The sequence below is a fragment of the Hemitrygon akajei genome, chromosome 11, assembly GCF_048418815.1.
Source record: "Hemitrygon akajei chromosome 11, sHemAka1.3, whole genome shotgun sequence".
Classification (NCBI taxonomy): Eukaryota; Metazoa; Chordata; class Chondrichthyes; order Myliobatiformes; family Dasyatidae; genus Hemitrygon; species Hemitrygon akajei.
In genome coordinates, this window is record NC_133134.1 from 26,661,649 (window position 1) to 27,815,081 (window position 1,153,433).

General features: G+C 41.0%; 13 protein-coding genes and 2 long non-coding RNA genes across 35 annotated transcripts; 11 read left to right on the plus strand and 4 right to left on the minus strand.

The window, feature by feature from the left end:
• Nucleotides 1–1,224: 1,224 nt before the first annotated feature.
• LOC140735428 (eukaryotic peptide chain release factor GTP-binding subunit ERF3A) lies at nt 1,225–54,390 on the plus strand. The gene is made up of 14 exons (XM_073060494.1): nt 1,225–1,628; nt 35,690–35,734; nt 35,987–36,217; nt 37,098–37,131; nt 38,485–38,562; nt 39,406–39,586; nt 40,048–40,202; nt 42,597–42,737; nt 44,590–44,683; nt 45,220–45,300; nt 45,877–46,050; nt 46,643–46,732; nt 49,935–50,103; nt 51,082–54,390. The coding sequence occupies exons 1-14, from the start codon at nt 1,433–1,435 to the stop codon at nt 51,132–51,134; spliced, it is 1,722 nt and encodes a 573-aa protein (XP_072916595.1). The 5' UTR covers nt 1,225–1,432; the 3' UTR covers nt 51,135–54,390.
• A 3,220-nt stretch (nt 54,391–57,610) lies between these two features.
• Nucleotides 57,611–83,023, plus strand: rsl1d1 (ribosomal L1 domain containing 1). The gene is made up of 9 exons (XM_073060495.1): nt 57,611–57,723; nt 64,592–64,731; nt 68,146–68,284; nt 70,671–70,819; nt 71,907–72,008; nt 74,376–74,469; nt 76,150–76,275; nt 80,337–80,540; nt 81,732–83,023. The coding sequence occupies exons 1-9, from the start codon at nt 57,700–57,702 to the stop codon at nt 82,053–82,055; spliced, it is 1,302 nt and encodes a 433-aa protein (XP_072916596.1). The 5' UTR covers nt 57,611–57,699; the 3' UTR covers nt 82,056–83,023.
• Nucleotides 83,024–88,141: 5,118 nt separating this feature from the next.
• LOC140735431 (uncharacterized) lies at nt 88,142–97,505 on the plus strand. Its single transcript, XR_012100750.1, has 3 exons — nt 88,142–88,262; nt 92,147–92,222; nt 97,489–97,505. It is a non-coding gene; the product is annotated as an uncharacterized lncRNA (long non-coding RNA).
• Nucleotides 97,506–103,828: 6,323 nt separating this feature from the next.
• On the plus strand, nt 103,829–113,599 carry LOC140735430 (transmembrane protein 238). The gene is made up of 2 exons (XM_073060496.1): nt 103,829–104,620; nt 111,656–113,599. The coding sequence occupies exon 1, from the start codon at nt 104,109–104,111 to the stop codon at nt 104,613–104,615; it is 507 nt and encodes a 168-aa protein (XP_072916597.1). The 5' UTR covers nt 103,829–104,108; the 3' UTR covers nt 104,616–104,620; nt 111,656–113,599.
• Nucleotides 113,600–128,028: 14,429 nt separating this feature from the next.
• On the plus strand, nt 128,029–162,762 carry rrn3 (RRN3 homolog, RNA polymerase I transcription factor). 2 transcript variants are annotated; one of them, XM_073060497.1, is made up of 19 exons: nt 128,029–128,125; nt 136,047–136,115; nt 136,459–136,564; nt 136,652–136,708; nt 137,287–137,376; nt 137,567–137,696; nt 139,001–139,060; nt 140,196–140,259; nt 142,636–142,705; nt 144,844–144,942; nt 146,001–146,093; nt 147,822–147,948; nt 149,131–149,261; nt 151,166–151,296; nt 153,066–153,250; nt 153,939–154,047; nt 158,817–158,969; nt 159,525–159,612; nt 161,413–162,762. In XM_073060497.1, the coding sequence occupies exons 3-19, from the start codon at nt 136,472–136,474 to the stop codon at nt 161,569–161,571; spliced, it is 1,839 nt and encodes a 612-aa protein (XP_072916598.1). In that variant the 5' UTR covers nt 128,029–128,125; nt 136,047–136,115; nt 136,459–136,471; the 3' UTR covers nt 161,572–162,762. The 2 variants fall into 2 exon arrangements, with proteins under 2 accessions (XP_072916598.1, XP_072916599.1); XM_073060498.1 differs by lacking the exon at nt 136,047–136,115 and having other exon boundaries at nt 128,041–128,125.
• Nucleotides 162,763–169,866: 7,104 nt separating this feature from the next.
• LOC140735077 (uncharacterized) lies at nt 169,867–171,522 on the plus strand. The gene is made up of 2 exons (XR_012100680.1): nt 169,867–170,612; nt 171,264–171,522. It is a non-coding gene; the product is annotated as an uncharacterized lncRNA (long non-coding RNA).
• A 1,765-nt stretch (nt 171,523–173,287) lies between these two features.
• ntan1 (N-terminal asparagine amidase) lies at nt 173,288–239,742 on the plus strand. Of its 2 annotated transcripts, XM_073060506.1 has the most exons (10): nt 173,288–173,410; nt 176,441–176,543; nt 177,552–177,617; nt 179,641–179,749; nt 188,206–188,279; nt 236,891–236,944; nt 237,723–237,776; nt 239,103–239,200; nt 239,301–239,414; nt 239,508–239,742. In XM_073060506.1, the coding sequence occupies exons 1-10, from the start codon at nt 173,330–173,332 to the stop codon at nt 239,676–239,678; spliced, it is 924 nt and encodes a 307-aa protein (XP_072916607.1). In that variant the 5' UTR covers nt 173,288–173,329; the 3' UTR covers nt 239,679–239,742. The 2 variants fall into 2 exon arrangements, with proteins under 2 accessions (XP_072916607.1, XP_072916608.1); XM_073060507.1 differs by lacking the exon at nt 176,441–176,543.
• Nucleotides 238,061–328,686, minus strand: pdxdc1 (pyridoxal-dependent decarboxylase domain containing 1). Of its 6 annotated transcripts, none has more exons than XM_073060505.1 (23): nt 311,434–311,625; nt 302,312–302,385; nt 292,767–292,838; nt 287,472–287,552; nt 278,613–278,762; nt 271,350–271,539; nt 268,856–268,924; nt 267,659–267,737; nt 266,133–266,217; nt 264,917–264,965; nt 264,312–264,413; nt 263,930–264,055; nt 260,538–260,588; nt 254,652–254,715; nt 253,108–253,196; nt 252,836–252,941; nt 251,884–252,055; nt 251,038–251,156; nt 249,767–249,888; nt 245,304–245,396; nt 242,544–242,640; nt 241,240–241,344; nt 238,061–238,626 (listed from the first exon to the last, which is right to left on the minus strand). In XM_073060505.1, the coding sequence occupies exons 1-23, from the start codon at nt 311,452–311,454 to the stop codon at nt 238,535–238,537; spliced, it is 2,208 nt and encodes a 735-aa protein (XP_072916606.1). In that variant the 5' UTR covers nt 311,455–311,625; the 3' UTR covers nt 238,061–238,534. The 6 variants fall into 6 exon arrangements, with proteins under 6 accessions (XP_072916606.1, XP_072916603.1, XP_072916602.1 ...); XM_073060502.1 differs by lacking the exons at nt 238,061–238,626; nt 311,434–311,625 and adding exons at nt 240,197–240,937; nt 328,660–328,686; XM_073060501.1 differs by lacking the exon at nt 238,061–238,626 and adding an exon at nt 240,197–240,937 and having other exon boundaries at nt 278,613–278,759.
• A 19-nt stretch (nt 328,687–328,705) lies between these two features.
• On the plus strand, nt 328,706–429,770 carry mpv17l (MPV17 mitochondrial membrane protein like). 3 transcript variants are annotated; one of them, XM_073060511.1, is made up of 6 exons: nt 328,712–329,239; nt 396,999–397,122; nt 406,023–406,096; nt 425,059–425,173; nt 426,955–427,037; nt 428,450–429,770. In XM_073060511.1, the coding sequence occupies exons 1-6, from the start codon at nt 328,936–328,938 to the stop codon at nt 428,566–428,568; spliced, it is 819 nt and encodes a 272-aa protein (XP_072916612.1). In that variant the 5' UTR covers nt 328,712–328,935; the 3' UTR covers nt 428,569–429,770. The 3 variants fall into 3 exon arrangements, with proteins under 3 accessions (XP_072916611.1, XP_072916612.1, XP_072916609.1); XM_073060508.1 differs by lacking the exon at nt 328,712–329,239 and adding an exon at nt 379,968–380,239 and having other exon boundaries at nt 396,993–397,122; XM_073060510.1 differs by lacking the exons at nt 396,999–397,122; nt 406,023–406,096; nt 425,059–425,173; nt 426,955–427,037; nt 428,450–429,770 and adding exons at nt 334,565–334,635; nt 336,572–336,601; nt 336,692–337,561 and having other exon boundaries at nt 328,706–329,239.
• A 1,482-nt stretch (nt 429,771–431,252) lies between these two features.
• On the minus strand, nt 431,253–511,970 carry LOC140735436 (meiosis regulator and mRNA stability factor 1). Of its 3 annotated transcripts, none has more exons than XM_073060513.1 (28): nt 511,850–511,970; nt 491,363–491,587; nt 487,907–488,575; nt 486,937–487,108; nt 483,679–483,905; nt 483,192–483,309; nt 482,627–482,799; nt 481,416–481,850; nt 476,131–476,285; nt 469,465–469,623; nt 469,044–469,227; nt 465,251–465,429; nt 463,254–463,334; nt 462,131–462,367; nt 461,366–461,485; nt 457,539–457,714; nt 451,035–451,349; nt 444,547–444,767; nt 444,119–444,261; nt 442,814–442,947; nt 441,352–441,554; nt 440,468–440,695; nt 440,153–440,383; nt 437,616–437,828; nt 437,255–437,315; nt 436,053–436,196; nt 433,908–434,072; nt 431,253–433,456 (listed from the first exon to the last, which is right to left on the minus strand). In XM_073060513.1, the coding sequence occupies exons 2-28, from the start codon at nt 491,522–491,524 to the stop codon at nt 433,239–433,241; spliced, it is 5,523 nt and encodes a 1,840-aa protein (XP_072916614.1). In that variant the 5' UTR covers nt 491,525–491,587; nt 511,850–511,970; the 3' UTR covers nt 431,253–433,238. The 3 variants fall into 3 exon arrangements, with proteins under 3 accessions (XP_072916614.1, XP_072916613.1, XP_072916615.1); XM_073060512.1 differs by having other exon boundaries at nt 431,253–433,474; nt 511,850–511,969; XM_073060514.1 differs by lacking the exon at nt 451,035–451,349 and having other exon boundaries at nt 431,253–433,474; nt 511,850–511,968.
• Nucleotides 511,971–512,072: 102 nt separating this feature from the next.
• nde1 (nudE neurodevelopment protein 1) lies at nt 512,073–569,616 on the plus strand. Of its 4 annotated transcripts, XM_073060515.1 has the most exons (10): nt 512,073–512,647; nt 517,499–517,672; nt 534,301–534,409; nt 534,961–535,114; nt 549,410–549,558; nt 552,892–553,028; nt 553,145–553,318; nt 559,456–559,538; nt 565,335–565,489; nt 566,851–569,616. In XM_073060515.1, exons 3-10 carry the CDS (start codon nt 534,324–534,326, stop codon nt 566,942–566,944), a joined length of 1,032 nt encoding a protein of 343 aa, XP_072916616.1. In that variant the 5' UTR covers nt 512,073–512,647; nt 517,499–517,672; nt 534,301–534,323; the 3' UTR covers nt 566,945–569,616. The 4 variants fall into 4 exon arrangements, with proteins under 4 accessions (XP_072916616.1, XP_072916617.1, XP_072916618.1 ...); XM_073060516.1 differs by lacking the exons at nt 512,073–512,647; nt 517,499–517,672 and adding an exon at nt 527,823–527,963; XM_073060517.1 differs by lacking the exons at nt 512,073–512,647; nt 517,499–517,672 and adding an exon at nt 528,028–528,498.
• Nucleotides 569,617–581,716: 12,100 nt separating this feature from the next.
• Nucleotides 581,717–718,237, minus strand: myh11b (myosin, heavy chain 11b, smooth muscle). Of its 3 annotated transcripts, XM_073060522.1 has the most exons (43): nt 718,124–718,237; nt 712,080–712,441; nt 696,714–696,870; nt 671,509–671,536; nt 659,531–659,633; nt 651,036–651,056; nt 647,489–647,581; nt 640,531–640,594; nt 636,813–636,911; nt 636,582–636,725; nt 632,405–632,500; nt 632,200–632,318; nt 628,881–629,033; nt 627,457–627,630; nt 626,755–626,928; nt 626,047–626,161; nt 622,775–622,965; nt 621,167–621,288; nt 619,697–619,766; nt 617,411–617,571; nt 617,161–617,269; nt 615,341–615,472; nt 614,599–614,805; nt 614,116–614,253; nt 613,174–613,297; nt 609,600–609,771; nt 608,205–608,417; nt 605,853–605,997; nt 604,197–604,403; nt 603,191–603,295; nt 602,622–602,774; nt 601,873–602,121; nt 601,338–601,550; nt 600,116–600,328; nt 598,351–598,512; nt 597,949–598,077; nt 597,044–597,132; nt 596,562–596,685; nt 593,254–593,462; nt 590,973–591,081; nt 585,646–585,818; nt 584,493–584,525; nt 582,370–582,507 (listed from the first exon to the last, which is right to left on the minus strand). In XM_073060522.1, exons 2-42 carry the CDS (start codon nt 712,425–712,427, stop codon nt 584,501–584,503), a joined length of 5,832 nt encoding a protein of 1,943 aa, XP_072916623.1. In that variant the 5' UTR covers nt 712,428–712,441; nt 718,124–718,237; the 3' UTR covers nt 582,370–582,507; nt 584,493–584,500. The 3 variants fall into 3 exon arrangements, with proteins under 3 accessions (XP_072916621.1, XP_072916622.1, XP_072916623.1); XM_073060520.1 differs by lacking the exon at nt 584,493–584,525 and having other exon boundaries at nt 581,717–582,507; XM_073060521.1 differs by lacking the exons at nt 584,493–584,525; nt 651,036–651,056 and having other exon boundaries at nt 581,717–582,507.
• Nucleotides 718,238–738,063: 19,826 nt separating this feature from the next.
• cep20 (centrosomal protein 20) lies at nt 738,064–777,634 on the minus strand. 5 transcript variants are annotated; one of them, XM_073060525.1, is made up of 6 exons: nt 777,501–777,634; nt 777,240–777,342; nt 750,182–750,379; nt 744,151–744,235; nt 741,881–742,014; nt 738,064–738,811 (listed from the first exon to the last, which is right to left on the minus strand). In XM_073060525.1, the coding sequence occupies exons 2-6, from the start codon at nt 777,262–777,264 to the stop codon at nt 738,738–738,740; spliced, it is 516 nt and encodes a 171-aa protein (XP_072916626.1). In that variant the 5' UTR covers nt 777,265–777,342; nt 777,501–777,634; the 3' UTR covers nt 738,064–738,737. The 5 variants fall into 5 exon arrangements, with proteins under 5 accessions (XP_072916626.1, XP_072916629.1, XP_072916628.1 ...); XM_073060528.1 differs by lacking the exon at nt 777,240–777,342 and adding an exon at nt 769,563–769,715 and having other exon boundaries at nt 777,501–777,611; XM_073060527.1 differs by lacking the exon at nt 777,501–777,634 and adding an exon at nt 769,563–769,715 and having other exon boundaries at nt 777,240–777,327.
• Nucleotides 777,595–904,560, plus strand: abcc1 (ATP binding cassette subfamily C member 1 (ABCC1 blood group)). The gene is made up of 31 exons (XM_073060523.1): nt 777,595–777,769; nt 789,154–789,330; nt 800,615–800,740; nt 803,094–803,231; nt 808,017–808,142; nt 813,645–813,706; nt 814,740–814,871; nt 815,005–815,223; nt 818,663–818,840; nt 819,363–819,524; nt 823,411–823,503; nt 828,074–828,277; nt 837,909–838,055; nt 838,974–839,061; nt 839,783–839,852; nt 845,950–846,076; nt 863,237–863,413; nt 864,220–864,387; nt 864,492–864,657; nt 871,795–871,867; nt 875,323–875,479; nt 879,216–879,423; nt 882,771–883,081; nt 888,268–888,467; nt 888,739–888,865; nt 892,851–892,952; nt 893,895–894,041; nt 895,781–895,939; nt 896,043–896,209; nt 899,614–899,808; nt 904,116–904,560. Exons 1-31 carry the CDS (start codon nt 777,728–777,730, stop codon nt 904,222–904,224), a joined length of 4,557 nt encoding a protein of 1,518 aa, XP_072916624.1. The 5' UTR covers nt 777,595–777,727; the 3' UTR covers nt 904,225–904,560.
• Nucleotides 904,561–908,263: 3,703 nt separating this feature from the next.
• nomo (nodal modulator) lies at nt 908,264–966,461 on the plus strand. Its single transcript, XM_073060530.1, has 31 exons — nt 908,264–908,455; nt 912,236–912,325; nt 913,066–913,111; nt 918,249–918,349; nt 918,658–918,761; nt 918,853–918,925; nt 919,515–919,667; nt 919,960–920,097; nt 923,150–923,239; nt 925,184–925,289; nt 926,563–926,713; nt 926,835–927,009; nt 928,064–928,205; nt 932,549–932,680; nt 932,785–932,921; nt 933,865–933,952; nt 935,991–936,054; nt 936,150–936,245; nt 937,579–937,788; nt 939,846–939,928; nt 942,479–942,635; nt 949,079–949,205; nt 949,955–950,068; nt 951,853–951,980; nt 954,484–954,625; nt 956,236–956,319; nt 958,283–958,393; nt 959,396–959,497; nt 959,627–959,746; nt 964,205–964,297; nt 965,912–966,461. Exons 1-31 carry the CDS (start codon nt 908,312–908,314, stop codon nt 966,041–966,043), a joined length of 3,633 nt encoding a protein of 1,210 aa, XP_072916631.1. The 5' UTR covers nt 908,264–908,311; the 3' UTR covers nt 966,044–966,461.
• Nucleotides 966,462–1,153,433: the final 186,972 nt, after the last annotated feature.

The window sequence follows — 1,153,433 nt, forward strand, 5'->3', positions numbered from 1 at the left end:
TTAAATGGTGAGAATTGTAAGATAGCTTGGTGTTCTTGCACAAAACTCATTGGAAGCCAATACATAGTTGTAGCAGGCATTTAGGAAGGCCTTTATTGCAAAAGGATTTCATTACAAGACTAAAGTATCTTACCACTATTAACCTTAAGCAATGCCAAGACTACTCTTGGAAAATATTTTTCATCTCCTTACTTAGAAGATACTTCTTACAGGAGTGCAGCAAAGAGTCATAAGACTCGTTCTGGGAATTACATCTGTCACACTAGAAATTGTCTAATGAGGTAATGTTGTTATGCTTTAGATCTCATTAGAATGCGAAGTGACATCCTGGAAACATGCAAACTTGACAAAGTAGATGCAGAAAGAATATTTCCCCAAGCTGACAAGTCTCAAACTTAGGTCACCGTAGATCAATAAGGACCAGACCAACAAGAAATTTCTTTTCCCAAAAGAGATCTTTGAACTCTTTTCCCTGAAGGACTGTGGAGGTTGAATCACAGATTGTGCATAAAACTGTTATCAATTGATTTCTAGATATTAAATAAATCAAGAGAACCGGGAGAGGGCAGAAAATGGTGATTGTAGTCAAAGGTCATCCACGATCCTATTGACTAGCAGAGTATGGTCAAAGAGGTGAATAGTTCCAATATTCTATTGTTTTAATGGGATATAATATTTTGTATTCCAATTCGTTTACCCGGTGACTCCTACAAGGCCGAAGAACTAGTGTTGAAAGTATGTAATGTGATTCATCCTTCAATTTTAGTAAATTGTTTCCTGTCTGAAGGACTGCAGCGTGTATAAAATGACATACATAAAACTCGCACAGAAACTAGGGAAGGTCCAGGCTTGTGTACACTTCTGCAAACCGAGCCCGGCTAAAAAAAAAACTTAAGCTTTTCGATTGCGCCCATACGAGGCCAGATGCCCATGACCCTGAAAAGTGACCACCGAAACCTCGCTTCGTTTTAATTCTCTCCGGTTTCTTGCACCCCCGCGACAATACCGCTGATTCTTCAAAATCTATCTAACGGGATAGGAACTCAACAGTTTAGCGGCGAGGTCACGCATCCAGGCTGTTACCGCGGGCCTCTCTGGTTAGCGTAGTTCCGTGCGCCAGAAGGGCGCGTCGAGTTCGTGGTCGGCGAAACTACAGTTCCCACAGTGCTGCGCCTGCCGGTCGCGCAGGCGCAGAGGCCGCCGTTTATCTCCAGTCTATCACGTAAGCGTACGTCAGCCCTTTCGGGATACACACGAGGACCGAGCTGAGTTGAGGCGGCTCTCGGCTTGTTACCGGCGGAGCCATAGCCCTGGTCTGAGGCCTCCTGCAGACGCGCACATCAACAGTGTCGGAGGGAGGGGAGAAAGAGCTGAAGGGAAGAGAGGAAAAGACACGTTATCTTTAAACCCAGCAACATTTCTCAGTACAGCCATGGATCCGAAAGACGTGGCGGATTACGCCCCTGATTCCTGGGAGCTGGCGGCCGACACGGATGTCGAGGCCCAGATGAACTCCTCTTTTTCTAAGCTCAACGTGAACGCCAAGCCTTTCGTTCCCAATGTCCACGCAGCAGAATTCGTTCCCTCGTTCCTGAGGGGCTCGGATGAGGCCGCCGAGTCGCCAGAAGGTAATAAAATTTATTTTTTATTCCGGGGAGGAGAGGGGAGAGCACTGGGAGGAAAGTGAGTGCGGCAGCGGTAGGGCAACTTGGGGCCTTTGTTCATTTGGCCGTAACAGCAGGGTTATGGCGATAGGGTGGGTAAAGGTGGCTCCGAGGCGGAAAGAGGCTGATCGTTTGAGTTCCATCGTTTGTCCAAAATACCGCTGCATTTATCTTCGGCTAATTGTCGACCAAGAAAAGGTAAAAATCTGTTTTGCAACCTATGTCAACTTTAGGCCTCATTACTTAAAACGTAGTTGACTTTCAACGCCAGTTTTAAGTATAATTCTTACAGTATGTGTGTGTATATACATATATATATTTATCGTTGCAAAACGTTCCATATGTTAGTCGGGAAACTTGTTACAAAAAGGCTCGAGGCCCATATGTGGAAACCGACGTCAATCTGAATATGTCGTCAGTTTGCACTTCATCTAGATGTGAAGCTTCTGTTCTTTCTTTGAGATAATGACGGAATGGTTTATTTCTTCATAGAAGTGAGCGCTAAAGTATCGAATTACAGAGTAAAACTTAGGGATTTTCGTTTATTTTCTTAAATAAATTCTTTTTGAAAATTCAAGGCAGAATAAACTTTGTTCAGCTTCTGTCGAGTAATGACTTAACTTCGTGGGTGCACATTTCAGAAACCTTTTCTTTAGTTCAAATTCGCATGTTGTGAAATTATTAGCTGTTGAATCAACACTTTAATATGCAACCACAGCTAAGATGCATGCTGGTATGCTCTTTAGGAGTACTGTACCGTAATTGTCATGTTGGCTACTTTCAGCACTTTTTGAAGACATCATGCTACAAACAGCTTGCATTTAATGCACATGGATTTATTAGACGGTATGTATTTGTGCTACAGTTAATGCCGATTCTAGTGGCTAGTCTGTTATAGTAATTAAAATAGCAATGTAATAGCCAAAACTAAATCTAAAGGTTGGACTTTATTTTGCCAGAAACAATACTCCAACAGTATCCTGTGTTCAAATAGTAATACTAAGAAACTTGTTCACACAAATGAACTGCTAGTGAATTTCAAAATGCTAAGGTAGTTAATAAAAATTGGTCAGAAGAGATGATTATAAGGAGGGACAGGCACAGAAGAGTTTTAGAAAGGATTCCAGAGCTTTGGCAGTTGAAGACATGCCACCAATACTGGAATGACACTTCATAAGTACCTGAAATTTCAGTGCCAGGGAAGTTTTAGAGCCAGGGAGGTGGGGGAAGGCCAAGTGTGGATTTCATGATCTTGGAATTTGAAATTGAGTAATTGATTAACCAGGCGTCCATTTGTCAACCAGTAGGGATAACAATGGTATATGTAAGTTGATGCAGTTTGAGAAATGGGTGGTAGTTTTAGATGATTGGGGGTTAAATAAGGGATCAAGAAAAATCAACCAGTAGAGTGCTGTTTCAGAACCAAATGAGTGAAAAAAAGGGCATTTCTACAATAGGGTGTTCTTGATCAAGGCATAGATCTGAGGCGGTACAGCGTGTTTACATATGGTCTGGGGGAGGGAGGCAGCACCTTGGGTGCGTGCTTGAGGTGGAGTTAAATAAAATTATTTGATCTACTGAATGTGGGCCAGTTAGGTCATGTTCAGTGAAGTAACAAGTACTGGGTATTGCCAGTGAACATTTAGAATGAAAGCTTAGTGATTGTTTTTGGATGAAGGCAAAACCTTGGACTCATGATCCAGATATCAGCTTTGAAATCTCACCATGACAGCATGATTTAAAGCTAATTAAGTAAAATAGAAGAGGATAAAAAAACATTATGACAATGGTGATCATTAAACTGCCATACAAGTTAAAAGGAATTAATTAGATCTTAAAGCAAAGGTTCTTAACCTGGGGTCTATAGATAGATTCCAGGAGGTCTGTGAACTTGGATGGGAAAATATTAACAAGAGGTTACATCACCAACCTCTATCTGAAATGTAGGGTTTCCTTCAATTATGGATGTAGGCAACAAACCACTGTAGTATCAGCAGTACCTTTGACTTTGTCACCAATAGAAATCCCAGATATTTCATATCACATTACAGTTGTTACAAATATCTCAATGTTGTTTACAGCAGTCATCACTACTTGTTATTTAATGTGTTAATAAAGAAGCACATATATTACATCTCAAATTTGTTTTTAAAATATTTTGAACTGTATGTCAATGTAATTGGTTTCTTTTGTAATCCAATGTATTTTATATATTTAAATACATTATTCTGAGAAGGGGTCCATAAGCTTCACTGGATTGCCAAAGTGGTCCATGGCATAAAAAAGGTTAAGAGCCCCTGTCTTAAAGGATGGAATTCTTTGCCTAACTTGTCTTCAAGAGCTTAGTCCCACATCAACATAGTTAACTTGTTGCAATTGCTAAAAGTGTCATTTGTTTGTTTCAAGACAGCTATGACAATATATAGGAACTAGTAGACCATGTGACTGAGCTCTTGGCATCAAATTTAGACATGTGTATCTGCCCTTAAATGATATGAAGCCCTGCTTTTGGGTTTCCAGTGGTTTACATCTGACGGAGGTGTCCAACAGTAGTCTGGGAATTACTTGACAGATTTACAGAAACTTTTCTGTCACATTGAATCCCAGACTACATGATCAATAAAGTGCACATGCACACCCCTCTCTCCCCCCCCCCCCCCCCCAGGAGCTTAGCAGATCAGGCAGCATCCATGGAGAGAGGCAAACAGTCAATGTTTCAAACAAGAGAAAATCTGCAGATGCTGGAAACCCAAGCAACATACACAAAATACAGGAGGAACTCAGCAGGCCAGGCACTGTCTATGGAAAAAGTACAGTTGATATTTCGGGCTGAGACCCTTCATCGGGGCATTTCATGCTGAGGCCTCTCATCAGGACTGAAAAGGACAGGGCAGGGGCCAGAAAGAGAGGTGGAAGTGAGGGGGAGGATTATAATCTGACAGGTGGTAGGGAAGATCAGCTGAGAGGGGAAGATGGGGGAGGAGTGAATGATATGAGAAGCTGACAGATGAGTGGAAATAGTAGTGAGCTAACGGAGGAGGAATACAGTAAGAGAGGACAGTGGAATACAGGATATGCTTACTAACAAGGTGAGTAAGAGAAATGGCAGCACAGTTCTTGAAATTTGCTAGATCATCTTGGATCTTGTACTGACTGATGATGCCAGGTCAGATACAGCATTGATATCTCCTGATTGCCATCTTCTGAATTATTATTGCTCTGTGTAGAATGCCATTTGGAGTAATGCTGGGAAATGCAAGCAACAAGTGAGAATTCATTATCTATCACAAGTTGGCGATGCAGTCACCTAAATTTTGTCAGGTGGATCTGCTGTACAATTTGGAAGGGAGAATATTTCTCCCAAACTCACTTAAATATCACCTTTAAGTCGTATGTTTCAACCTCTGGCACATTGGGCAAGAGCAATGCTAGCATAGTCCCTGCTGTGACAAAGTTAAGAGCACATCTCATTGTGTTGTCTCAAGCTGTATTAATTCATGAAATCTTAAACAGCGTTAAACTGAAAGTGTAGCGGTGTGCTACACGCAGCGCTAAAATAACGACACGGAGTCAGTAAACTGCAATCAAAGATAATTTTTATTCAAACTTCACAGCCTTGCTTTAAAGCCTCCCTCATTCCGCCCTCCCCGGGCGCCGATGCTCTAAGGGACACGTACTCACAAACCCCCGCAGGCTTTTTGCCTTTGTTGCGGACCTGGCCTTTGTGCCTGTGCGCTGGCTATTTGTCGAGCTGGTTCCAGTGCGCTAGGAAGTGGGTCGCCACATAACCCCCCCCCCCAGAACCGGCGATACACCCCCCCCAATGTCCACAGTCTGGGCCGGACCCTGTTTGGGAGGTCGGCCTCTGCACCGCGGTGCCGGAAACTCGACCGGTTGCGCCAGGTCCACATGGACCGGTTTGAGTCGGTCCCACCGTGAAAACCTCCTCTCTCCCCCCCAACGTCCAGCACGAACGTGGACCTGTTGTTCCTGAGCACCGTGAACGGCCACTCGTAGGGCCGTTGCAGCGGTGGCCGATGCCCGCCCCGTCGTACAAATACAAACTTACAGTTCTGCAGGTCTTTGGGGTACGCAGGTCGGGTTCTGCCCATGCTGCGAAGTGGGTATGGGGGCCAGGTCACCGAGCCTCTCGCATAGTCTGCCCAGGACCGCTGCGGTTCTTCCTCTTGCCCCCTTGGGGCTGGTATGAACTCCCCGGGGACGACCAGGGGTGCGCCGTACACCAACTCGGGCCGACGAGGCATGCAGATCGTCTTTGGGCGCCATGCGGATGCCGAGTAGGACCCAGGGAAGTTCGTCCCGCCCAGTTAGCTCCTCGCAGGGCGGGCCATGAGAGCCGACTTCAGGTGACAGTGGAAACGCTCCACTAGTCCGTTCGACTGTGGGTGGTAGGCAGTGGTGTGGTGCAGCTGTGTCCCCAAAAGGCTGGCCATAGCAGACCACAGGCTGGAGGTGAACTGGGCGCCTCTGTCGGGGGTAATGTGGGCTGGTACACCAAAGCGAGATACCCAGGTGGCAATCAGTGCCCGGGCACAAGATTCGGAGGTGGTGTCGGTGAGCGGGACCGCCTCTGGCCATCTTGTGAACCGGTCCACGATAATCAGGAGGTGCCACGCTCCGCGCGACACTGGCAGGGGGGCCCACGATATTCACGTGAACGTGGTCGAAACGTGGGTGGGGTGGAACTGCTGCGGCAGAGCTTTGGTGTGCCGCTGCACCTCGGCCGTCTGGCAGTGCATGCACGTTCTGGCCCATTCACTGACCTGCTTGCGGAGTTCATGCCAAACGAACCGGTTGGCTACCAGCCGGACAGTTGTCCCTGATGGAGGGGTGCACTAAGTTATGAATGGAGTCGAAAACACGGCGCCGCCAGTTTGCTGGAACAACGGGGTGGGGTTGGCCGGTGGCGACGTCACAGAGTAGGTTCCTCTCACCTGGGCCTACGGGGAGGTCCTGGAGCTGCAAACCGGAGACTGCGGTTCTGTAACTCGGGATCTCCTCGTCTGCCTGCTGCGCCTCTGCCAGTGCCTCAAAGTCTACCCCTTGGGAAAGGGCGTGAATGTTAGGGCGAGAGAGCGTGTCCGCCACGACATTGTCCTTACCCGAGACGTGCCGGACATCCGTCGTGTATTCAGAGATGTAGGACAGATGTCGCTGCTGGCGGGGACGACCAGGGATCAGACACCTTCGTGAACGTAAAGTTAAGCGGCTTGTGGTCTGTGAACGCGGTGAAGGGCCTACCCTCTAAGAAGTACCTGAAATGCCGGATTGCCAGGTATAGCGCCAACAGTTCCCGGTCGAAAGCACTGTATTTGAGCTCGGGTGGCCGCAGGTGTTTGCTGAAAAACGCCAGGGGTTGCCAGTGCCCCTCGATGAGTTGTTCCAGCACCCCACCAACTGCCGTGTTAGATGCGTCCACTGTGAGGGCGGTAGGGACGTCCATTCTGGGGTGCACTAGCATTGCGGCGTTCGCCAAGGCTTCCTCCGTTTGAATGAAAGCGGCGGCGGACTCCTCGTCCCAGGCAATGTCCTTGCTCGGACCCAACAGCAGGGCGAACGGGGCGCATGATTCGGGCAGCTGAAGGGAGGAAGCGGTGGTAGAAATTGACCATACCTACGAACTCCTGAAGGCTTTTGATCGTGGTGGGTCGGGGAAATGGCGGACCGCATCTACCTTAGCGGGCAGAGGGGTTGCCCCGTCTTTAGTAATCCTGTGGCCCAGGAAGTCAATGGTGTCGAGCCCGAACTGGCATTTGGCCGGGTTGATTGTTAGACCGTATTCACTCAGTCGGGCGTAGAGTTGACGCAGGTGGGACAGATGCTCCTGACAGCTGCTGCTGGCTATGAGGATGTCGTCCAAATAGATGAATGCGAAGTCCAGGTCGCGTCCCACCGCATCCATTAACCGCTGGAACGTCTGTGCGGCATTCTTCAGGCGGAACGGCATGCAGAGGAACTCGAAAAGGCTGAACGGGGTGATGAGAGCTGTTTTGGGGACGTCGTCTGGATGCATCGGGATTTGATGGTACCCACGGACAAGGTCTACCTTGGAGAAGATCCGTGCGCCGTGCAGGTTTGCTGCAAAGTCCTGAATGTGCGGCACGGGGTAGCGGTCCGGTGTGGTAGCCTCGTTCAGACCTGCGGTAGTCGCCGCACGGTCTCCAGCCCCCTGTCGCTTTGGGCACCATGTGCAGGGGGGAGGCCCATGGGCTGTCAGACTGCCGGATGATCCCCAATTCCTCTATCCTCTTGAACTCCTCCTTCGCCAGTCGGAGCTTGTCCGGGGGAAGTCGCCGAGCACGGGCGTGGAGGGGTGGTCCCTGGGCCGGGATGTGGTGCTGTACGCCGTGTTGGGGCATGGCTGCCGTGAACTGCGGTGCCAGAACTGATGGGAAATCCGCCAGGACTCTGGTGAAGTCGTTGTCGGACAGCGTGATGGAGCCGAGGTGTGGGGCTGGCAACTGGGCTTCTCCCAGGGAGAACGTCTGAAAGGGTCTCAGCGTGGACCAGCCTCTGCCTTGGCAGGTCGACCAGCAGGCTGTGAGCCCACAAAAAATCCGCGCCCAGAAGCGGTTGGGCTACGGCGGCCAGTGTGAAGTCCCACGTGAACCGGCTGGAGGCAAACTGTAGTTGCACCGTACGGGTGGCGTAGGTCCTCAGGGGGGGACCCGGTGCCCTGTTGCGGGTGTCGTAACTCGTCGGAGGTAAGACGCTGATCTCGGCACCGGTGTCGACCAAAAAATGGCGTCCCGACCTCTTGTCCCACACATACAGGAGACTATCCCGACGGCCAGCCGCTGTAGCCATCAGCGGCGTCTGGCCCTGGCGTTACCCGGGAACTGGCAGGGCAGGCGACAACGGCGGGCTTCTGCGCCCCACCGCTGGTGGTAGAAACACCAGTGTTCGTTGGGCTCCCCACCCCTGCCTCTGGGGCTAGTGGGCTCTGCTGCCGGGCCTGGTCTGCTGGGAACGTGGCCGGGTGATCTGTGCGATGGACGCCCCACTCACCACCTTGGCATTCCACAGCAAGTCCGCCCGGGCTGCCACCTTCCGGGGGTCGCTGAAATCCGCGTCGGACAGCAGCAGGCGTATGTCCTCAGGCAGCTGCTCCAGGAATGCCTGCTCAAACATGAGGCAGGGTGTGTGTCCCGCCGGCCAAAGACAACATCTCATTCATTAAAGCCGATGGAGGTCTGTCTCCCAAGCCATCCAGGTGCAGTAAACGGGCAGCTCGCTCGCGCCGTGAGAGTCTGAAAGTCCTTAGGAGCAGGGCTTTGAATGCCGTGTACTTGTCGTCCGCTGGGGGAGACTGTACGAACTCCGCAACCTGGGCCGCTGTGTCCTGGTTGAGGGAGCTCACCACGTAGTAGTAACGGGTGTCCTCTGAGGTTATCTGCCGAACGTGGAATTGGGCTTCTGCTTGCTGGAACCACAGTGAGGTCGTAGCGTCCAGAAGCTTGGCAGTTTCAACGAAACCGCATGAACAGATGCGGTGTCGGTCATCTCCGGTCCAAAAATCGTTTGGACCGTCGGGGTCACCAATTGTAGCGGTGTGCTACACGCAGCGCTAAAATAACGACACGAGTCAGTAAACTGCAATCAAAGATAATTTTTATTCGAACTTCACAGCCTTGCTTTAAAGCCTCCCTCATCCCGCCCTCCCCGGGCGCGGATGCTCTGAGGGACACGTACTCACAAACCCCCGTAGGCTTTTTGCCTTAGTTGCGGACCTAGCCTTTGTGCCTGCGCGCTGGCTATTTGTGAGCCGGTTCGAGTGCGCTAGGAAGTGGGTCGCCACAAAAGCACATTTGTGGACAACCAGAACTATAAACCATGATGGATGTACATTAAATACAGTGGTATGCAAAAGTTTGGGCACCCCGGTCAAAATTTCTGTTACTGTGAATAGCTAAGTGAGTAAAAGATGTCTGATTTCCAAAAGGCATAAAGTTAAAGATGACACACTTCTTTAATATCTTAATCAAGATTACTTTTTTATTTCCTTCTTTTACAGTTTCAAAATAACAAAGGAAAAGGGCCCGAAGCAAAAGTTTGGGCACCCTGCATGGTCAGTATTTAGTAACACCCCCTTTGGCAAGTATCACAACTCGTAAATGCTTTCTGTAGCCAGCTAAGAGTCTTTCCATTCTTGTTTGGGGGATTCTTGCCCCATTCTTCCTCGCAAATGGCTTCTAGTTCTGTGAGATTCTTGGGCCGTCTTGCATGTGCTGCTCTTTTGAGGTCTATCCACAGATTTTCAATGATGTTTAGATCGGGGGACTGAGGGCCATGGCAAAACATTCAGCTTGTGCCTCTTATAGGTAGTCCATTGTGGATTTTGAGGTGTGTTTAGGATCATTATCCTGTTGTAGAAGCCACCCTCTTTTTATCTTCAGCTTTTTTACAGACCGTGTGATGTTTGTTTCCAGAATTTGCTGGTATTTAATTGAATTCATCCTTCCTTCTGCCAGTGAAATGTTCCTCATGCCACTGGCTGCAACACAAGCCCAAAGCATGATCGATCCACCCCTGTGCTTAACAGTTGGAGAGGTGTTCTTTTCATGAAATTCTGCACCCTTTTTTCTCCAAACATACCTCTGCTCATTGCAGCCAAAGAGTTCTATTTTCATCAGTCCACAGGACTTGTTTCCAAAATGCAACAGGCTTGTTTAGATGTTCCTTTGCAAACTTCTGACGCTGAATTTTGTGGTGAGGACACAGGAAAGGTTTTCTTCTGATGACTGTTCCATGAAGGTCACATTTGTGCAAGTGTCACTGCACAGTAGAACAGTGCACCATCAGTCCAGAGTCTGCTAAATCTTCCTGAAGGTTTTTTTGCAGTCAAACAGAGGTTTTGATTTGCCTTTCTAGCAATCCTATGAGCAGTTCTCTCAGAAAGTTTTCTTGGTCTTCCAGCCCTCAACTTGATCTCTACCGTTACTGTTGTTAACTGCCATTTCTTAATTACATTACGAACTGAGGAAACGACTACCTCAAAACGCTTTGCTACCTTCTTATAGCCTTCTGTTTTGTGGGCATCATTTATTTTTATTTTAATTTTCAGAGTGCTGGGCAGCTGCTTAGAGGAGCCCATGGCTGCTGATTGTTGAGACAAGGTTTGAGGAGTCACCGTATTCATAAAGCTTTGAAATTTGCATCACCTGGCCTTTCCTAACGATGATTGTGAACAGGCCATAGCCCTAACAAGCTAATTAAGGTCTGAGACCTTGGTAAAAGTTATCTGAGAACTCAAATCTCTTGGGGTGCCCAAACTTTTGCATGGTTCTCCTTTCCTTTTTTCACGCTAAAATTGTACAAGACAAAAATAATACGCTAATCTTGCTTAAAATGTTGAAAAGAATGTTTCATCTTTAACTTTGACTTTTGGAGATCAGTTCATCTCATACTTGCTTTGCTCTTCACAGTAACATGAATTTTGACCAGGGATGCTCAAACTTTTGCATGCCACTGTTTTTTACCTGGTGAAGTTACAATGCAGAAACCTAAGAATCAGAACTTTTCTGTTACATATTGTCATGGGTAATCATTTGAAACAACCCTTGGGAGTAGGATGTTCATGAAGAATATTGCTATCTTCTGTGGTGCTGGTATCTATTAAGTGTAAAAGCTCGTCTGGAGCATTTATTGCCTTCAGAGACATGAGTGGATGTTCCATCTTCAAAAATTCCCCACTACGTATTACAGAGGTAAGCATTTTGTTGCTTTGTCTTGAATTACCAAGAAATTGCCATCTCCACCTAGATAGTGTTAACTGTCTAACTTCAGAGCTCTTTGACATACTGGAAAGGTTCATCTACATGGAAGAAGTCATAAATATAGTGGAATACTCTTCAGAGTGATTGCATTTTCCACTATGGATGAATGTCATGACAATATTCAATGTGACAGTTAACGCAATCCTCTGGCTCTGTGTTTACTCCCTCTGCCATATGCCAAGGCTGTGGCACAACAGCTGCAAAATACTTTGACAAGTTGTCATAAAGTTCAGCATTTCACAAATGGACAACTCCCAACTCTTCAATACCACCTATGGGGGAAAAAGATGGTGGCAGGAAGCACTTGCAAAGTTTCAAGCAAGTTAACAGCTACTCATTTTCATAATTTTCTTCATTAACACTAGATCAAAGTTCAACACAAAGTTAAATATTCAAAGGTCCAAATTAATGTCAGAGAAATGTGTACAATATACATCCTGAAATGCTTTTTCTTTGCAAACATCCATGAAAACAAAAGTGCCCCAGAGAATGAACGACAGTTAAATGTAAGAACCCCAAAGTCCCCCTAGCTCCCTTCCCCTCCCTCCCTGCAGCAAGCAACAATCTCTCCCCCCCCCCCCCCAATAGGCTGACAAAAAAAAGCAAGCATTGGCACTGCCACCGAGCACTCAAGCGTGAAAAGCAATAGGAAAAACAAAGATTTAGAGTTATCCCAAAGACCTCGCGTTTCACCCAGCATTTGACATACCATGGGTTTTTTCTCTCCCTCGTAAAGGAGAAGGAGGTGTCTATTTTTCCAACAAGTGGGGAGACATAACAACTCACTGGTTCATGATGCTAAAAGTCATTGTCTCTTTTTTCGAGCTCTGTTCCCAAAGATCTTGGGTCTTCGGGCATAGGGCAGTAGATTTTCTGACTCCCCAACAACACATGGGTCTCCTGCTGTGACACCGATCCTCGATCTGCCTGCCTCCAGAGCCCCAAGATCTTAGGCTTCCAATTCTGAGCCGGGTTCTCAGGCCAAAGCCTTGGCGTGCCGAACAACAGCCAGTCCTGAAACCCCAAGAATGGGTCCCATTCCCGCAAAGAACGAAGTTAGTGTGTAACTCCAGGTCAGGGTCTTCAAGAGAACCCTGAAAGGGAGAAATAAAGATATTAAAGATGGAAATAGAGCTGTTTCTGAAGATGCAAGCAAACAAGTTGCCGTTAAGTACCATCTGAACTTCACTCTGCCTCCACCTTTCATACCTTAAAATATTCTTGGGCAGAGGATTTCTGCATTGAACTTCGGTTATGATTCTTGCTAATTATACCAGAAGACATGGTATAAGGTAGTTTTATACTGGGAATAACTTTACAGAACTCTTAGCCAACAAATACTTGTAAAACATTAATTTTTCAATCTTGAAAGGTTGAATTACAAAGGGAAGGGATCAACTAGCCAACTTTTTCTTGTCATTTAGTTTCACTATTCCCTTTACATCTCATACAAAATCTTTACAGGTGAAATGTCCATTGCGCAAATAAATTATCAAGCACAGAGGCATGGATATTTGCCAGATTTTTGTACCCCTATTTACTAAAATGCTTTCTTTGGAGAACCACATCTGGAGTGTCAGTTCCCTGTCTACTTCAGCAGTTGAAAACTGTACTGGAGGGTAGCAATCTTTCAAAAGTGGCCTTTTCAAATAAGTGAACATATTGCAGTCAACCTATTTTACAATTTCAACATGATTCCATATAAATTCATATTGAAAGCTAAATAATACACTAGTTTGTAAAGTTATTTTGTGATCTGAAGCCCAAATTGTTTAACTTCAGCTACCTTGTAACAAGTCAAAGAAGTGAGGTCACTTTAAACAGTTCTTCAAATTTGCATTTGCACAGGCTTTTGAACTTCAGAAGAGATGATGAATTGAAATGAGACTATCAGATTTCAGTGGAGATATTGCTGGTAGTGCAAATGATATGGGAATAATATGGTTACAATATTTGCCATAAAGGTGAAACAAATTTGAAATAGTCTGGCATAAGTAATAGGATTCCACCCCACGCCCCCACTATCACCACTTTTATAGTTATATTTCACTGGACATCACAGAATCCATTTATTACATCCTGCAAAATGTGCATTCCTGCCATGTCATGTTGATCTGTGCTTGTTTATAGACAGATATGATAAACCCCATTTGAGACCAGTTCCTAGAAGGCGGCGCAAGCTCGCAGTTGAGTTGTGCATGGTAAAGGATAAGTCACGGGTTTTTAGATGTTGTGTGGTTTAACATACCCACCGTTTGGGGGGGGGGGGGGTGTGCTCACTGAAAGCCCAGATTGGCATGTTTTTAAATAGGGATGTGAAATTGAGATGCAGGTAGGAAGCAATTAAAGTCTCGAGTTTATATCTTGGCTTCAGATAGTTTAAGTAAAGGTAACATTGAAAGCTAATGATGCCAACTTTATGGTGGAAATGGCTGTTCCATTGTGTGTGGGGGGGGGGTGATATCTGGCTCACTTATCACAATGTCTTGAGCGCAGCTAAAATAACAATGGTCACCTCACTTGAATTTTAGCCATTGCAAGGAATTTGTTGGTACGGAGTTTAAAACTATTTTGATTTTCAAACATGCTTAACATCAGGAAGGAGCCTATTTACTGATATCTTCCAGTATTCGCCTTTGTAGCCTTATCAAAAGACATAATGGAATGGAAACAAAATTATATTTAAATCCAATTTAAATGTGTGGTCCCAGCCATGTTTGAAGCATTATTTTTTTTGGACAAGCTAAGTTCAGATTATGAATAAAAATGTCTTTATTCCCCAGAATGATTTTTGCAATTTTGAGTGAGATGTTTCTGATTTGAAATTACGGGTTGGAAGATATAACTTCAATGAATTATGAAAATGGAATTTTTATAAAATAAGTTTGTTCTTTAAGGTTGTCATTGTCAGGTGTGGGTGTAGTGGGGATAAGCTCCCACTACTTATCAAATGCTCTCAGTGGTGTGCGTCTCAAATAGCCTCTGACTGCCAAGTTCTGCTCTTGGCGTTCATGTGTGCCTTAGCTGCTAAGCCCAGTAGGACTGTTTCTACTGACAGGAGAAGGGGCAAAGGTGGGTTACTGGCACCTGTAAAACCAGTCCCTTAGGGCAGATGGGGCTCATCAGCTGTGATTGACAGCTCATCTAGAAGGAAAACTCTGATCTTAAACCACGGCTGCCTTTCAACTGTATCCATTCAAAGGGAAGGCCTCTGGAGTAAACCCTGAGGAAAAACCCGGAGCTTGAGTCCCTGAGGCAGTCATATGTTGAGTTCAATGCTGATTGGCAACTCCTGTGATGCCGCTGGTGCGAGACTGTATCAGTCTCTGATCATTCCTTTGGATTCATCGGCTGTGTAGAGAGGCGGAGCCTGCTGCATGAGCAACAGCTTGCTCAACTTCAACAGCTCATATGCCATATCCAGGTCAGATCCATTTCCTGACCAACAGAGGCCATCATTATGTGAAAGTGTTCTCAGGGTATCAACCGGTCTTTCTATGACGGTAGTGATGTCATATTATCGTATATGCTGAGTCAGAAAACATAGTATAATAGTGTGGTGTCAGTAACACTCTATAATGTAGTTAAATGTCTCACAGCACATCACAGGGAAGTTAGTGCAAGTTTTTCCATCTCTTTAGATATAACTTGTGTTTTTCTTAGCAGAAGTATTTTTTATTTTGAATACATTTAAGAGCTGAAGTGCATTACAAACATGTGCATGAATATTGGGACTTTGAAGAATAAGCTTGGAAAACAAGTTGAAGCACATGTGCATGTGCAACATTGAAATATGCCTGGGCTAGCATTGAGTCTCTTTTATACCATTGTCACTAGTCTTGATTATATGGTTTCAAAAGTCAATATACATCCAGTTTGTAGACTCTGGCACTTGCAATATACTTTCAAAATGGGGTTGCTGCCATGAATTTAGGCATTTTATTTGGCTGTTGATATATAATGTACTGGTGCTAAATCTTTTTTTAAAATCAGATATGATGTTGTAGAAATAACAGACATGGCTGCAAGAAGACCAGGGCTGGGAAATGAATATTCAAGGGTATACATCCTATCAAAAGTACAGACAGGTGGGCAGAGGGGGTGGGGTGGCTCTGTTGGTGAGGAATGAAATTCAGTCCCTTCTGAGGGGTGACTTAGAATCAGGAGATGTAGAGTCAGTATGGATAGAACTGAGAAACTGTAAGGGCAAAAAGACCCTAGTGAGAGGTATCTACAGGCCCCCAAATAGTAGCCTGGATACATGGTGCAAGTTGAATCAAGAGTTAAAATTGGCATGTCACAAAGGTAATGCTACGGTTGTTATGAGGGAAAATGAGGTTGGTACTGGACCCCAAAAAAGGGAGTTTGTGGAGTGCCTTAGAGCAGCTTGTACTGAAGCCTATCAGGCAATTCTAGATTTAGTGTTGTGTAATGAACTGAATTTGATAAGGGAACTCGAGGTAAATGAGCCATTAGGAGGTAGTGACCATAATATGATAAGCTTTAATCTACAATTTGAGAGGGAGAAGGGAAAATTGGAAGTGTCAGTATTATAGTTGAACAAAGTGGACTATGGAGCCATGAGGGAGGAGCTCCAAAGTTGACTGGAAGGATACCCTAGCAGGGATGACAGTGGAACAACAATGGCAGGTATTTCTGGGAATAATACAGAAGGTGCAGGATCAGTTCATTCCAAAGAGGAAGAAAGTTTCTCGGGAGTAGGGGGCAACAGTGGCTGACAAGGGAAGTCAAGGACAGTATAAAAGCAAAGAAGTTTCACATAGCAAAGATGAGTGGGAAGCCAGAGGATAGGGGAACTTTTAAAGAGCAACAGAAGATAACTAAAAAGGCAATACAGGGAGAAAAGATGAGGTACGAAGGTAAGCTAGCCAAGAATATAAAGGAGGATAGTAAAAGCTTCTTTAGGTATGTGAAGAGGAAAAAAATTAGTTAAGACCAAAGTTGGTCCCTTGAAGACAGAAACGGGTGAGTTTATTATGGGAAACAAGGAAATGGCAGACGAGTTGAACAGGTACTTTGGATCTGCCTTCACTAGGGAAGACACAGACCATCTCCTAGATGTAATAGTGGCCAGAGGACCTAGGGTAATGGAGGAACTAAAGGAAATTCGCATTAGGCAGAAAATGGTGTTGGGTAGACTGATGGAACTGAAGGCCTGATAGTCTGCATCCCACAGTACTTAAGGAGGTGGCTCTAGAAATTGTGGACGCATTGGTAATCATTTTCCAATGTTCTATAGATTCAGGATCAGTTCCTGTGGATTTGGAGGGTAGCTAATGTTATCCCACTTTTTAAGAAAGAAGGGAGAGAGAAAACAGGGAATTATAGACCAGTTAGCCTGACATCAGTGGTGGGGAAGATGCTGGAGTCAATTATAAAAGATGAAATATTGGCACATTTGGATAGCAGTAAGTTGGTCTGAATCAGCATGGATTTATGAAGGGGAAATCATGCTTGACTAATCTTCTGGAATTTTTTGAGGATGTAACTATGAAAATGGACAAGGGAGAGCCAGTGGATGCAGTGTACCTGGACTTTCAGAAAGCCTTTGATAACGTCCCACATAGGAGATTAGTGGGCAAAATTAGAGCACATGGTATTGGGGGTAGGGTACTGACATAGATAGACAATTGGTAGACAGCAAACAAAGAATAGGGATTAACGGGTCCTTTTCAGAATGGCAGGCAGTGACTAGTGGGGTACCGCAGTGCTCGGTGCTGGGACCGCAGCTATTTACAATATACATTAATGATTTAGATGAAGGGGTAAAAGTAACAGCAGATTTGCAGATGACACAAAGCTGGGTGGCAGAGTGAAATGTGAGGGGGATGTTAGGAGAATGCAGGGTGACTTGGACAGGTTGGGTGAGTGAGCAGCTGCATGGCAGATGCAGTTTAATGTGGATAAATGTGATGTTATCCACTTTGGTGGCAAGAACAGGAAGGCAGATTACTATCTAAATGGTGTCAAGTTAGGAAAAGGGGAAGTACAACGAGATCTAGGTGTCCTTGTTCATCAGTCACTGAAAGTAAGCATGCAGGTACAGCAGGCAGTGAAGAAAGCTAACGGCATGTTGGCCTTCAAAACAAGGAGAGTTGAGTATAGGAGCAAGGAGGTCCTTCTGCAGTTGTACAGGGCCCTGGTGAGACCACACCTGGAGTATTGTGTGCAGTTTTGGTCTCCAAATTTGAGGAAGGACATTCTTGCTATTGAAGGAGTGCAGTGTAGGTTCACGAGGTTAATTCCCGGGATGGCGGGATTGTCATATGTTGAAAGATTGGAGCCACTGGACTTGTATGCACTGGAATTTAGAAGGATAAGAGGGGATCGGATTGAAACATATAAGATTATTAAAGGATTGGACATGCTAGAGGCAGGAAACACGTTCCTGATGTTGGGGGAGTCCAGAACCAGAGGCCATAGTTTAGGAATAAGGGGTAGGCCATTTAGAACGGAGTTGAGGATAAACTTTTTCACCCAGAGAGCTGTGGATCTCTGGAATGCTTTGCCTCAGAAGGCAGTGGAGGCCAATTCTCTGGATGCTTTCAAGAAAGAGAGTGGATTCAAGGGATCTGGGGAGAAGGCAGGAACGGGGTACTGATTGTCAATGATCAGCCATGATCACAGTGAATGGCGGTGCTGGCTCAAAGAGCCGAATGGCCTACTCCTGCACCTATTGTCTATTGTCTTTTGATTTTAGTTTTAAATATCAGATTGGAAGCTACGCATTGATTTTAATTTACTGTATTTGTAGTTCTTGGAGTTGCTCTTGTTTGTTTCTGATCCACTTCCTGCATAGTGAAGCTATTTTAGTTTCAGGATAGACTTGTAAGCTTAGCCAACTCTGTTCATAAATTAAAAGCACAAAGGTGGCATTCAGCCCATTATGTCCTGTGGGAGACAAAAATGAAACTATCAGTGTTGCTCCCACTTCACAGCTCTTTGTAGCCTTGTAGGTTAAGTCTCAAGTGTTCACTGGGTAGCTTTTAAATTTCAAGAGGGCTTTTGCCTCCACTTGAGGCTCATTATGTACCAAGCCTGATGGGGTCAGATTAGGTTGCTGATTCAGATCTTCGGTGATAAATTTAAATCAAGCTGTTTGGTCAGATTGTGCTGGGAAGAGTCCATACATGTATGTAAATGTAAGGAGACTGAATACTGTTAATGGCAAGAACCTTAATAGTGATGAGCAGAGGGATCTTGAGGTCTTGACTCACGGCACCCTGAAAAATGGTTACACGTGCTTGTCTTTAGTTGAGGAATTGAGTTCAAGATTCTGGAAGTTATGTTGTAGCTTTATGAAACTCTAGTTAGGTCACATCTGTAGTATTGAATTGAATTCTGGTGTACCCATTATTGGAAAGATGATGAGGCTTTGGAGTGGGTGCAAAGAGCTTTACCAGAATGCTCCCTGGGTTGGAGGGCATGCTCTTTGAGGAGAGATTGGACAAGCCTGAGTAGTTTTCTCTGGAGTGGCAGTAGTTACAGGAAGATGTGATGAAGGTTTATAATATTATTGGTAGAGTAAACAGCAAGTATATTTTATCCCAAGGTTGAAATATATAATGTCAGTTGGCATGCACTTAAAGTGAGAGAGGGTAAGTTTAAAGAAGATGAGTCGGCAAGTTTTTTTTATATATATATATATATATATATATATATATATATATTTATAAAGAGTTGTGGTGCCTGGGGTGGTGCTAAAAGCAAATATGATAGAGGCATTTAAGAAGCTCTTATTTGGGCTCATGAATGCACAGGTCTAAGGATATGGGCACTGTATAGGCAAAAGGGATTAGCTGGCATTTGATTGCTAATTAGTTCAGCCCAACTTTGTGTGCCAAATTGTTTTTTCCTGTGCTGTACAATTCTATGTTCTATAACAATTAAACAAAAACAAAAATTACTGTTTTTGTCATCTTTTGCTGGATGGTAATGTCTGTGTTGTACCCTGGCTTGGGAGTTCTGTTCATTGGCGAGTCAGGAGGGAATACAAAGAAACCATAGTTAGCAGGAGGCTGTAAGTTGGGGGATACCACGATAAAATGTGTTGGGGTCACCTGTCCCAAGATAGTCGTGGCAGCCCAGAGAAAGCTGCTGAACTGGCAAGGTCACAAAGAGGACTGTAAAATCAAGGTTCTAAGATTTTGGTGGAATACAGCAGGCCAGGCAGCATCTATAAGGAGAAGCACTGTCGACATTTCGGCATTTTGTGTGTGTTGTTTGAATTTCCAGCATCTGCAGATTTCCTCGTGTTTGTGAATTTATAATACTTTGATCAATTCTGGCCATATTTGGGTTTTGTTTTGAAATTTAGATGGACCTCTAGTCTCCAACATATCAGTCAATGAATTTAGGCCCCAATTATTCGATGGAACAAAATTTTCATTCAACTCCGTTTTTCTTTCTACCAATTTTTAATCATTATCTCTTAATCAACTTTTCTACCAAAGCAGCAATGTCCTTTTATAATTTTGTGTACACAGCCTCACTCATCTCAATATTTTATTTCTTCTATCTTGGCAACATCCTTTATAAATCTCTTCTTTGTCCTCTGTTACACTGTCTTCTTGTATTGTTCGTCTAAAATTGTACATAGTTCTCTGGATGTGACTTTTACCATTTTTGTATAGTTTTAGCATTATCTCCTGACAAGAAAAGCAAGTTTCATAAAGATAATCTTAGCCACTTTATCCACTTATCTTGCTGTATTCATTGATCTGTGGAGGTTAACTCCAAAAACTATCTTCTCTGCCATTCAAATAACATTGCACCTATGTACTGCCTTTACCACAATTCATGTGTTCAATTAAATATGACTTTAGAGCTTGGAAAAGGTGAGTGTTCAATGCAGATAGATTTATTTCATCAATAGATGCCAAGTTATGCATTAAAAATTGTTAATAGCATCAGCTTCTCTACCTTGCTCTTCCACAGATAACGTGCCCAAAATCATTTTAGGTAGAGTTCATTTCCTCCCATTGAACTTTGAGTTTGGGTCCACCTCAGCAAACTTTGCACTTGCTGGCAAATACATTTTCTTTGAGGTTGCTGCTTCAGAATTCAATTCAGCTCTGAGCTGAGTTTATATTCTCTCCATGTTGTACTTTGTAAGATGAATACATTTCCTGGTTGTTGGCTGAACATCTGCCCTCTGCATAGTTCTGCACATTAAACGTTTTATTCTATCCCACATTAAGATGATCTATTCAGTCCTGTTTTTGGTGAAGTACAATGGTTTCTGTTCTATGGTTGTTCATTTTAAAAACAAAATCATCCATTGATTGTCTTGACAGCTCCTATGTAAACTCTTTAGTCCTTTAAACTATTGATTCAACTCTGTCTTAAGTTCTACTCCGTTATGCCCTTTGCTCTGTCATTGGGTTCCATGTGTAAAACTGCCAAGGCCTGATTGACAATTCTCTCCCAAAATAGCATCTCCATTTTGAAGATTTATTTTGATCATGCTTTTTTTAATCCCATTTTCTCCAGCTTTTTCTCCACTTACCTGGTGTGCACTCCAAATACATCAAAGAATTTCACCAACTTTCTTCGGGAGCTTTGTAAGTTCCTGTCATTTGAAGGATTGTACAAACAAATCAATTTTCATAACATTTGTTTTCCTTTCACCTTTGTTACATTGACCTTGTGAAATTGGCTCTGAATTTATCTTTAATGAAGGCATTAATTTTTTTCTCTGTTTTAATCTCTTAGTATTATATTTCTAGTTTTTAGCTACATCTACACGTATTACCTGTCAGATAATTGCTGGGAATAGGTGGTCTTTCCCTTTAACAGTTCAGTACTACACAAGAATTCTAAACTGGTGTTTTCCACCTTCCTTCCAGTCCTGAAAAAGGATCTTTTTGTACATTATGGAGCTAATTTCAAGTTGAAGCAGGTTTTTCAATATAGTTATAGTTTAAAATGCTCCAATATCAGCAGTTCAAGCAATGAGTGGTTTTGATTATTGATCCATGTATGAACAAATGGAGTAGAAGGGAAAAGTTATTTTGGTATTAGTAAGGATATATAGACTGGAAGTGACACCAAATGAATTGAAAAGGTCATGCTATTTCTTGTGGATTATGTTAAGACATTGGACTGAAAGAGCTATAAAAATTTAAGAAGCATGCAAAGCATACATCAGTGCGACAGTGAAAATGGCAGGATTGGCTTCAGTGAGTAAAGCGAATAGACCCATAAATGCTTAATAAATATAACTGGTTATACATGTCTATTTTCCAATGGGGAAAACTGAATAAAGAAAAATGACAGTCAAAGTTAAAATGCCATTTGGAGAAAGTTACAAAGCACATCTTTCCCTCCCCCTGCCACCACACTTTCTGCTTTGTGGAGGGATCACTCTCTACGTGACTTCCTTGTCCATTGCATCCTTGCAAGTGGAACAAGTACTACACCTGCATCTATACCTCCTCCTTCATTACTATTCAGGGCCCAAACAGTCCTTCCAGGTGAGGCAACACTTCACCTATGAGTTTGTGGAGTCATCTGTTGTATCGAGTGCTCCTAGTGTGGCCTCTTGTATATCAATAAGACCCAATGTAGGTTGGGAGACTGCTTCCCCAAGCACGTATACTCCACCTGCCAGAAAAAGAGGGATCTCCCAGTGGCCACCCATTTTACTTCCTCTTCCCATTCTGATATGTCCATCCATGGCCTCCTCTGTTGTAACAATGAGGCCACACTCGGGTTGGAGGAACAACACCTTGTATTCCATTTGGGTAGCCTCTAACCTGATGGCATGAATGTCGATTTCTTGAACTTCCAGTATGGACCCTCTTTCTTCTCCTCTCCCCCCCCCCCCCCCCCCCCACTCTATTCCTCATTCCCCTTCCCTCTCTCACCTACTCTCCATGCCTGCCCATTGCTTCTCTCTGGTGCTTCTTCCCCTTTTTCTTCCATGGCCTTCTGTCCTCTCCTATTAGACTCCCTCTTCTCCAGCCCTGTTTCTCTGCCCCCCCCCCACCTTTTGACTCCTCATCTCTTTTTTTCCTCCAGCTCTGCTGAGTTTCTCCAGCATTTTGTTGTGTGTTATTTGGTTTTCCAGCATCTGCAGATTTACTCTTGTTAGTGAATTTAATATTACTTTCAAGTAAAGACAAAGTAATCTCAAGGAGCTAATGTTTTCTGCCCATGTCAAGCAATAGGTAAGAAGAGTGCAGATGTATTATTCATAATTTCCCATTGTGTTCCTAATTCAGGAATTGTACTTCTGTGGATTAGAAAATGTGAATTATTTCATTAGTTGGAAAGAGTGTTTCCTATGATGAACTATAATAATTGGTTTTCCGTGGAAAATGACATGCTCAATTCCTTCACAAATATTTAACTTGTATAAAGCAATAGCAATAAGTGACTCTGTAATTTTTATGGTCCTTTACGGAACAGTCTTCGAGGGCTTAGTGGACATCTTTTTTTCCTGTTCAGTTTGGCTTAAACTTTGACTGTTTATCTCTTGTGTTTGGGTTTTCTAGGGTATTTGATTAAGCTAATTAGGGTTTGGGTTGAGCATTTCACAAAATATCTTTCTGTTCTTAAAATCTCCATTTTAGTGTTTAAACACTACAGCGTTGTATTTCATTCTGGGATGAGACAAGAAAATGCTGGAAATGGCAGATCAGGAGTGTGATGAGTTAACATTTTAATCCACAACTTTTCAAGCTCGGGACTTCTGGTCATGAGGTTGAAACATCAGCTGCTTCTCTCGACACAGTTGGTTACCTGAGTATTCCTATATTTTCTATTTTCAGCATGCAGGGTATTTTATTTTTACATTTTTAAGGGATCACTTAATGTTCTCGAAGTTATGAGTATATCTTCTCTCAGAAGGTAATGAGTCTCTAGAATTCTTTGTCCTTGGGGGTAATGGAGGCCAGATCATTAGCTACATTAAACACAAAGTATACTGCAGATGCTGTGGTCAAATCAAGACGTACAAACAAGCTGGATGAACTCAGCAGGTCAGGCAGCATCCGTTGAAAGGAGCGGTCAACGTTTCGGGTCGAGACCCTTCGTCAGAACTAAGGGGGGACAGGGGCCCTATAAAGAAGGTGGGGGGAGGGTGGAAAACCAATCAGAGGAAAGATCAAGGGGTGGGGGAGGGGATAGGCAGGAGAGGTGAAGAAGGAATCTAAGGGGAAAGCACTATGGGTAGTAGAAGAAGGCAGAGTCATGAGAGGTGATAGGCAGCTAGAAGAGGAGACAGAGTAGAGGTGGGATGGGGAAGGGAGAGGAAGGGAATTACCGGAAATTGGAGAATTCGATGTTCATACCAAGGGGCTGGAGACTACTTAGAACGTATATGAGATGTTGTTCCTCCAACCGAAGTTTGGCGGGTAGAGGAGGCCATGTATGGACATATCCGAACATATGGAACATATTAGCTACATTTATCTCAACCTTAAATATTTGAAAGATTGAGGAATTGAGGCATGTGGGGATCTGGCACAGAAGAGAAGTAGAGGCCATTGTAAATTGGCCGCCATACTGAATTGCAGCGTAGAATTGAGGAACCAGTAGTCTATTCCTGCTCCCAAGTTCTTGTGTACGTTTGTATGGTGAAACCTGCTCTTATAATCTATCCTAATGATTATTTGCAAATCACTGTTGTATTATATTTCAAGGGAAATTTAAGCAGCATTGTGATTCAAATAGAAAATATCTATCCAGGCTAGATCAGCTGACATGTAAGTGAGAGAATGGATTGGAGGTTGTAATCATTCATCTGAAAGACATTTCTAGAGACCCTTTAGGCTGATTTATACTTGTGTGTCGCATTTATGCCTTGGGTATCGCGTACCCTATGCCATAGGGTGACGTGCACCTCTCCAGAAAGGTTACTCATGCATCACGGCGACACAGACCGCAACAACTGTGATTGGTCCGCTTGGTAGCATCACATTTCCAATTGTTTCTTCTCCGCCATGTCTGTAGGCTGTGCGTACACTGATACGAAATAGATTAACCAAATCGTCAAATCTACCTGCTGACATGTGAAAATGTTTGAAATGCATTTCCTCGTCCATGTCTCTCACGAAGAAACTCAAGACAGTGGCATAGAAACCCCACTGCCAACTAGTGTTTTGGCGCACACCAGCGCATGCTTGCTATGGCATAGAGTGACGCAGACATGAAAATCAGGGTTACGGCACAGGCTGCGGCTTAGCCTGTACGCACAAGTATAAATCAACCTTAAGGCTTCAAGTCTTTTCCAGCCAATTAGTGCTTTGGAAATCACATTCAGTTAAACTCTGTTGGAACTTTGTCAGGTTGCAGATTTTCTGGACTATTAGATGTCATTCTATTAATACTCCGACACAATCTCGGTTCACTTTTTGTTTAAAGATTTGGAGCGGGATGACTGTTACAATGTATTTGAAGTGTGCATAGGAAGCAAGAGCCCATGATTTCAGGAAAGCATGGCCAACAGAACCAGTTGCACTCCAAATGAATGCAGGAGTTGTGGCTCGATAAATGGATGGGGAATGAAGGAGCCAAAGCTCCAGGGTGTTGATGGGGAGTTCAGCAAATATTTCCTGTTGAGCTCCTTGACAAGCTATTTGGGATTTTTGAGCAGTCAGATAACATTTCCTTGACTGTATTTATACACGTGCCTATTAAATTAGGCTATTAAAATTCTATAATTATATTAAACTTGTCCTTTAATGAAAAGGGGGCAATGTTTTTTTGCGTTAGTACAGCAAAAATATGATTGAGATAACATCTAAAATAATTGACATATTTCTGTGCCAGATTGCAGTTAGTTCATCTCAATGGGTTTTTGTTGCACATGGGTCAAGTGAAGAAACTTCACCTGACCAAAAGTGCATGCTTTCCTGGTTTTTGGCTGCAGCCAGAAAAGTATCTGTGCAAAATTACTTCAGTTTGAGGAAATACTTGGAGATTGCTGTCATGTCTGCCAGAGTGAATTTTACTTGCATGCTTTTTCATTGTACATTATTGTCAAGGAAGATTAACTTTGAGGCAGGACTAGATCAGCATCATATTAAACCAAAATCTTGAAATATAGCTCGAAACTGTTGCTGCATGGGTTTTCTCCGACATTCCTAAATCTATAGATTAGTAATGGGTGTAATTGAGTAGCATGGGCTCATTGGGCTGAAAGGGCATATTGCCGTGCTGTAAGTTTCTAAAATTTAAAGAATCTAACAAGTTGAACAACAGTAGACATGCAGATCTAATATTTTTGACTGTTGCACAAGCTCTTGTACTGGGCATGATACAGTTGTGCAGACAGTTAATAATATCAACATCCACCTGTGCTTGTATATAACAATCCATAGGAAATACATGAAGCTGAGACCTTTGGAAATGTAAATCTCAAATCCATCATTGGTTGCACATCTTGAAATATGCTTTCCTAGTACTCATCTCAGATTCTGTTAACTTTTATGTGGGGGGGGGGGGGAACTCAAGCTGCTGACAAGAGAAATCAAGTAAACAATAGTAGAGAGGCCCGTGTGAAATGAAAAATTGATCACAAGTCAAAAGCTCAGAGGTCAGACTTTGTGATCAACTTCTTGTTTGTGAGTGGAAGAGAGTGGAGAGCTAAAAATGGGATTTTGAAAGGAAGTACACTTGGTTCGTCATCTGAACAGTTGTCAGATCCACTCTACTGCAGGAGTCAATGAACAATCACCTCAAATGATGCAAGTGACTCTGAACTTGAGATTGTTGTCGCTATTTAAAGTTGACTATTGGTGTAAGTTCTAGACTTTCTGTCATGGGGGTTTATAAGAATTTGGAATCAAAGGGAGAAATTAACTTGTCAAAGCAAGTAACAGCTGATTTTAACAATTTTCACACAGTCCTTGAATATCAAATTGACATTGATTAAGCTGAGGGGAATTGGCACCAAATAAATTTTAGCAAAACAAAAGGATCTGCTGCTTTATGCCTTTAGAGTCATGCATGTTGTACAGGCTACATTTGATGTGCTATTCCACTCAACGTGGACAAATAGCTGTTTCCTATTCATCAGTCAGTGATAAATCACAATATAGCAACCAGAGGTAGGACTGAAATTACTGAAGGTTATGATGGATGTCTGAAGCTGATGGCTTAGCAGTACCGATAACAAAACAAAAAAGATGAGGGTAAACAATACAGTCAACAAATTTTTGGTCAATTCAGTTTTCTTGTTGTATTGATATGAGGAACCAACATGTGCAGAGTAGACTGTTTAAATTGTCCAAGGATATAAAACGTCAGACATTTTCAAACATATTCTCCGTGACCCAGTACCTAAATTTTTCATTTCTCCTCGGGCTTTGCCGACTTTGAAGGACATGTTGTTGTATGTACAAAGACAGGTGCATTGTACCATGTGACGAACGATATTCTGTGCTGCGAGACAGCTGTGGATAAAGTGCTATTAAGTGACAAACTTTTCACTGCACTCTTTCTAACTTGTATTTTCAACTGGGCGATGTCTTGATTCTCTACTGGTTAATATTAAAAATAAAATACCCTGATTTTGTTGCTGTATACTCAGCTTCATTTCTGCTATATCGTAGCCAGATATTTGCTCCTGATTTTGTTACTTCAGAAGACTCTTACTTAGTTTGGTTTCATGCTCTCTTAAAGCAGGATCTGAATATTATGTTTTTGATATATTGAAGAACAGTTCAGGTCAGATTTGAAAGAATGCTACAATGGTTAGGTTAGTTTAGTCAAAGGAACTAAGAAGCTTAATGTTATCCACACAAGAACAGTTTGCTTTGCCATGTCTCTGTACTACAAATCTTGCTGTCATTTTTCTTATTAACACAAAAATGGACAGAAGGAAGGGAGTGCCCTGATCAGGGTGCTGTGAATCTGCTATAAGGTATAGATTGGGTAAGTGGGCAAAAGACTAACAGATGGAGTTTAATGTAACAAAGTATAATACGAGGTCATCCACTTAAGTAAGAAGTATCAAAAAGCAGATTATAATCTAAATGGAGAGAGATCAATTGAGTTCAGGACAGGAGGATCTAGATGCTCTAATGCATGAATCACAAAAGGCTAGCAGGCAGGTTTATCATTCTTGGCCCTTATTGCAGAGATTGGGGTTTAAAAATAAGGTGTTAGTAAGGCTTATCCTGAAATGTGTGCAATTTTGTTCCCCTTACAAAAGAAAATAATTTAGTAACATTAGAAGCGGTTGAAAGAAAATTCGCCAGGATAAATCCTTGGATGAGAGGATCCCCAAGAGTTTGGGTTTGTATTTCATTAAGTTCAGAAGAAGGATAACCTTATTCAAGCATACAAGATCATTTGACAAGGAAGATGTTGGAAAATTTTCACTAGTGGGACCTAACTATAAATAAGAGGCCAGTTATTTAAAACTGAGGTATATAGAAATTCTTCTCACGGAAAGTGAACCTCTGGAATTTTCTGCCTTGGCTGAAGGTGGGGGATGAATCAATAAAAATATTTAAATAAGACAAATGTTTGATTAGTACTCGGGTATGGAGAAGTGTATGAAAGATATGTTGAGCCCAGTTTAAATTGTATCATTAAATGCTGGGGCAGGCCTGAGGAGCTTGATAGTGTGCTCTATTTTCATGTGTTGTTCTTCAGATGGCAGTTTGTAAATAACATGGTGATCTGTATATTGTAAAGAGTTAATTACAGGTGTCTCCCTTCCCTGATATTCCAGTGGGTAAAATGGTGAGCATGAGCTTTAGCATGGCCACAGTTTATCCTTGCAGCCACAAGAGGCTGCAGATGTTGGAGTATGGAGCAACCTACAATCTGTAAAAATAACTTGGTGGGTTGAGCAGCTTCTGTGGGGAAGAGGGAAGGAATTCTAAATATTTGTTGCAGTCCTGCATCAACACTGAGTGGAGAAGCAGATGACCGGTGTCAAGTGGTGATGCGGGGAGTGGGGGGGGGGGTGGAAATGGGTTGCTGATGGGAGAATATTGTTAAGGTTGGTCAGCAGGTGATTTTCGGTGGAGTAAGGACAGGGTAATAAAGATGATAAGTAGGTGGAGCAAGTAGCGGAGAGGCAGACTGGACTTGGGACACTTCCCAGTTGGGGGAGTATTCCAAGACTTACCCCTCATCACATATACCTGCTTGTCATCAGTCACCCTACCGTCTCATTTCATCCTTTCTTTCGTTCTTTTGCTGAACATCTTCCCTCTCTGCGCTCACAACTAATGCAGGGTTTCACCCCAATAGATGCTGCTCAACCTGTTGAATTATTACAGCCAGTTGTTTTTTCTATCACTTTACTGGTGTTGAATCAGATTGCAGCAGGTCCTGATTTAAAGAAGTCATCATATCATTGTACATCAGTGCATGAACTGCAGCAGATCAGGGATGCTGATCACCTCTCCTGTGAAGTTAAGGTTGAACAGTAAACTTGAATTTTTCTCTTCTCTTCCAGTACACTAAATGCTGCATCTGAAGTGACTATTTAAGTAAGTCCCTAAGACTTGAGATTGATTGCTACACTTTCGGGTTTTAAGCCTTTTGTTTTGGAAGATGGGTATGAGGCCCACAAAATTTTATAGATCTGTTGAGCGCCTACAGGAGTGAGAGCCAGCCCTTCTTCCAACCTGCAGTCAAAAGTGCAAACTCCATTAATATCCTGAACTTTCTGCAAAGGGTAGTACAGACGAATATTCTTTATCCAACGTATTTGCTATCATCTGGAAAACTGAATATTCACTGTTAACCATCAAGATTTATTTGATAAATTAGTGATACTGGCATAGAGCCATGCTCACTCGGCGGACAAGCTGGTAAATTGCATATATAAGTATTGTTTGTTTTCCATCACTCAAGGGCATTACAAAAACCAATCCTGAAAGATTCCTTAGTTTTGATACTAATGTAGCATTCACTCTGCAAAAGTGGAAGGTTAATATAGCGGATGCTTTGTTCTAATCCACAAAATTGGCAGTAAACTCATCAAATGCAAGTATAAGGTGGAGTTGCTCTTGTTGGGACTTCAGCTGATCCCATCTGTGTTGTGTTTTTACTTGGCATTTGGTAGTAGAAATGCACAAATTCTTTGTATCTCAATGCATGTGATTCTGAGCTCTTTTGTCAAAACAATAACAGTCAATATTGCTGCAAAGCAAGCATGACATGGAGCTTCTGTTTGTAAGTAATTTTAATTCTCTGATCCTGGGTCCTTGGACTTCAGTTTCTTGCAGTTTAGAGTGGGGCTCAAGATCAGCTTCAATAGTGCCTCATTTTTTTGAGGTACATGGCAGCTTTGCAATCTCAACATAGTCTAAATTTTCAATTAATTCAGCTATTTCCATTTATGCTTGCTAGACCCAATATTACTTAACCATTTTGCACGCTTTCCCAAATGTCACTAGCTCCTTGTACTTCACAATTGGCACTTTCTTTTTGCTGTTTCTACCCTGTTTGCTTCTCTTTCCTCTTACCCCTCACACAACTTCATCACTTCTGCCACTTTGAACTCATTTAAACTAATCAAAACTCAAATTTCTTCAACAGGAAATGTCAGCACTTTCTCCTCTATCACTGTCTACTGAAGCTTTCTAACCCTAAATGCAGTTTCCAATCTTACTGCATCATGGCTGTCAGTCTGAAAATTTGTGTGTGTGTGTGTGTGTAACCTTGAAGTTTATAAGCAAGCAATATGATGAACAAAGACAAGAACTTAATTGGTCTATTTGCAGATTTTAAAAGATCAGAAATGGTGGGGAGGTGTGAAGCATTGTATATGCTACACAATTTAGAGAAATAATTGAACACATCGTTAATAAGTTTGATGGGGCAGGGCAGATATTGAGAGGTAGAGTCCAAGGTTGTCCAGAACCAGTTGTCATAGTTGCAACATAAGACATTTAGAACTCAGTGAGGAGAAATTTCTTTATGGAATAGTGAGCTCGTGGAATTTGGCACAACAGAAGGTGGAAGAGACAAAGTTTAATGTGTTTTAAGAGAAATTTCTAAATGTACCATGAAGGGATACGGGGAGAAAGTGTGAATATGGTATTGCAATAGTGGCTGATATCAAATGGGGGAACAGCCTTGAAGCATGTTTCTCCTTTCAATATTTCTACATGGATTTTAATGTCTTGACTGAATATCAATAGTTTCACATTGGGAAGTGGTGCATTAAAGCTCATGTTTTAGTACTTTTAATTCTGAAACTGCCGATTTGTGGTAATAAATTAAGCTTCAAATGAAGTAAATTTGGTTATTTTTTATTTATAAAACTTAAGAATATATAGTGCATTTCATATTTGTGCTAAGATTCAATGAGGCCTTGAATTTGAGCTACATAAAATCATTGTTACACTATATCTGGTTCTATGTGAGCAGTACTCAGTAAGATTATACAAACTGCCTTTGTATTTCTGAGGTATTACAAGAAAGCCTTGGAATAAAACCCTGAAAGGTCTGAAGGTAGGTAAATCACTGGACCGGATGGAATACACTCCAGGGTTTTGAAGGAGGTAGATGACAAGATCGCAGAGGCATTAGTAATGATTTTTCAAGAATCAATAGATGTAATTACTCCAGTATGGTTCTGGAGGACTGGAAAATTGCAAATGTCTCTCCACTCTTCAAGAAGGGATGGGGGATGAAGGAAGAAGAAAGGAAATTGCAAGCCAGTTAGCCTGACCTCAGTGGTTGGGAAGATGTTGGAGTTGACTGTTAAGAACAAGGTTTGGGGGTACTTGGAAGCACATGATAAAATAGGCCACAGCCAGCATAGTTTTCTGAAGGGAAAATCTTGCCTCGCATCTTTTGGAAGTCTTTGAGGAAATAACAAGCATGATAGACAAAGGTAAATGGATACATGTTGTGTAGTTGGATTTTCAAAAGGCCTTTGAGTTGTGGCACATGAGGCTGCCGAACAAGCTGAGAGCCCATGGTATTACAGGGAAGGTACTAGCATTGATTGGCAGAAAGCAAAGAGTGGGAATAAAGGGGCCCTTTTCTGATTGGCTGCTGGTGACTAGTGTTTTATACAAGTCAGTGTTGGGACAACTTCTTTTTACTTTGTCAATGATTTGGATGATGGAATTGATGGCTTTGTGGCCAAGTGTGCAGACTGTACAAAAATAGGTTGAGGGGCAGGTGGTGTTGAGGAAGCAAGAAGGATGCAGAACGACTGATATATTAGGAGAATGGGCAAAGAAGTGGTAGATGGGAAAGTGTTGGGAAGTGTATGGTAATGTATTTTGTTAGAAGGAATAGACTATTTGCTAAACAGGGAGAAACTTCAAAAATCAGATTCCCTCAAGGTTAACTTGCAGATTGAGTCAATAGGGTGGAAGGCAATCGCAATGTTTGCATTTCTTTTTAAAAGGACTAGAATATAAAAACAAGGATGTAATGCTGAGGCTTAATAAGGCTTTGGTGAGGCCTCATTTGGAGTATTGTGAGCAGTTTTGGGTCCCTTATCCAAGAAAGGAAGTGCTGACATTGGAGAGAGTTCGAAGAAGGTTCAAGAAAATAATACAGATAATGAAAGGCTTATTATATGAGGAACTTTTGATGGCTCTGGGCCTGTACTCACTGGAATTTAGAAGAATGGGGGAGGGTCTCTTTTAAACCTCAAAATATTGAAAGACCTAGATAGAGTGGATGTGGAGAAGATGTTTTCTTTTGTGGGGGAATGTAGAACCAGAGAGCATGGCCTCAGAATAGGGATGATGAGAAGAAATTTCTTTAGCCAGAGCTGAATCTATGGAATTCGTTGCCATAGGTGGCTGTGGAGGCCAGATCATTGGGTGTATTTAAGATGGAGATTGATAGGTTCTTGATTAGTTAGCCCAGGGAGAAGTCAGGAGAATGAGTTTGAGTGGGGAAACAGGTCAGCCATGATCAACTGGTGGAGTAGACTCGGTGGGCCAAATGGCCTAATTCTGTTCTAATGTCCCATGGTACATTTGGACTGGGGGTGGGGGGGGAGGAGTCTGGAGTGCCTGGACGAAGCACACGCAGTCACAGGGAGAACATAAACTCCATATTGGACTTGAGTCGCTGGTACAGTAAAGTATTATGCTAACCACCATGCTACTGTACCACCCTAAATTATACTATAATTAGATATCTGCAAGTCAAAGGTATTTGAGACTTAAGAAGAAAAGTCTAGGTCAGCAATATCTATTGTTTTCTCACAAATGCAGGCTGCAATATGAGGTGGTTCCTTTCTTCAATTGCCAAGTTCATAAGTACAGGGAAGAAGTATTCATATATGAATAATTTGACAACTGGTAAACTTATTCCTGTTTTTACCCGACTGAAATATTCAGATTCAGTTTATTGTCATTTAGAAACCACAAATGCAATGCAGTTAAAAAATGAGACAACGTTCCCCCAGAATGATATCACAAAAGCATATGACAAAACAGACTACACCAGAAAATCCACGTAACGCTTGGCAATCCCCAATCCAGAGTCCGGAGAGGCTGCTGTGTATTAATATCGCGCTACCGTCTAGCGTGTTCCCCGGAAAGGAGCTCCAAAGCCACCAGACAAAAACAAGACCAAAAACTAAAGCTACAAGACCTGCACAGAACCACATAATTACAACAGTGCAAACAATAGCATAATTGATTAAAAAAAACAGACTGTGGGCACAGTAAAAATAGTCCAAGATGTTAAAGGACTGTAAGTTCAAAAGAAATCACCACAAATATTTAACTTTTCAAAGAATATAATTTTGCTAAGAGTGCAAAATATTAAGTAGAATCTGCAGCTTAACCACCTGCTTTGAAATCACCGGGATATCAGATTGTGCCAGGTATAGATTGAAATATGACCCAAGATGTGATTACTCCATTTGTAAATGCTGATCAGCAAGATGAGTTGCCCCCTGGACAAGATGTGAAGAGTGGCAAAGTAATCTGACAGTGTGTAAATCTGTCACTAATTCTGGAATTCAAATGTTGGACTGATTTGGATTAACTTCGTCCCTGCAGATTTGTCAGCAAAACCAGTAGAGCAGCTGCTTTACAGTTCCAGCAAACTGGGTTTAGTCCCAGTTTTCAGTGTTACATGTATGGAGATTTCACATCTTCCTTGTCTCTATGCGTGCTCTGTTTTCTTCCACTTCCCAAAGGTGTGGGGTGGTAGATTATTTGAAGAAGACATTCAATCTGGGGAGTTTTTATATTTATGTCAGAAACATATAATGAGATTAATCTATGATTCATGCAAATAGGTATTTGACAGCCAATAATATCTTGATGGATTGAAGGGTCCCTTTCCCATTTTATATATAGCACTGACTATCTATATCTTGAAATGGACTGTTTACTATGATCTAAGTATAAAAAAGCTTCAGAAATGTGTGACTAATGCTTCATCAGATTTTGAGAATGTAACTTTAAATTATTGAGATTTTGAAGCAGATACAGATCAGCAAACTTCCCTCTTCAAGTTGAGTTTTTCTGTTGGATTTTGATATTCATTTATGGGTCTGGTAAAACTCCCCAAGGTGCCATTGTGCACCAAGAACTGTTGATTTCTAACAATTGTTTTTTTAACCCTTTCTCAGCTATATGTGCACAGTTAAAGAGCATAAGTAGCCACCTTAGCAAACATTAAATAGTTCACTTTGGATTAAATTTAGCTTGAAGGCTTAACTGTCTAGTGTTTTTCATTTTATTAGACTGACTGACTTATAATTTTTAAAAGAAGTTTACTTATGCCTTGTTTGAGATAATGCATTTCTCCTGCTCTTTCGGCAACTTCACAACAATGAATTCTCCTGTGGACAGAATATTGTTTCATGATCTCCAATTTTCCATTTGTTAATGTCACAGATACTGTGGCACTGTAAACAATTGGGTTATGTTTATTTTTTCCTTTTACTGTAATATTAAACTGGTGCATTAACTTGCTGAAAATTTGAGACTATTACTTCACTGTCATTTGAGTATTTTGTTAGTACTTCAGTGGTAATGAAAGTAAGATGAGCAAAATTCCAGATTTTCTTTTAATATTCAACTCATTATTTTGATGTACATTGTATAAGAATTTCAGTAGATCAGTGGTTTAGTTTACAATACAAGGATTACTTCACTCATGGAATCTGTGCTGGCTGTTTCAATGTATGTATTTTTAAATCTAACTAAAGCAGGCTGCTTCACGTAGTCTTATCCACACCTTTTAAAAGATTAATTAATTCAGCCTCAACCAGATAACATCTTGCAGAGAAACTCAGTTAAATACAATTTATCTAAATGCTTTTAAATCTTTCTCCAAATACTCTCTTACATTTCCCTATCATTCTTTAATAATCCATTTTGAACTTGTACCTTGTTAGAATGACATCTGGAGATATTATCCTTATTATCTTAACCATAGAATTAATACAGCATGGAAATAGGCCCATTGTGCCCATGCTGACCATCAGGCACCCCGTATTCCCTTAAAGTCTTATCGGGCACCAATCTGAAGGATAGCTTCTATCCCATGATTACAAGACTATTGAACAATTCTTAGTACGTTAACGGTGGATTCCTATCCTCACAATCTACCTTGTCATGGCTTTAATCTTATTGTTTTCCCTATACTATCTCAATGCATGGCATCTATATGTATTTTCATTGTAGCTCTGTACCTGTGACAAATATAAACCAGTAACTCATACATACATCCCATCCCGCTAGTCTTGAGGGTGTGGGTGAAAATGGGAGTGCCTAGAGGAATCTGGGAGAATGTGTGAATTCCACACTTGACATTGTTGAAACTGAAGCAGTAGCCTTTCTGCCTCTGCTAGTCAGCTATCTGCAGGTCTGTTTGGTCAACTGTCAACCTTAATGTGAATATTCAGCCTCAAGTTCTTGGGTCTATTTTGATGTTTTTTATTTTGTTTAAACTGCTGAGTTTCATGATTTTTTAAAATATTTGTCTCCTAAAATTTCTTCAGAACTGCAAATGGTCTTCCAAATGCAAGTCCAAGGTTTTGCAAGACTTCAGTGTATCAGGACCTCTTCAGTATTCTGCATTTGGGCTCATATTTACCTTTCATGGTTTTAGATGCATGTCTAGCCTTCTAATGTATGGTGTAGTTACAGTGCTCCTCCTCAACAGTATGTCATAAATGTTATCAGTAAGATTAATTTCTTTTCCAGTGTAACCTTCCAACAGTTGTATTGTCGGTATTCCGAGGCAATTAACTAACTTTAGTTGCTATTTCAAACAAATAATTCTTTTGTCTTGCAGGGCCTGATGCTATTGATCCCAGCATGGAAGTTTCAGAACCTGCTGGTAAGAAATGTTTGGCTGGATTTTAGCCTTAAAAATGTTACGATTTGGCATAATTAACCAAGACTTAAATGGCAAATGTATCCTTATAATTTTTATCTATTGTATATTTCAAAAATTGAGCTTTCTCCATTTTCATTTCTGTTCTTGATTTGGATAAATGTTATAAATACCGTAGATGCTAACTCAAGTAACAGAATTTTTGTATTTCTAAGTTGAATGACTGCCATGACCTGACCATTTTGAATTTTGTAGCATTATTAGAAAATGGAGATACAGAGGCAGGACCTGAAGAATCATGGGAACAGAAAGCAGAACCAAGTGAAGCAGAACCAGGAGGTGGTCCTGCTGGTGACGGAGGTCCACCTTTGGCTACTTCAGTGGAAATGGAAGAGGAGGAGGAGGTACCTTCACCAAAGGTTGCAGTGGTAGAGCCAGGTGCTCCAAGGAAGGAGCATGTGAATGTTGTATTTATAGGTCATGTAGGTAAGTTCATAAATAAAATACTATGATCTTATAATACCTAATTTAAAAATTGATTTGGTAAACTAGTCTTCTCATATAAAATAGTTGATAAGGTTGTTAAGGCATATCATATGTTGGCTTTCATTAATTGGGCGTCTGAGTTCAAGAGGTGTGAGGTATTGTTGCAACTCTATAAAACCCTGGTTAGACCAAACTTGAAATATTGTGAGTGTTCTGGTTGCGTATTTATAGAAAAGTTGTTGAAGCTTTAGAGAGGGTGCAGAGGAGATTTATCCAGGATGCTGCCTGGGCTAAAGAGCATGTCTATGAGGATAGGTTCAGCGAGCTAGGGCTTTTCCTCTTGGAATGAAGGAGGGTGAGACATGTACAAAATGATAAGAGGCATAGATCAAGTGGATAGCCAGAGAATTTTTTTCCCAGGATGGAAGTGGGTAACTGAGGGGTATAATTTTAAGGTGATTTGAAGAAAGTAGAGGAATAATGTCAGAGAATTTTTTTTTTTTTTTACACAGGGTGGCCAGACCGTGGAACACCCTGCCAGAGGTGATGGTAGAGGCAGACAGTTAGGAACATTTTAAGGAACTCTTAGAAGGGCATATGGATGATAGAAAAATGGAGGGCTATATAGGAGGAAAGGGTTAGATAGATCTGAGAGTGGGTTTTATAAAGTTGGCACATGGGCTGGAAGGCCTGTACTATGGTGTACTGTTCTATGCTCTATGTAAAATGCTGTATTGACATTCAGTCATTGTTGCAGCCAGAAATTCATTGTTTATATATCAACAGATCCTTTGTTAATGGAAAATTCTACTCTTGCCAATACACACAATATGAAATTTGTTCAGCCTTTTCTGCAATAACTGTTTTTATTTTTCCACAGATGCTGGAAAATCCACTATTGGTGGGCAAATAATGTAAGTTACTGTTCGTGTTCTGGAAAGTATAGACGAGGAGTAAGAAAACCTCTAATTGAACTTCTCCATTGATTGTCTTGTTACCAAATAGAATACAATATTAGGCTATTATTTCTTGTAACTTCTCTATGAAAGGGACACTTTCACTCTGGCAATGCCCATTTTTCTTCAGTGGAATTTAGACTTGTACATAGATTAGTATTGAAAACTTTTGCTTTAACTGTAGTTTGTAAAATGCAAAATTTTCTACTTGCTAAAGACGATTAGAGAGAGCCATCAAATTCTCGTGTCCTGTGGAGAATTCTACTATCAACTGGCACTGCTTGAAAGCAAAAAATTAGCTGATTACTTATCCCATAGGACATTTGCTGTTTTTATGTCTGTATAAGAATTGTTAGTTTGCATCGAGAGGTTATCTTGATGTAAATAACATAGCTTAAAATCTTGAAGCTTTGTATTTCTTACAGTCAATTCTATCATGGATACTAAGAAATTGTAACTAATTTTGAGTCTTATAAAAGTCATTTCAGACTTGGAATAAAATAACATTTGAATTACACTCAAACCAGATGAAGCTTAAGTCTTTCAACTTTTTAAACTGCTTGAGAGTTGTCCCTTCATCTGAAAGAAAATTGGTGTCTCTGATCAATCAATTTGTCAGTCTTGGACACAGCTAGGGTGCCTAAGACTTTTGCACAGTACCGTATTTGTCAACATGAAGTGGAGAACGAGTTTGTAAATCTGGGATGTGGGGCAGGTGGTAGAGAAGGAGTGCCAGGGTTTTGGGGGGGGGGGGGCAAACACACCCAGCCCTGATACAGCAGACAAGGTAATTTGTTTCCAAACAGTTGCATTATTGATCATTACAGAATGTTTCTCTGGCGCTTCCCACTCTCAGTCCACAATAGAGATCCATATTAGAATCCGGTTTATCATGAATTTTGTGGGGGTTTTTGTGGCAGCAGTACAGTGCATTACGTGTAACTACTACAGTACTATGCAAAAGTCTTGGGCAGCCTAGCTATATATATGTGCCTAAGACTTCTGCATAGTGGTACTGGCAACTTTTCTCTTGGATAAACTTACTCAAATAGAAATGCCAGTCGTCAATTTTATAATTGAAAATGTGTTTAGGATGTCACTATTTTCTGGAATATTGGTGTTTACAATACCTGAATTTATGCAGGAATATGAAAAAGCCAAGCAAAGAATAATTATGCCTATCTTTTGTCATTTGACTTTAGCTGCTTTTTATTGTGATTAACAATATACAAATTGATGTAGAAAATGAACAAAGTAAAATTAGAGTGAAGAGGTGTTCAGTTTTCATGGGCAGTTTTTTTATATATAAAGGTATCTTACTGGTATGGTGGACAAGCGAACACTGGAAAAGTATGAAAGGGAAGCCAAGGAGAAAAATAGAGAAACATGGTAAGATTATTAAGCAGTTTCAACATGCAGGATGATTCCTGAATTGGAGTTTGGTATCCATTCCTATATTTATGTAATTGCTTTGTTTTAAGTCTGTGTTTGGACACTCCAGTTGTCAACGCAATTCATCCATTGAGAATTAAGTAAATAAATAGGTCACCGTTCTTTATTATGGTATCCACTTTCTATTTGATGTTACAGTTCATATGGTTGGCTTAAGCATATCAGGAAAAGCTATATTGGCATTGTCTGCTGAATGATCCTTGTTAGAGAGGTGTACTTATGTAATGCTTTCCTGTTGTCATGGTTTAAGTACTCTTTTGAAAATTAGTCTGCCTGCTCCAATTAAGTTGCAGATGGCAGCTGGGAACTTTGGATTATGCCCCCTGCACAATGGCACTGGCAATTTATAGCAATATTTTCTGGACAGCTCACAAGCCCATTAGATATACATCTTCTGGGCTGCTATCACTGCAATCTGCAGCCCTGTGATTTCAAAGAAGTATACTTTGAACCATTTAAATGCAAGGGTTGACTGTATTTCTGGAGAATAAAGTGAGGGAATTAAAGTTTCCAGTATGCAGCCACATGATTTAATTGCCAAGAACTAAAATCCATAAAAAATACTACAAATCATTCTAGTTTCTTCCCTTTTCATGTTGCTTGATCACATTGTTACAACTTGGAAATGTATTCATATTGTGAGTACATAACTATTCAGTGTATGTGTTTAATGTTGAATAAAGCCTTTTTGATTATAGTTGTTCTCATCCTATCAGTTATGTGAAGTTGTGGGCTTGATTTATCTTTGTACTCCTTTTAATGAAATGTCATTATACTTAGGTATTTGTCCTGGGCCTTGGACACAAATCAAGAGGAGAGGGATAAGGGGAAAACGGTTGAAGTAGGTCGTGCATATTTTGAGACTGAGAAAAAGCACTTCACCATTTTAGACGCACCAGGACACAAAAGCTTTGTACCAAATATGATTGGTGGAGCATCTCAAGCTGATCTTGCTGTCTTGGTAAGCTATTAAAGTATCCACCTGTTCTTTAGTGATAGATGATTTATTCAGTGATTTGACATAGGAAGAGTTGAAGGCATTTGTTCCACGCAAATTCAATTTTTGTAAATAAGTTAGGAACTAGGAAATCAGTGCAAAATTTTAACATGCCAGATTTTTTAAAAAATTAATTAACAAATATTTCTATGAAGTTTGGTAGATCTTAATTGTTGAGAGTTCACAAGAAGGAATAAGTATCTCTTCTGTGGTAGAGAAGTTAATTTCAGTACAAGACTCAAGTCTGCATTTTATAATCCCATTTGGCCATTATCGATAAATTTTCCTGTTTTCTGAGGTAGTGATGCTAGCCAGTTTAGATTTCTTCTGTTCAATTGTACCTGTTGGTAATTGAACAAATTCCCATTCTTAAAGAAATTTGTTTTTGTATCTAAAAGCAAATATATCATTGTCTTTTTCTTTAGGTTATCTCAGCCAGGAAAGGTGAATTTGAAACTGGCTTCGAGAAAGGAGGGCAAACGCGAGAACATGCAATGTTAGCAAAGACAGCAGGAGTAAAACATCTGATAGTTCTCATTAATAAAATGGATGACCCAACAGTAAGCTGGAGCCAAGATAGGTATGACTGATGCATTGTGCGTTCTTTGAGAGGTGTTTATTTTAACGGTGCACAATTAATTATTTGTAATGCTTTGCAATGTTGTAGATTTTGACACAATGGTTGTATGGCACAGAGGTATGCAATTGCATGCTGAATTAATTGCTTGAGAATTACATTGAGGGGAACATTTTTCCAGGTCTATAAGCATTATTCAGTGTTGTTCCTTACATATTGTTACATAAATTCTGTTCTTTACAGTTCATTTATCTAAATTAAATGTTTGGAATTAGGTTGTTCATTTCTTTGGTGCCTCTAAATCTGATTTGCATTTGATTAGTTTTCTGCTGTCACTGCTTTTCTGTGGTTTTTGCTATTTGCCACCATGCTTCCAACACTGATGTCCACATGAATAAGGACAGCAGTGCTGATTCCTAGGGCAGGTTCATGGCTCCAGGCTGAAACAAGCTCATTATCAACATTTTTTTGCTCTAGAACTGGAACACATTCCTAATTAAGTGTACAAAATGGTACTTAATTCTGTGCCTTGAAAAACACAATTCTCACCAATGATCTCTTCCATTTTGTAGGTGTAAATTGCCAGTGAAGTTAACTTGCTAGTACAAAATGCTAAAAGTAATCTTTCCAGTTATGTAGAAGAGTGTGCATTCCTGTCTATTTTTGCGCATTTCTCCATGGCAGAGAAAATTAGCTTGACTTGATCATATCTAATTTTTTCAAAAAGATTGAAGTTCATGCAATGATAAAGATTTCTACGGTTTCTTATTAAACCGTAGATAATACCCAAGTTAAAACAGGGTTCCATTCCTGGGAACCCTCTGTGAATGAACTCTTTCAGTCAGAAATGAATAAAAACAGTATTTGGAAGAGGATCAGAGACAGGAGACTGAGTACAGAGGGAGTGGCCACCAGATGGCCTCGCTGATTCAGCGAGTCTGCTCCAGCTCAGCTCAACATGCAAAAATACACTGTTCCCACTCGAGGAGATGCCTGCAGCAGCAGGTTAATCCATCCTCTTCCATCCTGCCAGTCCCCAGAAGGTTCATTTGTATGTATGAAGTGTCCATAAGTTGGGCCTTACTTAACCCAAGCATGACCTGTGTTAAATTTATCTGTTGCTCACTTTTTTTTAACTGAGTAAGAAAGGTTTGAAACTATCTGGAACAATTTAAATTAGTGTGATTTACATCAGGTTTTAATCAACACAGCTGAATGGAGTAGTTAAGATTTCGTATTGTACTTTAAGCACGTTTGTGCAACAAATAGGAATGAGTGAAAGTCTTCAGGCTTTCTCTGACTTTCATCAGGGTTATCTAATAGACCACAATTTTTCAACTTTCTCAGAATGCCTTTAATCTTTTAATGTCCAGTGTCCTATCATTCTGTCAATATGCTATACTTTGTATTCAAGAGCATGGAAACTGGACGGTGAACTTGTTGAGGGATTTGATGAGCCTTTATACTCATTGGATAACATGGACTGCAAAGGAAGCCCAAATAAATGGAAATGTTTATCTTAATTTTGCTTTATATTTAAGTTATTGTTGAAGTTCAAACAGAAGATTACAGAAGTTGAATGTAGTATTGATTATATTTAGTTCTAATCCATTTCTTGGCTTCAGAGCTACAGTGTGTTTGTCTGGATTGGTTAAAAGAGAAACCAAGAAGTGAGCCTGTTGTAATAATGCAGAACACTGTGACGCTGAAATGTGATGTGCTCTAAAACAAAAACACCTAAAGATGCAGTTTTAATTGCAACTTGGAGAAATTTTAGGTGATTAAATTTTAGAAATGAGCTCCCATATGATTAATTCTACAGTATCACCTTTTAATTCATAGTATTAAAAATGTGATTTTTTTTTTTGGTTACTAAACTGAATAGAATTAACAAATCATTAGCCTGACAAAGCACCTTTTCTCAATCAAGTTTTGATCATATTATGGCCTAGACTGCATTTGGGAGCGTTAGAGAAGCTGTTTACTTGTGCACATAACCCCTGCTTGGAGCATAGCCCTCCAGCAGTAGCTTACTGGAGTGCTGTGTCTTAGGTCAGTCTTTCACATCATCTCCAGGTGTAGCCCTTTGCACATCCTTCCTCTCCCAGGGATGAGGTCTTTGTAGCTTCTGTTGGTATTTCTGTAGTATGGGGTTGCTAGCCCTGTGCCCAACCCTCCTCCTCTTGCAGCCGGCCTTTGGACTGTTCATGACGAAGTTGAGAAAAGCTTTGCCCAATGGTTAACTTTGCTTTTTGAACCTTGATCTAAAATAAGACATTTTGTCAATTCTAATTATCTTTGTCTTCGTGTAGATCCAATTATACAATTTTCTTTCCTACCATCTCCCCTCTTTCCCCTTCCACCCCACCCCCCACACACATACACACCCCACTTCAGATATGAGGAATGCAAAGAAAAACTGGTGCCATTTTTAAAGAAAGTTGGTTTCAATCCGAAGAAGGACATCTATTTTATGCCTTGCTCTGGACTGACTGGTGCAAACCTAAAAGAACGAGCTGAGAACTGCGCTTGGTACACGTAAGTCTTAACTGTCTCTTGCTTTATCTATCACAGGCCAAAGATCAGACCCAGAATAGAATGATGGTTAAAAAAGATGAAGATGGTAAATATTTGTTGGACTTGATATGGAAACGAAAACACAAACAATTGCAGTGCTACTTGAGTTCAATGTTTTTGAAGGTTTGAGTACAGTTTGATTGGTAAGGATACCAATATTTTAGTTCCAATAATATTTAAACATTGGCCAACCATATGCTGGATGAAACTTCTTGCTAAGCTTCGTTTAGTCAATCTATCAAACTGATCACTATTCTGATCACTGCAAATGTTTCTGAATGCCCTGACAGAATAAAAAAAATTAGATAAACTCTTCAAGTAAAGCACTTAACAATTGCAGGATAATAGCACAATCAATTCTAAAAACTATTTTTAAAAACCATGCTGAAAATCTGTGTAACTAAATTGCTGGCAGGCAGCATCAATGCAGCCATCTATCAAACATCTATCTCTACAACCTGATGTGGCAGTCATTTCCTGTATTAGTGGAGAGACAAGAAGTTAATATTGCAATTGGATATAACAGAATTACTGAGTTCACACACAAAGAACGTAAATTCCCTGAAACTGACTTTTTTTTTTAAAAAGTTCCTAATGGCTGCAACGTACCCCCAGCATGTTCTGTGAGAATTGTGGCTGGTGGAGATGGAAGAGCAAACCAGGGAGCAGGCCCTATTTTTTTAAAAAAATTTTTAGAAAGGGGCATACAAGATGTCAATGGTCATGACCCTCATTGACATTGATGGAAATTATGAAGACGTCAGCACAGATACTAAGGAGATAAAGCAACTGGGAGAATAAAATAGTCCTCAGGAAAGTCCTTGAGGAAATGAAAAATGGCAACAGAACTAACAAAATCTTTGGATTCTATATGAGTGCAGGAAGCATTTTCCAGTACACTGGGAAATGAATTGAGGGAAGAATTAGCAGAAGCCTATGCACGTTTGGGAGATAGTTGAGGGATGGAAGATCTCCCCAGGATATAAGATCCATAATGGTCTGGGATAGAATGGCCTGAAGGTAAGTGGTGGGGTTATGGTCCAGAGGGGGTCTCTGAGAGTTATGTTTGGCCTCCACAAAAGAGGTAAGTTTTGCACCAACACTCTTAATATGCTGGAAATTTTCTACAGCATGACCTGCATTTCACAGCTTTTCAAAATCCCTTTGTTTTCTCTCCTAACGCTAAAAGTATTTGCTGTGGATTTGAGAACAAAATAGTACTATACTATTGCTAAAACTAAGGCTATATCTACTGATCTGTAATAATTCTTACTTTTCTCTTACACAGTTCATCCCTTTTCCCTACCCTCATCAGAGTTCGATGTGGAAAAATGTCCCATCCATCTTTCCACGTCCAAGTCTGAAAATGGGAGTCGGGGATGAATAACATGCCATGGCAAAATATGAAGGAGCGTAAAATATTAAAATAGGCAGGTGCAAAGAATGAATATTTTAAGTTTTGATTATGCATTATGATTCTGTTCATTTGGTCTTTGATATTTTCCTGGTATATTGGATGGGGGAAGTAAGTAAACGATACTTAGTTCTATGGTCAGTGTTTCAATTATGAATTTGCAAATGTATTGTGCATATGATATTGAAGACTTATTTGATTTAACATCATTGTAATTTGGAATTTTATTGATTATCATAGACACCAAGCTGGAGTCTTTTTTTTAATTATCATGAAATGCTTTTTGAAAGTGTAGTTACAAAGATGTCAAATGCATATAGTCCTGAACATTGCTAATTAACATGATTATAAATAGTATTTTTGTGTAAAAGGTCTGACTTTGCGGTTTACATCTTACAGTGGTTTACCGTTTATACCGTATCTGGACAATTTGCCACATTTCAATAGGACAGCCAGTGGACCTGTGCGAGTACCAATAGTAGATAAATATAAGGTAAGATTCAAAAGTAGTCATGACAATGTTTACTATTATCCATTAGTTCTGGCAACAGCAAGGACACATTTTAAACTAGAAGCAGTCTAAAAGGAAACTGGAGCTGGCTAAGTGGACCAGAGAAGTAAAGTTAACTCAGTTTTTTGCATATGAGATCAGAAAGTGGCCCTAATTGGACCACTTAGGGACCTATTTAAGATCCCTGTTTGGAATTTTTTCTCATTAAGAAGTGTCGAAACTGATGTCCCAAAACAAAGTTCATAGAAAGTACATCTCCTGATACAACCATGCTCAGAGTAATGGCAAACTGCATATATTTGGGTTTTTTTCTTTTGTATACTGGTGAGGATGTAAATTAGAAATTGCATAAATTCCCTTTCCTTCAAATCCACAATGTAATGATAAGTTCTATTCCAAAAGTGTCCAAGAGTTAACCTCTCTTATGGAACAATAATGTTGATGGATAAACAAGTGGAATGTGGTGATATTGTGCTTAAATTATTTAAGAACAAATTATTTGGTTTTTTTTAATGTAGGACATGGGTACTGTGGTTCTGGGCAAACTAGAATCTGGATTAATTGGAAAGGGGCACCAACTTGTTATGATGCCAAATAGAGTAAGTAAACTTTAATGGATATCTATAAAATAATACCAATTAAATATTAACGTTCTACTTGTTTTGTGCAATATTCAATATATGCCAGTATCAGTTCAATTCATCTTTCTAATGAAGTATTTTTGCAGTGAGGTATTTGTTTGAGGAACACCATGATCTGTTTAGCCAGTGTAACTTGTTTTTTTTAATTGCTCAAGTAATGACATGAACATGATTGGATTTATTACTTGCCTGTGCTTTTGCTGAAAAGCTAATAGTCTGCTGCATTGGATTGTCTTTGTGTAATTGTTCTTGTGAGAACGTTTTTTAAAACTGTACTGACATTTTTTTTTAAGAAACAGACTTTTTAATGCTCATTTGCCTTTTGAATATGATAGTTAAAACTAATGTTTTGAACATAATTTTCTGTTGGAATTTTATTGTTTCTCAATTTTTATGTTTTGAGTCAGAAATGTCCATTTTTAGTTGATCAGCCAGTTCTGCAGCCCCTAAGGTTTGATGTAACTGGAGTAAAGTCAGATAGCCAGTGGATTGGGGGGGAGTCATAAATATTAAATACTCGATTCTATTTTGCAGCACAATGTTGAAGTTCTGGGACTTTTGTCTGATGATGTGGAGACTGATTCAGCAGACCCAGGTGAAAATCTGAAGATACGACTGAAAGGGATTGAAGAGGAAGAGATCCTGCCAGGATTCATTCTGTGTGATCATGGCAACCTTTGTCACTCAGGACGTACATTTGATGCACAGGTAACTTTTCACTTGGAGCGTAGTATTTGCCGCTTTCCATGATCAGAAATTCAGGGACTACTGAATATTATGAATCTCGAGAACTATATAAAAGAAAAAGTTACCTATAATCATGTTGCGTTATCTTAGCTTGGTTGTAGTGTTAAAACTGATCTAGTTATTGTACATTTGATTTACTTAGCTTGCTTGGTCTTCAGTACCCATCTTAAACTCATTCTCCTTCCACACACAAACTGTGGATGCTTTGCATGTTACTGAGCTTAGGGTGCATTGCAGAAAAATGGTACAGCTTTTTCAGTAGTATGTTCCAAACCAGCCACTGTGTCAATAGCTTCACATGGACACAACTGAAGATGCTGCTGCTGCCTGGAGCAGATAAAGGCTGAGAGAATAAACAGTACATTTGATAGAACAGTCACATTTTGAAAATATGACTTTACTGTGTTCTGCAACTTAATCATATGTTGTCTGAAATCTTGTGTTCAAAAGATATATATACATTCTAGATTTGAATCAGTGCCATATTAAACTTTGCATTTTCTAAAAGATCTGCTGAAATTAGTGATAAAAGAAATCCTTTTTTTAATTGCAGATAGTAATAATTGAGCACAAATCCATCATCTGCCCAGGTTACAATGCAGTGCTGCACATCCATACTTGCATTGAAGAAGTACAAATAGCGGTAAGTCATACATTATGAGTCTCTTAAAATTAAATGTTTCCATAATAGAGACAGATTTACAAGTCTATACTACAAACCCCATTTCCAGAAAAGTTGGGATATTTTCCAAAATGCAATAAAAACAAAAATCTGTGATATGTTAATTCACGTGAACCTTTATTTAACTGACAAAAGTACAAAGAAAAGATTTTCAGTAGTTTTACTGACTAACTTAATTGTATTTTGTAAATATACACAAATTTAGAATTTGATGGCTGCAACACACTCAACAAAAGTTGGGACAGAGGCATGTTTACCATTGTGTTACATCACCTTTCCTTTTAATAACACTTTTTAATCGTTTTGGAACTGAGGATACTAATTGTAGTAGATTTGCAATTGGAAATTTTGTCCATTCTTGCTTGATATAAGATTTCAGCTGCTCAGCAGTCCCTGGTCTCCGTTGTCTGATTCTCCTCTTCATGATGCGACATACATGTTCAATAGGAGATAGATCTGGACTGACAGCAGGCCAGTCAAGCACACACACTCTGTATCTACAAAGCCATGCTGTTGTAGCCCATGCAGAATGTGGTCTGGCATTGTCCTGCTGAAATAAGCATGGACGTCCCGGGAAGAGACGTCGCCTTGATGGCAACATATGTCTCTCTAAAATCCTAATATACGCCTCAGAGTCAATAGTACCTCCACATACATGCAACTCACCCATGCCGTGGGCACTGATGCACCCCCATACCATCACAGATGCTGGCTTTTGCACCTTTCGCTGATAACAATCAGGATGGTCGTTTTCATCTTTGGCACGGAGAACTCGACGCCCGTTGTTTCCAAAAACTAGCTGAAATGTGGATTCATCTGACCACAGCACACGGTTCCAGTCTTTCGGTCCATCTGAGATGAGCTCGGGCCCAGAGAACTCCCCGGCGTTTCTGCATAGAGTTGATGTATGGCTTCCTCCTTGCGTAATACAGTTTCAAGTTGCATTTCTGGATGCAGCGACGGACTGTGTTAAGTGACAATGGTTTTCCGAAGTACTCCCGAGTCCAGGTGGCTATAATTGTCACAGTAGCATGACGGTTTCTTAGGCAGTGCCGCCTGAGGGCTCGAAGATCACGCGCATTCAACAGTGGTTTCCGACCTTGCCCTTTACACAGAGATGTCTCTGAATTCTCTGAATCTTTTCACAATATTATGTACTGTAGATGTTGGAAGACCTAAATTCTCTGCAATCTTGCGTTGGGAAATGTTCCTTTTGAACTGATTAACAATTCTCTCCACGAATTTTGGCACAAAGGGGTGAGCCGTGACCCATCCTTGCTTGCAAAGACTGAGCCTTTGATGGACGCTACTTTTATACCCAGTCATGATACCTCACCTGCTACCAATTAGCCTGCTTAATGTGGAGTCTTCCAAACCGGTGTTACTTGAATATTCTGTGCACTTTTCAATCTTATTTTAACTCTGTCCCAACTTTTGTTGAGTGTGTTGCAGCCATCAAATTCTAAATTTGTGTATATTTACAAAATACAATTAAGTTGGTCAGTAAAACTACTGAAAATCTTTTCTTCGTACTTTTGTCAGTTAAATAAGGGTTCACGTGAATTAACATATCACAGATTTTTGTTTTTATTGCATTTTGGAGAATGCAACTTTTCTGGAAATGGGGTTTGTAAAAAGTTACAAATAGTATAATAAATATCAGCCTTGTGCACAAGAAGTACAGAGCGTTGACTGTTGCTCACCTTTCAGCAGAAACTGGGTTGATTTCAGTTCATAGCACAAAGTTAAAAACAGTTTTGAAGAATACCATGAATTTATCTGAATTAGAGTATAGTGGATCATAAAACAGGAGCAATTTGCCTAGTGTTCCCAAAGATATTCCTTTTTTACGTATTTTGACAAATTTTGTTATCATAACTCCAACAATACAAGTTCAATGTACCCCATCAATAAGTTCCCTTTTATCATTCCTTCATTCAAATAACTTCATTTTCTAAACTCCACAAATAGAACTTGAGTTTATGCACTCTCTTGATTTAGTTAATGTATTTAATCCCTGTGAAATCCATGATAAAGTCAGACTGGAAACTAAAGGGTTCAATAGAAATTGAATACATGTTGTTATAGTTTACTTTTGGTGATACTGCCTCCTCGTCAAGATCTCAGTCATTTAGATACTGCTGAAAATGTTGGTGCACTTCATATTATCCTCTCTTTTCAACAAAGGCTTGGTGGCAAGTTTTATTTTATATGTAATATTTAACCAGGAATATTTATTTGAGACATCAGAGCTTTAAGTATGCATATATCTCTTGTCTGCTTGTCATATGTGGCTTCAACTGAGCAACTTGCTGTAAGGATCAATGTCAATAACAGTTTGCATTCTATGCTGTGTATCTATCCTGAGGGAGGGCCCCTGTTGGTCAGAGTTGACCATGGATATTGCTTCCTAGCTGTCTAGATACACAAGCCTGGGCAGTATGGTATGGAGAGTGGCAAGCTCCCCTTCTCAATGTATCTGATGAACCCAAAGGAACGTAGAAATCTACAGCACATTACGGGCCCTTCAGCCCACAATGTTGTGCCGACCATGTAACCAACTCTAGAAACTTCCTAGAATTTCTCTAGTGTATAGCTCACTATCTTTCTATTTTAAAGGAACAGCAGAGACCAATACAGTTTGGTACCAGATGCATCGCAGGAGTTGTCAGTAAACATTGAATTCAAAGTAGGACTGCCTTAGGGATTCCAGCTCCGGATTTTTCTCTTGGGGTTTACTCCCGAAGCCTTCCCCTGAGTGGGTATAGTCACAGGGCAGCAGTGGTTTGAGATCAGAGTTTTCCCTCTCCTGGATGCCAACCACGGCTGACGAGTGCCAGTAACCTGCTTTGTCCTCAGTTCCGCTGAGCTTAGTAGCTAAGCCACACATGAAGGCCAGGAGCTGGATTTGGTTGTCAGAGGCTATTTGAGGCACACACCATTGGGAGCATTTAATAGGTAGTAGGAGCTTATCCCCATTACCACCTCCAGCTCTAACAACCTTAAGGAATCTATCCTAGTACTCTAATATTGGAGTCCAAATTTTAGGCACCTTAAGTTGAATAGGAATTCAGCCTTATGGAAGTGAAACAATGTCAATTGATTTTTGGAGGTTGCAAAATGTTGTTATTAAATAATTCATGTGCAATAATCCTTTGTCTAGGCCTTACTCTGTCTGGTGGATAAGAGAACTGGAGAGAAAAGCAAGACGCGGCCTCGCTTTGTTAAACAAGATCAGGTTTGCATTGCTCGCTTAAGGACAGCAGGCACTATCTGCCTTGAGACCTTCAAAGATTTTCCTCAGATGGGTCGTTTTACCTTGAGAGATGAAGGTTAGCTGCTGAAACTTTACAGATGTAAACTTGTTTAACTCCAGTCTTCCCATGATGGTTTTATTCTTGAATTGTTCTTCTTTGTGTTTAACCTTTTTGAGTCAAGTATTAGACAGATAGTAATCTGGTCATTGAAAGAAATAATTTTGTTGAGCTCACCAAGGAATAAATTTTGTATGTCGTAATTAAGTTAAAATATACTCAGTGCAACTATTTCCCTTGCATTTTACCTTGAGCAAACTTATGTGACTTGTGCATTTACCACTAACAAAATGAAAATACCAATAAATTTGAAGTTGCCAAATCAGCTCAGTGACCAAAGAACTTTTGTTCCCTTTGAATTTGGCATATTAAATCTATTTAATTATGAAGCTTGAAATTAAATCAGCTTTATTTATATTTTACGAAATGACTTCAGTATACACTGACATTTTAAGTGGTGTTTTCATGCCATTTTCATAGAACTCCAGGGAAAAATTGAGTTTTGTTTATTATTATTGCTTCTGGTAAAACTTGAATTGGCACTTTTTAAAATAGATAGATAGATACTTTATTCATCCCCATGGGGAAATTCAACTTTTTTTCCAATGTCCCATACACTTGTTGTAGCAAAACTAATTACATACAATACTTAACTCAGTAAAAAATATGATATGCATCTAAATCACTATCTCAAAAAGCATTAATAATAGCTTTTAAAAAGTCCTTAAGTCCTGGCGGTTGAATTGTAAAGCCTAATGGCATTGGGGAGTATTGACCTCTTCATCCTGTCTGAGGAGCATTGCATCGATAGTAACCTGTCGCTGAAACTGCTTCTCTGTCTCTGGATGGTGCTATGTAGAGGATGTTCAGAGTTTTCCATAATTGACCGTAGCCTACTCAGCGCCCTTCGCTCAGCTAATTGTAGTTAAGCAAATTTATTGCATCTCACGTCTTAGGTTTTTTTTTTAAAAACCCAATTTCTTCTTTTTCCAAAAGGTAAAACTATTGCAATTGGAAAGGTCCTGAAGTTGATCCCTGAGAAGGACTGAAGATCCACTATCTAATGCTGCACAATACTGTGATGAAAAAGGACTCAGCAACAGCCTACTTCACGCCTTCTTTTCTTGGTTCTCATAGTTCCTCTGCCCATCAATACTTTCATTTTCCCATGTACTGCAAATTGCTGTAAACATGTCCACATTTTACGTCAGCTTTCTCATATTGAGAGCTCTGCTATGCCATTGTTAAAAGTTCCTATTTTAAATCCTTCTTCTGAAATCTGCTTCCTTAGAATTGCGGCAGTAGCTATCTAACTGATGTGGACAGAATTGCCTGCAAAAATAAAATTAAACCAAAAAAGTTTATTTTATTCTGGCATCATTCTCTTTTGTGTGCATTCTGGCTCACCTGTGTTTTCCAACTGGATCAGATTATTCAACAGATCAGTGTGAGTGTTCCTGTGTTAGAAAGGAGTCTAGAGACAATAAAATCGATTTTGAAATATTTTTGGCATTTGAATTATTTTAGAACGGATTCCTATGAAATGAACCTTGCATCCGCCTGTTAGCTAGTTTTCCAGCAAATTATCTCTTCGTTTTATTTTTTCCTTCCATCTTGAATATATTTAATAAATTTTGTCATGTTATCCACTCAGTATGCCCTGTGTGGTATTCAACAGCATTCACGAAAGCATGATGCATTTTATTGTAAATGTTTGCTTGCTGGAAAACAAAACATCAATATTTCAGCTTTTGGGGTGCAAGCGCAATAGTTAATTTTGAACCAATTGCTTCTATTTAATTTATGCCATCTCTAAAAGAATCAAATCTTTTCTAAGCATGTAAAGGTACATAACAGCAATCTGATAAATGATGTGAATTGTTTGGGAAAACTTCGGGGTTAAAGAACAAATGATTGCTGCATGAGCTTATGGTGTTATGTTTCACTTTGAACAGACAGAATATTATTAGAGTATCTAGGTTTGATTCTTTTGACTTGAAATAATATTTAAAACAACATTAGAATATCTGCAGCTGCATTTTTTATTTTCTTGCTTACAAGTGCATTGCATAAACCAGTTAACATGTGGATGCACATATAACAACATTACCACTTTGGGTGGGAATTCCAACACTTGCTACAACTTTCACATCAACTGTTAATTTTATATGGAGTGAATATTTCTTGGATTAATAATGAAGAGAAAAATTCTGAAATAGAACTTGTGTGGTTGGTAGACACAATGTGAGAAAATATAGTCTTTGTACATATTTGAAAACTATGTAATTGAGACAACTTATTTAATATACTAAATTTGCTACTGTTGTAGGGTCAAAATGAGGATTTCTTAAAATAAGCCCCTTGTCTAGTTAAATTACTGTTCTATTTTAAAAAAGGGATTTACGAATGATGATAATTAGCTCTAAAATATGAAACAGTGTGATGAATGGGATGAAGTTAGGAATGGATACAACTAAGTGTTATTTCAACAAATTACATTCAGGCTTGGAACTAAAGACGCACCTGAAATCTAAAACAGCAAATTCCCCGAGCCACTACTTAAAGGCAGCTCTGCCCTACCAATGATTTGTATGCAATTCCCCAAAATAATTTAATCTATTCTAATGATTTGAATGTTTAAGTAATAACAGGTTTTCTTTGTTTTATTTCAGTTATGCATGGAAATGAAAATCTCACTTATTTCGATTGTTTGAAAACCTGTGGGAATTTGCTGTTCTGGGGGGGAGGGGCAGCTTTGGGGAGTGGGGACAAAGAAGACAGCACTATATTAATAGTAAAATTTTCATGAGTTTCTATAGCAGTCATTATTTAATCAGTTAATTTAAGTATAACAAAGATATAAATTGCTGCCATACGAAATACCCTTGTTTTTCATTGGAGAAATGTTGGCTTTCCCACTCGAAGTTGTCTGTTTTGTAATGAAATATTATTGGTAATACACAACTTGGTGTAAGTCAGCCCAGCTGTTAAATATGACCACAGTATTGTATAGTATACAAATTTATTGTATGTGTTCTTAATCTTGCCAAATAAAATTTGATTTCATTTCCCTTGGAATATAGTCTCTAACTGTAAAGATACAGCTGTTATTTTTATTCTCTCCCCCCCCCCCCATGTAAATTATTTTAAGACTAGCAGAGGGACATTATGAAGCTTTCACTGAAAAGGCTTTGTGTGTTGTGATCCCTTCCCAAAAGGGTATTGATATGCTGGTTCATACAGGCTGCTGCTTTACCCAGGTTTTGGAAAGACACTCTGATCTCTGGCATAGGTTGTACAGATCATAGGTTGCTAATTAATACCTGGCAGAGCAAAACCTTTTTTCATAATCTGCCTTGATCTGTTTAGCCACTCTTGTTTTGAAAGAGTTTTCTATCCATATTGGGTATTGAAATCTGCACTGGTCAATGCATTGTCGAAGATAAGTGCAATGACAAGTTTTATTTCAGCTAGGTCTTTGGAAGGTTGGCACGTGTGTCAAAATCAATGCCCATCCTGTGATCAGAAAGTCAGCAGTCACCTGGTCTAAATATGTGTGAATGATTGTGGCTACACCTTGTATTTTGCTTCTGAAGTTTGGCTTGAACAAAGTCAGTGAAGCCAAATTTTGGAAGTGAATTATAACTCTCAGCTGCAATTACTTATGTGCATTCAGCACAAACAACGGACATATTTCCACTTGTCTTTTATATATTTGTATATACTTGGCTCTCCTTTCTTATAGTGTTTATAGCCTTATGGCAACTGGACTAAACAGGTAACCAGATGACAGTTACCTTAGTGACATTCAAGATATTGTTCACTAAAATGCATGGTATTCAATATCTGTTGAAAGCTAGAAGCAGAAAGTTGTATCAACTTGCTGAATTTATCCATTTAACTCTATAAGTTGCTGAAATAACTTTTTGTCCAAGTTGTACTTAGAATCTGCTTAGAATGTAATGTGCTGTATGATTCATTTAATTAATCAAGCAATGGAAAGGTAAAGTGATCATAAGACTGTTGTAATATGGGCAAATTTTCATTACAAATAAACTGTGCAATGGAATATTTTTACTTTGGTGAGTTCCTAGGGCAATAGTCTTGTGGCCAATGGGTGATTTAACTGCATCTGACTGTACAGACAAGTCTTTCATTTGTGTCGAAATGCTGGCTCTTCGCGGATGAATGCACATTAATCCAGCCCAGATTTGCCTAATTGACCTTGATTCCCAAGATGACGTGGTATGTTGTGAAATTGTACATCACATAGTGTGAAATTGCAATAAAGTTTTGTTGAAGGTGTTTATATGAAATCATTTATTCTTATTCACAGGTTCAGAACGGTGTTACAATTAACAAAATACTGCATTCTCCCCAAAGGTCTTCAGGTTTAGATAGTAAATCCTAACAAATACATGTGGCTGTGCTAAACTAGTTGACGTTAACATTAAGCTGGATTCTGGTTGAATAGGAGGAAAGTTCATTTACACCATTAAAAACTTGACTGTTTCATAGGCTGTGGGAATGGAAGGAAATTGAATGCAGGAAAGAAAAATTCACACTGAGGGATGGCCTTGGCACTTGATCGGTGTATTATGAAATCTATGCTTACTTTATACACCACCTGCTTTGGACATTGTTTTTCTTTAAAAAAAAACACCAAATTTGATTTAAAGATTTCCATTTTGTACTCCATGGTCCCTTCTAAGTTTTACTATTTGTATAAGGGGAGGGTGCATTGCTGCTGTATTAAAATGATTTTCATTTGGCTTCTAGTTATGGATTTCAGTTAATTGTACCAAAGAGATTCAATTGGATTTAATTGGAAATGTTTCAGCTTTGAGTTAGGGCCTCTAGTTAGGAACTGAGGAAAATCCTGTTCTAGTCTGAAGTCTTTCAGCTCCAAGATCTCTGTGCATTGGCTCTATAGAGGATGGGTAATTTGAAGAATATCATACATAATGATCAAAACAGTGGTTTCTGATGGGTGAAGTCAGAGATGGTTTCTCTGCTGTTCATTTTCTACATGCAAAGCAAAATATTTTGAGATGGATCAGGGTAATATACAATGTGGCAAAAAGACCAGCAAAACCAGGTTTTGTAACTGCACATGAACTATGCAGAATTATTTGCCTGAGCTCTGTTGATGTCTGCGGGATTTGAAATTTGGTTCATGTTTAATGCAAGGATAAAGGTGAAATGTCCAGAGTAAGAAGGATAATTTAAATGAGGAATTGTGTGTTCTAGACAAAACTCATTTCTCATTTGGCAAACGTCCAGCTATTCAATTGTGTCTCCATTTTTACAACAGAAACTCATCCAGAACAGCAACCTGCTTAAGATAATTGTTTCCCATGTTTCTCCTAAATTAAAGTATAAATGTCAACATTTTGTGTATTTACCCATTTTTAAAATTAAGTTTAATGTATTCTTATTTGAAGATACAAAAAAGCTATCTCTGCACTTAAAATTAGCTAAATATTTCTAATTTCCACCGCTTCCATACAGATTCCATTATTTTGTCTTGAGATAATCTGGCCCTTGCATAATTTTGATAATTCTTTTACACCCTGAAGTTAGTAGATTTACTGAAGAAATATATGTTAAAATTATAAATTGTTTTTCGTGGTTTAGTTTAGTTTCCAACCAGGCAGACAGTTCTGGTGACATTCCTGTAAGGCTTGGCTACATGTACTTCACTTCCTGTTTGCATTTCTATGGCAATCTGACCTCACGCATAATCCTTTTTCCAGCATTTCATTACCACCATTTCCACTGTATTGTAAGCATCTAACCACCATCTTCCTCCCATCATACATGGCTCATTTCAGGCTATGTCCCAGATTCATACATTCCCATTGTCCTGTGGTCACACCTAATGCTGCTCTAAGCATTGTATTCCTATTGTCTTACAGTTGCAGACCAACCCTGTTCCTACTATGTTCTATTTAAACTCTGGTCCTATCCTTGGTTACACTCATACCGAGCACCCACTGCTGAAGGTGCAGGAATGATAATTCCAGTAAGTGGACAGATAGATAAGGTGAGCGTGACTACCAGGTGCTCCGAAGCCAAGGAACCTCTGTAAAAGGAAGTAGTATCACCCTGATGTTTATATTCCTCCAATCTTTCTGCTAAACTGCACTGTAGCCAGCTTGCTTCTGGAGTGGAGCTACTTCACAGGACGAATGGGAAGTATTTCATCCTAGGGTGGCACCCTCTGGAACCTTTGCCATCCAAATCTCAATTACTGAGTTGCAGTGTATAGATACTATTTATTTGTCTGTCCTCTGAGGCTGATAATCTAAACTGAGTTGCTGAAATGTATAAGAGGATGAATTTTAACCCAAATATTAACAGATCTGCCAATATGCTGTCACTGTGTAATGTTTTATAGTGAGATCCCAGAATCATGTTTATTAGCACAGAAAATGCCACCATTTCCAGGATTCTCGTGGTAAAGACAGATACCAGTGATCAAAGTTCATCAAAGCCTTCGCCGGTCACTATTGTCAGTTGCCTGAGGAAGTGTGGATCTAAAATTCGCGGCATATGTGCCAGTATTAATTCTTGCCATCCTGTAAATTTCGAGTCCTAAATTAATAATGATAAATTTCTCGGGGATGCAAAGGTGAATGTTGCCTTCACAAAATCCTTTAAATCTGAAGAAGGATAGGTGAACAAATGTCTATTTTCTCCTGTCTTAACTTCCAGCACTCTAGTAGAGTGAAGCACCCTGCTTCACTCAACTACATACATAGAACAGCTCCATCCTCTGCAAGTCCAACTGCAGCCCCCTGAAATGGACCGAAACACTGCACCTGTGAAAAGGTTGAAGGACATGCTCAAAGCTGCTTGTTTTTTAAAAAAAATCTACCCTCCCACCGATTCCTGCGCGCTGAAAGAGAGAAACAGCAGCGACAGACGGACACATACTTTATTGATTCCCGAGGGAAATTGGGTTTCGTTACAGCCGCACCAACCAAGAATAGTGTAGAAATAAATCAATATAAAACCATAAATAATAATAAGTTAATCATTCCAAGTGGAAATAAGTCCAGGACCAGCCTATTGGCTCAGGGTGTCTGACGCTCCGAGGGAGGAGTTGTAAAGTTTGATGGCCACAGGCAGGAATGACTCAGTGTTACATCTCGGTGGAATGAGTCTCTGGCTGAATGTACTCCTGTGCCATGTGAAGGGAGTGCACATGGAACCCGGCACTTACCGGCGGAAGGTGCGCACAGGCTTCTTCCCACCTGTCCGACCTGTGAAAGAATGTATAGGTCCTACATTGGCTTCATCCATCAGCCAGATGAAATAAAACTTCGATTCCGGGACCAGATGGAAGTTTTTAACTTCACTATTAAAAACTATTTTCATTATTAATTTTTTACGCTGCTGAGTTCTTCCAGCATTCTTTTTGTCTTGTTGAGAACGGTTAGAAATGTATAAAATAATGTTAAAATTATTCAAATAAGCTTTCCACCGCGGAAGACTTGGCTGCCCGCGACTCCCCCTGGCGGCCGGCGGTCTCGCCTTGCCGTGCTCTCAATAAAGTTTGGTTGTTGAAAGTCGTGACGGCATTCAGTGGGGACGCTACACGTGGAGACGATGGAAGCGGTAGATAGGGAGCAGGTACGGGAGTGAACGGAGCTTGGGCGATTTCCTTTGGATTTAAACTGGTGTGGGGCGGGTATGAAAGGTAACGGTGCCGGGTGAATCAGGCGGTTGGCTGTGGGTACGGTGGGAGATGGCTGGGTCTGGCAAGGCCTCCCTCTGCCGCCGAGTAGTGCACGTTGTTTGCCCTGCACGACTTGGGGTCGGGCGGCTGAGCTCAGCGGGCCGTCGGCTTACAAACAGAGATTCCGCAAAACGTTCAGAAATGAAATGCAGGTTCCGAAATCGGAAATTGAAAAAAGACTAAACAGGGAATGCTGTCAGGAGGTATCGGTGGAGAGTGAAAAGACATGAAGGGTCTCGACCCGAAAAGTTGACTGCTGTTCACATCCCCCCCCCCCCCCCCACAGACCTAAAAATAAACTCCAGCAGTTTATTTTTCTCCAGTATCTGCAGTCTTTTTTTTGGTGTCTCTTTAACATTTACTTGTTACTTCAGTTTCCCTTGAGAATATTTCTTTTGATGATTTTTAGTTTCTGAGAAGTCCCATGGAAAGCAATAGGCCGGTTCTCAACTTCCCTCGTACTTCGAACTTGAAACCAGCAGTGAGGATCCATGGTATATTATGGAAAAGAACGAGGGGCTATAGTTGCTAGATTAGAACTGAAATTATTTCCTTTGGACAGCGTATATTTTTTAAAAAGTTAATTCTGGAAATTGGGACACATCGGGACCAGTGTATTTTGGCCCAATTAAGCGGATGCGCCAATTTGCCGAAGCTTCGTGGAAATAACACAAGCTACCCCTTTAACTCAGTAATAAATTATGTATTTAAATGAAATGCAGAAATTAGATCGCTACCAATATTGATACAGTAGTTCAATTGCCTTTTTTTCTTAACATCCTTCACGTACATGAGTAAAAATCTTTATGGTACGTCTCCATCTAAATGTGCAATTACGGTAATTTATAATAAATAGAACAGTCAATATAACTTAGAAATACACTCAAATCAGCGTGAGTTAATCAGTCTGATGGCCTGGTGGAAGAAACTGGTCCTGGAGCCTGTTGGTCCTGGCTTTTATGCTGCAGTACTGTTTCCCAGATGGTAGCAGCTGGAATAGATTGTGTTTGGGATGACTCGGGTCTCCAATGAACCTTTGGGCCCTTTTTGTTCACACCTGTCTTTATAAATGTCCTGAATCATAGGAAGTTCCCAACTACAGATGCGCTGGGCTGTCCACTCCACTCTCTGCAGAATCCTGCAATTAAGAGAGAAACTGTTCCCATACTGGCAGTGGTGCAGCCAGTCAGGATGCTCTCAATTGTACCCCTGTAGAAAATTCTTAGGATTTGGGGGCCCATACCAAACTTCCTCAACCATCTGAAAGAGTCGCTGTTGTGCCTATTTCACTGCACAGCTGGTGTGTACAGACCACGTGAGGTCCTCGGTGATGTGGATGCCAAGGAACTTGAAGCTGTTTACCTTCTCAACCCCAGATCCATTGATATCAATAGGAATTAGCCTGTCTCCATTTCTCTGATAATCCACAACCAGCTCCTTTGTTTTTACGACATTGAGGGAGAGGTTGTTTTCTTGACACCACTGTGTCAGAGAGGTGACTTCTTCCCTGCAGGCCATCTCATGATTGTTTGTGATAAGGCAAATCAATGTAGTGTCGTCGGCAAATTTATTTAGCAGATTAGAGCTGTGGGTTGCGACATAGTCATGGTATACAGGGAGTAAAGGAGGGGACTTCGTACACAGCCCTGAGGGGCTACTGTGTTGAGAGTCGGAGGGGTGGAGGTGAGGGAGCCCACTGTTACCACCTGCTGGCAATCTGACAGGAAGTCCAGGATTCAGCTGCACAAGACAGAGTCAAGGCCAAGGTCTCTGAGCTTCCTGTCGAGCCTGGGTGGAATTATGGTGTTGAATGCTGAAATGTAGTCCAAGAACAGCATTCTCATATAAGCATCCTTTTTTTTCCAGGTTTGTTAGGATGGTATGTAGAGCAGTGGCTATTGTGTTGTCTGTCGATCGGTAGGCGAATTGTAAGGGGTTCAGTTTGAGTGGTAGCAAGTTGCAGATGTAGTCCTTGAATAGCCTCTCAAAGCATTTGCTTATTATTGAGGTGAATGCGACAGGACGCTAGTCATTCGGGCATGTTACCTTGGTCTTTTTGGTACAGGGACAATGGTGGATAATTTGAAGCAGGAGAGCACTCTACACTGGGAGAGAGAGAGATTAAAAATGTCTGTAAACACACCTGCCAGTTGTGCTGAGCACATCCTGAGTTCTCACCCTGGGGTGCGTCCAGTCCCGCAGCTTTACAATTCTCCACTCGGAAACACTTGCGTAATTCACCCTCAGAGATGACCAGGTTGTAGCGGTGTCTTTCCTCAGAGGCTCAGAGTTAGCGACATCGAACCGAGTATAAAAGTGATTGAGCTCATCTGGGAGAGAGGTTGCAATGTTGGCAGTGGCACTACGTTTGGCTTTGAAGTCTGCGATGGTACGCAAGTCACGTGTGCTATTCGTTGTGAATTTTGACGCAATCTTGTCCCTGTGTTGTTTCGCAGGCTCGATAGCTTTGCGCAGATCGTAGCTGCTTTTCTTGAGCTCCTGCTGATTGCCAATAATGTAAGTTCTATGTCCTGTGGTAGGTGCTGCTCGCACAGAACTATTGATCCAGGGTTTCTGGTTCGGGAAGACCCTGACCGAGTTTAGGGGGAAACATTTTTGATGCACTTCCGGATGAAGCACATGGCTCCATCCATGAACTCTGAGATCTCCTCATCATGGAAGACATTCCAGTCGACATCATCAAAGCAGTCCTGCAGCATGGAAACCGATTGGTCGGACCAACAGTTCTGCCTGTATGTCGGCAAAAGCGGGATCAAAGAGTGATCTGATTTTCCAAAAGCGGGGCAAAGGAGAGCTTTCTAAGCATTGTGGAATGGAGTGTAGCAGTGGTCAAGTGTATTATCTCCGCAAGTGCTCACCTGGATGTGTTAACAAAACTTTAGAGACACTTTCGTCAGCGATACCCGATTAAAGCCACCGGTGACAATGAAGGTAGCCTCTGGGTGTGCAGTCTGCAGCGTGTTGATGGTATCGTACAGTTCCTTGAGAGCCAGGTCAGTATTAGCCTGTGCCGGAATGTACACTGCTGTGACGATATCGGTCGTGAACTCCCTAGGCAGCCAGTAAGGTCCGTACAGCAGCACCAAGTACTCCAGGTCTGGGGAACAAATGGATTTGAGGGCATGCACGTTCTGGGGGTCGCACCAAGCATTGTTGACCATGAAGCATACCTCTCCTCCTTTACTCTTCCCAGAGAGGTTTTTTGACCTGTCCACCTGGAGCAGGGAGAACCCAGAGGGCTCGATAGCGTGGTCCGGTATCTCCTCCATCAGCTAGGTCTCTACGAAGCATAAAACGTTACATTCCTTTGTTTCCCGCTGGTAGGAGATTCTGGCTCTCAGTTTGCACAGCTTGTTGTCCAGGGACTGAACGTTAGCCAGCAGTGTGCTAGGGAGCAGTGGCTGATTTGCATGTCGTCTCAGCCTCACCAGGCCGCCAGCCCTTCTCCCTCGCCTCCGGCGCTTCTTCCAAGGTAGTGCAGTGTAAAAGGTGAGTCTGCCATGAATCCCACAAGCAGGGGATCCCAGTTTATGAAAGGCGATACATGGTGGGTAAATGCCTTCTTTCCGGTGTTCAGAAGGGTCAGTCTATTGTATCTGATGTGACTATCAGCAACTTGAACAGAAAATGCCAAGAAAATTGTAGAAATTAGTAGTATACTGTGGATTTGGAATGGAGCTCATAACATGGCTGCCCTATGCGGCGCCATCTTGCATGCATTGAAGACATCCTTGAAAACTCCTGTCTGTTGTTTGGCACAGGTTTTCAGTGCCCTACCAAGTGCACCATCAGGGCCTGAAGGCTTGCGAGGATTCACCCTCTTGAAAGGTGTTCTGATGTCAACCTCTGAGACAGGATAATCAGATCCCATATGTGAAAATCCACTGCTTCTGAATAACAGTATATTAGTTATTTGAAAATATCTGCAGTCATTTCAGGGTTATCTATGTATGGTTGGCTTTTATGATTTTGCAAACTATTTTTGGGTGGACTGAAGCAATCTGTGCTGCAATATCTATTTTTGTTGAGGGAAATGGTCTGTTGTGGGGAGATACTAAGTTGGTCGTGACTTTCTATGTCTGCTCAATTTCATTACATTTTCCTGGTCAAGATAACATGGGGGAAGAACTAATTTGACCAGGAGTTGTAAGGTCATGTCAAAGTTACCTTTCTTCCCTGGACTAATTTATTTTTCCTTTATGCAGTGCTGTTTTTACCCCTGTCAGAAAGTCTTTTAGTTCTTAATTTGGGAGCTATAAATTCCTTTTAGGGAAACTTCAAAAATTGTATTGCTGAGATATCGTCTAAGAGGGATTTTGCTTTTGTGTTGAATTATGTGGAGTATACACCCTTGGGCAGAGAACTGCTTTTATTAATAATGGTCCACTGGAACTTTAGGTTGTGAAATGCAGATAGAAACTTTCTGATAGGATTGTTAATTTGCTCTCCCATGGTGATTTTGTCAAATGACCATTTTTAGTTTTTAAGAATTGTTCATGAACTTCTTAAAAATCAATTGCTGATTCTCATTGCTATGGCAGCTTTTCCGATGTGATTTAAGACTCTACCAAACCTCGAGCACTCTAGGGAAATTATTGCTGGTAATGATCTTTGCCTGCAGCATGGAGGCTGAATGGTTGGACCAAGCAGTGGACGGTTGTAACTATGGCCGCCTCTTGTATCAGCTTCTGCCTGTATGTCGGCAAAAGCGGGATCAAAGAGTGATCTGATTTTCCAAAAGCGGGGCAAAGGAGAGCTTTGTAAGCATTGTGGAATGGAGTGTAGCAGTGGTCAAGTGTATTATCTCCGCAAGTGCTCACCTGGATGTGTTAACAAAACTTTAGAGACACTTTTGTCAGCGATACCCGATTAAAGCCACCGGCGACAATGAAGGTAGCCTCTGGGTGTGCAGTCTGCAGCGTGTTGATGGTATCGTACAGTTCCTTGAGAGCCAGGTCAGTATTAGCCTGTGCCGGAATGTACACTGCTGTGATGATATCGGTCGTGAACTCCCTAGGCAGCCAGTAAGGTCCGTACAGCAGCACCAAGTACTCCAGGTCTGGGGAACAAATGGATTTGAGGGCATGCACGTTCTGGGGGTCGCACCAAACATTGTTGACCATGAAGCATACCCCTCCTCCTTTACTCTTCCCAGAGAGGTTTTTTGACCTGTCCACCTGGAGCAGGGAGAACCCAGAGGGCTCGATAGCGTGGTCCGGTATCTCCTCCATCAGCTAGGTCTCTACGAAGCATAAAACATTACATTCCTTTGTTTCCCGCTGGTAGGAGATTCTGGCTCTCAGTTTGCACAGCTTGTTGTCCAGGGACTGAACGTTAGCCAGCAGTGTGCTAGGGAGCAGTGGCTGATTTGCATGTCGTCTCAGCCTCACCAGGCCGCCAGCCCTTCTCCCTCGCCTCCGGCGCTTCTTCCAAGGTAGTGGTGGTGTAAGTGATGAGTCTCCCATGAATTGTGCAAGTATAAAACAGTGTATTAGTTCCTAATAGTTATCAACGGAGAATTTCATCCTGTGTGCCCTGCTGTGTTCTTTTGATTGTAAATGAACAAAATCAGCGCAAACATCTAGTGCAGAAAATGCGCTGCTTTTGTTATCTTCCTGTGTGAAGTGCTGTCAAATATCACTTTTTAATATTATGCAACTGACGCTATTTAAAAACAGTTCGCTCTAAGCGGGGTGTAGTGTCCAACAGCCATTATAAGCGATGTTGCTAGTTAGAAACTTTTCAGTAAGTCTCCTGTCCCGATTAGGTGGTATAGTGTCCCAAATAAATGAAGGAAATCCCAGCTGTTTTCTTGATTAGTTTTTATTCTTTAAGGGTTGTCCCAAGTACGTAGCTGCCCCAATTAACCTGAATCCCAGTGAACTCCCAGAGGTTACGACATTCTTCCAGTCGTGTGAACTGTTTGTTCTCCAACAGTTTGCAAGTTGGAAATGGGCTGTTCTGGAAGATTGGTAGTGTATGGATAAATAATAGAAAGAAAATCTGCCTTTAGTTTAGTTACTATTAAAAGTAAAATTGGATAGTCAATGTGGTCACATAAATTGATCTATTGGGGAGTTCAGTGGGAAGTAGTAGATGGGATATATTATGGTAGAATTAATTGACTTGCAAGGAGATGCTGAAGTTTTGTAATTGTTCTGAAAATCCAGCCACTTGTAATGGTTATTGCCAGAAAGTGCAATAGATAAAGTCACTTCATAGTATTTAAAAACATTGCCGTAATTTCCATTTAACTTGCTTGGTGTGGTGTCACAGATTTTTGGGTTGGAATGGAAGGGTTCTTGTCCTTGATTATAATTCTTTAGGTAAGGAGAGAGAACAGCCAATGATGAGCATCTATGAGCGAGGTCCTCCCCAGATTTTGGCATGAGGAACTGTTTGCAATCCCAACACTTTGCACTTTGGAAATGTCATGAATTGTGTTCACACACGGTAAAAGATGCTTGCAGCCCTGAGCAGCAGTCAAATCTATTCCACCAGACTCCTGAATACTCGTTCATATCTACAGTATGTGCTATGTGAGTTGGCTAGGACCTGTAAAGGGATGGAAAAATGAGATTTTAAAAGTGATGTGCAAATCACAATAGATTATTAAGGAATTTAAAAATGTGCATCATTGGGTGAACTTTATTTGAGTTTGTAATTGTTTAGCCTGTTATCCTAAAATGGATATGTTGTTTTGAACTGATCTCTGTCCCCTTCACTACCTCATTTCACCAGGTACGCAAGGCTATTAATGCATTGAAGGAGTATGTGAAGAAAAGCAAAAGTGACACAAAACTATTTTTGAATGAAGATGAGACTATACAGCTAAATGTCACAGTTTGGAAGATTCCAAAGCGGGAGCAAACAATAAAAATGTAAGTAAACCAAAGGAGATTAATTCCTTTTTGTTTACATTTTACAGCCTCAAGCTGTGCTATCTGTTAACAAGAGGTTAGAGAGCAGAATGGGTGAACAAAGCACGATTCATCACTGGAGCCTTACAGCCTGTTTGGAAGGAAATTGTGTAGGCTATTAAATCCTCTATAGATGTGTATACTATCTGAAGAATGAAGATCATTGTTTGACTAGAATGCTGTAAAAGAATTGTAATCACGCAGTATTTTATTCCATGAGGACTAAAATGTGATTTTAATCTCTGAAGTGTTTACCACCCAACTCTAATGTCAGGTTTTGAGCCAAGGCTGAAAAAAGGGGTTGTACAAGAGAGGTAACTAACGAACTCAGTAGTGACCTATCTTTAGTTACACCATTTTAACCCATTAAATGTAAAGCTGCCTGTTGCAAAAAAAAATAGAATTTCTATTTGTGGTGAGTAGACTTTAATTGTGCAACTGAGTGGATCAAAATATTTTAATTATTTCAGGATATGGTTATGCTGGCAAGCCCAGAATTTATTGCCCATGTCTAAATGCTCTTGAAGGTGTTGATGAGCTACCTCCTGAGTTGCTGCAGTGCTAAAAGTGAAGGCACTCCTGCAGTGTATCTGGAGGGGGAGTTGCAGGATTTGGACACATTTCTAAGTCAGGGTGATGTGAGTCCTGAGGGGAAACATCCTGTTGTGGTACTCATGGGCATCTCCTGCCCCTGTTCTTCCTGCTGATAAAGATCACAGATTGATGAGTTGTTGCAGAAGCGTGGCCAAGGAGCTGCACTGCATTTTGTACATGGTACGCACTACAGCCACTGTGTGTCAGTGGCAGAGGGAATGAATGTTTACAGACTTTAATGGAATGCCAGAATGGTTTTCAGTTTCTTGAGAATCATTAGTGCCGCACTAATCGAGGCAAGTGGGGAGTATTCCAACACATTCCTGACTTGTGCTTTGTGGATGGTGGAAATGACTTGGACATCACTTTAGAGCAGAGATGATGGAGAATTTCTTTAGTCAGGGATGATGAATCTGTGGAGTTCATTGGCACAGACAGCTGCGAGGACTGCTTTAAATATACCCAGAACATTGATGGGCTCTTGATTGGTAGGAGTGTCAAGGGTTACAGGGAGAAAGTGGGATAATGGGGTTGAGAAGAACATTTAAAACAGCCATGATGAAACGGTGGAGCAGACTTGATGGGCTCCGCGGTTTTACGGTCTGGAAAGGAATGTCATGAGGTGAGACTTTTACTGATGCAGCTGCTTCAGTTGATTGTCAAGGGTAGGTGGTTGGATTCTCTTGTTCGAACTGGCCATTGCTATACACGTCTGTGTTTACTTGTCCCGTATCAGCCCATATCTGCATGTGAGCCTGGGTGGCTTCATATGCTAAGAACCATGTGCAATCACTGGTGATCGTCCCCACTTCTGACATGATGATGATTGACGAAGCAGCTGAAGATATTTGTGACCAATACCCTGCCCTGAGGAATTTATGCATGGACTGATGTTTGCATTGCAAGAGATCAGACTAACTTCTAACAAGCACACCTATCTTCCTTTGTCCCAGATACAGCTGGACTGTATTCCCCGTTATGTCAAGGACAACCTCGTTTGCCACCCTTCTGAAATCCTGCTCTGTGATTTATGTTTGGATAGCATTAGTCATCCAAATAAATTAAGTTCAAGGCATTGTAATGTTGGCTCAGAATTTGCACTTAGCATTGAGCCAGCAGTAGTTACAGCTTTCCTTATTTAAAACTTGACTACTTAACTTGAGTGATTGCCCTGGTGTGCAGTTCACCCAGGGATTTCTTCCAAAACTTGTGTAGGAATAATTCTCCCCTCTTAAAGTAACTCAATCAAATCAGCAAATTGGAACATTGCAGCAGGTCACAGATTAATTTTAGAAGCAATTGCAGAAAGCTATTTTAAGAAATAAAACTTACAGTTCTAATAAACAAATAGTTCCATAAATGGAGTCTGTCTGCAGCACATTATAAAATGGTGAGTGGTGTTGGTGATTTTCTATCTTCACCCCATTCTTAACATGGCTATAATATTCATGCTGGGAAGGCCAGCCCTCGACTCTGCACACTTCCAACGATGGGGTGGGGGTGCAGGTGCAAGAGATAGCCGTGACATGGTCCAGGTAAAGGTGCGGAACCATGAGGACCATGGGAGGGAGGATGTGAGGAGGCTCACAAAAGGAAGGCCCAGTCGTTTGTCCAGGAGTGCAGGGACAAAGGATGGCAGACGTATCTATTCCAATGGAGACTGACTGTAGAGGGCTTCTGGCAAGGTTGACATGGAAGTTGCTGACTGCACTGGTCCTTGATGAAAAGAGCAAGAACCAAGCAGCTTGCAGGATGAAAGAGGAGGCAGAAAGAGCCTCGTGCTGGTTATGGAGCAGTAAGAGCAGTTGAACATTGAACGTAAAAAAGGCCATAGCACATTACAGGCCCTTCGGCTCACAATGTTGTGTTGACCATGTAACTTACTCTAGAAGCTGTTTAGAAGCTCCCTACCACATAACCTTCCATTTTTCTAAGCTCCATGTACCTATCTAAGAATCTCTGAAAAGACCCTATTGTATCCACCTCCACTACCTTCTCTGGCAGTGCATTCCACGCACCCACCACTGAGTTGAGGTGAGGTGGAAGTCAGGAACAGATGGGCGGTGACTTGGCCACCACTGCTAGCCTGCCAACTACCTGATGACATCTGCTCTTGGCTAAAGGCTACGGTTACCTCATCAGGTAACTGAAGAGAACACCCCGGTTTATTATGCAAGCTTGACGTTTTCAAATTGAGTAATATTTGATAGTGACAGCATGCATTAATAGGTAGCAGTATTCTAAGTTTACAAACGGGAGCACAGTATCAGGGGTGTCAAACTCATTTTAGGTCACGGGCCGGATTGAGCAAAATGCAGCTTCATGCGGGCCAGATCAGTCGAATGCGTGCGAACGCAGCTTTCGTTGCCTCCGTTTTTTCAGCCTGCTCTCATGTGTCTCAGTCTCTGCTATAACTACAAAGTGTTTCACTTTACAAATTCCATTTCTTATGAAGAAGACTGCCGAATAAACATTAAAAACCCTGAAAACCTGGTACCTGAATAAACTCAGCATTAGCCATATCATACGCCATAGGCGCTTCGATTACTGGGGCCAGCTTTAATAGTAATTAGATATTATCTCGCAGGCCAAAGCTAATTCCACCGCGGGCCTTGAGTTTGACATATATGGTATACATGAAGAAGGTGAGGTAGAAAGCTGTAGTAAACTGTATGATTTAATTTTCAATTTTTTTTACTTAGTACTGTGTAACTCTACACTTTGAAAATTCAACTTTGGGTGGGAAGATTTTGTGGATAATTTTGAACTTTTTATTTGCAGAATTTTGCCTCATAAAAATCGATTGGAAACAAAGGAAATTTGCCTCTTCACCAAAGATGAACCAAACATGAATGCTGATCAGACTCAAAAATTCTATAGAAACCTTCTTGATAAGCATGGATTTAAGAATATTACAGAGGTAAGCTTCAAGTTTGGGCAAGTAATAAATACTATTTCAGTTTGCCTCTTAGAAGTGAAATTATCTGTGTGAAGATGTCCAAATCAGATTTATTATCACCAGCATTGAAGTGGAGTTTGTCTTGTGGAAACAGTACAGTGCAAAGCCATAAAAGTCTATGTATTACAAACATAAATGGTGCAAACAAAGGACCGATGAGGTAGTATTCATAGACCATTGAGGAATCTGATTGGTGGCAGAGGGGAAGAAGCTGTTCCTAAATTGTTGAGTGTGGGACTTCAACAGGAAGAGGGCCTGTCCTGAAAGATGAGGGTGCTTAATAATGGGTGCCACCATCCTTAGTGGTGGTATAGGTTGTGCCTGTGATGCAGCCATTTAGAATACTTCCCACTGTACATTTATATAAATTTGTAAGTGTCTTTGGTGACTTTGCAAATTTCCTCAAACTCCTAACGAAGTGGAGCCACATGACTGCATGGAACTGTTAAGCCCAGGATAGATGGTGACACCCTGAAACTTGAAGCTGCTCACCCTTGCTGACATTGAGTGTGAGGTTGTTGTTGCAACACCACCACTCAAACAGCCAATCTGCCTCACTCCCGTAAGCCTCCTCATCATCTTGAAATTCACAGTGATGTCGTTACTGAATTTGAGATGTGCTTAGCCGCACAGTCGTGGGTTTTGGAAGGAGTAGAGCAGAGGGCTGAGCACATATTATGGTGCACCAGTGTTGATCGTCAGGAAGGAGGAGGTATTATTACTAATCTGCACCGACTGTGGACTCTCAGTGAAGAAGTTGTGGATCCTGTTTCAGAGGAAGGGCAGTCCTGGTTTTGAAGCTTGGTTATTGGTGCTGAAGGAATTAATGGTGTTGAACACCGAGCTGTAATCAATAAATAGTAGCCTTAAATAGATCTTGCAGTTGTGTAAGTGCTCCAAGCAGAGTGGACAGCCATTGAGATTGTGTCTGCTGCAAGTCCACATTATTGCTCAGGCAGGAGTTAATTCCAGTCATGGTCAACCTCTTTATGCTCTTCTTTGTTGACGTATGTTTCCATGTGTATTACTCTTCAGAATGTTGTAACTCTTTAACTCTGCCTAATTATCATGGTGGTCACTGATAGAACAGCTCAAACTAGCAGGGCAATGCCTGTGTCACTTTTTATCCTTTGTATAGATTTTTAAAGTGTGGGTAAGAGAAATTAAGTATTTTGGGTATGAGAGGTCCCAGGTTAATATCCTGGGCGAGCCCCCAAATGTTGTGACTGTTAACAAAGTCACTGGTGAGAACTGAAGCTGGTGGATATGGAAATCTTTATTCAGCAAAACAAGCAGGCATCATACTCAAACGCTTTTGGAAGAAGTGGCTCCCTGGTCCAACAGTACATCACATTTTTATATGTTAAAGAACAAAGGTAACAACAGGACTTTTTCTAAAGTTACATTGCATTCATAATGCTTCCTTTGAGTTTCATATGATTTTCGAATACCTAGGTCTTCAAACCAACGCACCCAAAATGAGTGTTAATCACTGCTGTTCGAGAGCTACATTCGTGCATATGGAGACATCTCAGGTCAATGGAATGTTTCCTGGTCTGCAATTAACCCCAGTCTGTGTACCATGCTTTCACTTGGGGCATGTTCAGGATTGAGAAAAGGCCTAACTCTACACAATCACAGATGAGTGGAGAAACAGTTCAATAGGTGGTCTGATTTTACTCTGTCTTCAAATTGACCTCAGATACAGTTTGTTGACTGCTTCTGAAATTTCCTAGGGTTAGTGTACACCACTGGATACAAAAATGAAGCTGCAGCAATTAAAGCCATTAGAGGAATAAAGTGTTTAAAATTAAAGAGATAAATCATTTCCATAGTCAAGGATAATCAATGCAATGTTCTTGTTGGAGGTGCTAGCTTGCTCTTCCTGTAGATCTCTGTCTATTTTCTTTGGAAATTGTTTTCTGCTTTAATTGTTTATATTAATTTCAAGCATGTTATTATTGGTCTGAAGGTAAATTTTTGTCAAATAACAAACGGTGCTCAATTTATCAAAGCTTGTGTTATTTTGTTGTTTAATGTTTATGGTCCTTTTAGGACTTGTTGATTTTTTTTGCATTGAATCTTAATGTAAATGTACTCATTCTTGATCATTTTCATTCAATTTGTTTGTAAGATTGTAAAGTAAAAAATGATTTATTGCAGTAATAAAAGATGGAGCAAGGACCTTAAAAGGTTTAATAAATTTCTACATTGCATGGGCCTAATCTTTCATTCCTAGGTTAAGTGTCCAGAAAAGCAATAAAAGTTAAGTTTCATCTCGAACGTAATTGAGTGACACCTTAATTGGCAAATTAGTACAATGTTAACCTACGTTTTATTGTGTTAGATCATTCCATATAAGATTCTGAAGACTGAGTACAAATCATTTGAAGCAAAGCGTCGCTTATTGAGCAGATTTGATCTGTTCCTGGCTGATGATCGAATCAGACGACTTTTACCTTCTCATGTGGGGAAACATTTTTACAAGTCTAAAAAGTAAGTGATGTAAATTAGCCATGGTGTCTTATTGCATTAAGCGTTGCCCAGGCATCGATCTCATTGAATTTTCAGCCTTCAGTTCTTTGAATGCCATATAAAATAATAAGTTTATTCATTTATTTGTTTCTTGTGCTTGCTTTTCCTCATTCAAACAGTGGCATTCTGTAAATGCACAATTTTTCAATAATGAAGTGGATGATTTGGGTGATGGTTTCATCACTGAGATACAGAAATAATTATTAAATTTGTATGTTGCTATCCCAGCAGAGAGTACTTTTTTTTAAAAAACTGAAACTAAACCTTAAACTTGTTGGTATGAATGTAGCAAACAGAACTCTGCCCTGTGTCATTATAAGTTTTAAAGTTTTCATACGTATTATACCTTACACTAAGCTCTTACCAACTATTGAGTTTCAATGTGTAATTGATGTTATAGTTTAGGGAAATGAGGTGGCCAATTTGTATACGCAAAAGCTTTACAACGATATTGAGGTAAAATATTGATTGTGGGATAGATATTGACCCACTGGAAGAACTACTTTGCATTTCTTTGAATTACACTTTGAGATTTTTTTTGCATTAAGGATGGGTAGGACAGTAACTTCTCACCAGAATGACAGGCCCTTGTAGTGTTTCCTCAATTGTAAATGTCGAGTACTACACCCTGGGGCATCTAGGGTGAGAATCTATTCTCTTTTAGGCTCCATGTTGAACAAGCTATGTGTAAAATAGGTTGCCCATTGTTACTTATGTCTGCTTTTCTTTGGATAGCTGATTGTTACAATTTTGGTTATGTTGTCAACTGCAATAAAAATTGACTTCAGGAATCTCTTAAGTAGCTCTGTCCCCAACTTCATATATGATCCACAAAGAAGTCTGTGTTTTATTATAATTTTTAATATGGAAACCAGAAATTGCATGTATTTTTGTTCGGTAGAATTTTAATTGTAGCACATGGTTCGAAATTCTGTAGTTAGTCCACACTACCTAGAAGCTCTCAAGTACAGTTGAAATGAACAACATATTGTGTCAAGCCAATGTAGTTAGCATGGACTTGATTTTGATTTTTGTTCTTCATTTTCAGAGTACCTCTGTCAGTAAAACTGTCTTCAAAGAATTTTGCAAAGGAACTGAATAAGAAAATCCAGGGTACAATCCTTCCAATCAACAACAAGGGCAGCTGTTAGTGAGTATTGGGGCTTTTAAAAATGTATATTTTTTAGTATTTGAGAGAATCTGTCTTTTGGCCTAAGTTTGCAAGATTTTTATTTGTTTTCAGTTACCAAATGGTTCTGAATGAGATTGGTGAATGAATCTGTAAAAATCCAAACTTTTCGATTTACAGATTTTCATGCACCATTCAGTGTTTCCTGTGGACAAATCCCATGAATCTAATGTCTGATGGTCACATTTATTTTGCATTGGAATCCCATTCAACTCAGTATGGGAGGTACCTGCATCGATGCTTTGGTGCTGGGTGTTCCCTAGATTTAGAATCTTCTCACTATCACTTAAGACAATGCAAGAATTTCAATTCCTTTTTCCCCTAAATTTTGGTAAATAAAATAGCAATCCCAATCTTCGATTCAATCTACTGTCCTGTCAGCAGTCAAAAATATTAAGCTCTTAATCTTAAATTGGAAAAAATATGGAGGAACTTCTAAGCATAGATTAATTTTGTCATTGTAAGCAAGAATGAATTTTAGGTGCTGAATAAGATAATGCCTTGCTTCTCAGACATTGGTATAATAATTAATTTTGGGAACTTCAAGAATGGAAAATGCTGAGAACGTGTCAAGACAGCTTTTGTGGCAAGTCAAGCAGTTAATATTTCAGCCCAAAGACTTCTGTCAGAACTAGGGAAAAAATAAAACACTTTGATTTCGAGCTGCAGTGAAGGTAGGTGTGGAAAGGACAAATGGAATACTTGGTGGGCCCAGGGTCATTACAAGGAAAAATTGTAGAGGTTATTCACTGATGTGTTATGTGGACAGTTGGACAAGTGTGCTTGCACACGCGTTTATATACACACACACACAAATTAATGTCAGTTAGAGAATAGGAACACAAAATAAAGGAGCATAGAACTTGTAAAATGCTGAGTTATGGGACATGCCCAGCAGGTCAGGTTGTGCACATGGAAAGAGAGAAAGAAATCATATTGTGTTGATTATCTTCATATACAGTACTCTGTGTGTGTGTGTGTGTATGTATATATTATATTAAATTAATATATATTATAATATATAATATTATATATATGTATAATGGTCGTACTCTTCTTTCCTTCCTGTTTAGTGCCTCCCGATCTGTATCTGTCTCTTTGTAGGATAAGTGAGATAGTTCTTTCAGTTCAGCTTGGTTCCCTCATCAGCTTTTCCATGTCGCCTACTGTACCCAGAGCTCCCTGTGCTGCCTCCTCTGCGTCAGTGAGACACAATGCTGATTAGTGGGAACTTCATTGGATGTCTTTGCTCAGTCCATTGCAACAGACAGAATCTCCCAGTGGCAAGCCGACCATTTTAATTCCATTTCCCATTCCCACACAGATGTGCCTTTCCATGAACTCAACTGCCATCGACGATGAGGCCAGAAACATATTGGAAAAACGCACCTCATATTCCGTCTTAGTAGTCTCTAACGTAATGGCACCAGCATCGATTTCTCTAATTTCCATTAACCTCAATTTCCAGCCCACCCTTATCTCTTTGGCCCCTTTACCCATTCTCTTCTCCCTCCCTGCACTCAAGATATTCACATCACCTTCACCTCTGGTTCCTCACATCCTTCCCTTGATTCCATGGTCTGTTGTTCAGTCAGATTCCTCGTTCCACTTACCACCTCCCAACTTCTCATGTTTTTCAACCCTCCCTCCTGCCTTCACTTCACCTGTCACCTGCCAGCTCACGCTCCTCCTCCTACCCTTTCATTGTGGCTTCTGCCCTCTTTATTTCCAGTTCAGGTGAAGTATTTTGGGCTGAAGTGTCAACTGTTCAGTTGCATCAGTTGATGCTGTCTGACCTGCTGAGTTTCTCCCGCATTTGTAGATGTCGTTCCAGATTGATAGCACTTGCCGACTCAGTTTTATTCTCTCCATTAGCACAGCCTGACACAGACATGTCCTGGAGCTCTGCTGCTTTGCAATATTAGTGTTCTCATTCACTAATTATCCTCCGTTTAAATATTTTATTAATTTTCTCTCTCTCATTACTCCCATCAGTTCATCAACCAAAAGGCCTCTGGAACTTATTTTCATAGAAACCATGGTTTTAGACCATCAAAAAGATTCTACTTGTCTACCCCCATGCCTCCCTGGTATATTCTGTAACATGTAACTACCTTATTTTCTGTCTTCCCATCTTTGGCAAAGGGCCATCAACCTGAGTTGTTTATGTTTCTATAGGGTGTTACCAGGTCTGCTGAATGTTTCCAGCATTTTCTATTTGATTTCTGACTTCCAGCACATGCAATTCTCTAATGTTTGTTTTTTGAGCAGAATGCATTAGTAGTTGTCCTTTATGTGGATTTGGCAAATCTCCTCTTTTGCTGATAGTGCTTCTCAGGTAGCTCACACTGGGATGAAGTTGGAGGAAATAGTGGAAAATGTAACTGCTGCTGTCCACACTATTGAAGCAAAGTTGCCCCAGGTATGTTTGAAATTACTTTTTATGAGTTGGTTTCGATAATTTTGTCATCATACTTCAATTTTTGGTTTCTGGCCTACCATTCCTCCAACTCTTGTGCTGTATTTAGAGCTTTTATCTTTGAGTGCAGTGTACTAGAATGTTGCAGGGACATGGTTTTAAGAGCATTTAAAATATTTTTATTTGGATGCTGTGAACATTGCTGAAACCTGTGTCACCCTCGGGCTCACCCAGCTCGTGTTCGTTTTCTGGGGAATCAGCCTTCGGCCCTGCCAAACTGGGTGATCACGTTTGTGTGGATGCTGTGTAACGTAACCCCAGTTACAAACCCACAACGCAAAATACCAGACAGTACACCATATGCAATTAATTGATTGAACTTTATGAATCTTAATCTGAGTATAGGGTGAGCAGTTTGGGGTGGATAAGTTTTGGAATTCTGCAACTTTGAATTTTGACAAACAAAATGGAAATTAAATTCTAATCTTTGGCCGTTAGCGTTCTCATGCATTTTTGTACTCTGCACAAGGTGGCTTAGGGATCTTTGAACTCAGCATTACTAGTTTTGTTTCATGGTTAGCTGTGAGGAGGATGCTAAGAGGATGCAGGGTGACTTGGATAGGTTAGGTGAGTGGGCAAATTCATGGCAGATGCAATTAAATGTGAATAAATGTGAGGTTATCCACTTTGGTTGCAAGAACAGAAAAACAGATTATTATCTGAACGGTGGCCGATTAGGAAAAGGGGAGATGCAACGACACCTGGGTGTCATTGTACACCAGTCATTGAAGGTAGGAATGCAGGTACAGCAGGTGGTGAAAAAGGCAAATGGTATGTTGGCATTCATAGCAAAAGGATTTGAGTACAGGAGCAGGGAGGTTCTACTACAGTTGTACATGGCCTTGGTGAGACTACACCTAGAGTATTGTGTGCAGTTTTGGTCCCCTAATCTGAGGAAAGACATTCTTACCATAGAGGGAGTACAGAGATGGTTCACCAGATTGATTCCTGGGATGGCAGGACTTTCATATGAAGAAAGACTGGATCGACTAGGCTTATACTCACTGGAATTTAGAAGATTGAGGGGGGATCTTATTGAAACATATAAAATTCTGAAGGGATTGGACAGGCTAGATGCAGGAAGATTGTTTCCAATGTTGGGGAAGTCCAGAACAAGGGGTCACAGTTTAAGGATAAAGGGGAAGCCTTTTAAGACCGAGATGAGGAAAAACTTCTTCACACAGAGAGTGGTGAATCTGTGGAATTCTCTGTCACAGGAAACAGTTGAGTCCGGTTCATTGGCTATATTTAAGAGGAAGTTAGATATGGCCCTTGTGGCTAAAGGGATCCAGGGTATGGAGAGAAAGCGGGTACAGGGTTCTGAGTTGGATGATCAGCCATGATCATACTGAATGGCAGTGCAGGCTCGAAGGGCTGAATGGCCTACTCCTGCACCTATTTTCTATGTTTCTATGGTATTATCCACCTAGTTATCTTGGTGTTATCATATCTGTAATTGTAATTACAAATCGCACTTTGAATTTTTTTGAATAAGCTCACAGAGAAGTTACCCAGCATTGGTTTGGGGAAATTATTTTTATTTATCTTCCAAAGATCACGAGGGTTGCTTAACCATCTATCTATTTTCCTAACTTGCCTACATAATTTTTTTCCGTGCCACAGCAATGGAAAAATGTGAAAGTTCTTCACCTGAAAACCTCCAATTCTCCTGCACTTCCTATATATACATCAAATATGTATAACCTTAAGGAACTTCAGAAGAAGAATCCCAAGAAGCAAAAGAAAACAGTAAGTAAAAGCTTAAAAAGTATATAAGTTAGTCATAGTGTACACTCATTTACTATACAGAACAGGTGAGTTTTGCAATAACTATTTCTATTCATATAGCCTTCCGGGTCACTTGACAGAAATTTGGGGTGCTTGGTGAAGAGGCTTGTAGTGGCATGACGAGCTAAAGAGCATATTATCCCTCAGAGTGTTACTGTCCTTCAAAGTTAACCAGACAGTCGACTTCACTTTTTAATAAAGTCTTGCAAATAGTAATGAATAATTTTGGAAGTTCTCTTGTGATGGGAGGTGACAGATGAATGAAGAACCTTGCCTAAATCTTTTAGAGTGGTGAAGTCTTGTGTCCATTTGAAAGAACAATTTGGCTTCAACCATGTGACAGAAATTCAATGTGCAACATTGCCTCTGCAGTTTGAATATATTTTGCACTCTGGTCTCTGGACTGGAACTTGAACCCATGAACTTTTAAGATTAGAAGCCAGAACATTACAATTTGAATCTGTAACTGGAACTTTCTGGAAGAAATCTGAGGCATGACGTGAGAATACACGTTAAAACCCAGTTGCTGACAACAATGAGGAACTTATGGACAAATTCTGTCTGCTTTGTGATCATATGTTGCTTCCTTTTAACTACCTTAATGATCAATGCAAACTTCCTAGGACTTGATCATCTTCTTCACCACTCCTATTCCACCTTGTATTGTGAGCTCAGAGCTTATTCTCTGGTGTTATCATTGTCATCACACACACACACAAAATGACCATTCTGACTTTGTAAGCTCTAACCTATTTTCTTTCTCAAGTCTTTGGAAGCATTATTGTATTCTAGTGGCTGCAACTTCTTGTGTGAGTGTCCGTACAGATCCTTGTCTCAGTGTTGGAAGTAGCAATAAAATGAGTGTACCATTTCTTCTGTGATAGTGGCAATATCTACCAATGCCACTCATCCTCCAATGCTTTATAACTTTTGGCTTGGTTAATAGATTTCATTGATGTAATTTCTCATTTTAGTTTGTGCATTTCCTCCATCCACACCCACCCCACTTCCTGGCCAACAGTATTGTCTCTGGTGTTCCTGACCTTTTTACTATTAGTTAACTTTCTTATCTCCAACGCTGCTGTCTAGTTTTATTTTATTTGAATGTACTGATGACACCTGAGTGTAGTAGTCAACCATCCCCTATCATTGTCCTTTTACCTGGTTTCAGAAGAGCTGCAATTTCCAACAAGAAATCAGCCTTTTTGTCCTCTGAGGGCTGAGGAGGTTTAGCTGTTGGCTATATGTCCTATGTCCCGCTTGGTGGCACAATAATATCAGCGCCGGACTCCGGAGCGAAGGTTCCCAAGATCGAATCCAAGTCGGGTTGAGTGTCGAGCTAACAACTTGGCCTTGTAAAAACAAAAATAGCTTACTACGGAAACACCGTCATGATGGTGCCCTGATAACTCCACTGTCGAGTTAAGGGCTATTCTTACTCTTCTTGTATGTCAGGCTAGTAGTCTCTGAATTCAAATGGAGTCAGAGAGGGTGGATGAGGAAGCTGGCGAGCTAGAAAATTGGCATTTTTATGATGCAGCAGTCTCAATGTGATCCTTCTAATTAAAAATTTCACAACATGTGTTGGCGATAATAAATAGGATCCTGATTATTCTGGCTTGCTGCTGTTGCAGTTTATTTTCTAGCTAAGTTTTAGCTGGAAAGTTTTAGTGAAGCCATCACTATTTATTGTATTTGTTATGTTCACTATTCAGGGGCCACAACTAGAGAGATCCGGAGGTAGATAAATCACCTGGATCAGATGCTGTACACCTCAGAGTTCTGGAACAGGAGACATTAGTAATGATCTCTCAAGGATCACTTGATGCTGGAATGGTTCCAAAAGACTGGAAAATTGCACATGTCCCTCCACTCTTCAAGAGAGCGGGGCAGAAGAAAGGAAATTATAGGCCAGTTAGTCTGACCTCAGTGGTTGGGAAGACATTGGAGTCGATTGTTAAGGATGTGGTTTCGGGGTACTTGGAGGCACGTGATAAAATCGACTGTAGTCAGCATGGTTTCCTCAAGGGAAAATATTGTCTGACAAATCTATTGGAATTAATTGAAGAAATAACAATCAGGATAGACAAAAGGGAACTGGTGGATGTTGTGTACTTGTATTTTCAGAAGGCCTTTGACAAGGTGTCACACAAGGCTGCTTAACAAGCTATGAGCACATGGTATTACAAGAAATATTCTAGCATGGATAAAGCAGTGGCTCATTGGCAGGAGGCAAAGAGTGGGAATAAAGGGAGCCTTTTCTGGTTGGCTGGTGGTTGGGGTCAGCTGTGTTATGTATCAATGATTTTGATGATGATGGAATTGCAAGCGACACAAAGGTAGAAGGAGGAGCAGGTAGTTTTGAGGAAGCAGAAAGGCTACAGAAGGATTTAGACAGATTGGGAGAATGGGCAAAGAATTGGCAGATGGAGTTCTACATGTGTATGGTAGAAGAAATTGAAGGGTAGACTACTTTCTAAATGGGGAGAAAATACAACAAAAAAAAGGAGGCACAAAGGTACTTAGGAGTCCTAGTGCAGGATTCCCTAAAAGTTCATTTGCAGGTTGATCCGGTGGTAAGGAAGGCAAATGTCATGTTAGCATTCATTTCGAGAGGATGTAATGTTGAGGCTTTATATAGCACTGGTGAGACCTCACTTGGAGTATTGTGAGCAGTTTTGGGTCCCTTATCTTTGAAAGGATGTGCTGAAACTGGAGAGAGTTCAAAGGAGGTCAACGAAAATGATTCCAGGATTGAATGGCTTGACATATAAAGAGCATTTGATGGCTCTGGGCCTATATTCACTAGAATTCAGAAGAATGAGGGTTGACCTAATTGAAATCTATCGAATAGTGAACGGCCTTGATAGAGTAGATGTGGAGATGATGCTTCCCATGGTAGAATAGAGAGGCATCCTTTTAGAACAGATGAGGAGGAATTTTTTAGCCGGAGAATGGTGAATTAGTGGAGTTCATTGCCACAGGCAGCTGTGGAGGCCAAGTCTTTATGTATATTTAAAGCAGAGATTGACAGATTATTGATTAGTCAGGGCTTGAAGGGGTACGGGGAGAAGGCTGGAGTTTGGAGCTGAGAGGAAAATTGGATCAGCCATGGTGAAATGGCAGAGCAGACTCAGCCAAATTACCTAATTCTGCTCCTATATCTTATGGTCTTATTTCATTCTTTACCAACATTATCTCAGGGTGCAACAAGCAGTTCTTTCCAGCTTTGTTTTCATTTCCTCCTTCAGTCCGTTTGCTACAGAAATGTTATCCGTTTCTTTGAACTGAGCATTGCTGTCATTTTCTGCCATGGTACGCTTTGGCTCATTAGGATTTTTGCTGCCTGTCTCTCTTGTCTCCGAAATTGTTATTTTTCTGGGGCAATCAAAACAATCCAAAGGTACCATGGCCAGAATTGGATGAATTGTCTGCATTTCCTCATCCTCCTTAAAGTGATCTGACCTTTTAAATCTTTCCTCGGCTTTGGCATAAAATGAAGCTATAGATGTAATAGAACATTCCAGGGTGTGCTGGGATAAGCTTATAAAGTCTTAACATGGATTGAATTGCATGCTTTGATCACTGAATATCTGTTTCTGGTACAGAAGCAAATTAAAACTTAATGATGTTACTGGGGATTGTTGTCATTTGAATTTCAGTCATTGTGCAAGTCCCAATTATTGATCTCTTGGCATGGAAGTAAAGGCTTCTTGTGTGGTGTATGTCAGTTTGAAGAATAGCGCAATTAATAATTTGTCTCTCAAATAGTCTCGACAAATAATTGTGAAATGAAATGTTAAACTTTATGGTCGGTAGGAATGTCAAACGTAAGTTGTGATTTGAGATCTTATTTCTGAGAAATATCCTTGGCTGGAAAATATTCAGTCAGCAGAACTCATGAGCTAAGCACAGTAAATTGGTGAGATCTGCAAAGTAACCACTGTGCTAAAGGATGATTATTTAATGTAGTGATGAAAGTGCTTATATTTTCTTATAAATAAATCTCATTTTTTAATCAGAGTAAGCAGAAGAAAACAAAAGCTGGGAATTCTGAAGTTCCAGCTGACCTGGCATCATCTGAGGTTACCAGTGTCCTTGAAACAGTGGAAGAAATTGCAGAAAGTGCAAAGCCTTCTGTTGCTCAGAAACATAGCGCGGATGAAGAAATACCACAGCTGGTTCCTATTGAAGAGCAAACCCCTGCAAAGAAAGCAAAATTGCAAGTAAGTGTCTTGGCAAGTAGATTTTCTTTGTGCTTTCTCTGTTGGAGATAATTATGCCCTTGCATGATGTGCTGGTACACAAATTTCACTGGCTTGAATATTTTAAGTTGAGTGTCTAATTATTTGGTCAGTTTATCCAGGTAGTTGGTGTGAAATAAACAAAGCAAGAGAAGTAAAAAGAATTTAAAAGATTAAATGAGACAACTGTAATGTGGTGGAAAGGCATTGGGGAGCACAATACAAATATTAGAGAAAGAGAAGGACGGGGAAAATATGACAGAGCATAAATGAAAAGATGCAGGCAGGCGTAGATGAGAACGAGGCTGTAAAACTATGGTCAGGGAATGAGAAAGGCATTGAAGAAGAGATTTAGTGTGAGTAGGACATCTGGCAAATGGACGAGAAACTGAAGATTGATAAATATTTTGTTATCGAGGTAGGATACAATAGGTAGGCTACAGAAAGAAAGAATTAACTGAAGAGAGAGGAGATTTGGAGGTAAAATATCACTGACCAGGCAACATTTGTAGACCTAGCATAGGTGGGACAGAAAACGAGCAGAACCAAAGAAAGCACAATACACTGAGATTGAAGGAGTGATACAGATGGATGCTCTGCTGGGTGCTGATAGGTCAAGTAGCCTCCCGTGTTATCAAAAGATAGAAATCATGAGTAGAAGGAAAGGAAATAAGTAAATATGACTGGAGGGAGCAACATGTTGAGATATGTTGGGCACAGATTTGGGCAAAGTGAGACAAAATGTAAAATAAAGGGGAGAGTGGGCAAGTCATCAGAGTACTAAACAATGAGTTAATTTAGTAGTTAGTGCAGCTCTCGCGTTGAAGGAATTTTTGCCGAAGTGGCGCCCTGTAGAATATACTGGACTGTTTTATAAAGTTAGCAGAAGTCAAGCAAGTTTTAGCTGATTTGGTTGTACTAACAGTGAAGAGTTGAAAACTGGCAGAATTTTAATTATTTTCCTTTATCAGTGTGTGCCACAAGGACACTTCACTGTGAGGCTTTATTAATTCAAAGTGAACTAATGCCATTTATGGAAACTTTTTGTCATTGCAATGATCAAAGAATATAATGCGTTTATAGTACATTTTACTTCTGTACTATTGCACTGATTTTAATTCTCTTTCACATCATGTTTTTTGACTTGTATTTGTTCCTTCTTTCACTGAGCAGAAATCGCAAGGAGAAAGCCACAGCACACCAAAAGCAGTTGATGAAAATGAGACCCCAGTTGGCAAGAAATCAACGCAAGTGAAGGGCAAAAAACCGCAGAAAACACCTAACAAAAATCCAGAGAGTCTACAATTGCATACTCCAGGGAAAAAAGAGAAAGGCCTTGAGACACCAAAACGAGAAGTGAAGAAAAAAGATTCCTCTTTGCAGAAAAGTATTCATAAGAAAACAGCTAAAAAGCATGAGAGGAAGTCGGTAGGAATCCCAAAAACAATGAACACACCCAAACAGAAACAAAATCAAAAGATTCCACAGTCTGTATGAATATTATCTATGTATTTTGAGTAGGGGAATTCGCTTTTATTCAAAAACTGTCAATAAATTCTTCACCACAAGTGTCCTGTGTGTGTGTGGGGGGGGGGGAGCATTGTTTATTATAATTGTATAAATGCACATGACGGAGTTTAATAATGTAAATGAAATCTTTCGTTGATCACTTTGGTAACTGTATAAAACATCTTTAGTCGTCTGTGTATCTTTCATGGGAATAAAGAATTCAAAGTTTTACAGGAAATTGAAAGGGCACATAGTCATTACAGTAATCAGAAATATAATTTGAGGTTTATAGAACGTTTTAATTTCGCTACCAAATGTATAATTGGTCTCCTCATCACACCATATTTTCTCTGCCATTTTCTAACCAGAGGAAATGAACTTGGTATGTTCCAGTGTCATGCTGTGGATGTTGATCGAATGTCTTTACTTTGACAGAGGCAAAATGGAGGACATTGTTGCTCCATAGAAGAGCAATATAGCAGTCTTGCTGATGATTCAGTAAAGACAGGTATCCATTATATAGGAATAACTGTAAACGAAACAGTTATGGAATTCATGCATTGACAAGGGAATGACCAAAATGGCCATTTGTTGTTTAAATTTTGATATGGACTAATGTATTTTGTTGAAATTGTGTAAAGACTTTTTCATTTTGTGTTTGAGGTGAATCAGGCAAGGCAGATCGTTAACTTTTAAAGACACTTCAGTGTAATAGGGAAATCCATTGCAAGAATTCTATTCAACTTCTAATGTACGGGAATTTAATTCAGTACTATTTAATATATACCCATATTTGTGTTGAATTTGGCTCGTTCTCATTTGTTGTTACCCTGTATGGAACGTTTGTCATGAGAACTGTCAATTGAAATATAAACTCATGTCAGAACTTTGTGTATTAATAGTATATTAAACTTCCAGAAACCAAATAAAACCTTTCTTTTAAATTGTGCTTTGTACATCAGGCCCTTGTGTGTCTTGATTTTCTCAAGTAGATGTATGTAAAATGTATCTTCTGACATTGCTTAGTTATGGAAGATTGAGTTGTGCATTTCACAGGCAAGTTTGATTTCAATCTTTCTTGGTTAAGAAATACAGTGGATTCCAGCTAATTGGGCCATTTGTTAGTCAGGACAGCCCTGGGATACTTGCCAAACAGGTTCCAACTAGAAGTCAAGTCACATGCACTTGTGTGGCCATCGGCCCTACACTCTCATTAGTTGTGTGTGTGTTTGAGTTTATAAAGCAGTGATCTTTGTCACTGATAGTTGGTGAGAAATAAGCAGTAAGACAATTCAGAAATGTTTTGCTCATTGCAGTATCAACATTGAGGCTTGGAGATGCCAGAGGCAGCCAGGAGGAAAATGAAACGACTTCACTACTTCAAGTTGTGAACTACAAAAAAAATTCAGGGTATCAGCAATCATCTTGAATGTTAGCTTTGACACTCGGCTCCCACCTCGGCAGAAGATGACAGCCTGTCTCTAGTACACTGCTTTAACAGTCATGTTAAACCAGGTGGGGGGGGGGGGGGGGGGGTAGCAGCAGGCAGGTCTCATACCCTTGGTGAAATAGAGATATTCCTGTCTTAGCACGGGAAGTTGGCATCGGTGGACTGGGCAGGTGAGATCCAATGGTGAGGGAGGTTACTCTGCAACATTCTGTGGAGAGCAAAGGGCTTGACATCCACTGCAACCAGGGAAGATGCCAGTTGTGATGTCTACTTGTACCACTGGGTGTGGACTTCCAAAGAGGAAAGAGCAGACCTGTCCCAGTGCAATAGCTTTTCCACTCTTTAAATGAGTTCTGTCGTCATTGGATACAATGGACAACCACCCGTAGTATTGGTAGTGTTCTCATTTGTTCTATATTTAACTGCATAGCTTGTTGTCAGTTAAATGATAATTTGTGTCTCATACCTTTTTTAATTAATTCCATGAAACTTCAGCTAATGGGGCAGCTATTTAATTGGACCAAAATGTACTGGTCCTGATGTGTCTCAATTAACTGGAATCCACTGTAATTGTAAGTTCGAAAAATAAGTAGAATATATCAACAGTCTAAGTAACTGCTCTTGTGTATAATCTGAACCATAAAGATCAATAAGTCCCCAGTCTTTCTGGCGTTTTAGAGTCAAACCCATGGGCTTAACTTGAAGGATACACAGTGCACTGTTCTGGTTTATTATTTCTGAATTAATCACGATCTAATGACTTCAGTAAAAAATGCAAATGAGCCCCAGGTTATAGGGAACTTAGCTGTTCAGATCCAATGGGTCACTCAGAAAGTTGTAAAATTAGTCAGCTCCATCTTGGGTACTAGCCTCTGTTGTATCCAAGATATTTTAAAGGAGCGGTGGCTCAGAAAGGCAGTGTCCATTACCCAGGACATGCCCTTTTCTCACTTCTCCATCAGGAAGGAGGTACAGAAGCCTGAAGACACACACTCAGATTCAGGAACAGCTTCTTCCCCTCTCTCACCAGATTCCTAAATGGACATTGAACCCATGAACACTACTTCACTTTTTATTTTTTTCTCTATAGTGTATTGCTGCCGCTATGTTAACAAATTTCATGACATAAGCCAGTGATATTAAAACTGATTATGATTCACAGTGATATTTATAGAAGCTGCTGAAATGAGATTATTACTAATACAAGAAAATCTGCAAATGCTGGAAATCCAAGCAACAGACACAAAATGCTGGAAGAACTCAACAGGCCAGACACCATCTATGGAAAAGAGTAAACAGTTGAAGTTTCAGGCCCCAAAACATCAACAGTTTACTCTTTTCCATAGATGCTGCCTGGCCTGCTGAGTTCCTCCAGCATTTTGTGTGTGTTGCTGAGATTACTACTGCTCATTTGATGGATGTATATAAAACTTGTCTTTGCCTGAAGCTCTGGTGTTACATGTGATTTAAGCAATGGTCAGTGAACAAATAGAAAAACTTCAAATACAAGGATTAGCACAACAATAAATTTACTGACCGCAATATTTAAAATTGCTTTGTATTTTAAAATCCATTTTGTTCATTCCTAGCAAGGGGTGTTGTTTATAACTGGAGCAATAAAACTTTTGAGGGTCACTAGTTTATATCAGGTATTACAAATTGCTTTCCATTTATATTCAAGAAGCATATGTTTGTGATATTTCCTTTTTTAATATGAGATGTTCATAAGAGAGAGAACTGTCATTTGGCTCACACTTTTCTACATTCCATGTAAGGTTAGATATGTCTGACAGTACCATATGTAGCTGTTACTGGTGCTCCCTTACAACATAAACAATTATTCAAACACAAAGATTTCCTTGTACTACTAACTGTCACTAATGAATAATTCTTTGTATGCAGCAGCAACTAAGGACTTTACAAAGAAATCAATCTTCAGCACCTACCACATAAAATGCATTAAGAGAATTGTGCAGACTCATAGATTGCCATGGAAATGGCAAATGATACTCTCTTAATTTTTGACAACCCTTAGAAGTTATGTATACATGTGGACAAAATAGCTCATCTTTCCACAGAGGATTCAAAACTCCTGGTGACTAAGCTGAGTAAAAATGTTCTAAATATTCCATGTGCTTGACGATAAATGATAGCATGACTTAGAAGCCAGCAAGATCACATAAGAAATGGAAATAATGACATAAGAACAGAAGGGAAATTCTAACGGTCTGATTCCCCTCAGGCCTGCCCTTCTGTTAAATGAAGTCACGGCTTAAGCACCACATTCCTGTACTAACCCTGTAAGTCTTGATTCTTTAATTTCCAAAGGTAAGTTTATCTCTGTTTGAAAAGAAGCTGAAAGTGAGCCTCCACAGCCTTGTATAGTAGAGAATTTCAAAGATTTGCCACTTTCTGAATGAGGAGCTCCCTCAGTCCCAAATGGCCGAATTTCTTAGGCTTCCAGCCATGGGGATCCACTATCCCTCTACCTACTCTGCAGCCTTGTACGCATTTTATAAGTTTTGATAAGGCCACCCCTTATTCTGCTATCTAGAGCATGTAGACCCAATCTGCTTGATCTTATCTCTCCCAGAAATCAGCCTGGTGAAACTTGGTTGCACACCTCTGTTGCAAGTACATGCTTCCTTAGAACCAGGGCTCTGTATAACTTCAGTAAGGCAACCTCACACTCCTATTCACATTCTCTTATAATGAAGACCCTTGGACTTCCTAACTGTTTGTACCTACATATTAACTGTCAGTAATTTCTCTGCAAGGACCCCCAGTCCTGAGTGCCAACCTCTACAATCTTTCATAATTTAAAATTCACTATTCTAGTGTTTTTTTAAATTTCCAAAGTGCACAAACTTGACTGCCCATTTTACTGTACAATGCCACCTGCCACACACTGCCCACTCATTTTACCTGTCTACATCCTCCTGAAGACTCTCTGTTTTCTTACAGTTCTTGCTGCTGTCCACCAGCAAGCTTGGATCTATTGTTTTTAATTCCTTCTTTCAAGTCATTGATCTAGTTGGTGAATAGCTGGGATCCGAGAATCCCACAGATCACAATCTCCCATTCAATAGATTATTCCTGCTCTCGTTTTCTGCCCATTAACCAGTCTTCAATCCATGCCGGTATGGTGTGCTATGATTTTTTTTTTAAAAATAGCTTCTTATGGATGCTTGCTGCCCTCTTTCTGACGTGCTTTAGATTCTGGAAGAGTTACAATGATATTGGAGGATAGCTACTGTAATCTTATTATTTTAAAAAGAAATCAGACAGAAAGCAAGGAATTATGGACTAGTTCATCTGGCTTTGGTGGTAATGGAGAAAATGCCAGTTTTCCTTATAGAAGATGAAATAGCAGAGAACTTGAAGTCATGCGACAGAATCAGAGAAAGTTAAAAGAGAAATCATACTTGTAGCTACTTTTTCAGGATGTAACCAGCAGAATTGATAAGAGAAAACCAGTGTATATGATGTATCTACATTTCCAGAAAGCTTTGGATAATGTTTTGTACAAGAAATTTAAATACAAAATTAAAGCCCGTGGGATTGGGTATAAAGTACTGACTTGGACAGAGAAGTAGTTGGCTGATAGAAAGCAAAAGATTAGACATATATTAGTCTCTGTGAAATGCAGGCATTGATTCCTGAGGTAGCAAAGATTGAAATCCCAGCTATTCACAATACATATACCAGTTAATTCCCTTATCTAAATCATTAATATCTCTGAGTTTGCAGATCAAACTTTAAAAAAGGTTAAGTTTTAATAAACATGACCTCTCTCTGATAAATCCATGCTGATTCTGCCAAATCCATTATAATCTCTAAATGCCCTGTTGCCACCTAATAGATTGCCCTTATGTCAGGTTTGATGGCCAATTGATCCTGGTTTTTTCTCCATCTTAAATAGTGGAGATTACACTTGTTCCTATCCATTTTGTGGTGATTTATGTTAAGTGTAAGAGAGCAACCCACTATCCATCTCTACCCCTTTCAATATTTTAGAGTGCAAGCTTTATTGGCTTTCAATCCTATTAACATCACTGATTCGTATCTATTGCCAGTGACTTCAGTTCCTAATTCATGCTAGATCATTTTCCCGCAATTTCTAAGGTTTTTTTTTCATTGAAGACTGGCATGAAATATCTTGTTAATTTCTCTGCTGTCCCCTTTATTCCCAGTTTTACTTCTTCTGTTTCACTCCGAAGGCGACCCACGTTAACTCTTAATCTGCAATGCTTTCTGAATCCACATTCACTTTCGCCAGCCTTTCCATGTTACATAGGTACAGAGCTCCTGCTGTTTGTTTTTATCTCAGAATCCTAGATTACTCTGCTATTTGATTTATTTTTATTTCTACTTTATGACCTGTTGGGACTGAGTCTGGATCTATTGCGACACGTCTTTAAGATGTAGTTGTGAATTGTTGTGAAGTGCCCCTTATTACAGTATGCTATCTATTTAGAATACTGCTTCACTGCACGAATTATGATATATATATATATATATATATATATATGATAGAGATCCTACAAAGTTGTCATCTGCACCTGTTTAAACCGCCTGAAAAAGCATCTGGCGGATACCTATTGTCCTTTGTGATGCACGGAATCATAGCGAATAGTTCACCTTTCATCATAACTCATGCGTTGAATGATCGTTTTCGGCTGAATTTGTGACAGGAACGTGTAGTCAACAGACTGAATCTGTTCTACGTCCATAGGCTACAGATGGTAAGGTAGACTCGAGTCTCCCACCAAGTAAAAATATTCACGCCTCAGAATTCTCACCAACGATGTATGTCTTTTAATTATTCAATGTTCTGGACCGTTGTGTGGAAGGGCTTTCTTTAAGGCTTAAACGATTGTAGTTTATTAGTAAATTCTTCCGTTGGTGTAGAAAACTAAAGCTTTCCTGAGCAGGATTTGCACAGGTTGTTATTTACCTGTGATTTTCAGTGCGTATAAACTGTACTTGCTATCCAGAAGGGCTAAACGTGAGCATCTGTGTTCGCCAGGTCCTCGCATATGATGCCGCAACATTTAATCCGTGAATATTGAAAAGTACATATTAACAAAGACACCTGACGACAGGTGCTAGCTGACAGATGACCAACTACCGCGTCAGGAAAGGTTAATTTTTTGCTTTTTTTTAAAGCGATGCAGTAATTCAGCGCAAATTTACACGTCGCAACAGCTTCAGAACCCAACCCATATGCGAGGAAATCTATGATTTTGTTCCCAAGATGAAGACCCTCCTGTCGACTTGCTTGACAACTTCTGAACCTTCACTGTGCTGAAATAAATCAACTTTGTGCCCCAGCCATGAGCTTGCACCTCCATTAAAAAAAAATATATATATATACGTCTAGTTCTTCAAACTTACTTTGTCCGGGGAGTTTCCTGTTCTCCAATCCTCTCACCATGAAGCTTCTAACCAACCAAGTTCTCTTTCTGGCCCACATCACACGTGTTCTCTCTCTCTTGAGAAAGTCTTCCCATCTCCTTTAAATTTACCGCCATAATTCCTCCCTTCACACGGAAACCCTTTTACAGCTCGCCCCTTCCATATTATCTCCATCTGCCCTCAGGGGTATTTGAAGCCGCCTCCCGAATATCTGTCCAGACCTTACATGGAACATAGAACTCTACAGCACTGGACAAGACAACCCGCCTGACTCCGGTTTATTATCCATATCCCTCCATTCCCTTCATATTCACGTATGTATCTAAAAGCCTCCCAAACTCCCCCCCCCCCCCCAACTGCCTGCTTTCGCTATTACCCCCGGTAATCCCTTGCTTCCATAAATCTGTGCCTACCACGGATCAGGACTGTTTTCACAATCACTCATGACGATTGTGAGAAAGTGATCGAACCCTTCTCTCCCTTCCCAAACCTATTAGCTCTGACAAAACCGTCCTCTTCCTCCGTGGCCGCTACATATTGACCAGTTGGCTATGGTTTCACTCACCTAGTCCCATTCTTACCCATTCAGTTGTAGCCACAGAATCTCCCGAAGAAGATTCCCAGTCCTTCAGTTCCATATATAATAACAATTTCCGCACCATCACTTTGGACCTTTCACAGTCTAACTTGTCTGAAATCCCATTCCTTTGCTACTGATTCCTCTGGCTGGGAACTATAAACGAGAACGAGTGTCCAATTTCACCTTGAGAAAATCTTCCGTGTTTGTATCATCGTTAAGGCCGCTGCATCGCCCGATTTGACCCGCATTTATTACCCCAGAGCGTGACCGCTCAGCTTGACTCATTCTCCCTCTTTAAAATTGTCTAGCTCTCTGCTATCTCACAACAAAGTTACAATTAAAAATTCTCAGCAAGCACGACTTCTATTATCATATTTTGAAATCTTTCCACGGCCGCTGCAAGTTACTCTCAGATGCCTGGTTTCTGTCCATTCTGGACCCTTGCTCATCCCACAATATATTCTGGAGACCAGGAATGTCCGCCCTACACCTCTGGGTCTCTCTTCCCCCGTTTCCTCTGTTAATGCTTCACCACAACAAAACTTCTGGTTATCTGTCCTTTTACGTTAATGTGCAACTAGAAAACTAGGCTGAAGGAAGCACTTCAGAGCGGGTTTGCGCTGTGAACTTCGCCATTATATGAGTCCCTTAGTATTAAGGACAGAACAATCCTCACAAACTGTCTTCTTCTGTCTCGTGGAAGGAAAACCAATTTGTGATCAATAGTTATTGTAAGCAAGAGAAAATAAATATTTTCTTCTGACTGGAGTATTTGATAATTAGGGGGGAAATGTAACTTAATCATTTTAACGTCAGCTGAAAGGATTCGAAGAATTACTTTTTCTTGCTGTAAGATAAAGTCTTTCTCTAACGGTGTCAATGGTGATATTAGTAATTGTGACAAAGTACCGCACGTGATGGGTGAAGTGCTGGGCGACAGTACTAGCGCCTCCTTTGGGGGCTGGCTCTTCCCTGTCCTATCCACAGCCGGTGGTGCTGCGGAAAACAGAATGGTGTGTTTCTCCTCAGCCTCGGTCCGACAATGAAACTTTTGCTGAATTGTTGCAATATCTCCCCGTCACCTGTTTCATCGCAGGTATAAAGTGTTTGCCGGGCGCAACCTAAAGTCGCAAAGTAAGTAAAGTGTATAACCTCGATAAGAAATCGTGAACATCCAACTTCGCGTCCCCCCCCCCCCCCACCTCTCTCTCTTTCTTTCCTCCCGTTGTTGCATGCAGAATGGGTCAGGGTCAGGGTCAGGGTCAGGGTCAGATGAAACGACTTCACATGCGATTGTAAACGTGGTACCGACATTTCAGACCGTACAGCGATATTCCAAACAGATCATTTAGATATCTGTGTAAATATCGGCACATTGGTTACATAGTAGCAAATTAAATCCTTCAGTGCAGACACAACAGACCGCAGATGCTGGAATCTGCTGGGGTCACTACAGTGCATCGATCAGCATCTGTGAGTCTGTGTGTGTGGGGGTGGGGGGAGGACGTCGACCTTTCGGGTCGAAATCCTGATTCAGGGTCTGGACCCGAAACGTCGACGGTCCTTTCCCTCCGACGCTGTACGACTCAGTAGTTTTTGCTTTGCTTGAAATCCTTTAACTCCAATCGTCTGGTCTTTTTGGAACTTTCGAGCGCCAAGATGACCAGCCGGGTGGAGAACTTACCGCTAAATATCGGCAAGAAAAACATGTTCGGTCTATTGTATATACATTTTCTGTGTATGCTCAAAGCGGAGGCTGATCGGTTCTAGATTAGTCAGGGCGTCCAAGGTCACAGGGTGAAGGTGGGAGAATAGGTTTGAGAGGGATAATAATTCAGCCATGATCAAATGGCCGAGCGGGTCGACGGGCCGAATGGCTTATGGCTCTTAAGCTATATAAATAAAGGGAAAATAACTGCTTCATAGGACTGGCTATATCGTTATCAATTCAGAAAAAGGCATTTGTTTCAGTTAGCTTTATATTGCATTGAAACATCGCGATTGAAGCGTAAAATAATTTGCATAAAAAGCGCAGGCGGATCAAATAAAAAAGACGTGAAGACGATCAAAATATGTTAAGACCATAAGGTATAGCAACAGAAACAGGAGAAAGCCTGCAGATACATACATAAGCTACACACACAAAATGCTGGAAGAACTCAGCAGGCCAGGCAACGTTTATGGAAAAGTGTGAACAGTCCAGCCCGAAATGTTGACTGTACACTTTTCCATAGATGCTATCTGGCCTGCTGAGTTCCTCCAGCTTTTTGTGTCATATAGGAACAGAATTAGGCCATTTGGCCCATCGAGTCTACTTCACCATTTCATCCTTGATGATTCAATTGTCTCTCGGTTAAAAGCAAGGGAAGGCTGGTGAGAGAGTCTTTCTGACTCCGTTACATTGCACGACCAATTTCACCACAGGGATAATCAGACTAGTTAACCCGATTCCTATCTTGTCCTCAATACTCTCATGTGTGTTTTCACCGGTCCGCGTCTCTCTTGCGTCGTTGCACGCCTCTCGTGCGTGTTGATAATTATTTAAGTATGTCCTTACATCGCCAGATATCTGTCGCAATGTTTCTCTATGTGCCGGTTTACACTTTGCTGTCACTGAATTTTGTATCCCAGGGCCGAAAGCGAGCTCAAAGCAAGCAGTCTGATCAAAGAAGCGGGAACACCAGGTTGGAATCAAGCAATTAATAAGGTGAGAGACTGGAGTAAAACACCACAGAAACACGGCTTTCCACCCAGCAGCTCCGCGCTGACCAACACGAATCCCATTTCGGTCTTCCCACATTCCCCTCACCTCTCCCTAGGTTCACTGAACTTAGTGGACAGAACTAGCTCATCCCTTTGCGCGCATCCGTGTCAGCTTTGCAGCTAACGGCATCAGGTCAGCTAGAGAGTACGGGTATCAGAGGGAGCTCCACTGAAGTTATTTCATCGCTGTTAGGTGAGAACATCTCTTAACGTAAAAAAAAAAGTTAAGTTCCGAGAATGAAATGCACTGTTTGTATTCCAGATTATTTACAAGATACATATCCTTGGTGCCATTTTTTAAATCCTTATAAAAATGTTTCCGTTCCACGAGGCCTAGGAAGATGAGTGATATTCTAATCCTTACTGATGTATCACTGGATCATATTAGAATGTGGATCAAGATCACATGAATGCTGACTGGATGAATTTGTGATGTCTCTTCCTATTCAGAAGGTATCAGATTTATACAGTGAATGGAAGGGCACTGCCCAGAGTTGTGGAAGAGTGACCTGGCAGTACAAATGCACTGTACACTGAAAGTGACCAGGCCCATAGACAAGGTGCTGAAGGAACTGTTTGGCATTCTGGCTTTCATCAGTCTGGGCACTGTGTTCAGGAGGCCATAAGATATAGGAGCAGGCAGGCCATTTGGCCTATGGAGTCCATTGTGGCTGATCCAATTTTCCTCTCAGCCCCAATCTCCTGCCTTCTCCCTGTATCCTTTCATACCCTGACCAACCAAGAATCTATCAACCTCTGCCTTAAATATACATACATAAAGACTTGGCCTTTGGAGTAGAGATTTTATATGGTATTGCAGTTATTTAAGTTGTTGGTGAGACCTCACACATGGAGTATTGTGTAGTTTCAGTACCGTGTTATAGGAAAGAGCTTACTGTATAAAGTTGGAGAAGAGATTTATGGAGATGGTACCAGGACTGCAGGCTCTGAGTTACAGGGAGAGGTTGGCCTACATCCTTCCTTTCAGACACTTGTTTGTCTGTAGCCATTGAAAAATGCCATATAAATGCAAATCTTGTTTTTTTTTCTTCCCTCTTTTCCCATACTCAAGTTATATTGGCCAGGAAAGTACATTTAGATCCTCATGCAGGTTACCCGTAGGAGAAGACTTCAATACCATCAGTATCTTGTGGGGGCCATACAGCCTCAAAAAGCTGCTTCACAATTTAACTAGATCAGGGGTTCCCAACCTGAGGTCCACAGACTCATCTGTTAATGGTAGGCGCCCATGGCATAAAAAAAAGTTACTAGATCATGGTCAGCCTCAGCCTCATTTTCCTGCCGTACTCTTGATTCCCCTATAATCCCCAACTGTATCCATCTCAGTCTAAGGGGAGTATGGAAGTTTTGATGAAAAACAATAGACTCTAAAGGTGATATTTGTGAATATGTTGATTAATTCAATAACTTGCATTTCTATGCAACTTTGACAATAAAAATATATCATAAGGAGTATTTGGAAGAATGGGGACAAGAATGAAACTGGGAATACCAAAGTAGGGTTAGGAGATCCAGTTGAAAGTTTTGTGAAAGAAATGGGTCCAAACAGATTTTTCAATGGACAAGCAAAAGGGAATATTGGAGAGTTTTTGAAGAGAACTTAAGAAAGTGGAATTCAGGTGACTGGAGCATTTGCTACCGATGTTGGAGAAAATGAAGCAATAAATGAACATGTAATGGCCATTGTGGGAACAGAGTTCAATTGATTATAGAGCCAGTGGAACCTTGGGTATACAGTGGAAAAGGGCCACAAGTGAATTTAGGCATAAGGCTACAGCTAAAAATTTATGACTGAGGAGTCAACAAAGGGCATCAAATCCAGGGATGACAAAAAAGCAGAACATAATAGACAAAATTCTTTGAATATACAGTATGAAAGGCTGAGACAGATGGAACTGGGAGCTACAGAGAATTCAAAGACTATAGAGAACAGAGAGATTTAACAACAGAGCTGACTTGAGGGAATTGTGACTGACTCAATCTATTTTATATATACTATTGTTCCAAATGTAATTTGTGGAGGGTAAGAGGAGGGTAGCTAAAGGACTATCGGTGACATAATTGAAAAAAATCTTATATATGTATTAGTTAATGATGGTGATAAACAAAGGGGGCTTATTTTTCAGTGGTGGAGCCTCACTGAAACCAGCTTACTGGTCCAGAGGTTTAGAACCACTGCTGTCTTGCATGGGGTGGTGGCAAATTAGCTTTAGGTGGTTTGTTCCTAATGGAGCTCTCTTGAATCCCATGAGTCGTGTTTCAAAAGTGAGAAGTCTGAACTTTCAATAAAATAAGCTTATCCCAAAAGGTAATATTTAAAGTCAAATCTTGAACTTTAGAAATGAACTTTGAAGATTATAGTAGGTGATAAAGACACATACCAGCTATTGTACATCTGTGCAATTTTTATTGCACATCAAGACATGCATTACTTACTTTTCCAACAAATTATTTTGATTTTGCAAGACAAACTCAGTAAAATTAAGAATGAGCAATTCCTTAAATATTTGGTTAGCATTGCAGTGAGAGAAATGGAGTTAACGGTTCAGGTCAATGGCCTTCAGTCAGAACTGGGGAAGTTAGAAATCAAGAATGCAATTGCAGAGAAGGGTGAGGTTGGAGAGTGCAGAGATAGTATCTGTAATAGGATGGAAATGAGGAGAAAATGAATGACATATGTTGATGAATGAAAACAAACCGAAAATGCTGAAAATCAGAAATAAAAGCAGAAACGAGAAAATCTGCAGATGCTGGAAATCCAAGCAACACACACAAAGTGCTGGAGGAACTCAGCAGGCCAGGCAGCATCTAAGAAAAAGAGTACAGTCGATGTTTCGGGCCAAGACCCTTCAGCAGGATTGAACTGGAAAGTTCTGGAAGCACAGCAGTTCTGTTGTGGGTTATCCTTCTGTAATATTTAGTTGTTTTTTTCTTTTGTTACGTTACCACCGGTTTTGTTTACTGTGGGCATCACTTTAAACGCCTGGGTGAGGTGGGAGTATGACGTCAGTATAACAGAATGCGGACAAACTGCTGGGACATTGAGAGAGTGAGAGAGAGATGAGACGAGACTCCAGACTGCGAGCAGGAGCTCACTACAGTAATGGGTGAAGTTTGATACATTCCCATGCCCAAGGGATTGGGTGAATGAGCGGCACACAGTGCATATTGGATATGTGACTGTCACTTCATACAATCCCTATGTGGATTTTTGGAGTATTCTGTGGCACCCACTTTTGTTAACCCTTACATGGATTCAGGTGTGTCATCTTGTGATAATCTCCACGTGGATTTTGGAACACAATTCAACAGCTGAGATCTTCTGTGACTGTAACTTCGCTTTCCCAGTGTGGAACCTGTGGAGTTCTTCGTGATTGCCTCCTCGTTGCATTTTAATGCGGATTTACAAGTTTCCCCTCTCTCCTATTCCGTGGATTACTGGAACTTTTCAGCTTGCTATCTTAAAACTCTAAGAACTGTTCTTAAGCTTGATAGTTGGGAGTTACAATGCATAACACTGTTAACTTCTGTTCAGAAGAGTAGTTTGTTTAATTTTCTATATTTTGAGTAGTTACTAATAAATATAGTGGCTTAACATTAAACCCTGACTCAGTCTGTGGTCTATTGCTGCTGGCACATAACATAAATTGGGGGCTTGTCTTGGATTTTGAACAAATTGGAGCTTATTGATCGATTATCGATTTGATTGATTACTTCCTTTTTGATTGACTTGTGTGTGGAAACCAGCAGCAATGGATATTAATGAATTCCTGGCATTGCCAACCCCTGAGGCATTAGAGGAAGCTAAAAGGGCAGAGTTGTTGGTCATTGCTAAGAGGTTAAAACTTTTTATGGTAAAGCTAGCTATGAAAAAGGCAGAGATTCAGAGAGAGAGGGAGATAAGACTTCAGACCACGAGCAGGAGCTCACTACAGTAATGCGTGAAGTTTGATACTTTCCCATGCCCAAAGGATTGGGTTAATTAGTGGCACACAGTGCATATTGGATACGTGACTGACACTTTGTATGATCCATACATGGATTCCTGGAGTACTCTCTGGTGACCACTTTTTTGTTAACCCTTACATGGATTTTTGTGTCTTATGAGGTGACCACTCGAGCTAAGGAGTATTCTGTAACTGTCACCTTGTGATATCTCTACGTGGATTTTAGAACACTACTCATCGGCTGAGATCTTCTGTGACTGTTACCTTGTTTTCCCAGTGTGGAATTTTGGAATTTTTCGTGAACACCTCCTCGTTACATTTTAATGTGGATTTACAAGTTTCTCCTCTCACCTATTTTGTGGATTACTGGAACTTTTCAGCTTGCCATCTTAAGACTTTAAGAACTGTCCCTAAGCCTGACGGTTTGGGAGCCACAAACACATAACACTATTAACTTCTGTTTAGGACAGTAGTTTGTTTAATCTTCTGTATTTTGGGTAGATGGTTGTTTAGCATTAAAACTTGACTCTGGTTGTGGTCTATTGCTGCTGGTGTGTAACACTTTCCACTGATATTACCTGAAGAGCAGGGCTTCTCTTATAAATTCTGACCCTGACTTCACAGCTTATACACATCCCTTTGTTCGCTTCTCTCATTAATCTATCAACCTGATATCTTCATCGACAACTTGTAATCATAACAGCACTATTGGGGATATGTCCTTTGTCCTATCCATCTCTGCACTGCTCTCTGTGAAACTTTAATTTTTTCTCCTGTTTTTTTTAGGAAGCTCTTTGACTTGAGACATTCATTCTTTTTCTTTTCCCAGGGGACGCCTGACAGGCTGAGCACGCCGTTTTCTGTTAGCATAAACTAGTGGTGGCTGACAGAATGGTGTGACAGCTGCATAATTGTATCTGTTGTGTCAGCAGGAGGTAGCGAATAAGGGAGAGAGAAGGAGAAATACTGGAACTGTAATATACAGTTGGTAGAAATCTTAAGTAATAAAAGATTGCTGAAAAAATTCCAAGTCAGGCAGCATCTGAGGAGAGAGAAACTGCTGCCCGGTGCTGGGCTACTGGATGATTTTTTGATGGGCACAGTAATGACAAGCTGAAATTCGAATGATCCTTCACATGACATTACAATATAGAACAGATCAGACAGTACAGAAGACCAATCTTTTATGATGATGTGCCAACAATATCATTCGACTGATTGCACGTATTTTTACTTTCACAGATTACAAAGAAAATGCAACTTGTAGCCTTGAGCTCGACTGAGCAGTTTGGCTCAGATCAATTCTCCCTCCAGACAAGCACGAGGACCTACTACTCTTCAGGAGGATCACAGTCCCGCCCGGAGCTTCGAGCTGAGCCCCACGACACATCTGAACGCGAGGGGTACACCAACTGGGTCTACTATCACAAACCCGTCACCGTCTTCATCATTGGAGTTTTTGCCTTGTTGGCGGGAGTCATCCTCACTATCCTGTACTTCATCCGAGCGGTCGAGGTCCCGTACATCCTCGGACCAGTTTGTCTCTCCATTGGTTTGATGTTCATGGTCACCGGACTCGTGTGGATCCCGATCGTTAAGGAAAAGATCAGACAGAACGGATTAGTGAGGAAACTGTATGCCCGACAACCTGCTGCGTGATGCAAGAGCCAACATGGGTTTACCGGACACACGCATAGTTCGAAAGGAACGTCACTCTGCGGAGTTCTGTCCTGTCCTGTCCTGTCCTCTCACTGCATAAACCTCACTCTCTAGTGGCTGATCTGCGTCACTACACCCAGATCTCGTCTGGCAACGAGCTGGGAGTTCCCAACTCGTTTATCAATGATCAGCTCACTACCTTTAACTCTTCACTTTCGAGATCATAACCCACTTTCACCTCACACCCTAAGCGGAACAAGGTTGTCTAATAATCATGATCGTCCCCCACCAATCCTTGACCACTCTCCCAGTTCAGAAGTGGAATTCCTATAATGGACGGGAAATGGTGATTTCAAACATGTACAATATGTTTTCTGGGTTCAGAAAACAAATGTACACTTAGTGATTGCCAGCAGCCCAGACTTATTTTATTTGGTTTTATCTTTTTCCTTAAATCCGAGTTTTGCGTGTAGTGCTGGCGGCCTTACTAAGGGAAGCATGTCATTTCGCAGGAGAGAGTGCAGAAAAGATACACAATCAAGTTACTGGATGGAGGATTATAAAGAATAACTAGGTAGTCTGGAGCTTGTTTCCCTGGAGCATAGGAGCTGAGCAGTGACCTTATTTGGATTTATACAGTCATAAGGGGCATTGTTAAGGTGACTAGTCACAATCTTTTTCCAGGGGCAGGGGAGTCTAAAACTAGAGGGCATAGGTTTAAGTTGAGGGGGCAGATTCCAAAAGGATGTGAGGAGCAATGTTTCCACAGACAGTGTGGTACGTATGTACATGGAACAAGCTGCCACACAGAGTGTGGTACGTATGTACATGGAACAAGCTGCCACACAGAGTGTGGTACATATGTACATGGGATGAGCTGTCAGGGGAAAGCTGTCAGAGGCAGGTATAAGTGCAACATTTAAGAGACATTTAGACAGGTAAATGGATAGGAACAATTTAGATATTGGCCAAATGTGGGGAAATGAGACTAGCTAAAGTAGACAACTTGATCAGTGAGTTGGGACAAAGGGCTTGTTTCCATGCTGTATAACTCAAATTTTGCCTGATCTCCTGGATATTTCCTGTATTTTGTGCATTTATTGTGATGTTGGTGTGGATTTATGAAGGTGATTGAGATGTTAACGAGCAAGGCAAACTCCCCTGGCCAATCCATGATCCTGTGCCCATTCCTCTGCGCTAATTGAGACTTGGGTGAAAATGACAGCTCCTAACATTGGCGGTTGTCCCTCACCAATCTGCACTTTTTACCTTTGTCAGTCTCCCATTTCAATGAACTTCAGTCCTACATTGCTCCTGTAGCCCTGCCTTTATTTTCCTAATATAGTAGTTTCTAAGTTTTGACAATCTAAATACAAGAAGGATAATGATTGGGGTACAAGACAACAACTTTAAATGAAAATTAAAACCTATATATTCAGGGTTATTTGATCATAGAGCTCAAAATGGATCCTTCTACCCATCATATCCATGCTAACCATCATGTACCTATCTATACTCATTCTCATGTACCAGCACCTAGTACAAAAGCCTTCTACACTTGGATGATTCAAGTGCGTATTTAAATATTCCTTTAATGCTGTCATGGTACCTGTCCTTGCTAGCACTCAAGAAGAAACTGCTTAATCACGTGGCTCCAATGTCTTGTATGTCCTCTATCATAATTACACTATCCACACACCCCCCTTTTACATTATGCAGTAGTCTTATTCACAATGGTACTTAGTAGATATGATTTAATTTTTTGATTTAATTGACAGAGTGAACATTAAGTTCACATCATATTATAATGTTCCATGTAATCGAAAATAAAGCTAAAATACTTTCTGTAATTGAAGTATATTTTAAGAATTGCTATTTGACACATAAGGAAGACTTTGATTGCAGGGTTTTCCTGTGGTATTTTAGGAAATAAAAAGTTGTAAGATAATAACCTGAATTTGAGTCTATTCAAACATCTAACATACAGTGCATGTAATGAAAAGTAACTAGGATCACTTAACCAGTTTGCCCTTTTGAACATTTTGGATGTGTAATCCTTTATTAAGGAGCTAAATTTAACAGATGATCTGCTGGCAAAAGTTTAAGAAACACAAAAGAACACAAGTGAAATCAAGAGGGCTAGAAGAGGATTTGAGGTTGCTCTCGCAGACAAAATGAAAAAGAATCCCAAAGGATACTGTAGCTATATTAAAAGCAAAAGTTTAGCAAGGGACAAAATTCATCCCCTTGTTGTCATCTTTGCACAGAGCCAAAGGAGATGGGGAAGATCTCAAATGAATGTTTTTTGCACCTGCATTTACTTGGGACACAGACACAGAAATTATAGAACTGCAGCAAAACAACCATAAGGTCATGGACCCTATCCTAATTATGGGAGAGGAGGTTCTCACTGTTGTGTGATGAATTAAGGTGGATAAATGCCCAGGAACTGACAAGGTGTCCTCTTGGATCTTGTGGGAAGCCAGTGCAGAAATGGCAGACATATTTAAAATGTCCTTAGCCACAAGTGAGGTGCTGAAGAACTGGAGGATAGCTAATGCTGTTCTGTTGTTCAAGAAAGGTTCTAAGAATAAGTTGTCACAGGACAATGAGCTTGACATCAGTCATGGGTAAATTATTGGAAGATATTCTAAGAGACAGGCTACATATGTATTTGGATAGACAGGATCTGATTAGGGATTTATGCTTGATTGATCATGTCTAATCTTGAGGAGGTGATCAAGAAGATTGAGAAAGGGAAGGCAAGGGATATTGTTGACCTAGATTTTAGCAAGCTTCTTTGACAAAACCCTGTATGGGGGACTAATTCTGAAGGTTATGTCACTTGGCATTCAGGATGAAATGGCCAGTGGGATCCAACACTGACTTAGTGGGAGAAGCCTGAGAGTGGTATGAGAGGACTGCCTTTCTGACTGGAGGTCTGTGAGTAGTGGTGTGCTGGTGGGCTTGCTGCTGGGTGTGAAGTTGTCTGTCATCTCTATTAATGATTTAGAAGATAATGGGCAAACCGGATCAGTAAATTTGCAGACAATGCCAATACTGGGGGCATAGTAGACAGTGAGGAAAGCTATCAAGCATTGCTGTGTGATTTGGGTCAGTCGAAAAATGGGCTGAAAAATGGCAAATGGAATTTCATGCAAAAAAGTATGCAGTGTTGCACTTTTGGAGGACAACCAGCATAGAACTTAGTGAATGATAAGGCTCAGAAATATGCTGTAGGATGAGGGGACTTGAGAATACAAACCCTTAATTCCTTGAAAGTAGTATCACAGGTAGATAGGGTCATAAAGAGAGCTTCTGGCACATTGGCCTTCATTAATCAGAGCATTGAGTACAGAAATTAGGATATTATGTTGACGTTCTACAAGATGTTGGTGAGGCTGAAGTTAGAGTATGCAGAATTTGTGTATAGTTCTGCCATCTGCTCACAGGAAAAATATCAACAGGCTTGAAGGAGTGTAGAGAAAATTTACAAGGATGTTCTCCCAGGACTTGAGAACTGAGTTATCATCAAAGGTTCAGTAGGTTAGGACTTTATTCCATGTAGTGCAGGAGAATGAGAGGAAGTCACTTACAGGTACACAAAATTATGCGTGGTATAGATTGGGGGAATTAATGCAGGCTTTCCCTCTAGACTGGATGCTACTACAACTAGAGATCAAAGATTTAGGGTGAAAGGTGAAATATTTCAGAGGAATCTAAGGAAAAACATCTTCACTCAGAGGATGGTGTGAAGGTGGAACAAACTGCCAGCGGAATTGGCAGATGCGGGTTCAATTGTAACATTTAAGAGAAGTTTGGATAGCTACATGGACAGGAGGGACTTGGAGACATACAGTCCTGGTGAAGGTAGATGGGATGAAGGGCCTGATCTATCATGTTTCTGCGCTGCAGTACTCTATGCTCCAATCCTTTCTGGGAGCAGACCCAAAAATTTCTGATGCTTAGCATTCAAATCTCTTTTGCAAATAGTTCACTTGTTACTTTTACATGGAGAACACAGTGAGAGTTGATGCTTTACCAAAAAAAGGTCACAATGTTAAACCATAATCCACAAATAAAGAAGGTTCAGTTGCCAACTGTTCAATTTTACCATAAAGCACCGAATTTGGCTGCAATTCCAATAAGGGTATGTGAAACCTTTGCTTAATGGCCACAATAGCTTTAATGTTAGTCAAAAGATGTTACACTACAAGATAAAAGAAATATGATTATAATGCTGATAGTGAGTTCATCCACATCATAGTTATTATTTCAATATTTAATTCCTATTGTTTTAATAGATATCCATAGATCAGCAGAGCCCCAGTGGCAGAAAAGCAGACTCCTGTTGAGTATAGGGCAAGTGGGGCTATTCTGTGAAATTATTGCTCACACATCCTTACAAATGGCAATTTTTTAATGTTGAGAAGTAACTTTTCTTGTCTAAGTCTGAGAAATGATCCACAGTGTGAGAAATGGCCCTCCTCAAAGAGCCTACAGTCTTTGAAGGTTCATTCAGTTGGCATCAAGTGCAAACTTGAGGTGACCTGGTAATTGGAATCACAAATGTGATCTATTTGCTCTTTACACTGCAATGCAAATTTCAATGAGTAACACACACAAATTGCTGGAGGAACTCAGCAGGACAAGCAGCATCTATGGAAAAGAGTAAACAGTCGACATTTCAGTATTGGAAAGGGGAAAGAAGCCAGAACAAGAAGTTGAGGGAGGGGAAGGAATACAAAGCTGGCAGGTGATAGGTAAAGTAACACACACAAAATGTTGAATGAACTCAGCAGGCCAGGCAGCATCGATGGAAGAGAGTAAACGTTTTGGGCTGAAACCCTTGATTAGGACTCCGCCTGAAACATTAACTGTTCACTCTTTTCTATAGATACCACCTGGCCAGCTGAGTTCCTCCAGCATTTTGTGTGTGTTGCTTTGGATTTCCAGCATCTGCAGATTTTCTCATGTTTGTGATCACTGGAACCTGGGCTGGGGTTGCTTCTTAGTGTGAAAGTTCCATTGTGGATGCGCAATATTAATTTAAAAATAAATAAAAGCAGCCCACCATCTGCAGCCTGACAGCTTTGATATCACACCTACCTTTTATGATTTGCACAGAGAACTTACAGGACACATCTTACATCATTTGAGAACAGCAAGGAGTTTCAATCTTACGGAAAATATCCTCTATAACGGGGATGACAATGAAGCAGGCAAGGCCTGTGTTGTTTTATTGCTCTTCACGAGAGGGGGAAATGCCTTTTTTATCGCAGGTGAGATTGCTCTGATATGGAGAGGGGAAAATGCTGCCCGGGTTTTCTGTGTTTTGGATGTGGACTTGGACTGTGGACTTTTTTTTTAGTCTTACAGATTTTTTTGTAATCTGTGTTTTTACGCCTGATTTTCCCATTTTTTTGCGTGTGGGGGTATTTTTGGGATTGTTGTGCCTGTTCCATTTTTGTTTTTTTTTTTGGGGGGGGGTTGATGATTGTGCTGCCTTTCTTTTCTTTCTTGGTTTTGTGGCTTTCTGGAGAAGTATTTCAGAGCTGTATACTTTGATAATAAATGAATCTTAGAACCTTTGTTTTATCCAGAAACCAGTAAATTCCTAACTTCCATAAACGAAGGCACGCAAATATTTAAATAGGTATGATTAAAAATTAGAGAATTTCCTAAATGCGTCTTTATTGCAAGGATATTAATACGCCGGCTTGGAAATTTAAGGAGCATCAAACAATTTGCCGGAAGAGCTCACCGGGTCGAGGAGCGTCTGTGGGAGGAGGGGAATGAAGGCACTATCAACATTTCGGAAAGAAAATTTGCATTGGGACCGACGACAATCCTCACATATGCTGCTCGACATGCAGAGTTCCTCCAGCAAACTGTCCCTCCAGATTCCAGCTTCCGCAGTCTCTTAGGAAAAAGAAAGGCTGTGGTGAGGGTGGTTTGGAAAATGGGAAAAGAAAACACAATTGTAAATGTTCTTGGGTCTGCGTTCCGACGCTCTCTCTGCTCGAGTGGATTCCAAGTACCGCAGGTGCAGCCACAGTCCCTGCTTCCTCCTCTGGGCGCACTGGCTCCGCCCGCAGGTGACGCGCCGCCAGGTGCTGCGCCCAGGTGAATGGGCTGACTGTGTTGGCTGCGACCTTTCCCCCGCCATTACCTGTGGGAGGACGGCAGGCAGGTGAAACGCTATGGCGTTCCTGCAGGCGGGCCTGGGTCGCTGTGTCTGCGCCTTTTGGCTGGCGATTGTCTTCGACGCGGTAGGGTTGACCGTGCTGCTCATCGGCGTGTTCTGTAACATTTTCTTCTACGACTTCCTGATCTACGCCGGCTCCATCGTGATCTTCATGAGCTTGATCTGGTGGATCTTCTGGTACACGGGCAACATCGAGGTGCCGCTTGAAGAGCTGGAAGACGACGTGGGTCTCAAGAAGGAGGCTAAGTTGACAGGGTTCCTCAGAAGTGTCTCCATGAGAGTCTCGCGAAGTTTGAGGAGCAAGGGGGGCAGAATGCCGCCCAGCAATGTGACCAACAGGACCAGCGAGGCGGTCAGCTCGATGGATTCCAGGAAGAAAGAGAGTCCGGCTAATCCCTGCGCGATTGATACGCCTCTGAAGACCCTCTCTGCTTCTGTCAGCTCCGAGGTGAATTTCAGCCCGTTGGACAAAGCGACAGACACTGGAAACCTAACCATCTGAACCGGGTGGGTAATGGTGTTGATTAATCCACTTTAGCGATATAAGTTCTTTAAAATTGTATTTTTACTTTGCATGGCGAGTTTTGCCCCAGTAGTTAATAATTAACCGTTCCTAGCATTGGGCCATTGGGAAATCGACGGGTAAGAACTGAGCTGTTTACAGTGCAGTGTATTACTGGGTGGGGACTTCAATCCAACTTCGTTTTCGAAAATCTGTTCAGCAGGCAGGCAAGGCCCTGGAAGGGTTTCGAATGTTTTAAAGACTTTAGAAAGGGTCGATTTATGTGAAAATTGAACACCATCATCCTTACATTCCTCTGTGCTGTTTCGTGACACCATAATTGAAACTAATTTCCCTCGGTGTACAGCAACTTTCTCTTATTCTGTTTGCACCTCGCTGTTGTCCAATTGAAAGTGCTGATAAGGCCGAAACATGCGGTACCAGCAGTCACATGCACTTATATCTTTTGTTACTACATAATCCGCAAAATACATATATTTTACCAAATTTACTTACATTCGAAGTAAAATTTCCAACATAATTCTCCTATGACTTTCAAATAAATACTATTTTAAATAGCAAAAATATCTAAAATCTATAGTATAGTAGTAAAGCATAACTTCAGTTTAATCATGGAACAAAATCAAAAATATATGTAGCACAATAACTCAATGAAAAGAACTTTTAATGTAGCAAGGCTTTTGTTACAGATATGGAGGGTTGCACAGTTAACAGGTGCCTGCGCCTACAATGTTGGTGTGCTGTTTTTTATTGGCAAAAGTGATTGTTACACTAACACTGCAAGGTTCCATAATGAAGAAAGGGTTTCCACAATGAAAGCAGTGCAATATGATCAAATTCTCTCGAAATCTTCAGTTAGTTAGGATCAGTGTCATCACCCCCAGGAACTGATGGTTATGTTTTTCTTGTGGTAATGAGGAAATTAGCCTTACGGCATAATGGACATGGTAGTGGAGACCAGCAGGTTAAAAGGCTGCTATTCAAGACAGAAGCTCTTGGATTTCCTTAGTTCTACTCCACAGAGCATTTATTATTCTTCTGAGGCTGGGTTTTGCCTTCAGTTCTGATCTCAGGAACACTGTGAAGTAATGAGCAGAAGTGATTCAAATAAAAGGGTCAGAGTTCCCTTCTCAAAGGAACCTCAGAAAAATAATAAACGTTCCCTGGAGTAGAATGAGGGATATTTGTAAATCTGTTAGAATTCTCAATTTACTGAGAAGATGCTCATGATCTGGACAATAGAATTGATGGCTTTGTGGCCAGTTTGTGGATGATAATAAAAATAAGTAGAAGAGTGAGTTAAGGAAGCAGGGGATTTGCAGAACGACTTGGATCATTTAAGGTCAAGGAAGTGGCAGATGGAATATAGTGTAGGGAAATGCATAGTCATGCACTTTGGCTTAAGGAACAAAGGCATAGACTATTTTCTAAATGGGGAGCAAATTCAGAAATCAAAGGTGCAATGGGACTTGGGAGTCCTCATACAGAATTCCCCAAAGGTTAACTTGCAGGCAGAGTCAGTGGTAAGGATGGCAAATGCAATGTTAGCATTCTTTTTCAGAGGACCAGAATACAAAAGCAAGGAAGTAATGCTGAAGGTTTATAAGGCATTGGTCAGACTGCATTTGGAGTATTGTGAGCAATTTTGAGACTCTTCTCTCAGAAAGAATGTGCTGGCTTTGGAGAGGGTCCAGAAGAGTTTTACAGGATTCAAATGGCTAAGCATACAAAAATATTGAAAGGCCTAGTGAAGATTATGTTTCCAATAGTGGGAGAGTGTAGTACTAGAGAGCACAACCTCACTATAGAAGGAACAGAGATGAGGTGGAATTTCTTTAGCCAGAGGGTGGTGAGTCTGTGGAATTCATTGCCACAAATGGCTCTGGAGGCCAAGTCATTTGGCACATTTAAAACAGAGGTTAATAGTTTTTCATTAGTAAGGGCATCGAAGATTATAGGGAGAAGATGAGAGAATGGGGTTGAGAGGGGAAATAAATCAACTGTGATCGAATGGCTTAATTCTGTTCTCGTATCTTATGGATGTCAGGGTATTCCTACCTTTTCTGTTTCTCTTTCCTGCCTCATGTGATCTCTCTCATCATCTCCTGTTGGATGTGATGGAAATTGCCGTCTCCTTCTCTCTTCATTTCGGCTGCATGGCTCTCCCAGCTCAGAGATTTCATTGTGATGACGAGATGGACATCTGTTACCTTCCAAGAGGAGGCAATGCAACCCAGGTTATATGTCAACACATGGAACAACTGCTCTCTGTCCCCTGCACCAGAGTAGACAGAATACAATTCTAAGCCCAGAGTTTCACCACTTGTTTTTTGTACCACTTGTCCTAGCCTGATCAACACCAGGCCTTACAGGTGGACAATATACATTCCCGAGGTGGCTCAAATCATATTAAGCCATGCATTGATGAGATCACTTTAACTAGTTCATTGTTGCACCATGTTAGCAGAGGGCTAAGCCCTCAAGCATGCTGCTGGCACAGCACAGCATAGCTTTGGGGAGAGCAGGGACTTGTTCCAGGTTTCTGGTACTGTAGGGCTATCAGTAATGCATACCTGTATGGATAATGCTACAAGATCCCTTTTCGCATTGATTCCTCTCACAGTCTCACTACTAGGGACACATTCTTAGTGCTAAATAAGGTACATACAAACGAGAAAGGAAATGTCTCAGGTGAAAAGTGATATATAGTGTTACTCAGCAATTGTATACTGTGGTCTCATCTTATTAGTGAATTGAATGAAGGAAGATTGAGTTGTACATCCAAGTTTGCAGTAAATTAGAAGGAAAAATAAGTTCTAAGAGACTACAAAGGGGAGACATAAGAAAGACTGCAGATGCTGAAAAATGAGATCAACACACCCAAATTCAGTGGGTCAGACAGCATCTATGGAAGGATGGAGACTGGTGGCATTTCAAGTCAAGACCTTTCTTAAGGATTGTAAAGAAGAGACACAAGCAGATTGAGTGTTTAAGGCAGCCATTCTCAACGGGGGCCCTGGCACATTTGAAGGGGGCCACCAACTGAAAACTGTCAAAGATATCTTCCAGAAACTTAATTTGTTAAAGAAGACCTAACAGGGCAAAAACAGTAGCCTTGTAGATTGTAAGGAAGCCATTGTTCCTTTCCTTAAGCAACTCGAAGTCTATTGCCACAATATGAGACGTCGGGAAATTTTATAATTTCCAAACCTGAAGACGATCGTAGAGGCACTGAAGGACGATGACCTTACTGTTTATGTGAAACACCTCAAGCAGATACACAAGGATACGCAAGAAAGATTTAATGACCTGTTAAACCTCGGTATCCCAGATTGGATTTTGAATCCATTTGAAGTACAACCCACCCAAGTTGAGGCAGAAATTCAAGAGAGTTTGATTGATCTTCAGAGTGATATAACAGCACTTCGTCAGTTTCAAAAAGATTTTTGGATCAAGAGTGATCTGCCGAATAAATTTACAACACTTTGGGGGGAAATCCCAAAGATTTTTTATTGCCTTTCCCTCAACATATTTGGTTGAGAGCAGATTCTGCGAGGTAGCTTCCTTGACAAAATCCAGGAACAGAATTGATATCACAACAAGAGGTGACCTCCGACTGTCATTATCTAATTTGGAGCCTGATATCTTAAAACTTGCACAAAAGCAACAAGTTCAAGGATCACATTAGGCCTGATAGATATTTAATTTCATACAGTCTTTTTTAAGTTTTGTCCAGTATGTCAGAATGTTCAAGTTCTCTTGGTGTTCAATTTCTGTCATGTTGTATCCCTGTTTGAAAGGGGGGGCCCTGGAACCTGAGAAGAGCTCCTAAGGGGGCTGTGGCCAAAAAACTGTTGAGAATCACTGGTTTAAGGCTATGATAAATGTATATGTTCCTTTTTTTGATTTGAGAAACAAGTTAGAAGTTTGGTGCCTGTGATATAGCTTAATAAAAACAATTGCATAAAAATAATGTTGAATGATACATTGGCATTCATCTAAATAGGATGCAAACAGTTCTGGGGCAGGGTGTCAGACTCCAGATGGAACATTGCATTGGATTTTGGGTATAAAGCTTTGGAAGTCTTTTGAGGGCTTTTCTCACAGAATTACTAGTTCACCAATAGAGATAATGAAAATCATATTCATAAACTGTTTTCTGACTGTGTTAAACCAAAAATGGTAACTTTATTGTTCATTAATTAAAGGAGTCATGGAAATTTTCAAATTAAGGTATAATCCTTGACCATATGTTATCGCACCTGATACTGCATTGGAACTTTAATCTAGAGCCAGGGTTCCCAACCTGGGGTCCGCGGATCCCTCGGTTAATGGTAGGGATCCAGAGCATAGAAAAGGTTGTGAACCCTTGATCTTAAGTGGACTGGGTGTCATTGAGAGACTGCAGATTTGATAACAGAACCAACTTGGTATGGAGGGAGATAATATATCATAAATGGGTGAAATATAAGGAAAATGTAGACTGATAAAACAAGATAGTGTTATAGGTAATTCATACTACACCTTATTTTGTATTCTGTTTATACCACAATTAGGATGAATTTAAAATTGAAATGAAGGAAGGGTTTCAACTTGTTTTCCCTGAGCCTGTACATTGAATAATATGAATGTGTTGAACATAGGAACATTGGAGGATAAAGACTGCATACTATTAATCAATATTACATCATTTTATGTTTACCAGTTTAAACAAAAATAAAATTGGATTTTGAGTAGAAGTACCTATAGATATTTGCTCTGGCGATTTATTTTCTTGTATTGCCAAATTCAAGCAATACAAGGTAATCATAACTTTACTGTTCATGTCCATAACAGACATTTGTACTTGTACACCATTAGCTGTGGTCACAAGTGAAAATCTTGGTTACGTTTTTGTATTTGCTCCTGGGATACCAGTTGTGTCCTTGTTGGGATTGAGATCAGCACATCCAAATGATTGGACTCGCATTTTACCAGGTCTCTGCAAATGATCAATGTTACTGAAAAAAAAGTCAAGATTTAATGATTTATGGATTGGGAAGAAATTCTGTGAATACACTGATATTTTCCTCAGTGCTTTGATTCCCCTTGTGAAGATCATTAATGGCTCAGAATGATTTTTGAATTCATTCATCTATTGTGGGTGTGATCGCAAGCTGTTACTGAACATCCTTGAGATCCAACTGAAAAGGGGGGGGGGGGGGCGAATTTTAGTGTTTTGGCCCAGTAATAATGAGCCCATGGAAATGTATTTGCAAAATAGCTAGGGGTTTGATGCTTAAGCTCACTGGGATTCTGCAATGCCTTTTGTTGATGGCAGACACAAATGATTGTGATTGAGGGATTACCTTTATAGTATCCTGTATGTTCAATCACATGGAGTAGATCAAATTGGCTGGAAACTCCCTTCTGTGATTGTAAGCACCTCAGGATAAAGCTGAAATTGATAATGAACCTGACACTACTGAATGAGGAATATTTCAAAGGCTTCAGCTTCATCCTGTGCACCCACTTACTGGGCTTTGCAGACATTGAAAACTGGGATGTACATGGAACTCCGTAGTGGGATCTCTTCCCTGTGACACACTGTTCCTACTGTTTGGCACATAAAGAATGTCCAGTGTGTTATCATTACCAGACTGGCATTTCATTCTTATCCATTTCCTGTTATCCCTTCTACACTTCTCAATCAACCAGGGTTAATTCCTGGTTTGATGATAATTCTCTGGAATGAAATATGTTGGACCATGAGATTTCAGAAAATACTGGTGTAATGCGCTGGTTAGGATTTTTACTGCTATGCTGTAGTTATTCCATTTTAGCAGTTCTGTAAGAGCAGTCTGTTCTGCTTTCAGCTTGTTTGGGTTTGAGCTGAGATAAGGGGCTTTGTTGTTCAACTTGGGATTCTGGTGTCAGCCATTCAGAATGGTGGAATTGGGAGAAGGCTCTAGAGAACACTAGGTGGAGAGGTTTTATGAGGAACGCTGGTCGAGGTTTTTTGGGCTGGAGCTGGGAGAGGACGGGAGGGAAGATGGCTGAGGATGCTGTCCCTGTTGCACAAGGTGCTTTGTGCAGATGAACGGGCTCAATGAGGAACGAACAATACTCCTGTGGGAGAGCCTGTTGTTCCAGATGGATTTTGAGCAACATTCGGAAGGTGGTGTGTGCTTTCACGCAGACCGAGGGTGCAGTGCGTGAGTTGCAGACAATTTCAAGATGAGCTCCAATGTATGTGAACATTTGATGTTTAATTATAATGGGCTCTTCTGGGGTTTTTTCTTTCTTTAATGACTCTTAATGTTCATAAATATATTTCCTTTATAATTGTTTGCAGTGTACGATTGTTATTTCTTCCTGACAGGCGATTGGAGGGGGCAGTAAATCACACGGGGTTTGGGTAGGCAAGACATTCCAACCTCACGGGTTTGGCAGAACCAAGGTTGTATACACCCTAGACGTATGGAGTCTGAGAAAGGTGGGTTTCTCGCCGCAGAATCCAGTGGCTGTTAGCAAGGGACTAACAAGCCGCATTTCCAGAGACGCCCAGTAAAAGGGGGTTTCACTGGAATCTAATAGTAGTATTGCTAATGGACAACAGAATTTCATAGCTGTCCAGTTTTGAGTTGGTGGTTTGATCTGAATTATTTGCATGTTGGAGCTCCACACAATAAAAAGCATGTAATCCTTGAAAGGTACTTGTCACCAGAAGTGGCAACCAGTCCTACAAATAATACGATGGACAAACCATCTGCAAGTGATTCGTTTCTGTTGAGTTTATTTTCTTCTCACTTGTTTCTCTGACAGGATACCATAAACAAAGTCAGAGGCATGTCTTTCTGCAGTCATACTGGCTCAGTTAGTCATGTTGCTTTTGAACCACGAATGATGAAGCTGGGCATTGAGACTTGATACCCAGAGTATACTGTGTCCCTTTGTTGCCCTTCATGAACGTATTTGTGTTTCTTTCATGTTAGTATCTGTAAATCCAGAATAATTGATTCTGATTTATATTTTCACAGAACCCATTACCAGCATGAAAAGAAGAATTGCAGAAGTCTGAATGTTGGCTGTCAGTTTACATTTGTTTAATATTGCTATATATCTTTAGGAAGGGGATTTAGCTGTTCTGACATTATACACTATATTACTTGCTATCATTGCTGTTTCTTTTCTAGAGAATGAAAACTACTGATCAATGAATGTTAATTGTAGATCATTTCGCTGATCTGAATTGACTGTTTTAATTGGTGCTTTAATACATATGTTGCATTTATATGCATTACTTCACTTTGCGGAATTAGATAAAAATTCATTTTGTAGGTTAAAATATAATTATTATTTTTGCTGTTATGTTATAAATTATCACAGTTTCTTGCATGCCATCATGTAGGATTTGATGAGGGTGCCAGAAAGAAGCTTTCCCCAAAAAACTATGGCAAGAGCATCCTCTCTTCCAGAGTCAATTAGCAACAGATATCAGTTCAAGGAGACCCCTGAGATATATCAGATGAAAATGTAATCAATTTGACTCGGCAAACAATCACATTAAAGGCTTCTCACAAGCAGCATATCAGGAAGCAAAAATCACAATTTAAGCATTGTTTCCTCTAAGCTGCAAGGGTATGTGGCTGCATGCAACAGAAATGCTCCTGTGTACATAGTCTTTGTTGCTGCACAGGCAAAATTTTCTTTTATATAATGTTTTATTAAAGTGCCACACAGTTTTAAGGCTGTGTAAAAATTCCCTGCTCAGAGCAATGGTTTATCCAAGTAGCTGTAGAAGAAATTAGAGGGAACATTGATTTAAAGTTTATTTTTAGTATAATATACCAGGAACTAAATACAGATTAAAACACAGAATTATGATTTAGATAGAAATGCAATCAGAATCAGAATCGGGTTTATTATCACCAGCTTGTGATGTGAAATTCGTTAACTTAGCAGCAGCAGTTCAATACAATACATAATCTAGCAGATAAAAAATAATAATAAATAAACAAGTAAATCAATTATGTATATTGAATAGATTTTTTAAAAGTGCAAAAACAAATACTGTATATTTAAAAAAAAAAGTGAGGTAGTGTCCAAGGGTTCAATGTCCATTTTGGAATTAGATGGCAGAGGGGAATACACTACAATTCAACTTTTCTAAACTATGTTTTTTTTATTTAAAGTACCTTATATTTTGAAATACTTACAGTATATGGTACATATGTAAAAGTAGTTGATTAGGTTCAGAGTGTTCACTAAGTACAAAATTTTCACCGTGCTTGGAAAGCATAATTGCCTTTGAATTCATTAAATTCACATCAATGTAAGTGATATTTGATTAGACAAGTGTACTGGAGCACCAGCATCATCCTTGGGATTTGTACAATAAACCATTCACAATTATATTTCAAATCTAATGTGTGTTGTATGGAATATTGCTGATGAATGCTGGTGTTTTGATATTATTACTACCTCATAACCCAGGTTATCATAATTTAAAGTCATCAGAATTTGCATCTTGTAATATATCATAACTATTCATTTATGTGTGTCTCATAAATATTCTAATGGAAAATAATACTTCCATAATCACTGCATTGTTAATTTAAAAGAAATGAAGAAGCTACTAAATTAATTATAATTAGAGCTTTAGATTACACTGCTTTATGTTCTATAACTTGTTAAATGTAAAACATTTATTACAATTATGACTTCAGTTTCATTGTTTATCTTTAAAGTGAGAAGAAGTTGTCCCTGCTAATATAACTATAGTGCTTAGATTTCTGTTGGCTGACTGTATGCCCTTTTCTGAGCATTTTATTCATCATTGTTAACTCTTTTTGCTTTATGCATATTTTAAAATGATAAGTTCAAATCTTGTAGACTCTTAAATATACTGTAAATACCAAAGGCAGAATGTGTCCATCATTGAAAGGAAGTTACAATTAAAATTTCATCTGCTAATTTTTTAATAGTTGGCAGCAGCTTTTTATTATTTCTCTATGCATGAAAATTACTTGGTCACAAAAGTATGATCAAAGTTTGTTTTGTGAGCTATTTACCATGTGAATCAATTACATCCTGCAATACCAGTTCCAGTTTAAACACTAACAACCAGACATGATTCAAAAAATTAATAATGCTGGTGTGTTATTTGAAAGTAAAGATATAATAGAATTACAGAATCATATAGCAAAATGGGCCCCTTAGTCCAACATGGCCATAAAGTACCCTTCTACAGCAATGACATTTTCCAGCTCTCACTCTGTAACCTTCCCCATGCCAAGACTTTTCAAGTGCTAAATAAAAAACTGAACTGTTGGGGGAGTCCTTATTTCCAGCAATATGTTCAAGTTTCAAAAATCCTCTGGATGACATTAGTTCTTACTCAAGTTCCCTCTAAAACTCCTATCCTTACTCATAAACCCATGTGTTTTATTTTTGGCAGCTCTGCAATGAAAATGTTTCCTACCACCTGGTCTACTTAGGCCTCTTATAATGTGGCACATCTCCATCAGCCCCCCCCCCCCCCCCCCCCTCAGTTTCCTCTGCTCCAAAGCACATCCAGCCTGTCCTGTCTCTCCTCATTACTGAAAAACAAACCAAGCACTCTGTTGGTTACTTTCCTCTGCACTCTCTCCAGTGCAATCAGTTCTTTTTTTACCAAGGAAGGAAAATGTACACAGTCCTCAAACTGTAGCTTAAATTATGCCACCACCAGCTGTATGATAACCTTCCTACTCCTACATTCGAAACCCTGGCTAAAGCATGCATCTTCTTGGGCTAGATATACTAATCTCCTTGACACACTTAGTTACCTCTTTAAAAAATTTGTATCAAATTAATTACACCAGATCTCCCCTTAACTATATTTTTGCATAATAGGGGAATTAAGGGTTATGGGGAAAAGGCAGCTTGAGATGAGTCCATGGCCAGATCAGCCATGATCTTATTGAATGGTGAAGCTTGCTCAATGGGCCAGATGGCCTACTCCTGCTCCTATTTCTTATGTTCTTAAGTAAAGCCTTGCTGACTCTTTAATTAATCCTCTTCCCAATATCTTCAGAAGCACAAGTAAAATGACCTCAAAAGGATGTTAGATCTGTATTATGGGAAATGTAATAAAGATTGTTGCTCAGTTAAATTAATCATTAACTCAAACTAGATCTCAGTTCATCACCAGGAAGTGTATATTACTTTTATTCATGGCTTATATATTCTAAAATGGGACATTTGACACATTGTGTGGAGTGATAACCATTGTCAGCTCAGACAAGACATGGAGGGAACAGATAGGATTAAAAAAATCAAGCAACTTGAGATCTCTAACTCACTTCATAGGTACCTGACCTCTATTTTAATGGTGACTGATTAATGAATTGAGTTAATCGGCTCCCCTAACCATGTTAACGAGATTGGGTGCCACAGTTTTTCTTTTAATCCTGCATGCCAGGTTTTTGAGAGGCTGGAAAACCCAGCAGATGATAGTGGGTGATCAAGTAGGTGATTGCATTTCTAGCTCTGATGTGTCCTGTAAGGAATGGGGTAGTGTTGAAGGAAACACTCCTTTTTCTGACCTGCAATTCATATTGCATTCCCCTCTAATCAAACCTCCTGCACTGCCCACTCAGCCCCAAGTCATGCCTATTATTGGTTGTTTCCTCTGGTGTCCTCTGCTTTATCAGCCCCCATGATGAAGTCAGTCTGTGGTTTGAATCTCCCTTCAGCTATATTGTTCTCCCCCTGTGAATGATCACCACCACTCTACCTGAGTCCGTGATCTCTCTCCCTCCCTCCACTATTAGGTAGCAAGAGGTCTTGGACCTTGCTGCCTACACTCAGCCATCCTCTCAACCTGCTGGGTATATTGGCCACAAAATGGAGACATAAATGAGCCTAGCTGCTGTCCACATTTTTGCATTTCTCATTTGCTACATTCCACCATTTATCCCAATCATTCAGTAACACAATTAATGTACTGTACCTTTATTTCACTTTCTTTTTAACAAATCAAATGTATGAGACTTGTTTTATGGCTGAATTTACTTGTTGTAAACCTTTTAGAGAACCCAATGTCTTTCAGTTTTGTTTCTGAGAAGTCTTATTTTTAAGCATGCACAGGAGGCACTGTGGCACAGCTAGTGGAGTCACTGCCTCACAGCACCAGGGGCTAGGCTTCATCTCTGGCCTCAGATGCTGTCTGTGTGGACGATGCATGTTCTCCCTGTGATTATCTGCTGGGTTTTCTCCTACATCCCAAAGATATATGAAGTGGTAGGTTAACTGGCCACCGTGAATATTCTCTGGTGTATATGGTGTATAAATGAGTGGTAGAATCTGGAGGGTGTTCATGAGGAGGATATGGGGAGAATAAAAAATGGAATTAGTGTAGTTTAGTGTAAGTGGTGGCTGGTGGCTGATGGCTGGTGTGGACTTGGTGGGCCAAAAGGTCTGTTTCCATGCTGTATCTCTTTATGAACAGATTAGGTGAAGAACTTCTATGTTGAAATTGTCCTTAGAAATTACTTAACCCAACATTTTCCAGAATTTCACATTCCATGAATGCCTTGTGAAACACTGCTGGTAACTACCATCTAGTCATCAAATCAGTCATCCTCTACATATTGCAACTGAGCCAATCTTGGATCAAATATATTACTCTCCCTTGGATGCTTTGACTTTTCTTGCTCTTTTGCCACGTGAAGTAGTGTCAAGAGCTTTGCTTAGAAAGTAATTTTTTCATCTGTGCTCTACCTAGTTAGACTCAGCAACTGCTGAAGAGAATCATAGTCGACTATTCCACTTTTCACTAACCACTATTCCTTCTAGTGGTCCTTAGGGCTGATTAGAAACTGGATTCTTAGACTGTTTTTATTTTTGAGACCCCATGCCAAACCCCTGCTAAATCCCAACTAAAATTATGCCTAAACTTATATAAATAGCAGTAATGTAGATCTACCATATGGCTGATTATTTCATGCAGAGGTTTATGGTTGTTCAGTTCATAGTAGCTCAGCTACTGGGAAGTCACTGAATATTTCCCTAATAATATAAATGCACACAGCACAGTTTGAAAGGCTTAAACAGAGTGGACATGGAGAGGATGTTTTTAATGGTGGGAGAGTCCAGGACCAGGGGACATTACTTTAGAACGGCTTCACCACCCCTCTTTAGCCAGAAGGTAGTGAATCTCTGGAATTCATTGCCACAAATGGTTGTAAAGTTCAAGTCATTGGGTATATTTAAAGAAGAGGTTGTTAGGTTCTTTATTAGGAACAGCATCAAGGGGTATAGGGAGAATTAACAGGCAAATGGGATTGAGAGGAAAAATAAATCAGCTGTGATTGAATGGTGAACACCTGATGGACTGAATGGCCTAGTTCTGCTTCAAATGGTCTTATGGTCTAATATGTTGTAAATGTTCTCATCTTGCAAAAGGGAATTAGACAGCCAGTGCAATAATAAGTGAGTTGGTTGTCATAGATGATTCCCCCCCCCCCCCACTGAAAATGAAGCCAATAGCTTGTAAACCATTCCATGGCATTATTTGAAGAACAGCCTATACTCCTCCCAATATACTTCTTTCAACGAACACCAAAAAATTACTGCTAAGTCATTTCACTGACACTTGTGGAATCTAAATTTGAGCAAAAGGTCTGTACTTCATTGAATGTGCAGGTGCATATTTCCGAGAAATGTTGGAATGTGCTCTATAATGATTTTCTAATGGAGTGTTTTGTTAGACATAAACACATTATATCATCAAATATGGCATTAATAAGATATAATGTAGCTGAGTACAAATAATAATGTTTACCTGATATGGGAGAATGAAGTAAGTGTGGATCATGTGAGTGATGTTGCTAAGCTTTATCTCCAACCCTTAGTAACTATGCTCCTCATATTACACTCTCCCAAGTGCTTTTACTAGTCTATTTTATTCCCAGCTCTTGCCTGACATGGCCCCTAGGGGCAATTAACATAGAGATTTACAGAAACTGCACAGAATTCTGTTATCTTCTATAGAACAAAAATATTAATTACCAGTACATCCCTATGATGATTCAGTTAACGGACACATTGTCTGAATCAAGTACTTACGGTAACTCCAAAGCTGCAGTATAAAGAATTCAAAGAACCTTTAACATTACTTACGGACCAGTTTAATATATCCCCATCAGACACAAAGTAGCTGGGATAAGTTCCATGCACAACTCAATGCATATATGCATGGAAATACTGTATTTCTGAGCCAGCATATTCATTCCTTTTGACGGTATTGTGTAAATTGGATAGGGCATCTTTTAAGCATGGCTCCATCCAAATAGTTGAATGCCTTGCCTTCCAATGAGTCTAATAGGCTGATCTGAAGCTCTGAATAATGTAGTTTTAGATATACTGAACATAGATGTTGTACCCCTATAACCATATAACAATTACAGCATGGAAACAGGCCATCTCGGCCCTTCTAGTCCATGCCGAACGCTTTCTCTCACCTAGTCACACTGACCTGCACTCAGCCCATAACACTCCATTCCTTTCCTGTTCATATACCGATCCAATTTTTAAAAAAATAACAATATCGAACCTGCCTCTACCACTTCTACTGGAAGCTCATTCCACACAGCTACCACTCTCTGAGTAAAGAAGTTCCCCCTCATGTTACCCCGAAACTTTTGCCCCTTAACTCTCAACTCATGTCCTCTTGTTTGAATCTCCCCTACTCTCAATGGAAAAAGCTTATCCACGTCAACTCTATCTATCCCCCTCATAATTTTAAATACCTCTATCAAGTCCCCCCTCAACTTTCTATGCTCCAAAGAATAAAGACCTAACTTGTTCAACATTTCTCTGTAACTTAGGTGCTGAGACCCAGGTAACATTCTCGTAAATCTCCTCTGTACTCTCTCTATTTTGTGACATCTTTCCTATAATTCTGTGACCAGAACTGTACACAATATTCCAAATTTGGCCTCACCAATGCCTTGTACAATTAAAAGCCCTGTGAATGACCTGAAGCATTTTGGTGGTGTAATCAACAGCAACACACACAAAATGCTGGTGGAACTCAGCAAGTCAGGAAGCGTCTCTGGAAATAACATCGACTGTTTATTCATTTCCATTGATGCTGCCTGACCTGCTGAGTTCCTCCAGCATTTTGTGTGTATTGCTTTGGATTTCAAGCATCTGCAGACTTTCTCGTGTTAGTGGAATCAATAGTTAACTTTCCACTTAATACAATTACCTCTGTCAGCATCAAGGTCATTGCAACAATTCTTTTGATATTTTATCATTAGCACTGGAAAAGTACATTTTAAAGTCAATATTTTCCATGTACTGTAATAGAAACAGAGATAACCTAATTTGGAGAGTTAATTAAAAGCCCTTTGTCACAATTCTAACTTCCAGTTCAAATACAGAAGAACAGTATAAACATTTAAAAATAATATTTTCTTTAAATAATGTTCACAGTTAATTATCCAGCAGATAGGTATCCTGGTAAAATTAAAACATAATTAAGTTCTAAGTAAGTGTTTTCACTCTATAAGTCCGTACTCAGGTCAGACACTGGATACTGCATCCAGATTTTGTTACATGACATGACAAGTGATAATGGAAGTTAAATTTCATTAAATGCTTCAGGCACCAGACAAGTAGTGAGGTGCATCCTTAAACTCTAGTGCTGAGTTAAACTGTTATAACACCAATGTGGCACCTTGGAAAAAGAGTTGCAGATTCTACTTGTTTAGAAATGAGTTCAACAACTAAAGTAAATTGCTAACAGTTATTAAAGAAATTACACAGAATTTTGGAAGCTAATCTTTTTAACAAGTTCCAATGCACAACACACTGACCTGGTTTTGGACAACTATCTGTTTCAAAGTCTATCATGTCCTACTGTTTAAAATAGTAATGGTTGATGGTCATTATTATTGAAGATCTGAAAGAACACCTCTGTAATACTTAGGAGATCTCATGGGACACTTTGCCAAAATTTCAACAGAATTTGCCTAGAGAACTTTGCCTAAGTATTTGGTACTTATAATAGTCTTATATTGATCACCAGGGGAAAGGAAGATTTCATCATGGCATTTCTCTGGGATTTGCTTAGTCAGAGTTAGGGATATGAGGAAGGCTAAAACCCACTCAGAGTAACACAAAATGCTATGGAAGAAACAAATTGGAAGATTACTCTCCAGCAGGTGCAAGATAACCTTCCTTTTCTAGGCCTGCTTCAACAGAACCCTGATTGGTTCTGAACCACTGTGTGCCAGCCAATGGAGCCACATGTTCCTCCAAAAAAATTACACTTTATCAGCACTTCAGTTTCAAGCCTGCACATTTCTGATCAGCTAACCTCCTTGACCCAATACCTATCTCTGGAGTATCTGGACAGTAAAGACACCTATATCAGATTATTTTTATTGACTACAGTTCCACCTTTAGTAATACAATTCCAAGCAAACTTGTCACCATAATCTGGACCCTAGGAATCAGTGCCTCCCTCTGCAACTAGATTCATGACTTCCTGACCAACAGACTGCAATTAGTAAGTAACACCTCCATCACGATTATTCTTAATAATGGAGCTCCACAATTTAGACTCCCTGTTTAATTTAAATAAATTAAACACAATTTTTACACGGAAAAACACAATTAGAACGAAAATAAAAACAAAGACCTATTTTGTGCAGAGATTAAAGTAGTCATAGTGTTGCTAAATTCTCGTGCTTAGGGTTGTGTCAGTTACTTCAAGAACCAAAAGTTTGAAGGGAATTAGCCATTATTGAACCAGGAGTTATAGATCCTCAGGTTTCTGTATCTCCTGTTCAATTTTAGTTACAAGAAGATGGCATGGCCTGGATGGTGGAAATATTTTATGATAGGTTTTGCTTTTGCCACACAAAGATATTATTAATGGTGGAGAGGAATATGCCTGTGATGTATGAGGCAGAGTCTACAACTCCCAGCAACTTCTTACATGCCTATGTGTTTGAATTTTTGTACCAGATCATGATACAACCAGTCAGGATACTTCCAACAATACTTCTGTAGTGTTAGAGTTTTTGGTTTCAAGCTGAACCTCCTTAAACTTTTAAGAAAGTAAAGACACTGGCAGGTTTTCCTTGTGATTGCATCTCTTGTTTTTTTTTTAATGTTAATTGAGAGGTGGTTGTTGAGGCACTACTCAACTAGGTTACCTACTTTCCTCCAGAAAGCTAACTCATTGTCATCTGTGATTCATCCAGAAACTGTGGTGGTTTTGGCGAATTTGTAAGTGGCATTGGAGGTGTACTTAGTCACATAGTCATGTGTGTATGGGGAGTAGAGCAGGGAGCGAAGCATGCAGCCTTGAGGTGCACCTGTGTTGATGGTTAGTGAGCAGGAGATGTTGTTAACAATCCTTGCTGATTGAGATCTACCAATGAGGAAGTCAAGTATCCATTTGCAGAGGAAGATACATCTAAGATATGCTTGTACACATTTTTGTAACTTGCTTACATGTCTGTTCCTCTAATTCCAAGTGACTACTGGGTGGCTTACGATATACCCCAGTAAAGTGATCATCCTTCCAATTTCTACCCATATGGAACCTGTGCAAGAACAGAGAAGAACACAAGAGCATAGGAGCATTAAGGGAGGCTACTAGGCTTTTCAAACCTCAAAGGACAGCTGGAATTTATCCTATTGTCGTCAGAGATATTTAACCACAACATCTCTTTTTAGTCATTCTTCATTACTCATGGAAAAAAAAATCTAGAGTAGATTTTACAACATAAGACGCAATCCCTGTTCCACTTATTAAATTCTTCTTTTGTAATACCCTTACCAGCTTGATTCATCCAATCAAATTATAGATAAGAATCTGCCATGTGAATTGCAGTCCACTTCAAAAACACCTTTTCTGTTCTCCAGAAAAGATCTGCCCTTACCTTGTTTAACTTGTATGTAAATTCAAACCCACATTACATGCTTAGACATAGAACTGTACAAGAACAGGTCTTTCAGCCTACAATATCTGCACTGAACATGAAGCCAAGTTAAACTAAATCTTTTCTGCCTATACACGATTCATATCCTTCTATTCCTTGCATATTTATGTGTCTATCTAAAAGCCTCTTAAAACTGCTATTGTTTTGACCTGCCAAGCACTTCCTATTTTGGTTGGGTTGAGTTGTTCTCTGATGTCGGCAATTTACTTGCAAATGTCTCGTCATCATATGAGGAGACATCATCAATGCAATTTTAATTGTATTGTGTCCTCTGAGCTACACATTTTCTGGATTATTTCCACTCCATATTTTCCTTTTTTATATCTGTTTTTAATATAAATATCCTGCATGCTATCTCACACAGTCTGGTGGGCTGCTGAGACTACCACTAGAGATGTGCCAGAGCTAAGTAGCATTCCTCTTGAGGTGGTTAGACATTTTCCTATTCCATTTAGCATTTGTTTAAATGCAGTCAAATTCATATTCATGTGGCTTCAATTATTTAATGGACTGAAGCCAGAAGATCACAGCTATGAAGATCTTTCAAAATCTTCTCACCATCCCAATTATGTTCTTGAGAAATAAAGACCATAGTCATCAAGATTTGCAGTGGCCATTGTCAAAGTGGGCCAGTGTAGGAGTGGGGAGCTGAGGCATTGGCTTGAGAGACTTGGGTGATGAGTCAGAGATGAAGAGAGGGTAAGAGGGTAAGGTTTTTACTTTCCTGTTAATCCATGATCTTTAATAGTGTAGGTTAATTGGCAGTCAGGGCTGTAAAATGTTCCTCCTATAAGATGTGGAAAGTCACCCTGATGATGGTAAGAAGTACACCCAGGTGCAGCTTCTGGCAGACTCGTTGAAGGAACTAGAGCTGGAGTTAGATGTACTCAGGATCATGAAGGATTCTGAAGGACATCATAGATGAGAGCTTTAGTGAGGTGGTTATACCTCAGGTGCAAGCTACATGATAGATGGGTGACCACCAGAAGTAAGGACAGAAGGCAGACAAAGCAGAGATCTTCCATGGATGTTTCCCTCACTAATAGGTCTGTACCCCTTTGGATACTGTTGGGAGAGATGACAGGTCAGTGGCTATGCCTGGCTGTGAATCAAAGGAGGGAAAGATGAAATAATAATAGGGAGCTCAATAGTAAGGGGTGCAGATAGGCATTTCTGTGGCCTTAATCAGGACTTCAGAATGGTCTGTTGCCTCCCTGATGTCATGATCAAGGACGTCTTACAGTGGATACAGAATATTCTGAGAGGTGAGGTATAGCAGCCAAAGGTTGAGTTTTAAATACTGATGATGTAGCAATGACGCAAAGGGATTTTAAGGAGCTAGGTATAAGGTTAAAAATCATGGCTTGCAGGGTTGTAATCTCAGCATTACTACAGTACCATGTGCTAGTGAGGGGAGAAATAGAAACTATAGTGCTGTTCAATCTGTGACTAAGGAGCTGGTGCAGGATAGAAAGTTTCAGATTTACAGATTGTTATGTTCTCTTTCAGGGTAGATGGGATCTGTATAAACAAGACCATTTGCATTTGAACTAGAGGGAAACTAATTTCCCTCTAGTGGTTTCCTAGTGCTACTTGCAAGGGTTTAAAGTGGCAGGGGAATGGGAACAGCAGCAGGTCTACAGGAGGTTGGGCTGAGGGCAATTTAAAGCTACTGACCCTCTCAACCTCTGATCCTCCGAAAAGGACTGGCTCGTGGACCTCTGGCTTCCCTCTCCTGAAGTCTACAATCAGTTCCTGAGTTTTGCTGACATTGAACGAGAGGTTGTTGTAATAACACATTTTCAGTCTCTTTCCTGTATGTTGATTCATCACATCCTTGATATGGTGTCATCCGCGAACTTGAACAGCAGGTGATTCAAAACAATTTCAGTAATTATAATGACATTGTTTACTTCAGTACGTTGGTTTGAAAAATGGTTCCTTTGATATACAGAGTGGAAGTACATTTTAATTGATAAGATACCTCTGAAACACCTTTGGGGGAGAATAATTAACACAAATATTCTAAAACCTTTTGACTACATACAGCCAGATACCTAAAATTAATGTTGTCAGGTCTGTCTCTGAGTTAACAAAAACTATTAATGTCCATACCTGGGACCATGTTTGATGTGCTAAGTGACAACATCCATTTGCTCTGGTAGCTTGAACTCAAGTCACAATGATGCAAATAACTTAGCCACATTGCCTTATAATGTTTTGCTCTTGCATATGCAATTTCATAATCTGTGGAGTAGTTTGTGCTTTTAATTTCAATTCCCTACTTACAAAAAAAAAGGAAGGCTAATTGAAAGCTTCCTGAACTTAAATTTACAATAAGAACTGAAGTCTAGTTCTTATTTGAATTAATTTTTGCTATATTCACATAACTCCAGAAAACTCCCTAACAGCACCATCTACCATTCCACAGTCAGTCGTTTCGATCACATTTCTTCCCCAATCTGATATTTGAATTGAACCTCTTAACCATGGGCTGGACTGGAACCAATGTCCTAGGGGGAGCATTTGCTACTGCTGTTCAGGAGGATTTAAACTAATGTGGCAGGGGGATGGGAACAAGTGCAGAGAGACAGAGGGGTGTAAAATGAGGGTAGAAGCAAAAAGTAGTAAGGTGAAAAGTAAAATTGGCAGGCAGGCAAATCCAGGGCAAAAAGCAAAAAGGGCCATTTTTCAACATAATTGTATAAGGGTTAAGAGTGTTGTAAAAACAAGCCTGAAGGCTTTGTGTGTCAATGCGAGGAGCATTCGTAATAAGGTGGATGAATTGAATGTGCAGATAGTTATTAATGAATATGATATAGTTGGGATCACAGAGACATGGCTCCAGGGTGACCAAGGATGGGAGCTTAACTTCCAGGGATATTCAATATTCAGGAGGGATAGACAGGAAAGAAAAGGAGGTGGGGTAGCATTGCTGGTTAGAGAGGAGAATAACGCAATAGAAAGGAAGGACATTAGCCTGGAGAATGTGGAATCGATATGGGTAGAACTGCATAACACTAAGGGGCAGAAAACGCTGGTTGGAGTTGTGTATTGGCTACCTAACAGTAGTGGTGAGGTTGGGGATGGCATTAAACAGTAAATTAGAAATACGTGCAAAAAAGGAACAGTAGTTATAATGGGTGACTTCAATCTACGTATAGATTGGGTGAACCAAATTGGTAAGGGTGCTGAGGAAGAGGATTTCTTGGAATGTACGCAGGATGGTTTTCTGAACCAACATGTCGAGGAACCAACTAGAGAGCAGGCCATTCTAGATTGGGTATTGAGCAATGAGGAAGGGTTAGTTAGCAATCTTGTCGTGCGAGGCCCTTTGGGTAAGAGTGACCATAATATGGTGGAATTCTTCATTAAGATGGAGAGTGACATAGTTAATTCAGAAACAAAGGTTCTGAACTTAAAGAAGGGTAACTTTGAAGGTATGAGACGTGAATTAGCTAAGATAGACTGGCAAATAATACTTAAAGGGTTGGTGGTGGATATGCAATGGCAAGCATTTAAAGATCGCATGGATGAACTACAACAATTGTTCATCCCAGTTTGGCAAAAGAATAAACCAGGGAAGGTAGTGCACCCGTGGCTGACAAGGGAAATTAGGGATAGTATCAAGTCCAAAGAAGAAACATATAAATTAGCAAAAAAAAGCGGCACACCTGAGGACTGGGAGAAATTCAGAGACTAGCAGAGGAAGACAAAGGGCTTAATTAGGAAAGGGAAAAAAGATTATGAGAGAAAGCTGGCAGGGAACCTAAAAACTGACTGTAAAAGCTTTTATAGATATGTGAAAAGAAAAAGATAGGTCAAGACAAATGTAGGTCCTTTACAGTCAGAAACAGGTGAATTGATCATAGGGAACAAAGACATGGCAGACCAATTGAATAACTACTTTGGTTCTGTCTTCACTAAGGAGGACATAAATAATCTTCCGGAAATAGTAAGGGACCGAGGGTCTAGTGAGATGGAGGAACTGAGGGAAATACATGTTAGTAGGGAAGTGGTGTTAGGTAAATTGAAGGGATTAAAGGCAGATAAATCCCCAGGGCCAGATGGTCTGCATCCTAGAGTGCTTAAGGAAGTAGCCCAAGAAATAGTGGATGCATTAGTGATAATTTTTCAAAACTCTTTAGATTCTGGATTAGTTCCTGAGGATTGGAGGGTGGCTAATATAACCCCACTTTTTAAAAAAGGAGGGAGAGAGAAACCGGGGAATTATAGACCGGTTAGTCTGACATCGGTGGTGGGGAAAATGCTAGAGTCTGTTATCAAAGGTGTGATAACAGCACATTTGGAAAGGGGTGAGATCATCGGACAAAGTCAACATGGATTTGTGAAAGGAAAATCATGTCTGACGAATCTTATAGAACTTTTTGAAGATGTAACTAGTAGAGTGGATAGGGGAGAGCCAGTGGATGTGGTTTATTTAGATTTTCAAAAGGCTTTTGACAAGGTCTCACACAGGAGATTAGTGTGCAAACTTAAAGCACACGGTATTGGGGGTATGGTATTGATGTGGATAGAGAATTGGTTGGCAGACAGGAAGCAAAGAGTGGGAGTAAACGGGACCTTTTCAGAATGGCAGGCAGTGACTAGTGGGGTACCTCAAGGCTCAGTGCTGGGACCCCAGTTGTTTACAATATATATTAATGACTTAGACGAGGGAATTAAATGCAGCATCTCCACGTTTGCGGATGACACGAAGCTGGGCGGCGGTGTTAGCTGTGAGGAGGATGCTAAGAGGTTGCAGGGTGACTTGGATAGGTTAGGTGAGTGGGCAGATTCATGGCAGATGCAATTTAATGTGGATAAATGTGAGGTTATCCACTTTGGTTGCAAGAACAGGAAAACAGATTATTATCTGAACAGTGGCCGATTAGGAAAGGGGGAGATGCAACAAGACCTGGGTGTCATTGTACACCAGTCATTGAAGGTGGGCATGCAGGTACAGCAGGCGGTGAAAAAGGCAAATGGTATGTTGGCATTCATAGCAAGAGGATTTGAGTACAGGAGCAGGGAGGTTCTACTACAGTTGTACAAGGCCTTGGTGAGACCGCACCTAGAATATTGTGTGCAGTTTTGATCCCCTAATCTGAGGAAAGACATTCTTGCCATAGAGGGAGTACAGAGAAGGTTTACCAGATTGATTCCTGGGATGGCAGGACTTTCATATGAAGAAAGACTGGATCATCTAGGCTTATACTCACTAGAATTTAGAAGATTAAGGGGGGATCTTATTGAAACGTATAAAATTCTAAAGGGATTGGACAGGCTAGATGCAGGAAGATTGTTTCCGATGTTGGGGAAGTCCAGAATGAGGGGTCACAGTTTAAGGATAAAGGGGAAGCCTTTTAGGACCGAGATGAGGAAAAACTTCTTCACACAGAGAGTGGTGAACCTGTGGAATTCTCTGCCACAGGAAACAGTTGAGGCCAGTTCATTGGCTATATTTAAGAGGAAGTTAGATATGGCCCTTGTGGCTAAAGGGATCCTGGGGTATGGAGAGAAAGCAGGTACAGGGTTCTGAGTTGGATGATCAGCCATGATCATACTGAATGGTGGTGTAGGGTCGAATGGCCTACTCCTGCACCTATTTTCCATGTTTCTATGCCTTCATTCTTTTATGCATTGAGTTGCTGCCACATGATTGGCTGATTAGATATTTGCATTAATACACTGGTGTACAGGTGTACCTAATAAAGTATCCACTGAGTGTGAAGTACCCAGCTCTTGTATTGTCCAGCTGAATGTGATCACCTCTACTTATTAGCCAAAGTATTTCCTGCAATTCTTCCCACTATTTCCTCATTTTATCTGGCTCTCCCATGGGATTATCCTTATGTATCTGACCAACATTATTTCCATATCAGCTCAGTCCACACTGGCTCACAAAGCATTCCCATTACCTTGCTATTTTTCCCTCTAACCTATTCTGCCACTCATCCACACTATCTTTAATTTACAGTAGCCAAATGTACATCTCTGGGATGTGGACTCAGAGGAAGAAAGTGTGTATTTCTTGTGCTATCATTCAACACTTCCCATTAGTGGAAACATCTTGACATTTACCCAGTCACGATTTCATATCTATCATTTATTTCATCCATTCTTCTAAACTGCAAAGAAAATGGATCTAAACTATTTCGCTGCTCATGATAGGATCACCTTTTCAATTCAGAAATTAGTGAATCTCTTTTCAAACGGATATCGTACTGAAGCTCTGGTAAAGCACTCATCGACTTTAAGGTTAGTACTTTCTCTCTTCGCTCACACGGCACGACCTGCTGAATATTTACAGCTCCCTCGGTTTTACACCATGATAGACGAAGTGCTGAGGGAGGGGAGTTTCTGGCTGTGCGGGGCAGCCATCTGGTGATGTTCTTCCGGAAGAAGTGCTAGTGTTTCCGGGTGGGAGCATGGCGCGGAGGCCGGTCGCCTGTGCTGGCGGCAGATAAACCGAGCACACGGTTCTGGATTAGCCCGTCACAGGTACGTGAGGCAGCGGCACCTACTCGCCCGATGGTAGCGGGCGCCTCTTGGCTCTGGGGGCGAGTGGGAATCCGAACCGGAGTCTGAAGCCGGTGGAGAGAGGGCTGCAGGCCTGGTTCATGGGCGCTGCAGAAGTGAGTGACCGGCGAGCATGCGACACGCCGCCGGTCACCGTCTCCCACCCTCGGGCGAGAGCGCGACCGTGCCCTCCCCCCCTCCGCCGAGCACGCGATCCCTGCCCGCGGTGAGTGGCCGAACTCCGGCCGTTATCCCCACCTCCGACCCCCGACCCCCGACCCCCGTCTCAGCTCTGGCACAGTTAGCCTTCCATCCGTGATTACAGACGTTCGGGCAGCCACCTGGGGAAAGGGGAGCGAAGACATAAACGGTCCTGGCGTTTCCTCTCTAAGGATAAGGCTGAGGGTTGGTTTTAAGTCGATTTGACTGGATGTTACATACTGACTTGCTTGGGGACACAGTAGATTCCAGTGGCTTTGTAGATGAACCACGGTTACTATACAAGTGGAGCACGCAACTAGGAAAGCGAATAGTTTGATGGCTTTTCTTGTGAAAAGTTATGTAAAAGAGTAAATGTGTTAGTGCAAACGTCAGTCTTCTTGCCAAGGGTAGATCAAAGAGGTTCAATAAACTTTTGACCGATTGTTCCTCGAGATGATCAGGCTCTTAACATCGGTTGCTGGCAAGTTGAATCCTATAGTGTTGTCACAGGCTGATTCCTGCTTTTGATCTGTACCAACCAAGATATCCATCAAAGTTGGTCCTTTTATCCAGCATTTGGCCTGTATCTGTAAACCTTTCCTATCCATACCTACGCAAGTACCTTTTAAATGTCATTAATGTATTTGCTTCAACCACTTCCTATGAATCAGAATCAGGTTTAATATCTCCAGCATGTCATGAAATTTGTTGTCCAGGTGGCAGCAGTACATAGCAAAATGTAATAATACAAAAATAAACTGTAAATTACAGTAGTGTATATATTAAAGAGCTAGATTAAATAGTGCGAAAAAGTAGTGAGGTGCTGTTCATGGGTGTAATGTCCATTCAGGAATGGAATGGTGGAGGGGAAGAACAACAAAAACAGCCCAGAAGGCTCTTCTCGGCTTCAGGCCGGGTACAGGTATCAATTTTGGTGACAGACTCTGCCATCTTCAGGGATGATGCCTGGGCAAGTTTAGTCTGATGGTATTACTAGACTTACCCAGACACGATTCTGTTGGTTATAATCGATACCTGTACTCAGCTTGAAGCCAGGAAAGAGGTTACTAGTCATATATGCCGGGAAAGAACTACACCCTTTTTCGAAAACAGTTCATTCCATATACGGGCCATCCTCTGGTCCCTCTGTTCTATAATATTCTCCAGTTTATACTGTTTACTATGAATATCCTACCTTGATTTGTTTTTCCAATTGCAACACTTTGTTCTTAGTCTATTTGTCATTCCTCGGCTCACTTATCCCAGTGGTCCCCAACCACTGGGCTGCAAAGCATGTGCTACGGGGCCGCGAGGAAACCATATGATTTGGTGATTGAAACAATACGAGTCCGCTGCACCTTTCCTCATTCCCTGTCATGTCCACTGTTGGAACTTGAACACATGCGAGGTCATTGGTTGCCTAAATGCAGTGATACCCTCGTGCCAGGGGTCACTGGTTGGCCTCACACGGACAGATCAGCGCTGCCTCTAAACCTATTTACCACACTGAATGTTCATGGGGAACCCGGTGCTAAAATATTCGCAGACGACCTAATTCGGGCTCAGCGTTTCGTAAGTAGCAGAGCAGCTACCTCGCTGCAATCTACTGAAAATCATCCCTCAAGCCAAACTTTTGACGGCCGATAGATCCTATCTACCGACAAGGGGGGGCGGGCACGTGTCCTGTCGGTCGCTCTTACCAGACTGCGACCTTCGCAGCCCCGGTACGGGGACCTCCGGCCCTTACCTTGTCCTCTCACCCCACCCACGACCAGCCGCACCTGGCCATGGCATTCAGGCCTGGAGGCTGTCTAATGAGGCAATGAAGCCTTCAAAACTGCTTCGGCACCTTGAGTCCAAGCACCCTGCACTTAAAGACAAACCCGTTGAGTTTTTTGAGTGGAAAAAAACATGAGCAAGCAGGACAGAAGCAAGTGCTGAGAGCCACGAAAACTAAATTGCGGAATAGACTGGACATAAGGAACCCCTTTTGAGTATTGCTGTATTCCGATCATGATTAACACCCCCCCCCCCCCCCCCCCATCGGCCAGTCCGCAAGAATATTGTCAATATTAAACTGGTCTGCAGTGCAAAAAATGGTTGGTGACCCCTGACTTATCCAGCTGATCAAGATCCCTCAGTAAATCCTGATATCCACTTTCACTGTCAATAGCACTTGATCCTACAAATCATTGATATAGGTGACAAATAGTAGTGGAACTAATACCAACACCTGGGGAATACCAATAGCACTGAAGAACAAAGACTTTGCTTCCTGAATACTTTTGGTGTATCTTAAGGATTTTGGGCTGCTGATTATGAAAACCACCATGAAACTTTACTATCCTGCACCATTCTTTGGAAATTACCTATATTTTTATTTCAGTTCATAATTCAAGTCAGTTATAATATTGCTCACAATGTAAGCTGGAAAATTTTCTGTCTTATCCAGGCATGCCTGGGCGTGCCTAGGCAGGGCAGATGCTGCGTGGCAGGACAGATTTAGGGTATAAAAGCATCATGCACACACTGTTCTATGCATTGCATTTACATGTATATCGGATTGTGATGATATTGATGCTCATGCTTTACGCCCATAGCATATTGTGTGTACTCATTCTAATAAAGTAATTGTGTTTTCAGGAGTATTAGTAATAGCAAAATGTCTTGCCAGTGTTTTAAAAAAAAAAAGCTGTGATATTCTCTGTTGTATTTGTGGTGAGTATATTCTTAAATCTCAAAGATGGAGCATGACTCCTCTTATTAAGAAAGCCAATGAGCTCAACTTTGGGTGTAAAATTAGTGAAACAAATGAAAATCATCAACAAAACATTTTTAGCTTAGCTGAACTATTGCAAAGTGTCAGCACCGTTGTGCAATTAAGTATACAGTAAAAGATAATTTCTCGTTTCTCCAAATTCCTACATGATATAAGTAAACTGAAATTTTATTTGTGTTCAGATTCAAGTGGTCTGTCATAACCACGAAAAAATTTGAGGAATCAACACTTAAAAAAAAAAAAAATGCTGTCTGGTATAGTTAGAGACCTCCATTTTGATAAACAAGCTTCCATTATCACCCTGTGCTTTCACCATCAAGCCAGTTCTGTATCCAATTAGCTAGCTCTCCCGCGATCCCATGTGACCTAACTTTCTATAGCAGCCTACCATGTGGAACCTTATCAAAGGTCTTACTAAAGTCCATGTAAACCATGTGTAACACCCTGCCTTCATCAAACTTGGTTACTTTTTCAGAAGAACTCAAATTTGTGACACATGATCTCCCATGCACAAAGCCATTCTGACTATCCCTTTTCAACCAATCATGCCAGTCTTTACAAAGGCTGGCATATCTTAAACCTCAGAATCTCCTTTAGTATCTTACCCTCTACAGATGTCAGGCTTACTAGTTTGTGATTCCCATGTTGTTCTTTGCAGTCCTTCTTAAATAAAGACGCAACATTAGCCACCCTCCAGTCTTCCAGCACTTCACCGTTGTTAATGCTGATGCATATATATCTCAGCCTGGGCTCCCAGAACTTCTTCTGTAGCTTCCCACAGTACGCTTGGATGTACCTGGTGACTTGCCTACCTTCATATGTTTTAAGACATCCAGTACCTCCTATGCCATAATGTGGACTATCACCAAGACATCCCTATAAATTATCGCAAGTTCCAAGGTTGTCATATTCTTCTCCACATAAAATCTAGAGACATATTCATTGAGGACCTCACCCGTCTCCTGAGGCTCCACACAAAGAGAGGTGCTATTCTCTCTTTGGTTACTCTTTTTCTCCCTTGATATACATATAAAATCATGTTTGTAAGGTTGTTTGCCAAGCTTGCAGGTTAGGTTGCAAATGTTTCATTGCCTTGTTGAGGTGATATTGAGTGTTGTTGCTGTGGGGTGCTTGGGTTTATATTGGTCCGACTCATTGTTCTGTTTGGTTGGCTTCTGGGTCCCGGCCAACCATAGCTGAATGATTTACTCTGGCCCGTTTCCCTGGTTATCAGTCGTTGTGAGTGATCGTTCCTCTGGTGTCTGCAGCTCATCCCTCAGTCCCGATCCTGCAGTTGCAAAGGTTCATAAATTGTGTCCAGTTCAATATGCTTGTTAATAGTGTTTTCCATTGAGAACCAAGCTTCTAAGAATTCTCTTGATTTCTTGTTTTGTGCTTCTGCTAGGGTTTTTGTAGTTACCCAGATGTCCTTCTGTCCTTCTTGGTCTTCATGTACTGAGATGAGTGACAGAGGATCATGTCTTCTTACGGCTAGCAGATGTTCATGTAGTCTTGTGGGTAGTTTTTTCCCCACCTGTCCTACAGAGTGTTTGGGGCAGCCTCCACATTGGATTTGGTGTATTACGTTTGTTCTCTCCATGTGGTCTGTTGGATCTTTGGGTCTCGAGACAGGTGTTTTGATAGTTGTGCTGGGTTTGTGTGCTACCATTATTCCTTGTAGTTGGAGTAGTCTTGCTGTCATTTGGGAAATATTGATGATGTACGGTTGGGTTAGCTTTCTTGCCTGTTCAGTAGGAGTTAAATGGCTATTTCTCCAGACAAGACACCTGATGAAGTACAGTGGCATGCAAAAGTTTGGGCACCCCTGGTCAAAATTTCTGTTACTGTGAATAGCTATATGAGTAAAAGATGAACTGATCTCCAAAAGTCATAAAGTTAAAGATGAAACATTCTTTTCAACATTTTAAGCAAGATTAGTGTATTATTTTTGTTTTGTACAATTTTAGAGTGAGAAAAAGGAAAGGAGCACTATGCAGAAGTTTGGGCACCCCAAGAGATTTGAGCTCTCAGATAACTTTTATCAAGGTCTCAGACCTTAATTAGCTTGTTAGGGCTATGGCTTGTTCACAGTCATCGTTAGGAAAGGCCAGGTGATGCAAATTTCAAAGCTTTATAAATACCCTGACTCCTCAAACCTTGTCCCAACAATCAGCAGCCATGGGCTCCTCTAAGCAGCTGCTTAGCGCTCTGAAAATTAAAATAAATGATGCTGACAAAGCACGAGAAGGCTATAAGAAGATAGCAAAGCGTTTTCAGGGAGCTGTTTCCTCAGTTCATAATATAATTAAGAAATGACAGTTTACAGAAACGGTGGAGGTCAAGTTGAGGTCTGGAAGACCAAGAAAACTTTCCGAGAGAACCGCTCGTAGGATTGCTAGAAAGGCAAATCAAAACCCCCATTTGATTGCAAAGACCTTCAGGAAGATTTAGCAGACTCTGGAGTGGTGGTGCACTGTTCTACTGTGCAGCGACACCTGCACAAATATGACCTTCATGGAAGAGTCATCAGAAGAAAACCTTTCCTGCGTCCTCACCACAAAATTCAGCGTCAGAATTTTGCAAAGGAACGTGTAAACAACCCTGATGCATTTTGGAAACAAGTCCTATGGACTGATGAAGTTAAAATAGAACTCTTTGGCCGCAATGAGCAGAGGTATGTTTGGAGAAAAAAGGGTGCAGAATTTCATGAAAAGAACACCTCTCCAACTGTTAAGCATGAGGGTGGATCGATCATGCTTTGGGCTTGTGTTGCAGCCAGTGACACGGGGAACATTTCACTGGTAGAGGGAAGAATGAATTCAATTAAACACCAGCAAATTCTGGAAGCAAACATGACACCATCTGTTAAAAAGCTGAAGATGAAAAGAGGGTAAAACAGGGTAACGATGCTAAACACTCCTCAAAATCCACAATGGACTACCTCGAGGCACTAGCTGAATGTTTTGCCGTGGCCCTCACAGTCCCCTGACCTAAACATCATCGAAAATCTGTGGATAGACCTCAAAAGAGCAGTGCATGCAAGACAGCCCAAGAATCTCACAGAACTAGAAGCCTTTTGCAAGGAAGAATGGGCAAAAATCCCACAAACAAGAATTGAATGACTCTTAGCTGGCTACAGAAAGCGTTTACAAGCTGTGATACTTGCCAAAGGGGGTGTTACTAAGTACTGACCATGTAGGGTGCCCAAACTTTTGCTTTGGGCCGATTTACTTGTTTTATTATTTTGAAACTCTGCAAGATGGAAATAAAAATGTAATCTTGCTTAAACTATTAAAGCAATGTGTCATCTTTAACGTTGTTATTTGGAAATCAGCTCATCTTTTACTCACTTAGCTATTCACAGTAACAGAAATTTTGACCAGGCATGCCCAAACTTTTGCATGCCACTGTATTTTGGATAGCCATTGAATATGAGTTCTTTGAAAAGGTGATTTTCTCCTTTCTTCTTGAGGTCTATGCTACTGCAGTTTGTTTCCACTTGGTTGAATAGTATTCAAGTGTAACTTGGTTTGTGGCAGTTGAGGTGATTGCTATGGTAATCGAGGATTTGGTCCATATTCGTCCCTTTCCAGTAAACCATAAATGTTTCCAGTGGCATAGACCTCAAGAAGAAAATCACCTTTTCAAAGTATTCACACACAGTGGCTACAAACAAGCTGCCAACCAGAGCTACCAATCTTCTCTTTCACTTACAAAATCTCTTTGAAGCATACTTCGTCGCCCTGTCTCATGCCCTCTTTTTGCCCTTCTGAGTGTACTCCTGTATCCCCAAAAGCCCTCCATGACCCAAACCACCTATAATGCCTGACCTATGCTTAATTTTTCCTGACAAGAGCATCAATATTCCTCATCCAGGGTTCCTGACAGCCTTGTCCTTCACTCTACCAGGAACATGCAGATCTTGAGTTTCTGACACCTCCCACATACTTCCCAATTCTCATTGCTTGCAAGCAACCTATTCCAATAAACTTTTTGCAAGGATCTTTTTAATACTGGCAAAATTACCCCCAATTTGAATCTTGTGGACCAGTCCAAAGACATGTTAGTAGGTTAATTTGTCATTGTAAATTGACCTGTGATTAAGTTAGGGTTAAATCAGAGGTTGGTGGTGGTTGCTGGACAACACGGCTGGAAGGGCCTATTCTGCACTGTATCTCTAAATAAATAAATATTTTGCCACTAATAGAACTATGATCTATGGTCCCAAAGTGCTCTTCTGTTGACACCTCAGTAACTTGTCCTGCCTTATTTCCCAAGAGTAAATCAAGCTTTGTCATCTCCTTAGTAGGGCCTTCTGTATATTGTCTGAGAGAATTTTCCTGAACACACTTAACAAATTCCATACCATCTAAGCCCTTACCACTATGCCTTTTATAGTCTATATAAGGAAAGTTAACATCCTCTACTCTGAAAACCCGATTATTCTTGCAATCTCCCTGCAGATTTGTTCCTTTAGTTCCCATTGCCTATGAGTGAGCCTATAGTACAACAAAGTGACTGCCCTGTTCTAATTTCACCCATAAAGTCTCATTGGATGATCTTCAAGTAATTTCATCTTAGACTATTACTTTGACATTATTCTTAATCAGAAATGAAACTCACCCTCCTTTTCCTCCACCTCCATCCACCAGAACACCCATACCCTGGAACATTTAGCTGCCAGCTTTGCCCCTCCCTTAGCCTTGTTTCTGTAATCATAATATCCAATGCAGCTATTCATGTCCTCAGTTCATTTGCTTTACCTGTCAGGCCTCTTGTGTTGAAGTAACTGCAATTTAATTCAACATTCTTTCTTCACTCCCTGTCGTGCTGCTGCCTGTCTCATCTACAGACACTGACATTGAATTTTGTCTCATCTGCCTCACTTCTGATTTGCATTCTCCTCCCCCCCCCCCCCACCAGTTAAACCCTCCTGTGGAGGTCCAGCAGATGCTCTCGTTACTAATCAAGCAAGAAAAAGCTAGACATTTGGTAAGTTTTAATGTAATCAAACCAATCAACATGGTTTTACAAAGATTTAATCATTTGACAAATTTGCTAGAAATCTTTGCGGCTGTAACAACTAGTGTTCATAGAAAGGAACATATAGGTGCAGTTTATTTAGATGCGCAGAAGGCATTTGACAAGCTCCACATAATAGACTGGTGCTTAAGCGTTCTTGACAAGGAGATATGTTGAATTGAGGAAAGGAGGTTGACAATTGGGCTATGGTTTACAAGAATTGAATGGCAGATCTTTGAGGAAATTAATGTGTTATAGATTTAGAAAGGGAGCTATATACAATTGACAAATAATTGTTTCTAATTTTCTGAAGGTTTTCATTGACAATGTTGGGGGAGAGTGAATTCCTTAATTCCCCACCAAGGAAAACTGTTCGATTTGGTGGAACTGTTTCTGAAACTCTGAAAAAGTATAAGCAGGTAAACCAATTAAAATACTTTTATCTGCATATAGGAAATTTCATTGCCTATTTGGATGTTTGATTTGTATTCTGCTTTTCTCTTAAGGGAGATGCTGCAGATTATAATCTGCTGATGACTCAGCTGGTTGATCCGGAAATAAAGGTAATCAACAAATAGTGTTTTTAAACTTTTCTTGTGTTATTTTTAATCAGATAGCATTTTGTTTATTTGTCTTTGAACCCTTGCAATCATTAACCAATCATTATTTGATTCCTATATCATTATTATGACAAATCTAATACCAGATTTGCATCAAGTCAATCAGTCTAGTGTAAGTCTAAGTGAGGTACTTTGAGACCTCTTGAGCTGATTCAGTGATGCTCCTTAACAACTTAACAGCCTTAAAATCTTTTCAGGAATGATCTTTCGGTCTTTGCTGCTTGATGCATGATGCACTGTTAGGACCACTATGTTCATCATTCATTTTATTTGAGAGTTGTGCAGCTTGGCTGGGGCATTGTCTTCATGACTGAGATAGCTCTTCAAAGTAACTAATTTGCTGTAATATATTCCCTGGGGTATTCAGAAGATATTTTTAGATACTAGATAAATAGATTTTAAAAAAATACTTCAATCAGTGTCTTGGTGTACTGACAGAATTTAGATGAACTGATTAACTGTCATCTCTATGTTTCTGTCAAAGTTTGAAATTTCTGATTATATGCATATCTTCTTCTCAGGATGCTCAAATAATCAATTGGCTTCAGGAATTCCGTGCCTCTGTAACACAGTTGACAAAAGATTTTGAGTATCTCGTTAGCAAAATACTGGTTAGTTTCTTCACATTTTCTTTCACAAATAGAATTTTTGCTTTGCTTCACTAGACTAGCATTTATTGATGGCTTTGTTCTGTAATTTTGCCGTTTTGATATTTTGTCTTGACAAGATTTGTTTAAGATATGTAAACTTTCATATTTTATTGAACTAAGTGCCTTATCTGATTACTTAAATGTATTTCAGAAGCTGCCATGGTTATGTCGAAGTGGGTTGGTGGTTGAGGAATACTTGGCCTTTTTAAGCAACTTAGTGTCAGCGCAGACAGTCTACCTGAGGTCTTGCCTCAATATGATCATCTCCAATTTTGTACCAGGTAAAAATGTATTTGCTTTATTTTTAATATATGTGACAGGGTAGCCTATATTTTCAAAAGTGTAGTTGCTGGGTTATGTGTTTCAGTTGAAGTTGTTTAGCACTTTTTCCTGATCATCTTTGGACCTCCAATTTTTGTTCTTGATTGATGAAAACATTTTTGGAAAATGTTTTTACTTTTGTCCGTCTTGTGCAAGTCTAATAATTTCACCTCTAGTGGCACAATACAAATGTTTCCAGCCATCCCTCTTAATCGTGGCCTCAGTTCTGAAAACCAACAAAATAGAACTGTGGGCTGCAGTTAGTGAGGGAGTTAGCGTAACACTATTACAGTGCCAGTAATCTGGGTTCAGTTCCCATTGCTGTCTATAAGTACATTCTCTCCGTGACTGCATGAGTTTCTTCTGGGTGCTCCAGTTTCCTTCTACATTCTAAAGACATATGGATTAGTAGATTAGATGGGTGCAATTGGACAGCGTGGGCTCCGTGGTCCGGAAGGGCCTTTTACTGTGCTGTGCCTCTAAATAAAAAATAAACTAATTTTTTTCATGTACTTGTTTTTCAGTGCAGAATGCTTTTGTTGGATGTATATTGATAGATTTGCTTTTGTAAACAATTGTAATTTACAAACTTTTTTTACTCTTAAGTTTACTTCCTTGTAGATCATTCCCATTTGCTGAAAGTGCAGATGATTTGGTGGCATTTTCTGTAGCTGCCACTTTGAAAAGTTAGTGCTGATTCTGAACTCAGCAGCACGGAGACAAAATGGGACTCTGAATTTCTGAAGTGGGAATCAGAGATTATTTAATGTGGCTGACAATGGGCAAGGTCCTGACTTGAGAGTTGCAGTTTTGGACACTATGGATTGGAAAGAAATAGTAAGAGGGATCAACTCAAGTTCTGAATGTTGATGTCTAATGTTTGTGACCCCATGCTTTGCTGGAGTAGCACATCTGAAGAAGTGGAAGGCATGAAGTTGTATGTTTTGAATCTACATAAACTATTGTCACTTGGTAGTGTGGGTTTGTTTCATTCACTAAGCAGATACATAGACAATTCAGAAAGTAAATGACAGGTGAGAGCAACATCTGGAAAATGGCTCGATGATATTTGCTTTGTGGGAAAGTTTGGAAAAGGGTGTTGTGATAAATGGGAGAGACTGATGACTGTGCTGGATTTGCTGAAGAGTGACTTATTTTGAAAAAAAAAACTGGACATCTGGTGAAAGGTAGAAAAACAATTGTATCACTTTGCAGTTGATGGAAACTTCATTTTTAAAAAATATTTTAAATCTGTGTTTTATAGGGAGAATCATTATCCAAGAAAATGGTGTGGATATCTCCGACTCTGAGGATGAAGATGACGGTAAGTTTTTTTCAGATGTGCTGAAGTATGCTGCATGAACAGTGAATACAAATCATTGTTTTAGTATGTAATGAGTAAACATAGCTCCTGAAAATTTAAACTGATACCTAAATCAAAAAGCATAACCCAACTAATGAAGCACGTAGTCTCAATAGAGATAGAGTTCCCCTAGACCGTGACTTTCATCTTACTAGCCTCCACATCCAGCATTTCTGCCAGCTGCAATGGGATCCCATCAGAAGACACTTTTTCCCCTCCCCACCTCTTTCTGTCCTCTGCAAGGATTACTTTGTCCTTGACTTCCTGGTCTACTTCTCCCTTCCCCTCTGTCTATCCTTGTCTCGTCAATCACCTTACTACGTTCCAAAACTGGCAATGTTTGTGTTTCTGTTTTTTTATCCTTCAATTCCCCTACTTGGCTCCATCTGCCTGTCGTTTTCCTCATTTGCTTCCACCTATCCCCCACCTGTCTCCATCTACCAATGTCCTTCACCCCTCCTTTGTCTACCTACTAGCCCCTGTCTCGTGCCTCTCCCTTTCCTCTTTCACCTTGTTATCTTTCTTCCACTCTCAGTCCTGATGCAGAGGCTGAATCCAAAACATTGTCAATTCCTTACCCCTCATGGACCCATTGAGATTCTCCAGCAGTTTGTTATTGGCAATGTAATTGTTACTATGCAGAAGGAAGATATTAGGAACTTTTATCTCGTAAACTTTACTGAATTATCAAAACCAGCAGACAGTGGATCCTACTTTGTTGTTGCCACGTTGCCTTGGGGGGAAAATTTGGATCTGTTTGATTATCTATAGTTCTGCTGAATCTAGATGTTCATAATGGTAGGTTTGTCATCATGGACCAGCCTTTCAACATTCTTTAGCCATTGCTTACGCTAAATGTTTCCTGTGTTTTGAACAAATGTAATGTATTGATTTTCAGAAGCATTGTGAGGTACCATTATTCATTTTCATGTTCTGTTCATTTAAATTGGGAGTTCCCTGCCTGGGGTCCATGGACCCCCTCGGTTAATGGTAAAGCTCCATGACACAAAAAAAGGTTGGGAAGCCCCGATTTAAAGGCTATATCTGCCATGCCTTATTAGCAGTTAGAAATTCTTAACTTATTTTTACTTTATAGATCTTTCCCGAAATTTTGACATCTGCCATCGAGCTTTGCAGATGATAGCAAAATATGTACCCTCGTAAGTATCTTGTATTGCTATTTAGTTAATTTGTACTTTCAGTGAGTAAAGTGGAACAGAGTTTAAATGACCATACATAATGAAGGACAATGGAAAAACTTCTTTTTGCTAATTAGTATATTTGCTTTATTTTCTAAGTTTAATGAAGCAACATTGAAGATGGAGATTCTCTGTATTTCTCTTTGAGAACAGTATTCCTCATTAGCTCAACTTTTGATCTCACAGCTACTTTTATATTTTTCTCATAGCGTTATCATTACTTAACTATTTTAAAATATATTTACAGGGCAAAATAATTCATCGTTTTAAAACTTAATTATGTTTAGAATTAGCTGGTTTTGGGCAAGAAAACATTTTCTTTGAAGATGTAAATCTCTTGGGAGAAGTTTGATTTTACAGCTCTAATTCTTTGCATTCTTTATCAGAGTTAACACCCAGTCCTGCTGAGTGTGCTATCTGAGTGAAGCAGATTAGTTTTTCCTTTCAGTACTAATGAGGCAGTGAGAATGTAAATGCTGGTTAGGTATTAGCAACCTAGTGAGTCATTGAGGGTAAGATTGGGTAACAGGTCAGTGAACAAAATTGGATGCAGGCAGTTTGTTGTACACTTCTAAATTGAAAAATTACTTTAGGACTCATTATGCAGATTGTTTTTTACTTAACCGTTTGTGTGGAATCAGGGTAGTATTTCGTTGTGCTAATCGTACTTAAGACAATTTGGATTTTCACTTGCGCTGAATATTTTCAACTCAAGATTTCATATTTGGATTTATCTTGTTGAGGCTAACTCTCAGAACTGCATGCTGTACTTAACAATATAAACAAACTGTTGGATCAACTGAATAATTTGACCCAATTATATAGGTTGATGCTTAAGGTAATTTAGTTCATAGTTACTGTAGTTCAGAATCACAATGATATCACCAGCATTTGTAGTGAAATTTGTTAACTCTGTGGCAGCAGTACAATGGAGCACATGATACACAAATGAAAAACTGAATTACATAAGTATATGTTCAGTAAATACATATATACAGTACACATTAGGTATGTTAATCAAATAATTAGTGAAAGTGAGTGCAATGACTCAATTTGAGATTTGTTTCTGCAATTTGAATTAATGTTGAAGGGTTTCCCAATACACCACTAGTAGATGGCAGTGTTACACCATATTTTCTCTACCCAGGAGTGTGTAAGTTTTGTGTTGTTTAGATATGTTCATGTGTTAGCGGTAGTCTGGATATAATAATACACCATGTTTTTTTTAAGTTGGATTATTCAGATTTCTCCATTGCTTAGACTTCTCAGGGATTCCAAAACAGATTAGCCATTATAATATACAATGCATTTTCCTAATTTAAAAGTATTAAAATGCAGCATTATTAAGCTCATTTTTTAGTTTATCTTATCCTACAGAAGGATGAAATGACATTAAGAGAATAGGGTAGTATTTGGTAAAGCACATAAATACGTACGATTTCAAATATTTATTGGGAAGATGGTTCTTTTGCAGGTTCATCAATGTTTCACTGCATTCTATAACTATTTTGTTGACTTCCACTTTAAAATATAGGAAATTCCCTTAGGGCAAGAGGATTTTCATGTGTATTTCTCCTCTTTATTCCTCTTTTGCAGTGTTTATTTGTTTCTCATTGTAATTTAATAGTAATTTTTTATGCCTTGCAGTGTATTGCTGCCACAAAACAACAAATTTTTCTTTTTTTGCATGTTGGGTGTCCGATGTTTTCTTTGAACTGGTTCTACGGTGTTTCTTTCTTTCATGGCTCTCTGTGGGAGGATGAACCTCTGAGTTGTATTCTGTATACATATTTTGATAACAATTGTACTTTGAATCTTTGACATAACACAATTGTCAGTGGTAACAAATCTGATTCATTCTCTGGTTGAGCAAGTTTGGATGCCATAGCTGGAACAGAATGGCTATAATTAAAATGTTAGTGTCTCAATGGAAGATCATTGGGAAAGTGATTGTGAAAATTTCTTACTGTTTATTTGTGCATTTTAAGTAAAAATTAACAAGTTGATTTGCAGTTGTTCATTGTTACAGTTGGCTGCTTTTAGGCCAGCCTAGGAGAGAGCTTTTGGTCCCTATTGTTTAATCCTTCCTGTTTGTTCTTGCTTCAAAGAATGATGCTTTCAGGCATAAGAGTTTGAGTAAACCCTGATATAAATTAGTAATGAATAAATGGAACAAATCACTCTTTAGTATCCAATCTTTTTGTGTCTTGTGATGTCTCTTGTGATGTTTTTCCATATTAAAGGTGCTCAACAGATGTCTGTTGTTATTTGTGTGGGAGCTCTTCAGTTTTACAATTTCCATATTGAACCAAAGCTTTTTGTTTTCTCTTTTGGCAGAACACCACAATTTTTGATGCCGATACTAGCTGAAAAGTTTCCATATGTTAACAAATCCGCCAGAACCCTGGTACGTAAGTTTAATTTTATAATTTAATCAAGAACATAGGACATAGAACAGTACAGCACAGTATAGACCCTTCGGCCTACGATGTTGTGCCAACTCTTTAACTTTGAGATGAATCTAACCCTGGTCTCCCACATAGTCCTAAGTTTTTCTGTCATCCACTTAAGAGTTTCCTAAATGTCCCTAATGTATCTGCCTCTACCATCACCCCTACAGAGCATTCCACACACCTACCAGTCTCTGTAAAAACCTACCTCGTAACGTCTGCCCTATACTTTCAAGGTTGTCAAGCCGAGGGGTGGTAGTGGGGACAAGCTCCCACTACCTAAAAGTGCTCCTCACGGCATGTGCCTCAAATAGCCTCTGACAACCAAGTCCGACTCTTGGCCTTGTCAGAAATGGCGAAAGTGGGTCCTAGCACCCTAAAATCAGTGCTTCGGGTAGATGGAGCTCGTCAGCCTGGGAAGGCAGTCCATCTAAGAGAGGGTAAACTCTGATTTCAAACCTTTGCTGCCTTGCGGCCATACTCAATTATGGGAAAGGCTTCGGGAGTAAACCCTGAGGACAAGTCTGGAGCTGGAGTCCCTAAGGCAGTCCGACATTGCCTTCAACCTTCCTCTGGCAACTCCTGCGTCGTCACTGGTCCTGAGCTGTATCAGCCCTTGCCCTTCCCTTGGACAACATCGGTGGTGTGGAGAGGGGAGACTTGTTGCTTGGGCAACTGCCAGCCTTCCATACAACCTTGCCCAGGCCTGCACCCTGGAGAGGACACTCCAATGTTGCCTCACCGCAATGGCACAACACGGAAAGCAGCAGTCTACTGGTTCTCTACCAACACACACTGAAGCAAGACTTTCCAGGTGCAGATCCATGGTCTCGCGAGACTAAGGATGCCATCATCATCATACTTTCCTTGAAACACCTTAAAGTTATGCCTCCTCATATTAATAAATTATAACTAACAATGCGACTAATTTGTTGCTAGTCAGTGATCAAAGTTTTTTTTAAAAATGACATCTTTCCAACCAAACCATCAAATTTCTGCCCAACTCGTCTATGCAGAATAAGAGACCTATCTGAGCTTGTTCAGTTTGCTCATATTTGATTGGTATCTCATTCAGACTTTGATATCCATATGCCTATCTCAATACCTTCTGAAGTTTTGTTATTGTACCTGCCTCACCCACTTGTTCTATATACGTATCACCCTTTGTGTGAAAAGTTGTCCCTCAGGTTAAACCTATAAATTCTGGTTCTTGATTTCTAACCCTATGAAAAGGACTGTGTGCATTCACATTATTTATGTCCCTCATGATTTTGTAAGTCTCCATAAGATCACCCCTTAGACTCCAGCACTCCAAGGAGTACAGTCCAAGCCTGGATAACTCTCCTTTTAACCTCGTCCTTTGAATCCTGCAACATCCTTGTGAATTCTTTGCGGAAATTTTACGGCTTAGTGGCATCTTTCTTGTACCAGAGTGACCAAAGTACTTAGTGTGATCTTACCAACTTCTTGTACAATTACAGTTTAATATCCCAACTTCTATCTTGAATGCCTTGACTGGTGAAGGCCAAGAATGCCAAAAGCCTTCTTCACTACCTTGTCTACCTGTGATACCACTTTGGGAACCATGTGACAAATAAAGCTAACCTTTAAAGATTTTTGACAGAATTCAAATAAATTGGATTGTAAAGGGGTGCCAACAATATGGATCCTGAAATTGGGAAATGTGTTTTCTGTGTTTTGGATAATGTTAACAGTAGCAATAATGCTACAGAAATGGTTACAGTAATGATGGCCAATGTGATTAAATTGTATAACGACTTGATGGTCCTAATTTTGCAGAGAAATTTAACTTTGGCATTAAAAACTATTTGTATTTGAATGTTTCAAGCAGGGATAGGTTAATGAATCCAGTAAATTTGTTGTGTTGTATTCTCTTCCATATGTCACAGCGTTTTTGTCAGAAGATGAGAATTAACAAAGAATAACCTTTTTTTGTGTAGCCAGATAGTTACCATCAAATGTTTTAAACTGAAAAGTTATAGTTTTGTTAGAAGTTAATTCTTTTAATATGATATTAGGAAGCTAATATGGTATGAAGTTTAAATACATGTCTCTTATCTGATTTTTTTTTTAGGAATGTTATGTGCACAATTTACTAAGGATCACGATATATTTCCCAGTGTTACGCCTGGAGATCTTGGAACTGGTCGTAGAAAAATTATTAAAGCTAGATGTAAGGAACTGAAAGTAAAATTCTTAACTAGTGCTTGTTAATGTTTCTATGGAACTTCAGGCTTTAAAATAACTAACATTTTTCAAAATTTTAAATGCTATTTTGGAAAACATTGTAGCTTATTTAGATGTTTGTCTAAGAACTGTCATTGTCTGTCACTTGGAAAAGGACACTTTTATTCCTTATCCATATCAGTACATTGTACTCAATCCCATGTCCTTTAAATTTGCACATCAATTTCTTTGTGAAAGTGCAAAAACTCCACATTCTGAGAACCTTTTTAATCAACTCTACTATACACAGTAGTTACAGTGAATTTGTTGAGCAGAATTCTCTTTTCAGAAATCCATGGTGACTTGGCCACTCCCATCACGATATTCCAAATGCTCTGCCATTGCATCTTTAGTGTCATTTTCCTCAGTATCAATATCAGTCTACAACTTGTCTATAAATTCCCTATTTTCTTCTCCCTTTTAAAAAAAAAATGCTCGAGAGACATTAGCTAACTGTCTCTATTATTAAGAAATGATCCGGAGTCTGAAGAACACTGGAAAATGACCACCAATGTACCCATGATGCTCGTGAGAGAATGAGGCTTCTGGAAGCAATATTAAACTGTGGCGACAGCTAAAGAAAGATTTATTGACATTAATTTAGAGGGGACTTGCACCATATCCTGACTAATATTATCCCTCAATCAACATTTATGAAGAAAACTGATTGAATTACCAATGACATGGGAGCCAGCTGTGTGAAAATTGGCTGCCATGTTGAACAAATTTCAGTGGTGACCAAACCAAAATAATTATATTTGACAGTAAAGCAGTTTTGGATATCTGAAAGAAGTAAACCATTAAGCAAAACCAAATATATATATTTTACTTTGCTTTGGAGAAAAGAAAACTACAACTGAAAGAAATCTCTTATCGATACAATGGGCAAGCTCTAATGGAAATGGTGTTTTTTTTTAATTAATGTAGCACCAACTTTTCTTTAGTTTAAAATCAATTAAGTTTCAGCTTTTGGGATGTGTAATATGGGTCTTTTTACTTTCTTAGGTGAATGCCTCACGCAATGATATTGAAGATGCAGAAGAAACTGCCGCTGATAATGGGTCCTCTTCGTGCATAGAGGAAGGCCTCTTTGATATGGTAAGTATTTTGGCTCTTAAGATTTTCTTTCAATTTGATAATTGAATGCAAACAAATGAGCTATTGCACAATACTTCTCACTATTGCCACAAATCTACATACACCTATAATGCTAAGACCTTTAATGAACTTCTCCCATTTTTATTAGTCTGGGTGGGTCGTAAGTACCTTTCCTTATCTGCATTTATACTGCTGTCCTGTGCTTTTACCTAAACTCAAGTTATCAAAACTGCTGGAGGTGATGCTGATTAGTTTTGAAATACTAATTTGATAGCATATAATAGTATCTGATAAGCCTTTTAAGTATGAGTTGGTAAATGGTATAGGTGAGAATAATGATGGATAATAACCGCTCAAATTCTAATTGAGAAATTCTGACAGCTGCCTTTGGAAATGTAGATTAAATGTGAACATCTGTGAGTTGTCATTGATACAAAGATTCTCAATAGGATGTGCTCTTGTGGATTTCTCTGATGTTATCAGTGAATTGACTAATTCATAAATTCCTATCTTGTTATCTGTAAAAATTGTGCTATCTGTTTTATGGTAGAAACAAGGTCTTCTACAATAAAGGAATAATGATAGTAGTTGATGGTTAAAGGGAAATTTACGTAAAAGAGAATGCTAGAATTCAGTGGACAGTTCAGCGTTCTTCGAGGTCTGTGGCCTGGCTACTGAATTGAAAAGCCAATCCTTTATCTTGTGCTTTGTTAATAAGGTTGATTTAAAGATTGGATGCGCAGGACACCACAGTTTGAACAGTCCTTTCCTTTGGATGCATTGCAGTAAATGTCCATATTATGTAGTTCTTCCTCAATAGTACAGTTAATATATATTAAATGGGAAGGTTGTAGTTGCGCTGCATAGAGTGCAGAGGAGATTCATCGGGATGTTGTCTAAATTGAAGAATTTAAGTTAGAAAGATTAGATAAACTGGGCCTTTTTTTCCCTGGAGCAAACAAAGCTAATGGGTGACTTGATAGAGGTAAGTAAAATTATAAGAGCTCTTCCCATGGTAGGATTATAAAAAACAATGAGGGTATGCATAAGAGGAAGGAGTTTTTATGGGAATTTGTGGGGAATATTTTTTAACACGAGATTGAATGCTGCTAGAGGATACATGAAATTGGATGCAATCACTATTTTAGAGAGACACTTAGACATGCATTTAAAAAGGCAAGGCCTAGAAAGATACGGACCTGTTGAGAAAAAATCGGGATTAGTGTAGACAGGCAAAAAGGTCCTGGTGGGTCAAATGGCTGTTTCAGTGCAGTACATTTCTGACTGAGTTTTAAAAATTAGTTGTTAGTTGAATTCAGAAGGTAAATTTAAGGCATGTCATTTTGAATAATTAATACATAAATGATGTCTGGATCTTGTAAAGTGTATTGCATTAGTAATCAATTTGACTCTAATTCCATCTCTATCATTTGATTGACAAATCAAATTTGGAACAAAAGTAATGAAAATGATTGTTGAATGTGAACTTCCTCCTGACGTCATTTGAAAATCAGTGCAATGTGGGATTTCCAGCCTGAAATATTGCCTATTTCTCTTTCTACTCAGCAAGCGGTGGGGTACTTCTAGGTTTTTTTTTCTGTTTTTTTTATATATAGCATTCAAAGAAGGTTTCCTGGAGAAAATGTAATTTTGGAGGGTGCAGTGTAAAATTACATGCAATCTACTTGTACTTTACTACTTGCTGACTTTGGAAATTTTCCTCAACAGGATGAAGATGAGAAAACCAATTTGATCTTTCCGAATAGTGATGTGATGGCTCACCCAGTAGCTGAACGACTGGACATTCTGATGTGTGTTTTGCTGGCTTACATAAAGGATGTTTGCTATGTCAATGGTACTAATTGTAACTTGCTGTTCTATGAAGTCTTTTTAGTCGCAAAAAAATCCAAATGTTTCACAGAAGAGAGCATGTAATGTGCAGCACATGTAAAAATAAATTGTCAAAAATATTTAGTCAGGAAATTCTAGTAGGCAAGTCCAAAACTGGTCCCAAGAAGTAAGAAGTGTTATTGCAAGGGCTTGTAGGGGCACACAAAGGGTCCAGAATATGGAATTGAAAGTTTCGAGAAGGTTTCAGGGATAAGATTAGCCAAAGTCAGAAAAAGATTTGTAAACATGCACCAGTGTTTTTCCATTCCTTGCAACTAGGAATTGGTGATGATGGTCCTACACAATCAGGTTTGATTATGAGTTTAAGTTGAGCTTCAGAGGTTGTTTGGAAAAGATAATGGGGACACAGGAGATTGCAGTTGCTGGAAACTGGAGCAACACAAAAAGCTGGAAGAACTCAACAGGTCAGGTAGCAACTATGAAGGAAAATGGACAGTCAACATTTTGGGTCTTCATCTGGACTGGAGATGAAGGGTCTCAACTGGGAATGTTGATTGTCCATTTTCCTCCACAGATGCTGCCTGCTCCAGCTTTTTGTGTGCTTGAAAAATTTAATGCTTGAGTTAATGAAAGCTTTGATGGTTTTAGATCCTGAATAGCAGTAGTTAAACACTGATACCTGTGTTGCCTCACTATAGTTGCAGCTTATCAGCCTAAGAAAGACATTTATTCCTCCTCTTAACGTTCTATCCAGTAACCAGTTCCCCATTCATGTTCGTATATTATCCCCAACTTTGTAAAATCCTATATAGAAGGTTGGAGCACATTAAGTCTAAAAGGGAAAAAAAAATCCACTGGCTTTCTCATTCATTCTATTTGAAGAATTCCATTAGTTTAGCCAAATGCAAATTTCTTTTCATAAACTCGTACTGATTCTGCTCACGCCATTTACCTTTGTTTCTTTAGAGAAATTGCTTGATTTATGCATTTTCAGTATTTTTTCTATTACAATTTCAGATTTCTTATTTATGCTTTTATAATGCAGTTTTTACACTTTCATCCAATAGACAAAAGTGATTTATTACAATTCAATATAGTATTGAAGACAGTATAATCAAATACTAGGATGTTAAGAGATGTGTTTCTTTCATTATTATTTAATTTGATATGTTTTCTTTTTATGCAGGTGAGTTGATGATAACCAGGACAAAAGACTTGTACCGTGACTTGTTAGTGGTGTTTGATAAACTGGTCCTACCCACTCATGCTTCTTGTCATGTTCAGTTTTTCATGTTCTATATCTGCAGTTTCAAGCTGGTGAGTGCCAGATAATTCATGAATTGATTTTAGGGTTTGGAAATCATGAGTTAATGAAGAGATATTGCAGAATTTTACATGGACCCCATTCCTCATTGTTTTTTAATGACTACTGGGTAAATAATACAGTACAGATATCGGAGTCACACTAATTATCATTCTTATGTAACATGAAATTTGTTTTTTGGCAGCAGTACAGTACAAAAGCATCAAAACTAAAAAAAAATACAAAATAAATGGTGCAAAAAAATGAAAAGCAAGGTAGTGTTCATGGACCATACTGAAATCTGATGGCAGAGGAGGAGAAACTTCTTAATCATTGATTGTGCATCTTCAAGCTCCTGTACCTTTTCCCTGCTGGTAGTAATGAGTAGAGGGTAGGTCCCAGATGGTGACAGTCCTTAGCAATAGATGCTATCTTCTTGAGAGTGTATATTTATATAATGATCACCAATACTGCTTGAATCATCTTGAAATGTAGTCACAATTTTTATACTGGCAATGCAATTTAAAAAGTAGCCTCTCCATGATGGGTATGCAGAATATACTGCCTATTTTAAATTCGCTCTTGGAAGCTGCTGTGCGTATAATCTCTGTTAAAGGGATGTTCAAAGAATCATTCATCCCACTTTAACCCAGCCACATTTGTCATTCCAGATGATTGTTCCAAGATGCTAGTCATGTTGGGTTTTGGAATTTAATTAAATATCTTCCTTGATACTAAATTGCTATATAGAATATTTTGGATCTGTTAATTGCAGTGTTAACTATCTTACAGTCAGAGCTAATATATCTGCATTGCTTCTGGAAACAATGCCTTTCTCTTGGATTCAGGTACAGATATTAGCTAGTCTGTAATGTAAATGTTCTACCACTAACTATTGAGAAATCGTAATAAAATGGATCAAACTGGGCAAAAGTGAAAAGACATCATTGGAGATGTTTACTTTGGAAAGAACTCTTTGTGGCCCTTTCAAATGGGTACTTAAATCTTTACAGTCAGAAACGAGAAAATCTACAGATGCTGGAATTCCAAGCAACACACATAAAATGCTGGAGGAACTCAGCAGGCCAGGCAGCATCTATCGAAAAGAGTACAGTCAACGTTTTGACGTTTCAGCAGGACAGGATAACAAAAAAATGAGTTGGAGTTAGAAGGTTGGGGCAAGGGAAGAAGAAACACAAGGTGATAGGTGAAACTCGGGGAGAGGGTGTGAAGTAAAGAGCTAGGAAGTTTATTGGTCTCGAATTTCCGATCGTGATCATTGATTTATTGAACCCCCCCCCCACCTTCTCTATTCCCCATCCCGTTTTCCTCTTTCACCTTATCTCATTGCATCCCTCTGATGCTCCTCCCGCTTTTTCGTTCTTTCATGGCCTTCTGTCATCTTTTATCAGATTCCCTCTTCTCCAGCCCTGTATGTCTTTCACCAATTTACTTTACCCCTCCCAGTTTCACCTATCAATTTGTATTTCTCCATCCCTTATCCCCACCCTTTAAATCTACTACTAATGCTTTTTACTCCAGTCCTGCTGAAGGGTCTCAGTCCGAAACGTTGACTGTATTTTTTTTTCCATAGATGCTGCCTAGCCTGCTGAGTTCCTCCAGCATTTTGTGTGTGTTCCTTTACAGTTTGTACTGTTTTGAATGATTTCTGTTTTAACCAGGGGAAAGATTTGCAAATGTACTGCTTCTATATACCAGAATTTATAAACGTTCAAAAGACCAGCTTAACTTTAAAGTTTTGATTTGTCAGCAGTTTTTACACTTAACAGTTAATTGTAGCTTATTAGAAGAGGCCTACAAATAACAATATTAAAGTTGGAGATGGTTTTAAATGCTTTAAATTAGATCATAACATTAGGAATAAGGTGCTGATGGTTACCTTGTTGCATTTTTTCAGGGACTAGCAGAGGCTTTCCTGGAACATCTTTGGAAGATGCTTCAGAATCCAAATAATCCTGCAGTAATGAGACAAACAGCTGCAAGTTACATTGGAAGTTTTTTAGCCAGAGCATCGTATATCCCTCTGGCGTAAGTGAACCATTTCACTGTATGGTGTGTTATAATAAATGATAATGCAATCAGATGCCAAGCTCATCATGTGGGCAGCTCAGTTCATGATTGTGATTCAACTATAAATTTTAGTTTTGCATGTGAAGACTGGCACATTAACAGTGAGCAATATTGTTGGATGATGTCTTTATGTCCTAGAATGCCCTTTCAGGTGTGTAGAAACAGCACTGATTGTTCAACTTGCCACAGCTAGTCATAGACTGTCCTGAGCCTAATATTTCCTCTCCCAGCATCTTTTCCAGCACTGTTGTCTCTGCAGGGGATTTATAGCATGGAAAAAGGACAAAGACTACCTCATCATGATCTTGTACCTTATTGCCTGCCTACGCTGCACTTTCTCTGTAACTGTAACACTATATTCTGCATTCTGTTATTGCTTTTCCCTTGTACTACCCTAATGTACTGATCTGGTGAAAGGATCTGTATGGATAGCATGCAAAACCTTATCTTCCACTGTATCTCAGTACATGTAACAATAATGAACCAATTACAAAGAGCAGAGAAGCTTTTCAAACCATCAGATTGAACTATCCTTACTGAACAACGTTAACTATTAAGCAATTAAAATAATAGATTTGTATAATGCAAAGTAAAATAAAGTGTAGGGGGAAAAAGAATGGACTCAGCTTGTAATAGAAACAAATTTAGCATGCAGGTAAATAAATAGGAAAGCAAGTGAGAAATTTTGCCTCTGTAACAAGGATGGAGGTTAAAAGAAAGCAAGAGTTGCTACATAGATACTCAATGAGACTGCACATGAGTGCTGTCCGGTTCTGAGTGCTTTATTCATACTGTGAAGGTAACGTAGATGAGTTCAGGGTAGTCTAGTTATGATTTTGTCTTTAATTAGTGATAAAATGTGGAGTAGGCCCTTCAAGCCATGCTGCCCTAGTAACTCCCAACAAATGCGATTAACCCTACCCTAATCATGGCACAATTTACAATGACCAGTTAACCTACCCAATACATCTTTGGACCGTGAGAGGAAACTGGAGCACGTGGGAAAACCCATGCCTTATCGGATTGCCTTAAATATTGAATAGATTGATCAGTACATTCAAAGCATTGAGAAGAGATCTTTTGGAAAGATTCAGGATCGTGTGGGAATTAACAGAGTATATGTTTGCCGTTGGGAGAATAATCTTGGGATAAGGAAAACCAAAGAGAAGCTTCTTCTGTCATGGGGATGTGGATCTTCTGAATTCTCTGTCCAGAGAGCTGTGAATTTTTGAGTTTCTGTGTTCCAGAATGTCATTATGTGCAGTCAATTTAGTATTGAGGTTGATACTCTTGCAGTCCAGAAATATCTGGTCATGGGGATTTTGGTGAAGGTGATACTGGGAGAGCAGGCTTGAGCTGCCTTTTGATCTACTCCTGCTAATCATACTGAAGTTCTTGGTCCATGGAAGGGAGTTGAAAGATAAAGGACTATATATTTTTTGTTTAAATCTTGATTGGTCACTGTCTTCCATAATTTTAGAGCCAGATTGGTTGCCATGCAGTAATTTATCAGATTTCAGTATAAATACTTGCCATTGATTGGACTACTCTAATTTTAAAATAAAGTTGCAAGTAGTGGATGTTTTTTAAAAATTAGGAAGTAATGTAATTGGTAGCTAGAGCATTTGAATTAATTGGAAGTAAATACACGATAATTAAATTCTTATTGTCTGTTTTGCACCAATAAAGAACTAATTTATTGAGTAAGATTTCATTTCCTTGATTAGCACTGTGAAGGCTTGTTTGGATCTGCTGGTCCCATGGTTACAGCACTATATTGACAGCCAAGATGCCGGAACAAAGGGTTATTGTGATGTGGCTCTTCATGGGTCATTCTACTCTGCTTGCCAAGCTGTGTTTTATATCTTCATATTCCATTGCAAACAGTTACTGGATGGAAATTTGAAAAAAGGTAACTGATTAGTTTGGTATTAAATTTCATAATCATTTAAAAGAGTGTAGGTAATTATCTAAAATACATGTTCAAAATGGAAAATACAGCATGAATGAAGTGTCAGGAATAATGAGCGTTGCACGCCACAGCGGTATAAAACAGATTTACACTTGCAAGTTTCCAGAACATTAGTTTGTCTCAGTTATGTTGCTGTATGGATAATGTTACTCTTTGAATGTTAAACATTCTATTTCCCTTGCTGTGTCACATTAAGGGAGGGGAAATCAGAATCATCATTTATTGCTGTTCTTTTTTTGAATAGAACAAGTGAGACCTTGTAAGGGTCCACAGCCAATTGATCCACTCACTTGGGAATGATGATAGAAATACAGTGAAATGTAATGTATGTCAGACACTGACAATGTGTTTGGCTTGGGCTGCTGTTATAAATAAATGGTATACTGCATTGAGCACAGCAGAAAGGCAGAGAGATCCAGTCAGTACTGACTGTATACACAACCATTAGTGGATAGCTGTTGCATAACACTGGTACAGACAATAAAAAGATTGAGAACTTAAAGTATTATGCATGTTTTCTTTCATTTCTGTTGAAGCCCTTTTAAGAATGTCATTAATTTTGCATAATATGAATGCTGAGGTAGCTTTGAAATTAAATCTTTACATATTTATTTGCCTTTCTGTACAGGTTTGACATACTTAGAAAATCTAAATTTTGAACGTATAGTAATGTGCCAGCTGAACCCACTGAAAGTTTGTTTACCTTCTGTTGTCAACTTGTTCGCTGCTATTACTAGGTGAGTAGTATTGGATATTGGTAATAGAATATCTTGGAACCAAGTACAAAGACTGTTTGACATTGCGTTCCATATCTGAATTGTGTAATGTATTTAAGTATTTATAGATAGGGACCCTTGATACTCAAACAGCTTGTATAAAAATAACATCAAAAGCAAAAGCCTTTGGAAAAAAAGTTGTAAAGTTAAACCCTAAAGCAATTTCTGAAATAGCTTTATCACTAAAGAAACATTCAGTACGTATAATCTGAATGCCTCAAAAATAATTAAAAATTCAGCATTACAGATCTGCATAAACAGCCTCAGCACTATTGAGAGTGTCTTGTAATGTCATCTTTGATTGGGATTAGAGAATTCCAGATACACCCTGTGGTGTGCTGATGATATTTTGGTGGGTGGTCTCATGAGAAAACTGTATATAATGTCATAATTTTTCTTCTATTAATCAAGTAATTGAAAGTTTTGGAGAACACCACCAAGATTTTTCTAATAAGCTTTCCATTTAGTATGAAGTCATGATAATTTGCATAATTACAAAATTCAGTGTATGTTTTACCACCACTGAGCCCAGAGATTACTGAAAATGTCCATACAACAAAATCTCTGTTACTGCTTCAGTGGAAAAAGAGGTAACAGAAATTCATCCAACTTCGGTTTTTTGTTGTAAAATGAGGTGAAATCATGTCTTGGACTACTATGAGCAGTTTAAACCAGAGACAGCCAGAATTAACTGCAGTGGCAAGCTAGACCATGCTTTTTGCTGATCCATGTACTGATCTTTTTTTTTAGATCTGCCAGTGTTTACGGTTGGTAAATATCATTTTGATTCTAAATGTTGAGGTCCTACTTAGCAGGATGTAGTGACCCAGAATGAACACTGCCCACAGAGCAGCAGAAAGAAGATTTAACAGCAAACAGAACATGTTTTTGTACTCTCCAGCTTTTTAGGGATTTGGCCTTTTTGATTCAAAAAATATTAACATTCAATTAAAAACAAAGTTAAATTATTTAATATAATTAGAAAAATGAAAAAGATATTTGACATGGATTTGACTCTTATTGATGGAAATGTGCATTGGCTACATGAATGTCTGAAAGCAATAATCGGTCTGTCACACTCTGGTTCTCCACCCACCCCCCACCCCCCCCCCCCCACACCCACCACCGACCTGGAACATCTGATGATTTAAGTGCTGACTGTTTTACTTACCAAGAGAGTTCTCTTCCATGATCCTGACCATATTTGAGGTATTGAGTGTCAAATCAGCAAACACGAAACAACCTAACCTGACACCTTTCAATTCATTGCCAGAGTCTTCACTCAGGCTTGTTTAAAGAAATCTCTGCCCAGTTATCATCAACGTGTCATCTGCAGCACAAAGGATCCCAACACACTGTTAACTATGATTTGGAATGCCTACTGTTCCATCCCTAGACCGCATTGTGGGAAATCTGATCATCTGGCTATCCTTCTATCTGCACCTCCGCTTGCTCTTTAGGCAGAGACTAAAGAGCAAGACTCCAGAAGTAAAAACAACAAAGAGATGGTGGTGGGAGGCAGAGAGGTGGCAGTGGAATTGCTTCGAGTTGGTGGATGGGCCGTGTTCAAGGACTCAGAGGACTTGAACCAATGCACAACAGTTGTCATGGACTTTATAAAAACAGTTGTAGATGAGTGTGTCCCCACAACATCATTCAGAGTCTTCCGCAACCAGAAGCCCCAGATAAGCCATGAGATTCACAATCTGCTGAGGGCTAGATCGGTGACATTCATGTCTGCTGACCAAGTAAAGTACAAGAGGTCCATGTACAACCTCCAGAAATTCCAGACCAAATCTCTGAAGATTGCTTGACGGCTGTGGGAGGGCTTGAATGCTATCACCTGCTACAAAGTGAAACCAAGTGACATAGACAACAACAAGGTTTTGGTCCCAGATGAGTTCAATGCCTTTTATGCTAGCTTGACTGTCAAAATGTGGAGGCACCTTCACGAACTCCCACAGCCCTCGATGACCCCATGATTTCAGCCTCTGAGGCTGATGTGAAAGGAGGGTGAACCCACAGAAAGCATTTGGCCCAGTTTGGGGTACCTGGCTGAGTACTGAAGACCCATGCTGATCAACTGGCTGGAGTGCTCACTGATATCTTTAACCTCTCACTTCAGTATTCTGAAGTACCCACCTGCTTCAAGCAGGCTTCAGTTATACTGCTGCCTAATAAGAATGTGGTTACAACAGCAGACGCCATTTCATTGGCTCTTCAGTCAACCATGGAACATCTAGACCATGAAGATACATACATCAGGATGGTCTTCATTGGCTATAGCTTGGCATTCAATACTATCATCCCCTCAAAAATTAATCAATAATTTCCAAGACATAGGCCTGAATACCTCCTCGTGCAACTGGATTCTCGATTTCCTTAATTGCAGAGCTCAGTCAGTTCGGTTTGGAGCAACATCTCCGCTACAATCACCATTAGCACAGACACACCACAAGGCTGTGTGCTTAACCAACCCACCCCCCCACTTGCTTTATACTTATTACTGTGAGGAAAAGCACAGCTCCAATGCCATGTTTAAATTGGCTAATGACACCACTGTTGTTAGCTGAATCAAAGCTGGAGATGTATCTGAATATGGGGTGGGGGGGGGGGGCGAATGAACATTTGGTTGAGTGGTGCCATAATAACAACCTTGCACTTGATGTCAGCAAGTCCAGGGAGCTAATTATTGATTACAGGAGGAGGAGACTGGAGGTCCATGAATCAGTCCTCGTTTGGGGGATCAGAGGTTGAGGAGGTCAGCATCTCTTAAGTTCCTTGTTTTTATCATTTTGGAGGATCTGTTTGGGTGTAGCATGTAAATATCTTTACAAGGAAAGCATGGCAGTGCCTCTACTTTTTTCCAAGTTTGTGTAGATTTGACGTGTCATCTAAAACTTAGACAAACTTCTATAGATGTGCAGTGGAGAGTTTATTGACAGGTTGTATCATAGCCTGGTATGGAAACACCAGTGCCCTTGAACAGAAAAGCCTCCAAAAAGTAATTGATACAGCTCAGTCCATCATGGGTAAAGACCTCTCCACCACTGAGCACATCTACATGGAGCAGCATCCATGATCAAGGATCCCCGTCATCCAGACCATTCTCGCTGTTGCCATCAGGAAGAAGGTACAGGAGCCTCAGGTCCCACACCACCAGGTTCAGGAACAATTATTGCCCCTCAACCATCAAGCTTTCGAACCGGAGGGGAGAACTTCACTCACCCCAACATTGAACTGTTCCCACAATCTATGGACTCCTCTCAATATTTATTGCTTGCTTATTTATTATTCCTTTTTTACTTACCGTATTTGCAGTTTGTTGTCATTTACAGGTTGGTTGTTTGTCAATCTTGTTATGTATGGTCTTTCATTAATTCTATTGTGTATCTTTGTATTTAGAAACATAGAAAACCTACAGCACAATACAGGCCCTTCTGCCCACAAAGCTGTGCCGAACATGTCCTTACCTTAGAAATTACCAAGGGTTACCCATAGCCCTCTTCTTCTAAGCTCCATGTATCTATCCAGGAGTCTATTGTAAAAGACCCTATTGTATCTGCCTCCACAACCATTGCCGGCAGCCTATTCCACGCAGTCACCCCTGACATCTCTGTACCTACTTCCAAGCACTTTAAAACTGTGCCCTCTCCTGCTAGCCATTTCAGCCCTGGGAAAAGCCTCTGACTATCCATATGATCAATGCCTCTCATCATCTTATACACCTCTATCAGGTCACCTCGCATCCTCCGTCGCTCCAAGGAAAAAAGGCCGTTCACTCAACCTATTCTCATAAGGCATGCTCCCCAATCCAGGCAACATCCTTGTAAATCTCCTCTGCACCCTTTCTTATGGCTTCCACATACTTCCTGTATTGAGGTGACCAGAACTGAGCACAGTACTCCAAGTGGGGTCTGACCAGGCTTCTGTACAACTGCAACATTACCTCTCGGCTCCTAAACGCAATCACACGATTGATGAAAGCCAATGCACTGTATGCCTCCTTAACCACAGAGTCAATCTGCGCAGCAGCTTTGAATGTCCTATGGACTCGGACCCAAGATCCCTCTGATCCTCCACACTGACAAGAGTCTTACCATTAATACTATATCCTGCCATCATATTTGACCTATCAAAATGAACCACTTCACATTTATCTGGGTTGAACTCCATCTGCCACTTCTCAGCGCAGTTTACTGTGAAGGCCCACAAGAAAATGAATCTCAGAGTTGCATATGGTGACATTAACACACTTTGATAATAACTTTACTTAAAACTTTTTATGCAATCCATTACCGGCCACTCAAAACACTTCAGAATTGTTGAGGTCAGTGCCACAGGACAGTAATCATTTAGATCAGTTACTGTCGCTCTCTTGAACACCGAATGATGGCAGCTAGCTGCCTTAAAGCCTGCAGGGACAGTGGACTGTTGCAAAGAGATATTAAAGATGTCTGTTAAGACTTATGTTAGTTAGGCTACATAATCCCTCAGTATCTGTCCAGCCACATTGTTCAGCCCCACAGCTTTGCGTGGGTTTACCCTGGCTAGGATATTCCTCACCTTGACTGTGGCTGGGTAGTGCCTGTTCCTCAGGGGAATGGGGGTTTTCCTCGATGTCACATTGTTCATTGGGTCATATTGTGTTAAAATATTTTAAGGCCAGTTGATATATGCATAGATTAGGCAACAATATCTAACCAAAGTATCCAATATTTTTGTTGCAGGAAGTATCAATTAGTCTTCTGCTACACAATTATTGAACGAAACAATCGACAGCTCATACCAATTGTTAGGAACGGTGTTGGAGGTGACTTGGTGCAGGTTTGCACTAATCCGCTGGATTGCTTCTTTCCCTTTGATCCTTATATTCTTAAAAGGTTTGTGAACATCAGTATTTGATTTAAATCTTAAATGAAATAAGGGGGAATTGCTTTAGTAAAAATAGTCAGAAAATTGAATTTGTTCATGTTTGTTGAGGCTGATATGGTTGCATGAAAAAGGAAACTAGGTAAATAATAGGAGAAAATGGAATAGAAAGAGACTGAAAGTTGAAGAAACGTAGGGCAGATGGGAGGATCGTCATGGAGTTTAACATTCATGATACAGACTACTGGAGAACAACAATGTATTTCCTGCTTTCAATGTTGTGACCAGGTTTTTGAAATATATGAATTCACTTTGAAAACGCCCTTTTCAGCTGTTTAATATTTCATATCTTTGTTACTGAGTGCCACAGGTTTCTTCCCATTTTCTTCCCCTTGAATTAATATCAACATTTTGTATTTTATTAAAACAATATTAGTAACTTGTGCACTGCCAAAGTGTATTTGTTATCTTTGACATGAACTATACAGAAGTCATGATGATTCAACATGTGTATGATTTTTTCGTTATTACTTGAGTATTGATGGCAATTTTTCTTCATCTGACAGATCTAAGAAAATCTTTGAAGGTATGTATCAGGTCTGGGAGGATTTAAGCCTTCAGGATATTCAGGTTTCACAGAAAATCACAAAGCAGGTGGGTAGATCTGATAACAACAGAATATTTTTATTACAATGCAATAACATTTAATGGGAGAATATTTTACTGTATTGGCTTGTTTTCCCTGAGTGCTTATTCATAGACTTTTATTCTGTATGTAAATAGCAGTCCATTATTTCTCTCTTTGCAAAGAAAAATTTGCCATGAGAGACTTATCTAGCAGATAGCAGCCACTTGAATAGTTGTGATGGTGAAAGGACCACTGTTCTGGTGGTTATTAAACAAAAGGCTCAGAGCTCAGCTGATAAATTTCCACTGAACTCTTTATCACCAGAAAGTATGAGCAAAGAAACAACAGATAACAATTTCCCTTTAGTACTAAATGTACTAGATTTGAATAATACTATAGGAGTTAAACTCTAACTCATATTGTTATTCTTTGAACCATTACTTTATTAAATTTAAGTAAGAATTAATCAGGAGTTTAAAAGTAAGAAGACTATATAATTTTTAAAAACACTGGTGAAAACTTAGCTGCATACAATTCCTTGTGTGAATGAAGAAAATTACTGGTAGGTACAAAGCTTCTTCATTATTCAACAAAACAAAGTACAACAGGCATCATACAGAGACATTTTCAGTCAAAAGGTCTAGCTGGCTCGACATGGGGCTCGATATTTTATGTGCCAAAAGGACAATTTTAATCAGCATTGTCTGGTCTGGGTTTCACTGCCTTTAGAAACCTATTGTTCAGTACTGTGCTCCAAATTAAATCCACAGTACATACTCAGATGTGAAGTCTGGTAACCAAAGTCAGTTGCTAAATGTATCTGTCCAAACCCAAAAATCACTCTTAACATAATTCAGATCATCACACTGGGAAGATGCAATAGTGCAGCGGAGATTGACCAGAATGTGGCCTGGGATGGTGTGTTACAGTTATGAAGAGAGACTAGGGAATCTAGATCTATTTTCCCCAGAGTGGAAGAGATTAAAAGGGGATATAATTGAGGAAATATGATAAACTGCAGTAAATTATCACTATGTCAGAGATAGATTAATCTAGAAAATATAAATTTGGGGTAAGAGATTTAGAAGGGTTCTGAAGGGATATTTTTTGCCAGAGAATGGTGATAATGTGGAATGCCCTACCTGAGAGAGTGGTGGAAGCAGACTCACTGACAGCATTTAAGAATTGTCCAGATAAGCCTTAGGCATAGAACGTTAACACGTTACTGGCCAAGTGATGGAAGATGGTATACAGATGTGTGTCTATTTGCTAACGTATTGGGCCAAATGGCCTGTTTACAAGTGGTGATTGTATGTTAAGTAAAATAACATTTCCTACTTGCCATTACTTCAGTTTTGATTTCTTTGAACACCATATGCATCTTAGGAACTGTTAAAAGAAAATATTTAACAAAATCCCTTTTTCAAATGTTTTGCTAAGGACTGACATGCTTAAATGTCAAAAGGTGCAACTACTAGGCAGCCAGAATATGTTCAGGAAATGTTGCTATTTAAATTTCAGGGCAAATTCAATATTGAATCTCATAAGATAAGGACTAAGGTGGTTACACTTAAAGAAAATGACAGTTGTTATCTTTCACTGCACCTAGGAGCTGCTTTTAACCTATAGACAGGCAACCTATTTACTTGACTCGAGATTATAATGCTCAAGATGGTTGTTCTAGAGATGAAGAACTTTGGAATAGCTAAATCGAACAAAAGATAATTCATTGTTTTGATTTTAAAATTAATGTAAAACATGAAACTGTTTTGTATTGGTCTGATTTTCAAGTATTTAATATTTTTTCCCCGACTATCAATTTATAGGATTCTGCTGAAGATGAAGAGGATGATTTCTTAAAAGGAGAGTCGTTGCACAGTGAGACTTTTGGGATCATGCCAAATTCTTTTGAGTCCAATGTGCAAAGTCCTAACAGCATGGGTTCTCCTGTTACTTTCCACTGCATCAGCTCTGAACAACTGTAAATGAGATAAATATACAAATTTTCAGATATAGTTTCATAGAAACAAAATGGAGGAGTATCCGTATAGGAAATTGTTTATAATTTTCATAAATAGAAGTTGGCTTTTGTCTAGACTATTTTTATTTTGTTTTACTATGCAAATATTAATTCATCAATTGTGTATATTTTGTATATTTGTGTACATAGTAATTTGTACATGTTTACTATATTTTAAAATAATTTGTCTTTTTAAAAAAATTATCTTTGGTTCGGAAGTTGTTTTGACTCTCAAGTTGGGGGTTCAAATTTATCTTCTTTCTGGATTTGGAAAGTCCAGGAATATATGCAGAACCAATGATGGCAGTTTCCAAATAGTAGTGGTTAAACTGTAGTCCCTGTGGCTGATTTACTCTAATTAGGACTGGATTGTCAATGTTTGAAATACTTTTCTCCTTGTGATTTTGGGAAGAGTGAGAGAGATTGGACGCAGGGAAGCAAAACCAATCTCCATTTTATTACCCTTTGTTTTCTCGTAGTTATTCATCTACTCGATTTGGCTATTTTAAACTTAGCAGCTGATTAAAAGTACAATTTGTTCGTAGAAGTAAAAAGGAATTATATAATTTATATTATATTTGAATATAAGGAAATCTAATTAAGAATAATAGATGTTCTGAAAATTAACAAATTCATCAACTTCAGATGAAACTTCACCAAAACCCAATATTCAGAAGCTGTTCTTTCCAGAATTCTCAATTTTAAAGTTGGAATCTTTGCAAAATGCATTGAGAATTGTTTTCCTATTGTAATCCAGTCTGAATTGTAGCAGAAACTGAAAGTAGATTAATATGTTCTACCACTGTAAAATGTAGTGATTTTGTTTTTATTTGGCTTTAAATTATTGCTATCTTAATTAACTGCTGCTAAATTACTAATGTCTGGTATTCAGTTTGAGTTACAGTTCGTCATGATGTGATGGCAGCGAATGGAGATCTTACTCGTGTTTCAGAACATCCAAGAATGGCAAAACTTATCTCTTTGTGTATTTTGATGCCAGAATAATTTACCTTTATGGTTTGCACCACCTCAGTGAAGTGTGTCCTGTTCATTTTGTTGTCATTCATTTATACCAGGCAGATACTTGTAAAAAAAAATCTTCCGTTTTCAAAGGTTCAAATTGTAGATATCTGATTAAATTTTGCATTCTCTCGGATTTGAGTGACTAATTCATTATTCAATTGCTTATAGCATCTATAATATAGTTTTCCTGCATTTTCTACTTTTGGTCAGATGTTTGAATCAATTTTAGAATTTAATGTATGCCTGTGATATTGCATCCAATCTACCCATTCATCTGTTATTTTATACTTAGCCTTCTAATGTCCAATACTTTGAAAGGTACAAGTTAAAAGCAATAAGGTGTCTTGTTTACTGAGTTTGGTGTAAAGTGACCATATTATCCACAGTGCCAACTTGCTTTTTAAGGCAGCCTGCTGTAAGGAAAAAGTTAAATGTGATTCCTCTGGTATATGCTAAAATAAAATGGAATTCTGTAAAACAAAATTGGAAAAAAGTACAGTTGACATTCGGGCTGAGAACGACTGTACTTTTTCCCATAGATGCTGCCTGGCCTGCTGAGTTCCTCCAGCATTGTGTGTGTGTGTGTGTGTGTTGCTTGGAGTTCCAGCATCTGCAGATTTTCTCTTGTTTGTGATTAGCTTAGAATGGGATTGTTTTGAGAAAGTACAAGAGAACCAGTCTACAGTAATGTTTTGAGAAAGTTAAAGGAGTATGTCTACAGCCATAATAATGAAAACATTGTGCTGGTGCAGGTAGCAAATGCTTGGGAATACATGGGAAAGTACTAGTGCAAATAGTTTTTAAGGGTGTGTGTGAGTGAGAGAGAGAAAAGAATCCACTCTTAGGACTAGTGTTAATGCTAAAGTTGAAGATACAGACAAGCTGATGGAGCAGACTCGATGGGCCGAATGGTCTTCTCCTATATCTTATGGTATGTCGAGAAGGTACGACTTCATTGAGGGGGAGAGAAAAGGCTGCATGAAGGTTTGTCAGCATTCTGCAGTTCAGCTCTTAGTGGATGATAGTATTTGTTTTGTCTACTGCTACTTCATTAACCATTTGTTTTCCTTTCTATATTACATGTTTTGTATAACTCCAGTAAATTGACTGTGGTTCAACACGTGCACAGTATCTCCTTTGTTTGTGAATACATATGTGAATGCCTATTGCTGAATCAGTAAAGGATATAAAATGAATTTTAAAGCAAGTTTTGTTACATAATTGGCGTTGGCAGGTTTCAGCACAATGTTTCACAAACAACAGGACTTACCCGCAGGTAGGATTTAGTTTAAGATACCAGGGTGGATGGACAACATGTACAGTTTTGTGTCAGTGGGCAGCTTATTGTCCACATGTTGCCCTCCCCCATGTTGGAAGGTTGAGTTGAAAAGCAATAGTGATGTTATGAGCATGGCTGCCACTCTGCTAATTAAGATGGGGGTTTCCCAAATGGGAAGAAGGTAAGGGTGTACTTGTTGGATTTTGCTGTGCCTTTTGAAAACAGTATTTGGCACACATGGGGCAGCAGAGCAATGAGTGTCTATCCTTACTGAGAACATGGGAATGACAGAAGAGCAAAATATTACTTTGAATCAGCTGTCAGCCCATAAATTAGCTGACAAAGCTGAAACCCAGCAAACCATTCTTACATATAAACTGCTTAAAGCATGGCAGGAAGATTGGGCAAAGATGAGGGATCATGACCTGGATCTCGTCAAATTGGGGGCATTTATGGCCAAGGGCTGACAGCTGGGATAATGATGCCAATACTCAGTATGGTGGTGGTCCTAAAGACCTCCCACCAAGGTATGAGCAGAATTTTACGGGTCAGTTACAGCCTGGTAGCGGTCCATAGTCATAGGACCACAACACTAGGAGGGTGTCGCACAAATTGAGGAAAGAATGACGAGGATGTGGAAAGCTTAAGGCAGCTGGATCCATGCGGGATAAGTATGCGCAAAAGAGTGGAGAATGTCACTGCATGGTTAGCTCTGTTGTGGAATACGGGTGCTGGCATTTGTCCACGGAGGAGGCTGATTACCTTGTTCCTTCTTTCCAAAGTTTTATTAATAATCAGATGCAGAATGACAATGATGACCCTGCTGATTTGTCCTCATGAGTCAGATGCACATTAATGAAGATTTATCCCTCTGCGTTAAGAGTGGAGACATCTTGGCCCACTATAGATGAAGGAATTATGATGCAACATGCTATAGTTACACATGGGCATTTACCGTAGAATGGGGTGGGCTGGCCTGGATGAAGAGATATTGAATTGGGGCACATAAAACAGGAATTTTCAATATGCATATTGAAGGTTCGCATATTTAAATGGAACCTTGGCATCCAACATGGGACAGCGGTGGATGAGGTAAGGATAGAGGTACTGAGCCAGACTGATAATTGGAAAATGGGAAAATTAATTTTGAAAGTAAAGGAAGGGATGGGAAACACTAAAAATAATACAGGTATTAGCTGCTGGAGATGTTTCAAGCCCTGTTAAAGGCAGGACTGGAGAGAGTGAAGATTGATGGTTTGCCCAAGGGATCCATGTATTTCTTATGGAAATATTGTGATTTTAAGAAGGTTGAGCTTAGTGCCCCTTCCTTAGAAGAAGAATCCAACTGCTGCCTGAGGTGGCGAGACTGATTCAAAGAGTCAGAGTGTGTTTATTATCAGTCTGTGCGCAGTATACTACTCTTGAGATTTGTCTTCCTCACAGACAGCCTCGTGACAAAACAACCATGGATCCCGTTCGAAGAAAAATATCAACCACCCTGTGTAAAAAAATCATGCAAACGGCAACAAAAAAAGGAGTAAAACAACACAAAATATATACAATAAAAATAAAGAGTCCAGACATACTCTGTTCGGCTCATTGTTCATTACCTGCAGACCACCCTGATACAAAGTCGTTCAAATTAGCAATAAGAAAAAGCAACCTCAATGATTTCAATCTTCCTCGACACTTTAATTGGCTAGGACTGGAGTTAATCATGGGCTCACGCCCCATCTCTAAATTTCTTGGCCTCAAAGCAGCACATTTTGCTCGAAGCCTCTTAGAACCCTCTCTGAGACAGCAAAGCGCCAGGTTGTTCAATCAGCCTGAAAACGCATCAACAAAATGTAGATTACAGGCTCTAACAGTAGCAGAACCACATTTGAAAGAAAAAGAAGATGCAAAAGTAGTTTTGTGAACCATCTGGAGGATGTCACCCTTGGTCACGTTGTTTGCTGGCGATGGACCTCAGGCAAGAGGATTAATCCAGAGTGGCCCAACGTCTTGCATAGGGGAAGAGGCCCGGGCTCCCGAGCCGTTAGAATTGAAGATCTCCACCAGGGGGACCTGAGACTTTATGTAACTATCACTGTGGTGGGGAAGTGCGAACAAGCAAAGGGTTAATGCTCTGTTGGACATGGGTGCTGAACATTCAGCGGTAAGTGACAACCCTGATCAGTATCAGGGGCCTCTGCTGTGAATAGAGGGTTTAGGAGGGAACATGGAAGAACAGTCTGATTGGCTATTGGGCCAGACCACTGATGGAAGCCCAAGTACTGATACCTGAAGACAGTCAAGATGAATATGCTGCAGGGACAATCAGTGTAGACTAAAGTGGGAAAATTCACGTTTGCCATTTTAAAAGTAACCATCTTAGTGGGATTGGCAGGAGATAACAGTCTTGTTTTGCCAGTGAAGAAATCAGGCAGCAGCTGGAGGATGGCAGCTGATTATCAGCAGCTAAATAAATCTGAGCCTCCGTTAACTGCTGCTGCCCTGGACAAAGTGACTTTGGAAAGGATATCACAGGAAGACAAGAAATTGTATGCTGTAATAGATCTGGCCAACACATTCTTCTCCATTCCCCTGTCATCAGAGTCACAGGATCAGTTGGATTTTCAAAGGGCCTTTGACAAAGGTCACACATGAAGCTGCTTAGCAAGTTAAGAATCCATGGTGTTACAGGAAAGATACTAGCATCGATGGAGCATTGGCTGATTGGCAGGAGACAAAGACTGGGAATAAAGGGAGCCTTTTCTGGTTGGCTGCCAATAACTAGTGGTGTTTCACATGGATCTTTTTACTTAGTATGTCAATAATTTGGATGACAGAATTGATGGCTTTGTGGCCAAGTTTGTGAACAGTACAAAGATCAGTGGAGGGGCAGGTTGTGTTAAGGAAGCAGGGAGTCTGCAGAAGGACTTGAACAGGTTAGGAGAATAGGCAGATGGAATAATGTCATGAAGTGTGTGGTCATGAACTTTGGTAGGAGTAAAGGCATAGACTATTTTCTAAACAGGGAGAAAATTCAAAAACCCAAAGTGCGAAGAGATTTGGGACACCTCGTGCAGGATTCCCTCAAGGTTAACCTACAGGTTGAGTCGATGGTGAGGAAGGCAAATGCAATTTTAGCATTCATTTTGAGAGGACTAGAACAAGGATGTAATGCTGGAGCTTTATAATGCATTGGTGAGGTCTCTCTTGGAATATTGTGGGCACTTTTGGAATTGGTATCTAAGAGGATGTGGTGACATTGGAGAGGGTTCAGAGGAGGTTCACAGAAATGATTGTAAGACTTATCATATGAGGAGTGTTTGATGGCTCTGGGTCTGTACTTGTTGGAATTTAGAAGAATAAAGGGGGAATCTCATTGAAACCTATTGAATGTTGAAAGGCCTAGATAGAGTGGAGATGGAGAAGCTGTTTTCTTTGCTGGGAGAGTCTAAGACCAGAGGACACTGCCTCAGAATAGAGAGACATCCATTTAGAACAGAGAAGAGGAATATTGTTATCCAGAGGGTGGTGAATCTGTGGAATTCGTTGCCACAGGCGGCTCTAGAGGCCAAGTCATTGAGTGTATTTAAAGTGGAGTTTTATACTGTGGCATGCAAAAGTTTGGGCACCCCGGGCAAAATTTCTGTTACTGTGAATAGCTAAGCGAGTAAAAGATGACCAGATTTCCAAAAGGCATAAAGTTAAAGATGACACATTTCTTTAATATTTTAATCATGATTACTTTTTTATTTCTATCTTATATAGTTTCAAAATAACAAAAAAGGAAAAGGGCCCAAAGCAAAAGTTTGGGCACCCTGCATGGTCAGTACTTAGTAACACCCCCTTTGGCAAGGATCACAGCTTGTAAACGCTTTCGGTAGCCAGCTAAGAGTCTTTCCATTCTTGTTTGAGGGATTTTCACCCATTCTTCCTGGCAAAAGGCTTCTAGCTTTGTGAGATTCTGGGGCCGTCTTGCATGCACTGCTCTTTTGAGGTCTATCCACAGATTTTCGATGATCTTTAGGTCAGGGGACTTTGAGGGCCATGGCAAAACATTCAGCTTGCACCTCTTGAGGTAGTCCATTGTGGATTTTGAGGTGTGTTTAGGATCATTATCCTTTTGTAGAAGCCATCCTCTTTTCATCTTCAGTGTTTTTTTACAGATGGTGTGATGTTTGCTTCCAGAATTTGCTGGTATTTAATTGAACTCGTTCTTCCCTCTACCAATGAAATATTCCCTATGCCACTGGCTGCAACACAAGCCTAAAGCATAACCTATCCACCCCCATGTTTAACAGTTGGAGAGGCATTCTTTTCATGAAATTCTGCACCCTTTTTTCTCCAAACATACCTTCGCTCATTGCGGCCAAAAAGTTCTATTTTAACTTCATCAGTCTACAGGACTTGTTTCCAAAATGCAACAGGCTTGTTTAGATGTTCCTTTGCAAACTTATGATGCTGAATTTTGTGGTGAGGATGCAGGAAAGGTTTTCTTCTGATGACTCTTCCATGAAGGTCATATTTGTGCAGGTGTCGCTGCACTGTAGAACAGTGCACCACCATTCCAGAGTCTGCTAAATCTTCCTGAAGGTCTTTGCAATCAAACGGGGGTTTTGATTTGCCTTTCTAGCAATCCTATGAGCGGTTCTCTCGGAAAGTTTTCTTGGTCTTCCAGACCTCAACTTGACCTCCTCCATTCCTGTTAACTGCCATTTCTTAATTATATTACAAACTGAGGAAATGGCTGCCTGAAAACCCTTTGCTATCTTCCTATAGCCTTCTCCTGCTTTGTGGGCATCAATTATTTTAATTTTCAGAGTGCTAGGCAGCTGCTTAGAGGAGCCCATGGCTGCTGATTGTTGGACAAGGTTTGAGGAGTCAGGGTATTTATAAAGCTTTGAAATTTGCATCACCTGGCCTATCCTAATAATGACTGTGAACAGGCCATAGCCCTAACAAGCTAATTAAGGTCTGAGACTTTGGTAAAAGTTATCTGAGAGCTCAAATCTCTTGGGGTGCCCAAACTTTTACATGGTTCTCCTTTCCTTTTTTTCCCACTCTAAAATTGTACAGAACAAAAATAATACAATAATCTTGCTTAAAATGTTGAAAAGAATGTTTCATCTTTAACTTTATGACTTTTGGAGATCAGTTCATCTTCTACTCATTTAACTGTTCACAGTAACAGAATAACTTTGGGGTGCCCAAAGTTTTGCATGCCACTGTAGATTTTTGGTAATTCGGGGTGTGAAAGGTTACGGGGAGAAGGCAGGAAAATGGGGTTTAGAGGGAAATGGGACGGCAGAGCAGACTCGATGGGCCGAATGTCTTATGGGCTTACCAGTTTGCCTTTACATGGGAAAGCACTTTTACCAGATTGCCCGAGAGGAATGTGCATAGCTCTACCTTGTGTCATGACCTCGATGCATCCCCAGTACACAGACAGCCCTCACGCTCCGAGAACCAACTGAGGAGGGAATAGCTGGAGCCCTGAACGTGCAGGTAAGCCAAATGAAAATACAGGGGGCCGAGTCAGCAAGTCCTGGGCATGCAGTGTGTCTCGGGACTTTAAGTGAGCCAGAAAAAAGAACCGAAATAATATAGCCGAAATGGCTACCCCCAGAAATAAGCAAGGGACCCAAAGGTTTGAGGGGTAATTAGGCTACTGGAGGCGGCACATACCACACCTAACGGTCCTGCTGCGACCCCTACACAAAGTAACTGGGGGGGGGGGGGGGGGAAAGAGAAAGCAACTTTTCCATGGTGTCCAGAACAACGGGCGTTCGAGGCTGCCAAGGAAGCAGTGGCTCAGGCCCTGACCCTTGTCCACCCGGACCTCAGAACAACGCTGTATGAAGTTTATGGGGGGCGAATACTCCAGGATCTGATGCTGCGGTACGATACACGCCTATTGGACGTTAGTGGAGACGGAAGGAAGCGAAGTAATCATGAGACCCATTATAACGTAATGGGAGAGTCCTACTGACAGGGTGGGGAGAGCAGAGCAAGCCTCCGTCGTGAAGTGAAAGAGCGAGCAAGGGTCCAGACAGGGTTGGCAAATCACGCACACGTGTGGCCCACACGCCTGTGGATAGATACACAGAGACCGTCGAATCCCCTGTCCCAGTGCCTCCCCTTCCTTTTACATGGGGAGTGCCAGAGCGACTCTCTGAAGCGGATCTCCCGCCCTTGGAACCCGGTGTCCAGGGGGGAACAGCAGCTGCCCTGAACGGAAAGAGTTTTGCAGTAGCAGGGAGAGGGCGGTTCGGTGGCGGTCGCCTTGCCACAGCGGCGCGAAGCAGATCAGCTGCCGATGTACACAGACTCTTGGGCAGCGGCAAATGGAATGGCCACGTGGCAGAAAAGGAAATTGCAGATACAGGAAAAGCCCCTGTGGGGGCAGGTTCTCTGGGAACAGATCTGGAAAACAGCCCATCGAACGAAGACCACTGTTTTCAGAAAGATTCCTCCGTCTACCATCTTTATTAATAAAGTGGGCCAGTTAGTACGAGTGCACCTTCGAATCCCGTGTGTTGGGGCAATAGACACGTAACATGTCTGGTCATCTGGACGTGTATGGGCTAAGCAACGAGGTTTACCATTATCAGTGTACGTGACTATGGAAGGTGGGATATTAGCAGATTAAAAAAAAACTTCATGAGAAGCCAACTAACCACAATAAAAGGGGGACTGGTCCAGTCCAGCTTACGGTAGGTTGATTACATCGGACCCCTGGTAGACGACATTACGCTGTTGACATCTACTCAGGTCTTTTAATAACAATCCCTTTACAAAAGCTGATCAAGACCGTCCTCTATAGGGTTGGCAGGAGCCAATTAGTTATTATGGGGACCCTAAAGAGATGCAATTGGACAACATGTTTCATTTCTCTGGGCAAGCTGAGAGAGACTGGGCTGTCAGTAAAGCCATTCATTAAGCATACCAGATACTCTTATTACCGCCAAGCTGATTGAAAGAGTGAATGGACTTTTAAAACAAGAGTTTCGTTAATTGACACCAACGTACACCTCACGGGGGTATCCCAGGCCTTGTACAACCTGAATAACAGACCTTTACTCCAAGGATCACCACTAACCAGGATGATCAAGTGTATCCCGGGACCAGAGGAGGAAACACTGAAGAAAGGGCTCCCACAGTGGGAGGGAAAGTATTGGTGCTACATTCCAAATTCTCTGGTTTGCAAAGGGGACGACTGCAGCAAATGGAGACAGTGCCACTGTCTCTGGTATCAGTCCCAGAGAAAAAACATCCGGTGTGCTTTAACTGGGGAAAATTGGCCAAACGGGAATTATTTAAACCTTTGTAAGGCTGATAATAACAGACACTTTGTTTCCCCCCAGGTGAAAATGACAGTCCTGGAATTAATCTTTTCAATGGCATGGGCCCTCCCTGAGTAGAGGTCATAGTCCAGACATGCGGAAAAACAAGACAGAAAAGCTCACTGTAGAACAAGGTGCCACAGAATGAATTTTAAAATATTTTTTGTAAAATGCACGAATACACTCAAAATACAAAAACAATAGTGCATATAATTACCTTGGATAAGACTCCCCGCTGCTTGTACTTTCTGTCTCTATGTGAATAAAAAGTTCATATTAACAGTTATCTTTTATTTCAAGCCACAGAATAGTTTTATTTATATTGTGTAATTATGTGGATTATTATACAAAGCACAACAGCCTTTTTGGCTTAACAGGTTCATTCTAGCGTAACACTGGAGTTACTGAGCCTCATCATCTCTTTCTGGGAGTGTTGAGTTCCCTATAAACATCTCCCTCCTGTTAAAGAGTTTTCTGCTGAATTCTCTTGTTGCTTTGACTTACTATTTTGATACTGCACTCTCAAGGTTATATAATTTATATTATTTGATAATAAATAAATTTTGATTAATTAATCTTGAAATTTTATCCCGCAGTTGAAAATGCTGCTTATTTTTGTTTAAGTCCTCTCATTACTTTGATATATGGGAGAAAATGGAATTTGTGAAGCCCTCAAACACCAGGAACTTCTTGTGATTAAATACAAAACTGAACATTAGAATTTTTTTTGACTAATCAACTTTTTACATCTACTGGCACAATTGAATCTTAATAATTTTGTATCAATGATTTTTAATTGTACTTTGAGAAGTAATAGCACCTTCCCCTTCGCAAGCATGGTTGCAGATTTTGGTTTGTGACAACTGAGGCCTCTGTTGATCGGGGTCGTCCATGGAAGTTATGTCCCAGCTATCCACATGGTGGGTAAGCCGGGGCAGTACGACATGGAGAGCAAGCTTTTGTCCAGGTAGCAGGCTCCCTCTCTCCACGCAGCCGATTACTCCAAAGGAACAGCAGAGCGACCCCCCCCCCCCTCACACCCCCACCATCCTTTCCAGTCCTGAAGAAGTGTGTTGGCCCGAAACGTCGACTATTTTTACATTTCCATAGACGCTGCCTGACCTGTTAAGTTCCTCCAGCATTGTGTGTGCTGCTTTGGATTTCCAGCATCTGCAGATTTTCTCGTATTTATGATGTCCCCCCCCCCCCCCCCCCCAAGTGTTTGCTCGATCAGTTAGTTTTACAGTTTGTCAGATCACTTGAAGTAAACAGAGCTGGTAAAAATCACAGTCCATTCTGGCCATCTCCCCTTGTTCTTTCCAGTCCCGATGAAGGGTCTCGACGTAAGACGTCGAATGTTCATTTCCCGCTACCGATGTTGCCTGACTCACAAGCTCTTCTGTGTCTTGCTCCATCTGCTTTGTCTTGTGTCTCAATGTAGATAGTTGGCGAGCATATTCATATGAATTCGGGAATGGGGTGGGGGGGTGCAGAACGATTATTAGGACATTATACTGATTACAATCCTAAATAATCACATTAGCTATTGTCTATACAAATATTGGTATGTTATTCAATCAAAATACTGGAAGTGGCCCGTGGAGCGAAACAACTCTTAACATTTCAGGTCGAAAACTTCTGAGAGGAATTTCCACAGATTTTATAGGCAGCCAATATTACAATTTGCAGCTAAAACGATATGTAGAGTTAATGCATTTTCTCTACAGCGTAAATCATTAAACACGGTTAAAAAAAATTCTCTAAACCATTACCATATTTTTCTAAAGAAATGCGTGATGTACCACATTAATCTTGTCAAAGCACTTTAGTCATCCCTCGCGTTAGTAATGGAGGAATCGGTATATTTCCACGGGAGGAAACTTAGCTGTAAAACTGAAGAACTTCTGAACGAGCACTGCAGCACACGAACGGTAGGGAGGGCTGGGGTGCTGCCGTGAATTTAGCATTTGTGCCCTGCCCCGTTATACGTTCCGAGAGGGGAGGCGCCTACAACTCCCATAAAGCCCCGCAGCCGGAGCGACGTTGCTGACTGGTGGCAGTGAGGAACAGGACTGCGGAGCTGCAAGATGCCGCTTCTTTTTAACGACCAACCCATAAGCTTACCTTCGTCCACTTGGGAGTTCATTGAATGTTATTCCAAGTTAAAGGTGAGCGAGTGCTTTCCGTCTAGGTGCCGTGCACTGCAGCTCACTTACCTGCCCGTTCAGCTCAGCGAGAGAGCCGGCAACTGGAGGGAGAAGCTCTCGGTGGCTTGGGCGAATGCACTCGCTGTGTTCTTGCTGTTTAATGGCAACGTTTAACCTTCTTCAGCCTCACAAAATGAAACATCTTGTTATTTATTTTTGTCAGCTTGTTTGTGTACAAACCTGCTAATTTACCCGTTTCGAAAGGAAACACTTTTCTTGGTTAGTTTATTTCCGGAGTGCTTTGGGATGCCTTGTGTTAGATATCCACATAATATTGCCCTATTTTCTTGTGGCATTAGAAAAAGGAGCTTTGGCTCAATGAGTTTATGCGGACTGGAGGCAACTCCATTACTCCCATTCCTCACTTACTTCCCCTGTTACCTGTTCTTTCTTTACAGAATGGATAATTTACAGGGATATTATGACCTGAAATACCAAGAAAGAAAGGGGGAATTGTGGGTAGGAGAATCTGAGTTCTGAGTGTGGGAGATACAAGACTGGAATGGCTGGGTATCTGAAATTGTTCAATTTGATGGGGACAGCTGATGGTGATTCAGAAGATGTAGATTATTGAGCTTGTTCAAAGGTTAATTGGAAAAGAGTAGAAGACCAAAGCTGGTGGGACTAGAGTAGTTGAGAGGTAGTTACCAGAAGTTTGAGGACATTCTTGCTGACCCAGTGGTGATGTACAATATCAACTCTTTGCTTCACATTGAATGGGGTTTTTGGACCTTGGATGAAGGGAAAGGAAGAACAAGAAAGGTATGTATCACCTTTTTGGATGTCATTGGGTTTTATTGTACTTGGCTGTGATATAGTCTGTTTCATAAATCAGAATTCGGAAATTGCTGATTCTAACAGTGCTGGGAAGGTTTTTTTCTAAATTGTCCGTAATTCTAAGTGTCTGCTATTAACAAACATTTTACTGTTTTTTTGTAATATTTTCAGTTATCTTAAACATGTGACTATTTCAGTGGGCAGCACTAGACTGGAAGCGAGATTGAAAATGCTGACCATTCCTTTCTTGGCACTCGCAGTTTTGATAACCATCAGCAACTTGGAACAGGACAGGCATTGAATCTCAGAGGTCCGGGCAATCACTCATTGAACTTAGTGTGTTAATTCCAAGTTGTCTAAAACTGTGACAACTTTTATCGATGGACACTATTCTGACTGGTTACATCGAGCCTGATATGGAAACAACAATGACCAAGATAGGAAGGGCCTACAAAAATGGTGAATGCAGCCCAGTCCCCATCACAGGAGAAGCCTTCCCCACCACTGAGCACATCGACAAGGAGTACTGCCCCAGTAAAGCTACCGTTCTTGCTGCTGCCATTAGGAAGGAGGTACAGGATCCTTGGGTTCAAAGTTCACAGTAAATTTATGATCAAAGATTCATTTTCTTTTGGGCATAATCAGTAAATCCATTATAGAATAATAAACATAATTGAATCGATGAAAGACTGCACCAACTTGGGTGTTCAACCAGTGTGCAAGAGACGGCAAACTCTGCAAATGCAAAAGGGAAGAAAGTGTTTGTGAACCTGGTGGTGTGAGTCCTGAGGCTCCTGTGCCACTTCCCTGATGGCAGCAGCGTGATTGGGTAGTGGGAGTCCCCGATGACAAATGCTACTTTCCTGCAACAACGCTTCCTGTAGATGTACTCAGTGGAGGGGAGGGCTTTACCTGTGGTGGACTGGGCCATATCCACTACTTACTTGTAGGTTCAGAAACAGTTATTTTTAAACCAGCATGGATCACTCTGAACTAATCCCACAACCTCTGGACTCGCTTTCAAGGGCTCTACAACTTTTTGTTCTTGGTGTTATTTATTTATTATTATTACTATTTTTATATTTGCACAGATTGTCTTTTGCACATTGTCAGTCTTTGTGTGTAGTTTTTCATTGATTCTACTGCATTTCTTCTAAATCTTGGTGTATATTGTGATATATATACACACTTTGATATTATCTTTACTTTGAACTTTGATATCTAGTAGGATAATTACATATGGAATTTCCATTGTGGCAGATTTCTGATATCAGGAGTAAGGGGTTCAGTCGTGATTACCAAACATAGCATGCATCCTTGGTATGAGCTCATCGCCGAACAAGCATGATTTTGAATAAACTCTGCTCTGTGTTAAGAGCAATCTAAATGCTAACAGACTTTAAAGGGTCAAAATCTTATTATCTCAAGGTGTTGTATTTATCAACTCTTCTGGTATTAATTTGGTTAACTCATTATTAAAGAAAGTGGATCAATAGGTTCGCGAAATATTTTATTGCTGATTGGAAAAGGACATTCATACCTTGGAACTAACCTATAATCTGGCCATTAAGGGCTTTCCTGTCCTAACTGTGGAGTGAATTTTATAAAGTTGTGGCTGACTTACAAACTAGACCAGCAATATTGCAGGAAAATACTGAATTATAATAGTTCAGTATTTGAATTTACTATATAATTAAGTATTTACTGAATTATAGTAATATATATTTTTTTAAAAACTCTCTGCTTGCTGGAGGGGGTGGAGGGTAGGTATCAGTTTGAATTACATTTTATGACTTATTTTAGAACATTTAAATCTTGCCATTGCATCATAGCTTTGGCGTGTGTTACCTTAGTAACTTCTGAGTTTTAATTTCATTACTTATCTCTCGGTGCACAACCGTTCATTACTCCAGGCAAGGGTGTAATTGTTCAGTTTGTGGAATCTACTGTAGAGTTTGGGGTTTAGGACTGGTTGAGAGGTAGATCTGAGGCCCCGGGAAAACCTGAGATGGAAACCAGAGACCCTAACAACAGCAATAGCTCGGATAGTCTAACCAATTGTGGTGGAACCTGCAGTTTCCACAGTATTGGAATTAAAGTAAGAGTTGTTGTAATTTATGAAGAAATGGGCATCTTGACAAGAAGTGCAGTTATTTTTTTCAACTTAAGGGAAATTTATGTTTCAACAAAATCTGATGCTTTTATTTTATGTAGGAAAGTGCAGAAACGTTGAAATCAAAACCAGCTGTCAAGGTGGACTCTAAAGGTCTTCTATATATTCAGCAAAGGGAATTTGCAGCAACAACTCCTCAGGATGGTAAACATCAACATTTCACTTTCTAAAGATGGTTACAGGGATCTGCTTGACCATCCATATTCTCTTATTGATGAGAATTACTTTAAGAATCAGATCTAATTAATTTTAAGTTATTTTTACCATCCCAAGCATATGTCTCCGTACTAGCTAAGAAATGCAATCTCAGAACAATTGCTCTTTAAATTTGGTATGCAGTTACTTTGGCTAATAGTCATATTCATCGCTATGTTAATTCACTCTTGCTCTCCTTTTCGGTTCACTTCGCAATACAAAATTCCAGAAGCAAGGTTCTGTCGGGGAAAGATTTGTAATTTTTGTTTGAAGAGTAAAGAACAATCCTAGTTTCATATGGTCCACAACTTCAGAATTGTCCGACAGACCTTCACACTGGTGATATAGTGACGTGTGTGTGTATTGCTACTCTATGGCCCAAGTCTTTGCAGCAGAGACTGATCTCCAAACATCTTGGAACTTCTTTCCTCTTGTCCCTATTCAGTACAGTTTGGTTCTGGTGTACAGTGGCTTTCTGACGTGAATCGTATACGCAAATGAACATCTTCCACTCCTCAAAATGAAGTTTAAGACCTGGAAATTCATTACTGTTCCAGGGCTGCTAAATTTTCTTCTTCATGACTTCCCATTCGTGCATGTTTTTTTTTAAAACATTAGAATTTTTAAAGTTGCTCTGCAGTCTGAGTGCATCATTTTACTGTAGCATTGTGACCTAAATGCCAGGTGAGGAACAATGGACTTCAAGTAGTGGAGATTTTTGTTCTGTTGTGTATAAAAGCTAAGTTCTTAAAATGTTTAAGAAAAAAATAGAAAATCTCAGCTGCTTAGGAGGGCCAGTTAAGAGCTGCTTAAACGTATTCATATTCTCTAGTATGAAGCAAAGGTTTTGCCATGTTGTAATTTATAATTCTATTATTATGTACTGCTGCCAACAAACAACAAATTTCATGACATATGCCAGTGATACTAAACCTGATTCTGATACTTTGACCACAGGCTCTGTATCTATACTTGGAACAGAAGATTCAACTACTTGCCATATGGTGGCTCTGCGGCACACAGGTAACGAGGGATGTTGTACAGGATTTTAAATGGGCTATGAACATACAGCATTGTACCTGTTTGGGTTACCTGGAGAGATCAAGAAGGCAGTGTATGGGGTTGAGTGGGGTCTGGGATCAGCCCTGATGGAATGGCGGAGCAGACTCAGTGGGCTAAATGGCCTAATTCTGCTCGTGTGTATTATGGTCGTGGTCTGAATCGATGGTCACTGAACACTGCAACGGCCATAGAATTGACTTGAGCGGCTCAAAACTACTGTGCTGCACCAGTGGTTTTTGGGACTGCCTGGTAAAGGAAGCCATTGAAATAAAACTAGAGGAAAAGAATTTTAATAAAGACGAAGGTCTTGCTGTAAGTAAGAACTGGAATTCGATTGTAAACAATGTGGGAGAGCAGAAACCTGATTGGGTAGTCCTCATCCAATCTGGAGGGACAGTCTATGGGGATATGAATACCAGTGGACTGGACATGCCCAGGCAGAATCCCTGATGAAGATTGCAGAATCCCTGATGAAGATTGCAGAATTTGTTATCAAGACCTCGGTTACAGTCAATACCTGTACCACGCTGGAAGCCTGAGAAGAGTTTATTCAAAGCACTGGATCCTTTTTCTGATATGAACATTTTTGTGGTAGATTTGTGATGTCCTAGGTAATTATCGTGGATTAAAGTGTTGACTGTTGAGGGAAAACTAGTTGGGATAAATGAGTTCTTTTCATATTGGCAATGTATAACTTGGTAGGGTAGCACAGGGATTGTGTGTTGTAGCCATGTTTGCTCACAATGCGACACATTTCAAAGAGGCAGAGAAGCTTAGCCCCACTATTCAATATGATCTTGGATTCATCCATGGACTCTTAGCATCACTGTCTACTTCGTTATGGATTTGCACCCTATTGTCTACCTGCACTTTCTCTGTAACTGTAAGTCATCTGCATTTTCCATGTACTACCTCTGTGCACTGTTTTAATGACATCATCTGTATGAAAGGAGTGCAAAAACAATGTTTTTCACCGCATAGAAACATAGAAAATAGGTGCAGGAGTAGGCCATTCGGCCCTTCGAGCCTGCACCGCCATTCAGTATGATCATGGGTGATCATCCAACTCAGAACCCTGAAAAGGTCCCGTTTACTCCCACTCTTTGCTTCCTGTCTGCCAACCAATTCTCTATCCACATCAATACCATACCCCCAATACATATTGGAGCATGTGACAATAATAAACCATTTTGCCAAATTGGTACCCTTTTCCAGCTGCCTCCCCTCATCCCTTGATCCCGTTTATTCCTAAAAACAAAAGAAATTAAGTCTGCAAAGGGATAAGTTAAGAGCGTGTACAGAGACTTGGCAGATGAAGTACTGTGGGTAGAGATCTGAGGTTATCTACTTTCGCAGGAAGGAAGAACATTGTTTAAATGGAGAGGAATGGAAAATTAGATGTGGGTACAATATGTAATTAGGAAGACAAGTGGAAATTTAGCCTTTATTGCGAGGAGGGTGGAAGATGATGACAAAATTTTGCTACAGCTCTGTAGGGTTACTGGTAAGACCATAGAGTGCTGTGTACATTTTAAGTTCTATTTAAGAAAGCATTATTAATAGGAGTATTTTGGAGAAGGTTAATTAAGTTGCTTCATGGGTATGTGATTATTTTATGAAGGAAAACTTGGGGAGGTTAAGCCTGTGCTCACTGGAATTTAGGAAGAAAGAGAGGGTGACCTTAGGGAAACTTTGTATTTTGAGGTTTAATGGGATGGATGCTGGGAGAATGTTTCCTCTCATGAGGAGCTGTTCTTTCTGAATAGGAGGTGGACCCATTGGACACATGAAGAGGAATTTAATTATTCATGGGTAATTTATGGAGTTTTCTATTGCTGCGGGTTGTGGAGGCTGAATCATGGGATGTTTTTGAGACTGGGATGGTTAGGTTTTTAGATTAATGGGAAGCTGAGGGTGATTGGTGTGTTAAGGTTGACGAGTTATCTGGTCTATTTCTTACTTATAATGTTCTTGTTTTTTTTAGGGTGTGGAGCAACGGCTTTGGGACACTGTGATGGAATGGATACAGCAGTGTGTGTGTCCAAAATGCTGAATGCTGTCAAGTCCTTGTCAGATGGATTCAGTCATGGGAGGTACGGTCTCAGTACATGAAAACTGAAAATAGTGGCAAATTTTATATTCATATCTACAGGATCTCAAAACTGTAAGTAATTGTAATTGAAGAGCAAAAAACAAAACCTTCAGATGCTGAAAATATGAAATAAAAACCAAGTGCTGGAGTCTTTCAGCAGAGTAGATGGCATCCACTAGGAGAGAAATAATTCCGGGTCAATGACATTTCCACAGCAATGAGCGTGACCTGTAGGCTTGGGGGGAGAAAAGGTGTCCATATAGTATAAATGTGGTTGGCTCCAGATGGGTTTTCATAATATTCAATTCTTGATCTATCTGTTCACACCATATGGTTTTGGAGCAGGAGTGAATAGTCATGTTTAAAAATGGGAATGTTGCAGTTTGGCCTGAAGGTTAAATCTGTGTCTCTTGTTATAGCAGCTCCTGGCCTGCTGAGTGTTCCTTTCCACTACTGATGAAAAGTGCTGGCCCAAAACATCAATTGCTGGCTACAATTCAGATTTAATTATAATTAATTCAGATTTTCACCACTTGCATTATTTTTCTTTTGAACTGTTCTGGAGAGGTTTTAGTACATTTTGACAAGGGAAGGTGTAGGGATGCTTGCAACACCCTCAGTTAAAGACAGTGGTCATTCATCGCCAGGACTGGCAGATATCCAAATGTTTTGCACATGTATTTATGTTTCTGTAATTATCTGTTATTCTGATATATTTCCCAGTTTCCTTTTTTCCTCTTTAGAGTTTAGTCAGGGAATATGGTGTAATTTAAAAGGTCTGAAGGATTTTCAGGAGCTAGACTGAACAGCAAGTTTTCTACCTTTTGATATTAAAGAGTCAAAGATGTTTAAGATTTTTATCCTTGCTTTATGCTTTATTGTTTTGTTTAAACTTGTCTTTGCAAATTTAGCATTAATTTGTTACTAAAATGCAAACATTTGTCAGACTGCTTTTGCACGGTGTGGCATGTTGGCATAGCCGTTAACAGTGCTAGCTGTAAAATCCGGGCAAACACGAGGAAATCTGCAGATGCTGGAAATCAAACAACAACACACACAAAGTGCTGGTAGAACACAGCAGGCTAGGCAGCATCTATAGGGAGAAGCGATGTCGACGTTTCGGGCCGAGACCCTTCGTCAGGACTAACCGAAAGGAAAGATAGTAAGAGATTTGAAAGTAGTGGGGGAAGGGGGAAATGCAAAATGATAGGAGAAGACCGGAGGGGGTGGGATGAAGCTAAGAGCTGGAAAGGTGATTGGCGAAAGTGATACAGAGCTGGAGAAGGGAAAGGATCATGGGACGGGAGGCCTCAGGAGAAAGAAAGGGGGGGGGGAAGCACAAGAGGGAGATGGAGAACTCGTCGACTTCATTAACTTTGCCTCCAACTTACACCCTGCCCTCAAATTTACCTGGTCCATTTCCGACACCTCCCTCCCCTTTCTTGATCTTTCTGTCTCCATTTCTGGTATCTACTATAAATCTACAGACTCTCACAGCTACCTGGACTATTCCTCTTCCCACCCTGTCTCTTGCAAAAAGGCTATTCCCTTTTCACAATTCCTCCGTCTCCGCCGCATCTGCTCTCAGGATGAGGCTTTTCTTTCCAGGATGAAGGAGATGTCTTCCTTTTTTAAGCAAAGGGGCTTCCCTTCGTCCACCCTCAACTCTGCTCTCAAACGCATCTCTCCCATTTCCCGCACATCTGCCCTCACCCCATCCACCCGCCACCCCACTCAGGATAGGGTTCCCCTTGTCCTTACCTACCACCCCACCAGCCTCCAGGTCCAACATATAATTCTCCGTAACTTCTGCTACCTCCAACGGGATCCCACTACCAAACACATTTTTCCCTCCCCCCCCCCCCCCTTCTGCTTTTCGCAGGGATTGCTCCCTACGCGACTCCCCTGTCCACTCGTTCCCCCCCATCCCTTCCCACCGATCTCCCTCCTGGCACTTATCCTTGTAAACGGAACAAGTGCTACACCTGACCTTACACTTCCTCCCTCACCACCATTCAGGGCCCCAGACAGTCCTTCCAGGTGAGGCGACACTTCACCTGTGAGTCGGCTGGTGTGGTATACTGCGTCCGGTGCTCCCGGTGTGGCCTTTTATATATTGATGAGACCTGACGCAGACTGGGAGACTGTTTCGTGGAACACCTACGCTCGGTCCGCCAGAAAAAGCAGGATCTCCCAGTGGCCACACATTTTAATTCCACGTCCCATTCCCATTCTGATATGTCTATCCATGGCCTCCTCTATTGTCAAAATGAATCCAAACTCAGGTTGGAGGAACAACACCTTGTATACCGGCCGGGTAGCCTCCAACCTGATGGCATGAACATTGACTTCTCTAACTTCCGTTAATGCCCCTCCTCCCCTTCTTACCCCATCCCTGACATATTTAGTTGTTTGCCTGTTCTCCATCTCCCTCTGGTGCTTTCTTCCCCCCCCCCCCCCTCCTTTCTTTCTCCTGAGGCCTCCTGTCCCATGATCCTTTCCCTTCTCCAGCTCTGTATCACTTTCGCCAATCATCTTTCCAGCTCTTGGCTTCATCCCACTCCGGTCTACTCCTATCATTTCGCATTTCCCCCTCCCCCCTCTACTTTCAAATCTCTTACTATCTTTCCTTTCGGTTAGTCCTGACGAAGGGTCTCGGCCCGAAACGTCGACATCGCTTCTCCCTATAGATGCTGCCTGGCCTGCTGTGTTCCACCAGCATTTTGTGTGTGTGTTGTAAAATCCGGGTTCAGTTCCTGTGCTGCCTGTAAGGAGTTTGTACATTCTGAGTGGGTTTCTGGGTACTCAGGTTTCCTCCCATATTCCAAAGATGTATGGGTAAGGGCTAGTAAATCGAGAGCATACAGTGTTGGTGTCAGAAGCAGGACAACATATGCAGGCTGTCTCCTGCCTGAGTATTTCTGTTTTTAAACTTGTCGTTGCAAATACAGCAGTAATTCAGTGTAACACTAAATGTGGTCACTTCCCAGACTGCATTAGACAACAGACTGTGTTAGTCAGTGACGTAAATGACACATTTCACTGTGTATTTTGATGTACATGTGACAAAAATAATCTTTCAATGGGTACAAAGGTCATGCATATACAAACAGTTGGGTGACGGGGTGGAGATATGGCTCTACCAAAAGAGGTATAAAGCGCTCCTTCCATCGGCTAGCCTGCAGGTCACCATTGGGCAAGGTTAGCCCCCCCAGTAAGGTCATGTCAAGCCATGGGAGCAGGTGGATGGCTGTGCGAGCAGCTGGTGCCATCACGAGTCCTGGTTATGCGACTGCTGATGCCAGGTGGACAATCTCTGAAGAGTATTGATCAAGGATAGGGTCACCGGTATTGTAAAGACACTTCCCAGAAGAAGGTAATGGCAAACTACTGTAGAAAAATTTGCCAAGAACAACCATGGTCATGGAAAAGCCATGATCGCTCATATCATAGGACACAGCACATAATGAACAAATAATACTAATGGCGTTCATTGGTGTGTGACATGCACGTGCTATAGATGTGCTTTACCCTTGTTAAGATGGTCTTGGTAAAATGTGTCAGGTGATTTTGAAGGTCTTGTTTTCCCTAAGGAAAGCGAGACCACTGGCTTCTCTTTTGCCTGGCTGAACACTTTTTTTTTCTCTCGCGTTGAATCAATTCTCTGTCAATCCCTCTTGCTTCCTTCAAATAACACCATATCCGTGGCAGTCCATAGACTTTTTCAATGTGGGATATGTGGAACAAACCTTGTTTTGATTCCATGTGGTGATTGTGGAGGGGTGGTCTCCCGTGTTTTTATGTTACGTTGATATAACAATGTGGTAAATCTGTGGAATTTGTTGCCACAAGCGGCTGTGGAGGCCAAGTCAGTGGGTGTATTTAAGGCAGAGCTAGATGGGTTCTTGATTAGCCAAGAAGGCAGCGGGTGGGGATGACTGGAAGAATTTGATCAGCCCATGATTGAATGGTGGAGCAGACTCGATGGGCCGATTGGCCTACTTCTGCTCCTATATCTTGTGGTCTTACGGTCTTGTAATAGCGCATTCTGATTTCAAGTTGAAATTGAGTAATTTATGAACTTTGTTGATTTCAAGTTTTCTCACTGTCCAATATTTTTCAATGTCTGTATCTCTATTTCAGGAGAGGGGTTAGCACAAGAAAGTTGGCTGTGAGCCAGTGGGATTGCACAATTATCTGGACTGCATTTTATCTAACCTTGTTTCCTACAAGGTCTATCTTCCATTCTCCCATTTTCTCCATCTCCATCACATCTATTATTTCAAAAATGCCCTTTGATGTGCAAATATGTTTACAATTCTCCCCCCCCCCCACTACTCTGCTCAGAACAATGAGGTTCTGAAAATAAGAAATAAAATCAGAAGACACTGGAAATACTAAATAGATTGGGCAGCGTTGTGGAACAAGAAACAATTAATGTTTCAGGTCTGGAACTTTTATCAGGATTTGATTCCTCTTTCATAATGGGCACAGTGTTTGTGTTTACTGATAATAAAGTTCCCCTTTTTTTCATCTTCCTCACTTGTTTCTCTGTTCAACATACTTCTTGAACCTTCAAGGTGGTGTCTCCTTCCCTTCCCTCCCAGCGTTCCAAAGGGATCACTTCCTCCAGAATGCTGGGGTTCATTCCTTCATCTCCAACCCCGAGCTCGTGTCTCCCTCTTGTGCAGTGGCTGGGGTTGCTCTTTCACTTCCCATTTTTCTGCCACCTGGAGAGCCAAACATGCTTTCCATGTACAGGTTTCCCCGCTATTCGAAGGTAGAGCGTTCCTATGAACCGGCTCGTAAGCCGGAATGTCATAAAGTGAAGAAGCAATTACCATTTATTTATATAGGAAAAATTTGTGAGCGTTCCCAGACCCAAAAAATAACCTACCAAATCATGCCAAATAACACACAAAACCTAAAATAACAGTAACATATAGTAAAAGCAGGAATGATCTGAAATACACAGCCCATATAAAGTAGGAATACTTTTCTACAATTATTGCAGCACTGTCCACCACAGCGAAAATCTCACGCAAGCGCTCTCGGCAGCACTCGCAGCAGAAACACTCAGCGCAAGTGCTCCCGGCAAGAGCACTCTTTCCAGTAACCTTTTAAGCTATGAAGCTACCCTATAACACATAAAAATACACAGCCTATATAAAGTAGAAATAATGTACGCCCAGTGTAGTTTCACTTACTAGAATCGGGAAGACGGTGAGGACACTGATGATGGTGTGTTAGGCTGAGTCGTCGGAGGTTGGGGTGGTGGGAGGTAGAGGAGATTGGGGTGTCATCTCATCGTCGTCTGTTACCATCAGGGCAGGCAGGTTACCTTCTTCTATGTCTGCCTGCCTCGATGTCGAAGGTTGAGTTTTGTCGTCTGCTGTGGCTGATGTGAAAGCCTCGCGCATTTTTCTATCATACAGTTCTTTGTAAGCACTCAAACCATCCTGCAAATATGCCCTAAACCTATGTACCCTTTCAAAATTAAAGTCATACTTTTCTGCAATCATTGCAGCGTTGTCAATCGCAGCGAAAATCTCACACAATTGCTTCCCATTCAGTTCCTGGATAACTTCACTTTTGGGCCGTTCACTACTGCGTTCGGCTGCAATTGTTATCCTTTCCTCTTCATCAGCTCTTCATCTCTCAGTTCTTGGTCATGGGATACCAAAACCCCTTCAACATCAGCTTTGTCAACTTCCACAAACCCTTAGCCGAACTCACTATATCCTTACTTCGTTCACCACGATCAAAACGCTTTATTATGTCTAGTTTTACGCTAAGTGTAATACCCTTACGCGCTCTTTTAGGCTTTTCCGATACCTTAGAACTCATCTTGCTAACGGATGCACAAAATAAATGGACATAAAGCACAGATGCTCACAGGCACGTGTTTAAGCAATGCCGGCTAGAGTGCAGTTCTGGGAGAGGAGCTCGGCTGCTCGGTGCGCACACTGCCTTTTCTCGTAACAGTGAAAACATCTTCTGTTAGCAAAAACAGGTAACTAATGTAGGTCTTTCGTAACGGTGAGTTGATGTAAAGCGAACATTTGAAAAACGGGGGACACCTGTTTGTATTATTTGGAATTCAAAAAGAATAATTGCAGATTCTGTAAATCTGAAATGAAAGCAGAAAATATCGGAAGGACTGAGTGGGTGAGGCTGCCCTTTCATTTCACCCTCATGGGAACTCATTGGTGTGGCATTCTCACTATTTCACATTTAAATGCTAGACCTAGGCCTTTTATATATTGCTGAGACCCAATGCAGACTGGGAGACTATTTTGCTGAACACCTATGCTCTATCCGCCAGAGAAAGCAGGATCCCCCAGTGGCCACGCACTTTAATTCTACGTCCCATTCCCATTCTGATATGTCTATCCATGGCCTCCTCTATTGTCAAAATGAAGCCACACTCGGGCTGGAGGAACAACACCTTATATTCCGTCTGGGTAGCCTCCAACCTGATGGCATGAACATTGACTTCTCTAACTACTGTTAATGCCCCTCCTCCCCTTCTTACCCCATCCCTGACATATTTATTATCCCCCCTTTTCTCTTTTTTTTCTCTCTCTGCCCCTCTCACAATCACTCTTTGCCTGCTCTCCATCTCCCTCTGGTGCTCCCCTCCCCCTTTCTTTCTCCCTAGGCCTCCCGTCCCATGATCATCTCCCTTCTCCAGCCCTGTATCCCTTTCATCAATCACCCTTCCAGCTCTTAGCTTCATCCCTCCCCCTCCTGTCTTCTATCATTTCGGATCTCCCCCTTCCCCTGCCACTTTCAAATCTCTTACTATCTTTCAGTTAGTCCTGACAAAGGGTCTCGGCCTGAAACGTCGACTGTACTTCCTATAGATACTGCCTGGCCTGTTGCGTTCCACCAGCATTTTGTGTGTGTTCCTAGTGATCCCTGCACTTTTGCCAGGTCCTGTCTTATGATATTGAAGGTGGCTCCATCCCCCGCCCTCCTGTCACTCCCCAATCCATGACCTTAATTCCTGGACCATTCTTGCCCCTTTTCCATAACAACCCTGAAACTTGCAGAGTTGTAATCACTGTGTCTGAAATGCTCCCCACTCACTCAGCTGCATTTCCTAAAATTGTGTCTGGTACTGCACTTTCTCTGGTTGGATTGGCTAAAAAAAAAAATGCTGCTGGATGTATTTCAAAAATATCACAACGCAGCCCCCAAGCCTGCACATTGCAGTTTTAGTTGATATTTGGGAAGCTGCAATCATCTACTTGAATATAATATTTTCGTATCCCTGAATTATTTACATGTGCTCCTGTCTCCTGCTGACTGTTAGGAGGCCCATAGTGTAGCCCCAGCAAAATAATTGCCTCCTTCAGATTCCTGTTCCACCCATTTGGCTTCATTTGAAGAGTCTTCTAAGACATCCTCCCTTGGAACTTGATCATACAGCAATGCCACATCCTCTTTTACACACTCGTGAAAATTCTATACCCTGGATTGCTGAATTACTAGCCCATCATCTTGGCTTGACAGCAATGTATTCCTGTGAGTTGATCAAAACTCTTGCATTCATCTGCCTTAATAGCCAGAGCCTTTATTAAAACAAATGTAATCTAGTCTTGCATTTCTCCCATTTAGCTTATTCCACTCCTGTTTGCTCCACCTAATGACTGACTTGGTTTTCTTTCAACATTTCACTGCATCATACCTTGTTCTGTAGTCTGTGCTCCATTCCTTTGTCTAATTGGTTTAAGCCTTTCCCAATCACGTGAGCAAACCTTCCTACAGCTCTGGTGCAATTTATTCAGTTTACACAAGTCCAACCTTCCACACACAGTCCTATTGATGCAGAAATCTAAAGCCTCTGTCCTTCACTAATCCTTCAGCCACTCATTCACTGCTTCTCCCAATCTTTTTCTCAATGTATAATCTTGTTTTACACTTCCAGCATTACATTTTCCCTCTTCCTTTGATAATTTCTGAGTTAATCAGTCTCCTTTTGATCTAAACCAGCAAAACTTCTCTTTTGGTCTCCCTGTATGTTTTCTGTGATTTGTTTTTTTTTTCTAACTTTTCACAGCTCTGATGATGTTCTTTTAACTTGAAACATTAAACATTTCTTCATGGATGCACCCTGGCCAGCTGAGCATTTTCTGTTTTTATTTAGATTATCAGAGTTTGCCAAGTTTTAGATTGCCGTTGAGGGGATTGCAAGCAGGGTAGGAGGATGGATTTTTTTGGGGGTCTCCCAGTTAAAGGCCAGACGTCACCAGGACTGGCCAATATCCCAAATGTGTATCCTGAGATGCACACTTCCCAGTTTCCTCTTCTCTTGTGCTTTTGTGTAGGAACTGGTATGATTGGGGGGGGGGGGGGGGACTGTAAAGGTTCCATTAATCCACTAAAATCTAAATTAGTTAAGTATTTCCTTCCAAAAGTTCTCATTGAATTGGTGTAATTTTATGTTTTTAGATATGAAGTTCACCTTGTCGGAGGTTTCATGGATGAAGGGTTCCTATCTCACAAGCTCACCCTAGAACTGCTTGGTAGGTTTTAATCTGTTAGTTTACTACTGGCATTTTAGTTTCAAATGCACATATGTGCAATGCTAGAACATCTGTGGCGGAAAATGAGAAAGGGCAACCAATACGTGATTAAAACTATTGTTTTAAAATGCTGATAGTTTAGTATCTTTTGTCTTTGGTCTTATATTTATGTTATCTTTGTTTCAAATGGACCACCATTACTAAGAAAGTAAATTTCCCAGGAGGGGTGAGGGTAATGCGAGTGGTTTTTAAATTCTCTCCATTTTGTAATCTCTGAGATGCATTCCTCCAGTTCTAGTCTCTTACACAGTCCCAGTTTCCTCGTTCAGTTTGTTGCTGTGTCTTCTGACTGGCCTCAAACTTCTGGAATTCTCCGTTCCTGGAGCAGCTTCTGTAAATACTTTCTTGATCAAGCTTTTTGCATTCAAAAGCAGCTTTGAATTTACTTTTGAATGTAGATATTGTTGTATGATGTTTCCTTTGTTAATGGTGTTATACCAGTACAAGTTGTTATATAACAAACTCGTGTTATTTTGTTCACTGTGTCTACTTTCAATGAGTCAGCTGATTGAGCTTTATTGTTTCCCTTGAGGACAAGATGCAGCTAATTGTTAAACAGTTCACTAAATTCAAATGAGGAACAGTGCGAGATCAGTTGTTTTCAAGGGGTGATCAGGATTTGTACTTCTCGAGTTGGTGGATGTATCATCTTTATTTTACTTAATTCAGAAGATTTGCTACAATCCCAGTGCAGGGAGCATACACACCACAGACCGACAGGGTCGGACTCGCTCACACACACCACTGACCGGCAGGGTCGGACTCGTACATACAGGGTCGGACTCATTCACACACACCACTGACCGGCAGGGGCGGAGTCGCTCACACACACCACTGACCGACAGGGTCGGACTCGCTCACAGACACCACTGACCGGCAGGGTCGGACTCGCTCCTACAGGGTCGGACTCGTTCACACACACCACTGACCGGCAGGGTCGGACTCGCTCACACACACCACTGACCGGCAGGGTCGGACTCGTTCACACACACCACTGACCGGCAGGGGCGGAGTCGCTCACACACACCACTGACCGGAAGGGTCGGACTCGTTCACACACACCACTGACCGGCAGGGTCGGACTCGCTCACACACACCACTGACCGGCAGGGTCGGACTCGCTCATACAGGGTCGGACTCGTTCACACACACCACTGACCGGCAGGGTCGGACTCGTTCACACACACCACTGACCGGCAGGGTCGGACTCGCTCACACACACCACTGACCGGCAGGGTCGGACTCGTTCACACACACCACTGACCGGCAGGGGCGGAGTCGCTCACACACACCACTGACCGGCAGGGTCGGACTCGTTCATACAGGGTCGGACTCATTCACGCACACCACTGACCGGCAGGGTCGGACTCGCTCATATAGGGTCGGACTCGCTCACACACACCACTGACCGGCAGGGTCCTACTCACTCATACAGGGTCGGACTCGCTCACACACACCACTGACCGGCAGGGTCGGACTCGTTCACACAGAGTCGGACTCGTTCACACACACCACTGACCGACAGGGTCGGACTCGCTCACACACACCACTGACCGGCAGGGTCGGACTCGTACATACAGGGTCGGACTCATTCACGCACACCACTGACCGGCAGGGTCGGACTCGCTCACACACACCACTGACCGGCAGGGTCGGACTCGCTCACACACACCACTGACCGGCAGGGTTGGACTCACTCATACAGGGTCGGACTCGTTCACACACACCACTGACCTGCAGGGTCGGACTCTTTCATACAGGGTCGGACTCGTTCACGCACACCACTGACCGGCAGGGTCGGACTCGTTCACGCACACCACTGACCGGCAGGGTCGGACTCGTTCACAGACACACCACTGACCGGCAGGGTCGGACTCACTCATACAGGGTCGGACTCGTTCACACACACCACTGACCGGCAGGGTCGGACTCGTTCACACAGGGTCGGACCCGTTCACACACACCACTGACCGGCAGGGTTGGACTCGTTCATACAGGGTCGGACTCGTTCACACACACCACTGACCAGCAGGGTCGGACTCGTTCACACACACTACTGACCGGCAGGGTCGGTCTCGTTCATACAGGGTCGGACTCGTTCTCACACACCACTGACCGGCAGGGTCGGTCTAGTTCACACACACCACTGACCGGCAGGGCCGGACTCGTTCATACAGGGTCGGACTCGATCACACACACCACTGACCGGCAGGGCGGACTCGTTCACACACACCACTGACCGGCAGGGTCGGACTCGTTCACACATGGTCAGACTCGTTCACACACACCACTGACCGGCAGGGTTGGTCTCGTTCATACAGGGTCGGACTAGTTCACACACACCACTGACCGGCAGGGTCGGACTCGTTCACACACAGCACTGACCGACAGGGTCGGACTCGTTCATACACACCACTGACCGGCAGGGTTGGACTCGTTCATACAGGGTCGGACTCGTTCACACACACCACTGACCGGCAGGGTCGGACTCGTTCACACACACCACTGACCGGCAGGGGCGGAGTCGCTCACACACACCACTGACCGGCAGGGTCGGACTCGTTCATACAGGGTCGGACTCGTTCACACACACCACTGACCGGCAGGGTCGGACTCGTTCATACAGGGTCGGACTCGTTCACACACACCACTGACCGGCAGGGTCGGACTCGTTCATACAGGGTCGGACTCATTCACACACACCACTGATGGGCAGGGTCGGACTCGTTCATACAGGGTCGGACTCGTTCACACACACCACTGACCGGCAGGGTCGGACTCACTCACACACACCACTGACCGGCAGGGTCGGACTCGTTCATACAGGGTCGGACTCATTCACGCACACCACTGACCGGCAGGGTCGGACTCGCTCATATAGGGTCGGACTCGCTCACACACACCACTGACCGGCAGGGTCCTACTCACTCATACAGGGTCGGACTCGCTCACACACACCACTGACCGGCAGGGTCGGACTCGTTCACACAGAGTCGGACTCGTTCACACACACCACTGACCGACAGGGTCGGACTCGCTCACACACACCACTGACCGGCAGGGTCGGACTCGTACATACAGGGTCGGACTCATTCACGCACACCACTGACCGGCAGGGTCGGACTCGCTCACACACACCACTGACCGGCAGGGTCGGACTCGCTCACACACACCACTGACCGGCAGGGTTGGACTCACTCATACAGGGTCGGACTCGTTCACACACACCACTGACCTGCAGGGTCGGACTCTTTCATACAGGGTCGGACTCGTTCACGCACACCACTGACCGGCAGGGTCGGACTCGTTCACACACACCACTGACCGGCAGGGTCGGACTCGTTCATACAGGGTCGGACTCGTTCACACACACCACTGACCGGCAGGGTCGGACTCGTTCATACAGGGTCGGACTCATTCACACACACCACTGATGGGCAGGGTCGGACTCGTTCATACAGGGTCGGACTCGTTCACACACACCACTGACCGGCAGGGTCGGACTCACTCACACACACCACTGACCGGCAGGGTCGGACTCGTTCATACAGGGTCGGACTCATTCACGCACACCACTGACCGGCAGGGTCGGACTCGCTCATATAGGGTCGGACTCGCTCACACACACCACTGACCGGCAGGGTCCTACTCACTCATACAGGGTCGGACTCGCTCACACACACCACTGACCGGCAGGGTCGGACTCGCTCACACACACCACTGACCGGCAGGGTCGGACTCGTACATACAGGGTCGGACTCATTCACGCACACCACTGACCGGCAGGGTCGGACTCGCTCACACACACCACTGACCGGCAGGGTCGGACTCGCTCACACACACCACTGACCGGCAGGGTTGGACTCACTCATACAGGGTCGGACTCGTTCACGCACACCACTGACCTGCAGGGTCGGACTCTTTCATACAGGGTCGGACTCGTTCACGCACACCACTGACCGGCAGGGTCGGACTCGTTCACAGACACACCACTGACCGGCAGGGTTGGACTCACTCATACAGGGTCGGACTCGTTCACACACACCACTGACCGGCAGGGTCGGACTCACTCATACAGGGTCGGACTCGTTCACACACACCACTGACCGGCAGGGTAGGACTCGTTCACACACACCACTGACCGGCAGGGTCGGACTCGTTCACACAGGGTCGGACCCGTTCACACACACCACTGACCGGCAGGGTTGGACTCGTTCATACAGGGTCGGACTCGTTCACACACACCACTGACCAGCAGGGTCGGACTCGTTCACACACACTACTGACCGGCAGGGTCGGTCTCGTTCATACAGGGTCGGACTCGTTCTCACACACCACTGACCGGCAGGGTCGGTCTCGTTCACACACACCACTGACCGGCAGGGCCAGACTCGTTCATACAGGGTCGGACTCGATCACACACACCACTGACCGGCAGGGCGGACTCGTTCACACACACCACTGACCGGCAGGGTCGGACTCGTTCACACATGGTCAGACTCGTTCACACACACCACTGACCGGCAGGGTTGGTCTCGTTCATACAGGGTCGGACTAGTTCACACACACCACTGACCGGCAGGGTCGGACTCGCTCACACACACCACTGACCGGCAGGGTCGGACTCGCTCATACAGGGTCGGACTCGTTCACACACACCACTGACCGGCAGGATCGGACTCGTTCACACACACCACTGACCGGCAGGGTCGGACTCGCTCACACACACCACTGACCGGCAGGGTCGGACTCGTTCACACACACCACTGACCGGCAGGGGCGGAGTCGCTCACACACACCACTGACCGGCAGGGTCGGACTCGTTCATACAGGGTCGGACTCATTCACGCACACCACTGACCGGCAGGGTCGGACTCGCTCATATAGGGTCGGACTCGCTCACACACACCACTGACCGGCAGGGTCCTACTCACTCATACAGGGTCGGACTCGCTCACACACACCACTGACCGGCAGGGTCGGACTCGTTCACACAGAGTCGGACTCGTTCACACACACCACTGACCGACAGGGTCGGACTCGCTCACACACACCACTGACCGGCAGGGTCGGACTCGTACATACAGGGTCGGACTCATTCACGCACACCACTGACCGGCAGGGTCGGACTCGCTCACACACACCACTGACCGGCAGGGTCGGACTCGCTCACACACACCACTGACCGGCAGGGTTGGACTCACTCATACAGGGTCGGACTCGTTCACACACACCACTGACCTGCAGGGTCGGACTCTTTCATACAGGGTCGGACTCGTTCACGCACACCACTGACCGGCAGGGTCGGACTCGTTCACGCACACCACTGACCGGCAGGGTCGGACTCGTTCACAGACACACCACTGACCGGCAGGGTCGGACTCACTCATACAGGGTCGGACTCGTTCACACACACCACTGACCGGCAGGGTCGGACTCGTTCACACAGGGTCGGACCCGTTCACACACACCACTGACCGGCAGGGTTGGACTCGTTCATACAGGGTCGGACTCGTTCACACACACCACTGACCAGCAGGGTCGGACTCGTTCACACACACTACTGACCGGCAGGGTCGGTCTCGTTCATACAGGGTCGGACTCGTTCTCACACACCACTGACCGGCAGGGTCGGTCTAGTTCACACACACCACTGACCGGCAGGGCCGGACTCGTTCATACAGGGTCGGACTCGATCACACACACCACTGACCGGCAGGGCGGACTCGTTCACACACACCACTGACCGGCAGGGTCGGACTCGTTCACACATGGTCAGACTCGTTCACACACACCACTGACCGGCAGGGTTGGTCTCGTTCATACAGGGTCGGACTAGTTCACACACACCACTGACCGGCAGGGTCGGACTCGTTCACACACAGCACTGACCGACAGGGTCGGACTCGTTCATACACACCACTGACCGGCAGGGTTGGACTCGTTCATACAGGGTCGGACTCGTTCACACACACCACTGACCGGCAGGGTCGGACTCGTTCACACACACCACTGACCGGCAGGGGCGGAGTCGCTCACACACACCACTGACCGGCAGGGTCGGACTCGTTCATACAGGGTCGGACTCGTTCACACACACCACTGACCGGCAGGGTCGGACTCGTTCATACAGGGTCGGACTCGTTCACACACACCACTGACCGGCAGGGTCGGACTCGTTCATACAGGGTCGGACTCATTCACACACACCACTGATGGGCAGGGTCGGACTCGTTCATACAGGGTCGGACTCGTTCACACACACCACTGACCGGCAGGGTCGGACTCACTCACACACACCACTGACCGGCAGGGTCGGACTCGTTCATACAGGGTCGGACTCATTCACGCACACCACTGACCGGCAGGGTCGGACTCGCTCATATAGGGTCGGACTCGCTCACACACACCACTGACCGGCAGGGTCCTACTCACTCATACAGGGTCGGACTCGCTCACACACACCACTGACCGGCAGGGTCGGACTCGTTCACACAGAGTCGGACTCGTTCACACACACCACTGACCGACAGGGTCGGACTCGCTCACACACACCACTGACCGGCAGGGTCGGACTCGTACATACAGGGTCGGACTCATTCACGCACACCACTGACCGGCAGGGTCGGACTCGCTCACACACACCACTGACCGGCAGGGTCGGACTCGCTCACACACACCACTGACCGGCAGGGTTGGACTCACTCATACAGGGTCGGACTCGTTCACACACACCACTGACCTGCAGGGTCGGACTCTTTCATACAGGGTCGGACTCGTTCACGCACACCACTGACCGGCAGGGTCGGACTCGTTCACACACACCACTGACCGGCAGGGTCGGACTCGTTCATACAGGGTCGGACTCGTTCACACACACCACTGACCGGCAGGGTCGGACTCGTTCATACAGGGTCGGACTCATTCACACACACCACTGATGGGCAGGGTCGGACTCGTTCATACAGGGTCGGACTCGTTCACACACACCACTGACCGGCAGGGTCGGACTCACTCACACACACCACTGACCGGCAGGGTCGGACTCGTTCATACAGGGTCGGACTCATTCACGCACACCACTGACCGGCAGGGTCGGACTCGCTCATATAGGGTCGGACTCGCTCACACACACCGCTGACCGGCAGGGTCCTACTCACTCATACAGGGTCGGACTCGCTCACACACACCACTGACCGGCAGGGTCGGACTCGCTCACACACACCACTGACCGGCAGGGTCGGACTCGTACATACAGGGTCGGACTCATTCACGCACACCACTGACCGGCAGGGTCGGACTCGCTCACACACACCACTGACCGGCAGGGTCGGACTCGCTCACACACACCACTGACCGGCAGGGTTGGACTCACTCATACAGGGTCGGACTCGTTCACGCACACCACTGACCTGCAGGGTCGGACTCTTTCATACAGGGTCGGACTCGTTCACGCACACCACTGACCGGCAGGGTCGGACTCGTTCACAGACACACCACTGACCGGCAGGGTTGGACTCACTCATACAGGGTCGGACTCGTTCACACACACCACTGACCGGCAGGGTCGGACTCACTCATACACACCACTGACCGGCAGGGTCGGACTCGCTCACACACACCACTGACCGGCAGGGTCGGACTCGTACATACAGGGTCGGACTCATTCACGCACACCACTGACCGGCAGGGTCGGACTCGCTCACACACACCACTGACCGGCAGGGTCGGACTCGCTCACACACACCACTGACCGGCAGGGTTGGACTCACTCATACAGGGTCGGACTCGTTCACGCACACCACTGACCTGCAGGGTCGGACTCTTTCATACAGGGTCGGAGTCGTTCACGCACACCACTGACCGGCAGGGTCGGACTCGTTCACAGACACACCACTGACCGGCAGGGTTGGACTCACTCATACAGGGTCGGACTCGTTCACACACACCACTGACCGGCAGGGTCGGACTCACTCATACAGGGTCGGACTCGTTCACACACACCACTGACCGGCAGGGTAGGACTCGTTCACACACACCACTGACCGGCAGGGTCGGACTCGTTCACACAGGGTCGGACCCGTTCACACACACCACTGACCGGCAGGGTTGGACTCGTTCATACAGGGTCGGACTCGTTCACACACACCACTGACCAGCAGGGTCGGACTCGTTCACACACACTACTGACCGGCAGGGTCGGTCTCGTTCATACAGGGTCGGACTCGTTCTCACACACCACTGTACCGGCAGGGTCGGTCTCGTTCACACACACCACTGACCGGCAGGGCCAGACTCGTTCATACAGGGTCGGACTCGATCACACACACCACTGACCGGCAGGGCGGACTCGTTCACACACACCACTGACCGGCAGGGTCGGACTCGTTCACACATGGTCAGACTCGTTCACACACACCACTGACCGGCAGGGTTGGTCTCGTTCAACAGGGTCGGACTAGTTCACACACACCACTGACCGGCAGGGTCGGACTCGCTCACACACACCACTGACCGGCAGGGTCGGACTCGCTCATACAGGGTCGGACTCGTTCACACACACCACTGACCGGCAGGATCGGACTCGTTCACACACACCACTGACCGGCAGGGTCGGACTCGCTCACACACACCACTGACCGGCAGGGTCGGACTCGTTCACACACACCACTGACCGGCAGGGGCGGAGTCGCTCACACACCACCACTGACCGGCAGGGTCCGGACTCGTTCATACAGGGTCGGACTCATTCACGCACACCACTGACCGGCAGGGTCGGACTCGCTCATATAGGGTCGGACTCGCTCACACACACCACTGACCGGCAGGGTCCTACTCACTATACAGGGTCGGACTCGCTCACACACACCCACTGACCGGCAGGGTCGGACTCGTTCACACAGAGTCGGACTCGTTCACACACACCACTGACCGACAGGGTCGGACTCGCTCACACACACCACTGACCGGCAGGGTCGGACTCGTACATACAGGGTCGGACTCATTCACGCACACCACTGACCGGCAGGGTCGGACTCGCTCACACACACCACTGACCGGCAGGGTCGGACTCGCTCACACACACCACTGACCGGCAGGGTTGGACTCACTCATACAGGGGTCGGACTCGTTCACACACACCACTGACCTGCAGGGTCGGACTCTTTCATACAGGGTCGGACTCGTTCACGCACACCACTGACCGGCAGGGTCGGACTCGTTCACGCACACCACTGACCGGCAGGGTCGGACTCGTTCACAGACACACCACTGACCGGCAGGGTCGGACTCACTCATACAGGGTCGGACTCGTTCACACACACCACTGACCGGCAGGGTCGGACTCGTTCACACAGGGTCGGACCCGTTCACACACACCACTGACCGGCAGGGTTGGACTCGTTCATACAGGGTCGGACTCGTTCACACACACCACTGACCAGGCAGGGTCGGACTCGTTCACACACACTACTGACCGGCAGGGTCGGTCTCGTTCATACAGGGTCGGACTCGTTCCTCACACACCACTGACCGGCAGGGTCGGTCTAGTTCACACACACCCACTGACCGGCAGGGCCGGACTCGTTCATACAGGGTCGGACTCGATCACACACACCACTGACCGGCAGGGCGGACTCGTTCACACACACCACTGACCGGCAGGGTCGGACTCGTTCACACATGGTCAGACTCGTTCACACACACCACTGACCGGCAGGGTTGGTCTCGTTCATACAGGGTCGACTAGTTCACACACACCACTGACCGGCAGGGTCGGACTCGTTCACACACAGCACTGACGACAGGGTCGGACTCGTTCATACACACCACTGACCGGCAGGGTTGGACTCGTTCATACAGGGTCGGACTCGTTCACACACACCACTGACCGGCAGGGTCGGACTCGTTCACACACACCACTGACCGGCAGGGGCGGAGTCGCTCACACACACCACTGACCGGCAGGGTCGGACTCGTTCATACAGGGTCGGACTCGTTCACACACACCACTGACCGGCAGGGTCGGACTCGTTCATACAGGGTCGGACTCGTTCACACACACCACTGACCGGCAGGGTCGGACTCGTTCATACAGGGTCGGACTCATTCACACACACCACTGATGGGCAGGGTCGGACTCGTTCATACAGGGTCGGACTCGTTCACACACACCACTGACCGGCAGGGTCGGACTCACTCACACACACCACTGACCGGCAGGGTCGGACTCGTTCATACAGGGTCGGACTCATTCACGCACACCACTGACCGGCAGGGTCGGACTCGCTCATATAGGGTCGGGACTCGCTCACACACACCACTGACCGGCAGGGTCCTACTCACTCATACAGGGTCGGACTCGCTCACACACACCACTGACCGGCAGGGTCGGACTCGTTCACACAGAGTCGGACTCGTTCACACACACCACTGACCGACAGGGTCGGACTCGCTCACACACACCACTGACCGGCAGGGTCGGACTCGTACATACAGGGTCGGACTCATTCACGCACACCACTGACCGGCAGGGTCGGACTCGCTCACACACACCACTGACCGGCAGGGTCGGACTCGCTCACACACACCACTGACCGGCAGGGTTGGACTCACTCATACAGGGTCGGACTCGTTCACACACACCACTGACCTGCAGGGTCGGACTCTTTCATACAGGGTCGGACTCGTTCACGCACACCACTGACCGGCAGGGTCGGACACGTTCACACACACCACTGACCGGCAGGGTCGGACTCGTTCATACAGGGTCGGACTCGTTCACACACACCACTGACCGGCAGGGTCGGACTCGTTCATACAGGGTCGGACTCATTCACACACACCACTGATGGGCAGGGTCGGACTCGTTCATAACAGGGTCGGACTCGTTCACACACACCACTGACCGGCAGGGTCGGACTCACTCACACACACCACTGACCGGCAGGGTCGGACTCGTTCATACAGGGTCGGACTCATTCACGCACACCACTGACCGGCAGGGTCGGACTCGCTCATATAGGGTCGGACTCGCTCACACACACCGCTGACCGGCAGGGTCCTACTCACTCATACAGGGTCGGACTCGCTCACACACACCACTGACCGGCAGGGTCGGACTCGCTCACACACACCACTGACCGGCAGGGTCGGACTCGTACATACAGGGTCGGACTCATTCACGCACACCACTGACCGGCAGGGGTCGGACTCGCTCACACACACCACTGACCGGCAGGGGTCGGACTCGCTCACACACACCACTGACCGGCAGGTTGGACTCACTCATACAGGGTCGGACTCGTTCACGCACACCACTGACCTGCAGGGTCGGACTCTTTCATACAGGGTCGGACTCGTTCACCGCACACCACTGAAACCGTGACGCAGGGTCGGACTCGTTCACAGACACACCACTGACCGGCAGGGTTGGACTCACTCATACAGGGTCGGACTCGTTCACACACACCACTGACCGGCAGGGTCGGGACTCACTCATACAGGGTCGGACTCGTTCACACACACCACTGACCGGCAGGGTAGGACTCGTTCACACACACCACTGACCGGCAGGGTCGGACTCGTTCACACAGGGTCGGACCCGTTCACACACACCACTGACCGGCAGGGTTGGACTCGTTCATACAGGGTCGGACTCGTTCACACACACCACTGACCAGCAGGGTCGGACTCGTTCACCAACACACTACTGACCGGCAGGGTCGGTCTCGTTCATACAGGGTCGGACCTCGTTCTCACACACCACTGACCGCAGGGGTCGGTCTCGTTCACACACACCACTGACCGGCAGGGCCAGACTCGTTCATACAGGTCGGACTCGATCACACACACCACTGACCGGCAGGGCGGACTCGTTCACACACACCACTGACCGGCAGGGTCGGACTCGTTCACACATGGTCAGACTCGTTCACACACACCACTGACCGGCAGGGTTGGTCTCGTTCATACAGGGTCGGACTAGTTCACACACACCACTGACCGGAGGGTCGGACTCGTTCACACACACCACTGACCGACAGGGACGGACTCGTTCATACACACCACTGACCGGCAGGGTTGGACTCGTTCATACAGGGTCGGACTCGTTCACACACACCACTGACCGGCAGGGTAGGACTCGTTTCACACACACCACTGACCGGGCAGGGGCGGAGTCGCTCACACACACCACTGACCGGCAGGGTCGGACTCGTTCATACAGGGTCGGACTCGTTCACACACACCACTGACCGGCAGGGTCGGACTCGTTCATACAGGGTCGGACTCGTTCACACACACCACTGACCGGCAGGGTCGGACTCGTTCATACAGGGTCGGACTCATTCACACACACCACTGATGGGCAGGGTCGGACTCGTTCATACAGGGTCGGACTCGTTCACACACACCACTGACCGGCAGGGTCGGACTCACTCACACACACCACTGACCGGCAGGGTCGGACTCGTTCATACAGGGTCGGACTCATTCACGCACACCACTGACCGGCAGGGTCGGACTCGCTCATATAGGGTCGGACTCGCTCACACACACCACTGACCGGCAGGGTCCTACTCACTCATACAGGGTCGGACTCGCTCACACACACCACTGACCGGCAGGGTCGGACTCGTTCACACAGAGTCGGACTCGTTCACACACACCACTGACCGACAGGGTCGGACTCGCTCACACACACCACTGACCGGCAGGGTCGGACTCGTACATACAGGGTCGGACTCATTCACGCACACCACTGACCGGCAGGGTCGGACTCGCTCACACACACCACTGACCGGCAGGGTCGGACTCGCTCACACACACCACTGACCGGCAGGTTCGGACTCTTTCATACAGGGTCGGACTCGTTCACGCACACCACTGACCGGCAGGGTCGGACTCGTTCACGCACACCACTGACCGGCAGGGTCGGACTCGTTCACAGACACACCACTGACCGGCAGGGTTGGACTCACTCATACAGGGTCGGACTCGTTCACACACACCACTGACCGGCAGGGTCGGACTCGTTCACACACACCACTGACCGGCAGGGGCGGAGTCGCTCACACACACCACTGACCGGCAGGGTCGGACTCGTTCATACAGGGTCGGACTCGTTCACACACACCACTGACCGGCAGGGTCGGACTCGTTCATACAGGGTCGGACTCGTTCACACACACCACTGACCGGCAGGGTCGGACTCGTTCATACAGGGTCGGACTCATTCACACACACCACTGATGGGCAGGGTCGGACTCGTTCATACAGGGTCGGACTCGTTCACACACACCACTGACCGGCAGGGTCGGACTCACTCACACACACCACTGACCGGCAGGGTCGGACTCGTTCATACAGTGTCGGACTCATTCACGCACACCACTGACCGGCAGGGTCGGACTCGCTCACACACACCACTGACCGGCAGGGTCCTACTCACTCATACAGGGTCGGACTCGCTCACACACACCACTGACCGGCAGGGTCGGACTCGTTCACACAGAGTCGGACTCGTTCACACACACCACTGACCGACAGGGTCGGACTCGCTCACACACACCACTGACCGGCAGGGTCGGACTCGTACATACAGGGTCGGACTCATTCATGCACACCACTGACCGGCAGGGTCGGACTCGCTCACACACACCACTGACCGGCAGGGTCGGACTCGCTCACACACACCACTGACCGGCAGGGTTGGACTCACTCATACAGGGTCGGACTCGTTCACACACACCACTGACCTGCAGGGTCGGACTCTTTCATACAGGGTCGGACTCGTTCACGCACACCACTGACCGGCAGGGTCGGACTCGTTCACGCACACCACTGACCGGCAGGGTCGGACTCGTTCACAGACACACCACTGACCGGCAGGGTTGGACTCACTCATACAGGGTCGGACTCGTTCACACACACCACTGACCGGCAGGGTCGGGACTCGTTCACACAGGGTCGGACCCGTTCACACACACCACTGACCGGCAGGGTTGGACTCGTTCATACAGGGTCGGACTCGTTCACACACACCACTGACCAGCAGGGTCGGACTCGTTCACACACACTACTGACCGGCAGGGTCGGTCTCGTTCATACAGGGTCGGACTCGTTCTCACACACCACTGACCGGCAGGGTCGGTCTCGTTCACACACACCACTGACCGGCAGGGCCGGACTCGTTTCATACAGGGTCGGACTCGATCACACACACCAGTGACCGGCAGGGCGGACTCGTTCACACACACCACTGACCGGCAGGGTCGGACTCGTTCACACATGGTCAGACTCGTTCACACACACCACTGACCGGCAGGGTTGGTCTCGTTCATACAGGGTCGGACTAGTTCACACACACCACTGACCGGCAGGGTCGGACTCGTTCACACACACCACTGACCGACAGGGTCGGACTCGTCATACACACCACTGACCGGCAGGGTTGGACTCGTTCATACAGGGTCGGACTCGCTCATACACACCTGTGACCGGCAGGGTCGGACTCGTCACAGACACCACTGACCGGCAGGGTCGGACTCCTTCATACAGGGGTCGGACTCGCTCACACACACCACTGACCGCAGGGTCGGACTCCTTCATACAGGGTCGGACTCGCTCACACACACCACTGACCGGCAGGGTCGGACTCGTTCATACAGACCACTGACCGGCAGGGTCGGACTCGCTCACACACACCACTGACCGGCAGGGTCGGACTCGCTCACACCACACCCACTGACCGGCAGGGTCGGACTCGTTCACACACACACTGACCGGCAGGGTCGGACTCGCTCACACACACCACTGACCGGCAGGGTCGGACTCGTTCACGCACACCACTGACCGGCAGGGCCGGACTCGTTCATACAGGGTCGGACTCGATCACACACACCACTGACCGGCAGGGCGGACTCGTTCACACACACCACTGACCGGCAGGGTCGGACTCGTTCACACAGGGTCGGGACCCGTTCACACACACCACTGACCGGCAGGGTTGGACTCGTTCATACAGGGTCGGACTCGTTCACACACACCACTGACCAGCAGGGTCGGACTTGTTCACACACACTACTGACCGGCAGGGTCGGACTCGTTCTCACACACCACTGACCGGCAGGGTCGGTCTCATTCACACACACCACTGACCGGCAGGGCCGGACTCGTTCATACAGGGTCCGACTTGATCACACACACCACTGACCGGCAGGGTGGACTCGTTCACACACACCACTGACCGGCAGGGTTGGACTCGTTCATACAGGATCGGACTCGTTCACACACACCACTGACCGGCAGGGTCGGACTCGTTCACACAGGGTCGGACTCGTTCACACACACCACTGACCGGCAGGGTTGGTCTCGTTCATACAGGGTCGGACTAGTTCACACACACCACTGACCGGCAGGGTCGGACTCGTTCACACACACCACTGACCGACAGGGTCGGACTCGTTCATACACACCACTGACCGGCAGGGTTGGACTCGTTCATACAGGGTCGGACTCGCTCATACACACCTGTGACCGGGCAGGGTCGGACTCGTCACAGACACCACTGACCGGCAGGGTCGGACTCCTTCATACAGGGTCGGACTCGCTCACACACACCACTGACCGGCAGGGTCGGACTCCTTCATACAGGGTCGACTCGCTCACACACACCACTGACCGGCAAGGGTCGGACTCGTTCATACAGACCACTGACCGGCAGGGTCGGACTCGCTCACACACACCACTGACCGGCAGGGTCGGACTCGTTCACACACACCACTGACCGGCAGGGTTGGACTCGCTCACACACACCACTGACCGGCAGGGTCAGACTCGTTCACGCACACCACTGACCGGCAGGGTCGGACTCGCTCACACACACCACTGATCGGCAGGGTCGGACTCGTTCACAGACACCACTGACCGGCAGGGTCGGACCTGTTCACACACGCCACTGACCGGCAGGGTCAGACTCGTTCATACAGGGTCGGACTCGTTCACACACACCACTGAACGGCAGGTTCGGACCTGTTCACACACACCACTGACCGGCAGGGTCGGACTCGTTCACACACACCTGTGACCGGCAGGGTCGGACACGCTCATACAGGGTCGGACTCGCTCACACACACCACTGACCGGCAGGGTCGGACTCGTTCACACACACCACTGACCGGCAGGGTCGGACTCGTTCACACACACCACTGACCGGCAGGTTCGGACCTGTTCACACACAACGCCACTGACCGGCAGGGTCGGACTCGCTCAAACATACCACTGACCGGCTGGGTCGGACTCGTTCATACAGGGTCGGACTCGTTCATACAGAGTCGGACTCGCTCGAAACATACCACTGACCGGCAGGGTCGGACTTGTTCATACAGAGTCGGACTCGTTCACACAGGGTCGGACTCGCTCAAACATACCACTGGCCGGCAGGGTCGGACTCGTTCATACAGCGTCGGACTCGTTCACCACACACCACTGACCAGCAGGGTCGGACTCGTTCACACACACTACTGACCGGCAGGGTCGGTCTCGTTCATACAGGGTCGGACTCGTTCTCACACACACTGACCGGCAGGGTCGGTCTCGTTCACACACACCACTGACCGGCAGGGCCAGACTCGTTCATACAGGGTCGGACTCGATCACACACACCACTGACCGGCAGGGCGGACTCGTTCACACACACCACTGACCGGCAGGGTCGGACTCGTTCACACATGGTCAGACTCGTTCACACACACCACTGACCGGCAGGGTTGGTCTCGTTCATACAGGGTCGGACTAGTTCACACACACACTGACCGGCAGGGTCGGACTCGTTCACACACACCACTGACCGACAGGGTCGGACTCGTTCATACACACCACTGACCGGCAGGGTTGGACTCGTTCATACAGGGTCGGACTCGTTCACACACACCACTGACCGGCAGGGTAGACTCGTTCACACACACCACTGACCGGCAGGGGCGGAGTCGCTCACACACACCACTGACCGGCAGGGTCGGACTCGTTCTACAGGGTCGGACTCGTTCACACACACCACTGACCGGCAGGGTCGGACTCGTTCATACAGGGTCGGACTCGTTCACACACACCACTGACCGGCAGGGTCGGACTCGTTCATACAGGGTCGGACTCATTCACAACACACCACTGATGGGCAGGGTCGGACTCGTTCATACAGGGTCGACTCGTTCACACACACCACTGACCGGCAGGGTCGGACTCACTCACACACACCACTGACCGGCAGGGTCGGACTCGTTCATACAGGGTCGGACTCATTCACGCACACCACTGACCGGCAGGGTCGGACTCGCTCATATAGGGTCGGACCTCGCTCACACACACCACTGACCGGCAGGGTCCTACTCACTCATACAGGGTCGACTCGCTCACACACACCACTGACCGGCAGGGTCGGACTCGTTCACACAGAGTCGGACTCGTTCACACACACCACTGACCGACAGGGTCGGACTCGCTCACACACACCACTGACCGGCAGGGTCGGACTCGTACATACAGGGTCGGACTCATTCACGCACACCACTGACCGGCAGGGTCGGACTCGCTCACCACACACCACTGACCGGCAGGGTCGACTCGCTCACACACACCACTGACCGGCAGGTTCGGACTCTTTCATACAGGGTCGGACTCGTTCACGCACACCACTGACCGGCAGGGTCGACTCGTTCACGCACACCACTGACCGGCAGGGTCGGACTCGTTCACAGACACACCACTGACCGGCAGGGTTGGACTCACTCATACAGGGTCGGACTCGTTCACACACACCACTGACCGGCAGGGTCGGACTCGTTCACACACACCACTGACCGGCAGGGGCGGAGTCGCTCACACACACCACTGACCGGCAGGGTCGGACTCGTTCATACAGGGTCGGACTCGTTCACACACACCACTGACCGGCAGGGTCGGACTCGTTCATACAGGGTCGGACTCGTTCACACACACCACTGACCGGCAGGGTCGGACTCGTTTCATACAGGGTCGGACTCATTCACACACACCACTGATGGGCAGGGTCGGACTCGTTCATACAGGGTCGGACTCGTTCACACACACCACTGACCCGGCAGGGTCGGACTCACTCACACACACCACTGACCGGCAGGGTCGGACTCGTTCATACAGTGTCGGACTCATTCACGCACACCACTGACCGGCTAGGGTCGGACTCGCTCACCACACACCACTGACCGGCAGGGTCCTACTCACTCATACAGGGTCGGACTCGCTCACACACTCCACTGACCGGCAGGGTCGGACTCGTTCACACAGAGTCGGACTCGTTCACACACACCACTGACCGACAGGGTCGGGACTCGCTCACACACACCACTGACCGGCAGGGTCGGACTCGTACATACAGGGTCGGACTCATTCATGCACACCACTGACCGGCAGGGTCGGACTCGCTCACACACACCACTGACCGGCAGGGGTCGGACTCGCTCACACACACCACTGACCGGCAGGGTTGGACTCACTCATACAGGGTCGGACTCGTTCACACACACCACTGACCTGCAGGGTCGGACTCTTTCATACAGGGTCGGACTCGTTCACGCACACCACTGACCGGCAGGGTCGGACTCGTTCACGCACACCACTGACCGGCAGGGTCGACTCGTTCACAGACACACCACTGACCGGCAGGGTTGGACTCACTCATACAGGGTCGGACTCGTTCACACACACCACTGACCGGCAGGGTCGGACTCGTTCACACAGGGTCGGACCCGTTCACACACACCACTGACCGGCAGGGTTGGACTCGTTCATACAGGGTCGGACTCGTTCACACACACCACTGACCAGCAGGGTCGGACTCGTTCACACCACACTACTGACCGGCAGGGTCGGTCTCGTTCATACAGGGTCGGACTCGTTCTCACACACCACTGACCGGCAGGGTCGGTCTCGTTCACACACACCACTGACCGGCAGGGCCGGACTCGTTCATACAGGGTCGGACTCGATCACACACACCAGTGACCGGCAGGGCGGACTCGTTCACACACACCACTGACCGGCAGGGTCGGACTCGTTCACACATGGTCAGACTCGTTCACACACACCACTGACCGGCAGGGTTGGTCTCGTTCATACAGGGTCGGACTAGTTCACACACACCACTGACCGGCAGGGTCGGACTCGTTCACACACACCACTGACCGACAGGGTCGGACTCGTTCATACACACCACTGACCGGCAGGGTTGGACTCGTTCATACAGGGTCGGACTCGCTCATACACACCTGTGACCGGCAGGGTCGGACTCGTTCACAGACACCACTGACCGGCAGGGTCGGACTCCTTCATACAGGGTCGGACTCGCTCACACACACCACTGACCGGCAGGGTCGGACTCCTTCATACAGGGTCGGACTCGCTCACACACACACACTGACCGGCAGGGTCGGACTGACCGGCAGGGTCGGACTCGTTCATACAGACCACTGACCGGCAGGGTCGGACTCGCTCACACACACCACTGACCGGCAGGGTCGGACTCGCTCACACACACCACTGACCGGCAGGGTCGGACTCGTTCACACACACCACTGACCGGCAGGGTCGGACTCGCTCACACACACCACTGACCGGCAGGGTCGGACTCGTTCACGCACACCACTGACCGGCAGGGCCGGACTCGTTCATACAGGGTCGGACTCGATCACACACACCACTGACCGGCAGGGGCGGACTCGTTCACACACACCACTGACCGGCAGGGTCGGACTCGTTCACACAGGGTCGGACCCGTTCACACACACCACTGACCGGCAGGGTTGGACTCGTTCATTACAGGGGTCGGACTCGTTCACACACACCACTGACCAGCAGGGTCGGACTTGTTCACACACACTACTGACCCGGCAGGGGTCGGACTCGTTCTCACACACCACTGACCGGCAGGGTCGGTCTCATTCACACACACCACTGACCGGCAGGGCCGGACTCGTTCATACAGGGTCCGACTGATCACACACACCCACTGACCGGCAGGGTGGACTCGTTCACACACACCACTGACCGGCAGGGTTGGACTCGTTCATACAGGATCGGACTCGTTCACACACACCACTGACCGGCAGGGTCGGACTCGTTCACACAGGGTCGGACTCGTTCACACACACCACTGACCGGCAGGGTTGGTCTCGTTCATACAGGGTCGGACTAGTTCACCACACACCACTGACCGGCAGGGTCGGACTCGTTCACACACACCACTGACCGACAGGGTCGGACTCGTTCATACACACCACTGTCCGGCAGGGTTGGACTCGTTCATACAGGGTCGGACTCGCTCATACACACCTGTGACCGGCAGGGTCGGACTCGTTCACAGACACCACTGACCGGCAGGGTCGGACTCCTTCATACAGGGTCGGACTCGCTCACACACACCACTGACCGGCAGGGTCGGACTCCTTCATACAGGGTCGGACTCGCTCACACACACCACTGACCGGCAGGGTCGGACTCGTTCATACAGACCACTGACCGGCAGGGTCGGACTCGCTCACACCACACCACTGACCGGCAGGGTCGGACTCGTTCACACACACCACTGACCGGCAGGTTGGACTCGCTCACACACACCACTGACCGGCAGGGTCAGACTCGTTCACGCACACCACTGACCGGCAGGGTCGGACTCGCTCACACACACCACTGATCGGCAGGGTCGGACTCGTTCACAGACACCACTGACCGGCAGGGTCGGACCTGTTCACACACGCCACTGACCGGGCAGGGTCAGACTCGTTCATACAGGGTCGGACTCGTTCACACACACCACTGAACGGCAGGTTCGGACCTGTTCACACACACCACTGACCGGCAGGGTCGGACTCGTTCACACACACCTGTGACCGGCAGGGTCGGACACGCTCATACAGGGTCGGACTCGCTCACACACACCACTGACCGGCAGGGTCGGACTCGTTCACCACACACCACTGACCGGCAGGGTCGGACTCGTTCACACACACCACTGACCGGCAGGTTCGGACCTGTTCACACACGCCACTGACCGGCATGGGTCGGACTCGCTCAAACATACCACTGACCGGCTGGGTCGGACTCGTTCATACAGGGTCGGACTCGTTCATACAGAGTCGGACTCGCTCGAACATACCACTGACCGGCAGGGTCGGACTTGTTCATACAGAGTCGGACTCGTTCACACAGGGTCGGACTCGCTCAAACATACCACTGGCCGGCAGGGTCGGACTCGTTCATACAGCGTCGGACTCGCTCAAACATACACTGACCGGCAGGGTCGGACTCGTTCATACAGGGTCGGACTCGTTCACACACACCACTGACCGGCAGGGTCGGACTCGTTCACACACACCACTGACCGGCAGGGTCGGACTCGTTCATACAGGGTCGGAGTCGTTCACACACACCACTGACCGGCAGGGTCGGACTCGCTCCTACAGGGTCGGGCTCGCTCACACACACCACTGACCGGCAGGGTCGGACTCGTTCATACAGACCACTGACCGGTAGGGTCGGACTCGTTCACACATACCAGTGACCGGCAGGGTCGGACTCGTTCATACAGACCACTGACCGGGCAAGGTCGGACCCGCTCACACACACCACTGACCGGCAGGGTCGGACACGTTCATACAGGGTTGGACTCGCTCACACACACCACTGATCGGCAGGGTCGGACTCGTTCACACACACCACTGACCGGCAGGGTCGGACTCGTTCACACAGAGTCGGACTCGTTCACGCACACCACTGACCGGCAGGGTCGGACTCGTTCATACAGACCACTGACCGGCAGGGGTCGGACTCGCTCACACACACCACTGACCGGCAGGGTCGGACTCGCTCATACACACCACTGACCGGCAGGGGTCGGACTCGTTCACACACACCACTGACCGGCAGGGTCGGACTCCTTCATACAGGGTCGGGACTCGCTCACACACACCACTGACCGGCAGGGTCGGACTCGCTCACACACACCACTGATCGGCAGGGTCGGACTCATTCACACACACCACTGACCGGCAGGGTCGGACTCGTTCATACAGGGTCGGACTCGTTCACACACACCACTGACTGGCAGGGTCGGACTCGTTCACACACACCACTGACCGGCAGGGTCGGGACACGCTCTTACAGGGTCGGACTCGTTCACACACACCACTGATCGGCAGGGTCGGACTCATTCACACATCCCACTGGCCCGGCAGGGTCGGACTCGCTCACACACACCACTGACCGGCAGGGTCGGACCTCGTTCACACACCACCACTGACCGGCAGGGTCGGACTCGTTCACACACACCACTGACCGGCAGGGTCGAACTCGTTTCACACACACCCACTGACCGGCAGGGTCGAACTCGTTCACGCACACCACTGATCGGCAGGGTCGGGACTCGTTCACACACACCACTGACCGGCAGGGTCGAACTCGTTCACACACACCACTGACCGGCAGGGTCGGACTTGCTCATACAGGGTCGGACTCATTCACGCACACCACTGACCGGCAGGGTCGGACTCGTTCATACAGGGTCGGACTCGTTCACACACACCACTGACCGGCAGGTCGGACTCGTTCATACAGGGTCGGACTCGCTCACACACACCACTGACCGGCAGGGTCGGACTCGTTCATACAGGGGTCGGACTCGTTCACACTCACCACTGACCGGCAGGGGTCGAACTCGTTCACACACACCACTGACCGGCAGGGGTCGGACTTGCTCATACAGGGTCGGACTCATTCACGCACACCACTGACCGGCAGGGTCGAACTCGTTCACACACACCACTGATCGGCAGGGTCGGACTCGTTCACACACACCACTGACCGCAGGGTCGAACTCGTTCACACACACCACTGACCGGCAGGGTCGGACTTGCTCATACAGGGTCGGACTCATTCACGCACACCACTGACCGGCAGGGTCGGACTCGTTCATACAGGGTCGGGACTCGTTCACACACACCACTGACCGGCAGGGTCGGACTCGTTCATACAGGGTCGGACTCGCTCACACACACCACTGACCGGCAGGGTCGGACTCGTTCATACAGGGTCGGACTCGTTCACACTCACCACTGACCGGCAGGGTCGGACTCGTTCATACAGGGTCGGGACTCGTTCACACTCACCACTGACCGGCAGGGTCGGACTCGCTCACACACACCACTGGCCTGCAGGGTCGGACTCGTTCATACAGGGTCGGACTCGTTCACACTCACCACTGACCGGCAGGGTCGGACTCGCTCACACACACCACTGACCGGCAGGGTCGGACTCGCTCACACACACCACTGACCGGCAGGGTTGGACTCGCTCATACAGGGTCGGACTCGCTCACACACACCACTGGCCTGCAGGGGTCGGACTCGCTCACACAGAGTCGGACTCGCTCATACAGGGTCGGACTCGCTCACACACACCACTGACCGGCAGGGTCGGACTCGCTCACACACACCACTGGCCTGCAGGGTTGGACCTCGTTCACACAGAGTCGGACTCGTTCACACACACCACTTACCGGCAGGGTCGAACTCGTTCACACACACCACTGACCGGCAGGGTCGGACTTGCTCATACAGGGTCGGACTCATTCACGCACACCACTGACCGGCAGGTCGGACTCGTTCATACAGGGTTGGATTCATTCACACACACCACTGACCGGCAGGGTCGGACTCGTTCACACACACCACTGACCGACAGGGTCGGACTCGTTCATACACACCACTGACCGGCAGGGTTGGACTCGTTCATACAGGGTCGGACTCGCTCATACACACCTGTGACCGGCAGGGTCGGACTCGTTCACAGACACCACTGACCGGCAGGTTCGGACTCCTTCATACAGGGTCGGACTCGCTCACACACACCACTGACCGGCAGGGTCGGACTCCTTCATACAGGGTCGGACTCGCTCACACACACCACTGACCGGCAGGGGTCGGACTCCTTCATACAGGGTCGGACTCGCTCACACACACCACTGACCGGCAGGGTCGGACTCGTTCACACACACCACTGACCGGCAGGGTCGGACTCGCTCACGCACACCACTGACCGGCAGGGTCGGACTCGTTCACGCACAACCACTGACCGGCAGGGTCGGACTCGCTCACACACACCACTGATCGGCAGGGTCGGACTCGTTCACAGAAACCACTGACTGGCAGGGTCGGACCTGTTCACACACGCCACTGACCGGCAGGGTCAGACTCGTTCATACAGGGTCGGACTCGTTCACACACACCACTGAACGGCAGGTTCGGACCTGTTCACACACACCACTGACCGGCAGGGTCGGACTCGTTCACACACACCTGTGACCGGCAGGGTCGGACACGCTCATACAGGGTCGGACTCGCTCACACACACCACTGACCGGCAGGGTCGGACTCGCTCATACACACCACTGACCGGCAGGGTCGGACTCGTTCACACACACCACTGACCGGCAGGGTCGGACTCCTTCATACAGGGTCGGACTCGCTCACACACACCACTGACCGGCAGGGTCGGACTCGCTCACACACACCACTGATCGGCAGGGTCGGACTCATTCACACACACCACTGACCGGCAGAGTCGGACTCGTTCACACACACCACTGACCGGCAGGGTCGGACTCGTTTCATACAGGGTCGGACTCGTTCACACACACCACTGACTGGCAGGGTCGGACTCGCTCATACAGGGTCGGACTCGCTCACACACACCACTGACCCGCAGGTTCGGACTCGTTCATACAGGTTCGGACTCGCACACACAAACCACTGACTGGCAGGGTCGGGACTCGTTCACACACACCACTGACCGGCAGGGTCGGACACGCTCATACAGGGTCGGACTCGTTCACACACACACTGATCGGCAGGTCGGACTCATTCACACATCCCACTGGCCGGCAGGGTCGGACTCGCTCACACACACCACTGACCGGCAGGGTCGGACTCGTTCACACACACCACTGACCGGCAGGGTCGGACTCGTTCACACCACACCACTGACCGGCAGGGTCGAACTCGTTCACACACACCACTGACCGGCAGGGTCGAACTCGTTCACGCACACCACTGATCGGCAGGGTCGGACTCCTTCATACAGGGTCGGACTCGCTCACACACACCACTGACCGGCAGGGTCGGACTCGTTCATACAGACCACTGACCGGCAGGGTCGGACTCGCTCACACACACCACTGACCGGCAGGGTCGGACTCGCTCACACACACCACTGACCGCAGGGTCGGACTCGTTCACACACACCACTGACCGGCAGGGTCGGACTCGCTCACACACACCACTGACCGGCAGGGTCGGACTCGTTCACGCACACCACTGACCGGCAGGGCCGGACTCGTTCATACAGGGTCGGACTCGATCACACACACCACTGACCGGCAGGGCGGACTCGTTCACACACGCCACTGACCGGCAGGGTCGGACTCGTTCACACAGGGTCGGACCCGTTCACACACACCACTGACCGGCAGGGTTGGACTCGTTCATACAGGGTCGGACTCGTTCACACACACCACTGACCAGCAGGGTCGGACTTGTTCACACACACTACTGACCGGCAGGGTCGGACTCGTTCTCACACACCACTGACCGGCAGGGTCGGTCTCATTCACACACACCACTGACCGGCAGGGCCGGACTCGTTCATACAGGGTCGGACTCGATCACACACACCACTGACCGGCAGGGTGGACTCGTTCACACACACCACTGACCGGCAGGGTTGGACTCGTTCATACAGGATCGGACTCGTTCACACACACCACTGACCGGCAGGGTCGGACTCGTTCACACAGGGTCGGACTCGTTCACACACACCACTGACCGGCAGGGTTGGTCTCGTCATACAGGGTCGGACTAGTTCACACACACCACTGACCGGCAGGGTCGGACTCGTTCATACACACCACTGACCGACAGGGTCGGACTCGTTCATACACACCACTGACCGGACAGGGTTGGACTCGTCATACAGGGTCGGACTAGTTCACACACACCACTGACCGGCAGGGTCGAACTCGTTCACGCACACCCACTGATCGGCAGGGTCGGACTCCTTCATACAGGGTCGGACTCGCTCACACACACCACTGACCGGCAGGGTCGGACTCCTTCATACAGGGTCGGACTCGCTCACACACACCACTGACCGGCAGGGTCGGACTCGTTCATACAGACCACTGACCGGCAGGGTCGGACTCGCTCACACACACCACTGACCGGCAGGGTCGGACTCGTTCACACACACCACTGACCGGCAGGGTCGGACTCGCTCACACACACCACTGACCGGCAGGGTCGGACTCGTTCACGCACACCACTGACCGGCAGGGTCGGACTCGCTCACACACACCACTGATCGGCAGGGTCGGACTCGTTCACAGACACCACTGACCGGCAGGGTCGGACCTGTTCACACACACCACTGACCGGCAGGGTCGGAATCGTTCACACAGGGTCGGACTCGTTCACACACACCACTGACCGGCAGGGTTGGTCTCGTTCATACAGGGTCGGACTAGTTCACACACACCACTGACCGGCAGGGTCGAACTCGTTCACGCACACCACTGATCGGCAGGGTCGGACTCCTTCATACAGGGTCGGACTCGCTCACACACACCACTGACCGGCAGGGTCGGACTCCTTCATAAAGGGGTCGGACTCGCTCACACACACCACTGACCGGCAGGGTCGGACTCGTTCATACAGACCACTGACCGGCAGGGTCGGACTCGCTCACACACACCACTGACCGGCAGGGTCGGACTCGTTCACACACACCACTGACCGGCAGGGTCGGACTCGCTCACACACACCACTGACCGGCAGGGTCGGACTCGTTCACGCACACCACTGACCGGCAGGGTCGGACTCGCTCACACACACCACTGATCGGCAGGGTCGGACTCGTTCACAGACACCACTGACCGGCAGGGTCGGACCTGTTCACACACGCCACTGACGGCAGGGTCAGACTCGTTCATACAGGGTCGGACTCGTTCACACACACCACTGAACGGCAGGTTCGGACCTGTTCACACACACCACTGACCGGCAGGGTCGGACTCGTTCACACACACCTGTGACCGGCAGGGTCGGACACGCTCATACAGGGTCGGACTCGCTCACACACACCACTGACTGGCAGGGTCGGACTCGTTCACACACACCACTGACCGGCAGGGTCGGACTCGTTCACAACACACCACTGACCGGCAGGTTCGGAACTGTTCACACACGCCCACTGACCGGCAGGGTCGGACTCGCTCAAACATACCACTGACCGGCTGGGTTGGACTCGTTCATACAGGGTCGGACTCGTTCATACAGAGTCGGACTCGCTCGAACATACCACTGACCGGCAGGGTCGGACTTGTTCATACAGAGTCGGACTCGTTCACACAGGGTCGGACTCGCTCAAACATACCACTGGCCGGCAGGGTCGGACTCGTTCATACAGCGTCGGACTCGCTCAAACATACCACTGACCGGCAGGGTCGGACTCGTTCATACAGGGTCGGACTCGTTCACACACACCACTGACCGGCAGGGTCGGACTCGTTCACACACACCACTGACCGGCAGGGTCGGACTCGTTCCATACAGGGTCGGAGTCGTTCACACACACCACTGACCGGCAGGGTCGGACTCGCTCCTACAGGGTCGGACTCGCTCACACACACCACTGACCGGCAGGGTCGGACTCGTTCATACAGACCACTGACCGGTAGGGTCGGACTCGTTCACACATACCAGTGACCGGCAGGGTCGGACTCGTTCATACAGACCACTGACCGGCAAGGTCGGACCCGCTCACACACACCACTGACCGGCAGGGTCGGACACGTTCATACAGGGTTGGACTCGCTCACAACACACACTGATCGGCAGGGTCGGACTCGGTTCACACACACCACTGACCGGCAGGGTCGGACTCGTTCACACAGAGTCGGACTCGTTCACGCACACCACTGACCGGCAGGGTCGGACTCGTTCATACAGACCACTGACCGGCAGGGTCGGACTCGCTCACTACACACCACTGACCGGCAGGGTCGGACTCGCTCATACACACCACTGACCGGCAGGGTCGGACCTCGTTCACACACACCACTGACCGGCAGGGTCGGACTCCTTCATACAGGGTCGGACTCGCTCACACACACCACTGACCGGCAGGGTCGGACTCGCTCACACACACCACTGATCGGCAGGGTCGGACTCATTCACGCACACCACTGATCGGCAGGGTCGGACTCCTCATACAGGGTCGGACTCGCTCACACACACCACTGACCGGCAGGGTCGGACTCCTTCATACAGGGTCGGACTCGCTCACACACACCACTGACGGCAGGGTCGGACTCGTTCATACAGACCACTGACCGGCAGGGTCGGACTCGCTCACACACACCACTGACCGGCAGGGTCGGACTCGTTCACACACACCACTGACCGGCAGGGTCGGACTCGCTCACACACACCACTGACCGGCAGGGTCGGACTCGTTCACGCACACCACTGACCGGCAGGGTCGGACTCGCTCACACACACCACTGATCGGCAGGGGTCGGACTCGTTCACAGACACCACTGACCGGCAGGGTCGGACCTGTTCACACACACCACTGACCGGCAGGGTCGGAATCGTTCACACAGGGTCGGACTCGTTCACACACACCACTGACCGGCAGGGTTGGTCTCGTTCATACAGGGTCGGACTAGTTCACACACACCACTGACCGGCAGGGTCGAACTCGTTCACGCCACACCACTGATCGGCAGGGTCGGACTCCTTCATACAGGGTCGGACTCGCTCACACACACCACTGACCGGCAGGGTCGGACTCCTCATAAAGGGTCGGACTCGCTCACACAACACACCACTGACCGGCAGGGTCGGACTCGTTCATACAGACCACTGACCGGCAGGGTCGGACCTCGCTCACCACACACCACTGACCGGCAGGGTCGGACTCGTTCACACACACCACTGACCGGCAGGGTCGGACTCGCTCACACACACCACTGACCGGCAGGGTCGGACTCGTTCACGCACACCACTGACCGGCAGGGTCGGACTCGCTCACACACACCACTGATCGGCAGGTCGGACTCGTTCACAGACACCACTGACCGGCAGGGTCGGACCTGTTCACACACGCCACTGACCGGCAGGGTCAGACTCCGTTCATACAGGGTCGGACTCGTTCACACACACCACTGAACGGCAGGTTCGGACCTGTTCACACACACCACTGACCGCAGGGTCGGACTCGTTCACACACACCTGTGACCGGCAGGGTCGGACACGCTCATTACAGGGTCGGACTCGCTCACACACACCACTGACTGGCAGGGTCGGACTCGTTCACACACACCACTGACCGGCAGGGGTCGGACTCGTTCACACACACCACTGACCGGCAGGTTCGGACCTGTTCACACACGCCACTGACCGGCAGGGTCGGACTCGCTCAAACATACCACTGACCGGCTGGGTTGGACTCGTTCATACAGGGTTGGACTCGTTCATACAGAGTCGGACCTCGCTCGAACATACCACTGACCGGCAGGGTCGACCTTGTTCATACAGAGTCGGACTCGTTCACACAGGGTCGGACTCGCTCAAACATACCACTGGCCGGCAGGGTCGGACTCGTTCATACAGCGTCGGACTCGCTCAAACATACCACTGACCGGCAGGGTCGGACTCGTTCATACAGGGTCGGACTCGTTCACACACACCACTGACCGGCAGGGTCGGACTCGTTCACACACACCACTGACCGGCAGGGTCGGACTCGTTCATACAGGGTCGGAGTCGTTCACACACACCACTGACCGGCAGGGTCGGACTCGCTCCTACAGGGTCGGACTCGCTCACACACACCACTGACCGGCAGGGTCGGACTCGTTCATACAGACCACTGACCGGTAGGGTCGGACTCGTTCACACATACCAGTGACCGGCAGGGTCGGACTCGTTCATACAGACCACTGACCGGCAAGGTCGGACCCGCTCACACACACCACTGACCGGCAGGGTCGGACACGTTCATACAGGTTGGACTCGCTCACACACACCACTGATCGGCAGGGTCGGACTCGTTCACACACACCACTGACCGGCAGGGTCGGACTCGTTCACACAGAGTCGGACTCGTTCACGCACACCACTGACCGGCAGGGTCGGACTCGTTCATACAGACCACTGACCGGCAGGGTCGGACTCGCTCACACACACCACTGACCGGCAGGGGTCGTGACTCGCTCATACACACCACTGACCGGCAGGGTCGGACTCGTTCACTACACACCACTGACCGGCAGGGTCGGACTCCTTCATACAGGGTCGGACTCGCTCACACACAACCACTGACCGGCAGGGTCGGACTCGCTCACACACACCACTGATCGGCAGGGTCGGACTCATTCACACACACCACTGACCGGCAGAGTCGGACTCGTTCACACACACCACTGACCGGCAGGGTCGGACTCGTTCATACAGGGTCGGACTCGTTCACACACACCACTGACTGGCAGGGTCGGACTCGCTCATACAGGGTCGGACTCGCTCACACCACACCACTGACCCGCAGGTTCGGACTCGTTCATACAGGTTCGGACTCGCACACACACACCACTGACTGGCAGGGTCGGACTCGTTCACAACACACCACTGACCGGCAGGGTCGGACACGCTCATACAGGGTCGGACTCGTTCACACACACCACTGATCGGCAGGGTCGGACTCATTCACACATCCCACTGGCCGGCAGGGTCGGACTCGCTCACACACACCCACTGACCGGCAGGGTCGGACTCGTTCACACATACCACTGACCGGCAGGGTCGGACTCGTTCACACACACCACTGACCGGGCAGGGTCGAACTCGTTCACACACACCACTGACCGGCAGGGTCGAACTCGTTCACGCACACCACTGATCGGCAGGGTCGGACTCGTTCACACACACCACTGACCGGCAGGGGTCGAACTCGTTCACACACACCACTGACCGGCAGGGTCGGACTCGTTCATACAGGGTCGGACTCGTTCACACACACCACTGACCGGCAGGGTCGGACTCGTTCATACAGGGTCGGACTCGCTCACACACACCACTGACCGGCAGGGTCGGACTCGTTCATACAGGGTCGGACTCGTTCACACTCACCACTGACCGGCAGGGTCGAACTCGTTCACACACACCACTGACCGGCAGGGTCGGACTTGCTCATACAGGGTCGGACTCATTCACGCACACCACTGACCGGCAGGGTCGAACTCGTTCACACACACCACTGATCGGCAGGGTCGGACTCGTTCACACACACCACTGACCGGCAGGGTCGAACTCGTTCACACACACCACTGACCGGCAGGGTCGGACTTGCTCATACAGGGTCGGACTCATTCACGCACACCACTGACCGGCAGGGTCGGACTCGTTCATACAGGGTCGGACTCGTTCACACACACCACTGACCGGCAAGGTCGGACTCGTTCATACAGGGTCGGACTCGCTCACACACACCACTGACCGGCAGGGTCGGACTCGTTCATACAGGGTCGGACTCGTTCACACTCACCACTGACCGGCAGGGTCGGACTCGTTCATACAGGGTCGGACTCGTTCACACTCACCACTGACCGGCAGGGTCGGACTCGCTCACAACACACCACTGGCCTGCAGGGTCGGACTCGTTCATACAGGGGTCGGACTCGTTCACACTCAACCACTGACCGGCAGGGTCGGACTCGCTCACACACACCACTTGACCGCAGGGTCGGACTCGCTCACACACACCCACTGACCGGCAGGGTTGGACTCGCTCATACAGGGTCGGACTCGCTCACACACACCACTGGCCTGCAGGGTCGGACCTCGCTCACACAGAGTCGGACTCGCTCATACAGGGTCGGACTCGCTCACACACACCACTGACCGGCAGGGTCGGACTCGCTCACACACACCACTGGCCTGCAGGGTTGGACTCGTTCACACAGAGTCGGACTCGTTCACACACACCACTTACCGGCAGGGTCGAACTCGTTCACACACACCACTGACCGGCAGGGTCGGACTTGCTCATACAGGGTCGGACTCATTCACGCACACCACTGACCGGCAGGGTCGACTCGTTCATACAGGGTTGGATTCATTCACACACACCACTGACCGGCAGGGTCGGACTCGTTCACACACACCACTGACCGACAGGGTCGGACTCGTTCATACACACCACTGACCGGCAGGGTTGGACTCGTTCTTACAGGGTCGGACTCGCTCATACACACCTGTGACCGGCAGGGTCGGACTCGTTCACAGACACCACTGACCGGCAGGGTCGGACTCCTTCATACAGGGTCGGACTCGCTCACACACACCACTGACCGGCAGGGTCGGACTCCTTCATACAGGGTCGGACTCGCTCACACACACCACTGACCGGCAGGGTCGGACTCGTTCATACAGACCACTGACCGGCAGGGTCGGACTCGCTCACACACACCACTGACCGGCAGGGTCGGACTCGTTCCAACACACCACTGACCGGCAGGGTCGGACTCGCTCACACACACCACTGACCGGCAGGGTCGGACCTCGTTCACGCACACCACTGACCGGCAGGGTCGGACTCGCTCACACACACCACTGATCGGCAGGGTCGGACTCGTTCACAGACACCACTGACCGGCAGGGTCGGACCTGTTCACACACACGCCACTGACCGGCAGGGTCAGACTCGTTCATACAGGGTCGGACTCGTTCACACACACCACTGAACGGCAGGTTCGGACCTGTTCACACACACCTGTGACCGGCAGGGTCGGACACGCTCATACAGGGTCGGACTCGCTCACACACACCACTGACCGGCAGGGTCGGACTCGTTCACACACACACCACTGACCGGCAGGGTCGGACTCGTTCACACACACCACTGACCGGCAGGTTCGGACCTGTTCACACACGCCACTGACCGGCAGGGTCGGACTCGCTCAAACATACCACTGACCGGCTGGGTCGGACTCGTTCATACAGGGTCGGACTCGTTCATACAGAGTCGGACTCGCTCGAACATACCACTGACCGGCAGGGTCGGACTTGTTCATACAGAGTCGGACTCGTTCACACAGGGTCGGACTCGCTCAAACATACCACTGGCCGGCAGGGTCGGACTCGTTCATACAGCGTCGGACTCGCTCAAACATACCACTGACCGGCAGGGTCGGACTCGTTCATACAGGGTCGGACTCGTTCACACACACCACTGACCGGCAGGGTCGGACTCGTTCACACACACCACTGACCGGCAGGGTCGGACTCGTTCATACAGGGTCGGAGTCGTTCACACACACCACTGACCGGCAGGGTCGGACTCGCTCCTACAGGGTCGGACTCGCTCACACACACCACTGACCGGCAGGGTCGGACTCGTTCATACAGACCACTGACCGGTAGGGTCGGACTCGTTCACACATACCAGTGACCGGCAGGGTCGGACTCGTTCATACAGACCACTGACCGGCAGGGTCGGACCCGCTCACACACACCACTGACCGGCAGGGTCGGACACGTTCATACAGGGTTGGACTCGCTCACACACACCACTGATCGGCAGGGTCGGACTCGTTCACACACACCACTGACCGGCAGGGTCGGACTCGTTCACACAGAGTCGGACTCGTTCACGCACACCACTGACCGGCAGGGTCGGACTCGTTCATACAGACCACTGACCGGCAGGGTCGGACTCGCTCACACACACCACTGACCGGCAGGGTCGGACTCGCTCATACACACCACTGACCGGCAGGGTCGGACTCGTTCACACACACCACTGACCGGCAGGGTCGGACTCCTTCATACAGGGTCGGACTCGCTCACACACACCACTGACCGGCAGGGTCGGACTCGCTCACACACACCACTGATCGGCAGGGTCGGACTCATTCACACACACCACTGACCGGCAGAGTCGGACTCGTTCACACACACCACTGACCGGCAGGGTCGGACTCGTTCATACAGGGTCGGACTCGTTCACACACACCACTGACTGGCAGGGTCGTACTCGCTCATACAGGGTCGGACTCGCTCACACACACCACTGACCCGCAGGTTCGGACTCGTTCATACAGGTTCGGACTCGCACACACACACCACTGACTGGCAGGGTCGGACTCGTTCACACACACCACTGACCGGCAGGGTCGGACACGCTCATACAGGGTCGGACTCGTTCACACACACCACTGATCGGCAGGGTCGGACTCATTCACACATCCCACTGGCCGGCAGGGTCGGACTCGCTCACACACACCACTGACCGGCAGGGTCGGACTCGTTCACACACACCACTGACCGGCAGGGTCGAACTCGTTCACACACACCACTGACCGGCAGGGTCGAACTCGTTCACCGCACACCACTGATCGGCAGGGTCGGACTCGTTCACACACACCACTGACGGCAGGGTCGAACTCGTTCACACACACCACTGACCGGCAGGGTCGGACTTGCTCATACAGGGTCGGACTCATTCACGCACACCCACTGACCGGCAGGGTCGGACTCGTTCATACAGGGTCGGACTCGTTCACACACACCACTGACCGGCAGGGGTCGGACTCGTGCATACAGGGTCGGACTCGCTCACACACACCACTGACCGGCAGGGTCGGACTCGCTCACACACACCACTGACCAGCAGGGTCGGCCTCGTTCACACACACCACTGACCGGCAGGGTCGACTCGTTCATACTGGGTCGGACTCGTTCACACACACCACTGACCGGCAGGGTCGAACTCGCTCACACACACCACTTACCGGCAGGGTCAGACTCGTTCATACAGGGTCGGACTCGCTCACACACACCACTGACCGGCAGAGTCGGACCTCGTTCATACACACCACTGACCAGCAGGGTCGGACTCGTTCACACACACCACTGACCAGCTGGGTCGGACTCGCTCACAACACACCACTGACCGGCAGGGTCGGACTCGCTCACACACACCACTGACCGGCAGGGTTGGACTCCTTCATACAGGGTCGGACTCGCTCACACACACCACTGACCGGCAGGGTCGGACTCGCTCACACACACCACTGATCGGCAGGGTCGGACTCGTTCACAGACACCACTGACCGGCAGGTTCGGACCTGTTCACACACGCCACTGACCGGCAGTGTCGGACCTGTTCACACACGCCACTGACCCGCAGGGTCGGACTCGTTCACATACGCCACTGACCGGCAGGGTCGGACTCGTTCACACACACCACTGACCGGCAGGTTCGGACCTGTTCACACACGCCACTGACCGGCAGGGTCGGACTCGTTCACACACACCACTGAACGGCAGGTTCGGACCTGTTCACACACGCCACTGACCGGCAGGGTCGGACTCGTTCATACAGGGTCGGACTCGCTCAACACATACCACTGGCCGGCAGGGTCGGACTCGTTCATACAGTGTCGGACTCGCTCAAACATACCACTGACCGGCAGGGTCGGACTCGTTCATACAGGGTTGGACTCGCTCAAACATAACACTGACCGGCAGGGTCGGACTCGTTCATACAGGGTCGGACTCGTTCATACAGAGTCGGACTCGCTCAAACATACCACTGACCGGCAGGGTCGGACTCGTTCATACAGGGTTGGACTCGCTCAAACATAACACTGACCGGCAGGGTCGGACTCGTTCATACAGGGTTGGACTCGCTCAAACATACCACTGGCCGGCAGGGTCGGACTCGTTCATACAGTGTCGGACTCGCTCAAACATACCACTGACCGGCAGGGTCGGACTCGTTCATACAGGGTTGGACTCGCTCAAACATAACACTGACCGGCAGGGTCGGACTCGTTCATACAGGGTTGGACTCGCTCAAACATACCACTGGCCGGCAGGGTCGGACTCGTTCATACAGGGTCGGACTCGCTCAAACATACCACTGACCGGCAGGGTCGGACTCGTTCATACAGGGTCGGACTCATTCACGCACACCACTGACCGGCAGGGTCGGACTCGCTCATACAGGGTCGGACTCGCTCACACACACCACTGACCGGCAGGGTCCTACTCACTCATACAGGGTCGGACTCGCTCACACACACCACTGACCGGCAGGATCGGACTCGTTCACACAGAGTCGGACTCGTTGACGCACACCACTGACCGGCAGGGTCGGACTCATTCACACACACCACTGACCGACAGGGTCGGACTCGCTCATACACACCACTGACCGGCAGGGTCGGACTCGTACATACAGGGTCGGACTCATTCACGCACACCACTGACCGGCAGGGTCGGACTCGTTCACACACACCACTGACCGGCAGGGTCGAACTCGTTCACACACACCACTGACCGGCAGGGTCGGACTTGCTCATACAGGGTCGGACTCATTCACACACACCACTGACCGGCAGGGTCGGACTCGTTCATACAGGGTCGGACTCGTTCACACACACCACTGACCGGCAGGGTCGGACTCGTTCATATAGGGTCGGACTCGCTCACACACACCACTGACCGGCAGGGTCGGACTCGTTCATACAGGGTCGGACTCGTTCACACTCACCACTGACCGGCAGGGTCGGACTCGTTCATACAGGGTCAGACTCGTTCACACTCACCACTGACCGGCAGGGTCGGACTCGCTCACACACACCACTGACCGGCAGGGTCGGACTCGCTCACACACACCACTGGCCTGCAGGGTTGGACTCGTTCACACAGAGTCGGACTCGTTCACACACACCACTGACCGGCAGGGTCGAACTCGTTCACACACACCACTGACCGGCAGGGTCGGACTTGCTCACACAGAGTCGGACTCGTTCACACACACCACTGACCGGCAGTGTCGAACTCGTTCACACACACCACTGACCGGCAGGGTCGGACTCGTTCATACAGGGTCGGACTCGTTCACGCACAACACTGACCGGCAGGGTCGGACTCGTTCACGCACACCACTGACCGGCAGGGTCGGACTCGCTCACACACATCACTGACCGGCAGGGTCGGACTCGTTCACACACAGCACTGATCGGCAGGGTCGGACTCGTTCACACACACCACTGACCGGCAGGGTAGGACTCGTTCACACACACCACTGACCGGCAGGGTCGGACTCGTTCACACAGGGTCGGACCCGTTCACACACACCACTGACCGGCAGGGTTGGACTCGTTCATACAGGGTCGGACTCGTTCACACACACCACTGACCAGCAGGGTCGGACTCGTTCACACACACCACTGACCGGCAGGGTCGGTCTCGTTCATACAGGGTCGGACTCGTTCACACACACCACTGACCGGCAGGGTCGGACTCGTTCACACACACCACTGACCGGCAGGGCCGGACTCGTTCATACAGGGTCGGACTCGATCACACACACCACTGACCGGCAGGGTCGGACTCGTTCACACACACCTGTGACCGGCAGGGTCGGACACGCTCATGCAGGGTCGGACTCGCTCACACACACCACTGACCGGCAGGGTCGGACTCGTTCACACACACCACTGACCGGCAGGGTCGGACTCGTTCATACAGGGTCGGACTCGCTCAAACATACCACTGACCGGCAGGGTCGGACTCGTTCATACAGGGTCGGACTCGTTCATACAGAGTCGGACTCGCTCAAACATACGACTGGCCGGCAGGGTCGGACTCGTTCATACAGGGTCGGACTCGTTCATACAGAGTCGGACTCGCTCAAACATACCACTGACCGGCAGGGTCGGACTCGTTCATACAGGGTTGGACTCGCTCAAACATAACACTGACCGGCAGGGTCGGACTCGTTCATACAGGGTTGGACTCGCTCAAACATACCACTGGCCGGCAGGGTCGGACTCGTTCATACAGTGTCGGACTCGCTCAAACATACCACTGACCGGCAGGGTCGGACTCGTTCATACAGGGTTGGACTCGCTCAAACATAACACTGACCGGCAGGGTCGGACTCGTTCATACAGGGTCGGATTCGCTCAAACATACCACTGACCGGCTGGGTCGGACTCGTTCATACAGGGTCGGACTCATTCACGCACACCACTGACCGGCAGGGTCGGACTCGCTCATACAGGGTCGGACTCGCTCACACACACCACTGACCGGCAGGGTCCTACTCACTCATACAGGGTCGGACTCGCTCACACACACCACTGACCGGCAGGATCGGACTCGTTCACACAGAGTCGGACTCGGTGACGCACACCACTGACCGGCAGGGTCGGACTCATTCACACACACCACTGACCGACAGGGTCGGACTCGCTCATACACACCGCTGACCGGCAGGGTCGGACTCGTACATACAGGGTCGGACTCGTTCACAGACACCACTGACCGGCAGGGTCGAACTCGTTCACACACACCACTGACCGGCAGGGTCGGACTTGCTCATACAGGGTCGGACTCATTCACGCACACCACTGACCGGCAGGGTCGGACTCGTTCATACAGGGTCGGACTCGTTCACACACACCACTGACCGGCAGGGTCGGACTCGTTCATACAGGGTCGGACTCGCTCACACACACCACTGACCGGCAGGGTCGGACTCGTTCATACAGGGTCGGACTCGTTCACACTCACCACTGACCGGCAGGGTCGGACTCGTTCATACAGGGTCGGACTCGTTCACACTCACCACTGACCGGCAGGGTCGGACTCGCTCACACACACCACTGACCGGCAGGGTCGGACTCGCTCACACACACCACTGGCCTGCAGGGTTGGACTCGTTCACACAGAGTCGGACTCGTTCACACACACCACTGACCGGCAGGGTCGAACTCGTTCACACACACCACTGACCGGCAGGGTCGGACTTGCTCACACAGAGTCGGACTCGTTCACACACACCACTGACCGGCAGTGTCGAACTCGTTCACACACACCACTGACCGGCAGGGTCGGACTCGTTCATACAGGGTCGGACTCGTTCACGCACACCACTGACCGGCAGGGTCGGACTCGTTCACGCACACCACTGACCGGCAGGGTCGGACTCGCTCACACACATCACTGACCGGCAGGGTCGGACTCGTTCACACACAGCACTGATCGGCAGGGTCGGACTCGTTCACACACACCACTGACCGGCAGGGTAGGACTCGTTCACACACACCACTGACCGGCAGGGTCGGACTCGTTCACACAGGGTCGGACCCGTTCACACACACCACTGACCGGCAGGGTTGGACTCGTTCATACAGGGTCGGACTCGTTCACACACACCACTGACCAGCAGGGTCGGACTCGTTCACACACACTACTGACCGGCAGGGTCGGTCTCGTTCATACAGGGTCGGACTCGTTCACACACACCACTGACCGGCAGGGTCGGACTCGTTCACACACACCACTGACCGGCAGGGCCGGACTCGTTCATACAGGGTCGGACTCGATCACACACACCACTGACCGGCAGGGTTGGACTCGTTCATACAGGGTCGGACTCGTTCACACACACCACTGACCAGCAGGGTCGGACTCGTTCACACACACTACTGACCGGCAGGGTCGGTCTCGTTCATACAGGGTCGGACTCGTTCACACACACCACTGACCGGCAGGTTCGGACCTGTTCACACACGCCACTGACTGGCAGGGACGGACTCGTTCATACAGGGTCGGACTCGTTCACTCACACCACTGACCGGCAGGGTCGGACTCGTTCACGCACACCTGTGACCGCCAGGGTCGGACACGCTCATACAGGGTCGGACTCGCTCACACACACCACTGACCGGCAGGGTCGGACTCGTTCACACACACCACTGACCGGCAGGTTCGGACCTGTTCACACACGCCACTGACCGGCAGGGTCGGACTCGTTCATACAGGGTCGGACTCGCTCAAACATACCACTGACCGGCAGGGTCGGACTCGTTCATACAGGGTCGGACTCGTTCATACAGAGTCGGACTCGCTCAAACATACGACTGGCCGGCAGGGTCGGACTCGTTCATACAGGGTCGGACTCGTTCATACAGGGTTGGACTCGCTCAAACATACCACTGACCGGCAGGGTCGGACTCGCTCACACAGGGTCGGACTCGCTCAAACATACCACTGGCCGGCAGGGTCGGACTCGTTCATACAGGGTCGGACTCGCTCAAACATACCACTGACCGGCAGGGTCGGACTCGTTCATACAGGGTCGGACTCGTTCACACACACCACTGACCGGCAGGGTCGGACTCGTTCACACACACCACTGACCGGCAGGGTCGGACTCGTTCATACAGGGTCGGAGTCGTTCACACACACCACTGACCGGCAGGGTCGGACTCGCTCATACAGGGTCGGTCTCGCTCACACACACCACTGACCGGCAGGGTCGGACTCGTTCATACAGACCACTGACCGGTAGGGTCGGACTCGTTCACACATACCAGTGACCGGCAGGTTCGGACTCGTTCATACAGACCACTGACCGGCAGGGTCGGACTCGCTCACACACACCACTGACCGGCAGGGTCGGACTCGTTCATACAGGGTTGGACTCGCTCACACACACCACTGATCGGCAGGGTCGGACTCGTTCACACACACCACTGACCGGCAGGGTCGGACTCGTTCACACAGAGTCGGACTCGTTCACGCACACCACTGACCGGCAGGGTCGGACTCGTTCATACAGACCACTGACCGGCAGGGTCGGACTCGTTCACACATACCAGTGACCGGCAGGGTCGGACTCGCTCACACACACCACTGACCGGCAGGGTCGGACTCGATCACACACACCACTGACCGGCAGGGTCGGACTCGATCACACACACCACTGACCGGCAGGGTCGGACTCGCTCATACAGGGTCGGACTCGTTCACACACACCACTGACCGGCAGGGTCGGCCTCGTTCACACACACCACTGACCGGCAGGGTCGGACTCGTTCATATAGGGTCGGACTCGTTCACACACACCACTGACCGGCAGGGTCGGACTCGTTCATACAGGGTCGGACTCGTTCACACACACCACTGACTGGCAGGGTCGGACTCATTCACACACACTACTGACTGGCAAGGTCGGACTCGTTCACACACACCACTGACCGGCAGAGTCGGACTCGTTCATACAGGGTCGGACTCGTTCACACACACCACTGACCAGCAGGGTCGGACTCGTTCATACAGGGTCGGATTCGTTCACACACACCACTGACCGGCAGGGTCGGACTCGTTCATACAGGGTCGGACTCGTTCACACACACCACTGACCGGCAGGGTCGGACTCGCTCACACACACCACTGAACAGCAGGGTCGGACTCGTTCACACACACCACTGACCGGCAGGGTCGGACTCGCTCACACACACCACTGACCGGCAGGGTCGGACTCGTTCATACACACCACTGACCGGCAGGGTCGGACACGCTCATACAGGGTCGGACTCGTTCACACACACCACTGACCGGCAGGGTCGGACTCGTTCATACAGGGTCGGACTCGTTCACACACACCACTGACTGGCAGGGTCGGACTCATTCACACACACTACTGACTGGCAGGGTCGGACTCGTTCACACACACCACTGACCGGCAGAGTCGGACTCGTTCATACAGGGTCGGACTCGTTCACACACACCACTGACCGGCAGGGTCGGACTCGTTCATACAGGGTCGGACTCGTTCACACACACCACTGACCGGCAGGGTCGGACTCGTTCATACAGGGTCGGACTCGTTCACACACACCACTGACCGGCAGGGTCGGACTCGCTCACACACACCACTGAACAGCAGGGTCGGACTCGTTCACACACACCACTGACCGGCAGAGTCGGACTCGTTCATACACACCACTGACCAGCAGGGTCGGACTCGTTCACACACACCACTGACCAGCAGGGTCGGACTCGCTCACACACACCATTGACCGGCAGGGTCGGACTCGCTCACACACACCACTGACCAGCAGGGTCGGCCTCGTTCACACACACCACTGACCGGCAGGGTCGGACTCGTTCATACAGGGTCGGACTCGCTCACACACACCACTGACCGGCAGAGTCGGACTCGTTCATACACACCACTGACCAGCAGGGTCGGACTCGTTCACACACACCACTGACCGGCAGGGTCGGACTCGTTCATACAGGGTCGGACTCGTTCACACACACCACTGACCAGCTGGGTCTGACTCGCTCACACACACCACTGACCGGCAGGGTCGGACTCGCTCACTCACACCACTGACCGGCAGGGTCGGACTCGCTCATACAGGGTCGGACTCGTTCACACACACCACTGACCAGCTGGGTCGGACTCGCTCACACACACCACTGACCGGCAGGGTCGGACTCGCTCACACACACCACTGACCGGCAGGGTTGGACTCCTTCATACAGGGTCGGACTCGCACACACACACCACTGACCGGCAGGGTTGGACTCGCACACACACACCACTGACCGGCAGGTTCGGGCCAGTTCACACACGCCACTGACCGGCAGGGTCGGACTCGTTCATACAGGGTCGGACTCGCTCAAACATACCACTGGCCAGCAGGGTCGGACTCGTTCACACACACCACTGACCGGCAGGGTAGGACTCGTTCACACTCACCACTGACCGGCAGGGTCGGACTCGTTCACACACACCACTGACCGGCAGGGTCGGACTCGCTCAAACAGGGTCGGACTCGTTCACACACACCACTGACCGGCAGGGTCGGACTCGCTCAAACAGGGTCGGACTCGTTCACACACACCACTGACCGGCAGGGTCGGACTCGCTCAAACAGGGTCGGACTCGTTCACACACACCACTGACCGGCAGGGTCGGACTCGCTTAAACAGGGTCAGACTCGTTCACACACACCACTGACCGACAGGGTTGGACTCGTTCATACAGGGTCGGACTCGCTCACACACACCACTGACCGGCAGGGTCGGACTCGTTCATACAGGGTCGGACTCGTTCACACTCACCACTGACCGGCAGGGTCGGACTCGTTCACACACACCACTGACCGGCAGGGTCGGACTCGCTCAAACAGGGTCGGACTCGTTCACACACACCACTGACCGGCAGGGTCGGACTCGCTCAAACAGGGTCGGACTCGTTCACACACACCACTGACCGGCAGGGTCGGACTCGCTCAAACAGGGTCAGACTCGTTCACACACACCACTGACCGACAGGGTTGGACTCGTTCATACAGGGTCGGACTCGCTCACACACACCACTGACCGGCAGGGTCGGACTCGTTCATACAGGGTCGGACTCGTTCACACTCACCACTGACCGGCAGGGTCGGACTCGTTCACACACACCACTGACCGGCAGGGTCGGACTCGTTCATACAGGGTCGGACTCGTTCACACTCACCACTGACCGGCAGGGTTGGACTCGTTCACACAGAGTCGGACTCGTTCACACACACCACTGACCGGCAGGGTCGGACTCGCTCACACACACCACTGACCGGCAGGGTCGGACTCGTTCATACAGGGTCGGACTCGTTCACACACACCACTGACCGGCAGGGTAGGACTCGTTCAAACAGGGTCGGACTCGCTCAAACATACCACTGACCGGCAGGGTCGGACTCGTTCATACAGGGTCGGACTCGTTCACACACACCACTGACCGGCAGGGTCGGACTCGTTCATACAGGGTCGGACTCGTTCACACACACCACTGACCGGCAGGGTCGGACTCGTTCACACACACCTGTGACCGGCAGGGTCGGACACGCTCATACAGGGTCGGACTCGCTCACACACACCACTGACCGGCAGGGTCGGACTCGTTCACACACACCACTGACCGGCAGTGTTGGACTCATTACCGATTGGAGGGCACGGGGTTCTCTTGCTGCAAGGTGATGGAGGAGTTTCAAATCAGTGACGAGAACTTTGAAATTGAGATTTTCGGCCAATGAAGATCAATAAAAAGTTGATGTCTTAATTGGAAGTTCAGATACATGCTGTATTGTTTTTAATAAATGAGTTTACTGAGGTTGGGAAATTAGTTGTGGAATATTAATTAGAATTAAAAGGTGAATCTGGCAAATGTATAAATCTCTCATTGCCCACATTAATCACTTTTTGTCTTTCTGAACTCTTTCCTTGGCCACATTTTCTTCTGGCTTTCCTCAACAACTCCTTTATTTTCCTCTTCTACTTTGCCTACTCATATTTAATATGCTATGATGTTTATTTTGTGGTTCAGAAATATCTCATGACAATAAATGGTTTGAAAGTACATTTGCATAAACCAGTTTTCTACCACTTATTGTTCCTTATTACAATAAACAAGTTGTCCTATCTCCCATTCTGGGTTAAACTTTAACTTGAATTGATTCTGTAGTTTACATAAAAGCAGTATGTTTTATCTATTCAATTTCTGGTGTCTGTCCTTGACTAAGTAGAGGGAGTTAGTTAATTTGTGCCTTGCTATATGAGTGAAGATTGCTTTCTGGTTTAAGAAACTTGGGATGGGCTTTCCACTAACATTGATTCAGAAGTTGTATCTGCATCAATATTCTTTGGGGTATTACCATTTGAGATTTTGGAAGTTTTAGCAACACAAGAAAACAATGGATAACCTGATTAATGGTGGTTTCTTTCTCATCAGGAAGCTCACTAATATCTCCTTCTGTGGCTTTGTATTTGGCTTGTATATCATTGAAGATGTGCAAATTAATTTAATCCTACCTCTGGTGACCAGAAAGGAATTAAGAAGCACTTTGAAGTCTGGTCAAGTTACCGATGCCTGAGAGTTGTGCCAATATCGTTCTGTGAGGGGAGGAACAGGAAAACAGACGAGGATGTTCTTATAGAAACATCCTGTGACATTGTAGAATTTATAGACTGTTTGGTAAACTGTAGAGATGCAAACCTGGATGTCACAGAAATGGTGGTTAAAATCATTATGGAATGGTGCCAACAGGAATTTGAAGTTAAAAATGTACATGCATATAAAGGAGCTGACTTTTATAATCACTGCAATTGACATCTGAGAGATAGAGAAATATATAAAAAGAAGCTTTACAGGATAACTGATAGCAATACCTCTAGAGACATTGCAGAAAACCCCGAGTCAACTTGCTGCACTTAACAGGTGGACAGAGTCGTAAAGAGAGCTTTTTGGCATATCTGCCTTCATAAATCAAAGTATTGAGTACAGGAGTTGGGATGTTATGTTGAAGTTGTATAAGATGTTGATGAGGCCTAATTTGGAGTATTATGTGCAGTTCTTGTCACTTACCTATAGGGAAGATGTCAGTAAGATTGAAAGTGCTGAGAAAATTTACAAGGATGTTGCCAGGTCTTGAATACCTGAGTTATAGGGAAAGGTTGAATAGGTTAGGACTTTGCCAGAAAATAATGAGGGGAGATTCGATAGAGGTATACAAAAAATTAGGGGTGTAGATGGTATAAATGCATGCAGGTTCCCCCCCCCCCCCACTGAGGTTAGTTGAGAACTATAGGTCATGGGTTAAGGTGAAGGGGACTTCTGCACTCAGGGTGGTGAGAGTGTGGAGTGAACTGCCAGTGGCAGTGGTGGATGTGGGTTTGATTTCAACATTTTAAGTTTGGGTTAGTAGATGGATGTGGAAGGGTTTGGAGGGCTATGGTCTGGATGCAGGTCAATGGGACTAGGCAGAATAATAGTTTGGAAGGGACTAGATGGGCTGAAGGGCCTGTTTTGTGCTGTAGTTCTCTTTGACTCCATGACTTGAATCAGGCCGGGTTCTTCTAAGGCAGGTATTATCTGAATTCAAGTAGCAGCTTAGGGAATTGCTTGTAACTAACGAGATGATCATGATTTGGGTAAAGTCTTTGTGCATGGTATTTTATCATGTGCGAAATATTGCATTGAGGGGAGCTGCCAGTGAACAGGGACGAGAAAGCAGAAATGGCATGCCTTTGTGATGGTTATAGAGTGATTGAATGAGAGAAGGTGGGAATTAATGGAGCAAATGGAAGTAACTGGTACATAAATAGGAAGGAATTTGATGCTCATTGGAAAAGAATGTAGCCCAGTTGTAAATATAACCATATAACAATTACAGCACGGAAACAGGCCATCTCGGCCCTTCTAGTGCATGCCGATGCTTACACTCACCTAGTCCCACTGGCCCGCACTCAGCCCATAACCCTCCATTCCTTTCCTGTCCATATACCTATCCGATTTTACTTTAAATGACAATACCGAACCTGCCTCTACCACTTCTACTGGAAGTTCATTCCACACAGTTACCACTCTCTGAGTAAAGAAATTCCCCCTTGTGTTACCCTTAAACTTTTGCCCCCTCTCAAATCATGTCCTCTTGTTTGAATCTCCCTTACTGTCAATGGAAAAGGCCTATCCACGTCAACTCGATCTATCCCCCTCATTATTTATAATACCTCTATCAAGTCCCCCCTCAACCTTCTACGCTCCAAAGAATAAAGACCTAACTTGTTCAACCTTTCTCTGTAACTTGGGTGCTGAAACCCAGGTAACATTCTAGTAAATCTTCTCTGTACTCTCTCTATTTTGTTGACATCTTTCCTAAAATTCAGTGACCAGAACTGTACACAATACTCCAAATTCGGCCTTACCAATGCCTTGTACAATTTTAACATTACATCCCCACTCCTATACTCAATGCTCTGATTTATAAAGGCCAGCATACCAAAAGCTTTCTTCACCACCCTATCCACATGAGATTCCACCTTCAGGGAACTATGCACCATTATTCCCAGATCACTCTGTTCTACTGCATTCTTCAATGCCCTACCATTTACCATGTATGTCCTATTTGGATTATTCCTACCAAAATGTAGCACCTCACACTTAATCAGCATTAAACTCCATTTGCCATTGTTCAGCCCACTCTTCTAACTGGCCTAGATCTCTGCAAGCTTTGAAAACCTACTTCATTATCCACAACGCCACCTACCTTAGTATCATCTGCATACTTACTAATCCAATTTACCACCCCATCATCCAGATCATTAATGTATATGTCAAACAACACTGGACCCAGTACAGATCCCTGAGGCACACCACTAGTCACCGGCCTCCAACCTGACAAACAGTTATCCACCACTACTCTCTGGCATCTCCCATCTAGCCACTGTTGAATCCATTTTACTACTTCAATATTAATACCTAACGATTGAATCTTCCTAACTAACCTTCTGTGCGGAACCTTGTCAAAGGCCTTACCTGAAGTCCATATAAACAACATCCACTGCTTTACCCGTCAACTTTCCTCGTAACCTCTTCAAAAAATTCAATAAGATTTGTCAAACATGACCTTCCACGCACAAATCCATGCTGACTGTTCCTAATCAGATCCTGTCTGTCCAGATAATTATATATATCATCTCTAAGAATACTTTCCATTAATTTACCCACCACTGACGTCAAACTGACAGGCCTATAAAGAAATAAAATTAAATGGAAAGGAGTAAGGCCAATTTTGCAAGTTGGAAAACTTACTGATGTTTGATCTATGTTATACCTGTGAAGTTTTTATGTTCTATCTGATCAGTTGCTCCATTTTCCTCCCATATACCAAAGACATACTGATATGTTAACTAGCTAATATAAACATAGGAGATTCTGGAAATCCAGAGCAATACACACATTGCTGGAGGAACTCAGCAGGTTAGTGGGTATCCTTATCCCGTGTGTTGTTGGGTAGTTGGAGAATCTGGGTAAATTAATGAGCATGAGGGCGATGTTCTTGTTTGATCCTGACCTCCAGATGCTGCTTATTTGGGGGTTTGAATGTTCTCCCAATAGTAGTGTGCTCTGGTGTAGATAAATGCAAAGGAATCAACGCATAATTGATGGGAATAAGATTACTTGCAAGAGGGGGGAAAATAGCAGGAGTTACCAACCTGGGGTCTATGAACCCCTCCGTTAATGGTAGGGGTCCATGGTGTAATAAAAGGTTGTGAACCCCTGGGTGGGATTGCTGTGGTGGTGTCTAGCATTCACCCTATGGGGTGAATGGTTCCTTCCTGTGGCAAAGGTTAGCTCCTGGTCTGTAAGATTCAGCTATGCCAGAAAAATCTTGTCCTAAAACTAATGAACAGACTTCCCATTTTTAAAAAATTGTCACTCTGTGCTATGCAACACAGGTTGGTAACTATTTTGTCAGAATTTATTAATTATCTTGGCCAAGTAATTTTATTTTAGAATTAAACATACTAAGCTTTTAGAAAATGCTCATCAATGCCAGTAGCAAGTCTAATCTTGTAAACTCCCTATAATTATTGATAGAAATGCCCATTCTATACCCAGCTTATGTTTGTCCTATCACTAATTTGACAGTGAAGTTTGGCACCTGGTTATCCTGACTTGTATCAAAATCTGTTAGCAGTAAATTGGTTATCTGCTAACCAAAAAGTCAGCATTTTGTTTAATGTCATATACCTTGTATCCATTTGCAGACGCTTTGAACAGTCAGCCAGAGAAGATTCATTTAGAAACCTACTGTGTAACAGGTAAACGAAGTTTTATTTTAAGATTTATTTGCATTAAGGATGGGGGAATTAGAATTTGACTGTTTTTATGTGGATTCCTTTTAAACAAAATTGCCAGAAGATAATTTTTTTTACATTTTCTACATTTTAATGTCAACAAAAACCCACTGACTTGTGCAAAAAGTTACTCTGCCTCCCCCATGTTAATCAAACTGCAATGTCATGTTTTGAAACCTGTTTAGGCTCTGCAGGATCACTGAATTCCATTACTAGCTCTTGCTTACTGCATCTCAACTGTTTCAATTACTGTTGAGTTACGAATCTATTTGTTCTGGAGCAGAGATACAATTTTTCTTTCGTCTGCCACGTGCTGGTTCTTGGTTAATTAGGCCCTTCAGGAATAATTGAGTCTCATCTGCTATTTCATCATAGCTGATCCATTTCCCTCTAAACCCTTCTCCTGAATTCTCCCCATAACCTTTTACACCCTGACTAATCAAGAACATATCAATCTCCACCTTAAATGCGCCCAGTGACCTGGCCTCCACAGCCACCTGTGGCAACTAATAATGGCAGTTTGCAACCAGTGGGACCTAGTAATGTGTAACTTGTCAGCTCTACATTTGTACAGTGATTATAATTTAGGGTATTTGCATTAGTTGTGAAGTTCATTCATAATGCATGAAAATTACATTGTATGCAAATTGCTTCAATTTCTGATTCCTGTACCTCACTTCTAAACTAACTGAAGAGCAAGTGACAATGGCTTAAATGAACCTTGAAACATTTTCTTTTGTAGAGCTTAATGATGTAATGAAGCAAAATACTCACTGGCCTGTGATATATGGAATAGGTGAGTATTTTGTTGCATTTTTCTGTTGTACCATGATTTCATGTTTACTGAAGTACCCAAATCACTCCTGCAGCTGGATGTTTCCAGGTGTAGGAGAAGGAATCACTCAGTATTATTTTTGTCAATCCACTGGACCAGCTAATTTCTGCTGGGAAATAGGCCTGAGTCACAGAAGCCTTTACCCAAGTGAATGTTCTCTCGACTCCACCCCGAGTATTGCCATGTTGTTTGTTCATAGCAGGCAGAACCTGTTTTGTATTTGAATAAGTATAATCAAATATTGATTTGGAAATGTTCCAGGTTGATCATCTTTTATTCCTATAATACAGAATACAAACCACAATTTTGAGAATATTCACATGGCTGGACAGCCTCGTTAAAGGGAAGTACAATGGATTCTGGTTAATTGGGACACATTGGGACCAGGACATTTTGGCCCAATTAAGTGGCTGCTCCAATTAGCCAAAGTTTTATGAAAATAGTTAAAAAGGTATTTTTTTTAAAAAAAAGACAACCATGTAACTGAGTAACAGTTGTGCATTTAAATGAATTACAGTATAAATTAGAACACTACCAAAACTACAGTGCTATAAAACTATTAGTTCCTGATGTTTTTCAACAGCTGAGTTCACTGAATGCTGACGTGTTCTTTTGACTGTAAATGAACAAAATCAGTACAGATAGAGGATTGCCTTCAAACAGTACTCTTGACAATTGCATTTTCCAAATCTTCATTTTAATAACATACAAGATGATTGTCATTTTCTTAGTTCTTTGTAGTTTCTAACTTGAAGTAGAGAAATCATTTCATGTTCACTTCCAGCCATTTCTGGCACCTGCGTACCTGAAACTGCAGAGAGCAAAACTGTTCGGAATTGTCTTTTTATTACTTACTATCCATTACGCACACTCACACACCTCTCTCTACCTTCCCTCCACGTATGATGTAGTGTCTAACAGCTAATGACATGCATGTGACTGTTAGAAAATCATTTGTCTGAATTAAGCTATGGCCCAATTAACTGGAATTCACTATTTGATCTATTGTTTTTTCACTTGATTAACAAAGCAATTGGTGAAAATCTAACTTGGGAAGTAATTCACGGTGCAATGAGTTATTTATATTGTTGGTTCCACCAATATCATACGAGTATGCAAAGTGACTGATTATCGGCTCTTTAGATTAGGGGAAGATGGAAAACACAAGTTTTTAAAGTATCCATTCAGAATATGTATCAGTATGAAATGCTGTCTAGCTCTATTAATTGCCTAGGCTGCTTAAATTAATGAATTATTTAAAATGTTACTGTATATTTTATTCATCAGCTGTAAATGTGAAAACTGGTGATATCTTTCAAGCAACCTTCCCAGAGAAAGGTCCAGACGAGGATATTCGTTCTGCTCGGATTTTTCTGGCAGGTCCGGTAAGCTTCAAATTTGCCTCAAAAGCTGTCATTTTCATGTAACTTTAAGCCATAGAGATGATGTGGCAATGTAGGAATGACCTTGTTTGTTTCCTTGCAGATGATGTCAATTTATGATTCAAAAGTGGAAGAGTTGCAGATTGAACCATATGAGTGGAAGCCATTTCCACGTGCTACATTCTGGTTGCAGCAGCCCGATGATGTGATATTAAAGGTAATGTAAATTACTCATCAGAAACTAGTAAATTGTATCAATTCAAGCATTTCTTTTTATCTCTAATCACTTAATTTTGAATATTTCTTTAAGTTTTTTTCAACATCTCCTCTGGTTGAACCACCACACTTTGTAAAGCACTGGAAGAATGCCGTAAAATTTCTAAGTGCTGTTCCAAAAGAGACACCATTTCCCAGCAGCAAGCCCAGGAACTACAAAAAAAACGCAGATGGTGGTTGGCAGAGGCTCCATGATGCCAGCTGAAGTTGGTACTTTTTACCCCTAAATGTTTTGTTCCTTTCTAATCATTAAAAGTGTTGAACATGAAGGCTTGACAATTCAAACGGTTATTTCCATTCAATTAACTTGTTAGACTGTAGTAGTTTTGTCAATGACAATATGGCAAAACACTCTGCTGCAGTTCTTTGAAGTTGTGACAGATTGGAAGAGGGTCCATGTGAAAATTCTACAATCATTTTATTGATACCATCTATAATAAGTTTGATTTTGTGAAGTATAGCCTTTCGAATTATTCCTGAACTCTTAACTTCCCCCCCACCCCATCAGTCTCCTTAAACAGCTGAATTATTTGTACCTTTCCAGAGAATACTGTGGTTACAGAAACTTTCACATTCAACGTGCAGAGGGACAGAATAGCAGATATCAATACCTTTAAAACCATATATGCTGGATTTTTCCCCAAATGAACCTCAATTTCATTCAAATAATTTAATTGATTTTTGTGAACTAAAAATCCAAACAATATTTGCTTGAAGCTTAAATTACATTCAAGCATAGGCTTTATTTTTAAATTAAGATGTACAGAGAATGTACAGTTAAAGGACAAAATCACCCATGTGCAAAATTAACAGCAATAGTTTTAATTTTAAAAGTAATTACAGTTTAACCTATTCATAGGGAAATTAGCATACTTCATTCTACAGCAATGTAGGAAGGAAAGTATCAGTTTCTTAGCATTTTACAGAAAACCGAACAATTGCACTTAAGATTCACCCCACTTCCCTGCCTCCACTAGAGTTAAAATCAAACTTCCAATGGGGAAACATGAAATTCCTAGTCATGTCACAGTCATGTGCAAATCCTAATTAAAGGCATTTAACAGTAGTGTCATACTGTATTATATGGCACAGTTCACTTAAAGAATCCATTTTTCCCAATTTGAGGTCTTACTGCTAAAAAAAAGTGTTTTTAGTTGTTTTATCTAAGACTTTCTTTCTCCACATTTTCGTCAGCTTCTGTTGGTACAGAGCTTGGATGAACCACTGGTATGTTGATACCACTTGTATCAGTCTTTTCTGGGTCACAGTCTGAAGGAAGTTCCAAGTTATCATTCATCGGAGGAGAAGATTCAGAGGCTTTGTGAACATCATTTTCAAAGTCAAGTCTGGTTTCTTCATCTTTGACTTTGGATTCCTCCACTTCCTCTGTGTGACTCACTGAAGAAGTTTCACTGATCATATCTGAAGCAGAAGTCTTGGATGACCTTCTAAACATTTTCTGGCCTGAAGGCACAAGTTGCATAATGTGGCTGTCATTGATACTAGTAACTTAATCAGTTTAAAGATTTGAATAGGTTCTGACTAATAAGACAATACATCAACTTTTGAGCAATTGCAGTTCCTTCACCCCCCATTTCTATATTTTTGTTTTATGTTGGTTTCATTGTTCCATTGATTTTACTTTAAAAAATAACTTTCAAAATCACACTTATTAATTTTGAAATTAAATATAAACAAATGTTATTTAAACTAATTATTGATCCGTAGAGCTAACAAACTCAAGAATATGAAAACCAAAAACACACCTGGTAATTTATGTTTAGTACCAACTACTGAGGGTGTTGCAGGTGGGGTTTCTTGAGAAGTCTGGGCTTTTGTTGCAAGCACGTTCTCTGTGGATTCCAGTAAACCTGCAAAACCAAGATAAAATGAAAAACAGGGAAAATGTTGACATTATTATAAACCTTAAACTCAATGTTAACATACAAATTCAAAGATAACTTTCTAGCTAGATTATTAAAAATTGGATATCCATTTATTGAGGTCAAATGCACCTATCAGCAGTGGCTAACTCTCCCAAAAAATTGGTGATGCTTCAGAAAGGAAAATTAACTAAAATGTTAAAAAGAGCAGAAATAGTAAAACCTGAGGTTCAGGGTAGAATAAGAGGTGTTTACATGTAACATGGAAAATTAACAAACACTACACTGATTTTGCAACATTTCAATCAAACAGTACTCGTGCTCAACTAAAAGCAAGAATGTTTTCTAGTATTTAAATAAAGATATGCTAAAATAAGTTTTTTTAGTAACTGATGCATATTCAGCAATATATATTTGTACTCATTTAACATGTTTTGATCTGTATTGAGGATTCTGTCCTGTTATTAAAATAAAGTGCCATCTTGTACTGATGGAAAAAATGCTCTATGTTGTATTTGCCTCATGTTGAAATAATTATCAATAATGCTTAAAGATGGATGGCATCAATTTGCTAAGTGGAGATCCCCTAAACCAGTCAGATTGCAAAATGGTGGAACTGATGGTTGGATTGCACTTTGTATCTTAAACTGGTACAGCTGGTGAAAACTTGTACTGTAACATACACAAGTTCAACTTCAGGAACATCACCTGATTAATTTTCCATTTCCCTTCCAAATGTAACAAGAAACCAAATGCAGGGGAGGAGAAAAATCAGCCAGAGCCCCTACAATCAATTCTCTTGGTTAACTCTGGAATAGAATCACCTTATTTGATGGTGAGGACGGTACCCACCAAGCCAATACTGAGTATAAAACACAGGCAAAATGGAATCCATTATCTCCCAAGCACATGACCGCCACCATTTAGATTGACGAGGACATCACATCTGCAAGTTACACTCTACCACACCATCTGTACTTGGAAATATAACCATTATCTTCACCCAGTCAAAATCCCTGAACTTCAGGGATTCTGATAATTATCAAATTTTATGATATGGATAGAATTAAAATTATATTGGATCAGAACCATTGTTAAAGTATTTAATTCATTGAGAGAAAGTTTTGAATGAATTATGAAACCTAGAGTATAATTAAGAAAAAGCATTAACACAACTGTTATCTCACCTCCTGCAAGATTAAATGATCTTCCTTTAATTGAGCTCTGTATTGGAGACAGCCAATTCAGCATTGAGCCAACTACAGGAATCTGTCGCAGAACTCCCTTCAAAAAGGTAGAAAATGACAATAAATAAGCAAATATAAATAGTTATATTCTTGTCTTTATTTAAAATTGGCCTGTGCTATTAAACTTGAAGCTGATGGATAATACTGTTATCACCAGCTTCAAGGTGTAAATTAATTTGCAATTATTAAGTCTCTAGGTATGTTTGAAATGTCAGCTCACATTAAAATCAAATTACTGGTATTAAAACAAAACATTTTACATTAAAATAAAAAACCATACTCATTCTTCTCAGACTGACATTTATGAGAATTTGCCTGTAGAATTACTTTTGCTCCCCAAGGGCAAATATTCTAACAAAATTCAGCTGAAATAATTTCAAAAAACAATTATTTTTAATAATGTCCTTCAAAGCTCACTGAATGTCAATTCCTACTGTGGATATGCCTAGCAGTTCTTGAACATTTTCACACATTCCAAAACAGCATAAAATGCATTGGTTAACATTAAGACATGACATGGTATCAAGACAACAACCTTTGTCTCAAAGTTAGCAGAACAAATGAGCTGACTTAAGGAAGCAGGATGGAGTACACAGCTCAATCTCTAATTGTTCTAAGGTGTATATAGTTGTGAGCTTCATGTTCCTAGGTGTAAATATCTCCAATTTGTTCTGGCTCAGTGAGCCATGTAGGTGCTATGGCTAAAAAAGCACACTGTTACTTCACTTCCACAGAAGGCTAAGGAAATTTGGCCTGTTAATAATGACCTCACTAATATTTTAAAGATGCATCAAAGAAAGCATTCTTTCTGGATGCATCACAGCTTGGCATAGCAACTACTCTACCCAAGATCATGAGAACTTGCAAAAAGTTGTGAACACAGACAAGTCCAACAAAAAAAAACTCCCCTCCACTGACTCTTGTCTACACTTCCTGCTGCCTTGGAAAATCAGCCAACATAATCAAAGACTCCTCACATCCTGGTTGTTCTCTTCTTCCATCTTCCATAGGGCAGTAGATTCAAAAGCTTGAGAACAGAAACCAGCAGAGTCAAGGACAGCTTTTCTCCGGCTGTTATAAAACTCATATGATAAAGTTCTGTCGTTCTACTTTGTCATTTTTGCTATTTTTTTTTTACATGCACAAACTTTGTTACGGAAGTTGGAGTGATATAATGAGTACTGTTACGAAGGATGAACAACTCTGATGGGCAGAAGGGTGTAGGGTTGCCCATGTCCCCTCCCCGGGAGAATTACAAACTGTTACTGTTGCAAGGCTGCTAATGAGAGAGAAAGAGATGGACCAAAAACATACTTGGACTGGAACATTTGCTTCAGATAAGGGAGAGATAACACAGGGAGGAAGAGACTCGTTGTTCCACCATATTATGACTCCTGTAAGACTTACGGCTCCGGAGAGGGTTGTTTACTTGGTACTATTCTGTTCATTAAAATTCCTCAGTGGACAGCCGGAGTGGGCTGGTTTGATGGACTAAGCCATTCAAAACTGATTGACATCTGAGACCCTGTGAGTAGGGATAAAAGTGAGGTCTGGGGAGACACCCCTCAGACGCACCAAGAGTGTGGGGGCATCGGAGACCGAACGAAGGATCGGTCAATTTTAACTCACGGTGTTTATAGCGAGGCCAGTGGGGGCTTGTGTGTGTGTCCACCCTTGCCTGGGTGACGAGTCCACCATAGAAGAATGGTCTAGCTAAAGGACAGAGGGGTCATACCTGAATGGCCACAACAACACATCGATGGATCAAGAAAGTAAAGGAAGGTTTGAATGACTGTAGCTGTCACTGTTTGCTCACCCTCTCTCTCTCCCTCCAACGGTTACAACAAAAGAATCAACAACTACCTCAGCCTACATGAACTGAACTGAACTTTATATTTTCCCATGATAATTCATTATCCCCTAGACAACGATAGAGCTTGTTTATTATTGATTATTATTATACCCACACTTTTAGGTTTAGTATTGCTAACGTGTATTATCTGTATATTTGCATTGGTGATATTGATTTGTATATTTTACTAATAAACACTGTTTTGAAAATAGTACCAGACTCCAACGGATACTTCTATCTTTGCTGGTAAGACACCCAGTTACGGGGTACGTAACAGTACTAGTTTGGACCAGTGAAAATAAACTCTAGTGACATCAGAATTACGTTGTCTGCTCTTCCGGCACTGGAAGAGAGCAGCAATAATTTACACAATTCTTATTTTCAAATTTGAAGAGAGCCAAGAAGCATGATTGGAAAGACTGTCAAAACTCAGGTTTGAATTGTAATGTTCTACTTCTACACATAGCTCTAGCACTACATTTTGTATCAATTAATATAACTAGGCTGTGATTTTTTAAAGAGCTAACTTGAAGATTTTTAATGAAATGATACAAATATCAACATTTCATTGGGTAAAAATACATACTACTCATTAAAGGTGCAATCTACATTGTTACCAATTATGTTTAGAACAAAAAAAAATGCAGGAAACACGCAGCAGTTTAGGAAGTATCCATGGAGAAAGATATCACAATAATATTCTCCTTCCTTATAAATGGTGCCTAATCTACTATTTGGTGCAATATTTGCTTCAATTTCAGAATACCAGCATGTGGCTAATTTTGCTTTTGCATTCAAAAAAATAAAATTCAGTATTCTGAAACATTAGCTGAAGTATTTGTACCTACTTCTTCAAGGAGTTTATCCTCACTGGCCTTTTGGAGCTGTTGCTCTGCTTCAACAATTCCTTTTCGGACTATCTCAGTCATGTTCTCCAACAACTTCAAAACAAATACAGAGTTTAGATAATATCGTTGGTGCCTGAACTGAACATTAAAAGTCCAAATATTTCTTTAATTATGCCACATTTTACCAGAGACTTGAATTTGTGTGTCTCTGCTCAACCCATAGACTAATGCAACTAAACAAGGAAAAAACTCATGGTCCATCCTGTTCAAAAAGTGAAAAATAAGAAAAAAAACCTTTAAAAAGCCAACATTTAAATTTCTGATGATTTTTCACTGTTAGACTACTTTGCAGAAATAAAGCACATGAAAGCTTTAATTTCCCAGTTACACTGTTGCTTCCCTCTAGGCAGCACTTCATTCATTTATTGTCACCCTCAATTGTCACTGGCTTTATCTCATTTCACACTCTGAGTGCAATGTTGGTCACCAAGTGTTACTAATCAATGTGCTGCAGTGCTAAAGAACTGGTTGTTTGTTCTTCATGGATGACAACTTAGCAGTCTTCCAGGAAGGATAAGCTGCATTGACAGGGATAATGGGAAACTGCTAATGCCACTGACTGAAATTGATCTAATACCAAAATTCAACAATTCCTCATTAATTGTACCCCAGAGTGTGTGCTGTGTGTGCGTGCGCGCGTGCACGTATTATATAAATATAAAAATGCACTGTTACAACAGTGGGGGACAATGGAATAACCATTTAAGATAGATAAGCAGAAAAACAATTCTCCCAGAGTGTGGCAATTCCCTCCAACACTCTCCAAAAGATGGAGGAAGTAGTCAATGTTCAAAGTACTTAGCTTGAGGCATGCCATCTGTTCTAAGGAATCCCTGATACAAATCCAATACAAAAGTGTTAAGACAGGTATAGTTTGATGATAAGTAGAAAAGGTGGAGGAGCTGGGTAATTTCTCAAGGTTCTAATTCAGATGTGTGTAATTACTTAAGAAAGAAATCAGGAGGGCTAAAAGAAGACATGAGGTTGCTTTGGCAGTCAGGGTGAAGGATAATCCTAAGAGCTTCTACAGGTATGTTAAGAGCAAAAGGATAGTAAGGGATAAAATTGGTCCTCTTGAAGATCAGAATGGTCGACTACGTATGGAACCAAAAGAAATGGGAGAGATATTAAATGGTTTTTTTGCATCTGTATTTACTAAGGAGACTGGAATGGAGTCTATGGAAACAAGGCAAACAAGTAGGGAGGTCATGGAACTTATACAGATTAAAGAGGAGGAGGTGCTTGCTGTCTTGAGGTAAATCAGAGTAGATAAATCCCCAGGACCTGACAGGGTATTCCCTCGGACCTTGAAGGAGACTAGTGTTGAAATTGCAGGGGCCCTGGCAGAAATAATTAAAATGTCGATATTCTCGGGTCAGGTGCCGGAGGACTGGAGGATAGCTCATGTAGTTCCGTTGTTTAAAAAAGGCTCAAAAAGTAAGCCGGGAAATTATAGGCCGGTAAGTTTGACATCGGTGGTAGGTAAATTACTGGAAGGAATACTAAGAGATAGGATCTACAAGTGTTTGGATAGACAGGGACTTATTAGAAAAAGTCAGCATGGCTTTGTGCGTGGTAGGTCACGTTTAACCAATCTATTACAGTTTTTCGAGGAAGTTACCAGGAAAGTGGATGAAGGGAAGGCAGTGGATGTTGTATACATGGGCTTCAGTAAGGCCTTTGACAAGGTCCCGCATGGGAGGTTAGTTAGGAAGATTCAATCGCTAGGTATACATGGAGAGGTAGTAAATTGGATTAGACATTGGCTCAATGGAAGAAGCCAGAGAGTGGTAGTGGAGGATTGCTACTCTGAGTGGAGGCCTGTGACAAGTGGTGTGCCACAGGGATCAGTGCTGGGTCCATTGTTGTTTGTCATCTATATCAATGATCTGGATGATAATGTGGTAAATTGGATCAGCAAATTTGCTGATGATACAAAGATTGGAGGTGTAGTGGACAGTAAGGAAGGTTTTCAAAACTTGCAGAGGGATTTGGACCAGTTGGAAGAATGGGCTGAAAAATGGCAGATGGAGTTTAATGTGGACAAGTATGAGGTATTGCACTTTGGAAGGTAAAACATACAAGGTAAATGGTAGGACACTGAGGAGTGCAGTAGAGCAGAGGGATCTGGGAGTACAGGTACATAATTCCCTAAAAGTGGCTTCACAAGTAGATAGGGTTGTAAAGAAAGCTTTTGGTGCATTGGCCTTTATAAATCAAAGTATTGAGTATAAGAGTTGGAATGTAATGGTGAGGTTGTATAAGACATTGGTGAGACTGAATTTGGAGTATTGTGTGCAATTTTGGTCACCTAATTACAGGAAGGATATTAATAAGGTTGAAAGAGTGCAAAGAAGGTTTACAAGGAAGTTGCTGGGACTTGAGAAACTGAGTTACAGAGGAAGGTTGAATAGGTTAGGACTTTATTCCCTGGAGCGTAGGAGAATGAGGGGTGATTTGATAGAGGTGTATAAAATTATGATGGGTATAGATAGAGTGAATGCAAGCAGGATTTTTCCACAGAAGCCAGGGGAGAAAAAAAAAGGTCATGGGTTAAGGGTGAAGGGGGGAAAGTTCAAAGAAAACATTAGGGGGGGGGCTTCTTCACGCAGAGAGTGGTGGGAGTGTGGAATGAGCTGCCAGATGAAGTGGTGAATGCGGGCTCACCACTTTTGACATTAAGAAAAACTTGGACAGGTATATGGATGAGAGGGGTTTGGAGGGATATGGCCCAGGTGTAGGTCAGCGGGACTAGGCAGAAAAATGGTTCAGCACAGCCAAGAAGAGCCAAAAGGCCTGTTTCTGTGCTGCAATGTTCCATGGTTCTACTATTTCTAAGTGCAATTGATGTTTCAAGTTGTGCATACTTCAGACTTTAATAACAATTACAAATGGAAGGAACTTCACTGCAACTCACTGTGCCGTAAGAGCTCACTGTAATTGTAGCTAGTACCAGGAAGGAACCTGGACAAGAGAAGGAATTCAATCTGGACTTAGGCTCATAATCCCAGAACAGACTGACCCATAAGACTTGTTGGATGGGAATTAGGAAGGGTGGTGTCTCACCTTTATAACATCATTTCTGGTTTTACACACTTCTGCTGCACTGGAGTTACATCAGGGATTCCTTAGAACAGATGGCATGCCTAAAGGAAAGACTGTTAATGGCTGAATGGGACAGAAGCAAGCTTCTGTACTCCTAAAATGACAAGTACTGAGTGGCAACTTGAATGTTGTGCACTGCACCTTCTGGATAATACAGTACAACTTCTTGAAGAACAATGCTGTTAATTTTAAATGCATTTTGAACAATTATAAAGAATGTTATAGCTACCAATACATAATTAAGTTTTGAAAAGGTAAATTTTTTTACTATCTGAGAGGGAAGACTTAGATCGACCTTGGAGTGGGGTAAAAGGTTGGCACAATCTTCTGGGCCAAAAGGCCTGTTCTCTATTGTGCTGTACCACTCTATATCAAACAAATTACCGTAGATTCCGGATTTTAAGCCGCTACTTTTCCCCCACATTTTGAACAGCTTTGAACTTTGCGGCCTTTAATACGGTGCGGCTAATACATGATTTTTTTCATGCCGCCTCGTAAACATTTTGCCTCGTAACAGTAGACCAATAAAATTGATGAGTTGTTCACAGAGGTCCAATGAAATTGTATGATAAATCAAGCGCACTTTCACAATTAAATTATTGTAAATCAGTCATTTGTACTCACCCTCATCAACATGGAAAACACTCGAAGCATTGTGCTGCCTTATGGCAGTTATTTAGTTTATAATATTTTCGCTTAGTAATTCATTTTCTAGTTAAAGTTAGAAGAGTTTTAACTATATTTGTTTTCTGTACTACATCGCGGGATGCTATGACGTCACACCCGGTTTCGCGGTGTCTTGTGGGAAAAATGCCGTTTGCGATAAACGGAAAGGCGGCGGTCGAGCGGCGGAGCGAAACGCTGCTTTTAAGTTAAAGGCGATCAATAACTTTTCCTGGTAGGCTGCAGTATATATATTTTTTACCAGTCGTTAGGAGATATTGGAATGTTGTTCAGTAAAGAAGTATACGCAACGTATATTTAAAAGTAGCCGCGTTACGGGCACGGTTCGAAAAAAAGCATTTGCAATATGTATTTGTTTTTGTTACCATATGGATTTAATTAAAAGTTAAAAAATCCTCACGTGTAATATCTTTCTGTGTAAATATCTCATATTACAACGTGGGACACCTGCGGCCGAAAATCCGGTGCGGCCTAAAATCCGATGCGGCCTTTACAATTAAAAAATTGATTTTATTTCTAAAATTAGAGCCAGCGGCTTTTAATCAGGTGCGCTCTGTAGTCCGGAATCTACGGTAAATTGGCTGACAAAGGACAACTGAAACTGCTGTACAGACCTTTGAACTTTCCTCTATTTCTTTCCCTGTTGTGGCAATGGTCTCCACAAGTTCTGGCACATCTAAATTATCAGTTACCATACCAATATAAATGGCATTCTTCTCCCCTCCAAACTCAGGCCCTGCAAATTCAAAATATCAAAGTGAATATTAACTGTTGTATATGGGATAAGAAATTAGCCAAAATTGTAATTATAATATCCCTCAAATAAGTAAATTTCCATTTTCAGTATTAAGTACAACATTCTTTTTCTACAAATCTATGCAAATATTATAAAATGTCTTCATTTCCATTTTAATACATCAAATCAAACACTTTTCTTCTGGTCAGTTTTGTACAACCATAAAGTGAGTGCCTGAATGACAAGCAAGTGCACAGGAGTTTTGTTAAAAGGATATAACATACAAAGCTTTTATCCTTGTTCCATCCCATACTGTCACTTATCAACACGGCTAACTTGCAATGAAGCACTCACTGCTTCATACAGAACTGCATCCAAGTCAGATGTACTGGATTCAACCCTGAAAAGTTTAGGTTAGAAGAAACAAACTTCTAAATCGGAAACACTGCCTGCAAGCCAAAATAATTACTTGCTGCGATTTTAACCAATGATATGACACCAATGAGTTCTGATGAAGGGTTTTGGATCTAAAACTAACTGCTTTTCTATCTGCTGGGATTGCCTGACCTGTTGAGGTTTACAGCAATTTTTTTTAAAATTCAGACTGCAAAAAAATCTGCAGAAGCAAGTTTCTTCCTCAAAGCTTATTAACTTTTAAAGGAAATTAGAACAGAAATCCTGCTAACTAGGATTTCACCCAACGCCCTTATACTGTAGAATAATCTCACCCTCTATTTCTTCTCCTTTACAATGTTTTGCTCTCCTATGTACTCTTCCCATATCAGAAATGGATAAATCTTTTTTTTAAATTGCTCACAGGATCTGAGTTTTGAGACTTTAATACCCATCCCTAACAGTTCTGGACAAAGTGACTTATGAAGTCATTTTGAAGTACTGTGCTCTAAACCACACATTAGGAGGTCTGGGTCCACATGTAGTTAGATGTTTATGAACTAGATGGGTTTTAAAACAGTAGTTTCAGGGTCACTATTACTGATCCCAATTTAAATTCACCACCTGCCACAATGGGATTTGAATTAATGTTCCATCCTGGTCTCTGGATATTAGGGCAGTTAAGTAACTATGCTGCACATTTTCTACCCAATTTGCTTTATACATTTAATCCTACAGATGGAAGAATATTCAAACCTGTTGAGAACAGCACATCAGAGTCAAGTTCCTTCAATTTCTTTAGTAATCCTATGGCAATTTTTTCCATCTCCATTAAATGTTTCTCAGGGTCAGGGTCTTCATTGTTAATTTCATACCTGCAGGTAATTTACATAGTTCAGTATTATTATTTGAACTCTGTGCAACTCATTGGTTGTCTGTTGACTAAGCTAGCATTTCACATTTGTGTTTAAGTTTTGGGAGGATTCAAAAGTAGTCCATTCCAATGGAGAGGACTACAATGGGAGAGAAGAATAAATATTATTGTTTTGAAATAGGGATTCCCAACCTGGGCTCCACAGACACCTTGCTTAATGGTACTGGTCCATGGCAGAAAAAAGATTTGGAACCCCTGTTTTGGTGCGAGAATTTCTCAAATAAGTGAGAAAATATGCAAAAATAAACATGGTTAAGATATTTCAATATGAGAATTTATCAATTTATCAATCATCAATTCAATTTATCAATCATGGGAACTATAACTGCAATGATACCAGACACCATATTTAAGCAGACCAGAGGAAGGACATATTTATTAATGAGGAAGCAAAAATATTTTCTAATACTCCAAGTAACTAATGGTATTGGGCAAGGAGATCTTGGGACAATTTTGTACTTCAGACTGATCAGGAGTATTTTAGTTTATGTTAATTTCATGGTCCAATTTATTAGATAATATTATTGGCTTGTAGAGTCTGGATTTAGAAACACACAACATGGGTTTCTCTACATTCTTATTCTTGTCACTATAATTGACTACAATGCATATCTTGTAGGTATATCCAGGAAAAATATTTTTGATTAGACACATTTTGCAAGGCTTACCGTATAGCACCTAATCCAGGCCAACTCAGATCTTCAATGTATGAAAGGCCAGTTGTCCTGTAGACCTCCTGTTTAAATTCTTCTCGGAGTTGCAAGGTGCTAATAAGAATGGGAATTTTTGTTTTCAGATGTTCAGCCAATTGGTCCACATGTTCAGGCTTGGTGTTTAAAACTGGAAAAATATGTGAATCTCTTTATAGAGTAAATGGCAAAAGAATACAAAATACCAAATAAATGTTCATTAAACATCACACAATACAGATTTTTTATAGATCTAAGATTAAATGAAGTAAATTCTTTCATAAACATGCAACATTTTTAAACAAAAGTCTATTAATTCATTGTGATAATTTAATTGAATATCTATCTGTATTCAAATACATTAAAATGTTCAAATAGCATTTTAACATGAAACAAAGAATACAAGATAAACAAATTGATAAGGAGTATAAAATGAGTATAAAGATAAAATATTAATGAAATGAGACCAATACAGGTCTAAATTTATGCATACAGAAGAAAACTGGTGAAACCTTTTCATGAAAATGTGGAAGATTTCATCCTGTCTAATATTTCTATAGACCCCATTGATTGCAGCAGACCACTGGAATCAGCACCAGAAACTGCACTGTAAAATGGCTCAGGTAAAAAACTCTGGTATACATTTAGTAGTTCAATACTGTGTACAGCTCTAGCTACAGACTGAGTGAAGTAGTGGTAGCGGGCTACTACCACAATTTTGTCCTGTCATCTAAAATTGAATTCAGACAAAGTTGTTACTTGGAAAGTTCCTTTTTTTAATTCTGTCTGGAATCCTTTACAACCAGAGGTAAGATAAATATCCAATATCACAGAGCAAAAGCCCAAAATTTATGTTAACTCAAGATGACTATAAGAAACTTAAGAAAAAAAAGTTACACTAGTTGCCAAACCTAAGATATTCTTCACTCACCTGCTGCTGTCATCAATGGACTAAATCGGATGCAGACTCCCTCATCTTCAAGTTCAACAACATTTATACCACTTGTTGGAACCAATTGCCCGAGCTGTTCTCCTAACTGTTAATGGAAATACAAAGTACCAAGTATTTAAAAAAATTATTTACTATTAACTTATTTTGAATTTCTTAAGTTGTAATTGATCGAAAAAGATATTAAATTTTATGACAATCTGTGATAAGATGAATTCATTTAATAAAACACCAATTTTATATTAAATTCTTACCCAACGATTCAGTGCATCCCCAATCTCACTTTCACAGTCTTTCATGGATTCTTGAGCTGCAGTGGTTTGATATTGAGCCCCATTTAGAACTGAAATAGTTCATAAAAAGATCAGAAGTTACAAAGAATTTCTGCAGGTGTGTTTGGATTTATTACTTTTCTCAAAATTCCCTGGAGTTCAGGAAGCTAGTGGGGTTGGGGGAGGGCAGAAATACCAATAAAGGTATGCAAAATTATGAGTCGTATTGACAGGAAACCATTCCCTTTTGCATAGCTGCCTAGTTAGAGGGCACGGGCTTAGGGTAAGAGGTAGCAGGTTTACAAGAAATCCTAGGAAGAACTTTTCCCACCCAGAGGGACCTGGAATACAATGGCTGTATGGGTAGTGAAGATGAATGTTCCAAGTTGTGAAGTTATAGAAAGCTATGAATCAAATACTGGTAAATACTTCAGTCCTGACAAAGGGTCTCGGCCTGAACCGTCAACTGTACTTCTTCCAATAGATGCTGCCTGGCCTGCTGCGTTCCACCAGCATTTTGTATGTGTTGCTTGAATTTCCAGCATCTGCAGATTTCCTTGTGTTTGAGTGACCTTATCAAACAGACAAGATCCTAAAAGGGCTTAACAGGGGTAAATGTCAATGTTTTCACTATGTGGTACGTCTTGAACAAGGGGCAAGATAAGGTACTGGTCATTTAAAACTGAGATATCTAGGAATTTCTTCTTGCAGAGGACGGTGATCTCTAGAATTCTTTGCCTAGCAGGTGGTGTAAACTAGATCATTAGAAATACTTAAAGTGGAGGTGGACAAATATTTGATAGATTGAGAAGGAGAGAGGTATGAAGAATTAACACAGAAGAGGAGTTGTGACCTGCACAGAATAGCCACAATCACATTAAATGATGGGGTAGCTTGAGGGTGGCCTCTTCTTGCTCTGATTTTCTTGTATTCTTGTGTCCTGAAGATCTGACAGAAGCTGAAACTTAATTATTTCTATCTACACTTGAATTAGTATTCAGTCTGGTACTATCACCCTACCAACCCAATGCTCACAGATCATCATTATCCAAGATTCTCATTTCTGAGACCATGCATGCAAACACATTTTTTCTTGGACTATCCATGGCATTACTATCTGAATAGATAGTCACATTTACCCCAAAGCAGTACATTCCCCAAAAATGCACAGCTCTCAACAATCAGAACCTCACTTCCACTCTTGTCACAGAATAGACAAATTTACCTATGTAAGCAATGGAGATCCAATGATATAATAATTTATCCTGTGGCAAGTGAAGAGGCACAGAGAGATTTAATACTTCGCCCAGAAGACAGAAATTGACCACCATCCCTCACTACTACTAAATTATGTGCTGAAGTTCTAAAGAAAGGTTTTGAAACTTAATATAGAAATAAGTGAGTTAAACTGACTCATAAGTATTCCATTTTAAGCATGAAATACTACATTTTAGTGACTGATGGTAATAGAGATTTAATGAACTAAACAGTAATTGCCAAACATGAATTGTGTCAAGACTTCTTACCAGATTTTGGCTGTTCTTGGACAAATCTGAAAACTACCACCGGAGAATTCAGTTCATCTTCAACCTTGTGATTAAAAAGAAAAGAAACATTAAGTCCCCCATCAATATTAAAAATAAATAATATTTGAATATTTGGTTTATGGACATGACTACTGGACTCAGTTTTAAAACCAAAATCAAATTTATCAATTAGTTGCAATGATCTTTATGGTAAAATCTAACCACTAATATTGAAAGAGAACCGGTACTTAAAATTGTTCTCTCAGTCTGATTCTAAACACACTGAAATCTACTTTGATCACAATACAACAGGTGAACAGAGCCCATAAACCAATTTCTAACCATAAATGCTCTTAGATTCCAATTCAATCCTTATTTCAAACACAAAACTGCAAATATGATCTAAAAGTAGTAATAAAAAGCCTTTGACATTTTCTAATTTTAGGAGTTATTTTCCTTAAGGTTAAAGGACTAAAAATATAAAGACTGATGCAGTGGGATCCACATAAACATGCTCCATCCTGGGAGTTTAAAAATATAAAAAATACTACAATCAATATTATTTTGTACTTCCTTATTACAGACATAACATCCATGCATGATCCCTGATATCCAAATGTTCTGCCATTTTACTGAACAGAATTAACCTTGCAGCATTAACTACATAACTGAATGGCAACAATTAAATAAGCACATTCAGAGTGTTCTTTCACTGAGCAAATGCAACACTTAGCAAGAAACTCACTTGTCTGATGTGTAGGTTCATTGCTAATAACCTAACACATGACTTTTGAAAGAACCACATTAAAAGCAACTTTCGGCCAGTCAAGGGAGTAATGTGGATGTCAGTTCTGGAATGGTGGTTAGGTCAATTCAGCATTAGAAAACAGACAAGTCAGAACATTAAAATGATTTTTTTTAAAAAAAATGTCAACAAAAAGATAAAGACAATAATGCATAGCAAAACACTGGATTCCCCAATACATTAGGAAAGGGATTATGAAGTTAGATCTTTGATGCTGAGCCAAATTAGATTTCTTATAGGGAAATTCAATGCTTTCAATTTTAAGAGGGTTAGCCAAAATGTGCTTCTCCCGACAGTTATCCAGCAGCCTTTGCTGGATGCTGCTATGAGGACCTCAGGTGAAGACAATATCAAACCGATGTTTCCAACAACTGATTATCCTGCTGGCACTCACCGTCATGGCTGACATGAAAGGCCAACTGAACGAAGTACTAATAGGTGAGCGGCATCCAGCAAGGAATTAACGTCTTCAGAAGAGAAGGGAACAGAAAGGAATTTGACAAGGAAAGAAAAATATATAGCAAGAATTAGGACTTGACTGTTGGATGGAAAGAGGAAACTATGAGGCAGTGAAAAATGTGTTGTTGATTATAAAAATTGTTTCACGAACATAAAATTAACTATATTAAAATAAAGTTCAAAGTAATTATTTTATCCTCTGTCATTATTTTCACTTCCAAATTTCACCTTTGCTATCTTATTCCCTATTTCAATTCCTTCTCTATACACCCAATCAGGCTAAATCCGAAGATTACAAGACCTTAGTATTCTAAATAGCCCAGAAGCTTCATACAAATGATCAACAAAATCACTTATTTCCAACTCCCTACTTCAATCATTCTGATTATGTATGGATTTGATTCATCTATACTTTTTCTGTTTCCAGAAACAAGGTACTTAAAACAAAATAATCTTACTTTCACCTTGTATAAAGGCAAACCCTTGTCTCACACTTACATCCAAGTTTTCCCAGTGAATATATTACAACCACATCCACATTTGGATCTCTCTATCTATCTCTATTCTTGTTTTTCTACTCACCCACCTGCCTGCATTAGACCAAGTTCCAAAACTTTTCCTTGTAAGCTCCCACTCCAATTAATTTGTTCTCCATGCTTTCCCTTGCAAGCACACCAAAGTATATATTTTTCATCCATCCTTCAATAATTTCTGACAGTCCACATTTATGAATGATCCTTTAGTCATCAGTCCTATTTTCCACCTGAGATGCAACTTTGCAAGTAGTTAATGCAGTTTAAAGCAGTGTCTGAATTTGAATTAGCTGGAAAAACTTTAGAAGTCTACAATTTTTTTTGTTTAAATAAACTTAAATAAATAGGTGATAATACATAAAATTCCAGCTTTGCTTATTGGGGCTACAGGAGGAACACCTGTTGTTCCTACACTACAACTGCCAAACCAAACAGAAGTATGGAAGACAAACATGAATATTAATATTTTAGTTCTTGTCAAAACTAACCTTGCCTTACTTTAGCTCCATTCTTAGAACTCAATACGATTGGGGTTCAAGTTCAAGTGTCTATTATTACAATATATGCTTGATTATTTGTTTGGGAAATTAACAACAAATCTTGTCTAATAATTTCCTTTTACCTACTGGAATAATGTTTTATTATCAACACAGTATCACTGCTGTCATGATCCCATTTAACATTAAAGTTACCAAATTACAAGGCTTTGCAGTATATTGTTTCAAGATGATAAATACTGGGATTGGGTGAACAACAACATATTTACCTAACTGATACTTAATAAAAGAATAAGAATAAAGCCAAATACGAGCATCAGCAGCTTTAGAATCATCAACAGATGACACAGAAGTAAAATTGTGATGAACAAGCAACTTCAATTGTGAGAATAATTTCAGGATTCCATAAGTTTCCCTGCCTTACTGTAGCTATTCTTAATTGGGATGGAATCTGAATCTACTGCTGCAAAGATCTGATGAATGGTGCAATAATAGACTGTTTAAAACTTTGCCATCAGAAAAAACATCTATAAGTTTTGATTATAATATTAGCTTTTTGTGTAAAAAAGTATGCCTTAAAATCATTGTTTACATTAATTTTAAAAAGCTAAAAAGTGAGCAACCTTAATAAATTTCTGACAGGATATGAAACTTTATGCTTAAATATATGATAGGACTCTGAAGGCAAAGGATTAACACAGGCTTTAAATACATTTTGATCTTTTATCCATCCTGTCACTGTAGTTGTTTACATTATTGTATAAAGTATTTAACAGCATGCTTTCATTATGTTCTTTGATATGTCAAAGGCCTTTCATTGCCATGCAATTAGTAAACTTTTTACCATTTTCTCTAACAAAATAAAATAAACATTTCATTACATGCATAACTTGCCATGCACATCCAGCAACTTGTAAAAAGTCTGACTGACAGTGAGCATTCGAAGTACTATTAGTATACAAAAGAACAGCCAATAGGAATAATTTGCACATGATCCATTTACAATCCACAAAATTTTCAAATAGAATTTACAGAATATAAATTTCATATATGCTTGCAATGACAAACACTTGGAGCTAAATGCTTCAATGGGGATATTTTTGTAGTACTGATAGAAGGCTATACAGCACAGATCACAAATAACCATTTGGTGTGATTGGATGAAGAACCATAATCAATCACCATTAAAACTGTGAAACAATTAATCTTATGAAACCTTAAAACAATTTTTCCCAAAACAGATTCATAGTTAACTTTAAATTTGGTTCATCTGCCTTCATTTTTTGATTAAGCTATTCAAACTAGGAAATATTTCATCTAATCATCTAGACTATTTGAATTTAGGAAATATTTTTAGGGTAAACATTTTGAAAAGCTATCTGCAACAGCAGCTGGAGATATTCCTTTTGTTGGAAAACTTCATATTATTACTCCAATCAGCAGCCATTTTGAAAAGCAACCTACAGCAAAGTGACTTACGTTGCATGCAGCTCGCAACAAGTACAATGAACCAATCCCTGCCATCTACAGATAATTACAATTAGGGCATTTGTATTAATATTGTAGATAGTAATATTCTAAAAAGAAAAATAGCTGAAGTTAGAAAGTTGGAATTTGAATGGATCATGTCACTTTACATCTTTTAACAGCATATAATTAATAGTTCAAAAAGAATTAGATGCAAGTCAAAACAGTTTAGCTAGAGATATTTTAATCCCACCTACTATTGCCAAAATAATCTCCCCCAAGATATTCCCTACAGATTTTCCAGTAAATACCACTTCTTTGGGTTTGGTGATTATTTCCTGAAATGATTTAGTGAGACCAGCTTTATTACAAAACATTAAACATTATAACTAGAAGATAATTCACAGACTACTAGAATAATTACAACTGAATGCACGATCAGTTGCCAAATAATCAGTTTTGGTACTTTAATCAAAATATGTATGCACCAAAATTCTAGATTTTCTTTTGATAAAGCAGCTAATTCTCTTCACCAGGGACCGGCTGGCAGAGTGGGGGTGGACAGGGGCCGGCCTGCAGGGCGGGGTGGGCAGAGGTGCACTGAGAGAGACGGAATGAGAAGCCCTTTCCAATATACAAAAGAGAAAACTCTGAAAAATGAATAAATTAAGCAACAAGCAAAGGAGCAAATAGCACACCATGTTTTACCTTTAGCTTCTCCCACTAACTTCAAAACCTTGCTCAAATTGCATTGCCTACTTAAAGCTTAAGTCAACCTTCTGCAATCACTTTTACCAATTTGACCTTGGGCTGAAACTCTACTCCTATATTCTTTCTATCACTTGCATGTATTATTCTTTGCAACATTAACAATTCCTGATCCTGCCTCACCATGGCAGCTATGTATTTGTACTTCCTGTCATTAGCAGTTGTCCTCAAACTTCAACCCATTTACACCTAACTACTTAAGCAACTCTCTTCATCTATATTCTTGACAAGTAAGTTCTTAACCCACATCATCTCCTGCAACACTCCTAACTTGTCCATCTTGGACAATGTCTTTCATCCACTCCATAATGTATTGGTTAGGCACAGGAGTACATTCAGCCAGAGACTCATTCCACTGAGATGCAACACTGAGCATCATAGGAAGTCATTCCTGCCTGTGGCCATCAAACTTTATAACTCCTCCCTCGGAGTGTCAGACACCCTGAGCCAATAAGCTGGTCCTGGACTTATTTCCACTTGGCATAATTTACCTATTATTTAATTATTTATGGTTTTATATTGTTATATTTCTACACTATTCTTGGTTGGTGCGACTGTAACGAAACCCAATTTCCCTCGGGATCAATAAAGTATGTCTGTCTGTTCAGGAGCTAATTTTCTGGTGATATTATTTCTGCACAGCCTTGCAACTTCCATGTGCTATATGTTCCTGTCTAAAAGCTTAAACAGAAGATTAAAACCACATCCATAAATGTCAAGCTATACAACACAAAAAGTAGAATATTCGTGCACTTTCTTTGCAAAGCATTCAGAAAAATAATTATGGTGGTGTTTACACACTATGCATAAGTTTTTCTTGGCTATATTGTAGAAATAGAGTTGACAGATTTGCTCAATATATTCTGAATTTTAAAAAAATAATAGGTATTACAAATACAAGACCATTCAATTTGCATTGATTTATTACTCAGCAAAACGGAGGATTTATTAGCCATTTGTTACCTGAAATTTAAATATAAGTAAATGTCAACTAACTCAATACTTTAAACTGGAATCAAATCAAATTAGGTGCAGGGAAATATTGGTTTGCAAAGCTGAACGCAATGATTTAGAGATCCTTTTTTCTGCTCGATAATAATTGAGTTGCAAAAAGTTGCAAAAATTCCACTGACATAACATCCTGCAAAAGTGTTTGCTTAAAATAAATGTAATTTCTAGAGTACCAGTAGCAAGTTAGTTCAGAATCACATTTATCCACTTTATCAACAGGGACTAATAATTAACCAAAGAAACCCCTGAACTACTACTTGTCCGAAAGTTTGTTTCTAATAATGACACAGCACTTCTACTGAGTCAATCATATATGGTGCCAAAAACACATGAGGACAATACATACCGAGGTTCTGATAGAACTTATTTTTTTTAAGTTTTCCAGTAGTCTTTGGCTCTGAAAAAGATAAATGTAATGGTTATTGCATTTACTTCTTCCCAATTTCACCAACAAATTTTGTTCCTTTTGTTATGACCGCAGCCCCCTCCTTTGCGAGAATCGCAAGAGCACTGGGGGGGGGGGGGGGGGGTGGGTCAGTGGACCCAGGAAATGGGAGAGAGACGTGCCAGATGCCTCGTACCCCGGCGATGCAAAATAACGCGACATTGGCCATTGTCTCTTGGAGACACATTTGTGGATTGGGGACTGGGCTACGTGCAAGCCCTCGGGCAAAGTGGGCTGGTTGAGAGAGAGATTGCATCACCCCCAACCTGATTGACATCTACTACCCTGCGAGTCAAGATAAAAGAGGAGCTGTAGAGACGGCCCCTCAGACGCACCAGAAGACACGCTAGCGATCCCGTAATAGCGGGCAGCCATTTGAAGGAAGCCACATGCGTTCGGTTCCCTTGCCTGGGAGCCGGTGGCGGGTACCACAGAAACGATTTTCTTGAACTAACAACGGGGAACCAACTCCCCCGACTCAATGGTTTGGCCTCATCAAAAGACCCGGGCAAGTTTCTTTTCTCACAAATCTCTCTCTCTCCAACAAGTGAAAACCCAGCGGTCCCCAAAGGCTGAAGCCTGCAGGAACTGAGTAGTGAAAACCCAGCGGTCCCCAAAGGCTGAAGCCTGCAGGAACTGAGTAGTGAAAACCCAGCTGTCCCCAAAGGCTGAAGCCTGCAGGAACTGAGTGACTTTTATATTTCCATCGGACAATATATTATCCCCTAGACAAATGATAAGAGCTATTTCTTATTGATGATTATTACTATACCCGCGCTTTTAGATTGAGTATTGACGACGTATATTATCTGAATGTTTGTATTAACCTTATTTTTGCATCCCTTTATAAATAAAGACTTTTTAAAATAGTACCATCAGACTTCAACGGACCTCTCTATCTTTGCTGGTAAGTGACCCAGTTACGGGGTACGTAACACTTTATACAAAGGGAGAATCCATCAATGCCTCATTCAAACAACAGTTTTAATCTTGGATGTTGATAAAATTATTTAAACACTTTAACTAGAGTGAGTCCAAACCAATTGGTATTAATAAAGGTACATTCTGAAGGCAGTACAGGATAAACTTCAGGAGTGTTAATTTAGTAGAGCCAAAAAAACCCAAAATGGTTCTGATTGAAATAGAAAGCATATTCCTTATTACACACAAGTGCTCAACAAAATTCCTATCACAAGACAATCATTTCTACCACAGTTTATCTACAAGAACAGAAGATAATTACATCAACGGATTTAAATATTTCCAACCCCTCTAGTCTGAATTCCATTGTGCTCCAAGGAAGAGGAAAATCCTGATACAGGAACTAAGTTTGTCAATCACTTATTTAAGTCTGTTTCTTTCTTTATTTAGATTGATAAGTATACAGTGTGGAATAGGTCATACCGGCCCTTAGCCACATTGCCAGTAACCCACTGATTAAATGCTAGTCTAATTACAGGAAAATTAACTATGACCAACTAAACTGCTAACTAGTACGTCTTTGGACTGTGAGAGGAAACTGGAGCACTAGAGGAAACCCACATATTCATATAAGGATATACAAACTCCTTAAATTTGATATCAGAATTGAACTCCAGCACCTCAAAGATGAAGCAGCATTGTGCTAATTGCTACGCTACTATGGTGCCCTACTTTATCTAATTTAGTGTTCCACAATTACCCTGTCCAACTTTCCTTCAAACTGCAAAGAGCAAGTTTGTAATTTTCCTCACAACCACAGTACATGAAGTGCCATGGGCCAGCTCCATGATCCCTCTGCCTGGTCAAGGCCTATAAGCTTGCTTGAGATTCAGTGACAAAAAACTGAACAAAAATACTCGAGAATTTACCTGATCACTGTGCAATTTGGCTCAAGGTAGCGTAATGAGTAGCACTGTGTTATTACAGCTTGGGGCATTGGAGTTCAGAGTTCAATTCCACCATCAGACTAGCCTTCAGTGGTTGGAAAGATTTTGGAGTCTATTACTAAGAATGAGGTTTCAGGGTACTTGGAGGCACATGATAAAATAGGTCAAAGAGTATAGTTTTCTAAAGGGGAACCTTTGCTGACAAACCTATTGGAATTCTTTGAAGAAATAACAGGCAGGACACAGCCCTTAAGAAGGTGCTGCACATGAGGTTGCTTAACAAGAGCCCATGGCATTACAGGAAAGGTACTAGAATGAATGGAAGATTGACTTGACTGGCAGGAGGCAAAAGAAGGAATACAGGGGGCTTTTTCTGGTTGGCTGCCACTGACAAGTGGTGTGTTGTAGGGGTCGGTGTATAGCTTCTTTTTATATTATATCTCAATGATCTGGATGATGGAGTTTTATCCAAATGATGGCTTTGTGGCCAAGAAAGGACTAGAAGGGCCCATTCCACACTGTCTCTGTCTCTCTCAAATAAATTTCCTATAATTAAGGGGATTATTTTGTTGACTAATAGTTTGCTTTGGTTGCTATTCCAGTAACACGTGCTTACATTAAAACTAATTGCTCATTATTCCAAAACATCTCCCAATTTCACCATTCACTAGCTCAAATTTCCATCTTTCCTTTTGATCTGCAACGCCATCAAAGTTTATCCATTTTCACTCAATTATATATATACTTCCAAATAAATTGTACTACTTTAGTATTCTCTTCAGATTCAATTCCCTCCTTCCAAGATTGATATCAATGTTTAAACATTTTGCTTTGAGCTCTTGATTCCAAGGCATTATTTTAAATTACAAGAGTACAACTCCCATAACTGATCTTTGAGGCTCCAAATATCACTCCTCACACCCATCCAGTATGGTTACATCTAGAAGGTGATTTAGAACTTCGAATGAACCATACAACTACTTTTAATTATTTCCTACGCAGTATTTGGTTAAAATGTCAGTGCAATACATCAAGAGTAAGTTACAATAAAGATGGTGAGATATTCTTCACTCCTCCACAAATACAAAGGAGTTAGAATTTCTAACAGAAAAAATGTGGTTTTAAAGGAATCATATTTCTGAAAAATGGAATGTGATTCTTCCATTTACCTCAATAAACAGCCAACTGTGCAACCCATACCATGTAGCTGAATGATGGTTTACTAAAAAAGGAGTTTAGAAAGGATGCCTAAAACTGAGTCTGCTCTGTTCATATACTATTCCACTAGCTAGTATTGGTGTGGAGTCAACTATATTTTACACGGGGAATAAAGCAGCTAATCTTTCAGCTTTTCCCACTCTTTGGGTAAACAGCACAGATAAAATCAATAGGAATAAAATAACAGAAAACAAAGTTAACACTTACCAACTGAGAAGCATACTTGATTCTGTCAACTATTCCATCATGTCCCAAGTATTGCAGAGAGAGCCAGAGAGGCAAAGCTCGAAGTTTCTCAACTGGTTGACTTGTGGTGAGGCCTGCAGCTAAAGACTAAAATAAAAAGTACAGGACATATTCCAGAATTCAAAAATTTTGAATAATCTTCTATATTTGGATTGTACTAGCTTCTTTTAGAAATTTCAACTTGTAATAACTTGGAATTATTTTACTGGATTTTAAGTCAAAAACTATATGCAAATATTTATGACTATAAATATTAAGTTATACTTATGTCAGAATATGAATTAGATTCCATGCATAAATTCTTAACTCTTCCCCCCACATTGATCATGTAGCAACCACTCACCAGTGAGGGATCCTCATGTCTATATAATGTCACTGCAGGCACAGCAGGGAGACCCAACCAGGGTCCTAAAGTCAAGGTCATGCTGTCACATTTAGTTGCAGCCTACAAAAAGAGAGAGTCAAAACCAGCACTGAACACAGTCTAAAGCAATATTCAATTAATTTAAATAATAAACTCTAACAAAGCCATGTAAACAGGTAAAGTCATACACTGAGGACTCATTTCATAATTTAAAACAATACTTGGTCTCAAAGCTTTCTAAAAGTAATACACTATGTGCCTCCCCCACCCCAACTATCACCTGCTAGCTTCTACTACTTTCCCTCCTTCCACATTCTGTCTTCTGCTCCCTTCCTTTCTAGACCTGATAAAGGGTCTCGGTCAGAAACATCAACTGTTCATTCTCCTCCATGGACTGCTGCCTGACTTGCTGAATTCCTCAAGCATTTTGTGTGAAATACACAGTATTTGCCTTCTGCATTGTTGTTTTGGAATGAATACTAGCACATATCAGAGTAATTGAAGTTCTAAGAGCCTTTAAAGATCATATGAATTGCAAAAATGCATTAACTTAGATGTACATCACAACTGAAAATGATACTAACCAGTATAGATGAAGAAACATAACCAAGTGTCAATGTGGCCAAATTAACACTGCAAAACAAAAAAAAAAAATGATTTCAGCTATACACCCAAGATTAGTGAAAGCTTTTGGGGAGACTTGAGAAAGGCTAAGTGTTATTTAATCAGTTCATTTTAAAATTTTTGATCAGATAACAGAAGGTGATGAAGCAGCTTGACCGATATACTGTTTGTGAATTTCCAAAAATAATTGTATAAGATACTACATTATACTTTTGCCAACAAAACAAACAAATTGAATAAAAGGGAGATTAACATGATAGGTAAAGAACTTTTTCAAACACAGAAAGCAAAGCCAAAGGGACACGTTTGTGGTAACGTTCCTTGGGTTAGTGCTGTGAGTCCATTTGAGTATTACAAAACTTGCAAAGAATGCTTGAACCTGTAGGTATGGTAAGCAGGATAATGAAAAGGCTAGATTATGGTGAAAGATGTTGTTATACTTGCTAGACTGGAAACGTTGAGAAAATATTTGTTAGAGATATGGGGGGGGGGGGAAGGGAAATAAAAGGGCCTAGAGAAGGTAGAAAGAGAGAAACAGTTCCTATTGGTGAAAGGATCAGAAGCTAAAGCATGCAGATTTATAGTGGGTGGCAAAAAAAGTGTATGATTAAAAGTGGTAATATTCTGGAATGCAATGCCAGACAGCGTGACTGGAGGTGGATTCAATTGTGGCTTTCAAAAGAGTGTTGGATCAGTACTTGCAGAAATATTATATAAACAGGATCAGAGAAGTAATGAGACTAACTTTTGGGAAGAGAAGATTACCATACAAACTTGTGAAAAGTTAAAAATGCTATTTAACCAGCCAGATTTGATTTTTTTTAAAAATCACATACCAGAGGGTGACAAAGGCGATCAGAATGATGTGGTGACTTCCAAAAAACTTTATGGCTTCCTCCTGTGCCTTATTTTATTCTACAATCATATTAGTTACAAATGGCACTTAATAGAATACTATTATTCTATCTGCCTCTAGTGCAGATTAATATATTCTTCCCATTTGATACCATTGTGCCACATCAACTTGCTTAAGGAGAGTAAACCTCTAATCATTTAAGTAATTTCCTACCTGTATGTAGTAACAATATAGTATGTATTTTCATGGAACAAGAACATTATTTAGTTAAGGAGTCACATTAAATTCAGCAGGGACTTTCTAGAAGTACTTATTCTTACCCTTCTACATGCAGCCACATCTTGTACTGACTGCAGAGCTCCTTCAATCGCAGGAGTTTATCTGTATGTCCTGCACCTGGTGTGCCTAAAATAAAGTTTAAAAAAAAACTGCATTTTATTAAAAATAACAGTTCAAATAGATCTCCAATAGCTGTGCCTGCAGCGGATAACAGTGGAGGTTCTAACTTTAAAATAAGTACAAAACTTTTCTGTTTAATAGGCTTCTGTGTTAGTGGGAATAAATTGAAATAAAGGCTCTCTGTTTTTAACTTCTTGATCCTAGAGCCGATAATCATATCAGTGTTGCATATGCTGCCTACAGGATTCCAGCAGTGAATAAGCATCAACTAACACACTCACATGATGTGCAACATCATGTGCCAGTAGATCAATAATTCAGCATCCTTGAGGATGGAAGAGAAATTGCAGAGGTATACTGTGGCCAATGCACTATAGGCCTTAACCAAATACTATGTCATGGAGATGGCCTACAAAGGAGCTCTTAAAGAAAGGGCATGAAAAGAAACATGGTCTAGTTTCTTTTCTAGCACAGCATAAGATGACCAATTTAAGGAAAAACTGCTTCCAAGGGATTTGTTAAACAAAATTAAAGGAACAGATAAAACTAACTATGAGGTGATTTCAAATCAAGGATGTAAATTTACAACAAGTGGTTTTGGGAAAGCTGGAGCCAAAGTAAACAAGCAACAGAAAGATATATGAATGAGCAAATTTTGAAGCATAAATAACATAGGAAATAGCTTTGGATGTGCTAACTCAGATGTAAAGGTATGGAATGTACGCCTGGAGATGACAAAGGCATGCACAAATATTTCAGCAGCAAGCAACTCAAAGCAAGAATGATAATAGGTGAAAGTATGGTGGGATGGGGTGTAGGGTGGGTGAAAAAATGGAGATGTTATAGGCTCAAGCAGGTTGCCAGAATTGCAAACACTGGAACAATGGCAAGCTATGTGGTTTGTGAAGACAAGGATATTGAAATTATACCCTCCCCCCACCCAAATGTGACTGAGACAGTATAGAAACAGTGGCAGTATAGAAAAGATGGCAGTGGAATAGTAAAGCTAAATGTCACTTGATACTTGTTTAACCTAACCACATTTCAATAGATCATTTGAGAAGCAATATACGTAAGGGGAAATGGGATGGAGGTAGTGTGAATTTTAGTGGGGACTGAGTTGATTTCATTTCTTCAGAAATAGATTTATAGAAAACTCCAGACTTTGAACGTAATGGTAGCATAGCATTTTTAAAGGACTAATATCTGTTGGCCTGGACCATCAGATTTTCTTTATCTTGGATATCTTATGATAAGGTTGCAGAAAAAGATGGGTGCTGCAGGGGTTAATCTTAGACCAAAAGCATCTGTGCACTCATGATTTAGACATATGAATAAAGAAGATATCATTCCCCCTTAATCCACAAATGCTGCACGGATAATTTCTGGAAGCACCGGTAATTAAGATGACAATCCTTTTAAAGCAAAGTGTGTTCTTATAGCATACCTGCATTGGCAGCAAGTAAAAGAGGAAACTTTCCACAATCAATATCATCTTTAATGAGCCTTTCCAGTAAGGCTACGTCCTGTTAAAACAATGAATGATAAGTTACTAAGATAGTACAAATTGAGTTTCCATAACCATATCATACATAATAATGCTAGGGAAAAGGGTTTGGAATTTGCAATTCTGCTGCAGTCAGTACAAGTACATACCGTAGATGTCGGATTATAAGCTGCTACTTTTTTCCCACATTTTGAACAGCTTTGAACTCTGCGGCCTTTAATACGGTGCGGCTAATGCATGATTTTTTTCATGCTGCCAAAAACATTTTGCCTCGTAACAGTAGACCAATAAAATTGATGAGTAGTTCACAGAGGTCCAATGAAATTGTACGATAAATCAAGCGCACTTTCACAATTAAATTATTGTAAATCAGTCATTTGTACTCACCCTCATCAACATGGAAAACACTCGAAGAAAAGCATTGTGCTGCCTTTATGGCAGTTATTTAGTTTATAATATTTTCGCTTAGTAATTCATTTTCTAGTTAAAGTTAGAAGTGTTTTAACTATATTTGTTTTCTGTACTACATCGCGGGATGCTATGACGTCACACCCGGTTTCGCCGCGTCTTGTGGGAAAAATGCCGTTTGCGATAAACGGGAAGGAGGGGGGCGAGCGGCATTACGCGAGCGGCATTGGATCTGAGCGAACGCTGCTTTTAAGTTAAAGGCGATCAATAACTTTTCCTGGTAGGCTGCAGTATATATATTTTTTACCAGTCGTTAGGAGATATTGGAATGTTGTTCAGTAAAAAAGTATACGCAACGTATATTTAAAAGTAGCCGCGTTACAGGCACGGTTCGAAAAAAAGCATTTGCAATATGTATTTGTTTATGTTACCATATGGATTTAATTAAAAGTTAAAAAATCCTCACGTGTAATATCTTTCTGTGTAAATATCTCATATTACAACATGGGACACCTGCGGCCGAAAATCCGGTGTGGCCTGTACAAGTAAAAAATTGATTTTCTTTCTAAAATTAGAGCCAGCGGCTTTTAATCAGGTGCGCTCTGTAGTCCGGAATCTACGGTAATCTGTTTGGGCTCGGTGGTATTGTAATGGAGTTACCCAAAACAGGTGAACAGTAAAAGTACAAATTCCCTTTCATTCTCCACTTCCCATTTATTACAAACTTACCATTTGATGCTGAGATCCAAACATAGTGTTACAAGGAACAGTGCACATGCAAGAAATGGGGAGACCAAGCTGAAATACAAAGAGAAAAAGCATACAATTTAATTTTAAGTCTACTGCAGTTCCCCATCTTCTCATAACTAAATATTAGCAATTTAGAAGGAATAATCTCAGGCCAGTTCACGTTAGCTATTGCTGTTTCATAAGTGCTGTCAAACTTAGAAGTTCAAGATTTATTGAGAGCTTGCAGCATTACAGCTATAAATCCCAAGTTTCTGTATTTAGTTAAATATGTAAAATTTGTAGGAATATTATGGTTTTCAGGAATTAACCAGGTGGCAATAATTAGATTGATCTGAAGGATTTGCATGGACTACGGATCACCTTATCATTATGCACAGCATAGATTGGAGATTAAGGGGGAAAACTAAACTGAGATTCCTATTTCAGGGTTTAAATTGGAAGAGTGGTCTGAGTGAGTATTGATACAGAAGGAACAGTAGAATTCATGTTTTAAGTTGTTGCCCTGGGGTTAACATAGTTATGTTTTTGTTTGTGAAGACACAATAAATTGCGAGCTTTGATTAATTAAGAGCTGTGCAGTAAGTTTCCTAACTTAGTTCCATTGACGAATGCTCAACGAACAAAAAAAATTGTAAAATGATACAGTTTTAAGAAGCTTATGCTCATGAAGCTGTATTGCTCAATTACCCACTAACCTTAAATATTTTCCCCTTAATCTTAAAATGCAAGGTTGGAGATTAATGCAGGGAGAATACAAAGTACTTTCTAAAAAAAATTTCTCTTGGCAGTAGTGCTTTTAATTACAAGTTTCAACTATATTTATTTCTTATTGTTTTTTTATAATCAACTTTTGAATTAATTTATGGATTTCACTGCACTAGAGTCAATGCAGAGGAGATTTACCAGGAATTTGCACTAATGGGAGTATTTTAGCTATGAAGAAAGACCAGATAAGCCAGTTTTCTTTCCTTTGTCAAGTGGCAGGGCAAGGTAGACCTGGCTGAATTTTGAAAAAAATAGGAGGGTAATGAGAATATACTCCGTGTGGTCTCACAAGTGCCTTATAAAGCCTCAACATCACATCCCTGCTCCTATATTCTATACCTCTAGGAATAAATGCCAACATTGCATTTGCCTTCTTCACCAACAACCCAACCTGGAGATTAACCTTTAGGATATCGTGCACAAGGACTCACAAGTCCCTTTGCAACTCTGCATTTTGAAATCTCTCCCCATCTAAATAATAATCTGCTCGTTTATTTCTTCCACCAAAATGCATGACCGTACATTTTCCAACATCGTACTTCATTTGCCACTTATTTGCCCATTCCCCTAAACCATCTAAGTCTCTCTGTTGGCTCTCTGTTTCCACAACACTACCTGCTCCTCCACCTAGCTTTGTATCAAAGGCAAATTTAGCCACAAATCCATTAATTCCATAGTTCACATCACTGACATACATCGTAAAAAGCAGTGGTCCCAACACTGACACCTGCGGAACTTCACTGGTAGCTGGCAGCCAGCCAGAATAGGATCTCTTTATTCCCAACTCTCTGTTTTCTGCCGATCAGCCAATGCTCCACCCATGCTAGTAGCTTCCCTATAATTCCATGGGCTCTTATCTTGCTAAGCAGCCTCATGTGTGGCACCTTGTCAAAGGCCTTCTGAAAATCTAAGTAGACCACATCTACTGCCAATGAAGAACAAATGAGTTATTAATAGTGTGTAAGAATGAAAGCAATTCCTTTCTTGCAATTTTCCAGTTAAACACTCCAAGTAGTTATTACCGATCCTACACTTGCATTGGACATAGTGTTCCAGACACAAATGCAAAAATTAGAGCTGTTTGACCCAGTGAAGATAATCATGGACATTTGGTATCCTTGCCCACTTACTTGAATTATTGCTCAGTTAACATAACTTTTGTACTTTTTTCACACAAGTACGGAATTCCAATTTCATAACCATGATATTTCAAAAAGCAACATTTTAAAATATGATTTCTGGAATAAAAAGTTTAAGCTTGCTCGTAATATTTTTATTTTTCATTTGATCACATGTCTATGCACCAGCCTTTACTTTATATGCAATAATTAAAATGTAAATTTTAGTTTTTGCTCTACTACCTGTGCAGACTTATCAATGAAACGGGCTGTTAATTGCCTATTTTCATCAGCTCAGTTCTTGGAAAGCATGGTTTTCCTACAAATACCTTTGTATCTTTCCTATCTTTGTTCAGTATTGTCACAATTATTTTGTTCTCTTGTGCTCTTAGTTTACTGAAAATAGCAGAAAATTTTCAGAAACATAAATGCAAGTATATTTCCAAAAGCTGAACAGAAAGAATACACTGGATGGCATTCCTCAGATCTGACTATCTATTCAAGTCTAATCCTTTCAATACATAACAAATCAAAATTAATTAATTCCATTTAAATTGCCATCTAGCATGCAATGTAGTAACGTATTTTACCTGATTGCAGATATACTGGCCCAGACCCGTTCTACTTGCGGCACTGATATACAGTACAGGTAATTTCCTCTGCAAGACATTAAAACCTTCTGTTGCATAGTCCTCATAGTTTGAGTGAATGGCAAGTTTGCAGACTTTCAACACACCTTCTCGATCATCTTCATGATAATAGGCAGACCCATTTTCATACCTGAACAAATTAAATGTCTAAATTCATTATCATACATTTTAAATATAATGCTCAGCTATAAAATCTGGGATGAATTCGCACCCATTGAGCAAGTTTAAACTATCCCTTCTCATAAAATTGAGAATACAGATGGCAAATCTGGAAACCACCTCAAGCTACAACATTGAATGAGACTTCAACAGAATTCGAAATAAAATTACAGTTTTATTGAACAGAAGAAAAGCACATGGCACACCATACCTATCTAGATTCTTTTTAAGATCTGCACTGTTAAAATTGTAAATACCATCTCTTCCCTTGCAACTTTCCAAGTTTGTCATGAGTACGTGATCAGTTACTTTTTTTTTTAAATGGTCCAATCATATCTTGTTTTGATTAAATACTATTTTTGGTTTACCTTCCAGATCTTAACAGCCCTTAGTTTGAAATAATTGTAGTATTATCCTTGATCTATTATTTTCCACTTCCCCCTCCACTGTCCTTATACCCTCACCACCTTCTCTAACAATCCTGAATACTTTACTTACATTCCTATATCAAATTTCCATTACAGATTTTTCAATCTTCTCTGTTGTTGCTTTTTGGTCCCTCCATCTACAAATTTAACTTCCCAGTTAACCTTTTCACAAGGATATGATTTCCAATTTGGCTTTGCACTCTTCAATGTAATTTATGCTTTAACCAACTCTTTTTCTCACTTTTAAATGGAAAAGCTTTGCTAATTAACTATAAAATACCACAAAATCTAAGTATTATAAATATAATAACAAACAATACTACCTTAATATAGTGATGTAGGCCATATTAATGAATGCTAGTCTAATTCATCTGCGCTCTTGAAATTTTCTTCCTTCATACACTATGATCACCCTTGGCTTCTGCACCATTAGTTAGCATGAAATGACAAGTGGGATCTATTACAAGGCTGTAATATAATAAGTGTTTGGGTCCTGTACAGTATCACTAAATGATTTATCATTGTGAAAGTGTGAATGAGATCATCTGCTTTTGATGTTTCCAGGCTGACTCTGTAACAGACTACAGTCAAAACAGGAAAGAAGATGGCCACCAGATGTGATACATACTCTAAACAGTCATCCTACCAGAAAAACAGGTACTACTGAAAAAAATTATTTACCTTTTTTTAAAAGAAAATATAGGAAGAGCTCATAAAACAAAATGAATCCATTTATTCTGGCAAATGATATCTAGTACTATTTTGTACAGAAGACCAGATTTATATTAGCACATCTTAATACAACATTAAAATACAACAGAACTGTGCAATACCTAATGGTTAATGCATGTATTCCACGAGGGTTAGGTTTACAACTAAATAAAATTGAGAATTTTTTCTTTAAATTATCAAAGTGATGTTACGAGTGATGAATAGACCTGATGGACAATGGGCTACAGAGTTAACCATTCCCCTCCTAAGAAACACGAACTATCACTGTTGCTATGCTGACCATGAGAAAGACAGACGGAAAAACAAGCAAGAACATCGGCGACAGATAAGAGAGAGGGGGAAATTGCTGATTAACCGTATTGTGACTCCTTTTTGAATTATTTACTGTTTCACTGCAAGGACAATAGTTTGCTCATAAACATTCCTCAGTGGACTGAAGGAGTGGCCTTATTTGATGGACACAGTCATTCAGGAGTGATGGATAGCTGAGTGCCCGTGAGTAGGGATAAAAGACAGGTCTGGAGAGACACCCTCCAGACACGCCAGTGGACACTGATTGAGTGTTGGAACCCACAAGAAAGGTGGGGGCTTCGAAGACCGAACCAGGAGGTCGGTCATTAAGGCTATCAGTGTTAAAGCAGGGCCAGTGGGAACTTACGTGTGTGTCCACTCATGCCAGAGTGACGAGTCCACCACAGAAGAACAGTCTAGCAGAAGGACAGAGAGGTCATAACTGAATGACCACACCGTTACGACGGATTAAGAAAGCAAAGGAAGGTTTGTCTGACTGTAGCTGTTACATCTCGTTCGCTCGCTCTCTCTCTCTCCCTCCAACGATTACAATACAACTATAACTACATCAGCACTCATGAACTGAACTGAACTTTATACTTTTCTATGACAATTTATTTACCCCTAGACATCGATAGAGCTTGTTTATTATTGATTATTATTATTCCTACACTTTTAGGTTTATTACTGCTAACTGGTTTTATATGTATATTTGCATTATTGATATGGTTTTGCTTATTTTTATTAATAAACACCTTTAGTTTAGTACCACCAGACTCCAACGGATACTTCTTTCTCTGCTGGTTAGACACCCAGTTACGGGGTACGTTAGAAATTGGGGCCTCGTCTCGAGATTTGATTATCAAATTAGGGGGCCAGTGAATCGGGATAAAAGTCCCTTATCTGATCTGGTTGTGAGATTAACCAGACGGGAAGCCAGCAGAGATGGACATTGTCAAATTTTTAAAAGACCCGACTGCGGGGGCATTAGAGGTTGCCAGGAAGGCTGAATTGGTGAATGTTGCGAAACGATTAGATCTCCCAGAGGTGAAATCGTCGATGAGAAAGGTGGATATACAGAGAGAAATAGCTATGCATTATGTATCCAAGGGTGGGTTCACACCAGATGAATTGGACCTGTTCCCTGAGAGGAAACCAGCTGAGGGAGAGGTTCAATTAGAGATAGAAAAATTAAAGTTGGCTGAGAAAGAGAAACAGAGGAAGCATGAACTTCAGATGAGGCAGCTGGAAAGAGAGGAGGAAGAAAGGAAAGCTGAAAGGAGGAGAGAGGAGGAAGACAGGAAGGCTGAAAGGCAGATGGAGGAAAGGGAGAAAGGGAGGCAGCATGTGCTGGAAATAGAGAGGTTAAAGGTACAGCAGGGAAGAGACCGGGCTGCAGACCCAAATGAGGGGTTCAAGATTAGTCGGGAGATCCAGTTGGTACCTCCATTCGAGGAGATGGGTGTCAATAAGTTCTTCCTCCATTTTGAGAAAGTGGCTGTGAATCAGAACTGGCATGAGAGAAAATGGGCTGTTCTGGTACAGAGCGTACTTAGGGGGAAGGCTCAGCAAGCGTATTCGGCATTGTCCATGGATGAGTCTAAGGATTATGAGGAAGTAAAAAGGGCTGTACTGAGGAGTTACGAGTTGGTGCCAGAGGCATACCGGCAAAAGTTCCGGAATTTGAAGAAGCTTTGGAACCACACGTATTTAGAGTTTGCCCGTGAGAGAGAGATGTGTTATGAGCGTTGGTGCTCCTCAAAAGGGGTTGCTGGAGATTATGATAAACTGATGCAGTTAATGTTGATGGAGCAATTTAAAAGTTGTATCCCTGAGAGTATGAAGACGTACTTGGATGAGAAGGAGACAGTGACTCTGTCTGCGACTGCCAAATTAGCAGACGAGTACGCCCTAACCCACAAGGCAAAGTTTTCCTCAAATAAGAGTTACCAGAAAGGTAGTAGGGACGGTAGAGAAAGCCCGCCGGCTAAGGTAGAGAATAAGCCGGGAGCTAGTGGTAAAGGTAAGGAGGAGGAAAAGCAGGCTGGTAAGAAGGTTCCTAGCTTGACCTGCTGTAATTGTGGAAAAGTTGGTCATATTGCATCTAAGTGCTTTGCTCCGAAGAAAGAGACCGGGAAAGGGAAAACAGCAATCCCTACAGGTTGCATTGAGTTGGTCAGCAGATCGATGGGGAAGGCAAAGGTAGATAGAGCACAAGAGGGGCGTGAGAAGTTTATCTCAAAAGGGATGCTGTCTGTGAAGGAAGGTAAAACCCCAGTTTCAGTGGGGAACTAGAGAGATGCTGGAGACGTGTGTTCAGCAGTGAAGCTGACAAGTGTAAGTGCGGAGGACCCGCCCACAGATGCCAAGGTTTATCCCGCATGCGCAATCACTCGCAGCATGTTGAGAAAGGCGGCTGAGAAAGAAGACAGTTTAAATGAGTCCAATGTTAATTTGGCTGAGACGTTTTTACCGACCCTGTACCAAGAGGGGTTAGAGGGTGGTAAAACAGAGGATAGTGGGGTGAAAGAGAGTAAAGGAGAGGAGGTAGATCCACCCTTAGCCAAGAGAGAATTTATGGAGGCACAGAGTAAAGATGAGAAACAGATATGGCAGTTAGAAGGTCCAGGGTTGGACACAGATGATCTGTCTGGCTTGACAGAACTGTTTGAAGAAGTTGAAGAATTTAAATGTATTCCTGATGATGTGAGGGCAGCCCTAGATGAAAAGGATGCCGCTACCTTGTGAGAGTCTGCTGGGTTGGCAGATGAAATTGTTTTAACCCGCAGGGTTGAGTTTACTCCGGATGGGAGTTGCCCAGAGAGTAACTGGGAGGATCAGGGGAACTTAGAATTTGAAAAAGGGACGGGTATTAAAAGCCTAGGAGAGGCAGATGTCCCGTTTGCTTGTATTCAGGTTGTTGAAGTACCTGTGGAGTCACAGGGTACTGAACCTAGTATTGAAACTCAGGAATAGTCTGAGGAATCTGATTTAGTTGAAAAGGAATGCAGTTCTTTTGATTCAGACGGACTTGGTTCAGTGAAGAAAGGGTTAACCTTGGTACTAGTGGAAGGTGAGAATTCTCAGTTGTTTGTGTTAGAAGGTGTGTTAAAAGTTAATGATGAGATGAAAGCTGGTGATGTGAATATTATTGAAGGAAAAGGTGTTGTTCCTAAATTGAATAAAGAAAATTTAAAGTCTGAATTGGTTTTAGAAGGATTGACAAAAGGGAAGGGACTGTTAACTGAACAATGGCTTGTTGACAAGGTGCCTGTGAATAAATTAGTTTGTTTGGAAATTCAAAGATAAACAACTTAGTGATGTTGTTCAAGTATGTGATTTGAAGAGGCAGAATTTGAAATGTTGTTTTGACCAAGAGGGGTCATCTGCCACTGTTAAATTGAAAACAAATAGAATGAAAGATCCTGAAGATAAAATTACTGACTTGCTTAAAATTAATGAATTGTGTGGAAGTTCAACAAATGGGCTTAGTTTGGAAAACATTGGTGATAAGATAACTCCTGTGAAAGGAGTCTGTGATGGCTTATTCCACACTGGTGAGCAAGCTAACCACGTGAGAGTTAAGTGGAAAAGGGACAAAGGTTGACAAAATGCCACAGGATCTGGTTTTGAGGGATTTTGACAAAGCATGTGAAAGATAAAAACACCATGGAAGGTTGAATGTTAAGTTTAAAAGTAAAATAGAGATTAGTATTTGCACAAACTTTTATAATGTACCACAGTATAATCACACATGTATTGGTTCACACTTTGTAATAGACACCTAAGCTATGAGCACAACCCTTTAGTATTTTTTTGCTAACATGAAATAAAAAGTAAGCAGTTATTAAATTGGAGTCTGTTGTTACAGGAATTTGATATTAAGATACAACATATTAAAGGAAGTGACAATGTAATTGCTGATTGTTTATCTAGATGTTAATTTGAACGTGTATCTGTATTATTTTAGTAGTTAAGACAACTACTGTATTTGTTAAACTCTGTAATTCAGTCATGTGCTTTATTAGTTAATTTTCCCCCTGGTGAAAATTCCCAGAAAGATGGAGGTGTTACGAGTGATGAATAGACCTGATGGACAATGGGGTACAGAGTTAACCATTCCCCTCCTAAGAAACACGAACTATTACTGTTGCTATGCTGACCATGAGAAAGAGAGACAGAAAAACAAGCAAGAACATCGGCGACAGATAAGAGAGAGGGGGAAATTGCTGATTAACCGTATTGTGACTCCTTTTTGAATTATTTACTGTTTCACTGCAAGGACAATAGTTTGCTCATAAACATTCCTCAGTGGACTGAAGGAGTGGCCTTATTTGATGGACACAGTCATTCAGGAGTGATGGATAGCTGAGTGCCCGTGAGTAGGGATAAAAGACAGGTCTGGAGAGACACCCTCCAGACACGCCAGTGGACACTGACTGAGTGTTGGAACCCACAAGAAAGGTGGGGGCTTCGAAGACCGAACCAGGAGGTCGGTCATTAAGGCTATCAGTGTTACAGCAGGGCCGGTGGGGACTTATGTGTGTGTCCACTCAAGTGACGAGTCCACCACAGAAGAATGGTCTAGCAGAAGGACAGAGAGGTCATAACTGAATGACCACACCATTACGACGGATTAAGAAAGCAAAGGAAGGTTTGCCTGACTGTAGCTGTTACATCTCGCTCGCTCTCTCTCTCTCTCCCTCCAATGATTACAATACAACAACTATAACTACATCAGCACTCATGAACTGAACTGAACTTTATACTTTTCTATGACAATTTATTTACCCCTAGACATCGATAGAGCTTGTTTATTATTGATTATTATTATTCCTACACTTTTAGGTTTATTACTGCTAACTGGTTTTATATGTATATTTGCATTATTGATATGGTTTTGCTTATTTTTATTAATAAACACCTTTAGTATAGTACCACCAGACTCCAACGAATTCTTCTTTCTCTGCTGGTTAGACACCTAGTTACGGGATACGTAACAGTGATAATACATTTGTTTTGCATTGTACTCAAATAAATTAATTCTTAGTTTTAATGTACATCAAATAAATCAATGGAAGAAAGCACACCATTTTATGAAAGAACTTACCAATCTGAGAATTGTTTTTGTAATCTTTCCAAATAAAGCATGTAGGTATAAAATTAACTGCTTTGGAATATTTTGATTTCAAATAATTTAACATACAATTTGCTTTAAGTTGATTTTATAAATCTAGCTTAATACTTTAAATAAAATCTTTTAGAGCAAAAGAAGAAAATCATATAGAATTATATAGAGAAAAATTATATAGAGAAGTATATTGACAAAATTATAGAGAATTATATAGAGAAAATTATAGAGTCTGAACAATGTTGTTCCAGTAGAATACATGCAATTATGCTGATTTCACAATGGTAAAATTATATTTTAAAAATTTACAGTATAATTAACTGCAAGTAGTTTAAAAAAATGACAGCTATCACCTTTTGGGAAAATGTTAAAATATAACATGCTGTACCACATTGTTATTTAGTGATCTTAAATAAGTACAGTACATAATCGTTTGAGTTTTGCATTGCTAAGAACAGTTACCTGAAAAGTCTGCAGAGCCAGAGTGTAGCATCTGACAAAATCCTTGTGGTTAATTTTCGCAATCTTTCTTTGTCCAGCACAGAAATATAGGCTGCCAGACTATGTCCCAATAAGGAAATGTGACCTTGCTCACCAACATTCTGTAATCTGCTAAATAGAGATCTGTAGTTTAATAAAAGTCTCTTCCATTCAAAATATGTTAAAAAACACTCAAATAATTGATTAGTAACATCTAGACTATAAACACATTATTTTAAGTATGTCTCCAACATAAAAAGATCAAATGTAATGGTCATGGGAATGTCATAGAGGGTTTTCGAATGGACATTTTCCTTTCCTTCAATCTTCCCCCATTGAAGATGCCTTACAGGTAACATCAAGTGCTTGTAGCCCAGTGTTAAATTACTCCACTGATCAGCAATTTGTGAATTTTTATGAACATTGCACTGTTCACTAGAAATTAATCACATCTCAATTGAAGACAGATCCTCTATATACCGGTTTTGGAAATATACTTCTTATTGGACCTGTAAAGAAGTTTTCTTTGGCTCAGCAGAGCCCTCTGGATATTTTTCAGAAATTTTCTTAAGATGTTCTCAAACACTGGATAGAATTTAAGGAAATACAAACTTGACTGAAATAGTTGTTTAATTGCACTACCTCATATCTTCATTTACATTTTAATGGTGTAATATCCTGCGAGACTGTATCTTCTTTTGTGCCCTGGCTAACCCTTTCACAAATGCATTTCTAGCATTCAAGTGTGTGCAAACAACTTGAATCCAAGAACGACGTGAAATAGGAGGCCATTCAGGTTCTTAAATTGCTCTCAATGCCATAATTTATTTTCTAATCCCACATTTCTCAGTATAATAATTAAAAATCCGCCAATGTCTACTGACATCCTCAGTGTGTAGTTGCTGGTGTTACACTCTGGAATACAAGCCCTCATTTGCTTGCCTTGGTCCTGATTGGCTACCCCTTCAGTTGACCCTTTAATTCAACTGGCTTGCATTTCTTTGGCTCTTAGGAGATTGTAGATGGCATCTATTTTGAAATGTTTACGGAGTTATCAGAAGAGAACCACGCTTCAAAAAATTTTCATGCCTACTTCATTTTTGCCTGCACTAGAACCTCCATGGTGTCCCCGTTCAAGTGGTGTCACCACCATCCTAAACAATGGATTCTAATTAACTAGGACACATCAGGGCCAGTACACTTAAGCAGCTGCCCCAATTAGCCAAAGTTTCATGGAAATAGTTTAAAAAGGTATAAAAGACGCATTATCTAATCAACTGAGTAAAACAATTACATATTTAAATGAAATACTGAACAAATTAGAACACTACTAATACAGTACTATAAAGCTGTATTAGTTCCCAATATTTACCAGAGGAATTCAACCAGTGTACACTGCAGTGTTTTTCCTCATTGACTGCAAACAAAAATCAGTACAGACACCTAGTGTGGAAAATGGACTGCCTTCATACAACGCTTTCAACGACTACACCCTCCAAATCTTCATTTTCGTTCTAACATTCAAGTGACTGTCGATATCTTCAAATTCTTTGTAGTTCCTAACTTACTACATAATCCTCACAAATCACATCATACACTCATATGGAATAGAAACTGTCTCCTTAGCTCAAGGTCATAATGTCAAAGTAATACAGCACGGAAAGAGGCCTACCAACAGGTCCATTCTGACAAGAGTATCCTCGTTGCTAGTCCCAGCTGGCACATTTGGCCCTCCAAATATCTCTTAAATTTTGCAATTGTACCCATCTCAATCACTTCATCTGGCAGATCATAGTAAGTACTTACTAGCTTTTGTGTAAAGTTATCTCTCAGATCTTTTTCATTCTCTCCTTTTTTATATCTATGCTCTCTAGTTTTGAACTTCCCAACCCTGAGACACTCTGAGAACCATCCACCTTACCCATAGTCATTAATTTCATAAAATTCTGTGAGATCACCCCTCATTCTCCAACCCTTCAATATCCAGTGTAGCCAGCCTCTCGCTATAACATAGGCCCTTTAATCATGGAAGCATCCTTGCAAATTGTTTCTGCACCTTCTCCAGTTTCACACTGTCTTTTCTAAAACAGGGTGAGCAAAGCTGTCCAAGGGAGGTTTCACCAACAACTTGTATGGTTACAACATAATGCCCATACTCCTAAAAGCAATGACTTGAATGAAGGCCAGCATGCCACATACCCAAATCACTTACTGGTGTACTTCCATGGCCACTTTCAGCAAATTGTGCAATTGTATTCCTTGGTTCCTCTGTTCCACAGCATTCAGCAGTGCCCTTCCATTCACTGTATAGGTCCTACACTAGTGTTACTGTTCAAAATGCATTAACTTACATTTACCTAAAATTAAAATCCATTTATAGAAACATAGAAAACCTACAGCACAATACTGGCCCTTCAGCCCACAAAGTTGTGCCGAACATGTCCCTACTTCAGAAAATACTAGGGTTAACAATAGCCCTCTATTTTTCTAAGTTCCATGTACCTATCCAAAAGTCTCTTAAAAGACCCTATCATATCCGCCTCCAACACCATTACCGGCAGCCCATTCCACGCACTCACCACTCTCTGCATAAAAAACTTACCCCTGACATCTCCTCTGTACCTACTCCCAAGCATCTTAAACCTGTGCCCTCTTGTGGTAGCCATTTCAGCCCTGGGAAAAAGCCTCTGACTATTCACATGATCAATGCCTCTTATCATCTTATACACCTCTATCAGGTCACCTCTCATCCTCTGTCGCTCCAAAGAGAAAAGGCTGAGTTCACTCAACCTGTTTTCATAAGGCATGCTCCCCAATCCAGGCAACATCGTTGTAAATCTCCTCTGCACCCTGTCTATGGTTTCCACATCCTTCCTGTAGTGAGGTGACCAGAACTGAGCACAGTACTCCAAGTGAGGATCTGACCAGGGTCCTACATAGCTGCAACATTACCTCTGGGCTCTTAAATTCAGTTCCACGATTGATGAAGGCCAATACACTGCATGCCTTCTTAACCACAGAGCCAACCAGCGCAACTGCTTTGAACGTCCTATGGACTCGGACCCCAAGATCCCTCTGATCCTCCACACTGCCAAGAGTCTTACCATTATTATATTCTGCCATCATATTTGACCCACCAAAATAAACCACTTCACACTTATCTGGGTTGAACTCCATCTGCCACTTCTCAGCCCAGTTTTGCATCCAATCATATCCCGCTGTAACCTCTGACAGCCCTCCACACTATCCACAACACCCCCAACCTTTGTGTCATCAGTAAATTTACTAACCCATCCCTCCACTTTCTCATCCAGGTCATTTATAAAACTCATGAAAAGTAAGGGTCCCAGAACGGATCCCTGAGGTACACCACTGGTCACTGACCTCCATGCAGAATATGACACGTCTACAACCACTCTTTGCCTTCTGTGGGCAAGCCATTTCTGGATCCACAAAGCAATATCCCCTTGGATCCCATACCTCCTTACTTTCTCAATAAGCCTTGCATGGGGTACCCTATCGAATGCCTTGCTGAAATCCATATACACTACATCTACTGCTCTTCCTTCATCAATGTGTTTAGTCACATCCTCAAAAAATTCAATCAGGCTCATAAGGCACAACCTGCCCTTGACAAAGCCATGCTGACTATTCCTAATCATATTATACCTCTCCAAATGTTCATAAATCCTGCCTCTTAGGATCTTCTTCATCAACTTACCAACCATTGAAGTAAGACTCACTGGTCTGTAATTTCCTGGGCTATCTCTACTCCCTTTCTTGAATAAGGGTACAACATCTGCAACCCTCCAGTCCCCATTGATGATGCAAAGATCATCACCAGAGGCTTAGCGATCTCCTCCCTTGCCTCCCACAGTAGCCTGGAGTACATCTCATCCAGTCCCGTCGACTTATCCAACTTGATGATTTCCAAAAGCTCCAGCACATCCTCTTTTTTAATATCTACATCCACTGTCACACTTGATAGGTCCTATTCTTTCACGTCTTATCCTCCTGCTCTTCACATACTTGTAGAATGCCTTGGGGTTTATTTAATCCTGCCCACCAAGGCCTTCTCATGGCCCCTTCTGGCTCTCCTAATTTCCTTCTTAAGCTCCTTCCTGTTAGCCTTATAACCTTCTAGATTTCTAACATTACCTAGCTCTCTGAACCTTTCGTAAGCTTTTTTTTCCTTCTTGACTGAATTTATTACAGACTTTGTACACCACAGTTCCTGTACCCTACCATCATTTCCACCTCATTGGAACGCACCTATGCAGAACTCCACACAAGTATCCCCTGAACATTTGCCACATTTCTTCCGTACCTTTCCCTGAAAACATCTGTTTCCAATTTAAGCTTCCAAGTTCCTGCCTGATAGCCTCATAAATCCCCTTAGTCCAATTAAACGCTTTTCTAACTTGTCTGTTCCTATCGCTCTCCAATGCTATTGTAAAGGAAATAGAATTATGAGCACCATCTCCAAAATGCTCTCCCACTGGGAGATCTGACACCTGACCAGGTTCATTTCCCAATATCAATTCAAGTACAGTCTCTCCTCTTGTAGGCTTATCTATATATTGCATCAAGAAACCTTCCTGAATACACCAAACTCCACCCCATCTAAACCCCTTGCTCTAGGGAGATGCCAATTGATATTTGGGAAATTAAAATCTCCCACCACAGCAACTCTGTTATTATTACACCTTTCCAGGATCTGTTTCTCGATCTGTTCCTCAATATCCCTGTTACTATTAGGCGGCCTATAAAAGACACCCAGTAGAGTCATTGACCCCTTCTTGATCCTAACCTCCACCCACAAAGACTCCATAGACAATCCCTCCATGACGTCCACCTTTTCTGCAGCTGTAACACTATCTCGAAACAACAGTGCATCGCCCCCCACCTCTTTTGCCTCCCTCCCTATCCTTTCTGAAACAGCTAAAACTAGGCACTTGAAGTAGCTATTCCTGACCCTGAGCCATCCAAGTCTCTGTAATGGCCACCACATCATCGCTCCAAGTACTGAACCACGCTCTAAGCTCATCCACTTTGTTCACAATGCTCCTAGCATTAAAATAGACACATCTCAAACTGCTGGTCTGAGCATGTCCTTTCTCTATCACCTGCCTATCCTCCCTCACACACTGTCTCCAAGCTTTCTCCATTTGTGAGCCAACCTCCTCTTCCCCAGTCTCTTCAGTTCCGTTTCCACCCCCCAACAATTCTAGTTTAAACTCTCCCCAGTAGCCTTAGCAAACCTTCCCACCAGGATATTGGTCCCCCTGGGATTCAAATGCAACCTGTCCATTTTGTACAGGTCACACCTGCCCCAAAAGAAGTCCCAATGATCCAGAAATCTGAATCCCTGCCCCTGCTCCAATCCCTCAGCCACGTATTTATCCTCCACCTCATTCTACTTCTATACCCACTATCACATGGCACAGACAGTAACCCCGAGATTACTACCTTTGCTGCCCTGCTTCTCAACTTCCTAACCCCCTGTAGTCTGTTTTCAGGACCTCTTCCCTTTTCCTACCCATGTCATTGGTACCAATATGTACCCTCCCACTGCAGGATACTGTGGACGTGATCTGAAACATCCCGGATCCTGGCACCTGGGAGGCAAACTACCATCCGAGTTTCTTTCCTGCATCCACAGAATCGTCTGTCTGACCCCCTAACTATAGAATCCCCCATCACTGCTGCCTTTCTCTTCCTTTCCCTACCCTTCTGAGCCACAGGTCCGGTCTCTGTGACAGAGGCACGGCCACTGTTGCTCCCCCCGGGTAGGCTGTCTTCTCCCCCCACCCAAAACAGTACTCAAACAGGAGTACTTATTGTTCAGGGGACAGCCAAAGGGGTACTCTCTAGCACCTGCTTCTTGCTCTTCCCTCTACAGACTGTTACCCACTTGTCTGTCTCCTGTGGCCCCAGTGCGACCACCTGCCTATAACTCCTCTCTATCATCTCCTTGCTCTCCCTGGCCAGACAAAGGTCAGTGAGCTGCAACTCCAGTTCCCTAACGCAGTCCCTTAAGAGCTGCAGCTCGACACACCGGGTGCAGATATGGCCATCCGGGAGGCTGGAAGACTCCAGGGCTTCCTACATCTGGCACCGGGCACAGAACACCAGCCTCATACACATACTTCCTTTCTGCAATTAACACAGGTAAACCTACCTTGCAAACACGAAGAAATTCGCAGATGCTGGAAATTCAAGCAACACACACAAAATGCTGGTGGAATGTTTCTTCCTATAGATGCTGCCTGGCCTGCTGCATTCCACCAGCATTTTGTGTTTGTAAACCTACCTTGCCCTGTTACCGCCTAAGCCCATTTGAGCCAAAGCCCTATCACTCAGCTGCCCACTGGATATGGCGGCCTTCTCTTTAAACTTTTCCTGCTCTACTGGCTGACATCACGTGCCTGCGCAGTCTTGCCTCTCTTTACCCTGAGTAGTAAATTGCCTTCACTCCAGAAATCCTTAGCCGTTCCACTTGTAGCCTTCTTGCTTCAAATCCTTTTGCAATCCTTCAGCATATTTCTCTAACTGATCAATAGCTCTTTGAAATTCATTGTCCCCCTAACTTAGTATCCTTAGCAAACTTTCTAGTCATGCTATGTGCAGTCAAATCCAAACCTTTTAAAGAAATAATGAATAACATAAGGCCCAACACCCACCCTTTGGGTATCCCACTAGTTACAGGCCTTCAGTCAAAAAATCAACCTTCAACCATCACCCTCTGCTTTCTATCATCAACCAAATTCTGAATCCCCCTCACTAGCTCCCCCTGAATACCATATGATAATCTTCCAAGTCAGCCTGCCATGCAGGACCTCCTCAAAGGCCTTACTAAAGTCCATGAAAACAACATTCATTTCCTTAGTTGCCTCTTTAAAGAACTCAGAAAGATTAGCCAGACATAACCTCCTACCATCTTGAGATTCTTTTTTACAGATATTGCATTTACAAGAAAAAAAGAAATACTACACAATTTTATGAAAAACTTTACACAGACAAAGACTGAGAAACATCAATGTGAAAAATCATGCTATTTCCAATCAGGTCTTTACTGATCTTGTCCTACAGAATTTCTCTCCAGTAACTTCCCTCAAAATGAATTTAGCCTTACAGGCCTCTAGTTCCCTGGCTGGTCGTTGCTACTCTTATTAAACAATGGAACAAGATTAGCCACCCTCTAAATCTTCAGGAACATTGCCAGTGGTTAACAACAAAGGAAACAACAAGGGCCTCCACTAATTCTTCCCTAGCCTCTCATTAGGACAAACATCAAGCATCCATTATAATAATTCTGATATTAACCTCATTTTATTCTTCCCATACACTAGGAGCAACTTACAGTGGTGAATTTACAACTTCCATGTCTGTGGGATATAGGAGGAAATTGGAGCCTGCCCCCCCCACCCCTGAAGCAACCAATATGGGTCACAAGAGGAATATGCAAACTCCACATGGGCAGCACTGGAAATCAAGTTTGAACCCAGACGACTGGACCTGTGAGACAGGAGCTCCACTACACTGCCACAAGTTGGGGTAAATGACGTGTTGCCATGCTGTATGATTCTATGATCAACTAAAATTTAAGTTGCTACCTATTGAGCTGGTAGTTATTCCCATAAACTAGGGGCCTAGATAAACTGGTCAAATAAAATCACAACATTCAATCATCCCAATTTATTTTCTTCAAAAGATATTTAACTCAGAAAAGGCACTTCATGTCAAACACAGATGAAGCTCCAATTTCTTTAGATCTACTCTCTGCGACACTATGTAGGTGACTAAATAAGCTCTGGGATTTCTACAGATGCCTGCCTATACAGTTGGCCCTCCATATCTGCGAGTTCCGCATGTGCGAATTCAACCAACCACGAATCGAGAAAACCCAGAAGTGCTCTTCCAGCACTTGTTCGATCCTTCGATGGAACGAAGCCTCCGTGTCACCCAAGGGATAACAATATGCCTACAACCACTGCAAGGTTTGTTTGATGATGCAAAGAAAGAGGAGACAGCTTCCTATAACAATGTTTCTTACTAAAGCATCTGCAATTCTGAAGTCTCGATGTTCAATGCTTGTAGATCCTCAGCCCTCAATCTCCACAGTTCCTGACTTTAGTATTATTGAGCCTCCTCAAAGCGTCCTTATTCCCTAAACAAGACAGTGTAATAACTACTGTACAGGTATTACAAGTTTGTGTTATGAGTGAGAGGAACATGTACAGTTTTTTTGTCAATATTCCCTAACAAGACAGTGTAACAACTATTTACATAGCATTCTCATTGTATTAGGTGTTATTTCTGTAATCTAGAGATGATTAAAAGTTTAACTTGTTGTTTGATCATTGTTTGCCTCGTGTCTCGTTCATTCGCTGCTTCTGTTGTGAGCGAAAGGAACATGCACACTTTTTTCTTGTCAATATTCCCTAAACATTACAGTATAACAACTATTTACATAGTATTTACATTGTATTAGGTATTATCAGTAATCTAGAGATGATTTGACATGCACGGGAGGACGTGCATAGGTTATATGCAAATACTACACTATTTTATACAAGGGACTTGAGCATCCGTGTTTTTTGGTATCTGCGGGGGGTCCCGGAACCAATCCCTCGCGGATAAGGAAAAAGTTGATATCTTTTGCTGAAAATGATTGTTTCATACACTCTGCCACTGAATAGTAATAGTTACAAATAACGTGCTGAACGAATCAAACTTCTCTCCATTTCCAAGCAGAAAACAATATCAAGTTTTATCTGCACAATTCAGACACATTAAAACATTGGTTTACTTTGCCCCTTGGAGACTATAATAGCTTACCGAATTGACTGTGATTCCTCCTCATCCTCTCCATGCATAAGGTTCTGTACTAGTTGAAGAATAGTTGCCATGTCCTGTCCACTGTGAATAAAAAGTGTTTAAAATAAAACACATATTATTTAATTATAATCAATTTGTCCATTGAAATGGGAAGGCAGACTATTTGTTTTCTCATTGGAAATGCCATTTTTGGAGGATATGTTTTATTCTATGCAGTATTTAAAATTTTGTTTCCAATTTGCCATCATCTAAAATGTTACATTTTAAAACGTAGTTCACCTTTAAAAGTTAAAGAAAAGTGTTCCTCCCTGGGTAACAAATCTTCAACTAATGGACACCCTGTACATAGGAATACATTTGGGAGACAAGTGAGATTGATTTGCAGGATGCTGCGGAGCTACAGGCATCTTCTGCCAGATGGAAACAGGCACTTACACATGCTTTCTTTCTCCACTTCCAACCTCATTCCCACTCCCTCCCAAACTACAACAGAGCTGGGAGTACCAAGCAAACCCACTTGCTCAATCAGTAAGACCAGATGGCAACTATTCTTCCTGTGCCTGCTCACTGTCCCATCACATGTGTTTCTGTGATCATCTCCCACACACAAGTCATTGCTCATTTCTGACTTACGAACAGTTTGGATTATGAACAGTTCTCAGGAACAGAGCTCTGATGTAATCTGACGACTGCTTGTATTGTATCTACACATTTTGCAGTGGCACTTTTTAGTGAATCCATGGAAACGCATTCACCGTGTTATTTTTAAAAAACTAACAGATTTTTTCAAAATTAATGAGAATGGGTTTCCACTGTAAATTCTAGTATTAGTTTAACAAAACAAAAATTCTCAGCAAACTAGCTCACTATCAAATTCCCTGCATTAATACTACTAGCTTTAAAGTATTTCCATAAAAGAAATTTTCATAGTGAAATACATTTACTGTATCTCTGGGTATTAATCTAGCAGTGCAGAGACTGAAAGATTATTGGAGAACTGAGACTTAAACGTTGGTTGCTTAATATACGGATCATTTAAAAAATTAATTATTTCAACATCCTAACTTAGAAGTCCATATACATTTAGTGCCCACTTTATTTGTTTCAGGAGTGGAACCCTGTGTGGTCTTCTGTTGCTGTGTCCCATCAACATCATGTCAAGATTCAACGTTTGTGCATTCACAGATGCACATCTGCACACCACTGTTGTAATGTGTGGTTACTTGTGTCACTGTTACCACACTGGGTTATTTGAGTTACTGTTGCCATCCTGTCAGCTTGAACCAGCCTGGTCATTCTCCTCTGACCTCTCTCATTAACAAGGCATTTTCACCCACAGAACTGCTGCTCACTGAATTTTTTTGGGGGGGTTTTCTGAAAACTCTAGAGACTTGTGCATAAAAATTACAGGAGATCAACAGCTTGAGATCAATAGTTGGTCACCCACCAACTATCATTCCACAAAGTCACTTTGATCACATTTCTTCCCCATTCTGATGTTTGCTCTGAACAACTGAACCTCTTGACTGAGTCTGCATGCTTTTCCGCATTGAGTTGGTGCTACAAAAGTTGATTGGATATTTTTATTAACAAGCAGTTATAATAGTGTAACTAATAAATTGGCCACTGAGTGTATTTGCCATGTGAAAACTTTTTTAATTTTCAAGTTCAGTGATTAAAACCAATTGAAAAATAATATTCCTGTAAATGTTTGCTCAAGTGACATAATTCAAGCAAATCATATTTCGTAAGTAAAATTCAAATGCTTAAAATGTAAGTCCCATAAAATTCATCTGGCAGTTTAATCTGAGAAACATACTGTGGAGAAATACACTAAGACCTTGTTATTGGTTGATATGCTATTGTAAGATTTGCATGCTTGCAATTTATGCTGTGTATTACAGGAAGTGTTGGTCAATATGGCATGTTCCTCCAGAGTCCACTCACTCCTGTGGGTCTGGTGATCCTTGTTTGTCATGAGTTGGATTACATTTTATATCTTATAATGGCAAATGTTAGTTTGTGTGTGACTGGAGCTGGTGTTGACAAAATTTGGACTCGGGAATACGTTCAAGATTCAAAATTGTTTAATGTCATTTCCAGGATATGTGTAATGGAGAACAAAATAATTGTTACTCCAGATCCAATGCAGCACAAAACAAAAACAAGATTAAGAACACAATAATAAAAAGACAGTAAATTCATAAGCTAGTTTAAATACATTGATTGTATTTCCATACAGTGATGCTAGGCACAGGAGTGTACGTACATAAGATGACTGACAGGAAATAATAAAGAGTGGAGGTTGCGGGCATGAAGGGGTGGGTTAGTGGGTGGAGGTGTTGATCAGCCTTACTGCTTGGGGAAAGTAACGGTTTTTGAGTCTGGTGTTCCTAGTGTGAATTTCACATAGCCTCCTTACTGATGGTGTGGGGGAAACATTCCATGAGCAGGATGGGTGGGATCCTTCATGATGTTACTAGCCCTTTTCTGACACCTTTCTGTATACATGCCCTTGATGGTGGGTAGGCTAGTGCCAGTGATGCATTCTAGTTTACAGTCAAAGCTTATTTACGAGCTATCACATACAAGGAGGGGTTGATAAGTTCAAGTTATGTTCAGTCATTCAACGGCACATGTGTATAGCACCAAACAAAACACTCCTCTGAACTAGGGTGTTCAACACAGTACATGTAACTCAAACAGAACACAAAGTAATATTATCACAATTAATAAATAAGGTGCATTTAAAACACAAGTTAAAAATTAAAAATATGCCTCATGTGAGTAGAGATCTGGGTGGTGGCAGAGAGTTCAGTTACCTTACGGACTAGGAGAAGATGCAGTTCTTGTCCTGATGCTGCAGTTCCCCCCACCCCTTGATTATGGGGAGTCAAAGAGATTGCTGAATAGATGGAAGGGACAGCTGAAGAAGTTTGGTATGGGCCTCCAAATCCCAAGGATTTTCTGCAGGGGCACAACTGAGAGCATCCTGACTGGCTGCATCACTGCCTGGTATGGGAACTCAATTGCAGGACTCTGCAGAATGTGGTGTGGACAGCTCAGCGCATCTATAGATGTGAACTACCTACTATTCAGGACATTTACAAAGACAGGTATGTAAAATCATTGGAGACCCGAGTCACCCCAACCACAAACTGTTCCAGCTGTTACCATCCAGGAAACGGTAGCACAGCATAAAAGCCAGGACCAATAGGCTCTGTGCAGCTTCTTCTACCAGGCCATCAGAATGATTAATTCATGCTCACACAACTGTATTTCTATGTCATATTGACTGTCCTGTTGTAACATACTATTTATTATAAATTACTTCAAATTGCACATTTAGATGGAGATGTAAAGATTTTTACTCCTCATGTATATGAAGGATGTAAGTAATAAAGTCGGTTCAATTCAAATCAATGCAAGGGCCCTGGGTACATGGCACTCCTGATAAGTAACTCTAATAGCCAGAAGATGGGAACCCAATGATTCTCTCAGTAGTCCTCACAATCCTTTATAGGGACTTGAGGTCTGATACCTTGCAATTCCTGTACTAGACAGTGACGCGATGTAGCTGGTCAGGACACTCTCAATGGTGCTCCAGTAAAAATTGGTTAGAATGTTTGGGGGGGTGGAGGAGGGCTCACTCACCTCAATCTCCTCAGGAAGTGGAGATGCTACTGTGGTTTCTTGATCTAAAAGTTGGTATTGAGGGACCAGGTGAGATTGTTATTTCAGTCTTAATGTCAATGCTAGTAAGTATACTGGTATCCACATTATTTTTTGATGTTATAGACTAGAGTCAGAGTCATACCATCAGGCAGCATGGAAATAGGTCCTCAGCCCACTGAGTCCATGCCTACTATTAAACTTAGCCCAATGAAGGGTCTCAGCCTGAAATGTTGATTACTTACTCGTTTCCATAGATGCTAGTCTGGCACGCTGAGTTCCTCCAACATTTTTTGTGCGTTGATTAAACTTAGCCTGGCTGATCAAATTAGATCTGGTGATGAAGACTCAAAGAACTACTAAGGACTTGTAAACAGTAGATGTCTATATTCCACTCATCTGCCAGTCACGTGTTAAGTGAAACATGAAACTGGGGTTCCTGGACAGACGGCATATGCTCAGGAGCAAACTGTTTAACTTTCACTGATTACTCTACAATGCCTAATGTAAACAATTACTTCACAGCAACTCCCTGCAGTTTTATCTCAATTGTACGATCTTGTACTGATAACTAAACATGGCAGTGCTTCGTCCACAATGATTGTTTATCACTGACAGATGGTTCAAAGGGCAAGTAATAACATCAATACCAAAATTATCCACATGTGTGATTGATATATAAGTAATTCTTGCCCATGTTTCAATTTGCTTTTCATTTCCCTTGTTACAGGTAATATGTAACCAATTCTAGATGCACTATAGCCATTCCACTTCTAATCTTTTGCCAATACCCTTGGTGATCATGGTTCCATCTAACTGACTAGCTGAAAACAAGTCTTGGAACAAATGAGAATTTTCTTCAACAGGAGTGGTTGACTGTGTTGTGAGATTCTGTCCTCTGGAAGTCTTCAGTCACACCAAGTGGAGATGCAATTGTGAATAATTCAACTATCACACAGTTTTCCACATCAACCTCACTTCAGAATTGGATCTGAATGCTATACTTACCAACAGCACTTTATTCCACAGATTCTTGTACACATACAAGCCTACTTCTCTATCAGCCCTATGGCTGCCAATTTCATTGAGCCTAACACTATCTGCAAATCAACTGCAAAATTCTAGTCTTATCGACAAATGTTTGCTACCCTCACAACAGCCTTCTAATCTTGTCTTTCTTCTAATTCTAGCCTTTTAATTTACTTCAGCCATTTACTTCCCCCACAGTGTAGTTCTGTCAAATCTACACTGACTGTGATCTTTCCTTTTATAAGATCTCCTCAGACTTAAATCTTTTACCAACACTAACCCTCCTTTTATTTCTATCTCATTATTCTTATTCCCTACATGCATTGGGATGCTTTACTAAGTAGTATGAATTAAATTGCCAATCAGGTGTCGTAAAATATAAATAGCTCTGTAAATTTTAACGCAAGGAATTCAATAAATGTGGTATAAACCAAATTGCTTTTTGGGAAAATTGTAACATCTAAACTACAACAAAATCTTTTAAAAGAACTTTTAATCAAGTCATGTTTCCATGAACAGTGCTAATGTACGAAAACCTCAATGTGAAATAGCAAAAGAAAATAATTTAAGCCATTTACAAATAATATTACTCACCTTCCCTGCAAAGGACCAGGAATATCTTTTCTAGAAAATCGTTTTTTCTCTCTTTCTTCATCCACCTCCTCCCTAATGTGATCAGTAAAGATGAAGAGGATCTTAATTTGAAAATCTTGCAGACATGCAATGGCTCCCTTATTTTTTTGGTGTAATATTAAATTGAACATTCCCACAAATAAATAGGTAATTTACTAAAACACAAGTTAATAGCCAACTAAATAAATTCAAATGAACTAGCATGTCAATCTTACTTTATATATTCTAGTAATTTTTGAAGAAATAGCCCTTATAAAATGTATAACAATGAATCCAAAATATTTTTCGCAGTCCTGATTGAACCATTTATCAAAGAAATAAATTTGATGCTTCCATTTTTCCCCATGGCTATTTAATCCAGTAGTACAATTGCCTCAGTGCTGAATATAATGGTTTAAACAATAAACTATTGGGAGAATAAACATTGATAAAATGAAATGGAGTTTAGACAAAATTTTCGACATTATTGAGGTAATTTGTCCAAATGTGGTAAGTGGGGCAAATAAATACAGGACGAGTACTGAATATTGAAGAGATAATCAAGTTTATCAGAAGAAAAATTATATTTTACAAGTAACTAACGGGGGCTCTGAATAGAACTACAAATGTTTACCTGTTTAAATGTCTTAAAATCAAAGTTACTTATGTGTACATAGTTGGATGTCAAGGTGTTCTACTGCTGGATTCCCCATGACCTCAATCATTTGGATTTGCCACATATTTGACCTTTCACAGGATCTGCAACACCATTAATTTCAATGGAGACTGAGGAACCACAAGAAAAAGGAAATAGCAAGCTCCTTTTGCCAAAATGTAAATCATTGTGGCTTTGTTTACTTATTGGTAAAATATCTGAACACAATTAGCTATTTTATTAAAGTGGTAGTTTATATTTTAGTTATTTTATTTTCAATTGATTTATTTTTAATGTTAGGGGCACAATCATCAGAAATATATTTAGGGAATTACAATGCATTATTGGATATCTCATTACCTTTCATGCTGTAGCAGGTTTATTAATTTCATTTTGGGATCAGGATGCCACTGGCAAGATCAGCACTCATTGTCCTAATTATTCTTGAAGTTCTGGTAGTGAGCTGCCAGTTTGAATAGCTACAATCTTCCAGATGAAGGTACTCCCACAATGTTATTTGGTTAGCATATTTTAGATTTCTGTGTGCATACATCTACTGATGCTTCTGGACATATCATCAGTGATGTTCCTGGAATCATCAGGTGTTTCGGGTCTTTCAACATCATACACCCTTCTCCGGGTGACCCAGCCGGGGCTGATCAGACCCCAGCTTGTGTCCAGATGGCTAGCTACACATGACTCCATGGCTCCCCTCTCTTGAGCCACAGCCACCTTGAGGCCCTCTCTGCTGCATCGGTGGTACTGCGGATGGCTCTCCTTGTCTCTCTCCCTCAATTCTCAAATTGCTGAAGGCTCTGGCTAAGGAACAGGCTGCGAATCCCCTACAACCAACTTCCACTGGGAGACACCTCGCTCTCCATCCAGCCTGCTGGCAGTTGCTGACCAGTCCTGCGTACTTTGATAGCTTCCTTTCAAAGGCCTCTTCCAAGTGATCTTCCCATGGGACTGTCAGCTCCAGCATCACCACCTGCTTCGTAGACTCAGACACAAGAACAACGTCTGGTCGCAGGATGGTGGCTGCGATACGGTTGGGGAACCTCAGCTGCCATTCGAGGTCCACCAACAGTTGCCAGTCTCTTGCAGACGTCAGGATACCTGCCGATGTTCTTTTGGCGGGCACTGGCTGCTCCCCAGCTCTTACAAAGGCAATAGTCTGCTTGGAGGGTCGAGACTGCTTCGCCCACTCCACTCCTGTGCTGATGGCTTCAGCGATGGTCTTCAGGACCTGATCATGCCTCCATCAGTACCGTCCCCCACCAAGTGCCCTTGTGCAGCTGCTGAGGATGTGCTCCAGGGTTCCTCGCTTGGAGCACAGTGGGCATGCTGATGACTCTGCTTTGCCCCATGTGTGCAGGTTTGATGGACTTGGAAGCACATTGTACACTGCCTGGATGAGAAATTGGATGCGGTGTGGCTCGGCTTTCCAAAGCTCAGCCCGGGTCACTTTCCTCTCCACCGCATTCTCCCATCTTGTCCAAGCTCCCTGTTGCTTTATTCCCACCGCCTTGCAGGTGATTAAACACAACGATGATTACTGTCAGAATGGTGTGCGGCAGGTAGTGGTGTACCTGCTGCCCCGTCCTTCCTAATGGTAGTAGAAACTGTACATTTGTGAGGTAGTGTTGCAGTAATTACCATTTACAAAATGTACTGTAAACATTGCACCTACTGTATGTTGATGGAGAAGGAAGTAGTAACTGTTAGGGTGATTGTAGAGTGCCAATCAAGCTGGCAAGCTGCTTTATTCTGAATACTGTCAAACATCTTTTGAATTGTTGGTGCTGTACTCATCCTGGAATGGACGACAATCTACCACATTCCCAATTTATGCTTTATGGATTCCTTGGGAGTGTCAGAGTATAAGTCACTTGCTGCAGGATACTCAGTCTCTGAAGTGGTCTTGCAGCCACATTTATAGAGGGCCCAAATGAACGTTGGCTCAATGGATACACTAAGGATACACTAAGGGGGACTAAGTGATGGTAATACCATCAAAAGAAAAGTGGTTAGCCTCCCTTTTTTAAAAAAAATTTTTAATTAGTTTTTCAAAACATTTTACAAAATTAAAAACCCCAAATCCCAATGGGGAGCATTAATACAGTGCAAGATTAAGCATACAATAACAATATGCTACAAACGAAGAGAATTTAACAAAAAAGCACCTAAATTAAAGACAAGTGAGCTTAGTGTCCTCCCCAAGCCCCACAACACAAGAAAAAAACAACAACAACTCCAGACCAACCACCACACAGTATAAAGAGTATAAGTCCGGACAGTCAAACTCCCAGACTGTGAATACACTTAGTAACAGAGGATAATAATGCCTACTACCAGAAAAAAAAGGGAGCTGAAAGCAAGGGACCGAAAAGAAGAAGAAAAAAAGAAAAAAAAACCCTAGTCAAGAGGAAGGTTATGAAAGTACTCAATAAAAGGTCCCCAGACCTTATGGAACTTTAGATCCGAATTAAGAACTGAATAATGAATTTTTTCGAGGTCCAAGCAGGCCATAATGTCGTTAAGCCATTGCGCATGAGTGGGCGGGGCAACATCTCTCCATCTAAGGAGGATCAAGCGTCTCGCCAGGAGAGAGGCAAAGGATAGTATTCGGCATTTGGTCGGACCCAGACATAAATCTGTCTCGCCCCAAAAACCGAACAGAGCAATTAAGGGGTTAGGTTCTAGGTGCTGATTCAGAATACCCGATAATGTAGTGAAGACATCTTTCCAGAATTTCTCCAAGCTAGGACAGAACCAGTACATATGGATGAGAGAGGCCACGCCCCTCTTGCATTTATCACAGAGCGGACTAATGCCAGGGTAGAATCGAGATAGTTTAGATTTAGACATATGGGCTCTATGAACAATCTTAAACTGTAAGAGGCAATGGCGAGCACAAAGGGAGGTTGAGTTAACCGACTTGAGAACTGAGTCCCAGCTCTCCTCGGATAAGGAGATATTTAAATCCTGCTCCCAGGCCATTTTAATTTTATCTACAGGGGCCCGTCGTAAGGCTGCTAGTTTATCTCGGATAATTGAAATTAAACCTTTACCTAGTGGATTAATGGAAAGAAATAGGTCCATAGCATTTTTCGCAGGCATTTCAGGAAAGTTAGGAATTAAAGGAGCAGAAAAGTGTCGGATTTGGAGATATCTGAAAAAGTGAGTGTTAGGCAGGTTGAACTTAACGGAGAGCTGCTGAAAAGAAGCGAAGCGATTATCAATGAAGAGATCTTCAAAATGTCTAATGCCCTTCCTGTACCAAACATGGAATGCTGAATCGTACGTAGTAGGTAAAAAAAGGTGATTATGTGCGAGGGCTAGAAACGGAAAACCCCTGGAAACCATAGCATTTCCTGAACTGAGCCCATATACGCAAAGTGTGTCTAACCAGAGGATTAGCTATTGATCTGGGCAGACTGCTAGGGAGTGCAGAGCCAAGAAGTGCAGATATAGATAATTCTTTAGTGGAGCTCAACTCCATTGCCACCCAGTTAGGGCATTTGGGTTGACCATGGAAGAAAGACCAGAAGGCAGCACAACGTATATTAGCTGCCCAGTAATATAAGCGAAAGTTAGGTAAAGCCATGCCACCCTCTTTTTTAGATTTTTGGAGGTGGATTTTATTAATTCTAGAGCGCTTATTCTGCCACAGATATGACAAAATAATAGAGTCTAAGGAATCAAAAAAAGATTTAGGAATAAAAATTGGGATAGATTGAAATAAGTATAAAAATTTGGGGAGAACATACATTTTAACAACATTAATACGACCTACCAAGGACATAGATAGAGGTGACCATTGTACCAGACTCTGTTTTATAGCATATGAAAGATTGACAAAGTTTTCATGAAAGAGATCTTTAAACTTCCTTGTAACTGTAATTCCAAGATAAGTAAATTGATTATGGACTACTTTAAAAGGGAGATCACAAAATATTAGTTCTTGTGCTTCTTTATTAATTGGGAAAAGTTCACTCTTATGTAAGTTGAGTTTATAGCCAGAGATCTGGCTAAACTGGTCAAGAAGTGAAAACATTAGAGGTAAGGATGTAGACGGATTTGAGAGAAAGAGTAATAAGTCATCAGCATAGACAGAAACTTTATGCTCAACACCCCCTCTCCAAATCCCGGTCAATTCAGGACAATTTCGAAATGCTATCGCCAGAGGTTCTATAGCCAAATCAAAGAGAAAGGGACTTAAGGGGCATCCCTGACGGGTGCCACGTTTGAGATTAAATACTTGGGATTTCTGAAAATTAGTTAGAACAGAAGCAGTAGGACACAGGTACAGCAATTGGATCCAAGAGATGAAACTTTGGCCGAGGTCAAATTTTTCTAAGACTGCAAAAAGGTAGTTCCACTCTATACGGTCAAATGCTTTCTCCGCATCAAGGGAGATAACACATTCAGGAGTCCCAGTTGGAACTGAGTATAAAATATTAAATAGACGCCGAATGTTAAAAAAAGGGAGACGGTTTTTAATAAAGCCTGTTTGGTCATCAGAGATAATAGAGGGAATAACGGTTTCTAATCTATGAGCCAACACTTTAGCTAAGATCTTTACATCAACATTGAGCAGAGAGATCGGCCTGTACGAGGAACACTCTGTTGGGTCTTTGCCCTTTTTTAAAAGAAGAATAATAGATGCCTCATTGAAAGAGGGTGGCAATTTGCCGTAATTAAACGAGTCAGATAATACTGAAAGTAACTGAGGAGAAAGAAGTGAGGAGAATGATTTATAAAATTCCACAGGGAACCCATCAGGTCCAGGAGATTTCCCTGAGGACAGTGCAGAAATTGCAAAAGATATTTCTTCTGGTGATATAGGCCCATTGAGTTTGGCTTTGAAATCAGATGAAAGTGAGGGGATATTCAGATTCTGTAAAAATTGATCCACAGAGATATTGTCATTCAGGGATTCAGAGGAATAAAGCCGAGAATAAAATTTTTTTAATGCATCATTAATTTCTAAATGATCCGATGTAAAGTCTCCGTTCTCCTTCCAGATCTTTGTAATATGTTGTTTGGCTTTGGAACGCCTCAGCTGATTGGCTAGGAATTTACCAGACTTATCCCCATGAATGTAAAAGCGGCTCTTGCTTTCGAGAAGTTGGCGTTCGACAGGTTGAGTGGACAGAAGGTTAAATTTAGTTTGGAGTTCAACGCGCTTCTTGTATAATTCAGGGTTCTTAGTTTGGGCATATATTTGATCCAAATCTTTAATCTGGTTAATGAGGTCTGCTCGATCTGCACGGGATCTTCTATTGAGATTTGCTGTGTAAGAGATTATTTGACCCCTCAGATATGCTTTCATGGCATCCCAGACAATCTGGGATGGCACTTCAGGTGATGTATTAGTGTTAAAATAAAAGGTTATCTGGTCCTTAATAAATTTTACGAAATCATCATCCGATAGTAAAGTTGAATCGAACGCCAGTGTTTGTTCCTCTGAGGGAGACCAGGAAAGTTCAGAGAGAGGGTAATTGGGGCATGGTCAGAGATCAGTATACTCTGATAGTCACAAGAGTGGGCAAATGGGATAAGTTGATTATCGAGTAAGAAATAGTCAATTCTAGTGAAGGTATGGTGAACATGTGAGAAAAAAGAATAATCTCTCTCTGTAGGATGGAGGAAACACCATATATCAGAGATACCAAAATTAGAGAGAAACGATTGAATAGTTAAGGCAGATTTAGTAGGTGATCTGGTAACAGAGGACGATCGGTCCAGTTTAGGATCCAACCAACAGTTGAAGTCACCACCCAACATAAGAGAGTATGAGTTTAAGTCTGGTAGTGAGGAAAAAAACCATTCAAAAAAGTTAACATCATCAAAGTTGGGGGCATACAGGTTTGCTAGTGCAACTTTAGTGTTATATAGTTTACCAGAAACAATAATAAAACGGCCATTTGTATCAGATATTTTATTATGGAGTTCAAAAGGAATATTTGAGTTAATAAGAATGGAAACTCCCCTAGCTTTAGCGGCAAAGGATGAATGAAAATGCTGACCCGCCCACTTTGACAGAAGCCGGGAGTTATCAAAACAACGAATATGAGTTTCTTGGAGGAAAGCAATGTCAGCTTTGAGTTGTTTAATATGTGAGAATACCTTCCTCCTTTTAACAGGGTGGTTCAGTCCCTTTACATTCCAGCTCACGAATTTAAGTGCACTAACCATTATCAATTACTAATGCATAAAAGGCAGCAGGCATATAAAAAATCAAGCAGTACAATAGCAGTCTGGGAGCAGAGATGTAAACATAGATTCGTAAGGTCAAAATATAAACATGTCCTAAGCAATAAAGAGATGTTGGAACTGGAAAATCCACCCCACCCGCACAACCCAATACTAGACGGCTACCAAAACAAGTAGCTAGCTCTACCAAAAAAATTAACCCAAATACAACTTCCAGATCTGTGTCATTAACAACAGTTCCGTATAAATACTATAGCAAATAATAACTAGTTTATGCACTAGAAAACATAACTACAGATTAGAACACCTTCTGCAGAAATATACAACTTAATACAGAGAAAATCGGAAGAAAACCAAAACTAACCTACCCGCGAAAAATTATAGAAGAATAAAGTAAGAGAAAGGGGAAAAAAAAGGTAAGAAGGAAAAAGAAAAAAGAAGGGGAAGGGGAAAATTATAAATTCAAGACGAGTATTTATCAACCATTTACAGAGAAGGGAGAGAAAAATTCAGAGATTAGAAAAAAGGGGTGAAGAAAAGAAAAAGATAAAATAAATATTTATAGCAAAGGAAAAATAAATCAGCAGTTGAACTGTGAACCGACAAACAGGGAGGCCTTCACTAAAGACTTCGAACCTCCAAAACAAGTTAGAATTAGTTGTAGAACTCTGTAGGTAAAGTTATACAAGAATAAAAATAGGTTACACACACACCAAATCCCGGGAGAGATTGTCAACAGCCCTTAAAGTTTCAATGAATAATGTCTGAGTGATTCAAGTGAATTCCGAGTCCAGAGAAAGTAATTTTACTACGAGGAGTACTTATCCACCATTTTAGGAGGTCCAATCAGATTCCGAAGATGACTGGATAGCTGGAAGACTTGCCACAAACGCTTCAGCTTCCTTTGCTGATTTGAACCACTTGAATTCCCCGGTATTAAGCTTAATTCGTAGATCAGCAGGGTTACGAAGGGAAGGTTTGAAACCACGATCAAAAAGCACTTTCATTACGCCTTTAAACTCAGCGTGCATCTTTAAGGTCTGGGGTGCAAAATCTTCCACAAAGCGAATGGTTGTATCCTGGAAAGAAGAAGAACCTCTGCGACATGCCTCCACAATCAGACTGTGTTTTACCTGGTATTGATGGAAACACAAGACTACTGGTCGCGGATGGGAGCCCAGAATTCCGGGGGGAACGTAAACTCTGTGTGCCCGTTCGAGCTCGGGCGGCTTCGGAAGCAAATCTTTCCCGAATAACTCACAGAGAAACTCGGCGAAAAACTTCACGTTTGGTCCCTTTTCAGTCGCCTCTGGTAATCCCAGAATTCTGATGTTGCAGCATCTGCTACGATTTTCGAGATCCACCATTTTGGAAAAAAGTTTATTAGATTTTTCCTCTAAGCTGGAACAGAGAGTCTCCAAGTATCGAACACGACTTTCTAAATCTTCAGAAGTCGAATCGATGCGAGATAAGTGTTCAGCATGTTTGTCCACTTTATCGTTGATCCGATCCAGTTTGTCTTCTAACTGTTTGAAAGCGGTTTTAAATTCCTTTAAGATTTCGTCTCGGAGCTTTCCCAGCGCAACCATCGTCTTGTCCGACGGGGTCATAGCTTCTTTTCTCCCGGATTTAGAACTCTTGCTAGACATTGTAAGTTAGATCTATTCATAGGCAAGTAAGAGATACCGAAATAATTCCTAACTAAGGTTTAAAAAATGGAGACATTTAGTGCAAAGGTAGCGACAGTAACGGAACAAAAGTTCGGAGCAGCTAAACAATCGCCATCTTACCGGAAGTCCGCTGGTTAGCCTCCCTTTTGTTCAGGATGTTCACTGTCTGGCAGTCCTGTGACCCAACTGTTATTTGCCACTCATTAGACCATGCCTGAATGTTATCTTGTTGCATGTGTGCACGCACTGCTTCACTGCTGAGGAGTCGTGAGTGGAAGTGAATGTGGCACTATTATCAATGAAAATTTCTACCTCTGAACTTCATTGATGAAGCAGCTTAAGGTAGCTTGGCCAAAGGCACTACTCAGAAGGAACACTACTATTGGAAATGAAATGACTAACCTTCAACAACTACATCCAGTGATTTTTCTTCCCTCCCTTTTGACTTCCATTGACTTCAGTTTTAACACAATACCATGTCACCAAGCTCAATTAAGTTCTGCCATGATATTAAGGGTTGTCACCATCACCTCACTTCTGGAGTTCAGATGCTTCATCTACAGATCAGGGCAATGGCAAGATTTCAAGCCATGGTGCTGGTAAAACCCAAACTAGGCTTTGGAGAATTGTTCATTGTTGAGTAAGTGCTGCTTGATGACATTGTCAATAACATGCATCATCTTGCTGATAATTGAAAGTAGTCTGATAGTACAAATCTAATCTGGTTTTAATTACTGGCATCTATTATTGAACTTTCCACATCCACAGCAGGTAAATTCAGATGAGCTGGAATTAACTTGCAAATTTGTCCCAACATATTTAAATGTGCCATGTGGTTGTGCAGCATCCTTAGAAGCACAGAAAAGATCATTTTAACTTTAAGTTATCTTTTACTTCCTACGTTTAAGAAAACCTTAAAGCTGGCCCAAACCTTTCAAGTAAAACAAATTATTTACAGTATGTCATAAAAGTTCCAAACTAACCTTTGAGTTTCCTCCAGCATCTTCATGGCCTCATTGAGATTTTTGCCCATCTCAGCTAATGTAGGGTCCACCATCTGTCAAGAAAATGTGTAAATATTTGCATTTTATTAAATATGCAAGATAAAGGTCCTAAAATATATCTTGTAGGTGTGTTGCACTCCTATAGAGAAGGCATGAAAAATAACTGCTAGCTGCATTAATTTCCTGATCAGCTTACTTTCTGATAGTAAAGCATAAGATAGTGGAATATTGAAATATATGGCAAATACCAACTTATATGACCATTGTATAGACAATGGTCAAACAACTGACCATTGTTTAGTTACGGTAACTATTCTAACTGAAACTGGAGGCTGAGACAAACAATTAACATTTGGACACTGCCACTTCAGTCTTTAAATCAAACGGATTTAAAATTGCATTATGCAGAGAATCATGAATATTGCAGCAAGCTAACACTAAAATATGAATGGGATTTCACAAATTTTTCATAATGTGTTCCTGCAGTCAGAAAAAATAATCCAATACAATTCAAAGCCTAAAGCTTGCAAAATGAATTGTGCTTCAAAAGTGCCTATTTATTGTTATGTCAAAGTACTTATGATGGTGATCAGATACTTTGAGACAAAGCATGAAGACATAAATGATGTATTGAGCACATTAGGTTACAATGACTCAGTTTGGAACCTTTTATCCACTTGGATGAGATGTGCCGGCATGCTAAATAATCCAAATGACATAGAATGTTAATGCAATATCATTGCAGCTTCCCCACTCCCTAAAACACTGCAATTTTCTGCCAAATAGCCTGTAATAGCCATTAGCAGTGCTTCATAGGTATGAAAATAAATACTGTAACTTGAATGACAGTAAATTTCACTAAATACACGGTTGCCATTTAATTTCTCATTTGCTTGACATATTCAGGTCAGCATCCTATGGCTCATTACTTATACTGCAGTTTAAATATTAAACATTTGGTCCAGTAGAAAGCTTTCTTCCAACTACCAAGAGTTTATCTTAAAAAGAATACTTTTAAAAAGATGAATGGCGTTAAACACCATGTGGTATTGAAATGAAATTAGAGCGACTACCTCAAGGATGCCGCACTATTCCAATGTTACATCAGACAGTTATAACACCACTTGTGACCCTGCAAAACAGAAATCAGCTTGGAATGAAAAGGGTGCAAGTGGTAATAACTACTTCATAGTTATTCCCATTTCTGATACCTCTTTCTCCTTTCTCGATCTCTGTCTCCATCTCTAGAGACAAACTGCCCTCCAACATCTTTTATAAATCTTCCGATTCCCACAGCTACAGCTATGTTGTCTTTACCTCTTCCTACCGACTCCTGTAAAAATGCTATTCCCTTTTCTGTTACATCTGTTCCTCGGATGAGACTTTCCTTTCCAGGTTATCAGAGATGTCTTCCTTTTTCAAAGAAAGGGGTTTCCCTTCCTCCACAACTGAGGCTGTCCTCACCTGCATCCCTCCCTTTCCTGGACACCCACGCTCACCCCATCTTCCCACCACCTTAACAGGGATAGAGTTCCTCGTCCGCACCTACCATCCCATGTGCTTCCGCATCCAACATATCAATCTCTACATCTTCTGGCATCTTTAACGGGATCCTACCACCAAATACATCTTCACCTCCACACCCCTCCCCACTCTCCTTAAGTCCACCAACTTGAGCATCTGCATTTTTTGGTATCCGCTGGGGGTCCCGGAACCAATCTTCCGCGGATAAGGAGGGCCGACTGTATATAGTTAAAGTAGCAAGTTTGGCTTTTACTGCTTTGTAGCAACAAATTTCATGTTTTAGCATTTATGATGTGTAATTAACATTTAGCCAAGCTATAAATAAATGAAAAGCAAATCAAACATGTAGATCTTGGAAACTTAAATAGAAGTTCTGGAAATACTCAAGTCAGACAATAAAGGTGAAATAAAGGTAAAGTTCTTCAAAACGGAAAAATTAGGGAAAAATTGTATCTTTAGTTGTCAGTAATGGTGCAAGGCAGAGGGACACGTATTACGAAAGGGCAGAGATAAGAGGCTTATACAAATAGTGGTGAAGACAGCAAGGAAGTGTGAAAGCTTGTTAACTGCAGATCTGTGGGGGTGGGGTAGATGAATTAGAAGAGGAATGGGAGAAGAAAAAAAATGGCATTGGACCAGTGAAATACAAGTGCTGTTGCTTGAAAAAGCCAATAGGTCAGGCATTTTCTATGGAAAGAGGATGCAGAGTAGGCTTTGCAGACCTATAATTGCATGGGAGGAAAGTGACACAAGAAGATTGATTGCTAGTGCAGATAAAAGAGTAAATCAAGGAATCGCAGAGGGAACAAACTCTCTGAAGTGCTGAAAGTAGAGGGGGAAGGGAAGAAAAGGGGATGTCTGATGGTAGTATCATATTAAATTTGGCGTAAGTAATAGATCATTTAACTGGAGAGCGGTCAGTCCTTGAACCAACCTACACAACCCTAATACTATAGCAATACTATGACCACTTTGCACAACAATGGATTTTGCATTCTAACTATTCTTTCTTGCATAATAATCATTAATTTGTTTTTCTTGTGAATGTTGTGTACCTAATATTATGCACCTGTGATGCTGCTGCAAGTTTTAATTGCACCTAAACTTGTCTAAATTACAATAAACTTGACTTTGATTCCTACTCTAAGATCAAAGGGAAGGAGAGGAGGAACTCTATTCTTACTCTGGTGGGAGGAAAGGAGGTTAAGGGCAGAAATGCAGAAAAAGGAACAAACAGCTTGTAAACTGTGGTGGAGTGGAAGGGAATAGGGAAGCTGGTGTACAAATACTGCAGCCATTCAGTGCTGAGGTGTGGTGCTCAGAGCTGCACCATAATTGACATAGTGACTGAGGATCATTATTGGTAACTAGTCACTCAACACTCAATGTTTTAGGAACAGCTTCTTCCTCTCCGTCTCAAATTTATGAATGATCAATAAATCCATGAACACTGCACTAGAATTTTGCTCTCTTTTTGCACAACTTATTTTTTTTAAATAAATATTTTAGTGTTATGTACAGCTACTACAAAACAAATTTCACAACATTTGTCAGTGAAAATAGACCTGATCCTGATTCTTATCTGTTGATGTTGGTGCTTGGATCCTATGGGATCTCCAAACACATGTTGCAAGAGTTACCAGTCACCAGTAAAGGCCCATCATGGTGCAGCACTAAACTACGAACCACTGCACTGTTCACCCCACCCACTCTTCTCCACACTGAGCTATTGGTAATTCACTGATCCATGAATGCCAGCAAAGTGCAGGGAGTTATGTCAGGTTCCAGACACAACAGCAGCCTGGCAAGGATTCACAATGGATTCCTGGTCCTCAGTTTCCCAGCATGGCAGGGGTTAACACTTAGTTCATGCCAGGTCCCTAGTAAAACAGTGAGGTCAGTGTTACCAATTCAATAATGGCCCTCATTAGTGCTGACCAAATTAGTGCTCTTGTTCATGGGAACATATTCTGAAGATTATTCAAAGTTCAGTCATCAATGTACCAGTAAAAGAGGTAAAGAAAGGGATCCAAGTAGGACTGAAATGAAGGCTCTTCTGCATATCCTAGAGACTAAGCAAGGTGATAAAGGACAGAGTGAAGGTAGGAAGAAATAAGAAAGAATAGGCAGAACTAGTTCTGCTGGGATGGCCCTACTTGTGAATCTTGAGAAGGAGGAGAGGGCTACTCTCGATGGTTTGGGAACTATGGAGGCTGTGGAGGGAAACAAAGTCAGTGATTGTATGGGAAATAATGGTCAAAGTAGGAGGAGGTATCAAGGAACTAGAATTCATGGTCTGAGTTAGAGGGTGCTTCACCAAACAACGCTGCATTTGTCAGCAGGTCTAAGAACTGAAACTGACAACTCTCTTTTCCCCTCTACAAATACTCTGATCTGCTAAGATACCTCAAACATTAACAATTATTGTAGATTTCCAGCAACCAGTGCCCTGTATTTCAATTCCAACGTCTCTTCCACTGTTTCCACAGAACACCCCACCTACATTCGAAACATTTTCCAGGCAGATCCAGCCTATCACAGACATTAACTTTGTTCTCTCTCCTGTGGAGACCATAGTCTGTGTGGATTGGAAATAACATCTCTTCCTTGCTGTTAATCAACACCGGAACACCTCTGGAATGTGTGTTTAACCCACTGCTCTACTCTCTACATCCACAACTGTGTGGCAAGGCACAGTTGGAATACCATCTATAAAGTTGCTGACGCCACAACCATTGTTGGCAAAACTTCAGATGGTGATGAGGTGGTGTTCAGGAGTGAGATAGATCAGCTGGTTGAGTGGTGTCACAACAACAATCTTGCACTCATCAGTAAGACCAAGGAATTGACTGTGGAGTGCAGGAAGGGGAGCTGAGGGAACAAACACCAGTTCAGCAGTGTAACAGATGAGCAGTTTCAAGTTCTTGAGAGTCAACATCTCTGAAGATCTATCCTGAGCTCAACATACTGATGCAATACACACACGACAGCAGCTATATTTCATTAGGAGTTTGAGGAGATTTGATATGTCACCAAAGACACTTGCAGATTTCTACAGATGTATCGTGGAGAGCATCCTAACTGGTTGCAGCACTGTCTAATATGGAGCGGCCACTCCACAGGATTGGAAAAAGCTGCAGAAAGTTATAAAGTCATCCAGCTCCATCAGGGGCACTAGCCTCCCCAGCATCGAGGACACCTTCAAAAGGCAATGCCTCAAGAAGGTGGCATCCATTGTTAAGGACCTCCATCACCCAGGACATGCCCTCTTCTCATTACTACCATCAGGGAGGAAGTACAGGAGCTTGAAGACACATACTCAATTTTTCAGGAACAGCCTTTTTCCCCTCCATCAGATCGCTGAATGGACAATGAACCCATGAACACCTCACTATTTTTCCTTCTTTTTACACTACTTATTTAATATATATACTTATTATAATTCATAGGTTTTTCAAATTATGTACTGCAATATACTGCTGTCAAAAAACAACAAATTTCATTACACACACCAGCGATAAGATAAAGGGCAGCTAAAAAGACTTACTTTCTAATTTTTCCCAGGTAATGAAAAGTCATCATCCTGAAACTTTAATTCCATTTCTCCCTCTGCAGTTCCAGCCTTAGCTGTTGATATCCACAACACTTTGTTATAAATTAAGTTTTTTTGTCAAGATTCTTTTCTAGATGTTCTCTTCTTAATATCTTAAAAAATTCATTTCTCTCCAAAAAGATTTGTACTCCTTAAATGTGTTCACCACACAAGATAAGCAATAACATGGTTATACTTACTAATTAGCTTTGCGGACAGAAAATAACCCAAATAATTATTTCTTTTATCAACTGAGCATGCAAAATCAGATAGTTCGTGGACATATAAAGTATCTGCGTGTGACAGCTTCTCTCTCCTTTTTGCCCACTGCTCCTGGAGGAAGGTGCCTGCATACAAACGGTTTCTCTCTCCCTCTTGCACGATGCTCAGGTCTTGGGCAAGGTTTATTCAACGAGATAAGTGGATTGGACTCCATGGTTCAAGTTGTGATGTGTTTCTGGTTGTTCCTTTTTCGTTGCTATTTTATGCAATTTTGATCAAGGTGGACTGCAAAGAACGAACAACACAGTGCTAGATTGAACTGAGCTGTACTGAATATGTCTGGACTCTTTCAATGACTTTGTGGGTCAGTGTTTTATATTCTGTGCTTTTCACTCGCTTTTTTTGCCATTTGTGCTATTAGGTTTTTTTTGCGCGTTGGGGGTTTGATGCTTTTCTTTGAACAGGTTCCATGGTTTTCCTTGTTTCATGGCTGTCTGTGGGAAGACGAATCTCAGGATTGTATACTGCATGCATACTTTGATAATAAATGTACTTTGAATCTTGAAGTTATATAAACTACTGAAATAAATACCAAACTTCTATGAGATTCATTAAAATAAGCAGTACAAGAGCACCACTCTCCCAATGACCACCCTTTCCGCACCCTGCTGCCCACCACTACTATAACCCTGCTGCTCAGAAAGTCATCTCACACATTGGAGATTTGATAACCTAAAGAGTATAAACCAGATGTAACAAGCTCTCTAGATCTGTTTTCACTACAATCCATCGGATACAACAAAATTACATAAATATGATTTAATGCAACAAGGTGTTCCAATTCTATGCATGCTTAAAAATTTCAAGAAGTTAACAGACTTATAATTATGTAAATGTTTTCATTCCTAAATTAAGTTCTGCTTACAGACAATCCTGAACTAATTCTCTAACTAATTACTGAATGAATAACCAGTCACCAATACAAAACTCCAAATAGTATTTCTCACCAGTCCAATCCAGAACTCATCTTTTTTTTTAAATACAAGGTCTACTATTCATAGATGCTTAGCATACCACATAGTAGGAGCCTCCTACTCTGATAATGAATGTATTCCATTCAACTTGAATAAAAGTGATGTAGCGTCCTACACAATCTAATGTATATCAGTCACCCCAAAACAGTAATAGTGTTTCTCCATTTCAAACAGAGCAAAACCAAATTATTTCAACGTGCCACACTTTGTAGTTCAACAGTTTGTAATTATAGTAAAAGTACAGAATATCCCTTGAAGTTTACCATTCCCTTATCTTAATACTGCCTTTACACAATTCAGTGTACGTGCATAGGGGTTAATTATAAAACATGCTCAGTTTTAGAAACATAGAAAACCTACAGCACAATACAGACCCTTTGGCCCACAAAGTTGTACCGAACATGTCCCTACCTTAGAAATTGCAAGGGTTACCTATAGCCCTCTATTTTTCTAAGCTCCATGTACCTATCCAAAAGTTTCTTAAAAGACCCTATCGTATCCGCCTCCACCACCATTGCCGACAGCCCATTCCACACACTCACCACTCTGAGTAAAAAACATACCCCTGACATCTCCTCTGTACCTACTCCCCAGCATCTTAAACCTGTGTCCTCTTGTGGCAACCATTTCAGCCCTGGGAAAAAGCCCTGACTATCCACATGATCAATGCCTCTCATCCTCTGTCACTCCAAGGAGAAAAGGCCAAGTTCACTCAACCTATTCTCATAAGGCATGCTCCCCAATCCAGGCAACGTCCTTGTAAATCTCCTCTACACCCTTTCTATGGCTTCCATATCTTTCCTGTAGTGAGGCGACCAGAACTGAGCACAGTACTCCAAGTGGGGTCTGACCAGGGTCCTATATAGCTGCAACATTACCTCTCGGCTCCTAAATCCAATTCCACGATTGATGAAGGCCAATACACCGTACGCCTTCTTAACCACAGAGTCAACCTGCACAGCTGCTTTGAACGTCCTATGGACTTGGACCCCAAGATCCCTCTGATCCTCCACACTGCCAAGAATCTTATCATTAATACTATATTCTGCCATCATATTTGACTTACCAAAATGAACCACTTCACACTTATCTGGGTTGAACTCCATCTGCCACTTCTCAGCCCGGTTTTGTATTCTATCAATGTCCTGCTGTAATCTCTGACAGCCCTCCACACTATCCACACCACCTCCAACCTTTGTGTCATCAGAAACCTTAATAACCCATCCCTCCACTCCCTCATCCAGGTCATTTATAAAAATCACGAAGAGTAGGGGTCCCAGAACAGATCCCTAAGGAACTCCACTGGTGATCGACCTCTGTGCAGAATATGGCCCATCTAACAACCACTCTTTGCCTTCTGTGGGCAAGCCAGTTCTAGATCCACAAAGCAATGTCCCCTTGGATCCCATGCCTCCTTACTTTCTCAATAAGCCTTGCATAGTGCACCTTATCAAATGCCTTGCTGAAATCCATATACACTACATCTACTGCTCTCCCTTCATCAATGTGTTTAGTCACATTCTCAAAAAATTCAATCAGGCTTGTAAGCCACGACTTGCCCTTGACAAAGCCATGCTGACTATTCCTAATCATATTATACCTCTCCAAATGTTCATAAATCCTGCCTCTCAGGATTTTCTCCATCAATTTACCAACCATTGAGGTAACACTCACTGGTCTATAATTTCCTGGGCTATCTTTAATAGACTAGATAATGTGCAGGAGTAGGCCATTCGGCCCTTTTAAGCATGCACCACCATTCAATGCGATCATGGCTGATCATCCACAATCAGTACCCCGTTCCTGCCTTCTCCCCACATCCCTTGATTCCGCTATCTTTAAGAGCTCTATCTAACTCTTTCTTGAATGCTTCCAGAGAATTGGCCTCCACTGCCTTCTGAGGCAGAGCATTCCACAGATCCACAACTCTCTGGGTGAAAAAGTTTTTCCTGAACTCAGTTCTAAATGGCCTACCCCTTATTCTTAAACTGTGGCCTCTGGTTCTGGACTCCCCCAACATTGGGAACATGTTTCCTGCCTCTAGCGTGTCCAATCCCTTAATAATCTTATATGTTTCAATCAGATCCCCTCTCATCCTTCTAAATTCCAGTGTATACAAGCCCAGTGCCTCCAATCTTTCAACATATGACAGCCCCGCCATCCCTTTCTTGAATAAAGGAACAACATCCGCAAACCCTGTCTGTCCCATTGATGATGCAAAGATCATCGTCAGAGGCTCAGCAATCTCCTCCCTCGCCTCCCACAGTAGCCTGGGGTGCATCTCATCCAGTCCCGGCGACTTATCCAGTTTGATGTTTTGACCAAAACACTATGTCTACAACATAGTAAATTTTTAAGGTAAGTTTTTTTATTCGATCTCTGCAGCGTTTGTAGTTTTATTCCAGAAATCCAGAAAGTTGCTGACGTTGGACAACTGAGATGCGAAGAACTTATCCAGGAAGTTTCTTTAAACATTAAATCTCGCCGAACCCCTCCTAGGCCCTAGAGTTCGCCACCCGGAAATAAAGGTCTGGATAATTATACGGCATCCCCAAAGCGCAGGCTGCTATTTAATCTTTTACAAAGAACCAAGGTGAAAGCCGGGTGTAATCCCAAGAGCCGAGGCACTAATGGGGGCGTTCGCCCTCTGGCCCTGAACCACTGACACCGGGGCCCTTCATCCCTGTTTATCTCCGCAACGCCTCCCTCCCACCTCAAACCCTCCGTACCTTCTCCAAGGAACGGTCCATGGTGATTGCTTTGTTTCTCTGTTGGGCGGAGAGATTTCTTTTAAATGTCAGCGGACGGATTGTCTCGGGCTGACCAGCGCTCGCCGCTACTCGCACGGACAGAAGCCAGCGCCGGTCTCCGCCATCAGCTCCGTCTCCACGCTGGCAGCTGACGTTACCAGGCGCCGTCCTTCCCGGGGGGCGTGGCGGGGGCGGGGCGGCTGCGCGCGCACCCGTCAATCACCGACCCCCACGTCCCCCCCCCCCCCCACCCCCCACATCCTCCCCTTGAGCAAGTTTCCTCTTGCCGGTTGCCTTTCAAGCCAAGTCACTCACTTTTTATTGTCGTTTTGACCATAACTGCTGGTACAGTACACAGTAAAAACCAAATAACATTTTTCAGGACCATGGTGCTACATGAAACAGTACAAAAACCACTCTGAACTACGTAAAAACAACACAGAAAAACAATCTACACTAGACTGCAGACCTACCCAGGACTGAATAAAGTGCACAAAACAGTCGCAGGCATTACAATAACTAATCGATCTCTGTATTGTAGCAGTATCTGGCGATGGTCGATAGTCGCTCTGTCATCCATGTGCCCTAATCGAAAATTGTGTCTCAAAATTAACACCAGATCTGAAAGGCCGTTCCTGCCATGCCGCGCTCTGCTAACCCATAATTGCTCTTGTTGTACCATTAAATGCTATACCTCTAAAAAGGAAGGGTTGCCCTTACTGGAATGTATCAAAATCCCAGCAGGTGAATAGGTATGGATGCCGGAAATCTGAAATAAAAACAGAAATTGATGGAAACTCAATGGAAAGAGAAATATGCTTAAGTGTCTTTGACCTAAAGCTCAAACTATTTCCTCTTCCATTAATGCTCCCTGACTGTTGAAAGTTTCCATGTTCTACCAGTCTGTTGTCACCAACACAGAGGCTGTGTCCAAAAAGAGCCAGAGTCCCCTTTAATTCCGGAGGAGACTGAGGTCCTTTGGAGCATGCAGGCCTCTCCCTCACGTGTTCTGCCAGTCTGTTGTTGCCAGTAAAATCTTCTATGCCGTGGTGTGCTGCAGCAATGACATCTACATGGGAGATGCCAACAGGATCAATAAACTGATTAGAAAGGCTGCCTCTGTTATAGGAGTCAAACTGGACACACTGGAGGCTGTGGTAGAACAAAGTTCCCTTCAGAAAATGTTGGCAATTCTGGACAATGTTTCTCACCCTCTGCATGTCACCTTGGCTGAACATAGGAGCACTTTTAGTAATAGACTATATGAGGTCATTCTTAACCTCAACCATTAGGCTCTATGAGTCAACCTACAGCTGGGAAAGAGATGACCACCTCCTGTTGGACTGTTTAAGTAACTTTTTTTTATTCTTTCTTGCTTCTCTTCTAAAATTTATATATTTGTATATCTGTGCAATTGTCATGCTACTGTGACACTGTAATTTCCTTTGGAATCAGTAAAGTATGTACAGTATCTTTCAATTTAGAATTAAGTCCGTTTTTCTTCTGCCACTTGACCTGTTGAGTATTTTACTTTTTGATATTTAGTTGATATGTTTTATCCATTGTTCAGGTATAAAGTTTGCATACTTATATAGTAATAGTAATATGGATAAATAAACAGCCCTGGTCTTATTTCAGGATGTATATTAATGATGTTAGCATTCATTAAACATTAACAACACTCTCAGTATAATACAGTTAAAGCATTGTTATATCTTTATTACAGGCTAAAGTACAGAAAGTTAGGTTGGGCCAGAATGCAAGAGATTACCTTCAGCATATTATGGACAAGAATAGTGTTTGCAATGGCTGTTTAATAGCAAGCTTTATATAGTTAATAATTATATTTGCCTGTATTCCTTATACACAAACATTTATTGTGTACAGTTTTGGTCACCCTGGCGCAGGAAGAGCACCATCAAGCTGGAGAGGGTGCAGAACAGACTTACAAAGGTGCTTCCTGGAGTAAAGGACCTGAATTAAACAGAGCTTGGCCACATAGGTTCTATATTCCTTGTAACGTAAGAGAATGAGGGGTAACCTCATAGAAGTTTACAAGATTATTACTGCTATGGATAAGGTGGACAATCATAGTCTTTCCCCTCGTGCTGTGGAATTCAAAACTCGATGGTTCAGCTACAAGGTAAAAGGGGAGAGATTTGTAAGAGACCTGAGGGCTAATTTCTTAACACTGAGGGGTAATGAGTACCTGGAATAAACTGCCAGAGGATGTGGTCAAAGTGAGAATAATTACAACATTTAAGAGGCATTTGGATAAATACATGGAGACAAAGGGCTTGGAGAGTTCAGGGCAGAACGCGGGCAACTGGGAATAACAACACACGCGAAATGCTGGAGGAACTCAGCAGGTCAGACAGCATCTATGGAAAAGAGTAAACAGTCGCTGTTTCGGGCCGAGACCTTTCATCTGGACTGGAGAAAAAAAGATGAGAAGTCAGAGCAAGAAGGTGGGGGGACGGGAGGAAGAGGTGATAGGTGAGACCAGGAGAGGGGGAGGGATTGAAGTAAACATTTGGGAAGCTGACTGGTGAAACAGATAATCGGCTTAAGAAGGGGGAAACTAATAAGAGATGATAAAAAAGGAAGGGGGAAGGAGCGCAGAGGGAGGTGATGGTAAGGAGATACGTTGAGAGAGGGAATTAGTTATGGGGGAATGGTGAAGGTAGGGCAATTACTGGAAGTTCAAGAAATCAATGTTCATGCCATCAGGTTGGAGGCTACCCAGACGGAATATAAGGTGCTGCTCCTGCAACCTGACAGTTGCCTCGTCGCGACAGTAGAGGAGGCCATGGATGGACATGTCAGAATAGGAATGAGAAGAAGAATTGAAATGGAGGCCGCTGGGAGATCCCACTGTTTCTGGCAGACGGAGTGCAGGTGCTCAGTGAAGCAGTTTCCCAATCAAAGGGACTAGCAAAGAGGATTCTATGGTCAGTGTGGGCCATTAAAGCCAAAGAGCCTATTTCCACTGTATATGACTCAACAAGCATGCAGAATTCTAAAATGAATATTGTATCCAGTTAGCTTAATCAAGGACTTTACTGCACAAAATAAAGTCAGGATATGGTGAGAAGGCAGGTGTATGGGATTGAGTGGAATCTAGGATCAGCCATGATCGAATGGAAGAGCAGACTCGATGGGCTGAATGGCCTAATTCTGCTCCTATGTCTTATGGTCTAAAAATGTGAGAAAACATTGTGAAAGGTTTCACCTATTTACATATCCAAAACTGGTTTACATGACAATTTTTTTTGTATTCTCTTACTAATCATAACAATATGGTGTTGATCCTGGAGACTCTGCAGATATTATTCAGTAGGAGACTCTGTAATTTTTGAAGTCTTGTTGAGTCATTTCCCAATTCTATTCAGTCATGTTCTGTATTAACTATTCAATAATAGCAGCACCCACTTTAAGGATATATCTAATTTTGGATCTTCCTCACTAGTTCCATGGATATCCTACACTGAGATCAAACTGCTTATATGAGACTTTTTGAATTGCTGACCTACACTTAACACAAATTCTAATAGTTTTATTTTTCCATCATCCCATTTTCTCAACTCTGATCTATCAAGCAGCATCAGCACACACACCTTATGTAATTTGAACCAACAAGTATGAGTTGGGATATTTGGTTGTTTCAACAGCCTCCTTCACCTTCCCTTCCAGATTTAGCTGAACTAAGCGTGTCATGAAACTTCTCTGACATCAGCACTAGGCTATCATGTTATAGTGTTCAATTTTAAACAGTGGCTCTGAAGGAAATTTGAGTTGATGATTCATTGTTACACACGATATGCCTTACTTTATTTCCTCCTTTCATTGTACATACAAAACATTGACATCTAAACGCATGGCATCTAAAACATTGACGAGCTTCTATAGATGTGTGGCGGAGAGTATATTGACTGGTTGCATCATGGCCTGGTATGGAAACACCAATGCCCTTGAACAGAAAATCCTACAAAAAGTAGTGGGTTCAGTCTAGTCCATCACGGGTAAGGCCCTCCCCACCATTGAACACATCTGCACAGAGCACTGTCGAAGGAAAACTACATGCATCATCAAGGACCCCCACCACCCAGGCCATGCTCTCTTCTCCTCTCTGCCGTCAGGAAGAAAGTACAGGAGGCTCAGAACCCACACTACCAGGTTCAGGGACAGTTATTACCCCTCAGCCATCAGGCTCTTAAACCAGAAGGGATAATCTCACTCAACTTCACTTGCCCCATCACTGAACCGTTCCCACAACTTATGGACTCACTTTCATCTCATGTTCTTGATATTTATTGCTTATTTATTTACTGTCTCTCTCTTATATTTGCATAGTTTGTTGTATTTTGCACATTGGTTGCTTATATATCCTGTTGGATGTGGTGTTTCATTGATTCTATTGTGCTTCTTGAATTTACTGTGTGTGCCCCCAAGAAAATGTATCTCAGGATTTTATATTGTGACAGGTACTTTGATAATAAATTTACTTCGAACTTTGGAGGAATTTTGGAGTTCAAGCAGCAGAATGAAGGGCCTTGATTCAAAATGTCAATTGTCAGTTTCCCTCCACAGATACTGCCTGAACTCTGAGCTCCCCCGGTGGCTCAGTTTTTGCTCCAGATTTTAGCATCCGCAATCTCTTGTGTTTTTGATGCCTTTGTAGCCTAGCAGTTCCATATCTATGTGAATACAACTCAGATGTTCCTAGTTCCTCTCTTATCCTTCGGAGTTCTGTCGGTGCAAATGTTCTGGCAGCTTTCAAAGAAGCCCTGACTGTTGTGGGTGGTGCAACACTGATATTATCACAGAATCAGAATCAGGTTTAATATCACTGGCATATGTCATGAATTTGTTGTTTTGCCGCAGCGATACATTGCAACAGCTAATAATTCTTTTTAAAATCTATAAATACTAGAAGATATATATAATTAAGTTAGTACAAAAAAAATTTAAAAATGAGGTAGTGGGTTCATTGCTGGTTCATAAATCTGTTTCTGAAAGCTTGGGTGTGTCTTCAGGCCCCTGAACTTCCTCCCTCACCCTTTCCGCTGCTGACCCCTTGATTAGGACTATATAAGAACTGTCCCTGAGTCTCAATACAATATTGCCTTTAGAAGTCACTAAACCAGCACTACAGTGGCCCCAATGGTCACTACCTGCTGACTAGAAACTGCAGTATGAAGCCTCACCTCATCTCTAACGAGTTAGTGAGGAAGCACTGCTCAGTGGCAGCAGAGAGAACTGGAGACCAAGAGAGGGCACAGGGAAACTAGGGGGTTGGGTTGAGTTGATGTGGGGTGGTGGAGGGACAGAGGTGATGAATGGGGTCCCAAAGACGCAAAAGAAAGAAGCCTCTGCTAGGAAGGAAGAAAGGGTTCAGGTGACAAGATGCAAGGAAGAGGCAGGGTAAGGAAGGATTTGAGGGAGAGATGGAAAGAATAGATTTAGAAATTGGGAGGATTCAGGGTGAGAGGGATTAAATTCTATCTACTCATTTCACCAATCTGCAAATTCTGAAAATAAATCATTCAAATGTGATGTATTAGTTGGAACTGGTGTCAAGTGTAATCTTCTCCTTAATCATTTGTAAAGAAACTTGCATTCTATCTGTTTTACCCTTACATCACAAGAGAAAGTGAAAGATTACTGCATGGACCTGAACCAAAAGATAAAGAACGGAACAATGTAAGATATCTATTTATTTTGTAATGAGTTTACAGTGGAATGAAGTGCCATGTATGACCTGAATGTTAATTGTTCCAGCTTCTAAAATTGCAGAATGGGGCAACGCCTCCCGAGCAAGTGAATAGGTAGCAACAAGGAGAATTGTGCCTAAACTGTTTATCTGCCACCTGGTGGCTGGTGTAGAGAAGTACAGGCAAAAAGTTATTAACCGAACTGCTGTTCTGTACCCAGTTGCCATTGAAGTCACAGTAAAGCCATGTCCAGCTCTTTTAAAACAGATGGTTTCGTTGTTTAAGCTGGACTGGAGAAAATGTATGGATTATGGCTCTTTCCAATACAAAATTCAATGTAAGTATTAGATTATAACAAGATGGCGCCAACAAACAATGCAACCAATGGTGATGTCCTGCAGAAAGTTCACAAAACTACTTCTTCTTCTTTTAAATATGCGTCTACTGCTAAACTGCATATGATTGGAGCCTGTAATTTGCACATTGATGGTGTGTTTTTGGGTTGACTGAGCAATCTAGTGTTTTTGCCTTCTTGAAGGGAATTCAGCAAGGTCAAGAGTGGGGCCTAAAGGTGGAGTGCACACCCACGATTGGCTTCATTACTTCTCGCCGATTACAGCGTCGAACAAGATTGACACCGATGAGGATGAGAGTGGAAGGTGAGTGGGTGTTCAACACCGTCAGCCTGCGTTTGATCAGTCTCCCTCTCTCGCTGCTGGACGAAAATGCACGGATCTTCCTCACACTGCAAAGTTTGATCGGCACGCCTCATGGCTGTGCACTCATTTTGGAGGACTCGCGATTCATGCTACGTGTTTCTGGTTGCTCTGTTTTTGCTACCTTTGCGTGTTTTGACTGGGGTGCTTCTCCATGGACTGGCTCTGCGGTCTGCAGTCAATGAATGGCACAGTGCTAGACTGAGCTGAACTAAACAATGTTAGAACACTTCAAGGGCTATGCGGTTTGATATCTAATATTCTGAGTGTTATTCACTCGCTCTTTGCCATTTGTGCAATTTGTTCTCTTTTTTGCATGTTGGGTGTTTGATGTTTTTGTTTGTGAGAGGACAAACCTCAGGGTTCTATGCTGTGTACATACTTTGATAACAAATGCACTTTGAATCTTTGAATATTTGAGCGAAACATCTTTTTCTAATATAAAATCTTGGTTTTGAATTACTGTACTTAACTGACACTGCAGATAAATCCTCACTGACTCCCGGGAATTTCTAGCCCACAATCACTTAAACTGGAGAAGGGGTATTTAGGAAGGTGATGAGAACCTTGAGGACATGTCTTAGGGCCACACAGAAGCTCTGTGTTGGCAATGGAGGATGTACACCACATCTCACGCTACCCACTCAACTTCTCCATATGCTCCACCTGCTTCTTTTGTGGACCAGGCTACAAGTCCCATATTCCTGGTATAAATCAGCCATAATTAAATGGCAGTGCAGACTCAATGGCCCAAAGGGACTAATTCTGCTCCTGTCCAGCCACCTCAGAACTCACAAAATCAAATCATCCTCAAGATCAAGGGACTGCATGAAGAGGAACATTTTTTTATATATCAGAAGAGACTGCAGATGCTGGAATCTGGAGCAACAAACAATTGGAGATGAAAAATCATTATTTTTATCAAAGCCAATTTTGTTAAAATTGTTGATTTAAAAACGTGTGTTTCTTTTCCTCCTGGTAATCTCTAATATTTACTTGCTTATCCATCCAACATTCCAGCCAGGCCTACTTTTGCCATTCACCCCCTTTCACTTGCCTCCAATACTCGTTTATCAATCAATCTCTCCTGTCTTGCACCTGGATCACTATCTTGATTGTCTGGCATATGAGGGACTACATTGCAAGGCTGAAGAGGGATAGCCTAGGCAATAGGTCTGGCTGTCAAGTCAGGATTTGCCTCTCTGGGTGGAGCCTAGGAAATTGGCACCCAAGTTCATTGGACCCTTCAAGGTTCTCAGAAAAGTAAATCCAGTGGCTTACACCTTGCAGCTCCTCAAGACCCTCCAGATCAATCCCACTTTCCACATTTCCAAACTAAAGCCCATTAAGCCTACTGTCATCAGCCTCACCATCACCCAGGTTTGTAGATGAGAAACAGGTCTTCACTGTAAAAGGAATTCTGGACTCATGAATTGTTCAGGATGTTTAGTAATACCTTATGGATTGGAAAGGATTTGGACCCAAGAAATGGTGCTGGGTGCCTGAAAAAGATATCTTGGATGTCGTGACACAATTCCTCCAATGCCAGCTTAACTGTTAATAGCTCCAGATTCCTGATGTCAGTTTCTCTCTGCCAGGGATAGCCACCTGGAGAAGAATGCACACGGGTGCACTTTACTGCGCACCCATTCCGATGTCCAAGGCATCCATCTCCACAATGAAGGGAAGATCCAGGTTAGGTTAAACCAAGATGGGAGCTGATGCGAGCCGCTCTTTAAGCTCTGCAAAAGCAGCCTCCACTTCGGTGGTCCAGACAAAGGGGCCTGTGCATCTCATAGTTGGAGTTGTCAATGGAGTTGCCACTGACTGAAATATAAAAGCAAAGATGTATTGTTGTATTATGAGGGGGTGACCTAATTGACACCTATCGAATGGTGACAGGCCTTGATGGAGTGGATGTGGACAGGATGTTTCCCAAGGTGGGAGAATCTAAGATTGGAAGACACAGCCTCAGAACTGAGGGACGTCCTTTTAGAACAGAGATGAGGAGGAATTTCTTTAGCCAGAAAGTGGTGAATCTATGGAATTTGTTGCCACAGGCAGCTATGGAGGCCATTTTTATGTATATTTTAAGGCAGAGGTTGATAGATTCTTGATTTGTCCAGGCATGAAGGAATACTGGGGAAGGCAGGAGATTGGAGCTAAGAGGGAAAATGGATCAGCATGATGAAATGGCAGAACAGACTCAATGGGCCAAATAACCTAATTCTGCTCCTATATCTTACGGTCTTATCTCCTTACCTGTCCATCATCTCCCTCTGGTTCTATTCCTCCTTCCCTTTCTTCCATGGTCTTCTGTCCTCTCTGTGGTGAACTACATATACCTGTCTGGACACGCCCCCTGATGACTGCTACTGTGGCTCCTCCCACAGACCCCTGTATAAAGGTGATAGAGGTCTGAGCCCGGCCTCTCAGTCTCCAGGATGTAGTATGGTGGTCACTCACTGCTCGTTCCTTCTTCCAGTCAATAAAAGCCGATACCTCGCTTTTATGTCTCAGAGTGAGTTATTGATGGTGCATCACTCTCCTATCAGATTTCCCTTCTCCAGCCCTTTATCTCTTCCACCAATCAACTTCCCAGCTCTTTACTTCACCCCTCCCCCTCTCCTAGTTTCACCTATCACCTACCACCTGTACTTCTTTCTCCCCTTCCCCACTTTCTTACTCTGAATTCTCCTCTTTCTTTCCAGTCCTGATGAAGGGTCTCGGCTGGAAACATCAACTGTTTACTCTTTTCCATAGATGCTGCCTGGCCTGCTGAGTTCCTCCGGCATTTTGAGTGTGTTATCATTAACCACTTACACTTGCACTGCGAGCAAGTTTCTTTGAATACCTTTAACCATCCTTTTAGCTAAATCCAATTCTGCTCCATAAAGCTCTTGAGGCCTGTTTTCTCTCAAGATACAGTTATAGTTTATTTGATTTCATAATGCCATTAACAACCACATTCACCCAGGCCTCACCAGAGCCAATGCTGTAAAGTCAAGTCTAAGTGACAAGACTATTTATGGCTCCTTTTGTCTCTGCCACTTTACATTTCAAACATCTGACATCTGAGCCTAACATCTGTCTTTGGAAAAATGATGGAATCAATTATTAATGAAGTAACAGCAAGACATTTGGGAAATCACAGAACAGTCATGTGGAGCGGACATGGATTTATGAAAGGGAACTCCTGTGTGATAATTTTTTTGACAGAGATCTTTGAAGGTGTACAAATGGGTGCATAAAGGTTAGAAATAGATGTATGTTTTGGATTTTCAAAATGAATTCAATTAAATACCACATGAAAGTTTACTAAAGAAGAGAGGAGTGTGTGATTTTGGAGACATAATATTGGCATAAATAGGAGGTTGGCTAACTTATGGAAAACAAAGTGTTGGGTCACTTTTGCATCAGCTATCAATAATCATTTGGGACCTCAGAAATCGGTGCCTGGTCTTCAACTATTTATCTTCTATTCCATTGACTTAGATGAATGAACTGGGTGTTTGTAAGTAAATGTATTAACACAGAAAAAAGGTCCTTTGGTAAGTTGTGAGGAGGACACAAAGAACATGCACAAAGGTACATAGATAGATTGAAGAGAGTGAACAAGAAACTGTCAAAGGAGCATAATGCAGGAAGATAGATGTATATTCACTTCAGAAGGGATAAGGGATAATGAATGGAGTAAATACATTTAGTATTGTGGTAGAAAGGCATCTACAATACTTCAATCATGTTAAATGTGATAAATTCAGATCAGGTATGTCAGTTCAAAATTCAGCATCCACTATGAACAGTAGTAAAAATTTGTAACCTTATGGCCTGCTATATGCCTCACTCTGTCATTACTGTTGACTACCATTACTATTACAGTATATACAATCAGTGTCACTTTATTAGGTACCCCCTGTAAAATAACGTGGCCACTGAGTGAACGTTTGTGGCTTTCTGATGTGCTGTGTATTCAGAGTTGCTCTTCTGAACGCCACTGTTGTAACGTGTGGTTATTTGAGTTACTGCTGTCTTCCTGTCAGCTTGAACCTATCTGGCCATTCTCTAACCTCTCTCATTAACAAGGCTTTTTTGTCCAAAGAACTGTGACTTGCTAACTTTTTTGTTTGTTTTTTGTACCACTCTCTGTGAGTTCTAGAGACTGCTGTGCATGGAAATCCCAGGAGATCAGCAGTTTCTGAGACACTTGAACCACTCCTTCAGATACCAATCAAAGTCACTTAGATCACATTTCTTCCTCATTCCTAGGATTGGACTGAACAACAACTGAATCTTTTGATCATATCTGCACACTTTTATGCATTGAGTTGCTGCAATGAAAGGGAGAATATAACTACAGCTGCGAAGATCTCTGCTGCACCCAGTGACCATGCGATCTGTCTTGGAGCCCGATGTCAGGCTGTCTTTAGGGACGATGAACTATCACGAGGGTGCAGGGCTCAATGGAGTTCCTGGTAAGGCTTTGAAAATCTGTGCCAAGCAATTGGCGGGAGTGTTCAAGGAAATTTTCAACCTCTCACTGCTACAGTTGGAAGTTCCCACCTGCTTCAAAAAGTCAACAATTATACCAGTGCCTAAGAAGAGTAGTGTGAGCTGCCTTAATGATGATCATCCAGTAGCACTCATATCTATGGAGATAAAATGCTTTGAGAGGTTGGTCATGGCTAGAATGAACTCCTGCCTCAGCAAGGACCTAGACTCACTGCAATTTGCCTGTAGCAGACGCAATCTCCATGGCTCTTTACACGGCCTTAGACCAGCTGGACAATACAAATACCTATGTTAGGATGCTGTTCATTGACTGTAGTTCAGCGTTTAACACCATCATTCCCACAGTCCTGATTGATACGCCAGCCTCTGTACCTCCCTCTGCAATAAGATCCTCATACTCCTAACCAGAAGACCACAGACTATGTGGACTGGTTATAATATCTCCTCCTTGCTGATGATCAACACTGGCACACCTCAGGGATATGGGCTTAGTGCACTGTTCTACTCCCTCTATACCCGTGACTGTGTGGCTAAGTATAGTTCAAATATCATCTATAAATTTGCTGATGATACAACCATTGTTGGTAGAATCAGAGATGGAGAGGGCATACAGGAATGAGATACGCCAGCTAGTTGAGTAGTGTCGCATCAACAACCTTGCACTCAACCTCAGTAACGTAAAAGAGCTGATTGTAGACTTTAGAAAGGGTAAGACAAGGGATCATGAACCAATCCTCACAGAGGGATCAGAAATGGAGAGAGTGAACTATTTCAAGTTCCTGGGTGTCAAGATCTCTGAGGATCTAATTTGATCCCAACATATCGATGCAGCTATAAAGAAGGTAAGGCAATGGCTATATTGTATTAGGAGTTTGAAGACATTGGTTTCTACCTAAAACACTTGAAAACTTCTATATCTGTACCATGCGGAGCATTCTGACAGGCTGCATCCTGTCTGATATGGGGGGTGGGGGGCAACAGGGAGCTACTGCACAGGATCAAATGAAGCTCCATTACTAAGGATCCCCATCACCCAGGATATGCCTTCTTCTCACTGTTACTGTCAGGAAGGAGGTACAGAAGCCTGAAGACACACACTCAATGATTCAGGAACAGTCTCTTCCCCTCTGCCATACATTCCTAAATGGAAATTGAACCCATGAACACCAACTCACTTTTTAAAAAATATATACGATACCCTGAAGTGGGAAGGTGAACAGCCAGAGGTCATGGTACATATTGGTACCAACGACATAGGTAAGAAGAGGGAGGAGGTCCTGAAAACAGATGACAGGGAGTTAGGAAGGAAGTTGACAAACAGGACCTCAAAGGTAGTAATCTTGGGTTTACTGCCTGTGCCACGCGACAGTGAGTATAGGAATAGAGTGAGGTGGAGGATAAATGCGTGGCTGAAAGATTGGAGCAGGGGGCAGGGATTCAGATTTCTGGATCATTGGGACCTCTTTTGGGACAGGCATGACCTGTACAAAAAGGACGGGTTGCACTTGAATCCTAGGGGGACCAATATCCTAGCAGGGAGGTTTGCTAAGGCTATTGGGGAGAGTTTAAACTAGAATTGCTGGGGGGAGGGTAGGAACCAAACTGAAGAGATGCAGGAAGGGGTGGTTGACTGACAAACAGAAAAAGCTTGGAGACAGTGTGAGAAGGAGGATAGGCAGGTGATAGAGATCACCTGATGGTTTGAGAGGTGTCTATTTTAATGCAAGAAGCATAATGAACAAAGTGGATGAGTACTTGGAGCTCTGATATTGTGGCCATTACAAAGACTTGGATGGCTCAGAGGCAGGAATGGTTAATTAGAGTGCCGGGTTTTAATGTTTCAGAAAGGACAGGGAGGGAGGCGAAAGAGCTGGGGATGAGGCACTGCTGACAGAGTCACGGTTGCAGAAAAGGAGGAAGTCATGGACGGATTGTCTACTGACTCTCTGTGGGTGGAAGTTAGAAACAGGAAGGGGTTAATAACTCTACTGAGTGTTTTTTATAGACCACGTGATAGTAACAGGGACATCAAGGAGCAGATAGGGAGACAGATTCTGGAAAGGTGTAATAATAACAGGGTTGTCGTGGTGGGAGATTTTAATTTCCCAAATATTGATTGGCATCTTCCCAGAGCACGGGGTTTAGATGGGGTGGAGTTTGTAAGGTGTGTTCAGGAAGGTGTCCTGACACAATTTAAAGATAAGCCTACAAGTGGAGAGGCTGTACTTGATCTGGTATTGGGAAATGAACCTGGTCAGGTGTCAGATCTCTCAGTGGGAGAGCATTTTAAAGATAGTGATCACAATTCTGTCTCCTTTACCACAGCATTGGAGAGGGATAGGAACAGACAAGTTAGGAAAGCATTTAATTGGAGTAAGGAGAATTATGAAGCTATTGGGCAGGAACTTGGAAGCATAAATTGGGAACAGGGAAATGTACGGCAGAAATGTAGCAAATGTTCAGGGGATATTTGAATGGCGTTCTGCATAGGTACGTTATGATAAGACAGGGAAAGGACAGTAGGGTACAGGAATCGCTGTGTACAAAGGCTGTTGAAAATCTAGTCAAGGGAAAAAGAGATGCTTACAAAAGGTTCAAAAAAACTAGGTAATGATAGAGATCTAGAAGATTATAAAGCTAGCAGGAAGGAGCTTAAGAATGAAATTAGGAGAGCCAGAAGGGGCCATGAGAAGGCCTTGGCTAGCTGGATTAAAGAAAGCTCCAAGGCATTCTACAATTATATGAAGAGTAAGAGGATAAGGCATGAGAGAATAGGACCAATCAAGTGTGACAGTGGAAAAGTATGTATGGAACCGGAGGAGATAGCAGAGGTACTTAATGAATACTTTGCTTCAGTATTCACTACTGAAAAGGAACTTGGCGATTGTAGGGATGACTTACATCGGATTGAAAGGCTTGAGCATATAGACATTAAGAAAGAGGACTTGCTGAAGCTTTTGGAAAGCATCAAGTTGGATAAGTCTCCAGGACCAGACGAGATGTATCCCAGGCTACTGTGGGAGGCGAGGGCGTAGATTGCTGAGCTTCTGGCAATGATCTTTGCATCATCAATGGGGACGGGAGAGGTTCCAGAGGATTGGAGGGTTGCAGATGTTGTTCCTTTATTCAAGAAAGGGAGTAGATATAATCCAGAAAATTATTCAGTGGTTGGTAAGTTGATGGAAAAGATCCTGAGAGGCAGGAATTATGAACATTTAATAAGGTACCCCATGCAGGGCTTATTGAGAAAGTAAGGAGGCATGGGATCCAAAGGTACCTTACTTTATGGATCCAGAACTGGCTTGCCCACAGAAGGCAAAGAGTGGTTGTAGATGGGTTATAGTCTGAATGGAGTTCAGTGACCAGTGGTGTACCTCAGAGATGTGTTCTGGGACCCTTTCTCTTAGTGAATTTTATAAGTGACCTGAATGAGGAAGTAGAGGGATGGGTTAGTAAATTTGCTGATGACACAAAGGATGGGGGTGTTTTGGATAGTGTGGAGGGCTGTCAAAGATTACAGTGGGACATTGATAGGATGCAAAACTGGGCTGAGAAGTGGCAGATGGAATTCAACCCAGATAAGTGTGAGACGGTTCATTTTGGTAGGTCAAATATGATGGCAGAATATAGTATTAATGGTAAGACTCTTGGCAGTGTGGAGGATCGGAGGGATCTTGGGGTCCAAGTCCACAGGACACTCAAAGCTGCCATGCAGATTGACTCTGTGGTTAAGAAGGCATATGGTGCATTGACCTTCATCAAATGTAGGATTGAGTTTAAGAGCCAAGAGGTAATGTTACAGCTATATAGGACCCTGGTCAGATCCCACTTGGAGTACTGTGCTCAGTTTTGGTCACCTCACTACAGGAAGGATGTGGAAACTATAGAAAGGGTGCAGAGGAGATCTACAAGGATGTTGCCTGGATTGGGGAGCATGCCTTATGAGAATAGGTTGAGCGAACTCGGCCTTTTCTCCTTGGAGAGGCGGAGGATGGGAGGTGACCTGAGAAAGGTGTAAAAGATGATGAGAGGTATTGATTGTGTGGATAGTCAGAGGCTTTTTCCCAGGGCTGAAATGGCTAGCACTAGAGGGCACAGTTTTAAGATGCTTGGAAGTAGATACAGAGGAGATGTCAGGGGTAAGTTTTTTAAGCAGAGAGTGGTGAGTGCGTAGAATGGGCTGCCGGCGATGGTGGTGGAGGCAGATATGATAGGATCTTTTAAAGAGAGTCCTGGACAGGTGCATGGAGGACTATGTGTAACCCTGGGTAATTTCTAAAGTAAGTACATGTTCGGCACAGCATTGTGGGCTGAAGGGTCTGTATTGCACTGTAGGTTTTCTATGTTTCTTTATATTATTTGATTTTGCACTATTTTTAATCTGTTTAATATACATACACATACTATAATTTATCTTTCTATGTTATTATGTATGGCATTATACTGCTGCTGCTGCTAAGTTCACAAATTTCACAACAGATGCAAGTGATAATAAACCTGATTCTGATTCTGATACACTATGATTGGCTATCAGGTATTTTCATTAATAAGCAGGTGTACAGCTGTACTGAATAAAGTGGCCACTGAGTGTATGTAAATTAACTGGATTAGAATGTATATCAAGAGGCAGCCTACTACACCGGAAAGGCAATGTGATCGATTAATATCCCAGTTGCAGTACTGACAACCTGCACTCCACAATTCACTGAAACTCCAGCCCAGAAGTTCCAGGACAACTACAACTAGAATCCACCTGATATTGTGTGCAATTACCCAGCTACAGTATGTTTTATGTGCATAAAAGCAGGATAAATCCAATCCAGCTAAACACTGCCATCTCAATCACCAACACGGTGATGGAGAATATCATCGTCAATGCTATCAAGCAACTCCCTGCTTTTCTCTCCTTTTCAAACAAGGTTCTCTCCTTAGGTGATCCCTAGGAATTACAGATGACTCACCTCTCCTCCAGCAGAAAGGAACGTGTCTGGCTTGAATTTTTTTACTAAAAGACGTTGCACGCCAGCTTTCACACAAATTTGATTGCGTGAGGTCCAATGCAAAAAGGGCCAGGATGAATGAAGATTAAGACACACATGCATGGACACACACCTGGATGTACTGACCACCTGGACACACACCTGGATGTAATGACCACATGGACACACACCTGGACGTACTGACCACATGGACACACATCTGGATGCACTGACCACATGGACACACACCTGGACATACTGACCACATGGACACACACCTGGATGCACTGTCCACATGGACACGCACCTGGACATACTGACCACATGGACACACACCTGGACATACTGACCACCTGGACGTACACCTGGATGCAATGACCACATGGACAGACCTGGACATACTGTCCACATGGACACACACCTGGACATACTGACCACCTGGACACACACCTGGATGTACTGACCACATGGACACACACCTGGATGTACTGACTACATGCGTACAGCGACGTAGGCACCCAATCTTGCTCACACTGTTATTTTTGCCCCCCCCCTCACACCTGACCTCTTCCCTTACCCCTTCCATTCTTCTGACCCCTTTCCTCAATCTCCTATGCTGGGTCATCCTTCTCCTATAGTCTTTGACACCCACTTTGATCCCTCCCTTTCAGCTTAAAACTTGTTTTCCCCCCCTCTTCACCCTTGAGTCACTGATGCGCAGTGAGTGTTTCACCAGGGCCTCATCTTAACATTGGTCTGACCAGGAACCAAAGAGCTGAATTCTGGTGGTGAGCTGAGAGAGGGACCACCTTTGACAGCAAGCCAGCATAAAGCACCAAGAAACCCGGGGAACACAGTCCAACATCGCACAAAGGAAGCAGGTCATGGTTCTTGGAGATCATTATTACAGCCCAGGACATCATTGAATTAGGAGAAGTTCTGTAGGTTAGTGACCGTATGCCCAACCACCTTCAATTGTAGAATGAATTGGGTGAATTGACATGACAGTCTGGGCACTGCAGTGTGATGTTTTCCATGCCATACAAACGAGATGTAATGCGAGGTATATCCCTCATCTCTGCAGGAATAGTTTCAATGTTGCCACTCCCAGATCTAATTAACTCTGTTCAGGACTTGTGTATTAACCTACAACTCTGCACTCCATCCGCCGCTCCAACGACATTTCGCTCTCACCCACACAGATTCCCCAAGCTTTGCCTGAAAACTTTGGAATGATCGAGTGAAAAGTGCACCACGCAAACCGGTAACCATGGTCACACACACCTGATATGTTTGACAGCGACTCCAGATGAAGTGAAACAACACAACATGTATTCTGCGCCGTTTCTGCGCAACGCAGTCCAACTCTTGGACCCTGTATGGTGCGCGCCCGGACTGTAACCACTGACAAAGGCAGTTCGTAGAGCTCTTAGATCCGAAACGTTTTCACAGCTCTCTCCCTCGCTGCATGAGGGTTTTCAGTTCGGGTTCTCTCCTGCAAGCAGCGCAGTAGGGGTTGGCTTGCACTAGAAACTAGCGTCGTAAAATTCCTAGTCAGGAATGTGGAAATTTCTGGCCACCAAGATTAGAAAGTTTCCTTGGATCTCCAGCGTGGCTTTGTATAGCTGCGTCTTCGCGGCGGGGGATCTGGCTCAGCAGAATCTCTCAAAAAAGGAGAAAGTGGACTTTAAACAGACACGAAATGTCACCACTCTGGCGTTGACTTTTCACGGCCATTTCATCTACCTGTGGATGAAGACCATTGAGAGCGTGTTTCCCGGCGCCACGGCGGGCATCATTCTGCGGAAGCTGGCTTGTGACCAGCTGATCGGCACTCCTACCGGTATCAGTGCCTTCTACATAGGTAGGTGTCTCCGTCTCAGGCACGGGCAGAGGATGCCCACTGTGAGCACACACCGACCCGCGGAACGGCAGATGGAACCTGGAGCGACACACAAGAGGCTGGGAGAAGTTAACGAGTCAGGCAGCCTCTGGGGGTGGGGAATGGACAGCGGGCGTTTCGGTTGAGGTCCAGATGAAGGATCTCCACCCGAGGCGTCGACCGTCCATTTCCTTCCATCTGAATTAGGGTCGTTTTTGAAAAGTAACTCCATAATCGACCATGACAGATAATTTCTAACATTCCTCCCTAACATGGTAAGATGCAACTACTGACAGCATAACCTAGAACCTTTATTCCCCCTCCTTTCCATATTTTGAGGCCGCTTGTTATTTCCTTGTTCTATCTACGGGTATAATTTTCGATGAAATGGAGGTGCGATATCAACATTGCTTTGCCGATTAATATTGTGGCGGTGGAGTCCGGTTCTGAACAGGGAAGAGATTCTATGAAGCCTTCTCCTAACTGACCGCACTAGGTAACCCGAGTGTACAAAGTATTACCATGCTGTTATTTTTGAAAACAGATCTGGTAAATCATTGAAATGTCTGTTAACATTAACACCAAAAGTAGAACAAATGGCAACAAAGACAAGTGGGCGCTATGATAGTCATTATAATTACGGCAGGGGCCAAGGAACTGGGCGCATCAGTTGGCTGCTTTAATTTACTTTTATTCTACATCCCACTCCCAATCTAATTTCGGGTTTTTTTTTCCGCCTACGCGATTACAGTAGCTCGCCGTAGTTCATCTCAGCCTTGGGGACTCAACATCTCAGGGTCATACAGCCCACTAAGTCTGCGACCATCTGGTACTCAGCTGCACTAACTCCCGCCTCCTTCTCTCCGCACTCCCGCTCGCCTGCACACGGGGGGCCAATTATCCCGTGCTCCCGACGTGGCCACATCCATTTCGGTGAGACCCGACGTAAACTGGGGGACAGTTCGGTCGAGGACCTCCTCCCCATCCGTCAAAAGCGGGATTTCCCGGCGGTCAACCATGTTAATTCCTACCCCTATTCCCGTTCTGACACTGTCGGTCCACGGCCTGCTCTTTTGCCACGATGAGGCCACTCTCAGGGTGGAGAAGCAGCTCCTTAGGCAGCCTCCAACTTAATAGCATGAGCATCAATTTCTCCTTAAAGTAATTATTTTCCTCCTCCCCTTCCCTCCTTTATTCCCCACTCTGCCTCTCACCTGTTCTTATCTCCTCTCCCGGTGTCCCTCCCTCGTCTCTTTCTCCCGTGGGCCGCTCTCCTCTCCTAACAGATTCCTTCTTCTCCAGCCCTCTACCTATCCCACCCACTGGATTCACCTATCACCTTCTCCTTTATCCTCCTTCCTCTCCACCCACGTTTTTATGGTGGCATCTTCCCTCTTCCTGTCCAGTCCTGACAAAGGGTCTCAGCCCAAGTTGTTGGCTGTTTATTCATTTCCGTAGATCTGTGGTTCCCAGCCTGGGGTCCATGGACCCCTTGACAAATGGTTCTGGTCCATGGCATAAAAAGGTCCGGAATCCCTGGTATAGATGCTGCCTGACCTGATGGGTTCTTCCAGCATTTTGTGTCTGTTGCTCCAGCCAGTTAATCTTCCAGCTTTGGGATGTGGAAGGAAACCGAGGCATGGGGAGGAAACCTACAGGGTCACGTGGAGAATGTGCAGACTCCACACAGACAGCCCCTGAGGTCAGGACTGCACCTGAGATGCTAGAGCTCTGTGACTGCACCACTGAGGGTCTCCATAACAATTGCCCACAATCTTCCATTAAGGTCATGTACTTCATATTCCCCCTCATGTCTCACCTCTAGTGATATGTTAGATTTGTCTCTCTCAACAATTGCTGCCTCTACCTGTGTCATCCAATGTCAGAATCAGAATCAGATTTACTACCACCTGCTTATGTCTTGACATTTGTTGTTTTGCTGCAGGAATACATCATAATAAAAAAAACTATAAATTACAATAGAAGTATATCTATTTCTCTCTCTCTCTCTATATGTATATATATATATTTAAATAAGTAGTGCAAAAATGGAGAAAAATACTGTGATGGTGTTCATGGGTTCATTGTCCTTTCAGAAATCTGATGGTGGAGGGGAAGAAACTGTTCCTGAAATGTTGAGTGTGTGTCTTCAGGTTCCTGTATCTCCTCCTTGTTGGTAGGAGTGAGAAGAGGACATGTCCTGGGTGATGGGGACTTTAGTGATGAATGCTGCCTTGGGGAGGGGGTTAGTGCCCATGGTAGAGTTGGATGAGTTTACAACTTTCTGCAGCTTTATCCAATCCTGTGCAGTGGCTCCTTCATACCAGAGGGTGATTCAACCAGTTAGAATGCTCTCGACAATACATCTGTAGAAATCTGCAAGAGTGTTTGGTGACATGCCAAGTCTCCTCAAACTCTTAATGAAATATAGCTTCTGTTGTGCCTGCTTTGTAACTGTATTAATATTTAGGCCCAGGATAGTCCTTTCGAGATATTGACACCTAAGAACTTGAAAATGCTGATCCTTCAATAAACTGGTGTGTGTCCCCTTGACTTCTCCATCCTGGAGTCCACAATCAATTCTTTAGTCTTACTTACTGCAAGGTTGTTGTTGCGGCGACACAACTTAACCAGCTGATCTATCTTGCCTCCTTGTCACAATCTGAAATTCTGCCAAAAGTAGTTGTGTTACCAGCAAATTTATGGAATGCATTTGAGCTGTAACTAGTCACTAAATCATTGGTGTAGAGAGGGTACAGCAGTGGGCTAATCACACATATCTGAGGTTTTCAGCAAAAACAAATGGCTGGAGGAACTAATAGGTTTTGTGGGGTTAAGGAATTTTGAGTCCAGACCCTACATCCAGACCTGTGGCCTGTAGCGATTGGCTTCACTCACCTCAGCGCTGAACTGATTTCACAGCTGTGGACTAACTTTGGGGACTCTGCAGTTCATACTCTGTGGATTATTTGTTTACTTTTTTTATTGTTTCCATGATTTGGGTTCTTTTTTTGCACATTGGATGTTTGTCAGTCTTAGTTGTGTGTGGTTTCTCATGGATTCTATGGCATTTCTTTTGTTTTGTGGCTGCCTGCAAGAACTTGAATCTGTTGTATACAGTATACATACTTTGATAATAAATTAACTTTGAGCTTTGAACAGAGGAACACACAATGTCTGTGCCTACCATGATGACAGCTGAAATTAATGCATCTGTCTGCACATGGTCCATGTTCTTCCATTCTATAAATTCACCAATGACACAACTATTGTCAGCAGAATCTCAGAGTGAGAAGCACCAGCTGAGTGAGTGGTGTCACAACAACAACCTTGCACTCAACATCAGTAAGAACAAGGAATTGATTGTGGACCTCACAAAGGGATGTCAAGGGAACACACACCAATCCTGACTGACGGATCATCGATGGAAAGATTGAGCACTTTCAAGTTCCTGAGTGTCAATATCTCAGAAGATCTATCCTGAGATCTACCCAACATATTGATGCCATTATGAAGAAGGCATGCCAGGAGCTATACTTCATTAGGAGCTTGAGGAGATTTGATATGTCACCAAAGACATTCTGCCAATGTACTGTTGAGAGCATTCTAATTGATTGCATCACTATCTGATCTGGAGGGGCTACTGCACAGGATCGGAAAAAGCTGCAGTAAGTTATAGATTCAGCTAGCTGTATTATAGGCACTGGTCTCTACACCATTGAGGACATCTTCTGAGGTGATGCCTCAGAAAGAGGGCATCCAATATTAAGGACTCCCACCACCCTCTTTGCATTGCTACCATCAGAGAGGAGGTACAGGTGCCCGAAGACACACACACACAATGTTTTAGGAACAGATTCTCCCCTTCTGCCATCAGATTTTTGAATGGACAATTAACACTACCTCACTATTTGCTTTCTTTTTGTACTCCACACGCACATACAGATATATAGAACAAAAAATACACACACACACACACACACACACACACACACACACACACACACACACACACACACACACACACACACACACACACACACACACACACACACACACACACACACACACACACACACACACACACACACTATTGAAGAGGTCAATACTCCCCAATGCCATTAGGCTTTACAATTCTACCGCCAGGACTTAAGAACTTTTTAAAAGCTATTATTAATGCTTTTTGAGACAGTGATTTAGATGCATATCATATTTTTTTACTGAGTTAAGTATTGTATGTAATTAGTTTTGCTACAACAAGTGTATGGGACATTGGAAAAAAGTTGAATTTCCCCATGGGGATGAATAAAGTATCTATCTATCTATCTATCTATCTATATTCAGTGGCCACTTTATTGAGTACACTTCAGTTGATGCAAATATCTAATCAGCAAATTATGTGGCAGCAACTCATTGCATAAAAGTTTGAGGTTCAGGAGGTCAAGAGGTTCAATTGTTGTTCAGACCAAACATCAGCATTGTGAAGAAATGTACCTAAGTGATTTTGACTGTGGTGATTGTTGGTGCCAGATGGGGTGGTTTGAGTATCTCAGAAGCTGCTGATCTCCTGGGATTTTCATGCGTTACAGTCTCTAGAGTTTACTGAGGATGGTTAAAAAGACTATAAAACATCCAACAGTTTTGAAAATAAAAGTGCTCATTTCTAGTGCTTTCCAACACCAGTGGTACAGTCTGCCTTTCCCACCTCATTATTCATGTGATGTTTGTTATCCTGTTTTTCTCAGAAATACTGAACGTTCCTGGCTTACTTTTCAGATGGTCAACTTTAAAGAGTTCAGTGGGTGAAAATGCCTTGTTCATGAGAAAGGTCAGTAGAGAATGGCCAGACTGGTTCAAGCTGACAAAAAGGTGATAGAAACTCAAATAACTACATGGTGTGCAGAAGAGCATCTCTGAATGTAGAACATGCTGAACCTTGAAGTGGATGGGCTACAGCAGTAGAAGACTATAAATATACACTCAGTAGCTACATTATTAGGTGTAGGAGGTATAGTACAGTTAATGTATTACATTGTGTTGCTGCTGCTAAACAACAAATTTCATGACATATGTCAATGATAATAAACTTGATTCTGAGTCTGTTCCTGTATCTCTCTAAATGAACACCACTATTGTGTACAGAGGAGAGAGCCACTGATTTCAAATTTTATTTCAACCTCCAGCATGTATAATATTTTGTCTTTGTACTATCCAACAGAACTGACAATTTCTTAAAACAATAAGAAGGAGTTTGCAATCTGGTTATAGAATTGTTCTTTGAACTTGCCTTCCCATATTTTTGCTCAGGTATGAGTATTCTGGAAGGGAAACAAGATATCTTTGCAGACTGGAAGAAAAAGTTTTGGAGCACAGAAAAGGTAAGGGAAAAAAAGCCTGACAGTATGTGTGTCCATTAAACAGATCTCGACATGGGCTTATTGGAATTTGAGGTAGGGGAGGGCAATACTTAAATAAAATTAGAATATGTTCTCCAAGAGGAGATGGTATTTCAATGTTATTTAAACTTGATTTTGGTAATAAAAACATTTTGGCTGCACATATCTTTTTTATAAGAGTTTATTTTAACCCAGGTTACTAATTTTCTTTGCATTTCTCCTCTCCTCTGCATGCTGTCTGTCATCACCAGTAGACGGATTGGCGGGTAGATCCTACTGCAAGTTCGCGGCTGCCAGTGCAAAATTGTTTGCCTTCGAACGCAGCTGCAGAGTGCAATAGTTTTACATTTCAAATACCCAGTTGCTGTACTCTGGTCATCCACACTGATATCAAATGGTTTAAAATGTTCCTTTGATGTGATTTGCATGAAATCCTCTCACACTGAAGTAGATCTGAACCTGAGAGCTGAAGCCCGCTTCTGTGTTCATTTAAGAACTATTGCTGGACAGTGCCAGGTATCATTCTAATGACAATGCCCATGTCAAAGATCAAGGTGTCATTATAATGACCACAAACATAAGAGATTCTGCAGAAGCTGGAAATCTGGAGTAACACATACAAAATGCTGGAGGAACTCAGCAAGCTAGGCAGCATCTATGGAGAGCAATAAGCAATCAGGTCCTGATGAAGAGTCTTGACCCAAAACGTTGACTGTTTGTTTATTCCTCTCCAAAGACTCTGCCCGAACTGCTGAGTTCCTCTTGTGTTTTGTGTAATGTTATGACATTGATATTACTGATCACTTCCACACCATTCCTGTGAATTTTCTGAGGTCCCTGATAATCTGTCCAACTGCCTCACCCCAAACGATCGTCTCCCAGAAGCAACTCCATCAATAAACAATTGAATCCACACCCTTATTTCATTAAACAAACTGCCTCTTACCTTTTCCACCACAGATTCTCTCCACATCCTTTACCTCCAATTCCCTCTCAATCTTCTTTCTCCAAGACATCCTAGAAGAGAGAAAATAACTTAATGCAAGATTACTAATGGTTCTGCTATTGATAGAATATGGTAATCCCCGTGCAGCACCACTTTAACTCGTGTTTTATATACCGAAATTTTCCTAGGCCATTGCGTGGCGATCAAAAATGAGAAATACTTCATTTAATTCCAAAACATTTATACTTAACTAAAATAATCTCTCCCAATGTTGTGAGATTATTATGTCATTTTGTTTAAATATAATTTTTCTGTATTGATATTTAATACAGTGTCATTTGCTTTTAAAGTCTAGAATAGTTCAATGAATATTATAAGGTAAATTGAAGTCTATTGTTTGTACAGGTTTTGAAAATTTCCCATAGATTACCAAATCCAAAGTTCAAAATAATTTTATTATCGAAGTATATGTATGTTACCATATACTATCTTGAGATTCACTTTCTTGCAGGTATTTACAGAGAAAAAGAAATACGATAGAATTTACAAATAACTATACCTGAACAGACAAAGACTGACAAACACCGAAGTGCATTAAGAAGGCAAACTGTGCAAGTAGATACAATACTGAGAAAAAGAGTTTTAAAGTGTAATTGAAAGTGAGTCTGTAGGTTGTGGAATCAGTTCGGAGTAGTGGTGAATGAAGTTATTAATGTGGTTTCAAGAGTCTGACGGTTGTAGGGTAATAACTATTACTAAACCTGCTGGTTTGGAACCTAAAGCTTCACTTATATGAGTGGAGTGCAGCGCAGAATTAATTAACGTTGTCTTTTTCAAAAAGAGAAGTATATCAATTGCTATTAACTAAGAAATCTGCTGAGGTTGTAAGATTGAATCATTGAAATTATAAATAATATGGCTATAAGTTGTTCTTCCTTAAGTCATTCTTCAAACCATTTCTTTGCTTTTTAGGCTGCAGTGATATTTTGGCCAATGGTGCAGGTATGTTTTTATTGCAATCACAAATTGAATATTAATTTCCTATTTTTATGTTTATCTGACTAGTAATAATGAATCCATGTTTCCATACAGATAATCAGCTATAGCATGGTGCCAGTGTTCCTCCGAATGGCTTATTTTGGTTGCTGGGGTTTTGTATGGACTATTTTCATCTCCCATTTACGGCAGAATATAGACAGCCCATCATCTGAAAATCAATGACTCAATACAAGTGAAAATCTGAGTTTTAGAATAAATGGAAGATTTTTAAAAAATCAAATAAGTAGGATGATATTTTGCCCCAAGTTAAGGCTGATCTATTACCATGTAGAAAGTGGCATTCTTGGTGGCATGAATACATTCAGTGTTACCTAAAATTTGATTACTATTTTCAACGTGTTTAACAGGGAGTACAAACAATGGTTGACCAGTTATTCAAGCTCAGATCTAATTACCTTTATTAATGCTGGAATTTCTGAATTGGTATGTGGTATGTGCATTTTATAATTTAAAAAATACATGATCACACTGTTGGTGAAAAAGTTGTACAAATCACAGAGACAAGTTTTATTGTAAATTAGGTACAGGGAAAGCAAAGTGATAAGTTCTTTGAGGGAAGATCAATAGGTCCAAAAGTTTTATGTAGATTTGGATTCAAACTTTCAGTGATAGAAAAATATGTACTGGCACAATATTCATGATGAAATTGTTTTAGCCTACAGTTGGACAGACGTAATTACATTCTAACTTTCTAATGTAGTGTTATTCTAAATATTAGGTGTGGTCATAAAACACAGCATAGTGTTTCATATATATTTCCAAAACATGATGTTCCAAAAAGCTGAAATTTTATATTTGTACAAGTATGCAAAGAAGCAGAAATAGCCACCAGTGCATTCTAACTTGTAGCTGTCTGGATGTTGTTAATCATCTTCCTAAAGTAATAAAATCACTCATACCAAATGTTGGTTGCCTGAGTATTTCTTCTCTCTCTGGGTATGTGGATTACAATGTTCAGAAAAGTATTCAGCAGATCAACACACAATCTTCAAGGTTAATAAATGACTGCTTCATTCTTAAATCTTCACATATATAGCCAGCTAGTATATTTTTATAAGAATGTAATAAGCAGCTCCATAGCTGTTTTTTTTTGGGGGGGGTGATTATACTTTGAAAGAAGATTGAAGCCCAAAGGTTGATCAGAAGTCCAGAGGTTGAGGCCCTATGACAGGAGTCCAAGACTACGAATCCTCTGTAAGTCTGCTGTGGAGGTCAAAGGCCCAATATCTGTGAGTCCGTGTCCACTGGGGACTGGAGATGGAGACAGCCTCTCCTGGGTTTGGAGGACTGTGTGTTTGCATGGGTGGGTGGTAGGGAGGACCAAGGCTTGTTTATTTGCTGTTGTTCTGTTGCTTGTTGTGTTCTGTGTTATTCTGCCATGCATTTTGGGCACGATATGTTGGTGCCAGAATGTGCCGACACTTACAGGCTGCCCCTAGATCATCCTTGGGTGTGTTGGTTGTAACACAATTGGCACATTTTCATGTGTATTTTGATGTAAATATAATAAGGAAATCTAAATCTGAAAGCATAACTCCATTGCCCATGCTGTTGAAACCAATAGAATCTCTTCTTATTCAAGTGCATTCATGCATGTTCATAGTGTTGTATTAGGAGTTTTAATTAACTCTGTTGCTCAAGGAAAGATTTTCATTGTTAGCCTGCATATAATAATTATAATCTTCTCCATGCAGGATGGTCATTCATGGAGTAATTCCTAGAAACCATAGGGCACTTTTAGCATACCCAGTAAGCTGAAAGAAGGATGAGGAGACAGTGAAGTTGTACAGCACAGAAATAGGCCCTTTGGTCCAACTCATCCAATATGGTCATGTCCATCTACGCTAATCCCATATGGCTATATGTCCCTTATCCTTCTCCTCTTTTCCTATCTAAGTACCTGTCCAAGTGCCTTTTAAACACTGTGCAATTATATCTGCCTTTACCACTTCCTCTGGTAAATTATTCTGTAAAACCTGCCTTTCAGTTCTCTTTTCAGTTTCTCCCCTTTCACCTTAACCTTACAGCCCCTAGTTCTATTAAAATTAGAAAAAAAAAAATTCAAGCTCAGCCCACCTCCACTGAGCTTTAATGATTTCTGGATTTGTTAATTGCTGCAACTCAAACCCCACTACCCTTGAACCCCACCCACATATTGTACTAAAAAGAGTAACATCAGTTTTCAGCTGAAATAATGATAAGGTTCTACACAGAAAGTAGATCCCTGCAGAGGTGAAAGGTCTTAATCAATTTTATTCTGTACCACTACGAGTCAGATACATTGTATAAGGCTGAATTTCAAAATACAATGCTGGGTTGGAAAATGTTCTTGAAGACCAGCACCTTCACTCAGGGTAATGCACTTTCTATCAGCTATCAGAATATTAATCATCTGGTTCCTTACTTGGTCCTCATGAAGATATTTTGGGATTGCACAATTAAATCAACATCATCAGAGCAACACACACAAAATGCTGGAGGTACTCGGCAGGCCAGGCAGCATCTGTGGAAAAAAGTACAGTCAACGTATCGGGTTGAGACCCTTCAGCAGGACTGGAGAAGAAAAGCTGAGGAGGAGATTTGAAAGGTGGGTGGAGGGGAGAGAGAAATGTAAGGTGATAGCTGAAATGTGGAGGGGAAGGGATGAAGCATAGAGCTGGGAGGTTGATTGGTGAAAGAGGCAGAAGGCCATGGAAGAAAGAAGAAAGGAGGGGTGGGTGGAGCACCAGAGGGAGGTGATGGACGGGCAAGGAGATAACATGAGAGAGGGACAGGGGATGGGAAATGGTGAAGGGCGGGGGAGGGGTGTGGAAGCATTACTGGAAGTTTGAGAAATCGATGTTCATGCCATCAGGTTGGAGGCTACCCAAATGGAATATAAGATGTTGTTGCTCCAGCCTATGTGTGGCTTTATCATGACAGTAGAGGAGGCCATGGATGGACATATCAGAATGGGAATGGGTAGTGAAATTAAAATGGGTGGCCACTGGGAGAATCTGCTTGTTCTGATGGACAGAGTGTAGATGCTTGGTGAAGTGGTCTCCCAAACAATGGTGGGTGTCACCAATATATAAAAGGCCACACCGGGGTCACCAGACACACTGTTTGACCCCCAACAGGCTCACAGGTGAAGTGTTGCCTCACCTGGAAGGACTGTTTGGGGCCCTAAGTGGTAGTGAGGGAGGAGGTGTGAGGGCAGGTGAAGTGCTTGTTTTGCTTGCAAGGATACTTGCCAGGAGGGAGATCAGTGGGGAGGGACAAATGGACAAGTGAGTCACATAGTGAGCGATCCCTGCAGAAAGCAGAAAGTGGGGGGTAAGGGGAAAATGTGTTTGGTGGTGGAATCCCGTTGGAAGTGGCGGAAGTTTCGGAGAATTATGTGCTGGACGCAGAGGCTGGTGGGGTGGTAGTTGAGGACAAGAGGAACCCTATCCCTGGTAGTATGGTGGGAGGATGGGGTAAGCAGACGTGCATGAAATGGAAGAGATGCGGTTGAGGGCAGCGTTGATGGTGGAGGAAGGGAAGCCCCTTTTTTTGAAAAAGAAGAACATCTCCTTCATTCTAAATGAAAGGCCTCATCCTGAGAGCAGATTAGGTGGAGACGGAGGAATTGAGAGAAGGGGATGGCTCTTTTACAAGTAGCAGGGTGGGATGAGGTAGCTATGAGGGCCCATTGGTTTATAATAGACATCGGTGGATAAGCTGTCTCTGGAGATAGAAACAGTGAGATCGAGAAAGGGAAGGGAAGCGTCAGAAATGGTCCGGATGAATCTAAGGACCAGGTGGAAGATTAGGCAAAGTGGATGAAATCGATGAGTTCAGCACAGGTGCAGGAAGCAGCACCAATTCAGTCATCAATGTAGTGGAGGAAAAGTGCAGGATGGTCACCTTTACAACGTAGACTGTTATATGTAGCCGACAAACAGGCAGGCATAGCTGGGACCCATGTGAGTGCCCATGGCTACCCCTTTTGTTTGAAGGGAGTGGGAGGACCCAAAGGAGAAATTATTTAGAGTGAGGACAAGTTCTACTAGATGGAGGAGAGTGGTGGTGGAAGGGAACATGTTGGGTCTGGTGTCCAGAAAGAAATGGAGAGCTTTGAGTCCTTCCTGGTGGGGGATGGAGGTGTATAGGGACTGGGCATCCATGGTAAAAATAAAATGATGAGGGCCAAGGAACCTGAAATCCTCGAAAAGATCAAGGGTGTGTGAGGTGTCACGGATGTAGGTAGGAAGGGACTGAACCGGGGGGGTTAAAACAGAGTTGATGCATGTAGGTATGAGCTCAGTGGGACAGGAATAAGCAGAAACAATGGGTCTACCTGGACAAGCAGGTTTGTGGGGTTTGGGTAGGAGGTAGAAACGGGAGGTGCGGGTGCGGGAACTATGAGGTTGGTGGCGGTGGATGAGAGATCTCCAGAATCATTAAGGTTGGTGATGGTGTGGGAGACCAGGGCCTGGTGTACTTTTAGTGGGGTCCTGTTTGAGGGGTAAGTAAGAGGAGGTGGCTGAGAGTGGGCGCTGGGCCTCAGCATGGTAGAGGTCAGTTCGCCAGGCTATTTCAGCACTCGCCTTATCTGCTGGTTAGCGCAACATATTTTTTCAGATGCTAATTTACACCACCTAAGGAAGCGGGAAACTTCAACTCTGATAATATGCCCCACATGTTTTTAAACATTAAATATCGCCTCTCTCTGGTGCCTCTCCTCCTTTCCATTCTCAAGTGCCCAATCTCCTCTCCTCTCAGATTCCTCCTTCTTTAGCCCTTCACCTCTTCCACCAGCTTCTCACTTCATCGACCTCTTCCCCCACCCACCCACCTTCACCCTCACCTGGCTTCAGCTACTACTTGTTGGCTTGTACTCCTTACCCTCTCCCCTACAGTCTTATTCTGGCTTCTTCCCCCTTCCTTTCTCATCAGCTTGAAACATCGACTGCTTATTCCTTTCCACAGATGCTGCCTGACCCGCTGAGTTCGTCCGGCATTTTGTGTGTGTTGCTCTGGATTTCCAGCATCTGAGCAATCTCTTGTGTTTATGTTTTCAAAAAATGCAGCAAAATTTGGACCTCAGTTTGCCTGTGTTGTAATCACAACTTTTTAAGAGAACCTAAACTAACCTGGCATACTCTTCAAGTCAAACACGTCTATCTGTAAAATAAAATCTGGCCCTGATGCAGGCTTTCAACCCAAAAAATTGACAATCCCTTTCCTCGCCCAGGCACTGCTTAGCTCACTAAGTTCCTCCAGCTGATCCGTGTCTGTGCGAGGAAAAGGACTGCCAACATTTGTTGCTCTAACATCTAGCATCTGTTGTCTCTTGTATCTAATGAAATTATTGGTCTTTCTATTTCTGAAGCTTCCATCCAGTAAATGTGAATAGCACAGAGGTTCTTCTACGTAAGGCTTATGACTTGATTTGTTGACATATCTGCATTGCTTACACAGCAGGGAGTATCCGTTAAATGTGTATTACAGGTTCATCCTGGGATATGAACAATCTGCAGAAGTTTGCCTATCTTTCTGTCCTAGTTTTCCTCCAGTTTTCTATGAATTTAGAGCTACATTACTATTACCAATATCTGAACACAAATACTTATGTTGCTGCCTTTCTAAAGAGCAGTCTTCAAAATCTATACAACTAACTTGTTAGATGGAAAATGATGATTTTTTTTGCTACTAGCAATTTAAATTGGTGAACATGATCAAGGCTGAATAAGGCTTAGATTTTGTACTTTGTTCAAAAAATAAGAGATGTACTTTGCAAGTGGGCTTGTGACATCAACCTGTAAGGAGAATTTGTGGAAGTGGATTTATAATACTGCAAAAGTACCAAACAATATTTGAATCATTTTTTAACACTTTTGTGTTGAAATGTTATTTTGCCACAACTTAATTCTGAAAAATACATTCTAGAAGGATGTGTGCTTCTGATAAGTAAAAACTTATTACCTATCCGTATTTATCCTTCAGATGCTGCTGGCTCTTGAACCGTTGTGGTTCATCTGAGAAAGCCATTCTTACAAAACAATCATAGACAAGTGTGCCCCTACAATATCATTCAGAGCCTTCCCTAACCAGAAGCCCTGGATGAACCATAAGGTCCACAATCTGCTGAGGGGCAGATCAGAGGCATTCAAAACTGCAGCTGTTTTTATAACGTCTATGACAACATGGTGTATTCATTCAGACCCACAGATGAGTCCTTAAACATGTTCCAGTCCACTTACTCGAAGCAAACCCATAACTGCTCCTCTGCCGTCTATGACCACCTCTTTGCTGTCCTAATCTCTACAGCCTTGTTTTTTAGCCTCTGTCTGTACGCAGGTAGGAGAAGGGCAGTCAAGTGATCAAACTTCCCAGAGTGTGGTCTGGGCGTGGAATGCTAGGCATTCCTTATCTTTATATAGCAGTGGTCTAGTGTGTTAGGACCTCTATTGCTACAGGTTATATGCTGTTGGTAATTGGGCAAGGATTTCTTCAAACAAACCTGATTGAAATCCCCAACTATGTGATGAAATGCATCAGGATGTACTGTTTCTTGTTTGGAGATGGAATCATGCAGTATCTCATGTGCTTGATTATAATCGGCCACTGTGGTATGTAAACTGCAGTCAGGATTATGGAGAACTCCCTTGGTAAATAGAATGGATGGCATTTGATCATTAGGTGTTCAAAGTCAGGAGAGCACAAGTTTGACTAAACTGTCACATTGGAGCACCACAGAGAGTTTATTGTGAAACACCCACCTCCACCTTTTACCTTTTCTGAATCAACAATTTGGTCCATCCTGTGTATTGAGAAGCCTTCAGGTCTGATCGCCGTATCTGGTAGGCTGGGAGGAAGCCATGTCTCGGTAAAACACAGAACACAACAATTCCTCATTTTCCTTCAATACACCAATCGTGCCCTCAGGGTCCTCAATTTTGTTCTCCAGCGACTGAACATTGTCCAGCAGACAATTAAAACAGTCCTTGAAATTCTAATTCCTTCATTGTTTGCACAGCAACAATGGGGGAGGGGTGGAACAGGAGCTTGCTTTGCTGTTGTTTTGTTTTTGCTCTGCTGAGTATTGTGGGCATCCTACCTTGGTGACAAAAAGTGTGGCGACACTTGCGGGCTGCCCCCAGCACATCCTTAGGTTGTGTTGGTCATTAAACAAACAATGTACTTCATTGTATGTTTCAATGTACATGCGGTAAATAAGTGAAACTGAATCTGAATTATCTAAACTGCACTGTAATACAAACATGGAGGGCTGATTAATCAGCATTGCTATGGTTATCACAAGTCCTATATTATCAGCAGAGTATTCTCCATCTACTGGATACGCAGCAGCGTTTCTCCACTTAGCACACGAGGTGTATTAGTGGGTGTGGGATACAGGTGTCAGGTTGCTGAGTCTTACATGAAAATTAAGTCCTTTGCCTACAGAATATGCATCCTTTCTTTGAAAAATATTCTGTTACTTGGCAACGTAATCTCTCTAAATGTAGGTTGTACTGGATTTACAAAGTATTCTGTGATCCAAGATCCCTCAGGCAATCCAGAAGAAATTCTATGCGATGCATTTTATATACCTCCAGCAAGGTTGTCCGGCAGGTTTATTTAAAATTGGTGATCGGCAAACATTGAGTAGTGTCTGATAAATCATGCCTCACCTTCAACTAATTCTTTTTCTTCTTGGGTAATCCCTCCGGATCAAGAATGACTTACTCACACTCTGGTTTTGAACATTTCAAAGTGGCTAATGAGACCTATGTGGGTACTGAATGCCCTTCCAGCAGATGACAGGGTGGACAGGCGGACTGTTAGTAAGGTGATGCACACTTTAGTCATTTAATACTGAGTATGGTCATGGGATTTGCAATGCATGCTCCTTTAGCATGACGAGTCATGGACCAGGGATTCCTACACGAATGTGGCCATACTGCATTTATTCAAGAAGGCTTTGATCTCATCCTTGAATCTTCTTCTCTCTCTGTTTGGCCATCTGGTCCCATGATGAAGCACAGAAGAGACTGTCTGTTTTGGGAGTGCAACATAGTCAAAAGTGAAACTAGGATTTCAGTGCTGGGGGATATTGGCCTGAGAGAGGACATGGATTTTGATTCACTTACCTTTTCAGTGTATAAATTAATCATTGACTGTCATAATGAAATTCTCGATTTATTAAAGTAATGTGCATGGAGATGTTTCTGAAAGATGGAACCAGACCTAGCTGTGGTGTTAACAGTAGGCGATCTTTTATTGTAGTTGTAAGGTTGACTTCAATATGGATTGATTGCACCATTTTACTAGATTAAATTTCAGAAGGAGGCACCATTTAGTATCACAGATTCTTCAGTACTTGTTTTGCTTTACAGTATAAAGGTTGAAGGTTAGAAATGCTTCAGTGAAGAACATTACTGAAAAAAAGCTTTTAATCATAAACTCAGGTCCAAAGGTCATTGGAAAATTATTAAAATATCATGAATATTTGCTGTTTTGCAACCACTGGGATAAAATTAAGCACTATGTGCTAATTTAGCCTTACTTAAGTATAATTTTGCTCCTTAATATAAACCCGACAATTATTCATAACCATATATTTCTAATTCAATGTTCAAAGTAAATTTATCATCAAAGTACATATATGTCAGCAATATACAGCCCTGAGGTTCATTTTCTTATAGGCATACTTAGTAAATCCAAGAAGCATAATAGAATCAATGAAAGACTGCACCCAAGAGGATGGACAAACAACCAATGTGCAGAAAACAATAAATTGTGCAAATAAAGAAAGAATTGGAGAGAAATAATAATAAATAAATCTGGAAAATTTACTAAGAGAAATAAAAAACTGAAATGATGAATTTCACAAACATTATGTACACTCAAATGCACTTATGAGGGGTGACTGATAAATTCATGGCCTACGGTAGAAGGAGATGAGTTATTAACAAACTTTCTGCATAATCACTCAAAGAGTTGAACTGCATGTGCATGTAATGAGAGCTGTATAACTCACATTATCTTCTACCCTAGGGCACGAACTTATCAATCACCCATGCTGTGGACACTTTCTGGAGGTCCAAGATCCGTATGCTCCACGACCGCTGGACTAAGTGTGTAAATGTAGGAGGGGACTATGTTGAAAAATAAACGTGCTAGGTTTTCTAAAATTGACTCCTTCTACCTTAGGCCACAAACTTATCAATCATCCCTCATAGATTACCATACCTAGGACAGAAGGGGGAAGAGGAATAACAGACATTAAAATTCTACACAACAACCTTTCATCAATGAAAACAGGAATTAACTCTCCATGCAAGCATATGGAATTCCAATAAGATGTTTGCACCACTAAAGTGAGACCACAACCCAGAAAAATAAAGACATTATTGAAGAAAAAGTTAACCAGTGGAAGAGCATGACCCTCGATGGAAGGCATCCCCATGATCTGAGTAGTCTAGATGTCAATAAGGAAGTGTCGAACACCTGGCTCAGAGTTGGAGACCTCTCCTCAGAAACAGAAGCGTTCCTTGTGGCAATAGAGGACCAGGTGGTTAACACAAAAAATATCAAAAATACATAATAAAAGACTGACAAATTCCAGCTGATAGATGTAGAAAATGCTGAGAAAAAAACCCCAGAAACAACCGAACACATTACAGGGTCCTGTAGCAGTTTAACTCAATCTGATTACTTACACAGACACAATCAAGTGGTAAACATCACTCATCAAAAGCTTGCTTTAAAATACAAACTCATAAATGAAATCACAACTTACTATAAATACAAACCTGATCCAGTTTTAGAGTCGGAATATCACAAATTATGTTATAATCAGTCAGTTATTACAGATAGGACAATGAATAATTGTCCAGATATAATAACACAGGATTAACAAGTAAGAATAACTTATTTAATAGATATAACAAATCCAAACACACATAACTTACAGAAATAGATAAGTGAAAAGCACCAGAAATATGCTGTATTTAAAAGAGGAAATTGAAAGACTATGGAATATGAACAAGGTATACATTGTCCTGACAGTAATATCTACAAGTGATGTCATCCCAAAGGCACTACACATAGCATTAAACAGTTAGGGCTACGCTGCAATATCTATGTAACTCTTCAGAAAACCACAATACTAAACACCACTAGAATAGTCCGAAAAGTTTCCAGCAATTGACAAACAGGTGTGCTTGGCTATGCCCGAACCTCAGGTGTTACTAGCTTGAGCTGAGAAAAAATAAAATAAATAAGCAATAAATATCAAGAAACTAAGATAAAGAATCTTTGAAAGTAAGGCCATAGGCTGTGGGAATGGTTCAGTGACGGGACGAGAGAAATTATTTCCACTGGTTCTGGAGCTTGATGACTGGGGGAATAATAACTGTTCCTGAACCTGGTGGGGTAGATCCTGAGGCTCCTGTTCCTTCTTCCTTATGGCTGCAACCAGAAGAAAGCTGGACCTGGGTGGTGGGGTCCTTGGTGATGGAAGCTGCTGTCCTGTGACAGCGCTCCATGTAGATGTACTATTATCTATTTGTCAGAATTAAATTTAAAAGAGGTCTGTAAGATGCAGCAGAATTTTGGTTTACATCTCAAAATTATAATAGTTCATTTGTCTTCTTTAATTTCTCTTCTTCCTTCTTATGTAACACAGACATAAGTTACATTCTGATTCAACGTGAGTAGTACCCAATGTATTGACTTTGTACTGATCATGAGTGAAACTGATTTGTAAGAAACTCAAAATGCATCACCAGGATTTTGGTGCCTTTGGCACAAGGTGGTTACTACTGTTGTGTACCTAAGTAAATGCACAAGGGCAGGAATAGTTATTTAGAGTGCGAGGCTTTACATGTTTCAGAAGGAACAGGGAGGGAGGCAAAAGAGGTGGGGAAGTGGCACTGTGATGCACCATCAATAACTCACTCTGAGACGTAAGAAGCGAGATATCGGCTTTTATTGACTGGAAGAATGAACTACACTACATCCTGGAGAATGAGGCCGGGCACAGGCCTCAATCGCCTTTATACAGGGGTCTGTGGGAGGAGCCACAGGAGCAGTCCAGACAGGTATATGTAGTTCACCACACACTGCTGATCAGAGACAGTGTCATGGCTGCAGTAAAGGAGGAAGTCATGGAGGGATTGTCTACTGAGACTCTGTGGGTGGAAGTTAGATACAGGAAGGGGTCAATAACTCTACTAGGTGTTTTTTACAGATCACCCAATAGTAACAGGGATATCGAGGAGCAGATAGGGAGACAGACTCTGGAAAGGTGTAATCATAACAGGGTTGTCGTGATGAGAGATTTTAATTTCCCAAATATTGATTGGCATTTTCCCAGAGCAATGGGGTTAGATGGGGTGGAGTTTGTAAGGTGTGTTCAGGAAGGTGTCCTGACACAATATGTAGATAAGCCTACAAGAGGAGAGGCTGTACTTGATCTGGTATTGGAAAATGAACCTGGTCAGGTGTCAGGTCTCTCAGTGGGAGAGCATTTTGGAGATAGTGATCACAATTCTATCTCCTTTACCATAGCATTGGAAGTGGATAAGAACAGACAAGTTGGCAAAGCATTTAATTGGAGTTTGGTAGCAAAGCATTTAATTGGAGTATGGGGAAATATGAAGCTATCAGGCAGGAACTTGGAAGCATAAATTGGGAACAGCTGTTCTCAGGGAAATGTACGGCAGAAAAGTGGCAAATGTTCAGGGGATATTTGCAGAGGTACATTCCAATGAGACAGGGAAAGGATGGTGGGGTACAGGAACCGTGGTGCACGAAGGCTGTTGAAAATCTAGTCAAGAAGAAAAGAAAAGCTTACAAAAGGTTCAAAAACTAGGCAATGATAGAGATCTAGAAGATTGTAAGACAAGCAGGAAGGTGCTTAAGAAAGAAATTAGGAGAACCAGAAGGGGCCATGAGAACGCCTTGGCAGACAGGATTAAGGAAAACCCCAAGGCATTTTATGAGTATGTGAAGAGCAGGAGGATAAGACATGAAAGAATAGGACCTATCAAGTGTGACAGTGGAAAAGTGTATATGGAATCGGAGGAGATGGCAGAGGAACTTAATGAATACTTTGCTTCAGTATTCACTACAGAAAAGGATCTTGGTGATTGTAGGGATGTCTTACAGCGGATTGTAAAGCTTGAGTGTATAGACATTAAGAAAGAGGATGTGCTGGAGCTTTTGGAAAGCATCAAGTTGGATAAATCTCCGGGACCGGACAAGATGTACCCCAGGCTACTGTGGGAAGTGAGGGAGTAGATTGCTGAGCCTCTGGCAATGATCTTTGCATCACCAATGGGACAGGAGAAGTTTCAGAAGATTGGAGGGTTGCAGATGTTGTTCCCTTATTCAAGAAAGGGAGTAAGATAGTCCAGGAAATTACAGACCAGTGAGTCTTACTTCAGTGGTTGGTAAGTTATGGAAAAGATCCTGAGAGGAAGGATTTATGAACATTTGGAGAGGCATAATATGATCAGGAATAGTCACCATGGCTTTCTCAAAGGTAGGTTATGCTATACAAGCCTGATTGAATTTTTTGAGGATGTGACTAAACATGTTAATGAAGGTAGAGCAGTAGATGTAGTGTTTATGGATTTCAGCAAGGCATTTGGTAAAGTACCCCATGCAAGGCTTATTGAGAAAGTAAGGAGGCATGGGATCCAAGGGGCATTGCTTTGTGGATCTAGAACTGGCTTGCCCACAGAAGTCAAAGAGTGATTGTAGACAGGTCATATTCTGCATGGAGGTCGGTCACCAGTAGGAGTGCCTCAGGGATCTGTTCTGGGACCCCCTTCTCTTCATGATTTTTATAAATGACCTGGATGAGGAAGTGGAGGGATGGGTTAGTAAGTTTGCTGATGACACAAAGGTTGGAGGTGTTGTGGATAGTGTGGAGGACTGTCAGAGGTTACAGCGGGACATTGATAGGATGCAAAACTGGGCTGAGAAGTGGCAGATGGAGTTCAACTCAGATAAGTGTGAGGTGGTTCATTTTGGTAGGTCAAATATGATGGCAGAATATAGTATTAATGGTAAGACTCTTGGCAGTGTGGAGGATTAGAGGGATCTTGGGGTCCGAGTCCACAGGACACTCAAAGCTGCTGTGCAGGTTGACTCTGTGGTTAAGAAGGCATATGGTGCATTGACCTTCATCAACTGTGAAATTGAGTTTAAGAGCTGAGAGGTAATGTTACAGCTATAGGACTCTGTTCAGACCCCACTTGGAGTACTGTGCTCAGTTCTGGTCACCTCACTACAGGAAAGATGTGGAAACTATAGAAAGGGTGCAGAGGAGATTTACAAGGATGTTGCCTGGATTGGGGAACATGCCTTATGAGAATAGGTTGAGTGAATTTGGCCTTTTTTCCTTGGAGTGGCGGCGGATGAGAGGTGACCAGATAGAGTGTAGAAGAGGTATTGATCGTGTGGATAGTCAGAGGCTTTTTCCCAGGGCTGAAAAGGCACAGGTTTAAGGTGCTTGAAAGTAGGTGCAGAGGAGATGTCAGGGGTAAGTTTTTTATGCAGAGAGTGGTGAGTGCGTGGAATGGACTGCCGGCGATGGTGGTGGGGGCAGAAGCAATAGGGTCTTTTAAGAGACTCCTGGATAGGTACATGGAGCTTCGAAAAATAGAGGGTTATGGGTAAGCCTAGTAATTTCTAAGGTAAGGACATGATCGGCACAGCTTTGTGGGCTGAAGGGCCCGTATTGTGCTGTAGATTTTTTATGCTTCTATGTTTCTAAATTCTAAATACAGGTTAACAATACTTGGAGGAACCTGGTACATTCCTGTTCTGACTTCCTGTGATACGCTGGAACCTTCCACCTTATATTTTGTGGTTCAAGTGGCTGAAGGAGGAACAAAGAATATAAAAAGAGTCCTGACGAAGGGTCTCGGCCCGAAATGTCGACATTGCTTCTTCCTATAGATGCTGCCTGGCCTGCTGTGTTCCACCAGCATTTTGTGTGAGCTGTATCCAAACCCAGGGCAGCAACAGGAAAATGCTCTGCACTATAATATCTCCACAGAATGAAGTGTAAGTGAATTAGTATTGTAAACTGGTAGTATTGTAAACTCAATTGAAAAGCAATTGGTAAAAATGATCTGATAATTAGAAGTCAATTTAGGTAGCTGTCCGAATTATCAATATCACAACTACCAAACATTTCACGCCACAGTCAAAGAGCAACCTTGATTTGAACTGCCTTAAAACACTCTCCTTTGACTTGCATTCATACGTCTTAGCTTTCTGCAAACTTACTAGGGGACATATTGCCACAGTGCTGTTGGGAAAGGAGTTCCCAGATCTAGACTCAGTGACAGTGGCATATTTTGTAATCAGGATAGTGTTCAATATAGCGGGTGATGCCGCCAAGCACCTGCTAGCTCCATCTATCTTGGGTCTGGAACTAACTGATCTATCATAAAGCAAATACACTTGGGAGATATGGTGAGCATTACAACAGGCTTTGTTCATAATCACTAGACAATACTTGCTGAAGAACTCAATCTTAATGAGGGTAGATGATAAAATCAGAGGTACTACTCCAAAGAAAGTTCCTTTGTCAACTGAAAATGAAGTTGCTTTGGGAAAGAAACTGATCTTGTCCAAGCTGAAGCATCAAGTAAGCTGCAGGAGAATATAAGAGAAACACTTAGATGAACAGGATTCATTAGTATTTGTATATCCAAAGGTGAACTTGCAATTATGATATGTATTTTGTGATCTCTGAATAAATCAACTTATTTTATACTCAGTGAAGCATTTTTTGAAATGGATACTTATTGAATTTGTGAACAGCAGGGGTTTATGAATAGCAACAAGATAAATGAACAGATAATCCATTTTTAATTAAATTGGCCAGCACATGGGTAAACGCTTACTAATTTTAAATAGACCAACTGAACATTTTACATTGTCTAAGAAAAACTCTGGTTAATGGTTTTTCAAAACAGAAATAAGTGTGCATGCAATCTCAAACTGGTGCATTAGTGCAGGTTTTGGGAATGGATGGCCAAGTCTATAATCTCAAGTTACTAAAGTGGGTCTTGCGTTATTGTGCTACACAAAATAGCACCATTATATAAGCATTGTACAAAGCAAACCACAGATTTCTGTGGCTTGTTTGGTTTTAATGTTAATGTGTTAAAATATGGTAATATTTATATATTGCATACTAACTCACCTGTTTATCTGTCTCTCTGCCTAACAGAGTTCAAAGTTCAAAGTAAACTTATTATTAAAATAATTCATGTTAAAATACACTGACGACTGCTGCTGGCTATGAGGATGTCGTCCAAATAGATGAAAGCGAAGTCCAGGTCATGTCCCACCGCGTCCATTAACCACTGAAATGTCTGTGAGGCATTCTTTAGGCCAAACGGCATGCGGAGGAACTCGAAAAGGCCGAAAGGGGTGATGAGTGCCGTTTTGGGGACGTCATCTGGATGCATCAGGATTTGATGGTATCCCCGGACGAGGTCTACCTTGGAGAAGATCCGTGTGCCGTGCAGGTTTGCTACAAAATCCTGAATGTGCGGCACAGGGTAGTGGTCCGGTGTTGTAGCCTCGTTCAGCCTGCGGTAGTCGCCGCATGGTCTCCAGCCCCCTGTTGCTTTGGGCACCATGTGCAGGGGGAGGCCCATGGGCTGTCGGACTGTGGTATGATCCCCAATTCCTCCATCCTCTTGAACTCCTCCTTCACCAGTCGGAGCTTGTCCGGGGGAAGCCTTTGAGCACGGGCGTGGAGGGGTGGTCCCTGGGTCGGGATGTGGTGCTGTACGCCGTGTCTGGGCATGGCTGCCATGAACTGCGGTGCCAGAACCGATGGGAAATCTGCCAGGACTCTGGTGAAGTTGTTGTCGGACAGCGTGATGGAGTCTAGGTGTGGGGCCGGCAACTGGGCTTCACCCAGGGAGAACGTTTGAAAGGTCTCGGCGTCGACCAGTCTCTTCCTTGGCAGGTCGACCAGTAGGCTGTGAGCCTGCAAAAAATACGCTCCCAGGAGCGGTTGGGTTACGGCGGCCAGTGTGAAGTCCCACGTGAACCGGCCGGAGCCGAACTGTAGCCGCACCGTACGGGTGCCGTAGGTCCTTACTGTGCTGCAATTCGCAGCCCTCAGGGTGGGACCCGGTGCTCTGTTGCGGGTGTCGTAACTCGTCGGAGGTAAGACGCTGATCTCGGCTCTGGTGTTGACCAAAAAGCGGCGTCCCGACCTCTTGTCCCACACATACAGGAGGCTATCCCGATGGCCTGCTGCCGTAGCCATCAACGGCGGCTGGCCCTGGTGTTTCCCGGGAACTTGCAGGGTGGGCTACAGCGGCGGGCTTCTGCGCCCCACCACTGGTGGTAGAAGCACCATTGATCATTGGTCTCCTAACCCCTGCCCCTGCGGTTAGCGGGCTCTGCGGCCGGGCCTGGTCTGGTTTGCTGCTGGGAGCGTGGCCTGGTGATCTGTGCGACGGACGCCCCATTCTCCTTCTTGGCTTTCCACAGTACGTCTGCCCGGGTCGCCACCTTCCGGGGGTCGCTGAAATCCGCGTCGGACAGCAGCAGGCGTATGTCCTCGGGCAGCTGCTCCAGGAATGCCTGCTCAAAAATGAGGCAGGGCTTGTGTCCTTCGGCCAGGGACAGCATCTCGTTCATCAAAGCCAATGGCGGCTTGTCTCCCAAACCATCCAGGTGCAGTAAGCGGGCAGCTCACTCGCGCCGTGAGAGTCCGAAAGTCCTTATGAGCAAGGCTTTGAATTCTGTGTATTTGCCGTCCGCTTGGGGTGACTGTATGAACTCCTCAACCTGGGCGGCTGTCTCCTGGTCGAGGGAGCTCACCACGTAGTAGTAACGTGTGGAATCCGCGATTATCTGCCGAATGTGGAATTGGGCTTCTGCTTGCTGGAACCATAGGTGAGGTCCCAGCGTCCAGCAGCTTGGCAGTTTTAACAAAACTGCATGAACAGGTGCGGCGTCGTTCATCTTCGGCTCAAATATCGTTTGGGCCGTCGGGGTCACCAATTGTAGCGGTGTGCTACACGCAGCGCTGAAATAACAACACGGAGTCGGTGAACTGCAGTTGCAAAAAGAGGTTTATTCAAACTTCACAACCTCGCTTTAAAGCCTTCCTGATCCCACCCGGGGAGGGCGGGAATACTGTAGGGGACGCGTATTCACAGTCCCGTCCCGCACGCGGGCTTTTCCCCTTGCTGGTGAAGCAGGCTTGGCGCCCTCTTTTGGGACCGGCCTCAATGCCGGCGAGCGCCACTTTGTGAGCCGGTTCGAGTGCGCTGGGAAGTGGGTCACCACAATGTTACCATATACAACTCGAAGATTCATTTTCTTGCGGGCATATTCAAGAATTCCAATAACCATAATTGAACAATGAAAGACCACACCGACAGGGCAGACAACCAGTGCACAAAAGACAACAAACTGTAAATACGAAAGAAAGAACAAAATAGGGATGATAATAATAATAATAATAATAATAATAATAATTAATAAATAAGCAATAAATATCGAGAACATGAGATGAAGAATCCTTGAAAGTGAGTCCATTGGTTATGGGAACTGTTCAGGGATGGGGTAAGTAAAGTTGAGTGAAGTTACTCCCTCTGGTTCAGAAGCCTAATGGTTGAAGGGTAATAACTATTCCTGAACCTGTTGGTGTGAGTCCTGAGGCTCCTGTGCCTTCTTCCTGATAGCGGTAGCAGTAAGAAAGCATGACCTACGTGCTGGGGGTCCCTGATGATGGATTCTGCTTTCCTGTGACCATTTTCTGAGTAGAAGTGTTCAATGGTGGGGAGGGCCTTACCCCTGATGGACTGTGCAGTATCTATTACTACTTGTAGGATTTTTTTGTTCAAGGGCATTGGCGTTTCCATACCAGTCAGTGATTCAGCCAGTCAATATACTCTAGTCTACACCATACACCTATAGAGGTTAGTCAAAATTTTAGATGTCATGCCAAATCTTCACAAACTCCTAAGGCAGTGGAGGTGCTGTGACTTCAGTCTCTGAAGCTGATATGTGAGCATCCCTCAGGAGGGTGACCCCCACAAGAAGGCATCTGGCCCATATGGGGTACTTGGCCAAGTATTAAGGACCTGTGCTGATCAACTGTCTGGAGAGTTCACTGAGATCTCTAACCTCTCACTTAGGCAGTCTGAGGTACCCACCTGCTTCAAGCAGGCTTCACTTGTACCGGTGCCTAAACACCGTAACCTGCTTCTATGACTATCATCCAGTAGCACTTACATCCATAGCAATGAAGTGTTTTGAGAGACTGGTGATGAAACATGTCAACTCTTACCTGCGAAATGACTTGGATCTGCTCCAATTTGCCTACCGGCACAACAGGTCCACAGTAGATGTCATCTCATTGGTCCTTCAATCAACCCTGGAACACCTTGACAGCAAAGATGCAAACATCAGGATACTCTTTATCGACTACAGCTCGGCATTCAATACTGTCATCCCCTCAAAACTAATCAATAAGCTTTAAGAACTTAGCCTCTATAACCCTTGTGCAACTGGATCCTTGACTTGCTCCTTTGCAGACCCCAGTCAGTTTGGATTGCCATCAACATCTCCTCCACAATCTCCATCAGCACAGGTGCACCACAAGGCCATGTGCTTAGCCCCCTTGTTCTATTCACTTTACACTATGACTGTATGGCTAAACACAGCTCCAATGCCATATTCAGGTTTGCTTGTAGACCAGATCAAAGGTGGTAACGAATCTGCATTTAGGAGGGAGATTGAAACCTGGCTGAGTGGTGCCACAACATCTTACTCAATGTCAGCAAGACCAAGGAGCTGATGATTGAGTTCAGGAGGAGGAACCAAAGGTCCACGAGCCAGTCCTCATCGGAGCATCAGAGGTGGAGAGGGGACCTGTCCTGGGCCCAGCATGTAAGTGCAGTTTCAAAGAAGGCACAGCAGCACCTCTACATCCTTAGGAGTTTGTGAAGATTTGGCATGACATCTAAAACTTCTACAGATGTGTTGTGGAGACTATACTGACTGGCTGCATTGCAGCCTGCTATGGAAACACCAATGCCTTTGAACTGACAATCCTACAAAAAGTAGTGGATTCAGCCCAGTGCATTACAGGAAAAGCCCTCCCACCACTGAGCACATCTACACGGAGTGTCGTCACAGGAAAGCAAATTCTATCATCAGGGACCCCAGCAGCAGGTGCATGCTCTCTTCTCACTGCTGCCATCAGGAAGAAGGTACAAGAGCCTCAGGACTCTCACCACAGTATTGTTCCTCAACCATCAAACTCCTGAACCAGAGGGGATAACTTCACTCAAGTTCATTTGCCCCATCACTGAACTGTTCCCACAACCTATGGATTCACTTTCATGGACTTTCCATCTCACATTTTTGATATTTATTGGTATGTATGTATGTATATATGTATTTATTTATTTATTTATGTATGTATGTATGTATGAATGTATGTACTGTATTTGCACAGTTTGTTGTCTTTTGCACAGTGGTTGTATGCCCAATTGCTGCAGTCTTACATTGAGTGTATTATGGTTATTGGATTTATCGAGAATGTCCACAATAAAATGAATCTCAGGGTTGTTTATGGTGATATATATGTACTTTGCTAATAAATTTTCTTTGAGCTTTGACAATTAGCTGGTGGCATTGTAGCATAAACTACATTTTACAGAAGGACAATAGTGTTAAAGTTTTGCCTGTCGGTAGGATACTACAGGGTAGGAGCCACGCCACAGTGCTACTGGAAGGATCAGTGCCAAAATTGTATTCTTCCCCTATACAAACATTTCAGAAGAAAATAAGGGAGATTTACACAGAAAGCAAATGTGGTACACAGTCTACTGCTCATTTAGTCAAATAAAAATTGCTGTCTGAAATAAAATAACCATGCTTGATTTCTAAACACAAAAGAATCTACCGATGCTGGAAATCCAGAGGAACATACACAAAATGCCAGATGAACTCAACAGGTCAGGCAGCATCTATGGAGAGGAATAAAGAGTTGACATTTGGGCTGAGACCCTTCATTAGAACTGGAAGGGAATAGGGAAGAAGGGAAAGAGTGAAAGCTGGCAGGTGAGAGGTGAAAGCATGTCAGGGGCAGGTTTGTGGGTGGGGCAGCAGGGATGAAGTGAGAAGCTGGGAGTTGATAGGTGGAAGCGGTAAAAGGGCTGAAGAAGAAGAAGAAGGAATCATATAGGAGAGGACAGTGGACCATGGGAGAAGGGGAAGGAGGGGGGACACCAGAGGGAGGTGATGGTCAGGTGAGAAGAGCAAGAGTAAGAAAATAACCACAATGGGCAATTGAAAAAATAGAGAAGGGGAGGGGAAGTGATGTTCATGCCACCTGTTTGGAGGCTACCCAGACAGAATATGAGGTGTTGCTCCTCTTGAGGTCAAAGTAAAGCCAGAATGGAAATCAGTCATCCTCAATCCTGATGAACTGCCCAAGAGGAAGAAGAATAACAAGATAGAGGTATGACTCTAATTAATCTCAACTGCTCACTAAAACTCCCCAGCCTATTTGATATACCTGGTCTGGAATTTCCTACCTACCTACAAAAACATATGACCTTTCCTTTTTGCAAATGTGTTCATGTTATCTTGCTACTGAAATACCTCATTATTTCTGGAAGGGCATTGAATAAATTAACAACACATTGTTTTGCTCGGTCCTTCAACACTTTAATTTGGTTACAGATGTCTGCTTTCATCAGGTGCTTTCAGGTCCAATGCATCCAGCTGGACGGCATCACGTAGGTTCTCAGCAATGACACTGTTAACTTGATCTCTTGCTCTGTCAGTGAGGGCAACAAGGAGATGAATTGTGTGGTTTAACCCGTGTCCATCGGTTCCACTGGCTACCTCGCCGGGTCTGCACACAAACACGGGAGTCACTTGTCAAAAGCACCATCTGTGCTCCTATCCGCCCGGAAGCAAACCCTAACTCTTCAGGTACCATCCCTACCATGACTCGATCACTGTGCTGTGGGAGGACGTACTCCTCTTCCTCTGGCTCTCTTTCATGCCTGCCCACGCATTCCCTTTCTGCTCCTTACTCTCTCCCATTCTGGTAGGCCTTTACTTTCATCACAGCAGCCTCTGCTGGCAGTCTCACAGCCTCCAGCAGTTCTTGTGTTAGGAGCCTGTGCCAAATACCTGCCCCTGCTGAGGTTTCAAATCCTCGTCGTGCCCACGTCATCAGACAATCATGCAGCACCCTGAAGGCGTACTGGCTGTCTGTATAGATACTTACTCGTCTGCCTTTACTGTAGCGCAATGCTTCTATCGGGGCGACCAGTTCCGCTACCTGAGCTGAGCAACTCCCTGGCAGTGTTCCTGAAGCTAATTCTTCACCTGGTTCCTTCACCACAACCTACCCAGTTCGTGATTTGCCCCCTAGGTACCTTGGAGACCCATCTATAAAAAAATTCCTCTGTTTCCCCTTCCAGGGGTGTTTCTTTTACACCGATATCTTCCTCCTGATCTATTACCATTTGGCATTTATGTGCCCTCCCCTCTGTTAGGATGGTGCTTGCGGGGTTCATTCCGGTGTCCCTTACTTCTGTCACTGACTTGACAATGGGAACGGGAACTGCCTCCCAAGCTTCCTTCAGCTGCCAATGACTGTTCTCAGCCTCCCCGTGTTCAGGAGCTCTGCAGCGGTACGGGGAGTATGACGCATCAGTCGACCCAGCATACATTGCAACTGTGAACAAAGTCACCAGAGAGACACTGAAGCTAGTGGGTATAGAAGCCTTTGTTCGAGCAAAACGAGTACTCTGTCATCATATTCAACACACTCCTGGAAGAAGAGGACTGCCTGACCCAATATTATATGACATTTTTATATGCTAAAGATCAGCAGGACAATTCTACAGTTACAATGTACCTACAATGCTTTCTTTGAATTACATATAATTTTCAAACACCTTCTTCTTCACACCCACAGTCCAGACACCCAAAATGAAAATTAATCAGCATTGTCTCTCGCTCAGGATTCACCATATGCAGACATCAAGTGAATGGGTGTTTCCTGGTTTGTAATCAACAACTACAGGAAGACCATTGTTCAGAGCTGCATTTTAAATTCAATTTACAATCCACATTCAAATCTAAAGATTGATTGCTGCTGAAAATAATATTTGCTATATACCCTAACTCCAGAATGTGCCCTAAGAGAAAGGAGGACATATTTTCAAATATTCATTTGCCTTTCAAAATCTTCCTAATATTTCTGGAAGGACATTGAATAAATTAACAACACATGTAAAAAAGGAAAAAATCTCCTGAGCTTTGTTATTTTGGTGATGATATTAATTTCACGCTATCAACTCATTAACCAATGCAAATAATTTTACCAAGCAAACCCTTCAAGGTCTTCAGTATCTCTCTCTCTCTCTCTGACCTCTTAACTTTGCTCCAAATGTGATGGATATCCATTTCTTGGTATTTTGCAAAGCTTGCTTTCTAAACACAGCAGCTGCCACTTGTAAGATCACAAACAATTTTAAGTAAACTTCCAACTAATGTTGTTTTGGTTGTAAATTTCTGGTTGTAAATGGGAGTCAGTCTTCAGTTCTTAAAATGTAAATAGAATGCAGTAATCAGTTTGAAGTTATAACAAAGTTTTGTCTATAAAGCAGCTTTGAAGAAAGCCAATGCTGGCTCATAGCACCTTGTCTGTTATTAGCCAAAAGTGCAGTATAAGACAATGGGTTATTTAAATTGGCTTGTTCCAAAACAGACAAGCTGACTAAGTTGTTTTTGTTCAATGGAGCCTACAGACCAGATGGATAATCAAATCAAATCAAGATTAGTTATCATTCAAACCATACATAAACACAGCTGAAGGAGACAGTGTTCCTCTATCATTTACCATATCAAATAACTGATGTGCTTATGGCTGGGAGTTTTATGTACTCAGTGAAGTTAGCTTTACAGCATCAATTGTGGAACTGTGTCTCCAAGATGCTTTCAAACCATTTGTGTTAAAAGAGTTTCTGAGGAAATATCACATGCTTGTGAAATCACCCAAGTGGAGAGAAAAAGGTATACAGTAAACGTAGAGAACAGTTTAGGCTTATTAGGAATGGAGTAAAGGAGCACCAAGAAACATAAGAAAACACGGGGTGAATTAGAAACCATTCCTCTTGTTTCAGGTTCTATGACAGACGGTTTGTTCATCTTTTTAGCTTATAGGAGTTGTATCTGTGCTTTGGAAATCCTTTGTGTTTTGTGTTTTAGAAATGGTTTGTAATTTGGAAATGTTTAAGGTAGAAGTCCTCTGTGAGTTTTAAAAGTATTCTAAGAGTGGTGTTTGGATTTAAATGTGTATCATTGAAAATAAATGAATTGTGTTTAGTTAGCTAGAAGTATCTTCTCCTTGGTATCCACTGCTTGAATAGTGAGTATTGGCAGTTAAAGTCATCATGGGGAATAAGCAGGAAAGTGAACTAGTCTTTGAAGCTTGGGTGGTTACAGTATAATCTCCCTATTGTGAGAGTACTCATGGATATTTATATCCGAAAGGGCTTAAGGTCTTTGCTTAAGTTTAAAACTTTGCAGTCACCAAATCCAATACCAGCACACAATGAAAATGAATTAGTTCTCCTCATCACTAAACCTCACAACTGGTGGAATCTCTCTGTTGCCCTCAATGTTGTGAAACTTTTCTTAGGGGAAATGCTGAAACCTAGAAACCATTTGTCTTGCATACTGTTCATAAAGGTCAATTGATTACACAGTGCACAGAGGTAAAACAATAATAGAATGCAGAATAAAGTGTAACAGCTACAGAAAACATGCAGATTAGGTACACAATAAGGTGTCAGATCACAATGAGGTAGATTGTGAGGTCAAGAGCGTTTTACTAAATTAGGGCAACATTCAGTAGTCCTATAACGGTGATACTGAACTGACCTTGAGCCTTGATATGTGCTTTCAGGCTTTTGTTTCTGACGGATGGGGGAGAGGAGAAGAGAGTCTAGGGTGGGTGGTATCTTTGATTATACGGGCTGCTTTATTGAGGCAGCGAGAAGTATAGCTGGAGTCCATGGAGGGAGGACTGGTTTCCACGATGATTTCCAGCTCTCTGAAGTTTTTTGTGATCGCCTGTATCAATAAGACTTGGTAAGAATTGATGGGGACTTGCCAAATATCTTTACCCTCCTGAGAAAGCAGAGATGTCAGTGAACATTCTTGGCTGCGTGTCTGTATGGTTCAAACTGGACAGGCTATTGTTGATGTTCATCCCTAGGAACTTGGAGCCCTCAACCCTCATGACCTCAGCATCACTGATGTAAATATGAGCAGGTGTACCCCCAAACCCCTCCCCTTCCTGAAGTCAATGACCAGCTATTTTGTTTTGCATTCATATAGAGAAGGTTGTTGTCATGGCACCATGTTACTAAGCTCACTCTCTTCTTCTTGTTCTTCAAATGACCTATCTGCACGTGGGTGGGATTTGAGCAGATCTGGCCATCACAGGGAATGGAGTAAAGGGCTGAAGACACCACCTTGTGGAGCACCAGCATTGAGAATAACTATGGAGTGGTGTTGCTGCCTATCCTTATTGTTTGCAGTCTGTTGGCCAGGAAGTCGAGGATCCAGTTGCAGACGGAACTGTTAACTCTCAGGTCTCAGAGTTTGGTGCTGGGCTTGCTTGGAATTATAACATTGAAGGCACTGTTACAGTCAAAAAACTGCACAGGTGGGCCAAAGATGAACACAGTTGTCATAGGAAGCTGCTTATTGAACTGCAGCTGGTTAGTCAGCCAGTTGTGGACCATATTAAATAATAATTTCCTTCCAAGGTGCTGGAACTATGACAGCAAGATAGGCCCAGTGGCAATGTTACATATAGGAGAAATTCACTGAAAAGTTAAGGCTGTTTCTCCTTCTATTGACGCTGCCCCATCTGCTGAGAGCTTCCATCATTTTCTATCTTTATTTCAGATTTCCTGTGTCTGCTGTTTTCTTCTTGATTTTCATATACACATCTTGAATTTAGAATGTGGGAGCTACACAAAAACAGTGCGATGCTATCAGAACAAATCAGTTGAGGAGACATGTTCATAGGCCATGAAAAATAATCACAGCTGACGTTAAGAATCACTTCAGTTTCCTTAAATTCCCATGTTTTCAATGAAGAAGCAGAAAACGGGAGTCAGAAATGCCAGTCAAAAATGAGCAGTTAGTACAGAATGAGTAAAACATAGTGAAGAACCAAAAAAAACGGCTCAATATATATTTCTAAAGTTTTTTTTGTCACTATCTCAACTCATGAGTAATCTGGTCAAATTTAGGAATCACATTACAAAAGTTCAACATTTACAACAAATTATTTTATATAGTATGTTTTGCTGTCTTTAAAATATTGTTAAAAATGTTTCAGAAACACTACTATCTTTCCAGTATCAGAAGAGGCATGTAGGAACTTTCCCATGATTGCCAAAGATGTCAGTGCTGGAAGCTGGAAGAGCAAATAGAATACTGAAAGAACCATCGTCCCTTTAAAACTAATCAATAAGCTTCTAAACATTGGCCTCGATACCTCCTCGTGAAATTGGATCATCGACTTTCTCACTTGCAGACTTCAGTAAGTTCAGATTGGCAGCAACATCTTCTCCATGATCTCCATCAGTACAGGTGCAACGCAAGTCTGTGCGCCCTTTACCATTTACACTCATGACTGTGTGATTAAGCACAGCTCCAATGCCATATTCAAGTTTGCAGGCAACACCACTGTTGTGGACCAAATCAAAGGTAGTGATGAGTCAGCACATACAAGGGAGATTGAAAATCTGGCTGAGTGGTGCCATAACAACAACCTCTCCTTTAAGGTCAGCAAGACCATGGGGCTGATTATTGACTTCAGGAGGAGGAAACCTGTGGTCTGTGAGCCAGTCCTCATCAGAGGATCAGAGGTGGAGAGAGTCAACAATTTTAAATTCCTCTGTGTTATTATTTCGGAGGACTTGTCCTGGGCCTAGCACATAAGTGTAAATATAAAGAAAGCACAGCCGTTCCTCTACTTCCTTAGAAGTTAGCAAAGATTTGGCATGACATCTGAAACTTTGACAAACCTCTATAGATGTGTGGAGGAGAGTATATTGACTGGCTGCATCACAGCCTGGTATGGAAATACCTGTGCCCTTGAACAGAAAATCCCATAAAAAGTAGTGGATATAACCCAGTCCATCACGGGTAAAGCCCTCCCCACCATTGAGCACATCTACATGAAATATTGTTGCAGGAAAGCAGCATCCATCATCAGGGACCCCCACCACCCAGAACATGCTCTTTTCTTGCTGCTGCCATCAGGAAGAAGGTACAGGAGTCTCAGGACTCACACCACCAGGTTCAGGAACAGTTATTACCCCTCAACCATAAGGCTCTTGAACCAAGGTGATAACTTCACTCAACTTCACTTGCCCCCTCATTGAAATGTTCCCACATCTTATTGACTCATTCTCAAAGACTTCTCATCTCATATTTTTTTATTTCTACTGCTTATTTATTTATTATTGTTATTTCTTTCTTTTTGTATTTGCACTGTTTGTTGTCTTTTACACCCTGGTTGAACGCCCAAGTTAGTGTGGCCTTTCATTGATTCTATTATGTTTATCATTCTGTCATGGATTTATTGAGAATGCCTGCAGGAAAATGAATCTCAGGGTTTTACAAATAAATTTACTTTGAACTTTGAAGTCATGTGAGGAACCACATGGGGAGGCAATGAGGAGTAGATGGAACCAGTTGGAGGAGAGGAACAGAGAGCAGAGGTTGGAGGGGGATGGGTAGAACCAGATAAGGAGGAGATGATTAATAGATGGTGGAGAGGGGATAATGGGCAGGTGGAACCACTGGTGGGGGCAGAGGGTAATGGGAGAGGTTAACAAAGGAAGGCGATTGCTAAGTGTGTGTGGGAGGATAACACAAGTGTGTTGATTAACTGAAAGTGGAAAATTCAGTGTTCAACTGTAAACTGCCTACACATATATGAAATATATATGGAATATGGGGGTACTTATGATATCTGGTTATCATCAGCTGAGAGCAGAGTTCGACCACAATACCCAACACACTCAACACAAGCCTTCAGTCCAGAATTCAGGAGCTGAGGCCAATGTTCCCAAAAATAGAAGAGATCACGTTTGAAAACACTAATGTTTTTATGATATGTCAGAATTATTTGCTTGAGGGTCATAACCTTCCCCTACCTCTGCATTCCCCCCCCCCCCCCCCGTGATGTAATGTCCTTTCACTCAGCATGAGCAAAGCCTCTGGCCTTTTTAAATCATACTGAAACAAGAAGGATCATTATGGGGAAGGAGGGAATAATGAGTAAACAAGCAACTCTCACTGGACCAGTTAGAGTAACTCACTTCTATAATTTTATGATTTTTGGCCACGCACAAAGTTGCCACAATCTTTAGGAAGTTTTGGGAGAATGACATATATTGCAAATAGTAAACAGCAGGAGAAATTCAGACAGATTTTCATCATGTATCTGGGCATTAAGTGTTAAGCACAGGGAATAAAGATTGTTTGGTCAAAACACATATACTTTTAAAATTTTATTGAGATACAGCATGGAATAGGCCCTCCCGTCCCTTCGAGCCACGCCACCCAGCAATTCCCAATTTAATTATAGCTTCATCATGGGACAATTTACAATGACCAATTAACCTACCAACTGGTATGTCTTTGGAGTGTGGCGAGGAAACCAGAGCACTCAGAGTAAAACCACAGGGTCACGGGGAGAACGTACAAACTCATTACAGGCAGCGGCGAGAATTGAACCCAGGTTGCCTGTGTTGTAAAGCGTTGTGCTGAACACATTGCTACCACGCTGCCACAAATGATTTTCCAATCATTCACCTAAATAAAGGGTATATTATTTGGATTCCATTACTTGTGTCATGTGTAGTGATCTTTGCTTCGTGTGCACTTTCCAAGTAATTAATTAAAGGAAGGAAATGTAGACTGTAAAAGGCCTTAACTTTCAGAATCTGTAAGAATATTATGTGTTGAATAATGCTTTTCAGGTATGTTACTGTGGTAAATTTTCTGTGTTGCAATTACGTCCGATCTGCTTCACAGGGCAGCCATAAACTTCAGAAATTATACTCGCCTCTTTGGATGAAGCAATGGTCCTGTGGAGGGAGAGCCGCTGTTCATTACACATTCAACAGCCAGTGGTGCAATAAGTGGTCTGTGCTCGAAATCTAACTCACACTTCAACATTGCTCCAATGCTCCTAAATGCTGTCATGTTTGATGGATACCATGACTTCAAAATAAACCATCTTTTGAGTTGTTGCATGATTAATTTTTTCATAGTAGGGAACATGTCAAAAATTAAAATTCTCTATGTTTAATACCTAATAAACGTCTCCTCTTTCCACCATATGCTGGAGTGAGGAGCTTTAGATTCTATTGGAAACTATGATTTTCGGTGTATACACAGCCAGGCTGTGGCCAGGCAATTTAAATTGGGCAGGTGGTTTCACATTAGGCACAGGGTGGTCTTGTGGAGTGGTGTTGGTAGGCAGTTTAGGATAGGACAAATGTCACTCTTGAAAGCAAGCGGACCTGGTTTAAAAGTACATGTTATTTACTCTCTTTCTATAAACTGTGAATACAATCATCTTTCCTGTTATTGCACTGTGATTACAGCCTATCAACTCACATGGTTTTACTTTGGCTCATTCATAAATAATGTACCTCTGTAATTTTTGGTTTATGGTACATTAAATATTCAAGCATCAAGAACTGCAGCAAATTCCACAGCTGACAACATCTACTTTCTTTGTCCTTTTCACTTTAACCGGGCCTCCAAGGTGTGTATGAGACTTCTTCTTAATCTCTGCCCTCAGTTCTCACATAATTACAATGGTACTATTTCCTGTTAACATGAGCTTCTTCACACTTTTCCTCTCTTTATCTTCCTCAAGGGATGAGCCAAAGTGAGTAATAGCCCCACAAAACAATATTTAATTGACAGGAACGAACACAAAATGCCGGTGGAACTCAGCAGGTCAGGGAGCGTCTCTACGGAGAGGAATGAGCCGTCAGCATTTCAGCCCTGAGACGCTTCATCAGGACTGGAGAGGAGGAGGAAGAAGCCAGAAAAAGAAGGTTGGAGGGAGAGGAAGGAGGTCATGCTGGCAAGTGATAGGTGAAACAGGGTGAATGGGAAGGTAGGTGTGTGGGGGAGAGGGGAAGAAGTGAGAAGCTGGAAGGTGATAGGTGGGAAAGTTAAAGGGCTGAAGAAGAAGGAATCTGATAGGACAGGAAAATGCACCATGGGAGAAAAGGAAGGAGGATAGACACCAAAAGGAAGTGATGGACAGGTGAGGAGAAAAGAAGGAGTAAGAGGGGAATTGGCATGGGGAATGGAAAAAGAGAAGGGGGAGAAGAGAGAAATTATTAGAAGTTAAAAAAAACTGATATTCATGCCATCAGTTTGGAGGCTACCCAGACAGAATATGAGGTGTTGTTCCTCCAACCTGAGAATGGCCTCATCGTGGCAGTAGAGGAGGCCATGGATTAAATGGGAATATAAAATGGGATTAAAATGGCCGGCCACTGGGAAAGCCTGCCTTTGTTGTGAATAGAGTGAAAATGCTCGACAAAGCGTGCTTTTACATATTTTTAAGACTTTCATTTGCATCTTGTAAAAAGTGAAGAGAGGACTAATGAGTGTGCGTTAATGCCTGTTTCCAGTCAGGTGCAAACAAACTGCATCCCCTGTTATTATCACTGCTGAATAATCTGTCTGGAAAATCTAAAAGAAAGCTCGTTCAGCTTCATAAAATAGAACATGTGAAAAGTAAAGGCATCTCTGTGTACTAGAGAAACTTTGGAAGCTATCCAACATTCACTTTTAGAGAGCAAGACCTTTTATAAACTTGACCCTTTCTTTGGAACCATAGAAATATCTAAAATATTTAAGTTGTTACGTACCCCGTAACTGGGGTCACTTACCAGCAAAGATAGAGAGGTCCGTTGAAGTCTGATGGTACTATTTTTAACAGTATTTATTGATAAAAATACACAAAAATAATATCGATGCAAACATACAGATAATATACGTCGTCAATACTAAACCTAAAAGCGCGGGTATAATAATAATCAATAAGAAATAGCTCTATCGTTATCTAGGGGATAATGTATTGTCCGATGGAAATATAAAAGTCACTCAAGTTCATTCAAGCTGCAGGCTGCAGCCTTTGGTTGGAGTCAAGAGAGAGAGTTTAAAACTTGCCCATTCCTTTTATGATGTCAATCCTTCGAGAGTCGTTGGGGCTGATTTCTCCTTTCTGTTAGCTAAAGCCTTTCTTCCGTGGTAAGGCCCACCAATTCCGAGGCAAATGGAAAAGGACGCACGTGGGCTTTCCACCGGCTTTCGCTATTACGCTGTTACAGGATTTCTAGCGTTTCTTCTGGTGCGTCTGAAGGGGCCGTTCCCCAGATCCTCTTTTATCCCCACTCACGGGGTCTCAGATGTCAATCAGGGTGGAATGATGCCATCCCCCAACCAGCCCACGTTGCCGGAGGCCTTCCAGGAAGCACAGCGCTCAATACACAATTCCATCTCCAAGAGACAAGGGCCGGTTCCCGTGGCTTTGAAATCGCTGAGGGCCAGGACATTCCAAACGTCTCTCTCTCATTTCCTAGGTCTCCTGACCTGAATTAATAGCGATCTTGCGATTCTCAAAAAGGAGGGGGCACAGGTGTAACAAAGTATCATAACTTTATCCATTGTTCATGCATGCCAAAAGAAAACTTTTCAATTTATGGGAGATTAAGTTACTGTATTCCAATGTGTTGATGCTGAAATTCTGGATGATTGAGATAATGATATATTTTAGATTGATACAATTATATATTTTTGATTGATTGATATATTAATCATTTATATCAGTGATCCATTTATGAGTGCACGTTATGAATACAAGTGTTCCTGATAATATTGCATTTTATTATAATAATGTTTTGGCTTCATTTGAAATGAAAAAGTAATTAATATCATTACACTATACTTAGTGAAACTTTTTTACCTTCATAAGAAGTAATTTTACTTTATTTCTGACTAGCATCTCCAGGTTCTCAGACACCTGTGATAATTTCTATTTCATTTTGATAATTCATAATGTTGTTTACAGTTCAGTTTTTTTTGGATACCATTATTCATTCAGTTACTATTGAATGTTTCTATGAAGAAAACTCAATAGTCTTCCAGGTAATCTCACTTTTGCCTTATTTATCAGTTTGAGAATCATTATTTTCCTTAACAGAATTGAAAAGTGCATTTGTTAACATGAAAATATCAGAGAAGTAAGTTTGTGTAATTCTATCTTCCATTACAACCTGGGCATGAAGTAGAGTAACAGTTATAGCAGAGCGTAAATCTTTAAACATGCTCTGGGCGGCTTGTGGAACATTATTTTAATAGAAATTTCAGGCTTCAGTAAATTGAAAAATTAGTCTCAACCTACCATAGACATAAATTATTTTCATTTCACTTTTTAAAAAAATTGGTGCCTCAGAATTTGATTATACCAGAGAGATTTCATCCTTCATGAGGCATATGAATTAAATCCCAAGGACTGATCCAAGTGGTTGAACTTCCCTATGTTATAGCCTAGAAAAAGAAATGATCTTAGAACTATGGTCTTCTTTCTTTTTGATATTCATCTTACATTAAAAGAAACTGATAATAGTCCTTAGTACAATATATGCTACTCTTCTAATTAGAAGAGATTAACTGTAAGACTTTTGAGTCTTGGTCTATATTTACAAACCAATTTTTTTACTTGAGTTAGGAATCTTAATGATCTATAGAATACCAAATAAAATAATTTAATTACATTTACAGATACAACAGAGTAACGGGCCCTTCTGGCCCAACCGGTTTGCGCTGCTCAATTACACCCAGGTGTCAATTAACCTACCACCCCATATGGCTTTGGAATGTGTGAGGAAACCAGAAACCCATGTGGTCATGAGAGAATGCCTTACAGACAGCAGTGGGAACTTATTTTTAAGAGAAGCTAATCCAGAATTTGTTGTGAAGTGACCAACTATTCCTAACAACATGAGACCCAGTTACTAACAATTTTTGAGCTCATCATCATAATTTTCCTGAATAGGATTATAATATCAGCCATAGATTAGGCTCACCCTTGAAGCATCATTAAGACTGTCCATTCCCCCCCCCCCATTACATCATCTGATACAACCTGGCCTCAACTCATCTGCTGCTGAAACCTTCAGTCATGCTGTCAAACGCATCCTTGAGGTCAAGCCTCTCATTCCTCCATCTGTAAGCCCACAGACTTCCAAACCTTAGCTGCCTGTGTCCTAACACACACCAAACTTCAAAGTTCAAAGTCACAGTAATTATCAAAGGACATATGCAGATATGTCACCATATGCAACTCTGAGATTTATTTTCTTGCAAGCATTCTCTATAAATCCATAACAGAATAATAACCATAATAGAATCAACAAAAGACCACACTAACTTGGGTGTTCAACCAGTGTGCAAAAGACAACAAACTGCAAATACAAAAAGAAAGAAAGAAATAATAATAATAATAATAATAATAATAATAATAATAATAATAATAATAATAATAAATAAGCAATAAATATTGAGAGCATGAGATGAAGTGTCTTTGGAAATGAGTCCATAGGATGTGGAAACATTTCAATGATGGGGCAAGTGAAGTTAAGTGAAGTTATCCCCTTTGGTTGATAGTTGAGGGGTAATAACTGTTCCTGAAATGTTCCTGGTGTGCATCCTGAGGCTCCTGTATCTTCTTCCTGATGGTAGCATTGAGAAGAGAGCATGTCCTAGGTGCTGGGGGTATCTGATGATGGATGCTGCTTTCCTGTGACAATGCTTCATGCAGATGGGCTCAGTTGTGGGGAGGGCTCTACCTGTGATAAACCGGGCCATAACCAGAACTCTGTTGGATTTTCTATTCAAAAGTCTTGGTATTTCCATCATAAACTGTGATGCAGCCGGTCAATATACTCTCCACTACACATCTATAGATGTCTGTCAAAGTTTGAGATGTCATGCCGAATCTTTGCAAACTGCTAAGGAAGTAGAGGTGCTGCTGTGCTTTCCTCACAATTGCACTTATGTGCTTGGCCAAGGACAGGTCCTCTGAAATGTTAACACCAAAGAATTTAAAGATGCTGATCTTGTCCACCTCTGATCCTCCTATGAGGCCTGGCTAATGGACCTATAGTTTCCTCCTCCTGAAGTCAATAATCAACTCCTTGGTCTTGCTGACATTGAGTTTGTTTGTTCATTTGCCCATTTAACTCTTTGCACAATGGGTGAGTTTGACACGACTCACCGTCCACGCTCACTCACAATACCAGCCCTGTAGTCCCACCTATTTTTTTTTACAGCAAAGCAGCTTCCAATGATCTTGATGCCTTGCTTCTGTGGCTGTTTTATGAATGGGTTGGGCTGTGTGTGGCAGTTTGCATCTGATGGCCCCACCCAAGCATTGCTCTGTCCATCTTTGGCCCCTCATATTTCAAAATGCCCCTGATACAGAGAAGCATTTGGAACAGTTGACATTGATATGAATAATATCAAAAAAATATAAAGAAGTTTAAAAATTGAAAGGTAATGCATTTATTTTAAACATGAATGGGCTGAAGGGGCAGAAGGGCCTACTCTGAGCTGTATCTCAATAATTTAAAACATTTTAAACCCTGGATTAACTCTGTCATCATCAAAAATATGGACTAGAAAAATCATTTGAACATGAAGTAAAGAAAAAAAACCTGAGATATATTTACCTTTTTAGTGATAATTGGCAACTGATTTCTAAGAATGTGGCCACACTAGATGTGCCAGATGCTGTGGTTGAAATCCTGAGGGACCATCTACAAAATTGAACCACTATGACTCTGTGCCACAGTGCAGTGAGAGGTCAGGCACATTCCCATCTGTCTTCCGGTGATTTCCAACAGCTAGCAGTCCCCGGAATCACAATGAACTCAGAATGAAAATCCACAATTATTGATTCCTTTCCCACCCACAACCATTGACTTTTTATGTGGTTTTCAGGAATTAAGATTTATAAGTCTTTAGTTGTATGTGGGAGAAGAAATTTTCAAAGAGGCATTGATAGTTTAAGAGAATAGTAAAGAAAAACAATTGCAGATAGGATTAAATATGGGGAATGTAGTCATCCTCTACGACTGTGCTACTGATATGCTCACTGTACCAATTGGGAGCAGAGAGTTGCAAAGTAACATCGATAGTTTAAGAGAATGGTAAAAATAATTGAAGATGGAATTGAAAATGAGGTAATGTGGTTAATATGGGGAAATGGGGAAAGGTGGTGATGAATCAGCACACAGGAGGGAGATGGAAAACTTGGCTGAGTGGTGTCATAACAACTCCTCACTCAGTGTCAAAAAGACCAAGAAACTGATTGTAGACTTCAGGAGAGGGAAACCAGAGGTCCATGAGCCAGTAATCATGGGAGGCTCAGAAACTTTAAATTCCTGGGTATCACTATCTCAGAGGACCTATTGTGGACCCATCATAAAAATATAATTGGGAAGAAAGCCCAACAGTGCCTCTACTTCCATCAGGAGTCTGCAGAGATTTGGAATGTCATCAAAACCTTGGCAAACCTCTATAGATGTCCAGTGGAAAATGTGCTGATTGACTGCATTATGGCCTGGTAAGGAAACACTAATACCTTTGAGCAGAAAATTCCACAAAAGATTGTGGTTTCAGTCCAGTACATCACAGATAAGACCCTCCTAACCATTGAGAACATCTACATGAAACCTTTGCCATAGAAAAGCAGCATCCATCATCCTCACCACCCAGGCCATGCTTTTTTTCTCACTGATGCCATCAGCTAGAAGGTACAAGATCCTCAGGACTCACACCACCATGTTCAAGAACAGATAGTACCGCTCAACCATCAGGCTCTTGAGCAAAAGGGGATAACTGCACTTATTTAAGGACTCTTTTATCTTGTTATTTCATGCTCGTTATTCATTGCTATTTATTTATATCTGCATTTGCACAGTTTGTTGTCCACATTTACAGTTACCGTTCTAAAGATTTGCTAAGTATACCACAGAAGAAGAATCTCAGGTTGTATGTGCTGACATGTATGTACTCTGATAATAAGTTTTACTTTGAAGTTTTGAAGCTTTATTCACTATGACTATGCCATTGAAGTGTGGACTGCAGCCCATTGGTAGTATGACCTTCTGAGGTACCTGAAGTGCCCATTAAGCAGCGCCTCCTTCTCATCCCCACCTTCAAATGGCTTCTCTTTGTTCTCCAGCACTTCAATATGTACAGTTTGTTCATCATCCCTTCTTGTCTCCTGATCACATCACACTTCCATCTGCCTAATACTGGGAGCAATGCCTTCAACTGCTGAGGCACCAAATTCTGGAATTCCCTCTCTACACTGAGGGGTATGTACATCATTAATCCTCTGTTTCTCCAAACTTTGCTTTGTACCGTATTTAGAAAATACCCTTATCCATCTAAGGGTATAAAATAATTTTATTTCCAATGAAAATGAAACTAGTTATTGATTCCTTCCTTTGGACACAGCAGATAGGTATGTTTCCTCATAGTTATTTGCATCTCCAATTATATTTTTTACCATGCTTTTAAACTATCAATGTCTCTTTGCAACTTTCTGTTCCGCCTACACTATTCACTCTGAACTAAAAACTTATAAACATTAATTCCTAAAGACAGCATACAAATTTAATGTTCGTGGGTGGGAAAGGAATCAGTAACAATTTTGATTTTCATTGCAAATACAATTATTTTATACCCTTAGGTATATATCAAAAGGATCAGGGTAAAGAAAATGCAATTTTTCTGCTTGTAGTATGCAACCTTAAATGGCCACACTTGTTATGCTTTATCAAATATATGGTTTGATAGTATGCACTATCCATAAACCTGAATGCATTGTATGCTTTGCCACTCTGTTCCTGACCTGTGCCTATTCTCATTCATTTACTGTACCCTATGTTTGCTGATGTCCGCTGGTAATGCCTCAACTTTAAAATTCTCGTAGAAAAATGGAACCAATGCCACTTAACTCTCCGGCAATACACACAATGTGCCGGAGGAGCTCAGCAGGTCAGGCAGCTTCCATGGATGGGAATGAAGGTTGACGTTCCAGACCGTGACCCTTCATCAGCACCGGAAATGAAAGGGGAGGAAGTTAAAATGAAAAGGTGGGAGGAGGGGAGGAAGAAGTACAAGGTGGCAGGTGATAGGTGAAACTGGGAGTGGGGGAGGGGTGAAGTAAAGAGCTTAGAAGTTAATTGGTGGAGGAGATAAACAGCTGAAGAAGGGGGAAACTGATAAGAGAGGACAGAAGACCATGGAAGAAGGGAAGGTGGAGGAGCACCAGAGGGAGGTGATGGGCAGGTAAGAAGAGAAGGTGTGAGAGGAAAACAAGAATGGGGAATGGTGAGGGGGTGAGGCAGTTACTGGAAGGTTGAGAAATCAATGTTCATGCCATCCAGTTGGAGGCTACTCAAACAGAATACCAGATACTGCTCCTTCAACCTGAGGGTGACCTCATCATAGCAGTAGAGGACACCATGGAGTGACATGTCAGAATGGGAATGGGAAATAGAATTGAAATGGGTAGCTATAGTAACACTCTAACCTTTTCCTAAGGGATTGTGGTTGGTCTTCATCTTTTTTTACTACATATGCCTTTATCCCAGCTACCTCCAATTAAAAGAAATACATGAGTCTTATATCTACAAGTAGCACCTGACTTCAGCACTGTGCCATATTACTGGAATAAATACCTAAAGGTCTAGCACTCTTCACAGAAGAATGAGAGGAGATCTTATAGAAACATATAAAATTATGAAAGGGGTAGATAACATAGAGGCAGGAAAGTTGTTTCCACTGGTAGGCGAGACTAGAACTAGGAAGCATAGCCTCAAGATTTGGGGGAGTAGATTTAGGATAGAAATGAGGAAGAACTGCTTTTCCCAGAGAGGGGGAAATCTGAGGAATTATCTGCCCAATGAAGCAGTGGAAGCTACCTCAGTAAATATATTTAAGACAAGGTTGGTTAGATTTTTGCATAGTAAATATATATATTTACTTAGGCTTAGTATATATATCACGGGCTTTGTTACCGTGGGATGCAAATGACCGGGACACAAATGTCCAGGCACGCTAATGACCGGGACACAGTCGTCCAGGGCACAAATACCCAAGTACCATTCTTACCTACTAGGCATAAAGGCAGTTATATTATATTTAATAATTTTCTTTTATACTTTATTGATCTATGGTTGAGACTTCTAAACTTGTTTATGTTATCACTATTTTTACATTTAGGTAATTTTTTTTATTTACAGTACTGTGCAAAATTCTTAGGCACATATATATTGTTCAATGTGGAGTGGAAAACAACTTTGTAAATTTGGAGGGAAATAAAATTGGGAATGGTGAGGGTGGAGTGCTACAAGAGGGGTGGGGGAAAGGTGGCCAAGAAGGAGTGCCAGGGTGAGGGGTGGCATGGGTGCAAACACACACGCCCCTGAGCCATCAGGCAAGGTCATTTGATTCAAAACAATTGGTTTATTGGTCATTACAGGGTACTTCCCACTCCCTCCCATCTCCCTACCCACTTTCCCAATCATGATTCCCCTCTCAGTCCACAATAAAGACCTATATCAGAATCAGGTTTATCACATATGTCATGAAATTCATTTTTGTTTTGTATTGCAGCAGCAGTATAGTGCAATATATAAAATTAATACCATACTGTTCAAGAATCTTGGCTGGCTTCCTAACTATATTTGCAGGGAACTGTATATTACATCTCTTTAATTTTTTTAGGTATAGATGTTTATTCTTATATTTAGATAGCAGTCTGGTCTATTTCTTTTAATTCCAGTCTTGCGATTCTGAAATCCCTTTGCCACAGAATTATTCTTCCATTGCATTGATGTCTTTGTATCCCTGGCAAACATGATATGTGACTATATATCCTAATAAACTTGGTGAATAATTGATAATCCTCCAGTGCAAATCTTCGTTGAATACCACCCATCATGTTCTGGTGATTTGCGTACCGGCCCATCATCCCTAGTGAGTAAGGACAAGATGAGTGAGCAGGTGGGAACTTGTCAAATGAAATACCATGTGGAGAGGTTTACCCACTTTAGTGTGCACAACAGGAACAGGAACATATGTTAGCAGTGAGACTTTCACACGGAGGGTGGTGGGTACAATAAATGGAATGAGCTGCTAGGGGAAGTGGTAGAGGCAGGAGCCCCTCAATACAGGAGCCCCTCAGGGCTGTGTACTAAATCCCCTCCTTTACTCCCTGTATCACCATGACTGTGTCACCACCCACAGCTCAAATAATCTGCTAATTACGTTTGTAAATTTGCCAGCGACACTACATTGATTGGCCTTATCTCAAACAATAACGAGGTGGCCTACAGGGAAGAAGTCATCTCTCTGACTCAGTGGTGTCAAGAAAACAACCTCCCCCTCAATGTCACAAAAACAAAGGAGCTGGTTGTGGATTATCAGAGAAATGGAGATGGGCTAACCCCTATTGACATCAATGGAGTTGATTGACATCTGGGGTTGAGAGGGTAAACAGCTTTAAGTTCCTCGGCATTCCACATCACCGAGGACCTCACATTGTCTGTGCACACCAGCTGTGTGGTTTAAAAGGCACAACAGCAACTCCTTCACCTCAGATGGTTGAGGAAGTTTGGTAAGGGCCCCCAAATCCTAAGAACTTTTTACAGGGGCACAATTGAGCGCATCCTGACTGGCTGCACCACTGCCTGGTAGGGGAACTGTAGCTCCCTTAATCACAGGATTCTGCAGAAAGTGGTGCAGACAGCCCAGTGCATCTGTAGGTGTGAACTTCCCATGACTCAGGACACTTACAAAGACACGTGTGAAAAAAGGGCCCGTAGGGATCATTGGGGACCTGAATCACCCCAACCACAATCTATTCCAGCTGCTACCATCCGGGAAACAGTACTGCAGCATAAAAGCCAGGACCAACAGGTTCCGGGACAGCTTCTTCCACCAGGCCATCAGATTGATTAACTCATGCTGATCTGAGTGTATTTCTATGTTACATTGACTGTTCTATTTATTATAAATTATTATGATTGCACATGGCACTTTTAGATGGAGATGTAAAGATTTTTCTCCTCATGTATGTGAAGGTTGTAAGAATTAACGTCAGTTCCATTCAGGCACAGTAACAACTGTTGACCAGAAGAACTACGGTCTACAATTAGTGGATTTGTTTGAATCAAGGACAGGGGAAGCAGACAAACCAATTGTCCCTTGTTCCCCCCCACCCCCACCCCCATTTTGTGGACTCTGAACTGATTCTTGCTCTGGGATAATCTATTCAGAGCAATTGAGGGTGGACACAATGAGCTACAAGTAGTGACCTGCTAAACCTGAAAAAATTCTCAAATGGGTAGCTACTTATTATGTTAAATGCCTGATTTACCAAAGAAGCAATCTGTAATCTCGTTAGACTCTGTCTGGGTCACCTCATTTAACACAAGGCTGGGGTGGGCAGAACCATGAAACAATGTTGGCTGTAGCTGTGAGCTAGAACCAGTAAGAACGTGACCCAGGTAGGTCAGGTGACTTTGTGCCAACGGAACGGGGATACACCAGTTCAATTGAGGAAGAATACTATAAGAGTCCTGAGCTCCAAATACGTAGGGGCGATAACTCTCCAGCAACCAGAGACCAACCATCGCGGATAAGGAGAGCCCCACGGACACATGGAGATCAGGACCACAAGGAACGCCTGGCCAGCATAGGCTCCTCTCCCAGGTAATGTATTTTCTCTTCATTGACTCTTCATGGAGGATCAGGGATTCTAGTGGGGTGCACCCAGGTAGTTATTTTGAGAACCCATGTGCTTTTTAGTTGAGATAATAAAAGTTACTTGCCGGTAAATACAGATTCTCTGTGCCTCAATGATCAGCATTACAAGGGATGATTCTTGTCAGACATTTATAAAACAGTTGGACAAGCATGTGAACTGGAGAAGTTTGGAGGAATTTGGACCAAATGCAGACAAATGGGATTATCTCAGGAAGACACTTTGTCAATATGGATGAGGTGGGCCAAAGATTCTCATTCATTGCTCTTTAACCATATTGGTTGTTGCTGATGTTCAATGGGACATAGTGAACTTGTACACAATTTATTAAAGACAAATATGCAGTGTGGCAAGCAATTAAGAGAACAAATTGCATATTAGCTTTTATATGAAATGGTTTGAATACAAGGGCAAGAATTTCTTGTGCAATTTTACATGGCCTTGGTGAGACTGCACCTGGAATGTTGTTGTATACAGATACAATTTTGTTGTCTTTACTGAGGAAGGAGATACAATCTGTAGAAGGAAGACTCACTAAATTGGTTCCAGGGATGTCATATTAAGGAGAAATTGAAGATACTGGGACAGATCTCTCTAGGCTCAAGTTTTGAAGAATGAGGGCATATTTCGTCAAAAGATACAAAATTCTTAGAGGTCTTGTCAAGCTAGATGCAGGGAAACTGCTTCAACTGGCTGTTGGGGAGCTGATTCAAAATAAGAAGCAGCCCACCTGGGACTGTGAACATAGAACATAAAATATCATCATTATCTGCCGTGTTCAATGACATGGGCGATCATAGTCCATGACCATGATTATTTTTCTGCAGAAGTGGTTTGCCATTGCCCTCTTCTGGGGTAGTGTCTTCACAAGATGGGTGACCCCAGCTAGTTTCAACGCCATTCAGATTGCCAGCCTAGCATTAGTGCTCACATGACCAGGACGTGATATGCATCAGCTACTCTTGCGACCATCCACCACCTGCTCCCATGGCTTCATGTGACCCCAATCAGGTGCTCCATCTTACCCAAGGGTAACCTGCAGGCTAGAGGAAGGAAGGAGCACCTTACTTCTCCTTTGGTAGAGACATATCTCCACCCCGCCACACAAGACCATAAAACAGAATAGCATATTACAAGCCCTTTGGCCCAGGATGTTATGCTGACCTTTTAACCTACTCCAAGTTGAAGCTAACCTTTCCCTCCTACATAACCCTCCATTTCTCTACTATCCATGTGTAAGATTCTTAAATGCCCCTAATGTATCTATTTCTACCATAACCCCTGTCAGGGCATTCCATGTACCCACTACACTCTGTGTCTAGAACTTACCTCTGACATCCTCTCTATGCTTTCCTCCAATCCTCTTAAAGTTATTTCCCCTTGTATTAGCCATTTCCACCCTGGGGCACTGTCTCTGGATATCCACTCTATCTATGCCTCTTATCATTGTGTAGATCTTCCTTTGCTTCAAAGAGAAAAGCCCCATTTCAACCTATCTTCACAAGACATCCCCTCTAGTCCAGAAGCATCCTGGCAAATATCCTCTGCACCCTTTTTGAAGGTTCCATGTCCTTCCTATAATAGCCTATCTGAAATGAACTAGAAAAGAAATTTCTTAGGATAAGGTGGTATACATTTGGAGCTCTTCACCCCAAAGGTCACTTGTCGTGTTCATTCAAAACACACATCAATGCGGTTTTGGATTTTGGGGTAAATCATTGCATTTTTGAGGGTGGTGTTTGTTACATTTTATAACTCTAAAACCATAAAACTAATTGAAAGGGGAAGATGGGATCCCAGAGATAATTTTTCCAGTTTCGTTTTTACTCTAGTAGGTGCACACATGTGACGCAGTGGTGTGATGACGTACGCCATTCACTTATTTTTACATATACGGTAACCTGTAATGAACTATTTAAATGAACAAGAATGCTTAATCAAACAATATATTTACAATATTAATCAAATATTGCTGTAATATTAAATACACAAAGGTGTTGAAAAGTGGCACTGGGGTAGATGACTTGCCATGCTTTCACTGAACAGCAGAGCAGGCTCAAAGAACCAGATGCTTAGTGACACAAGGGACTGCAGATGCTGGAAACCTGCAGCAACACAAAAGGCACTAGAGGGACTCAGCAGATCAGGCAGCTTCTGTGGAGGGAAGTGAACAGAATCAGAATCAGATTTATTATCACTGTCAACATGTTATAAAATTTGTTGCCTTGTAGCAGTGGCACAAGACACTAAACATTACTATAAGTTACAATAAATAAATAAATAAACAAACAAACAAACAAACAAACAAACAGATAAATACATACATACATAAATAAATAAATAAACAGATAGATAGGTAAATAAATAAATAAATAAATAAATAAATTTAAATAAATAAATAAATAGTGAGAAAGGAGAATAGTGAGATCGTTTTCACAGACCATTCAGATATCTAATGGTTGAGGAGAAGAAGCTGTTTTTTAAAATGTTGAGTGTGGTTCTTCAGGCTTCTGTACGTCTCCCCTGATGGCAGTAAGAAGGGAGGATGTTCTCGATGGTGAGGAGGGTTATACTCACGATGGAGCTGGCTGAGACTCCAACCCTCTGAAGCCTCCTGTGCAGTGAAACCTCTATGGTGATGCAAACAGTCAGAATGCTCTCCACCGTACCTCTGTAGAAACTTACTCGAGTATTTGGTGACATACCACATACCTTCAAACTCCAATGAAGTACAGCTGTTGGTATGCCTCCTTCATGACTGCACCAATGTGTTGGGACCAGAGTAGATCTTCTGAGATGTTGACACCCAAGAACTTGAAGCTGCTCAGCCTTTTCACCACCGACCCCTCAAAGAAGATCGGTGTGTGTTTTCCCAACCTTCAATTCCTGAAGTCCACATTAAATTCCTTGGTCTTGTTGGCATTGAACGAAGAGCCTCAGCCTAAAGTATGGGCTGTCCATTTCCCTCCATAGATACCGACAGGTCTGCAGAGTTCCTCCAGTGTCTTTGTGAGTGGCATCTGTTCATATTTCTCATGTACTTATGTTCTTATGACCTTTGCCTTCTGGGTGGTTAGAGTAAGCCCAGTTGTCTGTTTCAAGTGAAGAAACCAGTCATGATATGGATCTCTGCTTCCCAGAGTACTCCAAGTATCTTTAGTCTGTAACTGGATGAACTTAGATCCGGAGTGGATAAAGATCGGAGAGCTTATTGTTGTGAGGTGGTGAACTGATCCGATTAATCAGCTAGCTTTGGTTTACATGGTGAACGCCAGTCAGGAGTTGCCGTTTTACTTGACATTGGTACCCAGCCTGCGAGCTACACACATGCGCACTTCCTGAGCTACCCCCACCCCGCACGCCTGACAAGATCCCTTTCACAGCCTTACATCAGCGAGGAGGAGGAGCCCAAGGAGGTAGCAGCATGGAGTGAGAGGGTAACATTGGACAGAGGGAGTACAGTACAGGAGCGGGAACCGAGCGGCAGACGGTGAGCAGAACCATGGAGCTGAAGACATCGCCCTCAGCCTCTCTCGACGGCAGGAGATCGCTAAAGAGCTACGGAGCAGTGGAAGAAACCGAGTGGAGTAGGTTGACCGCGGGAAAAGGCAAGTACTCGCATTGTAGCCGGCTATCACCGCAGGTTACATGTTAACTACTCACTGTGCGTTGATGTAGCAAAATTGCAGGACAGATAGATTTGATGCAACACGATGATGTCCATACCAAAAAAAAAAATTCATGCCTGACTTTTTGAAGCAGTCTTTTAACGCTTAGCGTCTGTGCTATGTTTCGTGCAGAATCCACCAGTATTATTTGATCCCAACCGCTGCTCTGACCTCCTTCCCGGAGATAGTTACAATGGGAATAATCATGGAGATTACAGATCGGTGCCGTGAAAACATTGTGGGAATCCCGAAGTGGCTTTCCTGTGTAACAAATGGACTAAACCCAAAGCTCAGATCTGTTTTTGTTCACTGCAATGTAAAAAAAAATGCAATTAAAATTCTTTAGTTTAAATATCATTTCTTTTCGTGGATTATTTTTGCAAAAATAAAGTTTTAAGTTTTCGTGGCTTGTATTTAGTTTGGCCAAAATGTTTTATTTTGTGTTGTTTATTTTATACGCAATATTCAAACACAAATCTTAAAACTTAACTGACAGAATATGATCGTTAAAATAATCCGGTGGTTGACAAATGGTATATGTAATGGGGGGGGGGGAATAAATTATGATTGGGTAAATATATTTCAGGTTTAATGCTCGGCTGATTACGAATATGTGAAGTAGTCTCAAAGGTTAACCAGTGACACAGTATTTGTGGGATTTACAATTAAGTAAAACGAATAAAATACTGGGAAAACTGCGAGTTCATCAGCGCCAGTAAAATCGCCAAGGTGGTGCTTTTATTTCCATTTGTAGCTCTGTATACAGTATTCAATCAAAGACACTTTTGTCGGACACTTGCAAATGAATGTCCAATGTCTTATTCCCGGTAAACCAGCCAAGGCATCAGGCATGTTTGGGAGAGGAGGAAGCAGATCTGAGTCAACAAATATTAACCATTTGAAAAGCTGGCAAGGACCATGAATAATCCATCTGCACAATAGAATCCCTGAAGGGATCAGAGTAAACCCACGCACAATGTACAAACCTTAAAACAAACAGAATCAAGAAATCGTATTTTTTTTGGTGAAGACGGCAGTTTTCTCAGATAACATGAATATTTATCGAATGATAAATCAAGATTTTAGTGTACTACGATTGATTTCCCAATGCTTTTTATTTAATAGAACAATGACATGCAGAGTATTTAATTTAAAAACTGCCCATTTAAAATGCTCACCTGGAATAGAAAACAGTGTAGTGCAGTATTCCTGAAGATGGGTTGCAATTAAATAATATGTTAATTGTGAAATATGCTACATTTTCCATTTAATTTTATACAACACACTGTTTATGGTAGTGAACTTGTATCAGATTTCAGAAAAGTGATTCTAGTATAACTTACTATAAACATCAGAACATGATTCTGTGTAAAGCCTTAGGTTTATAGTTTATCTGTTATAATGATTTGTATTTGGCTAAGATAATTGTATTTTCATGCTGCCAACAATGTGATTTGGTTCCAATAACATTATAGTAGCTTTTAAGAGACATTTCTACAATGTAGCTCCTTTAAATATCATATCATGCCAACAATGGAGAATATTTTAAATGCCATGATCAATTGTATTGCTCTCCTAAATAATGAAATATTTCAGATTCAGATTCGGATTCAGTTTATTGTCATTTAGAAACCACAAAAGCAATGCAGTTAAAAAATGAGACAACGTTCCTCCAGAATGATATCACAAAAGCACATGACAAAACAGACTACACCAGAAAATCCACATAACGTTTGGCAATCCCCAATCCAGAGTCCAGAGAGGCTGCTACGCCTAATATCAATTTGGAATAGGATGTGGAAACGTACCCCAAAAACCGGTGGGTTTAGTATTTTATATCAGATGAAAACCTCCTTTCTTGTGATATTTTGATATAAAATGCACATTTTTCAATCTCAACCAGAAATATTTTAAGTGTTAAATAAAATTAAATATGTCACATAACAAATTACACACACACATATATCTATATATAGTTATATACAAACACATAATTAATAATGAATGTTCAGGACAAATCCAAGGAAAAGACGTATAAGCTGTATGAATCACCATAAGCTTATTGTTTATAATATTTTGTGTTCATCTCCCACAATAGAAACACATTGAGATAAAACTAAAATAATTTGAATTATGAACTATAATCTTCTGAATAATTGTTGACATTTTTCTATTTAATTTCATTAGAATGGGATTTTGTTGTGCTTTTTACAATTTGATAATGTATTTTATATCAGGTGTCACCTGAAAAGTGATTTCTGTATGGCTTATTAAAACTAGAACACAATTAAGAAGAAAGCCTTGGATATAGAATACAATAGACCAGAGAACAGAATTAAATGAAAAGTCAGGCAAGTCACTTCATTATTTCAAAAAGAAAATGAATGAACATCCTTTGATGTGTTCTTGTCCAGATCTTGTATCGCTTTATTGTGCAGAAGCATTTTATGAAGATACTGGGCAAATAGGTATTTTATTATTAGGTGTTAATAATTTGAACTTGACCAGACAGAGCAAACCTTAAAATAACATGAAAAAATTTGGAAATTTATAGTAACTAGTGAGATAGTAACAAATTCCAAGATGACACAGAAAGACAAATGAAACCAGGTAGGTGGTTAGCAGGCAGAAGGTAGCAGAGAGATAAGTGAAGTTATGCTTTGTGACAGAAAGTTCAAAGGAAAGCAATTAAACCGTCACATTTTCTAAAGTGCCATTTGAAAAATTGTGCCCAGCTCTAGTGCAACTCTAGTAAGAGTTTGGGACCTGGAGAAGGTACAGTGAGCTTTATTAGGATGGTACTATTGATGAAATCCTTGGGTTGTGTGAAGAAACAAGAACTGGGATTGTTTCCCAATGATTAGAGAAAGTAAAAGGGAAAATTGGTAGTAGTGGTCAAATTTATAGAGGACTTTGATAAAGTAGATTAAAAAAAAAGACTCTTCAGTGGGAAACAGTGTAGGTAAATCAAATATAATAAGGGAAAGAAACAGAGGTGACAAGTTTGAACTATTATGGTCTGACTGCAGACCGAAGAAGAGCGATGGAAACGGATTCAATAAAAAAATCCCCAAAAAATTGGATAAATACTTGAAGAAGAAGAAGAAGTAGAGGTATCTGGCTAAGTTGAAATTTATCTGGTTAAGATAAATTGCATCATCTTTTGAAGAGTCAGCACAGCTATGGTGGGCAGATTGGTCCCCTTTGGTTCTGCATTATTCTGTGAGTGAGGTGGCCTAACAATCAAAAAATGCAAGATCAATGTAAAAAGTAGGATGCAGTAGTTACGTATTATTATAGAAGGTTTACTATAAACAGACCAAACTGCAAGAATTTTTTAACAGAGACAGAAATATGGCAAATAGGAGGATTATTTCCACAATAGAAAGACGGACTTCAATAAGGATTAACAGGGAGCAAAAAAGATTTAGGAAATATCGAAGATTGCAAGACTCATGTAGGAGCTGTCTACAGACCCATAGAGTAGAGATGTGATATGAAGATTAATCTGTACAAAACTAGGAAAAGTCACATGGCTGGAATAATTTTGTATAATCTGAAGCTTCAACATCAATGTTTTTAGGAGAATAGTGTAGTTCAAGTTGTAAAGGAGAGGATTGATGGTATAAATTCACAATGCCTTAGAGCCAGTATCTTAGAATAGTGAAAGAGGCCAGACTGGCTTTAGTGATGAATCATAAGATAGACCCATTTCAGCAGTGAAGTGACTAGAATTAATTTACTTTCTAATGGTAAGGGAAATTCTTGCAAATAGCAACCGTGATAAATTGAATCTGATATTAGATTTCAAAGGACAAAGATGAGTCACTAATTTTAAATTTTAGTTTAACGAATTTCAAAAAAACTGAGGAGACATAGGGTTGTAGAATCATTGAATAATACAGTACAGAAATAGGCCCTTTGGCCCAACTCATCATGCTGACCAAGATGCATGATGATATTTCAATTTGCCTATGGTAGTTCAAATCCCTCTAATCTGAGGAATACATTGAATGCAGTACATTGGGCAGAGATGAGAAGTTAGTGGATAATCCCTACTGGGGAGCAGTAACCAATGAACTGTTGGGTGTGCATAGACCAGTACATGTGTTTGAAAAGCAGCCATGATAAGCAGATCTGCTGAAAAAAAGGGTAAAAGGGAAATGGAAGCCAAAGACTTGTAAGGGACAGCCCATGGATCGAAAACAAAGTTTTAGGAGCTGCAATAATGAATATGATTTTGTAAGTCATATCAAGCTAATAGAATTAATAGATCTTATCATGCTAGACCCCTTGTGTGCATGCCAGTCACACTTCCATTTCATGACAATATGGCTCCCATTATCCTCTCACCTTTGTCGCTACCATCCCTCCACAAGCAAAGCAGATGCAAGAACTGATTAAGCCACAAGCAGAGATGGCCTTTTGACCACAAGAACAGTCGGTCAGTTGTTTTCCCAGTCCCAAAGAAGGGTCTTGGCCTGAAACATTGACTATTTGTTTACTTCCGTAGATGCTGCCCGACCTGCTGAGTTCCCCCCAGCACTTTTTGTATGTTGCTATGTCAATTGTTTTTCCGACTGCTTCTTAAGATATCAGATGTTTGGAGGAATTTAGAAGCAGCTGAAAATATCTTTTAAAAAATTAAAGTCAGAATCAGAATCAGGTTTATTATCACGGGGATGTGACGTGAAATTTGTTAACTTAGCAGGAGCAGTTCATAAACTAGTAGAGAAAAAAATAATACTAATAATAAATAAAATAAAAATAATAATAGTAAATAAACAAGTAAATCAATTACTTATATTGAATAGATTTTTAAAACGTACAAAAAGAGAAATAATGTATATTTTTTTAAAATGAGGTAGTCTCCAAAGATTCAATGTCCATTTAGGAATTGGATGGCAGAGGGGAAGAAGCTGTTCCTGAATTGCTGAGTGCGTTCCTTCAGGCTTCTGTACCTCCTACCTGATGGTAACAGTGAGAAAAGGGCATGCCCTGGGTGCTGGAGGTCCTTAATAATGGACACTGCCTTTCTGAGACACCGCTCCCTAAAGATGTCCTGGGTACTTTGTAAGCTAGTACCCAAGATGGAGCTGACTAGATTTACAACCTTCTGCAGCTTTTTTTTGATCTTGTGCAGTAGCCCCTCCACACCAGACAGTGATGCAGCCTGTCAGAATGCTCTCCACAGTACAACTATAGAAGTTTTTGAGTGCATTGTTGACATGCCAAATCTCTTCCAACTCCTAATAAAGTATAGCCACTGTCTTGCCTTCTTTATAACTACATCGATATGTTGGGACCAGGTTCGAACTTCAGAGATCTTGACACCCAGGAACTTGAAGCTGCTCACTCTCTCCACTTCTGGCTCATTCATAAAGTGCAAAATGCCAAATATACATTTAACATGTAAATTAAATAGAAACATTAATACTCTTTTAAATAATGTGAAAAGAAATGCAAGCTTTACCTTCTTTCTCTTGATAGTGGTGGTCGGTGACCCCTTTCAGATGAGTTAGACCACAGGAGACATGATGGTTACAGCTGGAGTGAAGTTGAGAGGCCAGAGATGAAATAGAATTGGCCTGTCAGCTTAGTACTCTATAGATGTCCCTGGTGAATCTGGTAAAGTCAGAGGTTAGTTAAGCGGAAAGATGCAGGCATTGCTGTAATGTAGATTAACAGCATGGCAGACTTGTTAAATTGTTATTGTACATCTGGTTTCACATAATATAAATTGGGACTGTAAAAAAATGAGACTTTAAAATAAATCAGAGGAAGACCTTTGTGGATTTATGTAGATTTAAAATGGTAATTGCAAAAATAATGGAACCCATAGAAGAGAATTTTCCAAATGTTGATGCTATCTGCTCCATGGTATTAAAAGCAATATTTGATGAATTAGGTAAGTACTTCATTTTCCAAAGTTCAAAATTCAGTAACTGTGCATTTAGAGTGTTTCAATTGACAGTCCATTACATAGGAAAAAGTGAAGGAAGAAAATAATTAAATAAAGTCCAGTCACTTTATATTAATTGTGGGAAATTTTGAATACTTAAATAAATATGAATTGTTTAGAGCTAATAATAATGTTATATCATGCCAGCATAACACTATTACAGTGCCAATGATCAGCGATCAGGGTCTAATCCCTGCTGCTGCCTGTAAGTAATTCTACGTTCTTCCTGTAACTGTGTGGGTTTCCTCCGGGTGCTCTGGTTTCCTCCCATATTCCAATGACGTACAGATTAGGGTTAGTAGGTTGTGGGCATGCTACATTAGTGTTAGTAGGTTGTGGGCATGCTACGTTAATGCTGGAAGCATGGCAACACTTGTGGGCTGCCCCACCATATCTTTGGACTGTGTTGGCTGTTGAAGCAAATGATATATTGCACTGTATGATTTGATATTTCAAAGTATGTGTGACAAATCAAACTAATCTTATCCTATAGTTCAACAAATTGTTGAGGAAATGCTGGCATATACAGGGAGAACAGCAGTCCTCCTCAAGTGTCTCCTTCAAGTGGCTGAAGGACAGTTCCCAATTGTCGTGTGGATTTTATCCAGCAGAGGGAATGTGTACATCTTTACAAAGTGAAAACACTGAGATAAGTATAGGGAGCAACATAATCGACAGTATATGGGCCTCACAGAAATCTTTGACTCTGTCAAGTGACAACTTGCAATATGTCAGTTTCCATAGAAGTTCATCTCCCTACAGCTGCCAGATGAAGGCAAGCAAAGTGTAACCGTAACCAGTGATACCTTTAGTGCGGGACGGGCTGTGTCATTCCCCCAGTCTTTCTGATCACGAAGCCTGCTAGTGGACAGGAGCCAGTTTACAGGATGAATGAGAAACATTTTGTTCATTCCAGACCAGGATCATGCCAATTTCAGTCACTGGCCTATACTACACAATGATCCTTGTGTACAGGTAAGTCAGAAGGCTGAGCTCCAACTAAACATGAACTTGCTCACTGATGTATATGATAGAATTGATTGTAAGCTTAATATCTGTGAAACCAAGATTATCTTTCAAATTTTCCCCAGTATGCAATACTATTCTCTAACAATAATTATTTCATGGCTGGACACTGAGAATCATTTCCTAAATCCCAGAAGGCACCTCTCAACAAAAGCATCCACCAAGAATGAGTTTCACCTACAGTGCACCAGCACAGCCTTTGGCCATCTGAAGAAAAGGGGGTTTTAAAATCTCAAAGTCTACTGAGCAGCTTTGATACCTGCTCTTCCTCACATGAATTTCCTACGGCGGGCATTTCAAAACACCAGTGAAATATCAGTGCCATCTTGTCCACCTCAGTGTTCCTCTCCCAGGCCAAAGTCTGCACAATTGTGCACCTAATTACATTTGTGAGCTCATTGCCACAGAGTTTGCACGCAGATTTCACAGGGATTCCATCGTGAACTCCATTAAATTGAGAGATTGTCAGAGAACAGCAGAAGCAATTCAAGAATGTTCTTCAAATTTCGTCGAGGAAGTGTAACAACCCCTCCCGTTCCTGTGTTTACAATTCAAGTGCTTTCCACATGAGCATCAACTAGCCAAACTGGATACCTGCTAGCCTATTAGCACTGCCCCAAACTGGCTTCGTCAGCCACCTGGGCACCAGTGGAATTGGAGTGGAAGTAAATCATATTTGGTCCTGGGGGACTGCTTGATAAGAAGATTGTTATAAAAATCACAGAACTGAATGAAACTCTTCAAGTAATCACATATTTATTCACATATTTCCTCAAGACATACAATGAGGCTAAACACAAAGTACACTGCAGATGTCATGGTCAAACCAACACATACAAACAAGCTAGATGAACTCAGCAGATTGGGCAGCATCCGTTGAAACGAGCGGTCAACGTTTCGGGCTGAAACCCTTCGTCAGGACTGAAGAAGGAGGGGGCAGGGGCCCTATAAAGAAGGTGGGGGGAGGGTGGAAGGTGTCAGGTGAAAATCCAATCAGAGGAAAGATCAAGAGGTGGGGGAGGGGATAGGCAGGAGAGGTGAAGAAGGAATGTAAGGGGAAAGCACTATGGGTAGTAGAAGAAGGCAGAATCATGAGAGAGGTGATAGGCAGCTGGAAGAGGAGGCAGAGTAAAAGTGGGATGGGGGAAGGGAGAGGGAGGGAATTACTGGAAGTTGGAGAATTCGATGTTCATACCAAGGGGCTGGAGACTACCCAGATGGTTGTCAACACCTCATATACCATCTACCATATATCACCTCATATACCATATACCATATATCACCTCTCCAAGTCAGGATGGTCGGTGGCTTGGAGGGGGATTTCCAAGTCATATCTACTGGAAGTCCCAGGTATCTACTGTTCTCGTCCTTCCAGATGGTAGTGTACGTGGGCCTGGGAGGTGCTGTCTTAGGAACTTTGGTGCATTGTTGCAGTGCATCTTGTACACATTGCTGAAACTGTTCATCGATGGTGGAGGGATTGGATGCTTGTGGAAGGGGTACCAATCAAGTGGGCTGCCTTGTACTGGATGGGGTCAAGCTTCTGAAGTGTTGATGGAGCTGCACTCATCCAGGTGAGTGTTGAGTATTCCATTACACTCCTGACCTGAACTATGTAGGTGGTGGACAGGCCTTGGGGAGTCAGGAGGTGATTTACATACACAGGATTCCTAGCCTTTGACCTGCTCTGGTAGCCACGGTGTTTATATGGCTAGACCAGTTCAGTTTCCTGTCAATAGTAACCCCCCCCCCAGGATGTTGATAGTAGGGGATTCAATACGCTGGCCCTCAGACCAGACCATTTGCTTACCACCTGTCTCCTGCTTATTTCCTTGTCCCCTCTTCTCACTGATGCTCATTAAATTCTCCTACCACCCTCCTCCAGAGCAGACTCGATGGACCGAACGGACTAATTTTACAGCAGCCAATTAATCTAACAACCAGCATGTCTTTGAGATGTGGGAGGACACTGAATCACTGGATAAACCCACGGGAGAACACACAACACAGAGGAACAGACTTCGAGCTGTAAGACAGTCCACTCCCTGCAGGTCTCCTGTACCACACATTCAGAATAAAGTAAATACAATCTCCCAAATGAATCTCATTTAGAAAAGGCAGCCCAAAACTTAAAAATAAAGGTTAATTATTATATTTGACTTGCACTTACTGTAAAATAAAAGGCTCAACTTAATTATACTTGCTGATTCATAATATGGCTGTGTATAGCAGAACAACTAACACGACCACTTCACAACATCAGCAATCACCAATCAGGGTCTGATTCCAGCCACTGTCTGTGAAGAATTTTTGTGTTCTCCCTGTGACTGTCTATATTTCTTCTGGGTGCTCTAGTTTCCTACCACATCTTAAAGAAGTACAGGTTAGGGTTAGTAAGATGTGGTTATTTGAGTTACTGTCACCTTCCTGTCAGCTTGAACTAGTCCAGCTATTCTCCTCTGACCTCTCTCATTAACAAGGTGTTGTTTTGCCCACAGAACTGGAAGTCTTTGTTTTTTTTGCACAATTCGCTGTAAATTCTGGCACCAGCAATCATTCCATGGTCAAAGTCACTTGACATTTCTGATGTTTCAAACATCACATTTCTGATGTTTCATCTGAACAACAACTGAATTTCTTGACCATGTCTATGTGCTCTAATACGTTAAGTTGCTGCCACTTGATTGGCTGACTAGATATTTGCATAACGAGCAGGAATATAGGTGTACCTAACAAAGTGGCCACTGAATGAAAATATGTCTGTTTTCCCCGTATACTTGTGCACTTACAACTGAGAGCTTCATATTTTTTATCTTCGAAAAGTCTGATGGTTTCTTGCAGTAAGAGGAATACATTTGGCTTAATTGAACTTTTTAAGGTGATTTTTGAATGAACACTGTGCATTGTGTTGATAACCTTTGATTCATGAAGTCTTACTTTGATATTTTATAAGTTTATTCAACAAAATTATTATCCTTTTCACAAATGCCACAACGTCTTCCAGATTAAAATGGCACTGGTGAACCTTGGCGGCTTCTGGCTAGTGGCTAATAAAACAAGGAGAACAACAAAATACTTGTTATTGACAATTTTTCTGGCAAATCATCATTGCAAGTAATAGTCTGTAACTTCCCTTTGGGCTTGAGGCAACTCGATGTGGCAGAACCAAAGTGAGGTGAGGCAGCAGACCCGTTGCCGAGAGCGAGGAGGACCCAAGGTTCCATTCCTTTAAGCGCCGTGCGGAAGGCTCAGGCACCAGAGCATACGGAAGCAACTGAACTTGATCTTTGATGGAGACGTATGCACCGTGCTGATTTGGAAAGGTCAGATACAGGTTGAAACAAGGCATTGGGATCTCGACCTAAGAGCATATCGAGCCGATCGAACCCGACGTTTGGACGCCAATTTAGGCTGGGCTAGTTTGAAAAAGTCAGGGTGCCAGGGCCCGATGTGAGGGACAGGCAGGTTCAGACTACTGCTCCATGACTCGGCTCTGTGCTGAACTATGGGACTCTCTTCGCGGACTTCAGTTCAAAGCGCTACTTGCTTGTGGTTATTGTTTGCATGATGTGTTTTTCACTCTGCACAATGGGTGCTCGATGGCCTTTTGTTAATTGGTTCTTTTGGGTTTCTTTGTTTTCTGGCTGCCTGTAAGGAGACAAATCTCAAGGTTGTATAAGACCATAAGATATGGGAGCAGAATTAGGCCATTTGGCCCATCAAGTCTGCTTCACCATTTCATCATGACTGATCCAACTTTCCTCTCAGCCCCAATCTCCTGCATTCTCTCCATATCCCTTCAAACCCTGAGCATTCAAGAATCTGTCAACCTCTACCTAAATCTACATAAAGACTTGGCCTCCACAGCTGCCTGTAACCAAGAATTCCACAGATTCACCACTCTCTGGCTAAAGAAATTCCTCCTCACTCTGTTCTAAAAGGATGCAACTCTATTCTGAGGTTGTGTCCTCTGGTCTTAGTCTCTCCCGCCATAGGAAACATCTTCTCCACATTCACTCTATCAAGGCCTTTCACTATTCAATAGGTTTCAATGAGGTCACCCCTCATTCTTCTGAATTCTAGTGAATATAAGCCCACAGCTGTCAAACACTCTTCATACGACAAGCCGTTCAATCCTGGTATCATAATGTACATGTACTTTGATAATAAATGCACTTTGAACTTGAATTTTGAACTTTAGCCTTCTTACATGTTGACAAGCTTTCTGTAATCTGCATTTTAGTTTGTTTCTTCACATCTAGCATTTCTGAAAACCCAGTCTTAAAATCTATGTTTATTAATTTGCTGATATAAGGGAGCATAACTGGAAGGTGATTGGATAAAAGTATAGGGGTAATGGCAGAGTTAAGGTTTTTACACAGCGAGTGATAAATGCATGGAACGTGCTGCCAGCGGAGGTGGTAAAGGCAGATAAATTAGGGACATTTCATAGACTCTTAGATAGGCACATGGACGAAAGCAAAATGGAGGGGGAGGTGGGAGGGAAGGGTTAGATTGGTCTTAGAGCAGGTGAACATGTCAGCACAACATAGTGGACTGAAGGGCCTGTACTGTACAGTTAATTGTTCTTTCTTCTTTTTCTACTTGTATGTAAAAACTTGGTGTCTACTGATATTTTGTCCCAATTTCAAGCTTTATACAACTCTATCTTTAAGGATCAGTGACGAACAGTTATAACGTATAAATAATCTTATATTCCACTAACAAGTTACCAGCATCAAAGCTGGTGAAAACTACCCTTTACGGCCTGAGGATGTTTCATAATTTAGTATCTGTACTGATAACATGGATTATATATTTAAATTATGCAATTGTTTTATTAGTATTGAGATTAATGTAAAGTGCTTCATTTTGCTTTTAATCAACAGCCCCATTTTACATGTGCTGCTGATGAAGTGCTCATCGCCATTTGGTGGCTCCTTTGTTTATATGCAAAGTGTTTTCATCAAGCGTTTACAACATGAGGATATAATTTCAGCTGCAACTATTCTCTGAGCAGCCTAATTCTGAGAAACGCTTTCCTCTCCATCTCCAAGGCTGATAAGAAATTAATGACTGGCAGAAAGTCAGAATGCCTCAGAGGACTCTGCATTTAATAAATTGCTTCCAAAATCTTGTCACTGCAGTTATGTCGACAAACACAAAAGCAGGTGTACATCGCAAGTTCCTAATGGCAACAAATAGAATGTGTGGGAGAGGGAGAATTGTTGCCAACGGCACCGACTAATTTCTGTCCCTTTTCATATTAATTATAGAGCCTTGAGGCACATTAGTAGAACTGTTGATGGCTTATCAGAGAATAATAGTCACGTTATCATGATCTCACATCCATTAAAATAGTGTACACACGTTATATCTGAAGTCCCGTTGGTGAAAAATTCACCTGAACGTTAAGGATGAAGATTGAGAAATCACATCATGCTGAGAAACACTTATTTATATGCATTTGATGTGTTATTCAAAACACCAGACTTGTAAAAAAAAAATCAGTGGTTTCAACATTCAAGTACATTTAATATCAAAGAATGTATAGATTATACAACCTTGAGATTTGCTTGCTCACAGGTAGCCACAAAGCAAGAAACACGAATGAACCCAGTTTAAAGAAAATGAAAGTAAAAATGAGCACTCGATGTGCAAGGGAAAGAAGAGAAAAAATACAAGCCATGCAAACAGTTGAAGCGAACAACAGCATTCCAAACCACAACTGAGACCTCAGATCAGAACCCCAGAGCAGGCCCAAAGCCTCGCTTATCAGTTCATCATATCAGCGGGCACTGAGCACAGCAGCCAGGGCAGTCTTCATAGCTGTAGTGCGGTGGAGATAATCATTGCGGAGACCATGGTTTGATGTTGGCTCCACAAACTACACGGGTTTCCTCCTGGGTCATCAGTATACTAAATGTGCTGCACAAAGGAAAACGGAGAGGCATCCAATGTGACCAGTGCTTGCCTAGATAATGCATGACTTTGGCCTTGTTAGGTGTGGCCTGCATAAGGTGTGTCACTTCAGCAGAAGGAAGTTTTCATAAATGTTTCTGGGTCCCACTTCATTGTTATTTCAAAAGAGCTTTGCCTGTGGAGACTGAAGCTGGGAACCTGATTCCCTGAGGTCACCATCCCCATCCTCTCAATCTTGATTCTGGCCTGGCCAAAGATCAAACTACCACTCTCTTCTCTGTACCTCTACCTTTCCACCGCAATCACCAGGATGACCGTTATAATCATGATTATATTGATCCCTGACAACCAGAATGGATCCTCAGTCCTAGTTACTCCCTAGCAAGCCAACAGTCTTTCTCCCCGGGAAGGGGAGCAAAAAATTAGAGGGCATGGGCTTAAGGTGAGAGATGAAAGGCTTTAAAAAAAACCTGTACTAGCAGAGGGTGGTACCTATACTGAAAGTGATTTAGGCAAGAGCAGTCACAACATTCAAAAGATGTAGATAGGAGGTATTAGAGGGATATGGGTCAAATGTAAGCAAATGGGACTAGCTTGGTAAGTAGCATGATCAACATAGATGTGATGGGCCAAAGGGTCTCCTTTCATGTTGTATTACTCTATGACTATGTCTATGAGCATACGAACAGCCATTGCTCACAAAGTCTACAAGTGTTATTCCGTAGTGTATGACTTATTAGTTCCTTTGTATTATAAAATTCCAGAGCAACTGGAGCGTATGTTCCCTGAATTAATTCCACTGAATGGTCACTGACTTAGCAGGGCAAAACCCACAAAATGCTGGAGGAACTCTGCAGGTCAGGCAGAGTCTATGGAAATGAATAAACAGTCAACGTTTCGAGCCGAGACCCTGCATTGGGATCGGAAAAAAAGATGAGAAGTCAGAGCAGGAAGTTGGGGAGAAGCACAAGGTGGCAGGTGAAACTGGGGGGGGGGGGAGTGAAGTAAAAAGTTGGGAAGTTGATTGGTGAAAGAGGTAAAGAGCTGGAGGAGGAAGAATCTGATAGGACAGGGTAGAAGATCTTGGAAGAAAGGGAAGGATGAGGAGCACCAGAGGAGGGTGTTGGGCAGGTAAGGAGATAGGAGAGAGAGGGAAACAGGAATGGGGATAGTTGAAGGAGGGGTGGGAATATCGAAAGTTTGAGAAATCAGTGTTTATGCTGAGTTCCTCCAGCATTTTGCGTGTGTTTTGCTCTGGATTTCCAGCATCTGCAAATTTTCTTCTATCACTGAATTAACATATCTTTCCTACCTCCAAGCAATTTCCAGTCAAAGAATCCTGTCTTTGACATCTAAAGCAAATAGTGTACCTTCAACAAAGCAATACTCTGTGAAAGACTCAGTCCAACTTGTGCATTGGTGTAGACAAGAATCTCCCAAGACAGAGGCAGCTCAGTCCATCGAATGCTGACCACTCACTGGTCTATTGTGTTCCTCAGTATGTACTGTGAATGCCTGCAAGAAAATGAATTCTATATGCTGACATATATGCACTTTGTTAATAAAGTTACTTTGAACACTTACGCAAGTGCTGAAATTCCGTGATTAATGATGCGTTCAGAGGAGTTTCAGATAAGTGCACTAGATGTGGACAATTAGTGAAATGAATGGTTGCAATCTAAGCTTCAACCGAAACACCTGAGAGGAATCTTCCGGAAACTTCCTGCAGTGAGATGGGGGAAGGAATGTTGTTAGTCTGTTAGCTGCTGCTGATTCTTACAGATGTAAATTGGAAAATGCAGGCCGTGAGCTTCGTGGGGAATTGGATTCCCAGGGCACAGGAGCTGAAGTAACAAGCTACACGCCCGTCTTCAATCCTGGGGGAGCTTCAGTGAATGGAAGTGTAACCTCTTAATTAAACTTCTATCTACAGTCTGTCTTCGTATTAAACATCAAGGTCATGCCGAAATACTCACTGGTCCATAACTGAAAAATATATATTTTTAAATAAATAGAGCCAGAACGGACTTTTTTTGTGTGATTCTGAGGCAGGTCAAATGCTCTCAGGATAATCACCAACACAAAATTATAGCAACCAATTCATCTGACTGAAAGCATAATAATGCTGTATTGTTACTTATTTTTGTCTTTTTACACTGGTCCTGGAGAAAGAGCCTCTATAACTCCTCAAATTATACTGCTGCCTGGCCTTCAGAGATCTCATTACCATATTCTTCTGTTGAGCTCTACCAGCATTAGACCAGAAGATATAGGAGCAGAATTAGGCCATTTGGCCCATCGAGTCTGCTCTTTTATTTCATCATGGCTGATCCAACTTTCCTCTCAGCCCCAAACTCCTGCTTTCTCTTCATATTCCTTCATGCCCTGACCAATCAAGAATCAACCTCTGCCTTAAATATACATGAAGACTTGGCCTCCACAATTCTGGCAAAGAATTCCACAGCTTCACCACCCTCTGGCTAAAGAAATTCCTCCTCATCTCCATTCTAAAAGGAACCCCCTCTTTTTTGAGGCTGTGACCTCTGGTCTTAGACTCTCCCATGCTGGTTGTCTTCATAGGCAACCAGAATTATTTTGTGCATTTCCTAAGTATCTGGTATAAGTTAGAACAGGTAGTATACAGTAACCTATCCTTACCTGACTTCCTGCAGTATCTGGGAGTGCCCATGTAAATACTGAGAAAACACTATTGCAGGATAAATGCCCTAAATTTACAAAAAACCCATGCAGAAACTTATTCCACATCTATAGAGAGAGGCTTTATTGACTTTGGGAGCTCCCTGGGATTGTGGATGATAAGCTTCCATTCTTCTCTGGAGGGGAGAATGATGTCTGTGCATGGATTCTGAGCACAGTTACCACAAGGGCTCGACAGAGCAAGGTCTTAGTCTAATGGCAAGCAATCTATTTGTTTATTGAAATACAGCACAGAATAGCCCATTCAACCCTTTGAGCCATGCTGTCCGCATTCCCCTGATTCCCCTAGCCTAATCACAGGACAATTTACAATGACCAATTAACCTACCAACGGTAGGAAACAGGAACAGCCAGAGGAAACCCATGCAGTCACGGAGAGACATCGGCTGAAATTGAACCCGGGTTGCTGGTACTGTAAAGCGTTGTGCTAACCACTACACTACCGTGCTGCCTGAGTCGATAGTTGACCTGTGGACACTTACATCAGCAACAGAGATGTGCCCTGGCTACATGAACACTTAGGAAAATTCTTGCCCGCACTGTTTTCCTCAGCTCTCCTCCCTCACGCTCTGCCTTGACAGTGACTAAACCTCCATGCTCTCTTGGGTAGAAAATTTGAAAACTTCTGGGTGAAGAAAAATCTTCTCATTTTCATCCCTAATGGGGCTGGTCGGCAGCAGAATATCCGAATGCTACTGGGTCACTTAGACGATAATGGGGACCATTATGGATGAGGTGATTTCATGGACTGGTGGTAGCTGAATGTGGAAATATAGCCGTTATAGTTAATTTGAAATATAGAATCTAATAGAGCAAAAAAATGATTACATCAATCTAATAATGATTAAAATTTCTCAGAAGAATGGCTTGATTAAGTAAAACTGAACGAGCTGTTAGAAAATATAATGATATGTAAATTGGGGAAATTATTTTGGTTTGGTGTCACTCAGTATTAATGAACTAGTGGTTTATAAAGCTGCAGCAAAGATAATTTTGATTGATGACAAAAGCCGCAACTTGTAATTTTCACAGTTTATCTGATGGGTCTTCACTTTATTTTCACAGTCGCAGATCAGCTTGATATTATCTCCATGGCTGATTTGACCACAACTCCAGACGAAATTGAGATGGAAATGGCACGGATCCAACAGCTTCGGGAGGTGCTGGTCCGGAGGGAATCGGAGCTGCGATTTATGTAGGTATTTGGGTATCCGATTCACCGTCAAACTCTGCTGAGTGAGTTACTTCTACAGATGAACCGTGATTGTTGGTTCTTGAGTACATAAAGTTCAACATTTAACAGCACCACTTTAATAAATGTTTATATAATATTTGGTTCAGTTCAGTGGCAGTTTTTGATTTTTATTGGATTAGGCAAAATTGCTTAATTTAGTTTATTTAAAGATCTTTAGTCAACAAGCTTCTTTTGATGCTAAAAGCAAAAGGAGTAGGCAAGACTTTTCAGGTTAAATCTCTAATCTGGTTTGATATCCAACAAATCACATGGCAAGACTAGAGACTCCAATTGCAAATGATATTCAAAAATAGATAGGCAAGAGGAAGGTGGGAAAAGATGGAATTAAGGGTTGAGCTAGGCCTGGAGTGTAAGCAGTTATGAGTTGGAAAAGAATTATTGAACGTAAATGTATTCTGTCAAGTCATGTGCTATTTGCTCTGATTGAAATAATCAATTATTAGCTAGCTACTAACTTTAACCAACATACTCTTGGTCAACTGTGCTTAGGTAGCATAGTGGCTAGTGGAAGGCTTTACAGCACTAATGATTGGGGTTCAGTTCCTGCCGCAGTTTGTATGTTCTTCTTGTGATCACGTGAGTTTTCTCCAGGTGCTCCAGTTTCCTCCCACATTTCAGAGACGAACGGGTCAGGGTTAGTGAGTTGTGGGCATGATAGGTTGGCGCCGAAGAATGGCATTGTTACAGGCTTCCCCCCAACACTGTGTTGGTTGTTGGCGCAAATGACGTATTTCACTGTGGTTTGATGTACATGTGATAAATAAAGCTAACCTTTATCTTCCCTCTCAGCACACTTTGCCCCAGATGTTATGTATCCCTGTGTGAATGAAGGAGGAGAAGAGGATGCTGTTGATCATCCAAAATAAAATGAATTATTTCTGGCAAGAGTCCAAAACCAAGAACACTGTGTTGCTTTTGAATCTTTATATTAATTCCCTCAATTTAGTGGTTATTTAAGTGCTACAAATCTAAGACCAAACTCACTGGGCTCCAGGATAAAAGATTACTGCAGAATAGTCATGTTTCTCAGGTTAGTCATGTTTTCCCCATGTTATTAGAGATACAAAGCAGTAGAGAGTTTAGGAAAAAAAAAAATTTCATGGAACTTTATAGGTCCCTACTTTCCTATAATTTTCATTTTAGACTCAATGAAAATTTTTTCACATCTGTATATTGCTTTCCAAGTGCCAGGACATAGTAGAGAGAATAGTCCAACACAGGAAAAGGCCCTTCGGCCCACAGAGTTGTGCCGAGCCAGCTGAAAAGCAAATCAAAAACACCCAAACACTAATCCGTCCTACCTACATGTAGAAATAAGATGTTTAATCATCACCATCCTTCCTGTGATAGAAGTTATGAAATATTATGTAGTACGCTGCTTCATCAGTTAGTGACTCAGTGCATTTCATCATATTACCAAACAGCCACCCATTAGACACAAACAATGTCTAATTGCTTCAAGTTTTGAATTTATTAAATGAAATGATTCACATTTAGTTATCTGTTGTAGATTTTACATCATTCTGAGGCTTTCAATATAAATATTGCCTCTGTGTTGTTGACAAGTGCAGTACATGTAAGATGATGGAAGAGAGCTCCTTGATTGCTTTCAGATCTCTATCCAGTTACCTTCCCTTTGCAAGCCTCTCCCTAATGGGAGCCTGTTGCCATAGAGAAGGGCATGAAACATGAGTACAGTTTCAAGTTGGATCATCATCTGGTTTCCAGGGAAGCAATACCTCAGAATTATGGTTCAAAATACTGAATGATTGTCTATTGTGAATGATGAGTTTCGCCTAAGATGAACAGCCAGAAAGTCCTACGGTCAATTAGCCGAATACAACCTTAGTGAAGCAACTGTTGCATAGGCGATAAAACGAGTTGTCACTTTCATCTCAACCATTTTGTGCTGTTGCCAAAGCTCATTATAACACATGACAGCAAACAAACAAAAACAGACTCCGTTTGGAATAGTAAGCAGCCCCTTGGTGCTTAACATTGCTCTCAGGATGCACGGATATCGTGACAAGAAGATGCCTCTAATCATTTCTACTGTTGTTCTTCAATTCGACTCTCTCTGCCCCTGCTGTGCCTTGAAAATCCTCTTGGAAGTTCACCAGTTGCATTTAAATGAGGAAACAGCAGAGGACCCAGGGAAACCCCAGTTGTTCATCAGGAATGTGAAATGGTCAAATATCTCTGACAAACCAAAAAGGAGAACTTAGGTCCTAAGTAAAGAGAATTTTAAAGAGAGTTTTTTTTCCCAATGGTAATGTGACTCAAGGCGCTTTCTGTTCTCTAGTTGGGTAGATCAGAACTTTCTCCAGCTCTTCAGCTGCCTGAACTGAGTAGAAGGGAGTATTGGAATCTTTTCCAGGGGGAAGTTTCTGCCAGTTTCTTCCCAATTGATAATTATGAACCATTCTTACCAATGAAATTCATTTTGTAACTGGCACTGTCCTCACAAAATAAGTTGCCAACAGTCATTGTCAGATGTTTGGGTCATGAACATTACTAAATTCAATGACAAATAAGCAACTTCATGCACTAGAAAGGATTTATAAAACTACAGATTTTTTAAAAAACCATACATAGAACATTACAGCACAGTACAGGTCCTTTAGCCCACGATGTTGTGTTGAGCTTACTCTAAGATCAATCTAACCCTTCCCTCCCACATACCCGTCCAGTTTTCTATCATCCATGTTCTTATCTAAGAGTCCCTAATGTTTCTTAAATGTCCTTAATGTATCTGCCTCTACCATCACCCTTGGCACTGTGTTCCACACACCCACCAGTCTCCATGTATAAAATCTACTTCTGACATCCTCCCTATACTTCCGTCCAATCACCTTAAAATGATGCCCCCTGCTTCCTTTGCTGACACGATTATAATCATGTATAAGCTTCATTCTGTGCAGGCATGACTACAATTTCTATTAGGACTTTAATACTTTTAATATTTAAAGTCAGAATTGATCATTTCAGTGTGCCTGAAGGGTTTACTGAATTGTTTTGGTTTGATTGCTTGATGTAGGTCAGTAATAATTGAAGAACTTGGTCTGAACAATTACAGGCATATGCTGCAATAAGTAATGAATCTATAACATATTGTAAGGCTCCCATTTTTACCGTAATATCTGAGTTTGCTATATGTTGGGAGGCCAGATTGTTGAGAAATGCAGTGCTTTGTAACTATTCACAAGGGGTGACACGTTCTTGTGGCACAATCTTCACTACAGTCAGCAGAAAATAGAGAAAAGTTCTGAACTAATGGGGCTAATCAGCAGATTGATCAGCAGAGCCTTTCCCTCTTCCTCCCACACTGACTCACTGCTTCACCTCACTACCTGGACATGTCGTGCATGTGTATACAGATTGAGTGATGGCGCTTGGCCAAGTGGTTAGGGCGTTCGTCTAGTGATCTGAGGGTCACTAGTTCGAGCCTTGGCTGAGGCTGCATGTGTGTCCTTGAGCAAGGCACTTAACCACACATTGCTCTGCGACGACACCAGTGCCAAGCTGTATGGGTCCTAATCCCCTTCCCTTGGACAACATCGGTGGCAAGGAGAGGGGAGACTTGCAGCCTGGGTAACTGCCGGTTTTCCATAAAAAAAAACCTTGCCCAGGCTTGTGCCCTGGAAACTTCCCAAGGCACAAATCCATGGTCTATCAAGACTAACAGAGGCCTACTACTACTATACAGGTTGAATACATCATATTCAAAATGTCTGGGTCTGGAAATGTTTTGAATTTTGGATTTTTTTTTGTATTTTGGAACATAAAATGAGATAGCTTGAGATCGCCATCATTTTTGTGCTACTGGTAAGCAGTCTTAGACTTGTTTATCACAGATATGTACTTAACAGAAAAATTATTACGTACTATTAATATAATGAAAATACAACATGTGCAGGGCAACAAAAGCAGCGTTGGAAGAACACCTGAATCAGCTGTTGAACAGCAACAAACAATGGCAGGCTTTCAGTCTCCGCCTACAATGCTGTGCTTTGTTTAAGAAGTTACAGTACAGTGTTCTTATATTTCTCTTTTATTCTTAGATTTTATGTAAGGTATAAAAGCAATCAACATTGTAGACTTGTTCTGGTGCTGGATTTTCGTGATCAGGACACACTTTAAAATTTAATGCCGTGCCTTTTTAAAAATTTCTGCAACCAGCCTGCTGAATATTCACAATTACTTTCAATTTTCAGTTCGTCATGATAGATCTTTGCTCATTTCATGACCAACATACTGTTAAGTGGCATATGTTCATTCCAACACTGATGATACACGATCGAGATCTTCATTTTTTGTTGCATGTTTATCTATCTTCCATTAATTTCTGTTCATTACATCGGTGAGGTCACTTCTCAGAACTGCCTGTGGTGTGCAGACAACTGCGCATCGCCTGGGAACCTTCCCAGAGAAATGTGAAGCCTCCCATTTGTGTCATCATGTCAGTGCTCAAAAGGAAAAATTCAGATTTTGGATGTTTTCAGATTTTAGAATTTCAGACAAGGGGTACTCAAGCTGTAAGAGGTTTACTAATGTACAGACATAGCGTCACCTTTTAGCGACAATATAAAGAGCTAGTTTTCTTTTAAATTTTACAATGGCTATTAATGCTCAGATTTTATTATTGTACTTCATTTGCAAGATAGCATGGCCAGGTCTGGTTGTTGCAAAAAACACTGGTCCAGAGTTTGCAGGGCTTTGCCACATTTGTTGCTAGATTTATTAATATTGTTCTCAGAGAGAACAGATAGCAGCATGAGAAGGAGATGCTTTGGATAATTACTACTGTTCTGCAGTTCAATCCTGTCTGTCCCTTCTGAGCAATGCAGATCACCCCAGATTACAAGATTTGTTACAAGATTCAATTTAAAATTTATGGCACCCCCTTTAGACTTGTACCCTTTACATCCCTTTCTTTGCTCCACTAAAAAAAATACTCTCCAGGAAGAGGTGTAACACATAACAGTTCTGTAGTGGGAGAAGCATTGATCCCACTGATAAATTCATTCCAGAGGGATGTTTAAATGCATTGTATTAGACTTTACTAATGTGTAAACAAAAAGCTCCAAGGGCTCCTTCAGAGATTTATGTCTGATAGTGAGAGTTGTAGTAGCATGGAGCAAGGGGTACCTTTAAGGACTGAGTTGTTTCACGTGGTTTGACTTTGATTAATAGTTGTTCCAGCCACTGCAGTTTTATTAAGTTTTCTGCGGTTAATAAATGATGCACCTCTTATTTGCCTTTGCAAATGGGAAATATTAGAGCTTATAGACCTGGGATGGGTTGTAAGAAATCGCATGTGAGTTCAGAGTAGTGGGATGTTCAAGTGACTGTTTGGGCCCTCCATAAGCCTTCTCCAACATCTCCACTGGCAAAGTCTCTGAGGGCAATGTTAGCATTTATTTCCAGAGGACTAGCGTATAAGAGCAAAGATGAATAAGGGTTTATGAGGCATTGCTCAGGCCACACTTGGAGCAAATTTGGGTCTCTTATCTAGTAAAGAGTGTGTTGGCATTGGAGAGGGTCCACAGGAGGTTCTGTGAATGAAAGGGTTAAAGTGTGAGGAGCATTTGATGGCTCTGGGCCAGAACTCACTGGAGTTTAGAAGAATGAAGGGGGATCTCACTGAAACCTATCAAATATTGAAAGGCCTAGGTAGAGTGGATGTGGAGAGGATGTTTCCTATAGTGGACGAGGGTAGGACCAGAGGACACAGCCTCAGAATAGAGGGATATCAATTTAGAACAATGATGAGAAGGAATTTCTTTAGCCAGAGGGTAGTAAATCTGTGGAATTCATTGCCTCAGATAGCTATGGAGGCCAAGTCATTGAATATATTTAAAGTGGAAGTTGATAGATAATTGATTAGTTGGAATGTCACAGGAGAGAAGCCAGGAGAATGGGGTTTGAGAGGGATAGTAAATTAGCCATGATGGATTGGCAGAGCAGACTCGATGTCTTAGGGTCTTATGGCACTTACCAGTATGGGAGGCAGTCTGAGTGTGAAGCCCAGTCAAGCAAGCGCCCTTAGAACAGTGATCAGTGCTACCACTAAGTGTAGGAGGATCTGTGAGGATCACTAGCTATGAACCATGAGGTCACATGCTTTGAGTGGCCTGCTGGTCATGTAGTGGTGAGTCTTTGTTAGGAAGCAGCGGCTTCCTTAAGGAATAAAGGCCCACGTAACAGTCACTGAGTTATAGAGATGACTCCAAATGAACTCATACTCTTTCAATAAAACAATGATGTCAAGTAAATATTCTCACTGGAAATTCATATCTTACTCAAGGGATAAGTAACTTGTTCTCTTCTAGACCTTTGCCGATCAGCGATGCACTGGGTTTTACATCCTTCCTCCAAGGAAGCCAATTTTAGCTCCTCAGTTACTAATGATCTAGATCAGCCAATGCTTTATTGTAATGGGGACCTTGTGGATCACATGACTTAATACTTGCCTTTATAACTTAAATTATCAGGGGACTTTATGATATACTTTAACTTTTTATACACAAAATAAAATTGAATTAAATGCTTAATGAATTTTATTGAAATGAGACATAAACAATAGACTGAAAAACTAAAGCGATTTTTACATCATCTATCTAATAAAATGGAAAAAGTGACTGTAGTAACTCAACCAGAGATATCACATCTCCTGAGCAAACTGCTGTGATACATGTTGGAGACTCAACTGCTCAACTAATGGAAGTGACATGTGGCATGAATAAATAATTAGTTAGCCTGGCACCAACCTCCTGATGATGGAGCGAGTACAGATGCAAGGGCATTCTCACACCTCCAGGCAAAGTTAGATGATTGCTGTGTACCAAAGTACTGCACTGAAGAAGATGCGAGTTCTACTTTGATCATGAAATTGGATTTTCACCGAGTTAATCACTTCAACTGAGAACAAACTCTTGAGGCAGCTCCATTTCTCATAAAATCACAATGACTCCATAGAATGTGTAAGAGTTTCCATTAATCCCGAGGTGATACATGAAGTTAATAAAGATGTGACAACTGAAAGCTGGAAGATTAAACAGCTGCCAAGCCAATACAAAAATATGGAGTTAATTAAATATTTAAGATCAAATATCTGTATGTGCTCATCAATATAAATTTGATCTAAAACGATTTTAATTTTGGCTGATACTTCCTCTAGATTGTGGGACTGACTACAATAATCCCCCAGCCTGGAAGTCACCATACGTAGTTAACTTCTGTTGTTTTTCTGTAGCTCTGGAAAACTTCATGCTGTTTGCTGATGTGAATAATTGTGATGAAATATTAACAAAACTACAGATGCTGGGAATCTGAAACAAAAATGTTGGATACACTTTGAGAAAGGGTACTAGACCAGAAACCATGAAGAGTTTCACTTTCCATAGTTGCATACTGGCCTGTTGAGTGTTTCCATAATTTTCTGTTTTGAGAATGATTGTTGTATCTAGCCAGCATAAACTCATTATTTATAGGACAGACTAATTGTTACAGGATTAGGGTTAAAGTATTTTGTATAGCTGGCATGGGTTAAATCTAGCCTGCACCCTTTTTATTTAAAGAGGTGCGTTCTGCCTGCAGCTAGTGGTGGAGCTGTGAAGGTGGTGAGCTGGTGTTGGTGCAGCTGATGGGTGACAGTGTTGAAGCTGAAGATGGTGCTGGAGCTGGTGATGGTGTTCATGAAAATGATAGAGCCGAAGATGAAGGTGTTGATGGGGATGGGGATGAAGCTGAAGATGGTGCTGGAACTGGAGATATTGATGGTGAGGAAGCTGGAGATAGTGATGGGGATGCTGATGCTGGAACTGGTGATGGTAATGATGATGATGGAGTTAGAGATGTTGATGTTGATAGTGTTGAAGCTGAAGATGGTGCTGGAGCTAGTGATAGGTGATGATGAAGGAGGTGGAGATGCAGATGTTGATGGTGTTGAGGCCAAAAATTTTGCTGGAGCTGATGATAGTGATGCTGATGAAGCTGGTGAGAGTGATGGTGTTTGTGATGAAGCTGAAGATGGTGCTGGAGCTGGAGATATTGATGGTGATGAAGATGAAGATGATGCTGGAGCAGGTGATGGGCAATGATGATACTGATGGAGCTAGAGATGTTGATGTTGATGGTGTTGAAGCTTAAGATGGTGCTGGAGCTGGTGATGGGTGATGAAGCTGCAGACGATGAGAGTGATGGTGTTGGAGCTGGTTTTGGTGATGGTGATGTTGATGGAGCTGGAGATGTTGATGGAACTGGATCTGGGGCTAGATATTTCCTCTCATTCACCTTCTACTTTCTTCTCTTCCAGACAGATTGGCAAGTATTCAGCTTCCTCTTGTCAGGAACATTGTTTGCACCAGCCACTCTCCCTCGGTCTCCACCCTAGCACAGACATTCCCTTTGTTCTCTCCATCCCTCTCCTTCTCCACAACTTGAAGCATGTTTTCTCCCCCTGACTTTTCTCGGTTCTGATGAAAGGCAATTGACGTGAAACCTTAACCCTGATTTTCTCTGCAAAGATCCCCTTGGCCTGCTGAACGTTTCTTGTACTTCCTGCTTTTAAATCAAAATAGGAAGTTGGGAATGGGACTTAAACCTGCACCTTTCTGAAGTACCAGCGATATTGCTGAGCTGACTGCAGGGATACTATTGTTACCATTTACTGTTCTTGGGATACCAAAATTTAAGTCATGTAATAATTTGCATTAAACTATTCACTCACTGACAGAGTCCAGGATGAAACAAATTATTTTTAAAAAATTGAATAATTCATTTTCTGATTTTTTTTTGATGTACTTTAAATGATAAATAACAGTTATGGTGATTTGCAGGATGGATGACATTCAGCTGTGTAAAGAAATAATGAATCTAAAGCAGGAGCTCCAGAAATTAGTCTCCATTCCAGGTAATTTGATGCTTTAAATCTCTAACAGTCTTTGGAAATCTTTAGTTTTTTTCTTAAATTTACGCTCATCCACTGTGTCATCATGAAGAACTGAAAGCTTGGGGACAGTGCATTGATTTCTGCTCTAGCAAATTTCCCTAGGGGTATTGGATTCCCATGTGCATTCTGAGCTGTTGACAACTAGATATATCAGAATGGTCACTTGTACTTAACTGCAGTACACTATTAGAAAATGTGGTAGAATTCTCTGATTGAATGGCTGTAGTACTTTATATTAGCACAAAATGAGGAGAATGCAGTTGATCAAATTTGTGCAAAATATTTTTTTGTCACCCTGGAAAACAAGGTCAGTGTCCAGTGAGTAACAAGAAGAGGCAGCAAATGATGTGATGATGTAGCGGCTTGTGAGGTGATAATATCAATGTAGCAGCGTACAGACAGGAAAAATGACTCGTGATGTTTTGATGAAAATGGAAGACACTTAATTGTGTTTTCTTTTAAAAGTAATAACTTACAAACATAATGTATTGTTCTGTCAGTGTATTACTCTCAATGGAACAGAATACATTGCTAATGGCAAAATATCATGAAGCAACAACAGTCATTTACACAATCTCAGTCACTGCTCTTCACATTTTGTTATCTGGAATGACCGAGCAGGAAGCTTTTATGTTTATCTAACATCACCAGATGGGCCAATACAAAACCCCAGTCTTTTTGAATGACTGCAAGAGAAGTCAGAGAGTTCTAGGGACCTACATCATGTTAATGCAATGACTATCAACCACCCATTTATGCTAATTCTACAATAATTCTTCTTTTCTTATTTACACATTCTTATCGATCCTCCCGCCACCTCCCCCCCCCCATCCCCCCGCACAGATTCTACTATTTAACTTCATTTAGGGCAATTTTACTGTGGTCAATTAAACTAACAACCCCCGTGGCTTTAGGATTGGAAGGAAACTGAAGCACTTTGAATAAATCTACACAGTCACAGTGAGAACGGTGTAAACTATCAGCAAGCAGCACTCAAGCTCGGACTGAATGAGCTTAGGAGGCCTCATTATTGTATCACTGTAGTTAGTTATAATATTCAACTGAAAGCAGTAATTCAGGGGTGCATTTGACAGGAGGATTTGATGTAATCATGTTATTTCTAAAGGAAGTACTTCATTTTATGGATTACTACATCTTAATGTTGAGGTCTTTGGGAATTGTATTTATCGTCTAATTGTAGGTATGAGCAGAGTTTGTTTTATTCATTCAAGACATTCATTTGTTCATTTAAGATTGTTCAGTGTCATTTCCAGTCTCTGAGAAAATATAGGTCCTGATTTGGAGTCTAGGCAGTAATCTTGGCCACAAGGTCTAAAGCATATGCCAATTGCCTGCATGTTGAGAGGTCCAAGCGATTTTTAAGTAGTAATTTTTTAAAATTTGTTAAATATTTACAATAGTAAATATATACTAGCCACCCTAGCAAAGAAGAGGTGAAAGTTGGTGGTTTCGGGAAGGGATGTGTGGAGTACAGTGGATGTTGGAGGATGCTGACAGTAGGGTTCGTAAACATGAGATTGTAGGGAGAATGGAATCGCCTGAGTCAATAGATGCCAAGACATTGCACTGGAAGCTAAAAGTGGATTTCTTACCCAATCCACCAGGGGCTAGGATGCAAACCCTGGAGACCGTACAACACCAGTTGATGCACTGAAGCTGCAAAGGACCACACTTAAGAAATGTTGCTTCATTATGTTCAGTGTAGCCAGTTTTCAAAGGCAGAGTTCAATGCAGGTGCACGAATATATAGAATCCATTCAGATACCTGATGTGCCAGTCCGACATTTAAACTAGGTCCCAGCTTCTTCAAGGCAGATCCTCTTCCTTTCTCTGAATTCATGCAAATTAAGGCAGAGAGTAAGAAGGCATTCAAATTTCCTCACATTACCTCCAGTTCCACGCCTCAACCTTATCCCTTTTTCTCAATGTCCTTGTAAGGCCAAGATAGTTAAAATCAAGCTAGTATATCTGCACTATTTAGTGGGATTTCTGGGTGCATTAGTGTCAATAACATGCTACAATAGTGCCAAGTTATGGCCCCTTCCAACAAGATACAGCCTGACCAGCCACCCTTGAGATTCAATGGCATTATATTCAGTAAAAACTTGAGAGCAGGGAGGTTATTCTGCAACTGTACAAGGTACAGGTGAGGCCACACCTTGAGTACTGGGTGCAGTTCTGGACTCCTTATTTGAGGAAGGATATACTGGCTTTGGAGGCAGTGCAGAGGAGGTTCACCAGGTTGATTCCAGAGATGAGGGGGTTAGACTATGAGGAGAGATTGAGTCACCTGGGACTGTACTCGCTGAAATTCAGAAGAATGAGAGGAGATCTTATAGAAACGTATACAATTATGAAAGGGATAGATAAGATAGCGGCAGGAAAGTTGTTTTCACTTGTAGGTGAGACTAGAACTAGGGGACATAGCCTCAAGATTCAGGGGAGTAGATTTAGGATGGAGATGAGGAGGAACTGCCTTTCCCAGAGAGTGGTGAATCTATGGAATTCTCTGCCCAATGAAGCAGTGGAGGCTACCTCAGTAACTATATTTAAGTTAAGGTTGGATAGATTTTTGCATAGTAGGGGAATTAAGGGTTATGGGGAAAAGGCAGATGAGTCCATAGCCAGATCAGCCGTGATCTTATTGAATGGCGGAGCAGGCTCAACAGACCAGAAGGCCTACTCCTGCTCCTATTTCTTATGTTCCTATGTTCTCAGGGATGTGCAGATACGAAAAACAATTAAAACAGTATGGTGACAATGTTCTGCTAGTAACTTGGGTCAGTAATCCTTGATAACCATGATATGCAAGTTCATTTTATGCACATACTGTAATTATATGGAAGCCCAGAAGTTGAGGCCCAAAGCTGGAATCCAATGTCTTGTCAATGAACGAGTCCACTGGAGGCTGGGGGACAAAAAACTAGCCTCTCCTGGGGTTAGCGGACTGTGTACGTGAGTGGGTGGGAGGGAGAAATGCAGCTATTGTTGTTTTGTTGCTTGTTGTGTTTTCTGTTGTTCTGCTGTGAATTGTGGGTGTGCTAAGTTGGCGCCAGAATGTGTGGCAAAACACTTGCAAAATCCTTGGCTGTGTTGGTTGTTAACACAAACAACGCATTTCCCTGTATGTTTTGAAGTACATGTGATAAATAAATCAGAGTCTAAATCCCACTGTGTTTTTACTGAGATTCACCGAAAAGTTGTTGTAATTTTTGTTTCCTCTGCCCCTATTTCCCGGGTTTATCTGATCACACAATCCCCATATTCAAAATGCTTCCAATAGACTGCATTGGAACCCATCCAGTCAAAAACCAGGCCATTCAAACCCCTTTTTTAAACAAAGTATTTACCATTTTTCTCAGTCTCGCCAGCTTCATAGAGTACACCAGAGCTATAATTATCTACCACAGTGGAGGGCACTGCAGGTAGGAAGCTGTAAAGCTGCCAAGTTACTGTACTCTACGGGTTGTTCAGCCTCTTCCCAGAACTGAGCTTCGTAACTCCTGCCAGCAGGACTGTTCACTTCTGCTATCAGCAGTCTGCTGATCCCATTGCTCCCAGTGGCAGACCAGCAGTCAGAACCATTTCCTTCTTGAAGGCATTGCCGACTTCAATAATAATTCACATTGCCACAGGAGGGTACTTGAGTGGGTATTATTGATTTGCAAGTCTGTGGTCTTGCTGAGATAAACATATTCAGACCTACTGTTGAGATTGTTGGAAATTATGCTGTATTCCCTGTGGCACACTGCTTAGGTTGTTTTTTGACTGGATGCTAGTTCTGCGGCAGGTCTAATAAGCTGGAAAGGCAAGGGACATCGTAGATGAGAAGGCTGCAGCTTGTTGGGGGAGAGCTAGGAGCCAGCATGTCAGTTAATTAAGGGACACAGAATGCTGGAGGAACTCAGACAGCATCTGTGGAGGAGAATAAACAGTCGACGTTTCAGGCCGAGACACTTAATCAGAACTTGAAGTGACGTGGGAAGAAGGGGAGGAGTACTAGCTAGAAGATGATAGGCAAAACCAGGTGAGGGGGAGGTAGGCTTGTGGGAGAAAGGGTACGAAGTGAGAAGCTGGGAGGTGATAGTGTGGCCAAGGTCGACTATGGATGTTGTGTCCTAGCTATTCACGTTGTTGGTGCAGCGCTGTCTGTGGCTGATAAGACCAATGCGGGAGCGGCAATCTATAAGGTCACACCTATAGATGGTCTCAGCTCTGCTGGAGATGCAGCATTCCTCTCTATGGGCCTGTTAGTCTTCTGCTGCCTTCAGGAATCTTTCCTCACCTGACTTAACGTGTTGTTTCAGGGCGCTCCTCCCTCTGGTGTAAGTTCCTCACAGGACCTTCAGTGTTGATGCCCCACTTGCAGACATCCCTGTAGCATAGCTGAGGGCGGCCAGCTGTTCTCTTCCCGGAAGCCAGATCACCGTAGAGTATGTCTTTTGGGATGCAGCCAATCCTGCGTGAGGCAGGCATGGCCCAGCCAGCACAGCCTGCGCTGCCTAGCTGACCAAGAAGACTTGGGCAAAGACTGTCAGCAACATTGGAGAGGGAGATGCCCCTGTAATGTCAACGGTCCTTCCTCTCAACTTTTTGTACAGGGTAATGATCTTGGCATCCCTCATATCCTGTGGTACAGCTCCTTCCTACCAGCACTGACAGAGGACTTCTTGCAGAAGCTGCAGTAGTGTAGTCATGCAGTGCTTGATCAGCTCTGGAGGAACCCCCATCATTGCCTGGTGTCTTCCATGAGGCTAAGCTGCCAGCCGCTTTGCTGAGCTCCTCTAGGGTCAGCTCTGTATACAGTTCTTCCATTGTTAGTGGGCACTCTTGGTGCCCACGGCTGAGTTGGTGCCAGTGTTCTCTCTGGGCTAGAGGTTAGAGTAATGCTCTATACATGTTTGCCCCTTTCTGTGATTACTTCCCCATTGATGGATTTGAGGGAAGCCATCTTGCTCTGAAAGGGGCCAAGGGCTTTCTTGATGCCATCATGCATGCCCCTGATATAGGTTGTTAGTGCTGCCGGCTGGATGTCTTCACTGAACGGCATCCAGTATTCGATAATGAAGTGGCTGCTAGACTGCTGAACTTTACTTCTAGCAGCCCTGAGGATCTGTTGGTGCATCTTAATTGTCGAACATTTACACTCAGTGAGGGGAGCATGTTTGGCTTTAATGACAGGGGTCACTTTGTTGGATTTGGCTTCGAACCAGTCATTTGTTTATGAGGTCATCTTCCCAAAGTTAGCTAAGGCTGTGCTGTAAGTGTTATTCTGCAGAAGTTTCCATTTCTCTGTGATCGATTTTCCAAGCTCTTCAGTTCTTTCTTGAAGGACTTAGCAAGCTGCACCAGTAGGTCTAGGTGAGACATCTTGCTGACGGCAATGCAAGGCTTTCCTTCTTGTTTAGCGCGGTGGAATTTCTTTGACTGCAGTCTGATCTTGCAACACGCCAGCGACTGCTCTGTGTCACAGTCGGCGCTATGGTAGGAATGAGTTGAAAGCAGGCTGCCGAGGGAGGAGTGCCTTACCAGGATCAAGTCCAGCTGGGTGCGAGGGTATGTCCAGGAAAATCAGGTCTGGAAGTATGAGCTGGTGATTACATAGATTATGACAGGTGCAGACCTGCAGCAAACACTCTCTGCTCTCGTTCAACTTGCCCATGCCAAAGTGACCTCGGCCAGAGGGCCATGAGTCATGATCTGCACCCACTCCGGCATTGAAGTCACCCAGGAGAACAAGATGCTCCTTGCTGGGGATATTCCTTATGGTGGCTACAAGGCTCCTTTGCCTCAGATGTGGGGCACAGTGTGGGAGCATACACACTGATGGAGTATCTGGACCTTCGGCGGTGTTGAGGTAAAGAGTATAAAATCACCCAGATCCATTGATGCCTAGTTCCTCCCTCTTTAACAACATATTCTTCTCTGCAAAGCCTACTCTGTGTTTGTCAGGGCCCTTCCCCTGCCAGAGAACGGTGTAGTCTTTCTCCTTTAGTGTGCCCATGTCAGCCAGATATGTCTCCAGGGGGTGGCTATGTCCACTTGTAGTCTTTTGAGCTCCTCATTTGTTACAACTCTCGTCCTAATATCACTGATGCCTGGGAAGTTATCAGAGAGGCAAACAATGAGTTTGTCCGAACATTCCAACACCTCTCTTTCATTGTCTGGTGCAGTGTTTTCAGTCTGCAGTTTGGATAATATCTAATCCCCATGCACCCAATGAGGAAAGCAGACCATGCTGGGACAACGCCTTTTTGACTGAGGGCTGCACAGTTTAAGGTGGGCGGTATCTTTCCAGTGAGATCCAAGAATCTCTCTCACTTTTGGAAGCAACATCTGGTGCCACGCCCTACGTCAGTCGGAGTGTAGTGGTTTATAACAAGTAACTGCTGCTTCCTGTGTTGTGTCAACGTTATAAGGTGAAGCATAAGTGTGTTCTCTCCTGAATAGTGCCACTGCTGCAAGGTGAAGTACACCAGTACACTGGCCAGGGCAGTACGATAGGGAGAACAGGCTGTTGCCCACACAGCTGTCTCCCATTCACCATACAGCTGATGAATCCAAATGAACGGCAGAGACCGATACAGTTTGGCCCCAGCAGCGTTGCAGAAGTTGCCAGTCCGTGTTGAACTCAATGTAGGACTGCTTTAAGGACTCCAGCATCGGATTTTTCCTCGGGGTTCACTCCAGAAGCTTTCCCCGTGAGTGGGTATAGCTGCAAGGCAGCGGAGGTTTGAGATCAAAGTTTTCCTTCTCTTAGAAAAGCTGCCAACCATGGCTGATGAGCCCCATCTGTCCAAAGCGACTTGTTTTAAGGCTCCAGTAAACTGCCTTTGCCGTTTCTCCTGTCAGTAAGAAACGGTTCTGCCAGGTTTAGTAGCTAAGACGAACGCAAAGGCCAGAAGCTAAATCTGGTTAGCAAAGGCTATTTGAGATTCACCTTCAAATAGGTAAGTGGGAGTTTATCACACTACCCCTCACTCCACCCTACCCCTGGGCTATGACAAACTCATGAGCCAATGGGTGGAAAAGGTAAAGGACTGAAAAAGAAGGAATGTGATAGGAGAGAAGAGTAGACTATTACCAAGTTGTGTCGAACCAGTTGACCTTGTCAACAGATATTCTTTTCCACTGAAGCAAGAATTGATGTAAGTCCCAGCAGACTCCTATTATCTTTGAAGATTCTTCTGAATACAAAGTGTGGCTAATAGGGTGAGGATAATTAATGTCTCATTAGAAGTCAGTAAGTAAGTTGAAGCATGTCTGTGCCAACTGTATAAACAGGCCAGTACAAGGGCTTATACTGAAACTGAAACAACAGTTATAAAACCATTCTCACTCATATACCCAGAGAAATGCACATTAATCTGCAGCCAGAAAGATATTTTTACCAAATTCATAAGTAGAAAATTCTCCCTTTGAATGTGATATTATTTTTACAGCCCACTGTTTCTTCCTGTTGACTGCAGTGGAATAATATAGATAGAGTATGAAACTAGTACCAGCCCTGCTATCTGTAGTCTTGCAATATGCTATGTAGGTGAAAATTATCGCTGTATGTACAGATGGACTCTGAGGCAATGTGAGAGGAGGCAACTCTTTAGTAAGGTGAATTATCACAATGTCATTGGGATGTCAGAACTATGTTGAAATCCAGAGAATGGACATCAGTGGAAAGTTCATGTATATAGTGAGTTACAAAGCTGCAAGTAAAGCAGTGGGTCCCATACACAAAATATTAACCAAACATTCATTACTGTTGTGAAATCCAAGTTCACACTAGGATTATCCCGTAAAGGACAAAGTAAGGATAATAATTGGGTCATGTTGTATCAGAATGGTGTTGACAAGAGGAAAATTACCTTAGTGGGAGTCTTTGATCAAGTTAATATAACTGGAAAAACCATTATAGATTTGAGTCAGTGCTGATGATCTAGTGTATGAATGTTTCTTCATTAATTGCATCTGGGAAGTCACAAGAGGCAGTGATCATCTTAAAATGGTGTTGGTAAATGATTCATAAAATGTACAAGAAAATATTAGAAGTCCCAGGACAGATGATCACAAAATAAAAAACTAATTTGATCTGGGAATTAAAATAAGCAGGACCCAGTAAAGTCAGATTTTAAAATGCTGAATTCACTTAAATGAGGGAGAAATAATGGAAAAGAATAACAGACTTGTACTTGTTACACATTTCAGATTGTCCTGAAATGCTCTGCAGTTTATGAAGTAACTTTTTGAAATGCGATCATAGTTGGAGGAAATGTGGCACCCAATATAAACACAGCAAAATCGAAAAAGGGAATACAGGACATAAGGTGTTATATTTGAATGCATGTAGCATATTGAATAAGGTAGATGAACTTGTAGCACAGTCACAGATTGGCAAGTATGATGTTGTGGACATCACTATATCATAGCTGATAGGAGATTATAGCTGGAAGCTTAATGTCCAAGGATAGACATTTTATTAAACCATAAGATGTAGGACCAGAAGCAGGCCATCTGGCCCAGTGAGTCTGCTCCACCATTCAATCATGGCTGATCCTTTTTATTATCTTCTCCTCAACCCCAGTTCCCGGCCTTCTCCCCGTAACCTTTGATGTCATGTCCCGTCAAGAACCTATCAATCTCTGCCTTAAATACACCCAATGACCTGGCCTCCACAGCTGAATGTGGAAACAAATTCCAGAAATTCTCCACCCTTTGGCTAAAGAAATTTATCCGCATCTCTGATTTGAAAGGGTGTCCCTCTATCCTGAGGCTGTGCCCTCTTGTCCTAGGCTCTCCCACCATGGGAAACATCCTTTCCACATCTACTCTAGCTAGGACTTTCAACATTTGAAAGGTTTCAATGACATACCCCTCATCCTTCTGAAATCCAGCCAGTACAGACCCAGAGCCATAAAATGTTCCTCATATGATAACCCTTTCATTCCCAGAATTATCCTTGTGAATGTCCTCTGAACCTTCTCCAATGCCAGCACATTCTAAGATGAGGAGCCCAAAACTGTTCACAATATTCAAGGTGAGACCTCACCAGTGCCTTATAAAGCCTCAGCATCACATCCTTGCTCTTGTATTCTAGACCTCTTGAAATGAATGTTAACATGTCATTTGCCTTCCTCACCACCGTTTGGCTCTGTTAGTACAAAATGAAATTAAATCATTAGAAAGAGGTAACATAGGGTCAGAAAGTGTTGAATTGTTGCGGAGAGCTAAGGAACTGTAAAGGTAAAGAGACCCTGATGGGAATTATATACAGACCCCAAAACAGTAGTAAGGATGTGGTCAAAAAGTTACAATGGGAGATAGAAAATGCAAGTCAAAAGGGCAATGTTACAGTAGTCATAGGGGATTTCAATATGCAGGTAGACTGAAAAAATCAGGTTGGTGCAGAATTCCAAGAGGGCGATTTTCTAGAATGGCTACAAAATGGCTTTTTAGAGCAGCTTATGGCTGAGCCCACTAGGGGATCAGCTATTCTGGATTAAGTGCTGTGCAATGAACCAGAATTGATTAGAGAGCTTGAGGGAAAACAACCCTTAGGGGCAAGTGATCATAATGTGATCATATTCACCCTGAAATTTGAGAAGGAGAAGCTAAAGTCAGATGTATCATAATTACAGTGGAGTAAGGGGAATTACAGAGGCATGAGAGAGAAGTTGGCCAGAATTGATTGGAAAAGAACACTGGCAGGGATGACGGCAGAGCGAGAGTGGATATTGGACCACTAGAGAACGATACTGCAGAGGTAGTAATGGGGGACAAGGAAATTGCAGACAAACTGAATAAGTATTTTGCATCATTCTTCACTGTGGAAGGCACTAGCAGTATGGTGCAAGTTCCAGGCGTCAGGGGTTACCAAGTGTGTGAGGTTACCATTACTAGGGAGAAGGTTCTTGGGAAATTGAAAGGTCTGAAGGTAGATAAGGCACCTAGATAAGATGTTTTACACCCCTGGGTTCTGAAAGAGGTGGCTGAAGAATTGTGGAGGCATCTTTCAAGAATCACTAATTCTGGAATGGTTCCAAAGACTGAAAAATTACAGATGTCACTCCACTCTTCAAGAAGGGAGAGAGGCAGAAGAAAGGAAACCATAGGCCAGTTAGTCTCAGTGGTTGGGAAGATGTTGGAGTTGATTGTTAAGGAGGTACTTGGAGGTACCGCTTGGTCAACCTAATTGACCAAATGGTGAAAGGCCTTGACAGAAAGGATGTGGAAAGATGTTTCCTATGGTGGGAGTGTCTAAGACCAGAATACACAGAACAGAGATGAGGAGGAATTTCTTTAGCCAGAGAGTGGTGAATCTCTGGAATTCATTGCCACAGGCAGCTGTGGAGGCCAAGTCTGATATTTAAGGGTGATAGATTCTTGATTGGTCAGGGCATGAAGGGATATGGGAAGAAGGCAGGAGATTGGGGATGCGAGGAAAAAATGGCTCAGCCATTTTGAAATGGTAGAGCAGACTCGATGGACCAATCGACGTAATTCTGCTCCTATGGTCTTGTAAATAGATTTTCTGCATTCATATAATATTTTGGCATTATTAGCAAAGCCTGCATTTGTTGCCTAACCATAAATGCCCATGAGATGATGGTTGAATTTGTCTTCTTACACAGCTAGAGTTCTCCTGATGAAACTGCTCACTTAGTGTTGTTGGGTAAAGTTACAGGATTTAGACCAGCAATGACGAGGGACCAGTGGTGTGTTTCCAAGTTAAGACAGCAATATGGTTAGGACCATATGTTTTCACAGATGTTTACTTTAGCGACACCGATTAAGTGGTAGATGTAGTTCTTGAAAATAAATAGCCACTAGATTATGTACAGTCAGTGAAGAGAACAGAAGAAACTTTCAAAAATTGACACTTCCAATGCTATGATAGTCCATCAGAACAGGTCTTGAACCCACAATGTTCTGACTCAGAAGCAAGAAACCTATTTATTGATAACTTTGACAGAGCTTCTTTACATTTATAATTCTAGGCATGGTAAATCCATTCTCAAACTCGATGGACCCAGACAAGACAAACTTGACACTGTATGGGCAAAATATAAGTAAGTTCAGGTAGAAATATTGCAGGGACATGGGTGGAAGCAGTTCATTGGAATGAATATGTGGAAGCAAGTGTAACAGTGATCAGAGAGGTGGAGTTAGCTCTGGGGGGACCGTGGTGATTGAAGCTTAACATTACAATAAAACATTGCTTCCATGTTCAATCAGCAATGGGACAGTCAAAAATGAGTGGAACCATAAAAATTGTCACAGTAGAGAACACCTTGTGAGCTGCCTCTGAGTTAATCACCTTCACTATCTGAGGAAAAGTCTTGTTGATGATCCTCAAACCTGACAAAGTTTGTTGACCACCAGATCTCTGACCTCCTGCTTCCTTCTGAAAGAAGGATTACCTGCAATAGACACCTCAACTTATTAGCACTGTTTCCGCTAGACCTTCCAAATTTACTGTCAATTTCAGAGAATGTGTCCTCTTCCCATCGAACATCCCAGGCATTGAGACTCCCCATCATTGAGGTCATCTTCAAAAGGCGGTGTCTCAAGAAAGATCTATCATGAAGGATCCTCACCATTCCTCTTCTCATTACTGTTATCAGGGAGGAGGAACAGCTATATATATGTCCATTATGTATAGAATTAATTTAAATAAGTAATGCAAAAGAGAGAAAAATAGTGAGATAGTGTACAGTATATGGGTACATGTTGTTTCTAAAACATTGAGTGCGTGCCTTCAGGCTCCTGTACCTCCTCCTTGTTGGTAGATAGATAGCTAGACACTTTATTGATCCCAAAGGAAATTACAGTGTCACAGTAGCATTACAAGTGCACAGATATACAAATATTAATAGAAAAGTAAGAAGGAATTAAAAAATAAGCTACTTCCAACAGTCTAACAGGAGGTGGTCATCACTTTCCCGGCTATAGGTTGACTCATTATAGAGCCTGATGGCCGAGGGTAAAAATGACCTCATATAGCGCTCTTTGAAGCAGCACAGTCATCTTAGTCTATCACTAAAAGTGATCCTCTGTTCAGCCAAGGTGGCATGCAGAGGGTGAGAAACGTTGTCCAGAATTGCCAGGATTTTCCATAGGGTCCTTTGTTCTACCACAGCCTCCAGTGGGTCCAGTTTGACTCCTATAACAGAGCCAGCCTTTCTAATCAGTTTATTCAGCCTCTTGGCATCACCCGTGTTCATCCCATTGCCCCAGCACGCCACCGCATAGAAGATTGTACTGGCAACAACAGACTTGGTAGAACATGTGAAGGAGAGGCCTGCATTCTCCAAAGGACCTCAGTCTCCTCAGGAGGTAGAGGCAACTCTGACTCTTCTTGTACACGGCCTCTGTGTACAATGAGAAGAGGGCATTTCCTGGGTAATGAGGTCCTGAATGATGGATGCCCCTTTTTGAAATATCGGCTTTTGAAGGTGCCTATGATGGAGCTGGGTGAGTTTACAAATTTCTGCAGCTTTTGCCGATCCTATACTCCATAAGAATTCTTTCCACAACCAGTAAGAATGCTCTCCACAGAACATCTGTCGAAATCTGCTCGCATCTTGGTGACCTTCCAGATCTCCTCAAACTTTTAAAGGTGCAGCCACTGGCATGCCTTCTTTGTAATTACATCAGTACATTGGGTCCCGGATAGATCTCCAGAGATGTTGACACCCAGCTCCTATGCCTCCTCCACCCCTTATGTGAGCCATTCTGTCCAACTGTGGCAGTGAAAACAGTTCACACAACAGTCTCATCAGCCTCCTCAGAACCCACGCAACTGGAATGGAAGCATTCATTCTCAACGTGCAGAAGTGCCCAAGAAAAAACTCCGTGATACATCAGTGTAACATTAGGTACCAAGTGGACTTATTCAGGTTCCACTGCTTGTGGCCATTACTCTTTCTAATTTACTTCAATATTCTTCATACACAAATTAAATGGTAACGGTCAAATTGACACAGAACACTCAGCATCGGATTTATTATCACTGGCATGTGTCATGAAATTTGTTAACAGCAGCAGCAGTTCAATGCAATACGTAATATAGAAGAAGAAAAAGAATAAATAAATAATAAATAGATAAATTATATGTATATTGAATAGATTAAAAAATCGTGCAAAAAACAAATAATATATATTTAAAAAGTGAGGTAGTGTCTAAGGGTTCAATGTCCATTTAGGAATCAGATGGCAGAGGGGAAGAAGTTGTTCCTGAATCGCTGAGTGTGTGCCTTCAGGCTTCTGTACCTCCTACCTGATGGTAACAGTGAGAAAAGGGCATGCCCTGGGTGCTGGAGGTCCTTAATAATGGACGCTGCCTTTCTGAGACACCACTCCCTGAAGATGTCCTGGGTACTTCGTAGGCTAGTTTCCAAGATGGAGCTGACTAGATTTACAACCCTCTGCAGCTTATTTTGGTCCTGTAGCCCCCACCCTCCACCTCATACCAGACAGTGATGCAGCCTGTCAGAATACTCTCCACAGTACATTTATAGAAGTTTTTGAGTGTATATGTTGACATGCCAAATCTCTTCAAACTCCTAATGAAGTATAGCCGTTGTCTTGCCTTCTTTATAACTACATCGATATGTTGGGACCAGGTTAGATCCTCAGAGATCTTGACACCCAGGAACTTGAAACTGCTCACTCTGTCCACTTCTGACCCTTCTATGAGGATTGGTATGTGTTCCTTCATCTTACCCTTCCTGAAGTCAACAATTAGCTCTTTCGTCTTACTGACGTTGAGTGCCAGTTTCAGTTGTGAGAATGGTAAATGTGCATGTGACCAATTGATCACGTGCTGAATTGACTGGGCCTCCTACATCCTGAGTGCCCTCTCTTATCGTGCAAGTTTTCGAGCGTGCATGTTTTTGTCTCAGCCAGCCTGGTGTGTAGTTGATGTACTGTAAGTTGCCCAGCGTGTACAGTGGCTAACATGACTCCGTAAAAACATTTAATTCTCCTGCTCCGTTGTTGTTCATGCTCTACGCATAGGTAACAGTTATATTGTACATGAAACTTATTTTGTATTTCTGGGACTGCAATAATCCCTGGAAGCTGAATAAATTATTGCTCTGGAGAATGTTACTCTCAAAATGGGTCTGCAGTTTTTTAGCTGTCCAGCAAAAGCTTCCACTTCAAGGGATTAAAATATTTTAATCAATGTGTAGAAGTAGAAAATATCACCATATTTGTCTTGAGGGCAAATTAACATCTAAGAAAAGCATAAAATTAATCTGGAAGCTCACTAGTGCAGATGCAGTGATATTACAATGAAACCAATGGGGTTTCAATGTGAATAAATAAAAGCCTTATATGTCTGTTCTGTCTTATAGTCAAATGAAATTATGTTTTCCCTTTGTTCTCTAATGGATGCTTGAAGAAATAGGTTTGAAGTACAATTTTTAATAGCTGGGTCATTCTGCCATTATAGTGGCATGCAAAAGTTTGGGCACCCCGGGGGGTCAAAATTTCTGTTACTGTGAATAGCTAAGCGATTAAAAGATGACCTGATTTCCAAAAGGTATAAAGTTAAAGATGACACATTTCTTTAATACTTTAAGCAAGATTACTTTTTTATTTCCATCAAAAAAGGAAAAGGGCCCGAAGCAAAAGTTTGGGCAGCCCGCATGGTCAGTACTTAGTAACACCCCCTTTGGCAAGTATCACAGCTTGTAAACACTTCCTGTAGCCAGCTAAGAGTCTTCCTTTCAAAAGGCATTCAGTTTTGTGAGATTCTTGGGCTGTCTTGCATGCATTGCTCTTTTGAGGTCGAACCACAGATTTTCAATGATGTTTAGATCGGGGGACTGAGGGCCATGGCAAAACCTTCAGCTTGCGCCTCTTGAGGTAGTCCATTGTGGATTTTGAAGTGTGTTTAGGATTATTATCCTGTTGTAGAAGCCATCCTCTTTTCATCTTCAGCTTTTTTACAGACCGTGTGATGTTTGCTTCCAGAATTTGCTGGTATTTAATTGAATCCATTCTCCCTCTACCAGTGAAATGTTCTCCGTGCCACTGGCTGCAACACAAGCCCAAAGCATGATCAATCTATCCCTGTGCTTAACCATTGGAGAGGTGTTCTTTTCATGAAATTCTGCACCCTTTTTTCCTCCAAACATACCTTTGCTCATTGCGGCCAAAGAGTTCTATTTTAACTTCATTAGTCCACAGGGCTTGTTTCCAAAATGCATCAGTCTTGTTTAGATGTTCCTTTGCAAATTTCTGGCACTGAATTTTGTGGTGAGGACGCAGGAAAGGTTTTCTTCTGATGACTCTTCCATGAAGGTCATACTTGTGCAGGTGTCGCTGCACAGTAGAACAGTGCACCACCACTCCAGAGTCTGCTAAATCTTCCTGAAGGTCTTTTGCAGTCAAACAGGGGTTTTGATTTGCCTTTCTAGCAATCCTATGAGCTGTTCTCTCAGAAAGTTTTCTTGGTCTTCCAGACCTCAACCTGACCTCCGCCGTTCCTGTTAACTGCCATTTCTTAATTACACTATGAACTGAGGGAACGACAACCTGCATGATTCCCCTTTCCTTGTTTTCACTCTAAAATTGTACAAAACAAAAATAATACACTAATCTTGCTTAAAATGTTGAAAAGAATGTTTCATCTTTAGCCTTATGACTTTTGGAGATCAGTTCATCTTCTACTCACTTAACTATTCACAGTAACAGAAATTTTGACCAGGGATGACAAACTTTTGCATGCCACTGTAACCTAGTTCTCAGTTGTATTCAGATCAATGCTTATCCTCATTAAAACATCCTAGAAAGATAGCAGAAACCAACAGTTCCAGTAAACCAAGCTGTCCCATAAAAGCTGATGTTTCAAGAATAATTGTTATTTTACAATTATGACATTAAACCAACAGTACTAGAGGAGATATAATAGGTGTAACCAATGATATTGAATTGAAGCAGCAAGAACCTCGATTAGTCAAATAACAGAACTAGTCTAGAATATGTAAATACATACATATAAACAAATGTCTGAAGGGAATATTATAAAACAATTTTTAAGTTTGAAATTAAAAAAATAATTTAATCAAGTGCTGACATTTGGTCATGTACACTCAATGGCCACTTTATTAGGTACACCTGCTCATTAATGCAAATATCTAATCAGCCAATCACGTGACAGCAACTCAATGCATAAAAGCATGCAGACATGGTCAAAAGGTTCAGATGCTGTTCAGTCTAAATATCAGAATGGGTAAGGAATGTGATCTGTGACTTTGACCGTGGAATGATTGTTGGTGCCAGATGGGGTCGTTTGGGTATCTCAGAAACTGCTGATGTCCTGGGTTTTTCTTGTCTGCAGAGTTTTCGGAGAATGGTGCAAAAAAACAACAAATATCCAGTGAGCGGCAGTTCTTTGGGCAAAAACACCTTATTAATGAGAGAGGTCAAGGGAGAAAGCCCAGACAGGAAAGCAACGATAAATCAAATAGCCACATGGTACATTAGTGGTGTGCAGAAGAGCAGCTCTGAATTCACAGCATGGCAAGCCTTGAAATGGATGAGCTACAGCATCAGAAGACCATAGACATACACTGATTGACCACGTTATTAGGTACAGGTGGTACAAAAAATGCCTAGTTTGCTGTTGATACAGTACCTTTGGATTTATTACTTGATGTAGGATTACTATGACCTAATCTAGCGTTGGCAGTGAAGATGGTATATTGAGGCATTTTTTTATATGTAGCAAATTATTCTGACAAAATCTTCAGATAATTTCGTCAATTTGGTGAGCATCAATTTACCAAAATTCATCAGCGAACCCCTCTTTAAGGCTGGAGCAGTGAAATGTGAGAAAAGTTGTAGAACTTTTTCACTGCATTGCCCATCTTGATGGCTTAGTTCAGCATACCTCATTGTCTTTGTGAATGAGCAAAACAAGAACAGGAAAATGTATTTCTGTGGATGGCTAATGGCTTTCTCTCACTACAGAAACTCTTATACGGCCTTATTCTGTGGATGTACCTGCGGAATTAGTGGTCAGCTTTAAAGACAGTGACAGGTTTCATCAACCATGTGAACTGGTAGAAAGGGTAGGGCATGTTAGTTCCTCATAAGTTAATATGACTCCAACCCACATTGCCGTGCAGGTTACAGCCCAAACACTGCAGTGACACAGCTGTCCTACAACCTGTTCCATCAGCTCAGTTTAATAACAGCTTACGTTGAAACAAACAGCCCAGTGGGTAGAAGGAAGAAACATGTCATACTGTATATCCAGGACACACATGGTTTACTTTATCCTGATGAGTTGTTGGATCATTGATATACTGTGCAGCAGTGTGTGTACTCTGTAATAGGACCTTGATAAATTGTTGAACAAATCAATGCTGTTTAGTTTGACAATAGCCACACTCCGTAAAGGATCAAGTCAAATCAAGTTTAATTATCATTCAATCCATACATAGATATGGCTGAACGAGACAGCATTCCTCTGGGGCCAAGGTGCAAAACACTCAAAAGTTGCAAGCAAACATTAAAAAAAAAGCGAGTAACAAATTCAAAGAAGCATATTCACTCGGGAGAAAAAAAACCATATATCCAGTCCAAGGCCCTGAGTGACAATGCTACAGGCTCCCTCCAGTATACAGGCGCACGCAATCCAGCCTGTTATTCCACTGCTCGAACATGGGAAGGCAGCACTGACAGGCGAGGCCAGGCCCCAGCTGAGCTCATCCACACTGTAATGCTTCTGCATTTCTCACCTGGCCTGCAGCAGCAGGCAAGCCCCAGGCTTGTGGCCCAGTTCCTGCTACAACCCAGGCTACACAGCTCCCATGTCGACCGTCCCTTCAAACAAGGGCAACAGGCCTTGTCTCTTGTAAAGGAAGTTCTCTTGTTAACCCTGCTCAGCCAAGTGATAGTACTCCAATGGGATTTAAATAATTTAAGTAGCCCAGCCTATTTCTGCAACAACAGGTGAATTTCCAGTACGCAAAGACCAAATTCTGCACAGATTCGAACATCAGATTCTTATGTCTTGTGGTTAACTACATATACCTGTCTGGACACGCCCCCTGCTGACTGCTCCTGTGGCTCCTCCCACAGACCCCTGTATAAAGGCGATTGAGGTCTGAGCCCGGCCTCTCTGTTTCCAGGATGTAGTATGGTGGTCAACCACTGTTTGTTCCTTCTTCCAGTCAATAAAAGCCGATATCTCGCCTTTACGTCTCAGAGTGAGTTATTGATGGTGCATCATGTCTATAGTATTTCCTTAGTCATTACTTCACAGAGGAGTCCGCTTCACACATCAGACCCATGGCAGCTTCCACCAGAGTGCTCTCATCTTCCCATCCCCTGTCTATCTGTAACCCTGCAACTTTACTCTTTCTCTCAACCCCTTTTGGATTTTTTTTTTTTCCCACCACTTTCCCACATAAAGTGATAATTTGCAGCAGCTAATTAGATAGATAGATAGATAGATACTTTATTCATCCCCATGGGGAAATTCAACTTTTTTCCAATGTCCCATACACTTGTTGTAGCAAAACTAATTACATACAATACTTAACTCAGTAAAAAAAAATATGATATACATCTAAATCACTATCTCAAAAAGCATTAATAATAGCTTTTAAAACGTTCTTAAGTCCTGGCGGTAGAATTGTAAAGCCTAATGGCATTGGGGAGTATTGACCTCTTCATCCTGTCTGAGGAGCATTGCATCGATAGTAACCTGTGCTGTTAATCTACCAGAAGAAGTTCCAATGTATCAGTTGACTAGACAATGAAGTTTGTAAGCGTGGTTTTAATAGAATTGACTGTGAAGCAGTGATCTTGGATTCATATCAAAGATGTGATAAAAGCACAGTGCCAAATTGCTTGTTGTATTATTTTACTTTCAATTTTCTTTGCAGAAAAGGATAAATGCAAAGAGGACAAACAGAGGGAGGATATGCTGATCCTGAAAATCCATAAATTAGTGGAGAAAAGGGACTTTCTGGTTGAGGATGCAGAGGTGGAGAGATTAAGGTAAAATATTAAACTTGGTAGGATCACTTACTTTTTTTCTAGCTTACTTTGTTTCCCACTTGTAGAATAAAAGGAGCTAGGAACTGCTCTACTCAACGATGCTGTTGATAATGATGCTCCTTTAACAAGAGCGATGCAATAATTAGATCTGTGATTACCTCAAGTCTCACGGTACAGTTTGTTACTATTTTGCACATTTTAAGTGGAGTACCAGCAAACAGCCTTTTTAAAAAATTGAATTTTGGGGATCTGAGCATCACCAACAATGGGGCCAGAGTTTATTGTTCAAGCATAACCAGCCTTGAAACAGTGGTTATGAGTTGTCTTGTCGGCCTGCAGTGCATTCTGTAGAAGGCACACACTGGAGCAACTGTATGCTGGAGTGAAAGCAGGTGAATAGTTAGGGTGGTGAATTGGTTTACGAATGATGTGCATGTACGTGTACGTAGTTATTCCTTTTCCTTGGAATATTAAAATGTGCATGCAATGGCCACTGTACACATATTCATTAATGCAAATATCTAGTCAGCCAATCATGTGGCAGCAACTCAATACATAAAAGCATGCAGACATGCTTAGAATGGGGAAGAAATGTGGTCTAAATTACTTTGACCATAGAATGATTATTGGTGTCAGACAGGGTGGTTTGAGTATCTCAGAAACAGCTGGTCTCCTGGGATTTTCATGCACAACATGTAGAGTTTATAGAGAATAGTGTGAAAAACAATAAAAAAAACATCCAATGAGTGGCAGTTCTCTGGGTGAAGTATCAGAGAGGATCAGAGAAGAATGGTCAGACTGGTTCGAGCTGACAGGAAGGCGACAGAAACTCAAATAACCATGCATTACAACAATAGTGGGCAGAAAAGTATCTCTGAATGCACAACATTCAAACCTTTTAAGTGAAAGGGCTACAGCAGCAGAAGACCACATTGGGTTCCGCTCCTGTACCTAATAAAGTGGCCATTGAGTGAATTTATCATAAGTAAAGCTATGGATCCCACAATAATAAGAATGACTTTTGACATAATTCCAATGTGTTCTGTAAAATTTCCATGGGGAAGGAACAAAAATTCATAAATTGAACATTTGTAAATCTAAGAATCTCTACGTGTGATACTTTAGACAGCAAAACTGGCAGCATGTTTCTTTAATTCCATGCAGGACAGCTTTTTGGAATGAAGCTGTAAGATCTGAATGGTGGCTGGGTGATTTCAAAACACAAGAAATCCAGAGTAACATGCGCAAAATGCTAGAGAAACTCAGCAAGTCAGGTGGCAAATACCCAAGGGAAGGGTCTTGGCTAGAAACACTGACTCTTTATTCCTTTCCGAAGATGCTGATCTACTGAGTTCCTTTGGCAGTTTGTGTGTATTGCTATGGGTAATTTTTAAATGAGTATACATCTGATGGGTTCTGACATTGGTATAAGCAATAGAGTTCTAAAATGAAGGTAAAAGAATACTTGATTGGTTTGATAATATGAGTTGCACTGAAAATATCCAGGACCGGGTTGGGAATGTTAAGATACAAATGGTAAAACTTGCAAATAGGAGAACATGCAGATGCTGGAAATCTAGTCAACACACACAAAATACTGGAGGAGCTCAGCAAGCCAGGCAGCATCTGTGGAAGAGTAAACAGTCAACATTTCGGGCCAAGACCTTTCACCATAAACATGACATTTCGCATCTCAATAAACATTAAAGTTCACCATAGAGGTAAACAAGAAATTTCTTCTTACATTTTGTGGGCATGATAAAAAGACTTCTTTCTTGCAGAGAAAGAGAAGAAGACAAGGAAATGGAAGAGTTTCTCCAATCTAAATTAAGACCTCTAAAATATGTAACTAAGACACCTCTGGGTAAGTCAAAGCAAGAATAAGTCAACTCTTAAAATAGATTGAATACTTTGATTGTAAGAACATGAACAAACAGTCCATTCCAACCCCTTTCCCCTCACCATTCCACATTTAATCATATAAGGAAGAAGTCTACAGGCATACCAATCCTCACCAATAGTGAAAGTAAACTACAAGATATTCTTTGCTGAGATCTGGGCTTCACTGACTGGGCTTAGCAATTATTGCCTTGACTAGATTGTTTGAACCATATGGCTTGGTATAATAATAATGATTGAAACACTGAGCATGTCAAGCATGGCAGATGGAAGGTGAGCTGCTATTTCTCAGATTTCCATTGAATCTCATTGTATTAGTACAGGAGGCCACAGATAGTCACAGGAAGACTGGACAAGGGAGTTGCAAAGGTAATGCTCCTCTGATAGTGAGAGAGGGCACAAGAAGATATATATTGGCAGTAGAATTGGTGAAGAAAATTGCCAATAATGGTCCATTGGAAATGAGTGCTGGTGGCCTGGATAGCGAGGACAAGAGAAGTCTTATTCTTACTCTTACTGGAAGAGAGTTGAGAGCAGAGCTAAAGGAAATAAAGGAGATATGGTCAATCATCCTCGTTAACTATGGTAGAGGGAAAGATGCGCAAGGAACAGGCCTATCAGAGACACCAATGAGAAAGATCATAGTCAGAAGTAGATGAAATGGAGGGTAGAATTGGAGGATGCAATAGAATTTTTATAGGAAGTAGGATCTTAGGAAATATAATCAAGATAGTTGGTAGGACTCTGTCAGCTTGCAAGCCTATCTCCTGAGTTGGAGACAGAGAAATCTAGAAATATGGACATATGAAAGTGAAATTGGCACAAAGTTGGAAAATGGCATGAAAAGTAATATTTAGTTCACTATGAATAACGAAAGCAGCACCAATACAATTGCCACTATGTCTCAGAAAAAGAGTTGAGAGGCCTGAGTAGGACTGAAACAAATACCAGTCCACATTTTCAAAATGGGAATGGGCTTAGCTCTGACCCCTGCAATATCCCATAAAGTGAAGGAGAAATTGTTCAATGTGAGAACGTGTTCAGCAAGGTGAATGGATGTGCTGGCAAAAGGGTATGATTCGGACCTCTGTTCAAAGAAGAAAGACCTTCAGACTATCTTGGTATGGGAAGGAGGTGTTACATTCTACTGTGAAGATGAGCTGGCTGAGACCAGAAACTGGAAACTTTCAAAGTACCAGAGGGCATTGGAGTTGCTATGGCAGTACGTGGGAAGGAATGAGGAGAAAGGATGTAATCAAAGTTGGAAGAATTAAAAAAGAATTGTAGAGTTTGCTCTCTTTAGATTTTTTAAATGTGTAGTGAATGATTGTGAATTTGAAACAAAATCCCACTATTTTCATTGTTTTAATATTGCAGAGGCTCCAAAAGAGATGGCTGCAGTTAAGGAACCTCCTCCAAACAAACCGTCAGTCACCAAAGCTGGAATGGCCTTAATAAAAGATTGCTGTGGAACTACACAGTGTAACATTATGTAGCTCCCGTGAATCAGATTTGAATTTCCCAAGTATTTGTGAAAGAGAATTGCACCTAGGTTGGGCAAGTAACAGCTGACTATACCATACTGCGATAAAAGACTGTGTTGAAGTGAGTCTGCCCTTCATGCATGGATCACAAACTCTGCATGCTACAAATCAAAGTGCATCTCGTTTCCACTGGTAGAATGTGAACTTTTTATACCTGGCATGTGAGAATAAGTAGTTTTATGATATTGTTCCAGAAGTAATAACAGGATACATATACCACTTATAAAATTTCCTACCAACACTAATAGGATTTTACAGGGTTTTCAGTGGAACAACTCTTCCAGGCTTATTTCATATTCCTCTAGATTTCGCCAGGCATTTCAGCCGGAGACTCACAAACAATTACAACACTTTGCTGTGAAAGAGCATATTCAGCTACTGAAAGTCAGGTAACAAACTTTACAAAATTTAAACTCAGTGACTGTAACAGGGATAGAGACACATTCTGTCCTGCAGAAAAATGTAGTGACCAAGTAGAGATAGTCATGTATAATTTAAAATGTTCTTATTGTATTACAATTGTTTCCTTATTGATTAATATGATATTGTTAATGTACTATAAAATTGAGATTCATCAGTAATCAAATATAGAGTGAAGACATGGTTAGAATGTTGTAAATTCTGCAATTAAGGAGTTTTTAAAAAGTGAGTTTGGGGTCATGGAGAAGAAATTCATCTTTGGGAGGAACACAAAAATCAGTGGCAATTAACCTTTGCCTCAAGATGAATTTCTCCCCAATGTCCTTGTAATTAATTTGATTACTTTCATTTCTTTTCCCTTGTTGGTTATATTTGAATAAATGTTCCCTTTTGTGCACCATTTTCTCCTTGGCATAGAAGCAATTTCAGAGGCTCATGTGGCTCCAATGGTAGAAGGCAGTGAGAGCACATGAAATGTGGTAGAACCAGGTAGTTCTGAAACCAATTCCCAACACATTTGCACGTAACATAGATGAAAGTGAACTTTAGTCTTTCTCCTGACTCATTGTGATCTCATATTTAAATACAATGACTAATCCAATATTTGTTCTTATTTAATGTTGAATCTTTTATCTATTGCCACATTCTATTTTAATGAAATGTACAATTATTGAAATGTGGTTAAACAGCTGTGCATTTAGGCTCTGATCACAATAAAGTTATTTGCTTGGAAATGAGAAGTTTCTCTGCTTTGTAGGGGAAATACAGTTGTGAAAAGTTTTTAAGGAAACAGCTGATAGTGGAAATCTGATATAAACAGAAAACATTGGAAATATTTCACATTCTAGCAACAACTATGTAAATAGAAAGAAAGTTCACATTTAAAAGATCCTTTGTCAGAACTGGGAAGTGAGAAAGCAAGTTAGTTTTAAAAATCAGAAAAGTTGGGTGAACAAATAGACAGGACAAAGAGGTATGGTGATATTTTGGTTGCCGTGCCAATGAGCTGTTATTGAAGCCATCTACTTGATTGGGGAGTGGGTAGTGAGCAGACTTGAGTAGATAAGGAAATGGCACCTGCAAAATAAGTTATATCTGCCCATATTATATTGATAATAGAAAGTTGCAAAGAATGATCCATTGAATGAAAGGCTGGTGGGGCAGAAATTACATTTATCAGTGGTGGTTTGTGGGGGGTTAAGAAGAAAAAGAAAACATTGTATCTTTGCTCAGCTGCCTGTGCTGAGAGAAGCAAGAGCAGAGCTGTGAAAAATTGAAGTGCAGTCAAGAGCTCTTTCAAAATGCATGTATGGAGTAGCACATGGTACTGAAAAAAACTGATGAAAATAAATGAGTGAGTAACCAGGAACTGATTCAGAATATTTGGAGCATTAAGATTCTCTAAACTCATTCTATCATTTTACACTACTATAATTTATTTGGGAGTGGACGGGGAAAAAAAAGTGTTCAGGTTCCGACTTAATTCTTGCCAATGCAAAATAAGAACAGATGCTGGAAATCTGAAAAGCTGTTCACCCTTTACCAGAAGAAAACAATGCAAGCAGCCCAAAAGTGATCAAGAATCTTTGTACGATTACGGAAATGCATTACAAGAAATCATTACTCCCCAATGCCATTCGGCTTTACAATTCAACCGCCAGGGGTAAGATATGTTAAAGTGCCGGGGTTAGGACTGAGCTTAAGTTACCATTCAATGTATTTTAGTAAACTATTTAAGAACTTTTTAAAAGCTATTTATTAATGCTTTTTGAGAGGGTGATTTTAGATGCATATCATATTATACTGAGTTAAGTATTGTATGTAATTAGTTTTGCTACAATAAGTGTATGGGACATTGGAAAAAATGTTGAATTTCCCCATGGGGATGAATAAAGTATCTATCTATCTACAAGCTTCAAAATGCATCATTTTGAAGATCCCTGGGATCAGGGTGGGTTGCTTTAACTTGCTCTGTAGGTTCTGAATGGCCCAGTAATAAGACACGGATTCTTACAAATGAGACAAAATGATTGAGCAGATAGTTTGGACATGATGCATTCTTTCAGCCATGTATTTGTTCTCAATTCAATCCCTCATGTTCCCTTTCCATTATAAGTAGTTGTGGAGTAGGGATTTCCATGCTCAGTGGAGGACTTGCACCTTTTTCCAGAGGCTTCGAAAACATCCCAAAATGAAGGACAAACAAATACAAAATATGCTTGCTGTAAAATTATATTTATTTCAAAATAAATTTGGTCCCAAAAAGTATCCAGCATTTGGAAACTTTAAAAACTGGTTTTAATTTTGTTGGACATTCATAGAAAGGAAACAAAGCAGAAGCACTTGTCATAATTTCAGAAATATCCAATATTTAGCCAACATAATAATGTTCGAAGACCTCAAACCGATCTGTTTCCACCAGTTTACATAGGCTGTACAAAGTTTGTTACTCAATCTAGTGAATACCAACACAATTTTATGCAAAACTGCATAACTGAACAATTTCAGGACTAGAACCATAGATATTGTGAAGTTTAGGCATCACAATCCAGAAACCTAGCATCAAGTGACTTGAGTGGCTTGTAATAGTACAAGAATATTTCTGTTCTATATTTTGAACATGGACTGAAAAGGTATTTGGCAATAGTTCCTGCACAGCAACTTTTTTAGTACTAAACTGCTGTTTTCAGTAAGATTTTTCTTTCAAAAACCTACATGTATTAATGCACAAACATTATCCAAACATACCTTTTAGGATCTGAGCTCCAGCTTTAAAATGGAACAGATATCTATAAAAATGTTAAATTCATTCCAGTTTTGTTTTTTAAAAAACATTTCTGAAGCTAATCTCAGTTTTTACGCATGTTATAAACCTGCACTGTGACAGGTGCATGTCCATAGAAATAGCTCATTTCAGTAAATACACCTTATACCACTAAACAATCTGACACCAGTGGAGAACCTTTCTTGTATAATAGGTTAACTGTAATCTAGAAGCCTGGCAAATACAATCCATTGTAAAAGCCAGGATCTGTCCAGAAGGCCTAATAAATTCTCTGCTACATAGTTTCAATCCTTTCAACCTTGCCCAATGTCCTCACACTGGCGCTGCTATAAAAACTTCCCAACAGCAAATACTGAAAACAATGGAATAAAAGCACTGCACAATAAAAAGACAACCTTCTGTGACTGTTAGTTTTCACAGAACTCCCCAATGAAACATGGCTTTAAGGTTTAACAACAAAACCTTTACATTTCCACTTTCAGGGGGGAGATTCTGTTCCATTAACTGTCAAGTGGAAAATGACAGCTTTTAAACGGTTTTCCTTTCCTGACCCCTGACCTGTGATTTATGCAATAAATGCATATTTCACCTTAAATATATCATTGCACCAGTGCCACTGGCATTGGACTAGAGAAACACCACAAGAGTAGCAGACTGCTAAGGCAATGGTGATCTCGGGTTCTAGATGTAATTAACCAGATCAGGCTTGGAGATGACTAATTAAACCAACTTGCAGTACAATACTCAACCCAGACATTATGGGACATCTTCACATCCCAGCACAATTTGCAACACCAGGAACTTCTTAAATTTCATTCTTGAACTACAGGACATCAACACTACCAATGAAATGGACACTATTCTTTCCACAGACATGAACAAAACTGGAAACTAATTTTTAATTACAAGCCATTCAAGTGACATTCTAATCATTTCAAATACACTTGTACTGTTATATTATACAAGACTTACTGATCTACATGTATTGGATCAAAACAAACCGCAACCAGATTTTGAGCTGTCAATATATCTATTGCATCGTGGAAGTTGTGGGGATAGTACATGAACAAGCATCTTAATGCAAGAAAAACAGCTTTCTTTGACCTTCAGAGCCAAATCATTAGCCAAACTTTACAAATAACTACATTATAACAAACTTATGCAGATCTTGGAATCTTAAGTAGAAGCCATAAAGAATATGGACTATAGTAAAATGAACAAATTGTTTGGGTCAAGCTCCAAATACAAATTAAGTTTTCTTCCCATAAGCTTTACTTTTGTTTTTTAATAGATTAAATGCAGAAATAGGAGGCGAAGATAAAAGGGAAGTCCAATTCTTTGGATTTAGTACTTCAGAATCCATTTAAATGCTTCAATAAAAATTGCAAGTACAAGGCATTTCTTTATTTCAATTCATTTAAGTATTAAGAGGGGATGCCATTGAGAAATTTGCTGCCAACTTCACTTTGTTTCTAAGCTTCTTAACAGGACTGTTAGTCACTTCCATGTGCAGTGACCTGGATTCACGTATATCTTGGGATGCAGTGGGAACATTTTCATCCAACTGGTTGTTGAGATTGCCACTGGTAAATGCCTCTTCAGTCATGGCTGCAGGAAGGACAGTTTTCTCCTCCTCTGTCAAGATCAACATGTCTGTTTAGAAAATCGCACAGCATTACAAACTTAAATCACTTTAACAGAAGTTATTTTCTCTCTCTCCCTCCACAACTACTGTGATCTTAATGCATACAATTACTGGACATGACTTGAAGCTTCTGTAAAAAGCAATTTGCAGCAATTATCATTTATTTGCTCTAGGTATCTATATAACAAAGGATTCCTGGGAACTGTTAAGAGGCATTAAGGCTTGGGCAACCAGCATGGCGAGAGATGACAAATATTTGGGGGCTAGATGCACCCAAGGGTTGCATGCTATGTGCCAAGGCTGCAAAACGACTGGGAAAAGATTTGCAAGGTCAGAGTTTAATAACAAGGTTGGAATTATGTCAAGAGTCAGAACATTCTCCTTTCTATCACTGTGGGATCTATATATTTTATAAAAAGTAGATTAATAATAGTTTTTCACCTGCAACATCAGGTTCCTCAAACTGAATAAGATCAGTACTTTCAGGAATAACTGGATCAGGTCTGAGCTGTGGGGATGGCAAACAGGATGGGACAGGTCCACACAGCAAGTCAACTGGAGACTGTTTCCCAAGGCTGAGAAGTTCCTGTTCAATTTGGTTTGAACCTATGAAAGGTGATACAAGTTTAACAAAAATGTACATTACTAAATATTCAGCACTGTGCACTATTACTTTCCCATAGAAGTTGTACACCAAGAGTATTGTAAGCAAAGTATTGCATGAAAGATTGTACAAATTTACATAACATCTGCCTTATTTCAGTCTACAATAGTGTCACCATAGAATTTTTAAGAAGTTTTGTATTCATTCACAGTTAAAACTGTCCTTTATACTAAAAGAAAAAACTGCCAAGTATTATGATATTGGCAGTTTTGAAACAAGTTTCCAAATGGCATTGAATGGCTTCTTTGAATCTTTCAACTTGCTTTTGGAGGTAACAGTTCAACAGTCAAAGACAGTTAATCTGCTTTTATACTGAACATGTGTTCCCAAATATCTGTCTTAATGACCGTTCCATGACAATGGTAAATGAACCAATTGGATTAAACACTGTTTCTTTGATCACTCACCAATGTTGAAAATTCAAAACTAATTTATTCATAGGATATTGTTACCAAGGCATTTCTAGGCCAAAGGGAGATGTCTTGTAGAAGCACATATTGGAGCCAGTCGAGTTGCTTTCAGAATGCAATTTCCAGAACAGCAAAGAAAGGAAGGTAATATGTGCCAATTCATAAAGACGGATTCTGTAAATGCTGGAAATCTTGAGCAACACACACAAAATGCAGAACAAACTTAGCAACTCAGGCAGCATCTATGGAGGAGAATAAACAGTCTATGTTTCAAGGCTGAGACGCTTTATCAGGACTGGAAAAGGGGGCAGAAGCCAGAATAGGGGGGAGGGGGGGAAATGGGAAGGAGTGCACTTTGGCATGTGATAGATGAGGGGAAAGATGGTGAGTGGATGAAGAAGGTGGAAGGAGTATAGGGCTGAAGCAGCAATCTAATAGGACAGGACAGGTGATGGTGGAAGAAAGGGAAAGAATGAGAACCAGAGCAAGGCGATGGACATGAGAGAAAGGGTAAGAGGGCAAACAGAATGGGGAATGGAAGAGAGAAGAAATTAATGCCCACACCATCAGGATGGAGTTTACTCAAATGAAATATATGGAGGTGTTTTTCCTCCAACCCAAGTTTGGTTTCATTGCAGCTGCAGAGAAAAATGTAGGCGAATGTCAGAATGGGAAAGGGATATCAAACTGAAGTGGACAGTCACTGGAAAACCCTGCTTTTTGCAGTGGATAGAGTGAAGGTGCTTGACAAAACAGTGCCCCAATCTTCACTGGGTCTCACTGATGTAGAGGATGCTGCACCAGGAGCACTGATAGAATACATTGCCCCAACACACTTGTAATGTGATTTATTCACCTGGAAAGACATTTTAGGGCCTTAAATGGTGGTGAGGGAGGTGTAGCACTTATGCTTGATGGGAAAAATGCCAGGAGGGTCATCAGTGGGAAGGAACGAGTGGACAAGGGAATCAGGTAGGGAAAACAGAGGTGCAGGGAAGAGGGAAAGGTGTGCTTAGTGGTAGAATTCTGTTGGACATGCTGGATATGGAGACTTGTGTGGAGGTAGACAAGAACAAGGGGAAATCCATCCCCCTAATGATGGCAAAGGATGGGGTGAAAGATGTGTGGGAAATGAAGGAGATGCAGTTGTGGGTAGCATTGATGGTTGAAAGAAAACCCTATTCTTTGAAAAACAAAAGACATCTCAAGTGTTCTAGAATGGAAAGGCTCATTCCAAGAACAGATTTGACAGATTAATGAACTGAAAGAACAGAACAGCATTTTCACAAATGACAGGGTGGGAAGAGGTATAGTTAAATAACTGAGTGTACAAGTGACTGGAGGGGAATAAATCAGATGGAAGGAAATAAATCAGTGATGCTTCTAGTTATGTACTAGCTACATCCTTCTGGATGGATGTTGTTATGGCTTTGAAAGGTGCTGAATAATTCTATTCCAGGTCCATAGGACCAATTGTTTTAATACAATTTACTTACAAAATCTATTACTTACTGGAGCTGCGAGCATTAAACTCTTTCGTCCCATTTTTGCTCGAGTTCTCCAAAACCAAGGTTATTGGCCGCTTTGGGTCTTCTTGCATCTGCTCAGGTTCTTCAGCTATTGATGCTGGAGAACAACTATCAGAGCTGTTTCGAACTTTAAGATAAAGACAAATTATTAGCAATGTATTTAATTTAGTCAGAAAGAGACCTCAGAAATCTGGCCTGAACTATGGAGTCAAATGATAGAGTGATTGCACTCTCCAATGACCTTGAATAAAGCTTCCCACAAACATCTCGTGACTTTTGCTATATCCAAATATTTTGACAATGTTTTCATTGAACATCAGTATCACTGGCACCCAGCAACAATGATATATCAATTCATTAAACACATGTTAAGAACAAATATTTAAACATACACACAAGGTGTGAGCTGAAGTACCAAGTTTCAAAAGTAATTTAAAAACATTTGATCAACAATATGGACAAAATTTGTTTTGTTTGCACCAGTGAATCTGATGAATAATGATTGCTTAATGCAGTTAATCTCAGTTCAGCTCATTTTCAAAGTATTTTCCAGCTAGGCTGGAAGACATTTCAACCTACAGAATCAAAGAGAACAATTTTATGATCTCCATCTTAAGCTGTAGATGCATAAAAACATGACTCTTCAGATGCTGGAAATCCAGAGCAACACAAAAAGCTGTAAAAGCTCAAGTCATTCAGCACCCATGTACAGAAATACAGGTCTCAGCCCAAAAAGTCAACTGTTTATTCCCCTCCACAGATGCTGCCTGACCAGATGAGTTCCTCTAACATTTTGTGTGTTGCTGCAGACGAATGGAAATCCAAGTTGCCATCAGTTTAACTCTGTAATAATGGCATTACGCTGGCAGCTTTAAAATCATAAATCACAAAATCAAGACAAAAATTCAGAATGAGGAAGATAAATTTGCAGCACAACAGCTAAAAAAAAAAGCAATTCAATTCGATTCCAAATCACAAACTGTGAAAATAAAAATCAACCTAAGCTTTTCAGATAGTCCTTTATTTTACTTGATCTCCAATTACTGTAAAGGTATGAAAATTGTGTTCTTCCCACAAACTTTAATTTGGAGAATTAAGATGATTTGAAGAACATTTTTCTTTATGAATTACATGAACAGAAAAATGACAAGCAAGACATTTAAAAAATACTATTCAATCTTTTACCTTTCATATCATTTTTTAAAACCACTATTCTTTTCTGTCCATGTCCTTTTATCCAGATGACCTGTTTAAAATGAAGTGGAATGAAGTTTGAATAGTTTGAAAACACTTTGCTTCAAAAGAATTGCTGATGTTTGATGTAACTAAATGCATTGATCAAATTTGAATTAATGTTCTAGCAATTTCACCTAGACCTCAAATACAAAAATGACAGGATTTGCAACAGTAATCTATTTGTCATTACGATCAAAATTCAGAAAGTGCTGGGAATATTCAATTCAACTTCAGATGAAAAGACACTGACCCACAACGTAACTGTCTGAGCCACCAAATATAAAAATCAGACTTGACAGGCACAACTTACCTGTGGAATAGCAACAAGAAGATCCTCTATGCTTGCATATCCATATATTTTAGGCTGTAGCACTTCACCAGTATACTTATGGTAGGTGGAAGGAAATTCAGTCAGGAAAATTTGCTGATAGTGGTAGGTGTGCAACAAAGCTCGCACGTTCTTAGCAAACTGATATACTTTGGTGAGTTGTACATATTCTTCTCCCATGTCATCAGTGAATACCTGTAATACATTGACCCAATATCTCATTAGACATATTTTCTTTTTCCCCATTTATATATACCATCTATTGCAAGAACAAGTTAAAATGCAAACTATCCAGAAAATAAAGACAATAACCAAAAAAAATTAATGCAACATGGAAGATGAACTTTTTATGCCCTTGAAACAGAATCCAGCCTTGTCTAAGTTTTCCTTTTCAAAAATCAGAGAATGTTCTACCCCACTATTAGGAAATCCTTAAGGTTTGGTGCTGGCTTACCAGGCATCATTTGCTGTGCTGCCTTGCAACTTGCAGGGCGACAGCTCTGTACTCCTTTAAATTTACCAGGTACATGGGGAAGTTATGATACTGTGCAACCTCTTAAAGATTAGAAGTGTTGGGAGTACAAATATGGATAACATCCAATAGCTGGGAAAAGCTGATAATCCAGCAGAGATCTTGAGTGTGCAGATCAGAGTTTTAGTATAAAATTACAACAGGGTAGCTCAAGCCATATGAAACTAAATGGCATTATTTGAATGTTTGAACTGAGAAGCAATGGGATCTTTTAACAATCTCCAATGCTAAAATAGTGTACAGTGAACAACAGACCGTTTCAAACAACTAGGTGGATTTCTTGAGGATAGCTTGAAATAGATTTCATGCAAGGTGATGATTGTGCATTGTATCATTATGGTACTACATCAGTAAAACAAAAAGATTTTCTAAGACAGGAACTTCACTCTTTAAGAGAGGAAGGAAAAACAGGAAATAAGCCCAGCAGCCTGACTTCAGTAGCTGGCAAAATATTATGAGATCAGTATTAAGGATGAAGTTAATGGAGGATTATGATGAAGTTTCTGTAAGGGGAAAACCTGCCTAATAGATCTATTAGAATTCTTTGAAGCGGTGGCATGCCAGTGTAGTGGTTAGCACAATGCTTTACAATACCAGCAACCCAGATTCAATCCGCACTGCTATCTGCAGGGAATCTGTACATTCTCCCCATGTCAGTGAGAGTTTCCTCCAGGTGCCCCAGTTTCTTCCCACAGTCCAAAGATATACTGGTTGGTAGGTGCATTGGTTATTGTAAATTGTCCCGTGATTGGGCTAGGGCTAAATCAATGGTTGCAGGGCAGTGTGGCTTGAAGGGCCTACTCCACATTGTATCTCAATCAAGTAAATAATCAGGTAGGATAGACAAAGGAGAGTCAGCGGATGTTATTTACTTGGATTTTCAGAAGGCCTTTGGTATTACTTGGACAGAAGACTGGCTGATTGGTAAAAGGCAAAGAGTCTTTTTTCTTTGGTTGCTGGTAACTAGTGGTCTACAGGGGTTGGTGTTGGGTCCACTATTTTGACATTGTATATTAATGATGTGAATGCTGGAATTTATGGTTTTGTAGCCAAGTTTGTGGGTGATGCAAAGATAGGTGAAGGAACATGTTAAAGAAGCAGAATTTGTAGAAGGATTTTGCCCGTTCCCCTAATCTGTTAAGTGTAGCTTAAGTGTATGCACTTGCACTTCGGTTAAAGGTGCAGACTTTTAAAAAAAAAAAAATGGGAAATGAATTCAGAAATCAGAGATGCAAAGGGACTTGGAGTAATCATCTGGGATTCCCTAAAATTTAACTTGTAAGTTGAGTCAGTGGCAAGGAAAGCAAATGCAATGTTAGCATTAATTTCAATATACTAGAATATCAAAGCAAGGATGTAATACAGAGGCTTTACAAGGCTTTGTCAGACCACATTTGGAGTATTGTGAGATTGGGGCTCCATATCCAAGAAAGGATGTACTGGTATTGGAGAGGGTCCAGTGGAAGTTTGAGAATGATTCTGGGAATGAAAATGTTATTGTATGAGGAGCATTTGATGGCTCTGGGCCTGCACTCGCTGGATTTTAAAATAAGGAGTGTTAAAACCTGGATAGATAGAGCAGAATTGGTAAAGATGTTTCTAATACTAGAGGAGTCTTAGAACCACTGGGCACAGCCTCAGAAAAGAACCACTCTCTGTGTAAAGATATTCTTCCTCTTCTGTTCTACAGGGACATTCTGCTATTCTGAGGCAGCTGCAGAGACCATGTTATTGAGTATATTTAAAGTGGTATTAACAGGTTCTTGATTAGTAAGGGAGTCAAAAATTCCAGCGAGAATGCACGAGAATGGGGTTGAGAGGCATAATAAATATGCCATGGAGGAGACTTGATAGGCCAAATCATGTTCCTATATCTTATGGTCCTTTCACAAGGGCATTTACATTTCAATTTTGGTATGAGACTGCACAACTACTAAACTGACATTCGTACATAAGAAATAAAGCTGGACATTTTCAGAATTCATACCTCAACCAAGTATGGCAAGCTCTTCAATAGTTCTGCCAAAGACACAAAACCATATTCAGATGGGACAAGAGGACTTCCATAAGTGGAACCAAAACGTTTTCTAAGATCCTCAACTCTCATTTGTGAAATGCCTTCCAGAGACATCAGCAGCACTAGAAGTTGAGCAGTAAGTGTGCGAAGAGACTTCCTGTTTATTAGTTGGAGCTGCTTACCTGCTGGCGTGTCAATAACCTTTTAAGAGAAAGCATACAATTTTAATTTTACCCCAAAAAAAAACAATGGAGAATTTGTAACAAAAGTAACCATACGAGATACCTTTACAACATGGCAGAACTTCTGCATAAGTTCTCCAACAGTGCTGACATCATAGTCTTGAAGGCGCAGAGAATATCCAAAAGTATTGTTGTACTCGGAAAGGAAATCCGATAGTATCATACAACTGTCTTTTTGAGACCGCAGCAACTTAACAAGCTGTGCCGTCAGTGCTTTTATCTGCTCACTTTCCGTTAAAACAAGAATCTTTTCCTCGCCACACTCGAGAACCTGTGGACAATATTGTCATATGCATCAAAACCTCTAACATTTAAAAATGTACAAATAGTGTACATCCAGATGGTTAACGTTAAGTACACAAATTCAGAAAATAATCAAATGGAACAAAATTAATACTTTGTACATACAGAAGATAAGAATAATATCTTGTTGCAAGGTTACTAAATCCCTGGAGTTGAAATGGACAAGTAGTAAAAGGTAACTGCAGTTTGATTCATTGAAAACATGACTAGTATTAACTCGGCTAACTAACCTATTGAAAACATCCTGCAACGTATGGATTTTGCTACTAGGTCTAATAAATACACACTGCCTCTTGTGCATGCTATTGAAAAAATAAAAAATATAACAAGTACATTTCCTGATAGAGGGCCAAGTTCCTGAAAATTTAAATGAGTCAGCGGGAGCCAAATTAAAGCACTCATGTTTTAAATGCTCAACTCTACAACTGAGGATCAAACCCATTTGTTTGGTTTGTTCACTATACTAAAAAGTCTCATCTCAAAACTTCACACATTTCAAGAATACTGTTCAGTATCAGGTAATAATACCAACTTTGTAATACCAAAGTTTTGCATTATCAGACACCACTCAATTTTATACAGTTAGTGAAACTTGTAAGGACACAAGAAATAAATAACACATACCTGCAACACTTCAGGTATAGATTCAAACAGTTCCATGAGCTTATTAAAGCCATAGTATGAAAGTTTGCACTGGCGCCCAAAATGGTGATGGTATGTAGGTATAAATTTACTAAAGGGCATGCGGTAGTGAGACTGATGTCGCAGTAGATCCACTACTTCTTTTGCAAATTGCTTTGTTCTCTCTATTTCCTCTGGAGTACGCTCTAAATAGAAATGTTCCACATTGAACGAGGTTTTAGGCCTCCATAGTTATGAAAATATTTGACACCAAAACAAACCCCATTAAATCAAATGATGGGATATAAGCAATTTGGAAGAATCCAAAATAATCAAACTTTTACATAAACAAATGCGAGTGTGCGTGATCAGACAGGGTTTTATAACCTCACTATATACCACCACCTACTGGCCTTAGCATGCAGCTGCTGGTAACTTTACACAGTCCCCCCCCCCCCCGCCCCCCCACACCCCACTAAAAATATCCATGTCTCATTGACGTTAAACATCCTGCAATAGCAGGATGGTATGGCACAGGATTAATGACTGAAGAACTGAAAATTCAAATCCAACACTGGGATATTATAAAATAGAACTCAATGGATCAGTAATTTGAGAACATTAGAAGACCCTTAAGGCGTTGGGTGGTCTTAATGCTCACAAGTGCTTTTCAGGAAAATGAGACAACAATCACAGCAATAACTTGGCTTTCTACTTTAAAATAGGAAGACTGATAAATCCAAATTTATTAAAGTCACACGAGGACAGGATGTGCATGTACAAGGTTTGTGAATGGATCTAGCTCTACCCTCTCCATAACCTTAAAACTTTTATATAACTAAAAATCTATGCTGGGGGTAGCAAGGAGGTGAGGTGGAATAAAAGATTTGTGTGGGATGGGGAATTGCTTTAACTTCACACTAAAATAAAATTTACTTAATAGCTCAAAAGTAGTTCTCCAACTTCCTTTCATTGTATCTACAAAACACTGATTTTTTAGAAGCCATGGTACAAATTAGAGCAAAATGATAGCTATATGAAGGGCTAGTTGCTAATATTCCACCATTTTTGGTCAAGGGCTTAAGGATGATGGTATCCTTGCAAAAGAACATGTTCAGTTCTAGAATATACACATGTGGCACCATCTATTAGCATTCGGAGATCCTGTTATTACTAATCAAAAATTTACATTTCATGGAAATTCCATATCCAATGTTCATAAGTTTTAAACCTACTTTTAAAGCTTGCCCATCCTTTAAGAAATGTATCTCAGGAGAAAATCAAAATGCCCCAGGGACTTAACACTTCATATTTGTAAATGTTTCATTTTACATTAGTAACAAAGCTGCTGCTGTTGATGATTTTTAAAAAAGGGAAATTTACTTTCTAAAGTAAAAATGTTGCAACGTTGTGCCAAATATTACAATTCTAGCAACAAGATCAAATTTAAAAAACAAACAAAAACCTCTCTTTGGGATAGAAATCACAGTATCTTCATCTTGTTTTGAAATACAGATTGTAGTGTCCGGTATTTCTGAAAGCAGATCAGCCAGTTCACACACACCATACTCTGTGACATCCCAATCCTTTGAAAAGCACCTAAGTAAATAAAACAGACACTGATTTTGGTACTTGGATGAAAATATTGCTAAGTTACAGAACAAACTCCCAAGACTTTTTATGGTATTCATCTGTCATTTTGTCAAGAGTCCTTTATTTTCCTTTCATTCTACTACTTGATCAATGTTACGATGGGATATGCCAAAGGACGGCTGGTTTCTTCCTTAAATTAACAGGGAAAAAAAAAGCAAGGCGAGAATTAATTGCCCATGATGACTGGGTGAATTGCAAGATGTAGACCTATTGGCACTGAAGGGCATTATGAGCCTTGGAAGGGAGCCTGTAGATAGAATTCCAGTACACCTGCTGCTATCGTCCTTTTCGGTTGAAAATGTGGTTTTTAGTGCTGCTATGGAACTAGTCTATGCTAGGTAGCTGTAGTGTAGTTGGTAAATAACATACATGTAGCTATGCCATGATGGCAGTCGAGGTAATGAGAAAGTATACAGAGTGGGACTGGCTGCAAATCTACTGAGCTGTCCTGGCCCAAATGTTATCTAGTTTTGTGTACTATTGGAACTCATCCAATTAAGCAGAGTATTCTATCACACTCCTGGCCTGCGTCTTACAGACTGAAGAGCATTAGGGTGTCAGAAGGCTTCTTCTGACCAACTTTTGGATCAAGAATGTGCATCTAGTTTGGTCGAGTTTCTCATCAATGGTGAACCCCAGGATTTCAACAGCAGGGGATTTGGTGATGACAATGTGAGTTTATATCAGAAGTAGGTGAATAGGTCATATCGCTGGAAATGCAAATCATCTTTAAGTCCATGCCTACATAAAAGGAGTTGCTTCAGGCATTAAGAGTTTGTATTGGAACCAAGATTAACACAGCATCCCGGAGTGGGAACCTGAGCTTTTAAAACTTCATTACAATCAATAATTTATTTTGCAAAGTTTAAACTTGGATAGTTTCAATCCTACTGAAAATATGCAAAGACCCACCAAATCTAGCTGCCCTGACTTGGACTTAGAGGGGAGTGAATATCATTGGGAAGAAACAATTCAACATTGTGCTTTGTATTATCTGCTCAGGTTAGTGGAGACAAGGGCTGCTACAAGTCAAAGTAGAAAAATTCCAACCCTCAGTTAAATCAAAATAATTGTACTTAGAATTCCAAAATTCATTTTGGTTCATTATGATACTTACCAGTGGTATGCTTGTCCAAATTCTTTTATGAACACCTGTTTGCTGGCCTGAGATTTAAGGAGTTTAAGTATGTCTTTTGTAAAGCGCTTTACTTGTGCTCGATGAGTTAATGTAAGCAGGTGTTTGGTGCCCAAACCAAGGATCTAAAGTAAACAGCAAGAAGAATTGGTCAGTTAAATTGTATTGCATGATGTGGGAGAATCTACAGCAGGAGCTTCTGCATTAAATAGAATCTTTAAGTAGCGATCATCAGGAAATACATTGCAAAATTTACCATGACAATTACCATTAGGTTTAGCTTCCTGGTTTTTATTTACATTTTTAATATAAAATAAATCGTCCACTGCTTGCTTTTATCCTGAATGTTCAGTTAAAAATATGTACTGCATGTAATAAGTATAAATAATTCATTTTTGCATAAAACCTACCTGTAAAACATGAGGCACAGCTTCTAATAACTCCATTAGTTTGGAGTAGCCATAGTCTGAAACTCTGCACTGTTTTCCAAAATGATGATGATAAGTTGGTATAAATTTGTGTTGAGATATTACACAATGAGCCTGGTTCTTCATTAGATCAATTATTTCTCTACTGAACTGAATAAGCTGAGGATTCCCCACTGGACTCCTGCACCGTAGCGGACAAGGATCTTCAGAGGGAAAAAAAAAGGGTGAAAATATTGATTCTGTAGGTTAGTGAGCACAAAATGGCATTGAATCACACCACATTTCATAGTTGAAGTTAAAAAAAAATCTAAGTTTACTAGCACAACTTTTATTATTAAACTAATACACCCTATCCTCGTTATATGCATCTTCAGACAATGCAGATTCAGTTATAGCAAGGAACCTATTTCTACCAACGTCTCCTTATATGCGTCCAAAACTCAGTTATGCGAGGAGCATCGCTTTCCTGCCAATACAAGTCATGTGCACACGCCTCAGTCTCACTGTTGGGATAAGAAGCACCGCTTTCCCACCAATACAAGTCAGGTGCATGCACCTCAGTCTCACTCCTGCCAGTCTCACAATGGTTTTGGCAAGGAGAAGATGTGTGATCTTGCGCTCTTACACTTTTGAGTTTTTACCTACGGTGCAGTGATTTTGTGCTTGAAATAGTTAACTATGCCTCCTTAGCGTTCAATGTCAATTCCTGGGCCATCAGCCAAGCAGCAGAGAACCGCTTGAACAACTATATATAAAACAAGTTGGAAATTATAAACAGGGCAGCGTTAGGTGAAGGTAACACAGTTTTGGGACACTACTGCCAGGAACAGAATCTTGCTTTTAAAGTTCTTTTGTTGCTTGACAATGTGCCAGCCCATCCTAAACATTTGGACAGTATCCATCATAACATAACACTGCGTTTCCTGTCGCCTAACACAACATTGCTGATTCAACCACTCGACCAAGGTGTGATCTACATTCAAAGCATTTTCTTTTTTAAAAAGTGAACTATCTCTCAGATACTGCAGGCAGCAGACGATTTTGAAAATCCTGGGAGTTTACCAACAGTGAGGAAATGGTGGAAGTCAGAACACTTGCACAAATGGTGATGAACATGGACCCAAGTTTAGAACGGAGTCAGCATTTCAGTCATTCCCTGCAGTCAACCCTTCTTCCCTACAAGCAAATTTATGCTGAAAAATAAAATGCTGCCAAGCAAACAACCCTCACCACTTTCTTCAAACCGGTGTCATCTCCTGCTGCTGGCAGTTCTGAGAGTCTTCCTTCACCCCTTACTGTGCTTGATGATCCTGACGACCCACAACCATCCACCTCTTTTTTTTTTTTTTAAACTTTTTTTTATTGAGTTTTCAAATAATTACAGAAATAAAAGAAAATATATGAAAATATATATATACCCTTTCCCCCTCCCCCCAACATCCCTATAGAAAGAAAAAAGAGTGCCTGGATATTGGAAGATCCCCACATGCTCCACGGAGTTCGTAATAACTTTAGTATATATATTTCTTTCCCCAAATAACCAATTATTTCATCTTCGGAGCACCTATATATTTAATCCTGTCTTTTGTAAATAAGGGCACCAAATTTTCAAAAATGTTTCATATTTATCTCTTAAATTATAAGTAATTTTTTCAAATGGAATACAGCTATAAATTTCCTTCTTCCAACAATCTATACTTAAATATGTATCCGATTTCCAAGTAACTGCAATAGCCTTTTTGGCTACTGCCAGTGCAATTTTTATAAATTCTTTCTGATATTTATTCAATTTGGGTTTCGGTTTTATCCCTTCAATATCGCCTAGTAAAAATAATATTGGATTATGTGGAAGTTGTGTTCCAATAATTTGTTCCAATAAAACTCTTAAATTTGTCCAAAAAGGTTGAATTTTAGAACAAGACCAAGTAGAATGTAAAAAAGTACCTATTATCTTGGTTACATCGGAAACACTGATCGGATAAATTTGGGTTTAATTTATTTATTTTTTGTGGTGTAATATATAATTGATGTAAAAAATTATATTGCACTAATCTTAACCGGACATTTATTGTATTTGTCATACTATCAAGACATAGTCTTGACCAATTTCTTCAATTTTAATATTCAAGTCACTTTCCCATTTTTGTCTTGACTTATGGACTCCTTGTTTAATTGCCTGTTTTTGAATCAAGTTATACATACAAGAAATAAATTTTTTAATCTTTCCTTTTTGAATTAAAGTTTCTATTTCATTAGATTTCAGCAATAACATTGTTTGACCTAATTTTTCTCTTAAATAAGCCCTTAGTTGGAAGTAACAAAAAAGTGTTGTTTGATACTTTATTTTTTAATTGATCAAATGACATTAATATACCTCCTTCAAAACAATCTCCTATATATCTAATCCCTTTTTGAAACCAATTATATAAAAGTTGATTATCCATTGTAAAAGGAATAACTCTATTTTGAATTAAAGATCTCTTTGCTAATAAAGATTTCTTTGTCTCATCATCAACATTTATCTTATTCCATAAGTCAATCAAATGTTTTAATATAGGAGATTCTTTCTTTTTCCATATCCATTTAGATTCCCATTTATATATAAAATCTTCTGGTGTATTTTCTCCTATTTTATCTAGTTCTATTCTAATCCGTGCCGGTCTACCTTCCTCAAAAAAAAAAAATGCAATAAATCTAAGTTGATTTGCTTTATAATAATTCTTAAAATTTGGAAGTTGTAACCCTCCTAGATCAAATTTCCATGTCAATTTTTCCAACGATATTCTTGACATCTTACCTTTCCAGAGAAACTTCCTCACATATTTGTTTAACTCTTGAAAAAACTTCTGGGGTAGCTGTATTGGTAGTGATTGAAATAAGTATTGTAGTCTAGGGAATATATTCATTTTTATGGTATTTACTCTACCTACTAATGTTATTGATAATACCATCCATTTATCAAGATCTTCTTGAATTTTTTTCAATAATGATAAGTAATTTAATTTATATAAGTTCTTTATATCATTATCAACTCTTATACCTAAATATTTTATACCATTTGCCGGCCATCTAAATTGAGTTATTAATCGACATTGACTATAATCTCCTTTAGTAAGGAGGTAAAATTTCACTTTTATCCCAATTTATTTTGTAATCTGATATTTTCCCATATTCTTCTAATCTATAGGATAATTTACGCAACGAGTGCAATGGGTTTGTTAAATAAAGCAGAAAATCATCAGCAAATAAGTTAATCTTGTATTCTTCCTGATTAACTCTGAAACCCTTAATATCTGGGTCCATTCTAATTAATTCAGCTAATGGTTCTATCGCCAACACGAATAAAGCAGGTGATAATGGACAACCTTGCCTAGTTGACCTTGTTAACTGAAATGGTGTTGAAATTTGACCATTTGTCACTACTTTAGCTTTGGGATTAGTATTTAAGGTTTTAATCCATTTTATAAAAGATACTCCTAGTCCATATTTTTCCAATACCTTAAATAAAAAATCCCACTCCAATCTATCAAATGCTTTATCTGCATCTAAAGCAACTGCCACACTCACTTCCTCCCTCTTTTGCGCCAAATGAATTATACTAAATAAACGAGTTACATTATCTGCCGATTGTCTATTTTAAAAAAATCCTGTTTGATCCATATGTACTAATTTTGGTAAGTATTTAGATAATCTGTTAGATAAGATTTTTGCCATTATTTTATAATCAGTGTTTAATAAAGAAATAGGTCTATATGATGCTGGCTTTAAAAGATCTCTATCCTTTTTTGGCAATACTATTAAAATAGCTGTCGAAAATGATTCTGGAAGTTTATGCGTTCTTTCCGCTTGATGTATTAACTCCATAAAAGGAGGAATTAATAAAATCTTTAAACTTTTTATAAAATTCAGGCGGAAAACCATCTTATCCTGGAGATTTATTACTTTGAAGTGATCCTAGGGCTTCTTCGACCTCTTTCAATGTAAAAGGCATATCTAATCCCTTCTGTTCTTCCGTATTTAATTTTGGAAGAGTTATTTGTGATAAAAACCTTTCTATCTTGACATTATCATTTTGTGATTCTGATTTATACAACTCAGAATAAAAATTCTTAAAAGTTTCATTAATTTCTAAAGGTTTATAAGTAATTTTATTTACTCTTGTTCGAATTGCATTTATTGTTTTAGAAATCTGGTCTGTTTTTAACTGCCATGCAAGGACCTTATGTGATCTTTCACCTAGTTCATAATATCTCTGTTTAGTTCTCATAATTGCTTTTTCTGTTCGATATGTCTGGAGTGTATTATATTGTAACTTCTTATTAATAAGTTGTCTTCGTTTTTCTTGTCTGTCATATTTCTTTGAGATTCTTTTTCTAATTTTGTAATCTCTTTTTCCAATTGATCTATTTCTATCATATATTCCTTCTTAATTTTAGAAGTATAACTTATTATCTAACCTCTCAAATATGCCTTCATTGCTTCCCACAATATAAATTTATCATCAACTGAATGTGAATTTGTATCTAAAAAGAACTGAATCTGCTTTTTCATAAAATCACAAAAATCTTGATGTTTTAGTAATATTGAATTAAATCTCCATCTATAAATTGATTCCTCTTTATCTATCATTATCATAGGAGAATGATCTGACAATATTCGCTTTATATTCCATATTTTTCACTCTATCTTGAATATTCATTGATAATAGGAAAAAATCTATCCTTGAATATGTTTTATGTCTATTTGAATAAAATGAATAATCTCTTTCTTTTGGATTAATTCTTCTCCATATATCAATCAAATTTAAGTCTTTCATCAATGATAGAGTTAATTTTACTACTTTTGATTTTGTGACAACCTTTGTTGATCTATCTAAAACTGGATCTAGCCAAAATTAAAATCTCCACCTATTAATATTTTGTCATGTGCGTTAGCCAAATTCAAAAAGACCTCTTGTATAAATTTTACATCATTTTCATTTGGTGCATAAATATTCATAAGAGTCCATAGTTCTGAAAAAATTTGACAATGTATAATTACATATCTCCCCGCCGAATCAATTAATACGTTTTGTATTTTAATTGGTAAATTTTTATTAACCAAAATTGCAACTCCTCTCACCTTTGAATTAAATGAAGTGGCAATAACATTTCCAACCCAGTCTCTTTTTAATTTCTGATGTTCTATGTCTGTTAAATGTTTCTTGTAAAAAAAAAGCTAGATCTGTTTTCATTTTTTTAATTTATGTTAAAATTCTTTTTCTTTTTACCGGTCCATTAAGCCCATTAACATTAAAACTTAAAAAATTCAGTAAATTAGTCATTATTCTTAATTATGTTACTCCAATCTATAATAATACCTAATCTTTCAACTTTCGTGGTATCTTGGGAAATCTTTTTAAAATTCTCCATGTTGCTATGTGTGTCCCCACCGATCATCCAGGCAGAAAGATAGAAGAAAAATAGAGTATAAAGAAAAAAACAAAATACCCCCCTACTAATGTTGTGAAAAAAAAACACATTACCCCCCCTCTGTTGTACGGGTCATGGCGATCACCATGATTACACACGTGAATCCCGCAGTAACCGATCCAAAGCTCCCCAGCCCCCCCACAACATAAAAAAGTATATATATATATATAAAAAATTCTCAATTAGTATTTCTGAAATTTTGCTTTTCTCCCCTGTATCATCCTTAAATGTCCATCACTTCCATTCACTGTCTCTATCTTCATCTTTAATCCATTACGCTTGGAAGTCTATAGGTAATTAGCAAATAAATGGAAGTTTTTGTGCGAACTCCTCCGCTTCTTGATAATCGGTAAAAAATCTTTTTCCCTCCTCCAAAAAAATTATCAGTGTTGCTGGGTGACGCATTATAAATTTATAACCCTTTCCCCATAAGGCTTTTTTCGCTGGGTTAAATTCCTTCTTTCTCTTCAAAAGGTTATAACTTATATCAGGATAAAAAAGAACTGCCTTCCCTGCTATCATCAATGGCCCGTTTCTCTTTTTGGCACATTGGGCAGCCGCCTTCAGGATCTTTTCTTTATCTTAGTATCTTAAGCATTTTATCAAAATTGATCGTGGATTTTGATTAGCTTGAGGTCTTGACCTTAAGGCTCTATGAGCCCTTTCAATCTCAATTAGAGTTTCTCCTTCCATTTCCAATTTTTCAGGGATCCATTTTTGAAAAAAATTTATTGGATCTTCTCCTTCTATATCTTCTTTGAGTCCAACAATTTTAATATTGTTTCGTCTACTAAAATTTTCAAGCTTATCAATTTTTTCCATAAACTGTTTTCTTTCTTATGTCCAGGCAGTAATATCATCTTCCATTTTTTCCTGTCTTTGTCATTTTATCAAACATAATCTCCATATTTGTCATTTTTCTTTTGATTATTTTTAATGCGCCTAATTTACACATTATTTGCATCAAAGTCTTTTCTATATTTCCAGAAAAACTTTTACCTCCATCTTCATCTGATTTTTCCAGAGAATCTGACTCTCCCTCAGATTCACTTTCACGTTCGGTTTCAGTCGTAACTGGGATTTGTAGTTCTGGTTGCTCTTGTTTGCGCATGCTCCTTCCTTCACGTTTGCGCAGTTCTCGCTGGTCTTTTTCTTTAGAAATGGTCGATGTTGCTGCAGTTTCCTGTTCTGTATCGCCGGAGGTGAAATGTACCTGAGCCCGCGGTTCTTTGGCAGAAGTGGGCCTTGATTCTGTTCCAACTTGCATTGTCTTCACGGTAGTAGTTTTCTTCATCTTCTGTTTGTGAGGCATAACTTGAAACAATCCGGAGTAGTTTATAAGTAACTTTTAGAAAGTATTGACTAACTTTTCTTCACTTAAACATTAATTTATTGATTTTTTACGGGAGAGCTGGGTTCCAGCGTCTCGATCCTACGTCATCACGTGATGTCCCCCCATCCACCTCATCTTTGTAAAGCTGCCCGACACCACAACCAGCACTCATCTCCCAGAGCGAACACACCTGCCACCGTTGGTGAGTACTGTACACCCTAGTATGTTAACTTTCTATGATTTATTACACTGATTATTACCTTAAATTGATGAAATATAATACGAATATTGCCTTGTGGTACTGCTTTTGTGTCATATTGGTATGAAAATGTGAATAAATTAGATAAACCATATTTAGGAAGCCCTCTGGAACGCATCCCTATTTTCTCCATTTAAATAATTATTCACATTATGCGCTTCCATACTATGCATCGACTGTGAGGAACATATCCCCCACATACAACGAGGATAGGGTGTAGCAGCACTTTAAATTTACATTTGCCTGAATAACAAAAACATTTCCATGCAATTTTCTTGATACACTCCCACCATCCCATTCACAATGTGTCTTCAACAGAACATCCCAGCATTTCATAATGCTTTAAAAAAAATAAGTAGAATGGCAGAGACTCATGTGGACCATTGGTTTGAATAGTTCAGTTCAATGCTTTAAAACCCTAGTCAATTATACATCAATAGTTAGAGAAATTCTTATAAAACAACTTGTAGAAAGGTACAATCGTAATTCCAGTTTCCCAAGCCAGTTTTGGTAGGTACAGAAATTTAGAATGGTGATATAATACAATGGAGGATAATAATAATAATAATGGACTAATTAAAGACTAGAACTAGAGGACATTGCCTCAAGATTCAGGGAAGAAGATTCAGGACAGAGATTAGGAGAAACTTCCCCCCCCACCCCACCCCAGAGTGGTGAATCTGTGGAATTCTCTGCCCAGGGAAGCAGTTGAGGCTTCTTCACTAAATATATTTAAGATAGTTAGATATAGATTTTTACATAGTAGGGGAATTAAGGGTTATGGGGAAAAGGCAGGTAGATGGGTCTGAGTTTATGGACAGATCAGCCATGATGTTATTGAATGGCGGGGCAGGCTCGATGGGCTGGATGGTCTACTCCTGCTCCTATTTCTTATGATCTAATGCATGTGTTTGCCCATCTACCCTCTGCAGTATTGTACACAACATTCTTATTTTGACTAGAAATTGGATTGCATAGCATTATCCCATTGAACATGAACTTTTCCCAAAGGAAAACACGAAGGGCCAGTTGTGCTTGACCTTGATCATGACCTGTAATCCATTCCCATGGCCATATGCACCTTCACAGCAGCACCGCTTCAAGGTCCTGAAGGCAGTACATCATGGTCCTTCACTCTGAGAATATACCGCAGGACTACTGAGCTTGACAGTTCTGCTAGAAGGCCTTTTCCACTATCTCTAAAAGTTTCTGATGACTGGTGACATTTTGCACAACCCACTTGAATAATTAAAAATAAATCTAAAATTTAGAAAAGTGCAAAGGTCAGATATTTCTAATCTTTAAATTCAGTTTGCATTTTTCTAATTTTACATTTATTTTTATTTAAGAAAAAATCTTGGCTTCATGTACAGTTGACCTTCACTAATCCCACTACCTGTAATCTGGTTTCTTTAATAATCTGGCACTGATATCAAATTATCCGCACAACTGTAATTTCACTTTCCCAGGCCACTGTACCTATCTGCTGCGCATTGTTTTGGTTGTGCTAGATCTGTTCATGTGTTGGCGTGCCCTTGTAAGCACAGATGGGCAATTCCCGCTCGTTTTTCTGCATTTATTAATATCAATTGCCTGAGGCACGGCTGCCCGGCTGGGTCGGTCTGCCTTCTCGCCTGCCTGCTGGCAGTTGTGCTCTGTCCTCCACTGTTGCCCGGCCGGCACTTACTGGAGTATAAAAGTTGCATTGTTTGCTGTGTAACCAAAACTATGTAGTCAGCTTTGAGCTTGCTATTTGCTATGCATGTATCCAATTTAGTAAGAGAATGAAATCTTATGTAGAAGATAATGGTGTGTTAATGAGAGGTAGCTAAGAGATGTAGATTAGAACATGATTAAGTCAATGGGTAGAAACAATAGTGGCGGATGTACTTGTGATACGCAACTGTAGACCAATTGGATATGCTAATACAACTAAACCAGGAGATTGCTATAAAAAAATGCTATGTACAAGGATTGGTGGGCAATCAGCGACTAGCTCAATGACGGTCTCAGCTTTGATTTGCAAATTAAAGTTTAACCCTTCTTGAAGAATATTCTGCGTCTCCTGGTCGTTTGTGGGGCACGAGAAACCACGACACACTCCGTTCTCTTCTGCCTACGACCTCAGATCAGATGTGGCAACCCGCTGAATTTAAGTATATTACTAAGCAGAGGAAAAGAAACTAATGAGGATTTCCTCTGTAACTGCAAATGAGGGAAGAGCCCAGCACCGAATCCCCGGCCGCCTGGCTATCGCATGAAATGCAGCATAACTTTTTTAAGACTTAAGAACTTTTTTAAAGCTATTATTAATGCTTTTTGAGTTAGTGATTTAGATGCATATCATATTATTACTGAGTTAAGTATTGTATGTAATGAGTTTTTGCTACAACAAGTGTATGGGACATTGGAAAAAATGTTGAATTTCCCCATGGGGATGAATAAAGTATCTATCTATCTATCTATATAGAAGACCTCCATTCCCCGACTTTTGCTCACTCAGATGTGCTGCCACCAACATCAGTTTTTGAAGGAACTGCTGTGCCAGTTTCAGCAGCAGTTCCTGATGCTTCACTCATTTTTCAAGATGATGTTGATGATCCTGACAACCACACACTTGCAGATATGTAACTTTGCCTGAAGGTATATTAAACGTTTCACTTTAGAAACAGAAGTGCTCAACTGTTTTGTACAAGTTATTCCTGTACATTTACCTGCACCCTTTATTTTAATCTGTGCCTGTACAGTATATTACTTTATTAAAATTTCACTTGCTACTCATTTAATATTTCTGTTTATTATCTAACTTGCACTGATTTACATGATATTTTAAAGGTATGATGAGGCAGTTAGCTATTGCTTAATGCGATCATTCTGTAATTCGGAATTTTCACTAATCCTGCACTCCTCAGATCCCAATGGTGCCGGATTACAGAAGGTAGACCTGTACTATTTCAATGAGAAAAGCAAACTCATTCAAATAGAGTCATGCTTAATAAACCACAAGGGCTGGCATAGAGCCAAAGAATGAGATAGAATTTGTACTCAGCCCCTCCGCTTGGCACGTCACAGAAATGTCCTTTGTCATGTACGATACTGCTACACTGCATTGAGTAGCTATGCAAATTCAGAACTTGCTGATGCATGCATCAGAGTTAATCATCAGTTCCTTATAGAACCAGCTGTACAAATCAGTGTAAACTAGCCCATCCGAGCTGTTCGACGTCATCATACAGCCTCTTGAATAAGTTGTATTTGTGCTCTGTCATAATTTTCATAACTGCTTGGTGTCAAATTATCCAATTTCCCACTCAACACTTAAGAGCACTGTCTGAGAAGATGGTCCATGCCACTCATAGGCAATCATCACTGGCTATTAGCCAAACAAAAGCATTTTAGTAGCATTGTCATGAAATGGGACTCCACAAAAGGCAAGTTCCATTATTTGTATAATTTCTATTACTTCAGACTCCCAAATTCCGACCCTGCTTCATGACCAATGTCCCCATTTTGAGCATTCAATCTCCCATCTCCCCCCCCCCCCCCCCCCCATCCCATTCCTCCCAGATCAGGCTCTGGTTAGCCAATAGGTTAGGTCAGCCAATACAGCACCCTTTGCCCTACTCTTAAATACCTACTGATGCATGCACGTTAAATTAATTTACAAATTGTGCAAGAACTTGCAAGATAAAAGTTACACGAGTGAATCTGCAGATGCTGGAAATAAATAAAAAACACAAAATGCTGGCAGAACTCAGTAGGCTGGACAACATCTATGGGAGGAGGTAGTGACGACGTTTCAGGCCGAAACCCTTCATCAGGAGTGAAGTAACATGGGGTGGTTGAGGGGGGGATAAGTGGGGGGGGGGGGGGGGGGGGAGGGATAAAGTAGAGAGCTGGGAAGTGATAGGCTGAAGGGAAATGGGCTAGGGGAAGGTGGAGAATTATGGGAAAAAGGGAGAGAAAGAGAACCAGACTAAAATTATAGATAGGGATGGGGGTAAGGGGGGGCAGAGGTATCAACGGAGGTCTGTGAGTTGAATGTTCATGCCAGCAGGTAGGAGGCTACCTAGGCGGGAGATAAGGTATTGCTCCATCGACCTGCGTGTGGCCTCATTTTGATGGTAGAGGAGAACATGGACAGACATATCGGAGTGGGAGTGGTCTGTGGAATTGAAGTGTGTGGCCACAGGGAGATCCCGCCACTGCTGGAGGACTGAGCGCCGGTGTTCGGCGAAACGGTCTCCCAGTCTGCGGCGGGTCTCCCCAATGTATAAATGGCCACATCGGGAGCACCAGATACAGTATATCAACCCATTCGACTCGCAGGTGAAGTGGTGCCTCACCTGAAAGGACTGTCTGGGGCCTAGGATGGTGGTGAGGCAAGAAATGTGGGGGCAGGTGTAGCACTTCTTCCGTTTGCAGGGATAAGTGCCTGGAGGGAGGTCGGTGGGGAGGGATGGGGGGTATGAATGGACAAGGGAGTCGTGTAGGGAGCGATCCCTGCGGAAAGCCGAAAGTGGGGGGGAGGGGAACCTGGTCCTCACCCATCACCCTACCAGCCTACAGATCCAACGTATAATCCTCCGTAACTTCTGCCACCTCCTACGGGGACTCTCACAGCTACCTAGACTATTCCTCCTCCCACCCTGTCTCCTGCAAAAATGCTATACCTTTCTCTCAATTCCTCTGCCTCTGCCGCATCTGCTCTCAGGATGAGGCCTTTCTTTCTAGGACAAAGGAGATGTCATCCTTTTAAAGAAAGGAGCTTCCCTTCATCCACTATCAACTCTGCCCTCCATCACGTCTCCCGTATTTCACGCGCCTCTGCCCTCACCCCATCCCCTGCCAGCCCACCAGGGATAGAGTCCCCCTGGTCCTCACCTATCACCCGACATATCCAATGTATAATCCTCCGTAACTTACGCCACGTCCTACGGGATCCCACCACCAGACACATCTTCCCCTCCCCACCCCACTCTCAGCTTTCCGCAGGGATCACTCCCAAAGCGACTCCCTTGTCCATTCATCCCCCCCATCCCTCCCCACCGACCTCCCTCCAGGCACTTATCCCTGCAAATGGAAGAAGTGCTACACCTGCCCCCATACTTCTTCCCTCACCACCATCCTAGGCCCCACACAGTCCTTTCAGGTGAGGCACCACTTCACCTGCCAGTCAACTGGGGTGATATACTGTATCCGGTGCTCCCGATGTGGCCATTTATACATTGGGGAAACCTGCCGCAGACTGGGAGACTGTTTTGCCAAACACCGGCGCTCAGTCCTCCAGCAGTGGCGGGATCTCCCTGTGGCCACACACTTCAATTCCACAGACCACTCCCACTCCGATATGTCTGTCCATGGTCTCCTCTACCATCAAAATGAGGCCACACGCAGGTCGATGGAGCAATACCTTATCTCCCGCCTAGGTAGCCTCCTACCTGCTGGTATGAACATTCAACTCTCAGATCTCCGTTGATACCCCTGCCCTATCTATAATTTTAGTCTGGTTCTCTTTCTCTCCCCCCCCCCCCCCCCCCCCCCCACTATAATCTCCCCCCAGCCCTACCTTTCTTTCTCTTTTATTTCCCATAATTCTCCACCTTCCCCCAGCCCATTTCCCTTCAGCCTATCACTTCCCAGCTCTCTACTTCATCCCTCCCCCCACTTCTTATCCCCCCTCGACCATCCCATGTTACTTCACTCCTGATGAAGGGTTTCGGCCCAAAACGTCGTCACTACCTCCTCCCATAGATGCTGTCTGGCCTGCCGAGTTCTGCCAGCATTTTGTGTTTTTAAGATAAAAGTTACCATGCTTTTAAATAAAATTATAACAACCAATGCAACTGTGTCTGTATGTAGATTAAACCAGACTTTCCATTAGCTTGCTTTGGATAACATGTCAGCTTACCAGCATTAGGTGGCGGTGGATTGTTATGAACCCATTTTACAACTTTAATACCATTCTGTGCTGTGACAATGTTAACACCAGGGACACAGGTTATGAGGTGTTCCAAAGGTACGCCACCTTCACCCTCTTCCACCATCTTCAAAACTGTGAACTCAGATGCATAGCAATCTAAAAAACTGCAAGAGAGATCAGAATTTCTACTTGAGAAAAATGAAAATATATTAATGAAGCATGTAATCGCAATAAAAATTCATACAATGTAGAAAGCCATCTCCCTTATACAAAAGCAGTTTTGAAACATAAATTTTGGAAATACTCAAGACAGTCTGGGAACCAATGAGAACATCAAGTATTAGGGCCCAATTACATCTCATGGACTAATGCACAAATTTTAAATTAGAAGGCAGAACAATTGAGAAGATATAACAATGGGGAATACAATTCAGACAGCAATGTGTATTTCTTTAACAAACCAAAGGTTAAAAAAAAATCAACCATAACTCATTAAGGCAGCCAAATTTGAGAAGACTGGATTATTTGATCTGAGTGTGAAACTACACAATGGGCGAGGTGGCCCTGCAATATCAGTTACCTCAATCACAGGAGAGAAGTTGATAGGTGAGATTTGAAGGAACTTCAATGAATAATTAAGTTCCTGGACAGATTGGATAGTAGGAAGCTGTATTACTTGGAGGGATTCAAGATTAGAGGTCACAGCCAAAATGGGGAAGTTAAAAGGTGATGAGCAAAAACACACGCGCTTTAAAAAAAAGTGGTTGCAATTCAGAGCAAACTGCAGGGAAAGGGCAGAACCAGCACACATGGGGCAACTGGCAGCACGCTGTAGTATAACCAGTCTATGAGCTGTTGAATAAGCATTTTATATTCAATTCACAATTTCCACTTAACCAGTCTAGCTGGTTTCAACTAGGGTTGCAATGCTATCCAATAATAGGTCTCAACATTCCTGGAATAAGTAACAATATGCACCATGGGAAAAATGATGCAGGCTTCCATTTCTTTAATGTTGATAGAGTGATTCTTACATTGAAAAATGTGTAGAACAATAGAAGAGGATGATATGACTGGACTGAGCAGCAATACTCAATTACTTTTGCACTCCTGCAGTATTACATGAATTATTCACTGTCTATACAATTTACTTAATTCAGCACATTTCCCATTTTGATTAGAATAATTGACTTGTCGTTCAGAGAACTCTTGTATGGTATATGAAGTGTAGTTTCGACACAATAAATCTTAAATACGAAGGATTGATAAGTTTGTGGCCTAAGGTAGAAGGAGTCAATTTTAGAAAACCTAGCACATCTATTTTTCCCAACATAGCCCCCTCCTACATTTACACACTTAGTCCAGCGGTCGTGGAGCATACAGATCTTGGACCTCCAGAATGTGTCCACAGCATGACTGATTGATAAATTCGTGGCCCAAGGTAGAAGGAGAAGTTCATAGCCTGAGTTATTAACTTCAAACTTTCTGCATAATCACTCAGCGTTGAACTGCATGTGCATGTAACAAGAGCACATCTACGTCAAACTTAGGCCACGAATTTATCAATTACCCCTGCTGTGGACACTTACTGGAGGTCCAAGATCCACATGTTCCACGACCACTGCTGGACTAAGTGTGTAAATGTAGGAGGGGACCATACTGAAAAATAAATGTTCTACATTTTCTAAAATTGACTCCTTCTACCTTAGGCCACAAACTTATCAATCACCCCTCGTATATTACAGCAAGAAATCAGAATCAAGCCCAAAACTGAATGGCAGTTTTAAAAAAAAAAACATTTTAGCAGAATTCAACATTTGGATTTTTAAATAGTCAAAATACAAGTGAAATATAGAAAAAAAAATTAGGACTACACGTAATCTCATTTTGTCACTATTTAGGTTTCAAACAGGTTTTCAAAAGGGATTTAATTCTCACACGATATTCCTCCCAACACAATGTGTCTTCTCATCTTTCAAATGAAGTGAGTTCTAGCATTTTAATCATACTCTTAACAGTTACTTCATAATACTGGTCTTCAATTATTCAAGATGTGCCTTACACAGCAAGGACTCCTGACCAAAGGATTTAATCTGCTTTAGACCACTTTAATAAACATAGTAAGATTTCAATATGAACAAATTCCATGAAGTCCTTAGCACCACTCTGTACTTGACTATACATTAAAACTAGCAATTGCAAGATATGTCACTCTAAATCCAACATTCTGGCCTTATGAAGTCAAACACTCTTAGAAGAAAACTCCCTGGTCTGATGTTTTCACCTCTATCCAACATCAGATAGTTGGGACCATCCGAGATGAGGGCAATGAGACCATAAGACATCAGAGCAGAATTAGGCCATCCACCATTCAATCATGGCTGATTTTTTTTCCTCCTCAACCCCAGTTTGTGGCCTTCTCCCCATAACCTTTGATGCCATGTCAATCAAGAACCTATCAATCTCTGCCTTAAATACACCCAATGACCTGGTCTCCACAGCTGCATGTGGCAGCAAACTCCACAAATTCACCATCCTTTGGCTAAAGAAATTTCTAATTGAGAGGAATGAGTAATAGTGGACCAACATTTTCATCAGGAGGAATGGAAGTGATCAGAGGCACCAGAAGTTAATAGATTAAGGTGGGAAAAGGTGGTTGGTTCAGAGAAAGGGATAAAATCTGAGAATTAACTAAATTTCAGAGCAAGATTCAAGTGGAAAATGAGACTATTTCTTCAAATAGAAGGCTTGGACCATCAAAAAAATTGACAAATGGTTAATAATGCAGAGAGCATATCAGTTAAATAGATTGAATATATAAAGTTCAGAAAAGTTACATAAAGAGCAATTGCACTAACAAAGTCTATTATACCACATTTTTTCCTCTTTTTAAATCAATGAGAGTCAAGAGCATTTTGCTTCAGAACAAAATGTGGAAAGAAGTGGCCAATGGGACCAATTCCATTGTCCCTTGTACACTTTGGTTTGGTTTAATTTAGCCTGTGCAGGGCCACATTGATCAATCAAGTCCAAATGCAGATCTGTTACCAAGTGCTTAGTTCAGAATTAAGAATTCAGATTGTTAACACCAGAATCCAAAGAGACAAGTGTCTGGATCTATTAAGCAGTAACATCTTGCTGTAATTTTAGAATGAAAAAAGGAGTACTAACAGTTATTGCTGGTGGTAAATAGCATTAAATACCGAACTTAATGAAATTGTTGGCTATGATTATTTAAGTCATTCTAGATATTGCCAATGACAATAGCTAATAATTGGATCTAGTCAAATAGTTACAGGTAAAATAAAATTCCCCAAAATACTAAAGTAGCTCACTGCTAATCTTTCACTCTAGTTTTCTCCTTTCCTCTCGACTTCAATTCCTTGCCCCCCACCTTATCCAGGATGCTTCTGGATTGTCATTTATCAAGACACTTGACTATTCAGAACTTATTTAGAGTGAACACATCTGTAGAAGTTCCTTGAGCAGAACTTTGAGTAGTAAACCTGATTGAATGGCTCCAAATTGGCACCCCCAGTTACTTGAAAAAAATTAGGAGTGTTCTAACCAACAAAAAACCTTTTCACTGAATGTCTGCAACTGAGTGAATGATCAAACTAAAGTACAAAATAGGAAGTTGAAATTGTGGAACAAAGCAATACTGTTTTTATATTAACAGTTTGGGTTGATTAGAATGTAGAAATTCTGAGCAGTTTATGCACAAACACAATGTAGATGTGAAACTTCTAGAAAATATTTTCTTCACAATATCCCAGACACAAAGAAACACTAACATTCAGCAGTTGAGAACTCACCTGAGAAGTGGTACAGTTCCCTCGTGTGTATGCAAAAGACTATGAACTTGCGGTGCAAATGTTTTTAGGGACAATATGATGAATAGTATTTTATAAGAATCTGGATCAAATTCATTCTCGCTGCAAAATGAAAGGCAAATATTATGCTGCATCTCCTACACATTAATATTAATCCTCAGTTTTTTTTATTAAAAATTTGTTGGTTTGTATTTTGAAAATATTTTGAGATATCTCAAGGCAAATAATAATTGACAAATTAAAGTCAATTTAAAAAAAAACCCTGATTATGTTAGATCTATCCACACATTGTCAGAGGTAATCAACAGATCTCTTTTGGAACACAAACAAGTATTTCAGAGGTCATGCAGTCATATATACACACACACACACACAACCATAATGGAAACCTAACCAATGAAATTGATTATATTAGTCATTGCCGAGTCCCTTTCCAGAATCATATATACACTTATTACCCATTTACAGTTTTTGCTGAATGGACTGGTCTAATACTATTTTTAACTATATCAACTTGTCTTTGATTCAAAGTTAGTTAGATGAACAAGATTTACAGAAAGGTTTACAGAACAAACATTTACTTTAGGAAGTGCAGTTATGTTAGCAAACTTATTATCACAGACAATAAAGGTCAACTTTGAAATAATTTTTAAGGAACAGCAAAAGTTATTATTGATTTCTATTCTTTACTATTTACCAGTAATATGCAATCTCTAATGCATAAACCAACAGAAACAGGATTCCTACCTGTAACCTCTATCTGAACAATGCTGTTTACAGATTGGTTCATGGTATTCTAGTTCTTCAAATACTACTGGGCTACAATTGGCTGATGACCCATCATATGACAAAGCAGAAGACAATGGACTCTGTCTTGCTTGACAGCTGGGCAAAAGACAAACCATTCGTCCATTTACTTGGTCACGGATAGCTACAGTGTCAGTTAATTTGTACAAGTCAGACACGATCAATTTGTGTCCAAATCTGGAGAGAGATTTTAAAATTTGTTAGAAAATAACCATGGGATTTTCTGAATATTGTAATCAACTTATATACACTACAATAAATATACATTATAGAATTGACAAGTGTGTAGTACAAAAACTGCTGAATTGCAAAGGATGTAATGAAAAACATCTGTGACAAAGGCCAAAAGAAAATTCAGTAATATGTACCAGAGCACAAGGAAAGTTTATAAACTTACCTTGAGAATTGCTAAGAGAAACAATAGTGTAAAAGTCTAAGCACATATATAGCTAGGGTGCCTAAGACTTCACTGTATTTCATTGAGTTTGTATAGCTGGCAGGAGCAAAGGATGTTAGGAGTGACAAGGGTGGAGCGCCGCGGGAGAGGTGTGGTACAGGTGGCAGAGAAAGACTGCCAGGGTGGAGGTGGGGTGCGGGTACAGGCACAGCCAGACTGGAGAAACAGACAAGGTCATTCAATTCCAAACAAATGGAATATTTATTACAGAATGTCTCTCCGGTGCTTCCACATCCTTCCCCTCTCCCTGCCCCTTTTCCTGACCACGAGCCCCCTTCCCACTCTCAGTCCACAACAGAGACCCACATCAGGATCAGGTTTATCACCCATAGGTCAGGGAATTTGTTTTTCCTTGCAGCAGCAGTACAGTGCAATATACAAAAATCACTAGAGCACTGTGCAAAAATCATAGGCACCCTAGCTATGTATGTGCCCACGACTTTTGCACAGTACTGTAGTTACACCATCTCAATTAATTCAACATTTAATTTGATTCTGCCTCAGAAACTCAATGCTTTGATACACTTGAATTCAGAGGGACACAAGAATACAGGAATTCATAAACAGAAAAGGTATGTTTATAACCTATAGATCTAAAATCTGTACCTTTTCTCATAGAGTTCTGTAAATTTTAGCAATGGCAAGCAACATGCTGGAGCATCCTGCAGGATCAATATAGCTTCGGAACTATGATAAAAGAAAAAGATGTTAAAATACTATACAGTTTATTAAATTAAACTATTTTGTACTTATACAAAGATAGAGCACTAAAGCCTCAGAAGGGGACAAATATCTTGCATTTGGTATTTTATTTCATACATTCAAATTCACAGATATAAATAACTTGTTCAAAGTACAAGATACTGAAACTTCAGATACCACTCCATTGCAAAGCATCTTCAACATATTATACAGAATCAAGTTATCCATGCCTACCACGACGACTTTTTACAACAATCCCATTTGCCTGTATTATGGGTATGCGCCTCTCTGCTTTACCCATATATCCATTCAAATGCCCTTTAAACATTGTAAAAGTATTTGCCTCTACCACCTTGTTCTAGATCATCACCTCTTTCCACCCCATGTGGAAAAATGCATTCCTCAGATTTCCCAAGATGATTCCCTCTCACTTTAATCATATGCCCTCTTGTTCTAGGCTCCACTGTGCTGAGAGAAAGACTATCCTCTCCATACCCTGAATTTTATAACCTCAAAAGCCACTCCATCAGCCTCCCATTCTTCAGGAGCAATAAACATAGCCCATCCAATCTCTCCTTGTAACTACAGCCCTTTATTCCAGGCAATACCCTGATGAATCTCTTCATTACTACAATAGCCATCCTGTATTGTGGCAACTAGAACTGCACCCAGTATTGCTAAAACAGTCCAATCAATGTTTGTACAGCTGCAATGTGAAGTTCCAACTTATGCTCCACCAATCTGCTCACCCATGTCTCCAATTTCAGGAAGACATTGACTTGCCATTTACTCTATATATCCAAGCAAATTTTGACCTCTGAAAGTCTGTCACCTCATTATTATCTGGAACAAATTCCATCTGCCAGTACTCTGCTCAACTTTCCAGCTGATTCACGTCCATAACATGCATTGACAATTTTCTTTATTGTCATAGACTACCAATTCTTCTGACTTCTGTAAGCTTACTAATCAGTGTTTCTACTTTCTCATCCAAGTTATACATAACGTGTTACAACCATCAAGAAGTTCCAGCACCTACTGTGTCCAATCAGAATAACAATCACTACACTATTGGATTCTGGATTCCGTTTTGTTAAGATGCCTCAGATCTCAACTCTTTAAACCATCATATCACACAGAACCTCATCAAAAGCCTTAGAGTCCATGGAAACCATGTATACTATGCTTACTTTGCAAATTTTTAAAGTTACCAGTTAATCTATAATTGGAATATTGAGCACTTTACAGTTGATACAAATTATACTATTTACCACCAATTTTCTTCAGAGTTGCAATGAAAAGAGTTGTTTAAAATCAGTCGGGAAGAAAGCATGGTAGTATGGCCATGCCATTGAGTTCATTCCACCCAACCTCCCACCCCATTGATTAATCACCACACAAGGTGTGTTGTGTGAATAAGGAATCTTTGGTTAGACCAAAGTACCATTAAGATGTTGTGCTTATAACTATTCTTAAAACAACTAGTTCATTTTATGAACTTTATAGATAACATTTTTCCAACGAACTATGCATCAGGTTTCAAAATCATGAAGTGAAACTTCAGAGCTAACAGCAGTGTTTGGATTTGAAATAAAAAAATAATTCAGGAGTTGGTGTGAATCACAATTGCTTCAATGAACACATTACACCACAAGAATAGAAAGATGGGACAAATACTTTTTTTAAAAAAACACACGATGCAATCAACCAACTCCGTTTCTACCCCCAACCCATCAACATTACTCATTAGGTCTATTTTGTGGACAATATACTTAAGCACATGCAGAGGTTCAGCTTCCAAAAGTAATGTGTGTGTGTTTTTTTTTTTAAATGTAAAGAGCTAATAAATAGCTATTTTGAAATCAAACAATTGTGTATAGTAGAGGCACAAATAATTTTACCGAAGTAAAGCCAAAGATTTGTTGATATTTCCAGTGGCTAATGATACTTGAATTCTCTTGCATCCTATCCGATATCTGTGTAAACTATTGACAGCTGAAATCGCTTCCTGGAGATTCTCTATCTGCACCATTGCCTTCAGCTGATAGTCGGTATGAGGACTTAGTTCCACATTTTTCACCTACATATCCGAAAGTTGAGATGAGAAATAATTTTCAGTTTATAGGAATCACTCAAATTGATTTGATAATTCACTAAAATAAAAACACTAATTCCAGATTATTCATGAATTGTAAAAGCCACAAGGAATATCACAAACAAAAGATTCTGCAGAAGCTGGAAACTTTGAGCATCACAATCAAAATGCTGGAGAAACTCAGCAAATCAGGCAGCATCTACAGAGGTGTAATAAACAGTTCACATGAAGTAACACCTGCCATTGTAGGCAAATTCACCAGGTGAGGTAATGATTGATACTGATCACATTCTTAGTTTTTCCCCACCAATGCAAATGTTTTAAGTAAAGCTGGCAGTCATTGCCAATCCCAATTGCCTCCTGCTGGTTTGCAGCCAGATTAAACTGCTGCAGTCCTTTTCGTGAAGGTTCCCCTACAATGCAGCTGGGCAAGACACCCTTGGATTTTGGCTAGGAATTGATGAAGGAATAGGATACATTTCCGAGTCAGGATGCAGTCCCACTTGTAGGATGTCCTGCAAATCTGTTCTCAGATTCTTAAAGCCCTTGGCCTTGATAAAGGGAGCAAGTATTTGGGGTCGTTTTGGTGGATTGATCTAGGGCAGTTACTGGAGGAGGATGTGTATCAGGAAAATATGCTGGATTATGCTGAATAATGTCAAAGTAATTGATTTTTGTCAGAGCTGCACTCATTCAGGCAAGTGGAGACCATAAGATACAGGTGCAGAGTTAGGCCATTTGGCCCATTGAGTCTGCACCACCATTTCATCATATGATCCAATCTCTCTAGTTTCAGCATATCCTTTCTAAGGGGTTCAAACCTGCTCACAATACTCCAAGTGAGGCCATGCCAGTGCTTTATAAAAAGTCTCAACATTACATCTTTGCTTTTATATTCTAGTCCTCTTGAAATGAATGCCAAGATTGCATTTGCCTTCAAATCCATCTGCCACTCTGTCCATTTTCCTAATCCAAGTCCTTCTGTAGCCTCTTTACTTCCTCAAAACTACTTGCCCCTCCACCCATCTTCATATTGTCTGTAAACTTTGTAACAAAGCCATCAATTCCATCATCCAAATCATTGACATATAATATAAAAAGAATTGGTCCCAATACAGACACGAGTCACTGGCAGCCAGTTAGAAAAGCCTCCCTTTATTACCACTTTCTGCCTCCTGCCAATCGGCTTTATCCATGCTAGAATCTTTCATGTAATACCATGGGCTCGTAGCTTGTCAACCGAATATCCTTTGTCTATCCCTGCTTGTTACTTATAGACTACAGCCTATTTTATCATGTGTCTCTAAGCACTCCGAGATCTCGCCCTTAATAATCGAGGGCAACAACTTCTCAACCAGGTCAGACTAACTGGCTTACAGTTTCCTTCTGCCCCTTTCTCTTCCTGAAGAGTGGAGTAACATTTGCAATTTTTCAGTCTTCCAGAACCATTTCAGAATCTAGTGATTCTTGAAATATCATTACTAATACCTCCACGATCTTTTCAGCCACCTCTTTCAAAACTCTGGGGTGTACACCATCTGGTCCAGGTGATTTATCCACCTTCAAACCTTTGTTTCCCCAAGAACCTCCTCCCCTGAAATGGTAACTTCACACACTTCATGCTCCCTGACACCTGAAACTTCCACCGTACTGCTAGTGTCTTCCACAATGTAGACTGATGCAAAAATACTTATTTAGTTCATCCACTATTTCGTTACCCTCTCCAGCATTGTTTTCCAGTGGTCCAATATCCATTTTCTCCTCTTTTACACTATGTATCTGAAGAAACTTTTAGAATCCTCTTTATTATTGGCTAGCTTACTAGGGGAAAAATCCATACTCCTGACTTGCAGATTTTGACTTGCTCACATAGTTATAGCTTTGACCTGGCTTGTCTAGGTGGGTTTCTGGTCAGTGGTGGCTCGCGAGGTAATGGTAATATATTTGATGTCATGGGTAGATGGTTCTTTAACTGGTGATGGTCATTGCTGGTACTTTGGTAGCACTGATGCTGTCTCTCAGTGCTTGAAATGTAGTAGGCAGTCATGGATTGATTCACTTGCAGAATTATAAACAGAAGCAAACACAAGTGCCAGCTAACATCCCCACTCCTGACCATATGATAGTAGCAAAGTCAATGATGAAGCAGTTAAAATGGTGGGGCTTGGGACAATACCATGAGAAACATTTGTAGTAATATCTTGGAACTGGGATAATTGACCTCCAGCTTTGACAATCTTTGCCCTGGGTGTGACATACAATTTCACCCATTGGAGATTTTTCCCTTTAATCATTTGAAGCCAAAGTTTACCAGAGATCCTTGAAATCACTCTAGTCAAGTGTTGTTTTGAAATCAAGGGTGGTTACTTGCACCCCTCCTCTGAACTCAGCTCCTTATTTGGATAAAGGGTATAATGAGGAGTGGAGCTAAAGGACCCCTGGCATGTTCGAGGTGAATAAATGCCATTGGACAATACAAATGATGACACTTTCCATTACATTGTTGATAAATGAAGTAAATTGATTGGATAGTAATCAGCTTGACTGGTTTAGTCTTCATTTTTCTAATCATGGTGTAAATCAAAATGATTGAAGGCTGATGTTGAGGATCTCAGGAGAACACAAATAGATAATCTTTCTGGCATTTCTGGCTAGATTTGATTGCAAATGCACTTTAATTCTTTAATGCTGTTGTTTATAATACAACCGAGTAGATTGGTGGGTCACCTCAGAAGGCATTTCAGAATCAAATACATCAGCAGGTCTGATGTCACTGACAAAGGACCAGGTAACAATGATGAATTTCGTCTGCTGAAGGACGCAAGTGAACTAGATCATCAATATTGATGACTTGTAATTGGAACAAATACAGGTTAATTGAATTGAAATCCCCTTAGTTGGACCTCAGGATTAGTTGCCAACTTTACTAAACCATCCATGCACCCAGCAAGTTTACTCAGAATCAAATCCCTCAGAAAACAATAAACAGGTTTTTACTCTGGGAATGCACTTCAATATGGAAGATGCATTTTAGTAAAAACAAAGACAATCTGTGAATCAAATCTCAAACACGAATATTGTTTATCTATGACTGAGACATGAGGAAATATTAAAAACTTTTCAAGAGATGATTTGTAAGTACATAAAAACCACAGGAATGAAACTCAAAACAAGATCCCTGATCAAGCCAGTACTACAGAGCAGGAACATTAATTAGACCACTGCAGTATAAAATCAGATTTAAAATAGTGAACATTTTTGAAAATAAATCACCAAATGCAAACCTTGAAAACTGAATAAAGCACAATTGTAACAACATACCAAATATAAAATAGTATGAAGAATAAGGTTTTTTTTAAAAAAATCCCTAGACTTAGTACAACTAATGGTCAGGACTGAAGTTTATATTCCTACCAGATTTCTAACTCAAGAAATTCCTGGGAGAAAAAAAGAGGAAAAAACAAATTTAAAAATTAGTTTTAAATATAATGGCAAAAATGTCATAACTACCACTGACCTCATTTCTTACAGATCTGCCATAGTAGCTACAAAGCAATACCTAGTGTCAAGCATAACACTTTATCCAAATATTAAGTTACCTTGCCATGCCTGGAAAAAATCTCATGCAATATTTGAGAAAGTTCCTTTCTGGACATCCTGTAATCCAAGTTGCTGACCTGTACATCTGCTCCATTTGCAAATGGGTCCATCTGCTCATCAGAACAATGAGTTTGATTTGTGCTTAAAGGAGAGGAGCGGTTGGAAAGACTTGGGGATAAACTCCTAGAATAAGTAAGAGTCAAACATCATCATACTCTTAAAGAGTCTCAGTAACAATTTACCATCATTAACCATTAAAAGACCATGCAGTTCAACACTCAACTGACACAAGTTCAAATTAAAATAATTCAGCTAGGTCTGACTTCATTTATTTAGTGGTCATTAAACTCAAATATTCATCCCCAAATAAGTACAATTTCACAAATCATTTTTTAAAAAGATAGACAAAATTAAAGTTACCTTGCAGACAAGGAGCCGTAGGATGCAATTGGTGGTGTGTTAGGTCTTGAAATTGGCAACTTAGAAAAAGCAGAAGGGGAACTGACACGGAAGTCACCTTTCTTCTCAGTTTTGACTGTAGGAGATTCCAATGAACTTGAAAATGTTGGAGTTTCCTGCCTAAAAGAAAACATTTTGAGTAACATGCTCATCTTCTCTGGCAGTTTCTTGGGATCATTTTTATTTAAGACATTTGTTACATTTATATGTCGACATTCACAGGCTATTTTTACCTCATTTTCATATGGCAGAAGGAGAGAAGTGAAATTAGGAAAACACAGGAAATCAAAACATGCAAATACTAAGACAATATTTAAACCCTCAGGGGACAATGATTACACCGCACCCCCCAACAGGTCTGGAAATGGAAAAAGTTATGAACAAGAAAAATGGGGAGGGGAAGAAGAGGTGGAAAGACTGCAAATCCAATATCTCTGAAAGTGGTAGGCAGAAAAGATCAGAACACAAAAAGACATGATGCAAGGTAGAAAATCGCACCAGGACCAAGATTTTATGGAAGATAGAAATAGGAATATTTCCTGTTGAACCAAGTACCAAAGTTCAGAAGACAATAATTTTCATCAAAAGATACTCTTCGAGTTTCATTGGGCTGGAGTCAGAACAGCTGCAAGTTGAAGAATTAAAGTGACAAGCCACAGAAATTTTGAAAGGATATGTTATTATAGATTGAATTTAAAAAAATTGTACATTTGGTCAAAAGCCTGTCTTTTGGTCTCTCCAAAGTAGCTCTAAGTAAATTTATCATCAGAGTATGTTACCATCTGCTACCTTAAGATTAATTTCCTTGCTGGCATTCACAGGAAAACAACAGAATTTTACAAAAATACATACACAAACACTACCAATGTAAAAGACAAACTGCAAAAAAACTGAGAACATAAGGAGTACTTGAAAGTGAGTCTGTAGGTCATAGACTCAGTTCAGAGTCGTCGTCATGGCTATCCCTCGGGGTAGAGGATAATGGCTTTCGTTCTGTTTATCTATTTATGGGCTCTCAAGTGGCTTAGGAGTCCAATCTTGGCTTTGGAAGTCCTTCCAGATTCAGGACAGGTAGTTCCAGACGGCAGATCAGGCTTTGGTTGTTGCTGCCTCTTTCCATTTTCTTCTCTTCTAATTCTGCACACCTGTTGACTTTGAAAGTTGCTGTTCCTTCTCAGATGATGGTTTGTCAGAGAGTTTCCTGTCCTTGGCATTGGTTTCCCAATTGTTGATGTTCATGTTACATTTCTTCATGTTGGCTTTTAAGAAGTCTTTGAACCTCTTCTGTTGTCCACCTCTTATGTTTGCCTTCTTTAAGCTGGGAGTAGAAGATCTGTTTCAGCAGATGTTCGTCTTTCATTCGACCATGACTTCTCCATCTTAGTTGGAGCTTGATGACGTAGGCTTCAATGCTTGTTTTTGGTTCATTTAGCACTCTGAGCTTGGTTCTTCTATCTTCCCAGATGATATTTAAGATGTTTCGAAGACAGCACTGATGGAACTTTTCAATTGCTTTCAGATGTTGTCGGTATGTTGTCCAGGTTTCTGATGCATACAGGAGCGTTGGGATCACCACTGCTTTGTATACCAACAGTTTGGTGTCTGTTCGGATGTCACGATCATGAAAGACTCTTGCTCGGAGACATCCAAAAGCTGTTCCAGCACATTTAAGACAATGTTGGATCTCGCCATTAAGGTCGACATTGGGGGAGAGGTGACTTACAAGATACAAAAAGTGGTCCACATTTCCCAGGGTTGTTTCGCCAAGTTGAATTGATAGTTCTATCTGATTTGTCTCAGCTGAGTCTTCTTGGAATTGATGGCAAGTCCAAGTTCTGTATATGCACAGTTGCAGGCAGTCAGAACCTGTTGTAGGTGGTTTTGAGAGAGATGCAACACTGTTGTCATCTGCGTATTGAAACCCGATGAGGGAACTCGTGGATGTCTTGTTTTGGGATTTGAGATCGGCAAGATTGAAAAGTCTGCCATCAGTTCTGTACACAATTTCGATTCCTGGGAGTAGGTCATCCTTGATGTGGATGATTGTCACAATGAAGATGGTGAACAATGTTGGGGCAATCACACATCCCTGTTTTATTCCTGACCTGAAAAGGCTCAGTTACTGTTGCTGACCATGACTGCGGCAAGCATGCCATCGTGGAGTCATCTCAGGATTTTAATGTACTTTTCAGGGCATCCACAGGTGGATAGGACATCCTATAGGAGTTCCCTTGATACCAAGTCAAGTCAAAGGCTTTGGTGAGGTCAATGAATACCATGTACAAAAGGTTGAAGCTGCTCACGACATTTTTCTTGTAGTTGTTACATTGTGAAGATCATGTTGATTGCTCCACATAGTGCAAGGCTTGAGTCAGTTGTTCATGATGTGGGTGAGGATCTTCCCTGCTGTTGCTAACAGGGAAATTCCACTATAGTTTCCGCATTCAGACTGATCACCTTTCCTTTTGTAGATGCAAACGACTGCAGAGTCTCTAAAGTCTGCTGGTCAGTCTTCATTTATCCAGATCTTGATGAGAAGTTGATGCAGTTGGTAATGAAGCCGGTTACCTCCAATTTTGTAGACTTCGGCTGGTATTCCTGCGAGTCCAGCAGCCTTGTTGTTTTTCCAAGGTTTTGATGGCTTCCTTGACCTCTCCAAGTGTTAGTATTTTGCTTAGGGAGTCATTAACGGGCTGTTTTGGAATGTTGTTAATCACATTCCTGTCAAATGAGATGATTTGATTTAGAAGCTTTTCAAAGTGCTCCCTCCACCTAGAACTGATGTTCTTCAAGATGGTTGAGCCATCTTTGCTTTTCAGAGGGGCTGGACTGTAAATGGATGGGCCAAAAATAGCTTTAGTTTGCATTGAAAAAGCCTTGAGTGTCATTGGTGTCTGCTAGTTGTTGGATTTCTTGAGCTTTCTTCCTCCACCATTGGTTTTTCAGGTGTCGGGTGCTCCTCTAGACTGCAGCCTTGCATTCCTGATAACATTTCCTTTTGATAGCCGATAGTTGGTCATTTTGTAAGGTGATGAAATCTTTTCTCTTTTCGATGAGTTGTTAGAGTAGTTTGTCATCATCAACCAATCCTGATGATTTTCCTCTTGAACCCAATAGCTTCTTAGCAGGTGGTGATAGCATTCTTCAATTGATTCCAGTGCTTTTCTACAGATGGTTGGATTCATTGAGGCATTTGTTCTTGAAGATTTTGTTGGAACTTCTGTACATGGTTGAAGTCTTGAAGGATGTCAACATTGAATTTCTTAATAGTGTTCTGATTTTGGTGTTTCCATTTGGGCCGAATCTTCATTCTCATGGTGGATGAGATGAGTCGATGGTCTGTCTAGCACTCGTTGGCACCAGTAACAGCTCTTGTTATTAGCACATCTTGTTGGTCCCGAGATCGTATGATGATGTAGTCAATGAGGTACCAGTGTTTGGAGCGTGGATGCTGCCAGGAGACTTTGTGCCTGTTTTTCTGGTGAAATAGGGTGTTGTAATCACCAGGCTGAGTTCAGCACATCTGGTGGGGAAGAGTGTTCCATTGGCATTGACCTTGCCAACTCCTTCCTTGCTTATTATTCCAGTCCAGAGCGTATGATCTTTCCTGACTCTGGCACTGAAGTCTCCCAAGAGTATAATCTTGTTGTTATTGGGAACAGAGGAAAGGACATCGTCAAGTTGGGCGTAAAAGTTCATCTTTACTTCATCTTCAACGTCCAGAGTTGGAGCATAGGCGCTGATGATGGTGGCGTGTTAGTTCTTGACGAGCTGGATTCGCAGAGTCATGAGACGTTCATTAATTTCCAGTGGTTGCTCTGCCAGCTTCTGAAGGAGGTGTTTCGAATGGCTAAACCTGCTCCATGGATCCTCGGTTGTTCAGGGTCAAGTCCCTTCCAGAAAAAGCTGTATTGACCTTGCTCTTCCTTTAGCACTGCAGGTCTTACTCAGAGCAACAATGTCAAAGTTGAATTTTTGGAGTTCATAGGTCATAGAATCAGTTTAAAATAGTGGTGATCAGAATCAGGTTTAATATCACTGTCATGTAATTTGTTGTTCTGCAGCAGCTATACATTGCAATACATAAAAACTACAAATTACAATTATACATAGTGCAAAGAGGGCAAAAAAAATAAAGGTAGTGTACATGAGCTCATTGTTCATTCAGAAATGTGATTGAAGAATGGCATCTTCATTTTTCTCTACCTCCTCCTTGATGTCATTAACAAGAAGAATGTCCTGGGTGATGTGGGGCCCCCTTAATGACACATGCCACCTTTTTAAGGCATCACCTTTTGAAGATGTCCTTGTTGCAGAAGGCTAGTAACCATGATGAAGCTGGCTGAGTTGCAACTTTCTGCAGCTATTTCCTATCCTGTGTGATGGCCCCTCCGTACCAGATGGTGATGAAACCAAAGAGAAATCTCTCCACAGTAAATCTGTAGAAATTTGCAAATATGTCTGTGACATACCAAGTCTTTTCAATCTCCTAATGAAGTAGAGCCACTGTATTCTCTTCTTCATAATTGAAGAAACATGTTGGGCCCAGGACAAATCTTCAAATATGTTGACACCTAGGGACTTGAAACGGTCTTTCCACTGATGATCCCTTCATGAAGACTGAAGTGTTCCCTCTACATCCCCTTCCTGAAGTCCATAATCAATTTCTTGGTCTTACTGATGTTGAGTGAAAGGTTGTTGTTGGACACCACTTAACTAGCTGATTTCTCACTCCTGTACATCTTGTCTTCATCTGAAATTCTATCTACAATAAGTTTGTCATCAGCAAATTTATAGATAGCATTTGAGCTGCACTTAGCCACATTCCTGCATTTAGAGAGAGTTGAGCAATCGGCTAAGCACATATCCTTGAGGTGTGCCTGTGTTGACTGTCAGCGAGATGTTATATCTGATCCGCACCGACTGTGTTCTTCTCATGAGGAAGTCAAGGATCCAGTTACAGAGGGAGGTACAAAGCCCCAAGTTTTGGAGCTCATTGATTAATATTGAGAATATGATGGCATTGAACGCTGAGCAGCAATCAATAAGCTGCAGCCTGATGTAGGTATTGCTATTATCCAGGCAATCCGAGGCAGAGTGGAAAGCCAGTGAGATTGCATCCACCTGTGGTGGTGATAAACAATTTGCAGCCGGTCCAGGTCCTTGCTTTAGCAGGAGTTGATTCTGGCCATGACCAACCTCTCAAAGCACTTCACAGTAGATGCAAGTCCAACTAGATGAAAATCATTGAGAAGCTCACCTTGCTCTTCTTGGCCACTAGCATGATTGTCATCCTTTTGAAGCAGGTGAGAACCTCCAACAGCAGCAGTGAGAGATTGAAGATGTCCTTGACACTCCCGCCAGTTGGTTGGTGCAGGTTTTCAATGCCCCATCAGGGCCTGACGCCTTGCACATTTATGAAAGATGTTCTGACAATGGCCTCTAAGACAGCTATCAGAGTTATCAGATGCTGCAGGGTCTCACATCAGTCTAGTTTCATTTTCTCTTTTAAAACATGCTCATTTAGGAGTGAAGCATCTCAGCCATTTATGTTGTTAGGCTTTGCCTCATATCCCATTTATAACTTCAATCAGAATTGTTTGTGTGTCCTTAAGATAGCCTTCTGTAGGTCATAACTGGACTTCTTGTAGTTCTGGATTGTCAGTCTTGATTGCCACAAGATCTAGCCCTCAGCTGATTATGAATCTCTTGGTTCATCCACACCTTTGGTTTGGGCATGTCCTGTTTATTCTTGAAAGTACACATTCATCCACACAGGTCTGGATGAAGTCAGTGACATGTAGTGTATTCATTCAGGATCAACAATGAACCCCTGAATATTGTCCAGTCCACCAACTCAAAGCAGCCCTGCAAGTGCTGTTCCACCTTTGTTGACCATACCTATTTGGTTCTTACCCCTGATGCTGTGATTGAAGTTATCCACAATGGTTCAGGAACCTGATGAATCTTAGTGAATAGACCAGGTACAGACTGTGGGTGAGTTGATAATACTTATATATTTTAAGGCAAACTCATCGCCTCCTTTCCAATATTAGGATCATAAATTTCATAATTTGCTACTGATCATTTAGCCTACTACTTCTGTGATGTCACTGATGGCCATATTGACGTACTGGCAACTCCTCTGAAGATTTGCATTAATCCATTTATTATTCTAGCAGTCAATTCCTATATTAAAAACAAATACAATACTACATTTTTGATATCATAGTTTCTCTTTAAAATGAAGTGCTCCAAAGCAGTCATTCCATTTTGATTAAAATATTCTACTCAAAATATTAGCTTTCTGTATAAGAGACCAAATCACTTATGAACTTCCAGCAATCTTTAATATCAGAAAGTTAAAGAGAGAAAAATCTGTAAAGGCAGCATGTAGCATTTTTTAAAAGAGTGACAATTTAACAATTATAAGTCAATTACTCTCATCAACACATAATTGACATGGCTCATCAAAATTGTGTTTACTCCTTACTTCAATGGACTTAAAACTAGAAATATAACAGATGTTAATACAAAAATATAATTACTCCTCAGTTAACTCAGATATTCAATGTTAATTCAGATACTCACTTATTACTTAGATACTCAGTTAATTCAGATACTCACTTATTACTTCCAATGACAGAATCTCCATTTCCTACTGTTTTAGGAGTAGCTGCCGAATGAACAGAATGACTTATTGGTGGAGATTCAGATCCTTTCTTTTTGATCTGTTGCATCCGTATATTTTGCTTGGTTTTGGATTCCATACCGCAGAGTTCCTTATAAAATAAATAAGGAATCAGTTAAAAACTGTGCAACAATGTACAAATTCAGTTCAATAGTTGTAGCAGCATAAATTTTAAAACTATTTTCCTGATTTACTAAGTGCTGAATAAACTAAAATCCACAAGTATTAAATGAGAATCTTGTTCACCCAGCCATAACTGGGAGGTACAAGAAATACAAATCTTTGAAAGAATGCTTTGTTAAAGCTAAGCTTAACAATAGGAGTAGAACTAGAGTTGCATAGCCCTGAAGTGAAAAAGAATTAGAAGTAAATACCATCAAGGTGCTTCCCTTAAGCATTATAAAACTGTTTATTTAATACAGTCATAACTAAACTCACTTTTGTTCAAGTCCTAAAACTTTTGGCATGTACTCTGATAACACCTGTTTTCATTTTTATAAACCAATTTCAAGAAATAATTACTTGTATAATCAGTTTGTGAAAGTACTTAAAACATTCATAAAATTCAATTAATTAAAATTTAATTAGCTTATTACTCATTAATCTACAAAGTGAATATGTACAAGTCTACTTGGTACAGCCAGTTAGTTCTAAAGTAACAGCAATGAATACCCAGTTTAGGATTAGTTTCAAAATTTGCATTACTTCATATTATTTGTCAATTCAGCAGCACAAGATATACTTACTGTTTCAAGTTCCAATTATTTCAAAACAGATTATGATAGCAAAATATTAAAAGTTAGCTTTTAAAAAAAAATATTCCATTTGATTTTACTGAAACCTGAGAGGCTTTTGTAAACCAGTAGAAATGCTAATAAAATTCAATATTCACTTGCAGAGATGTCCTTCATTCACATAAGATAATGGTAGGTCTACCAGAGAGGACTAAAAGATTCCAAGTGTTAAACATATAGCCTAAGCACTATATTGGACTCTAAACTTCCATACTATAGGGCAAACAACTACCATATCAGCTACTTAGCTCTGAGAACAAAGTGAAATAAAGTTTACTCATTGTTTTAATTTTGGGTGGAGAAGTGAGGAAAATAAGTTACTAATTTTCTACATTTTCATGCAAAACACCTGAAGCACTTAAACTAATCACTACCTCATTAGTCACAGAGTTGTATATGCATCATTATCTACCTTGTAGATAACTGCTTTAAAGTTTACTTGAATTGGATAAGTCTGTTCAGTTTTAAGTTGCAAATTGTGTTCAAGAATGCACGCATATATCAAGAAAATTGTTTACTAAGTATATATTTTGCTTAAAATGCAAAACTGTTCTTTCAAGACATTGATTAGCTACTATGTTTCCAACCAAAAAAAAGTTTTAAAAATGCATTTTCACTACTTAAACAAAGTTTGGAGTTCAGGTTTTAGGAAAGAAACTGGTGAAAAAATTATGAAAAAAAATCTTTCTCAATTGATAACTCTTATTTTGAAAATGAACAAAAGCATTCTATTTTCTAGTAAAAAGAGTTCATACGTAACCATTCATTCAACCTTAATAATTTAATTAAAACAAATATTTCAACGGGAGTCCCAGTCTTCCTTAAATTGTAATTTCCGTTTCAATAGGGAAACAATTGCATATAACACCAACAGGTTTTGACGACTTATGATTCTTTTTGTAGCACATTTTGAAACTGAACCAATACTTTACTACCCTAAAAGACAAAAAATTATGAGGTGGGGCAGACTGTAATAAAATAGTTACAAATATAAATGGAAGTTCCAATCAAACATTTAAACAGCGCTTTGAGTGAAAAAGCTTTTAGTCACATTTCTATTACCCATCTGCATCTCTTCAAAGGTAAGGGAATTTTAACATAATGTTAGATATCTGTCTTTACAGTTTTATTAAATTTGATGGATATTCCTGAATTATTCTGAATATTAATGAAGACCTTTGTAAACATTAAGTTTTCTAATTTGCACAATATTTGTAATTCAATGAGCAAAAATTTCAAGGTTTAACAAACAATAAAAGAGAAATAATACCGAAGAATGTATATTCTGCAGTATTGTGCCTTATAGTCCATAAAGATAATGTTATATAATTATGTATTGGTCCAGTCATTCTTTTAAATGTCAATTTTACACAAGAGCATTAAGGGCTAAAGGATAAGTTTATGTTTTCTGCAACAGCTACCTTTCTTTTGCACTTTTAATTAGGTTTTTGTGCTCACAAGCTCAAGGATTCAGTCATGAGTTCACAACTTAACCTTGTTGGTTACGTTAAAGCAAAATGGGCTGCAATATAACTACTGTGAAAACCAAAATTTACCAACAGATATACAATGTCAAATGTTCGTTTCCTCCATTTCTGAATTCCAGTGGTATACTGTGGTTAATTTATGTTGGGAAACTAACTGACTTCCAGGTCCTGCACCAGCAGAAACATGGCCTAGGACCTTTCTGATTTCAAAAGGATTGTAGTGCTTTGGATGTTAAGTTTTGGGCAAGGTATTTTCTTTCTAACTTCCTTAGTTTCATGAAGTAATGTATTTTCATTTTCAATAATTTTAAAAAACTGCTTATCGTTTGTCTTTCGATATTGTGAATGTTAGACACACTTAAAAGCTATTAAGTGACCCTTACAGCTTTTATAACTAGCAAAGCTGGAACAAGGGTTGGGACTTCCATGGTGCACATGACTATGCTCAGGAAATGTGGTTAGAAAACTTCTAGGTAGGAAGATAGGCCTTATTCATCTTGTTCTGCTAAATTTGGTCGTAGGGAGATAGTGGTGACAAGTTCAAGCTGATAAGGTTCAGCCCAGTAGGTCTTGGTAACCCTGTAAAGTGGAAAAAGGATTGAATATTCATGTTTCATATTTTTCAATTGTTCAGCTTTACTGGGGAACAAAAAATACAGCTCTGACTAACACAATACACCTTCATGTAACTAAAGTATATTAGTAAATGGTGAACAGGAACAGATCAGAGGGTAAATTAAAAATGTTGCAAATGTATGCAGTAAATTATACATAGTTAAGATAATGTAGAAAAGTGTTTAAATGGAAATGGAGAGAAAAAAGTCACACTTTAAATGAGGAAAAGCTCCTAATTAGTTTACTATTATTTCTTAGTTAAAGGTGTCATGTTGTGTTTTTGGTAAACTGCTCAAGAGACATGTGATTCTTATTATCATCTATCAGATTATTTTCCCAAAATGACCTTTCTAAATCAATGCCTCTATGTTCTCAAGCAAATTCAAGCATAATCAATGTAAATAAACTGATAAGATTCCAATAAGGAATTGCAAAATTGGATAGATTTGCAGCTTATAAACTTTTGCTTATAGCCCACAAACTGAATTAGTTAATTCATTTGAAATTACGCAATAAATTTGCAACAAGATTTGAATGGGAGAGCAGGATGACAGGTAAACAAGATTGTGAAAAAAGGGACAAAGATTTAGGGTAACAGGATGAAAAAGAGAAGCTAAGGGGAAATTTTTCACATTGAAGGTGGTGAGTACATGGAACAAGCTGCCAGAACAAGTGTTGAGGCAGATGCAACAGTATTATTTTAGAAGCACTTGGAGAGGTTCATGAAGGGGTGAGGCTTATAAGGATACAGGTGAAAGAAGAAATTGGAACCAGCTGGATGGGCACTGTGGTCGGTATGGATTTGTCAGGCTCAAGGGCCTGTATCTATGTTGTATGGCTCGATGACGCTAAGGCAGCTCTCCAAGTCATGATTTGATTTGAGGTTTCGCATGTATTTCAGTTTCATTTTGTGATTTACAGAAATAATTGTATTTCATAGAAGATATCACTAACGTGCTTGTGAAGAACTGACAGTTTAATAAGTTTGCTTATTATTGTATCATGTACTGAGGTACAGTGAAAACCAAAAGTTCTTTGCCCTCTCTGTACCTTTAAATGGTATCAATCTATGGGCCACACTGACTGTCCTGCCAAATGAGGTTACTGCTGTAATTTCTGACATTTTCTTTCTTCTAACTTCAATCCACTCACTGCCAGTTAGTGTTGTAACTACTGGGAAAATGCCTATCTTTTCACAGCACCTGTCAAGGCCAGAGGATACTTTAACTGGGGCTCTAAGGAGAAAAAATCTCCACAACAAAAACAATTAGTCTTCAATGGCCTTCAGTATGTAAATTAGCACCAACCAAGGCTATAGATGAGCAAAGACCTTGCAGTTTTTCAGCTGCCTACTGCTTTGCTGTCTCAGCAGTCAGTCATTCTCTGGGTTTTGTTTCTGTTTCCTGGATATCTGAGAAGAGTAAGAATTTCAGGTTGTATACTATATACATTCTCTGATATTAAATTGAACCACTAAAATTCAGCTGGGATGTGGCATGTGGACAGGTTGTTGGGAGCAAAAGGCAGATCAAATTATGGTGGATATCATGAAACCTCTGGCTGATAATATCTGAAGCCAATGTGATGATGACTGAATTAATCAGAATCAGGTTTATTATCACTGGCACATGATGTGAAATTTGTTAACTTTGTTAAGTGATAGCAGGCCGATATCAATCTTTTTCCCGCAGCTGGATAATTGATCTCTTGGACATGCTAATATGATCAATGTAGTAGTAGTAATAATAATGAATACTTCAAGTTTTGCAAAAGGGAATGTTGAACTTCTGGGTGTGTGAGGTTTTGGCAAGTGAATCATTGAAGCTCTGACTACCAAATAAGACATGAATGTGTAGATTGTTGGGAGGTTCTGGCCCATAATGGTCGCTCTCTGGTATTTCATTTGAGTACCGATGAATAAAATCCAGTCAGATCAGTGAAACTATTTGATTGTACAGTATGTTCAACACTTCCTTTATGAACCTGTTGACTGAAGAACATAGTCTTTTAACAGATTTATTGCATAGCAGTTAAGTGTGGGAAGTATGTGACATATTTTATGTGTCAGCTACTCACCAGATAACGTTCAAGTCATATTATTCCACTTTCTTAACTTGACTGATAAAATGCTGCCACAGCCCAAATGAACCAAACAAAACGACGGTTCATGTTATGCTGGATGGAGATATCACTTTTAACTACCAACATAACTCAAGCTATTTTTATACCTTCCTCATTTGTACAAAATGAAATAGAATATACTCAATTTACTGACCTTCCTTTGAAGCCATATATACTCAGAGGTGCATTAAATGAACTATTTACCTGCAAACTTCTGACTTTTCCATTTTTAACTGCTGATCCTTGTGGTGTCCGTGAGTTCTTAACAGCAGGATTTTTTCCGTTGTGGGATTGTTCATCAAGGTCTTTATTCAGTTGAGTTAGTTTTGCAAGTTTACTTGCCTTTTTAGGGGATTTTGTCTTTTCAACTGTTAAGCAGTTATTTTTGCTTTCACAAAAATCTTTATTTTTTGGTGTAAACGATACAAGAATCTTATTGCCAAACACATCTTCATTCTCCATACGCTTCTGTGCACGCTCAGCACTTTCCTGGCTGGTAAAACGAAGGATTGCACTGCTGCCAGTAATGCTTAAAACTTTTCCACCACAATTATCAGACAAACGGCGCAGTCTGTTGCTGACTTGCTTGCTGTCTCTATTAATTGGCAAATTGTACGCATACAGAAGAGTATGACATTGCTAGAATAGAAAAAGAAAATGAATGGGCAGAAAGAAAAAAACTAGCCTTCTATAATTTAAATGGTTTCTTCCCCCCACCCTATCTTAGATCTCCACTTTTCTTCTCTCCTTCCTAACCCACTTTCATTCCCTTGTCACACCTCTCAATTTCTAACTATTCCCAGTTTCCATGCATTGTTTAACTTTGCTGAATGTCTCCAGTATTCTGTTTATTTCAGATAAATATTTTATTGTTCGTTCAATCATATAGGAATAAGCTTTATGTGGAAAATAGAACAATGTAATTTCTTGTTGGAGCACACTTTTCACAAAGCAAGTGAAATACATTATAGCACTAAAATGCAAACAACATTTTTCACCCTAGTGTGTAAAATGAATTAAGTTTAGGTAGACAGATATGGGTATCCTTGGTGGCACAGTTGTTAATTTATTGGGCTAATAACCTAGTGACCATGATTAATATTCCAGACATGCATGGTGGCTGTGAAATTTAGCCTATGTTCATGATCCAGAATTTAAAAAAAAATTAAAACCTATCTTTGTGATGATAAGCACCTAGCTACTGGAATGTCATAAAAGCATGCTAGTAATGACCATGTCTTGAAAACTGGAAAAAAAAATTGGTGTTAAAGGAAAAAAGGGAGAAAAGATAATTGAAATCTGCAAGTATCCAAACCTTCTACAACTGTAGTTCTCATTAGCAACAAATAAAAACTTAAGCAATGACTTGTGTTATTTTAGAAAATGTGATTTAATAACATTGTGAAGAAACTTACTTGTGTTTTCTCTGGTAATCTTGGTGGTAAGTTAGAAACAAATTCCTCAAATTTGATATGTTTGTGTGCATGTTGTAGAAGTGCATCTGAAACTTGATTCTTATGCACTAAAATGATCTGAAAACCATGCCGATGCCGAAGGTCACTGAGTTCTGAGGCAAAGTTGACATCAGCTATAAAACGATCAAACTACAATTATTAGAAAGAATAAATACTGATTGAAATCAATCTTGGCTATATTTTTAGCTTAAGAACAAAGACAGGAAAATATTTCTCTATGTACATTCATAGTAGACATATATTGTCATTAGAAATTATAAAAGACATACAAAATTTTATATCTAAGCAAGAGACATTTCATTGCACCAACAATGACATTGACTTTCAGCATGTTATGCATTCCAAATCTTAAACCTAAAATTACTTAATGGAATATACCCCACATTACTTTAAACTAACGTCTTCTCACTGAGGAGACCAGACTAAGCTGCTATTCTAGTAACCTTTGTCCATGATCAGTTTTTCCTGATGAAATTAAATGTGTTTAAGTGTATTGGTTACTTACAGGATACCAAAACAACAGTGGACGGAGCTGTGTGAGTATCAGCAAATCGCCTTAAACTTTGTCTAAGCTTGTCATCAGCAGCATTCTTTGCTGTTGCATTTATATGTGCAACTGTCACCTGCACCAAAAAAAAAATCTTTTAAACTTGGTTTCCATCACAACTTCATTACTAGTGAGTACGTGCTCTATTTTACAATCACAATTTAGTGGAATAAAGCATAATAAAAGATGGTAATGTTAGCCTGCTAGATACCAATGTATTCAACCAATCTGCCTGTTTTGGACCACACCTAATTTTGAATGTAGAATGGGGGTGTGCGTGGGTAGTGAGTTAGGGCTGAGGTGGGGTGAAGAACTGTCCATTTTACTGCATGAGATTTTATTTCAAGCTGAAATTTGGCTTTCTGTTTTAAATACTAGCAACATAAAATCCTTAACATCCAGAAAACACAGTCGCTAGTACAGGCAGATTATGCAGGTGACTTACCTGGCAATTATTAAGCTCCTGGATAACTTCCTTGTTCTCTTTGCTAATATCACACACACAAATGAATTCTGCCTCTCTGTGACCTTGGAAAAACTGTTGACGGATTCGCTGTACTATTGTCATGGCTGACCGTCCTGTTGGGACAGAGCAATTTTCTATATCCCAAAACACCCCAATAGGTGGTAGATTCTCCTGTTGTTGGCCCGGTATTGCTACATCAGATAATCCTGTTGAAAATTCATCAGAATTAGAGCACCATTTTCATGTATATTTTCTCGTATCTTGAATTGCTAATGATTGGCATAATTTTTTGAATACTAAGTTTCTGAATAAAGTAATACTGACATAAAGCTGCTCATAATTTACATTCAGCTTGGATCTCATGTGTACTTAAACATCAGTGCCTAGAACTTGCATCAGCTAACAGCCTTCTTTATACACAAATCTAATGAAAGGCAGGCAGATGTGAAAGGTGAGCACTGGCTGCCTGCCTCTTAACTGCCAGTGGGATCACTCTGTTACAGAGAGGGAAGAGCCTGCCGCTGGACCCGGGGAACGTTACCCAGGTTTTCTGAGTTTTGGATATGGGCTTGGACTGTAGACTTCTCTTTCCAGTCTTATAGTTTTTTTATATTATGTGTTTTTCAGTGCTTTCCCTTTTTCTGTGTGCGGGGGAGGAGGATTTGGGGGTCAATGTGCCTGTTCCATTTTTGTTCGTTTTTTGTACGGGGAGGAGGGATATGAGGGTTGATGATCATGTTGCTGCTCTTTTCTTACCTGGTTTTGGTGACTAACTGGAGAAGAAGTATTTCAGAGTTGTTTACTTTGATAATAAATGAACCTTTGATCTTTGTTTTACCTGTTTATTTTCATTTCCTGTAGAAACCCCATGCATAAAGAATCTTATGAGGGTATTATTCTGATTTGAAGGTTATGATCAGTAATCAGTGCTAGGACCTTTATTGTTGCCGATTATGTATTAATGAGTTGGATGTGAATGTTGGAAGCATGATTAGCGAGCTTGCAGCTAACAGAAAAATTAGGAGTGGTGTAAATAGCAAGGAAGGTTGTCTAAAGCTACAGCAGAATATAGATCAGAAGGAAAATGGGACAGAATGTCGCAGATGGAGCTTAATCCCAACAAATGTGAGGTGATGAGTTTTGGGATGTCATGTAAACAAGGACACATGTAGTAAACAATTTGGCACAAAGAGATGTTGATGAACAAGAGATATTGAGGTTCTGGTCCATAGTTTCCTCAATGTCAACATAAGTAGATGGGCTGGTGAAGAAGGCATGCCACATGTTGCCTTAAAATGCTTCAGTCATTCTATCAGACACCCTAAAAACTCTGTTGGAAGGAGAATTCTGAAATTTGGATCCAGCAAGTCAGGATGGTGTGTGATTTGGAGGATGGAGTGTTTTCATGCACCTGAAGTCCTTATCCACCTTGATGGTAGAGGAATTGGGTTTAGGAAGTATTGTGAGACTGCCGTGGTAAGTAACTGCAGAACAATTTCCTACTAGTGCAAATTGTAGTCTCTTGTGTTCTTATCTGTGCTATTTCTCAGCCTGTCTAGTTAAGTTACTGGTTAATGGGGACTTACAGCACACTGATTGTATAGGATAAGCAGACAATGATGGCATATAACATTTATGTATAAGTAGTTAGCTTCTCCCTTGTTCAGTATAGTCAGTGCCTCATACCTACATGGAACCTAACAACAGAAGAGCAAATGCTGTCATGATCTTGATGCATGCAGACATGAATTCCCTTAATTTTGTTTTTGAGTAGGAACCAAATAATGTGCATTCATCAGTAATTACAGTGGATTCTGATTAATTGGCCATCGGTAAATCGAGGCAACCACTTATTTGGGACACTATGCTACTTAATTGGGGCAGGATGCTGTTGCCAAACAGTTTCTAACTAGCATCAGATGCATGCATTTTTGTGGCCAATGGACACTACACCATACTTGTAGTGAGCAGTTTTTAAATAGCCTCAGTTGCGTGTGTTTGTATTAGGTTATCCATTTGAGCCAAAATGCCAATCCAAAAAGCAATGATTTTTGGATAATTGTTTTTTTATTTTGACTTTTAAAAAAAATTCAGACCCTCGCCAACATGTTGAAAGTTACAGTAAAAATGAAGATTTGAAGGATGCGATTTCTGAAAGCATTGTATCATAATACCAAGGCAGGAAATAGGAAGATCAGGAAAGTGATGATAACACATTTGAACTTGACTACACAGTGACTACACAGGATGCCAGGAAATTTATTGTTGGATTATGGCACTAAATCATGCAGGAAGGCGATGGAAGTAGTTAATTATCTGTACTAGGTGCATAAATTTTGTCCATTTACAGTCAATCAAAAGAACTCAGCACTGTACAGTGGATGAATTCCTACACTGATAACTATTAAGAACTAACACACTGGTTAATAGTACTGTATGCATAACTTGAAGCTCAGTTAAATGGCAGTTGCCTTTTTTATACATCTTTACCTATTTCAAGGAAACTTTGGCTAATTGGGGCAGCTGCTTAATTGCACCAAAAATATACTGGTCCCGATGTGTCCCAATTAACCAGAATCCACTGTATCTTCGATTTTGATCTTTGAATGCTAAGAAGATCACTGAAGAAGCATATGAATATGACTGTATTTTGGACTAAGCCCAGAGGAATTCCTGCAAAAATATTCTCGGGCTGGGATGAGTGACCACCAATGACTGCAACTGACTTCTATAATGTATGGTATGACCGATGAATGGAGTATGTTTCTCCATGATGTCCACTTTACCACGGTTCCTTAATGAGTCAAGTGCTGAATTGTTATCAAGGGCAGTCAAATTTATGTCACCTCTTCAAACTTACTTGACCTCAGCCAAGTAAATTCCTGCTATTGCTTATTATTCATTCCAGTTGACCTAAAACTTGATACACATGGCCATCAGGTGAAGAATGGATTGAGGTGATTATGATGTCAAAAGGCCCATATTTCTGCTTTGCATGTGAAAATGAATAAATAAATTTTAAAAATTATTTTATGTAATTGATAATTGAGGGACTCTATTTGTAGTTGCCATCTTGTAATTACAGCATGGATCATAAATTTACTGGAATAATTACACCTCGCCACAAGGCAATTTCAGCAGAAAAGTGTCAATATAGAATTTGAAAATTGATTGACACTGAATTATCACTTAAAACTAAGAATTGACATGAATGGAAAAGAATATTAAAGCACATACCATACTTCTGAGGCTGGAGGCCCAAATTTCCTGCTGTTAACATTGGTGTCTCTGTCATTTGATCATCATTCTGAGCACCATTGCATGTCGATATGGAAACTGGAACAGACTGAATTGGTGGGGGAATATTTGGCCAAATCTTTGTTGTATCCAAAACAGGACGCTTGGGTGACTGCAACAAAGATTAAAGAAATAAACTAAAGTTACACTTCAGATTTCATGGTAAGCAAGTTACTCAGAGAAAATTAAGCAAAATGGTGAATTCTGAAACTAGTTCAATATACAACAGATAATGTCTATGGCATGAATGAACCAAATACCACAACATAATACTTTCTGTTTTTACTTTTTGCTGTTTGTGAAAGCATAAATGTTTTTCTGCATTGGTTCAACAGAAGTTTAACTGTATGCTTAAGAGTTTTGGAAAGAACAGATAATGTTAAGATTATCAGCTTTACTGTTGTTTATTTAGAAGGGTCAGGCATAATGCTGGACATGGGAAGAGCAATAGGCTACAAACTTAAGAATGGGCATTTATTGGTGAAAATATGAGAAATTAAATAACCAATTAAAACAATGTTCAGCATATGACACACCACTTAAATAAATCTAATTTAGTTAGAAACAATTGCGTTTTAGCCTTTTTGAAGGACAGATGAGGCTAGAGCCATGTGAAAGAACAAAAAAAATGGACAAGTGGGATCTGAACTGGGGGGGGGGGGGGGAGTGACTTTGCATATTAATACAGTTGGTGTAACTACATCAAACACCATTCCCAAGTCTGCAGCATCTCATTACATGGCTGAATGGTATGTATGTATCATTAAAATCGCTCCACACAACTAATGAAAGCTGCCTGTGAAATTTTTTAAAAAGCATCATACAAGCTGGACAAAATATGTAAAGTAAAAGGACTTTAGTTTTACAAGTAATGTATTTAAAAGATTATTTTCAAATCAAATATACTAACCTTATTTGCACAATCATCACAGCGATGTGAATTTTTCAGAAACATAGAAGGCACATGCAAAGGTAAAGAGTTGGTGCAAACACGTTTAGGTTGGTCATCTTGATTCTCTTGGTTTTCCAAATGCCCACTAACTCTACCAGTGAGCTCTGTGCAGGAAAAATGACTATTTGTGTTGTAGCTCTGATGCACAGGAACTTGATGCAGTTTTGGGACACTCGTATGGTATGGTTGGGGCTGTTTGAAGAGATTTCCACAACAAGATAGATTCTGGGAAAGGGATGGCTGAAGCTGATAACTGGAGACAATGTTCTCAGTATATGGGCTAGTCAAGTGGCATGGAGTTCCATCCAAATGATTTTTAGCTATAGTTGCTTTACAATACTTTGGTGTGTGGAAGGTAGGCATTGAACTTACTTGACATGTAACAGTTCCAGTATTCGTGTGTTCTAAAGCGTCATTACCAATTGAGTGAATGCAACCATTACCATTTTGAATTTGGATGGAACAATGCGGACAGCAACTAACTTTCCTGCCAGCAGACTGCTGCTTTGGAAAAGACTGAACGTCAGAAGGGGGAGTGTTTGCAAAGAAATTAGAATGAGCATGATGGGAGGGAAGAGGAACATGCTTCAATTCAAGTATGGGTTTGTTGGTCTCCATGTAATGTTCCTGGAAGAACAAAAGACAATATATACTCCGAGTTAGTATCTTTTCACACAAACAAAGAATGTAGCAAAGGAAATTCACACACAAGGTACTAGGGCCCATAATGTTTATGAATATTTCTTTAAGTAGTGATATTTAATTTTGGTGCAAATATAATGTAACAAAGGTGAGGCTCTTGAATGTAAGGATTTATCTTCCCTCAATTTCAAGTTAGAGCAAAAGGTGCACATGATACCTACCAATAAACATGTCCAAGGAAGCAATCTTGGTGAATAAAGGACACTTTTACCAGACTATTCAATTCCTCCCCCACCATCCCAGTCACAGCAATAAGACTTCCCAATCCTCTGCTTAAGATAGCTAAGAATTCCTATTTTCCTTCCACACTGTAAATGCCCCAATTATGTACATTCATTACTTGTGGATTTAGATGCAAAGCCACTCAATGACTTAAAAGCAGGAAAGCATACCAACTAAAATCAGCAGTTTAAAATCTTAAGAAAAATTATGGGACAATTAATACAGCAAGGTATTAAGTTGACATCAAAATAAGACAAAATACACCTTTCCTCATTATATGCGTCTTCAGACAATGCAGTTTCACAGATATGCAAGGAACCTATTTCTACCAACGTCTCCTTATATGTGTCCAAAACTCAGAGTTATGTGAGGAGCACTGCTTTCCCGCCAATACAGGTCAGGTGCGTGCGCCTCACAATCTCACTCCCTCCAGTCTCGCATTAGTTTTGGCAAGGTGTGGATGTGCGATCTTGCGCTCTTAAACTTTTGTTGGTTTTACCTACGGTGCAGTGATTTGTGTTTGAAATATTTAACTATGCTTCCTAAGTGTCTGATGTCATGTCCTGGGTCATCAGCCGAGTGGCAGAGAATTGCTTTAACACTTGAAAAAAATTTGGAAATTTTGAACAGTGTGGCATCAGGTGAAGGTAACACAGCTCTGGGCCGCTACTACCAGGAACAGAATCTTGCCTTTAAAGTTCTTTTGTTGCTTGATAATGCGCCAGCCCATCCTAAACATCTGGACAGCATTCATCCTAACAGTGCGTTTCCTGCCGCCTAAAGGCTGATTTATACTTGCGTGTCGCATCGACGCCATAGGTACCGCGTACCCTATGCCGTAGGGTCACACGCACCTCCCCAGAAAAGTAACTCATGCATTGTGGTGACGCAGACCACAACAACTGTGATTGGTCCGGTTAGTAGAATCGCATTTCCTACTATGCATTTCTGGTTGCTTCTTCTCCACCATGTCTGTACACCAAAGCGAAATAGATGAACCAAATCATCAAATCTACCTGTCGACATGCGAAAATGTTTGAAATGCATTGCCTCTTCCATGTCTCTCATGAGGAAACTCAACACAGTGGCATAGAAACCCCACCACCAACTAGCATTTTCATGCACACCAACACATGCTTGCTTCGGCGTACAGCGACGCAGAATTGAAAATCAGGGCTACGGCATAGGTTACGGCGGAGCCCGTACGCTCAACTATAGATCTGTCTTTACACAACATTGCTGATTCAACCACTTGACCAAGGTGTGATCTACATTCAAGGCGTATTTTTTTACAGCGAGCTATCTCTCAGATGCTGCAAGCAACAGATGATTTTGAAAATCCCAGGAGTTTACCAACGGTGAGGGAATGGTGGAAGTTGGAACTCTTGGCACAAATGGCGATGGACACGGACCCAAGTTTAGAACGGAGTCAGCATTTTAGTTGTTCCCTGCCGTCAACCCTTCTTCCCTTCAAGCAAATTTATGCTGAAAAACAAAATGCTGCCAAGCAAACAACCCTCACCACTTTCTTCAAACCGGTGTCATCTCCTGCTGCTGGCAGTTCTGAGAGTCTTCCTTCACTCCCTGCTGTGCTTGATGATCCTGACGACCCACAACCATCCACCTCATCTTTGTAAAGCTGCCCAACACCACAACCACCACTCATCTCCCAGAGCGAACACACCTGCCACCGTTGGTGAGTACTGTACACCCTAGTATGTTAACTTCCTATGATTTATTACATTGATTATTACCTTAAATTGATTAAATATAATACGAATGTTGCCCTATGGTACTGCTTTTGTGTCATATTGGTATGAAAATGTGAATAAATTACAGATAAAACATATTTAGGAAGCCCTCTGGAACACATCCCTATTTTCTCCATTTAAATAATTATTCACATTATGCGTTATCACATTATGTGTCGGCTGCGAGGAACATGTCCCCCGCATATAACGAGGATCGGGTGTAATTAAAAGGTATTCTCAAGACTATTGGAATGAGGGAGTTAATTACTGTTTAATTAAACTTGTAACATTTGCAAAGAAAAAGCATTTCCAGACGTATATTGTATACATTTCTGACATTAAATTGAACCTTTGAATTAATAAATAGAAACTAACAAGGTATAGTTCATAAATGCTTCACCTGTCATGGAAAAGAATGATTACATTGACAATGCATGCAGATGAACTATGTTTAATTCATATTGCTGACATTAAACATATGCAACAAAATTTTAAACAAAGCAAGTAAATAAACAAATTGAGCATATAATTTAAAACATAAGGATGAATGATTGTGATATAAAATCAACTCCCATAAATTTCCTACATGATTGTGACTTCAACATAGTACTTCGCAAGAATTATAAAAGCTTTATTTGTGCCAAATGTGAAATTTTATTTGTGCAACTGTTATACTTTGCCAGAAAATATAAATACTTGATAATGGACAGTAACTTGTAAGATGGAACAGTGAACTTACCGTTTTTTTACTGGACGGTAATATCTGTTCAACTGTTGAAAAGCAATTTGAGATTTTCCAGAGCCACTGTTTAGAAATGTCACCATCATCATCATCAGGTAGATTTAGGCATCCAACAGGCCTACTGCAAAAGGAATTTTCCTTTCTGTTGCCATCCATCATACAGCCTTACATACTTCCTCAGCATCCTTTCATCTGTCTTTCCTTTCATTCTTCTCTCCTGTTCTGTAAAGAAAAACACTTTGTTGAGAAGGAATAGCAACAGTAATTTTCTGTATTTGGCTTTTCTCTATTCTCTGTTCTAATCTAATTTATGACCTCTCAGCTTTTGTTCCAATGAAGCTCAAGCAAAACTCAAGAATCTGCACCCTCCCAATCTTGCAAAGGCCATTCAGACCTACACTTGTCAACTACACTTTCAGATTCTTTTAATATTTTTTACATTCCCCAGACCCACCTTTGATCCTTTATTTATCTATTAGCCATTTTGACTCAACTTTTGTTGTTGCATCTTTTTTGCCATTCACCTTTTTGCAGATCTTCCCTGCTTTTTATTTACTTTTCTCAGTCTCACATTTTTTCTGCATCTTATCCAGTTCTGATATTTTAAAAAAGTATCAGTCTTCCCTACACTTTCTGATGATAACCGAAAACAGTTGGATCAACCTATTTCTTATGAGGAAACTGCCGAGGCTATATGTTCATTGCAGTTGGGGAAGGCTCTGGGTCCTAATGGTTTTTCTGGAGAATTTTATAAGGCTTTTTCCTCATTGCTTATACCTCATTTATATTTAGTCCTTTCAGACTCCTCTAGGTTGGGTAGGTTGCCACAATCTTTTCATGAAGCTTCTATTTCGCTTATTCTTAAAAAGAATAAGAACCCAACTGAATAATCGTCATATAGACCTATCCTATCCAAAGTCCTGGCTTGTAGGATTGAAAATATTCTACCTTCTATTATCTCTGATGATCAGACTGGATTTATTAAAAATTGATATTCCCATTTTGATATTCGTCATTTATTAAATGTTATTTACTCCCCAAAAGAGATATCGGAACGTGTGATATCCTTAGACGCTGAAAAAGCCTTCAATTGGGTTGAATGGGATTACTTATTTAAAACCTTAGAAGAATTTAATTTTGAGCCCGATTTTATTCAATGGATTAAATTACTTTATTTATCTCCCTCTACTTGGGTTCTTATTAACTCTCAGAATTCCAAACCATTTAAACTTCAACGTGGAACTAGACAAGGTTGTCCCTTGAGCCCTTTGCTTTTTGATCTGGCTTTAGAACCCTTAGCTATTGCTTTCTGGGAATCTGATATCACTGGTATTTTAAGGAGAGTTATAACTTACAAAGTTTCGCTTTATGCTGATGACCTTTTGCTTTATATTTCTAATGTTGAGACTTCATTACCTTTCGTACTTCCTTTACTCTCCTGTTTTAGTCAGTTTTCAGGATATAAACTAAATTTTCGTAAGAGTGAACTTTTTCCTTTGAATAATTTGGTATCAATTAATACTAACCTTCCTTTTAAAATGGTAAGATATCAATTTACTTATTTGGGTGTAACAATTACTAAGAATTATATATACTTATTTGAAGAAATATTTTTTACCTTGCTGAATTATGTAAAAAGGGCCCTATCAAAATTGTCGCCCCTTTCATTATCGTTGATTGGCTGAATTACCGTAGATTCCGTACTACAGAGCGCACCTGATTAAAAGCCGCAGGCTCTAATTTTAGAAAGAAAATCCATTTTGTACTTGTACAAGCCGCACTGGATTTTAAGCCGCAGGTGTCCCACGTTGTAATATGAGATATTTACACAGAAAGATATTACACGTGAGGATTTTTTAACTTTTAATTAAATCCGTATGGTAACATAAACAAATACATATTGCAAATGCTTTTTTTCGAACCGTGCCTGTAACACGGCTACTTTTAAATATACATACGTATCGGTAACACACAAATTACGTTGCGTATACTTTTTTACTGAACAGTGCACGAACAACATTCCAATATCTCCTAACGACTGGTAAAAAAATATATACTGCAGCCTACCAGGAAAAGTTATTGATCGCCTTTAACTTAAAAGCTGCATCATCGCGCGGGTCTAATGCGCTCGCCCCCTCCTTTCCGTTTATCGCAAACCGGTATTTTTCCCACAAGACGCGGCGAAACCGGATGTGACGTCATAGCATCCCGGGATGTAGTACAGAAAACAAATATACTTAAAACACTTCTAACTTTAACTAGAAAATACTAACAAATGAATTACTAAGCGAAAATATTATAAACTAAATAACTGTCATAAAGGCAGCACAATGCTTTTCTTCGAGTGTTTTCCATGTTGATGAGGGTGAGTACAAATGACTGATTTACAATAATTTAATTGTGAAAGTGCGCTTGATTTATCGTACAATTTCATTGGACCTCTGTGAACTACTCATCAATTTTATTGGTCTACTGTTACGAGGCAAAATGTTTTTGGCGGCATGAAAAAAAACCATGCATTAGCCGCACCGTAGTAAAGGCCGCAGTGTTCAAAGCTGTTCAAAGCGTGGGAAAAAAGTAGCGGCTTATAATCCGGAATCTACGGTAATTCTATTAAAATGAATATTTTGCCTAAATTTTTATACCTTTTTCAGGCCTTACCCATTTTCATTCCTAAATCCATTTTTGATTCTCTTGATTCTATCATATCTTCACATATACGGAAAAATAAACACTCTCGACTAAATAAAAGTTCATCGTCAAAAAGCTAAAAAGAATGGAGGTTTAGCTTTAGCAAATTTTAGGTTTTATTACTGGGCAGTCAATATACGGAATTATTTTGGTTATATTATATTAACCGAGAGGACTGCCCGGTTTGGTTTTTTTAGAAGCTAACTCTGTTAATAAATTTTCTATCATCTCTCTTCCCGAATCCTCAATTCCTTTACTTTTAAGTAAACTAACTGATAGTTTTCTAGTTACGCATAATTTGAGGATTTGGGTACAAATTAGAAAATATTTTGGTTTATCGAGATTTTCTCTTTCAAGTCCCATTTTTTTTCTAAACCTTCTATGACTGATGTAATTTTTAAAGATTGGGATAGACTGGGTATTAAAAGCTTTCAGGATTTATTTGTTGGAGGAGGTCTCTTTTTGTTTGAGCAGTTGTCAACTAATTATAGCTTACCAAAAACCCACATTTTTCAATATTTACAAATTAGAGACTTTTTGCAGTCTCAAGTACATACATTTCCTAAAAGTCCTGATAAGAATGTAATTTTTAATTTGAAACCTTTTCATAATGGATCAATATCTAATATTTATGGTATGTTGTTGGGAATAAGAAACGATTGCTTACACAAAATTAAAAACCTGTGGGAACAAGACTTACAGACTTAAATTTCTGAGGAAACTTGGAATGAAATTTTTAAACTGGTTAATACCTCATCGTTGTGTGCCTGTCACTCCCTCCTACAATTTAAAGTGCTCCATGGGGCCCACATAACTAAAGATAAGCTGTCTCGTTTTTATTCAGCTATATCTCCCTATTGTAACAGATGTAACAATGGAGAGGCTTCATTAATTCATATGTTCTGGACATGCCTGAGTCTTGAAAAATACTGGAAGGAAGTATTTCAAACTTTTTCTGTGCTTTTTAAAGTAAATTTTAAACCAAACCCTTTGACTACCTTATTCATTATTGTTGGACGAAAAGATATCTTGGAGACACCTGATTTGCACATTTTGGCTTTTATTTCTCTTATAGCTAGGAGGGCACTGTTGCTTAGGTGGAAGGATGTTGCTCCGCTTACTCATGCTCAATGGCTAAGCATATGTCATGCTCAAATTTAGAGAAGATTCACTGTTCAATTTCTGAATCAAGACAAGACTTTCTAACATTGTGGGGACCTTTTTTGAATTACTTTCAAAATCTTTGATCTGTTATCAAGTACAGATGTTGGCTAATAATGTTTTACTATATGATGAGGACTTTTTCCCCCTTTTTCTTTCTTTACCAAACAGCTTTTTTTGGTAGTGGGTTTAGATTTTTTTTGTATAATAATAAAATTATTACTTTTCAATATTACGATTCAATTTAATTTACATGAATATGGGGTAATGAAACTATAAGTGTGATTCACATATATTGTAATTGACGTATGATACACATCCTCCTCTAAGAAATCAATAAAAATATTGTAAAAGAAAGAAGAAAAGTATCAGTATAAAACTTTACATCTGTTCTTCTTCTTACAAAATACTGTCTTGAGTGCACTTATATAAGTGTCATTTAAGATGCAGACTTAGACCTTAGACATCAGAGGAAACTTGAACAATGAATGCATAAATGATGAGAAAATGACGGCGTGACGGCAGCGTGTGTGGCCACTCCAGGAATGAATATCTGTTATCTGTAAGTAGGGGCCTTGCACAATCCTGATTTGATGGGGACGGATGTGAGAAGCATGGAGGAACATCTGGTGAAACTTCTGACATGCCTGTTTTGTTGCCGCTGCTACTGTGCAATTGAGAAATCTCCGGAGAGGAGGCCCCGAATCCTCAGCTTTGCCTGTTGCTTGGCGGCCGGGACCGAGGTCGAAGCGCTCGGCAGAGATGGTGCTCGGTGTCGGAGGCTCGAAGTTTTTCGGACGGACTCAGAGTTGGTTGTGGTCGGATGCTTCCAGAGGCTGCATCGGGAAGCTTTGCGGCACTGGAGGTTCATGGCAGGAAGAGTTTACCATGTCCATGGTCTGCCCTTATCAAATTATGGCATTGCTTTGCACTGTTGTAACTATGTGTTATAATTATGTGGTTTTTGTAAGTTAGTCTTGGTCTGTCTTGTGTTTTTGTGATATCATACTGGAGGAACATTGTATCATTTCTTAATGCATGCATTACTAAATGACAATAAACGAGGACTGAGTGTCCTCAGTCTAATCTAATCTAAAAGCTGTACATAAATTTATAAAACAGTTAAACATAGTATAATCCATGAAATTGCAGACGATCGCTTCAGGGTATTACCATTAATGTTTGCATGAACTAGTGAAAAGCTGTGTCATGCAATATTAAACACAAGTCAACTAATGGATGATTTCCATTTGTAAACCAAACTAATGTAACTTGTGCTAATTATGTTGCCAATTGTATATTTAGTGGCATAGCATCCAGAGAAATCAGCCATTAAAATATCTTCAATCCTGAAAATCTTTAGAAAACTTGAAAATAAAAAGAAAACTTAAAATGATTGCCTGATTGAGTGGTGAAGGCAGGTACATTCTCCTTTCAGAAGTACTTGGATGAGTACCTGAGATTACAAAGCATAAAAGGCTATGGATCAAGTTCCAGAAATAAAAGTAGTTTAAACGGGTAATTGATGTCAGTATGGGCATTGTTGGCAAAAGGCTTAGTTTGGTCTCTGACTCAATGTCAAATTCTTCCCATAGACTGAAATTTGGCTAGACTGTTTTATTTACACAACATTCAGAACAACTCAAAGGGAAATACAAGCACAAATAAAACAATAGATATAAATACAAATTCTGATTAATTTGCACATGATGATATGGCAGAATAAGGCACATTTTAAGTAGGACAACAGAGATGCAAAATAATTCAGCAGTTTACAATGACCCTCTTACTTATTAAACATTGACTTGTCTTCTGCTCAAACATATTTCACACACCTTACTGATTCTGACATCCAGGATTAAAGTTATGTGTTTTAAATACTGTATGAGGTCAAATACAATCAGATAAACTTTGATTAATTGCTGATGTGAATATTTTCCAACATTTTGAAATGCATTTCGAGCTTCCAGTAGAAACGGTAGAGGCAGGTTCGATATAGTCATTAAAAAAAAAATTGGGATAGGTATATGGACAGGAAAAGAATGAAGGGTTATGGGCTGAGTGCAGGTCGGTGGGACTAGGTGAGAGTAAGTGTTCGGCACGGACTAGAAGGGCCGAGATGGCCTGTTTCCATGCTGTAATTGTTATATGGTTATATTTCAGACGTAAAAGGATCTGGATTAGTTGGGCAGTGTGCTGATTTATGAGATACGGAATTATTGTGAAGAAATGCAAGACAATGATACATAAGGGAACTAAGACTTAAAAAATAAACTATGTCTCTAGAGGATTTGATTGGCTCAGCTGGTTACACTGTCAACGCCTCCTGAATTTTGAGGTTCAAAACACAGTAATGTCTTGAGCATATTAGCTATACAGTACAATGTCATAGATGCATTGTTTTGGATAGAACACCAAACTGCCGAAACATAATACAGAAATAGATGAAAAATACTGTAGATTGTATAATATGATTTGAATAACAGTTCTTCTAGTGACGTGGTCAACATCTCTTCCTCAAATAATACCACCAGAACAAAGTATCTGAAAAATTCTTAATATACTGCTTTAAAGACCAGAATCATAATCAGGTTTATTATCACTGACAGTATATGAGGTAGTGGTCAGAGGTTCATGGACCATTCAGAAATCTGATGATGGAGCTGGAAGAAAGCAGTTTTTAAAATGTTGTGTCCCTCCTCAGGTTCGTGTATTTCCTTTCTGATGGCAGCGATAAGATGGCATGTCCTGCATTCTGAGGATCCTCAATAATGAATGCCGCTGCCTTGAGGGAGTGCTTTTGAAGATATCCTCCATAGCGGGGAGGCATTGGTCATGATAGAGCTGGCTGAGACTGTGATGCAACCACTCAGAATGCCATACATGGGACATCTGTAGAAACTTGCTACAATCCTCAGTGGCCTACCTAATCTTCTCAAACTTAAATAAAGTATTAACCAGTGGTTCTACACGTAGAGTCCATGTCTATAGATATATTAAATATTACAATTTTCTACTGGCATCCAATCAAAGTAGTAGTTCAGCATTATAACAGTAACTACTTCCAAACAGAATATATTGGCTATTAAGCCTTGAAATTCTCTTATGATAATGTGCTGCATCAATAAATGTTATTGATTTCTATGGCACAAAATACTGGTCACGGATTAGCCAGCTCGCTGAAATCAGCAATATATTGGTAGTAAAAGGAAAGTCTTTTTGGATCTCACAGGTGACCTGAAATACTTTATATCTAAGTTAAGGCTTTGCAGACTTAAAGGCCATATACTACTGGTATTTATCCATAAGCATAGCATCAATAAGGAGAAACTGCACAACTTGAGATTTCATTTTTTGATTTCAGCGTCTGGAGTCTCTTCTGGCTCTTGAGATGATTTAATTTGCTTGACAATTGAAATGTGGTCTGTGTGTACTTAAAAAAAGGTAACATTCTACCTTAATAGAACATTCAGATTTGATAAACTCTATAAACCAGTTAACAAAACTCAAGTTTGCAAGAGGGAAGTTGTACAGGTTAATTTATGCAGTGGTTGGTGAATGGATGCATTAAACTATACAATTTAGTGAAAACAGATAGTTGAGAGGAAATATTAAATAAAACATTGGCTAAACATTTGAGTGAATGAGTGACCCTGACCTGCTCAGTTATGACTTTCTGTTCCAACTAAATCTGACTGCAACTTTTAGACAAATATTTTGAACATTTTTGTTTTCCCTCGTCAGAATTTAGTTTTTGATCAGACATCCAAATTCATCAAACCATTCTAGGATAAAGTGGGTGGCGGGTAGAGATCCAAGGTGGTGTAAGGTGCTCCTTCCCTCCGCTAGCCTGCAGGTCACACCTGGGCAAAGCATAGCACTTGGACAACCCCCTTGAACAGGATCATGTAAAGCCATGGGAGTAGGCTTATACGGTTATATGAGCAGCTGGTGCATATCCCAAGTCCTGGTTATGCAACCACTGATGCCACGTGGACAATCACTGAAGAGTATTGGTAATGGTTGAGGTCACCCGTTTTGTAAAGACACTGCCCAGAAGGCAATGGCAAACCATTTCTGTAGAAAAATTTGCCAGGAACAATCACGGTCAGGAGACCATGATCATTTACATCATATGACATGGCATATAATGATGATGAACTTTTTTTTGATCCACAAGCCCCCAGAACTATAGAACAATCGGTATTTTTTGACAAGTTTAATTGAGCCCATCACCGCAGGAGATCACTGCTTAAAACCTCAGATAGCTCTGCCATGGACAGTCCCAATCCTGGCTGCGAAAGTAGGGTTGGGTATGGGGCTAGCAACCCCATCTCGTAATAACCCAGTGTTACAGAAACACCAGCAGAAGAGCCATAGTCCTCATCCCTGGGAGAGAAAGGATCTTTGCTTAGAAGACGTATGAAGTTATGTGGCGAAAGCCAGAAATCTGTGGAAATCCCAGGGCTGATCAACTTTCTATCATCCAGGACCACCACCAGACTGGCCCAGGACAGAGCACTCTGGTGAGTTGGTGTTGGCAACCTATCTTCCAGCAGGGTGATAGGGTTTAAGAAGAAGAAAACCTTAGATGGGACTATGTAATACAGTTGTAATATTTTTGAATTACAAAAGCATAATTATTCTTAGTTCAACTTTCAGTTGGTTACAAACTAAAGTAACAAGACATTGTTATCTGATAGTAAACACCATCATGGCAAACATTTGTAGAAAGAAATAAAAGCTATAATATAGTAACTACAGGAAATCTAGAATAATATAAACCATTCAACTTTCACTGTTGCAGTCTAGCATATCAGAATAGACTAAAAAATGCATAATTATGCTGATTAAGCTACAACATTCGTTGTAGCTCCCTGGCAGAATATGTAAGTTTGAATAGGAAAGTTGAGTTCAAAACACAGAAAGAGAAAACCTAGGCAGATCCTCCAGTAGTTAGAAAAATCTGAACCCACTACTGAGGATGCTCCTTATGAATTGTACATTAAACTTAAATAAACATTTTTAAAAAGTTTTGAAAAGAGCAGTAGCATATTCCTCAGGATCCTGAACAACATTTATTCTTCTTGCCAATACCATGTACATGTTGCATCAATTATTATACCTTTAGATTGCTAGTATAACCTTAGGCCGCAAAAGGCATTATATAAATGCAAATCACATTTTCCCTATATAAAATATTTGAGATCAAGTTGATAATACTTTTGTTCACAAAAATAAAACTAAAATGTTTATCTCAATTAATAAGTCGTGTTTAAACTATTTACTTAGCACTTGGGATTCCTTTTTCTGGACAGCAATGCTAACTGAATCAACTATAAAAAGGGTTATTATACATATGAATATGAATTGCTGGTCGTTATTTTTCTACCCAAGAGCAAATGATTAGGGTTTCATTGAAAATAAATTAAGTATTAAAGCATTATTTCTAAAACAGTAACTATACAGAGAATACCCACAAAATACAATGTACATTAACAAAACATAAACATCTTAACACATCATAACAGATTTAAAATTTGGAAATAAAATGAAAGATATAGCTGGGAAGATGAAGAAATAAGGGAAAATGAGATTTATAAGATTGTTCAAGCTGGAAGCCAGCATGGACCTGAATGGCCCCTCTCTTAGTCAGGGTGTATCAGTGACACTCAGATAATGGTGTCACTGATGCTGATGTACTGCTCCAGTTTCCTCGCACATGTCAGACATCAGAGTCATAGAACATTACAGCACAGAAACAGGCACTTTGGGATTCTAGTCCGAACAAAACTATTAATATGCCTAGTCCCATCGACTTGCATCTAGACCATAGCCCTCCATACTTCTCCTATCCAAATTTCTTTTAAATGTTGAAATTGAACCAATTCCACACTTCCACTGGCAGCTTGTTTCACACTCTCACCACCCTTTGAGTGAAGAAGTTCCCCCATATGTTTCCTCTTAAATATTTCATCTTTCACCCTTCTCCCATGACTTCTTCTAGTATCACCCAACCTCAGCTGCATTTATCCTATCTATACCCTTCATAATTTTGTATACCTCTGATCTTCAGAAAGAGGTTACATCATAGGATCAGAAGATGTAGATTCCTTGTGGGTAGAGTTAAGAAACTGCAAGGGTAAGAAGATGCTGATGGGAGTTATTTACAAGCCTTCAAACAGTAGCCAGGATGTGATCTACAAATTACAGCAGGACATAGAAAAAGCATGTCAGAAAGGCTATGTTAGGTTTGTCATGGGGGATTTCAATATGTAGATAGATCAGGAAAATCAAGTTGATGCTGGATCCCAAGAGAGAGAATTTGTCGAATGCCTCTCAGATGGCTTTTTGGAGCAGCATATGGTTGAGCCCACTAGAGATCAGCAATTCAGGATTAGGTGCTGTGTAATGAACCAGATATGATTAGGGAGTTAAGGTAAAGGAACCTTTAGGAAACAGTGATCATAATATTACAGAATTTGCCCTGCAATTTAGGAAGGAAAAGCTAAAGTCAGAAGTATCAGTATTACAGTGGAATACTGTAAAGGGAATTACAGAGGCATGAGAGAGAAGCTGGTCAACGTTGATTGGAAGGGGACCCGAGCAGGGATGACAACAGAGCAGCAATGGCTGAAATTACTGGGGGCAATACTGAAGGCACAAGATAGGTATATCCCAAAGAGAAGGAAGTATTCTAAAAGCCAGATTAGGCAACTGTGGCTGACAAGGGAAGTCAAATACATCGTAAAAGCAGAAGAGGGGGCATATAATAGCGCAAAAGTCAAAGGATTGGAAAATTTTTAAAAACCATCAGAAGACAACTGAAAAAACACCAAGGGAAAAGATGAAATATGAAGGCAGGTAGCCAAAAATGATACCAAAATTTTTCAGATATGTAAAGAGCAAAAGAGAGGCACGAGTAGATGCTGGACCACTGAAAAATGACGCTGGAGAAATAGTAACAGGGAACAAGGAAATGGCGGATGAACTGGATAAGTATTTTGCATCAGTCTTTAAGATGGAAGACACTAGTATTGTCCCTGAAGTTCTAGTGTCAAGGGACAGAAGTGAGTGCAGTTGCCATTACTACAGAGATGGTGCAAGGGAAACTGAAAGGTCTGAAGGTAGGAAGTTGGGGTTCTAAAAGAGGTAGCTGAAAAGACTGTGGAGGCTTTAGTAATGATCTTTCAAGAATCACTAGATTATGGCATTGTTCCAGGGGGCTAGAAGATTGCAACTGTCACTCTGCTCTTCAAGAAGGGAGAGAGGCAGAAGGAAGGAAATTATAGGCCAGTTAGCCTGAACTCCGTGGTTGGGGAGATGTTGGAGTTGATTGTTAAGGACATGGATTCAGGGTACGTGACAAAATAGGCCTTAGTTAGCATGGTTTCTTGAAGGGAGAATCTTGCCTGATAAATCTATTGAAATTCTTTGAAGAAATAACAAGCAGGATAGACAAAGGAGAATTGGTGGATGTTGTATGCTTGGATTTGAGAAGGCCTTTGACGAGGTGCCGCATTTGAGGCTGCTACTGTTTCGCTGAACACCTACGCTCTGTCCGCCAAAGAAAGCAGGATCTCCCAGTGGCCACACATTTTAATTCCACGTCCCATTCCCATTCTGATATGTCTATCCATGGCCTCCTCTACTGTCAAGATGAAGCCACACTCGGGTTGGAGGAACAACACCTTATATACTGGCTGGGTAGCCTCCAACCTGATGGCATGAACATTGACTTCTCTAACTTCCGTTAATGCCCCTCCTCCCCTTCTTACCCCATCCCTGACATATTTAGTTTTGTTCCCCTCCTTTTTCCCCCCTCTCTTTCTGCCCATCACTCTGCCTGTTCTCCATCTCCCTTTGGTGCTCCCCTCCCCCTTTCTTTCTCCCGAGGCCTCCCGTCCCATGATCCTTTCCCTTCTCCAGTTCTGTATCCCTTTTGCCAATCACCTTTCCAGCTCTCAGCTTCACCCCACCCCCTCCGGTCTTCTCCTATCATTTCACATTTTCCCCTCCCTCTCCTACTTTCAAATCTCTTACTATCTTTCCTTTCGGTTAGTCCTGATGAAGGGTCTTGGCCTAAAACGTCAACAGTGCGTCTCCCTATAGATGCTGCCTGGCCTGCTGTGTTCCACCAGCATTTTGCGTGTGTTACACAAAATAAGAGCCCAGGGCATTACATGAAAGATACTAGCATGGACAGAGCATTAGCTAATTGGCAGGAGGCAAAGAGAGGGAATAAAGAGAAGGATTTTGGCCCGAAACACTGACTGTACTCCTGTCCCAGATGTTGCCTGGCCTGCTGAGTTCCTCCAGCATTTTGTGAATGTTGATAAAGAGAACCTTTTTGGATTGGCTGCAGGTGACTAGTGGTCTTCCACAGGGGTTTGTGTTGAGGTTGCTTTTTACGTTGGAGATCAACAATTTGGAAGATGAAATTGGTATCTTTGTGGCTAAGTTTGCAGATGAGACGAAGATAAGGAGGAGCAGCAGAACGTGTTCAGGGAAGCAAAGAGGCTTCAGAAGGACTTAAGACAGATGAGGAAAATGGGCAAAGAGATGACAGATGGAATACAGTGTTGGGAAGTGTAGGGTCATGCACTTCGGTAGAAGAAATAAAAGCAAAGACTATTTTCTAAACAGGGAGAAGATTCAAAAATCTGAGGTGCATAGGGATTTGGGAGTCCTCGTGTAGGAACAAATGAAGAGGAATTTCTTTAGCCAGAGGGTGGTGAATCTGTGGAATTCATTGCCACGGGTGGCTGTGGAGGCCAGGTCACTGGGTGCATTTAAGAGGGTGGTTGATAGATTCTTGATAACCCTTCCCTTTTGAAGAGATTCAAGGTTAACTCTCTTGTCTGCCTCAGAGCCTTTTCTGTAGCAAGAGTTATTGTTAAGCAAAATTCTCTTCCCCAAGGAGCTATGCTTCGAGTCTGTGGAATTCTCAGAAAACAGCTCCAATCCCTCCTTGAACATTTATGATGCCTTGTATGCAAACTGCTGTGCTTGGATTTCTTTCAACTGATATCTACTGTTTCAGTACCATTAGCCTCCAAGTAAACATGGAGATATAGCAGCTCTTCCACGCAATCTGCAAATCCATCCAATTTGCTTGTGACACAAGCGGGGTAATGCCACTAGTGACAGCTTGCTCCCCCCACCCCCAACAATGCAGCTACATAACTCCAGACGCAACTTCTGCTGAACACTATTTATACAAATGTAGGCAACTTCCATCCAGGATGCATTGAAAGTTAATAAGCACTGAAATTAGATATGCACCTAGGTCATGAGCTGGATAATGGACGTTTGTCAGAGCGTACACCAACTCATTGGAGAAGCTATTAATAATCAATGTCATGCACCAACGGTGCTCTGCACTTAAAGTTATTTCCCTTGTGTTAACATTACAATGTTGGGCAAAAATATGAAATAAACCACTGCTGTAAGACGGTAAACCCTCCCAGATTACACACAGGTGCTCTTTAGAAAACCCCTTCATTGTGCATGGATTTTCTGCATGATAGGTTAACAAGATCTCCTTCAATATTACCCCCCTCACACCCCCAAGCAGGAATGTCAAGTAGTCTTTGGAGGCTGAAATCTTGCAGATTGAAAAAATCCCATTTGTACTAGAGCAGCTGCTATCTTTGAAGATGACTTTGAGTCCGGCAGGGTACCCAGGCTGCCTACTATCAGCATTAACAACTTCACTGTTAATGCAAATATCATGCAATCCACTGAAGAACCATCCTCAGCTAGTGTGAATAGCTTAGTCATTGATCCTTTGTCCTCTAGTTCCCACATGTGAGTAAAGATGCTCTTGTCTTTCTCCATCAATCTGAAAGCATGCGGAGGTATGTTTGATCTTCCACACATGCATAATCTGTCCTCCACTTTCTCCACAATCTGCTCCTTGAATTTATAAGCATGGTGTTCTACCTTGTCAGGATTCCTCAGAATTATTTGGTCAACAAAATGAAAACCTCATCCTATATCTACTTTGTTCTACTGTGAATGCCTGCAAGAAAATGAATCTCAGGGTAGTATGTGGTGACATCTATGCACTTTGATAATAAATTTACTCAGAACTTGGGATTCTCTAGGAAGGAAGGTTACATATTTTGATGTTCCGTATACTGTTTTGATAAATTATCAAAACCATTTGTCACATTTTAAATTTTGTTTTTATAACAACATATCAGATGCTGCAGACTCAATTCCTTCTGCAGTTCCCCGATGGTACATTCTGCATTGGTTTGTTCTATTTCATAAAGCTATGTGACTGTGGCCTAAGATCTCCTGGTTGACATTTGCAATCAATCTAAAGTTACAAGAATCAACTGTGGAACATATGCAAAGACAACAAAATGTTACTGAATTGTCATTAGCCATATAGCAATATTGCAATGGAGCTTCATTGGCTGAGTGAACATGTTCAAGTTGTCTCTGTTCAATAAGAATGACTGATTTATTGAAAAGGTGAATTGTTGAGTTGATAACCTTAAATTTATTTACTTTTGTTTTTATATTTTTTCAGAACATATATTTCCAAGCCAAAAATGCTGTAATGAATTAGTGCTTTGCAAGGTTAGCACTAATAGTGTAATTCATTTGTTACTTTATTCCTGATTTTCCTTCAAATTTGAATTTTGTCTGCCCCGGTAGGCAAATTTTTCCAAATAACTGTATATTATATTTAGTTTGTATATTTATCCGCTCTGATCATTAATAATACTTCACTTTAGATGTGCCAACTTGATTTCTTTTTAGACACCGTAGTTGGATAAAATATACTATTTTGCCAACTCCAAGGTTCTTCGAACTTTCTGATTAATAACAATGGAAATGTGAGGATAGGAAATGGCACTCGATTCATTAATCAGGACATTCAAAGTTCAAGGTAAATTTATAATCAAAGTACATATATTTCAACATATACAACCCTGAGATTCATTTTCTTGCGGGCATATTTAATAAATCCAACAGATTAACAACCATTATAGAATTAATGAAAGACTGCACCAACTTGGGCGTTCAAGCAAATTGCAAAAGACAACTGTGCAAGTAATAAAAAAAGAAATAATGATAAATAAATAAGCAATAAATATTGAGGACATAAGATGAAGAGTCCCTGAAAGTAAGTCCATTGGTTGTGGGAACATTTCAATGATGGAGCAAGTGAAGTTACCCCCTTTGGTTGAAAAGCCTAAATGATGAGGGGTAATAACTGTTCCTGAACCCGGTGGTTTGAGTTCCTGTGGCTCCTGTACCTTCTTCCTGATGGCAGCAGCAAGAAGAGAGCATAGCCTAGGTGGTGGGGGTCCCTGATGATGGATGCTGCTTTCCTGTGACCACGCTTCATGTAGATGTGCTCAGTGGCGGGGAGGTCTTTACCTGTGATGGACAGGGCCATACCTACTACTACTTTAAAGACTTTCTGTTCAAGGGCATTGGTGTTTCCATACCAGGTTGTGATGTAGCCAGTCAATATACTCTCTACCACACATCTATAGAAGATGTTAAATACAAGTGGCATAAGTATCTATATACTACTAAAACACTCATGCTCTGTCCGTCTGTCAGCTTGTGACCTCCAATTAGTGCAAATGGTGCATTACAGCGGCACCTTTTTTGGCTCAATCGACTTAAAATGCGCTAACTTACAGAATGCAGGCAAAGTTCAGGGTTATATATTCATATAAAATTGCTCATTTGCAAAAATCAACAGGCTGCCTTTCACCCGAGAGCCAATCCGCCATCATGGAACACACACAAAATGCTGGTGGAACGCAGCAGGCCAGGCAGCATCTATAGGGAGAAGCGCTGTCGACGTTTCCGGCCGAGACCCTTCGTCAGGATTAACTGAAAGGAAAGATAGTAAGAGATTTAAAAGTAGGAGAGGGAGGGGAAAATGTGAAATGATAGGAGAAGACCGGAGGGGGTGGGGTGAAGCTGAGAGCCAGACAGGTGATTGGCAAAAGGGAGATTTAATGCCCCTCCCCTTCTTACCCCATCCCTGATATATTTCTCTCTCTCTGCCCATCACTGTCTGTTCTCCATCTCCCTCTGGAGCTCCCCTCCCCCTTTCTTTCTCCTTAGGCCTCCCGTCCCATGATCCTTTCCCTTCTCTAGCTCTGTATCCCTTTTGCCAATCACCTGTCTGGCTCTCAGCTTCACCCCACCCCCTTCGGTCTTCTCCTATCATTTTGCATTTTCCCCTCCCCCTTCTACTTTCAAATCTCTTACTATCTTTCCTTTCAGTTAGTCCTGACGAAGGGTCTCGGCCCAAAACGTCGACAGCGCTTCTCCCTATAGATGCTGCTTGGCCTGCTGCGTTCCACCAGCATTTTGTGTGTGTTGCTTGAATTTCCAGCATCTGCAGATTTCCTCGTGTTTGCCGCCATCATGGAAATCGAGATGCGACACCACGATGCCTGCACACGGCCAGCCTCAGCAGCGACACCAACCGGAGCAAAAGGGCAGGGCAGGGCAGCTCTATTTCAAGCAGTCACATAATACCATCAGCATGTGCAGGATTGGGACAGATCTAACTGCCACCCATCAATAAGAGATCATTAAATCTTATTGTAATGACATACTTCTCTTTCAATATTTTTATTAGTTTCTGCATAAAGAAATACAGAGTACAAGAAGATATATATTGTAAGTAAAAAAAAGCACCAAATACATTGTATTAAAACTACAGTTACAATCATAAAACCCAGTACGTGTCCCCCGTTTTTCAAACTTTCGCTTTACGACAGCTCGCTGTTACGAAATACCTACATTAGTACCTGTTTTCGCTAACCAAAGAGGATTTTTGCTTTTACGAAAAAAAGACGCCTGCTTTATATGTGTGTTTACCCTGAGAAAAGACTACAATGACCATGAAGCCTTGTGTGAGCAGTTGTTTGCGCATGCATGTATGTGCCGATGTTTTTCCCCTCCAAATCGATTTTGGCTCGCTGTCTTCCCGAGTTTGATAAGTGAAACTACACCATACATACAATATTTCTACTTTATATAGGGTGTATATTTATCATATCATTCCTGCTTTTACTATATGTTAGTGTTATTTTAGGTTTTATGTGTTATTTGGTTTGATTTGGTAGGTTATATTTTGGGTCTGGAAACGCTCAAAAATTTTTCCAATATAAATTAATGGTAATTGCTTCTTCGATTTACGACATTTCGGTTTACAAACAGTTTCATAGGAATGCTTTACATTCAGATTGTGGAAAGGAAGCACCAATGCCTTTGAACAGAAAATCCTATGAAAAGTTAGCAGATTCGGCCCAGTACAGGTGTCTCCCTCCCCCCTTTACAAAGGTAGAGTGTTCCTATGAAACCTTTCTTAAGCCGAAATGGCATAAAGCGAAGAACCATTTATATGGGAAAAATTTTTGTAAAAGTGAAAATCCTCTTTGTAATGCAAAACAGGTTACTAATGTAGATCTTTTGTAAAAGTGAAGTGGCGTAATGCGAACATTTGTAAAGCGGGGGACACCTGTACATCATGGGTAAAGCCTCCCATTCATTGAGCACATCTATATGGAATGCTGCTGTAGGAAAGCAGCATTCATCATCAGAGTTCACCACCACCCAGGCCATGCTCTTTTCTCGTTGTTGCCATCAGGTAGAAGGTACAAGAGCCTCAGGACTCGTACCACCAGGTTCAAGAACAACATGCACTTGCCCAGTGAGATGTTCCACAATCAATGATCTCACTTGAAGAAACACAAACAAAATGCTGGAGGAACTCAGCAGGCCAGGCAGGTGGGGGGGAAGGAAAGAGCTGGGAAAGAGAGAAAGGGCTGGAGAAGGAGGAATCTGATAGGATAGAAGGCCATCGAAGAAAGGGAAGGGGAGAAGCACCAGAGGGAGGTTTTGAGCAGGTAAGAAGATAAGGGGAGAGGGGTGAATGGTAATGGGAAATGGTGAAGGAAGGGGGGGGGGGGGGAAATTACTGGAAGTTCCGAGAAATTGGTTCATGCCATCAGGTAGGAGACTATCCGGACAGAATATAAGATACTACTTCTTCAACCTGAGTGTGGCCTGATCGCAGCAGTAAAAGAGGCCATGGACTGAAACGTTGGAATGGGAATGGGAAGTAGAATTAAAATGGGTGGCCACTGGGTGATCCAGCTTTTTCTGGCAGACAGTGTAGGAGCTTAGAGAAGGATTCTTTATCTTGTTATATCATGTTCTCAGTATTTATTGTTATTTATTCATATTTGCATTTCCACAGTTTGTTGTCTTCTGCACTTTAGTTGATTTTTCATTGATCCTGTTATAGTTACTATTCTATAGATCTGCTGAGTATGCCCATAGGATATTGATTCTCAGGGTTGTATATGGTGACTCATATGTACTTTACTTTGACTTTAAATCAACATAGGTACAGGATATCAAATTTACTAATTCTAACAGAGGTCTTTGAGAAGTAACATCAAGGGTGAATGGGAGGGAAGGAGTGGATACGGTACTTTAAAACTCTGATAATTCAGCACTTGATTGCTCACAAATTCTGATGGTCTAGTATCTGACTCGCTCATCAGCCTGAAATATGAGCTGGGTCCAGACTGTGGGCTAGCTGTGTGGCTGGAGTCTAGGTTGGGATCCCGAACACCTAAGGACAGGAACTTCGGTAAATTTGCATTTGGAGCCAGGGTCCGAGTTATTTGTACATTTGTAGTTCCATTTAAGGTCATTGGCTTCATTGCAAAGTGTATATTACTTTAAACAAAAATGAAATAATGTGTTTAGTTATTGATAGATGCATCAAAATAGTCCAAAATCCGCTAGTCCAACACCACCGAAGTCTTAAGGTTACCAGATTACTGAAGATTTAATGTATTTGGATTTCTACAAAATGTTGTAAAACAAAATAAGGGTTTTTATAAGGGTAACATTATCATGGACAGAGAACTGGTAGAGTGGCAGAAAACATTAAGAACAATGATCATTTTCAGATGGGGAAGCTACAACTGTCAGAGTTCAAAAAGGACAGTACTCTCTACAACTTGTGATTGTAATTTAGAGAAAGGAACAACCATACTTTTCTAAATTTGCTGATAGTGCAAAATGGGGAAAAACTCAAAGTTTATAAATGAATGCAGATGGACTGAAGATGTCCACAGATGAAAGATATGAGGGTTAGCTACATTGTTCAAAAGAACAGAGAAGCAAAATATCATGCAATCAGACTGAACACTACCTAGTTTACTTTTGCACTGCATAATTCTAAATAAATATTCATTTTTGTTTGTAACAGTAAATATTTGACTGCTGCCACAAAACAAATTTCACAACATAATGTCAGTGATCATTAACCTGATTCTGACTAATAAATACTGGTGTTCAGATATCACACAAGAAACACAAATTTAGCATGAAATTAGGAAGGACAACAGCAGGAAAATGAAGGACAACAGTAAACTCTGGTGACAACTATACCGGGATTTAGTGAGATCACACCCTAATGCCTAATAGCTTTCTGTCTCCTTTTTAAAGGAAGGGTATACTTGTCATGGAGAAAGTACAGAGAAGGTTCACTGCATTGATCCTCAGGATGATGCGGGTTTTTAGCAAATTGGATGTATACTAAATAGAGTTTAGAATCATGGGCGGTGATCTTATTGAAACAGATCCGGCGTAGCTTGACAGGATAGATGCTATGAGGATGTTACAACTGATGATGGAATCAGCATTGTTTGAGAATAAGGGTCTCACGTTTAATATTGAAATGAGGCTGTTTACTTTTTTTTGCCGAAGAGTGGTATATTAATCACTGGAATGCTCTACTCGAGTGGATGCTGAGTCATTATGCGTACTCAAAGCTATTAAATGTGGATTTTGGACTAAAGAGGAATCAAAGGTATGGGGAACAGGAAGGAAATTAGAATTAAGATCAACGATTTGTTCATCCACGCTGTTATTGAATAACAGCGCAGGATCGAACTTGTTCTGTGAATCACTGTACACTGGTACAAATTAAGTACTGTACATCTTTGGAAGCAAAATTCCAACTATTTTTATTTAAAGTTTCGAATAAACAATACATTTCACAAACAGGTCAAAATTTACTTCTGAAATCCAGGCTGGAGAGAACTCACCCCCCATTGGGTATAAGATGCTGTTCGAACGGAAACAACGCACAGGATCCCACAAAAACAAGATATTGCTGCAGATGCTGGAAATTTGGACCACCACACACAATGCCGGAGGAACTCACACAACATCTATGGAGGGGAATAAACAGTGGCCGTTTCGGGTCGAGATCCTTCATCAGGACCGAGAAGGAAGGGGTCGGCATTCCCCCCAGTCAAAGCAGTAAACAAAGCGACACACGAGGGAGAAGAGATCCACACCAATCCCGATGGGCGCGGGAGAGCCCAGGCAACTACCTGCGGGTCCTCATGATAAAAACGATCTATTATTTATTTACAGACAGACTATGGGTTATAAAACAGGCCCGCTTTCCCCTTCAGCCCCCGATCAAACCGAAAGTACAAGCATTGACGCAGAAGCATTTCGCTCCTTCGCCCTCCGCCCCAAGTGGCGGGCGGACGGCGAATGCTGAGTGACTTGGCCTGGCCCCCTCCCCCCGCCGGCGGGGATCGGTACCTGGTTCAGCCGCCGCACATTCTCCGGCCGCGCGCTCCGCTCCGCTCCGGACGCCGCTCGCGCTCCCCGCTCCCCGCTCTAGCTCGCCTCGGCTCGCCGCAAAGGCGCGCTCTGTCGTAAAAGGAGCGCGCTTCCGCCTCGCCGGGGTTTCTCGGGCGGGCCGGCAGGGGCGCGCACGGATCGCTGAGGGCGCCTGTGTTGAAATCAGCGCCGGAGTGCTTGGTTAGGTTAACGAGTCACTCACTAGGTGCAGTTAGTTCGGAATGAGCGAGCCAGGCCGTGTCGGACCGGTCGGTTAGGTAACTTTTGCGATAACTGCTCTGGTGGTATTTTTCCAATGCCTCCTGCAGGTTGTGTGACACACCAGGAGCAATCTCTCTATTCCGAACTTTGTCATGGGAATGGGAAGAGAATACGGGGAAAAATACTTCAAGGATGTGCTCCTCCATGTTAGTAAGACTTTAACGGTGCTGTCCTCGATGAAGGATTTGGGCGCGAAACGTCGACTGTTTATTCCTCTCCATTGATACTGCCTGACTCGCTGAGTTCCTCTAGCATTCTGTGTGTGTTGCTCTGGATTTCCAGCAACTGTTTTGTGTCAAGGATGTGCTCAAAGCCTTGCAGAAATTACATATCCCTACAGACCCCTGGGAGTCTCAGACCCACGACTACTCAAAGTGGATAAGGACGTGGAAGGCGGTACGTTGAGAATGCACCGAGGCCCACCTTACGGACAGACCACCTCACAACCTGTCCCGCCTGTATTCCCACCAGGGCCTCACTTCGCCACCTCTCGATGTAAGTCATGCTGGGTCCCGAGGGAGTGCCTGATATTAAGTGATGAGTCTATGAATGGGACTGTGGTTGACCAGTTAGTTAAATAATGGGTGAGTTTGGTGGGCAGTTCGACAATGAGTTGTTGTGAGGTTGAACAGTTTAGTAATATATAAGTAAGTAAATATTAGAGCAGATCTATGCTGGACTGGTTAGTTCTGGACCAGATCAGGGAAAGAGTTGGTGTGGACGGTTAAGTTATGTGTGAATTAGCAACTGAGTGAATTGATGCTGAACTAGTAAGGTAATGATTGAGTGGAGTTGTGTTGGGTGCTTAATACGGGTGAAAAGCTTTGTTGGATTTTTTTTAAAGGGGCGAGAGGAAGAGCCACATCCCTTTTCTGTGTGAAACCATTAGTGAGCTGAACTAAATAGTGCATGACCTTTTACTGAATGAGGATGTATCATGTTGACAAGTTATTAAATAGGAGCATTCTGTACTAGCTATTTATTTAGAAATACAGCATGGTAACAGGCTCTTCCAGCTCATTGAATGTACTCCACCCAATTACACTTTTAACCAGTTAACTTACTAACCCTGACGTCAGATAAACTCTACTGCTTACTGACCGAATGAAGCTCTTCTGCACTGTAAATTCAGTAGGACAGCATGGTGCGTTTAACCAGGAGAGTGTGGTTTGTTTTGTATCAGTTGCTAAGTGCTTATACGATTCTGAATTGGTTAATGAGTGGGCCTGTTCTGTGTTGGTTGCACAGCAATATTCACACTGAATGTCGTTACTTGGTACCTGGAACACAAAACTGTTAGAGGATCTCAGTGGGTTAAGAGGAATTTGTGGAAGCAAAGGGGTGGTTGATGTTTCTGGTTGAGACCCTGAATCAGTTAAGTTTGTGTTTTGCATCAGATTCCAACATCTGCAGTCTTGTGTCTCCATTTTCTGTTCTGTACCTACTTAGTGTGTTAGATGGATTGGAACTGTTCCATGCTGTTTAGTGCACGGAGAGTTGTTTAGTACCAGCTGATGATCGAACAGGAGGAGTACATTTGTAAAGAGTTTCAAAAATAATGTTCAAACATGCTAACTTGAAGGAAAAATTGGTGAGACCCAATGTAGATAGGGAGGCCACTTCGCTGAGCACCTACACTCCGTCTGCCAGAAAGAGCGGGATCTCGTAGTGGCCACCTATTTTAATTCCACTTTCCATTCCCATTCCAATATGTCTATTCATGGTCTCCTCCACACTTAGTTTGGAGGAATAACACCTTGTATTCTGTCTGGATAGCCTCCAACCTGATGGCATGGACATCAATTTCTGTGGTAATGCCCCACACCCACCCTCCCTTCACCATTCCCCGTTACCTTTTCCCTCTCTCAACTTATCTCCTTGTCCAACCATCACCTCCCTCTGGTACTCCTGCTCCCTTTTCTTTTTTCCATGGCCTTCTGTCCTCTTCTATCAGAGTCGTCCTTCTCCAGCCCTGTATCTCTTTCAACTATAAACTTCCCAGCTCTTTATTTCATCCCTCCCCCTTCAGGTTTCATTTATCACCTTGTGTTTCTCTCTCTTCTCTCCTCCCCCCCCCCCCAGCTTTAAAATCTACTCCTCAGCTTTTTCTTTCCAGTCTTGCTGAAGGGTCTCGACCCGAAACGTCAACTGCTCTTTTCCATAGATGCTGCCTGGCATAGTTCCTCCAGCATTTTGTGTGTGTTGCTTGGAGGAAAATTTGTCTTAATTTCTTTAGTCTGCTGAAAATGTCAAGTAAAGTTGAGGTAATGAATGGAAATTAATCACTGGAGAAAAATGAGCAGTGTAGATTAATACATTTGCCGAATAAAGTGTTTGTAATTGAATATCTTTTAACTAAAGAAAGGGAGGATGTTCAAGTAAGCTTAAATTTACTGACATAAACATGAGGTTCTGTAGAGGCTGGAAATCTTGAGCAAAGTGCTGGAGGAACTCTGCAAGTCAGGCAGTATTTCTGGAATGGGAAGAACATTGATGCTTTGGGCTGAGACTCTTCAGGATTGGAAAGGGAGAAGTCAGAAGAAGTGAGGGGAGGGTTGGCAGTTGATGGGTGAGAACAGGTGAGGAGGAATTTAGGTTGGTGGAGGAGGGGGTGATGAAGAAAGAAGCTGGGAAGAGATAGATGGAAAAGAGAAAGGGCTGAAGAAGGAGGAATTTAATAGGAGACAGTGAACCATGGAAGAATGGAAAGGAGGGGAACAAGAGGGAGAAGGTGGGGAAGTGAGAAGGGATGAGGGTAGCCGGATGGGAAATAGAAAAAGAGTAGGAAGGAGGGGAGTGTGATAACAGCATGTTAGAGAAATTGATGTTTGTGCTATCAGGTTGGGGCCACCCAGATTTCAGATTCATTTATTTATCATGTGTACATTGAAACATAAAGTGAAATGCATTGTTTGTATTTAAAAGTCAACATAACCTAGGGATGTGCTGGGGGAGCACCTGCAAGTGCCTTTCTAGTGCCAATATAGCATGCCCACAATATTCAGCAGAATAACACAAGTAATGAGCAAAACAAACACCTTTCCTCCCTCCCTACCCACGCGACCTCCAACCCAGGACAGATTGCCTTTGGACTCCAGTGAACTCAGGATCTCACAGACAATAGGCCTCTGACTTTCCCAATATCTCTCAGACATCGGGCCTCTGATTTCCAGAGCAGCCGACCCAGGATTCTGACCTAAATAGAAATTGGGTGTTGTTCCTTCAACCAGAGTTTGGTTTCATGACAATAGAGGAGGCCATGGACAGATGTCAGAATGGAAATAGAAAATTGAATTGAAATGGGTACCCCTCTGGAGATCCTGTCTTTTGTGATGGACAGAGTGGAAGTGGTCCCCCAATCTATGTCGAGTCATCAATGTAGAGGAGGGGGAGCACCAGATACAATAGTTGATGCCGGAATACTCTCCTCACCTGGAAAGACTGTTTGAGACCCGCTTACAGAGATAAATACTACGAGAGAGATCAGTGTGGAGGGATGAGCGGACAAGGGGATCGTTTAAAGAGCAAACCCTACTGAACTAGATGTGTGGGTGGGAAAGATCTCCTTAGTGGTAGGATCTCGTTGTCAGTGTCTGAAATTGGAGAGAATTATATGCTAGATACAGAGGCTCATTGTTATGACTGCAGGAGGATTTAGAGTTTTGAAGCAGTTTAAAGTAAAGTCAAACAGATCATAGTTTTAAACAGAGCATTTATTGCCCAAGGCAACATCAGGAGAAAATTTGAGTTCCATCTGAAGAAATTTATCTAAATGGACAAATTGTTCTGAACAAGTTAAGTTAATGATACTGAATGCTAAATAATTTTGAAGCAACAATTACTGCTCTAATTGCAGTGTGAGCAATCTTGGGAACAGAATAATATGAGGGGTGATTGATAAGTTCATGGCCTAAGGTAGAAGGAATCAATTTTAGAAAACCTAGCACATTTTTCAACGTCGTCCTCTCCTACATTTACACACACAGTCCAGCGGTCGTGGAGCATACTGATCTTGGACTTCCAGAAAGTGTTCACAGATGGGTGATTGATAAATTTGTTGCCTAAGGTAGAAGGAGATGAGTTATACAGCTGTCATTACATGCACATGCAGGTCAACTCTTTGAGTGATTATGCAGAAAGTTTGATGTTAATAACTCATCTCTTTCTACAAACTTATCAATCACTCCTGATGAGTTATTAACTTCAAACTTTCTGCATAATCACTCAAAGAGTTGACCTGCATGTGCATGTAATGAGAGCTGTATAACTCATCTTCTACCTTAGACCACGAACTTATCAATCAGCCCGGTACAATTTACTTGATCCAGAAATAATAAAATGGAAAAGCATATAGATGGTCTCAATAATAAAAGTTCACATTAAGATGTTGAAGTAGGCAGCCCAGAAAGTCAGGACCTAGACTCCAAATGTTGGAGCTCAGAAATAAAAAGGCAGAAGCTGCATATTTCTGGATCACTGTACTGGTTCTAAAGAAGGTAGGACCTGTACAAACAGGAGGGTTGCTCCAGAAAAGAAATGGTTCCAACAGCTTTTTGTCTAGCTTTGCTAGTGCTGTTGAAAAGGGTTTAAACTAGTTTGGCAGGGTAATTCCAACAGGAACAGAAATGAGGGGTGTGATAAGGCAAATAGATGGAATGCAAGCTAATGCATCCATTTTAATGCAATGAATCAAACTAATAAAGCAAGTGAATTGAGAGTTTGATTGGCACTTGAGCATATGATGTTGCTGCTGGTACAGAGAGATGTGCTGGAAAGAAGATCAGGACCATCAAATCAATATTGCAGGGTACAGAAGGAGAGTTGCTTTAAAAAAAATACAATCTTGATTGAGGAGTTCATTACTGCATTAATGAGGGAGAATATCCTAGAAAGTTATTCAACTGAAGTCTTGAATAGAGCTGAGAATCAATCAGGATGTGGTCACTCAGGTGATATACTACAGCCCTCCAGAAAATCAGCAGGTTGTGGAAGAGGAGATTATAGAAAACTTATAGAGGTGTGAAAGTAATGGGATTGTAGTAATAGGTGATTTCAACTTCCCCAATATTGAGAGCTCCCAACATTACTCTAACATAGATCAGTGAAAGCCTGAGGTAAAAACACCTCATCTTCTGTCCAGGCAGATTGCATTAATTGGGACTCTAATAGGAACATATGACTTAACCCCTGGTCCTTTTATATAAATGTCATCTCATTTGGGTAAATGCAGTATTCAAGTTTACTCAACTGTTCAATAATACCCCAGCACCAACTTCCTATTCAATTCCTAAAAAAGCCTATTACTCAGAATTTATACATCTCCATCTTTAATTTCTGTCTCGTCAGGCCAATGTGAGAGCATCCTTCAGGAGGAGGATCCCACAGAAAGCATCTGGCCCAGATGAGGTACCTGGCCATGTTCTGAAGACCTGTGCTGATCAACTGGTTGGAGTGTTAACCGATATCCTTAGCCTCTCGTTTCAGCAGTCCAAGGAACCCACCTGTTTCAAGAAGAACATGGTAACCTGCTTCAATGACTAGAGACCAGTAACACTGTTTTGCATCCACTGTGATGAAGTGCTTTGAGAGATTGTGGATGAAATGTAACTGCTGCCTGAGGAGCGACTTGGATCCGCTCCAATTTACCTACTGACACAACAGGGCAATAGCAGATGCCATTTCATTGGCTCTTCCCTCAACCATGGACAGTGAGGATGCATCCATCAGGATTCTCTTCATTGACTACAGCTCTGCATTCAGTACCACCATAACCCTCAAAACTTATAAGCTCCAAGACCTAGGCCTCAATACCTCTTGGTGCAAATGAATCCTCTATTTCCTCTCTTGCAGATTCTAGTCAGTTTGGATTCGCAACAATATCTCCTCCACAATCACCATCAGCACAGCTGCACCACAGTTGTGTACTAAGCTCATTGCGCTACTCACTTTACACTTACAACTGTTGCTAAGCACAGGTCTAATGCTATATTTAAGTTTGCTGATGACACCACTGTCCTTGGCCAAATCAAAGGTGGAGATGAATCAGCACAAAGAAGGGTAAAACCAAGGAGTTGGTTATTGAATATAGGAGGAGGAAACCAGTGGTCCATGAGACAGTCCTCATTAGAGGATCAGATGTAGAGTGGGTCAGCAACTTTAAATTGCTCTGTCTTATTTTAGAGGATCTGTCCTGGGTCCAGCACGTAAGTGCTATTACAAATAAAGGAATGGCAGAGACTCTACTTAGAAGCTTGTGTAGTTTTGGCATGACATCTAAAACTGACTTTCTTGGAGTTCTTGCCATTCATGTCACCATCAGCCTCATCTGGTCTCTTCACAAAGATGTGGTCAAGAAAGTGTATCAGCATATTTGCTTTCTTGGGTGCATGAGAAGATTTAGTATGTCTTGAACTATGAGCTGTAGAAAATGTCCTTATGGGTTGCATGTCAATGTAGTAACACAACTGCACTGCTCCACCTTGGAGAGCGATAAACACTACAGGATTGTCCCTTCCTTCCATCAGTTAATCTTCATGGTGCATTGGTTCTCAGTCTAGTAGTATTAAGGATGCTTGCCACTCTGACTATTTCCTTTCTCTCTTCTGCCTCTGTGGGGGGGGGGGGGGGGGGTAGGAGGAAGAGCTTGAAAGCCTGGATGTCCAGACTTATCAAGAACAACATTCCCAACTTCTATCAGATTTCTGAATTCATCACCTCTTCCACACCCCCTTTCCTGGTGATGCTGCCACATTCTTGTGTTGTTATTGGAATTGGTTTATTGTCACATGTACTGAGATGCAGTGAAAAGCTTGCATACAGATTAAATCATCAGATTAAATTTTGATTTTTGCCAAGGAATTTGCCTTTGATTTGGCCAAGGACAGTGGTGTCATCAGCAAATTACAGATCAAATTACGTAGTGCATTGAGGAAGATCAAGGCAAAACAAAAATGCAGAATAAAGTGTAATGGCTGCAGAGAATGTTTGCCTGTATTACATTTTAAATTCAACCTCTACAGTCATTTTGGCATTTCTTTCTGCACTACAGTCTTTGCACTATGCTGCTGCTTTACGTTAGTATTATGTATTCATGTACAAATTCACCACCTCGAATCTGGCGTCTGGAATCTGGTTCGGACATAATTTTTGCCAGTTTAACTTCAAATTTCCCACATTGCCACGCCAACCCGTCGTCACTAGCAGAATCGGTGCCATTAGCAGAATTGGCTGTTGGCACTGTCTTTAAAAGAAATAAGTCGTTACTATTATTCTGCATTTATTTTTATAACCTGTGCTTATCTAGCTCCAGTCATGTCTTCATTGAATAAAGGAACCAGGTATAATTTGCAGAGGGCTATTTTAAGGGTGAAGAGACAATTTCGAACAAGGTTGGAGGTGACATCGGATGCACAACAACTCTGGCAGGGTTTGCAAGACATTACTTCCTGCAAGGCGAAACCCTATAGCATGAATGGCAGTGATACTTCACTATACTTCACTACCAGATGAATTCAACGCCTTCTATGCCCACTTTGAAAGGGAGAATATAACTACAGCTGTGAAGATCCCTGTGATAACCCTATGATCTCTGTCTCAGAGGTCGATGTTAGCTTCTCTTTAAAGGGAATGAACCCTTGCAATGCGGAAGGTCCCAATGGAGTACCTAGGAAGGCTCCGAAAATCTGTACCAACCAACTGATGGGAGTATTCAAGGTTATTTTCAACCTCTCTCTGCTACGGGCAGAAGTTCACACTTGCTTCAAAAAGGCAACAATTATACCAGTGCCTAAGAAGAATAATTTGAGCTGCCTTAATGATTATCACCTGGTAGCACTCACATCGACAGTGATGAAATGCTTTGAGAGGTTGGTCATGACTAGAATGAACTCCTGCCTCAGCTAGGACCTGGACCCATTGCAGTTTGCCTATCGCCACGATCGGTCAACAGCAGACACCATCTTAGTAGCTCTCCACACGCGGCTTTAGACCACCTGGACAGCACAAACACTACATCAGGATGCTGTTCATCGATCATTTAATGCCATAATTCCCACAAAATTGATTGAGGTTCAGGTTGCAGAACCTGGGCCTCTGTACCTCCCTCTGCAATTGGATCCTTGACTTCCTAACCAGAAGACCTCCATCTGTGCGGATTGGTGATAACATCTCCTCCTTGCTGACGATCAAAACTGGTGCACCTCAGGAGTGTGTGCTTAGCCCACTGTCCTACTCTCTATATACCCATGACTGGCTAGGCGTAGCTCAAATACCACCAATACATTTGCTGACGATGCAATCGTTGTTGGTAGAATCTCAGGTGGTAACGACAGGGCGTACAGGAATGAGATTTGCCAACTAGTGAAGTGGTGTTGCAGCAACTACCTGGCACTCGACGTCAGTAAGACAAAAGAGCTGATTGTGGACTGCTGGAAGGGTAAGATGAAGGAACACCTACCAATCCTCATTGAGGGATCAGAAGTGGAGAGAGTGAGCAGTTTCAAGTTCCTGGGTGTCAGATCTCTGAGGATCTAACCTGGTCCCAACACAGTGATTCAGTTATAAAGAAGGCAAGACAGCGACTATACTTCATAAGGAGTTTGAAGAGTTTTGGTATGTCAACAAATACACTGAAAACTTCTATAGATGTACTGCAGAGAGCATTCTGACAGGCTGCTTCACTGTCTGATAAGGGGAAGCTACTGTACAGGACCAAAAGAGGATTGTAAATTTAGTCAGCTCCATCTTGGGTACTAACCTACAAAGTACCCAGGACATCTTCAAAGAGCGGTGCCTCAGAAAGGCAGTGTCCATCATTAAGGACCTCCAGCACCCAGGGCATGCTCTTTTCTCGCTGTTGCCATCGGGTAGGAGGTACGGAAGACTGAAGGCACACACTTAGCAATTCAGGAATATCTTCTTCCCCTCTGCCATCCAATTCCTAAATGGACATTGAACTCTTGGACACTACCTCACTTTTTAAATATAGAGTATTTCTGTTTTTTGCACAAATTTTTATATACTCAATATATGCTTCCTGTAATTGATTTAGTTATTACTATTATGTTTTGTTTTTTATTTCTTATATATTATATATACCTTTGCACTGCTTCTGCTAAGTTAACAAATTTCATGTCACATGCCGGTATTAATAAACCTGATTCTGATTCTCTGCATCTCATGGTGTAAAGCACAAACACCATATGTTATCTAAACAAGATTAAGGTAAAAGTTCTGAAAAAACTCAAAAGGGGTGTGTCTGTGAAAAGCAAATACGAATTGTATGACATTGGTTCTTTCACATTTTATGATGTAAAGAAAAAAAATGTTGCTCCAGTTCTTTGACAGTAAATCAAAAAAGCAAGTGCATAAGGAAAACATTGAAAGATGGAAGATGTTCACAATTAGATGAAGTTCTCATAAAGTGGTTTAAATTCCATCTCAGTGAAGGTGTAGAATTGTCAGGAGAGGTGGTGAAGAAACAAGTGAAATTATTTCATGAAGAATTAAGACTGGATTTTGAGTGTGTTTGCAGTGAAGGGCAGCTTCAGCGTTTCAAGCTGCAATGTGGCATAAAATTTTGTGCAGTCTGGTTAAATACAGTCAGCAGACAAGGAAGCAGCTGCTGACATTGTTAATGAGTTCACTAAGTTAGTTTCTGATGAAAATTTAAGTCCCAAGCAATGGGACTGTAATGCGGACAGAAAGGCCTTATTTGTGCTGTACTCCAAAGTGAATACTAACTACAGGGGCTGCAGAATCACCAACAGGTGATCAAAAGATCGTGTCACTGTATTGGGCTGCTCTAATGCTACAGGAACATGCAGGTGTAAGTTGTCAGTCATTGGCAAAAGTTTACATCCCAGAGCTTTCAAAGGTAGAAGCAATTTCCAGTAATTTACTGTGCCCACAAAAAAAGAATGGAATATAGCTGGCAGTACATTGGAACACTTTGAACATTACTTTGTTCCAGAAGTGTGAGTTTACTGTGACTCAGTTGGTCTGGGCAAAAATTTTAAGATGATGCTGATTTTTAGATAACTGCTCTGTGCATCCAAAAATGGAACTCTTGATAAAAAATGTTTACAGTATCTACCTGCCACCTAAATACATGAACCCCGGACAATGGCATATTACGTTCTTTGAAGGCTAAATATCATCCCTGTTTATGAAGCGGCTGAACTGTACCAATAAACTTCACTTGCTTTTCATTTGTCATTTCTTTTTTCTTTATTATCCCAGGGTTAGGTGATCATCAAGTAAGTTAGAGATGTTTATTTAATCCTAATTGAACCACTTGTAATTCAGCAAAATCACTAATCTGGCACTGCACAGGTCCCAATCATTTCAGATTCGTGGTAGTCAAACTATTACCATGTCTACTATTTATAAGCCTCATGCAAACAAAGAATTTCATTGCACCTGATTATATAACAGCAAACTAATTTAATTTTTTTAATGTCTTCTGTAATTACACCTTATTAAAGAACTTCATAAGTCCAAATAAGCCTATTTATGGTTCACTGTTATTTCAAAAAAATTAATGGATAGATCAAACATAACTTCCCTTTCAGCAAACCATGTTAACAATTATTTTCCAAGTGTCTTGTTTCTACTACCTTAAAAATAAATTCTTGTCTGGAGATCCCTTTTTTTCTCTATATCTTTGTTGTTTAAATGTGGGCTACATTTACGAAGTAAATTCATCTTTTGAGAACACATTAGCTAGATTCACTGTGAGCTTTAAAACATAATTCAATTGTTGGGGTTTTTATTAACTAATCATATGTACATTGAATCAAATTATGTGAAATTGGCTTCTGGGCTGATGGCTGGTAGAGGGGTAATGAATCATCAGTCTGGCACTTCTGACAAGATGGTTGCAAATGCTTCATGTTTTGATATGTTAAAGTGACAGAAAGATAATGACCTTACAGCGTATCACAAATTTTCCTCCTTGTTCTCTTCAGTCTTAAATTGTTTTGTTCTAACTGTAATCAGTTCTGATGTTACAGGAACAAAGGTAGATGTGAAGATTTGAGCTCCTTCACTGGTAGTACAATTTTGATAATATTCTAACATAAGTATCTAGCAGGATGTTTGCAGACTCAACAGATTTTCCCTCAATAAACTTTATGCTCTGGCAATCTAGTGTGGTAAATAATTGCTAATTCTGCATTTTTTTTGGCCTTAATTGTAGGTGCAGACTCTATTAGGATAAGTCATGTGATGCTTGAGCTCAACAACATTGTTACTGCTTCGTTTCTCCTGTGAATGGAGTTCCTCTGGAAGAAGAAACATGCTGTGGGAGGTTTGAAATAGGCAAGAGTGCTTTGCCTATGCTGGGAAAATGGGTCATTGTTTACCGATCTTGCATTGAAAACGTATACACTGCATTATGCAGCACAGTTTCTAGTAGTATTTGTATATAAGAAAAACGTTAAGCTTTTCCATTGCTCATGATGAATCCACATGAGAACAGGGAAGTGCATTTTAAAAGAATGTTAATCACTACCACAGTCTCCCAGAAGAATAACACTGAACCTTTGCTGTTTGACTTTTTACAGCTGGGCTTCAGTTATGTGCATCTCCATTCATATTGTCTCTATTTTGTAAATCATTCCATCAAGCCAATAAACATAACTTTATTGTTAAACTTTGAATTTGTTTCTACTGTGCTATCTGCTGGTGAACAAGGAATATTTGCACACCTTTCTGTAGTTAGTTATTTAAACGTTGCTACTACATTACTGTTTTGATATGCACTGTTTCCCTGCACATTGATGGGAAACTAGGATCTGAAGTAAAACCACTACACAAAGCAGCGTGGTGGGAACTCCATTTGCATTTGAATTTGCTGGTTGTGGTGATCAATAGATTCTTTTGTAAGATGATCCTATTGAAATTGGGTGGTGAGAAAAAGTTGTTTGCAGAAGATACTGAAAGATTTCTTTGCTTGAACCCAGTAACAATTTCTCATGGAAAACAGTGGGGTTCTTAGAGACTTGACCATGCATTAACATTTGTAATTTAAGAAATGTGGACATTCTTGCCAATTTATTCATAACAGGAAGGACAATGTGTTTTAAATACATAATAAAGATGAATGTGCCCTTCACTTTAAAGATTCTGAAAGCATATTTAGAAGCTTGAAAGCAATTTAAATGTTATTCTCCTCATCTAATGTTAAAATAGCATTTCATAATGGCCAGTATCTTTGCAAGCCTTCCAGCTTCAAAATAGACCACCAGAGAACCAAAACATTTACATATTTGCCATTTCTGCTTGTATTAAAAAGGAGAAAAGGAACATTGTTTTAGAGAGTGATACAGTACAGAAACAGGCTCTTAGGCCCATAATGGCCATGCTATCTATTTGGGTACTTAATTTGGATATTTATTGTAACCAATTAATCTATCAACCCACAAGTTTTTGGGTTGTGGGAAGAAAATAAGATCAATGTGGCAGAGACTCAAGTTAAGCTTATTGTTCCAAGTGGAAATACAAGGAGGTAAGCAGACAATGAATTTTTTTTTCATTCAGAATCATCACAGGCACATAAGTGCAGGCAACATACAGAACATAAATTATACAAGACTCTGAAGAAGAGAGGTAAAGAAAGAGGTCGAGAATTGAACTTGGGTTGTTCAGAGGCATTGTGTAACCCAAGTTCAATTATAGAACTCTTCTATTTTGTTTCATAGTTAAATCAGTTTTAGACAGACAACTATTTAATCATTTTGCCTCCAATTACCAACTAAGTTGCAAATTATTCTCAGCTTCTTCACTACGTTCTCCAATTCAATATGTCCAAATTCTAAATTTGTAAATTATCCTAACCTACAGAGTCTTCAAATTTTTAAGTAGTCACTATCTGAACTACAGATACCAACATAGTTCTGTAATCTCTAATCCAGTTTGGATGCAGACCACAAACTACTGCGTAAATTAAACCAGGTAGGGCATAGACAATGAATGATAGTACCCTGGGGAGTGTTGTACAACAGAGAGACCTATAAGTATATGTTTCTTTCAATGGCTCATAACAGGTTGACTGGTGAAAGAAGGCTTTTGGCAGACTAGCCTTCATCAGTCAGGGCACTGAGTATACAAGTTGGGTCATTATGTTATAGCCATACAAGATGTTGCTGTGCAGTTCTGATTGCCCAGCTATATGAAGGATGCCATTAAACTGGAAAGAATGAAAAAAATGTATGAGAATATTATTGGAGCTGCTTATTCCTCTTTTGCACTATACTTATAAAATTTGTAGTAATTTTTATACCTTGCACTGTATTGCTGCCACAAACAACATATTTCATGATGTTGGTGACAACAAATCTAATTGAGTTATATAGAGAGCATGGGACAGCAATAATGTTTTATAAAATCATGAGGGATGTGGATAGGGGTCATTTATCATGACCCTTTTCTCCTGCAAGCCTAAAACCAGAGGGTTTAGGTTTAAGGTGAGCGAGGAAAGGTTTCAAGGGGATCTAAAGGGCAACTGTTTCCACACAGAGGTGATGAGTGTAGTGTACAAAGCGAGCTGCCAGAAGAAGTGACAGAGACTGGTACAACATTTCAAAGATATTTTGACAGGTACATAGATAGAAAAGGTTTGGAGAGATATGTGCCAAATATGAGCAGATGACTAGCTCAAGTGGTCAACCTGGTTAGTGTAGACCAAGTTGAGCTGAAGACCTGCTTCCATGCTGTACAACTATTACTCCAAAGAATCCCCATTCTTCGGCTTGCTCTAATTTATTTATTTATTTTATTGATACACAGGGCAGTACAGGCCCTTCTAGTCCTTTGAGCTATGCCAACCAGCAGTCCTCCATTTTAATCCTAGTATAATCACAGGACAATTTACAATGACTGATTAATCTACCAACAGGTACGTCTTTGGGCTGTGGGAAGAAACCGGAGCACTCGGAGGAAGCCCACACGGTCACGGGGAGAATGCACAAACTTCTTACAGGCAACAGTGGAAATTGAACCCAGATCACCTATACTGGAAAGCATATGCTAACCACTACACCACCCTATGACTATTGGAATTAAATTTCTGATGTATTAATCAAGCTGATTATTTAATTTATTAATGGCATAGAACATTAAAGGGAGATTATCTTACTCTCATTAAAAATGGCCACTATTGTCAAATGTTGTTCCCAGTTTTTCAGTCTTTTCAAGTCATATTACTTATACTAGCTAATGCACATGCACTGCTTCAACTGGTGAATTGCAAAACAATACTGTATGATTGTCACGGGTTTTGAGTTTGTGGAGAAGGTAATCGATCAACTAAGGCATTTCTGCAGCCACGGGTAGAGATGTTTGGCCCCCATAACTGAGCACCACCTGGAAATTATGGAAAACTATGGAAATTGTTAGACAGGTGCAATAATTTAAATATTGCCAGGGCATCTAAATTAAGGCATTGGGAAAATGCAATTTTTAAAAAAGCAATTTCAAATCTCTTCTGTTTGGAAACAATGTTTGAAATACAGTACAGTATTCAATTTGGAATCAATATGAATACCCTTTCTCGACAAATCGCGAGTATTTTGCATGATTACATTGTTTCACAATTGGTTGATTTGTTTTTGATTACATTGTTATTACAAGCTGCTAGTATATTTTTCTCAGTTTTGCTTTTAAAAGTTTACAGAGTGCTGGATTAATTGTGTGGTGAATCTTACTAAATTATGTACTCATTGGTAAGTGACTTATTCCTGTTGCAAAAGTGATAGCTTGAATGTTCAAAGATTTAAAAAAAGATATAAAAATGGCAAATTTAAAGTTTACTTCAAATTAAATTAGGGCACAGGATCAAATAGTGAAAGGTACATTTAGGATTTATTTCTCTATTACACAGATTTATAAAAATGTTTTAAATAGAAGTCGGCGATCATGGTAGAACAGCTTTCGGCCATAATTGATGGAGTAACTGAATGGCTTTCTTCTTCGTTAACTATCCCGTCTTTCATGGAGAGATGTTTTCGACTAAGTGTTCTTAAATTGAATAAAGACTTTTTGAAACAGAGTGCTGAGAATGGAAATGAATTTTTTCATTTTGAATGACACAGACTATACTGTTTAGAAATGCGTCAAAAAGCATGCGATTTATTCAAAAATTTCGTGTGGCACAGCGTGGAAAAGCATAGCTTTAATGAAGCGAGCTGATGGCACAACCCGGAGCCTATCGAATGACTGAGCAACATTGACTACACCGTGTGGAAATAACGTGCATTCCCATAGTCCGCGTTTACACGGAAATTATTGTCCGACAATGATTGTTGCGTGGAAACCGGCTGTTATTTTGAAAGCAAGACAAAACTCCAGTAAGATGCCTGAAAGTACAACATACCAAATTAGCGAGAAAAAGAAATTGTATCATATTTTGGAAGGAAGTGATCTACATTCGAATGCATTCTCTTTGCAGTGGAATTAAACAGTAAACGTTTCAGAAGTGAGTTTCTTTGAAAGTGGCTGTAGACAGGTGGGAGGCTCAGCTGATTGGAATAAAGGTCGAGCACTCATGAGCAACTGCCATTCACAAAGGCAGCTGACTGCGGGAGCGGCGCCGCTTGGAGGTCGTGCGAAACGAGTGCGTGACGCCACTGCGCACTGTGATTGGCTACTGCTCAGCGTATGAGGTGGGTCGCCCGGAGCCACCGGCCAATTGCGCTGGAGAGCTGCCTGGTTGTGATGGTTTGGATTTAAAGAGCTGCTCCAAGGCGGCAGAGGTGACAACACGGGCGGGCGGTGGTGGTGACGACGACGACGACGACGAAAGGGGCATTTGGTGAGTAACGGTTACCAACCTCCCCTTCTAATGCCCCAGCCGGCACCGGTTCTGGGCTCTGAGGATCTGGGTCTGACTCTGCTCACTCCCCTCCGCTTGAGGCGGCGGCGGCGGCCATACAGGCTTTAGGCAGCCGGTCGGAAGTGGTGAGGGGCTTGGCGTCATCCACCAGTCGGTCCCCCGATTATCACCGCCTTTCGCTGCTCCTGTGCCCCACCCGGTGCCTGCGGGTGTATGTGAAAGCACAACGTTACGTGAGAGGGGCAGCCGCTAGGTTTTAACTGCGAGTCTGAGGACAGCCGCAGTTTCCGGCCCAGTCGATCGCAGTATCCTTGCAGATGAGCTACCCGAATTCCCTGACTCCATGTCCCTGGAATCTGCCACGTGTCGGTTTTCATATGGAACTCTCCCCCAACTTTTGTCTTTAATCATTTTTTTGGATTTTTATCTGTGGATATGTTCCTGCTTAGTAGCGATGTGAGAAATTTGAATCCGTAATCTTTTATTTCTCAGTGTTTTTTTTTGCTTCCTTCCGGTAAGTGAATAAACCTATCCCATGATCTAATATTTTTGGACTCACTAGTAAAGAATCGGATGTGCTGACTGCATTGCACCCTTACGGCCATTTACAACAAGGACTTTTTGCGGTTAGCCTGGTCCTTATTAGAATAGAAATAGTTACTATTTATGCGGGTGACTTGTTTTTAATTGGTTAATAGCTGGTTATGTCCCCCTTTCATTTCTACGGGGAAAATAAAGTCACTAGTGATGTCTGTTATTTGTGTAGAATTTGCTTTTTTCATTCATTTTGCTTCAAGAATGCTAAATGTGGAAAAACGAGATGCTGGACACCCAAAGCAACTCCAAATGCTGGAGGAACTCGGCAGGTCAGGCAGCATCTATGGAAAAGAGCGAACAGGTGACGTTTCGGGCCGAGAGCCTTCTTCAGTACAGGACTGGGCAGTCCTGATGCAGGGTCTCGGCCCAAACCGTCGACTATTTATTTACTCTTTCTTCATAGATACTGCCTGGCCTGCTGAGTTCGTCCAGCACTTTGTGTGATGTTGACTGTAGATATGGAATAGTGACTGATCTGTTTCTGTGCGGGTCAATGGTGTCATTGACCTAATGGTGGACAATTTAAACGACTCAAACATGTGTTCATATGATATAGGATGTGATCTGGTATATTTTTTTGTTTAATTGTATGGTAGATACAAAGTTAATTCCATTGACAAAAGCTTTCTAAGTAAAATATTTGCTATTATGAAATGCCTTAAAAATGAAAAGTAGCACTGAATGGGAAGAAAAATACCAGGCAGTAACATCAGGTGTTCAGTACTGAGTGAATGATAAGATTCCTAACTCTCTGTAGTGTTTTTTTTTTAAAGTCTAGTGATAGTGGAATTACAGGGGGACTTGGGCTGCAATATTCTGTGCGAACTAGCTTTTGAAGTTGTTGAATAGGATAAGTGGATGATGTCAAGGGAGTGAGGCAACAGGCTGTAAATGAAAAAGCAAAGGCATCCATAGTGATAATGAGCAAGCTGTCATGTTTTGATCAAACAAGTTATATTTTCTTCATCCTGCTCTAGTTAAAAGCGGAAGATTTTAAGGGTTTTTAGCATAGGAATGGGTCTATGATAATGAATACTTTACTGATTTAGTTTAAGGTCTTGTATTTCAAGTGTTCTTCTGGATTTATTAATTCATTCTCTAAATGCTTCAATCACTGACTTCATTGAAATTGCTCTATTTGTTGTTTTGTACTGCATTATGTGTAACAAGTGGCGAACCAGTTGGTGTGGCCTTTTAGGTCTTTGATTAAATCTATGAAGCAAGATCTGTGGGATAAGTGTCTAAAATTAAAGCACATAGGATAATGTACTAGCTACTATGCAAATTGATTGGCATTCATGAAACCGGATGGGAATAAATGGGCTTTTCAGGGTCTAGGGCAGTGGTTGATAGGCTACTGCAGATATTGGGGCTAGACTTGCTTTGGGTGGAGAAGACTAATGTAATGTTTTTGACTAATATAATCAAATGTAATGTTTTAATGATTAAAGTTAGCTGACAATATGAAATTGGGTAGATTTCAAGATCACATAGATAAGTATAACGGGTGAGTAGATGCACAGAATGGAGGAATTTAAAGGTATCCTCTTTGGCAGGAAATCAGGATTATTTTGTTTTCTTTTAAAGGACGTGGGCTTGTTGGCTAAGTCAGCGTTTAATTGCCCATTTAACTGCTGAAGTACTTGAGATGCAGATATACCCACAATTCTGCCAAGGAGGCAGTTAGTTCCAAGGTTTAGACCCAACAAAGGTGAAGAAATGGGAATATACTTCCAAGTCAGGATGGTGTGCCAGTCGGAGGACTGTTTTCAACTGATGGTGTTGGTATGTTTTTTGCCTTTCTAGGTGGTGGGTTTGGAAGGTGCTGTCTGGTGAGTTACTTCAGTGCATCCTGTACAAACTGCAACTGTAGTTTAGTAGTAGTGAGTGAATGGTTGCAGAGTTCCATCAAGAAGGCTGTTCTGTCTTGTATGATGTTGAGCCTATGGAAGCTGCTCTTGTCCAGACAAGTGGAGGATGTTCTCTCGCACTCCTGACTTGTAGATGGTGTGCAGGCTTTGGAGAGTTGGTCACTGGGATTCCTCACCTCAACCTGTTCCTGCAGCTACCTTTTTACTTGCCCCCTCTCAGACCAGACCTGGATATGGTGCAGGTCTTGCTGTATTTCGATGTCGACTTCTTTGTTACTTGAGTCACAAATGGTGCTAAGTATTGTGTAATCAGCAGCTAACATCCCTACTTCTGGCCTTTATGATTGAAGGAAGGTAATTGAAAAAGCAGCAGAAGATGGCTGGGCCCAGAATATTCCATTGAGAATCTCTTGCAGAGATGTATAAATGATTTGGATCATGGAATAGATTCAGATTCAGTTTATAGTCATTTAGAAACCACAAATGCAATGCAGTTTAAAAAAAAAAGAGACAATACTCCTCCAGAATGATATCACAAAAGCATATGACAAAACAGACTACACCAGAAAATCCACATAACATTTGGCAATCCTCAATCCAGAGTCCGGAGAGGCTGCTGCGTATTAATATCGCGTCCCACCAGACAAAACAAGACCAAAAACTAAAGCTACAAGACCTGCACAAAACCACATAGTCATACATATAGTTACAACAGTGCAAACAATAGCATAATTGATTTTTTTAAAAAAAGACAGACCATGGGCACGGTAAAAATAGTACAAAGATGTTAAAAGTCTATAAGTTCAAAAGAAACCACCACACAGTTTCCACGAGTCCTCAGGGTCCCGATAGACTTGTCATCCCACGCAGGCAGCAGAAGGGAATACCCCCGCTATGGACTTCCACGGTGGCGCCTGACTCAGCCTTGCAGACACAGCACACAATGAAAGAGCTCTGACCGCAGCGGACTCCAAGTCCGTCGAACCTCCGAGCCTCCGACCATCCCGCCTGGCACAGCTTCTCCGAGCACCATCCTCTGCCAAGCGTATTAAGACGCCCCCGCCAATGGCCATCAGCAACGCAACCCCGAGGACTTGGGGGCCTGTTCTTCCCAGCAGAGACCTGGACTTCGCAGTAGCAGCAATGAAGAAGGTCTTCCTGGAGATTTCCAGATGGTCCTCCGTGCTCCCACGTCTGTTTTTCATCTGATTATGATTGTGCACGGCACCCTGCTTCACAAATAATCAGCTCCGGAGTGGCCCCTGCAAGCTGCATTGTGCCGCCATCTTGGATGGATAATCTGTAACAGATTAACTATTTTCTAAATGGGGAAGCTATCCAAAATTCTGGGATGAAAAGGGACTTGGGAGTCCTTGTGCAGAACACCCCAAAGGTTAACTTGCACGTCAAATTGGTAGTGAGGAAGACAATGGCAATATTAGCATTCATTTCAAGAGGTCTAGAATACAAGAGCAAGGATATGATGCTGAGGCTTTATAAGGCACTGGTGAGGCCTCGCCTTGAGTATTATGTACAGTTTTGGGCTCCTCATCTTAAAAGAGATGTGCTGGCATTGGAGAGGGTTCAGAGGAGGTTCACAATGATGATTCCAGGAATAAAAGGGTTATCATATGAGAAACATTTGGCTTTGCGTCTGTACTCACTGGGATTCAGAAGGATGGGGGGTGGGGGGGTAATCTTGAAACCTTTTGAATGTTGAAAGGCCTGGACAGAATAGATGTGGAAAGGATGTTTCCCATGCTAGAAGAGTCTAGGACAAGAGGGTACATCCTCGGGATAGAGGGACACCCTTTCAAAACAGAAATTTCTTTCACCAAAGGGTGGTGAATTTGTTACCACATGCAGCTGTGGAGGCCAGGTCGTTGGGTGTACTGTATTTAAGGCAGAGACTGTTGGGTTCTTGACTGGACCTATCAAAGGTTACGGGGAGAAGGCCAGGAGCTGGGGTTGAGGAGGAGATAGTAAAAAAGATCAGCCACGATTGAATGGTGGAGCAGACTTGATGGGCTAGATGGCCTAATTCTGCTCCTATGTTTTATGGTCTTGTCATGTGGTTAAGATGATTGTCCTCCAGCCGTGTCAATAATAATCTTTTTGCTAGGTACAATTACAACCAGCAGAGACTTTGCCCTGTTTACCTTTGATTCTAGTCTGGCCAAAAGCCTGATGCTGCCCTTGTCCAAATGGCATCTTGATCTTGATGGCAAGGTCATTTACTTTCACTTCACTTCTGGAGTCTAGCTCTTGTCCATTTATTTTTTTTATTTAGAGATACAGTGTGCAATAGGCCCTTCGGGTCATGGAACCTCGCCGTCCAGCAACCCATGGACTTAACCCGAGCCTAATCACAGGACAATTTGCAGTGACCAATTAATCACCTGGAGGAAACCCACACTCATGTGGGAAGAATGTACAAACTTTCTTACAGAAGAAGCCAGAATTGAACTCCGGCCCGAGGTTTAATGTTGCACTAACCACTATGCTACTGTGATGCCATGTATAGATCAAGGCTCTAATGAGGTCAGGATCTGACTGGTACCCAAACTAAGCTGTGTGCAGGTTGATGCTAAACAAGTGTTGCTTGATTATTAATAGTAGACTAGTGGGTGGGGATAATTTTCCCATTTGTCCTGTTTCTTGTTGACAGGATGTACCTTGATTATTTTCCGTGTTGTAGCTGACTGGAACATCTGGTGATTGAGAAATCTTACAAACATAACATGAATTAATTAACCAGGGTTCAGGATTTTAACTTTGTTTGCTTGTAATCTTGAAAATTATGATCTTGTACTAACTATATACAAGAACTGGCAGAGGAGCAGCTATTACCGTCTGGTATGGAGGGGCTACTGCACAGGACTGAAAGAAGCTGCAGAAGGTTATAAATCTAGTCAGCTCCATCTTGGGCACTACATCTTTAGGGAGCAGTGTCTCAGAAAGGCAGCGTCCATTATTAAGGACCTCCAGCACCAAGGGCATGCCCTTTTCTCACTGTTACCATCAGGTAGGAGGTACAGAAGCCTGAAGGCACACACTCAGCGATTCAGGAACAGCTTCTTCCTATCTGCCATCTGACTTCTAAATGGACATTGAACCCTTGGACACTACCTCACTTTTTAATATGCAATATTTCTGTTTTTGCACTTTTAAAAATCTATTCAATATACATAATCGATTTGTTTGTTATTATTTATTTCTTTCTCTGCTAGATTATGTATCGCGTTGAGCTGCTGCTAAGTTAACAAATTTCAGGTCACGTGCCGGTGATGATAAAACCGATTCTGATTATTTCAGCTGAAGTGTTCTTTGCTTCCTTTCCACTAAATATCTCCATCCTATTTACTTTTCATAATCTAATGAGCAAGCTAACCTGATGCCTATTCCACAAATCAGATTGAACACTTCTACATTTTGTAATTTCACATCTCATTTGAAATCCTTATCTATGGACTTGTCACTTCTAATTTGGGATTCCTCCATAATTCTCCTTAATTTCTGTATTCATAAATTGTAATCAAATGACAGTGCACTTGTGCTCAATTCCAATTTTTTAAAAAACAATAGTGTGTTATTTAATATCACTGCATAATTATCTTGCTAGACTGAGAATTCAGATGTTTAGGTTTTTATGATTTTTGACTTGCTTTGCATGAGAAATTTACTTTGGAATCCTAATTTATCAAATATATTATCCAAGCACCTATGTCATCATATATACCTTGATATTTGTTTTCTTGCAGACATTCATAATAGAACAGAAATAGAATCAATGAAAATTAAGTGTATAATTCAGTAAGTATATATGAAATTAACTTTTTTGATTTTAGGCAGCAAGTTTGAACTGATTGCAATGGATGACGTAGAACGAAGTAACTTCAATTCAGTTGATGAGGAAATTACTTACTGGAAAGAGCTTGCTCAGAAATATCAACACTGGTAAGAGTAGTGTACAGATCCCCTCTGAGAATGTCAAGTGCAATTTGTGGCTTAGTTTATTGAATATTTAAGTCAATTGTTAGTCGTTATTGGCTTGTAGCTTTCCAAAACAAGCTTCTGAGATCTTCGGATGTTCTGAACTACACGTTGCCAGAAACCCAATACGTCGCCTACAGTTGGCACTCAAACCATTTAACAAATTGCTTGCAGACATAATGAAGTAAGAATTTAATAGAATTTACAATGTAGGTTTGGGCAGCTTGGCTTAACAAGTCTATACTGATGAATTGTCCTGCATGAGTTTTATCTCACCCTAATAGACATAATCCTTTTGGTATTTGATTTTTAAAAAAAATTCATTTCAACTTCATAAATTTAGTAACTTTAAAAAAAAACCCAACTTGTTGCAGAGAAGTAATCCATGTTGCAGCAAGTTATTAAGTAAAGCATCAAAGAATTAAACACTGGATTTGTTACTGATTCTTGCATTTGAGTGAAAACATCTCAAGAATATTGTTGAATCTAAATCTGGCATTTTAAAACTTTATTAGTGCACAGAACACTCGGGAAGAACTGATGGAGTTCCAGGAAGGAAGTCGGGAGCTAGAAGCAGAATTGGAGACTCAACTTGAACATGCTGAAAATAGAAATCGTGAGCTTTTATCAGACAACAATCGTCTCCGTATGGAACTTGAGTTGTTTAAGGTGTGTTGGTGGGAAAACTCCTTGTAAATGTTTTATGTGTTTTAATATAATCATTTAAAATGCTGGTACATAGAACACTTGGCAGTGTTATTATCAGAGTTGATCCTTAACATAAAGTTAGGTGTGGTGTTGGTTAATGACTAATCATTGGTCCAAGGTCTGTATGGAATTCTTACTGCAAGCACTACATAGGGATCTATGATAATTGCATCAAGTAACTTTGCCTGATGTGTTCTGTTTTGCTAAGACTCAGCTACTTAAAGAGTTGTTTTACTGAGTAGGTTTTGATTTCTAATGACTTACAAGAAATCTTGGAAGATTTGGTGGTTAGCTGCTAACTTTATTTTGTATTAATTTGGGCAATAATTGCCAAGTCAATAGATCCTTTCTGTTAGCAGAGAAAACTTGCTCATGATGTTTAATAAGTATGCTTTTCCATGTCAATCCTGCAAGTTTTTTAATCTATTGACTGGGAAATGTGAATTCTAATGACATTTGCATTCATTTTGAGCATCAAGGATCATGGTCAAGATGAGCACTGCTGACTGTGGTGGGCTCATTTTTATCATAGTGCTAAATTGGAACAAGATCAGATCATGACTGATCTCGAGGTTTGCTCTGTAAATGAATTTGCTCATAGTGTGACTATAAATGGGTATTGAATTTATGCACCAAACTTTTCACAGTGACTGTTTCAAAATTGAGTAATACTATGTATACTTTCTCACTGACTTTTGTCTTTGGATATACAGTATAATCAAATATTTTGCATGCTTTTCAGCATTTTGAAATTTTACATGTTCCTTTTAGTTACATCTTTTCATTTTTACAGAAAAATAATTTGAAGTACTAAAATTCACAGACTGTTCCTGGCAAACTTTTAAGAATTTATAAAAATTGGAATATAAAGACATCTGTTATTTTGGCTGGTATATAAACAATTGATTAAGAAAACAAAGAATTAATTGCTGGAATCAATATTAACCTCCAGTAGTCTATACTAGAACTTGTAAAACTAGTTTGAGGCTTTATGTTCTCTCCATAAGACAAAGGAACAGAATTGGGCCATTCAGCCCTTTAGAATCTATTCCGCCATTCCATCATGGTTGATTTATTATCCTTCTCCATTCCATTCTCCCACCTTCTCATAACTCTTGACACCTAATTAGAATCTATTAACCTCTGCTTTGAACATATCCTATGACCTAGTCCTCACCAGCCATCTGTGACAATGAATTCCACAGATTTACTACCCACTGGCTACAGAAATTCCTCCTAATCTTTTTAAATGGAGGTCGCTGAATTTTGAGGCTGTGCCCTCTAGTCTTAGATGCCTCTTTTCTGCCCCCCCAAAAAAAAACTGTAGGAAAAGCCTCTCCACATCCACTTTATTTAGGCCTTTCAATATTTGATGGGTTTCAATGAGATTCCCCTGGAGAATTGCAGCAAGTACAGGCTCAGAGATCAACTCGTACAGTACTGTGCAAAAGTCCTGGACACCCTAGATTTTTTTTTATATAAAGTGTTTTAGATGTTTTTTGTTTTCTGCATTAGTACATCTGTAGAAAAGAGTACATTTAGATTTCCAAACATTTTTCCAAAAAAATGTTAGAAGAACCTTTATTTCATTAAAGAAAATACCATTAAGTAATAAAACATTTTTCAAATAAAGACTTGATTATTTTGCAGGTATATAGCCAGTGCATGATTTAGCAAAGTGGTGCTAATGATCAATGACAGAATGAGGTGAAAGAACTAAACTGATTAACTGAAACAAAATGGGTGTGAAAGGAATCTAACTAGGTGACGGGCAACCAAATTAAGGATGTGACAGTTTAGCATTCAAATCATTTGTTCTTGTACCATGACGAGTGAACATGGCAACAAGACAAAAATGGTCATTCTGCATCAGTTTTAAAGGCAAAGGGTGGTCTCGCCAAATATTGATCTGATTTTTTTTTACTGTTTACTGCTTTTTGTAGTACATTTCTTAAATTTGTTTTTGAAAGCACCTTCACTTTACAGAACCCTTTCATTGCTAGGATAGTTCTTGTGAACCTCCTGAACCCTTTCCAATGCCAGCATGTCCTTTTAGATAAAGGATTCGTAGTACTCCATGTTCGGACTGACCAATGTCTCATAAAGCCTAGTGATTCTTGAAAGATCATTACTAATGCCTCCACAATCTCTTCAGCCACCTCTTTCAGAACCCTGGGTGTAGTCTATCTGGTCCAGGTGACTTAACTACTTTTAGACCTTTTTAACTTTCCAAGCTCCTTCTCCTTAGTAATAGCAAATACACTCACTTCTGTCCCGACACTCTCAAATTTCTGGTATATTGCTCATGCCTTCCTCAGTGAAGACTGATGCAAAATACTTAAGTTCATCTGCCATTTCTTTAACTCCCACTACTACCTCTCCAGTGTTGTTTTTCAGCAGTCCTATATCCATTCTTGTCTGTTTTTTCAGATATCAAAGATGCATAAAGTTATTATATATTATTGGCTAACTTTCCTTCACATTTCATCTTTTCTCTTTATGGCTCTTTAGTTGCCTTCAGCTGGATTTCAAAAGCTCCACAATACTGTACCTTCTCACTATTTTTGCAATCAAAAATATTGCAAAAATATTTTTGCAATTTATGTAGTCTCTTTTGCTTTTATGCTGACTTTGACTTCCCATGTCAGCTACCATTGGCTCATCTTTGAGAATACTTTGTCTTTCCTGCACCTTCCGAATTTACCCCAGAAACACCAGTCATTGTTGTTCTGTTGTCATCCCTGCTAGTGTCACTTTCCAATCAACTTTGGCCAACTCCTCTTTCATGCCTATAATTCCCTTTACTCCACAACACTACTGATACATTTAACTTTAGCTTTTCCTCAGATTGCAGGGTGAATTCTATCACATTTATGATCACTGCTCATAAGGATTCCTTTACCTTAAGCTCTCTAATCAAATCTAAGTTATTACATAACATTCAATCTCGAATTGCCATTCCCCTATTGGGCACAGCCACATTCTGCTCTAGAAAGCCATTTTATGGGCATTTCACCAATTCCCTCCCTTGGGGTCCAGCACCAACCTGATTTTTATCCCCCCAGTCAACCTGCATGTTGGTGTCCCACATGATTATCACAACATCGCCCTTTTCTATCTCCTGTTCTAATTTGTATCCCATATCTTGGCTACTGTTCAGAAGCTTGTATACAACTCCCATCTGGGTCTTTTTATCCTTGTTGTTTCTTAACTCTACCCACATGATTCTACATCTTTTGATCTTGTGTCACCTCTTCCTAAGGATTTCATTTCACTGTTTACCAACAGAGCCACCCCACCTACCTGCCTGTCCTTTAGTGTGTATCCTTTGATATTAAGCTCCCAACTATGATCTTCTTTCAGCCATAAGTCAGATGCTCACAGCATCATAAAACAATAAGATATAGTGGTAGACTTGGGTCCTTTGATGCATCGAGTCTGCTCTGCCATTTCATCATGGCTGATAATTTTTTCTTGGCCCCTGTCTCCTCTCTTCCCTCCTTATCCCTTCATGCCCTGATCAATCTCTACCTTAAATATACAAAGATTTGGCCTCCACAGCTGCCTGTGGCAATGAATTCTACAGATTTACCACTTGCAAGCAGAAGAAATTCCTCCTCATCTCTATTCTAAAAGGACACCACTCTATTGAGGCTGTGTCCTCTGGTCTTAGACACTCTCACCACAGGAAACATCTTCTCCCTTTCTACTCAATTAAGGCCTTTCACCATTCAATAATTTTCAATTAGATCACCCCTCATTTTTCTGAATTCCAGTGAATACATGTCCAGAGCCATCAAGCGTTCTTTGTATGACAAGCCGTTTAATCTTGGAATCATTTTCATGAATCTCCTTTTAACTCTCTCCAGTATCAGCACTTACTTTCTAAGATAAGGGGCCCAGAACTGCTCCCAATACTCCAAGTGAGGCCTCAGTGCTTTATAAAGTCTCAACATTACATCCTTGCTTTTATATTCTAGTCCTCTTGAAATGAATGGTAACATTGCATTTGCCTTCCTCACCACAGACTCAACCTGCAAATTAACCTTTGGGGAATCGTGCACAAGGACTCCAAGACTATTTGTGCCTCAATTTTTTTGTATTTTCTTTCTATGTACATAACAGTGAACACTTTCATTCCTTCAAAGTGTATAACTGTACACTTCCTGACACTTGTACCATTTGCCAATTCTTTGCCCTTTCACTTAATCTAAGTACTTCTGTAGCCCCCATTTCTTCAAAACTACCTACCCCTCCACCCACCTTCATGTCTGCAAACTTTGCAACAAAGCCATCAATTCCATCATCCAAATCATTGACATATGATGTAAAAAGAATCGGTCCTAACGCAGACCCCTGTGGAACACCACTAGTTACAGGCAGCCAAACAGAAAAGACTCCATTTATTCCCTTTTTTTTTTGCCTCCTGCCAATCAGCCACTGCATTATCCATGCGAGTATCTTTCCTGTAATACCATGGACTTGTAGCTTGTTAAATAGCCTCGTGTGTGGGACCTCATCAAAGGCCTTCTGAAAATCCAATACGCAATATCAAACAATTCTCCTTTCTCTATCCTGTTTGTTATTTCTTCAAATGATTCCAACAGGTTTGTCAGGCAAGATTTTTCCCTTGAGGAAATCGTGCTGAATACCCCAAAACTAGATCCTTAACGCTTGACTCCAACATCTTCCCAACCACTGAAGCCAGACTAACTGGCCTATAGTTTCCTTTCTTCTGCCTCTCTTGAAGAGTGGAGCGACATTTGCAATTTTCCTGTCTTGTGGAACCATTCCAGAATCTAGTGATTGTTGAAATAGCATTACTAATGCCTCCACAATCTCTTCAGCCTCCATCTTTCAGAACCCTGGAGTGCACACCATGTGGTCCAGGTGACTTATCGACCTTCGGACCTTTCAGTTTCCCCAAGAACCTTCTCTATAGTAATGGTAACTTTGTTACATGCAGCGCTGAAATAACGACACGTAGTTCGTGGGCTGCAGTTGTGAAAGAGGTTTATTCAAACTTCGTGGCCTCGCTTTAAAGCCTTCCTGTTCCCACCCTCCCTGGGCGGGAATATTGTAGGGGGTGCATATGCGCAGTACCGTCCTGCGCGCGGGCTTTTTCCCCTTGCTGGTGAAGCAGGCTGGGCGCCCTCTTTGGGACCGGCCTCAATGCCGGCGCGTGCCACTTTGTGAGCCGGTTCGAGTGCGCTGGGAAGTGGGTCACCACATAACCCCCCCCCCCCCACCCCCCAGAACCGGCGATACCCACCCCCCCCCCACCCCCCAGAACCGGCGATACCCCCCCCCCCCCCCCCAATGTCCTCCATCTACGTCGGACTCTGTTTGGGAGGTCTGCCTCTGCGCCGCAGTGCCTGAATCTCAACAGGCTGCGCCAAGTCCACATGGGCCGGTTTGAGTTGGTCCACTGTGAAAACCTCTTCTTTCCCCCCAATGTCCAGCACGAATGTGGACCCGTTGTTTCTGATCACTGTAAACGGCCCCTCTTAGGGCCGCTGTAGCGGTGCCCGATGTCCGCCCCGTCATACAAAAACGAACTTAGTTTTGCAGGTCTTTGGGTACGCAGGGCGGGTTCTGTCCATGCTGTGAAGTGGGTATGGGGGCCAGGTTACCGAGCCTCTCGCGTAGTCTGCCCAAAACTGCTGCGGGTTCTTCTTCTTGCCCCCTTGGGGGACGACCAGGGGTGCGCTGTACACCAAATCGGCCGACAAGGTGTGCAGATCGTCTTTGGCCGCCGTGCAGATTCCGAGCAGGACCCAGGGAAGCTCGTCCACCCAGTTAGGCCCTTTGAGGTGGGCGATGAGAGCCAACTTCAGGTGACGGTGGAAACGCTCCACTAGTCCATTTGACTGTGGGTGGTAGGCAGTTGTGTGGTGCAGCTGTGTCCCCAAAAGGTTGGCCATAGCTGACCACAGGCTGGAGGTGAACTGGGTGCCTCTGTCAGAAGTAATGTGGGCCGGTACACCAAAGCGAGATACCCAGGTGGCAATCAGTGCACGGGCGCAAGATTCGAAGGTGGTGTTGGTGAGCGGGACCGCCTCTGGCCATCTTGTGAACCGGTCCACGATAGTCAGGAGGTGCCGCGCTCCTCGCGACACTGGCAGGAGGCCCACGATATCCACGTGAATGTGGTCGAAACGCCGGCGGGTGGGGTGGAACTGCTGCAGCAGGGCTTTGGTGTGCCACTGCACCTTGGCAGTTTGGCTTTGCATGCACATTTTGGCCCATTCACTGACCTGCTTGCGGAGTCCGTGCCAAATGAACCTGTTGTCTACCATCCGGACGGTTGCCCTGATGGAGGGGTGCGCTAAGTTGTGAATGGAGTCGAAAATGCGCCGCTGCCGGGACGACGGGACGGGGTTGGCCGATGGTGACGTCACAGAGTAGGGTCCTCTCACCTGGGCCTACGGGGAGGTCCTGGAGCTGCAAACCAGAGACTGCGGTTCTGTCACTGGGGATCTCCTTGTCTGCCTGCTGCTCTTCCGCCAGTGCTTCATAGTCTACCCCCTGGGGCAGGGCTTGGACGTTGGGGCGGGAGAGGGCGTCTGCCACGACACTGTCCTTTCCCTAGACATGCCGGACATCCGTTGTGTATTCGGAGATGTAGGACAGATGTCACTGCTGGCGGGACAACCAGGGGTCGGATGCTTTTGTGAATGCAAAGGTAAGGGGTTTGTGGTCCGTGAACGTGGTGAAGGGCCTACCTTCTAAGAAGTACCTGAAATGCCGGATTGCCAGGTACAGCGCCAACAGTTCCCGGTCAAAAGCAATCTATTTGAGCTCGGGTGGTCACAGGCGTTTGCTGGAAAAATGCCAGGGGTTGCCAGCGACCCTCGATGAGTTGTTCCAGCACTCCACCGACTGCTGTGTTAGATGCGTCCACTGTGAGGGCGGTAGGGACGTCCGTTCTGGGGTGCACTAGCATCGCGGCGTTTGCCAAGGCTTCTTTGGTTTTAATGAAAGCGGCGGCGGACTCCTCGTCCCAGGTAATGTCCTTGCCCTTACCCGACATCAGGGCGAACAGGGGGCGCATGATTCGAGCTGCTGAAGGGAGGAAGTGGTGGTAGAAGTTCACCATACCCATGAATTCCTGAAGGCCTTTGATTGTGTTGGGTCGGGGGAAATGGCGGACCGTGTCTACCTTGGCAGGCAGAGGTGTTGCCCCGTCTTTAGTAATCCTGTGGCCCAGGAAGACGATGGTGTCAAGCCTGAACTGGCATTTGGCTGGGTTGATTGTTAGGCCGTATTCACTCAGTCGGGCGTAGAGTTGACGGAGGTGGGACAGATGCTCCTGACGACTACTGCTGGCTATGAGGATGTCGTCCAAATAGATGAAAGCGAAGTCCAGGTCGCGTCCCACCGCGTCCATTAACCGCTGAAACGTCTGTGCAGCATTCTTTAGGCCGAACAGCATGCGGAGGAACTCGAAAAGGCCGAACGGGGTGATGAGTGCCGTTTTGGGGATGTCGTCCGGATGCATCGGGATTTGATGGTATCCCCGGACGAGGTCTACTTTGGAGAAGATCCGTGCGCCGTGCAGGTTTGCTGCAAAGTCCTGAATGTGCGGCACAGGGTAGCGGTCTGGTGTTGTAGCCTCGTCCAGCCTGCGGTAGTCGCCGCATGGTCTCCAGCCCCCTGTTGCTTTGGGCACCATGTGCAGGGGGCAGGCCCATGGGCTGTCGGACAGCCGAATGATCCCCAATTCCTCCATCCTCTTGAACTCCTCCTTCGCCAGTCGGAGCTTGTCCGGGGGAAGCCTTCGAACATGGGCGTGGAGGGGTGGTCCTTGTGTCGGTATGTGGTGCTGTATGCTGTGTCCGGGCATGGCTGCCGTGAACTGCGGCTGGTGAAGTTGTTGTCGGACAGCGTGATGGAGTCTAGGTGTGGGGCTGACAACTGGGCTTCACCCAGGGAGAACGTTTGAAAGGTCTCGGCGTGGACCAGTCTCTTCCTTGGCAGGTCGACCAGTAGGCTGTGAGCTCGCAAAAAATCCGCTCCCAGGAGTGGTTGGGCTACGGCGGCCAGTGTGAAGTCCCACGTGAACCGGCTGGAGCCGAACTGTAGCCACACCGTACGGGTGCCGTAGGTCCTTACTGTGCTGCCGTTCGCGGCCCTCAGGGTGGGACCTGGTTCTCTGTTGCGGGTGTCGTAACTCGTCGGAGGTAAGACGCTGATCTCGGCTCCGGTGTCAACCAAAAAGCGGCGTCCCGACTGCTTGTCCCAGACATACAGGAGGCTAACGCGATGGCCAGCTGCTGTAGCCATCAGTGGCGGCTGGCCCTGGCGTTTCCCGGGAACTTGCAGGGCGGGCTACAGCGGCGGGCTTCTGCGCCCCACCGCTGGTGGTAGAAGCACCATTGATCGTTGGTCTCCTCACCCCTGCCTCTGGGGTTAGTAGGTTCTGCTGCCGGGCCTGGTCTGGTTTGCTGCTGGGAGCGTGGCCTGGTGATCTGTGTGATGGACGCCCCATTCTCCTCCTTGGCTTTCCACAGGTGCCCGGGCCGCCACCTTCCGGGGGTCGCTGAAATCCGCGTCGGACAGCAGCAGGCGTATGTCCTCGGGCAGCTGCTCCAGGAATGCCTGCTCAAACATGAGGCAGGGCTTGTGTCCTCCAGCCAGGAACAGCATCTCGTTCATCAAAGCCGACGGTGGCCTGTCTCCCAAACCATCCAGGTGCAGTAAACGGGCAGCTCGCTCGCGCCGTGAGAGTCCGAAAGTCCTTATGAGCAGGGCTTTTAATTCTGTGTATTTGCCGTCCTCCGGGGGCGACTGTATGAACTCCTCAACCTGGGCGGCTGTCTCCTGGTCGAGGGAGCTCACCACGTAGTAGTAACATGTGTCCTCCGAGGTTATCTGCTGAATGTGGAATTGGGCTTCAGCTTGCTGGAACCATAGGTGAGGTCACAGCGTCCAGAAGCTTGGCAGTTTTAACGAAACTGCATGAACAGATGCGGCGTCGTTCATCTTCGGCTCAAATATCGTTTGGGCCGTCGGGGTCACCAATTGTAGTGGTGTGCTACATGCTGCACTGAAATAACAACACGTAGTTGGTGGGCTGCAGTTGCAAAAGAGCTTTATTCAAACTTCGGCCTCACTTTCAAGCCTTCCTGTTCCCGCCCTCCCTGGGCGGGAATACTGTAGGGGGCATGTATTCACAGTCCCGTCCCGCGCGCGGGCTTTTCCCCTTGCTGGTGAAGTAGGCTTGGCGCCCTCTTTGGGACTGGCCTCAATGCCAGCGCGCACCACTTTGTGAGCTGGTTCGAGTGTGCTGGGAAGTGGGTCGCCACAACTTCACACATTTCATGCCCCAATGCCTGGAACTTCCACTATACTACTAGTGCCTTCCATAGTGAAGACTGATGCAAAATACTTAGTCAATTTTTCTGCTATGTCATTGTTCCTCATTACTATCTATCCAGCAGTCTGAGAGCCACTCTTGCCTCTCTTTTACACTATATAGCCAAAGAAACTTCTGGTATCCTCTTTAACATTATTGGCTACCTTACTCTCATATTCCATCTTTACCTTAATGACTTCTTTAGTTGCCTTCTGTTGGTATCTTAAAGCTTCCCAATCCTCTAACTGCCCACTAAGTTTTGCTCTATTATATATCCACTCTTGCTTCTATGTTGGCTTTGACTTGTTGGGCATGGTTGTCATCTTGCCTTTTAAAATACTACTTCCTCTTTGGGATGGATATATCCTGTGCTGTGCAAATTGTTTCAATCTGATTTTGGTTCCTCAAGTTTCAGTGCGAGTTCAATCATGTTATGATCACTTTCCCCTAAGCATTCTTTTACTTTGAGCTCTAATCAATTCTGGTTCATTGCAGAACACCCAAGCCACCCCACCTCTTTTCTCTCCTCTCCTCCACCCCCCCCCCCCCCCCCCGCCACTACTTGGTGGGCTCAACTACAAGCTACACTGAAAAGCCATCTCATAGCATTCTAGAAATTCTCCCTCTTGGAGTCCAGCACCAGCCTAATTTTCCCAATCTATCTGCATATTGAAATCCCCCATGACTTGTAAATTTGCTTAAAATCATACCGGTCAATCTCTTAACTGTGCTACAAGATCATCTACCTTATTCCATATACTGCACATATTCAAATATAATGCCTTCAGTCCTTTATTCATCACCCTTTTTGAACTTGTCTCATGTTGCACTTGAATTCATCCCACTGACTGCAATTTTGCCCTATCATCTGCCTGCTCTTCCTCAGTCTCACTACACAATGCATTGACTTGCATACCATCTGCCCCATCCTCAGCCCTAGCAGTCTGGTCCTTGGCACCCTGTCCAATGGTTCTAGCAAAACTAACTGCCCACAAGGATTATTGGCTCTCCCTTTGGTTCAGTCGTAACATGTCCTTTTTGTCATACCTTCCCTTAGAAGAGATCCCAGTGACCCAGAAATCTATAACCCTGCCCCCTGCACCAATTCCTCAGCCACTCATTGATCTGTCAAATAACTATATTCTTGCAGTCAGTGGTGCGTGGCATTGGCAGCAATCCTGAAATTACTACCCTGGAGGTCCTGCTTTTCAGCTTTTCAACTCCTTATTTTCTTCAGGACCTCCTCCCTTTCGTATCCATGTCATTGGCATCAATGTGTACCACAACTTCTGGTTGCTCATCCTATCTTTTTAGAATGCCATAGACTCTATCCAAGACATCCCTGACTTGGCACCTGGGAGGCAACATACAATCCATGTGTCTCTTTCACATCCATAGCATCTGCTTTCTTCTCTAACTATGGAGTCACCCATCACTACTGCCTCTTATTCTCCCCTTCCCTTCTGAGCTACAGAGACCCAGTCACTGTAGCTCCCATGGGTAGGTTATCTTCCCCCAGAAATATCCAAAATGGTATACTTATTGAGGGGAATGGCCACAGGGTACTCTTAGCTGCCTATTCCCATTCTTTCCCTCTCCAAACTGTCATCCAGGTACCTGTCTCCTGCAGCCTGGGAGCTACAGGGAGGTAGTCACCTCTGTCTATCACTTCCTTATCCTCACGAGCCAAGGGTCATCCAGATGCAGCTCCAGTTGCTTAATACAATCTCTAAGGAGCTGCAGCCTGGTGCATTTCATGCAGATGTGGATATCAGGGAGACTGAAGGTCTCAGAGTTCCTGCATCTTACACAAGGAACATGCCTCCGAACCCATTCTCAGCACACTAGCTAAAAACACACGGGGGGGGGAAACTGCTTTTGACTTTGATTTTGAAAAAATATCAAATTAATTTCTATGGATTTTTGCTTCATGCACTTTATGTACAAAGAGAATGTTGTTAGACTTCTAATCATGTTTAATACTGATATCTTGATTAAAGTAAAAAAAACTTCTAATCCCCATTTGAAGTTGTGCACTTGTTAAATGTTATATTGGTCATCACTGTTCTAATTGCTGCAAACACAAATCCAATTTAAAAAATAAAATTCAAGCCTTTTAATAAAATTGTTTTCTATTTGCTATTCTTGGAACTAGTTTGGGAATTGTCCTGAAACATTGCTGAAAGGTAGTTATTATACAGTGTGGCCCAAGTCCACCCATCCATTTTCACTAATCCCACAATTTCTAATCAAATTAATTTAAGACTATATGCCATTGCCATGAGGATTGTAAATAGGTGCTATTTGCACCTATTTACTTTTAAGCTTATTACCTAATTCTGGGGTAAAACCTTAAATATAATAGATCCACTTAATTGAATTTGCTTAAAGTTGGGCAAGAAAACTTTGGCTACTCAGGTCAATTTCAACTTTGATTTTTCAAACCTGTTTTCTGTGGCTATGCATGAGATTTGTTTGATTGCTCTTTCGTTAAAATCTTTGCAAATCTTTGCAGCTACATTTGCTTGTTTGCTGGTAGCTTTTTTGCATAGGAACTTGTTGGCAGCAGGCATCAGTTAAGTGGGAAAGAGCAAATGAGAGATCATGGGTTTGGATTTTTCAGTCTAAGTGCTAATAAGCTGTGCAACTCTTTGAAGTCTAAAAGGTGCTGCTGAGCTCTGCTTGGCTGTGTGCCACACTACTTTCTCTTGAGTTGAGCAGTAGAGCGAAAGCACTCTGAAATTGCCTGGCACTCTCAGTAAGGAATCGGCTCTGAACAGTCACAGAATGGTTACAACATGGAAGGAAGCCATTTGGCAAATTGAGTATGTATTGGCTTTTGAGCTATCTTGCCAGTTCCACTCCTGGTTGGGAATCTTCCCCAGTACGACCCCCGGCAGTATATTTCTGGCCTTAACTATTTGCTGCATTTAAAAATATCACTTTTTAGTTTCTTTTGCATTCTGTCTCCTGATACTTGAACACTTCAATGGGAATAGTTTTATCTTCGTTATTTTAAATCCCATTGTAATCTTGTTTTGAGAAGAACAATCCCACACACAAAAGCACAGGTCTTCATCCCTCCAAGTGTGATGCTCAAAACTAACCTGATACTCAAGTTGTGTCCAAACCAGTGTATAAATGTTCACTATGACCTGCCTGCTCCTGTATTCCAATCAGGATCCTGTTTGCTTTAATAGCTACACAACAATCATCTTCTCCCAGATCTCTTTTTTGATATACCATTTATATAAAAAAAAATTCTTCCTGCTAAACTGATGATTCACATTTCGCATGCTTGAATGTCATCCACCACATTTTGATTTACACCACCAGTCTGCCTTTAAAATTTCTGCGTATTTTCCCACCACACACATGGTTCAGCATTGCCTCCATGTTCTATATCGTCTGCAAACTTGGATATTGTACCTGGCGCACCCACACTTTAATACAAAAGTAGTCTTGGAACAAATCACAAACTTTACTACTTCAATCAATAAATAACCTATTTGCTTCTATTTATAAATCAGCTTTTTTTGTGAAAACTATGCTGCTATGGCCCATTTTGATTCCAGCAGCTTACATCTTGATGTGAACATTTTTTTATTCATGTTTGCAACTTTAGAGATACCATGAGCTGCCTTTGTGTCAAAAACATCAATTTTATATGGAGATAAAATGCAGAATAGGCCCCTCGAGCCACACCCCTCAACGACCCCGATTTAACCCTTCCCTAATCATGGGACAATTTACAATGGCCAGTCAACCTACCTGGTGCGTCTTTAGACTATGAGAGAAAACTGGAGGCCTAGGGGGGAGAAAAAGCAAGCATTACACAGGAGGGTATGCATAGACTCCTTGTAGAGGATGCTGGGATTAAACTCTGAATTCCACCCTGAGTGCTGTGCTGACTACTGCATTACTTGGAACTATCTAGTTAGATGGTATTTGTATTTCATAAATGAATGTTGGCTTTCTTTAATCAATCCATGTATGTATTGTTTCTGTTGCTAACTCTTTGTAGAACTAATTTCACTGGGGATTAAACTGACTGGGGTATGGTTGCTGTATTGATTCTGATTCAAGATTGTGCAATGTAATTTCCAGTTCACAAGTGTAAAGGAGAGAAAAATTGTTACTCCAAATCCGAAGCAACACCAAAGAACTCAATAAATATAAATACATAAGATAACTTGAGTACATAGTATGTCCATAAAGTGGCATAATGCCCTTTTATTGAACAAGGGTGTAACACTTGCGATTTTCCTGATAGGCACCGCCTTTGAATCTTTAGATTTTGAATTATGGTTGAGGTTTCTGCTTCCTCCTCCCTCAGCAAGCTATGATATATTGCATTTTGTATCACTTTCTTTACATGTTTTCCTATCCAGAATTGAATCACTTCCTTTTCAAACTTTGATTTGTTGCTCTGAGTTGAAAATCCTGTCAGATTGTATGATATGAGAATGGAGGAATAGCTGGTGTTTTCCTGTCAAGTTTATATTCATAAATTCATTTGTCTTCAATATTTAATTCAATAAAGATGATTGCAATCTATTGCCCCATCAACTTGAGGTTTTTTCTTTCTCCTCCATCCATTAAAGAAACAATGGATAAGTATTAGGGTGTTTTCTTGGGTGGTAGAAGTACTTAAGAGCTCTTCTGGATGTTCAAAGACCTGTAGATGCTGGAAATCTGAACTATAAAGTATTTTTGTTAGAAGTACTGGAGTAGCTCTGATTGTAAGAATGTTAGTCTGAAATGTAAACTGGGTTAGTTGATTATTTTGGTCAAAAGAAAAATTCACTCTGAAGGAGGAACTTTTTTTTTGGCCCAAATTGGTATAATGAGGTATGTCATTATTTATAGTGATATCTAATTTTCATATTTAATTTCAGGAAAAGCTAGAGGAACATCACACGGAGAATTATAAGCGAATTAGTTTGCTGCAAGATGAACTTACTGAAACTACTGCAGTTAAAGACCAACTGCAGAAGTACATCAGAGAACTAGAACAAGCCAATGATGATTTGGAAAGAGCAAAAAGGTATCCTCTCAATGAATGACTATATTGAATATTATATAGTTATATTGTGGAATAGATTTGAAGTGAATTTAAGATCAGTTTATAATAGCTGCAGAGATTAGAATTTGGGGCCATATCCTGAAGATAAAGTGTCAACTATTTGTGAGATCAGAAATTTCTTTCATCTTGTTTTATTCCTTTTTTCCAAGTGTTGTGAATACTGCAGTATTGAATATATTTCAAACATATCAATAGATCCTTAAAGTCATGGATAATGTACAGGAATGAGGATTTGGTGGCAATATTATTTTGAAAGCAAATTTGTTGGTCTACTATTGTGCTTGGGCTAATGTGAAAGAGAAGTGGACAATTTGGGCATATTGGTGGGAATGGTTGCCCAGTGATGTTCTCTGTATACTTGTATGTTATACAAAGAATTCTGTAAAGTTGCATAATTGTACATCCTATGATCTAATAATCTTTGGAGTGCTGATGACAAACACGACTGGAAACTGCAATCTCCAAACCATTGGATCATCATAAGAAATGAAGAGGGGCAGTGTAAATTTTGATTGCAAACTGATTAAGGGGAGAAAGGGCATTGATAAAGGCAGGGTAATGTCATGCTGTGGTCCTTGCCTAAAGGATTTGGTAGAAGTTGGGAAAGAGGTTGTTTGTAGTTCTAACATGTATATTTTGGAGAAATGTGCAAGTATCTCTCAAAAAATGTAGCTGGTGTTCAGTGAAATCAGGGCGTTTGTATTGCAAATACTACTGAGACATGAAATTAATCTACTCCACAGATGCTGAGAAGTTTTTAATAGTTGGCTAAGCATTGCTATGTCCAACTGTTGAAGACTTCTGAATCAGATTCAAAAGATCTTAAGGTATTGTTAAACTAAAATTAAGCAAAATAAATGCTAAAGTAGGGATATTAAAATCTAAAGAGTAACTATTTAATATAAAACACTTAAATGGCCAAACTTAATAACATGAACATAAATGTCTTGATATTTATTCTCCTCTGCTATTCCTGTCCATCAAAAGAAGTTCAACAGGTATAATGACCACTGAAGAGTATTTGATAGATCTGGGCCTGTACTCAATGGAATTTGGAAGAATGGGGTGGAATTTTATTGAATGCTGCTGACTAATGAAGCTCCTGGAGTGGAGGGAATGTTTCCTTTAGTAGGTGAGTCTAGAACCCAAGGACACAGCCTCAGATTAAGAGTTGTCTCGTTTTAGAACTGAGATGAGGATTTTTTTCAGCTGGTGAAATTCAATGCCAGAGATTTGTAGAGACTAAGCAATTTGGTGTATTTAAGGCAGAGATTAATAGGTTCTTGATTGCTAAAGGTTATGGGGAGAAGATTAGAGAATTAACTTGACGGGTGGAAAAAGACAACCTTGACTGAATGGTGAAGCAGACTGGAAGGTGTAATTCTGCTCCAAATCTTGTGATCATTAGTACTAAGGAAGTTTGTCTGTCATTGAGAAGGAAAATTATGTTCAGGGTTGTATTGGTGGGGGGAAGAGGAGGAGAGAAATCTAAAATTTGGATGAATTGAGTACATCTTGATAAGACGTAGGAACAGAATTGGGCTACTTGGCAGACTGATTCTGTTTTATTATCCCTCTGAACCCCATTTTCCTGCCGCCTTCCCATAACCTTTGCCTTGACTAATCAAGATCCAATCAACTTCTGCTTTAAATGTACTTAGTCACTTGGTCTCCACAACTGTCAGTGGCAATAAATTCCACACATTCACCACCCTCTGGCTGAAGAATTTCCTTCTTGTATCTGTTCTAAATGGACAGCCTTTTATTCTGAGTCTGTGCCCTCTAGTCCTAGACTCTCCCACTACTGAAAACATCCTCTCCACATCCACTCTATCTAGGCCTTTCAATGTTTAGTAAGTTTAATTGAGATTCCACCCCCCCCCCCCCCCCCAACCCGACTCATTCTTCTGAAACAGTGAGTACAGTCTTGGAGCCATCAAAAGCTCCTCCTTTCATCCCAAAATCATTCTTGGAAACCTCTGGACTCTGTCCATTGCCAGCACATCCTTGAATATGAGCAGTTTTGGACCTCATAATACTCAAATGTGGTCTGGACAATGCCTTGTAACACCTCAGCATTACATCCTTACTTTCATATTCCAGTCCTCTCAATAGCTTTGCCTTCCTTACTACTAACTTATCCTATGAGTTGATCTTTAGGGAATCCTGAATTGGGACACAGTCTCTTTGCAACTTCAATTTCTGAATTTGCTCCTCATTTAGAAAACAGGAATAAAGTACTATTTTTGTTATTAGTATATACATGACAGAATGTACATCTGCTTTGTATTTCCTTGCACTCAGGTGATGACTTTTGTTAAATGTGCTCTTTCTGAATTCAAACATCAAAATAAATTCTGCCTATGTTGGAATCACTTTCCAGACTGCATCTTTTGGAAAGAAGCAGTTATGTTACTTCTGTTGCTCTCTCCATAAGCAGTAACTTAATGGTTGAATATTTCCACTGTTTTATTACTTTTTAATTTAGTTTTTACTTTTGATGGCAAAGGGCCAAATTTTGTACTGATTTGCTGACTGAAATTTTGTAGGATTGAAAACTTCTCCAATTACTGGGGGATGAAGGTTATTTTTTTTAATATAATGAGCCTAATTTAACAGCTAATGGCTTTTTTCCCTAACTGGAAGCAATACTTTGTTGGAATCTAGCTTAAAATGTGTAGCTTTAGTAGCTGTGTCTGGATACAGGGCTCCTTTAGCTTTCCTATATAATGGTAAATGAAAAAAATTGTAAATGTCACTGTAGAGTTTAATATTAATGTTTGTTGTTTCAGATCCTCACTTCTAAGAATTGTAAATCCAGTTTGTATTTAGTGCACATTTATGTAGAGTAATAAGCATTGCCACTTTTGGTTGATAATGTACTGAATAACAGTTAATTTGCAGATTGGTATTTTACAACACATTCACTAATAGTGGGAATGTTTTTAAAGAAATGATAAATGTCAGAAGAGGAACTGAATTATGAAAAGAACACTTAAGTTTCATGCCACTAGGTCAACAGTGTTTAAAACAATTTCACAGTGATTTAAGGAATATTGGTTTTGGTGGCTTTTAGGAAAATTTAAATTGCAGTATAGTATCTTTTTTTCCTGAAAAGTGCAGCTTGCAAATCTAAGTTTACATTTTATTGAAATCCTGGTTAAATTTCAAATTGTAACATTCAATCTTGGTGTTGTTTTAAAAATTTGGAACTTATTGATTTGTAACACCTGGTACAGTGATTTATCTTGAATATCTTTGTGACACTAGTGTTTTATCCTTTTTTTACTATAGAGCAACTATTATGTCCCTAGAGGACTTTGAGCAGCGTTTGAACCAGGCCATTGAGAGAAATGCATTCCTGGAGAGTGAACTAGATGAGAAAGAAAACCTTCTGGTGTCTGTTCAAAGACTGAAAGATGAAGCAAGAGGTAATTGTTTATTTTCATTTGGATGTACAATTAAATGTTTAAAAGTTCACTAACTTGGGGGGGGGGGGGGTAAGTAGTGTTAGAAGGTTTTTGCATTAACAATGATTTGCTTCCAGATCTGAGGCAAGAATTGGCAGTACAACAAAAACCTGCATCTGTCAGAAAACCCTCAAATCCCTCCTTGGAGACTGAAAATGCAACAATGCAAGCCTCCACAACGATGCCTTCAACCCCACTACTCTGCAAAGGACCCAGCGGCGTGTTTGCCACACCTGCCTTAGTCTCAAAAGGTGATGATCTTTTATTGAAAAGCATTATTTTTAAATGATCAACAGTGTTTTGCCCTTGGCTTCTATCAATCAGTAAATATGTCAACAATTAGCTCCAGCTAGAAGTGAATTTGTAAGGTGTTCATTAAAAATAGAAAAGGCATTGATAGTATTTTTCTTGGGGGTGGCAAAGAGGCTTAATATTTCCAGGAGTCTATTCAAAAGATATGTAATTGTGGCGACCCACTTTCTGTGCAGGCAAACCGGCTCACAAATACCCAGCACGTAGGGGGAGACTTTGGTAATGCACCTCTGACGTCATTTCCGCCCGGAGAGGGCGGGCGCTAGGGATTAAATGCCAGCGCCACAAAGTTTGAATAAACTAGTCTCGAAACGACTTACCCGACTACGTGTCGTCTCTAGCTCTGTATGTAGTACATCACTACATTGGTGACCCCGCCGGTCCAAATGGGATTTGGACCAAAGATGACTGACTCTTCATCTGTTCACGCAGTTTCGCTAAAACTGCCAACTTTCTGGAGGCTGCGACCATGTGTGTGGTTTAGCCAAGCAGAAGCCCAGTTCCAGATTCGGCAGATATTCTCTGATTCCATGCGTTACTATCACATGGTGAGCGCCCTTGACCAGGAGACGGCCGCCCAGGTTGCGGATTTCATACAGTCACCCCCGGAAGAAGGCAAATATGAAACATTCAAAGCCCTGCTCATTGGGACCTATGGCCTCTCAAGGCGTGAGTGGGGTGCCCGCCTGCTTCACCTGGACGGTTTGGGAGACAGACTGCCGTCAGCATTGATGAACGAGATGCTGGCCCTGGCTGACGGACACAAGCCCTGCCTCACATTCGAGCAAGCGTTCCTAGAGCAACTGCCCGAGGACATACATCTGCTGCTGGCCGACGCAGATTTCAGCGACCCCCGGAAGGTGGTGGCCCGGGCAGACGTGCTGTGGAAAGCCAAGAGGGAGAGCGTGGCATCTGTCGATCAGATTACCAGGCCACGCGCCCAACTGCAGACCAGACCAGGCCCGGCAGGGGGGCACACACAGCACAGAGGCAGGAGTGAGGAGGACAGTGAACAGTGGTGTTTCTACCACCAGTGGTGGGGCACAGGAGCCCGCTGTTGTCGACTGCCCTGCAAGGGCCAGGGCCAGCTGCCGCTAATGATTATGGCGGCTGGCCACCAGGACAGCCCCTTGTACGTCTGGGACAAACAGTCGGGACGACGCTTCTTTGTCGACACCAGAGCGGAAATCAGTGTCTTGCCCCCGACGGGGTATGACACCTGCAACAGGAAACCAGGACCCACCCTGAGGGCCGCAAACAGCAGCACGATACGGACCTACGGCACCCGCACAGTGCAGCTGCAGTTCGGCGCCAGCCGATTCACGTGGGACTTCACACTGGCCGCAGTGGCCCAACCACACCTAGGGGCGGACTTCTTGTGAGCTCACAGCCTGCTAGTCGACTTGCAAGGGAAAAGACTGGTACATGCCGAGACTTTCCAGACGTTCTCCCTGGGTGAAGCCAAGTTGCTGGCCCCACACCTGGACTCCATCATGCTGTCAGACAACGAATTTACCAGAATCCTGGTGGACTTTCCATCGATTCTGGCACCGCAGTTCATGGCAGCCATGCCCAGACACTGGGTTCAGCACCACATCCCGACCAAGGGACCACCCCTCCACGCCCACGCACGAAGGCTCCCCCCGGAAAAGCTCCGCATGGTGAAGGAGGAGTTCAAGAGGATGGAGGAATTGGGGATCGTACGGAGGTCCGACAGCCCATGGGCCTCCCACCACCCCCCCCGCACATGGTGCCCAAAGCAGCCGGGGGTTGGAGACCATGCGGCGACTACCGCAGACTGAACGAGGCTACCACTCCAGACCGCTACCCCGTGCCGCACATACAGGACTTTGCAGCAAACCTGCACGGGGCAAGAATATTTTCCAAAGTAGACCTCGTCCGGGGATACCATCAAATCCCGGTACACCCTGAAGACATCCCCTAAACAGCACTTATCACCCCGTCCAGCCTGAAGAATGCCGCACAGACGTTCCAGCGGCTAATGGATGCGGTGGAACGCGACTTGGACTTTGCGTTCATCTATTTGGACGACATCCTCATAGCCAGCAGTAGTTGTCAGGAGCATCTGTCCCACCTCCGCCAGCTCTACTCCCGCCTGAGTGATTTCAGCCTCACGATCGACCCGGCCAAATGCCAATTCGGTCTCGATATCATCGACTTCCTGTTCCACAGGATTACCAAAGACAGGGCAACACCTCTGCCTGCCAAGGTAGACGCGATCCGCCACTTTGCACGGCCCAACACGGTCAAAGGCCTACAGGAGTTCGTTGGTATGGTGAACTTCTACCACCATTTCCTCCCCTCAGCAGCCCGTATCATGCACCCTTTGTACACCCTGATGTCGGGTAAAGGCAAGGACATTACTTGGGATGAGGAGGCCGCGGCCGCTTTCGTTAAAGCCAAGGAAGCCTTGGCAGATGCCGCAATGCAGGTGCATCCCAGAACGGACATTCCGACCGCCCTCACGGAGGACGCATCCGACACAGCAGTCGGTGGGGTGCTGGAGCAACTCATCGAGGGGCGCTGGCAACCCCTGGCATTCTTCAGCAAGCACCTACGACCACCCGAACTCAAGTACAGTGCTTTCGACCGGGAGCTGTTGGCACTGTATCTGGCAATCCGGCATTTCAGGTACTACTTAGAAGGCAGGCTGTTCACTGTGTTCACGGACCACAAACCGTTGACCTTCGCGTTCACGAAGGTGTCCGATCCCTGGTCGGCTCGCCAGCAGCGACATCTGTCCTACATCTCTGAGTACACGACGGACATCCAGCATGTCTCGGGAAAGGACAACGTCGTGGCGGACACACTCTCCAGACCAGCTGTCCAGGCCCTGTCCCTGGGGGTGGACTATGCAGCCCAGCAGACAGATGACGAGATGCGGAGGCGCAGCAGACAGATGACGAGATGCCCAGCTTCAGGATCGCAGTCTCGGGTTTGCAGCTGCAGGACTTTCTAGTAGGCTCAGGTGAGAGGACCCTCCTATGCTTCGTGGCTACCGGCCAACCTCGCCCCATTGTCCCGGCAGCCTGGAGGCGGCGAGTTTTCGACTCCATACACGGTTTGGTGCACCCATCTATCAGGACAACCATCCGGCTGGTCTCCAGCAAGTTCGCGTGGCACGGACTTCGCAAGCAGGTCAGTGAATGGGCCAGGATGTGCGCGTAGTGCTAAACAGCCAAGGTGCAGCGGCACACTAAAGCCCCGCCACAGCAGTTCGAACCCACCCATCGGAGGTTCGACCACATTCATGTGGATATCATGGGCCCCCTACCAGTGTCCCGAGGAGCACAGTACCTCCTAACTATGGTAGACCGGTTCACGAGGTGACCAGAGGCACTGACACATCTGCCGATTCCTGCACCCGAGCACTGATTGCAACCTGGGTAGCACGTTTCAGGATACCGGCCCACATTACCTCCGACAGAGGTGCCCAGTTCACCTGTTGGGAACGCAGCTACACCACACAACTGCCTACCACCCACAGTCAAACGGACTGGTGGAACGCTTCCACCGTCACTTGAAGTCGGCTCTCATGGCCCCGCTGAGAGGACCTAACTGGGTGGACGAGCTTCCCTGGGTCCTGCTTGGAATTCGTACAGCGCCCAAAGAGGATCTGCACGCCTTGTTGGCCGAGTTGGTGTACGGCCATCCCGGGAGAGTTCATACCAGCCCCAAGGGGGCAAGAGGAAGAATCCGCAGCAGTCCTGGACAGACTACGCGAAAGGCTTGGCAACCTGGCCCCCGTACCGACTTCACAGCACCGACCCATGTACCCAAAGATCTGCAGAACTGTAAGTTTGTGTTTGTACGACGGGGTGGACACCGGGCACCACTACAGCGGCCGTACGATGGGCCGTTCAAGGTGATCAACAACAACGGGTCCATGTACGTTCTGGACATTGGGGGGGAGAGAGGAGGTTTTCACAGTTGACCGACTTAAACCAGCCCATGTTGACTTGGCGCAGCCGGTCGAGGTTCAGGCACCGCGGCGCAGAGGCAGACCTCCCAAACAGAGGCTGATCCAGACTGTGGACATTGGGGTGTGTATCGCCGGTTCTGGGGGGGGTGGGTGGGTTATGTGGCGACCCACTTTCTGCGCAGGCGAACTGGCTCACAAATAGCCAGCGCACAGGGGGAGACTTCGGTAATGCACCTCTGACGTCATTTCCTCCCGGAGAGGGCGGGCGCTAGGGATTAAATGCCAGCGCCGTGAAGTTTGAATAAACTAGTCTCGAAACGTGTCGTCTCTAGCTCTGTATGTAGTACATCGCTACATAATAATCAATTGGGTTGTGTAGTAGTTGGACACTGGCCTTTTAGTTTTCGAAGGTCTGAATTTAATTCCAACCAGTTTGATAATGATTGACTTTAAATTTGGGACGGAGGCATACTGAGCAGATTGGAGGCAGCCTCACTTTGAAAACAGTTGTTTAATGTTACATCTTGGTTACTAATGCAATGACTCAAAGATCAGGTTTCAATATGTAATAGTGATGTAATAGATTGAGTGTACTGTATTGTAAATTGAGTATGAGGAGGCTTCTAAGAAAGATGATTGAAGTGTGAGATAAAGCATAATATAGGGAAACAAGGGGTTCTTAATTTCAGTTGGATAGCAAAACAGTGCCCCTTAAGTATTAATGTTCAGATGCAATTTGTGTGGTACTGTCTGTTCAGAAAGAGCAAAGCAACTGGAACTTCAGCTTTGACTGCAAGCTATTTAAAAAGGAAATAAAATACAATAGCAGGATTTCTGGCTGCTGTTGTACTGAACTTGAGACAAGTGTAACCCCCTGGGTCGCCTCAGGCTCACTCAGCTCGTTCTCATCTAGGGGGAGCAGCCTTTGGCCCCACCAAACTGGGTAATCAGCTTGTGTGGATGTTGTGTGATGTCCGCACCTCGCCAAATAACAGACAGTACACCATATGCGATTAAATGATTACAATTTATAAAGATTACTATAACTAAGTGATTAATAATGATACAGTACATATGAAGGAAAAGAAAATAAAGGCACCAAACTTATCAAAGTCCAAACCACTTTGTGCGCAACCATTGGAGCTCAATTACTGAAGTCTTCTGGCCACCATTCGATCCCCTCCGAGCTCCTCGACTCGCAGCTCAGGACCACCCGAAGTGGTCAACCAAGCACATTTATCTTTGTCTCCTCTCCTCGAGGTACCTCCTGGCCTTGGACCCCCACTTGGGTTCCGTTCCTCACCCAGTTTAGAGCATCGCGTCCCCTCTCTCTCTCACCCCTTCATGCTGATCTCCCCAAAAGCCCGCCAACAATAGCTTACAGACTCAGAAGAAAGAACAACATTAATCCTAATTGGTTAACAAAGGAATACAATTCTCGTTATCAGTAAATTTTAACCCAAACAAGCTTCCAGCACACTCTCGCAACAAAGTAGTCCTACTTTTAACAAAGCAAAGAAGCCATTTTGATTAACATAAGCAGTAACAAAGAAAAAGAAGAAACCCCCTTTACACGAGATGAGTAATCTTGCTGTTTTAGTCTCTATTTGAATGTTCTGCCTTGGTGGAAGTTCAGTATAATGTCACTAGATTAATCAGAAATAGAGTAACTTGATTTGATATATAATCTTGAGAGATCACTTTGAACTTAATTCCAGTAGAATTGTACATGTTTAGACATGGAGTTAATTTAGCTGGCTGTAGAATCTAGTCCAGAAGTATAATCTCATGATAAAGGGTTGGCCATCTCTTATAAAGTTGGCTTTGTTGTGCTTGGATGTTTAGTACGTTTAAGATTATAGTATTAGATGGTTAGATACCAAGCAAATACAAGGATCTGGGAATCAAGAGGGGGGGAGGGCAGGTGCTGGAGGAGATTCAGCTGCAGGATGGTGGGCTGACCCAAGTCTTGTGTGTTAAATGGCCTCCTTTGTTAATGCATTCCTTGTAAACTGTACTAAAATTTCCAAGCATACTAGAGTGTTCAATAACTGACTGGTTTTACTCTTATTTGGTTAATGACTTTTTCCTAATCTGTTATTAATTGTGCATTTTTGTTTAAACTTTTTTCAGATTGTTATACTGGCAGTCCTCTGACTCCATCAGCCAGGATATCTGCACTTAACATAGTGGGAGACTTGCTTAGGAAAGTTGGGGTAAGGATTGCAGCATTATGTGCAGGGTTAATTGAATATCTTGGTTCTCTAATTCTCATTCTTGGCCTCTCGATGTTTATGACTATTTTGCATAAAAATTAGATTTTGGGCAAACCTGGGAATTCCATACTGAACAATATTGGAAGTCTGAGGTAGTTCATTTCTGAAATGAGCACTAACAGTTGAAAAACTCTTCTACACTTTTTATATTCACAAAAGTTTGAGTCCTTGAGCTCATGTGTGCCTTTAAGGTTAAAATATCCACTAATTTTTCCTTGCACTTTTTTAGAGCATTGAATATTTTATTGAAATTTAATATTTATATTTCACTAATTTACACTTAGTGAGTTAACTGGAAATGAATGCCTAAAGTTGAATTATCCAGAATTCTTGTAAGAATTAGTTGATGTAATTCTGTAAAGCTGAATGTATGAAGAAGCTGAGGTTTTGGTTTTGTTCTGGTGTTCAATCTATTTGACACTGTGGATACTTTTGATCCATTACTGACTGAGGTCAGTATCAAGTCTTTTTTTCATTCATGGATAGTTTTTATATGAAATGGTTTGCACTGTGTTGTGGGCCCAATAGTCAGTTTCAGTGGACCTGTCAGGAAGCCAGCCTTGCAGGGTAAGTATTGAGGGGATAGGGGAGGACAGTTGGGACCAGTATCAACTGATGTGGTGAGAGTAGCACCCTCACTAAATTATTGTCTAAATGTGTGTTAACCACAAATCACAGTGTAGAATATGTACATATACTAAGGTTGTTTAAAGTAATAATTTGCCCACTAGTTTGCTTGTGTTATCAGACCATTTGCAATGTCCTATTCCATAAAATAGATCCATTATTAAGCTTATGCTGTTTTTTGAGAATGCAATTAAAATACTTTATTGGTTCTGCAATGGAATCAGATGCCATGTGTTACTAGTAGATTCTGGTCATGATGGTTCTTATTATGATGAACAATGTTCTGTCAGAGTGGGGTTTTGAAAACTGTTCCTACTTGCAGAATCTTAAACAATTTTTCTTTGCCTCATTTAATTCATTGTGTGAAGTTGGTCCCTCTATTGGAGGCTACTCGAAGGGATACTGCAGCATAACTGAATTATACGTGTTACCCTATTTTTGTAGCCTGAACTTGTTTGATGTATGAACTCTATTTGGTCCCAGTTTTGAACTTTTTTTTAAAACATTGATGCTTTAAATATTATGTGAAGAACAACATATGAGAACTTGGAATAAAAAAAAGTCATATCGCAACTCTTCTGTTTACCCATGTGACTGTTTGCAAATGTTCTGCCAATCCAAAAACATTCCGACCATTTAGAGCTAATTAAAATTGCACTGTTTACAGAATGAATAAGGCTTGTGATAGAGAATGTAACCTATAATAGATCTGGTCAATGCAAGACAGCTGACAATATATTGAAAATTTTGCAATAATGGACTGTGCTCAGGAGCTCTGAGAACAAAAGGACTTTTGCAGCCAGTTGGACATTCCTTTTTACATTTTCTAAACTTGTAAATCCTAATAGAATTTTCACATCATTTAAGTTGTTGAAATGGGGCCATTTTACTTGAGATTAACTGATCCTGTTATATAATAGCTCTGATCCTGTAAATGTTCTTCAGAGCTGATTATTAAATGTTGGGTTTACTTGTAAAATTAAAATTTAAGTAATTTACTCAATAACAATTGTATTGAATTCCTGTTTTGAATAAACCCCATGGGAGACTTGGCTGGGGATAGTTTTGCCTCAAGTGAACAACAAAGTCCGCAGTAAATTGGTTCATTATTGTCACATGCCAAAAGTTTTCCAACAATCTTTGGTATGAGATGCATATAGATCATTTCATCAGTGCGTCTCAGTAGTACAAGGGGAAAACAATACAATGCAGAATAAAGTACATTTTGAGAGAGTGCAGGCAGACAAAAGGTGCAAGGCCAAAACAAGGCAGGTTGAAGGGCCAAGTGGTCCATTCAGCTGTTTTATAACAGCAGGGTGGAAGCTGTCCATGAGTTGGTAGTAGGAGCTTTCAATTGATCAGTTTGATTGCTTTGGAATTCTGACCTAACCTGATTTTCCTGCAATGAACTTTGGGCAGCTGACTGAAGCATTTATTGACACATAAGACCTGATTTTAGAGGAAAGGTTGCATAATAAAATGCCAACAAAGTTTATTCAGTGTGTTAATCCAAAGAGGAATTGTTATGTATTTAGTTTTGATGACAGCATTGTCATGTATTATTTGCACTTTTGACTCATGCTTTATTGCTGACTTTAGGTTGGGGGTTAAGGTTTTCAAACAAAGGAATTTGATTAACCAAATACATGTATTGCAGCAATGCTGTTTATTTAGAAATAAAACGATGAATAGCTGTTCGTTTGCATAATTTGTGGATCCACCCATTTGCCAATTGGGTATTTAGTACTGCCACCTGTTTGCCCATCTTTCTTGCAACAGTTGTGTCTGTCAATTCTCCAAATCGGTGGACCCCAACTGTTCTTGGGTTGCTAATATAGTTCCCCTTTTAAGAAAAGGGAAATGAGGAAAGTGTGCTGGTCTGTAAGTAAGGTTGAAATGCAGAGTCCTTGGACACCCACTCCCTACTATCCTGCTGGCAAATGTACAGCCTCTGGAAAATAAAACTGACCTCTGAGCAAGACTACATTGCCAGGGGATGTCAAAGACTGCTGTGCACTTTTCACTGAAATGTGACTCTCACCCAATATTTTGGATGCCGTGCCACAGCCTGAGGGCTTCACGTACACCACAAAGACAGGACAGCTAAGTCTTTTAAAGGTAGAGGAGGAAGATTATGCTTCACGATTAACTCATTGTGGTGCACAGTTCTGTCTCAATCTTGTTCACCCGACCTGGAACATCTTGTGGTTAGGTGTCATCTATTTTTCTCTGTCAAGGGAGTTTTCCACCATCATCCTGATAGTGATGTACATTCCATCCCTGGCAACATCAGGCAGGCTCTGGAGCTGAGCACAGTGATCAGCAGTCGCCAAACAGCGCACCCGGATGCCTTTCCTATCATTGTGGGGGATTTCTACCAGGCCAGCTTGAAGTCTCTGAACAGCTATCACCAACATACCACCCGTAGAACCAGAGGAGACAACACACTTGACCACTGTTCCATCAGAAACACTTACAGTGCCATCCCACACTTTGGAAAGTGTGATCACCTGGGTGTACTTCTACTCCTGGCATACAGGCAGAGACCAAGGACTGCAACACTGGTGGTGAGGACCAAGAAAGTATGGTCAAGGGAGATGTAGGGGCACCTACAGGACTCCTTTGATTCAGTGGACTCAGGAATTCACTATTTGGGAATTCGTCTTCATATCTGAATATACCACAGTTGTCACTGACTTCATCAAAATCTGTGTGTGTGTTTCAGAACATATGGGACATATATATATTATATGATTTTGTTTTGTTGCACCATCGGTTAATTGGGACAACTACTTATTTGCAACAACTCAAAGAACAAAAACTAACCAAGAAAATAGCTGGGATTCCCTTTTATTTGGGACACTATACTGTTTAACTGGGACAAGAGCCTGTTGCTGAACAGTTTCTTGATTTCCCCTAAATTGTTTTGCAATTAAGTGCAAACTCTAATTAACTTAAACCATTAAGTGCTCATTTCACTTTCATCACTTTTCCTAATTAGAGATGATGGGGGTGGGGGAATCACTAGGTTTTCTCCACCCTGAGTTGACAAACTAGGATGCAAGCAATCTTGACCAGGTGGCATCCTCTAAGCATAGCCAGCCTGTTTAGTGCATTCAACCCACCTGCAGTTTCTACCACCAGTGAGCATATTTTTCTTCAGCAACTGCAACACAAAATACTTAAATTTAGTCTCACTCTGCTCCTAGTAGGCCCTTTGCTGCCTCTTACTACCTATTTTCAGTTTCCACACTTGTCCAAGGTTTTGTTTTGGTTCATTCTTTAATTGGGTTTACCCCTCTGTATTTTGCATTTCACTTGGCTCTTGAAATGTATACCAATATTTTCATGTTTTTTCTCTTCTTTGTACCATTCAAAAGGACTCGACAGTTCTTTGTGGAAAATATGCTGTACCTGTACCTGTATCTGAAGCACTGCCGCATTGATCTCCCGTGCTTCTGTTACATTTTCCCTGTCGGAATATGGTTCCCATTTACTCTGGCTAGTTCCCTATTGTCTAATGAAGTTGGTCATCTTCTAATTTAAGTTCACGAAATTAAATTGTATCAAAAACTTAGATTACTAATGGGAAATGTTAAGGAATAATGTCCATTCTTGTCTAGGTTATCTCCCACTGATACTTAATCCATCTGGCTTGGCTCATTTCCCAGCACCAATTAGTTGCTGAATTTTAAAACACAACCATAATCCTAAGTGAGTTCAGTGGCTATTTGGGAAGTATCCTTGTCCAAGGGGGTAGGGTGGGGGGGGAAACAGCACGAATCTTCAGAGCACAAGTGGAGATAGTTTTGTTACCATATGGATTGACTTTTTTTAGTTATGTGGAGTGAGCTGTAGGAAGTAGAAGAGGAATATTCAAAGTCTTCACCCAATAGATGCGTCTTTTAATATTGATCCAGAAAGCTTTCTGAAGTAAGGCATTTGCAACAGCATATCCCAAACCTACAACCTTTCTTATTAAGGAGGACATGATGATAGCCTTTTAGAACACCATCTAAGCCACATACTGTCTGATTTGGAATCAGACATTTGGAAATGTTAGTACTCCCTTATGTTTGCGTTGTTTAAATCTTGGAGTTTCTACCCAAAGGCAGTGCGAGTATCTGTATCTTCACCAGTAGAACAATAGCTCACCACCACTACCTTGAAGGCAGTTAAAGATGGGTTTAAAAATACTGGGTTTGGAATACCCAAATTACACCCCTTCCTCTCTCGCCCTCCTGCCCTTCACCCCTGTGGGGGGGGGGGAAAACAAACTACAATTTTGGTGTGCTGGTGCTAGCAATATTACCTTGGTGTATTTGGTACCTTGTACCTCTTCTACCACTCCTTGATGTTTAAAAGTCCCAACTTTTCTAATCCTTGGCCATGCGGCTCAGATAACACCATTGATTGGTTAGCTTTTTCAAAAGCCAATTACCTATTCAAGTTCTAAGGAGTGACAATTATGAAAATTGCTTCCACCTGACTCCTTGGGGTTATTAAGAAATGTAAAGGTCAAATTATCTAAATTTTCAGTCAATCTGTCGGAAGATATTTTCCCTAGATCTAAATAATTTAAAGAATTAATGTATTTTATTTTTTTGAAGGTGTGAAAAGGGGAGGTTGTTTCTCAGGTTATTTTTTTAAAGGCTTGATTGTGGAATCCAGCTTTTTCAGAAGATCCAAAAAAAATTGTGTATCTGCCCAGGTGCTTAAACAGCAGTTTTTTTGGAAGAGATTTTAACACTTTTCCAAATTATTATGAATTACATCTGAAATATACAGGGGTTAAGAAAACCTCTTTCTTTAAAAAAAAGCATTCAATGTGTGAACAAATTAACCCTTTGAGACTACTTTAAAAGGGATGCAATACATGAAATGTGATTTAGTATCTTGAAATTCTGTAATAAATTGCACATCCTGCGGAGGGCGATAATACGCCTAGATGCGTCTAAACTACCGGAAATAGAAGAAGAAGAAAAGTGGTGATGGAATGACCACTCAGTAAAGTCGGCAATAAGATTCTGAAATCCTGCAACAGAGTTGGGAATTTGGGGGTTTCTAAGCTGTGGTTTGTTGATTCTTATTGCTTTTTTTTTAAAATAGGCTCTAGAATCCAAGCTTGCATCTTGTAGGAATTTCGTCTGGGATCAGTCTCCAAATCGTGGATCTCTGCCATCTGCTCAGAATGGAAATCACACAGTCAAAGACAACAATGATAACCGGGTGTCAAATGCTAATCTACCCCAATATGACAAAGGGTCAGTAACATGCATTTTGAGAGAATTCACTAAGATTGCTTGTGCACTAAAGTTTTATTATTACATCAGATTTCTTTAAACACAGGTCCTGTTATACTTTTGTGAGGAGGTCAGGAGAAAGCTTGTATTTTCATCAATAGTTCTGTTAGCATTTCTTCTTTAAGTCTGTGTTGTGGGTTCAAGTACTGCTACACAACTGGAACACACAGATAAATGGGAGCTGTAAGGTTGGCAGGAATCTTTCAGATGAGGTTTTAAAGTGAGCCCTGCCTTAAAACAAAACAAATGAATTTAAGATTCAGGTGCAAGAGTCAGGATATCATCTATGGTGACCTGGCAATGTTTTTTTTTCAATTGTCTAACTTAAAAAGTTGCCCAGTGAATAGCACATTACTGAAGGGAGCAAGGAAGCCAGCTTGTTCATGTTAGTGGATGTAAAGGAACTGGGCGTGTCTTCACTTGGCACGTCACCTTTTGCCTATCAGCAGAGAGAAGTTCTCTGTGAGCAGGGAAAGTTTAGTGTGATGCTTATTTTTACTTTAGATCCATGGCAGTAATGGGCCCATCTGGCCCAACAAGCATGGGCTGCCAATTATACCCATGTAACCGATTAACCCACACATCTTTGGAATGTGAGAGGAAACGCGAGCACCTGGAGGAAACTTGTGTGGCGACAATATGAATGTACAGACAGTGGTGGGAATGGAACCCGGGTCATTGGCACTATTATAGTGTTACGCCAAATGCCATGTTACCATGTCACCCTTATCAGCTCATCCCATTAAACACACAAAATGCTGGATGAATTCAGCAGGTCAGGCAGCATCTAAGGAAAAGAGTACAGTCGACATCTTGAGCCAAGAACCTTCGTCAGGACTTGGCCCGAAATGTCGACTGTACTCTTCCACGGATGCTGCCTGGCCTGCTGAATTCTCCCAGCATTTTGCGTGTGTTGCTTGCATTTCTAGCATCTGCAGCTTTCCTCCAGTTTGTCTTCGGCTCATTCCATTTTTGATTTTGGCCTGAAGCAAACACAAGATTAAAAAATCCTGCGAGTATGTAAAGGAAGAGTGTTCTTCACTGTCAATGAGAGCTGCATCTTACTGGATGCCAGATTGTTTCAGGTCCATGTAGTTGCCATTTATTCAGGTGATTTTGTATTTAACTTCAGCTCAATGATATGATTTTTATCAAGTAGGACCCAGACAAATATAGAAATAGTGAAAACTTGGAAAGAAGTGCAGAGCATCGTCCTTTTGAGCATTTTTTACTTTACAAATGTCTTGTGCATTGGTTTATTCATTGTGTCTGGTTCATTCCTATTCCCAAAAATAATTTGATTTTTTTTGGTGTATTTTCAGGTTAGCAAAGAGACTTGAGTTTGGGACAATTGCCTCAAGAGTCTGCATGCAAGCCACTGTGTCACCACAGGGTGTTGTCAAAATCTTGCTCTGAGCATGGTAATTTTGAACTCTTAACGTGTTTTTAAAATAATATTTTTGTAACCAAATTGACATTGCTTTCAATGGGGATGTTAGTAAAGGAAAAGTTTTAATTTTGTTTCGCTGGTGCAAAATAGTTTTTTTTTTGAAAGCCAAGTAGATTTTTCTTTCATATTGAAGGTGTATGGCCCATATTATGACCATTTTTTAGAAGCCTTGTTCCACCTTGGGTGTGGAAAAGAGGGCTCACTTTTAAAAAGGGGAAGTATAAATGAAAAAATGCCAGTTAAAGATTTGGGTTTGGAGCTACATTCTGCTAAACTGCTACAATTAGTATAGTCACAGAGGGGACCTGGCTAATTGGAGATGTACCACTAAGGGGAGTGTTCCTTTTAATAAATAAATAAATAAATACATAAATACATGTTTGCTTCCTCAGTAACTGGTAGCTTGAACCTTGGCATTCTAAACTTGAGATATTAGGAGCTAAATTAATCCATTTAGTATTTAATTGAATAACATTTGGCTTAGTTGAAAATGCTGACTCTATTTAAACTTGTTAGAAGATTGTTATTATTTTCTTCCAAACTTGTACGTAGCGCACTTGAGATATCAGTTTATCTTAATTATTTCAAGTAACTTGTATTCAATGATGCACCAGTATACAATGTACCTGTTCTGTATATTCTCTGGGTCCTGTTCAGCTAAGGATAAAACTATTACAATCTGTTTAATTGTGTAACTTACATATTCATTTGTCAATTTTGTCCTGTAAATTCTTTGTCAGCTTGAAGATTTTGTGCATGCTTGTTAGCAAAGCAGTCAACCTCTGTTCTCATTCTTGTATATATTTAATCTGTTGCCTGTATATTTAAGATGACATGAGCTCTTTAAAACAATCCAAATGTGTTCTAATGCTTTAGTTGGAAACTTGTTTAAAAATTGTGTATGCTGCTTTATGCAGACTTAGTCCAAAATGTGTACAATTTAAAGTGCAGCAGTGAGGTTCATTTATTGTATACAGAACAATGCTTCTTTAACATTTCACTGCACTTGAATGAAATGTGAATGGAAAGGATATGGATTATCTGATTTAGTTCAATGAGTTCTCATTAATAGCAAACACTAGAAATTGTTTCTGTTTTACAACCTATTAGAATGCTGCTGGTACAGAGTCCTGTGATGCAGCCATTACTGTTAGTAACTGGATAATTGATTCAAACATTGAAACGGTGCAAACTGCATTAGCTGAAGAATTTTGCACGGTTCCCAGGAGAAATATTGTTTTGATATTTTCTTTTGTTGTTTTAAAATTGGTGCATTGGAAAGTGCACCAAGAAAATTGGCTAGCATTGGAAGGGGAAGGCTGAGTTTGAATATCAATTTATTTTTAATCAGATGAGGAATAGCAGTGAAGTTCTTGGTAATGAAGTGCAAAGTAGATGAAGAAGAGCATAGAATGGATAGTGCCTTGATGATCAGTGCCTTTTTATGATTTTTGGTATATAGAATTAATTGAGGTTCAACGTTGTGATCTGGTTTGGTTGTTGAGTTGTATGCCTCTGTAAAGCCAATAAATCCTAAGGATTTGGCCTTAATCTAATTGATGGAACAAAATTCTAAACTTGGTGTAAAACCTATATCAAAATCTTGATATTACCATTGGGAGGCAGCTCTGAGACTGTTGTGTTAAAGAATTAGTTCTCATTATGATAAGGTCATCGCCTTGTAAAAGGAGGTTTCTTGTCCGGTGAGTAACCAAAGCTTGTTGGCATTATGCATGGTGAGCAGGGACTTTGCTGTAATTCCAAAGCTCAGCTGAAATAGAAATCCTAGCATCCTCTCCAACAACCCCCCACTCTCTAAAGGCAAGTAAGTGGTAGTAAGATGCAGATCATTATCATGAATCAAAACTGGTATTTGTATTTTTGCCCGATTAAAAGCTGGTTTACATGGAGCCAACAAGTCTTTGCAAAGGCATGGATGTTGTCTATTGTAGAGACTTCTGAGGAAGGATTTATATCTCTGACCAAATGACTAGATTGATAGCATATGTGAACTTCGTCTGCTCGATGCACCAATGTTCAGTTTTCGTACTTGCATAAAGTTTTGGATCCATAATTATCCTTGCACTCTAATAGATGTTCTGTCTTGGAGAGGGGAACATTTGCAGACTTGCACCTCATGCCTGTATTTAATTCTGCTACTTGGTGCCTTAATTACCATCTCCCAACAACTACCTACCGTAATATTTGTTTTCCATATGAGGTCTGTCTGACACCAAATTAAGTTAGGGTGATGCCTCTTCGACCTATTATCAAAAAAGCATTGCCAACATCCTGTATATTAAATATTTGGTGGCATTCTTTGCCAACATTATCATGTAGTGTATTTTCGGTTTCCCAACTTGGACAGATGATTGTTGTGGGGTACTTCTGCATTAGGAGGGAGACACCATTGTTTTCATGCCTGCAAATTCTGATTTGCCTGTCTTCACCCCTTTAGTGCAGTATTTCAATTGCAAAAATCACGAGGATTAAATGTGTACAGTATGCTGCTGCAGATTTGAGTCCCCATGTCCATTTACAATATGTTGCCATATCCATTTTGTAATCCTGCAATGTATGTAAATTTACAGCATTCCTTAACCAGTCAACTGAAATAAAGTTGCTATCATTCCCCATGTTGCTTGAGTTACTTTGCATTCTTACAGTGTTTTAAATGTTTTCTCAGCAGGTACAGTGGTTTATTCTACAACAATGTCCATGTCTGTGCCACTGTGGATAAATGCATTTACTGGAATAACATCTCAGAGGAGCTAGCAACCTTTCTGAATTGACTTTAAAATGCCAGCTCCTTATCTTGACTGGCTTTTCTTGAAATCTGGATAGGGCTATGTTAGTTCTTTCTGTCAAATCCGTCTGGGTATCAGCTAAAGAACAGGCAAGTGTCTGTGGATACATGGTTAATAGAAACTTGAGGAGAAGGGAACATGGCGGCAAGCCCCTTTTTTCTTAATCGAGTTTTTTCTGCCTGACTAGAAACATCCATAGATCTTCCCACTGTTTACTCCAATTGTAATTCTCTCTTACACAATTTGGTGCTTTGGATCAGCGTTTTGAGCTGCTGTTCCCTGACTTCATAATGAGCTGCATCTTAAATGAACCGAATTCACAAACTGATTTTAAGGATCAGAGTTGTAACAGTGTGTATGTGGATCTAGAGGGGCCCATGCTCTGAATTTTTGAATGATGTCTTGTTCTGGATGGTTGTTCAATTCTTGATGGAAATGGTCCCTAGTCACAAAAACACCAATGATCTGCTTTTTAAAAACAGTTACTCATTTTGCGTTCTCTAGACGATGCATATAATTTTCAGTCCAAAGTGCCATATAGATTACACATTTCTTATTTCTCTTCATATCTCCTCCATTGCAGAAGCCTGTATTCCAATCAAATTTGTTTCATTCTGAGCTAACAGGAAATGGCTATGAGCACTGGATACAGCAAAGGTAATGGGACCAGATAGAATGCCAGCTGTAGGACCGAAGTCTATGCTCCAGAACTAGTTACAACATTAATCAAGCTGTTCCAGTACACCAACAACTGCTTCATAGCATGCATACCTGGGCTATTTTCTATCTTAACTGTTACGAAAACCCCGTAACCAGGTAACTTACCAGCAAAGATAGATGGATCAGCTGAGTCGGATGCTACTATTTTCAAACGTTTTATTCAACAAGGGCACAAACGTATGGTTAATACAAAACATTCAGATCGTCAAAACTCAATCTAAAACACCGGTGTAATAATAATCATTCAAAACACAAGCTCGATCGTCGTCTAGGGGTAATGTAGATTTTATATCGTTCGCTGGATATCTAAAAGTCTTTTAGATCACGGCAGTTTCACTTAGTTGCCGGCGGAAGTGTCGCGTTGGTGCACTTTTGTTAGAAAGACAGAGAACATGAAGCATTTACCCGACAGGTTTTCCAACCTGTAGGAGGTAGTCGGAAGTCTCGTTGGGGGAATGGACTCTCATCTGTGGCTTCCCCTGTAGCTAGGCCGTCTTCCGTGGTGAAGTCGCCAATCCCAGGCAAGGGAAGGACGCACACGAACCCCACCACCGGCTGTAGCTATTAAAACGCTGTCGCAGGATTTCTAGCGTTTCTCCTTCGTGTGTTTCCTTGGTGCATCTGAGGGTCCTCCCCTCAGACCCGCCTTTATACTTCTTCACGGGATCGCAGGTGTCAATCAAGTTGCAGGTAATGCGATCTCTCTCTCAACCAGCCCACTTTGCCCGAGGGCTTTTCAGGTGGTCTCCATGAGACAATAGTCAAAGTCACTTTTATTCTGCTTCTTGGGAGAACGTGGTCTTTCGCACGTCTCTCTCTCTTGGGTCAGTTGACCCCCCTTAACTAGAGTTCTTGCGATTTTCACAAAGGAGGGGGCCAACGGCATAACATAACAAAAAACATATCCAATCTGGTTAACAGAACACATTTATTTACTAAAATGGAAACTATCAAGTTTAACAAGTATCAAATGGCACTAAGACCTGTTTTCCATTGTCAATTTTGGCCTTTTGCCAGGGCCATATGACTCCCGACCACATTGTGGTTCAGTCCAAAGGTGTGATTGACTGTCCCTTGACACCAAGGCAGTGCTTGTCTGAGAATGTCAAGGTAACGTTTGAGAGAAAGCAGTCTAGTGGTAATCTAACACTTTTTTCTTCTTTTGGAAGTCGATCATTCCTGCCATTTGTTGCAGCCTATATCATTTGTAAAGAGCTGTTGTTCACCCATGGACCTCCATCACCATAGAGGACTGGAGCAGTGGATATAAAAGGACAACCATTACTTGTTGGTTACCTCCAAATCGTGTACTATTCTCAGCTGGAAACATATCAGTGTTCATTCATTGTTGCCAGGTCTAAATACTGGAATTGCCCTGCCAATAGTTTGCAACAATTCAAAGTGACTCAGCCCCATCATCTTGAATGGTGATTGTCTTGATCCTGGAAGAGAAATAGTCATTTAAAAATTGCTAGATCTTGGTCTGTTCTCCGTCAGTTCCTTTGGAATGTATCTGGATGGATTCTGGTTCCTTGTCCATTGCTTTAAAATAAAAGTAATTTGGTTTCCTTTTTGATTTTTTTTTAATTTATCGTCTCCTTCCTGACTTATCTCAGCATAAAAGCATGGCTAGGGCAGCACAGTAGTGTGGTGGTTAGCACAATGCTTTACAATGCCAGTGACCTGGGTTCAATTCCTGCTGCTTCCTGTAAGGAGTTTGTACATTGTGCCTGTGACTGTGTTGGTTTTCTCCAGGTGCTCAGGTTTCCTCCCACAGTCCAAAGACCTACTAGTTGGTAGGTTAATTGGTCATTGTAAACTGTCCCATGATTAGGCTAGGATTAATTTAGGGGCTTGCTGGGTAGTGTAGCTCGAAGGGCCAGAAAGGCCTACTCCATGCAGTATCTCAATAAATAAGTAAAGACTTGAATAAAAAGCATGTTTGCTCAACCAGTTATGATACTTTGCATATGATCCTCTGTAATGCCTCACTGCTATTATTTATTTTATACTTCTATAATTTATTTTAATTGATTATTCTATTTCTTAGTGACCCTCAATTATGTTGTGTTTCACATCCTTGCTTTCATTGGGTAAGGACAATGAAGCTGCCTATCATCCCATAAAAGGAATTTTAATTTTCTGAGTTCTTGCCTTAAGTTTCGAAGATTTTGTCATCAGTTGGAGAATTATTTTAAAGCTGTCTGGAACTGCTGGGAAAAGTTCCATTTCTTGATGAACTCCTGCTTGTAATTAGACTTTGTTACCCCAGAGAAAGGGCATCAAAAAGTATAGGCTAGTATAGTTAGAGTAGCTGCAGCTGAGGAAAAGTTGCAGGCCCACATTTATTGAATTTTTAAAACAAAAAGGCTTTTAGAACACCTTTTCAATCAGGAATTTGTTTTGAGAAAAAAACTGTCTTGGAACATGGAACATACAACAATACAGCACAGGGACAGGCTCTTTTGCTAACAATGTTGTACCAAATCATTTAAATTAGTAATCAATTACTAACAAAACTAATACCTTCTGCCAATGCAATGTCTATATCCTTCTATCTCCTCCATTTGTATACCTAGCCAAGTGTCTCTTAAAGGTCCTAATGTTTCTGACTTTACCACCACCCAGGTAGTGCATTCCAGACACCCACCAGACTTGTATAATAAAATAAAGCTTGCTTCTCACATCTGCTTTGAAATTGTCCTCCCCCACCTTAAATAAATGCATGCCCTCTGATAGGTGTTTCAGCCCTTGCAAAAAGGTGGTCTATATATGCCTCTCATAATCTCATAAAACTTCCCTCTGCCTCTGCCACTCCAGAGAAAAGAACCTAGGTTTGCCCAACCTCTCATTGTGGCACATGTCCTCTAATCAGGCAACATCCTGGTAACTCAACTATACCCTCTCCAAAGCCTCAGATACTTACTATAATGGGGTGACCAAAGCTTTAGGCAATACTCCAGATGTGACTGAACTAGGATTTTATAAAGCTGCCTTTTGAATTTGTACTTGCCCTTAGCAGTGCCTTGACTAATATATACCTTAACCACCCCATCAACCTATGTAGTCATTTTCAGGAAGCTATGAATTTGAACCCTAAGGTTCCTGTGGTTGTCAATGTTGTTAAGGATCTTGCCAAAAAACAGTGTACTGACTCTTTACATTTGACCTACCAAGGTGTAACACTTCACATTGGGTTAAACTTCATCTGCCATTTCTCCACCCAAGCCTGATCTATATCTTGCTGTATTCTTTGTCAGTGTATGTTATTTACAACACCAATCTATGAATCATCTGTAAACATGCTAACCCGGTCATCTATATTTTCATCCAGGTAATTTTTTACATATATAACAATAGAGGTCCCAGTACAGATCCCTGGGCAGCACCACTAATCACCAATCTCTATCTACAACAAGTCCGCTGAGCACTACCATCTGTCTTCTATAGGCAAGCCAGATCTGAAATTAAACAGCCAATTCACCTTGGATCCAATGCATCTTAATCTTTTGGAAGAGCCTCCCATGAAGAATCTTCTTAAACCCTATGGTGATATTCATATAAACAATATTGACAGTTCTACCTTCATCAATCAAAAGCAATATCACAGCATATATTTTGAAGGATCTCCTAGAGATTTGAGATAACTAAGCATAATCCATGCCAAGAGTCATACACAATGGAAACAGACCCCTTGATCCAACTGGTTATGTCAACCAAGCTTGTCCTATTTGGCCTATATTCCTCTTAAATCTTTCCTATCTAAATTGTGTCCAACTGTCCTTTAAAAGTCATTATTGTACATGTTAAATATTGTATGTTTTGATTATTCTTGAGTATTGGAGTGAGAAATCAAATAATTAAGTCTTGATGCTGATTATTAGCTGAGGAAAGTCCATCTCCCACCTCCCCCCCCCCCCCCACCCTCTCCCCATCCTCATCACATTCTACTGGGGTTGTATTGAGAGCATCCTGAGCAGCTGCATCACTCTGCATCACTGCCTGGTTCGGAAATTGCACCATCTCGGATCGCAAGACTCTGCAGCGGATAGTGAGGTCAACTGAGAAGATCATCGGGGTCTCTCTTCCTGCCATCACGGACGTTTACACCTGCAAAGGTGCATCTGCAAAGCAAACAGCATTATGAAGGACCCCATGCACCCCTCATATAATCTCTTCTCCCTCCTGCTGTCTGGGAAAAGGCTCCAAAGCATTCGGGCTCTCACGACCAGACTATGTAACAGTTTCTTCCCCCAAGCTATCAGACTCCTCAATACCCAAAGCCTGGACTGACACCTTGCCCTATTGTCCTGTTTACTATTTATTGTAATGCCTGCACTGTTTTTGTGCACTTTATGCAGTCCAGTGTAGGTCTGTAGTCTAGTATAGCTTTCTCTTTTTTTTATTACATAGTTCAGTCTAGTTTTTTGTACTGTGTCATGTAACACCATGGTCCTGAAAAAGTCTCATTTTTACTATGTCCTGTACCAACAGTTATGGTCGAAATGACAATAAAAGTTGACTTGACTTGATCTGTAACAAAAACTGTACAAACACAGTGCTGCTCTTGTCATTTGCTCAACCTGAATGGTAGGGGGATTATCTGCTCTAACTCTAGATTCAAAGGTCAAAGAAAGTTTATTATCAAAGTACATATTTCACCATATATGACCCTGAGATTCATTTTCTTGAACCTATTCAATAAATCCAATAATAATAGAATCAGTGGAGGTCTGCACCAACTGTGTGCAGGCAGTGTGAAAAAGACAAAAAGCAGCATATGCAAAATCAAAGAAATAATAGTAATAACTGTTGACATGAAGATTCCTTGAAAATAAGTCCATAGGTTGTGGGAACATTTCAGTGATGGGGAATGTGTAGTTTAACCTCTTTGCTTCAAGAGCCTGATGATTGAGAGGTAATAATTGTTCCTGAAGCTGGTGGTGTGAGTCCTGAGTCTCCTGTACCAGCTTCCTTCTGATTTAGGAAAGTTTTATCTACTTTCATAATCTTGTAAAGCTGGTAATTAATTTTTTTAAAGCTCATTTCTGCATATTGGCTATCATTGAATGAGGTAGAATTGCTGGCTTTCAAATTGTATGTAGATTCACAGAAGGAAGCAAAAGATGTGCAATCACTATTTACTACTGGCAAATTCGGTAGTAAATATGAGCTGATAATAGGTCAGAGCATTCTCCAAGTACAATTCCAGTTATTTTTGTTAAATCGTAAGATTTAGTAGAGTTCTGGTAATATCTGCAGTAACTTGTATGAAACCTCCAAATTACTTGAACTGCTAAATGCTGTTGATTAATTTGTAATGACACCAAAGGATATCATTTAAGTTTTATTGAATGCAAGAGATTCTTCAGCTGCTGGAAATCCAGAGCAACACGCACAAAATGCTGAAGCAACTCAGCAGGTCAGGCAGTATCCATGGAAAGGAATAAAGAGTTGATGTTTCAGGCCAAGACCCTTCATCAGGACTGCAAAGGTGTGGAGAAGAGAAGGGGTAGGAGGGTAGACAGAATGGGGAATAGAAGAGAAGGGGAGGAGGGAGAAATTGCCAGGTTCAAGACTGGTTGTCATTTTGGAGGGCACCCAAATAGAATAGGAGGTGTTGTTCATGCAACCTGACAGCGAGCTCATCACGACAGTGGAGAAGACCATAGATCAAAATGTCATAATGGGTGCTGGAAGTTTTATATTGCATTCGTGGACATCTGGAAATAAAATTGAAATTTCTGGAAATTTTCCGGTAAGTTGACAACTTAAAAGCTTTGCATTCCAAGAAGTTGTGCAATGTACAATCATAGTAATTTCTAATAAATAGAGCAGTGAATGTAACATAGAAATACACTCAAATCAGCGTGAGTTAATCAGTCTGATGGCCTGGTGGAAGAAGCTGTTCCGGAGCCTTTTGCTCCTGGTTTTTATGCTGTGGTACCGTTTCCCAGATGGTAGCTGGAATAGATTGTGGTTAGAGTAACTTGGGTCCCCAATGATACTTCGGGCCCTTTTTTCACACCTGTCTTTGTAAGTGTCCTGAATCATAGGAAGTTCACAACTACAGATGTGTTGGGCTGTCCACACCCCTCTCTGCAGAGTCCTGTGATTAAGGGAGGTACAGTTCCCATACCAGGCAGTGATGCAGCCAGTCAGGATGCTCTCAATTGTGCCCCTGTAGAAAGTTCTTAGGATTTGGGGGCCCATATCAAACTTCCTCAACTGCCTGAGGTGAAAGAGGTGCTATTGGACCCTTTTCACCACACAGCTGGTATGTACAGGTCATGTGAGCTCCTCAGTGATGTGAATGCTGAGGGACCTAAAACTGTTTACCATCTCAACCCCAGATCCATTGATATCAATAGGGGTTAGCCCGTCTCCATTTCTCTGATAATCCACAACCAGCTCCTTTGTTTTTGTGACATTGAGGGAGAGATTGTTTTCTTGACACCACTGTGCCAGAGAGATGACTTCTTCCTTGTAGGCCACCTTGTTATTGTTTGAGATTAAGCCAAACAATGTAGTCTCGGCAAATTTAATTTGTAGATTGGAGTTGTGGGAGTAAAAGAGGAACTGAGTACACAGCCCTGAGGGGCTGCTGTGTTGAGCGTCAGAGGGTGGCGATAGGGGAGCCCACTCTTACCACCTGCTGGCGATCTGGCTTCCTGTCGAGCCTGGTTGGAATTATGGTGTTGAACTGTAGTCCAAGAACAGCATTCTCACATAAGCATCCTTCTCCAGATGTACAGTCGACGTTTCGGACCAAGACCCTTCATCAGGACTAACTGAAAGAAGAGATAGTAAGAGATTTGAAAGGGGGAGGAGGAAGATCCGAAATGATAGAAGACAGGAGGGGGAGGGATGAGGGAGGAAATGGTTCTAGCTTCACATGCTTCAGCTTAACCTGAACACGTGCGACCAGCTCCCCCACATCACTTCTGGTTCAGGGTGAACTGCCTGCATTGCACACTGGGAACTGCAGTTCTTCATTATGTACACACATAATAACACACTCTGTAGATCTATCATGGTGACAGGCAAATTGTAGTGGATCCAGGTCCTTTCTTAGGTAGGAGCTAGTCTGGAAATCCAAAGAAGCACACATGCACACACACACACATGCATGCATGCACACATGCAAGCACATGCACACACACACACATGCACGCACGCACACGCACACACACACACACACACACACACACATGCACACACGCACGCACGCAAGCACACACGCACACGCACACATGCACACACACAATGCTGGGGGAGCTCAGTAGGTCAGGCAGCATCCATGGAAATGAATAAACAGTTGACGTTGCAAGCCAAGACCTTTCTTCAGGACTGAAAAGTAAGATGGAAGACGCCAGATAAAAAGGTGGGGGTGGGGCGGTGGGAAAGGAGGCTAGCTGGAAATTGATAGATGAAGCCAGGTGGGTGGGAAAAGTAAAGGGCTGGAGATAAAGGAATCTGATAGGAGAGGAGAGAGCTCCATAGGAGAAAGGGAAGGAGGGGAGGACTCAGGGAGAACTGATAAACAGGAAAAAAGAGGTAAAAGGACAGAGTGGGGAATAGTGGAAGAGGGAGGGGGGAGTGAATTTTTTTTTACCGGAAGGAGAAATTGATATTCATGCCATCAGGTTGGAAGCTACCCAGAGGGAATATAAGGTGGTGGTGCTCCACCCTGAGGGTGGACTCATCTTAGCATAAGAGGAGGCCAAGGACCTACATGTAGGAACAGGAAATGGAATCAGAATTAAAATGCTTGCTCACTGGGAGGTTCTGCTTTTGGCTGATAGAGTGGAGGTGCTTGATGAAGCGGTCACTCTATTTATGATGGATTTCCTTGATGGACAACAACTGTACGTGATTCTGTTTAGCCTGGGGAGGCTGATGCATGGGCAGCCACTACATGGCTCTTGACTGATCGGGGTCAGGGCCCAGTGGCATGAAATGCAAGGTGACTGAGGACCCTTCACTGCTGCAGCCTTCCTCTGCTTTCACTGCCATTGTCATGGGTCATCATTTCCCTCCTGCTCCACCAGTGAGGTCATGGTTGGATCGCTCTTTGTCTGGAACCTATCTTCCCCCACCACTCCCCGACCTTACTGTCACTGGTGACCTTACTAGATAAGGGCCACATGGCTAAACTCCAGATGGCATCTCAGGAACTCGCAAACCTCTCCACCGTGTCAGGGTGTGGATCTCTATGGTAGTGGAAACCAGCAGCACACAGGCTGCCTAGGGGAGTGGAAAACTATATGGGAGAATGTCTTCAGAATTGTCCATTTTTCTTCTAGCCCAGGATCACCAATTCTCCTGGAATCATCTGCTGCACCTACCTCCACGCTCTGTCCCCTGTGGGATCCATCACTGAGCTAAAGGTTACATGGTTTTTTCTCATTACCGTGGTAGTGTGGTGGTTAGCACAATGCTTTACAGCGTCAGGAGTTGTACGTTCTCCCCAAAATCACATGGGTTTCCTCTGGGAGCTTCAGTTTCCTCTCAATATTCCAAAGACATATGGGTTAGGGTTAGCAAGTTGTGGGCATGCTATATTGGCACCAGAAGCACGGCGACACTTGTGACTGCCTCCAGTGCATCCTCTGACTGTGTTTGTCGTTGATCCAAACAATACATTTCCATGTAGTGGCTGTATGTTTTTGATGTACAGTTGCAAGAAAAATTTTGTGAACCTGTTGCAATTCCCTAGTTTTCTGCATTAATTACTCATAAAATGATGTAGTCTGATCTTCATCTTAGTCACAATAACAGACAAACACAATCTACCTAAACTAATAACACACAAACAATTGTACTTTTCATGTATTTTTGAACACATTATTTTAATCATTCATAGTCCAGGCTGGAAGAAGTATGTGAATCCTTGTCTTTAATAACTGCTAGAATGTCCTTTAGTAGCAATAACCTTCACCAAACCTTTCCTGTACTCGTTGATCAAACATGCACAACAGCAAGGAGGAATTTTAGACCATTCCTCCATATAAAACTCTCTCAGTTCATAAATATTTTTGGGATACCTTGCACGAACAGCCCTCTTCAGGTCATGCCACAACATCTCAGTTGGGTTAACATCTGGACTCAGACTTGGCCATTCCAAAACAAGCTGCAGCAAACCATGATGCTCCTACCACCATGTTTCACAGTTGGGATGAGGTCTTGGTGTCAGTGTGCAGTGCCCTTTTTCCTCCAAACATAGCAGTGTGCATTTTGGCCAAGAAGTTCAAATTTTGTCTCATCTGTCCACAGAACATTGTCCCAGGAGTGTTGCGGAACATTCAGGTGGTCTTGTGCAAACTTGAGATGTACAGCAATGTTTTCTATTTGGAGAGCAGTGGTTTCTTCCGTGGTTTCCTTGCATAAACACCATTCTTATTCAGAGTTTTTCTTATAGTGGACGCATGAACATATACTTCAGCAAGTTCTAGAGATTTCTGCAGGTCATTTGCTGTTACCCTTGGGTTCTTTTTCACCTCCTTCAGCATTGCACGCTGTGCTCTTGGTGTGATCTTTACAGGATGCTCACTGCTGGGGAGATTAGCAACAGTACTGAATTTGCAGACAATTTCTCTTACTATGGACTGATGAACACTCAGGTCTTTAGAAATACTTTTGTTGCCTTTTCCAGCTTCCTGCAACTCTACAATTCTTCTTTTAAGGTCCTCTGAAAGTTGGATCACAAACAAGAGAAAATCTGAGGATGCTGGAAATCCAAGCAACACACACAAAATACTTTTTTCCACAGAAGCTGCCTGGCCAGATGAGTTCCTCCAGCATTTTGTGTGCGTTCCTCTGAAAGCTCTTTTGATTGAGGCATGGTGTACATAAACAGATGTCTCTTGAGAAAAGCAGGTTCTGTCAGTAACCTGACTTTATGTGTCTTTTTTTTACAGGGCAGGGCACCTCTACCACCCACACCTCCAAACTCATCTCACCTAACTCCAAATAGATTTTGTAGAAGGCATTGCCCCAGACATTCATACCAGACTGTGATTATTTAAATGGTGTATTCAGTATTATCAAGAAGTACAATTGTTTGTGTGTTACTAGTTTAGGCAGATTGTATTTGTCTATTATTGTGACTTAGATGACGATTATAAAATAGTTTATGAATAATTGATGCAGAAAACCAGGTAATTGCAAAGGGTTCACAAAGTTTTTCTTGCAATGCCTACATGTGAAAACTAAAGTTCATCATATTCACTAACAAATGCACTTATTGTTAATTTAAATGCAGGCTGAATACTTAGGGAAGATCTTTGGAGCTGCTTTATTAAGTGTCCTGAGTTTAGCAAAGTGTCTCTGAATAAAGAACAATGCACATTGTGCTCCCTGTTTTCCTGTGATTGTTAGGAGTTCCAGTTTATGCTGCCAGACGTTGCATTTTACTGCCATGATTTAAGTGCTGTCAGATGCTGGACTTGTTAAAGTTGTGACTGGAAATGAAGAGGCTACACTTAGGAGTGGCACAATTTCATCTGCAAATGATCACTGTTATGATTTGCCTTATTATGATTTATTTGGATTTATGCCACTGAAAATAAACTATGCAATCTAATTTGTATGCAGAAGTGCTTAAATTATATTTAAATTCAATAGTAACCAAAAGTCCAAGCAACAGATTTTTCAATGGGGCAGGAGATACTAGCATTTCAAATGGAAAGAGCAATAGTTATGTGATCCTTCAAACTACTTGTATCAGTATTATTTTAGGTAATAAAGACCATTCTGTTCAATTCTATGACTGTGAACAGCTGTTTCAATCCTGTTCTGTGAAAGGCTGAATCCAGGAATTAAGGTCTTCAGATCTTCTGAAATCTTTTCTGGCACAATGGCATTTCCATTCACTACAACACCTGTTTCAGTGACGTCCTCACCCCACTCATGTAATGTTTCTAATGTTTTAGTTTAGTACCAAATCTGGGGCACTATGTGCACACTATATTGGTTGAGATCTACTGGGTTGCATAGACCCAGAGTTGATTTCAACCCTGGTTATTGGAAAAGAACCAGCTCCCTTGAATTGAAAGAACAATAAAAAGTCAACAAATGCAGTTCCCCTCAACTCCCATTTTGACTGATTGTTCAGCAATCATTATTTGGTGCAGGTGGCTGATAGAGGAAAAATGACAAAACAATTATGAATATGCATATGTAAAAAGAATAACCATAAAGCTCAAGAGCTTGTGATTTAAAGTCCTTTATTTGTGATGGTGGTTCATAAAACAGCTTCAAAATACTTTGCAAAACAGTTTAGCAGGTTATGAATATATTACTGCAAATAATAGATTATTTTTAAATCCAGTACTTCAAGTGGCATAAAAAAGCACTTCTCTAGAACCCTGTGACCAGTATGGCTATGGTCTAATAGGCATGTATTGCAAATAGTACAGTAATGTGCTTGGTTCTTATAAAGACACAAATGGGCCATCCACCTCTAATAAATCTGTGTTGATGAGTGAGACCAATCATTTCAGTTAGGGAAGTGTGCATTCTTATAATATTGATCAATTTTGTTCATGATCCAGTGACAAAATATTTTAGATTCTTATCCCATTAGACAGTGCACTTTTAGGGATACATGTTTTCGCCTGTATTTTTACAGTGTATTTTAAATGCTAGAATATTTGAAACTTTGATACATGTAAAACATTTAGTAAAATAACATGGTTTTGACTACATGCATGTGAAGATAGTTGTTTTATCATGATGGGGTAGTTTTAAGGGTAGGAAAACTGTGCCTTGTTAAATACCGTGAGTGACCCTTTTACCCTTTTAAAGCTTTTTCTAAGCATCTGTATATATTCCCCCCTTCTATACGATAGTACTGTCACTACTCGGCAGATTTTGTGCTGTTGAAGTCTGCATCTCGTCCTCCAATGTCTTCATCAGAGTTTTCTAGTGAAGCATTATCAATCATGCCACGTCTGCCGCCAGATCTTCGAGCACCGCTGAGCATAGGCTCATTTCCACGCCTACATCAGAAAAATACAGCTCATTAGAGTTGGTAAAAGTCAGTGACAATAAGAAGGCTAACATTTAGCCAATCCCTCCAAACCAAACCTAGCAGCGTTTGGATATTGGAGATAAAAGCCCAGGATATTGTTAACCAAAAATCCTAGATGGTTTCAAGGGCTCCACATGTTTGATATCATTTATCAAAATTTGCTTTATTGTAAACAATAAATTAGTTCTATGTCAATGTCTCTTGGGTTCGGGTGGTATTTCAAGGTTTTTTAAATGATGCATCCCATTTTAAAACATGTTCTGAAAGATTTGGAGCTTGACATCAGATTTGTCAGCTCAGGTATTCTGGTATTAATGGAATATTGCTGCTTTTAGTTACCTGTTGATCTTGGAGACTTCTTGAGATGAAGATTTGTTTATATTTTCAAGTTTCTAACCCTGCTGGTGATTGACAGCCATCCATACCATCAGTCTGACGGTAAAATTGAAATAGTCTCTTTGTGCCTGCTATGCCACATTCAATTATAAAACATGCATTTGACTTGCTTGGAAACTACACATGCAAGGAATACTAATCACTAGATAAGTGCTTCTGTTTCTCAAAGTCTACATATGCAAAATCTACAGCTATGTTCAGGCAGTTTAATTCCAAATACTGGTGAAGTTAGGAAAACAGTATCAGTGAGTCTGGCTAGTTGGTTTTGTGTAACTGGGTGATTGCTAGCCATATATTTACTTTCTAGCTCCAGTGTTCTGATACGAACTGTAGAGAGCTCAAAATAATTGCAAAACAAACTTAAAATCCTACAATATTTCAGTTTAAATAAATTATTTTTATGTGTTTGGGTTAAAATGATAATATATTTCCGTGAACAAGCTTTAGCCATGCTTTCTGATTAGTATGTATTTATTTAACCCTTTGAGGACCAAGGGATTTTAAAAAATAATTCCCATGATAGTCATCTCCATTAAATCAGTGAATGCCTAATTTATTTTGAATTTTGCGGAATAAAAATGATAATTTTACTGAAATATGATTAATAGTCACTTCACACAGTATTTATATAATCCTCAAAGGGCTGGGGAAAATAATGCAGTTTGATAATATGGAATTAATAAAGCAAAAAAGGGTCAAACCCTTAACTGCCGCAAAATTGTGCTTTGAAAAATTCCAGTGACAATGTTTGCTCTTGCTGGGAGTATCCCAAGTTATTGCAGGGATCATATTTCCAACAATATAACCCACTTTGTTATGGAATTATCATCTATAAATGAAAACAGACTGGATTTACCAGGGTCAGCTCTCTGGAATACAGTCAATAATTTCACCCCAAGAATACTTAAGTCTGTGGCATTGCTCTCAGATTTTACTTATGTTTAGTTACAAAACATAGTCTGTTTCAAAAGGAAGGAAGGGGGGAAAAAGTTCAGACTGAAGAAGATTAACTAATCTCTTGGCTGACTTGGCAGTGTAAGGGTTGGCACAATGGTTAGTGACAGCCTTGAGAGTTTGTGAACATTGCACAGTCCACTGCACGTACGCAGCAGTATGAAAAGAATTAAGCTCTTTTACTGTAACAATACATTATAATTTTATTCTGTTTATTTTACCACGTGATGTCATTTTCTTGAAAAATAATTCAGGCACATCAAAGTTAAGATATATTTAATTACCATTCATTAAGAGTAACTGGCATTTCAGCACAGTATCAGCTCGAAGCATTGAAATTGAAGCCTGTTTCATCTAACGTGGTATAAACAGAATGCATAATGAAAAACCACGGGATAAGGTTTATATTTCTCTAGGGATGCTCAGTATGATATGTCATATATAGATCTCATCCCGTGGCTCTTCTATCTTTAGATCACTTTATATTTTCTAACACCATTCCTCAGACTTAAGAGTTTTCAGAAAATTGTCAGCATTTAAGGAGAAAATGAGATGGAAGTTGGAGCAATATGGAGAGTTGCATAGCTGAGGTTTGGGAGGTACCTGGATGTTCACTGAGCTGGCTCATGTGCATTTCTGTAATAAAGACAAGATTTCCCTCATGGTTACACGTCATTCCCATTATAAACAATTCTTAAAGCAAATCATAATCAAATCCCATTGATGTTGTGCAGAGGACAATGGATGATGGCCTGAATCTACTACCACTGTAATAACTCCATATTAGATAAGTTATCTACCATTGGTTATTTTATGTTGAATGATAGCTAAAATTCAGAATCTGCACAGAGTTCTCTAAAGTGGTACACAGATTACTTAAAATAAACCTGTATGCCTCATTATTACAGCTTTGGAGCTTTTCCTTTGACAAATGATTTTAAGGCATCCGGTGATACAATGATTATGGTATTGGACTAAAACAAGATTATTAGCCGAAAATAAGATTATAAATTTAATGATTTTTAAAATTTGGATAGCACCAAAATGATTAAAAGCTGCTGAATAAAAAACAACCAGAATGCAGATGTCCTCAGGAATGGGAAACTGCCATCTTTGATATCTGGACTACCTGAAACTTTACTCCCTGAGATCTGTGGTTGAATCCTAAATTCTCTTATAGTAGCCTAACTTGTCAATATTTGTGTGAATATGACACAGCTGCGATGGGTGGTGTGGTGTGGGGAGAGAAGGCACACAGAAATGCCTTGTTCCCATCCCACCAATCCCCCAAATACTTACTCGTTATGTACGGGGTTTCCATAAGTCACTGTTGGTAACCTGGGGAAGAGCTGTAAAAGTTATCCGTGGGAAGCTATGGAATTCTGCTGGTCTCTCTTGTACATAACTCTATTGTAAAACTTTTTGGCCTGAATTTTTTTTTCTTACCTGCTCTGTTTAAATGATGTCTTCATGTAACTCATTATAAAACATCAACATTTTTATCTTACCACTCTGAGAGGGAGTGTTACATACTAGGAGTTTCTCTGGAGCTGTTCACAGCCTGCCACTGTAAGTTGAATGGAAGTTCAGGAAAAATCCAGTTAACCGATTAACTACCATACCTCCATTGGCAATGAGACAGTGACGGGGGATCAGCATGGAGAAAATTCCCAGGAAATCATCAGTGTCGCAAAGCAGACACTGCGATTACATCTGTTTAAGGAGCTCCTACCCACTGTGGGATGGTTGGGTTTACCTTAGTTTGTTCTTCAGTGTGTTACATTCACGGGTCATGGTTTCGTTCAGTTCTGTGGCTTCTTCAAGCTCTCGCTGAAGTTTGCGCCGAGATGCGTTGATCCGCTGGGATTCTTCCTCTGCCTCTTCCAGCTGTCGTTTGAGCTGCTTCATGCGGGTATTGCTTTTCTCTGCCTGCAGGAGATAAAATATTTTAAGCCTGTACTGAGGTAGCACTAAAATTCATAGCACATCTCAATCAATAAAACAGTTTTGTAAATGATAATGTATTACGAAAATAAAACTCACAATTTACAAGAGACAAAAAGATTCATGCCTTCTGGTGGGTAATAATTGAATCTGTGGGTAATATTAATTCGATTTTGAATCAATGGCACTGAATGATGCTAGTAAGTCATTCCTTTTGCACTTTACCCACAGGCTTTCACTGAGACTTCACACTGGGATTTGTTGTACTGTATTTTACAGACATAAGGGTGCAGGGGATTAGAAACATAGAAAACCTACAACACAATACAGGCCCTTTGGCCCACCAAGCTGTGCTGAACATGTCCATACCTTAGAACTACCTAGGCTTTACCCATAGACCTCTATTTTTCTAAGCTCCACGTAGCCATCCAGGAGTCTCTTAAAAGAACCTATCATTTCCGCCTCCACCGCCACTGGCAGCCCATTCCACGCACTCACCAATCTCTGTGTAAAAAAAACTTACCCCTGATGTCTCCTCTGTATCTACTTCCAAGCACCTTAAAACTATGCCCTCTTGTGCTAGCCATTTCAGCCCTGGGGAAAGCCTCTGAGGGAAAATCAGCCACGAATCTCCTTGATCAGACAGCAGAATCATTAATGAGCAGTTCAGTAGTCTGAAGCAGGAAATTACGACCTTCTTCAGATGCGCAGTTGAGAGCATCCTAACCTGCCGCATCACTGTGTGGTATGGAGGGGTAACGGCACTGTGACTGATAGGATGGCTCCACAATGGGTCCTAACAGCTGCCCAGCTGGCACCAGCCTACTCCACCATCAAGGGCATATATAGAAAGGGGCCAGAAAAAGGCCAGCAATATCATGAAGGATCCCACCCACCCTGCTTATGGACCGCTATCAGGGAAGAGGCTATGCAGCAACCATGCCAGGACCACTAGACTCAAAAGCAATTACCCCCCCCCCCCCACCACAAGCCGTAATGGTGATCAACACTTCTGCGCGTTACACCCCACCAATCCCCCAACACCACATCCACATCAGCCACTCCTCTCCACTACCCCTCAGCACCCTTCATCCCCAAGCACTGGCACCTTACACTCAAACTCTACCCCTCATAGCTACACTGACAGACACTCCGACTGTGTTTTCATGTGCCACGTTGCTACCTAGAAGAGCTCTGCTTACCAAGAGTCACTTGTCACATAATCATTTCTGCCAGAGTCACCTTATGTTCAGATACTCCTGCCCGTGGTATCACCTTATTTACCAACATACAATCAGTCTAAGTACACAAGCTGATCACACTCGAGTTATTTGTACATTGTGCTTTATAGGATTGATTTGATATTTATTGTGTTTTTATACTGCATCAAATGTGGAATAACAATCATTTTCTTCTTTGCTCTCACGCACAGAAAAATGATAATAAACAATCTCGAATCCTTTATGCAAAATTGAACGCAGAAGTTAGAAGAAAGATGGAATAGAGATAAATGTGACAGTATGTAAAAGAAAATTTTTGCTTATTTTGTTTTAAAAATCTGAAAGAATTAGATCCTATGGTCGTAAAATTAATTTTGGTTAGCAGAGCTGTTTGACAGCAGTTAATATTTAGTTCTGTTTGTTTACATGTGAATAGGCAGGTCCTAAGAGGGTTGGCACTTTGTGGTTATGGGACATCAGTTTGTTAAATAAGGTACTTTCACAGTTTTCCATTTTCTTCAAAGGCAAATTTTTTTTAGGGACTACAGGCATTACGAAACTTTTAGAAGGAAAGGGGTAGTAACTTCTGATGTCCTGACGTAGGGTCTCAGCCTGAAAAGTCGACTGTACTTTTCCACAGACGCTGCCTGACCTGTGGAGCTCCTCCAGCATTTGATGTGTGTTGCTTGGATTTCTGCAGATCTGCAGATTTTCTCTTGCTTGTGAATTCAAAATGTCTGTGTTTAATTTTGCACTTGTCAGGGGAGATATCCGACTTACCCTCTAGTTCACAGTAAGTGTTGATTTCATTAGCATTTCTACAGAAGTCTAGAACATGCCTCTCAAAAATTGGTCTGAATTAGCAATTGCAGGTCGATCTAGTGAGCAGTTGATGGAGAGCAGACTGAGCCACTGGCCCTGTTTACACAGAAATCTGCCTTGATTTCACTATGGCTTCTACAATATTAATACACTCTATCATGTTCTTACACAATTGACATCACATTTTAACTAAAAGCAAAATATTGTTAAGCCAGAAAATCTTTAAAATCAGCATGGAATGCTTCTTAAGTCCACAGCATGTCAGGTAGTCATTATGGAGGAGGGAACCAGGTAGATTTTTAAGATATGTAATCTTATAACCATATAACCATATAACCATATAACAATTACAGCACGGAAACAGGCCATCTCAGCCCTTCTAGTCCGTGCCGAACGCTTACTCTCACCTAGTCCCACTGGCCCGCACTCAGCCCATAACCCTCCATTCCTTTCCTGTCCATATACCTATCCAATTTTACCTTAAATGACAATACTGAACCTGCCTCTACCACTTCTGCTGGAAGCTCGTTCCACACAGCTACCACTCTCTGAGTAAAGAAATTCCCCCTCGTGTTACCCTTAAACTTTTGTCCCCTAACTCTCAACACATGTCCTCTTGTTTGAATCTCCCCTACTCTCAATGGAAAAAGCCTATTCACATCAACTCTATCTATCCCCCTCATAATTTTAAATACCTCTATCAAGTTCCCCCTCAACCTTCTACGCTCCAAAGAATAAAGACCTAACTTGTTCAACCTTTCCCTGTAACTTAGGTGCTGAAACCCAGGTAACATTCTAGTAAATCTTCTCTGTACTCTCTCTATTTTGTTGACATCTTTCCTATAATTCAGTGACCAGAACTGTACACAATACTCCAAATTCGGCCTTACCAATGCCTTGTACAACTTTAACATTACATCCCAACTCCTATACTCAAAGCTCTGATTTATAAAGGCCAGCATACCAAAAGTTTTCTTCACCACCCTATCCACATGAGATTCCACCCTCAGGGAACTATGCACCAGTATTCCTAGATCACTCTGTTCTACTGTATTCTTCAATGCCCTACCATTTACCATGTATGTCCTATTTGGATTATTCCTACCAAAATGTAGCACCTCACACTTAACAGCATTAAACTCCATCTGCCATCGTTCAGCCCACTCTTCTAACTGGCCTAAATCTCTCTGTAAGCTTTAAAAACCTACTTCATTATCCACAACACCACCTATCTTAGTATCATCTGCATAGTTACTATTCCAATTTACCACTCCATCATCCAGATTATTAATGTATATGACAAACAACATTGGACCCAGTACAGATCCCTGAGGCACACCATTAGTCAGCAGCCTCCAACCTGACAAACAGTTATGGCATCTCCCATCCATCCAGCCACTGTTGAATCCATTTTACTACTTCAATATTAATACCTAACGATTGAACCTCCTAACTAACCTTCTGTGTGGAACCTTGTCAAAGGCCTTACTGAAGTCCATATAGACGACATCCACTGCTTTACCCTTGTCAACTTTCCTCGTAACCTCTTCAAAAAATTCAATAAGATTTGACCTTCCATGCACAAATCCATGTTGACTGTTCCTAATCAGACCCTGTCTATCCAGATAATTATATATATCATCTCTAAGAATACTTTCCATTAACTTACCCACCACAGATGTCAAACTGACAGGCCTATATTTGCTAGGTTTACTCTTAGAACCTTTTTTAAACAATGGAACCACATGAGCAATATGCCAATCCTCCGGCACCATCCCTGTTTCTAATGACATTTGAAATATTTCTGTCAGAGCCCCTGCTATTTTTACACTAACTTCCCTCAAGGTCCTAGGGAATATCCTGTCAGGACCTGGAGATTTATCCACTTTTATATTCCTTAAAAGCGGCAGTACTTCCTCCTCTTTAACTGTCATAGTTTCCATAACTTCCCTAATTGTTTCCCTTACCTTACACAATTCAATATCCTTCTCCTTAGTGAATACCGAAGAAAAGAAATTGTTTAAAATCTTCCCCATCTCTTTTGGCTCCACACATAGCTGTCCACTCTGATTCTCTAAGGGACCAATTTTATCCCTCACTATCCTTTTGCTATTAATATAACTGTCGAAACCCTTCGGATTTATTTTCACCTTACTTGCCAAAGCAACCTCGTATCTTTTAGCTTTTCTAACTTCTTTCTTAAGATTCTTCTTACATTCTTTATATTCCTTGAGCACCTCAATTACTCCATGCTGCCTATATTTATTGTAGATATCTCTTTTTCCTCACCAAGTTTCCAATATCCCTTGAAAACCATGGCTCTCTCAAACTTTTAACCTTTCCTTTGAACCTAACAGGAACATAAAGATTCTGTACCCTCAAAATTTCACCTTCATCTTCCATCAGAACTGGATAGCCATATGGTTCCTATTGGAGATGAAGGAAATGTGAAAACTGGAACAATATTGTGAAGCTTCATAGAAATTTGGAGGCCAGAAGAATTTAATAAACTCATAGTTTGATATTTGAAACAAATAAAAGCTGTGGCTATAATCCAAATTCGTCAGCCATGACATTGAATTGGAAGGTTCTGATGTTCTCGGAGTACCGTGTAAAAGTCTTAGGCGCCTATACTGTATATAACTAGGGTGCTTAAGACTTTTGGTGCCCCATTGTGGACTGAAAGTGGGAGGGGGGCAGGGAGAGGGAGAGGGGAGGGAGCGGGAAGCACCAGAGAGACATTCTGTAATGATCAATAAATGAATTGTTTGGAATCAGATGACCTTGCCTGGTGTCTCAGGGCTGGGTGTGTCTGCATCCATGCCGTGCCACCTTCCCCCACCCCTGGCACGGCTCTACCTCCTGTCTCACACCCCTCCCACCCTTACCATTCCCAACATCCTTTGCTCCCACCAGAATTACAAACTTGATCTCCACTTCACTTTGACAAATACAGTACTGTTGAAAAGTCTTAGGCACCCTGGCTATATATACTGTATGTGCCCAAGACTTTTACACAGTACTGTAAAATGCACTGAAAGATGCAACAGAGTGCATATGAGTGTTGCTATTTTCTGGGGGGAGGTTGGTACTTTACCTGTTCTTTATACTGCTCCCCATGTCTTCGCTCGTCGTCCACCTGCAACATGACCTCCTTCAGTTTCTTCTCTGTACGGCGGGCTGCCTTGGTGTACGCTTGTTTCTCCCTGAAAGGTAAGATGTTTCATGTGAAACAGATCAAGAAATATCATTGCAGTAGGCGGCTTTGGCAACATTAACTGCTAGATCAGCTGTAGTTTGTCTGACCTACGACTTAATTGTGCCTCTCCAATTCCATTAAGATTTCCTCATATAACAGAGCAATTTGTTATTCAGGGTTTGATATTAATTGGATTGTCTTATTAAAAATGGCTTGAGGACTTTTAATATGTATAAGCCATAGAAAAACTGTCTGTGGAAAATCAATCCAGTGGACACAGAAGGAGACTGGAGACTTAATCTCAGAATGTTTCAAATACACAAAGGAAAGAACTGAAGCTTAAGTGGCTATTAGACAGCAATGTAATTGCCAGAATGTAGTTACAGCCTCAGCTTACTGCCAACTATTATCTAAATACAATATTCAGTTTGTATCCTTTATTTTTGCAAGTGGGAAATGAATTACAGATAAGCAGAGTATAAATGGGTCAACATCCATATTTGAATACATGTAATTCCTATATGGTAACTTCTTTAAAGTTGGAAAAAAGCCGTACATCCACATATTATTGAGCCCTGGTTCACATCTGTTATAGAAATGATTACTCACTATGTAATCCTCCAGTGTTTTTCTTTCCAAGGGGAAATTTAGACATTCTGAAGACTGTAATCAAGATGTTATCAGATGGCTACTTAGTTTCTGTGACAAGTAATTGGTTGGAAGATGACTGCAGTTCCTTGCTGAATTGCTGCATTTATCAGTGTAAATGTTATCAAGTTTGAGTGAAGGACCACGTTCAGACTGGCTGGTCGCTCTTTGCTGGTGATTCTCTGATAGCAGACTTCAGCAGAAGTATGTGATCTTGCTGCAATCTGTCCACTGATCCTGTACCAGGTGACTAGGGCTTGAATTAATTGAGCTTACTTCAATGTTTTTTTAAATGTGTTTTTGAGTAGTCAATGTTGAACTTCAAAAAGTTCAACAAATGTTGACTGCTTTCAAACTGCAGGGATATTTCAAAAGTATGAGAACTGTTTATGGCAGGGATGGGGCTCAAGTGACTTTCAAAGTTTTTTTCTCTCATTTTATGGCTGGGGCTTGTTTTAGCAGCAACGTGATGGGACATTGTCCAGGTCCCTGCTGTCACAGGAGCCTCATCATTTTGAGCAACACACACAAAATACTGGAGGAACTCAGCAGGTCAGACAGCATCTATGGAGAAGAATAAACAGTCGATGTTTTGGGCCGAGACCCTTCATCAGGACTGGAAAGGAGGGGAGAAGGGAAGGAGTACAAGCTGGTGAGTGATAGATGAAATCAGGTGAGAGGGAATCAGGTGGTGGATGTTTGAGGGAGGGGGGATTAAGCGAGAACCTGGGAGAAGGTAGTGGAAGTGGTAAAGGGCTGAAGATGAAGGAATCTGATAAGAGAGGACCATGGGAGAAAGGGAAGAAGGAGGGGCACCAGAGGGAGGTGATGAGAAGAGAATGGGTAAGAGGGGAACCAAAGTTGGAATGGAAAAAAAAGGACGAGTTTGGGGGTGGGGTAGAAAACGCTGTTCATGCCATCAGGTTGGAGGCTACCCAGATGGAATCTGAGGCGTTGCTCCTTCAAACTGAGTGTGGCCTCACTGTAGCAGTAGAGGAGACCACAGACCAACGTGTCCGAATGGAAATGGAGAGTAGAATCGAAATGGGTGGTCACCACCGGCCTTTTGTGGAGGACAGAGCAATGGTGCTTGATGAATCGATCCCCCAGTCAGCATTGAATTGCTCGGTTCTGGGAAAATAACACTGGCAGCTCCAGAAAAAAAAGATTAACAGTAAGCATCCCAAACATGAGAAAATCAGCAGGTGCTGGAAATCCAAAGCAGCACACACAAAATGCTGGAGGAAATCAGCAGGCCCGGCAGCATCTGTGGAAATGAGTAAACAGTCAACATTTTGGACTTAGATCCTTCATCAGGGCTCTGAAGGGTCTCGGACCAAAACATCAACTGTTCACTCTTTTCCATAGATGCTGCCCGGCCTGCTGAGTTGCTCCAGCATTTTGTGTGTGTTGCAACAGTGGGCATGGCTGACTTGCTGTAGCCAGCAAATTATGCATTGGGCTACAGGAGCAAACTAAGGCAGTGGATTACTCACAAACGGAGATAATATATCAGGTCAAGTCCTCTTACTTTGCTTCTGCTTCCAGCTGCTCTTCCAGCTGGGCGATCTTTGCCTCCAGAGATGAAATGGTGGATTTGAACTTGGACTTGACGCTGCCTTCCATTTCCTGGAGCTTGGCCTTCAGCTCTTTGTTCTGCCTCTCAAGCTGCTGCCGAGCACCTTCATTCTTCTGATTCGCACTGCGCTCGGCAGCCAGTTCATTAGATAGCTGTTCTGACTGATAGTTTAAAAGAACTTATGTAAGGTTTTGCAAGTATAACAGCAGAAAATTAAAAGCAATTCGAAACATTGGCTTTATCAAGTAAGTTCTAGTCATCATGCATCGAATTCTCTTTAACAGTTGACTACATCAGCAATGTTATGTTATTCTTTATACATGTCAGTATAAAGAATGAGGGGAGACTTGATAGAGGTATATAAAATTATGATGGGTATAGATAGAGTAGGTGGCGTTATGGATAATGTAGTGGGTTTTCAAAGCTTGCAGAGAGATTTAGGCCAGTTAGAAGAGTGGGCTGAACGATGGCAGATGGAGTTTAATGCTGATAAGTGTGAGGTGCTACATTTTGGTAGGAATAATCCAAATAGGACATACATGGTAAATGGTAGGGCATTGAAGAATGTAGGACAGAGTGATCTAGGAATAATGTTGCATAGTTCTCTGAAGGTGGAATCTCATGTGGATAGGGTGGTGAAGAAAGCTTTTGGTATGCTGGCCTTTATAAATCAGAGCTTTGATTATAGGAGTTGGGATGGGTGGTAAACTATGTATACCTGTGGCTCCTCCCACAGACCCCTGTATAAAGGCGATTGGATGCACTGCTCCCCCCCCCCCCCCAGTCTCCAAGATGCTGTGCTCTGTTTTGCTGCTAATAAAACCCTATCGTTCGCCTCCCATCTCCGAGAGTTATTGATGGTGCATCAGGATGTAATGTTAAAATTGTAAAAAGCATTGGTAAGGCCGAATTTGGAGTATTGTGTACAGTTCTGGTCACCGAATTATAGGAAAGATGTCAACAAAATAGAGAGAGTACAGGAAAGATTTACTAGAATGTTACCTGGGTTTCAGCACCTAAGTTACAGGGAAAGGTTGAACAAGTTAGGTCTTTATTCTTTGGAGTGTAGAAGGTTGAGGGGGGACTTGATAGAGGTATTTAAAATTATGAGGGAGATAGATAGAGTTGACGTGGATAGGCTTTTTCCATTGAGAGTAGGGGAGATTCAAACAAGAGGACATGTGTTGAGAGTTAGGGGGCAAAAGTTTAAGGGTAACACGAGGGGGAATTTCTTTACTCAGAGAGTGGTAGCTGTGTGGAATGAGCTTCCAGTAGAAGTGGTAGAGGCAGGGACGGTATTGTCTTTTAAAGTAAAATTGGATAGGTATATGGACAGGAAAGGGATGGAGGGTTATGGGCTGAGTGCAGGCCAGTGGGACTAAGTGAGAGTAAGCGTTCGGCATGGACTAGAAGGGCCGAGATGGCCTGTTTCCGTGCTGTAATTGTTATATGGTTATTATATGGTTATATGAATGCAAGCAGGCTATTTCCACTGAGGCCAGGGGAGAAAAAAACCAGAGGACATGGGTTAAGGGTGAAGGGGGGAAAGTTTAAAGGGAACATTAGGGGGGGCTTCTTCACACAGAGAGTGGTGGGAGTGTGGAATGAACTGCCAGATGGAGTGGTAAGTGCGGGCTCACTTTTAACATTTAAGAAAAACTTGGACAGGTACATGGATGAGAGGTGTATGGAGGGATATGGTCCAGGTGCAGGTCAGTGGGACTAGGCAGAAAAATGGTTCGGCACAGCCAAGAAGGACCAAAAGGCCTGTTTCTGTGCTGTAATGTCCTATGGTTCTATAGTAGAGCATAACTTTAATTAACATACAAGATATTAGGGGACGTGAAGCATTTCCTCAGAAATGGTATTTTAAACTGGAGATTAACACAACAGATTCAAACTTAACAAATGATTAGATTTTGTTTGTTATGACAATCCAACTGAGGAAGGATTAAATCAAAAGCAATATACTGTATGAGTACTACTAACATATTTGATGTTTATGTGTGTTAAATATGTGGACTATTTTTTCCTTCGTATCCCTCTGAGGGAACCCTTCAACCTTCTACACTGCTTTTTAATCAATGCCTTGTAAATGATTAGATGATACATTAGCTGAATCTCAAAATCATATATGATATACATACTTTGATAATAAATTTATGCTGAACTTTGCTGAAGAGAACAAAGAAGAAAGACATTTTAAGTGGTAATTGAGAAGTGAAACAGTAACTAGGCAAACAAAGATAAACCTAAAAGCGGATTTGCTTCTTTTTTGATGTGCCAAATAGATGTTGTTTTTAGCATCAACTCCCAAATGGAGGGCACCTCATCCTAAATTTGAGAAAGTGTACCCTTAAAAAAATTGTCAGGGTCATTTTCACGCCAATTGCTGAGTGAAAATAAGACCTGTTGGCTGAGTTCACAGTCACTGCGTCCTAGCTGCCTGGATGCGTGGGAAGTGAGTCAGAACTTTATCTTGTATCATGGCACCTTGCCCAGATTGTCCTCACTTGATTAAGTGCAGTGCTACAAGTGGTCCCACTATGAGCCTCAAGCTCCTTCACGATATCGGTGCTGTGCAAACCCAGACTAGCATGTGAAGACAGCCTTTAATCCAGCTGACCTCTAGTTAATATCTCCCAGCTGACACAGCAATACTTGGTTCATGTTTTACCATGAGTTGAAACAAGGAAACAAGGCTGCTCCACGTTGAAGATGTTTTCCAATGTGTAAATGACAAGTGGGAAAACAACTGTCATAAAGGGAATAGTGTTTTGAAGTGCCCAGTCCACTTTTCTGTGAATGGTCAGCAGTTTCACTGGAAATGGCACAACAGTAATGACAACATGGAAACCACATACGAAACACATGCTACACACTCCAGTTTCTAGGCAAAAGCTCTGAATGTCTATGCTAAAGCAATGTGTAATTTGATGGCATAGCTATTAAAAAAAAGCCATGGTTATTGGCTTAATACAAAACATCCCCAAGTTTGGAGCAGACTGACATATCAACCTAATGAGAGGTTTATGATCATAATTTAAAGAGTTATACTGACACAGTGTGGGATATTCACAATGTTTTGTCTAGTGAATTCTAAGTGACAATGTTGGTATGTGTGTATATATAGAATTGGATATTGGTATGGGTTTTGAACCCCTGCTTGTCATCTGGATAATTATCTGCTTTGTGGGATCATAGCTATCAGATGTTAAACTCTGTGAGACAAAGTGATCAGAGTTTCTCTAGTATTGTACCTGTTGAATCACTTTCCTGAGGCGATCGTTCAATGCTTCCATGTTACCCTGCTCTTCTTCAAGCTCTTCTTCCATTTGAGATATTCTTGTCTCCAGGCGGCGCTTCTCATCCAGTAGAGTGGACCTGTAAGGTGTTTTCAATGTCTGCTGAACTCGAACCACAAACTCAGAGTTTTCAGAATACAGAATTTGTTTAATTACAACTAGCTTTTATATTTCATTTGACTTTCTTGAGTGTTATTGATCATTTTGAATTCTGGACAATTTAAATAATTTACTTATTAAAATTGGAGTCCGGAAAATGTTTATGTTGCTGATTGAAGAGCTATCATTCACTTTACTCAACAGAATGTAAATTTTCAGGTGGGGTTGGAAAAAGGTCTACAACATTACTCCTGTTTACCTTAAATAATGGTTATCAGTCAGTAGCTAACTGCATTTTAGCAGGAGTACAGAGAAATCAGGAACTTCTTAATACATACTTTGCAGAGACATTGCCTGCTAACTCCTCAGCGAGTTCCTCTTTCTCCTGCTCAGCGTGTCGGCGAGCACGTTCTGCAGCTGCCAAATCCTTGACGAGGAAGTAAGAGATAATTAATTGAAACAAGGAGAAAATTGCATAGTGGAGTCATTATTGTAGTAATCGTGTTTTAATGATGCTACTACTCTAGCTGAAAGTAAAGTCATTAACTACTTTTTAAAGTTTAACAATTCAGCTTTAGATGTACATAATATTTATTGGATAAATACATGAAGGCAGTAAAAATTGCAGGGGTTAAGAATTAGAAATTTGGGGAAAATTGTACAGCACAAAAGAGCAGATATGGATAGAATAGAACTGTTAAGACAGACACTACAGGATGGAGATCTATGCTCAGTCACTTTTAATAAAGGCACAATGGAATAAAAAGTTCAGAGAGTTGAAAAGAAAATCTGTGGTAGATGGGGTTGCAATTGGGGAAAGAGCAAATACTTAGGAAACTACACAACTAATACATCCAACAGAAATCTACATTAGCATGTTCTGCACCATTCATTGGCATGCAAAGCCTAGGGTGGTAGTGTCAATGAGTCTGAAGCATGTCAATTTATAACTCTTAAATGGAGTCTGAGTCTGACAGTGTGATTTCATCTCTGGGTTAACCAAATTAAATTTCACTTGCAGTTTGCAATTTGCATTTATTGAAATACAGGTGACTAACAATTGTTGCCTAGCTACATTGTACAATATATCTTTCCCTTCCTGGATATTTGCCTAGGCTTGCATGCTGATCTCCTGGATTTGATATAGAAGACATGGTCATCCTTATCTTAAGAAGGAGCAAGTTTTTAGATTAAAGAGGAAAAGGGCAAGATGCTTGGGTAACATTTATTTCTTTATGCTCACCTCCTGGAGTTGGAGAAGTTCTGCCTCTAGACTCTTGTTTTTCTTCTCATTCTCTTTGGCCTGAGCCAGGACCTCCTCTCTGGAGTTGCGGGCATCCTCAAGTTCACGCTGGTAATCCTTCATCTGAGCCTGTTGAATGAAGCCACAAGTGTTCAACTGAACTGTTGAAACCAACCAGTGCTATTAACTAGATGAGTGTCATCAATATTTTAGAACTTAGAATATCTATTGCAATATTGAAGTTTCTGAACTCTATCTTTTTAAATAAATTAAATTATGCTAATGATTAATATGTTCTCACATGAAGATACTTTAGCTCTAAGTGAATTGTCTCATTATTTGGCATAGTTAAAACCAATTGGTTTTGGAGTAATTTTTGTTAACCAAATTGTAATCACCGACCTGAAGTTTTTTAAGTTGCTTTATGGCCTCTTCACGTCCCTTGACTGCAACTTCCACCTGACCTTCAAGGTCACTCAAGTCAATCTCCAGCTTCTTCTTGGCAGCGGCCACCATGGTGCGCTGTTTACGTTCATCTTCCAGTTCAGCTTCAAGCTCGTGCACCTGAATGTAAACAAAGTTTGATGTTGTGACTCTAATCTTTGTTCCATGTTCCAGTTTTCAATAGTTTACTTTGCTAATCCTTTTAGCACCTATATTTAAGAACTACCCTAGTAGAGTCACTGGGTTGCTGTGAATTAATATTTCACTGAACTGTTTTGCTATGTTTAAGTTGTGCACCTATTATTATTTAGTTACATTAAGGTTAAACTCCAGCAATTCATTTCCTTTCCATTCTTCTGAACAATGCAGTCTTCAGTTATATTGTACTATTGTAATATTCAGTTAAATAACATATCAAATATTGATATGTTATTTCACATTTATTTAAAACAAAGTTTAAGAAAATAAGCCATAAACTAAATATAACTGCTACAAATACAGCTGATTGACGCTATGTAACTTATCCAGTAAATACATCTACTAACTTGGTTGTTAATATTGTACATAAAGCCCTGTAGAAGGCAACTTGCTTTGCATCATAGATTGCAAGATTTCATGTTCACAGTGGAGTAGAACACACTGGGAAAGATGCAAATGTCAGGCAGGTTTCCTGATGTTGGTTCTGTCTGTGGCAATTATACAGTCATAGATTCACACATCACAGAAACAGGTCCTTTGACCTAACTGGTCCATGCCAACCGATATGCCCATCCAAGATAGTCCTATTTTCCTGCGTTTGGCCCATAACCTTCTAAATCTTTCCAATTCATGCACAACTGTCTTTTAGAAGTTGCTAATGCACCTGCCTCAACCACCTCCTCTGGCAGCTCAATCCATGGACATGTTGTACTCTGTGTTTATATTAAAAAGAAATTGGGCCTCAAGCTTCTATTAAATCATTCCCCTCTTACCTTCAAACCTATTCTCTCTAGTTCCCAATTTCCCAAGGCAGGGATAAACACTGAGGCATTAACCCTAGATGTGCTCCTCATGGTTTTACGTACCTCCATATGATCATCCCTTGTTCTTAGCCTGTTCAACCTCTCCCTACAACTCAATCCCCTAAGTCCTGGGAACATCCTTGTAATTCTTCTCTGTAATCGTTACAGTTCATTAACATCTTTCCTATAGCACGGTTGACCAAAGCTTATCCATTACCTGACATTTATTAGGATTAAACTCCTTCTACAATTTCTCAGCTTACATCACCATTTCTTCAATATCACCTTGTAGCCTAAGATCACTCTCCACACTATGAACAACTCCACCAATCTTCATGTCATATCCACACCTACTGATCACACCTCCTAAATCCATATCCAAATCATTCTCATCTATTACATCCTCTCTCAGTTCCTCTTTTGTTTTGTTTTAACTTATTTTCTTGACTTTCCATCTAGGTCAAAACACCTTTCAACATCTGCTATCTGGAGTTGATTAGTAATGCTAATATTTGGTATAATTGTGCTTCCTGTACAGTAACTGTAAATACTGACAGTGTTTTCCTTTCCATAACAGAGAGAGTCCAATGTTTTATTTAAAACAACAATGTTTCAAATAGAAACCCTACCACCTTGAATCCAAAGTTGATTATTTTTCAGGAAAGAAGCATGGATGTTGAATTTGTTGAGCAAGTGGATTGAATTTTGGTTAATTATTTTACCTGCTTAACAAGCTGCCTCCTCTTCTCCTCATTCTGCTCGTCACGAGATTGCAGGTCACGATCAAACTGTGCTTTCAGGGCTTGTAAGTTGACCTCTAGTCTTAGCTTGGCATCCTCTGTAGCCTGGAGCTCATCTTCAAGTTCTTCTAATTGAGTCTTCATCTCCTCCACTTGTTGCTCCAAGGTACGTTTGGATTTTTCCAGATCATGGACCTTAATTGCAGAGGGATAAAGTGAGGTGATGAATTATTTGAGCCAATAAAGCCCTGGGGAAAAAATACCCTTTCCTAAATGTAAATACTAGATTTTAAAAACAAGACACTGTGTTTTAGACCATGAGGTCATAAGACATAGGAGCAGAATTAGGCCATTCAGCCCATTGAGTCTACTCATCATGGTGGATTTATTAACCCTCTCAACACCATTCTCTTGTCTTCCCCACACAACCTTTAACACCCTGATTAATCAAAAACCTATCAATCTCCACTTTAAATATATCCAATGACTTAGCCTCCACTGCCACCTGCAATAAATCTGTGGCAATGAATTCCACAGATTTACCACCCACTGGCTAAAGCAATTCCTCCTCATATCTGTTCTAAAGGGACATCCTTGTATTCTGAGGCTGTGCCTTCTAGTCTTTGACTTTGCCGCTACAGGAAAAACCCACTCTACATTCACTCTATCTAGATGTTTTGATATTTGATAGTTTTCAATGAGCTCCTTCCTCCACACCCCCCCCCCCTTATTCTTCTAAAGTCCGGTGAGTACACTGCTAAAAGTTACCCTCCCAAACATCATCAAGAAACATTTCCTTTGTATTAATGGTCAGGCAAAATTCTGAAAAATGTACAAGTGCCTATTCAGATTTACTTTAAAATTCCAGGTATTTTTCCTGCCTCATCTTTCCTTAACTTTATGCCTCCTATTGTTCTGTGCCGCTGCAGTTCTGGTCTCATAGTCATCCCTAAATTCGAAGGACATAATCTAACAACTTAGCCTTCAGTTGATCACACCCTTAGCTCAGTATCTCTCCACCTCTCTTTGCCTCTTTCACACATACTCAAAAACTTCTTACTTGACAAAGTTTATTGTCATCTGCTCTAAGTAGCTCATATAACATTTTCATTATCGATGCTCCTGTGAAATATCCTGGGGTGTGTTGCTACATTCAATGATGGTCTACCAACATGTTTGAATGATGTGATTTTTGTGCACTTACATTCTTTCCTACATCATCTTTGGAGCTCACGATATCTTCCATCTCAGCTCGCAGTTGCTTATTCAGCCTCTCCAAGTCTTCCTTGGTGGACAGTGCCTCATCCAAAGCACGGGTCAATGCCAAGGCCTTTGTCTCCTTTTCTCGAGCATCAGCTTCTGCCCTATCCCTTTCATCTGCGTATTTTGCAGAGATATTCTTCTCTTCTGCCAGCAGCTGAAAGAATGAAAATAACACAACACACATCTTAGCTGCAAGTAATTACAATGAATTTAAATTGATCTAAGGTGTCAATTTTTACAGTATTTTACACTTCAAATAATGGAATTAAAATTTAATGCTACAAGTAAAAGTGATTGTATTTATTCTAAATGTATTAAAAGAAAAAACATTAGAAAATTTGCTTGGTGAACTGGCATCACTGTGGTTCTATTCAATAAAACTACCAGAGTTTCTCAAGTTTGTAAAAACTCTTTAATGAAAATTTACTATCTTAGGTTGAAAAATGAAAATGTTTTGTTTTACAGTGATATCTGACCTGATCAAATTTCTTCTGTTTCTTCTCCAGATTGGAAACTAGTTGTCTCTGGTTGTCTAAGTCCACCAGAAGGTCATCGAGCTCTTGCTGTAACCTGTTCTTTGTTTTCTCTAATTTGTCATAAGCTGATGCCTTTTCTTCAAAGTTCTGCGTAATCGCTTCAATTTCCCTCTGAAGTTTCTTCTTTCCCTCCTCAAGACTCTCCAGTGTAGAAGCATCATCATTTAATTTCTTCTTGGCATCTGACAGCTATAAGAAAATCAATGCTTGCATTAAAATATAAACACTTTTGAACTTGTTGAACATTTAATAATTTAAGTTATTTCTGAAGTACAGCCATATTAATATGCAGACAAATGTGGTAACCATTTTGTACAAAACAGCATCCCACAAACTAAAAAACACCTAAAGTGACTTCCCAACATAATATTAGAGTAGTGAGAATTAGCTGATGGAAGAATACTAACACTAGTGTAGGATGTAGAAAGTTTATCTATGTGTAATCTCAAGTTTTATCTTGAAAGATAAGGAGATTATTAGGGGAGGGGTGTACAGCTCTAATAATTAAATGTTCTTTCATTAACATTCCAATAAATGTCTGTAATTTCTGTCAATATATGCAAGGAAGGGAAGTTTGTATTTCAGATCAAAAATGTGCAATAGGAAATAACACTTACTGTACGTTATTTAGTTTGCAGATTCTAGATGATGTAGACTGCTGCAAATGAAACTGACAAAGCTTTGTGTACCTGCACTGTTAAGGTGGATATCTGACGCTCCAGGTTTCTCTTGGCTTCTCCCTCTTCATCCAATTGCTCTTGGAGACTGTTCTTGTCATCCTCTAACTGACGCAAACGAGTCGACAAATTCAGCTTTTGCCGGGTCTCTTCCTGGAGTAGTTCCTGCAGAACCACAGAGAAAGAACTTTGTAATAAGTTGAGAGTAGAGCCCATCAGTCCTAATCTTTATTCAGTGCACTTGGTTATTAAACAGAGCATGCAGGAGCTTCAAAAATTTATTTTTGAGATTATAAACTTTATAAACAGTTAAACCTAAGGGACATACTTTTATTAAAATGGCCATGTAGTTGAACAAAGGAAAAACTTCTAAGATTACATTCTCTTCAATATTTAAAAAAAAATATTCTTCATCAACATTTATTTTAAAAATAGAACATTAACCAGAACATCTGGTTTACGTTCTATTTTTAAAAAAGATATCATTGAAGAAATATTTCTATTTGATCTACATTCCTTATATTGATCTTTGTTACTTTTTAACAAGCTTGTAAGTTAGGTAATGTAAACGTTTCAGTCACCTGTGTGTCCTGAAGTTGGGAACTGAAACTTGACACGTCCTTTGCAAGTTTAATTGATTTACCTTCAGCTTCATTAAGTATGGCGGTAACATTGTCGAGCTCGCTCTATTGGAAAAAGAAGGTCAAGTAGGTAATTAGTCTTGTCATTCCTTTTTGTGTATGTTGGTCTTCTTTCCTTTTCGCAGATGAGTCGATTCACAGTACAACGCATTAGAACTGGTGACTGCAATATCTTACTCAGATGTGAAACTAGATAATGGTGATCAATCATCCTCCGTTCAACAATTAAGCCCACTGGCTTCAACTGACCCAAGAGGGAGTGGACATCCCTCAGCCAATTCTGAAGATGCGCCATTAAATGTACTGGCCAGGTTTCTGGCAAAGTTCAATGTTTGTCATGCCACATCTTACTGCCTGGAATACATTAGATTCAAATTGGAAGATTTCTGTAAAAGCTGCTACGATGTTAGATAATTTATTTTTGGCTTAACTTTCTGACTTTGTTTGAATGTTTGATGGTTTTGTGCCAGATAAAAATTAAATAAAGAATCCATGACTGTAGATGCAAGCAGGGGGCTGAGCAATGACCAAAGCTCATGCTGCCCTCTTATGTCATCTGAGGAAAAGACTTTCCATCAGGTCAATGGGCTTCCTTTTCCTTCTGTACACAAATGAATTGTGACTTTCAACTGGTAATGGGGTAACTTAATACAACAAAGCATTGAAAACTGGGTAACCTAACCTAACAAAGTATATAACTTCATCTCCCTAGTTCGGAACACAGATGCACTAAACATGCTGAGCTTTCTGGGAACACTATTGACAAAATAAAACATTATTCTGTACAGGCCTTATGTGGTAGAAGATTTTTGTTAGCCTTTACATTTCTGGCTAAGGTGCTTTGACAGGAGTTAAAGTCCATCGTAATAAGTTTTACTTTAAAAATGATCACAAAACACCCACAAATGCCTGAATGTTTAGTCCAAGTCAGAGGATGCATGCTGACCTGTAACTTATGCACTCTGTCGTTGAGCTCAGTCCGAGCACGTTCTCCATCAGACACTTTAACCTGGAACTCCTGCACTTGGCTCTCCAGCTTTTTCTTTTTGTGCTCCAATTCAGCTTTAGCTGTGGACAGCGTCCTGACCTCACTTGAGAGATCACTATTCTCCTTCTCGAGGGTCTGTTTGTTTTTCTCAAGGTTAGCTTTAGCCTGCAGAATGTAAAGAACGTTTGTTTAAAAGTATAAATAGTTTAAAAGACAGAACAAGAGAAATAGGTGTAAGGCATTTGGTCCCGCAAGCCTGATCAACACCCAATACAATCATGGCTGATCCTCCATCTTGATATGATATTCCTCCTCTCTCCACCTGCTCCTTTTTAAGTTTAGAAATCTACCCATTTCTCTCATATCATTCAGAGACTGTACCTCCATAATCATCTGTAGTAAAGCCTTCCATAGGTTTATCACACTCTGCATGAAGAAATTTCCTTTCATCTCAGACTTAAATGTCCTGCCCAGTATCTTGAGACGGTGACCCTTCTGGTGCTGGACTCCGATGTAGGGAGAGACTTCCCTGCATCGTGCACGTAAATGCTTATTGGAATTTTGTATGTTTCAACTAGGTTTCTAACCACTTGTGTATTCAAATCGAGTTGACTCAGTCAGTCCTCATGTGAATCAGAATAAGAGTGAAAATCCTTCTATCCCCAAACTGGTAATCCTCGGGATCAGTCTGCTGAGCTGCTGCTGCAGTCCCTCTACAGCCTTTCTTAGGTACAAAGCTCAAAGCTACACACCGTATTCCAGGTGTGGTCTCACTAAGGTCCTGTATACTTGTAGGAAAATCTCCTGGCTCCTGTGTTCAAAATCTCTTGTAATGAAGAGCAACGTACAATTTGTGTTCTCAATCACTTGTTTCACCTGCAATGTTGTTTTCAAATACAAGGACCACCAGATTCCTTTGTACGTCAACATTTTGGCACAGTAAAACAGAGCACAGGTCAATTCCGATCTCTGGCGATGTGTGTGCGGAATTTGCATGTTCCTGTTGGTTTCGTCCAGCTGCTGTGATTTCCTCCCACATTCTTTGGATGTGTGAGTAGTTGGGTTAATTGGCTACGGTGAAGCCAATATGGTTTCCCCTTATATACTGTATATATTTCGACCATTAATTTATCAATTTTATTGTGCATTCTGGTACTGCACAGTTACATTTATTTTTTTTATGTTAGAAATTGTACTATGGCTGTATTTGTCTTATTACCATTTTTTTCTGGATCCTTTTGATGATCTTCCTTTGTATGTTCTCTTCTGCTGTTATTAACGTAATCACTTTTGTGGAGATACAAGTAACTACAGACGCTGGAAATCTGAAGCAACGCGTGAAGGAGCTGGAGGCCTGACCAGCTGAGTTCCACCAGATCCTTTGCTCGAATCACTTTTGTGTACTGCTTCCTTGTCTGTTACCTTGAGCATTCCAGATTTTGTTTTGCACAACTTTTGAAATATAAGACACTTCTTGTCTTGGTTTCTCTCTAGTAGAATACACCATCTATGTTTTTGCTATTGACATTCAACATGTTAGCTTTTGGAAAAACACTTACAGTGTAGTGTTTAAACTCAGTACTACTGCTTTATTGCCTCCCATTTCTCACGTACCCGTTTCACTTGCTCCAGCTGTTCTGTTACTTCCTCTATTGCTTGACCATGCTTCTGTCGCATTTCATGAATTTGAGCCTCATGTGTCCTTGTCTCTTCCTCCAAAGCTCGTTTCATCTCTGTAACTTCATGTTCTCTCTTCGCCCTGTGTATATAAAAAGGAAAGAAATGTGTGATATCAAGGGTCCAGGACCAGCAGATTCCTGCCAGGGTGTAGGAAAAGGCTGGCAAATTTAGGGAAATGGTTAACCAGAGATGATGAGGGCTCTGGTCAGGAAAAATGAGGAGGGATACATTAGATATCTTACCACAGGTAAGGATGTGAAGGAAAGAAGAATGACTGATGTTTTATTATTATTTGAAAAGGTAGAAAGGACAAGCCAGTGTAGTACAGGACTGTGAGTCTGACATCAGTGTGGGTAAGATACTGGATGGTATTTTGACAGGATCCAGCAAAATTTAAATAGGCAAGGTCTAATTTGAGGTAGTCAGCACAGCTTTGTGTGTGGGAAATCAGGTCTGACAAATCTTGTAGCGTTTTTCGAAGGGGTAACTAAGAGGATAGATGAAGGCAGGGCAGTGGACATTGTCTCCATAAGGTGCTGCATGACAAGCTAGACTGGATCCATGGGATCTAGGAGGGATAGCTAAATGGATTCTTCAGAATTTATTTAAATCTTACACCCATCCCACAAGATGAGGGAGTAAAAGCCTTTGCATTCTGATTCCATTGCAATGTACAGACAAGCCTAATGGTTGGAAGCGAGAGTGATGGTTGAATGGCGTTTCTCAGATAGGAAACCTGTGACCAGTGGTGTGCCATAGAATTTGGTGCTGGGACACTTGTTGTTTATTATTTAATAAATATTTCGGACGTGAAAGAACAAGGTATGGTTAGTACGTTTGTGGATGATACTAAAATGGGTGGTATTATAGATAGTGAAAAAGGTTATCAAAAATTACCGGAGGTTATTGATCAGCTGGGTAAATGGGTTGAGGGCTGGCAAATGGCTTTCATTCAATTTAAGTGAAATGTTGCATTTTGGGAAGTCAAGCTAGAGTAGGACTTATACAGTGAATAGTTGAGCCCTGGGGAATGTGGTGGAGGGTGAGAACCTAGGAGTACAGTACATTGTTCACGGAAAGTGGTTTCACAGGTAGACAGAAGGCATTTGGCTCGCTGGCCTTTGTTATGCAGGACAATAAGTACAAGAGTTGTGACTTTAGAGTTATATAATACATTGGTGAGACCACACTCAGAGTATCTGTATTGATTTGGTCACTCTGTTAGAGGAAAGACACCACTAAACTGGAAAATTTATGAGAAAGCTGCTAGGAATCGAGGGCCCGAAGAGAGGTTGGGCAGACTTGAACTTCTTTCCTTGGAACAAAGGATATTGAGGGGTGAGCTGACGGAGGGTGTATAAAATCATGAGGGGTATAGATAGTCTTTTTTGTAGGGAAGAGGAACTAACAATGAGAGGGCAGAGGTTTATGGTGAGAAGGGAATATTTAAGAGGGATCTGAGTTGCAACCTGTTCATTTAGAGGGTGGTGCTTGTGTGGAATGAGCTGCCAGGTAAAGTGGTTGAGGCAAGTGCAACAACAGTATTTAAAAGTTATTTGTATAAATACATGGAAAGGAAGGGTTTAGATTTCACAGACCCCTAGGTTAATGGTAGGGATCCATGGCATAAAAAGATAGGGAATCCCTGGTTTAGAGGAAATACAGGTCAAACACAGACAAATTGGATCAATGTGGATGAATTGGGTTGAAGGCCCTGTTTCCATGCTGTACTACTCTATGACACTTCTCCCTCATTTGTTATACAGATTATTTTTGACAAAAATTGCATTGAAACGAATTTTTATGTTAAGCTTGCAGCCTCACTATGTAAGATTTAATTTTTTTAAAATTTAGAAATACAGCACAGGACAGGCCTTTCTGAGCCTTCAAGCTGTGCTGCCCAGAAACTAACTCATTTAACCCTAGCCTAATCACAGGACAATTTACAATGACCAATTGACCTACTAACTGGTACGCCTTTGTGGGAGAAACCGGAGAACCTGGAGGAAAGCCGCATGCACACGGGAAAAACGTACAAACTTTCTCACAGAGGACTCTGGAATCGAACTCTGAACTCCGATGCCTGAGCTGTAATTAGCATTGTGCTAACCACTACGCTACTGGTGCCTGGCCATGGTCACGGTAAATGTTCTTTCTAGGTTTAAAGTCTAAAGATTGTGCAGAATGTTCCTCTACCATTTGACATTCAGCTCATTATTCTGTGCTTTAATAAATGTTTAAACTTATTTTTGTTTGTATTGTTAAAACAAAGAATTACGGAAGTACCTCAATTCTTGCTGGGTCGCTGTGCTGTCTAAAGTATCTTCAAGTTCCGTCTTTAGGGCTTCCAACTCTTCACTCAGATCTCTCTTCTGTTTCTCCACCTTGTTCCGAGCTGACCTCTCCGAGTCTAGATCTTCCTGAAGATCTGATATAAAGGCTTCCAACTCGCGGATCTTCTTCAGAGCATTATTCTTTAGTGCAGTTTCTTCATCAAGCCTATTTGAACATGATTCTGTTAATCCACAGGAACTATTACCACAATGTTTTGAACATGGAATAAAGGTGGCAAGGGAAAGGCTAATATTTCCCTGTCTGATGTTTTCAAAGACTAGTATCATATATCCAACCCTGCTGGTAGTGCCACTATTCAACCTGAGTAACCTCTAGAAAAAAAGCACATAGTGTATCTGTAGGTTTGAGTTATCAAATGCATTTGGTGAAATACGACTCAAATTATTCATTGGCAAAATTGGGATCAGTGATATTAAGGGTAAAGTGGGACCATGCACTTTGTAGAATGAAGCAGAATGATTAAAGTGAGGAGATTATGGATAAGAATATTGGTGTTTCTCAGGTACTTCTGACATAATCTTTAGAGGCAATAAAACAAATAGGATTTAGAATCTGGCACTGATCCAACGACAAAGAGGTCCTGAGACAAAGTTCAGGTGACAGATGGCCTGTCCTGTTGGGTATGGTCTTCCATTGATTCTATTGGGTTTTTTGTATTTACTGTGAATGCCTGCAAGAAAATGAATCTTGGAGTCGTATATGACGACATATATGTACATTGATAAGAAATATACTTTGAACTTTGAATTATGTGATGTTTTGGACCATTTTAGGGTCATTTGGATCATGTAAGAGTTATAATGTAGATTTACTGGGATGACATCAGATAACTGATGTGGAACTGTGTCTGACACAGTATTACTGAAATGCATCAAGCTACACTGCAACTTCTAATGCTGCAAGGTTACTGTCTCATATTATTTCAAAGTCATCACATACTGCTGTTCAAAACTGCTGAAAACTTGGTTTATAATATCTTTGAAAGAGATTAGCCTTCTAAGACCAGGTGACCTTTGCTGCAGTTTCACTTATGATTAGAGTATTATGCATTTAATTGTTTGATTCATGGGAGAGCAGCTTTGATAAGGGAAATAACATTCAATTTTCAATAAAGGCAACTCGATTCATACTGTGGGATAACAGTATAAAGGGCAATAGAAGTGTGTGATCTAGTTATTGGAGAATACGGATCACAACCAATTAGACCATGTTTTCAATTGTCTTATGATAGGAGCAAAATGGCTACTTTTTTTTTGCAGAGAGGATTTAGATATTTTACAGTGAAGCAACAGACCAATTAGTTGGAATTTTGCCCCGTTTTTCTACCTATTGATTGTAGCCTGTAATTCATCCTCTTTCTTCGCCAGCTGCATCTTCAGTTCTGCAATCTGCTGCTGAAGTTCTGCTAGCTGTTCATGCAGATCTGATCCTTCTCCCTCTAGCTTCCTCTTCAGCTTCTCGAGCTCCTGTCTGGTCTTCTCCTCCTTCTTCAGCCGCACTGTAACATTGCAGAGATCTTGTTATTGTCCATAGACATAGGAGCAGAAGTAGGTAATTTGGCCTATTGAGTCTGCTCCACCATTCTATCATGGCTGATTTATTTTCCTTCTCAACCCCAATCTCCAGCTTTCTCCCCATAACTTTTGGCATCAGCCTATCAAACTCTTCTTTAAATATACCCAGTGACCTGGCCTTCACAGCTGACCGTGGCATTGAATTCCACAGATTCACTACCCTTTGGCTGAAGAAATTTCCTCCTCATCTGTTCTAAAGGGATGCCTTTCTATTCTGAGGCTATGGCCTCTGGTCCTAGATCTCCCACTATTGAAAGCATCTTCACCATGTCTACTCTGTCCAAGCCTTTCAATATTCGGCAGGTTTCAATTAGATTCCCCCTCAGTCTTCTAAAATCTAGCAAGAACAGGCCCAAAGCCATCAAACACTCCCCATGCATTAAACCTTTCATTCCCAGTATCATTCTTGTAAACCTCCTCTGGACCCTCTCCAAGGCCAGCATATTCTTCCTTAGTATGGGGTCAAAAACTGCTCACAATACCCCACATGTGATCTGACCAATGCCTTATAAAGCCTCAGCATTACATCTTTGCTTTTATATAGTCCTTTCGAAATGAATGCTAACATTCCATTTCCCTTCCCTACTCAACTTGCAAGTTAATATTCAGGGAACTCCAAGGATTCCCAAGTCCCTTTGTATCTCCAATTTATGAATTTGCTCCATTTAGAAAATAGCCCACACCTTTATTTCTTCTATCAAAGTGCATAAGTGTATTCTGTCTTCTACCTTTTTACCCATTCGCCTAATCTGTCCAAGTCCTTAGATAGACTCTCTGATTCCCCATCACTGTCTGGCCCTCCACCTACCTTTACATCATCCACAAAATTGGCCACAAAGCCGTCAATTCTGTCATCCAGATCTTTGACATATAATGCAAAAAGTAGCAAACCCTACACCAACCTCTGTAGAACAACACTGGTCATGGGCAGCCAATCAGAAACGGAATCTTTATTCCCATTCTTTGCCTTCTGCTAGTCAGCTAATCTGCTGTCCATGCCACACACACAAAATGCTGGGTGAATTTCATGTGTGCTGCTCTGCAGAATCTCACATGTTCTATCCATGCTAGTATCTTTCCTGTAATATCATGGACTCTTTTCTTGTTTAGCAGCCTCACGTGTGGCATCTTGACAAAGGCCTTCTGAAAATCCAAGTAAACAACATGAACACTAACAGGCTTTAGAGTGGTAGTTTAATATTAAAGTAGTTATTCAATTCAGAATGGTATCATAGGTAGAGAGAAGATTGAGAAGATTATGAAGATACTGCATACATTGGATCATATAAAGGCACTTTGTAGTTTTGAAGTGATCCAAACAATGATTTTGTATTAATCTTATACTACACTATCTGGAAAATAAACCTTTGGTCGTGTCAGAATCTTTAAATGCGCTTAAATCATAGACAAGCATCAAATCAACCACTGGGGGGCGCAGATCATGGTGCCTGTTAAATTGCAAGTGAAGTCCTCATGTAATCTGGGGTCAGCGCACTCTGAAGAACAGCTGTACCATGACTGCTCATTCCTCTGTTTTGTCTCCACCTCAAATAAAAACAGTAAAATATTTTTATTTGCCAGGATGTAGGTTTCTTGGGGCAAAAATATGTTTAAGGTTATTATGAAATTCATGTGTTTAAACATTGATTTTAATATTAAACCTTTAAGAAGTGGTCAAACTTGCAAGGTAGCTGAGTTCTGGGATTGCACAAAAGTAATAAAATAGGTCCTAAAGAGCCAATACAACAAAACATATTTTACACTTAAAGTTCCTGTGCTTTAGGATCTGCTAAAATTTGTCTTAACTGACTTTCTAATTGCTGTATTAGTATATTGTAGGAAAAAGAATAATCTTAAAATGAAACATAATTTAAAGATTTGAGTTTAATGCAAGTCTCCATTCCTTTCTCTCAAAACACAGAGATACCAGATTAATCAAAAGTTTCGATACTGACATGGACTGAATTTTGCAGAACAGAAGAATGTGGAATGAAGGTGGATAAATGGATTTGAGGTGCAGGTCAATGAAATTCATGTGAAATGCTGAAACAGGTTTGAAGAGCAGAATGCCTCCTCCGGTTCCGATCTTTCTGCTTCTTAGGCAGTCCCACATGACTGTTTCTGCTCCAGTCTTGTGGGTACTTAAGTGGCTGATGAGGCCCATTTGGGACCTGAAGACTCTGCCAAAGATGGGGCAGAAGATGCTGCATAGGTGAGTAATCTGAATGCTGTTAACACTGGGTGTCTGTGTGTTCTGGGTGGGTAGTCTCAGAGTTCTCAATGCTTGAACAGTTCTGGGCCCAGGTTGGATACCGAGAGGATGTTTGCCCTGGTGGGATATATACAACTAGATGACATAGTTTCCAAACTTGACTTTGCTCATTTAAAATGGAGACGAGGAGGAATTACTTTTCTCTCTGAAAGTTATGGATTACTACAATTCTCTACCTCAGAGCTGGAATCACTGGATGTATTCAAGTCAGGAAGAAAACACAACGCTGGAAGAACTCAGCAGGTCAAGCAGCAACAATGGAGGCAAAAAGTGTAATCAACAGTGGAGACACAAGGTGTATTCAGCATTTTGAGCTGAGACCCTGCAGCAGGACCTAATGAAATATATAGCATCCACAGATGCTATTTGAGTCACAGTTCTGCTTTTAGTTCCAGATTCCAACATTTGCAGTCTCTTTTGTCTTCTTATGGTCCTGGTGTTCTTATGAGTCAGTGGGAACGTTGCACTTTCCCAGAGTCATTTCCACTCTTTATCTGATCATTTCTTGCTGTGATTGAACTCTGGTTTGATGGTTTTTCTGGAGTTTGATGTTGGGATTTAATTACAGCCTTGGTATTGGAGAACGTAGCCAGGAGGAGGGCACTGATCCAGTCTGTGGACTTGGAGGAATTTCCAAAGACAGTGCTTTGAGGTGTCTGTCATAAGCTAGCCGATGACTCAGAAACATATGGATCACTACTGTCTAGTTAGGTCCTGAGGTTTATTTCTGAGCTTGAGAGCTTGGTAGACAAATACTCATTTCCTTAGATGGCCAAAGGCTATGCTGGTGCACTAAAGAGAATGGTGACTTTAATCAAGGATGCAAGCTTTAATAGATGGATGAAAAGCTCTCTTTATTTTGCAAGCTCTTGTTTTGGATCTTTATTTTTAGGGGGCAATGTTGTACAGCTGGTTCAAGCTGGTAGAAAGTCTTTGTTATATGAATGTTAAGTATTAAATCCATATTCTCTTAATATGCTGCTATATTATATCAGAATTTTACTCAAATGTGCCTTGTAATAATAGCTACCATAAGCAAGATTGTTCCTTTTACCTTCTAGTTCTGAAATCATTGATTCATGTTTATTCTTCAGTTTTGTCAGGTTCTTTGCTTTCTCTTCCTCTTCTGCAAGGTTGGTGGTAAAGTCAGCTATCCTCTCCTCCAGCTGTTTCTTTTCCTGTCATTGGCATAAAATAGTGAAATTGTTAAACCCAGGTGTCCAAGCTGTTTCTACCCTCCCCACATCGCAACGCTCACGTATTTACAGAATGTTAGAGTTCCATCAAGTGAACAGGCCGCTGCACATAATGTTTGTGTCTCTGCACTTGAACCTCCCGGTTTAATCCTAAACCCTTTAGTCTCTACACACAAAAAAAACATAGAACACAGAGTGTAGATCAATACAGCACAATACAGGCCCTTCAGCCTTTGATATTGTGTCAACCTCTAGGACCAATCTGACCCTTCCTTCACCCATAAGCCTCATACACATGACTATATAAGAGCCTCTTAACTGCCCCCAATTTCTTACCAACTGAAGAAATCCAGAATAAATGGACACTTCATAAGAGAAGAGAAACAAGATCACTCTTTGTAAATGACTAGCTCTGTAACCACCCCTTACCACCCTCCCCCCACCCCATTAATGCTAAGTCAAGTCCAGTTTATTGAAAATTGTAATCCAGCTCGTCCTGTGGAAATCTCATGAGATCCAGTGTAACACTGGCTTTGACTCCGTTGACTTTAAAAGGAAGCATCTGGTGAGGTATAAATTCAGCATTATTCTCCATCCTGTTTACAATGACTTTGGCTATTTTGTGGCTAAACAAGTTCAGAGGTGCTAGCCTAATACTAAGGAAGCCTGAAAATATTGTCATATTGTTTCATTTAGTCCACAATTTATAAACCAATTTACACTAATTCACTGCACAGTTCATTTACAGGGTAGTCTCTATTAATGTTACAGGAACTCTGTAGGCCGGGTCTGATGCTGACCTTTGCGAATTTGAGATTTTGGTCTTCCAAGATTAAGACATCATCCTCAATCTTCTTAAGTTTGGCATCGAGGGTCACTTTCTCCAGCTGCAGCTTCTGTCGCGCAGCTTCCTCTTCATCCAGCTGTTCCTCCAAATCCTTTAGAATAAGCATTTACTTTAGGAAAAGTACTGCTACTTATCCTTCATACCCAAACATAAACAAAAATAAAACCACTGGGTAGAAAATTCGCTAAACCTTGTTGCTACATCACTTGGGGGATTTGCCATCAATGGAGCAGCCTTGAAATAAGCAAAGACCCCAAGTGAAATGATTGCATTAATCTTACCCATCATTAAAAGATACTACCAGGCACACAATTACAGAAAAGAGTAGATGATTTCACAAATGATTTTTTAGAAAGAGAGAGGGAAAAAAATACAAAATTCGGATCACAATGAGCAGGCCCAGTTTAAGTTCCAACTTTTATGAAGGTTCATATACCAGGATTTGAGTTTGCATTTTCTTCTTTTCGTTTAGCATTTGTTGGCCTCGTTCTTCCTCTTCTTCGATTCGTGCCTCCATTTCGTGAAGGATCTCCTCTAGTTCTTGCCTCTTAGTTTCTAGGCGAATTCTCATCTCTTCTGCCTCAGCATACAACTCTGTTTCAGCCTGCAGTTGCTCCTGAAGGGAACTCTTTTCTTCTATTAACTGAAGATACAGATTAACACCTAAAATCATTATTCCTGATTATTTACACTTCTTTCCAATATCAATATTGTTAAAAGGAAATGATAAGTAACAATTGTGATTCTAAAATAAATGCACATTGTTATTTCATTGTATGGAGTGAACAGATTTAAATCTTGAGATGATTGCGTATTTATCAAAATTGAATCATTCTAAAATCCAAATCATCCTTTTCATACCTAATTTTAAGACAAATTTAAAACTGACCATTTCTGTTTAGTTAATTGAAATGCTACAGAGGGAAGAATTTCATAAAATAATTGTGAATATATTACATTAAGCTCAAAATAATTTACATTGTTGAGGGATGTTTTAAATTAACAAATTGGAAATAAAACATCATTTATTCATTGATGGATACCTTGAACAACTCCATCACTTAGTATTCAGATGCATTTAGTCAAGAGAAATGTAAGATTGCATATAAACTATTTTTGTGTTACCAGGCAAGTGTTTCAGTGGAATACATGTACTGTATATCAGAAACTGATTTTACCTGGGTGTGCTTCTTTTCAAGTTCTGTAAGGTAAAGCTCCGCTTTCTGTTGTTTTTCTTTAGTCCTCTGCAACTCATCTTCCTTCAGTTGCATTTCCTCCTCCTGACGAGTGACTTGCAGCAGTGGCTTAACCTACACCAACAGACTGGGCATTAGAACATTGCAGAGCAACAGGATTTATTACTAGAGGTTACCCAGCTTAAGAATATCTTCTGTAAAACCACTCAAAAAGCGAACACTGGCATGATGTTTTACGTCAAACATTTAATGTGTGAATATTGATTTAGGCAAATGCTAGGCACTATTCTGTATTTAAAAACCTCTGCCAGGAGAGGCTTAAGTTTGATTTGAACACATTTCAAGATAAAGAAAAATATGAAAAACTTGGGAAAATTAGCATCTAATAATGTAAATAGCCATTCTTTTGGCTATTTTCTGTCTTGTACCTTGAATTTCACAGGACCAGGCAACAAATGGTTTGCAAAGGCATTTTTTGTCATCTTAACATTTGTATGGTTCCAACTGGATGACTAAGAAGAGGGCAATATCAATAGACAGTAGGTGCAGGAGTAGGCCATCTGGCCCTTCTAGCCAGCACCGCCATTCACTGTGATCATGGCTGATCATACACAATCAGTACCCCGTTCCTGCCCTCTCCCCATATCCCTTGACCCCACTATCTATAAGAGCTCTATCCAACTCTCTCTTGAACGTATCCAGAGACTTGGCCTCCACTGCCTTCTGGGGCAGAGCATTCCACATATCCACCACTCTCTGGGTGAAAAGGTTTTTCCACATTTCTGTTCTAAATGGCCTACCCCTTATTCTTAAACTGTGGCCTCTAGTTCTGGACTCACCCATCAGCGGTAACATGCTTCCTACCTCCAGCGTGTCCAATCCCTTAATAATCTTATATGTTTCAATCAGATCCCCTCTCATCCTTCTAAATTCCAGTGTATACAAGCCCAGTCGCTCCAATCTTTCAACATATGACAGTCCCGTCATTCCGGGAATTAACCTTGTGAACCTACGCTGCACTCTCTCAATAGCAAGAATGTCCTTCCTCAAATTTGGAGACCAAAACTGCACACAGTACTCCAGGTGGGGTCTCACCAGGGCCCTGTACAGCTGCAGAAGGACCTCTTTACTCCTATACTCAATTCCTTTTGTTATAAAGGCCAGCATGCCATTAGCTTTCTTCATTGCCTGCTGTATCTGCATGCTTGCTTTCATTGACTGATGTACAAGAACACCTAGATCTCGTTGTACTTCCCCTTTTCCTAACTTGACTCCATTTAGATAGTAATCTGCCTTCCTGTTCTTGCCACCAAAGTGGATAACCTCACATTTATCCACATTAAACTGCATTTGCCATACATTTGCCCACTCACCCAACCTGTCCAAGTCACCCTGCATTCTCATAACATCCTCCTGACATTTCACACTGCCACCCAGCTTTGTGTCATCGTTAAATTTGCTATCATTTTAGTCTTCAGCAGAAAAATAGTTTCAAACTATTTATTGCTATTTGTAAGTCATACCTCTAGACTCGTGCAACAGGTTAAAAGAATAAAATTACAACATTATTTTAAATCAGGGGCTACCATCCTTTATATGCCAGGAACCAAAAGCATTAAGCAAGGGGTCCATGGTTGGGAACCCCTGGGAGATTCCTTCCTCTCTCCAGCAGTGTTGGTAATAATTAGTATGACGAAAATTTCCCCACTTGTGGCAGCTTCTGAAGAAACATTGGCAAGTGGAAGAAAATACACATACTCCTTCATGAAATTACCAAGCAGGTGAAATTTACTTGAACTAACCTTAGTGAACAGCCGCCACCATTGCCAGTTCCGCAGTTTAAGGTAAGCAGCACAATTTCTCTGAATCACTTTCATAGCAGTGAGCTGCTGCTGCCGTTTGGCAAAGGCCCTGAAATCATTAGAATGCCAGGGCAACACATGAGAAAACATGCACAAGCCATTTTAACATCAAAAGTCCAATTAAGACCCAGTACATTTCAATAAACTCAAAGTTCTTGTGCAATGAATTATACTGTAGAGAAGCACTCACTTTCTGGCCAGGTAACCTCTACTTCGAGATTGGAAGGCAATAATGATATCTGTAATCTTCAGATCTCTCTCTTCTTCCAGGTGGGCCAGCACACCAGTTCGGAAGAAGATCTTACTTTGTCCAATTCTGTACAGGTTAGTATCAAGTTCAAGGGCTCTGATCTAAAATAGCCACAGTTTAAAAAGAAGAATTTAGTTCATTAACAAAATGCTAAATCTGCTACAGAATTATTATGAACAAGGTAGATACGTGGAAGATATTTCCCTTGGCTGAGGAGTCTAGAAGTAGGGGTGGCATTTTCAAAACAAGCTTAGGACTAACCAGAGGAGAAATTTCCCTATACTAATCATGGCGAATCTTTGGAATTCACTGGAAGGCTGTGGAGGATTAGTCACCAATTTCATTCAAAACTGAGATGGATGAACCTTTGCTTATTATTGGAAACCAAGGATAGAGTGGGGAAATGATGTTTGAGGTACAAGATCAGCCATGATCTGGTTGTGTGATAGAGCTGAGAGGAAAGCATTTCTGTAAATTCAGCTGTCACCTCTTTATTAGATTGGGTAAAGTGAATATCCAGATGCACATCTAATAATTGGTAAAGGATGTTGTATTGAAATAAACATTTTTATGAGATGTTGATTTGCTGTGAAGGACGTAGAATACATTTGTAAGACATGTTCAATTATGATGGCCTAGACTTTCCAAGCCTGCCTGTTTTGCAGTCATTTATGTAATCAGTTATTCTCTACAAAGAGTGTCTTGGAGATGGAGTCCTGGTTGTAGAGTTGTGGGCATCACTATGGGCGAATGTGATGAGGAAAATGGTCACAGCCTTCGGGATGTCACATTATTTTAAAAAAATCTTTTTTTCTTTTTCAATATTTTTATCGATGTCTTACAAAAAAGAATACAGAGTACAGGAGGATGTATATCATATATCAATTACAATATATGTGAATCACACTTATAGTTTCATTACCCCATATTCATGTAAATTAAATTGAATCGTAATATTGAAAAGTAATAATTGTATTATCATACAAAAAAAATCTAAACCCACTACCAAGAAAAGCTGTTTGGTAAAGAAAGAAAAATGGAAAAAAATCCTTATCATATAGTAAAACATATTATTAGCCAACATCAAAGATTTTGAAAGTAATTCAAAAAAGGTCCTCACAATGTTAGAAAGTCTTGTCTTGATTCAGAAATTGAACAATGAATCTTCTCTAAATTTAAGCATGACATAACATCGCTTAAGAAAATCTTATTTTAAAATTGCAAGGTTGCTTTTTAAATAATTTACTATCTTAATCATAACGGAAAACAGAAATAATTAAGATGTTGCTGTGTCATTAATGATGAAAGTTACAACCTCTCACTATGGCTGGGCATATTCAACTCCTGCTGTCAGTTCCCTTGGAAAATCCAGGAATGACAGCAAATGCAAGAACCTAGCTCCTTTGGTCGACATCTTCTGAATAGATCATGAAACCATACTGCATATTTCACTTCTTTTATGTCCTTTGTGTTCTTTTTGTCTTTCTGGAAGTGATTCTGGAACTTCTGGGGCCTGTGATTTGCAGTTTGGAGATTGTTTGAGTGTTTCAGTGTTCTGCAGTCTCCGAGGGGATTCCGGGAAGCAGAGGCAGTGTGTGGGAACCCTGTGGTGAGAAGACTGTGAGCTAATGTTCGACTCCATTTCGCCAAGCAAAGCTTGTGTTGCTTGCTGATTAAAGTGACGAGGGAGACTGAAATACTGGCTGCCTGCCTTTTTACCATTGAGGGGATGGTGCTGCTGCCAGGGAGGGGAGACTGCCTTTTTATCACTGGGGAGATCACTCTGCAGCAGAGAGGGAGAATGTTGCCCAGGTTTTATATGTTTTGGATGTGGTCTTGGACTGTGGACTTCTTTCAGTCTTATGGTTTTTTTTCTATTCTGTATTTTTCGCCCAATCTTTTTTTTTGTGTGGGGGGGTGGAGGGGGATTTGGGGGTTGATGTGCCTGTTCCATTTTTGTTCATTTTTTGTGTGTGGGGAGGAGGGATTTGGGAGTCGTGCTGCCATTCTTTTCTTTCGTGGTTTTGTGGGCTTCTGGAGAAGAAGAATTTCAGAGTTTTATACTTCGATAATAAATGAACCTTTGAACTTTTAAACCAGGAAATAGTGCATTCATGAACATATAAAACCCAACCAGCTTCCAGTCTAAAATTGTCTGTAATAGAAGGCAAGTTTCAGCTCAATAACCACAGTTCTGGTCTCTGTTAGAATAGTATGTAGACTTACCATTAGTGCACAAGCCTGTTTTCCATCCATGAATCCTTTTGGAATAGCACCTGGTGTTAGGATTTCATATCTAGTAGAAAGATTATAGATTAATAATCATTTATATTAATTCAATACAAATTTAATGGCAAGGAATGTGAGTGGATTCTGTATTAACATAAGACATTCTTGTACAGGTTCTGTTTCTTATGAATGTTTTGATGTTTAAGGGATTAATTAAATAATTTTACTCAATGTTATTCAAAAAGCTTTTTATAGCACATACATTGCAATGTCATAATACATAAGAGCATCTTATGAAGGAAGTTACAGTAAGTTATTTCTTAGAATGTTACTTTGTGTCTTTTACAGTGATTCAAAACATTTCTACACTTTCCTTCTTTGTAATATTTTAAGGGTCTGTGCTATTGCAAATGTATTGGTTCATTTACTGCACTGCTCCTCCGAATCCTTTGAAACATACTCTAAACCAATAATCTTTGATAGGAGTTGATTAAAATTTACTTGTAGGAAATCATTCCTTAATTTTCAGCATGGGATGTTTCGAGGTCTTACAATATTTTGGTAGTCTCTATAGGCTTTACAGAGCACCAAGTTGGATTGGAAAATTAGTCACAAACTGGAAAACAAGTTTTGATGGCTTTGGGAGAGGAGAATAGGACAACATTGTTTTCCTTGGGAGGAGGTTTGCAGGCAAATGACACAGATCTTGCCACTTAAATCATTTTTTAATGAATGTAATACATTTTAATGTTTTAGTTATGTGAAAAATATTTAAATTAATTTTTAGACCTATTTCTAAATTTTAAAGACATTTAGAAATAGGTGAAAATGCATTTGATAGAATGAACTATCAAAATACCTTTGGGTTGGCCTGGAAGGAGTCTTAATCTCCACCTTAGGCCCAATCATCAATCTGCTTCAGCTGAACTGGATTGAGGGGCCATGAATAGTAGCATCACACAGACATCAAACAGGCGCAAGAGTGATATTAATAATTGATACACCTTGAGTATTTGGAGTTGGACGCAGAGAAGGTCAAGTCTGTATGTTCAGCAACACAGATAGGGTGCTGGAGAAACTTACGAGGTCAGGAGCATCTGTGGAGACTCTTCAGTAGGCCCTGACCCAAAACGTTAACTGTTTATTTTTCTCCAAAGATGCTGCCTGACTTGCTGAGATCCTCCAGCATTTTGTGTGTGTTGCACAAGATTTCCAGCATCTGCAGAATCTCTTGTGTTTATGAAATCTGAATGTTCTTTTTTATTAAACAAAATATACTTTATTCAAAAATAAGATTATATACAATAAACCATTCAATGACTCTCAATCCTTTACAACTGTTTCCATTACGGTCTTTACATTTCCACACATTGAATGTACATCTCTTTTCAATAAGCCTTGGAAAAAGTGACACTCAGAATGACTTGAGTTCAATGCTGGACTAAAAACAGAGAGAATTTTACTTACCTTTGGCGGAATTCTTGGAAGATAATCCTGTTAGGAAATCCTTGACGGCAGATCCGGATGCCTTCCAAAACACCATTACACCGTAACTGTTCAAGCACAAGATGTGCCTCAAGCTTGCCAGCCTGTCAGAGCAAGGATTTTGATAGTTAAGCTCAAAATAAGTTGGAACTTTTAAGATTTGTGTGCCGAGAATATTTTTATGTGCATTGTTGTATGCATGTTTTAAAGATTTATGTATTTTTAATATATGTTTTGCTTGGATCTTAAAAAAGATAGTAAGAAATTCCTTTGTGTTATTTAATGTCTTAACAGTAATCTGAATCTACTTAAAATAACCAGATCAATGTTTGGTTAACATAAATGATTTTCTTAATTGAACAGAAGAACATATGCAAACAGAAGCAGGAGTAAGATCTCAGGGCTGTGCACCATTCAGTTTGATCATGGCCGATCTGCCCGAGGCCTCTTCTCTTCTATGACAGTTCCACACAGTCCTCAATTCCAAGATCCTTCAATGATTTGTCTACTTCCACTTCAAATTAACCCTCTCTCTAATGATCTAGCTTCAAACCTCCAAGGTAAAAAAAAATCCTAGAGACTTGATAATCTGTGTAAGAAGTTATAAGCATGTAATGTTGGTTACTAATACTATTTCGATTTGCTCAATGTGACAGAGCTGGTCTGTCACAAGTTATTTCCTCCTTCCCTGCCCCCAACCCCCAAAATGATTTCTTCCACTGAGCTAGCACAGAGCATGTGCCACCACAAACAGTCACCTTTCTTAACCGACCCCAGCCATCAGTCAGGTGCCCACCCTAAAACTGGTACAACAACAAACAACATCAAAGAATGCCATTGTCCTGGAGTGTTAGCCTACCATATGCACCTGATAAGCATAATGTCAGTATCGTCAGACAGGGATAATGAGAATTACGGGGCTACTGGGTGGGGGAGGAAGAAATTACTTGTGGCAGACCCGCTCTGTCTCATTCATTTTGTTGCCATTACATTATAAATCTCACTTCCTTTTAACTTGCCCCACCTGTTTAATCCACTTCTCTTCATTATGATGATAGAAAGGGTCATCTTCATTAAAAAATATTGATTTTGAAATTTAATTAACAGAACATTTGTTTTAATATCTAACATCCCAGAGGACCGTAAGCTTATCATGCCATGGAGGCTTGTGTGCCTCAATGACCCAGAGAGTCAGAGCCTTATGCTTTGGGTCTTCGTAGGATCACCCACGCCAAACAGATCGAAGGCTAGAGACCAGACTAAGGATGGTCCACCAGTCCTCCAGGTTCAGGGGTTCAGCTCAGGACAGGTCAAACAAAACTGTTACAGAAGCAGCAATGAAGAATACTTTCACTGATGCCCTAAATACCAGAGGTATAATGGACAATAACTAACTTGAGTATCCAAATGTTCTTTTCTAAATATACAGATTTAGTTACTACTCTTACAAGCCTATAGATCACTGCAAATATTCTATAGTTAAAAGGAAAAACCTAAACTCCTAAAGTCCATTTTGCATCCTCTTGTGTAAGATTTCAGTCAAGTACTCTGTATTGTTATTACAATGAAAAGTAAATTATGGTAACTTACCCTCTTTTCATGATTTGGAATGATACAGCGCACAAAGTTTGGGTTGGTATTTCGCAGTGTTGTCATAAGTTTGGTCAGTTGCTCTTTATACAACTGACCCACAGTACGGAACATGCCTTTTTTTGTTTTTGAGGCCCCTGGGGTACTTTCACTCATTTTAGCCACTTGGTCCAAACCAACAATACGGTCAACTTAAAAGTGGAAACAAAAGTTATATTCAATAATTGTGCTGTATATGTATAGGTCACTTAAATGTATGTATAATTACCAATGCTATTGAAGAAAGCTGCAGATCTGAACATAGCATTCTGAGTGGGTCATTCAGTCCCTCAGTTCTGCTCTATCAATCAATGAGACAATGAGTGATCTGCAAGTTATCTTATATACCCATCTATTCTCCTATCCCTTCACATATTTGGTTAAAAAAATCTGAGTTAAAGTCTACAACCGGCCAAGTGTTAAATTGAAGGGGGTTATAAAATTCAGTTTATGTGTAAAAGTGTTTTCCTGCTTCATTCCTAAGAGGTCTTGGTCTACCTTTAGTTTATTTGTAGCCCTGGGTTTTCCAACCAGTAAGAATAATTTCTCTCTATTTACCTCCTTAAATACCTTGAAAGAAAATCACTGCTTATCTTTCTCAACTTTCATAAATTGTCCATAACTCAAGACACACCAGTCCAAATAAATGTACAGGTACTTACAAAAGGTAGTAGATTTGGCCCAGTACATCACAGGTAAAACCTTCCCAACCACCTAGCACATCTACATGAAAGACTATCATAGGAAAGAAGCATCTATCATCAAATATCCTCATCACCCAGGCCATGCTCTTTTCTTGCTGCTGTCATCAGGTAGAAGGTACAAATGCCTCAGGGCTCACACCACCAGGTTCAAGAAGAGTCACTACTCCTTAACCATCAGGCTCTTGAACAAAAGAGGATAACTACGGTACACTCATCTATTGAGATGTTCCCAACAAAAATGATCTCACTTTAAGGACTCTTTATCCTGTTATTTCATGCTCTCGTTATTTATTGCCATTTATTTATATTTGCATTTGCACAGTTTGTTGTCTTCAATGCTCTACTTGGTCTTTCATTGATCCAGATTACAGTCACTATTCTATAGATTTGCTGAATATGCCCACAGGAAAAAAATCTCAGGGTTGTATGTGGTGACATGTATGTACCCTGATAAATAAATTTACTTAGAACTTTGAAGATATTTGCTCCAAGAGAAATAGAAACATCCCAAGGTCTGCTACTACACTGAACACCACAATCATGATATAGTATAACTAGAATTCTGTATAAAAATCATGTTTTTTAAACCTCTTTAGATTAATCAAAGCTACTTTTATTAGTCATCGACTCCACAAACAATACATGGATTAGCCTTCTGTAACAGAGGAATGGGTAACTTCTCACTTCAGCCTGCAGTATGCCAATGATGTTGACTGGCGAAACGTGCCCTGCGCTCAACACTCGCTCCTTTGATTTCACTCACTTTCTCCAGGTTAAAAAGGTACAGCTATGAGAATTTGCAAGAGGTCCTAGCTACACTTTTCATGCCACAATTAATTTACCTCTTCCCTTTCCATCATCCAGGGACCAAAATTCATTAGGTGAAGCAGCAATTCATCTATGCTTTCTAAATGAGCTTTACGCTGTCCAATATAGTTGATTCCAATTATTTGTTACATAGTTTAACTAAATGGCCTCCCTTTTTAAATGATGATGTGATGTTAACAATCCTTCAGTTTACTGATACCACTTAAACGGTCAGGGTTGATTGAAAACTATCACAGGACCTTCTACAGTTTCTACTAATAGCATGCTATACATTTCATCCTGGCCTGGCAATTTATTCACTTCAAAGATGCTAAATCCCTCTCCTACTTTGTTTTCAATATGTCAAAGTCATCAGCTGCAACAGTGATCTTGTTCCCCTCTTATAGTGAATATAGCAGCAAGGTTCTATTCTTTATGAACCTCTCCACATCTTCCCATTCCACAAAATGTGTTATCTTTTTTGTCCCCAGTAGACCTAAACTATCCACTTGCACTTGGCATGTTTATACTAAATGTATGTTTTTTCTTTAATTTTATATGCCAGTAGATTTTAATATCATTGGTTTACTAATTCCCTTTTTAAATGCACTGAACAGTTCAGGGACAGCTTCTTCAGCTCTGTCATCAGATTTCTGAATGGACAACAAACCTGTGAACAGCACCTCACTACTTTTTTTGCACTACGGTACTTATTTAATTTAACTCTTTTTAAAAAAAATATATACTCATATATAAATTTCACAACATATGCCAGTGATATTAAATCTGATTCTGATTCCAATTCCTACACTTCTTAAGGTGTTCTGCCATGTGAAGGTTTCATTACGTACGTATATACACTTCCCTTTTTCCCTGTTTTCTTAACCTCAATGCACCCTTTCTTTAGTTGGGTTCTTGATATGGAAGTCCCACTCTTTCCTTTCTTTACGCTGAGCTCTATGATTCTCAGTTATGTTTGTTCCCTGTTGATTAACCGTTGAGTAGCTGTTTTGTTACTTCTGTTAATTCTCAGTCTATTAAAATTGGGCTTGTCATATGTTTGAACCTACTTTTACTTTATCCTGTTCCGTGACTATGTTAAACATAATTGAACCATTTAATCAATGCATAAAAAGTTCTCCTTTTGATGCTCTTTTCACTTAGGAAGAGCTTGGCATACCACCCCTCCACTCCATTCCCCCAAGTCTGTCTTGTTGACCTTGCTACATATTGACGAAAGATGAAATGTAGGAATGTTACACCCTTTACACCATTTACACTATCTTCTTTATTCTCTGAACTCCTTATATTCAGCTGCAGTATATAACATTAAGTTTAGCCAGACTCTGTTTTTAAATCTATCGTTTATTTCGGCTTTTCTGCATTCCACTTCCTCTCACTAGTGTTCAATCTTCCACTTCCATCTTTGCTTTTCTCCTTTCTGAATTGTTCAGCTTCCACTTCCCTGCCAAACCCTCCAAAACCGGAAAAACTTTCTCTCCTTCTCTCTCTAATTTGCACTCTTTCCTATTTTTATTATAACTCTTTACCAAAGTCCTGTGTTTAATACTTTAGAAGCAGTACTTTGTAGAACAACTCTCTGTGCAATGCATTTTGTCTGCAATAGAGGGCATTGCAATCCCAAGCATTAACATTCTCTAGTTTAATAAACACGTGAACACAGGTAAAAAATGTTTAATACATTATTTGTCATGTTCTCACCATCTCTCCACAGTTCTCCTACATATTTATCAGATGACTGGTTCAGCAGAGTGGCCACGTTATCATTTAATGGATCCATGTTTTTGGTCAGCCAGTTGCCAGCATTGTAAGGGACCTGAAGGAAAACACCTTTGACATCTTACAATTCATTGATTTGCTTCATTATATCTGCTTGTCTCTCTGGGATGATTTTTGAAATCATCACTTCCTGAAATTGTTGCATAAACAGATCCTCAGAATGGCTACAAAATATTTTTAGAATTGTTTATTATATCTGGAACGAGCACTTCCCAGAACCAGAGCCTCATTCATAGGAAGAGAAAGGCAGCCAACAGCAACTCTACTCAAGTACATAAAACTAAAGATTCTTACTTGAGCAAATCATGATGGTATAGGCCGGAGTCACATGAACTGAAGAAAACTACAGGATGTTCAATACAGATTCTACATTTCAGCATCTAGAAGCTTAACTGGATTTATTGAAGCTATTTGCTTTGATGAGCATTATTGTCTTTGACAATCAAAAGTTACCAAGCTTTTACAATTCACTGTGGGCCACTGCAAGTGTTTCCTACCTACAATGACTGTGCTAAAATTCATCATCCGCATATTATTCTATAGCATAAGATTTACTTGCACATAGGTCAAGTTTTGAAAAGTTGTTGACAATCTCTTTCAAGCTTGAGGTGTTGGATACTTGGTTCCTACCTTGCCAGCATAATGAACAATACAGAAATCTCCTTTGTCCTTCAGTTGTTTGGGTTTGGAAAATTTTGTGTGGTTACCTAGTTCTTGAACCACCTTCTCCACAAATGACTTGTCTGTAGCCTTAGGGAACCAGCATTCTTCATCCAGCAAAGCAAGAATACCTGGGGGCCCAGTCTGAAAACCAAATAATTAAAAAATTAACATAATAACTAAAACAACACTAAAATCACTGTTAATACTTCCTATGTATCTGTTTATCAACCAGGTGAAGCATAAAAGGCCAAGAATTGTGTTCAATCAATTGGTTTACTGGGCTGGAACACACTTGTCAGAGGTGATCTGACTGAGGGCTGTAAAATTGTCAATGACACAGAATGTTACCTTAAATTAAAGTACAGTAAATTTAAGAAAAGGACATTGATTCATACCAGCAAAAAGTTACATTAGTACTGATATTAAAATAGACTCCAACAGAGCGATATACATGAATGTACTTCTAGACAAAGTACTGGAGTCAAATGATGCTGGAATCATTTAAGAAATAATGGGCATCTCTATGGATAGATAAATTAAAATGAATGGAAACACCAGATGCATTCATAATTCTCTCATGATCTAAATATTCACAATATTTCCTAATCGAGCAATGTTAGCATATGTACAGTTCTTTAACTGATGTAAGGAGAGCATAATGTTCCTTACCACTCTTTCAATCAGTTCTATGCATGGTTGCAGATCTAGACCAAAGTCAATGAAGTTCCATTCAATACCCTCTCTCTGGTACTCCTCCTGTTCCAGGATGAACATGGTATGGTTGAACAACTGTTGCAGCTTTTCATTGGTGTAGTTGATGCAGAGTTGTTCAAACGAATTGTCCTATAAAAAACAAAGAACACTTCAATGTCATTCTTACTGTTGTATTGGTGCACATTACTTAAAAGGTATTTAACTGGAAATCTTGTAAAAACTCACAATCAGCCTCTGAAATGAACCTATTACTAATACGGAATTGTCAGAGTGTCATTGAAATGTATAGGTTAGGACAGCCCAGCTGGCTCATTGTATTGATGTCATTTTCCAGCTGCTCGTCCAGAGCTTGTAGTTCATCTCTAAGTTACTTCTTAAATTTACTGAGCATTTCGGCTTCCACCCGAGTTTCAAACATTCAGTTACAGACCATCGAACCCTTCCTTGGGTTTCTTTTAATCCCTCTCATGATGAGCAGCTCCAAGGCCCCAAATTATAGTTCTTTCATTTACAAAAATGGGGAAAATACACAGGAGTGCAAACAGATTTGGAAGATTTGTTGAAAACGGAATGAATCTGATAACTCAGTTTACCTGTAACTTTAATACTTTCAGTAACCACTAGAAATCCCTGCCAGCCTAAAAAACAGTTACAATTTGGGAAAAAAATAATTCTGTGAGGTTCTCCCAATATCCCACTATAGCTATAACAGGAACAGCTAAATCATGGAGAAATACCAGCTTCCATTTCAGCCCAATAAGATGTTGTGGTGAATCTGAGGTATCTGCTGATCTTGCAGATCTGGCAGAAAGCAGCCTCATTTTTTTTGCATTTCAGCTTTATATTTACCTCTAATGATAAAACCTGCTAAGAATATCCATTCTGTTCCTAAACACAACAAAGACGGACTTTGATGCCATGCTTCCTATTTCTATACTGATCAATACCCATTGGGTAAGCCATCTCGTTCACATTCCTGACACCAGATTCCTGAAGCATGCAATCTGTTCTGAGCTCTACCGGAGCAAGAGAGCACCAGGCAGATAAAGGAAAGGGAGCAAAGATGCACCTTGATGACGTGCCATCTCCACTGTTTCTTCTAATCAGAATGACGAACTATGAGGAAGGAGAGCCACTAAGAGAATGAAGTTTATTTACCCAAAAGGTTGTTTAGACAACAGGACTGTACCAAGTCTTTCCATTCAACACTGAGGTGTCTTACATTAACGTATTTTACTGTTCAGGCAACTTTTAATGAATTGTTGTCGAGGCTTTAATGGAACAGGAATTTTTGTACCTGGTTGATGTCACATTGAAACATGGTTTTGCCTTTGTGGAAGATTGCCGTCATATTTGGAAAACAGGTTCACTATGTTTACCTCAAAGATCTCGAAGCCAGCGATGTCAAGAATTCCAAGGAACGTGGAGCCCTGTCGCTTCGTCCTGTCCAGAGCTTTGTTGATACGACTGAGCAGCCAGCGAAACAAACGTTCATACATGGCCTTGGCCAGAGCTTCCACGGCAAAGTCCGCCTGTGCAAGAAACAATTGAGACGACTTCTCTGTCATAAAATTTTAAATTCAGAAAGCATGATCTGTACAAACAATAAAATAAACTTATTTTAATCTTACTTTATTGGATATTTAAAGTTGTGTCGTAATTCTAAGCATTATTTTCATTTAATTTTTTAAATTGCCATTGTGTTATGGAATCAAGCAATAGCACTACTTCAAACACGAGAAAATCTGCAGATGCTGGAAATCCAAACAACACACACAAAATACTGGAGGAAATTAGTAGGCTAGGCAGCGTCTATGGAAATAAGTAAGCAGTCGAAGTTTCAGGTGAAGACTCTTCATGAGGACCTTGCACCATCTCCTGACCTTAGACACTTTTCCATATACAGCTGCCACGTGTCTGGGATATATATTTCATCAGGAGACAGACTTTAATCTGTAGGACCGGACAGCCTTAAAGTTGGACTGTAAAATGGTATACCTTACTTTCTTTGTAAGTTTTGACCTTCCAAACTTGCAAGGGGTGGAAGGTCACTGTGGCGGAAGGGGTGATTGGGTGGTTTAATGGAAAATTGTCCACCTTGAGACGTTAGAAGTTTATTTCAGTAGGGAGGGCCTCTCATACTGCTCAAACTACACGTGGTGTCTAGATGGGTCTTGTGAATCACTGGACACCTCTAGAGATCTCCATGAGTTACCAGATCAGACACATGGTGGACAGGGAATGAAAATCATAGACTTTATAAACGTTAACTATGTTCTTTCCTTTAAATTATATTTTATTTATCTAAAGTTCAAACTTTTGAGTTTAAAAGGGTTTCTTTTAGCATCTTCTCTTAGCAAGTTGTGGAGCAAGTAACAATCTGCTGGAAGAACTCAACGGGTCAAGGAGAGTCTTTGGGGGCGGGGGGAAGAACTGTCAGTGTTTCAGGATGAAACTCTGCATCAGGACTGGGACAAGGAAACTCATTAACTAGTTATGGTCCCAGCACTTGGCAGGAAGTTTGCACTTGTAACTTGCAGGCAGAAGCTTATATTAAATTAACTATTCTACCAAAGAAACTCGCAGAAAATCATCCTGGTGAATGTTAAAGTGACAGAAGAGCAACTCTCTATAGTTATAAACCATAAACTGTTCTATGTCATTTTGAGTTTTGATATACAGTAAGGTTAAAAAAGCAGTTGCCTGCTCTATTTAGAGATATCACTGGAGAATTTTTCACATGACTTTATGCCTTCAACTGACCTAACTATATAAACAGAACATACTTGTCATCCTTCTGGTTTAATAATGAACTAAAGCGATCAAAAGAAATGAAACAAAGGCACTCAGGGCCCCATGCTCTACTGAACTGGCCCGAGAAGGCAAGATCTTTTGGTCATGCTCTTCCACATGGAGTACATGAAGGAAGTTGCTAATGTTAGACCACAGTTGTGGAAGACAGAAAAGCCAAGTACCTAGTTGGCAATTAGCTGTGTTTAGCTCATAGTTGTTGCAGGAGAATGGGACAAGGGATGTCTCCAAGTGTTCATTGGGGTGGAAGAGTTAAACTGAGGGATGCATTTGTTTGTTGAAGAACGTCTGTAGCTGAGGTATGTGATGCAATCGGGCTGTGATTGGGCGATATGACTGGGTGGGTATGTTTTCAATGGTCAGGATTACAATCATGAACTTGGGGTAGCAGATGAGCATTGCAAACTTGGGAGGGGTGGAAGGTCACTATGGTGGACAGGTGATTGGGTGATTTGAAGGAAACCCAGTAAGGTGTCCACCTTGAGAGGTTAGAAGTTTACTTCAGCAGGGAGGGGCTCTCATACTGCTCAGACCACACATGATGTTGAGATGTGTCTTGTGAATCACTGGACATCACTAGAGAGCTCCATGAGTTACTGAGTAGACAGGAGGACAGGGAATGAAAATCATGGACTTTATAAGCTTTAACTATACTACATAATTACATCTTGTTCCTCGTTTCAAAAAATAGACCTCATCACCTTCATCTCAGTGGAGCCCTGGAAAAGAGGCCAACCTTCTTCAGGGTGAAGTGATTAACAGCAGTGTTCAAGAGTTTAATCTTTAGTATCTGGAGATCCCTGAAACGTTCCAACCTATTGGCAACCCTTTATATTACATTTGTTCTCTCCTCATGGTCGCTTCCTGACTGACTGAATTTCCAGCATTTTCTGTTTTAATTGTTACGAATGTGCCACAACTCTGAGGGGCCGAAGGGTACAAAGTCGCCCCCTCCTTTTTGAGAATCGCAAGATCGCTATTAATTCGGGTCTGGGACCCAGGAAATGAGAGAGAGACGTCCAGAATACACAGGTTTTGGAATGTGTCCTGGCCTCAGCAAGGCGGAACCATTGATAACGACTATTGTCTCTTGGAGACGGAATTGTGTATTGAGTACTGTACTATTCATTGAAGCCCTCAGGGGGTGACCAGAGTGGGCTGGTTGAGGGATTGCATCATCCCAACCTGATTGACATCTGAGACCCTGTGAGTAGGGATAAAAGAGGGTCTGGGGAGCAACCCCTTCAGACGCACCAGGAGAAATGCTAGAAATCCCGTGACAGCGTTTAATAGCGACAGCCGGTGGGGCTCGCGTGCGTCCTTTTCTCTTTGCCTAGGAATTGGCGGGCTTACCACGGAAGAACGGCTTAGCTAAAGAAGAGGCCACACCAACGAAATTTCGAAGGATGTTGAATTTCCCCATGGGGATGAATAAAGTATCTATCTATCTATCTATCTATCATAAAAAGGAAAAGCTGGCAAGTTTCTAAAATCTCTCTCTTGACTCCAACCAAAGGCTGCAGCCTGAATGAACTGAGTGACTTTTATATTTCCATCGGCCAATACATTATCCCCTAGACAACGATAGAGCTTATTTCTTATTGATTATTATTATACCCGCACTTTTAGATTTAGTATTGACGACGTATATTATCTGTATGTTTGCATTGATATTATTTTTGTGTATTTTTACCAATAAATACTGTTAAAAATAGTACCATCAGACTTCAACGGACCTCTCTATCTTTGCTGGTAAGTGACCCAGTTACGGGGTTCGTAACATAATGCAAAGCAGAATTCTTGAGGCATGGTTATTAAGGTAAGGCAGCATCATCAGATACAATGAAATATGGGAATTGTCACAAAGAAGGACCGTAAAAACCTAACCTGCTCCTTGGTCTGGGCTTTCTGAACGAAATCACGTCCGACTTTAATCCGAGGACTCAGGATCGCCCTGGTGAAGTCAGTCACGTTCATACCCAACAAGTGGGACACCTTCTGTGCAACTGCAGAAAGAGAGATCACAGAACCGTTTACCATCCCGATGGTTCAACTTCCACTGCACGGGTCAAAAGGATTGGTAAAGATGTACCTGTATTGTCAGGCATTGATGCCTGGTCAGTGTTCCGCTCCTTTTTGAACGAAATGTTACCAAGCTGCAAGACAGCCGAAACAATCTTGAATATAGCTGGAAACAGGAGAAGATGGATATCAGCACCAGCAGGGTTGTAACTCACTATGTTGCAAACAACCCACTTATTTCCCATCACTTTGTTTGAATTTGAACAGTCTGCTGACAAATCATGTACGAGAGCAAACTAAAAACCCAAGAGGACCTCCAGCAGATTTTAAACAAATCTGTTGAAAGGGGGAGTGGGAGGGTTGGGCTCATCACCAAACTACCAACAAAGTAGAAAAATCTACCACTGAGAATGATGCAATTCATAGAGCTCTCTTCTGTCCTACTGCAAATAAAATCTGTGGAATTCATTGTCACAGAAGGCTGTGGAGGCCAAGTCATTGAGTATATTTAAAGCAGAGATTGACAGGTTCTTGACTGGCAGGACATTAAAGGTTACAGGGAGAAAGCAGGAGAGTGGGGTTGAGAGGGTTAATAAATCAGCCATGATGGAATGGAGGAGCAGACTCAGTGGGTGAATGGTCTAATTCTTCTCACATGTATTATGGCCTCTGGGTCTTATGGTCTAATTTCTAACCAGCTTCTCTGGGAGAATCACCAGACATGAGAAGCGAATGAGATAAGCAGATTTCCTCACTGATCATTTTTCTTTACATAGTTTTGCTTTAAATGTTCTTAGAATTAATGATAATTTAAACTATTTTATGGCCTTGATCCATTGTGAAAACATGATATTTCAGGGAGGAAAGGTCATTGACAAGATTGGCAATGCTCAGAACCATATTTGTGTCTGTTTCTGATCTCTTGTTTTGTGCTTTGTTTTTAATTGTGAGATCTACTGTGTTGATTTCTGGGAGGCCAGACTGAACTCTTACACCCAGCCACATTTAGAATTTATTAATCAACAGTACAGAAATAATATATCACCTTTCAGTTTTGGTTGGAGTGCTTGCAGGGGGTCATATCTTCAAACCTTGAGAGCTTGAAGTTGTGCCTGAAACTAATTATTTGTTTACTGACAGTCTCAAGGGTTAGAAGTTTTTAATTATTAAAATTACATCTGCTTGTTCTGCAGCAGCTGAGCTTCTGCTGGAGAATGCATCCTCAAAGAGATAATACTGAATTTTGCCTTTCAGATTGCCTTATTCAAATATAAACCTTCTTATAGCTTTAAATCTCTGTGTGTTTGCTCTTCCTTTGGCATTGTTTCCAATTGCTGAGCCAAGATAATGAACACACATCTAACAATAGGTTGATAAACTTTGCTGCTTATTCTGTATATCAAACATTCTGGCTTGATGCATGTGTTAATACTTCTTGTGCTTGTACCACAGTCCAACAGCCCATTTTTAGCAAATATACTGTATGATCAAGCTGTCTTGGCATAGCCTTCTGCATATATGTCAAACTCAAGGCCCGCGGTGGAATTATCTTTGGCCCGCGAGATAATATCTAATTACTATTAAAGCTGGCCCCAGTAATCGAAGCGCCTATGGCGTATGATATGGCTAATGCTGAGTTTATTCAGGTACCAGGTTTTCAGGGTTTTTAGTGTTTATTCGGCAGTCTTCTTCATAAGAAACGGAATTTGTAAAGTGAAACACTTTGTAGTTATAGCAGAGACTGAGACACATGAGAGCGGGCTGAAAAAATGGAGGCAACGAAAGCTGCGTTCGCACGCGTCCGACCGATCCGGCCCGCATGAAGCTGCATTTTGCTCAATCCGGCCCGTGACCTAAAATGAGTTTGACACCCCTGGCCTTCTGTGATGGCAACTGGATTTTTCAGTATATTAACACTCAAGAAAGGTCCTCTTTGAAAGAATGCTGTATTATATAAAAAAAGACAATTTTTGACAATTGTAAAGGGGGAGGAATCAGCAGTAACTCCTGTTTAAGTGGGCTTATATTGGTGATTGTGTACAACATGTATTTGGGAACTAGTTCAATACTAGCTGAATGGATTGTGAAGTAAGAAAAATGAAAATATAAAATTATATTTGTTCAGAGCTCAGGGTTGTAGATGGCTCCACTGACCCAAGTTTAGAGTTTTGGTGCAATAAGTCATACACAGGCTCCTCACAGGCCACGGGGTATTGGAGTGAAAATCATAAAACATGACAATGAGGTCTTCAGCCCATTACATCTGTGCTGACAATCAAGCACTAATTTACACTAAGCCCATTTTATTCTTCCCACTTTCCCCTCAGTTTCCACCCCTCATCCACATCTAAGGGCAATTTACAGAGGACAGTTGATCTACTGATCAGTATAACTGGGCATGGGGGTGGGGAGAGCAACTGAGACATCCAGTAGAAACCCACACGGCCACAGGGAGGATGCACAACCTCTTCCCTGATCCCACCTGCCCCTTTACCCAACCCTCTCAGCAGTATTCCTTTCCACACTCCCCCTTTCTCAGCTTCTCTCGCTTGCTTCATCAGAGTGTCTTTGAATGGGGTGTGGGCAGGGAGGGAAAGGAACAGGGATGGTGGGAGGAGTGCGTGAATGAAGTGTGTGTCTGCACTGGAGTGGGTGCAAGTCAGCCGTGAAGAAAGGATTGAGGAGAGGGTGATGAGGGTACGGTGTCTGAAGGGGGGGAATTGAGAGGAAAATGACGTGACAGGGTGGGTCCGAGAATGGGGTAAAGAAAGGGGGATGCAGTTAAGAAGGGCTGATGTTGGAAGCAGAAGTGTGTGAACGGGGGCATGTGTGAAGAGGCTGTGCATGATTGGGGGGCCATGCGTGATCTGGAGCTGTGCACGTGAAGGGTCCGTGTCTGAAGGAGGAGGTCCTAAGGGGAGAAACAGTGACTGAGTTAAGGTGAGGGAGGGGCATGTGAACAGAATGAGTGAAGGGGAAGGAGATGAGAGAAAGGCAATGAGAAGTGGGATCTAAGTGGAAAAGGTGCATGAAGGAAGAAAGAATAAGAGGTGGAGGGAGCAGAGAATGAAGTACGTGAAGGAGAGGCTGTCAAGCAGAGATGAGTGAAAAGGAGTGAGTCAGGATGGATGCATTTTAATGAATATGGTAAGTACATTTCAAGGATTTACCTATAAGTGGGTTATAAGCTTACTCTAGCCTGAGAACTCTATCGCTCCTTGACAGGGGTACTAAATAGCAGCACAGTAAACTTTGAGTCTGTGGGGGAGGGGGAGGGGATAAACTGAGAAGCTGGGAAGTGATAGGTGGAAAAAATAATGGGCTGAAGAAGGAGGAATCTGTCAAGAGAGGAGAATGGATTTTGGGAGAAAAGGAAGGAGGAGTGGTACCAGAGGGAGGTGATAGGCAGGTGAGGAGAAGAGAAGGAGTAAGAAGGAAGCCAGAATGAGGAATGGGGAAAGGAGGGAAGGGGAGAGGGGAGAAATTACAGGAAGTTAGTGAAACAAATGTTCATGCTGTCAGTCATCCACAACATAGTCTGACGTGGATTTACGAACAGTCATGGCGAAAGATGTGTTTGACTATGCTTTGTCAGCAACCTCACCACTAAACCCAGTGGCCTGGCCTGACGAGGGCCAAGATGCACTCTGAATCCAGCCTCAGCTTTATGCCGGAGAGGCCTGGAGTGTAACTGATGGCTCCATTCATGCACATGATATTTTCTTTCAGTTTAATCTTTTTAATTATTGTTAGAATTGTAATGAATCTCAAAAATATTATTCTATTTCTTTTAACTATTTAAAACTATTTGAATATCTGTCGAAACCCATGAGGTTGATAAGCAGCAGAACCACAGTAATAGATCAGCGAGGCCTACTCATCACTTGAAGCCTACTTCACCCTATGAATGCCTGCCATGTGTCAAGGGTTCAACTTGCCTGGCTCTCCACTTCAGGGGAAAGCAAGTCAGGTTGAGCAGGTGCAAGGACAAACTACCAGAGGAAGTCAACAAGTCAAGCAGCATCTCTGGAGGCGTAGGGACCTGGTCCTGATGCAGGATCTCAACATGAAACAACAACCATCACTTTGCCTCCAGAGATGCTGCCTGACCTGCCCAGTTCCTCACTCCAGGTTTAAGTCTCTGCAGTCACCAAATTAATTTCCAATATTTCAAATTTTTGAAGTCTATATGTTAACCAACAGGAATGGTTGAATTCAGAAAACCTGAAAATTCAAATGAGTCTTACATGCTTGTTCTTCATTTGAAAATCCCATAATTGACATGGCTTCACAGGTTTCCTCAAACATGTCTTTATCATCCTGTCCAGGAATGGAGACGTGACCATGAGACAAGAACCTGTAGTTGCTGAATGATTCCAACAGTAGATCGTCTGGCAATTGGAAACAAGGTAGTTAGTAATATACCTGCCCCTTGGAGCATTAAATGCAGTCTGAAGCAAGCCCAGTAGTTTACTCACCTCTCATCTTTGTTCCAGCACCAGTGAGAAGGTAGTAGAAAATGTGGAAAGCCCTTTCTTCCACGGCCTGCCGAATAGCACGTGATTTCTCAAGCAAATCTGTTTATTTTAATTAAGTCAAAAATTGTTTTTTTGTTCTCAATATATAGTCCCTTTCTTACAATTAATTCCTGGATAAAATGTGGATTCAACCATTTAAAAAGCAAAATACTTTTTGTTAGAGTGAAAAAATAATTCCAATTGAAGTTAGAGATGGAATTGGATGTACATCAGCTCTGGCAGGTTTTGCAGGCCATTACTTCCTAATGTCATGAATGACTGTAATGCTTCACTCCCAGATGAGCTCAATGCCTTTTATGTTCACTTTGAAAGGGAGGATAAAACTACAACTATGAGAATCTCTGCAGCATCTGGTGACCCCGTGATCTCTGTTTCAGATGTCGACGTCAGAATATCTTGCAAGAGGGTGAATCCTGGCAAGGCGTCAGGCCCTGTTGGTGCAGCTGATAGACTCTGAACACCTGTGCCAACCAACTGGCAGGAGTGTTCCAGGACATCTTCAATCTCTCACTGCTGTAGTCAGAGGTTCCCACCTGCTTCAAAAGGACGACAATCATACAATGCCCAAGGAGAGCAGGGTGTGCTGCCACAACGATTATCACCCAGTGGCATACAGATCTACTGTGATGAAGTGCTTCAAGAAGTTGGTCATAGCTAGAGTCAACTCCTGCCTAAGCAAGGATCTAGACCCGCTGCAATTTGCCTATCACCACCATTAGGCCGACAGTAGATGCAATCTTACTGGCTCACCACTTGGCCTTGGATCTCCCGGACAATAGGCTGCTGTTTATTGATTACAGTTCAGCATTCAATGCAATCACACTCTCAGATCTAATTAAAACGCTCCAAAACCTGGGCCTCTGCACCTCCCTCTGCAATTGGATACTTGCCTTCCTCATCGGGAGACCTCAGTCTGTGTGGATTGAGAGTAACATCTCCTCCTCGCTGACAATCAATACTGGCGTATCTCAAAGATGTGTACCTAGCCCACTGCTTTACTCTCTCTATATTCATGACTGTGTGGCTAGGCACAGCTCAAACATCATCTATTAATTTGCTGATGACACAATTATTGTTGGCAGAATTTCAGATGGTGATGAGGAGGCGTACAGGAGCATGATCGATCAGCTGGTTTGTTGCAGCAACAATCTTGCACTCAGAGTCAGTAAGACCAAGGAACCGATTGTGGAGTTCAATCATATGTTGCTTTTGTTTAGAGGAGGGACAGTGGTCCACTGGCTAGGAGAGCTTGAGCGTTTTTGTTAGCATAACAAATCTTTTCAAACTCCTAATGAAGTATAGTCACTGTCTTGCCATCTTTATAGCTGCGACAATACGTTGGGACCAGATTAGATCCTCAGAGATCTTCATACCCAGGAACTTGAAACTGCTCACTCTCTCCACTTCTGATCCCTCTATGAGGATTGGTATGAGTTCTTTCATCTTACCCTTCCTGAAGTCCACCCTCAGTGCTTTCGAATTACTGACATTGAGTGCAAGGTTGTGCCTGTGACACCATTCCACTAGTTGGTATAACTAGTGTTAATGCTTTAGATTGATGACCTTCCATGAGAAAAGAGGAGTTTCCACATGTTCGGACTAAATTCCAGCTCAGCCAGACTTTGCAGCCAATGTCCTAACTTACACCCAGTTCTACTCATCATCATGACCTTGCTTGACTCTTTTTCAAGTCTAACCCATGGTGCATTCTCGAACCTTCTAGTTCTGAAATTTTGTGCATCCCTCACCACTGAATGTTGCCAGCCATGAATTCCAATCCTTATACCCATTCTCTGCACTCGCTTTGCCTTCTCCCTCTCTCCGTAGAAGTTATATTTTTCTATACTCCTGTTCTTTGAATTATTGACTCTAAAGTACGCTTTATACTTCTACCACGCAATTTAAAAATTTTACATGTATATATTAAAATGCATTTCTAATCATGAGCTATTGATTTTTAATATCATGATATTGAGAAATCTTTAAACTGGAGAACTAAGTCTGATTTTAAACTTCACAGAGTGAAAGAAAATCCTTGGCTAAATGACAAAAATGAAACTGTCTTCATGTTTCCAGATATTGTCATGGGATGCTGTAATTGACATCCTCCCACTCCTTAGAGTAATACATTGGAACATAACTAGTTCTGTATTTAAAATGCAGAAATATGTATATGTGTCTTGTTACTTTATCACCTGCATGGTTTAAAATTATTTGTAGCCTCCACATTTCCTACATTATACCTAGGATTAAAATATGTAAATTGGAACTTGATGTGAAATAAAACTACAGAAATCGGAGGTGCAAAGGGACTTGGGAGCCTTTGTGCCAAAAGGTTAACTTGTAGGTTGAGTCATGGTAAGGAAGGCAAAAGCAATATTAGCATTCACTTTGAGAGGACTTGAATATAAAAGCAAGAACATAATGGTGAGACATTATAAGGCCTTGGTCAGATCGCACTTGGAGTACTGTGAGCAGTTTTGAGCGCCATGGTACATTGCGGTTAGCGCGGTACTATTGAAGCTCGAGACATCAGAGTTCAATTCCGATGTCGTCTGCAAGGAGTTTGTATGTTCCTCTCCATCACACGTGCGGGTTTCCTCCCACAGTCCAAAGGTGTACCAGTTGGTAGGTTAATGGGTCATTGTAAATTGTCGTGCAATTAGGCGGGGGTTAAATAGGTGGGTTGCTGGGTGGCGTGGCTTGTGGGGATGGAGGGACTTGTTCTGCGCTGTATCTCAAAATACAATAAAATAAAATAAATAAACTTATCTAAGAAAAGATATTTTGTCTTTGGAGAGGGTCCAAAGGAGTTTCACAAGAGCAATCCCAGGAATGAAAGGGGCAAGAGAATTGAACTCCTCCTGGAACCCCTTTCACTCACCCCACACCCTTATTCCACCACAAGTTAAAACTCAGGCAGTGGTTTGACTGTCAGACTTGGTCTTGCTCATGCACAAGTAAAGAGCAAGAACTCCATTGTGGGTCTGTTACACTGAGTAGCTAGTTAATTTTACATGACGACTGCTCAGTCACGACACTGCATCATGTTCCCACAGTTAGGCACTTTTTCCCTGTGGTCTGTTTTTCACATTTTCATAAAGCCATTTCCTGGATAAAAAATATTAAAAATGATTATCAAAAGTTGAACAGAAGCCAGGAGCCTTATAACTGCTTTATATAGAGTGGCTGAGACATGTTTCTCATACATAAAAGCTTTTTTTAAAATAGCTCATGACTATATTTGAAGACTGATATGTTTTTGTCTTTCTCCATGATTCAAATTAAATGATCTGGATGATCATATCATTATTTTGCTCTGAAAGACATGTTTCATTTTGACAGTTGTACAAATAAAGACGCATGTAAAGCTAGATTTTGTATTTGGTAGTGGGCAATCATAAGGTATCAGCTCAGAGTTCCCATTCGGCATGGTCTATGAATGGGGCTGAATTCGAGCAGAGGTGATGAGTCAAGCCTTGTAAAGTATATTTAAAATAGATGCATACTCTGCGAAATTGGCTCTGCAAAGCTTCACTGTGAGTTCGCCTAAGAAAACTGAGCATAACCAATGAACTAGATTACCACACTTCTGTATTTGTTAGTTGGCACTATAAGTAGGATGGAGTTACTTTAAAAGAAACACGGAAAAGGATACAGGTTTCGATGTTTGCTCCGACGATATAACCAGTGACATCAAAATTGATGCGAATAAATTTTCCCTGTTGCAAGGAAACAAAAATTTTAGGTCCTGTGTAGATCCACCCTTCATTAAGTGATTAAGTAAAATTAAAATGGACCTTATATCCTGCTATGTTTGCGCGTTTGGATTACGTGAGGTAGATTAAGTAGACTCTTTAACAAGTAATTGGTATTTACTTAAAGAGGGCTGTAATGAAATAGGGATGACATATATTGAGCTCAAAGCTGTGCAGAGTGCATTATCCTTCACTGGGAGCCAAACCACACAAACAAGCATTGCTGACCAGAATTTTATGTTTAGTTTAATAACTTAAATGGTAATCTAGAAATACATTTATCATAACCTTCCCTCCTCAACTTCATTTGGATAAAGGTTTCAGGCCAGCGTTTTCAGAAGTATAACTTAGTTATAAGCGCTCATTATGTTGCATACTCCATTTTAGTTCCAATTGATAGTTAATTAATTAGATACGATCTCTTTTTCAGTTGCTGTTATTGTCTGCACAGGGCAAGATAAAAGAAATAGGGATAAATAAAGTCCAGAGCACAACAGAATACAATAGATGAAACCCTCCTGGGACAGGACAGAGTATAGTGAACCATCCCCTCCTGGGACAGGGCAGAATATAGTGAACCATCCCCTCCTGGGACAGAGCAGAATATAGTGAACCATCCCCTCCTGGGACAGGACAGAGTATAGTGAACCATCCCCTCCTGGGACAGGACAAAGTATAGTTAACCATCCCCTCCTGGGACAGGACAGAGTATAGTGAAACATCCCCTCCTGGGAAAGGGCAGAATATAGTGAACCATCCCCTCCTGGGACAGGGCAGAATATAGTGAACCATCCCCTCCTGGGACAGAGCAGAATATAGTGAACCATCCCCTCCTGGGACAGGACAGAGTATAGTGAACCATCCCCTCCTGGGACAGGACAGAGTATAGTTAACCATCCCCTCCTGGGACAGGACAGAGTATAGTGAAACATCCCCTTCTGGGACAGGGCAGAATATAGTGAACCATCCCCTCCTGGGACAGGGCAGAATATAGTGAACCATCGCCTCCTGGTACAGGACAGAATTTAGAGAACCATCCCCTCCTGGGACAGGACAGAGTATAGTGAAACATCCCCTTCTGGGACAGGGCAGAATATAGTGAACCATCCCCTCCTGGGACAGGGCAGAATATAGTGAACCATCGCCTCCTGGTACAGGACAGAATTTAGAGAACCATCCCCTCCTGGGACAGGACAGAATATAGTGAACCATCCCCTCCTGGGACAGGGCAGAATATAGTGAAACATCCTCTCCTGGGACAGGACAGAGTATAGTGAACCATCCCCTCCTGGGACAGGGCAGAATATAGTGAAACATCCCCTCCTGGGACAGGACAGAGTATAGTGAACCATCCCCTCCTGGGACAGGACAGAGTATAGTGAAACATCCCCTCCTGGGACAGGACAGAATATAGTGAAACATCCCCTCCTGGGACAGGACAGAATATAGTGAACCATCGCCTCCTGGTACAGGACAGAATTTAGAGAACCATCCCCTCCTGGGACAGGACAGAGTATAGTGAAACATCCCCTCCTGGGACAGGACAGAATATAGTGAACCATCCCCTCCTGGGACAGGACAGAGTATAGTGAAACATCCCCTCCTGGGACAGGACAGAGTATAGTGAAACATCCCCTCCTGGGACAGGACAGAATTTAGTGAAACATCCCCTCCTGGGACAGGACAGAATATAGTGAAACATCCTCTCCTGGGACAGGACAGAATATAGTGAAACATCCCCTCCTGGGAAAGGGCAGAATATAGTGCACCATCCCCTCCTGGGACAGGGCAGAATATAGTGCACCATCCTCTCCTGGGACAGGACAGAATATAGTGAACCATCCCCTCCTGGGACAGGACAGAATTTAGTGAAACATCCCCTCCTGGGACAGGACAGAATATAGTGAACCATCCCCTCCTGGGACAGGACAGAGTATAGTGAAACATCCCCTCCTGGGACAGGACAGAATATAGTGAAACATCCCCTCCTGGGACAGGACAGAATATAGTGAACCATCCCCTCCTGGGACAGGACAGAGTATAGTGAAACATCCCCTCCTGGGACAGGACAGAATTTAGTGAAACATCCCCTCCTGGGACAGGACAGAGTATAGTGAAACATCCCCTCCAGGGACAGGACAGAATATAGTGAAACATCCTCTCCAGGGACAGGACAGAATATAGTGAAACATCCCCTCCTGGGAAAGGGCAGAATATAGTGCACCATCCCCTCCTGGGACAGGGCAGAATATAGTGCACCATCCTCTCCTGGGACAGGGCAGAATATAGTGCACCATCCTCTCCTGGGACAGGGCAGAGTATAGTGAACCATCCCCTCCTGGGACAGGACAGAGTATAGTGAAACATCCCCTCTTGGGACAGGACAGAGTATAGTGAAACATCCCCTCTTGGGACAGGACAGAGTATAGTGAACCATCCCCTCCTGGGACAGGGCAGAATATAGTGAAACATCCCCTCCTGGGACAGGACAGAGTATAGTGAACCATCCCCTCCTGGGACAGGGCAGAATATAGTGAAACATCCCCTCCTGGGACAGGACAGAGTATAGTGAACCATCCCCTCTTGGGACAGGGCAGAATATAGTGAACCATCCCCTCCTGGGACAGGACAGAGTATAGTGAACCATCCCCTCCTGGGACAGGACAGAATTTAGTGAAACATCCCCTCCTGGGACAGAACAGAGTATAGTGAAACATCCCCTCCTGGGAAAGGGCAGAATATAGTGAAACATCCCCTCCTGGGACAGGACAGAATTTAGTGAAACATCTCCTCCTGGGACAGGACAGAATTTAGTGAAACATCCCCTCCTGGGACAGGACAGAGTATAGTGAACCATCCCCTCCTGGGACAGAACAGAGTATAGTGAAACATCCCCTCCTGGGAAAGGGCAGAATATAGTGAAACATCCTCTCCTGGGACAGGACAGAGTATAGTGAAACATTCCCTCCTGGGACAGGACAGAGTATAGTGAAACATCCCCTCCTGGGACAGGACAGAATATAGTGAAACATCTCCTCCTGGGACAGGACAGAATTTAGTGAAACATCCCCTCCTGGGACAGAACAGAGTATAGTGAAACATCCCCTCCTGGGAAAGGGCAGAATATAGTGAAACATCCTCTCCTGGGACAGGACAGAATATAGTGAAACATCCCCTCCTGGGACAGGGCAGAATATTGTGAACCATCCCCTCCTGGGACAGGACAGAATATAGTGTAACATCCCCTCCTGGGACAGGACAGAATATAGTGAAACATCCCCTCCTGGGACAGGACAAAATGTAGTGAAACATCCCCTCCTGGGACAGGACAGAATATAGTGAAACATCCTCTCCTGGGACAGGACAGAATATAGTGAAACATCCCCTCCTGGGACAGGACAGAATATAGTGTAACATCCTCTCCTGGGACAGGACAGAATATAGTGAACCATCCCCTCCTGGGACAGGACAGAATATAGTGAACCATCCCCTCCTGGAACAGGACAGAATATAGTGAACCATCCCCTCCTGGGACAGGACAGAATATAGTGAACCATCCCCTCCTGGAACAGGACAGAATATAGTGAACCATCCCCTCCTGGGACAGGACAGAATATAGTGAACCATCCCCTCCTGGGACAGGGCAGAATATAGTGAACCATCCTCTCCTGGGACAGGACAGAATATAGTGAACCATCCCCTCCTGGGACAGGACAGAATATAGTGAAACATCCCCTCCTGGGACAGGACAGAATATAGTGAACCATCCCCTCCTGGGACAGGACAGAATATAGTGAAACATCCCCTCCTGGGACAGGACAGAATATAGTGAACCATCCCCTCCTGGGACAGGACAGAATATAGTGAAACATCCCCTCCTGGGACAGGACAGAATATAGTGAAACATCCTCTCCTGGGACAGGACAGAATATAGTGAAACATCCCCTCCTGGGACAGGACAGAATATAGTGAACCATCCCCTCCTGGGACAGGACAGAATATAGTGAAACATCCCCTCCTGGGACAGGACAGAATATAGTGAAGCATCCCCTCCTGGGACAGGACAGACTACACCATCCACACTCAGGATATGACAAGATACATCCAATCTCAGGCTGCGAAGTTATATGTTAGTGCATGTAGGGATGGGGTTTGGGGAGTAGGGGTGCTGATGTGAGGTGATAATTGATGTATTGATGCACCATCAATAACTCTGAGACGTGAAGGCGAGATGTCGGCTTTTATTGACTGGAAGAAAGAACAACCAGTAGTTGACCATCATACTACATCCTGGAGACTGAGGGCCAGGCTCAGGCCTCAATCGCCTTTATACTGGGGTCAGTGGGAGGGGCCACAGGAGCAGTCAGCAGGGGGCGTGTCCAGACAGGTATATGTAGTTCACCACATCTGTGTTGTCTGTGTGTGTGTAAGGGAAAGAGGGGTAGAAACAAAAATATTTATGGACCTATAGGTGCATGTAGTAGTGTGCACAAATGGATGTTCGTCTCTGCCACAGATAGACCAGGATAAAATTCACAAGACAAAGAGGTGGGAATGTGGGAGGTGCTGTGCTCCTTCTGTAGTTTTCACTGGGCTTCTTCCTGTGTGTCCTTGAAGAGGAGGTTCTCAGTGCTTTCCCAAATGCTCCTTTTCTGTTTATAGATGCCTTGGGCTGGGGAGCTCCCACACATTGACAAGAATACTTCATGATTTCCGACAAGGGTCTGGAACATTCTGTCCTGTTTTACTTTTGCCATAACAGAGCTTGGAGGGGTTGCCTAATTTGTGAGTGTGGTGTTGGGCACATGAATGATGAGGCCTGTCTGATTGAGACAGCCAAGTAGCTAGAGCCTTCGTGCTGAAGTACTGGCTTGAGGGAGGATGCTGCCCTACGATCACTCACCTTGCAAGTGCATTGGTAGATTTTTCAGAAACCATATGGGTGGTATCTCTCCAAAGCTCTGAGGTGCCTATGTAGGTAATCCTCATCTTTGAAATGTAGAGGCAATAATCACTGCTGCCTGGCAGACTATAAAGTATGAACTAGCCTTATGACTTTGATCCATCACTATTCTTTTCATCAGATGACCAAAGGTTGTGACCGTGTGCTGGAGCTGAGTATGAATTTTCTCACTGGCATCTGCCTTCAATGTGAGGTGGTCCCCTGGAGTCAGAAAGAGGTCTTGCTGTGGATATTTTTGTCAAAAGCCCCATTAGTTGAAGCAGGGGCAGGTCAATAGAAGACCTTTGCTTGAGGACATTCAGTATAAGATTGATTCGGTCACATGCCTCACTGAAGGAGTCGACTAGGACTTGGAAGTCAGCCTTTGAACGTACACACTTACGCAGGTGTCATTTGCACATTACAGCTCAGTGAAGGCTGGAACAAGTACAGGTTTGACCGGGCTGGGTCTTGGTCCAGTGGCAGAGCTCGAAGTTGACCATTTGTGAACATGTCTGCATAAATGTATAGGTCCATAAATATTTCTAATATTTCTCTCTTACACACACACACACACACACACACACACACACACACACACACACACACACACACACACACACACACACACACACACACACACACACACACACACACACACACACACACACACACACACACACACACTAACATCTAACTTTGCAGCCTCTACGTCCAACAAAGACAGGGGCGGCAGGGACTTCTGGCCACCATCACCCTGCGAGTTCCCTCCAAGTCCCTTCATCACTGATGAAATCCTGGAACCTCCTGCCCAACCACTCTGTCCAAGCTCCACTCTTGCTCAGTTCATTGGTTAATTACCTCATTTTACAGTTGTCATTGTTCTCCAGTCTCATCAGGTGACAAAATGATGTTTTGTGCTGCCAGCATTGCTGCTCTCAGGCCTGCCACAGTGACAGTGCTCCACCAGTCAGAGCACTGCAGAGTCCAGTACAACTCCATAGAGTTGAGCACAGACTAAATGCAGACACTGCTAGTGTTGTTACATCATCTATTCTGCCTGTCTTTTTAAATTATGTCTCCATGTGCGTTCTTAGGCAGATGTAAATTATCACCTAATGACATTCAAAACAAAAGGCAAGGGAGTTCTTCTGTTTCATGGCTATCATTTATCTCTCATCCAATACAGATTCTCTGGTTATTGCTTCTCTTCTGTTTCTTGGGCTAGTAATGTATTGGCTGACATTTTAATTTGTTCAATAAATGACAGTACTTCACAGCTACTTCATTCGCTGTTGAACACGGAGCACTCTGGACCACTTAAAAGATGCAAGAGATGAGTCGGCAGAATGGTTGGTTAACTTGCCACTCTTTCAATATTACTAATATGTAGCCAAATCATTCCTGGGTGACTGGTGCATTGCTTTTCATGGAAAACCAGGATTGCACCCTCCAGTATAACATTATATTGAACTAAAAGAAGTGCCCTGTGATTGTAATTTCTGGATATTTTCTTGATCAGTTTCAAAGGTTGAATAACATTTTCATGTAACATATGCACATACTAGACTTAGATGTTGATCATCTCTGAAACGATGTGTTATTCCATTTGTAAATTAACTGATAAAGGATTATTATTGTATTATTCTCCTGTATGATTAATCTGTACACAACAATTTAACATTGAATGTGTAATGGAATTGACTGACAGGACATCTTATAAATTAATACATCACAAACTGTTTGTTTCACTTGTGAGTTTTGCAGTGAATTTTCTATCATGGATGTTACTGTGACATTAGGAACAACAGTCAACCACAGTGTCAACTAACCCTTTCACCAATGCTTCTGATCATCGCACAGTTGTGGAAACTTCCATACACATTAAACTATAAAGCTCAAAATGAAGTACTTACAAAGCGTGATGAGTTGTCATTTTTTACGGTCTTTGCATTACCAAAAGCTTCCAGAATGGGATTAGCCTGAAGGAGTTGTTTTTCCAGCTCTCCCTAAAATTAAGATGGATTACATTCAATAGTCATGGTCACTAGATTTACCTCATGTCTGGTAAGCTAACTGCCTTTTCTTTTGCATTGTTCTGGCAAATAATGATCTACAGCCATTGTTGCTTTGTTGAGTGTTTACAGGCGTTTTAAAAGGCCTATCACATGAAGTTTCATTAATAGTTTTGCTTTCAACATCACTTTGTTGATGATCGTGGTGAATATTACTTTAGCCATGAAGCTTACCAATATCATAATACATAGCAAAAGTAACTAGCGTTGCATTTTCAGTTCTGCAAAGGTCAGAATTCCAGCGAGGTAGCAGTGCAGTGTTGAATCAATGAAATGACAGGTTGCCAAGATGTTTTTAGGTTATGCAGGTCATCAATGGCTCTTGGATGCTTTTGTTGCTTTAGGAAAGTTTAAACATCTGCAGGATATTGGTTCCCTGCCGGGTTTGCTTCCATCCTTCCACTGAGGGAGTCTACATTGTGTCATCCTACAGGAGTCAGCACATTTATTCCACAGCCACGTCCGCTCCTATATCCTTTTCACTGAGGAAGAGAATCAGCACAACCCTGTAGGAAGTCTCACTGTTCTAAAACACCAGATCTCTGTTCCTTGGCATTAAAGCACACACTTTAGAGTTTTAGCTTGAGTAGCTTGTGAGTAAACTTTTTGTTAGATGTTTGAGAGCGTTGGTGGGAACTTATACAAAATGAAAAGGCGCTCTTTTGTTTTAATCACGGTTAGGGAGAAACAATGCAATGACCGAGCATGGAAAGACATGAAAATGTTTACAAGATTGTTTTTGATGTTTTCATCTAAAACAAACAATTTTAGCTATATGTCTGACTGCAGCCAGTAAGTAGACAATCTGGAATGATGTTAATCAAATTCATTTTCCTGAACGTGAAAAATGAATACAAGAAACTTTATGCAATAATTAAACAAACCACATACACATGCATTCCTAGTTTTTGAAATTAGTTTAAAAATGTAAGCAGTATAAGCCACATGCACTTCCAGCTGCCAAAGCATAAAGATTTGCAGTAGCATAGAGCTATGATAAGGTTGGCCTATTATTCAAAATGGTACAAGCTTGTTGGATTCCCCTACACTTTTCCAGTTTCTGAAGGTTTTGACACTTGTGGAAGCATGCACTCAGCTGGGACCAGAAGATACCCACTGACCAGAAGACGCACACTGTACACATTAGCAGATGATTCAGCTGATACTGAAGCCAAACTCATTGCTAATCACATAGTTTGGGTGGAGACGTTGGGTGGTAACCAGACTAAGGAATTTATGGTCCTCATATCGGACTAATTAAATAGAATCAATTGCATTGCCAGCTCGGGCCAGCCAAACTTTTACCTCATTAGCAATGAAAATTACTGCTGAATTCATACTTTGTTCAAGATTAAATTGTGATTCTTTTATTTCATTGCACTGGGTAAGTTTATTTAATTTAAAATGGTAAACAATTGCCAAGAGTGTAATTCTATTTAATTTACATAATTACAGTTCCTCAAATGTTTTAAGATAACTTTTTCATTAAAAGTTTATCAAATGTTATACTTTCCTTTAATCAATCACTGAAACAGAAAATCCCTTATTAAAGATGGCAGCAAACAGCCACCAACACTCATTTTTTTAATATTATGGTGAAATCATATCAATATATGTTTAAATTAGCGGTATAGGTCAAAACGTACCCAGAAGTGAGCCACAGATTTCAATGGGATGAAAGAGTGGGAGGGCAAGACTTGAAGAGGAAGCAGAAAAGTTTCAGGTTGATTTGGACAAAATACAGTAAAATTTGGATAAATGCGAGATTATTCACTTTGATGGCCAGGATTATTATCTGAACAGACACAAATTAGGAAAGGAGGAGGTGCAGTGAGACCCGGGGTGACTTTGAACACCAGTTGCTGGCGGTAAGCACACAGGTGCAGCAGGATATTAAGGAGGGTTTGAGTATGGGAGCAGCAATGTTTTGCTGCATTCTTACATGTTCTCATGTATTGTGTTAAGTTTTAGTCTCCTTATCTAAGGAAAGATGCTCTTGTTACAGAGGGTGTCCAGCAAAGGTGCACCGGTCTGATTTTTATAATGGCCGAACTGACACATGAAAAGAGAATGCATCATTTAGGCTTATATTAACTAGCAGTTAAAATGAAGAGCGTAACTCTTAGAAACCTATAACACTTGACTAGATATGGACATATTAGATGTAAGATCAATGTTCCCAATGACAGGAGAGTCCAGAGCTAGGGATCATAGTTCAAGGATAAGGCATAAGTTATTTAAGACTCTGATAAGGGTAGAAAGTTCTGCCAGAGGGTGGCAAGCCTGTGAAATTATTAAGTATACTCAACAGGAATTAGGTAAATTGTTCTTTGGTGAGAAAATCAAGGGATATGAGGAATACACTGGAACAGGGGACCAAATCTGAGTGGTCAGCCATGGTCATATTGAATGGAGGAGCAGAGTCGATGGGCTGAGTGGCCTCCTCTTGCTCTTGGTCTTTATCATTTACTACTGCACCATTTTAGTGCAGCTAAGCTCCAGTAATTAGTTATCAGAATAAGTTTTAAGCTTCAAAAAGCATGAAGCTGTCAAGCTCATGTTACTGCAGATACATATTTTGCATTTGCATGTCATAGTTCATTGCATAGCAACAAAATTTAAAGCCAACAATTTATGGTTACATCAGTACTGAAGATGAACAGAGTAATAGCTGATTGAAGCCATGCAGATATTCTTCCTTCAGTTCAGTGGCTACACTTGTTTTGGACTTCATTTCAATTCAATCCCGATTGTGTTTTTTTTTCCTGTTTAAACTCAAATTCAACCCGTAAGGCTGAAAAGAATACAGTACATCTTTTCTACTATTACCCTGCTTTCACAGCAGAACCATATTGAAGCTGACCATGGCATGAAGGACTGGAAGGTTCATGACTCAGGCCAAACCCAAAAGTGGATCTGCTGTAATATGGAGAGAAGCAGCAAACTCTGTGTCTCAAAAATAGTACATCCTGGAAATAGGTTTCCAAAGCTGAAATCCATCTTTCTTTTAAGCAATGTTTGTGAAGCCAATAAACTGCAAACAATTTGGCCTAATGCTAACTGAAAACAAGCAACTAATTTTAGTAGAATGCAAAGTGTAACACTAAAATATACAAACAGGAAATACTAATTTCTTCTAATCTCAGGCCTTATGGGTTGAATTATTTGTTTCATGAAAGTGGAAAACTGCTGCCTTTGAAGTGATGAAAAACACTTTAAATGAACTTCAGAAAACATGCAACCCTTTGTGCTATTGTTTCACTTCTGTTTATCTGTGGGGTGAGTGACATCTTCCCATACTTCATCATTAAGATTCTGTGCAAAAACAAAATAACGTGCAGATACATAATCAGTGCTCTAAACACATCGAACATTCTCAATTACTCACGTATGCAAAAGCAGGATCTTGCTGTAGTTGGATAATATGGTATAAAACAAATATATCAGTAGAGAATCAAATGTCAGATTATGCCACACAATACAGAATTTAGCCTCTTTCTAATCTCCAAAGATAACACCACAAATCCAGCTGTTCACTTATATTGAAGAAGTTCCAGAATAAAAAGGCAAATGTTACAAACTGAGATAACATTTTCAGTGCTGCAGTTAAAGGAGATGCCAAATAGAGGCCAAACTCTTTCAGTGGGGAGGAATGAACAATGGACGAGGGTAGAATATCTTGGCTTCCTCTGCCGTTGTTCAGTTCCTTTCAACTGTTTGCAAAGAGGTGGGCATAACCTGGCCTAATGTCTACAATGCAACACATTGCATGAAAACAACCATCATGAATAAACAATAGATATCGAAAAATAATTGTAGGAAACATTACTAATTTAGTAACAAATGATGCCAATGTTGGCTGAAAGTAGATTTTTTTCAGATGTCCAAAGATTTAAATAGATATTATAAAAGTTAAAGATAAATAACATTTTAGAACCTGACATTTTGATGACAGCTTTGGGAGTACATTCTTTGCTCTGAGGCTCGGGATGGCTGAATTGAAGTCAAAATGGCATTTGTCATTGCAATTCAGCATAAAGAACAAAGAACTGTGCAGTTCATGTAGTGATGTGGGATCCAATAGGGTCCAGTCTCTTACACAGCTAGAGAATGGTGAAACTAGTACCAATCCCCAAATTGCAGTAGATTATGAAATTACTTTAAATTAATGAAGCAATTGTAAAACTTTGGAAACACTTCATTTCCAAACCTAAAACTTGGAATTGAAGTGATTTGCTACCAAGGATTTATCTTGTATGATTTATCACTGGACAGAAGGTTTTTTAGCTGTGCAGCATGAAGTTCAGAAGTTAAGTGTTCTGATTTGAAATACAGGAACAAAGGGGCAACTTTAGCCTTTCCAGAATGAAGTACAGACAGAACAAAATACTTATCTGGCAGAAGCCCAGCAGCATTCTGCTACTCAAATTTAAACCTGCTGAGGAGATGGCATTGGCACCAGTTGAAAGCCAGTAGATTTCTTCAACACACATGCATGTGGATCTTGATGGTATCACTGTGATCCAGCTGTAGTTCTGCAAACCTTCCATAACAGAAGGCTCCACGAGATTCTCTTGGAAACCAATCCAGCACCTACCTTGTGTTGGTTAGCAATGTGATCATTCTTTGCCACCATGGAGGATGCTGGCAAGACTTAGTTCAATGGAATACTAGGGGAATTAAAATCTTCCAACGGACCATCAACAAAACGCAATAAGGTGACTTTTTGCCTAACTATGCAGAAATATTGCTTCAAAATCTGGATTTGAAAAGCATATTCAATACCATTAGTTATTAAGTATGAAAAGTATTGTATGCAGATCAACAAGCTCCCCTTTTGAAATCAGGGGGTATTTTATTTCATTTCAGATAAGTGACATGTTTCCATTTGTTGAAATCCCTCTCCCTCTCACTCCCCTTCTCTGTATCTCTGAAGAAAAATAAAATATGCTGGAAAGTCCATCATCCAAAAGCATTAACTCTGCTTCTCACGCTGCAGATGCTGCCTGGCCTGCTGAGTATTTCCTTTACTCTCTGTTTTTATTACTGATGTAGATTAACGGACTAGAACCCAAATCTGATGGTGATCTTGTGATCTGTGATCGTATGACTTTTGCTTTAGACCCTGAGTAAATGCCACCAATTAGTTATCTGTACTTTAACAAAGTGCACTTTTAATGGAGTTGTCTCAAAGTCTAGATGCGCAAGCCTCTTTATGAATGGAGGAAGACAAAAAAAAACATACAAGCCCTATAAACCACTGATTATTTTGATTCAAGTTATTGACTACATACTTTCTCTGCTGAATGTATTTTAAACAAACAGGTGGTTTGTTTGTAGACGAATACAGTAGGAAGTATGTACTGTATAAATAAAATCAGGTTGGCTAACGCACATACAAATTAGGTTGGCTACTTGATAACTAGAATGCAAAATCCTAACAGCCTAGGGTTATACCTCAGTGGCAATAAAAATAGTGTCATGATAAGTGTGCAGTGGAAAAGACCTTGCCAAGTCTGAATTGGCTGTTGGAATCCATATCGTTACCAAGTCCTTCAATTGTTGTGGATGAGGGGCAGGGTTGAGGCTACTTATATATCTTGGTATTTCCCAGTTCCCTGCAAATAGCAAGTTTACCATAATCGGTTCGTTGTACTGATTGTATCGTGACTGGTGCTAGGAGAGAGGATTGGGCAAAGTTCCAAGGGTTAAAGAGAGAGGTCTATGATTCAGCTGTAAGCCAAGCTGAGGTGATGCCCATGCCAGAGTTGTTATCACTGATCCTTTGCCCAGGGGTGGTGAGGGCAGCAATTTGAATGCACAGAAGGAGCAGCCAGAGGTGGGTATGATTTTCTCAGCTCCTACAGCCTGAGGCATCCATGGTGGAGGAAACTGAGTCATCCTGCTCTAATTGCCTTATAAGTAGAAGGTCATTCTTGGGGCTTCTCTCCAGCCTTCAGCTGAAGATACCTATGTTTCTTCATGGTTCCAAGAGGAGCCATGTTGTTTTCCAAGCCATTGCTGCATTGAGAAGAGGCGGGCTTGCACACAGGTGGTGCGTCTGTATTGCAGGGCAGATTCAGCTCTAAAGTAGTTAAGATTACGATTGCATTTCACAGAGCACAGTGAGACCTTTTGTGACCCGCTGGGCTGGAAGGAATGTTATTCCTGTTCATCTGAAATTCATCAACAAGCTACTTGGAAGACGTTCTTTGGATCCAAGTATCCCAACTATCCCGGGGAACCCCCTTGCATAATTTATCTTAAATTAACTGGTCATCGTCAAGTGCTCTGTGATTAGGGTCGGGTTAAATAGGCAGGTTGCTGAGCTTTGCTTGTTGGGCCGGATGGGTCTGTTCTGCAACGTATCTCTAAATAAATAAATCGACAGTGTCATTGTGGGGAGATGGCTGATGGGTTCACTGGTACAAGTTTATAATGAGGTGACTCTTGGTCTTTCTGGGACTGGTAATATAGACAGTGTGTTATGGATTCAAAAGAGTGTTAGTTCTGTCCATCACATGCCAGAAATATTTTTACTTTTGGGAGAGAGGAGGGCAGTGGGATATTATTTTAAGCAAAAAGCCCTTAAGTTGAGCTGTTTTGCAGCAGCAACATTATAATTAGTTATACTCCTGGCTGGCAACATATTTGTAACACAATCAGCTGGGCTCATAACATCCCTGCTTGCACACCGTGTGATAACATTTTCTTTGCCGGTCAGCATTGCAATCAATGTAGGACTGCCATAGGGACCCCAGCTCTTGAATTTTCCCTTGGGGTTTACTCCTGACGAAGGGTCTCGGCCCGAAACATCGACAGCACTTCTCCCTATAGATGCTGCCTGGCCTGCTGTGTTCTACCAGCATTTTGTGTGTGTTGTTCTTTGGGGTGTGCCCACTTTGTTGTTACATAGTGGGTGATGACTATTAAATTCTGGAGAAATGGCGCCCCTCCGTTGGTCAAGGATGATCGTGGATGTTGCTGCCCCGCTGCCTAAGTGATAAGTAAGTCAAGGCACTATGATAGGGAGAGCCAAGGGTTGCCCATGTAACAGGCTCCCCCTCTCCACGCAGCTGATGAATCCAAAGGAGCAGCAGAGGCCAATACAGTTCGGCACCAGTGGTGTCGCAGGAGTTGCCAGTCAGCATTGCACTCAATGTAGGACTGCCATAGGGACCCCAGCTCTTGAATTTTCCCTTGGGGTTTACTCCTGAAGCCTTCCCCATGAGTGGGTATAGCCTTAAGGCAGCGGAGGTTTGAGATCAGAGTTTTCCTTCTTCTAGATGAGCTGCCAACCACGGCTGACAAGCCTCATCAGTCCAAAGTGGGTGGTTTTAAGGTGGCAGTAACCCACCTTTGCCCCTTCTCCTATTAGTAGAAACAATTCCGCTGGGCTTAGTAGCTAAACCACACATGAAGGCTAGGAGCTGGACATGTTTGTGACAGGCTATTTGAGACACACACCATTGGGAGCATTTACTAGGTAGTGGGAGCTTATCCCCACTACCACCCCAGCTATGACAACCTTAAGGAGCCTCTGGAGAAATAGGACAGGATTTATCCTGAAAACAGCTGGAGAGTTTGACATAATTAATTTGCTCAGGGATCAAAGGTTTTCCTGTTTCAGGGATTTCACTCACAATGGGAGATTTTTCTGGCAGCTGGACAAAGTTTTTGATAGACTGAAAGATCTTACCAGGAAGGTAGTGGGGTTGTCTGTCCAGAGGCTATTCACACTGCAGCTCTACAGTTTTTGAATCCAAGTATCCAATATTAGCTTACAAATCTTTACCGAATTCTCACCGTAACTGTGGCAATCAATCCCAGGGAATTTCGGAATCAGGAATTCCACCTCATTTAGCCTGGACATGTTAACCTGAATGACCTGTGTGGGCTTAAGGGTAGATCCACCCGGATATGAAGCCTGTACTGAACAGTAAAAAGATGACTCGGGGGAAATTAAATCCTCTTAAAGACCTTCAGGGGCGTCTGCTTGTGGAGTTGGCCAAGATTTTTAATGTTTGTTTTCTTTGGTGCTTACTAAGGAGAGTATCATAGATGCCAAAGAAAAGAGGGTCATTAGTAGTGATGTCTTGAATTATATTCATTTATGAGGAAGAAGGAAGATACTTGCAGCCTTTAAGTGCATTAAGGTAACAAATCCTGACCCCTGGATCTTATGGGATGCCACGGATGAAATTGCAGAAGCACCTTTAGAGATATTTAATTCATTGTTCGGCACTGCTGAGGTTCCAGAAGACTGAAGGGTGGCTAATGCTATTCCATTGTTCAAGAAGGGTAGCAAGAACAGGCCAGGGAACTACAGCCTAGTATGCCTGACTTTAATAGTAGGGAGGTTACTGTAGGGAATTCTCAGGGACCAGATCTCCCATCACTTGGATAGTCAAAGCCGGATCAGGAATAGTCAGCATGGTTTCTGCATGGGAGGCTGTGTCTGATGAATCTTTTGGAGTTTTTCAAAAAGGTAAACAAGGTGATAGATGAAGGTCGGGAACTTGATGATGTCTACATGGACTTTACTAAGGCATGTGAAGAGGTCCTGCTGGCAGGCTGATCTAGAAGACCGGATTGCATGGGATCAAAGGAAGCTAATGAAGTGGATTCAGAATTGGCTTGATAATAGGAAACAGAGGGCAATGGTTGAAGATTAATCTTCTGACTGGAGGCCTGTGATTACTGGAGTGCCTCAGGGATCAATGTTTGGATCTCTGTTATTCATTATTTATGTAATCGACTTGCATATGAAGGTACATGGTGAGATTAGCAAGTTTGCTGATGATACTAAATTAGGGGGTCTTGTTGATAGTGAAGGTTATAATGAGATCTTGATCTATTCAGGAGATGTGCTGAGAAACGGATTGCAACTTAGATAGGTGTGAAGTGAGGAATTTGGACAGTCAAACTGTTCACCTCACTGGGACGTTATGTTACAGTTATCTAAGTCACTGATGAGGCTGCACTTGGAGTATGGTGTACAGCTTTGGTCACCCCGTTATTGGAAAGGCATTGTCAAGCTGGAAAAGTGCAGAAGTGATTTATGAGCATGCTGCCTGGGCTGACTTATAGGGAAAAGTTGGCCGGGCTGGATCTCTATTCCGAGGAGCATAGAAGAATGAGAGGTGACCTCATTGATGCTTATAAGATTCTGAGGGGTATGAATACTCACAGTCTTTACCCCCAGGATTGGGGAGTCCAAAACTGAAGGGTACAGTTACAAGATGAGGAGGGGAGAGATTTAAAAGAGACCTGAGTGCTCTGGCAGCTTTAGTCAGAGGATAGTAAGTACCTAGAATGAGCTGCCAGAGAAAGTGGTCGAGGCAGGTACAGCTGCAATATTTAAGAGGCGTTTGGATAGGTACATGGAGGGGAGGGGCTTAGAGGGTTGTGGGCCAAATGCAGGTGAATGAGACTAGTTGCTGTGGATGCTGTGGTCAGCATGGGCCAGTTGGGCTGAAGAGCCTTCTTCCATGCTGTATTACCCTTTGACTGTATGTACGAGGTTACATGCTCAAAAAGATGGGAGTTGGAGGAAGACTAGCCTCAAACTTTAGCCTCTAAGACTGTGAGTGAGCAGCCATTCTGAGACAAACAATGAGACCAGAGATCTCCTTCTTTAGATACTAACCAAATCATTGCACTAGTCTTGCTGAAATCAGAAGGAAAGGAGAAATGTTGTACCTAAATGTATTTTCTTGTCGTTGGGTGCTAATGCTCTACTGTGAGGCAAAAGAGTTCTGCATTGGCAAGATTATTTTCAACTGGTTATATTTAAAATTATAAATATATTACTGAGAGTAAGTAGAGGATAACCAGTTCATAACAGACTCATACTATGTTAATGGGAAGTTGAGTGAAGAGTTAATATCAGAGATGGATCACTGCCAATAATCTTATTGTTGGGCCATCTACAGGCTGCATTATTCCTGAGATGAAAATATTTGACCTTGACACCATGTAACCGAAAATAGGAAGAGCTCCATTCTCAACCATCAATTTCTGTTAAACCAATGTGTACATACTGTATGCTTTAATATAGATGAACATTGAATACTATTAATACTGAAAGGGGAGGGTGAGGTCATGGTCCATATTGGTACTAAAGTACTACTGCACAGAATATGAACCCCTTATCTAAGAAAGGATATGCTGACATTGGGGAGGATCCAGAGAAGATTCACGAGAACGATCCCAGGAATGAAAAGGTTAAACTATGAGGAGCATTTGATGGCACTCATCCTGTACTTGCTGGAGTTTAGAAGAATGGGGAAGGGGAGGATCTCATTGAAATCTATCAAAAATTGAAAGGTTAGATAGAATGGATGTTCAGAGGATGTTTCCTGTAGCGGGGGAGTCTAGGACCAGAGGGCACAGCCTCAGAATAGAAGGACGTCACTTTAGAACAAGGATGAAGAGAAATTTCTTCAGCCAGAGGGTGGTGAATCTGTGGAATTCATTGTCATGGACAATGAATCATCTTATGCTACCTACACTCTATCCACCAGAAAAAGCAGGATCTCCCAGTGGCCCCCCATTTTAATTCCACTTCCCATTCTGACATGTCAGTCCCTGTCTTCTTCCACTACTGCAATGAGGTCACACTCAAATTGGAGGAGCAACACCTTATATTCTGTCTGGATAGCCTCCAACCTGATGGCACGAACATCAAGTTTTCAAACTACTGCTCATGTCCCCCCCCCTTCACCATTCCTCATTCCCCACTCTCACTTTATCTCCTTACCCACTCATCACTTCCCCCTGGTATTCTCTCCCTTCCCTTTCTTCCATGTGCACTCCTATCAGATTCCCCCTTCTCCAGTCCTTACACCAATTGACTTCCCAGCCCTTTACTTCAGTCTTCTCTCTCTCTTGGTTTCACCTATCCTTGTAGTTCTTCCTTCCCCCCGCCCCCCCACCACCTTCTTACTCTGACTCCTCATCATTATTTTCCAGTCCAGAAATATCAACTGTCTGCTCTTTTCCATGGATGCTGCGTGGCCTTGAGCTCATCCAGCATTCTGTGTGTGTTGCTTGTCTTATGCTGCAATTGTCTTACAGTCTAAAGGACTAGGTAGGAAGAGAGATGAGGTCTGCAAAGGGAATTTTAAGGGGTTACGTAGAAAGTTACAAAGCAGGATCTCTAGGTTTGTAATCTCAGGATTACTCCCTGTGCCACATGATAGCCAGGCAAGCATTAGGAAGACAGCACAGGTAAAGGCTGATCTCAGAGCCTGGATTAGTCCATGAAACTACAGTGTTGTAGCCATTGCAGAGACAGTGGTTGAGAGGAGAGTAGGACTGGCAGCTCAACGTTCCAGGGTTTTGACATTTCAGATATGATAGGGAGGGATATAAAAGTGGTGGGGGAGTTGCATGACTGAGTAGGGAGAATGTTAGAGCTGCACTTAGAGAGAAATTTGCTGGGATCATCCAGTGAGGCCATATGGGATGAACTCAGGAATAAGAAAGGTTCATTCCTTATGATAGGGTTATTACCACGGGTCTTCCAATAGCCAGCAGCAAGAAATAGATATATAGGTGGGTTATGGAAAAGTACAAAAACAATAGGCTCTGGCAGTTGCTCTTTGATTTCCATATTTTGCAAAATCAGGTCCACTGGTACACAGTGACCATGCACATCGAAAACTAACATTGTCCAAGCATTTGATTTTATTTTGCATTGGTTCTGTTCATTATAGTAATCATTTTAAGTGAACGTTCTATAGCTAGTTTACATCATTAATGGTTTTTAGTTTTGTTTACTGTTGTCTAGATGCATGAGGGTCCCAAAGACTTCTTAAGACAACAGGGTAATACCAAATTATTAACACACAGTGAGAACATATTAAAGAATTGACTTACAATAGCACTAGCATCCTTCTTGCTCTTGTGGGAGGAAGCAACCACGGCCAGGTACTGAATAACTTTCTTTGTGTTTTCTGTCTTCCCAGCTCCAGATTCACCCCTGTGCAGGAAATCCATGTGTTATTGCAACTTTTCAAGTTCGCTCATATTTACATTGTGTTTGTGAGGATTCATATCATCACTACTGACAATTATTCCCTGACTCTTTGAAGGACGTTGGTTTCTCTGGTTACAGCTGCAAGCTCTGAATCTGCCTGCTCCACTGGAGTGGACACTTAGACACTTTTCCTTCTCAGTATAAATGTAGCACTTGATCTCTCACAATTCTCACTTGATCTCTCACAATTCTCACTTGATCTCTCGCAATTCTTACTTGATCTCTCGCAATTCTCTCTTGAAAAAATTAGCAGGCACGAAATTAGCACACACTTAGATCAACTGCCCTAGCACTCTGCTATGCACCTGTGTGGGGCAGATCAGCCAATGCAAAGAAAATAGACCCGTTGCTTAATGAAGCCTGCTGAATAATCACGGGCACACTGCGCCCCACACCCACTAACATCATTTACAGACTTGCAGGCATTGCTCCCCCAGAGATCTGAAGACACTACAACAAAAACTGAAAAAGGTAAACAGAATTTTGATCCACGGCACCCACTGCATCATCATATGCCAGTTTCCAATGGCCTAAAATCAAGGAAAAGCTTTGCTACAGTGGAGGAACTACCGCACGGAACATCCCCCCCAAACATTCAGGATTGACCTCTGGGAACAAACAGAAGCCAGAACCCCACCAAACAATACAGTGCAAGTGATGCACCATCCATAACTCTCTCTGAGATGTAAAGGCGAGATATCGGCTTTTATTGACTGGAAGAAGGAACAAGCAGTGGTTGACCACCATAGTACATCCTGGAGACAGAGAAGCCGGGCTCAGACCTCAATCGCCTTTATACAGGAGTCTGTGGGAGGAGCCACAGGAGCAGTCAGTAGGGGGCGTGTCCAGACAGGTATATGTAGTTCACCACAGCAAGACCCCACAGAAATGTTGCCAGACAGGGCACTGCTTGACGGACGGAAGTGGTGCACTCTCAACAGAGCGAGAGCGGGAGTTAGTGGGACCGGAGACAATATGGTGAAGTAGGGTTTAAAGACCAGCAAACCCTGTGAGTGTGGCGAAAGGGTGCAGAACATTGAACACGTTCTGCGCAACTGCCTACTCTCACCTGATTTAGCTGACACTGACCTGCTCAACATTAACCAAACAACACTAGAGTGGCTGGCTGTCTGGTGTGACAAGCTATGAATGAACCTGATAGAATATTTAATGTTTCTGTGGGTATTTCAAATTCCATTGTAACCAACTTGTTCGGGCAGTTTACAGATAATTGATCCCATCTACATTGCAACACTTCTCATGCTCTCGATTGCCTCACTAACATTCAATTCCCTGGCCCTGACCGCCGCTTGTTCACCATGGATGTCCAGTCCATATACACCTCTATCCCCCATCAAGAAGGCCTTAAAGCTCTCCGCTTCTTTCTCAATAAAAGAACCAACCAGTTCCCCTCCACCATCACACTCCTCTTGTCTGGCAGAACCGGTCCTCACCCTCAACAATTTTTCCTTGGTCTCCTCCCACATTCTCCTGACGAGGGGTAGTTGTGGCCCAGCTATGCCTGCCTTTTCATTGACTATGTGGAAAATAAAACATGTTCCAAGCCTTCCCTGGTAATGCTCCCCACCTCTTCCTCCGCTACATTGACAACTGCATTGGTGCTGCTTCATGCACCCATGCTGAGCTCATCAATTCCATCCACTTTGCCTCCAACTCCCACCCTGCCTTTAAATTCATTTGGTCCATTTCTGACACCTCCCTCCCCTTTCTCAACCTCTTGTTTCCATCTTTGGAAACAAACTGTCAACCACCATCTTTTATAAACCTACTGATTCCCACAGTTATCTTGACTATACTTCTTCCCACCCTGTCTCCTGTAAAAATGCCATTCCCTTTCCTTGGCTCCTTCGTCTCCAACTCATCTGTTCTCAGGATGTAGCTTTGCCTTCCAGGACATCAGAGACTTCCTCCTTCCTGTACCATTGATGCTGCCCTCACCCGCATCTTCTCCATTTCCCAAGCATTCGCGCTCACCCCATCTTCCTGTCACCTTAACAGTGATAGAGTTCCTTGTCTTTAGCTACCATCATGAGTCTCCGCATCCAGCACATCATTTTCCGTAACTTCTGCTATCTTCAAGGGGATCTTACCACCAAACATATCTTTATCTACTCACCCCCCCACTTTCTGCAGGGATCGCTAATTCCCTTGTTTATCTGTTCCTCCCCACTAATCTCCCTCCCAGCGTTTATCCCTGCAAGTGGTCAAAATGCTACACCTGCCCGTTCACCTCCTCCTTCACTCCATTCAGGGTCTGGGGTTGTCTATTATGTCCAGTATTGCTGCTGTGGTCTCCTCTACATTGGTGGGACCTATCGTGAATTGGGGGACTGCTTTGTCAAGTACCTCTGCTCCATCCACCAAAAGTGGAATTTCCCGGTGGGCAAGCGTTTTAGTTCCGATTCCCATTCCTGTTCTGACATGTTGGTCCATGGCCTCCTTTTGTGCCACAAAGAGGCCACCATTAGGGTGAAGGAGCAACACCTTATATTCCATCTGGGTACCTTCCAACCTGATGGCATGAATATCAATTTCTACTTCCAGTAAAAAAAAATCCCTCCCCTCCCCTCCCCTATTTCCCACTCTGGCCTCTTACCTCTTCTCCCCTGCCTATCACCTCCCCCTGGGTTCCCACCTCCTTACCTCTCTTCTAGGACCCACTCTCCTCTTCCACAGATTCCTTCCTCTCTAGCCCTTCACCTTTCCTACCCACTGGCTTCACCTATCACTTTCTAGCTAGGCCCCTTCTCCTCTCCCCCACTTTTTTATTCTGGCATCTTCTCCCTTCCTTTCCAGTCCTGAAGAAGGGTCTCGGCCTGAAATGTTGACTGTTTATTCATTTCCATAGATGCTGCCTGACCTGCTGAGTTCCTCCAGCATTTTGTGTGTGTTGCTGTGGATTTCCAGCATCTGTATGATTTCTCGTGTTTATAATTAGAAACCATCTGTTTTAGTTGCATTTCCGTAAGAGTTTTGCTTCTAACTTTGGCACTGATTCATTTTACATTAATATGGAAATGAATAATGACCTCAGCATGTCTACTAACTTGTGCAACACCATAAAAGGCCAAATCTTTCCATTTGCACAAGTTCCATCCTTGAATTTCCTTGCATGAAGCTTTTAGATTCCCAAGATATTTTGCAAGTTTGGGATTTTCCAAGGTTTTAAAGTGCATGAACTAACTGCCTAAGGTTTCCTGAATTATTGGGAAATATTAGACACCATAGTTCCTTTATGTTTCCCAATCACTACATCAGGCAGATTTCACTGGGTTAAAATATCACCAGCAATCACTGGGCACTGGAAGAGGTTAATTCAGGGTATTTACTTTCAGTCCAGTGTTACTATTAGATTGTCAGTGATCATGCTGCTGAAACCAGATGTGCATCAGTATAGCAAGGTTCCTCTGTTTTCTGTCCAAGCCCTGAATGTATCTTTGTTTAACTTGCAGTCAGATAAATGACTTGTGATTTTTAGTTGTTAGAGAATGGTCTTTGGCTTAACTGATTAGATGATGGGGATGAAAAACAGTGTCGTCCTTTTTATTTAAACTGAGAAGGAAGTGTGAGACAGTGCACGCATGATTGTGTGACAGATTAGGATCTGTCTATCTTAAGTTTGCACTGATGGTCACCCTGAAGAATGATGAAACAAGATGGAATCTGAAGATTCCAAGAAAGATTTTTTAATTTAAAAAGTAGAACTGAGTTTCTGCGAGTAAAAGTGCTCTTGTGGACCATTAACCAATCATCAGTACTTTGACTCCCTGAGGACACCATAGATAGCTACCACAGGATAGGTAGAGCAAACAGCATTCAAAATCTTTAGAAGGCTGACTGGTGACAGGCAACTCTCCAAATAAGAATGCTAACATGTGCTGAACATTTAGTTAACTTTGGTTATAAGAGGAAAGAAGCTGGACAATGAATTACCTTCCATTTTGTATTGGTTGGAGATCTCAAAGCATTGGGGCCAATAAAATTTTTTATGGTTATTAATATGAAAACTAAATATGTGCACAGCAAGCTTTCACAAATATCAATGATATAATTGATCTGAGAATTTTAATGGTGGTTTGCTTCAAAATCAGAAGAACTTTCAGCTTTTGTCCAAGTAGAGCCAGAATATTTTATAACTACCCAAAAGGCATACAAGGTCTCAGAATCAAATGTGATCTGTCAGTATGGGCAGCACCTCTTTCCTCAAGCATCAGCCTTACTATCTGCCAAGACTCTGGTACAACACAAACTCATATCTGAAGTGGGAGATGTACCATGTGTGCAAAGAACAGGGAGAGTGATCAGTTGTGCTGGAGGAGGAGAGAAGAGTTATCAGAGCTGTCTCACAAGTTCTGTCCCTTGGTCCCCCTACTGCTATAGTTTGACAGACTCCTCTGGCACGTCAGCACATGGTTGAACACTTATCCGTGCCTGTTTTGGGGTGGGAAATGACTGGTGTGTTCACCTGCCTCTGCTGTTTCAACACTTCCCCTCATTCATTGAACACTCCTCTCCAAATCACACCCAAAATTTCTACTCCACACCACGGTAGCCTTGCAGTTACCCTAACGCTGTTACGGCATCAATGAACTGGTTTCAATTCTGCTTCTGTCTTTAAGGATTTGCATGTTCTCCCCATGACCCATGGGTTTCCTCCATGCCCTCTAGTTTCCTCCCACATTCCAAAGACATATGGGTCCGTAGGTCGATTGGTCATGTGGGTGTAACTGGGTGGTGGGGTCTCATTGGACCATAAGGGTATTGTTCTCTAAATAAATAAGTAAAAGATAAATAATTCCCAAGTTCACCCTCTTCATTAGACTGTTTGCTTTATCCTACTCCAACCAATCTACTGTCTGCTCAACTTTTACTCTAGACCAAAGTTTACTGATGTTTGCAGTGCAAGTTAGAGCACTGAGCATGAAAGGGTATCACAGTAGCAGTTAGCATGATACTATTACAGCTCAGGGTCTTCTGGCATTCGGAGTTCAATTCTGGTGCCATTCTGTAAGGAGCCTCTGCATGTCCTCCCCATGGAATGCGTAAGTTTTCCTTCCACAGTCCAGAGACATAGTGGGTAGAGCAATTGGTCATTGTAAATTGTCCCGTGATTAGGTTAGGGTTAATCAGGGATTGCATGCCTTGAATGGCCAGAATGGCCGACTCCACAACATATCACAAAATAAATAAATAAACAGTGCAACACAGGAACAGGTTTTTCAGCCACGAAGTCTGAGCATGTCATATGATAGGGCTGTATCAGACACAGATGCTTTCCTTTATTGCTGCTATGTCCTTTAGAATTCTGCTAACAATGAGAAGACGTGTATACAAAACAAAAAAAATGCTGGAAACACACAGCAGGTCAGGCAGCATCTGTGGGAAGGGAAAGGGAGTCAGCATTTCAGATCAAAGACAGAGAGGTGATAAAAGGTCACTTAAGTTGCATAGAAGGTGGTGACAGGGATAGTAGTTAAAGATGAAAGTAAATTTATTAACGAAGTACATACATGTTACCATATACTTCCTTGAGATTCATTTTCTTGAAGACATTTACATCAGAGAGGTCGTCCACAAAGCAAGGGCAAGCTCGGCTCCAGGACCAAGCAGTGCCTTGTACAAAGTGTACAAGAACTGCCCCAAACTCATCTGTGGAAGATCCTGAGAATCTTCTGGAGAAGGGAGAAGATCCCAGAACAGTGGAGAGTGGCTAAAGGGGTGTGGATCCTGCAGGAGGAAAATGCCACCCAGATAGACCAGTTTCGCATCATCTCCCTGCTGTGTGTTGAGTCGAGGATCTTCTTCAGCGCCGTTTCCAATCGGCTGTGCATCTACCTAGCAAAGAACACTTATATCGATACATCAGTCCAGAAGGGTGGCATTTCAGGGATGCTGGGCTGTCTGGAGCATACCAGAATGGTGACTCAGCTCATCAGGGAGGCCAAAGAGAACAAGGGCAACCTGTCAGTATTGTGGCTCAACCTGGCAAATGCATATGGCTCCATTCCACACAAGCCGGTGCAGCTCACACTGACCAAACATCACGTCCCCAGCAGAATCAGAGGCCTTATCGCTGATTATTACAACAACTTCAAGATGAGGGTCTCTTCAGGAGCAATTACATCGAGCTGGCACAAGGTGGAGATCAGCATCATGACAGGGTGCACTATCTCAGTGACACTGTTCTCCCTAGCCATGGACATGCTCACTAAGTCAGCTGAAACAGAGTGCAGAGGGCCCAGAATGGATTCCGCTCAACGGCAACCACCCGTCAGGGCATTCATGGATGACCTCACAGTCACCACAGAATCAGTCCCAGGCTGCCGGTGGATTCTGCAGGGGCTCGAAAAGCTGGTGGAGTGGGCCCGGGTGCGTTTCAAACCAGCCAAATCAAGATCAATGGTGCTGAGGAAAGGGAAGGTGGAGAACAAGTTCTGGTTCAGCATCACAGGTTCAGCCATCCCAACCATCACAGAAAAGCCAGTCAAGAGCTTAGGGAAGATTTTTGACAGCTCTCTAAGGGACACGGCATCCATTCAGGTGATCTGCACCAAGTTGGATGGCTGGCTGAAATCCGTGGACAAGTTTGTCCTACCTGGGAAGTTCAAAGCCTAGGTGTATCAGCATGGCATTCTTCCCAGAATCCTGTGGCCCCTCCTCATCTATGCAGTTCCAATCTTGACAGTCAAAACCTTAGGGAGGAGGGTTAGCAACCACCTCAGGAGATGGCTGGGACTGCCAAAGAGCCTGAGCATCATTGCACTCTATGGACACCACAACAAACTGCAACTGCCCTTCAAATCCTTGGAGGAGGAATTCAAGGTAACAAGAGCTAGAGAAGTGATACAGTACAGGGACTCAAGTGATCCGAAGGTGGCTACAGCAGGGATCCAAGTGAGGACTGGCAGGAAGTGGAGGGCAGAGGAAAGGCTGCATCACAGGGGGCTGGTGGGAGTGGTCACACGAGGCCGAGCTGGACTAGAATCCTTTGCAACTCCCTGAATGGACACCATCAGAGGGAAGGCAAAGTGTCCCCTAGTTCAGGAGGAAGTGAGAGCAGTAATGGAGGAGATGAGAACCTGCAAAGTGGTGGGAAAGAAGCAACAGGGAGCTTGGACAAGATGGGAGAATGCGGTTGAGAAGAAAGCGACCTGGGCTGAGCTTTGGAAAGCCGAGCCACACCGCATCCAATTTCTCATCCAGGCAGTGTAAGCTGTGCTTCCAAGTCCATCAAACCTGCACACATGGGGCAAAGCAGAGTCATCAGCATGCCCACTGCGTTCCAAGCGAGGAACCCTGGAGCACATCCTCAGCGGCTGCACAAGGGCACTTGGTGAGGGACAGTACCGATGGAGGCATGATCAGGTCCTGAAGACCATCGCTGAAGCCATCAGCGCAGGAGTGGAGTGGGCGAAGCGGTCCTGACCCTCTAAGCAGACCATTGCCTTTGTAAGAGTTGGGGAGCAGCCAGTACCCACCAAGAGAACATCTGCAGGTATCCTGACCTCTGCAAGGGACTGGCAGCTGTTGATGGACCTCGGAAGGCAGCTGAGGTTCCCCAACCATATTGCAGCCACCACCTTGTGACCAGACATTGTCCTTGTGTCTGAGTCTATGAAGCAGTGGTGATGCTGGAGCTGACAGTCCTATGGGAAGATCGCTTGGAAGAGGCCTTTGAAAGGAAGCTCTCCAAGTACACAGGACTGGTCAGCAACTGCCAGCAGTTGGGATGGGGAGCAAGGTATCTCCCAGTGGAAGTTCGTTATAGGGGATTTGCAGCCCGTTCGTTAGCCAGAGCTTTCAGCAATTTTGGCATCGAGGGAGAGAGGAAGAGGAGAGCCATCCACAGTACCACCGATGTGGCAGAGAGGGCCTCAAGATGGCTGTGGCTCAAAAGAGGGGAGCCATGGAGTCATGTGTAGTTAGCCATCTGGACACAAACTGGGGTCTGATCAGCCCCGGCTGGGTCACCTGGAGGAGAGTGTATGATGTTGAAAGACCCGAAACACCCGATGATTCCAGGAACATCACTGAAGATGTGTACAGAGGCATCAGTAGATGTATGTACACAACAAGAATAAAAAGAAATACATTAGAATTTATGAATGACTATATATATAAGCAAAGATTGATAAAAGAGCAAACCAACTGTGCAAATGAAAGCATAAATTGTAAAGAGACTCTGAAGGTGAGTCTGTAGGTCATAGAATTGGTTCCGAGTCATGGTGATTGAAGTTATCTGTGTCAGTTCAGGAGCCTGATGGTTGTAGGCTAATAATTGTCCTCGATTCTGGTGGTGTGGGACCTAAGGCTTCTGTACCTTCTTCCCAATGGTAGTAGTGAGAAGAGGGCGTAGCCTGGATGGTGAAGATTTTCAATGACGTTGGCAGCACTCCATGTAAATCTATTCAGTGGTAGGGAGGGGTTCTCTTGATGGACTGGGCTGTTTCCACCACTTTATGTGGTCTTTTCCATTCCTGGGCATTGGTGTTTCCATTCCAGACCACGAGGCAATCAGTTAGGACACACTCCAATATTAGTTTGTCAGGGTTGCCATGGGGATGAGCTGTCTGGTCTTATAGTGCAGTTGGAGAATGATAACAGTTCCTTGCCTCTGTTATGTGCAGTTATTAGCAGGGCTGTGGAATATGCCAGCAGGTTAGGCTGTAGTAACAGAGAGCATAGAGCTGTGTGCCTGGACATGCAGAGGGCTCAAGTGGAGACAGACCATGTAGGCAAACTAGCTCTGTGCTAATGTCAGATCTTTGCTCAAATTCCAGCTTTGGAAAATAAACTGGACTGAAGCTCCATAATTTCTGGCTTAGACTTTGCCCTATTTGGCATTGATCCTGATCTATATTTTTAAATCCATGTAAGAATTAAGTTAATTTGCAGATGTTCAGTTGGGCTTAATCATACTGATCATTGCCGATAGCTCCCATCAGACCTTCTGCAACCCCTGGGCTTCTGTGCAGGTCATGTGACAGGTACAAGTTAAGGACTTCTTAACATATTCAGAAAGCTGAAAACCCAGTTTATTCTGCATCTGTATGGAGTTCAGTTGTGGAGATCTGTCTTGTTAGGTTTGGAGCTGCACCTTAACAATTTTAATTATATTCTTACCATTTATTTTAGTAGCTTTTCTATGTCTTTAAAATGTCAAGAATCTTTTAAAAACTATAATCCCCATATTGTTCTTCTTCTCATCATTATTATTCTTAGGCAGTAACTCAAGAGCAAGGAGGTTTTCTGCAGCTCCAGTGTTGTGGGTTCTGAGCGACTGGCAGGTTCTAAGAGCTGCTCCACTTTGAGTATTCGTGGGATAGTGATTCCCAAGAGTCAGTGGGGATGCTGCATTTTTTACAGGAGGTTTGAGTGTTCCCCTGACTCATTTCCTCTCCCTGTCAGGAATGGCATGTCTGCCTCAGGACTGTGCGCTGTTGGGGATGTGAATGGTGTGTCCAGCCCAATGGGCCTTACATGAAACACCTGCAAAGCAATAATCTCCTACCAGCTTGCTCCCATCACACAACACTGCATTTGGGCAATAAATGTTCTTAGTGAGACCCAGGAAAGCTTGTGGGCCACATCTTGATGAAGGCAAACAAACCACCAGCTTCAGTGTATAAGCACAGCCCTTGGTTAATTGAGGAAAAGAATATTTGAAGATCAAAACCTCAGACTTAGCACACAATTCACAGAACAATGGCCAACAGTCCCTCTGCCCTCCACTATGATTCTGAGTCCTGGAATACCTACATTAGAAAGAACCATTGATACTATCTCCTCAGATCCTCCATATTGACTGCAAGGATTGGCATTAAGGTCTTCTCTGAGACCAATGTCCCCAGTATATAATTAATTACAACTCTTACAGCTAGCAAAGGCCAACATTGAGAGCTGGGGGCTAGACCTCCCTCTGTGCAGCACCCAGGTCTTATTGAGTCTCAGAACATTCCACTGTGCTCCAGAGTTAAAAGGGTATGCACTTAGCCAATGTAAGTGCTGGAATGGCAGAAATATGGGTGGACCACGTGGATAAAAATCTACCCCATTGCCCACAGATCCCATTACCTTCTTAGCGGAGAGTTCTTAATTTAAAAAAAAACAAGGTACTCAGCGACATTAGCCACTCCATTCTCATGAATAGATTGCATTAGATACACCACCCTTGTTGGGGCAAAGCTAAAGGATCAGATTCAAAGTGTTCCCAGACCCTCAGTTCAAAGAGTTTGTGCTGCAGCAATTCTGGTGATAGGTAGGTGGTCAGAAAAGCATAAGATCAGGAACACAGTTACAACGGATACCTCACCATCGATACCCTTTCAAACCGCCGGTGAAGGGAAAGCTGTTGTTTTGATCCATAATAATTACACAACCACATTCAGATTTCAAAATGACAAAGTTTAAACATTACACTATGCAGCATTGAATTAAAAATGGAAATTAGAGCAATAAATCAGTGCTTTTTGATATTTAGTTACTATGTATCTTTTTCCCTGGTTCCCGACTGGTTTTGCATTAAATATAATTTCACTACCAGTTGGTATTTGCGACGAAGTGAACAATGGAACATGCCTAATTCCATTACAGGAAAGTGTTGTTTGAAGTACATAAGATTACAAGAATTCCTTCCTTCCCACCCATTTCAGCTCAGGGGACACAAAAAAATTCTATTTGAATCTGATAGGACTTGGTAACAGAAAACTGGAATCGGTCCAGATCAGATTTGACAAGAAGATTGTACAATTTCAAAAGCTCATTATCTCTGCCCAGAAAAACAACCATGTAGAAGAGGATTTGTTAATTTAGAGTATTTGCTGTTTATCATTCTGCATTTCATGGGAGCTTGCAACCTTTCCATCGCCATTAAGTATGCACAGAAGTTCTGCATTCTCAACAATCACTGAATGCTTTATGAGCACTGCCACAGTTTGTACTTTTTGTCCTTCATAATGCATACTTTCTACCTTCAGCTCTCTGCTGGATCTCTTGGAGTTTGCCTTATTTGGTACTCCTTGGAGTAATTCCCTCCTTAAAACTAACAATACTGTAAAGACGAAGCATCATGATGGGCACAGAGAGATGTTATTGAGAGGCTACTATTTATAATTACTAACCAGACTGACAGCTGAAAATACATTTCCTGAAGGGGCCGGGTATATCGCCAGAAAGCCAAGAGCACGGTTTCTGCTGTTGCAATACATTGAATGAATCATAAATACTGAAAACGACTTATAAACAGTGTATGTATATATATGTTAGTGTCTACTAGTAAGTAGTTACTTGCCTCTTTGAGCCATAGTGCTGAGTCATTCAATTGGACATAATAATGAAGATGGGACTTAAAAAGCTGAGAACTGATGTTTAAAAAACAGGGTAGATTTGGGTTATTATTTTGGGGTTCTAACTTGTCCTTCAAGACTTGAGCAATAATTTTTGGAAAGTAGCAGGAATTTAAAAGTTAGTTTACTGGTTTTCCTCTCTGCTATCTGTACATCGACAATATTTCATCATTTTAATTTCACATCAGTGCTATGTATCCTTAACAAGCCTGCTTGAGCTTTTCAGCAATAGATGTTTGGCAACTACCAATCTACAGAGTGGAGGCAGGTCACTCCCCAGTTGATCCAGACATACAAACTTTGCAAAATTCCTGCCAGTCCCCCTCCTTCACCGCTACCACGTTCTCAACTCAAGATATTGGGAGGGAGGAGACACTTAAGGACTGAAAATGCTTTAAGCACTTAGAAAACAACAAAAGCAGAAATAGATAAATGTGAAGCATTTTACTCACGTGCACAAAATCGACTGGTCTTCGCGATCTGTTAAAAATGTGAAAGGAATTATTATTACGAAATATTCATGGTGGGTAAATGTTCAATTTAATTTGTTTCAATTATATTCCAATAAAAAGCAGTTGTTATTTTGCCAGTGAACAAGGGCTGTAAGATCACTCATTGATTCATACAATTTCATACATGTTGAAAGCTTGTCTTTTAAATTCAAGGATCTAACCACGTGAGCTCCTTATAAACGAATCACATATTATTAAAACCACACCTCACGTGTGCCTCAATTTTCACCAAGTCTATTACTTTCATACAAACTGAATGTTGTTAACCAGATAACTTTGCCCATATCTGCTAATAGATGCAGTCTTACTAACGTTGCTCAGATCCCAAAATTTAAAAAAAGAAAACCCTCCTTTAACACTTCTCCCTGTTGTCCCAGGATGGGATTGGCTTCATTTTGTTTTGTGGAAGAAAACCTAGTGGCTACAAGGCAAGGGATATCCAAAAGCAACAATTACCTTCAAACATATTATTGTTTTTTTTTGTGTGAGGAATAGGTAGAAAAATTGAGTTGAGTTCAGAATCAAAGTAGCCATGATCTTATTGAATGATGGAGCAAACTTGAGGAGTCACAAGAATCGTGGACATGAAACAGCAACACTGTTTCTCTTTCCACTACTGAGTAGGTCTGCCTGACCTACTGAGTGTTCCCAACAATTCCCGGTTAAATTTCATATTTTTCTTGAATATTCTGACAGCACTTGCCATACCCATGAATTCTAACATCATTAGGGAGTCATTGTTACTTGGTCTACAGCCTGGAACTCCCCTACTGAATAGAACTGTGCAGATGCCATCACCAAGAAGGTTGTTTCTAAATACCTCAAAGGCCCTACCCACATCCCAGAGATGACCAATGTGAGAAAAAGACCATAAGGCCATAGATCAAAAGACATAGGAGTAGAAATAGGTCTTTTGGCCCATTGAGTCTGCTCTGCCATCCATTAGGGCTGATTTATTATCCATCTCAACCCTATTCTCCCTGCCTTCTCCCCATAACCTTTGATGTGCTGTCTAATCAAGAACTTATCAACCTCCACTTTAAATATACTCAATAACTTGGTCTTCACAGCCATCTGTGGCAATGAGTTCCACAGATTCACTACCCCTGGCTAAAGAAAATCCTTCTCACTTCTGTTCTAAATGGACACCCTCTATTTTGAGACTATGCCCACTGGTCCTAGACTCACCAACTATAGGAAACATCCTCTCCACATCCACTCTATTTAGGCCTTTCAATATTCAATAGGCTTCAATGAGATACCTCACTCATTCTTCTAAACTCCAGCAGTACAGTCCCAAAGAAATCAAATGCCCCTCATATATTAACTCCTTCATTCTTGGAATCATTCCCATGAATTTCCTCTGGACCCTCTGCAATGCCAATGCATCTTTTCATAGATAAGGGGTCCAGACGTGCTCACAATACTCTAAGTGTGATCTGACAAATGCTTTACAAAGCCTCAGCATTACATTCCTTACTCTTATATTCTAGTCCTCTCAAAATGAATGCTAACATTGTATTTACCTTCCTTACCACTGACTCAACCTACAAGTTAACCTTTAGGGAATCCTACACAAGGACCCCCAAGTTCCTTTGCACCTCTGATTTTTGATTTTTCTCCCTGTTTAGAAAATAGTCTACACCTTTATTCCTTCTAACTGAAGTGCATGACCATACACTTCCCTACTCTATATACCATTTGCCACTTCTTTGCCCATTCTCCCAATCTGTCTAAGTCCTTCCGCAGATTTCCTGTTTGCTCAACACTACCTGCTCCTCTACCTATCTTTGTATTTCCACAAACTTGGCCACAAATCAATCAATCGTATCATCCAAATCAGTGACACATAGCGTGAAAAACCTTTTCAATTTTGCCCCCATGTTACACTTCAACTCATCTCACTGTCTGCAATGTTGCCCTATCATCTGGCCGTCCTTCCTCACTGGCTCACTACACAATGCATTGATACGTATACCAACTGCCCCATCCAGTTTCCATCCTCCTGCCAAATTAGTTTAAATCCTCCCCATCACACTCCTGTTTTGGGTCAAGTGGATCAATTCATCGGTATTTATTTCTAGTTCTCTGGCTGCTGTCTCCATCATCATTTGTCTTTGTCTCCCTCTTGCTTTCTTCCCTTCAATCTTTCCCATAATTACCGTGCATTCTAACTCCTCTTTCCTAATCACATGTCCAATGAAGTTACGTTGCCTTTTCATGATCTCATACATTATTTCTCTTTTTGTGCTTGCTCTGTTCGTGACATCCTTGTTAGATATTCGTTTTGTCCATGATATTCTTTGTATCCTCCTCAAAAACCACATCTTGGCTGCTTCAATCCGTTTCCTCATGTTACTAGATATAATCCTGCCCAACAGCTCTAAAAAACCTACCCACAAGGATATTGGTCCTTCTCTGGTCCTTTTTGTACAAATTATATCTTCCCTATAAGAGATTCCAATATTCCATATATCTGAAACGCTGTCCCCTGCATCTGCTTCTCAGCCACACATTCATCTGCCAAATCATCCTATTCTTGCCCTCACTGGGGCCCTGATACAGGCAGCAATCCAGGGATTACTACCCTGGAAGTCCTGCTTTTCAGTTTTCTACCTAACTCCCTACATTCTTTCTTCTGGATCTTCTCCCCTTTCCTAACTATGTCATTGGTACCAATATGTACCATTGGTTCAGGTGTAACTGGGAGCTGCAAACTCTTCCCCTTTAGAATGCTGTGGATCCAATCCGAGACATCCCTGACTCTGGCACCTTGGAGGGAACATACCATCAGGGTGTTCCTTTCACATCCACAGAATCTCCTGTCTGTTCCTCTAACTATGGAATCCTTTATTATTACTACACTCCTCTTCTTTCACCCCCCTCCACAGGCCAAGACCACAGACCAAGACTCAGATCCAGAGATCCAATAGCTGCGGCTTTCCCCCCCCCCCCCCCCACCCCCGGTAGGTTGCCACCTCCACCCCCCGCCAACAGAACTCAAAGCTTACTGTTTAGGAGAACAGCCATAGGGGTCTTCTGCGCTAGCTGCCTATTCCCATTCCCTTTCCCTCTCCTGACAGCTACCCAGGTACCTACCTCCTGCAATATTGTGGTGACTATCTCCCTGTATCTCCTATCTATGACCTCCTCATTCTCCCGTAAGATTCGAAGATCGTTGAGCTGTGGTTCCAGTTCTGTAGCACAGTCTCTAACAAGCTGCAACTCAATGCACTTTGTGCAGATGTAGTTATCAGGGAGACTGGGGGTCTCCCAGAGATCCTACACCTCTCACAAAGGGCTACTGACTCTGGACTCGTTCTCAGTGCACAAGCACTAATATGTACTAACATGTACTGATAGACAAAGAAAGAGGAGAAAAATTCTTACTAGAAACTTACTGAGAACCTCTGCCTGTGCTTGACCAAACCTGTTGACACCAAAGGCTGTTGAGCCAAAGCCTGACGCTAATCATCCTCAGCAGTGTGTCTGAGTATGTGCATCACGGGCAAGGCTTTGATTTCATTTTGTGGGGTAACCAGTAGAGTTAAACTATTGTATTTATAGCCTAACAACTGATTCACTGTCTTTTTTTAAAGTCCTAACTCTATGCAAACATTCCATTATTATTGAAAGCTTTTGTTTCTATTCATTTTTCAGCTGTTGAGTGCAAAAGAAAAGTTCATTGCTTTATCTTGCCGATGATGTCACACTTCAGAACATTCTCAGTTCCTCATTTTCAGGGGATTTACTTTTCCATGCTTTTTTCATGATCGATCAGGGTCAGGTTTTCAGTAAGAATCGTTCACACATTTGCTTTATCTCTTCCGGATTAAAGAAAGTTCCATCATATAAGCACTCTCAGCATAATTCCTGGAGTCTATCCTACTGAAGGACTGGTGGTTACAGAATGAGAAATGTTTCTTCATCCTGTTACGAGAAACAGACCATCCTTGGTGGATCACTAACCTCTCTTGCATAACCCAATACTCTAAAAATGATGAATGGATTCTTTTTCAGTGAATGATTAGGGCCAGGGCAATGGTAAGTTCAGATTTAACTGCTGGATAGGAAGTTACTTGCAGGTTTGTGGGGAGAAAGTTGGGGAGAGAGATAAGTTCAATCACCTTTACACTAAGTCTGAGTAGATTCAGAGGGCTGAAGACCTCCTTCTGTGCCGTACCCTTACTGCAATTCAGTTATGGCTTATTCTGATAATTGGGAGTGGTGGAAGTACTTTTGTGGCCTTTCACAGATCACTAACAGCAAACGCAGCTTGTATTTGATTCTTCACACTTGTATCTTGTGCACTTAGTTAATGTTGATGAAGATTGCTCTAGGGCCTGTCCACTTCATTTTCACTTCTGTTTATTTCTAAGTTGAAACCACAACTACTGTGCAGGCATGAATGAACCTTGTGCATATTGCTGCACATGTATATGTGAAATATCTCATCATTGCCAGACAATGAAAAATAATAAAGATTAAAAATTGATAGTGCACTGTAACTGTCCACTTCAGAAAGGGTATAAATGGGCATCATTAGACTGAACGTTGGTTGAGCATTGCGTTCAATCTTACTTTTCACAGATTGCAAACATCAGCGAGCTTGGGTCATGTGAGGGCTGTGGGACCTGAAGTACAACCTGAAGTACTGGGACAAGCTGCTGGTTCCTTTTCTCCAGATGTTGCACACTCTCATTGTCAGGCCTCTACAAACTGGTAATTTTGGTGCTTTTCCACAAACAACAGAACCCAATATTATTTGCTGTAGGTGACACACTTGCGTCACTGAACAAAACAACGTCTAGTCCTGTGCATACATTTTAATACACAAAGCCTGCACATCCTTTCAACATCTCTTACATTGCCGTCCTAGCTATGCTTTAATATATTGGCTTAGCAGTCACCAAATTAGCAGAAATCTCAAGTAGATGGGTGACCATATAGATCATCCATTAGTGATCACATTAAGTGACAGAATTGTCCTCTATTGGACTAGTACAGGAGTTAAAATGAGAATCACAATTCATATTAACTTCATATATAGAGCAGCTACTATCTCTTTGCTCTTTGAGCATTTTGCTTGAGGGTAGAGTTTAGTCAGATGGCTCAGATACAAACAGGGAGGGTAATTTTTATCCATCTAGCCTAGCATAAACCGGCTACTTGAATGATGAATAACAAGCCACAAAGCTTATCCTTGCTCACCTGTCAAGGTGCCACCTGACATGGGAAAGCCTCTTTAATAAAGGCAAACTGAGGTCTAATGATGTCATCAGGACCAGAATGGAAGAAGTCCATCACTGACTGATCAGTGGGGCAACAGGGAGGAAATAAAGGCCCAAAAGCTTAGTGACAGATGGAATGCTTCTAAGTCCAGCAGGTGTTTCCCATGGCCTCCGCAAAGTGGCACCTGCCAATCCACCAAATCTTGACAAAACTCCTTCCTATTGACCTGTCTGTGATCTAGGGTGCTGCCTCTGGGCTGGGGACCCATCTCCAGTTTATAGCTGACCATCACCTGCTGCAAATAGGGAACCCAGGAGGCAAAGCGACCCGGTATTGTACTGATGCTGTTGTGGGGACAAGGAGGCAGACTGGTGTTTGTGAATACCCCTCTTGCAGCTAAAATCCCTCCACTGCTGTGATTCATTCAGGTAGAGTTCACATTGGAAATGTTAGGAATTGATTTGAATCACTGCTTTCATTGTCTCCATTTCTGACACAAAACCACAAAATTGATCTGAAATCTTCAAAGGGATAGTTGGTACATTCAAAGAGATGATGATAAATTGGTGAATTTCCACAATTTGTAAGGAAAGGATTAAAGAAGCAGCTCTGAAAATCAGGATGTTCTGTTATTATTTAAGCACCAGGAATAAAGTAAATATATTAGTAAATATACTTGCAATGATTTTTATTCTCTTCTTTATTAAAGTTTAATAAATGCATTTGCAATTAAACCCAAAGCTGAAGTATTATTAGTATTCTTTCAGCCACACAGAAAAGTAACATGTTTGGAAGCATGAGCCATGAAGTGAAGACATCTAAAGAAAACTGCCTAGAAATGCAGACGGCAATTTCAATGCTAAACTGAGTGCAATGGTCCCCGAGTAACACTGCATCAAGCCGGACAGTTCAGGAGTTGCTTTCTATTGCAAGTGGTGCTTGTACAGTTGATAGCTTTCACATTAAATGTGCAAATGTGCACATAATAAAATCATTTTGCATGCAATATTCCTTTCATGCAAGGTACCATAAGTACGTTGAACTCTGAGGCAATCACAAAAGGCAAAAGCTGAGAAGTTCTGTTTTGTTGATGAGTAACAGCAGTTTATACATACATTAGAGGTAATGATGCTGATTTATATTTTCATCCGTGGAACAACATTGTGTGAAAGTAGCTGAATACAGTTTGTATTCATGTTAAGGAATGATAAATCATTTATAATATCCTGATTAATGATCTATGCTAGTATCCCAGCTTCAATTCTCCAAGATTCTGCCATTCATATTCTAACCCACAAAAATCAACTTTACCATCACAGCAGTCTGGTCCAACAATTCCTTGATTTTATTTTCCCCCCTTTGCTTTCAAGCTCCTTCATGTCCTTGTATCCCCTCATCCCCAGCAAGACTGTACCCCTCCAAATCTGGCTTCCTTTAATGTGTCCACAACTGAGAGCTGTTGGGAACAGGGACTTCAGAATTCATTCTGGTAACCCCCATTAAAAATGGCCCCTTAGTGACCAATCCTCTTAACTGATGTGGGTCAGTGTTGGTCACTTCTCTGAAGCACCTTGGAGATTTAGTGATGTCATAGACACTAAGCAAATAAAAGTAGCTATTATTATTATTATACACTTAGGTTTTCTGCTGTTCTGAACTCCATAACTTTCTCCACTTAAACTGTATTGCTTGCCAACCCTCTCTTAATTCCTAATACTGTGCTGTATGCCCTAAAGCCCTTCAATTACTTATGAAAACAAAATAAAAAAGTAGCAGTATAAATATGGATACTTAAAAACTCAGCCAAGATAACCGTTTTGTAAGCTTCATGAACAACATTCTTTGAGTTTTATAATTGTTGTAATGTTTAAGTAACACTGAACGGTTATGCTTTTGGACTTTAAATGGCTTGGTTTGCTTGAAGATAGCTTTAAAAGGTCAAAAGCTGATGGCACTGTATTGCTGAACAAAATATTATTATAGCCAGGCTAAGGGAGTGAGAGACATATCGATTCACATTTCTGAGAACTCAATTCATTTTTCTGTTTTATAGAAGTTAAAAGCACAGAGATTGGTTCTCACTGGTACTATCTTGATAAGACACTTTATTTATCAGAACCTGTCAGCTTTTAGTACGCAAATTATAATTTGCTCCCACATAAGACCATGAGACATTGGAGTGGAATTAAACTATTCAGTCCATTGAGTCTGCTCCGCCATTCCATAAGCTATTTATTATCCCTCTCAAGCCCGTTCTCCTTCCCATAACCTTTGATGTCTTTTTTAATCAAGAACCTATCAACCTCTGCCTTAATATACCCAGTGACTTGGCCTGCACAGCTGTTCGTGGTAATGAATTCCACAGATTCACCACCCTCTGGCTGAAGAAATTGCTTCTCATCTCTCTTCTAAACGGACATCGTATTCTGATACTGTGCCCTCTGGTCCTAAACTTACCCACTATAGGAAACATATCTCTATCTAGTACGTACAAATAAAAAAAAATCACTGTATATATCTTTTTTTCCTGTTGTATTTTGTGAAAGTTTTTTTTCAGTTTAAGTTCTTTTTTTGTTTTTTTAATTTAAAATTAATGCACTTTGTTTGTTCTTTATGTGTGATTTATCTGTAGATTTTATCCGTACCTTCATAAGTTATTGTGTGTTATGTGTTACTGTGCTTTACACCCTGGTTCAGAAAAACGTCTCGTTTCTATACACATTATGTGGTTATTTATGTTATATACATGTATTTAGTAAATGACAATGAAGTTGACTTGACTTAGTCTGAAGTGCAATGGAAAGTAAAAGTTTTTACAAACATTTTGTTTTCCTTTGTTGTTTCTGGCAGACCTGTAAACTCTCAATTGAACAAATCATCACAATAAACTGGGTTAAGAGATCCAGATCTCTGATGGGCAGGATAATGCAGCAAGATGGGTCAGTTCTGGTCATAATTTTCCTCTCAAGGAACAAGATGTCTCGATATGTTGCTCTTACTGATGATGCCACTAAAGATGTGCAGAATGAATTTAATTCATGTTTGAGGTACCATAAGCATGTTGAACTCTGAGGCAATCACGAAGGGCTAAAGTTAAGAGGTTCTGTTTTGTTGATGAAGAACAACAGTTTAAAAATACATTGGAGGTAATGATGCTGATTTGTATTTTCATCTGTGGCACAACGTTCAGCATATTGGGTAATTGCTGCGAAGCCACTAATAAGCTGATTAATAACATTCAGGATGTTGGCAGGCCAATCCACCATGCCTTATTCTTACACGTCCAATGCTACTTTGGGACGTGCTAGAGAAAGAAACAATTCATCTGAAGTTTCACCTTAGCACGGAAATGCAAAGCCGAGACAACTCATCTGGAGGGTGGCAGCCCATTGCATTCCCCACATCGGCACTGGCTTTTAAAGGGTCACTAACATCACCACAAGGGTGTATTAAGCCTTTCCTGTTTTGGAGAAATGGAGAGAACCAGGCTTAGTGAACTATTTCATTGAATTCAAATGTCAAAATAACAGCATAATGGATGCTGTGTGCATTTCTGCAAGGAAACAGTTTCAAACAATAATAACAACGCCTTGCTTCAGTGGAGGTTCAGTGGTATGAGGAGGCAAAACACTTAAGGAGAGGAGATTAAGACATGGGAAGGAGCTAGGGTGAAGAGAAGAATCAAAGAAATGGTCATTGGCACGGCCATTTGTCCCTATTTCTCCACCAGTTCCAAGTCCAAGGAGACACAGGCCCTGAGAGAGGGGCATGATTTCACTGAATCACACCCGGGACCTGAGCCCAAGCACCTGATTTTCCAGGACTGGTGTCCTGGACACCCCTTCCTCTGCTCCACCCACCGGCTGGGTAGAGGCAAATCAAGAGCAGGAGATGCCAAGCTGAGAAGCAGTGGGCAATGGCATCTGTGCCTGGTCTACCCACGCATCGATGTGTATGTGCGTTAATATCCATGAAGTGCTCTAGTTGTCTGAAATCCTTTGCCACTGGATCAAAGCTTTGCTCTTTCAAGCTCATCTGGTAGCTGGACCTAGAGGACTGCCAAGTAAAAGGCTTTCCACACAGTTTCCTCAATCACAAACAAACTCGGGCCCAGAGGAGTGTGCAGGAGCATAACTTGACAGTTTTTGGAGGCCCACTCATTATATACATGAGGACGCTTAGGCACTCCAACTGGGGTATTATACATTGCAGAAGCTCCATAAAGAATCACTGGGCACCTGTAGAATCCACAAAAGTAAACTCCAAATTTCTGTGTTTGTGCAAACAGAGGATGCTAGAAGTTTGTTGGAGGTCAGGTGCATGGATGCACTTAGTATCTCAACGATAGCTGCCACAATTAGCCCTGCCCCATTCATGTAAACATGGTCACCAACTTTTCTCTAAAAGTAAATGCTCTGAGTTTTTTTATTTCAGTACAAATATTTTAATTTAATTAACAGTTGGTCTGGAATTATGTACATCTCATCTTTTTAAAAAATTTATAATAATTTAACTAAAATGCTTTGCAGTGGTTTCCACCCTGCCACTGCTCACGGCCTCCTCTGCGACTGAGGCAGAGAAGCCTCAAAGGACAATGCAACGACAGATTTGGCTGTAGTGCTTAATCATTATTGGGGGCATCTGCCCAATGCCGACAAACACCTGCACACATGGTACCTAGGAATTGTTAAGATTAGGTAATGAAACTTCAGAGCTGAATATGATTTCATACCAAAGGAATTCTAAAGGTTATTTCTGAATATTTATGCAATCAATTTCACCCCCTCTCTAATATTCGTAAGCTAAATGAAAGACTACACAAGATCCAAATCAGCGTTAACCGTAATGTTCCTCAGAGGAAATCTGCAATATCTTCTAATAAATCTGTCTAATAAACACTTCTGTCTAATATGTTTCAAGGTTTTGAAGACCACTGATTAATTATCTGAAGCAAAGCTGTGAGGCGATGAAAATGGTCACGGAGTTACGCAGTTCAGAAACAGGTTCTCTGGCCCAACAAATCCTTCCCAACACCCATTTGCACTAATCCCATAAAAATATTTCATTCTCGCTACTTCTCACCAGCACCCAGCCCCAAACCCCAATATGAACACCAAGGTGAATTTACCAAGACCAATTCACTACTGGTCTTTGACACTGAGCGCTCTTGTGAATCGGTTGCTTACCTTTGCATCTCACCTGATCAATTTGAATTCCAAGATTTATAGAATAAAAGAAAATTGGAAGCTGTGTTTTGTGATTTGTTTGGTTTATGCAAATTTTAGAGACAATATAATCTAGTCTCAGCAAAATGCTCATTAATGCAGGGTTTCTAAACACAACTGAGAAATGGAATATGATAATAACTTGAAAGGAAGGGCATAACTGAAGCAAAGTTAAATTTGCCACACTATTTCCAATCAGCACATTTTTACAATTATTGCTGAAATGTTTTGCAAGACCTGAAGAAATTGGATTCAAATTACACAAAATAATAAAAGAAAGCACACAGGAAACTGTTTATAACTGCCTAATAGGTATTAGGTCCTTTCTCATTTTCACTGCAGATTTATCGCTCTTCGGGAAGCAGTGTTTGGGTACCTTACTCTCAACCACCATGCCCAGCATGCATTAGGAAACATGTGGCTGGGATCTGCCAGGAATTTTGTCTGTCAAATTATTTTCCCATCCGTTGCGGCTGGAAGGTGTTTGAGGAACCCAGGTCAATGTTCTGACTGAATTCCAATAAAACTATAGCTAAGACTCAGACAACTGGAAAAGAATACTGCAAGTGCGATTTACTTTGTAATGCTGCCCTCAACAAAGCAAAAGTGCAGGTCTGTAACACAGGCAGGTGCCCATGACTTCAGCCAATGGTACCGAAGAAGTCCATGGTTGCACCTACTAATTGCAGAGGTATAGGTCTTTGTGCTCTAACAATCACTCAACATAACAGTCAAAAGCAACCTCCTGATCTTGTTGGTATTTATGAAAATGTTAATGACTTCCGAAATATATAAGGCAATGTCAAAGTAATTCACCCAGCTATCAGCAGTTTGCAGCATTTCCTTTCTAAACACTATTGAAATGCAAGAAGCAGGCAGTGAATATGTTTATTTTGTTGATCAAGGCCAACATGATCTAAAATTGTTTTCAACCACAGTCTATAACTGGAACAATTTATATTACCATAAGCCATCCATGTTGGGAAAATAAGTTTCATTAAAAAAAATCTGTAAACTTGTCAGGCCTTTGGAACTTACCCTATGTACTCCCCTGGGATCTGAAATAAATGCTTAAACATTCCTCTGGCTTTCTGTTTATGTCCTGAGTAGTTCTCACTGCTAATTTACTGTGACTTGGAATCAATTTATTCCTTAAATGGAAATGAAGTAAGCACAAAGAATATTTATTCAGCTATAGCTGACAGATATTCCCATACATTGGAAATCCCATATATATCCCATACATACAAAGTGACATTGGAAGATAAAAGTGAAAGTTGTGAAATGGGTAACTCGGTAAGCGACTACCTTGTATTACGTAGAATGAGCACATGTAGTTTCCATCATAGCATGGTTTGCAGTCATGTGAAAATATAAATTTACCCATGGGATGAATGGAAAGCAGAGTGGGGGTTAAACAAACTGAAGCACCATTATACACAAGTCTAACTACACCTAATGGCTGGTTACTAAGTTCTGGTAAATTAACTTATTATTGTCACATGTACCAAGTTACAGGGAAAAATATAACTTGCATACCATTCATTCAGATCATTTCATTATAATAGTGCATTGAGGTAGTATAAGGTGAAACAATAATAGAGTGCAGGATAAATTGCAACAGCTACAGAAAGCACAGTGCAGCCAGAAAGCATGGTACAGGGTTATAAAGAGGTGGATTGTGAGGTGAAGAGTCTATTTTATCATATTAGGAACTATCCAATAATCTATTCATAGAAACTACCCGGTGGCAGGCCTTTGTTTCTTCTGTCCAGTGGAAGTGGTGGGAGAAGATAGAATGTCCAGCGTGGATGGGGCCTTGGATTATGCTGGCTGCTTTACCTAGGTAATGAGAAGAGTTTGTGGAGCAGAGGCTGGGGGTCCATGACATGCTAAGCTGTACCTAACTTCCTCTACAGTTTCTTGTGATCACGGGCAGAGCAGTTAACATATCCATATACGATCTGTAAGCTAATACTTGCTTCCTCACAGTTGGGGAGTAGTGCACTATGTGAGGGAGAAATCTCCAGAGCAAGAAAAGAAAATTAAGTAGCTGTGGCCTGATTGTGAGTAACTCATACATCCAGTGATACAGTACAAAACCTAATGCCACAGCAACATTTTCTGGCACGAACAAAATAAATCCTCTGAGTAAACAGGAAAGAAAATCAATTACACCCATTACAATTTTCAAATGTATATTTATGTTTTGTGAGGCTCCCTGCACACGTGATTCTATTCTGGCATGCAAATTACATATCGAGTGCATTTCTGAGTTCACAGAGTGCACTATCCTGGTAAAACATAGTGTTTTTTTTTATAAAATGCAGTGACACAACAATAGAATTTGTTTTAGAACAGATATTTCCTTGTATCTGTATGCGAACTAGCTTGACACAACTTGATGTAGTTAATTGGTTAACAGAGCAGGAAAACTCAGAGACAGTGATCACTAGACTAGATAATAATGTTCAATGAGAGACGAAAAGTCTGCTAGGATTTTAGAAAATGCTTGGTTTTTTTTTTAAAGAGATGAACGTCTTAAACTTTTGTTTTTATGGGTTATGATATCAGTGGAAACTTCTAAAAGCAATCATTCCCAGGCATCTCCTACTCCATATCTTACGGGTGAAAATTACAATTTAAATCACTCAGAGTTATGATATACTGTTGTACAATACGCGTTGAATGGGACAAGTTGTTGCGTTATCTTAAGGTGAAATATCTGATCAAATTCTGGGGTAGAAATGGATCTGCGTAGTGCCATGTTTACGTACTGTATGTGATTGCATTTTTAAGAAGAAACAACGCTGGTGTGACTGGGAACTTACAGTGAGGATCAGGATTTTCCTTCATTGTCCTCCATTACACAGATATGCAGATGTACAAGGATATGTGACCAGTGTCCAATAGCAGGCAATGCACGTCTGGACATCGGCTCTGTGACCCGTGTTCACTCACCTGCGGCTGACAAACTGCATGGCCAACATAAGCACAAGCAGATCTCCAACAGGATTTCTTTTATACATTGGTTAAGACGGGTCTTCAGAAGCAAGTCCCAGCTGGTGAAGTTTAATCCTAGGAACTGCTTTCTGCTTATTTCATGAAACCACATAACATGGCCAATTCTGAAAAACTTTGTAATAGATGAGGTGTAGTCAGATATTACTAAGTAAACTTTTACTGTCACTAAATGATTCTTGGCACCACTCAATTGACCACTTTTTGTTTCGCTTCAAAGCTATGAATGTAATTATTAATCAGGTTACAACAGTCAGTTCTGAAGGATTATTTGGTTCAAGTATAATTCAGCTAAGAGATACACACTCAAGGCATATTAATTCATCCTCTTTCCCCCTCTCACTCCTACCCCATGACTTGCTCCCCCGCCCCCCCCCACCAGCAGTGAAACCTTCCTCGGACCTGGGGTTATGTTTAAGGTTTTAACTTTGACTGCCTTTTAGGGAGAGGACTTTATTAGGTACAGGGGTGGAACCCTGTGTGGTGTTCTGTGCTGTAGGCCATCCACTTCAAGTTCAACGTGTTGTGATTTCAGAGATGCTCTTCTGCACACCACTGTTGTAGCATGTGGATTATGAATTAAGGCTGATATATACTTGTGCGTCGCATCGACGCTGTAGGTACTGCGTACCCTACGCCGTAGGGTGACGTGCACCTCTTCAGAAAAGTTACTCACGCGTCGCGGCGACGCAGAACGCAACAACTGTGATTGGTCCACTTGGTAGCATCGCATTTCTTCCTACGTGTTTCCAGTTGCTTCTTCTCTGCCATGTCTGTAGGCTGTGTGTACACCGATGCGAAATAGATGAACCAAAACGTCAAATCTACCCATCGACATGTGAAAGTGTTTGAAATGCATTTCCTTGTCCATGTCGCTCATGAAGAAACTCAACACACTGGCATAGAAACCTCACTGCCAACTAGTGTTTTCACACACACCAACGCATCCTCGCTATGGCGTAGAACTACGCAGAAGTGAAAATCAGGGATATGGCATAGGCTGCGATGTAGCCCGTACGCACAAGTATAAATCAGCCTTTACTGTCGTCTTCCTGTCAGCTTGAACTGGCCTGACTATTCTCCTCTGATTTCTCTCATTAACCAGGTGTTTTCACCCACAGAACTGCAGGCGTACAGATGTACCTAATAAAGTGGCCACTTAGTGTACATTATGTTACAGAGATAAGCATGTGCACATTTATCCTTTGCATTCTTAATGGGGTCTGCGCCCCGTGAGGTTCCTTATCCTCATCACGTTCCTTCTCCCTGCTGACTCCAAGCAGGCTGGAAGCTTGACGAATCATACGGCAGAACTTCTAGGCATTTGCATAGTAAAAGACTATCTGTTAGAGTTGAGTGCACCAGTTCATTTTATATATATCTATACATACACACTCAGTGGCCACTTTATGGGTTCACCGATACACCTACTCACAAAAGAAAATATCTAATCAACCAATCATGTGACAGTAACTCAATGTGTAAAAAGCATGTAGGCATGGTCAAAAGGTTCTGTTGAGGCAGCAGGGTCTAGGCTTATGTATAAATTTCTTATGGGTCCCTGTCCCTGTTGGGGTTGAAGGAAATGAGGGAGTGGACATTCTAGCCAAAAAATCACTTAAAATTAAGACTGTAATGTAGTGGTTCCTTTGCATAAAGGTGAGAGCCACAATTAAAAAGCCTATTTGATCACTGTGGCAACAAAGTTATTATAAGGAAAAGAAAGGATGGTATTTATATAAAATTCAGTTGGTGGTGGGCACTCAGTTGGGAGATGAATATAAAAGGAGGGAAGAAATCATACTCACACGTTTATGTATTGTACATACTAGGATGAATAATTCCTTGTTCAGGAACAATATGCTTGATATGGGCATTTGCAAGGAGAGCATTTGTCAAGAAATGGTGCAATATAAATTGCTTGAATGCAGTTCCTATGAAGTGCAAAGGAACAATCTAATTGCTAAATTGAAATATTTGGGACAGACACAGTTTAACACAGAAAGTTTGTTAGGATATCACTATCATCATAACGTATACAAGTGTGTATTTGACTTTCTGAAAAGCATTATCATTTTTGATACTATTTGAGCGTTTTTTTGTGTGTGTGTGGGGGGGGGGGAATTTAGTGGGTGTACTTCCTGTTTCTTGGCTCCACACTCCAACTTAGTAAGTGGCAGTAATGCACCTTATGTTGGTCTGCCAACCGCCATTAACCTTTACAAGAAGAAGAAGAAGAAGAAGCAGGGGTTCACTTGTTGTTCAGGCCAAACAACAGAATGGAGAAGGAACGTGATCTAAGTGGCTTTGACTGTGGAATGAGTGTTGGTGCCAGATGGGGAGGTTTGAGTATCTCAGAAACTGCTGATCTCCTGGAATTTTCACAAACAACAGGCTCTAGAGATTTGAGAATAGCGGGAAAAACAAAAAAAAAATCCAGAGTGTCAGTTCTGTGGGCAAAAAGAGAGGTCAAAGAAAAATGGCCAGGCTGGTTCAAACTGACAAGAAAGTAACAGTAACTCAAATAACCAGGCATTATAACATTAGTGTGCAGCAGAGCATCTCTGAATCCAAAACACATCAAACCTGAAGTGGATGGGCAACAGCAGCAGAAGACTGCAAACATACACTCAGTGGCCACTTTATTAGGTATAGGAGGGACCTAATAACATGGCCACTGTGTGTACTGTATATAGAGTTGAAAGAATGATTTCAAAGCACCTTTGAGAGAGGTTTCAGTTTACCTTGATGACAAAATAACAGCAAGCAAGTGCTGGGAGCAGGAATGGGGATGGAAGGAAGATGGAGTCCTATACTTAGGGCAGGATGGAGTAGTGTATTTGTTCATTCCTGTATATCAATGAGGACTCTAATATATGCTCATGCCTTAATTCACTTCTGATTTCAAATTCATGACTCCTTCCACTGGAGCTGAAAAAACTGGTTAAGAGAATTCATAAATTTTTAATTGTGTATAACAAGAATTGATTAAAGAATTCATCTGAGCATACAATTGTTTCAATATACAATCAGAATTTATTTCAAAAGTCCTTTTCAGTACTGTTCAGTGATGGATACTTCATTTTTCAAATAGAAAATAATCATGCTCCATCGGTAACTGGTTGTCTACGACTTCATATTTATTGATTTGCTCTCTCATTTTTACCATCCATGGCCATTTCACTTTGTCAGTAATTCTGCCTTCCTACTGACCAGTTGTGTCTGTTGCATTACTAACATAATCTAAGAGTTCAATCACAAGGAAACAACCAGTCAGCAGCTTTACCATATAAGGAAAAAACAGAATCGAAAGCCAAGCAGACTGCAACCTTCTTTCACTGCAGCTATTTTTTTTCCTCCTCAAGCTAAATTCCCCTAACTGTACTAGGTCATTCTCTAGCCCAATTAAAAAAAAAAGAATTTACTTAAATCTTCCAAATTACAAAATTATGAACACTTCTTGTCAAAGTACAAATAGACACCAAGCAAGTTTGAGAAAGGTGCAAAGTTAAACTTTTTGCTCAAGTTATGCGTTAACTTTCCCTCTAATATTACATTCATATTGTACTCCCTATTTATTTTAGTGGTTAAGTAATTTCCCTGTATATATAGCTTTAATCATTGCTATTTCTAATACTTACAGGACCAAAAAGTGTGAGAAAAAAACTGCAAATCCAGAGATGAGCAAGGATGTCTGCTTATTTTCAAAATGTATGACGCAGACACACATTGCATTTTTCCACTAAAATATTATTTCACTCCAAAAGATATGCTTTGGCAGGTCAGACTGCCTACTTATCACACATTATACCTGGATGTTCTGTCTTTCTTGTGAGCAGAGATCTTGACAATTAATCACCCAGATAGTTTATTATGAAACTTGTCTCATGGAGTGGGTTAAGTGAGCTTGTTACTGCTTTTCTTCATTTTAGTTACAGCAGACACAATATAGCTGTTAATTCCCCTAATAAAAGGAATGCAGTGATGGTGGGGGTTAGTAGGGGCGATTTCTGGGAAATAGCTTTGGACTATATGGTCTAAACTGGCAGAAAAAGTTATTTTGAAAAGATAACCAAAAGATTGCTTAAAATCATTTAAGATAGATTCAATTTACAAACATAATGTTAAAGTTAATTCATTTGGCACCCAGCCATGTTTGACCTTCAAGTCTCCATTCAAGTCAAAGCAAACTATCCTTAGAGTCCATCAGGGATGATTTAGAAATTACACATCCAGTTGTTCATTTTCCCCCCAATAATTTTCCTTTCTCTTGTCTCTTTCATGATTTAGTAAACTTGTGTGGTTACAAACTTTCTTTTTGAAATTAGTTTTGATATGAGGCTAGTGTCCGAGGGATTATGTATGCTAATCACATCTTTTGTATATAATTAATGGAAAATAGAGCTTCATCTGACAATTAATATTTCAATCAGAAAATAGAATTCCTCCTTTAAAAACTCTGTACTATATTTTCCTTTCCCTTGAAAGATCTTGCAGTAACAAGAATAGAGGCATTATATGTGGAGATTGTCAGTTACATCATATTCCATCTTTTCTCTTAACTCTGAATCAGTTTTGCTTTCACAGCTTAAGTTAGAACCTCAGCGCAACCAAGGACAGGCTGAGAGAATTTTAATTAACATGTAGCTAACCCGTCGGCTGAGAAAAGCAGAAAGGAGACTGAGATAAAAGGTAGGTGTGCTGAGGTGGTTTCCAGGAAGGTTGTTGAGGGACAGCCTGCTGGATTTAGATGAAGCCTAAACTTAAAAGAGGTTTTATGAAGTAATCCAACTTGTCAAGGCTCCACAAGAAAAGTTTTTCTTTTGGAAAACTCACTTTCAGTAGTCTCCTCTGGTGATCTTGCTTGACTATTTTAAGTGACCCACCCACTCAAGCTGCATTAATGTCATCTGACTCCCTTCTCCCACCAGGTACAGGTAGGAAGTTTCTCTGCTAAAATTCCAGCTGGCTACTTCCTACTCACTTGCACATTTGACTCACCGCTTTTCAGATTACTGCCTAATAAGTAGGGCCAAATTCACTCCATTTTCCTCAGCAACATGTTGGCTTCAGTTGAAAGGAATGGCCTTCAATAAAAAGTTTTTACTTATAACTGAAGCCAAAACATTACTGCATGTGCTGGGTGGAGTAGTAATCATAATGTTCCTGACCTATATTCTACTCTTTAGGTAATGGGATGTGTTCATCGTCAATAAGAACAATGGCTGTGAGAAACCTTTAATCCTGCCTGATCAAATACCAAGAACAAAGACTTTTAATATTAATTTAATCTGCTAACACTGATATCCCTGGTGCTTCTATTCTATTTCTTCTACTCTTAGCACATATTCTCAAAAGACCTTTTAGGAGTACTATTATTACAGGATGGGATATTAATTCAAGACCACACCCTTGTTCCCACATCAGTGTTTTGAAGGTGAGCAAGTGTGTTATCTTAACACTCCGGCTAACATTTATCCCCTTCTTCACGTTAAAAGGAGTAGATTATCTGGAACCTTTCAAGTTATAGTTTGTGGGAGTTTGCTGGGCACAAACTGTCTTCTGTGTTTTCTACTTTACAACTGTGGCTACCCTTCCAAAATACTTAATAGGATGTTAGGGTGCTTCAAGATGAGTTGGGGTAAAGTAATTTTCTCTTTCTTCCTCTGCTACTACTCAGCCACTGACCAGCAAAGTTTATCATGTCAAAAAATTAAGGCTCTAATTGTTTATCTGCAGCAACCGGCCTGGAGCCATTCAGACAATGTCTGGTACTTGGGATGTTGGTCTAATTAATCAAATAATTGCACCTTTCCTACTGTTAAATTTGTGCCTTAATCTGGGAGGAAGATCCATTGCTTCTAGCCTATTTTGGCATTCACAGGCAGCACTGGAGATTATTTTAGCTGAAGTCATTTTTGCCTTTTAAAAAAAAACAGGAAGTCATGCTGGATTCACAATGGTGTGTAAATGACAAGAGCATTTTTATTTTATTTTATTCTGGTTATCAGTTGCCCAGCACATTGTTTGAAAAAGATGTGCTTGTAATTTAAAAAACAAAAAAAATCTACAAGAATTGACATGGTAATTGAAAACCTTCCTACCTAATGGTAGAAATTGTCAGAGGAAATTAATAGATGGTTGTAACAATGCAGTTAAAGTTTTAATTCATAGCAGAAGAACGGCTGGAAAATGGCAGATGTTGGCATCAAGGCTTAGAACATGTTCCAAACTTGGCAGCACAATTCTGACAATTGCCTTTTTATGGACTTCATTTACTACTCAGAGAATTGGACCAAGTGCTTGTAAAGTAAACAGAATAGATCACACTCGTTATATTGCTGTTCGCCTGTGCTACATAATTACTCTCACATGGCCCAAAATATGCATTTTCACCAAGCTCTGCAGATTAATTAACTTACCATTAGGGTTGCCAAATCTGATTGGATATATTCCTGAAGCTTCATCACATGACCTCTAACCTCCAACAGCCCCACCTCCCCCTATACTCCCATCATTGGTTCACCATCCACACAGTCCACTGCTTTCCACACCAATTGGAAAGAAAGCAAATTTTTCATAGCACAATTGCATGAATCTTGGCTGACAATCAAGACCTTTGTGTCTATTATTCTTATAACTAATAAACAGCAGAGTGCTGAGAAAATTGAAAGCACTGTGGAAATATTCTCAAGGGTTTTACTTAGAAGTTTTCTGGAGACTAATATTCAATTTTTGCTGACCCGAGGTCTAAACTGGAGAGATTTCTTGAACAACTAATCAGATATGCACTATATTAAACTTGAGTAAAATGCTTAATATCAGTTATGTCAATTATTGACAAACTAAAACATTGTGCTGAAAAGTGATTAATACATTAATTTTTTATTTGTACTTTTCAAAGGATGTGATATATTTTGCTTGGGCCTCATTCCTGGTGTTTTTCAGGTTTTTTTGTGCCCATTGAAATATACAAATGTAACATTGAGATATACAAATGCTGTTCAGGGGGCCCATACCTTAGTCACACAGTGCAGAACAGGCCCTTCAGCCCATCTTGTCCACGCCCACCAGATATTCTGCCCAGTCTAATTACCTACATCCAGCACATATCCCTGCGCACCACTCCAATCTATGTACCTATCCAAACTTCTGTTACAAGTTCCAAGTGAACCCACATTTACCATTTCTGCTGTCAGCTCATTTCACACACACACTGCCTTCTGGTTGAAGAAGTTTCTCATAGCAGCGGATGCTGTACATTGACCTGAAGAGGGTTAAGCTTGCCTTGAAGTATGTGCAGGGCATATTTCAACATTTGTGGACCTCCTACCTCCATGAGCAGCTTCCGCAAATGGCACCAAATTAATTTCATGTTGCCTGTCTTACCCGTGGGGCCAGTTGAATGTATTAGTGAAAGTAGCTACAGACACTGTCTTGGAAAAACTGCGTCATCAAATACCCCTCCCACCCCCGACAATTTCTCTTCTCCTGCTTCCATTGGATGGAAGAAACAAAAGCCTGAGAGCATGCTCTACCAACTTCAAGGACATCTTCAGCCCTGCTGTTAAAAGTCTCTTAAATTAATCTCTTTTAAGTTAAACAATGAACACTTGACCTCACAGTCCACCACATGGCCTTTTCTCCTCACATTCTACCTGCAGTGCACTTTCTCTGTAACTGTGACATTGTATCTGCATTCCGTAATTGCTTTTTCCTTGAACTATAAGTGTGTTGAAATGTGTATTTTTCCCACTGTATCTCAGTACATGTGGCAATGATAAACCAAAAGCCAAATGATTGCTTCGGACAACATTAGAACCACCTGAAAAATGTCTTGGCTTAATATTACGTGAGAAATCTTACAAGCACCTTGGTCTCGTAACCTAGATCTTTGATTTTATCCTCATTCCACTGGTTCCAAGTCAGGTGCAATAAGAGCCAATTTCTATTCTAATACTGAAGTTGGCGAAGGGAACTTTTTTTTATTTCTACGGCCTATATCAGGATTAGAACTCACACTTCAGATCAGGAATTGTCAGATAGAGACTGAAGTTTCCTGTGCTAGTTCAGCACAATATCACGGGCTGTTTCCTATGCTGTATTGTTCGATGTTCTTTACTGCTCCCATATTAAACCTTAAGCTCATTCACTGACAGCTGCACTATGTCATGTGCCAACTATCCTTGCGCCATTTCTATTGTCAACTGGCTACCTGATTGGATCCAGGAATGGATTGATATTCCCTATATATTTCAATCTGGACACTCATCAGAGAGATCGAAAGGCCTTCTATCCACCAAACGATATTGAATTTAAACACACATCGCCATGGTGAAGAAACAAGGATCTCAAATCGCCTATCACCTTTCCAGCTCTTAGCTTCATCCCACCCCCTCCGGTCTTCTCCTATCATTTCACATTTCCCCCTCCCCCCACTACTTTCAAATCTCTTACTATCTTTCCTTTCAGTTAGTCCTGACGAGGGGTCTCGGCCCGAAACGTCGACAGTGCTTCTCCTTATAGATGCTGCCTGGCCTGCTGTGTCCTATCAGCATTTTGTGTGTGTTGTTCCTTAAAAGCACTTCTTTTTTTCCTTTCTTTCTGAACGTTTCATCTTCTTTCATTATTCTTTTTTGCAGCTTACGCATCCTTTTACACCAAAAGTGTGATGTTTGTTTTTAAAGGCTTTTATTTATCTCTTCTGATTCAGAGTGTTCATTCTTTAGTAACATTTAAAACGTCTTTCCTCTCTTGCCCTTGCATCTACAGAACATTCCTTGTTTTTCTTTTTGTCCTTTTCATCCACCCATTTTTGCTGTTTCCACTTCATGTCAAAGAGTTTTCAACAATAACTATCCATCTGATCGATAAATTGCTGAATGTAGCCCATGGGAATATTGTCCAGTTGTTCTGCTTTTCAAAAGATGCCCAGCTTTTATCTTCTATTTTAACTCATATGAAGTATTTATAGCCTGAAGAGCCAAAGCTTCCTCAGACTTTGGCTGTGACATTTTCTCCTCATTTATTTTCTACAATCTGAGATGCAAAGGAACTTGGGAGTCCTCATGCAGGTTTCCATAAAAGTTAGCTTGCAGATCAAGTCGGTGGTGAGGAAGGCAAATACAATGTTAGCATTCATTTTGAGAGGACTAGAATACAAAAGCAAGGATGTAATGCTGAGGCTTTATAAGGCATTGGTCAGACTGCTCTTGGAGTATTGTGAGCAGTTTTGGGCCTCTTATCTGAGAAAAGATGTGCTGACATTGCAGGGGTCCAGAAGAAGTACAGGAAAATGATCCCAGGAATGAAAGGAGGAGCGTTTAATGACTCTGGGCCTGTACTCACTGGAGTTCAGAAGAATGAAGGGGGATCTCATTGGAACATATTGAATATCGAAAGGCCTAGATAGAGTGGATGTAGAGAGGTATTCCCAAGAGTGGGAGAGTATAAGACCAGTAGATACAGACTTAGAATTGAGAGATTTTCCTTTAGAACAGAGATGAGGAAAAATTTCTTTAACCAAAGGGTGGTGAATCTGTAGAATTCACTGCCACAGACAGGTGTGCATGTTGAGTCATTGGGTATATTTAAGGTGGAGGTTGATAGGTTCTTGATTTATCAGGGTGTGAAAGGTTACAGGAAGAAAGCAGGAGAATGGGTTTGAGAGGGAAAATGAATCAGCCATGATGGAATGGCAGAGCAGACTAGATGGGCTGAATGGCCTAGTTCTGTTCCTCTGTCTTATGGTCTTATAGCACAATGGTACAGAAAATCAAAGATATCTGTTTAATAATACCATTGCTGTCACTCAATTCTACTTTGATTAAGATGAGATCATCTGCAATCATTTCATTCATTATCCAAAAGATGATCATTTAAATAAACTTGCTAATTACATTTGCGCTCAGGTTTCAGGAATGAAAGCACAATGTATTATTGAAACAACAACACACACAAAATGCTGGTAGAACACATTTTTACCAGCATTTTGTGCGTGTTGTTGTTTGAATTTCCAGCATCTGCAGATTTCCTCGTGTTTGCTAAGTATTATTGATACCAGTTCAACCTTTCACTTCCGTTGTATTAAGAAATATTACAACTGAAGAAATGGCTTTTTCAACCAATGGTCAAAATTTGGAAGCTTTCACTGTAACTGCAAATCATAGGCAGTCCCAAAACTTATAAATAAGTAACATTTTCAGTAAACTGCAATCTGATGAAAAACAGATCTGACCCCTTTAGGTGTTAGTCATCTTAGCCCTGTTATAATTTGTGTATGCAATGAGTTCATCAACACATGCAAATAGACTTCTCTACCTCACCACAGAAATTGGAACAATAATGACCAGACTATGTCCCAAGCTTTCTAATGACAAAGAGATAGTAGCAGTGTTCTGTAGACAGCTGCTGATTGGAAGTGCATAGGTTACACTAGAATAAATTAATCAGTTTGAAAACTGTCTTAATTTCTTACAAGTAATCTTTCCCAACTTTCTTATTTGTCCAGAATTGAGTGTCAGCACTGAATGCATTTCCTGTTTATCACATCAAATAGGAGTAAAATGCACAATCCTCTCTCTTTTACTTCACAGTGAGTGACATACATTGTATTCAACTTCTGAACTCTATATTATTGCATTCCTTTATAAAATTCCTGCATCACATCTCTATTTCTTCAGATAAACCGTTAATTATCTTTCTTAACTCTCTTAAGTATGGCTGATATCCATTCCTCTTATTCATTCCTGAAGAAATTTGGAATTTAAGAGCATGTTAAGCTTACTATGTGCATGGAAGTAACTTAGATGAACTTTAATGGGCTTCCCAACCTGGGATCCATGAACCTCTCAGTGAATGGTAGGGGTCCATGGCATAAAGATTGGGAACCCTTGCTGTAACATAATCCTGGATTTCGGAGAATACTAATAATATTAGGTTGTTACTCCTGTAATTTATGGCATTTCTCTATGCATACAATCAGCTATCATTCCAGACTGGATATCAGAGAATATTTACATTAATTGTTAATGCACGTTGTAAAGAGTTAATAGCACTATGTTGCCAAGAAAACTTTTTGCAACTTTTAACCAAAATGGAAGAAACAACTACATACTAAGTGTGTGTTACAAGGCAATCAATATTCCTTGCTGAGTTAGGCTTTGTTTTTGTAAATTTATGTTACTGGAATTGTTTAAAAGAATCCAGTAGTGTATCGAGCTAGAAGTCTTCAATAATTAGAAATCTAATCTTAGTTGAGGACATACAAGTCAGTAGCAGTAGTAGAAGTATGATCTGCTATTCAATAAGATCATGGCTATCCTCTGTTTCAGCTCCGCTTTCCCATTTCATTATCATATATCCCGATTCCCTTATTGTGCAAAGATCTGTCACTCTCTGCATTAGTTACACTTACTGGCTAAGCATTCACAGTCCCAGGCTAAAAATTCCAAAGTCTGAGTAAAGATATATTTCCTCATCCCAGTCCTAAATAATTAATCCCTATTCCGAGAAGATGTTCAAAGAATTGTTTGAAAACGGAGGCAAGGGCTGAATCCTAATGAGTGGGCAATTATTATTTCAGACAGGGCAATAAAGTCTTCTGATATTATGTGATAATCAAATTTATTGGCAAAAAGCAGGATGAAGGTGGTGTTGCCGCCTTACCTTGCAGCATGCTCCTGTATGCACTGTCTGCAATGGCATAGATGTGTGGTGGCATCTCGTGCCTCTTCTTCCCTTTGTACATTTCTACAATCTTCTCAGAATAGATGGGCAGCATTTTATATGGATTTACGACAACACAGAAAAGACCTGAGTATGTCTGAAAAGAATGAAAGAACAATTGGTTAATTCAAAGATCTTAAAGTGACAACATTCAAAATGAAGAAATGCAAAAATCTATGTAATTTAGTACTGGAATTACTTTTATGTAGGATGCTGTCATCCGATAAAATTAATCTTACATTCACCCTGTCAATTTTGTTTCAAAACAGTTATTTCTTTGTCAAAACATTTGTACAGCCAAATGGTGCCTGTTGCATGTGAAGACAATTAAAAGAAAAGTTTAGACAGAATACTGTGGGAAGATGAATCTCGGGGTTGTATACTGAATATGTACTTTGATAATACATTGAATCTTTGAATCCGTAATCATAAAATGAATGAAGTGTCTTTAGTATGTGACTCACTAAATTCCTAAACATCTAATTCCTTCAATACATTGTTTGACACATAATATGCTCAAAATAATTCATGTCAGATTCAAATATATCCTGTTATATTATTTCAAGTTAAGAACATGATTGCTGATAGATTCTACAATAGATTGTTTACTTTCCAATGTACTTAAATGATTCACAGAGAATCTACAATGGAATAGAATGTTATAAACGTGCAAAACTATAATTACAACAGATGGCATGGCCACATCTCTCTTTCTAACTAACTTGTTATCTGATGCTTGTTACTATTTAGCCACCTTTATCACTGAACTGTGTCATGCTTAAGGATCAAGTTTAATCAAGTTCATTTTTTAATAAATAATTTGGTAGTTAGAATTAGGACTAGCTTTAATGTCTGATTAATGTCTGAGTGAATACCGGGGAGTCTTACGTTGGTGGTATGCAAACTACTGGAAAGGATTCTTAAAGATAGGATCTACAAGCATTTGGAGAAGTACAGTCTACTCATGGATAGTCAACATGGCTTTGTGAAGGGAAGATCGTGCCTCACGAGCCTGATAGAGTTTTTTGAAGAGGTAACAAAAGAAATTGATGCGGGTAGGGCAGTGGATGTGGTCTACATGGACTTTAGCAAAGCATTTGACAAGGTTCCTCATGAGAGACTCATCCAGAAAGTCATGAGGCATGGGATAAGTGGAAACTTGGTTGTTTGGATAAAAAATTGGCTTAAAGGAAGAAAGCAGAGGGTAGTTGTGGAAGGAAAGTATTCTACCTGGAGGTTGGTGACTAGTGGAGTGCCGCATGGATCTGTCCTGGGACCCCTGCTATTTGTGATTTTAATAGATGACCTGGATGTAGAGGCGGAAGGATGGGTGAGTAAGTTTGCAGATGACACGAAGATTGGAGGAGTTGTGGATGGAGCTGTAGGTGCTAGAAGGTTACAAGAGGATATAGACAAACTGCAGATTTGGGCAGAAAAATGGCAGAGGGAGTTCAATCCGGACAAGTGTGAGGTGATGTATTTTGGAAGGACAAACCATAAGACTGAGTACAGGATTACTGGTCAGTTACTTAAGGGACCTTGGGGTTCAAATCCATACATCCCTCAAGGTTGCTGCACAGGTTGATAGGGTAGATAAGAAGGCCTATGGGATGCTAGGCTTCATTAACAGTGGGATTGAGTTCAAGAGTAGAGAGGTCATGTTGCAACTCTACAAATCTCTGGTGAGACCACGCTTAGTGTATTGTGTTCAATTCCAGTTACCTCATTATAGGAAGGATGTGGAAGCTATGGAGAAGGTGCAGAGGAGATTTACCAGGATGTTGCCTGGTTTGGTGAACAAGTCATATGAAGCAAGGTTAGCAGAGCTGGGACTTTTCTCTTTGGAGCATAGAAGAATGAGAGGGGACTTCATAGAGGTCAATAAGATTATGAGAGTCATAGATAGGGTGGATAGTCAGTACCTGTTTCCCAGGGCACCAATAGCAAACACCAGAGGGCGTATGTACAAAATTAAGGGAGGGAAGTTTACAGGAGACATCAGGGGTAAGTTTTTTACACAGAGGCTTGTGAGTGCCTGGAATGACTTGCCAGGGATGGTGGTGGAGGCTAAAACATTAGGGGTATTTAAGAGCCTCTTGGACAGGCACATGGATGAAAGAAAAATGGAGGGTTATGGGGTAGTGTGGGATTAGTACTTTTTTTAAGGATTATATGGGTCGGCACAACATGGAGGCTGAAGGGCCTGTACTGTGCTGTAGTGTTCTAAGGTTCTATGGGGTAGGGGAGATTTACAAGGGTGTTGCCTGGATTGGAGAGCATGCCTTATGAGAATAGGCTGAGTGAACTTGGACTTTTTTCCTTGGAGCAATGGAGGATGAGAGGTGACCAGATAGAGGTGTATAAGATGATAAGAGGCATTGATCATTGTGGATAGTCAGAGGCTTTTTCCCAGGGCTGAAATGGCTAGCATGAGAGGGCACAGTTTTAAGGTGCTTGGAAATAGGTACAGAGGAGATGTCAGGGGTAAGTTTTTTTTATGCAGAGAGTGGTGAGTGCGTGGAACGGGCTGCTGGCGACGGTGGTGCAGGCGGATACAATAAGGTTTTTTAAGAGACTCCTGGACAGGTACATGGAGCTCAGAAAAATAGAGGGCTATGGGTAACCCTAGGAAATTTCTAAGGTAAGGACTTGTTTGGCACAGCTTTGTGGGCTGAAGGGCCTGAATTGTGCTGTAAGTTTTCTATGTTTCTATTTCTATTTTCTCTTCTTTGCCTTTGTCTCTTATTCAAAAAGACATATATTTTCAATAATCGGTGATGAAATAACCAAACTGATATGAATTTGGTTCAGGGAGATACAAGAAACATCTTCATGTTCACCCATCCCTCTCCCTCCCTTATTTGGAACTACAATAGGAAGCTATCATAATCACAAGGCCTTGATCCTGCCTATATCTAGACTACCCTACTCTGAATGAGAAACGTGATTTGGGCATGCAGCTTCATCTTCCCTGCACATAAAGTTGGCTCCCCTTACATTAGTTTGATTGCAATGTAGGTTTGAAGTATGAAGAAGCAGGAAGTGCCTGGTTTGACTGACTTACACATAAATGCCAAGAGTACAATAAAAGTCTAATTCGTGATTTTTAAAGTGGATTGCCAAAGAGCAGAGAAAACAAAAAAAAAACTACATAAAAATAGATCTCAATTCACCTTGAGTGGTTTTATGATGCCAATATTAGTGTTCTTTATAAGCTACACAGAAATTGTACTTCCCTGCCTAACAATCCCTCCCATTTCATCACAACCAACTGGCACAATGTCTGACCTCAGTCTTCTCTAGATATAGCTCTCTTCCCTTAGCTTACTTACTCTGCATGAACTCTGTTATGTGAATATGGGTTCTCACTTCTCCACAGAGCCTACTTATCCTACAGTGTAAGCGCCTCACCAACACAATCCTAGCAAGTCCCATATTATTGATATTGTTTGGGTCTCTGATCTTCTCCTGGTTTACTCCTCCAATGAAATTAGTCACTGAAAACTTACTCCAAAGTGACAAATAAAGCAAGATTCAGGAAATGATAAGATCACTGAAGGCACTTTATCAGAAACTCTAGGTGTGAATGTTAATTTTGTTCCTTCTCACAGAAGAGCAATCAATGTACAGGCAACATAGAAACAGAAAGTGACCATGATGTTGGTGGTCTATTCTCAGTTAAATTATCTCATTTTGGATTAACCGTAAGGGTTATAAATTTTCTCAATATTCTAAGGTAATGGGGCAACAATAAAAGATGGTCCCGCTTATGGTGGAAACAGACATTTCTGGAGATCAAGTGAGACTGGGTTGGATTTGCAAATCAAGATATGTAAATTACAGTGTTTACTCTATTCAAATCACAGAAGTATTGAGCAAATGAATCCGTTACTCCAGTGATGCACCAAAAAATTTTGTACTGACCATGTCTTACCTCTTTTGTGTTACAGGATTTGAATTAGAAATATTTACCACATTCTCAAGTTTATATTATTAATAAAATTTATTTTTGAAACAGGAACTTCCTGCTACCATTGTGTGAACATTTTTTGAAACCAGATACAATTAGAGTCTAATCTCTAAAATATTTGTTGGCAGCTGTAAGCATAAACTCATCTAATTAATTGCATAATAAATTGTACTTGTAACCCCATAATAGGCACAATTCCATACTAAAACATACAGCTCAAGCCCTGCTGTTATAACCTAATTCATTAGTCCTATTTCTGTGTATATCATATGTAATTCCAAGGGAATTTTACCTGAAATCCGATCAGAATTAATAATGCAAAATCACATTCACTGACTCCTAATGTTGAAATTATTACCACTCATAAGATTCTTGATGACTTCAGTGCCGTCACTGGATTTATTAATATTCCAATGAGCATTGCCTTTTTATTGATGCATTGGTATCTGAGGTTGGTTAAAGGATACCACAAAGTCCAGTTTGAAATTTCAAATTAGAGGATTCCAGAAGAGAGTCACACAAATACTTCTTTACTTTTGATCCTTCGTAATCCTTCTTATAAGCCATTATTTTTTAATTAAATCTGTGTCACAAAGTTTTGATAAAATCAGATGATCAATTCATTTTACCATGAAAAAATGGTCATCAAAGAGATGCTCCTTGCGAATTGCCCAGTGGAAAATTATTGATATAGTCTTGCAATAATAGCAGTAATTTCATTATTCACTGGCACGTATTTGAAGTATAAAGTGTAAGGAGAAATTCAAGATTGTTTAATGTCATTTCCAGTAAAGGAGAACAAAATAATTGCTACTCCAGATCAATTGCAGCTAAAAAAAACACATTAAGATAAAGAACATAATAACTAAAAAACACCATACATATAAATACATAAGATAACTTATATACACAGATTGTATGTCCATAAAGTGATGCTAGGCACAGGAGTGTCTGTACTTAAGTTGACTGACAGGAAATGACAAAGTAGTGGTTGCGGGTGTGGAGGATGGAGGTGTTGATCAGCCTTACTGCTTGGGAAAAGTAACTGATTTTGAGTCTGGTGTGGATGCTACATAGCCTCCTCCCTGACTGGAGTGGACCAAACAGCCCATGAGTAGGGTGAGCGGGATCCTTCATGATGTTACTGGCCCTTCCGACATCTTTCTGTATACATGTCCACAATGGCGGGTAGGCTGGTGCTATGGCGCGTTGTGCGGTTTTGACTACCCGTTGTAGAGCCTTCCTGTCCAAACCGTGCAGTAATGCAGCTTGTTAGGATGCGCTCTACTGCACATGTGTAGAAGGACATGAGTATTGATGTCTAGCTCTCTTCAGCCTCCTAAAAAGATAGAGGTGTTGGTGAGCTTTTCTGATTGTCTAGAATGTGGGACCATGAGAGACTGTGTGAGATGTGCACTGCCAGGATTTTTAAACCACTTGCAGTTTCCACTGCTGTGCCGTTGATGTAAAGGAGGATGTAAGAGGTGCGGGTTTTCCTGATGTCAATAACCATCTCCTTTGTCTTGTTGATACCGAGGAAGGGGCCATTTTCCAGGCACCAGGCCTGAAGCTCTTCTACCTCCTCTCTGTAGGCTGTTTCATCATTGTTGGTGATGAGCTCCACCACTGTCGTGTCATCATAAAACTTGACAATATAATTATTCAGTTGTTTGGCCATACTGTCATGTGTAAGCAGAGTGTACACCAAAAGTTCTCAGCACACAGCCTTGGGGGGGGGGGGGATCCATGTTGAGAATGATGGGATGGGAGGAGTAGGAGTTTGTTAACCAAGTTCTGTGGGACAATACCATTAAATGTCCAACCGAAATACAGAAACAGTGTTCTGACCTGTGTCCTCATTTTCTAGGTGTATCAGAGCCTTGACTGATGCCGGGACATCTATTGTAGACCAGTTCTTTCAGTAGGCATACTGGTGAGTGTCCAAAGTGGCAGGAATGGTGTTTTTGATAAGGGCCATTCAGAGCACTTCATGATGATTGATGTCAGTGCCGCAGGGCAGTAGGCATTTAGTTCAGAGGGTGTAGAGTTTTTTGGTACAGGATGATGGTGGCTGATTTGAAGCATGTGGGGACAGCAGCCTAGATGAGTAAAGTACTGAAGAAGTCCATAAAGACATCAGTGACCTGGTGTGCACACTCCCTAAGTACTCAGCCCGGGATGTTGTCTGGCCCGGCCACCTTATGGGGGCTGACACTCTGAAGAGTCCTTATCATGTCTGCTGCTGTTACAGACAGTGGCTGCTCACCTGGGAGAGGGGCAGCTTTTGTGGTTGGAGTTGTGTTGCATGCCTCGAAGCATGCATTAAAGCTGTTTAGAGCATCAGGGAGGGAGGTGTTACTGATACAATCAATGCTGGAATTATGACGGAAAGTAGTCTCGAGACAGCATTTTTAAGACTAGAGTATGTTCAGAAAAATTTGCACTATCCAATGGATAGAAGATCTGGTATTGGGTTGTTTATATATTCTTCTCTTTGTTTGATTACAATCCTTCAGAACTATCAAAGAATGTGTTAAGATGGTTCCCAGCTGTGTTTGGGAACTGAAATGTAAAAACATACCCTATGTTTGTATATAGTAATGAAAATTTCCACATCTGGAAGGGAAGAATTAACTCCTCAGATGAAACACTATGTACAATCCTAGATGTGAAAGTTTTGAGGAGGGTGCTGATTAGATTTAATTAAATTATAACAGCAGTGGAATATGATGTGTGAAAACGGATGCAATCATGTTCAACTGCACATGATATGCACGCATACAGAAACCTTTTTTCCCATTGGTTTGTGAAATGATAAATTTAAAAGCAACCTTTGAGATTTCTTTGATCATCTTTTGTGCTTTACATTTGTGGCTAGTTTTCTGGCTATCTGCTAACATGGCGTGTAACATTTGTTCATACACCAGACTTTGGCCACATTGAAACCACAGCAAACTGCAGAGAGGGCAGCTGTCCTCGGGGCCAGTTTCCATAAGAATAACCGCACTAGCCAAAGAAAAAGGAATTAATCAATATAAGTAGCTCCAACAGGGAACATTAAGGTGAAGAGAAACAATATGCAGTCACATCTTGAATGTACAGCTGAGGAGCGGCAGAGGGTGGTGGTGGTTTGGCATATCTTTCTGTACAAATCAATATTCTTTTGTACTACTCAAACTTCTATAAGTTATACCAAGATATGCTGTGTTGGATAAACTCATTGCAGAATTTCAAACTTAGTGAAAGTGAAGGACTGAAAAGTTTCACAATGATGGTAGCAAGTACTTATTAAGGGGATGTACACAAACCTGTAGTTTGTCCAATTTGTTTTCTATGAAAATTAATCTGTATGGTTAAACCAGTGTCCCTATAGTCACACTAGGTTAAACAATGTTTTCTATTAGACAACACTTGTGTAGAACTGTTCATTAATGATTGTAAATTCCTTTCATTACAACTTATGTTTTTCTGCAGCTTATTGACTGTGTATTAGATATATAATTGATAGATTTGTGTACTGTAGCATATACACGAGTCCATGCTGTTTCTACTGAAGCTCAGGCAGAGACTTGTATTTTCAGTTGCTGGCACTGAATGGGTATGAGCACATCAGATATCAGCTGTAATTATTCAATTGCAGTGAAGTCAACGTAAGGAAAGGTAGGAGGTGAATACAACAGATGACCAATAGTTTTAGCTATGTTTAGTGTTAGCAACCAAAAATTGAGTTTTTCTCTATATTTTCTTTCATGACACTGAGTTTGAATTTCTTCAAAACAATATAACATCTGAATATGGCCTCAAAGTTGATGTGTCTGTTTCTTTCTTTTGAACTTAATTTGGATTTTAATTTTATTTAAAGCAGTAGCTCATTTTTATTTATGCATATTTTAACTGTTGGGTTTGTACTTCAATGTTAATATTACAGCGACACAGTCCTGAAAATCACCTCACATAACAGGAAGAATTCCTACTCCCCAATTCCTTGAACTTTACTATAATAGGTTCCATATCCTTTTGGAAATTTCCCAATGATAACACTGACTTAGGTTTGCACTGGGGGAAGTGTTTGGCATCAACAAGTACATTTTAAGTGCAGTAATAAGTTTTAATAATAGTCTCTATGCACATGGTTCAGTGCCTTTCCCTGTGACTAACTTACATCATCTCACTTTATGAGCACCGGTAATCTTAGATAATTATATTTTAAAGCAATTTTGTTTCTTAGTGTAGTGCAATAAATGTATAATTGCACACTAATCTTTAATAGATAAAACAGACTACTCAATTGTAAAAAAATGTCTGTAATAATTAGTTGTTTCAATGAATCACTGTAAAGACTGGAAATTCTGTGGAACTGCCAGATGTACAAAAGTAATATGATGTAAAGAATCGATAGGACTTGTATTTATAAGGCAGTTTTCAATACTTAATAGTTAATGAAGTGAAGTCACTGTTGTAAAGTAGGGGATAAGTTAGTATCTTAAATATAGGAAAGATTTGGCCAATTGTGTCTGATTTTTGAAAGAGTTATCCAATCAATTTAATAGTTACACAAAGCACTTTAAACATTTTTTAAGTTATTAAATTTCATCTCCATTATGGGTAATAATCTTTGACCATAACAAAAAGCGTGTAAAGAAATATCTGTCTTTCTCTTCTATGGGGCTCTTGCCAGTTGATTTAAATCGGTGTCCTCTGGTTGCCCCCACAAATAAAAAAATTTCCATTCTATTTGCCAAAAGCCATCATAACTTTGAACATGCCTGCTAAATCTCCTGTTAATTTTTCCTACACTAAGAATAATAATCAGAGTTTCTTCAAACTCTCCATCCTGCTCTGCACCCTTTCCCAAATCTCTTCCTATTCTTTCTTGAGCAGGACATGCAAAATTAGATATAATGTTCCAACAATAGTTTACTGTTTTGTGAATGGGGATGACATTACTGCTTTTGGGTTCCCTTTAGTATTTTAAATTATTTTTTTATGACATGGGCATTACTGCCAAAAATCAGTATTTATTAACCATTTCTAAAAGTGCATGTCAAGAAGTTGCTTCACGTACCGCAGTAATTGAGTGAAGGTACTCCCATTTGGAGTCAGTTTCAGTTAAGGAAAAGCACTATAATTTCAAGTCGGAATAGTGTGCAGCTGAAGGCAGAACCGTTCCCATGTACCTGCTGTCCTTATCCTTAAGATCATAGGTATGGGAACTGTTACTGGAGTGGCCTAGGCACGTAACCATTCTGGAAGGAGTCAATTTTAGGATGGTAGGCAGGTTGTCTATCAGTGTTCTGTGGCTGGAATGGTATTTATTTTCTTGAGCGTGGTTGAATTTCTACACAACAATTGACTCAGTTCCATCTAGCTCATGATGTGCCCTGGAGATGGTTGAAAGTCTTTGGGCTGACAAGATATGAGTCACTCACTGCAGGATACCCAGACTTCGACCTGCACTTAAAGATGGTTGATTGTACAACCCTGCCCTGGAGATCTCCTCCGGTGCTGTCGTGGGGTTGGGATGGTTGCCACCCACCCCTACCCCCAACAATCATCGCTATCTTCCATTGTGCAACATATACTGTAACTTCGAACATTGTAGTGTTGAAGCCCACTGACTTCAATTTCATCAGGGCACCTCAATGATTTCTCATTCCACTACTACTCAAGGTCAAGGGGAGTCACACTCACTTTGCCTCTAGAATTCAGCCTCTGTGATGAGGTCTGGAACCAAGTTGATCTTGAAAATCTTGAAATCTTGGTGACCAAGCTATTGGTGAGTGAGTGCCATTTGACAACACCTTCTATCACTTTGTTGATAATTGAGAGTGGACTGAATGGATGGTGGTGAGGTTGGATTTATCCTTCTTTTAGGATATATTTGGGCACTTTCCAGATTGTCAGGAAGATGCCAGTGTTGTAACCATACTGAAACAAATTACAGGCATGACAAATTCAGTACTACAGCCAGAATATTACACTTTCCTATAGTGTTTGCTACATCCAGTTGTTATGCTGAATTCCCACTACTCTCAGAGACTCATCACTCACAACTGGTGAAAATAATTGCAAAGAGAATGCAGAAGCAATCACACCGTGCGTAGTATACTTCATCCATGAGGTGACTAATCTCAGTCAGACTTGTGACTCCTTTTGCTCTGAGCTCCCCCCTCCCTATCAATCCCTGTGATTATTAGTCCTAGGATCCCTCTACATTCCCAAGTTGTCATACTGTTTCAGGATTGGGGAATGAATCAACTCCTGTTTCTAAGATTTGACTCTCTTATTCGGTCTATTCCTCTCCAATGAAATGGTTCCATATTGATAGTCCAGTCTAAATCCAACACATATCAGCCATATTGTAGCTGGTTGCCATAGTTTCACCCCCATTGTCCAATTCACCAATTCTGCAGCATCCTAGTTAGTGGTACTAAACTAATTAGATACAAAGAATTGTGGAATGAAGATGTCTTCCAAACTCTATCCCAAATACTTAATTACATTCTGGAATCTAACCCTTTGATTGCCCTTTTTGGCACCTCCGGAGAGGGGGCACGCACCTAAGTCCGACTAAACGTCGCACACTGTCTTTTGCCTCTCTGTTGGCCAGGCGCACAGTTTTGCTCAGGTGGAGGGATGCTGCCCCGCCCACCCACACTCAGTGGCTCAGGGACATGATGTCCAGTCTACACCTTGAGAAGATCCACTACTCAATCCTCAATCGAAAATAAAGTTCCAAAAGGTGTGGGGACCCTTTCTTGAATATTTTCAAAATTCCCAGCCTGACTAAAGGCCCATTCTTTCTCCCTTTCCTCAGTACATAAATCCCTGACCTCCAGCATTTTCTGGTAAAACTCTTCAGACTCAGATTTGTTATCATACAACAGCCTATGTATCAGAAAAATACACCTTCTCTATACCAATGCAGCTCTGTGGGGACAAAGGTTCTGTTTAACTCTTTTTGCCAATGCATTGATGACTCGGAGTTGGGGACTGGGAGGGGTGGGGTGATAATGTTTCTACTATCGGTGCATCTCTTTCATGAATGTAAATTGTACATTTGTTACATTTGTTATGCACTGTACAATTCTCCTTTACACTATGTTCTCTTTATTTAAAATAAAACAATAAAAATATTGTTGAAATAAAAAGAATTGTGGAATGATTGCTCCTGATTGTTCATACAAAAATTTCCTTCTCCACCTGAGTTTGAGGGCCAAGATTCTTCATGCAGCTATTTCTGTCTCAACCTACAGTAGATTTCTGGTTATCTATTACCACAGTAATAACTAACTCTTCTGCCTGTTGTTGAGGTCCTAGATACCACTGGATATATCTTAGTGCAGACTCATTGATTCTTATCTCAATACAACTAGGTAACCACTGTATGTAGCTTCAATTCATTAGGTTATCAAAATGTCAGTAAAACACACAACCTCCTGCATTCACAGCTGCTACTTAGAGAGGCTGAGAGAATGTTCTTATTTTTAATTAGTCCTGCCAAGGCATTTGACCTTTTGACTCAAAATCATTGGTAGAACCTTGAGCCTTTTTGATATTGAAGAGATTTTATTGATTTAGCTCTTGAGCTTTAAGCAGGCCTCTCCACAATAACCGAGGATAAGAAGGGAACAGAGTGGTGTACATTTCTGTAGCTGATGGGATGATGATCCACAGAGGCTTATCGATGTCCAGATGACCAGCCAGATCTGTTCTGAGTTTATCCCATTTAGCAAAATGCAGTGCCCAATCATGTGGTGGAATGTACCTTTGGGGAGAAGGTGGTACCTGTACCTTGAAGACTGTGTCTGGTCACTTCTACCTGTGTTGTCCTGAGTTTCTGATTCGTTTGAGTTTATCCTTCTCGTGTTTGAATGAAGGAGGTGATATCTGAGTGATATGTTGAGTCATTTCAGAATCCAGTTAAAGGTTAACCACATTGCATTTGGAAATGTACTTTCCTGGAACTGCTAATAAATAAAACTAATTAAAAAGCTGAAGGAAACTGATTCCAAAGCTAATAGAAATCTTAGCATGTAAACTAAGATTTCAGGGTGCATATGAAACAATGGTTTTGGCAGGGGTTCCCAACCTGGGGTCTATGGACCTCTTGCTTAATGGTATTGGTCCATGGCATAAAAAACAGCTTAGGAACCCTGGTTTAGACCATAGAACATAGAACAGCACAGCACAGTATAGGCACTTCAGCCCATGATGTTGTGCCAACTTTTTAACACAATTTAACGCAACACTCCCATATAACCCTCCAGTTTTGGTACTGTTTTGAGTTAACTTTTCTTGATGAATGGACAAGCTTCAAAGCTGTTTGCCACCTTTTTAGCAAGTTCAAGACAGAAAATGTTAGTATACTGTTCATTTTAAAAATGCACCTTACCATCCTTTTCTTTCAAAAGGTATTCAAGGGAACATAGTAAAATCAGATTTAATTTGATCCATGGATTAATTAAATGACATAGCCAGAAGTTTTATAAAGTTACAGTGTGAGAAATGGAAGCAGGGTTTAATGGTCTCTGATACTTAAAGTTTAGATTTCTATTGGGACTCAAAGTCATTCCTGTAACCTCAGTAGAGAATATATAGAAATGCTGGGAAAAAAATGGCATGAAAGGTAAACTTCTTGTGCAATGGACTGGTTATTGTAACCCTCTGACTTGTAGCATATCTCTAATCTTCCCCAAGCTGGTTTGATTAAAAGGATATTGAAGTGAGGCCACATACAAATCATTTTATTACTTTCCTCCATGTCCTCAAAGGCATTCAAATCAATTAACCCCTCAAGGCATAACATCTGACAGAGATCACCAGTAGATATTTGTGGAGATTGTTTGCCTATGGGTTTATGGACTACGTCCCCTCTGGGGGAACAGCATCTTAAAATGAGTTTGAAGGAGATTAAAGTTGTTATCTTAGTGTTTAGCATGCTTAAGTTTTGCAAAGCAGCAATTAGCAAAGTAAACAGGATACTGAACTACACTGTAGACATAAGAGGAAGTTTATCAGAACTCTGTAGTCTCTGCTCAACATGAAGGAAACCATGAAACCTTGCGGATGTTCTGTGATGACCAGGGTTGATGACTAATCTACAAACAATGTGCAAATTGGAGAAACCCCTGCTCTTTGGTTTTGGATATCAGTACGTAGAGGAGGAGGTGCATAAACTATAGGCAAGTGCACCCTAAGCATTACTACAAGTTTAGCTTAGGCAAGTTAACAGTCAAGGCAACATAGGTAAGGGTCAAATAAGGAGCTGGAGTAGGAGTACCATCTTTAAGTATTCTCCACCCTTTAGTTAGACCTTCTGCATCATTACCTTCTTGCCCAAACTCCATTTCAGTTGATCTAATTAGTGCCAAAATACCTGACATTCTCATGTACTGAACACCCAAAGCCCACCAGGGTAAAGAGTTACAAAGATTTACAACTGTTAACTGAGAATCTCTTCTCCTCTCTGTGCAGACTGGTAAACTATTGTCTTGAGACTGGGCATCCTAGTTCTAGACTTCAGCTAGAAAAAGAGTTTTGCATCAACTTCTTAGTCATAAAAATGCTGTAATTTCAATCAGTTCATTCCTCATCCTTCTAATATCGACAAATTTGACTCATCTTTCCTCAGCTCTATCATTGTTGGAATCAATCTCATCAAACTTAAATACGTAACTCAAAAGGTAAGTGCATCATTCTTTAGGTTAGGAAGGAAAAATGTACAGAATGCTTCAGATGTGTTTTTGCAAAAGTCTTAATTAATTATACCCTGATAATACAAAGAGCCATAGCCTCTGCTGAAATCTTGCATTGTACATGCCCAGTAATTCTGTTTGAACTTGGAGTTTTACTTGGGGCATAAGCCCCCAGTGGTAGTGAGTTTTTTACATGTCTGATTGTGTGGAACTAGGTAGCCAGGTACTGCAAGCTTGGTGCTTACAAATTGTTTGGTCATCAGGATGTGGGATGAAGGAAAACCAAACATGAAGAAGCAAGCTGGAAGTCAAGTAGGGATTTATCTATATGTGTAAGAGAGAGAAAAAACATAGATAGGGTTGCAAAGATGACAATACTTCTTCATTGGTATTCACTGATGTGCAGAATGATGGGGAATGTGGCAAATTAGTGGAGAGAATACACAACTATTCTGGAACACATTAGTTTCAGGAGGGAGGAAGTGTTAAAGACATTGAGACACATTAAATCCCGAGGCCCTGGTCCGATCTATTGCAAGATGCTAAGGAAAACAAGAAAATAGATTGTTTGGGTTTGATGGAGAGTGTTACATCTTTGTTAGCCTTGGCTGCAAGATTGAAGGATAGTACAAATTGTTTCCTTATTCAGAAAGAGTAGTAAGAATAACCCAGGAAACTGCTGTCCAGTGACCCTTACATCAATAGTTGAGAAACTGTTGGAAAAAAGTCTCTAAGAAGTAGGTTGTAAGTTCCCTTGCAAAGGCATTGACTGCTTAGTAGTGGTAAGCATTGTCTTGTGCGGGGGAAATCTGGCTGAGTGTCCTGAGGAAATCACTCAGAAAATTGAAGCAGCGTAGTAGATGAAACTTACATGGACTTTAGCAAGGATTTAGCCTGGTCCTCCACAGTAGGCTGGTCCAGAGTTTAAAACTCATGGGATCTGATTGACTGAGCTTTTGATTAGGAAACTGAAACAAAATTGGCTTGGTGATCAGAGGCAGATTGTAGTAGTGGGGTTTAGTTTTCTAGCTTAAGGGTATTGGGTATCTGAATGAGCTGCCAGAAGAGGCAGTGAAGGCAAATACCAATAAAATATTTTAAAAGCATTTGGATAGGAAAGGAGTGGAAAGATCTAAGGCAGGATTAGTGTAGATAGGCATCACAGTAACAGATTGGTTGGACTAAAGAATCCATTTCTCTGCTGTACAGCTCTATGATTGTCATGGGCTGAGGAAAACGTCTGTTCTTTAGTGAATAGCTCAGTTCCTTTACATATGGTATCATTAATAGGCTCACTGCTGCCTAACCAATGAGTTGGATTTTATTTTGTGGAACCATGTTTTGTATGCACTAATAAAATGCTTTATGAATTCAATTAAATGACATGAAAGGGTGTTAAATTCAGTGCTGAGATTGTTGGAATGCCAAACACAGAAGAATTAACCTCATTGTTGGAATTGAGACTTAGATTTAATTTGATTTAGATTTCTTTTCAAACCCGCTACAATTTTAAATTTGGAATTATCCATCTTCATTCCCTTGTCAGTTTTGACATGCCATTTCTAATATTTGATTGGAACTTGAAGGGACATTCCATGATATTATGAAGTACCCAGTGTAAGTGAATGGCTTACTCACATAAATAAGTCCTGAGAAGTAGCGTTCCCTCAGATTATGCAGCACTGAAGCTTCATTCAGGCAAGTCAGTTCGGCCATGTCCTCTACTTTAGAGAACTTCGGGGGATTCATCTTCTGGATATCATCTTTGTTAAATGTAACTTTCTTTCCATTTTCCATCAATTCAACCATAACTTCGTCCCCCTTTTCATCCTTGACGCTTGCAGCTTCGAAGCCATTGCGATCTGAAGGCACCCAGACTAATTTCTTAGCCGCCCAGTCAGCCTGAGCTAGTGTACTGCAGAAGCTTTTGTCCACAAAGAGGAAGGCATCAGCATCTCCAGCCTGGGTGCTGGATTTCTGAGCCATTATGACCTAATGACCTGCAAAAACAAAAGAAGTTATTTTCATATTATTCCAGGATTTAAAACCTAACCATAGGACTGTATAAGAGTAATTTAATTATTATTTCTTTTCTTCACAACCTTGCTCTTAATCTGGCAAAAACAACTTAGTTTAAAACAGTGGGATTTTTCACCTGATTTGTTTCAGTGAAGCAAACAGTATAATTCTGGGTTGAACTTGTTGGCTTTCAAATTAGTCTCAGATCAATCTCTGTAATGTTATGACACCACAATTCATTTTGTCTCCCAAGTATTTTGAATATTTTATATATTTGTGTCCTGCTTTAAAAGAATGCCTATTATGTTATCAAGAGTATGGTGGCCACACCAGTACCAAATGGAAAATTAGAGCAATGGTTGTGTAATGATGGCATAAGCTTCCTACTCTTAGCCTACTTAATCTTAAAATGCTAACAGTGCTTCTAAAATAACAAGAAAAATATTTAAAAGTACCAATTTTTTACTGTACTGATACACTATTGTGTAATTTAGAGGGCAATAAGATGCTTGGTAAGCAGGTGCAAAAATAAAGTGCTCGGATTTGAAAAAAACTCAAAATGGAATTTATTGTCCTTTACTAATTGGCCGTGCAAACTCAAATGTGATTCTTTAAGAGGTTTGTTTTGCAAGCCAAAAGCCTTGGTCTTACGGTGGTGTCTGCTCGGTTAAGTAACTGAATAACGTAAAAAATTGTATCACACAGCCAATGTCGTTTGATGAATTTGTATGTTTTTGGAATGCAATTGCATTTTTACAGAATGTATAGTTTCTGTAAATAAATATCATGCATTTGTTTCTTGATATTAAGTTTGAAACTCCACCTTCAGATGAATTATACTGGCCAATGAAGGTTGCTCGCCACCAAATTCTCAAAGGCAATTTGAGGCAGGCATTAAGTGCCAACCTTGCCAGGGACACCCACATAAATGAACAAAAATTAACACTGATTCTACGGAATACGTATCAGAATTGCTGCATAACTGAAAATGAAGTCATTGTATATAGTTGGACAAAATCAATAGTATTTGCTTGGTTACAAATGTAGGTGTATTGTATAGAGTTTTAAATCTCTCTCTCATATACCGTACATATCTATGGACACTGCCTAATGCATATGGTCACAATTATTTTTGCTTGACTTTTTCCCATATGATTTCAGCTCTCTGTTGTGACTTGACCTGTTAAACTTCACTTTAGCATTTTGATAAACTAATCCATGATGGGGCCAACACAGGCAACAAGAAAATGCATGCTGAGTTTTACTGCTTATTTAAATGGAAAATAGTGTGTTTCCAACAGAGTTCTGACTCAAATGATCCCTTTATGCTACAGGAATTGTTGATCTCTTGATAAATTAACTCTTGCTTGTGCAGAATATATTTGATGTTTAAGGATGAGAAAATCTGCAGATGCTGGAAATCCAGGCAACACACACAAAATGCTGGAGGAACTCAGCAGGCCAGGCAGCATCTATGGAACAGAGTAAACAGTTGAAATTTTGGGCCAAGACTCTTCATTTTGGACAGCATATATTTAATGTTGTACAGATCCAGCCTGTGATACTTAAACCATAGTTGCATATTTTGTCCAACATTCTTTATAATCTGTAAATATTCCTCAAACACAGGATAAATAATCTGTGTTTTAATCATCCATGTGTAACTAAAATACCTTAGTTTTTCCTGCCTCTCCTCAATACTTGTAGCAATAACCCTTAGTGTAACTTCAGTGAATCCATTTTGAATGCCTCCTGCTGATTATTGAAGTTAATCAGCTCTCATCATTGAGGGTTTTACTCAGGGTCATTGACTTTCAGGTACTCTATCAACAATTTTCTGTTGCATAAAATCAGAAGTGTAAACTTTTGCTCCAGGTGTTTGCTTTTACAAACTATTCCTCAGACGGTGAAACAATCTGTGCCTACGTGCAAGGCCTAAACAAAATGTCAGCTGGTGATGATAAATACTAAGTTACACTTTTACCCCACAAATTCCACACAATGTTCAATTCTAACAAGAAAGTCTCTGATGTCCCCCTGTAATTCAACCATTGTCAAGTTCTCTACTGACAATATTTCAGGGGTCGGGCAACTTTGGTGCAAAAAGAAAATTCTGATGAAAAGACATTGGCTGAAATGTTGACTCTGCCTCCTATCTGTGCATTCAGCCTGAGCTGGTAACTATCTCCAGCATTTCCTCGAGCAACACACAAGATGCTGGAGGAACTCAATGAATCAGGCAGCATTTAATGAGGGAAATGGACTGCATACTTCTGTTTGAGACCCTTCATTGGGAATGGAAAGAAAGAGCAGGTACAAAAAGTGGGGAGAGGGGATGGAGCAATGCTCGTGTCTCAGGCATTTTCTTGTTTTAGTTCAGATTTCCACTATCTGTAATTTTTCATTATTAGACTTAAGAGATCAGCATTGACCTGAAGCCAGCCATATAAGGTATCAGTCTACTAAAGCAGGTTAAGGGCAGGATAATCTGTGACTCGCGATTCACCTCAGTCACAAAAGCAAATGGTTCAGAACACCTTTGTGATTGAAGATTCATCTGCCTACCCGAGTTCACTTCCAACAATGCTCAAGAAACCCATCATCATGCAAGATAAAGGTGCGTTTGGCATCTCATCCATCACTTCAACCTAGGCTGCAATGTGCATATTCAACAAAGCAAGCACTTTCTAAGACTTTTGACATAATCTCCCTTACATGGACTTCACCTAAGGACAACAAATGGTTGCCACATCTGATTTGCCTGCCACTCACATGTGGTCTTGACTTTGTGAGCTTGCCATCATTAAGTATATTTAGGAATGGGCAATAAATTAGTTAATGACAATATAATTGAAGTTTCTGTGCTTATTTTTTCTTAACTTAAATTTCTTTGGAGGGAGCATTTTTAAATGGAATAAGAAAATACCTTTTGATTGGTGTTTAAAGGGCAGTTGTACTGTGACTGTTAGTGATGATAGTGATGGAAGCAGAGCCCTTGGAGGTATTTCACAGGCTTTTAGATAGACACAAACATATGCAGAGAATAGAGGGATAATGGATCATGTGCAGGAGGAAGAGTTTAATTGTGTTCAGCACAAACGCCTGTTCCTGAGTTGTTCTGTTCTATGTTCTAAGTGCTCAGGCAACTCGGTATATAACCAATCACATCATTGCAAGACCAGATGCCAGTTGCTGCCAGTAGGGAGTTTGTACCTTCTCCCCGTGGCCCCGTGGGTTTCCTCTGGGTGCTCCAGGTTCCTCCGGTTGGTAGGTGAATTGTGAATTGGTCATTGTAAATTGACCCGTGTTTAGCCTAGGATTAAATAGGGGGACTGCCGGGCAGCGTGGCTCGAACGCTCGGAAGGGTCTATTTAGCGCTGTATTCCAATTTTTACAAAAGTAAAATCATTCACAATACAGTTATGTTTGCGCAGTGTGGAATTCTGCTTTCAGCGGCGCTCTGTGTCTGTTCAGTGGATAAATGGAAGTAAACTGTTTTCTTTCAAAGATGCTGTGTGAAGTTTGACAGTCTGCTGAAATGCTAGGTCCTGGGCTGAAGGTATGCAGCCAACTTAATGCGGGACTGCCGACTGAAGGGCGTTTTACGATGTTAGGTCGGTGTTTCCACGTCAGTTATATAATGTACAAACCAAAAGTAGCGATGTAATTGCATTATTCGAAAATCAAAAGCTATAGGTGCATAACCAACTATTACAGAAAAGCGTGTGTGTGAACAATTCTGTCACCAAGGAGCAATTATGAGTGAGGTAAAATACGAGAATCTGTGTTCTGGAATCTGCTGAATTCGATCCAACTTTCTCAACAAGCAGCATGCGAAGGAGATGGAAATCTACCAAAGACTTAGTGCAATTGAGTGCTTGAAATCTCTCAAAACTGGGAATTGTCCAGCAACATTATTCTGACACTAATCCCCGTTTTGAAGATATTCTGCTTCAGTAACGCTCGCCCTCGCAAATTAGGAACACATTTTCAAGAATTGTTTGGAAATAAAATAAAGTACACCAAGAAACCACTGAGTACTGAGAATACATGAGTAATATCTGACATGATCAAACAGGGTGAGCCAGATATGCTGGGAAAGCGGAGTTCATGCCTCATTTGATCTTAACTGCACCTTTTAAAGGCGCGTGGACTTCCGAGGTGTTCCCTTGGCTGTCACAGGCTTGACTTGGTGCATCAGCGGAACTTTAAATATTTAAATCCCGTGATCTGAATGATATAGATTATAAACCATACCTCCACGCCGTTCGTTACCATGTATGGTTATGTTTCTACAAACTAGTGATTGCTGAGAAACGTAACAGTGGCGAGCTGCAAACAAATCGAACTGAACGCCTTTTAGGGAATAGTGCAATGGGATGCTGGAGACTCACGTCAAACCGCTAAACAAGTGGCATTTTAATCAAATAAGGATAGGCTCCCTGAGCAGTTAATATAGCTTTCCGACCGCTGTTCAACTTCAATGTCATGGTCGCTTTACTGTTTTCTATGTTACAATAATTAACAACTCGTTGCTGACTTAATCCAGCCCTTTGACTGGATTTGAAATCCCCAGTACCCAGGAATTCTTGTACAACCTACAACGTTTGTAGGAGCACTGAGCAAGTACAACTTAAACGAAAGTCCGCAACATAACGCGTTAAATAAACTCAATTGCCGACAGATTATTTGCAGCATAACAAATTGCGGATCCACGCTTCAGTTATAATTTAAACCTATCCCTGGAAGTATTGATGTCAGTCTAATAAGGTGCATCAATTTGATTGGATATGGGCAGTTTCAAACCAAGGCACTTTTAAAAATAAATGTTTACCATTTTCACCTCCCGTGAAAGACGATCGCATAGACTGCACTGAAAAACTGGATGCAGAAAATTCTGCTCCATCTAACCACTCTGGGCATTGTTTCAGTTCCGCCTTTCCTTGCTTACCTCACCCCCCCCCCCTTTCTCCGTTGCGTGGGTAACGAATGCTAATTTATTATTAGCGCTAACTTATTTCTATTGTGTACACAGAGTACATTTAAATTCCATTCCCATAGAGTTAATCTGAGGTCACGTTGCCTAAATCGGATAGGTTTTAAAGAATAAACTTATTTGGAGTTTCTCAGATTTGATGCCAAGGACATGAAGTGCGTCTCTACGCTATACCGAGTACACCTTAATTTTGGATTTACTTTAACCAGACTTGTCAGAGATAAAACCTTCTCCTGCTCACACTCTTAAATGAACGCTATACGAGCACCTGTGCTTACTATGCTTGTAATCGATAAACCGTTACTTCTGCAGGATAGACTGCACACTCTCGCTGTACCGACCTGGTTAATGATGGTTGTTCCCTGCGTCCCTCTATGTGAACAGTGTTGATCACCGTATATACTGTACATTATAACTTTTAACTATCCATATATCAGTTACTAATATCAATTATTAGTTCTGTTCCGAATTGCTTTCTACCATGACGAACTATTCCTGTCCGGCATTTATTGCCTCAACAATCATTGTACTTTAGCATTCATTACGGCGGGTACTACGACTTTAAACCACATGCACATCGCAGGATACCAAACCTCCATTTATTTAAGCTCTATGTAAACTTAAATCTTCAAACACAAGAAAACCGATGTTTGTCCCGAAGACTTACTGGAGACTGGCTCTGTAGGAGAGTCCGGATGTAAATGGCCAGGAGAAGAGAAACGCGCCTGCACACAATGGGAAGACACCGAGTAAGCGGAGCTCGGGATCCTCACTATTTAACCGGAGCGCGCGCACTAACGCGGGGCGGGGCTGCTCCTCCCATCCGAGACTTTTCTCCAATTTGTCAGCGGCTTTGAACCTTTCTCTTTTATCAGTCCTATAACTATTCCATATCTTACCAAAATTGTGTGCAGATATATATATAATTGTCAAGTATTTATCGCGCATTCGCATTTATTTTATTTCCCAATAAGTACAAAATAACTTTAGAGTTGGATTTGATTGGTAGTCTTTATGCCTGTTGGCTGACATACATTATATTTCTTGTTTGTTGTCCTTAATGTTAAGGGGTAACTGTCAAGTCAATTAATTTTTACTTTTTCAGTGACATCACCAGATGTGATGTATAAGTGATGTGGAGGTGTATAAGATGATGATCGTGTGGATAGTCGGAGACTTTTCCCCAGGGTTGAAATAGTTGCCACAAGAGGACACAGGTTTAAGGTGCTGGGGAGTAGGTACAGAGGAGATGTCAAGGGTACGTTTTTTTACGCAGAGAGTGGTGAGTGCGTGGAATGAGCTGCCGGCAATGGTGGTGGAGGCGGATGCGATAGTCTTTTAAGAGACTTGTAGATAGGTACATGGAGCTTAGAAAAATAGAGGGCTATAGGTAAACCTAGTAATTCCCATGTTCGGCACAACTTTGTGGGCCGAAGGGCCTGTATTGTGCTGTAGGTTTTCTATGTTTCTGTGTTTCTAAGTGCAGTTGCAAATGTCTGTCTGGACTACACGCTTCCTCCCGCACTGAGGTGCTTTCCCCTTCCTCGATTGCCCACTTGGGCACCAGTCCAATGCTCAATCATGCGCACTTTTGCGTGGTCAGCTCGCTTTCATCAAAAACCGGGCGAGGGTTGTGCCCAACCAGGAAAGGTTGCGGAATGAGAGACAGGGAGCAAAGGTTACTGGCGCTGAAAGGATAGACTCTCCACCAACCAGTCCTCGCGTGGTACTCGGACGCAGTTCATTGGAAGTTAAGGTGGTCTTAGTGTGATCCGGCAATAAGAAAGTACGGGAGTACTGTGAAAAGTGGAGGGAAAGAATGGGAAATAATTAAATGATGCCAGTCCGTTGCACCCTGGCCGTAGTATCACTCTGTCCATTGCATTTTATTGCGTAACGTTTCTGATCGGGAAAAGACTCATAAAAGGATAAGTTTTCAAGGTTTTCCCCTCCCAGATGAACCGTGTGAATATATTACTGTCAATCACGGATAATTATATTTCGACTGTAAGAAAAGGGCATCCATTAAACTCGTATGCATATCTAGTAAACCAAATGAAAGCAGGAACAGTGTTTGGCCTTGTAACAGAATGTGAGCCAGAGTAAATCCCAAAAAGGGAATATGGGATACGCTATGGAATTCCGTCAACATACCGGATATGAAACATTGCAACATCAGCCTGCTACTTAATATGGTGTAACTGTTTTAAAAGGATTTGACGCAAGTAATGTAAACTTGCAAGACAATATACTTTCAAAATCCACTGTTATCTTCCTTGTAAAGGGAATACAGTATCACCTTGAAAAGAAATAGCTGTGCTTTTCAACCCGATTCGAATTCGTCCATCAATAATTTTAGCTTTTGTTGTGTTTTTTGTTATCAGCGAAATCTCTACGAGCCATAATCGCCCTAAGTCTCAAACATGTCCATATGGGATGACCTTTGGGCAGGGATTAATGTTAACAATTCCTCGGTGCTCTAAAGTCACGTCCTAAGGTCCCAATTCCGGTTGCATTTCGGAAAGCAGCGAACTTGAAGCTCGCGGCTTCTGTTCTCAAGCCATCTCAAGGGTGAGAACTGGGGAAATGAACAGGAAAGGGAGATAAACTATGTAGAACGATGTGGTTTGTGTTCTATAAGCAATAACGGGAGAGGACTACTGAGATCATATTCGCATTTTATAGCGATCAATGAACAGGACCTGGCAGAGCAAGGGTTCCCTCTTTACATGGGCAAAATGCTGGAGCAACTAGAAAGTCAGGCAGTATCTATGAAAGGTAATAAAGAGTCGGTGTTTCGCGCTGAGACCCTTCATCAGGGTTCCCTCTTTCTCAGTGGCCAGTCTAACACTACAAAAAACTGCACCAAAAAAACCCAAAACCGATCATCTGTGAGTGGCTCTTTGACTCCCATCATTCAAATTTTTACCCACGTCCTTTTCAAATACTCCCAGTGATCCAGCATCCAGAGTAAAGATTTTCAGTTGGCTACCAGAGAAGGTGGTGGAATCAGATATGATTGCTAAGTTTTATAAGTATTTACAGAGATGTGTTAATACGCAAAGCATATAAGGATACGGTCTTATTTTGGGCAAACGGGATTAGTGTTAGAAAGACCGGTACGGACGTGGTGGGCCGAAGGGCCAGATTCTGTGCTGTACAACCCCACGACTTTGTAACTTTCATATGTTTCTACACCATAATCTTCTTTATCGTTGTAATTGTCAGGTCAGAATCAAAACTAAACAGATGATTCGTAAATAATGGTTTCTTTTGTTTTCGCTTCTGGATATTAAAACAAAATCTAGCTATTTATGAAGTAATTCAAAACATAAAACCTCCAAGACAGCAACATCAAAGTAAACTCTCCTCGGAGACATTTCGATCAAGGCCTTAGGGGAGTTATAACGTTAAATTAATTGACCAGGGTTAATCAATACAAATACCACCCACAACCCTGAACCCCCCCCCAATCATCCCCCAGCGTAGATCAGAGCTGATAAACGCGCCATTTAGTTCTTGGCATTGCTTCGTTGAAAATGTTGCGCCAATATTCATGTTTCATCGTAAAATAAAGTTCACTCTGTTAATCGGTGCCTTTAAGGTGGTAAGAAAGTAAGCTGCGAGAGAATATAATGTCTCTGCAGAGGGAGAAACGCGGAATAGAGAGGATTAGAAAGGGAGTGTGTTATATAAGATAATGGCAAGGAGATTGAAAGCCAATTCTCATTTGGGTTTCCTCCCACAAAAAGCAGATATTTGCAAGAAAGTAATAGTTACCAACATGCTAATTTCTGTTTCTTGTGGGAGGAAGCCCACATGAGAACAAGAATGTGATAATGTTCTTGTAGGTATAGTTAAAAACAACTCAAATGTCTTTTAATCCAAGAGTGATAGAGCAAAAAAAATGTCCGGTTCCGTCCTTATGGAGCGTAGGTGAGACAATCTGGATTTCTGCAGTGGAAAGATGAGCACACCTAGGTAATGGTTCACTGGATTGATTCCTAGGACTCAGATTGAGCAGAAGGGTCTGATGTTGTTTGGTGCTCAGAAAATGAGAGATGATCTCATGGAATCAAATTGGATTCTGAGATGTCCTGTCAAAATTCTGTCTACAAAAAGAAGACAGCATCATGTACAAGCAAAGAAATTTCTGTTGGAGACCCTGCATCAGACCCGTTTTGCTCCACATCGCAACACTGCAACCTCTTTTCTTATGATCTCAGATAAAGTGCTTCATTTCTTAAAATAGAAATGAAGTGGAAATTTAGATTTTCTACCCCTAAGGAATGTAGGTTTTAGTTAAGTATATTGAAGGTTGAAATTGCACCATCTTGGATAGCAAGACCCTGCAGCGGATAGTGAGGTCAGCTGAGAAGATCATCAGGGTCTCTCTTCCCACCATTACAGACATTTACACCACACGCTGCATCCGCAAAGCAAACAGCATTATGAAGGACCCCAAGCACCCCTCATACAAACTCTTTCCCCTCCTGCCATCTGGCAAAAGACACCAAAGCATTCGGGCTCTCACGATCAGACTGTGTAACAGTTTCTTCCCCCAAGCCATCAGACTCCTCAATACCCAGAGCCTGGACTGACACCAACCTACTACGTCTACTGTGCCTATTGTCTTTATTGTACTGCCTATTATTTATTGTACTGCCTGCACTGTTTTGTGCACTTTATGCAGTCCTGTGTAGGTCTGTAGTTTGTGTAGTTTTTGTGTTGTTTTACGTAGTTTGTGTAGTCTTTGTATTGTTTCATGTAGCACCATGGTCCTGAAAACCGTTGTCTCATTTTTACCAGCAGTTATAGTTGAAAAGTGACTTGACTTGACTTGATGTTGGGACAGCAAGGGAATATGGGATCAAAAAAAGAGAACAAGCTGAAAAAGCCGCAGGTTGAACATTGCAGGAAAAAGAAACAGCGTTAATATTTCAAGTTGTATACCCTTCATCAGATCTGGAAAAAGTGTACCACAAGAGAGAGAGACATAAGAGACTGTAGATGCTAGACACCAGAGCAACAACCTGATGGAAGGTCAAAGGGACAGGCGGTGTCTGTGGAGGGAAAGGAAAGTTGTTGTTACATTTTGGGTCAAGACCTTTCATCTAGACAGAAAATGAATTACTTTTAAATTGCAAATAGGGTGATAGAAGAAGGGTGAAAAAGAAGAAGGGAATATTTCTGCTTCTTACGACCGAGGTTGCTCAGGTGCTACCCCAATACTTATAGATTAATGGAGGGAGGGAGAGAGGGGGAGGGGGAGGGAGGAGAGAGTGTGTGTGAGAGAGAGAGAGAGAGGGAGAGAGAGAGAGAGAGAGAGAGAGAGAGAGAGAGAGAGAGAGAGAGAGAGAGAGAGAGAGAGAGAGAGAGAGAGAGAGAGAGAGAGAGAGAGAGAGAGAGAGAGAGAGAGAGAGAGAGAAACAAAAACAAGAAAGATCTATGTTTCTTTTGACATTCCTGGAATTTTACATTTACTAGTTTCCATTAAAAAAATTAAACCAGCTTTGTTCAGTGTCTGACATCACACCTTTTGTAATTGATAAGGCTGAGTTCTCAATCTTGTAAGTCTGATTTTAGTCTGCATATCACCACTTTATATTGAAATATTTTCATTACTGCCAGGAAGTCAGGTCTTGCTGTAGGTTTCACGGTGGGCATGGGGGTCACAATGAGATTGTGTGGTTTGGAGCTGCCACCAAGCAGGATAGAACCAGACTACAGCGAACAGTGAGGACTGCCGAGCGCATCATTGGAGTCCCCCTGCCCTCTATTGTGGACCTGTACTCTTCCAGGTTGAAGAAGAGGGTGGGGAACATCATAAAGGACTCCTCCCATCCTGCGCACGGACTGTTTGATCTGCTTCCGTCTGGTAGGCACTTCAGATCCCTCCAGACTAAGACTAATAGGCACTGGAGAAGTTTTTTCCCTACTGCAGTCACTTTGCTGAACAGTTAACTGCCGGTTAACTGTCAGCTAACTATTACTTGGATTGCACTACCTGTATGTATAATCTATATTTTCATTTATATTTATCATTATTATTGTTATGAGCAGAGACAACATCTGCCGGAAGTAAATTCCTTGTATGTGCATAGGTACTTGGCGATTAAAGTCTGATTCTGATTCTGATTATACTATATGTGGCACTGGGAAGACATAAGAGACTTGAAGAGAGTAATTAGACCTGAGAGAGAAAAGGCTGTCCATCCTTTCAGCTGAGGAATGAATCATGGAAAAATGAGGGCCAAAAAGAATAATGGAATTAATTTAAGAAATGAGATATCTTCAAATATAGATATATCATGGTATTGTGCAACTTTGGGCAAAAATCCTTTTATTTCTGATGCTGACCTTAGCACTGGCCTGGATTTTACTGACTATCTCAATGTAAGTCCCAGTGAATTTTGGGAATTCTGCACATATTTTCTGTCTGTGTGAGTCACAAGCTAAAGAAAATGTGTATGTAGGGAGTCTGGTGGGTGGGGGGGGGGGGTGTGGAAGCTTGCTGAGACTTCAAAGTATTCATACTAGAGAAATGGCTCACAGATCCAATGCAAGTTAAACCTAATGCAGAATCCACAAGACCACTCATTCAAATGGGGATTGAAGGGCCTTAGGGAAGAAAATGAACAAACAAACATTTATTTGAATTATTTATGCTTTGCTTATTGCTTTTAAGTATTTATTAGTGTTCTAGTTATTTTCAGAAAAATAACATATTTCTTTCTTGATATGGTATTTTAAAAAATTCTGTATGTCATGACAGCCACCAAAGTTTGAGGGGGGGCTTTACCAGAAGAGCTTCCTGGGTGTCAAGATCTATGAGTATCTAACCTGGTCCCAAAATATTGATGTAGTTATAAAGAAGGCAAGACAGCAGCAATATGTTATTCGGAGTTTGAAGAGATTTGGTAAGTCAACGAATACACTCGAAAACTTCTATAGTTGTACCGTTGAAAGCATTCTGACAGGCTGCATCACTGTCTGGTATGGCGGGGCTACTGCATAAGACTGAAAGTAGCTGCAGAAGGTTGTGAATCTAGTCAGCTCCATCTTGGGTACTAGCCTACAAAGTACCCAGGACATCTTTAGGGAGCTGTGTCTCAGAAAGGAGCATTCATTATTAAAGACCTCCAGCACCCAGGGCATGCCCTTTTCTCACTGTTACCATCAGGTAAGAGGTACAGAAACCTGAAGGCACACACTCAGTGATTCAGGAACAGCTTCTTCCCCTCTGCCATCCAATTCCTAAATGGACATTGAATCTTTTGACTCTACCTCACTTTTTTTAATATACAGTATTTCTGTTTTTGCATGTTTTTTAAAATCTATTCAATATACGCAATTGATTTGCCTGTTTATTTATTATTTATTTAATATTTTTTTCTCTGCTAGATTATGTATTCCATTGAACTGTTGCTGCTAAGTTAACAAATTTCACGTCGCATGCCGGTGATTCTGATTCCTTCTGAAGGAATTAGTCTGGCCTATGGACATCATTCTAAGATTCAAAGATTCAGCTCTATTAGACTGTTCAACTTACTATGACTATTCGGAGCCTCAGTGCTCAATTCTATCACTTTCAGGCATGCAAGTAAAGTCTTCTGGATGTTGAAGAATGGAGAATATGCACTGAGTGCAGATAGAGGGTCCTTGTTAGCAAAATTCAGGTCACTGATTTTTATTTAACTTTTATTCTGTACTTGTTTGATTCTATTTCAGTACTATGTGGTTTGTGCTGAGATCAGTTTCTATCTGCTCCACAGGGGATTTTTATTTAACACCAACCTAACTCCAGTCTGTTTCCTCACCATTTTATAGACCCATCTACATGTTTTTCTTTTCTGCTCACTTCCCCCATTGTTAAACTGAATTCACCCATTCTTTACAGACCATCAGTGGAAATAGGGAAAAAGACTGATGTCCCAATTTAGTCTGCTCCTTCTATCCCTTCATATATTCACTGAACTAGCTCACTTTTCCACTTGGGTCCTTTTGCTTTATATTTCTGACCTCTGTTTTATGTTTTAGCCCCTTTAGATGGTAAATTACATCTATCTGAGATGATAAATTACATCTACATTGCTGACAGTCAAGTTACTGCACATCTCTTCCAAAAGCCTGTATCAACCTCTGCTTGCTGGTAGTTAAATTGTTACTCCTTGACTGTTCTATGCACTCCTTCAGCAGTCCTTTGGGATGAAGAACGAATCATTTCCCGTCTGGTTTCTGAGCTGGCTGATCAGATCACGGACTCTTCCACAGGTGGGGCAGGAGATCCCTGACAAGACAGCTGAATGGGTAGTTAGCAGTAAGGTGGTGAGAATCTCTTTGTTTCTGATGCACAGACTCTCAGTTCAGGAAGCAAAGAGTGGGAATACAGAAAGCAAAGAGTAGGAGTAAACGGGACCTTTTCAGAATGGCAGGCAGTGACTAGTGGGGTACCACAAGGCTCAGTGCTGGGACCCCAGTTGTTTACAATATATATTAATGATTTAGACGAGGGAATTAAATGCAGTATCTCCAAGCTTGCAGATGACACGAAGCTGGGCGGTGGTGTTAGCTGTGAGGAGGATGCTAAGAGGATACAGGGTGACTTGGATAGGTTAGGTGAGTGGGAAAATTCATGGTAGATGCAATTTAATGTGGATAATGTGAGGTTATCCACTTTGGTTGCAAAAACAGGAAAACAGATTATTATCTGAATGGTGGCCGATTAGGAAAAGGGGAGGTGAAACGAGACCTGGGTGTCATTGTACACCAGTCACTGAAAGTGGGCATACAAGTACAGCAGGCGATGAAAAAGGCAAATGGTATGTTGGTATTCATAGCAAACGGATTTGAGTATAGAAGCAGGGAGGTTCTACTGCAGTTGTACAAGGCCTTGGTGAGACCGCACCTAGAGTATTGTGTGCAGTTTTGGTCCCCTAATCTGAGGAAAGACATTCTTGCCATAGAGCGAGTACAAAGAAGGTTCACCAGATTGATTCCTGGGATGGCAGGACTTTCATATGAAGAAAGACTGGATCGACTAGGCTTAGACTTGCTGGAATTTAGAAGATTAAGGGGGGGATCTTATTGAAACGTATAAAATTCTAAAGGGATTGGACAGGCTAGATGCAGGAAGATTGTTTCCGATGTTGGGGAAGTCCAGAACAAGGGGTCACAGTTTAAGGATAAAGGGGAAGCCTTTTAGGACCGAGATGAGGAAAAACTTCTTCACAGAGAGTGGTGAATCTGTGGAATTCTCTGCCACAGGAAACAGTTGAGGCCGGTTCATTGGCTATATTTAAGAGGAAGTTAGATATGGCCCTTGTGGCTAAAGGGATCAGGGGGTACAGAGAGAAAGCAGGTACAGGGTTCTGGGTTGGATATCAGCCATGATCATACTGAATGGCGGTGCATGCTCGAAGGGCCGAATGGCCTACTCCTGCACCTATTTTCTATGTTTCTATGTTTCTCGGTACCATCCTAAATGTTCCTTCTCTAGAAGCCTAAAGTCCCAAGCAAGCAGGTTCAAGAACAGCTACTTCCCTTCAACCATTCAGTTCTTGAACAAACTTGCACAGCCCTAATCATTCCCTCTGTACAGCAACACTATGGCCACTTTGCCCTGCAATGGACTTTGTTTTTGTTTTCTTTTTTTCTAATTACATTAAGACGATATGACATAGGAAAAGAACTGGGCTGGTCTGCCCATCAGATATGCTCCATCAAGCATGGCTGATTTATTATCCCTTTCAACCCCCATTCTCTTGTCTTCTTCCGTAACCTTTGACGCCCTTACTAATCAAGAACCTGTCAATGTTAAGTATACCTGATGAATTGGCCTCCACAGCTGTCCGTGACAATGAATTCAACAGATTCACCCTAAAGAAATTCCTTCTCATCTCTATTCTAAAGGGACGTCCTTCTATTCTGAGGCAGTGCTCTCTGGTCCTAGGTTCCTCCATTCAAGGAAACATCCTCTCCACATTCATTCTATCCAGGCCTTTCAATGAAATCCCATCTCATTCTTCTGAACTCCAGCAAGTACAGGCCCAGAGCAATCAAGTGCTTCTCATACATTTATCGCTTCTTTTCCAGGATCATTCTCTTTCTTGCCTGCCTTGTACAGAGTGTGTATAATTTATAATTTATGTTTTTCTTGTGAAAGTTGCTTATCTGATACTTATGCCCTTGTGATGCTGCTGCAAGTAAGTTTTTCATTGCACCTATGCGGGTATTTGGGAATATGGCAAAGAAGTCAATTTTGACATTATTCATTCACATATCAGCTTTAAGGTGGTATTACCATGTCTTCAACTAATTACATCTCACTTTAAGTTTGGCTTTTATCTATCTTCATCCTTATATTCTGTTTACATTCAGGTGATGCTTCTCTAATCACTGTCATGCCTATGTAGTCTGAACTCGTGTCCACTTTTCTGCTTTTATTTCCCTACTCCTTGCTGTCTCTCCTGTTCATGTCCATCACATCATGTTTCCTTCAACAATATTTTGCCTAGTCTCTTCAGTTCCTACTTGGTGCTTTAAACTCATTTGCCTTTTACACTGTCTATCTTCAAGAAGGAGAAAATAGTTGAGAATTCTACAGCTATCTTTTATAATTTTTCGAAGTTTTACCACTTCAGGAATTCTTCCTTTAGAGTAAAAATTACCTTTGTTTGTTCATTATTTCAAAGTTCAAAATAAATGTATTATCAAAGTACATATATGTCACCATATAAAACCTTGAGATTCGTTTTCTAGTGGGAATACTCAATAAATCCAATAGAATGAACAAAAGACTTTACCAAAAAGGCAGACAACCAGTGTGCAAAAGACAACAAACTGTGCAAATAAAAAAGAAATAAAACATAATAATAATATGACCACTAGAATAGACATAAAAGCAATCACACCTTACTATAAATACAAGTCTGATCCAGTTTCAGTCAGAATACCACAAATTATATTACAACTGATCAGTTACTACAGATAGGACAATCCATAATAACCATTCAGATATAATAATACAGGATAAACAAGCAAGAACAACTTACTTAAATGATAATAGCCGTTCCAAACACATAAAACTTACAGAAATCAATCAGTGAAAAACACCAGAAATATGCTGAATTAAAAGAGGAAATTGAAAGATTTTGGAACATGAACAGGTTATACATTGTCCTGATAGTAATATCTACAACTGGTATCATCCCAAAGGCACTACACATAGCATTAAACAGTTAGGGCTACACAGTAATACCTATGTAAATCTTCAGAAAGCCACGATACTAAACACCACTAGAAGAGTACAAAAGTTCCTAGCATTTGACAGATGAGCATGTTTGGCTATGCCTGTATCTCAGGTTTTAAGAAATATAGGCTTGAGCTGAGAAAAAATATATATAAATAAATAAGCAACAAATATTGAGAACATGAAATAAACTGTCCTTGAAAGTGAGTCTATAGCTTGTGGGAACAGTTCAGTGATGGGGTGAGTGAAGGATTTCATGTAAAAAGTTTCAATGTTATTTCCAATTATTTTGATTGCATTCCCTGTACTTTTAGATAGAAAGTAGTTCAATGAAGTGGTAAAAGGGAATCAAAGGTTGGATCCAGAAAATGCATTTGTGATGATAATAATGTTTGCTGCTTAACCAACATTTTGTTTAAAGAGTGAAGTTGGAAACACTTCTAAACACAATGGATGAAGAAATTTGAAATACAATGCTGTAAGCACCATTATCTATTGTTAAATATGAATAGACCTGTGATGAATTGTTGTGGATTAATAAGTGAAACTGGGTGAAGTCAGGTATATAGAGTAAAGTCACGTATGTAGTCCTGGCAGTTTGAGAGTTAAATGCACTATGTATTCACAGTGGAAGTGAATACAAGAGATATGATATGACAGAGGTGCCAGTAATTGTCTTTGTAGTGGGAGGGGGGGTGCAGTGGGCCATTAAATCAGAATTGAACTCAGGATCAATGAGGTACAGAATTTGCAGACTGCCTGGTTTTCTGTCAAGTAATGTTCAATATTGAAAATACTGAGACCATGGAATGTGAGATAATTAGGAATATTTACAGTGTTTACAATGCTGTAAAGGTGTTTACAGCATTGTATTTCAAATTTCCATCATCCATTGTGTTTAGAAGTGTTTCCAACTTCACTCTTTAAACAAAATGTTGGTTAAGCAGCATCGATTATATCATCACAAATGCATTTTCTGGATCCAACCTTTGATTTCCTTTTACAACTTCATTGAACTACTTTCTATCTAAAAGTACGGGGAATGCAATCAAAATAATTTTATATACCTTCCTTATAAAAAGAAAAATTACATGCATTTTCTGTTAATATAACTTTTTGATTTATATAGTTCATTACAATCCCACACTTCACCTCTTGAACATATTTAAATTATCCTCTGTCATACTAAGACTTTCCCAAATAATCCATTGAGACATCATTATTGCCTCATTAAGAGCATTTTATATGGGCCAGAGAATAGGATCCCAGTATAGTGTGAAACTACTGTGCATAGATTGATAAATGAACAAAATGGTCTTCAGGTGCCAGAGGCACTGTGAATACAGTCAAGTAATGTTCAATATTGAAAATACCGAGACCATGGAATGTGAAATAATTAGGAATATTTACAGTGTTTAAGAACGTGTATCGAACACGAGCCTGATTATACAAAACACTTTTAAAGTTGGCGGTAAAGTGGAGTATTGAGGTGAACAACACAGAAGACCTTTCTTATAATATATGGGCAATCTTGAAGCGTATAGGATCTGGTAAGGAAGATATTGCTTTCTTTTACAATGATGGGACCCAAAGTCCTAGTTCCAACCTTGCCAGAAATATTAAACTATGGAACACTGTTAAAGGCATGTCAGATATTCATATCAGATATCAAAACCCAGATATCAGTAATTATATTGTAAACACTACCACATGGCATGGTGATAGGAAGTAGACATAATCCTTGTTTGTATGGATGAAGCTGTAAAGGGGCGGACTATTGAAAGTGAGCCAAGGACAGATATTTCGGACATCCTGAGGATAATGATTGGAGGTGGTGTTGTTATATGGGTTTAAAGCTGGAGGATTTGGTGAATTGATGGGAAACATTCAAAGAAGGAACTGCTGGAAAGATGTGAATGGATTTAGGAGGCAACCAAGCATTCAAGGACTTTGTACAAAAGAGGTAATTGGAAAGGGAATAGGGGTAAAGAGTTGAGGCATTTTCATAAAAGTAGTTCTGTAAAAGAGATAATTTTTTATACAACCAGTTTTAGCAGAGGGGAAGCTGTACAACAGCTCAGTGCAAATGTGATTAAGAGCTGGTAAGATGAACTGTTGACCTTGTTTTGTTCTGTAATAACTTATATTTGATTGTTAACCAAGAGACAAAACATACACAATAAATGTTCACTTATTCTTAAATAATCATTGCACTGCTCTTAAAGAAAGTTTACCATTTAACTAAAAAATACTACAAAGATGAAAGTCTCTTCTCAGGCACCTTCTTGCAGAGGATCATCCTTAAATCTACTTTGATGTTTGAACACTTCTACAAGCCTTCATGAAGAATAAATACTATAAAGGGTAGTTGATGTGTCCTAGTGAATTCTGATTTACAATAAAAGCAGTGAACAAAAATACAGAGAAAACAGTAGTCAGGAAAGTTACACCCACTATACTGTTTTTTAATTGCATTGCACCACCATGTGGATATGATCAACTCACTCATGTAATTAAATAGCATGTTATTAATAGCAGGAATTGTATTGCCAATTTGATTCCACCACGTGAATTGGAAAGTTTAGCTTATTATGCCTATTGCCTATGGCAGATGCAATCTCATTGGCTCTTCACTCAGTTTTGGATCACCTGGAAAATAATAAGTTTTTCTTTTTCTTTCTTTGTCTTATTAGAACATAGCAAGAGCAGTCCTAAGTTAGTTATATGCTTTTTTTTGTGTGAGATGTGGGAACACTGGGAGACCTGCAGTCTCCCTGATAACTATATCTGCACAAAGTACATCGAGGTGCAGCTCCTTAGAGACCATGTTAAGGAACTGGAGCTGTAGCTCGATGACCTTTGGCTCATGCAAGAGAATGAGGAGGTGATAGATAGGAGCTACAGGGAGGTAGTCACCCGTAAGTTGCAAGAAGCAGGTACCTGGGTGACTATCATGAGAGGGAAAGGGAATAGGCATCCAGACCCTTGTAGCTCTTCCCTTCAATGGTCAATGTACCACTTTGGATACTTTGGTGGGGGGGGGGGGGGTGGAACGGCCTACCAGGAGAGGCGACAGTGACTCGGTCACTGAAACTGATCCTGGCTCAGTGGTTCATGGGGGGGAGGGGGGAGAAGAGGAGGGCAGTAATGATAAAGGATTCCATAGTAAGAGGACCAGGCAGGAGATTCAGTGGACATGAAATAGACACCCAGATAGAATTTTGTCTTCCAGGTGCCAAGATCAGGGATGTCTCAGATCAGGTCCTCAGCATTTTACCACTGGTACCAATGACATAGGTAGGAAATGGACGGAGGTTCTGAAGAAAGAATATAGGGAGTTGGGTAGAAAGCTGAAAAGCGGAACTTCCAGGATGGTAATCTCTAGATTGCTGCCTTTGCCACTCACCAGTGAGGGTAAGAATAGGATGAGTTGGGTGCAGGGGACAGGGTTTCAGATTTATGGATCATTGGGATCTCATCGAGGGTAAGGTATGACCTGTACAAAAAGGACGGATTACACCTGAACCCGAGGGGGGCCAATATCTTTGAGGTTTGCTAGAGCTGTTGGGGAGGGTTTAAACTAATTTGGCAGGGGGGTAGGAACTGGAGTTTGGCTGAGGATTGGACAGTTGGTATGCAAGTAGATCCAGTGTATAGTGAAACTGTGAGGAATGACAGGTGAATGATGGGATAAAATTACAGTCAGTGGAATAAGTTGAAGTGTAACATGGGGGCAAGATCGAAAAAAGGTGATGAATACAGGACTGAAGGTGTTACATTGATCTTGTGGCACAGTTAGATTAGCAGGTACAACATTGTGGGTATCACTGAGTTGTGGCTGAAAGAAGATGATCATAGTTGACAACTTAACATCCAAGGATATGCGTTGTACAAGGACGGGCAGGTAGGCAGAAGGGGTAGGTGACTCTGTTGTAAAAAGTGAAATCAAATCCTTTGAAAAAGGTGACATAGGATTGGAAGATGTAGAATTCTTGTGAATAGAGTTAAGAAACTGCAAGGGTAAAAAGACCCTGATGGGAATTATTCACAGGCCTCTGAACAGTAGCCATGATGTGGGATGCAAATTACAACGTGAGATAGAAAAAGCATGTAAAAAGAGTAATGTTACAATAGTCATGAGGTATTTCAATATGCAGGTAGAGTTGATTAGAGTTTAAGGTAAAGGAACCCTTAGGAGACAGTTATTACAATATAATTGAATTCATCCTGGAGTTTGAGAGGGAGAAGATAAAGTCAGATGTATCACTATTATGGTGGAGTAAAGGGAATTACAAAGGCATGAGAGGTGAGCTGGCTAAAGTTTATTCGAAAGGGATAATAGCAGGAATGATGGCAGAACAGCAATGGCTGGAGTTTCTGGGGATGATTTGAAAGGCACAGGATAGATACATCCTAACGATTAAGGAGTAGTCTAAAGGAAAAGACAGGGCATATAATAGAGCAAAATCAGTGCGAAGTTAGAATGAATGAATGAATGAAATTAATTTATTTCAGTCAGTACAAACATAACAAAAAGCATCATTTACAACGATGATTTCAAAGGACAAAATTACAACAAAAAACATAAATACTCTTTAAAACAGACCAAAAGGGTGCAGGCTGAAGCTACAGCTTATTACGCCTACCCCTCTTACGTATACAACATTTTTGGCATCAATGATCACTTCAAAGACAAAAAAATTTCATAATCTTTTAACACTAAATCCAATTCCAAATATCATTTATTTACATCACTCCCATTCATTTTAAATCATGTATTTTATATTTGTTCATTAAATAATTTTTAAAACTTAAGTTAGAGGATTGGGAAGCTTTTAAAAAAGCAACAGAAGGCAATTAAAATGGCCATAAGGAGATAAAAAATAAAATTTGAAGGAAAGCCAGCTAATAAAATAACAAAAGTTTTTTCAGATATATTAAGAAAAATATTTTATTAAAAATATTTTATTTAAAAAAAATATGGGTGGCAGTGTGAAATGTCAGGAGGATGTTATGAGAATGCAGGGTGACTTGGACAGGCTAGGTGAGTGGGCGAATGTATGACAGATGCAGTTTAATGTGGATAAATGTGAGGTTATCCACTTTGGTGGCAAGAACAGGAAGGCAGATTACTATCTAAATGGAGTCAAGTTAGGAGAAGGGGAAGTACAATGAGATCTAGGTGTTCTTGTACATCTGTCAATGTATGAAAGCAAGCATGCAGGTACAGCAGGCAGTGAAGAAAGCTAATGGCATGCTGGCCTTTATAACAAGAGGAATTGAGTATAGGAGTAAAGAGGTCCTTCTGCAGCTGTACAGGGCCCTGGTGAGACCCCACTTGGAGTATTGTGTGCAGTTTTGGTCTCCAAATTTGAGGAAGGACATTCTTGCTATTGAGAGAGTGCAGCGTAGGTTCACAAGGTTAATTCCCGGAATGGCAGGACTGTCATATGTTGAAAGATTGGAGCGACTGGGCTTGTATACACTGGAATTTAGAAGAATGAGAGGGGATCTGATTGAAACATATAAGATTATTAAGGGATTGGACACACTGGAGGCAGGAAGCATGTTCCCGCTGATGGGTGAGTCCAGAACTAGAGGCCACAGTATAAGAATAAGGGGTCGCCCATTTAGAACAGAGATGCGGAAAAACTTTTTCACCCAGAGAGTGGTGGGTATGTGGAATGTTCTGCCCCAGAAGGCAGTGGAGGCCAAGTCTCTGGATGCTTTCAAGAGAGAGTTAGATAGAGCTTTTATAGATAGCAGGGTCAAGGGATATGGGGAGAGGGCAGGAGGGGGGTACTGATTGTGTATGATCAGCCATCATCACAGTGAATGGCAGTGCTGGCTAGAAGGGCCAAATGGCCTACTCTTGCACCTACTGTCCATTGTCTAAAAAGAGAGGCGAGAGTGGATATCAGACTGCCGGAATGTGACACTGGAGAGACAGTCATGGGGAGCAAAGAAATTGCAGACAAACTTATAAGTTATTTTGTGTCACACACAAAATGCTGGAGGAACTCAGCAGGTCAGGCAGCATCTACGGAAAAGAGTACAGTCAACATTTTGGACCAAGATGTATTGGCCCGAAATGTTGACTGTACTCTTTTACATAGACGCTGCCTGGCCTGCTGAGTTCCTCCAGCATTTTGCGTGTGTTGCTTGCATTTCCAACATCTGCAGATTTTCTCTTGTATGCATTTTGTGTCAGTCTTCACTGTGGAAGACAATAACAGTAGGCCAAAAATTCAAAAGTGTCAGAGGACAGAAATAAGTATAGTTGCTACTACTAAGGAGAAGATGCTTGGGAAGCTGAAAGGTAGATAAGTCACCTGGACCAGATGGACTCCATCACAGGGTTCTGAAAGAGTGAGCTAAAGAGATAGTGGAGACATTAGTAATGATCTTTCAAGAGTCACTAGAATCTGGTATGGTTCTGAAGGACTGGAAAATTGCATGTCACTCTACTCTTTCAGAAGGGAGGGAGGCAGAAAAAACAAAATTATAGGCCAGTTAACCTTTAGTAGTTCGGAAGATATTGGGAGTCCATCATTCAGGATGTCTTCAGAGTACTTGGAGGCACATGATAAAATTGGCGAAAGTCAATGTGGCTTCCTTCAGTGGAACTCTTGCCTGACAAATCTGTTGTAATTCTTTGAGGAAACAACAGGGAGGACAGACAATGGAGAGCCAGTGAATGTTGTTTACTTGGATTTTGAGAAGGCCTTTGCAAAGATGCTGCACATGAAGCTACTTAACAAGGTAAGAGCCTATGGTATTACAGGAAGGGTGCAAGAATGGATAGATCAGCTGACTGGCAGGAGGCAAAGAGTTGGAATAAAGGGGGGCCTATTCCAGTTGGCTGCCGGTGACTATTAGTGTTCCGCAAGGATGCATTGGAACTGCTTCTCATCATGTTATACTGTATGTCAATTACTTGGATGAGGGAATTGATTTTTTTTGGCCAAGTTTGCAGGCAATACAAAGATAGACAGGTAGTGATGAGGAAGCTGAGAGTCTGCAAATGGACTTAGATTGGGAGAATGGACAAGGAAGTGGCAGATGGAATATAGTGTATGGTCATAATCTTTGGTAGAAGGAATAAAGGTGCAAACTATTTTCTGAATGGGAAGAAAATTCAAAAATCAGCAATGCAAATGGACTTTGCAATACTACCTTAAGGTTAACTTGCAGGTTGAATCAGTGGTAAGGAAGGCAAATGCAATTTTAGCAATATCAGAGGAGTCCAGAACCAGAAGGCACAGCCTCAGAACAGACTTCCATTTATAACAGAGAAGAGGAAGAATTTCTTTAGCCTGTGGCAATGTGGAATTCATTGCCACAGATGGCTGTGGAGGTTAAGTCATTATATTTAAAGCAAAGATTGATAGGTTCTTGATTAGTCTGAATGTCAAAGGTTATGGGGAGAGGACAGGAGAATGGGGTTGAGAGGGATAATAGATCAGCTATGATTAATGGTGGAGTAGACTTGATGGGCCAAACAGCCTAATTCTGCACCATGTCTTATGGTCTAACATCTCTGAATATCTATCCTGGGCCCAACATCGTGATGCATTTGGGGTACAATGGTAGTGTAGTGGTTAGCACGACACTAATGTAGCTCTGGGCATCAGAAATTGTTCAATTCTGGCATCCTCTGTAAGGAAGTTTGTACTTTCCTTCTTGTGAGCGCATGGGTTTCCTCTAGTTTCCTCCCATAGTGCAAAGACATACTGGTTGGTATGTTAATCGGACATTGTAAATTGCCCTGTGAACAGGCTAGGGTTAAATCGGGGGTTGCTGGGCAGAGCGGCTCAAAGGGCTGGATGGGCCTGTTCTGTGCTGTATCTCTAAATGAAAAATAAAATTACAAAATAGCCACAACAGCGGCTATACTTCATTAGGATTTTTGAGGGGACTTGGGTATGTCACAATCAACTTGCAAATTTCTACAGATGCACAGTGGAAAGAATTCTAACTGGTTGCATCACTGTTTGGTATAGAGCAGCCACTGCACAAGATCGGGAAAAGTGGCAGAAAGTTGCTAATTCAGCCAACTCCATCATGAGCACTACCCTCCCCCAGTACTGAGGCCATCTTCAAATGGCGATGCCTCAAAAAGACTGCAACCATCATTCAGGACCCCCATCACCCAGAGATGCCCTCTTCTCATTGCTACCATCAAGGAGGTGGTACAGGAGCCTGAAGGACACACTCAACAGTTTCTTCTCCTCCATCATTTTTCTGAATGGCAATGAAATCATGTACGCAAACTGACTATACTTTTTTTTATTCTCTTTCTGCACTATTTATTTTTTAATTAATGTTTTATTGTAACTATATTATAGTCTTATGTACTATATATATATTTTTATGTACAGTTGGCCCTCCTTACCCATGGGTTCCGCATGCGCGGATTCAACCAACCATGGTTCAGGAAAACCCGGAAGTTCTCTCTCCAGCACTTGTTGTTTGAGCATGTACAGACCTTTTTTTCTTACAGTACAGTATAACAGCTATTTATATAGCATTTACATTGTATTAGGTATTATAAGTAATCTAGAGATGATTTAAAGTATATGGGAGGATGTGCATAGGTTACTGCAGATCGGGAATTGAATAAAAAAACCGGAAGTTCTCTAAGTCAGAACAGGTACATCTGGTATTATTTAGCATCAGTTAGTCAAACGTTTGTCTTAGTATTTAGTATATATTTTACCTTTCTATGCATATAAAACACTTAAGAAACGTATGTATTTCAATAATTAAACCACTGTGTTGCTTAGTAATAATTGTAGCTTTCATCGTGGCAGGGCCTTCACATGCTCCACTATTCTCGCTTTATCCTTTAAAATTGTTCCCATTGTTGACTGACTGTAGCCTAACGCTTTTCCAATGACCGATGGCGTTTCACCTCTTTCCGATTGCTTAATTATTTCCACTTTATTTTCAATCATGATCGCTTTCTGTCAACGGAACAGAAACAGCAGCAGCCGCGGGCGGTGGGTCCCGAGCTCTGCCGGGTCCTAAAGTCCACCGCACTGAGACAGTTAAATAAGGGACTTGAGCATCCGCGTTTTTTGGTATCCACAGGAGGGTCCCAGAACCAGTCCCCCGTTGATAAGGAGGGCTGACTGTATTGCAATGTGCTGCTGCCACAAGACAACAAATTTCATGACATATCCCAGTGATATTAAAACTGATTCTAATAATCTTCAATAAAAGCTTTCATTTGTATTATGCCTTAATGTAGTTATAGCTGTCTGCAGACCAAATTCTCCCTCATTAATATCATTTTTCCCTTAGCTATCAAATTATTCAAGTGTTATTTTTAAAAATGACATACTGAACAGCAGTGACAAAGTAAAATTTATTAAGTAAAAAACATTTTACAATAAATATATTTATTGATAACAGAGGAAGGTACAAATATTTCCACATAATGACAGGTATGGCATTGATAATACCCGTACACATTCAAGTCTGTCATGTTAAACAAATCAATTGTGTCTATGGTCTTTTTACTCAAAACCTTTAAGTTTTACCAACTTGAAAAAGGCTTGCTTACATTAGTAAGCTAAACAGGTTAATGAGGAATCGAACGACATTATGATCATAATTGCTGAACCTTAAAATGACTAAAAAAGTTGTATAATATTTTAATTTATGATATTACTTGCATAGTGACATCAATTATAGCCTGTCAAATTATTTTGATAGGGTTTATTACAGGCAAAACATAAAGGACTAACTTTGAAAGAAAACTGTGTGAAAAAAAATAATAATCATGTCACAACACCAAAATATTTAGTCAAATGATCATGTACGTACTTGAAGTATGAGAACGAGTTGCATGGTATAAATGATCATGCAATTGAAGGCTAGTCACATTAAGTTTAGAATTTTAAACTGGTATCATACAAGAAGTTATCAAGAAGAGACAAATTGCATATTTATTTTGAGGGACTTGGTTTATTAAAAAAAAATCAAGGTTTTAGATAACATACAGGGAAAAGATAGTCAACAATAATCAATGTCCACCTTTGAGAACAAAAGGTTCTTCAAAGCTTCTTCCTGCAAATCTGCTAGATTCAGGCAAGTCATCTGGAAAGAAAAACAAGTCTATGTTTAAAAAAAAGGAGGACAAAGCTAATGAAAAAAACAAAAGAGAGGGCATCCAACAAAGCAAAAATTAGCGGGAAGATAGAGGATTAGGAAGCTTTTTAAAAACCTACAGAAAGCAACTAAAAGGATCATTAGGAGGAAAAGATTAAATAAAGCAAGCTAGCAAACAAACTAGCTTTGGACAGAAAAAACTTTTCCAAGTATAAATAAAATATGATGATAGTGGATACAGGACCATTAGAAAATGAGGCTGGAGAAATAATAATGGGGGACAAGGAGGTGGCAGATGAACTAAATGAGTATTTTGCATCAGTTTTCAAAGTGGAAGACACTAGCAGTGTGCCAGGTGTTGAAGGGTGTGAGAGAAGAGAAGTGAGTGCAGTTACTATTACAAAGGAGAAGTGCTCAAAAAGCAGAAAGACCTAAAGGTACCCAAGTCACCCAGAGCAGATGAACTGCACCTTAGGGTTCTGAAAGAGGTAGCAGTAAAGATTATGGAGGCATTAGTAATGCCCTTTCAAGAATTATTGGACTCTGGCATGGTTCCGGAGGAATGTTAAATTGCAAATGTCACTTCATTCTTTAAGAAATGAGGGAGGCAACAGAAAGGAAACTATAGACGAGTCAACACACACAAAATGCTGGAGGAACTCAGCAGGCCAGGCAGCATCTATGAAAAAAAGTATAGTCGATGTTTCAGGCAGGGTCTCAGCCCGAAATGTCGACTGTACTTTTTTTCATAGATGCTGCCTGGCCTGCTGAGTTCCTCCAGCATTTTGTGTGTGTTGCTTGGATTTCCAGCATCTGCAGATTCTCTTTTGTTATAGACCACTTAGCCTGAGCTCAATGGTTGGGAAGATGTTGGAGTCAATTGTTAAGGATGAGGTTATGGAGTATTTAATTACACAGGACAAGATAGGTCAAAATCAGCATGGTTTCCATCAGAGAAAATCTTGCCTGACAAACCTGTTGGAATTATTTGAGGAGATTACAAGTAGTATAGATAAAGGGGATGCAGTAAATGTTGTATATTTGGATTTTCAGAAGGCCTTACAAGGTGCCACACAGGAGTGCTTATCAAGTTAAAAGCTCATGGTATTACAGAAAAGTTACTAGCATGGTTAGAGCATTGGCTGATTGGTAGGAAGCAGTGAGTGGGAATAAAAGGATTATTTTCTAGTTGGCCGCCAGTGACTAATGGTGTACCACAGGGATCGGTCTTGGGACTGCTTCTTTTTATGCTGTATATCAATGATTTAGATGATGGAATAGATGACTTTGTTGCCAAGTTTGCAGACGATATGAAGATTGGTGGAGGGCCAGGTAGTGTTGAGGAAACAGGAAGGTTGAAGGAGGACCTGGACAGATGAGAATAGGCAAGAAAGTGGCAAATGAAATACAATTTTGGGAAATGCATGGTCATGTACTTTGGTAGAAGAAATAAATGTGCAAACTATTTTCTAAATGGGGAGAAAAATCTTAAAATCAGAGATGCAAAGGGGCTTGAGAGTCCTTGTGCAGAACACCCAGAAGGTTAACTTGCAGGTGGAGTCAGTGCTAAGGAAGGCAAATGCAATGTTAGCATTCATTTCAAGAGGTCTAGAGTACAAGAGCAGGGATGTGATGCTGACGCTTTATAAGATACTGTTGAGGCCTCACCTTGTGAACAGTTCTGGGCTCCTTATCCAAGAAGAAATACGCTGGCATTGGACAGGATTCAGAGAAGGTTCACAAGGATGATTCCGTGAATGAAAGGGTTATCATATTAGGAATGTTTGATGGCTCTGGCCCTGTACTCGCTAGAATTTAGAAGGATGGGGGGGGGGGGGCATCCCATTGAAATCTTTCAAACACTAAAAGGCTTAGACAGAGTAGACGTGGATAGGATGTTTCCCACGGTGGGGGAGTCTAGGACAAGAGGGTACAGGCTCAGGATAGAGGGGCATCCATTTAAAAAATATGTGGAGAAATTTCTTTAGTCAGAGGGTGGTGAATTTGTAGAATTTGTTACCATAGGCAGCTGTGGAGGTCAGGTTGTTAGTGTTTTAAGGCAGAGTTTGATAAGTTCTTGATTGGCCACAGCATCAAGGGTTAAGGGGAAGAGGCCGAGGTGTGGGCTTGAGGAGGAGAAAAAGGATAAGCCATGATTGAATGGCAGAGCAGACTCAAGGGGCCAAGTAGCCTAATTCTGCTCCAATGTCTTTTGGTCTTATGTTGCAGCTGTACCATATGACATCAGTGATGTTGTACTTGAAGTACTCTGTATAGTTTTGGTCACGCTGTTATAGGATTGATGCTTTTAAAGTAGAAAGAAAGAATGTAGAAAAGGTTTACCAGGATGTTGCCTGGACATGGTAGATTGAATTACAAGAAGTTCCATAGTCTGAGGTTTTATTCCTTTGAACATAGGAAATTGAGGGGGTGACCAGAGAGGGGTATACAAGATCATGATCAGCATAGAAAGGGTGAAAACAGTCCTTTTCCCAGGGAGGGAGTGCTAAAAACAGGAGGGCATAGGTTTAGGATCAGAGTAAAGAGATTTAAAAGGGACACTGGGGTAATATTGCATATTTGGAATGAGCTGCCAGAAATAGTGGTTGAGGCGGGCACATTGGCAACATTTAAAAACCATCCCAACAAGTATCTGGATACGAGAGGTTTGGAAGACTATGGGCCAAACACATGCAGATGGCGCTAGTTTTAGGACAACACAGTCGGCATCGATAGGTTGGGCAAAAGTGTGTTTCCATGGTGTATGACTCTATGATTATACCAATGGCAAAGGGACTGTGAAATGCTACAAGTACTACAAGTTTTACTGACAAAAATCTTCAAGATTATTTCTGGTTCTTTCACTAATAATCTGACTACATACTTTTTAGAAGTGTTTTACCTTCCTGTTAATAAATGTTTAATGAGGTATTTTCACTCAATTTTGCAATAAAATCATGTGTGGTTCTTGTTCTCAGAACTAAATTACAAAGCAACAAAATCTTATGGTGAGCAAGGTATTTCCAGCCCAAGAAAGTTCAATTTTAAATCGCCTACCTGAACTACATTTTTCATTTGGCTCCCTTAAAGTCACCTTCTTTATATTTGGCGCAGATGTAGTTTTACCAAGAATTTTTACTCCATCCTCCTTTTTGTTTATAAAATGAGCTAGAATTCCATATAGTAGAGGGCTATGAGAGAAAATATATACTCTTTAATCACACTAAAATTCTACAAAGTAGTATATACTGAATGTAACATCTTTTACAAGAATTGAAACAATCACAATATTCAAATAACACATTACACAACACAAATTTGGATTCAGTAAGTCATCACAAAATCTTTAATATATATACAAAAAATGTTCCAAGATCTTTAATATGTAAATAATATTTTGAACAAAAAGCATACGAAGAATACAAAGGATACAAATGAAAGTTTCTAACTGCTATATTAGCTTTCTGTTTGTTCCATTATTCTAGAATGCTTACATAGATTTAAACCAAATGATGTGACTTTATTTCATTTTACATATTGGCTTTCAAATCACACAAAAATATTCCATAAAATAAATTTATCAATTTAAAGTACTATTCCAAGGTAGAAACCTGTTATGTTTCAAAATATATCACTGATATTAAAGCATAATTTCTTATATTCCTTTGTTTATTTTTAAAGAGATTACTTGGTCCAGATGAAAAATTTACATTGGAACACAAGACAACAAATGCTGGAAATTTGAAACAAAATCTAACTGCTGGAAGAGCCAGGAGGTCATACGGCAACCATGTAGAGTCAAGTTCTACAGCACAGAAACAGGCCCTTAACATCCTTGCCAACCTTTTTGCCTTTCTACACTAATCCCATTTGCCTGCATTAGGTCTAATTCTTCTGTACCTTGTCTACACTAGTGGATATCTAAATGTCTCTTAAATAACCTGATTATATATATTTCACCACACCCCCTGGCAGCAAGTTCCAGATACCTCCCGCACTGTGTGAAAAACTTGCCCATATGATTTCCTTTAAACCTCCTTTTGCTCATGGGGAAAAGATTCTGACTACTCCATCTCTGACAAGAAAATCTGTAGCCGCTGTAAATCCGAGCAACACACACAAAATGCTGCAGGAACTCAGCAGGCCAGGCATCATCTACAGAAAAAAAAGTAAACAGTCCACATTTTGGGCCAAGACCTTTCATCAGGACTCCACTGAAGCCTTTTATAATGTTGAAACTTTACAACTTTACTTTATTCCTCATACCACCTATCAGTCTCCCTTGCTCCATTCCAATCTCTTCCCATAAACGAAGTCATCCAATCAAAGAAATCTCCAGGTGATTCTCCTCTGGATTCTCTCCCGTGCAACCAATGAAGCTACCAGAACTGGACACATCTTCCAAGTGCAGTATAACCAGTATTTTGTAAAGTTTTAATGTAACATTCAAACTTTTATATCATAACTATGATGCCAAGCCTTCTTCACAACCCCATCCAATTGGGAACTATGGATTTGAACTCTCAAGTCTCCCTGTTCATTAACATTCTTTAGTTCCCTACCATTCACTGTATTGTCTTAATCCAATATGACGTATCAGAATCCATCACCTCTCACTTGTTGGACTTAAATTCCATCTGAGCTAAATCTTCCTGTTATCTTTAGATCCTCTTCCTTGCTATTCACAACACCATCAAGGGTCCCTGCAATATAGATTTCCAAACAGGAAAGTATCCTCCCACCAACACCCTTTGCTTATATCACCAAGCCAATTTTGGATCCAGTTATTCAGCTTACTTTAAAATTCCAAACCAGCCTAACTAAACTTCCAAATACCTTACTAAAGTTCACTGTTTATCTACTGCTTTGCCATCATTAATCTTTTGTTACCTCCTCAAAAAGCACAATCAAATTAGTGAGACAGGATTTCCCCTTACACAAAGCCATGATTAGCTTCTGACTTTCTAAATGAACACAAGTTCTAGCCCTTAAAAATTTCTGCTATGATTTCCCTACCACTGGCTTAACTTATTTTTGTCCTTCTTAAAAAAGCAAACAACATTACCTATTTTCCAGTCAGCTGTAGACTTAATGTTTCAAGATAATTACCCATTACTAGAAAAGTGAGAAACAAAATAGAGTGAAAGGAATAAAGTAACAGTATCTGATAAGGCACAGACCAAAATTGTGAGCATGACTATTACTTTAAATTCTAACAGTGAGAGACAGAAGTGAAAATAAACTAAATGTTTTATAATATTTGAACGTACCATATGAAATTAAAAGCAAAATTTTAGATTTTAGTAAAATAACTAGGATTTGCTTACACAGTTTTAATGCTTGAATCTTCAACAATTTTCAGTTCATTCACTAGAAATTCTCTCTCTAAGGGTAACTCAGGTTGGCCAGCCTCTGTGTGGAAAAGTTTACTGCTATTAGTCATAACATTTAATGCAAATCTTGATCTAAACAGAAGCAATGGAGGAGATATTATTTTGTTTATGCAAGTTTGAACATGGAATATACACCATAACAAAAATTCCCTTTTGTAGAATGCATTGATAATAAGGTCAGTAAATTGTTACATGGAAGTAATGTCCTATCACAGTATCTGAAGATAAAATCTTTTTGTAAAGAATATTCTTTTCTGAAATAATTTCTGAATAATAGTTTAGATTCTGGCTGCTTTTAAAATGAGTTTTGAAATGAACTCAATTGCTGGTACAGTCTAGATTGCACCCTGATAATAAGAGTCAAAATTTGAGAGAGTATGACTAAGTATAGAGAAAGTGACAAAAAAAATGGGAATATCACAAAATTCAAGAATTTCAGGAAAACTTCAGATAATCTAAATCCGTGCCTGGATGAACAAACAGATAAAAATGAAGGAAAGCAAAACCACAGACAAGACTCTAAGCCTAACTTGTAAATGACTACTGATGTAGAGATGGTTCTTCAGGAAGTTGACAGTGCTACCATGTATAATAGGTTTGCTATCCATCTACTTGAAGCTACACAGCAATGGAGTTTCCAAAGTGTTAAGCTTATTCCATGTAACAGTAAAATCTTGGGAATCAAACAGACTTGTCAAACTCTGAAAATCAACTTTTAAAAGGGAACAAGAGACTAAAGCAGTAAGTTACTAGGCAGAAAAATCCAAATATTTGAGTTGCAATGACTTGCTATATAAATATTCAAGACTTATAGATAGTTGGTGGGAATATTTTCCAGTTATGTACTAACTGAATAGAAAAGGTTAAGAAATTGGTGTTAAGTGTAAAAAGTTAACTATGAACCCTTTTATTTTCTGAAATAATTTCTGAAGAATATTTTGTGTTCTGGCTGCTTTCAAAGTGTTTAAAGTGAGATTTGAAATAAACTCAGTTGCCGGAACAGATAGTACCCTGGTAACAAGAGCCATAATTTGTGCAAATGGCTAACTTTAAAGAGTGGAATGTAACAACACTGAGAGTTTCTGGAAAATTTCAGATGAACTATGTCCATGCCTAAATGAATTATGATAAACAAACAGGTAAAAATGAAGGGAAACTAAATGACAGAACAGTGTCCAAGCACATTGCAGACTAGTGTAAACGTTAATCCTGTGTGCAGTGACTCCTAAAGTGGAGATGGCTGTGGAGATTGCTGGAGGTGGAGAAGTGACAGACATTTTGGAGATAGTGACCATTAGTCAAGCATTTTGGAGATAGTGACCACAACTCCCTGACTTTAGGACAGCCATGGCGAAGGATGAGGGAAGATGAGGGGGATCAATATCCTTGTGAGCAGGTTTGCTTGAGCTGTTGGGAAGGCTTTTAGACTAATTTGGCAGGGGAATGAGAACAGGAATGATAGGGTTGAGAAAAGGGCAGTTGGTAGACAAGTCAATGTATTGTCTACTAAGACCGCAAGGAAGGACAGGCAAGTAAAGCAAACTTGCAGTCAGTGGGATGAGTTGAAGTGTAACATGGGGGTAAAATTGAAAAAGATGATGGATGCAAAACTGAAGGTGTTATATTTGAATGTACACAGTATGCGGAATAAGGTAGATGAACTTGCAGCACGGATACAAATTGGCATGTATGACATTGTGGGTATCACTGAGTCATGGCCGAAAGAAGATAATACTTGGAAGCTTAACATCCAAGGATACACAGTGTGTCTAAAGGACAAGCAGGTAGGCAGAGGAGGGGTCAGGTGGCTGTTAGTAAAGTATGAAATTAAAACCTTAGAAGAGGTGACGTAGGATTGGATGATGTAGAATCCTTGTGGGTAGAGTTAAGAAACTGCAAGGGTAAAAAGAGCCAGATGGAAGTTATACACAGGCTTCCGAACAGCAGCCAGGAGGTGGGATATAAATTACAATGAGAGATAGAACAGGCATGTAATAAGGCCAATTTTACAATAGTCATGGGGGTTTTCAATATGCAGGTACATTGAGAAAATCAGGTTAGTGCTGTATCCCAAGAGAAAGAATTTGTAGAATGCTTACGAGATGGCTTAAGAGCAGCTTGTGGTTGAGCCCACTAGGAGAAAGGCAACTCTGGATTGGCAACTCTTGTATAGTTTTGATAAGGGAGCTTAAGGCAAAGGAACCATTAATCATAGTATGGTAGAACTCATCCTGTAGTTTGCGAGGGAGAAGATAAAGTCACATGTATCAGTATTACAGTGGAGTAAATGGGATTGCAGAGGCATGAGAGGAGCTGGCCAAAGTTGATTGGACGGGGACACTAGCATGATGATGATGGCAGAATAACAATGGCTGGAGTTTCTGGGAGAAATTCAGAATAGATACATCCCAAAGATGAAGAAGTATTCTAAAGACAGGGTGAGGCATCCATGGCTGACAAGTCAACAACAGTATAAAAGCAAAAGAGAAGACAAACAACACAGCAAAATTAAGTGGTAAATTAAGAGGATTAGGTAGCTTTTAATAACCAACAGAAGACAACTTAAAAAAAACATAAGGTGCTAAAGATACCAGTTTTTTTCAGATACAAAAAGAGTAAATGAGAGTGGATACCGGACTGCTGGAAAATTATGCTAGAGGGGTAGCAATGTGTGACAAAAAATGGCAGACTACCTTAATAAGTACTTTGCATCAGCCTTTACTGTGGAGGACACTAGCAGTATGCCAGAACTTTGAGAGTGTCAGCGGGCAGAAGGGTTATGTAGTTGCTATTACTAAGGACAAGTTGCTTGAAGCTGAAAGATCTGAAGGTAGTTAAGTCAACTGGGCCAGATGGAATACACCTCAGGGTTAATGAAAGTGGTAGCTGAGGAGATTGCAGTGTCATTAGTAATGATCTTTCAAGAATCACTAAAACTTGGAATGGTTCTGGAGGACCGGAAAATTACAAATGTCCCTCCACTCTTTAAGAAGGGAGGGAAGCAGGAGAAAGGAAATTACAGACCAGTTACCCCGACTTCAGTGGATGGGAAGATGTTGGAGTTCATTGTTAATGATGAGGTTTTGGGGTACTTGTAGGCATAAGGTAAAGTAGGCCAAAGTCAGTAAGGTTTCCTTAAGAGGAAATCTTGGCTGTTAAATCTGATTAAATTGTCTATCCTGCTTGTTATTTTCTCAAACAAAGGAGACAGTGTGGAGTTGTTTACTTGGATTTTCAGAATGCCTTTGACAAGTTTCCACATGTGACGCTGCTTCACAAGATATAGTATTACAGGAAAGATACTAGAATGGATAGAAGATCGGCTGATCAGCGAGAGTCAATGAGTGGGAACAAAAGGAGCCTATGTGATTGGCTGTCGGTGACTTGTGGTGTTCCACAGTGGTTGGTATTGGGATTGCTTCTTTTGATATTATATAATACTGTACAAAAGTCTTAGCACATATGATTGCACATTTAGATGGAGACGTAACATAAAGATTTTTTACTCCTTATGTATGCGAAGGATGTAAGAAATAAAGTCAATTCAATTCAAATTCAATTAATACTTTTGCACAGTACTGTATTTGTCAATGTAGTGGGAGGAAAGGATGTTGGGAATGGCAAGAGTGGAACACCATGGGAGGGATGTGGGACATGTGGCAGAGGAGAATCGGGGCAGAGGGAGGCAGCACAGATGCAGACATACACCACCCTGAGCCACCAGGCAAGGTCATTTGATTCCAAACATTTGGAGAATCCATCATTACAGAATGTCTCTCTGGAGCTTCCTGCTCCCTCTCCTCTCCCCTCCTGTTTTTCCAACCATGATTCCTCTCTCTGCCCTGTTCCCACTCTCAGTCTACATTAGACACCCACATCAGAATCAGGTTCATCATCACTCAATGTCATGAAATTTGATTTTTTGTGGTAGCAGTACAGAACACTACATAACGTTACTACAGTACTGTGCAAAAGTCTTTGGCACCTTAGCTATATGTGACTAAGACATTTGCATGGTACTGTATAGTTACTTTATGTACATGACAGAATTGATGTCTGTTTGACCAAATAGTGTTGAGGAAGCAGACAGTCTGCAGAAGGACAGATTGGGAGAATGGGCAAGAGGTGGCAGATGGAACATAGTGTAGGGAATTGCCTGGTCATGCACTTTGGTGCAAGGAATAAAGGCATAGACTATTTTCTAAATAGGAAGAAAATTCAAAACTCAGATGTGTAAAGGGACTTGGGAGTCTTTGTGCAGGAATCCCTAAAGGTTAACTTGCAAGTTGAATCGGTAGTAAGGCAGGCAAATGAAATGCTAGCATTCATTTCCAGAAGACTGGAATATAAGAGCACAGACATAATACTGAGGCTTTATAAGGCATTGATCAGATCACTCTTGGATTATTGTGAGCAATTCTGGACTCCTTATCTAAGAAAGGATATACTGGCATTGGAGAGGATCCAGAGGTGATCCATGAGGGTTAAGGTATGAGGAATATTTGATGTCTCTGGGCCTGTACTCACTGGAGTTTAGCAGAATGGGGGCTGGAACCTCATTAAAGCCTATTGAATATTTAAAGATATAGATGGAATGGATGTGGAGAGCATGTTTACTATAGTGGGCGAATGTAGGACCAGAGGCCACTGTCTCAGAATAGAGGGACATCCATTTAGGACAGAGATGAAGAGGAATTTCTTTAGCCAGAGGGTGATGAATCAGTGATGAATCTTTGCCATGGACAGCAGTAGAAGCCAGTCATTGGATATATTTGAAGCTGAGGTTGATAGGTCCTTGATTATAAGGGTGTCAGAGGTTACAAGAGAAGGTTGCAGGAGAATTGGATTGAAAGGGATAGTTTCTAGCATACCTGTACGATGAAGGCTTGGATGTTAACAGGTAAATAACATGAATACAACAGGCTCTGTGCATTTAGGCATAGACTGTTCATTTACTTGAGGTGCTCAAGCAATCCTTAGCAGACCACCATTCATCTGACCTTACAATGGCAGGAAGGTCATTGATGAAACATATGATTGCATCTACTAAATTGCTCCAGAAACTTCTGTAGCCTCCAACAAACATTCTTTTGCAGTACCGTTGAATGATTCCAGGCTCTATCAAGTTTTCCATTTGCTTGTCATATTTCCATAATGTCACAGTCAAATGTTGTTAAGTGATGAACAGGACTCCTGACTGGCTGCTAAACATCAGTTTTTTTACAACCCATGTTTAGACAGTGATGTTTTGAAATGAGTAATCCTATAGGTATTACCCCTAAGGCATTCAGCAAGCTATCATTCAGCACCACTGATGGCACTTTCAATTTATTAAGCTAAAGAATAAACTGATGGATCAATAATTTGCTGAATGGGCCAGTTTGTAGGGCTATAAACACCAGACAGGCACCACACAAGTCACTGGACTTATAAACACAAGAGATCAGGCAGCATCTATGGAGAGGAATAAATAGTCCACATTTCAGGTCGAGATTCTTCAACAGGCCTTTGTCATCAAGTCATTAGACTTGCTACTTTCAGGGTTCTCTTCCAAAACGGCTAACTTTTTTTGTTCCTATAAATAATAATGAAAAACTGCTAATTAACTATCTAGTCAATTTTTACTGTACGCATTACTGGACTATTGGAAACTAAGAAAGACTGATAGAACTTGATTTTACTTGTTAACTCATGGGTTACACATCTTCCATTTTACAAAGTAATGTGACAAAAAAAAGAGGTAGCATATACTAAATATTCAATTTGCTGTGTATTATTACCATTAGAAAATTATCTGTGTGACATTAGACTGAAAGAATTGAGAATATTTTTGATCTGTTAACTTGACTGAGCCAATGTACAGGCTATTGCAGATTTTTGTTACAAGAAAGTTAGTATGTATTATACATTTTCCTCAAATGATAACATACTAACTTCCATTTATTTCTGACTTTACATAACATACCTGCAGTCAGCACTGATGCTGTGTACTTGTATTTATTAAACTCAAGATATTCACGGATGAGTTCATTAATAAGAAGATTTTCATGTGACAGTGGTGGCCTTGGCTCACTCTGATCATCCAGAGCGTTAAAAACCTCAGCTCGAATTCGGGCTTTTAGTTGGCCCATTACACCTCTTTTCTCCAAGGTCTCTTTCAGAACTGTAAATCAAAAAGATTTAAAACAAAATTTCATTTTAACTGCATGCAGATTATAAGGTAATAAAATTTTTAGGCAACAGGTGCAATTACAAATGTACCATTAAACTACTGAAACAAAATTTCAGTTGAATGAGGGATGATCTCATTGAAACCAATTGAATATTGAAGGGCCTAGACAGAGTAGATGTGGAAAGGATGTTTGCTATAGTGGGGAGAGTCTATTACCAGAGGGTACAGCCTCAAAATAGAGGGACATTCCTTTAGAACAGAGTCGAGGAGGAATTTCTTTAGTCAGAGGGAGGCGAATTTGTGGAATTCATTGCCACAGATGGCTGTGGAGATAAAGTCACTGGGCATATTTAAAGCAGAGATTGACAAGTTTTTGATTAGTAAGGGTGTCAAAATTTACAGGGAGAAGGAAAGAGAATGAGGTTGAGAGGGATAATATATCAGCACATGAAATGGTGGAACAGACCCGATGGGCCAAATGGCCTAATTTTTTTTCCTGTGACTTATTGTCCTTATGGTCCTAATTTCAAGATCAACAAATATTTTAAGGAAGACTTCAGATATCAGTTAATATTCTTGTCACTTCCAACAAAATGGACAGATGAATATTACAACACATGATGCTTTTAGTGACACCACAAATACTAGTTAATTTCACATTAAACAAGAAATGATAGTTCAACAAGTGTAGCAGAAATACTGCATTGTTGAAAAACTGAAAGCAAAAATATGCTTTTTCCTGAAAGCCAATTCTTCACACACAAAGCTCAATACACATAATATTTCCTATTTTAAACCAGAAGAGACAAAAACAGCACCATCTAACTTCACCGTAATATACTGCATTTGATAATGTTACTTTTTAAACTTAATTGTGGGAAATAAAGATGTAGAAGATAACTGGATAAATTGACTGGCTAACAGAAAGCTGATGTTAGGCACAAGTGGGTATATTTCTAGTTAGTAAATGTAGTTCTAAAGTCAGACTTATTACACTTCACATAAAGGATCTAGATGAATGGACTGAAGTATGTTTGCCAAATAAGCTGATGACAGAATGGTAGATAGTAAAGTAAGTTGTCGAGAGGGCATAAGGAAACTACGGGGTACAAAGAAATGTAGATAAAGTGAATGGTGAAGATCCAGCAGACTAAGTTGTAAGTGAAGCACGTTGAAGGAACTCAGCAAGTCAGGCAGAATCTATGGAAAGAAATAAAGAGTTAATGTTTTGTGCCTTCATCAGAACTTGATTTCCAACATCTGCAGAAACTCTCACGTTTAAAATTGTGGGAGAATACTGATTTGTCTAATTTGGCAAGAAGAAAACAAATCATCTAAATGGCAAGAAGTTGCAGAGGATGTAATTAGGAAAGCTAACAAATGTTATTGTCTTTTACTGAGGACATTGAACAACAAAGTAGAAACAAAATGCTTCAGATATACAGGGCATCCATGAATATGTGTTCAGCAATGGAAGGATATTAAGGCATTGGAAGCAGTTCAAAGGTGGCTTATTACTAAACTAATATTTGGGAATTAGTGATAAGAGGACTTGATTTGAGCACAAAGGGGGAGCATGGTAACGAAGCGGTTAGCATAATGCTTCATGGCACCAGTGACTGGGGTTCAATTCCTGTTGCTGTCTGTAAGGAGTTTGTATGTTCTCCCCATGACCATGTGGGTTTCCTCTGGGTGCTCCAGTTTCCTCCCACATTCCAAAATGTACAGGTTAGAGTAGTGAGTTTTGGGCATGCTATGTCACCATTAGAGTACGGCAACACTTGCGGGTTACTTGCAGCACATTCTCAAACTGTTGGTAGTTGACACAAACAACAGATTTCACTGTATGTTTCAATGTACGTGACAAAAAAACTAATATTAAAAAAATCCTAAGGGGTGTAGAATCCAAAGAGCACATTTTCTCCTATTGGAGAATACAAAACTAAAGGTTACCATTTAAAACAGTTGATTACTATATTCAAGGAAGGACCAAGTTTTCCCATGTTAAATAGTGTTATTCAGTCCATATAGGCACTAACATTCACTTTGAGCTTTCTACCATCCTTCCTAATCTATTGATAGGGTCCATTTTTCACTTCTCTCACGTTTGCTTAAGTGCTCCTTAAATACATCCATGTTCCATCAACTACTTTCCTGAGACAGTAAATGCCATATTCACGTTCCCTTTAGGTAACTGACTTCTTTTGAGTGCTTAAAAAAAACAATGACCTCTACTTTTCTCCCAACAATACTTTATTTCCACATGACTCAGAAAGCAATCATTCAGCCCATCAAGTCCAGATTGGCTACCTACTCTCTTGCTCATTAACATTCATTCCCCCACCACTGATTTTTTTCTTTATTTATTTAAAGATGCAGCATGGTAACAGGCCTTTCCAGCCCAATTACACCCATGTAACCACTTAATCTACTAGGCCATACAACTTAGAAATGTGGGAGGAAACTAGAGTACCCATGTGGTCACAGGAAAAATGTTAGCGCCAGGAGTAATTTACAGAAACAGAGTAACTAAACAACCAGCAGGTTATTTGGAATTTGGTAGGCATTGACAATATCCCGGAAAAAGCCATGTAGGGTTGTGGAGAATCTGCAAACTCTTACAAAGATGGCAGAGGTCTGAATCAAAACGAGAACGGCACACTAGGAGACATTTTCTAAACTTAAAGGCCTCAATTAGATTTATGCTTCAATTTCTTGACAAAAAAAACCTAATATTTTTCTTCCTGGAATCTTTCTTGTAAATCTTCTTTGCATTTGTGTCTTGGATAGACTGGGTGAGTGGGCAGATGACGTTTAATGTGAATAAGTGTGAGGTTATCCACTTTGGGAGTAAGAACAGGAAGGCAGATTATTATCTGAACGGTGTAGAGTTGGGTAAGGGAAAAATACAAAGAGATCTAGGAGTCCTTGTTCATCAGTCACTGAAGGTGAATGAGCAAGTGCAGCAGGCAGTGAAGAAGGCTAATGGAATGTTGGCCTTTATTACAAAGGGAATTGAGTACAAGAGCAAGGAAATCCTCTTGCATTTGTACAGGGCCCTGGTGAGACCACACCTGGAGTATTGTGTACAGTTTTGGTCTCCAGGGTTAAGGAAGGACATCCTGACTGTAGAAGAAGTGCAGTGTAGATTCACAAGGTTAATTCCTGGGATGTCCGGACTGTCTTACGCAGAGAGGTTAGAGAGACTGGGCTTGTACACGCTGGAATTAAGGAGATTGAGAGGGGATCTGATTGCAACATATAAGATTTTTAAGGGATTGGACAAGATAGAGGCAGGAAATATGTTCCAGATGTTGGGAGAGTCCAGTACCAGAGGGCATGGTTTGAGAACAAGGGGTAGGTCATTTAGGACAGAGTTAAGGAAAAACTTCTTCTCCCAGAGAGTTGTGGGGGTCTGGAATGCACTGCCTCGAAAGGCAGTGGAGGCCAATTCTCTGGATGCTTTCAAGAAGGAGCTAGATAGGTATCTTATGGATAGGGGAATCAAGGGATATGGGGACAAGGCAGGAACCGGGTATTGATAGTAGATGATCAGCCGTGATCTCAAAATGGAGGTGCAGGCTCGAAGGGCCGAATGGTCTACTTCTGCACCTATTGTCTATTATGTTGCGCATTTAAATTCTTTTTATACCATAACCACAAGAATTATGACCAATACACTCCATGGATGTTATTATATCAGTCAGTCCCTGCAGAAGTATTGACTAAAGAGACAAATTAGTCCAAAGTAACTTGGAATCTTAAGTGCTAGCAGGCGAACAATATGTATTAAGTTGGCAAGATTGCAAATTATATTGCAAGTGTGAATCCTGGCAAAGACTTGGCTTTCAGGTAAGGTCTGAATTTTATATAGCTCAAAGTATATTTTTAGAAGTAACATAGTAGGCAGGGGGTGTGGAATGACTATCCTTTTTAGGAAGCAGAACATGGGAATATTTTAAGTGGGGGAATGAAAGAAATACTTTGGCTTCATCTGGAGTTTGTCATAAATATGCATAGTCAATCGATGCTTCTTAATTCAGCATACAAAGACTGCTACTAAAGAGGTTGTCTTAGCTTCAGGTGCTCAGTAATGAAGCTGAATGGAACATATTCCTAATATGGAATGTAGTCGTACTATTAATACATAATGTGGAGGCTCAGTTTCAAAAGACCAAGTTTTCAGAAGAGACTAGCCCCTCAGAGTTGGTTAACTGAAGCCATGAAAGGATGCCTGTATTATGCCCATACTCCAAGCAACACTCTTTATCCTGTAGCTAGCATGAGGGGTGTTCCTGCTATTAGCTAAAGGTATCATCCGAGTCATCCTCAACGGCCCCTCCAAGTGACTGAAGAGCTGCTCCCTGAATTCCAATATAGATTTAGTCATGAGGTACAATGGACACACGTGTCAAAACCAGGACAAATAGAGAGCAGAATCAACCACTGTACACTGCACAAAAGCCTCTAGCATCAAAAAGGGACAGTAAGCATTCTTCTCAAATTGAATGCCCAAGAAATTAATCTCCACCTTGCTTCTACTTCATAATGACAAGCTAGCCAATGAGTTTACAAACAGACCAAAACACATTCCTCAATCATTCTTACTACAAAGCTGTATCAGAAAGGAGAAGCAAGAAAGATTCCAGAACATCACTGTTTTTCTGGGCAGTGATCTAGGTCCAGTCAATTTCTGTTGCTTCATCAATGACAGCCCCCCATCCCCAAATACAACATTGTAAGTATTAGAAGTGTGGTTGTTTGGTGGTGATTGTAATATGTTCAATATCCATTTTCAAACGAAGCAACCTATGCTTGTATTTAGTAAGGCACAGACAATATCCTCTGATCTCTATCACCAAAATTCTGACAACATGAGAACATAACTACCTGCAAGTTTCTCTCTAAATTACACACTATTTTGACTTGGAAATAGATTGTTAGTCTTTCATTATAACTGAGTGTAATTCCTGGAATTCCCCATATAAAATCACTACTGTGGAAGTACGTTCAACAAAGGCAGTGGAGTTAGGGATTGGAAATAAATGCTGGCCTTGTAGCAATGTTTAGATCCCAAAAATGGATTTATAAAAATGTTTGCCTCTAATAAGTTCCTCACCAGAATAGCACCAATCTACAGAATTAATGATAAACCGTTCAATCTATGTCACTTAATCTCAGAAACTAAGTACAGCACAAATTTATCATTGATCTGCAGTACACAGACAACATTTTTGTATGTATTATTATATGCATACACCTGAAGTCACTGTCCATGTGCACGCTGAGGCAATGGATCTTACAATTAACATCCCTAAAACTGAGTTCTCTATTGACCTGTTCAGCTGCATTATGCAGACTTCCAATAATAAAACCTGATTAAAATAGATGGACTGCTTAACTACCTCAGAAGCTACCTACAATGAAGGCAGATATTAATGTTGAAATTCACCATGTCCTTCAGTCTGTCAGCACAACCTTTGACTATCTGAGGAAGTTTTTGAAGATCAATACTTCAAACCTAACAAAGCTTGTGGTCTACTGGAAAGTTGCAATTCTTCCCCTTCTATACGCTTCAGCTCGGCAACAGCAATTGAGAACAGTAGCACTACTTCCACAAAATGCTCCAAATCCAATGGCAGGATAAGTGAACCCAGGCATTACAACTATAACTACATTCAGAAGGTACTTGGTTAGGTGGCCCTTGGCCAAATGGCCAAAGGCCCTTCTCCATTTCACTATCAATATCGGTCTTCATTGATAGGTGACTTCTGAAGTACGGTAAACCTGACTCCTGCTGCAAGCATTATATTCTGAGCTCAGTAATGGCAAGCAATTACCTTGTAAACAGAGGAAACAATTCAGATATTTTAAAGCCTCACTGAAAATCTGCAATACTCCCAACAACATGTGGTAACCACTGTCCAATGAGTACTCCAAATGGAGAAGCATCTAGAACCTTCAATCCTAGCTTGGAAGAAACAATCTACCTACCCACCTGTTTGTTGCTGGAGATGCCATAATGGCTTCATCAGTCAACATAATTTTGTATGTGCAATTTTGTAATCGGGAAAGTTAACGGAAATTATCAGAAAATGATTCCTATTATCATTTGAAACACCTGGGCTTGATAAATGTATGATTTTGGAAAACAAAGACATTGCTTTAGTGGCACCTAAACAACAATCAACTTAGTTCTGATACAGATATCTGCGGAGAATTATTATAATTTGTGCTTTAATGCCACATTTGAAAAACCTCACACGTTCTTTTCAAGCTATCTTAGTTAAAATGGCATATACAGGATATTCAAAACTTTTACAAAAGCAATTTCTTGAAGGTTTGTGTTAAACTGAAAACATTATATTCTAGGCATTGTGTCAGATAGGTTCCCAAGGAGAACAGGAAGATTTTAAATTGGGCAGAGTTCAAATGGTGCCGAGCAACTAAACAATCAGTTTTACAATTATGACATTATACAATAGCTTCAAACATTCAGAAGGAAGTAAATTACTTTCAAATCGAATGAAAATTTGGACGAAATACATTTGATAGAGACAATTTAATAAATGCAGATAGATATCAAACAATCGCAATACCTACAACCACAAAGATAAACATTTTTACTAGTGCGAATGCAATGTAACAAAGCACTAGAGAAGGGTTATTATTCCTGAAAGGCTGAAGCCTTTAGTTCTGGCCAATATTATAAGAGTCTGTAACTCTTTTGACAGTCCCTTCTAAATTTCTGCTGGTATCCAATTCTGACCTTTGCATACATTTATACATCCTACTGTGTGTGGGCTGTTGTCTTCAGTTGTTTGGACCCTATACAACTCTGTCTGTCGTCACCTCCGTAACTTCCCTCCACCTCGCTGGATTGGTGAGCAGTAGATGGTCTCAGTTTTGTGGGTACTCTGTCAAACGTTGTTTGGTCATGCTTCAGCGCTGGCGGGTTGTTCCATCACTTTGTTGATAACACCGCAACATTTGGTCCACCGTTCTCAAGGGCCCAGGCCGGGCTTCTGAATAGAACGAAGCCGGTTCACAATCCCGTCTCCGGATAGTCATCCTTCACAACCTATTGACTTCGCCAGCACTACGCGATCTTTCACAGCAACCATCTTCCCGCATATGATTTTAATCCAACACCAGTTGCTGACACCTACCAGCTTTTAGCTCGCTAACGGTCGCCATTTGCTCCCACCACGTGACCACCGCAGAGCCCGGATGTTCAGGACTCCGTTGCCATGGTAGCAGACCGCATCTGCAGAATTGTAGCAGCAAACTTTCAGGAGGGCAGTGTTGTGCAAAAGACCTAAAGTAGAATAGTCGTGAGCCACTGTTGTAATATTGCGCCAAAGAAAGCATCCCTCTGACTCACATGGGAATTTTGTTAAAAATATTGTCTTTACTCAATAAACCAGCTTGTTTAATTAAGTAGTCTTAAAACTTGAGCGCTGTTGGATTCCTGAGCATTGCATCTGTCTTCAAAGTTTCGAAGGTTCATTTTATCATCAAATAATGTATGCAGAATACAACTGAGATTTGTCTTCTCCAGATAGCTATAAAATACAGAAAACCATAGAAGTAGTTGAAAGTCAACAATACCCCCCATGAAAGGAAAAATGAACATAAACAGCCAAACCCCAAACCTCCCAACCCCTCCCTAGCACAAAAACTAACAGATCACCCACATGGAGATCTGAGGGTGAACTAACACATCATCCACAGCAGGAACATCAAGCCCCAGGAATAGATAGATAGATAGATACTTTATTCATCCCCATGGGAATTGGAATTTAAATGGTTGGCCATTGGGAAATGCCACTTGTGGCAGATGGTATGGAGGCGCTCGAAGAAGCGGTCCCTCAATTTACAAATGGTCTCATAAATGTATTAATTAAGTACCTCCACTACCTCCTCCGACTCCATGCACATGTTTCTACTATCGCACTTGATTGGTCCTATTCTCACATGGCTCATTCTCTTGCTTTTCACATACTTATGGAATGCCTTGGGGCTTTCCTTAATACTGCTCACCAAGGCCTTCTCATGGCCCCTTCTGGTTCTCTTAATTCCATTCTTAAGCTCCTTCCAAGCAACCTTGTAATTTTATAGAGTTCTAACAGTACCTAGTTTCTTGAACCTTTCGTAAGCTTTTCTTTTCTTCATAACTAGATTTTCTACATACAGGTGTCCAACCCCTTTACAAAGGTAGAGCGTTCCTATGAAACCTTTCTTAAGCCAAAACGGCATAAAGCGAAGAACCATTAATTTATATGGGAAAAATTTTCATAAATGCAAAAATCCTCTTTGTAATGAGAAAACAGTTTACTAATGTAGATGTTCCCTGAACATTTGCCACATTTCTGGCGTGCATTTCCCTGAGAACATCTGCCTCCAATTTATGCTCCCAAGTTCCTACCTAGTAGTATCATATATAACCTGTTACTAATGTAGATGTTCCCTGAACATTTGCCACATTTCTGGCGTACATTTCCCTGAGAACATCTGCTTCCAATTTATGCTCCCAAGTTCCTGCCTAGTAGTATCATTTTTCTCTCTACCCCAAATGAATGTTTTTTTCTTTGACAATATTTTATTGTTTTTTTAAATAAAGAGAACATAGTGTAAAGGAGAATTGTACAGTGCATAACAAATGTATCAAATGTACAATTCACATTCATGAAAGAGATGCACTCAGAGTACAAACATTATCACCCCACCCCTCCCAGTCCCCAACTCCAAGCCATCAATGCATTGGCAAAAAGAGTTAAACAGAACCTTTGTCCCCACAGAGCTGCATTGGTATAGAGAAGGTGTATTTTTCTGATACATAGGCTGTTGTATGATAACAAATCTGAGTCCGAAGAGTTTTACCGGAAAATGCTGGAGGTCAGGGGTTTATGTACTGAGGAAAGGGAGAAAGAATGGGCCTTTAGTCTGGCTGGGAATTTTGAAAATATTCAAGAAAGGGTCCCCACACCTTTTGGAACTTTATGTCTGAGTTGAGGATTGAGTAGTGGATCTTCTCAAGGTGTAGACTGGACATGATGTCCCTGAGCCACTGAGTGTGGGTGGGCGGGGCAGCATCCCTCCACTTGAGCAAAACTGTGCGCCTGGCCAACAGAGAGGCAAAAGACAGTGTGCGACGTTTAGTCGGACTTAGGTGCGTGCCCCCTCTCCGGAGGTGCCAAAAAGGGCAATCAAAGGGTTAGATTCCAGAATGTAATTAAGTATTTGGGATAGAGTTTGTAAGACGTCTTTCCAGTATTTTTCCAAACTAGGGCATGTCCAGTACATATGGATAAGGGAAGCCTCACCCCTTTTGCATTTGTCGCAACAGGGATTAACATCTGGGTAAATGCGAGATAACTTAGTGTAGCCCCCTGGCTAGCCTCAGGCTCGCTCAGCTCGCTTCCGTCTAGGGGGAGCAGCCTTTGGCCTCGCCAAACTGGATAATCAGCTTGTGTGGATGCTATGTGATGTCCCCAACCCCACCAATTAACAGACCGTACACCATGTGCGATTAAATGATTACACTTTATAGATATTACTAGAACTAAAAGGTTACTAACAATACAGTATATATGAAGGGAAAGAAAATAATATAAAAGGTGCCAAAACTTATCAGAGTTCAGTCAGTTTAGTGCACATCGTTGGAGCTCAATTAATAAAGCCTTCTGGCCACCATTCGATCCCCTCAGACCTCCTCGACTCGCAGCTCAAGACCACCCGCAGTGCTCAACCAAGCACCCACAGCACGTCTGTCTTCGTCTCCTCTCCTCGCCGAACCTCCTGGCCTCGGACTCCCGCTCGGGGTCCATTCCGTCGCCCAGCTTACAGCATCGTGTTCTCTCTCTCTCCCCCTCGCACCAACTCCCCAATTCCCCACCAACAATAACTTACAGACTCAGAAGAGAGAAAGTAACATTAATCCCAATTGGTTAACAAATGAATACAATTCTCGTCATCAGTTAATTTTAACCCAAACAAGCTTCCAGCACTCTCTCATACAAAGAAGCGTTCCTACTTTTAACAAAACAAGGAAGCCATTTTGATTAACATACGTAGTAACAAAGAAAAAAAAAGAAACCCCCTTTATATTAGTTTTAGACATATGGGCCTTATGTATGACCTTGAACTGTAACAGGCAGTGGCGGGCACATAAAGAGGATGAGTTAGCTAATTTGTGGACTTCATCCCATACCTCATCTGACACTGAAAAATTTAAATCTTGCTCCCAGGCAGTTTTAACTTTGTCAAGAGAGGCTTGCCTCAGAGCTGCCAGCTTGTCGCAGGTAATAGATATTAGACCTTTGTGCAATGGATTCATACAGAGAAACAAATCAATGACGTTTGTGGCAGGTGCCTCAGGGAAGTTTGGTATCAGAGGGCAGATAAAATATCTTATTAGCAAATATCTAAAGAAATGAGTGTTGGGTAGATTAAACTTTGCAGACAATTGTTTAAATAATGCAAAACAGTTGTCTAAAAAAAGATCTTTAAAGCGTCTGATGCCCTTTCTGTACCAGTCTTGAAATGTTGAATCATGTATAGAAGGCTGGAAGAGATGATTATGTAGAACAGGACTTGAAAGAGAGAAGGCATGGAGACCACTATGCTTTCTGAACTGAGCCCACACTCCCAGGGTGTGCCTGATGACAGGATTAGCAATTGGTTTAGATGTATGAAAAGGGAGTGCAGATCCAAGAAGTGCAGAGATGGAAGCATTCTTTGTAGAGTTCAGCTCCATTGTCACCCATGATGGGCAGTGGGATTGACTATAAAAATCAGACCAAAAGATGAGACAACGAATGTTAGCTGCCCGGTAGTATAAGCAGAAATTGGGCAGAGCCATGCCCCCAACACTTTCAGATTTTTGAAGATGAACTTTATTCAGTCGGGGCACTTGCCTTTCCAGAGGTAGGACGATATGACTGAGTCTAGCAAGTCAAAAAAGGCTTTAGGAATGAAAATTGCTATGGATTGAAAAAGGTATAAAAATCTAGGAAAGGTGTTCATTTTGACAACGTTGATTCGGCCCATCAGTGACATGGGTGCCCAAATGAATGTTCTCCCAAATTGTCTGCACATATCCCTCTCCAGTGCTATGGTGAAGGAGATGAAGTTGTGGTCACTACCTCCAAAATGCTCTCCCATCAAGAGATCTGACACCTGACCAGGTTCATATCCCAATACCAGATCAAGTACAGCCTCTCCTCTGGTTGGCTTACCTACATATTGCATCAGGAAACCTTCCTGAACACACCTAACAAACTCCATTCCATCTAAACCCCTTGCGCTAAGGAGATGCTAATCAATATTAGAAAAGTTAAAATCCCCCATCACAACAGCCCTATTATTATTGCACTGTTCTGGAATCTGCTTCCCTATCTGTTCCTAAATATCCCTTGTTATTATGGGGATGTCTATAAAAAACATGCAGTAGAGTTATTTCCCCTTTCTTGTTTCTGACTTCCATCCACACTGACCCAGTAGACTATCCCTCCATGACTTCCTCCTTTTCTGCAGCCTTGACACTATCCCTAATTAGCAATGCCATGTGCCCCCACCTCTTTTGCCTTCCTCTTTGTTCCTTTTGAAACATCTAAAGCCTGCCACACTTAGCAGCCATTCCTGCTCCTGAGACATCCAAGTCTCTGTAATGGCCACAACATCACAGTTCCATGTATTGATCCAGGCTCTAAGGACATGGTCGGCCGATGTGTCTATTTTTGTTCTTTACATCTTTAATTATAAAAGAAACATTTTTGTTTAGGGCTGATATACAGGTTATATGTTGAACTGCTAATATATTGTTATATTCAAGAGGAAATTATCGAAAGACTTCATCATGTCAGTACAAATCTTCTGCAGAGAAATTTACACTAACAGTTTAGATGCTAAGTCACTTCATTTGGTAATTATTTTTAAACCCCTTTTAAGAAGTTTCATCATATCCTGGCAACACACACAGAAGATTGTGGAGGAACTCAGCAAGCCTGAAAGGTTTCAGCCCGAAACGTCCACTGTGCTCTTTTTCCCCACAGATGCTGTCTGTCCTGCTGAGTTCCTCCAGCATTTTGTGTGTGCTGCTCAGGCTTCCAGCATCTCAGATCTTCTCTTGTCCATCAAGTCCTGAATACTTTGAAAGATGAAGCTCTGGCTTGCAGATAAGACATTCTGATATTGTCGATATTTTCATTGACAGTATTTTAAATAAAAGTCCGTGAAAATGTAGAATGATAATATAATGGAACCTTGTTCACACGTGGCAGAGCGATAATGGGATCATAAATGGATCCATTTTAGCATTATTTATAGCGAGATGTATAAACTGGGGCACTGGGAACCTGACAAACCTTTGCTGCTGTGGTGCTAGAAATCTCTATGCAAACATAGCAACAAATCTTTCCAATTCCGTTCTCCCTGTAGAGTGTCTTCCTATGAGGGATGGAGTTGGACAGATTGAGACAAGCAGTGTGGGAATAAAGCCTGTATCATGGCAGATGTTGTGAGTGTGGGCAGCCACTGCTGGAGACTAATAGCAGTTGCACTGTGTTGTCAGACCAATCAGATCTATGCTTTTTAGATATGATGAAAACTGCTGCCTCACTGTTTGCCTGCAAAGTTTTCCCCAGCCAGAAATTTCTCTCTGGGAATAAGCTCAACAGTCAGCAACCACCATGACCTAGACTAATCTTTGCAAAGACTTCATTGGCTTTCAAGTGATTTGGAATAGCTTGACAACATGATAGTTGTTATCTAAAAAGTACATAGTTCATTCATTAACAAAATATAATTCTCCTTTGGGAAGTCTAAATGATAAGATTTCTGTGTTAGAAATGTAAAGTTATAATTCAGAGGGAACTAAAGACAGGTGTGGAAATTTTCTGTTCATCAGTTATCCAAATGATTAATAATAACTTATGTTTCAAAGCTGGATTCATAAGATAAAAGATGGATTATTCATTCATACATTGACCATTGTTGATTCCAAAGAAAAGTTCAGAATTAAATTCCTAAAATAGTATTGTAAATACAAATATATAGAGTGAGAACACAATAAAAATATTCTAAATATCTTCTAAAATATTTCTTTATAATTATCATAGCGAATTCTTTCAGAAGTTTTTGTTCATGCACTTCCCAGATTTGGAAGTGTTGCTAATTAACTCAACTATAGTTATCCAGTGTTATCAGATCAGTAAGGAAAATACATTTCCTTTGCAATATAATTTGTGTTACTTTAAATATTATTCCGTTGTATTTCATGACATATTTGAATTTATCTTATAATTTTCTATTTCCAGATGCTTAAGAGTGTAAATCTTGTTTGAATTGTCACACTCACGCATTTTGAATCTGTAGATTAAGTTTTCAAATTCTATTCCAGAGACTTAAGCATAGAATCTAAAAATGACACCAAAGTTATACACTGGGAGTGCTGACCGTTGTAGGTACTTTCTCTCTGATGAGCTGATAAATCAAACTCCTGGCTGTGTTTTCAAGAAATTTTAAGGTGTATCAGCAAAAAATAGCTTTCCCTCAACCCACGTTACTAGCTTATTGCTGTGTTTTAAATTGTATTTTTTACTTTTAGCTATTATTTTGTACATATGGAGATTGTGAAGCTGTTTTACAAATGAAAAACTTTTCTTTTTTCCTTTTTCCTTGCAAACGAATTCAAGGGCAAAATGGATGGAGGCAATGAGGAATTGGACAGTTGAGGATACAGTTCAGTTCCCTCCAATACTATATACTTTTGAGTTTAGGGATAAACATGTGCATGTTCTGCCCTTTACACTAAAGGTATGCGCTTCTACCCTTACAAAAGCTACCAAGTCCCCCGAATACAATTGAATGAATCACTATCTTTGGATTGTTTTTGATGGGATTTAATGAGGTACTTCAGAATAATATTCTAAGGTTGATTTGACAACATTGTAAATAGAAGACTTAGAATCAAATACTTTTGAAGATAGTACTTTAACAATCATTGATGCTCCCATCTTTCGAACTAAATGTAATGCTTACTTACATCTGAAATAGAATCAGTGGCACACCTGTACCCCTGTTCGTTAATGCAACTATCTAATCAGCCAATCATGTGGCAGCAACTCAATGCCTAAGAACATGCGGACATAGTCAAGAGGTTCATTTGATGTTGACACCAACCAACAGAATGGGGCAGAAATGTGAACCAAGTGACTTTGACCGTGGAATGATTGTTGGTGCCAGACAGGGTGGTTTGAGTATCTGAGAAACTACTGATCTCTGGGGATTTTCATTCACAACAGTCTCTAAAGTTTATAGAGAATGGTGTGAAAAACCAAACAAAAAATCCAGTGAGCTGCAGTTCTGTGGTGAAAACACTTTGTTAATGAGAGAGGTCAGAGGAAAATAGCTAGACAGGTTCAAGCTGACAGGAAGGCGACAGTAACTCAAATTACCACGCATTACAACGGTGACTATTTAAAGAGCAGCACTGAACACACGTCAAATCCTAAACCTGATGGGCTACAGCAACAAAAGACCATGAGCATATACTCAGTGGCCACTTTATTAGATTGTAGTTAATGCCAGTAAGCATCCCTGGTCATTAAATTATTTGCATTCAGATAATTTGTTAGTACTTTGAAAAAAAATACATAGTCTGGCCAATATAACTGGAATAGAGTTAAATAGAAACCTGACACCTTAGGCTGAAACAACTTCCTTATGATTGCGGTTATGTTAACACTTATTTAAGGGCATATTTACTTTGGAGTAAATGAAAAATCAGGTTATCACCTAAAAAATGCTGCCTATCCTTTGATCAATTTTAGTAGTTTAATCCCCAAATTTGGAGCCACATAGCCCCGATTTTGCCATCTCTGAGACAGAATTCCAGAACTTTCACCACACTGAGTGAGGAAATTTCTTTTCATCAAGTTGTTTTTTTGAGCAGCAGCCAGAGATCGGAAGCACGAGAAGATGTAACTCACTCAGGTTCACTGAGACCGGGGTGGTTCGGTGTTCTGAGCAGCCATCAATCAACATTCGGGATTGATTGCCAAGAACAAATGAGGGTAAAATGGAGTGGGCATTGTTGGAGTGGCTCTTGTTGAAGTGAACAGAGGGGACTTTGAGGCTTTGGCTCTTTGAGGCTTTAGGGAGGAAAGACTTGAGCGAGAGAAAGCAAAAAGCTGTAGAGAGACTTTTTCCCCCCACACTATTTATTTATTGTTCCTCCTTCTTTATATTTGCTCAGTTAGAACGGTAGGGATGCCAGGCAGGAAAGCTCCTTTTACAGGGTGTGGGAAGGAAGGGGTTACTGATGACAACACCTGTGAGAAGTGCATCCAGCTGTGGCTTCTAACACTCCGCAGAAAGGAGTTGCAGCTGGAATGGATCATTTGGGGGGCTAAGGGGGTGATAGGTAAGACATATAGAGTTACACTAGAAGTGCAGGACACAGGAAACCAGGTGAAAGTCAGGAAGGGGAAGGAGGTTAAACAGCCAGTATAGAGTACCCCTGCGGCCATCTCCCTCAACAACAGGTATATCACTTTGGATACTATTGGGGGTGGGGAGGGGTGACCTGGCAGAGGAAAGTCTCTGGCACTGAGTCTTGCTCTGTGACTCAGAAGGGAAGGAGGTGAAGAGGTGAGCTGTGGATTCCATAGTTGGAAAACAGAAAGGACTTTCTGTGGATGAGAATAAGATTCCAGGATGTTATGTTGCCTCCCAGATGCCAAGGTCTGGGACATCTTGGATCAAGTCCTTAGTATTCTTAAACAGGCCACGAGCAGCCAAAGGTTCTGGTCCATATAGGTACCGATGATATAGGTAGGAAGAGTGATGATGTTCTGCAAAGTGAGTTCAGGAGTTAGGTGCCAAGTTAAAGGGCAGCACTGTGATTTCATGATTGCTACCTGTATCATGAGCTAGTGAGGCCAGAAATAGGAAGATAATACAGTATAACATGTGGCAAAGGAGCTGGTGTAGGAGGGAGGGCATCATATTTTCGGATCATTGGGCTGTCTTCCAGAAGTGATGGTTTGCACCTGAACTGGAAGGGGTCTAATATCTATTAGCCTGGGGGGGGGGGCATTTAAACTAGAGTTGCAGTGGGGGATGGAAACCAGAGTGACAGAATAGTTAGCGGAGAGGATATGGAGACAGATGTTGGTAAGGCCTCAGACAAAGTCATGAATCAAAATGTTGAGCATGGTGTGACTAATGTTCTGAGCTGCGTATATTTCAATGCAAGAAGTATCATTGGAAAGGCAGATGAGCTCAGGGCATGGATCAACACATGGAATTACAATGTTGTAGCCATTAGTGATACTTGGTTGCAGGAGGGGCAGGACTGACAGCTCAACACTCGGGGGTTTTGTTGTTTTAGACATGACAGAACGGGCTGGATTAAAGGTTTGCAATTCTTGATCTGCTATTAGGAAATGGGACAGGGCAAGTGACAGAAGTTTGTGCAGGGGAACACTTAGCATTTAGTGATCATAATGCCATTAGTTTCAAAGTAATGATGCAAAAAGATAGGTCTGGTCTGCAAACTCAGATTCCAAATTGGTGAAAGGCCAATTTTGATGGTATCAGAAAGGATATGGCAAATGTGAGATTGGGATAGGCTGTTTTCTGGCAAAGGTGTACTTGGTAAGTGAGAGACTCCAAAAGTGAAATTTTGAGAGAACAAAGCTTATGAGTGATGGACAGACCTGATGGACAATGGGGTGCAGAGTTAACCATTTCCCCCCCTCCTGAGAACTACGAACTATTGCTGTTGTTATGCTGCTCATGAGAGAGAGATAAAGCCCAGGCAAGAACATCTGCTACAGATAAGAGGGGGAGAGAGACTGTGATTTACTGTATTATGACTCTTCCTGGATTATTTACCTTCTACTACAAGGACTGTACTTTGCTCGTTAACATTCCTCAGGAGATAGCAGGAGTGGCCTGATTTGATGGACACGGTCATTCAGAGTTGATGGATAGCTGAGACCCTGTGAGTGGGGATTAAAGACAGGTCTGGAGAGACACCCTTCAGACACACCAGTGGACACTGACTGAGTGTTGGGAACCCACAGAAAGGTGGGGGCTTTGGAGACCGAACCAGAAGATCGGTCAGTAAAGCTCACAGTGTTACAGCAGGGCTGGTGGGGACTTGTATGTGTGTCCACTCATGCCGGAGTGACGAGTCCACCACAGAAGAACGGTCTAGTTGAAGAAGAGGGGTCATAACTGAATGACCACAACGATACGATGGATTAAGAAAGCCACAAAAAGGTTTGCCTGCCGTAACTGTTGTTGTTACATCTCGCTCGCTCTCTCTCTCTCTCCAACGATTTCAATACAACCATAACCACCTCAGCATTTATGAACTGAACTCTATACTTTCCTATGACAATTCATTTACCCCTAGACATTGATAAAGCTTGTTTATTATTGATTATTATTATTCCTACACTTTTAGGTTTATTACTGTTAACTTGTTTTATAGGTATATTTGCATTTTTGATATTGTATTGTGTAGTTTACTAATAAACACCTTTAGTTTGGTACCACCAGAATCCAATGGATTCTTCTTTCTCTGCTGGTCAGACACCCAGTTACGGGGTACGTAACAGTATGTGCATGTGAGAATAAACTGTAAAGATAAAAGTAGCAGGGAACCTTGGTTTTCAAGAGATAGTGAGGACCTGGATAAGAAAATAAAGGAGATGCATAGCAGGTAGGAACAAATGAGGTGCTTATGGACTGTGAGAAATGCAAGGGAACACTTAAGAAATAACTCAGGAGAGCTAAAAGAAGGCATGAAATTGCTCTAGCAGACAAGGTGATGACGTATCCTAAGGGATTCTACAGATACTGCATGTTAAGAACAAAAGGACTGAAAGGGACCATGGTCCTCTGGAAGATCAGAATGGTAATCTATGAAGCTGAAAGAGATGGGGGGGATCTTAAATTATTTTTTTGCATCTGTATTTACTCAGGAGATGGATGTAGAGTCTATGGACGTAGAGTCTGTAGAAGTGAGGTAATGTGGCATCAACTTCATGGACCTTATACAGATTACAGAGGAGGTGTTTGCTGGCTTTAAGCGAATAAGCATGAATAAAACCCCAGGCCTAACAAGGTATCCCCTCGGACCCTGAGGGAGGCATGTACAGAAATTGCTGGGGCCCTAGCACAGATACTTAAATCATCCTTAACAACAGGAGAGGTACCAGAGGATTGGAGGATGGCCAGTGTTGTTCCACTGTTTAAGGAAGGCTTTAAAATAAACCAGGTAATTATAGGCTGCTGAGCCTGACATCAATAGAGGGAAAGTTATTGGAAAATAGTCTAAGGGAATAAACTTATAAAAAATTTTGAGGAAGTTACAAGGAAAGTTAATGAAGGCAGGGCAGTGGATGTTGTCTACGTGGACTTTAGAAAGGCACTTGACAAGTTCCTGCATGGGAGGTTGGTCAAGAAGGTTCTCGCTTGGCTTTTAAGAAGAGGTAGTAAATTGGATTAGACGGTGGCATTCTGGGTGAAGCCAGAGAGTTATAGTAGAAGGTCACCTGTCTGATTGGAGGCCTGTGACGACTGGAGTGCTGCAGGGATTGGTGTTGGGTCCATTGTTGTTTGTCATCTATATCAATGATCTGGATGATATTGCGGTTAACTGGATCAGCAAATTTGCAGATGGCACCAGATTGGGGTGGGGGTGGTGTAGTGGACACCAAGGAAGACTATCATGGCTTGCAGCGGGATCTGGACTAGCTGGAAAAATGGGCTGAAAAATGGCAGATAGAATTTAATGCTCATGTGTGAGGTGTTACACTTTGCACTTTGGTAGAACCAATCAGGGTAGGTATTACACATAAACGGTGTACTGAGGAGTGCTGTAGAACAAAGGTATTTGGGAATACAGTTCACAATTCATTGAAAGTGGCATCACATGTAGAAAGCGTCGTAAAGAAAGCTTTTGGCATGTTGGTGTTCATAAATCAAAGTACTGAGTACAGGAGATGGAATATAATATTGAAGGCCACCTTGATTTGGCCGATACCTGACCTTTCCAATTTGGCTCAATGCTTAAATCAGTCAAACATCAGCTTGCTCCTCACTCTTGTGCCCAGGCACTGCCACCTTGGTTCTGCCTTGCCTCATTTCGCCTCACCTCAGTTCTGCTGCTCATTGGCTCATTCCCCACGCATTTCACCACTGCCTCGAATCGGCTCTCACATGCAACAGCGCAACTGTCCTGCACCATTGAGACTTCAATTCACACCAGAGAAACGTTTGGTTGTACAGGCAGCTCAGAAGCTCAGCTCTGAAAGGGAAGTTACAGAGTATTAATTGCAATGATCGTTTACCAGAGAGAGTGTCCTGAAGAAGGGTCTCAGCCCAACATGTTAACTGATTGTTTATTTCCATAGATGCTGCCCGAGTTGCTGTGTTTCTCTAGCATTGTAAGTGTGTTGCTTTGGATTTCCAGCATCCAGAATTTCTTTTGTTTGTGATTAATACAGAAGTTAGTAGTATTGTTTGCTGCCAGCAAGTCATCACTGTGCTTCACCATCGTCATCTTAAACCAGAATATTGTTGAATATAATTTCAGAAAGGTGTCTTTATTCAGATTGAGTCACAGGATATGGAAACAGGCCACCTAGCCCACAATGTCCATGCCAACCAGGGACATTGTCTATATTAATCCCACATTCCAACACAAGGCCCTTAATCTTCTCTGCTGTGACATTTCACATGCTAATCTAGACACTTCTTAAACTCTGCCAGTAACTCAATTTCAACCTATTAATCTCACAGTGCATTCCTGCTACTCATCACTCATGGTGAAAAGGTTCCACTCAAATCTCCTTCAACTGTATCACTACTTAGCCTAAATCTATTATCAATTATCTGTTTTAAAAACCAGCAAACTATTTTCCTTCCTAACTGCTGCACCTGTATGTTTTTTTTTAAATAAATTGTGTGCAAGGAAAACCATAACATTCTTAACACCTTTCAATCTCTCATCATTTAAAAATACTCTTTTTCTCACTACTAAAATAGATGACTTCATATTTTGTCACAAAGGTGGCATTCTGTTCGATACTTACATTCCATTATGCATAAATACAACATAATGGCAAAACAAAATCAGTTCACTCAAATGTTCAATCTAATAATTTCACAATGTCAACTTTTTAAATAGTTGCTCTACCCTTGTATTTAAATATCCAACAACACCTGATTCTTCTAACAACATGGTGGAAGTTCTTCAGCTATTCTGGATAATTGGAACCTCTTCTGGGGGCAGGTGTGACCTGTACAAAAGGGACAGGTTGCAAATGAATCCAAGGGAGACCAATATTCTTGTGGGCAGGTTTATAAGGACTGTAGGGAATGGTTTAAACTAATATAGCAGGGGGATGGGAACCAAGACAATAGAGCTGAGGATGAGTCAGCAGGTTTGCAAGTAGATGATGATGTAACATGAATGTAAGGAAGGACAAGCCAATGATTGGGTACAAATGCAGACAGAGTTAAATTGGACCACAGAGGCAGAATTCAAAAGGGTGAAGAATGCAGGACTGAAGGTGTTGTAATTAAATGCGCGTAGCATTTGGAATAAGGTGGACGAACTCGTGGTGTAATTACAGATTGGTCAGTATGATGTTCCAGGCATCACTGAGTTGTGCCTGAAAGAAGACCATACTTGGGAGCTTAACATCAAAGGATATACAAACGTACTTTGTATTGAAAGGACAGGCAAGAAGGCATAGGCGGTGGTTTGGCAAGAGATGAAAATACATCTTTAGAAAGAGGTGACATAGGGCCAGAGAATGTTGAATCTTTGTGGATGGAGTTAAGAAACTGCAAGGGTAAAAAAGCCATTATGAGAATCATATATAGGTCTCCAAATAGTAGCCAAGATGTAGGGTTGAGATTGCAAGGGGAGCTGGAAAAGGCATGTAATAAGGGTAGTGACTCAATTGTAATGGGTGACTTCAATATGCAAGGGGATTGGGAAAATTAGGTTGGTGTTGCATCGCAAGAGAGGGGATTTGTTGAATGCCGATTTAACAAATTTAACAAATTGAAGGCTTTTTAGAGCAGCTTGTGCTTGAGCCTACTCAGGGAGAAGTTATCTTAGATTGGATGTTATGTAATAACCCAGATCTTATTTGGGAGCAATGTAAAGGAACCCTTAAGAGGTAGTGATCATAATATGATTGAATTCATATTGCAATTTGAGAGGAAGAAGCATAAGTCATATGTACCAGTTATTGTAATGCAATAAAGGGAATTAGTGGCATGAGAGGAGCTTTCACAGGTGGACTGGAAGAGGATACTGGCGGGGATGACAGCAGAGAAGAGATGGCTTAAGTTTCTGGGAATAGTTCACAGGGTACAGAATAGATATGTCCCACAGAAGTAGTTCTTAAATCGCAGGGGTAGGCAGCCATGGCTGACAAGGGAAATTAAAGGACTGCATAAAAGCCAAGGGAAGGGCATATGAGGCAGCATACGCGTGGGAAGTTGGATGATTGGGAAGTTTTTAAAATCCAACGAAAGGTAACTATAAAAGCTATAAGAAGGGAAAAAAATGAAATATGAGGGTAGACTAGCCAATAAGATAAAGTAGAATATTTTTTTTTTTCAGTTATATAAAGAATAAAAGGGAGATGAGAGTTGATATTGGACCACTGGAAAATGATGCTGGTGAAATGATAATGGAGGACAAAGAAACAGCAGTTGAACTTAATGGGTACTTTGCATCAGTCTTCACTGTGGAAGACTCGAACAGTGTGCCAGAGGTCTGGGTGCTGTCAGGGAGCAGGAGTGAGTGCCATTGCTATTACAAAGGAAAAAGTGCTAGGCAAGCTCAAAGGTCTTAAGGTGGATAAGTCAACTAGACTAGATGGACTACATCCCAGAGTCCTGAGAGATATCAAACGCATTGGTCGTGATCTTTCAAGAATCACTTGATTCTGGCACGGTCCCAGAGGACTGGAAGATTGCAAATGTCACTCCACTCTTTAAGAAGGGAGGAAGGCAAAAGAAAGGAAATTATAGGCTAGTTAGCCTAACCTCAGTGTTTGCGAGAGTGTTGGAGTCTACTATTAAGGATGAGGTTTCGGGGGTACATAGAAAATAATGATAAATTAAGTCAAAGTCAGCATGGATTTTGTAAAGGAAAATCTTGCCTGACAAATCTGTTAGAGTTCTTCAAGGAAGTAATAAGCAAGGTGAACAAAGCAGAGGCAGTGGATGTCATTTACTTGGATTTTCAGAAAGCATTTGATAAGGTCCCACCTATGAGGTTGCGTTACAGGAAAGACACTGGCATGGATGGAGGAGTGGCTGACAGTCAGGAGGCAGTGAGTGGGGATAACAGGGGGCCTTTACAGGTGGCTGCCAGTGACTGGTGGTGTTCCTCAGGGATCGGTATTGGTACCACTACTTTTCACATTGTTTATCAATGACTTGGATAATGGAATTGATGGCTTTGTGGCAAAGTTTGCGGAAGATGCGAAGATAGGAGATAGGGTAGGTAGTGCAGAGGAAGCAATGTGATTACAGTAGGATTTGGACAAATTGGAAGAATGGACAAAAAAGTGGCAGATGGAATGCAGTGTTGGGAAATGTACGATAAAGAATTTTGGTAAAAAGAACAATGGTGCAGACAATTCCTAAATGAGAAGGTTCAAATATTGGAAGTGCAGAGGGACTTGGGAGTACTCGTGCAAGACTCCTAGAAGGTTAATTTACAGGTTGAGCCTGTGGTAAAGAAGGCAAATGCAATGTTGGCATTTATTTCAAGGGGTATAGAATATAAAAGCAAAGAGATAATGCTGAGGCTTTATAAGACACTAGTCAGGCCACACTTGGACTATTACCAACAGCTTTGGGCCACATATTTCAGAAAGGATATGTTGTAATTGGAGAGAGTCCAAAGGAGGTTCATGAGGATGATTCCAGGAATGAAGGGGTTAACATATGAGGAGCGTTTGGCAGCTTTGGGCCTGTACTCACTGGAATTTAGAAGAATGCCGGGTGGGGGGGGGGGGGGAGGATATCATTGAAATCTACCAAATGTTTAAGGGACTAGATAGGGTGGAAGTGGAGAGGATGTTTCCTCTGGTGGGGATATTCAAAACTAGAGGGCACAGCCTCAAATCTGCGGGGTGACATTTTAGAACAGAGGAATGGAGGATTTTTTTTTAGCCAGAAAGTAGTGAATCTGTGGAATACTTTGCCACAGACTGTGGTGTAGCCAAGTCCGTGGGTATTTTTAAAGCAGAAGTTGATAGTTTCCTGATTGGTTAGGGCATCAAAGGATATGGTGAGAAGGCCATATGGGATATGGGGTTGAATGCGATCTGGGATCAGCCATGATGCAATGGTGAAGCAGACTTGATGGACTGAATGGCCTTATTCTTCTCCTATGTCTTAAGGTCTTATTCGGAAAAAAACTGGTGGGCAATTTGATCTGTTATATATATAATTCTTAAACATCTGATACTGGAATTACTTGAACATTGACTGTGCCCATACATGTACATAGTAATTAAGATATTATGGAATAATGCAACAGCTAGGTTTGATTATATTTGACGAGAACATACCAAATATTTTTATCATACCAAATATGTTTAGTTTTGTATGGCAAACATGGCATTATGCAAATTTACAGCCATTTTAAGCGTTAGTAAAAGTGCTACAATGTCGACCAAATTCTCTGTTGTATCTTATTTATAAATTATTTGAACACCATGTGGTTTTAAGTTGCAGTACTTCACAGATGTGCAACTCTAGTACTGAACTGTAAAAAGTGGACAATCTCTCCTGCTATCAAGGCCCGTCTCAGACTAGTGATACCTCTTATTTGCTAATGATGGCATTGGAATCCTATGGCAGAAAAATCTATGAAGATATAATACTTATTAACCATTAACAATAGCAATTCAATTTTAATCTCAAGATATAGAACATAAAACCGAATAACCAAAGGCAATTCTCTGTAAAAAACAGAAGAACTATCTCCAGAGTATTAAATTCAATATTGTACTCAGTGGTATAGGGAGGATGGCCAGGCATAAGCAAGGATAGAAAAGGATATTGCCAATCAAGAGCAAATGCAAATAAATACATGAACAAATTTTACCTTTGTCATCGAAACGTCGGTTATAATTGATGCTTGTACCCGGCTGGAAGCCTGAGAAAAGTTTATTTGTCACACACGCCAGGAAAGCACTAGATACTTGCACAAGTTTTGTCTTGTTAGATCAATGTAGATAATGAGGTGATTAAATAATTAATCACCTACTGATTAGGAACATGTAGGTATAATATAATTGATTTTATTATACCTACATGTTCCTAATCAGTGTATCTCTTCTTTTCCTTTCTACCTTTGTTGCAGATTCATCTGCTTTTTTTCTGTTTGTGATCTGTAAGTCTGACTTCACTTTGACCAGAATATTCCACCTGCAGCCTTGTTCCGCAAGGGCTACAGCATCCTGCAAAAACACAGAATCCATATGTTGCTTCAAATTCTGTTGCCAGATATTGAATGAAATTATTAGGCTTTAATTTTGTGTGTGATGGACTAAGTATTTTTGATCTGAAGTTCCTTAATCAGCACTGATTAGATGTGTGGTAGATATCTGCAGTGATAGCATTCATAGTCATTGTTTTATTTGAGTTTATATTACCTTGTACCTTTCTCTTGTTTACTCCAGCCTTTGTTATTAACCTCCTTTGCAACCTTGGTTTGCAGAGTGAACTTCTTTTCAGTCCTCTATTTCATGCTGCTGTCATTTCTAGAGTTCATTGGATTGAGAGTGAGAGTAGTCTATAGGAATGCCCATCACACACAAAATTAAGATAGCAAATTCTGATGTATGTGCAGCAGTATTTGGGAAAAGAATCAGAGGCACCACAGAATGCTACCTGAATTCCAATAAGTATCTTCAGATCTTGCCAACGTTATTATCCTTCTGAGTGAACATATTGTCGACAACATGAACAACTATGGAACATCCTATCATGACTACATGTTGGCTCTATTTTGATAATGATATCACAACCACTTTATTCTCAAATTCGGTAGATACAACACGTCAAGAATCCTGGCCAACTCAAGAGCCAGGAACTATTTATACAATTCTTGAAGACAGAGATTAGCCAACTCTGTCTTAAACAGCAAATTCTTAAATAACATTGTGACCACACCTTTTTTAGTAGTGCAGTCTGAAATAATTCTAAGTAGTTCCTTCTTCGTCACCAAATTGCTGAGACCTCATTTTCATGTTCTGGTCTGAAGCAACTGCTTGCTTCTAGCAACTTTGTTTGAAATGCTTGCCTGATAAATCCACCTGAATATGTAAACCTTCCAAATTTGCCTACTAATGTGATTTATTTCATTTCAGCATGTTTTTAAAAGGCTTTTCACCTTTCAAGCTATTGGCCACATTTCCTGTGATTTGTAAAATATAGCTTCTATATGTTGAAATGCAACTTTGCAAATTCTCAGTCTCTCTTTTTTTTCTCAAGTTGTTTTCAATAACTGGTCTATTTGAGATGCATCTGTCTTCTTCGAGCTGGAGGTTGTTGGTGCCTCCCGTGACCTAACCCGTGATCTGCTCAGATGGCGAGTCCATCGTGAAATGAGTGACCTTTGGTTCAAGTTTTAAATCTCAAAAAAAACTCAATCACTCAGTCTAAGTGACTTGTTTCACTTGATTTCCAAGATTATCGACACATTCTAAACATTAAAAGAAACAAACTGTAACTGTGAAATACACAACACTGTTGGAAGCATGAAATAAAAAATACTGGAAACACCCAGCTATTTATTGTTATAATTGGATGACCTGTCATCCAAGTTTACCAGTTCTGCCACAGACTGGAAAGACTGGTTATCTGAAATGGTTGAATTTATTGGAGTATAAAAGTATAAATTTTGCTGTGTAACCAAAACTATGTAGTCAGTTTTGAAACTTGCTATTTGCTATGCATGTACCCAATTTAGTACGAGAATGAAATCCTAAGAATGTAGAAGACAATGGTGTGTTACTGAGAGGTAGCTAAGAGATGTAGATTAGAACATGATTAAGTCAATGGGTAGAAACAATAGTGGCAGGATGTACGTGTGATATGCAACTTTAGACCAATTGCATATGCTAACGCAACTGGACCAGGAGATTGCTATAAAGAATGCTGTGTCCGGGGATCGGTGGGCAATCAGCGACTAGTTCAATGACTGTTTCAGCTTTGATTTGCAAATTAAAGTTTAACCCTTCTTGAATAATCTTCTCCGTCTCCTGGTCATTTGTGGGGCATGAGAAACCACGACATATTCAGCATTTCAGGCATTAAGACCATAATTTGCATGATTGGAAACAAGATATTCTTTCTAGAGTTTACATTAGGCTCAAATGTCCATAATCTAGAGCTTTTGTTTTTCAGTCTGTAACACAGAAGGCCCACTATAACTTACCTAGTACAGGAAAGTTACCCACCACTGAAATCACTGCAAAATCTTCCAAATCCATTGCTATCAGAACCTGTATCAATTCTGTATTACAATTAGTTATCTCCAATGACCAGATTGCTTGTTTGCCTGAATAGAAGCCTTGCAAAGTAGGTGGGTTGTTCATATTCTAAGAAGTCAAGAGACCCCCAAGTCAGAAATGAAACTATTCATGAAAAAATATAACTCCCCATTGACCTGAATCCTAGGTCACAGCTTTTTTTAAATGGGCATTTGGTATGACACTGAGAACCTTGAGTCATTCATTTGGAGGTACATGGAAACTCAACAAAAATGAAACAGGGAATGCATTACCTCCAAAATCACTCACGCATCCCATCAAGCATTTACTGTCTTTCCTGCAGCAGGGTCTCTAGGTCCCACCTTGGTTTCAGCAGTCACTACATGACCTACAGAACTGGAAAGGAAGCAAACCATCCTGAGAGACTGCCTAAGAAGTAACTTAAATTATTGTTATTGACTTCCTCCCGCTAGAGAAAATATATTTCATGGCTTATTACAAAAGTGTCATACTTCCTGCGTAAAGGTCACAGAAGGTTGTTAGAATGTACTTACGTGCATATGCAAATATTTATCGAGCGTTCATCGTAGCCTTATTTTATTAAGGTGAAGTATTATTGGATCACCTTGTCGCTGCCAGGATGAGGATTCGATTTCTGCCTTCTGAGGGAGAGGGTTAACCCCTGCGCTGCGGCTGCTTGGCGACACTGCAGAGCTTATGAAGGGTGGTGCTCGACGTGCAGTTCTTTTAATTGGAAGGCAGTGGCGGTGTGCGAGGAAGCATGGAGGCTTTCTGCAGCAAGGGTCGCGGGGATGTCTTTTGGGTGAGGCTGCTTTCTGTTTTCCATCATGACTATTCCTTTATTCTGTGACGGTTGGTTAATACGCTCGAGATGGTTGCCGAAGTGACCAGCGGCGTCCTTTGCTTGCACGCCGTTCGCATCCTCAGGCTTTGTCGTTGGCTCGGCCTCGGCTCACTGTGGGACCAGCTACAGAGGCTGCCGGCACCCCTGGGCCCTGGAACTGGAGCCAGGCGGATACCACTTGTCGACTCATTTAAACTGGTGTTTGTCTGATTTAAGGGAACGAAATACGACCTTTTTCCTGAAAACTGCTGGTCATTAGCACGAACCCGGCTCAATGGCAGCGCTGTGAAGTTCCATCCTTGAGTTGCTTACCCGATAGTGTCCGTGGGTGAACTCCTTGTTGGCGAGGGAAATTCCAAAACGTTTGCTGGTAGAGAATGGAAACAGGGATTTGAAAATAGAGTACTCAGCAAAACCTTTCTTTATTCGTTTTAAATTGAGGTAACAAAAGACCTAAATCAGTCGCCCAGCTGTAAATCTTAAAGCGTGGATACTTTAGTCTGAAGCAGTGTGGAAGGTGTCAAAATACAGAATCAGGAGGTCAGAAACTAGACGGTTGTGAAAATGAAAGTGTTGTTGAAATGAAAGTATAATTTAAATGTAACACTAAAAATGGAGTGTGATTTGAAGAGGGTTGTGAATAGAGAGGGATTCAAGGAAGTGATTAAGAGCTTAAAGATGCAAAGACTGTAGATGTTGGAATCTGGAGCAACAGCCTGCTGCAAAGAACTTATCAGGTCAAGTAGTATTTTGCAATAATACCAAACAAGGCAGTAAGGGGATTTGGGTCAAATTGGACCCTAAAAAGTTGAGAGAAGGTATGAAATACTTCCTGCCAAAACTTTTCAATTGTAGGGCAAAACCAAAATATATGAATTAAAGAGGCATCAGCAGAGTTGCATTTATTACAAAGTGGAGAAACATTCGGGTAAAAACTGGAGAGCTTCTGTTTAGAAATGTAAGCTCTATGAACCACTTTAAATTGTAGAAGAGAATGACGAGCACAGAAAGATGATTTATTAACCCGTATAAGAATTTTATTCCATCTATCATCAGAAATCTGACAATTTAGGTCATCCTCCCAAGCTTTTTTAATTTTATCTAAAAAGTCTTGTCTAGAATCAATCAACAAGTTATAGATACCGATAATAGAACCATTAACAAAAGGTTTTAAATTTAAAAGATCGTCCAGTAAATTTTTATCAGGACCTATAGGAAAAGTAGCTAATTGGAAACGTAGAAAATCTCTAATTTGAAGGTATCTGTAAAAATGTGATTTTGGGAGTGCAAATTTATTTGACAATTGGTCAAATGAAGCAAGAGATTCTGAGATAAACAGGTCCCAAAAACATTTAATACCTAATTCATCCCAATCTTTAATTACTTTATCAGTCATGGAAGGGATAAAAAAATAATTAAGGAGAATGGGAGATGATAATGAAAAATTCGCTAAACCAAAAATTTTTTTAAATTGAAACCAGATCCTTAAAGTTTGCTTAACAATTATGTTAAGCAACTTTAAATACTCCTAACCTACAGGTTTTAGTTTTTACCTCTCTTTTAGCAAGAAGAGCAATCTTGCTTAAATGGAAGGAGTCTACCCCTCCTACACGTCTTCAATGGCTACGTGATATTATGTCGTATTTAAATTTAGAAAAGATCCGCTGCTCAGTCTTAAATTCGAAACAATCTTTTTATGATATTTGGGGACCTTTCCTAAATTACTTTTCCAATTTATAAAGTTTAACAGTGCACAGACTTTTATGTATATTTTTATCTTCTCTTAAGTGAATATGTTTTTTCTAATTATCCATCGTCATCAATCAGCTTTTTTCTTTGGTAGTTGGTAGGGGGATGACTTTTTTAATATATATATATATATATATATATTAAAAATTTCTTTTATGATGTATGACCTATCTTTAAATTTTTGATTACAGAGTGGTATACCTTTGTGTTATGCTATAACATTTTGATCAATTTTATTACAATATATGAATATACACAAGTTATGTGTTGCACTCTAAATCTTTTTGTCTTCAGAATAAAAATACTGTAAAAAGAAAGAAAGTAGTATCTATGGGAAAGAGGAATTCATAGGTTTGGTCAAAATCCTGCATCAGGATTCAGACCTTTGTAAGAGGTTACTTGCTCTGTAGTTGTAATGATAGAAGTAGAAGGGCTTAATTCAAATTGAATAAGGACCTCACCATGTGTAGGCAGAGTTCTTCAGCTTTTCACAATACTGTATATAATAATATGATGAGACCTCAGTTTATTGATGGCATCCTTTAATGTAAATTATGGAAATGACAGGAAATTTCAGAGGTTCAGGGGACTGGGCACTTCCATGGAAAATGGATGTGAATATCATTTGATTTTGGAATGTGGAAAATCACAGTGAATTTTTCTTTTAACAGAGGAGAAGAACAGGAAATGTGAATAATCAAGGAAAGTGGCAATTGATAATGGCACTGTTTTAATAAAACATCTAGGAAGGGGGAGGGACTGATAGGATGTTAACCTCGTAAACAAATATGCAGTTTAAATTGGAAACATGGTCATACAGGTGTTGTGGACCTGTTCCTCTGCTGTGCTTTATGTTCTAGGTTAAGTCAGATATCAGCTGATTTTTAGATCCCTAAAAATGCACATATACAAAAATATGAGACAACAAAACACAGGAGCAGAATTATGCCATTTGGCCCATCGAATCTGCTCTGTCTGAGATTAGGAATTGGCTATTAGAAAATTGTCTAACACTCATTTCTGCAACTCAGTTTCAATGAACTGCTGGTTGTGTAACTCACACAAAATGCTGGAGGAGCTCAGCAGGTCACGCAGCATCTATGAAAAGGAACAGAGTCAATGTTACAGGCTGAAACCCTTGGTCAAAATTGTGTATCTTGTAGTTTCTATTCTAGCTAGTATTGGAATCAGTTTCCTCTTCCTGGATGCTGTTGCCCATTTTCTTTCTTTCAAATCTGTCATAACCAGGTTCCTCAAAAACCCAAGTACTTCTCTGTCCTTGCAAGCTACTACCTAACCCTAACGAAACCTCCATTATACTTTCCCAATTCTTTGAATGCATGGCTTTAAACTCCTCACCTGCCTTGGCTCCAGGTGTATTTCTCCTCTTGCAACAGCATTCAGAAATTACGTCCTCCAGCTGTCACAGTGGTGAACTATATTCCTCCTTGGCCTCTGTACAACTTTTTATAGCTTGGACTGACCTTTGTCTTCACAACTTCTCTGTTTATATATCTGATCAGAGTTGTTATCGGCTAGTTCAACACGGAATTTCATGCAAAGCTGTTCTTAAGTTACCCGCTTGGTGTACCTGATATTCCAGAAGGTGCCATGGTAACGTAGCAGTTATTGTGGTACTACTACAGCTCGGAGCATTCTGGGGTTCAATTCCGGTGCTGTTCTGTAAGTACATCCTCCCCATGAGTTTTCTTCGGGTCTTCTGGTTTCCTCCCACAGTCATAAGACGTACCAGGTAGGTTAATTGGTTGTAAATTGTCCTGTGATTGGGTTAGGGTTAATTGGGTTTGCTGGCGGTTGTTGGAACAGTGTGGTTCACAAGGCCTACTCTGCGCCGTACTGCAACAGAATATTCGTCTGATTTTCACCTGTTACAACATCTAAAACTGTGTGGGTATTGTGATAACAACCTGCACCTTGCCTCTGTCTGTGCTAAAATTTTAATGGCCTTTATTTTCTCTACCTATTTATTATAGTAATGAGAAGCCAATGATCATTTGATTGGATTGAATCTTATTAGCAAAGATCGTGAAAAGCCAAAATTTAGTGAGAAATTTCAAGAGGCTGGATCGGCTGGTTCTTTCCATTTGGTGCAGGATTTGACACCTGGTTGTTCTTTAGTGTGATTATGGATTAAGAAGCAGAACTCCAATTTGTTTTAGTAGTATTAATTGTGAGTGTTTTGTGCTTAACTGAAAATTATTTTAATTTCAATTTTCAAAAATGAGAAAATCTGCAGATGCTAGGAAGCCAAGCAACACAAACAAAATGCTGGAGGAACTCAACAGGCCAGACAGCATCTCTGGAAAAGAGTAAACAGTCTTTTTGGGCCAAGACTCTTCATTTGACCCTTCAACTTGATGAAGGGTCTTGGCCTGAAAGGTAGACTGTTCACTCTTTTCCATAGATGCCGCCTGGGCTGCTGATCTCCTCCAGTATTTTGTGTGTTGCCTTAATTTCAATTTTAATGGTATTTGAATCTAGGTGACTACTTTTAATGCAGTTCAAGTTAATAGCAGCATTTACTGCCTGTCTTGCTTTGTCAGTTGATGGAGGCAGCCAGAGTTATTTGAGGACAAACCCTCTTCCCTGTGTTGTCCAAATCCTAGTTGCCATTCAGGCAATGTTATTTGCACAGTAGGATGTAGGGGGCCAACGAAATTTAAACTGCAATACATGTGTAGGGAGCAATGGCTGCTGCTTTTAGATTTCCGAGGCCCAACCAATTGTCTTCGGTCTTGCTGCTCAGTTGCCATTTTGCCGTTATCTTGGACTGAAAGAGAATATTTGCCATATTTGAGTCTTAATCTTAATTCACAACTTTCTGTGCACTCATCATCTTTCTCTGCTTGCTGGCTGCCATTTGTTCCAATCCACCAGTGCATCAAGTTTACCATACTCTTGGCTTTGACTAATCCTGTGTAGTAATCTCCAAGAATTTCAACACACTAAGAGCATTTGTATTAGTTAAAAAAAACTCATGTTTTTTGTTATTCACCGCTTGTTATTTCTAGGCATGAAGTGTTCCCTTCCTCATCGCCTCACTTGTCCTTGTGGTTATTCTTTTGACTTGAATGATGCTTTGTTTATGATTCTTTAATGTATAGTTTTAATGTCTGGACTTTTTTTTTCCAAACTCTTGAGTTTTGATTCATGTCTAAATGTTTTATCTGTGTGATTCTGAAAAATAAAAAAATTAAGTATTTGGAGATTTGTAATAAAATCAAGGGTTTATTTACACAACATCACAATTTTTGTTGCTGACATTGTTTGCATTGTTCATTGCTTTACACTGTTGTGTATAGAGCTAATGCATAGCACATTTGTGTAGTTTTCAGAAATATTATTACCTAATTGATAGTGTAGTCAACCACAGTATTTTGTCCCTTTAATTATAGTAGCACTTTAAATATTCATTTTTGTCATTTGGGCTTAGACAGGCTTATATTGGGGATTTAAAATTAAATACAAATCAAATGACTGGACTCATTAAACCATAAAGTTTCAACTCTAATGGATTGTTGATGAATTGTCAAATATTATGAGTGACTTTTTGTCAAAAGAAGTAAGATTCTTGGTGTGAAAAAAATAGTTCTGATAAAATGTTTGCTTGTGAAGATAACTGGTATTGCCCAGATAAGCCATGTTGAAATTTCTGCAGATTATAATAGGCAAAGCTGTGACCTTGGTTGGTCTGATATGCTCCTTGGATTTGATCTTTTAACCTCAGTATAGTTATTTGATTATTGTACAAGTAAATGAACACACACTACATTGGTCACATGTTTACAGTTCATTATTCAGATTTGTACATTTGGATCAATATTAGGCCACTCAGGCCTTTGCTGCCAGTTAATATGATCACAGCTGATCTTAATATAACCTCCTCTGTGTTTTTGTTAATCTTTTGTCCTTGTGCCTATTAAGTGTCGACATTATTTACTGTTGACAATTTTTTCCCCACTGCTTTGCTTTGTATTCCAAAAAATCGTGATCCTCCCAAAAAAATACTTGACTTCTGGCTTAAGCAGTGCTTAAATTGGTGATAGAATCTAGGGGGATTGTTGGGAATTTGGAGAGAATGGAATGGGATTAGCGTAAATGGGTCAGTATGGACTCAATGGACCCATTTCCCTATACGCGAGAAAATCTGAAGATGCTGGAAATCCAAAGCAAAACATACAATAGGGGAGGAATTCAGCAGGCCAGGCGGTGTCCATAGAAAAGAGTAAACAGTCGACATTCCGGGGGTTTCAGCTTGAAATGTCGGCTGTTTACTCTTTTCCATCAATGTTGCCTGGCCTGGTGTGTTCCTCCAGCAATAGGAGTGGGCCTTTTTCCATGGTGTATTACTCCACATCCATGTGTTCTCCCTTTGTTCTCAGTACTTGATATTATTTTAAAAAAAACACTGAATAATTGACAAAAATGAGATTTGCCTTTCACAAAGCCATGTTGACTTTATTGGTTGACTTGCTATATTTCTCACAAAGTGATCTCTACTACATGTTTAGTTACAACTTCTAATCTTTCCTCTGTTAAACTAAAGGTCCAATGGTTTCCTGGATTATGTCTCACCTTTTGAATAAAGGAGTTAAACTTGCTCTTTTCCGATCTAGTGGAAACTTATCTGAATCGAGGGAACTTGGGGTAAATTAAAACCAATGAACTAATTGTCTCAGTCATTGTTCCTTTTGAAAGCCTAGGATGAAGTTCATCAGGATGAACCTCCAGTCCTGTTGAAGCGCCTTGGACTGAAATGTCAACTGTTTACTCTTTTCCTAGATGCTGCCTGGTCTGCTGAGTTCCTCTAGCATTTTGTGTGTGTTGCTTGGGTTTCCGGCGTCTGCAGATTTTCTCGTTGTTACGGTTTCACTTGTCTAAACTGCTACTATTGATAGCAACTTCTACATTAAAGTATTCTTGCAACAAGCTTATTCATTGTTCTGGTAATAGCTTTGCTACAATTGGAACTATTGTTGAGAAGATTAAAATTCTTCTGAAATACCACACTTTGACTTCAGCTGAAAATAGGGCTTGAGCATTGACATACTTGAGGATAGCAGAGTACAAAGACAGTCTGTTGTCATTTATTGCGATGTGTGACCAGATCGATGGTTTGGACATAGTTTCTGAACTCAAGACTGGAATTCATCTTTTTATAAGAAACACATACAGCAAATTTGTAGTAAATAAATTTATAACAAATATATTAGTTTATGTTAGTTTAAAAAATAAATGTTTTAGTGGTTTTAAATGTGAAGAGCATTGCTTTAGTTTTGCAGTAAGAGTTTGGTACTGTAGATTGAGTACCCCTTATCTGAAATGATTCAGGCTGAAAATGTTTCGGATTTCAGATTTTTTTTCCAGATTTTGGAATATTTGCATCTATATAATGAACTACCTCAGGGATGGTACTCGTGTCTAAAACACAAAACCCACTTATATTATATACACAGCTTATATATAGTATACAAGGTAGTATATAGGTAGTTTTAAAAATAATTTTTTTAATACTTTTGTGCATGAAACAGTAGTATATACATTGAACCATCAGAATTATGTGGCTGTTTGGTATTGCCATCGTTTTTGATCTGCATTTATCTGCTACTGATAAGTGGTCTTTGTCTTACACTTGTTCATCACGCATATGCTCTGATGCAGTTGTTTAGTGGGTTAGATTTTAATGAGCGACAAACTTGCCAAACTCCAATGAATTTCTCTGCTGCGTCATTATCAGCAGATGTTTTATCACCACGAATCTTCACAAATTTAATGCCATGTCTTTTCTTAAATTACTGCAACCAGCCTGCTCAATATTCACAATTACCTTCAATTTTCAGTTTGCTGTGATGGATCGTTGCTTGTTTCGTTATTTTAATATACAATCAGGATCTTCATTATTTGCTTTATGTAGTATTCTTCTATTTTTCATTAACTTCTGTTCATTGCATACGTGAGGTTGCTTCTCAGAACTGTCTGAGGTACACAGAGACCTGCGCATTGCCTGGAAATCTTCACAGTGCCTTGTGGAATTTTCCATTTGTGATGTCATATCAGTACTCAAAAGTTTTGGATTTTTGAATTTCAAGCTGCAGTAATTAATATTCTAATCGCAAGCACTGGTTGCAGACAGGCTATGGCATATATGTCAAACTCAAGGCCCGCGGGCTAAATCCGGCCCGCGGTGGAATTATCTTTGGCCCGCGAGATAATATCTAATTAATATTAAAGCTGGCCCCAGTAATCGAAGCGCCTATGGCGTATGATATGGCTAATGCTGAGTTTATTCAGGTACCAGGTTTTCAGGGTTTTTAGTGTTTATTCGGCAGTCTTGCTCAGCAGTCTTCTTCATAAGAAATGGAATTTGTAAAGTGAAACACTTTGTAGTTATAGCAGAGACTGAGACACATGAGAGCAGGCTGAAAAAATGGAGGCAACGAAAGCTGCGTTCGCACGCGTCTGACTGATCCGGCCCGCATGAAGCTTCATTTTGCTCAATCTGGCCCGTGACCTAAAATGAGTTTGACACCCCTGGGCTATGGGATCAGATGGTGTCCCACTTGTAGTAATGAAGGTGTTGTGTTCTTTACACGTACCATGGGTTACTCATAAAGAAACATATTCTGGAAGAACATAACTAGAACTTTTATGTAACAGCAACCACATTTTAACATACAAGCTTCTGGATCATTGTCATTTCTGTGCATGCTCTGAACTCTGTCTAATCATGTTCTGACACGTGATATCACCACAGAAGGCATGCTCCAGAATGCCTGCACCTCTAGACAAGCTGTTCTAGTAGAGTTATAACAAGGGCATATATTTGACAATGTGAAAATTGTCCTATTATAACTTTTGCACAAAAATCAGAACATATCAAATTTGGCTAATTACTGCTTAACAAGTCTATTATCTTTGATCAACTAGGGACTGGAGGATGTTTATTTCTTTTATTTATGTAGAGATACAGCATGGTAATAAGCCCTTGCAGACTAGGGAGCCTGTGCCTGGTCTGCAATGAACTTACCAATGTACATCTTTGGAATGTGGGAGGAAACCAGAGCACCCAGATGAAACCCACGCAGTTGTTAGCAGTATTTGCCATTAACCTATTTATTAATACCCTTTGTGGGTTTGGACAGTATTACTTGGTTCAAGGCCTTATCACAACCTTGTTTCATATGTGGACCAAAGAGCTGAATTTCAGAAACAAGTTGAAAGTGATTGCTTTTAAGATCCAGGCAATGGTTGACTGAGTGTGGCATCAAAGTTTCATATTGAAGTTGAAGTCGATGGCCATCAATGGAAAAATACTCAAATGGTTCAAGTTGTATCTCGTAAAAGAATATTGTGGCAGCGCAATCATCCTAGACCCGGGACATCAATGCATTATACCCTTTGGATGATGTCCTAGGCCAAGCTAGCTTTATCTGTTTTATCATAATTTTATTTGCAATACTTCAGAAAACAAAGAAGGGCCAAAAGTTTCTGTGCGGTAATGTTCTATGGTTTTATCAAGGTACACTTCAAGCATGAGCAGTTAAGTAGTGCCTTTGAAGTGCTATCTCAATGAGAGTCTAGCCACCTGTCTTTGATGATGGCATCACCATCACCAAGACTCCAGCATCATTATCCAGGGGTCATCAATGACCAGAAACTCAAGTGGACTGACCACATAAATATAGTGGTTACATGAGTAGTTTACAGGCTAGGTGTCCTGTGACAAATGACTTGCTTCCCGACATACCAAATCCTTTCCTACATCAAGGAGATTGTTTATAGTGGTGAAGTATGCTGGATTTCCATCTTTCTTTAAGAGTAGGGATAACAAACCTTTTAAACGTCAACACTATCCAAGATGCAAAAGCCTGTTGACTGGCACGTGGTCAGTTATCCTAAACTTTCATTCTATCTATTGCTGGCACACGGTGTTGTCATGTTTAGTGAATTCTGTACAATGGTACCACATACAGAATGTGTAAAAGTTACTTTCCCAAGTTAATCCTCTCCTGAGTCCCGATGTAGGGCGTTGACCCAAAAAATTGAGAATTCCTTTCCATCATCAGATGCTGCTGAGTTCCTCCAGCAAATTGTTTTGTGTTTTTGTTTAGAGATACAGTGTGAAATGGGCCCTGTCAGCCATCTGAGCCTGTACCACTCAGCAACCCTGATTTAACACCAACTTAATTATGGGACAATTTACGATGACTAATTAACTTACTCAGTGTGTCTTTGCACTGTGGGAGAGAACTGGAAAATCCATGGAAAACCCACACATTCCATAGGGAGGACATACAAACTCTTTACAGAGGACACCAGGTTTGAACTCTGTAGCACCCCTCAAATCTATGATCATCTCCAAGAAGAACAGGTTTAGCAGGTGCATGGGAATGTTATCAATAGATACTATCACTGCCTCTAAATGCCTGTGCTCCCTACTCAAAAACATTGTGGTTGTATCTACACCGGAAAGGCTACATTGGGACAAGTAAGTCTCATCATTACCTTCGCCAGAACAATAGATAACAAGCAACAAAATCCTGGTCTTGCCAATAATATCCTGATCTGGAAAATAATTTTCTATAAAAAAATAAAGATTTTTATTTCTAGCGTCTGCAGTTTTTCAGTATCTCAGCTGGCAGCCCACCTGCCTTTTTGAAGTTTGACTGTGTTACAATTTTTAGCTCACCTTGTGATGTCTGGTGCATCAGTAAATTAGCTTTTTATTCTCTTCCACAGTACAAAGGTATCTAATAGTGGCAATGGTATGCTTTGCAACTGTTAAGCAAAAAGTTCTTACAAAAGACAAAAATTAGAAGGTTGCAGTTGTCTAAAAGAGTAACAAGGTAAGGAAGGTTGCAACGTGAACCAAAGACATGGAGGGTATCAGTTTGTGATGCTTATTTCAGGATGAAGATTGGAAAGAGTAACATCAGGCAGGTTACACAATATGATCTTTATCAATGTTGAGGGCAGTCCTTTAGACAACTTTATGGTACAGTGTTCCAACACCTTAATTATTGATTTTTTTTTTTGATTAGTTTCTCACAACTATTATTTCTCACTTCCACCAGCACCATTTCTCTAGATTATGTTTCTATTCGTGTATTTCCAATGAGAGGTTCAAATAATTAATTATTTTGCTTGCTACTCGGTGCAGTCTTTCTAAATTGAGTTTTGTGTTCTCGGATATCTTTTACTTCTGGGAACTAACTGAATATAGATTTCAATATATAGAATTAGGCTACCTAGTCTTGTTTGATTCTCTTGAGAGGAAAATACAGTATTTTATCAATATTTTGTTCTTCCAACCTGTGCTTTTGTGCAAATGATTTAATGTATTTTTCCTTTACAAGTTCTAATGAAGTTAGGGTTAGGGGTGATGTTAATAATATGACAGTGACTTGCAGTTGATGTACGTAGATCTGCTTTTTTTCCTTCTCCAGCTGTCAATATTATTCAGAGGTACAATTTCTTAGAAATATGTAACAAAGATACTTTTGAATTGTTTTTACTTTTTAGAACATAATTTTCAGTTATAGAAGTTCATATCTTCACTTTATGTATTGCAGGATTCAAACAGAACATGGCATACAGATAATCCAGACTTTACACACTGCTTCCAGATAACCATCCTAGTCTGGATCCCTTGTATCTACCTGTGGATTTGTTTTCCATTCTACTTTCTTTATCTTCGTTATAATGATCAAGGTTATATTACGATGTCACTGCTCAATAAAATTAAAACGGTAAGAGTCATAACTATTCATAGTGCTCATGGTAGTTTGTCATAGAGTGGTTGCTTTGTACATGGCATGTTACATGCTTATCTAATTTCTTCTCATGAGATAAGGGTAAGAATAATGAAACAAAGAATGTCAACCTTTTAGTAGCATGAACTACTAGAATAACAAGTTCTGAGACTGTTTAACTCAGTGGTTCCCAACGTGGGGCGTACGCCCCACAGGGGGGTAATTTGATTTTTAAGGGGGGCAATTCGAGAATGAGTTATTAACAGTGAATTTCTTCTAGTAAGTCTGTGTGAGTATGAGTGCGTGCGAGTTAATACATATGTGTATATACAGTATGCATACATAAAAATACTTGTGTGTATGTACATGTGTAATTGCATATGTACTGTATATATAGTGTATCACTATCATTACAACCATCAAATGGCTTTCATAATTAATTTAATGAATTGACTAATGTAGGAAGGAATGAATGAACAAGTCCAAACGCGTAAGAAACTCGTACGAGGTCGTGCCAATGCTGCTTTTTGCAGTAGCTTTCGGTTCTTGGTGGTGTGAAGGTGTGTACATTGCGTCATCACTTTTAAACGGTGCATCTGTCTTTGTATGCTGTAGAAACGAATCGACATTGTTTTATTTATTATTATTATTATTTTAATATCACTTAATGTTTTTTTTTACAATTTCGTAGTAATTTCTTCCTCAGAACTTTAACAGTCCTTTGGTTCTTTTATTTTTCTCTTTCATGAATGCCATGTTCTTTGGAAGCTTGTTTAAACCAAGTTAATGGTCTTTTAGGCTTCCTCCAGGTGAATAGGAGTTCACTTTTTGAATAATAAGAATTATATATCACCACAGGTGGCATCAGGATTTTAGAGGTGATTAGGTGGGGCACGGCCAAAAAAAGTTTGGGAACCACTGGTTTAACTGATCTAGTTATAGACTCCAAGGGTTTCATTTAGCTATTAAGGAATGAACGTCGACTGGTATGGTATACTGCGTCCGGTGCTCCCAGTGCAGCCTTTTATATATTGGTGAGACCTGAAGCAGACTTGGGAGACTGTTTCGCTGAACACCTACGCTCGGTCCGCCAGAGAAAATGGGATCTCCCAGTGGCCACACATTTTAATTCCACGTCCCATTCCCATTCTGATATGTTGATCCATGGCCTCCTCCACTGTCAAGTTGAAGCCACACTCAGGTTGGAGGAACAACACCTTATATTCTGGCTGGGTAGCTTCCAACCTGATGGCATGAACATTGATTTCTCTAACTTCTGTTATTGCCCCTCCTCCCCTTCTAACTCCACCCCTTATTTATTCCTTTTTTTCTCTCTCCCCCCTTTTTTTTCTCTCTCTGCCCCTCTCACAATCACTCCTTGCCTGTTCTCCATCTCCCTCTGGTGCTCCCCTCCCCCTTTCTTTCTCCCTAGGCCTTCTGTCCCATGATCCTTTCCCTTTTCCAGCTGAGTATCCCTTTTGCCAATCACCTTTCCAGCTCTTAGCTTTATCCCTCCCCCTTCAATCTTCTCCTATCATTTCGGATCTCCCCCTCCCCCTCCCACTTCCATATCTCTTATTATCTTTTAGACGAAGGGTCTCGGCCTGAAACGTCGACTGTACTTCTTCCTATAGATGCTGCCTGGCCTGCTGCATTCCACCAGCATTTTGTGTGTTGCTTGAATTTCCAGTATCTGCAGATTTCCTCATGAATGCATGTCAATTATCTTGTTTTGATAGTTTTTCCTTTTTATAAAGATTCACTTTCTGATTTGTTATACAATCTCCATATAACATCCAGTAAACAAGGGGCAATCCTGTCATTGTGATTTATGCATGAGTGCTTCTTAATTGGTTTATATTTCTGAAACTATTAGGATTACCAGAGTTGCACAACAATTGAACTGTGGTCTTTTATTTACTTAACTTAAATCTGTCTTCACTGTGGAAGACTCGAACAGTGTGCCAGAGGTCTGTGAATGTCAGGGAGCAGGAGTGAGTGCCATTGCTATTACAACGAAAAAGTGCTAGGGAACCTGAAAGGTCTTAAGGAGGATAAGTCACCTGGACCAGATGGAGAGAGGTTGCTGAAAAGATAACGGATGCATTGGTCATGATCTTTCAAGAATCACTCGACTCTGACAAGGTCCGGAGTACTGGAAGATTGCAAATGTCACTGCACTCTTTAAGAAGAGAGAAAAGAAAGGAAATTATACGCCAGTTAACCTAACCTCAATGGTTGGGAAAATGTTGGAGTCCATTATTAAGGTTGAGATTTCAGGGTACTTGGAGACTAATGATAAAATAAGTCTGAGTCGGCATGGTTTCTGTAAAAGGAAATCTTGTCTGACAAATCTGTTAGTTCTTCGAGGAAGTCATAAGCAGGGTGGACAATGGAGAGGCAGTGGATGTCATTTACTTGGAATTTCAGAAGGCATTTGATAAGGTGCCACACATGAGGCTGCTTAACAAGATAAAATCCTGTGGCGTTACAGGAAAGATGCTGGCATGGATAGAGGAGTGGCTGACAGTCAGGAGACAGTGAGTGGGGTTAACAGGGGGCCTTTACAGGTGGCTGCCAGTGACTGGTGGTGTTCTTCAGGGGCCGGAATTGGACCACTACTTTTCACATTGTTTATCAATGATTTGGATAATGGAATTGATGGCTTTGGTGGGGTAGGTAGTGCAGAGGAAGCAATATGATTGCAGCAGGACTTGGACAAATTGGAAGAAAGTGTTTTTTAAAAAAAAAACAAAATAAAATAAAAAAATTTTTTAAAAAAAGTGACAGATGGAATACAGTGTTGGGAAATGTACGATAAAGCATTTTGGTAAAAAGAGCAATAGTGCAGACTATTCCTAAATGGGAGGAAGGTTCAAACATCAGAGGTGCAGAGGGACTTGGGAGTACTCATGCAAGACTCCTACAAGGTTAATATACAGGTCGAGTCTGTGCTGAAGAAGGCAAATGCAATGTTGGCATTTATTTCATCGAATATAAAAGTAAGGAGATAATGCTGAGGCATTATAAGACCCTCATCAGGCCACACTTGGAGTATTGCCAACAGTTTTGGGCCCCATTTCTCAAAGGATGTGTTGTCATTGGAGAGAGTCCAGAGGAGGTTCATGAGGATAATTCTGGGAATGAAGGGGTTAACATATGAGGAGAGCTGGCAGCTTTGGGCCTGTACTCACTGGAATTTAGAAGAATGTGGTGGGGGATCTCATTGAAACCTACAAATGTTGAAAGGACTATATAGGGTGGATGAGGAGAATGTTTCCTCTGGTGGGGGTATCTAGAATTAGAGGGCACAGCCTCAAAATTGAGGAGCGACCTTTTGGAACAGAAGTAAGGAGGAATTTTTTTTAGCAAGAGAGGAGTGAATTTGTGAAATGCTCTGCCACAGACTGCAGTGGAGGCCAAGTCTGTAGGTATATTTAAGGCAGAAGTTGATAGTTTTCTGATTGGTCAGGGCCTCAAAGGATATGGCGAGAAGGCAGGTGTATGGGGTTCAGTGGGATTTGGGAGCAGCCATGATGGAAAGGTGGAGTAGATTCAAAGAATCGAGTAGCCTAATTCTACTCCTGTGTCTTATGGTCTTGTGCATCTTATGATTTTACCAGTTTTAGTGATATAGTTTTATTTCTGCATGATGCAACACCTGTATTTTAGAACATTACAGCACAGTGCATGTTCTTCACCTCATGATGTTGTGCCAGCATTTTAACCTACTCTGAGATAAATCTAACCCTTCTCTCCTGTAGCCTTCCATTTTTCTTTCATCCTTCTGCCTATATAAGTGTTTCTTAAATGTCCTTAACGTATTTGCCTCTACCAGTACCCACTGTAGCACATTCTGTACACCTACTACTCTGTTGTAAATTAAATACCTATGGACAACATCCCGCCTATACTTTTCTCCAAAACCCTATCAAATGGGACAGTTCTGTCCTGGGAGTATAGACAAAACTTTCCTATAACTGGCATCTTGGGAAATCAAGCACAACACTTTATTGGCTCCAAAAGTGCAAATAATTTGTGTGGTCCATGAAGATGTATGCTGTAAATGAAGTATAGTGCTGGCTTGTCTCGTAGTAACCAGATGGACCAGAGTAATATGACAAGTCAGAAAATGTTTTGCTTAATAAAAACGAGGAAGGTGCTTTGCCAGGCTGTTTAAAATGTAGCTTTAATAGGGTGGATATGAAAACCTGATACATGTAGAACATATTTAAGAGATTTTATTTTTCAAATTTCAACCATATTTTCCCTCAGCTGATGAATCAGCACTCCTCCATTTGGAATGACATCTGGAAGAACACACAATTGCATGGGCTTAGAATACATTTAGGTTGGGGGACTTTGGTAGCTTGATTTTGCCTCCTCTGATTGAGCTGGAGTACTTCTAAAATTTTATTGCCATGATAATTGTACGGTAGGTGCTGAGTAAACTGATAGTGCAGATAAGCCGACTGGATCACCTCTTTAGTGATTCATCTGTGGCAGATATATTTGACCGTAATGGTAATAGAAGGAATGACCTTAGAAACATAGAAAATAGGTGCAGGAGTAGGCTATTTGGCCCTTCGAGCCTGCACTGCCATTCAGTATGATCATGGCTGATCATCCAACTCAGAACCCTGTACCTGCTTTCTCTGCATACCCCCGATCCCTTTAGCCACAAGGGCCATATCTAACTTCCTCTTAAATATAGCCAATGAACCAGCCTCAACTGTTTCCTATAGCAGAGAATTCCACAGATTCACCACTCTCTGTGTGAAGAAGTTTTTCCTCATCTCGGTCCTAAAAGGTTGCCCCTTTATCCTTAAACTGTGACCCCTCATTCTGGACTTACCCAACATCGGGAACAATCTTCCTGCATCTAGCCTGTCCAATCCCTTTAGAATTTTATACGTTTCAATAAGATCCCCCCTCAATCTTCTAAATTCCAGCAAGTATAAGCCTAGTCGATCCAATCTTTCTTCATATGAAAGTCCTGCCATCCAAGGAATCAATCTGGTGAACCTTCTTTGTACTCGCTCTATGGCAAGAATGTCTTTCCTCAGATTAGGGGACCAAAACTGCACACAATACTCTATGTGCGGTCTCACCAAGGCCTTGTACAACTGCAGTAGAACCTCCCTGTTCCTATACTCGAATCCTATTGCTATGAATGCCAACATACCATTTGCATTTTTCACCACCTGCTGTACCTGCATGCCCACCTTCAATGACTGGTGTACAATGACACCCAGGGTCGTTGCATCTCCCCTTTTCCTGATCTGCCACCATTCAGATAATAATCTGTTTTCCTGTTCTTGCAACCAAAGTGGATAACTTCACATTTATCCACATTAAATTGCATCTGACATGAATTTGCCCTCTCACCTAACCTATCCAAGTCACCCTGCATCCTCTTAGCATCCTCCTCACAGCTAACACCGCCGCCCAGCTTCGTGTCATCCGCAAACTTGGAGAAGCTGCATTTAATTCCCTCGTCTAAATCATTAATATATATTGTAAACAACTGGGGTCCCAGCACTGAGCCTTGTGGTACCCCACTAGTCACTGCCTGCCATTCTGAAAAGGTCCTGTTTACTCCCACTCTTTGCTTCCTGTCTGCCAACCAATTCTCTATCCACATCAATACCATACCCCCAATACTGTGTGCTTTAAGTTTGCACACTAATCTCCTGTGTGGAACCTTGTCAAAAGCCTTTTGAAAATCCAAATATATCACATCCACTGGCTCTCCCCTATCCACTCTACCAGTTACAACTTCAAAAAATTCTATAAGATTCGTCAGACATGATTTTCCTTTCACAAAACCATGCTGACTTTGTCCGATGATTTCACCTCTTTCCAAATGTGCTGTTATCACATCTTTGATAACCGACTCTAGCATTTTCCCCACCACCGATGTAAGGCTAACTGGTCTGTAATTCCCTGGTTCTTCTCTCCCTCCTTTTTTAAAAAGTGGGGTTACATTAGCCACCCTCCAATCCTCAGGAACTAATCCAGAATCTAAGGAGTTTTGAAAAATTATCACTAATGCATCCACTATTTCTTGGGCTACTTCCTTAAGCACTCTGGGATGCAGACTATCTGGCCCTGGGGATTTATCTGCCTTTAATCCCTTCAATTTACCTAACACCACTTCCCTACTAAAATGTATTTCCCTCAGTTCCTCCATCTCACTGGACCCTCCGTCCCCTACTATTTCCGGAAGATTATTTATGTCCTCCTTGGTGAAGACAGAACCAAAGTAGTTATTCAATTGGTCTGCCATGTCCTTGTTCCCTATGATCAATTCACCTGTTTCTGACTGTAAGGGACCTACATTTGCCTTAACCAATCTTTTTCTTTTCACATTATCTATAAAAGCTTTTACAGTCAGTTTTTATGTTCCCTGCCAGCTTTCTCTCATAATCTTTTTTCCCTTTCCTAATTAAGCCCTTTGTCCTCCTCTGCTGGACTCTGAATTTCTCCCAGTCCTCAGGAGTGCCGCTTTTTCTGGCTAATTTGTATGTTTCTTCTTTGGACTTGATACTATCCCTAATTTCCCTTGTCAGCCACGGGTGCACTACCTTCCCTAGTTTATTCTTTTGCCAAACTGGGATGAACAATTGTTGTAGTTCATCCATGCGATCTTTAAATGCTTGCCATTGCATATCCACCATCAACCCTTTAAGTATCATTTGCCAGTCTATCTTAGCTAATTCACGTCTCATACCTTCAAAGTTACCCTTCTTTAAGTTCAGAACCTTTGTTTCTGAATTAATTGTGTCACTCTCCATCTTTTTTTATTTTAATTTTTTTTATTAGTTTTTCAAAACATTTTACAAATTAAAAACCCCAAATCCCAATGAGGAGCATTAATACAGTGCAAAATTAAGCATACAATAACAATATGCTACAAAGGAAGAGAATTTAACAAAAAAGCACCTAAATTAAAGACAAGTAAGCTTAGTGTCCTCCCCAAGCCCCACAACACAAGAAAAAAACAACAACTCCAGACCGACCACAACACAATATAGAGAGTATAAGTCAGGACAGTCAAACTCCCAGACTGTGAATACACTTAGCAACAGAGGATAATAATGCCTACTACCCGAAAAAAAAAGGGAGCTGAAAGCAAGGGACCGAAAAAAAGAAAATAAAAAAAAACCCTAGTCAAGAGGAAGGTTATGAAAGTACTCGATAAAAGGTCCCCAGACCTTATGGAACTTTAGATCTGAATTAAGAACTGAATAATGAATTTTTTCGAGGTCCAAGCAGGCCATAATGTCGTTAAGCCATTGCGCATGAGTGGGCGGGGCAACATCTCTCCATCTAAGGAGGATCAAGCGTCTAGCCAGGAGAGAGGCAAAGGATAGTATTCGGCATTTGGTCGGACCCAGACATAAATCTGTCTCGCCCCAAAAACCGAACAGAGCAATTAAGGGGTTTGGTTCTAGGTACTGATTCAGAATACCCGATAATGTAGTGAAGACATCTTTCCAGAATTTCTCCAAGCTAGGACAGAACCAGTACATATGGATGAGAGAGGCCACACCCCTCTTGCATTTATCACAGAGTGGTCTAATGCCAGGGTAGAATCGAGATAGTTTAGATTTAGATCTATGGGCTCTATGAACAATCTTAAACTGTAAAAGGCAATGGCGAGCACAAAGAGAGGTTGAGTTAACCGATTTGAGAACTGAGTCCCAGCTCTCCTCGGATAAGGAGATATTTAAATCCTGCTCCCAGGCCATTTTAATTTTATCCACAGGGGCCCGTCGTAAGGCTGCTAGTTTATCTCGGATAATTGATATTAAACCTTTACCTAGTGGATTAATGGAAAGAAATAGGTCCATAGCATTTTTCGCAGGCATTTCAGGAAAGTTAGGAATTAAAGGAGCAATAAAGTGTCGGATTTGGAGATATCTGAAAAAATGAGTGTTAGGCAGGTTGAACTTAACAAAGAGCTGCTGAAAAGAAGCGAAGCGATTATCAATGAAAAGATCTTCAAAATGTCTAATGCCCTTCCTATACCAAACATGGAATGCTGAATCGTACGTAGTAGGTAAAAAAAAGGTGATTATGTGCGACAGGGCTAGAAACGGAAAACCCCTGGAAACCATAGCATTTCCTGAACTGAGCCCATATACGCAAAGTGTGTCTAACAAGAGGATTAGCTATTGATCTGGGCAGACTACTAGGGAGTGCAGAGCCAAGAAATGCAGAGATAGATAATTCTTTACTGGAGCTCAACTCCATTGCCACCCAGTTAGGGCACTCGGGTTGGCCGTGGAAGAAAGACCAGAAGGTAGCACAACGTATATTAGCTGCCCAATAATATAAGCGAAAGTTAGGTAAAGCCATGCCACCCTCTTTTTTAGATTCACTCTCCATCTTAATGAAGAATTCCACCATATTATGGTCACTCTTACCCAAGGGGCCTTGCACGACAAGATTGCTAAGTAACCCTTCATCATTGCTCAATACCCAATCTAGAATGGCCTGCTCTCTAGTTGGTTCCTCGACAAGTTGGTTCCTCGACACGTTGGTTCAGAAAACCATCCCGCATACATTCCAAGAAATCCTCTTCCTCAGCACCCTTACCAATTTGGTTCACCCAATCTATATGTAGATTGAAGTCACCCATTATAACTACCATTCCTTTATTGCACGCATTTCTAATTTCCTGCTTAATGCCATCTCCAACCTCACTACTACTGTTAGGTGGCCTGTACACAACTCCCACCAGCGTTTTCTGCCTCTTAGTGTTATGCAGCTCTACCCATATCGATTCCACATCCTCCAGGCTAATGTCCTTCCTTTGTATTGCATTAATCTCCTCTCTAACCAGCAATGCTACCCCACCTCCTTTTCTTTCCTGTCTATCCCTCCTGAATATTGAATATCCCTGGATGTTGAGCTCCCATCCTTGGTCACCCTGGAGCCATGTCTCTGTGATCCCAACTATATCATACTCATTAATAACTATCTGCACATTCAATTCATCCACCTTGTTACGAATGCTCCTCGCATTGACACATAAAGCCTTCAGGCTTGTTTTTACAACACTCTTAGACCTTATACAATTATGTTGAAAAGTGGCCCTTTTTGCTTTTTGCCCTGGATTTGCCTGCCTGCCACTTTTACTTTTCACCTTACTACTTTTTGCTTCTACCCTCATTTTACACCTCTCTCTGCACTTGTTCCCATCCCCCTACCACATTAGTTTAAATCCTCCTGAACAGCAGTAGCAAATGCTCCCCCTAGGACATTGGTTCCAGTCCAGCCCAGGTGCAGACTGTCCTGTTTGTACTGGTCCCACCTCCCCCAGCACTGGTTCAAATGCCCCAGAAATTTGAATCCCTCCCCCTTGCACCATTTTTCAAGTCACGTATTCATCTGAAATATCCTCCTATTTCTACTCTGACTAGCACGTGGCACTGGTAGTAATCCAGAGATTATTATCTTTGTGGTCCTATTTTTTTAGTTTATCTCCTAACTCCCTAAATTCACCTTGTATGACCTCATCCCGTTTTTTTTACCTATATCATTGGTACCTATGTGCACCACGACCACTGGCTGTTCACCCTCCCACTCTAGAATGTCCTGCAGCCGCTCAGAGACATCCTTGACCCTTGCACCAGGGAGGCAACATACCATCCTGGAGTCTCGTTTGCGGCCGCAGAAACGCTTATCTATTCCCCTTACAATCGAATCCTCTATCACTATAACTCTCCCACTCCTTTTCCTTCCCTCCTGTGCCGCAGAGCCACCCATGGTGCAGTGAACTCAGCTGCTGCTGCCTTCCGCTGATGAGACATTTCCCCCAACAGTATCCAAAACAGTATATCTGTTTAGGAGGGAGATGACCTCAGGGGACTCCTGCACTACCTGCCTACTGCTACGCTGTCTAGTGGCCACCCCTTCCTTTTCTGCCAGTGTAGCCTTTACCTGCGGTGTGGCCAACTCACAACATGCTATTCACAACTTTCTGAGCATCGCGGATGCTCCAGTATGAATCCAGTCGCAGCTCCAGCCGCTCAATGCGGTCTGCCAGAAGCTGCAGCTGGACACACTTCCTGCACACATAGTCGTCAGGGACACTGGAAGTATCCCTGATTTCCCACATGCTGCAGGATGAACAAACCACGGGACCGATCTCAGCTGCCATGACCTACCCAGTACGTTGCCTCAACTTTTGAAACGTTCTCCTTTTAAAGGAACTTACCCGGCCTTACCTCACTTGGAGTGAAGCTCGTCCTCAACATCTGCTCGCCGAAGCCTCTCGAGACAAAGCCTTCCTACTCTGTCTCCCTCTACTCCGTCACCCGCTCTGTCTAACTGCTCTCTTCAAATCCTCCCGCTGCCTCACTTACATGTGCTTGCGCAGTCGTGCCCCAGTTAAACTGCCGAAGAAAATGACCGACTTCCACAAACTGCTCTCTTTAAATCCTCCCGCTGCCTCATGGTCCGATTTAAATGCACTTGCGCAGTCGTGCCCCCATTAAACTGCCGAAGAAAAAGACCTAGATTTTCAGCAAGAAAATACTCCCATTTTGCTGTGGCTGTACTGTTGCCTTAGATAGGATAAACTCAGTGGAATTGTACTCCAGTATAATCTTTGGATTTGGGATGGTCCCATTCTTACCATTGTTGTGAAGCTGGAGCTCAACCCTGGCTCAAAGGAGACAGCAAAATGAAAGGTCAAAAGCAGCATTGAGAATGCTTGAAAATGAAGTGCAACCAAGCAATTCTGTAGTACATCATTGTGCAAAGGCATAGCCGAGTAATCTCACATTCCAAAGATTAGATCAATGCTGCTAATCCTGCCACATCTACTCATGTGGCAGTGATTAAATAAATGACCAGTTTATTTGAAGACATTGAGGAGATGATGTGCTTCGATCAAAAGTCCTGCTGGATCCAGGATGGTTCTGGTGAATCATAGTGATGTGTTGCAGAGTGCTTATAAAACTTCTGAATGTATTTCTGAATTCCTGGGTGTGGTCTTTCATTGATTCTATTGTTTCTTGCATTCGCTGTAATTGCCCACAAGAAAACAAATCTCTGTTGTATATGATGACATATACATATACTTTGATAATAAATTTACTTTGAACTTTGTGGTTTGCATTTGTGACTAGTACCATGAATATTTTATTATTTTAAATTTTTTGGTTCACCATCCATAGAAGCCTTTGCTTGTTTTGTGGCAAGTGGATATTAAGATAACCTGGAATGAACTTCTTAAATATAATGCAATGCATTTTTTGTTTTGCAGGCTTTGGGGTTCGCATTATGGATCATCTGCTGGGCAGACCTTTTCTATGCTTTCTGGGAAAGAAGTAATGGATTTGGGCGAGCTCCTGCTTTCATTGTGAGCCCTGCAGTGCTTGGGGTTACAATGGTAAATATCTTGTTTCTGGATTAAGTTGAAAGAATATTGATTAACTTGCTGCTATTGCAAGTATCCATTATTTTAATGCTTCAGTAATTGATTTATTTCCTCATCAGTAGTAGAATTGATGATCTTGTGACTAGTTACTTTGCACAACTACTCTATGGTTGCTGATTGCATGTAAGATCCAAATAGGTAGTGATGTACTTCATACAGTTGATCTGAATGCTTTTCTTTTCCAATCCTTTTATTATTATTATTAATATCAACATAATAAGATTAATACATAGATAATGGGATTACAAACATACAAATTTAAACTGAACATGAAAGGATACATAAGCAATAGTTACAATATAAATGTGTCTTCCCAAATCATGGACGATACAAGTAACATATAAACAAAGCAAAACTAGGTATATCATAACATATATTAAAAAAAACAGAAAAGAGAAAAAGAAAAAAAAATTATGCTAGAAAAACTAATCTAACAACCTAATAACTAATAAGGAAAAAAAAGAAAAAAAAGGAAAAAAAAAAGATGAAAGAAAAAAACATGGGCTGTTTATAATATCTAACAAAAATACAAAATCATCAGTTCAACATATGTAAAATCAAAACTGGAAAAACAAATAGGCTTGGAACAGGGTCACATTACATCATATGAAAATATTGAATAAATGGTCTCCATATCTTTTCAAATTTAATAGAAGGGTCAAATACAACACTTCTAATTTTCTCTAAATTTAGACAGAACACAGTTTGAGAAAACCAATGAAATACGGTAGGAGGATTAATTTCTTTCCAGTTCAACAAAATAGATCTTCTAGCCATTAATGTAAGAAATGCAATCATTCGACAAGCAGAAGAAGATAAATGGATTGAGTCCATCATTGGTAAACCAAATGATATTTACAGATTAGGAAACCAAATGATATTTACAGATTTTTTTTTAGATATTTACAGATTAGGAATTTCTTAAATACTGTACTTCCTACCTTTCCAAATCTTGAGTCTTCGGGTATTTTGGAGAATTTGCTAGAACTAAATCCTTCTCAGATAGGGGTAATATCAAAACTCTACAATATAATTATGAAGATACGTTCAGAGCCCTTCTATAAGATTAAAAATGATTGGGAAAGAGAACTTAACCTTACTATCCCTATTGAGAATTGGGATAAAATTCTTCAATTAGTCAATTTATCATCTATATGTGCTAAACATTCATTAATACAGTTTAAAGTTGTGCATAGGGCTCATATGTCCAAGGATAAATTGGCTCGTTTTTATTCCTATATAAATCCTATTTGTGACAGATGTCATTCTGAGATAGCATCTTTAACTCATATGTTTTGGTCTTGTCCGCTTTTGAAAAAATATTGTAAAGACATTTTTGAATGCTTTTCATCTCTCTTCCTTCAAAAAGGATGCATTTGGTGAGAATGGAGTTAGGAGTGATTGGATAAAGCTAAGCCTTTTAACTATACTGTTGTAAATTATTCAAATTATATGTAATTACTTTATGCTTAATAATCTTAGCTCTTTTTTGTGTTTAATACTTTCTGGTGCTGCAGTGAGGGTGTAATATAAAAAGTCTGATTCCTGTAGATTGGATGGTCGCAAATATGACCTCTCTATGTAAAATAGGGAGCTACAAACCTTTTAACAATGTTAATTAGGGAAGTAATGGAATATAGAAGAAAGGATCCAACACCCTTGGGATTTTGGTGCTGGGTGAGCATATTTTCCAGACTGTTGGATGTTACTTAGTATTAATATTCACACTTTAGTTTTGCTCTTTTTTTACATGTTGCACAATAATATCATTTGCGATCCCTTTCACATGTTTATTTGATGGTGAAAGTCTCTTCCGTATTTTTTCTGTTAGCCACTGAAACAACCTTTCTATTGTGTGGCTCTTGCCCTGCATCCTGTTTATATAAAAAAAATTAATTGAAAATATTTTGCTGCTTTCAACTTAACCCATATAAATTCTTCACCTTTCACCTCTATGGCCAAGATGAGTGAAGGATATTTGTGTGTAATTTACAATTTTTCATTTCAAATCATCTTCATCCCAATTCTTGAATTTTTTCAATCCCACAAAGAGCTTGGCTTTTCAAGATCATTAACTTCTAAGGGCAGATCTCTACTCCATTTTTTTAATAGAGTAATTGATTGTTATTTTTGTTAGATCATACATTAGTAAAATAGCATGGCTGTTTTTGTGCTTATGACATACTCTCAGATTTAATATATTTGACTGATTTTATCACTGAGCAATGAGGTTTTTAAGCTTGATGTATAAAATTATTGTATTTTGAATTATTAAGGCATGCTAATACAATTTTTTTTCTTTTAGTTGGTTGCAGTTTTCCTTGTACAGTATGAACGGCTAAAGGGTTTGCAATCCTCTGCTGTTCTTTTGCTCTTTTGGCTGCTTACATTGGTGTGTGCTATACCAAAACTGAGGTCAAATATAATGGCTTCTATATACCAGGTAGGAGTAATTACATTATAGTATTTTGTGTTAATCAGGTAGTTGTTATGTAGACCATTTAATACTGATATGTCTGGTTTGAAATTGGTTCTTGTATCTGGTTCTGACTTCCTACGTTCTGTGGTGTATTTCCTTTAATACTTTCTCCTTTCAGCACCCTCCCTGTAAATGGGTGCCAGCTGAGTATTTGATAGTGGCAGACTTGCTGGCTTGACCCTTCTGTCTTCAATCAATTTTGCTGAAGTTTTAATGTGCATTGGCTTCTAATCTTTGGAGATGGCAAACTTGATATGAACCAAGAATTGAACCTAGTGCCAGTTAGTCTCAGTTCCAAACCACACATTTTCAATCCATTGTTATTGCATGGATTGCTATATTTGACTTGAGCATCTTTTTATGATAAGGAGGTTCAGTTAACTGCCTTTAAGATCAATGTGATGGTAAAGCCAAAAAAATGTTTTGTAATCCAAATTTATTCCAAGTATGTTTGCTGCTGACCCTCAAATATCTTGTCTCTGTTTTAATTAATTTGCAACATAGGATTACACTTGTCATTTCGAGCAAAGTTCATAAATTTCATCCATTGTATAATGGAACCAATTATGGGAATTTTGTAGTTTTTGTACTTAGCACCTTTTTTCAGAAGTTGAGTTATGTGTATTTGTGTCTGCATTACTTTTGGGTAAATGATTATGATTTTCATATTTTAGAAGATGAAAAGAAACATTTGCTATTTAATACATTTGATATTACACCACTTCAATTACCAGTAAATTGTGTAGCCAGTGAAGGAAGCTACTTTCAAAGTCTGGTAGCTCTTGAAAATTGTACAAAAAATGTGGCATAATAGTGACTAAGCTGTTCTGAAACTTGGGATTGTTGGTTTAGACACCTTGATAACTCCCAGCTGCTCAAAATTGAGCCATAACTCTTTTATGGCACTTGATTAACATCATCATCAAAGATGACCCTGCTCGCAATGCAGGTCTCCTGTAATGCTGTGCTGGAGCAAGTTGGAGCTTCTGAAGTGCAGCTTGAACTTGGAGCCTTTCTGAAATGGAAATACGTACAATTATTGCTAATGAAATTACTGTTGATAGCTGGTGGTTTATGTTTGTATTTCTCACTGTTGTAAACTCTGTTCAGTTAGCTTTCAAGAGCACTAACAACTCTTCACCTAGTTCAAATGGTTATATTTTACTAGTCAACTGGGAAACACGATGATTGTGGGCTATGTGACCATGAGTTCAGGGATATTAATTTATACCAAGTCATTTGATGTTCAGCTGATATAGTTAACCAGAATTTATTTAATATTAATTTGGACCAGAGCCTTGCAAATACTACTACTTGTATGTGCTTTCCTTCACCTCTGACTGCCACCTCCAGCCCCACTTTCCTCTAGTGTACTAATTCTGTAATATATTTGGCTTTTAATTCAAATGACTTGTCCTCCTCGGTTAATTGGTGTTTTGTGCTTCTTGCTGTTCACTTTTTGTTTTACTGCACTTTCATCACTATTTTCAGGATATTAAGGATTTCCATATCTTACTACTGGCTCCTTGTTGACTTTAAGATATCGTCCATTTGTTCCAAACATGCTTTTCTTCACTTTTCTGCACTTTACTTTTTTAATATGTCTGTTCCCTTGCTCCATTTAGTCTCTTTTTTTTCTTTTTTTATGCCCCTGCCTTGCCATTGTGCGCACATTTGTACAATAAAGTTACTATGTAACTGGAAGTTGTTCAGTAAAGATATCGGGCAAAAAATACCATATGGTAAAAGAGGTGCATATGGAGAAAACCCATTTGAGATTAGTTTCAGATACAATGCTCATGGTTTAACATTGTAGGGGATCTTCCGGACCCCAGAAATTATCATAGCTTTATTGTTGATGTTATTTAAGTTATTCAACTCCTGTATTCCTTTATCACATCACAGTTTAGATTTGTTTTGGCCATATGTAAAATTTTAAAAGGATGCATTGGAACAACAGGGTACAGTGGGCCAATAATTGGCATTTCAGCAACACCCAAAATGCCGGAGGAACTCACTAGGTCAGCCAGCATCTACAGAGGGGAGTAAACAGTCGACATTTTGGATCCTTCATTAGAACATCAATTGGCCTTATAGTGGGATCAAACTAGGTAAACAGTTTGGTGATTGACTCTTACGGCAACCAATGCTGTTCTCCCAAGAAAGGGTTCAGGAAATTATTCGCAGTCTACTGGCACAGCATGTGGGAGATTACCTTTACTTTAGGGAGCTTGGGTTCATTGACAGAACTGATGAAAGCATAGTTGTTAGGTGTGGTGGAAGAACGATTGGATTGTTAATGAGAGAGAGGAGAGCAGGTTTAAGTTCCTGGGATGCCAACATTTCTGAAGATCCATCCTGGGCCCAACATATTGATGAAACTACAAAGAAGGCATGACAGCAGTTATATTTTATAAGGAGTTTGAGGGGAATTGTTATGTTAGCAAAAATTTGAGCATATTTCTGCAGATGTATCGTGGAGAGCGTTCTAACTGGTTGCCACACCATCTGGCATGGGGCGGGGATGGGCTACTGCACAGAATCGTAATAAGCTGCAGAGAGTTGCAAACTCAACCAGCTCCATCATGGGCACTAGCCTCTCTGACATCGAGGATATCTTCCAAAGGTGATGCCTCAAAAAGAGGCATCCATCATTAAGGGCCCAAACAAGTAGAATATGCCCTCTTCTCAATGATATCGTTTGACGCGTTCAAGGTGGTGATGCAAGAGCCTGAAGATGTGCAATCAAATTTTCAGAAATAGCTTCTTCTCCTCTCCCATCAGATTTCTGAATGGGCAGTGAGCTAAAACATGAACACTACCTTACTTTTTTTTTGCTCTCATTTCACACATTTTATTTTATATATACATATATAAAATGTAGAATAAAGTATATACAGTCGGCCCTCCTTATCCGCGAGGGATTGGTTCTGGGACCCCTTGCGGATACCAAACAACACGGATGCTCAAGTCCCTTATTCAACCTGTCTCAGTGCAGTGCACCTTAGGACCCAGTGGAACCCAGACCTTATTTAATCTGTTGCAGTGCGGTGGACATTAGGACCTGGCGGCAGAGCTCTGAATCCGCAGTGTTTCTGTTCATGAAAATAACCACGATCACGATTGAAAATAAAGTGGAAATAATAAAGCGATCGGAAACAGGTGAAACGCCATTGGTCATTCGAAAAGCATTAGGCTACAGTCGGTCAACGATCGGAACAATTTTAAAGGATAAAGTGAGAAAGGCCCTGCCCCGATGAAAGCTACAATTATTACTAAGCAGCGCAGTGGTTTAATTATTGGCTTTTGGGGTTTTGGGTTTTTGACCCTCTACATCAACCAGGCACGGATGGAGAGCACACTCGGAAATGGTCTGTCACTGGATCGAACTTGGGAACTTCTGTTCCCGAGCCCGTCACTGAAACATACGTTCTTAAGTGTTTTATATGCATAGAAGGGTAAAATATATGCTATATACCAAGATAAACGTTTGACTAACTGACGGTAAATAATACCGGTTGTACCTGTTCTGACTTACATAGTAAGAGAGCCTCTGATTTTTTTTCGATCCTGATCCACAGTAACCTACGCAATCCTCCCGTATACTTTAAATCATCTCTAGATTAATTATAATACATAATACAATGTAAATGCTGTGTAAAATGGTTGTTGTACTGCATTGTTTAGGGAATAATGACAAGAAAATACAAGTCTGTACATGCTCGAACAAGTGCTGGAAGAGCACTTCCAGGTTTTCTTGATTCACGGTTGGTTGAATTTGCGCATGAGGAACTCGCGGATAAGGAGGTGTGTGTGTGTGTGTGTGTGTGTGTGTGTGTGTGTGTGTGTGTGTGTGTGTGTGTGTGTGTGTGTGTGTGTGTGTGTGTGTGTGTGTGTGTGTGTGTGTGTGTGTGTGTGTGTGTGTGTGTGTGTGTGTGTGTGTGTGTGTGTGTGTGTGTGTGTGTGTGTGTGTGTGTGTGTGTGTGTGTGTGTGTGTGTGTGTGTGTGTGTGTGTGTGTGTGTGTGTGTGTGTGTGTGTGTGTGTGTGTGTGTGTGTGGTGTGTGTGTAAAAAATAAATAAATTACAATGTGTGAAATGAGAGCAAAAAAAAGGTGTGTGTGCAAAAGTCTTGGACGCACATTTATAGCTAGGGTGCTGAAGACTTTTGCACAGTTGTGTGTGTTTATTGTAATTTTATAGTCTTTTTATGTATTGTAATATACTGCTGCTGCTGCAAAACAACAAATTTCACGACATATGCTAATATTATTAAACCACATTATGAATTCTGAGTAAGTAGAGTGTGTTTGGAGGATGAGGATAATCTTATTCAACAGTCTGCTGGAGGAACTTGACAGATCAAGTCATATCTGTGGGGAGAAAGGAATCACTGATGTGTTTGGTCAACACTGTAATTTTATAGCAGGCAGAACAAGGAGAGCCCAGTGATGACTGCCTCCTTGGCAATTTTGTCCAAGTTACATTAAAATTATATCATCATGTGTGATCCAGATGTAAAGGTCACTTGTAATAGGAAGTACAAGTTTTCCAAGTGGAGCAATTTGCTCGGAAGCTGTTACAATTTAATAAAAATACCAGGCAGAAACTTTATTTAAACAGACCAGATAGTCAGATTTAACGACAGACTTTGTGATTTTTGAATTATTTTTGTCCATAAAGTGTACTACTTGTGTTCATAATATGAATAAAACTTCTGAACAGTAATTTTCTACTTTTTTCCCCCCCAGAAACCTCTGGTTGATATTTTTCGGGAGGTCACCTTTTACATATATTTTGTTCTCGTAGCGGTCGAATTTGTTCTTTGCTGCATAACAGATCATCCTCCTCTCTTCTCTGACTATGTTAAGGATGCTGTAAGTATTAAATGGATTTAAAGAAAACTTGACAGATATTTGCCTTGTGAAATAAAATTCCCTGGGGTGTGGTGCAGTGTTTGTTACCTACCTTGTAAACTTAAGGACTGAATTAACAATTCAGGATTCATTGTGGCAGCTTTGATATTCAAATTTGGTTAATGACATGGGAATTTTTTTGAAATATCTGGAACATTTAGCCTTGGTAATAATGATTAGAAAAATACTGGATCATTGAAAAAAATCCTTTTGGTTTGCTACCCTCCTGGGGAGGGGATTGTCATCTTTCCCTGTTTGAGTGTATAAATGACTCCAGATCAAGCCGATGTATTTGTTTCTTAATATGGTACTCATTTGTCATTACCACCACCTCACAGGGATGTTTACTTTCCCCTTAAAAATAATTAATTTGTGATATAGAAATATCAGAAATTATTTTCTGGAAGCTAAGGAATTTAAGAACTGAGCCTCTACACTTCCTCTTCCTCTTCCACGTGGGTAGTGCACGGGTGACCATCTTATGGGTTGCAGAAGAGGCAGACAATGTAAGACTCCTGTGGCCTTGTGCCAACGTATAACTTAGTCTGGTTCTTAAGTGAGGAAGGTGGTTCTTTGCTTCACAGTTCTGGTGACAACCAAGTTAAATATCTAACGTACAGATTTGGAGGCCTCAAGAATATGGGAGTAGATTAATAGCTAGTGCTTTTCTGCTCCCTTTAAGAATAAAGATAGAAATAGTAGAAGGGTGGGGCTGAAGAATTGAGGGCTAAGTGTTTGACTGCAAGTATCTTAGTGTGGAGGATACTGCTAGTGTAGACGTGACATGGATGCAGCAGCTGTATTTGATGCAATTAAGTGTTTTGGATAAAATTAGACTTGGAGATAGAAAGGAACATAGGAGTGGTGAATGCTCACCCTTTGAGATTATCAATAGATCCTTGTGACCTGGCCATTAATAACATAAAGTTGGAAAACGTACAGGTTGTTATTTTCCACTCTGAATTTCTCAGTTCCTTGCACCAGACTACAAGAGGATTAAATATTTCAGGTTTAAAATTATCAATTTTTATTTTGTAATTTTGTGTAGCATTGTGATCAGCTCACCTATTGGAACCAACAGACAAGCCTTTAGAGCCTTTTGTTTCAAAACAAACTAAAAATGACTCTATTGTACTTGAGTGGTTCTGCTGTTAGCCTCTTGAGAAAGTATCAATGACAAAGCATGAAGGCCTGAATTTTGTGATCACCGATGAAAGATAATGCAACATGGTTGAACTCTGAGATAACCATTTAAAATATTGCCGATTTACTGATTTACTCTCTCCTATTCCAGCTTATTTTTTTCATCTATTGCCTTTTTCTTGGTTGTTCACAAGTAGTAATCTAGAAGTTTGAAGAACAGATTACATTCCCTTTTTAATTTATATTATAAAACTAATTTTAATTATAGTAATACTAATTTATATTATAGACACTTAACTTTAATTTTAAGATAAAGTTTAAAATATAACTGTTTTAAGCCAACCTAGTTTATGCATTGATTAAAGCGACTGGAACTTACACGATTTTTCACAACCCAGTAAAATTATTCATTAGTATTTGGCTTCCCACCTAAAAACTTACTCAACAAAGTATAAGCTTTATTTTTACTACAAGAATTATTCATTTAAGGAAACCAAACTGATTTTGCTGCAAATCTGATTCTGTGGGTGTATTGCAAGGTTGTCAATATGTACTCTTTAGAAGAGCAGAGTATCATTGACACGTGTCTCTGGATTTCAGTGCACATGCACTGTACAGATACTAGATGTTTGTCAGATTTAGTCATTAGCTGATTGGTAGTTTCACCATCATTTGTCAAATCGTGCTGCACTACCATTTGATGAACGAAGCGCAAGTTTTGAATGCTGCTTTCTATGAAAAGTTTAGACCTTGATATCCATAAAGTGGATGATACTAAGGGTCATAATTGAGGTATATAAAATTGAGAGGTATAGATGGGACAGACTGCTGGAATCTTTCCACTTATCATATCTGGGTAAAACTAGAGGACATAAGTTTAGGCTAAGTGGTGAAACAGTTGAAGGGGATTTCACCCTGACAGTGGCGAGTACCTGGAATGCATGCTGGACAAATAGGTTGAGACTGGATTAGGTGGCAGAGTTTAAGAAGTGTCTAGATGAGCATGTGAAATGCCAAAGCATAGAAGATTAAGAGCCTTGTGCTGGAATGTGAGGTTAATACAGACGACTGTCCCTGGCTGGCGTGGACATGGTGGGCTAGATGGCCTGTTTCCATGCCCTATGACTCAATGATTTTGTTTCTCAAGTTGCTTTTCTTTCTCCCACTCTCTGTGATATAAATACTTCCTTATTAATACATTGGACGGAAAAAAAGAATGTAGTAGATAATGACCCAGAATCTGTATGGTCAGTTGTTTTGAGAAGTCTGTTGCTGACCTTAATGACAACCTATCATAAAGACTTGGTGATCACTAAAAACAAAAGCAAACAAAAATCAGTTTAGCTTTTGATGTCCCTGGATCCAGCAGCTGTGATACTTATAAAGCTGCTGAAGTGTTGATTGTGTTAAAGAATTCTTTAACTACACACCTAAAAAAAATTTTTAAGTTGACATTTTAAAACCTTGTAGGAATACAAAATAGACATTGGAATATGCACATAATTAAAATAGAGGCTGAACTATTGAAAACTTTTTAAGATCCTTTTAAATTTGTGGAAGGGCATAACAGCATCCGTATTTTGGGCCAGTTAGTTATAACTTGGTAAACCATAGATTAAGTTTAAGAATATTGACCATATGCAAATTACTGTAAAAAAAAAATTCAGACTCTCTTGTAGCAGGGCTACTACATGAATATCTGAAATTCATGTAAGTTAATGTAAATTTTCCCTTGATTCCCTTGAAGAGAACCACATTCTCTTCATTCTTGAAGAGAGACCAAGGAGATGGTGGTGGACTTTAGGAGATCTAGGCCTCATATGGAACCAGTGATCATTAATGGAGAATGTGTGGAGCAGGTTAAGACCTACAAGTATCTGGGAGTACAGTTAGACGAGAAGCTAGACTGGACTGCCAACACAGATGCCTTGTGCAGGAAGGCACAGAGTCGACTGTACTTCCTAAGAAGGTTGGCATCATTCAATGTCTGTAGTGAGATGCTGAAGATGTTCTATAGGTCAGTTGTGGAGAGCGCCCTCTTCTTTGTGGTGGCGTGTTGGGGAGGAAGCATTAAGAAGAGGGACGCCTCACGTCTTAATAAGCTGGTAAGGAAGGCGGGCTCTGTCGTGGGCAAAGTACTGGAGGGTTTAACATCAGTAGCTGAGCGAAGGGCGCTGAGTAGGCTACGGTCAATTATGGATAACTCTGAACATCCTCTACATAGCACCATCCAGAGACAGAGAAGCAGTTTCAGCGACAGGTTACTATCGATGCAATGCTCCTCAGACAGGATGAAGAGGTCAATACTCCCCAATGCCATTAGGCTTTACAATTCTACCGCCAGGACTTAAGAACTTTTTTAAAAGCTATTATTAATGCTTTTTGAGATAGTGATTTAGATGCATATCATATTTTTTACTGAGTTAAGTATTGTATGTTATTAGTTTTGCTACAACAAGTGTATGGGACATTGGAAAAAAAGTTGAATTTCCCCATGGGGATGAATAAAGTATCTATCTATCTATCTATCTATCTATCTATTCTGTGAAGTGTGCTTGATAATTGGTAGCATACTTGGTTTCTCTGCAGTGATATAGTGGCTAGCGTGATGCTGATACAGCTCAGGACGTTCAGGAGTTGGGAGTTCAATTCAGGTGCGGTCTATAAGGAGTTTCTGTATATCCTCCCCGTGGAATGCATAGGTTCCTTGCATGGTATAAGGATGTACTGGGTTAGTTGGTCATTGGAAGTTGGCCCATGATTAAGTTAGAGTTAATCAGGTTTGTCAGAGGTTGCTGGGGTAGCATGGCTTGAAAGGTCAGAAGAGCCATTCTCTGCACTGTATTGCTAAATAAGCGAAATTATTACACATTTATGAAAATCCCCAGATATCAGTTTCAAAGAGCAATTGTGGAGCACAACTTTTCTGTCATTACAACTACATAACAGATCTTAATTGGTTCAATATCTTTGTTTCTTCAGTACATATAATACCCCTTTGAGTGCAACACAAATCGCTCAATAATTTCAGCATTTTGTTGGTGTTGTCTTTTACCACTTATAAATTGCTTAAAAAGTTCTGCAGACTTTAAAATACACTGAAAATGCAATTCAATTTGTTTTATTTACCATTGTTAATCCAGTAGGGTTTGGTTTCCATGGTTTAGTTATGTATTTTGCTTGGTTTTATTGTCTGTATTGCCTGTGACTATGGTTTCCCACCTGCATTAACAGTAATTTCAATTCTATTTCCTCTTGTGCTTACCTATTTAAAAGTCATCTCATAATAGAGAGAGCAAGCATTTAAACTTGCTTCCAAATGCTTCTCTTGACCTTTATTTGTATTCAAGGTTACTGGTTTGGACACTGTTTAGCTGTGCTTGACTCCTTTTTGCACGTATGTGAACAAATCTTTGTCTCTTGTTTTCCGGTGAAATTGGCTTTGACTGATTTGGAAATTGCTGTAATTGGCTTGCTTGATTGAGCTGGAATTTTCCAAATTATGTGAGTACCGCAAGCAGTTAAGACTAATAGTAAATTGTCCTTTGCTGTAGGAAGTTTTTAAGTCCGTGAACAAGGATGTACAGGACTCAGTTGAGACCACAACTATAGATTTGTGTTCTCTTTGTCAAAGAGGGGATATACTCAGGGAATGCAGCAAAGGTTCACCAGGTTGATTTCATATAAGAAGAGATTGTTTTTACTGGTCCAATATTCGTCAGAATTTAGAACGTTGTAATGGGATCTCATTGAAATGTATAATATTTTGACGGGGCTAGACAGGCTTGATATGGGAAAATGTTTCCCTTAGCTGGGTACTTTAAGGTGAAAGGGACTTCCTAACAAAGTATGGGGTAAAATGTTAGGATTAAAATGACGGTTATCTTTTTACACATTGGGAGGAGATCTGTACAGTTCTCTACTATAAAGAACAAGTCTTTTAAAGTTGTTTCAGATACATAGATTTCTGGGCACTAGGTGTCAAGGGTTATTCATCAAGAAGAGAGAAGCTATATGGCTGTGTAAAGGATATACCATGATTACATTAAATGCCAGAGCAGACTCATGAGGCCAAATGGCATCCTGTTGCTGTTTTCCCATGTTTCTATTATTTCTGTCTGACTCAAAGCAATATTCACTGATGTCATTAACTAGCTGTTTGTACCTTAAATCATTACTACCAGTTCGGTAAACTCTACCTTAGCTAATTTGAGGTCCCTTGCAATTTGAACATCTTGACCGTAAAAACCATTGAATGTTTCATTTTGATTTTATTTCTTTGCTCAAGCAGTAATTTGTTTTTCCTCTTTTTGTGTCTAGAACCTTTGTCCTGAGCTAAGTGCTTCATTCCTGTCGAAGTTAAGTTTCTGGTGGTTTACAGGGTATGTGACATTATGTTGGGTATCTTCTTGAAAGAGATTGCTTAAAATGTTTCCAAATGATATAGGAAGTAGTAATATGTAAAATGCATGCAGTTTGGTAAATTTCTATACTACAAATGCAGAAGATATTCTTGTGGTGGGGAGAAAGCAGTGTAAAAGTTATTTAACTCTTGTTGCATGTCAGCACTGACAAACAGAAAATTTTTATTCGCCACTTAGTTGAGCTATAACTAAAACTTGAATGCTGACTTGAAGCTTTAACTTGATTCTCTGAACAATTATTAAATAATATTCCTTCAAAGTACCAATTTTGTTGTGGTTAGAATACATGTGCATTCTGTAGAAAATCACCTTGCATTACACTATTCCTTATAACTGTAAACTGCCATGGGAAATTCCCATGGAGATAACTTTATAAAGACTTTGGTCATTGGACTTTTTGTAGGTTATTTTGGGGTTAACAGTAACTGAAGAGAGAAAGCAATGTTAAATGCTAATATAAAAATGCCTAGTATGTTCTCATCTCAAATCCCAGCTCTGTTGTAATCTCTGTAGTTCCTTCATTAGATGTCAATGACATGCTGGAATGAAGCAATTTAGATTTTTCACTTTGCAAGGCCTTTGTACATGGTGTCATACTGAGTAAGATGTGCCTTCTGAGTAACACGTCAGCTGACTTGACACCAAGTATTAGAGGAAATGAAATTGTCAATGGACACTCAATGCACTGAAATAAATTGGTTAAATAGCCCTGTATTTAACAGCAGAGCAAGACATTAATTTGTCTGATTTGTATTCTTTATTATTTACAGTTGTAAAACCTGTACAGCCAGTGACATTTTCATGCAGTGCTTCTCTTTGATGTAAAATCAAGATTTTTATAAGTTCATTGGCTGAAAGCTAATTTTGATCCTGTAACTTTTATCTTTTTATTTCTTGATGTTCTATATTATAGGCTTGAAATTGTTTTATAATTTTAAAGCAGATTTACAAACAAAGAATTAAGACATTCTTTCCTGTATTCATTCCTCAGAATGACGATTCTGGGATATAAACGACCATTACAGCCAGAAGATTTGTGGTCTTTGAATAAGAAGGATGAATCAAAAAAAATTGTACCACAGCTAGCAGAAGAATGGGAAAAGGAATGTGCCAAGATAATAAAGTAGGGGGTATATTGTTGTTCATGGAAAATCCTTTTGTAGATTTTTAAAATTTTTGTTCATCTGTAAAAGGTACTATTTATCAGAATGCCCTACTAATTCTTGATTTTCTTTTTCTTCCTCATCTGGAAAAAGGCCAGAAAAGATGACATACTCACCAAAGAAATCAAAATCAGTGAAAAAAGAACAGCAGAGTGCTGATGAAGCACAAGTATTGATTCTGAAGAAGAAAGGGAATTTGAAGCCTTCATTACTCAAAGCACTTTGTAAAGTTTTTGGGCCATATTTTATGATCAGCTTTATCTACAAAGTGATCCATGACTTGCTAATGTTTGCAAGTCCTGAAATTCTGAAGTGAGTAGCATGAAATTGTAGAAAATTCTACTCTTTAAATCAAAATAATTATGTTCTTTTTCAGGACAATTATTGATGTTGTTTGATCCAATGGGGTATACTTAATTCCACTTGCACTTAAGCCACTACGTTCAAAAGTTCAAAGTAACAGCACAGTAGTGTAGTGGTTAGCACAATGCTTTACAGTATCAGCAATCAGGGTTCAATTCCTGGCCCTGCCTGTGAAGGATTTGTACGTTCTGCCCATGACTGTGTGGGCTTCCTCTGTGTGTTCTGGTTTCCTCCCAAAGACCCGTAGGTTAATTGGTCATTTCAATTGTCCTGTGATTAGGCTAGGATTAATTCGGGGGATTGCTTGGCGGTGCAGCTTAAAGGGCCGGAAGGGGCTATTGCGTGTTGTATCTCAATGAATAAATAAATAGAATTATTATCAAAGTGTATAGGTCACCATATACAACCCTGATATTCATTTTCTTGCGGGCTTACACACTAAATCCAAGAAGCATAATAGAATCAATGAAAGACCACACTCGGCAGAACGGACGAACAAACAATGTGCAAATGATCCCAAACAATGTAAATAGAAAAGAAGAAGAATAAATAAGGCATAAGTATCGAGAATATGAGATGAATCCTTAAAAGTAAGTCCATAGGTTGTGGGAATAGTTCAGTGATGGGGCAAGTGAAGTTATCCCTTCTGGTTCAAGAGCCTGATATTTGAGCGGTAACAGCTCTTCCTGAACCTGGTGGTGTGGGTCTTGAGACCGCTGTATCATCCTCCTTATGGCAGCAGTGAGAAGAGAGCATGGTATGTATGGTGGGGACCTGTGATGATGGAAGCTGCTTTCTTGCTACAGTGCTATATGTAGATGTGCTCAGTGGTGGAGTGGGTTTTATCCACTAATTTTAGGATTTTCCCTTCAATGGCTTTGGTGTTTCCATATCAGGCTGTGATGCAGCCAGTCAATATACTCTCCACCACACATCTATAGAAGCTTGTCAGAGTTTTAGATAACATGCCAAATCCTCGTAAACTTCTAAGGGCGTAGAGGTGCTGTCATGCTTTCTTTGTAATTGCACTCACATGCTGGACCTGAGATAGAGCCTCTGAAATGATAACACTGAGGAATTTAAAGCTGCTGACCTTCTCCATCTCATTCCCAGATGAGGACTGGCTAATAGACCTTTAGTTTCCTCTTCCTGAAGATAATTATCAGCTCCTTCGTCTTGCTGCCATTGAGCGAGAGTATCAATAATGTGTTGTGCTAATTTTAATTTTTCATTAATAAGTGATTCTGTTGTGTTAGATTTTTAATCTGTAATATGCCTGCATGCCTTCAGAAAGAAGTAGTTTTGTTTTCATTTACTCTTTAATATCTATTACAAAGAATACCCATTGCAGTCCGGAAAAGTGTGATGCAATACAATCTGGAAGGTTAAATTTGAAGGCAAAGTACAAGGTTAATGGCAGGAACTTTGCAGTGCAGAGGAAGAGGGACTTTTGGGGTCCACATCCAGATTCAAAGTTTCTGAGCAAGTTGATGGGGTGGTTAAGGTGTTTTGTGTGTTGGCCTTCATTATCAGAAGATTGAGTTCAAGAACCATGAGGTAATGTTGCAGCTCTCCAAAACTTTGGTTAGACCACTTTTGGAGTATTATGTTCAGTTTAGTCACCTCATTTTAAGAATACAAGTTGCTTGTATATGAGAGTGTAATTGTAAGGTGATTGGAGGAAAGTACAGGGGGAATATCAGAGGTAAGATTTTTGAATGGAGTGATGTGCATGAGGAATGTGCTCTTTGGGATAGTGGTCAAGGCAGATACATTAGAGATATTTAAGTAAAGGTTCAAAGTAAATTTATTATCAAATTACATTCACAGTAGATGCAAAGAAAGACAATAGAAACAATGAAAGATTACACACAGCAGTGAAGGACAAACAACCAATGTGCAAAACACAACACATTGCAAATAAAAAAATTAAAAAATAATTAAGCAATAGATATTGAGGACACGAGTTGTAGAGTCCTTTAACGTGAGTCCACAGGTTGTGGGATTGGTTCAGTGTTTGGGATGAGTGAGGTTCAGTAGCCTGATGGTTGAGTTATAATAACTGTTCCTGATCCTGATGGTGTGGACTTGAGGCAACTGTACCTCCTTCCTGATGGCAGCAATGAGAAGAATTTAAAGTAAATTTATTTTCAAAGTAAGTATGTGTCACCATATACAACCCTGACGTTCAGTTTCTTATGGTCAATCACAGTAAATACAAGGAACACAATAGAATGAATGAAAGGCCACCCCAAAAGAATGGCCAAATATTTGATGTGTAAAAGTCACTAATGTGGAAAAAAGCAACAAACTTCAAATACAAGAATAAATAATTCTAAATAAATAAGCAATAAAAATTGAGAATGAGATGAAGAACCAGGATGCGTCCTTGTTGGGTGATACTTTTCTGCAATAGTATTCCTTGTAAATGTGCTCAATGGTGTGGAGGACTTTACCTGTGAATGCACTAGGTTGTAGGTTTGTAGGTTTTTCTGTTCAAGGGCATTCCTGATCTCACACCAGGCTGTGTTGTAGCCACATAGGTGAAAGAGAAATGGAGGGCAATGTGGGAGGGAAGGGTTAGAGTAATCTTGGAGTAGATTAACTGGTCAGCACAACATCATGGGCTGAAGGGCCTGTACTGTGTCGTACTGTTGTATGTTCTATGTAAAGTGATGGTGGATTTGTTGTCAAGGAGCAAGCTATTCATCTGAGTACAATAAAATGGTGCCAAAGCCCAAAGGTCAATCCAAGGCCAGGTTGTGAATGCATGGAACTGCGAAGATGGGAAGCTAAGGGAATTTTAAAAGGATATCAAATGTTTTCAATTCAATCATTTGGATGTTTGAAAATCCAGTACATTTTTGTCAAATATTGAAATTGAGAGGTTAGTGATGGATGCATTAAAATCATGGATTTTCTACAGCATAAAATTCTGGTTAGGAAATTTTAATGCTGACCAATTGATATGAGGATGGAGAAGGGGGATTATTATGAGAATGGAAGTAAGTGATTCTGGTGTTAGAGAGGAATTGAAGCTTAACTCAGGGTTGAACTTTAAAAGTCCACATTGAATGTATTGCTGCTCCGCATGGTAGAGACTGGAATGGCATGGGTGCCAATGGAGTTGAAGCTACAGTGGATGAGGTTAAGTTGAAATTCTTTTAGTGTTGCTTGTGTGGGGAAAAAATAACATAGTTAAGTGTTAAACTTTGATTTTGCCAACGCAATGTTTATAGTTGAAAACCATGACTTGCAATGACTTTTTAAGATTCCAAGTATTTGTCACTCATTTCCATGCATTAATTTGCTTGAAACTAGACAGCCAGTGTACAGTGTCCATATTTCATACTTAAGCAAATGCTAATAAGTTTTTCTCTTTTAACAGGTTGCTGTTGCAGTTTGTGAATAATGACAAAGCTCCCGCCTGGCAAGGCTACTTTTACGCTTTCCTGCTATTTTTATGTGCATTTATACAGACGCTCTTCCTCCATCAATATTTTCAGATATGTTTTGTTACTGGAATGAGATTAAAAACAGCTATCATAGGAGCAGTTTACAGAAAGGTAAGCAGTTACAATGACAAAACTTAAAACTAGGCCACAGTATATTGCTGTTTGAAGTTTCTTGCATCCGAATATGCTGAAGTTGAAATGTAAACAAAATTATTGTTCTGTAAGTTTGTGGCCTGACAAGGAAATGTTACATATCTGCTTCGTTTTAATTGAGCCATATAAAATTTTTCAATATGGTAATAGAAGTGTTTTTTTTCTAGTGATTGCATATGAAATACAAGGTGAGGACTCCAATCTGTGAAACTAATGTTGGTTTGTGTTAAATAAAAGTTTTATAACATTTCTGTTTTGATCCTTGCCTATTATGGAGAGCATGAACAATGAATTCAATTGTAACATTTCTAATTTTCATTTAAGTATTTGCTTTATTTCTGGAAGTATTTGGTAAAAAGATTTAAACTACCTGAGGGGGGTTGCTTTACATAGTTAAACAATTGCTATTGAACATATTAATATAAAAGCTCTTTACTTCAGAGTAGCTATATATTGAGTAATCATTTGTTTTCCAATAAGGCCCTTGTTATTTCAAATGCTGCAAGAAAAACCTCCACAGTTGGCGAAATTGTAAATTTGATGTCAGTAGATGCACAGAAATTCATGGATTTGATCACTTACTTGAACATGATTTGGTCTGCACCTCTTCAGGTTATCCTAGCTATGTACTTCCTGTGGCAGGTAATTCATTTATTCATTTAATATACAATACTTTCTTCTACTCTTAACTTGGTGTTATAATTTTCAAGATATTATTGAATTGTTTTTTTTTCTGGATAGCTTAGTCTTCCCCATTTATTATCGTGTCAAGAAGCAATTTATAAATGGTTTATTTTTATTTGTTTGTTGTGCGGGGGGGGGGGGATTTCTAACTTATCAAATTCCAGAGTGGGCAGTGCTTTCTTTTCTCACTTGTCTCTTCCATTATATGTTATCTTGTGGGCTAAGCAAACTTTATAGAATAAAAGTTAGTTTGAAATCCTATTGCATTCCATCTTTCACTAATCATAAGTAGCTTCTTGTCACGGGTAGATGGAGCTCATCAGCCTGGGAAGGCAGTCCATCTAAGAGAGGGAAAACTCTGATTTGAAACCTTCGTTGCCTTGCGGCCATACTCAATTATGGGAAAGGCTTCAGGAGCAAACCCTGAGGACAAATCTGGAGCTGTAATCCCTAAGGCAGTCCGATGTTGTCTTCAACTTCGTTCTGGTAACCCCTGCGACGACACTGGTGCTAAGCTGTATCGGCCCTTGCCCTTCCCTTGGTCAACATCGATGTCAGGGAGAGGGGAGACTTGCTGCATGGGCAACTGCTGGTCTTCCATACAATCATGCCCGGGCCTGTGCCCTGGAAGCATTCCAGGCGCAGATCCATGGTCTTGCGAGACTAACAGATGCCACCATGTCACTCCCAGTGTATTCCTTACTGTTTCATTTCACCAAGAACAACTTCTTGTATATTAATTGAAGGTGCAAAATTGGTGAAACCTATCCAATTTATCTGATTTTTTTTAAATCACTTTGGTTAGCTGACATAATTGCATGTTCTTCCATTCAATTTGCCAATTCCCAGATACTTATTTTTTTCAGTTTGTTTTGCTGTTAACGTCTAAGCAGAGCAAAGGTATCGAGTCATTCGGAATGTCAAACTTAATTTGCTGTGGTTGGCTTCAGATTACAACAGCTGCATACTCTGTATTAAATTGAGTGATAGTGACCTGAGAACCTTCGAATGTATGTTCACTGATCTTTAAAGATAGCAGGACAGGTCACTGTGGGTATAAATGTTTTATTAGGGGAGGGACAGAATATAAGAGTAACAAGGTTATGCTAGGACTGTGTGCAATGCTTGTTATTATCTTGAATGCAGTGTACACTTGTGGATCTGACAACTAGAAGATAAATGTGATTGCAGTAGAGGAAGGGTAGAAGAGGTAAGAGAGTGCAGCTAGTGGGAAAATGTGATGTTATCCACTCTTATTGAATTTGAATTGACTTTATTTCTTACATCCTTCACATACATGAGGAGTAAAGATCTTTACGTTACATGTCCATTTAAGTGTGCAATCACTTATAATAATTTTTAATAAATAGACCAGTCAATGTAATATAGAGTACACTCAAGTCAGTGTGAGTTCATCAGTCTGATGGCCTGGTGAAAGAAGTTGTCCTGGGGCCTGTTGGTCCTGGCTTTTATGCTGCAGTACCACATCCTGGATAGTAGGAGCTGGAATAGATTGTGGTTGGGATGGCTTGGGCCCCCAATGATCCTTCGGGCCCCTTTTCCACACCTATGGGTGACCTGTTAGAACATTTATGGGAAGAGTAGAAAGCAGGTTTGCCAACTTTGCATGAAACCTATTGGTAATATTTGAATTGGGAAGTAAACATTCTCTTGGTCTCTCTTTGGCTACATTGGAATGAGTTTCGGACTGTATCCAAAACTTGTACTAAAAACTGATTTGTTAAAACCTTGTAACAAGTTTGCTAGTAGATGCTGGAAATATGAAATAAAAGTCAAAGTAAGATTTATTAGTGGATTTCATGTATGTCACCACATACAACCCTGAGATTCTTTTTCTGCAGGCATACTTAGCAAATCTATAGAATGAATAGTACCTGTAAACAGGAGCAATGGACAGCAAACTGCAAATACATATATAAATAAAGAGTAATAAATAATGAGCATGAAATAAAAAAGATAAAATAGTCCTTAATTTATTGTAGATTTCCCTTTTTGTTCAAGAGCTTGATGGTTGAGGGTTATTAACTGTTCTTGAAACTCGTGGTGTGAGTTCTGAGGCACTGGTACCTTCTACCTGATGGCAGTAGCAAAAAAAAAAAGCATGGTCTGTGTGGTGAGGATCTTTAACAATGGATCCTGCTTTCCTATGGCAATGTTTCCTGTAGATATGTTCAATGGTTGGGAGGGTTTTACCTGTGGTGTACTCGGCCAAATCCACTACCTTTTGTAGGATTTTCTACACAAAGGTGTTCTCGTACCAGGCCATAATACAGCCAATCAGCACACTCTCCACCACACACCTGTGTAGATGTTTGCCAAAGTTTTGATGATGTGCCAAACCTCCGCAGACTCTTGAGGAAGTAGAGGTGCTGTCATGACTTCTTTGCAATTATATTTGTATGATGGGGCCAGGACAGGTTTACTGAGATAAAACAGAATGCTGACAAAAACCCAGCATGTCAAACAGATCTGTAAAAAGAGAAGCAATTAATGTTTCAGGTCCTAGACCCTTTGTTGGAACTGAAAAAAGAGAAATGGATTGGACTTGATAGCAAAGAAAGTGGAGCAGGGTGATGGGAGGAAAAATTGTTTCACTGATGCTATGTAACTTGAGTTTTGCAGTATTTTTCATTTTTTTTGTCAGTTGTGTTTTGTAAAGACTTTTAGTAGTCCTGATATTATAGGTTTCAATAGGTCAATAGATACATATAATGTCAGAGAAATGTATACAACATACATCTTGAAATTCTTTTTCTTTGCAAATATCCATGAAAACTGAGGAGTGCCGCAAAGAATGAATGGCAGTTAAACGTTAGAACTCCAAAGCCTCCCCTCCAACCTCCCCCCTCCCATGCAACAGCAAGACACTGACCCACCCTCCCACCCCACCAGCAAAAAAAGCATCAGTGCCCTCCACTGAGCACTGGAGTATGCAGCAAGCATCAATAAAGACAGACCTGTAGTACTTCAAAGACTACTTGTTCACCCAGTAATTTGACATACGACAGGCTCTCTCTCTCTCCCTAATAAGGGAGAAGGAGGCGTCCCCATTTCACAGCGAGAGGGGAAACATAACAAAAGTCTGTTGTGTCGCTTTTATTGAGCTCCGTGCCCAGAGAGTCAGCACCGGAATGGCACAGCTCTCTGGACACAGAGCCCACGACAGCTAACACACTTCTCTCGATGTTCCGTGTTCTCCCACGACACTTCAGTCAGAGGCACCGGTCTAGAATCTGCCTGTCTCTAGAGACGTGAAAACCCAGCATCCTGAAGGCACGCTAGTCTTCCAGGCCGCGTTCGTGGGGTATCAAAAAGTGGCCAGTCGTGAGGCCCTGAGAGCGGGTCTCATTCCCACAAGGAACCAAAGTCAGAGCGTAACTCCAGGTCAGGGTCTTCAAAAGAACCTTGAAAATGAAAAGAAGAGACATCAAAGGTAGAGATTGTGCTGTTTCTGAAGATGGAATCGCTGTTTAGCGCCATCATAACTTCACTCCACCCCTCTGAAGATCTCATGTCACCTGTGGTGAAATTACTCTTAAACCAGCAAGCTATAATTACTTTTAAAAGGAGAAATCTTTGCTTTGCTTAAGTTATTCTTGGGGATGTAGTTCAGAAGTTACTTCAGGGTCTCTATCTTGTTGTTTTAGTATCACCTGCCGTTCTGTTTAAAAGCCTAATGCATTTTATTCTGGTATTATCATCCTGGCATAGATCTAGTTGCACTTAGTTAGTCTGCATATAATGATTGTTATATTCTCAATGTATCATTTAATGAAGATCTGTAATTTTTAGCAAGTGTGTAAATATTTTTACACTTGTTTAGAATCTAGGTCCCTCGGTGCTAGCTGGTGTGGCTGTCATGATTCTATTAGTCCCTCTAAATGGTGTGATTGCAATGAAGATGAAAAACTTCCAGGTATGTTGATCTTTTGATTATGTCAGTAGTTACCTACATAAATTTATAATTTGTGTTGTTTATTTTACTCCTGCATTTTGCAAGATAAACTAGTAAATGACAGCATGGAAGCCAACTTGAAATATAATAAACCTCCTTATTTATACAGATATTCTGCATTTTGCAAGATAAACTAGTAAATGACAGAATAAACTAGTAAATGACAGAATGGAAACCAACTTGAAATATAACAAACATCCTTATTTATACAGATACCCAATGTGTTTTTGAATTTTATGTTCTGAAAAATGTGGTAACTCACTTCAAGATCATTTAAAAGCCTTTTGAAATGTTTTTGTTTAAATAAGTCAAAAGTAACAACAGTTTGAGGCCTCTTTCCTTTTTCTCAAAAATGTATCAATTTGGCATCTGTTCCATTATTGTACTTTAAATGCTTTAATAGGTCTGCTAGTCATTGCCTGGTTACGGTGAACCAACTCTGATTGTATTGTAAGAAATGTGAAGTGTGAACAGTCCATTATCATTGTTTCAGAGTACGGTGATACAGAGCCTGATCTGTGGTACTTCCAGAAAATGTGGACATGTGTCTTTTTAATGTTCTATTTGTTTTCTAGTTTAATGCAAGTAATCACCATACAGCCGTGTCAAATTGATAGCATAACTGGATCTAATGAATTTCATGAGTGGTGTAACGGAATGTGTGTACTTGGCAAACTTCCATTTGCAGTTGCATCACCAAAGAAAGCCATTTACTGACACACGTATCCTGAAATAGTGGTACTTGTTTGCTCTCTTAGTGTATATTACTGGGTTGCGGGATGTAGGAAGGCAGGGAGATCAACGGTATCCCTGACGACTACTAACACCCCCCTCCCCCCCCGAACCGCGTTAAGGAGTTGGAGCTGGAACTGGATGAACTCTGGAGGCTGAAGGAGTGATGGGATGTATAGAGAGGTAGTTACACCCAAGGTGCAGGACGCAAGAAACTGGGTGACATGAAGGGGAAAGGGGTTAAGGAGCCAGTGCAGAGCCTGTGGCCAACCCCTCAACAGATATATCACTTTAGATACTGTTTGGGGGGGGATGCCCTAACAGAGGAAAGTGACATTGTTCGGGTCTCTGGCACTGAGTCTGCGTCCGTGACTCACAAGGAAAGGGACAAGAAGAGGCACGTTGTGGTATAGAGGATTCGTTAGTTTGGGGAATGGACAGGAGGCTCTATGGGCAAGAACAAGATTCCTGAATGGTATGTTACGTCCTGGATGCTTAGGGTCTGGGATATCTTGTTTCGAGTCCTCAGTTCTTAGGTGGGAGTGTGGACAGCCAGAAGTGGTGGTCCATGTAGGTGGGAAGGTGGGACCTGTACAGAAGAGACGGTTTGCACCTCAACTGGAGGGGGACTAATATCCTAGCAGGAAGGTTTGTGAACGCTGCAAGGTGGGGTTTAAACGAGATACAGAGGGATGGGAACCAGAGTGCCAGAACAGTTAGTAGAGAGGTTGTGGAGGCAGATGTTGGTAAGACCTCAGACAAAGTTAGGAATCAAAAGGTTGAGCATGGTGCTACAAATTCAAAAAGGGTGAATACAGGGCTGGAAGTGTTGTATCTGAATGGGTACAGTATATGGAATAAGGTAGATGAACTTGCAGCACAGTGCAGATTGGCAGGTATGATGTTGTAGGCATCACTGAATCATGGCTGAAAAATTATAGCTGGGAGCTTAATGTCCAAGGATATCGAAAGGATAGGCTGGAAGGCAGAGGGGGTGGCAATGCCCTGTTGGTAAAAAATGAAATGAAACCATTCAAAAGAGCTGACATAGGGTCAATAAGTGTTGAATGGCTGTGGATAGAGCTAAGGAACTGTAGGAATGAAAAGACCCCCCTCCCCCCGCAAACAATAGTAAGGATGTGGTTTACAAATTAAAATGGGAGACAGAAAAATGCATGCTAAAGGACAATGTTACAATAGTCATGGGAGGCTTAAATATGCAGGTATTGGGAAAATATGCTGGATTACAGGAGGGTGAATCTCTAGAGCATTTGCAAGATGACTTTTTAGAGCAGCTCATGGTTGAGCCCATGAGGGGATCAGCTATTTTGGATTGGATATTGTAAAATGAACCAGAGTTGATTAGAGATTTTAAGGTAAAACAACCCTTGGGGGCAAGTGATCATAACATAATCAAATTCACCCTGAAATTTGAGAAGGAGAAGCTAAAGTCAGATGTATCAGTATTACAGTGGAAATTACAGAGGCATGAGAGAGGAGTTGGCCAGAATTGATTGTTAGTGGACACTGGCAAGGATGGCAGCAGAGCAGCAATGACTGGAATTTCTGGAAGTAATTCGGAAGGCACAGGATATATACATCCCAAAGAGGAAGAAGTATTCTAAAGGAAAGATGACACAACAGTGGTTAACAAGAGAAGTTAAAGCCAACATAAAAGCCAACGAGAGGGCATATATTAGAGCAAAAATTAGTTGGAAGTTAAAGGATTGGGAAGCTTTTAAAAACCCAACAGAAGGCAACTAAAAAGTCATTAAGAAGGGAGAGATGGAACATGAAAGTAAGCTAGCCAATAATATTAAAGAGAATACCAAAAGTTTCTTCAGATACATAAAGTGTAAAAGAGAGGCGAGAGTGGATATCAGACCTCTGGAAAACAATGCTGGAGAGGTAGTAACAGGGAACAAGAAGATGGTGGAGAAAATAAGTATTTTTCATCAGTCTTCACTTTGGAAGACACTAGCAGTATGGTGGAAGTTCCAGGTGTCAGAGGTCATGAAGTGTGTGAAGTTACCATTACCAGTGAGAAGGATCTTGGGAAACTGAAAGTTTCCAAGGTAGATAAGTCACCTGGATCAGATGGTGTATACCCCAGAGCTCTGAAAGAGATGGCTGAAGAGATTGTCGAGGCATTAGTAATGATCTTTCAAGAATCACTAGATTCTGGAAGACTGGAAATTGCAAATGTCACTCCACTGTTCAAGAATGGAGAGAGGCAGAAGTAAGGAAACTATAGGCCAGTTAGTCTGACCTTAGTGGTGAGGAAAATGTTGGCATTGATTATTAAGGATGAGGTCTTAGGGTGCTTGGGGGCTCATGATAAAATAGGCCACAGTCAGCATGGTTTCCTCAAGGGAAAATCTTGCCTGACAAATCTGTTGGAATTCTTTGAAGAAATAACAACCAGGATAGACAAAAGAGAATTGCTTGATGTTGTGTACTTGGATTTTCAGAAGGCCTTTGACAAGGCACTGCACGTGAGGCTGCTTAACGTGGTATTACGGGAAAGATTCTATCATGGATAAAGCAGTGGTTGATTGGCAGGAGGAATAAAAGAACCTTCTCAGGTTAGAACTAGTGTTCCACAGGGGTCTATGTTGGGATTGATTCTTTTACTTTATGTCAATGATTTTGATGATGGAATTGATGGCTTTGTTGTAAAGTTTGCAGATGATATGAAGATAGGTGGAGGGACAGGTAGCTTTGAGGATGTAGAGAGGCTACAGAAGGACTTAGGCAGATTAGGAGAATGGGCAAAGAAGTGGCAGATGGAATACAGTATTGGGAAGTGTATGATCATACACTTTGGTAGAAGAAATGAAAAGATGATTATTTTCTAAATGGAGAGAAAATACAAAAAAAAGAGGTGCAAAGGGACTTGGGAGTCCTTGTGCAGGATTCTCTATAAGTTAATTTGCAGGTTGAGTCTGTGATGAGGAAGGCAAATGCAATGTTAGCATTCATTTAAAGGTAAGGATATAATTTTGAGACTTTATAAAGCACTGGTGAGGTCTCACTTGGAGTATTGTGAGCAGTTTTGGGTCCCTTATCTAGAAAGAGTGTGCTGAAACGGAAGGAAGTTCATGAAAATGATTCCCAGATTGAATGGCTTGTCATATGAAGAGGGTTTGATAGCTTTGGCCCTGTATTCACTAGAATTCAGAAGAATGAGTGGTGACCTATTAAATGGTGAAAGGCTTTGATAGAGTAGATGTAGAGAGGATGTTTCTTATGGTGTGAGAGTCTAAGACCAAAGGACACAGCCTTAGAATAGAGGGCTATCTTTTTTAGAACGGAGATGAGGAGGAGTTTCTTAAGCCAGACAGTGGTGAATTTGTGGAATTCTTTGCTACGGGCAGCTGTGGAGGCCAGGTCTTTATATATACTTAAGACAGAGGTTGATAGATTCTTGATTGGTCAGGGCATGAAGTGATGTGGGGAGAAGGCAGGAGATTGGAGCTGAGGAAAATTGGATCAGCCATGATGAAATGGTGAAGCAGACTCGAAGGGCCAAATGGCCTAGTTCTGCTCCTATATCTTATGGTCTTATTTGTACTCTAATAATTAAGTTAACTCTCCTGTTGCCACCACACTTGAGACCCTTGCATATTGCAGTTTATGAAAACATGCTTCAGTTCTAAGTCGAATTGTGAGGAACACATTAGGAATCTCATTATTCTGACCTTACTGTCTGAACTAGTTTTGATGGTTCCATTAAATGAAAATAAAGAAGTTGTATTGTTACTTTGATTAAAAATTACCTATTTTAAAAAAAATTCAGGTGACACAGATGAAGGAAAAAGACAACCGTATCAAACTGATGAATGAAATTCTAAATGGAATAAGAGTGATAAAATTGTATGCTTGGGAGCTTGCATTTAAAGCAAAGGTACTGGATATTAGAGCGAAGGAACTTGAAGTACTAAAAAGTGCTGTCTATCTCTCAGCTGTGTCTACGTTCACTTGGGTCTGTGCACCATTTCTGGTAAGTGAGTTGCAGTATATGGATTGTGAAAAATCCAATCTGAAAGATTTATGTTTATTTATTAAAATTTATTTTATTTATTAAATTTTTAGAAAATTACAAAGAATAAATGTGATGATAAAATAGTAAGAAAGAGAAAAATAATATTAATCCTCCCCCCTCCCCTTAACCCTCCCCCCTTAACCCTTATCTAAAGAAAAAAAAAGAAGAGAAAGATTGCCTGGATATCGGAGGACCCCCACATGCTCCATGGAGTTCAAAATAATTTTAATATTTATTTTTACTTTCCCCAATTACTTTATAATTTTATCTTCAAAGGATCTATGTATTTAATCCTATCTTTTGTAAGTATGGGAACCAAATTTTCAAAAATATATCATATTCATTTCTTAGATTATATGTAATTTTTTCAAGTGGAATACAACTATGTATTTCATTATTCCAATGATCCATAGTTAAATATAAATCAGATTTCCAAGTAACTGCGATAACTTTTTTGGCTACTGCCAATGCAATTTTTATAAAATTTTTTCTGATACTTATTCAATTTAAGTTTCCGTATTGTCCCTTCAATATCTCCTAATAAAAATAATATTGGACTATGTGGAAGTTGTATTCCAGTAATTTGTTCCAATAAAAGTCTTAAATTTATCCAAAATGGTTGAGTTTTAAAACAAGACCAAGTCGAATGTAAAAAAGTACCAATTTCTTGATTACATCAAAAACATTGGTCAGACATATTTGAATTTAATCTATTTATTTTCTGTGGTGTTATATATAATTGATGTAAAAAATTATATTGTACTAATCTAAGTCGAACATTTATTGTATTTATCATACTATCAGAACATAATCTTGACCAGTTTTTTCCATCAATTTTAACATTCAAATCAGATTCCCATTTTTGTTTTGATTTATGAATTCCTGATTTGTCTGTTTTTGAATCAAATTGTACATACAAGATGTAAATTTTTTAATTTTTCCTTTTTGAATTAATATTTCTATTTCACTAGGTTTTGGCATCAACATTGTTTGACCCAGCTTTTCTCGTAAATAAGCCTTTAATTGAAAATAACAGAAAAGGTGTTATTTGATATTTTATATTTATTTTTTAAATGATCAAACAACATCAATATACCTCCTTCAAAACAATCACCTATATATTTAATCCCCTTTTGGAACCAATTATGTAGAAGTTTATTATCCATTGTAAAAGGAATAAACCTATTTTGAATTAAAGTTCTTTTTGCTAATAAAGATTTCTTTAACTCATCGTCCATATTTACCTTATTCCATAAATCAATCAAGTGTCTTAATATAGGAGATTCTTTTTTTTCCCGTATCCATTTGGATTCCCATTTATATATCCATTTATATATAAAATCTTCTGGTATGTTTTCTCCTATCTTATCTAATTCTATTCTAATCCATGCCGGTTTTTCTTCATCAAAAAAAGACGCACTAAATCTAAGTTGATTTGCTTTATAATAATTCTTAAAATTTGGAAGTTGTAACCCTCCTAAATCAAATTTACATGTCAATTTTTCCAATGATATTCTTGACATCTTTCCTTTCCAAAGAAATTTCCTTACATATTTATTCAGTTCTTGAAAAAACTTCTGAGGTAATTGTATTGGTAAAGTTTGGAATAAATATTGCAATCTAGGAAATATATTCATTTTTACAGCATTAACTCTACCTATTAATGTTATTGGTAACATCATCCATTTATCAAGATCCTCTTTTATTTTTTTAAATAATGGCAAATAATTTTGTTTATATAAATTTTTTACATCATTATCAACTCTAATACCAGATTTATGTTAATTATTATTATTTTTTGCTATTGCAAATTGGTCACAAATGGCCTTCAGTAAGTGAGCTCCATAGCAAACACTGGATTGCCAGCATCTGCAGAATCTCTTGTGTTTTTTATCTAGAAACATAGAAGAAAACCTACAGCACAATACAGGCCCTTCGGCCCATAAAGTTGTGTCGAACATGTCCCTACCTTCAAAATTAGTAGGGTTACCCATAGCCTTCTATTTTACTAAGCTCCATGTACCTATCCAAAGGTCTCTTAAAAGACCCTGTCGTATCTGCCTCCACCACCGTTGCTAGCAGCCCATTCCACACACTCACCACTCCCTGCGTTTAAAATAAATAAATAAATAGATAGATTAAAAAAAACAACAACAACTTACCCCTGACATCTCCTCTGTACCTACTCCCAAGCGCCTTAAACCTATGCCCTCTTGTGGCAGCCATTTCAGCACTGGGAAAAAAGCCTCTGACTATCCACACGATCAATGTCTCTCATCATCTTATATATCTCTATCAGGTCACCTCTCATCCTCTGTCATTCCAAGGAGAAAAGGCCGAGTTCACTCAACCTGTTTTCATAAGATAAGGCATGCTCCCCAATCCAGGCAACATCCTTTTAAATCTCCTCTGCACCCTTTCTATGGTTTTCACATCCTTCCTGTAGCGAGGCAACCAGAACTGAGCACAGTATTCCAAGTGGGTCCTATATAGCTGCAACATTTCCTCTTGGCTCCTAAATTCAATTCAGCGATTGATGAAGGCCAATACACCATATGTCTTCTTAACCACAGAGTCAACCTGCGCAGCTGCTTTGAGCGTTCTATGGACTCAGACCCCAAGATCCCTCTGATCCTCCACACTGTTACCATTAATACTATATTCTGCCATCATATTTGGCATACCAAAATGAACCACTTCGCACTTATCTGTGTTGAACTCCATCTGTCACTTCTCAGCCTAGTTTTGCATCCTATCAATGTCCCGCTGGAACCTCTGACAGCCCTCCACACTATCCACAACACCTCCAACCTTTGTGTCATCAGCAAACTTACTAACCCATCCCTCCACTTCCTCATCCAGGTCATTTATAAAAATCACGAAGACTAAGGGTCCCAGAACAGATCCAAGAGGCATCCCACTGGTGACCGACCTCCATGCAGAATATGACCTGTCTACAACCACTCTTTGCCTTCTTTGGGCAAGCCAGTTCTGGATCCACAAAGCAATGTCCCCTTGGATCCCATGCCACCTTACTTTCTCAATAAGCCATGCATGGGGTACCTTATCAAATTCCTTGCTGAAATCCATATACACTACATCTACTGCTCTTCCTTCATCAATGTGTTTAGTCACATTCTCAAAAAAATCAATCATTCTCATAAGGCGCGACCTGCCTTTGACAAAGCCATGCTAACTATTCCTAATCATAATATACCTCTCCAAATACTCATAAATCATGCCTCTCAGGATCTCCTTCATCAACTTACCAACCACTGAATTAAGACTCACTGGTTTATAATTTTCTGAGCTATCTCTACTCCCTTTCTTGAATAAGGGAACAACATCTGAAACCCTCCAATCCTCCGGAACATCTCCCGTCCCCATTGATGATGCAAAGATCATCGCTAGAGGCTTAGCAATCTCCTCTCTCTCCTCCCACAATAGCCTGGGGTACATCTCATCTGGTCCCAGTAACTTATCCAACTTAATGCTTTCCAAAAGCTCCAGCACATCCTCTTTCTTAATATCTACATGCTTAAGCTTTTCAGTCCACTGCAAGTCATCACTACAATCACCAAGATCCTTTTCCATAGTGAATACTGAAGTAAAGTATTCATTAAGTACCCCTGCTATTTCCTCGAGTTCCATACACACTTTCCCACTGTCACACTTGATAAGTCCTATTCTTTCTCATCCTATCCTCTTGCTCTTCACATATTTGTAGAATGCCTTGGGGTGTTCCTTAATCCTGCCTGCCAAGGCCTTCTCATGGCCCCTTCTGGCTCTCTTAATTTCCTTCTTAAGCTCCTTCCTATTAGCCTTATAATCTTCTAGATCTCTAACATTACCTAGCTCTCTGAACCTTTTGTAAGCTTTTCTTCTTGACTGGATTTACTACAGACTTTGTACACCACAGTTCCTGTACCCTATCATAACTTCCCTATCTCATTGGAACATAGCTATGTAGAACTCCACACAAGTATCCCCTGAACATTTGCCACATTTCTTCGGTACCTTTCCCTGAGAACAACTGTTCCCAATTTAAGCTTCCAAGTTCCTGCCTGATAGCTTCATAATTCCCCTTATTCCAATGAAACGCTTTTCTAATTTGTCTGTTCCTATCTCTCTCCAATGCTATTGTAAAGAATTATGATCACCATCTCCAAAATGCTCTCCCACTGGGAGTTCTGACACCCGACCAGGTTCATTTCCCAATATCAATTCAAGTACAGTCTCTCCTCTTGTAGGCTTATCTATATATTGCGTCAAGAAACCTTCCTGAATACACCAAACTCCACCCCATCTAAACCCCTTGCTTTAGGGAGATGCCAATCGATATTTGGGAAGTTAAAATCTCCTACCATGACAACTCTGTTATTATTACACCTTTCCAGGATCTGTTTCCCTATCTGCTCCTTGATATCCATGTTACTATTGGGCGGCCTGTAAAAAAGCACCCATTAGAGTTATTGACCCCTTCCTGTACCTAACCTCCACCCACAGAGACTCCGTAGACAATCCCTCCATGGCGTCCACCTTTTCTACAGCCGTGACACTACCTCTGATCAACATTGCCATGCCCCCTCCTCTTTTGCCTCCCTTTTTATCCTTTCTGAAACATCTAAAACCCGGTATCTGAAGTAACCATTCCTGTCCCTGAGCCATCCAGGTCCCTGTAATGGCCACCACATCATATCTCCAAGTACTGATCCACACTCTAAGCTCATCCGCTTTGCTCACAATACTCCTTCTGTTAAAATAGACGCACCTCAAGCAGTCGGTCTGAGTGCATCCCTTCTCTATCAGCTGCCTATCCTCCCTCACATACTGTCTCCAAGCTTTCTCTATTTGTGAGCCAACTGCCTCTTCCCCAGTCTCTTCAGTTCGGTTCCCCTCCCCCCCCCCTCCCCCAGTGGCCTTAGCAAACCTCCCCTCCAGGATATTGGTTCCCCTAGGATTCAAGTGCAACCCATCCTTTTTGTACAGGTCACACCTGCCCCAAAAGAAGTCCCAATGATCCAGAAATCTGAATCCATGCCCCCTGCTCCAATCCCTCAGTCATGCATTTATCCTCTACCTCATTCTATTCCTATACTCACTGTCATGTGGCACAGGCAGTAATCCCAAGATTACTACCTTGGCAGTCCTGTTTTCTCAACTTCCTTCCTCCCTGTAGTCTGTTTTCAGGACTTGCTCCCTTTTCCTACCTACGTCATTGGTACTAATATATACCACGACCTCTGGCTGTTCTCCCTCCCACCGCAGGATATCGTGGACGCAATCTGAAATATCCCAGACCCTGGGAGGCAAACTATCATCCAAGTTTTTTAACTGTGTCCGCAGAATTGCCTGTCTGACCCCCTAACTATAGAGTCCCCTGTCACTGCTGCTTTTCTCTTCCTTTCCCTACCCTTCTGAGCCCCAGGGCCGTACTCTGTGCCAGAGGCACGGCCACTGCCGCTTCCCCCAGCTAGGATGTACCCCCCCCCCCCCAACAGTACTCAAACAGGAGTACTTATTGTTCAGGGGGACAGCCTCAGGGGTACTCTCTAGTACCTGACTCTTCCCCTTCCCTCTCCTGACGACTCTTCCCCTTCCCTCTCCTGACTGTTACCCACTTGTCTGTCTCCCGTGGCCCCGGTGTGAGCACCTGCCTATAACTTCTCTCTATCACCTCCTTGCTCTCCCTGACCAGACAAAGGTCATTGAGCTGCAACTCCAGTTCCCTAGGAACTGCAGCTTGACGCACCGGGTGCGGATATGGCCTTCCGGGAGGTTGGGAGACTCCAGGACTTCCCACATCTGACACCGAGCACAGAACACCGGCCTCACACACATACTACTTCCTTTCCGCAGTTGACACAGGTAAACCTACCTCGCCTCGTCCTGTTACCGCCTAAGCTCGTTGAGTCAAAGCCCTCTCTGCTACCCTCTCACTCTGCTGCCCGCTGGATATGGCGGTCTTTTAAAACTTTTCCTGCTGTACTGGCTGACGTCACACGCCTGCACAGTCTTGCCTCTCTTTACCCCGAGTAGTAAAATGCCTTCGCTCTGGAAATCCTTAGCCTTTCACTCGCAGCCTTCTTGCTTCGAATCTGGTTAATATCGCGTTGCTCTTTTAGGAAACTGGTTGTTCACATATTAGCTGTTGTATTTCCTGCACTGTATCATGAGCCTTGCATTTAAATCAAAATCATTATTATAAAATGTGCCATGAAAAGTGAGAGACCAAACACAGAAACATTAAAATGCTGAAAACACTTACAGATCAGGCCGAGTGTGTGGACTGAGAAACAGAATCAATGTTCGAGGTCTATGACCCTTCGTCAGGCCTAGCACTGAGCTCTACAGATCCCCACTGCCTGCAGCTGTCCGTTTGCTAAAACTCCAGTTGAAAATGACCTTTTCTGCTATTGAGGCAATTTTGGATTTGCCCTTCCATTTCTCCACATATTCCTTCAGTCTTGATTTTCTGATTGACTTGTGGAACTTCATAAATGCTACCTTAAAATGTACGTAGAACATACTCAATACAAATCCCTTTCCACCCTATATGTTGCCTTTAAAAAGTTCCATCACAAATCATGTATAACTCTGGTACAAGTTGTGGTGACTTGCTGTAAATGGGTTGTACTGTGTGTCTGACCAATAAGATTTTTCCTACTGCCTTCAACTTTTTGCTTAATAATTCTCCACTGCCATCTTCATTTCAACATGCACTAAACCATTATATATCATAAAATATTATGCATCACACTTAATACTAAGAATGAGCAATTTGACCACTTCTACCCATAAGTCCATAGTCTTCTTGTTGGATATTTCCACTTAAAAGAAGTAATTAATGTGCTAAAAAGAATAGTGATAAAATTTCAGGGCAGTGGTGATGCAATGTTACCATCTATAGCAGTCGTTTCTGGTTAAATCATCACAGATCATTTTCCATGTCTTAGATTTACAGATGAGGCATTTACACTAGAATGTCTGATCCATGTCATATTACTAGTTTTTCTAACTGTATACATGAGTACTGCCTTGATTCAATACTCAGTGTATCATGTAAAGGTTCATACACATTATAAATTCTTCGAAACTGTAACTATTGCTGTAAATGATGTGTCCATCAATATTATTTGTAGAAGAAGCTTTGGAATTTGTTTTTCATTGGAAGATTTCTATTTGATTATCATGGCCGTACACTAAGTTGAATTGTCTGATTCCTATAACACTTCATGCTTGATAAATGCATTTACATTTTGCACATTTACAGAATGGAATTTGCAAAACGTTTATAGAAATGTAATTTATACAATAATCAAAATAACCTTCTTCATCCATGGAATTCCTTGCCAAAACACACACACAAGCCCCAATTCCTTCAAGCTTGAAATTGCATTTTATATGCAATGAGTGAGGAGTGCAAGAACATGACAAGGATTTGAACGAAATTGGGTAGTATTTTCATTCAGTTGTTTACTTGAAACTTTAACTCCAACAAGGGAAGCCCTGCATACAAGCTACAGTCACTTTATGCCTACATTAGGTTAAAGAATGTTCACTGGAGTTGCATTACTGCCTGCAATATATTATTCTGGGTAAAGTGTTGTCTTAAGGAAAGAATTTATGACTGGAAAGAATTCTAGAGCTATTTTAAGAGTGTATTTGTGATAGAGAATAGATGGCAGAATAAAGATGAAACTTGGGGAGTTCTCCAATACTTGCTTGTTGCCTTCTGCTTATAAAGAACTGATGCAGTCCAGGCCTGCAAATCACTGTCCTGTGCAGTTTATACAGTAGAGTTGTTTTCACTCGGAATAGATGGACCATGGTTTGAAAAAGAACTTCACTGAAAAACAAATATAGGCTTTTTAGAGAAAAAATTCTGTATTAGTGGATTATTTAGAATTTATACACGTCAGATGGTTTCAACCCTGATGATTGACTTTCTTTCATTGCTAAGTGACTCCCAGACATTTTGGTGTATCTAATTACACAGAAATTAGAAAACTACAGTGTTTTTCAATGGAATTAGGGTATCCATATGTGTTTTTGTATTTGAACTTGTCCTTGCTTGACACATACATCTTGCACGTTCTAGCACTAGAGCTGGCATATTTACAAAATAATTAACTGTATAGTTTCAGAGCGGTCCAATAACTTAAAATTTATCTTCTGTAGCCATTAAGATTTTGTAATGGTTATCATCTTTGAAGCTAGTATTCAAGTCAGAGGATCCACAATTTCAATTAAAATTTATACCTAATTGCTGGATCAATACTGCCACCATTTTTATTACTTTTCCTTTGGCGTAATGTAGCTTCTTGTATTAAATGTAACAGGACTTCATGTAAGATAAGCAAGGTCATGATATTTCCTATTACAATTGCTCGCTTTAGGTATCCCAAATTTGTTGTGCAAGATGCATATCATATTTTTTTTTACTGAGTTAAGTATTGTATGTAATTAGTTTTGCTACAACAAGTGTATGGGACATTGGAAAAAAAGTTGAATTTCCCCATGGGGATGAATAAAGTATCTATCTATCTAAGATATCACTCATCGGGTCTACAATTTTTTTTAACACAGATTGTCAATGCTAATCTACAAATTTAATATTTTTTTTATCAAGCTCATTTATGTCCATTAGCTCATCTTTGAAATATCAATTGGGCTGACCTGTAAAATAATCTCTTGTGTGTTTAACTATATTTATGGAAGTAATTGTTCAACATTTGTTTTAAGCTTTTAATGAGGGCAACGTTTCAGCCACATCTGTTGTTGGGTCATTTAACTCAATAAATCAATTAAAAGATGCAAGGTATATTTAGATATCCTGACCCTAATTTAATTAAGTGGAAAGGGTTCGGTATGCAAAAATATTCAGTCCCTGCTACTGCAAATACTAATTGTTGCGTAAGTGGGACCACAGTGGAATTTTAGATATATCAAAAATGTTCCATACGGTCGTGAAATATTTAATCTTCCAAATACCATGGTTATTGCAGTTGAGAATCTGCCTCTTAAGAGGAATATGGAAGGAATAAGCAGCAAACGGAAACTGTAAAATGCCAGACTATAATTACACAGTTGCTTAAGTCAAAGTACAATACTGTTGTAAAATGGCATTACAGCTCTTGCTGTGAAGTGACAGAAAATAGGTACATGTCTCACACCAAGATCTAATTTATGATAATTGTATACTGCTAAGTGAGATGTGTTCTAACTTTTGAGTATTCTCGTATATTCATTTGCCGTTATCATGACACTATTAGATATCATATTCTTCATCTTCGTGTGCCTTGTGCGTTACACACTTGGGTGATCATGGCTCTTCACATCGAACAATCCCTCGCAGCATCAATGATATCGCACACATTTAGATTTGTTAGTTCTTTCACGGTGTCCATATATTTTCTTCTTTGCCTTCCTCTTCCGCGTTTCCCAGGCATACGGCCTTGTAATGTAAGGCATTCATATTAGATACATTTAATTTTGCCAAAGATTAGGGTTAATGAAGCTCTTTAGTTTTTTGTTATTTTATGTAAGAAATTTACTACGGTTTGTTTCCTCTTCCCATTTTGAATAGGTTGCTTTATCTACATTTGCAGTATATGTGCTTATAGACGAGAAGAATGTGCTGGATGCTCAGAAAGCTTTTGTTTCGTTGGCACTCTTTAACATACTCAGATTCCCACTTAACATGCTACCCATGGTCATTACCAGTTTGGTACAGGTAAGTTAAAACCCTTCTATGCAAACACTTACAAGTAGGGTGTCCATTTTCAGAGCATCTTTCTTAGTATTTAGCCGGCTGGTGGTGTAATGACATCTGTACTGGACTTCGAGGTGAGTGATTCTGAGTTTGAATCTTGCCAGTTCCTTGCACACTTTGCATCTGTGCTGAGTTGAGTTAGCAACTTGGTCACTTGGTCTCATTAAAGAAAAATAGACAAATGCTAAAAAAACAGCAAGGTTACCACCTGATGCACCACAAGGCATGGAGAGAAATAGTTCCCTGGAATTGCATTGTCTTCCTAAGTACTTTGTCATCCTGTCAAATCTGAATTTGAGAATTTTGCCGTAGTCGGAGATATTTATCTGGGGCAAAATTGGATGAGTTGCTGTTATATGGATGGGGAATTTTTTGGTCCAGATACTAGTGGAAGTTTGGATATTGTTCCTTAAATTCAGCTAGAAGCTTTGCATTAAAATGTGTTGAATATGTACTTGAAATGCCATACCCTTTAATCCTGTGGACCAATATCTGGGAAATGTGATTGGTCTGTTTGTTGTCATAAAATTATATGACTCCTTGAGAAAATCCAAGTTCAAACAGCTCACTTCAGATCGTTTTACATCCGAATTACAATCTGGTCATTAGTGCTATTGGATCCAAATTGAACTATTAAATTGAACTAACCAGGCAAATGCATGTTGATGATGCTCATAACTTTTCATTGCTATTTTTCAAGCAAGAGTTTCTCAGCAATTTTTATGAGAGAAAATAAAGCTCCCAACTTCTTAATCTGTTCATTTGTGTTAAAACTAAGTTGTGTTATAGTAAACTGCCGCCTTGTGGGGGTGGAGTGGCTGGCAGAGAGAAAGTTTCAACTTGATACTTGTAGAATCTGGTTAACTACTTTGTTTTCAGGCAACGGTTTCTTTAGATCGCCTGGAAAAATTCCTTTCTCATGATGAACTGGACCTTGATGCTGTGAACAAACATTTCAATTTAAGCTGTAAGTAGAATGATGTTGTATGAATAATAGTTCTCTGCTTAGCATCTTTCAGATTTTATGTAAACTTTCCACTATCCTGGTAAAAATAATAATTTCTGTTTTGAAAGAACACAAATATTTGTTTTGTCAATTTGGGGTTAGTTTTACAATTCCAGCTGCTGAATGATCCAGTTGCATGGATTTGTAGTTGGACAGTGTGGTGCATGGTGCAGGGAGAGATAGTAATTGAAGTGTGTGTGCCTGTGTATGTGCGTGTGTGCGCGCTTCCTGTTGCAGTGCTTTCTGATCTTGGATTTGTGATTTGGGTATAAGTTCAAGAATCTTTGTTCAGAAACTTTGCACAAAATGAAACTTGTAAAAAGACCAGTTCTTGGGGATGAATTTTGCTGTTTATCAAAAGATTTTAAAAAGTGAGAATTTGCTTTTTATGTGGTGTATTTATGTATTTGGCCTCTTATAAGGATCTTCAAACAATTGACAACTTTTGAAATAGTGTTAGCATATTTCATATAAGCTAATGTTTCCCTGCTGCAATAAATTTTGATTCTTAAGTCAATTGGATCTTATGTTTTTTTTTGTCATCAACAGTTCATGAACAAAAGGTCATTTTTTATATCTTAATGTCCTGGCTAAGTTAGACTAATGTAAAAGATGCTAATGCAAAAGTTGAAGAATGCCAATTTGTTTGTGTGAAAGATTAATTATATTTTCTTCTAATTAGCATTGAACAGTATCATTGTGAATAATGGAACTTTCACTTGGTCTAAAGAGGACCCCCCATGTCTTAACAAGTAAGAAACAAAAATACTTGTGTCTTAAAGTACTAATTCCACCTATTTAAGCTAGCATTTTGAGAATGATGTCCAGATCAGCACTTCTCCATTTTGCTTATCTTCAAAATGAATGTTAAAATGTAATTTTTATGCAAAGGATTTTGGAGAGGAAATGAAGTTTGGAGATGACTTTATAGTCTGTAGGGAGAGGAAGGTTAAAGGAAGGTGTTGCAAATGGGTGATTGAGGGACAAACAGTGAAGAAAATGTAATCCTATTTGTCCAATCTCATGCAGCACTCTGGTAAAAGCAAGACTGGCTTTTCATTTCTGTTTAGTCATAGCCACAGTTGCCTTCTGGTTAGTGTCTTGAGTTTTTAAATTATTTTGTAAATCAGTTTGTAATGTTTAAAAACTTGAAGGAGCATAAAAAGTAAGAGCAAAAATAGGCCACTCGTTCCCTCAAGCCTGCTTCACTGTTCAGTATGATTGTGGCTGACCTACCCCAGACCTCAAATCCCTTTTTGTTCAAGATATCCTTCAATTTAACAAATTTATTAACCATCTTTTTAATATTTCTAATGAGCTAGCCTGCACATCTCTAGTGGTTGTGCACTCTCTGTGAGAGGAAATTTGTCATTTTTAAATGACTAGCTCCTGAGCTTAATATGATGTTGCTTTGACGTTTTCCCACCTTTGGATCTTATTCTTAACCCAAAGAATGCAGGCCCACATTGCTGAGCCCTTCCTTTACAGGGCAACTGTTTTGCCTGAGGAATTAACTTGGTGAATGTTTGGATTGCCTCCAATGCTACAATATCCTTATTTGATTAAGCAGATCAATGAAAGAAAGTAAGCACTGTGTGTGGTGTTTCCAGCTGTGGCCTCATCAGCACCTTGTACAATTGTAATAAACTTCCTTATTTCTAAACTCCAACATCAGCTTTTTTAAGTTATTCACATTGTTGGGATGAAGGATTTGCAGGCAAGACCTGTATTTATTACTTATTCTTCAATGCCCTTGAGCTGGTGGTGATGTGCTATCACCTTGAAATGTTGCCTCCTTCCGCTGAACAATAATCTGATTTTAATAATCCACTTTTATTTAGATTGCTTAAATGGACACTGATGTATTCATCTTCTTAGAATAATCTGTACTGTTACGTGACCTTGGAATCAAAGCACAGAATTATGTGCCCTCTTGTCAGATAGTGGCTTGTAGTAAAAATGAAGACAATTCTAAGATTGTGTTGTAAGTGAACAGATCTTGGCACAAATCACTGTGAATTATGTTCTTTCAATTTTAACTTTTTATATTGATTACTGCTTATACGGTGTTAAATCACAATGGGGTCTATGTACAGTAACTATGACTCCAGTTGACAGAGGGAGTTTGGGATTGAAAATCATCCACAGATGTACCATTTTAACACTATTGAAGTTTTACTGAATGTAATGTTCAAAAGCTGTATCCATTCAAATTGTTCAGTGAATATTGAGTTATATTAAAAGCTTCTATCAATTGTTATTGAAATGTTGCCCAGCCTGATCAGTTATAGACACTGACTGTGATTCCTATTTTGTTTGGCAGGTGCAGAACAGAGATTAGTTTTGGTAATTTGTAATGTATGTTCTCAATCATTTAAAATAGATTCACATCACTGACCTTGCCACCTTGTGTGGTTTGTTTCCCAGTTTAATTTTCCTAGCAAAATATATGCTTTGGCTGTGGAGAGGTCTAGACGAGGTTCAAAAGGACGATCTTAGGAATGAAAGGCTTGATGTATGAGCATGGTTGGATCAGGGTCTGAATCAGTGAAGTTTAGAAGGATGAATGAGGATTTCATTGAATCTTACTGAGAGTCCTGGATAAAGTGGACATATGGAGGAAGGGTCTCGGCCTGATGCATTGACTGTACTCCTTTCCATACATGCTGCCTGGCTTGCTGAGTTCCTCTAGCATTTTGTGTGTTTTGATATGGAGGATGTTTCCATGAATTGGAGAATCTAGATTTGAGTTTGGGCAGATGGGCCTTGTCAGCTGTTGTTGGCAGCTCATCTAGGCGAAGGAAGACTGAACTCAAATCTCTGCTACCTTGAGGCAATACCCACTCACGGGGAAGGCTTCAGGAGTAAACTCCAAGGAAATATTTTGAGCTGGAGTCTCTAGGGCAGTTCTGTGTTGAATTCAACATTGACTTGCAACTTGCGTGACAACTCTGGTGTCAAATTGTATCAGTCTCTACCATTCCTTTGGATTCATCAGCTGCATGGAGAAGGGGAGCCTGCTTCATAGGCAACAGCTTGCCCTCCATGTTGTACTGCCCTGGTTTGTGTGTCACGTAGCCAGCTGTGGCACAATATCGATGGTCAACCCTGGCCAGTGGATCTGAAGGCACAGCCTCAGAATAGAGGGACGCCTCTTAAAAGAGAGATGAGGAGGAATTTCTTCAGCCAGAGGCTGGTAATTCTATGGAATTTTTTAGCAGTAGAGAGCTTTGGAGACCATTGGTTTTATTTAAGGCAGAGATTGATGAGTTGCTGGTAAGGGGGTTGAGAGTTACAGGAAGAAGGCTGGGGCTGAGGGGGGAAAAAATCCATGATTGAATGATGGATCAAAGCTAAAGGCCGAATAGCCTATACTTGCTCATATATCTTTGAGGTTCATGAGTGATCTCGTTAAATATCTGCAATTGCTGATCTGTCCCTGAACCTATTCTCCCAGTCTACTTTTGTCAGTTTTGTCACTGTACCTTTGTACTTGCCTGAGACAGTTGTTGTTTAATACCTGTTTCTCTTCTTAATACTGAGTTTGATATTTGACTATGCCGTATTCTCTCTTTGCTATGAGATTATTCATTAAATCCATGTCATTACGCAGTGCCAGATCTAATACAGGCTGTGCTCTGGTTGGTTCCACAATTTGTTGCTTTAAGAAGCCTTCTTGAATGCACTCAATGAATGTGTCATTTCTGCTGTGTCATCCATCTCAGTATTTCTCTCAGCAAAGGCATGGCCTGAGTTGCTTAGCTGTTCCTATGGTTTTGCACTTTGCAGAGTTTATCTTGCTCTGTTTCTTTTTCTTCACTGAAACTGCCCTTATCTCAGGAATTAAATTTTTAAATTTATGTAATCTTTCTCTAGCTTCAATCATTAATTCAACAACCTGGTATCTTTGTCAATAGCTGACACCCCACAGCAATCTTGACCTTGCCTTATCAGTAAATTTCCTCTTGTTCAATTTAAATCCCTTTCTCCCAGATAACATAAAGACTGATAAACTTGAGAGACTCTTGTGAGTTCTGAGCCCTTCCTCACGTGTGGCTGAACTATTTTTGATGTTTTGCCACAATTATAATGTAGAAAACTTAGCAGTCAGCTTTGGCACAACTCGCTTTGTCCAACAGCATAGTGGTAATAGCCATATAATCTGTTCAGTGCTCTCAATTGAAGATGGTGATATCGACCATGTCCTCCCCAGTAAAGTAGAGACATACGAATTTTTTGTCTGCCTGACCAAATGGCCTTGGTTTAACATTGTATACCTTCAACTGAACACAAGTGAAATGTGGGCTCAAAATATAATTGTTTATATGAAGGGTCACTTATTAAACATTGAGGAAGATGTGTTAGTCCCTTTTGTTCATGACTTGTCCAGATTTCTTATTCCTTTGCTACTTAATTTGGAAAGTGGGCAGTCGCTTATTGGAAGAGAGGAAAAATTGAACATTGAAAACATTGAACTTGGGCCTGATTCTGGCTATATAATTTTGAGAAATAGAGGGACAATAAACTATTATGTAAATTCATTCACTGAATTATATTTGCAGGTGTAATTACAGTGGCTTAGTTACGGCTAATGCGTTTAAGTTCATTAGTGCACATCAGTGTTTAATAAATTGTTGCAATTCAGTTATGTTTAATTAAATTATTCATAAACACAACTATGATCCAAAGAGATTTAGACATGAAAAGTATTCTCCAGCACCTTTGCAAAAGCATTTACTGGTTTATTTGGGCTTGAGTGCATATACTAAGTCCTACTTTTCCATACTTTTCCTTTTAACACCTTAAAGTCATCTCTCTGGATACATTTTCTTTCCAGACTGAAACACCAGATTGCTTCAGACTTACATCAAATGCACACTTTCACACTCAGCATGTTTGCATTTATTTTCCCTGTAATTCTCGTTAAATACAGGTAAACTGACTCTTGAAGCTTAGATTAATATTTGTCACATGCACATCGAAACATACAGTGAAATGCAGCATTTGCATTAACAACCAATACAACGTAAGGATGTGCTGTCGCCACATATTCTGGTGCCAACATAGCATGCCAAGATGTTCAGTACAACAGCACAAGCAGCATCAACAATGCAGCAACACAACAACAGCAAAACAAATCCTTTCCTTCCCACTCACGCAGACAGGCCTCCATCTTCAGGACAGGCTGTCTATGGGCCTCCAGTGGACTTGCAGCATCGGGCTTCACCTTCCCAAGTGGGCTTGTAGATCAAGGGCTTTGGCCATCAGGACTTGACTTCTGGACTTGCCAACTTCAGTCTTCAACTTTTTGTCTTCAATCTTCATATCAAATCCAGGACTTGCCGATGATGGGATCCTGAACTGCAGCCCTTGAACTCCAGGCTCTTGGAATAACCAGCGTAGGGGGTCACCAGCCCTTGTGGCTGCAGCCTTCACAGATCTCCAGTCTCGGGACCTGCTGATCCACGGGGACTTGCCTACACAGTGGGGGGGGGGGGGTGGGGAGGGGGGGGAAATGCCAGCACTCATCCTCCATGGTCTTTGTCCATGGCGATTGCTGGCCTTCAGTCCACAGAGTGCTCCAATCTGAACTCCAGCTTGACCTCTAACTTTGGCACTTCCCTGTCTCCAAACCCTAACCTGACTTTGCTTTGTCCTCAAAACCTAAGCCATGACCTCAATGGAGACCACAGCTCGTTGCCGTCTTGACCTGAAGCTATCACAACTTATCTTCTGAATGGATATTCTAATCATAAAGCACAAATTGTCATTTTAAACAAATTGTCATCATAGACTTTCGGCAGTTATAACTTCTGGAAGCTTGGAGTAGTGGGAATTGAAGAGTTTCATTGTGTGCAAGGTGATTATTTAATCAGTTTGCATTGCTTCTTGATTTTGTGAAGCAAATTAAGTCACCCAGAGGTAACATTAGAAAAATAGTTGGACAATTTTTGATTAAATATGTGTAATGCTCTGCTTAAGATTTTTACTGCTATGCTGTAGGTATTATATTTTAGCAGTTCCGTAAAAGCAGTGCATTCTGCTTTTAGTATGTTTGGGTTTTTGGCTAAAGATAAGGGGCTATAATGTTCAACTTAGGAACGTTGTGTCAACCAATCAGGGTGGTGGAATTGGGAGAAGGTTCTAGAGAAGGCTGGCTGGAGAGAGGTTTGTGATGGACACTGGTGGGGTTCTTAGTCTTTTTGGGTGGGAGCTCTGGAGAGGATAGGAGGGAAGGTGGCTGAGGATGCCATCCCTTTTGCACAAGGTGCTTTGTGCAGATGAATGGCTCCAAGGAGGAAGGGCCAATACTCCTGAGAGAGTGCCTGTTTGTTTGAGATGGATTTTGAAACTAAGTTTAGAATGTGGTGTGTGCTTTCACACAGACTGTGGGTCCAGTGTGTGAGTTAAAGATGACTCCAGTATGAGATCCAGCTTTGTCTGCACCTTTGGTCTGGGTTAACAGTAATGGGCCCATCTAAGTATACTTTCTTTATAATTTTATGCAGTGAATGATTTGTTATTTAATGCCGACAGATAATTGTATAAAGGTAGTATTTACACAGCATTCACTCAAATCGAGGTTTGTTTAATCAGAACATCATGTTCCTGTTTGGTTGGACCCCAAATGATATTGACCCTAGATGCCTGTTATTTATGACGGGTGCCTTTCTCACTGATGAGTCCTGTAGCTGTTAGTGGGGCCGGCAATGAGCCAAGTTTCCATATGAGCCTGGTGAGGCTCATCAATTTGCTGATATCAGCCATTCTTCCCAAAAAGGAAAACTACCTTGATTCATTTTTGTTACTTAATTCTTAATCTTGTGTTTCTGTTCTCTTTTTACATAGCATTGATATAGAAATTCCAGATGGCTTTCTTGTGGCTGTTGTGGGACATGTTGGATGTGGAAAATCTTCCCTACTCTCTGCATTGCTTGGGGAAATGGAGAAAATAGAAGGCTATGTTGCTGTTAAGGTAAAACATCTTTCTGCTCATAATTAAAATGAAAAGTAAGCTAAAATGTGAAACAAAAGGGTTATTATATCCGGGGGACTGGATTATAAGAAGGGAGACACTTTAGTTGCCTGCATGTAATCGATAAGGCAGCAACTGCTGATTCTTTTTTTTTGTTGCTCGTAACTGATTTTGTCATTCATTGGGTTATAATGTGTGTAATCCTTTGATGTGGTCAGGCAGTTACAAGAACTTTCCACCACTAAAAATGTAATTACACTCAGTCAGCCGTATTGGGAAGGTCTTGTTGCCTGCATATCCAACACAAATTTCCAAAACAAACACTTCATTCCAAGCTCTTCTGTGGGAGGAAATTTACTAGGCAGAGAAGAATATTGAAGCATACCATAGAGCAAATACAGCAAGTTTCCTTGGAAAGAGTTCATGGTCTCCACTGACTTGCCTTGTGATTGCTCATAGTGATGAAAGAGCATGCCTGGGGTTACTGAGCATTTTGAGGCCATGCACCAGGAGTGCACAGAAGACCTGCGTAAATTGGTGTAAGGATCATCACATCACAAATAACCCATCTCATTGGCTTCCCCCTGCGTCATCGATGGAAGAGTCTGTAGTTCCCACATTGACCTCACTAGCCACAAAATCAGTGCAAAAGCAAATCGCCTTCAACCCCAAAGCGCTACCTCAGAAGAAGATGATTTGCATTTCACGTGATGTATCATTGTACTTAACAGGTTATAAGAACCTCTGGTTGTTCAAACCTTCTGACAACTGCCTCTGTCTCACAAGTGAATGTTCTCATAGCAGTAGATTTAGGAAGCATGTCTTTGGATCTGAAGTAGCTGTAGGGTGATATTTTCATGGCAAAGTCAATCTGTCATGGCTGATGCTGAACAATGATACATAATGTACCCAACTGTTGATGATCAATTAATTGCTTTGGTTAATTAATGAAACTTGGTGTATGATCGCCCTTGAGGACCTGGCTTTGTCCCATTTGGACTGTAGAGCCATGAGGGAGAAACTAGCCAAAGTTGACTGGAAGAATACCCCAGCAGGGGTGACTGTGGAACAACAATGGCAGGTGTTTCTGGGAATAATACAGAAGCTTGCAGGATCAGTTCATACCAAAGAGGAAGAAAGATTCTAAGGGGAGTAGGGGGCGACCATGGCTAACAAGGGAAGTTAAGGACAGTTTAAAAATAAAAGAGAATAAGCATAATATAGCAAAGATGAGCAGAAAGCCAGAGGATTGGGAAACTTTTAAAGAGCAACAGAAGATAACTAAAATGACAATACGGGGAGAAAAGATGTGGTACGAAGGTAAGCTAGCCAAGAATATAAAGGAGGATAGTAAAAGCTTCTTTAGGAATGTGAAGAGGAAAAAAAATAGTTAAGACCAAAGTTGGGCCCTTGAAGGCAGAAACAGGTGAATTTATGATAGGGAACAAGGAAATGGCAGATGAGTTGAACAGGTACTTCGGATCTGTCTTCACTAGGGAAGACACAGACAATCTCCCAGATGTAATAGTGGCCAGAGGACCTAGGGTAACAGAGGAACTGAAGGAAATTCACATTAGGCAGAAAATGGTGTTGGGTAGACTGATGAGATTGAAGGCTGATAAATCCCCAGGGCCTGATGGTCTGCATCCCAGGGTGGCTCTAGAAATCATGGATGCATTGATAATCATTTTCCAATTGTTACGTAACCTCGTAACCAGGTAACTTACCAGCAAAGATAGCGGGATCAGCTGAGTCGGATGCTACTATTTTCAAATGTTTTATTCAAAAAGGGGCACAAACGTATGGTTAATACAAAACATTCAGATCATATACATCGTCAAAACTCCAATCTAAAACACCGGTGTAATAATAATCAATCAGAAATAAGCTCTATAGTTGTCTAGGGGATAATACTGAGTCCAATTGAAATATAAAGAGTCACTCAGAAGTCTGCAGGCTTTTCCCTTTTGGGAACCGCTGGGGTTTCACGTTGTGGAGAGAGAGAGATGGTTGAGAAAGGATAAACACTTGCCCGTTGTCTTTGCGGAGCAAATCCTTGGAATCAGGGGAGCGGGCTTCCCCGTTGTTTGTTAAAAGCGGTCTTCCGTTGGTTCCAGCCACAGATTTAAAATTCGGAATCTAACGCACGTGGCTTCCTTCAAAATGGCTTCCTGCTCCCACGGGAATCGGTATCGTGCTTCCTTGGTGTCTCCTTGATGCGTCTGAGGGTTGTCCCCCCCTCAGACCCTCCTTTATACTTCTTCACGGGATCGCAGGTGTCAATCAGGTTGCAGGTGATGCGATCTCTCTCTCAACCAGCCCACTTTGCCCGAGGGCTTTTCACGTGGTCTCCATGAGACAATAGTCAATGTCGCCTTTATTCTGCTTCTCGGGAGAACGTGGTCTTCCGCACGTCTCTCTCTCTCTCTCTCCCATTTCCTGTGTCTATTCAGCACGTCTCTTTCTCTCTTGGGTCAGTTGACCCCCCCTTGACTAGGGCTCTTGCGATTCTCACAAAGGAGGGGGCCGAGGTCATAACACCTCCCCCAATAGCAGGTTTTTTACCAGCGGTTAAAAACAGGTTGGTACAGGACTTTTTTTTTTTTGAATCTACATACTACACAAGCTTTTCTCTTCACAGAGTACTACCGTTATACATTCAAGTCAGTATCTAAACAGGTAACAAGTACAGTGCCCCTTTCTTTAATACCTTAACCTCACGTGCCATACTAAAGTCTGGTAGCATCAAACTTCAGCTTAATAACCACCTTATTTATTTATTTTCTTCAGCAACATAACTAAGGGGGTGTGATCTTAGCTTAGGTGCATCTACAAAAGTTTATACAAATACTAATCGTTTCGGTCGTGGTATTTCACCGGCAGGTCTCCCAAAGGGTGGTCTTTATTATTCACAGGCTTTGGCGCGAACCCGTACAACCGGCGTTGTGGTTTACAAAGGGCATTTCTATTACCCATCGCCTTTTCCCGGTGAGTCCCCCCGTGGGGACTGCGAGTAATTTGGCAAGGTACTCTCCCGCCTTTCCTTCCCACAAGGGTTATGCTCTTAACTCCGTGTCCACCCAGGTAGTTAGCCCTTCTGCCAAGACCATACAGGCTGATGTGTTTCAGGGTGAACCTTTCCCCCTGGCTGCATTTAAATTTCGGCTTCCTCGCAGCGCTTTCTTGAATAACAATAGTGTGTGAGGCACCTTTACATTCCAAATCAACCCGTAATTGGTGCGTAGGCATCATTTTAGACTTTAACCTTTTTCCCTTCGAGTTGGGAACTACAGATTTACCGTTCTCCCCCACAACAACAGTTACCTCCCCATTCATAAACTCCACATTAACTCTGAACACTCCCCTCAGCACAACCCTCTGGGGACTCGCACTCCCCAAGGTTAACCCTTTCTTCCCCGAACCAAGCCTATCTGATCCAAAAGGACGGCCGTCTCGTCCAGCTGAGTCAAATACCTCAGCTTTTTCCTGAGCTCCGTGACTAGGTTCAGCACCATGTGCATCCCCATCTTGGACACACTCAAACGGGACATTGGCCTCTTCCAGGCTTTCAACACCCGTACCTTTTTCAAATTCTAACGTCCCCCGATCCTTCCAGTTACTCTCTAGGCAGCCCCCCGTTGGGGAAGGCGCAACCCTGCGAGCTGAAACAACCTCCTCGGCCATTTCAGCTGACTTCTCCACAGCAAGGATACCCTTTCTCTCTAAGACTGCCCTCATTTCACTCTCGGGACCATCGGGAACACCTTTAGAACTCTCAACTTCTCCAAACAATTCTGCCAAACCAGACAGATCAACCATGTCCAATTCTGGACCTTTTAACAGCTTTATCTGTTTGTCATCTTTATTTCATACCTCTAGGACCTTTCTCTTCACTAAGGGGAGGGCTATCTCCTCGCCCTTACCCCCTTTTACGTTACTATTCCTCGTTCTACCGCCCTCGAAACCCTCGTGGCACAGGGTCGGTAAAAACGTCTGAGTCAATTTTAAACTGCTCGCTTTCTCAGCTGTCGTTCTCGACAGGCTGCGAGTGTCCGCGCATGCGGGATAGCTCGGGGACTCTATGGGCGGGGCCTCAACACGCACCGGTCGGCGGGTCATAGTCATGGCTGACCAAACTTTTCCTCCTGCTAAATCGTTTCCAAGGAGGACATCCACATCAGTTCTCGGGAATTCTGATGGCACCCCCATTTCAACTGATCCATACACCAGCTCACAATCCAAAATGACCCTACGCAAAGACACCCTTTCTGTCCCTTTTCCTATTCCTCTCAGGGCTACCTCGCCCGTCGGAGGTCCGAATTGTAATACGTTACGGCTAATTAATGATAGCTCCGCCCCCGTGTCTCTCCAAATCCGTACGGGGATAGGCAGGTCCCCCTTCCTCACAGACACGGTTCCGTGTGACATATAAATCTCCGACCCCTCGCGCTCTCTGCTCCCCTGGGACCCTCTTGCCGATTTTCTGATTACCACTGCACACCCGATAGGAATCGCTGCTTTCCCTCTCTCTGGCTCCTTTCTTGGAGCAAAGCATTTTGATGCAATATGACCCACCTTCCCACAATTAAAGCAGGTTAAACCAGGGGGTCTCCAGGTTTCCTGTCTGTTATCCTCACTTTTTCTGCTAGCTCCCGGCGGGATCTCCGCCTCAGCCGGCGGGCTTTCCCTGCCGTTCCGACGGTCTCTTGGGTAACTTTTTGGCGAGGAAAACTTTGGCTTGTGGGTTAGGGCATATTCATCTGCGAACCTAGCAAGTTCTGAGATGGACTGATTCGACCTCTTATTTAAATACACCCGGATCTCTTCCGGAACACAACCTTTAAATTCCTCAACCAAAAATAACTCCCTGATACGCCCATAATTCTCGGCCACCTTTTCCGCGGTGCACCAGCGATCCACGAGCACATCCTTCTCGTGGGCTAGCTCGGTATACGTTTGATTCCACCCTTTCCTTAAATTTCGGAACCTTTGTCTATACGCCTCAGGTACTAACTCGTAACCTCGGAGAATGGCCTCCTTTACTTGATCATAATTCCCTTCCCTTTCTGGGGGCAGCGCGGCATATACCCGCTGTGCTTTCCCTCGTAACACACTTTGTAACAACGCCACCCACTGCTCTCTGGGCCACTTCTGATTCATTGCCACCTTTTCAAAAAGCAAGAAATAACAATCAACATCCGTCTCCTCGAACGGGGGGACCAACCTCAACGCCCGACTAACATCAAACCCCTCCTCTCTCTCTTGCCCTTGAGCTCTTTGCTCTTGCTTTCGCCTGTCCAGCTCCAATTCATGGCTCCTTTGTTTCTCTTTCTCTTCTGCTTCTGCTTCTAGCTGCTTTAGCTGGAGCTCATGACCCCGTTTCATCTCTAATTCCTTTAGTTTGAACACATGCTCCCTTTCCTCAGCCTTTTCCTTTTCCTTTGCAGCCCGTTCCTCAGCCTTTTCCTTTGCAGCTCGTTCCTCAGCCTTTTCCTTTGCAGCCCGTTCCTCAGCCTTTTCAGCTGCTTCTAGCTGCTTTACTTTAAGATCATGGTCCAACCTTGCTTTCTCCAACTCTGCCTGATCTGTCCCACTCGCTAATCTCTTTTCGGGGATATTTTCCAAATCCTCAGCTGCAAACACCTTCTTCCCAACGTAATACTGTTGTATGACCCTTCGCACTTCCTGCTTTTTCATTGCTGGCTTCACCGCTGTGAGGTCTAACGCCTGCGCCAAATTTACCAAGTCTGATTTTGTAGCCTTCCCTAGCGCCTCTACCGTCGGGTTTCTCGTAAATTCATCCACATCCATCTTTGCTGGTTTCCTGTCTGGCTACCTGCATAACCAGATTTAAGTTTGGACTTACAGCCCGATTCACTGACCCTCCCCTTTGGTTTCAAATTCCGGGCGAGCCCCCACTTGTTACGTAACCTCGTAACCAGGTAACTTACCAGCAAAGATAGCGGGATCAGCTGAGTCGGATGCTACTATTTTCAAATGTTTTATTCAAAAAGGGGCACAAACGTATGGTTAATACAAAACATTCAGATCATATACATCGTCAAAACTCAATCTAAAACACCGGTGTAATAATAATCAATCAGAAATAAGCTCTATAGTTGTCTAGGGGATAATACTGAGTCCAATTGAAATATAAAGAGTCACTCAGAAGTCTGCAGGCTTTTCCCTTTTGGGAACTGCTGGGGTTTCACGTTGTGGAGAGAGAGAGATGGTTGAGTAAGGATAAACACTTGCCCGTTGTCTTTGCGGAGCAAATCCTTGGAATCAGGGGAGCAGGCTTCCCCGTTGTTAGTTAAAAGCGGTCTTCCGATGGTTCCAGCCACAGATTCAAAAATCGGAATCTAACGCACGTGGCTTCCTTCAAAATGGCTTCCCGCTCCCACAGGAATCGGTATCGTGCTTCCTTGGTGTCTCCTTGGTGCGTCTGAGGGTTGTCCCCCCCTCAGACCCTCCTTTATACTTCTTCACGGGATCGCAGGTGTCAATCAGGTTGCAGGTGATGCGATCTCTCTCTCAACCAGCCCATTTTGCCCGAGGGCTTTGCACGTGGTCTCTATGAGACATTAGTCAATGTCGCCTTTATTCTGCTTCTCGGGAGAACGTGGTCTTCCGCACGTCTCCCTCTCTCTCTCCCATTTCCTGTGTCTATTCAGCACGTCTCTTCCCCTCTTGGGTCAGTTGACCCCCCCTTGACTAGGGCTCTTGCGATTCTCACAAAGGAGGGGGCCGAGGTCATAACACAATGTTCCATAGATACAGGATCAGTTCCTGAGGATTGGAGGGTAGCTAATGTTATCCCAGTTTTTAAGAAAAGAGGGAGAGAGAAAACAGGGAATTATAGACCAGTTAGCCTGACATCAGTGGTGGGGAAGATGCTGGAGTCAATGATAAAAGATGAAATATCGGCACATTGGATAGCAGTAACAGGATTGGTCTGAGTCGGCATGGATTTACGAAGGAGAAATCATGCTTGATTAATCTTCTGGAATTTTTTGAGGATGTAGCTATGAAAATGGAGAAGGGAGAGCCAGTGGATGTAGTGTACCTGGACTTTCAGAAAGCCTTTGATAAGGTCCCACATAGGAGATTAGTGGACAAAATTAGAGCACATGGTATTGGGGTTAGGGTACTAACATGGATAGAAAATTGGTTGGCAGACAGCAAACAGAATAGGGATTAACGGGTCCTTTTCAGAATGGCAGGCAGTGACTAGTGGGGTACCGCAAGGCTCGGTGCTGTGACCGCAGCTAGTTACAATATATATTAATGACTTAGATGAAGGGATTAAAAGTAACATTAGCAAATTTGCAGATGACACAAAGCTGGGTGGCAGTGTGAAATATGAGGAGGATGTTAGGAGAATGCAGGGTGACTTGGACAGGTTGGGTGAGTGGGCAGATCCATGGCGGATGCAGTTTAATGTGGATAAATGTGAGGTTATCCACTTTGGTGGTAAGAACAGGAAGGCAGATTACTATCTGAATGGTGTCAAGTTAGGACAAGGGGAAGTACAGCAAGATCTAGGTGTCTTTGTTCATCAATCACTGTAAGTAAGCATGCAGGTACAGCAGGCAGTGAAGAAAGCTAAACACAAAGTACACTGCAGATGCTGTGGTCAAATCAACACGTACAAACAATCTGGATAAACCCAGCAGGTTTTGCAGCATCCGTTGAAATGAGCAGTCAACGTTTCAGGCCAAGATCCTTCGTCAGGACTGAAGATACCGGCAGTTGGAGAATTCGATGTTCATACCAAGGGGCTGGAGACTACCCAGACGGTATAGATAGATAGATAGATAGATAGATAGATACTTTATTCATCCCCATGGGGAAATTCAACATTTTTTCCAATGTCCCATACACTTGTTGTAGCAAAAACTCCTTACATACAATACTTAACTCAGTAATAATATGATATGCATCTAAATCACTAACTCAAAAAGCATTAATAATAGCTTTAAAAAAAAAAAAAAGTTCTTAAGTCCTGGCAGTTGAATTGTAAAGCCTAATGGCATTGGGGAGTATTGACCTCTTCATCCTGTCTGAGGAGCATTGCATCGACAGTAACCTGTCGCTGAAACTGCTTCTCTGTCTCTGGATGGTGCTATGTAGAGGATGTTCAGGGTTTTCCATAATTGACCGTAGCCTACTCAGCGCCCTTCGCTCAGCTACCGATGTTAAACTCTCCAGTACTTTGCCCACGACAGAGCCCGCCTTCCTTATCAGCTTATTAAGACGTGAGGCGTCCTTCTTCTTAATGCTTCCTCCCCAACACGCCACCACAAAGAAGAGGGCGCTCTCAACAACTGACCTATAGAACATCATCAGCATCTCACTGCAGACATTGAATGACGCCAACCTTCTAAGGAAGTACAGTCGACTCTGTGCCTTCCTGCACAAGGCATCTGTGTTGGCAGTCCAGTCTAGCTTCTCGTCCAACTGTACTCCCAGATACTTGTAGGTCTTAACCTGCTCCACACATTCTCCATTAATGATCACTGGCTCCATATGAGGCCTAGATCTCCTAAAGTCCACCACCATCTCCTTGGTCTTGGTGACATTGAGACGCAGGTAGTTTGAGTTGCACCATATCACAAAGTCCTGTATCAGTTTCCTATACTCCTCCTCCTGTCCATTCCTGACACACCCCACTATGGCCGTGTCATCAGCGAACTTCTGCACATGGCAGGACTCCGAGTTATATTGGAAGTCAGATGTGTACAGGGTGAACAGGACCGGAGAGAGTACGGTTCCCTGTGGCGCTCCTGTGCTGCTGACCACTGTGTCAGACCTACAGTCTCCCAACCGCACATACTGAGGTCTATCTGTCAAGTAGTCCACTATCCAATCCACCATGTGAGAGTCTACTCCCATCTCCGTTAGTTTGTGCTTTAAGATCTTGGGCTGGATGGTGTTAAAGGCACTAGAGAAGTCAAGGAATGTAATCCTCACAGCACAACTGACCCCATCTAGGTGAGAGAGTGATTTGTGCAGCAAATACGTGATAGCATCCTCCACTCCCACCTTCTCCTTATACGCAAACTGAAGCGGATCCCGGGCGTGCCTGGTTTGTGGCCTCAGATTCTGTATTATCAGCCGCTCCATGGTCTTCATCACGTGCGACGTCAAGGCAACAGGTCTGAAGTCATTCAACTCCTTTGGTTGTGGTTTCTTCGGTACCGGGACAATACAAGATGTTTTCCACTGTTACGTACCCGTGACACGTGACAGTGGTACCCTTGTCACGTGACTGGGGTTGAAGTTATACTGGACATGAGGTAATGGTGGAGTGATGTCATTTTCCCGCCAGTAGAGGTCATGTGACAGGTTTTTTCTACAGAGTATAAAAGGGAGACCCACCCTGTCAGGTGGGGCAGTTCGTGGCAGGATTTACCAAGATGACTTCATGTTGCTGCGTGATTTAATGTGATGACGCAGTTTAGTTAAAAATGAAGTTTTGTTAATGCCTAAAGTTTAAAAGGTCAGAGCCAACGGTTTCTTTGCTGATGGAGAGTGAAGAAAAGTTTGGAAAATGGAAATTGAGAAGAATCGATTTTCGATGGATTGACTTCGACCTTGTTTGATCCTCATTCGGAAGGATTTCGTTTACTATTCTCACGATAGTCTCCGCTGGAAAAAGCGGGAGATTGAGAATATTGTGAATGCAAGGTCAGTCACTTTAAGTTGTTATATTTAATAAAATTCGACGTGGGAGTTCGACGCTGGGAATCGAAGGACATCGACGTGGAAGAGAATTTACATCGCTTTAAAAAGTCTCTCCTTTTAAAAGTACCGTGAGCTTTTGAACTGTCGGCATATCGTTCTTTGAACTTTTTTTTCGGCAATTCGCTTTAGAGAACTGAGTTCTTTTCAATACTGCTTTAAAGACTGTTTGAGACTGCAAAGCTGTTTGAGAACTGTCTGACCAGCTGCCAGCAGCTGAGCTCGGACCATTGTTTGGGTTTGTTTACATTTGAAGGGGGTTTGTTATCAGTGTTTAATAAACGTGTTATTCGTTATAAAACCCCTTGCCTAACTCATCTATATTATTGTTGCCTGAATACGTAACATAAATATGGGGGTACGTCCGGAATTGAATTATTTGAGTTTAATAAGTTTTTTGAATTTTGAGTCGGTGTTTTGGTAACGGGGATTGCTCGATTTTTTTTTGTTTGATTGGCTTGTGAGTGGTATTCGGCAACGATGAATATTGATGAGTTTCTGGATTCGCCAGACGCGGATTTGTTAGCGAAGGCGAAAAAAACTGAAGTGTCTGAGATCGCTAATCGGTTGCATCTTAAAGGGATTTTGCCAACTACGTCAAAAGCTGTAATACAGAGAAAGATCGCATCACATTTTGTGGCTTCGGGTCATTTTGAAGAATCGATTTTAGAATCGTTTCCAATAAGTAATCTGGAGATGCAGTTGCAAATCGAACAAATGATGTTAGAAAGGTGTAAATTGGAATCTGAGCAGAAGAAAAGAGATTTTGAATATGCAATGGAGAAATTAAGGTCTGTGGAACAGTCTTCTGATTCTAGAAAACCGTTTGTTGCTAGCCAAGAAATTAAATTGGTCCCTCCATTTAGTGAAACAGAAGTGGAAAGATATTTTCAACATTTTGAAACTATTGCTCGGATGTCAGAGTGGCCGAAAGATAAATGGTCAGTGTTATTACAGAGTGTAATCAAAGGCAAGGCACGACACGTTTACACAGCTTTAACTGCTGCGCAAGCATTAGATTATGATATTGTGAAAGAAAATATTCTCAAATCGTATGAATTGGTCCCAGAAGCGTACAGGGAAAGATTCAGGAGTTTGAAAAAGTCTGTGGAAAAGACTTATGTGGAATTTGCCTATGATAAAGCTATGTGTTTTGAGAGATGGGTTTCTTCTAAAAATGTAAATGAGGACTATGATACATTGAGAGAGCTGATTTTGATGGAGGAATTTAAAAGAAGCATTCCTGTTGAAGTAAGGACCTACTTAAATGAGAGGGATACTGATAAATTGCAGGACTGTGCTAGATTAGCTGATGAGTATGTTTTAATCCATAAGAATAAATTTCCTCAGGGTAGAATTTTTAAGAGGAAAAATAATATGGAGACTCCAGGTAAATCAGAAATTAAATTAGAGGTTAATGAGAGAGGTAAGGAGGAAGGAAAACCTGTGAAGGAAAGACAGTTTGGTCTTATTTGTAACTATTGTAAGAAGCCTGGCCATGTAATAGCTAACTGTTTCAAATTGAAAAAGAAAGAGAAGGAAGCAGTTACAGATGCTTGTGTGCAACATACTAAAGCACCTGTAAAGTTACAGGGTTTGGTAAACATAAATGAGGATTTGTTAGAGTCTGACAAAGTTAGAAAGGGATATGATCATTTTATAACTGAAGGGTTTGTATCCTTGAAAGAAGGATCTACTCTGGTGCCAATAAAGATTCTTAGGGATACTGGAGCTTCTCAATCACTGATGTTAGATAGTGTGTTGAAGTTTAATGAAGAGAGTGATACTGGTGAGGTAAGTTACATAAGAGGTGTTGGAAGTGATTTTATGCCTGTACGTTTACATGAAGTAAATTTAAAGTCAGGGTTAGTTACAGGATTTGTTAAGGTAGGATTACAGCATAGCTTACCTGTGAAGGGTATTTCTTTATTGTTAGGTAATGACTTGGCAGGTGGACAAGTTTTTCCTGAAGTGCATTTGACAATGGAGTCAGAGGAACCAGAGGTGAATTCTAACACAGATTTTTCCTGTGTTGTGACTAGAGCTATGGCTAAAAAGATTGATGTGCAGAATGAGGTTGTTACTCATGACTGTTCAACTCAGGATTCGAGTTTTGAAGATGTGTCGGAGACTTTCTTACCTTCGTTGTTTGAACAAGGTTCTGGGAGTAAGTCTGACTATGAAGATTTATCTCTGTCTCGGAAGGAGATGATAGCAGAGCAGAATAGAGATCCTGAGATTGTAAAATTAAGGGAACAAGCTTTACTAGGTAGTGAAATTGAGAAGGTGTCAGTAGGATATTACTTGGAAAAAGGAGTGTTGATGAGGAAGTGGAGGTCGCCTACAATTCCTGCAAGTGAGGAATGGAATGTTGTTTATCAGGTGGTTGTTCCTAAAGTTTATCGGAATGAGATTTTGACTTTAGCTCATAGTGTGCCTTTAGGTGGACATCAAGGGGTAAGGAAAACTGTGGACAAGATTTTAAAACATTTTTACTGGCCTGGTCTAAGAAAAGATGTGGCGATGTTTTGTAAGACGTGTCATACTTGTCAAATTGTGGGTAAACCAAATCAGGTTACACCAGTAGCTCCATTACAACCTATTCCAGCATTTGGTGAACCGTTTTCTAAAGTTATTGTAGATTGTGTTGGTCCATTACCAAAGACAAAAACTGGTTATCAGTATTTGTTGACTATCATGTGTACTTCGTCTAGGTTTCCAGAGGCAGTACCACTTAGGAATATAAAAGCTAAAACTGTGACGAAGGCTCTTATAAAATTCTTTACTTATTTTGGATTGCCTAAGGAAATACAAACTGATCAAGGCAGTAATTTTATGTCTGGATTGTTTCAACAGATAGTTTATAAATTGGGAGCTAAGCAAATTACTTCGTCTGCATACCATCCAGAATCGCAAGGTGCCTTGGAGAGGTTTCATTCTACCCTCAAGAATATGATTAGGACATATTGTGTGGAGAATGAAAGTGACTGGGATGAGAGTATAAACTTACTTTTATTTGCAGTAAGGGAATCGGTACAGGAATCTTTAGGTTTTAGTCCATTTGAACTTGTGTTTGGACATAGAGTTAGAGGACCTTTAGCTTTATTGAAGGAACAATGGATTAGTAAGGAAGTGCATACTAATTTGTTGGACTATGTTTTGAAATTTAAGGACAGGTTACATAAAGCTTGTAGCTTAGCCAAGGAAAATTTGAAGTTGGCTCAGGAGAAAATGAAGACTTGGTATGATAAGGAAGCTAGGATGAGGATGTTTAAGCCTGGAGATAAGGTGTTGGTTCTTTTCCCAGTGCAGACAAATCCTTTACAAGCTAGATTTCATGGACCTTATGAAATTATGTCTAGAGTTAATGATGTGGATTATGTAATAAAAACTCCAGATCGTAGAAGGTCAACACAACTTTGCCACATAAATATGATTAAACCATATTTTGAGAAACAATCTGATACTGTGACTGTTGTGGTTAGTGAGAATGAGTTGGATTTAACTGGGAACATGATAGATGATTCATCTGACTTTCATTCTAAATCTAACATTGTTTCTGTTAGGTTACCTAATTCGACTATTTTGGAAAATATGGATGAGAAATTAGCACATTTACAGCTAGAGCAGAAACAACAGATGAAGGAATTGATTTTTAAGTATAAGGATTTGTTTCCAGATGTTCCGAGAAGGACTACTATAGCTTCACATGATGTAGATGTTGGAGATGCCAAACCTATTAAACAACATCCATATAGGATGAACATGGAAAAATGTGAACTTGCTGAGAAAGAAATTGAATACATGTTAGAGAATGATATTATTAGACATTCTAACTCGAATTGGAGTTCGCCATGTGTTATGGTGCCAAAACCTGATGGTAGTATTAGGTTTTGTACGGACTATAGGAAGGTGAATGCTGTAACGAAAACAGATGCATATCCAATTCCTAGAGTAGATGATTGTGTAGATAAAGTTGGGAAAGCAAAGTTTCTTACAAAGATTGATTTATTGAAAGGGTATTGGTGTGTTCCATTAACGGACAGAGGTAGAGAGATTTCTGCATTTGTAACTCCATCTGGGTTATATGAGTATAATGTTCTTCCATTTGGGATGAAGAATGCCCCAGGTACTTTTCAGAGGATGATTAATTCTGTGATTCAGGGTTTGAAAGATACTGATGCTTATATTGATGATTTAGTGACAGGAAATGATACTTGGGAAGCACACATTATTGCGGTGGAGAAATTGTTTGAAAAGCTTTCAAAAGCTAACTTGACTATTAATTTAGCCAAGAGTGAATTTGGACATGCTACTGTGACTTACCTTGGTTATGTTGTAGGTCAAGGTAAGGTAGCTCCTGTTCAGGCAAAAGTTCAGGCAATTGTGGAAATTCCCACTCCGACGGGGAAAAAAACTCTCAGAAGGTTTTTGGGAATGGTAGGATATTATCGAAAATTTTGTAAGAATTTTGCTAATGTTGCCCTTCCATTAACTAACCTTCTGCAGAAGAATGTAAAGTTTGTATGGACAGTGTTTTGTCAGGAAGCATTTGAAAAATTGAAAACAATGATATGTGAACAACCTGTGCTTAAGGCACCTGACTTTGAAAAACCTTTTTCATTAGCTGTAGATGCTAGTGATGAAGCTGCGGGAGCAGTATTGATGCAAAGGAATGAAGGTGATGAGGTTGATCATCCAGTAGCTTACTTTTCTAAGAAATTTAATAAGCATCAAAGAAACTATTCAACAATAGAGAAAGAATTGTTATCTCTTGTTTTAGCTTTGGAATATTTTGAGGTATATGTTGGTACAACTCAAAAACCACTTATTGTTTACACTGATCATAATCCGTTAGTTTTTCTGAGTAAGATGAAAAACAAAAACAGAAGATTGTTAAATTGGAGTTTGATGTTACAAGAGTACAATATTGTGATAACTCATATTAAAGGTAAAGATAATGTGGTTGCTGATTGTCTATCTCGATGTTGACTGTACAATGTTTTTTTTTGGAGTGGTTTTTTTTTTATTGTAACACTCCTACTGTATTGTATATTGTGTATGTTATATGATTTATACATTTGTTTTTTTTTCTTGTAAGTAATTGTTAAAATTTTTGTTCTTGTCAGACCAAAAATGTTTTTTTTTGGAGGGAGGTGTTACGTACCCGTGACACGTGACAGTGGTACCCTTGTCACGTGACTGGGGTTGAAGTTATACTGGACATGAGGTAATGGTGGAGTGATGTCATTTTCCCGCCAGTAGAGGTCATGTGACAGGTTTTTTCTACAGAGTATAAAAGGGAGACCCACCCTGTCAGGTGGGGCAGTTCGTGGCAGGATTTACCAAGATGACTTCATGTTGCTGCGTGATTTAATGTGATGACGCAGTTTAGTTAAAAATGAAGTTTTGTTAATGCCTAAAGTTTAAAAGGTCAGAGCCAACGGTTTCTTTGCTGATGGAGAGTGAAGAAAAGTTTGGAAAATGGAAATTGAGAAGAATCGATTTTCGATGGATTGACTTCGACCTTGTTTGATCCTCATTCGGAAGGATTTCGTTTACTATTCTCACGATAGTCTCCGCTGGAAAAAGCGGGAGATTGAGAATATTGTGAATGCAAGGTCAGTCACTTTAAGTTGTTATATTTAATAAAATTCGACGTGGGAGTTCGACGCTGGGAATCGAAGGACATCGACGTGGAAGAGAATTTACATCGCTTTAAAAAGTCTCTCCTTTTAAAAGTACCGTGAGCTTTTGAACTGTCGGCATATCGTTCTTTGAACTTTTTTTTCGGCAATTCGCTTTAGAGAACTGAGTTCTTTTCAATACTGCTTTAAAGACTGTTTGAGACTGCAAAGCTGTTTGAGAACTGTCTGACCAGCTGCCAGCAGCTGAGCTCGGACCATTGTTTGGGTTTGTTTACATTTGAAGGGGGTTTGTTATCAGTGTTTAATAAACGTGTTATTCGTTATAAAACCCCTTGCCTAACTCATCTATATTATTGTTGCCTGAATACGTAACACCACTGTCTGGGTATATGAAGTGTTGCTCCTCCAACCTGAGTTTGGCCTCATCATGGCAGTAGAGGAGGCCATGTATGGACATAACTGAATGGGAATGTGAAGCAGAGTTGAAGTGGGTGGCAACTGGGAGATCCTGTCTGTTGTGGCGGACGGAGAGGAGGTGCTCAGCGAAACGGTCCCCCTATCTGCGTTGCGTCTCGCTGATGTAGAGGAAGCCACACCGGGAGCACCAGATGCAATAGATGACCCCAACAGACTCTCCAAGTGAAGTTTTGCCTCACCTGGAAGGACTGTTCGGGGCCCTGAATGGTGATAAAAGAGGAGTGTAGGGACAGGTGTAGCACTTACACTTGCAGGGATAAGTACCAGGTGGGAGATCTGTGGGGAGGGATGTGTGGACCAGGCAGTTGCGGAGGGAATGATCCCTGCGAAAAGCAGGGAGGGGTAGAGAGGGAAAGATGTGCTTAGTAAGAAAGCTAATGACATGTTGCCCTTCATAACAAGGGGAGTTGAGTATAGGAGCAAAGAGGTCCTTTTCTTTTTCTCTCTCCCTCTCCCCTCCTTCTCCCCCCCCCCCCAGGTCTTCTTAAAAGCTGCATAATCAGTGTCCTGTAGTATTAAACAATTTTAAGTTAATCTTTTGTTAATTGATTTGCCAAACTACATGAACTACTTGTAATTATTTGTTCACTGCTTTTTTCCATCCATGCTCTCTATAATTTCATTTTTCCCTTTTTCATTCCTTCTACCTCCTACTGTACACATCTATAAGTTATTTCAGTTCTCTTGCCAATAAGCTGACCAGACTACAAGTTTAATTGTGTTTTCTTGTATAAAGCTACATTCTTTGTGTTAGTAAATGATCACTACCACTCCCCTTAAATTTATTTTAAATCTTTTGCAAAAGTTGTTCAGTTTCTTGCTCCTAAATACAGGTCGTTTTTATAAATTTGTGAACTGTAGTCCCAGTTTTCTCTACCATCCTCGTCTAAATTATGGTCATTCAAGCCTGCCTTTTGTTTAATTTGGCTTTTTCTTTTCACTGGCTATACATTTGTTAAAAGTCATATATAGGTTTCAGTAGCCTAATGGACAAATGAGATGAAAGATACAATCCTGAATGTAGACCATTGTCTGTCCTCTGCCGCAGTTAGGATTTTATTTTGTTTGGTGGATTGTTTTTAAAATTAATTATTTACATCGGTTTTATTTATGAACACCTTGGAGTAATTGATGTTTTTCCCTGCTGTAAACTTCTTGTATGCAGTCAACTAATACACTTGTTGAAATAACAAATATGTGAAACCCTTTTCCTGTTCCTTTTATAGTCTTATAGATGCATCAAGATTAAAATAAAGAGCAAAAAGTTACTCATGGTTTTGTTTATTAACAGAATTCAGTAGCGTATGTTCCACAGCAGGCGTGGATTCAGAATGCATCTTTAAAACAAAATATTCTCTTTGGTGAGAAATTAGTGGAAGAGTGGTACAATAAAGTGGTTGAGGGCTGTGCGCTTCTGCCTGATCTGGAGACTCTGCCTGCAGGGGATGAGACAGAAATAGGAGAAAAGGTCGAGTATGCACATATATTTTACAAATGCTCAATTTCAAATTAAAATGTATTTGATTACTAGAAATATTTTTGTCGGTGGAAAACCATTTATTGTGTAAGCATACAGTTGTATATTGGTGCATTGTGATTGCACCTGGTAAATAACAGCACCAACCATTTTGTAAAACTAACAAATGACAGAACATTTATAGGAAGAGCAATTAGCCAAGTCTGCTAATGAACTATTTATTCCATTCAATTGCCCATACATGATTGGAACAAATTAATTTGTATCTGCCCTTTGAAACATGATCAGATTTAAATTTTAATTGGCTTATTTGGAGAAAGCAGGTGTACTCCAGGAAAGTAAATTTGAATGAACAAACTTGCTGCTACAGTACTTAGTTTATCAAATGTTATCATAGCAGGAATCTTGAACCAGAAGTATTTGAATGTGTAGGACATATTTGAATGTGTTGAACAATGTGAGCAATGTCATTTTTGAGTAAGTTGGCCACGAAGTAACACTTAAACATTTGTTTGACTTTTTTTCCAAAATGCTTAATGCCTATAATAAACACTTTAAAATAATCTGTAACAATATAAAATGAAAAGTTTTACTTATTTTCACTATCAAATGAAAAGAGCTTTTAACTTTTCTGATGAAGCCTGTCTTCTAGTTAAGTATAAAATATTGTATTAAAGTTTAGTTTTGTAAAAGAAGCGTGCACAGCGAACCATGTTAACATGAGTCATAACTGTCTCAACCAACAGACGATTGTTTAATAAGATCAAATAATTAAATGCTTTGTATTCATCCTATAGGGTGTAAATTTGTCTGGAGGACAGAAGCAGAGGGTGAGTCTTGCTCGAGCAATATATAGTAATAAAGCAGTGTACTTTCTGGATGATCCACTCTCTGCTGTTGATTCACATGTTGGTCGTCATATCTTTGAAAAAGTGATTGGACCCAATGGTTTACTGAAAGGCAAGGTGAGCAACATCAGAAAGCTCTGCTGTTTATACTTGAATTCTGACTCCCTCTCCTAAAGTAAGTTCTACTCACTGAATGAAATTTGACAAAATTAATTTTACAGACCCGTGTCCTTGTAACTCATGGTATTAGCTTCCTGCCTCAAATGAATATGATTTTTGTGATGGTTGATGGGAGAATTTCGGAGTCTGGAACCTACAAGGAACTTTTAGAACAAAAAGGAGCGTTTTCAGAATTTCTCCGAATGCATGCACCAACAGAAAATGAAGGTGAATTGATAGAAGTATCCATTGTACTATCCAGAAACACTCTGGAATTGCCTTTCTTGATAGTTTAATCATTTTGCCAGTGTCCAGTATGGTGTGGTTCCAAAACCTTCCTTTCCATGGGTGGTATAATGTTCCTGTACTTTGTCAAAGCTTTCTGTTGTTATTGTGTTTAATAGAGCTCCTATGAAGTGTTTTTTTCAATTATTAACATTAGATTATGCTTGTAGAGCAGTCCTGAGAGTATTATTTTGAGTATTTGTTAGAAACATTTGTTAGTCACTTTTTGGCTTGTGTATTTTCTTAATCAATTAGGTCATAGATTTTTAGGTAAGTGAGCAGATTTATTATTGAGTGATGCTAATTTGCAACCTGCTGTATAATATCTTAGCTATTATTTTGGTCGAGAATAATTTTTGTTTACACAACTTCAACAAATCTGTCACTTTTGGTAAATATCAATGCATTCAATAGAAATAATTTGAGATTGGTTCTTGTATGTATCAGTAGTTATATCAGGAACAATCAATTTGTTATTTGTGGATCCCCTGGTTCAACCATTTGGTTAAGGTGGGTCATTGGGGAAGAAAAAGTTTGAAAATCGCTGGTCTAGAAGATGACACATTGTTGACATATAATGAATTTAATGCCAAAATCAGTTTCGAAGTATTGTACAGAGGATAGTGGGAAAATGAGGGACTTCTAAAACATTCCATAATAAAATAAATATATCGATTTCAGAAGCAACAGTCACAAAGTCCAAGGTATCCTTATTGTTTCTGAGATGATTATTCAGGAATTCAAAATACTTTTGGCTTTAAAATTTGATCAGGCCCATCTGTTTAAATGAGTTACTACTTAAAAGCAGAAACCGTTCAGTGCTATCCATTTGCACTTTAAGACATCTTGTATCTTTTTATAGATTCATATTAAAGACAAATGTGTTTGATGAAAACACAAATGTATGTCTGTGCTCAAGTTGGGAAATATTTCTTTTTAAAAATTTTTATTTATTAATTTTTAGAAAATTACAAAGAATAAATGTGATGATAAAATAGTGAGAAAAATAATATTAACCCTCCCCCCCCCAACCCTTATCTAAAGAAAAAAACAGAAAGAAGAGAAAGATTGCATGGATATCGGAGGATCCCCACATGCTCCATGGAGTTCAAAATAATTTTAATATTTATTTTTACTTTCCCCAATTACTTTATAATTTTATCTTCAAAGGACCTATGTATTTAATCCTATCTTTTGTAGGTATGGGAGCCAAATTTTCAAAAATATATCATATTCATTTCTTAGATTATATGTAATTTTTTCAAGTGGAATGCAACTATATATTTCATTATTCCAACGATCCATAGTTAAATATAAATCAGATTTCCAAGTAACTGCGATAACTTTTTCGGCTACTGCCAATGCAATTTTTATAATTTTTTTCTGATACTTATTCAATTTAAGTTTCCGTATTGTCCCTTCAATATCTCCTAATAAAAATAATATTGGACTATGTGGGAGTTGTATTCCAGTAATTTGTTCCAATAAAAGTCTTAAATTTATCCAAAAAGGTTGAATTTTAAAACAAGACCAAGTCGAATGTAAAAAAGTACCAATTCCTTGATTACATCGAAAACATTGGTCAGACATATTTGAATTTAATCTATTTATTTTCTGTGGTGTTATATATAATTGATGTAAAAAATTATATTGTATTAATCTAAGTCAAACATTTATTGTATTTCTCATACTATCAGAACATAATCTTGACCAGTTTTTTCCATCAATTTTAACATTCAAATCAGATTCCCATTTTTGTTTTGATTTATGAATTCCTGATTTAATTGTCTGTTTGTGAATCAAATTATACATACAAGATGTAATTTTTAAAATTTTTCCTTTTTGAATTAATATTTCTATTTCACTAGGTTTTGGCATCAACATTGTTTGTCCCAGCTTTTCTCGTAAATAAGCCTTTAATTGAAAATAACAGAAAAGAGTGTTATTTGATATTTTATATTTATTTTTAAAATGATCAAACGACATCAATATACCTCCTTCAAAACAATCACCTATATATTTAATCCCCTTTTGGGACCAATTATGTAAAAGTTTATTATCCATTGTAAAAGGAATAAGCCTATTTTGAATTAAAGTTCTTTTTGCTAATAAAGATTTCTTTATCTCATCGTCCATATTTACCTTATTCCATAAATCAATCAAGTGTCAATATAAGAGATTCTTTTTTTTTCCCGTATCCATTTGGATTCCCATTTATATATCCATTTATATATAAAATCTTCTAGTAAGTTTTCTCCTATCTTATCTAGTTCTATTCTAATCATGCCGGTTTTTCTTCATCAAAAAAAGACTCACTAAATCTAAGTTGATTTGCTTTATAATAATTCTTAAAATTTGGAAGTTGTAACCCTCCTAAATCAAATTTACATGTCAATTTTTCCAATGATATTCTTGACATCTTTCCTTTCCAAAGAAATTTCCTTGCATATTTATTCAGTTCTTGAAAAAACTTCTGAGGTAATTGTATTGGTAAAGTTTGGAATAAATATTGCAATCTAGGAAATATATTCATTTTTACAGCATTAACTCTACCTATTAATGTTATTGGTAACATCATCCATTTATCAAGATTCTCTTTTATTTTTTTAATAATGGCAAATAATTTTGTTTATATAAATTTTTTACATCATTATCAACTCTAATACCTAAATATTTTATCCCATTTATTGACCATCGAAATTGAGTTACTAATCGACATTGATTATAATTTCCTTTGGTAAGGGGTAAAATTTCACTTTTATCCCAATTTACTTTATACCCTGATACTTTCCCATATTCTTCCAATCTAAAAGATAATCTTTGCAAAGATTGCAATGGGTTTGTTAAATAAATCAAAACATCATCAGCAAATAAATTAATCTTATATTCTTCTTGATTAACTCTAAAGCCCCCAATGTCTGAATCTGTTCTAATTAATTCAGCTAATGGTTCTATTGCCAATACAAATAAAGCAGGTGATAATGGGCAGCCTTGTCTAGTTGACCTCATTAAGCAAAATGGTGTTGAAATCTAACCATTTGTAACTACTTTAGCTTGAGGATTAGTATTTAAGGTTTTAATCCATTGTATAAAAGATTTTCCTAACTCATATTTTTCCAATACCTTAAATAAAAATCCCATTCCAATCTATCAAATGCTTTTTCTGCATCCAAAGCAACTGCCACACTCATTTCCTCTCTTTTTTGTGCCAAATGAATTATACTAAGTAACCGGGTTATATTATCCATTGATTGTCTGTTTTTAATAAAACCTGTTTGATCCATATGTATTAATTTTGGTAAATATTTAGATATTCTATTAGATAAAATTTTTGCTATTATTTTATAATCTGTATTCAACAAAGAAATAGGCCTATATGATGTTGGTTTTAAAGGGTCTCTATCTTTTTTTGGCAATACAGTTATGATCGCTGTTAAAAAAGATTGTGGGAGTTTATGCATTCTTTCCACTTGGTATATTAATTCCATAAAAGGAGGAATTAATAAATCTTTAAATTTTTTATAAAATTCAGGAGGAAAACCATCTTCTCCTTGGGATTTATTACTCTGAAGTGATCCTAAAGCTTCTTCAACCTCTTTTAATGTAAAGGGCATATCTAATCCTTTCTGTTCTTCCAAATTTAATTTTGGAAAGGTTATTTGTGATAAAAATTTATCTATCTCAGCAATCTTATTTTGTGATTCTGATTGATATAGTTCAGTATAATTTTTTTTTAAAGTTTCATTAATTTCTAAAGGTTTATAAGTAACCTTATTTACACTTGTTCTAATTGCATTTATTGTTTTAGAAGCCTGTTCTGTTTTCAACTGCCAAGCAAGAATTTTATGTGATCTTTCACCTAATTCGTAATATTTTTGTTTAGTTCTCATAATTTTTCTGTACGATATGTCTGGAGTGTTTTATATTGTAGTTTTTTTATTAACAAGTTGTCTTCATTTTTCTTCTGTCATATATCTTTGAGATTCTTTTTCTAACTTATGATATCTTTTTCCAATTGATCTATTTCTGCCATGTATTCCTTCTTAATTTTAGATGTATAACTTATAATCTGACCCCTTAAATATGCTTTCATCGCTTCCCATAATACAATTTTATCCTCAACTGAATGTAAATTTGTATCCAAAAAAAATTGAATCTGTTTTTTCATAAAATCACAAAAATCTTGACGTTTTAATAAAATTGCATTAAATCTCCATCTATAAATCGATTCCTCCTTATCCATCATTATCATTGTCATTATCAAGGGGAAATGATCTGACAGTATTCTTGCTTTATATTCCACACTTTTCACTCTATCTTGAATATTTTTTGATAATAAAAAAAATCAATCCTTGAGTAAGTTTTATGTCTATTTGAATAAAATGAATAATCTCTTTCTCTTGGATTAATTTTTCTCCATATATCAATCAGGTTTAAATCTTTCATTAATGATAAAGTTAGTTTTATTACTTTTGATTTTGTAGCAACTTTAGTTGACCTATCCAAAACTGGATCTAAACAAAAATTAAAATCTCCACCTATTAATATTTTATCATGTGCATCAGCCAAGTTCAAAAAAACCTCTTGTATGAATTTTACATCATTTTCATTTGGTGCATAAATGTTCATAAAAGTCCATAATTCTGAAAAAATTGACAATGTATAATCACATATCTCCCCACAGAATCAATTATTACATTTTGTATTTTAATTGGTAAAGATTTATTAACCAAAATTGCAACTCCTCTCGATTTTGAATTAAATGAAGCTGCAATGACATTTCCAACCCAATCCCTCTTTAATTTCTTATGTTCTGTTTCTGTTAAATGTGTTTCTTGTAAAAAAGCTATATCTCCTTTCATTTTCTTAATATATGTTAAAACTCTTTTTCTTTTCACAGGTCCATTAATTCCATTAACATTAAAACTTAAAAAATTAAGTAAATTTATCATTCATAATACCTTGGGAACTCTTTAAAATTGTCCATGTTGCTATGAGTTTCTCCCCAATCATCCAGGCAAAAAAGAAGAAAAATAGAAGAAAGATAACTAATATATAAGAAAAAAAAACAAAGTACCCCCCCCACTAATGTTGCGAATAAAAAGAACACAACATTACCCCCCCCATTTTACGGGTCATGGCAATCGCCATAATTGTACACGTGAAACTCGCAGCCATCGATCAGGAGCTCCTCCAGCTCCCCCGCAAAAAAAAAAGAAAATATATTAGTGAAGGAAAAAAAAGAAAATAATTAATGTCTCTACTCCCAATTAATACTCCTCAACCATTTTTTTTTATAAATGTCCGTCAAGTCCAACCTTGTTTCAGTCTTCATTATTAGTCCATTTCATTTCTATAATTCTTTACTCCTCTTCATGGACATCAGGTAATTCTTGTACAAATTTCTCCGCTTTCCGGTAGTCAACGAAAAATCTTCTTTCTTCGTTATCCAGGAAAATTATCAATTTTGCTGGGTAGCTCAATAAAAATTTATAGCCCTTTTCCCATAAAGATTTTTTCACTAGATTAAATTCCTTCTGCCTCTTCAGAAGATCGTAACTTACGTCTGGATAAAAAAAAAACTCTTTTCCCTTCTATTATCAATGGCCCATTTCTCTTTTTAGCACCTTGAGTAGCTGCCTTCAAGATCATTTCTTTATCTTGGTACCTTAAGCATTTTATCAAAATTGATCTTGGATTTTGATCTTGTTGAGGTCTTGGTCTTAAAGCTCAGTGTGCTCTTTCAATTTCAATTACTTGGCTTCCTTCTTTCATTTCCAAAATTTTCGGAATCCATTCTTGAAAGAATTTTATTGGATTTTCTCCCTCTGTACCTTCCATAAGACCAACAATTCTGATATTATTTTGTCTACTAGAGTTTTCAAGCGCATCTATTTTTTCCAACATCCGTTTTCTTTCTATTGTCCAGGCAAGATTATTGTCTTCTATCTTATCTATTCTTTCAGTGTTTTCTTCCACTTTTACTTCCATCTCTTTAACTTTATTATCCATCTTCTTTTGTTTTTCCACCACATTATCGAGTGTATTCTGCATCCTTCTTATAGCTTTTAATTCATTCATAATATATATCAAGATATCTTTTGTCTCCTTTAATCTCCTCCTTCTTTTCCTCTTCTTCTTCCTCTGAATTTCCCAAAGAGTCTGATTCCACTTCCGATTCACTTCCAATTTCACTTCCAACCGTAGTTGGGATTTGTAGTTTTGTTAATATCTGTTCATGCATACTTGTTTCTTCGCGCATGCGTTGTTCTTGCCGTTACTTCTTAGAGACCGCCGACATTGCTGCACCTTCCTGTCCCGCATCATCAGAAGTGCCATGCACTTCGCCAGGAGGAGATCCAACTTGAGTCCGAGGCTTTGCCGAGACGGTTAGGCCTTTTTCCCCGCCGATTTGCGCAGTCTTCGAAGTAGTAGCTTTCTTCTGTTTCGGTTTAGGAGCCATATCAAAAGATAATCCTGAGTTACTTGTAAATAGTTTCTAGTAGATATTTGTTAACTCTTCTTCATTTAAACCCTATTTCATTACTTTTTATGAGGGAGCTGTATTCCCAACGTCTCGATCCTACGTCATCACGTGACGCCCCCTGGGAAATATTTCTAATTTTAAAAACACAAACAGTGTAGCTCATTGACAATCTGTGCATATTCCTGTCTAGTATAATGCTTCCGATAACTGCAGATACTCCATTCGTGAACCTGCTTAGCTTAACATACACTTTATCCCTCTGTCCTTCTAATGTGCTTAATTCTTCAGATGCGGAAAGAGGTTAGAAAACTAACCTATTTGGAAACTAATTTGAAGCACTAAGATGGTATTTCATATTCACTGTATCTGAAGATTACACTACTGTCAAGTAGTCTAGTATTGGTAAGATGGTAACACACACAAAATGTAAAAGGAACTCAGCAGGTCAGGCAGCATCTATGGTTCATTGATAGGGACTTTAATTCAATGTCAAGCCAACATCTTTGTTGAATTGCAGACAATTTTGATGCTCTTTACCATTGTTTACAGTAGGATGCTATACTAAATAGTTAATTTTCATACTGCTTACTTAGATGACTCAGCAGGAAAGGAACAGAATGAAAATACCAAAGGTCCACAAAAGACATGGTACAATTTCCTCCAAGGGTATGTTTTGTAGTTTTGAGTTGTCAATGAATACTGAGCACAAACTTAATTTCAAATGTATTGAAGTGTTATGAAATGTTAATTGTATGAAATTTTCTGATTTTCTGTGGAACTTGGAAAACAATGCACATTGAATGTTTTCTTTTAAATGCATATAAAATCAGTGTTTCAGAAGATGTAACACTAATGGAGCATGCATGGTGAAGAAGTGTAAACGGGGCATCTGATTAGAATTTACAGGATTTCATTGTGCTGTTGGGCTCATCAAATTTGCACTGTTGTACGTGCGCCACACAAACTTCTACTAGCATCTCATTGCACCTGCCAATTCTTTTTTGTCCTTGTGTATCTCATTAACTTGCACTTGAAGGTGTTGTTTTGTGCTGTGAGGAAGTTGCATCTTCTTCCCACTCTTGAATATTTTCTCTTGTTTTTGTTAATTTGCCTTTGTGTATAATTCTTCCAGAAATAAGTTTTACAGGTTTTTTTTTGTCACTTTATTCTTTTCTTGTGGACTAATAGATCCTTTTGAGATTTTTTAAAAAATAACTGTTTCGCCTTTAGTTTCTAAGGAATATATTTTTTTATTCCTCTAGCAAGATATTTCACCTTTTATATTAAGAATCAAGACACTGCAGATGCTGGAATTTGGAGCATCAACTTGCAGGAGGAACTTAGCTGATCAAGGTCTTTCTTAATTATACTTCTCCAATCCTGCCAACATCTTCAATACATTCTCAAGTACTAACACAAGCTTCCTCTGGTGTGCTACCAGAAATGTATATAATACTACAGCTATTATGCCAGGGAACCAGAGATGAGTTTAAAAATCATTGCCAAGAATGACATCAGGTCTTGATACAGGATTTCGACCTGAAGAATTGATGATTTCCTTTTCCTTCACTCACCCCAGTCAAATAGAGGCTGTTCGACCCACTGAGTTCTTCCAGCAGATTGTATTGTCCTTTGTAATGAAATTTAATGGTATGCATTCTGCAATCTTATTTGTACCATTTTCCAGTTTCTATTTTGAAGCCTGTTTGTCATCCATTCTGCTGCATGACCCTTGTTTGCCAGCTCATACACTAATCTATTTTGAAGCCATATACTCCCTTGCTGTTGTTCACCTTTTTTCATTCCCGCTACTTTTAAAATCTTGGTCAGATGTTATCTTTCCTTTTTGAAATTGATTTCTAGGTTTTTTCAATTATTATTTTGTCTGAAGATTTGAAAATCATTCTTGGCATTGATTCCCTGGCATATAGTTAGAGTCCTATGTATAGCTCCGGTAATACACAACAGAAAGGTTGTGTTAATACTAGAGAGTGCAGAGTAAAATTTGGCAGAGCTGTAAGGGTAATGTCATGAAGAGACTGGTTAGTTTGGGATGCTTTTTTTTAAAACAAATTAAATTGGTGGATGGTTTAATTAACATGTATAATGTTTGAGAACTTCCATCCTGCCCTTAAATTTACTTAGTCCATTTCTGACACCCCTTTGCCCATTCTCGAACTCTCTGCCTCAATCTCTGGAGACAAAACTGTTTATAAACCTACTGATTCTCAAGGCCATCTTAACTATACTGTATCCCTTCCCACCCTGTCTCCAGTGGATTTGCTATTCCCTTTTCAGTGATGTCCTTGTCCTTCATAGAACGGGATTTCCCTTCCTCCACTATTGATTCTGGACTTGCATGCTCACCCTATCTTCCCACTGCCTTAACAGTGATAGATTTCCTCTTGTCCTTATCTTCTGTGTCCAACACATCATTCTTCACAACTTTCACTATCTCTAAATGGATCCTGTCATCAAACACATCTTTACTTCTCTCCCCCCTCCCCTCATTCTCCATTTTCTGCAGGGAGCACTCCCTCCATGATTTCCTTGTCGATTTGTCCCTCACCACTAATCTCCATCCCAGCACATTTATTTATTGAGATGCAGCAAGGAATAGGCCCTTCTGGTCCTTCAAGCCGTGCTGCCCAGCTATTTCTGATTTAATCCTAGCCTAATGATGGGACAATTTACAAAGACCAATTAACCTAACAGCTGGACTGTGGGAGGAAACCAGAGCACCCAGAGAAAACCAACATGGTCACAGGGAGAATGTATAGACAACTTACAGGCAGCGATGGGAATTGAACAGATGTTGCTGGTACTGTAAAGTGTTGTGCTGACTATGAGGCATCTGTGCCACCCGTTATTGTCAAGAGCAGCCATGAACATAGTCACTTGCTCAAATGATCGGATATAGTCGGGGTATCTATTTTCTGCATGCAGTAAGCACACATTGATGGTCCTTCACCATTGGTTAATTATTATCAGATATACCAAGCTGTCAGCACAAGTGCTGTAGGCTCGATGTCAACTTTTAAGCGAAGTTTGGATAGGTTATCACTGCAAGTGGCCAAAATGCTACACCTGTCCATTCATCTCCTCCCTCATCTCCATTCAGGGCCCTAAACAGCCCTTCCAGGTGAGGCAACACTTCATTTGCAAATCTGCAGGGGCAGATTGTATCTGGCACTCCTGGTGTAGCCTCCTCTACGTTGGTGAGACCTGTCGTAAATTGGGGGACCACTTTATCAAGCAGCTCCACTCCATCTGCTCCATCAGCCAAAAGTGGAACTTTCCGGTGATTAATCATTTTAATTCTGAATCCCACTCCTGTTCTTACATGTTGGTCCATGGCTGCCTCTTGTGCCACATCCTCCGGGTAGGAGAGTAACATCTTAACGACATGTCTGGGTAGACACCAACCTTGTGGCATGAACATTGATTTCTTCTTCTGGTTTAAAAAAAAATTCCTTTTCTCCTCCCTCTTCTTCTTTTCCTCCACACTGGCCTCTTACCTCTTTTTGACTACCTATCACCTCCCCTGGTGCCCTTCCTCTTTCCCTTTCTCCTGTCATCCACTCTCCTCTCCTGTTAGGTTTCTTCCTCTAGCCCTTTATTTTTCCCACCCATATGGCTTAATCTATCATGTTAGCTATCCTCCTTGCCCTCCCCCACCTTTTTATTCTGGCATCTTCCTCCTTTCTTTCAAGTCCCAAAGTCTTGTCCTGAAACATCAACTGTTCATTTCCACGGATGCTGCCTGACCAGAGTTTTGTGTGTTTGTGTGCTGCTAATGTTCGAGAAGTTAAGAAGGAAATGCACACGTTCCTTCTAGTAGAGGAAAATAGTCAAAACACAATGACTTAAGTGAGTTGGTAGAAGGATTAGTAGAGAGTTGAGGGGAAAAAACCTTTCAATGAGTTTTCAATAAATTTTAATGAGCTATGATATGCAAAACTTTGCGTGTGATGTTGCAATTCTGTTCAGCAATGTAACATGTTGAGTCATAATCACAGATTAATTGGCATTGTATTCCATAAATGCAATAAAATCCTTTATTTGTTCTTTGAGATATGATCACAAGTGTTTCATTGTAGAATTGTTTCTTTCTCTTCCAGTGCTCTTGGCAAGAACAAGTCCACCTCTGGGTCTAATGATCAGATAGCAACACATTCTGAGCAGCAAAATTCACCAAAAATGGACAACTCTGGAAAAGAAGAAAGAAAAAAAGCTGTTGTGAAACTAACAGAAGCAGATAAAGCTCTGACTGGTAGGGTAAGGAAATGGTTATATCTTATAGCTGGAGTAGCTGCATGCAGGGAGTGGATTACTCCAATCAAGCATGAATACGAAGACACTGTAAATCTGCCCTTCCCTCAACCACATCAGTGATTGCTCTAGTGTCATAATTATAAGTGCTAATCCATGCTCTAAGCTTGATGGACTTCCCTGGGAGGCTCTTCGTATTAAAATACACGTAGTTGAGCCTGCTATCCTCTTCATGCTCCCTAGCCCACCTTTGTTTCCTCTGCTCACTGGACATGCCTGGTTTATCCTCTACATTTGAGTTGGTCTCCCCATCTGTTGCACTGCAACTGTGCTTCCTTTTCCTTGGCCAAATTAGTTTAAACCCTCTTAAGCAGCTCAAGCAAACGTCCTTGCAACAATATTTGTTCACTTCCAGTTAACGTGCAACATATTCTCCTTGTGCAAACTTCACCTGCCCCAGAAGTGATTCTGATGATCTAAGTTCTTCATCCTCCGCCAGCTCTTCAGTCACTCATTCATCTGTCCTTCACTAGCTCTGTCCTGTTTGGTGAATCAACCTGTTTTAGCCTTCTACTTTAGCACACCTTCACATAATTAGTTGTGGTAAATATTCCACTGATAAAACTCACCATTTGCTTGTCCTGAAGTGGCGCCCATCTTCCCTGCAGACTACTGCTGTGAAACTGGTTCTGAACTTGTAAGAGGAACCTCAGGCATCTCATGGCATAAAAGGATGTCTAACTCCCCTTTTAAGTCAAGTCACTTGTTATTGTCATTTTGACCATAACTGCTGGTACAGTACACAGTAAAAACGAGACATTTTTCAGGACCATGGTACTACATGAAACAGTACAAAAACTACACTGAACTACGTGAAAACAACACGGAAAAAAACACTAGACTACAGACCTACCCAGGACTGCATAAGGTGCACAAAACAGTGCAGGCGTTACAATAAATAATAAACAAGACAGTAGGCACGGTAGAGGGCAGTAAGTTGGTGTCAGTCCAGGCTCTAGGTGTTGTGGAGTCTGATGGCTTGGGGAAAGAAACTGTTACATAGTCTGGTTATGAGAGGCCGAATGCTCTGGTGCCTTTTCCCAGATGGCAGGAGGGAGAAGAGTTTGTATGAGGGGTGCGTGGGGTCCTTCATAAATGCTGTTTGCCTTGCGGGTGCAGCGTGTAGTGTAAATGTAAATGTCTCTAATGGCGGGAAGAGAGACCCTGATCGTCTTCTCAGCTGACCACACTATCTGCGGCAGGGTCATGCGGTCCGAGATGATGCAATTTCCGTACCAGGCAGTGATGCAGCTGCTCAGGATGCTCTCAATACAACTTCTGTAGAATTTCTTTCTTGTGGGCTAGTAAAGTTGGTCTTCCATATTTGCTGGCTGTCAAAAGTATTGTTTAAATTGAATACTTGTAAATGTTTTCACCAGATGTAACGCTCAAAATCATGATAATTATTTATTTTAAAAAAAACACAAAGTTGCACATGTAAAAACAAAAAAAAACCATCAGCTGAAAAGGGAATTAACATATATAGTACTTGCTGCTACTCTCTCGGCCACAACTTCCAACTTTAACTCAGTTGCCCTTATGGGCTTCCACTTGATTAATCTGACAGACACACATTGTCTAGCCTAAGCCCAGGAATCTAAGGAAGTTTACTCTTTTCTGTTAGACTCCCATGAGGAATCCATCAGTATAGCTCAGATATCCTGCATGTGGTATTCAATTGAAATTTGGGACCTCAGCTTTAATTAAATGGGTGAATGCTGGAATAGAGTCACATTTAGGCGGACATTTGGGGCTAATAAATCTTATGGCTTTTATACTCGTTGATGTTTTTGTTTGCTTTGATTGTCCTTGTATCTTCCAAAGATGTACTTATCCCAATCCTGTCATACTTGTACTATGTACCTTTTCTTTCTTACTCTACCAATTTGTTACAAATTAATTAATGATGAATCTGGTGACCACCTAACTTAAATAATGTGAAGTGGCAGGTTGGTGCTCACAAATAGGATTTGTGAACAATATGTGGACATAGCATAAATCTGTGCGCATCATGGTATAAATACCTGGTCTATTGTTGCTTGCGTACAATCTTGGCAAGTATTAGCATGTAGGCTATAATTTTTTTGTCCTGCATATTTTGTTCTGATTATTAGTTTTCTTGCAAGTTTTTATTATTTCCTCTGAACGTACACATTTACATTAATGGCTTCTTTCTCCAGGCTGAGAGACCTTGCTGCCACCAAGGTGTTGTCACTAGGACAGCGAGTTGCTTACTGTTTACCTGTGCGGTTCACTAAATCCACTTTGAATTATATTTTATTAACTTATTTGTGGTTTGATTTTGTTTTATATGCTGTGTGTAATATATGTTTGTGGGTGCATCATGGTCCACTAGGCTTGATTTTTGGGACAGATATCTGGGCAAGTGGAAAAGGTTGAAGTGGGACTGCATGTTGGGGATCAGCAATTAAAATTCTCTTGGGTTTACATCATTATATAAAAGGATGAAGATCAGTTCTAAATTGGGCAGGGCCAAACTTGCTAGACCGAGATGCAAATGGACACTTAAATAGTAAATCAGCATCAGGTCCCTGTGAAGCAAGGTAGATATGGTGAGGGTTCAGAACAAGGAAATCGTAGACTCGTAGATGTTGAGGGATCAACATCTTGAACCTGAAGAAGATGCGGAGGGGAAATTAAGCAGAAATGATAATGAGCACTTGGAATGCTTTTATTGCCCCCCCCCCCTTTTTCTCAAATGCAACATGTTCTTACTGAATGTTGGTATTAAGGAAGAAAACGTGATGTATTGGAAATAATAATCAATGATAAGGGGTGTGACAACTTTAAAAGTTGGATGATGATAATGCCTCACTCAAATCAGATCAAAGACGGAAATAGCACAGACTATGGTTGCAGGCTCTATATCAGAGGTCTCTTGTTTAAAATTTGATGAAAGCGTAGAATGGGTAACAATAAGTTAGTCTGACATGAGTGATGGGCAAGTTGTTTGTTTCATTGTCTTTAAAGGACAATGAATTTCAAGGCATGACTGTGGTGTCAATGTACTAATACATGTGGGTTTACTGTATATGACCATGAACACATTCTTACCCCTTGGAGTTTTAATAAGGTGTTAAGGCTTGGTTTTTAGACAGCTTTTCAAACCTAATGATTATATGAAACATGGAGTCTCAATTTTCTAGCCACTATCATACTCTGAAAGGAAACATTTAGTCTCTTGGAATAGTGTTGACTCCAAATTGAATCCATAACTAAAGAAATGACAATAAAATAAAATAGATTACTATGGTTTGACAGAGACAACATGATTTTACAAAAGGGAAACTATTCTTTTTGGAAATGTAACTAGGGTAGGGAAAAGACCTATGGATAAGTTATTTGTTTCAGAAGACCTTCAGTAAGGTGCTACAGAGGTAGCCATGTACGATACCTCATGGGTTTGAGAGTAGCATATTACCATAGATGCTGGGTAATGTGGTGGGGGTAGGGCTAAATGGATCTTTTGTCAGGCTGGCAAGCTATAATAAGAAGGATGCCTTGGATTCTGTGCTGGGCCACGATCATTTAAATCAGCAGTAATGACAGGAACAAAAGAGCAACTCATGGGTATGTGAACTTTGCTGATAGACGTTAGATTGGAAATAATGGCTGTCTCTTATTTTGAACTATGTGTTGATTATGTTTATTTAAAACTCAGGTCAAATTCAGAGTTTTCTGGACCTATTTAAAAGCAATTGGAGTCTGCGCCTCTTTCTGGATTGTATTATTCTACATCTGCCAACATGTAGCATCCTTATTCTCTAATTACTGGTTGAGCTTATGGACAGATGATCCAGTTGTTAATGGGACACAACTGCATACCACACTCAGATTGGGAGTATATGGTGCACTTGGAACAACTCAAGGTTTGTAATGTATCTTTGAATTGTGATGATATGAAGGCAGCTGAGAAAAGTCATTAGTTCTGAAAGTTTTGATATTTATTATCCATTGTAAGTAAAGGGCATTATTGCAACCTTTGTAAATAGATATTTGATAAATTGTTACTTCTAAGGTATGGATTTTATTTATAAATGCCCCTTTAAGGGAATTTATTTTGTAACAAAGTGGTCAGGTTTAGTTTACAGTTAAACTCAAAGTACCTCACTAGTACAGAAATGATAATGAATAGATTTTTTATCTTGTTGCGAACATTTTAATAGTGTTTGTTCTAAATGTATCATGCAAAATTGTATTACATTGTAGAATGTATGCTATTTAAAAACATATATTTTAACTTTTAATCTGTTCTGGCTAGTCACTGCAACTCTTTCAAGTTGCTAATTACTTGACCTTTGATTTGTCAATATCAGTTTCTCGATGTTCTTTTTGATAGAAAAACCTCCAACTTGCAATCAGTTTTCTTTTCACTATTAGTCCAGTGTTTATGCCCTAAGTTCAAGGGGAGTGAACTTATTTGTAAAGAGATGGCTTAGCCATGCTTTGAGTAGGAAACATCAGCAAATTTGGGTAGGCCATCCCAACTCTAACAAAAATGCCTATAATCATTTTGAGGGATAAAGGTGACCACTTTGTTTTGTCAAGACAACTTTACTATAGACTCTTAAAGCTCTTGTCTCGACTCACTTCATTGTCTGAATACTAATGAGTATTTTCTGGATTTCTTTGTCACCCAGTGAGTTCTGTTGCCTTTGCTACATCCCTTATTTAGACTGACTACACTTTGGCCCAGGTTACTTTGTACCATTATCTCCAAAGTGTCAAAGCTTTTACCAAATGCAGTGCTACATTTGATCTTTTTGCCCTTGTCATTCATTACCAGCTGCTTTCATTTCCTTAACATTATTATTTGTGTCAGACCACCCAAATAAGCTTATTTCTCTCCATCTTTTCCATTTAAAATTGTTCATGTCTTTGTCACCTTTATTCTTATCTCTTTTTTTCCACTTTTCTGCCTGATGGCCTCTTTTGAAATCATCCTTGAAAAACTTAAGCTAGCCCGAGATCTCTGATATCCTATTCAGCACTAAGTTCTTTTCATCTTTCTCTTTGCTTTTGGCTATAACCTTCCTCGCCTCAATGCTTTGGATTCACAATTCTCCATTGTTTTAGTCTACAATAGGTTTTCACTCAGTGGCCACCTTATTAGGAACCTCTTGTACCTAATAAAGTGGCCAGTGAGTGTATGTATGTTCATGGTCTTTTGCTGCTATCCACTTCAATGTTTTACATGTTGTGTGGTCAGAGATGCTCTTCTGCACACCACTGTTGCAACACATGGATATTTGAGTTACTGTGCCATCCTGTCAGCTTGAACCAGTCTGGCCTCTCTCATTAACAAGGCATTTTTGCCTATAAACTGCTGTTCACTGGATCTTTTGTTTTTTTTTACACCATTCTCTGTTAATTCTAGAGACTGTTATATAACCATATAACAATTACAGCACAGAAACAGGCCATCTCTGCCCTTCTAGTCCGTGCCGACGCTTACACTCGCCTAGTCCCACTGGCCTGTACTCAGCCTATAACCCTCCATTCCTTTCCTATCCATATACCTATCCAATTTTACTTTAAATGACAATATCGAACCTGCCTCTATCACTTCTACTGGAAGCTCATTCCACACAGCTACCACTCTCTGAGTAAAGAAATTCCCCCCCCCCCCGTGTTACCCTTAAACTTTTGCCCCCTAACTCTCAAATCACATCCTGTTTGAATCTCCCCTACTCTCAATGGAAAAAGCCTATCCACGTCAACTCTATTTATCCCCCTTATAATTTTAAATACCTCTGTCAAGTCCCCCTTCAACCTTCTACGCTCCAAAGAATAAGGACCTAACTTGTTCAACCTTTCCCTGTAACTTAGGTGCTGAAACCCAGGTAACATTCTAGTACATCTTCTCTGTACTCTCTCTATTTTGTTGACATCTTTCCTATAATTCGGTGACCAGAACTGTACACAATACTCCATATTCAGCCTTACCAATGCCTTGTACAATTTTAACATTACATCCCCACTCCTATACTCAATGCTCTGATTTATAAAGGCCAGCATACCAAAAGCTTTCTTCACCACCCTATCCACATGAGATTCCACCTTCTGGGAACTATGCACCATTATTCCTAGATCACTCTGTTCTACTGCATTCTTCAATGCCCTACCATTTACCATGTATGTCCTATTTGGATTATTCCTACCAAAATGTAGCACCTCACACTTATCAGCATTAAATTCCATCTGCCATCATTCAGCCCATTCTTCTAACTGGCCTAAATCTCTCTGCAAACTTTGAAAACCTACTTCATTATCCACAACGCCTCCTACCTTAGTATCATCTGCATACTTACTAATCCAATTTACCACTCCATCATCCAGATCATTAATGTATATGACAAACAGCATTGGACCCAATACAGATCCCTGAAGCACACCACTGGTCACCGGCCTCCAACCTGACAAACAGTTATCCACCACTACTCTCTGGCATCTCCCATCTAGCCACTGTTGAATCCATTTTACTACTTCAATATTAATACCTAATGATTGAACCTTCCTAACTAACCTTCCATGTGGAACCTTGTCAAAGGCCTTACTGAAGTTCATATAGACAACATCCACTGCTTTACCCTCGTCAACTTTCCTCGTAACCTCTTCAAAAAATTCTATAAGATTTGTCAAACATGACCTTCCACGCACAAATCCATGCAGACTATTCCTAATCAGACCCTATCTATTATTGCTGTGTGTGAAAATCCCAGGAGTCCAGCAGTTTCTGAGATACTCAAACCTCTCTGTTTTGACACAACAATTAATTCACGGTGAATGTCACTGAGGTCGCATTTCTTCCCAATTCTAATGTTGGGTCTGAATAACAACTGAATCTCTTGACCATATCTGAATGCTTTTATGCATTGTGTTGCTGCCTCATGATTGGGTAATTAGATATTTGCATAAGTGAACAGGTGTACCTAATAAAGTAGCCACTGAGTTGCATATCTTACAGCTTTTTAAATTCAGTACTGAGTTCTGCATGGCTCACTTTTCAACTGCTTAGACCTTGTGCTTGAATGTTTTGCCACTTTTCCATCTCCCTGTTGTCGTAAAATTGAGTGATTGTGCCTTGTGTTCCTTTTGGTTGGATCCACTTGCTTCCTTGTACCTCTGAAAGGCCTTGGCAAGTAGTCTGAGTTTTAAGATGTTGGACTGGCTTCTTTCCTGGTTCTGCCGTAAATTAACTTTCGTACTTTTGCAGGTGTTTTTGTGCTCTTTTCCTCATTGATGATGAGTGTTGGAGGAATATCGGCTTCCCGTCGTCTCCATGTTAACGTGTTGTATGATGTGCTGAAGTCACCACTGAGCTTTTTTGAACAGACTCCAAGTGGTAACTTGGTAAACCGCTTCTCCAAAGATGTTGATACAATAGACACAGTGCTTCCAATGGTGATTAAAATGTTCTTGGGATCGCTCTTCAATGTTCTCACTTCTTGTGTGGTGATTTTGGTAGCCACACCATTAGCTGCAGTGATTATCCCTCCACTGGGACTTCTCTACTTTTTTGTGCAGGTCTGTATCGATGGTTTATTACAGTGTTGGTCTTTGCAACTCACTGTTCAGTGTTTCCCGTCTTTAAATGGTACAGGGAGTTGTGCTGTAACGTGATAGTTGCATTCCTAAGAAACCTTGCATTATAGACGGTTGAGTTGTAAAAATAATGTGTGTCAAGAGCTGGAGTTTCAGGCTAACAACAACAAAGTTAATTTTTCTGTAGGGTTTTCAAAAAAAATGAGCTTATAACAGCTGTAAGTTTATTTTGTTAATAAATAATCTTTGTTAATAGATTATGGTTGCACGATTATCAGTAGAAGTGATTGCTTGTCAATTCCCAGTGATCTCCCATGCTGAACTCAGCAGCCTGGGTTTTTAAACAATGATATTTGATTAATAATTGGAGTTTATGTGTAAACAGTTTTCCCTCAAGGACAGTGTTTTGGTTTATCAGTTTCCAAAACACCCCTTAAATGGCTCTGTAGCTCCAAATTGTGTTCCCTAATTCATTAATCTCATTATATCCAAAACAAGATTCTGCAGATGCTGGAATTCTTGAGAAACCCATAGAAGCTGCTGGAGGAACTGAGCAACCCACACAAAGTGCTAGAGGGTGGCATGGAAACATTAAGGCTATTACAGTGCCAATGAACAAAGAACAATACAGCACTGTACAGGCCATTCGGCCCACAATGTTGTGCCGACCCTTAAACCCTGCCTCCCATATAACCCCCCCACCTTAAATTCCTCCATATACCTGTCTAGTAGTCTCTTAAATTTCACTAGTGTATATGCCTGCACCATTGACTCAGGCTGTGCATTCCACGCACCAACCACTCTCTGAGTAAAAAATCCGTCCTCTAATATCTCCCTTGAACTTTCCCCCTCTTACCTTAAAGCCATGTCCTCTTGTATTGAGCAGTGGTGCCCTGGGGAAGAGGCGCTGGCTGTCCACTCTGTCTATTCCTCTTAATATCTTGTATATCTCTGTCATGTCTCCTCTCATCCTCCTTCTCTCCAAAGAGTAAAGCCCTAGCTCCTTTAATCTCTGATCATAATGCATACCCTCTAAACCCGGCAGCATCCTGGTAAATCTCCTCTGTACCCTTTCCAATGCTTCCACATCCTTCCTATAGTGAGGCGGCCAGAACTGGACACAGTACTCCAAGTGTGGCCTAACCAGAGTTTTATAGAGCTGCATCATTACCCCGCGACTCTTAAACTCTATCCCTCGACTTATGAAAGCTAACACTCCATAAGCTTTCTTAACTACCCTATCTACCTGTGAGGCAACTTTCAGGGATCTGTGGACATGTACCCCCAGATCCCTCTACTTTTCCACACTTCCAAGTATCTTGCCATTTACTTTGTACTCTGTCTTGGAGTTTGTCCTTCCAAAGTGTACCACTTCCCACTTCTCTGGGTTGAACTCCATCTGCCACTTCTCAGCCCACTTCTGCACCCTATCAATGTCTCTCTGTAATCTTAGACAATCCTCTACACTATCCACAACATCACCAACCTTTGTGTCGTTTGCAAATTTGCTAACCCACCCTTCCACCCCCACATCCAGGTCATTAATAAAAATCATGAAAAGTAGAGGTCCCAGAACTGATCCTTGTGGGACACCCCTAGTCACAACCCTCCAATTCGAATGTACTCCCTCCACCACGACCCTATGCTTTCTGCAGGCAAGCCAATTCTGAATCCACCTGGCTAAACTTCCCTGGATTCCATGCCTTCTGACTTTTCAAATAAGCCTACTGTGTGGTACCTTGTCAAATGCCTTTCTAAAATCCATGTAGATCACATCTACTGCACCACCCTCATCTATATGGCTGGTTACCTCCTCAAAGAACTCTATCAGGCTTGTTAGACATGACCTGTCCTTCACAAAGCCATGCTGACTGTCCCTGATCAGACCATGATTCTCTAAGTGCCCATAGATCCTATCTCTAAGAATCTTTTCCAACAGCTTTCCCACCACAGACGTAAGGATCACTGGTCTATAATTATCTGGACTATCCCTACTACCTTTTTTGAACAAGGGGACAACATTCACCTCCCTCCAATCCTCCGGTACCATTTCCGTGGACAACAAGGACATAAAGATCCTAGCCAGAGGCTTAGCAATCTCTTCCCTCGCCTTGTGGAGCAGCCTGGGGAATATTCCGTCAGGCCCCGGGGACTTATCTGTCCTAATGTATTTTAACAGCTCCAACACCTCTTCTCCCTTAATATCAACATGCTCCAGAACATCAACCTCACTCATATTGTCCTCACCATCATCAAGTTCCCTCTTATTGGTGAATACCAAAGAGAAGTATTCATTGAGGACCTCGCTCACTTACACAGCCTCCAGGCACATCTTCCCACCTTTATCTCTAATTCATCCTATCTTCACTCCTGTCAACCTTTTGTTCTTCACATAATTGAAGAATGCCTTGGGGTTTTTCTTTATCTTCCTCACCAGGACAAATTTATCCCTAACATCCTGCAAGAGATCCCTAAACATCGACCACATGTCCATAGTACATTTCCCTGCAAAAACATCATCCCAATTCACACCTGCAAGTTCTAGCCTTATAGCCTCATAATTTGCCCTTCCGAATTAAAAATTTTCTTGTCCTCTCCAATTCTTTCCTTTTCCATGATAATGTTAAAGGCCAGGGAGCAGTGGTCACTGTCCCCCAGATGCTCACCCACTGAGAGATCTGTGACCTGACCCGGTTCATTACCTAATATTAGATCTAGTATGGCATTCCCCCTAGTCGGCCTGTCAACATACTGTGACAGGAATCCGCCCTGGATACACTTGACAAACTCTGCTCCATCTAAACCATTGGAACTAATTAGGTGCCAATCAATATTGGGGAAGTTAAAGTCACCCATGATAACAACCCTGTTGTTTTTGCACCTTTCCAAAATCTGCCTCCCAATCTGCTCCTCAGTATCTTTGCTGCTACCAGGGGGCCTATAGAATACTCCCAATAGAGTAACTGCACCCTTCCTGTTCTTGACTTCTACCCATACCCTGAAAAGAGGATCCTGCTACATTATCCACCCTTTCTGTAGCTGTAATAGTATCCTGACCAGTAATGCCACCCCTCCTCCCCCTTTTTCCCCTCTCTATCCCTTGGGCTCAATGACTTGGGCTTAATTCCGCCGTTGTCTGTAAGGATATTCTCCCTGTGACCAGATGGGCTTCCTCTGGGTGGTCCAGTTTCCTCTCTCATAGGGATTAGTACGTTAATTGGTCACATGGGTGTAATTGGGTGGTGCAGGCGTTCTGGGCCAGAAGGGCCTGTTGTCGTGATGTATCTCTAAAAAGAATAAAATAAACTCAGCAAGTCAGGCAGCATCTATGGAGGGCAATAAACAGCCGACTGAGGCCATTTGTCAGCACTGGAAAGGAAGGAGGCAGAAGTCAGAATAAGGTGGTGGGGGAAGAGGAAGGAGTACAAGCTAGCAGGTGATATTTGAGACCAGTGATGGGGGGGGGGTGGGTGCTATGAAGTGGGAGTGGACAGGTAAAAGTAATAAAGGGTGGTATCTAATAGGTGAGGTCAGAGGACTTTGGAAGAAATAAGAGAGGGGAACCAAGGGGAGGTGATGAGTAGAAGAGGAGATGATTAAGGATGAGAAGTTGACCGCATTTGCGACTGGGAAAAGAGAGCTGGATGGCAAATTACCGTAAGTTAGAGGAATCGATGTTCATATCATCAGGTTAGATGCTACCCAGATGGTATATAAGTTGTTGCTTTTCTAGCCTGAGTTTGCCCTCATCATGGCAGTATTGGAGGCCATGGGTAGACATTTCAGAATGTCAATGGGATGTTGAATTGAAATGGGTAGCCTCTGGGGGATCCTGCTGCGACAGACAGAGTGAAGGTCCATTTTCCGCCTGTAGTTTCAGCGCAAAGTCCGATTAGAATAATCACGGCTACTACCACAATTGTGATTCACATTGTTGTGTAATTTGTTTGATTGCTGAATAAATCACACCACTGTAAATATTAAGTATACCTTACAGATTTTCTTTTGTTTTATATGTTTAAATAATTAAACAATTGATACACATAAATTAACTTGATGCATGTGATTCCTCAATTTTTGGGTATGCAGCTGCATGGAGCAACTGCTGAAGGATTGCTAAAAATTATTGCTCATCTATCAGATTTGATTAGGATTTCTTCACAGTGCGGGTGGGAAATTGCTGGTTTGCTCCTCAGGAAGTTTTGGATTCAGCATTCTAGTGCACTTTTATGGAAATGCCGAGCTTCCTAATTCTTAAATTATGTACTTCCTTATTCTTAATTATGCATGTGGAAAAACACGAGGAGCGTGAAGGCATTAAGTCGAGGCTTGGTACCTCTGTTTAAAAAATTTTGCCCTCTGGATTTGGTGACCATATTGCAGACTGGTAGGATCAGACCATTGTTCAGATGATGCTTTTTAATTAAAATGCTGATTATAGTGGAATTAAAAAATATATGTTTTTATTGAGATACAGTGCAATATAGGCACTTCTGGCCTTCTGAGCTGTGCCGCCCAATAATCAACTAATTTAATTCTAGCCTAATCACGGGACAATTTAAATGACCAATTAGTCTACTAACTGGTATGTCTTTAGAGTGTGGGAGGAAGCTGGAGCACCTGGAGGAAGCCTACATGGTTATGGAGAGAACATACTAACTCCTTACAGGCAGTGGTGGGGACTGAACCCAGGTCGCCTGTGCTGTAAAGTGTTATGCTAACCGCTACGCTACCATTAGGAAAGTTTATTGAATTTCACAATAGTTAGGAAGGATCAGCTTCTATTTCCTAACAGAACTGAATTCTGATAGAGTTGTAGATGCATTATGACCCTGTTGAAATTTGAGGCAACACCAAGGACCTGAATGATTTTCTGTTTTCCTTCACAGGACTCCGTTATGGAATGTGTTTGTAAGATTATTGGTTTTGGGCAAACGTTATCAAAATCTGGGCAAATGCAATCTAAATGTCTTGCAACTCTAAGAGTTGTGCATATAGCTCAGTACTAAATAAATATGGGAGGGGAAGTGATTCAAGATTACATGTTACAGTAAAATGTGGGCTTTCAGATATAATGACCTTTGCAGTACCTTGTTGAAATAGCAACTGTTGCATTGAAGGAAAAACTGGATTATTCCAAATCAGTAACATTCCTTTTTTTTCCCCAGAGATACTATGTTGCTACCTCCCGTCAGCTGAAGAGGTTGGAATCAGCTAGCCGATCACCCATTTTTACAAATTTCAGTGAAACTTTGCTTGGTGTCAGTGTCATCCGTGCTTTTGGAGAAGAAGATCGTTTTATACGCCGTAATGACTCCAGAGTAGATGAAAACCAAAAAGCATATTACCCTAGTATTGTTGCTAACAGGTAGTCTAACAGTATAACTTCACCATTTGCTTTATTGGCAACCATGTATTTTTATTGGAAATTCAGTACTTGGATCATTAAAAGAGACCCCCATACAGGTTTCAATTCAATTAGTCTTGATTGTCAAACCAGATTATGAAGGTTAGTGTCTTGTTATGTCAATTGCACTGACTTCCCATGGCTCTAAGTCTTTGGGGATGGGACACCAAAGCTGTTATGATTGATTCCGCAAATAATTAAATTAACTATTCTTGTCTTGTTATCCCACTAGGTGGTTGGCTGTGAGACTGGAATTTGTTGGCAATTGCATTGTATTTTTTTCCGCCCTCTTTGCTGTGGCTTCCAGAACTACAGTCAGTCCAGGCCTAGTTGGTCTATCCATTTCATATGCTTTACAGGTTTGGAGAAGTAGATTTTCTTTAAGTTATACCATAACATGTTATGAAACTCTGTATTTCAGCTACGTTAAAGGTAGCATATTCTTCATAGTCATTATAGTATATTTATACTTTTCATCAGTTCTGGGCACTGTTATGATTCCACATTCATTATCCATTTATAATTGACATTGGCAAGTGCCTGTTTAATTTGGAGGAGAGTTGTTGATAGAATGTAACCTTGGCAGGTTCATGCAGTGTAATGCACTTATACATAGTCTATGTCAGTGATTTGGCTGAGGAGACTAAATGTCATATTTCCATATTTGTTGGTGACACAGAAATAAGCAGGAATGTGATGATATTGGAAAGGGACTTGGATAAGACAAGCTAGGTGGCAATGTAACATACTGAGCATTATGTAGAAAAAGTACAAGGTTATCCATTTTGGTAGGGAGTGCCTATTCAAGTTACTGATAGCTGGTATGCAGGTTTGGCCAATAGATGAAAAAGCATGTTGGCTCATGATAAGAGCATTTGAGTACAAAACTGCCAAAATATCTCCCAGGAGTATTGTGTACAAATTTGGTTTCCTGTACTAAAAATAAAATATATTGCTATGAAACAAAAAGTTGATGAATTAAATTGATGTGGCCTGGTTGTTTCCCTGATTGTATTGTTATAGGGCATAGAAACAGGCCCTTTGGCCCATGTCTTCCATGCTGACTATGTTGCCCACCAGACTAGTCCCATTTACTCACATTTGGCCAATAACCTTCTAAAATTCTCCTTCCCCTGTACTTGACTAGATGGCTCTTGAATGTCAATGTGGAATTTCTTGTACAGTCAACCCTTCGTATCTGCGGGTTCCGCATCTGCGGATCGAAAATATTCGGGGGGGGAAAAAAATTCCAGGAAGTTCCAAAAAGCAAAACTTGAATTTGCCGTGTGCCGAGCACTACGCTGAATCCACGCAAATGAAGTGATATGTAAGCATACCCTGCTGTAGCCTCCCGCCATCTCACAGATCCTCAGTCTCTCTCCAGCACTCGTTGTTTGAGCATTGTTCGCCTCGCATCTTGTTCATTCGCTACTTGTGTTGTGTTGAAGGAGTTTAATGCTAGTAAGGGATGGCTGGCTGGCTGACTATGTAAAGTGCTACAGCCTTAAGAACTTGAAACTCACAGGAGAATCAGCATGGGCTGCTGCAGAGGCAGCATCAGCGTTCCAGAAGACCTACGATGGCTGCATCTGTACTGAACATGTACAGACTTCTTTTTTCTTGTCATTATTCCCTAAACAATACAGTATAACATAACAACAATTTACATAGCATTTACATTGTATTGGGTATTATAAGTAATCTGGAGATGATTTAAAGTATACGGGGAGGATGTGCATAGGTTATATGCAAATCCTACGCCATTTTATACTTTTGATATCTGCAGGGGGTCCTGGAACCAATCCCCTGTGGATACCGAGGGATGACTGTATGATGAATTTTGAATTGCTGTTGTTCAATTAATACTACTTAACTACTGTTTCTAACAGTTCATTCCAAATACACACCACCTTCTGTGTGATTAAACTGCCCCTGATATTCTTTAAATCTCTCGCCTTTGCCCTCTTGATTTTAGCACACCCCTCCATGGGGGAGGAAACTGTACTTTTCACCCTGCCTGTGCTGCTCATGGTCTTATATACCTCTATCAGGTCACCTTTCAGTCTTCTTCGTTCCAGGGAATGAAGTCCTGGTCTCTGCAACTTCTTGTTATAAAAGCCCCCAGGTCCAGGCAACACCCTGGGTAAATCTTTGCTACATGCTTTATAGTTTAATAACATATTTCCTCTCATAGATTGACCAAAACTGTACACAATACTCCAAGTGTGGCCTGAGAGATGTTTTATATAACTGCGTAGTAAATTCCCAATGTGTATGCTCATTGCCTTTTCCTGAAAGTCTGTGTATCAAACACTTCCTTTACCACTCAGCCTACCTTCGTTGCTGCTGTCAGGGCTCTACGCACTTGCACTCCCAGGTACCTCAGAATCACAATCAGGTTTAATGTCACTGACACTGAAATTTGTTGTTTCGCAGCAGCAGTACATTGCAATACATAATAAAAACTTCAAATTACAATAAGAACTACTTACTTAAAAATGTCAGGTCGTACAGGTTGTTCCAAAGCTCAACACTGAAAGGGAAGTTACAGACTATTGATTGCAGTGATTGTTTCAAAAGAGAAAGTGTGATTAATAAAGTATTTAATAGTTTTGTTTGCTAGCAGCAAGTCGTTGCTGTGCTTCACTAGCCCCATCTGAAACCAATATCTTGCCTTTTATTCATACAGCACCAACCGTCTCGTTGCTCTGATGTTACCACAGATCTTTCAACAATTTCAATGCCTCCAAACCATCCCCACTTGAACTTAGGAACCCAGTCCCCAATGCCCATTGCCTGATTGCTGCAATGGAGATCTTCTGACTCAGGGATAAATGTTACTGTACTACTAACTGTGACAGCTGATGCATCTGAGCTTCCAGAGCTTTTGTGTACAGTGTAACAATAAATCAGAAACAGTCTAATAAATGAAACATAGCATAGGAAAGTCATGTCACCAAACACCAACTAACTCAATCAATTACATTAAAGGTATTTGTAAATCTTTCTGTATCCACCAAAAACTGATGGGACTATTGATTAAGTACCAAATAACTTTGTTCTTTTAATTAAACATTGATATGAAGTGATGTCGGTATTCCTGATATTTTGCAACTCGTGTGTAAATAAAATCATAGATGATGAAGATATCAAAAATCACTGAAGTATGTGCTGTAATAATGCAAGACTTATTTCTGTGTTGTATCATTACAGAGCACATGCAATGAGATAACACAGACGGGTACAATATGTAAGAATTTCTTTCCTTTTCCCTTGGCTCCCTCTGTTCCATAACACTCACCAGGGCCCTACAATTCACTGTACAAGTCCTATCCTGGTTTGATCTCCTAAAATGCATTAGCAAACATTTACTTGGATTGAAAGCCATTTGCAAGTCCTCAACCCATATACCTCTTTGTGTAATTTTCATTGCCTTCTATGCTAACCACAACAAACACTACCTATTTTAGTATCATCTGCAAACTTATTAACCATGCTTTGGTACATTCACATCAAGGCAGTTGAAGAAAGGGGTTGGGTCATTAAGGACTAAAATGAGATTAAATTTACTCATTCAGAACAAGAGTGTCTTCAGATTTCCCTCTGAGAGAGCTGTGGGGGCTTTGTCAAGGTTGTTTTTGAAATAGAAATTGATAGACCAGGATTTTAAAGAAAATGAAGAATATGATCAATGAGCAAGAAAATTTTATTGAGGCAGAAACCAGTCATGATCTCATTGAATAGTGGAGCAGGCTCAAGGGGCAGATGCCATACTCTTGCTTTTTGTTTCTTGTGTAAGTAATAGTATGTCCTTGATTACCCTGCCTTTCTTTGAATGGCGTTGAGCTTTTTGATTGCTGCTTTAGGTCTCTTAAAATGAATGAAGGACTATTTCATTAGACTTTTGATTTGAACCTTTTAAAGAATGCAAAAGCTGATGGTCAATAGATGTGATACCAATTGCAAAATCATGTAATATTAAGCATGGCTTGATATATTTTCTAAAGGATCTGGAGTTCCTAATATGAAAATATAAAATAATTATTTCTTGTACTTAAGCAAACAGGAAAATAAAAAAAATAGACTCCACAAAATTTGTTTTTATTTTTGTTGCTTTACTGCAATCTGCAATATTTTTGTCAGTAATTTAGTTTTATTGAGGGCTAGGTATTTGGAAATTCTTGTAATTGTTTAATATTGGCACTTTTTGGGATTTCTATTCTGTTTGATTTAAGCACAGGTTTAAAGTAAAGAGTCCTATCCAGTCTATAATGCTTATATTTAATAATGTTCATTATATTAACTAATTGATTTTATTTATAAATTGGTTTTATTATCATTTAGATAACAGCAACATTAAACTGGCTGGTACGCATGTCTTCGGAAGTAGAAACTAATATTGTTGCAGTGGAAAGAGTGCAGCAGTATTTTGATACTCCAAAAGAGGTAAGACTAAATTTGAAAGAAAAGAAATAAAGGTGTGTTCTCACTGAATCAAGGGGGAGTATAGCACGTCTGAATTCAATCTTATGTCCATTTACAAAATATAGGTTTGTAAGCATTGGAAAAGAGTCTAATGTATCCATTGATCCACAACTCTAGAAAAAGGGTTAATGTATGAGGATGCTTCTGGGCCTCCAATTGCTGGAGTTTAAAAGAATGGATGGGGGAGTGGAAAAATCTCATTGAAATCTATCAAATATTGATAGGTCAAGATAGAATGGATGTGGAGAGGATTCTCCCTACAGTGGGGGAGTCTAGGACTAGATGGCATAGCCTCAGAATAGAAAGATGTCTTTTTAGAACAGAAATAACGATGAATTTCTTTAGCCAGAGAGTGGTGAATCTGTGGAATTTGTTCCCACAAATGACTGTAGAGACCAAGTCATGGATCGATTTAAAGCAGAGTTGATAGTTTCTTGATTAGTAAGGCATCAGAGGTTAAGGGAAGAAGGCAGGAGAATGGGATTGAGGGGAATAATAAATGTCATGAATATTGACCACTTCCCATAGCCATCTCCTGGTGAAAGTAGCTATCAATAATGATTTCAACCGCTGCGTTCTTTGTCAGTGTAGTCAATTGAAGAGCAGATTCAAAATCAAGATCTCAGAATTAGTACATGGCACTGCCCTCCTATATGCCTCTGAAAAATGGACCATCTACAGCATTCTCCCATCTTGCGTACTACTGAAATTTAATGTTTTCTTTATTTTCCAGTTCTAATGAAGTGTTCAAGATGTAAAAGGTTGACTTTTTTTTCCGTTCACAGTTGTTGCTAGTTTATTCTCTTTTATCCCACAAAGGGAGATTCTTCAAATATAATGTCTTATGAATATCTGGCAGCATCTGTTAAGATAAATATTACAGATTTTTTTTCTTCTACTTAGGCACGTTGGGTTATAAAAGAGAGTCAACCACCTCAAACATGGCCTTTGGAAGGAAAGATAGAATTTATAAATTATGGATTACGGTATAGGACAGATCTTGACTTGGCTTTGAAGGATATTACTCTCTCTATAAATGGAGGTGAAAAGGTTAGTGAGAAAAATGATCTGATGACCAATAGAACTGAGTAATGGTAATATTTAGCTGAGTTGGTGCTTGTACTAAAATTGTAAATGTTATTCTTTTATAGCTGAACTCTTTACTGACTATAACCTGCAGCTGAGTTTTTATTTGTTATGCGAATACTTGTAAGACCATTTAAAATTATATTTTTGTCAAATGCTGTTTTTCTCCTAAATTTGAGGATTGATCTGATTTTGGGTTTCACTGATTTAAGTTTGGTAAGTCTTCTCTTGGCATGTTGATGAGCACTGAATGCACATTAGTGATGTTTGTATATTATATTCAATGATACTTTAATGTGCATGTTGACTTCACAATTACACACTTAATGCTATCAAATAAATTGATGGGAATTTTGCTGTTCCAATTGAACTTTTTGGGGAATTTAGTTGTAAGATATAGGAGTAGAATTAGGTCATTTGGCCCATGGAGCCTGCTCTACTATTTTATCACGGCTGATCTAGTTCTCCTCTCAGCCCCAATCTCTTGCTCCCCCCCCCCCCCATTCTCTTCATGCCCTGACCAATCAAGAATCTATCAACCTTTGCCTTGAATATGCATAAAATTTGGCCTCCACAGCTGCCTGTAGCAAAGAATTCCACAGATTCACCACTCTCTGGCTAAAGAAATTCCTCCTCATCTCTCTTCTCAAAGGATGCCCCTCTATTCTGAGGCTGCTGTGTGGTCTTAGACTCTCCCACCATAGAAAGCATCCTCTCCGCATCCACTCTTATCAAGACCTTTCACCTTTCGATAAGTTTCAATCAGGTCACTCCTTATTCTTCTGAATTCCAGTGAATACAGGCCCAGAGCCATCAAACTGTTCAATCCTGGAATCATTTTTGAGAACCTCCTTTGAACCCTCTCTAGTTTCAGCACATTCTTTCTAAGATGAGGGACCCAAAACTGCTCACTATACTCCCAAGTGAGGCCTCACTGTGCTTTATAAAGTCTCAACATTACATCTTTACTTTTATGTTCTAGTCCTCTTGAAGTGAATGCTAACGTCTCAGTTGCCTTCACCACCACAGATTAAATCTGCAAACTAACCTTTAGGGAATCCTGCACAAGGACACCCAGGTCCCTTTGCACCTCAGATTTTTGTACTTGCTCTCCACTTAGGAAATAATCAGCCCCTTCAATTCTTCTACCAAAGTGCGTGACCGAATTGTCTCTGCTACTCTTTGTTTGGGACAAGACTCCCTTATATTTTTGGATATACGTAGCATCCACACCAGTACCACCTCTCCAAATGGACCACAACTGTGTTGTGGTTTGGATGCTTGAGAATCTGCTGAGTCATAGTATGGAACATGACAGATTGTATGACAACTTGCTTCACACATTTGCACTAAAAGAAGCTGAAGACTGGCCAGTTTTTTCTTTTCCCCAAGCAACCAATTTTACCCTTTTGCTGACTCTTGTAAATTTAAAGCTATCTGAATATTGGTGAAGTAATTCTATGAAAATCTTAAAAAATATTCATTTTTGTTACAAAAGGCTTAACATTTAACTTAAGACTATTCTCCTCTTTTTGAACTGCTAGTTTGTTTGATTTATGAGTCTACCACCTAAATTAAAGGAACGGTTTTACAGTTTTGGTATGTTTCTCCAGACATCTAAATCTTAATTGTTTTTCTTTTGTTATCTTCACAACCAGATGAGCTATTGTTCTCACTGACTATGCTGTTACTTTTTCTCATAGATTGGTATAGTAGGAAGAACAGGAGCTGGGAAATCATCTTTTGCACTTGGCCTATTTCGAATAATTGAACCAGCTCAAGGACAAATATACATCGACGGAATTGACATTACAAAAATAGGCCTACATGATCTCAGGCTTCAGATTACAATAATACCTCAGGTAAGCAATTGAACACTTTGGAATTAATGTTTTAAACCTGATATTGATAATGTTATTCTATAAATCTCATAATAATCAAGTGTTATATGTAATTCATTGATAGGACCCAATATTGTTTTCGGGTTCACTTCGAATGAATTTGGATCCCTTTGATAAGTACTCTGATGCAGAAATATGGAGTGCTCTGGAACTGGCTCACCTGAATGCATTCGTGTCTGGTCTTTCAAACAAATTGAATCATGAATGCTCCGAAGGAGGGGAGAATCTGAGGTAAATACAGATGTCTGCGATGGTGATAAAGTACAAAAACGTGCTCAAGTCAAAATTAATAATCAGGGAATAAATTGTTTTGCTAATTTAGCTTTTGCAGTTTATTTTTAAAGCAACAAACAACCAAAGTATGGGTGACAGTGGCAGGAGGCACTTGTGCAGACTTCTGCTGAGAACTTGACTTACAGCTGGTCAGAATGGCAGGATCTGCCAAAATGTAACAAAAGTACTGTACTCCATTCCCTGGATGACTGTGACCCTTCCCTAGGCATAACAGCTCTCAATTAAATCGAATCTATGTAAATGTCCCAACCTTGAGGAATACTTGAACACAATTTATATAAAAATAATTGATGTCTTTGAAATAATTTAATAAAACTAAAGATAATTGCATAGCTTTAAATCAATTGAAATTGTAAGAAAGGAAATTGTATTTTGTTTTTCTTGGCAGTTTCTTTCAATTTGCATCAAAGGATCTGCTGGAGTTTAATTAACTGGTGTAGCCTCAGAGGGCAGACTTCTCTGTCTGAATGCTGGGAAATCTGATTAAGTCTACACATCTATGTCAGATGTTCCGATAGAAGTGCAGTGATGCAGCACAGATTTCCTGTGAGCAAAATTTAATGGAGTGGGCTTGATTCCAACCTCCATAGGGAGTCGTGCACTTTCACCCAGTCAGGTAGATTAATACTGGCACATTCTAGGAGATCTGCACAATTCGAGCCTTCCGAAATCCCGAAGCTTCCTAAATTTTGTTTATTTTTTAAAATTTCATCTGCAGTGCTCAGAATTTGGTTGTAAAGGAGTGACATATATTATGAAGTTATTTCTAGTTATGACTTGCAATTTCAGTAATTGCCAATTAGTAGACAGCAAGTCTCATAATGTACTATTAGTATTGCATTGTGTTTCTCATCATCCATGATGGCGTCCTTAAGTGGCCCTTCTGGATTTCAGGTTTTATTTATTAAACTTACTGCAAGTTGTACATAAATTTATGAAACAGCAAAGTGAGAGTAGCTAGCTGTCTGATTACTTTCTTGTGCAAATTTAGGGTAAGTTTGAAACTCTCTGGCAATTTGCTTTGCCATGATCCGTAAAGAGCAAGTAGCAGGAAGGTTGAGGGAAAGGCTACTAAAATTGATCTCAATGGTAAAAGAAACACAGGAATGTTGATTTATTAATCATTAGGTTTTGAACAATGTTTTTATGCTAAGCTAAGCTGATTTCTATGACACCCACCTGAGGGAGAATGTTGAGATTAAAGCAGCTTTGTTTCTTGTGTTTCAATGTATACAAGGATCTTTTGTTCCATTATTGCCTCGATTTAAGAAGCAAAGAAAACTGGACAAATGCATATTACTGTGTCAAAAGAAAGTGATAGCCTAATGGGTGCATTCTTGATTTTTTTTAAAGAAAAGGGATCACATTGAAATGTATAGAAATCTTCTGGGCATGACCGGTAAATACAGTGATAATGTTTCCCCTGGCTGGTTGCCTAGAACAAAGGTCACAGTCTCAAAATAGGTGTTGGTGATTCAAGAGAGATGGGAAATTTCTTTAACCAGAGGAAATAACTATCCAAGAGGGTTGTGGCCATTCAGTTTGTGAATTTATTCAACACAAATCGTACCGCCATATTCTACTCCAGCTATTTCTAATTTTTCTTTATTGGAATGTACTGAATCTTCACCACCAGTTCCTTGGAGAACTACCACTGGCTGCAATGCATATATTGGGATGTGATAGTTTACCACACTTGTGCATTGCAGCAAGGATCTACGAGATGTATGCGAGGCCTAGCACAACCACATCTGAACTTAACTGTAGCTTTGGGCCCACATAAATAACAGTTAAATTTTTCTCGAATATTTTCCCTATCAACTGAATAAGGCTGAATAGCCTGTACTTAACAGACTTAACCCAGCTGCCTTTCTTTAAATAAAGGGACTACTTCAGTTGTCCCCAGTCTTCTAATATCTCACTTGTGGCTAATGAAGATGCAGATACCTCTTTCAGAGTCCTTGTTATCCCTTTTCTTGCTTCCTATAGCAACCTGGGAAAGATTTCTTCTGAACCAAGGGATGTATCAACCCTAGTGTGTTTCATGATGTCTAATGCCTCCACTTTCTTACTATTGACATTATGCAGACCATCAATGTACTCCTCCCTGAACTACTATCATGATGATTACAGATGAGAGATGCTCATTTAAAATTTTAAAATACACCCTGTTCCACATATAGGTTACTACACTGTTTCCCTGGATACCCCACTTGCTCCTGATATACTCATAGAATGCCTTAGTTTGCCAAGGCTATTTCATGGTCCCATTTATCCTTCTAATTTCTTTAAGTTCTCTCCCATGCACTCTGTTCATTGCTATATTCCTCTAAAGACGTGTGCTGAGTTGAAGGTCTACATATATGTCATATACTTGTGTTTTTCCCCTTTCAATATCCTTTTTCTTTTAAGATTGTCTTAATCTTGACATTTTTGTCTTTCACTCTTGCTAGAACATGGAACTTGTCCTACACATGGGAATCTTTTAAAATAGATCATTTTACTCACAAACATCTGCAAGCAATTTATTTTTCCCAGGCACTCTCTTTTAAAATCAGCCTCCCTCCACAACCACCCTCAACCCCCTTCCCCATAACTATCTTAAAACTTACAGAATTGTGGTCATTGTTTCCCCCAAGTCTTCCATCACGTGCCCAGTTTCAGTTACTCCGATGATAATTGCTGCCTCATATTCAGTAGGACTATCTATATATTATCTCATTATAATTTCACTTAAGTTGAATTTAGCAGTTTAATTTTTTTAAAATATTTTTAAACCGTGTCCAAGGATTTCTGTTCATCAGAAATAGCTGGATGTGGTGAGGTGGTTTGACAGTATGATTGGTCAGAAGATCATAGGACAGATTGTTTGCTAATGGCATTTAGTTTATTGTATTGGACAACCACAAAAGGATTCGATCAAACGTATTTAATTCTGAAACTGATCAGTTCTAACTTTGTACTGAAGCTGTTGTCCTTATTTTTTTTATGATGGAGGTGGGTTAAGCAGTGGAAATTTACCTTTGAGTGATTGTGCCTTTAACACTGTAAGCAGATAAAACTCACTTAATTTAAATGAGTTCTAAACACAAGAGATTCAGTGCAGATGCTGGAAATCCAGAGCAACACACACAAAATGTTGAAAGAACTTAGCAGATCAGGAGGATGAATGATTATGGCCCGAAACATTGACTGTTATAAATTTCCATAGATGCTGCCTGACCTGCTGAGTTCCTCCAGTATTTTGTGTGTGTTACACATTCTATGACTATTTATTTTTGAGGAATTCCAAAGAAGAAAAACTGAAGTAAAAAAATCTACATTTCTTTTTGTGATTTCAGTGTTGGACAGCGACAACTGATTTGTTTAGCACGAGCACTTCTTCGGAAATCCAAAGTATTAGTTCTTGATGAAGCCACAGCTGCTGTAGATCTAGAAACAGACAAACTCATCCAGTCAACGATAAGAAACCAGTTTGATGAATGCACTGTACTCACCATAGCACATCGTCTCAACACCATTATGGATTATACACGGTAATTGAGCATCAATCCTGCAGCAATTTTTGTGTTGGGTAATTGCACATGGTAGTGGAACATATCCATGTTCTCCAATTTGTCTTATTTTATGGCACAAGTGAAGTCATTTTGTCTGTATGATGAACAGCCATGTTTTCTGAAGCAACTCATCACCTGCATTTAGCTGCATATTTGAACAAAGGTGCTGCTTTCTATTGGCGTCATGAAAGCTGAAAAGAATATTACAGTTGAAATCTCTAGGCAAATAGTGGGTTCCAAACGGACAATTCCAGTCATTAGGTTTCACTCTTAAATTAATCAGCATAAATCATACCAGTTGCTTTTTTAAAAAAACTTCAGAGATAAAGATTTCAAGTTATTAAATAGTGGCAATAATAGAAACCTGAGCTGTTGTAAAAACAAACTAATGGGCTAATTTTGGAATTGAGTAACTTAAAATTTGGAAATATGTTTATTCAAGCCATCATTTTCCCTACTAAGTACTTCCAATTTCTGCTGAGAAGAGTGCAGTACCTAGTCTGTATGAAAACTGGTTTGTGCTTCCTCTGGGTAGAATATGGAAAATTTAAAAGTCAACACTGATGCATCTCAGGGGTGTGTACTTAGCCCACTGCTCTACTCTGTATAAATGTGACTGTGTGGCTAGGTGTAGCTCAAATACCATCTACAAATTTGCTGATGAAACAATCATTGTTGGTAGAATCTCAGGTGGTGACCAGAGGGTGTACAGGAGTGAGATATGCCAACTAGTGGAGTGATGCTGCAGCAACAACCTGGCACTCAATGTCAGTAAGACAAAAGAGCTGATTGTGGACTTCAGGAAGGGTAAGACAAGGAACACATACCAATCCTCATAGAGGGATCAGAAGTGGAGAGAGTGAGCAGCTTCAAGTTCCTGGGTGTTAAGATCTCTGAGGATCTAACCTGGTCCAAACACATTGATGTAGTCATAAAGAAGGCAAGACAGTGGCTATACTTTTATCAGGAGTTTGAAGCGATTTGGCATGTCAACAAATACACTCAAAAACTTCTATAGTTGTGCTGTGGAGAGCATTCTGATAGGCTGCATCACTGTCTGGTGTGGAGGGGCTACTGCACAGGACTGAAAGAAGCTGCAGAAGGTTGTAAATCTAGTCAGCTCCATCTTGGGTACTAGCCTACAAAGTACCCAGGACATCTTCAAGGAGCGGTGACTCAGAAAGTCAGTGTCCATTATTAAGAACCTCCAGCACCCAGGGCATGCCCTTTTCTCACTGTTACCATCAGGTAGGAGATACAGAAGCCTGAAGACACACACTCAGCGATTCAGGAACAGCTTCTTCCCCTCTGCTATCTGATTCCTGAATGGACTTGAAGCTTTGGATACTACCTCACTTTTTTAATATACAGGTAGTTCCCGAGTTACGAACATCTGACTTACAAACAACTCATACTTAACGAACCAAGGAAGGAGAACGCTGTCCGCCATTTTAAGTCGGATCGCGATGCCTTCCGCCATTTTAACTCATTGCCGTTGACACTGTGTTGAGTGTGTAACTTTGTATTTGGCTTAAATTTTTCTTAGCAAGTTTCACCCTGACCCCTCCCCCCCCCAGCCTTTTCTGGTCGGCTGGTGGCACAGTGAGATCAGCGCCGGGCTCGAGAACAGAGGTTCCCAAGTTCAATCCAGTGACAGACCACTCCCGAGTGCGCCGGGTTGATGTCGAGCTCGCAACTGAACCTCATAAAAAACAAAGCACCGCCACCTCCAGTTTAAATTCCCACACTGAATATTGAGGAATACCCAAACCCAGGACAGCCTCCACTTGTCCCATTTAATCTCAGTGCAGGTGCGGTAGACTTTAGGACCCGGGGAATTCAGTGCGGGGTTCCTTAGGACCCGGTGGAGCTCAAGACCCGCCACCCGTAGTGTTTCTGTTCCGTTGACGGGAGATGATCACAATTGAAAATAAAGTGGAAATAATAAAGCGTTTGGAAAGAGGTGAAACCTCATCAGTCATTGGAAAAACGTTAGGCTACAGTTGGTCAACGATCGGAACAATTTTAACGGATAAAGTGAGAATAATGGAGCATGTGAAAGGCCCTGCCCCGACGAAAGCTACAATTATTACCAAGCAACGCAGCGGTTTAATTATTGGAATACATATGTTTCTTAAGTGTTTTATATGCATATAAAGGTAAAATGTATACTATATACTAAGACAAACGTTTGACTAACTGACGCTAAATAATATCAGATGTACTTGTTCTGACTTATGTACAAATACGACTTAAAGACGGACTCAGGAACGGAACTTGTTCGTAACCCAGGGGCTGACTATACAGTATTTTTGCACATTAAAAAAAAATCTATTCAATATACATAATTTATTTATGTTTTATATTATTATTTTTTCTCTCTCTGCTAGATTATGTATCGCATTGAACTGCTGCTGCTAAGTTAACAAATTTCACGTCACATGCCAGTGATGATAAATCTGATTCTGACAATAGTTCAGTGATGATCTAAAATGCCATCAAGTATGAATAATTAAACTATATGTTAACTCTTTACAGTAACAAGGAATAGAGAAGAAAGTCCTAGTTTTAAATTAGTTTATTTTGAGTTTTTAACAAGATATATAATTCCTATGTTTTATTTCACTGTTAGAATTTGAGTATATTTGCGACGTGCAGGCATGTTACTTAAATTACTTGAAAGTCAGAATCCACAACTGATTTATGTAGCTTTTTTGTTGTAAACCAAATAGTTAAAGTAATGATAATTGGTATAAATAATGCAGCAAGGTTGTTATCCTGACCTCTATCATTGTAGTTGGGTCAAGACCAGACCAGATGGATGTCAATTGGTTCAGCAGATAACACTTTGTTTTAATTTTGCCAATGAGAGATAAAATTACAGGCAATGCCAACTTCTGGTAGAGCCACTGCAATAAATTTGAAGAATTAGTGCTTTGCCAATTAGACTATGTATGAGCTGAGGCAGAAGACCAAAGTGAATCTGCTGAAGCAAACTACAGTGATGCCATTGAGTGTTGCAAGCTAGGAGCAATTGTCTACACCAAAAAAAAGTTAATAAAATCTATATTTTGTGTTGTGGTTAATATTTCAAAATCAGTAATGCTCACTGCTGAGCATCCAAAACTTCTGAAAATCCATTGGAAAGAATATGGTGGTAAGGATCTTCTGGACAGTGATGCCAAATAAATTTGGACCATTCATTAACAGAAGGATGGGGAAAGCTTCCACAGCTGGCTATGCAACACCCCCTACTTGGCCACACTTGTCAAAGTATTACAACAATCGATGGTTCGGAATGTCTGACAATACAGTACTGTCTTATATGTAATAATTTTATGTATTGCACTGTACTGCTGCCACACAAAAAAAAAACAAACTTCATGACATTGGTAAGTGATAAACCTGATTCTGATATGGGTCTCTACTGTGGACTGAGAATAGGAAGGTGGCAAGGAGAGGGGTATCATGGTTGGGAAAAGGGAGAGGGGAGGAAGTGGCAAGTACCAGAGAGATATTCTGTAATGATCAATAAGCCAATTGTTAAGCATCAAATGACCTTGTCTGGTGACTTGGGCCTGGGTGTACACCCGTGCCATCTCTCCTCCAGCACTCCTCTGTCACATCTCTGCTCCACATTGACAAATACAGTACTGTGCAAAAGTCTTGGGCACCCTAACTACATATATGTGCCTGATTGTTGCCCAGTGCTGAATTTTAAGAGAAAAAACTTTAAAAATGTTGAAGGAGTCCTGATGAAGGCTCTCAGCCTGAAACGTCGACTGTTTTCCATAGATGCTGCCTGACCTGCTGAGTTCCTCCAGCGTTTTGTGTGTGTTGCTTAAAAATGTTAAAAGTGCTTTCAGACAATTAAACACGTTCTTGAACATTTTGGGCTGAATCATGCTTGACACAGCCCACATCTCCTGTCCTTCCCATCACTGGACTAATTGCACCTTTTGAGCACAATTCAGTTCAGTGGTGAATCCCTGACTTTAGAAATTTCTGCACTGGAATGGATAGCAGTCCCAAAGTTGCACAAGTTATGAATATTTCCCACAAAATTTCAGGCCCGTGTGATTTGTTTAACAATATTAGTAATAGAAACACTTTTGTTTAATTTTCCTTGTGACAGCGTCATGAGTATGGATACACATTCTCTAAGGTTCAATATGTAAGTGTAAGCAATTGTTCATAATAGCTAACTGTAAATTGGAAAATAGCTGATAGTCCCAAGGTCACAAATGTTTTCTTGAAGTTTCTAACATTATATTTTATTTTTGCAGGGTTCTGGTTCTGGACAAGGGTCAGATTGTAGAATTTGATACCATACCTAATCTCGTACTCAAAAAAGGAACCTTCTACAAAATGGCAATGGACTCTGGCCTTTTGTAGCGTCATTGTTCTTTTTGTTTTCATCCAAATTGGATATGTTACACAAAATGTTAAACTTAAATATAAAACTTTTAAGTTGGCACCTGGTATATGTTTATAAAAAATTTGTATAAAATGAGTATTTTCATATACTTTGTAGATTTGAAAATTTTGTTTAAGATACATTGTTGCTTTATTTAAATATTTATATGTAGTACCTATAAATGAGAACCTGAATAATGGGTTCAAGGCATCAAAACAGATGGTGCATTATGGTACTGCATTTATTTTTGACAATGGTGTACAATGTTATAAATCATGATGGGTGAACAAATAATAAAGTTTGTAGTAGCTGGCTTTGAATCTGCTTTCTTTATATATTTGCAAGTAGGTCAGCTGGACCTAAGGCGGAGGTTACCTACCAAAATCTTTTAGCAACTTATCTGTGGCAGTAAGAGACTATGTTTTGTGCAAATTCACTTGCAAAATACATCTGTCACTTGGGTCAGCGAATCATGGAATGCAGCACAAAGGGAGAACCTTGTGGCCCACTTCATTAATGCTCGTCTGATTCCAACCTTGTTACTTTGCCCACTTTGGGCCCTTATTCCTTTGCCCCCTTACTATTGGGTACTGGTACATTTAATAGTACCTATTTCTGTCACTTCCTCTGAAAGCTTATTTACCACCCTCTGTGGGAAAAATTTTCCCCTCAGATCTTTTCCCTGAGGTTAAGATTCTGTGTATCCTATCTATGCTTCTCATAATTTTCTAAACCTCTAAGGTCACTCTTGCCAAAAATTGCCAGATAATATTTCACCAGTGAAATGCGATGTAATTCATTTGGGTAAGCGTAATTAGACAAAAGATCATGCTTAGTATTAATTTGACCATTGCTTGATCATTGTTCTGGTACTTTATTTATTGAGATACAGTGTGGAATAGGCCTTTCCGGCCCTTCAAGCTGCGCTGCCCAGCAAATCCCCAATTTAGTTCTAGCCTCATCATTGGTTATAATGACCAATTAACCTTTGGACTGCGGGAGGAAATCGGGGCATCTGGAGGAAACCTGTGCAGTCAGGGGGAGAATGTGCAAACTCCTTTCAGGACAGCGGCAGGAATTGAACCCGGGTTGCTGGTACTGTAAAGCGTTGTACTAACCACTACACTACTGTGCTGCCCTGTTGTTGGGGGGACTACCTTGAGTAAAAAGGAAGGATCTGTTTTCCTTAGCAGAGGTTTCAAAAATGGGGGCAATAGATTTAAGGTAATTGTAAGGATTTGAGGGGAGATGATAATTTAAATATTTTTTCCATCAAGGTAGGTGGTAGAGGCCTGGAACTCTGTCAAAAGTGTGGTAGTGGGTAGGAACCTTAGATGGTACTTGCACAGTTGTAGAATTGTGACCTGCATGGCTATAACCTTTTCCACAAGGTCAGTAAAATGAAAGATCTAGTTATTCACATCTGGAAGGGAAATGGAGCATGTTTCCCCGTCGGTATCAATGGTGCTGAGGTGTGAATGATTCTGAACTTCAAATTATTAGGTGTCAATATCACCAATGATTTGTGCTGGTTCAGACACATGGATACTATGACCAACGAACCTTACCAATTTTTATTCTGTAGATGCACCATAGACAGCATCCTCTCTGGCTGCACCACAGCTCGATTATGGCAACTTCTCTGCCCGAGACTAGAATTGTGAATGCAGCCCAGTCCATCACAGAAACCAACTCCTCTCCTATGAATCAGTCTGCACTTCCTGCTGCCTGGGAAAAGTGGCTAATGTAATCCTGGACTCTCACCAGTCATTCTCCATCTCTCCCATCAGGCAAATGATTAAAAAGCCTGAGAGCATGAACTACCAGACAAAGACAGCTTCTATCACACTACTATAAAATTTTTGAATGGACCTATTATACAATAAAGATGAACTCTTGAACTCTCTCCTAATCAGCCTTGTCATGGTCCTTGTAATTTATTTGTCTCCCTGCACTGCACTTTTCTCTAATTGTATTACAATATTTTTCAATGTTTGCTTGTCACTACCTCAGTATAATTTATCTGTGTGGACACATACAAAACAGCTTTTAACAGTATTTTTTTTGTTTTTTATTAAAATATACTTTATTCAAGAATAAATTATATACAATAAACCATTCATAGGTACAAGTGATAATAAAACAATACTGTCAGAAACGAGCCACGCTCCCGAATAATGGCTTCAAGACAAATTCAAGGAAACAAAGTTTATTAACAGTTCTGCAGAGCTGGGTGCCTTCAGAGAAGGGAACCCTGAACTTTACAGGGCAGCAGGTTTTATCCTTCTTCCTTACCACCCCGCTCCCTGACTCGGGAGGTACACAGTGTTTTCCCATTCCATATTTGGAGTTGTTTTTTTTTACACGTTTCTGTAAAACAATAGTCCATATCTCAGGACTTCAATGATTCCATAAACAGTTAATCTTGTCAGGGCTTCTGCATTCATAATTAAATCACATTTGTTTACAGACTTTAACCCAGACATAATTAAATCACATTTGTCCCCGGACATAATTAAATCACCTTTGTCCTTTGTCCTTTGACTTTAACCCAGACCTCTTTCAGAAACGCACATCTTAATTTTGAATCTTACAATATCAATGCCACTTTGGGCCTAATGCTGGAAAGTAGGTTTAGACCGAATAGCTCTCTTTGATTGGCGCAGATATGCCAAAAGTGTATTCCCTTACCTTGTTTGATTTTCCTAACTCCCAAATGAACTTTCTCCAGACTGAATCCCGCTTGAATTCTACAAATTTCTTCCTCACAGTCTAATTTTTTTTGATTTTTCAAACTGGTAATGGAGCATTCTGGGTAATGCTCACTACACAAGTGCTGTGAGATCTCAGCAGCCCTGAGCTTGCCCGTGTTTGCCTGTTGCTTCGTATTTCAGCATCTCGTTTCCATTTTGTGTCATGCTCGATATCTTCAAAGTAAGTGTATTATCAAAGTACATATGTCACCATATACAGACCTGAAATTCATTTTTGTGTGGGCATACACAGAAAATCGAAGAAAGAATAGAATCACTGAAAGACCATGCCCTGCTGGACGGTGAAACAGACAATGTATAAGACAGTGGACTGCAATTTAAAAGAAAAAAATATAATAATTAAAAAAAGGTAATAAATAAATAAACAAATAAATATCAAGAACATGAGATGAAGAGTTCTTGAAAGTTAACCCATAGGGTGCAGGGATAGTTCAGTCAGAGGCTGAGTTAAGTTGAGTGGAGATACCTCTGCTGGTTCGAGAGCCTGATAGTTGTTCCTGAACCTAACCAAGTGGGTAATTTTACTGCAGCAGGCAGGGGCAAGATTTTTAAGCAGGGGGTGATAGGAGGATTACCAGGGATAGGAGTGGAAGCTGGCAGTTTGGTGGAGTTTTAGAGGTTTTTAGATATACATATTAATATGAATGGATATGGATGATACAAAAGAGGGCATTTAGTATAAATGGGTCTTACGATTGGCACGACATTGTGGGCTGAATAGCTTATTCTCTTATGTGTTTATTTTTGATAACCCTTATCTTTAGGGAGCGGTGTCTCAGAAAGGCAGCATCCATTATTAAGGGCCTCCAGCACCCAGGGCATGCCCATTTCTCACTGTCATCATCAGGTAGGAGGTACCTGAACTCAGCGATTCAGGAACAGCTTCTTCCCCTCTGCCATCCGATTCCTAAATGGACATTGAACCCTTGGAAACTACCTCACCTTTTTAATATACAGTATTTCTGTTTTTGCACGTTTTTAAAATCTATTAATACCGTAATCGATTTATTTATTATTATGATGTATTTTTATTTTACTTACTATTTTTTCTTTCTCTGCCAGATTATGTATTGCATTGAACTGCTGCTGCTAAGTTAACAAATTTTACATCACATGCCGGTGATAATAAATCTGATCTGGTTTGTTTTCTCGCCGGGCTGTTTGGAGAGTCACCGGTTGCAGGAGGCTCTGGTGCCGCTGGGTGGCGATGTCACTGGATCTTCCCGGTCTGTTGGCGGCGCATGCGCGCGGACTGCAGCGGGGACAGCGGTCTGGGAGTGGGACCGGTGGTATGGCGAGGGGGTTACTGGGGTTGGCGGCAGTTCTGCTGTTGTTGACAGCGCTCAGCTGCCGACTGGCTCAGGCCGAGGATATCGTGGTGGGGTGCGGGGGATTCGTGAAATCCGACGTGGAGATTAACTACTCGTTAATTGAGGTGAGTGCAGGCCCGGGTTGCTGTTGGCTGTAAAGCCCCGAGCGGGGCAACTGGGATCAGGGAGAGTCTGGGGTCTCGCTTACCCAGTAATTCATATCAGGGGCAAAATGAGCTGCCTTCGTCACGTTGTGGTCTTTCTGAACTCACGGCGGGAGTACTGCTCTGTCAGAAACACATTCCTTTACCCGGATATTCACCTGCATTCACCTGACAGGTGTCTTCCCCCATCTGGCCGGTAGTTACCTCCCAAACATGCCTACCGCTTAGGCGGCAGTTGCCTTCCGACCATACTTCTCTCCCCCCCCCCCCCACCCCCAGCCCGGCCGATGCCTCCCTCTCGCCTCTACCTACCCGACCAGCCTGCCTCTTCACCCCATGCTGCGCCTCCCGTTCCTATTTCTTCGTGCTCTCTCTCTCTCTCAGGTCTAGTCTTGTGCTAATCAGATAGTCAAGCAGCAATTCTAGTACAGAAAAGAGTAGAAGAACGCACAGTGCTGTTATTTGAATCAGCATTTGGATGCTGCCATATGCATTTTTGGTTCATGGTCTGTGAAGCTCTCTGAGAATTAAGAAACTTTAGGAAATTAGATTGATAATGAGTCAACTGAAGAAACAGAAGCATAGAAAACCTACAGCACAATACAGGTCGTTCGGCCCACAAAGCTGTGCCGAACATGTCCCTACCTTAGAAATTATTAGGCTTACCTATAGCCCTCTATTTTTCTAAGCTCCATGTACCTATCCAAAATTCTCTTAAAAGACCCTATTGTATCCGCCTCCACCACCGTTGCCAGCAGCCCATTCCACACACTCACCATTCTCTAAGTAAAAAACTTACCCCTGACATCTCCTCTGTACCTACTCCCCAGCACCTTAAAACCTGTGTCCTCTTGTGGCAACCATTTTAGCCCTGGGAAAAAATCTCTGACTATCCACATGATCAATGCCTCTCATCATCTTATACACCTCTATCAGGTCACCTCTCATCCTCTGTCACTCCAAAGAGAAAAGGCCAAGTTCACTCAACCTATCCTCATACGGCATGCTCCCCAATCCAGGCAATATCCTTGTAAATCTCCTCTGCACCTTTTCTATGGCTTCCACGTCCTTCCTGTAGTGAGGCGACCAGAACTGAGCACAGTACTCCAAGTGGGGTCTGACCAGGGTCTTATATAGCTGCAAATATAGGATTGATCCAAGGATAAACTTCTGTATCAAAGGAAGTGGAAAATATTGTAGTGTAGTAGTTAGCATAACACTTTTTCAACATTAGTGACCATGTGAGTTTCCTCCCACTTTCCAGAGGTATGGATGGCTTAGTAGACTGATTAATAATAACTTTAAAGAGCACTTTTCATACAGGTGATGTAGTTCAAAGTGCTTTACTATGGAATAAAAGTGCAAACATGAAAAAAGACAAAGATATTAGTTAAAAGCAAAGATCCGCTGCTCAGTCTTAAATTTGAAACAATCTTTTTATGATATTTGGGGACCTTTCCTAAATTACTTTTACAATTTATAAAGTTTAACAGTGACAGACTTTTATGTATATTTTTATTTCCTCTTCTTAAGTGAATATGTTTTTTTTCCTAATTATCCATTGTCATCCATCAGCTTTTTTCTTTGGTAGTTGGTAGGGGGTTGACTTTTTTTAATATAAAAAATTTCTTTTATGATGTATGACTTGTCTTTAAATTTTTGATTACAGAGTGGTCTACATTTATGTGTGATGCTATAACATTTTGATCAATTTTATTACAATATATGAACGTACACAAATTATGTTGAGATGTATCTATGTGTTGCACTCTAAATTTTTTTTTTCTAAAAAATTGTAAAAAGAAAGAAAAGCAAAGTTAACTAAATAGGTTTTGAGCTGGTGTTTAAAAGTGCCAACTGGGTCTGCATCTCTTATGGCTTTAGGTATTGAATTCCACAGTTTAGGCACCTAGTTCTTTAAAAAGCTGACCTGCCAATTATCTTTTGAGGGAGATTGTTTAATTGTAAAGACTGGCGGAAGAAGACCTGAGAGCTCGAGCAGGATTATAAAACAAATGTGATTCTGTGATGTGCTCTGGCCCCAGAGCATTAAGAGTTTAAAAACAAGAGAACTTTAAAATCAGTTCTAAAAGATACAGGAAGCCAATGCAGAGTAGCCAGTATGGGAGTGATTGGTCATATGGGTGCAATTGGGTGGCATGGACTGGTTGGGTTGGAAGGACCTGCTACCGTGCTATATCTCTTTTAAAATAAAACAGTCATGAGAGAAGGGACAAAGTTGCAAAGTTACATTCTTAAAGCTGCAGTGACTAATTGAGAAGTTGCATAAAGGAGATCTAAGGTCTCAGTGGCCCACCAATTTCTAGGGCCTCGATGGCAGGCAAGATAGCAGCTGTTACTGTGTTAATAACAAACAACAGGTCTCAGTTAAGACATCAAAATTTAATATGCTGTGCATGGGAATAAGTTCTTTGTGTTAGCTGTCAAGACTAAATAATTCCACTATTAGTAACTATGATGCTCCACATTCTTTAAGAGGAAATTGGACATAACAACCAATTGTCTGGCTGTAATGTGATGAAGATGGGCAAACTGGGTTACCTGCTTTGTCAATGCAGTCTTATTCTTTGGAGAAGAGAAGGAATAAGAGGGAGCTGGGTTTTGGAAAGACGGTGTGTCTTGGTGCCTAAAAACTGGGCTGATTGCTCTTGGTAGGGAGAGTGAGATCGAGCTGCCAGGAGTTCACTCTGGACATAGTATGTAGCTATAATTTTTTTTTGTGGCAGATATCTTTTTATAAATATTGGCAGTTTTCTTTTCACTATTTTTGTAAGTTTAATTTTTGATGTTCTAAATCATATATGTCAAACTCAAGGCCCGCGGGCCAAATCCGGCCCGCGGTGGAATTATCTTTGGCCCGCGAGATAATATCTAATTACTATTAAAGCTGGCCCCAGTAATCGAAGCGCCTATAGCGTATGATATGGCTAATGCTGAGTTTATTCAGGTACCAGGTTTTCAGGGTTTTTAGTGTTTATTCGGCAGTCTTGCTCGGCAGTCTTCTTCATAAGAAACGGAATTTGTAAAGTGAAACACTTTGTAGTTATAGCAGAGACTGAGACACATGAGAGCAGGCTGAAAAAACGGAGGCAACGAAAGCTGCGTTCGCACGCGTCTGACTGATCCGGCCCGCATGAAGCTGCATTTTGCTCAATCCGGCCCGTGACCTAAAATGAGTTTGACACCCCTGTTCTAAATAAACACCCTTGCACAAAAGTGCTAAGCGACTCCAGCCATTTTGTTCTATGGTTATAACCCACAATCGTAAGAGACACGATCCCACAATTTGACAGCACTTGCATTGAGCCATAGCTGTCAACTATAAATTGTTTCACCACATTGACAATTCCTGTGAGGATGCATATGTGACTCTAGAAGGGAACTGTGAGAAGATGAGATGTTGGCCCATGATCTTTACTGCAAAAATGGAGGAAGTACTGGAAGGGTTGATTATTCAACTCCTTGAGCTTGTCCTGCCATTCATTCATATTATGGCTGATCTAAAATGGAATTTTTCTGGGATACTGGTTTTGGACTCTTCTACCTCTCTCTGCATTGATGTTGGTCTGTAATTGGGGTAAAACTGGAGAATAAATTTCATTGGGGATGTTTGAATTATGTTTAACAAGTGTAAAGGAATTCATGAGCAAATACCCTTTGAATTGACATTTCAGAACAATAATTTTTTCTCTGCATTAAAGGATTGTGATTATATTACAGATTAAACTATACACAAAGCAGGGAACGCTGAAATACCAGACGGATTGTGCTCCCAACAATGGTTACTTCATGATTCCTCTGTATGATAAGGTAGCAAATATTAAAAGCAATTGACATTGACTTTATGGCTGTAAGAATCAGTTTGTTCATATCTGTTTGCTTGCGACAAATTCCGACTCCAGGTTCCAATTTATTGATATAATGTCTCACACTTCCTTAATGAATATTTCATTTTTCAGAGACGTACTGACTAGTTATTTGAACAATGGTAATATCAGTTTGTGCAACTGTGTGTGGTCTTAATGAAGAAATAAGGTTATATACCTTACAAATGTATGCAATCTCTGCAGAATAGATGCTCTAAATTTCATAAAATATTCTGGTGTCAAGCATTGTGCTGACATTGATGAAGCCAACTGTAGATTAATTATTTGCATTGCCCACTTTCTTTCAGTGTAACTGTGCTTTGTTCTATGACATCTATCACAAATATGCCCTTGTAGTGTAACATTTAGCTCAACACTATTATGGCTTGGTGTTTCGAAATTCAGAGTTCATTCCTGGATTTTTCTCTAAGGAGTTTTGTACACCATCTGTGGAATGTGTGTGTTTCCACCGGGTGCTGTGGTTTTCTCCCACAATCCAACAACATACCAGTTAGTTGCTTAATTGGGCATTGTAAATTGTCGATTGATTAGGCTAGGATTAAATCGGGGGTTGCTGATGGTGTGGCTCAAAGGGGCGGAAGGGCTGATTCTGTACTGCATCTCTAAATAAATACATACATTCTGGTTGCTCAAAATTATATGATGTGTTTCTTTCCTCTCTAGGGGGATTTCATTTTAAAGATTGAGCCTCCCCTAGGGTGGAGTTTTGGTGAGTGCTCTTCAAATGTGCATGACAAAAATCAGCTGTCATCTTTGTGATATTCCTGCATCATTCTTTAACTAATTTTGCTTCTTTGCATGAAATGATCCTGAATGATATTATAGTTTAAGCTAATAACCATTAGAGAATAAAATTTTTTCAGAGCACAGTTTTGTTTGTGAATGTTGTTGTATAGCCAGTGTTATTTATAATGAATCGTGATCAGGTATGAATACCAAACCAGTATCTGGATCTTTTTTAATTACCATATTTGCCTAGCTGCAGAATATATCTTTTATGTTGATATCATATGGATGTTACTTTAAGACATTGGAGTGGAATATGGATGTTACTTTAAGACATTGGAGTGGAATATGGATGTTACTTTAAGACATTGAGTGGAATTAGGTTATTTGGTGCATCAAGTATGCTTTTGATCATGGCTGATTTATTATTCTGTTTGAACCCTATTTGCCTGTCTTCCAACTGGAAATCTTCAACACCCTTATTGAATGAGAATTTTTGCTTTAAATATACTTAATGATTTGGCCTTCACAGCTGACCATGGCAATGAATTCCACAGAATCACCACCAACTGACTAAAGAAATTCCACCACATCTCTGTTCTAAAGGAACATACTTTTATTATGAGACTTGCCCTTTGGTCCTAAACTCTGCCATTACTGGAAGAATCCTCTCCATGTTAACTCCATCTAGGCTTTCAGTATTAGGTATATTTCAATGAGATTCCCCCCCCAATCATTCTTCTAAACTCTAGTGAGTACTGTCCTAGAACCATTAAAAACAGTCCTCAGATGTTAACCCTTTCATCCCCAGTATAATTCATGTAAACTTCCTCTGGGCTTTCTCCATTGCTAACACATTCTTCCTTGGATATGGGGCTCAAAACTGCTCACAGTATTCCAACTGTGGTCAGATCAATGCCTTATAAAACCTCAGCTTTACATCCTTACATTTATTTTCTAGTCCTCCCAACGTGAATGCTAACATTACATTTGCCTTCCTTACTACTGACTCAATCTTTGAGGAATCCTGCACTAGGACTCCAAAGTCCCTTTGCACCGCCATTTACAAAATAGTCTGTACTTTTTTCCTTCTACCAAAGTGCGTGACTATATACTGTGCTGTATTTCATCTGCCACGTCTTTGTCCATTCTCCCACCTTGCCCAAGTTCTTATGTAGACTCCCTGCTTTCTCAGTACTACCTGACCTTCCACCTATCTTTTCATCATCTGCAGACATGGTCACAAAAACCATTGATTCTATCATCTTGATCAGTCTCATACAAAGTGAGAAGTAGCAGACCCAACACCAATCCTTGCAGAACACCACTAGTCCTGAGCTGCCAACCAGGAATGGCATGTGGTGGCATGGAATGCATTGCCAGTGGTGGTGGTAGAGACAGATAGATTAGAGACATTTAACAGACTTAAATAGTCAAATGGATAAAAGCAGTGGGAGGGAAGAATTAGATTGATCTTGGAATAGGTTAATAAGTTGGCACAACATCATAGGCTAAAGGGTCTATACTGTGCTGTACTGTTCTGCTCATCTTTTCTCCCCTTATTGTTTTTTTTTTATTTGTCTTCTTTTGGTTTCCGAAATTTGCTTAATCCTTTAGAGTCCTGCTAATTTTTGCACTATTGTATGTCCTCACTTTTGCTTTTATGTTGTCCTCATTTTCTGTTGTCAGCCATGGTTGCTCATTCTCCCTCTAAAACACTGCTACTTTTTTAGATGAAATGATCCTCTATCTTCTGAATTACTTCCAGAAACTCCTGCTACTATTCCCTAGGGTCCCCTTCCAATCAGCTTTAGCCAGTCCATGCTTTTGTAGTTACATTTACTCATCTGTAATAGTGATACATCTAATAGTTTCTCCCTCTCAACTGCAGAGTGAATTCTATCATATTATGATCACTCCCTCCTAAGGGCTCTTTTACCATAAGCTCCCTAAGCAAATCTTATTCATTGCACAACACCAAATCCAAAATTGTGTTTTCCCTAGTGGACTTGATCACAAATTGCTCTAAAAAGCTATCTTAAAGGCAGTCTACAAATTCATTCTCTAGGGATCCAGTGCCAATCTGATTTCTGCAGTGTATCTGCATATTGAAGTCCATATGACTACTGTAACATTCCATTTCTCGCATGCCTTTTCTATCTCCTCTTTTAATTTGTACCCCATATCCTGGCTACTATACAAAGGTCTGTATATATCTCGCATTGGAGTCTTCTTACTCTTGTAGTTTCTTAACTGTATTCATCAGAATTTTTCTAAGCAGCAGTGCCTAGCAACACACCTATTTAACACTAGCCTAATCACAGGACAATTTACAATGACCATTTAACCTTCTAGCTGGTATGACTTTGGTCTGTGGGAGGAAGCTGGAGTACTTTGGGACACCCATGTGGTTCACAGGGAGAACATACAAACTCCTACAATCGGTGCCAGAATTGAATTCTGGAATGCCCTGAGCTATAATAGCATTATGTTAACTGCAACTCTAGAACCACCCCACTAACTTTGCTCACCTGCCTGTCTTTTCTATAGGATGTTTATCCTTGTATGTTTAGGTCCCAGCTGTGATCTTTATTCAACCGTGACTTCATGATGCTCACTATCATATATTAGCTGTACCTGCTAATTTCTAACTGTACTATAAGCTTATCTACCTTGTTTTGTATGCTGTGTGCATTCATATAGAACACCTTCAATTCTATATTCACAACCTGTTTTCTCAAAATTTTCTTCATGTTGCCTGAAGTTAAATTCTTATTTCTTTCTAAACTTACTGTCTTTTTTTTAAATCTGAAGACTTTATTAACCTCTTTCATGCTGTCCTTCCTTTATACACAACCCATGCTATTCAGTTTAAAGCCCTAAACGCTGCCCTAGTTATATAATTTGCCATGAATGGGAATCCAGCCTGGTTCAAGTTGAGCTAGTCCTATCGGAGCTGCTCCCACTTTCCCCATTACTGATGTGAATATCCAGTGAACTTAGACTCACTGCTTCCGCACTGGTCTTTGAGCCACATATTTAACTCTTATCTTATTGACTGTGTGCCAATATGCACTTGGCTCAGGTAACAGTCCAGTAATTTTTAATTTAGTCCCTGGCTGCACATGATCCTTTAGTAGAACTTCTTATTCTACCTACGTGGACCATGACAAATGGATCTTTGCCCTCCCTCTTCAGGTTCCTCTGCAGGTCAGATGAGATGTCCTGAAGACAGCCTTTGGGACTCTTAATTCTTGGCTATTGTGACTATTCCTCGGAATGTATTATCTCCATTTACAACTGCATTTCTTTACTCTTCCTGTGCACCACTGCCAAATGGTTCCTTAAAGCATTGTGGCATGGTTAAGTTACTCATCCTTCACACAGCTTCCACTCACCCTCACGAGGAGCAAGAATCTCAGACCTGTTGGACAAGGGCAGAAGCTCCATCTCAGAGGCTGAACCCTGCTGCTTGGATGTAACATCTTACCACATCCATAGTCACACCCCTTTGTCTCTGACCGCAGACTGAATTTGAAGCAGTTGATCTAATAGTTGTGATAGTGAAACAACGTCCATGTAACTCTTCCCCTCCCTGATGTGTTGCAGTGTTTGAAGCTCAGATTTCAGGTTATCAACTTTGAGCCTCAGTTCATTGAGCAGCAACACTTGCTGAAGATGTAGTGACCAGGAACCACAATGGGCTCCACCAGCACCCATTTTATGTAGCTACGACACATCAGCTGATAACTGCATCCCTACTTACTCAACGCTGACATTAATTATCCATTTCTATTTGCATCTGAATTAAAGAAGTGGTTATAATAATCAGTCACATTGATGGGTCTAGACTTTGCAGGCCAGACTGAGTAAATTTCCAGTCATCAAAACAATAAAAATATTTGATTTAATTTTGTTGAGACTGTCATGGTGTGATTTAGTGGCAGCTTTCAGCTGCTCTTGGGATATTTGATTATTGCCTTAAAGCTTCCTGAAGTAGGGTAATTTCTCACTGGTGTGTCTGTTACATCCCCCAAGATCCATTTGATACAGATTTTTTGTATCTGGAAACAGATTTTTTTTAATGTTAAAGCACTTTGGAATTATTAAAAATAATAGTTCTATTTTTGGAAGGCAAGTAATTGAAATAAATCTGAATATATTACTTTGTATGTTACATGTTCAACTGATTCCTTAAAATTCTTCAACATATTTTTCAAAAAGCCCTCAAGTGATATTAATGGCAATTTATTCCAATTATATTAAACTTAGTGTTGTTCAAAACAATTTTTTTGTGAAGAGTAGTTATTAACCACTAGGTGGAGCTAACCAACAGTCTGCAATTTTACAGGATGCTTCTGACACTGTACCTAGAGTCCTGCGTATAGTCTTCATCTTGATATTTTACGAAGAATATGCTTCTATTGGAGCTAGTGTACCAAAGGTTTTCTATAGATTAATTTCTGAGATTAAGGGGTTAACATTTCAAGAAAGATTAATGTTCACTGAAGTACAGAAAAATGAGAGGTGTTGTTATAGAAGCACAAGAGCTTTGATAGGGATTGGTGGGTAGATACTGAGAATACTGTCCATGGTGGGGTGTCTAGAATTAAGTGGCATTGCACAATAAAAAGTCACACATTTCAGATGCAGATGAAAACTTTCTTTTCTTGAAGGTTTGTGGCTCTTTCGAGTTCTCCACCTTGGTAAGCTGTGAAAGTGAAGTTATTGGACATGTGAGGCAGAGACATTTGAACCATAAGGGATTCAATGAGATGGGGAGAGAGAATGAGAAAGTGGTGTTAGCCGGTGTTGGATCAGCTGTGATCTCAATTAATAGCAATACAAGTTTGCAAGCTGACTGACCTTTTTCTGCACCTGTTTCATTCATTCTTACATTTTGAACGTTCTTGTATATTATATATTCAAATCAGTTATCTTACTGATTAAAACTCTGGTACTGTTTACTTTAATTAGACTTCATGACAAAAGGAGGCAAATATTTCATATGAAACTGTATTTCTTTGGCTTTGAATGATGCCACAAGGAGTTTGCTGGTATTGTAGAAGTATTTGTCAGCTTTAAAAGAGCTCTATTTTTCTCTCCTCCTATGTAACCAGAGCCTACAAATGTGGATCTTCATATAGATGGCGTTAATGATATTTGCACCAAAGGCGAGGACATAAATTTTATGTTTACTGGATTTTCTGTTTCTGGAAAGGTAAGAAGTGTTTTTATTTTGTATTTTTGTTCATTGATAAATTTGGAGAAAGGTTCTTTGGAGACGGTGTGGAACATTGTAGAATAAAATGGCACTTGATATGATTACTGTATTTAGTGAAGGAGGCCTCTGATACTTCAGACCTTTTAATTATTTTGAATATCCACAATTGTAATTTCGTCTTCATTGCTGGAAACTTGGGAATTAACTTGCAGATGAAAATAAGCATTTATTCATGAATTCCTATTAACACACTACCAATGAATAAAGTAAATTTTGTAAATATTTGTAATGTCCTGTTTTCTCAGGTGTTAAGCAAAGGTCAAAGTTTAGGACCTGCTGGTGTTCATGTTACATTAAGAAAGGCTGGAACAGATAGGGATCAGACTTCATTGACTCAAATCGGAGGAAAGTATGTATATGTTTAATAGTGGTTTTAACAGGATGGTAAAAACATTATAAATTCATTCTAAAAGGAATCAGTATTTTCTCTCTCTCTGTAGATATGCATTTACAAGAGTGTTGCCTGGTGACTATGAAATATTTGCTTCTCACCCTACCTGGACTCTTCAAAAAGTAGGTTTAGCTCTAATTGTTTTGGTTAATACCTTGTAGTAGGTCACGTGGGAAATTCTGAAAGTGATTCATTTTTATATGATTGTCCATGCAGAAATCGTGTAGTTATTATTACGTATGATGGCCGTAGAATTTCACAATGTGAGGCAATTACCTCACTGAAATGTAACCATCCCATGATCATTTATTAACAAATGCCTTCATGCATTACTTCAGGGCATGCATACACAGTGCGTGTAAACACTGCATCAAGTGGTAGAGTTCATAATGTATATTTGCAGAAGAATGGATATCAAAACATAATTATACCACAGCTTAACCTTGTAGCTGAAATAATGGTTATAAAGTGCTCAAGTTGTACATATTTTCTTTGTCTTTGCTGAACCCCTGAATTAGATTTTGGCCATATAAATTACTTTATATTTGTCATTCTCTAAACTATACCATGTATATGTCATAAATAAGTTTTCAGACCATGCTTGCAGTATTAACTTACCCATATTTGGAATTTTTAGTTGAAAACTGAAGTTATTTCACTGCATTTAGATATTTTGAATTTTAACTGATTTAATTTGTTTTTGTTGTTTAGGCATCTACTTCGGTGCAGGTGATGAATTCTAATGCAAACACAGTTGATTCTTTGGTAGTTGCTGGATATGACGTTTTGGGCTCTGTTCGAAGTGACGGTGAGCCAATGAAGGGCGTAGTGTTTCTACTCTTCTCCTCATTGGTCTCTAAAGAGGTGAGAGAGAATAATGTGACTTTAATGTAAGAAGCTGTCAGTTGTATTTTGTAACAGGTTAAGTTCATGAGTTATTTACAGTTTGTATCTGCATTCATAAAATCTGATAATTAGCTTTTTAGAAATATATGCATTTCATTTTCTTCTAAAGCCTTGTGAGTCTAAATGGGAAGGAGTAATCCACAGAAGATTGAACCTACGCTTGATCTCGTTGAAAGCATTTCAGTTGCCGTTGTTTTTTATCTTGTGCAGTGATTGTTTTTGACAGTTATCATTCCTTCCTTGTTGGTAGGATGTTGCTGGATGCAATTTGTCTCCAGTTGAAGGATTTCAAGCACCAGACGAAGCATCATCTTTCCTGTGCAGTGTTGTGTCAGGAGAAGATGGATCATTTATTTTTTCATCCCTTCCCAGTGGAGAATATACAGTGGCAAGTACACGATGAATAATTCTTTAGCAGTATTGCTATTCTTTGGTTTTGAAGCTCTTCACAAGATCACATTACAAAGGCACATGTAATAATCTCGTTTTGGATATTATGGAAGCAATAGACTATTCTGTTATCTGTGTGTAATCTAGGAAAGGGAAACGTTTTGCTTTTTTATTTCAGATCTCCAGCATCTTCATTTATTGATTTCCATCTAATTTTGAATTACAGTAAAACTGTGAAAAGCTGCTATTGGACAATTAGAAATCCTGCTGGTTTGCCATCTGGTTCATCTGCCCCTGTGACCTACACTCTTGATTTGCATGTTCCTTCTTAAACTCTCTCAGGTCCCATTCACCAGGCTTTTTTTTTAACTCACTGCGGCTGCATTTCCACATTTATTTTCAAACTCACCAGACCCAGTTTACTGTGATCACTTTAAACTCACTTGGATCTCTGGGAAAATTAATTGCTGTGTAACTGCTTAGTTACAATAAAAGGTGGATGAGAAGTGTTTTGGATTATTAATGGAAATAACTCCAATTGTTCTGGAAAATCTGCCAGTCTGGTGCCATTAAAGTTCTGAGAGCGCTGGATGTTGGAGTTTTTCTGTACATAGTTTTCTCACTTCCAAGAGCATGTATCTGATTCCAGTTTCCGACAATCCTCTGCCTTTCTGGGACGCCTTTGTCCCCTACTCCCTCCAGGTTCCCACCTTTTGCTGCTGCCTTTTAGAATCACGGGAAGCAGAGGATCATGGCGAGTTTAAAAGGCAGTCACAGGGTGCTAGTTTTCTGCCTCATCCCAAAGGCAAGCTGGTACATTAATTTGCTACTGTAAACTACCTTTAGAATTAAAGGGGAATTGAAAGGCCTGAGATAAAATAGGCTGCAGGGCTGTAGGGAAATATGTGAGGATGGGTCTAATGGGATTCCTCTTTTGAGAGAGGTATGGATTTGAAAGGTTAAACTACTTCCTGTATCATATAAGTTAATATAACTTATAATATATCATATAAGAGCATATATCATATGCTCTTTCTATACAAACATTTCTTTAGACTGTCTGCTATCACTAGCTTTGGCCACCAGATGTCTCAAGTGATCTATCGGAGTTGTAATTATATAGTACAGAAACTGGTAATTTAATCAGCCCAGCTTGTTTATTCTAACTAAAGTGTCTATCCAAGCCACTCATATTTGCCTGTGTTTGCGACAGACCCCTTGTTTAATGGTATTGGTCCATGGCATAAAAAAGGTTGGGAAAACCTCTCTAAATCTAAATCCATGTACCTGTCTAAATATCTTTTAAATGTTTTAATTGTATTTGTCTCTGCAGTTTTCTCTGATAGCTGATTCCATACATCCACCATCCCCTTTATGAAAATATTTCACCTCTCACCTTATATCTTATGTCATTTAGTCCACCTCACCCCGCCCCCCCCCACCTTGGGGAAAAAGACATTGACTGTCTATCTTAATTAAGCCCCTCATGATATTATACATGTCTAAACAGTCACCCCCTCAGTCTGTAATGTAACAGAAAAAAAAATCCCAACTTACCTGGCCTCTCCTTATAACACAAGCCCTTCAGTCCCAGTTACAACCTAGTGAATCTTTATTGCATTTTTCCAGCATATTGACAACTCTCCTATAGCTGGGCAAACAGAACTACATGCAGTACTTTAAGTGTAGTCTCACTAGTGGTCTGTACTGTTTCCAAATGTCAACCCACTTCCTATACTCAATATTATGAATGATGAAGGCAAACCTGTCAGCTTCACCTTCACCACCCTCATCTACATGTGTCACTACTTTCAGGTTGCTATGTTACCTATATTTGTATCCCTCGGGTTCTTTGTCCTATAGCACTCTTCAAGACCCACTATTTACATTTACTGTGTATTCCTTTTGGAACTTTTTTACAGGGGACTGTTTGGTTTTCTATTGCAATTGGAATTTTCATTTAACGTAATTTAACACAAACTTTGAAAATTGGAATACATTTATTTTCAGTAATTTTTCCCCTTTTTGATGCACTCTGTTTAATACTGCAATTCGCACCTCAAAAGCATTTTGAAATATGATTTGGATCTGGTGATGGCTTTCAAACAGGTAAATCGTTTGAAAATCATTGCCATCAAGGACTAGAAATATATTTAATGATCCTTGACACGGATCTTGTTGCCATTATGCATGAAAGAAAACAAACTGTAAAGAGATGGCTTGTTCTAGACAACTAACAAACATGTTTTTTTATGAGGGTGGGGAGAAGGTGACAAAGGGTGCAAGGATATATTTGATAGGCATTTTACTTAGAGAACTTAAATTTGCGGGCGACAATAACAGACTTGAATTTACAATTAAAAATTACTGAAAATATGTACAGGAGCTGTAAATGAATTTGAAATGTACTTGGGAGAGATGTCATGGTAAATTCCAAAGGGAAACCGTAAGTTGACAGTATTTTTCTTGGAATGTACCATTTAATAATTTTCATTTTAGATGTACAGCAGTAACAAAGATACTGAAAATCTAACTTAGTAAAATAAGAAAGGAAACTAAAGTTAATTAAAATCTCAAACTTTGCCTAGGCCATGCAGCTCTCGAACTCTGTGGTCTCAGATCCTGAACAAGGTCATATTATACATGTTTTGAATGACTGTGATTAGGGGGGAAGAAAGCTATTTCTAGAGATGGAAAGGCCTGTAAGCTAAGAGCTCATATCCAAATTAGGAGATGTTAGTAGAACTGAATCTCGAAAATTGTGTATGACTGCTAATCATTACCATGTTATGCATTTAGCATACATACATGAGGGTGAGGGTGAAATTCTCTCTGTTGTGTAGTCAACTATGATCTAAGTCATTCTAAATCTATGCAATTAATCCAGATTTACTTATTAAGCCTTATTATATCCAAAATTTAGGGTTAGATTGTAAATTATTTGCAAAAATATTTCAATTTTTTTTGCTAATATTTGTTTGGATATGCATTCAGATATTTATTTACTATATTTGTAAGTCTGTATATTTAATGTGCTGTTTAAACTCTAGATACCATTTTACAGAGGAGAAAGAATCACGTTTGATGTTGCTCCATCAAGGCTCGATTTTTCTGTGGGACATGATAGTTTGAGGATTGAGGTACGATATTGAAAAATGTCTTGTGTAAAATGTGTTTGAAAACCTGAGGCATACCTTGGTATATGTTGTCACTTTTTTATTGCTATGTAAACAGTAATTAATATTTTATGTTGTCACTACAGGTGTACATCATGTCAATTTTAATACAAGGCAAAACAGTTAGTTTCTACAGGAGAATAATATTATGTGCCTTAACCTCTTCACAATTAATGAAGCTGTTTTTGTACGCTTAATTATTGATAAGTTGTCTGAATTCATTAGTCTGTAATTCCAGTTTGCCACCTGTCTGCATAAATAGTGCAGCTAAGCAGCTTATTGTTTATGTGATGTTCAATTGCAAAGAGTAGTTAACTGGAAACCAGTGCTCTTAATGGAATACTTATTTTTCTGTAATATTGGGTAAATGTTGAGATGTGCCCTGATGTCAAATCATGGAATTTTTAAAATTGATCTTCTTGATGAAAAGCATCTTCTGGAAGCTAGATCACTGAAGGTGTTTAAAGAAGAATTAGACAAATGTTTGAAAAATCAGAATTGAGAGCTATAGTGAACTGGCACAGAACAGGTGCCAAGGCTTGGGGCAGATCAGTCAACATCACGTTGAATAGCAGGGCAAGTCTGAGGGGCCAACTACTATTTCCTTCTGTTCTTGTGTTATCTGTCTAGTCTTTTGAGGTGCTCCCAATAGTTTGGCAGGTTTTACATCCTTGGAGTAGGATAGTGATGAAATCTGCATTATGGGTTTGAATCTTACTGACTTTCCAAAGATCAGGAGCAATCAAAGTGCATGGAATTAGTTTGCTAAAGGAAGCAGAACTCTCTCCAAAGTCTGTCCCTCATTAGTGATTTATGATGGGTCATGTCCAAGGCATGAGGTAGGCTGATAGAGCACCCTAATGTTCAATGAGAATTATAGGATTCTACATTGTGCGAAGGATTGCACTGCATTTGCATGAGGCTACACTGAAGATTAGTTGTAGATCCCTTGGGGATTCCAATCTTAATGCAGAAATAAAGGAGTATATTCCAGCCATTCTGTATCAGATGCTTTTTTCATGTTCGTTTGCTCGGAGTCATTTTGCCTGTGTCACAGCTGGCCTTCTGCTGCCTGTCAGCACATGTGCTCCAAACAGTTGATACTGACAAAGAAGTTGAGGAGTAGTTCCTCTCTCATCGCGAGCAGCATTCCCCAGGAGGACAAGATCATTTTTCAGATTTCAAAGCCAGAGCTGAGCACAAATCAGTTCTCTGGAATGGCACAACTGGGAAATGAGTAAGGAAGGACAACTTTTGTTTATGAACAAGTGCATAGAATCATGTAAACAGAATTGCAGTGTAAGGTTACTTGGAGACTCTTTTGCACTACATCTTCTTGATTTGTTCTGGGAGCTTGAGATAGGAAAAATGTATACATATTGACAAAACCATGTGTGTAATGGACCATCGCCTTATTAGATACAGTATGAATAACTGGGTCACTTTAAGCCATCATAAACAGATTTAATCACTGTTAAAAGAAAAGCAATATTGAATCTCTAGGACACATTGACTCATGATATTCAGCAGCGTTTCCAAGATAAACTATCTGCCGTGTCAATATGTAATGACAATTCAAATTTATGGAAGGAGTTAAAGACCACTAATCCTTTGGTATACAGTATACCGAGTCCTCTTGCTGCATTGCCTGCCCACAGTCCTTAGTGAAAATTATACTAACTGGGGTTGACCATTCAAGATTGAAAAAAAAATGTCCTCACTCAGGAGATCTTGGAGACTCTTATCACTGTGAGAGTATTAAAGGGAATTATGAACTGATTATTGGATATCCAGGGAATCTAAGGTTATAAAATTGAACACTAATGTACTGTTGAGGCATGATCTTGTCGAATGCTGAAGCAGTGAGATGAATGGGTTTGTTCTGCTTATGTTTCTTGTTTGTCGCAGCCGGTGTTTCGGGTGATGGGATTCTCTGTCACTGGCCGTGTTTTGAATGGGCCGAATGGACAAGGGATTCATCGTGCTACTGTTACCCTAAATAACCAAATCAAAGGTATTTGAAAATTGAAGCATTGTATTTATTATGAGGAGGACACATAATGTTCAACTGTTATTCGAAGAAATATATTAATTAGAGAAGGATATTTCTCCTCCGCCTCTGAAATTCTTAATTCTTGTCTTGTTAATCATTGGAAGACTTCCTGATGGTGGGCGTGGGAGGGAACAAATGCTAGAGCAGAAAATGCATTATGGAAGCTCTCTGTGATTACATCTTTTCAACTAATTAATTTCAATCCCTATTAACTTCAAATACAGCCAGGATTTCTATATGTAGTTAGGATTGGTGCTATTTGTTTCTGATGCACAAATGTTAGAAAGACAGTAGAAACTTATAGAGAAGGCAGGCCACTGCATTTCTGAGATACCTCTGCACGATTCCAGATAGACAACGCAGTTTCTGTTGGTGTTACTGTTAAAGTACAGTCAACAGTAATTGGTCCAGTGTAACTGTAGATTTGGTCCTTTCAAGAACAATCTGCTTCTATTTGAACAAATTGCAAAATATCAAAAAATATGCATTTCCCCACTTCATCAGACTGCATTTAGTAGTTATTGATGAGCACTAATGACTTCCTGTCATCCTCTGTCTGCTGACATATGTAACAGTCAAAGCTTAGTTAAATAGTAATGAATTAAATGACATGCTTTTACTTTGTTTTGACTCTGGTGCATTTACTTGTATTACTCCCTGGATACAAGCTTGAGATTACAGTGCAGTATTTCTTTTCACTGTTAATTATATCTGCTAGAGATATCCTTCTTCATTTAAATTTGTGCAGAGATGAGCATTCTGCAAAAAGAGTAAGATCAAACAAGTAACCTACGTTAGCGGGAAAAATAATAGCTTTTGCCAGCTATATCTGCAATGTCAGAATTTGTTATTGGAAACTTATTTGTGCAATATTTCTTTTTTTTTTGTACCCAGTTTTCAGATGTTACTAGTACGGTTCTATAAGACTTAGATTTGAGTGCCACAGAAATAAGTTCTTTCATATGTGTAGTTAAACAGCCATCACCACGTCTACCAGTACACCCCTTTTTTTTTAACCCAAGTCATTTCTGTACACAGATTTTGGAAAATAATGGGAATGGTTCATTAACAGTAGATGTCTTGTACTAGTAAGATTAGAACAACTTGTACCACAGTGTGATAAATGGAAGTCAGAAAGGCATTTTTCAGGAGTTTCTGCCTATTAGACTCTCTGGATGGCTCTCATGTTCTTTCACAAATTTTGCTTTTTCACTCATCTTTCATTTTTGAATAGTGACTACAAAGGTTGATGGTTCATTCAGGCTTGAAAACATGACTGCAGGTACATATGCCATAAATACACAGAAAGAGCACATTTTCTTTGAACCGGTTACTGTGAAGATTGCCCCTAATACACCTCAACTGGCTGATATCCTGGCCACAAGGTAGGAGAATTACAACATACAGAAAATAAGTGTTATATACATTAATATTTAGTACAGTTAACTACATCTTTCAAACCTCATTTTAACACAATTTTATTTTTTTTCTTTTGATGCTTCATAGCTTTAGTGTCTGTGGGCAAGTGAAAATCAAACGTTTCCCTGAAGGATTAAAACAGATAGTCAAGTATAAATTAGCAATGGTTCCTCAAAATAAGGAGAAGTCTTCAATTATAACAGATTCAGATTCTCATGGATCATTCTGTTTCCAGGCCAAAACGGGAGCCTATAACATTCAGGTGAAGAAACTTGGAAAATTATAAAGCTTGCTTGTTTGTTTATCTGGGAGTACAATGTTGGCTCAGATTTATGTGTTTCATGTTACTTTTTAAGCTTGGGAATCATATTTATTGTCATATATTTAGTTTTCCATTTCCATCTAATAAGAGTTTTGCACATTCAAAGATAGTGGTGTGAATATGAAGAAAACCAATAAATGTTAAAAGCAATAATTGAGTTGTATTTGAATTTAAGTTTTTAACCAAATTTGTAAATGTAATAATGTAAAAAATTATTTATTTAGAGATCTAGAACAGTAACAGCCCTTTGTAGCCTAATGACCTGCATTGCCAATTACACCAGTGTGGTTCAATTAACCTACTAATCCATGCATCTTTGTGGTGGAACTGGAGTGCCTGGAGGAAACCCATACAGCTATGGGAAGAATGTACAAACTCTTTGTAGACAGTGTTGGAATTGAACCTAGTTTGCTGGTGCTATGATAATGTTACACTAACTGCTGTGCTGCTGTGTCACCCCTAAATTTACAAACAAGTGCCTTTAGCTTTGTTTTCTATTTATAAAATTTGCTTGCAATGAACTTCAAGTATAATGATGAGTCAGCATAGCCAGCTAACATTGGAAGCCAGTTGAAGTTAAGCTTTCTCTCTCCGCTACTCCATCAACAGTTGACATGATTAGGTTCAAAAGTAAGACTGGAACTCATGCAGATTTTTATTCTGTAGCTAAGGGACAATGGTTAATTAACAACTAGACTACCTCTGGTAGCAATGAGTTAACTGAGCACATGTGAATTGTAATTGTGATTCCCATTAAGGGGTTTGTCTTTGCACATCAGAAAAGATAGGTTATTGCTAATTGGGTGAATAGGCTTTTAAATTTCACACACATTTTTGACCTCCTTTTGCTGATCAGTAAAACTAATAACCTCCAGCATGCTGCAGGTAGTGTACACCTGAAGAATTTAATAAAAACTGATATAGTGTATTGATGAGTGAAAAACTATGTTTAACACTCATTTTCTTTGTTGTTACTGATTTTGAATTCCAATAGGTTATTATCAGTGAAACTGAAGCAAAGGCAGGACTTGCATTGAAGCCAAAGTTTCATATAGTTACAGTAACAAATGCACCCATATTAGACCTTTCCTTCATCCAGTTTATGGCATCTATTTCTGGAAAAGTGCTATGTCTGGGTAAGTGAATGCTTAGAGTTTAAGTATGACATGTTAACATAATGCATTTTTGCTAAAATTGCATCCACCTCTTCCTTACATTCAATGTGTGATCAAATACTCTAGAATTGGTAAAAATTTTAAAAATCTATGAGTAATACAGAGAGAATTCTATCCACATTTAGTGAAACAGTCCTGCCATATATTAAGTCACCAACATTTGATAGCTTTGTTTTTGTTCATTCATGGTTAGTTGAAAAAAAGATAGAAACGATTCCTGTATTTTGAATATTTGGAAGAGAAGGCTGAATTCTTAGCTAAAGATATTTGGTCATGTTGTCTTCTATTCATGATTTGATGATTCGTAATCTAAGTTTATAAGATTTAAGCTCTTTCTGAAGAATTGCAGATAGCTCAAGGAGTTGAGGAATTATAAGTGGCTTTTGAAAAGTGGTAGTCATGATGTTAATCAGGGAGATTATACAACTAGTGACAGATGAAACAGCCACTGGCCTGAGATCAGACTGACGGTTTGATAGGTTTTTGTCTGATTGACAACTGTCCTTTTTTCTCTCAGTCTGGATCTTTTTTACTTATTGTAGGCCCTACTTGAGGGATTGGTGAACAACTCACATTAGTCATTATTTTAGTTACCGTAGATTCCGGATTATAAGCCGCTGCTTTTCCCCCACATTTTGAACAGCTTTGAACTCTGCGGCCTTTAATCCAGAGCGGCTAATACATGGTTTTTTTTTATGCCGCCTCGTAAACATTTTGCCTCGTAACAGTAGACCAATAAAATTGATGAGTAGTTCACAGAGGTCCAATGAAATTGTACGATAAATCAAGCGCACTTTCACAATTAAATTATTGTAAATCAGTCATTTGTACTCACCCTCATCAACATGGAAAACACTCGAAGAAAAGCATTGTGCTGCCTTTATGGCAGTTACTTAGTTTATAATATTTTCGCTTAGTAATTCATTTGTTAGTTAAAGTTAGAAGTGTTTTAACTATATTTGTTTTCTGTACTACATCCCGGGATGCTATGACGTCACACCCGGTTTCGCCGCGTCTTGTGGGATATATACGGGAAGGTGGGGGCATTACGCGAGCGCGTCAGACCCGATTAGACCCGATCGCGTTACGCAAGCTCATCAGACCCGAGCGCGTCAGACCCGAGCTCATCAGACCCGAGCGCGTCAGACCCGAGCACATCAGACCCGATTAGACCCGAGCGCGTCAGACCCGAGCTCATCAGACCCGAGCTCGTCAGACCCGAGCGCGTCAGACCCGAGCGCGTCAGACCCGAGCTCATCAGACCCGAGCGCGTCAGACCCGAGCTCATCAGACCCGAGCACATCAGACCCGATTAGACCCGATCGCGTTACGCGAGCTCATCAGACCCGAGCGAAAACGCTGCTTTTAAGTTAAAGGCGATCAATAACTTTTCCTGGTAGGCTGCAGTATATATATTTTTACCAGTCGCTAGGAGATATTGGAATGTTGTTCGTGCTGTTCAGTAAAAAAGTATATGCAACGTAATTTGTGTTACCGATACGTATGTATATTTAAAAGTAGCGGTGCGGCCTAAAATCCGGTGCGGCCTTTACAATTAAAAAATTGATTTTATTTCTAAAATTAGAGCCAGCGGCTTTTAATCAGGTGCGCTCTGTAGTCCGGAATCTACGGTATGTAGTCCCACTTACCTGCCCATTAATGCAGCTTAGCTACCATGTCATCTTGTTGAGTTCTTTGAGACAGGTCGGATCAGGTAATAAGATGCCCCCTTTCTAAGTTTCTATTACACTGTTGTTGGGATCTGTTGCTGAGAATGCAAGGGGATCTGATAGAAGTATTTAAAACCCAAACAAAACGTTTAAACAGAGTGAAAAGAGAGGAACTGTGCCCATTGTGTAAGGATCAAGAAATGTAGATCGGTGAGACCTGCCGAAACAACCAAAAGCAGCGTGAGGAAATTATTGAACAGCAAGTGATTATGATCTGGAATGCAGTGGTTTGGCGTAGTGGTGTAGGCAGGTTTAAATGTTCTAAAGGAAGGCTGAAGGAAAATAGTTTGTAAGACACTGCAGAGAGGTTCAGATAGTTTGCTCTTCATTGCTTAGTATGACAGAATAGCCTGCTAAGCTGTAAACTTTCTGTGAATCTGTGGCCCCACTTGAGAGTACATTATTTATTAGTTAATGTCAAAAAAAAATTGAGAACTAAGAAAGAGTTTACAAATTCTTCGATTACTTTGTCAACATATCAATAACTTTGTAATTGGGGACAATTGGGTAAGGTAAACATTAGCTCAACTAAGATAGGGAATGCCTACCATTCCTTGCTCAGACTGCATTTTCTTAAATTGGGTTACTTGGCTGTCCTTCTACCTACCTACATACAGTTAGAGGGTAAAGAGCAAAGCTCTGGAGATTAGAGCAACAAAGAGGTGATCGTGGGAGGCAGAGGAGTGGCTATGGGATTGCTTCAGGTTAGTGGACTGGGCCATGTTCAAGGATTTGGCTGTGAATCAGAATGTATACACCATTGTTGTAGCGAACATTATTAAAACAGTTTTAGATGGGTGTGTCCTCGCAATAGCATTCAGAGTCTTCCCCAGTTAGAAGCCCTGGGTGAACTGCAATCTGCTAAGAGCCAGATCAGGGGCATTCAAGTCTGGTGACCAAGAAAGTTACAAGAGGTCCAGATATGATCTCCGGAATGCCATTTCACAGGCGAAATGGCAATTCCGAACTAAACTTAAATCAAAGAAGGTTGCTCGACAGTTGTGGCAGGACTTGAATATTATCACCACTTATAAAGTTAAATCAAGCAACGTAGGTGACAGCAGGGGTTTGCTTTCAGCTGAGCTCAATACCTTCTATGCTCACTTTGACTGTCAGAACATTGAGGAATCAACACAAACCCCCCACAGCCCCCGATGACCCTATGATTTCAGTCTCTGGGACCAACATACGCACAGCCTTCAGGAGGGTGAACCCACGAAAAGCATCCGGCCCAGATTGGGAGCCTGCCCGTACTAAATACCCGCGCTGATCATCTGCTGGAGTGATTGCTGAGATCTTTAACCTCTTGCTTTGTCAGTTTGAGGTACCCATCTGCTTCAAGCAGGCTTCAATTATACCAGTGCCCAAGCAGAATGTGATAACCGGCTTCAATGACTTATCGTCCAGTAGCACTTACATCCACAGTGGTGAAGTGGTTTGATAGGCTGGTGATGAAACGTATTAACATCTGCCTGAGAAGCGACTTAGATCTGCTCCAATTGGCCTACCGGAACAATAAGTCCACAGCAGATGCCATTTCAGTGGCTTTTCACTTAAGCCTGGAACATCTGGACCACAAAAGTGCATACATACGGATGCTCTTTATCGACTACAGCTCAGCATTCAATATCATCTTCCCCTCAAAGCTAATTAATGAGCTCCAAGACCTTGGCCTCAATACTCTATTGGATCACTGATATCCTCACTTGCAGACCCCAGTCGGTTCACCTCCACGATCTCCATCTCCACAGGCGAACCAAAGACTATGTGCTGAGCTCCTTGCTCTACTTGCTTTACCTTTATGACTGAGGTTGAGTACAGCTTCAAAGCCATATTTAAGTTTGTGACGACACCACAGTTGATGGGCAAATCAAAAATGGTCATGAATCAGCACATAGGAGGGAGATTGAAAATCTGGCTGAGCCCTATCATTGAAATGTTTCCATAACCTGTGGACTTGCTTTCAAGGACTCTTCATCTCCATGTTCTCAATGCTTATTTCTTATTGTTATTATTTCTTTTTTTTGTATTTACAGTTGTTGTCATCTGCACACTGGTTGAATGCCCAAGTGATTCTGTTATGGTTATTATTCTAACAAATATTCATTTGTTGAATATGCCTGCAAGAAATGAATCTCAGGGTTGTGATATGGTGATATATATGTACTTTAATAATAAACTTACTTTGAACTTTGAATATGTCTGTATTTCTCCAATCATATGCTGTTATTTTTTCAAATATTCCTTGAAAGGATTTCTGCAAGAATATGATTTATGATTTTGTACTTTAAAGGAGATTGCAATTATTAGTTACAGAATATGGTTAGACATTTATACAGTGTTGGATAGTGAACAGAATTTTGTACTTCACTATATGATGCAGGATAGTGAACAATGATCTTTTTAAATGTCTTTGAGACTCAGGTCAGAAAATAGTTCAGTTATGCTCTAGTCTTTGTTTTTCATCTGTTTCTTGAGGAACAGATAAAATTACTGCAGTAATTAGCATTAAGTATGAGCAAGTTTTTTTAAGTGTTTTAATTTATTTTAATGAGTTGATCCCTTTTCATTAAGATTCCTGTGGTGATTTAACTGTGACCCTTCAACCTTTAAGTCGTCATGGTGAGAAGCAAAGCTTGCAGCTCTTGGGAAGTGCTGACTCTGTGCTATTCACTTTTAATGACATCTTACCTGGGAAATACAAAGGTAAGTATTTTACGCCTGGTTGCACTAATTTCTTCAGGGGTGTTTGTAGGCAAGTAATTCATTCAAGTTAATATTGTTGCCTTGTTGTGTCTTTTATCTTGCAGTGAATATTGTTCATGACGAATGGTGCTGGAAAAACCGTTCTTTGGAGCTGGAGGTTGTGGATCGGGATTTGTCCGGCATAGAGTTCAAACAGACAGGTTACATGCTTCGATGTACACTCTCACATGCAATTACATTGGTAAGGGGCATTTTTTAAAATTACCTTGGCCCTGCCTTCCTATAGTAGCTCAAATAACCTTGATTCTCTTACCATCTAAAAATCTGTAGCTCACTTTTCATGAATCTATTCAGCAATAGTCCTTTTAAGTAGAGATGGTAAACGTTTAGTACACTCTGATTGGGGGAAAAGAATTACTTTTAATTTCTATCCTGAATGGGAGCCCCTTACTCTATGTGAGTCTTGGTTGTAGACACTTCAGCCGAGGGAAAGAACATTCTTGGATCTATCGTAGTTGATCATCGAGAGATATTTTCATAAATTCCTTGCATATCTTTAACACTTGGAGTCATAGTCATAGAGCATGGAAACAAGCCTTTCAGCTTTGCTTCTTCATGTCGACCGTGTTGCTCAGCAAGCTAGTACTATCAGCCTGTTTTTGGCACATAGTTCTCTAAATTTCTAGAGGGTTTTTAAATATTGCTAATATGCCTACTTCAACCACTATTTCCACTCATTTCAAATATCATTTTCGATTGAGAAAAGTACATTGATGTTCTTTTTAAATCTCTCACTGCTGATCTATGGTCTATGCCTGGTTTAAGATCATGGAGGCAGAGTAGCATAGCAGTTAGCATAACACTTTATAGTACCAGCATCGGAAGATCGGGGACTAATTCCTGCCATTGTCGCCAAGTCGTTTGTACGTTCTCCTGTGACCATGTGGGTGTCCGCTTGGTGCTCCAGTTTCCTCCCACTTTCCAAAAACGTAAAGGTTAGGGTTAGTAAGAAGTATGGCAGCAATTTCCTACATACCTTATTCAGAGGTGATTAAGCAAATAAGATGGTTACTTCAAATGGTTATATTGCATAATTTTCCCTAGGCTTTAGCACTGTTACTAGACATCACATGTTACAATTTGACTCATGCTTAAAATTGTTCTTCCTATTGTTTGCATTTTAGGAATTCTACCAAGATGGAAGTGGTCCAGAAAATGTTGGTGTATATAATCTCACAAAAGGAGTGAACAGATTTTGTCTCTCTAAACCAGGTATAAGATCTTTGTATTAAGTATAAGATTCTGTTATTGCTCCTTGGCTCAGAAAATATTAACAAAACTTTATCCGGTTTGACTTTCCATTCTGATGGAATTTCCTCAGAAACCATTACAAACCAATGGGTGGTTATATCACACTTTAATATAGGAATATATTCCAAAGTACTATGCAGAAGGTAAGAGATAAGATTAGCTTTATTTGTGACATGTATATGCAACCATCGAAACATACAGTGCAATGCATCATTTGCATCAATGACCAACATAGTCTGAATACATGTTGTGAGCAGCCCACAAGTGTTGCCATACTTCTGGTAACAAAATAACAAATGCACAACTTACTAACCCTAACCCCTACATCTTTGGAATGGGGGAGGAAGCCAGGGCACCTGGAGGAAACCCATGTGGTCATGGGAGAACGTATAAACTCCTTATAGTCATTGGGAATTATACCCTGATGCTGGTATTGTCATAGCATTGCACAAACTGCTATACTACCGTGCCACCCATCAAATCAATAAATAGCTGCTCTTCAGTAAATTAATCCACATGCACTAGTTTCCGGATGTTTTGTGTTCTGCAAACTACTCAGAATTTCCTCAACCATTTCTTGGCTGACAGAGATAAGTACCTGTTTGTTTTATTTCTTTCAGCTGAACACTCAGAAAAAACCAAAGCCATTACTTTCAACTTCCATCAACAACTCTGTTCAACATATCCATGCAGCCTCCCATCATTTATATCAAGTTCTAATCATACAATACTCTGATGCCCATATCAGCTATGCTGAGCTCCAAATTCATTGAGCACACACTCTCTGACCTACATTAGTTCTTGCTCCCAAAAGTATCCAGTTTAACATTCTCATCTTAACTGACATACCCAATTTCCTTGTCGTCTTGTGTTTCTTTCTTACAGCAGCTAGTTTCTCCATGCCCACCCACCTCTCTTTCACCTTACAGACACCCTTCAGGTATTTGGCTCTATTCTCTCTTGAAATCCTGTGCCATACTACTAATCTGCCTAGTCCCATCAACCTGCATCTGGACCACAACCCTCCATATGACCCCCCCCCCCAACCCCCATCTCAAGCTTCTGGCAATATCCTTATAAATTTTCTCTGCACTCTTTCAATCTTACCATCTTACGCAACTTCAACATGACACCTCAACTGCTGTACTCAGTAGTGTGATTTATGAAGGCCTAAGTGCCAAAAACTTTCTTTACAATCCTGTTTACCCGAGATGCCACTTTCAAGGAATTATGGATCTGTATTCCCAGATCCTTCTCTTCTACCACACTCCTCCTTACTGTGCAAGTCCTAACCTGGTTTGTTCTCCCAAAGTGCAACACTTCACACTTGTCTCTGTTTAAATTCCATCTGCCGTTATAGCTGGTCCCGATCCCGCTGCAAGCCCTGATGGTTTTCCTCACTGTTCACTACACCCCCAGTCTTGGTGTCATTCGCAAAGTTGCTGATCCAGTTTAACACATTATCCAGATCATTGATATAGATGACAAACAACAACAGTCTCAGCAGTAACACACTGGATGCAAGGGAGGAAATAATTAAGATTGCCATCGTTTGTGCTGCAATTCTTCTCACATTAACACATGGAAACATATAAAACATGGATTTAGGTAGCACTTGTTGGAAAAACACTGCATATTTAATGTTTGTTATTAAAGTAACCGGTAAAGAAAAAAACAACTTACCGACATTGAGGCTGATTAGTTCATAACTTACAAAATTTTCTTGTTTCTAATTACTCACAAATCCTAGGAAATCTGTAGTTTCCTCAACAATATCATAGGTCTTCAGGGTCTCCCCACTGTAGTCCAGTTTTCCACAAGACCTTTCCCTGCCAGCACTCTACCCCTTTCCTATTTAGTCTGGTACTGATTCTGCTATGATAATCATCAACTTGGTAATATATAGAATGTCATATAGAGTGACATCTTTTGGTATAAATATATGTTCTGTAACCTAATGCAAAGTGAGAGATCTTTATCTATAAAATTCTGTTGCCAGGTGTCTATAAGGTAACCCCTCGATCATGCCATCAATTTGAACAAGAATTTTACATCTATGACACGTAAGTATTGAAGCCTCTTTGCTAATGCAACACCAATATATTTAATATATTTATTGTTAATTCTCAAAGCTATTATTCTACTGTTTGTTTATTAGAGCAGCACCCACCATATTAACCTTAACAGCGACTCGACATCATGCACTTGGGGCTATCGTGACAGATAAATTAACGGATGTCACTGTTACTATCAGGTAAGAGCAGCCAAAGTCAAATCTTATTAAACTCTTTGCTGTTCCAGCTCTGTGTTAGAAATTATATTATTTTTCAATGTGAGAAATAACAATTGGATTTTGCTTTTACAGCGTATGTGACTTTGTAATTGCATTGCAGCCACTCTTAAGGCATGTTATTGCTTAGAGTTCAGTGATTTGTCTGCCATTAAATTTTTCTCATATCTAGCAAATTTGTGTACATCTTAGATCTGCAGAAACAAATTAAACCATACATAAATTTTGAGCAAAATATTTATAAGTGAGTCATGTTTTGAATCACTGCAGTCCATCTAGTGAAGATAGACTGCAATGTGCCAGCATTTTGTGGCAGTGATGATGAAGAAATGGTAATATATTTCTAAATCAGGATAGTGTTCAAACTGGAGGCAAACCTATAGGAGGTTGTGTTACCATTGACTTAATGTTCTTGTCCTTGGTAGCAGAGGTCGATGACTAGGCAGGTACTGTTTTATTGCACTTACTGTAACTGCAGTGTATTTTCAAATGGCTCTAGCTTCTTATTCTAGTTAGTTAGTGTGAGTTGATGTTGTATCCACAGAGGAGTAGTCTATCCTCAGACTAGACTACTAATCCTCAGATTAGTAACCTCTAATGCTCAACTGTTTATTTTGGGGTACAGCACGGTAACAGGCCCTTTTGGCCCACAAGCCCACACTGCCCAATTATACCCATGTGATGAATTAATCAACTAATCCATATGTCTTTGGAATGTGAGAGGAAACTGCAGCACCTAGAGGAACCTAGTACAGTCACGGGAACCCAAGTTGTTGGTGCTGTAAAGAATTACATTAACCTCTATGCTACTAAGCCACCCCGTGTTAGTCCAGTAGCTTAACCCTTATCTTGTGCACTGATTTTGAAAAATAGACAGATTTGAAGTAAAACACCACAAATGCTAGCAATGCATAGCTGATTAATTAGTGTCGGCAAAAAATTGACATGTTCTGAATTTTTGGGAATGTAATGTTTAACAAATTAATAACCAAGAAATAATTAGAAATGTATTGCTGAACCAGTTTATAGCCATTAGTTGATTAGACACAGCATGAACGAAATTTTCTTGACTGGAAGAATGCCACAGGTATTACTATTTAACATTTTAAGTGTTGTTGAGTTGGGATGGGGGGGGTCCTTTGGTTTATTGAGACTGCTTTGAATTCAAAATAATTGGTGACATAGTATCTTCAGTAAACCTGTTGAAATTCAGTATATACAAAGCTTCCTTTAAATAATTCTAGTGCTCATAAATTCTATCTGCTTCATTACTGTTTATCCTTCCTCCCTTCCATAGATCATCAATTGATAGTGAGCCTGCTTTGGTCTTGGGACCTTTGAAGTCACATCAGGAACAACGACGAGAGCAGCAGCTGGCAGAAATAGAAGCCCGTAAACTTGAGCGTGAAAGGAAGGGTCAGAAGGATGTGGAAAGAGAGCCTCCAGCCCAGGAAATTGTGGAGGAGCTTGCAGGACCTTTTGTTTATGAATTTTCATACTGGGCCAGGTAGGGTCTTATGGTAATTAATAATCCACAGTCGTGTTGAGGGTTTTCCTATTGCTTATATATAGTAATTTAAAACATAAGAAAAGAGAAAAAGGCGCTGCAATTTTTATTTTACATTAAAAATGTGAAATTGAGCAAGAAAATCAGCTGGCTGCGATTTCAATTTTAGAATATGAATATAAATGACACAAGAATCTCGTTCGTTGTATGCATTGCAAGCATTAATGCAACCTTATTCACTAGAGGTAGGGTGATTTATGTTTAACTATGATTTATGAGCACAATTTTGTCAATTTATTAAGTTAAACATCTTATCGGATTTTAGCCAGATTCTTTGAATTTCTTCCATTCATTGCACTTGATTCTAATAAATAGTCTGTGTGAACGGTCTTGTCTATAAATTGCTGCTTCAGATTTATTCCAGAAACGGAAAAATTCCTTCTTCATGTAGATTGCTTTCAAAGTAACATTTAATGTCAGAGAAATGTATTCAATAAACATCCTGAAATGCTTTCTCTTCACAACCATCCATGAAAAACAGAGGAGTGCCCCAAAGGATGAGTGACAGTTAAATATTAAAACCCCAAAGTACCCCCCAGCTCCCCTCCCTCCCGAATATAAGCGGCAGCAAGCAATGATCACCACTCATCTCACCGGCAAAAAAAAAGCATCAGCACCCACCACTGAGCACTCAAGCGTGAGCAAAGCAACAGCAAAGACACAGACTTGGAGTACTCCGAAGACTACTTGTTCACCTGGCATTCGACATACCACAGGCTCTCTCTCTCTCTCCCTAATAAGGGAGAAAGAAGTGTCTCCGTTTCACAGCGAGAGGGGAGACATAACAAATAACTCACTGGATTATGATGTTAAAAGTCCGTTGTGTCGCTTTTTGCGAGCTCTGACTAAAGATCTCAGGTCTCTGGGCACACAGCCTTAGAGCTTCCATCTCCCATGACACACTGATCTCCTGCCCAGACATCGACCTCTGATCCCCCTGTCTCCAGAGTCACAGAATCTCAGACCTCCGAAGGCGAGCGAAGCTATTGGGCCACGCCTTGGTGTGCTGAATAACAGTCAGTCATGAAACCCTGATAGCGGGTCCCATTCCCGCAAAAAACTGTAGTCAGCATGTAACTCCAGGTCAGTGTCTTCAAAAGAACCCTGAAAGGGAAAAATAGAGATATTAAAGATGGAAACAGAGCTATTTTTGAAGATACAAGCAAAGGACTCCCTGTTAGGTGCCATTGATTCTCCTAAGCTCCTTATATGCAAAGCATATTTCTGAATAATCACTGCTTTACTTTTAAACTATTTTGACATATATTTTTCTAATTGACGAGGGATTTTCTTAACATCACATTTGTTCTTTGCAGTTTGTGCGGAGAATTTTGGAAACCTTGTGAAATGTCTATTTTCAGTATATGTATATAAACGGATGAAAAGATGTAAACTTAAGTGTGCCAATATTGAAGGTGCAAATGAATTTCTGTTTCTTCAAGCCATTTTAATTTTTTATAAAAATCCATCATAGTGGAGGATTTTGGTGTTGGCTTCAGTGGCCTTGAGAAGGTGTTGAGCCATCTGGTTCAACCGTTGAGCAGTTATGATACAACTGAATAGTTTGCTCAACCATTCATAAAGCAGCAAAGAGGCGATTGATTATATTACTATGGTTCTGGTGATACTTGTTAATCAGATGCGGCATGGATGGCAGATTTCCTTCCCTGAAGGACATAATTGAACCAGATAAGTTTATTTTGTGGCAATCCTTTAGTTTCATGGTCATTTCTATATCATTGGTCTGGTCTTATTCCTTTGTCTTAAACCTCCTGAGTAATTTGATTTGAGTTGGCTTTAACTAGAAGTTTGTTCATATGTTCAAAGCATAAAGTACATTCTCTTTTTTCTGCAAAGATTAGTTTTGTGATTCTCTACTGCTTGACATTTAAGTTTTATGGTCTAATGTATCACAAGTCTCCTCCATCTAAGCCATATATATTGGTTGTATAGATCCTACTAACTCTAATGTTGCAATTGTTTGAATTTTCTGGTAGAGCTGGAGAAAAGATTACAGTCACACCCTCATCAAAGGAACTTCTCTTCTACCCTCCATCAGTGGAGGCAGTCATTACTGGAGGTAACCTTTTTGATAAGCTTGAAATATTAAATAGTAAAATTAGAAAAAAAATTCTTATTTTGCACATAATTATATCCATCCTTACTGTCGTTTGCATCCACTTGGTAAAACACATAAGTTAAATGTGCACTGAGTTAGGATCTTTTCAGTACTTTGGATTAATCTCTGATCTCTAAAGCTAATTTCTTTCAGTACTGCCCTGTTGGGTCAATCTGTATTTATGTAATCAAATCTCTGCAGTGGGCTTGAAACCACTGATTTATGACTTGGAAGTAAGTGTCATCAGCTGTTTCCACAGGAATGTTCTGCCACAACAGATGTGCAAGGGTGGGTTTGGTAGGTTGTAGAAGAAGAATAATTGTTTGAATATGGCTTGTCCTCCTAGATTGACTGAGGAAGGCAATAAAGCAGACACTGCAGAAATCTGTAATCTGAAATTTTATTAACCAGAGTTTAAAAAAAATTGAACTGTTTAATTGTTTAATCTTCCTATTAAAGGAAGTCATTAGTTATTTTAGAGATGAATTGGAATTAATTATAATTAGGATATAGTATTGCACCTCTGAGCCACAAACTGAAATGTATTGTATACTTGTTAGCTGTCTGATCTTTATAGGCTGCTTAGATGTACATAGGACTTAAATTAATATGACTGGTAATTTATACATAAGTAATATATAGATTTTTACTGTTATCAGAATCAGGTTTAATATCACCAGCATACTGTATGTTATGATATTTGTCTTTTGTGGCAGCAGCACAATACAATACTTAATAAAAAAGGAAATACAGTAAGTCTGTCTGTCTCTCTCTGAAATAGTTAAATAAGTTGTACAAAAACAGAAATAAAACAGTATTGAGATGGTGTTCATGGGTTCAGTGTCCATTCAGAAATCGGATGGCAGATGGGAAGATGCTGTTCCTGATTAATTGGTGTTATAATTTATCATCTCTGGTGAATTTGACCAGAAATGCTAATATCAGGTTTTTCAAAAGGCCAGAGTTAGATATTTCAAATGCGATAAATCAACATAATTAACATAAATGCAGGTGGATTTTAGAACCGTAGAACATTGCAGCACAGAAACAGGCCTTTTGGCCCATCTTGGCTGTGCCGAGCCATTTTTCTGCTTAGTCCCACTGACCTACACCTAGACCATTTCCCTCCATACACCTCTCATCCATGCACCTGTCCCAAGTTTTCTTAAATGTTAAAAGTGAGCCTGCATTTTCAACTTCATCCAGCAGCTCATTCCACACTCCCACCACTCTCTGGGTGAAGAAGCCCCCCCCCATGTACCCTTTAAACTTTTCCCCCTTCACCCTTAACCCATATCCTCTGTTTTTTTTTCTCCCTAGCCTCAGTGGAAAAAGCCTGCTTGCATTCACTCTATCTATACCCATCATAATTTTATATACCTCTATTAAGTCTCCCCTCATTCTACGCACCAGGGAATAAAGTCCTTTAGATGCTCTGGTTTGAGAATTGGTTTAATGAGATTCAAGGGCTGGAAATGGCAAGCATTCATTTGTCTGCACATCTGTTTCAAGTAGTTGCATGTACATGCTAGAATTAACTTTAACTTTGTTAGGAAACTGATATTTTGAATAGTGACATTTTGTTAATACTCAAGTTAAGAAGGAAAATGGATCAAATTTTAAATGCTGATGTATGTAATGATGATGAACATTACTGAAATACTTTTAGTTCAAGGAAGTTTGTTACTTAAGTTTAGTATTTAGCTGAAAGTTCCAGTTGCTAATATTCCTTCTCTTTTGACGTCAATTTATTGAACTACAAATAAAGTTAGTCACTCAACTTTTCTGGGGTGCTACAGGGCAGGATCAATGACTTCTAAGAATAGTTAAAAATTTCAGTTAAAATTCTGAATGCACTAATTTTGCTTATCAAATAGATCATGTTTGCAACTGCTGATGTGTGTCCAAAAATTATTGCTATGGTTTGGGCAATTTGCACTCCCAAGTTTGCTGTCATGACAGCATATTTTTGCCACAGATTAAATGAATAAAAATTTCTCTGTCCTTTCAGTTTCATTACTCAAAAGGAACCACTACTTATAGTAACGATTATAATAACCTGTGTTGGATTAAAAGTTGCACTCTACATTTGTAGTGGAATTATTAAATAGAATTGTTTGAAGGTGAAGCATAGGATATTTGATATATTCAAAATATATTGTTCATCTTGTTACTGTAATTATTTTGACCCTTATAATTTACATAATTCCTCTCTGTATGTACTGCTTGACTCTGACATGATTTATTCTTAATGGAAGTGTCCTAATGGTAGGTTGACCTGAATGGACTAGGTGTATCTAGTAATATCTTGTAACTTTTCAATCTACAGGGTTTATAATCATCTTGATGAGGAAAATGAATGAATTGTTGGTTTTCATAATTAAAAATATACAGATTGAATCCAGCTATCAGTGAAGAAAAATATGTTGTTATATTAATAGTAAATAGCTGAAGGATGTTTAAGTAATTTCAGTCTGGTGCTGCCAGTTAATAAATAATATTTTGTTGCAGACACATGCCCGGGAAGGTTAATAGAGATTCAGGGAAAAGCTGGTCTATTTCTGGAAGGACTGGTACACCCAGCATTGGAAGGTGTTGAGATAATCATCACTGAGAAAAACTCAGTCCCACTTATAACAGTGTTTACTAATGAAGAAGGGTCATACAGGTAACCTGAAAAATTCTCATGTGTCTTTCAATGCAGTAAATGTACTAAGGTTGCAGTGCTTCAGTGGAGTAGAAGGTTTCCCTTCATTTCATTTAACCCTCTAAAGAGAAAGCTAAATGGTACAAAGGTTAGGATTGCTACTGTTCATGCCATGTAGTTTACATTGTAAAAAAAAGACAGAAATAAATTGGGTTGCATATTTCCCACCCAGAGATGCTCAGACCCATATACTTTACATCTTACTCAATATTGTGAAATAATCAAAAGATATTGATTAAATATTTGAGTTTGGGATATCATTCTAGTGAGATGGTACTTGATCATCTTTGCAACTTCTCAGTTTTTCCTGAAGACTAAGGAAGCCACAGGGGGGCAGTGTGGATCTTTGACTAAAGCAGGGCTGAAATTCTTTTCAGTTAAAATTGTATTTCCATTATAAGCATGGGAAAGAATAAAACTATACTGCAAAAGTGCCTATTCTATCATTATTGGAATTTTTACAAGTCTTGTTTATAACATAGAACATTACAGCGAAGAACAGGCCCAACAGCTCACATGTGCTGAACTAATTAAATTAATAATCAACTAAACTGTTAGTTTCTGCTGACACAATATCCATATCCTTCCATTTCTTGCACATATGTGTGCCTATTTAAGAGTCTCTTAAACACCTCTATCATATTTGCCTCCACTACCACTTCTGGCAGTACATTCCAGGTACCTGCCTCTAACTGTATAAAAAGACTTGCCCTACAAATCTCCCTTGAACTTAACCCCTCTCACCTTAAATGCATACCTTCTTGTATTAGTTATTTCAACACTGTGGAAAAAGAAAAACCTCTGTCAGATTTCCTGCAGCCTCCATTGCTTCAGAGTAAATGACCTAAGTTCGTCCACTGTCTCCTTATACATGTGCCCTCTAATCCAAGCAACATTCTAACAAACCTCTTTTGCACCTTCTCCAAAGCATCCTTCCTGGAGTTGGCCATATGCCAGATGCAGACCAACTAAAATTTTTATAAAACACTTGAACGAACACTTGCTTGACTAATAAAGGCAAGCATGCTATATGCCTTCTCTATTTGGATTTATGTTTCTTTATATCAGTTTAGATTTTGCTGCAAAGTTATTTTAGAAAGTAATGATCCTTGATTCCTGAAATCCTAACATTGTTGTATTTTTGAATCATGCATTTTCCCCCACATTGTTTTATTCATTATTAGTCATCTCCTCATATTTCTTCTGTTCCAGTTAGTTACTAAGATAGAGAACAAAATTTAAGTTTTCTCAATTTCTATTCCTCCCTGCCATATTCATGATTAGTTGTTGTAAAGCATTTCCACAAGTCTTTAAACAAAAGCACTGCTTGATAGAGTTGGAAATATTAGTTACTTGTTCATAAGAATAATTTGGAGTTGTGAATGTCAAAATGTTTCATTGTGTTTAGACTGGATAATTATGTTTCTTCTACCATCTCCTCCAATAAAGCAATATAGGCCATTTAGACCCTTGAACTTTAATAGAATCATAGATGACCTGATCTTGGCTCCAGCTCCACGTTCCTGCCTATTCCCCATAATCCCTGTAGAACAAAAATCTAGGCTCTGAGTATTTTCAGTGATTCTGCTTCCACAGCTCATCAAAGCAGAAAATTTCAAAGAATCACAACCTGTTTAGGGAATAAATTCTGCCTCGTCTCTACTTAACTGGATTTCCTCTCAGCAAATAACTCAGAATCTTGCATGTTTCAACAATGTCACCTCTTGGTTCACCATACTAATACAGGCCACAACTGCTTAATCTTTCCGTATAAGGTAACATATTATCCCAGAAAACAACCTAGCAAACTGCCTCCCATATAAGTATATCTTCATTAAATAAGGAGACCAAAAACTATACAGAGTGTTGCAAATATGGTCTCACCAGTACCCTCTACATTTACAGCAAGAATTTCCTTTTGTTGTCCATCTGCTTTTCAATAAAATCAACATCTCATTTGCCTTAATCACTTGCTGTACCACTAGGCTATCCAGATTGTACTTTACAAGAGAATTCTGCAGTATTTCTTCAATGAAACAGTATTCTACTTTTCTATTCTTTGCACTAATATATTTGGATAATTCTCATTTGCCCAATCTGCCAATTGTTGCCCCCTCTCATCCTATCCTTTTTTAACTTCTGTATATCTCCTTGCAGATTCTGTGTCCTCACACTTAGTTTTTTTACATGTCTTTGTAATATCAACAGAACTTGCTAAACTACATGGTGAAGCATTAACCCTTTCTCTCTGCCTGACTTTTCCACTGCTTTTCTTTTATTTCAGACTTGTCGCTATTATAGTTTTTGCTTTTCCTTCATTGAAGTCAATAAATATAAATTGTATGTAGTTCAGTCCCAGCACTGATCTTCATGATACCTCATGAGATGCATCTTTCCAAACTGAAAATAACCACCTATCCTGCCTCAGTCTTCTGTTAGCTGCCAGTTTTCCATCCACACTAATATTATCCTTATGTGGCTCCTTATTAAATGTAACTCCTTATGTAACTTCAAATATACTGTGCTGTCTGGTCCACGTGGCTTATTACATTCTCAAGGAACTCATGATTTCTCTTTCATAAAAACATGTTGACTCTAGATTATTGTATTTCATTTTCATTTAACAAATATAACCGTTACAGCACGGAAACAGGCTATGTTGGCCCTTCTAGTCCGTGCCGAACGCTTACTCTCACCTCGCACTGACCTGCACTCAGCCCACAACCCTCCATTCCTTTCCTGTCCATATACTTATCCAATTTTACTTTAAGTGACAATACCGAACCTGCCTCTACCACTTCTACTGGAAGCTCGTTCCACACAGCTACCACTGAAATTCCCCCTCGTGTTACCCTTAAACTTTTGCCCCCTAACTCTCAACTCATGTCCTCTTGTTTGAATCTCCCCTACTCTCAATGGAAAAAGCCTATCCATGTCAACTCTATCTATCCCCCTCATAATTTTAAATACCTCTATCAAGTCCCCCCTCAACCTTCTATGCTCCAAAGAATAAAGACCTAACTTGTTCAGTCTTTCTCTGTAACTTAGGTGCTGAAACCCAGGTAACATTCTAGTAAATCTTCTCTGTACTCTCTCTATTTTGTTAACATCTTTCCTATAATTCAGTGACTAGAACTGTACACAATACTCCAAATTCGGCCTTACCAATGCCTTGTACAATTTTAACATTACATCCCAACTCCTATACTCAATGCTCTGATTTATAAAGGGCAGCATACCAAAAGCTTTCTTCACCACCCTATCCACATGAGATTCCATCTTCAGGGAACTATGCACCATTTTTCCTAGATCACTCTGTTCTACTGCATTCTTCAATGCCATACCATTTACCATGTATGTCCTATTTGGATTATTCCTACTAAAATGTAGCATCTCACACTTATCAACGTTAAACTCCATCTGCCATCGTTCAGCCCACTCTTCGAACTGGCCTAAATCTCTCCGCAAACTTTGAAAACCTACTTCATTATCCACAATGCCCCCTACCTTAGTATCATTTGCATACTTACTAATCCAATTTACCACCCCATCATCCAGATCATTAATGTATATGATAAACAACATTGGACCCAGTACAGATCCCTGAGGCACACCACTAGTCACCGCCCTCCAACCTGACGAACAGTTATCCACCACTACTCTCTGGCATCTCCCATCCAGCCACTGTTGAATCCATTTTACTACCTCAATATTAATACCTAATGATTGAACCTTCCTAACTAACCTTCCATGCGGAACCTTGTCGAAGGCCTTACTGAAGTCCATATAGACAACATTCACTGCTTTACCCTCGTCAACTTTCCTTGTAACCTCTTCAAAAAATTCAACAGGATTTGTCAAACATGACCTTCCATGCACAAATCCATGTTGACTGTTCCTAATCAGACCCTGTCTATCCAGATAATTATATATACCATCTCTAAGAATACTTTCCATTAATTTACCCACCACTGACGTCAAACTGACAAGCCTATAATTGCTAAGTTTACTCTTAGAACCCTTTTTAAACAATGGAACCACATGAGCAATACGCCAATCCTCCGGCACCATCCCCGTTTCTAATGACATTTGAAATATTTCTGTCAGAGCCCCTGCTATTTCTACACTAACCTCCCTCAAGTTCCTAGGGAATATCCTGTCAGGACCTGGAGATTTATCCACTTTTATATTCCTTAAAAGCGCCAGTACTTCCTCCTCTTTGATCGTCATACTTTCCATAACTTCCCTACTTGTTTCCCTTACCTTACACAATTTAATATCCTTCTCCTTAGTGAATACCGAAGAAAAGAAATTGTTCAAAATCTCCCCCATCTCTTTTGGCTCCACACATAACTGTCCAGTCTGATTCTCTAAGGGACCAATTTTATCCCTCACTATCCTTTTGCTATTAATATAACTGTAGAAACCCTTCGGATTTATTTTCATCTTACTTGCCAAAGCAACCTTGTATCTTCTTTTAGCTTTTCTTATTTCTTTCTTAAGATTCTTCTTACATTTTTTATATTCCTCGAGCATCTTATTTACTCCATGCTGCCTATATTTATTGTAGATATCTCTCTTTTTCCTAACCAAGTTTCCAATATCCCTTGAAAACCATGGCTCTCTCAAACTTTTAACCTTTCCTTTGAACCTAACAGGAACATAAAGATTCTGTACCCTCAAAATTTCACCTTTAAATGACTGCCATTTCTCTATTACATCCTTCCCATAAAACAAATTGTCCCAATCCACTCCTTCTAAGTCCTTTTGCATCTCCTCAAAGTTAGCCTTTCTCCAATCAAAAATCTCAACCCTGGGTCCAATCCTATCCTTCTCCATAATTATATTGAAACTAATGGCATTGTGATCACTGGACCCGAAGTGCTCACCAACACATACCTCCATCACCTGACCTATTTCATTCCCTAACAGAAGATCCAACCCTGCCCCTTCTCTAGTCGGTACCTCTATGTATTGCTGCAAAAAAAACTATCCTGCACACATTTTACAAACTCCAAACCATCCAGCCCTTTTACAGAATGGGCTTCCCAGTCTATGTGTGGAAAATTAAAATCTCCCACAATCACAACCCTGTGCTTACTACAAATATCTGTTATCTCCTTGCAAATTTGCTCTTTTAATTCTCGCTCCCCATTAGGTGGTCTATAATACACCCCTATAAGTGTTACTACACCTTTCCCATTCCTCAGTTCCACCCAAATAGCCTCCCTAGACGAGCCCTCTTATCTATCCTGCCAGAGCACCGCTGTAATATTTTCTCTGACAAGCAACGCAACACCTCCCCCTCTTGTCCCTCTGATTCTATCACACCTGAAGCAACGAAATCCAGGAATATTTAGTTGCCTATCACACCCCTCCTGCAACCATTTTTCACTAATAGCTACAGCGTCATATTTCCAGGTATCAATCCATACTCTAAGCTCATCCACCTTTCTTACAATGCACCTAGCATTAAAATAAATGCATTTAAGAAATTCTCCACCTCTTCCTCTCTGTTTATCTCTAATAGTACAAAGAACCTTACTGTCTTCTTTTTCTTCTTTCTCCCATACATCTGTTCCTACACTCTGGTTCCCCTCCCCCCTCATATCTAAATCCACTGTAGCCTCTCTAGCAAACCTACCTGCAAGAATACTTGTCCCCCTCCAGTTCAGATGTAAACCGTCCCGCCGGAACAGGTCCCACCTTCCCTGGAAAACTGCCCAATTATCTATAAATCTGAAGCCCTCCCTCCTGCACCATGTCTTCAGCCATGTGTTGACCTGCACTATCTTACTATTTCTAAACCCACCTGCACGTGGCACTGGAAGCAATCCTGAGATTGCTATCCTGGAGGTCCTGTCCTTTAACTTGGCACCTAGTTCCCTAAACTCACCTTTCAGGACCTCCTCACTCTTCCTACCCACGTCATTGACCATTAGCTACATGGACCACGACATCCGGCTGCTCACTCTCCCTCTTGAGAATACTGAGAACTCGATCCGAGATGTCCTGATACTTTTTTTAAAAAAAAAGGATCTAGTGCTTTCCTGGTGTATATGCCAAATAAACTCGTTTTGGGCTTCCAGCCGGGTATAGGTGATTTTAACTGACGTTTCAATGACAAACTGCCATCTTTGTCAAGAATCCCTGATGAAGACGGCAGAGTTTGTCATTGAAACTTCAGTTAAAATCGACCCCAGTACTTGGCTGAAGCCCGAGAAGAGTTTATTCATCCTGATATCAATTAATAATAAATTCCAGCTTTCCCCAAACTAGATGTTAGGCTGGCTTACCTTGAGTGTCCTGTTTCCTGTTTGCCTTCTTTAAGCAAGGGTATTACATTTGCTTTAAAGCATTTGAAAGGACCGGAGTGGTATAATTATTTCTTTGTTCCCAACAAGGGTTGGGCCATTACATAGAGACCAGGAGTATTCCATAACTGCTCAAAAGGAAGGTTTTGTTCTGACCGCAATGGAAGGAACAGTTGGTGATTTTAAAGCTTTTGCATTAGCAGGAATAACTTTTGAGGTAAGCTAAGTGAGTAATTCATATTAAATAATGACCATGGAGTGTTTCTAAGTTTTTAACTAGCTTTATGGAAGTTGCTGAACAATGTCTTTCTTTTGCCACCCATAATAAGTATAGTTGTATGGCACATGTCATCTTACATTTTTAGGAGTTACATTTATATGATCATATTAGCTAACAATACTGATATTTTTTGTTGTTAATTACAAGATCATTTATTTAAAATCTAGAATTCTTCCAAATGTTGTCTATTTTCATAATTTTAAATTAAAATCATGCTCATTTTATTTAAAAAGGCTAATTTAATGACATTATAGGTTTTTTAGTGGTTAAATTCTAAGCTGCTAAATGTTGAGATATATTCTTCCTCAAGTTTGTTGTGGATTAATGTTTAAGCTGTTTAAGTGTTAGGCTGTTCTGACATTAGCTTAATCAAGTTGATGATGTCTGTTAGGCTTACAAATATCTACAAATCTGGAAGTAATTCAATTTTTAGAATCAGTTTGGGATATAGCACAAATTCTTCAGATTAGTTGTTGTGATGCTGTATTTTCAATCTATAAGAGTTTTTATTTAAAATCTTAGTTCTTGCTGACGATACCATTCCTTAAAATAGATGTGACTTGTGTTGGTGTTGTTAACAGAATAAAAAAATAATTGATACTTCATTATGATGTGTATAATGTTCATTGTGAAATTCTGAATTTTAATTCTTTCATAAAAGTGAATATTGCTATATTTGTAAACAGATAAAAACTGAAGACCAACACCCCCTTGCTGGAGTCCTTTTGTCTCTTAGTGGAGGACAGTTCCGCTCTAATCTGCTCACACAAGAAAATGGCATGCTTACTTTTGCAAACCTGGTAATGTTTAATTCATCAACTGTGAATTCATTAAACAAATATTAAATATAGTTTGCTGTTAGCTTTATTCTTCAGAATGTTTTACTACTGTAGGTGCCAGGATTGGTATTAGGAGGTTCCAGTGCATTGAAAGAAATATTAGGTGCATAGTGAAGATGCCTTAACAATGTTCCTACTCCATTCCCGAAGAACACAAGGTAGTACACTAGAGTGATGTTATTGCCACCTTGTGTTCCCTGTCTGATTCCCTAAGTGTAAATACTTCAGTTTTCCAGGTTCAAAAACTAAGGTGGCTCAGTTTAACTTTTTGTTCTCTTACAAATTTGGTAATCCAGATAATTTAAAAAAGTTTATGACTGAGTCATTTTTAAATGTACTCATAAAAACAAATTTGTAAATAGTTAAAAAATTTTGAAACTGGACTCAATTCTGAGAGGCAATCTACCAGCGTTTGGAAAGACAAAGACTGATGAGAGATGGTGGGCATGGCTTTAAAGCATGTCTTATGAATTTGATTGAGTTTGTTTTTGAAGTGTTGGACACGAGGATTGATGAGAGCAGAGTCCTTGTTGTAAACATTTGATAAAGTCCCATGTGGTAGGCTGGTCCGGAAAGTTAGATTAACACGGGCTCCAGGGTGCGCGAGCCAGGTGCATTCAAATTTGACTTGGTGGAAGGAGACAGAGAGTGGTAATGGAGGGTTGTGTTTTTTTTTCAGATTGGGGGCTTGTGACCAGCAATGTGCCACAGGATTAGTGTTGTTTGTCATCTATTGTCAATGATTTGGTTAGCATGATTATTAACTTGGTGGATGACATCAAAAATGATGGTGTGGTGGACAGAGAAGTTTGTGTTACACAGAATCTTGAACACCTGGGGAAGTGGGCCAGAATGATGCAAGGAATTTAACTGATAGGTGTTATGTGGTGCATTTTGTAAAGTTAAACCAGGGCAGGATGTGCTCAGTTAATTGCTGGGCCCTTGAGAGTGTTGTAGACCATAGGTACCTAGGGCTACAGATGCACAGTTTGCTGAAAGTGGTGAGACAAGTAGACTAGGTGGTGAAGAAGGCATTTGATACACTTGCTTTCATTGGGAAGGGCACTGAGTGCAAGAGTTAGGACTATACAAAAAAACTCATGCTTCAATTGTACAAGATGTTGGCAATTTGTGTGCAGTTCTTGTCACCTAGCTATAGGAAGTTGTCATTAAGCTGGAAGCGTGCAGAAAAGATTCATGAGGATGTTACCTGGGCTGTAGCAGTTGAATTATGAGGATAGACCCAGATGTTACCTGAGTTTTTTTTATTCCCAATTATGAGAGGTTTCATTATAAGAGACTTCATGGAGGTTTATAAAATCATGAGAGGAACAGAAAAGTTGAAAAATCAGTCTTTTTCTTTAGGTGAGGCAAAGATTAAGGTGAGAGGAGATGTACTGTAGAGAAAGCTTTAATGGGGTCCTAAGGAGTTACCTTTTCCATTAAGGGTGGTGGGTACACCAGTGGAAACTACAGAGGCAGGTACAATTATAATGTTTAAAACACATTTGGGCAAGTACATGGACAGGCAAGGTTTAAGACATATGGGTTAGAAGTAGGCAAATGGGACTATCTCAGGTAGGCAACTAATTTGGCATGGACAAGTTGGGTGAAAGAGCCGGTTTGTATGCTCTGTAGTCTATGGCTCTCTGAGTATGACTTCTGAATTGCAACCCTGGGTAGATCTTTGTTCATCGGTACTGAATAACTTTATGCTGTTATTTATTATCTATATTGGATTGCAGAGTCCTGGTCAGTACTATTTCAAACCAATGATGAAGGAGTTTCGATTTGAACCTGCATCCCAAATGATTGAAGTGCAAGAAGGACAATCTCTTAGAATCAAAATTACAGGCTATCGGACTGCTTACAGGTTTGTGTTGGTAGAACTAATTTACACGATGCACACAAAATATAATTTTGGATTGGAAAATGTGTGATTTTCGTAGTAGTAGACAATAACAAGGGGAATAGCTCTTGTGTGAAACTGATTAAGGCATTGCATTCATTATTGCCAATCTCAATGTTTTTGTGTAGATTAAAGTAACATTGCAGACCCTTTGAAGTATAGGCAGGGCTGGCAGCTTAGCCTTCTGTGTTTTGATGTTTTAGATGTGATAGGGATGCAAGAGAGTTGAGTGAGTTGCATTTCTGATCGGGGGGGTGGGCGGGTGAGGCATCTTAGCTGCACTTAGAGGATATACGAAAAGGCGTATCCAATGCGTCAATATGGGTAGAACTGTTACTCTGCTGGGGTTATATGATAGGTCTCCCAGTAGCCAATGGGAGTGGGAGATACAGATGTATTAAAAGATTATGGAAATATGTCAGTGCATCAGGGCTATTGTAGTAGGTAACTTTAATTTTCCCCAACATTGACTGGGACTTCCTTAGTGCAAAAGGCATAGATGAATCAGTACTATTTAACAGTACTAATAGTGGGACTTGGAAGCAGAAGTGCACAGTTTGCTAAAAGCAGCCATGCAAGTAGACAGGACAATGAAGAAGGTGTTTAGCATGCTGACCTTCGTCAGGAGTTGGGACATAATGTTCCATTTATACAAGTTGTTGGTGAGGCTGAACTTGGAGTCTTGCTTGCAGTTTCAGTCACCTTTTTATAGAAAAGGCATTGTCAAGCTGGAGAGGGTGCAGAAGAGACTTGAGGATGCTACCTGAACTAAAGGGCTGAATTGTAGGGAGAGTTTGGCCACACTGGATCTTTATTTCCTAGCGTGCAGGTGAATGAGGGTTGACTCAGAGAAGTTTGTAAAATCATGAGGGGCATGGATAAGGTGGACAGTCATCTTTTCCCTGGAGTTGGGAGTCCAAAACTAAGAGGGTACAGATCAAGAAGGAAGAAATGTAAATAGACCTGAGTGGTAACTTTTTTTTACACAGAGGGTAGTGAATACCTGAAATGAGCTGCTAGAGGAATTGGTTGAGGCGGGTACAGTTTCAATATTTAAGAGGCATTTGGATAGGTACATGGAGGGGAAGGGCTTAGAGAGCTATAGGTTGAATGAGGGCAACTGGGATTAGAAGTGAGGATGGTGTGGTCAGCATGGACCATTTGGGCCATTTTTTCTTGCTGCACTGTTCTATGACTCTATGGACCAAAATTTGTTGGGCACCTGCAAGAGGGTTTCTTGGAATGGTATGTAGATAGCTCAACCAGTGAAGGGACTATACTAGAGCTTGTATGGGAATAAGTCTGGCCAGGTAATTGGGGTTTCAGTGGGAGAATATTTTGAGAACAGTGATCACAACTTAAGTTTTAAGGTTGTTATGGGTAATGATAAGTTTGGATCTGGACTTCTGGGGAAGGTGCTAAATTGTTAGGCATGAGCTGGAGAGAGTAGGTTGGGAGCAGCTGTTATTGGATAAGTCTACATCTGACATGAAGTTTCTGTGTTGAGCTGTCGTACGTTATGTAAAAAATTCTAAAATGCTCTGAATGAAAATTTGAGGAAAAAGTCACTAATAAAGCAAATTCAATTTGCTGATTGACAGAATGGTGAATGTGATAAGTTACAGGCAATAAACTAATAGTGTAATTATAGGGAATTCATTTAATGCTTCATGTTTGAATGACTGTAATCTCTAGTGTGTGTTAAAACCTAAAATAAGCTTCAAAAAATGGATTGTAAATCCATTCTACTATAGTTGAACTGAAGTGGAACGTTTTTAAATGTGAAACTCAGACTCAGTGAGTGTAAGTGCTTATCTGTGAGGTGCATTCTCTTTTATTCTTATGGGATGAATCCCCAGTGCTCAGATTTTCATTGCAATTTCAACAGTCCAATTTAAAAAGAAACAGTGGCATATCTCAGTGAACCACCACAAACCAGTGGGTTCACTGCCTGCTGCTCCATACAGGATTCTCTGCTTTCTGTGGTACTGACTGTCGGTCAAATGTTACCCCGCGGGAATGAGAGGCAGTAGCATGCTATGCTGTTGTTACAAACTTTTTAGCAGTTAGCTTCAGAAGGACCCATGATGGTAAATACAAAAAGATACGAGTTTTTATTTTGTTTAAGTTTTCTTATAAAGCTAAATCCAAGATAGTGCTGAGATAAATAAATAGATATCCTGCTATCTGTTTTCTTTATATTTGTTGTGTTGATGCATTTCAGTGTCCTGTTAACTGCCATTTGCATGTCTATGGTAAAACTTACATTCATTAAATATTGCCAATTCTAGCAGCAGTGGTAAATCTTGAAAGATGACAATTTATCAACTTAACAAGACTTGACCCTCATATTATTAAGACTTCAGATGGGAAGCATAATTTTTTTGTGAAGGTATTTCTTGCATTCTAAATAGTCTAAAATTTTATCTTAAAAGTCTAAGCTGTATACTTTGTTTTCAAACAAAAGCTGCTATGGAACAGTGTCTTCACTGAATGGGGAACCAGAACAAGGAGTTGCAGTGGAAGCTGTTGGCCAAAAGGATTGCAGTATTTATGGAGAGGATACTGTAACAGATGAAGATGGAAAATTTCGCCTCCGTGGTCTTCTGGTAATGGATAACAATTTAATTGTCATTGATTTAATTATGAATTCATTAAAGAGAGTATAATCAGGTACTTTTAGTTCTGAGTTTGTTCCTAGGAACATAAGTACTAGTGAAATCAATGCTAAAAATTAGCATTATAGCTTCATATATACTGAAATGCATTGGTGCAGACCTTTGCCTCCCTGCTCCTGATGTGTTGTGAAGCAAAGAAACTAAGACTGTGCAAAAGCTCCTAGTAAGTAAGGGCTGAGGTTGAGCAGGCTGAAGTTTTCATTGTGGCTGGCACAGTTTGTGTAGGCCATTGCTAGAGTCTGCCAGCACTTGCTCATGAACTGACAGAAAGCCTATTATTTCTCTCATCATCTCCTGTTTAATGAGGTGGAAGTTGCTACCTTCCCCTTGACTGCTCTGTTCTCCCTGGCCCAGAGATTTCACTTTGGTAAGAAGTGCACTGGCACACATGGAAAGGTTACTGCTTATCCCAAGCAATGTCCTGTATTCTCAATGTTGACATACACAGCCCTGAGCCTCAGTCTTAGTGCTGAGCAACTACACTGCCCACTCTTGCCTACTTGGTACCAGGCCTTACAGGCATTTGAACCTGTGTATATTCAGACTCCAGGACCAAAAATTTGAATTGATTTTTATTTCTTACATCCTTCATATACATGAGGAGTAAAAATCTTTATGTTATGTCGCTGTCTGAATATGCAATGTGCAAATTATAGTAATTTGTAATAAATAATATGGACAGTAAGATATACAACACAACAGTCAGTATAGCTTAGAATATCAATATAGCCAAGTGCATTATAATGAATCATCACTCTTCAGAGTAGCCCTAAACAGGGCTCTAGGCATTTTTAATCATTTTGATGCATTAAAACATTTATTAGAATGTGGTCAAAATTCACATATAGTGATACAAAATAGTTTTCCAATGTTCTTTATAGACGTCCCCTTTGGAGTTGACATAGTCAGATGGGTCCAGTGTAAGACATGCCCCCAGTGATCACTTATATTGATGCAGCATGAGGGAATCCACTGTAAGGGTTGGAGTCTATCCAGTGACACTAGTAATGACCCACACTCATTGTGACAGCCAGGCTGCAGCTCCCAGTTACTTGAGTTCTGTGCAAATTCTAGTTTCCATGAATGTGGAGTGGAAGGTAATATACAGACATAACTGGTCGGGCAAGTCCTACCAAATATTTTGTAGACAGTATTAGATTATCAAAATATTTACAGGTGTGTGTACCAGAATTCATCACCATCTAATAAACCATTATTTTTCTTAATAAAGTCACTGATCACATCAAATATACCATCAGGTGATTTTAATTTTGTTTCTATCATTGTGGGGACGGGTGTATCTTCTGCTCATTGCTTCTGTGCAGCAGATTCTTGAGTTCAGAAACATGGAACTTTTTGGGCAAGAGGTTGAGCTATTGTGCATTCGAGCTGAAATACAACTATCATTTTGTCATTAGTAACTTTCACATGCACATTGGCTGGTTGGCAGCAAACGTATTCATTGGAATTCTTTATTGGCACACCAGTTTCAAATTGTGTGTAACAAAGTGTTAATTAACTTTGCTGTTCTTTCTTTATAGCCAACCTGTGTATATCATATCCAGTTGAAAGTTGAAGGCAATGACCACATAGAAAGGGCTCTTCCACAGTATCGTGCCATACAGGTTGGTTGAATGGAATTTCTTGGCCTGGATTTTGCTGTCAGCTTGGCGCTGACCTAGATAGAAGCTAGTCATGTACCGTCCTTAATGTCTGTACTGTGGATTTTCTTTTTCTTGGTGTTAATTCATTCTGGAGTTAGTTGAGCAACAGCCACATTGAATAAATCTCAAAGATACAAAACCACATAATGTGCTTATTTTAGAATTTTACTGAAAGCAAAATAAAAATTGAGATGTAAACATGAGCTTAAAGTGGAACTGTATATGAGCAAACTTTAACGAGTGTATATTGAAGTCAGTAAGTCACTCTAAAGATGATGATGATAGTTAGCTTTAAACCATACTGTTTTTTATGGTTGAAGTGGCTGAAGTTTGAAAAGGATGTTGTGCCCATTTGTGATAATCAGAGCCATGCCCATCATTGAGACCAATGATACCTTCAAGCCTGACTTTTTCTGCCTGATAGTAACCAAGGATTACTCTGCAAGTACCATCGTAGAGGTATTTTCTGTGAAGCAACTGTGACATCAGTCAGCAGGACACCTCATATTAACCTGTGCCATAGTGACAGTGCCATCCGTCAGTATTCTCATTTTCTTTACCTGTGATGGAGGGTATAAGCTGATTTTATCATCTTTTATGCTTTTCACACATGCATCACATTGATGAATTGAAAATACTTATTTCTTACCCAGCTGAGTTACAACATAACTATCAATATGTATCCAAAATGGATAGGCTGCTGCTGGCAACCATTTGGCAAGGGGTTCCTACTTTTCAATCTCTGCCACTTGCTCATCTTCAAATGTGCACTGTGATAGACTTGTTACTCAAGCAAGCTAACCTTGCATGCAGTTGTTCTGCTCCTTGCAAAGCCTGGTGAGAGTTTAGAGGAGGATGAAATAAGTTTCAAAAAAAAGTTTGAAGTAAATTTATTATCAAAGTACATGTCTGATCAAGCTGTTTATGGCATTAGACCTGTTATTTGATTAAAAAGGGTAAACGTTAAATATAAAAGTGGAATATAAAAGCTTCTTTTATGAATGTGTTCTTTCTAAATCTTTAGTCCAGAATGACCTGGAAAAAGGTTTTTGTGGCCAGACCTTGTTGGTCCCTTAACCTGGCATTGCACTCTGTGGTTCACACAATGTCTGCGCATATCTGGGTCAGATGTTGGGGGGAGGGTGTATCACTGGCTCTCCACACTCTGGAGTACAGGGATTTGATCTGAATGGTGTCTGGACTTTTAGCAGGGCTTTGCAGGCTATTTAGTATTTTAATTAATTTCAGTAATATTCAGGAGTATCTAAATTCTACAGATTCAAACTCTAGTCTTGTATTTTGTAGTGTACCCAGTTTTGACATTGAGTATGGCTCTATAATAATAACTGTTGAAGATCTAAAATCTGAAGTTAACTAAGATCTGTACAAAACTTCAGCTAATTAACCTATCAGTGCAACTTACATTATTCTAGCCTGGTTCCAATAATGCCAACTATAGGGTTTCAACCTGTATAAGAAAAAGTTTGTTTAAAGATGTGAAAATTAATTAAGAATAGATAAAACTGAAATACTTAAAAATATTAAAATGAAACAAAATGATTTAAGTAAAGAATCCCTTTCTTTCGCTTTACCTCCTGACTACCTGCCCTACAATCCCCTTTGATCCTTTCTAACTGAACTCTTGGATCTTGTGCGTTGTGGAGTTCAGAATCAGAATGAATCCAAGATTCAGTTGAATGCCGGTGATGCTGAGCAGAAATAAGGGCAATTGTTGGTACAATTCAGCACTTTTGATCAGTTTAATCATTACAAAATCATATTTATAAAATTCCACAGGAGGCTGGTCCCAGTGTGGATGTTGATTTTAAATACTTTAGTCTTTCCTTACCACTTCTTTGTGGTTAGTAAACTGGTAACACTAAAAATCAAATTCATCTAATCCTTTTGCATGTCTTTTGTGCAGGTTGAGAACAGCGATATTGATGGTGTGAATATTCTAGCATTCCGACAAATTAATCAGTTTGATTTAAGTGGTAATATTATCACTTCAGCAGAGCATCTTTCCACTTTGCGGGTGAGTCTCACTGGTTCATTGGCAAACGATACCATCTTTTTTATTTCCTTCTGATTGTCTCAGTTCCTGGATCTAAATTGGTTATGGAAATAACCTGATCTCATATTTTGTCAAAAGATGCTTTTTTATCACCTACAAGATAAAAGGTGGAGAATTGATGACTGTTTTACAGTTTCATCTCTCCTATTTCCCTTTGAAGCATCTGTTTCACAGTTTGTAACTCATTGCTGCAGTGATATTGAGATTGTGGAACATGGTGTCAAACCCCTGATGGCATGCATAATGCTATCTTAAAGTTGCTGCCAGCTGACAAGTTACAGCTTTGTGAACTTAATAAGATTTCATAATTTGTAGTAGGATATGAATAGATGTAATCTATTTGATACTTTATATTTGTTCATCTTTGTGGTGGCGTGTTGGGGAGGCAACATTAAGAAGAGGGACGCCTCACGTCTTAATAAGCTGGTAAGGAAGGCGGGCTCTGTCGTGGGCACAGAACTGGAGAGTATGACATCGGTAGCAGAGCGAAGGGTGCTGAGTAGGCTACGGTCAATCATGGAAAACCCTGAACATCCTCTGCATAGCACCATCCAGAGACAGAGAAGCAGCTTCAGCGGCAGGTTGCTATTGATGCAATGCTCCTCAGACAGGATGAAGAGATCATTACTCCCCAATGCCATTCGGCTTTACAATTCAACCGCCAGGGGCAAGATATGTTAAAGTGCCGGGGTTAGGACTGAGCTTAAGTTACCATTCAATGTATTTTAGTAAACTACTTAAGAACTTTTTAAAAGCTATTTATTAATGTTTTTTTTGAGAGGGTGATTTTAGATGCATATCATTTATACTGAGTTAAGTATTGTATGTAATTAGTTTTGCTACAATAAGTGTATGGGACACTGGAAAAAATGTTGAATTTCCCCATGGGGATGAATAAAGTATCTATCTATCTATCTATCTATCTATCAAGAAGGTTAAAATAGATCTGCTTAACTTGTTCAGGTGGTGCTGTACAAAAGTGAAAACTTGGACAACCCCATTCAAACTGTGTCACTGGGTCAGTCCCTCTTTTTCCACTTCCCACCGCTGCTAAGAGATGGAGAGGTAAAAAGTGCTTCATTTTATAGAATTGGACAGCCAAGTAATGTTTACATAATTAAATTTTATTGGCTTAATGGAGATTTTATTTCACATATAGAAAAGAATAAGTTGCTTTATTGTTTGTTCATGCAGAATTACGTAGTTGCATTGGAGTCTACTTTGCCTAAATCACTTTATGAGTACACCTTGCCCCAGATATCCTTCAGTGCCACAGGCTACCACAAACACGTTACCTTTCTATTCACCCCTTCGGTAAGTGAAGAATATTTTTGAGATTATTAATCAGAATATTTGTGCAAAGTAATTTTTGTGCTGATAGTTAAGAAAATTGAATATATAATTTGATTTGGCTGTTCTTTGGAAGTGTTCACTTTAGCAGTCTGAGGTACCTACCTGCTGCAAGCCGGCTTCAATTATACCAGTGCCCAAGAAGAACGTGCCTCACTGACTGTCGTCTAGTAGCACTTGCGTCACAGTGATGAAGTGATTTGAGAGGTTGGTGATGAAACGTATCAGTTCCTGCCTGAGAAGCGACTTGGATCTGTTCCAATTTGCCTAGCAGCACATCAAGCTCATGAGCCAGTCCTCATTGGGGAATCAGAGATGGATGGGGTTAGCAACTTTAAATTCGTCAGTGTTACCATTTCAAAGGAGCTGACCTGGGCTCAGCACTTGTGCAATTATGAAGAAAGCATGGCAGTGCCTCTACTTCCTTAGAAGCTTGCGAAGATTCAGCATGGCATCTAAAGCTTTGACAAGCTTCTATAGCTATGTGGTGGAGAGTATATTGACTGGTTGCTTCATGGCCTGATATGTAAACACCAATGTCCATGAACAGAGAATCCTATAAAAAGTGGTGGATATGGCTCAGTCTGTCATGGATAAAGCCCTCCCCACTGTTCAGCATATCTACATGGAGCATCATCAAGGATCCCTACCACCCAGGTCATGCTCTCTTCTCAATGCTGTCATCAGGAAGAAGGTACAGGAGCCTCAGGATTCACACCACCAGGTTCAGGAACAGTTATTATCCCTCAACCATCAGGCTCTTGGGCCAGTGTGGATAACTTCACTTGCCTCATCACTGAACTGTTTCCAAACCTATGGATTCACTTTCGAGGACTCTTCATCTCATGTTCTAGATTTATTGCTCATTTATTTATTACTTTTTTCCTTTTTGTATTTGCATAGTTTGTTGTCTTGCACACTGGTTGGCTGCCCTGTTGGTGTGGTCTTTCATTGAGTCTATTAGGGTTTTTGAAAATTAATCTCAGGGTTGTATATAGCAGCATATATGTAGTTTGATAATAAATTTATTTTGAATTTTGAATTATACATTGCCAAAGATTAAATTAATTGAATTATTATAAAGAACAGAGAGAAAACATTTAATGGAGATGTACAGTGCAAGTTTTTTAATAGGCCACCAGGCATTGTGATGGAAGCAAATACGATAATAGCATTTCAGAGACTCTTGGACACTGGGGAAGGAGAGTTATGCATCATGAACAGAGGCAAATTTACAGATGCTGGAGATCCAGAGTAACACACAGAAAATGCTGAAGGAACACAGCATGTCAGACAATATCTATGGAGAGGAATAAACAGCTGATACCCTTCATCAGATGTAGGTCATGTACAGGAAGAAGCAAGGTTGTTTAATTTTAATTTTAGTTAATGTGACTAGTGTTATAAAGTAATTGGGAAAAGTAAAAATAAAAATTAAAATTATTTTGAACTCCATGGAGCATGTGGGGATCCTCCGATATCCAGGCAATCTTTTTCTTCTTTCTTTTTTTTTCTTTCTTTAGATAAGGGTTTAAGGGGGGGGGGGGAGAGTCAATATTATTTTTTTTCTCTTTCGCTATTTTATCATTACATTTATTCTTTGTAATTTTCAAAAAATTTAATAAAAAAAATGTGATTAGTGCATGCACAGTGGGCTGAAGGGCCTTTTGTGGTCTGCTCTTCTATGAAAATAAAGAAAAATTAAATTTTGATCAATTTTTACCCTGGTGAACACTGTACTACTTCAACTTTTTTAGATTTGTAGTGAAAGCCTTTTGGAAAGCAAAATAATACAATATGTTATCTTAACTGCTATTATCTAATTAATTTAAAACATACTATTTTGCATTTAACAAGTATACCAGAAGTTGCTTTTTAAGCAGACTACTTTCTTACCAATTGGCCTGCTGACTGATTCATGTCTGCTATTTGACTATAAACATATAAACATTGTCTCATTACAGTAGTTAAATAAATTTGGAATGTTTTATACTGCAACTTTCGCATTGACATAAAGCTTTTACGGTGGTGCAGCACAAATTAACATGGTAACAAGCAGATTGTCAAGCATGATAAGGCTTTGTCTTGCAACTCCAGGATGGCAAGAGATAAGTCTGCTAAAGTAAATGAGAATCAACAAAATCCGATTATCCATTCATAGCACGCTAAATTGCATCCAGGTTCTGCAACCCACAAATTAAACTTGAAATATTAAGGTAAACATCACTGACTGGAGTCAGCAGTTCCAAAGAAGGCACTTATGCGTAGAACTACTGGCTCTGCTATTTAAATTTAATCTTGAGTGTACATGTGTGTGATGTGCTCCAATTTGCCTACTAGCACAACAGGTCCACTACAGGTGCCATTTCATTGACCTTCACTTAACCCTGGCCATTTGGACGGCAGAGATGTTCTTTATGGACTACTGCACGAGATTGAATGTATCATCCCCTCAAAACTAGTCAATAAGCTTCAAGGCCTTGGCCTCAATACCTCCTTGAGCAATTAGATCCTCGATTCCCTCACTTGCAGACTCCAGACGTTTTGGATTGGCAACATCTCCACAATCTCCCATCGGTACAGATGCAGTACAAAGCTACATACTTTGCCCTCTACTCGCTTACACTTATGACTGTGTGGCAATGCACAGCTCCAATGCCATATCTAAATTTGCTGGCAAACACTACTGTCATTGGCTGAATCAAAGGCACTGACGAATCAGCACGTAGGAGGAAGATTGAAAAGGTACCACATCAAAAACCTCTTGCTCAATGTCAGCAAGACCAAGGAGCTAATTATTGACTTCAGGAGGAACAAACCGGGGGTCCGTGAGCTAGTTCCCATCGGGAGGTCAGAGTTGGAAGGGGACAGTAACTTTAAATTCCTCAGTGTTATCATTTCAGAGGACCTGTCCTGGGCCCAGTACAGATGTGCAATTACAAGAAAAACACGGCAGTGCCTCTACTTCCTTAGAAGTTTGCGAAAATTCAGCATGACATCAAAAACTTCGACAAAATTGTACAGATGTGTGGTGGAGAGTATATTGACTGGTTGCATCATGGCCTGGTATGGAAACACCAATGCCCTTGAACAGAAAATCCTATGAAAGGTAGTGAAAATGGCCCACTTTGTCATGGATAAAGCTGTTCTTGTTGAGCACATCTACAAGGAGCATTGTCGTAAGAAAGCAGAGTCCATCATCAGGGACCCCCACCACCCAGGTCATGCTCTCTTCTCACTGCTGCCATCAGGGAGAAGGTACAGGAGCCTCAGGACTCACACCATCAGTTTCAGGAACAGTTATTACCTCTCAACCATCAGTCTGTTAAACCAGAGAGGATAACTTCCCTTACCCCATTACTGAACTGTTCCTGCAACCTATGGACACTTTTCAAGGATTCTTCGTGTCATGTTCTTGTCTGTTTGTTTGCCTTTCTGTCTATATAATTTCAATTATATTTGCACGGCTTGTTGTCTTTTGCACACTGGTTAGCACCCTGTTTGGTGTGATCTTTCATTGATTGTATCATGTTTTTTTGGATTACTGAGTATACCCACAAGAAAATAAACCTCAGGTTGTGTCTAGTGACATATATATACTTTGATAATAAATTTGCTTTGAACTTTGAAGGGGGCATTATAGAAGCAGAAAGTGACAGAACCATATGAAATGCAAGGATAGTTGACTGCAAACTTGGTCAAAGAGAAAGATTTGAGGTTTTTTTAAAGAAGGAAAAAGTAGTGGCATGTTTCCAGAATCCAGAATGTCAACATGGAGCACGGGAGCTGATTTTGAAGAGAAGGAAAGTTATGGAATTAAAGACAGTTTCCACCATTTTAGTTTTATTTCAGATTAAGAGACTACTAGACTGGTATACGGAGGAATTTAAGGTAGGGGGTTATATGGGAGGCAGGGTTTAAGGGTTGGCACAGCATTGTGGGCCGATGGTCCTGTACTGTGCTGTACTGTTCTATGTTCTATTAAGTTATCTGCAGTTGATTTGATTTTCAAGGGTGCAGAATTCTCATCGTTACACGAGCTGAGTAGATTACAAAGTTCTAGAGATAGGCTGAAAACTTTAGAGGAGTAGCCATTCAGTAACTCCCCATGTCACTAGAGGTACGTTACACATCCACTTATGCACCTTTGGTTAATAGCCTGTCATCACTTGTGTATTTTGTGGCTGAAATCAGTGGTTTTCCCAGGTAACCGGGTATAGGCAATTGTTGGCCAGCCTTCTCAGTGATACCAAAAACATATTTTAAGCACACACCAACGTGTTTGGTTACCTTCTATTGGAACCTATAATCCATTATGAACATCACCTTTATCTATGATTCTAATGGATATGAAATAAATTCATAAAACAACCTGTTCTTGTTTTGCCCGTAATGTTATCATTTATTGTTGTCCTTTTCCAGAGAAAACTACCTGAGCAGGATGTTGCCCAGGGGTCATACATTGCTCTGCCCCTTACTCTGCTCCTGCTGTTGGCTGGTTATAATCATGATAAGGTAAGCTTCTGTTTCAAGCACTTTGTGCTGCATATGGACATTTTATTGATAAAAGCTAACATTTGTGTATTTAAAATGAATTGTTTAAACTGAACAGTTGTACACCAGATTATGAAAACGCATAACTAATGAAACAAATAGCACTTCAAAATTCAGTGTTAAAAATAATAAGATCCAATGAGTTGTTTAATCTAATAGAGAAAAGAAGAGCCTTTGGAAGTTCAAAATTAGAATATTTTAAGGAGTATTCTTCAAGTTATCATTGGAGCCAAGTGTTTGGGTTATTGAGACAGCATTTCAGTGTTGCAATCAACTTTTTCAACAGTATTTCATTCAAGGATTTATTTCAGGATTGATCCAATTAGTGTTTAGGCTTGTCATTTATCTAAGACAAAAGAGAAAATTCAGGCTATTTGAAGTTTTGTCATACTGGTACTGATTTTAACAACACTTCGATAACAGTTTGGGTGTTGGTATTTCTGTTCAAACAAGGTGAAGTAAATACACATTTGAATTCACTTCTACCAGCTTTTTTATTTTAAATGATTGCCTGCTTCTTGCAATGTTTCAGGTTTATTGTAATTTGTAATATTGGAAGAAAACAAGTTATATTTGTTGTTCATGAACAATAGAGATATCCAATGTGTTCAACGGTGAAAAAAATTGCAGGGTTTTCAAATTCTGATCATTTATACAGCAGAATAACTTGTATGTTTTTAGTGGAAATTATTGTAGGTGCTCCTGCAACAACTAAACTTTCCAATATGCTGTGGGCTCTTTATATTTCTACTGGATATCCTTCATAATCCATTAATTTACATCCAATGCTAATTCTCTCAATTCCCAAATAATGCTATTAGCAGGAAGGCACAGGAACTCTTTTAACTTTAATTAAAGCCAGTTGCTTTGTTTTACAAGGGCAATTATAAACCCTGAAACTTATTAATACATATTTCATACACAAAGAATTGTATCATGATGATGCCCTAAAATGCTAGCATGTGGAGGATTTGTAGTTAGAAAGATTTTGTTGTAATCTTATTGAGCACACATGAATATATTTCATTTGTACTACCTTTGATTTGAAAGTAGCTCATGGAATCCAATTTCACGTGACATTAATTTTTCAGACAAACTGTGGAGCTGTTGTATACTATATTGTATGCAATCATAAATATACTGTATTTGTCACATTATGCTTCTTTGAGTTAGTTATTTTTCTCTTTTTTTAAAGATTAAGCTATGCACAAAAATTGAAATGATTGTTTTCAGTATTTTATTTGTCCTTATTGCCTTTAATTGGCTGCAAGCTCTCCATAACTGCTTGTTCTTTTAAACTGAACTTGATGAGAAAGAGTTGAACTACCGGTAGCTTTTGTGCAATGAGTTCCTGCAAAGTTTTTTTTGGGCAAATAAAATAGTCAGATCTTCCCTTTTAATTATTCATACCGGATTTGAAAATAGACTGTCTTCTCTAAAAATGAGTGGTCAATACATAATTTTGTTTACAGTTAAGCTTACTTTAGGAGAAAATGTCATCATTAGGATTTCACTCCCATTTGGTTGAGTAGTTCAATGTTTTAAAAATAATGTATGTGACCTTTTCTCCTCTAGCTTATCCCATTGCTGATGCAGTTGGTAAATCGGTTACAAGGTGTGCGGGCTCTCAGCCAAGGTGGTTCAGATGGCATCAGTCAAGAGGAAGCAAAAAGACAAACCAAAAGACCAAAGACAAGGCGCACATAATTAATGATGGAAGACCTACATATCAGTTCTATGGCATTCTTGCTCTTTATACAATGAATAATTTCTCTTGTTGAAATCACTCATTGTTATGTTAAGAGCCTTTTTTTAAACTGCTAACCTCCTAACGTCCTTGAATGGTATTTATAATGAACTGAGGTTGCATTTGTTTTTGATCAATGATCTGAATTGACTAAAAGATTTGGGAAATATTGGACAGAATTATGATTTAACAGCTGGTATGTTAATTTATTTTTGCTGTTGTGAGAACTCAACCAAGAAGCAGAACAATTTGTTTTATATTTGCTTGTCCTGTGTTTCTGAACTGAGCCATTTGAATATGTGGTAAAATGACTTCAATAGATGACAACAAATGCTGGAAAACAAGGTTCCTACATTAAAGAAGATTTTCACAATTTTATTTCCTGTCTTATTTTGCTTTGTTGATTAGTGTTACAGGTTTATTTTATCCTTCTACACATTAATTCCCTTAGTTGGTAGCTGCACATTATTTATGATTGTTGTAGTTATCTTGTATGAATAAAACAGATGTATTTAAAATGTTAGTTTTCTGAGGAAGTTTAGCTGAATATTGATTTGCTTTCTGCATTATAATAATGGTTTATTTTAATTTAATATTCTCGGTAACTGAGTTGTTAACTTAGAATTCTGCAAGTCAGGTTCACTGGTTTATAGCTGAGACCTACGATGGAGGAGCCGCGTGGCCTTGGTTGTAGCGTGTAATAAGCCTTATGTCAGGATGTTACCTATCACAGTCGCCCACGAGGAGAGAGACCGGTGGCCATGTGGTGTAGTGTTTATGCTCGATTGGGGAGCTCGATTGGGGAGCTCCCGTCGATGCTGCCCTCCAGTGTTCATTCAGACGAGCTGGATTGTGTGTGTGTGATCGGCTGCAGAATGCTGAGGGCTGTTCTTGCCAACAAAATTCATGCACTATCAATCAATGGGACGTGTTATTTAGGGACTTGGGCTATATTATTTTTTTAGTGAGGCTGTGTTATTGCTATTTTATGTGCTACATGTGCCTTGTGCTGTGTATGACTGTTGGTACTGTGTTTTGCACCTTGGTCTTGGAGGAACGCTGTTTTGCTTGGCTGTATTCTCGGGTATTCATGCATGGTTGAATGATAATGAAATGAACTAGAACTCAGTAAACAGTGATCATTTGGCAATTGAACACCACTTGGCCTATTTAGATTACATATTGTTCTCTGGAAAAATGTTTAGTGTTGAAGTAACTAGTTATAACAAGCAAATATTTTGTAACAGGGTTTGTGGATTTTAGTTAAATAATCTGAAGGTTTGAATTGAAGTAGGATTGGTGCTGTGGTATTTGAAGCACACTAGTTCACAAAACAGCCCCTCACTCCAAAGCTGTAGTAGGTATTCCAGTTAGTTTTTGGGTTGGAAACTAAATGCCAAGGGGTTATAGAAAATATATAAAGCAATAACAAGTTTGGGTGAAGTGTTGCTGTTCGTACTGAGGGGAGAATTGAGAAACCTCAGTACTGTACAGATTTTAGTACTGTATCTTGCCAGGAAACAGCAATACAGAGACTGGAAATTCTGTTTTTGTTTTCCCTTTAGGAAATTACAAAAATTAGTAAGGGTTTCTGACAACTTCAGTGATGTTTTTCCAGAGCTGAAGGACTTTCAAAAAAAAGTTGTGTAAATGTGATTAGAAATGGTGGCTTGCATGGAGCATAGCCAGTGACGTGATTTGACATTTTTGCATCTCCCTATATTGCAGCTCCCTGAATTGTCTCCTGAAGGCCATTAACTTGCAGGGACCTCATCAGCACTTTTACAGGTCTGGGTTTTATTTCTGCTGAGCATCCATTTGGTATCTTTTTAATCATTGCTCAGTATTCTATTTGTGTGCTTGCAACTCCATATGGATAGAATTTAATTACCTTAGCATCTAGTCTAATCCACTTGATATGGTGTTGAAGAACAGTGCAAATACATTTAATGAGAAAAAGGTGGCAGAGTCACAGAATGAAATCTTCAGTAAAATATTGAGGAATCTTACATTGCAGTATAATAAATAATGACCCAGGTCTTGACTGATGTGGGGTGAATGTGATTCTCAAGCATGGTGAATTGTATCCAGATAACCATTGATTTGCAGGGATCTCAGCATCATTTTTATAGGTCTTTGTTTTAGTTTGCTTATTGTCATTCATTCGTACACATGTGTACAGCTAAACAAAACAATGTTTCTATGGGATCAAGATGAAAAATACATAAAGCTCACAAATAATAATAGCAATATTAACAGATAATAAATGTAGATGTGCAAGTTGATATAAAGTGCATATGATATATAATTAAGTGTAAGGCAGTATAATGCTACTGGCATTGTCATAAATAATGTGTACTGGGTGGTAGCAGGTTGTTCAGAAGTCTCACAGCCTGGGGAAAGAAGCTGTTACCCTGCCTAAAAGTCCTTATTCTTTATACTATGGTACCTTCTACCTGATTGTAGGAAGTCAAAGAGATTGTAGGATGGATGGGAAGGGTCATTGACAATGCTGAGGGCTCTGTAAACATAGTGGTATATGATGTATGCCCTGGATAGGAGGGGAGAGAGACACACCGAAGATTCTCTCGGCAGTCCTTGTGATCTGTTGCAGGGCCTTGCCGTCAATGCCTTGTCATCCCCCATGCCAGATGGTGATACAACTAGTCAGGACACTGTTGATGGTGCTCCGGTCGAATGGGGGGGTGGGAGCCTCGCTTGCCTCAATCTCCTCAGGAACTTCAGGTGCTGCTATGCTTTTTTTTGACTAAAGAGGGACCAGGTAGGATCATCCATGATATGCACTCCAAGAAACTTGGTGCCCCTGACTCTCCACAGAGAAGCCATTGATGTGCAGTAGGGAGGAGTCAGCCTGGATCTTCCTGAAGTCATAATAATTTCTTTAGTCTTGTCCATGCTGAGACTCAAATTGTTGTGTTCACACCAGTCCACAAGCCGCTGTACCTCTCTGTATGCTGACTGCTGGTTATCCACACACTATTCTCATCTAGGCTAGTCCAGGGTGCAGTGGTGTTAGTTTAGGTACTGACAACCCATAGAACAGGTTTCATTGCCTTACACATTACCAAGAGAGGCCAAGACTGAAAAAAGTGTTGGGGTAAGGACAAAGATCCAGATTGGGGCCAGCTACAGATGATTCCATGGATTTGATAAGAAAAGGCATGCTTTCAAATGTTAATCACTCAAGCGCAGCAGATCATGCACTCATTTGGGAACATAAATCAGCAGGCTGCTTAGTTTATACATTGAGAGTGGATGAAGATCATGGTGTCAACTTGAGCCCCTCTGCAGCAGGAACTGAGACTGAGGGCCCAAGTTATGCTTGGTTTGTGTATTGCAGCTTCATTCTTATATCTATATGCTACCAAATGTTTTAAATAGTAGATAAATAGCTGCTAAATTGTACAAGATTGCAAATCTCTGGCATTCGAAGTACTATCACTGTTAAGCATGTACTGTATTTGCAAGTGACTTCAGTCAATTCAGTTTGATTTATAATTCATAAACAAAAGTAAATAAAGACCGGCAGCAGCTGGGAATCTGAAACTTGAAACAAATGCTGGAAACATTCAACAGGTCAGGCAGTATGTGAGAGAGTGTAGATTTTAGGTAGAAGGCCACAGGTACTGCATGTTTCTGGCATTTTATGCCTGATTATTGTCAAAGTCACTTTTTGTCTTGTGCAAGTACATGTATGCACAGGTGCAACTTACTTGCAGCAGGCACAAAGTATATAAACAAAAAAACTAAACATTTTTACACCAAAGGACACAAAACAAAAAGAAGAGTCATTTTAGTGCAAAGTGGTCATAGTGTTGCTAAACTGTTTTGTCAGTTGTTCAAGACCAAATGGTTGAAGGGAAGCAGCTGTTCTTGAACTTGGTGGTGTGGGACTTAAGGCTTTAACCAGTTGATTTCATCTTTCATTTAAGGTACTAAACTGTAAAATGTGTTTCCACTCCAATTCTGCCCATTCCCACAAGGATTATAGGTTGGTTACCCGTGGTCAAGCCACTTTGTATGGGCTACATTATCCTGGTATACATATAAGAGATTGAAATTCACTTTAGTAGAAATGAAATCATAGATAATTTTGATTAATTCTTTGTGACAATTCTGTTTCGTATTCCATTTCCTTATACCATATTTACAAGGAGGTTTGTTTCAGAGGGGTAGCTGGTCAGTATGTTTATAGAGCAGTGCTGAGCTAACTAGATTGAGATATAGCACTGCAATATGCAAATAAGCAATTTAGCAAGGTTACTTGTTATTTTGAGGCTCCACGGTGATGCATCAGTGTATCCCTTTTTTTAAAAATTGTAATTTATTTGATTCAAAAAGATTAAATATGGTTAATCCTATATTTCTTAAAACATTTAAAAAATTTTAAATAACATTTAACTATTGATAAATGGCATAATATATCATTAAAATTTTGTCCTGCCATATGTTAGTCAGTGATCCTGCTTGTAGATCAGTTGTAATTTTCAATAGTGTTATTAAAGCAGCAGATGCTTTTGACATTTTAAACTTAGTATAGAAGGGAAGTGCGGCAACTGCAGTGGTTCCCTTTTGAAAATATAGTTACCAACCAATAATCACTGTAGAAAAGTGTTTAGAAGACAATTATTTTAAATACATAAACATATGCTGTTCTTACTGAGGAAGGAAGTGTTTTTTATTAATAATTAAACTGAAGTAAATTAAATTGAAGATGACCATATCTGATGGAGTAATGACCTACCGGTACTAATTCTGAAACCTAATAATAAACAATTGTAATTAGGCAGAGGAATGTCCTGTGGCCCTGAAGTAGAAAAATTATACACAAGTGATGTTTTGGGGAATGGCTCTTGAAACAGCTCTACGGCTCCTTCTGATTAGTTTTCGATGCAGTGTTACAGAGGTACACAAACAAGTCCAAGTGGCAATATTTTGAGGAACAGTCATTTTCCTACTGTAATGGCCAATATTTATTCCTCAGCCAATATCAATAATGAGTTACCCGATATTTTCAGATTGTTAGACACTTGAATGCTGATTGGCTGCTGCTTTTTCTACCTTAAAATATGTTTTTAGATCTTGTGAAATGAGCCACATAAAATTTACATTGTTTTTGCAATAGCTTACACAAATATACGTACTAGGACTGATATGTTGATTACCTAGATCAGAGGATCCTGCCAAATGTTGGCATAGTATTCAGAGAATGCTGACACCAAATTTAGGACAAATTTTTATTATAGATACTGTAAACCAAAATAAGAACTGTTGTTCCATTAAATTAAAGCCAATTAAAGTAACAGGAACTGACTGGAGCCAGATTGTACCGAGGTTGTTATAATACTGGTTAGTTCCTCTTTGTTAGTATACTGTGGCTGCAAACAGCATGATTCTTCTTGGTAGTGTCATATTCATTTGTTTTTCATTAAGGCTTATCAATTTTTTGGTAATTGTACTATTTATGGTAATAAAATTTTTATTTGCATATTTACTAAATATCTTTGAATAAATCTGTATAATTATAATTGCAGTAATTCAAGGGCCATTGCTCAAGTTATTTTATTTCATAAAGCTTAAATTAATATCATAGAAAACACGTTCTGTTTTATGTAAGATGGAAATTAGTAATGAAAGTTTACAAAGTGAAATACCATGGAGATAAAGATGGGAATGAAATTGGTAGCAAAATAATTTAGAAGAGGTTAAGTTAAGTGAAAATAAGAAAAGGACAAAAGGAATGAAGTCAGAAAGTTTTTTTTAAATAAGAACAGAAAATCAAACTCACCAACACAAAGAATGCTGTTGATAATTTTGAATTTGGAATGAATAAATCTGTAGGTTTGTCTAAAGTGAATGTGGAGTTAAAGTCAGTTGATTGAGCTAAATTCCGGATTTAAAATGATGTCACTGAATGATAGAATAGGCTGAAAACACTGGCGAGCCTACTTGGTTTCTTCTATTTCATAGAAGGGGACATTAAAACTGATGCCAAATCCATGTTGGATAGTTGGCAGTATATGTGGGTTTGTTCTGTAAATTGGGTTTAAGACAACTTTCTCAAGTAGACGGAGAGAGAATAAAATGTTAATGTTTTGGGATGGGGTTTTAGGGCTAGGAGCTGAAGTGTCTGAAGGGTTTGCAACCAAGAAGGGAGGAAAGGGAGCAGGTTAAAAGCCAAAGCCAGACAAATGCAGAGATAGGTTTCATACAATAGTCTCAAAGACATGATATAAAGTGTTTCAATTTGATCAATTGTAAGACAGAAATTGTATTGGATTCACACTGGTTGATGAGTGTTATAGAGAGTTAAAGAGGGGCAAAATATTGATATGGATGCCATCTGTTTAAAGTGGGGATGGCTGGAAGTGGAGAATGGGCTAATTGAGAATGGTTATTGATTCAACTGCACAGTGTGCCCAAAAAAATCATGAATACACAAAATACTGGAGTAAGGAAAAATGGGAAAGGGGCCAATACCTCCAGCGTAATTGTGGAATAATAGAAAGACTGAACCAAGAAGAGAAGCTTCCTCAAACTTGGCTGATGCAATTCTGATAATGGAGGATAATACCAGTGATAACAGGTGCCGCTGATCTTGGGCTGTACAGTTAAAGAACAGCAGAAAGAATGTCTGGAGCAGGAAACAACAATTAATCTTTACAGGCAAAGATGAAGAAGAAAGTGAATCCCCAGGTTTTGATTGATTGGAAGTACAATTTTCTCGGTATTTTAGTGTTAAAGCATAGTGACTTGATACACATTAAAGTGTTCGCAGACAGACAAAGTTTCTGTACCTAAAGTGTGAGGTATGTGGGGCATGTTATGAGATAGGAAAAATCATCTGGACAAGTTATAAGATTGGAAATGCTTTTCTGCTTACGATACTTAGCTTCTGGTCAGCTCTAATAACATGCTTCAGCTCCTGAAATTATTCCTTTTGAATCCCAAGTTGGTTTTCTGTTTTGTTTACACAACTACAGTATACATATTACAAATGTGATTTAATGTAATTTGCCATTTTTGATGCATACATAGCCTCAGTGCTGAGTAATAACACTGCAAGTATTAATGCTCATTTTGTGTGAACCACGGAACTATATTTATCGTAACAACATTACACAACCTAGAATCTGAAGAACACTGACCTCTTTTCATCCTTGTATAATAAACAACAGTGATTGTAACTCCACAACACAGTAAAAGCCTAAACCCATCAGACTGTTTTTCAGGTCAGGATTTCCAATACAGATCGAGAAAACCAAATGTTTACATTATTCAACTCTTGTGGCGAACATTCAGTCCATTAATGACAGGTGATCAAACTCGCTAAACTCAACAATCGTGTTTATTGTGATAAACAAAGAAACAGACTGGGCGCTATGACCTGGGGAGAGAACCAACTCATATACAATATCGTAGATGCAGTCAGAAGCCCCATACTGGGGCCCCACCATGTGCTGCTGCATTGGCACCCTAGACTGGCGGCCCGGCCCCTTCTGGGACGAGCAAACGTTGCAGCACTGCACCAACAGCTCTACGTCCTGCCTGTACCCAGGCCAGTAGAAGACTGCGCATCTTGCCCAACGTCTTTACGACCCCGAAATGGCCGGCCCCCACCAGCCCGTGAACCGAACGCAGCGCGAAGCCCCTGGGGGACCATCTGTCTTGACGAAAGGTCTCGGCCCGAAACGTCGACAGTGCTTCTCCCTATAGATGCTGCCTGGCCTGCTGTGTTCCACCAGCAGTTTGTGTGTGTTGTTTGAATTTCCAGCATCTGCAGATTTCCTCGTGTCTGCTGCAGGAGTTGTCCGTCATGCATCTCCAGTGTTCCCCACTGTGAGTACAGGGCTTTGGTCTCAGGGTCTAGAGCGGAGTCCAGTGCCCACTCCGGCGCAGTAATGATCCCATCACCTAGGCAGCATCTATAGGGAGAAGCACTGTCGACGTTTCGGGCCGAGACCTTTCGTCAAGACAGATGGTCCCCCAGGGGCTTCGCGCTGCGTTCGGTTCACGGGCTGGTGGGGGCCGGCCATTTCGGGGTCGTAAAGACGTTGGGCAAGATGCGCGGTCTTCTACTGGCCTGGGTACAGGCAGGACGTAGAGCTGTTGGTGCAGTGCTGCAACGTTTGCAGTGCGATCCCATCACCGCACAGCTGCCGGTGGTCCATGGTGGGAAGGTCGTCACTGGCTGTCACAGCCCGTGGTTCAGCCGTGTAGCGTCGGGCCGCTGCGGGGTGAGCTGCACTGCCGCGGGCCGCTCGGAGACCGGTGGTGGTTGTTGCTGCTTCTGCCTGATCTGCTTTCTGGAGCTGCCCCGTCAGAGAGTCACGGGCTTCGGCACCGAGGTCGAGTGTTGCCCCCGGCTTATCCACGTGGGCCCCCAGCGAGGTCCAGCCCGATGATGCAGGACGACTCTCAGATGTCGGCGAGCTTCACCCCGTGCTCCTCTGTGTTTCCCCCACTGCGATGCGCATCCCCCTCTTCCTTCGCATCACCGCACAGTCACCGGTGCCCGTAGCCAGCTGGACCACTGTCGTTGACCACACGGGCAGGGATGTCCGATGGATGATGGTGATGGTTTACTCCATGTCCACCAACACACAGCATCTGATGCCCTCCACCACGCAGTCCATGTATGAGCCTTGCTCTTCACCCAAACAGCTCACCCGCAGAGGCAACACTGGACAGATTCTGCCCGCATGGCGTTTCCTGATGGCTGTGGCGTGGCGCTGGTATGGTACGGTTCCAGGCCATATGGCCCACTTCACTTCACTGGTAGCAGGGATTGTTTCGTGGTCCTCAGCGGGGTCGGCGTGTTGCTAGTCAGGCCTTGCTCAGGGGCGCCTCCTCGGTGACACAAGCCCAGGCGACTGAAATTGCTTCTGCCCGCTCTGCCTCTGGTAGCACCTCGGCCAGCGATGATGGATGAATTTGCTGCATTCAGGGTGGACCTCGTAGCGCTAGAAGCCGAGGCCCGATGGTCTTCCTCTCGCTCCGGTGGCATCTGACATGGCACCCATCCTCCCATGGCTGCGGTGTCTTGGGTTCCCCGCACCGGGTCATGAGGGAGGCTGAGGATGCGCTCTGCCATGTCCCCCGGGTTGGGGTGCCTGGGAATGCTCGCTCTGTCGAGGCTCACTGGGAAGGTACGACCCTCAGATCCCAGGACCTCAATCCTAGTCTCGCCTGCGTGTCCCGCCCAGAAGTCACTACTCGGTCCGTCGTCTTATTCCCCGGGTCTGACGGCGCAATATCCGACATCGTAGCTCTTCAATCTCATCGTCAGTTTCTACACCAATGTGGCGAGCATTCGGACCACGAAGACAGAAAAGTAAGCTCATTAAACAATCGTTTTTATTGTGATAAACACAAAAACAGCCTGGGCGCTATGGCCTGGGGGTGAACCGGTGTCTCATACAGACAGGGGAGGTGACCATCACACACACTGGTGACCCACAAACACACAAGTGAATAACTATAACCCAAGCTAAAATGCAACAGTAAATGAACTGGAACTTCCCACAACAATCCCACAAAAGCATTTTAAACACAAGAACAATAATCAGCGTTGATCATTAGAAATTCAGGAGTGGACTGTCGCTCACGCACCCCTCCCCCATCCCCAGAGCATGTTTAAGATCCAGAGCAACCTGCAGACAACCTTTTCAAAATGTTTTATATCAAAGCAACTTTATAAACAAAGACCTTCACATTGTTGGGAATTACTAGGGCCAGTAATTATAGATAACATTTAACATCACCAGACTGTCCTAATATTGTCTGGAACAAATTCCACCTGACTGTAATGAGCTCTGTGGCTTGCCTTAAAGTGTTGGGCTTCTGGGTTCTTTGAGCACCTGTATTTACTAATTGTTAGAGCCTTAAACCCAAATGGTTTTGGCTGATCCCTGGCAAGTTAATCATAATGAGCATGTGTTGCCCGGCTTCTATGATTATTTGAAGTATCCTCTAAACAAGAGTCCTACTGGTTTGGGATAGTGGAGCAACACACCCAAAATGCTGGAGGAACTCAGCAGGCCAGGCAGCATCTATGGGGGAAAAAGTACAGTCATCATTTCCTGCCGAGACCCTTCACACAACCGGAGAAAAAAAAAACTGAGGAGTAGATTTAAAAGGGAGGGGAGAGGGAAACGCCAGGTGATAGGTGAAACCTGTAGGGAGTGGGATGAAGTAAATAGCTGAGAGGTTGATTGGCTGAAAGAAAAAGGGGGGAGGAGCACCAGAGGGAGGCAATGGGTAGACAAGGAGTTAAGGTGAGAGAGGGAAAGGGGGGGGGGGGGGGTGATGCATTACTAGAAGTCTGAGGAGAACAATTCATGCCAGCAGGCTGGAGGCTACCCAGATGGTGGTGTCCCTCCAACCTAAGTGTGTCCTTATCATGACAGTGGAGGAGGCCATGGATGATTAAGTGGCATTAAAATGGGTGGCCACTGAGAGATCCCGCTTGTTCTGGCAGACGGCATAGATGCTTGGCAAGGTGGTGTCCCAATCTATGTCGGGTCTCACTGATGTACAGGAGGCCACGCTGGGAGCAGCGAACACAGTAAATGACCCCAAAAGACTCAGAGGTAAGTGTCGGCTCACCTGGAAGGACTGTTTAGGGCCCTGAACGGTAGTGAGGGAGGAGGTGTAGCATTTGTTCTGCTTGGAAGGATAAGTGTCAGGAGGGAGATTGGTGGGGAGGGATGAGCGGACAAGGGAGCGCGTACGGAGCGATCCCTGCGGAAAGCAGAAAGTGGGGGGATCCCATTGGAGGTGGCGGAAGTTTCGGAGAATTACATGCTGGACGTGGAGGCTGGTGGTGTGGTAGGCATAGACACAAGGAACCTTATCCCTGGTAGGGTGGCAGGAAGATGGGGTATTTGGGATAGCGATTTGTCTTCTGTGTCGCTCGGTCGTGCCCCCAAGTCTCTGTTGGTATTCCTGTGCCTACCTCTTGTTTACATCTCTTCATGTGGCTTCTGCCCGTCCTCCGCTCCTGGAGTCGAGCGGTTGACAGCGCTTACCGTGAGAGACTGCCATCTGCCACACGGTGCCAGCAGCCAACGTGACAGAGAGAGTCTGCTGTCCTTCTGCCCTTTGGTGTAGTCCAGTCAGTAACCACCGTGACACTGATGTGTTGCTTCTGATGTTAGTAATAAATAAATACAAATGCAAATCTGTAAACACTGAGTTTCATTTGGAACGAAGATAAATGACCAGTTAGTGGAGGTGATAGCTAAAGGACCTAAAGCTGGCCAGAGCTTTCTTGCTCTAACTGCAATAAAGTACAGAGAGGTTCATTTTAAAATATGATCTGAAAGATGCGATTTCCAGCATTCTGGATCTGCTCAGCTTGCACATCTGTCTAACAGAGAGGAATCACCGTCCACAAAGTGTTACTCAGGATGATTTGTGCCTTTCACAAGAAGGATGGAAGAGGTAGAAAATATCATTTAGTCTGCTTACAGAGAGCAATACAAATGTCCTTTGTTTTGACTGTCTTTTATCAAAAGTGCTTTGCAGATTACAGCAAAATGTATGTAGCCTTGGGGAGGGGGAATTAAAGTCTGATAGGCCCAGAACTCAATTGGAGGGATTGTGATGTGAGGTTAACCTACTCCCACTGGTTGACCACAGGCAGTAAGTCACCCCTTGTTGCTTTTGTATTTGAATGATTTCAGTATGCATTGGCTGAATGCACCAGCGTGGGGGGCTGTGCATGATTGTGACTGGTCAGATCCAGTTAAAGTTTTCTGTGCTGATTAATGCTAAAGTGCACGTGTTAAAGAGCAGAGAACTCCAGCTAGTGCCACCAGTCAGTGAATTGGACATTGGTAACTGAAGAATGGTATGTTGTGGGAGATGAGGGGCTCCCACTTTAGAATGCTCACTGAATGCTCTTGAGGAGATGCAAGTGGTATTAAAGATGGTAACATAGAGGTTGCAGTGCGTCACACCAGCCTAGCTCCAAAGGTTACTAGGACAGCTGAGGCACTGCTGTCAATGTTCATCCTCCCATTCACATGGTGCAGATGCTGAGAACCCACAGTAAGATGCTGCAGGCCGCACTCATACTCACCATTGAGCTAGTGAAGGTCATGGCTGAGTCAGAGGTCTTTAACTGGATGGTGCTGAACCCACAGAGACAGTAGTGTGTAGGAGCACCAGGACAGGGAAACACACATGAACGGCTGATAAACATTGATTAATTACCTTTCATATGTAAGTCGTGACCTCATGTCAAATGTTTGGAGTACTTGTAATGGATTGACTCGTGCTGGGTTTCACAGGGATGGTAACATGGGGCATTGGTTATTAGCATTCAACCCGGACAGAAATGGGTTGACTTGGTTCACGCACCTGCTTCCTCTTCTTCCCGCACCTCATCGTCATCCTTCTGGCTTTGTAGCTGTTGGCAAGGCTGTGCAGCAGACTGTTATAACCTTGAGCCCCATGTTGTTGAGCACAGCACAGGTTGTCCCCAGCAGTATGGACAAAGGTGCCATTTCAGCATGCAAGTGTGAAGTTACTCTTATCATGTTTGGTATACCTCTGGTCTTCCACTGGTTGTGGAGTGTTCATGGACCATGCACCCATGGAAAGCCCAGGCAACCAGGTGCAATTGGGTTGCATCAGTGTTCGAATGCAGTCGGCGTGGTTGAGCACTGCTGAATCAAGCCAAGATGCTCACTTCTAGGATACTGGGCATCAATCCATATCATTGCACTAGCTGGACATCAGGAGAGTGAAAACCCTTTTGGGTCCAGAACGTGGAAGAGTTGAGCCATGACAGCCTCATAACTCTGTGTGTGTGTGTGTGTGTGTGTGTGTGTGTGTGTGTGTGTGTGTGTGTGTGTGTGTGTGTGTGTGTGTGTGTGTGTGTGTGTGTGTGTGTGTGTGTGTGTGTGTGTGTGTGTGTGTGTGTGTGTGTGTGTGTGTGTGTGTGTGTGTGTGTGTGTAATCAATGGTACCTTGTACCTATAGGCAAAGTTCTTTTCAGATCAAGAGCGTCTGTGATCTCACTAATGCAAAATGCAATTCAGATACCTCTGTTTACTTGTTGCAGCAGAGCTGTAACAGCCGATGGCCATTTGCTATTTGTCGTACTTTGAGACAGCACTTGTGGCTGCAGATAATGGGAGATTTCAGTGAAGAGGTCACTGCTTAAGTGCAAAAACCTCAAATACTGTTTCCCATTGAGATCCAGGTAGGAAAATTGCTTCCTGAATATATTTGATAAATGTGGATTGCTTCTGAAAGCCATTCTCCCACTCCTCCTCTAAGGTTTAAAACCCGACCTGAACCCAAGAAGAAAGACTTCTACATTTTATTCCCTTACGGACTTGCCGTGGAGGCACCTGCAGCATTTTGTGCCTGGACACTGATACATCCATGCCAGAGATGGAATGTATGTTCTGTTCAAGCACCGGAGTATGGACACCCCAACACCTTCCCTTTATCTGGAAGGCACAAGTCCGGAGACTGGTGGAATTACTCCACTTGCTTAGATGAGTGGACCTCAAACAAAACTCAAGAGGTTTGATAAGATCCAGGATAAAATAACATAGCTGATTAACATCCTATCCACCTTCCTAAAAGTTCCTTCCTTCCTTCCCATGCACCTGGGCTGCCAAATGTATCATCTAGATTAGTCCAGGCTACCCCTACAGAATGTCCCAAAACCAAGATGAGCAGTAGGCACATGGGTATACCCACCAAATTGTATTCTATCCTGACCCAGAAATTCACTGTCACCCTTCCATCACTGTAGTGTCTAAATTCCTATCCAATAGTTTTGGGAGTCTCTTTCCTGAGCAATCCTACAAGGTACAGGAGAACTTGCTTCCATTTCAGCTTCATCGGTTCAGAGATGGCTAAAGTGTCCTATGGGTTCCAAGGACTCTTCCTCAGTGGAGCGGGGGTCACTGGATGTGGTGGTGGATGGTTGGGTTGTTTGGGAGGTTCTGTGCTTCATTCATAGTTAATTAGCTTCCATGTGCAGCTGTTCCAAGGGACCAATGTGCTTGGTGCCTTTCCGGATGCTTCTTGTCCATTTTGATTGGTCACAGAGCAGGAATTCCCATGGGACAAAGAGGACAGATGATACAGCCTTTAAAAAACAATTTTTTATTCAGAGATACTGCCAAAAACAGACAGTTCTGGCCCAACAGGCTGCACCGCTCAGCAGCCCACCTAATTCACCCTACCCTGGGAATGATCTCAGTCCTCTTTATCTCAAGGAGACTGAGATCACCTTTGAAGTGTTTTCCGCAAGTCTTTCACCGTGGGGACAACTTCATTGGAAGTTCTGCAGTAGTTTAAGGTAGCTGCTGACAACCTCTCAAGGGCAATTAAGGGCAGGCAGTAAATGTTGGGGTACACCTAAAAAATGATTTAAACAACAGAGTGATTCTGAATACTTTTGGACGCAGTTAAACTGAAACATCTACAGCTTCAGAAATCTCATCTCTATGACCAACCAAAATTTGAATTTTGAACTAAACTATTCCTTCTTCCCTGCTGTGCAACTACTTAATGTAAACCGTATGATTCTCTTGATTTAAAACTGAAAGTGAACCTTTTCCTTCCACCTACTGTTCTTTTCAATTTTCTGTCACATTCACTTCATTAACCAAAAGTATTGCTGGCTTTTAAAAGGGGTAATGTTTTGCAAGTAGTTTAGTGAAAATTATAAATGTTTCTGTATAATGTTCCATGGCTCTGGTAGGTTAGCAACAGTGTTTGTTCAATCTTGCTCTCAATTGCTTTCATCTACTTTTCAATTTCTAAAGACAGTAGATGTGAAACTGTCAACTTTAATGGGACAGAACTCTCCTTTGCACACAGGCAACATCAATGAAATTGAAACGATGATATTTGTGGGAAAATAAATGTTATTCTGACTGTAGATTTTCAGTTGTATCCACATCTCTTCATGTTATGCTATAGAACCTCAATCATGAAAATTTGATTTGCCAGAACAGCATCCTATTTGATGCTAATCAGATTTTGACATGCTCTAATCCTTTATCACAGTCAGAACTCTCTGTACTCTGTCAAAGGGCAGTGGAACCAAATATTGCATTTTAAATGAAAAAAAAAACTAATATAATTCAATGTTCCTTTGAAGGTCTTAAAATTAATTTTGGTTAGCAAAATGTCAAGCTCACCCTGTGTCTGCTTGTCAGGAATCCTTCACGAAGCATGACAATTATAGTCCCTAACAGCTTGCAGTTTGTAATTATAATTGTGTATAGAAAGGTCTGTCTAATCTTCAGAAATACTGAATGTGAACGCAAGAATGTTAAATGTTGCAATGGATGATATTTTGTTTGCCTATTAGTTAATTTATTTGGCAAAACAGTGTGGAGTAGGTCCTTCCAGCCACGCTGCCTCAGCAAGCCCACAACCCCAAATAACCCTAACCTTAACATGGAACAATTTACAATGACCAATTAACCTACCTGCTACATCTTTGGACTGTGGTAGGAAACTGGAGTGCCCAGAGAAACGCCATGCACTCCATGGGGAGGACATACAGAGACTCCTTACAGAATGGCACCAAAATTAAACTCCGAACTCCTGAATGTCCTGAGCCGTCATAGTGTCATGCTAATTGCTACGCTGCCATGGTGCACTTAAAGATGAAGGATTGTGCTGAATGAAATCCGCTTTAGATTTTGAACAAAGAACAGGGCAGCACCAATGATAAAACATTGCATTTGAATAAGCAGTTTAGTGCAGAACACCAGTTTCAAATGTGATTTGAATTGGAGTGCATTGGCTTCACATGGCTGGAATGAACCTGGAGTCTACATTAGATAGACACAGGAGTAGATGATCAAGGCCAACAAAGTTCATACTGAATGCCACGACTTCCTCTTCACATACTTTAAAACTTATTTGCAGCTCATTTTTTAAATTCTTCCTAAACTCAGTAATTAGAAATAATATTGCCAAACTGTGTTCCAGAATGGATAAAAGTATTCGGTTGATCCTTGGACCTGAATTCTTGTGCAGGAAAGTTCCATTTCTATACCCCCGTCTTTGTGCTTTTATTATCTTTGTGAAGTAATGACTTTCCTTCTTACTCTTAACAAGATTCAAACTTTTCTTCAAGTACATAGTTTCCAGTCTGTTTGAATCATCTCTTATCAATTACTTCCATATCTTTGATAATGCTGTATATATCAGGTTAACTTAAAGGAAACAGGGTCAGTTGCATTTGGTCTTCCTCAAGGGACAGATTTCCCCCATTCTCAGTTGGAAAGCAACCATGCTTCTACAGTGTATGTGGAAACGTGCACTCTCTTTAAAGATACAGATGGAGGGAAAGAGGGGGAGAAAAAGCTTAATCTTTTTCTTTTTGCTGGCAAAAGATAAATTTTCTTTTGGCTAGGGCTCTGCACTTCCATTGCAAATATTAGCACGGAAATGCAAGTCAATAATGTAGTGCAGAAAGAAGAGTCAATGAGCGATATACCACTGATATTTTCTGCCTTGCGATTCTTCTATCACAGGATCTCCTTTTGACAATAATATTAAAGAAAATAACTACCCTTCAGGTCCATCAGCAGCTCTGAATGTCATGATTCACCGTAAATACACCACGTGTATGTTCATAGTCTTCTGCTGCTGTAGTCCACCCACTTCAAGGTTTAATGTGTTGTGCATTCAGAGATGCTCTTCTGCACACCACTGTTGTAGCATGTGGTCATTTGAGATGCTGTCACCCTCCTGTCAGCTTGAACCAGCCTGGTCATTCTCCTCTGACCTCTCTCATTAACAAGGCTTTCTCACCCACAAAGCTGCTACTTACTAGATGATTCTTTTGTTTTTCCCATGCCATTCTCTGTAAACTCTGGAGACTGTTGTCCATGATCAGCTGTTTCTGAGGTACTCAAACCACCCTGTTTGGGATGAACAAGTCACTTGGATGACATTTCTTCCCCTTTCTGATGTCCGGTCTGAACAACAACTGAACCTCTTGACCATGTCTGCATGTCTTTATGCATTGAGTTTCTGCCACATGATTAGCTGATGAGATATTTGCATTAACGAGCAGGAGTACAGATGTATGTAATAAAGTGGCCACTGAGTGTATATGTTTTGCTGTCGTTTTATACTGTTCTATACATGTACCTATACAGAGATCAGCAAAATCTTGCACCGTTTATCAATCATGTCAAAAGTATGATATCTAGTTATGTTTATTAATGTCAAAAACACAAGTAATCTGCAGATGCTGGAAATCCAGAGCAAACACACAAAACGCAGGGGGAACTCAGCAGGCCAGGCAGCACCTATGGAAATGAATGAACAGTGACAGTTTACTCTTCCATAGATGCTGCCTGGCCTGCTGAGATCCTCCAGCTTTATTAATGTATTATGAAAATTGTAATTACAACTTCGCTTTTTGGGTCAACTTTATTAGACATTTGAGTCATAACAGCTATGTTTTATTATCTGCTGGAAACAATAAAGTTATTAAAAATGTAATTTTAATCAAATTGACTTTATTACATGCATCTTGCACATACCTGAGGAGTAAAAATGTTTACATTATGTCTCTGTCTAAATGTGCAATGTGCAATTATTAGTTTTTTTAAAGAAATATTATGTACAACAAAACAGTCAATATAGCATAGAAATACAATTGTATCAGCATAAATTAATCAGTCTGATGACCTGGTGGAAGAAGCTGTCCCGGAACCTGTTGTTCCAGGCTTTTATGCTGCGGTACCGTTTCCCGGATGGTAGCAGCTGGAACAGTTTGTGGATGGGGTGACTTGGGTCCCCAATGATTCTTCGGGCCCTTTTTACACACGTCTTTGTAAATGTCCTGAATAGCAGGAAATTCACATCCACAGTTGCGCTGGCTGCCAGCACCACTCTCTGCAGAGTCCTGCAATTGAGGGGAGTGCAGTTCCCAAACCAGACAGTGATGCATCCAGTCAGGATGCTCTCAGTTTTGTCCCTGTAGAAAGTTCTTGGGATTTGGAGGTCCACACCAAACTTCTTCAACCATCTGAGGTGAAAGAGGTGCTGTTGTGCACTTTTCACCACACAGCTGGTGTGTACAGACCATGTGAGATCCTCGGTGATGTGTATGCTGAGGAACTTAAAGCTGTTCATCCTCTCAACCACAGATCCATTGATGCCTCCATTCCTCCTGTAGTCCACAACCAGCTCCTTTGTTTTTGTGATACTGAGGGAAAGGTTGTTTTCTTGACACCACTGTGTCAGGGTGATGACTTCTTTTCTGTAGGCTGCCTCGTTATTATTTGAGACTAGACCAATCAATGTAGGGTTGTCAGCAAATTTAATTAGCAGATTGGAGCTGTGGGTGGCGGCACAGTCATGGGTATATAGAGAGTAAAGGAAGGGGCTTAGGACACAGTCCTGAAGGGCAGCTGTGTTGAGGGACAGAGTGAAGGAGCCCACTCTTGCCATCTCCTGGTGTTCTGATAGTATGTCGTCCAGGATCCAGATGTTTTCAGAACATCATTAAAAAAAGTGGAAAGTCCTAAACCATTGAATTAATGTCAGAATTAAATAGTTGCCTGTGGAAGAGTTCTGTCTCATTACAAATGTATTGTCAAACATCCAGAGAATACTTTGTTATTTAGTTAATAGTGGCAGCAATTACATCTTTGTGGAAATGATGAATAATCTAACCTTTGGATCAAGACTCCTGATATTTTCAAGGTGGAAATATTTTAAGAAATAAATGGCCCCAAGACCATTAGACATAGAAGCAGAACTAGGCCATTTGGCCCATTGAGTCTGCTCCACCATTTCATCATGCCTCATTTATTATTCCTCTCAACCCCATTCTCCTGCCTTCACCCTTAGTAATCAAGAACCTATTGCCCTCTGCTTTAAATATACCCAGTGACTTGGCCTCCATAACTATCTGTGGCAATAAATTCCACAGGTTCAGCACCTTCTGGCTAAAGAAATTCTTCCTCATCTGTGTTCTAGAAGTACATATTACACTTCTATGGGATAACCAAAGCAAGGGTGACAGTTATGTCACAGAAAGCATTAATGCATTTCATAACACTTTGTAGTTAATAACATTGAAAGATGCTGCAGAGGTTGTTTGGAGTTCTCCCATTTTACTTACCCTGAATAACCTAAGCTCCCTTCCACTGCTGTAACAAACTTTGTCCAAAGACCCAACTTTATTTTGGAGCCATACAACACGAAACACAACTTTCAGCCCACTGAGTCTGCACTAACCATCAAGCACTAATTCACACCAATCTTATACTAATCCCATTTTCGTCCTTCATATCTCTAATTGATTTTCTACTGGGGAAAAATTATCATGACTAATTAACCTATCAGACTGCAACACACACAAAATGCTGGTGAAACGCAGCAGGCCAGGGAGCATCTATAGGAAGAAGCAATGTCGACGTTGTCAGGACGAAGGGTCTCGGCCCAAAACTTCGACAGTGCTTCTTCCTATAGATGCTGCCTGGCCTGCTGCGTTCCACCAGCATTTTGAGTGTGTTGCTTGAATTTCCAACATCTGCAGATTTCCTCGTGTTTGCAACCGAACAGACTGTACGTGTTTGGGATGTAGGAAGAAACTGGGGTGTCTGGGGAAAATTACACATTCACACAAACAGTACTAAAGGTTAGTACTGAATCCCATCTGCCAGAAGGTGAGGTAGCAGATTCCCTCAGTGCCATCCTTTCTCTTGATGTAACCAGTATCTTTAGAAAAAAAGTTTCATAATCACTATTTTGGATTCAGATTTCTGTTGTAACGAAAGATCTGATGATGAAAATAACAGGCATACTGTTTTCTCACACACACACACACACACACACACACACACACACACACACACACACACACACACACACACACACACACACACACACACACACACACACACACACACACACACACACACACACACACACACACACACACACACACACACACCTGGGCAAAGATGATACATATGCGTGCGTGTGTCTGTGCGTTTATATACACAGCCCACAATGTTGTGCCGACCCTCAAACCCTGCCTCCCATATAACCCCCCACCTTAAATTCCTCCATATACCTGTCTAGTAGTCTCTTAAACTTCACTAGTGTATCTGCCTCCACCACTGACTCAGGCAGTGCATTCCACGCACCAACCACTCTCTGAGTGAAAAACCTTCCTCTAATATCCCCCTTGAACTTCCCTCCCCTTACCTTAAAGCCATGTCCTCTTGTACTGAACAGTGGTGCCCTGGGGAAGAGGCGCTGGCTGTCCACTCTGTCTATTCCTCTTAATATCTTGTACACCTCTATCATGTCTCCTCTCATCCTCCTTCTCTCCAAAGAGTAAAGCCCTAGCTCCCTTAATCTCTGATCATAATCCATACTCTCTAAGCCAGGCAGCATCCTGGTAAATCTCCTCTGTACCCTTTCCAATGCTTCCACATCCTTCCTATACTGAGGTGATCAGAACTGGATATGGATATAGAGATATATATATATCTATCTATCTATCTATATATTTATATATATATATATATATATATATATATATATATATATGTGTGTGTGTGTGTGTGTGTGTGTGAGAGAGAGAGAGAACAAATCTAACAAAATATACTTGTACTTTGAACAGTATTTATGGCATCTTGACTTTGTAAGTGTTTCACTATTTTCTCTCTTTTACCCACTAGGATAGATGGAGGTTGGGAAATAGCCAGTTATTCAAACTAAAACTGAGATTCATTTATATAAGAACTTGCCTGTGCAAAACAAAGTTTCTTACTGTAGTTTCATAAAGTGGTATCAACCAATAAAATATACAATTCAGAATTACAGACCTCCAGGAACATTTATAGCAACAGCCTTCCCTCTGTGGATTCTGTCCATACCCCAGTGAAACAGCCAGCACAAACGAAGACCACACCCATCCCAAACATAACCTCTTTTCCCCTCTTCCAGTCTTACACTCCATCAATTAATACAGCCTTAATCCATCTTCACACATGTACTTTGGTCATGCAAAGGCCCATCATGTTAAATAATTTCTCACTCTTTTACTTTCTTGATGTCTTTTCTTCTTTGCCGTTCTCTTCAGGCCACTTTATTCCCAAGCCTGCTTAGTTAATTAAACCTGACATTTAGGGAATTAAAAACTGAGTTGGCACATAAGACAAAGTGAATTATTTTATGTCCCAGAGTGTTAGTTTGATTATTTAGAGACTTATTATTTGCACACTCAGCTGATTTAACTAGTGGAGCAATTCAATCCTGAGATTGTTTTGACAGCTCCTTTACACTATGTGATATTGTCTGCAGAACTGCAAGATCCACAGACTTTATTTTTTTTATTAAATATTTTTGCCTTTTCACAACTGCGATCAGTGAAAGTTATCACCAGGAATGGATGTAGAAAGGTTCTCTCATTGAGTCCCAGTCATTAATTTACAATTTAAAATCTTATATCAAATGTAGGACATCTTTGTCAGTGTAATAATGAATTAAAAGCTATGTAACTAGGACAGATAGAACATTTCCTGTGATGATGTACTTGTCCTTGATTGTTCCTAGATTCGGATTAGAGTTTAACCTAGAATCAAGCGCTAAGGTCAAATCATGCAATCAGGAAAATCAGAACACTGATTTTCCAGACTTGTGGGCCATTATTTTCTTTACTTAAATTCTGGGTTCCTTCAGTCCTGCTCACTAAATCTTGACACTGCCACCTAATCTGTTAATCCCTGACATTGAGATAATCATCTGACAACCACACTAACCTCCAGACCATGACAAAGTTGAGGTTCTCTTGGAGGGAAGGTCCCTGTGGGATCAGCAATTATCCAATCAGGTGGTCTGCCTTCCTCCAAATCCAGCATTTTGATTAGTTTCTTTACCAGAACCCTTGTCAATTATACAATACGAAGAATAAAGACCTCACTTCCAAAATGATTTAATTTTGGTAACCAGTTAAGTATTATGTTTCATAAAGTTGATGATGGAACTACAAATCAAATGACAAAATCAGGGAAATAGAAATTCAAAACCATCCCCAGTCCTGGTGAAATGTCAGTTCTTTATTCCTTTCCATAGATGCTGCCTGACCTACTGAGTTCCTCCAGCATTTTGTGTGTGTTATTCAAAATCATTGAATATGTTGAGAAAAAGCTAATGTCCTGTGTAATTTCACTTGGTAAAGAGGTAAATTATAATATTTTGTGAGTTTAATTTAAAATCATTTTTTTGAAAAAGATTAAAACATGATTATTTTAGACTGGGTGCATGAAGTTATTCAGAGAGGTTAATGTTGGTTTTTTTCTTGGTAGTCATTACTGTGCAAAGCTGAATAAGAAATCAAGATCATAAATAATTTCTGCATTAAAAAATGCCATTGACTGTAATAAATACTTATGGATTTTAAATAATATAAAAATAATGGACTTACAAGTTTGAAGCAAAGAACTCTTTGAAGTGAGAGCAGGAGGATAAGGGTAGGAGCTGATGTGTAACATAACTCTGTCCATCGGAATTGCATAACCTTTAATATACTTGCCTAATAACAATCTAGCAGTCTGGGCTGAAGAATGTTTCATCTGATCCAACTCTGGGGTAAAAGTTCTATTTTTGTAAAGATGGACTTGCTTCTTAATAGTACAATGAAATAGCTTAGCTTTAATTTGAAGACAATGCCTTCTTAGAACATGGAGCTCTGCAACACTGTATATGCCTTTCAACCCACAATGTTGTGCCAACCTCGTAACCTACTCAAAGATCAATCTAACCCTTCCCTCCTACAGAGCCCTCCATTTTTCAATCATCAATGCGCCTATCTAGGAGTTTGTTAAATGTCTCGAATGTATCTGCCTCTACCACCACCCCTGGTAGCAAGTTCTGTGCACCCACCACTCATTAAGAATTTGAGGAGATACGTCAGATCACCAAAGACTCTTGCAAGCTTTTACAGATGTACAGTGGAGAGCTTTGTGACTGGTCGCATCAGAGCCTGCTATGGAAGCTCCAATGGATGAGATCGAAAGAGGATGCAGAGTGTTGTAGGCTCAGCCAGCTCCATCATGGACTCGCCCCTCTCCACCATTGAGGACAGCCTCAAGAGGTGGTACCTTGTGGTGAACTACATATACCTGTCTGGACTGCTCCTGTGGCTCCTCCCACAGACCCCTGTATAACGGCGATTGTGGCCTGATGCCTGGCCTCATTCTCCTGGATGTAGTGTTGTTCATTCTTCCAGTCAATAAAAGCCGATACCTCGCTTCTTATGTCTCAGAGTGAGTTATTGATGGTGCATCATACCTCAAGAAGGCAGCATTGATCATTGAGGACCCTCACCATCCAGGACTTGTCCTCTCTCATTACTACCTTTAGAGAAGAGGTATAGGAGCCTGAATGATTTACACTGACTCAGTTTCTTCTCCGCTATCAGATTTCTGAATCCTCCATGAACACACATACATTAGCTTTTTTGCTGTTTTAAAGGTGTTTGTAATTTATAATTTTTTATGTCTTTACACTGTGCTGGTGGTGGAAAACAACACATTTCACGTCATTTGCTAATGATAACCATTCTGATTCTGACTTGGCTCTCTAAGGGGCACAATCTCCAGCCTGTGCTGTGCCCTATAAATTTGGATGCTGTATTATGGGATATATGCTGGATTTCAAAGGAAATTGTCCACATTGCCAATGTTGTATAAATAAAGGAAGGAACATCCTGACATACTCATCTGTCTTTGCTACCCTTGTTGAACAATGGAACTACATTAGCCTTCATTTGGGTTTCTGGAACTTCACCAGCAGTTTACAACAAAGTAAAATATCTCTACAAGGAGCTCCACAATTTCTTTCCTGGCTTCCAATAAGATCCAGGGGTGCACCTGGTCAGGCCCTAGGGCTTTGTCCACCTCAATGTGCTTCAAGGCAGCAAATACCTTCTTTCTTGTAATATGCATATGGTCCATGACCTCACTACCTATTATCCACAATGCTTTGGTATCCATGATATTCTCTTTAGTAAGCATAGAGGAGAAATAGACAAAATCCTTAGCACCTCTTGCAGCTCCACACATAGGTGGCCCTAGAGCTCTTTAAGAGGACTTGGTCTCTTTCTCGTCACCTTCTTACTGTAAGTGAAGAACTTCTTGGAATTATCTTTCCTGTCAAATCCATGAGTGAGTAATTTATACCCAGCTGCCTAAATGTGATGCATGCTTCCTTCATTTTCCTAACCAGTGCTTTGAGAAATGCTGATATCGCTGACCACATGATGGGATACCAACATATCCCAGATGAGCCCCCAAATGTCATGACTGTGAATGAAGTCACTGGAGAGATGCAGCTGGTAGATAGCAAAGTCTTTATTTGCAACACATACATGCTGGGAACCTTTGGAGTCTCTCTTGAGAGAGGCTTCCCAATCCAACATCACAGCATGTTTTTATATATTAATGAACAAAGGTAACATGAAAATTTCTATAGTTTCAATGGTCTCAGTGTGCTTTTGAGTTGCATATAATTTTCAGATTCCTGGGTCTTCCCATCAATGCACCCAAAATGGGGTTAATTACTGTTGTCTCTGAGTTATAGTCATGCAATGGGCTGTCGATTACAGTCATGAATTTGCAGCCGTATCAGTCAATTAGGGTTGTTCTGAGCTGCGTTTTAAATTCAATCTACAATCCATATTCAGATCTGAAGACTAGTTGCTGTCAGAGTTGATATTTGCTATATTGCATCTCCAAAATAAGCCCTAACAAGCCTCAATATCTCTCATTAAATGTGTGACCGTCTCTTGGTACAGTATAGGTCACCTCTGATGCTCTGTATTATTGAAATTAGAGCAGATAAACATTGGGTAGATGAATTCTGAGCAAGTGATATGAAATTATATGCTCTGCATCCTTGCCCATATCTAATAAGGTCTTAGTAATCCCTCTGTCAGTTAACATAGCAACACAGAAAGGTGAGATAGTTTAAAAGTAATGAATGACATACTGTAAGAAAACATTCAATTGCAGTGAATAAGTGTTTATAACTTAATCAATAGCTGAAAACTACCACAGCAATTGTAGCTATTGCAAGACTCGGAGAAATCATCTTATATGCTCATACTGAAATAGCAGAAGGCAGCTTTTGCAAAACACGTATTGGTCTGTGGATAACTGAAATAGACTTTAAAGGTCTCAGCCATGTCCTGCAGCTCCACCCATAAGGCAGCCTTTGATGTTTTTTTAAGAGGGCCTAGTCTCTCCCTAGTCACCTTTTTACTGATAATTCTCAGTAGTTCTTCAGTTATATTATCATACATGAAACAGACAAGAGATAAGAATGCAGGGCGGCAGAGAGGAAAGAAAGTAAGTAAAGATCTGTAAGGGAAGCAGAGCTGCGTACTGGGAAGGGAAGCTGAGCTCTCGGTACATGGAATATTTTCAGCTGGAGTGACTGTGCTGAAAAGAAAATTACAGTTACTCAAATGGAGCTAAACTCCCAAATGGATTTATGCTCAGTTTCAATTTTCTAGTCATTGACTGGTACAGCAAAAACTGGAAATGGAGCATAAATCTGTTTTGAGCTTTGCATCACTAATAATTCTTCAATGTATTGCATTTCCTGTGGAATTGTTAATCTCTGCTGTAGAATTGTGTTCTTGCTTGTGCTCTCAGGTGTTTGAAACAACAGTTTTGATTTTCCGGTGAAGGAACGTTGTTGCCTTTTCTTGTGGCAGCAGCAGCAGCTCACTCCACGTTTCTCAGGGCTCTGCTCTGACTTGATACAACACACACTCTCTGTGGGACATCTCTGCAATTCAGATGAGCAGAACAAACAGTGAGGCTCTTTATTCAATCATTAAAGAATCCTCCATGAGATAAGCCAGGAAACATAATTTACATCAGTAAAATGAAGAAAGATGGAATTACAAAACAGATATAAAAGTCAGCAAAAATGTGTGTGTGTGTTTCTCTCCCCTGATGTGGTCTGGCCTATTAGTATTTCCAACCTCTTATGCTTTTATTTTAAGTTCTTAATTTGCAAATTTATTGAAATGTTTTTATGCTTTTGTAATCTCCAGTACAAATTACAGAGTCATAGAGCACTGCAGTATAGAAACAGGCCCTTCAGCCCATCTAATCTGTGCCAAACCATTATTCTATCTAATCCTATTGACCTGCACCTGGACCATAGTCCTCTCATCCATGTACTTATCCAAACTTCTCTTAAATGTTGAAATCGAACCCGCATCCACAACTTCCGCTGGCAGCTTGTTCCACACTCTCACCACCCTCTGAGTGAAGAAGTTCCTCCTCATGCTCCCTTTAAACATTTCACCTTTTATCCTTAACCCATGAACTGTAGTTCGAGTCTCAGCCAACCTCAGCAGAATGAAGACCTGTTCAAGTGTTGAGCAATCAAGTTTCTGTGCCAGGGAGTAGTTTAGCAATAATCGAGACCACATTTGCACCTGAATAATCAAATGAGATTTTCTTCACCATGGTAGCGTAGAGATTAGTGCGACGCTACTACAGTTGGAGTTTGGGTTTTCAATTGGCATCCTCTGTCAGGATTTTGTATGTCCTCCCTGTGGTATGCATGGATTTTCTCCAGGTGCTCCAGTTTCCTCCCACAGTTTAAAGATGTGCCAGTTAGTAGGTTAATGTCCTCTGATTAGGTTAGGGTTAAACTGGAGGTTGCTGGGTGGTGAGGCTCAAAGAGCTGGAAAGGCCCATTCCCCATGGTATCTCAAATAAATAGATAAAATATATTATTAATTTATTTATGTGTTTGGGTGATAATTAGTGGGTAAACATCAACATAATCACTGGGGCTCTGTTTTAGAAGAGTCTGTAAAGGGATAGAATAACTTCCGATTTCCATACTTAACTTCACTTGCGTTTGCTTCACAAGTCTCAACCTGATTAACCAATGGTGATGCTTTTGACCGCACTGTCAGTCCAACTGCAGAGCATTGACCAGAACCACAAAGCAATTTGCAGCTATTCTCTCTAACTCTGTTTATCAGGATAATAGAGTGCAGACTCTAGAAATTATTCTGACCCGATAACCTGTAGTGATTGGGTGCCTTGTGGACTCAAGATCCATGTGAATGTTGACAGACCTGGTTTACTCAGTAATGCTGAATGGTCTAAGGAGCCCATTTTCATAGAAGTCCTTGTACACTAGGACCTGGTCTCCTGCAGAGAACTGGAGATATCCACCCTACAACAGGAGAGCATCTTCCACCACCTCTCTTGGTCCCTCTTACCCGATGTTATCAAGCCTCCAGCTCAACCAGCAGCCCCAGTTACTCATCTAACTGACCTGCTCCCTCCAATCCCACTAGTGCTCGCTCCATCACTCCCACCTTCCCTGATGATCTGCAGATCTGTAGCCCAAATGATTTATTCTGCCAGCTCCACCAAAGGAGGGAAATCTTTTTACCAGGTCCCGTATCACAGAGGAGACCTTGGACTTTGTGCTTGAGAACAGTTTCCTGCCGGGGGATTTGCACAGTAGTGCACGGGATCATGTCTATCTGTTGTACATGCCCTTCAGCTTCTGCTTAATCTTACAGGAATCCCCACCTAGCAGGTGCTGGGGAGGGGCCCTGCAGTTGCTGGCCGTATGTTCGATCATTCTCACATCTGGAGTGGTGGGTCAGGATGGGCCAGACACTGCAGGAGAGGTACATCCTGCCAGCACTATTATTAATTTAACGTTTCAAACTAAATTTAATACCAAACTACCTATATATCACAGTGTACTACCCCGAGATTTATTTTCTTGCAGACATTTCCAGCAGAATAAAGAAATATAACAGAATCAATGAAAAATGACACATAGATGAAGAACGACAAACAACCGATGTGCAAAAGAAGGCAAGTTGAGCAAAGACCAATAAATAAATAATATTGAGTTATTCCCCTCTCACCCTACCATGGTTACTTGTTTTATCAGATGCTACCCTACAAACAATGGTGTCAATGTCATTGGTGCAGCATCCAGACCTTACCACCTAACCTCAATTAGAGTCAGTGTGAATTTATGCTACAAGTAAATGACCCTTACAATTAGTGACAATGTGCAAATCAAAAAGTACACATTTCCATGAAATATCAAAGCAGTCTTGATCTTGAGTGTCTTCAGATGGCTGCTGGCCATTGACCACCGCCTTGGATACAGGAGAGGATTGATTTCAAAGACCAGATGGACAAGTTCTTTTTTATATGTTTTGTGGTAGAGAAACAGGTTTCATTGACATGGGACCTGAATCTGGGCATTCAAATTACTTTAGAAAATTGCCAGGGATTTCAATAAAGTGAGGTCCCGGAGCTTCAGTATTGATAATTTGCATTTATTACCTGGTATAACATGGGACATGCTGTTCTCTTCTGCATTTTTGTTGTAAGTTTGATCAGTCAGGATAGAGACTGTGCACAAAGAGGTGTTGTCAGGGGTCCCTGTGCAACTTCTATTATTGTGACTTCTTGCACCTTTACACATTTGGCCTAGCAGCCTCAATCGTGGTTTAAAAAGATATAGAGGGCAATGGTCTGGGGTGCGGGTGGATGGGACTAGGCAGAAAACCAGACCAGCATGGACTAGATAGGCTGCAGGGTCTGTTTAGGTGCTGAGTGCTCTATTAACGCCATGACTCTCGGTATCTCAAAGGGGCATGCCCAAATAGAAGAAGCAACCCCCTGACCCCAGGGGATGGTTGTGATAGCATGAATTCATACCACAATGATGGAAAGGGGCTTGGAGAAGACTCCAGTGGCATCAGTGCAAGCTGAATAACAGGGTGTGGCACTTTTTGTAGAAAGGATATTTGACGTGGAGCTGTGGTCATCCTTCAAGCAGGAATTTACTAGGGTCTGTACAATTGAGTGCCGTATTCCTGAATGACTGCACTTTGGAGAAGCTGAGTGTTCAGGACAAGGCTGAAGGAGGAGTATCTGGAGTCTTCTCTCCTTGAATCATGTCTGTTCTAATGACTGGCAATCTCTGAGATATCTGACAGGAATGATCCTGAGGCCAGGAAACCGGCCCTGATCTCCAAATTCAAAGCAATGTGTGAGCTCAGGAGGGTCCCAAATCCTGGTGTGGGCAAGGAACTGATTTAGATGCCAATTTCAGAGCAGAATAGGTTGGCAAAACCCAGTTGTTCTGTAAGGGGAGATGTTTTTCAGAGAAAATCAGACTGAAAATGGCTAATGAGGCATTGCAATCACACCTGCTGGGTGTTGCATAACTGTTGATGTCACTTGAGGAATTCTATACTTTAAAAAAAAAGTGATATGACAAACAAAAGTGATAAAAAGGAACCATCAGAGTTAATTTCATAAAGGGTATGAGGATTGGTAGAAATTATCACAATATTTCTGCCAATTTTCAACTGCCCAACACTCTTAAAGGAATTCCTAGGCCAGACATCCTAGGAGAATTTATAAGTAGTGGAATGTTTTTGACATCTGAGGTCGGAGTCCAAGCAAGGCACTTAGCCTCCATCTTAGTTGGCAAATTTCCAGGAAAAATTAAGGCTATCTGATCTTTGAGATAGGAGATTGGTGAGGCCACGCCTGGAGTATTACATACAGTTTTGGTTACTCTGTCATAGGAGAGATGTCATTAAGACGGAAAGGGTGCAAAGAAGATTTACGAGAACGTTTCCAAGATTTGTGGGTTTGAGTTATAGGGAGAGGATGGGCCATCTAGGAATTGATTCCTTGTAGCTTAGGAAACTGAGAGGCATCTTTACGAAGGTGTACAGAATCATGATAGCCAGAAATAGGGTGAATTCACACAGACTTTAACCAGGGAAGGAGAATCAAAAACTAGATTTAAGGTGAGCGGGGAAAGGACTTCTTCATGCAAAAGATGGTATGTATACAAGGTGAGTTGCTGGAAGAAGAGCGCTTGGGGCAGGTAGAATAACAACATTTAAAAGACAGGTACGTGGATCGGAAAGTTGGGCTGAAAAGCCTGTTTCTGTACCAGATCACTTCATGAAAAGCTCTGGTGTTGTATTGAAACTGAAAGCTGGTGACTTTTCTACACAGTGTGGGAAATGGCACAAGGCAGTTCCCATTTGTTCAGACCAGCCAGTACCTGCAGTTTTGTGCTTCCTGCTCTTAGCATGACAGTTCACCTCGACTGTCCAGTCATCTTGGAGTTGTTAATGGGGACTTCCATTGGCCTGCCCTGCATAATGAGTGGCTTCAGCTGTTTCAAACTTCCGGGTGAGATATGAAGATAAAGTGCAGCACCGAGATGAAACGAAAGTTGCTGGTTACCTTTGGTTCAAATCTTAAAGATAATGAAAATTTTGACTTCAGGTCACCTTATGAAAGGATCAAGGCAATTTGTACGAAGTGAACAATGTGGATTGAAGGGGAGCCAGGGCAGAATTTTATTGAAGTTGTCTCGAGTAACACCAGGTTTAATGTTCACCCACAGTTGCCCTGAGGTAGTGTTACAGGATTTCCTTTAATGGTACCTGCTCTCCCCTCCTTGCTTAAGCAGGTAATCCCAGCACTGGCAAAGAAACAGCTGAGATGTGCTCAGTTCAGGGCAGGCTGGAGGGTAGGGAACTTAATGGAAAACTGAAGGAGGGGTTTCTCCCCTTTTCTTTGATGAACTTTCAATAGTGTGGTAACTGGGCTGAGAGCTGCTGTGGAACTAACATTTGTGGATTCAGTAAGTCATACAATGTGCAGACGCTGGGAAAACGGAATCTTCTGGAGAAAACCATGCGGTCAGAGGGTGGACTTACGCCACTGCCAGTAACTCACCGTGTTATCCATGGTCAGCACAAGACACAATTTTTAAAAACTTCAATAAATATAGTTTCAGTGTTCACAAGTGTAAATACAGCAAAAAAAAATCCTGGCAGTCCTATTATTAATCAAGGTTGGCACTGAGTATCTGCTGTCTGGATCTTATCAAGGAACTGCAGCCGTGCAAGGACTGGGTGAAGGGATTTGCATAGAAACGCACTGAAATAGAATTGTCTTCTAAGGATGACACTTCCACACTGTACCTGCATCAATAAACTGAGCAACTGCAGAGCCACGATTAACATCTATCCTCTTCTGTAGAAGACTTGTTGAAACTTAAATAACGGTTTCCAGCGGTCTGAAGTAAACTGGTAATCCTGCAGAGAATTGAAATGCTAATGCATAATTGTCTATCTTTCAAAGTTCAAAGTTCATTTATTCTCAAAGTACATTCTGTATGCACAGAAAGGTGCCGGAAGAAGTCCACCAATCCCATGAAGGATCCCACTCACTCTGCTCATGGACTGTTTGTCCCACTCCCATGGTGGAAGAGGCTGCGCAGCATCATGCCAGGACCACCAGACTCAAAAACAGAAGCCGGCTGGCCAATCGCCATCTCTGCCCATTAACCCAAGTATCTTCAAACGCAGGAGATTCTGCAGGTGCCACAAATCCAGAGATACACGCACAAAATACCGCAGGAGTTCAGCAGGTCAGGCAGCATCAATGGAGAGGAATAAGCAGTCGATGCCTCAGGCTGACAGCATTCATCAGGTTTGGAAAGGAAGGGAGACAGAAGCCAACATCTTTAAACATGTTAATTGTAGCTGCTTTTACCAGGCATTCCATATACCTACAACACTCTGTGTGAAAAAAACATGCCCTTAAAATCTTTATCCTCTTATTTTAAACTTTTGTCCTCTAGTTCTAGGGACCCTAACTATGGTCATCATAATTTTATAAATCTCCATAAGTTCACTCCTCTGTCTCTTTCACTCCAAGGAGCCTGAAGGCAGCCTTAAATATTCTATAAAATAGTGAGGAGGAGAGTTAAAAGACATACTTGACAAAATTTCTGTTTCTGATACTCCTACATCACAGAGCCTACATTTCCTGAAGTTGGGCACTGAGAAAATGAGGTGAAGTTAAGGGGAGAGGATCTCAGTTTTCACCCATCTTCATCTGCATGTAGCAGACAGCATTGGGAGGAAGCTAACAGGACGATATTTTTGGGAGTGGGGTTTACAGAAGTTCCCCTTATCCTTTTTTCCCAATTTTTCTCTTCCAAAATGTGGTTCATTTTCCCAGGAAAATTCCAATGAAAATTCTTTCCCTTCCTCTGACTAACCGGCGGAAGGAGAAACAGGAACTAACTTGGCCATAACTAGATATAACTAACATGAAATTCTCCTGTTGGGGTGGTGATTGGTTAAACAATGACAATTTCGATTGTCATGTAATCTGATCTGCAGATTCAGATTCAGGTTTGTTTATCATGTGTATGCTGAAACAAACGGTGAAATGCATCATTTGCATTGACACCCAGCACAAGCTAAGAGTGTGCTGGAGGCAGCCCCCGCTTTTGGCCGTTAAATTCCAGCGGCAACATGGCGTGCTCACAATGTTTAGCAGAACAACACAGAGCACAATAAAACAAAACACGGCAAGCACCAGAACAACAACATCGAAAGCAAGCCGCTTTCCTCTGTCCTAACACACACCCACACACACAGTCCTCCAACCCCAGGACGGGCTGGCGGGCCTCCAACAGACTCGTGGACAACACCCCTCTGACTTCCCCAGTGGGCTTCAGACTTGTCGACCCAGTGCTTCAGCCATCAGGCATCAACCCCTGGATTTTCGATTGACATTCAGGCTCTCATCTTGAATTGCAGGAAGGAGCTGGTTAGCTTTCTACACTTTCAATACTGGTGTAAAGCGTGCCAGTAATGGGTTAGCAGAGGAAAATATGAGAGAATTTTTTTCTAACTACTAGTAACTCAAGAAGAATGAATGAGGCTAGGAAGCTGCAAAGGTGGTTTCAGGAGGAGTTCAAGATGGTGCCAGAGGTTTTTTGCGGACCTGGGTAAATCTTCCAGTTTGTCCATGAAACAGGTGAATTTCTTCTCTTTGAATGTCTCTTTCCCCCGTTTTAAGGTGGGTGGGGTTCTGTCAGAGTCTGTGATCTACAGCTGCACTGAAACTGCGTTTCTTCACGGCAGCGGGTTCTCGCTCTGGGAACTCGTTGAGCAGCTTGTGTTTTGGCATCTCCAGGTGCAGCCTGGAAGACCTGTGCCTTCGGGGTGCAGACTTGCAGGCGACCCGATTCCTCACCAGTTTCGCTGACTGCAGCGTCTCGGGAGATTGCGACATTGAGACAGCAGTGTATGCTGCTGGCGAAAGAAGGCCCTCAAGTCGGGGAAACTCGAGTAGGCAGTGCGGCAGATTGTAACATCGAAACAGAGAGCTGTTGGTCTCCCTTGCATCTGTTGCAGGTGTGATGCCTCTCTCTCCCTTGTTAGTGAGAGAGAGCCTGTCTCTGAGATGTTGAAGTTTTGGGATTGGCAGTAGTTCCTGATAGACTCTAGATCATGGTCTCTAAGGGCTTTGCTATTTGCTTGCAGGGTGGGTGGGTGGGTTGGGGCTGATGCTTTTGTTGGAGCAAGAAATGGGGGGAGGGAGGGTTGATACTTTGCTGTTGCTTGTGTGTGGGAGGAGGACGGTTTCAGGTTCCAATGCTTTCTGTCATTCATTCTTGGGCTTTATTGTTCTGTTTTGTGGATGTCTGTGAAGAGTAAGAATTTCAGGTTGTATATTGTATACGTTCTCTGACATTAAACTGAACCATTGAACCAGTGAGGAACTTGCTGTTAAGTGTCCTGAAAGCACCTTCTGTACTCCAGCCCCAAAATTCTGGTTCTGTTGATACCAATGTGCAGCCACTATAATACATTCCTTCTCCAAAGCCCTTAAAACAATTTATTTATTTTAGTGGTGGTCCTAATGTGCATTTAATGCAATGATAAAGGTATCCTAACTTTGCAGTGAATAATTCCAAATTATTTTCCCTAAGGTAGAATATGGTTGCTTCCTTGATGGATACCTTTATAAAAGATAGATACATGAAAGGTTAGCAGCAAGAATTACTTTGGACTTTGTGACTTCCCCAAAATTGTTGTCTCTGAGTGAAAATATCAAAGTGGATAATGAACATCCGCTGTTTTAGAAATGTCTGTTCTTGTTGGAAGCAGGAAATGTTTTTTAAAGCTGTAATTGGACTCACTGTGAGCTACAGCTCTAGTGTGCAATTCTGACTCAACAGGAGGGAGAGAAAATTACCAGCATTCATCAGCTGTGCACAAAAATTCTGTGATTTAATACAAACTTAAAAATTGCAATTAGAACTAAGCAACTACTAATGACCGAGGCCAAGTGACTGTTCCATTGTGCATTTTGCCTGTCCCCATGGAGCATAGTTCATTATGTGGGTTTTTCAGAGTGAGGCCAGGAATAAGATCACTTTTAAGACAACTTTGGAAGCTGAGTTCTTGGATCACTGATCCCAGATTGACTTACAGGAGAAGAATAACCGCTCAACCAAGTGCTAAAGATTGCTGGTATTCCACATCCAAATGTAACTAAGAGACTTAATGCAAAACACATGGAGGGGGGCAAGAGGTGGTATATATGGGAATGGTGAGGGCTGAGTGCCACGGGAGAGGTGTGGGACAGATGGTGTCAGTAGTACAGTACAACACTACAATACTGTGCAAAAGTCTTAGGCACCCTAGCTACAAATATATGCCTAAGATTTTTGCACAGTGTCAATCCTGCCTACCTTACAAAAGTGAGATATATATATATTAGAAATTAGTTAGAAATCAAGAGAATTTTTCAGCTAACATTTCTGCATGTATGATAGAATTAAATAAAGACATATGTAGCCTCAGCCAAATCTAGTCAGTATTCTGCAAAAGCCTTCAATTTTGGAAATTGCTGTTGGTTCAATGTTCAATGTGAATTTATTATCAAAGTATATGTTACCTTATACTACCTTGAGATTCATTTTTCTTGCAGGCATTTACAGGGGAAAATAAATACAATAGCATTTTATGAAAAACTATACATGAATAGACAAAGACAAGACAAACACTAATGTGCAAAAAAAGGCAAAATAATACTGAGTAATAAAGATAACACTGAATTATAAAGAGCCCTTGAAAGTGAGTTGGTAGGACATAGAATCAGTTTAGAATAGTGGTTCAGGAGCCTCATGGTTAGAAGATGACAAAAGTTTCCTGAACCTTGTGGTGTGGGATTGTAGTCTTCTCTGCCTTCTGCCTGACAGTAGTAGCAAGAAGAGGGCATGTTCGGGATGGTGAGGGTCTTTAACGATTGTGGCAGTGCTCCACGTAAATGAACTCAGTGATGAGGAGGGCTACACCTGTGTTAGATTGGATTGTATCCACACTTTCCCTTCCTTGATGTTGTTGTTTTCATATCAGGCTATGTTGCAACTCCACTATCCAATTATAGAATTTATAGTTAAGATAATCTCCACTATATAGAATTTTGTCAAAGTCTTCGATGATGAGCCAAATCTACACAAACCTCTAAGAAGGCAGAGGTATGTTGTGGTAGAAATATCCTTCATGTCTGAAGGAAGCAGATTAGACCTTAAAGTTCAGGAGATAGCTCTCCAACTTACTGCTAGAGTGTCTTCAACCATCTTCAGGTGCTTCTTTCATAACCTTACCAGCAGCAACATAAGGAATGGTCACTGATGCTTACAGTTCCATTCTCTGCTCCTCAGGTAATGAAGCAGACACACCTTGTCAACAATGAAGCTGCCATACGGCAAGTAACGTTCATTGCACAAATGTCTGGCAGTCACCATAAGGCCAACCACCCTTCCCTTGATATATTCAGTGGAACAGAAACATATGTGAATTAGCCACATATACATAGTTTGCTCAAAAGAGCTAGTTAGAGATGAGGCAACAGCTGCCAGGAGCATAGCAACAAAAAAGCAGCTTCTATCATCAAGCACCCCTACCATCCAAGCCAACAGTGAGGTGGTGCAGGAGCCTTAGGATCCACACCACTAGGTTCAGGAACAGTTTTTACTCCTCAACCATCAGGCTCCTGAACCAGCATGGATAACTTCACTCACCTCAACTCTGAACTGATTCCTCAAACTTTGGATTCCTTTTCAAGGGTTCTATGACTCATGTTCTCAATATTATTTAATTATTTGTGTTTGCACAATTTGTCGTCTTTTACACATTGGTTATTTGTCCATGCTTGTGTGTAGCTTTTCTTTGATTCCATTGTATTTCTCAGTATTTGCTGTGAATGCTTTAAAAAGGCAACAATTACACCAGTACCTAAGAAGAATAATGTGGGCTGCTTTAATGACTATCACCCAGTAGCACTCACATCTACAGTGATGAAATGCTTTGAGAGGTTGGTCATGACTAGACTGAACTCCTGCCTCAGACCCATTGCAATTTGCCTATTCCTATAGTAGATCAATGGCAGACACAATCTCAATGGTTCTCCACACAGCTTTAGACCACCTGGACAATACAAACACCTACATCAGGATGCTATTCATCGACTATAGCTCAGCATTTGATACCATCATTCCCACAATCCTGATTGAAAAGTTGCAGAACCTGGGCCTCTGTACCTTCCTGTGCAATTGGATCCTTGACTTCCTAAATGGAAGACTGCAATCTGTGCGGATTGGTGATAACATATCTTCCTCGCTGATGATCAACGCTGGTGCACCTCAGGGGTGTGTGCTTAGCCCACTGCTCTACTCTCCATAGACCCATGACTGTGTGGCTAGGCTTAGCTCAAATACCATCTATAAATTTGTTGATCATACAACCATTGTTGATAGAATCTCAGGTAGTGATGAGAGGGCATACAGGAGAAAGATATGTGAACTAGTGGAGTGGTACCGCAGCAACAACCTGGCACTCAACGTCAGTAAGTCGAAAGAGCTGATTGTGGACTTCAGGAAGGGTAAGACGAAGGAGTATATACCAATCTTCATAGAGGGATCAGAAGTGGAGAGAGTGAGCAGTTTCAAGTTCCTGGGTGTCAAGATCTCTGAGGATCTAACCTGGTCCCAACATATCAATGCAGCTATAAAGAAGGCAAGGCAGCGACTATAGTGAGACTATATGTGAGACTTTCCATTCCAGGACATCTCAAATGTCCTCTTTCTTTAAGAATCGTGGTTTCCCTTCTGCCGTCATCAATGATGCCCTCACCCGCATCTTCTCCATTTCCTGCACTTCGGCCCTCACCCCATCCTCCCATCACCACAACAGGGACCGTGTCCCCCTTGTCCTCACCTATCACCCCACCAGCCTCCGGATCCAGCACATTATCCTCTGCAACTTCCGCCACCTTCAACAGGACCCCACCACTAAGCACATCTTTCCCTCTCTACCCCTCCCTGCTTTTCGCAGGGATTGTTCCCTCTGCGACTGCCTGGTCCACACGTCCCTGCCCACAGATCTCCCACCTGGCACTTATCCCTGAAAGTGTAAGTGCTACACCTGTCCCTACACCTCCTCTCTTATCACCATTCAGGGCCCCAAACTGTCCTTCCAGGTGAGGCAACACTTCACTTGTGAGTCTGTTGGGGTAATCTATTGCATCTGGTGCTCCCGGTGTGGCCTCCTCTACATCGGCGAGACCCCACGCAGATTGGGGGACCGCTTCGTCGAGCACCTCCTCTCCGTCCGCCATAACAGGCAGGATCTCCTGGTTGCCACTCACTTCAACTCTGCTTCACATTCCCATTCGGATATGTCCATACATGGCCTCCTCTACTGCCATGATGAGGCCAAACTCAGGTTGGAGGAGCAACACCTCATATACTGTCTGGGTAGCCTCCAGCCCCTTGGTATGAACATCGAATTCTCCAACTTCCGGTAATTCCCTCCCTCTCCCTTCCACCATCCCACTTTCACTCTGCCTCCTCTTCTAGTTGCCTATCACCTCTCTCATGATTCTGCCGCCTTCTACTACCCATAGTGCTTTCCCCTTACATTCCTTCTTCACCCCTCCGGCCTATCCCCTCTCTTCTTCCCCTCCCCCACCCCTTGATCTTTCCTCTGATTGGTTTTTCACCTGGCACCTTCCCACCTTCTCCCCACCTTCTTTATAGGGCCCCTTCCCCCTCCTTCTTCAGTCCTGACGAAGGGTCTCAGCCCGAAACGTTGACTGCTCATTTCAACGGAAGCTGCCCGACCTGCTGAGTTCATCCAGCTTGTTTGTACGTCTTGAGCGACTATACTTCATTAGGAGTTTGAAGAGATTCGGTATGTCAACAAAAACACTCAAAAATTCCTATAGAAGTACTGTGTAGAGTATTCTGACAGGCTGCATCACTGTCAGGTATGGAGGGGCAACTGCACAGGACCGAAAGAAGCTGCAGCGGGTTGTAAAGTCAGCTCCATCTTATTGACTAGCCTACAAAGTACCCAGGATATCTTCGAGGAGCAGTGTCTCAGAAAGGCAGTGTCCATTACTCAGGACCTCCAGCACCCAGGGCATGCCCTTTTCTCACTGTTACCATCAGGTAGGAGGTACAGAAGCCTGAAGGCACACACTCAGCGATTCAGGAACAGCTTCTTCCCCTCTGTCATCCGATTTCTAAATGGACATTGAACCCGTGAACACTACCTCACTTTTAAAATATATATTATTTCTGTTTTTTGTCTGCACGATCTTGAATCTATTCAATGTCTGTATACTGTAATTGATTGATTTATTTATTATTTTATCTTCAATGTTATGTATTGCATTGAACTGCTGCTGCTAAGTTAACAAATTTCACAACACGTGCCGGTGATACTAAACCTGATTCTGATTCTGAATGCTCGCAAGAAAATGAATCTCAGAGTAGTACAGTGTATCGTGACATATGCACACTTCAATAGCAAATTCACTTTAAACTTCAACTTTGAATTTTGTCAGAGGTAATCGGGTCCTGATTCCCCCAATGCACTTCCACCCAAAAGGTACATGTTGGACGTGCTCTGGAATATTCCTTGCTTGCTTGAACAATCACAGCACCAACTAGCGCTGTCATGTAGTGTAGATAAATCAGAAAGCAATGTACTTCAAAGCTCTGTCTCAGCATTATCAACCAACTTCAACATTTAATCCTTTCAGCACTGCTTACAGAAGCTGCTCCAGTGCCTTCCTAACTCTTCTATCTCAACACCTTCTAAACCTGTAGCCCTATCACCTTGAAGGCCCGAGGCAGTGGGTGTGTTGCTGCATCACGAATTCCAGCTACCTCATTGAATCACAAGCTGTGCGATCTTAGAAATACATCACCATTCTGTCTTCATTTGAAGTCAGCGCTGACGGGTGTGATATGAAGCGGCCTCCAGCAGAGGCATTGACTCTTTTTCTTCCCTTCCTTATCACTGAGTGTCTCTGGCATTTTATTTACTACTTGTAATATTCATCACCGCCATTGAATTTTACTTGAAAGTTGTCACCAGTTTAATGATTGTGTCATGTCAATAACTGTTCCCTCGGTTGCAAACACCCTTTACTGGAAGGTCCAGAGAAAGTCAGTGAAGAAACCTTGAATAATTTATTCAGACCTTAAACTCTTCATATTTAATGTGCCTGTGCATTTCAGCAATGAACTTCACTAAGAGGCTTAGAATCCAATGAGCACCAATGAGCGACAAGGTTAATACAACGCTTTATGGTATAGGTAACCCGGTTTCAATTCCCATCGCTGCCTGTAAGGAGTTTGTACGTGCTCTCCATGAGCATGTGGGTTTCCTCCGGGTGCTCTGGTTTCCTCCCATAGTCCAAGGACATAGTGGTTGGTAGGTTAATTGAGCATTGTAAGTTGTCCCATGATTAGGTTAGGATGAAATTGAAGGTTGCTGGGCTTTGCGGCTCGAATGGCCAGAAAGGCCTATTCCACACAGTATCTCAATAAGTAAATAAATTACACCAGGTAAAACAGATCAAGAGCAATGGGATACTTCTAAAGAGGAGCCCGTTTGGGGTCACACATGATGGGTGAAGGAGTTGTATTGAAAAATAGAATTTCCTGGATGACTAATGATATAGGCTAAAGGTTTACCCAGTTGGTGGAACTAAGCCTGGTTTTGGAAACTGATGCACCACCAATGTTGCTACACAACCCCCCGGATGTCTGTGGAATGCGACCCAGAAGCCATGGTGACTCTCTGGCTTACCGGCTGTGTCACGAGTCCGCAGCGTTGCACCGTGTCCGGGTGAATAAAACTCTCAGTGCTGCCCGTGTCAAACAGGCAGCTAGTCCTGTGCACCTCCACCAGGATGTCCATCATTGACCTTGCAAGCTGGTGTGGGGCGCTTTGGTCGAGGGTTACGGAGGCCAGAGTTGAATCGCCGTCTTGGTGCCCGGTAAGCACCCGTGGGTCAGAGGCGGGGCGAGGTGGCACTGACAATGATGGCCGCCCCCATGCCTCGCACGAGGCGGGCAGGCAAGATGGTGGCGACCAAGATGGTGACCCCCATGCCTCGCACGCAGCGCTGCTTGACCCCGCTCGTGGTTTAGACTTACAGACCTTGGCGAAATGGCCCTTCTTTCTGCAGCTGGAGCAGGTAGCTTCTTGGGCCGGGCAGCGTTTTCGGGGGTGCTTTTCAAGTCCGCAGAAGTAACACTGCGCGGACTTGCGACTGGCAGCAGCTGTGGTCGATTCGCCGGAGGGTTGCGGGGAGTTCACGGACTCGCGAGTGGCAGCAGCTGAGGTCGATTCGCCGGAGGGTTGCGGGGAGTTCATGGACTCGCGAGTGGCAGCAGCTGAGGTCAATTGGCTGGGTGGCGGGGTCTGCGGTGTCCATGGGGCCGGCGGGAGATCGCACGGCTGGACAGCGTCAGCGTTGTGCAGGGCAGCCTCCAGCGTGTCGGCCGTCTCAATTGCCGAGCGTAAGGTAAGATCGGCGTTTTCCAGCAGCCGCTGGCACACGTACACTGACCTGATCCCCGTAACGAAGGTGTCTTGTACCAGGAGCTCCGCATGCTGTTCCGTCGTCAGTCCTCTGCAGTCGCAGGCCCGCACGAGTGTCTGTAGGGCTCGGACAAACTCAGCACTCGACTCTCCGGCCCACTGCCACCGCGTCACTGAGCAATGTCTTGCGTAGACGGTGTTCACCGGCCGCAGGTACTGTCTTTTGAGGCCATCCAGTGCCCCTTGGTAGGTCGGCAGGTCGCTGATGAGGGAGAATACCCTCGGACTGACCTTGGAGAGGAGGATTTTGTGCATGATAGCAGGCTCAGTCACGGGAATCTTTTCCAGGTATGATTGGAAGCATGCAAGCTAGAGTTCAAAGGCAATGGCTGCTTCTGGGGCTTGAGGATCAATGTCCAATTTTTCCGGATGTAAAATACTCTCCATGTTTTAAAATTCCAGCTAATAAAATTGATGCACCATCAATAACTCTCGGAGACGTGAGGCGAGAGATAGGCTTTTATTAGCTGGAAGAAAGCACTGTCAGCAGCAAGAGACCATCACCCAACATCCTGGAGACTGAGGGAGGAGCAGTGCCTCCAATCGCCTTTATACAGGGGTCTGTGGGAGGAGCCACAGGAGCAGTCAGCAGGGGGGCATGTCCAGACAGGTATATGTAGTTCACCACAGAAACAAAGTGGAATATGCCGTATAATGCATTTAGTGTTATGTGCTGGAAGTAAATTTCAAGGCAATGGAGACTGAAGTGGAATAGAAAGAAGAAGCCTACATTATAATAAATGTTGGGTCATTATAAATCAGACTGAATAAAAATAAGACTGAAAAAGGAAATGAGAGAGCCAAAGAGAGTGCTTTTTGATTTTTAAGGAAGACAAATCACATTTGACAAGGGCTCATTGATGAAGGAACAATGACGGTGGATGTAAGTAATATGATTGATGTTGTGTGTGTTGAACTTCTAAAAGTGCCTGATACAATAAGCCAGACAACAAAGTTGAAGCTCATGACATTAAAACTGCCTGGGGAATGGAAATCAGAGAATGGTTCTGAATAATCCTTTTGGAGTAGTGGCTTTCAAGGTAGCTCTCTTTATCCTTGGGTAGGTCTCAGGATGTGAACAAATGGGCAGTAATCTCAACTGCTTTAAATAAATGCTGGAACACTCACCTGAGACCCATTTATTATAGGGTCACATGGATAGCTACTTGGTTAAAGTGGGTCACCTACAAGAAAGTCCAAAACCCACTGGACTACAGGAAGATATATTGTGCTATCCCCCAGGGGCCACATTAGCATATTAGAGAACTAGAGATTTTCTGTAGATGTTGGAAATCTTGAGCAGCACCCATAATGTTCTGGAAAAACTCAGCAGGTCAGACATCATTATTTATTTTTTTGTTTTCTCCCCACTTTTTGGTGGCCTTTTCCCTCCTCTTCTTCTCCCTGCCCTCATGACCTGATCATCATAGACTCCTACTTTCTCTTTATTTCATGGTCTATCCTATCGGCTTCCTGCTTCAGTCCTCTGTCTCTTGCACCTATCAGTTCTTGTCAACACCTCTCCCCCATCGACCTACCTTCTCCCTCACCTGGTCTCACCTGTCACCAGACAGATTGTACTCCTTTCCCTCTCCTCACATTTTGATTCAGGCTTCTGGCCCCTTCCTTTCCAGTTCTATGAAGGGTCTCATCCTGAAATGTTGGCTGTTTATTTCCCCCCACTGATGTTGCAATACCTGCTGAGTTACATAGAATGTAGAACACTACAATTGGACAACAATGTGGTGCTGACTTTTTAACCTACTCTCAGTTCAATCTAACCCTTTCCTCCTGCCTATCCCTCCATTTTTCTATCACCCATGTGCCTCTCTAAGGGTTTCTTAAATGCCCCATTCTGGTGGCCTTGAGTTCTTCCATCATTTTGTGTGTGGTACATTAGGAAGCTTTTGCTAGCTGTAACAGTAGGATAGTGTCCTGGGAATCTGTCTTTTGAGGAGCAAATTTAACTGCCTGCCTGTTTTTAGTGGTTCTAACAGCTCAGGTAAACAATTTCCTTTCCGAAGAAGACAATTCTTACAAATCTAGCACAGTCTTGCTAATTGATCCCTGCAAGATACAGAAAGCTGATGCACTCAGATGATTGCTGTAGAAACTGGCTACACTAGGAGTTTTCATCCCTTGTAAGAAAAGATCGGTAATAGCATTGTATTTTGTAACACAGATAAAAGACATCAGTAATGCAATGCCAGTGGCATCTTGTTCTATGCTGCAGGCTAATATTAATAGAATAATCTTTATTGTTCTTCAGTTTAAATCACCATGAACTGATAAAACTGAATATTAGCCGCTCTTGTGATAAATAATTCATTCCTTATGTTGTTTGATCATTGAAGAATATTTTGCATTATTTGAACATGTTAAGTTATACAGAGACTGACTCAAAGGCTTTAAAAGGCAGTGTCGAATGTCAGGAAGTTTACAAGGGGTAACAGGGAACCCCACAAAGTACATGGAGATTGTAATGTTCAGTAAGCCAACCTCACTCAGTAGAGGCTACTGCCTGCTCACTTCCATGAATCTAGATTTCAGCCAGCACCAATACTGTTGTAACACTTAGAAAATGCAGGAGGAACTCGACAGGCCAGGCAGTATCTATGGAGATGAATAAAGAGCTGAAATTGTAGACCAAGACTTCATCAGGACAATCACTTTGTTGTGTTACGAAAACCCCGTAACCAGGTAACTTACCAGCAAAGATAGATGGATCAGCTGAGTCGGATGCTACTATTTTCAAACGTTTTATTCAACAAGGGCCCAAACGTATGGTTAATACAAAACATTCAGATCGTCAAAACTCAATCTAAAACACCGGTGTAACCATAATCAATCAGAAATAAGCTCTACAGTTGTCTAGGGGGTAATACTGAGTCCAACGGAAGTCTTAAGAGTCACTCAGAAGTTTGCAGGCTTTTTCCTTTATAATTTAGAAAAGATGCACACTTGCCCGTCGTCTTGGCAGAGCAAAATCCTTGGAATCAGGGGAGCAGACTTCCCCGTTGTTATTTTAAAAGCAGTCTTTCGTTGGTTTTAGCCACAGATTCAAAGTCGGAATCTAGTGTACGTGGCTTCCTTCAAAATGGCGTCCCGCTCCCACGGGAATCGATCTCGTGTCTCCTGGGTGCGTCTGCTGGGTGCATCTGAGGGTCCTCCCCTCAGACCCGCCTTTATACTTCTTCACGGGATCGCAGGTATCAATCAAGTTGCAGGTAATGCGATCTTTCTCTCAACCAGCCCACTTTGCCCGAGGGCTTTTCACGTGGTCTCCATGAGACAATAGTCAAAGTCACCGTTATTCTGCTTCTTGGGAGAACGTGGTCTTCCGCACGTCTCTCTCTTTTGGGTCAGCTGACCCCCCCTTAACTAGAGTTCTTGCGATTTTCACAAAGGAGGGGGCCAACGGCATAACAGTTGTAAATTGGCTGAATGTTTCAACAATATCATGAGTGCCTATTCCCCTTAAAATGATCTGCATATCATGAAAAGGAGACAGGCACTCCAAGGCTAATCCTGAAGAATAAAAATGGAATTAGAATTGGAATTGGTTTGGTTTTATCACATGTACAAGGTATGGTGAGAAGCTGTCCTGCACACTGTTAAGACCATAACACCATAAAACATAGGAGCAGAATTAGGCCATTCAGCCCATTAGGTCTGCTCCATCATTCCATCATGGCTGATGATTCATCCCTCTCAATCCTATTCTCCTGCCTTCTCCCTGTAACCATTGATGTCCTGACTAATCAAGAACCCTTTCAACTTCCACTTTAAATATACTCAATGACTTGGTCCTCACAGCTGTGTGTGGCAATGAATTCCACAGGTTCTCCAACTTATGGCTAAAGAAATTCCTCATCATCTCTGTTCTAAGTCGATGTAACTCTATTCTGAGGCTGTACCCTCTGGTCCTATACACACCCACTATTGGAAACATCCTCCCCCCCATCCATTTTATCCAGTCCTTTCAATATTCGGTAAGTTTTGATTAGATTCCCGCTTCATTTTTCTAAACTCCAGTGAGTAAACGCCCCAAGCCATCAAACGTTCCTCATATGTTAACCCTTTCATTCCCAGAATCATTCTAATGAAACTCCTCTGGACCATTTCTAATGCCAGCACATCTTTTCTTAGATACTTAGGTGCCCAAAGCTGTTCACAATACTCCAATGCCCTGTAAAGCTTCAGCGTTAAGACCTTGCTCTTATACTCTAGGCATTCTTGAATGAATGCTAACATTGCTTTTGGCTTCGTCTTTCTTATCACTGACTCAACATACAAGTTAACCTTTAGGGAATCCTGCACTAACACTCCCAAGTCACCTTTACAACTCTGATTTTTGAATTTTCTACATGTTTAGAAAATACTCTATGCTTTTATTTATTCTGGCAAAGAGTGTGACCATTCATTTCCCTATTTTCATCTGCCACTTCTCTGCCCATTCTGCCAATCAAAGTCCTTTTGCAGACACCCTGCTTCCTCAAGACTACCTGTCCCTCCACCTATCTTCATATTGTCCATAAACTTGGCCACAAAGCCATCAATTCCTTCATGCAAATCATTGACATACAATGTAAAAAGAAGCAGTCCGGACACTGACCCCTGCAGAACACCGCTAGTCACCAGCAGCCAACACAAATAGCCCCCTTAACTCCCACGCTTTGCCTCCTGTCAGTCAGCCAATGCTCCTCTACCCATAATTAGAATCTTTCCTATAGTTCCATGAGAGCTTATCATGTTAAGCAGCTTCATGTGCTGCACATTGTCAAATGCCTTCAGAAAATCCAAGTGAACAACATCCACTGACTCATCCTTGTCTATCCTGCCTGTTATTTCCTCAAGGAATTCTAACAGATTTGTCAGGCAAGATTTCTCCTTGAGAAAACCATACTAACTTTGGCCTATTTTATCATGTATCTCCCAAAAACCCTATCCTTAATAATGGTCTTCGACATCTTCTTAAAAACTGAAGGCATGCTAACTGGCCTATAATTTCCTTTCTTTTACCTATCTCCCTTCTCAAAGAGTGGAGTGACATTTTCAATTTTCCAGTCCTCTGGAACCATTCCAGAATCTAGTGATTCTTGAAAGATCATTTCTAATGCTGCCACAATCTCTTCAGCTACCTCGTTCAGAACTCTGGAGTGTAGTCCATCTATTCAAGGTGTCCTACAGTACCTACCTTCAGACCTTTTAGTTTCCCAAGCACCTTCTCCTTAGTAATAGCAATGGCACTCTCCTTTGCCTCCTGGCACTCTCAACTTTCTGGCATACTGCTAGTGTCTTCCACAGTGAAGAATGACGCAAAATACTTCTTCAGTTCATCCACCATTTCCTTGTCCCTCGTTGCTATGTATTCAGCATTATTTGCCAGTGGTCCAATATCCAATTTTACCTCTCTTTTACTCTTTATATAAATCTGAAAATACTTTTTTGGTATCCCTGTTGAAATTTTTGGCTAGCTTTCTTTCATATTTTATTTTTTCTTTTCTTATAGTTTTTTTTTCATTGCCTTCTGTTGGATTTTAAAAGTTTCCCAATCCTCTAACTTCCCATTCATTTTTGCTGTATTGTAAGCCCTCTCTTTTCCTTTATTGCTGCCTTTAAGTTCCCTTGTCAGACACGGTTGCCTCTTCCTCCCTTAGAACATTTCTTCATCTTTGGAATATATCTATCCTGCACCTCCAAATTGCACCCAGAAACTTCAGCTATTGCTTTTCTGCCTTGATCCCTGCTAATATCCAGTTCTAATCAACTTTGGCCAGCTCTTCTTTCATGCCTCTGAAATTCCACTCTTCTTCACTGTAATACAGATACTTCTGACTTTATCTTTTCTCTCTCAAATTGCATAGTGAATTCTATCATAATATGATCACTGACTTCTAAGGGTTCCTTTACCTTAAGCTCCCTTATGAAATCTGGTTCATTACGTAACACCTGAACACGCTGGTTCTGTCAGCTGCGTGAGTCTAAGGAAGACAATCTCCGGCCCCACCAAACGTGTGGCATTGAGGTGCAAGCCCAACCCAAAATCCCCATTTGTGTGGATGCTGCGTGATTTGTTACTCTGTTACAAATATGTAGCACAAAGTAACAGACAGTACACCGCATACAATTAAATGATTTAGATTAAAAATTCTTAATTTGACTAAAAGGTTAGTAAAGAAAAAGCACAAAAAAATGGCCCATTTTAATGAAACAGTCTAATGTTTACAAGTTGAAGCCTGTGGTTTCCCCTTCACCGATCCTTCTTCAGTCTCCCTGGGCTTCGTTGGATTGTGGCCCCGCTCTGTATCAAATCCTGCGGCCTCTTCTCTCCGGAGTCTTCTCCCCTCATCTCCTGCCGACCATAAGACCCAGCTTAAAAGTCAGGCACACAACACGAAAACACACTGCCTTCATTGGATGGCTCACATTCCAAAGCACCCGTTATCTCTGGCTGTAACCCAAACACTGCTTCTACTGTTACGTAACCTCGTAACCAGGTAACTTACCAGCAAAGATAGCGGGATCAGCTGAGTCGGATGCTACTATTTTCAAACGTTTTATTCAAAAAGGGGCACAAACGTATGGTTAATACAAAACATTCAGATCATATACATCGTCAAAACTCAATCTAAAACACCGGTGTAATAATAATCAATCGGAAATAAGCTCTATAGTTGTCTAGGGGGTAATACTGAGTCCAATTGAAATATAAAGAGTCACTCAGAAGTTTGCAAGCTTTTCCCTTTTGGGAACCACTGGGGTTTCACGTTGTAGAGAGAGAGAGATGGTTGAGAAAGGATAAACACTTGCCCGTTGTCTTTACAGAGCAAATCCTTGGAATCAGGGGAGCAGGCTTCCCCGTTGTTATTTAAAAGCGGTCTTCCGTTGGTTCTAGCCACAGATTCAAAATTTGGAATCTAACGCACGTGGCTTCCTTCAAAATGGCTTCCCGCTCCCACGGGAATCGGTATCGTGCTTCCTTGGTGTCTCCTTGGTGCGTCTGAGGGTTGTCCCCCCCCTCAGACCCTCCTTTATACTTCTTCACGGGATCGCAGGTGTCAATCAGGTTGCAGGTGATGCGATCTCTCTCTCAACCAGCCCACTTTGCCCGAGAGAATAGTCAATGTCGCCTTTATTCTGCTTCTCAGGAGAACGTGGTCTTCCGCACGTCTCTCTCTCTCGGGTCAGTTGACCCCCCCCTTGACTAGGGCTCTTGCGATTCTCACAAAGGAGGGGGCCGAGGGCATAACACTACAGAAAGACCATCACGTTAGCAGTGAAACCTTTCCCAGTGTGTTACACACCCAATCCAGAATTGCCTTTCCCCTAGCAGGCTTAACTATAAGATGCTCTAAAAAGCCATCTTGTAGGTTTTCCCTCTCTTAGGATCCAGCACCAACCTGATTTTCCCAATTCACCTGCATATTGAAATCCCCCATGACTATTTTAACCTGTCCCTTATTACATGCCTTTTCTGTTTTCCATTAAGGTTTATATTTTGGCTACTGCTTGAGGGCCTGGATCAGGATCTTTCTACCTTTGCATTTTCTTAACTCTATCCACAAGGATAGGCATATGGCCTAGTGGATAAGGCATCGGTCTAGTGATCTGAAGGTCACTGGTTCGAGCCTCAGCTGAGACAGTGTGTTGTGTCCTTGAGCAAGGCACTTAACAACACATTGCTCTGCGACGTCACCGGTGCCAAGCTGCTTGGGTCCAAGTGCCATTCTCTTGGACAACATTGGTGGCATGGAGAGGGGAAGGCTTGCAGCTTGGGCAACTGCTAGTCTCCCATACAGCCGTGCCCAGGCCTGCACCCTGGAAACTTTCCAAGGCGCAAATCCATGGTCTTACGAGACTAACGGATGCCTATTATTACCCATGAGCATTCTACATCTTCTAATCCTATGCCACCTTTTGAAGGATTTGATTTCATTTTTTTTTCAACAGTCACCCCACCCCCTCTGCCTAAAAGCCGGTCCCTTTTGATACAAGGTGTATCCTTGTTAAGCTTCCAACTATGATCTTCTTTCAGCCATGACTCAGTGGTGCCCACGACATCATACCTGTCAATCTCTAATTGCGCTACAAGATCATCTACCATATTTCCATATACAGTGTGCATTGATATACAACATTATCAGTCCTGTATTCATCATCCTTTTTGATTTTGCTCCCATGGTACACTTCAACTCATCCTCTGACTGCAAATTTGTCCTATCATCTGCCTGTCCTTCTTCACGGTCTCACTACACAATGCGTCAACGTGCATACCGACTGCATCATCCTCAGCCCTGTCTCTCCGGTTCCCTTCCCCCTGCCAATTAGTTTAAGGAAATAAAGCATTTCTTCACATAGTATAGCTGGAAAATGATCAGTAACCAAATTCAGCTGAAAGCATAAGATCAGAATCAAAATCAGATCTATTATCCCTGACATAAAACTTGCTGTCATGAAATTTATTGTTCTGTGACACAATGTCAATAAAATCACAATGTAAGTTATTTTTGGACTGCCAATGAAAGCCAGAAGCTAAATTGAATACAATACATTTTTATTGACCTTTTTCTTAAGAAAAGCTGTTAAAAGAATGACCAGTCTTTTCAGGACACTGCAGATTGACACAGTTTAGGGTCCAGAGGAGGGTCAGAGAGGGTTCAGAGGAGGTTCACAAGGATGATTCCAGGAATGAAAGGGTTATCGTACGAGAAACATTCGACGGCTCTGAGTCTGTACTCGCTGGAATTCAGAAGGATGGGGGGGGGGGGGGGGTCTCATTGAAACCTTTTGAATGTTGAAAGATGTGGAAAGGATATTTCCCATGGTGAGAGAGTCTAGGACAAGAGGGCATAGCTTCAGCATAAAGGGGTGCCCTTTCAAAACAGAGGTACGTAAAAATTTCTTTAGTAAGAGAGTGGTGAATTGGTGGAGCTTGTTGCCACAGGCAGCTGTGGAGGCCAGGTTATTGGGCATACTTACAGCAGAGATTGACAGGTTCTTGACTGGACATGGCATCAAATGTTATGGGGGAAGGCCGGGAACTGGGGTTGAGGAGGAGATAGGAAAAAAGGATCTGTCATGATTGAATGGCAGAGGAGACCTGATGGGCCAGATGGCCTAATTCTGCTCCTATGTCTTATGGTCCTTATGATTATTCCAGCATTGGGCTGAAATTCTTTTGGGATTTTCCAGCCCATAGCTTCAGAAAAACATGCAGGAGACGCTTATCCTACAGAGCTCTTCAAGCCCCTAAATTGAGAGAAAGTTAGAGTAAGAAATCACTTTAGCTGGTTGAATGAGAGGGCTGAATGCTGAATAGACAGTGCATTCGATGAGCCACCAAGGTACTACAACTTGTTACCATCTCCTGAGAATAACTACCACATTAAGTTCATTCCTCTTGGCAAGTGGTTCTTTCATAGTCAGGAAAGGTCTAATCCATTTTTGATCTGAAAAAAGGATAGTTGAGATTGCTTTCTGTTTGAAGTGGACAGGTATGAACAATAACCAAAATATACTAGGGTAGAGGTGGGTGGAAGGAATGATGGAGCTAGGGTAAGCCCTGGTTACACCACATCTGGAGAACAGGCAACTGTTCTAGCCCCACAGCTTAGGAAGGATATTGTGGATCTCTTGGAATGAAGGCACAGTAGATTTGTTGGAATATCCTCTCCTCCTGTTGGTCTGTCTGAAAGGTTGCTTGATCCTCTGTGATACCTTGCATCACCCCTCCTCTTTACTTAAGGGACCTCAGTGCAGGATCTGGAATCGACTGAGCTTAATCCCTCCATTGGAGAACTATTCTTGACTTCACCATCTACCTCATCATGACCTTGCACCTTATTGTCCGCCTGTACTGCACTTTATTCTCCATTTTGTTATTGATTTACCTTGTACTACCTAAATGCACTGAGCATCTGTATGAACAATACAGATCGTGAGAGAGCAGCAGTGGCTGGAGTTCCTGGGGCAATTTGGAAGGCGCGGGATAAATATATCCCAAAGATGAAGAAGTCAGTATTCTAAAGGGACCCACCATAGCTGACACGGGAAGTCAAAGACAGCATAAAAGGAAAAGAGTATGCATATAATATTAGCAAAGGTTAGCGGATTGGGAAGAGTTTAAAAAAAAAACACAACAGAAGGCATCTAAAAAGCCATAAGGAAAGAAAAGATGAAATAAGAAGGTAAACTAGCCAATAACATGAAAGAGGATACCAGAAGTTTTCTTTAAATATATTAAGAGTGAAAAAGGGGGCGAGAGTGGATACTGCTGCTTCATTTGGATGATGGAACCGGTGGCTTTGTGGCCAAGTTTGTGGATTGTGTGAAGATAGGTGGAGGGACAGGTAGTGTTGAGGAAGCAGGGAGTCTGCAGAAGGACTTGGATCAATTTGGGGAATGGGCAATGAAATGGCAGATGAAATATAGCGTAGGGAAGGTTATGGTCATGTTTTTTAGTTGAAGGAATAAAGAGATAGACTATTTTCTAAATGGGGAGAAAATTCAAAAAAATTAGAGACACAAAGGGTCTTGGGAATCCCTGTGCAGTTTCCCTAAAGGTTAACTTGCAGCTTGAGTCAGTGGTAAGGAAGGCAAATGAAATGTTAGCATTTCTTTCAAGAGGACTAGAAAATAAGAGCAAGGATGTAATGCTGAGGGTTTATAAGGCATAGGTCATGCTCCACTGAATATTTTGAGCAATTTTGTGCCCCTTATCGAAGAAAGATGTGCTAGTGTTGGAGAGGGTCCAGAGGAAGTTCATGAGACTGATTCCGGAAATGAGAGGGCTAACGTACGAGGAGTGTTTGATGGCTCTGGGCCTGTGCTTGCTGGAGTTCAGAAGAATGAAGGGGATCCATTGAAACCTATCAGATGTTGAAAGGCCTAGACAGAGTGGATGGGGAAGGGTATTTCCAACACTGGGGGAGTCTAGGACCAGAGATCATATAGAACAGAAATGAGGAGGAATTTCTTTAGGCAGAGGGTGGTGAATCTGTGGAATTCATTGCCATAGATGGCTGTGGAGGCCAAGTCATTGGGTATATTTAAAGCGGAGTTTTATAGGTTCTTCATTGGTCAAAGCATCAAAAGTTATGAAAAGAAGTCAGGAGAATGTCATTGAGAGGGATAATAAAACAGCCATGATGGAATAGTGGAGCCGGCTCGATGGACTGAGAGATCTAACTCTGCTCCAGTGTCTTATGGTTTTACACTCTTATGGTCTTAGTGCATTTTAATGTACGTTAGGGAAGAATATTAAAATTGACTTGTATTTGTTTACCATTGCATTCATTGGTAGTCTTCCATTCTATGTATTAAAGGTCCCAGGTTTCACTTTCAAAAATACAGCCCAAGGCTTCTGGAATATGAAACAGGGGAATTGAAATAACTTGAGGATAACAGTGATAAATTCTGTCAGATCCTGCTGTTGAGATGACAACAATCTGGTGCCAAAACAGTAATGTGGAATGAAGGGGAGAAAATAGAATGACTTAATTGAAATTGAAAATCACTTCTGGCCTTCACATGCTGCCTCTTTGCTAGGAATTTTTGATAGTCCTGATTCAGCAATGCTTGAGCAATCTTTGAAAATTCACCTCAGTACCAGTATGCTTTTTTTCCCCCTGAGTTGAATTTCTGTCTTTCCTTTACCTTTCTCTCTGTCACTTATTCCTTTTCTCTTCCCCCCTCCCCTTCTTTCTGCATTCAGGCATCTCCCTTCCTTGCAGTCACCATCTCCCCCTTATTTACTAACACCAGCAGAGAAAAAAAATGTTCTGCTCCAATTGAACTTGCTTAATTTGGAGAGCCTGGATCTCATTAATGCAGGAAATGTACTGTAGAGAATAGAGCATCAGCGAATAATTCCAATGCCTCCACAAAAATCAGACATACTCATTGTTAGGGTGGGAGGTGTATTTGTTAAGTTCATCTTCATAAGGAGCACACTTGTGACAATTGGACATTCCATCCATTACAATAGGTTCACTTCATACAATCAATAAGGAGCAAATTTGCCTTGAGGTTCTAAGTACTAACAGCATGAAGATGGCGGTCTGAACTTGCCTCAGAAACGCCCTGTGGAACAAATGACAGCTCCTTCAGTAACTGTCATCTTACAACTCCATGGAAATCCCAAATATCTTAACAAGTTCTTGCCTTCAACATTCTGTAGCTGGAGTACAGCAGTAGAGTGCCAACTTTCCACAAACTTCCCAGCAATGATTCTTTTCCCTAGATGCTGCCTGGCCTGCTGAGTTCCTCCCGCATTTTGTGTGTGTTGCTTTGTGAAATAACTTGGCTTCCTTGACTGTGTAAGTCTAGGGAGGACAACTTCTGGCCCCATCAAACGTGTGAGATTGAGGTGTGAGCTCGCCCAAAGCCCCAGTTTGTGTGGATGCTGTGCAATTCACTACCCTGTTAAAAATTAGTGCCACAAAATAACAAACAGTACACAGCATACTATTAAAAGGTTTATCTTTATAATTCTTAATTTGACTGAAGGGCTAGTGAAGAAAAGAACAAAAAAAAAAGGAAAGGGCCCATTTTAATGAAACAGTCTAATGTGCGCAAGTTTCTCCAAGTCACCGATTCTCAATCAATCTCAGCCCGGGCTTCGACGAATCATGGTCCCACTCCGGGTCGAATCCTACAACCTCTTCTCTCCGGCGTGTTCCCTTTTCATCTCCTCTTGAACAATTACTCTGATTACTGTCCCTCATCAGAGCCAAGCCTCCCCTTCAATTCGACCTTCATAATTGGATGGCACACATTTCTCCTCATCTCTTATCTTCAGCAATAGCCCAAGCATAAGCTGAGAACGGAGCAAGCTGAAAACAAGCAGCTCTTACAGAACTGCCAAAATGAAATACATACATCATAACAGTGAACATATGAACCAAGGCATTTCATTTGGATTTTCAGTGTCTGCAGACTTCCTCATGTTTATGCTTGGGAATCTATCTGTTGCAATGTACAGATTCTGTGGCTCCATCAGTTTCAATGGAGAAGAGTGCTTGTTCGTGAGAAAGGTAATTTTACGTTTCTTGAGCTAATTGAATTTCATTCCTTTTGCATTTTCTAATTTTTTATGGAGCTTTAATATAATTAACATATTTAATATTGCATTTCATTTTTAAAGATCTTTAAATTTTGATGCAGTTAAACCTAGTGTTGTGGGTAACTGGATGTCAAGGTACTTTTGCGGGTGGGGCTGTACAAGACCGCACAGAACATGTAAGAGCCAATTTTGTAAGCCAATTTACTGTTGGAAGATCTGCCATTGGGCAGGAAGGAGGTACAAGAGCCTTAGTTCTCATATGACCAGGCTCAGGAACAGTTATTACTCTACAATCATCCGGCTCCTGGACTGGCATGGATAACTTCACTCACTGCAACCCTGAACTGATTCCACAACCTTCAAACCCAATTTCATGGACTCTACAACTCATGGTCTCAGTATTACTTTTTGATTTGCACAATTTGTCTTATTTTCCACATTAGTTGTTTGTCAGTCTTTGTTTATATGTGTATTTTCATTAATTCTATTAAATTTCTTTATTTTCCTGTAAATACCTGTATGAAAATGAATCTCGAGGTAGTATATGGTTACATATACAAACTTTGATAATAAATTTACCTTGACTTTGACAGAGATGGGTAAGGAGATCACTGAGATGTCATAAAATTCTGTGTCAATGTTTATCACCTTTGACCTGTGGATAATTGCTATGAGACATTTAAATGCTATTGATGTAGTAGCTAAGGCCAGAAGTACAAAGTTGACATTCACAGTATTGCCCGAACATGATCAAATACTGTATTACCATAACATTAAATGTTTTAAAGGTTTACTCATTCATTGTCTTGAAGTCCAGAAATTAATTTTATAAGAACAAACTAACTTTATTGCAATCCAGAAATAGGTAAAGAAATAGACTATTCATCTCCTTGAGCTAGCTGTACCGTCCAATGGGATCAAGACTGATAAGCATTCTCCAAGTTCACTCTCCTGCCCTCTCTCCATAAATCTTGATTCCTTATTCACTATAAATCTATCTGTCTCAGCCTTAAATACGCACAGGACTCTGACTTTCTCCAGTAAACCTAATTCTTGTGACAAGGAATTGCAAAGACTCACTCCTCTGAGAGAAGGAATTCTTCCTGGACTTTGATTTAAATGGGCTGTCCTTACTCTGACAGCATGGCCTCTGGTGATAAGACTCTCCTAAGAGAAGGATGCTTGCTTTGTTTGCTTCTGGAATATCTTGCCTCTCAATCTTCTAAATTGTAATGAGTTCATTTGCAGCCTGTTTCCTTCATGCCTGTGAATCTCCTCTGAAATGCCTCCTATGAAATAATAACTTCCCTTAAACGGGGTGGGGGGGGGGCAAAAGTGTTAACAGTGGTCCAGATGTGGCTCCACCAGAACCTTGTACAATTGCGGTAAGACTCACCTACTGTAACCCCTTTGAAATAAGAACCAACATCCATTAGCCTATCCTATTATCTGCTGCACTTATGCGTTGGCATTCTGTGGTTCATGCACAAGGATTGCTTAAGCAGCAGCCGAAAGCACATAATGTGAAATATATTTGCTGACCTGTAGTAATCTTGACTCTTTACACAGTTAGAGCAATTGATCTGTGCTAACAGTCTAACCGTAAGCAGTTGAAGGTCATTGGCATTTACACATTGTTTTTCACAAGGGTAAACTTCCTTTTACTGTCGATGTTCTACTTCACTTGTGATCATCCTGCAATTTTGATCTCTCTCTCTCTCTCTCTTTGTAGCTGTTAGCATCAAGATTCAGAATTTTGTGAGAGCAAGAGCACGGTGGGGCATCACCACAATTAGCTCTGGATAGCAAAGGTCACAGGGGAAAGGTCACGGATCCATTTAGTGTCTGGAGTGATTATAAGGCCCCTTTTGCCTATATCAAAACAAGATCTGTCACAGAATAAATGAGCAAATATTACAGTGAATTATCATTCTGTTCTTACAGTATACACTCAGCGGGCACTTTATTAAGAACCTCTTGTACCTGATAAAGTTGCCGTTCAGTTTATGTTCATGGTCTTCTGCTTCTGTAGCCCATCCATATCAAGGTTTGATGTATTATGTCTTGGGTGTCTTGATCATGTCTGCATGCTTTTCTGCATTGAGCTGCTGCTTAATAAATGGGCCACTGTGTGCAGATTTGTTTCTAATTTAGTTTCATTATGTGAGATTATTGGAAATCAATAACTATTGGCTAGAATTACGTTACCTTCAAAAAGTGAGAAGCAGGACTATCCAGAGATTGCTACTAGTTTTGAAGGCATGCAGCCTCTCAGTTTGCTTTGGTCATTTTTCTGATCAGATTGAGTTTGCCTGACTCCAGGGCAGAGAAGCATAACCTTAAGATTAGAATAAGGAAGCACCATGTGAAGTCAGAAAGTATTTGTCAATCTAGTATTAGTGAAATTCTGGAACTTGATTCCCAAAGTCTCATTGAAGCTGACTTCAAAGTTCAAAGTAAATTCATTATCAAAGTACAGATATCTCACCATATACAACCCCAAGATTCATGTCCTTGTGGGCATTCACAGTAAATACAAAAAAAATACAATAATAGGATCAATGAAAAACTACACACATGCAAAGCCAGACTAACAACCAATGTGAAAAAGTGAACAATTTTTGCAAATACAAAATAATAACAATAGATTTATAGATATAATAGATTACTAATAGATTATTATTAATAATAATAATAATAAAGGGTGCCACAGCAGTGTAGCAGTTAGCACAATGCTATTAGGGAATTGGATGTTTGGAGTTCAATCCTGGCGAGCTGTGTAAGGAGTCACTGTACTTCCTCCCAGTGGAATGTGTGGATTTTCTCTGAGTTCTCTAGTTTCCTCCCACAGTCCAAAGATGTACCAGGTAGGTCAATTGGTCATTGTAAATTGTCCCGTGATTAGATTAGGGTCAAATCAGAGTTGTCAAATTGTAAAATAGATAAGTAAGTAATAAATAATATTAAGAACATGAGATGAAGGATCATTGAAAGTTAGTCCGTAGGCTGTGGAATCAGTTTATTGTTGGGGTGAAACGATTCACTCAAATACAGGAACTTAATGTCTGAAGGGTAATAACTGTTTCTGAACCTGGTGGTGTGGGACCTAAGGCTCCTGTACCTCCTTCCTGATGGCAGCAGCAAGATGAGAGCATGGTCTGGATAGTGGGGGTCCTCGATGATAGATGCTGCTTTCCTGCAACAGCACTTCTTGTAGATGTGCTCAATGGTAGGGAAGGCTTTATCTGTGATGGGATTCGCTGCATCCATTTCCTTTTGTAGGCTTTTCCATTCAAGGGCATTGGTGCTTCAGAAGTTTTCTGACGACTCTGCCATAGTTGGATGCATCAGCAAGGGAGATGAGGCGGAGTACAGGACTACAGTGGGAAACTTTGTCACATGGTGTGAGCAGAATCATCTGCAGCTTAATGTGAAAAAGACTAAGGAGCTGGTGGTGGACCTGAGGAGGGCTAAGGCACCAGTGACCCCTGTTTCCATCCAAGGGGTCAGTGTGGACATAGTGGAGGTTTACAAATTCCTGGGGATAAGAATTGACAATAAACTGGACTGGTCAAAGAACACTGAGGCTGTCTACAAGAAGGGTCAGCGCCGTCTCTACTTCCTGAAGAGACTGAGGTCCTTTAACATCTGCCGGACGATGCTGAGGATGTTCTACGAGTCTGTGGTGGCCAGTGCTATCATGTTTGCTGTTGTGTGCTGGGGCAGCAGGCTGAGGGTAGCAGACACCAACAGAAACAACAAACACATTCGTAAGGCCAGTGATGTTGTGGGGGTGGAACTGGACTCACTGACGGTGGTGTCTAAAAAGAGGATGCTGTCCAAGTTGCATGCCATCTTGGACAATGTCTCCCATCCACACAATAATGTACTGGTTAGGCACAGGAGTACATTCAGCCAGAGACTCATTCCACTGAGATGTAACACTGAGCATCATAGGAAGTCATTCCTGCCTGTGGCCATCAAACTTTACAACTCCTCCCTAGGAGTGTCAGACACCCTGAGCCAATAGGCTGGTCCTGGACTTATTTCCATTTGGCATAATTTACCTATTATTATTTAATTATTTATGGTTTAATATTGCTATATTTCTACACTATTCTTGGTTGGTGCGACTGTAACAAAACCCAATTTCCCGCGGGATCAATAAAGTATGTCTGGCTGTCTGTTTCCATATCAGGCTATGATGCAACCAGACCGTATATTCTCCACCGTGCAACTATAGAAGTTTGTCAAAGTTTTAGATGACATGCCAAATCTGCACAAACTTCTAAGAAAGTAAAGGCACTGCCGTGACTTCTTTGTAATGGCCCTTACAAGCTGGATCCAGGATGGATCCTTTGAAATAATAATGCGATAGAATTTAAAGTTAATAACTCTCTCCACCCGTGACCTGATGAGGACTGGCTCATGGACCTCCAGCTTCTCCCTCCTGCAGTCAATAATAAACTCTTTGTTTTTACTGACATTGAGAGGTTTGGCCAGATTTTTAATCTCTCTACTATATACTGATTCATCACCTCCTTTGATTCAGCCAACAACAGTGGTGTCATCAGCAAACTTAAATATGGAACTGGAGCTGTGCTTAACCTTGCAGTCATAAGTATAAAGTGAGTAGAGCAGGGGGTTAAGCACAGAGTCTTGTGGTGCACCTGTGCTGATGGAGATTGTGGAGGAGATGTTGTTGCCAAAACAAACTGACTGGGGTCTGCATGTGAGGAAGTTGATGATCCAATTGCACAAGGAGGTATTGATGTCCATGTTTTGGAGATTATTGATTAGTTTTGAGGGGATGATGGTGTTGAATGCATTGTGGTTATAGTCGATGAGTCCTGTTGTAGGCACCTTCACTGTCCAGATGTTCGAGGGTTGAGTGAAGAGCCAATGAAATGGCGTCTGCTGTTGACCTGTTGTAACGGTAGACAAATTGGAGTGATCCCAGTCACTTCTCAGGCAGGTGTTAGGTTTCATCACCAACCTCTCAAATCACTTCATCATAGTGGATGTAAGTGCTACATTGAGTCAGGTTACCTTGTTCTTATTAGACAACGGTATAATTGAAACCTGCTTGTAGATGGTGGGTGCCTTGGACTGCTGATGCCTCTACTAAACTGTTCTCAGTTCTAAAATGTCTACTTTCCCATGTGGGTAATGAATATATTTGCTGTTGGGGGGCAGCTTGCTCTGCATAAATTGGCATTTGCATTTCCCACATTTCATCTGCGATCACACTTCAAAAGCATTTATCAAAGCAAACCTTTCTGCTCTGCTGTGCTCAGAAGAGAGCCAGGGGTCCATGGAAATAGCCTCATTTTCAGGCGGAGGCTGGGGTAGTCCTGCATTTCAGACTCCCACCAGGATAAAGGAAGACATTTTTGATTGGTTACTCTTTGACTGGACCACCTGCTAAAAAGGGGTGGAGGGTGCACAGAAGAGGCACTTTCCCATGGGAGCATGGGATCTCAATAGGGTTCTGCATATGACCTCAAACCTCTGATTTGCATATTAAAATGTCTGCTGCATTTGTCTGTTGCAGGCACTCAAGCTATTTGGGCAGTGGTGTGCATTAGGGAAGACAAAACAGAGGATACCATCTATGGGGGTGGAGTAGTGAGCCATTCCTTATTTCCACCCTCTCACACAACAAGCCAAGGTGATTTCCCCATTGGTTGGGCAGCTATTAATAAGGACGTTTCTGGGATTAAATGGCTTGAGTTAAAAGGAAAAATTGCATAGGCTCCAACATTTTTCCTGGAGTGTATGAGGCTGAAAGGTGATCATATAGAGATATATAAAATAGTAAAGGACAGAGGTAAGATGAAGAGTCACAGTTATTGCTCCCTGGGGAAAACTATAGGACATAGGTTAAAGATAAGAGGGGAAAGATTTAAAAGGGACCACAGTGACAACATTTTCACACAGAAGATGATGGGTTTATGGAACAAGCTGCTTAAAGGAAATGGAAGAGGTGGGTACATTTTCAGTATTTAAAGGACAGTTGGCCAGGCATGTTGTATACTGAATACATTCTCTGATATTAAAATGGAACAACTAGAAGCTTCCTGGAGGATCCAGCAAGTAATTGGGGAATTAAAGGGACAGGTAGAAATCACAGCCCGCCAACAGAATCTCACCTGAACTGAAGAACTGGGCAAATATTTTTGCTTAATGCTTAAGAACTTCAAATTGGTCCCAAGAAATTTGTATCAGGAATGAGCATTTGAGTTGGTTAAAGACCTCATAATATCAACATGGTATCTGATCAGCTCAAACCTTATTAGTACTAGCTTCTGGAGGTTTAGTATTTCCTGGTGTCTGATTCCACTTTAGTGTAAGTTACTACTTCCTGAAGTTTTTGGAACATGTACAATGTAGATGAAGCCTACAGATGGCTACAGTGAAACTGAACTCATAGCGATTTCCATGCTTCCAAAAAATGTTGTAGATTTTAATCTCCAATTTGCAATTCATTTGTGGGGCTACTTTTTGCTGTGAGTGTGAAGAAAAAAGATGTTCCAATTTCAAGAATCAATTCCTGGAAAAATAATATTTTAGTTTGAGAGTCAATGGTTTCTTTATGGATGGACTGATCATGCAGGTCAGATAATTTACTCGAACTATCAGATGAAGTAGAACATCATTTGTTTGATTACTGATAAAGGTCTCCAAAGCATCCCTGACCAGGTACTGGCAAATTTGGACAGGATATTCACAATGGGCATTGATTTACTATGAAATATATATTAATTCAGGGAGATGTTGGTTAAACAGTTGGAAAAAGTGGGTCTACTCATGCCACAATTTCTGGTGAAAGGACTCAGCCTGAAACGTCAACAGTTTATTCCTCTCCATAGTTGCTGCCGACTTGCTGAGTCCTCCAGCATTTTGTGTGTGTTACTGTGGATTTCCAGCATCGGCAGAATCTCTTGTGTTTAATCAGAGCATTAGAGGCCATTAGGCTCAATGAAACCTCTCTTTGGCTACGGTCTTTCCACCATTCTGTTATTTTGCCCTCATATTTATTGTTATATGTATTATTACCATATACTGTATCGCTCTCTGCTGCCCGTTACGCCGCTGGCATTTAGGGCAACAGTGAAGTTTCTCCATCTCTGGTGGTGGTCAGGGCTTTCTTCATCGTGTCAGTAGCTCGGTTTTCACTACTGTCAGTCATGCAACTCCCAGAGGAGACTCAGGAATACCATCACACTCTGATGTAGAAGGATTCTCCATTGCTGTTCCCGTAACAGCTTTGTTTAACCAGTCAGCATTGTTAGCCCCGAGCTGAAACCCGAACCTAGAGGAATGGTGGACCACTCTTAGTCTGGCCTCTGCCCTTTGACCTGTTTGGCGTGGGTGACCCTACCGAGAGCATAAAACTCTGACTCCAGTCAGCATAGCTCTCTGGGTCATTGAGGCACGCAAGCCTCCAAACCATGACAAGATTGTGGTCCTTTTGGAGAATTACCATATATATATACCCTTTACTCCATGTGTTTCATATAAACAAGGCATTTCATTGCACCCCGGCGTATATGAAAATAAACTAATCTAAACAAATCTTTCTATTTTTCATATTATTTATTTTTCAAAATTTGCATTGGTTATAGTCAGCTTGTATTTTTCTGAGAAAGTAAGGGCAGTACAATAATGGACAGTCAGACCTCACAAAAATAAGATGCAGATATTAATGCAAATACATATATGAGATAGGTTGTTCCTTTATATTTTCTTGTTAATTCAGGGACTTACTGCCAACATACTCCCAGCATCTTACTCTTCTCCCTCTTACATGTCTCTTAGTCTTCACTTTTTGTCAGAACTTCTCAAATAGTTTCATCCTTGGTTTGCAAAGTGAGGGCTGTTGTTTCCAGCACAAGGTCATTTTGGTATCTGATTCACAGAGAGTTTTTGTAAAAAAATGTTCAATTTCAAACTGAGGTATTCTGTCAACCCAAAGATATCTTTTTGTCTTTGTTAAGAAGGTGGAGCCTCCTAGATGTAGTCTTAATTTCTTGGGTGAGATTTTTGTTTAAAAGAATGTCTTTCAGCAGGTTAGCCTAAGGGTGTGCACAGTGTCAAGTTAGCAGCCATTTTACAAGAGAGAGAAATGCAGCTTCACTTTGTGAGATCTTATAGGGTCCTCAAGGCTGTCTGGAATTTAATCCATAAATTGATGAGAATTGACTTGTAATAATTTCTTTTTTTTTAGACCATAAGACATAGAAACAGAATTTGGCCATTTGGCCCATTGATTCTGCTCCGCCATTTCATCATGGCTGACCCATTTCTCCTTTCAGCCCCATCCTGTCTGTCTTCTCCCTGTATCCCTTCATGTCCTGACCAATCAGGAATCTATCAGCCTCTGGCTTAAATATAAATAAAGACTTGGCCTCCCCAGCTGCCTGTGAAAATGAATTCCACAGATTCCCCACTTTCTGGCAAAATAAATTCCTCCTCACCTCCATTCTAAAAGGATGTTCCTCTATTCTGAAGCTATGTCCTCTGGTCTTAGACTATTCCACCATAGGAATCATTCTCTCCACATCCACTCTATCAAAGCCTTTCACCATTTGATGGGTTTCATTGAGGTCACTCCTCATTCTTTCAAATTCCAGTGAATACAGACCCAGAACCATCAAATGCTTTTCATATGACAAGCTGTTCAAACCTGCAATCATTTTCATGAACCTCCTTTGAATCCTCTCCAGTTGCAGTGTATCCTTTCTAATATAAGACACCCAAACCTGCTCAGAATACTCCGAGTGAGGTCTCACCAGTGCTTTATAAAGTCACAACGTTAGGTGTACAGGTGTACATGCTGCTGGAAAGATTGACTCTGCATGCACTCAAAATATGTTGAAGTGTTCCCTTCTCGCCACAAGCAGCACACAAGGTGCTAAGGTTGGCAGGTGTTGGGAGCAGGTTATCTGCTGCTCTGCATAGAAAAGAAATGTGGAGCGGTTCTATCTGCCACAGAACATTCCAAGATAGATGTCATTGTTCAACACTTTCCCACCAGGTCCAGGCCTTGTTTGGCCAGGCCAGCTGTTTTAGCTAACCTCTTCTCTTCTTTTACCTCTCATATTTCTTGCATTACAAGCTCACTTGTAGAATCTTTCCTGTAATACCATGGACTCTTAGCTTGTTAAGCAGCCTCATGTGTGGCACCTTGTCAAAGGCATTCCCTCTAGGCTCGTCAAGAATCTCAGAGACCTTGGTCTTCACCCTGCCTTATGTAGCTGGATCCTGGACTTCCTGTCAGATCACTGGCATATGGTAAGAGGTGGCATCACCTCTGCCCCTCTGACTCTCAACATAGGTGCCCCTCAGGGCTGTGTACTAAGCACCCTCCTTTACTCTCTGTATACCCATGACTGTGTTGCCACCCACAGCTCTAATCTGCTAATTAAATTTGCTGATGACACTACACTGATTGGCCTAATCTCAAATAATAATGAGGCAGCCTACAGAGAAGTCATCACCCTGATACAGTGGTGTCAAGAAAACAACCTTTCCCTCAATGTCGCAAAATTAAAGGAGCTGGTTGTGAACTACAGGCACAACAGTGCCTCTTTCACCTCAGACGGTTGAAGAAGTTTGGTGTGGGCCCCCAAATCCTAAGAACTTTCTATAGGGGTACAATTGAGAGCATCCTGACTGGCTGCATCACTGCCTGGTATGGCAACTGTACTTCCCTCAATTGCAGGGCTCTGCAGAGTATGGTACGGACAGCCCAGCGCATCTGTAGTTGTGAACTTCCCACTATTCAGGACATTTACAAAGACAGGTGTGTTTATTTAAAAAAAAAGGGATCAAGGGATCATTGGGGACCTGAGTCACATCAACCACAAACTGTTCCAGCTGCTACCACCCGGGAATGGTACCAGAGCATTAAAGCCAAGAACAACAGGCTCCAGGACAGCCTCTTCCACCAGGCCATCAGACTGATTAATTCATGCTGACACAACTGCATTTCTATGTTATATTGACTATCCTGTTGTACGCACTATTATAAATTGCTAAAAATTGCACATTGCACATTTAGACAGAGATGTAATGTAAAGATTTTTACTCCTTGTACATGAAGGATGTAAGTAATAAAGTCAATTCAATTCAATTCAATTCCTCTCTCATGCCTCTGTAATTCCCTTTGTTGTTGTTGAGTGCCATTGAGTCATTGTTGACTGATGCCGATTCTATGGATAGTGTAGTTGTCCACAGGGTTTTCATTGCAAGACATAAAAGTAGATTGGCAGGCCTTTCTTCCATGCGGATACTGCCGCTGCCCAAGTTGAGACCTGGCTGGGTTCAAACTCATGACCATCTGCTTTGAAATCCAGTGCTAATGCCACTACTCCACCAGCTGGCCCCAATTTCCCTTTTCTCCACTCTAATACTGATATATCTTACTTTAGCTTCTCCTGCTCAGTATTCAGGGTGAATTTGATTATATCATGATCACTTGCCCCTAAGTGTTCTTTTACATTAAGCTCTCTAATCAATTCCGGTTCACTACACAACACCCAATCCAGAATAGCTGATCCCCCAGTTGGCTGAAACACGAGCTCCTCTGAAAAGCCATCTCATAGGCATTCTAGAAATTTCCCTCTTGGAATCCAGCACCAACCTGATTTTCCCAATCTACCTGCATATTGAAATCCCTCATGGCTATTGTAATGTTGTCCTTTTGGCAAGTATTTTCTATCTCCCGCTGTAATTTGTAGACCACATCCTTACTACTGTTTGGGGGTCTGTTTACAACTCCCATCAGGGTCTTTTTACCCTTGTAGTTCCTTAACTCTATCTACCATAATTCAACACCTTCCGACCATATGTCACCTCCTTGTAATGATTTTATTTTATTTTTTTACCAGAGGAGCAATTCCATCCCCTCTGCTTTCCTGCCTGTCCTTTCATGCAATATATATCCTTGGACATTAAGCTCCCAGCTATAATCTTTCATATACAACATATACAACATCGTATATGCCAATCTGTAACTTTGCTACAAGTTTATCTACCTCATTCCGCATTCAAATTTAACACCTTCAGTGTTGTATTCACCCTTTTCAATTTTGTCCACCTTTTACATTGCAACTCATCCTGTTGACTGTAATTTTGCCCTATCATCAACCTCTCCTTGCTAGGAGTCTCACTACACATTGCCTCTGTTTGTAAACCAGCTACCTCATCTTCAGCACTATCACTCTGGTTCCCATTCCCCTGCCAAATTAGTTTAAATCCACTCAAAGAACTCTGACCTACCTGCCCGCAAGGATATTAGACCCCCTTGGGTTCAGGTGTAACCCATCCCTTTTGTACAGGTGAGATACCTTCCCCAGAAGAAATCCCAATAATTCATAAATCTGAACCCCTGGCCCCTGCACCAGATCCTCAGCCACACATTCACCTGCCAGATCATCCTATTTTTACCTTCACTGGCAGGTGGCACAGGCAGCAATCCAGAGATTACCACCCTGGATGTTGTGTTTCTTAGCTTTCTACCTAGCTTCCTAAAATCTCCCTTCAGGACATTCTCACCTCGTCTATCTATGTCATTGGTGTCAATATACACCAAGACTTCCGGCAGCTCACCCTCATCCTTGATAACGCCATGGACCCAATCCGAAACATCCCTGATCCTGGCAGCAGGGAGGCAACATATCATCCGTCTCTACTCTGCATTCAAATAAAACATCTTCTATTGTGCTCACAAAACTCTCTTGTCAGAATTCTTTCTCCCTTTTTGAAATAATGTGACTATAGGTGAAATTACTGTTGTTTTTAAATATTATTTGGATAGCTACAGTAAATCTCAAATGATAAATAAAACAACAGTGCACAAAGGGGTTGTCTACATTTGGGTATACGAGGTTATGATGCTAGTACAAGGATTTTGACAGAAGTTGTACAATAGCCATGAGTTCTTATGTTCTTATTTACTTTGATCTCATCTTGCGAATCAACATTAAATCAGAGAAGACTTTTGTCCTTTAATTACCTGTGCTGTTTGAAGCTAACAAACGGGCCACACTGCTGTTGATGTTAGGTTCAGCCACAGCATGATATCAGGGATATTTATTGTGTTTCCATCTAGGATGCCAAGAAAGTATAAAACAAAGCAGCAAAATGGAGCTATTGAGTGAGTGGCTACTTTTACTCTGCCCTTCCAAATTGTGTCACAATTAAATAGAATCAACACACCCTTCCTTTCAGTGCCACTAGCTTCTGTAGGGAATAATTGCTGGAAGCGATGATGGCTGAGGCTAAGATTTCTCCATCCAAATGCAAACAGCAGTGATGGCCATGGTAGATGGAGCTTATTGAGAGTAAGCTTGGGGTAAATGATATGAAAAAGGTCTGTGAGGCTGACTAGATCTGATTAAGTTTGTTTTAGCTAGATTAGACAGTTATGATTTTGCACTGAGCTTCAATTGGAATCTGACTTAATCCATTGCATATACTGTGTGGTAAAAATGATGATTAGTGGTACTCTATCAGGAATGCAGCATTACGCCCTCTGCTCTCAACTACCATTCCCACTGGACAGATTAAAAGTGACTCTTTAGACTTGCTCTCATACAAACTGTCATCCCAGAAATGTATTCCTGATAGCTCTAAGTACAAGACTGCATGAAAGGAGCCGATCAGTTGTGGAATAGAAAGGCAGAGTAAAATTTCAAATCAAGTGCCTATCACAGAATTGGTATTATATGGGAGCATCAAATCAAACTTTTCTATTTTTCTCTTGAAGCACCAAAAGTGAAAGCTTGTAATTAGTCTTAATGTGACTCTTCAGCTCCTACTGCCAAAGCTGAATCATTTGGAGAAAGGCAAAACCAAAACCTGGTAATGACTGACTATCGAAAGATGGCAATGTATCTGACACTCTTATTGTGAGCTCCTTATTGGAAGTTCCTTGGGGCATCTGCTTTGTAAGTCAACATCCAGATGTAGCAGCATAAGCAGCTTTATAATAGTTGCATACTACTGCACTGTATTAACAATAAGAGATCTGTGGAGGAAATGTAACGATAGTACACTTCTTCTGAGCCTCCTGGCCCCAATATTCTTTGCTCTTTCCCACTCTGCTACATTATTCTATAAATCTGCATTCAGTTACTTTCCAACAAATGCATAAACTACTGAGATGATCCAATGTCACAGTAGCAAAACAAATAGATTATATTTTTTTCTAAATTTCAATTACTGTTTTCTGAATTAAGAATTAGCACTCATTGTTTAAGTTTTATGAATAAATTAGGATGTTACACCTTCCACTTTGGTTTTGGAAGTCTCGCCCAAATAATATAAATTGCAGTGTGTCTGTGAAATGGTATCAATAAATAGACATATCAAATCCCTCTTCTTGTACAGGAACATAAATAACTCACCGCTAACCATCAAAACTGATCCGGTTTCACACTCCCATGCTCAAAACTCAATAGCCACTTTAAAAGCCTTTAATTCATCAATTTTCTCAAATGTCTGCATCCTCCCCCCCCCCCTCCGCCACCTCCCCCACCCCCCCCCCACCCCCCGGATCTGGTATAGCTCGGCAGACACAAGAGACTCCTCCATTTGTCCTTGCCCCGGGAGGATGAGTGCCATATTGATTGAAGGATATAAGCATACAATAACAAAAATGTCAGGGTCATTTTTCACTGAACCTTCTTCTCGTTGCTGTGGTGTAATACTGAACTGGCAGAAAGGTTCAGGAATTACAAGCTGAGTCTATCAAGTAACCAAAGCAATGGAGGGCATAGTGTGATAAATTGTACAGATATAATTAAAACTGTTTCTGTACCAACATGGCATTGCGACCAATTTATATTTTCATAATGGACTTTGATCTAAAATCAAGAGACTGAGGGAGAGAGAGAGAGAGAGAGCGATTTGATATTGATTGGTGTGGTCTAAGGCCTAAAGCTTTTGAGTGTGATTTCCTCAGGATACGCACTAATTGGAACATTGAAAGCCTGTAACTTACAGGTATTCTTAGCATTCACCTGAAAAAGACAATGGAAATTAATTTTCTGCTGTGCGCTTAAACTGTAAAATAGCAACAAACACTATGTGGGCTGAAATTCAAGTCTGAAATGTTCAATGCGTAAGTGTACAAAATAGTCTATTTAATGCAAACAAAAGTCAGATCTCGCCAATGTAGAGGAGACTGCATTAGGAGCACAGTCAAAAGGCAGAATTTCCCAGTGGCCAGCTATTTTAATTCTTATCCCCATGTCGGTCCATGGCATCCTCTTCTGCCATGATGGGGTCTCTGTCAGGTTGGAAATGCAACACCTCATATTCTGTCTATGTAGCCTCCAACCTGATGGCATGAACAGCAATGTCTCCAACTGACAGTAATTTATTCCATCCCCATTCTCTCCTCTTCAATTCCTCACTATGATCTCCTGCCTCTTCTGCCTATCACCTTGCCCTAGTGCCCCTCCTCCTTCCCTTTCTCCTATGGTCTCCTCTCCTCTCAGAATCTTTATTCTCCAGACCCAGCTTCTTACTTCATCTGCTACCCCCCACTCACCTGGCTTTACCTATCACCTTCTCCCTTGTCCTCCTTCCCTTCTGCCTACCTTCTCATTCTGCCATCTTCCCCATTCCTTTCCAGTCCCAATGAAACATCAACTATTCATTTCCATAGATGCTTCCTGACCTGCTGAGTTCCTCCAGTGTTTTGTGTGTTGCTTTGGATTTCCTGCATCTACAGCATCTTTTGTGTTTATGAAATACTCCAAATGCAGTCTGACCAATGCCTTGGAAAGCAGCATTATATCTTTGCTTTTATGTTCCAGTTTTCTCAAAATGAATGCTAACATTGCATTTGCTTTCCTCATGACCAACACAACCTGCATGTTAATTGTAACATTCCCACCTGGCTCATATGCAATCTCGGCTCGTGAGCTAGCTCTGCTAACATGTAGCTCAGTATTGAGGCCGTCATTTATAAACACTGTATGTCTAGGGTTGGTATGATTTGGGTATTCAACCAAACAGGAACGTCGTGATGTTCTGATTAAAGAAACCTCTATCTGAGAAAAATGCTGTGTAAATACTGCCATACACAATTATTGGCCTGCAAGAAATCGTATGCCATATAAAATTATAAAGAAAGTATATTTACTAATTTCAGGTACTTTGAAGCTGCCCTGTGTATCATATTGTGAGATGAGATTCATGTCTGGGATAGGACCACATAGTTCTGTTGAAAGAACATTATCGTTGTATATACTTCTGTGATCCCTTGTTAATCCTTATTTCATTATTTCCTAAACTTACCTCCAAATATGCATTTCTACACAGAAAAGAATTGTAACGTAGGATGGATACAGCATAGAAAGTAACCATTTTGGTCCATCATATCCACACCAGCATCCTAGTAGAACATTTCTCTGGTTCCATCTCTTGCAAACATTCCTCCGCTATTTATTTATCCAGTTCCCTCTTGAAGGAACCTGCCTCCAACCACAGCTACAGGTTCTAATCATAATCTGTAAAAAAAAGTTTCGCTTCATACTTCTTTTAACTTTATATATGTGATCTCTCCTTCTGCCAGTGGAAAGAATCTTCCATCATGCACTCATCATTTATATTTCTCTGTTCAGCTTTCTTTTGTCCAAGCAGTTCCAGCTTCTCTAATCTATCCTCACAACTATAATCCCCCATGCCAGGAACTAGTCGCATATATCTTTTCCTGGATCGTCTCCAATGTCTTCACAACCCTACTGTTATGTGTTGTATAGAATTGAGCACAAGACTCCAGCTGATGTTGGACCACTGCTTTATAAAAGTGGCATGAGCGAGGGTGCAGCGATGATTCACCAGAATGCTATCTGCGACGGAGCTGTTCAGTCATAGATAGATAGACAGATACTTTATTGATCCCAAAGGAAATGACAGTGCCACAGTAGCATTACAAGTGCATAGGTATACAAGTATTAAAAGAGAAGTAAGAAAGAATAAAAAAGAACTTAACTCAAACAGTCTAGCAGGAGGGGGTCATCACTTCCCCAGCTATAGGTCGACTCATTATAGGGCCTAATGGCCGAGGGTAAGAATGACCGCATATAGTGCTCTCTGGAGCAGAGAAGTTGGCTTAATCTATTACTGAAAGTGCTCCTCTGTTCAGCCAAGGTGGCATGCAGACAGTGAGAAGCCTTGTCTAGAAGTGCCAAGATTTTCCCAAGGGTCCTTTGTTCTACCACAGTGTGTCCTGTGTGTACAGTTTGACTCCTACAACAGAGCCAGACTTTTGAGGAGAGGCTGGAGATGTGGGGTCTCTTCTTCCTGGAGTGGAGGACGTTAAATGGGGACATTTGGGGTGCATTAAGTTATGAGGTGTATAGTTAGGACGGATTGCAGAAAACTTACCCCCATTTCAGAGGTAGAAGACGTAGATCTTGGGTAAGAATAAAAGATTAAGAGGAAACCTAAGGAGAACTTCTTTTCATTCAGGGTGCTACCTGAAATGCACTGCTTGAGATAATGGTTAAAATTGGGTCACTGCCAGCATTTATGAAGTGTGTAGATGAGCACTTGAATCACCTTGGCATAGAAGGCTATGGACCAAGTGCCAGAAGCTGGAATTAGAAGAACACCTATTGATTGCTGCAGACAAGTTGAGCCAAATGGCCTGCTTCCATATTGTACAAGTCCATCACTCTATGATATGCATCTTGTCCTTACAAGTTGTCTTTCTGTATTTCTCCTCTATACACTTCCTCTTCAAGCAGGGAACTTGTGAAGCACATGTTCTTCCTTTAAAGGAGAGACAGTGTGGTGTATGTATTCTGGTTTTGTGCATACTAGTGGAGATTGCTACTTATCTGCGGAAGCTTTGCCATATGTTTAATGCAGCATGCTTCAGCTCAGTTCAGATGGCTAAAATAAAGGTGTTTTCTGGGTGCTTCATCTCAAGTGCACGTGTATCTGAAACTGTATGTTTCAATGTTTTGATGTACATGTGACAAATAAAACTAATCTTTAATCTGTCTTTGAGTGAGTTTGTTTTATACTCCAAAAGCATAAAAGTAGAGGTACAACAGATCCCTGTGCACTGCACACTGTAGTTAGAGGCCACATTTACAGGATAAAGCAGCATCCATCATCGAGGACTCTCACCATCCAGGACATGTACTCTTCTTGCTGCTACCAGCAGGAAGGAGGTACAGGAGCCTTGGGTCTCATACCACCAGGTTCAACCATCAGACTCCTGAACCACCATGGACACCTTTACTCAGCACAACAATGAACTGATCTTTAAACACACACTTTGGATTCACTTTCAAAGACTTTACAACTCTTGTCTCAGGTTTTATCTGTCTATCTATCCATCTATCTATCTATCTGTCTATTTATCTATTATTTATTTATTCATCTATATATCCATTATTTATTTGTTTGTTTGATCTATTTATCCATTTATTTATCTATTGCTTGTTTCTTTTTGTATTTACTCGATTTATCAGTGTGTAGGTTTTCATTGAGTCTATTGTATTTTTTGTTCTATTGTGAATGCCTGCAAGAAAATGAATCTCATGGTAGCACTAGGTGACATATATGTACTGTACATTGATAGTAAAGTTTACTTTGAACTTTGGGCTTTAGAGTATTCATAGAATTCCAGAATAATGGAATATTTGACCACAAGCTGAGCACGGAAAGCTGTCTCAAAGGTTGAGCTGAAGTCTGTTCTTGGTAATATTTAACATAGTTAACAGTCCAAAACTGCATCCAGTTACTTTAGTTGCACTGAAGTGTGCCCATTTTTGCAAATATTAACAAGTCTTACAGGTCTGAGATTGCTTTGCAGATAAACAAGATGATCCTTGACTCAGCCAGTCAACCTTGAGTAGATGTTGATGTGGAAGCTTTACAGAAGATGCAGAGGAGATTTATCAGAAGCGAGTCTGGGTTAGAGAGTTTGTTTTATGAGGTAAGACTGAGTAAGCTAAGACTTTTCTCTTTGGAGTGAAGGAAGATGAGATGTGACTTGATAGAGATGTATGAGATGTTAAGAGGCGTAAGTGGACACCCAAATCCTCCTTCCCAGAATGTAGATGGCTAATATGAGAGGGTGAATGGAGGCATGTATCGGGGGAATGTCAGAGGTAGGTTTTTACACAGGGAGTGCTAAGTTCATGAAATGCACTACCAGGAGTCGTGTTAGAGGCAGTGCATTAGATAGGCTAATTAGAAGAAAGAAAGATGTCAGACTTTGCAGGAGGAAAGCATTAGATTGATCGTGGAGTGGTTTAGAAGGTCAGTACACCATCACAGGCCAAAGGGCTTGTACTGTGCCATGCTGTGTTATGTGTTTCACGTTCAACTGCTTTCACTTGGTAAAGAAGATTTTATGCCTTTATAGTGAAAAAAATAGTAAAAGGCGGCCACCGGTCCCATCTTTGGGGTTGTTAACTGGAAAATGGTGGCAATCTGCTTTAAGAAACATGAAGGAAGAGCTCAGGATTTGCCAGACATAACGTGAGTTAAGGGACCAGACTGCCTAGATCCACAGGTGATCAGGAGGGCAGCACATCCATCTGATCTTACTGCCGTCTGCGTGGTGAACCAGGCCCTGCCTTGCACCAACAATGCCCTGGAGACCAGTCAGCTTACGCTGGAACAAGCATGTCACTGGCTCTGGAGAAAAGCTATGCGTGCCGCTACTTCAAGTAGATTAAAACGCATTCCTTAAATATTTCCCAGCTAATACAAACATGCCTTAAGAGCATACTTGCCCCTGATATTCGTATGCCTCATTTCCGAAAGCTAAATATGCAAAAATGATCCAGAAGAACAATAAATAAGGGAAATCTCCTAAACTACAACTTCATTACTTAATCTATCTTAATCTATTCTATTATCCTACAGCCAAAGTCAAATCCTAAATGTTGCTTTGCCTGTGGGATCAATGTGACTCACTTTCCATAAATGAGGCACAGGCATTTTGAGTCTCAAATACTTAAATGCATCGTACTGTCAATATTCCCAGAGCTAACTACATTGTCTGGCTTGCTGACACCAGACTCAGAATAGCTTTCTTCGAACAGATGCTCCTGACATATACTGGCAGTATTTGACTGTCACTCCGAGGTGAGCCTTTCATTTTCCATCTGTTCTATTGGGAGTGCTGCTGAGGCCTTTTCAAATAGTTCAAAGTGCAGCAAGAACTAGCAACAGCGAAGCACTGGCTGGAATCAGTCAGGGCACCTTTCATCCCTCAACAGCAATGTAGGTAGTAACACAAACACGAGAGAATCTGCAGATGCTGGAAATGCAGGCAACACGCACAAAATGCTGGAGGAACTCAGCAGGTCGGGCAGCATCTATGGAGAAGAGTAAACAGTTGATGTTTTGGTCTGAGACCCTTCCTCAGGACTGGAAAAAAAAGATGAGAAGTCAGAGCAAGAAGCTGGGAGGGAGGGGAGGAAGATGTACAAAGTGGTAGGTGATCAATTTCTCGAACCTCCAGTAATTGGTCCACACCCCTCCTTCACCATTCCTCCATTCCCGATTCCCTCTCTCACCTTATCTCTTTACCTGCCCGTCACTGCCCTCTGGTGGTTCTCCTCTTCCTTTTCTTCCATGGTCTTCTATTCTCTCCTATCAGAATCCCCCTTCTCTAGCTTTTATCTCTTTCACAAAATCAACTTCTTAGCTCTTTACCTCACCCCTCCCCATCTCCTGGTCTCACCCATCACCTACCACCTTGTAATTCTTCCTCCCCTCCCCCCACCTTCTTCCTCTGACCACATCTTTCTTTCCAGTCCTGATGAAGGGTCTCGGATTGTAAAGTCGACTGTTTACTCTTTGCCATAGATGCTGCCTGACCTGCTGAGTTTGAATGTAAGTGTGGTTTGTCATTCTTCGTAGCAGTTGGACAAGTTTACATAACAATTCCAAAAGAATACAAATTATGAATTAACATTAAAATATGTGTTTTTGATGTGTGATGCTTATGTTGAGTAGCTGCAATAACCTTAATTAGCCTTGCAAATGAGATATGCTGAATTAAAACATCCCCTCTGCATGAATTATTTGTATTCCTGGCTTTGTAGCGGTAAATATAGTTTTTCATATTTCTTTTAAAAATAACTATTAACATAGAATGTAAGATATTTTTCCCTTTGTTTTTAAGAAGAATATGCCACGTACAGTGTTATTATAGAGTATGAATTACTCAGTAATTTCGGAAAGAATGAAATATACTATTGGAACACAAACCGCTAAAACAACAGCTGAAATTCAGAGTGATGCCACAAATTATATTGCTATGATTAGATTGTCAAACCCAATTACCTGAAAATTACTTTCAAATTGCTTTCCTTTGCTTCCTTCAAATAAGTGCTCCAAATGAAATACTTGTACAACCCCTGTCACATCACTGTTGCTGAACCATTAACTTGGGTATTTGCTTACAAGCATAACAGCGATGAGGAACAGCACTAAGAAGACCAAGTGTACCATGATATAACTATATTCCTGATGACATTTTGGATAGTCCCCTCTTTGCATATGTTGAGCATAACCAATTGGTTTGGGTAGTTTGTCTCGTTTTCCTTTGCTTCTACTGTGATGTTACCCTTTATCCCCAAAACAAATATGAAACAGGCATTTGTTAAAACTGGAAGGTAGTACACTGGCTCATATTATCAGTCCAAAAGCATGCAGGGGGAAAACATAGGGTGGCATGGTAGTGTAGTGGTTAGCACTACGCTTTACAGTACAGGCAACCCAGGTTCAATTCCTGCCGCTGCCTGTAAGGAGTTTTGTATGTTCTCCCCGTGACGGCGTGGGTTTCCTCTGGGTGCTCCGGTTTCCTCCCACTGTCTAAGGACGTACCAGTTGGTAGGTTAATTGGTCATTGAAAATTGTCCTGTGATTAGGCTGGGATTAAATCAAGGGTTGCTGGGTGGCATGGCTCAAAGGGCTGGAAGAGCCTATTGTGCCCTGTATCGTAATAAATTAAAAAAAATAATAAAATTAGGCAAAGTTAATGCAGTTTTATAATAATTTGAGAAAACCGTTAGAGTTTATTAAAAGATAAGGGTAATAAAATTTTCTACTGCTTTTGACTTAACCCACATTATCCCATTACCTACATAACTGAGCGTTCAGACCTACATCAGCACCTGACAAAATAATGCCTCAAGCTTCTCTTCTTACCTTACCTGGCCATGGTCAACCATACATTCACCCCTCTATCCCAGCTCCAGAAACATTTACTTATCCTCTCTCAACCTCTTCAATATCTTCACCTGCAATTGCTCCGTCATTAATGAGGTGCCTTCATCTGCCAAGATCTTATGTTCTCAAATGCCCCCCATAAATCAGTCCTTTCTACAATGTCATTGTGGCTACTGGATCTTCTGGATCAAGCTTAGTTGTTTTTTTTCGGGTTGTAGGGATGTTTTTGGGAACAGGGAGGGGAGTTAGAAGTCAGGTGAGGGTTTGGGGACAAGGATGTGGTGGAGTTAGAGGTCAGGCCAGAGTCTAGGCCTCTGCTCTATGTTTGAAGGTCAGCATTGAGGACTTGTGACAATGGACATTTTGATCCAGCAAAACGTTATGTGGATGCAGACCTGTGAGGACAAAGTATGGTGGTCCCCGAAGTCAGTGAGCCTTCCTAGTTTGGTGGGTCCTACGATCAGAGGTTTGTGTGGGCAGGAGACATGAGGACTGGTTATCATCAGTGTCATTGGTGAGTCACTAGACACTAGAATATTACAGTACAGTACAGGTCCTTCGGCCCTCGATGTTGTGCCGACCCATATATTCCTTAAAAAAAAGTACTAAACTCACACTACCCCGTAACCCTCTATTTTCCTTTCATCCATGTGCCTGTCCAAGAGGCTCTTAAATACTCCTAATGTTTTAGCCTCCACCACCATCCCTGGCAAATCATTCCAGGCACCCATAACCCTTTGTGTAAAAGTTACCCCTGATGTCTCCCCTGAACTTCCCTCCCTTAATTTTGTACATATGCCCTCTGGTGTTTGCTATTCATGCCCTGGGAAACAGGTACTGGCTATCCACCCTATCTGTGCCTCTCGTAATCTTGTAGACGTTTATCAAATCCCCTCTCATCCTTCTACACTCCAAAGAGAAAAATCCCAGCTCTGTTAGCCTTGCCTCATAAGACTTTTTTTTCCAATCCAGGCAACATCCTGGTAAATCTCCTCTGCACCCTCAACATAGCTTCCACATCCTTCCTATAATGAGGTGACCAGAACTGAACACAATACTCTAAGCAACACACACAAAATGCTGGTGGAACGCAGCAGGTCAGGCAGCATCTATAAGGAGAAGCACTGTCGATGTTTTGGGTCCTGACGAAGGGTCTCAGCCTGAAACGTCGACAGTGCTTCTCCTTATAGATGCTGCCTGACCTGCTGCGTTCCACCAGCATTTTGTGTGTGTTGCTTGAATTTCCAGCATCTGCAGAGTTCTTCGTGTTTGCTACTGAAATACAATACTCTAAGTGTGGTCTCACCAGAGATTTGTAGAGTTGCAACATGACCTCTCTACTCTTGAACTCAATCCCCCTATTAATGAAGCCTAGCATCCCATAGGCCTTCTTAACTACCCTATCAACCTGTGCAGTGACCTTGAGGGATATATGGATTTGAACACCAAGGTCCCTCTGTTCATCCACACTCTTAAGTAACCGACCATTAACCCTGTACTCAGCCTTCTGGTTTGTCCTTCCAAAATGAGTCCTGGGTTAGATGCCAAAGACTGAAGGTTGATTGGAAGTCCAGAAGACGAGTCCCGATGCCCAAGGGCCTGGGTCTGTGACTCTGTGAATCTGCTGGGAAAGTTGGAGGCCCGATATCTGGGAGGTTGTAAGTTCATTGGAGGCTGGATGTCTGGGGGCGGCCTGTCCTGGGTTGGAGGACCACCAATGGCAGAATCTTAAGGTACAGTGATGCAACTAGTAAAGCCGTGGCTTAACTTATCCAGCAACACAGGTTCAATCCTGAGATCTGGTGTTGTCTGTGTAGAGTCTGGTGCTCTGGTTTCCTCTCACATCCCAAAGATCAGTATCAGAATCAGGTCTATTTTCACTGACGTATGTTGTGGAACTTGCTATTCTGTGGCAGTACTATGGTGCAAGACTTAAAGATGACCATAAATTACAAAATTAAATAGTGCAAACGATGAATGTTCATGGGTTCATGGACTATTCAGAAATCTGATGCTGAAGGGAAAGAAGCTGTTCTTAAAACATTGAATGTGAACCTTCAGGCTCCTGTAACTCCTCCCCAATGGCAATAATGTGTGGAGGGCGTGTCTCGAGCGGTGAGTGTCTTTAAAGGTGGATGCTACCTTCTTGAGGTGCTGCCTCTTGAAGATGTCTTCAATGGCAGGGAGGGCTGAGCCAGTGATGAACGGATGAGTCCACAACCCTTTGCAGCCTCTTGCGATCCAGTGTATTGGAGGCTCCATACCAAACTGTGATGGCAGCAGCCAGAATGCTCTCTAAGATGTGTGGATTGATTTGCCACTGTAAATTCCCTCTGGTTTGTAATGAAGGGCAGTATTTTGGGGAGTTGTGTGAATTCAAAGGGAGTAAATGGGAATAATGTAGGATTAGTGTAAATAAGTACCTGATAATGTAGACTTAGTGAGCAGAAGGGTCTGTTTCTGTGCTATACTGACACTGCAGGGTCTGCAGAGTAGACAGTGTGTAGGAAAGTATTGAGATGAGCTGACCTTGCAAAATGGTGAGTGCGGGCCTACAACAGTAGATTAGCAGTCTTGAGAATTGTGTGGGGACTCAACAAACTGCCTTTTGTGCTGTGGGGCATTGGAGAGATCATTTTCTTCGGCAGTTTAACGGGGGCATGACTGCGCAAGCGTGTGTAAGTCGGACCGTGAGGCAGCGGGAGTATTTAAAGAGAAAAGTTAGATGGAGCGGGCGACGGAGTGGGGGGGGGGGGGGGTGGGGGACAGAGTAGGAAGGCTTTGTCTCGAGAGGCTTCGGCGAGCAGATGTTGAGGACGAGCTTCACTCCAAGTGAGGTAAGGCCGGGTAAGTTCCTTTCAAAGGAGAAAGTTTCAAAAGTTGAGGCAAGTATTGGGTAGGTCATGGCAGCTGAGATCGGCCCCATGGTTTGTTCATCCTGCAGCATGTGGGAAATCAGGGATACTTCCAGTGTCCCTGACGACTATGTGTGCAGGAAGTGTGTCCAACTGCAGCTTCTGGCAGACCACATTGAGCGTCTGGAGCTGCGACTGGATTCATACTGGAACATCTGTGATGCTGAGAAAGTCGTGAATAACACGTTCAGTGAGTTGGCCACACTGCAGGTAAAGGCTACACAGGCAGAAAGGGAAGGGGTGGCCACTAGACAGCGTAGCAGTAGGCAGGTAGTGCAGGAGTCCCCTGAGGTCATCTCCCTCCTAAACAGATATACTGTTTTGGATGCTGTTGGGGGAGATGTCTCATCAGGGGAAGGCAGCAGCAGCTGAGTTAATTGCACCATGGGTGGCTCTGCGGCACAGGAGTGAAGGAAAAGGAGTGGGAGAGCTATAGTGATAGGGGATTCGATTGTAAGGGGAATAGATAGGCGTTTCTGCAGCTGCAAATGAGACTCCAGGATGGTATGTTGCCTCCCTGGTGCAAGGGTCAAGGCTGTCTCTGAGCGGCTGCAGGACATTCTGGAATGGGAGGGTGAACAGCCAGTGGTCGTGGTGCACATAGGTACCAACGATATAGGTAAAAAATGGGATGAGGTCCTACAAGGTGAATTTAGGGAGTTAGGAGATAAACTAAAAAGTAGGACCACAAAGGTAATAATCTCTGGATTACTACCAGTGCCACGTACTAGTCAGAGTAGAAATAGGAGGATATTTCAGATGAATACATGGCTTGAAAAATGGTGCAAGGGGGAGGGATTTAAATTTCTGGGGCATTGGAACCAGTTCTGGGGGAGGTGGGACCGGTATAAACAGGACGGTCTGCACCTGGGCTGGACTGGAACCAATGTCCTAGGGGGGAGCGTTTGCTACTGCTGTTCAGGAGGATTTAATCTAATGTAGCAGGGGGATGGGAACAAGGGCAGAGAGACAGAGGGGTGTAAAATGAGGGTAGAAGCAAAAAGTAGTAAGGTGAAAAGTAAAAGTGGCAGGCAGGCAAATCCAGGGCAAAAAGCAAAAAGGGCCACTTTTCAACATAATTGTATAAGGGCTAAGAGTGTTGTAAAAACAAGCCTGAAGTCTTTGTGTGTCAATGCGAGGAGCATTCGTAACAAAGTGGATGAATTGAATGTACAGATAGTTATTAATGAATATGATATAGTTGGGATCACAGAGACATGGCTCCAGGGTGACCAAGGATGGAAGCTCAACATCCAGGGATATTCAATATTCAGGAGGGATAGACAGGAAAGAAAAGGAGGTGGGGTAGCATTGCTGGTTAGAGAGGAGATTAACGCAATAGAAAGGAAGGACATTAGCCTGGAGGATGTGGAATCGATGTGGGTAGATCTGCATAACACTAAGAGGCAGAAAATGCTGGTGGGAGTTGTGTACAGGCCACCTAACAGTAGTAGTGAGGTTGGGGATGGCATTAAACAGGAAATTAGTTATAATGGGTGACTTCAATCTACATATAGATTGGGTGAACCAAATTGGTAAGGGTGCTGAGGAAGAGGATTTCTTGGAATGTATGCAAGATGGTTTTCTGAACCAACATGTCGAGGAACCAACTAGAGAGCAGGCCATTCTAGATTGGGTATTGAGCAATGAGGAAGGGTTAGTTAGCATTCTTGTCGTGCGAGGCCCCTTGGGTAAGAGTGACCATAATATGGTGGAATTCTTCATTAAGATGGAGAGTGACATAGTTAATTCAGAAACAAAGGTTCTGAACTTAAAGAAGGGTAACTTTGAAGGTATGAGACGCGAATTAGTTAAGATAGACTGGCAAATGATACTTAAAGGGTTGACGGTGGATATGCAATGGCAAGCATTTAAAGATCGCATGGATGAACTACAACAATTGTTCATCCCAGTTTGGCAAAAGAATAAACCAGGGAAGGTAGTGCACCCATGGCTGACAAGGGAAATTAGGGATAGTATCAAGTCCAAAGAAGAAACATATAAATTAGCAAAAGAAAGCGGCACACTTGAGGGCTGGGTGAAATTCAGAGACCAGCAGAGGAGGACAAAGGGCTTAATTAGGAAAGGGAAAAAAGATTATGAGAGAAAGCTGGCAGGGAACATAAAAACTGACTGTAAAAGCTTTTATAGATATGTGAAAAGAAAAAGATTGGTCAAGACAAATGTAGGTCCCTTACAGTCAGAAACAGGTGAATTGATCATAGGGAACAAGGACATGGCAGACCAATTGAATAACTACTTTGGTTCTGTTTTCACTAAGGAGGACATAAATAATCTTCCGGAAATAGTACGGGACCGAGGGTCTAGTGAGATGGAGGAACTGAGGGAAATATGTGTTAGCAGCGAAGTGGTGTTAGGTAAATTGAAGGGATTAAAGGCAGATAAATCCCCAGGGCCAGATGGTCTGCATCCCAGAGTGCTTAAGGAAGTAGCCCAAGAAATAGTGGATGCATTAGTGATATTTTTTCAAAACTCTTTAGATTCTGGATTAGTTCCTGAGGATTGGAGGGTGGCTAATGTAACCCCACTTTTTAAAAAAGGAGGGAGAGAGAAACCAGGGAATTATAGACCGGTTAGTCTGACATTGGTGGTGGGGAAAATGCTAAAGTCGGTTATCAAAGATGTGATAACAGCACATTTGGAAAGAGGTGAAATCATCGGACAAAGTCAGCATGGATTTGTGAAAGGAAAATCATGTCTGACGAATCTTATAGAATTTTTTGAAGATGTAACTAGTAGAGTGGATAGGGGAGAGCCAGTGGATGTGGTATATTTAGATTTTCAAAAGGCTTTTGACAAGGTCCCACACAGGAGATTAGTGTGCAAACTTAAAGCACATGGTATTGGGGGTATGGTATTGATGTGGATAGAGAATTGGTTGGCAGACAGGAAGCAAAGAGTGGGAGTAAACGGGACCTTTTCAGAATGGCAGGCAGTGACTAGTGGGGTACCGCAAGGCTCAGTGCTGGGACCCCAGTTGTTTACAATATATATTAATGACTTAGACAAGGGAATTAAATGCAGCATCTCCAAGTTTGTGGATGACACGAAGCTGGGCGGCGATGTTAGCTGTGAGGAGGATGCTAAGAGGATGCAGGGTGACTTGGATAGGTTAGGTGAGTGGGCAAATTCATGGCAGATGCAGTTTAATGTGGATAAATGTGAGGTTATCCACTTTGGTTGCAAGAACAGGAAAACAGATTATTATCTGAACGGTGGCCGATTAGGAAAAGGGGAGGTGCAACGAGACCTGGGTGTCATTGTGCACCAGTCATTGAAGGTGGGCACGCAGGTACAGCAGGCGGTGAAAAAGGCAAATGGTATGTTGGCATTCATAGCAAAAGGATTTGAGTACAGGAGCAGGGATGTTCTACTGCAGTTGTACAAGGCCTTGGTGAGACCGCACCTAGAGTATTGTGTGCAGTTTTGGTCCCCTAATCTGAGGAAAGACATTCTTGCCATAGAGGGAGTACAAAGAAGGTTCACCAGATTGATTCCTGAGATGGCAGGACTTTCAGATGAAGAAAGACTGGATCGACTGGGCTTATACTCACTGGAATTTAGAAGATTGAGGGGGGATCTTATTGAAACGTATAAAATTCTAAAGGGATTGGACAGGCTAGATGCAGGAAGATTGTTTCCGATGTTGGGGAAGTCCAGAATGAGGGGTCACAGTTTAAGGATAAAGGGGAAGCCTTTTAGGATCGAGATGAGGAAAAACTTCTTCACACAGAGAGTGGTGAATCTGTGGAATTCTCTGCCACAGGAAACAGTTGAGGCCGGTTCATTGGCTATATTTAAGAGGAAGTTGGATATTGCCCTTGTGGCTAAAGGGATCGGGGGTATGGAGAGAAAGCGGGTACAGGGTTCTGAGTTGGATGATCAGCCATGATCATACTGAATGGCGGTGCAGGCTCGAACGGCCAAATGACCTACTCCTGCACCTATTTTCTATGTTTCTATGGACGTTGCAGTCAAAATGCGGAGATGACTCATTCAATGTTGTGATTCAAGACATTGTATTTACTAAATAAAAAAGCTTGGCAATGATTGCAAATTCTGATCAAATCCTTCAAAAGAGAAGGTCATTTGATGAGTAAGTATCATATTTGATTCCGGTAATTTTTGCACATCAGCTTTTACAAAAGAAATCCTTCCACTGTGTTTATAGCCTTCATGAAGGCATGCAAAACTTTGGTTAAGGGAAAAGCAGGGCCGATCTCAAATGAAGGAAAATTTCCTTCAGCATTTGTTAGGCTCAGGGATGGCTACAACCAAGTTTGATGAACTCTCCTTCAGGTTATCTGTATGTGAGTTCTGATGAGGAGTCTTTGACCTGAAACATTAACTGTTTCCCTTCCTATAGAGGCAGTCAGATTTGCTGATTTCCCCCTCCAAATTTTTTCTTCTGATTTGTTATTTCTATTAATGTAATGTTTACTTTCATCTATAAATATTGTTGCAGCCTTATAAATCGAATAATAATTCAGCGTAGGCTGAGTTCTGATTTGAGATTGCTTTGTGAATCCCATTCTTAAGCACATTCCAAAGGCAATTGACTCTGAATGAATCTGGGCCATTGGGTCATCAGGTGCTTGATCTCAGTTCCCAGCACATTGGAATTCACTGGTTAACCTTCCACAACACCTATACTGGATAGAAAGGACTTGCCTTCATTTTAATCTGCATCAAACTCGCCATTTTTCCCCAACTTTCCTCCCAACATTCTTCCTTATTTCCATAAGTAGTTTCTGCTAATGTTTCACCAGCTATAAAATATAATATCTTAAAAATGTTCTTGATGGATTCCACTGCACGAATTCCATGTAGAACATGATTCATAAAGTAACTGTCCTTTTATTGAACTATATTCAGTGAAATAATGTTTGTAGAAGAGCTTAGAATTTATTTTCACTGTCTCCCTGTTCTGGAAAGCTTTGTCTTCTATTTAACCTATTACCACAATTGGAACTGAAATCTCTTCTTTTTTAGTATTTGAATTAAGTTAAACTGTTTTAGGATTAACTGTCAAGAAGCTTGTTTCCAGAATTTTAATCAGTCAATCAACAAAGTAAATGTCAATTGGTTTGCCAGATTCTATTTTGATAAAATTCACATTTTGGGATTGTTTGACTGTAGATCCTGAGACTTTACTCTGTCCTGAACTACTCAAAACCATCCGGCTTACCTAGAGAAAGGGGTGGTTCTGGTGCCAAATGTTGGCTCCATCTTTGAAGCTTTTGCATACGAGTCAACTTCACATGCTGGACTTCGCCTGGACCAACTCAGCTGAAATGTCATAATCATGTAATGCATGTGCATTGCGAGCCTCAAGATTAACAGGACATAGGCAGGTATTCTGATTACCTGTCCTTCTTATCTGGATGAATTAAAATTAACTTAATGTTAAATAAAATTCTGCCACATACTGTGATGAATCCTTGCTTTATTTTAACTAGTGCATGGCTTCAATGGTTGGGGAGATGTTGGAATCCGTTATTAAGGTTGGGCTTTTAGGATACTTGGAGGCACGTGATAAAATTGGCCAAAGTTAGCATGGTTTTTAAAGGAAAATCTTGCAGATCTGGCAGATCTGTTGGAATTTCTTGAGGAAATACCAGGCAAGATACACAAAGGAGAGTTGGTGGATGTTGCTTACTTTGATTTTCAGAGAGTCTTTGATAAGGTGCTGCACATGAGGCTGCTTTACAAGATATGAGCCCATGGTATCACAGGAAAGATGCTAGTATGGATAGAAGATTGGCTGACTGGCAGGAGGCAAAGAGTGGGAATAAAAGGGGCCTTTTCTGGTTGGCTGCCAGTGGCTAGAGGTATTCCAAAGGGGGTCAGTGTTGGGACAACTTCTTTTCACGTATGTCAATATTTTGGACAATGAAATTGATGGTTTTGTGGCCAGGTTTGAGGATGATATGACGATACGTGGAGGGGCAGATAGTATTGAGGATGTAGGGAGTCTGAAGAACCGCTTAGATAGATTGGAAAAATGGGCAAAGAAGTGGCAGATGGGATAAAGTGTAGGGAAGTGTATGGTCATTCACTTTGTTAGAAGGAATAAAGGTGTGGACAATTTTCTAAACGGAGAAAATTCAAAAACCTGAGTGCAAAGGGACTTGGGAATCCTTGTGCAGGATTCCCTAAAGGTTAACTTGCAGGTTGAGTCGTTGGTAAAGAAAGCAAATGCAATGTTCGCATTTGTTTTTGGGAGGACTAGAATATAAGAGTAAGGATGTAATACTGAGGCTTTAAAAAGAATTAGTCAGACCACACTTGGAGAATTGTGAGCAGTTTTGTGCTTCTTATCTAAAAAATAATGTCCTAACATTGGAGAGCATCCAGAGGAGATTCACAAGAATGTTTCTGAGAATGAAAGGGTTTACATATGAGGAGTGTTTGATGGCTCTGGGCTTGTACTTACAGGAGTCTAGAAGGATGAGAGCAGATTTCATTGAAATCTATTGAATATTAAAAGGCCTGGGTAGACTGGATGTGGAAGGGATGTATGGGTGTCCAGGACCAGAAGGCACAGGCTTAGAATAGAGAGACATCCATTTAGAGCAGAGATGAGGAGGAATCCTTTTAGCCAGAGGGCAGCGAATCTGTGGTATTCATTGTGAAGGCCAAGTCAATGAGTATATTTAAAGTGGAGGTTGCTAGGTTCTTGATTAATTAGATTATAGGGAGAAGGCAGGAGAACAGGGTTGAGAGGAACAATAAATCAGCCATGATGGAATGGCATCATAGACCTGATAGGACGAATGGCCTAATTCTGTTCCTATGTCTTATGGTCTTATGGATTCAGATATATTCTTAGACAACAGGAGAAATTTGGAGGTTGAAAGTACTGGTCATAAATCTATTTCACCAGAGAATTTAGAGAAAATATTTATAACAAACATCCGATGCCTCATACTTCACTGGTGCAAGCTGCCGTCAGTACTTCGCTTCTCAGCCGTATCATTTTTGGCTTTGGATTTCCAGTGTGTACAACACTTTTCTTATGTGCATTGAGTGCGTCTAGAATTCATGTTCTAATCTGCGTGTTTATTTTAGCTCTAGTAAGCAGATGAAATTAAGTGTTCTTTTGCGCAGGTATCAAATGGATTTGTCTCCAATTCCTTTTCTTTGGAGTCTGCTGACACATGAGCTGAGTCCTGGCGGGGTAGGTGCTTTCAGTCTTTAACCTTTTTTTTGCAGTTTCACTTGATTTTGTAATTTGCATTTCTTTCATTCCTGGCTGAATTTCAAAAGAGACAAAGGAGGGGAGTTGATAGAAAAATTTTCAAGCTTGCAGATGTAAAATGTATAACACTGTGTGCTGTACTATACTTCTGAAAGCTAGTTCTGTTTGATATCAGAAAGAGAGGTTTTCTGAAGTAGAGCATGCCATGCTGTTGCTGGTGAGCTTGCCGTGACAAAGGACGGGGCTCCTGCTCTAGTTTGCAACTTTGAATTGCACTATCGTCCTACTGAATCTGTACCGGTGGTCTGCTGCAACTTAAAACTAAATACAGTGCACAAAAAAAAAATCAGAAAATGTTGGAAAACACTCAGCAGGTCAGGCAGCCTCCATGGAAAGAGAAGAAGTAATGTTTCAGCTATCTTATTGGTAGATAAGTTAACTCCGGGTTAAACAACCACATGCAGTCCACCATATAAAGGACTCCTGTCAGGTCCAGACTCCTGTCAGGTCCAGACTCCTGCTGGCTAGCACATAGCCTTCAGTAAAACATGATTGTGTTTTGATACATTAGAGGGAAGTTGCATGGAAGAGCAGAGGGACTCTCTTCTTTTCGTTCCTGCAGATACTAAACTTGTCATTGACCTTGCACTCTATCCATACCAGAGGATGCACTTCTGCTTTCAATATTCATCTATTAATAGAAATTGCTTTAAAAAATTGATCTCTGAGGATCTCTCTGTATTCCCCACTCTGTGACAAGAGAGTTCTGATAAAAGCTAATTGACCTGAAACACTGTTCCAAAGGTGCTGACTGACCTGCTGAATTTTAACCTTCCTCCACATTCATATAGTAACTCTTTTGAATGGATGCTAACCACCAAAACCCCACTTCTCCCATCACCTCCATCCTCCATTGTGAAGAAGTAGGAGAAATTGATCTTTGATTACCAATGCTAAACATGTACAAGGATATCAATTGTCAGTTTTATTCACCTCTCATACATTCAGTCCCATTAAAAGATTTGCAATGATTGTGGTTCAATTAGATTAATTGGGTAAGTTAAACAAGCACCATTATCAAAAGTCTGCTTCAGAATGAGCCAATGTTAAAAGTTGAGGGACATTCTCCTAAGTTTTTACGCCCAGTGTGTGAGATGCTTACAGTTTAATTATGAGTGCAGTATGATTTCTGCTATATTCAGCTTGCACCAGGGGCTCATTAAATTGAACTTTCAATTTACTGTAATGAATTTTCTGGCTTAATCTGCTGGAATGTTGGAACTAAACTCTACTGAGTTGCTTGAAATTGATGTGCTTGAGTGCTCGATATATATTCAGCAATGATGTCCATCTTACCATAACTGTATCCAATTTATATAGAAAGAGCTTCTGACATTAAAGCATATTTTACCCATAGAGAAGGCAATGGGTCAATTAGCTATCTCATATACCGTTGTACAGTTAGATGCTTATAAACATCTAGTTTTTAGGTAAATGGAACTTTAATAACTTTTTCATAGTATTTACTCACTTTAAAATGATATGGTAATGTATTTCAACAAATGTCCTTATAATGATCATCATAAAAATTGTCTCTTGCTTGCTGCAACTTTGGATTCAAAATGGATGTAACATTAGTTGCTTCTTATGCATCAATAATAATTCCTTTATAATTTTATCAGTTATCTTCAGATAGTCTTGTGAAATGCTGCATTAAAGAAATGGTAGATTGATTCAAAAACCTCAGATAATTAGCTATGAATTTTAAAAGAAAGTATAATAAAGAAAGCTTTAAACATTTGCCTTCTGTATTCTTTTTGGATCTCTTGTAAATATGCCAATAGAAGATGGAAAGGCTTTTAATCCTAGCTGAAAATCCATTTTAGGTCTAAAAACTTCAATAAATCTCTTGCAAACATTTTACTCATTTTGAAGACTTTTCTCAGTAAACAAAGATTTCTAGTCACTACCTATGTATTTTATTCAATGTGTACAAAAGTTTTTTTTTAAATCCAAAGGTGTACTGTTTTGAGTAAAAGAATCCATGCTGTTACGAGATTATATCCAGCTTCTTTTACATCAGCCATGTATTGTGGTCACCAAGGATAGACAATTCCTGTTTTAAAGCAATAAAGCTGTAAATCCTGCATGGGAAATGAACATGCCTGGGAAATCTCTAGCCAAGGGATGTCTCCTTAGAATTTTCCATGCATTTGCCTTTATCATTTCCTTTTACTTATCCCCAGCCACTCTGTAGCTAAATTATAAGGAAAGTCCCAATGCTATGAAAAAGAAAAGTAGGAATTTTGCCTAAAGTGTGAAACTGTGCAAATTGTGCAATCCGGCAAAAGTCTGCTGTTTATTCCATTTGAAACTGAAAAATGTCCCATGTATTAGAATTGATAATACGCTGTCTTGCTTTGAAATCTGAGGGCCCCCATTGTGAATTCTAAGTAAATAATGGTGACCAGTCAGTTGTAAAGGACCAGTACATGGTAAAGGAAGTCATGCATAGATATTGGAAAAAGACAATAAAAATTGCTTATGTGAACTTTAAGATTAATTTTGATAATCAATTGTTTTAGATTAAATACATATCAGAATTTTATAAGAGTTATAAGTTCTCAGCACAGTATCTTATGAGTCTTTCAATTCATGTTTCCATTACTCGTTTCCTCAAATTAACGAGATTTTAAGATCCTAACATTGTGATTAAGAAATTTTCCACCAATGAAATGGTTGTGTTATCTCCAAATTTGTAAAGGTACAAAATTGACATGGTGTTAATCAATACACTGGAAATCCACACCGTTAAAGGAGTGAAACTCTTGGACTCAGTGGGCTCAACCCAGGACTTCAAGTTGGACCAACTAACTGCAATGAAGTTGTCACCTCTCACAGAGCAAAGGAGAATTATTAGGATATATTTATTATGCAAAGATATTTATGCTCTATTCTGAAATGTATTACTGAAGAAGGACCATGAGTTTCCCGTAGGCTTTCAAAACAGAAATTGCTAACTTGTTGGGAGGGAAGGATATGCGCAATTCATTACAAACTTTCCACGAATAGGAAGATTTATAAATAGTCCTTGGAGATTTCTGAGAGTTTTAAGGAACATATTGCATTTTTGATTTTTTTCTTAAAATTATCTCAGATGACCCCCCCACTAGTTCCCTCTTCCCATTTCTACGTGAACGAGATGATCCTTTACCACCCTTCACACTGTATGGTTGTTGAAGGGCAACCATTGATTTTGGGCTTACTTGCATTAAGGTAACCAGGTTCAGGGTGGCCCTTCCTCTTGTTGGACTATCTACATATGGACTTAAGAAACTCTCCTGGATGCACCTAACTAATTCAGCCCTGTCTAAGCTTGACCTAAAGAAGCCCATTCTATAATAGGGAAATTGAAGTTACCCACTACAACAACATTATGTTTACAATCTTTACCTAACTTCTCTATATATCTGTTCCTAAACGTCCTGGCGGCAATTGGGGACTCTGTAGTATAATCCCAGCAGAGTGATTTCACCTTTCTTATTTTTAAGTTTGACCCTTATAGACTCAGTGGATGAACTGTCTGAATGTGGCTGTGATATTGTCCCTAATTAAGAGCACAAATCCTCCCCACCCTTTTACCTCTTTGTCTATCTTTCTTAAAACATTAAATCTCTAGAACATCAAGCATCCATTCCTGTCCTTCTTTCAATCAAGTCTCTGTTACGCCAGAGCATCATTGTTCCATGTACTGATCCATGCTCTAAGTTCACCACGCTTACCCATTATACTCTTAGCATTAAAATACACACACTTCAATCCATCTGTCCCATTGTGTCTATTACCTTTCTGCCACCTATTCCTACTGGACATGAAATTTTACCATCTTCTCTATCTCTCCACTTTCTACCTGGTGTTCTAGTTCCCATCCCCCTGCCAATCTAGTTTAAACCCTCCTGAGTAGCACTAGCTAACCTTCTGACCAGGGTATTAGTTCCCCTCCACTTAAGGTGCAACCCATCACTCTTGCACAGGTCACTGCTGCAGCAGAAAAGTTTCCAGTGATCCATAAACCTGCTTCCAGCACCAGTTACCTGAGCCACACATTCATCAATTTTATCTTTCTATCCCTGTCCTGACTAGCACATGGCACAGGGAGTAATCCAGGCAGTACTATCTTTGAGGTCCTGCTTTTCATCCTCTTGCCTAACTCCCTATACTCTTTGTGCAGGATCTCTTCCCTCCTTCTACCTACGGGCACCGTGACCTCTGACTGCTCCCCCTCCCTCTTGAGGATGTTCTGCAGGCGTGCTGAGACACCCTTGAGCCTGGCACCCGGGAGGCAATTCCTCTTACCTTGTGTCTCTTTCACGTGCATAGAATCTCCTATCTGCCCCCCTCACTACTGAGTCTCCTATCATGATTGGTCTGCCTGATTTTACCCTTCCCTGCCGACCTGTGGAGACGGCCACAGTTCTAGTGGCCTGGTTGCTGTTAGTCCTCCTCCAGCAGTATTCAAAAGAGTATTCTTGTTGCTGAGGGGGACGGCCACAGGGGAGACCTGCACTGGCTGCCTATTCTCCATAGTTCTCCTAGTGATCACCTATCTCTCCGAAGCCTCCCCCTTGGGTGTGACCACCTCCGAAGTCTCACCTATGAAGCTCCCAGCTTCCCCCCGAGATCCTGAATGCATCTAACTCCAGCTCCAGTTTTTTAACTCAGTCTGTCAGAAGCAGCACCTGGGTGTATTTCTTGCAGATATGGTCACCGGAAAGACAATGAGGTTTGCTGAATTCCTGCATCTTTTTCCACGCAGTAATGGTTCTGCCCACTACTTAACTGAAATCATCCGTACTCAAACTTGATTGAGGTGACCTGTCCCTATGGTCACACACAAGTACATATAAAATATATAAAAATATGCATTTCCCCTGTTTTCTGGTTACATCGATATGCTTATTTTTTCGCTTCTATGTTTCATTGTTAAAGAATTTCCTGTGCAAGATATGTACTGTCATCTGTCCACCTCACTAATGCCTACAGGACAAGTCTGTATTTTCAGCACTTTCTGCTTTGGTTTGCCAAGAATTAGAATTTCTCATATGCCCTTGTTCTAGTAAGTCCTCTATTCTCTGCTTTATGCATTCATATTAATAATGAGGCTTTGCTTATTTTGCATCTTGACTTTAGTTTGTTAAGTCTGCATAAAAAAGGAGTCTGAGACAGCGAGTGTGTGGAATAATCTTAGTGGTGTGTGCATTTGCTTCCAGAGAGGAAAGGTAAAAGCAGATGATAGGGCCAGAGGCTGCCTTAGGTGTTTGGCACTGGTTCAAAGTAGGCAATCAACAAACTGTCAGACAATTTGACGTTGACTCCCTCCAAAGATATCAAAGCAAAGCATGGGGTTATAACATGATAAAGAGGAACTTTAATGGAAAAAAATTGTGCCTGGGATTGTTACAAAATTAAAATTTATCCCTAAGACTTGAGATTTCAGATCATAGTTCATGGAAGCTGACATTACATCAGTGTTAGCATCCATCAAGTCAGACATTGAACAGTTCTTTCATGCACTATGGCTGTTACCAGAATCTGTTGCTCACGTCTAATTGCCCGGGGGGTGGGGGGTGATAATGTGCCATTTTCTCAAACTGCTCCAGTTTTACTGCTTAAGTTGCTCATGCAAAGCTGTTGTGGAGGGAGTTCCAGGGTTTAGGCCCTGCGAGGAAAGAATGATGAAGTAGTTTCAGTTCAGGACTTGGAATTGCAGATAGTGATGTTGTTTGCTTTCCTTGTCCTTTTTGGTGGACATGCATCTGCCAGCATCTCATTTATAACCACTAAAGCTGAATATTGCACCCTGTGTTTCTGACCATTGCCACTTTCCCTCTTAGTCCAATATAAGAAACTATTTGAAAATGTGCAGTAATACATTACAAGGCCATTGAAGTGGTTATATTATTGAACCTGTAAGCCAGATACCTAGATTAATGGGCAAGAGGTACAAGTTCACTTCCTACTACTGAGCAATTTTAACTCAGTTAATTATGAAAACTTGCAATACAAACCAGGGACTGTGTTTCTATCTCTCTATCTATCTGAAACCTGTCTGGCTTCCTGGCTGGTAAGTCCAGTGAATACACACTCTGGTCCCACCAAACCCTTGAGTCTGAGATGGCTCTCCTGTTGTGTTCTTTATATTCATACATAGCGTGGGTTACTAATAAAGAAATAGAACTTTTATTTAACAACAACCACGTGTTTACAATATCATGTTTTCTCAATCTTTCTATCATCTCTGCGCATGCTCAGAACTCTCTCCAACATATCACCATATCTTCCTTTCCTTAAAAAGAAAAACAATTAGCAACATTGACCAGAGCAAATGCATAATTTAACATATCTCTATCAGTCTCTCTGGGGGTTTATGAACAAGAGTAGACCTTCTAAGTGGTTCACACAGTTCTTGTGTTTCGTTGTTATTTCCATGTTTTATCTGGTCTGCATCAGTTAACTGAAACTCTGAAGTTGGCTCTTTCTTGAGGTCTTTGCAATTTCTTCTTAACACTGCTCCATCTTCTGTTTGGACCATGTATGATCTGGGTTGTAGTTCTTCAAGTACTGTAGCTTTCTGTGTCCATGTGTTCATTTTGTCTTGTATCCTCACTTCATCTCCTTGGTGCAGTTTAGGGAATGGACGAGAACATCTGTCAAAGTATGTTTTCTGCTTTGCTTTATGTTCATCTTTCCATCTTTTCACTTGTTCACCTCCCTCTGTTCCCAGGAGGCTCTCATCTATTGGCAGATTGAATCTCAAGTGGCGTCCCATCAAGAGCTGAGAAGTGAAAATCCACATTCAAGTGGAATACTGCGATAGGCTAACAAAGCTTTATAAAAATCACCTCCACTATCTTTTTGTATTGTGCATCAGTTTCTTGATCATTCCTACCGACTTCTGAACTAATCCATTGGACTGAGGGAAAAATGGGCTAGATGTTGTATGAACAAAGCCCCATTCCTGAGCAAAACTCATTCACCATTGAATTGTGGACCATTGTCTGTGATAACTTCATCAGGTACACCATGTCTGGAAAAAACTGATTTCATGCATGTGACACTCTTTGCAGTTGTTCTGCTCAGACCACACACTTCAGGATACAACGGGTGGTAATCTGTTATTAATAGATAATCTTTGTTGTCAGTTACAAAAAGATCAACACCTACCTTCTGATAAGGTCTCTGAGGACTAGGATGTGGATGCAGTGGCTCCTTAGGGTTGCTAGGTTGGTACTTAAGGCATATTTGACAAGAAGACTCCAATTCTGCAATTTCTTAATTCATCTTGCACCAAAACATCACTTCCCACACCTTTCTCTTACACTTTCCAATAGCTAGGCGGCCTTCATGAACTTTCCTAAGCATTTCTTTTCAGAGACTTTTAGGAATTACAATTCTGCTACCTTTGTACAATATCCCATCCACAACAAGAAGTTCTGACCTGTGGTTCCAATATTCTTGTACTTCTGAGGTACAGTCATGCCTATTATCTGGCCATCCTTCCATCACCACTTGTATTACCTGAATGAGAATTTTGTCCTTCTCTGTCTCAAGACGCAGTAGTTCCAACTTTTCGGGAGCAACAGATACAGTCTCTATGATCATATCAACTAATGCTTGAACATCAACAGCGTCCCTGTGATTGTCTTTTGTTGTTGGATCCACAGCTCTGGAAAGTGTGTCAGCCGTGTACATGAATTTTCCAGGTGTGTATGACACATTCAATACATATCTTGGCAATTTGATTATCATTCGCTGAATTCGCAAAGGTCAGTCGCTTAAAGGTTTGTGAAACAATGTGATCAGAGGCTTATGATCAGTTTCAACATCAATAGATTGCCCTGACACAAACTGATGAAATCTCTCACAAGCAAACATAATGCTGAGCAATTCTTTTTCAATTTGGGCATACCTTGTTTCTGGATCAGATAATGAACGAGATGCACGTGCCACAGGTAGCCATTTCTGATCATGTTTCTGGAGTAATACTGTCCAAAAGTCTGCTTGCATCACATGAGATTTTGATGGGTCTCTCAGCATCACAGAATTTCAACACAGGTTCTTTGGTGAGCACTTTCTTGAGATTTTGCCATGCCTTCTCCTGTTCATGATTCCAGCTCAATTCGTTTTTCTTTTCTGTTAGCTGCCTCAATGGTGCCAGCTGTTCTGAAAGATTGGGTATGAATTTTCCCATGTAGTTGATCATTCCCATGAACCTTTGAACATCCTTTTTACATTGCGGTTTTGGCATGTTCTCAATAGCAGAAACCTTCAATGGATCAGGACACACACCCTCTTTGCTGATGATATCACCCACAGAGGTAAGTTCAGTCACTCCTAGCTGACATTTGTCTTTATTCAACTTCAGGTTTGCCTTGAGTGTTGCCTCAAAGACTTGTCTGAGTCTGGCGTCATGCTCTTCTTTAGATGATCCCCAAATGATAATATCATCCTTGGAAGTATCCACGCCCTCAATGTGCTCATTTAGCGTGTGAGTGGTTTTATGGTACACTTCAGGAGCTGATGCAATTCCAAATGGAAGCCAAAGAAAACAATATCTGGCAAAAGGAGTGTTAAAGGCACACAACTTTGAACTCGTTTCATCTAGTTCAAGATGCCAGAATCCAGAGGATGCATCTAATTTACTGAAGTACTTTGCATTAGCAAACTGTGACATAACTTCTTCACGAGTAGGCAATTTGAAATGCTTACTTTTAATGGCTCCATTCAAGTCTCTTGGATCTAAGCAAATCCTCAGTTTTCCATTATTCTCATCAACAAGGAGCAGTGTTAAGAAGAAATTGCAAAGACCTTAAGAAAGAGCCAACTTCAGAGTTTCAGTTAACTGATGCAGACCAGTTAAAACATGGAAGTAACAACGAAACACAAGAACTAAGTCTACTCGTGTTCATAAACCCCCAGAGAGACTGATAGAGATATGTTAAATTATGCATTTGCTCTGTTCAATGTTGCTAATTGTTTTTCTTTTTAAGGAAAGGAAGATGTGGTGATATGACGTGTAAGAACGTGATTGGAGAGAGTTCTGCGCATGCTCAAACCCTGGTTTGTGTGGATGCTGAGTAATTCACAGCCCTGTTACAAATTCAGTGCCAAGAAATAACAGGTAGCACACTGTATACAATTAAAGGAGTTATATTTATGAATCCTAACTTAAATAAAAGGTTAGTAAGGAAAGGAAAGAAAAAAAACCCAAAAGGGCCATTATAACTAAACAGTCAAATGTGCACAAATTGGTGCTCAACTCTTCCCAAAGTCATAAATGTTTACCCATCTGCAGTCAAAATCGGCACCTTGCTCTATCGAATCACGGACTTCCACCGGGTTGCATCCTATGACCGATTCTCTTCACCGTTTTCTCTCTTCCTCTCCTGCTGAACAAAGGACCCAGCTTACATTCCAAAGCACCTGTTATCTCTAACCTTAACCCAGACACTGCTTCTACAGAAAGACCATTACATTAGCAGTGAAACCTTGTCCAGGGTGTAACATATCTATTTCTCTCTCAATCTATCTCTCTTCTATCTATCTATCTTTATTTATTGATATAAAGTGCAGAGTAAGTCTTCTGGCCCTTCGAGTGGTGCCACCCAGCAATCCCCCAATTTACTCCTGGCTTAATCACAGGACAATTTACAGTGATCAATTAACCTACCAACCGGTAAGTCTTTGGAATGCGGGAGTAAACCAGAGAACCCAGTGGAAGCCCACACGGTCATGGGGAGAACATACAAGCTCTTTACAGGCAGTGGCGGGGAATGGACCCAGTTCGCTGGTACTGTAAAGTGTTGTGTTAACCACTATGGTACCATGGCACTCCTTGTTGCAAAAATCCACTTGGTTCTCTGATGTCTTGTAGACAAGGAAATCTGTTGTCCTTATCAGCTCTGACTTACATGCGGCTAAGATCACCCAGCAAACAATTTAGTTTTAGCGCAAATAGAGATGAGCGAGAAATGCCAGAACTGCAAGTGACCGTCTGATGCTATGCACAGATAAACAAGAGTCTTCCTTCATTGAAGACTTTGTAGAATTGTGCTTGCAAACTCATCCACAGCTCCAATGCATTTTAAAATCAAAATGCGTGGCAGAATTATCTTCAGTGATAGAAGTGGCTTTCAACAAACTTAATATTTTTGGAATGCTGCTAATTAAAATTCAGTGGTATAAATGAAAGCAGTGAAATGTAGTGTGCATGCATGTGCATAAATAAATGAGCCAGAATTGCAGAACGAGGCGCTGATTTGCGAGTCTAATGCTGTACAATTTGTCATGCAGGGTGCTGTGAATTATTAGGAAGCCTCCCCAATGTCGGGGCATGCAAATATTTATTGAAAGCATTAAATAATAAATTGAACAGTCTGCACATTTGTAAATCTGTCATGTATGGTTTCAGTTGAAAGCACTGATGTGCTAGATTGCGGTACACTCCGCTGCATCCTCCCTCTAGGGGGTAACATAAACCATGAAACATCCGCATAGGTCACAATCATCCTTTTGTTCAGTGCCACACAGGCTCTAAGGAGGATTGTCTTGCATACAAATAAAATAATTTTATGTAAATTTGCTAATGAGAATCTTTTCTCTCCCAATAACACTTGAAACAGAATGCATTATTTTACACCTTCAAATTGCAATGTAGTTATGTAGGTAAAAATGTCAAAATATGTTTGGTGTTAACCCGATCAGTGATCTGTGGAGATAATATTTGTTGCTTCACTAGGTCAGGTGCTTTGTGCAGGTCTGTCAGTGAACTAGCAGGCCTTTCTCCCCTGTGAGAAAAGGCCTGTGGTTTCACACATCACTGTACCAACTGCCAGTGGCGGGGTTGAAGCCCACACTTTAGTATTGTCAAGCATCTTAATTTTGCTCCTTGAACTTCTTTGCTCTCTCTTTTATCACCTAGAACGTCATTTTTTGTTGATAAAAATACACAGTTCAAAAGCTGTAAAGCAAAATCCGCTTTGTTGAATTGTGATAGGTATGAAGTGATGACAGATTGGTTTAAAGGGAACAAATGTAAGTTGAGATTGCTGCAGTCTAGACCCACATCTGGACAAGATGATGTGGGGACGTGTGGAGATGGGGAGGGCTGTTAGCAGATGCCCCCACCAAAGCTTGGCTTTGTATCCCATCTTACCTGAAGAGCAGAGCATATCTGACTAATTCATGGACAAGAATATGTCTGATTCTGCCACCAGGAGTTATCCTATCCAGTTTATGTTCTGTATGTTTCCCAGAGTGTGACCAGAGAAATGCAAGAGACCATGGGAGCCACAGGCACAGATGACTAATGAACATGGAATTTCCAACAGATATGTCATTCTACTAGCTATGGATCCCCTTTCAGAACATCTGACCCCCACTATTAATCACTATTATTGTGAAGGTTTGGTTACTGCATGCTGTATAAATTACTGCTGCAAACAAGCAGTCTTTACCCAATGAGAAGACCGCCCACTGTAAGAATGCTGCCAAGGTAAAGCAAAAACTATAATCATATGAAGTCTAAGGTAGTAGTAGGTCATTTTGGACGTACCCAGTAGGTCAGGCAGCATCTGTGGAGAGAGAAAGGCAAAATTAAGGATTCAGGTGAAGCATTGAAGTGTACCGATTGTGTCAAATCAAATCAGTGGGGAAGGATTGTGTTGGCAGCCTTCAAGTGTCACCATGTTCTGGTGCCAAAGTAGCATGCTCGCAACTCCGTAACCCTAACCATACATTTTGGAATATAGAAGGAAAGTAGAGCATCTAGAGGAAACACACATGACCATGGGGAGAACATACAAACTCCTCACAGAAGCTTTAGTATTATCAGATTAGCAGCTGATTGTCTTCCATGTCCACATCTACATCACCGAGGACCTCACGTGGTCTGTACATACCGGCTGTGTGGTGGGAAAGGCACAACAGCACCTCTTTCACCTCAGACCATTGAGGAAGTTTGATATGGGCCCCCCCAATCCAAAGAGCAGCCTGACTGGTTGCATCACTGCCTTGTGTGGGAAGTGTACCTCCCTAAATCGCAGGACTCGGCAGAGAGTGGTGTGGACAGCCCAGTGCATCTGTAGTTGTGAACTTCCCAGGACACTTACATAGACTGGTGTGTAAAAAGGGCCCAAAGGGTCACTGGGGGCCTGAGTGACATATTGCTTGTGTGAGGTGACATCATCAAAGCCTCTTTCAATGATGGTACTCAAAGGTTTGATAGTGACCTGCGGGAGAATCCAGGCCATGAGTCAGAGCTTTCCCTGTGGCATTCCACTTGCACTGTGCTAAAAACCTTTCTTAAGAAATATATTGCCATGGACAAATAATTACAGGTTTCAAACATGAGAAAACCTTTAGTTGCTGGATATCCAGAGCAACTCACACAAAATGCTGGAGGAACTCAGCAGGTCAGGCACCATCTATGGAAAAGAGTAAGCAGTCAATGTTTTGAGCTGAGACTATTCTACTCCATTATTGCAGTTTCAGTTTAATGTATTTATTTATCACATGTACATCGAAACACAGTGAAATGCATCATTTGCATTAAAACCAATACAACTTAAGGATATGTTGGGGGTAGCTGACAAGTGCAGCCATACATTACATTACATTCCAGCACCAACATTGCATGCCCATGTACACAGAACAATACAAGCAGTAACAACAACTGAACTGCAACAAAACAAATCCCATTCCTCCATCCCACCCAACCACCCGTAAACACAGACAGTCCTCTAACCCCTGGACAGGCTGTATCCATCCTCCACTAGACTCGCAGACTTTGGGCCTTCAACTTTCCCAGTGGACTCACGGATTTGCAAACCCAATTGTTGAGCCATTGGGCCTCGACTTCTGGAATTCAAATGGTACTTCAGGCTCCGATTGATGTCGACCCCAGGACTTTAATTGATGTCAATGAATGAGGACTCCCACCTCCAGACTTTAGACTCTAGGCTCTCTGATGATTGGGAGCCTGAGCAGTAGGCCTCAAAATTCAGTCTCCCTGACTCGCATACCCAGGGGGTGATCGACCTTCCTGCCTTCTAATTGCATGGAACTCTGATCCTGGAACACTCTGATGACCTGCTGACCTGGGGGACCTAGTCTTCACTGGTCTGCTGTCCTGACCTCTGAACAAAGATGTCCTTCATGCCATGTCACTGGCCTTCAAACATGGAGAGTGGATTAGAGGCCTAGATTCTGACCTGACCTCTAACCCACCACGTCCCTGTCCCTAAACCCTAACTTGACCCCTAATTCCATTCTCTTTTCCAAAACCCTCCCTATAAGTCCAAAAAAATGACTATGTCTGAGCCATGGCCTCAACAGAATCTTTAGCTTGGCACCATCTTGATTGTATCCAAGATAGCAGTATATTATTGGCAGACAGTTCCTTTGTGCTGCTATGAACATAAAGAGAGTTAATGTTTGGCTTTTGCATCATACAACATAACTATACAAGGATTTGATGTATTTGCCATAAAATAAAACCAGAGAATCAAACCATGGACCTGATACTATATTTATAATTTTTAAAGAAGAAATTTGTTTTATTTTTGTTTTATTTCCAGCATCTGTAGTTTCAGCTTTTTAGTTGAATCCCTTGATTCTGAAATGGTTCCAGAGGACTGAAAAATAGCAAATGTCACCCCACTCTTTAAGAAGGGAGGGAGGAAGAAGGAAGGGAATTATAGGCCAGTTAGCCTAACTTAAGTGTTTGAAAAGATGTTGGATTCCATTATTAAGGATGAGGTTTCAGGGTACTTGGAGGCAAATGATAATATAGGACAAAGTGTGCATGGTTGAAGAATGTTCTTTGATAAACCTGCTGGAACGCTTTGATGAAATAACAGGCAGGACAGACAAAGGAGAGTCAGTGCAAGTTGTTGACTTGGATTTTCAGAAGGCCTTTGACAAGGTGCCACACTTGAGGCTGCTTAACAAAATAAGAGCCCATGGTAATACAGGAAAGATACTAGCATGGATAGAAGATTGCAGGCAGACAGGAGACAAGGATTTGTAAAAAGGGGGAGGCCTTTTCTGGTTGGCTGCTGGTGACTCGTGGTGTTTCACCGGGGTTGTTGTTGGGACAGCCTCTTTTTGCGTATGCCAGTGAATTAGATGATGGGATTGATAGTTTTGTGGCCAAGCTTGCAGACAGTATGAAAACTGGTGCAGGGGCAGGTAGGGTTGAGGAAGCAGGGTGCCTGCAAAAGGCCTTTGATTGGGAGAATGGGCAAAGAAGTGGCAGATGGATATCGTGTAGGAAAGTGAATGGTCATGCTCTTTGGCAGAAGGAGTAAAAGCATGGACTATTTTCTAAAAGGGGAGAAAATTCAAAATTCAGAGGTGCAAAGGGATTTAGGAGTCCTTGTGCAGTATTTCCTTTGGGTTAATGGCAAATGAAATGTCAGCATCGATTTCCAGAGGACTAGGATATAAGGGTAAGGGTATAATGGTAAGGAATTATAAAGCATTAGTCAGACGGCATATGAAGTATTGTGAACAGTTTTGGGCCCCTTATCTGGGAAAAGATGTATTGATATTGAAGAGGGTCCAGTGGAGATTCACAAAAAAGATTCTGGGAATGAAAGAGTTGCTGTATGAGGAGCATTTGAGGGCTCTGGGCCTGCACTTTCTGGAGTTTAGAAGATGAGAGGGAATTTCATTGAAACATTGCAAATATTGAAAGGCCTAGATAGGATGGATGTGGAGAGGATGTTTCCTAATGTAGGGGAGACCAGGACCAGAGGGCACATCCTCCAAATAGAGGAATGTCCATTTTGAACAGTGGTGAGGAGGAATTTCTTTAACCAGAAGGTGGTGAACCTGTGGAATTCATTGCCATGGATGGCTGTGGAGGCCAAGTCATTGTGAATATTTAAAGTGGAGGTTGATAGTTTCTTGACTAGTCAGGGGAGTTATTGGGAGAAAGCAGGAGAATAGAGTTGAGAGGGATAATAAATCAGCCATGATAGGATGGTGGAGTAGACTCAATGGGCCGAATGGCCTAATTCTGCTCCTGTATCTTATGGTCTAATTGTCCGCCTTTAGTGGAAGTTCAAGCTAGTCTATACATACTGCATGTGTAACATATACAAGTTCTTATGTATAAACATTGACTCTGTAGAAGTTTCCTATTGATGTGCACTTCAGTGATCTCTGTTACCCTACAGTGGAACTGTAGAGATTCTGCTTATGAATCTCCAGATCTGGTTGTGCCTCAATTATGTGGCTGATCCCAGGTAAACTGGTCAAATGAATTCCCTTGAAAATTCCCCATCTGCACATGTCTCCACATCATCTTGCCCGTATGTGGGGCTAGACTAGAGCAATCTCAGCTCACATTTGTTCCCCTTAAAACAATCTGACACGCTTGCCATCACTTCATACCTGTCACAATTCAACAAACTGGATTTTGCTTTACAGCTTTGGAAACTATGCAATTTTAACTTCCCTGAAAGCTTTTTCGAGTCCTAGCAATTGGGGCCCAAATGATAGTGAGGATAGGTGTCCCCAATTGTTTTGGCATTGTCTTCAAAACGGTGGGCACTGCTGTTAGTAGTAGAGTATCTGATAACTATGAATAGTAGGGGAATTAATGGTTTATGGGGAAAAGGCAGGTAGGTGGAGATGAGTCGATGGCCAGATCAGCCATGTTCTTATTGAATGAGATGGCCTGCTCCTGCTCCTATTTCTTATGCTCGTATGAACTCTCCAGCTGACAGGTAGTCACCATGAGGCTCTTTGGATTGGATCTTTCCACAGTCTTCACATTTAGGGAAGGAATCTTGCTGAAATTTAGCATTGCTTAAGTTCTCAGATCACTGCTGTCAATCCAAGGTGATTAAGCCTTTCCGTAAGTGAAGATCCTTTTGTAAAAGGACAGCCTGCTAAGTGACATTGCTAGTGAATCCTGCACTGGTCTGAATGTGCCAGATGTGAAAAATGTGGCCATTGCAGCTTCTCCATCTCAGGCGGTGTTCCATGGAGCCAACTCTATCTTAAGTATGGTGTGGAATTCTGTAATCGCTTCCTTGGAACATCTGCATCCCTGAACTCATTGTGCTCAGAATACTGTAACAAGACACCTTTTTCCTAAACTATCAAGCAGTCTGAGTCCTCTTTCCCCTTTTCTTCTCTATTGGCATGTTAACCTGGCCTTCACTTCCTTTCTTCTTTCTCATTATTTAAAAGTCTCAGTGGAATGTCTACCAAAGTAGTTACCTCGGGAATTTCTTCTATTCCTACGCAACATACGTCCCAGTACACAATTTCATAGTGTAAGGCGGGATTTCTTCTTGCTGCCAAACAACAGGTTATTTTCCCAGTCACTGAATATTTGTAGTCCCATTTAGCAAGGCTGCCATCAGGTTAACGTCAGACTAGAATTAGTGTCATCAGTTGCAAATATCTAGAATGTCTGTAAATGATGCAGATGTGGTTCTACTATCCAATTTGCTGAGCAACATGTGTCAGGCTAAAGGTGTGAAATTACAATAGAAACTGGAAGCAAGCTTGGAAGGATGAAATAGACACTACTCAAACCAGTTATGTGGCTACTGATTCTCCTTTTGTGTACAAGTGGGTTTCAAAGTAGATTCTAAACCGTTTATATTTGTTACCTGCTACTTTGAAAGGTCTAATGATCTGTTTTACAGTAGATCATTTCAAGAAAGACAAAATAATTGAAACTGCATGAAAGAGGGAAAGCCTTTGTAAACTATTATAGGAAAAAGGTCAATTTTTATCTTCAATGTATTTTGATATCGATGAAGGAATTCACAAAGCGTTTAGCGATACGGCGCGAGGTCAGCCCTTCCCGTCCTTCGAGCCACACCGCTCCAGCAACCCCCGACAAACTTGATTAACCCTAACCTAATTATAATGACCAATTAGCATACCCAGTATGGTGGGAGGAAACTGGAGCACCCGGAGAAAACGCACGCATTCCACAGGGAGTACATACAGAGACTCCTTACAGAACAGCACCGGATTGAACTTTGAACTCTGGAACACTCTGAGCTGGAACAGTATCACACTAACGGCTATGTTACCGTGGCACCCAGTACACCTTGGAGTTATTAAGGTGATATTTAAATCAGGGCTTCATCACTGCTTACATTTAATTCTTCAGCAGGTTTATTTATTTGGAAAGTCCTTGCAGGAGTTCAACAGAATGTAGAATTTTTCAGTTTCCAGTCTATGAAACACAGGAATAATTAAGATTTCATAGATGACAATTGTGATGACAAAATTATAATCCAAACAAAGTAGATTCTCTGTTCCATTACAGATATTATTGTGGATTCTGTCAGTATGATTGATCACATTTGACATGCACACCACTACCCACACTGTAATCTAGCAGTCTGGAGCAAAATTCCTCATTCCGTTTCAGATTAACGTTTCCTTGTGAAGTCAAAAAGAGTTTGCAATTCTCTAATTGGTATGTGGGTAGATGAAGCTTCCCTTTGTGGGCAGATGCAGAAAAATTTTCCAAACACATTAGATTTCCTCTGTCACATTTAAACTTGTTTGGAGCGTATGACACCGGCTTATAGGCAGCAGCATCACGAGGAATTTAAATGAGATTTCAAAGCTTCAATATATTGCAATAACTCAACGTACATGTCCTCCTACAAACATTTAACTTATAGACACTGTGTACATAGGAATGAGTGTTCGGGACATCTGCGGGATGGATCTGCTGTGAAGTTGCAGGCATCTTCATATTCCATTTTCAAGTGTTTTCTCTTCCCCCCTCTCCTGAGGGGGCTGGACCGAGCTGGGAGCATGGGGCAGACTTACTTACTGAGACAGTGTGGCCTGAAAGTCCTGCTCTCCTCACGCCTGCTCTTTTCCTCATCACAGTAGTTTCCATCATCCTCTCATACACACTGTTTTTGTTCATTTCTGACTTACGAACAGTTCTCGGGAACTTGGATGGCAAGTGCTAATGGAGGCCCTGTAAACTAGAGGATACACCTGGTTCAATGTGTTAGGTAGAAGGCAGAAGATAATGACAGCTTCATTGGTGATAACCTTGTAAGTAAGAAGGAGGAAGTGGAATGAATGTCAGTATAATACTGTGGGGAGTAACAGGAAGCAGGGGCAAGTGGACCTGTACAAGTAATTAGGGTGGATATGCTGAATGATGTATCGTTACCTTTACAAGTTTGGGAGGATCTTTGAACAATTTTTATACCAGACACTAAGCCTTGCGACTTGGAGGGTTTTGACTCCTTGAGGAAACAGGATCCTCGTCTTCCTGTGCATTGTCTGGACGAGACTCCTGACATGTTAGTGCATAACTGAGTGCCCTTTTTTGACTATTTTAGTCCCTTCATCCATAGTTTTTCATGTCTGCAGCTAGGCATTAACTAGCTTCTGACTGAGTTTGAAGTGTTTATATGACATCAGTGGCACCCAATGTCCACATACCTCTCTCCTACCTCTTTCCAACATAAATATACAATAATCTATACGTCTAAATGGCAGGTTTTTGGGTTATTTTGCTCTTCTATGCAATATTTTTGAAATGAACAACCCTTAGCATAACCTTGGCTGTTACACCTGAGCCAGAGACTGTGGATGCAAACAATGCTGAAAGGCTAGTAGTTCAAGGCCGCACGGAAGGGGTATTGCGCTGGGAGAGGTGTTTAGGTTAGACATTGAGCTAGAGCCTGTGTAAAAGGAAGAAGCCAAGGCATTAATTTAGAGAAAGAAGCTTTCCTGGTGTCCTTGACAATACTGATCCCATAAGCAACAACCAAAAATAAAATGGAGAATCTGACTATTATTTCAGTGCTGTTCGTGGAACCTAACTGTACAAATTGGCTGCTTGATACTCCCATAATGATTGCACTTCAGATATAGTTTGATTGCGGCAAATTATTTAGAAATGTAGTGAAAGGTGATATTAAAATGCAATTGATTCTTTTCTTTGTCTCTTCAAGTACTTCCTGCTGGAGGAGGTGGTTAATCAGGACCTCATCTTCTTTTCCATCTCCATTGGTATTATCGTCAGGTTTTTAAATTTTTTTCCTTTTTTTGCATCAAAGGCTGTAAGGGAGAAGACAAATTGTGGCTAGCCTAGTTAGCAAGCATCAGAAACCACAATCTAATCTAGTGTTGGGTGAAATTCTACTGACTAATCATGCTTATATATTCAAGACGTTAGCAAATGATAAAACATTAATTTTGCAAGTATCAGATAACTGTAGAAAGCTATTTGAATCAGTCACTTAAATTTGATGGCTGCAGGGGCAGGTTCGAGGCTTGGCATCCTGCAGTGAGCATCTCAGCTCCAAAAAGCCTATAAGTCAGGAGTGCGAAAGCAGCTCTAACAACCGTCAGGAAGCTCAAAACCAAAGCCAACAGAAGAAACCACTTGAAAGGAGCACTACCCTGCATCTTAAACTTTGAAAGGTTCAAAGTACATTTATTATCAAAGTATCTATAAATTAAACAACCTTGAGATTCATCTCCTTACAGGCAGCCACAAAATGAGAAAGCAGAAAGAACCCATTTTGGAAAAAAGACCGAACGTCCAATTTGTAGAGAGAGAAAACACACACACACACACACACACACACACACACACACACACACACATTGTGCAAACAATAAAAGCAAGTGATGCACCATCAATAACTCTCTGAGACGGGAGGCGAGATATCGGCTTTTATTGACTGGAAGAATGAACAAGCAGTAATTGACCACCATGCTACATCCTGGAGACTGAGGGCCGGGTTCAGGCCTCAATCGCCTTTATCCAGGGGTCAGTGGGAGGAGCCACAGGAGCAGTCAGCGGGGGGGGGGGGGGGGGGGGGGCGTGTCCAGACAGGTATATGTAGTTCACCACAGCAAGCGTCAGCATTCAGGACAAAAGTGAGTCCATAGGCATGAGCAACTGGAGTAGGCCCACAGCCCCGGCCTCAGTTCATCACACAGCAGACCAGTATATCGCGGAGCCTGCAGTCACGGAGCACAGAGCAGCTTCACAGCCTCAGCCTCACAGCAGCGGAGAGCAGAGCAAATGTCTTCCAGCCGGTACACCACGGCCACAAAATGCACAGGCACAACTCCACGTCTGCTTATACAACTTTGCTCAAACCCACATCCACCAAACAGAAGGACAGGGGGGACAAGGGATCTCCACCTCCTACAAGTTCTGCTCTAATATGCACACTGTCAACCTCTCAAGGGCAGTGAGGGATGGACAATAAATGTCCTTGCACCAACACACTTGTCTATCAATAAATAAACAAGAAGATTCTGGAGACAGTCCCAGGAGAAAACCGTGAGCAGTTATGCAGTAATCACCTTATTTAAACCTGTAGTTGAAGGATTTCTCTTCCATTTTGCTGAGGACCCCAGACCTGAACTTGATGAAGCTCAGAGGGTTTATTTGACTATGGCCTGTGCGATTGTAATGTGTGACTGCTTGCAGCAGCAAATGTTCTATGTTAGATAGCAGGCTTGAAAGAAAATATCAGCCTTCAGCAATTCCAGGCAATTTTGCTCCAAACTTCAGATGCAGGCTTTCTTTTAAAAGCCATGACTGGAGTGATTGGAGCTGTGAACAGACAATCTGTTTCAGAAGCTTTGGCAGATGTTATCTGAGCAACACCTACTGCTGCTGTTATCTAAAATGGCCACACGAACTATCTGAAGTCTGAATGGATTTGAAATGGATAGTACAGAAAAAGTATCAGAAATGATTCCAAACTTCAACATGTAAAGAAATAATAATTTAAATATATACAATGAAAGTATATAATCTCAAAAGGCATCTCAACACTGAATAATAATTTGCCAAGGCATCATAACTCTGGCATATTTTAGGCTAAATGTGTTTCATTGAATCATGCATTTTAATGTACTTCATCTTTTCAGTAAAATGCCACTTGATAAATATTTCTACAGTTCTAAGTTCATGGACCATGATACTGAGATTGATGACATTTAGAATTTGTGAATAATCTTTTAAGTAAAAATTACATTTTTGACACAGTATCTCCGTGGCAGTTAGAATCCTATTTACATAACCAATGACTTTGATCGAAGAGGTAGTTAAACTGAAAAATAAATGTTGACTTTATTGATAAGAGGGGTTCCAGAGTAAACATTTACATGGGAACACAGAAAGGGAAAAGGAGCTCCTGCAGAGCTTCACTCAGTTGAAACAGATAACACTGTTTGTGAAATGAAAGAATTGAGGCTTGTTGATTTCTACAAAGGTTACACAGCAGGTCCTGACAGCTCAGGAGACAGTTAACGGGGATAAAGCCGTTAAGTGATTGGGACTTCTGTGGCTCAGCAACATGAAGGAATCTACTTTACCCACCCTAGATGATTTACCATAGACCAACTAAACTTAAGCACCACATTTAAAACAACAGAAGAGTTCAACCTTCACCCTTGTTCAGAGCATCTGTCCTCTGTGCTTCTAATGGAGCTTCCTTCAGACATGCTGCAGCCCTGTCCTGACAATCGGAAGGAAGTGGGAACAACACACAGAGAACTTTAGGAACTGTGGATCCTGATGCTTTTGTGATCCAGAGGTTCTTTGGAAGGCAAGAATGAACCATGAAACTTTTTGCTTACAGCCATTTTAGTAAGTGTTAAAACAATAGAAAACAAACAAGAAAGATGATCTGAGGGAACAAAGAAAAGATAAAGGAAGTAATAGTAGTGGTCATCTCATACTCTGACTGGAGATAATACAAATTCCAATGATAACAATTAATCTGTAAAATTACCTGATTCAAGTGGTGTGACACCTGCTACTGTAAACTAATTTCTAGAAAAATATGGAAGCAACTATATGGTAATTGTTGGAAAATTCACTGGACAATTACATGTACACTATATAAGAGATTATATAAAAATACAAGCAAGCATAGGAAAGGTAAGCTACAAGAAAAATGCAGGAGAAATAACAATTCTGCACCCTAATGCAACAGACTCCATCTAGATGAGACTGATGTCTCCCGTGTTGCAGACTTTGAAGAATCACTGCTGTCCTGGTGTCATTCTCTCTCACAGGTCAGTGGGAATGATGAGTTTCACATTTGCTTGAGCTGTTATTCTTGGCAGGGCAGGCACAATCCGTCATTGGAGAAATCTGCCTGTTCACTTACCTGCTCCTCAAGCCACCTCGAATTGTTGCCAGAAGATTAAATGGGCCAGAGTGACCCTCAGCAGCTCATGCGGGGCAGACTTGCAGTTGGGACCAGAGATGTTTTCAAGGTTGTCTGTCTCAAGCATAGGCAATATGTCCTCCATCGGGGGCAGTGGAGTTGTTCAGTTGGCAATTCATCCTTGATTGCTCACATGAAATGCATAAATGCACTTTTACTGACTTCAGTGTAAGTGAATTTTGGAATCAAAGTGCATGAGTAGCCCTTGTTACGTATTTGTATTTAAAACAAGAGTGCACAGGTTTAAGGTGAGAGGATCTGAGGGGAAAGCTTTTCTCAGAATCTGAAACATGCTGTTAGTGTAGATGTTGGAGGCTGATACAATCCGAACATTTAAGAGGCATCTGCTTAGGTACTTGAGTAGTCTATGGATCCAATACGGGTAAATGGTATTGGTGATAGATTGGTGCAAGTACAGCTGCAGGAGAAGTAAGAGGGAAGGTACTCCTGCCCCAGTGTCTTCAGGTGGATGTGAGAACTCCCAAGGTGCATGACATGGAGAAAGATATTTATTTGGGGTCACGTGTATTACATTTGACACTCCTGTCTGGCGTAATGACCTTCATTTTTTCTGAATGATAATTAAGTAGGAGTTGACAGTGTTGATTAAAGAAAGGGTAAAGGGGATAAACTAATATAGAAAGGGCTTTCTGCAACTGAACAGGGGGTGCAATGAAAATGTTAATGAAACTGCTGTTCTTTTCACTTCCATCTGGCCTCATTGGGCTCCAATTACTTGGGCTGCCAACCCTTCTGCTTCTCACTGCTCTTCATCCAGCTCCTCCACAGCAGACGATGCGTCTTCAAGGTGTTCTTCTTGAATATTGCAGTCCAAACTTCATGACTGAGTAGCATTGAACACTGCACGCTACGGGGATGGTTAGATCCCATCGAAGGAAGTCCCGAGTCATCGAGATGCTCGAACCTTTGAATCGATATGCCTGTAGTGTAGCTTTTGCACGGCCTTGATAATGGTGAGCTGATCAGGTCTGATGAGAAAGTTATCAGCCACAACATGAGAGCAATCCACCCACTGCCTGTCCAGATTTTCCCCGGATGAATGGAAAACTGGAAAAGCTGACAAGTGTCGCAGAGCGAACCATTCTTGGCAGCTGGCAGGGAAACTGGAACAAATTTATGAACGTGCTATAGTTATCACACTTCAGCTGCATACTAATAGAGTGAAAATCTATCCTGTTCATAGAAGTTCATGGCTTGTATTCTGGAGTGTTGAGAGCTTCATGGCAGTCTATTATATCCCTGGATACTAGGCTAGACAGCCATTCAGCACCATTTCCCCAGATTAAAGAATACTATGCTGACTGGCCTGACAATACTTCAATACCGACAACACACCAGGATGATAAAAGAAATAGCTTCCTTTGATGTCATTTCAAGGTATTATTTGAATTGAAATACATCTAATTCAATTGCACCGATGCATATGTAATAATGTCAAGAAATGTGAATCATGCATCAAAGAGCTGATCTCTATGTAAAATCAATGTATCAAAATGTTGGATGCATGTCAGTCTAGATCAATGTCAACCAATTATGTTTGGGCCAGTTTGTATAATGTCTGCTAGTGCAGACAACTAGGACGTGAATCAAATAGTAAAATTATATTTATGTTAGTTGTTTAAGAACAGGAGATAAGTGATAGAAAAGAGCCCTGCTGTTTTTTGTTAAGATTTAACGTGATGAAAGTTTGATTAGTTGACTATTGCAGGACTGTTAATCTCCAGCACAACCCACAGGGTATCTATCCTAATATTCATAAGACTTTATTTTAATTCAGGTTTGGCAGTTAAACCATAATACAGAGCATTAGGCTACTTTGCCCACTGACTGTGCTCTGCCATCTCTGGATTGTTGTCTGTGCTGTGTGCCAGTGAGGGTAAGAATAGGACGATTTGGCAGATGAGTGTGTGGCTGAGGAATTGGTGCAGGGGCAGGCGTTCAAATTTCTGGATCATTGGGATCTCATTTGGGGAAGGTATAACCTCAGAGGGACCAATATCCTTGAAGGTGGTTTGCAAGAACTGTTGGGGATGGTTTAAACTAATTTGGCAGAGGGATGGGAAACTGAGGGATAGGGCTGAGGATGGGACAGTTGGGAGACATGCAGAGGCAATGTATAGTGAGACAATCAGGAAGAACAGGCAGATAATAGAGCAAAATTCCAGTCAGTGGGATGAGTTGCAGTGTAAGAGGGGAACAAATACGAAAAAGGGGCTGAACGTGTTATAGTTGAATGCACACAGTATATAGAATAAGGTAGACGATCTTGTTGTGTAGTTAGAGATTGGCAGGCATGATGTTATCGGCATCCATGAGACGTAGCTGAAAGAGGATTATGATTGGGAACTTAACACCCAAGCATACACATTGTATTGAAAAGAGAGGCAGGTAGGCAGAAAGGTTCATGTGGGTCTGTTGGTAAAACTCGAAATCAAATCCTTAGAAAGAGGTGACATAAAATCAGAAGATGTAGAATCGTTGTAGGTAGATTTAAGGAACTGCAAGGGTAAAAAGACCCTAATGGGAGTTGTATACAGATGTACAACAGTAGCCATGATGTGGGCTACAAATTACAAAGGGATGTAGAAAATACATGTCAAAAAAACAATGTTACTATAGTCATCAGGGATTGCATAACTATTGTGAAACCAAGTTGGTGCTGATTTTGGGTCGCAAGAGAGAGAATTTGTAGAATGCCTACAAGATGGCTTTTCAGGGCAACTTGTGGTTTAGCCCACGAGGATATCAGCCATTCTGAATTGGGTATTGTGTTGTGACCCCGATTTGATTAGGAAGCTTAAGGTAAAGGAACCCTCAGGAGAGAGTGATCCCAACATGACAGAATTCACCCAGCAATTTGAGAGGGAGAAGCTGAAGTCAAATGTATTAGTATTACAGTGGAGTAAAGGGAAATACAGAGGCATGAGAGAGCTACTGGCTAAGGGGGACTGGCAGGAATGCCAGCAGAGCAGCAGTTGCTGGAATTTCTGGGAGCAACTTGGAAGGATAGATATATCCCAAAGAAGTATTTTAAAAGCAGGATGACACAAATGTAGTTGACAAGGGAAACCAAAGCCAACATTAAAGAAAAAGAAACGGCATATGATGGAGCCAAAAGGAGTTGGAAGTTAAAGGATTGGAAAGCTTTTTAAAAACCAGCAGGAGGCAAATAAAAAAGCCAATAATATCAAAAAAAGTTACCAGAAGTTTTTTACTAATCAGGAACCTATCAACTTCCACTTTAAATATATCCAATGACCTGGCCTCCACAGTCTGTGACAATGAATTCCACAGATTCACCAACCTCTAGCTGAAGAAATTCCACCTCGTCACAGTTCTAAATGGATGTCACTCTATTCTGAGGCTGTACCCTCTGATCCTGGTCTCCTCCACTATAAGAAACATCCTCTGCATGTCCATTCTATCTATGCTTTTCAATATTTGATGGGTTTCAATGAGATTTTTCCATCATTCCTCTAGGCTCCAGTGAATACAGGCCCAGAGCCTTCAAACGGTTCTCATACAATGAGTAATGTCATTTTTTTCATTCATCTGCCATATTGGGATTTGGCCATATGCCTTTAGATCATTAGTAAAGGTAATTCTGCTGCTACCTCCAAATAAATTTGGAAATTATCTTCTATTTTATAAATGAGGCTTAATGTTAACTCAAAGGCTTCCTACCAAACCTACTCCTTACACCATGTCAGGAAAGACAATGAGAAATTTTAGAACCTGGAAGTTGTCTGTTGAGATTAGAGCCATAGAGTCATAGAGAAGTACAGCAGAGATACAGGCCCTTAAATATCTCTGCTAGGGCTCCGGCAATTTCTGGACTTGCCTCCCGTATGGTCTGAGGGGTCATCTTGTCAGACTCTGGGGATTTATCCACTTTGATTGGCCTCAGGATAGCAAACACCTCCTCGTCTGTAATCTGTACAGTTTCTGTAGATTTATGATAGGGATGTGAAATGATGAGAGGAGGAGCACAAAGATTTTCCTTTGCCCTTGAAAGAAAGGTTAAAAAAACTCACCATTCAAGCTTGCAAAATAGATTTCAAGCAATTTTTTTTTTGTCGCATTGATTGTCTTCTTTTATATGATGAATAAACACTGCTGTTAATCTTGACAAAGGATGAAAATGAGAAGCAATTTCATTCTGGTTTTAGATGTATCACATTTTAAAATGTTACTTCTATTATGGTTTTCTCTTGTTACAAATTATTCCCTTGGGATTTCATGCTTTAGTTCGCTGAACAAATTAATTAGATTATGGGGTTTGATGGAATTTCAGAGCAGTCTGATACATCAGAGGATATTCATTGAGTTCCCCTCTGGTAAAATTCATCTTCTGTTAATTTTTCAAAAAAAAAGTCAGAACTAGAGAAAGGATGGGAATTTTCATCTTGAGACTTACTGAACAAAATAATTAATCTTCCAATCAAACACCATCCCTACAATTATTTGAGAGAATGTAAGGAGGGAATTGGCCATAATACCCACCTGGACTTGCCATTGACAAGAGTGTTTGGGATCTAACTTTAGCAGATCCACTATTGTGAAGTTGCTTGAATGAAGGATTCCGATTCAATATGGTGAGGCACTGTGCTTCAAGTTGTACTCTACTTATACCTGTACTCCAAGCATGGGGAGGGGCCAGAATAAGCCTTGCCCCAAATGTTCTGAGAAACTTTGACAGCTATTGAGGTTGCACTCCACTTAACTGGACCTCAGATCTAGCAAAATGTTCAGAAACTTTTAGTAATGCGCAAAATCATCAACAAAATAAACAAAGCTTTTTAAAAGTTAAGAAAATCAGAAAGCAAAAACCATTTAAAATACTTTCAAACAATTCAAACAAGAATGAAAGCTCAATTAAAGTTAAATAAATTTACTTAGAACTTTGAACTTTTCTACCTTAAATGGTCACCCTCTAGCTACAGTTTCTACTTCAACTGCTCACCCTCCTTCTACAGCAGCAGACTGCAGAAACAATAACAGCCAGGGCATTTCCAGGATTGTAGTGGAAAATGCTACCAGACTCCTGAAGCTGGGATTTTGCAGCCTGCATTCGCCGGGGGACTCCTTTTAGTATGCGGCTATTGATGTGAAAACTTTATTGGAGTCTGCTTCCCACTTCAAAACCTCATCAGTGCTTTTACTAGGGGACAAGGAACAAGGAGGCCCAGAGGATGTAGATCATTTGGTGGAATATCAGCAGGGAAAGTAGAACAAAAGAAAGAAGAGGCCTCCTGGGAGATGTCAATGCTTGATGCCAACCATCTCCTTGTCCTTACATGGGTGAGGGAGGGTGATACTACACCACCAGCAGTAAGCTAAAGTGTGACCAAAACTAAATTACAAATTCATTCTAAAACTATAGGCAGCAGCTTCAGAACAAATTTACCAGGTTTCTCATTACCCTACATGGAGGGGTTCCCATTGCACTAATTGGGATAGACCTCTGTTCATTTTCTGCAAAGAAAAGAATCATTGTCTTGCAATTTTCTCCAGAGTCTGGGCTTGTAAAGCAAATAGTGCAATGAGCCTATTATTATGGCCTTTTCCTTCCCTGGTTATTTTTTAAGGCAGACAGTTGTTTCGCATCTCTCCCTTTTTCTTGTCCCAAGAGTTTCTCTTCCTGAGTTCAGGGACAACATTTCTTATCAGGGATATGTTATATTTTAATATGCAAAAACAATGTTCTGTGCTTTAGGGAATTATTTATTCTCTGCAAATGTGCTGAGTTCACATATCTATGCTTACAGAGATCAATTGAGATAGGGGTCTGAGACCCAAACTTAGGCACAAAAAAATCTCCTAGAAACAGCCAGACACTTAGAAAAGAACAGTTATTGAAGTAGATTTGGGTGGAAAACTAAAAATATTTTACTGCAATTATTTAGGTTCCTGGTCAGACATAATTTATAATATCATCCATAGGCCCAGTCTCTCCTCCTAAGGAAGAGTATCTTTGTGACTCAAGGAAGTGTTGCAAAGGTTCAACAGGTTGTTTTGTGACATTGAGTGAACTGCGATTAAGCAAACTGGTCCAGTAGTAAGAAAAAGAACTGACCATGTTGAAGCATATAAAATTCTTATTGGAATTGACAAGTGTGATTCTTCTCCTGGCTGAAGTGTCTTTAACCTTGGTTCACAGATGCAAGATAAGGATCAACTTTGTTCGCCATATGCATTTAAATGTATTAGGAATTAGCTGTGGCGTGTTGGCATGAATTGCAACAAAAACAACATTCAACAATTATAAAGAATAAAGAATTACATAAGATATAAAGTTAGAAGTTAAAGTACAGATCTGGAAAAATGTGCCTAAATACATAAATACCAGCATGTATTTACAATGTAAACAGCTTTATAAAAAGTGTTTACATTGCATTGCGGTGATGAGTGTAATAGATAGAGAGGGGTGAGGGGGAATGACTAGATTAGTTGATTGGGCACAAATGGCCTGAATGGCCTACTCCTGCCTCTACTCCTAATGTTCTCATTACAATAAACAGCAGATTGAATGCCAAAACTCTATGAGAGACTGAAGAGCAGGAATAGGGTTAATGGGGTAATTTCTTTTCCTCTACCCTGTATGCCGCTGATTCAATAAATGATATCAGACATGTGGACGTTTAACCAGATGATAATATTTGAAGAAATGAGCTGCCACTCTTATAGCTACCAGAATCCCCCAAATTAGTTTCCCTAAATCCCATTGAATGCTATTGAGTTTGGCTGTACCCAATGCAATGTTAGAGATGGCTCGTTATAAAATAAAAGAGGTGGGTGCATTTTTCACCAGTCTTGCTGAGTTGCTGTTTTGTGCATTATTCATGTTTCAAACAATTTCAATCATGTAGTTATACAGAAGACCATATATTTTTTAAGTGATTGCTCAGCTTTGATAATTATTAGTGGTGTCCATGAACAAACAAATACTACATTTTCACCACGTTTGTCATTTATTTGCATAATTAACTTTTTATTAATGATTATTTTTTAAAAGCAGATTGCAAGCAATTAAGCATGTGTATGTTAGATTTTTTTGTCCGGGTTTCATTGTCAAATCATACATCAATTGTCCATTAATGAGGTATTTTCCATGGTTGCATTTGTGAGATAAATTCTCATACACTTCTCCATTTGCTTATTAGTTTGAGGTGATGTTTGGGGTATTAACCATGGGTCCAAAACTGCAAGAAGTATCAAGGGTATTTGTGGAAGAAGGTGGGAGAACAGAGTTATATGATGTGTCATATGGTGAGCATTTGGACTGTATTAATGCTGTATTCAGTCCATTGTAATGGAAGGTTATGGAATTTACAGAAAGCATATCAAAGAAGAAAATCAAAATGGCAGCTTTAGATATAGTATGGTTAAGTAAATATGTACATCTTGTTTTGGATGTAATATGGTCATATTGGTTTGTATATTGTGGATATAATATGATTGTACTTGTTCAAACATCTTGCTTGCATCAGGAAAGGATGACAAGAATGAAGGTGGAGTCGCTAAAGGATAAAGAAGGCAACATGTGTCTGGAGGTGGAGGAGGTTGGGGAGGTCCTAAATGAATACTTTGCTTCAGTATTCACAAGTGAAAAGGACCTTGATCAGGGTGAGGTTGAAATAGAACAGGCCTGTGTGCTGGACAATGTGGAGGTTAAGGAAGGAGGATCTTCTTAAAAACATCAAGATTGATAAGCCCCCAGGGCCGGATGTGATATCCCCCAGGTTGCTGTGGGAAGTGACAGAAGAGATCGCTGGAGCAGCAGCTATGATCTTTGAATCCTCTTTGGCTGCAGGGGAGGTGCCGGAGGATTGGAGAATGGCAAATGTAGTTCCCTTGTTTAAAAAAGGTAATAGGGAGAATCCTGTGAACTATAGACTGGTAAGTCTTACGTTGGTGGTATGCAAACTATTGGAAAGGATTCTTAAGGATAGGATCTACGAGCATTTGGAGAAGTACAGTCTACTCAAGGATAGGCAACATGGCTTTGTGAAGGGAAGGTTGTACCTCATGAGCCTAATTGAGTTTTTTGAAGAGGTAACAAAAGAAATTGATGAGGGTAGGGCAGTAGATGTGGTCTACATGGATTTTAGTAAGGTGTTTGACAAGGTCCCCCATGAGAGACTCATCCAAAAAGTCATGAGACATGGGATCAGTGGAACCTTGGCTGTTTGGATAAAAAATTGGCTTACAGGAAGAAAACAGAGGGTAGTAGTGGAAGGAAAGTATTCTGCCTTGAGATCGGCAACTAGTGGAGTGCCACAAGGATTTGTCCTGGGACCTCTGCTCTTTGTGATTTTTATAGATGACCTGGATGACGAGGCGGAAGGATGGGTGAGTAAGTTTGCGGATGACACAAAGCTTGGAGGAGTTGTGGATGGAGCTGTAGGTTGTCGAAGGTTATAAAAGGATATAGACAGGATGCAGAGTTGGGCAGAAAAGTGGCAGATGGAGTTCAGTCTGGATAAGTGTGAGGTGATGCATTTTGGAAGGACAAACCAGAAGGCTGAGTACAGGGTTAATGGTTGGTTACTTAAGAGTGTGGATGAACAGAGGGACCTTGGGGTTCAAATCTATACATCCCTCAAGGTAGCTGCACAGGTTGACAGGATAGTGAAGAAGGCCTATGGGATGCTAGGCTTCATTAATAGGGGGATTGAGTTCAAGAGTACCGAGGTCATGTTGCAACTCTACAAAACTCCGGTGAGACCACACTTAGAGTATTGTGTTCAGCTCTGGTCACCTCATTATAGGAAGGATGTGGAAGCTATGGAGAGGGTGCAGAGGAGTTTTACTAGGATGTTGCCTGGATTGGAAAACAAGTCTTATGAGGCAAGGTTAGCAGAGCTGGGACTTTTCTCTTTGGAGCATAGAAGGATGAGAGGGGACTTGATACAGTTCTACAAGATAATGAGAAGCATAGATAGGGTGGATAGCCAGTACCTGTTTCCCAGGGCACAAATAGCAAATACTGTACCATGCTGTAGCAATCTAGTGTCTAGTGTCTAAACTGAAGGAAGCCATTCTGTCTATGTTCTATGCTGACCCACTGAGAACAATCCTATAAATCTCATTCCCTCGATTTATTTCCATTAAGCTCTGCAATGTATTCTAAAGCGTATTAGCAACACTGCCTATTTTCACTACCTGCCGCCGCATCAAACCATGCCAGACTCTATGCTTATGTAGGTACCTGAATGAGTTTTGCAGCTGCCATCATGGGGTCTGAACTCACATCCTTGTTCAAAAATGCTGGTTTCTGGATACTATTACATTGCTGAGGCAGAACATTAGCCTCTAACCAAGGGTCTACATTACCAGGTTAATACCCTGGCCATAACCAGGGCTGCATCAGGAATTCTATTTTAGACAACCTATCAACAGAGGCATAAATAAACTAATGTTTAGGGCTTTGCTGTCTTCTTCACCACAATAGTATTAAAATATATTTGCTAAAAATATATAGCAACAAATTTTAATTGATTTATGAACCAGAGTCTGTGGGCATGAAATTGTATTTTGATGATTGTGCAAAATAAGCATGAATGAATTAGCAGTCTATTTTATATCTAGTCTTATTTCCATTTTCATTGATATTTTTGTGTACAGAGTTAAACATCTAAATCTCAAGCACATAATAGGGATTGAAGAGTGACATAATGTTACAAGTTAGATCTCAGATTTGGTACAGTATGAATATATTTTCATTTGTGAAAGTAATTAAAGACAAGACCTGACCTTGGTCTTTAAAATGGTGTGGAAGACAAAATGTGCTGGATCATGCTTAACTTTGGTAGGTGAGGTGTGAAAGAGCTGCTGGCTTTGTCCTTCTCATGGTCATAATGTCTGTGACTGCTTAGTGCATGTGGAAGCTCTGAATTCACTGCTAATCAGACACTGACCGATCTAGCCTCTCTTCCCACTGCTGATCTCACCTCTGAGCTCAGGGGAGGTTCCAGATCACCCTGAGCTAAAAAGCAAGGTATACTTCACATCAATCACCTCAACTTTAGTCTAATGTATGATTAACCTTTCTGAAAATGAAACAGAAGGTCGTTTTAGTTCTTATTTCTTTTTTTTAAATAAAATTTAAGTCATTCAGTATATCTTAAACTAAATTTAATTCTTTTTAATCTTTAATTATTTTTCAAATGCACTGTTTAAAAACAGAGGAAGTGCTTCAACTTTCTCTACACATAATTATCAGCAACATGTAGGCCATCTGGAAAGGCCTATGGCAGTAGGCCTGAGCTGTTAGAAAGCTATTAGAGAAGCCTGGGGCCAGGGTTTCAGGTTCAGGCATCTGAGCCTGTTCAACTCGTGAGCAATGCTCCATAAAATAGGATGGTTGCAGCACCGAGGCCTTGAGGACATTGGGGGTTGGCTGACCAGTAAATTGTGATCTTAGAAAAAGTGTGCAAGCGTGCTTGATTATAATTTTGGCTAAATCAGCTGTCTCTGATGAAGCTTTCACAATGTTAACGGCTGCCTGACCTGCTATAACGTGGATGGCAATTGGTATCTGCCGCAGGAACTAAGGCAGGAAATGAGTTGTCATCAATTTGTGTTGAAATCCTTGCTCGACCTGCTGAGTTCATCCAGAAGATTGTTGATTGCTCCAGATTACAGCAGTCGCTTGTGTCAGAAATTAAATTAAACTGTGACTAGAGAAAAAGAAAAATTAAAAATCTTTGAATCCTCCCCCTTCCCACCCATACACACTTTAATGAATATGTAAATTAGATATATCAGCAAAGATAGTTAATTGCCTCATCACTGAATCATTTTAAAATATTCTATATAAATATGAAAATCAAAATTTTAGACCAAGAATAAGGAATATTGAAAATGCTTGGCAGTTCCACCATCAACCAGAGGGAACCTTTCATAGGTAAAACCATCGCTGGATTTGGAATTTTCCTTACTCAGTCTAAATAAATACCTGCTCAGTGATGAACTGAAGTCTAGGAGTTGGCTGGATAAGATTCTGCTTCATAAGAAAACATGAACATAAGAAACAGTGGTGAGACCAGTTACATAGCCCCCAAGCCGGCTCTGCTGCTCCCAGAATCATAGATTATGGCTTATCTTCATCCTCAGCTCCACTTTGACTCCAAATCTAATAACCTGTGATATCTTGGATTCTAAAAATCCACTTAGCTGAATGTTGAATATTCTCAACTGGGGTGGAGAGTTTCAAAGGTTCATAATCAGAAGGCTGGTATTGGTGCTGGTTTATAGTTGTCATAAGTACAAAAATACAGTAAAAAACTTGTCTTGCATACTGTTCATACTGATCAAATTATTACATGGTGCATTGAAGTACAACAAGGTCAACAATAACAAAGCAGAATAAAGCGTAAAAGCTATGAAGTATGGTGCAGGTAAAAAAAAAGAGCAAAATCATAGTAAGGTAGATTATGAGGTCAAGACTCCATATTAACATGTATGAGGTATATTCAAGAGTCTGATAACAGTGGGATTGAAGCTGACCTTGAGCTTGGTGGTACATGCTTTCAGACTTTTGTATCTTCCAGATTGTAACTATATGTACTGTGTGTGACTATATGAAGTGTGTTTTGCACCTTGGTCCTGGAGGAGCGATGTTTCATTTAGTTGTATATGTGTGTATGGCTGAATGACAATGAACTTGAACTTCTGTCTGTTGGGAGAGGAGGAAAAAGAGAATATAGGTCTCTGGTTGGGGTGGGTGGAGTCTCTGGCTGCTTTACCGAGGCAGTGAGCAGTATGGAAGTATAGATGCATAGAGGGGTTCTGTCATGTGCTGAGTTGTGTCCACAACTCTCTGCAGTTCTTTGTGGTCACACAAAGAACAGTTGCCATACCAAGCCCTTATGCATCTAGATAGAACTGATCAAAATTGGTAAGGGTTGTTGGTGCCATGTCAAATTTCTTTAGCCTCCTGAGGAAGGAGAGGAATTTTGAGTTTTCTTGGCTGTGACATTAAGATGGCTGACCCAGGACAGGCTACTGTAGTGTTCATACCTAGGGACGTGAAGGACTAAGGCTCTCAATCTCAACACCGTTAAGGTAGCCAGGAGCATGGGCACCCCAACCCCCTTTCTAAAGGCAATGACCAGGTCATTTGTTTTGTTAACACTGAGGGACAGGTTGGTGGCATCATTGTAATTTGAGATCTAGCCCACTATGAAGATATCGTCTGCAAACTTGTATACAGTGTTGGAGCAGGATCTGGCCACACAGTCATTGTATATGGAGTAGAGTAGGATGCAACCTTGCGGAGTGCCACTGTTCAGAATAATTGTAGCAGAGGTATTCTTGCCTACCTTTTCATAATATCATCTGGAAAAGGCTGAATGGCACATATTTAAAGTGATCTCAGCTGATCTGACTTGTCCTTGATTTCCTGATAATCCAAAGATGTTGCTCATCTTTGAATATATTCAATTAGTTAGATTTCAAGTTCTCGGGGGAGGAGAATTCCAGAGATTCATAATTCCTCCTCATCTCTGCCTTAAATACACGATCCCAAATTAAGAATCTCTGGAACCAAGTTCTAAATTGTCTGATGAGGAGAAGCATTTTGATGGCATTTACCCTTTCAAGATTTTCAGAATTTTTTATTCTCCAGTTCCTCTGAAGTTCAACCTGATTAACTTTGTCTTAGTAGGCTTGCTGGACAGCCTTTGGCTTTAAAACAAAATGTTACTGAGATCCTACTGCCCATTATGCTGCTGGTGTTTGGGGCAGCAGTGAAGGTCTTCCACCTCTGGCAGTGCTCAGAGCTTCCTTCATGTCAGTAGCTGGTTTTCACTGTTGTCAGTCATGCAAGGCCTGGGTGGAGACTCAGGAAGACTCACAATCAGAAGGATTACTCTTTGCTGTTTCTGTAATAGTTTTCTTTGACCAGTCAGGGCCGTTAGCCTTGAGGTGAATCCCTGAACCTGGAGGACCAGTGGACCACTCTTAGTCTGGCCTCCACCCTTTGACCTGTTTGGCATGGGTGACCCTACCAAGAGCCCTGACTCCAGCCAACATAGCTCTCTGGATTTTTGAGGCACGCAAGCCTCCAAACCCCACGACAAGGTTGAAGTCCTCTTGGAGGAATGCTGCTGAGATCCTTTGTGTAAAAGGATTGGTTCACATACAAATCATATTGCTTAGTATAATATCTGTTTACTTCTGAGAATGAAGGAGAACTATTGTGGGAATATAACTTTTTTACTTGTGATAAGGTTATTTATTTATAAAATCCCTAGGATACATAGGGAAGATCAGTCAGCCCAACTAGTTTCATTAGTTCAGATGAGCTCTACACCACCTTACGTTACTGGATTTAGTTGTCACATAAATGATTTCTGAGGTCTGGGCTTCACCACTCTGCTTGGAAGTACACTTCAGATGTATTAGTTATGTAGGGAATGATGGTTACATGGCTATTTTGCATCGATGTATTACTTTAAAATTCAAATTGTAACATGACTATGACATTTCTTTTTTATATTATGTTGTGATAGAATAGTGATTACCTTGGATCTTTGCTTACCTTACATTCCCGCTAAAGCAACCATTTGCTTGTCACAGATTCCAATGGTCAGGTAAATTACTGAAGGAATGTATTTGCAGTTTGTCTGAAAATTAAATGTGGCATAGCTTGATGAGTTCTGTAGGAGAACAATACTTTGGATATCGCTTCAAGAATAAAAGCTTAAATCTAAATACAATTGATAATTTGTTATGACATCTTCAGAGATTGCTTTCTCAACAAACTAAAAGCCACATAAGTGGACATTAGGTGTGATTTCAGTCATGCCTTTTTAACACTGGTGAGATCGCTCTGCTATGGAGAGGGGAGACTGCCTTTTATCACTGGTGAAATTACTCTGCTATGGAGAGGGGAGACTGCCTTTTATCACTGATGAGATCACTCTGCTATGGAGAGGGGAGACTGCCTTTTATCACTGGTGAAATTACTCTGCTATGGAGAGGGGAGACTGCCTTTTATCACTGGTGAAATTGCTCTGATATGGAGAGGGGAGACTGCCTTTTATCACTGGTGAAATTGCTCTGATATGGAGAGGGAGAATGTTACCCAGGTTTTCTGCATTTTGGATGTGGACTTAGACTGTGGACTATTTTTCAATCTGATTTTTTTTGTATTCTGTGTTTGTCGCCTGATCTTTCTCATTTTTCTGTGTGCGGGGGAGGGGGATATGGGGGTCACTGTGCCTGTTCCTGTTTTGTTCAGTTGCTTTTGCACAGCAAGGAGAGATTTGGGGTTGATGATTGTGCTGCCATTCTTTCCTTTCTTGCATTTGTGGCTATCTGGAGAAGAAAAATTTCAGTCGTATACTTTAGTAATAAATGAACCTTTAAACCTTTGTACAATTGGCAGAGAATATAAGTTGTTTTCTTGCCAATTGTTTATTGATACTGCAACATGGTTTTAGAACATGAGCACAGATTTCCATTGCTTCATTTCAAATTTGAAATAAGAATTGCTATGTGTAATGTTAAAAAATCCAAGTCATTTTATAATTGTGGAAACACTATATCTGCAAGTTTATGAATAAAATATGAAGGGGAAGTGTTTGACCCCAAGCTGTATGTAAACTGCTTATCCCCAAACCCAGTTCTCCTGAGGAAATTTCTCAATGACCAGTAGTTAGGAACCGGCAACATAGCAGAAGGCATAACACCTCACAGCACCAGTGATGTGGGTTCAGTTCCTGCCCTGTTTGTAAGGAATTTGTACATTCTCCCCATGACAGAGTAGATTTCCTCTGAGTGCTCTGGTTTCCTCACTCATTCCAAGGATGTACAGGTTAGTAGGTTGATTGGTCATATGGGTGCAAATGGGCAGCACAGACTCGTTGGGCCGGAAGGGCCTGTTGCTGTGATGTATCTCTAAATAAAACCATCAGAAAGGGATCAGCATTTTGTTTAGAGGTAATATCTGGAACATCTCTTACTCTGTTAAGGGAATGAGGATTAATTTTGGTTTTCAGAATCAGAATCAGGTTTATTATCATCGGCATGTGATGTGAAATTTGTTAACTGAGCAGCAGTTCAATGCAAATCATAATCTAGCAGGGAGAGAAGGAAAAAAAATAATAAATAAAATAAAACATAATAATAAATAAACAAGTAAATCAATTACATATATTGAATAGATTATTTTAAAAAGTGCAAAACCAGAAATACTGTATATTTTTAAAAGTGAGGTAGCGTCCAAAGCTTCAATGTCCATTCAGGAATTGGATGGCAGAGGGGAAGAAGCTGTTCTTGAATCGCTGAGTGTGTGCCTTCAGGCTTCTGTACCTCCTTCCTGATGGTAACAGTGAGAAAAGGGCATGCCCTGGGTGCTGGAGGTCCTTAATAATGGATGTTGCCTTTCTGAGACATCACTCCCTGAAGATGTCCTGGGTACTTGGTAGGCCAGTGCCCAAGATGGAGCTGACTAGACTTATAACCTTCTGCAGCTTCTTTCGGTCCTGTGCAGTAGCCCACCCCCATACCAGACAGTGATGCAGCCTGTCAGAATGCTCTCCATGGTACAACTATAGAAGTTTTTGAGTGTATTTGTTGATATGCCAAATCACTTCAAACTCCTAATAAAGTATAGCTGCTGTCTTGCCTTCTTTATGATTACATCAGTGTGTTGGGACCAGATTAGATCCTCAGAGATCTTGACACCCAGGAACTTGAGGCTGCTCACTCTGTCCACTTCTGATCCCTCTATGAGGACTGGTATGTGTTCCTTCATCTTACCCTTTCTGAAGTCCACAATCAGCTCTTTTGTCTTACTGACGTTGAGTGCCAGGTTGTTGCTGCAGCATCACTCCACTAGTTGGCATATCTCACTCCTGTATGCCCTCTCATCACCACCTGAGATTATACCAACAATGGTTGTATCATCAGCAAATTTGTAGATGGTGTTTGAGCTATGCCTAGCCACACAGTCATGTGTACACAGAGAGTAGAGCAGTGGGCTAAGCACACACCCCCTGAGGTGGGCCAGTGTTGATTGTCAGCGAAGAGGATATGTTATCACTAATCCGTACAGACTGTGGTCTTCCGGTTAGGAAGTCGAGGATCCAGTTACAGAGGGAGGTACAGAGGCCTAGGTTCTGCAACTTCTCAATCAGGATTATGAGAATGATGGTATTAAATGCTGAGCTATTCTGTTTCAAAAGAAACTGAGCAGGATGTCACCTGTCAGGTGTTGAACTGTGCTACATTGATAAATGACTACATATATAAATAACAAAAATAGAAACTGCCTTTAATAAAGACTGGAGTCTCCCTACCCCCTATTTGTGACATTTACCAGGAGTGTTGTATACGAAGAGCTTGAAGCATTGTTGAGGATCCCTACCACCTAGCTCACAATCGCTTGACCCACTACCATCAGGAAGAAGGTACAGGAGCATCCAGGGCTAGGACTGGCAGACTGGGTAATAGCTTCTTCCCTCCGGCTGTGAGACTAATGAATAACCTGCCACCACCAAGGCTTATCACTAAGGCAGCGATCTGTTTACTATTTACTGTATTGTTTACTGTTTACCTATGCTGCACAGTACATGACTTATATATTATTAACTCACTGTATTTATGGTAATATTTTGCTTTATGTGCTGTGTTTGATATATGGTTTCTGGGTACACCATGGTCCAGGGGAACGTTGTTTCATTTGGTTGTACATATGTACAGTCAGATAACAATAAACTTAAACTTGTAACCCCTAAATGACTATTAATGCCCATCAATTTTGCAGATGATCTACTGCCAAACTTTATCTAAAATAAAGACAAATGGCAGGTAGTAACTATACTTGCCTTGAGTTTATTCGCTGTTCTCCCAGGTATCTACAGCTGTGGCCAAAATCTGAGCGTCTTCGCTCTTTCATGCTGAGTCAGTCTTCACACACTTCCCATTCCCAGATTCAATTCCTGTGAGGTAAACACTGCCTGCTTTGGACATACGTCTGTTTTGGAAGAAGCACAGGCTAGCTTTAAGAAGGCGGCTTGGTTTAATTTGGTGCTAACCACTGTTGGTTTAGGACTCCTGGAGTTCCATTCAGCCAAGTCACTGATAAAAGTTGACGAGATCAGAGGTACCCAACCAGAGGTCCACAGACTCTTTGGTTAACGGTAAAGGTCCATGGCATAAAGAAGTGTTCGGAACCACTGGACTAGAGACTAAAATCTTTCAAATAAACAGATAGCATGAAGCTGGGGAGTTGCTTGCACTTCAATCAGCAGGCCGGGCCGGGATTAATTGTTTATTGTGTCCCTACAAGGCTTTTCAGGTAATATCTAATCTATTCAGCACACCTTTTATATTCAGACAAGCAACACAATGATTCAAGTAGACTACAGAAATTCTGCAGAAATAGATTCAGTTCTGAACTTCCCACACGATTTTCAGATCTTTCAGTTCCATCTGCTGGAACATGATCTAACAAAGTTCAAAGTTCAGAGTCATCCTATTATCAAAGTACAGATTTGTCACCATATGCAACACTAAGATTTGTTTTCTTGCGGGCATACACAGTAGGTCCAAGAGGCACAATAGAATCAGTGAAAGACCACACCCAACGGGATGGACAAATGACCAATGTGCCAAAGACAACAAACTCTGTGAGTACAGAAGTAAAACAAAAGCAATAAATATGGAGAACCTGAGATGAAGAGACCTTGAAAGTGAGTCCATAGGTTTTGGGAACAGTTCAGTGATGGGGCAAGTGAAGTTATCTCCACTGGTTCAAGAGCCTGATGGTTGTGGGGTAATAACTGTACCTGAACCTGCTGATGAGAGTCCTGAGGTTCCTGTACCTTCTTCCTGATGGCAGCAGCAAGAAGAGAGACTGACCTGGGTGATGGGTGTCCTTAATAAGAACATAAGAAATAAGAGCAGGAGTTGGCCATCTGGCCTGTCGAGCCTGCTCCGCCATTCAATAAGATCATGGCTGTTCTGGCCATGGACTCATCTCCACCTACCTGCCTTTTCCCCATAACCCTTAATTTCCCTATTATGCAAAAATCTTTCCAACCTTAAATATACTCACTGAGGCATGTCAACCAATATACTCAAAAACTTCTATAGTTGTATCATGGAGAACATTCTGACAGGCTGCATCACTGTCTGGTATAGAGGGGCTACTGCACAGGACCAAAAGATGCTGCAGAAGGTTGTAAATCTAGTCACTTCATCTTGGGTACTAGCCTACAAAGTACCCAGGACATCTTCAGGGAGCGGTGTCTCAGAAAGGCAGCATTCATTATTAAGGACCTCCAGCACCCAGGGCATGCCCTTTTCTCACTGTTACCATCAAGTAGGAGGTACAGAAGCCTGAGGGCACACACTCAGTGATTCAGGTCTTCCCCTCTGCCATCTGATTCCTAAATGGACATTAAATCTTTGGATACTACTTCTTTTTAAAATATATACAGTATTTCTGTTTTTGCACATTAAAAAAAATCTATTCAATATACATAATTGATTTACTTGTTTACTTAATATTTTTTATTTTATTTGTTAGTATTATTATTATTATTGTTTTCTCTCTGCTAGATTATGTATTGCATTGAACTGCTGCTGCTACGTTAACACATTTCACGTCACATACCAGTGATAATAAACCTGATTCTAATTCTGAGTCTGAGGTAGCCTCCACTGCTTCATTGGGCAGAGAGTTCAACAGATTCACCAGCCTCTGGGAAAAACAGCTCCTCCTGATCTCCGTCCTAAATCCACTCCCCTGAATCTTGAGGGTATGTCCTCATGTCTCAGTTATCAGTGGAAACAACTTTCCTGCCTCTATCTTCTCCATCCCTTTCATAATTTTATATGTTTCTGTAAGATCTCCATGACGATGGATGCTGCTTTCCTGTGACAGCGTTCTATGTAGACGTGCTCAATGGTGGGGAGGGCTTTACCCGTGATGGACTGGGCTGTATCCACTACTTTTTGTAGGATTTTATGTTTAAAGGCTTTGGTGTACCATACCAGGTCATGATGTAACCAGTCAATATACTCTCCACAATACATCCTCAGAGATTTGTCAAAGTTTTAGCTGTCATGGTGAATCTTCACAAACTTCTAAGTATGTAGAGGCACTGCCGAGCTTTTCTCGTAATTGTCTTACGCGCTGGGCTCAGGACAAGTCCTCTGAAACGATAACACCGAGATATTTCCAATGACTTCAAAGTTTTCCAACAAGAACTAATTACTTGCAGTCTCAGAACACATGCATTTCCATCAAATCCTTTCATTTTTGCCATGTCCCTTCATGATTCATCTTTGTGTCTCCTTGATAAATGATGTTAGCTGGTGTGCAACATGGCTTTGAAGTCCTTTCATTATCTGGAGCAGTGTTGTTACGATATCTGGCTTTGTTGAAATTTTGAGCGGCAAGTCATCTGTCAGATTTTGAATTGTGTAATTTAACATTAAAATAATCTGATGACTACACTGTATAAATACTGTGAAGCAAGGTGACCTTCAAATCATCGGTTTTTCCATCAATGAGCCTTTTATTTGAAGGATCAGTGAGCCTCCAAGTGTATTTACTTTTCAAACATTTTATGTAGGTTTATTAATTCACATTCTAGATGTTACTTTGTGTCATAATAAGGAAAATGTTGTATTCAAATCTAAAGCATATTTGTCTTTCTGTTGAAAACCTCATAGAGTAAAGAATGATGGCTTTCTCGGCTATTTTCCAGATTCCTCTGAAACCTGAGTCATCACTGAAAATTCTTAAACATAGATTTTGCAGATGCTGCAATTCCAAAAGAACATGTACAGAATGCTGGAGGAACTCAGCAGGTCAGGCAGCATCTATGGAGAGGAATAACGAGTCAGCATTTTGAGCCGAGACATCAACTGTTTATTCCTCCCCAAGATGCTACCTGACCTGCTGAGTTCCTCCAGCACTTTGTGTGTGCTGATGTTCTTAGTCATGTGTGTAATAAGTGAAATGATGCCTCAAGAGTCGAGATGCAATCGGAATGATCTATGTGTCTCATAGTAGAACCAGACCTTCACCCATCCTGCTTTCTAGGCAAAGCATAGTCACTTAAGACCATAAGAACATAAGACATAGGAGCAGAATTAGGCCATTTGGCCCATCGAGACTGCTCCACCATTTCATCATGGCAGATCAATTTTTTCTCTTAGCCCAAATCCTCTGCCTTGTCCCCACATCCCTTCATGCCCCGACCAATCAAGAATCTGTCTTGAATATACATACAGACTTGGCCTCCCTAGTTGCCTGTGGCAAAGAATTCCACAGATTCAACACTCTCAGGCTAAATAAATTCTCCTCATCTCTATTCTAAAAGGACACCCCTCTATTCTGAAGCTGTGTCCTCTGGTCTTAAAATTTCCCACCACAGGAACCATCCTTTCCACATCCACTCTATGAAGGTCTTTCACCATTTGATAGGCCTCAATGAGGACACCCCTCATTCTTCTGAACTCCAGTGGATTCAGGCCCAGAGCTATCAAATGCTCTCCATATGACAAGCCATTTAAACCTGGAATAATTTTCGTGAACTTCCTTTGAACCCTCTCCAGTTTCAGCACATTCTTTCTTAGATAAGGGGCCCAAAATGCTCATAATATTCCATGTGAGGCCTCACCAGTGCTTTATAAAGTCTCAACAGTATATACTTGCCTTTATATTCTAGCCCTCTTGAAATGAATACTATCATCGCATTTACCTTCCTCAACACAGACTCAACCTGCAAATTAACCTTCAGGAAATTCTGCACAAGGACTCCCAAGTCCCTTTGTATCTCAGTTTTCTTTTGTATTTTCTCTCCATTTAGAAAATAGTCAACCCTTCATTTCTGCTACAAAAATGAATGACCGCACACTTCCTGACACTGTATTTCATTTGCCACTTCTTGGCCCATTCTCCTAATCTGTCTAAGTTCTTCGTTAGCCTCCCTACTTCTTCAAAACCACCTGCTCCTCCACCTATCTTTGTATCGCCTGCAAACTTTGCAATAAAACCATCAATTCCGTCTTCTAAGTCATTGACATATAACATAGAGAGAGTCCAATGAAGTCCAACATAACACTTTGGCATAACGCTCCTGTGAGGGTCTTGGTTCTACAATGCCATTCACAGCAAGATATATAACTGTTAGTTCTGGGCACCAGATTGTTGGGGTCTAGAGGATACAGACCTAATAAAATTGGCAAAAGGACTAGCGGTACACTCAGTGGCCACTTCATTAGGTACATCGGTACATTTGCTCATTAATGCTAATATCTAATCGGCCAATCATTTAGCAGCAACCCAATACATGAAAGCATGCAGACATGGTCAAGAGACTCAGTTGTTGTTCAGACCGAACGTCAGACTGGGAAGAAATCAGAATCAGGTTTAATATCACCAGCTTATGTTGTGCATTATGTTATTTTGTGGCAGCAATACGTTGCAATACATTATAATAAAACTATAAATTACACAAAGGAATATATGTGCATATATAAAATAAATTAAATATGTAGTGCAAAAAGAGAGCAAAAAAAAGAAAAAATAGTGAAGTAGTGTATATTGGTTCATTGTCCATTCAGAAATCAGATGATGGTGGCGAAGAAACTTTCCCTAAAATATTGAGTATGTATCTTCATGCTCCCGTATCTTCTCCTTAATAGTAACAATGAGAAGAGGTCATGCTCTTGGTGATGGGGGTCCTTAATGACACCTTTTGGTGGCATCACCTTTTTCAGATATTCTCAGTGCTGGGGAGACTAGTGACCATGATGGAGCTGGGTGAGTTTGCAACTTCCTGCAGCTTTTTCTGATCCTGTGCAGTGGTCCCTATTTACCAAATGGCGATGCAGCTAGTTTGAGTGCTGTAGGAATTTCTGAGTGTCTTTGGTGACATACCAAGTCTCATCAAACTCCTAATGAAATATAACCATTGTCATACCTTCCTTGTAATTGCATCAGTATGTTCAGTCCAGGATAGATCTTCAGAGACGTTGACACCCAGGAACTTGAAACTGCTCACCCTTTCCACTGTAGATCCCTCGATGAGGATTGGTGTGTGTTCCCTCGACTGCCCCTTCCTGAAGTCCACAATCAATTTCTTGTTCTTACTGATGTGGAGTGCAAGGTTGATATTGTAACACCACTCAACCAACCGATCTCTCTCACTTCTCTGTGCCTCCTCATCGCCATCTGATGTTCTGCCAGCAGTAGTTGTGACATCAGCAGATTTATTGATGGTGTTTGAGCTGTGCCTAGCCACACAGTCATGAGTGTAGAAAGACTAGAGCAGTGGGCTAAGTACGCATCCTTGAGATGTGCCGGTGTTGATTGTCAGCGAGAAAAAGATGTTATATCTGATCCGCACTGCATGTGGTCTCCCAGAGAGTCAATGATCATTTCCGAGGGAGGTACAAAGGTCCAGGTTTTTGTGCTTGTTGATTAGAACTGAGGGCATGATTACGTTGAATGCTAGGCTGTAATCAGTAAACAGCAGCCTGACATAGGTATTGCTAAGTTTTCCAGGTGATTGAAGGCTAAGTGCCGAGCTGGTGAGATTGCATCCATTGTAGGCCTGTTGCGGTGATAGGCAGATTGCCGCAGATCCAGATCTTTGCTTAGGGAGAAGTTGATTCTGGCCATGAACAACCTTTCATAGTACTTCATCATAGTAGACGTGAATGCCACTGGTGATAGTAATTGAGACAGCTCACCTGGCTCTTCCTGAGTACTGGTATGATCGCCACCCTTTGAAACAGGTGGGAACCTCTCACTGCAGCAGTGAGAGATTAACGATGTCCTTAAACACTCCCGCCAGTTGGTTGGCACAGGTTTTCAGTGCCCTACCAGATACACCATCGGAGGCTGATCGCTTGCAAGAAGCAAAGTACACAGCAGTTCTTGATGTCCCTTCGGTATTGCAATTTAGCTCAATTTTATTTTCCAGACACTGTGCCAGCAGGTTAACCAAGAGTGGGCATCTAAAGCCTCTGAGTTTCATTTGTACCTGTAGACCAGCGCAAAATGTGGTCCAAATAACTTTGTGGAATGGTTGTTGGTGCCAGATGGGGTTGTTTGAGTAACTCAGAAATTGCTGATTTTCTGGGATTTTCAAACATAACAGTCCCTAATGTTTACAGAGAATTGTGTGGCAAACAAAAATCAGTTAGTGAGCAGCAGTTCTGTGGGTTAATGAGAGAGGCCAGAGGAGAATGGCCAGACTAATTCAGGCTGACAGGAAGGTGACAGCGACCCAAATGACCAAAATTACAACAGTGGTGTGCAGAAGAGCATCTCTGAATGAACAACAGGTCGGCCCTTGAAGAGTATGGGCCACAGTAGCAGAAGACCATGAACAAACGTACAGTTGCCACTTTATTAGGTACAGGAGATTCCTAATGAAGTGTCCACAGAGTGTATATCTGAAAAATAATGCACACCATTGTATATACCTGAGGGGTAGAGATCCTCAATGCAAAATTGATCTGAGGAAATAACAGACAGGATAGGCAAAGGAGAGTCAGTAGATGTTATTTATTTGGATTTCAAGAAGGCCTTGGACAAGATGCCACACGTGAGGCTGCTTAGCAAGGTAAGGGCCCATGGTATTACATGAAAGATACTAGCATGGGTAGAAAATTGGCTGATTGGTAGGAGGTAAAATATTGGAATAAAAGGGGCCTATTCTGGTTGGCTGTCGGTGACAAGTTGTGTTCCACGGAGGCTGACATTGGAACCAGTTCTTTTCACATTATATGTCAATGATTTGCATGAATGAATTGATGGCTTTGTGGCAAGTTTGCAGGTGATACAAAGACAGGCAGAGGGGTAAGTAGTGTTGAGGAAGCAGGGAGTTTGCAGAAGGATTTGAACGGATTGGAAGAATGGGCAAAGAAGTGGCAGTATCGGGAAGTGTATGGTCACGCATTTTGGTAGAAGGAATAAAAGTGTAGGCTATTTTCTAAACAGGAAGAAAATTCAAAAATCAGAGATGCAAACAGATCTGGGAGTTCTTGTGTAGGATTCCATGAAGGTTAACTTGTAGGTTGAGTCGGTGGTAAGGAAGGCAAATGCAATGTTTGTATGAATTTCAGGAAGATTAGAATACACCAAATTTCTTGGTGTTCACCAGGCAGAGAATCTCACCTGGTCCCTCAAAACCAGCTCCATAGCAAAGAAAGCCCAGCAGCATCTCTACTTTCTGCGAAGGCTGAGGAAAGTCCATCTCCCACCCCCCCATCCTCATCACATTCTACAGGGGTTGTATTGAGAGTATCCTGAGCAGCTGTATCACTGCCTGGTTCGGAAATTGCACCATCTCTCATCTGCGATGCTGAGAAAGTTGTGAATAGCACGTTCAGTGAGTTGGCCACACCGCAGGTAAAGGCTACACAAGCAGAAAGGGAAGGGGTGGCCACTAGACAGTGTAGCAGTAGGCAGGTAGTGCAGGAGTCCCCTGAGGTCATCTCCCTCCTAAACAGATATACTGTTTTGGATGCTGTTGGGGGAGATGTCACATCAGGGGAAGGCAGCAGCAGCCGAGTTCATTGCACCGTGGGTGGCTCTGCGGCACAGGAGGGAAGGAAAAGGAGTGGGAGAGCTATAGTGATAGGGGATTCGATTGTAAGGGGAATAGATAGGCGTTTCTGCTGCTGCAAACGAGACTCCAGGATGGTATGTTGCCTCCCTGGTGCAAGGGTCAAGGATGTCTCTGAGCGGCTGCAGGACATTCTGGAATGGGAGGGTGAACAGCCAGTGGTCGTGGTGCACATAGGTACCAACAATATAGGTAAAAAACGGGATGAGGTCCTACAAGGTGAATTTAGGGAGTTAGGAGATAAACTAAAAAGTAGGACCACAAAGGTAATAATCTCTGGATTACTACCAGTGCCACGTACTAGTCAGAGTAGAAATAGGAGGATATTTCAGATGAATACATGGCTTGAAAAATGGTGCAAGGGGGAGGGATTCAAATTTCTGGGGCATTGGAACCAATTCTGGGGGAGGTGGGACTGGTATAAACAGGACGGTCTGCACCTGGGCTGGACTGGAACCAATGTCCTAGGGGGAGCATTTGCTACTGCTGTTCAGGAGGCTTTAAACTAATGTGGCAGGGGGATGGGAACAAGTGCAGAGAGACAGAGGGGTATAAAATGAGGGTAGAAGCAAAAAGTAGTAAGGTGAAAAGTAAAAGTGGCAGGCAGGCAAATCCAGGGCAAAAAGCAAAAAGGGCCACTTTTCAACATAATTGTATAAGGGCTAAGAGTGTTGTAAAAACAAGCCTGAAGGCTTTATGTGTCAATGCGAGGAGCATTCGTAACAAGGTGGATGAATTGAATGTGCAGATAGTTATTAATGAATATGATATAGTTGGGATCACAGAGACATGGCTCCAGGGTGACCAAGGATGGGAGCTCAACATCCAGGGATATTCAATATTCAGGAGGGATAGACAGGAAAGAAAAGGAGGTGGGGTAGCATTGCTGGTTAGAGAGGAGATTAACGCAATAGAAAGGAAGGACATTAGCCTGGAGGATGTGGAATCGATATGGGTAGAGCTGCATAACACTAAGGGGCATAAAACGCTGGTGGGAGTTGTGTACAGGCCACCTAACAGTAGTAGTGAGGTTGGGGATGGCATTAAACAGGAAATTAGAAATGCGTGCAATAAAGGAATGGTAGTTATAATGGGTGACTTCAATCTACATACAGATTGGGTGAACCAAATTGGTAAGGGTGCTGAGGAAGAGGATTTCTTGGAATGTATGCGGTATGGTTTTCTGAACCAACATGTCGAGGAACCAACTAGAGAGCAGGCCATTCCAGATTGGGTATTGAGCAATGAGGAAGGGTTAGTTAGCAATCTTGTCGTGCGAGGCCCCTTGGGTAAGAGTGACCATAATATGGTGGAATTCTTCATTAAGATGGAGAGTGACATAGTTAATTCAGAAACAAAGGTTCTGAACTTAAAGAAGGGTAACTTTGAAGGTATGAGACGTGAATTAGCTAAGATAGACTGGCAAATGATACTTCAAGGGTTGACGGTGGATATGCAATGGCAAGCATTTAAAGATCGCGTGGATGAACTACAACAATTGTTCATCCCAGTTTGGCAAAAGAATAAACCAGAGAAGGTAGTGCACCCGTGGCTGACAAGGGAAATTAGGGATAGCATCCAATCCAAAGAAGAAACATATAAATTAGCAAAAAAAAGCGGCACACCTGAGGACTGGGAGAAATTCCGAGACCAGTAGAGGAGGACAAAGGGCTTAATTAGGAAAGGGAAAAAAGATTATGAGAGAAAGCTGGCAGGGAACATAAAAACTGACTGTAAAAGCTTTTATAGATACGTGAAAAGAAAAAGATAGGTCAAGACAAATGTAGGTCCTTTACAGTCAGAAACAGGTGAATTGATCATAGGGAACAAAGACATGGCAGACCAATTGAATAACTACTTTGGTTCTGTCTTCACTAAGGAGGACATAAATAATCTTCTGAAAATAGTAAGGGACCGAGGGTCTAGTGAGATGGAGGAAATGAGGAAAATACATGTTAGTAGGGAAGTGGTGTTAGGTAAATTGAAGGGATTAAAGGCAGATAAATCCCCAGGGCCAGATGGTCTGCATCCCAGAGTGCTTAAGGAAGTAGCCCAAGAAATAGTGGATGCATTAGTGATAATTTTTCAAAGCTCCTTAGATTCTGGATGAGTTCCTGAGGATTGGAGGGTGGCTAATGTAACCCCACTTTTTAAAAAGGGAGGGAGAGAGAAACCGGGGAATTATAGACCGGTTAGTCTGACATCGGTGGTGGGGAAAATGCTAGAGTCGGTTATCAAAGATGTGATAACAGCACATTTGGAAAGAGGTGAAATCATCGGACAAAGTCAGCATGGATTTCTGAAAGGAAAATCATGTCTGACGAATCTTATAGAATTTCTTGAAGATGTAACTAGTAGAGTGGATAGGGGAGAGCCAGTGGATGTGATATATTTAGATTTTCAAAAGGCTTTTGACAAGGTCCCACACAGGAGATTAGTGTGCAAACTTAAAGCACACAGTATTGGGGGTATGGTATTGATGTGGATAGAGAATTGGTTGGCAGACAGGAAGCAAAGAGTGGGAGTAAACGGGACCTTTTCAGAATGGCAGGCAGTGACTAGTGGGGTACCGCAAGGCTCAGTGCTGGGGCCTCAGTTGTTTACAATATATATTAATGATTTAGATGAGGGAATTAAATGCAGCATCTCCAAGTTTGCGGATGACACGAAGCTGGGCGGTGGTGTTAGCTGTGAGGAGGATGCTAAGAGGATGCAGGGTGACTTGGATGGGTTAGGTGAGTGGGCAAATTCATGGCAGATGCAGTTTAATGTGGATAAATGTGAGGTTATCCACTTTGGTTGCAAGAACAGGAAAACAGATTATTATCTGAACAGTGGCCGATTAGGAAAAAGGGAGATGCAACGAGACCTGGGTGTCATTGTACACCAGTCATTGAAGGTGGGCATGCAGGTACAGCAGGCGGTGAAAAAGGCAAATGGTATGTTGGCATTCATAGCAAAAGGATTTGAGTACAGGAGCAGGGAGGTTCTACTGCAGTTGTACAAGGCCTTGATGAGACCGCACCTAGAATATTGTGTGCAGTTTTGGTCCCCTAATCTGAGGAAAGACATTCTTGCCATAGAGGGAGTACAGAGAAGGTTCACCAGATTGATTCCTGGGATGGCAGGACTTTCATATGAAGAAAGACTGGATCGACTAGGCTTATACTCACTGGGATTTAGAAGATTGAGGGGGAGATCTTATTGAAACGTATAAAATTCTAAAGGGATTGGACAGGCTAGACGCAGGAAGATTGTTTCCAATGTTGGGGAAGTCCAGAACGAGGGGTCACAATTTAAGGATAAAGGGGAAGCCTTTTAGGATCGAGATGAGGAAAAACTTCTTCACACAGAGAGTGATGAATCTGTGGAATTCTCTGCCACAGGAAACAGTTGAGGCCGGTTCATTGGCTATATTTAAGAGGAAGTTAGATATGGCCCTTGTGGCTAAAGGGATTGGGGGGGTATGGAGAGAAAGCAGGTACAGGGCTCTGAGTTGGATGATCAGCCATGATCATACTGAATGGCGGTGCAGGCTCGAAGGGCCGGATGGCCTACTCCTGCACCTATTTTCTATGTTTCTATGTTTCTATCTCGGATCGCAAGATCCTGCAGCGGATAGTGAGGTCAGCTGAGAAGATCATCGGGGTCTCTCTTCCCGCCATCACGGACATTTACACTACACGCTGTATCTGCAAAGGAAACAGCATTATGAAGGACCCCATGCACCCCTCATACAATCTCTTCTCCCTCCTGCCGTCTGGGAAAAGGCTCCGAAGCATTCGGGCTCTGACGACCAGACTATGTAAAGTTTCTTCCCCCAAGCTATCAGACTCCTCAATACCCAGAGCCTGGACTGACACTTTACTGCCCTATTGTCCTGTTTATTATTTATTGTAATGCCTGCACTGTTTTGTGCACTTTATGCAGTCCTGGGTAGGTCTGTAGTCTAGTGTAGTTGTTTTTTCTTTCTCTGTGTTGTTTTTTACGTAGTTCAGTCTAATGTTTATACTGTGTCATGTAACACCACGGTCCTGAAAAACGTTGTCTCATTTTTACATAGCAGTTATGGTTGAAATGACAATAAAAGTGACTTGACTTGACAAAAGCAAGGACATACCTGAGGCTTTTTACGCATTGGTCAGACCTCATTTAGAGTATGGTGAGCAGTTTTGTGCCCCTTATCTAAGATGTGCTGACATTGGAGAGGATTCAGAGAAGGTTCATGAGAATGACTTCAGGAAGAAAAGGGTTAATGTATGAGGAGCATTTAATGGTTCTGGGCCTGTACTCGCTGGAGTTTAAAAGAACAAAGGGAGATTATTGAAAGGCCTAGACAGAGAGGATTTTCCTATAGTGGGTGAGTCTAGGACCAGAGGATACAACCTCAGAAGACAGGGATGTCTATTTAGAACAGAGATGAGAAAGAATTTATTTCGCCAGAGGGTGGTGGACCTGTGGAATTCATTGCTATGAACAGCTGTAGTCATTGGGGTTTTTTTTTGTAATTTATTTTTTTATTGAAGTTCACCATCAAACAAACATTTCCATAAGATGTATTTCAGACATTGTACATATATATCATATAATCATATATATCACAAAACTCCACAAAGTATTTACCTGAGGTATACACTTATAGAAAAGAGTGGAAAGAAAAAAACAAGCAAAAGGAAAGAACTATGTACAAGTAGGGAGTGATCTATTTTTTACAACAGATTCATTGATTTGTAAGAATAAAATCAGGCCTATGAGGCATTGTAGTTAAACCATTTTTCCCAGTATGAATCAAATTGTTCCAGCTTATGGTTAACAGATGCTGTTATCTTCTCCATTTTGTAAATGTCCATTGTAATTTCCATTCATGTATTTAAAGTTGGGCTCTCCTGTGATAACTCCTAGTAAGAGTCTTTTTACCAGCCACCAACAGTATATTCATTAAATATTTAACTCTTTTCAACCATTCTTGAGGTATATATCCAAAATATATGGTCTTACTCTCCAAGGGTATTTCACATTTAAAGATGTCTTGTAGGGCATTGTGTATCCCCCTCCAATAGTTTTTGATAACAGGACAGTCCCAAAAAATATGATAATGATTTGCATTTTGATTTCCCCAATTTCTCCAGCAAACAGGGAGGTTACTATCATAATGGGATTTCTGAGCGGGTGTAATAAAATATTTTATCAAGTTTTTCCATCCAAACTCCCTCCATTTCTGTGAACTGATACACTTCCATTGGTCACTGGGTATTTTTAAAGCAGAGTTTGTTAAGTTGTTCGTTACTCAGGGTGTCAAAGGTTACAGGCAGAAGGCAGGTGGATGGAGAAGTGAGGAATAATAAATCAGCCATGATGAAATGCGGGGGGGGTGGGGGGGAGGCTCGATGGCCCGAATGGCTGAACTCTGTTCCTATGTCTTATGGCTTTATGGTCTTAAGTCTGACTTCCTGAACTCAAAGTGTCTCTCAACAGCAAGTTCAGAACTGTTATACCAAGTTATAAAGGTAACTAGATCAGGATCTCTTCATTCATGTGTTGTATATGCCTCCTTGACCACAGGATGTGAGGGCTTTTTGCATGTTACCTAGGCTTTCACAGTCCATGATTGGTGTACTATGTATGAACGATTGTCAGACATTATAGGTAATTACAGATAATCTGCTTCAGAGTGAAATAATATCAGGTCACCTGGTGCTGAAAGATATTGGGGCCAGTGTTTGGGCTATTATCCATTTGCATCTATCATGAAGCCTTTCATTTCAACCAGTCTCAAAGATACATACAGTCTGATCCCATGGGAGTTGTTTATTTAGTAGGGAGTAGTTTAATTATTCTTAATTTAAATGAATGCCTAAGGCTAATAAAGCATTAAGAGAACAAAGGCAATGATTAATCACCTGTGTAACCACCAAAGTAACTCAAGAGCAAAAGAAAATCCATAAAATTCTTTGAATTTGTTTGTCTCAGTTGGCTCAATGACCCAAAATGAGCTCATTTTGTACTAGGAGAGAGTATTGGAGCCCCCAAGCAGCATAATTGTGAGCAGATGGGCAAGAAACTGGATTTAGTACAATTATTAATGAGCTCAAGCCTCATGTCATGGGATTCCCCCACTGCCTATATATAACCTTATATTTATGCTGAATTTCTGATAAAAACCCATACTGTGATAAAAAAAATCTCTTGATGCTTTAGTGTTTGGAAATTAATTCCCCTTTTATAATCCTAATATTAGCTAGTGAAGCTTCAAGTGGAGCAGAGCTGGAGTCTTATGGTATTCTCATTTTCTCTGTTGAACTAGTGGATTAAGTACAATATATACTCAGAGTAGAGCCAATGCACATTTTCCAAGTACCTTCCACATTGCCTACTATTGGATTATGTTTTTTTCAAATAATTCCCTGATTATGAGCCTTCAAAACGTGTCTTTTTAAGATGCAATTTAACTTGTCTTCTTTGCTATTCAACTAACTCTCCATCACAAATGGATCACTGGGAAATTCGCAAGCATTTCTGCCACAGATTGAATCAGCATTCATGTTTCCCTTTCCAGGTTAATATGAAGAAGAATCTAAACAAAAATGGATATTAGAGTGTCAGAAATTGTTCAATTAGGATCTAGATTGTTGTTTTTTGTTGTGTTTTTCCTTGTAGTTTAAATTTCTTTACATCTGCTTATATGACTCTGCAATCATTTGTTTGTCTGTAGGTGTTTAGCAAATTGAAATATATTTGGTTCTATAGTACTGTAGTTTATTTGTCTGCAAAGCTAAAGGGTGATTCAGTCAGTACCCAGTAAAATGATTTCTTATCTAAATTGTCCCAAACTGGCATGCAGTATGAAAGGAAACCATGTGCTCATGTTCCTTTGTTACAGTCAGTCACAGTAACAGCCAGTTAGACACAGTTACAGACAGTCACAGAATCAGCCAGTTAGACACAGTTACAGACAGATAGACACAGTTACAGACAGTCAGTCACAGTAACAGCCAGTTAGACACAGTTACAGACAGATAGACACAGTTACAGACAGTCAGTCACAGTAACAGCCAGTTAGACACAGTTACAGTCAGTCACAGTAACAGCCAGTTAGACACAGTTACAGTCACAGAAACAGCCAGTTAGACACAGTTACAGACAGATAGACACAGTTACAGACAGTCAGTCACAGTAACAGCCAGTTAGAGACAGTTACAGACAGTCAGTCACAGAAACAGCCAGTTAGACACAGTTACAGACAGTCAGTCACAGTAACAGCCAGTTAGACACAGTTACAGACAGTCAGTCACAGAAACAGCCAGTTAGACACAGTTACAGACTGTCAGTCACAGTAACAGCCAGTTAGACACAGTTACAGACAGTTAGTTTCAGTCAGGTGCAGACAGCTACAGTTTGTTAGTGTTACAGTTCCTCTGTACTTCCCTGCCTTGCTTGCTGGTGTAGGCGACCCTGTCTGACCTGTACCGCGATGAACATCTAATAAAATTTCTGTAACTGTAAAGTTTGCACTTCATTCTTGATTTCTGAAGAACCTTCTTGACGACATCATTTCCCGTTCCACCAAAGTGACGGTAGATTTGTGTTGTGGCACAGAATGCACAGATTCAGTCATATTAAGTGAAACCAGGAAATGCTGAAAATACTCAACTGGCTACTTTTTATTGCCAGCATATTCTTTTCTATTTCAGATTTGCAGTATTTACAGAATTTAGATTTGTTTTTGTTTTGCTTTACCTCATGCCTTCCTCAATTTACAGACCTTTAAGCTAATTGTTAGAAAATACAGTATTTGCATGTTAGTTCCTAGCTGCTTAATGTTCCTCTGCACCCCAGTTCAAACCGCATGTAGAAACAACAGTAATTTTGATTGGTAGTGCAAGGAGCCAATTCAAGAAGAGAGTTATGGGTAGGATAAGGTCAAATCATTGAATTGCTCATTGTTTGGTAAAGAAAGAAGTCTTCTGAAGTTTGAAAGGCTAACAGGAAATGAAACAGAAATGTCTTGCTTTCACTTCTGAGAGTGTCCAAGACAAGGCATAAATTTACACCAGTATGGTACCTACTGCATTCAAGAACTAAATTGGATTTAGTCTGTTTGGAATTGTAGCATGAGATACTTTGCCATTTTCCATGTTAGGAGGAGTGATATAAAATAAACTGAAATTCTGCTTCCTTCATTCATAAACTATGTACAAAATGAACAAGCCACTTGTCTAATGCATGACATACTGCATGAGCGCTCATATGCTGGAAGAGCAAGAAACCACTGGTCTGTACTTGCCTCTGTATTGAGGGAAGAATATCTTCTCTTAATTCTCAGTGGCTGGCCCTTTATACCAAAGCTAGGCCCTCTAGCCTCTCAGCAAAGTTACTCTCTGCCTACGTTGGGATCTGGAATATTTCAATGAGGTCATCTTTTACCATTCCACGTATAATTAATTTATGTGATGTGAATGTCACTGGCAGGACCAGTATTAATTGCCCAACCTGAAATATCTTAAGGAAGTGGTGGTAATTTGTCATCTTGAACTACAGCAGTCCTCTGAGGAGCCTTGAACGTTATGGAAATTGTTCAATCATTTGTGAACATCTTGCTTCTGCTGTTATGATTGAAGGGAGGCCATTGAAGCAGCTGAAGATGGCTGGGCTTTGGAGACTACCCTGAGGAAGTCCTGCAGAGACGTCCTATGGCTGAGCTGATATTTAACCACCATGACCATTTTTCTTCGTGCTAGGTATGCACATGCACATGATCCTAATTCTAATTCCTACTGGCAGATGGTCACCCAGCTACTGACCACATGGTCCTGAAGATCACTTTAGACACCAAAAAAAAAATCTAATAATATCTACCTAATAATAGCTCAGTCAGTATTTTTTTGAAGGTGAGTATGTCATCAAGAATTGCCTGAGGTATTACTTCTGTACTTTAATATTCCACATTTACCAGAAGGACTAATTACAGAGTTTTTCAATTGCTAGAAAGTGACTCACTTGGGATCAGTAATACACTTGCCAATGATTCTCAGACAACAACAGAGCTGATGAGATGAGTTTTCTAAGGCTCTGTCGGGAAAGGTTTCCACAGCAATTGCTCAGTGCAGAAATGGAGCTGAGCGCAAAGTTACCAGTCCATGTCTTGAAGAAGATTTTGCAATCAAAAAATGTTGCTTTCTGACTCTGGGGAGATGGTGCTTGGTCCAGGTCAATGCAACGCTCTTAGATGTGATATTTCAAGTGAAAATATCTAAGCCTTCTTACATCCTGTCCTTGTGAGTCGCCTATCCATTTCAGAAGCGTTTTTAAATATTAATTTTTCACAATAATTAGGGAGTGCGGGGTCAGGATGGTCATATTCTCTTCCATAATAAACACACTCAGAATATCAGCTGATCGTAACAACTGAATCCCTGGATGTCCAAGAATCTGTTTAACACATATTTAAGCAAACGGGAAGACTGAGTATCCACTGTTCTCTAGAATTCCAAAGGTTAATAACCCTTTGATCTAGAGTCATAAAGTCATAGAAAAGTACAACACAGAAACAGGCCCTTCGGCCCACCTAGTCTGTGCTGAACCATTTAAACTGCCTACTCCCACTGACCTACAATGGGGTGGAAACAAGTAAAACTTTTTCCAGTATAGTCATTCAATTTTATCTTTAATACAGTCACGCTATTGGTCCCCTATACTGTCCTTTGCTGAATTACTTTCACCTCCGCTTGAGGAGAAGAGTACCTCATCACTTCAGTTTCAAAATCTGATGTTTATTCCAAAATTATACCCTCCAGTTCTAGGAAGTTCAGCTCATCAAATTCACGGCTCTACCTATCTCCACAGTCAGTCTATTATGGAAGCTTGATTATTTCAGATGAGATAATCTGTCATCCTTACAGTCTTTATTGAGTATGGACTGAACTTCTTCAACTGACATCCCAGGAGCCCTCTCATCCCATGTATCAATCTAGCGATCAACACTGCACTGAATTCATGCCTAGAATCAGCAGGAGGATTTGGGCTGCAACCAATGAATGGACCTTTGCTTATTTTGGACTTGAAGGCCATGGGTCTACAATTCCCTCAGTACTGACAACGTAATTGTGCACAGCAACCTGTTTCATATAGCGTCAGTAACAACATACCTAAGTAGTGCAAATCTGGCACATCAGTGCAGCAGTGAGGAGTCTATACAATGACTTTATTGAAGGGCCCACCAACATTTATCTCATAACCATAATCATGGAATATTCCTCTCATAATTTATCTGTATAAGATGATGAGAGGCATTGATCGTGTGGAAAGTCAGAGGCTTTTTCCCAGGGCTGAAATGGTTGCCACAGAAGGACACAGGTTTAAGGTGCTGGGGAGTAGGTACAGAGGAGATGTCAGGGGTATGTTTGTTACTCAGAGTGGTGAGTGCGTGGAATGGGCTGTCGGCAACGGTGGTGGAGGCGGATACGATAGGGTCTTTTAAGAGACTTTTAGATAGGTACATGGAGCTTAGTAAAATAGAGAGCTATAGGTAAGCCTAGTAATTTCTAAGTTAGGGACATGGTTGGCACAGCTTTGTGTATTGTGCTGTAGGTTTTCTATGTTTCTATTGTGACATCCGGCTGTGTGCAAGTTGGTTGCTGAAGTCACTTAGCATGCACCGAGGTTGTGAAAATTTCATCGTCAGTGTAGACTCTTTCCAAATTAAATAACTCTGTCTTTTTAAGAAATTCTTGACATAAATCTTCAGTAACAATTTTTTGCCATATTTATAAATTTAGTCTTGCTCAGAAGTAATATTTATTTTTAGGTTTGTTATCAGTGAAAAAATGATTCAACTTTCGTAACTTTAGATGATAAGGTGTTAGATGCATGGGTTATGACCCAAGGAAAAATGGCTGGAGTCACTTAGCACTTTAGTGTATCAAAAAATAAAACTTACAAAAAAATAGTGAAAATAGCAAGAAGAAAACTGCCAATATTTACAAAAAGATATCTACCCAAAAACACAATAAAAGCTCCGTACTTATTCTTGTCTAGCTTGAACTCCTGGCAGCTCTGATCTCTCTCCCCCAGTGATGGGGAACAGCCTCCTTTTTCACACCAGGACGTACCATCTTTAATTCTCCACAAAGTTAAATTAAGACTACACTTGAATTAGAATGCACCCACAATGAAGTTACAATCATATTACAAAATAAACATAAATACCTGTAATAAGTACAGTATCCAATCAACATATATACATTTACATATCCTCATTACTAAAGAAATGGGATATTTTGCTGTGTATGGCGGGAAAGGCACCGTAAAGCCAAGCCGACTGCATCAGCTCAGTTTTGGACCATTGTGAGAAGACGTTAAAGTTCATACACTCAGTGCAAGGACGCAGAATGACAAGGCAATGTTTATGTGTGTGTAAATGTGTGCGTGTAAGGGCTGTGTTTACCGGGTGCTGTCTGTCACAATTAAGGACCGCTTTTTCAAGATTGGAGCTGTGTCACAATCTCGGTTATTAAACAAATTGGAGAACGTTTCTGTAAACAGTCATTTAGAGAGAGTTGCAAACAATCATCAGCAAGAACAAAGAACATCAGCTGAAAGTATCACTTGGGCCTCTCTGCCCTTCTCTTCCCCGTTCAGGACATATACCCAGTGGCCACTTTATTATTTACACCTGTTCATTAATGCAAATGTGTCGTGGGAGATGGAAGATTGTAAGCAGAGATTTGGCTGCTGGCTGTGTGCCCACAGACCTGAGTTCTTTGGGCAGAGAGCTCGGAAGAAGCGATGCAACAGACTTTTAACACCATAATCAGCGAGTTGTTTCGCTATGTTTTTCCTCTCGCTGTGAAACGGGGATATCTCTTTTTCCTTTATTAGGGAGAGAGAGAACCTGTGATATGTCAAAATACCGGGTGAACGAGTAGTCTTTGGGGTACTACAAGTCTGTGTATTTAATGATGCTTTGCTGCATGCTTGAGTGCTCAGTGGGGTGACATGCTTTTTTGGTGTTGGGGGAGGGGGGTTGTTGCTTTGCTGTTGCTTATGCATGGGGGGGAGCTGGGGGCTTCGGAGTTCTAACATTTAACTGCCATTCATTCTTTGGGGCACTCCTCTGTTTTCGTGGATGGTTGTGAAGAAAAAGTATTTCAGGATGTATATTGTATACATTTCTCTGACATTTAGTGCACCTGAAGATACTTAATCAGCTAATCATGTGACAGCAACTCTATGGATAAAAGCATGCAGACATGGTCAAGAGGTTCAGCTGTTATTCAGACCAAACACTAGAATAGAGAGAAATGTATCTAAGTGACTTTGACCATGTAATGATACTGGTGCCAGACAGGGTGATCTGAGTATCTCAGAAACTACTGATCTCCTGGGATTTTTATGCACAACAGTCTCTAGAGTTTACAGAGAAGGGTACAAAAAGCAAAAAAATGTCCTGTGAGCGGCAGTTCTGTGAGCAAAAATGCCTTGTTGGTGAGAGGAAACAGAGGAAGATGGCCAGACTGGTTCAAGCTGACAGGAAAGTGACCGTAACTCAAATAACCACGCGTTACAACAGTAGTGTGCAGAAGAGAATCTCTGAAAGCACTGCACATCAAACGTTGAAATGGATGGGCTACAGCGGCAGGAGATCACACTGGGCTCCACTTCTTCACCTAATAAAGTGGCCCCTGAGTTAGATACTAGGTTCCTCCAGCATTGTCAAAGACCCCTCCCATCCTTTCCGCAATCCCTTTGACCTCCTGCCATTAGGCAGAAGATTCCAGAGCATTAGAACCAGAACTGCCAGGCTGGGTAACAATTTCTTCCCCCAGGCTGTTAGACTCCTTAACACTCTGCTGCCAACCAGCACACTTGTCCACCATGTCTGAATGCCCTTCCGCAGCCCCCTCTCCCACTCCCCAACTCACAGATACACTGGTCTCCTTTCATCTTATACTACTGCTTGTTCTATTATAATAGTGGCAGTAACATTATACTGTCTCACATAAACATGTACCTCACACTTTATGTCAACCTGTCAATCTTCAGGCCATGCCACTCTGGGACTTGTGCAAATATTCTTTTGTGGCTGTATGTGCTGGATTGTATCTATAGGTGCCTAGCATGGCTATGTGTACTGTGGTTTGCACGTTGGCCCCAGAGAAAGAATGCTTTATTTACAATGCTATACATGTGCCTGACTGAGTGACAATGAACTTGAACTTGAAAGAAGCAAAATTCACCACCGTTGAGCACGTCTACAAGCACTGCAACAAGAAAGCAGCGTCCCTCATCAGAGACCCCCACCATCCAGATCAAGCTCTCTTCTCGCTGCTGCCATTGGGAAGGAGGTGCAGGAACCTTAGGTCCCACACTACCAGGTTCGGGAAGAATTATTATCCTTCAGCCATCAGGTCTATTGAATCAGTGTGGATAACTTTGCTAATTTCAACACTGAATTGATCTCACAGCCTATGGACTCACTGTCAAGTACTCTACAAATCATGTTCTCAGTTTTATTTCTTTTTTTTATTATTTTGTCTTTTTCTTTTTTTTTGTATTTGTATAATTTGTTGTCTTGCACAATGGTTCTTCATTGGCCTTTGTGTGCAGGTTTTCATTGATTCCATTTGGTTTCTTTGTATTTACTGTGAATGCCCAAAAGAAAATAAATCTCGGGATAGATATGGTGACTATGACAGTAAAATTTACGTTGAACTTTCGAAATTTGAACAAATCATGCAAATTATATGCAGCCTGGGGAAAAACACACACACACACACACACACACACACACACACACACACACACACACACACACACACACAACAACAAATACTTTTTTTTCGGGTCTTAAATTCCTTTATCTGTTTTAGATGTTTCATTGCAGAAAGAGGGTATCAGAATAAAAACGAGAAAATCAATTGAAAAAACAGTTCCCGCTATTACAATCTCATCTCAGCTTCGGACCACACCCTCGTTATGTATGCAGTAACTGTTATTTGTTATTTGGCACGCACGTGCTTAAACTTACAAACGCACATAGGCTAGACCTTGAAATGAGTTCTTCTTGCTCATGCTACGTGAACAGAGATCAACACATTCACTTTACGCTAGTAGGCTGATAAGGAATGTCACACAATCACACAATCCAGCGCTGATAAATTTACTTGTGAAAATCTTTCCTCACCAAACTTCTGAAAAGCACTTGAACGTCGTCCTTTCTGGAATATGGCAACTCTTTGTTCTACTCCACCCATGCAAAATGCCATCACCATGTTCTCTTAAAGGCACAGACAGCTATTTTAGCATTACCAAGGTGAATACATAAGTGCACGTTAACAATAAAAAATAATATTCAACAGTCACCTGGTTACATATAAACTATTGGAAAGCAGCTGAATAGTCACTTTTTAAAACAGAGTGAATATCTCGGTATATTGTATTTTATAAACCACAGTTGATTCAGACACAGAATTATCAAACAATATGACTTTTTTTGTGAACTCAGCTTTAATATATCAATATTTTATATTGAGGGATCGTATACACATTTAACAATCTTGTAGGTTGTGCATTTTTAACAAGCTGCTCTGAATTAAAAGTGATACTGGATTTGAATTGCTGAAGTTTAGATCCTTCAGCACAGAAGTATTGAAGGATACCATCAAAGAAAAAAAGGAAAGAATAAAATAAAACCAGCAATCTATTTCAAGGCAAGCAGAGTATCTCTGAATAATTTAAACATCATTTCAAGCATATATAAATCTGTTCACCTGTCTTGTAGTAGTGAATGCACTCCTTTGCAATTATTGAAAATAAATGCTCAATTTAATCATGATATTGTCCTATTAACTATACATGACATGGCTCCATTAATCTCAGTCAAACGTGCCTCTGTAATTTGTAAAAGCCTGAATAAATAATCTAATTTTAGAAAGATGTTTGTCCATCATGCATGTATTTCTTGATAGCGTTCCAGGAACGCTGCCAGGCAAATAGGAAGTATCGAAGGTATATTGCACGAATGTTTGCAAAAGGATCCCATGGTAAAGTGTTTCCAGGTATTATTTTATTGAAGTATTTCTGATGAAGCATTGGGGCAAAATGTTTGTTGCTTGCAACTTGTCACCTGTTTCTTTGTAATGTACTACATGGTTCCCTTCCAGAGAATTGTTTTCACTTATACAGTACATTAGAGAAGAGGCATTGGTGACAAGGCTATCAGGTAATGCTTAATTAATTGGTAGCAGGACATTGCATTTACAATGGCCATGGCACTAAACTACTGTGCTGCACCAATGGGTTTTGGGACTGCCTGGTGAAGGAAGCCATTGAACCTAAACTAGAGAAAAAGGACTCTAACAAAGATGAAGGGTCTCGCTCTAAGTAAGAACTGGACTTTGACTGCAAACCAGGTGGGACCTGATTGGATGAGGACTAACCAATCAGGAGAGACCAACGACAGGGTTATATATACCACTGGACCAGACATGTTTAGGCGTCATCACTGATGAAGATGGCGGAGTTTGTCATTGAAGCATGTACCTGGCTGGAAGCCTGAGAAGAGTTTGTTCATTTAATGCTCATTTGCCAAGCATTCTTCTTGAATTGCTGCAGTGTTTCTGGTTAAGGCTTACCACCATGCTGTAAGGTGGGGAATTGGAGACTTTAGAGCAACATATAGAAGACGCTGGAGGAACTCAGCAAGTCAGGCAGCATCTATGGAGGGGATTAAACAGTCAATGTTTTGGGCCAAGGGGGTCTTGAGCTAGCAGCATGATGTATTAGCACTATATTGACAATTAGTTATAGTATTGCCTAGTTGCTGGTGCATGATCAGTTGTAATCCACCCCAAAACTCGACGCTTCCTTATGCTACTTGACTTTCCACATATTGGTGAAAATTGCTATCATCCCAAACTTCAACAGTCAAGGCTTCAGGGGGTTTGGCCTTACACCTTATAAAGCCACTTGTTATGACCCAGTGATACATGGGTCACCATGTAAGACAATGATAATAAATCTAATTCTGATTCTGGTGATCTAGAGAGATCTATGGGAATGTTAGAGAAAGGCACAGTGCCGGTGAGCATGCTTCAATACCTGCCGTTGTCTGTAAGAAATTGTATGTTCTCCCTGCCGTGTGGGTTTCCCGCAGGTGCCCTGGATTCCTCCCAGATTCCAAAAATGTACAGGATTTGCTGGGCCTGTTACTGCGCTGTATCTCTAAAAAAAACTAAAATAAAGTTATCTGCCATGCCAGTGCTGAAGGTAAATCATAATTAAAATGAAACTACAAAACAAGGATGGGAATGTTGTTGATTAAATTTATTTCTGCATAACCAGTCAGCTGCCTCATAAGGAGCTGCCATTTGGGATGCAGGTCTTGCAGGAACCCTAGCAGAGGTACTTAAAGGGTCCTTAGCCGCAGGTATGTGCTGGAGAATTGGAGGATAGCTAATGTTGTTTCATTGTTTAAGCAAGGCTCTAAGAATATGCTGTGAAATTATAGACCATTGAGCCTGACATCTATAGTGGGTAAATTACCAGAAGGTATTCTAAGGGGCAGGATATGTTGTATAAGTACTTGGATAGACAGGGACAGATTAGACCTAGTCAACATGGCTTTGTGAGTGGTAGGTCATGTCTAACTAATTTTTTTAGAAGATGTTACCAAGTGTTGATGCAGAAAAATGTTGACTATGTGGACTTTAGAAAGGCCTTTGACAAGGCCTCACATAAGAGGTTGGTCAGAAAGATTAAGGGATTTGGCATTTAGAATGAGGTAGTGAATTGGTTTAGACTTTGGCTTTGCAACAGAAGCCAAGGTGTGGTAGTAGATGGTTGCCTCTCTGACTGGATGACTGTTGTTAGTGGTGTACCACGAGCTTTAGTGCTGGTCTGTTATTTGCAATTCATTTGGATGATAATGCGATAAAGCTGATCAGCAGATTTCTAAGATTAGGGGTGAGAGGGGAACGTCTTCACTCAGAGGATACTGAGAGCGTGGAATGAACTGCCAGTGGAAGTGGAGGATGCGTTTTTAATTTAAACTTTAAATTTGAATAGGTACAGTACTGTGCAAAAATCTTAGTCATATATATATATAGAGCTAGGGAGCCTAAGACGTTTGCATAGTATTGTAGAAATTTTATGTATTGCACTGTACTGCTGCCACAAAAAAATTTCATGACATATGTGAGCACTGATAAACCTGATTCTGATATGGGTCTCTGCTGTGGACTGAGAGTGGGAAAGGGACAGGAAGATGGGAATCATGGTCGGGAAAAGGGGAAGAGAAAGCGGGGGGGGGGGAGCGGGAAGCACCAGAGAGACATTCTGTAATGATCAATAGAATAATTGCTTGGAATCAAATGACTTTGCCTGGTGTCTCGGGCTCTGTGAGCCTGCACCCGTGTGCCTCCTTCCCACCCCTGACATTCCATCTCTGCCACCTATCCAACACCCCTTCCATTCACAACATCCTTTGCTCCCAGCAGATTTACAAACTCACTCTCCATCCATGTGGACAAATATGGTATTGTATAAAAGTCTTAGGCACTCTATCTATCTATCTACAGGTGATAAGTATGCCTAAGACTGTTGCACGATATGGGAGGGGCATGGAAGGTTATGGTCTGAGTGCAGGTTGATGGGACTAGGCAGAGTAATAGTTCAGCATGAACTAGATGGGCCAAACAGCCTGTTTCTGTGTTGTAGTGTTCTTTGACTCTATAAGTAAATAACCACATCGACAAGCAAACATATCCATTTCAAATGGAGCCGTCTGAAGTAACTCCCACAAAAGGATCAATGATCACAGTATCATATTGTTTGCAAAATCGCACATGAAATACATCATTCTGCTAAGCTCTCAAAGCATCATCAAGAGTCATTGAATCTGAAATGACAAGTTTGAGCACTGATGGCAGCAACAGTCAACACCCTCACACTGCTAAATCTTATTCATCAGGAGGTGGTAACCTCCCCCAGATCTGAGTGATTTTGTAAACAAGTGATACAAGACTTCAGTTCTTAGAGATGCTTAAAGCCTAACTAAACCCAAGGAAAAGAAAGAAAAAATAGACACAGAAGTAAAGTGATTTCTCCCCAATCAGCGCAGGGAGGACTAAGCATTGTTCCGTCCTGCTTTTGTATCCATTTTCAGAATTTCATTATTTTCCAAGCAAGCATGAGGCAATATCGTTCCAAACATAAGAGCTAAATCATCATAGTGATTTACTTCAGTTCACGAATTCCCACAAACTCCTTGTACGTGTCATTCTGGGACTGACAAGCTTGGGAGGTGCTGCTAAGGCAAATCTTGCTAACTTGCTGTAGTTTATTTGGTAGATGATACCACAGCCACAGTTAATGTGGGAATGAACATTTAAAATTATGGATGGGCAGCTCGTGACTGCTTTGATCAGATTGATATTGAATCGTTGGACAATGTTATAGCTACAATTTATTATGAAATAGATAATAATTCTCTGTTTACATACTGGGAAAATAATTTACTTTCAACTGGATATTACTCAACTATTATATTGATTGTGCTTACAATGGCTGTTACATTAAACCATTTTCCAAATCCTGCTAGTACCAGTAAGTTGGTCTGGGACAGGATGGGAGAAAGTTAAAAAAAAAGTTCAGCTCCTCATCAAAATGTGTAAAATTTTGGTGCTATTTTATCATAATATTCATGTACATCATACAATCCATAATGTAAAATCATTAGAACGAATGTGATTAGCAAAAGAATCCATGAGGAACATTTTTGTACACACACGATGTAGTTGGGGGTCTGGGTTACACTCAGTAGGTCATGACCTCAATTGAAGCATTCAAAAGGAGGCTGGGCACCATTCTGAAAGAAGAGAGCTTGCATGGAGCTCAAAGAGGCTAGGGCACTGAAATTAGCTGGATTTCTTGCACTGAGCTAGTATGGATTGAAGGGCCAAACAGCTTCTTTCTCTACCAAAACCATTCTGTGATTCTGAGTTTGCTTAATGGTCTTCTCACTGCTGCCACTGGGAAGGAAGTGGAGGAGCCTTCGGTCCCACACCATCAGCTTCAGGAACAGATGTTACCCTACAACCATCAGGCACCCGAACCAGTGTAAATAACTTTGCTCACCTCAATACTGAACTATTCTACAACCCGTGGATTTGCTTTCAAGGATTCAACAACTCATATTCTCAAGAGTATTTATTTATTTATTGTTTTTATTAATTTCAGAGTTTGTCTTTTTGTGCAAATTGGCTGTTTGTCTGTATTTCCGTGTAGTTATTTTCATTGATTCTATTGTGCTTCTTTGTATCTACTGCGAATGCCAACAAGAAAATGAATCGTGGTGACATACAGTATACTGCATGTACTTTGTTAATTAATTTATTTGAACTTTGAGCATAACTGGATTTACAAATTTGAGGTCCAATGTTCTTCAAAGCTTAACACCGATGTATCAATTTTTGAGTAATTATGTGGGCGATATTGTCATATTGTGCAGCTTGGGTTTGCCATTTTCAGTCACTTGTGAATTCCAGACACACAACCTGGTTGGAATTGTGGTATCTTCATTTGATTTGTGACCTCTGAAATAGCTCCAGTAAGTGCTTAAAGCTGGTTTGGAAGGCACTATAGCAGCTGATGGAAACATCTCCGGTGATAGAAAAAGAAAATGTACAGTGAAATAAAAGGCAATTCCTTAACAATCTTCCGAGTTGGGTGCAGAATGAATCTGTAATGCATGAGATTCAGTGACATTGTAATAATAATATCATCTAGCCAGATATCGCACCACTAAGATTTAATTACCTACTTGTGCCATCCATATGGTAAGCAAGAGGACAGATCTTTCCTGGAGATATAGGCATAAAGGACATGTCTGGAGTTAATGGTCCAGGACGATTTAAGTCTCATAGTTATTGCTTGCTAATTCTTCCAATTAAAATCCACCATTGTTGCAGAAAAGAGCTGCCTTCTGAAAACACAATGACTTGTATATTTTATAAGCCCCACAAATTTATTTTCAGTGAAATGGGATTCATCAGTAAGTGAGAAAGGTGGAAGCTGCAATGTCCTCTAAGTAATTAACGGAGTGGAATCTGGGCCTTGGGTGTCACTGTTTTGCTTAGTGCTGACATGTTTCTGTGGGCCTGAATGTAATACTTTCACATCCTGGGCAGGAGGTATTTGCAGGGTTCCTGCTCCCCCAGCTCAAAGTATATCAGAATCAGAATCAGAATTCCCTTCTTTCTTCAAGTTCTTCCAACCAGACTTCCATATTTTCCCTCCAGATCCTCAGGCATGCTCAGTTGCTTCATGCGTGACCAAACTCCTTGTCACGTTGTGCTGGCTGCATCAGAGAGCTCACAGAAACTGAGCTAGTCACATTCTATAACTAATCAAAGGCACATGATAGCAAGTTAGTACAACATTGTGTATTGGTGCCTGAGAAGTAGCTTAATTTTGTCTGTTCATTGGTTGCAAAGAGTGCTAATTTGGGGATGGATGAAATTGTGTGCGCACCTGTAATTCAACTCATGTCGACTGCTATTTTGGGAAGGCAATTAGCACAAGGATCATTACTGCCTTCTGCAAGAATGCAGAGTGGGTAGGTGGCAGTGACAGTTTACAGACTGGTTTGATCCCCACACTGTCAAAATTAACCTGAAAGGGGGTGATTGCGATTAAGATAAACCACTCAGAGATTGTGACAGGAACTGTCTGTAGGAAATCATATCCTCTCAGGTTGTAGAAGGGAACAATTTTCCCACCACTACCTTAAAAAAGAACAATGCATATTTCTGCTTGCTATAAAACGATGATAAATAGGGGCATGCTTCTTGAACCTACTTGACCATGTGATAACATATTGGCAGATTTGGTATTCAGTTCCACTAAAAATTCTAAAGTCTAAAGTCTAAGTCTAAAAATTCTCTCACAGCCAAATCAAATGGTTAATAATTCAACATTCATGGACATCTGGGGTTAAAAGATTTACTCTATGAGAGAAAAAAATCTTCCTCATCTAAGTTTTCAATGCTTAGCTCCATAACCAGACTTATTTTTTGACTCTACCCTCTACCCTATCAAGTCCCCCTCCGGATCTTATGCACTTCATTAAGGTCACCTCTTGGTCTTCTGTGGTATAGCCTCAACCTTCTCCAATTTACTCTCCTCAAACAAGCACTCATCCTAGGAAACTATGGCATCTCTACAGTGCTGTCCCTCTGGCTACATCATGACTGGTGGCAAGAAGGCAGATTTACAGTAGAGAAGGCTGTAAAGATCTTGGAAGGCAAGATGAAGCAACCTTGAGCCTTGAAGTTGGAATGCACCTTCTTAACAAATATGACACTAGACTCTGATCCGCTGCAGCACACACAAAACGCTGGAGGAACCTGGCAAGTCAGGGCCATCTAGGAAGGGAAATGTTTTGGGCTGAGAGCTTTCATCGGAACTGGAAAAGAAAGAGGCAAAAACCAGAATGAAAGGGTAGGGGTTGGGGTAGCAGCAAAGCTGAAATGTGAGCTGAGTCAACCTCGACACTGAGTCGAGGTGAGAGGGGAAAGCTTGGTGGGTTGGAGAGAGGGGATGAGAGGGAATGATGTGAGAAGCTGGGAGGAGATAAGTGGAAGAGTCAAAGGGCTGAAGAAGAAGGGATCTGTTAGGAGAGGACAGTAAACCATCAAATAAAAGGAAAGTGATGGAGAATCAGAGGAAGATGAGGAGCCGGTCGTGAGGGTAGGGAAGAGGAAGAGGAGGGGTGAGTGGGCTATAGGAATGAGTGCAAACAAGAGTGATCACCCCATTCTCCACACCACTCTCCCTTTATTCCAGCAAGAATTTCACTGTGCCACACATTTGCCTTCTCTTAAAACCACCCAGTTAGTGTTTATCTAAGTCTTCCTCAACAGAAACTTGGTGAGATTGCATGCCTTTGCTTCTACCCTGGCTCTTGTGGAAGATCTTTTATTAGGAGCAAATCCAACCAATGTACCAAAAGCTGTTTGAAAAGATATATCAATTTCTGAGCTGTGAGAGACCATGTGACTTAGTGTTATTCTCCCTTCACTCGGCTATCACTGCTTGGCCAGGTTGTAGCTCTCAGTCCATAAGATATAGGAGCCGAATTAGGCCAATTGGCCTATTAAGTTTGTTCTACCATTCAGTCATGGCTAATTTACTATCCCTCTTAACCTCATTCTCCTGCCTTCTCACTGTAACCTTTGATACCCTTACTAATCAAGTATCTATCAACTTCAGCTTTAAACATACACTATGACTTGACCTTCACTAGCATCTGTGGCAATGAATTCCACAGATTCACCACCCTCCGGCTAAAGAAATTACCCCTCATCTTTTTCTAAAGCAGGACTAATACCATTAAGCAAGGGGTCCAGATTGGGAAACCCTTTTCTAAAGAGATATCCTTGTATTCTGAAAGGGGCAAGGAAGATGGAAATAAGAAAGAACACTTTTTCCATCTGCAGTTGTTAAATCAGAAGAGATGTGGGGCAATGAGAGAGTGGGACATGAGAAGGACGTGGATCAATTTCCTTTCTGTGGACCACAGGCAATGTAGTCGTTGCTCACAAGATGGGCAGCACAATCAGTACAAGATGACGCTGTGAGATGATATCTGGGCAATATGACAACATGCACCACTTTCCAATGCTTTCTGAGTGTAGTTTCTCCTCTGACATGAGGGAAAATGGGCCACCATAGAAATTCTTGTCCACCTTGTGCATGGCACTTGTCAGGGAGCTTGTGATGCCTGTAACGCAGAAGTGACGAGGGGGATGATCAAAGACAGCAGCTCCAACTGAGAAAGCACCAATCTCCCTCCTTTTGGTGCAAATAGTGGCTTGCTAGGCTACTTTCCATCTGAGCTGAATATAAAGAAACTGTTTTAGTGCCATATCTAACTTTTCTCTGCAATGTATCGGCATTGTACCTGATAAAAATTCATTCCTGGAATGACAAATTTGACTTCTTATCAAGATTCAAGATTCAAAAACTTTATTGTCATTCTAACCGTACATCAGCTCTGCAGGGCAGAAAGAGACAGCGTTTCCCAGGAGCAGTGAAATCATAACATAACAAACGCAACACTAAATAATAAACATAACAATAAATAGTAAAACACAATAGCCACATGTCAGTTCAAAACAAGTTATAAGTGTCCAGTGCAAGTTAAAAGTGTCCAAAGCAGAGTCAGGTAGAGCAGCTATTTAGCAGTCTGACTGCCTGTGGGAGGAAGCTGTTTAGTAGCCTTATGGTTTTAGTTTTGATGCTCCTGTAACGTTTACCTGATGGCAGAAGAACAAACAGTTCATGGAGAGGGTGTGAGGGGTCTTTAATGATGTACCGTGTCTTCTGGAGGCAACGACTCTGAAAGAGGTCTTGGACAGAAGGTAGGGAGATCCCAATAACCTTCTCTGCTCCCCTAACCACCCTCTGCAAGGCTTTTTTGTCGGCAGCACTGCAGCTGGAGTACCAGGTTGTGATGCTAAAGGTCAGCACACTCTCAACCACGCCTCTGTAGAATGTAGTTAAGATGTTAGTGGGGAGTGATGCTTGTTTAAGCTTCCTCAAAAAGTGCAATCTCTGTTGGGCCCGTTTCACAATCCCAGTGGTGTTCCTGGACCAGGTGAGATTGTCCGAGATCTGCACCCCAAGGAACTTGATGTTTTCCACTCTCTCCACTGTGGAGCCGCTGATGCTGAGGGGTGTGTGCTCAGGCTGAGACCATCTGAAATTGACGATCATCTCCTTGGTTTTGGTGACATTAAGCATCAAGTTGTTGTCACTGCACCAGCTCTCTAGGTGTTTGACCTCCTCCCTGTACATTGTTTCATCATTTTTGCTGATGAGCCCCACCACTGTGGTATCATCAGCAAATTTAATGATCAGGTTCTCCTTGAATCTGGCTGCACAGTCATGTGTTAGCAGTGTAAACAGCAATGGGCTGAACACACAGCCTTGTGGGGATCCGGTGCTCAGTGTGATGGAGTCAGAGATGTTCCTGCCAACACGGACTGACTGTGGTCTCTCTGTCAAGAAATCCAGAATCCAGCGACACATGGCAGTGTTAAGGCCAAGCAGCGACAGTTTCACCACTAGTCTCTGCGGGATGATGGTATTGAACGCTGAACTGAAATAAATGTACAGGATTCTGGCATAAGTGTCTTTGTTGTCCAAGTGAGAGAGAACTGTGTGTAGTGTGGTGGATATTGCGTCCTCTGTAGAGCGATTTGGACGGTAAGCAAACTGTAGAGGATCCAGCGATGAGGGGATGCTGGCTGTGATATGAGGCTTGACAAGCCGTTCAAAACATTTCATCACTATGGGGGTCAGGGCAACGGGACGGTAATCATTCAGACAGGCTACAACTGATTTCTTTGCTACAGGGATGATTGTGGAGGTTTTGAAGCATCTGGGGACAATGGCTTGACTAAGGGAGATGTTGAAAATGTCTGTCAGGACATCTGCTAATACATCAGCACATTCCTTGAGCACATGTCCAGGGATGTTGTCGGGACCTCCCGCTTTTCGTGGGTTAACCCTGGCAAGGGTCCTCCATGTTTGCTCTGAATCAATGATTGGAGCCGGCTGGTCAGATGGTAAGAAGGGACTGGCTCTCTCCCTTTCTGTAGTGTTTGATGCTTCGAAGCGTGCAAAGAATTTGTTAAGCCTGTTAGGAAGAGAGGCGTCGCTGTCATCAGTTTCAACCATAAATTTGAGCTGGAGATCCTTTCCTGCCCAGTTTTGCAAATGTCTTGAGCGGTGCTATCATCCTTAATCCGGAGAGAAGAAGAAAAAGCCAGATGGAAAACAAAGGAAGAAGAGAGAGGGGAGAGAAGGAGTGGAAGAAGAATCATAGAACCTGAAGAAAATCAGACAAATATAAACAACAAAAATGAAGCACTTGCTAATTGACTTCCAAATCTGAATCAGGATCCGGGGTGTTATCACTGGCGTGCCATGAATTACAGCAGTACTACCGTGCAAACCATAAAAGTTACAAAACTTACATAAGTAAATATGGATTAATGAGGTAGTGCTCATGGGTTAATGGGCCTCTCAGGAATCTATTCTAATTGTCAGACTGTGGACACTTTTATCCAACCTTCCAGTTTTACTTTAGGCACAAGAGGTTATTCTGAATAAGCATAAAAAGGAGAAAAGGATAAAAAGTTATAAGACCATAACATCATAAGATCTAATGGCAGAATTAGGCTACTTGGTCCATCGAGTCTGCGCTGCCATTTCATCATGGCTGATCCCATTTTCCTCTCAGCCTCAATCTCTTGCCTTCTCCCCGTATCCCTTTATGCCCTGAACAATTAAGAATCTATCAACCTTTGCCTTAAATGTACATAAAGACTTGGCCTTTGCAACTGCCTGTGACAAAGAATTCCACAGATTCACCACTCCCTGACTCAAGAAATTCCCCCTCAACTCCATTCTAAAAGAACACCCCTCTATTCTGAGACTGTGTCCTCTGGTCTTAGACTCTCCCACTATAGGAAACATCCTCTCCACATCCACTTTATTAAGGCCTTTCACCATTTGATAGGTTTCAATGAGGTCACCCCTCATTCTTCTGAATTGTAGTGAATACAGGTCCAGGAGCTATCAGATGCTCTTCATATGACAAGCCGTTCAATCCTGGAATCATTTTTTCGTGAGCCTCCTCTCCAGTTTAAGCACACCCTTTCTGAGATAAGGAGTTCAAACCTGCTCACAATACTCCAAGTGAGGCCTCGACAGTGCTTTATAAACTCTCAACATTACATCCTTACTTTTATATTCTGGCCCTCTTGAAATGAATACAAACGTTGCATTTATCTTTACAGACTCAACCTGCAAATTAACTTTGAGGGAATCCTGCACAAAGACTCTCAAGACCCTTGGCATTATGTGGGAAAGAAAGGGAAGGCTACCGAGGGCAGCACAGACTGATGGGCCAAATTGCCTGTTTTTTTAAGTTGTATGTTTTACATCATTCAGCACAGCTCCAGATTCACTGTATCCTTGCTTCAAGATGTACCTGTTAAACCTGCCTGTGTAGAATTTGATTTCATTTCATTTGTACCATTTATGTCCTATAAGCTGACAATAGAAATCAGTGTAGAGGAGTTAAATGCCTCTTTTTTCAATCCTATTACTTGGCTTCAAAATCCAACAATTCAGTGGATCATTGTGATAAACTATGTGTATACCTGTCTGGATACGCCCCTCTGCTGACTGCTCCTGTGGCTCCTCCCACAGACCCCTGTATAAAGGCGATTGGAGGCACTGCTCCTCCCTCAGTCTCCAAGATGTTGTGGTCACTTTTGCAGCTAATAAAAGCCTATCGTTTGCCTCCCGTCTCCGAGAGTTATTGATGGTGCATCAATCATATATGCTGCTGCAGGAACTCATATAAGGAAATATGGATACCCACCCAGCAGTCGATTAATACATGCAGAACAAACTAATAATACTGCATTTCCATGCCTTTGATATTTCAGAATTACACTTGTTAATTTGTTTAGGCAACAACAACAGTACGTCACATCCAGATATCAAAGATCAGCCAGCTCCTTTGAATGAGAAGTAAGTATGAAGTAAGTTTTATAAAATTCACAGGGAACGTCCTTTAAATAATGCTTATTTTGAAAAAGCTGAATGTTTCCATCATTGTATAAATATAATCTACTCACCTGAATAGATAATTATTGAGCATACTTAAACATAGGAGCAATCCGAATAACTCATTTTCTGCACTATATTAATATTTTTACTGTGAACTGTTCTTTTTGCGGTTACGTTTATCAAGGAGGAGATTCAGATTCAGATTTATTTATCACATGTACATCGAAACATACAATGAAATGTGCACTTACATTAACAACTAACACACTCAAGGATGTGCTTGGGGCAGCCTGCACCTCTGGCTCACTGAAAATGCAAAAAATATGAAGAGTTGTTTACTATTTGACTCAGACATTCATTGAGGCTGTTTTTTAGTGTTTTTTTGGTTGGCCTGATTACTTTTCTTACCTCCTTCCACCTGCACTGATTCCTTGTGCTCCCTGAACCCTCTATCATGAGATGCAGGGAGAAAACAGCAGGTCGGTAATAATTGAAAGTAAAATGCAGCCTTTGCAGAGAATGTAGAGCATAAAATATTGAACAGTACAGTACAGGGACAGGCCCCAAAGCCCAGGATGATGTCCTAAGCTTATGGCACTAATTAAATTAATCCCTTCTGCCTGCATATGGTTCATATCCCTCCATTCTCTGCATATTCATGTGCCTCTCCAAGAACTTCTGAAACTTTATCATATTTTCCTTCATCTCCACCATTGGCAGTACCTCCCAGGCACCAAACATCCTCCTCGAACTTTCCCACTCTCATCTTAAATACATGCCATCGAGTGGACATTTTGACCCTGGGAGAAAGATATTGGCTGTCTATCCATGCCTTTGATAATTTTATGCCATTGTACCAGGTCTTTCTTCAGGCTCCACTGCTACAGAGGAAAACAACTCAAGTTTGTCTGGCCTCTTCTTATAGTGCATGTCCTCTAATCCAGGCAGCATCCTGATAAAGCTCTTCTACTTTGTCTCCACTTCCACATAATTTCTATAATAAAAGCAATACTCCGAATATGGCCTAACCAGAACTTTATAAAACTGCAACATAATGTCCTGATGTTTGAACTCATTGCCTCAACTATTGAAGGCAAACTGACCATACAATTCCTTTACCACCCTATCAACTTGTGTTGCCACTTTCTGGGAGTTCTGGACTTGGACCCCATGATTCCACTGTACGTCAACACTGTTAAGGGCCCTGTCATTAACGGTGTACTTTTCCTTTTCATTTGATCTCCCAGAGTGGAGGACTAGAGGATAGCAAATATTGTTCTGTTGTTCAAGAAAGGCTGTAAGAATAAGCTGGAAAATTAGAGTTGGGTGAGCCTGATGTCAGTTGTGGATAAATCTTTGGAAGGTATTTTAAGGGATAAGATGTATAAGTATTTGGATAGGCGGGGCCCAATTATGGGATATTCAAACAACACACACAAAATGCTGGTGGAACACAGCAGGCCTGGCAGCATCTATAGGGAGAAGCGCTGTCGATGTTTTGGGCCGAGACCCTCCGTCAGGTCCTGACGAAGGGACTCGGCCCGAAATGTCGACAGTGCTTCTCCCTATAGATGGTGCCTGGCCTGCTGTGTTCCACCAGCATTTTGTGTGTGTTGCTTGAATTTCCAGCATCTGCAGATTTCCTCGTGTATGGGATATTCAACATGGCTTTGAGCGTGATAGGTCGTGTCTATCCAAACTTGTAGAGTTCTTTGAGGAGGTTATGAGGAAGGTTGATGAAGGAAAGGTGGTGGACACATTGTTGTGACTGTGATCGAACTCACTGGAGAGAAACTGAAGCTGGTGATATAGCAGTCTTTCTTCGTCACAACAAGCAGGCATTCCTCTGGAGACCCTCGTGGTAGTCTCCTAAACTCACAAATACATCCTATTCTTATACCCTTATGATCTAAGGTGACAGCAGATGATACAATACAACTTCAATAGTTACCATGACTTCATATTTTATGTTGACAATGCTTCCTTTGAATGAGATATCTACAGCTGGAGACTCCTCTGAATGTTCAATCACCCTGGGACAAACTAATGGGCACAGGTATTCTAAAAACTTCTGAAGACAGAGAGCCAGGCACAGAAGATTATTGCCAGTGTGAGCTGACTCTCTAATGCAATAGAATAAATCAGCTATTGATTAGAACTGTACCTGAGTTCACGTTCAATGTGCTAAGTGACAACATCAGCCTGGAGTGTCAGCTTGAACTCAGGTCACAGTGGAGCAAATAACTTAGCTAAATTGCCTGGTTTGATGCAGGCCAATTAACATAACCCCATTTTCCTAATGTTTTGCTGATGCAATGTGAATAACTCAAGGACACCATTTTGCAAACCATATCTCTTTCTCTGTTGGGAAGCCTGTGCTTTTAACTTCAATTTACTGCTTGCAGTTTACAATAAGAACTGAAGACTAGTTCTTCCTTCAATTAGTATCTGCTATATTCACATAACTCCAGAATACTCTCTAACAGACATGGTCTACGTGGACCAGCAAGGCCTTTGACAATGGTCCACATGGGAAGCTGGTCTAGAAGATTAAACTGGTTTGCACTCAGGGTGAAGTAATAAATTGGATTCAGTATTAGCTTAGCAGGAGAGACAGAGAGAGACCCCCACCTTCCAGGCCATGCTCTCTTCTTGCTGCTGCCATCGGGTAGAAGGTACAGGAGCCTTCGGTCCCATTCCACCAGGTTTAGGAACAATTATTATCCTTCAATCATCAGGCTTCTGAATCAGCATGGATTAACTTCACTCACCTCAACACTGAAATTATTCCACAACCTATGGCCTTACTTTCAAGTACACTGCATATATATATATATATTTTTCATGTTCTCAACATTATTTATTTGTAGTTATTATTAACTTTTTTGTATTTGCACAGTTTATATTCTTTTGCACATTGGTTATTTGTCTGTCTTCATCTGTAGTTTTTTATTGATTCTATTCTAGTTCTTTGCCTATCTTATTTATTTAGCAATATACCGTGTAGTAAGCCGTTCTTCGGCTCTTCGAGCCATGACACCCAGCAGCCTCACAATCCCGATTAACCTGAACCCAATCACGGGATAACTTACAATGACAAATTAACCAAAAGCTTGCAGCATGATCTGAAACATGGGCTGAAAATGAGAGATGGATGTTAATGCAGACAATTGTGGAGTGGCAGGACAAACCGGGGTAGGAGTTACATATGTTTAGAATCTAGGCTATGCTCCTTGAAAATGTGGTGGAAGCAGGTTTAGTTATAGTTTTCCAACTGGAGTCAAACGTGAAGGTCGAATAGTTACTGGGCTCGGAGGAAAGAGGAAGCAGGTGATGGGTGGCAGAGAGTAGATGCAGAGGGCTAGCACAAGCTCAGTTGATCAATTGTCTCTTTCAGTGGTCTAATTATTCTGTGATTCTGTGATTGTGCAGAGAAAGACCTTGGCTGAGAGTGTGGATGGTTAAAATAGTGTTGAATGACCAGGACTGAGACATGGGCTGAACCATTACGTGACGTCCAGAAAGGGTTGATTTCAATTTTTCCCCTGATGCTGGTACTCTTGCCCTGACCAGCCTTTCATGTTGCTGAAGCTGTCTGATCTTTTCCTTCTCTACGGCCTTCATTAGAAAGCCTCTTTACGAAGGGAAGTGGTTTGTAGTTGCTGCTGCACCATTTGACAAACACTGCCAGATGGCACAGCGGAGTCCCACCAGACCTACAGAGATATCTGCAGCGTGCCTCTCAATGGCTTTGGGGAGTATTTGATGCATCAGCTGCTGCCTGTCACTTTGTCTTCTGAAGCAAATCTAGCCCATCATGTTCCTGTGTTCAATAAAGCATAGAAATTCTGTGGGGTTCTATTCCAAGAGTGGCCCCCTTCCTTAAAATGCAAGGATGTAAACAATGCTTCCAGTAAGTTCTCTTTTCAACCCTTCTATGATTTTGATTAACAGGAGGTGGGGCCCTTCAGGGTACCTTTGATCCATCTTCTCCCAAAATGCTCCCAGAGTATGATCTTATGAGCATTTGTTTTCCTGGGAAGGCCACATCTTCAAGTAGAATTCAAATCCACATGACAAAGGCATCTTGAGTTGCTAGGCAACAGTAAGTAAAAGAAAGATCACAGCCTGCGTATTTTAGCAATTTACTAACAGTTTCAGTTATTCAGTTGAGTTTATTTTTCCACTGTTACTTAAGTATTATCTGTCTTTGTGCTCGATGTATTTTTTTTTCTCTTCAGGGCCCTTATTAACACCTATGGTGTACTCAGTGGGAATCCACATGTGACATGTTGGAGCGGGGAGGAGAAGTGGGATGCAAGCTGTGTTGAGCCTTCAGAAGATGCCCTGTGGTTGGTTGCTGTCTGATCCCTTCAGTTGCTCTGGCTTCCAGCTGAGATGTTCTGTGCTCATCCACTGACGCCTCAGCCACCAGACATCAGCTCCGTAGTTCGGCTGGTGTATATCTGTTGCCTTTTCCTTAAAGAGATAGGACAGCATCACCAAGATAAAGATTTAAAGATCTAGGACAGGGGTGTCAAACTCATTTTAGGTCACGGGCCGGATTGAGCAAAATGCAGCTTCATGCGGGCCGGATCAGTCGGACGCGTGCGAACGCAGCTTTCGTTGCCTCCGTTTTTTCAGCCTGCTCTCATGTGTCTCAGTCTCTGCTATAACTGCAAAGTGTTTCACTTTACAAATTCTGTTTCTTATGAAGAAGACTGCTGAGCAAGACTGCCGAATAAACACTAAAAACCCTGAAAGCCTGGTACCTGAATAAACTCAGCATTAGCCATATCATACGCCATAGGCGCTTCGATTACTGGAGCCAGCTTTAATAGTAATTAGATATTATCTCGCGGGCCAAAGATAATTCCACCGCGGGCCGGATTTGGCCCGCGGGCCTTGAGTTTGACATATATGATCTAGGGATTAACTTTACTTATCACATGTGCATCAAAGCAACGAAACATAGAGTGAATTGCATCACTTGCATCAAATTAAAGCAGCAAGAATTGCGCCCGGCAGCCTGCAAGTGTTGCCACACTTCTGGCGCGAGCATAGGCATGCCCACGCTCACTGTACATCATTGGAATGCAGGAGGAAACCCATACGGTCACGAGGAGAATCCTTACAGACAACAGTAGGAATCAAATCCATATTGTTGCTGGGTGTAAACTGATGCACTAACCGCTACAGTTGAAAGTTTAACTATGGGCAGTGCTGGATGTTTTACTGCACTTAGGGAAATGGAGCAATCGAAGAACCACTCGATGCACAGATCCATTCCAATTGTCAAAGGTTTTCTGTTTTACTCTAGAGAGGAGTAAGTTACTGAATATCTCAGCAACTTCAGACTGAACAAAGTAAATCACGCACTTATTACACAATCTCTTTGTAATCCTGGCTAATAAACAGACCTATCATATAGCATACATTACATACATATCCAGGAAAACTAATAAATAAGCATCATATGACTAGTTGATCAGCTTATTGACCAGTTCTGAACCATCCCTGATCTTCAATGCATGATGAAAAATCCAAGAAATTCCTAGGTTGTGCTAATAAACTAGTTTTAATACTCCCATTTTTGTAAATTAAAATCAAGAGGGCTGCTGATGTGTTATCACCATTGGACTGGATTAAAATAACAGTCTGCTGCACGCACTGAACCCGAACTTGCTTCAAAAGATGTGCAAACGTCATGATAATTATAAAATGGGTGTTTATAATACTCTTCATTTTAATTTTCTAAAATTATCACTTAGTTGTTTGGCATTGCAGGAGCAAATACCACAAACACAAGAGATTCTGCAGATGCTGGAAATCCACACACAAAATACTGGGGGAGCTCAGCAGATCAGGCAGCATTTATGGAAATGAATAAACAGTAGACATTTCAGGCCAAGACTCTTCATCATTTGTAATTTCACTAACATGCTGGGCCCAGGACAGATCCTCTGAAATTACAACTCTATTATTCTGACCTGCTGAGTTCCTCCTACATTTTGTGTGTGTATTACTGTAGAATATCAGCATTGTTTTCTTGTATCTTAGGGTAGGAATCAACTGTTGCTTGTAAATATTTTAGCAAGTGTTTTATTACTTGTACATGGTACAGTTCAAAGTCAATGCAAGATTCTCAACGACCAGCTACAAACAAATAAAGCTCTAAGTATTCTGTCATTGTCCTTTCACGGTGAAAAATGGGATTTTATTTTGTTTTGTGATTGAGAAAAAATTCAATTATCTCTTTCCCAAGTACAACCAGAAAATATTCAGAAGGTCATACAGCATCTGGGGAGTGAGGAAGGTAAAGGTAATATTTCTGATTGAGGAGGTTTCCAGTGAGAGGTTGCCACCTTTAAATACCAGGGCAGATCTTCCTTTGAAATCCACTTAGAGCTGCTGCAAGTAAGCCTAAAACTGAGCTAATCCTGAGCCATGTGCTGGTCCTAGGAGAACTATGCTGTGCTGGTGGACCCTTGGTGGGAAATTGGCCCACTCTAGTTAATCTAGTTTCATAAAGGAGCTCAATTAAGATGAATGAGAGAAAATGGCTACTGAGAAAAAGTTATGCAGAACTTTTTTTATCTGATTTAGTTATTCTCGTTTCAATGTTTTAATTATTTTAAAATAAGCATGCTTTTTACTTTTAAAAATTCTTTTGAAGAAAATTTAATAAATTAACTGAAAACATTGCTTTATTCTTTGAAAGGTAATGAGTGATTTTGAATAACTGAATCTTTTTGATGTAAATCTAGCCAAGCTATAAGTGTCTTTACCAACCGAGAAATCACAAATGAAAATAAAATGTGAAGTACATCATTGCTACCAGGACTTCACTTACAATACCCTTTTGGAGAGATGCTATGATTGTTTATGGCAAATCAGACCAATTCAATTTTCACAGGACTTCTTTCTTCTTTTTAAATCATTCGGTTTCACTTTAGTGTTATTTATTGCTCTGATAGTTGGATCTGTTTACCTGAACATCCAAAGACATGATTTATCCATGGCTTAAGCCTCAGCTTCTTCAACCACTCCACGGGTTTTTAGACGGTTCCTCTGTGAGTTCTGGGCTCCTCCATTCAGGTCCTCATCCATAATCAGCTGATGTCTGGTTCATCCTTCCTATTGTGCATTGATTCTCTCCCACGTTGAATCTATGCAATACTCCCAGCATCCTCCTCCTCACTGCTTGCTTTTTACGTTCGTTACCATGCATTACAGTCTTTCCAAACAAAGTAAGCGACCTAGGTTAGAATATACTCCGCTGTGTTGAAGATCATACTTTCTTAAAGGAACAGCAACCAAAGCAATTCCCATTCTCCTCCTTCTGTTTCAGCTGTTGCCCTGCAGTAACTTTGAGCAATGGAATTTATATCGGAAACCAATTTCTAGCAGAATTCTTTTAAGGGTCGGGGCCAGGGTAGGACTGCATAACTTATGTTTCCTTCTGGAAAGTAACTTAAATGTCTTGCCCATGGCCGCTTTGTGTTGCCACGGGGAAGATACCTTGAATCCTGATGTACTTCAAGTGATCACTGTGACAATTATGTAGCTCTAGCAAACTCTTCAAGCAGGTCCTGACAGAAACCACACACCTCCCACTCGAATGCAAGAGAATGCTGCTGGAGGCACAATTTTGCTAAATTCACAAGTGTTTGCAGGTGGTAGTGCTGTCTGGATCAATGCTTTAGCACAGCAGAAGAGAATGAATCTTGATATTGAAGCATCACTACCTTCATGCACAGTCCTAAATCACAGCTTCTGGCTTGAGATTGTTTGTGATGCAAGAACATATACTGAAATTGTATTCAGAAAGTAGCAGAGTTAAATCTGTGAACTAAATTCAGGGCTTTTCCAGAGGTCACTTGACACCATTTCTTTGCATTCATATGTAAAGAGGATTCATTTTAAAATCCAATATATGCGATGAAAGTATAAGGTTTCCCTGAGCCAGTTTTCACAAATTCTTAGTTTATTCAAACTATCATATTAGGTAATCAAGAAACTACTCAATGGAAACTTAGTTGCAGGGAGCTACAGTCATTTAAAATGGATTTGATGAAATTTTAAAGTTATACGATTGAATGACAAAAGAAATGTATTCTCGATATTGCCGCAAATCAGGCCTGATGTATGGCTGATGAACTTTCAGATGCAATAAATGGCATGCCATGTTATCCATTGGAATGAAATATATATTCCATTGACAATCAATTGTGGTTAATCCACACAGATCAGCAATATTTTTCATGATAGATAATTATCGAAGGTAATTTTAATTCACTTGATTCTAGCGGTGGTGGAGTGGTTTGGTTGAATGGAATAAAGACCCAGGAATTATAATGTGCAGTTAATGTACCTGTTCTACCCGAAGCTGTAGCAGATTAAATTCATACTGTCTGCGCAATTAGGTGATTTGAATGTACAGCCAATGCTCTCACATATTATTATTGAGAGGCTATGGCTTCTGCAGGAGCAAATCTCACCAGTTAAAGCAGAGGTAAGGGCTAAATATTTGCTGCTTAGCATCAATCCACACCTCTTAAAGATGCAGCTGGCAGTAGAAGTGACAATATCTTTCTAAGTGTCACATGACATCACATGTGATCGGATGTGCCATAAACAATTACCTTTACCACCAACTGCGTCTTTAAGGGGTGAAGGTTGGTTGATACCGACAATCTGATGGAGAATCTCAGAAGGTAGAGGAGAATCTTAGGTTGGAAATTATTTGTGAACGTTACAGGTCAAAAACTTCAAATTTCAAAGTAAATTTATTATCAGGGTACATATATGTCACCATTCACAACCCTGAGATTCATTTCCTTGTGGGCATGGTCTGTATTTTTCCTTTGATTTCTGAGAAACCTTAGATGCTCTTGTTCTGGCCTCCTGATCAAGCCCAAATTAAATGTCTCCACCTTGTCTCAAGTTGTCAATGTCCTGATCTATAGAATTCCTCCCTAGCTGTTGTAATTATAACTGTGTTGTTCTGATCTTGTGTAATCTTCTATCAGGCTCAGTGGTGTTCAACAGAATTCATCTCTATATGCAGTACCTCCTGAACTCTCTTTCCATTTTTAAGACACTCTTTGGAACCAACTTTATTTTCCCTAAGATCTCCCTATACACTATTTGCTCCAATTAAGCCTTTTGGACACTTTGGCTGGGTTAAAATTGCTGCATAAATGGAAATAGCTGATGTTGTCCATGGCTGGTAAAGGTCAACCAACCATGGACAGTATTGGCTATTTGAAGCAGCTTGTTAATATTATCCTGGGTACAATGTGCTGTGCCTGAATACTGAGTGGATGGGGAGAATTTTTACCCAATACCTCTCACTTGCAATTTGCGAACTGCAGGCTTGTTGCCTGTTACCATTCTCGTTTGACTTCCTGAGATATCATCATGGAGATTTGATAAATGCAAATTTGCATCATTTAATACTTCAACGATAATTACTACCATGACCAGAAAGACCAGGTGGAGCAGTATCTCACACTAACGTCCCCCTTGTCAATATAAACAATCCGAAGCGGTTTGACATAGTTTTTTCTTCTCTCTCTGGCACCATAATAGACAAGTGCCAGCTTATTCATAGCTAACTGAAGTTCATTTCAGAATGTGTTGTGCTTATCTGAAGTCACAGAAAAAAAAAATACTCGTAAATACTTCGGTGGCACTGAAAGAAGGCAGGAGTCTGACAGAGGGGATTCTTTTGTCACTGGTTAAAGGGGATTCACAATCTTTTTTTTGTAGGATTGTAGTAGGTTGGAATCTGCCTTACAATAGCGTTCGCCATAGGTGATTCCCAACTGTTACTAACCATGAGCAGTGGTTTGCTAAGTTAGCAGGCTGCATTTTAGGGATGGACTAATAGCAAAATTATTACTGTTTACCATCATAAAACACAACTTGAATTTTGAATTATCCTTCATTGGAGAAAGGCAAATTGATCTGAAATATTAACACTCTTCTCTCCGCATAGACGCTGCTGGATCTGCGGGGTATTTCCATTAGCTGTTCTGTTTTATTTTGATGTCAAGGCTGTACAGGATTTTGCTTTCAGATTTGAAGAAAAGTCCAGATACTTATAAAGTATTCTTATTGAAAAGTGTCCTGAAAATATAATAATCTGTTGCTTGAAGTCTGAGTGAGATACTCAATACTAAAGTTCTCAGTCACAATTATTGATGAGCAACTTCTTTAATTTTAAGTACGCGTTTTGTTAATTTCTTTGGGTAGATATTTCACAACACAATAAGCTTGAAAGCAAATGAAGTTACTTTCTAATTGGTTAAAATGTACTTTTAAGGTGTTTCAGTTTCTACATTCATTTGTTGCCTCTGCCCCAATCTTTGCTTTGTTTTCTGCAAAAGGCTGAAAATATTAACTACAAATTGTGAATTTTTTCTTGTTTTGACACGTGGGAAAATTCTTCAATTCAATTGACAACATAGTTACTAGATGCCAGTGATCCCACTAAATAGAAAATGACAGGAGAAAAGGTACAAGTCCAGTCCATAGAGATTGCCAAAGCTTTGAGCTCAGCAGAGCCGATCATCAGCTGCAGGTCACTGAATGCAAGTGCATTTCTATATAAAGGAAATCTATCTGCAGTCAAGTATCAACATATAAAAAGAGTTGTGTCCATATGACCATAGCTTATGCCCATAAGTGTCAAGGAGGTTTGAAACATTGAGGTGAATGTTGAAGGTGGCACTGACAAGCTGCCTCCCACTCACTTCTGCAGGAGAAGGTACCTGCATGTGATGGGTCTCTCACTCACTTCTGCCAGGGAAAGATGTTTGTATGCGACAGTCTCAGGGAAGGCCTCTACATTTGAATGGTCTCGATGCTGTCGGAGGATGTTGCCAAAGTTCTGCAATTCATGGATTGGGCTGTGGTACAGATTGGACTGTTCCGGTTTAATGTTCAGTGCTTTTGCCCATTCTTTCTTGTTGCCGTTATTTTGTTTGTGCGGTGGGGGGGGGGGGGGGGGTGTGACATTGTGATTTGATAGTCCTGTTGCCATTTGAGTGAATTGTTTCTTTTGCGTGGGGGGTGGTTGATGTTTGTGTGATTTGTTTTCTTTGTGTGTGGGAGTGGGCTTGATGTTTTCCTTTGAACGGCTTCCAAGGATTTCTTTGTTTTATGTCTGCAGAAGATGAATCTGTGTGGTATACTGCATTCATCATCATCATCATCATCAGGTGCCGTGCCCAGTTTGAGCTTTGACTGCCACGGCCCACACACTCCTGTTTCGGGTCAAGTGGATCAATTCATCGGTATTTATTTCCAGTTCTCTGGCTGCTGTCTCCATCATCATTTGTCTTTGTCTCCCTCTTGCTTTCTTCCCTTCAATCTTTGCATACATACTTTGATAATAAATGTATCTTTAAACCTTTGAAATTTTGATAAGACATTGGAACAGAATTATGTCATCCATCCCATTGAGTCTGCTCTGCCATTCCATTATGGCTGATTTATTATCCCTCTCAATTCCATTCAACTGCCTTCTCCTATATAACCTTTGACAACATTACTAATCAAGAACCTATCAAACTCCACTTTTCTAGAGTACCTACAAGATGGCTTTTTAGAGCTGCTCATGGTTGAGCCCACTAGAGGATCAGCTATTCTGGATTGGGTGTTGTCCAGCGAATCAGAATTGATAAGCTAGCTTAAGGTAGAAAAAACCCTTAGGGGCAAGTGATCATAATATGATCAAATTCACCCTGAAATTTGAGAAGGAGAAGCTAAAATCAGATGTACCAGTATTACAGTGGAAATTACAGAGGCATGAGAGAAGAGCTGGCCAGAATTGATTGGAGGAGAACACTGGTAGGGATGATGGCAGAGCAGCAATGGCTGGAATTTCTGGAAGCGATTTGGGAGGCACAGGATATATACATCCCAAAGAGGAAGAAGCATTCTAAAGGAAAGATGACACAACCATGGTTAACAAGAGAAGTCAAAGCCAGAATAAATGTCAAAGAGAGGGCATATAACAGAGCAAAAATTATTGGGAAGTTAGAGGATTGGGAAGTTTTTAAAAATCAACAGAAATCAACTAAAAAAAGTTATTAAGAAAGTAAAGATGTAATACAAAAGTGAGCTAGGCAATAATATTAAAGAGGATACCAAAAGTTTCTTCAGATACATGAAGGGTAAAAGAGAGGCAAGAGTGGAGACTGGACCTCTGGAAAATGATGCTGGAGAGGTATTAATGGAGTACAAAGAAATGGTGGATGAGCTGAATAAGTATTTTGCATCAGTTTTCACTGTGAAAGATACTAGCAATACGGTGGAAGTTTAAGGTGTTAGGGATCATGAAGTGTGTGCAGTTACCATAACTAGAGAGAGGATTATTAGGAAGCTTAAAAGTCTAAAGGAAGATAAATCACTTCGACCAGATGGTGTACACCCCAGGGTTCTGAAAGAGGTGGTTGAAGAGATTGTGGAGGCATTAGTAATGATCTTTCAAGAATCACTAGTTTCTGGAATGATATCATGAAGATTGGAAAATTACAAATGTTACTCCACTCTTCAAGAAAGGAGAGAAGCAGATGAAAGGAAACTATAGGCCAGTTAGTCTGACCTCAGTGGTTGGGAAGATGTTGGAGTCAATTATCAAGGTTGTGGTCTCAGGGTACTTGGAGGCACATGATAAAGTTGGCCACAGTCAGCATGGATTCCTCAAGGAAAATCTTGCTTGATAAATCCATTGGAATTCTTTGGAGAAACAACAAGCAGGATAGACAGAGGAGAATCAGTTGATGTTGTGGATTTTCAGAAGGCTTTTGACAAGATGCCACACGTGAGGCTACTTAACAAGCTATGAGCCCATGGTATTACAAAAAAGATTGCAGCATGGATAAAGCAGTGATTGATTGGCAGGAAGCCAAGAACTGGAATAAAAGGAGCCTTTTCTGACTGGCTGATGGTGACTAGTGGTGTTCCACAGTGGTCTGTGTTGGGAACAATTCTTTTACTTTATATGTCAGTTATTTGCATGATGGAATTGAAGGCTTTGTTGCAAATTTTGCAGATGATATGAAGATAGGTGGAGGGGCAGGTAGTTTTGAGGAAGCAGCGAGGCTACAGAAGGACTTATACAGATTAGGAGAATGTCAAAGAAGTGCAGCACAGTGTCAGGACTCCATGGACCAAATAGCCTAACTCTTCTCCTCTATCGTAAGGTCTTGACTTCAACAGCTGTCTTTGGCAATGGATTCCACAGATTCACCACCATCAGATGCTCCTCACACATTAACCCTTTCATTCCCAGAGACATTCTCATTTCCATGTGCTTGTAGCATCATTCAGGATTCTAAATTATTTAGAAAGTGCCTGAGCTGGCGGAACAGAAGGAAGAGGGTCAATTCCTTGACCTTTTGTATATAGAATATACACAATAAAGCATCTTAATCTGTTTTTTTTTACCGTTAGCTAGAGTGCATTTAAGTTGAGTGCTTATTTTCATTATCTAACCAATTCTTTACCGCTTAGTTTTAAAGATTTCACTAAAGTTTCAGTTTTGTAATTTTAAAAAAATGAATTGAGTGCTTTTAAAGTTCAGGGAAAAATAAAGTTTTTCCCGATATCACTGGGATGTAAGAATATTCTTATCCCTTGGTTTGTTTATGTCACTAATAATACATAATAGACTGACTCCTGAAGAGGGATTTATTACTAATGGAGGGGAAAGTGCTGCTAAGGCTTAGAATAAAATGATTATTGCTGGAATGCTTGGTTATGGTGGGGCTTTTGTCTGTCATTCTCCTTTGCAGTTTCTGTAACATTTCTGACCATTCTAACTGAAGCAGGCACGTTGTCCCTGGGCGTTAGTTAACTCACCAGAAGACCGCGTGACAAATCGCTGTGAGTCAACTGAGACAGCAAACACTAGGAAGGACAAGATTGGAAATCATGTGATGTTGCTACATAAGATCTATTGCATCTAACTGACAGCAGAACAAATGCAATAAATATTGAGTGCAATCATGGGCAGCTAAATATGTAATTATTTTACAATTTATTGGGTGCTTGTCTAATAGCCTAGAAGTAAGTCATTTGCCAAGGGAACTGTTCATGGAGTCGCTAGGTCCTAAATTAGCCATGTATAGTCTTTCCTGAACTGTTCTTGCCAGCTTTGGATACTGTATTTGTGCTGAAATGGGCAGTGATGTTGATGTGCTCTTTCCCTCAAAGTGCAAGAGGTTTGGTCAAGAAACCTGGAAAATCTGGGCAGTGGATCGGCAAAAAGTGCTTATCAACCTGGTGCTCATCTAAGCAGGGAGCTAGGGACTTTGGACAACTGACCTGGTTTTGGATCTCAGAAATGTTTTGTAGTTTCTACGGAGGTCCAGAATTTAGGACAGCTGGCAGTCAAGGTGGAGTTGACATTTGTGATGGTGATGTGTTGTGGTGAAGGTGTAGGAGCCCTGGAATTCACTCCTTTCCTCTTCATATTCCATAGGAACATGACCTGCAAACATTTTCATGCTGCTTTCTTGTGCATTGTGCAGTTATCCCTTTTTCGTACTGTTTGGCTCCTTACTATCACTCCTGTCATGTGGTATTTAAAGCTCTTGACAAACAGCTTTCCACTATCACCCTCTGGTTCCTTGTACCATATCCTGGAACATCTGGACAACAAAGATACATGATTCTGTTATGGTTATTATTCCATTATGGATTTATTGAGTATGCCTGTAAGATAATGAATCTCAGGGTTGTGACATATATGCACTTTGATAATAAATTTACTTTGAACTTTGAACCAACGTTGTATCTAATTGGCTAAAGTGATCTCGCCTTCAGAACCAACTTACTTTGCTGGACCTTGTCAAAACCTTGCCAAATATGCTCCACTCTGTCTTTATCAATACTTTTGGTCACCACCTCAAAAACACAGTCAAATTTGTGAAACATGACTTCCCGTGCACAAAATCATGTGGACTATCCCTATTCAGTCCTGTTCTATCCAAATGCAGGTAAATCCCATCTTTCAGAATTCCCTCCAGTAACTTTGCCATTATTGATGTTAGGCTCACTGGCCTGCAGTTTTGTGATTTGTTCTAAAATAAAGGCACAAAATTAGCCATGCTCCAGTCTTCTGGTATCTCATCTGTGGTTAAGAAAGATACAAAAATACAAGGAATTCTGCAGATGCTGGAAATCCAAAGCAACAAGGACAGAATGCTGCAGGAACTCAGCAAGTCAGGTAGTGACTACGGAGGGGAATACACAGTCTATGTTTTTGGCTGAGACCGAATGAAGGGTCTTGGCCCAAAACGTTGACTTTATTTCCTCTCCACAGATGCTGCCTGACCTGCTGAGTTCTTCCAGCATTTTGTCTGTGTTACTCCAGATATCTCTCCCCGGGCCCAGCAGTTACTTCCTCCAACGTCTTGGGATACACTTGGTCAGGTCCCAAGGATTTAGATGCCTCAGGACTGCCAATGTCTCCTCTTTTGTAATATCAATATGTTCTGGACCTTACCTTCCATGTCCTCCTCATGATAAATACAGGCGAGAAGTATTCATTCAAGACCTTGCCTATCTCCCATGGCACTAAGAGATAGACAACCACATTGATTCTTAATGGGGCTTTGTTGCGCCTCAGTCTTTGGAGAATCTTTTAGTTTTCTGTATTTCATCTACCATGGATATATCATGCTTCCCTTTTGCCCCTCTTATTTTGTTCTTAAATGTATCCCTACATCCCTTATATACCCAAACACAAGAGGTTCTGCAGATGCTGGAAATCTTGGCAACAGACACAAAATGATGGATGATCTCAACAGGCAGCAGAAGCTGATAGATTCCTGACTGGTCGGGACATCAAGGGATACGGAGAGAGGGCAGGTTTATGGGGTTGAATGGGATCTGGGATCAGCTGTGGGAGCAGACTCAATGAGCTGTTAATTGGCCTAATTTTGCTCCTGTCTTATGGTCTTATGAAGGAGAATAAACTATCGATGTTTCAGGCCAAGACATTTCATCAGGACTGGAAAGGAAGGGGGTGGAAGCCAAAATACACACACAAAATGCTGAAGGAGCTCAGCAGGCCAGGCAGCATCCATGGAAAAGAGTCAACAGTCAACGTTTTGGGCTGAGACCCTTCATCAGGACTGGAAAAAAATGATGAGAAGATAGACCAAGAAGGTGGGGTGAGGTGTGGAAGAATTACAAGGTGGTAGGTGATAGGTGAAACCGGGAGAGGGGAAGGGTGAAGAGCTAGGAAGTTGATTAGTGAAAGAGGTAAAGAGCTAGAGAAGGGGAATTTGATAGAAGAGGACAGAAGACGATGGAAGAAAGGGAAGGGGAGGAGCAACTGAGGGAGGTGATGGGCAGGTAAGGAGATGAGGCGAGAGGGGGAAATGGGAATGGTGAGCGGAGGCAATTACTGGAAGAATGAGAAATTGATGACCATGCCATCAGGTTGGAGGCTACCCAAATGGAATATATTGTTGGACATGGCTGAAGTTACAGAAATTATGTGCTGGACACAGAGGCTATTGGGGTGTAGGTGAGGACAAAAGAAACCCTATTCTTGGTGGGTGATAGCAGACATGCGCAAAATAATCCCACCATCTCCAATGGGATTCCACCACCAAGCACATTTTTCTCTCTTCCTGTTTTCCGCAGGGATCGCTCCCTATGCAAATCCCTTGTCCCTTGTCCCTCCCCACTGATCTCCCTCATGGTACTTATCCTTGCAAGTGGAACAAGTGCCATACTTGCCCCTACACCTCCTCCCTCTCTACTATTCAGGGTCCTAAACAGTGCTTCCTGGTGAGGCGACACTTCACCTGTGAGTCTGTTGGCATCATTTATTGTATCTGGTGCCCCTGGTGTGGCCTCCAGTATATCGACAAGACCTGACGCAGATTGGGAGACTGCTTCGCCAAGCACCCACGCTCCGTCCGCCAGAAAAAGTGGGATCGCCCAGTGACCACCCACTTCAATTCTACTTCACTTCCTGTTCCGACATGTCAGCCCATGGCCTCCTCAGGCTGGAGGAATAACACCTTATATTCTGTCTGGGTAACCTCCAACCTGATGGCGTAAACTTAAATTTCTCAAACTTTGGTAATTGCCCTCCCCCTTCACCATTCTCATTCCTGTTCCCCTCTCTCACCTCATCTTCAGTGTCCATCACCTCCCTCTGGTGTCCCCCCTTCCCTGTCTTCCATGATCTTCTACCTTCTTCTATCAGATTCTTCCTTAGGGAATAGGGAATAAACAATTGGGACCATGACAGCCTTTTATCTCTTTCACCTATCAGCTTCCCAGCTCTTTCGCTCACCCCCTCCCCCTCTCCTGCTTTCACCTATCACCTACCACCTATTACTTCTTCCTCCCCTCCCCCCAGCTTCTTGCTCTAACTTCTTCTTCTTTCATAGAACATAAAACATAGAATAGTATAGCACATTACAGGCCCTTCGGCCCACAATGTTGTGCCAACCCTCAAACCCTGCCTCCCATATGACCCCCCCCCACCTTAAATTCCTCCATATACCTGTCTAGTAGTCTCTTAAACTTCACTAGTGTATCTGCCTCCACCACTGACTCAGGCAGTGCATTCCACGCACCAACCACTCTCTGAGTAAAAAACCTTGCTCTAATATCCCCCTTGAACATCCCTCCCCTTACCTTAAAGCCATGACCTCTTGTACTGAGCAGTGGTGTCCTGGGGAAGAGGCGCTGGCTGTCCACTCTGTCTATTCCTCTTAATGTCTTGTATACCTCTGTCATGTCTCCTCTCATCCTCCTTCTCTCCAAAGAGTAAAGCCCTAGCTCCCTTAATCTCTGATCATAATCCATACTCTCTAAACCAGGCAGCATCTTGGTAAATCTCCTCTGTACCCTTTCCAATGCTTCCACATCGTTCCTATAGTGAGGCGACCAGAACTGGACACAGTACTCCAAGTGTGGCCTAACCAGAGTTTTATAGAGCTGCATCATTACATCGTGTCTCTTAAACTCTATCCCTCGACTTACGAAAGCTAACACCCCATAAGCTTTCTTAACTACCCTATCTACCTGTGAGGCAACTTTCAGGGATCTGTGGACATGTACCCCCAGATCCCTCTGCTCCTCCACACTACCAAGTATCCTGCCATTTACTTTGTACTCTGCCTTGGAGTTTGTCCTTCCAAAGTGTACCACCTCACACTTCTCTGGGTTGAACTCCATCTGCCACTTCTCAGCCCACTTCTGCATCCTATCAACATGTCTCTGAAATCTTCGACAATCCTCTACACTATCTACAACACCACCAACCTTTGTGTCGTCTGCAAACTTTCCAACCCACCCTTCTACCCCCACATCCAGGTCGTTAACAAAAATCACGAAAAGTAAAGGTCCCAGAACAGATCCTTGTGGGACACTACTAGACACAACCGTCCAATCTGAATGTACTGTTTCACAGTCCTGATGAAGGGACTCAGCCTAAAATGTCGACTGTTTACTCTTCTCCACAGATGCTGCCCGGCCTCCTGAGTTTCTGCAACATTTTTTGTGCGTTGCTTGGATTTCCAACATTTGCAGATTCTCTTGTCTCTGGAAACCAAAATTAAGAGGTTTGGGGGAAGGCAAAGAGTACTAATTGGCAGGTGATAGGTGAGGGGGGAGATGAGTGGGAAGTTGAGGGGACAGTCATAAAAAGCTTGGCTGGGATAGCTGCAAGAGATAAAGGGCTGAAGAAAATGAAATCTTAGAGGAGAGGAGAGCGGACTATGGAAGCAAGGGGAGGAGGAGAGGACCAAAGGGAGGTGATGGAGAGGTAAGGAGAAGAGAAGTGGTGAGAGGGTGAACTAGAATGGGGAATGGAAGAAGCGAGAAAGAGGGAGGGCAGGAGAAATGACTGGAAGTTGGAGAAATCTATGTTCGTGCCTTGAGGTTGGACTCCTTAAGGGGTTCGTTTGATCCTATTTACCTATGCCTGACAGTCACCTCCTTTTCCTTGACCAGAGCCTCAATAATCCTTGTCAGCTTGTGTTTCCTCATCCTCCTGCCTGGCCTTCACTTTAATAGGAAAATGTTGGCCCTGAAGTCTCTACTCTTATCTTTCCCTATCTCACTACTACTCCTTTTAAAAGCTCCCTGCTTTCTAGGCATCTCTTTACCTGCAAGAAGGCCTCTCCCAATTGTAAGTTCTCATCCAGTGCCATCAAAATGAGCCCTATCACACTTTAGGACTGTAAGTTGTGGACTAGTCCTGTCTTTTTCCATAACTATTTTAATACTAATAGAATTATGGCAACTAGTCTCGAAGTGTTCCACAAATGACGTATTAGAAACTTGGCCAGCCTCATTCTCCAAGAGAAGGTCAAGTGTACCCCTTTTCTGGTGCAGCCATCTTGACTCAGATTTAATGTTGACACTCTCTACGCACACTCCTTTGCTTTCTATTCTGTTTTCTCCCTTCATTGTTGTCCAATTTCCCTTCTCTCTCTTTAAGGCAGTCCTTGTAAATTGTGTGTGATTATATTAATGCAGTGAGAAAATAGCTTATCATATCACTAGCAGATGCTAAGTTAAGTTTTCTATACTGAGAACTGGGTTGTTAGAATGAAGCAGATTAAACAATTCCAGGCAGGAAGGAGATCCGGGGTTGTCAGTAAACAGCTCTCACCATGTTTTATCATGTTTCAATATGAAGGGACTCCACAATTCTTTGTGTTGGTCTAATAAGTAATTTCCCATCAAACTGGCACCACAAAAAATTATTTCAGTCATTGCATTCAGAATAATATATAACAAAGTAATTATGCCTCACGTTGTAGTTTATTGCTGCCATTTCTTCCTGGAAATGACAGGTCTACACTGTCTTCTATATTGTCTCGTGATTATGAGAAATTAAAATGAAGAAATTATTTACATATGTTGTCAGGTTATGAATATCAGCCTATAAAATAATATGATTGGAATATTGATGTGATTAATTGCTAATACGCTGGAATTTTACCAGCAAATTTCCATTTTTGCTTTTGTCTTTATTTGTAACGCAATGTGTACGTTGACCAGCTGACGTTTTTCTTGTGAAGAGAAGGAGGTTCCTTTGCTCAGGGAGGTTGTCAGTGCAGTGCAGCTACTGAACTGCTTATTAGAATGGCTTTGCAAGGTTATTTGGGTGACTTTCAAGATAGGATAAACTAAATGACAGATGGAGGGAAGGGGTGCAAGGATGATTAGAAATGATGTTTTTGTTAAAAAAGGCATCATTGCCTTGAAGAAGATATTGGCCTTAGACTCTCTGGTCATGGCCCACGTACCTCAGGCTGAGACTTGTTTCAGTACTCTTACTGAAGAATGCTCATTATAATTTACTGTAAAAGCTATTGAATATTGTGTGCTGTTGACATCATTATTCATGCGTAATGGTGTTTTGCATGTGGAGATTTGGTAATACTTCAGGCCAACTCTCCTGTCTAACACCTCCCCTGGTGCCCCTCCTTCTTCCCTTTCTCCCATAGTCCATTCTCCTCTCCTATCAGATTCCCTCGTCTCCAGTTCTCTACCTTCCCACCAACCTGGCTTTGCCTATCACCTTCTAGCTGGTCCTCCTTCCCTTTTTATTCTGGCATCTTCCCCCTTCCTTTCCAGTCCTGATGAAGGGTCTCGACCTAAAACATTGACTGCTTATTTGTTGTCTGATCTGCTGAGTTCCTCCAGCATTTTGTGTGCTGCTTCTAATTTCATTGTTCCCAAAACACTATTATTTTAGTTATGTTATATGGTGCCAATTGTAGCATTAGAATAGTTTCCTTTTTATTAACATATCCAATGCATTGGCCTGCCCTTTCCCCAGACACTCACTTGAGTGGTCTCTTCAATCATGGGGGTTCCTCCGCCTCTTTCATCCACCACATGTGCAGGTGTTAATGACCAGTCAGCAATTATTGTTCATCCCCAGCTACCAAGTGTCATGGTTTCTTCTTCAACAGTGCTGTTGACTAGGGAGTCCCAGGATCTAGACACAACAACAATGAAGGAACAGTGATTTACTCTCAGATCAGGATGAATTGCGACTTGGAGGGGAATCTGCAGGTGGGGATGTTGCCATGCATCTGCTACCCTTGTGTTTCTTATTAATAGAAGCTGTGAATTTACCAGTATTTAGATAACTGTGGTGTACTTTGAAGTTGGCTACACACCACAGCCATGGTCCACCAATGGTGGAGTGAATGAATGTTTATCCTAGAAGCAGTGGAAATGACTGTGATAAAGGCTATTTGTTCATCCCTATCTTTCTTTTTAAAATTTTTTTAATTGAATTTTCAAATAGGTTACAGAAAGAGAAAAAATTATCAACCCTTCCCCAACCTCTCCTTAACCCCTCCCCCCTAACATATCCCTATAGAAAAAAAGAAGAAAAAAGAAAGAAAGAAAGGATGCCTGGATATCAGAAGATCCCCACATGCTCCATGGAGTTCATAATAGCTTTAATATGTATATTTATTTCTTTCCCCAGATAACCAATAATTTTATCTTCGGAGCACCTATATATTTAATCCTATTTTTTGTAAATAAAGGTGCCAAATTTTCAGAAATATTTCATACTTATCTCTTAAATTATAAGTAATTTTTTCAAGTGGAATGCAGCTAAAAATTTCATTTTTCCAATGATCTATACTTACCTCTACTTGGTCTTGTTTTATACCTCCACTCTACTTGGTCTTGTTTTAAAATTTAACCTTTTTGGACAAATTTAAGAGTTTTACTGGAACAAATCATTGGAATACAACTTCCACATAATCCAACATTATTTTTACTAGGTGATATTGAAGGGATAAAATCGAAATCCAAATTGAATAACTATCAGAAAGAATTCATAAAAATTGCATTGGCAGTAGCCAAAAAGGCTATTGCAGTTTCTTGGAAATCGGATTCATCCCTATCTCTCTTGACCTATTTCTAGCAGATCACAGCATTGCCCTCCTCCTAAATCTATTATTTCTACATTACTCAATGGGAGAGTATAGTGAGACGGCACTGCTAGTGAGAGATCTTGCGAGGTAAAAATATTAAATAGCGATAAGATTTTAAAATTGTAGATCTTTTCACAAGCCATATTTCCATAAAAAGATCTTAATATTTATTATACTTTATCCTTCCTTATTCATCAAAAGTTCAATTTTCTTCCACTATATTGTCATGAGCTGTGATGGCCATTCGCTTTTAATTTACAGTTTAAACATTGTGCTCTGTTGGATATACATCAAGTCTGACACGTTATACCTTCTTTACAGTTTTAACTACAAAGACCCAGAACAGAACAAATATTTTTATATCACAGCAGCATTCCTCCATTATCTAATCTTTTTCACAAGGATCAGTGGCTGCCTTTAAATTCTAGTTTGACTAGAAACATATTTTACTGAATCTCATGGTGTTTCAAGTGGGCATTCAAAGGTTGTTGCAGTATTGTGGTGAAGTCCTAAATAGAGATTCAGAGTTATTTGGTTCAAGGTTCGGAGACAAGATTTAGACCCCCTCTAAAGTGTTTCACTCTGTCTTTAACATTGAAGTGATACTGAGATTCATATTATTATTTGAAAATAGTTAGCACAGCGTTAGCAATTGAGATAGCAGAGAAAGAGAATTGTTTGGAGATTAGGATTTCTTTGCAGTAAATATCCATGATTTGAAAGATGTGAAACAGCCATGGGTGCACTCTGATTGAATGTTATACCTGATTGGATTATACCTGATTATACACTCTGATTGGATGCCAAAATAGGACCTCCAGACATAGTACTGAAATATTGTACAAATAGAAAGAAATAACCTCCCGGAGATAGGTCATTGTCTTAGTAGCTTCTGGTAACGTGAAATGAGTTGTTTAAAGTTTTGACATACCATTTTGATAGTGTCGGTACATTAATGTGTTTCATTGTCTTATCAGTGTGAACTTCACTACAACTTAGATGACTCCAATTACCATCTGTTTCTACAATAAGGAAACTGAATACTGAATAATTTAACTCTGACTCTAAGTGATGGCTCCTCTTTGTCTCTGTCATTTTTCAGTAGATCACATGAATGACTAGACACCTTTCCTCCTAACCTTATACACTGACCTTCCTGTAATGACAAAGAGGTTTCTTTCTTCTTAGACAGTAACCTTTTCAACAGCGATCACTTCTGTCATGAAATATTAATGAGAAGACAATGAATAATAAATGATTCTTAACACAGTCTGCTTGTTTGAATTACACCAGTGAATCTTTGAAGAGTGGCTGTCATATTCTGTCAGTACACTAAAGGTAGATATCACCAATGAAGCTCAATTTAGGTGTAGATGTAAATTCAGCCAATTATGTAGCAATCTGAGGATATATTTTTTATTATGTTAGTGAGAAAGCTACAGCAAGAGGATAAGGAGGGAGAAAGATTTGATACAATCAGGAATGCTGTTAGTTTGTTGTAGTATTATATATTTATTTTCTTCCTAAGGTACTTCAAGAAATCACTTATTTCAAGATGCCAGGCAATAGAAATGAATCAAGTACAGATGAAAATTTTTTAATATTTACCTGAACATGTAATTGTCAAGACATAAAATGTTTGTCTTTTTCACAAAAAAGAAATGAAATGTTTACTGGCATTCACCCTGATGCTGCAGTGAATTGCATCCTCAACTGAACACTTTTAGAAAGACACATTAATGCAGTGGTTGTACAAGTTTGTACAATAATGTGCCTCAGGATCAGGGATGCGTTTTGAATTAAAAAAGACAGAAAATCTGTTGCTTGTTGCCCCAAGGACTTGTGTAAATGAGCTGAGATTGGTATTTAAAACAAAACCCCAAGGATGTGATTTATAGCTCAAGGCAGTACTTCAATTTTGGCTAAAGTAGACATAGATATGACCACTAGCATTACTTCATTCTACAATACTCAATCTGCTGGTCATTGAGACTGAATCTGATTTTATGAGCTTTGAACTGTTCTTAAGAGATCTTGGGAATTAGAGGTACCATTTTTGTTTGTCCACTCTCATGCTTACTGAGGTGATCAATTAGGTCTTTGGTAGAACATGCTTTGAATGTTCAGATAAAAAAAACTGATGGAGCAAGATCATTGCTCTAGCTTACCGTAGATTCCGGACTACAGAGCGCACCTGATTTTTAGCCGCTGGCACTAATTTTAGAAATAAAATCATTTTTTTAAATGTAAAGGCCGCACCGGATTTTAGGCCGCAGGTGTCCCACGTTGTAATATGAGATATTTACACAGAAAGATATTACACGTGAGGATTTTTTTAACTTTTAATTAAATCCATATGGTAACAAAAACAAATACATATTGCAAATGCTTTTTTTCGAACCGTGCCCGTACGCGGCTACTTTTAAATATACGTTGCGTATACTTCTTTACTGAACAACATTCCAATATCTCCTAACGACTGGTAAAAAATATATATACTGCAGCCTACCAGGAAAAGTTATTGATACCTTTAACTTAAAAGCAGAGTTCGCTCGGATCCAAAGCCGCTCGCGTAATGCCGCTCCCCCCCTCCTTTCCGTTTCATCGCAAACGGCATTTAAAAGCAGATTTCGCTCGGATCCAAAGCCGCTCCGCCGCTCGACCCCCTCCTTTCCGTTTCATCGCAAACGGCATTTAAAAGCAGATTTCGCTCGGATCCAAAGCCGCTCCGCCGCTCGACCCCCTCCGTCCCGTTTCATCGCAAACGGCATTTTCCCACAAGACGCCGCGAAACCGGGTGTGTCGTCATAGCATCCCGCGATGTAGTACAGAAAACAAATATAGTTTAAACTAAGAGGGTAGGTAGCACAATGCTTCGAGTGTTTTCCATGTTGATGAGGGTGAGTACAAATGACTGATTTACAATAATTTAATTGTGAAAGTGCGCTTGATTTATCGTACAATTTCATTGGACCTCTGTGAACTACTCATCAATTTTATTGGTCTACTGTTACGAGGCAAAATGTTTACGAGGCGGCATGAAAAAAACTTTGCATTAGCCGCATCGGATTATTGGCCGCAAAGTTCAAAGCTGTTCAAAATGTGGGAAAAAAGTAGCGGCTTAAAATCCGGAATCTACGGTACTTTGTTTCCCCATGAAACTGTAGGAGATGAAAGGGTTTTCCTTTTTATCTCTTCCCTTACCACCATTCAGGAAACTATGTAATCCTGGCACTTCTTCCTAATCGGCATACTGCTCTCTGTGCTCATGATGTGGCCTCCTCTACGATGGAGAAACCAATTGAAGGAAGGTGGCCACTGATCAGAGCACCCCAGCTCAGCCTAAAAGGGTGACATGCAGCTTCCAGTTACTGGTCACTTGAACTCTCAGTCCCACTTGCATTCTGATCTCTTTATCTGTGGCCTTTTGCAGATTTCCAACAAAGGCCAAAATAAGCCTGAGGAAGATCACCTCACATTCTGCCTAGGACACTACAGGCTTTAGTATTCAATATTAAATTCAGAACTTTCAAATAAGATCATCGGGGTCTCTCTTCCTGCCGTTACAGACAGTTACACTACACGCTGCATCCGCAAAGCAAACAGCATTATGAAGGACCCCACACACCCCTCATACAAACTCTTCTCCTCCTGCCATCTGGGAAAAGGCACCAAAGCATTCGGGCTCTTACGACTAGATTATGTAACAGTTTCTTCCCCCAAGCCATCAGACTCCTCAATACCCAGAGCCTGGACTGACACCAACTTACTGCCCTCTACTGTGCCTATTGTCTTGTTTATTATTTATTGTAATGCCTGCCCTATTTTGTGCACTTTATATAGTCCTGGGTAGGTCTGTAGTCCAGTGTAGTTTTTTTTCTGTGTTGTTTTTACGTAGTTAAGTGTAGTTTTTGTATTGTTTCATGTAGCACCATGGTCCTGAAAAACGTCTCGTTTTTACTGTGTACTGTACCAGCAGTTATGGTCAAAAAGACAAAAAAAAGTGACTTGACTTGAATTTGCTTTTCCTGTTGACATCAAAACTGAAGATTAACTCAGATTTCTCTCTCTACTTACAATTGCTATTGTGCTGAGCCTTTCCAATGTTCCTTTGGTTTCCAGTTTTAGCAAATGCTCTAACCTGCATTTCACAATATTAAATGTCTCTATGTTTGTTTTCAGTTTCCTAGCTGCAGTTATTAATCCAAGACCATAAAAGATTTAATAATGAAGGAGTTCTGCAAAGCTGGGTACCTCTAGTTATTGAGAGATACAGTGCAGAACAGGCCTTTCCAGCCCAACAAGCAGCACCACCCAGAAACCTATCTACTTACCCCTAGTCTAATCACAGAATAATTTACAGTGGCCAAATAACCTATGTCTGATCAGCTGGAGGAAACCCAAACCATCACAGGGAAGGACGTACAAACTTCTTACAGAGAGTGTTGGGATTGAACTCTCAGCTCCGATGCCCCAAGCTGTAATAGTATCACGCTACCTCGGTCTCACACTATCAGTGAATCTCTCTTCATTCTATCCATCCCTCCTTTTCCTCAAGACCTCTAAATAAGCCCTGGCAAACTACTGTTACTTACGATGGCAGATCACAATAGACACTTAAGAACGCTTTTGCCTAACTTGGTGTCATCTCTGAACTGTGAAGTGGGATGGGTTGGAATGGAGACTGTGTGATCGTCGTCTTTGCCCCACCTGCACTGATAAGGCAAATCTATTGGAATTCCAGCCACTCTAAACGGGATGCTTTACGACAATACAGGCAATTAAAGATTGTTTTGCCACATGCCCTTACAGATAGTGATTATGGCAAAAAGCTTTAACGCCTTTTCACTCTTCTGAGTGAAAGGGTATTTTGGTACCATGAATCCATTACAGTTGAACTTGACAGAATTACATTTTTATCAGTAAACACTGATAAATGTCATCTTCATCTCACACTCTCAGATTGATAGGATGCATGCAGAATTAGTAATTGAATTTCATTAACATGTGCACTCCAATAGTTTTAACAAAAGATCTGCGATTGTTTGTATTTCTCAATTCTTCTTTCATGCAAATGTAATTGGAACTGCAAATAAACTCAATGAATAAAAGCCAATGCATTTTACTGTTTATAAAAATATTTTGACAGGTAATTATATAAAGCTTTTAATGGAATACTCTTATTAACAAATTGTCTGCCCAGCCCTCTTCTCAATTTGTTCAGTCCTGAAAATTCAGATGCACAAGAATTAAATTAGATGCTGAAAAATAGACATGAAGTTCATCTTCTGAAATTATTAAGAAACAACAATTGAATTCTGCAGGGCCTAATTATAACTATGTTTCCCAGTTACTCCAAATCTCCTTTAGCTGCAAGACTTGTCGAATGCCATGGAGACTCGTCATTCAACCTTGACATGCTGATCTGATGTACTGCCCCCTGACGCTATAGTTTGAGCCTGATCTAACATAATCAGTTCGAGCAACACTTGAAAACAGTTACATTTATGTAAACTAGTGTGTGGCCCCGGTTCCTAGTTACGGTGAAATTATCTTTAGAACGCAAAGACAGGATCTTTTGCTGGCACCAAACAATGAAAAAATACTGACGGGCATTTATATTTGCAGCAAGTTCCACTGTAAGTATGAACTCTCAATCGCCTCTTTGCCAGGCATGCCTGCTCGATAATGCAAATATCTAATCAGCCAATCATGTGGCAGCAAGTCAATACATAAAAGCATGCAGACATGGTCAAGAGGTTCAGTCGCTGTTTAGAACAAACACCAGAGTGGAGAAAAAATGTGACTTTAATGTGAAATGTTTGCTGGTGCCAGATGGGGTGGTTTGAATATCCCATAAACTGTTGATCTCCTGGGAATTTCACGCATGACAGTCTCTAGAGCTTACAGAGAATGATGCATTAAGCAAAACAAAAACATTGAGCGAGCGGCATTTCTGTGGGCAAAAACACCTTGTTAATGAGGGAGGTCAGAGGAGAATGGCCAGGCTGGTTCAAGCTGACAGGAAGGCGACAGGAACTCAAATAACCATGAGTTACAAATAAAGATGTGCACAAGAGAATCTCTAAACACACAACACATCAAACCTTGAAGTGGATGGGCTACAGCAGCAGAAGACCATGAATATGAACTCAGTGCCACTTTATTAGATGGCCACTGAGTGTATTTTTGAACTAATTCAAACTTAATTGAACAAGTACCTAGGTTCTTGTATCTTATGTGGTGAGGGAACATCTAGCTGTGTTTAGAACATTTATGTGTGTATGATGGAAAAGAGATAATTAAATGTTTTAGCAAAGCATTTTTAGGAGGCATTGTGAGTCCTTCTACAACAAACATTGAATCACGTGGATGGAAGAAATGAGCACTGATGGAATACAACAATCTTATTAAAAATTAAGAAGCAGTAGAGGAAATTCCAGTATTTTGCCTATTTGACTGTTTCCCGGATGGTCATCTGTTGAAACTGACTGTGTTGCTTTAATGTCAAACTAATAAGTTGCTTAACTTTGGACAGCAACCCACG

Excerpts from the sequence above, each read along its gene's own strand:
- mpv17l (XM_073060511.1), top strand. The coding sequence starts at position 328,936 with ATGTGGAAATTTCTGGCCACCAAGATTAGAAAGTTTCCTTGGATCTCC. Across the intron at positions 397,123-406,022 it reads GAATCGGAGCTGCGATTTAT|GATGGATGACATTCAGCTGT; the intron begins GTAGGTATTTGG and ends GGTGATTTGCAG. Across the intron at positions 406,097-425,058 it reads GAAATTAGTCTCCATTCCAG|AAAAGGATAAATGCAAAGAG; the intron begins GTAATTTGATGC and ends TTTTCTTTGCAG.
- ntan1 (XM_073060506.1), top strand. The coding sequence starts at position 173,330 with ATGCCGCTTCTTTTTAACGACCAACCCATAAGCTTACCTTCGTCCACT. Across the intron at positions 176,544-177,551 it reads AGCAACAACTCCTCAGGATG|GCTCTGTATCTATACTTGGA; the intron begins GTAAACATCAAC and ends CTTTGACCACAG. Across the intron at positions 239,201-239,300 it reads GGATTTTTCTGGCAGGTCCG|ATGATGTCAATTTATGATTC; the intron begins GTAAGCTTCAAA and ends GTTTCCTTGCAG.
- LOC140735436 (XM_073060512.1), bottom strand. The coding sequence starts at position 491,524 with ATGATGGATGGCAACAGAAAGGAAAATTCCTTTTGCAGTAGGCCTGTT. Across the intron at positions 451,350-457,538 it reads TCCACCGCCACCTAATGCTG|TTATGCCTCACAAACAGAAG; the intron begins GTAAGCTGACAT and ends GATTGTTTCAAG. Across the intron at positions 437,316-437,615 it reads TTCTTGTTGCTATTCCACAG|GTCATCTGGATAAAAGGACA; the intron begins GTAAGTTGTGCC and ends CATTTTAAACAG.
- LOC140735428 (XM_073060494.1), top strand. The coding sequence starts at position 1,433 with ATGGATCCGAAAGACGTGGCGGATTACGCCCCTGATTCCTGGGAGCTG. Across the intron at positions 42,738-44,589 it reads GAGAACTGCGCTTGGTACAC|TGGTTTACCGTTTATACCGT; the intron begins GTAAGTCTTAAC and ends TACATCTTACAG. Across the intron at positions 46,733-49,934 it reads TTGAAGAAGTACAAATAGCG|GCCTTACTCTGTCTGGTGGA; the intron begins GTAAGTCATACA and ends TCCTTTGTCTAG.
- cep20 (XM_073060524.1), bottom strand. The coding sequence starts at position 757,585 with ATGGCGACCGTTAGCGAGCTAAAAGCTG. Across the intron at positions 750,380-757,557 it reads CGTTAGCGAGCTAAAAGCTG|TTCTGAAAGAGACCTTGGAG; the intron begins GTAGGTGTCAGC and ends TTTGATTTACAG. Across the intron at positions 738,812-741,880 it reads AAATGAAAAATGTAGTTCAG|ATGACTTGCCTGAATCTAGC; the intron begins GTAGGCGATTTA and ends TTTTCTTTCCAG.
- rrn3 (XM_073060497.1), top strand. The coding sequence starts at position 136,472 with ATGTTGGGGGAGAGTGAATTCCTTAATTCCCCACCAAGGAAAACTGTT. Across the intron at positions 151,297-153,065 it reads GCATCGTATATCCCTCTGGC|CACTGTGAAGGCTTGTTTGG; the intron begins GTAAGTGAACCA and ends TTCCTTGATTAG. Across the intron at positions 153,251-153,938 it reads GGATGGAAATTTGAAAAAAG|GTTTGACATACTTAGAAAAT; the intron begins GTAACTGATTAG and ends CTTTCTGTACAG.
- nde1 (XM_073060515.1), top strand. The coding sequence starts at position 534,324 with ATGGATGACGTAGAACGAAGTAACTTCAATTCAGTTGATGAGGAAATT. Across the intron at positions 534,410-534,960 it reads GCTCAGAAATATCAACACTG|TGCACAGAACACTCGGGAAG; the intron begins GTAAGAGTAGTG and ends AAACTTTATTAG. Across the intron at positions 559,539-565,334 it reads ACTTGCTTAGGAAAGTTGGG|GCTCTAGAATCCAAGCTTGC; the intron begins GTAAGGATTGCA and ends TTTTTAAAATAG.
- myh11b (XM_073060520.1), bottom strand. The coding sequence starts at position 712,427 with ATGGCTCAGAAATCCAGCACCCAGGCTGGAGATGCTGATGCCTTCCTC. Across the intron at positions 627,631-628,880 it reads CTGGCTTCGAGATCTTTGAG|GACAATTCGTTTGAACAACT; the intron begins GTAAACATAGTG and ends TGTTTTTTATAG. Across the intron at positions 596,686-597,043 it reads GCAGGCAATGTCTCTGCAAA|GTCCACTCTACTGGATGAGA; the intron begins GTATGTATTAAG and ends AACACCTTACAG.
- nomo (XM_073060530.1), top strand. The coding sequence starts at position 908,312 with ATGGCGAGGGGGTTACTGGGGTTGGCGGCAGTTCTGCTGTTGTTGACA. Across the intron at positions 920,098-923,149 it reads CCAGTGGAGAATATACAGTG|ATACCATTTTACAGAGGAGA; the intron begins GCAAGTACACGA and ends TTTAAACTCTAG. Across the intron at positions 926,714-926,834 it reads GCTGATATCCTGGCCACAAG|CTTTAGTGTCTGTGGGCAAG; the intron begins GTAGGAGAATTA and ends GATGCTTCATAG.
- pdxdc1 (XM_073060500.1), bottom strand. The coding sequence starts at position 311,454 with ATGGACCGTTCCTTGGAGAAG. Across the intron at positions 254,716-260,537 it reads TAAGTTCTATCAGAACCTCG|GTTGAAGATGAACTGAATTC; the intron begins GTATGTATTGTC and ends TTTAATCACAAG. Across the intron at positions 241,345-242,543 it reads ATCATTTAATCTTGCAGGAG|GTTTACTGGAATCCACAGAG; the intron begins GTGAGATAACAG and ends TTGGTTTTGCAG.
- rsl1d1 (XM_073060495.1), top strand. The coding sequence starts at position 57,700 with ATGGAAGCGGTAGATAGGGAGCAG. Across the intron at positions 68,285-70,670 it reads GATTTAAGAATATTACAGAG|ATCATTCCATATAAGATTCT; the intron begins GTAAGCTTCAAG and ends TTATTGTGTTAG. Across the intron at positions 74,470-76,149 it reads TTGAAGCAAAGTTGCCCCAG|CAATGGAAAAATGTGAAAGT; the intron begins GTATGTTTGAAA and ends TCCGTGCCACAG.
- LOC140735430 (XM_073060496.1), top strand. The coding sequence starts at position 104,109 with ATGGCGTTCCTGCAGGCGGGCCTGGGTCGCTGTGTCTGCGCCTTTTGG.
- abcc1 (XM_073060523.1), top strand. The coding sequence starts at position 777,728 with ATGGAGGCTTTCTGCAGCAAGGGTCGCGGGGATGTCTTTTGG. Across the intron at positions 813,707-814,739 it reads AGTTTCTGGTGGTTTACAGG|AATGACGATTCTGGGATATA; the intron begins GTATGTGACATT and ends TTCATTCCTCAG. Across the intron at positions 895,940-896,042 it reads AGATTACAATAATACCTCAG|GACCCAATATTGTTTTCGGG; the intron begins GTAAGCAATTGA and ends ATTCATTGATAG.